The sequence below is a fragment of the Poecilia mexicana genome, unplaced genomic scaffold (genome assembly GCF_051168715.1).
Source record: "Poecilia mexicana isolate PSO_F unplaced genomic scaffold, ASM5116871v1 scaffold_15, whole genome shotgun sequence".
In the NCBI taxonomy this organism is placed as follows: Eukaryota; Metazoa; Chordata; class Actinopteri; order Cyprinodontiformes; family Poeciliidae; genus Poecilia; species Poecilia mexicana.
In genome coordinates, this window is record NW_028263384.1 from 23,306,090 (window position 1) to 24,424,129 (window position 1,118,040).

The 1,118,040-nt window shown below is 38.8% G+C and overlaps 31 protein-coding genes and 1 non-coding gene across 40 annotated transcripts; 12 read left to right on the forward strand and 20 right to left on the reverse strand.

The window, feature by feature from the left end:
* Positions 1-2,491: 2,491 nt before the first annotated feature.
* On the reverse strand, positions 2,492-63,565 carry tacc2 (transforming, acidic coiled-coil containing protein 2). Its single transcript, XM_088012922.1, has 22 exons — positions 63,102-63,565; positions 52,489-52,706; positions 51,340-51,447; positions 43,598-48,982; positions 41,741-42,331; positions 34,360-34,635; positions 20,176-20,282; positions 17,603-19,022; positions 16,282-16,339; positions 15,983-16,190; positions 15,499-15,548; positions 14,442-14,551; positions 13,528-13,681; positions 12,377-12,526; positions 11,961-12,053; positions 9,598-9,744; positions 9,426-9,502; positions 7,741-7,784; positions 6,155-6,315; positions 4,559-4,665; positions 4,198-4,318; positions 2,492-3,399 (listed from the first exon to the last, which is right to left on the reverse strand). Exons 1-22 carry the CDS (start codon positions 63,210-63,212, stop codon positions 3,334-3,336), a joined length of 9,762 nt encoding a protein of 3,253 aa, XP_087869048.1. The 5' UTR covers positions 63,213-63,565; the 3' UTR covers positions 2,492-3,333.
* Positions 63,566-63,703: 138 nt separating this feature from the next.
* On the reverse strand, positions 63,704-72,373 carry nsmce4a (NSE4A component of SMC5/6 complex). The gene is made up of 11 exons (XM_015006361.2): positions 72,063-72,373; positions 71,641-71,869; positions 71,483-71,563; positions 70,454-70,584; positions 69,576-69,727; positions 68,169-68,268; positions 67,733-67,823; positions 66,732-66,823; positions 66,592-66,640; positions 66,397-66,482; positions 63,704-64,364 (listed from the first exon to the last, which is right to left on the reverse strand). The coding sequence occupies exons 2-11, from the start codon at positions 71,843-71,845 to the stop codon at positions 64,299-64,301; spliced, it is 1,053 nt and encodes a 350-aa protein (XP_014861847.1). The 5' UTR covers positions 71,846-71,869; positions 72,063-72,373; the 3' UTR covers positions 63,704-64,298.
* Positions 72,374-72,637: 264 nt separating this feature from the next.
* Positions 72,638-75,846, forward strand: LOC106929415 (uncharacterized). Its single transcript, XM_088012921.1, has one exon. The coding sequence runs from the start codon at positions 73,725-73,727 to the stop codon at positions 75,408-75,410; it is 1,686 nt and encodes a 561-aa protein (XP_087869047.1). The 5' UTR covers positions 72,638-73,724; the 3' UTR covers positions 75,411-75,846.
* Positions 75,847-78,885: 3,039 nt separating this feature from the next.
* Positions 78,886-83,264, reverse strand: unm_sa35587 (un-named sa35587). The gene is made up of 7 exons (XM_015006369.2): positions 82,836-83,264; positions 82,032-82,137; positions 81,638-81,799; positions 81,480-81,548; positions 80,577-80,662; positions 80,332-80,466; positions 78,886-80,223 (listed from the first exon to the last, which is right to left on the reverse strand). Exons 1-7 carry the CDS (start codon positions 82,929-82,931, stop codon positions 79,963-79,965), a joined length of 915 nt encoding a protein of 304 aa, XP_014861855.1. The 5' UTR covers positions 82,932-83,264; the 3' UTR covers positions 78,886-79,962.
* A 1,085-nt stretch (positions 83,265-84,349) lies between these two features.
* On the reverse strand, positions 84,350-108,484 carry LOC106929417 (mechanosensitive cation channel TMEM63B-like). 2 transcript variants are annotated; one of them, XM_015006363.2, is made up of 24 exons: positions 108,226-108,484; positions 102,877-103,080; positions 102,557-102,636; positions 99,547-99,594; positions 97,858-97,945; positions 97,022-97,059; positions 96,760-96,902; positions 96,152-96,203; positions 95,932-96,040; positions 95,773-95,843; positions 95,064-95,144; positions 94,807-94,930; positions 92,373-92,506; positions 92,070-92,207; positions 91,685-91,838; positions 90,602-90,708; positions 90,411-90,497; positions 90,224-90,289; positions 89,225-89,387; positions 88,964-89,069; positions 88,605-88,772; positions 88,359-88,474; positions 88,207-88,278; positions 84,350-87,825 (listed from the first exon to the last, which is right to left on the reverse strand). In XM_015006363.2, the coding sequence occupies exons 2-24, from the start codon at positions 103,042-103,044 to the stop codon at positions 87,646-87,648; spliced, it is 2,493 nt and encodes an 830-aa protein (XP_014861849.2). In that variant the 5' UTR covers positions 103,045-103,080; positions 108,226-108,484; the 3' UTR covers positions 84,350-87,645. The 2 variants fall into 2 exon arrangements, with proteins under 2 accessions (XP_014861849.2, XP_014861850.2); XM_015006364.2 differs by lacking the exon at positions 99,547-99,594.
* A 75-nt stretch (positions 108,485-108,559) lies between these two features.
* Positions 108,560-110,629, forward strand: mrpl14 (mitochondrial ribosomal protein L14). The gene is made up of 3 exons (XM_015006371.2): positions 108,560-108,759; positions 109,066-109,168; positions 110,197-110,629. The coding sequence occupies exons 2-3, from the start codon at positions 109,089-109,091 to the stop codon at positions 110,561-110,563; spliced, it is 447 nt and encodes a 148-aa protein (XP_014861857.1). The 5' UTR covers positions 108,560-108,759; positions 109,066-109,088; the 3' UTR covers positions 110,564-110,629.
* Positions 110,630-110,803: 174 nt separating this feature from the next.
* LOC106929419 (calpain-1 catalytic subunit-like) lies at positions 110,804-122,456 on the reverse strand. Its single transcript, XM_088012924.1, has 23 exons — positions 122,310-122,456; positions 120,808-120,835; positions 119,079-119,325; positions 117,623-117,692; positions 117,423-117,541; positions 117,177-117,310; positions 116,907-117,075; positions 116,744-116,827; positions 116,578-116,663; positions 115,946-116,020; positions 115,019-115,179; positions 113,751-113,920; positions 113,627-113,638; positions 113,144-113,355; positions 113,001-113,040; positions 112,836-112,901; positions 112,619-112,676; positions 112,405-112,469; positions 112,196-112,264; positions 112,042-112,120; positions 111,838-111,951; positions 111,658-111,716; positions 110,804-111,582 (listed from the first exon to the last, which is right to left on the reverse strand). Exons 3-23 carry the CDS (start codon positions 119,322-119,324, stop codon positions 111,556-111,558), a joined length of 2,115 nt encoding a protein of 704 aa, XP_087869050.1. The 5' UTR covers position 119,325; positions 120,808-120,835; positions 122,310-122,456; the 3' UTR covers positions 110,804-111,555.
* A 12,189-nt stretch (positions 122,457-134,645) lies between these two features.
* Positions 134,646-143,188, forward strand: LOC106929429 (calpain-2 catalytic subunit-like). The gene is made up of 21 exons (XM_015006384.2): positions 134,646-135,045; positions 135,123-135,192; positions 136,964-137,082; positions 137,396-137,529; positions 137,619-137,787; positions 137,907-137,990; positions 138,057-138,142; positions 138,698-138,772; positions 139,263-139,423; positions 139,520-139,689; positions 139,778-139,789; positions 139,891-140,102; positions 140,182-140,218; positions 140,310-140,375; positions 140,470-140,527; positions 141,101-141,165; positions 141,270-141,338; positions 142,018-142,096; positions 142,641-142,757; positions 142,875-142,933; positions 143,025-143,188. The coding sequence occupies exons 1-21, from the start codon at positions 134,809-134,811 to the stop codon at positions 143,046-143,048; spliced, it is 2,103 nt and encodes a 700-aa protein (XP_014861870.2). The 5' UTR covers positions 134,646-134,808; the 3' UTR covers positions 143,049-143,188.
* A 163-nt stretch (positions 143,189-143,351) lies between these two features.
* On the forward strand, positions 143,352-151,684 carry LOC106929428 (calpain-2 catalytic subunit-like). The gene is made up of 21 exons (XM_015006383.2): positions 143,352-143,671; positions 144,843-144,912; positions 145,757-145,875; positions 145,966-146,099; positions 146,176-146,344; positions 146,428-146,511; positions 146,591-146,676; positions 147,650-147,724; positions 147,837-147,997; positions 148,582-148,754; positions 148,846-148,857; positions 149,364-149,575; positions 149,663-149,699; positions 149,781-149,846; positions 149,936-149,993; positions 150,087-150,151; positions 150,408-150,476; positions 150,565-150,643; positions 150,731-150,847; positions 150,941-150,999; positions 151,090-151,684. The coding sequence occupies exons 1-21, from the start codon at positions 143,435-143,437 to the stop codon at positions 151,111-151,113; spliced, it is 2,106 nt and encodes a 701-aa protein (XP_014861869.2). The 5' UTR covers positions 143,352-143,434; the 3' UTR covers positions 151,114-151,684.
* Positions 151,685-153,182: 1,498 nt separating this feature from the next.
* On the reverse strand, positions 153,183-153,255 carry trnav-uac (transfer RNA valine (anticodon UAC)). Its single transcript has one exon. It is a non-coding gene; the product is annotated as a tRNA-Val (tRNA).
* Positions 153,256-160,448: 7,193 nt separating this feature from the next.
* On the forward strand, positions 160,449-162,526 carry cfl1l (cofilin 1 (non-muscle), like). Its single transcript, XM_015006378.2, has 4 exons — positions 160,449-160,606; positions 161,413-161,702; positions 161,825-161,901; positions 162,033-162,526. The coding sequence occupies exons 1-4, from the start codon at positions 160,604-160,606 to the stop codon at positions 162,140-162,142; spliced, it is 480 nt and encodes a 159-aa protein (XP_014861864.2). The 5' UTR covers positions 160,449-160,603; the 3' UTR covers positions 162,143-162,526.
* Positions 162,527-163,895: 1,369 nt separating this feature from the next.
* Positions 163,896-179,419, reverse strand: rrbp1a (ribosome binding protein 1a). Of its 6 annotated transcripts, none has more exons than XM_015006375.2 (27): positions 179,165-179,419; positions 176,148-177,171; positions 174,760-174,926; positions 174,530-174,652; positions 173,174-173,326; positions 172,926-173,044; positions 172,624-172,777; positions 170,590-170,728; positions 170,327-170,508; positions 170,210-170,244; positions 170,032-170,107; positions 169,905-169,942; positions 169,753-169,834; positions 169,630-169,667; positions 168,856-168,928; positions 168,680-168,769; positions 168,495-168,581; positions 168,301-168,390; positions 168,125-168,217; positions 167,995-168,045; positions 167,831-167,911; positions 167,100-167,183; positions 166,796-166,873; positions 166,191-166,274; positions 166,012-166,110; positions 164,499-164,642; positions 163,896-164,402 (listed from the first exon to the last, which is right to left on the reverse strand). In XM_015006375.2, exons 2-27 carry the CDS (start codon positions 177,151-177,153, stop codon positions 164,364-164,366), a joined length of 3,405 nt encoding a protein of 1,134 aa, XP_014861861.2. In that variant the 5' UTR covers positions 177,154-177,171; positions 179,165-179,419; the 3' UTR covers positions 163,896-164,363. The 6 variants fall into 6 exon arrangements, with proteins under 6 accessions (XP_014861861.2, XP_087869051.1, XP_014861860.2 ...); XM_088012925.1 differs by having other exon boundaries at positions 170,210-170,247; positions 179,161-179,419; XM_015006374.2 differs by having other exon boundaries at positions 170,210-170,247; positions 174,760-174,923; positions 179,165-179,418.
* A 4,183-nt stretch (positions 179,420-183,602) lies between these two features.
* Positions 183,603-190,535, reverse strand: snx5 (sorting nexin 5). The gene is made up of 13 exons (XM_015006382.2): positions 190,375-190,535; positions 188,148-188,252; positions 187,926-188,036; positions 187,629-187,750; positions 187,404-187,527; positions 186,972-187,067; positions 186,766-186,871; positions 186,597-186,672; positions 186,459-186,498; positions 186,279-186,365; positions 185,670-185,829; positions 185,085-185,170; positions 183,603-184,840 (listed from the first exon to the last, which is right to left on the reverse strand). The coding sequence occupies exons 1-13, from the start codon at positions 190,405-190,407 to the stop codon at positions 184,790-184,792; spliced, it is 1,197 nt and encodes a 398-aa protein (XP_014861868.1). The 5' UTR covers positions 190,408-190,535; the 3' UTR covers positions 183,603-184,789.
* Positions 190,536-191,458: 923 nt separating this feature from the next.
* On the forward strand, positions 191,459-195,930 carry mgme1 (mitochondrial genome maintenance exonuclease 1). The gene is made up of 5 exons (XM_015006379.2): positions 191,459-192,350; positions 192,616-192,853; positions 192,923-193,055; positions 193,185-193,315; positions 193,851-195,930. The coding sequence occupies exons 1-5, from the start codon at positions 191,837-191,839 to the stop codon at positions 193,885-193,887; spliced, it is 1,053 nt and encodes a 350-aa protein (XP_014861865.1). The 5' UTR covers positions 191,459-191,836; the 3' UTR covers positions 193,888-195,930.
* On the reverse strand, positions 193,762-196,696 carry LOC106929426 (glycine N-acyltransferase). The gene is made up of 5 exons (XM_015006381.2): positions 196,441-196,696; positions 196,180-196,290; positions 195,990-196,098; positions 194,654-194,780; positions 193,762-194,477 (listed from the first exon to the last, which is right to left on the reverse strand). The coding sequence occupies exons 1-5, from the start codon at positions 196,510-196,512 to the stop codon at positions 194,078-194,080; spliced, it is 819 nt and encodes a 272-aa protein (XP_014861867.2). The 5' UTR covers positions 196,513-196,696; the 3' UTR covers positions 193,762-194,077.
* Positions 196,697-197,081: 385 nt separating this feature from the next.
* Positions 197,082-200,077, reverse strand: LOC106929425 (glycine N-acyltransferase-like protein 3). The gene is made up of 5 exons (XM_015006380.2): positions 198,856-200,077; positions 198,678-198,785; positions 198,157-198,271; positions 197,794-197,926; positions 197,082-197,579 (listed from the first exon to the last, which is right to left on the reverse strand). Exons 1-5 carry the CDS (start codon positions 198,928-198,930, stop codon positions 197,180-197,182), a joined length of 831 nt encoding a protein of 276 aa, XP_014861866.2. The 5' UTR covers positions 198,931-200,077; the 3' UTR covers positions 197,082-197,179.
* A 150-nt stretch (positions 200,078-200,227) lies between these two features.
* LOC106930050 (cystatin-like) lies at positions 200,228-201,266 on the reverse strand. The gene is made up of 3 exons (XM_015007365.2): positions 201,005-201,266; positions 200,683-200,793; positions 200,228-200,548 (listed from the first exon to the last, which is right to left on the reverse strand). The coding sequence occupies exons 1-3, from the start codon at positions 201,197-201,199 to the stop codon at positions 200,474-200,476; spliced, it is 381 nt and encodes a 126-aa protein (XP_014862851.1). The 5' UTR covers positions 201,200-201,266; the 3' UTR covers positions 200,228-200,473.
* An 8,332-nt stretch (positions 201,267-209,598) lies between these two features.
* LOC106930048 (cystatin-like) lies at positions 209,599-210,601 on the forward strand. Its single transcript, XM_015007362.2, has 3 exons — positions 209,599-209,862; positions 210,024-210,134; positions 210,332-210,601. The coding sequence occupies exons 1-3, from the start codon at positions 209,662-209,664 to the stop codon at positions 210,428-210,430; spliced, it is 411 nt and encodes a 136-aa protein (XP_014862848.2). The 5' UTR covers positions 209,599-209,661; the 3' UTR covers positions 210,431-210,601.
* A 1,513-nt stretch (positions 210,602-212,114) lies between these two features.
* Positions 212,115-213,147, reverse strand: LOC106930047 (cystatin-like). Its single transcript, XM_015007361.2, has 3 exons — positions 212,897-213,147; positions 212,619-212,729; positions 212,115-212,432 (listed from the first exon to the last, which is right to left on the reverse strand). The coding sequence occupies exons 1-3, from the start codon at positions 213,101-213,103 to the stop codon at positions 212,334-212,336; spliced, it is 417 nt and encodes a 138-aa protein (XP_014862847.1). The 5' UTR covers positions 213,104-213,147; the 3' UTR covers positions 212,115-212,333.
* Positions 213,148-215,129: 1,982 nt separating this feature from the next.
* LOC106930046 (cystatin-like) lies at positions 215,130-216,386 on the reverse strand. Its single transcript, XM_015007360.2, has 3 exons — positions 216,111-216,386; positions 215,474-215,584; positions 215,130-215,332 (listed from the first exon to the last, which is right to left on the reverse strand). Exons 1-3 carry the CDS (start codon positions 216,315-216,317, stop codon positions 215,234-215,236), a joined length of 417 nt encoding a protein of 138 aa, XP_014862846.1. The 5' UTR covers positions 216,318-216,386; the 3' UTR covers positions 215,130-215,233.
* Positions 216,387-217,512: 1,126 nt separating this feature from the next.
* Positions 217,513-218,973, reverse strand: LOC106930049 (cystatin-like). The gene is made up of 3 exons (XM_015007364.2): positions 218,677-218,973; positions 218,034-218,144; positions 217,513-217,782 (listed from the first exon to the last, which is right to left on the reverse strand). Exons 1-3 carry the CDS (start codon positions 218,875-218,877, stop codon positions 217,699-217,701), a joined length of 396 nt encoding a protein of 131 aa, XP_014862850.1. The 5' UTR covers positions 218,878-218,973; the 3' UTR covers positions 217,513-217,698.
* A 17-nt stretch (positions 218,974-218,990) lies between these two features.
* ephx5 (epoxide hydrolase 5) lies at positions 218,991-224,491 on the forward strand. The gene is made up of 10 exons (XM_015007355.2): positions 218,991-219,120; positions 219,272-219,336; positions 219,424-219,646; positions 219,840-220,020; positions 220,104-220,313; positions 222,004-222,133; positions 222,667-222,878; positions 223,002-223,110; positions 223,836-223,961; positions 224,057-224,491. Exons 2-10 carry the CDS (start codon positions 219,314-219,316, stop codon positions 224,256-224,258), a joined length of 1,416 nt encoding a protein of 471 aa, XP_014862841.2. The 5' UTR covers positions 218,991-219,120; positions 219,272-219,313; the 3' UTR covers positions 224,259-224,491.
* Positions 224,264-226,618, reverse strand: mad2l1bp (MAD2L1 binding protein). The gene is made up of 3 exons (XM_015007359.2): positions 226,231-226,618; positions 225,304-225,560; positions 224,264-225,216 (listed from the first exon to the last, which is right to left on the reverse strand). Exons 1-3 carry the CDS (start codon positions 226,556-226,558, stop codon positions 224,704-224,706), a joined length of 1,098 nt encoding a protein of 365 aa, XP_014862845.2. The 5' UTR covers positions 226,559-226,618; the 3' UTR covers positions 224,264-224,703.
* A 798-nt stretch (positions 226,619-227,416) lies between these two features.
* Positions 227,417-256,458, forward strand: kif16bb (kinesin family member 16Bb). Its single transcript, XM_015007367.2, has 19 exons — positions 227,417-227,556; positions 227,639-227,702; positions 227,788-227,898; positions 227,987-228,103; positions 229,961-230,058; positions 233,807-233,922; positions 234,011-234,153; positions 234,351-234,519; positions 235,196-235,321; positions 235,461-235,636; positions 235,720-235,785; positions 235,861-235,920; positions 243,452-243,571; positions 243,989-244,037; positions 244,120-244,257; positions 245,583-245,665; positions 247,085-247,173; positions 252,346-252,430; positions 253,934-256,458. The coding sequence occupies exons 1-19, from the start codon at positions 227,510-227,512 to the stop codon at positions 256,079-256,081; spliced, it is 4,005 nt and encodes a 1,334-aa protein (XP_014862853.2). The 5' UTR covers positions 227,417-227,509; the 3' UTR covers positions 256,082-256,458.
* Positions 256,459-287,615: 31,157 nt separating this feature from the next.
* macrod2 (mono-ADP ribosylhydrolase 2) lies at positions 287,616-754,120 on the reverse strand. The gene is made up of 18 exons (XM_088012960.1): positions 753,871-754,120; positions 747,893-747,991; positions 746,569-746,685; positions 622,329-622,358; positions 572,345-572,461; positions 449,010-449,131; positions 409,492-409,522; positions 396,137-396,210; positions 331,565-331,643; positions 322,555-322,593; positions 319,476-319,535; positions 312,324-312,362; positions 311,862-311,897; positions 310,474-310,638; positions 310,274-310,336; positions 292,201-292,236; positions 290,799-290,867; positions 287,616-288,764 (listed from the first exon to the last, which is right to left on the reverse strand). The coding sequence occupies exons 1-18, from the start codon at positions 753,905-753,907 to the stop codon at positions 288,742-288,744; spliced, it is 1,236 nt and encodes a 411-aa protein (XP_087869086.1). The 5' UTR covers positions 753,908-754,120; the 3' UTR covers positions 287,616-288,741.
* Positions 671,799-675,863, forward strand: flrt3 (fibronectin leucine rich transmembrane 3). Its single transcript, XM_088012959.1, has 2 exons — positions 671,799-672,039; positions 672,711-675,863. The coding sequence occupies exon 2, from the start codon at positions 672,753-672,755 to the stop codon at positions 674,703-674,705; it is 1,953 nt and encodes a 650-aa protein (XP_087869085.1). The 5' UTR covers positions 671,799-672,039; positions 672,711-672,752; the 3' UTR covers positions 674,706-675,863.
* Positions 754,121-767,304: 13,184 nt separating the features above from the next.
* Positions 767,305-791,485, forward strand: tasp1 (taspase, threonine aspartase, 1). 2 transcript variants are annotated; one of them, XM_088012962.1, is made up of 14 exons: positions 767,305-767,736; positions 768,248-768,449; positions 769,108-769,175; positions 770,026-770,094; positions 770,452-770,572; positions 771,469-771,553; positions 771,629-771,708; positions 771,860-771,966; positions 774,005-774,124; positions 775,812-775,890; positions 780,658-780,768; positions 783,514-783,621; positions 784,410-784,483; positions 785,604-786,990. In XM_088012962.1, the coding sequence occupies exons 2-14, from the start codon at positions 768,320-768,322 to the stop codon at positions 785,799-785,801; spliced, it is 1,350 nt and encodes a 449-aa protein (XP_087869088.1). In that variant the 5' UTR covers positions 767,305-767,736; positions 768,248-768,319; the 3' UTR covers positions 785,802-786,990. The 2 variants fall into 2 exon arrangements, with proteins under 2 accessions (XP_087869088.1, XP_014839530.1); XM_014984044.2 differs by lacking the exon at positions 785,604-786,990 and adding an exon at positions 790,214-791,485 and having other exon boundaries at positions 767,316-767,736.
* A 6,102-nt stretch (positions 791,486-797,587) lies between these two features.
* ism1 (isthmin 1) lies at positions 797,588-814,242 on the reverse strand. The gene is made up of 7 exons (XM_014984045.2): positions 813,833-814,242; positions 813,293-813,564; positions 805,178-805,396; positions 801,292-801,532; positions 799,067-799,210; positions 798,898-798,987; positions 797,588-798,612 (listed from the first exon to the last, which is right to left on the reverse strand). Exons 1-7 carry the CDS (start codon positions 813,864-813,866, stop codon positions 798,095-798,097), a joined length of 1,518 nt encoding a protein of 505 aa, XP_014839531.2. The 5' UTR covers positions 813,867-814,242; the 3' UTR covers positions 797,588-798,094.
* Positions 814,243-819,284: 5,042 nt separating this feature from the next.
* Positions 819,285-850,120, reverse strand: sptlc3 (serine palmitoyltransferase, long chain base subunit 3). Its single transcript, XM_088012963.1, has 12 exons — positions 849,957-850,120; positions 845,396-845,587; positions 844,579-844,733; positions 842,784-842,932; positions 835,782-835,906; positions 834,324-834,417; positions 831,078-831,183; positions 827,973-828,192; positions 824,763-824,889; positions 820,478-820,613; positions 820,005-820,134; positions 819,285-819,920 (listed from the first exon to the last, which is right to left on the reverse strand). The coding sequence occupies exons 1-12, from the start codon at positions 850,053-850,055 to the stop codon at positions 819,807-819,809; spliced, it is 1,647 nt and encodes a 548-aa protein (XP_087869089.1). The 5' UTR covers positions 850,056-850,120; the 3' UTR covers positions 819,285-819,806.
* A 70,336-nt stretch (positions 850,121-920,456) lies between these two features.
* On the reverse strand, positions 920,457-929,641 carry btbd3b (BTB domain containing 3b). The gene is made up of 4 exons (XM_014982090.2): positions 928,665-929,641; positions 927,255-927,345; positions 923,883-924,001; positions 920,457-922,523 (listed from the first exon to the last, which is right to left on the reverse strand). Exons 1-4 carry the CDS (start codon positions 929,003-929,005, stop codon positions 921,491-921,493), a joined length of 1,584 nt encoding a protein of 527 aa, XP_014837576.2. The 5' UTR covers positions 929,006-929,641; the 3' UTR covers positions 920,457-921,490.
* Positions 929,642-964,409: 34,768 nt separating this feature from the next.
* On the reverse strand, positions 964,410-984,892 carry LOC106914902 (uncharacterized). 2 transcript variants are annotated; one of them, XM_088013212.1, is made up of 17 exons: positions 984,067-984,892; positions 982,266-982,316; positions 979,415-979,515; positions 979,092-979,218; positions 978,930-978,979; positions 976,718-976,850; positions 976,335-976,493; positions 975,371-975,488; positions 975,298-975,300; positions 974,960-975,021; positions 973,795-973,920; positions 973,600-973,694; positions 973,366-973,521; positions 973,091-973,287; positions 970,331-970,460; positions 966,106-966,299; positions 964,410-965,529 (listed from the first exon to the last, which is right to left on the reverse strand). In XM_088013212.1, exons 1-17 carry the CDS (start codon positions 984,890-984,892, stop codon positions 965,295-965,297), a joined length of 2,763 nt encoding a protein of 920 aa, XP_087869338.1. In that variant the 3' UTR covers positions 964,410-965,294. The 2 variants fall into 2 exon arrangements, with proteins under 2 accessions (XP_087869338.1, XP_087869339.1); XM_088013213.1 differs by lacking the exons at positions 975,298-975,300; positions 982,266-982,316; positions 984,067-984,892 and having other exon boundaries at positions 975,371-975,468; positions 976,312-976,493; positions 979,415-979,480.
* Positions 984,893-1,079,807: 94,915 nt separating this feature from the next.
* jag1b (jagged canonical Notch ligand 1b) lies at positions 1,079,808-1,116,458 on the forward strand. Its single transcript, XM_014982088.2, has 25 exons — positions 1,079,808-1,080,345; positions 1,080,504-1,080,809; positions 1,089,594-1,089,645; positions 1,093,939-1,094,196; positions 1,094,651-1,094,711; positions 1,098,124-1,098,254; positions 1,099,211-1,099,330; positions 1,100,860-1,100,973; positions 1,101,062-1,101,289; positions 1,101,755-1,101,801; positions 1,103,034-1,103,207; positions 1,103,896-1,104,046; positions 1,105,095-1,105,259; positions 1,105,350-1,105,463; positions 1,105,592-1,105,705; positions 1,105,859-1,105,972; positions 1,107,635-1,107,751; positions 1,108,426-1,108,453; positions 1,108,793-1,108,878; positions 1,109,945-1,110,058; positions 1,110,162-1,110,271; positions 1,112,080-1,112,319; positions 1,113,467-1,113,598; positions 1,113,806-1,113,947; positions 1,114,601-1,116,458. Exons 1-25 carry the CDS (start codon positions 1,080,286-1,080,288, stop codon positions 1,115,074-1,115,076), a joined length of 3,654 nt encoding a protein of 1,217 aa, XP_014837574.1. The 5' UTR covers positions 1,079,808-1,080,285; the 3' UTR covers positions 1,115,077-1,116,458.
* The last annotated feature ends 1,582 nt before the right edge of the window (positions 1,116,459-1,118,040 follow it).

Here is a 1,118,040-nt window from a genome sequence, read left to right on the forward strand (position 1 = left end):
CATTACAGATCAGAGAAAACTAAAGAGAAATCACCGTTGTGTTAATCCATTTGAGGAGCCAGCAGTTTATCTTGAGGAAATAAATGACGACGCAGAAGTTAATTAGACTGTAACATGCGCAGTCCGCTGCTCAACCACTGCGGACGAGGCTCCGCCGCTGCGAAGAATTAGAAACCGCTGGAAGTAACTCATCCAGCGGATTTAACAAATGGAGCTTTCTGGGTTCACGTTACCCAGGAGAGCGGCGTTCTGGAGGAGCTGCAGACGTAACATCTGTCCGTTTCGGAGAAGCGAAACCACGCCAAATAAATAAATAAATAATCCGGACCGCACAGGGTAAAACACTCACAGACAGAGTTCAGTTGATTTGTTTGGATCAGACAGATCCAACTGACTAATGAATTAGCGCAGATTTTTCTGCAGATGGGAACCAGGAGGAAGTGCGTTCAGACCCCAGCAGGTGAAGTGATGCTAATTTAAGTGAAGTCGCTTAATTTATTATAAGTTATTGGGGCCAGTCAGTGGTTTTTGTCACTACGGAGAAAAATTTAGATACATTTATCTGCTTAATCTTTGATGGGATCTGGATTCACGGTGAATATTAACTAAACCGCATAAAATGCGACTAAATAGCCGATGTTAATATTATGTAATTTCACAGATAAAAATAGTACAGGACCAGTTTTTGTTTGTTTGTTTTTTATGTTGTCGGTCAAGATAACGGATAACAAAAAAAGTCTAGCGCGACCTGCCGATGTCTCAGTCAATAAGCAGCTTGAGGTGACTCTGCTGCTCTCTAGTGGCGAGAACCCGTGATATTGGCTGGTAACAATCGGAATGCATTGTGGGAGATGTAGTTTGTAGTCAATTCGTGCTCAAAACCTATTTTAAGTCAATCATCAGCCTATAAAATGCTGGGCATAAAATGACATGACATGGCGGGCCACAAGTGGCCCGCGGGCCTTGAGTTTGACACATGTGCTCTAACCGGACCACTTTTTCGGTAACGAATAATCTAACGAGTTCGTATTTCAAATCCAGTAATCAGATTAAAGTTATTTATCACTGTGCATTTTTATTCCTTCTGTGCGTCTTTGGGAGAGACTCTGTGACGGTTAGCAGCGACAGAAACATGAACAGTGCATGGAGATGCGCATTTTGTTGCTGGAAAAACAGAAATGTCGTCAAGCCCAACTGTTATTTGTGGCTTTTGTCTTGTTTTTTCTAAACTCATAAAAAATAATGATTCAGCGGTCGCGTTTTTTGGGGGACTTGTGTTTGAACGTGAAGTTGCTCATTTGAGCTTGGAAATGAGAAGAGATACATAATCAGCCCCAGAATATTTAAAATACTATTCTAAACAACGTTGTTGGAAGCTGTCCTTTATTTTCCATTAATACAGAAAATGAACCTCTAAACGTTACATCACTGACAGGCGGCGGTGTATGTATGTTTCCTAACTGTGGCTAAAGCTGCTGCTAGCTGGTTTACTCATGATCGGAGGCTGGTTCCTTTGCATACAGTTGGAGAATGGTAAATTGACAATGACTAATAACGGTTATCTGACACGTAAACACTGTTTTATAAAATACAGAAAGTGAACCTCTAAACGTTACAGCACTGACAGAGAGTATATTTTTTCCTAAATGTGGCTAAAGCTGCTGCTAGGTGGTTTACTCTCCGATCGGAGGCTGTTTATTTTATACACAGTTAGAGAATGGTGAATTTACAATAATTAATAACAGCTATCTTACACTTAAATGCTGTTATTATTAAACTTACCTTTTATTATATCCTTAAGATTATGAGAATGCGGGAATTTTTCAGCTTGGTTCCCAAGGCAAAATCACACCGGAAGTAAAGATACCCAGTTTTGAGTTATGGCGGCCATCGTCTGACGTCACTGTGAAAAGTGTCTATTAAAAACATCTAGATTATATTTTGTAAATGTCATGAAACTGTGGAATTTTTTTCTCACAATTATCATACTGTGAGCATTTCTACTGGTCCATGCCTATTAAAACTGTAAGTCCACAGACAGATTCATTGTGAATGTTTTTTTCTGTTACTATCACAGGTCATAATTCTCACTATTGATACCATTTGTAGTTCACAATTAGCCCTGTGCATCCCAATGCTGTAATCTCCAGTGGCTATTCCAGATCAAATTTACCAGGGTGTGCTTTTTATGTGCATTTTTTCCGTATTTGTTTCCACCACAGAATATATGTCCTCAAACTAAAGGATGAATTTTTGTTACATTTTTAATGTCTGCTGCTCAAAAGAGAAGATTATTTTTATTTAATTATTTTTATTCATATTAACCAGAGGCCCAAACCATTGATCCATGAGTCCATTGATGTATCAATGTGTGTCTGTGTTCCTCAAGAACACAGGGTGAAAGTCAAATAAAATCTTATACATTTTTGTAAAATCCCAGAGCAGTAAAGTGATGAGCTAAAGATGAAGAAGACCAGAGTGAACCTTCAGCTGTATTGCCATCTTTTATTGCACTTTGTAAGCTGATGCTGTACAGTAGCTGTGAAGAGGAATTATTCCTCAGTGGAAAATTATGAATGTCGTCCTCCAAAAATTAAATCACTCCTGCTCACAACTGAATACAGTGATGATTAGTTTTGCTTTATATCAAAATAAATTCCCAAATAAAATAACAAAGTCCCACAATTTCATCAAAAAAAGCTATGACAAGTATAACAAATATTTAAATGTTTACATGAGGGCAGCAGGGTGAGGCTTATATAGTAACTACATTAAAATGCAGACAAGTCTTTTGTTTTATACTTGGATTTTCCACAATACAGTATATACAAACAATAACATTACAAGGTTTTCTTTCTCTCTTACATGCAACACTATCATGACGGTTGGTGTCTAAGTGTTTCAAGACTGTACAAATAAATCTAAACATCTGCGGCTAAATTTTTTCAAAATCTACCTTAACCTTGCATCAAGAGGAGAAACTAACAGGAGCGGGTAAACAGTCTTCTCCCTCAGTGGCTGTCATGGCAACATCATAAACACAAAACTCAACCCACGAGTAATCCTTGCAGTTTTTCGTCACCGTACACACACAGTCACACACGCAACACTCGTCACTGATATGATAGATTTTCTAAAACTTTAAACCAGACCCCTGATACAGTACAGTACACTGACACATCAAAAAATGTACAGAGTAATAAGAGGAGGTCATTTTGGTGGAGACTCAGTAGGAAGCAAAACCCCAAGACCTCTTTGGCCTTAAAACGTCCATCGTTTCTTGCAACAGTGATACACTTTGTGTTCATAAAGTATTAGCTTGTGGCGTGGCTGCTAACTCTTCCCCATTTTGGCGATCAGCTCGTCACAGATCTTTGTCAGCTCCTCAATCTCCTTGTTCTGTAAAAAAAAATGTAAAAGCATTAAGTTACCTGGACTGTGTATACACAGAGTCTTTGTCTTCATGTGGGTTCAACTTTTCTGAGAAATTGGAACTGTAGACCTATTATGATACGGCTGTTAACCTAAACTGCATAGAGAGCAATTATCTGACAAGCAGCTGAGGTAAAATGGTAAATCTGGGTCAGGTGCAGGGAGGGGAGAAATACCAAACACGTGGAAGAAGATCCTCCGGTCATTCAAAATGCCAATGAAAGGTGCAACACTGTCAAGACGCTTCACCCTGAACACAGCATCCTCACTATGAAACATTTTTTTCATCAGGAACGGGAAAGCTTTTGAGAGTAAAACTGCTAACAATCTACGAAAGACATCAGACTGAGGTAGAGATTCACCTGCCAACAGGAAAATAACCCTAACCATGGAGCCATAATGTAATGATTTGGATATATTGATGTGCTATAATGGCCTAGTTAAAGTTTAAACCCTAAATCCAATTGAGAAACTAATATCCAAAGATGCGCTCCACCACTGTGACCGAGTCTGAAAATGGCCAAAAGCTTCTGTAATCTGTAAATGCAGCAAAAAGATGTTCTTCAAAGTACTGAGCAGCAACTGTGCATCAGACATTTAGGATGGTATTATTTATGCAAAATGCTCAAATCATGTCTTTATTTAATCCACAATATAAACATAAACTGGTCATAAAGTACATTGAGGAGGTTGTAAAAAGTTCAGGGGATATGAATACTCTTGGTACAGTATTTCTTTAATGTTAGTGTGTTTCTCATCGCTGACCTTTTGCTCCAAAGTGCGCTCCAGAGAGTCCACCTTCATCTGCTCTTTCCTCAGACTGGCTTGGTGGGCAGCCTGCTCTTGCTTGGCCCTGGATCGGACCTGTGCGATCTCTGCGTTGGCTCTGGAGATGAACAGCGAAAATAAAACAATACAATTACCCTTCAGTACTTGTAAAGGGATAAATACCACTCCGAAGAAGTCAGGAAAGATTGTAATGCATCTCAAAAACAGAAGAAATGGAACTAACCTATTATAAAAAGCACATTTGGGAGCTTGTATTGGTTGGACGCCTAGAGCTTTTTGTGGTTTAGTCTTTTGTGAGGTGAGAAACTCATTATAATTTGAATTTGTTTATACTCACTTGTCTAGTTTCTCCTCAGCGTGGATCTTCAGAGCTTGATACCGCTGCTCCTCCTTGCGGACTCTGGACAGATACTCCTGGGCGCATTTCTTCAGCACTTCTTCATTCTAAAGTGAGAGAAATTTATTTAAATGTCTTGCCCTTAAACTACACTACCCTTCACACTTACCTCTCCATGTCTAAAAAGCCTTAAAACGAAATAATCTTTCATTGTAGCGGGATAACTTTACCCTGAAATTGCTTTCTAAATTCAATATTTAATTTAGGCACATTAACTGTGAGGAAAAAGTGGAGGAAGAATTTTTTCACATCATCACTCACACAAATCTGCTTAAATAAATGCAACTGAGGCATACTTTTTGTGTCTAGTAATGGAAGAAAGATCTCGCAGTGACATCTTGGGGTCAGCAAGTCTCTGTAACAAACAAGGAGTTTGCCAAAATACTTCTCAGAATTTGATCGAAACCAACTGCTTTGGTCAGATCAGCCGTCTTAAATGCATGTCATAAAATACGCCCCTATTATTACCTATCAAACAGCCCACAAAGGCTCTCGTCTTCTAGGCACGGCAATCCTTTTTAAATGTGCTTTCTTCAGAGGTGCTGATGCTTCTAATAAAACTGTCCAAGGATGGAGTCCAATAATCTGTTCTGTCTCAGTGCACCTCAACATCGCATGCATGATTTGACAAGGCGACCCGAGGCGCTGCCGATGTGTGTCCTCCACACACACCCCCAGGTGGGTTTTGTGTAAAAACACTGTTTGGATGTGCACAAAGTGAACTTGTGCCTCCTCTCAAGCAAAGTTGGAGGATTTGTGATGCGGCAGGTCTGCTTCTCTTTGGGAGTTCGGGGAAACTTTTAGTGTACGGCCGCATGAACACATTTTCAATTTATTTCAGGACATTTTCAATAAAAATCTGGTGACCTCAAACAGGGAATGGGTCAACACTGTGTCTCTCGGTGAGATATTGTTCCAAAACAGGTGACTGAAACATCACAGAAGTGGTTCACTAGAAAGAAAACTCATCCTTCTTCATCTTTAGACCTAATTCATACGGAAAACCTCTGAATGGAGCAGAAGAGAAGATAGGAAACCTCACACTATGTGAGCTACAACTATGGGACATATTTTAGGAGGTTCTAACGTCAATCTGTCCCTCCAGAATGTTGTGATGTTGCGATCGCAACTGTTAATGCAAATTTACTCCATTTTCACAAATTTTGTACGGACTTGTGATTTTCACTTCTTTTCTGACCAATCACTGCAACTCGGCTCAATTTTGACCAATCCCTCAGCCTCCTTCTAATGTAACTTCCTGTTTCATGACGTCTCATGAAAGCTGAACCTACAAGATGAGATTATCTGTGACGCTACATGGTAACATTTGCCATTTTGAGATGTTCTGTTGGATTTGATTATAAAGTTCATGTTAACTTAAATGACCAACGGCTGGATTTTTGTCAAATTTTCAGCCTGAGATTATCCTACCAATATAGGAATTTTTATCAGGGGTGCTAATAACTGTGAAGGGTGATGTTTAAAGTGGCTTAAAGGGCATTTTGACTTAGAAGTTTTGAGTAATTAGTGTGGCACCTTGCGGAAGCCCTCCAGCACATCTTTCATCTTCTCATAACGACGGAAGAGGTCAGCCAGGGACTTCTCCACAGAGTTGAGGTCAGCCAAGGCCTGATCCTTCTCTATGATCAGCTGCTGGATGGTGTGGTGGGACAGAGACTTCTCCTTTTGATCATCCTCTAATGAACACACACACACACACAGATTTCCTAAATCATCAGTCTATCCACTAGAGATGCTGACGTGGAAGGTACAAACATCTTCCCACAACATACATAAAAGTATACACCATTTTTACAATGCAACAAAGTGGAATTGAGGGTTAGAGTGATTTTTCTACTTCAGAAAATCATTATTTTTATTGCATGCAAACAAAATGTCACAATGAGGAAATCAAAAAGGAGAGCTATGTTTTATAAAGCTTGGTAGCTTGGTTTGTTTAGAGCGACACTCGCTTGTCTTTTAAGTAACTTACAGTAGATGATCTACTTGTGCAAATAAGTAAAGCTGCTTGAGTGGCTTTAGCACACACCTTCAGTCAAGCGTCGAGGCATCTTTAAGATCTTTTCATTGTTTGTGTGTCACTCAGATTGATATAGTATTATTTTCAAAACAAACAACTTGACAGATTCTTTCCTTTATATCTATAAAAAAGTCAAGTCTTAGCCTTTATGTGAAATGCAACAGAATGGACAAACAAAAGCCACTAGATGAGATGAAGAAAAGGAGCACACCTGCTCCCCTCTCTGACGGACGGATGGAGAGACGCGAGCTGACACAAACAAGCAAAGTACGGCTCTGTGTTACTCACCTGGCATGCCTGTCAGGGTTATCAAATAGTAAGGGGCAATGATGGGAGCAGAACAGAAAAGAAGGGAGTGTGTTAAGTCAAACCGGGAGGGTCAAGACATGTGAGAGAGCCGAGCGTTAGACTTGAACAGAAACAGATTATGGCCTTTTAGTGGGCGTGTTCTGAGAAGAGCAAGACATTAACTTAAGACTGCAGCACAAGCCAAATATTCAAGAACGTCTGAAGTTGGCAAAAAAGGATGTAGGTGAGAGCAGGGAAAATGTAAAGTGAGCAAAGTGGTGACAAGGGTGCCGTCAATGGATAATTGTGATGGTTCCCACCATCACCGGTGTCAGAATCTCTGCCGCAGCACAAGATTAACAAAGCTAAACTAGAGATGAACCAATAAGTCAGATTATGACTGACTGATAGGAAGTTAAATAAATCAAGGAGAAACACCTGGGTGTGGAAGTTGCTGCTCAGGAAAGAAGGCTGCTACTATGAACAAATTATGGTCTTCTAGAGCGTACTTTGAATGTTTTCTTTTCTAAAATAGTTCTTAAAGAGAGATTGCAAATTATTAAAACTGGTATTAGCAGGTGAACTTTTTCTAAAAACTTGAAAACTCTGACTGTTGCATTTCTGAAGTAAACCATTTGAAATCAGAGGCGGCGGGGTAAAAACTATAAACTTCAATAAGACACCAGAGAGCAAATTAAAGCACCAGAGTTTGATGAAAAAGATTTTCTGATGCATGTTAAATTGTGCACTTGGAGTCAATGATTACATTAAGTGAGGAAGTGGAAAAACTCACCTATCATCTGCGCAATAGTCTTCTCATACTCTGCAACAATCCTCCTACAGATAAAAAAATGATTGCAAATTTACTGTCAACACAATATCAGTGTGTGCAATATTAGTAACGTAAAGAAAGGCTCGGATTGCAATAAAATTGAGAAAATTATATAAATGCCATTTCATTCACTATTTAGGTCTGTGAGTGCAGTTGCACACTTAATGTTGGTCGAAATGTCTTTTTAACTTTTTGTTTATTGAATTAAAAGTAAATAATAATTTGATTTATTTATTTCAAACAGGTTTAAAAAAAAAGCAATCAGTAGGACAGAGAAAATGTGCAAACATAACCGGTAAAAATGTTTACCACTACTTTTCTGTTTGCAAAGGAGTAGGAAGAAATTAACACTTATTTAATCCAACCCCTTATCTCAATTTAATGAAATACATTACTCACTTATTCAATAACTATCAAAAAATTTAAACCATGTAATAAAGCAAAACATAACACAGCAATTTGCAGAAACTACAGAGATGTTTAAATGTCCAAAATGACATCAACATGAAGCTGGAGCATCCTGAATCGAACAAATTGGAGTACAATGTTAGAAAGCCTTGGTCCAGTCCAATCAAAGCATTTTAAAATGATAATCCCTGCAGTCCCAATAAAACTAGTTCCTGACTGTCACTCAAAGCTATCCAGCAAGCCATGCAACCACATTTTCAGTTGTCAATTTAAAAGGACATAACAGACAATTTTCATGTGTACAAATGTACAGTAGCCCCAAAAATCTGAAAATAACTTCTAAGAAAATAAAAATCTACCCAATGTATCCATTTTAATTTGTTTTCTTTTCTTTCACACTCTTTCTTATTCTTGTTCTCTTTCTTATTGTGGTCATTTGTTATTTTTGCTTATTTAATCGCTTATTTCGTAGATCAATACTTCTGTTTGCTAGTCTGTAATGTTTGTTTCGTATGAGCTAATTTGTGAATAAAAACTGAAACAAAAAACTTTATAGTAGGCCATGAACATCATAGACTTCTCTGTCTGTTGTAGATCTGTGCCTGTTCTAAAAAAAAACAAGCATCTAAATTCTTACTAAAAGTAAAATAAGTAGGTTAACCTGTGATGTATGATAGATTTCTTCATGCTTGCATTGTTTCTTTAGAAATAACTGGACCATTTTTGACTGTTCCAGTAAAACAGGTTGTACGGGGTAAGAGGATTGATTAGCCTTGCCTCCCTCTTAGTCTCTTAGCTCCTCCTTATCCAGAGCACAATCAGTTAAAGGAGGTAAGCTCTGTCTTATCCAGGCTAAATGACCCAGCTGCACTCACACTCACCACCTGCTAACCGACAAGAAGCTTCAATGCTGCTTATATCCAGTTTCCTGTCTGAACCTAAAGCTGTTTGCTGACTGTTGTTTATGGGTGAGTTTAGAGCTGCTGTTAGCAGGTTTGGTGTAACAATATCTACAGTAATTAATTATTTAGTCATCTTCTCTATCTAAAACATCTTAAAGCACATCAGTCTGATGTGCGCTCAGCGCAGACTGGCGTACTCTTTAATTGGTTTTCCATTCTGGACCCAAAGGTGTCTTTGTTTCAAATAAACCAAGTAAGAAGTTCAAAAGAAGACAAAGACATTTGCTAGATATCTATAAGTGATAGACTTGACAACAACTCAATGTTTCTTTTTACCTCATCTCCACCACTTCCTGTCGACTGTCCTCGTACTTCCTCTGCCACTCCAGAACCTCTTTCTCTTTTGACACAATCTATGAAATAGGGGCAAACACTTTTAAGTAAAGCTCTAGACGTTGAAATGAAATGACTTTTACCACTCAATGAATAAAAAGAAATAGAAGGGAACCTCCTCTCGTGCGATGTCCAACGACTGGTCGAGATCTCTTGGCAGATGCGGACTCTCGCCTTCGATGTAGCTGCTGCTGCTGGTGGTCTTGGCGTAGAGCGAGCTCTTGGGAATGGAGCTCTCCACAGAAGACAGCATGTCCCGGTGCTGCTTCCAGGAAGCAAAGGAGAGCAGGGAAAGGAACGGAAACATGGCAAGTTACAAACTAGACACCAGACCAGATGCAGGGGCTCGCACACGGGCCCAACAGGTTTCCTGAACCACGACCTCAATGCAGCATGGAACCACAGAAATCTGTTCCACGCAGCAAAACTCTGCTGGCGAATGCTGCAAAGCTGGTGATGTTTCTGAGGACTCGGTCGGCCACTACATGATTGGATGAAACAGCCTTCATCGCTACAGTAATTACTGCGTAATTGGCTGATGCTGGCCCCGGCTGAGCGATCATGAGCGCCTGCTGCTTGCAGAAGCTTGAATGTGAGTTGGACTGAGCAAGACAAGAAGGAAGGAGCACAGCAGCAGATAGTAAAATAGAGATGGACGATAAGGGAGCGGGACTGGGCAGCAGGGGCATTCCCGTTAGTGTTTGGTTGTAAAAGATTAACTGGTCTGACTTCACAGTTTTCACTAAAAACTTGAAAAGTTTCCAAGATGTGCATGGGTCTGTAAAGCTAAGACAACATATATACTATTTCACCTCTAAAATTTGGCCTGGAATAAAAGGATTTAGTCGTCATCGGAAGAGCTGGATTAAAGGAGGATTTAATAAAACGGTGGGGGCTCAAAGAGAACAGCAAGAAGGAATGGAGCTAAGTGTTGTGTCTGGCTCGTGAAGTAATGGGATTACTCTCATATAAAACGAACGACTAATTAAATTAAGGTAAATAGTAGAAACTCTGATCAGTGCATCTCCATATAAAATGCTGTCTAGATGAAGCACATCTATGATCTACTGAGGCTCAAGTCTGCAGTGCAGTCTGGATGTATTTGGACTAGATTGTAGCAGCTCTGTAGTTCAGAACCAGAAGGGGCAAAGTGCTCATTTTGAACTTTAGAGAAAGGCAAACAGCTTAAATCTACTGTGCTCATTTATTTTCTAAATATTCAAATCAAGAGAAATATGTTTTAAGAAGATAATTTAACTAAAAAGATATAACAATGGTCATATCATTGAATCCAGTGTGCTGTTGTATAACTGGATCAGTGAAACAATGAAAAATATGTTCTTGCCCAAATACTTGGACTGCACTCTAGTTGGGTAAGAACAGATCACAGGGTGTCTTGTTACTCTTACTTTGAGTAAGGGTGAACCGTTGATATTCCACCGCCGTGTGCTGGGTTTCTTGAGTCGAGACTGAAACGTGTGGAGCAACAACATGAGACTTGGAGGGACAAGATTGGGAACCAATCCTACTCTGACTCTTTCAAGGATTTTTCCCCTTCCAGATATCCTAACTCAGCTGCATCTTCAGTTCCAACAAAATATATCCCTTTGGATCCCTTTGCTTCATTGTTGATGTTGAGGCTTAAGCAGTGGTTAACAAATCTGCAGAATGTGCCAATTCCTTTTATCCCATTAACTGATTCGTCAACAAAATAATCGATACAATAATTGATTACTAATCGCTGCTTACAGCTTTAATTTCAATTAGCAAAAACTTTGAAAACCATAAAGAATTTTTTTAATCCACTTCATAGTTACCCTCTTGTGTTGGCCACATAAAATCCCAAAAAGGATAAATTAAGCTTTGCAGTTGTAAAACAACAAAATCTGATAAATTTCAAAGGTTTTGAAGATTTTTGCCCTGCACTGTAATATTCTGTGTTGCGTTTGTGTTGTTAGTTTGGGGGAAAATAAAAAAAAAAAAACAAACGTAAATGTGACTGGAGATTTGAAACAGAGGATGATCAAATACACCAGGGAGAGTTGCAGCCATGTAACTGTGCAGCTGCGGTTTTTAGGTTATCGTGTTACATCCCCAGTCACATTCATGCTGATGTAAGCCTCTCATGAACAGGCAACAGGCAGAAAACAACGCAGGGGGGCAAGGAAGGCACTGGACTGAGTATTAACCTGGAGGAGCTCGTTGCCAGTCTGAATGGGAGCCGGACACGTTAAGCATCGTTAGCGGTATCATGTGGAGGGGGGCGCCGGGATTGTGGATGCTGCAGCACAGCCGCCATGCCGAAGGGGCCGATCGGCAAGCCGAGACACACCCATGCAAACACCGCAGTCTACAATGACCCACTTCAGCTACACCTGCTTTTCCCTAATCACTCATTCAAGATGCCTATTTTCTGCAGCAAACACGCTCACCCACACACACTGAATACAGCAGGTGCAGGCTGACTCAGCGCAGTACCTGGGGGGTTACAGTGGAGAGGGAGGGGCACTGAGAGATGCTTTGGGCTACTTGCAGAGCCTCTAGCCTCAGGGCAGCAAGCACCAGCTCCTCCTTGGCCGCACACAGGGGGGGCCAAATATCAGAGGGGGAGAGGAGGCGGCGGGGTAAGGGAGGAGGGTTGAAGAGAGCAAAGGGAAACATACAAAGACTTGAATTGAGAGCACACATTTGCTGCCGTCTGCATTTTACCAATCATTAATCTACTTCACGCAGCAAGCCAAAAACTGCAAGTACGGGGAGGAGGAAACATAAAAAGATGAAAGGGATGAAGTACGCTGACACAATGGGAACGATGTGGAAACAAAAAACACACACAGTCACATTTCCTCCCCAGAGCCAGGACCTTCGAGGTTCGTCGAGGTGGGGCAACACACCTGTAGTTTTTGGGCGAATGCGGTTGGGTTGGTCTCAGCCAGGTCAGGCTCCAGGTACTGCAGGGGGTCCTCACACTCTGACAGCCTGTCTAACAACAGGGGCATGGCCTGGGCTGGAGCAGGGGCCACCACGGGGCCCTGGCCAGAGGGCTACAGGGGCACCAGGAGGAGTGGGCAGAGGGGTGGGGTGGAGGAGGGGGACGGGACAGCACAGCAAAGCAAGCGCTGAGTGTTTGAGTGGCAGCTTATTTCCTGAACCAAAGCTGGGAGAAAGTGTGTGATGGGGCTGATTTTTGGAGAATCACTGTGATTCGAGTCTTGGGATAAAGTCTCTGGATAAAGGTGCTCATTTCTGATTAAACAACAACGTGGAGTAAGATGCAACTAAATAAAAACATGACATACAGGTGCATCTCAATAAAATGGAATTTAAATTAGAAGATTCTTTTTTTACGATTGCAGCTTACACCTAATAAAAAAACCTACAATTCAGGTTACTGTTTTTTTAAATATTACAAAATAAAAATATTAAAGTTAGCAACAAAAGCAAATTCCTAAAGAACCAGGCTGTCAATGGAGTGTTGTATCTAAGTATTTTAATAGAAAATTTAGTGGAAGGGTAAAATGACAGAAGCAGGTGCACTAGACACAAGGATAACCATTAGCCCTGTGAGATCCAATCAAAACAAAAATATTAGTCTAATAAAAAGTATGCCCATGTTCATACAGTACATACTCAATACTCAAATGAATCCAATACAGATTATACAAAATCTACTTTAATCTGAACAGAGGAGAATTGAGCAGAAGCAGCCCAAGTAAGTCACATATGGACAAATTTGTTTCAGAAGTACAGTTGTAGTCTACATCCAGGACTTTTTCCTTCCACTCCAATGAAAATATTTGACAGCACTCTGAACATCAAGCTTTAAAAAAAACAAAAGTTTGTGGTTTACTCTCTTTGTGGAGGGTTTCAAAGTTCACTTTTCCATGTAAGTTACTAAAATAAATTCCACTTTTATTACAGAATCTACTGAGATGCATCTGTAATTCCCATACATGATGATGAGTACACAGATAAATGAAACCTAGTTTATTCTTTATAACAAATGTGATCAGTGCTAGCTGTTTACCAAGAGCCCCGGTCTCACCTGCTCGTCCCTCTCTATGCTCTGTGTCCGGCTGAGGACATCGCTCTCTCTCTTCCTGCCCTTATCTCCAGCAGAACCTTCGGGTCCGGGCCGCGGGCTCAACACCGGTGTCTTCATGCCTGCAGATATCTGGGCTTCCATTTCCTCAAAACTCCTGTGCAGAAGGACAACAATCTGAGGTCTGAGTAAAAGTGTCAGGGAGCGTGTGAGATGTCTATATACAATAGACAGAAGTGATAATTAATACTTTATTTTACCAAATAAAATGTATTAGGTATTCGACCCAGACTGTTGATCCATACACTAAAAATATTAATGAAATTCACACTATTATGACGTTACTGATTTAAAGTTGGTTGGTTGAACTTTTTTTTTCCATAAATGTAGAGGTAGTAAAAATTATTTAAATCCAGTCTACTAAAGTACAAATATTCAGTGAAACAAAATTGAATATTGCCATAAAAATTAATCAAAATAAATTATTGTTAATTAAGTAGAGTACATGATGACTGATTTTGGTATTTCCTGGTAAAGGCATAAAAAAAAATAAAAACTTATAGCGCAGAATTAAACCATGATGAGTTATACTTTACTTTTCTAAAGAGAGTCGAGGAAATGTTTTTCCCACTGAAATAACTTAAATTTACAGTGTGTGTTTTTGTGTGACATGCTACATTTATTTCAATGCTTTTTTTTAAACATATTTTCACCAGCTGAGCCAATAAGTGGTGAGGACACTCAATAATCCACCAATAAATATATTGGTATATACCGTTTTCAAATGCATACAAAGATCATGACAGTATGAAAATTTAAATCTCAGACATCGACATGAAATATATTATGCAAAGCTGTAAAGTAACATATCTAGCAATGCTGCAATGTGTGGATAAGTAATGTAAGGCATATTTTACCCGGTGCAGGGGGAGCTTGGCACAGATCCATGTCCACAAGCAGCTTTGGTTAAGTTGTCAGACACTGAGTCCAAGTTCAAGTACAGAGATGGCTTTTTGATAGACAGTGGCTGCAAAAGACAAAATTAATAAAGAATGCTGAAAACTGAAATAATTCATCATCATTAGAGATGCTCAGAGACATTAGCTGGTGAGTGGAATCTAACAGTTTTCAGCTGGATCAGCCCGGACCGGTCTATCAAATTAATAAAAAAAATAAATAAAAATAAAATTCTAATGAACATATCAGACCTAAGAGTTACCACAGGAAAATATGTAACTGCAAAAATGTGGTGACACTACTGATTATGATTAATGCACATTTCTACTTTCTATTCCTACAACATTTTCCTGACTCATAGGAAGAGTGTGAATGCATCACACTTAAAATTTAGCAAGTTGCTAAATATAGTGTCCAAGCAGTCCATTATCACTGGGATATTGCACACACTGACAATGCGTTGACAAATGTGAGTCTTTATATAGTGCAGCTCTTTTTGGAATGGAAGAGAGGTTTAGAAATGTTGGGAACCCCAGAAGAGGCAAGGACTCGAGGCCTGCTGGGAATACGCATGAAGCTGCTGTTTGTGTTATACTAATTATGATAATCTCTACTACGAGACGTTAAAGACCAATAAGAAAAACTTGGTAATCAAATCTTGGCAGGGAGAATTCAGAAGAATATGCTTAATACAGTTGTTATATCTTATATGTGCAGTCTTTAAAATGAAATTTAAATAAATTAGAAAATTATTTAAATAAATTACATTTTATAGGTTAATTACACACAGGCTGGATGTTTTCCAGGTTTTATATCTGGTAAATACGATGATTTTCTGAAAAAATGGTACCTTTTCCAAACGCATATTCCAATTTATTGAATTGCAATGTGTTCGCTACAATCTGTATCAAAACAATTTGATTGGTGCATCTCCAATCAACATACACAAAAACATCAACATGCATAAAAACTGAAAAGAAATCACATCTGTCATCAATATGCCAAACAAATACTTACTGGGGAGGAAGAGCCAATCTTCTCCATGTACTCAATTTCATAGTCCTGGACTGAAACAGACCAAGAAACAAAACCAAGAGTTAGAACCAGAATACGAGGTGGACAACCACAGTGATCAGTGTTTAGGGCTGTCTGATGGTGATCAGAGGCTGAACCAGCCCTTTCTGCTCCCTGTTTCATCTACGACCCAGATGGGTTGAGCCAGACAGCAATTGGGAGGAGGTGGGTCTTTTGGTGGTCAGAGGGCAGTGGAGAACTGGGCCAGCCCTTTTATTTATTTATTTATTTTTACTACTAGAAGAAAAGTCAATACCCTACTGCTCTATGAATGGATAACAAAGTAACTGGTTGCTTTACATGAGCATCTATCCAAACAAAGCTTTGAGCTTCACTGAATAGCTGTTCGAGTGTGGTACGCTTTGATGTTGCATGAACACAGGTGCCTGGAGGGGACAAAAAAAAAAATCAGACAGTAACGTCAAACCTGGATTCTCCTGAGGGAGACTGTTCTCATTTACGAAAGACGTAACGTCGCAGGGCTGCGGGAAGTCTTGGTGGTCAGTGTTTAAATCTTGGTCCACCTCGTGGCGGACCGCCCACTTATGACCGGTGGAGGAGGCCAGCTTCTCCTCGTCTGTGGCGTGATCATCCTGCTGATGAAGGGACGAAGATTCATCTGCAGATGTGGGATCCTGCAAGAGAACGGCAAAGAGGGAAACTCTAAAAATCAGCTGGAACTTTAAAAGTGAGAAAGAACCCCAAAAGAGAGCGAATTAAACACACCTGGGATGTGTCGGACATTGGGGATTTCTTTGGCGACCTCTTCACTCTGAAAGTATTACTGAGGGAAAAGAAACAACAAAACATAAATTATTAAAATCCAGGGTAATCCAGAGACTTTGGAAAACAACACAATGTTAGATCCGGCATCTATGGTCTTAAACTTAATATTGCTCACTGGTGAAATTCCAAGTACTCTGGATGGAAACGTCTTTCTTCACATGAAAGGATGACATTACTTCATGAGAAACAACTGAATCACTGTGTCAGAATTACAGCTCAGACAAGATGAATAATTAATATCAATTCTAATTTAAAATATTAGAAAAACCTCTGCAAAGAAACAAAACATTTTATATGCCCTAGTAGATGGTGACAAAAAAGTTAATGTGTATTAGCTGTTAAAGGCATGTCTATATATATATATATATATATATATATATATATATATATATATATATATATTTTTTTTTTTTTTTTTTTTTTGTATATATTTTCAGATTTTTTTTATTTTTGATTAGATAAAGCTAGTGTCATAATTAATTGAATCATTAGTTTGTCAACTCACCTTTGTATTTTTATCAATACATGTTCACATTCTATATTATTGTGTATGTTATTCTACCGTCTGTGTGTCATTTACTTGCACTTTTTGTACACTGCTTTGACAAGTGAATTTCCCTATTATGAGATAAATTAAGTCTCATATAGCAATAGCTGAAAATGAACACAAGGGGGAGCTCAAGCACTGTTTTCTGTTAAGCATTTCCCAATGTGAATATAAGCTTGTTGTTACCTTTTAGAATGAAACATTAGATTTTTTTTTTTTTTTACATTTTTCAGAGTGAGATTATTCTACCAGACTAAATTATTAAAGTATTATAATTTTTTTTTTTCACATATCTTCACCAGGAGTGCTAAAAGAAAATCTGTTCATGTCTTTATAAATAAAGCTTATTTCTGACACAGAGCTATAAAGAGGATTTAAAAGATAACTAAAAACATGTGTCCTCATATTTGACTTTAAATTTCAAATTCATTGGTTAGATAGTAGGGCCAAAGGATGATGATGTCTCTGTTAATAGGACGGGGGACAACATGCTGCTTTTTAAGATGGAGTTTAGGGTCGGAAAGGGAGGATGGCTGTATTGTCCCTCTACTTACAACAAACAACAAAGAGAGGACACACCCCTGGACTTCCTGTGATACATGAGAATACACAAACACAGGTGACAGAGAGACAGACAGAGGACACTGGCATAACAGACACAAACTAGGAGTGTGGACTCATCCATCAGCCTTTTGGAGGACCATGTGAACTTACGATTTTAAGGGAGTTTTCTTCTTCTTAGCCGGTTTGTTTTGGTTCTGGTCCCCCAGTTCCCCAATATTGTCATTGTCGTTTTCGTTATCATAGTCATTGGACGATGTTTCGAAAGAGGCAGGCACCCTGGGAGGCGAGGCGGCCATTTTGTTGGAGGATTTAAAAGGGTTTGTAGACTCTTCAATGTTGTTTGGGTCAAAGCTGTATGATGGCCTGGATAAGGTGGGGGAATTGGACATACTTTTCTTTGAAGAAAATGGATTGAAGTTTGGGTCATCCCACTTGTCGGGTTCAATGTTGTACGACACTTTGGGAATGGGGATTTCATCCGATCCGTTGTAGGCTGCAGGGGGGGTGTTGTCCAGCTGCTCCACCTGTTGTGGAGCCGCTTTTTTCAGCCCCAGCTTTGGTTTTCTGGACAGCATCTTGCCAGGAGGCTTCTTGCCCAATTTCTTAGGTGGAGGAGAGGCCTGCTGTGGCACCTCGCAGCTTTCCTCAGAGTAGTCGAACTCCAGCCTTACTGGCTGACGCTTGGGTAGAATGGGTTGCTCCTCGAGACTGGTGGAAAGCTCTTCCAGAGGGGCGATGGCAGTATGGTGATGTGGTTCTGCAGCAGGGACAGGGGGGCTCAGAGGAGGAATAGATGCAGGGCCATACACAGGACCCTTACGACCCAAAACAGGAGAATTTGCGATTTTGCTACCTCCAGTGCTGAAGGGGTTGATGTTCTCAAAGTTTTCTGGATCCCATTTGTATGAGCCACTGGGTGGGATTGGAGAGGCTTCTTTCTCTGCTACACTCTCTGCAAGAGGGGCTTCCTCCTGGCACAAGGGTAAGGCAGGGACCCCTTTGCTCTCCTCTTGGCAGGTTTGATTGGTTTCCTCTAGGAGAGGAGGCGGAGTTTCAACACAGCTCTTCCTGGTTTTTCTGAGAGTGCCTCCGGGACTAGGAGTTGCAGAGCCAACCTCCGAATCCTCCTGAGTCAGGAGAGGGCTAGCTGTCCGAGGCTTCGCCCGCTTTGTGATTTCAGGGGTGCTGCTAGAGGAGGCTGGCTTTGAACTATCAGGGTTGGAGTTTTGTCTGAGGAAGGGCTTCTTCTTCACCGATCCCGGGCTGACTTTCTTAGGTCTCCGGAGTTTCCCCGGGTTGTTCTCGGTGCCAACGCTGAAGGACTCGGAGTGCTGACGGAAAGCTCCAGAGGCTGATCCTTCCAGCAGACTGGAGCTATCAAGCTCCCCCCCCTGGAGGCTGAGAGAGCGAGTCAGAGTGTGACTCGTTGGCTCTCCAGCGACAAAGTCGAAGTTGTACGTCCCGCTTGCAGCAATGGGTTTGTTCTCATCAAAAGCAATGGATGGGGACCGACAAGGTGCATCGGTTGCAGTGATGTCCAAACTAAGATCGCCTTCAGAGCCGTTAACACCTGCAAAACATTGAAATAAGATTAATCTGCATCAGAAATATCACCCTGCTATAAAGGAAAATGACTTCAAGTAACATCCACACAGAGAAACGGGGATCATTTTATTAAATCTTCTTGGTTATGTGGAAAAGATGGTTGTACGAGTAAGAAAGCATGGTTGGTCAACCTATATTAAAAAAGTATTTACATTTTGCCACATTTCAACTACAGACTTCAGACTAATTATTAAATAGTGTTCACTTCAGTTTAACATCAGTATAAATGCAGCTGTTATGAATGTCTCAGAAGTTTGTTAGAGAACTAACAGCATCGTGAAGACAAAGGAACACATCAAACAGGTCAGGGATGATGTTGTGCAGCTGTTTTCAGCAGAATTAGGTTTTATCCCAAAGTTTGAGCATGTCACAGTGCTCTCTGTTCAATTAATCTAATATATTTAAAAAAATGGAAATAGTGTGGCTCAACTGTAAACCTACAAAGACATGTCAGTCCAACTAAACCAACAGGCTAGAAGGGACAGCATTGATCAGTGAAACGGCCATAGCACACTTATGAGATTTTTTTTTTTTTTAAGAAATGTGTAAGTCATTTAAAATTGATTTTCACAATCAATTTTGTGATTGAAATTGAAGTTACATAAACTTCATACCTTGAAGTTTATGTAACGACACAAAATGTGTCAAGGACCATGAAGGCATTATACACATTTTCACTATTTATAGGAACCGTGCCACCTACAGGCTACTAAAAAGCATTTTTTATTTGTTATTATTATTGGTGATCATCTAAAGGTTTATATAAGGCTTATATTTTATATTCTGTTTTGGGAACCACTGTACAATCTAAGAATCTGATCCAAGGAATAACATGTAAAAAGATCAATAAAAATATTGTAGATTAAGAGGGAAAGCACAAACAAAACATTAACAAAATCCTGTCATCTTTAAAAAAAAACTTATTTTTTCTTCAGTTATCTTTATTAAAAAAATGAATTTTCTAGTTTAATTGTAAAGAATCCAGAAGATTTCAAGGGATTTTTAACCCATGCTGTTCGGAAGTGCAGTTCAGTTTCCCACCACTAGAGGATGCAACAATCTTTTCAATGACAACAATTGAAGCAGTCGAGCTTCTATCTCAGCATCTCCTACTGTACCTTTGTCATCAGATTCCAGCAGCTCTCTTTGGGGTTCAGCAGGAGAAATAGCTTTCACTGGAGTTGTAGATTCGGGAGTTTCAAAAGCACCATCAGAGTCTGAGCTCCTAAAGCAAAATATAAGTTACACCTGATGTTAATAAGGCTGCAAAATATTCAGACACCATATCAGAAAGATTAAGTAAGAGTTTCACAAAAGGCCCATTTATTTAACCATCGATGCAAATGAATGAATTAATAAATTATTTAAAAACAAAACAGAGAGAACTTAATTGTTACTCAAAAGATTGAGGAGATGTTCTGGCATCAGGTCATTCGCTGCCTTTATGTGAGCACTAATATTTTAAAATAGATTCTGAACTGCACGAGAACACAGTGTACAAGTGTATCCTAATAAATGATCATATCAATGAAAATAAATTTATTTCAGTAATGCAATTATAAAAACAGAAACTTAAGTAAAGGCCCGCAGTGATTGTAAATCTGTGGATTATGGCTTATAGCTAATTAAAAACTAGAATGTAGTTTTTCAACACAAAATATTACATAGAGCAAATAAAAAATTATTCTTACAAAGAAATTTTATGCTACTGAGATGACTGCTGGAAATTAAACAAAGGTTAATATCAACCAGTCAGTCATTAGAATGGTGGACATTGTAATGAACTGGTATGACTTAAAAGATTTGGACAATTGAATATTGTCAGCATGTCAGATGTCATGCAAAGACTGAATGATAACCACTGAGTAAATAAAGTGAACATAAAAATGGACAAAGTATTGGAGCTCATGGGACTCCTCAGTGTAAAAAGCTTTAATAAAATACAACTTTTATGTAAAAACTGTCCTTCAATTAAAAGGAAAACACCAGACACCAGCCAGATGTTCAAGTTAATTGGGTAAAATTAACTTGAACTTGAGCAAATGCTGCACCGAGGCCATGAAGACAAGCATAGATCAATGTCCAATGCTGGAAAACAAAAAGGTTGTCATAACTTTAATCAGTCTAATGCACATGTGTCAAACTCAAGGCCCGCGGGCCACATGTGGCCCACCATGTCATTTTATGTGGTCCGCCCAGCATTTTATAGGCTGATGATTGACTTAAAATAGGTTTTGAGCACGAATTGACTACAAACTACATCTCCCACAATGCATTCCGATTGTTACCAGCCAATATTACGGCTTCTTGCCACTAGAGAGCAGCAGATTCACCTCAAGCTGCTTATTGACTGAGACATCGGCAGGTCGCGCTAGACTTTTTTTATCCGTTATCTTGACCGACAACATAAAAAACAAACAAACAAAAACTGGTCCTGTACTATTTTTATCCGTGAAATTACATAATATTAACATCGGCTATTTAGTCGCATTTTATGCGGTTTAGTTAATATTCACCGTGAATCCAGATCCCATCATAGATTAAGCAGATAAATGTATCTAATTTTTTCTCCGTAGTGACAAAAACCACTGACTGGCCCCAATAACTTATAATAAATTAAGCGACTTCACTTAAATTAGCATCACTTCACCTGCTGGGGTCTGAACGCACTTCCTCCTGGTTCCCATCTGCAGAAAAATCTGCGCTAATTCATTAGTCAGTTGGATCTGTCTGATCCAAACAAATCAACTGAACTCTGTCTGTGAGTGTTTTACCCTGTGCGGTCCGGATTATTTATTTATTTATTTATTTGGCGTGGTTTCGCTTCTCCGAAACGGACAGATGTTATGTCTGCAGCTCCTCCAGAACGCCGCTCTCCTGGGTAACGTGAACCCAGAAAGCTCCATTTGTTAAATCCGCTGGATGAGTTACTTCCAGCGGTTTCTAATTCTTCGCAGCGGAGGAGCCTCGTCCGCAGTGGTTGAGCAGCGGACTGCGCATGTTACAGTGTAATTAACTTCTGCGTCGTCATTTATTTCCTCAAGATAAACTGAGGTTTATCAGTTTATCTTGAGGAATAAAATAATCCTCAAATGGATTAGCACAACGTTGATTTCTCTTTAGTTTTCTCTGATCTGTAATGGAGACTTGAATTCAACCAAAGGTTTGAATTGTGCTTCCTAACCATTTTTTATTTGTAAGTATTGATTTTAATTTTTTGCCAAATGTATTGAAGATGTCTGCTAATGACATCTTCAATAAATTTTTTGATCCCAGGCTTACTTTATGGACTGAACAGACCCCATTATACAGTTTGAACTGTAAATTTTAGGAACCATTTTTATTTGTAAATATTGATTTTATTTTTGAACCATTTTTATGTGTTGATTTTATTTAGAAGTGTGGATTTTATTTTTGAACCCTTATTTATTTTTGAAGTGTTGATTTTATTTTGAAGTGTTGATTGTCTGAAAGACCTTACACATGAATTGCCCCATATGGGGTTTGAACTGATGACCTCAGGATTACCAGCACTGTGCTCTAACCTGCTGAGCTAACTCACCTACCTTACAAACTGTTGGGTTTCCATGGAATTAAGAACTTACATGATCTTACCACAATGAAGATTTGATAAAAGTGCTTATATTCTAATGTTTTTCAAAACAACATACATAATATTTTATTTTCCAGAGATTTTGTATTTTGAAGTGTTGATATTATTTTTGAACCATTTTTAATTTTCAAGTGTTGATTGTATTTCAGAGATATTTTTTTATTTTAATGTGTTAATTTTATTTTTGAACCATCTTTTATTTGTAAGTATTGATTTTATTTTTTAGCCATTTAGCCAAGACTCTGTAGAACCATTTGTCTCTGCTAATGACATCTTCAATACAATTTTTTGATCCCAGGCTTAGTTTATGGACTGTAATGTGAAATTAGGCACAATTATAAGTCTGACAGTTTGTTCACCAAGTTACTGTGCTCTCTGAGAGGATCTGTGGTAGAAGTATTTGACATTGTTCCATGCCCATCGTTGACATTAGTCTCTAACAAAATTTGGCTCATCTACCAGGACCACTGCAAAGAGCATAAGTTTCTGTAGTGTAGTGGTTATCACGTTGGCTTTACATGCAAAAGGTTTCTGGTTCGAAACCAGACAGAAACAGATTTAATATGTTTTATTCATCACAGGCGTTTATTAAAGGTCAACAAGGGTTCTGTGGTGTCATGGTCTGTACTCTGAATCCAGGCATCTGAGTGCAAGCCTCAGTTGAAATTTTCATGCGTTGCATCTCACATCATCAACTTTGGAACCTCAAAATGAAACAAAACAGAGAAGTTCAGTTCCTGTAGTGTAGTGGTTATGGCGTTTGTATCACACGCAAAAGGTCTCTGGTTCAAAACCAGACAGAAACGGTTTTTGTCGGTTATGCACCTCTTGTGGTGCAGTGAGACAACAAGAGCCTTCCTCTTTTGTGATGGTTCATTTGCCAATCGACTTCAATGTAGGCTTCTTTAAAATCGAAGCTACTTTACTTCAATTACCAATTGGCAGTTCTATGGCGTAATGCACATGTCAAACTCAAGGCCCGCGGGCCACATGTGGCCCCCCAGCATTTTATAGGCTGAGATGATATTCAGAAAGGGATTTTTAATTAATTTCAGTTGCCTCTGAGACTAAATCTTTGCGTAAAGTCTATAATGTCTGCCCATGTGACTTGTTTTTATCATTTGTTTGCTTACCTTTAAACACTGATTTAAATATTGTCATTTTTAAACTGAGCAGTAATTTTACATCCATGGAAACTCAAATGTAATATTTAAAACTTCAATACATAAAATCAATTATTTAACATTATGAAGTGTTGTTTAATGTATTTTTAGCATTGTATTTTTATACATTTATGCAAGGGGTGCCCAAGTCTAGTTTTCCAGAGCTACCATCTGCAGCTTTAGATGCATTCCTTCTCTAACACACCTGGACCATTGACTCATTATAAGCCTCTGAATGAGGGAAGTCAACCTTTTGTCTGGGGTGTGTTTTAGCAGGGATGCACTCCTGATTTGTACCGTCAATGTGGCCCGTTGAGGGTGGCCAATATGCTGAAGTGGCCCTCGGTGAAATTGAGTTTGACACCCCTGGAATAAATGAAAAAAAAGCTAAATCTGCAGAAGGGTATGAAATAACAACACACCAGAGACACATTTCCCTACACAAACACATACACCTCCATCCATCTCAGGGTACAAAGACTTTGTGTTAGAGAGGATATAGCGAGAAACACTGAAAATCAATGGAAGTGGAGCTCACAGATTAACAACACCACTACGCATCAGTTCAAGCATCATTTCGTGGCATGCAGCCCGAGCCCGTCTCACCTCTGTCTGGCTGCCTCTCCGGCAGCCTTTAATAAATTATCGTGACGAGAACCCCACGAGAGACGCTGCAGGAGCCCCAGAGTCGGATCAGAACCCGGGCTGTTCCCGTCTCCTGCCCCTCCCAGAAGCGTATCCCAGCCCCATCGGGCCCACTGCAGAGGAGACAGAGCCTGCCACGTACTCACTGCCATGGCTACCAGCAGTCTGCACTGCGATGCTACCGGCAGCCAGGTGCAGCGACACTTCTTCCTCCAAATACGATGCTCCAAGATCTTCGTTCCCGCTTTGCTGCCTGATGTTCAGATTTACCTGCTTTAGGTCAGCTTACTCTGCTTCTCTCTTTGTCATCAGCCACCATCAGTCTGTCCCCTCACCACACAAGTAATGGATGCAGAATGAAAAAGATCTCCTCTCTCTCTTTGGCTCTCTCTCTCCCTCACTCTCTCTCTCTTTGTCTCTCTCTCTTATTGATCAATGAAAAACATACAGTCTAGTGTTTGTAAAATTTCCATTCAGATATTTAAGTATTAGACACCAAGAATCATGGGTTAAATTCTGAAACTGTTCCTACATATGATGATGATGTCATCAAATGTGTGACAGTTCAAGAGAACAAAAGAGCCAATAAAGACGACAAGACAACATCAAGACAACAACAAGAAGCACCATAACAAGGTGCTTCTCTGACACCTTGTCATGGCATTATAGAAGCATGAAATCGTTTCAGAGCAGGGAGGAGGACAAAGATGTCAAAGAACAGCAGAGCATTAATCAGAAGTTAGCTTTTGTTTCAGACGCAGCTGAGCAGTACATGAAGGATGAAGAGTAGGACAATACATCAAAAACTAATTAAGGGAATGTAAGCCAGCTCACTCTGTGAATGCCAGAACGTCTTTCAGCATTTTGGACTGTTTTCCCAGTTATGATAAGCATCAGACACATGTCAAAAAACTGCAACAGGAAGAAATAATCATTCATGTCCAATTGCCAAAAACAATATGTTCTTGATATAGTCTGCTCCTTTTTAGTACCTTTTCACAGCTAGCTAATAAATTACATAAATTACTTATAGTATTGATATAATCACCATTATTATAACAATGAATTTGTTCCCCCTTATTACTATTATTTTATTTTATTTTTTGCATAATTTAACTTAGCAGTTACTAAATATTGTAGCTAAATATGTGAAGGTATGCATAAGCTTTTTGTCACTGCTTGCATTGTAGTTTTATCTATAAATGGTTCAAAGGTTCAAATTAAGGTCATGGTGAGTTCCTAGTGAAGAAATCAGAGCTAAGTTTAGCAGATAACACTAATCTGACTGCAAACAGTGTGTTTCTATGGTAACCAGAGAAATGGATGCTATTCACTACATATTATTCAAGAAGGAAAAGAAACATTGAATGCACACAATTCCACGCTGTAAAGTCAGGTAAATTTTAGGGAAGGTAATTAAATTGGCAAACATAAATTTCTGCCTTCTGTGCAAACAGATTTTACACAGGAGCCATATGGTTGAATAGTCTGGGTGAGGGGGTGAATATAAACAAAGAGAGCAGCGTTTCACAACCCTCTCTGATAGGCTGAGGAGGCTGCCTGGAGACAGGATGCTTTGCGGAGCCAGGCAGAAACACACAGGCTGTCAGACAGCCAGACATGTCTGCTGCCGTCAACACCGTCTGATGCCATCTGCCTAAACAGCTTCTAGTGCCTGAGGAAAGCCAGTGGGTAAAACAGGTACCCATAAAACCAAATAAAACACTGAATTAGTATTTAAATGTGATTAAAAGATAAAAGAAGATTGAAGCTGACTGACTGATGAACAGGGAGGAAGGGGGGCAGACTATGGGATATATAAGGGACAATACTAATACGGGAGCACAGCAGGAGAGGGAGGTAAAATATGGTAGTTTCCTGGGGAAAAAATGGGAGACTTGACAGGTATGAGGTTCCCTTCATCTTCATCTTTTACTTTTTAGTTCAATATTTCTGTATTAGCTTGCTAATTCAGTACTGGAGTTTTCAAAGGTTGGGATTTATTGTTAGAACTTTATTAAAAACAGAAGTGTGAAGAAAGAACAGAGACAAAATTGTATAGTTGACATGCTGAAAACAAACCAGCAGAGGGAACCCCTGTGCTTCTCTGTCAAGATGAATGAATATTCATAAACTGTACAGTGTCTGAACAGTGTCTCTATGTAGGTTTTAGAATATGCTTCGCTATAACCACAAATGTTCATGTTTTTTAAAGTGGTGTATGTTATCAGCTGGCACAAAACAGTGCAAAGCTGAATAAAGGTTTAATAAAAGACCTTTAAGAATTTTTAAATAAAAGTCTGAAATATGTGGCTTGCAATTGTATTCGTCCCCTCTGAGTCTACCTTGCTTGTACTGTACTGCAGCTCCAAGTGCTTTGGGGTTTGCAGCTACCAGTCTGCAGACTATTTCATGTCTGCAGACTGAAATAGTTGAAATGAAAATGCAAAATACCTTGAGCTCAGTGAGGATGTCTGGGTTGTTCTAAAACACAGATGTGCTTTAATTGTAACAATTTTATTGTAGCTCTAAGTTTATAGCCAAATCACATCTGGAGTCTCACGTATTTTTCAGCCTCTGACTGTTTTTTTTTTTTCAGGCTGAATTTAGTACCACCTATCTTCCTATGAACTGTTTTTTCCTAAACACTTGGATATGCGCTGTTTTTGTAGCGAACTGGACATCTTATGACTCCCCTCTACCCCATCAACTGCTTTCTCAATACAAGAGTAGATTATTTTAGGGGTATCAGAGTCAGGAGGGGGGAGTATGAATGCATGCCATTGTTTTTAACAATGTAACTTTGTGTTGATCTCATAAAATCCAACTCAGCCGACATACATTCGATCACAAAGAACTGAAGGTAGTTGAGTGTGCTTTAATTCAGATTCCAACCAAAGTTTGTGTCCAATATTGATATTTGATTAAAAATATGATCAACAAATATCATTTAATTCCAAAGCATCCCCCCACTAATTTTAAATAATTATGGTCTTAAAGATTAAATCCAAATTTGCATAAATTGGTATCTGCAGGAAGAAGCCTTACAGAAACTGCAAGACCATCAAATGTCTTTTTTTTTTCTTCTTTCTAATGGAGAATGAAAAGGATTCATCTTCCTGTTCTCCTCAGTTCATATCGCCATTGAGCACCAGAGTGTCTGAGATGTGGAGCACTGATCCACTCCTGAATTATCCTCCAACCCCCCACACAGCGTGTTCTATTTCAACACCGTCACCGACGTCAGCTCCCAGCGCGGCAGTAGCGTCCTCCTACTTCCAGAACAAAAACATCACCCCACCAGTCTCCCTGTGCCACCTGACTCACTGTATTCTGCTTCCCAGGGACTCCTCTGTAAGCACTGTTATGGTTTTTCTGTAGCTACTATACAGTACTGGCAGCTAAAGAACGTGTGTGTGCGTCCACACGAGTTTAGATGATCTTATTTACATCGCAAAATCAAACCAGACTAGCATTTCAATGCTTGTTTTTTAATAGCTATTACTGTTTATTATTAGAGAAAACGGGATGAAAAAAAAACAAAAGCAATTAGTGTTTTTCCAATCTAGAAAATGGCATCACCTGGCAGCAATAGTGAACATCTATGTAGCATAAAAAACCCACTGTAAACTCATGAATAAATAAAAAACATCAAGTGACACAATTTTGTGTTTTTTTTCCCCTTCCAATCAGAACAATAAACACAAAAGTCAATAATTCCAAACTTACATGTGCTCTTGAGATGGACAGCGCATCTGTCCTTGCTCCATGGACTCGTTGGCTCCCATCCTTGACTATCTCTGCCCACCCTGCCCCCCACCCCTGCCTGCTCCTGCTGCCCAGCCACCGACCACATCCACCTGCTACCTCCAAAGCTCCCTCTCCTTGTAGGCTTGCAGAGCGGGCAGCCTGTGTCAGAGGAGGTGAGTGCACCGTGCTGCAGTGCAGAGGATGAGAGCGGGGTCCTTGCATTAGGGAGCGAAACGGTGGCGGACGATTTAAGAGGCTCTTCGCTTCATGTACAGCATCCTCGGTCCTCTGCTCCTCAACTTACGGGGAGCATTCCTCCCTCTCATCTGGTGCAAATTCAAACAAAATGATGCAGCACCCAGCGGTGGTGGGGGGGAAATCTCAATCAAGCTTAAAAATAAAAAAGCATAAAAAATATTCCAGCTTTCTTGTCGTTATGGATGTGACTGAAGAGCGTCTTCTCTGCTCAGCTCCAGAAATCGCTGAGCTGTGTTGCTGCTCTCACAGCCTCCTCCCCCTTTTTTCCTTCATTCCCCCTAAACACCAGACTCCTGCGCCTTTAAAAAGACAAGCAGCTCTTGACACCCCCCCCTCATCTGCTAATGCGACTATGCGGGGGAGCCAAACAATGGATGGATCCTGAAACTGCCGTGATAAAGTGTCTCTTTCTCCTTCGCTCTCACTTTCTCTTTTCCACCATCCCAGACGTCCGAGTTAACAGACCTCACTAAATGGCTGTCATGGTGCCAGATATTCACTCTATCAGCCTACGACCTGTGTAGAAAAAAATATATACTTGTCGTTCCCTCTTTTCCACACAATGGAAGGATCCAACACAGTCTAGCCAACCAGGGAGATGCCTGAGGTAAACAATAGAGTGCATGAAACCAGAGTCTCAGAGTCTTTTCTTTCTATATGTCTATAAAGTTAGCAGCAGTTCTTTCCAAGAAAAAAACTTTACAATACAACTGCATTTGTTTCCAACTACAGAATGCAATAACATGTGGGGAGAGGCGGACACCATAAAATCTGAAGTTACAGATGTGAGTTTCCTACTTTTAGTCTGACGCACCTCTTATTAAAAAATTAGAGACCTGGTAAAAATGTGCAAAAAGCCTTATAATAAATTAACCTTTTATTGTGGAAGGCTGATGTCACTTTTAAAAATTAAGAAAAATCCTACTTTCCGTTTGAATCCATTTATACAGTGAGTAATTTGAATCTACAATAGTAAGATATTGTCAATAAAATAACTAGTTAAATCTGTTGTACCTCATTCTGCCAATAGTTTTCTCCTATTTTTACAAAATACAGTCATGGATATAGAAAGAAGTTTTGTGTGCAATTCCTCTTTACACAACACACCAATTTGTTTCGGATCATTATGCTGTTGAAAGACCCAATCCAGCAGATTTTACTTAAAATCTGTTGGATTTTGGTATTTAAAAAGGTTCATGATGCTGTGCACTTGACCACGTTTCCCAGACAAAAAAAACAAACAAAAAACGGTCCCATAGCATCACAGATTCTCAACCGTACTTTAAATGCTGTGATTCTTTTTCCAGATATCAATCTTTTGTTTCAACTCCAACTCAACTGCAGTGTTTTTTTAAATAAAGGATCAAATTTAGTCACATCTGAAAAGGCACCAGTTTACCTTTTTTTTTTTCCTTTTTGGATAAAACTGGATCTTCATTCAGCTTTGTGGCTATTGGCTAAAATAAACTTTAGTTGTTTCCCTCCCTGAAGGGACTTTCAAAGATTGTTTTTTTTTTGTTTGTTTTTTTCCCCATCAATGAGTAAAAAAATAAAAATCAAGTTATGGGTTGGATTTTTTCCATTTTTTAGAGTGAGATAATGCTGCTACAAATAAAGTTAATTCAAATGCATTTTACACATCATAATCGTGAATGTTAATAAATATTCTCATATCTGATTTCGTCTGTCTCTTTCTTGAAGCCCTGGTTTTCTCTCAAGGAGTGGCTTCTTAAGTCATCTCTGTGACAGATGCAAAGAATGTGTCCTGTGGGCTTTGGATAGGGGGGCAGGATCAGTTTCGTCAAATTCCCAACTGATTTCAGCTACAATGAGGAAAATGAGGTTAAGCAACTTGAGAAGAGTAAATCTATTGTGCTTCCCTGGGAAGGTGCGGGAATACTATAACTTCAGCTGGCAGACGCTCCAACTTTCTGTACTGAGCTTTCAGGTGTAATACCTGTGTCTGCCGGGGCAAAAATAATTGTTCAGTTTGCTCAGCACAACCTGGAACACAAACCCAGGTGTGAACTTCAAGTTCATTTATTATTTGATGAATGAACTTGGAAAACATACTGAGAAGGTTTCATTCTTAAACTGGCTTGATGGTTGATGATTTACAATTCAAAGAAACCCATGCAATTGTAGCCGAGTTTGAAAGTCAAAGCACAGACCCAGCTAAAAGAAAAATCATTGATTATCATTTCCCTATAGACCGCCCACCCCCACAGAAGCTCAAAGATGTATTTAGGACACAGACGTCTGTCCAATATCTGTTCCAGTAGGTTCATTGAATGAAAAGCCTGTTCTTTTACAGTCGAGCTTTGCCCCTCAGTTTCAGCTGCAGAGCAGAAAGAAATAAAGAATTCAGCCTACTCATGTACAGGAAAAAAATGGCTGTGACAGGGTTTCCTGAAAGATTTATAACTGGGCTATGAAAGATTCAACTCAATATCCATTTTTGTATCCCGTTTCAGACTCCAGAGCAACACATAAAACTCCACAAAGAACATTTTGTCCTTTAGGGCAAAATGGACATAAATGGTTAGTTACCGTGGTAACCTTTATTCTCCACTTATGGGATGTTCCTTCTGCCATGACTAGTCGCACCAGCTAAACAACCAAAGTTGTCAGCATCGACCTCACATTCCTTACAATGTTTTCAAAGAAACGGGTGAATTCTTGTTTATGTTTTTTTTTTTTTTTGTTTTTTTTTTTACATAATTTTCATTTCAGAATTCTAAATAAATTTCAAGCTTAGTTTCAAAATCAATTTGCAAGACACATTAGGCTGCCAACAAACCACTTCAGTACGAGCACTGCACCCTACCTCTCTGGCAGCTTTTGGCTTGATGAACCAAGCAGACTTTATGCAACACTGTTCTGATGTTGTCATCTTAACAGAGAAATTTCTCTCCACCTGACACTGTGTAAACATTCTGGTCTCGGGCCTTTTTGAAATGTCTTGACCACCAAAGTTCTTGGGGGAAATTTTAGCCAGTTCATATTAATCTGCAGATGTTCTGATGGGGTGACGACGACTCAGGAGGTAGAAGTTCGTCTTGTTACCCATAGTTTGCCGGTTCAAAGCCCCACTCTGTCCCTCTACGTATTTGTGGCGATTGTACGACAGCCTTGCTTCTGTCAGCCTGCTCTCCATCAGCATGTGAATAACTGAACATAGTGTGAAGTGCTTCAGAGTTCTCTGACTTGATAAAGCAGTATGCAAATACACTGCGTTTACCATGTAATGCCCAACAAAACTGGCAAAACTGGTCAATTGTTAAAGCTGAACTTAAGTGACGTCACTTAAGATATAAAGCAACTGATCAGACTATGTTTACTGTGTGTACCAATAAGAAATATAAAAGTGGCTTGTGAAGAGGACCAGGGCAGAACTGAGTGAAACGTGAATGAATGTCAGTTAACAGTCTAGGTGAAAAGCCGTTAAAAATCTTGCATCCCGCATATTGTTTACCAATGCCAGGTGTTTAGATCGATTCTTGTGCCTTGTGTGATGTCATTGACAGCTTTTTCTTAAATGGTTTACAGCTAAAAACTTTTCAATTTGGTGAAATGCTGCAGTGGAAATCCATACTTTAGTACTCTGCTTTTTTTATTTTCAGTATTATTTTAAAAAACACACCACTAAATAGTTTCTTTAAATATTAGCCATAGGAAAGAAACATGCCGCTGTTTTGCTGTAGCAGAAGATTACGATGAAAAATAACAGTCACAAGCAAAATAAGTAGAAGGTTTTCTGTGTCAAGTATGGCAATTTTAAAAACACATCTTAAATGACCTTCAGTTTGACCTTTCTCCTCAAAATTTAGAAGGCACTAAATATGTAATGGTCACAGTTGCTGAAAATTAAGGGGTGAGAATAGTTTGAGAAGAAGCTAAAGTTTCACTGCATAAATTAACTATAAGCCACTAAGGACAGAGAAAAACCAACATATTTACTGCTGCAAAATAAAAGTCACAGAAAGATGTGATAATTTATTATCAATTCAGAAGATTAAAATAAAGAAATAATTTTTCAACCTAAAAGAAAAACTTCAGGCTCAGATTCAGCAGCTACCATCCTATTAGCTCAGAGTAAACAAATCAATGAACAAAATTACCTGAAACTGAAGTGGTAGGTCTACACATGCTCTGCCATAATCGTACATATCTTTGATCAAAAATAAAAATCTGTGGAGTCAAATGTTACGTTTTTACAAAGCTCTGGATTCCTCTGCAGTGTACTCGAACAGGTCACTCAGAGACTATAAATAATATCACATTATATCTCACTGTTTTTTTTCATCCTTCTGCTTCTCACTAAATATGGCTTGTTTTCATAAAGCAACTAAATATTCACAGCTGCTTCAAATAAATATGTACCTGGTTAGGACTCCCTTGAGAAAGAGAGTCCTCTCTTTTTGTAAAATCAAGGTCAAATATACTTCTGCATATTAGAAACTTCTTGTCTAAATCATATAGATGTGTGTATCGTGAACTGCATCAGCACTGATTTGCCCCCCTGTGTTCAGTCATGCATACATGTGAGCACACTTCAGCGTTCCTCTGAACAGTTTGCAGAAAACACCCTCTGGTGGTTGCAAAAATCATTACACCACAGAAGTGGCTGAGTCATTCCTTCCAAATAAACTTTATGCAATAAAATGCAAAGCCAAGAGGGGCTGCAGAAGAAGGGTGTGGGTTAAACAATGAGAACTATTCACACTTTATATATTGTGGCTATAATTTAGCAATAGTTTCATAAGAAATGCATGACTATGTTCCAGAAAAAAAACAAAAACGCAAAGGAGCATTATCGACCTATGATTGCACATATAAAAACACAGTAGTTATAAAGTAAGTAAGTATCGGTTTATATGTTCAATTTTAAAAATCCAGTTTGATTTCACTTTGTGGTCAGCATACATAGCAGTGTCATGCTGTCATTTTATAAGTGGGATAACAAGCCCAGTTGCTGACAGGGCATATAGGTTTATATGAAAACCTGATGCTGCTTTATGACAGAAAAATGCTTGAACAGAACAAAACCATTGCCTTACAAAATTATGAGTACACCTTGCCCTTTTTGTCATTTTGTCACATAACAACCACAACAATTAGATTAGTTCTATTGGCATGTTATGAGACAGACCAACATAATGTAGTGCATAGATTTAAAGTAGGAGGATAATTATATAGGAACAAAGTCTTATTAAAAAAACCCTAAAAATTGTAGTGTGCATTTGCAATCAGTACACCAGATAAAATACACTTAAGATTGTGGTTGCAAATGAATAAAAATATTTGAAATATAGGAATAATTTCACAAAGAATTATAACTTTTGTACTAAAATAAACTCAGACATTTAAAAATAGAGGTGATTTTCAACAGGACAAAGCTAAATTTTGAAATATCTACTGTGAAATATATGCTTACTTTGTAAGCTACTGGATAGATATGTTTATATTTCTTCCTCCTCCTATTTTAAGAGCTTATTCTAAGATAAAATACCAGTTCAGCTGCATACTTATGTGAACATACACATAAAATGAGCTTCACCTCTAAAATGTGCTTTATTTCTTTGAGTTATGCAAAGAAGCCTTGGTGGATGAGTATTTCAAAAAGCTCTCTGTTAAAGAATTGCAAGATCAGGATCTACAAGTTGAGTAAGTGTGCCAGATGTCAATTTAATGGTATCATTTGACCAGAGCTTTGATGCTGAAATTTAAGGGGTTTTGGCTTCGGTGTCGACACAGGACAAATTCCAAGGTCCAAATTAAGTCGCATTGCATTTGCCAACGCTGAATTTTAAAGCTAAATGATAAAATGGCTTAAACATGGAGATGTTTAGAGGTAATGGTGTGTACTGTACCTTAACAAAACCCGACAGGGTGCAGACACAGGGAAAAGGTCCTCACAGGGTTCAGCAGGAAGAGTACAGGGGTCTACAGGGGCAGCAGGAGGAAGGCAGGGGGATACAGGTGGGGTTGGTGGAAGTGTCTCCAAAGATGTGAGGGGGGCGAACGCTGAGGTTTTGTGGGGGTGAGGAGGGACAGCAGGCAGGTGAGTAGTGCTGTGATCGTTGGGGGCAGGAGTGGGAGAAGTGGGGACGGGGTGGCCGCTCTCTGCCTGCTCAGCGAGGGAGAGCCTGCAGAGGGAAGGAAGGCACAACATCAACAGGCAGATCAAAAAAACAAACTACATTCTTTGTCGTGTCCCTGTTCAAATGACGTATGAAGCAGACTTGACTAAAAACAGAAGTGACAGTATATATTCCTATTTGAAACTCAATATTTAGCTTGTCTCATTATTGCCCAGACATGACAGTCTGCTGTTTCAGAGACTTAGCCTGTTTAGCCTGATGGTCCAGGCTCTGTCATCAATGGCCACCTGGTGGAGTGGATTTAGACCCTGATCTGTTTTGGCCTTATCACAAGTGGTAGGCTCTCTAATCTGACAGGCAATGCCTTGGACACCCATGCAGCTGCTCTGCACTTGGGGAATGCCTCCTGTTTGGATTCAGAAATAGCCCAGCAGCCTCTTCTGACAACTAGGACCGCAAAATACCTTATCAAAAGCACAAATTCAGCCAAATGTAAGCAGACATGTTCCTTTTAGATGTTCCTATGAAGACATGTTATACTTTCAATAGGAAATCTTCCTTTATTTTCAAGTTTGACAAATTAAAACACATTTAAAATGCAATAAATAAAAATGTAGACATACGACCTACAATGGGAAGCTAACAAAAAAAGCCTCAATTCTCCTCTCAGTCTCATCTACGTGGAGGTTTGTGGGTGTTTGCTTATGCACAGAAGGGAAGGACTTTGACTAGATTATATTAATTCGAGTCATTTTTTTCTGTTACAATATGCAAACTTCCTCATCAGACAGGTTCATTATGGACTTGCCTGAATGTCTAAGCATTGTTTGTCATTAATTCTTAAGTGCTTTATTTGTCTTTCTATGGAAAGGAATCCTGACTCAATACTTCTGTGATCAGTTTCGCTGTCGCTTTTCTGAAAGGAGCTATTGATACAGCAGTTGGGTTGAATAACTTTGACTCCTCTTATTGTTTTTCTTTGCCATAGAAAATACTCCTGATCTTATTTTTTTTCCTGCACACAAAACTTTCTTTGCACTATCACCACATACTTGCTCGGGATGAGAAACCGCTGGAAATTCAATCACCTGAAGTCATCAACTGGGCTCCCTTACATAAACTCCCTTTGACCACCTGGCATTTTATGATCAGCAGAATTAGTTTTTATGCAATTAAATTTGAATCTAACTATAGGACTGGATTGTGACTGGAAGAACTGGTTCCTCTAAATCTGGAACTTAATTGAATCCTCTGAATGAACTGAATTAGTACTTGTGAATTCACAAGTGTGACGCTGAAAAGTTGTGGAATAAACTCTGATTAGGTTTCATTTTATGTAAGTTCAGTATCAGCTGACCCACTCAATGTAACAGCTGATGATTTCTAATTTAGCAGTGCCCACAGACATGATGAGCACAAAGTAGCAGCAGGATAAATATAACAAATAAGAGCATATGAGCCATTTCAAGTGGGACAAATTCAATCTCTTGGCATTATCCCTGCAAGCTGCCCGATGCGTTCTTACTGCCATCAATTTATCTGGGAGCCGGGCAACACACTCTTAAACTTAAAGTTAAATTTAAAAAAAAATGTTTTAAGAGCCTTTTTAATGAATAATTGTACAATCTTATAATTCATTAATGAATGTTAATAAGCACATTTGAATGTGCTTTGAAAGGATTTCTGGCCTTTTTGGTTGCTATTACTAAAGTAATCTACTGGAAGCATCTGGGTTTGAGCGTCCAGGTGTTTTATGCCAGACTTTTAAATAAAACCAGCTGCAGTTTACCAGAGAGAAAAAAAAAGTTTTAAAATTGCTGTAAAGATTGGACCATATCACTCTTTCTGCAGCCAACAGCCAGCTCATAATGTTTACATAGAAACGCCTAAAGAAAACATCTATTGTTTGGCAAATTTGTACTTTACCCTACTTTCTCCTGCCATTATATTTTAAATGTCAGAATAAGATGCAGACAATAATGTATCCAGTCATGCAAAGCAAATAAATCTACAATCACCAGGGCAACCAGTCTATTTACATTCAAGAGTAGGTTTCAACACATCCAACTTCTCTTGGATGGATTCAACACTTTCCTGATTCTGTTCAAAACCTCCAGAAAACCAAAGTATTCAGTCATTCTGCCCTCCAAAGAGTTGTGCTCCTGTTTTACATTTGATGTATCAGATAAAAAAATACTAATTTCTATTTCTTCTCTTGGGTCTTCAGTAGTAACAGACCTAGAGTCATGTAATTAACTGCTCAGTTAAAGAGGGGCAATTTCTAACTTCCTAGAAAACTCCAGTTATTACTCCCAGTTTCTAAATCTGTTGAAGGCACTTAGTGATTTTAAACCCATCAAAATTCTTCCAGCAGAATCCAAATTTGGTTAAAAAAAATAAATAAATACATTTTCTAGAAAATATGAAAGCAAACAGTGGTGGTGTAGTCACCATTTCTCTTTCACACAGATTAAAAATTATCTGAGAGGGTGGATATTAATGCTGGTGTACCTCAAAGCTCTGCAATGGATCCTCTGATTTTTACTCTGTACATTAATGTAAAGTTTTTACCTAATGCTCAGATGTTTGCAGATGAAACTTTTGTTTATTTACAAGCAAAACCGAAAACCAGTCAGCAGAAAAGTGATCTGCTCTGATGGTTAAGATCTCTAACTGGTTATGCAACTCATGCCTGCTTTTTGATGTTGATAAATCCTTTTTGAAGTTTGCAAAGATCCAGACTCAGATGTTACAGGGCTAGGAAAACATTTCAATACTAAAGGTAAACAGTTTTGCATCTCACTTTAAAGGACATGTTTAAAAGTTAGCAGCAAATTTTAATTTAGTTTGGTGAATTTCAGAAATACAAAAGAAGTAATTTAACTACTCAGGCTTCAGAGAATTACGCAAATACCATGAATTGGTCACATATGAATAACTAATACTGAATAAAAAGTCTTCAACTAAATAGGGCTTCAACTAAATATAATTATATATTTTGGGAAAAGAAGATAAAATACCTGGATATTTTAGTAGTGTGTAAAATATGACATGATTACATAAATAGACTAAACACTCAGAAACCCTTTTAGATATAACAGTGGATTTGATATACAGTTCTTTGCAAAAGTATATATATATCCCTTGAATGTTTTTAAATGTTTTATCATGTTACAACCACAAACTTCAACATATTTTACTGGCAGTTTATGTGGCAGAACAGCACAACAAAAAAAGCAGAGCCCAATTTTGAAGTGGAAGGTAAAGAAAACGTGTTTTAAAAGTGTTTTACAAATAAAAGCAACACATGTATTTGTATCCAGGCGCTTTTACTCTGATATCGCTAGTTAAAATCCAGAGCAACAAAGCGGAGGGACAGATTAGAAATCAATATCACCGGCTTTGAGGATCAATCAGAGATGCAGCCAAAAGGGTCCATTGTAACTTTGCAGGAGTTGCAGATTCACAAGACATCTGTCAATTGTGAACGCCATAAATCTGATCTTTACAAAATAAGTCATGATCCATTGTCGTTTGTTTATGCAGGATCGACTCTCAGAGGTGAAAGGTCCAGGAGGGCCAAGAAACAACAAGCACTGTGTGGAGAAAAACAAAACCCGCAAACCACCATAAGCACACTATCCACTAGGAGTGGGAACCTTTCACTATCTCACAATTTGACTCAAAATCAATGTTTGATTCAAAATGATTATTCGTAATGAATTCTGATTAATCTATAGGTTTGCAAAGCATTCTCATGATCTACTCCATTCTGGTTTGCAAGGCAGAATGACTAAGGCAGACATTAAAGTGTCTTTTTCACATTTATTAAATTTTAAATATTAATGCATGCATGGATGTAATAACTCCCTTCCTCCAATCCTCTGTTTTGCCTTTAATAAATTGGTCAAGGAGCAAGCACCACACCATTCTGCAGACAGCCTCCCCCAAAGAGGAGTTGCAATTTCAGAAGTTTTTAGCCATTTGACAGCGTTTGTGGCCATTTAGTCAACAACTGTAAAAAAAAAAAAATTACATATTTCCTCACCACGTCGGACATTTTAATTTGATTCTGAATAGTAGTAAATGAGGATCATAATTCTTATGTGAATCAAATTTTTAGCACACTCCTACTATCTCTGCTGTTAAATACGGTGGTGGCAACATCATGCTGTGGGGAGGCTTTTTTTTTTTCAGCAGAGACAAGAAAACATATTAGAGGCTGGAATAGACTTGAATGGGGTCAGCATCAACTTGCACCAGGACAATGATGCTAAACATCTGTTAGACTGGCCCAGTCAAAGTCTAGACCTAAATCCAGTTGAAACGCTGTGCCAACTCCTCTACATCAAATCTGACGGTGAAGAAGAGGAATAAACTTCAGTACTTTGATGTGTAAAGCTGGAAAAGACCAATCCCAAAGGCCTGCGGCTGTAATCGCAATGAATGGTGAAGCCCACCACACTTTTCAGATTTTTGTTCGCACAAAATTTGTGATTGTAATGCGATGAAATATTCAACGGGTGTAATTCTAAACCTGAAGAGCTGCAGCTAGTTTTAGAAGTAGAACTCCAGTCAACTGTTTTATGTGGTAATGCAACTTTTCATAAATAACAATTTTCAAAAGTACTTTGGGTTCAAACTGAAAGCAGCTCTTTAAATTTCCATAGTAACCTCCGAAAATACACTATAAATACAGCAGTTGATCACTCCAGAAATATTTCTGGAGAAAACATTCAGGATCAAGTTAAACAGCTTTCCAGTTTCTGTAAATTACAGGTAAACTCTCATCCAGTCGTCAGAGGCGGAAGTTTAAACATGCTGATACTTGTCAACTATTTTAAATGGGAGGCAGCAAACTCTATGCTCAACTTCACACCACAAAATCCTTCCATACTGTCATTTCTCTCTGTCCCGCCCCTCTGCCCATCTGCTGGGGTCAACAGTGGCACAAAGTAATTAGCACAAGTTACCTCCAGACCATCTGCTGCGTCCACCTGGAAGGATTTAAGCACCAACACACTTGTTCTACAAAAAAAAAAAAACAACCAAAAACAAAACAGCAGCAGCTCTCTGTCAAACTCACCTAGAAATCCCAGATTTCAACTGTGGAAAGGATCCGTCACAGAAAATGTAACTTTAAGATTAAACTTTTACTCAGTTTCTTCTTTACTCCACAAACAGGGGAACCTGCGACTACACCTCCTCCTCCTTCTCCTCCTCTCTGTCTGTCCGTGACGCTGTCGCTCACTCTCACACACGCTCAAGTGTTTCTCTGAAGCCTGGCTTTTGTTCCTGCCTGTGCGCTCTGTGAAAATGACTTCAGTGGGACTGTGTCCTGCCCAAATTCCTCCCACTGCAGGCTTCAGCTCACAAAGCCGCACAGACTGAGCAGGACTGACAGCAACGTTAGCCTTCGGGGGCGGAGGGAAATACAACATATGCCCAACCTCACACACACATCATTGGCCAGGCAGTCATATTTTTGTCAGCCGCATGTTTGCATCTGTAACCTTATCTATCGCTGACATATGGGAGTGTATATCACCGTTATTCTTTCTCTGAGAGAAGTTGTGGGTTCTATGATGGGACAAATGCCGAGACTGACAGGCAGCAAGTGCTGCTCCGGCATGTAATCGCCTCTTCGGCATGCAACAGGCGGCGCATAGGAAGCATGAATGAGAAGGTAGTTGGTAGAAAAAAAGAGTGAATAACACAAAATTAACAGAAAGATCCCTACATGTTTACACTGATTTGTTTTACTTTTATTCACACCCTATTAAGTCTCTAGTATTTGTTCTAATAACATTTTTAAAGTATTTTTTAATGTGAAAGACCAACTAAAAGTAGTGCATAGCTGTGAAGTGGAAGAAAAATGATATATACACTTTAAAAATCTGAAAAGTGTGGCATACATTTGTATTTAGTAGCCTCTCTCAACCAGAATCAGATATATTCAATGAAATGGGTCAATGAGTGTTAATTTTTGAGTCTTCCCACAAATTCTTCATTTGGATTTAGGTCCAGAGTTTGACTGAGTAATATGAACACATGACTGTTTTAATCTAACCCCATTTTATTGTAGCCCTAGCTTTTTATCTAAATGTGCTGTCCAGCTGGACAATGAATTTTTCGCACCAGTCTCAATCTTTTCTCAATCTCAAACAGGTTTTTTTCCAGTATTGGCCTGTTTGTAGCTCCACCCATCTTCCTAATAACTCTGACCAGCTTCTCTTTATGAATTCCTGGCTTGTCTTGCGCCAATGTGAACTTCATTTGCTAATAAGTTGACTTCTAATGTAACTGAATGTGCTGGGTTTTATTTATGGATGTCAGGGTAAAGGGATTGGGCATTTTGCACTAAAATGTATTTATAAAAACCGGCCCAATACAAATGGGCCAATACTTCTACATCACTGTTCTGCACTATAATCCTAATAAAATATTTTGACGTCTGTGGATGAAACATTGACAAAGTGCTGAATCTTTTCAACAGAAAAGCAGCAAACAATTAAATTAGTGAACTAAGAGCTGATAAAATGATTTAAAAAGTGAAACCAGATGAGTCACATAGAAGCTGAACTAAAACCAACAATGGTCTCAGAGGCAGGAGAGACTGGCAAGGCTCCTGCTAATTGGTTTGATCAGACACGGTGAAACCGCTGCAGACAGAAGAACCCGACCAGACACCCTCCGAGGCTCTGAGAGCCAAACAAATTCATTTTAAGCACATAAAAGGCAGGTAAGAAAAGGAAAGGAAAGGAAAGGAAAGGAAAGGAAAGGAAAGGAAAGGAAAGGAAAGGAAAGGAAAGGAAAGGAAAGGAAAGGAAAGGAAAGGAAAGGAAAAGGGCTGAAATTGATAAAAGATTGTAAAGGAATACAATGTTATTCATTCTGAAAAAAATAGATAGATCAAATTCATGAAGGTTTATTGACCTAAATATATTAAAAGGTATGTTTCTATGCTCCAGATCCTGACTAAGTCCTAGAGGAGCAGTCTGTTGGTTGGTGCCTATAGGAAAATATTATGGACCAGGTTACTGGACTACAAATCACATCTTCTTTAGTTGATGAATTATATTTTTAAATGTTAGACTTACAAAATCAATTAAGCTCCTGACTAATAGCTTAATTTTTAATATCAGCTTACCCGCTGTCCTGTAGCTCTGTGGAGGGATGTTCGACTGTTTCTGGCACCTCAGTTTTCTCAGCAGGGACTCTGAATGGCTCCACAGGTGGGACCTCGATGGGTTTTTCTTCTGGTTCTTCTAAAAGCTGCTGCTGCTGTTGTACGGTCTCTGCTCTTGGCTCGTTTGGTTGTAAATCTTCTAGATTTGATGTTTCTCTGATTTCTACCTCATTTCTGGCTGGCACTAGAATCTCTTCTGTCTCTTGAGCAGGTTGTAGGAGTTCAGTGTGCTCTGTTGCAACAGATTTCCTGTCGAACAACTTTTGAGATGACTCTTGCTCCAAAGGTTTTGTTGTTTTGGATGATTCTCGTGGGAGCTCAGCCTTCGAAGTCAGATCTGTCGAATATTTTATTGGTTCAGGAAGATCCACCTTCTCTAAAGGTTTAGGAAGATCATTTGGCCTCTTCACAGCACTTTGACATGAGCTTTGAGCTGTGTTTTCCTCTGCTTCCTCTTGTGGTAGAATCACCTCGTCTGATATCAGTGCAGAAGGAATCTCCTCAGTGGGAGTTACAAACTCAACCTGAGGAGACTCCAGAGATGGGAGTGGTCTGGGAAAAGAAGAATAGAAGAAGAAAAGGGTTAACGGAGCTGTTGCTTGACAGCAAAAGTCCAAACAAATGACACGTTTGCGTGGGTTTGTGAAGGTTGTGTATGCAGAAATGTTGACGAATGTGTTTTGTGTGAGAAGAGGATCGTTGTCTCCCTGGAGATCAGGGAAGATGTCACAGCTGATGTCATCCTTTTGAACATAATGGGCTGCTTTACTTGCATTAGAGTTCAACCAGCAGTCATATGACTCAATTCAAACAAAGTGCAGCTCTGTGTTTACATCCTCATTCATATTCATTGTCACGATGCTCTCCTCAATAGCGTTCCGGACAAGGCCTGGACAGGGTGTTACTGTGATGTAGATTAAAAAAAAACAGAAATTATCAAAAAAAAAAAAAAAAGTCTGCCTGAATTCAAAGACATAAAAGGGATACTTCAGATTTCTTTTGTTGTGATGCTCTGTGATGATATCAGTAATAGTTCCCTGGGGTTGAGGTTTTAAACAACTTTGGACACAAAATGAATTAAATAAAAATAACATAATTAATAAAAAAAAAATGCTAATACGTGGTTTTAATCAAAACAAAAATATATTAAGAATATAGTAAGGATTATTATCCACAACTACCAGATTCCCTAACTATCTGATTACCACTCTATCAGTGAATATTGGATTTAGGATGAATTTTTTAGAGTTTCTCTTTAGTTTAAAGTAATTCTGTCCACCATTTTACCCGTCTAGGTAAGTCATTTCCAAGCTGAGCTCCACGTAAGATTGTTGAAGAAGCCAAAAAAAGCCTTAAAATCCCATTTTTTGAGCCTGCACAAGTAGAATAAAGGTTTAATAAAACATATATAGGTTTAACAATTGTAAATATCTTTGACTTTGAATTTATTCAGATCAAAGGTAGAAAAAATTAGTTTGAGATTTTTGTGGGGGGTTTTGCAGAGAATGTGAATAAAATGCCAACAGCATGGTGTCGTCTTTTAGACCTGTTCTAAACAGATGAACTGAAGATCTACCCACAGCTGAAGTCCAGTATCCTAATCTGTCTAATGATGCCTCCCAGTGATCACAATGTGACTTTAGTCTCCCACATCTCTACATACTTACTAAGAAATACTATCTGTCAGGTACAGGTAGGGGAACCAAAATGAACACCTTTGACAGAATCTGACCACAATAAATACAAATCCAAACTAAAAACTAGTATGATCCCCTTAGAACAATTTTAAAAATTGTATGAACATGCTATTGTGTTTACCTCGAGCCATCTTGTGTTTTCATTTGTTCGCTCTGAGAGAGGTACGCAGCGTCTTTTAGGGCTTGAATCCAGTTTGTTTCTGGTTCCTGGGATCCTTGCTCTGGATAGGGCTTTACCTCAGCCCTATCCTGGGGCTCTGAAAACGCCACCTGATCATGGCGATTCTCTGACTCATTAGGAGACGGGATGGAGGTCGAAGTAACAACAGATGGGACGATGCTGGCATCAGTGTTTGTTTTATCTATCACACTACCATCTATTTCAGTTTCCTTAGCACAGCTAACGCCCCCTTCTGAGGGACAAGCAGGGGTTTCTGTGCTGCTCTGTGGCACGTCGTTGTTAAAGAGACTGGACTCTGATTCTGCTCCAGTTTCTTTATCATTTAAATTTGAAATCGCTTGCTTTCCTGCACTATCAGCTACTTCCACCCCCCTCTGTTCCCTCTCCTCTACCAAATCTGTCTCGTCTTCTTTTGGGATTTCCTCATCATTAGAGCTTTTTATGGCCGCTTGTACTACTTGGCTGCTGTCTGTGTCAGAGGTTTTATTGCAGCTTTGCAGCTCTGCACCCTTAATGTCACCCTGTTGGCTTTCTTTAGCTGAGGCAGCACTAAAGTCCTCTCCCCTAGGTTCTGCTCCCCCAACATTTTGCTGTGTGCTAAACCCCTTCAGATAAACTTCATCAGCTTGGTTTGTACTTGAAATATGAGCGTCTTGACTGTCTGTGCTGACTTTTGGTGAAACTGAGTGTTGGCTAGCTGAAGTCGAAGCAAACTCAACAGATGCAGCACTGTTTTTTAACATTTCACATGTTCTGTGCTGGTCCATGTTAGTTGTTTGTTCTGGCTTTGTGTTTCTGTTTGACTCATCCAGCTCTAAGCCAGGGTCTTTATTCACATCTAATCTCTGTCCAATCTCACCTACTTGAGAGCAAACAGTTACTAACCCTGTGTCAACTGATGCTTTTCCATCTGCACCATTTTCACTTCCATTTAAATCTACAGAAAAGCCAGATGGCACATCTTCTTTCACTGCAAATCTAAACAACTCATCCTTGTTTACTGATTCAAACAAACTCTGATCACAGCAGTCTCCCTCATCTGGACCTGAAGGTTGAGTCCAATTGCAAATCTTTTCTTTGCCGTCAGCGGTTCCACCTGACATCTCCTCTGTGGAATGTGTGGATCCCAAACTCTGCTCCCTTTGCTCTGGTTCTTGGGCAAAACTGTTTAGATCTTGCAAGTCCTGCGATTGGCCAAAAGCTGGGCTCAGATCTGGTGCAGCGTCAGTGTCAGTGCTACATTCCAGCTCTGCTGTCACAATTTGGCTCAAACTCTGGTCGTAAACAGTCTGAGTTTCAGTGTTGGACTCCAACTCAGGAGGTAAAAATCTTTCAGATGTTCTGCTGGAAGTTGAGGAAGTTTTACTTTCACATTTAGATGGAAAGCTCTTATTACTTTCTTCTCTGTTTGCTATTTCTGTTGGCGGTGATTCAGTCTCCATATTGTGTTTACGTTGTGGCTGCAAAACTGCTGCTGCCATAAAATCAGCCTCTTTATCTGGTCCATTATACTGCTGCTGCAATGTTGGGTCTGTCTTTCCTGTCTGCTGCATTTTGTTATCTGCTGCTTCCTCTTGATTATCCATGGTTATGTCTTCTTTTAGTTTCTTTGTTTCCCCCATACTAACATTTTCAGTGTCAACATATGTCTCACTAGTAGAGTAGTTGACACATGCTAGGTCATCTCTGTCAGATGTTTCAATAATAGTAGAGTCTGGCTTATCGAGACATGTTGGCATTATATTGCCAGATCTTTCCTTTAACAGTACATCATTTGCAGCTGAAGACTGGACTGCAACAGTCAAATTTTCCACTTGTGAACAAGGACTATTCAAATTCTTGGTGCAAGATATCAGGAGTTCATCAGCAGAGTGCTCAGCACAATCGCTATCCTTCAGCTCCTGACAGGTTTCATCTGTTCTAAAACTGGCACTACTGTGATTCAGATTCTCTATTAAAGGCATTTCACCATCCTGGTTGCTTGCCACCTCTCTGGAGATGCTGATGCAGTCCCCATCAGTACCTATGTTCTCTGGAAAAGAGACATCGCAGTCGGTAATAAACTCCAAGTGACTCATCATTGGTCCAGGAGGCTGCAATGCAATGGGTGGGTTGCTGACAGAGCCAGTCTCTTCTTTTGTCAAACCAGTAAGACCACCCATCAGTACCTCAGGCGATTCCATGACATCAGTGAAGACTGGTCCAGTTTGAGGGGCTTCATCTAAACAAGAAGGCTGAGAGGTGGGCTCCAGAGGTTTTGAACCAGAGCATGTAGAAGGGTCAGCTTCAGATGCATTATGCTGGTACACTTCTTTTTCTTCAAGGGTCACAGTAGCATCATGTTTTGAAGATAAATCTTCCTGCAGGCGTTTAGTCTCACTGTCAATGTCATGTACTTCCTTACCCATCTGCTTCTCCCCAGTGGGAGAAGAAAGTTGTTCTGAGCATCCCTCTTTTTCGGCTATTCCCTCTAAGTGTATAGCATTTCTTTCATTGTGATCATGATCTAAGGCCATTTTCTTAGCATCACCTTCACCCAAACTGGCTGTCCGTTGTTCTTGAATCTCATTTGAACCATGTATTTCTTCTCCATCCTTCATCAAACCTGTACTCGTGGAGCTTTCCGGCATATCAAAGCTGAGGTTATTGGGGAAGGTGTAGCTGGCCTCTGTCACAGGATGGTGCAACGTCTCATGAACAGTCAACGGAGGCAAAGAAGCACAGTCCAAACCTAGAACTGGCATGTTTGTAAGAGTCTCAGAGGAGCTGAGCTTAAAATTAACATCATCAGCAAAGTGAACTCTGTTACCTCCACTGCTGGTGCACAAAAGGACACCTCTTCCAGTCATGTTGGGACTGCCACTCTCACTCTGGGTATTGGCTGTACTTTCGGCTGTTTTCTCTTCAATGCTACGAGGTCCAACCTGTTGATCCGATCTTGCTTGTTGCTCACTTTGCTGTGATGTATTCAAAGGCTGAGGAGAGGTAAAAAGCTGGAAGACGTGGTTGCAGTTCCTTTCCGTGATGATTGATATCTGACAAGGTTGTTCCAAAGACAGTGCTTCCTCTGAAACCAGTTCTTGTATTGGTTCGGTCTTTATCTCAGCGTCTGTATGGCTGGAGCCCTGCTGCTGCTCAGAGTAAGAGGGAAGAGGTAAAACTGTCATGTCATGCTGCTTGTAATAGAAACGCTCCTCTTCAGAGCCCTCAGGAATGGTAGCGATCGGCTCACCCCAGCACGGTGACTTCAACTGTGACTCGGCAACATCACTGGGCGGACTCGCTCCCGTCTTGACTGATGACACCCCTCCAACAGAGCCTTTCGGCTGGCTCGGTAAATTGTGCTCTCCAGCAAGCCCTCCTTTTTCTCCTACCTCCCCTCCTCTTCCTTCCCCTCCCTCTTCCGATCTTTCTAAATGTGCACCACTCCTGCGATCCTGCAAATGAGGACCAAAGGTATTCGTACAGCCTTCGGAGAATAGTAGCTCCTTTTCAGCGTCCGTCTCCTCAGCTGGTGAGATCTCTGTGTCTGTGCTGTGAATGCACACTTCTCTCGGTCCCTTAATTTCAGCCTCAGCCAAGTTGTGTGGCATTTTGCTGCTGCAGCTTTCCTCACATTCAGTCTCCCCCTCTTTGGCCGAGAATGGAAGCGTGCAATTTCCTTGTGAGCAGTTTAATGAGACGAGGTGGGGGCTCTCCTGGAGTTTGTCTCTTTTTACATCAGCATAGGCAAGATAGTCTGCTCTTCCATCCAGTTTGCTTTCTCCTGCTCCTTCCTCACTCTCTGCAACTGCTACAGTAGCCACAGTCTCCTGTAGATCACGGCTCACACTTTCTCTCTCTCCCTCGCTTTCTATCACTTCTGACAGTGTGGGTGTTGTCAGTGGCAACGTATTAACCACTATTACAGCGTTTCCAAGGCCGCTCTCCACACAACCGTCTCCCACACAAGTTCTGCTGTTGGAGAGTACGTTCTGATCCTCTGCTATGGGTATTTTTGTTTCTGTAGTAACTATAGCCTCCTGTCTCTGTGCATTCAATCCCTTTTCACTACAATCACCTTGTCTGATAGCTGCAGTTTGGAGATTTGTTGCTGGTGTACAGTGGATGCCATTTTCTCCTTCAGTTACATGTTGCTCACAATCTGAGCTCTGATCATTAACACTCATATCCATATTGTTGTGGTTCTCTGACTGATGGGTCCCCTGTGAAAAGGACTGCATGGAGTCAGGTGAACAGGCTGAAGCAGTAAGATGATCCAGACTACTTTGAGGGAAAGACTTTTGCATTCCCACGGGACTCAGCTGTTGTTTGTAATCAGTCTCTTCCCCACAAGTCAGAAGCTCGAAGTCTAGCTCCAACACAGATGTAGCATTTTCTGCTAAATCTGTGTGAGTGCCAACATATGATAGTGACAGAGCCCGTTTTTCAGTTTCGGACTGCCAAACCTCTGTCTTTGCTTCCTGGTCACTTTCGGCACTCTTTTCTATCTTCTTCTTTTTCTTGTGTTTCTTTTTCTTTGCTTCTTTGTTCGGTCCAACTTGTTTGTCAGATTTTGATCTTGACTGACTATCCTCCCTTTGCTTGTCTGTTTCTTTTCTTGATCCTGATGCTGTTACGTCTAAACCATTTGACTCATCTGTATAAACATTGATATTAAACTCATCATTTGTATTTTCTTTCCATAAGGTTGCAGCCTCTACTATTCCTCCTGGGCTTTCTTCTTTAATCTCTGCATCAAAATCATTTGAGCTGTTCATCTCAGCAGTGACACTCAGACCAACATGTTCATTTAAGGTCTTTAAGTCTCTCTGTTCTTTTGGAGATTCCTTATTTGTATCTGATTTCTGCTCTTGTTCATCCATCTCCATTTTTGACTTAGGCTCTGAACATTTCTCCACACTCTGATTTGCTTCTACTTTATTTTCCATCTCTGTTTTCCTAGAGTTATTCTCCTTTCCTAGAATGTAATCCCTAAAACTAAACACAACTGTGTCCGTCTGACTGTGTGCTGCCTCACTATTTCCATGTGTACTCTCGTTTCCACGGCCACCGTTGCTATGTCCTGGCTGCACTGCAACTGGAAGTGGCGAGAGCGATTTGCTGGACTCATTAACCATCCCCTCATTGGTTGCCTTCCCTACTACATCCTGAGTCATTTCAGACTCCTTAGAAGAGAGCATGCCCAGCGACGCCATTTGTTCTTCGCATTCTTGGAAGGCCATTTGGAGTTCCTGGTCCAAGAAGTTGGTTGGGGAAGGTGTCAGGGGTCCCGGCTGAGGTGAAGAATGGACATCTGGGCTTACTGGCTGGGTGCCATCTGGCCTGAGATGAGGGCAGGGCGACACGATTAGGAGGAGACAGACAGACAGCTGCTCATTCCACGATGCCGTCGAGCATTGCTATTGGCAGAGCAGAAGCCCATGCTCAGCAAACACAACACCCAGTTGCACTTCAAGATGCTTGGGATGGCCCTTCCTGAGCAAGAACTGAATATCAGTTGTTTCTAAGATTATGGGAGTTAAAGAACATGCAGATCTTTTTACAAACAGACCAGAGCACAAACTACTTCTAATTAACTTCACTAAATCAGTTCTCAATGATCCATAGTGTCTCCCTATTTAAAGATGTGCAACGTTAATGGCTTCATCAAACTGTTAATTCAAACACATTCAGGAATTCACATTGAAACTGTGACATTTTTGTTTATGTTCAAAATGTCACGCATGTCTGCACGGATTCATGCAGACATGCTTGTTGCAGGAAGTCGCAGTGAAATTTAAATTGATGTTTCTTATTTTTGTCAAGACCTATATGGACTTGGCGGTCACTAACAAAAACAAAAAAAAAATCTAATCTTTTAAAGATCAGCGTATGCATCAGAACCATAACACTTTTCGGTGTGAACGCTATATTATGGGTGAGGTGTTAAACAGGAAGTTAGCGGAAGGAAAAAGATATAACAGGCTTGAAAGGAAATTGTATTTTTTTACAACATGTTAAAATGTGTCTTCACTTCATTATGCTGCTACTTAAAGACACTGTGACACATTAGGCAAAGCTACACCATGTGTGAGAGTAGTTGCTTTACATTAAAAACAAAATGTGGAAATGTGTATCAATACTTTAGAAAGAAGCTTATATTACTAGTTAAAATGGCTTTAAAGAAAATTACAAAAACACTTGAATGAGCAAGGGTGGGTGCATTCATATGAATGCATTATTTATTAGCCTTATTTCAAATTATTGTTGCATTATATGCTGTGTCCTGAGTATTGCTCATCTCACTTTTTAATAAGCCATCTAGAAAGGAAGAGCACAACTACATAGCTAACAAAGAAAATGACGGTACAACTAAACTGATGAGTCAGTCAGAGGAGCATTAAGCAGTAGCCAAGAGGCCCATGATATTCATAGTGGAGCGGCAGAGATCCACAGCTCAGGTGAGAAAGATCTTTATTAGTTGTGCACTCCACTAATGAGACTGTTATGAAAAAATTCCAGTTTAAAGTCTGCCACAAGCCAAGTAGGACAGCAGACGTGGGGGGGAAAAGGTGTCTTTGTCACCTTTTCTCAGATGAGAACAAAATTTAGATTTTTGGCCATGGTAACACAGGAAGGAAACCGTTTAAGACTTAAGAATTAATTCCAGGCTGCACTTTACATCAGAAGTAGTGTATTAAACTTGAAAGAAAGCTGCTAGAAAACTGTAAATAAGTGGCTTCTTGTCAAAACTCCCTATATGTTTCTCGTTTTAGGAGACTTTTCAGCCAGACAGATGAAATGCCTGAGTCCCTGCTTAGCTCTTAATTAGAAGTACAGGAAATACCAGGTTGTGTCATAGTTATATGCCCTCAGTCTTCTTGCTTATTCTGTTTGGGTTTCATCGTGTGTACCATTTCATTTTTTTCAACACTATACCAAAATCAACTGACAATAAAACAGCTTTAAAAACAAACTTCTCTCATGCCAATCCACAGAAACCAAACCAGTTGTTTGTGTTTAGTCTGCAGTAAAGTTTAGGTGGAGGAAAATCATTATTATTCCCTTCATCCGTCAGCTGTGATTGCACTCCTTGTATTCTTGTAAACACAAAGTCTCTTCCAGCATGCTGCTCACTAACCAACCTGCCATTCAAGGGTGTATCCAATTCTCTTGGCACTTTGCACTAAAGGGCAGAGCAGTAAATAAACTCTAGTGTTTCCAGCTGGCAGGCATCAAAATGATCCCTGCTGCTGCCTGAAAAATGGAACAAAGCAAATGTCTCAAACAGCAATGCGTCTTCAGACTAATAAGTCTGCAGTGAGTAGGCACAAAAAAAAAAAAAAAACTGTCTGCCATACTTCTCTTTTTGGAGTTTGAGCTGTTAAATTATCAAGTCAAACATTATCTATACTGCAGCAGGGTGTGAGATTTTCAGTAAACATTAAAGCCTTGACGCAGATCATGGAGGGGAAAAAAAAGGTGTCCACAGATAAGCCACTTGATCATGAGGAAATTAATCACCACAAATCAAAGTAAAACCTGCCTCAACCGGCAGCATCACAGCAGCGGCGTCGTCGCAATCAAGCATGAGTTAGAAACATTAGATTAAACCCAAGCGCCCTGATTTATAACGCTGTGATCTCGTTTACAGCTGACCACAGTCTCACGGCAGAGACGCATGCCGAATCATGTGCTACCTCCCGTCTAAAACCAGCAGTGGTCCACCGAGATCCATGTGATGCTGCAGGCCCACCAGCAGGGGGTTCACCTGCTCACATTTTCTCCCATCGGAGCAAGAACGAGCTCTGCTGACACAGGTCCATAAAGCAAGCATGGAGACACGCACAGGTCATTATCGAGTTAACTTTCACCGCTGGATAACTTGCACATATGGTATTGTTTGTAAACGGTGCATCATTAGACAAAGTTATTTTATTACTTTATCAGTGGTGTACATATTTTAATGAAATGTTTCTTTATGAACTGCACATATTTTATTAGATAAACTTTTCTGTAGTGATTAATATAATCACAGGGTTATTTGCAGAAGGGACGGGAGCCTCTTGTGAGGACTGGTTGAAACTTCACCTGGTTGTTAGAAATAATTTTCTCACAAACACAAAGAATAATTTGAATATTTTTAAGAAAAGTAAAATCCAGCCTCTGTTCCGTTTTCATAAATGGAGTAAATGTTTCCAGAAGCTCAAACTAAGACAATAAACCTTATTGTCGTTTGTATGTTTCTCACCTTATGGAGGTCTCAATACCAAAAAGAAATCCTTTATGTCACTTTTCTAGTGACATCAAGTGGCATCGTTTGAAACCCCAGCTTTCTCACTGTAAGGCTATTGCTGTATTCACACAGAAAGTTCTGGAGTGGCCTAGTCAAAGTCTGGACTTAGATCTGACTGAAATGCTGTGGCATGAACTTCTTGAGAACTTTCCAGTACGGTTAAATTAAGACATTTGTTCCTCCACAGTGACATAAAAGACTCACTGCTCTATGTTTAATTGTCAGTTCTACCCAGCAGCGGTATTACTACAAGTTATTGTGTTTTATCTAGGAACAGGGTGGCTTGAATATTTTTTTTCCTTAATAAATATAATATTCATTAAAAAGCTGCACACAATAACTTTCTTAGCTAGAAGCAAACCTACATGCTTCCCACAAGCAAAACCAATCAAAGGGAGCGAGGGTGTTTACTTTGTTTTTGAACATAAAGAAACTTTTTTATATGCAAGTTAAAGTTTTGTGTGATTTACTTATTAGCTTGAGAGCTAAAAACATCTGTAATTTCCTCTGAGGTGAAAAAAACAGCTGTGGGCAAGGACACGTTTCTACATACCCCAGTGAAGACTCCCAGATGTTCAACTCGCTGCTGAAATCCAAACTGGGCAGCAGATCATGAGGAAACTCAAGCTCCTCCTTGTCGTCCTGGTCTGCAGATCCTCTGTCCTCCTCCACTCCAGTGATGACTGGGACCTCTGGGAGCACTGGTTGGTAGGTGGAGGCTTCGGTCAGCAGTGCCTGGTTGTCCCGTCCACTCAGACTCTCTGCTTCAGTCTGCGAGACAGTGGAGACATCATGTTGGTGCGCTGCAACCTGCAGCACATGCGCCGCATGCTGCAGCATGTAGTTGAACAAGCATGAGCATGTTGGAAGCAAACGTAGGAAACACCCAGAGATTAATGCTCAGACACAACATGTGATCAAATAACTCCACCCATGTGTTAAACTATGAAGCAAACAGCTGGTACAGCAAAGTCACAGCAGATTACCTGGAGTCTATCCAATCACTAAACACATATTAGATTTGCTTTTCTTATGTTGATGCAGGTATATACCAGCCTAACATCAGTTATTAACCGATTCGTACCTTGTGTGCTGCTGTCAGCTTGTCTGACAACAAGCTAGCAGAACGTTAACTGATCTCGGTGTCTGATTCTTATCTGCTGTGCTCAGTATGGCTTTGTTATCAAACTGACTATACTTATTTGCATGAAATTTCAACTTTGCCTATGCACATAAAATCAACACAAATAAGATAGATAACAGATGGATATACAAACTGATGGATGGATGGACGGATGGATGTCGGACTGTAATGATTAATCAGATTAATCGTGATAAGTCAATTACTGAAATAAGTGTCACGTATTAGTATTCAATTAATCGGTAATTGGAGTACACGGACTCTGAAAGAGCAACAATTAAGGCAATAATTCATTGTATGAAAGGCAATAATTAAGCCAAAACAGTCAAAAACATGTACATATTTTGCATTTATGCTATAAAAAAAAACCTTCTTAGTCTGTAAATATTTTCTACCCAGAACTCCATAAATGCCATAGTTTTAGCTTCACCTGAGTCAAATTTTGTAAAAAAAAAAAAAACGTTCTATTAAGCTCTTCGGCAATCCAATTATTAATTGGTTAATTCAAAAATAATCAAAAGATCAGCCCTACACTGTGTTGATGTTAAGTCAAGAAGAAAGGCCTGAGCTTTTCACATGCTGATATTAGAAGTATTTTTTAATAAAGCTTATGCTAAAGGAATCTGATTGTAGCATATTAGGCAATAGAAATTTTCGTTTTGTTATTTAAAAGGGAATTGAACTGACCACGCTTATTCGTTTAAGCACTTTGCATTGCCTTGTTGCTGAAAATGTACTATATAAATAAAATTACCTTACCTTACCTTATTTGCATCCTTGTATAAAAATACTGAAGTGGTTGAATGAAAATTCTACACAATGTGCCCATTTTTTTTATCCAATTAATGTATTAATTGTCAGAATATTCAATTGAATAATTAATTATTAAAATAATCATTAGCTGCAGCCCAAGATGGTTATTCAGATTAGTTATGACTCCCAACACTATCTCCAGCTTCAAAGCCAAAACTCCAACCTCACTGTCTAGACTTTACATCTGCAGCTTCATTCATCCTTTGCTCCTCTGGGGCTTTGAAATTATAACCATTAAATGCATAAAATAAAGTAGGTGATTATTGCAGCCTGCAGCTGTCCATCTAAAACACACATCATAAGGAAATACATGTCTTTTGCAAGGCTTCAAAAATAATTTACCAGGCAGACAAGTCTGTTCACAGATGACAGAACCAGTCTTTTCAGATGGTATAAAGCACAACAGACACTGGCTATAACCATTACACAGAAAATAGTTTGCCCTTTTGTTTCAGGCATTTAAAACTCAACCAGTCAAATTTTGAAAAAATCGTGAATTTTGTCAGGATTTCTGTCAGTCTGTCTGGGAAACAGTCCAACCATAGACACACATAAACACACACACACACACACACACACACAACACTTGGCAGAGTCGTTGTGTTGCAGCAACGTCGCCCTCATAACATCCAAACACTCAACCGTCACAATTCAGTGGAATTTCTCCCTCATGGAGCTGCTCAGTTAATGGAGCCTGGAAAGTTTTCTTTCATTTTATGCATCTTGCTTTGTTTTTTTTTTGTTTTTTTAAGACCATGGCATGCAGGTGCAGGAGCATAATAAAGTGTGCTTGTGTAGGCACCTACAGAAATGTGCAGAACTGAAAGAACTTTATAACCGTGTTTTTACAACATCAGTGTATGACCCGTTTCTTAAGTTTTAGTGTTATCTCTTAAATCCATGCTGCCTGGCAAAAGCCTGGAACTTTTCCACATTTTGTGATGCTAAAACCTCAAACTTCAATGTGTTTTAGTGGAGTCTCATATAATTGACAAAACACAAAGTAGTGCATAACTGTGTAGTGGAAGGAAAAATGCAAATTTTTTATACTTCATACATGTTCACCTTCTCATGTTTGAAAAATATTTTTCATCTCAGCCAGGCTGGAAGGACAAACATTAACATTAGTGTCTTTGCACACAGATACTAAATAAGATTTATGTCTTGACTTTGACTAGGCCATACTAACATGCATGTACATTAATCTAACAATTCTGGTTATATGCATAGTCATCCAACTAGAAAATACAATACTTCTGTAGCCTTTAGCAAGTTTTATTTCCGGAATTAGCATGGATTTAGCTCTATCCATCCTCCATTCAACTTTGACCAGCTTCCCTGTCTCTACTAAAGAAACAAATCCCCACAGCATGATGCAACCTGTGCCAAGTTTCACCATATGAATTACATTACAAACATATGAACTCTGTTATCCTGTGATAAAGGTAACTGGTTGCACTGGATTTCATTTTGGGGTGTTTCTTTAAAAAAGGAAGTGAATATAAATTTAGATTGTAATCTATTTACCATTTCGCCTCCACTTCACAAGTATCCACCAGAAATATAAAGTAATGGGGGAAATGTCTGATTGAAATATGAGTTTGTGATCGTAATGAGAAAAAAAAATGTGAAAAGTTCAACTGGTGTGAACACGTTGGGTATAAACAGCTGTAGAAAGCATGCGTCCATGTGAAACATACAGAAAAGTTTGGCCGCATTACAAACGGCTGTCTGCACACTCGAGTGGTTTACTAACTGAACACACATGCTGAAATCAGATTAACACTTACAGTTGTGTGAGATTCAGAAGCCTCACCTTTGTCAATGTAACACAGATCTTGCTACGCTCAACACATTCATAACAAAAGCAAATATTCGAGATTTCTCATGCACACATGGAAATATTTGCAAAAAAAAAAAAAAAAGTCAAGAAAACTGACATACAAATCTGTGTTTACATGTTTTAGTTTAGCCGGTCTATGCAGTGATCCTTTACCAAAAGACAAAAACACAAAAGAGAATAAAAAGGGATTGAATGAAAAAGTGAACCGGCAGGAGTGTCACTTTGAATGCCTGTGATCTCACTGCTGCTTCTATTTTCTGTATTGTTGTTGCATAACCAGATTAATAAAAGACATTCTTCTGCACCTGCACGTAATGCGATGATAAGTCTGTATGAAAAGAAGGCCCCCCGCGCTTCAAAAAAGTTTACAGCCAACAATGATTCACCTGCTTACTGGTCCTTTAAAGGTCACCAGAGGGGTCAGTGAGGTGGAAAACCACAGTCCTTATTTCTGTGTGGTTTCAACACCACACACAGGGGGGTTGCTGATACTAAATAACCCACAAGAGCAAAACAGAAAGCAGGGCTGAAGTCGCCTGGAAATCTTCGCCATGCGGTACGTCACGTTAATCCAACATGTCATGTGCTTAAAAAACTTTAATGGCCCACACATGACTCCGGTTAAGAGGAGGGAAAAAAGGAGTTTGTTTCCTCCTGTTATGAAAGTGAGTGCCGCACTTACCCAGCAGTGCGCCTCGCTGTGCTGAAGGTGACTCCACAGTGCAGCTCCTCTGCTATCCCTGTGTCATGCTCACAGTGTGGGCAGCCTCTGCAGGACTGTGTGTTTTGATGGGAGGCAGAGAGCGGCACTGAAACATGCTGCAACACATGCTGCTGACGTCCCCTCTTCTCTCCCGCACTGACTCAGCTAAGTTCCTCCTCCTCCTCCGCCTGCTCAGCTGCTGCCGCTCCCCTGCTAAATTTCCATACGCCGCCTCTGTTTCTTGCAGAGCGTGTGTGAAGAGTGGAAACACTACACTAGCCCGCACTGACAAACACAGAGCTCCTCGCTGCTGAGACAGTAACTGGCTCGAGTGGGCTGGTCACAGGGAAGTGCTACATGTTCTCCTCCCCCCACCCCCCATCTACTGTAAACTCTTCCCCTCTGCTTACTCTCTTCTCTTTTTGTTCCCTCCTCCCAACTACAATCCTGCTCCCTTTCTCCCATCTTTCTATCACTAATCCTGCCCCAGGCTTCCTTCTTTCAATCTCATCATACCGTGTCTCCTGTGCCTTTGCAGGTGAATGCTAGGAATCAGGCCAAAGGTTGGGCATGCAGTGAAACCTATAAAGGGGACCAGAATGTACTCCGGAGTCAATCTGTGGTAGATGTAAACAACCAAAAAGACGAGTCATTCAAGCATGTTGATGTTTGGTTAGTAAGAAACTTCTCAAAAGTGAAACAGAGAAAAGATAATTGAGAGAATGAACCAGGAACAAATGGTGACGACTACTAGTGAGCTCAGCTTCTAGTTTCTAGTTTAGAAGCCAGTGGGATTTCTAATCGATATCCTCAGTAGCCAGGCTAGCTACTATTAGCAATTCAAGATAATGTCAGTTTTCACCATCAAGATATACCTAAATAATGACATTTAAACGGCTAAAATTAGAATAACATAATCCTGACCTCCAAACTTGTCATCTAGCTCAAAGACAGTCATTGAATGTTTTCTACACTTAAAGGAAATGCAAATTTAACTCTTTAAAAATATTTCTGGTCGTAAAGAAACAAGCAATAAAAGAAGTGCTACCTATAACATTTATCAAAGTAGCATCATATTAAAATGAGAGTCAACAAGATGGTTAGCTACATTTTTCCAGATTATAATGCAACTTTGACCTAAAAATGTGTTCTGGGTTCTACCAGAAAACTGTTATCTTGTATTAAAATTATCATACAGCGAGTATCTTAAGAAGCAGGAAGAAACAAAAGAACAAAAAAAGAAAGTAACAACTCTCAAAACTGTGGCACAAGTACCATTGGTGCTACTGGGTTGCTCTTAGTGGTATACAGAAAAGGTTTTGGCAATCATTTAAAGGGTAAATACGACAAAAACCTCCACTGTTAAAACTTTGAACATGAGAAAAAACATCCAGCCCAACTGGGCTGCTGTTAAAGTTTCAAGTTTTAAACTAATAGGACTTGGTATTTTATGACAGAAAGAGAAGGCAAACTTTAAATATTAAAGCTGCAGCATGTAATTTTTAGAATTGTTTTTATTTATTTTTTTACGTCTGTTAAAACTAATGACAGTATGGTGTGGGACAGACAATCTGAGGAGCTTCATTTTTTACAGACTATTTGTCTCGTATTGTATTGCTAGAACATAGAGAACAAATATGTTTAAAAAATTATTTTTTTTTATAAAAGTTACATACTGCAGTTTTAAGTGAACACAATGAAGTGTTTCAAGACTGGGGTAAGTGTCTTTTTTTTTTTTTTAGAAATAAAAATATAATCACCCCAATTTACACAAGCTGGGAAGTAAAATTCCTGCTGTACTAAACACTCACACACCAGTATGAAATGTATTACTTCAACTTGCATCTTTTTGTGAAACTGATAATCAGTATTATAGCCACAAATAGCTTTGCTGTGCACAGCTGAGTAAACTGAGAGCTTCCATGTACTCGTGTTGGTTTATTGACAATGTAGGGTTTGGAGGATTGCTATTTGTATTTCGTTCAGGTCACTACAGTAAGGGACATAATAAAATGTGACTATTTGAATTAGACATCATATACAATAATAATAATAATAATAATACATCTAAGTAATTAATAGCAGAACATCTGTTAAACCAAACCACCTGCTTCCAAGGATATCAAACAAATGCACACATTCGTAGCTTAAACAACACGGTCAGTTTTCTCTCTGTGGACCAAACCGGCAAAGCGCTGTAGCATAATTAGCGGAGTTCACAGCAACAAGCACTCTAAGCATCTTACCTCTATGAACTGACGCTAAATGCTTTCAAAATGACAAGCATTCAAAGATATTGTGTACCTGCAGGGTTTCAGTTTGGTTCTCTCTGGGTGGAAACAGAACCACGTTTTCTGGAGCGCCCTCTTCTGGCTGTAACGGGGAACAAGACGGTTCACCAAAAGGGGGAAAGCAGCTCAAATGTGTAACCAAGAGAAGCTGGAGTTATGAAGCTTCTTTAATAGTTTAACAATTGTTTTATGTCCATGTTTTATAAGCTGAGTCACGATTAGCACTGGTGTTGCCTGAGCCTCCCTTAGTGGTACACAAAAGCAATGAATTTCTGTATTTTGTGATTTTAGACATCAGCTAAATATTTAGTAAAGAATGTTTTATAGTACTATGTGTTCAATATTTACTACAAAACAGGATCGTTTTACAGCAGGTAACACAAGGTTTTATTCCCAAGGCAATTGGTTGTTGTTGTTAGAAAGTTGGAGAACTGCTGGTTTTACATTTTTTCAGGGTTTCTTCAAGTTTCGGTAAATTAAATTTCAGACTTTTTAAGACCCTTATTTAAGACAGACGAATTATGAAACAAATATTACTCAATAATCAGTTATCAACTTCACTTCATCAGGAAAACAGGAGTTTAAACCAAATCTTGTGTGGGTATTGGACCTTGATTATAAGCTGGTCATGAGACAAACGGTTATTTTAATCCTGTTACATTAATCTAAAACTCTCCACCTAAAGTCTTCCCGTCACGTGAAAATTACTGTTTTGCAATGGATCTTCTTTCTAAGTACAAAACTGTAGGCACATTTTAGTGGCGTAATTAATCAAACTTTAGGAAATCTTTTCAGCCTGTTCAGAAATAAAGCACGATTTTAATACTAATTTTTATTAGAAAAGCTTCTGTTACAGACATCCAAAAGTTAGAGATCACGGAAATTAAGTTAGCTTTGTTAGTCGTCTGTGCTCAGAAGATTTTGAGAAATGTAAAGCAGCACAGCGGGGGAGCAAGTAGCAGTCTTGCCCTTACCAATGTCTCAGTAGTGCTGCTCTCGTTCCCCATGGCTCAGCCAGGTGCAGGGCCACAACTGCCCAGACCAAAGGCCTCTCACATCAGCTGGCTGAAAGACACTATGAACAGAGAGACCATCAGCGTGCGACCGTTCTGGTGCTCAGTACAGAGACAGAATAAAACTGGGGATCTGTGGGCCACTCAACACTTAAGAGATTTATGTTCTTGCAGGATTAGGGACCCTTTGGTATGAGCTTGAACGGGAACAGGGTGAGAAGGAATGGAGAATTTGAGCGCAGACTGATGCCAAAACCTGGCTGCAGGGCCAAAGTGCAAGTGGTGGGATTTAAAAAAGTAGGATAATAGCATCATGATTGATAGAAATATTGGGAATGTTTCTGGTGCAGTAAAAAAAAAAAAAAAAAAAAAACATTCCTAAAATCAGAGCATCTGCAGCCACAATCAGAACTTAAATGTTTTAACAAAGTCCTGGCATAAATCTAGATAAATATACCGCAGCGAATCATAAACTGGAAGACGTTAGCTTACCAGATCTACTGTTCACAGTGAAGCCAGTTTCACATCACCATGGACTGAGAGACTACCAACGATGAAAGAATCACCTACTCTACAACCTTCAAACTTGACTGAAATGAGCAGTTTCCCTCACTGACCAACCAAATATCTTCTGGAGTTTTATAGTTTAAATAGGAAAAGATTTAACTATTTGACCACAATGACCAAAAAAAAAAAAAAAAAAAAAAACATTTTTGGAGGAGTCAAGGTTAGGACTTTAAAGCTTAAGAACTCTGTACCAACCTGTTGGCAGCATCATGCCAAGAGCCTGTTTTGCTAGCAGTGGTTATGAAGTGTTGTACAAAGTGGATGGGATAACCAGGAGGGAGGACCATCTCTAAGTTGAAATCAACAAAGTGGTTGAAACAGGATAAAGATCCCAGAAGCATCAAAACTGGTTTTGTACTAACGTTAAGCTTCTTAAGCGGCTCCCAGATCAACATTATTGAAAATTTGTGAACAACACCTAAGTGTACGCCAAAATATTTGGAAGTAATTTTACCATTTAGATAAAGTTAGATAAGTGTGTTCCAAAGATAGTTGATGTCAACAAAACATTTACGAAGCATGCGGGTTTTCTGTTGCTAAACTTTCAACCAAAACATATCCAGAGCACCATGCATATACTGTGCATGCCTGCAGCACATCTGACACAGTGACTGCTGGATAAGGTAATCCCTACAGGGTAAATAACAGATTGACTCTCAGCAGTGTTGTCTGGGCGGGGAGGCAACTCTAATCCGAGATGGGCAGTATAATGCACAATTTAGATCCTTGTAAGTCAGACTTTGTCACCAGACACCGACTGATATTACACAGCAGCATTTTTAGCTGCGGTAAATTTACGCTCTGACATTTCCTTTTTATTTGCATTTCTTCTATGACTGCAGGGACTGAATGCCAGCTCAGTGTTCAGTCAGAAAGCACTGACCTGAATGTGCAAGACTTTATAAATAGAGTTGTCTCATATTTACTGCTTTATTCCAGCCTAATGCACGGTTTGTCATGCGTGCTCCCCCCAGCTGGGCCCGTGACCTTTCTCCACAAATCGTTTTTCTCCAACAATTATTCGTTACGACAGTGATAACTCTGCGTCCTCACATCCTAATTCTCACCTGTTCAACGGTGTGGCAGCTCATCTGCTCTGCCTGCTATTTGTGTGAATGGGGTGTAATTTCAGCCCCCTCTCTTTACGCCAACGTGCGTGCACTTTAGCTGGCGGCGGCATTTCAAGGCGTTTTGGCAGCACACAGGGGAAATCATATGATTCAACCGCTGCCAGGTCACTTCTCACCTCATCACCGTCGTATAACATGAGTCCTGAAAGGTTTGGATGGAGGAGCATGCGTGTGAGTTTACCATTTTCTGCCCCGTTTCTGACCTCCTCTCGCAATAACAGAGTGAGATTTCTATTTATTTTTCTACAAATACATAATTTTATGCTGTACTATATTTCTAAAAGTAGATTTTAGTCAGTTGTGTAAATAAGTAGATGAAAATAATGCTCCGTTTTTTATAGATAGCTGTAGGAAAAGCAATAAAATCTATGCATATACCAAATGTACAAATAAAAGTGAAGTAGCAACAAAAGTTTGCACCGTTTATCACCTTTTTGTTCCATTTTCCTCTAAAAATGCTATAACAAAAATAAAAATTGCACAGATGAAGCTTACAAACTACTCACCATTGCAAACAACAGGACAGTTTCCAAACCTCAGGTTTGACCCTCCGGCGTGTGTTTACGGTCAAACTAATGTTTCTCTCCTGCCTCCTGAGGAACCCCGGTTTCTCTGCTGCTATTTTAGCCCTGGACGCAGGGCAGGAGCAGACGTGGGGACAAGCGTGTGGGGAGGGGAGGGAGCAGAGGGAGGGGACCAAACTGGAGCTGGAGTAGCCATGTCTGCTGAGGGAGGTGGTAGGTGGATGGATTGCAAACAAACAGGAACACCAACAGCAGGATGCAGGTGTAAGGCCTCTTTGCTCTCGTTCATACCCCTTTAACTTTTCAATAATACAACCACTGTTTTTTTTTTTGTTCAAGTGACTTGTTTTGCTTTCTTCCTCACTCCAAAAATATGCATGTCAGCTTAATTAGTCTCCCTGAGCCTCTTATAGTGCATAATTGTTTTCTCCTGTAATAAAATGCCAACCTGGTCAGGAAGTATCCTGCCTCTTGCCTAATGACAGCTGGAGACAAACGGTAAAGGTGGATTTTTTTATTTTACCTTTTATTTTGCAATTATCTGCAACTTTTTCTTTTGGCCTGCGACATAAAATCCCAAATAAAACACATTGATGTTCACGTAAGGATTCAAGAGTTGAGAACACAACATAAAAAGCTGCATGGGTTTCAGCGCTCATGCCACCTGTAGCCACGCTTCACATTTACACCGAGTTGTAAGGACACAAACCTGAGATAAACTCAGAGAAAAGCTCCATCAGACATCATCTCCACTCTGTGACAGCAGAGGGTTGGAAGCAGATCTGGTTCCTCTATTATCTGCCATCTTTAAAGGCCACTTTAAGCAGACAACACATCATCCCTATAAATAACATGAATCTGACCAGCTGTTTCCCATAAACAGCCTCCATACTCATCACTTGTCTTCTCATCACTTTTATTTGTACTTCTGCTACTGGAGGTTACTTGCTCAACTTGAGCTGACAAGTAGCGTCACACTCTGCCTCCAATTTTCCTCTGCAACTCACACCATCCTTTCACTTTTATCCACTGCAGCTCATTTTTCCTGCTGCTTTCATCCCTCAAGCTCAAGAACACACTTTGCCTCTCCCTGAATGAAACGCCTCCATTCAACACGGCGCCTCCTCCCCTCCGTTTTTACCTGCTTGTGTGAGATTCCAATGCAGCTCCCCATCCTGTATTCCATGTCCTCCTCCGGTGAAGTGACCCTGGCGCTACACGGCTGGCAGAGCACCTTCCTGCAGAACTGCATCGTTATCAGTCAGCCTCAGCATCACCAGAGCATCACTGCAGAAGCTTGCTCGTGCACGCCTCCATGTCGGTCCGTATGAGAGTGTGCATCACTGCCTGTGATGCCCGTGGTCTTCCCGTGGCATATATTCTCCAGTCACTGTTACATAACGCTCCCTCCAATCAAGTGAACGTGCCAGAAGCAGGGGTAAAAAAAGCAACAAAAAAAAACAAAACAAAACAGGAGACGCTCTCTGCAGCCTGAGATCCAGCTGAGCTTTAAATCACAGCAAGGGAGAGCGGACGGAGGCTCTGCTTCAGAGGGGGAAAAAAAAAATCTCAGCGAGGGGAGAGAGAGGAAGGCATGAGAGGGAGCGTGAAACGTGCCTGTCCCTTTAAAAGATCGAAGACAATGAAAGGATGCTTCTGGTGCTGCTGGAGTCAGGATGTCTCCGCTTCTTAAAACTGAATGCTATCCGTCGGCTCAAGACGAGGGCTTTGGCAAATAATGACTTTGTGTTTGACAAAAACAATTTTTAATCAACAAAAACAAGTAACAGGGACGCTGCTTACGCATTTTCTCAATGAAGCACAACAGTGTAAACAAAGTGCAAGGACTGCATAGAGGCATAAAGTGGTGTGGATAAGATGAAAATAAAAGATAAAAGCTTTTAAAAAATGGAACTAATCTGTCAGACGTATTCAAAACTAATGTTACACTGAATCTGTCATCAAATAACATTAAAGATTAAACTAATCTGTTACGTTTTTTTAATTAAATGGCTTAATAGTTGTAAGAAGGACTGATTCAGACTGTCTCATCATTATATTATCAAAGCTATAAAACACAATGCAAGTCATGTTTAATTTCTGACGTGGCACCAAAAAATTATCTGTGAAATCCTAAAGAGATTTATTTTTCTACATGAATAAAACAAAAACAAAAAAACAACGCATACACACACACACAAAAAAAAAAACCCTTACAGACCAAAAACAGTAAAAAGATGAGTTGGTCCCATGAAACCCAAAGAAAGGTGTTTGGGATCAAACGGGCGTAGAAAGAAGCTGCTATTTAAAACTAGTGAGACAGGACGAAGCGCCGCCGTCACTCGCTCTGCATCTCTGGAGGCTGAATTATTGTCTCTTTGATTTCAAAAACATCTATTAGCTCCTGAAACAAGAACATAAACAACAAAAGATACATTAGGAATAATTAAAACTACCGTACAAAAGTATCCACACCCATAAACTATTTCAACATTATATCACAGCACATAAAAAATAAAGTCCATGAGAGTGGCACGCATTAGTATTCAGTCACCCAGAGTTAAAACTTATACCAGTCAAAATTTGCAGCTATAATTTTTTGTGCGTCTAAAATGTCGCTGTGAGGATGGTGTGTTCAACGTGATATGTAGGCCTGTCACGATAACAAATTTTGCTGAGCAATTGTCTAAAAAATTATTGCGGTAAACGATAATATTGTTTCCATACCTTTTGACGCTTATTTAATGGAAATGACTAATAATGCATGCTATTTCCTGCCATAGGTAGATACACTTTATTTTCAAAAGAACACATAACACTGGAACTAATAAACTAAATAAACAAAAACAAAAATAAAATGGAATCTCAGTCTCCATTAACAAAAAACGTACTTGAATAAAATGTAAACAACATAAAGCCAAAGTGGAAATAAATACTGCATTCAACCAAAAGAGAGAAGATATGAAGTCTGTATACTATATTGGCCTTCAGTAATCACTAGATTTAAATGGAGAAGATGGGCACATCCGACTACCTAATGCAGTAGATCACACTACACGATTTTTTTGCCCTCATTTCCCCCTTAAGATAATCTTAGATCGTTGGCCAATCTAAGATTTGTCGCTGGTGATTTCGTAACCGATCATCCTGCAGTGTGATTTAGATTGTCGTGGCCACTCAGATCTAAATCAGGGGTTTTCCCCGACTGGGAGCGTTAATGCTGAATGTGACAGGTAGCCAATCAGAAAGCGCGGATTCTCCTTCGTGCAAAGAATATAGGAATGACAAGGGGAGGAGTTGGAGTCAAATTGCTACCGCAGTTGATAAACCCGGTAACTTTTCAGTTGCTCTTCGTTAACGTGACATAAATAGGTTATAATGATTTTCATTCAGCCAGGACTTTACGCTGACTCTAGCCACATGCATCACAGGTAGATTCTAATAGAGCATTGCTTAATGCCTGATATTAAAATTAGTTAACTGGACTTGCAGCCATTATTTTGGGCTACAAGTCCAAAATAATGGCTGTGTGACTGGACACCACACAGCACGATCGAACCGTTATACCTAGGATTTCTGTCGGCTAATCTGTGGTCTCTCAGGTTTTGAAAATGGGCCGACCACTCGTGTCGTGTGCGCTGGATATTACACTAAGGAAATAGGAAGGGAGGGTCAGTGAAGAGCACTGGAGTTGAGCCTTTTGTCATTCAGTGTCATCAAGAGAAAGAAAAAAAAGGAAGGAAGAAACCATAAAGCCGATAATTAAAATGAGGTCGATTAATTGATTTATCGTTTATCGGGACAGGCCTAGTGATATGTAGTGTTAAGTTTTGTGAAGGCTACCAAATGTTATTTTCTCCTCATCTTACCAAAGCGTCTTCTTCCACATGTTTGCCATTTCCCCTACAAGCATCATCACAGACTGACATCAGGACTTTTTAACAGCTTCTTATCAATAACGGCTTTGCTATCCCTTCCAAAAATGGCAGATTTATTGGGGTGAACGACTGATGGATTCTTCCACCTGAGCTGTGGATATTGGCAGCTCCTCCAGAGTAAGAGCTGGCGTTTTGGCTGCCATCCTGCTTAATATTCTCTTGCTTGGCCACATCTAGGTAGATCTGCAGTTGCAACTTTCTTCCTGATCTGTCAGGTGTGTTTCTTGGTCTTCATGATGCTGTTTGATCATCTACCTTCATATTCACAGAACAGCTGGATTCAAACTGAACTTCTGAAGGCAATTGGTGGCACTGGAATTTATTGTTTTGGGTCTGAAAGTAAATGGGACTTAATATTTGTGAAAAAAGTTAAAACGATTCTTTCCCTTTCATAACTATTAGTACTTGGTGTTGATCTGTCACAACGTAATAAAATACATTACATCTCGTGGCTATGACGAAACAAAATTTGTTTTTCCAGAAACTGTAGCTGCTCACCCTCCATATTTTTGGGCTGATAGAAACAATACACTGTTTGCGGCTGAATGAACCTGCAGCCTCCACCTCTCCCTCTTCTACTGGTTCTGAAAGAATAAAAACATAAAAGGGGAAAAAAATTATTTAATACCATGAGATTTTCCTTGTTATTCGACAACCAAACTGTTAAACAAAAAACATCCTTCAGGCACTCACCTATACAAGGCAACTTGTCACTATCCAACTTAAGCCGTGCCAAACCATCCTGAAAAAAAAAAGAAAACAACAATGTTATACCTACTCAGTATCACTAGAGGGCGACAAAGCTCAGTTAGAAGAAACGGTACATTTCTCACCCTGATGAGAAAAGACGTGTGGAAAATGTTCTCCACTGTCCGTGAAAACGAGTTGGGGTCGATGACAAATTCGTAGTATGATATTGGTGATGCTGTATTGAAGCAGACACACAGTAATTATGAGCATAATTCAAGACACTGAGGTGTTCCAGACAGAGTACAAACATGAGGTGTTAAATTACAGAACAGCTCTGAATACAAGCATGAACAGACACGGGCTGAATGGAAATCTGACTGATCAGACCACAGTCGGAGGTGATCCGATACCCAGAGATCCAACACCGAGACGTCACAGAGATTGATGAAAAGATGTCACAACCTGTCACACCCTGGAGGTGTTACTGCTGGGTGTTTTTAATTCTTCACTGACTGGGTCAAACATAATCCAGTGATCATAAAAGTGGCAGCTGGAAACAATCATTATTTACATCCCAATCTCTTATTTATTAGAAGTTATTTTTTTATTACTTTCTATGTTTGCTATAACGAAAAAAAAAACATAGAAAGTTACAGCAGAGGTTGACGACACATTTAAAGACCTGAAATTTGTCATGTAAATAAAGTTGGTAAATGTTATTGTAATATTTGAATAGAAAGCCTCAGATGTCAAGATGATATCACTACTTTAAGTTTGTACAACAGATCTGGTCTCCATGGCAGAACTATCTACTCTTCACGCAGCTGCTCAATTGTAACTCATGTTTGAACACAACGGCCACAATTTACTAAAGGTCAGGAAATCCCCTGCTCAATACTTTGCTCCTTAAATTTGGTTTTAAATTGTGTCCAAAAAAAAAAAAAAAAAAAAAAAATGCTTTGGAAGATATTAGGTTGACAACTTATCACTTCTCTCCCCCAAAAAATATGTTTCTTCATAGAAAAAAATTAAATAAAACTTGGAGCTGGGAATTAGCGATGCGGCTGCAGAGGGTCTCTACCTCTCTGTGTCCTAACATCTGTACATCCTCAGCAAATATCAGTAAAGATGATTTCCAACTCACGGTCATCTTGATAATAACTCTTCAGATATCCCAGGATTCTTTCAACCTCTTTCTCTGTAGCTTCTTGATGAGATTCTTCCATTTTCTTTAGCTAAAATGCAACATGATTTTGTTAGTAGCCGAGACTCGACGTCAGTCATTTTGTAATTTGCGAGTAAGCTCTAAATTATAAAATAAAAGTAAATATTTGAAGAAAATCTGACACTTTGAAAATTCAGCTACGTTAGGTGGGTTTAAATTTGTAAAAGATGCAAGAAAAAAGTAGCCAGAGTAAAACATAAGATATTCTGAAATAGAAAAATCTGATTAAATGACTTTTAAAGCTCATTAGGAGACTGCTAAATGCACATACGAAAGGAAATTTAATTGCGGAGAAACGATCCTCATAATTCAAACTGCCGAGATCCGCAGCCATGATGGTGCAGCCTGGAGCTACCTGAGTGGGCATTATCCTCTTGGCTTCTTTGCTTGGTGCTTTCCTTTGTCGCTCTATTCTCTGCTTCGGAGGCGGTGGCTCCGTGTAGAAGGATCCCATCCTGTTGAGAAAATTCAGATAAAGTCAGTGTTTTGAGATTCTAAGTAATAACGTTTACAAATTAAAGAGAAAAATTACAAATATAAAAACTATTCAGATCAGATATTTCAAGAACTCAAGTGTTTGATCCCTTTTTAAACCGCTAACTCACTCTCATGTTAATAGATGAGACTGAAAACAATCATGAAATATTTTTCCTAAAAAAAAGATTTTTCTATTTTAATAAATTCATGCAGAAACGTCTGAATGTATTTAACCCAGGTTTGTGGCACCTTTGGTCAGAAATGTAGCTTTTTAACAAAGTTGGAAATTGGAAATCATTAATGAGAATTAACTAAATATTGAATTTTCTGGCTCCATTTTGTGGAAGAGATCACTTGAAGCTGAGTTTTTTTGCCAGCCATTTGCTTTGTAATTTTAAAAATCATTTGCCCATTCTGGGACTCAAACCATCTGACATGTGAAGCTGAAATCACTTCACATGTGAAGCTGAAATCACTTCACATGTGAAGCTGAAATCACTTCACATGTGAAGCTGAAATCACTTCACATGTGAAGCTGAAATCACTTCACATGTGAAGCTGAAATCACTTCACATGTGAAGCTGAAATCACTTCACATGTGAAGCTGAAATCACTTCACATGTGAAGCTGAAATCACTTCACATGTGAAGCTGAAATCACTTCACATGTGAAGCTGAAATCACTTCACATGTGAGCAATTCCTGCAGTTCGTTCAGATCTATTTCGTATGATCACTGAGAATCACTTACAGCTAAACTTTGTTGCCTTGCAGAAGATTCACACATGCATTGTAAAATAGACTTCTGATACAATCTGATAGAAAACTTAAGTTTACAAATTACCTGAATGCAAAATTAATTCACGACATTTTTATTGTCATCCTTTAAGACAAAGAAAACAGGGAATGAACTATTGCAAAACATACTAATGTTCTTCCAAACTTGATGTTCTGCTCTTCTAACTTATCCAGAAAAAGGAAAAAATTAGGAGTACTATTACTGCTTCAAGTATTACCTTCAGGAAATCGCTCCTGTCCAACTGAATCATCCCACATGCCAGATGTGGAAATTAATAAATTTCAGTGGAAGCTCTGATCTACAGCGACTAATATGAGCATTATTAAAATCAGAGGTAAATTCAGGAGTTTGGTGACTTACTTCATGTTCACAGATTTTATGGAGTTTTTGTTTTCTCTCCTGATTTCTTAATGTGAGAACCATAAGCCAAACCCGAGGGTTTTTGTTTTCTAAATCTGTGCGGGTGCGTTACGCTCTCTGAGACTCACATGTAGTGGAAAGAAGGCGCCGTCCTGAAACAGCACTCGGCTCTCCTGGCCAGCCGGTGCCAGGCGTCTTTGGGGAGGTAGCCATCGCCGGCACAGCCGTTCGGCGGCTCATCGTCCTCGTCCTCCAGACGGTTAAGACCCATGAAGGACAACTGTTGGGAGAAGAAGAGATGTTTTCCTGCGACATCAGTTCAATTCAATGAACAATAAAAGAAAATGTACTCCAAAGAAAAGGGCAGCGTATTAGAGAACAATGCAAATATGATATTATTGTTAAACACTGAGATGTTTTCAGAAACTTTTAACTCGTATGTTCCTCACTCTTATTTCATTTGTCTTCCGCGGTTACGTTGTGATCGTTAGCATCTTGGTCACCAAGGTTCTCAGTTTGTTTAGAAAGTGTGCAGCGCTTCAATTTTTCCACATTTTGCTTTATTACACACTTTTTCTACACTGTATTAAATTAACGTTTTTCCTCAGCTTTCTACAAACACATACCTTATAATGACAATGAGGAAAAAAGTTTTTGAAATTTCTGCAAATGTATTATGTAAGTATTCACATTCTTTGCCAAGAAGCTCAAAGTTAATCTGTTTCCATTTATCATCCTCGACACGTTTCTGTAGCTTAAATTTGACTTCTGGAGAAACACGTCAAGGATGATCAGTGGAAACAACTCGAGTTTGAGCTCCATGGCAAAAAAAGTTGTGAATACTTGAGTAAATGTGATTTAATGGCATCGGGGTAGTGAGAACTCTTATCAAATGGCAAAAAATAAATAAATAAAATAATGCATTCAAGCAGCCCTTTGCAATTGATACTGATAGCTATTCAGTTGATTCTGCAGCTCTCCCAGGTCCCAGTAGAAACACACTCACTAGATGTTCAGCGAAAGCAGTGGGATCAAAAGCGCTCCCCTCAGAAAACAGCTGGCTGGCTTTCTCTTTTCCCAAGTCTGTAGCCACAACGAGAAGCTGAGCATCGAGGGCCGCTTCTCTTGCCTGTCGAACTGACAGAGAGCAAAGTGACATCATACCAATTAATCCAAAAGGATAGATGTATGCTGGACAAAAAAAAAACATAAATCTAAATATAGAATATTAAAATCAAACTATCAAAGCATCTGTTAGGTATGGGGAACACACATAAATGTTTCATTTCTGATTCTGGTAATGTTAGTTTCCCAAACTGATTAGACAACTAACAAGGTTACATAACTATCAGCTGTACCAGGTTGTAGCTTGAAAACTTTCTAATAATGTTCAAAACGCCATTTGTTTTTGTTTGGGGAAACAAAGCCATGTTTATGTGAAGACGAGTGGACATTTTTAAATGAAATAAATAGTCTTTCATTTAACAATGTCAAACATCAAAATACCAAAAAATAAATAAATAAATACTTCTAATCCTCAAAATTTAACAATATTTTTAATCACAGCGTTTAGAGTAACATTTTAAAAAACAAAAAGTCGGAGAAGATATTTTATGCTAAGCCTCTATTGTGAAAATATAATTTTAGAGTAATGAAATTTACCTCTGTGATAAATACAAAATCACTGCAAGTCAATTATCTTATATTTACTAACCACAAGAGAAATGAGAACTTTAATGAGTGACCAGTTTCATGGTAATATATGAAAATATTGCAAAAAAAAATTATGTTTTTTGTCATTTTGAAGAGCCACTTTTTACAGGTTTAAATTTAAACTGATGTGCATAAATTACCCCAGAATTTCAGCATTTGAAAACATGACTACTGTCTTAATTTTCAATCTTCACATTATGCTGGTTTCATTAAAAATTCTTGAAGTTCTTTTGCCGTTTGACATTCAACTCTTTGGTGCAGAAATTACATTGCCACCAATTTGCAGATCCTAATCAGAAATACCTCGTTATTTCTCACATACCATCTTTGAAAAGTTTATTTGCCTCTTCTAAGACTTCTGTGAGCTTGTTGTTGGAGGGACTCAGCATGTCTTCTCTGTTTTCTGTAAGAGAAAGAAAAGTCTATGAGCGCATTAAAGCTTTGTTAAATAGTTATGGCTGCCTCTCAGTAACAACTCACGTTGCACTGAGTTGATGAGGTCCCTGTATTTGCTTCGGATTTCTCTCCTGAGGCCCAGATCGTTGTCATCATCATCGTCTTGCACACCACCGGAACTCGAGTCATGGTCCTCTCCGTCACCCGGGTGTTGATCGGTTCTCCTCCGGCTGGACGATCCGTTCTGCCGGACAGCTTCATCATCACCGCCCGCTCTGGCCTTTCTCATCTCTAGTCTGCTGCAGAACAGACTCTACGAAAGGGCAACCACATGAAGGCGAAAGCAAAACGAGGAGGTGTGGGAAAAGTTATCAAAAGTTACCTTCAGCAAGTTTGGAAACAGGCTATGATTATAGTAACGACAGGGTCGTAGATGTTCAGAGTTTAAATATAAACATAACATAGCATGCAATATTTAAGAAACAAGTTAACACAAAGTCATTTACCTTTGAGAATTGATAAACCCACAAGTTCAGCTGCGAATAAAGCGCTCTCGATTCGTGCTAAATGAAAGCTGACGCTAGCTACCGGCTAACTGCTGATGCTTTCGGCTAACGTTAGCCGTTAACCTGATTTTAGCGGTTTTGTTTAACTATGGTAATGCGAACAGAATAAAGTACGAAAAAACACAAACACGAACAAAAATTCTGAAAAATCTGTTAAAAGAATACCGTCAGAGCTATTTTAAAAACAGACAAAAACTATTCAAACTACAGAGTTCTGGCGTGCAAACACAGGAAGTTGACGTGATGCGTCATGCACAACTTTTCAGAATAAAAGCAAAAGGAAAACGCCAATTTTGTTGGACTAAATAAGATGCACTAGTGCAGTACAGGGGTACCCAAACTTTGTGAGACCAAGATCTACTTTTTCTTGGTCAGCTGGCTGAGATCTACCACATGTCACGAATATATAAAAATTGTAAATGAAACTCTATTGACTTATTTTATATGCGAACATCAATTAAAAAGGAGACATATTAGAAAACCTAGTGCAGTTTCTTCCACAGTGAGATTCTGACACTGGGAAGAGGTTGCTGGTTTCTCATAGTCTGGTTGCAAACTTTGGGCCAGCAGGTATCAATCAGTTATTTTTGGTGCCATAACTGATGGTAGATTATCATAACTAATTACCAACTGATAGGATTACCAGAATGTTTTTTTTAAATTTGCTGAATCACAAAATGATATTAGCATGCCTTTAGACAGTCTGGTTTGAATTAACTGGAGATGAACCTAGTATTTCAAGGCAATGTACTGCTTCCTTGTGATGCAATATGGAATAATTACAATAAATCAGCACAAATATCTGGAAGAGAACTCAAGACCGGGAAGTCAGCCAGTTTTCAGCACCATTGTAAAAGTTATGTACTGCAGGCAGCAGAAACATGTTATGTGGGAGTTTTGTTGCAGGAGGCACTGGTGCACTTAAAATGTCTCTAGGATTGCCATTTAAGTTTGAATGTTGTTCATCCTGGGCTACCTGTTTAAAGGCCACACTCAACTTTTCAAGCGGCTTCCATGTCCATTCGGCCACTCTAGGGCAAAAATCAGATTGTTTGCATTGTTTTCCTGTTTTGTTTTGTTTTGTTTTTATTTTATTGAAACCATTGTTGCCTATCCAGCTCAATTGCCGTGGTTACAGTCACTAGATGGTGCTAAAGGAGAATCTGTTGGGACAGATAGCTGGTGTTTATTTTTAATTTGCTGAACTGTTGTCATGGTAAACAAACATTTCCCTTGCCAGATTGCAATCAGTTTCTCTTCTGAGTTTTTTTTTTTTGTCAGATCATGGAGACTAAAGTAACAGGTAAAGTCTTTATATGCAGATTTGTCGAGTTACATCATTTAAAAACACATTTCCTGGGATATTGACTGAGATTAATTCCCACTTTGTTGTACCAAAAAGTTGATAACCTATGTTAGAACTAATTAAATGTCCTCGGCATTGTAGCTCCTCCTGGGTGTTATCAGAAGAATAAATCCATCCTACACAGCGAGAGATCAGGTGATCTGATAATCTCCTCCTGAGCTCCACATGCAGGGCAGACGCTCAGCTCAGCAGCCTTCCTGAGCAGAAGAGGCTTTCAACCAGGTTAAACTTTTACAATGGAGGAACTGAGGTCTAGTTCACCTGCTCTCTGTCTGGATCTGAACCACTCTGAACCGCCTGGAGCTGGTAAGAGCAGCTACGTCATAACAAGTCCCCACTCGCTGGAGTCCAGGACTCAGCCAGGTATTAAACCGGTTCAGCTGCTAATTAGGTCTCTGAACGAGCTGATTGCAGGGCAGCAGGCTGCGCCTTATGAGGCCATGAGGACTCTGCATGAATCCTATGAGAAGGAACGATCGAAGCTTTTCCCTATGCCTGTGTGGAGCAAGGAGCAGGGGAGAATTATTCAACCCGGAAGGAGCAGATGGCCGAGAAGTAATGCAGCCTCGAGCTATGAAGTTGTAAAGAAGGTGAAGAATCACTCAGCAGAGCCAGCTGTCTATGCAGACCTTTGCTTCAAAGCAAAATCCTGTTCCTCTGTTTCTCCAAAGAGAGACCCAGAGAGGAGCACAATCAGCAGCTTCAGTCTGGGAGATCTGAGATACTCTCCGTCTGCTGAGAGGAAACTGCAGAAGATCACCTCAGAAATCAAGAGGAAGACATGCATCACCGTGCCAGAGAGGGATCGCAAGATAGCAGCTCTGATGCTGGCCAAGCATCAGGAGGAGCAGGAGCGCCTGAAGCTCTGTCTGCAGGAGGAACAGGAACGGCAGGAGGCCCGCAGGAAGGAGGAGGCCAGGCAGGCCCAAGCAGAGAAAGAACGAAGGAGGAGGCTTAAGCAGAGGATGAAACACTGGCACAAGGAGCTGGAGGCCCGCAGGAGGCTGAGGCTGCGGCTGGAGCACGAGAAAGCAGCACAGCTCCAGCAGGAGATGCTGCTCCAGGAGAACCGATGGAGAAAGCTGAAGGAAGTGGTTGAGGTACAACGCAGAGAGAAGCTGGAGGCTGCTCTGAAACAGACAGAGGAACGTAAAAAATACCAGGAGAGACTGCTTAGGGAGAAGATGGAGCTGGAGAAAAGGGAGCTTGAGAAGGAGAAGCAGGCGGCAGAAGCGAAGGAGGAGAAGGCCTGGAGGACCAGAGAGCTGCAGGAGAAGAGGGAGCGGAAACGGCTGCAGGAGGAGAATCACAGAGAGATGCTGCGTCACATCCTGCTTAAGAGGCATGCGGAGCAGAAGATGGCGGAAGACGAAGCACAGAAGAGGAACTTGCTGGAGAAGAAGCTGCAGCGTTCCTCCGAGAAACGAGCCCGAGCTGCGGAGGCACAGCACAGGCGGCTGCGGGAGCGAGCTGCACGGCAGGATGTCCAGCTCCAAAGAGCACAGCTGAGGGCCAAGCTGCAGAGGGTCCAGGAGCTCAAGCACAAGCAGATCCTGGTCCAGCAGAGCCAGCGTCGCATGGAGAGAGCCGCCGAGAACGCCTCGGCGCTGCGCAGGAGCCGCTCTCAGCAGAGACGAGAACGAAGCAGACACAGACAGGTCTGCCACCAGCAGCTGAGTGAGAAGATCCAGAGAGAGGAGGAGGCCAGCAGGAGGCTCAGAGAGAACTACATCTGCGTGAAGGAGGGGAAGAGGGAGAGGCTGCAAAAAGTGAGGGAGCAGATTCAGGAGGAGGCGCGGAGGCTGGTGCAGGCCTCCTTTCACTTGAGGGACAGGGTCAGGCAGCAGACACACAGCCGGACCTTCCACCAGATGGCCCTGGAGGCTCAGCTGACTGCCTCCATGAGCAGAATTAAACTCTAAAACAACTCAGGTTTTTTTTTTTCTTAGATATTTAATTATTTCTTTACAGCACATTTAAGTTCTAAGTGCTGCATCATTGTAAAGTGAAAGGAATTGTTTCCAAAACAATTTTTGAAGAAAAACATCCAAATTGTGGGATGTACATGTTGCCAACCCCTTTACTCTGCTACACCTGAATAAAATCCACTCTTAAGTGCCTCAAAAAAAAACCAAAAAAAAAAACGCTTCATCTTTACTGAATTTATTCTCAGTATGGAACACTATGTTTGAACTGCAAACACGGCCGAACATCAAACCTGAGATCAGGCAACGAGGGCATTTCTTCAGGTTTTTATAAATCACAACTTTTTCCATGAAGGATTTTAAACTTTTATCACTAGTTAAGGTGAGATGGTTTCTGACAATTTAGTGACTTTTTACGGCAGTGAAAAAGCAAATATTTCAAATTTTTCTGGATTTAAAATCCTTCCTCCTGGGGATAAAACCAGGGTTGGGATAGACACAGGATGCTGTTAACAATGAACTTCTTTGGAAACTCTGCTGCCGCATCCCAGAAAATATCCTTTTGTATTAGACTAGAGGTCTGCAACCTTTACGATTCGAAGAGTCATTTCTACCCTTAGTGCAGATAAATAAAACTTGCCTCACTGCAGCCTTATCCTTCTGTAGAAATCAGATAAACTTCCTTTCTGTAACAACTAGTTAAGAGAAAGGATTTCTATGCAGTGTAGCCATTTGAGATGAATATTTTATAACTTGGGTTTCTACATGGAAAATGTTAAACACTTACTGAGTCATAGAAATACCAACATTTACTTTTTCAGTCTGCTTATAAAATGTAACAAAATATCCTTCAAGTTATATTTGATTAGTCCACATTGTGTCTCACTTTGTTTGACCTATTTATTCATTTACCTGCGACATTTATGCCTGTTAAAATCATAAATATTCAAAATGAGAGCCAGCATCTTCACTGTAGGTCAATCTCAAGGCTGCATTTAGATTTTGCAAAGAAAACTTGAAACTAGAGAGAAGGTTCGACTTCCAGCAGAACGACAGTAAACATAAAGTCGGAGCTGCACTGGAAAGGGTCAGATCAAAGTACTGAATATGTTACAATGGCCCTGTCAAAGTCCAGACCTAAACCCAACTTTAACGCTCAACTTACAGTCTGAATGAGCTCGAACTCTTTTCAACGAACATCTTTTTTTTTCTCTCTAGTTTTCAGATGTGCACAGGTGGTACAGACAGATATAAGAAACAGATGCTGCTTTTATTTGTAAAAAAGAAAAAAACTGAACTGTTTTTCACTTCACAAATGCTACTTTGTGCTAGTAAGTGGAATTAAAATACACTAAAGTTTGTGTTTGTAACTAGTGAGAACAGAAACAGGTCAAGTGACACGGTGAACTTTTTTTTTTTACAAGTCCCGCAAGTCCATAGTTTACCAGCTTGAGGGTATTTCTGCTAGTTTGGATCAAAACAGTGTAATTCAGGTCAGCTAGAGGGTAGAATACAGAGTTACAAAACCTTCAGAAAAGTGTGTTTTCTTTGTCAACACCATCTATGAACTCTATCTATGAACTCAATTTGGGCCGCAAAGATGCGCAGGATTCCAGGGATACTTTCTGAGGAATTACAGGAAATAACTCACATGGGGGAAATCTCTATTTATCATGTAATCACAGTAGAAGTTCCTGCTTGTTTTCATATTTACCTTCAGCAACTATGTGAAGGTTGTTTTTTTTTTACTCTGTTTTGAAAAGGTCAAGGCAAGCATGAGTCCAGTTTTACGCAAACCCTTTCCACTCACTCAGCCAACAGATGTGTCACAGTAGCTGTTAGTCAGCAGAGTTGAGTTCTTCCACCATTAGAGAATTAAAGAGTTTATTTTTTTTTCTTTTCTTTTATAGACACTGGGTGCATGAATGCTGACAGGAAGGCCATAAAACAACGCTCACAGTGCAAATATAAAGAAATAAAAGTTAATGTTTCACCAGCCATCGTAATGCACACTTTACTGAATAATCTGACGTCGTCTTGCTGTTGCAGTCTCTCACTGCAGGCTTTCGTTTGAGGTTAAAACAGGAGAAATCCAGCTAAGCTACATGATAATCATGTTCCTTCACGTAAATGGAAACTATTAGCCACATTGCTGTAAAGGTTTATAACAACGTTTTATTACTTTAGTGATAGTATATGGATATGTTCAATACATTTTAAAGAATAACAGAATGTGAGCAAATTTCATGCCTTAATATTTTTTTTATGTATTTTTATTTTAAACTTTGCTTAATGTATTTTAATCCTGATGCAGCCATATTTGTTAGCACCCCCAGTAAAAAGGCAGCATATCACACACACACACAAAAAAAACTTGAATCTCCAGTGGAGAAAAAAACTCAAGAGTTAATTATTGTTTTATAGGAAATTACAGGCAGGCAGTTGTTTGTAATCCTAACAACTGAAACTAATTTTTTTTTTTAATTTACAGTTTATTTTTATTTTAAATTGTTTGGATTACAGTTTCAAATGATGTGTCTCCAGCACACATTGTAAAAGCTTGCCATGTCCATATAAAAAGAATCAAAATGGCTTAAGTAAATTAGTAAAGCACTGCATCAAAATACATAAAAGCCTATCTAAAATTAACATTTTTATTACTTCATAATTAAAAACAATTTTTTTGTTCCATCTGTTGTTTTGATCAGTTATGATCAGTAGCCACAGAGCTGCTGTGGAGGGTTCAGGACCCACAGTGGGCTCCTGAGCTGCAGGTTCCAGATCCCTGCTCTATAACATCATCTCCTCTGGTCTACATGCCAGAAAAAAAACAACATATTTTCTATCCTACCATCACAATCATAAAGGAGTAGAGCCAGAGGCACTTGGACTTTAAATGGAAATCTGTGTTTTGGTCATATGACACTAAGGGCAAAGCTTTCAAGTAATAACCGCTACATAAAAATATGTAGAAAAGTATGAAAGTTCACAGTGGAGGATATGTGATGCTGTGAGCATTTTCTCTTCTAAAGACCCTGGGAACCTTCTGAAGAATGAATGTCAAATGAACTCATTTGAACATCTGAACATTTTAGATAAAATCAACCTGTCTTTACGTCCATCTTAGCTGAAGAGAAGAGAGCAGAATCCATGACTCCGAACTCTGGATGATCTAGATCAGGTCGGCAGCCTTTGCAACCTTAATAGACTTTTTTTTTTTCCTTTTCTTCAGCTAAACAAAGTTTGTTTAAAGTTACAAAAGAAACACAACTCTAAAACAAATAGCTTATTTTTTAAGACATCTATGACAGAGAAATTCAAATTAAGAGAAATTGTGCACAAAGGAAAAATCCTTCTCTGTAGGATCAGACCTTGTTATAGGAGACAAAGAACCGTCTTATGGGTGAAATGCGGTTGTACAATGGAGTAACAACAGAATTTTATCACCAAAGATTTTGCTGAACAGGTGTACTCCAATTCCAGATCAGATTTTAATAAACTTGTCAGTGTTAAATTAAAGGTGTTGCAGTTTATTTTAATGATTATTGCACATTTTAAATAGAGACAGCTTTATAGAGTCAAAACTTTAAAATACACTCTTAAAAATAAATCAGACATCCACTGTTGAAAACTATAAGTTATGAAATAATATGGCTCTAATGTAGTTCAGGCGTCACATTTGGCATTTCGGCTAAGAAAAGAAATAAAAGACAAGTTTGTTTCTGAGGAACCATGAGGAGGAATGTTTCTCTCCAATTCTCCAATTTGCCCCTTTTCCTGTCAAACTCTTAAAAATAAACACAAAACTAGTACAAACTGTGCAAACTAGATCGCATACTGTGCACATGACAGTATCAAATTATTATCTTGTTCTTCCTGTAAATCTACCCTCCTGATCACGGTTTCGTTTTTCAAGAAAATTATACATCTTTGTAACACATAACAAATGTCCCTCTTTTTGTTTACTTGTGCTGGAAACTCAGCTGAAGGATAGCGACGTATAAAATATCCAAGTCCTTTCAAAACCTGAAAAGCTTTGTTGATCCAAGAACAATGGCAGTGCTCAAGGGTTGGGCTAGTCTGAATCAGGAGCGCGCCCATGAGGAACAACCTACCGCTGAGATACGTGGGGACGGGTTTTCATTCACTCTGTCTTCACTGCAAAAATACTACATTTTACCAAGTATTTTTGGTCTAGTTTCTACTGGAAATAATATCTTAGTACATTTGAACTAACTAACTTACAAGTAACCTTTAAGCACAATAAACGAACTTATTTTCAGTCAATAACTCCATAATACCAGTGGAAAGTACTAGATATAACTAGACGTTTAAATGTTTTGTTCAACTGGCAGTACTTTTCCATCGATATTAAGAAATTACTGAATTAAAACCACCTCCCATACCTTGCTCTAAAGTCACCTGTACGTCAGTTTTGTCTTATTTCAAGTGTAAAATAAGATATTTGCACTAGAAACTAGACCAAAGAATACTTGGCAAGATTTTGTTTTGGAAGTGTTATTCTGCATCGTTCGCAGTAAACACTCCGTCAGTCATCGTGCAAGCTGAGGGCCAATATGACCGGGAGCCCCACGCCAAGGATGAGGGTGAGGCTCTCCAGGAGACCCAGATATCTCGCCTTGTGGGTTTCTGCTCCCGTTTCCTCCTGCAGGTTAGAGAAGGGTTCTGCTGCGCTGCTGCTGCTGATCTCAGGGAGAACGTGCACCGTGGCAACATAAAGGAAAGTCCCTGCCGAGAACAGCATTCCCACTCCGGTTGCACTCAGCTGGTTATGAGAGGAACTTCCAGTCTGTTGACAAACACACACACACACACACACACAGATGCACGTAACGGGTCAGAAGCAGACAGCAGAGACTGACAGGGTTATCAATGTGAAGGATGTGTGCTCTCCCACCGCCTGCAGTATGAAGTAAGTGCTGATAGCGACTATGGGCGCTGCTGCTGAGAAGGTCAGTAAATGTCCCTGAATGTCTTTCTTCTCAAGGCCTGCGTGCATCAGGAAGGAAACCAAACCAAAAGCAGCAGGAGCCTGTGAGTCAACAACCCCCCGCCAAAAAAAACAAAAACACAGATGCCATCAGTTCTGTCACATCTTGTTAAATATGTCTACATCTTCATCCAGCTGACAATTTCTCTCACCTTGTGTAGAATGACCGCAAAAAATACAATCACTTGCACGGTCGCTTGACCCGTGGCGACGGCAGCGCCCAGAGCAAATCCATCGGCTGGACGCAAGAAGAGTCATTATTGTTGTTATAAATCACAGCCAATATTTTAGAAAGTGGATAATGTGATTTTATAACGTGCACTAATGTGGGTTTAACTGATAGCTCAGCAAATGTTTGTTTAAGCAATTTGGAATCAAAGCCTCTGAGCCACGCTAAATAAGACTGAGATCTCACAGAGCGCAGGAATCCCATGATAAGTCACATGAAGGAATGAATAAGTGGGTTTGGTTGGACATTTTTCATGCTTTTGTCCCCAATTTCCTTTTGCAGCTTAAGCAAACACAAACCAGCAGATGAAGTGGTTTGCAACACATTTTTGTCAGAGTACAACCACAAACTGCAATTCGTTTTATTCAGATTTTAAGTGATGGTCCAATACAGAGCAGTGTGGATGATTTTCAGATGTGTCTTGATTGGCCCTAAAATTGTTTCATATTCTGTTTTCAAAGGACAGATTGAATTGTGCTCCATGTTATTGCTGTCGTGTATTTCTTGGCCTTCAATATGCTGCCGGTTTATTAATATTCTCTGAAAAATACGTTACACCTTCATATAGCAGCTGGATTTATACAGTGACAAAATTACAAACAAACAGACTGAATGCATTTGGTTACACTGAATTTTATTTAGGGGTGCAGATTTTTCTTTTTTTCATCCACCCCAGAAATATGCCCTACTTTGTTTTGCTCTGACTATCACATAACTTCCCAATAAAATACACTGAAGTTTTTATTTTGCAAAATAAAATAAAAAAACTTTAAGAAATATGAATACTTCTGAAAGTGAATGTCCAGAGGATATTTGATGGACATACCTGCAGCATGGATAACCAGCCCCAGAGTGGCTGTGATGTGTTTATTATTCAACAAATGTGCTGCTTGACCTGAAACCAAACGTGTTTAAATCATCAGCATACGAATGGTAAGCTTGATATAAAAAATGAAGCTTAAAGTGAAAGTTATTTAAACTCGCCGTGCGTGGAAATGTATCCTCCAATCTGATCAACAACAAACATGAAGGTAAACCCGAACGTCAAAGACACGCTGATATAAAAGCGAGGTGGGGCGCTTCCCTTTGTGGAAGGCGCAGTGTTTTCACTGGCATTCGGGCCGGATGGAGCATCAGAGGAGGACTCTGCAAAGAGAAGACGAAGTCGAGAGGAAGGGACAACAAAGCAGGCGAGGACACGTTCAGACAACTGAGCCTGCTTTCAGCTATGATTTCAATGGTTTACGATGAAACACTCATGCAAATTTGGTGGGAGCAGACGGACTGAATCACATCACATCTGTTGTCAAGACAACTAGGGACAGAGAAGGTGGAGTGGTGCAAGTCAGCTTCTTTAAATTTCAAACAGTGAGCTCACCTCTCCACGAATCCTCCAGTAAGCCCACACCCTCCGGGATGGTGATGGCCAGCGCTGTCCCGCACAGCAGACCCGCCCCCAAGATGGACACAAACTGCAGGCTTTTCTGTCAGGAGTAAAGGGCAAAATTCAAATACACTCAGTTGTTTTCCAATCAAAAATCTAATATAGTCTATTGAAACATCAGGTCAGGTTTAAGTTAGCTATAGCTAATATCCACAAATATCTGAGACCCATCTAAAACATTAGTAACAGCCCAATCTAATAGTTCAGAAGCTAATATCTACAGTTTTTTTTTTTATTTCAGCCTTAGGAGTGCAGCCAATCAGCACATTGGAAAATGAATGGCGCTGCTGGATTGGTTGCTTTGCATGCGTCAGCCAATAATGTGTCAAGTATTTTGCATCCCAAGCTGCATTTTCTTTTGAATATTTCAGACATGCTCTACTGAAAAATCTGAAAATAGGTGGGGTTTTCTGCAAATAATTTGGAGTCACATTCCGCAAAATATCTGCAAAATGGCGAATCTGCAAATACAAAGTAAATTTGGTTGCATGAAGCAGTAAACCCTCACCATCAGTGCAAGAACAAAATAGCCCTAAATACCCAACTTGGAAACAATTAAGCACTGTGTTGCCGTGGTGGCTGATGGCTTAGTCACTTCCTGATTAGGGCTCCACTTAATCTTTGACCGGCCCTGGAAGACCATCATCGCTATGAACTATATTAGAGGACTTATTTAAACCAACCGTGATAAATCTGCCTGATGACCTTGTTTAACGAGGAAGTTAAAGTCATACTTACCTCAGAGAGTCGGAACAACAGTGGGATGAATCCTAGTAGGAAGGTGCCCACAAACATCGCTACAGATATACAAGTAATAGTCAGTCCCTCGTCCATGGCGACGGAATTTTCCTACAAATTCTAACTCCGTTAGCCGAGTCTCATTTCATGTCATCAGATCAGGTTGTTCTGAAAACTGAAAGTCTGCTCTCATTGTTTCACCGTAACTTCATTTGTTTACTTCAGGAGATAGAAAGACGGCGCTGCGGGTTTCCACGTCGCACCTCCGTCTCCCTGTCCCTCCTCCAGGAGAACCTCCTTCACCGCCACAGCCAGCCTCCACAGACCATCTCATACAACCAAAGAGAAACAGCCCGTGGTTGCTCATCTCCCACCTCTAAACAAGGGCTGAGGTCTAACCGCACCTCACTCGGTTTCACTATGCGCGATGGTAAGCTGTATTACGGTATCCTCGCTTAGCCGCTTTCAAAATAAAAGCTTACTTCCGGTACATCTTTGTCACACTGAAATATTAATTTATCTTGACCCTGACAGATTAAGATAAAAAAAAATTAATAAAGTAATTAATTTCTGATAGGAAATAAAAAAGGAAACTCTTTAAAATATAATAAAATTATATGTGAGAACACCATCCCACCACATATACAAAAAGGGTATACATTTTTTTACATTCAATGTAATTCAAAAATACCTCATTAACTCCAGTGAAAAATTAAATGTGTTGTAATTCAGGCAAATTTCTTCAAAACTATTGTAGATGCCAATGGCTGAGAGCAGGTAGGGTCACAGCCAGGGACAAAGTGTCCTCACTTCAATAAAACCAGGATGACTAAAAGCTGACATCAGTAACCATTTAGGACAACAACATTGTTTTGTTCTTTTCTAAGCTATTTGTTCACTGATAACAGAAAGAGATACAGTAGCTTTAGCTGTTGGAAAACAAAAGTTCAGAGGAAAGTAACAGAAAAGTTTACTAAATTACAAAGTTAGAAAGCATTTTATAATTGACAAATTTTTTTAAAGTAATGCTGGGTCAGCATCTGATTTGTGCCAGCTTGGAGAGCCACACTGCTTTCAAAATTAAGCTTCATTCAGTTTGGTATGTATTTTCTCAGCTTTCAAAAACTGGGTGAAGGTTTCATGGCACATAAAATGTATCTTAAACATTTATTCAGCCTAGAAGAATCTGGTCCAGGTTTGCTGAATTGCGGGTTTTACGTATACCTGTCTAAAGTCCAGATATCAATCAGTGCTACTGAAATTTCTCTTTTTAAAAAAAACAACAACTTTTTTGGGGTTAAAAATAAGACTTGAAATGGCTTAATTACAGCCACAGCATGTTTTGCAAATGAATAGGAAATTAATTTGGAAGAAATGCATTAGAAGTGGCAGTATAGTAGTTCTCAAAGCCTGGAGTGCAAATTTAGTGAAATTCAGGCTTTATTCACCATAAACCTCCATTCTTATACATTACACACCAAGTGAGAGATGAACCGAGAGTCTAACAGTCAAAGTTGATTAGATGCAGATTTATTGATGAGACATCTCCAGGGCAGAACAGATGCATCCAACAAATATCTGCATGGGTCAATGGAGACAATGACAGAGTTAAAGGCTGAAATCTGCCGTTACTTTAACATGTAACATTAATCTACAAAACAGACATTTAAATATATTTAGTGCACACACATTTTAGCAGTTTTTCTAAATATATAGTGGAGACATTACTATGATGATCTGCTGGCTGTTGATGAAAACAAAACATTTCTTTCCAGTTATTCCAGTGATTTAAACAGAACTAAATGAGTACAAATGAAACAAACGATCGGCTTTAAGGATCCAATAAAAATGCGAAGACAAACAACTAGACATAGATGAGTAGCTACAGTATAAAATGTTCAATTCCTGATTAGCAGGGAAGCAGTTCTTTCAGAGATTCATTAGTAACGTTTTATTTATCGAACAAAGACTACATTCGGCGCTAAAAAAAGCACACACATCTCCCTCACAGTGTGACAGTGTTTGTTATCCTGACTGGACATATTCAGAGATTTGCAGTCATCTCACATGTATAAAAGAGGTATAAAGCAAGTCACCTTGTCATGACAAGAGAAGCAGCAGATGGATACAGTAGTGTCCTGTCAACAGTCTTACTCGAACCGTGATGCGTCAACGAATGGTGCCATCAAACCAAATGGAGGCCATTTTGGCCTGGTGCAGTTACCACGTGCTACTCTTTGTCAGTCATATCAGTGAGAAAAAGATTAGTGCATTATATCTTTTTGATTAGTGGTTGTTTTTTTTTGAGTGTGTGTGTGCATTATTTACCAATGGTTTCCTTGAAGGTTAATTGGGCAAGTCATGGTGTTGCGTTTAAAAAACAATAAATAAATAAAATAAGTAAAATTTCAAAAGATCCTGAGAAACTGCATGGGCACCAGATGTTTTAAACGATTTGTTATGACATGTTAGCATTTGGTTAGTCAGTGAGAAGATAGTTCAGAGAAGCAGATTATGAATATGTTAAATTAATATGGATGATAAGTACGAGACATCCTTCTTCTTTTATACTTACATTTTTTCTTTATGTAAAACCTCTATAATGTGAGCGCTCAACTATTGCAGCCAAGGCCTGACATGTTATTGGAAAAACTGCTGACCTCTGTACCTGCTGCTTTAGGTGCAGAGCAATGAGAACTTGTAACAGAACTCAAATACCACATTTCCAACATACAGTATGAGTCAGTTGTTCACAAACAATCATCATTGGCGTGAATGCTTTTAGGTTGAGTTTTTTTTTTTTTCTTTCATGCATGAGTCTATTTCATTCTAGAGGGAATTGATTAAATGACAAATAACTCCAAGGAAGTTTCAAAAATAAGAATTGGGAGAACAATTTTGAATTACCAACGATTTGTTTTTTTTTTTAATATTCATTAGAATTGAGGTCAGTACCATTCCAGAAGCTTAATGATTTTAGCTATATCCATTACAAGACCAGTTTTGATGAGTGTAAAGGATCATTGATGAAGCTGATGAAGTCCAAGTTTCAACCACCTGAACTTGTTAACGATGTTCAGGAACCAACAAGGCTCAGGAATATAAAACTGGAAGGTATCAAGATAACAAAGCTCCTGCTCCAAACTGAACTGAAATCTGATCACGATGACAATGTACCAACTGTCATCTGTCATGCTAAGAGACTGTTTCCCTGCCAATCTAAGAGGCTGATTGTGTGGAATATTAAGGAGGCTACCTCTAAACTCTTCAACTTCACCTCAAATTAAACAGCTTGACGCATATTCAGGAGTCTCGACAGGGCAAAGTTCCCAAACATTCATGGAATCGACGCAGCAGGAAATGAACCTTCTGTAACGGCCCAAAGACCTCATGAAAGAAAGCCAAGCCAGCTTATATGAACTCAACTGCTTCTGATATGAAGAGTGGGCAAATGCTGAGACAAAAAAAAATCCATCAGAAATTTGTTCATGACAACAAAAACTGAGGTTCCTCGACATCTTGCTTTAGGGACATGTTTTGAAATTTGTCTAAACCCACAAACTTGTGCACCCAGTTAGCTTTGTTAAAACACTTTTGCTGAATTTGCTTGTCGTATGACCACATCATCTGCTTCACTCTGATGACGTGTTGGATAAACGTCTGACTGCTACTGTACGTCACAAAGTGTGTAAATAAAAAGTTAGTAAAGAGGGATGGGGTGAGAAATTAATTTAACCAAATCATTAAACTTTAAGCAGCCGTCTAAATTTGATGCCTATCCTCTAACCTCTACATCAAGCTGTAAACATTAACGAGAAGATTTAAACAAAAAAACGATGCATAAAGAACTAGTCATAGTGTCGTCTGAAAAGGCCTCCTCTGAGCAACAGATTCTCAGCCTCCAGTTTCTGCTGCGGCAGCTGTGCAAGGAACCCCGCCCTATTCTGGCACAGGGAGGGCAACGTCAGGTGCAGCAGTCCCTACAAAGGCCCAGAGGCTGAGCATTGTGCCAGTATAGTGTGCTACGATGAATTAAATACCGTATTCCACAGTTTAAAGTAGCATCAGGCTGGACAGAATTAAAAAATATCATGCTTACAATAAATACCAGATCAAAAAAAGGCTACCTTACAAATCCAGAGTTATATAGATGTAGTGTCAAAGCCTCCAGGAGTGTTAGTAGCATTTTTTTTTATCTTTAAAGGCTCCCATGGAATAGGAAGAACTATTTTAAATCTGTCGCTAAAGCCGACATTAATAAGCTGCTAATTCAAGGGAAGCATTTGAAGCTGACAGTTAGACACACCGATGAAGCATTACGAGAAAAAAACAAAACAAACAAAAAAAAACAAAACAGTTGCTCCATCCTTTGAATTTACATGTGATAATGCAGTACCTCAGAGAAACCTGAGCTCCCCAGTTCTAACATTCAAGTACATTAAAGTTAAGGAAATACAGAGAACTTCTCTCCCTTCACAAAAAAAGGCAAAAACTCTTCATTTGTGCATCAGCATCTTCTTCCATTGGTCGATATGCAGTGTTTGGGTAGAGCCTCGACTTTTCCGCTCCTGCCTCGTCGAAGTAGATTCCCACTCAATATTTCTTTTACGAGACCTGATGATGAAGACGTCCTTGAGAAACAACCACTGAATCCTTAGTAGACGGTGTGCTTATATGTTAGTCAGAGGAAGGTCCCTTGATGGAGGCTGAGATGCTTTGGTGAACTGCTGGTTCACTTCCATGTTAACGTCACACATTTAGTGCACTCATCAAGTTTCGTTTGACGTTAGTCTTCGTGTCCCGGACTGCCTCACTGCCGCACCTCGTTCTCAATGAGACTGGCCTCCCCGGACTGGAAGTCGCCGGTCATGTTGTTTCCAGCCTGGATCATTTCCTCATCCTGCGAGGACCCCTGCCCGTCGTCCTCCCCATTGCCTGATCCGGCCTCCTCCGACGAGGGATCTTGAAGTACTTGACATATGTATGTTTGCTGTGGGAAAACACAACACAAAAGTGTTAATTACTTAATATTTAAAACACCTCTCAAAAGCAAACAAACAGAAGAACTGTGTGTTTCATTTGCCACTTTGAGACCAACTGCAAACTTGATCCCAGCATTCAACAGTCTATGAGAAAAGTTGCTACATAACCCATCAGAAAAGATAAATTTGATGTATTTCATTAATTACATCCGTTTCAATTTATGTAATTTCTTACTGTCTTCTTTATTTAACCTTCTTAGGTTTTATTGCCAAAGTGTAAGAATTGAAATAATTTACGTCAAAAGTTGTAGGCTGTAGTTTCAGCCTACAACTTTACCTTCTTAGGAAACCTATTTGTTTGAGATTAAGGAACAAGAATGAGTTTCTACCGTTGTCTTGGCGGCAGATGAAGGGCTTGCTGAACGTCCGCCCTCCATACCGTCCACTTCTTCCTGGTCAGTCTGAGGCAGAAAAAAAAAGACACTTACCAAAAGTAGTAGGTGCATAAATAATCATTAGAAGTATGAAAACATAAAATAACCTTGTAGTTGTGAGCACTTAAGTACTTAAAATGCCCAAAGCAGACGTGAGAAAGGCAAATGACGATTGTGATGATCAGAACCACAAAAGTAAACATGGATGTTGAGGCAGTAAACCCTGAATAGAAGAGAGACAACCTACATTTAATGGGTTCTCACTCATTTATAGGTTTGAAAAAGTGTGAGATAGGGCACCATAAAATATCTGCCCACAATTATGTGACCAGCAGAGGGAGCTGTCCTCTTACCGGAGCGAACCGTGGAAAAGAACAAAAGCCAAAAGAGGCAGAGGATAGGAGCCGCCACCACCTGGTTAACAGCTCCATAATGGATCTTCTTGTCCAGTTTTGTCGGCAGATAGGCATAGTACATGTTGTACCTATCTGCTAGGTGTTTCAGCAGCATGTACATCAGCCCTGCACAGAAAGAAAGACAAGGAAATCAGCAGGACTAATCCAATTAGTCCTGTAGATAAGCCTCTGGACACAGAACAGAACCCCTGCATGTGGCCTGGCCTCTGCATGCCTAACCTGCAGCCACTCGATCAGCGCGCTCTGTCGATGTGAAAACGAGACGGAGCGAGCAGAGTTTAAACAGTACGACTCACCAAACGGGACGATGATTGGGCAGGTGATGCTGTAGGTCATAACCACAGTGAAGACACACATCATCCAGGCGTAAGCTGCCCCAAACTGGAACTCATAAGCTTGGTGCTAAAAAAAAAAAAAAAAAAAAAAAAAAAAAAAAATGTTTTTTTATTTTTTATTTATTTATCATACATCTAACTTTTTGTAAAAAAACAAAAAACAGATCGTGTAAAAACTTATTTTCAGTGTGCCTTGTTTGGATTTGTACGCTGAAGACTGACCTTCTTGACGTTCCTCCTCTCGGCTGCGGAGCGGGCCAGGGACAGGCGGATCATGTACATCAGTAAGCCGGGGATCCTCAACAGGTCGTTAGCATTACCAATGAATGCAGACGCAATGACGTAGTTCACAAAGAAGGCTCCGTTGTCAGGGAGGAACACACACCTATAAAAATCCCAAGAGAAAAAGGACAAAACTTAGAAATATTGGTGAAGGATTATTGCAGTTCATGTCATCAAACGCTTTAATTAATAATGGCAGCTCCAGTTTCAAGTTAGAAATTAAACAAAAACAACTCCTGATGCTGGAAGTCTGACTTTAAAAGTCTCAGAGAAGTCAAAATTTCAACAACAAAAATAGATGATCGGCATTTAAACACAGGTGTGAGAACTTCAGGCAAAAACTCATCAATCAGCATCCTGACTGTGTCTCATTTGACCAGTGAAGCTCTTCATACTGTACAAGCTTTATTTGTCTTATTGTCTTGTATTTAGTCATTGAAGACATTAAAAGTGTCAACTTTGCTTAATTTTTCTTAAATAATGACACTTTTAAAGTAAAGTCGAACTTGTACTTGCATTAAAAGCCCATTAAAATGTTAAACTTTGCATTAAAAGTGCCATTATTTACTGAATGACACTTCTTGAACATCATGTCAGTCTAATGCACATCCCTTCAAATAGTCTCACCGTTTATGCCTTTAACTATGCAGAATTACAGTTATGTTTTCTCCAAATTTACTATTAATTACCTGAGAATATACACACGTTTTTTTCAGGAAATATGTGAGGTTAGAGCATTTTAGTTTTTTGGCAGAACTTTACTCCTTAGTGGTACCGTAATCCTCTGTTGTAAAGTTGGCATCACAACAATCCCACTGATTTTCCACATCACACTAAGCTTGGGTATGATGAAGTCTTGTATGCAAGTTTTTACTTCCAAAAAAAAAAATCAAAACCAGCATAAAAAAATAAAAACAAATCCAAGCCCACCATACTTACTCAAACCTCACTGTAGCTTCATCCAAGAAACTTTTGTCAAAAAGCCAGCGGAAGAAAACATCCAAACTGTGAAAAATGAATGAAAGTCATTAGCTCAAAAATATATATAAAAACAGGTTTACAAAATTATTTCCTTATTTTACATATTAATAATTTGCTACAAAGCAAAAAATAAAACATGTAACACCTGCTGAGTCCAAGGGAGGGCAGCAACAGGACCATAAAGATCAAGAAAGTGTAGCATTTGTGCATTGTGGTTCTGTTCTCTCCCGACCTGTACGACAACATAAAACATTCACACACATTAAAACATGATGCTCCTAAAATTCTAATACATAAGAAAACAGAAGAATTGAAAGTAGTGAATAATAAACATACCGGGTCCAGTGGGCTTCGAAGAAAGCGGAGTAGTAGACAATGGTGGGAAGCAAAGCAGAGAAAGACCACAGCAGGAGGGTGGGGAAGAACTGGGTTACGATGGGGTTCTGGGATCAGAAAGACATGAGTGAGGCGTTAGTATTTAAATCTATTTGACATTTACATGTTGGGTTTAAGCCAGACCAAATATAAAAACAAAACAAACAAAAAAAACATGGATCCGGTTTAAAACTCTAATCTAAGATAACCTGAAGGCCAAACGTCATGGCAAAAGGATATTTTTTTCTGTATTTGTGATAATATATGGTAAGTTACATATGAAAATAAACTAAGGTAAAAAAAAAAAAAAGAGTTCCCAACTGCTAAAAAATATACTTAATTTTTATTTTAGATTTTGGAAAAAGCAGTAAATCGTAGAAACTTGTTAAAAGTGACAACATTAAGGTCAAACATTGACATAGATATCCAATTGAAGCTATTCACCTTCTTTTTATAATTACTATTCATTAAAAAATATTATTCACATTCTTATGAGAGGGGTTGTGGAGTCTAATATAAAAATAATTACTATATTTGTCATTTTTTTGTATGCAAAATAAATCTTATCTGCCATGTTTTACAGCACAGTGGAAAACTTGCAAATGTCAGAGGTCACTACAATACCCTCAGTTAAATAGATACAAATCTGAGGCATGTGAGTAAACGTTTCAAAAATGTCTTGAGACACTCCCATGCCTGAAAGTGCTTGCAAATTATAAGTGTTTCTAGAATATTTCCATTTACAAATTGTGTACTTTTTTAGAACAAAAATGTTGGATGGTTGGATTTTCTTATTCTTTTTTTTCTTCTTTTTTTTATCTAAACTCCTGGAGCAAGGGAGAGCTGTGACAGGATTTGGATTCAGCATTTCACCATTTCCGCCATATTGACAAACTTAAATCAGCTACAGTGTATAATAATAAGATAACTGTCTGATGAAAAGATAATATATCAAGATACAAAGCCTAGAGACTCTTTTTTTAATTTATTTTTCCAGACTTGGGGAAGGAAGAAATCAAATTAAATTACTCTTTGGATACTTACATTTAAGTACTCCACTGGTTTGGTGACGTTAAACTTGTCCATGGTGGTGATGATGATGGCTGGAGTGGTCAGAAAGAACAAGAGAAGGAAGAGGACGCAGTTGATGATGAAGCAGCGGGCCCACCATTTGATCCCTCCCACTGACAGATGCTCCCTGTGGGAAAAGGGGTCACACAGCGGTGAGACCGACACGGTGTGATAACCTGCAGAGACGGACACAGCTGGCCAAAAAACTAATACACTAGTTTAAAAAAAGAAAACAAGACATTATCAACACATTTCCCCCCAAACAAGTTCTAATGTGGCATGTAGGTTAATGTGAACTAATCGCATCAGCCAAAACGCAGCTATTGTTTTCCGTCTGTGACGAAGTGTTTGTTCTCACCAGTAGACGTTTTGTGGATCGGGGGCGTAAGTGACGGTCCAGTTGGAGGTGTGCAGCCTGTTGCTGAACTGAGAGCTCTTGGGTTCACGATGGCAGGAGCAGCCTTTGCACTTGCAAGCATTAAAGTCCTTTAAAATTCTGACAGACAAAGATCCCACGATTGAAAACAAACCAAAGTAAAAAAAAAACAAAAAAAAACAACAAAACAACAAAAAAAACACATTGCAGCAAAATTAACTAACACATTTCAGCAGTACAGAAGTCAATTGACAAACATGTCTTCTCTTATCTAAATGAACTTACGTGGCAGTTGTGGCCTCATTTTGAAAAGTGATGAAGGCCATTCCTAAAGGCTTCTTGTTGATTTTCTCTCTCTCTTTCCTGTAATCATCCCTTAATTGCGCCTCCAGCTTGGTATAATAACTCACAGCTTCTTCCTATAGGAAGAAAACCCAAGTCCATCACAGTAAATTGAAATATCAAAAGTTATAGTAGTCATTCAATTCAGAAAATGAAATTTTATAATCAAAAGAATTTTTTGTACATCGAGAAATGCTTATATCTGTTCAATTTGATGGGAATGGATTACATATAATAACAATAAAAAAATAAAAAAATCAGTTCCTTTAAGCAAGTTAGAGAATTACATAAAACCTATACAAATAAGTTTTTTTCATACAGAAATAGTGATGTGACAGTCACAGTAATTACTAAACAGATTTTTACTCAAGTATTTGGTGGACATGGCCTAATTCCTCCACAGAACCTTCCTAAAAACATTAAATATGATCTGACTGGGTACTTTGCAAACCAGCACACGTGTTACTCCTTAGATCATAGAAAAAAGGCATTGGAGCCATGGTCCAAACGCCACAGGAAGTCGGCCATTTTGTTTGTTGTACTGAAGTGGCATGTGAGAGAACGACTCTGTCAGCTTTTAGTAACATCCTTCAAAATGACTCAGAACAAACACTCAGTATAGTCTGAAGACATTGTTACGCAGCTAACGAAGGGTTTTAGTGGATCAAAAGCACGTGGGCGTGGCCAAGTCTCAAAATCCGACTGTGCAACATAAAAAAACGAGTCAAATAACTTTCACATGTCATCGCAGACCAGCTCTCAATATGCTGACAGGAAGTGAGATGTTTTGTTGGTGGGTGTCCTTTCCTCAAATTCTGAGTCAGGTTTGGCAGTGTGTCTGATCACACAGAACAGATCCTGAATGCTACTGTGAAGTGTGACTGCTGGTTGGACCGCGTGGGCGTGAAGAGCAGTCAATTCCAATACCGTTTCCATACGGTTTGCTCTAAATCACACATGCATGATTAGATTTGCCCCAAACTGGATATGAATGATCTTTGTCAGCCAATTGGTTAGATTACATTCTCTGTTGCATTTTTGGTTAAAACATGTTTTGTTCTTCATTAAGCAAAGTTACTCACAGCCAGTATTCACAAATTTTGCTCAAATAAGAACAGCAGTACTTCACAATACTATTACTAAAGTAAAAATGAAAAGCACGTTGAAGTAAAACTAAAAGTAAACTTCTCCAAACGGGTTAATGAAGAAAATGTTACTGAGTAAATGTTACTAGTTACTACTACTTACCTCTGGATACAAGCAAGTTTAAATACCAGAGCTGCATACTGAACATCTAACTAAATTGTTAATGTCATCCCTTTGCACTCACCTTTGTCAAAAATGGCATCAAATGAAACTGAATGCAATTTTGTTTTCAACAGAGATCACTGCTAACTGGGTCAAACCTGCATCCTTCTGTACCAAGTCAGATGGTCAAGCAAGCATAGCTTTAAGCAAATTACAGATCTTGCCAATACATTTTTTTAAATAAGCATTTTTAAATAAATCACATGGGATTGATTGGCTGTTCCTACACTTCTGCCTAATTTCAGACCAACCTGCTCCTTTCCCTGTCTGTCCTGATTCTCTCTTCTTCCTCTCTTCCTTCTCTCCATCCTCACAGCTGAATGAAATGAACTTTGTGTTAAGTATGTTTCTTAAAAAAACAGAACGCATATAAAAACATTAAATTTTAATTTAAAATTATATAATTTGTGGCCCATCCAGGTGGATGCTGGATGCATCACAACAGCACTGCAGTGTTATATTGAGGGAAGACATTTAAACTCAAGTCTATCACTGCCACGTTCTACAATGTTTTATAATTCACCATCTAGTTATGATTACTGTCTTTACAACAAAATAATATTTTTCCTACTGTAATTTCTTACATTATAAATTCAGCACACAGTTGCAGTACAACCGTGTCATTTTACCAGTAACTCAAACCAACCTGAACATTGATAAGCCTCGACTTGATAGATTCACATGACTTGCCTACTGTTTATTAACCACTTTGAAAAGCTTTTTTCATCCCTAAAACGTCCTTATCCTTCGCCCTATTCCCTACTATATCAATCATATCATTTACACATGCATAAAGCTGTTAAATACAGAAAATCCCGACTAGAAATAATTCTTACACCATTGTTTTGGGCGCCCTTTGTAGCGCAGCACACCTATGAATTGCATACGATGCATACCCACTTTTTTTGCTTAAAGCCAATACTTAGAGTAGGTAAAATATAAATGTCGTAACAGTGCAAAGGCACTTCCAATGACTCTGTTTACTGTATATATAACTGACTTCTTTGTGTACGTAGGAGAAGTCTCACTGGAACAAACCAGTGTATCATAAAAAATGCAAGTTTCTCACCTGTTCGCAGCCTTTAATGATGCAACAGCAAAGGTGTCCACAAGGCTTGGGGTTAATCATGGTTTTCTCATGCTCCTTATCTTGCAGGTCAAGAAAGAATTTCTTGTTACGCTCTGCCTTCTTCCTGAATACATAAATAGAAAAACTAGCCATGTCAGACGGACGAAGATCTATTTCTGTCAGGGAATGAATGAGACAATTCTCAAATACAATTAAAAAACAGTTGAGGGGAAACAGACACATCCTTCATCCAGTACCTTTCAGAGCTGAGATACATCAGCTTCGATACATCGTAACAGATACGAGCGTCCAGGACGATGCAGTTTTCGTATGCAAGCCTAACAGAACAGGCAACGGGGGAGAAATAAAAAAAAACAAAACAAATCTGTTAATACATTTACCAGCATATTTTTATTCGTCTAAAGGCATTTAAATTTACAGGATCAGTTTTGTAGGACAGGAACAACAACCTCCTCACAGAAACATGACACATGACTTGCCTAATTCTACTCATCTGATTTCGATTAGGGACAATTACACATATAGGCCTGGCATTGTCCGCTCCCAGACATAGGGACGAGGACAACGCAGCTCTTTTAACAGGGGGACGGCATGGCTGTCACACATCTTAACCCGACAACCGCCGTGTTGCTTCCACATCGACACAGTAGCTTTGCTTGAACACGAGCAGGGCTTGATATGAATTAAGTCATAAGTCATCCAAAAAATGTTTTTTTTTTTTTTTCCATGTTGCAACCACCGACCTCAATGTATTAACTGGGATATGATGCGAGGGATACGCAAAAGAACTCCCCCAAAATCTTCAAAGAACAAAAATTGATAAAAATTGATTGACACATAAAGTCCCAACAAAATACAGTAAAGTTTAAACTTCTGGTGAGACAAAATGAGAAAGCATACATACATTTGCAAGTGAAAAACACACACAAAAAAATCCCAGCTTACTCAAAGTGTTGCTTTATCTCTCTCTCTTCTGCATATTGCGAGATGCCATTAACAAATAAAGTGCGTTTCACCTTCATGGAAGAGGAAAAAAACAGAAGCAATTATAAACAACATGCGCTTGATGTCATGTAATGACGCACCAAAATTAAGAATCCATACCAAATCGTCCTCTTTGTAGCGCATCTTTGACGTGTGCCGCCTCATGCTGTACACCGTTAGCAGCAGGTAGAGAAATGCAAAGCTAGTGTGTAGCCATAGTAGTTTGTTCCTGTAGAAACAAAGAGCAAAACAAATCAAACATTAGCAAAATAAAGACTTAAAATAAATCCACAACATACAGTTTATATCTATACAAAGGGACAGTTTATGCAAGACTCACTCTGTATCTAGATTTCCTATAGTGGTTCGTGGAAAACTATAGGCAGTGTCGTCTGTTGGAGGAAAGAAAGAAAGAAGTTCAAGTGCAAGTTAAACCTCATTTATTCCTCCTTACACTTTCAACATTTACTATTTCTATTTCCTCACGGTCACAGGTGTGGCTCACCAGCAGCTTAAACAGGAATAAAAGCCGATTTGTCGTCTGTTAAGTCGTTTTATGCCCTTTTAAATTAACGAATGACAGCAGAAATTTATAATTGATGGCAATGTGGAACTAAAAACATGAAGTAGGAGGAAAAGCAGCGGCACATAATTGCTGTCACAAGAAAAATCACAAGAGCAAAATAGAATGTGGAATACTTACACTCTTAAAGTTAATAGCTGCAAAATGTCATCCTGGTGTCACAGATTTAATTATGTACAGAGTGCATTTACACAAAATGTGGGAAATACATGTAGCCTCTTATACAAAAATAACAAAATGCTAAAAATGAAATGAAAACAAAAAACGTGAAGTGACAGGGCTCCGTCATACTGAGAAAATAAAATATGCAAGACAAAAAATATATATGTTTGAGTTTTTGTATGAGTAGACTTCAATTAGCTCACCTAAAAGGTTCCCCGAGAAGTTGACAGGCAAGATTATGCCCACAGAGAGCACACCCACGACTACAAGCAGGCCAATGATGTGCCGCTGAAAAGACAAGTAGTGAACTGCATCTTCACCACACTTGTCCCTTATTTCCTCTTCCCTTCAGAGAGAAAAGAGAAAAAGCAGCAGCTACATAAAAGCCATTCAGATCAGAAGGAAATGTTCTTTGCCAGAGGTACAGCGGCTTTACTGCGACAAGCAGCGAGGAGGCAGACTCACTTGATGCGGAAGACGGCTGTTAGCCAGGAGCAAAAGCCCTAAAACAGGAGAGATGAACCAGTGTTTACAGGAAAAGACATTATGTTTTGCTTGAAAGAACAGTTGAGGTGCAGCTCAATAAAATAGAATATTACTGAAAATTACTGAAAATTAATTTAATGTAAAAAAAAATATATATATATATACTAATAAATTCATGACTCACAGAGGGATTAATGTTAAGCATTTATTTATAACTTTGGTGATTACAGCTTGCAACTTTTTGAAAACTCAAAAAAATTATTTCTCTGAAAATTAAAATACCATAAAAGACCAATTAAAATGATTTTTTTTAGCTCAGAAATGCTGGCCCATGCTCTACACAGTGGATGAACACAGAACTTGGTCAGGCCTCTTTTGAATGAATATCTGCATCAATGCAGCATGGCAAGGAACTGATCAGACTGATTCTGCTGAGCTGTTAAGGAAGCCCAAGTCATTTCAATAGCAGCCTTAGGCTTGTTTGCATGGCTGGTTTTGAAACCTCTTACCTTGACAATACTTAATAGATTCATTGTGGGGTTTAGGCACAACACAATCATATCGTGATCTTTAAAGGTATTGGTACTTTTATTAATGTTTGCACCGGATCAGGTGGGAAATTAATTCACTGACTGTGGAAACGTCTTAATGCTGCTGTTCTCACTGTTGACTCAGCAAAAAAAGAACCAGAAATGACGATTTGAAACATAACCATTCTGTGTAATAAACTGGCATGAGTTTTATTTTATGGAAATATTCTATCTTCCATTAAGATGCACCCATATTTCATCCTGCAATAACTACAGGTTTCTTACTGTATCTCTCGGGTCCATGTCCATTGAGCTTGATACGGACGTGAGGCGTGCATAGCGTTCATTTGGTTCTGGCAGTGGGGAACTCACGCTGCAAGCAGAAACACACAAGATTTGCATGCTGCAGCATAAAAACGAACAAAGCTGACATTTGTGACACCAGCTGTGTTTTCAGTGCTTGGTGTCACAGAAAGTAAAGTATAGTAAAGTACAGCATTGAAAAGATGGTAAAACTGCTCAGAAACACTTGCCCTGAAACCAAGAGAGGAAATTTTAACAGATGCAGCCATGAGAGAAATCTCTGTAGTCACATTTCATGCTGACATGCTTTGTTATCGTTGTTAATAATAAGGACTTACAAGCACTGAAGGTTCAATGATAATAGTCGCAGAAGGACATAACGAGAGATAAACTTTAGTGATGCACCAGGAAATGAGGCATAACTGGAATTAGGTCAATTAAAAAAATTCTATTGTTTCTAAACAGCAAATCCACTTTATTGCCAACCTGGCAACACTCTTCAGTGTCAATGATTTAACAGAGTTAAGAAGACTCAAAGTAAGCCATTTACAGTGTAGTTAAAATACCTACATGTGAATATACTTATTTTGTGTTTGAACACAGAGAAACTATGTTGTTTTCAACTTGCAACTGCTAATGGTGGTTGTCTTCCAACCAAATAGCAAACCTCATTTGTTCCAAGCTTGCAGGGTCAGTGTGATGTCATTTCCTTAACGCATTGTAACTCATCGTAAATGAACAAATAGTGAATGGAGACACTGGTCTCTCACACCTGTGCTATGACAACACATCTACTTCTCATATAACTTCTTATAGCAGTAAGGTCAGGAAAAAATTACAGCCTCCTCTTTTATAGTTTTATAATACATTTATAGAGTGCAGAATTGAATCAAATTGGTATACAAACCTATTAGAAGCTTCTCTAATAGGGTTGTTGAGTTTTTCCTTCAGAGCCACCAGCACCCTTTAATATAAATCAATATGATCTTATTTAATAAGCATAAATTTGATAGCACGCCCTCTGGGAGGTAAAAAAAAAAAAAACAGTACAATATAAATCCAGATGGAAAGGTTGAAGAGCACCATGACTCTGTTGGAAGTAGATCAATCCTACGTTCAGGTATGAGATCACTGAAGGCTCTAACAATTCTAAGGAAAAGGAATAAGGAGAGAGCCCGAGGCCTCCTCTCCCACATTCCTGTGTGGAGAAATAAGTCATCTAAGTTCTGCTAGCCTAGACACTGAACAACCACCACATACAGGGCCGGGCCCGTCTATGTACAGCTGCACATCAGGGAAGCATTACCTCTCCCCGTCAGTGTCCAGTCTGTGTGGCTCATGCTGCACGCTCACACAGAAGAACTTCAAGCTTCATAAAAGGAGGTCAAGACACAGATTAGCACACACAGATCTGATTAGGACAGTGACAGAACAGGGACACCCGACACCAGTAGCACAAGAATGACATGGAGAAAGAGCTGCCAGCAGATTGGTACTGAGAAATGGATCAGAGAGGAAGAAAAACAATGAAATCATCAGGACAAAAAAAAAAGACCCACTGCAGCCTGAGCAGAAGGTACACGAGCGGCGAGTTAGGTCAGAAAAAGAGACGAAAACAACAGAGAGGAAAAGAGCAGTAAGGAGCTCCGCGATACGGCGAGATGAACATACTATTCCCGATCATCCAGACGACTATACCGTTGATCCCTCTCTCTTTTTCTGATAAAAAAAAAACATACAAAACAAAGCAAGAAGCATTAAGCTTACTTAAAACCACAGGGAACAGAAAAGAAGAAGATCAATTAAGAGAAAAATCCAGTAGCCATGTTGCACCAGAGGTATACCAGTGAAGGCTCTGTTCAACATGGTACAAATTATTTTATCTTACAAAATTAACCATGTTCTGTGATAATGCAAATGTCTACCACAGTTTTGCTTGTTTACGTTACAAAGTTCCACCACGTATTTGGAGGCTGTGTGAATCTACAACATCATATCCTATCTATCTGTTATAAAAGCTTCCCGTGCTGCCGCCTCCTCCCATCCTCCCTTCATGCTACAGGCCCATTCCCTGCTCATACGCAGCTGGAAAAACAGTGTGGCTGTGATGCAACACAATCACAGCTGGGGAATGTGGGTAATGGAGCACTGTGTCAAGGACTCTGTCCGAGGTCCGCCTGACTCTGTCTTTTTCCCCCCATTGTGAGGTAGTGGAACACCTCGGAGCTTTGGGCGACTCATAACCTGGAAGTTACCCAACTATTTTCATTTCTTAGTCTCAAATAAAACATGGGTTAAGTTCCTAAATGTTAATAATAAAAAAAAGTGCTTTGCATTTAAACCTGTATTAATGAGCTTTGAAGATCTAAAAATGTGTGGCAGAGCTCACTTGTTGCCACTAAAACACAAACTGCTGACACTCTTTTCTGACTTCACTTTATTATGCCTGTTTCTGTTGGGAAAAACAGAAGGGCGGCCAAAACGAGCCAAGTGCAGGTTCAGCTTGTTGTTGAAGAATACCTTCACATAAAAAAAAATAAAATACTGACCCCCCCATATAAATTTATGCTACTTTGAAACATGCAAGAGGGACAAAAATTCTAATTAAACAAAATTAAATATCAAAGATAACTTGAGTAAATGCAAAAAGTAATTTTTAAATAATGATTTAATTTTTTAAAGGAAGAAGAGCTAACAAAAAAAAAATCAACCTTTCCCTGTGAAAAAAGGTTCAGTTAAATCTTTTATTAACTTATTCACATCAGCCACACCTTTGCTTTTTTTCAGCTCACATTTACTCATAAGCATTTGATTTGATACCTATTGCATCAGCCACAGCCACCATAATTATTGCTTGACATGTAGAATCAAGAAATCACTTAAATTCTCAATCCTATCTGGCCACATGAAATTGAGCAAAAGACCTAAAAAAAACAACAAATTATTGCCAAATCTAAAGAAATACATGCAAAGACTAATAATCAAAGTCGCCTCTGACATCTATCAGCTTAATTTCTAAGGGGATTTTTACAGCTATAGTTTGTTTACTTTGATACAAATCAGTTGAGTGGCTAGGTTACCAAATATTTAAAGCACTGCAGGAGTCACAGGCTTCATGAAGGACCAGCGATCATGATTCAGCAATGAGAAAGACAGAGGGGGCAGAGGGAATTGCTGCCGTGGGGAAGATCCAAAGAGGAAAACCATTGTGCCGTCTTCAGTTTGTTGGGCAATAAACAACACTGCAAACGGTGCTGAAACTCATAGAAATTCCAACAATTATGTAGATTTAATGTAGAAAAATCCCTTCTTTAGATATTTAAATAAGAGGTCTCAAATGGGAGAACTATTGGTACATTCAATAAATGTTTTTCAAACGTTTAAAGTGATTAACTTAAAAGAAACACTTTTAAGTTGATCACTTTTCAGAAACTTTTTAGTATTTTGGGGTTTTCTGCAAAGCAACCCCTGTTTCTATGGTACGTAGTTGTTTGAGAGTGACAACAAAAAACCTTTTATATCATACCATCACAAATGTAAATATGCAGCGTTTACTGAACTCTTCGGAGTCTTTAACTGGAACCATGCACTTTGGTCTGACATGACTAAAGTTGAGGTTTTCAGCAACAGATGCTGAATGTCTGTCAGATGTTAAATAAAACACAAATATCAGCAAAATCACTACCATCTTAAGCACAGTGGAGGATATGTGTGTTACTTATGTAAAAAGCCCAAAAAACCTGGTTAAAGTTCACATTATCTTGCACTTTTGGAAACATTGGGACATAAAGTAAAAAATTAAACAACAATAACAACAAAAAAACTTGCCGCCTTACTCCGTAAAACTGAAAACAAGTGTGTTTTTCTAAAATTCCCAGTGTGAGATTGCTTTAACTTCAGGGCTTCCAACAAATCTTTACCAGGGGTGCCAAGGAATGTGGCTGTGACTTACAATGAGTGTCAAATCCATAACTGATAAGTAAAGGCTAGCTAATGCACAGCCCCATGACTGAAGCATAATGGTCCTTTTCTTTGTTATTGCAAAAGTCATTTAAATATTTGTGAGCACAACACCTGGGAAATGAACTCAATAAAAGTCCCTTCAGGTGTGTTTCCAAATGAATTTTATGTTTATATCTGCCAAGTGGTTTATTACAGTTCAGTTCAAGCAACAAAATGTAATGTTGCGTTCATTTCTGTATGCAACACAATCATGGTAGGATCCACAGGATAAATTCTATTCAAAACATTAAATGTTCAGGAAGTGTTAAAGAAGTTGGTATTCTGTATGTGATATAATCCAGGTTTCTTTAACAAACCTCTGTTGAGGTAAAATGCTTATGTTATCATTACAGTAAAATGCAGCAGGAGTAAAATTTTTGCATGGATTAGATCAACAAAACAAACTATCCATGGATGTCACAACAGCTTCAAACAAAAGGAACTACAATGCAGATATATTAATAAAAATTAAAAGAAAAAAAAAACAATTGAATTTCCTTTTAAAAAGCCTGAACACCCCCCTGGAAAATGCATCTGGTTTTTATACATTGATAATTAGTTATGTAATTGTGTTCCCAAAACATGCACTATGAATACTCCAACGGGTAGTGACCATAATTCTACATTTCCCATTGTTTGGAACAAGTTATTCCAGGAGCCTTGGCACGCGTTTCATTACCTGTCAGCGTCAGCCACCAGGGCGAGGCGCCCATAGTCCCACGCTCGCTTCCTCAACACAGAAAACAAGAACAGCAGCAGCTACGGGGACACAACAAACAGCGCTTGTTAGCACCTTCACTGCCTTCATTTACACTACAGAGACCAACAACATGAAAATTACACAACAGCTTCACAAAGCTCATCATTTCAAAACACTTTCCTGGAAGTATCTCGTTTGAATAAGGAAAGGTTCAAGTAGCTTTAAGTCATCGCGAGGGCAAGTTTCTGAACGCTGCACAAATGTTTTGGGCTCCTCAAATGAATGACTTAAATACTCACCAAAAAGCACATAAAGTCAAGGGCAAGGACAGTAGGGACACCACCAAACGGTAATCCTTGGAGTACGGTGCTGCGAATTCGGCCCGAGTAGCAGAATTCTTTGGAGCTGTTGGTCGAGCAGCTCCCATTGTTACACTGAGGCCCCAACGAGGAGCCCATAGTGATCATCGATCTGTAATTCAATTACTGCAGCATGCTGACACCCTGCGAAGGAGAAACGCATTTTCACAACTTCACATACTGACTTAATGTTGCAATAAAGATATGTTCTTCCCATTTTTGCATCAAGACTAGTTAGAAATGGAAAAGGCAAATCAGAATATATTAGATCATACATGAGAAACGGTTTCCTACTCAGATCTTTATGTCATCAGTATCAAGGTGCATTAATTTAAAAAGTTAAGAAATTTTAACAACAACACTGCTTCGGTTTGAAGTGCTTTTAATGAGATCCGAGAGAAAGAACAGAGGTGACCACATTTTTCTCCAGCTGGATGCCGGTTTTTAGCCGACACTGTAATACTGTGACCATCGCATGCGAATCCATGCTTAGCTGTCATCAGTCACATGTTTAGCTGTTGCTACGCTCGTTGTTTGACCACAAGCATAACATAAGCAAAACTTAGAAAATTATTTTAGAGAAATATATTTTTTATTCCTGAATTGTGCCTGACATACAACAATGTACATTTGGGAAGAAACACAAAAGATTATATTCACAGCTTAGTTCTTAAATTACTAAAGAGATGTGGGTTCTCCCCATAAAAATTAAACAGTATCTTTCCAGCCCCTGTAATTTGTTCTGATTTGTAAGCAGGGAAGTTGACAAGTGAGCCTGAGCAGATGAAGCCTGTTGGAACAAGCCTGCTATGGGTTGGCCATTTCTTCCAGGTTCTTTCCTTTTGCTGACACATCCCTTGTCAATAAAGGACTAGTTTCAGCAGAGTATTTGGACACAAACACAGTCCAAGTTGTTTTTTTTAAATTGGACAAAACATTTTTAAAGAACATTAACATGTAAATAAAAGAGACCATAACTAGGTGACTAATTTCTAGCACTAGGCTTATAGGTAGACAGACTTGTGTCAAATATAAAATAACAAAAAAAAAAACCCTAATAGAATATATTTTTTAAAATTTATTAAAATGCAAATAGCTTCATAATGACATCCTGAATAGATAGCGAGAGTATAAGAGGATTATGTCTGAAACGCACCAGACAACATAGCTAGAGTCTAAATGATTTGCATTTTTGTTTTAGAAATCCTCAGTTTCAGTCTAGCAGTAAAACAGAAGTAGGTAACATGTCCCCTGAGTAGGCACACAGCATAAATAATGCACAATGCACTTCAAAACACTGTAATGGATCAGACTTTCTGACACTAACCTCCATGTTCAGGAAATCAACACAATTGGCGATTTTGAGTTAAGAGCAAATTTTCCCTTTAGCTACTAAAAAAGGTGTATTTCCATTTTAGAACCTTATGGAAAATATACTTAACTGATTTAATGGTTTAAAGTGAAAGGCTTTGAACTGGAAAAACGTTCAAACATATTGTCCGAAGGCTTCAGGAAGTAATGGCTTTCTACCCGTTTCGCAGTTGCACAGCTCGACTTGTGCCTTTCTGCCCACTACTATCAGCCGAATCCACAATGCTACTCATCTGCCCTAACACTAACTCATTTATCTTCTCCCTGGAATGCTGTGATATCACTGGAGAGCCACAGCCAGAGTCGAACAATAAACTGATAGAGACTACTGGGTTCAAATGGACCGGTTTCAATCCAAGCAGCACACAGCATGCCCCCGCTGTGTCTTCACCCACACTGATGCCCGTCATGGGCGCTTTGCAGATTAAAGACCTGCAACATGGTGAAGCACCTGAAAAAGTGTTTTTTTTATTTTTTTTATTATAATATATCTTTTCAAAACCAAATGAATCAGTTTGTAATGTATATCTCCAAAGATTTAATTTTGCTTCAGTGTAAAAATAAAAAGCCATTGCAAGCGCACAAGCAAGTTTATTTCAGAGAAATGGTTCAATGAAGTTAATACGTACAAATTACACATCAATTCAGCAGTTTTATGTCCTAGGTAAACATCTCTGTTCAGATAGAGATCTGACACAGATGTTTAATGTTAAGTACAGCAGAAACAGGGATTGGAGTTAAAAAGGCATGCTGAGTAGCGCATGATGGGTCACGGCCTGAGCTCAGGGTTATGTCCTGTCATAGAAGCTGGACTTGCAGTTTCATTTCCTTCAAGTACTTCTTTACATTTGCGACTTTAGGTTACTAATGTGTACCAAGCTCCTCTTGCCCAAAACCACAAAAGCAGAACATTTGAAAGAAATGCTTAACATTATTGTGTGATTAAAGGGCCAAACATAAATATCATCTGTCTACGTGAGTTTATCTGAACCAACATTAATTTCTGGTGTTTTTCTGATGGTTCTAGGAAAGTCACCAAGAGATTTTTATCTATAGTGTTTTCCATTACTGAGTGAGTCTCTGTTTGATAAAGTCATAAGGAAACTATTTGACCAAGCCTTGTTTCACGCTTTGAAACCGCCAACAATCCAAGCACCTTCACACTAACTTTCTAGTGCAAACTTATTTATAGGATTATAAACCAAGAGGAATGAGGATAAATACCCGAAAAAACACTTGGGAGAGAAATTTAAACAACTAGCTATTCAACTGTTTTCTTCAACCATTTTTTTCCAGCATGTCAACTTGCATTTTAGCACATAAAATACCAATTAAAATATCCTTCCTGAGGTAAAATATGTGTAATTTCTTGAAAACTACACATCTTTGCATCCCTGAAGGGAAATTAATGCTTTGACATTGCAGATACTTATGAACAAGGAAGATAACATGTGGTCCAACAAATGTTTGGCCATTTTTTTTACCTATTTTTTTTAGCTTTCTTCATCTGCTTTGGTACTAAACTTTAGGATGTGAAATCATGAATAAAATAAATGCACACCCTATTAGAAAGTCATCTGGCTTGTGTAAACCAAACATGTTCACCATAAAAGTATCGTATTCTGTGTAATTGACATGGTTTAGTCATAATTGCAAACATTACTAGATAGAATGATAAATTTTAATTAAAATCTCCAAGACTATATGCTAATATTACCCTGGTTGGTAAATCACTGTCAGCTCCCTGAGATTCAATCAACAAACCTTCTGTATACATTAGACGTTACATAACAATGTCAAAGTGTTATGCAAGATCATACCCAAGAGAGATTAACTGCAAACATGGAAAAAGTTGAATAAAGTTAAGGGAAACTTTAAACATTAGTGATAGATTTAATTAACACTTATTACAGTAGGTATTAATGAAATAATACTTATTAACATTATTGGTAGATTTAACTACAGAGTGAACACACTAATAAGTTTCATGTCATGTTGCCAGCGAATTAAAGCTGAAGAAAAGTGACAAACCAATTAAATTAGCCAGTAGGTTTCACAGATTTTCAATGATTTAACCTAACGCAGGTGAAACAGAAAGAAAATGCTCAGTCCCCTTTAGTAATTGCTTGTGTTCATTGATTCGCTTTGTTTTGAGTTTAGCAAAAATAACAAAAAAATGTATCAATACATGACATACCATAATGAATAATGTACAAAAATCTTCTAATGCTTTCATTTTATATTCACTACAAAAATATCTCCATCAAATAACCGCTGAAAGCTTGTCATTTTTTTTTTTTTTTTTTTTACAGTTGGTGTATCTTATGTTCAACAAAATATAGAGGCTAAGAAATGATCATAAATGAGCCAAATCAGAAACAGCTGCTCAAACGTTAAAGAACAAGCACGTGCTCAATCAACGGCTAACATTGTGACTAAAACTTCATGATCTGGGAGGGGGTGGGGGAATTTAGCTGCTATAAGCAAATTTTGAAACTGGTGCTTCTTGAACAAAAAAAATTAATAATTAACAATTAATATATCAAAAATATAGCTGCTATAAGCAAATTTTGAAACTGATGCTTCTTGAACAAAAAATTTAATAATTAACAATTAATTAAATGACTATTCCAAATGATTTTGCTTAGAACTAAAAACACAATTATGTACCCTAATCACCAACAGAGCTAAAAAAAAAAAAGCAAAATACTACACACAAGTTCATAACAATAGTTGTAACAATGTAAAAATTTTCCAGAATGAATGTTCACTACCCATTTCAGATAAAAATAAAATACAATTTTATCACTTCTTGTGTAAATTCTCATTTTCTGAGAAACTCAATTGTGGGTTTTCATGAGCTTACATGCTCAAAGTACAGAGAAAAAAAAACACTTGAAATATATCACTCTGTAAGCAGTGAATCAACAAATTTCAATTGGCAGTCTTCTGCATTTTAATGCACAACTGGTTTTTAAAAAAAGATCGTCAAAAGAGAATTTACTTGTAAAATTTAGGATATATTTTTTCCCTTATAAATTCTATTTATTTAATATTATCTTTGGTGCTTTCGCCACTGGGGGACAAATGTACGATTCAATCCAGTTCTTCAGGTAATCCATTATGAAAGACTGATGCTTCTGGAAAGTTTTAAACAAATACCGATACTGTTTATATGTATACATGCACCATGTGTCATGTATTCAAACAGCTCATATGTATCTCTTACAGGCTCTCAATATGTAGGGGATAACTCGGAGATTAATTATCTCAGTCAAGCTCCAACTAGTCATCCGTCCATGATGAAACCCAGGTCAGTAAATCCATCAGAGGCTAACAGACCACTTGCAAGATAGCTGAAAAACGACAATAGTATACGAAGACGGTGTCTAAATGTCGCCCTTTTTTCCTACTGCTGTTGAGATGGACCACAATTCTAGCTTAGGTTGTTGCGTTCACGCATGACGATCTCTGAACTCTTCTAAACTTTCTAAAAATCATTTAATCGTTACAGCGAGTTAGCCTTTATATCGCTGTTAAAATTTAATTAGCAACAAATATCCGATTGCGTTAGGCAGGCGAATCCATTGGTCATACAATCCGGCGGTATTAATGAAGTATCCTTAATACTAACACAAGTATTTAATTTGTAGTCATATTACATCTATTTATATAGATAGGGTGTGTGTATTTATACTTTAAAACACAATCTGAGCAGAAAGAAAGGATAAATTTGTTCAGATATGATAGCCTAACGCTAATGGTAAAGAGATTGCTTTACGCCGATATTGGTCTGACAGCACCGAAAAAGTTATTTAACAGACAGAGCTGAAAAAAAATCGTCTCTACCAGAGAACACATCCTAAAAATTAAAGTGGTCACCGATATATATATACATATATAATAAAAACAACTTACTTTCTAATAATGCGCAGCAGTGAGAAAAACTGCCCACTGTTTCCAAGTAGAAGCTAGCGACTTAGCTCTTCGAGAACAGGTTGAGACTATCAGGCAACTCTTGGATAAAGTCCAACGAGTGTCGGCGACAAAAACTAAAGCAAACTAAACAAAATCAGAAAGTGAAACTATATTTCTAGCTGTTAGTACACATAAACATTGCTCCGCCACCGCGGCTGAGTCAGTCTGTGTGCCGGTGGGACAACAGTCGCTAACTAAACCAGTCTAACACCAAGTTTAGAGATAGCCCCAGACATGTGAGATGTAGATTGCGCATGCGTCTTAGTCTTAAACCCATAGACCTCTGTAGTCCTCCTTGGGGCTGGATGAGTAACATCTAGTTTATTGTATTTCTTTACACACTGTTGCGCATGTCTGTGACATAGCAACAGCAACAGACGCTTGTGGCTATTTTTCCCCATTTTCTTCTGGCCTTTTTCCGCGCACAATCTGGCAACATTTATGATTAGGATACTACTACAAGTTCATATTAAGGTGAGTAATATTTGTTTGTACTTTGTAGCATTTTGTTAACGCGCTAGCTACATTTATTAGTCGCTTCCAGATGACGTACCAATGTCAAATTGGTATGGAGCAGAAAACAAGGGTTACCTTATTTGTTAAATGTACGCTCTTACACTCAATCTGATGAATGTGACAATTTAATTATATTCTTTTTGTCCCAAATATGATCAAACTGAGAAGTATTTAGCATATTTAAATCTTATTACCTTCCCACGTAAAGTTTGACACCGCTAGCATTAGCGTATTAGCTGCTAACCGTTCGCATGTTTTCCACAGGCCGCAGAAGATTAGTTGTAATCATGACTTTCCTCCGGCTTTTACAACAACTTCCTGTGGTGCTCGTTCAGACGTCGTCAACAATCCTTCAAAGAAATTTTAGGTAAGAATATCTTTTTTGGGGAAAAAATGTTTTATGTACGTCGTTTTTGAAAGGTGCAGTAAGCATATTGTAAGCACATTTTAGGGTCTTTGGTTTTGGTATTCTTTTTCGTAAAAATACACTTTAGGTGAAATTTACAGAGCCTTGCAATGCTAATGCAACTTCTTGAACGTTTTTTTTTTACATGTTACAACTAAATAGTTAGCTGCATTTCTGGCATCCCTTCAGCATTATGCAGCTACCCCCTTGCTGCAAGGCATTGATTGATGTCCTTCTTGATTTGTTTTGGTGACGGACACATTTTCAGGCTTTCTTACAGCAACTTCTTTTTATCTGACACTTTCATAAGAGAACGTTTGTGAAGTGCAAGCTCCTAGTTCGTGTGGCCTTGGTGGCTACTACTCTCATTAAAAAGCTTTTAGTTACTCTTTCCATTTTCAGATAATGTACTCAACAGTGTTCACAGAGATTTTCAAAGCTTGGTAAATGTTATAGAACATAATTCTGCTTTAATCTTCTCCTCACTCTATAAAAGCTTTGTGTTTTGATCTTTATGATGCTATTTGTTCTCTAAAATAACTGCAAGGCCTTCACAGAACAAATGTATTTATACTGAGATTTAATGACACAGAGGTGGAGTCTGATTTCTTTTAATGAGGTGACCTCTAGATGCACTGGATGTTCTTTGTGGAAATCAGAGTAAAGAGGTTGAATTTATACCCATGCCAATCTTTTCAGATGAATTTAATTTGTAAATAATTTTGGAGAAGATGTATTTTGTTCAGGTTCATCATTATGCACTGCTTGGTGTTAGTCTATTACTTAAAATCCCAATTATGTTGTAGTTTTAGCTTGCAAAGGTTTAAGCTGCATAAGGAATACTGTACAGCAATAATTTTTGCTGCTTGCTTTTTTTCCATTTTCAAATCAAAACCGAAAATGAGTGGGACCCATTATAATAATTAGTATGAAGTACTTTCAAAAGGTTGCTTAGTTTAGAATTACTGACTTAATTTTTATCTTTCCAGTGTCTCAGTTGCTACGCCTGCAATTCAGAAAATGACGAGAGTGCGCGTGGTAGACAACAGCTCTCTCGGAAATACGCCATATCACCGCCCACCGAGAGTGATCCATGTCTACACTAAGAATGGCATTGGGAAAGTCGGCGACAAAGTGCTGCTGGCCATTAAAGGGCAGAAGAAGAAAGCGCTCATCGTTGGACACAAAATGCCTGGGGACCGCATGACTCCACGCTTTGATTCAAACAATGTTGTTCTGATTGAGGACAATGGCAACCCTACTGGAACAAGGATTAAGGTCCCTATACCAACAAGCCTACGTCAAATGGAAGGCGATTACTCTAAAGTTCTGGCAATTGCAAACACGTTTGTCTAATTTCATCATGTCGGATATATATGAACATTTAGCTCTTGAGTTTTCAATAAAATGAAAAATGGTCAATTTGCAGTTTTCTGCATAGTATTTTGTTGCCACCCATCAAATGCCAAAGTGTTATTTTACATATTTGACATTTTACTGAGGCCTCATGTTTACAGCAAATATGACCTTTACTTATATCATAGGATCATCTGCTGCTCTGCAGTTTAGTGGGTCAGAGCACAGATTATAATACCATTTTGGGGTAAATATTTATTGAAGGCACAACATACATTCACAAAACATGACATAAAATGGCACATAAAATTGCTGTTAACAAGGCAACCCTTGCATAAAAATTATGTTAGTTTAATGTCACATACAGTAAATATGATTTAGTGTGAGACGACATCACTGGTGGCTTCCTTCAGCAGGAATTTCAGTGCAAAACAAGTTTCTTCAACTTAAATACTGAACTATCTTAACATAAAAGTGAAAAGTTGGCACTAACTAGGACTCTACTGCCACCTGGAGGTGAGAGTTAGGAGCTACAGATGGAATTCTGAGGTAATTATTTTTGATTTAAAAAAAAATAAAAATGATTATATTGACAGGAAAAATATGGTGGGGCAGCTTTTAGTAAGCAATAAATGACATAAAATTAGGACATAACTTGACAGTAATAATATTAAAATAAACTTAGTAAATAAAAATATCAAATTATGGTGCAGATTCCAGCTGGTGCATCATGCAAAGGCACATGCTGCTATTTTCTAGGACTGGAGATGACTGATTTACATGACTTTTTTTTTTCTTTTTTTTTTTGCTGCGGTATTGCATATCTTCAAACATATGCCTAGGACACATGTGGCTTTAGTGCACCTGCACCTTCCTATAAAGCTTCTATGTTAGGTTGTGTTTGCACTGAGGTGGGGTGTTTCACAGCCTGAGGGGTCCTCAGAACAGCAGGCACTATATTTTTGCAGCTTCTCTTGAAACTATAGGGCTTCTCATCCACACATGGTCAGATAAAGCCACTGAAAAAAGAATCAGAAACAAAAGTTAGATGCAACTAAAGTTTTAAATTTTTTTTTTTTTTTTACATCACTCACCTCTGTGAGATTTATCTCAGCAACTCCTGATCCCTCCTTGTCCAGCTGCTGGAAAGATCCTGTTAAATTGGAAGTTTTTAGTAGGTTAAGTTGTGCCACAGTCCTGATATTGAGATGAATCAATTGAGCAAAACTCTGAGGTATTTCAAGTTTGGATATATTTAGTGCAGAATTACTCACTGAACATGGCTTCAAGTTTGACCAAGCAGCAGATGAAGTTATCAAAGTCAATCAGTTCATTCTCTGCATACCGCGCCACCAGAATCTGGTGCAACCGATTATTCAGTTTAAAGCCTGCGCAGAGAAAGGGTACAGGTTTAAAATATGAAATCATTATGTTTCTTGATAGTATTAATGTCAACAAGAAAGCTGTGGACATTAGACCTGCTGCTTCCACAGCGAGTCGCATCTCATATGAGCTCATGGCTCCTGACTTGTCAAGATCAAACTCTCTGAAAGTGACCTGGGAAATAAAGAGGCAAAAATGTGAATAAAAACACAGGGATTAAGAGTACACCCCCATTTCTCTCATTCTCACCAGCCACTTTCGGATTTTGTTCCACAGGATCTGAAATTCTACCAGTCCCAGGCGAGCGCTGCCATCTTTCTGGCAAAGTATGTGTTAAGGCAGCAAATGATACACCGAGGCAATTTATCATGCTGGCAAATGCACGCATTTTCCAAAAATATAACCAGCAGAACTGGAGTTAACTAGTTTATTTTTGTGCAATAGGGTCATAAGGATACATCCATCAGGTTGACCATGGTTCTGCATGACTCTATGCTGAAGCCGTCAGTCTTTAGATCTTTGTCTGAAACAGCAAAATTGTGATTTTTATTGATAAACCATAGGCACACTGCAGTTTGTAAGTAGTCTGGAAAATGGTGCACAAGCTATACACAAACTGATAAGGGTCCACAGGAACATTAAAATTACTCTGAGGTTAAACAGAAAACTCACGTCGGGTGACCACTCTGTTGAGAATTGTCCTGAGCTCACGAATAGAGATTTCCATGTCCTGTATAACCACAAAGAAAGAAAAAAAAATAGCAGTACCAGAGCCATGTTCTTTTTTCAACTGCATTAAAATCCTGCTTTTTGTTTAATAAGGTTCTACACCTGAGATTAATGAAAAACAAGACAATTATCAACACCATTCCGTTAAATTTCAGGTTACCTCTCCCGCTAGTTGGGCAAACATGGACTTAAACGAATCATCAATATCATCTTCTGTTATTTCCTCCTGCAAGACGAAAGGTAAACATAAAAGTCAGAGATCTATATACTTCAAACAATTAGTTCCAAAGAGAAAATGTTTGAGCTATTCATCCTTGATGCACACCTCATCTCCAAAATCAGCAGATATTTCATCATCCAATTCCCTGCAACAAAAAATAAATATGAGATTTCCCTTCCCACTTTCTGCTAATGATGAAAATGTAAAAAAAAACCAACAAAAAAAATAGATAAAAAAAAAAGACACACTCTGTCTCTGATTGCTTTTCGGTGAAAACCCTGAGAACGAAGTCGGCCTCTTTGCCAGGCTCGAAGGTGGAGGGCACGATGAGGTACTCCCCGGGCGGCAGCCGCAGCCGAGTGCTCACCTCACGGAGGTTGATGAAGGTCTCAGATCGAGCGCACGAAGAATTACTCAAGAAGAAATTTTTCTTCAAGTGCACATTCTGGCAGCCTCTGTGCTGAGGACAGCAGGAGACAAATGACTTTACATGGATTTTCATATTCCCATGTCAATTAATTTAAAACAATGCACCGATTACAGCCAGGTGTGTTTAAAAGATTTGAGTTGCTTTAGTGAGTAGTTTGGTTGTTGTTGTGGTGTTTCATGTACGTCATCCCAGCACAGACCTTTCAAAGAAACTCTTCATCTTGCATATGTGAAGATATATTTTGAAAATCGCTAAATGAGTACCAAGTAAGAAGGTTCTCAATAAGGGATCCTGCACCTACCTCCTCTGGAATCTGCAAAAGGAACAGAAGGGAAGATTGTTAATGGGTGGCATGAGGCAGCAGGCATTTTTAATAAACTACAGGAGAACAGAGGGGGATCCATGCACTCCATCATGGCTCTCACCTCATAGACAGCAAAGCCGATGGTGTGCATGTCCTGACCATGGCGTCGGTATCTGCGCCGGTCCTTCTGCATGAGGGCTACAAGGAAACTGCACGCCACTTCATCATCCTCTGGGTCATCATCCTCCTCCAGCAATGTGATCTTATACTGAGGATTTATCCAAAATGTGTCTACAGACATGGAGCATTTATGTCAAGCCAGTTTTGTTAAAAATTACACATATTGTAGAGTTTCTACACATAGTCACTTTTACATATTTATAAAAAAAAAATTCTTATGGAAATCTGGAGTTTGAACAGTGAGCATCTCTTATTATTATTAGTTTTCAGTGTTACTGAAACAACACAATGCTGACACTGGCCTGTGGTTTTCAGAGTGTGGTATACAGCAACTACTTTTATTCCATCTGGAACTACTTACATTGGCCCTATTTTAAACTCTATAACTCTTGGACTAAGCAGACTCTTTAAAGAAAAGGTTTGTTAATTTTGTGTCTTTGTTAGTACAAATTTCCCTCCAGAATTCCAAGCTGTTTTTAATAATAAAATTTTTTTTTGTTATTAATTTATTAGGACTTTTAGACACAGTCTAAGAACTACAGGTTCTGTTCAACCTCATTAATCGCCCGTCTTCACTGATTGGGCAAGCAGTTCATTATTGGGACTTTTTGATTAAAAGCTTCAGTAAACTAAATGTTTTTATTGGTCCTGATGTAAAAGAACCAACAGTTTCTCTGGATATGCCAGGTTTTCAGGGAGTTTGTTCCAGAGTTTAGGAGCAAAACTAAATGCTGCCACATCTTGCTTGATTCCAGTTCTGGGAAAGCAGTGTGTGAAGACTTTAAAGGCTCATCCTGGGTTATACATGACAAGAATTTTGGCTCATGCCCATTCAGTGATTTATAAACCTATATCAACACATTTTTAAAGTTGTTCAGAGACTACAAAGGTAGTAAAATGGCATTTTTTTGATTGTGATTTGTACACATTTAGTCAATAAATGAAAAGTCAGAAAGTGATGGGGCAAATCAAAGATAAGAAATGTACATTTCAAAGATATTAATGTGAAATCATTGCATTTATTAAGCACCAGTAGACATTTGTCCCTCAGAAAAATTGAAGACTGAAGGAAAAGTCTGGGAAAATTTGGTCATACTAAATTTTCTTTTTTCCTTCAGGATCAGGAAAATGACACCAGATACCAGCCTCTTCATGACTGTGAAGGAACCCATTCTGCTACATGTTTTTGGATTTTTGCTGCCGACTCACTGGGATGGTTCCTGCAGCCCCCGGCGGTGCTGCCTCTCCTCCATGTGCCGTAGAACTTCATGGTGTTCCAGTGACTGAGGCTGTCCTCACTCAGGACGTCCGGAGTCAAGTTGCAGATTTCCAGCCGGGAAAACTGTCTCAAAAAATCACTGAAGGACATCCTGAATGAAAAAAACAACAACAGAAACATTGTTGCACTGTGCAAATAATTTCAATAAAAGTTAGATTAGTTTATTTTGAATCACATTAAGAAATAATCATATATAAAAAAAAAATAATAATAAGTTAATCACCAGTGACACACTTCTTTGACTTGTCCTGTTACAACTATGCAAACCTATATTTTGACAATAGAGAAGCAAAATCTTTTCACAAGTTTTCATCATACAGAAAGAGGAATGTTTGGCTACTGGAGTGTGTTGGAGCAGGGATGCACCTAAAAATTGCAGAGCAGTGGGTTTCCAGCACTGGATTTAATGTACTCTGGAGCTAAGCCATTATTCAATTTGAAGTCCTAGAGATTTTACTCAAATGCCCTGATATTTTAAAGAGTTCTTGATAACATGCAGCCCAGCAAGGTTATCCAGGGCCCACAGCATCATAGGTTCTCCATTGTACTTAACTAGTGAGCATGAAATCCTTCAGCAAACTAAGAGAAAACCAGAGCAGGACAGGAAAAACTGTCTTCCCTCACTGTGTCTGCCACATTTCTCCTCTCAATATATGTACAAAATTAATAGGATTTTATTTTTCTGACTTTTGCAGTGCCAGAAAAAGTATTGCAACATGAAATAACTTTTAAGGCTTTTTATAAACCTTTATGAGAGGAGACACTGGAGGGAGTTGTATGAAACCAAGCAGTTTGCCAAACAGAAACGTATATTAATCCTTTTAACTTCTTGTTGTATGTGAAGATGCAAATCTTACCAAAACTCTCCATCTTCCATGCTAACTTGCAGGTCTTCCCTTTCAGATGGGTCGATTTCATCCCATTCACTGGAACTATGAATGGCAGACATGACATAAGAAACAACCCTCCAAAGCTAAATGTTCACAAAATTTAAAGGTACATCTCAATAAATCTGAACATCACTGATGTAACTGGTTCAATTCTAAATGTGAAACTCATAATTAGATTTACTGCAAAGAGTGGCATATTTCAACTTTTACAACTGTTAAACTTAGATGATTATGACTTACTGCTCATGAAAACCTGAAATTCAGTTTCTCAGAAAATTATAATATTGCATTACAACTAAGAAAAATCTGTAGAAGAGTGTGATTTTATGGCCTATTATGCTATAATAACAGATGTCCACCAGACAATCAGCGATATCCTCTACAAGGACGATAAGTGACGATAATCAAGATAGATGGGTATTCACAGGGTGCAGTCTCCAAATATGTGAATAGAAAGTTCAGCAGAAGGAAAACACACATCTCGAAATACGCCCTGTGTGCTTAATGAATCTACATGATATACAGCTTTCACTTTTTGAATTCAAGTACAGAAATAAATTCCCATCTTGATATGCACCTGTAAGTTTGACCACACTCACTTGTCACTCCAGGCTCCAGTCCACTCCACCTGGCCCCAGGGGTTACGTATTCGGATAAGGCGCACCGCGTTGCCAGCGTAATCGACCTGTCGCACAGCAAAGAGGTGAGGAAATGTCAAACCACAACTTTAATGCTTTGTGCTGACCGAGTTGCAGAGAGACAGACCTCCTTCAATGCGGTGACGGAGTAGGCGTGGCCCTTCACAAGCTTCTTGAAGGTCACAGCCTCCATGTCGAAGGCACTGGTTATCTGTTTCAACATGTGAGCAGAAATTTATAATGCAGAATTAAATTGCCGTTCCAGATGAATAGGCACAAACGACACTTACGTCAATAGAGCAGCCCAGCAGGGAACCCCTTTCCAAGGCTTTACTGATTATCCTGTAGAGATCTTTGGGAGCCTTACGCAGCTCGTACATCTCAGACACCCCCCCTGTGAAATCCTCAAAGCCCTCGGTGGTGCTTCCTCCAGAGAGAGCCTCATAAGAGCCATTTAGCCTGATGGTAAATAGAAAAACCCTTCAGACTAATTGCTTTTAGCAGCAACACTTCAGAATATCCCTCTGAACAAACTAATGCAAGCAATTTTTAAAACCTACTTGGCATAAGCTTTCTCTAGGAGTGCACTCCAAAATTCATTGCCCTCAGCTGAATGGACAAACATGAGCTCTCCGTCTTTGACAGGCAATCGATCGTCAATCACAACGTCTACCCACTCGCCGAACTGCCAGAACTGCAATGCAAAGCAGTGCAGTAAAAAAAAAGAGATCCATCTGTCGAGTCGGCGTGAATAGGAATAAAGAAAAGAAAAAAAAAGGAAGGGTGGAAAATTGTAAGTAAAGAACCTGAAAGTGGAAGATTCCAGCGTAGTCGTCTTGGAAGGACTGGCCGTGTGGAACAACCCGATGAAGGAGCCTCTCATTCAGGGTCAGAGAGGCAATGGCCGCCAAGAGCCAGCAGTCGCCTGGAAGGGAAAATCAGAGGCCAGAACCTCACATCAGAATCTGTTCTTTGAACTTATTTTCACAACAAATTCATAACTCACCAAGAGCACCCTGACAGATGTCCGTTCTGGTGGCTCCGCCCACAATAAACTGGGGGTCCCCTGTCAGTTCCTACAAAGACAACAGAAATGAGTCAGGACAATCAAACTCTTTCAAAGAAATCACCTCTTTTCCTGGCTGCCACCCTCCCATGAGGTTTAACTCTGTAAATATCGAGGAGCTGTAAACAAATGTCAGAGAGGGGAGAGGTCCGAGATGCCGACAGCTGCAGAGGTCGGCAAAGCGCCTGTCCCTACAAGTCTGATTCTGTCCAGGTTTGCAACATGTAAAGTGAGACATGATATGCCTGCTTACATGCAACAGTCAAAATCAAATTCCTGTCCATGAATTATTACATGACAAGCATTCAAAACAAGAATCAATCTGATCTAACTCTGGTCTGGAATGAGGAAAATTAGAAATTATTACCCAGGCTGCACTGTTTACCAGTAACAAGAAGACATTAAAAAGTTATTATTTTATTTTAAATTATTATGTTACTTTGTTTTTTAAGATATACTTTTTCAATTAATGTAGCTTCTTCCTACTAACTTAATTAGTTATTTTTATAATTATTTTAAAATTCCTCTGGCTTAACAGAGTGATTATTAACACTCTGTAAGTGTTGCGGCACACTCCCATTCCCCTGGCTGAAAGAAGACTACAAAACTTCCTTTCTTCACTTACCAGAAAAATAAATTTGGCAATTTTCTAATTACAAAAAAAAGCAGTGATAGACATGGTGTGTAAACTATAATGGACCCATTCATCACTGTTTTAAAACCACAATTTTCAACTTAAGCAGCCTCTTAAGCAGTGGAGTGCAGGCTGGCAGCCAGAGTAGATAGTCTGACGTATTCACCAGCCTGTTAAGACTTTTTTCATTATTAAAAGAAGCAGTAAATAAGCAGTAAACGTAATGAACAAAAAGATGTTTAGAACTGCAAACTCATTTTAGAATGGATTTATATAATAGATTATGTCTCATGTGTCAAATACACGGACCGCGGGCCTGATCCAGCCCGTCATAGCTATTTATGTGGCCCTCAAGACACAGAGCCTCATGAATAGAACCTCGAGATAATAGTGGTGTGCTTAAATATTATTTTATCAGTCAAATCAAATCGTTTTTTATTTGTACAGTGTCAAATTGATGTTCAATGTTATTTAATTTTAAGAGGTACTCATTGAATACAGAGAAAGCTATAATATTTTAACAGTTTAATATATAGTTTTATTAATGCATTCAGCCACAAATGGCCCTTAGTTAAACATTTATGATCTTCATATGGCCCAAAATGAAAAGGATTTTGACACCCCTGGATTATATTATAGATAAAATTATTGGCTAATTTTCTGTTTGACAGTTGTAGATACTGTGATATCAGTTTATTTTCCACTCACTGTCATCATACCAACTAGCAGGAAAGCATAGATTTTCCCTTGATATTTTCTTACCGTGGGTCTCATCCACTCCACATCTCTGGTTTTAGATGAATAGGGTGCAAGCTCTTTGAAGCCCAGAGATGGGGGCTCAGCGGGGAAGCAGGGGTCCTCAAACAGGCAGCCCGCCTCCACACACTCCTGCTTCAGAGCCTCGTAGTCCTGGCTGGCAAAGTGCACGGCCTGCTCATTGGAACCCATGCCCTCTGACCGGAGCCTGTTGGCGTATATGCTTGCAGATATCCCACCAACCGAATACATACTGGGTGCAGGACAGAAATATGGAGCGCGTAGGCGGGTGCAATTTATAAATAGAAGCAAGTTTAACAGTCTTGTCTTGTCTGAATGTTACAACACTTCATCCAGTGGCATAAGTCTGGTTAGAAAAAGAAAATACAAAAATCTGCTTATAGCAAAAGCATCTGAAAGAAGCTGTAGCACTTAGATTTTTTTTTCTTCTCCACATTTACTTATTAATGATTAAAGCGTGGGTTTGCAACTCCAGTCTACGAGTGTCACTGTCCCGCAGCTTTTGGATGCATCCCTGCTCCAACACTCATGAATCAAAAGGCTGAAATACATCTTTGGCATATCAGGAAGTTTTGCAAATGCCTGATCATTAACCATTTGTTTGAGTCACTGTCCTGCAACTTTTGCATCCAAAGGACAATCAAGGACTGAAGTTGCAAAACCCCTGGACTGTAGCTTTGAGTTGCGCGCACACACACACACACACACACACACACACACACACACACACAAAAAAAAAAACTTCCAAAGCTGGAGATTTCACAATAGTAATCCTGCACAAATTTATGCACCTACTCTTTTTTCCTGTCAAATTTGAAAGTGAGAAAAGCTGAAAAAAAATTTTTTTTAAGTGTTTTGTGAGTGTATTCAGCCCCATTTTGCTCTGATACCCGTGAATAAAATCCAGTGGAACTAAGCCTTCTGAAGTCACAAAACCAGTACAGTTTCACATGAGTGTAATTTAGTCACAGTAAACATACTGGAAAGGAACCTCTTTAAGCAAAAAAATGATAAACCTACAGCCAGAACTACAGAGGCGGTTTAGATCAAAGCATACCTGCGTGTTTGAATGGTTCGGTCAAAGTCCGGACCGTTAAATCAAAATCCAATTAAGAATTCATGGTTAAAAATTGACATTCACAGATGCCATAAGTCGAATTTGGCTGAGCTTGAACAACTTGGCAAAGATGAACAGGGAAGCATTTCCATCTCTAGAAGTGCAAAGCCGCCAGAAGCTGAACCTAAAAGACTTGCAGCTGTCATTGCAACAAAAGGTGGGTCTACAGAGTACCAATTCAGAAGGCTCAATATAAACACACACTGCACTTTTGTAAGTGGAAATTACTGAAAGCTGTTCACTTTGTGAATGTGTACTACTTTGTGTTATTCTATCACAAAAAGTTGCAAGTAAAGCGCAAATGTTCGTAGCTGTGAGCATTTAGCTTTCAGAAAAACCTAATGATTCCAGTAATTAGACTCAGACCTTTTTGTAACAGTACCTTTCATTTTAAGTTGAAACGTGGCTAAGATATAGCCATAGCCATATATCAAGAGAAAGAAAACTGACATGGAAGCATTAGTTAGAAATCAATAAAAAGTAGAAGCCAGCAGAGGATAATTAGCAAGCAAAAAGCATGCACTTATTAAATACAATTTAATCACACCAAAGCCCAAAGTAAAAATAAAAATACTAAAAGACGTGTATATATGATACCTTTTCTTTATGGACAGGCTGAAAGGGACTGTGGAGAGGAAGGGAACAGAGAGAAATGGTTATGCATTGATTTAGAGCTGGAAATTAATCAAATGACCAAAAATATTTTAACTTTAAAGATCTTCTTTCACATTAAAGTTTCCCCACAAGCTACAAAAGCCTAACATAATCAATACAACGATTCGGCTGTGCTGCTTTCTGGGAAAACTTGAACTATAGTGTATCTCTGCTCTACCTGACATGAATCCTAATGAGCAGAGTCTGTGCAAAACATACCTGTTGGGAGGTTCTTTACGCAAGTATTCACAGCAAATCACTGACAAAAGGTGAATTTTATTGAGATTTTAAGTGATAAACCAACCAAAAAAATAATATATAATGTTTAAATGAAAGTGTTCAGACAAGACAAAAACTAGACTTTTTGGCTCTTTGGCAGTAAGCTAATAATACTGCACATCAGCCTGAAAACAACATCCCTGTCATAAAACATGGTGGTGGCAGCACCACGCTGTGGGGATGGTTTCTTTCAGAGTTGACTGGGAAAAGGAGCTAAACACAGAAAACAAGTAGAGGCTCCAAAACATTTGAGATTGCATTAAAATACATGTAACACTTTTGGACGCCGTGCTTTATTTTACTTCCACCCCATAATGATTCACTCCTACATAAAATCTAAGTACAGTACATTAAGTTTTATGACTGTGCCAAATGTGAAAATGTTCAGGTGTTATGAATAGTTCAGCAAGGCCCAGGAAGAAGAAAAAAAAATGATTGAAGTGAAGGATGTGTTAGGAGCCAAAAGAAGCCATGCTTGTGATAAAATAAAAAAATAAAAAAGCAGGGGAGAGGGGGGCATTGTTAAAAGAGGCCAGTCCCCAAACGGAGGCCCCTCACGTCTGTGGAGACTCTGCAGGAATGCCCCTCTGTTAAAATCACACCAGAGCTCTGAATGGGTCTGGTTTTTCTTCAATAATGGGGGAAGGACAAAAAAAAAACTGATCCCTGCAGTAACAATCCTGATGGTATCATCCACAGGACTTTAACCCTAAACAACATTCTAAAAACAACAAACCACCTCCCTGTCAGGTGACTGATAATGCTGCCCATATAATATGTTAAACACTTTATGAAATCCTCAGTGGATTCTTTCTTTCAGCTGCTGTAAAAAGTCACGTTAAGTGAGGCCTGCAGCTTGAACCAGAACTGTTCTACAGCACCTGTTCAGCAGGAACATACAGGCCTGTCTGTAAGCGGCCTGCATGTTACACAAAAGATTCTCACAATTATAGATGAAAGCTGCTTTGATCTTACAGCTAAAATCGTCAGCTGAACTGATTCTTTCCACCTCATTGCGCAGCTGTCACTTCCGTGTCTATTCTTACCGGAGCGACAAGGTGCAGCAGATTAAACCCAGCTCTCCGCACCATAAGAAACCCATCGGGCACCGTTAATCACCCACTGTGTAAATAAAGTGGTTCACTAAAGCGACGCGATCAACTCACCACCGGTTAAGTAGACGGCTTCAGGGACCCAGAATATGAAACAGAAAGCGGTTATTGTGCTTATCTGTGAATCAGTGACAGGGGGACAGTCTGAGTGGTCCACCCTCCTCTCAGTCTGCGCTCACTGCAGATCAGACCAGCCCACCTCCAAAGGAGGGTACACTGCACGCCGCCAGTACCGCACAGTGGCCGCTAGGGGGCGCCAAAGACAAAACCCATGCCCTCTGACTAGAACGAAATTATGAACCAGGAGAATTTTGAAAAGATATGAGACGCTGTTGAAAATAAACTACGTATGATGTAATTCTATGAGCATGTAGATATTTTAAACTACTAACAAAGCTAATGCGTGGTGGCAAAATTATTTTCTCATTCACCATCTGCTGGAAAACTATAAATGCACCAGGTTTTGATAGTCATTTGATAGTACTGGAGATCAGAGAGTGGGGTTGGGTGTCACACTTTTTGCTTAATCAGTCCTATTTCTCTGTGGCCTACATAAGAGTGCCTGGTCAGAATAACCTGTCCTTCTTAAGAGAAATTCTTTCAACAGGTATGCACCGCCAAATACAACTTAGATTGATTATCTCAACTATACATCAATTAGAAAACCATTTTGAAAGGAACTTTTCTGAAAAATGTTATTTTAAAATTCAGTCTTAATTTTATATCTTAACAACATCTCATAGAAGCACCTCTATAATGTTATGAACTGACAAAATATATATTCTAGAGTTAAAAAGAACAGAATCAAGGAATCCTTACTAAGGTTGAACTATTTCTAATGGATACAGATAGAAAATCATTTTTATTGCTGCACATTTTGTTAGGGCCACAAACTTCATTTTATTTCAGTGGTATAAATCACAAAATAGCACATAGTTGTGAGGTAGAAAGAAGGTGATATTGGTTTAGGATTATGTGGGTTTAAAAATATTGCAAATGAAATCTGACGTTAACTCTTTCTCTTTTCCAAAATTACACAGGTTCAGTCAAAGTTTTACAGGGAATGTATGTGGGAATTAATTTTCAGAGCCTCGATCACCTCAATGTCAGGTACTAAACTGCTGAATGACAATACCTTGTCATTCTGTGGCATCTGTTTGGAAATGTACTGTACGCGCCAACATTTTGTAACAGCGCCTCTAGGGGGAGAGTTTTACTGTGTGTACAGCCCCGTCCTGCCCTACATATGCAGTGCCTTGCAAAAATAATCTCACTCTTTGAAATTTTCCATATTTTCACACATTACAACTACAAATTTCAGTGATGTTGAGATTTTATGTAGCAGCTCATCAAATTTGTAACATTAAATGAAAGTGATACATGGTTTTCTAAATGTTCAACAAATACAATCTGACAGGTGTGACATTGATTTGTATTGAGCCCCGCTAAACATTTTGCAGATGCAAGTTTTTAGATGGCTTTGGCTACTAGCTTTAGTATAGCAGATACATTTTCTGCAGTTGAATACAAACTTTTTTCAATTCAGAAAACGGTTCAGCTCACTACTGCAGACCGAATCAGGTTTTTATCAACTGAGATATAAAGTGTGATAAACAGCAGCAAAGGTTAAAAATCATCAACTTCATCAGGCTGTCTTGTCATGAGATAAATAAAATCTTTACATCTGATGTTTATTTAAACTGCTGAGACTTGTCGTGAGAGTAGACAGGAAGCATGCCTCCAAGAATAGCAGCCATTTATTTTATGAATCTGCTATTTGTAAAATAACCAAGCCTACCTTTTTTAAGGTTTGGTATTTTTGCAATTTTTCTGTCCTTTTTTTTATAGGTGATTGGTTTATTTAGGCCCGAGCAGCTAAGCGCTGCGAGAGCCTATTGTTCCTGTACTGTTTCTTATTAGGCCCGAGCAGCTAAGCGCTGCGAGAGCCTATTGAAACCTTGCTGTTTCTTATTATTATTATTATTATTATTATAGTTCTTCCGCCAAATGAATTGGCTTTTTGGGGGCTTTATCATATTCAAAAACTCACCAAACGTGGCGGGGGCATAGAGCCCGTGTAAAATTTACGTATTTTAAGGTCCCCAGAAAAATCGCACAAGAAACGGCTCAAGGGCGCCACCTGGCAAATTTCAAAGGACCCTTTCCTATTCACTTACTTTATCGTAGAGACTTGAAATTTGGTACACTTGTAGAGCTCCCCAAAACACTCAGAATTTACAATTAATGTCATAGTGCAAGTATCACAGATTGTCGGCCATTTTGGATTGAAGCTCCGATTTTGACCCGATTTTGGGCGTTTGCAGGGTTCGCATTTGATCGAACTTGTCCTAGGGATTTCGATCGATCGGCTTGAAACTCGGTCAGATCGTTCAAAAGGCATGGCCGATCCAAAGTTATCGTAGGTTTGCGTTTTCGGGCTTGCTGAAGGGGTCTTTCCGGGGGTCAAAGGTCACCGATTCGCCATGAAACATCAAACTGTTATAACTTTTTGAAAAAAACTCATAGAAGCACCAAACTTTCAGTGATTGATCATCATGGGATGCTCTACAATACCCAACGGTCAAATGATGACGTCACTTAGGCCACGCCCCCTGAGAACAGGAAGTGTCATTTTTTACGCTGAACGGTCGCTATCTGACCCCTTTGACCTAATCGAGGTGAAACTGTGTCCACAGACAGAAAACATGTTGGTGTGTTGAGGATTCCAAGCCAAGCTCATTTGAATCCAGCAGGTGGGCGTGGCGGCGTGGCGAAGTGACCCTAAACGCCGTGTCCTTACGTTTGGCTGTGGATTCCACAATTTTGAGGCCAGCTGCACCAAACTTGACATGAGTGATCCTGGTAGGGTCCCCTACGATCCTATGTTGTCATAGTCTGACGTAATCTAAGCCCCGCCCCCTCAGAACAGGAAGTACCTTTTTTTGACTTGTAAAGCTCCATCTTTGGCTCTCTTAACCTAATCAAGATGATTATGTGTTGGATGACAGATAACATGTTGCTCTCACTTGCTTTAAAGCGCCAAGAGTTTTCAGTAGAGGGCGTGGCCGTGGCAGCGCGGCGAAGCAGAGGGAACGCCGCCGCCATACGTTTGGCTCTAGATTCCACATTGTTCAGCCCAGCTGCACCAAACTCACTAGGATGCATCCTTATCCATCCCCGAACAGGAATCCATAACAGTCGTTGATGGGCGTGGCCTAATTTCTCTACAGCGCCCCCTAGAATTTTTTAAATAAGCTGCCCCAAGCCATGCTTTAACCTAGAATTATGAAACTTGGTACACATGTGTATAATGACAGGACCTACAAAAAAGTCTCTTGGAGCCATGGTGCAAACCCAACAGGAAGTCGGCCATTTTGGATCAAAATCCGCCATTTCCTCTTTTTCATAGACATCGCATCTGATCTATCTCCTCCTGCAGCTTTTGAGATAGAGACTTCAAACTCAGTCAGCAGAGACTTGAGACATTAAAGATGAAAAGTTATCGTAGGAATTTTTCTATGTCAAAGCATGTGGGCGTGGCTAAGTCCCAAACTTTGACTATTCGCCATGAAACATCAAGATGCAATAACTTCCACATAGAAGGTCACAGCTGCATCAGACTTCCTATATCTGACTACAGACCACCCCTCATCACATTGAGATGGTCAGTTGATGACATCACCTTAACCCCGCCCACTTCCGACAGGAAGTCACCTGTTTTTTCTATTGTATGTCTTACTTTTACTCTCTAAGTCATATGGGTTTCATCCGGTGTAGGCTGACATGACATGATATGATGATGAACTCTCCCATGATGAACTCGACTGACCCGTGGGGGCGTGGCTAAGTCCCAAACTTTGACTATACAGCATGAAACATGAATGTGAAATAACTTCCAAATGCCAGGTCACAGCTGCATCAGACTTTCTATGTCTCATTATAGACCAGCCTTCATCATAGTTAGGTGGTCGATTGATGACATCACCTTAGCCCCGCCCACTTCCGACAGGAAGTCACCTGTTTTTTATACTGTATGTCTTACTTTTACTCTCTAATTCTTATGGGTTTCATCCTGTCCTGACTGACATAAAATGAAATGATGATGAACTTATTGATGATGAACTCATTGATGATGTACTCTACTGACCCGTGGGGGCGTGGCAAAATGGCTGTCCCTCGCCATATGCATACAATCGTCTCTTATTCACAAACGCATCATCCTATTTGCACCAGACTTTTTATGAGTGAAACTTGTGAACCTCTGAGGAGCCCAATACAGTTTAATTGCAATTTGACTCCACTGCGCCCCCTAGGTTAATCAAAAAGCTATATCTCCTTGCCACATGGCCCAATCTGCTCCAGATTTTGGGTGCATGGCCAGTGAACGCTGCCGAAGACATCGAAGCGGATCGCGTGGAGGACGGCGCGCGAGCGTCGGCGGTGGCCGGCGGGAGGCGGTGCTGGAACATCCGCGGTGGCTATAGGCTCGAGCGGCGCTTGGCTGCGAGGGCCGCTTGAGGCTCCGCGGAGCTTTAATTAGGCCCGAGCAGCTAAGCGCTGCGAAGGCCTATTGTAATCGCGCTGTTTATTATTCTTATTATTATTATTATTATTATGCTTCCGCCAAATAAATTGGCTTTTAGGGGGCTTTATCATATTCAAAAACTCACCAAACTTGGCGGACGCGTCAGGTCTGTGTGAAAATTACGTATTTTAAGGTCCTCAGAAAAATCGCACAAGAAACGGCTCAAGGGCGCCACCTAGCAACTTTCAAAAGACCCTTTCCTATTCACTTACTTTATCGTAGAGACTTGAAATTTGGTACACTTGTAGAGCTCCCCAAAACACTCTGAATTTACAATTAATGTCATAGTGCAAGTATCACAGATTGTCGGCCATTTTGGATTAAAGTTCCGATTTTGAACCGATTTTGGGCGTTTGCAGGGTTCGCATTTGATCGAACTTGTCCTAGGGATTTCGATCGATCGGCTTCAAACTCGGTCAGATCGTTCAAAAGGCATGGCCGATCCAAAGTTATCGTACGTTTGTGTTTTCGGGCTTGCTGAAGGGGTCTTTCCGGGGGTCAAAGGTCACCAATTCGCCATGAAACATCAAACTGTTATAACTCTTTGAAAAAAACTCATAGAAGCACCAAACTTTCAGTGATTGATCATCATGGGATGCTCTACAATACCCAACGGTCAAATGATGACGTCACTTAGGCCACGCCCCCTGAGAACAGGAAGTGTCATTTTTTACGCTGAACGGTCGCTATCTGACCCCTTTGACCTAATCGAGGTGAAACTGTGTCCACAGACAGAAAACATGTTGGTGTGTTGAGGATTCCAAGCCAAGCTCATTTGAATCCAGCAGGTGGGCGTGGCGGCGTGGCGAAGTGACCCTAAACGCCGTGTCCTTACGTTTGGCTGTGGATTCCACAATTTTGAGGCCAGCTGCACCAAACTTGACATGAGTGATCCTGGTAGGGTCCCCTACGAACCTATGTTGTCATAGTCTGACGTCATCTAAGCCCCGCCCCTCAGAACAGGAAGTGCTTTTTTTTCCATGGAAAGCTGCCTTTCTGGCTCACTGCACCTAATCAACATGATTCTGTGTTGGATGACAGATAACATGTTAGTGTCACTTGCTTTAAAGCGCCAAGAGTCTTCTGTAGAGGGCGTGGCCGTGGGACCGCGGCGAAGCAGAGGTAACGCCGCCGCCATACGTTTGGCTCTAGATTCCACATCGTTCAGCCCAGCTGCACCAAACTCACTAGGATGCATCCTTATCCATCCCCGAACAGGAATCCATAACAGTCGTTGATGGGCGTGGCCTAATTTCTCTACAGCGCCCCCTAGAATTTTTTAAATGATCAGCCCCAAGCCATTCTTTAACCTAGAATTATGAAACTTGGTACACATGTGTATCATGTCAGGACCTACAAAAAAGTCTCTTGGAGCCATGGTGCAAACCCAACAGGAAGTCGGCCATTTTGGATCAAAATCAGCCATTTCCTCTTTTTCATAGACATCGCATCTGATCTATCTCCTCCTGCAGCTTTTGAGATAGAGACTTCAAACTCAGTCAGCAGAGACTTGAGACATTAAAGATGAAAAGTTATCGTAGGAATTTTTCTATGTCAAAGCATGTGGGCGTGGCTAAGTCCCAAACTTTGACTATTCGCCATGAAACATCAAGATACAATAACTTCCACATAGAAGGTCACAGCTGCATCAGACTTCCTATATCTGACTACAGACCACCCCTCATCACATTGAGATGGTCAGTTGATGACATCACCTTAACCCCGCCCACTTCCGACAGGAAATCACCTGTTTTTTCTATTGTATGTCTTACTTTTACTCTCTAAATCATATGGGATTCATCCTGTGCAGGCTGACATGAAATTACATGATGATGAACTCTCCCATGATGAACTCGACTGACCCGTGGGGGCGTGGCTAAGTCCCAAACTTTGACTATACAGCATGAAACATGAATGTGAAATAACTTCCAAATGCCAGGTCACAGCTGCATCAGACTTTCTATGTCTCATTATAGACCAGCCTTCATCATAGTTAGGTGGTCGATTGATGACATCACCCTAGCCCCGCCCACTTCCGACAGGAAGTAACCTCTTTCTTCAATTGTATGTCTTACTTTTACTCTCTAATTCTTATGGGTTTCATCCTGTGCAGGCTGACATGAAATGACATGATGATGAACTCTCCCATGATGAACTCTACTGACCCGTGGGGGCGTGGCTAAGTCCCAAACTTTGACTATACACCATGAAACATGAATGTGAAATAACTTCCAAATGCCAGGTCAGAGCTGCATCAGACTTTCTATGTCTCATTATAGATAAGCCCTCATCACAGTTATGTGGTCGATTGATGACATCACCCTTGCCCCGCCCACTTCCGACAGGAAGTGACCTGTTTTTTCTACTGTATGTCTTACTTTTTCTCTCTAATTCTTATGGGTTTCATCCTGTGCAGACTGACATGAAATGAAATGATGATGAACTCTGCCGTGATGAACTCTACTGACCCGTGGGGGCGTGGCTAAGTCCCAAACTTTGATTATACATCATGAAACATGAATGTGAAATTACTTCCTAATGCCAGGTCACAGATGCATCAGACTTTCTATGTGTCATTATAGACCAGCCATCATGACAGTTAGGTGGTCGATTGATGACATAACATTAGCCCCGCCCACTTCCGACAGGAAGTCACCTGTTTTTTCTACTGTATGTCTTACTTTTTCTCTCTAATTCTTATGGGTTTCATCCTGTGCAGACTGACATAAAATGAAATGATGATGAACTTATTGATGATGAACTCATTGATGATGAACTCTACTGACCCGTGGGGGCGTGGCAAAATGGCTGTCCCTCGTAATATGCATACGTTCGTCTCGTATTCACAAACGCATCATCCGATTTGCACCAGACATTGTATGAGTGACACTTGTGAACCTCTAAGGAGCCCAATAGAGTTTAATTGTGATTTGACTCCACTGCGCCCCCTAGGTTAATCAAACAGCTGTATCTCCTCTCTACATGGCCCGATGTGCTCCAGATTTTTGGTTCATCGCCAGGGAGCTCTGCCGAAGCCGTAAAAGCGGATAGCGTGGATGAGGGCGCGCGAGCGTCGGCGGTGGCGGGCGGGGGGCGGTGCTGGTACCCCCGCGGTGGCTATAGGCCGGAGCAGCGCTAGCTGCGAGGGCCGCTTGAGGCTCCGCGGAGCTTTAATTATTATTACGATTCTGCCACCCTTTTTAGGGGGCTTTTTGGGGGCTTTATCATATTCAAAAACTCACCAAACGTGGCGGGGGCATAGAGCCCGGTGAAAAATTTCGTATTTTATGGTCGTTGAAAAAATCGCAAAAGAAACGGCTCAAGGGCGCCACCTAGCAACTTTCAAAAGACCCTTTCCTATTCACTTACTTTATCGTAGAGACTTGAAACTTGGTACACTTGTACAGCTCCCCAAAACACTCTGAATTTACAATTAATGTCATAGTGCAAGTATCACAGATTGTCGGCCATTTTGGATTAAAGTTCCGATTTTGACCCGATTTTGGGCGTTTACAGGGTTCGCATTTGATCGAACTTGACCTAGGGATTTCGATCGATCGGCTTGAAACTCGGTCAGATCGTTCAAAAGGCATGGCCGATCCAAAGTTATCGTAGGTTTGCGTTTTCGGGCTTGCTGAAGGGGTCTTTCCGGGGGTCAAAGGTCACAGATTCGCCATGAAACATCAAACTGTTATAACTCTTTGAAAAAAACTCATAGAAGCACCAAACTTTCAGTGATTGATCATCATGGGATGCTCTACAATACCCAACGGTCAAATGATGACGTCACTTAGGCCACGCCCCCTGAGAACAGGAAGTGTCATTTTTTACGCTGAACGGTCGCTATCTGACCCCTTTGACCTAATCGAGGTGAAACTGTGTCCACAGACAGAAAACATGTTGGTGTGTTGAGGATTCCAAGCCAAGCTCATTTGAATCCAGCAGGTGGGCGTGGCGGCGTGGCGAAGTGACCCTAAACGCCGTGTCCTTACGTTTGGCTGTGGATTCCACAATTTTGAGGCCAGCTGCACCAAACTTGACATGAGTGATCCTGGTAGGGTCCCCTACGATCCTATGTTGTCATAGTCTGACGTCATCTAAGCCCCGCCCCCTCAGAACAGGAAGTGCTTTTTTTTCCATGGAAAGCTGCCTTTCTGGCTCACTGCACCTAATCAACATGATTCTGTGTTGGATGACAGATAACATGTTAGTCTCACTTGCTTTAAAGCGCCAAGAGTCTTCTGTAGAGGGCGTGGCCGTGGGACCGCGGCGAAGCAGAGGTAACGCCGCCGCCATACGTTTGGCTCTAGATTCCACATCGTTCAGCCCAGCTGCACCAAACTCACTAGGATGCATCCTTATCCATCCCCGAACAGGAATCCATAACAGTCGTTGATGGGCGTGGCCTAATTTCTCTACAGCGCCCCCTAGAAATTTTTAAATGATCAGCCCCAAGCCATGCTTTAACCTAGAATTATGAAACTTGGTACACATGTGTATCATATCAGGACCTACAAAAAAGTCTCTTGGAGCCATGGTGCAAACCCAACAGGAAGTCGGCCATTTTGGATCAAAATCAGCCATTTCCTCTTTTTCATAGACATCGCATCTGATCTATCTCCTCCTGCAGCTTTTGAGATAGAGACTTCAAACTCAGTCAGCAGAGACTTGAGACATTAAAGATGAAAAGTTATCGTAGGAATTTTTCTATGTCAAAGCATGTGGGCGTGGCTAAGTCCCAAACTTTGACTATTCGCCATGAAACATCAAGATGCAATAACTTCCACATAGAAGGTCACAGCTGCATCAGACTTCCTATGTCTCATTATAGACCAGCCTTCATCATAGTTAGGTGGTCGATTGATGACATCACCCTAGCCCCGCCCACTTCCGACAGGAACTAACCTCTTTCTTCAATTGTATGTCTTACTTTTACTCTCTAATTCTTATGGGTTTCATCCTGTGCAGGCTGACATGAAATGAAATGATGATGAACTCTGCCGTGATGAACTCTACTGACCCGTGGGGGCGTGGCTAAGTCCCAAACTTTGAATATACATCATGAAACATGAATGTGAAATTACTTCCTAATGCCAGGTCACAGCTGCATCAGACTTTCTATGTGTCATTATAGACCAGCCATCATGACAGTTAGGTGGTCGATTGATGACATAACATTAGCCCCGCCCACTTCCGACAGGAAGTCACCTGTTTTTTCTACTGTATGTCTTACTTTTTCTCTCTAATTCTTATGGGTTTCATCCTGTCCTGACTGACATAAAATGAAATGATGATGAACTTATTGATGATGAACTCATTGATGATGTACTCTACTGACCCGTGGGGGCGTGGCAAAATGGCTGTCCCTCGTAATATGCATACGTTCGTCTCGTATTCACAAACGCATCATCCGATTTGCACCAGACATTGTATGAGTGACACTTGTGAACCTCTAAGGAGCCCAATAGAGTTTAATTGCGATTTGACTCCACTGCGCACCAAGGTTAATCAAACACCTGTGTCTCCTTGCGATATTAGCTGATCTACACCAGATTTTTGTGCATTGTCTGGGAGCAATGTCGAACATGACAGGGTGACTATCTTCAGGGCGGGTTTGGCAGCTCCGTGAGAGCAAGGAAGTGGCTGGGGGTAGGCGGTGGCTGGGGTGACATGGTGCTGAGGGGAGGCAGTGGCTGGGGGGAGGTGGTGCTGAGGGGAGGCGGTGGCTGGGGGGAGGCGGTGCTGGAACATCCGCGGTGGCTAGGCTTGAGCGGCGCTTGGCTGCGAGGGCCGCTTGAGGCTCCGCGGAGCTTTAATTTATTTTTCTGTTTGCTTTAGACAGGCAGCTAACCCGCCCTCAGATCGGGCCTGCTGTTCATCTTTATTTCTGTTGCTTCAACAGGTTCTCTGTCAGGTTGCTTTGCTCATTTATTGTATCTTTGCTTCAGCTTCTGTATTGTTTCTTTTTAGTTTGATCATCTTTGTTTTGATTCATAAAGCCACCTTTTGTTTTGAATTTGTGCACAGCTGAAACAAGTTTTTCATTTAGGTTCCCCCCTTTCAGTTCCTCTTGTGGTTCCAGCTCACCCAAACCTCTTTCATGGCTTCAAAGACTGAATACATCTCCCCAGACTTATTTGCTCTAAGCAAAACAGGTCACACAGAGGCTAAATGATGCCTTTGAGTTTTATACCTATAGAAGGATTTTGAAGGGAGACCAAAGATTAACTTTGATCTACGTGGAATGTGATTAGTTTCATCAGGTGAATCCATTTTGAGATTTCTCCTTCCACAAAGAATTGTTTTCCTATTAACTGTCTTTGTGAACTATTATTTGCTTGATATTGATACCAGACAGATTGCCCTCTTTTCGACCTTATCTGTCTGGAATCACGGTGGGTTTGGCAGCTGTCCCAACAGAGAGCAGGGAGGGAGTGGTGTACACCCCCAGACAGGGTGCCAGCTCTTTTCAAAACACTGATAAATAATTTATATCTAAAACTGTTATCATCAGGGTAGCAGTCATTCCTAACCAAGATACCCTCTGGTTAATTTGGATCCCGAGGTTCTCCCAGGCCATAAGGGACATTTATTTCCCCCAGTGAGTCCATAGGTGAGGCTCAGAGTGTATACAGAGACGGATAAGTCGAAAACTTTCTGTCTGGATCATCTCTTTCTTCACTGTGACAGACCAGAGAAGCACCTGCTTTGTCAAGTGACAATGCTTTAATCATTGCTTTTTCAGATTTCAGAGTGAAATTTCAGAGTGAAATCTGAAATATATTCCACTCTGTCCTCTTCCAGTTTCACATTTGTTTCTAAAACTGAGATACTGAAATTCAGACTTCATAAATAAGAGTTTGCACACAATATATACTCCTTTTCTTTTATGAAGGTTTCCAGTCAGCCATTTTTAGAGTGAATTGAGAAGCAGCTGCTTGTTCTGTCTCTGAGGAATGAGCAAATGATTTTGCAAAAAATCATTTGCATAGATTTTATGCAAATGTGATGGAAACAAATAAAGGCAGATAAAACATGAACTCACAAACTGTGTTTTGAACATTTTACTCAGTAATCAAACATTTTTCTAGGATATATGGTCATCTTTGTTGATGTCTATGGACATTTGTGAATAATTAAGAATTTTTAATCATAATACCATATATGCACTACTTTACAAAATAATTTCCATATTTTGTCATCTGAAGGCCACAAACTTTATTGTATTTTATTGAACAGAACACAAATCTGACATTGTACAAAAGGATCAGTTTAATTCCTGATTAAACTGAGTTACAATAACATTTGTTTAGAGCTTTGGTGCCCTATATTTTGGTTGGAGGATGTAAGCACAAAATGAGGATGTAACACTACAACTCCTGACTGGGTGTGTCGGTGAGTGCCTCAGGTTATGAAACACAATATCTTAGATTTGACCTATTTAAGCTGTTGCTTCAGTATGTTGAGGGATCTCTTCCTCAACTCCCACCCGTATTTACAGCACGCAATCTGTTTCTACCACCAACTAGTCTCGGTAAATGTACTTTTATATATGATTCATATTAATTGTTAAAGTGTACTAAAATTTTCAAAGCAGAGAGATGTTTTGACAAACATTTCCAGCGTCTAATATATACATTTAGTCCTGAAAATGAAATGACAAGAGGTGGTAGTGGTGTTGTTACTTTAAGGTGTGTCCTTGTTTTGTTTCGGTTGTGGTCACAGTGAGCTCACTGTGGATTTGCTTACGCCTGCTGCTGTCTGCACCACCTATCTCACCTGTCCACAAGCGGCTCCTCCCTGTTTGTTATCGGACTCCATCTTTCCATCCCTATAGGTCGCTATAAAGGAGTCCCGGAGAAAAGCACTTCTGGGAAGCGTTCCTTCATAGAAGAGCATCTCATAAGGCAAACAAGCCCTGTTGTTAAATAAGGAAATCCTGCAAGTGAACGCTCAGAAAGGGTGAAGATGACCTCCACTGCAGATCGACTGGCCCGCCAGCAGCAGAGGGCGGAGGGCATCGGCACCAACCAGAACCCAGTGAAGTTTTGCGGTCAGGACTATGAGGCCCTGCGGCAGCAGTGTCTGAGCAGGGGACGCCTGTTTGAGGATGACAGCTTTGGTGCCGAGAGCAAGTCACTCGGCTACAATGAGCTGGGGCCATACTCATCCAAGACAAGGGGCATTGTTTGGAAGAGGCCAATGGTAAGAAGCAACTTAAAATAATAAGTCTATTACACTTTTTATATTCATTTTTTCAAAATGTTCCATCTGTCCTGTAGGAGCTATGTTCAAACCCAAAGTTCATTGACGATGGAGCCACAAGGACGGATATTTGTCAGGGAGCATTAGGTGAGTTTTATGCTTCCATTTTTAATGCGTAATAATCCCTCCCCCAACTGCTGCCATTAAATTTGCATTTGACAAACCAGTGCTGATCCTTTTACAGTGTGTGGTAACACACAATGACTTTTCTTTTCCCTTTAACCCTTTAACCCTGAAGGCTGCAGAAACCTTTATGTTATACACTAAAAGGTCAGACCTACCTGTGACATTTCAGCACTTCTGATAATTGTACATTTAGTCTCATATCCTAAAGCTCAGTGCTGTAAATTTTATTTACGGTCATGTGAAGTTAGATGTGCTTTCATAATTTGATAACAAATAAATGTCAAAATGTGTCTCCTATGTGCACACATCCTATACTGATGTACTTGCTAAGACTGATTCTAAGTTTTTATTTGGTGAAGATCGGGTCAGTCTAAAAATGGTCATTTTTACCTGATTGTACATTTTTCATTTCTCTCAGCACAGATTTAAGCTTATATATAGAAATATAGATATTTTCTACAGTTTTATATCTGTTCATATATGAATTGCTTAAACACTTCTTCTTTCTTTCATCCCCCCATCAAGGGATTTTGGGAATACTCTTTTTGCAGATTTTTTTTTTTGTTAAAAAAAAAGGCAACATATTTAAATTTTTCATCATTTCTTAACTCTGAAAACACCCTGACAGATCCAAACAGATCTTTATCAATGAATGAAAAATTTAGTTGGGTTTTACTTTTTATAATTAGTTCTGGGTTACATTAATATCAGAAATGAACAAGTTTAGCTTAATTAGTAGAGGTGATGATAGTAAAGCTGATCCTACTAAATCAACCATACACACTCTAAAAAGAAAATAGTTGAACCAACTTAATTGAATTGCTTGTATAGGTAACAATCAATTCAATTAAGTTTATCCATCTGAATTTATTAAGTTTAACCAATTCAATATATTATAATCATCCAACTCAATTTGTTAATTTTTTTAAACAAATTTATTAAGTATGTTTAAGATAACATATTTAAGTCAGTCTTACTCAAATCATTTAGTTTACTTCAAAAATGGTAAATAAACTTATATAGCACTTTTCCAGTCATTTTGACCACTAGAGTCACCTTCACACATTTATTTAATGCACAGATCAGTAGGCAACTTGGGATTAAGTGCCTTGCCCAGGGGTACATTGACATGTGGCAGGAGGAAGCTGGAATCAAACCTACAGCCTTCTGATCACAAGACGACTACCCACAGAGCCACGGTCGCTTACCAGGGAATCTGTCCCTGGTAAGCTTGAGTCGATTCAGCCAGATGTTCACAAAGCTGCTGCAGTTTTGTCATTTTTGAGGGTTAAGGTTTATTAAAAGTATCATTTAAAGTCATATAGAATTTTTTTCATTATAACTTTTACCCTTTTTTTTAGCTGAATGTTGCTCATGATGCATCACTAAACTCAATTTTTGGTGCATATTTCATTTTTCATCCAAGATAAAATTAGCATTGGCAAAGTCATGACTCAAATTTTAGTTCATCTGTATGTATATTAGTGTATATTAGTTTTACAGCAGTTGCATATTTACTTTAATCTGAAAACAATGTTATAGTTTGAAACAAAAGTAGTGGCCCCTGAATGAAAGGAGTGTGTGTTGAAGGAAATAACACAAAACACACAAGATTGAAATATTATCATTTTTCGTGTTTTCAAAATGTAAATAAAATGCAAAGCAGATCACTAGTGTCTATTTCAATCTCTCTGTGTATTTTAATTCACAATTATTTGCCGTTATGTTTCAGGGGATTGCTGGCTTCTGGCTGCCATTGCTTCTCTAACTCTGGACCAGCGGATCCTTGGACGGGTGGTTCCCACTGGTCAGAGCTTCACTGAGGATTACGCTGGGATATTTCACTTTCAGGTCAGGAAACTTAATATTAACATTTACCCAACAGGCTTCTTTCTTTGGGTATTTTTGATACGTAATTTAAAATAATAATAATAATAATAATAATAATAATAATAATAATAATAATAATAATAATAATTCAGAAAATTCTGAATTTTCTGAACAGACAGTTGAGAGTCTGTTCCGCCCCCCTTATAAAAAAGGTTGATATTGGAATATTTGAAGGATTCCAGGATTTTTTATTTTTTATTTTTTATTTATTTTTTTGTAATGACACCAGATTTATATTTTTGTGTGTGTTTTTAACACTTATCGTTTCTTTCAGTTTTGGCAGTATGGAGAGTGGGTGGATGTCGTGATAGATGATCGTTTACCCACCAGAGACGGGAAGCTTCTCTTTGTTCACTCAGCAGAGGGCTCAGAGTTCTGGAGCGCTCTCCTGGAGAAAGCTTATGCCAAGTACAAATCACTCCGCCTTGTACGTTTGTTTATTTTAGTGGAGTGTAAACTGAGGAGCTAAATTCGTTCCTCCCCCTTGTGTCTGGCAGGGTGAACGGTTGCTACGAAGCTCTGTCTGGAGGAAACACCATCGAGGGCTTTGAGGATTTCACAGGAGGGATTGCTGAGATTTACACCTTAAGCAAAGCTCCACCGGAGCTCTTCCAAATCATTCGGAAAGCCCTGAGTCTGGGTTCACTGCTGGGCTGCTCGATTGATGCAAGTCTCATTTTCATATTTAACTGCACTGCAGTTTGAACAGAGACAAAACACACAGTCATGAAAGCACCTGATTAAAGTGTTTATCTCTGATGCTTTTTTTTTTTTTTTTTTTTTAGATTACCAGTGCCTATGAGACAGAGGCAGTAACCACTCTGAAGCTTGTCAAAGGACATGCATACTCTGTTACTGGTGCAGAAGAGGTAATTATTTTAGCTTCTTGTTTTGTGTAATGCCCAGTTATACTCTGCACACTCCTGTTCTTCCAGGTCAGCTACCAAGGCAGGGATGTTCAACTGGTCCGCGTCAGAAACCCATGGGGAGAAGTGGAATGGACAGGCCCTTGGAGTGACGGGTAAATTCTGACAGTTCAGCAAATTGATAACCAGCAGTGTGTTTTTCTTTAATGTGGACACATATACAGGAAGAAGGAATACAGAGAACTGGTTCTTTTTTCATGTTAGTCTGGTATGAAAAAGTGTGTGCCCACTTTCTGATTTCCTATATTTTTTTTGTATGTTTATCACACTTCAGGGTTTCAGAACATCAAACCAATTGAAGTTTTAGTTAAAGGCAGCACAAGCTAAGATAAAATGCAGGTTTAAAATTACGTTTTTATTATTAAGGGAGAAAAAAAAGCCAGTCAACACTTCTTTCGCACCGGACCATTTTGTCTGCATTAATAATAAAATCGTTATTTTGAAAACTGTGTTTTGTGTTTATTTGTGTTGCCTTTGACTAATACTTAAATCGGATGTTCTGAAACACTTAAGTGTGGTAAACATGCAAAACATAAAATAAGGAAGGGGGGGGCAAACCCTTTTTCACGCCATTTTGCTTTTAAACTTTTCTTTAAATAAAATAAGCAAAACATTCACTGCTTGTTAATGGTGTTATTTTTGTAAAATAGATCCAATGAGTGGAAGTACATCAGTGAGGCTGACAAATCAAAGTTGAACCACGTGGCGGAAGATGGAGAGTTCTGGTATGTAGGGATTTAAGTCAACATTTTGTATGTTTATGAACTGCATTTTCATGGGATGCCATGTGGTAGATGATACCGCACATATGTTTCTATATGGGCTTCTAGACTCTGCAAATGAAACCTTCAAGATAACAGTTTTGTGCTTAAATAGTTTATCAGTTAAGTCACAGGAGTTTTGTCTGCATTCTGCCAAATTTCATTAAAGCGAAACAATGCTTAATATTTAATTTTCTGAGTTTCTCATCGAATGCAGATACAGCTGTTTATTGATAGTGTAATAGTGTGTTAATGGGTAGTTTTATCAATACTTTCTGCCACATCTGGCCCTTTAGAAACATTATTGATCTTGATGTGGCCCAAAAAGAAAATAAGTTTGACGATAAAATACATTAAGTATTTGATCTTTTTTTTTTTTTTGATAAAATGTCAGGCTTATGGGGAGTGAATATCTTTGCAACACGCTGTAGAACAACGTTGCTCTTGATTTCAGGATGTCCTACTCGGACTTCATCAAGCACTTCTCCAAGCTGGAGATCTGCAACTTGACCCCGGATACGCTGGAAAGCGATGAGGTTGGCCACTGGAACAACTACCAGTTCGAAGGGATGTGGAGGGTGGGATCCACCGCTGGCGGCTGCAGAAACCATGCAGGTTGGACAGAAACCTGGAAAGATTCCTGCTTTTCAGAGCTCAAAGCTCTGTGTCGCTTCCCTCTGTAAGACATTTCTCCTCCTCGGTCTGTTCCAGCCACGTTCCCCTCCAACCCTCAGTTCGTCGTGCGTCTGGAGGATGTGGATGACGACCCCCTGGATGGGGAGGACAGATGCACCTTCCTGGTGGGGTTGATGCAAAAGGACGGACGGCAGAAGAGGAGGCTTAATGGCGAACTGGAGTCCATCGGCTTCGCCATTTATAAGGTCTCACGAAGTCATTTGACACCCAGTTTAAAGATATTAAACTTTATCAAAGTAATTTTCCTAAAACATTTGTCATTTTGTTTTGCAGGTTCCAGATCAGGTTTGTGTTCACTTAGTCTTTCAACTCTCTATCTCCTTCATTTCAGTCTCAATCTTGTATATAAGAAAGTACTAAAGAAAAACAAAACCTTCCCTTCTAAGTACAAGGGCTGCAGCAACGTTCGCCTCGGCCCAGACGTGTTGCTGCGTCAGAGAGCCGTGGCGATGAGCAGCACCTTCATCAACACCCGCGAAGTGTGCGACCGCTTCAGACTTCCCCCTGGAGAATACGCCATCATTCCCTCGACCTTTCAACCTCATAAGAACGGCAAATTTGTTCTCAGGGTCTTCTCAGAGAAAGAGGCCAATACCAGGTATCTGTGATACTTTTGTCTGTGTTGCTGTTTTTCCCAGTTCATCAATAACAGAAATAATTCCAGTTTTATATTTCAGTCGACTGGAGGAGAAGATTGATGCTAAAATCAAAGAGGTAAACTTGTAGATTCTTTTATCTTCAACAGATCATTTGCTGAGCCTTCAAAATGCTGGTGTTTTCATTTGTTTTCATTGCTCTTTTATAGGAGGAGGTGTCTGAAAGTGACATTGATCCTCACTTCAAGAAAATCTTTAAGGAAGTTGCTGGCAGTGTAGGTCCAGAAGCACACATGTTCCCTTTAAATTAGGGTTTCAATCTTTCTGGAAAACTAAAAGGTCATAATTTGCCTTTTTGTTGTTGAACAGGACATGGAGGTATCTGCCTTTGAGTTAGTTGGGATTCTGAACAACATTGTCTCTCACCGTAAGTATGCCGAGAAGTTAAATATAAAGTGTCTCGCACGTGTTACAGAATTCCTGCTAAGAATGTGTAAAAACCTTAAAGTGAATCATTTTGTCATTGCAGTGGAATAACTGCACACTGTTGTTGCTCGAAGAGTTTGTTGCGGAAAATCTTGTAACAAACTCTGTCTCATCTGAACAAACATCGTTGTCTGAGATAAAGTCCTTTCGAGCTGCACGTTTATGTTTCTGCTAGGCCACAAACAATGCCACAGAGAAAGCATCTAATGGTTGGCATGAAAACTTTACAACCACAAGGTCCCACTCTTTGTTGCGCTTCTCTGAAAGTGATCTTTGGAGATGTTTCCTGGAAATATAAATATTTGTTTTTATGCAGCTTTGTGCCAGAGGCTAGAAATAGAACTGATTAAGATTTGGTTTTTCAACATTTGTCAACGTGTGGTAATGCAGCTGTGATAAAAGATTAATTCATTTTAAAGTTTGATACACATCTGTAACAGCGGTGACAATAAATTGCTTCTTTTGGGGATTTGGGAACTGTAATGAGCAACTCATTGGTGTCTTTCTTTTCCAGGCTCTGACATCAAGACAGACGGATTCAGCCTCGAGACGGCGCGTCTCGTAGTCAGTCTGCTGGATGTATCCTCAATTAGAGATGGCACTCAAAGCAGTAATTCTGTAACAGTGTAAAACTCCTGATGTTAACATGAATTGAAAGACCTTTAAAGTCTTAACATTGTCAGAAAGATGAAAGTGCCAAGTTGGGGCTGAAGGAATTCCATGTTCTCTGGAACAAACTTCAGAAGTACCTGGTATGGCGTGTTCTTCTCCTCTCATAAGGCATTTATATTGATTTTTTACAGCTTTACCCAGCGTTCAAGCTTGCTGCTCAAAACACTGACATCAATTTATATCTTTGGAACTGAGAAATATGTAATATTGTGTAAGAAGAAGGGTGAGTATGAAGATATCAGAACATTGCCAAAAGTTGATAAAATTGTGTTTGAATTGCTGAACATGGGGATCAGTGCACAACACAACCATCAGTGGCAGTAATGGCAAAGTTTCCACTTGAGTTAATGAAGTGAAAACGTATATAGAGATTTATCCAGCACGAAAAATGGAGTCCTAACAGACAGGCACGCTACGCAAGCATTTAAAAGCTCACTGTTGTGAGCTAAGTCTGTTAGCCACCACTGTGAAAAGAAATGCTTGTGAATAGCTATAATCTACACTCTTACCTGTTTATGTATGGCATATTTCTTCAAGGTGGTGCCATTACATACACAACATCATCATCCATATGGTAGTTAAACATAAATGACATAAATGAAGATATTTAAATAAATAAATAAATAAATAAATAAATAAATAAATAAATACATTTTGCATTTCTTGACTTTCCAACGTGTTTTTAAATGCCCTACAAATAAATGTCAGCCATGCTGTAAAACCTGGCCATGTGATCAAGCCGTTAATGTGTCGATGTAGGAGATCTTCAAGAGCCACGACACAGACTACTCGGGTACAATGAGTTCCCTGGAAATGAGAGCCGCCGCTGCTAAAGCAGGTAACAGACATGTTAACAAATGTTCACCGCAAAAGCTTGAGATGAAAAAATAAAAAAAAAACAGCTGAAATAAACTGCTGAATGATTATTTTCATTTTCATGGTTTTGTCTTCTCACTAAATTGCTTGCAAGCCTGCTTCTCTAGCACAGCTTTCCAAACGCATGGCGGCGCTTCTTTTTCTGAGTATTTGTTCTGTCTGACGAAGCACTGCAGGAACAAATAGCAAACTACTGACTCAGATTTTTGTGTGTGTGTTTGTGTGTGTGCGTGTGTTTGCAAGAGACATGCGAGAGCGGTTACAGAAGAACTGGAAAAGCCAGTTAGGCAGCTCCCGCCCAGCACTCAAGTTTTGTTTCATGCATGCAAGCTTTGGCACAACAATAAAAGGTGCACGTTTAAAACGGCACAGCATAAAACTGTGCTGGAGCCTGATACCTTTCAATAACAACACCTGACCAGCAGGCTGAGGACTAACACCCTTTATCTTTAAGCGTGACACATATCAGCTACACAATAACACACAGCTCATCTTTCTTTTTGCAGGTTTCAATGTGAACAGCGCTGTGCTGCAGGCCATCGTCAATCGCTATGCGGATGCTCAGTTTGCCATCGATTTTGACAGCTTTGTGAGCTGCCTCATTAAGCTGGAAATGCTCTTCAGTGAGTGACACCAGAGCAAATAGAGAAATTTCACAGCAATGTTTTTGCAATTGAGCCGACGGAGAGCATAGTGGTGTTTGCATTAGTAATACATCTGTTTGTCCGCCTCTCCCACAGAAATGTTTAAGGCCCTGGAGAAAGGAGACTCAGGGAAGATTGAGCTGAACATACAACAGGTGGGGGACATAATAAAATATCTTTACATGATTGCTATTTAAGAGATTTTTGAGCTTTGTTTTTTTTTTATATATATATTTCCTTTTGTAGTGGATGTGCCTGGCGATCAATTAGCTCTAAGGATAAGCACAAGACATATTCAAGAACAAGGAAGAGAATAAAGAGAAGAATTTGAAAAGAAAGTGAATTTAACTAATACATTTTTTTTGCGCTATAGATTCCACTAAATAAAGAAAAATAAAAATACTAAGAAATGTGTCTCTTTATGTCTGATTTTGAACACTATTACCTGTTTTCTATCTCTACTCGTGAGAATTATGGTGACTGAACTGACAACAAACATGCAAACCAGAAAGGGCTGTCTGGCATGAACAATAAGGGGTGTGGAAACATTTGATCTGCACAAATCACAAGGAGCTTGTTTAACCGAACACACAGTCACATAAGAGGGAGAGGCAGCCAGCCACAGGTAGACGGAAACTGTTCAAAACCCCTTCAAGATGTCAGGCATCGCAGCCAAACTTCAGCATTTCAGAGAGAAATCCAAGGGGATTGGAACCAACTCTCACGCACTGAAATACCAGAACCAAGACTTTGAGGAGCTGAGGAGGAGCTGTCTGGAGAGAGGACAGCTGTTTGAGGATGACTGCTTCGAAGCTCTGCCTTCATCCTTAGGCTTCAATGAGCTCGGACCAAACTCCTACAAAGTGCGGGGAGTCACCTGGACGAGACCCACTGTGAGTGTTGTTAAATGGAGATTTATGGGAAGCTACTGTAGTCAGAGATTGTTCGAGCATAAATCGAGGATGAAAGAAGGCTTTCATGCTTTTAATAGGGATTTTTGCAGGTAGGGAATGATTATTCTCTATAATCTTGTTTTATAATATTTTAAATTCTGTCATACGTATGTGCATCACTATCACAACACTTAAAGGGTTTACAGTTCCAAATAGTTCTGCATTTCTTCAGGGAGGTTCTGTTAAAGCTGCAGTATGTAACTTTTATTAAAAAAATATATGTTTTTTGTTTAAATTATCATTAAAAAAAAATCAAGCTCTTCTGCCTTCTGCCGGCAGAAATACACCACTCAGTAGGAAACAACCAATCAGAGCCAGGAGGAGGGTCTTAGTGCTGTCAGTCACTCTTGCACTCACACCGTTCCCCTTGCTCTCTGCTAAGCTACACTGATTCACAACAACATAGCCTGCCACAAATGCTAAGGCTAGTTAGCACGGACACTGATGACAGTGGATAAATGGTTTTCTTTGAACACTAAGTTGTTTCTCTACCATTAGCACGATTGGCAGCACATGGTTTCTCTCCTCCTGACTCTAATTGGTTCTTTTTGACTGGTAGCGGCAATAGTAGTTCAGGAAGGAGGTGGGGGAGCTCAATCTTTTCACAGATTACCTGTCTTATATTATATTGTCATGATGTGGTTACAGATGTAACAAACATGAAAAAAAATATTTTTTTTTTTTTGCAAAAGTTTCATACTGCAGCTAAGGGTTTATTAGCTGCTAATTTAGTAACTACACTAGCTAACTCTCTTGGTATCTTATCTTATTATAAATCCTGTTTTGAAGCCAAGCTATGGCTAGCATAAGAAATTGTGTGGCACACTAGCTCCAACATGTAAATAACAAGGTTTCATAAAACATTGTTTGCATAAGCAATTTGATCTGTTTGGAGACAGTGGAAAATGGCTTTGGTCCCTGTTGGAGTAGTAGTCACCTGAAGACCTCAGGGACAAACTTATCTGGATTTACCTTAACTTAACTAAGTTAACTAAGGCCCACTTCAAACATAATGAAGTGTCACTTTAAAAACATCTTAACAGGGTTGGATAAGAAGGTTAAACAAGGATGTACCACAGTTTGACTTGTCTTATTGATCCTTTTTTTGCAGGAGTTGTGCCAAAACCCAAAATTCATCTCTGAAGATGCTACAAGGACTGATATTTGTCAGGGAGCACTTGGTGAGAAGCACAAACACACACCAATTTGTTTTTTTAAAATAACTTGACCTACACATGTCAATTCTCTTTTGAAATTAATCACATTCATAAGTTATTCACCAGAAAATTAGACTATCAAAATTTTACATGCAAGATCTTTCTATCTTGAGCTCTTAAGATGTGTATGCATGCTTATCTAGCTTTTCAACAGAAACACATTCACCCTGACACAGACTCTGTGAATACTGATACTGTTAAAGCCGGCATCATGGCTCGATAGCTTCCTGCTTCTTTTCTGTGTGCAGGAAAAACACCTGAAGCAAAAACTCTTTTAAATATTTGTGTGCTGACATCAGCTGTCACTGATCACAGCATCTCCATCTTGTTTCTGTGCCTTCGCCCAGTCTACCAGAAATCTTCCACAAGCTGTGTTACTGAGTTACACTGAAAGATGAGGCTGAGATTTTTTTTTTTTGTGGAACCAATCACCACAGAAACCATCTGAAAATATGTGGATGGTAGATTAGCTTTTAACAGTGCAGTTTTTCTTCTTAATTTAATTTGATTGACTTATGTTATAATTTGTGTATTTGTCTTGTGTCCTATTAGTAATTTGAGCAAATTAAGTGCGCACCTCCACACTACTGTCTGTCTTCACTTCATCCTGTAATATGTTTTCTACCTGTATTTTCTGTTCCGTCTATTTTGCGTACGAGTCATCTCTAAATTATAAGAACATTAGGCCTAGCAGCACAGATCTGTTTGATGGAAATGACCAACATGATCTCTACGTTTTTTGGAAATATGTTGCAGTGAATTATTCCATGTGCTGCATTAGGCCTTCACTGGTGATTTTCTTTCCCAGGTGACTGCTGGCTCCTGGCGGCTATTGCCTCCCTAACTCTCAACAAGCAGGTTTTGTCCCGCGTTGTGCCCCATGACCAAAGCTTTACTGAAAACTATGCTGGAATTTTCCACTTCCAGGTACAACACTGCCTCAGTTAGAGTCTTGATTGGGTTTAAGAGACAAAAAAGTTAGATTTGACTGGTAGGATCATCTTTTCTTGCTCTCAGTTCTGGCAGTTTGGAGACTGGATAGATGTGGTTGTTGATGATCGCCTGCCCACCAGAGACGGGGAACTCCTGTTTGTTCACTCAGCGGAGGGCTCTGAGTTTTGGAGCGCCTTGCTGGAGAAAGCCTACGCTAAGTATGGATGACTATGAATATTTGACTGTTGGAGCTTTTTATAGGTGTGGTCCTTACCTAAGCTATTTTGCTTTTAGAATAAATGGATGCTACGAGGCTCTCTCTGGAGGCAGCACCATTGAGGGCTTTGAAGACTTCACTGGGGGCATCGCAGAGCGACATGAACTGGCGAGACCAGATCCACATCTCTTCAAAATAATCCAAAAGGCCTTGAAAAGAGGCTCTCTTTTGGGATGCTCCATTGATGTTCGTCTGAGTTCTTCTATGACTACTGTGGTTGCTCTGTTTGAGGTATTTGTTTCACATTATCTCTTTTTTTTTTGTTGCAGATCACCAGTGCAGCTGATTCTGAGGCGATCACACATAGCAAGCTGGTGAAGGGGCATGCTTACTCTGTCACAGGAGCCGACCAGGTGAGACTCCAGGAGTTATTTGGTCAAAACGTGTCCTCCTACTGGAAGCAGAGTTGTTTGATTTTCTGATCTGCATTAGGTTGAGTATCAAGGAGACATGGTGCAGCTGATCAGGATCAGAAACCCGTGGGGTCAAGTGGAGTGGACGGGTGCATGGAGTGACAAGTAAGAGCCAGCATGTTCTCTGAGAAGTTTGCTAATCGGAGTATTCTGGTCCGCACAAACATCCGAGGTGCAAGGATGATGTAGCTTCACAACTTTACTGATCCTCTGAATCTTGCATGAGGAGAATAAATGTTTACATTTGATTTTCTCTCCTCACTCCGTAGAATAGCACAAAAAACTTTTATCAAAGAATGTAACTTTTAAAAAAATTGGAATGTTTGTTTAAAGCAAATTTATTTACATAATTCCAATTTGCACAATTTTATGGCCAATAGAAATGCAGCTAATAATATTGTTTCCCATCTGTAGTTGAGCCTACTTCGTGTTGTCAGACAGGTTCCATTAAAGCAATGTCTCTATTCTACATATTGAGGAGTTGTCAGGCCTGGATGTGGCTAGTGAAATGGAACCAAAGAAATCAAATTAATCACCGCTGAATCACATTTTAACAAAAGAACACATCTAGTGCTTTCCACTTCAGGTTTTCCCTATCTAACATTAGAAAGAGGACTGTACACTAACTTTGCCGCTTTTGAAGGATAACTAGAGCAGTAGACAAGCATGCAGCAAATTTAGAATTGACTACAACCTTAATACACATAGTATTCTCCAAGATGATGCCACAATCCAATGGAAGAACATATAGGGTGAAGACGAATAATGTCTATGTGATGCCTCTATGTACAACAACCCCAACTCCAAATCCAGTTCGAAACATATTTGTCAAATTTTTTTGTTAAATTTCTTAAACTGCTTCTTCTAAATCACTTCCTTTCTCCTTCTACTCCCAAACTGCCCAAATATGACCCATGCTTGTGTCATGGTTATAACACACATAGATAAACACACCCTTTGGAAAGGGTGGAAAATCTTGAACAACAACCGTGTCAATGTGTTTTGTGGTTGCTATGTAGGTGTGGAGCCATCCCCACCACTTAGCACAAGTCTCACTCTTTATGTTTCTTTGTTCCAGCTCTTATGAATGGAGATCTGTGAGCAGTGAGGATCGGGAGCGACTGACCAACCGATCTGAGGATGGAGAATTCTGGTAACTCTAAAAAAATGTGATTTTTTTTTTTCTTTTCATGGAGGAAACCAATTTCACTTTTTTTTTTTTTTTTTTTTTTTTTTTTGCATTTTTTCCACCTTCGCTTCCACAGGATGTCCTTTTCCGACTTCCTCCGTGAGTATTCCCAGCTTGAGATCTGCAACCTTACCCCTGACTCTCTGACAGATGATGAATACCAGAAATGGGCGGAGACAGAGTTTGAGGAGACCTGGAGGAGTGGTGTGTCAGCTGGCGGCTGCAGGAACTATCCAGGTAGGCCCAGTTTGACAGTGGCACATTTACTGATACTGCTTGTAACAGTGTGTGCGCTAATTACGCCGACTGCTGCAGTCTTGACCTCAGTTGATGAATGTAGAGATGAGAGGCTTACAATGACAAAATACAGTAAAAAACTGGATTTTCAGCAACATAAAAAAGTTTTGGAATTGATAAAATTATGGCAGCAGCAGCAGCAGCAGCAGCTTGTTTCTGCTGCTTTGTCCAGTCACCATAATTTTAGTGGAACTTTTAGGGCTGCAAACAGCTGTGGTATAAGTTATTTTATTAAAATAAATGTATCTTGGTATGCTTTTTAACCACTGATTACATTTAATTAAATATGTAATTAAATTAAATGTTGGATTATTTTAGAGCAATGTTATACTACTACAATATATTTTTTTCTTTAAGTACAAGTAAAGAATAAAATATACATGTATTCTGAGATTATTTTGCTCATCTTTCCCAATAGAACAAATCAATATGGAAATGCTGTGTTTGTTTTATATCACAACACAGGGTTGGCCACGTCAAACCTCCCCTTCAGTTGTTCCACTAACACTTGCTCCCCTTTTTAGACACCTTCTGGACAAATCCTCAGTTTGTGATAAAGCTGGACGAGGTGGACGACGACCCCAATGATGGTGAGGAGGACGGATGCACAGTCATTGTGGGCCTGATGCAGAAAAACAAGCGCCATCGGAGGAAAATGGGAGAAGACATGGAGACTATTGGATTTGCAATTTATGACGTGAGGGGATAAAATAAAAATGAAATCAGTATTTGAGAATGTGTAGCATTTTATAAGAGTCTAACCTTGGATTTCCTTTCCTTTTTTATAGCTTCCCGAGGAGGTACATCACCCAGAGAGTCTACTGGCTGCACTGGGATATTTCAAATTCTAAAATACTTTTATTTCTTAAAGGATGTAAATTATCATTTTCAAAATGAAAGTGTGTTCAGGGATGTTTTTTTCTTTTAGATATCTTAATTGAAGGACCAAATCAGACAAATTTGTGAAAAAAGTAAAACAGCACAAAGCTGTCAAAAACACTCCATATGATGATTAGAAATACAAGAAAAATGTTGTGTAACAGTAAGATTTCTGGAGACCTAACAAGCCAGGACACATGTACAAATGACCTGTTGTGACAAAAACATTAGTTTGAAAGACGAAAATTCATAGCATTCACATAGACATAAATTCTGGTCCACTTCAAACCAGCGTTGTTACTCTAATAGGTACAGGAGTGTGTCAACATGTTCCTCCCAGTAAAATGTGTCACCAGAAAATGCTGCTTTATATCAGCGGATCATGTGGGCTTTCTTACAAAAGTACACTATCTGGTTCTTTTTGCAGTACTCTGGCAAGACACAGGTGCACCTGAAGAAAGATTTCTTCCTGTACAACCGTGCAGCAGCACGCTCCGAGACCTTCATCAACCTGAGGGAGCTGTGCAACCGCTTCCGTCTCCCCCCTGGAGAGTATCTCATTGTTCCCTCCACCTTTGAGCCCAACAAAAACGGGGACTTCTACGTTCGGGTGTTCTCTGAGAAACAAGCAGATTGCCAGTATGCTACCAGTGCCACCAAAATATATAGTCATACATAAAATAATTTAGTTTCTGCAATATTGATCTAATGCTTTGCTTCTTTCAGGGTGATTGATGATCCAGTAGAAAGTCATGTAGAGAAGGTATTGTTTTCAATATGCATTTGCGGTGTGATGTTCATTTTATTTTGACACCAAATGAAAGCTTGCCTTTATTATATTTAGATTGATATCGATGAAGATGAAATCAGTGACAGATTCAAGACTCTTTTTGGACAGCTTGCAGGAGAGGTCAGCATGCTAAACAGTTTTTTTACAGTCTCATACTCCCAAATATCTGCTTTCAAAATTAAAATAATAGTGTTTGTCTCATCGCTCAGGATGTGGAAATTTCTACATATGAGCTGCAAAGAATCCTCAACAGAGTGGTGATGAGGAGTAAGACATTCTTGCTTCCTTAATCACCCAGATGTAACATTAACGATCTTTAGATTCAGGCACAATTCACATTTTCTTTATGCATTTTTTCAGGAGAAGACATCAAATCCAGTGGGTTTAGTCTTGCAACTTGCCGCAATATGATTAACCTGCTGGATGTATCCTTTCTAAACAAAATCTCTGAAATTATCATTTTTCACAAATCACAGTTTATCAGAGGACGCTTGAGAAAAATGTGAATTCATCTTTAAAATAATGAAAGCATAAGCAGAACTGGTCTCTATAACAAGAAAATGACCTCCCCAAAAAATACCAGTAAATCCACAAAATACTGAGAATTGAGGAGCGGGAGATCATTGAGAAGTTTTTAATCTTGTGATCTTGGTCTAATATTCCTTAACAATTATGTAAAAGAAAGATGGAACTGGTAAGCTGGGCCTGGTAGAGTTTAAGATCCTGTGGACAAAGATTGAGAAATTTCTGGTTTGTTATTTATTTTTACCTCTATAACATATCTGCAATAGTAGTTAGCTGCTGATAGCAGACGGTAATTTCTTGTTTTTCCACTCAGGATCTGTTCAAATCAAGAGATGTAGATCAGAGTGGGTGCATGAGCTCCTCCGAGATGCGGGTGGCCGTCGAAGAGGCGGGTGAGAAACCTGTTTATTAAGTTATGTTTCCACTTGTGAGATTCAAGTAAGAGGATAAACAGTTGTGTGATTGGTCTGTTTCTACAGGTTTCTCTCTGAACAACTCTCTCCATCAGATCATTGTGGCTCGCTACAGTGAAACGAACCTCACCATTGACTTTGACAACTTTGTGGGCTGCCTGATTCGCTTGGAGACACTTTTCAGTGAGTTTTGTTCCGTTTATGGAGATTTTGTTTCACTTGGTGCCTGGAAGCTAACATAGAAGTTATAATCTTTGTTACTTCACATCTCTACAGACACTTTTGAGGTGCTGGACAAAGATGGTTCTGGTACCATTGAGCTGAACTTCATGGAGGTTAGAGCCAGGATGTGTGTTCAATAAAAAGAAAATGGCTGGTTGGAAGGAAAAGCTGAAAAACTAACCTGCTGATGCTTTTATCCACAGTGGCTGAATGTGACGATGTTGTAACAGAGCTGCAAGCAAACGGAAGAATCAAGATGTTTTGTAGGACCTTATTTGGATTAAATAACTGCATAAACAAAATTGCTTAGAGTCATCAACTCTGAACCTTTGTTTGTTCTTCACTAACTGCAGAAAGAGGTTTCCTTATAAGTTAATCACTATAGGGATTCGTTTTGAGGGAACAATTATTGCTAATGCTTGCCAACACATTACAAAAGGGGAATCTGCAAACATCATGTATTTCTTTGGAAGACGGGGGATCTGCCTGGGCTGAAAAATATGGCACCTTTCATTTTTTTGTCTTTTTCTCTGAGCTTTCATGCAATAACATAAATGTGGTTTAACATGTCATAAAACATAATGTAGTTACTGGCTTTCATGTAAAGAGTTGGATGAGAAAAATCTATATTTTCCTCTGGTGAGTGTGGTAAATATGAAGACCATGTCTGTAGTGCATTAGCTCAGCTCCCTTAGAGACTAAGGTTTGCTTTTTTTAGATTATTCAAACTCTGAACTTTGATTGGCTGGTGTTTTTCTGTGTAATACAATATAAATAAAATAATTTGTCAGCTTTTAACTTTGTGTTTGTAGTTAAGAAACTATTATCATGGGTTTAGTGTGTACTAAAACACACAAAACGAATTTTGTGTGGTTTTGTGTGAACCCCTGATAACAGAATACGGGAATGGTCCAGACAAAGAACCGGCTCTTCCTCAGTCCCATTGAGATCCAAAACATCCAGATTCACACACTGAGCCCCCTGATCTACACCTCCTCTTCTGTTACCGCCGCCAGAACCCACGCAGATTGATCCAGCTTGTCTCACACCCGAGGAGGGGCAACGTAGAAGACACACCGGATGGTGCCTTTATTGCGGGTCTCCCAATCACTTTACTGTAAATTGCCCAGTTCGTCCAAAAGCTGAGGCCCGTCAGTGAATATGGGGATGCTGGCGGGCATGTTCACCACTAAGCATAACCTTACTGTCCCTTCTTTGCTTAGTATCCAACAAGAGACTCACCCCTTCTCTCCGATTGCAACTGTTGAACCAGAATCTCCAGATCTGTCATCTATTCCTACAAAATATCATGATCTAACCCAGGGGTGTCAAACTAAATTTCACCGAGGGCCACTTCAGCATATTGGCCACCCTCAACGGGCCACATTGACGGTACAAATCAGGAGTGCGTCCCTGCTAAAACACCCCAGACAAAAGGTTGACTTCCCTCATTCAGAGGCTTATAATGCGTCAATGGTCCAGGTGTGTTAGAGAAGGAATGCATCTAAAGCTGCAGATGGTAGCTCTGGAAAACTAGACTTGGGCACCCCTAGCATAAATGTATAAAAATACAATGCTAAAAATACATTAAACAACACTTCATAATGTTAAATAATTGATTTTATGTATTGAAGTTTTAAATATTACATTTGAGTTTCCATGGATGTAAAATTACTGCTCAGTTTAAAAATGACAATATTTAAATCAGTGTTTAAAGGTAAGCAAACAAATGATAAAAGCAAGTCACATGGGCAGGCATTATAGACTTTACGCAAAGATTTAGTCTCAGAGGCAACTGAAATTAATTAATTAAAAAAAAACCTTTCTGAATATCATCTCATCAGCCTATAAAATGCTGGGGGGCCACATGTGGCCCGCGGGCCTTGAGTTTGACATGTGCATTACGCCATAGAACTGCCAATTGGTAATTGAAGTAAAGTAGCTTCGATTTCAAAGAATCCTACATTGAAGTTGATTGGCAAATGAACCATCACAAAAGAGGAAGGCTCTTATTGTCTCACTGCACCACAAGAGGTGCATAACCGACAAAAACTGTTTCTGTCTGGTTTTGAACCAGAGTCCTTTTGCGTGTGATGCAAACGTGATAACCACTACACTACAGGAACTGAACTTCTCTGTTTTGTTTCAGTTTGAGGTTCCAAAATTGATGATGTGAGATGCAACGCATGAAAATTTCAACTGAGGCTTGCACTCAGATGTCTGGATTCAGAGTACAGACCACAGAACCCTTGTTGACCTTTAGTAAACACCTGTGATGAATAGAACCTACAAAATCTGTTTCTGTCTGGTTTCGAACCAGAAACCTTTTGCATGTAAAGCAAACGTGATAACCACTACACTACAGAAACTCATGCTCTTTGCGGTGGTCCTGGTAGATGAGCCAAATTTTGTTAGAGACTAATGTCAACGATGGGCATGGAACAATGTCAAATACTTATACCACAGATCCTCTCAGAGAGCACAGTAACTTGGTGATCAAAAAATTGTATTGAAGATGTCATTAGCAGAGACAAATGGTTCTACAGAGTCTTGGCTAAATGGCTATAAAGTAAAATCAATACTTGCAAATAAAAGATGGTTCAAAAATAAAATTAACACATTAAAATAAAAAATATCTCTGAAATACAATCAACACTTAAAAATTAAAAATGGTTCAAAAATAATATCAACACTTCAAAATATAAAATCTTTGGACAATAAAATATTATGTATGTTTTGAAAAACATTAGAATATAAGCACTTTTATCAAATCTTCATTGTGGTAAGCTCATGTAAGTTCTTCTTAAATCCATGGAAACCCAACAGTTTGTAAGGTAGGTGAGTTAGCTCAGTAGGTTAGAGCACCGTGCTGGTAATCCTGAGGTCATCGGTTCAAACCCCGCATGGGGCAATTCATGTGTAAGGTCTTTCAGACAATCAATACCTCAAAATAAACAAGGGTTCAAAAATAATATCAATACTTCAAAAATAAATAAGGGTTCAAAAATAAAATCAACACTTCAAAATAAAATCAATACTTCAAAATAAATAAGGGTTCAAAAATAAAATCAACACTTCAAAATACATAAGGGTTCAAGAATAAAATCAACACTTCATAATAAATAAGGTTTCAAAAATAAAATCAATACTTACAAAGAAAAATGGTTCATACAATAAAATTTACAGTTCAAACTGTATAATGGGGTCTGTTCAGTCCATAAAATAAGCCTGAGATCAAAAATTTATTGAAGATGTCTTTAGCGGACATGTCATTAGCAGACAAAAATAAAAAATAAAATCAAGGAAGCGCAATTCAAACCTTTGGTTGAATTCAAGTCTCCATTACAGATCAGAGAAAACTAAAGAGAAATCAACGTTGTGTTAATCCATTTGAGGAGCCGGCAGTTTATCTTGAGGAAATAAATGACGACGCAGAAGTTAATTAGACTGTAACATGCGCAGTCCGCTGCTCAACCACTGCGGACGAGGCTCCGCCGCTGCGAAGAATTAGAAACCGCTGGAAGTAACTCATCCAGCGGATTTAACAAATGGAGCATTCTTGGTTCACGTTACCCAGGAGAGCGGCGTTCTGGAGGAGCTGCAGACATAACATCTGTCCGTTTCGGAGAAGCGAAACCACGCTAAATAAATAAATAAATAAATAAATAAATAAATAAATAAATAAATAATCCGGACCGCACAGGGTAAAACACTCACAGAGTTCAGTTGATTTGTTTGGATCAGACAGATCCAACTGACTAATGAATTAGCGCAGATTTTTTCTGCAGATGGGAACCAGGAGGAAGTGCGTTCAGACCCCAGCAGGTGAAGTGATGCTAATTTAAGTGAAGTCGCTTAATTTATTATAAGTTATTGAGGCCAGTCAGTGGTTTTTGTCACTACGGAGAAAAATTTAGATACATTTATCTGCTTAATCTGTGATGGGATCTGGATTCACGGTGAATATTAACTAAACCGCATAAAATGCGACTAAATAGCCGATGCTAATATTATTGTAATTTCACGGATAAAAATAGTACAGGACCATTTTATTTTTATTTATTTTTTTATGTTGTCGGTCAAGATAACGGATAACAAAAAAGTCTAGCGCGACCTGCCGATGTCTCAGTCAATAAGCAGCTTGAGGTGAATCTGCTGCTCTCTAGTGGCGAGAAGCCGTAATATTGGCTGGTAACAATCGGAATGCATTGTGGGAGATGTAGTTTGTAGTCAATTCGTGCTCAAAACCTATTTTAAGTCAATCATCAGCCTATAAAATGCTGGGCGGGCCACATAAAATGACATGGCCTTGAGTTTGACACATGTGATCTAACCTGAGAAACAGAAACCCATTCACCCTGACACAGACGAACTGTGAATACTGCAACAGATACTGTTTTACCTGACATCATAATAGCCTCCTACTTCTTTACTGTGTGCAGGAAAAACACCTAAGGCAAAATCTCTTTTAAATATTTGTGTGCTGACATCAGCTGTCACTGAACACAGCATCTCCATCTTGTTTCTGTGCCCACGCCCAGTCTACCTGAAATCTACCACAAGCTAGTGACAGTGAGTTCCACTGAAAGATGAGGCTGAAATCTTTTTTTTTTTTTTTTTTTACCCAACCAATCACCACAGAAACCATCTGTTTTGTCGCGCGTTGTGCAGCAAGTTCAAAGCTTTACTGAATGAAACCTATGCTGGAATCTTCCACTGCCTCAGTTAGGAGTCAACACACATTTTGCATTAACTTTGACAACTTTGTGGGCTGCCTGATTTGCTTGGAGACACTTTTCAGTAAGTTTTGTTCCGCTTTTGTGGATTTTTTTTTTCACTTGCTGCCTGGAAGCTAACATAAAAGTTATGATCCCTACAGACACTTTTGAGGGGCTGGACAAAGATGGAGGATGAACTTTATGGAGGTCAGAGCCATAAAAAGGCTCCTGGAAGGAAAAGCTGAAAGACTAACTTGCTAATGCTTTTACCTACAGTGGCTGAATGTGACAATGTTACAACAGAGCTGCAAGCAAACAGAAGAATCAAGATGTTTTGTAGATCTGCATTAACAAAATTGCTTAGAGTCATCAACTCTGAACCTTTGTTTGTTTTTTGCTATCTGCAGACAGAGGTTTGCTTATAAGTTAATCACTAGGGATTAGTTTTGAGGGAACAATTATTGCTAATGCTTGCCAACACATTAAAAAAGGACAATCAGCAAACATCAGGTAATTCTTTGGAAGAAGAGGGATCTGCTTGGGATGAAAAATACAGCACCTTTCATTTTGTTCTCATTTAGATTGGAAAACCTCCACAAAAGAGCATTAAATTGGGTAAAACTACTTTCTCCAATATCTCTGAAAGAATGGAAGTTTTGAGATCGGTACATAATGTGAAAAAAACTGATTTTTTTTTTTTTTTATCAAACAGTTCACAGTTGCATGTACCATTGGGGACCACACAGGAAGTAATGCATGCTTTTAATAACAACAGGGACAAACGCTCAAATAGCAGGAAAATCTTCTTTGAAGAGCCAGGCAGGTTTGATATATCAGCAGGGTTTCATTTAACCATTTAACCATGCCTTTAAGAATTGTAAATACAACAGGCTGAAACTGATTTAAAACAGCTGAGCAGGGGGGAAAAAATCACTAATAAACAGCAATCAATATTTCAACTGTCACCTGTCTTAAGATTTATTAAAATAGCTGTTGAATCAAAATGGTAGTTTTTGTATTTTGAATTATTTTCCCATGTATTGAGGTAGGATTATCTGAGTCAGTGAGCTGACCAAAAAGGAGCTGCCATAACTGATTTGCAGAGTACACCTCATAAAATAATGGAGTTAACGGAAACCCCAAAGCCTCCTCTGCTAATGAAGCAGCAGAATGACTGGAGTCAGATGATTCCTCAGAACCGTTTCATCACAGACTGCTACAGGAGATCCCTCATACTCACAGCATTAACCACATTTAAATTACTCATTGAAGAAACTTATGTAATGAGAACTAAGGTAACAGCTTATTTCTCCACTAGGATAAAGAAGGTGTCATTGAATTGAACTGAATTGAGTTAAATGTACGTTTCATTACAGCAGCTTCGCCAAGTCTTAAATGTGTGGTAGTCCTGTTTTATTTTGAGGTTTGGAATGGGTGAGAAACATCCTTGCACCAGTGAATAAGACTCTTTTCTTCAAGAATAAAACACAAAAAATGGATGAGTTGAATTTCTCTTGCACGTAAGTTTTACAACACCAGTGCTAGTCATTCACATTGCAATGGTATTTAGAAAATTGTCTACCAAAAACAAAACAGATTTTAGAACCATCTCTCTTAAATCGCTACAAGTTTGTGAGATTTGAACTAGGTTGTTCCTCTTTAACCAAACAAAATTAGAATTTACAGATTCAAACTCTAGAGTTTATATTTGAATCAATTTTTTCTTTTGTATTTATTGGCCCTTACTTATTAAGGCGCCCGGCTTAATTCTCACAGATATCAACCAAAAACAGAGTTCAGTACTGCGATACGCCAGCAGATGTCCCAGTTCTCACAGATTTGTGTAGCCGTTGCTCTTATGTCACTGCCTGTGCTGGGGCCAAGCTCCCAGAGTGCTTGCAGCAGCATGTAGGCTTCAGCCCACAGAGAGCTATGCAGCAGTCATTTCCTGCTACGCAGTCATTTCCTGCGTAGAAGCACCAAAAGAAGCACCCTTTTGGTGCTTCTAATGTTGCGGCCGTCTGCAATTTAAGTCCAGACTGACCACATTTACACAAAATCTTTTCTGTTATCATTCCATTCCTAAACAAATGATCCACTGGTCGACATATATAAATTGTGTTTTGCTACTTTCATACTTTAATGATGACATTGTTGGCAGGTAAGCTCGGACCTAGTGCTTGCAGTAGAACCATTGCTTTTTGTCTGGATGTGGGGCGGGACTGCAACTCTGAAAACCATAAATCCACCCTTAGGGGAAGTAACGCCGCTGTGATGATGAGGCAGAGGATCTGTATTTAGTTTCTGCTCAGAAAGAGGCGGGAGCTCCACCAAAGCTGTTGGTCTGAATAAAAAGAAATGAGCTCTGTATACCCTGCAAAGATAAGGAGCATTTTTCTTCCAGCGCTCCTTCTAATTAAGGCTGTTGCTGGTCAAGGAAATTACAACTGAAGCATGCTAGTTATAACTTGCACCTCTTTTTTATAGTCTTTTTCAGAAAGACCTTGGAATAAAACAAAGAAGTGTAAAAACAAAACTGATTTTCATTGTGCACTAATGACGATGTTGCTCCATTAGTAGATTGCTAAGACTGCTTACATTTTTCCCCTCTTCTCAAATTCGTCCGTGGTGGAAATCATTTCAGTTGCTGCTGGTCGACAACCAGTCCTCTCCTGTCTAGAGGGTGTAATTCAGGGGGATGAATTAATTTTGATTCATTAGGACATTTTTAATGTTATGATGTTTAGTCATCTCCCATCTGAATCACCTCCTAATGCATCCAAGTCCTCCAGAGTCCAACTCATGACCTGATTTTATGATTCAGGCGTGTTGACAGAGACAAATCTAAAAGTTGCAGGGCAATATTTTGTGTTATTATTGTGAAAACAATAAAAGTAACGATAAGGTAACTCTATAGCCATGATTTTATGGTACAGAAATCATTGTGTCACAAAGAACTTATTTGTTTGTTTTTTTTTACAAATGGGAAAAAATATTCCCATTTATAATATGTTTCTTTAAAACACCGGTCACATAAAGAAGTGTAATTTGTATCACTAAACTACACATGATAACTCCATTTCATCACATATCAAAAAGTATTGATGCTCTCATTAAACATGCAGTGGAAAAAATTGTAAAACTAAAATTCCTGACAATACGGATAGTTTTGGAGGATTTTAAACATTATTAATTAAAACTTATTGCGACAACAATAAATTAAAATTCTTATCATGATAAGAAATTCATCATGATAAATGAAAACACAACAAATGCCCAACTCTAGTCCCAAGGTTCCATACATGACCAAATGCATGTTTGAAATTGTTATTTGGAAACTGATTATTGTATTTTTACCCAGGCTAACCTTAGCCAATGACAATATTATTGAAATTTTCACCTATTTCAGTAAATCATTTTCCAGAGTGAAACACGTCACAGATTAACTACAAACAGTTTGATTTTTTTCAAGTTTTTATTTCTGTTAATTATAATAACTTTCTGTTTACAGCTGATAAAAAAGACAAATTACGTCAGATAAATTTAAATAGTACAGAAATGTGAATGTATGTCTAATAAAAAAGTATATTTAACACCTGTTTAAAGGTTGTCATTCTCATAAGTTATTTTTAATCTGATAAACAAGCCTCGTCAGAACTCATATTCTACGTTATTGAATATGATGGTATTTTATGAGAAAAATAAATACATGTTTGAGGTGAGATATTTCATGGAACCTTATAGTAGCATTCATAAGCTAGAGCTGCAGAAACTGATGGTAAAACCTACATGATATCAGAATGGGACTCCATATCAGTAAGCGCCTCATTGCAGGTCACTCATATTGGCACCACTTTGTATCCCTGTGTTGTAAAAGTTTATAAAATGACCTTATTTGGATTAGATAGCTGTACTGCATAACATCAGCTACTTTCAGTAGGACAACGGTTCCATAATTTAACCACATCCTACAGCTAGGATGTGGTGGAAGAGGAGATTGCATCACATTCTTTAGGTACAAAACTCCTAAAGGTGTGATGTAAAACACCACACCTTTAGGATGCGTTGAAAAGGGAGAATCACGTCACAGATATGCAGCATCTGTGCGATGCGATCAGGTAAATATGCACCAAAATATCTGAGGAATGTTTCCGACACTGGGACACAGACGCAGAAGACAGCTCTGAAGGCAAAATGAGTACCTAATAAAGTGGCCTGTAAGTGAAAATTGCTATCAATGAAAGCTGTCAGGTCCTGAAACTGAAACTACATCCAGAAACTGTGTAAATCTACGGTGATTGGCCAAATGTTCTTTAAATTGGGATGGAGTCCAAGATTCCCTTTCTGTCACAAAAAAGCAAATGTATATGGAGATTTTTTTTTTTTTAGCTGCAACAGTGGAAGGGATCTCTGTTAATTGCAGACATTTATGGTCTGTTGGAACTGAACCATTCATGTTCTTGTTTATCCCACTTATCACCGGCATGTGCTGTCCCAGTTTCAACAGGTAACTTAAATTCCCTAATCGTCTTGTCTCCACTTGTCCTACCTTTTACCTTAAAAGGAGGCCTGGCTGCGTCTCAGCAGCAGCAGATGGGTTAAAGCGTGGACAGGTTTGCTTTCCATATAAGGCTATGAGTTGCTAACCTTCAACACCTGGAGTTTCACTTGGAAAACCTAAGTCAGTTTATGGATTTGCACGACTGAATCAAATTGTAACGGGGTACTTAAACGTTTGGGACTTTGTAATGCAATCCGAGCAATGGCAAAAACTGTGATTCGGGCTTTGCATGAGATATAATTAAAAGCCGAAGTTGCAGCTGGTAACTGTATCACACCTGCGCCGAAGTGGGTGGGTCTGTTGGAGGTGTGCTCACTTAGTGCAGCTCCTCCTCTATGAGTCAACCTGCTGCTCTTCCTTCTTATAACCCGCTCAGCAGTCTGACTGCAGCTGCCATTTTTTCTCTGCTGCCTCTTTCCTTCACACATCACAAGCACAATGGTGAGTGAGTGAGCGAGCACACTTCCTGTGAGATTGTGGTGGATTTTAGATGAAATGTGATCTTGAATAAGAGTTCAGTTTTATTTGTTTGGCTCATAGGAAATGCAATCATTATGTCTTATTTTTTGTTGTTTTAGTCACTTCCTTATTTTAGAATATGTGGAAGATGTGAGTTTGTATATATGTAGTTTTTAAGTGATTTTAAAATTTAAGGGGGTTTATAGTCTGGAGCTTATTGGGCGTGAACTATTTAAGGGGGTGAAAATGAACCAGGTGGCGAAAAGGGTTTGTACAAGGTGTGGTTTGCCTCCAAAATGGAGGGAGCTCTGTACGTGTTTGAAACTTGTTGAGGGTCGCTGAGGGCAGGGTTTCTTGTGCTAACTTGTTCCAGAATGACTGGAATGCAGTTGAACCAAGGCCTAAGACTGGCTGGGAAGCAACACTTTAATTCAAAGAAGACAGAAGTTTATAAAGCTTTTGTGAACTTCATTGCCTCAACTGGACTGACATTTTTGCACTCAGTTTTGAAGTTGTGAAGAGCTTCCTGTTTCTTGGTCTCTCTGTTCTGCTTTTCTTCTCAGAACCAGAGTACAAGTAAAGAGGAGCTGCTGAAGCTCCAATCCAGGCCCAAATTTGACAAAAGGGTCTGGATTGTGGCAGTTTCTAATGTATTAGTAAATTTTCAGAGCACAAAACTGATCATTAATCTTGGCACACTCCTTTAGAAAAGCATTTTTTTCCCTTTTTTTTTTTTTTTTTTTGAAATACTTGCTTCAACCCTAAAATGTGAATTTCTGTTTTCTCAGGCATCTGGAGTGCAAGTCGACGACCAAGTCAAGGACATCATCAGTGACATGAAAGTGGTGAAGAGCGACGCGGATGCAAACGAGCGCATCAGAATTGTGGTCTTGGAAATCAAAGAGGGTTTTATCAAAGTGGAAAATGTCTTCAGAGAAAAGGATTTGAGCGGGGAGAACGACATCTTCAAGTTCTTCTTGAATCAGCTGGACAAGGACAAGTGTCGCTACCTGCTGTACGACTGCCACTTTGAGACCAAGGAGTCGAGCAGGAAAGAGGAGCTGGTCTTTGTGATGTGGTACTTGCAGATATTTCTTTCAGGCAAAATTTGTCATTTTTAAGTAGTCGGAAATGTGGGGCTACTGTGTTTGTGAGAACTGAACAGGATTGGCAAGCTGGCTGACCATTTCTTTGTTCCAGGGCTCCTGAAACTGCACCCATCAAGTCCAAAATGCAGTACGCTAGCTCAAAAGACTCTCTTAAGAAGGTTTTGACAGGTAGGTTTTTGCGTTCTTAATTTAAGCGGTGTTGTAAAAATCCCATGTTTCAACTCTTGAGTGACTTAATGCTTCACATTCATTTGAGGAAATTTATTAAATTTAATTTGTGTGTATGTATATCTTCTCAGGCATCAAACACGAGCTGCAAATGAACGACCTCTCAGATTACGGCACCAGGGACCAATTTGCAGCAAAGATCAGCAAAAACGTTATCAAAGTTGAAGGCCATGATGTCTAATGAATAAAATCAAATCCTGTTTTTGAAAAGCCAACTCTGATCACAGCTTCTAATCTTCTGATTCAGTTTGTTTAATCTGGTCTCTTAAAAAAATAAAATAAAATGGGGGCGGGAGGAAATTGTCAGATCCCGTCTGTTCCTCTAAAGCTCTGTACATATGGTTAGATTCTTGCATGTTCATGTACAATTGATCTGGGTACATAAGCTGTAAAATACTTTCAGTTTTACAAACTCTGTATGACCGGGCTTATAGTTTGACCCACAACTGCATTTCTTAGACTATTGCACAGTGGCCACATGGAAATACTGTACATCTTTGTATCTAAAAGAACTGAAAATTACAAGAGTCAGTCAATGCATTGTCAAATAAAGTAAGTGCAACAATTTTTGTATCTAAGTTATTTGAAGTCATTTGTCTAGTAGGTAAATTTGCACATTAATTGAGGCTCAGGATCTTGTATTTTGTACCTCCAGAAAGCTGGCTGTCCTGCAGATGCATTAGAAAAAGTAAAGTGCATTAATTGACTTTAGCATACTAACCCAAAAACAAGTAATTCTGAGATTTGACCTAATTTAATGACATTTTAATGCAATTTAGCAGGAGAATAACTGCAGTGTTCTGTCTTAAGCATAAATAACTGAGTATAAATGTGACTGCCTTATCTGACAAACTTAAGTTTTCTATTATGGCAACTAAAACCTTTGTGCTCAACAGCTAACTTAACTTCCCAAAAGTCATTGCATCTTTAAGGAAATGAGATTTCCTGCTTCAAAGCATGAAGGGCTGAGCAAACTAAAAATGCAACTGATGTGTGGCAGTGTCTCAGTGATGTCACTTCTACTTCTCAGATTCAAACCATATAAGGAATAGTTTGGCAGGAACTTGTCTTCTATTCAAAATGGACCTATTTGCTTTTAACTCTGCATCTGTGTGAAACTGTGCACCACAACGGCTTTCTGTTGCAAGTTGGCGAAGTTTAAACAATGCTGGGTTTTAGTTTCACTTCTACAAAGAGTCTTTTAAAAGCAGATATGGATCAAGCCTGAAACCAAAGCACACAACGTTCATTGTGCAAAACGTTTCCTGGTGTAACTCAAGAGCAAAAAGGGGCTGAAACCATTTTAACGTACTAAATTTATGACCAAATTTGACATGTAGCAAGAGCGTTGAAGTGTTGTAATACTTCCTGACAGACCTGTGACAGTTTTTTTGTTTTTTTTTTAACCCAGGCAGGATGTGCGACTGTTGATGGGGGTGTTTGTTGCATGAATGCCATACAGGGCAAATTCTTCTAGGCCCCATCCAAAACCACACACAGGCCCAGTAAAGCTCTTTAAGCATTAAAGCAATTTTTTTTTTTTTTTTTTACATCTATATATTTTAAAATTTCACATTTATACAAACATAGCACAAAAATTAAGGACTTGTATTTAGTCGATTTATAATGGTTATAGAATAGCATGAAAACCAAGTTCTGATTACATATATTCTGTATATAAAAATACTTTTTAATATATATTTTTTATATTAAAAATGCTTAGTTGTAAAATGGAATATCTGGATTATCAGAGAAAAATTTATGTTTTCATTGTCTGTAATGTGTTTTTATTTATTTATATTCAAAAAACATTGGTTTCAAAGTTTGAACTTAATTACTGAGATTTTGTCTTCTGATTTGTCCACATGCATAACTTTGAATCAGGAAAGGAAATATAAAATCTCTCTCTCACTCACACACACAACAGCAGCAGGTAGTGCTCAACTGTAGTTTATTCATTCATACAAATCTGATGTGTTTGTCAGCCAGCTGCAGAGGAAAAGCAGGCTCTACAATGAACCATAAAGTGTTCCCATCATTCAACCACATAGAAAAGACATACAAAGTAATTGCACAGATTGAAGCACGTCTGACGTGCATTCACGTTCCCTTTTTAACACTGAACTATGGGGGGAAATGTTTGGACTATAAGGCAAAGGGATAAATAACTTCTGACATAGTCAGAATCGTAGATGGAATGTGGGCTTCAGTAAAGACTGCAGCAGGATACTCTCCTCTAATCTTGCTTTGAAATATTCATTACACAAAAATATTTGATCCCTAAAAGTTGCAACGAAATGCAAACAACTACAGTACAAGAAAGAATAAATTTGGAATGCATAACTAGGTAATTATAAGGCATATTTGGCGGTTTTATTGTAGCGTTCCTGGTGAGCTTCAACTCAGACGGATGTTCCTTCCTTCAGTTCCACAAATTCCCCCTGAAAAAAAAAAAAAAAAAAAAAGAAATATGAAAAAGTGACAAAATATGGAAAGATTTAAAGCCAATCTGTGCGTTATAGCAGTAGGAGACGCACCTTGACCTCCAGGTGTTCCTGTAATGTTCTCACAGTCTCTCTCTCTTTGGTCAGCTGCTCCTGAGTGGCTTTAAGAAGCTGCTGGAGCTTAGTGGCTGCTTGGCCAAGGTCTTTGGACAGCTTCTTCTCCTTCTCAAGACGCTCCTGTTCAAATTATAACATAACTGAATGGTGTAAAATCTGTAGAATGTTTCAAAGATTTGAGGAAAACAAACTGAATGGCTCAAGCTTTGACAGATAAGGTTGTCAAATGTAATCAAGATTATTAACCATGTTAAATTGTCACCAACTGTAGAGAGGGTCTTGTTTCACACGATGTTTAGATGTTGGCGTTTAACTCTGATAACCACATAATTGTGCTGGTCTCACAGTCAAGTATATAAACATTTTTTTATACCAGTTAAAAGTGTTCCCCTGTTTTATCACAACAAGATAAAATGAACTTCATAGGAAACAACATAAACTGGTTGTTTTTGAACACCTATAATCTGAAAAATGTGGGGTAGATTTGCACTTAGATTTCTACCTAACCTGACAGGACAGGTCATTGATCTGTAAAGCAGCCAAGAGGAAGCTGCAGAGGTCCGCAGCTCAAGTGGAAGAAGATTGCACTGACAAAACGACTTAGTCTTACGCAGCGCTACACAAATCTGGTCTGTACTAAAGAGCAGAAAGAAGATGGCCGCTGTTCAAAGTGCCACAAAAAGTCCTGTCTGCAGTTTCTCAAGTCAAATATGGAGAACAGCAAACATGTAAAAAAATGATCGACAAATATGTCGAGAGGAGATCAAATTTGACTTTTAGGAATATGAGCAAAGCTCTGTGGATAATCCATACTTCTAGGTGAGACCTAGTATGGGCAGGATCATGCAGGTTATGACAGTCCTGTGCGCTTCAAAAGAAGTGGTCTCGCAGAACTTTTGAGAATTTTCCAGAGGAAAAACCAACTTGCACCCAACAGGATGACAGAGAGGGACTTGTTACAATATGGTAACCATGGTGACGGTTTTTTTTTTTTGTCTCTTTAACTTGTCTTTTTCTTTAAAAACAAGTTAAAGTTTTCTTTTGACCTGCTGTGTGTTTGCCAATTCTGTTGAAATTGTTCACGTTATGAGAGGGGGAAACGTTGTATGCTGTGACTGACAAATGTGTACAGTATGTATACCGTACGATATGTATTGTTCTCGATAAACATATCTTTAAAAAAACAAAACAGAAAAAAAGAACTTTTCATCTTGTGAATCGTCTTTGAGAAATAGAAGAAATCCAGTTACCGTCTATTTAAACACTCAAGATTTACTTTAACAGGGACAACGAAGCTGGTCAGAGTTAATGGAAATGTTGACTGAGATCGTACAGCACAGCTTTAGATCAATATACTCTCATATTTACATTTGGGGCCGGCTGATTTTTGTGGCTTCTTTTGAATAATAAATAAAGGAAAGTGTTTATCGCAGCAGAATGAAAAGCTGCTGCACTGAGCTAAACGTTACATCCGGGTATCTTAACACACCTTGAGCTGAGCTACGTCTTCTGTGTCAGATTGCGGCGCGTCTGTAGAAACTTTTAAAAGATCCAGCTGGGCCTGGAGTTCCCCCACCGTCTTCTGGGCCTGGAAGTCAAAGAGGCGTGTCAGTATGACTCACTGCAGCATCACACGACCAGCGAGCGCACAGGTGACGTCTCGGCTACCTGCTCGAATTCCTCCAGGAGCTGCTGCCTCTGAGTCTCCTCTCCGCGCAGCTTCTCCGTCGTCTGGTTCAACTCGTTCTGAACCTGGCAGCACACACACCATCACAACGCTGTAAATACACACTTTTCCAGATACGCATGTGTCAAATCAGCACACTGGAGCTGGTCCAAGTTAGTTTCTTGTCGATATGTTTTAGCTGAAATGTTCAAGTAGAGAACTTGTGTTCTACTCTGTTAATGGAGGAGAAAATTTGTTAAAACAGGATGGAGGGGAGCATGCTAACAAGGAGGAAGAGCAGCGGTGAGGGTTAAGTGTACTTAGCTGACGCAAACAGTGGTTAGCATACAGAGCTGCCGTCAGAGGAGTACTGGACAGACTGGAAATGAAGCAAGTCCTGAATCTAAACTCATCTGTTCGTGTTTACACACGCTGACTTTTGGCTTTATTGTTTAGCACGTCAGCTAAACCTGATGGCAAATAAAAAAGTCCTTTATTTCAGATTAGACCCAGCTCCTATGGGACGAGTTCTGGGCTGCTGTTCCAGTCGCTGTCTGGTACTTTCTGACAGGAAGCGGAGGGTGCCCTGTGATCCTCGCACCCTGACCTGACTGGGTTCGGCCTCAGCCGGGCCGTTCTGCTCTCCCTGAGTCCGCTTCGTGATCTCGCCCAGCTGTGCTCTGACCTGAAACAGGAAGCCGTCGCCAGTCACTCGTTATGCAATCGCCGTGGGTGAATCCCGTGACGTTACTGACACCTGACAGAGCAGGTTGTGAGCATAAAGGAGGGATTTCCACTAACTCCTCACACCTCCCCTCTCAACGCAGTCGCTCAGGTATTTGGATTTGTACATGTTTGTCTTTGAAGGCCAAAAAGAAAAAAAAGAAAGGAGCATTGAAATAAAAATTCACCTGTTGGAGCTCCTCCTTGTGTGCCCGGACATCCTTCTGGGCCAAGTCCAACTGGTTCTGATAATCTGACAGCTGCAGCTTCAGCTGAGCACAGAGGGGACAAATAAAAGATATGAAACAGATGGAATTCATTTGGGTTCAGCTTCTTCACTCATATTCCTAAAAAAAAAAATCCAGGGCAACACATTGCCTTGAACATTAGTGAACAACCAGCATCAGGGTATAAAACAATATTGTAAGTTTTGAACCTCTGATAGAGGTCTGCTCACTTCATCTAAAATAATAATAATAATAATAATAAAAAAATGAAAGAGTATGGCAGAGGTAAGGAGCTCTGGTCACATGAGGAAAAAAAACTGAACCTTCCAATCAAAAAAGATATTTTAAAACTTCCAGAGTTTGAAAGTGGAAAAATAAATTGAGTACAAAACATTTAAGATTCAAATGTGAGTTTGGCTTCTTTCACAACTTTTTAAGACTAGATCTCATTTAGAGTCAACATATCTGGAATGGTTCATCTTACACTGAGATTCTTTTAAAAAGGTCAGTTTATGACAACTTTATGTAGGTTGAAAAAACGGAAAAAGGGAAATCCAAAGATTTATAATCACAAATTCAACCCTGATGAAAAGGGGTTCAAAGTTGTACGAGTAACACATGGAGATTCAATAGAAAGAGACAGCTTGTATTTATTGTGTATTTATATAAGAGACTGGTTCCTGCTTGCGTACCTGCGCCACTTCCTCTGAGGTCATTAGGTTGTCTGATTGCTTTTCAAGCTGAGCTTCCAGAAGCATCACTTGTTCCTTCAACTGAACAAACACACAAAACAGAACATTTAATATTTTTACTCAAAAACTCCCTGAAAATGGGAATTACAGTAAGAAAAACCAACCTGTTCTACACTTTGGTTTTCTGCTTCCAGCTTGCTGACTTTCTGCAAAGCCTGCCAGAGTCACAGAGGGAAGAGCGACGTCTCAGACGGAATCAGACTGATCATGACCAAAGGTCAGGCTTCCACATACCTCCTTCAGCTGTTCTTCTGAGTTTGCCATCTTTGACTTCCAAACCAGCTCCTCCTCTTCCACGCTTTTCTGCAGATGTTTCAGCATTCCTTCCTGCATCATAATTACACAAGTAGTATCTACTGAACACAGAAAGCTCATGACTGTTCCATGTTGTGCCGATTTCATCCACTTACAGTTTCAGCCAGGACCGTCCTGTACTGGTCACATTCAGCCTGAAGGGAACTGTGGTTCTCCTCCGATTCCTTCAGTTTCTCCAGCAACTCCTGTAACAACAACAACAACAAACGTCCAAAGCTTCTTCTGGAAACATTTTCATCAACTTTATATTCATTTGTGAAAAAAATAAAGAAATAAAGGAAATGCTTACTGGCGATGCTGTGCTTGAATGAGACTCCTTACTCTGCTGGCTAAGGGCCTCCTGAGCTTTCTGTGTAAATGCTTTTAACCAGTTGGGCTAAATAAAAAATAAAAATAAAAAAAAGGAAAACAGAAAGATCATCACTGTAAATTGGATCGCTGTCACAGTATCGGTTAGTGATCTCTGTTACTTACCTGCTCTGTCTCCACTGGAATCTGTGGGAAGAGCGACTGAAGAGCTTCTTTGGCTTCGTTCTGAAGAGCTGCCAGTTGAGCCACACCATTCTGCAGCAGAGGACGGTCTAATCAGTTGGCTCATAAACACCAAGCCATAAAGTCATTCATGTAAAACAAACAAAATGAAAGCTTACAGCATCTGTGGCAGCTTTTGCTTCCCTCAACTCCTCTTGCAGTGATGCAACAAGGGAATCCTTCTCAGACAGACTGACAAAAAACAAAAGCACAGTTCCTCAGTTCTCGGTTCTGTTGAACCCAAAGTAAAGCACAGATACGACAGTTCTCTATGGATTTATTTATGGCAGATGTTCCTACAGTGGCCAGGCAATAAATAACAGCAATAAATACACCAACAAAAGCAACTTTTGACCATTACATAAAAGGAACAAACTCTGGAGATGGATATATAGATATAGACATCCCTGCATCATATTTCAATTATACATAGTATAATATTTTCCCACAGCACAAAATCAGAGACCAAATGGAAGTCATGAGTCTCTCTCTAAGAAAAAAAAAGTAACAGCAACAATAAAAGCTTTAACCAAAAATATTTAAGACTTGACTAGTACGGAATATATTTAATATATTGAGACTGGATAAATTTAAATAACTTGCAGAACCTCTCAAGCCCTGATCTATGAAGGTCTACAGGACAATAAAAAAAAAAAAAGTAGTAAATTGTCAGGTTTTGCTTTTTAAACTTTTTTCTGTGGATGTTTCATCTAGTCGGAGGCTAAATGAGTTTTTCCTCACACCAGCTTATTTCCATGTTTCAACACATCCAGACTTTGAGCAGAGTGAAGGAGCCCTTGGACCCTTCATATAATCTTCACACATATTACCAAATCACCTTTTAACACTTTGAACAAAAAGGAATGAAGTAAAATCCAGGTGCAGTGTGTTACCTGTTCTGCAGTTGTGTGACCTTTGCTGAAGTGTCCGACTAGAAAAAACACAAAAACACAATATTTGTTCAGTAACACCCCGTCGGCCATAGAATAATTCACATTTAACACGAGGAAACTTACTTTTGCGTTTTCAACTTGCACCATCTCTTCTTTGAGGTTTTTGAGTTCTTCCTGAAGTGAGCTGACAAGGCTGGCATCCTCACTAAACAGATTAGCATCAGTTAATTTGTGCCTAGCCAGCAGGATCTCAGGGACAAAGGAAAACGCCTTACCTCTTATTTTTTTGCTCAAGTTCAGTAATGGCGTTCTCCTAGTGGATCAGATTCTCATTGTTAGCATCAAGAATAACAGTGGCTCCACTGGACAGTGGATTTAGTACTAATTGATTGTAACACTCACTGCAGCTTCCTGCTTAATCTGCAGCTGCTTCAGTTCTTCATGAAGTGAACTCAGCTGGCTGTCCTTTTCTTGAAGGCTGTAAAAAAAACAACAAACAAACAAAAAAAAACTAATCAGTAAGAAAAAATCTTTCCTTTCACATGTCATGCCTGCAAAACACAAAAGACGACCCACTTACCTGAGCTTTAGATGTTCCAGTTCTGCTGGCTTGACCTGCTGATATGGTGATAAAAATCACTGAGCGTTTTGTCCAAGCAAAAGTCAAACTGAAAGATCAAAAACAAAAATGTCCTACCTGCTTGCCATCCTCATCCTGTCTGCTCTGACTAGCCTCCAGCAGGGAGTTGATGGAGGCCAGCTGCTGTGTGAGCTGGCTCTTCTCCGCCTGCGTCTCCCCGAGCTGGGCAGTGAGGGTCTCCACCTGACCAGAACGCTCCTTGACCTCTGCCTCCAACCTCTCTATGCGCACTTGGTACTCTGCACGGGCAAAACGCGACTTACTCTACACCGTAGCATGAAAAAGGTCACGAACACGACCCTGCCACGCCTTTCTCTGACCTGACACCGCGCTGCTGTCCTGCTGGCTCTGCTCCAGAGTGGCCTGCAGGCTGCTGTTTCTGCTCTGCGTCGTCCTGAGCTCCTCGCTCACCTCCTCCAGCCGCTTCTGCAACGCCTGCTCACTTTCTGCACGGCTCGCCTGGGGGATTTTGGTTAAAACGGGTCAGACAGCAGGAGGCAGCAGAGGCTTACTGAATCATTGATTAAGATATGAACTTAGAAAAAAGTGAATTAAATAATCTAAAAGAAAATAAACATAAAAAGCTATACCCTGAGTGTTAGAATCAGTTTGGCAGGGAGGAGTTAACATTTTAACACTTTTTCACAGAGAGCGCACTGAACATTAAGGAATTTAGAGATGATTCAGACAGACGGCTGCCGCGCTTTTAGAGCGCCTGGTTGCAACACAGCAAGATGCTCGCAAACATGAAACAGCTGCGATGGAGAGTAGGTTAATGATTAAACAACAGGGCATGTCAGCCGTGCTGACTAAGTCGCTACAAATAACCAGTAATAGAGGAAGAGCCGCAGCATGTGAGCCACCGGCGGTACAGACAAGTTGCAAATGAACTGAGACGTACTTCCTTTCAGTAAGCCATGGGGTTCGACTTGAAACCAGGAAGTGAACAAATATTAAACCAGGCAATTTATTTATTTACAGATACATTTTTAAATACGTTTAAGTGTAATTAAAAGAAAAAAAAAAAAGAAACAGTCAAAATAGACGCTTAACATAAAAATGTTGGGCACAATGCAAAATTTGTTTGTCTTACTTTTGCTTTTAAGAGTAAGTAGGATCTCAAACTTGACACACCCAATTATTAAAGCTGGCTTAAAACAGCAAGCGGTTTCGTTGTGACTCATATCCTGTTCTTCCTGCTGAGAATAACTTAAGATTTCTAGAACAAGAAAACAATGTGTGCAAAATATTCAGGACATCAAGGGCCTTTCTCTGATATGATACTTTGCTTTATTAAGCTTATACTGTTGTTATTCATTTATTGTTGAGCAGGTGAAAATGTTTAATTGTGCATGGAAACCACAAAGAGCCTAGTCATGTTTTCTGTCAGGCTTAAAGAGCTAAGCTCTTTTTAAACACCTACAAATCCCTTTATCACCTGTCACATTTATTTGAGATGTTTTTAATCGCAAGAGTCCTCCAGAATCCTCAAGTATGAGGATGGGTTTAAAAATAAAAACGTTAGAACAAACATACAGGAGGCTTTCGCAGTTCTTTCCTAGAAGGACAGCTGACAGTGTTGGTGTTAAATTTAGTATTTTTTCCTTATGTTTTCATTGCATGTCATTTTCTTTGTTTACTTTTAAATAAGCTTTTATTTTGATCTCAATTTTAATTGTGCAACTTCATCTTTGATGAACTATTTCAGCTTTTTGTATCCCATTTCCATTCAAACTATAAAGCGTTGAAATTTTATTTATATACCGATTTGTATTTTATCTTACTTTGTTTCTTACTGCCATCATATCTTAAATTACTTCCATCCATTTCTTAGTACCATCAGGGGTTTTGTTGTTTGCTTGTATTTATGCCCAATTTAAAAAATATTGAATTTGATTGGTAAAAATCATTTTAATATTTGGTCAAACAAACATACATTGGGCCATTTAAGCCTAGTTTTTAAACGGTTTTCTGTGTTTTGGTTTTGACTTGGTAGGGCACAACTCGTTTCTTGTGAAGCATAAAGTCGTCTGGAGGATCCTTACAGAAATATTTAATCAAGTTTACCAGATTTAGAAACTTTACAGTATTTTTCTTGAAGGTGAGTTATTACACATCTACACCGATTCCAAATCCCTGCAGTAATCCATTCCCTGAACACGAGAAGGTCAGTGAATAGGTGGGAAAAGGCTTACTTTTTTTTTTCTCTCCACTTCATAACCAAGTGGCTACTGAAACACGACACTGGGTTTAATAGAAAACAACAAGAATAAATCTGCTTCCACATGGAAACCCGAGCAGCTCTCCTGTATATGATAATAAAAAAAAGTGCCGTTCCCACAGGCCGGGCCAACCTGCAGCAGTGAGAGCTGCTTCTCTGCGGCAGAGAGCTTGGACTCCAGCCCTTTCCTGACGTGCTCATCAGCAAGGAGACTTTCCGTCTTCTCTCCGAGCTCTTTGGTTAGCTTTGCACATTCCTGACGCAGCTTGGCCAGCTCTGCATTTTGTCTGATCGGAGAGCGACGGGAAAAAAAAAAGAAGAAAAAAAAAGGGAGCGAGATTAAGTGAAGAAAAGTTTAGAAACCAAGTAATTCAAAGACAAAACACCAGGTGTACTACATATAAGGTCTATAATTAAATGTAGTTAGAAACTCACTTGCTCTCAGCTTGACTAGTTGCCTGGTTTAGAGCATCGCGGAGGATTGAATTTTCCTGCTGCAGACGAGCAAGTTGGGCGTTAGGACCTTTTTCCAGCTGGTCCTGCAGGCTCAGGATCTGCAGTTTAAAGTTGTTTTTTTTATCAGTAACACTGCAGAAATAAAAGCATCTATACAATATATTTCAGCAGATAAGGATCCAAGATCAAGTTCTTACCAAATGAACAGTGATATTAAATGAACTAACCTTTGCATTGAGCCTCTGGGTCTGGGCTACATGGTCCTGGTAACTGGCCTGCATGCGCGCTTGCAGAGCGATCATCTCTTGCTCCCTCTTGCTCAGCTGAGAGCTGAGCCGCGTCTCCACGCTGGCCACCTTGGATTTCTCCGCCGACAACTCCTGGTGAATGCAAACTACAGTCAGACCCGTTCACTTCACGTTTCTGAGGCTGCAGAGTCACTTCAGGTGAAGAAATTGTGAAAATAGCCATCACTAATTTCACTTTTTAATCTTTAAGTGAGACTTTGGTCTGGTAATGTTATTAAACACATAGTTTTTACAAAACAAATGTGATTCAGTGTGAAACAGTGAGGCAACATTTAGATTTTCAATTCAAACTATGGTAAACATTAAAGGCGAGTACTAGCAAACCCCGCCTCCCTCTGGATGGATTCTGACTTTAATACAGGAGCTTTATAAAGATTTGTTCCAGTAAGAAATCTGGTTTTGATCAGCAAGTTATTTTGTGTACTTTATTCTAGCGCCACCTTCAGGACAAAAAAAAAAAAAAAAAAAAAAAAATCAACAACCTAAATTTAGAGTCGGTATGAGATTCTCTGATAACCTTCAGTAAAAACATCACTGCAACAGCACGTTAAAGCAGAAATGTTTACCACCAACCAGTTGCTTTTATTTAACTCTTTTGGCTTCCTTGATGTTTTTGTGTCATCTTTACACAATACTGTGTTGATTCAACTAAAACGTGGTCAGATTGTGTGTTTCAGGGTAGTTTTAAATTTTCATTATTTTCCTGTTTCCTTTCAGCATGTTTGAGCCACTGACTCATTCAAAATCCTCTTTCTGGATACAGAAAAATTGCAATCCGACTTGTTTTCCATATTTCCGAGTGGAAAAACCCTCCAGCATGTCATGCTTCATAGTTATCTAAGAAGGTAAAGATAGCTTTTTTTCATGTATTGTAATTCTGCAATTTTGACTTCAAAGACTAAAAACAATTATCAAAATCTGATCAATCAACCTTGGACATACTCAGGCTCAGGTATGATTAGACTTATTTTTTAAGATGGGATTGTTTATTATTTATTTTCCTAGATTAGAAAGGAAAAGTGAAGCGTCTTAATCTTTGCCAGCAGGAAGGGGAGGGACAACACCGCATGGCGAAATCTCTGATTTCCTAAAACTTTCTCTAGTATCTCAGGACTTTTAAATCACAGCAGTGACTGACATACATTTTTTAAGTTTGGCTTGGTTTGTACATTGGTTCACCTCGACACTAGCCTACAAGCAAATCTGAACAGCAAAACCTGATTTGAAGGATCCCAGCACAGAAAATGTGTCGTGATGAGCATTTCAGTTTTGAACCTTGGTCATTTCTCGAAGACGATTCTTAGCTGCAGAAGCATCTTCCTGCTCTGCTGCCAGCTGCTTCTCTCTCTCCTCCAGCTGCTTCTTCAGCATCGTGACCGGATCTCCCTTCTGAGTGGCCTAAAAAAATCAGAATACACAGGAAAAAAAAAAGTACATACCTCTCTTTATGTTGTGGTTCTTTTTTGTTTTTTCCATCCCCAATCACCAACTGCTGAGTTTCATACCGTGTGCCAGGTATCCTGGATGATGCCGACTTTCTCAGAGAGGATCTCGATGAGCCTGTGCGCCTCCCCCTCACTGAACACCATGCTGCTGATGGTGGAAACCAGAGATTTATAGGGCAGGTAGAGCGGAGCATCAGCAGAGTCGACCACCGCCGCCGCTACAGCTGCTGGAGAGAAATAAACATGATGGCAGCAAATTGAGAGACAAGAACAAACGGATTTATTATTTTTGGAAAGCTTCGGGCTTTCCTGAAGATGACTGCATATGAGGAAAAAGGACAAGGTTGAGACTTGTCCTTTGAATATGTGGCACTGAGCAGTTTCAGATGGTAAAATGCTGGGCCGCTGTGGCACCAGGCGGAGACGAGCCGCAGGGACAGGAGAAGGTCAGCCCCTCCTCTCTGCTCATTGTCAGAGGCACTGAAAAGCTTTGTAAGCTAACCAAACAGGGCCAACAGTGTTTGGACAAGCTGCTGTGCTCTACGCCCCTCAGAGCGGCGTGCCAGACGTTACCCACCGCTGCCCCTTGGTACTGTGGGTACACAGCTGGAAGCTCATCACTACTGACAGGTTGTTTCTGCCTTGCACTAGACTGCACAATTATGTAACCCAACTATGCAGGCATGCCTTCCCTCTTGATTCAGCGGCACAAAACGCATAATCACCAGTGTTGTGGCTAATGTAGTTCCTGGCTCCACGACCACTTCCTGCACTTCAGAGGAGAAAACTAATTTCTGCAATGGAAGCTCTAAAAATCAACAGCAGCTCTGAGCTTTTGGTAAAGGATCAGTGACCAGTTTCCTTTTAGTTATTCATATATGTTACCAAACTAAGTAAAAATATATAGTGATGCATTTAAAAATGGAAATGCAGCCATACTGACGCCACTAAATCAGGCTTCCTACATGTTTTTCTATTTCCGATTCCAAGCTTTTCCAGACTCAAAATTCCAGACTTCCCGATCCTTCCAGCAAATAAAAAAAAGAATGCAAAAGGTTTCTGTGATTTTATGGCAGATAATTATTTGAATGTAGAAACTGTGACTGCTTAAAGTAGTAAGGTGGATAAACTAACAAATAAAAGACATAGATGGGTAGAAGAATTAGACAGATGAATGCGATGGACAAAAGGACAAATGGACTGACAAAACAGAAAGAACGGATGGCATGATGGATAGATTTCTTTAGACAATGTGAAAAGAAATAAACATTTCCATAATTTCTTTTCTCTTTCCGTGATTATCCAGATTTGGAGAAATCTTTAATCAAATGGAACATTTTTCAGACTGTGTAGGAACTCTAAAATGTTTAAAATATGACCAAACCTGAATATACAACATGGCTTCGAAAGCAGAATGAAGTAAATTTGTCCTGATCATATTTGCTTACCGGGCTCAGACTTCTTCTTGGAAGCCTTCTTTTTGGGTTCTTGTGCTTTGGCTGGAGCAGGAGCCTGCTGAGACCCCACTGGAGGCACGGCCATTACTGGGACATCTTTAGTGACCACCTCCAGCACTGGGGCGACCTTGGATGGAGCTGCTGCCGACTTGGCTGGGGCTGTAGAGGACTTGCTTGGTGCCGGGGCAGATTTGTTCGGTGTTGGGGTCGAAGATTTAGCCTGGACATTGGTGGATTTAGGTTGGACATTGGTGGATTTAGGTTGGACATTGGTGGATTTAGCTGACGCAGGGGCAGGAGCAGAGACAGAGGCAGGTTTGGTTGACGGAGGAGCCAAAGCGGATGCAGGAGTGGATTTCGAAGATCCAGAAGCAGACTTGGTTGAAGGGGGTGCAGAGGACGAGGCGGCTGCTTTGCTCTGCACAGCCGGGGTAGGCTGGGTTGCAGGAGAGGCTGCTGAGGACTTTACTGGCACTGCAGCAGACACCACTGGGGCTTGCTGAGTTGAGGCTGGCTCAACCTTCGCCACCTTCTTCTTCTTTTTGTCCTTAGGCGAGGGCACAGGCGATGGCTCAGCAGCAGTTTGGGGTTGTGTCTCCGCAGCCACTGGGGCTGCAGACGGTTTAACTTCGAGGACTGGAGCAGGCTCAGGGGCAGGAACAGCAGATACAGCTGGAGCAGCAGCAGCAGGCTCAATGGCTGCTTCAGCTTCAGAGTCAGCAGCTTCTTCAGCCTTCTCCTGTTCCGGGATTTTTCCATTTGGCTTTTCCTCCTTTTTCTTCCCACGGCTCTTCTTCTCGGCTACTTTGTCCTTTTTCTTTTTCTCAGAGCGAACTGACTGTATTTTACCCAACTCTTTGCGTTGTTTAGCGAGGGCCTCCTCATAAGAGGTTTCCTTCATGGAGAAGGTGGAAACAAGGGCGATCCCTACGGCAGAGATCACCATGAAACCACCAAATACCATAATCCCAAGAGTCTGGGGGTCGTAGATGTCCATCTTTTGATTTCAGTAAACCTAAAAGGAGGAATAGGAACCTATGAACATAAGCAATAATCAAACATACTGTTTACAGCAATAACATAAGCCAGTAATTAGGGTAGTATGGTATTGCATGTCAGGCTAAAAAGAAAAAAGAAAACAGCAGTAAACGTAAAAAGAAATGCTCTAACAAGGTCTTTACTTATAACAACCTCAAGGTGTCGCTAATATCCCTAATACGTTTGAGTGAAGGCTGCAGTGACCAGACTGTGCAGCTCAGATCTTACCTAAAAAAAAATACACACTTCTACTGGGGTAAAGCGTCTACTTAAATAACTGAAAGATCCTCTGTGCACTCTTAATGCTGTTTAACAAAAAGAACAGCATCGATAAGCATTGCAAGAAGAAAAAAAACAACAACAGAAAAACAAACTAAGCAGGAGTCTGTATTGCTCAACAGCTACTTAGCCAATAAAAACTTTTTCTTGGGTGGTGGTGGAGAGATATACTTTCTTTTGCTGTTTATTTGTAATTTTAAAAAAAAATATATTATTTATACTTCTTATATACATGTGCATGCATGTTTATAATGTTTACACTTCTTCTAAAAATATATAAAAATAAAATATTTTCCTCCACCCCCAAAATATATAGCAAAGATTCATTAAAAGTGCACTTTTTGTTGGCATGAATGTAAATGTTATCACACTTAGTTTTTATAATAATGTCAAAAATGTAAACCGTTTTATGAAATTTTGTTGAATGTTTAATAAAACCAACAAAAAATTCTGATAAGATAGAGCATGATCTGTTCTATCTTTAATTTCAAATGCAATAATTAAAGTAATGTAATAAGTATTTTTAGCAGCAAACACTCTATAATTTGATGTATTAATAATTACTAATTAGTAGCCACACAAAGCAAGATGTTTTCCTCAAAAGTTGGCTGGTGGTTCGCATTTATTTTCTCTCCTGTTAACTAAAAAAGGCCTGGAAGGCTTTCAGCCTACAACTCCAGTCACAAAACCAGAATGCTGAGCCTGCAGGGCATTAAAACCTGCCTGAGATACACTAAAGCGCCTTCTTTACTTTATCCCAGCGCCAGTCTTGGCTTTATTTGTGTCTATCTGTATACTGAAATCCAGGAAATAAAAAAAAAAATGCATTCCACAAAAAGAAAAAAAAAACATAAAAACCGTTTTCTGCAAAAACAAATGTATATCCACCTTTTAAAAAGGTAACCGTTTAGCAATTTGAGTGCAATCAGAGTCCAGAGTCCCTGTTCATTACAGGGAAGGAGAAGGCTGAAAGGAGAATGGGCTGCTTCCTGATCTGCGGTGTCACACGTCAGTGCATCTCCACTCAGACTGAGCAGAAGAGGAGGACTTCAAGAAAACCCAACCAAGGATGATTTCAGCCTCAACAGGAGACTCAACCTACTGATGTGTTACATGCTACGTGTACTTTCCAACTCCAAACTCCCTGCCTTGTATCCCCTCTGTGGGAATTAAAATAAGTCTTTGTCCGCTATTTATTTCTCTCTCAGGAGTACTGTTAGCAATATCTGAGCATAACTCGTCAGTTTTTATTACACAACAAAAGCTGTGCTTCCACGAAGTTTTTGACTAGTTCATTTAACACATTTAAAGGGATCTGAGGAAAGGGGGGTAGAGGGATTTCAGAAATATTACAAGCACATAATCCAATATAACAATGACATGGTGCAAATTATCACAAGACATAAAGCTTTAAAACGTTCCTTAACAGCTAGCTGTAGTGCTATCAGTATTAATCAATGGATTTCGCTAATGTCCAGCATACCAACTGTTGGTCTACACAAGAAAACGCTACAAAGCCCGCAATAAAACCTGAAAATAAATCAAGAACCAAAAGTCTAAATAATCCCTCTCAAGTTTTACCCGCAGTCTTTCAGTCCAAGTAGTTATTTAACGGTTCAGCTCGAAAGTAGCTGTCCAAGCTAGCTAAGCCTGACTCAATGAATAAAATTTTCCAAGAATCCCATACTTACTGCGCTGCTGCTCCTGGTAAAGATACAGCTGCTTGCTTCAAAAAGGTACTGGTTGAGGGCAAAAAACAGGCTCTGGGTTGGAGATGATGTGACTTCTGTGGAAAGCTATCTCTATAATCCAGCTAACTTGAATCTTATTCTTTTTTTTCCTCTAACGGCGCTCTCCCCCCCTCACTCCGCTGGATCCGTGGTCTGCTGTGAAGTCGTGGCACTTCGAGCTGGCTAGACGCGCTGGCCCCGTGCCCCTTACAGCTACCATAAATCTAGAAGGGCTCTGATTGGCTGAGAAGGAGCTCAGACTGGAAGAGGTTCCTGCTGGGAGTTGTAGTCCTTCACTGTCAAGTCAAACAAAAGCGGTTTGTTTTTTGAATGGAGACCCTCCACCATCACATCAACACAGCGATTAATAGTGTTAGACTTTTCAAATACTTTAAGTTACGTGTAGCAGTCTTTTTGGAAACAGAAATATAACTCTTTACAAAGGAGAGGGTTTTGCAGACTGCAAAACGGGTTCTTCCTTCTGTAGTCTTATGGACATCAACATGACAAACCTAAAGATTTTTAGTTGCAATCTGACAAATTAAGTTTTCAAAGTATCAAAGAGTTATAAGTTAAAATGCATATTTTAGAATAAACAATAGGATGGGATAAAAATAATTGTATAACACATCTTAGAAGAAAGAATAAATTATATTTTTCCCTGAAGTCCATTAATCTGTCTGACTATCTGTTTGTCAGTCCGTCCATCTATTATACAAAACATGGCAAAATTACTCATAAAACTCTGTATATGATTAATCCATCCATTTTCTAACACCCTTGTCCTTAGTGGGGTCAGGAGGGGTGCTGGTGCCTATCTCCACCGAGCATTTCAGGCAAGAGGCAGGGTATACCCTGGACAGGTTGCTTGTCTGTGGGAGGGCAACAGAGAGACAAACAGGACAAACAACCATGCACACACACCTAAGGAGAATTTAGAGGGATCATTTAACCTGACAATCATGTTTTTGGACTGTGGGAGGAAGCCAGAGAACCCACACATGCACAGAGAGAACAAGCAAACTCCATGCTGAAAGGCCCTGGGCCAGGAATTGAACCCAGGACCTTCTTGCTGCAAGGCAACAGTGCTACCTACTGCACCACTGTGCAGCCCAGGTATTTTGAATATTTTAGTTCATATTGATTTTTTCAGACACATACACAGCTATCTCTAGATTCAGTGAAAGCATGATTTATAATCAATCCTTTCATTAGGGGATTTAAAGTTTGAGTTGAGCGTACCACTACATCATACTCTGTTACGCTGTCTACATATAAAAAGGCCTCTACATCCAGTGCTAAAGTTTTAAGATGGAAAAGGTAAGTTTCTGTGCGGAATGAGAAGTGGTCCTTTGATTTAAGGAATTACACATTTAAAAGTCAATGTAGAAATGATTCCAAATTGAAGAGAAATAGTAAACAATTTGTTTAAGCCAATAAATGAAAGGCATCTGAAGATGCAGCCTTCAGAGAGAGATTTGCTGCAGATAGAGCCTTGTTCAGCAAAATCCTTGGCTATGTTGGAGAGAAAATGCCAAATCACATTCTGCACGTTCCATAACAGCGAGGCTCTGCTGTAATAGAGTCTGCATACTGAACATACCTGTCGGTACAATTTACAATACTGTGGAAAACAGATTTCTTGTCTTTCTTTTTTTGTCACAACTACATATTTCATCTCAGTAAAACACAATGTTAATATCAGACAAATATACCCAGAATAAACTCTTTTTACTTACATAAACCTCAATAAAGTTCTGTGATCAGGTCACTTGAGGCCATAACAAAGCTTCTTTTGGTCATATAAAATGCTATTTGTGGCATCAAACATCACCACTGTAAAATGCAGTTGTGGCAACATTATGCTTAGAGGAGGTTTTCTTTTAATGGGGACAAATAAGATTTTCTAAGTTGATGGGTGAAATCAAACCTTACAAAACTCAGTCAGACATTCACTTTCCAACAGGACAACACAAACCATATCCATGTGTTAGGGTGGTATAGTCAAAGTAGACCAAAAACTTGTCGAGAATTAGTGGCAGGGCTTATTAATTTTTGTTTACCAATGCTTTCAACCTAATGTAACTGAGTTAGAGGTGATTTGCAATAAGGAAGCTGTAATTGCAACAAAATTGTCTCTGCAAAATATTGACTCAGGTAGCCTTAATTCTTGTATACTCCACACTTTTCCGAATTTCCATTTATGACAACGTGTGAAAACCATGTTTTTTACCCTACCACTTCACAATTATAGATTCATGTGCTCAATAAAATATATTAAAGTTTGGGTTTGTAATCTAAGAAAAAGACAAATTCAATGGTGATGAACATTGTCATGGAGAAAGGCATATCTTTTACTCTGACTTGACAGAAACGAGAAACTAAAGAGTCAGTAAATCTGTATCTGGATGAAACATCTGGTTCTGTTTCAGTAAGGAAGCACAGAAGAATCAGTTATATCAGCAAGCCCTGCAGGTGCGCCATGTCTTTAATAAAGGCCCTTCAGGGGACAGTTTCTATTTGAGGAGGCTTTTATGCATAGTTTCGGCAAGTCCTGCTTCAGTACTTCAGCCTGTGCCTCATGTAGAACAGTGGGGCTTCAGGAGAGCACTTTACTCCCCCTATCAGAGTATGATGATGGTAGAGGTCACTTAACCACGAAGCAGACCAGAGTAGTACAAGCTTGGGCTGCTTTTCATTCAACAACATGAAATAACAGACTGAGACTGAGACAGTCTTTGTCTTTTTAGGTTTCACTGCCTTTGTCATAATTCATCACAACAAAGCAGCAACAAAAAATGAACATGAAAAGACCAAATTTAGAAACATCCATCCAGGACTGAAGCTGCAGTGATGTGAAGCAATAGCTAAAAATAAAGGCCTTTGTTTCATGGCGTGAAAACAGGCTGCTCATTTAATGTCTGTTCCTCATTAATCCTGATGTTACAAAAGCAGGCCTTGCTCTTTGGATCCGGCGTGGTAATATCTCTTTAATGTTGCACTTTTAAATACTGTTTGCTCTGAGCACAGCTGGCAAACTAATCTGTTTGCACAGATAATTTGTCATCAGCTCATTGGCTAGAGTCTCTGGTGTTATCCAATCAAACCAAACCTTGGAGGTCATTGTGACTGCAGGACTTGGGTCATCACTATTGACAAATCCATCAGGGACATATATTCTGCTTGTGTGGGAGTCACAACTTTGAAAGTCTCACACATAACCTTTTGCCTCCTGGAATGTAAATGTCAGCCATGATTAGATAAGTCAGTATAACCTAAAACATTGTTTCAATTATGGTAAAAACAATAAAATATTACTATATGCTGCTATCATTTAAATTAGACTAGTTAATAATGTTTCATACAGTAGACAAAAAAGTTTTAGCCTATCCTGGGTAGCAGTTGTTCATGAATAAGGATATGCAGTGTGTGCAGTTTGCACATCATTCCCATGAGATCCTTGGCATTTCCTTAAAGTTTACCTAACACACCACAGTGTCCCATTCTGAGATTCACAGTGGTCAATGGATTTAACACAAGCATGCACACAGCTGTGTTAAAAGACCCATATGGTTAAACTTAGTGGGAGCAGGATACACTGCAGGATAAATAGATACTGCCCCCTGGTGGAGTATGTAACCACATTTTGTGTAGTGTAAATTAGAACGTCACCAAAACGTTCAATCATATTATTTCCAAAATGTTATAGCTTCACATAAAAATACATTTTAATCCCATAAAGCTAATGAAAAATATGTTTAATAGAGGAATGTTATGCAATTGTCATGTTATCTTCCACACATGATAGGGCAGACTGTTGACCTGACGCCAAAACCACCCACATAGAGGGTAAGCCACAAAAGGTCGTTGCTAAGGAAGCTGGCTGTTAACCAACCACACTAATGTAAAGTTAAGTGAAAGTAAAAAAGTGCAGTAGACAAAACTGTTCTCAAACTGTACTGCACAGGATGTTTCAGGGGTATTAGGCACCAGACCTATAACTATTGAACAACTTGGGCATCTATTACAGCTCAGCAGTCACAGGCTGTACCATGCCATGCTGCACTGATGCAGTAATTAATGCAAAGCAGACAACCAAGTATTCAGTGAATATACTGTACAGCACATTGATATACTTTTTAGTAAGTCAGCATTTCCATGTTAGAAATCCGGTAATGATCTTACGCAACATTTTTCAGAAAACTGAATTTTAGGTTTCATAATGCAAGTCATAATCACCAAAGACAAGAAAAAAAAAAAGGAGAAATATATCACTGAATGTAGCGCATCTTTGAGCTTCACTTTTAAAATTATTTACTGAAAAATCTATGTTTTATTTAGATGAACCTGTGCAGTCCACATGGGGACACGCAGAAAAATTGACTCAACTTCAAAAAGATTAGATTTCTGATAAATTTATTCAATGCCTTTACAAATCCATAAAATGCTTTTTTTTTGTAAGAAAATGTGTTATGAAAAAGAATGTGAACAGTTGTAATCTTTTAGAAATACATTCCATTTCTTTAAAAAACTATAATGCATTGTAACACTCCAATGCATAGGACGCGATTGTAGAGGGCCCATTTCCATCATAAGTGCATTTTCTTCAATTCACAATAAACAAACTGTTTACAGGATGTTCTACAGATATCTGGTTCATTTTGGAAGACTAATAATAATAATCAAATGAAAGAGGGGAAAGTAAAGACAGACAAGTTACATTGTCAAAACTAAAGAAGTAACTTGCAAAAAAATGGTTGGGTGAATAATATTTGGCAGTGAGGGTGAAGTGAATGTCCTCAGACATATTACAAACTGGTTATTGTTGATTTTTCTTCCGGTTTGTTTTATGCTGCTTTTCAAAATTTTGCGTAAACATCCTTTATAAATGTAGAACATGAGGCGACTTCCGTAAGAAACAAGGACCACTGTGAATCTAGTTTTGAGCATTGAAAGATTAACATTTTTATTCACTTTTTTCCAAATTCAGTCATGATTTTCTTGGCTGTAAATTAGTGTACGATTTTGAATACAACCATTTTCTAGGCACTCTTTTCACTTATGTAAGAGTTCCATTGGAAAACAAAACAAAAATCCTCATAAAGCACACAAACAATGAAAAACAAGACTTGTGTAAGTTTGTTTTTAAAGTAATCTAGAAGCAAAAATGAAGGAGAAAGTTAGATGGTAAACAGAGTTCAAGGAGAGAAAAAAAAGGGCAAAAAAATCCCAAAAACAGTATGTGGATAAAACTCAAGAAAAAGAAAGATTTCACATCCATTAAGTGTGCATATTTATGGAAGGCCTTTGTGATGGCAATCTAATTCTCAGGAGACATTCACATTGAGTTACAGCTCCACATTAAATAAGACAGATGGACCAAAGGGCAGAAGACAGGGACTCTGTAAACATGAGGACATTGTGCTTAGAGGATACAGGCGTATCTTGCGGGGCTTTAAAGTCGCATCAGATCCAGGTTGGAGCAGACATGGAGGCATGTCGATGCAACATCCCTGGGATGCCGGGGGTTCCATTTGTAAAGATTGGTCACTTAGTGATGCTGAAACATTAATGCTTGAAGACATGTCAGTTGTTCTTGAGGAGATCAACGCATCCTTGCAAAAGAGCCACATTGTTCTGTGGAAATAGAAGAAATTGCATACATAAGTGATATTGTTGATCTGAAATAAATGTTTTTGTTTTTTTTACTTTCCAATCATGAATATTTTTAATGTTCAATCTCTATATGGTGTTTATAAATAGGACACAAATAATTATATGAGAACAGTGACTATTCAATGACTATTCATGGTCCAAGCAAGAGGTTTAACTACAGACAACTAGAGAAACGCAGAGGGGAAAAAAAAAGGACACTGCTTACCTTGGCGTGTTTTATCTCAAGCTCAGCCATTTCTATGAGGTTTTTCCTGAAGGCCACGACTCGTCTGCCCTTGAAGCTCGTGAGTTCTGAAATAGATTGTTGTAGAAAAACCGTTTGCTCAGTGTCAAATATTTTACAGTTAAAGAAACAACCACAGAACAAGTCTGTGTACTTGATTAGAGTTGCATCTAATCAAGGATGCAGACTTGAAAATGTTGCAGGGACAAAGGGAACAGGCTGGTTAAATCTTATTTGTCCAACTGATTCCAGTTTGCTGATGTACATGATAAATCTTCTTCAGTTACTTGTGGAGTACCACAGGGTACAGTGCTTGGGCCACCAATTGCTTTAACATTTCCGCTGCTATGCTAATGACTTCTTACTCTTCAGACAGACTTTTGTTCTGTTAAGCTGCGACACCTGCTTAATGTTTTCCTCTAAATGATGCGATTGGCTTTATCTTTCTAACTAACTTTCTCAACTCTGACCAACTGTGTGTACTCTCTTTCATCCTATTGCCTTTAAAACTGGGACTATATAAATAAAATGAACTGAATTGCCTCTGAAACACATTAATACACAAACCTTTCTTGGCAGATTCTGACAGCTTGTCAAATTTCTGCAGGCACTGTCGCTGGTGTTCCTCTGCCTGGGGAATGTCCTTGCTCTTCAGTCTGGCTTTATCCAGGGCCTTGTTCGAGTTCTCGTAGTCAACCAACGCTCGAGCTCGCCGGTACAGAAGGTCCTTAGAAATTTTAAACAATTTCACAGGATGAAAAAGGAAATACAAAGAGCATTTAATAAAACAATTCCAATTAATCTAATTTTAGCGTTTCAGTGTAAAACAGCACTGTGTCCAGTGTTTTCAGCTTGAATTATTTTCTTATGACCTAACCCTATTTTAAACTTCTACACATCTTTATTCCTGACTCGTGTGGTTGCACTTAATTCAATTTAGGGGAATCAGAATGAAGGCAGGCTGAATATATACCATATTGTTCAGATTTTTATTTGAGAAGATAAATGAATACCTGCACCTTTTTCCTTCTAAACAATTATAAACTACTTTTGTCTGCTTCTATAAACTACTAGTCTGCCACATACAATGCATTGAACTATATGGATAAAAGCTAAGTAAATGTGTAATGGAGTAAAATGAAATGAAGGATTTTCATTGAGGATGGAACAACTTACCTTGGCCGCCTGGATGTCCCTCATGTAGTATCTCAGCAGCTCTGTGAGTTTCAGCTCTTGGTCTGATGCTACTCTTCCCTCCACTTTCTGCAGACGCATAAAAAAGGCAAAGTTCAGCTTCCATAAATTTGTAGGCAAATTATAGGCATTCAGATTGTTGTGTGACACAGTTATACTTACTCTGAGTCTCTCAAACAGGTCTGACAGCTTCTCCAGGTTTCTGAAGCGAACATAGAAAAAAGTCTGAGCAGTAGCACTAAAAACTTATTATGTGCAAAATAAGCCTATGCACAGCAGTCACATATGTATTAACCTCACTTCTTATTTGGTGTACTGTCTTCAGCACAGAGGCTGTTCAAAGTGGCAGAAATGTGAATGTAATCATCTGCAATATCTACAAAAGACGAAATCAAGATTAGAATCATGCAAACGTAACATCTCAAAGCAGATTTTTTTTTTCTTTGCAGATGTTAAAATGATCAAATACTTTTGTGTGAACGTGTCATTTTCTCCGCTTTGGCAGTGGAATCCTTTATTTTGCTGAAGTAGTCAAGCAAAAATGTTTTCTCCTGCTCAAAAAAGTCATCTACTTCCTGTTCAGGAAACAGAAACATAAAATGTTATATGAGGAAGTCACTATAAAACAGCAACTGCCATATAAAAACTAGGCAGTCAATCATCCATGAACTCCACCTTTATTCCTGAGATGAGGACCTCATCTGCAGACTTCACCATGTTTTTGAAGAACCCTCCAAACATCTCCTTGGCATTCTTTCTCCTCACACTGAGCTAAAATAAGGAAATTCAGAAAGGGTTAGAAACGAGTGCGTATTTGACAAACTTATGTGTATGATAAAGTCTTCAGAAAATTAAATTAGATAAGGTTTTGGTATCCAGAACTTAGTTATCTTGGCATAGTTATATTTAACAGTAGCCAATATTTTATTATCTCGCTGCACTCTTCATTACACCGCATAAAGTGTCCGAGTTTGGCCAGCAAACACAGATAAGTCTAACTGCTGATCGCAGCAGGATGCACGGCATGTGTCACATGTTTCTGGTAAACTCTTCCTTTCTTTCCAACTGACGGCTCGGAAAAGGAAGTCAGCAGTATGAGAAACTCACATCCTGGTCATACTCTAAGAAAATCTGGAAGTTTCTGTCCTTGCTTAAAACAGGGTGAGAAGACAATCTCTGCAGGAAGACTTCGTGAACTTGAACTGTTTTCTTGAAGACAGCCAGGTATTCACTGGAAAGTGACAAGAAATGATAGAATTTATATATATATATATATATATATATATTTGTGTGTTTTAACAATATTTTGTAAAATAATAATGTTAAACTCACGCCTCCAACTCCTGCTTCATTTTGGTATATTCCTCTTTAGTCATAGTGGATTCACCTTCCCCCAGTTTGTGCATCTTATCTCTTGGACTTTCAAAATCCGGCTTGGGGGGAGCTGGAGGGATCTAGAAATGTTTGAGTAAGGCATAAGATCGCTCAAGGATTCTAACCAAATCAAAAGCACAATAATAACATGAATGCTTTATAATTTACATGCAAAATATGTGCTTCTTTTGTGGTACATGCAGCCACCAAAGATACTATTATGCAGGAACTTCAGTCCCTAAAAGTCCAACTTACGATCAGACCAGCATAGTCCTCGGTTTCAACCAGAGCATCATGCAGCCAGATGAAATCTTCATGCTGCCTAGGAACAGAGAAGTCTGGCTTCTGGAAGGAGGTCAGTGTAGTCTGAGAAAAGGGATAATGTTCTTTGTTAAAAATATTCTTGATAAATTCATTTAATAGAATCAGATTAGGAAAAAAAAAGTGCAGCATTTTCATGTGGGGATTTTTTTTTACCTTCGTATGGACTGTGAACTTGACTTTATCCCTTTCACACAGAGCATCAGGAATGTCAATGAGAAGTGCTGTGTCATTGTTCAAGTCTACTGACACAGAGCGCAGCTAAGGAAAAAAAATTAAGTAATCTTTTAATAGAGATATCATTCATGTTTGCTACACACAGTGATATTTTCCATGTGTCTATTTCTGTTAATCTTGATGATCATGGATTACAATTAAAGGCAAAATAACATGAACTTAAGATTTAGTTGGGACTCCTTTTTTGCAAATCTGGCCTAAAAATCAAATTAGCATTTTAGTTCTCTCCCTGGTTTAGCGCACCTGGATCAAATGATGGCTCATTAGAAGGCCTAAGAAGAACACTGACATGCTGAAAAGGTTGTTACTACCACCAGGGAGAGATCTAAAACATGCAGGACGCCGGCCCTCAAGGACCGACTTCGGGGACCACTGGTCTACGTCAGGGGTGTCCAAAGTCGGTCCTCGAGGGCCGACATCCTGCATGTTTTAGTTCTGTCCCTAGTGGTAGCAACAACCTCCTGAGCAAGTCAATGTTCTCTTTAGGCCATCAAACGAGCCATCATTTGATGCAGGTGCACTAAACCAGGGAGAGAACTAAAACATGCAGGATGCAGGCCCTCAAGGACTGACTTTGGGGACCACTGGTCTAGGTTATCTCCATTGTGTTCTACCTCACTTTTTCCTCCCATCCAACTTTCTATAAAGCCAGCTACTTCAGCAATCATCTTTTGTGGCTTACCATCGTTGTGGAAAATGTCGATGACTGACAGCTGTATAAGTGTCAAGTTTTCCAAATGGTTATGGAGATCACAACAAAACACTTCAAAGTCATCTTTTTTTTTTTTTTTTTTATTGGCCATGTTCTACTTTTCTAAGTGAACATTTCCAAGAGTTTGTTAGTTGTGAGCCATAATTAGTAAAATTAGGAGTAATACAAACTTCACCTACATTTCATTCCATATCATGGACTTTCACTTTCAGTAACCAATTGTAATTCTAATTTATTATGATGCATCTGTAAATGTGTCAGCAAAATCTTTGTAAAGCATCTCTTCAAATTGCCTCAGCCTGCTGATTTTTGTAGCCCAACAATGCACAAGCTGTTCACAGAAATGCTCTGTTTGCAGACACTAGTTTCACACGCCAAAAGCTATTTCCCACCATCACCAAAACAAATACAAAAACACACTGCAAAGTGAAATACAAACTAACCTACTGGCTCCAAAAATGAAAAACAGTGCAAGAGACTTGTGACCCCTATCCACGGCGTATATCAGAATGTGCTAAGAAAAATAAACATGGTTGCAAATGGGCAAAAAAAACCCAACATGATTAGCAAATATACTATAGCAAATATCTACATCTATTTCAGAGTGCTGCTATAATTTATACATAGGTATGCTGCATCACTGTTATCTAGTTTATTTTCTGAAGTTGATATCTAGACCCCACACTTGTTGATTCACTACCTCAACTCTGAGAAACCACTGGTTAGCCAACCACCACCACCACAGGAGGTGCATAAAACTTTAACACTTGCAAGTACTTCATCCCTAAAGTAAGCAGCAAGCATGGAGTAACTTGCTTGAGCTTAGAAGCAAGGCCCACACCCTTTTTGTGCAAATCCAGCTGAATTAAGCGAGCACTTTTATAAATGGGAAAACATGCTACTTATCATCAACTTTCATTATTTGACAAAAATGTTTCAGTTGGATACAAAGTATAACTTCTGCTGCAGCTCGCCATCATTCTTTGATTCTTGAAGAGGAAAGTGTAAAACCCTCAAACAATCTTAGACTTCACTGATAACACAAGTTAAATAGGCGACAATTTAAGAATTATACTCAGTATTAAATATTTAATCATAAAAAGAATAAATTCTTTGAGTTGGGCGTTTAAAAGGTAGCCTGGTAGTTTTGCTACTTAACCGCTAATCGGTGTTCACAGCAGGAAAAAACAATGAAAACATGGGATAAAGTTTTCAGCACTGACATTTTCATTCAGTGGGGAATCAAAAGCAATCAACTATTGTAACTTACAGACATCCTAATGACATTTCACTCATTGATTAGGCTATCAATATACCGTTGGCGACTTTTAGCCAGAGGCTAACACCACCAGTCAATAACTTTGCTACAAAAAGAAGCAACTGTTAACATCAGCTAACCGTCTCAAAATACAAATCACTAAGCAGTTGCCGTACCTTTTCTTTGTCACTTTCATCTATGGATGTCATGATAGTGCTCAAATTGACGAAAAAGAGAGAGATAAAAAGAAGGTCAAACTAAATCAAACTCGATGCAGGAAGCCGTTTTCTAGGTGGCCGCGTTAGCTTCCTAACAAACTGTCAAACAATTTTTCCGCCCCCTTCCTGGTGACGAAAGCTCAAAAATCCCGCCTTGGTTCAACCTGATTGGTTAGAAATCTGAAACGCTAACGCTGCTATTGGATGAATACTTAATCAATCACGTCACATGCTCGCTTCACGAAAACTTTTTTTAAAATTCTAGATAATGTTTCAACATTTGAAAATAATAAAAATGAAAAGCAGTGATATTTGAAAAATATAAGTAACGAAAACTCAAGGAGATAATGTAATAGTGCTACATAAATACACCACCATAGTGTGAGTGGCCTTTTTACACTTGCAACAGTTCAGAGGCGGGGGGTTGAAGTTTAAAGCTTTGTAACTCACTAATGTAAGGCATTAGTAGCATACTTCTATTTCACATGAAATTATAAATAAATAAATATTTATAATATTTACCTATTAATATTATAAATAATCTGTTCCTTTAATAATAATAATAAAATAAATTTTTAAATCATGTAAAAAGCAAAAAAAGGCCCAAACATGTCTAAAGTTACACTGTACAGCCCACTTCAATCGTGTTATATATTTAATTTCTGAAATCATAAATAAAACACTGAGAGTTATTAATTATGTTAGTCCTTAATTGTAGGAAGCTCCTACACAGAATTTTAATTTCGTTAAGTCAACGACAACTCTTTGAAGAAAATGAGTTGCAACAACATATAATTTCTCTTTGGGACCAGTAAAGTATTTTTAATGTAATTTAATTTCTGCTCAAATGAGTGGTTTGGTGGATTTTCAGAAGTTAGACAAAATGCTCATTTTAACGTAATCGTTCTGTCAGGCTTATATTTGCAATTTTTTATTTTCCAGTGATCAAAATTATTAATTTATAACCAAAATTAATTAACCATAAACGTCAGTGTTTATTCTTTCGGGAAACATAGTTTCCGAGCATTTGTTTTCAAAATAAATTGACACTCACAAAATAGCGCTTTACGTATTGTTTCGATGAGGCGATTGGCGCCCACTCTTTTAATCGTCTTCAGGGATGCATTTCAATGTTACACCCACCCACATAGCTAATGTAGTTTTTACTGTATAAAACTACAACCAGAGAACAGCATTATGAACTTCACTTCCCATCTACAAGTTGTTGTGCCACCATAAAGGCGCGCCGGCTAGAAACACAATTATTTACTTAGCCGAGTTTTAGCTGGAACATGTTGGGGCAAGAACCCAAGTTGTATAAGTGCTAAATTTTGATTTAAAACGCGAAACTACCCGAGACTCATACTGTTTTGCTGCGAATAGCACCGTTGTCTGAGTGTTTTGTGTTGAAGTCGCAAGAATGTTCGTTTTGAACCGTGTTTTGTTTGCTGGGAGCATCATCGTCCCTGAAAGCACCTCCCTCACAGCGTGCCACTTCTCCGCTGTCCACCGCCTGACATGCCCCAGGAGGAACAGTCCCTACAGTTCTGTGGACAGTGAGCGCTATTCTTCTCTGGTGAAATCCGTCATGTCCTCCAGGGTCAGCTCTCAGACCCCAGAGACCCTCCAAGCGGAAGATGACCACGTTTATGGACCAGTTGTCAAAGCTCAGATGCCTTCACGGACCGAGCAAAGGCTCCCCAAAACTCTTCATCCTTTCATAAATTCTGAAAGGACTGTAGAAACGGAGGAGCCAGAGGCGGGACCCCCAGCCCGGATTTTGTTAAATCGGGGTAAGAGTAGGCCGTTTATCCCGAGTGTGACTCGCATTCTTCAGCAGACACTTTCTCCAGAGCAGATCTTCTACCTGGAGAGATGGAAGAGGAGGATGATCGCTGAGCTGGGAGAGGAGGGCTTCAAGGAATACAGTCAAAGTAAGATTTTTAAAGATACTATAAAGCGTTTTTCCCATACCCAAATATACAAATATACTCTTAAAAACATCTCCACAGCATGATGCAGCCACTACCATGTCTCACCTGTCTCAGTCAGGAGATGTGTTCAGGATGATGTAAAATCATTGACAGAGTATAAATGCAAAGCAGTCGAATGCACCCTGGCTACTCAAGCAGATAAATACTGTGAAATCGTTATACATTATACCTTGCAATCAAAGCTGATATGTTTTTTTTTGCCCAGATATATTTAAACAAGGGAAGCTTTTCCATTCTGCTCTGGAGGACATTCTGACCTCTGCTGACACATGGAGGAACAAGAATCTCTCAGAGACACCACAGTGTCCTCCTGAAGCGCAAGGATACATCCAGAGCATCTCTCACGTACTGGAGGACGTCAGTGCAGTGAGGGCCATTGAAAGCTCTGTGCAGCACGGTTCCCTGAATTACCTGGGAATTGTGGACTGCGTCGCGCGCTACAGGTAAAACTCATCTGGACTTCAGTTTTTCTTACCACCTTCATGTCTCTCACAGTCCATTTCTCTCCACAGGGGTGTGCTGTGTGTCATAGACTGGAAAACCTCAGAAAAACCCAAACCATTCTTGAGCAACACATATGATAACCCTGTTCAAGTTGCAGCATATGCCGGGGCTCTGAACAATGATGGCAACTACAAATACCAGGTGATGTACCTTGGTAAATGACACATCTTATATTTACTTGTGTTGTAGTAACAGGGTGTAGTTAAATTCCTTTTATCTTCTCTGAATTTCTTGTGCTTACAACACTTGTCTCATGTCTTCTCACTGCAGGTTGAAAATGGCCTCATAGTCGTTGCCTACAAAGATGGCTCCCCTGCTCACGCTCACCAGATAAACTCGGAGCTGATGTCAGAGTACTGGAAAACTTGGTTGATACGCCTAGAGGACTACAGAGAGCAGAAGTAAAGAAAAAACATAATGAGTTTATTTATTTATTTTGTGTTTAAGCCTCTTAATGCTTTCTTTACACACCCAGGGTGGCAATAAGTGTAGCACTTTACTTCCTAATGATTTTTTTTTTAAATGTAAATACCACTTTGTGGCATAACTGTTGTTAGCAGACTAGTACATAATTGATATAAAGCTAACCAAACAGCTTCAAGCATCACTAGTCGTTATACTAATCCTTTAAAACAGAGGGATGAAAAACATTGCTTAGAGATTTTAGCTCTTATGGTGTTTTGGTTTGAATCTAGAGTATTGTTAAAGAAGCATGACTTTCTTGTTCTTATTTATAGTTTACTTCTTAGCAATTATCTGGGTGTAACCAGGAAGATGGTTGTTTTTTAAATGGCACCACATCCAAACACAACCCCCCCCCACCCCGCCCCCAACAAAAAAAACCACATTTTTTGTCTCTTCTCAAACAGCTGTTTATTTGTCAATAATCAAGCGATGTTTCCCATAATCTCACATTTTCTAATGTTTAATTTTCAGGTCAAGTGCTTCATCAAGTATGTCTCCTGAAAAGTGATAGATCTGCACTGAAAAGCTCCAGCTTAACAACTGAAGCCTGAATTAGAAATGCCAAATAACAAGTTAGGAATGATTTTTATATTTATGACTAATTCTCCTGTTATTTTGTCAAACAATTTTCAAACACCTTGTAATTATACATTTATGAAATGTATTATTTATAAGGTTAGCTTTTCTCATTTGGGCATTTAAAAATCATTGAATCCGTACCATGTTTCTCTGTATGAGGGATCCTCAGAGAATCCCATGCCTTTAAAGAGCTGGTAAGAGGTTCGGTTCTCCTCCTCTATGAAACAGAACACGGGGTAGCCCTGACCACTGAAGTTTTTAGCCATGCTGCTAATCAGGACTTTAGCGTAGCCTTTCCCTCTGTGTTCTGGCAAAGTATATAACATTCCTACGGCGCAGTACACGTAGGTCAAAATCCAGGAAACAGGCTTCCCTTCGGAATCCAGAACGCAGCAGGATGGGAAGTTTGTAACCATATTGCGGATCATCCTGGCAGCGCCTTCGTTACTTCCAAACTTCCACGTCTGATTCACCAAGTCAAGATGGGATTCATCCAGGGAGCTGAGGCAGATCCCAGAGCTGATGCACAGAAGAACAAACTGACATGTCAGAGCAGATTTCTGTTCTTGTAATGAGATGCTATTTTATTAATAATTTGCTAGAAACTTTGATTTTTTTAATTGATACTGTGAATCGTTGTTTTTTTTTTTTGTTTTTTTGTTTTTTAAATAAGCATAGTGTATAGTTGGTCATACCAGTCTATAGCAGGAAGCTTGGATACATCTTCCAATATCATCATGTGACAAAGTGACAGTTTGTTGTTGGGAACATTCCTTTCTGCTGCAACTGCTTTGACTATCTCCATGTGGGGAAGAGTGATTCCTTTAACACAAGCAATCATAGCTCACATGAGTAAAACTTAGTTTGCATTTTTATTTCTTTGCTTCACTGATACAATTCACATAAAATCGTATTCTGACTGCAGTGCATTGTAAAGGTTTTTTTTCAGTTTGTCACCTTACAGACACAAATTGCAACGTGTTTTACTGGGATTTGTCTGTGATGGACCTAAACAAAGTAATGGATAATTGTGAAGTGGAAAGAAAATTATGCAAAGTTCTCAACCATTTTACAAACAGAAATCTGAAAATGTATGCATTTGTCTTCAGTCCATTTTAGTCTGATACTCCTAAATAAAATTATCTTCAGAAGTCACGTGATTAGTAAACAGAACCCTCGTGTGTCTAATTTCATCTCAGTATAAACACAACTTTTCTGTGAAGGTCTTAGAGGTTTATTAGAGACATAATTAGGATCATACAGATCCTAATTATCCTAAACATCACACAATTTCTATGGGTAGATAGTTCAGTCTCTAGATGTGCAAAGCTGACAGAAGCAAACCTAAAGCATATCTTAAAAAAAAAAAACTTGCAGCTGTATTTAGTGCACATATATATCTCCACTCCACAATTATGAACCTCTTTCTGGTGGTTTTTCATATAAAATCCCAATAAAGCAACATTTAAGTTTCTGGTTATGTTACGGGAGGTATGAATACATTTGCAAAACGCTATGCATGTATGTATGTGTGTGTGTGGGGGTGTGTGTGTGTGAGTGTGAGTACAGGAGCAATCTTCCTACATGATGGTGGAAAGAAAGTGCATAAAGAGTGTGGAAAAACAACAAATTTCATGCAGTGAACGTATAAAGAAGAACTGGTTCTGTTTCACAAAGGAAGTACTGCTGTGTTAGTTCCACCAGCAAAACCTTTCTGTAATAAAGGCTTTTGAGTACAAGTGGAGCATGCCAGCATAAATATGAAAAGGCTTATTGAAATCTGACAGATAAGAAAACAATATGCTCTTATATATTGTAATCTTTCTAGTAGTTATACAATACAGGTTGAGTTTATAACAGATATATTTTCCTATCTGTGAATTATCTACAGGGAACTTTGAACACAATGACAATTCAAACCAAACTAACATTTTAACTTGAACTCTGGGGTAATAAAAACAAATTCAGTCTATCATAAGTGTGTTGATTCAGTTTAATTTAATAGAAAGAACAAAAGAAACATGTTATTACCGAGACAAAGGTACCTGCTCCAGTCAATCACAGAAGAGTTCCTTAGTGTTTCGGTGAGAATAGCTTCATCATTTGCAAAAACCATTGTGTCTTTGAACAGATCCGTTTTCTAGAAAGACAACAGGTATGCATAATTTTAAAAACTGACATACACAAAGTCTGCATGTATTTCTTCCAAAAGAGTAATTACCTGTTTATACTTGGGTTTGCAGATAATTACGCTGAACTGTGGCCATCTGTCCACTAAAACGATGTAAGGATCCGATTTCACTCTGTTTCTGAGCACCAAGAAACCATAAATCTGTAAAATAAAACAGTTTTAATCCAAAGTCTAGTGAAGTTAGTCTGCCGCTCAAACTTAACTGTTTTAGCGGCAGACAAACAGTTAAGTTGTGAAATGCGGTCGCTAGATGAATCCACGTGCAGATCATAAGTCATGCAGCAAACATACCTTTAGTGACTGAGGAAGCTGCCTTTGCAGTTCAATCTCTGCAACTTTCAGCTGGTCTTCAGTCAGCTCCATGATGTTAAGACAGGAGTAATTGAAGCGAAAACGTAACGTCAGTTTCTCAAGGTCCAGTGGCGAGGGGCGGGGCTATGGAACTTCTTTCTCCTTTCGCACTTTCGAGAAAAATGACTTCTTGACCAAATAAACGCACCAGCTATGCGACCGTTTCCGAAAGCATAGTAATTATTATTATTCATTATTATTATTAATAACTGCATTATCTTTTATTTTTTAGTATATGCTATGTTTTAACAGTATCCCAATCTAAAACAGTTGATCATAGAATGCTCTGACAGACAGGACACTGAAGACATTTTTAAATCATGTAAAATCTTTATTTTTGAAAATTAGTAAAAAAAAAAAAATAAAAAAAAATCCTGGGGTAGAATCAAGTTCTTGTTGGCTTACTGAAGATTGCACAGGAATAAACAATATGCCTGATTGGAGACTATTGAAAAGCATGTCAGTTTCCAGTCATACATGTGGTGCTTTTAGAATAAAAATGCACTATAGTTACATTGAAAGTGCCAATGACAGCTATGAATCATGTCTGAATCTAAAATATTATTTAATTTGACGCAAAGGCAAATCCATCTTTTAATGCATAATTGAAAAATACACTTTAGATTTAATCACATTTTGACAAAAATTAAAAGCTGCTGCTTCATAGTCATTTCCAAGGTTAGAAGTTAAACTCAAACCATGCTGCTCTGTAGGAAGTATCCTCAACGAAGCCCATATTTTGGAAGAGTTTATAGGACACCATGTTGTCTTCCTCTATGAAACAATAAACCGGGTAGCCATCTGCATGGAGCTTTTTGGCCATGGTGCTGATCAAAACTTTGGCATAACCTTTTCCTCTGTGCTCGGGAAGGGTGTACAACATTCCCAAAGCGCAGTATTCATACACCAGGATCCAGGCCACAGGTACACCATAAGTGTCCAATATGCAGCAAGTTGGAAAGTTGCTAATTATGTTTTTAAAGTGCCTGTAACCCTTCTCATCCCCACCAAACTTCCAGGTTTTATTCACCATGTCAATGTGGGAGAGGCTGAGAGATGAAATCCTTGATTCAAGTTGACTGTTTGGGAAAAAAGAGAAAACAAAGTTAAAGTTTTCTTATTTTATTATATTGAGCTGTGATGAACTGGCGACCTGTCCAGGGTGCACCCTTCCTCTCGCCTGAAACGTTCACTAATGATAGCCACCAGCACCCCTCCTGACCCCACTATGGATGAAGGTGTAAGAAAATGCATGGATGGATAATATTGAGTTAATTGTATTTTGAAGCATACCTGTCAACATCTGGTGCACATAGATGGCTGATGTCTGGAAGATACATAAGATGCACCAATGTGAAGCTCCTGTTGTTCACTCTTTTTTCTGAAGAAACTTCTTTGAGTGTGGGCATATGGGAAATATCAAATCCTAAGGGGAAAAAAATCTTTAAATATTCTCTTCTTATCTTGCTGCTTCAGTTCAAAATAGCAAAAAAGCACAGGGAAAATGAATAAGAGTGGTTTGATAAGTTCCTTCTTTAGCTAGTAGAATTATGCTACTGAAGTTATGTATAGTATACTGAAAGCTAATCAATACTGCACCCTGCAGGATTTTATCTGAAATAATGACAACAGCTGTTGATTTTCAGCATAACTGACCTCCAATTAGGAAATAAGTGCTCCAGTCAACTTCTTCGCTCAACAGTTTCCTTAAAACTTCCTCATCTGTGCTAAAGAACGACACCCTCTTCATGAAGTCCTCGGATCGCTTGTTCTATATTAACAACCAAAAGTGCAACATTCCATTAATAATAAATCATTTAAAAGTATTTAGAAATATGTGATAAATATAATAAAGTAAGACATGTACATTGAATGAATAAACAAATGTATCTATGATTATATGATATTTAGTGTTTTAATAAATTATACTTAAATAATAAAATGCAGAAATTAACATTTTAGCTTTAAATATTCATGTTGTAATAATAATAATAATAATAATAATAATAACAAATAATTTCAGATTATTATGATTTTATTTACATTATTACATATATCAATATTTCTTTGTGGCTCTTTTGATCCACGATAATAATGTTAATGTAAAATTATGCAAATCAGTGATAGCACTTTTTTTTTTTACAGCGTTTCCACATTCACGCTGGCCGTGAACTCACCTTAGGATCCGGGCGCAAAAGGATCACTTTAAACTCTGGCCACGAATCAACAACAACTTCCGCAGTGCTCGTTTTGTTCCTATTACAAGTGTAGAGGGAACCGTAAACCTGAAAACAATCAAAACAGCAGTGATGTTTTAGTTTTTTTCAGCAGAAAAGTGCCACTAATAAAGGGTACCTTATAACTCCTCGGGAAATGTTTAAGCAAAACTCCCTCAGCGATCTGAAGCTCGTCTTTATTTAGCACCTTCATGTCTGGTTTACATGTAGCTTGTTTTTCAATTTCTATGGCGAGTCTCAGGTTGAAAACCCTTTATGAACTCGATGCTTCAGCTTTTTATATGCCTATATAAACAAATGATTAACAACCGGTTCATGGTTTTTTCAAGTTGTGGAGTTTAAACAACTTCCTGTTTTAAGTTTTGTAAAATAAAAGCCTTGAATTTTTGTTTGTTTGTTTAGCGTGAGTCTGGCAAAAAACGCCTTCCTTCTTGCCACTTGCTCATAAATGTAGCATGCATGACTCATTTGTAGAGTGAATAAGTCATGCTACATTTGATCTGTTTTGAAGCCGGATTGTTGTCAAACGAGTTTAGTACTTTCTACCAGCAGAAAATAATGAGATTAACTGTTTGCCATGAACAATACAAGCCCAATCACAATGTATTACTCTCTGTTAGAAGTTTTCAAACACAAAAAGAAAATGTTCACGAATAGAGATTTAACAGTATGTGTGCGATTGGGTTAATAAGATGCAAACTGTCAGAAGTAAAGGCTTATAACATTGTATTATGAGTCAGCCATATTGGGTATAAAACTCGTGACTGCTGGCAAACTCTAGTTTTACCAAACAGAATTCCAACTTCAAGGAAATTGTTATGGTTTTTCCATCTGGTAACACTGAAAATGCACCATAAAAAGTGTCAGCAGGGCAGATTTTTGAGTTGTGGATTTGTCCATATCTTTAATTTTTCCACAACTTTATCTCTGACCTACCTATAGCGTTTCTTGGTCTTCATGATACTGTTTGTTCAATCTCTTTCCTTCCACTTATCACACTGTCCAATTTGCTGGTCTATCACACGAAATCCAAATAAACACATTGGAGTTTATGGTTGTAATGTTACCAAATGTGAAAAGAAGTCTGATGAATACTTTCGTAAGACTGCGTAATGAATTGTTTACTCCCCAGGCAGTTTCACAATCATTTACACCACAAAAAACACCTCATGGATTTGTTTGTTAAGAATAACTGCACAGCAACCCAAATGACTCACAGAATGAACAGCTGGGTCAGAGGATCATGCGACCTTAATCATGCTATTAGTGAGATTGTTCTAAGCAAATAACTCCCAGTGCATGATGAGAACTGAAGAAACATTTTGGATAAGAGGTCGAATGTCCTAAAAAAAAAAAAAAAAAAAAACAAGAGTTCCAGGTGTCTTTATACTTTCAAAATAATTTGATGATGTTTTCCATGCCGCATTACTGTGCAATGTAATGTGTACAGTGCAAACAAAGAATATATTTATAATAATTACATTTAGACATTTATAAAAGTTCCAAAGCAACTTTATTTTATAACTGTGTGGGGTTTACAAGTTAATCAAACAATTTAATGCTTTATTTAATTCTTCATGTTGATTCTATAGTAAATTTTTTAAAAACAGAAATTCAATGAGATGAGAAACAGAAAGTAATATAGGAAAGATTTCCTGCGATGGGTATGTTAATTAATCTAAAAGAAATGTGTTAGATGAAGTTTGCTCAACAAACAGTGCTGAGAAGTTTCCTTTCTAGCATTTCTCTTCCACCATCTCGATGTCATTGAGCCATGGGCGGCTCCACACGGTGAATATGCACTGGTAAGGCTGAAAAAAAAAATAACAAAAAAACAAAGCCCAGAATGAGAATGAGTAATACAATCATTTTAGCTTAGTGACATTTGTACACTTCCCAATGCAGACAAAGGGAGTGGCCTTACAGGCTCGTCAGCAAGATTTACCGGAGCATTAGCTGGAGGGCTTTTGACGTCGCACACTTGATTAAAAGTGTTCTTTCTGCAGGAGGTCTTTACCATCTTCACAGTTAGGATGTACTTCAAGCCTGCGACCACCTTAAAATAGAAGTAAAAATAAAGTGGGCAGACAAAAAAACAAAGCTATATATCTCAGACGCTTTACTACTGTTTTAGAGACTCAATTTTCAAGCAGTTAAAAGGCATTGTTTACGGGTGCTATGTTAGTGGTATCCTGTAATAATCTTCTTATCGGACTTGAATAAAATAAATAAATACAAACATTTCAAAGTATTAAAGGATAACATACCTGAACCTGAGCCTTGACCACTTCAGCTGCTTGACGGAGGAACATGTCGTTGTTTCTTCTGTTGTGTTGGACAACAGCGAAGTTCAGCGCATTTTGGACACCGTCATTGTGGATGTCTATATCTGTCGCGCCACCAACCAAAGACCCCTCCACAGCTGCAAGAGCTGAAAGTAAAACAAAAGCAATCTTCCACATCGTTGTTATGCGTGCCGTGCGGTAGAAGGGAAATAGGAAAGCACTGGCGGAAAGTCTTTACTGTTATGTAAACAAGACCCGCCCTGAACATGAATTATAGGCAGAGGACGCAGCCAATCAACAGTCTCTCTGCGACACAAATCCCGCCTCCCTATCACATCCTGGTTATTACATTGTTTTGATTTTGCATTTTCCGCTTCCGCAGCGCTAAAGTGTATTAAACCATGATAAAAAATAAAAAAAACCCGACCAGAGTCGACTGAATCTGTATTACAAATAATAATAATAATAATAATAATAATAATAATAATAATAATAATAATAATAATAATAATAATAATAATAATGATAATAATAATTAAAATGCATACAATTATTATCAATATAATATAATAAACATATACAATATGATTTTTAATATTGTATGGTTCGTTCTTTGTTTTGTTTTGTTTTTTTCATTTCAAAATAAAATTGCAAAAACAAAACAAGCATGTGTTTTTTTTTTTGTTTTTAAAACGAAATTAGAAAAACGGCAATTGCAAAAATAATAAAGAAAACAAGCTGTTAATTTCGATTTTCATTATTTCATTATTGACGAGCGGTCTGACCCGGAAGTTCTCTCTGTCCGGCTTACACAGGGGCCGTATCATCGCGTATCATAACGAAGCTGAAGTTGGTTTCCAATTCTAGCTTCCGATCGTTAAAGGGCGATTTCACCTAATTTGTCACTACCTTCCACATCTTTAATCGACTCTAGTTTAAAAACTACTGCACCGAGACACTTGAAACTTGGACTGGATTATTCTCCTCTTCAAGCTGAATATTTAAAACCTTGTTTGGGATTTGTGAAACATTTTTCTGATTTGTGAAAACTTAATAAAGTTCGATTTTCACCATATTTTTGTATCTCTTTCATACCAGAACTGCTCTCATTAAAAAAATTACTACACACAGGCACTTCAAATCTGGACTAGATTATTCTCCTCTTCAAGAAGAATCTTTATAACCATGTTTGGGATTTGTGAAACCTTTTCCTGATTTGTGGAAACTTGATAAAGTTTGATTTTCACCATTTTTGTGCACCTGGATCACCATAGACCTGCTCCAATTAAAAAACTACAACTCCTAGACACTTCAAACCTGGACTAGATAATTCTCCTCTTCAAGAAATTCTGTGGTTTAACGCCTCACAATATCTTTTCACATTTTTATAAGTGACGCATGGCTGTCCAATTAGAAATGAAAATCTTTGTCCCCTTAATGAGACTATTTATCCATCCATCCATTTTCTTCCGCTTATCCGGGGTCGGGTAGCGTAGACAGCAGCTTCTGAAGGGAGGCCCAGACTTCCCTCTCCCCAGCCACTTGTTCCAGCTCCTCTGGGGGAAACCCAAGGCGTTCCCAGGCCAGCCGAGAAACATAGTCCCTCCAGCGTGTCCTATTTATTATAACTTATTAGAGTCAACTCATCAATAATGAAATAATGAAATGTTTAAAGTAATTTTGATCAATTTGATCAACATGTTTTTTGAATGGTAAGTAATTGAGAAGCGGAGATAATAATAATAACATTAAATCCATAAGTTGTTTAGATGTAATGTTTTACTGCAATCATGTGTAGTATTGTAAATTATATATTAAAACTGTTACAGTGAAGAAAACTCAAACAAATGTATCATGGACCCCTGATGTAAATCATTTTGAGTTTGAATTTTCACAGTGAAAACTCGGCCACAAGAGGTCACAAAATGATCATGATAGTCGCGAAATTAACTAGATGTACTAAAGAAAGTTGTAAGCCCCTCTAACATATTCTAATGTCTGTGGTGAAACCTTTAAGCTTTTCCAACCTATGAAAAACAAAAACTGTTGTTCAGTTGTGGTTGAATATTTCACAGCTCTCTCTAATTGCCTGTTTAAAATTGCTAACTTTTAAGCTTATTCCACAAATTTAGAATAGTTGAGCTTTATCTTTGTCCATCTACTTTGTCTTAGATCACTTTCTGTTGAAACACCCAGCTGTGTCAAAACTTCAACTGTCGAGCTGTTTTATCCATAGTGCACTGTGCAAGTTTGAACATAAAACCAGTTTTAGGAGAAAATTTCAAGCAAGCTTGAATATGTTCTTTTTGGTGGGTTTGCATAGTCCATAGAAATGTAAAACTGGCTTACTGTGGAAAGCAGGATTCAAGGATTCCTTAAAAGTGTCTGTTTTTGTTACACTTTCCAGTTCATGGCTACAGAGTAAGATTACAGGACACTAAATAACAAAAAAACTAGAAAATTCCTTGAGAAATTTAACCGGGGCATGCCAAAGTGTGCCCGTCGGCTTGGACCCAGCGTTCTGATGCTAAAAATTAGCATTGATGCTAAAGAAAGCTGCAATGTAGTCAATAACCTGTGGAGAGGCAGAAGCATGTTGACAAAGCTGTACTTGTACCATTCATTATGTTAAAATGAATACATAATCTAAAATTAGCCAAAGTGCTAATATTAGCATGAAGGCTATCAGTATCATGTGGAGCATCACTAGCATGTTGTCTGTTATTGACTTACTTCATTCAGTATACTAAACTAATATGCTAATATGCTAATATGTTACTTTAGGTAAAAGGCTTTATATTTTAGGTAAAAGGATAATGCTAATGCCCTTGCATTAGTTAAGGGCAGTGAAATGCTAACGTTTGTGCTAATGTTAATGAACTGCCTTGCTGTTCACTATCCTGAGACAAAAAAACGTAAAAAAAGCCTAATATTTTTGCACCACCTATGGCGGTGCACTGATGTGAGAGGGATGTGCAGGTTTTTTTTTTTTTTTTTTCACTTTCAGTAAGATTCATTTTAATAACCACACTAATTCAATGTGTAACAGTGGTTTGTTTAAACCAGTCACATAGAGACCAAAGGAGCAATTACCTGATGTAAAAATTGTCAGGGCTTTTATTTTGAAATTTCAGTAAACTTCATTTTAAATGGCCACACTAATCCAATGTGTAACAGTTGTTTGGTTAATCCAGCTATATAATGCTCAAAACAGCAAGTAGTTCTAAATCCCAGCTCAGCCCTCCTCTGTAATAATTGAGTGTTCCACCATGTTGTAGTTCTGACCTTCTGCTCTGCCCTCTGTATTAAAGTGTTCCGCCATGTTTAGAACTACAGAGTCTTTGTAGTCCAAACCAGCCGTTCTGCCTTTCTCTGTATTCTGTTGCTATAGTGATTAAGCCTCTGCTAACTGTCGTGTGTGTGAGACAGAAAGGTGGAGAAGGATTTCTATCTTTATGAGACACCCAGTCAGTTTTGATGAAAAAAGCAGTCCGAACAACTGCTTCCCCTTCAGGATCCGTAAGGCCGATCCAAAAACAGTTTGAAGCATATGAGAGGGCTATTTGTTGTCTCCAATAGTCCCGCGATTCATATCTATGTGTCACTCACAGAAATAGCAGCAATGAGAGAAAAATGGTGTGCGCTGAGCTCAGAAATTTTTCAGAAAAGTCTGAAAATTAATGGCTGAGTGCCTGAGGTTACCCTGTCACATGATTTCACTCTGAAGCACCTTGACAGAAAACCGTCAGTCCTAGAGAAATTTTGAAAACATTTTACGGGAGCAGGCATGCATATCAATGTCATGACCGACTTTCATACCAATAGAGCATTTTTTGTAGGCATGAGCGCGATTTCAAAATTGTTTTGGGGTCAAAAATCCACTAATTTTCTCACTCTAAAAAAGCGGCAGTTGGTGTCAGTTACAGTCTGCGTTTCGGCAGTTGGAAATTTAGCTCGTTTTTCGCTTTTTACGTCGCCATCGTAACTCCGATCCCCAATAAAAATAAAAGCCCGGATGCCGAGATTGAGGCGCACGTTTTGATACCTTTTTTTGTGGGTGGGCACGCAGCGGTACGAGGCGCATTAAAGGTGACGGAAGAATAATAAATAAAGAGACATTCTATTGGGCGTAGAACAATAGGTGCCTGCTATGCATTACATGGAAGGCAGTGACTGCCTTCAACTAACAGTGACTGCCTTCGCAAGGCCTTCGCAAGGCAGTCACTGCTCTTCCCTATGTAATGCTAATGGTATGCCCCAATGAGACTTTTCACCCCTCATTCTGATTTCTTATTTTATTGCAGGTTTAATCATTTCAAATGTGTCAGTGTTAAATTGCACATTTAATAACAGGAGCATTTCACAGCCAAACTGTGCCCTTTAGAGGCTGAAAAGCATTTTATGCTCTGGCCTCACTGCTAACATTCTGGAACGTCCATTTATGAAAAGACTGACAGGTGACTTGGAATTTTCTGTGAGTGAATACTCTTTCTTACAACAGCAAAATAAGTGTGGACAGAGAAATGTGTCTTAAAACACTGCATCTATGAGGTGGAAAAGAGCTGTTAAAGACACAGTAAACAGTAATGTCTCCATCCTTTGCAGTGGACTAACATAGTTAGTTGTCCACATGGAGTTGTTTACTTTTGAGGTGAGCACATGGTCAGGTAATCACATGCATTATGGTTGTACGATTCCTGCACACTTTGTTATGCATTATGTAACTGTGATTATTTACCAAACTGTTTCCCGTAAGAATTTTATCAAGTTCAAACAATGAACTGAGTTACACAAATAGCACAAAAGGGAAAACGTTAAATATTCGTTTAATTTGTGCAACCTCAAAGTAAACAGTGAAACATCAAAGGTTTCTAAAAAAAGTTGGTGAAATAGCAAAATTTGAAGTTTGAAGTTGTTCAGATATTCATCACTGTTGAGTGAGAGACATAACTACAAACTGAATTAAACATTTTAGGAGTAAGATGCCATCCTATGTCTCTATATATGCTGGATTACAGAAAAATGATTGATGAATAATCCCACATGCTTCTGGAATAAATTCACGGTGACTGCTTTCATTTGAAGTTCTCTCTTGCGAAAAAAAAAAACGAAAACCAAACAAAACGTTTCAAAAGGTGTACATCTCAGGACGTGCTTCATTATTATATGCAACCTGGATCAGAAAGCTTTTCCTGCCTTGTCTCATTAGTTGTAAAATATTTTTTGACTTAGAGCTGCTCAATGGAATTATGTTTGAGGTCTCTACTTCAACAGTTCTTTCACTTAAAACTGCTGTTGAAGTAGAGATATTCAACTCAGAATTTGATATTCTGAGAATTTAATATTCTCAGAATATCAAATCAGAAACCGATAACACACATATAGCTATGACCAAATTTGTTTTACTTTGGCTGGTGGAGACATGTAAAATACTGGTCAGCAGTTATTAAATACTGTAATGCCAATAGAGATGTTTCATGTGCAAATAATTGCTGATATGTCCTCATTTAAAATAAAATGTATTTACAGTGTTTCTACAATCTATTGACTTAAAAATGCACAGCACACTTTCCAGATTTTCATTTCTGAAGAATCAGAAAATTATTTATTTTCTTTCCACTTCTGCACTATTTTGTCGATTGACCCAGACGGACTTGGCTGACGGACTTGGCCGAACTAGAGAGCTCTCAGACTGTTGGTGTGGACAGAGAAATGTATCTTAAAGCACTGCATCTATGAGGTGGAAAAGAGCTGTTAAAGACACAGTAAACAGTAATGTCTTCATCCTTTGCAGTGGACTAACACACAGTAAGTTGTCCACATGGATGGAGTTGTTTACTTTTGAGGTGATCACATGGTCAGGTAATCACATGCACCTTACACTCTCTTTCCTTGGCTGCACGATTCCTGCACACTTTTTTTAATGCAATATTTATGTAACTGTGATTATTTACCAGCCTTTTTCCCGTAAGAGGTTTATCAAGTTTAAACACTGAGCTGGGTCACACAAATAGCACATTTTTTTGGGAAAAGGGAAAACTTTAGGTATATCAAAGGTTTTCAAGCAAGTTTTCAGCAAATTTTTGAAGTTTGAGGTCGTTCAGCTATTCAGCACTGTTGAGTGAGAGACATAATTACAATCTGAATAAAACCTTTTAGGAGGTAGAGTCCATCCTACATCTCTATGTATGGATTACAGAAAAATAATTCCACATGCTTCTGGAATAAATTCATGGTGACTGCTTTCATTTGAAGTTTTCTCTTGCAAAAAAAAACAAACAAAACATTTCTAAAGGTGTACGTCTCAGGATGTGCTTCATTATTATGCAACCTGGATCAGAAAGATTTTCCTGCCTTGTCTTATTAGTTGTAAAATATTTTTTGACTTAGAGCTGCTCAATGGAATTATGTTTGAGGTCTCTACTTCAACAGTTCTTTCATTTAAAACTGCTGTTGCTCTCAGAGTATCAAATCAGAAACCGATATCACATGGTCAGGTAATCACATGAACCTTACATTCTCTTTCCTTGGCTGCACGATTCCTGCACACTTTTTTATGCATTATTTATGTAATTGTGATTATTTACCAGCATGCAGGCAGGTAGTCCTAAAACAATAACTCATACTGAAAAAAGTTTGGCTGTCATTTCCTATTAATCAGGAAGTGCCCAACTTTGTAATTTTAACCTGAAATACTCATTCTCTTAAAGACTGCCATGGAATTTATTAAATTAAATTGTCTTTTTAATACAAAGAAAGTCATTTCATTTTATCTTGCTGTTTATTTTCCTAGTGTACATTGGAAAGATCTATGTTGTTCAGTGGAGGAAGTGGAAAAATCTAGTATATTGAAGAAGTCAGGGAAATCTTTATGATCACCTCTAGTTGGTGTGTGCAAAATAAAGTACAACCACAGCCTAACACTATTCTAAATAATTTTGTATTTATTGTTTTTTTTTTGTTGTTGTTAGTATTTTACAAGAGAGTAGGATGAAATGAAAGAAAATATTGCTTATTAACTGTGTACAATTGTTGTGATTCACGCTATCTCATAATCAGCCATTCCTCATAGGAATTGGTTGAAAAGCTGCTGCAGGTCTTTAACAGGAACACATTATCCCTGTCCTGGATTTCCTCCACTAGCTGCTTGGGTATTTAATGTTCCCTTTAAAGTTCTTTTGTTTATTTTTGCAATTCTAAACAGCCTCATCACACTTGTTTTCCATCAGAGCTTCTTCTCTATTACGCTCTCACTTCATTACTCTGGCCTGTCCAGTTTGTCCCAGTCCTAACCAGTCCTAAGCAGAAACGTAGGACACAAGGAGTCAATGTCCTTCAGCTTTACTTTGTTCAGCTGTTGGTTCTGATTTTATATGTGTGGTCCTTTACTAGGATTAGTATGAAATGATGATAATGAAGTTTTGAATATTTGTTTTATTCCTAAAGTGAAATGAATTAGAATCCACTACAGTACCTTCTCAGGAGCCTTATTGGATATACAATTATAATTCTTCCTCAAAAGTGTTAAATAACCAAAGGACCTCTCACTCCAAACATTGCTGTGTCATCGATTTGCTGGTGACCTCCCGAGGGGTCTGTGCTGATTTTTGGTTTGTGCAAATGAAACAAAGGTCTACAGTGTTTCATTATCCTCAAATATTTGTGTAATCCAATCCCTATCAGAACTTGGTGACACACTTACAGGAAAATGAGCCAATGAATAATCAGAAATATATGAACAGTGAATTAAAAAAGTACACAGGAGTGGATTTGATTACCTGATTATGCAAGCACAATAACAGTAACATGGTCTATATATGTGGTGTGTTAATGAAATGCCGTGTACTGAGACATTAACTTGGAGAAATGGCTTTTATTCAATCTGTTCCTATCTTACCCTACAGCGCTCTTTAACCTTTCCTTCCCTCTCTTGTTCTACATCTATTTACTTTTCATTGTTTTTTTTATTGCCATGTTTTATCCAAATCTGTGTCTCTTTCCAGGATGCCATTTTATTTATTTTCTTCTGTTAATGTTTGTGGTTTCTGTGTTTTGAGGATTTCATTAATTCATGATTTTAGAACGTGGGATAATTTATTTGCAAAAATCCCAATTTGTTCAAAGCTAGTGTGTGATATTTATTTTTATGAGGTCATATTAACCCCTAAAACTTAAATTGCACAGAAACATAGGAACTAAACAAACTGGTTACATCCATTGGTTGGATGAGCTACTTCAAAAACCCTCGTGCTTTTGGAGGTTCTCTCTGGGCACTCAAACTTTATAGAAACATGTACTTTTGTATTATCTTCACTGGTCACTCCAGATTGCCTCTGGATTTGTGTCTCTCTGTGTGTGGATGACTCTGAATACATAGTTGTGTGTGCGTGTTTGTGCTTCTCTGTGATGGACTGTTGACCTCTCCAAGGTGGATTTCCACTCTCGCTTGTTGACCGTTGGAGATAAGTACAAGCCCACTAGTTTGAGAGCTATTTGATTGTTGATTGGATGTCTGACAGGCGTGTCATACCTGTTAATCACTAAACAATAACACCATTTATGACCTAAAAGAGAACGCAGAGGGATTCAGAGGTTCATTCCTACTTCAACACTTTTGTAGTTTCACTTCTGAAGCAAAGATGTGGAAGGCAATTTTTCCTTTCCTGGCCGCTCTTTTTGTCGGGTTCTTTTGTGTTCCTGGGGGCATAAATAAGATAGAAGATGCAGAAAACGATGCGATGTTTCAGACAGCGTTGAAGTTTGCTGTCGTCCAACACAACAACGGCACCAATGACACTGTCCTCTACCAGGTTGTCAAGGTGGTTTCGGCTGAGGTTCAGGTCAGTATGCTGCAGATATTTCTTTGTTCAGTGTTGAATCAAGACCTACTATTAGAAATAAATGTAAACATTTGACACATTTGGCCAGACGTCACATATTAAAAGATTTCATTCGAACCCAAGTCTTTGTGAATAACTATCTCGTCTGTCTCTCCTGAAAGGTGGTAGAGGGGCTCAAACACATCATGACTGTGATTTTGGGAAGAACCAACTGTGAGAAGGAGGCACCAGCAGACAACTGTGGCATCCACAAAGAGCCAGGACTCGCTCGGGTAATTAGACCAGATCATGAAAACCTGATATTAAACTATGAGATTTAAAGATAGAAATCTCAAACATCAATTATAAGTTAACATTGTAAAATATGTCATCGTAGGCACTCCTTAAGAGCAGTAACAATTAACATTTGTCTGGATGAATGTACATGTTTTCTCTGTTTTATTTAAATTTTGCACGCTTTCTTTTTCAGCATCACCGGTGCAAATTTGAAGTGTGGAGTCGCCCATGGCTTAATGATACCCAGCTAATAACAAATGAATGTGACAGTGTTGAACGTACTACAGAGTGAAAATCCCTTTCCTCTGGAATATTTGCAAATGGTTACTACCTTTACACCCTCTCAAGGTCACTTCTGTCAATGCTGCCAAACAACTGTCAAACATTTGAACCTCAACAAAGTTCTGTATTGTGCAATGCAAAATCTAAATTGTTTTCAATAAAGTAACATTTGAACTTTGAATGGTTTTTTGTGGTATATATATATATATATATATATATATATATATATATATATATATATATATATATATATATATATATATATGTGTGTGTGTGTGTGTGTGTGTGTGCGTGTGTGTGCGTGTGTGTGTGTGTGTGTATATATATGATTTTGAATAAAGTTTCATTTGTGTAACTTCTTTTATTCTTTCAATGTTGTCAGTTCAGAAATTTTATGTTGTGAGATACAGATTTGCGTGTTTTTGATTTGACAACCCATGCTCGTTTTTAAGGTGGCACTCTGCTCAAACATAGCCAAAGTCGGGGTACGATACTGGTGGGCCAAATGGAGTCAGACTAGTCTGAGCAAACCCAAGTGCAAATAGGCCCTAAAAGGAGGCAAAACGGGGAGGAGGATGTGCAGGATTCATTTTACTTCACAAATTATGTTTTGACATTTTGGAAATAGAATTTTATTTAGGCAAATCAGAGTAAAGAGAGGAGAATTATCAGTTTTGTTCTACAACATAAAATACTGATGATCAATTAAAGTTAGCCACAAAATGTAAAACTGGCCAGCAATATGAAAACTATTGCAAGGCACTGCAACCAATTAGAGATTTCACATTCTTTCATGAACAAAACTTGTTCAGTGCTGCATTGGTAACTCTTTCATTATCCAGTTAAAGAGCATTCAGATAAGACTCCACAACCTAGCTGCAGCAGCTAAATAGACTTCATACAAACCACAAAAACACATTCTGGGAAGTTTAAAAGTTACTTTATTTGAAACAGTGTAGGTCTTTTGTTTCTTTCTTTCTTGAATACTTTCATGGTGATATTTTGGTTTTGAATTGCAGGATACAAATAGTTGTAGATGTTCTTGAAAATTTCAGTACAGCTAGAAAGTTGTGAAGTAGCTTTTACTGAAGTGACCTGAAGGTAGTGACACTGCAGACCTTCCAGGGGAAACCGTTTTTCACTCTGAAATACGTTCAATACTGCTGCTCTCCTCTTAGGTCAGCTGGTTGCCATTGGGCCACACTTCCAATTTGCACCATTTATCCAAACATGTTGTTTGGATAAATGAGTGTAAGCACACTCAGTCATTAGAGTGCTTACAATAACAAGTAGGCACTCCTTGCTATTGTATGCACTCAATAACAATGAAAAGCTAACTTTGTTGCTGTGAAAAGCTACATTGTTGGCTACAATGCTAGCTGTGGTTTGATGTAGTTGTGATTTCTCTTTAAATTACAAAGCTTTAATGTTTTCATGATTTTGCGAATTGACCTGAGCAAATCATTGCGCTTTGCAGACAGCATCATTATAGTCTAGAGCTGAATAGCTAATTTCCCTTTTATGTGAATAAGGGACAGATATGTTTATACTTCCTTCTGCTCGTTTTTGTTCATGATTTCCTTTAGTTGTTTCATGAACTATTCATGTTTGAGTAAATGAAATAAAACTAAAACTAAATGTAAAAAAAAAAATAATGAAAGCTTAAAACATTGTATATAATATAGACAAAACACTTTCAGAGAAGTTAGAAAGTTCCTTTATTTAAAAGTTGTGCTTTTTTTGTTTGTTAATGAATCCATTCATAGTGAAACTTTGATTTTGCATTGCAGAATACAGATCTTTATTGAGGTTAATGACAAATTCAGTAAAGTTTGAAATTCGCATTTACTGACATGACATTGATGGGGTGTAAAGGCATTAACCTTTGCAAATCTTCAAGAGGAAAAAGTTTTTTACTCTGAAGTACGCTCAACACTGTCACACTCTTCTTTGGTCAGCTGGGTATCATTGAGCCATGGGCGACTCCACACCTCAAATATGCACCGGCGAGGCTGAAAAAGAAAGCCCATAAAATATTTCAATATTTGGACAATCATTTAGACAAACATTAATTACTGGTGGTTCTAATTCAACATTACTCAATGTTAGCTTATGATAGTTGCAGTTTAAAGTGTTTGAGTTTTCTTGCTGTAAAGCCCAAAGTTTAATGTCGGGTTTTCATTATCTACTCTAATTACCCGAGCAAATCCTGGCAATTTTTGGACAGCACAGCCATCTGCTGGTGCCTCCTTCTCACAGTTGGTTCTTCGCAAAATCACAGTCATGGTGTATAAGGAGCCCTCTACCACCTTCAAGGAAAAGCAGTCATGACAAAGAAAATCCAGATTATTGTAACATAATAAAGATCTCTTTTCAGTAGTGAACAATCAAAAACTGATATACAGCAGTTCAACAAAGTTCTCAAACTAGGTCTTGATGTAACAGTGAAAACATAAATATTTACAATATTACCAACCTGATGCTCAGCCGAGTCCACCTTAAGGACCTGGTAGAGGACCGTGTCATTGGTCCTGTTGTTGTGTTGGACAACAGCAAACTGCAAAGCTCTCTGGAAGCCCTCATCGTTATCTGCATCCTCTATCTTCTTTTTGCCTCCGACTATCACCTGACACAACCCAAAGGCTAAAAGAGCGGCAACAAATGGAAAGATAACCTTCCACATATTTGTTCTGCAGGTGAAACTGCCTAAAACCTCAGAAGAAGAATTAAACCTTGGATGCTTGCTGCCTGCTCTTTTAAAGAAGTTGTCCGACCATTTACACATTAACAGAGGAATCATCCAATCAAAAATCAATTAGCTGTCTAGCTGGGCGGGTGGAGTTTATCTCCAGCAGTCAATGGTCCATCTCTGAGATAAGTAAACATACACACACACTCACAGGACTATCAGGCAGTCTGGACTTTGCAGTCGATTAACATACATGTTCGTATAACATAACTTAATGTCTCTGTTTTTGTTGCCTTTATGAATGTTCACCTCTCTCACCTTTCTAGTTGAGGATTGCAGAAAACACAGAAACATTGTTCTAGGACTACTTTCATTGTAAAGCTAAAAGTAAATAGGTACTACCTTCTTTTGTGGAGCCAGTTGTAAAATTTGTAGGATGAAAATAAATAAACCGAATTTGAAACACCAAGCCAGAGAGAAAAAAAAAAAAGGGGAACACAAAGTTAATGACAGTAATAATGGGAGCTGGTTCCACAAGAGAGGAGCCTGATAACTAAACGATTTGCCTCCCATTCTACTTTTAGTAACTCTAAGAAGTGAACTACTCATAACCCTGCACTGTGAGAGCAAAATGTCCTGTTAGGAACAGCTGTAACAATTAGATTTCTGATGTATGATGAAGCTTGATTGTGCAGGGTTTCATGAGAATGAGAATTTCAATTCTAAATATTTCTCCTTTTAAATCAGTTGGAAAAAGCTGAGTTTTGGAAGAAACAATATATTTTAACTGCATTTTTAGACATCCTGTCAACAAAGAAATGGAATTATCTAGTTATGAAGCAACAAATGCGTGAAATGTTTTTCTGGATCTGCAACAAGATATTTCTAAATTAGGCATTACTGCAGATTTGAAAGGAGGAATTCTAATTGAGGGAATTAAAGGATATTTCCAACAATTTTTACTTTATTAGTCAATCAGGATTTACTCTCCCAATGATTGACTGAGAAGCCTCTTTTTTAATGCTCTGTTGTTTTAATGATAAAACAACAGATAATGCCACTTTTTAAAACATGTAGCATTAATGAATTAGCCTTAATCTGAGTGTCTGTGAGGTTTTTGGGGTTTGTTTTTGTATCTTTTGGTTCATGAACTCATCTGTCTTCTCTCAATTTTGTATACAGAAAATTAGATATCACTCTGGCTTTTATTTCTTTTAGACATGCCTGTGATCTACATAATGTATTTGATTAATTGGAATTGATAAATGTAGCTAACCTGTTGCACGTTTTGCAAAATTTGACACCCGGGTACAAGTTCAACTTAAAAGACAAAGACCCTGAGCAACCAATAGATGCTACAGTGGAATGATTTAAGTCACACATATTCATTTGGCAGAGCAACCTAAATATAAGGAGGATAAATCAATAGATGACTACCGGTAAATATAGATGCATGCCCACTGTAGCTGCAGTGACTTAGAGCAGCTGAATCCATATGCATGCCACAATTAGCTGCTTTTTTGTGAAACCATTTGAGCAATGTGTGTTTTTACTTCAACTTTGCATTGTTGCAACAGTTCCCTTTGGTCTGTCACATAAAACACTGCTTTATATATGCTCACATGATCAGGTAAACAAATGATCGCTTGGATACTTTTTTATGCACTCTGTATGTAATTCTGATTGTTTATCAACCCCTTTCCTGTAACTGTTTTATCAAATTCTTAGGAGCTGGTGTACACAAATATCCAAATATCTGTGGAGAATGCAACACTTTAGACTTTTGTTTCATTTGCATGGATCTAAAGTCAACAGTGAACCCTCAAGAGGTCACCATAAATCAAATGAATCAGTGAATTTTGATGTTGCCTTTCATACTACAAAGTACTGACCAAAGAATTCAAAAATTTTTCTAAGGCGATCACACAAAATCCTATACTATAAGGCATGTTTCGGGACACAGAATACACAGAGCACATCTGCAGCAAAGTTTAAAATAAATATCAGACACACAAACATATTCAGGGGAGTTTAAACGTTGTTTTATTTAAAGCTTTAGTGAAGTGATTTTGAGAGGGTGTCAAGATAGTATCACTTTGTAGAGCTTCAAAAGAAAAATGTTTTTCATTGTGACTCAGGTTCAATATTGCCACATTCCTCTTTGGTCAGCCGGGTATCATTGAGCCATGGGCGACTCCACACATTGAATTTGCACTGGTAAGGCTGAAAGAGAAAACCCACAAAATATGTCAATAAAACTGAGAATACATGTTCATTTATTCAAACATTACTTATTAGTAGTTTATGTGTGAGATTCTTTTTCTTAAATACTAAAGTCAGCTTTGTATTATCTAGTGAATTTACCCGAGCGAATCCTGGCTGCTTGTGGATAGCACAGCCATCTACTGGTGCCTCCTTCTCACAGTTGGTTCTTCCCAAAATCACAGTGATTACATAATTGGTCCCAGCTACCACCTTTAAAAGAGGCAGCCACGACAAAGAAAATCCAGATTATTGTGACACAGTGAAAAAACTCTTATCAGAAGTGAAGCATCAAAGACAGACAAAAAAAACAGTGTTAACATATCTTTTTTTTTATATTTGTTATTCACAAAAACTTTATGTAGTTAATGAGTTCAAATTAAATTAAATCTTTTAATATGTGACATCTGGCCCCCTAACTGTGTCAAGTATCTACGTTTGATGCTAACAGTAGGTCTTGTACCGTGGCCGACAGGTGCAAATGCGCAGCAACAGAGAAAACATGCAAACAAAAAAAGAGACGCAAACAAAAAAGAGATGCAAACAAAAAGCAAATAAAATTCAGCAAACATGCATTTTATTTGCTTTTTGTTTGCATCATCTCTGCTTGTTTGTTGCATTTAATTTGTTTGCGTCTTTTTTTGTTTGCATGTTTTCTCTGTTGCTGCGCATTTGCACCTGTCGGCCACCGTAGTCTTGAGTGAATAGTGAACATTTAAATCTGTATAACATTACCGACCTGACGCTCAGCCGAGACCACCTTGAGGACCTGGTAGAGGACCGTGTCATTGGTCCCGTTGTTGTGTTGGACAACAGCAAACTGCAGAGCTCTCTGGAAGCCCTCATCGTTATCTGCATCTTCTATCTTGTGTAAGCCTCCAGCCATCATCTGACAAAAGCCAAAGGCTAAAAGAGCAGCAAAAAAAGGAACAATAACCTTCCACATCGTTGTTTCGTAGGTCAAACTGCCAAAAGGCTCAGAACAAGAAGCTTTGATGCTTTCTGCCTGCTCTCTGAAAGCAGAAGAGATGGAACTATTTATATTTTACCAGAGGACTCATCCGATCGATAATCAATCAGCTGTCGAGCACTGAGGCCAGAGCTTATCTCCAGAGGTCAAAAGTCTCTAAGGACTAACAGACAGTCTGGACTTTGTAATCAGCTAACATGTTTTTGAGATTTGAAAGTACGCAGAGAGAAGCCTCTGTCCTGCGTGTACCTGCTAACATTGTTGCTATTATATTTATATTGTCTCCATTTTAGTTCCCTTTATTCAAGTTACATTGGGCCTGGCAAAACTGTTACGGTTTCTTACCTTCCTGGAGGTGACCACAAATGGGAATGAATTCATTTTCTTCATGGAACGTTTAACTTTACTTTATTAGTCACTTACTCTGTTACGACTGGTTCACTGAGCATCTTGTCTTTTTTTTCTTAATGCTCTGGTCCAAAAATGACCACTTCACTCTTTTCTGAATGTAAAAACAGAAAATTAAATTTTATCCAGGGTTTTATTTCTTCAAGGCATGCCTGTAGGCTTGAATACAGTATTCATCAGAACTAAAGGGTTTCACAAGACTTGCGACCGGGTCCAGGTTTAAACTTATAGCAGGACAAATACCCTGATTTGATCAGGCAACCGTAGCTACATGGACTCACTTAAATCAAAGCATTTTCATTGATAGAGAGCCCCAAACACAAGGACATGAATTAATAGGAAATTTAGTAGAAGCACGCCACCTACTGACTTAGAGATGTAATTGCAGTCAAAGGTCGTTCTACAAAGAATGACTATGGGGCCTGAAATCATGCCACAATTATTATCATTAACATATTGAGCACCATGCAGTTTTACTTCAAATTATGATTAAATCAGTGTTGCCCAAGAGACATCTGTTCACTCAGAAAGTGCAAACTCTGTGCGGAAAGATCGCAGACCAGGATTTGAATGCAGAACCTTCTTGCTGCAAGGCAACAGTGCTCCAACAAGCATCCACACTTCAAAAAATTAAATAGGACACCTAGCTGGACCAATTACCACAACTTGCTTCATGCTGATGAATAATCAGCCAAAAATATGTTCTATATCTTGCTCACCTCACATAGGGAGACAAAAAAAGATTATTAATCACAAGGACAGATTCTGATAAGTCAAATTTACTTTATTGTTTTTTTTAATTTGTAGGTTTTACCAAGTAATTAAACAATTGATCAACTTTATTTTGCATTACAGCATTCGTAGTTGTGAAAACAGTGGACTTCATCACACAGAGGATGGTAAGATGTTTACACTGTTAAAAGTAGCGTATATTTCAAGGTGAGTTGAGTTAAGGGTTCAAGCACTGCTTTTCCGTGACCTGAATGTCATTGAGCCACGGGCAGCTCCACACTATGAATGTGCACTGGTAAATCTGAAAAAGAAAGACCAGAAAACAATTACAATAGCATACCATTATATAATAATTTATGCAGACAAACCTGAGATGCTTTTGGTTCCAAAGAACCAAGCTGTGTTATTTTTTTTAACACAATCAAATGATAATCATGTCACAGTTTTACAGTACTTCATTGTATTTGTTATGTCTGAGAGGAAAATGGGAATATAATTAACATTTTCATCCCTAAAGTTTACAACATCTTTTTAATAATGTAATATAATTACCTGAGCCTTAGCTGGGTCCACGTAGACAGTACATTCTGTGTTTGCTTCGCCTTTCTTGCAGTTGGTCCGTCCCAGTTTCACAGTAATCTTGTAGTTAGCTCCTGCGACCACCTATTATGGAGAAGAGGAACCATAGTGATCCAGTTTATTAAAAACATATATATGGTTGCAGTCATACAGTACACATACATAATGTACTTGAAAAGCTAAATACTAAAGTTAGCAAGAAATTTCCATTTCTTAAATCCTATTTCCATTTAATTCTAGCATAAAGTTAACCATTGTGCACTTTTTATTGTCAGAAAATTATTTACATGGAGTGTGAATACAGGAGGTCACCAAAATGCTTAAACCTAAAGTTACATTTATTTATTATACATAAAATATTCAATAAGTTAAAATACGCTCTTTAGTCAGATTAGAACTAAACCGTGCACGCACACCTAGGGAGAATTTAGAGAGGCCAATTTCATGTTTTTGGTTTCCCGGTGAGGGCCTACGAATGCAGGGTCAATGCAGGGGGACCCCGGGCTGGGGGTTGAACCCAGGACCTTCTTGCTCCAGGGTAACTGCTACCACCTGCGTCGCTGTGCAGCCCCACAAGTAACCATGTCAACAGAATGTTACAGTTTACGGCACTCACCTGAAACTGTGCGGAGACGATTTCAACCACCTTGTGGAGGAACATATCTGCTTCGTTGCCTCTGTTGTGTTGGGCGACGGCGTAATTCAGCGCATTTTGGAAATCCTCACCCTGGATGTCGGCGTTTTGCCATCCCCCTGGTATGCCACACTGCCCAACGGCGAAAATAGTCGCAAAAATTGGAACAACAATCTTCCACATCTTCCTTCTGTAAGTTTAAACTGCTTACTCGGAGGGAGAAAAGTCCAACTTGGACGCTGTTTGATTGTGTATAGCGGTCTGCTCTTTATAAAGCAAAAGTGACACTACCGCTCACAGATTAGTAGAGGAGTGACGCACCACGCTGTCAATAAACAATCTCCGTAGGACCAACCCGCCTTGTGTTTTCTTCTTTCCTGCCAGGAGAAGTCTAACCGCATTTGGATAAACGGATAATCTCCCAAGGTTTGTTTTGGCTTTTTCTGACGTTAGAAGCGTGAACCCCATCTTCATCAGGAGGTGGAAAAACGCAATAAACAAGGTTTTTCAAAGCAAGGTCTAAACTTTTAAAGCTGTTGCACTGGAAATCAAACTTTCTCGACCTTTATCCCATTAGCATAAAGCAGCCTGTGCGAGTGCTCACGTTTTGAGCTACACAATGCAGAGACTGCAACTTTTGAAGTAAGCGCTCTAAGATCACAAATTGACAAAGTGTAAGTGTGCTTACTTTTACCTGCATTTCAACCATTTTTCTCTCAAACTTTGCAGGGACACGTTTTTTGGGCTGGATGTTGCACAACAGCAGCTTCTTATTGGGTGTGCTGTGGCAGCAGCTGCGGCAGGTGGAATCCTGACCTATGCAATGCAGAGAAGAAGCAAAGTGAGAACTATCCCTGTTGGTGAGGGATGGTGGGGAGCAGGAGAAAAACCACTCTTAGAGGATCAAAAAATATACCCCTTTACAGTGGAAACGTCAGATGAAGAGATTGAGGTAGTTTGACTCACACCAACTTTTAGAAAACGTGTAATACTTTCCTTCCTCACAATTTTACACTACTATCCATCACAAAATCCTAATAAAATGTGGCGATAAAATGAGAGGATGGGAGAAAGTTCATGGGGTGAGAACACTTTTGCAAGGCATTGTTTTGTGTAAAGGGCTTGGTTATGATTTTGTTTACCAGGATCTCCATGAACGCATTGACAAAACCCGGTTCACTGACCCTTTGGAGGACAGTGGCTTCCAGTATGGCTTCAATTCCACTTATCTTAAGAAGGTGGTTTCTTATTGGAGGAATACGTTTGACTGGAAAAAGCAAGTGGCCATGCTGAACAAGTATCCACACTTCAAAACCAAAATAGAAGGTACACACCGCTACATAATGAACAGCAGCTGGCTTAACTTTTTATTTGGTAAAATCTGTTTTATGTCTTTTGCTGCGGTGCAGGACTGGACGTGCACTTCATCCATGTGCGCCCACTACAGAATGGGGACCAGAGGGCTCTGCCGCTCATGCTTGTTCACGGCTGGCCTGGCTCCTTCTATGAGTTCTACAAGATTCTTCCACTTCTCACGCAGAACCAAAACGGAATTGCGTTTGAGGTTGTGATCCCCTCCATACCTGGCTACGGCTTCTCAGAAGCCCCTCATAAGAAAGGTAGATCATTTTAGGAAAAGCGCGTTTATTTGTGTTCCATCAGTCATGCACAGGCCAATTCACTTACTTTAGAAAAAGCAAAAAGAAAGCTACCACAAATACAATCTATACAAATGAACTGCGAATTGCAATTTGGAATAAATAAATAGTGATAACATGCTATAGGGGAACTGCTTTAATATTACCAGTAGTTTTTGCACATTTCAGATTTTAAGGGCGTTTGTTCTGGTGCGGAGGAGCATAGAAACTAAATTTAGGATCTCTTTAACTCTGGTCCCTTGAGTTTGCTGGTTTCTGGTGAGATGAGGGCTTTCGGCATTCCTGACAAGCAACTCTGAGACTAATTCAGGATTTTATACCCATATCAGGAGTAAGGAGATGTATTGTACTGGTGTTTGTCTGGTATCTGGTACCAGCGTTTTTCGACGAGCTGCAAAGCCAATTAGAATAATCTAGTCTAATAAAAATAAAGCATGCCCCAGTTTTTCGGTGCCCTATTTTATCCAGACTCCCAAACTACATTTGGCTAGTAGTGCCAATAGGGTGAGGATCTCCATCATCCAGGGGGAGCTGACAGTAGAGTCATTGTTCCTTCTAATCAAAATGAGTCAGTTTAGTTGGCTTAGTTGGAAGTATTTACTGTCTGCAATATGTTAGGTGTAACAACTAAACTAAACTAAAATCCTTTATAAAAACCTGTGGGCCAACATTAAAGTTGTGGGTTTCAGGTTATGAGTAGTTTCTGTCAGCTATATAATTCATGCTGTCTCGGCCTTCCCAAGTTTCAATTAATTGTAGAAAATGAAGATTGCGCTTAAGAGTAAAATTACTGGGTAAGAAGTATTTTTTCTTTCCTTTATTTACTGGGTTGACTTTGTCTTTTTACATGAAATGGCACTGAAGTGTAACATTAAATTGTGTTTATGTAATCTAGATATTCTTTCTCTTCTGGTAGTCATGACCTGAATCGAAGGGCATTCCTGTAAACTGGGCCTCAGCCGTTTCTCAGGTCAGATAAAACTGACATCCTGGACTCAGAACACACCAGTTGAAGATATGAATGATTGACGTATCCGAGTCCCTCTCTGAGAGCACAGGATGAGGACAGCTGTAAGGCCTTAGTGGATGTTTGTATGTCATATGTAGTGGTGGAAACTGAGGTGCTGGGGTTTTCGGTTTAGTTGTTGGATTTCTGGGTATTCGAGAGGGTGGGAATGGTGGATACTTGCAGGTAGTCAGTGATGTTTGGGGAAGCTAACCTCTTTGTCTCTTTGTGTTGGTGTTGTACTCAACTTTATCTTTAGTATGACTTTGTTTCCTGTTTTTGGATTCTGCCTTTGTTTTGGAGTTGTAGCTAACCTTATCTTCCTTTATATGGTTTATTTCCTGTCTTTGGATTCTTCTTATGTACTTGACAGGAGTTTTTCTCTTTAGTTTTTAATAAATTAAAGAAGGAAACTTGTTTGAGCAACTGTTGCAGGTTTTGTTCCAGTATTGCCTTATATTTAGTTCCATCCATCTGCCCTTTAACTTCAATAAGCTTGCCTGTTTTCTCTCCTCACAGCATAATGGTTTTCTTCTCACAGCGTTTTGAAACAAACAAACAAAAAACAAACAGTTTTTAGGTCTGACATGACAAAATGTGACGAACCTTAAAAGGTTGAATAATTTTGTGTTGTACTTGTTAAAGGTTTTAACAGTTTGGCTGCTGCTCGGATTTTCCTCACACTCATGGAGCGCCTGGGCTTCTCCCAGTTCTACCTACAAGGAGGAGACTGGGGCTCGCTCATCACCACCAACATGGCTCAGATGAGGCCTGAGTAAGTGTGTGGTGGAAAATTACTACAAGTTAACATCTGCTGATCATGTTATAGGAAATGCTTGTGAACTCTCACCAGAAGAACTATTTGGGTTACATGTACAAGGTTGGAAGTTGTTTTCTACAGCTGCACCAGAACCAGACTGTCTCGCCCCTTGTTTTGACTTCCTTAACCTTGTCATAAAACTCATGTGTTGTCTCTGCCTGGCAGAGCTTTTCACCCAGACCTGCTTCATTATTGATTGTCCTACAAGCTCTCTGTGTTGTGCACAATATATGAATAAACCCGATTGAGTGATTTCACCTGACGGTGCTTCGTAAAATAGTTTTTTTTTTTTCCGCAACAAAGTGAAAAACAGTTTATCGGAAAAAGCACATCATCATTTTAGTGGAATTTCCAAAGCAGACATTGTATCATTATTAGGCTGTGAAATGAAGCTTGTCCTCTACACACAGATTTTTCCCAGGACGTTGGGGACAATAGGCATGATTGTTTTGAGGTGAACTAACTTGTATTTCTTTTTTCTGTTCCAGCTGTGTCAAAGGGCTCCACCTAAACATGTGCATGTCAAATAGGGGTTTCAAAGTGTTACTCTCCATAATCATCGGGCCTTACCTTCCCTTTCTGGTCGGCTTGAGCCAGGAAGACGTTCGCAGGTTGTTCCCTTTCTTTCAGAAGAATGTGTGGGAGATGCTGCAGGAATCTGGCTACCTTCACATTCAGGCAACTAAACCTGACACAGCCGGTGAGAACGTGCAAAAAAAAAAAATCTAGCTTAATACTGTAAAGACAGGTTAAAGCTACTGGAGAGTGCAGCCTGCTGTAGTTTTTCCCCATTACTTCTTATTACAATCGTATGCTTGTGCAGGACGTGGACTGAATGACTCGCCTGTGGCCTTGGCGGCCTACATTCTGGAAAAGTTCTCCACCTGGACTCACATGAAGAACAGAGATCTGGAGGACGGTGGGCTGGAGAGGTAAAACAGCGAAATGTGTTTTATTTTGAATGCCACTCATTCCTTGACTCCATTTTCCTTCGAGTTTCCTAAAAAAAGTTACTGACGTTCCCAACCACTTCAATAAAATTATGGACCTCTGATAACTAAACGTGTAATGAGCTGGGTTTTTACTAAAGCTAATTTTTCCACAAATTAGCTTTTATTGACAGTGTGGCAAAGGGTAATTGGTTCTATTTTGGCATTTAAACCGACTTCAATAAGAACAGTTTCAAAATCGAATACAGTCATATGTATTATTTGCTGATTTTATTAAAATTTCTGTGCATTGCAATGTCTGGCAACAATATTCATACCCCATAAACGTTTGCCATGTTAGAACCATAAATTATAATAAAAATCTATTATAATAGTTTTTATAATAGACCAACACAAATCTATAATAAGCATTATCAAGCAGGCTGATTATACATGTTTTCTTAAACCATTTAAAAATGGCTAGTCAAAACCCAGAGCTAAAGGCATCTGAGAATCTGTGGTAAACTTTCTGTGCAGATGCTTTCAATCCAATCTGCCTGAACTTGAGTCATTTTCAAACAAAATGTGACAAAAGTGTCATTATAGAAGTGGTTTTACAGCATATTTAATAGGATGGAACTGATTGCAAGTGTATTCCACACTTCAGATTTTTAATCCCCTGCATCATCTCAGTGTCTAGCTAATCAGAGTTTGTGGCTTTTGAACAGAAAATTCAGCCTGGATGATCTTTTGACGAACGTCATGATCTACTGGACCACAGGTTCAATCATCTCCTCCATGCGGTTCTACAAAGAGAACTTTAGCAGCAACCCCAATAACAGGATTGACGCTAGGTAGGAGTGTAAGATGATTTTTTTTTTTTTTTTTGCCATTATCCAAATGTCACCAGAATTATCTCTAATAAGTGTGTAATAATCACATGTTTTAGGACGGGGATATTTGTGCCCACTGGACTGGCTGCTTTCCCCCAGGAGCTCATGCATTGCCCCAAATCCTGGGCACAGATCCGGTACCAGAACATCGTCTCCTACACCTTCATGCCCCGAGGCGGACACTTCCCCGCCTTGGAGGAGCCCCGGCTGCTGGCCAACGACGTCATCCAGTTTGCCAAAACAGTAGAAAATCTCTGAAAGTCTTCTGACTAAAACAGTTGTATGGATTTTATTACAATCAACATATTAAGTTCCACAAATACAGAAAACTGATTTTTTTTTTCTTCTTCCATGCAACATTTTGTTTTTTGTTATAAGTAAAATTAATGGTCCAGTACATGTAAACATGCTTGCACATTCATATTTCCCTCAGAATGTAAAGAAAGCAATAAACCTTTCAAGTTATGTTCAGTAAAAGTATATTGCACTAATGAGTCGAGTGTGTGCTTTATAAATATAGACAATAATTCAGGTGCTCTCAAAACTGCAATAATGTCTCTTGATGAAATATTAACTAAATTAAAGACTTTACTTTAAAAAGATCCCTTTACACTTTTGAGCAAGTCAAAATATTTAAATTCACATGTTTTAAAACAGAAAACTTTAAAATATGTAAAATTCTAAATTTGGCGAATGACCTGGGTCAGTTGGTGAAGCCCTTAATGGCCGTGGGTGCCTGAAACCACACATAATCCTGCCAGTCTTCCCCCTCTGCTCCATGCCCCTCCGTAGACAGAGTAATGATTTTATTTTTCACTCGAGTCGGGACTTTAAACTGTAGTTTAGGTCGGAACCAACCGACGCCACATTCCCTGTGAGCCAGCGCCAGGACCGTGGTGGGCATCAGGCGAACAGGATTGTTGTCGGACAACAGGTCGGCAACGAAGAGAGTGCGGAAGATCTGCCTCAAGCAGGAGGAGGCTCTGAGAGACTGATCCCCGGCAGCCAGGGCCAGGGCCTCCATGTTGACCTCATACATTTCTTTAGGTAGAATGAGTGAGCCGCCCATCAACAGTAAAACTCTGGGTACTCTGCTCAAAGAAAACAGCATCTCCAGCTGCTGCAGAAGCTCCTCCAGCTCCTGAAGAGTCTGGTGACATTTGCGCAGATCCAGATCCGCAGAATGCAATGGCCTTCGAGTCACTGCGCCTCTTTCCTGAAAAGCAAAATGTTTCCAAGCAGTGAGTTACTTTAAAATCAACACTTTGAAAGGAAAATGGCTCCAAGACGGCTTCCTTCAAACCTGCTTTGAAGTTTGCAGTTTTTTCTGGGAGTAAACCAGCTGGTCGTACGTCATGGGCAGCTGCTGTCTCTGATAGAGGATGCACTTGAGGATCTCGCTGACGAAACGGTAGCAGCCGTCGTGGGTCACGGCGCCGGGGAAGACCACGTCCACGCAGCCTTCTTCCTGAGCTTTTCTCACCACCTCAGCGTCTTGTTCCTCAGTGTTGGTGTCCTTTCTGTCATCTGGACCAGAAGTCTCTTCTGTTTCTGTTTGGTCTGAACAGAACCACAATCAGCATTTTTTGCAACTTCCCATTTTAAGTGTCTCTGCCTCGAAATATTAATGAGTTTCTGTCAGTTCTTGTTAGCCTATATCACAACACAAAGGTCCCTTAGTGGTCACCACTCCTCAAAATGGGAAAGACAATGGAGAATGACATTCCAATAGTCCTACTGTATGTGTTGATCACTTAAGCTCATAAAATGGCTCCAGAGAAACCTCAACCTGCCCATAATATCTTCAGCCTTAAATATACCAGTAAGGTTGGGTATCTAGGACAATAAAGGGAATTTAACAGGCTATTTATATAACTGGCCTGAAGAATTTGCAAGTGAATTAAATATCAAAATGCCAGCCTGTGATATTGCAAAGAAATTATACTGCAATTCAACATATTGCGCAGCTTCACCATAAAAATACTGTATAATAAGCAGTGTAGAAACCAGAGAAGTAGGGGATGTTTAAGAAAACATAGTTTAGAATTGTTTGATCAACAAATTGATATAAATTAATTTCTGTTTCCTTACAGAAACAAATAGGCCTGCAGTGCTTAGCAGTGTTTAGTTATTTACTTTTCTAAATACTGAATTACCCTGTATTTAGCTGGCAACTGAAGAAAATTCTAAAATTAACAGAATGCAGGATAGACAGAGTTTAAAGGCATACCTTGAATAATATCTGAAGGCTCAGAAGAGTTTTCCTTTTCTTCTGTATTAGGCACACCTTTAACATCAGTGCCATTATTTGATTCTAAATTTATTTTGATCGAGTCTGTTCGGCGTTCTTCGTCTATTTCCGAATTTGAATCGTCGGACACACTCTGTAAGCTAAGTAGTGTACATGTCATACTGGGCTCCTCGGCGGTCTTGCTGTTCCTCTCTGAGGAAAAGGAGAGTCTCCGCTTTATTCTGCCGTCTCCGCTGTGGACAGTGGACGAACCTTCTGTCTCATCTGAGTTCGTTATTGGTTGTAAAGTGTCACACTGGTCTGCCATTATTTTTGAACGTCCGCGCCTGGTTTGTTCTTGCCGCTGGGAATCATGGGAAATCCACCGAATGTTGCGTTCACGTTAAGCGGAAACATTGGGAAAATAGCATTCCTCGCAATAATGCAATTTTTGAGATATTTAAAAAGAAATTCACATATTTTGTGGAATTGACAGTCTTAGGTATGCTAATAGTGTTCAATAAATCTACCTCATGTTTTTATTAATTTAATTTACTCATTAATTTAATTTAACTGAATAATTAATCTAATATATTCTGAAACATTTTGAAATTAGGTAATTTTACAGAAAAAAAAAATACAGATGTTCAAATTCTAGTGTTTTATAGACTAAAATAAAAATGTTCTGAAAAAGAAAATAGTACCAAAATAAATTCAGGCAGGAGAAACCCTTTTCTAAGTCTAACGTCAAACGTTTGAACATAAAACTTGCTAATAGTGGGCTACCTTTTTTAGAACAGTACAAAGTACTTCCGAGTGAAAATATATTTTTTACTGTACATCCACTTGACCTCGAAATGGCACAAGAACCTCAGCAGGTTAAAATAACGTTAAAACAACAAAGCTTGTGTAAAAGCAGGAAGTCTCACTTCAACATAAACTTTCGGCGCGTCTCTGGTGCATTTTTGGGTAAACGCCTGTTTTTTTCAATCAGTAAAGTTACTGACTTTGTCGGACAACATGTCGGCAAGTACCGAAGTAAGCGTTGCGATACTTCATAAAAGTAAGGTGTAGTAAAACTCCTAAAAATGTGTATACTTTTTCTCTAGGAAAGGAAATTATGCCGTGGACATAAAAAATAGGACGTGCTTTGCCGCCCCCTCTAGTGGCTAATTTCTAGATCACATGGGGGAATAAAGAAAGCCCAGGTGTGAATAATTAGGAAAGACAAACGTTTTACCAAAGAAGAAAGGAAGACGAGGGATTTGTTTGGTTGATAATGTCTTCGGTGAGAGTAGCGGTCCGAGTCCGTCCTTTGAATAAAAGGTGGGTCCAATGGAATTTCTTCTTTTATTTTTATCTTAACTTTTTAAAATTGAACGACACATGACTCATTTATTTTCGACAGAGAAAAGCGGTTATCTTCGAAGGTGATAATTCACATGAGGGGGAACACAACATCTATTCATAAGGTACGTTATTAAAAAAAATGAGCGAGGCTTAGAATGGGTTTAATTAAGTTATTACCTAAAGTGGACTATTCACTTTACATTCCAGCCTTCAGCTGTTCGAGGGGAGAAACTGAAGGACAGAGGGAAAATGTTTTCATACGACTACTGCTTTGACTCAGTCGATGCAGACAGTCCCACATTTTCATCGCAGGAGAAGGTGAATTTTATTATTAAAGTTATTATTTTGCGTTGTACAGAAGTGAAATAACTTTTTTTTTTTTAAATAAACTTTTCATCTCTCTCAGATTTTCAAGGACTTGGGCTCAGACGTTTTGAAAGCAGCATTTGACGGTTACAATTATTGTGTGTTTGCATATGGCCAAACGGGCTCAGGGAAATCTTACACCATGATGGGAAATAAAGTAAGAATAATTTCTAAAAATATTTAGATCCTTTTTTAACTCTCATATTCTGTCACATTAAAACCTTAAATTTATATTTTTTATTATTTTTTTGTAGATTGGAAGTTTGTATTGGGTCGACACCAGACAGCGCATTAATGTGAACTGGAAGGAAACAAATGCATAGTTTTAGTCTCAATTCTTTAAATATGTGTTTTTTTTACTCTTATTTATATTGAGAGTAAAAACAAAGAGTTGACCACTTTTCATTGCAATTACTGTTGCAAATTTATCACCATCTGTCTGCCATCTTTGCACATCTAGTGTTATTTTTGTAAGTTTTTCATAAATTGGCTTTAGCTTTGTCAGAAAAAACAGCCTCAAACTTGTTTTCTTGCAGGATCTCTCCTTATTTGAATGCATTCATCTCCTTATTTGAATGCATTCATCTGTCCATCTACTCCAGCCAGCTTCCTTTTCCCTACAGCATGATGTTGCCACCACCATGTTTCACAATGAGATAGTGTTGGAACTTTTTTTTTAAACAGAAAATGGCTTCTGTCCATAAAGATTATTTAGCTGGTGACTGTTAGTTGTCATGAGTTTTCACCATAACTGTGAAACGCTGCAGCTCATTCAGAGTTGCTAATAAAAGCTTTGCTCCTTAATTCTCTTTGTTCAGCTTTTCAGTTTTGGTAAGTGGCCATCTCTTGATAGATTTATAGTTGTACCATTTTTTTATTTTTCTTTTCTGTGACAGTTTTAGTGTTTTACAATGATGCGTTTCAGCTGGAGTTATTGTTTTGTAGCCTATCCCTAATTTGTCCACAATGTTATCCTTGAGCCGTCAGTCGTTCCATGATGCGGTTTGTTCACTAAAGTGGTCTAACCAACGTCTGAAGGGTTCACAGAACAGTGGTTCTTATACCAAGATCACATTAAACACAAGTAACATTTATTACGTTTTGAATGCAATGCATTGCCCTGGATTTTATTTGGAGAATTTGCAATAAAGAAGCTTAAATGCTAGTGCATTATGAACGTTTCAAACTTTTACTGGTAAAAAAAAAAAGAGAAAATACTGTGTAAAAGTCTCCCAGAGCTATGCACTACTTTGTTGCTCTATCACATAAAGTCCCTCATTTGATTTCAGTCCAATTTATTGGGCCAATTCACAACATGTTCAAGGCACTTCACAAAAAAAGTACTCTGAAGAGTTAAAAGCACTGCTTGCTGAAAGATAATTGTCATCTGTTCATTCAGATATCACAGCTGGTTGTGTTGGCACCAACTTCCAATAAAAGTGAATTGATTTAGCACTAGTTTATACCTACAATTCTTAGTCACACAGGAGGCCAGGAAAATGCATCCTTAAATACAGCAGCTTAACGCAGCTGGGTTTGCATGCATTGACCTCTTGCCTGCCAAACTGACAGTTTGCAGCCTCATTATACTGACTTCTCACTTTGCACTAATCAGAAAATGTGATGAGTGTAGTAAAACCTCCATTCCTTTTACCACAATGAGATTCTTGCATTATGATGGAGGATTCGACTCGCCTGCTGAAGGGACTCGTGCAAGGTCATCAGCAGAGTTGCTGTCAACGTCAGATAATTATATATGGCTCTTAATGCCTACTGTCTGTTACTTTGTAATTAAAAACAAGAGGGCAAGCAGCTCAGACTGAAATTGCTTTTATGCATCAATGACTCCATATCAGATGCGGTGATTGTGTTGTTCAGCAGTCTTTGCATGTGCTGAGTTGTGGTTGCAGCAAAGTGTAAACATTTGGATTATGTCATAGGATCAAGATGTAGCTAATTTTAATGTGAGATTAAAATTGGTGTTTTGATTCTGTCAACATTTCCTCAATTAAAGGTGGATAAAGGTTTAATCCCACGGATCTGCGAGGGATTGTTCCTGGAGATATCCAACAGAAGCGGGAGCGATAGCATGTCATTTCATATGGAGGTCAGGTAAGCAATATACAGTTGAACTTCTTGTTAAATGCAACAAGTCTTCGTGGTCACTGCTGCTTACAGTTCCAGGCAGATGTCAACATACGAGTTATGAACATCATTAATTTTGTCTTTAATTTATTTAAAGTTTTTCCCTGGATAAAATAATCATGCAACATGCTACTTCAGTCTTTGAGTGCCACTGTCCTTCAATTTTTGGATGCATCACTCTTTCAACACACCTGAATTAAATGAATTTGCAATGACCAGGGCTTTGAAAAATTTGCCAACATGCCGATGAGTTATTAATACATAAAGTAGAAACTGTCTTGGCACTACCACAAAAGCTAATATCCACAGTCTCATCTCTGCTGTCGGGGGTACAGCCAATCAGCAGCAAGGAAAATGAGTGGAGCTCCTGGATTGGCTTCTCTGCAAACACAGGCTAACGGTAACATAGAAAGCTAAAATACCTTTAGCTTTATGAAATATTTTTTAAAACACTTTAAAAAATATATTTCATTGAAGAAATCTGAATGGTGAACAATTTGGAGTAATGTTCCATTAAACGTCATGTTTTGTGGAATGTTACCCAATTGGTAAATCCTCAGAGTGATTTGCAGGGAAGGGCTCATTGTAGTCAGATTTGCAGGTAAATAGTGATTTATTTTGACTGAAATTTGCAATACAATTTTTTTTAGCACTTCTGTCGGTCTGCCACCAAAGGGCAGTTTGTTCTGTAAAGGTCAAATCAGTTATTTGACTTCAACCAAATTAAAAACTATCTAGTTCACCTAAAAGTAAGTTCTGTGGCAGAAAACAAATTAAATGAGCTTCTGGCAATGAAAGCAGTCAAATATCTAACTAGAATTATCCCATAAGTCGTATGATGGTTACGAAAGAGCTGTAGGTGACTAACCTTTAACCAAATATTGATGTCTATGCATGTTGACCTTGTATGTAATGGAGAAAAAGCCTGGATTCTTACTTAAAAATAAATAAAGTTGTATAACTTCACTGCAAAAATAAAAAAACAAAAATGAACCTGACCTTTAAACTTCTTACCACAACAGTTTACAAACTTAAATTGATTTGCAACCTGATCTTGGAACAAAATTTATTTAAAATCCTTAAATATTTTGCGTGTAGGGAAGAGACTCCCCACTTGTTTCTCATCTTGAAGGAAGCAGAAAATCGATAACTAGGCATTTTTACTGAGCAATGACAGAACTTAAGAGCCCAGAAAATATTAAATGATCACGGTTTATTGGATAAGGCTTATTATATGAATGAACTGATTAAAACTGGATGTAAAGGGGGGAAATGAATAACAGCTTCTTAGCAATTAACATGCCAAGAATGTTTGGAACAAGGACTCTCCAGGGGTCTGCATGTTGAGAATCCATTTAGACTGAAATGATTGCAGTGGACTCAAATACAAACGGTCTAATTTTATAATGTTTAATTCATCCTGTGCTGCATTGGATGGTGGTTAAATATTTAGCCTGTGAAAAGATGTAAAATCAGCAAAGAGGGTGATAATTTTACACTTTTTAATAGAGATGTGCCGATCAGGTTTTTTCCTCCCGATACCGATTACCCATGAGGGCCGATCACCGATACCGATCACATAATTATTTTATTTTTTTTATCATAAACACTACTGGTTACATTATGTGGAAAAAGGAACCATGAATTCACCTTAATTTATACAAAAACTTGCTTTTAATAACTTTTTTCAAGAACTAAACAAAAAAGGCATAGTGCGAATTGTTGCTGTCAATAATACTATCTTTAACAGACTGATAACATATGAAGGCTCTGAAGAGGCTAAATAACGCAAAGAGCCAAAATAAAACCTCTCAACATTGCCAAAAAAAATTCAAGTATCAAACTTAACATTCAAAGGCAAAAACAGGTTCCATTACAATAAACAATCCAGAGTTACTGAATGAAAACTTCCTGATAGCATGGCGGCTAGCTGATTACTGCTAGCTCTGATTGGCTATTTCTGACTGAGCGGAGTAATTATGCAAAACAGGGAGGAGATCGATTATTTTTTTAGAGATTATCTGTCTCATGTTAGGACAGCGAAAGTTTTAATACGTATGTAAAATGTATTTTTTTTTTAGGTTAGATGCTGCAGCTTTAAGCAGGTTCGGTGTGAGAGTCACTACCAGGTGGAGCAGAAGCGAAGCTCCGTCTGGAAATATTACTACCTGTAGCGTAGCAGCGGTTCAACAGCGAGAGCAGAACCAGCGTCTTACATCGCAGCTCGAAGACTTAAATAATTTTGCGGGTTATTTGTTTAGCTTTCTGACCGTCATGGTAATCCTGGTGAGTGTTTGTAGCTGTGCGCTGCTTTACCTGCTATCTGATCCTCCGTATGTCTTTTACTGCAGTGAGCCTCGATGTAGCCAAACTCCGTCAAGTATGGCATTGTTTTTATGTCGTATTAGCTTCGTTGTGTTGATGCATTTTGACCTGCTTCACCCCATGTGCTTCAATTTTCCGCCGCAACACGCAAACTTCCCCATTCACTCAGTGCGTTATAGTTACACATCGCTTAGGATTTGTTGCTGCGCGTTTGCGCAGTGTGAAGGAAAGAGGAGACCAGCTGCACAGGCAGGCTGCGAAATGAGATGATCGGTATCGGCAACAAGAGCCAATGATCGCCGATCACCGATCATGCACTTTTTCACGAAAATCGGCCCGATTATGATCGGTGACCGATCGATCTGCACACCTCTACTTTTTAACTTGAGTGTAGCTTGAGCTAATTTCTTTTCCTGGTTTGTAAAAATATGTAAACTCATCTGGTGGGAGATTTTCATGCTGATCATTGCTTCATTCTGTTGTACACAAAGAATCGCCATTTCCTTTGTCTTGTAAATGTAATTTTATTTATATAGCACATTTTCAGCAGCAAGGCATTACAAAGTGCTTTACAGGAATTAAAGGGAAATGCAAACAAAATAACAAACCAAAGGAAAGACCAAAAGAAGAAAAAGCTAATGTTGATCCAAAGTAAATAAACTAGATACTCATATTTGGGGTTGGTAGATGAGTTTAAGTAAGTATCCTCTGGTCTAATTCATTTTCTGGTTTGGAAGAATAGGAGTTTAAGAAGTAGTTTTTCTGGGTTCCAAATTCTAATCCCTGTTCTGGGTTGCTAAATAAGTGTGGACCTCTGGGATACTAGATAAGTATAAGCATCCTCTGGACTTTCTAAGTGTGCTCTAAATTTGTAAAAGTAATGAGTACTCCACAGTTTCTAAGTAATAAACAAATAAATGTTCCTGTTTTTCTGGATTCTATGTTTGTTTTAATTCTTTTTCTGGGTTGCAATAATAGGAGTCTCTCTGCATCTAAATAGTGAGTACTCTACAGTTTCTAAAATATAAGCTAAAGAGTGACTAAACTAGCTAGAGTCTCTGGATTCCAAGTTTGTTCTAATTCCTTTTCTGGGGTAAAAGTGAGTACTCCGCAGTTTCTAACAAAATAAAATAAAGAGGAAAGGACACATTAGGGCAAATGGCAACATTCAGACAAAACAAAGACATGAGTGAAGGCAGGGCCTTCACTCATGTCTTTGTGAGTGACATCACAGGGCCATGAAACCATGTTGCTCAGCCTTCCCTGAGAAGTCTGATAAAGGTGTTATCGAGGAATGTCCTTGGGAATGCTCAGCTCCACAGCTGCATGGATAACAGAAAAGGGTAAGGTGGGAGGAGTGTTATGTTTTTTTCTTTTTTTCCCTCACCAGTTATCTTGAGATTTACAATGAGCGTGTACAGGACCTCCTAAAGAAGAGGCTGCCATACTCAGAAGGTGGGGCCTTGAAAGTGAGAGAACACCCTACGGATGGACCTTATGTTGAGAGTAATGCACAATTTTATTGTTATTCTGAGTCTTATTGATGGTGTCTCAAATGTCATTCAGAATTTCCATCTCTCTAATACCTGTGTAGATCTATCAAAGCATGTGGTGCTCAGTCAGAGTAACGTGGAGAGCCTCATCACGCTTGGGAATGCCACCCGCACCATCGCCAGCACAGGCATGAATGACTTCAGCAGCCGTTCACACACAATCTTCACCATCATCTTTACCCAGGTGTGACATGTGAGCAAGGTCCATGATTTCTAGAAACATTTATTTGAAAACTGTTTAAAGTCATACTTCAACCCATATCACTGCTTATTAAACACCTATTACATCCTTTTTTTCCCTAAAATTCTAAAGCAATATTTTTGTTCAGTTTAAAGTGTATGCATAGCTGTATGAAATGCTCTTTGATCCTCATTTTTCAGGGATGGTTTGATGGCGAGTTGCCCCATGAGAGGTACAGTAAGATCCAACTGGTGGACCTGGCTGGCAGTGAGAGAGCTGATGGCACGCAGGCTGTGGGCACCAGGTTGAAGGAAAGTGCAAACATCAACAAATCCCTGATCACCTTGAACAGTGTGATCTCAGCTCTCGGTAAATTCAGCTTGACTAATAAATTAGCTTTATCTTGTGCTGGTTAGCAATACATTATTATTGGTTCATTTTGAACAAAGTTAAGTATTTTAGCACTTATTACAACTACAAAGCATGCAATTCTTTGCTGTTCTTTTGTTTTATAATATAAGGTAATTGTATTTATATAGCACATTTTCAGCAACAAGACAATTCAAAGTGCTTTGCATGAGTTAATGTAACCCTCTAAACATCTCCACAACTTTCTCTTGTCTGGCCTTCAGAGAACTGAATTTTTACTGACAAGATTATTTACAGATGATTTGATGATGACTGTGCAATTGAGTTTAGGGGTGTAGGAATGAAGAAGGGTGAATAAAAATGCCAGACTTATTTTATTTATGTGCTACATGGTGGTTGTCACACAATCTTCTGTGAAAAACATTGAAGTTTGTGGTTGTAGCATGACAAACTGTAGATGGTTTTAAGGTTATGGATACTATTGAAAAGCAGTGATGGTATTTTATTTTTATTGTAAATGACCAAAAGCAGAACAAAACTTTGACCAGACTGGTCAATAGAAAAATTAATTGCTAACGATCTTTTGGTTCCTAAAATTGATTTCTAGAGCTAAAAGATGAAACTTTTCTTGCCTTTGGGTCTTTGTATAATTTTTTTCCTCCAATTTGACCTGTAGCTGACCTTGCAGTGAGTGGACAGTCAGCAAAAAAGAAGCAGATCTTCATTCCTTACAGAAACTCTGTGCTGACATGGCTACTGAAAGACAGTCTTGGTGGAAACACCAGAACTACAATTATAGCAAGTATGTGTTATGAAGACATTTCCACTGTATTTATTTTTATCCTTTTTAAAAAAAAAATCTTATTGGAAATGCAGTAATCTTTATTTACCACCTTTAATCTGACTAATCGGCATTCTTACATGGTGACCTCTCTTGGCAGCCATTTCTCCTGCTGATGTAAACTACGAGGAGACCTTAACTACTCTGCGCTTCGCCAGGCGGGCTAAAAACATAATTAACACCCCAACAGTGAATGAAGACGGCAGCACTAAGGTGGTCAGAGAGCTGAAGGCAGAGGTCACCAGGCTTCGATCACTTCTAGCTGAAGCCGCTCAGGTTCTGCAATCTGTCAGGAATACAAAACGCCATCCAAAATGCCAAAAGTGTGCTGATTCTTTTGATTTCCTCCAACTTTGCAGGTTTTTGATGTGCACTGGGCTACTTCTGTGAAGCAAAAGGAGAAGTTGCAATACAATCAAGAGAAGGTGAGTCAAATATTAGAGATGCACTCAAGATTTCTTTTTAGATATCATACAGGATATTTTTGCTTTTTCCATCAGGTCAAAACACTTGCCAAACAGTGGATCACTAAGTGGAGGGGTGCTCAGAGCATTCTGGAGGTACAAAGATTACTTGATTCTTGTTTTAAATTTGTCCATTTGGTTGCAATATTTATAAGGTGCAATTTTGACCTTGCCTTGATTAAATTTGGATGGAATTTAACAGAGAAGAGGGTCTCTTTAAGTCAAATGTTACAAAAGATGTCAAAGAACAGGCATTCAAATGTAAGACCAGGATGAAATGCTCCAAAATAAAGAACAGAAGAAAAATTGCATTACTTTTTAAAAAAAAAAATTGAAACAAAACGTACACAAAATATTGTGTAAGCGTCTCTGTATGTTTTGTATGAATGTTCTTAGACTTTTGCATTCTTGAGCCATCCTCAGACCTACAGGGGACTGCTGATACAACGGTGCAGCTCATTTTAATAGCAGAAAAAAATAACATCCATAAAAATAAAGCATAGAATCATATCTTTCTTGTATCCAAACTAACTAGATTAATAAAATGACTAATTAGAAATTAAAAAGAAAGTTAAAACATTTTGAAAACAAGGATACATATAAAATGGGTGAAATATTTTGAATTTTGTCATGCCAAGTTAAAGATTTGTATTTTGGTTCTGGAAACGGCTCTACTCTGCTTCCCTCAGCTGTTCGGGAAGAATCTGAAATACATAAATGATGCCTCAGATCCCCTTTCTGCTTTAATATTGATGCTTGTAGTAACCAGCTCCTGCCAGCTGGTGTCACTGTGAGCCTTGTGAATATCTTCCTTTATAGAGGGGTCAGCTGAGCATCCAGCCTGATTTTCTAACGATCTGGATTTAAACGGCATCCAAAAGCAAACTTTTTGAGTCAGTTGTTGGAGATGGTGTGTTTGGGAAGCTTGTATGAAGATTTTTAAGCAAACTGCATGTCTTTTCTTGAGGCAGGGACAGAATGGTATCATCCTCAAAACAGCACAAGGTTTCAACTGAGCCACTGCTGCCAGCCCTGAGTTTACACTGAACTTCCCCTTTCTTCAGCTAAATTTGTGCCCAACTCTTGAACTAACACCAAATGTCACTTTTTGGAACTTGCTGTATTCAGCCGTGTTGCCTCTTGAATTATTTATCGAATGAAGTGTGCCAGTAACTCTGTGAAAAATGTAGAGGGATTTTCCATCATACATGCTTCACTGTAAATTCTTTATCAGATTTCAAACTATTGTGAAAGTCCTGTAGCTAAAGTTGAAATTGTCTTTGAAAAGTGTTCAGCAACAGATTTTAGAGCCCTGCTACTTTTTAGGATCACATTTGGGGGAGAGGGGGAATATTTTGTGTGCCAAGGTCTGCACGTGGATGTTGGGTAATTAGCAGGTGACTTTTAGTAGCTTGACAGGCCTGGACTCATTAGCTGCTGTCACTGCACCTAATTAAGAGATCTCGAATATTGACACATGGCACTTTGGTCGCTGAATGTCTTGCATATAAATTAAAGCTCTGTAAATGTCTTTGCGTGATCTTGCAGTTTCTTTTTGCTCAGAGGGAAGGCTGGTCCATTTCGACTCAGAGCTTGACAGATGTGTTGTATTTGAATCTATCCATTCATGTATCTGCATCTTTTATTATACATGATTCAATTTAACATCCAGGCGAAAATGCCACTGTGCTGATGACTGGTGAGCCCACTGATGTTGCAGGATCTCTAAGTGTTTAATGAATGACTTTATGGATTTGACATTTGTCTTCAGGTGGATTTGCATTCTGCCAAGGAGGAAATGAATAAATGGCATTGCTGACGTAGAATCCTTCTACAGAGATGCATACAAGCTTAAAACGTGCTATTAAAATGACTACTTTTAAGTGTTATGTGGACATTGGCTGATATTTTTTTACTCTACGTTAGCCATGAGTAAAAGTACCACTGTTTTATGGCATTCCTTGGGAAGAAAGCAGGTCTGGAGTAGGTGTCTTAATAGACGTGGTGTTTGTCAAACTTTACTGGGACTTTTATTTGAATTGTTTTGGTCTGAGAATTGGATCAAGTTTTTTAGTAAAAAGATCTCCAGATGTGTTTGGTGTGAGAAACGTAAATGTATGGAAAAGCATTTTGTTTCCAATCTTAATTTTGGATATGAGATGTTGGTGGATCTGTGATGCTCTGTGCCCCTTTCTTCCAAATGTCCAGGGGTCTTTAGAGTGCATGGCATTTTAGGTCACAACCTGTGACTTGTGTTTTGCAGCATTGGATCCAAAGCTTAAGCCCAGGGCAACACAAACTTTTAGCCACTAAAAGAATCCTCTTGCTTCCACAGAGCAGCATGCGTCGGTTCAGTTTTCTATTTTTGTGATCTGATGTATTTAGAGTTTTTCCACTGCCAATTGGTCTCTCTGGGCAGACGGGGTTCCCAAATGTTACTTCATAATAGTGTGACAAACTTGATTCACTAGCAAGTCACTTGTTGTTTCCCCCGAACTGGTTGGTGCCAGTAGCTCAACTCTTCTCGTACCATTGTCCTGTGGACGTATAACTGAAGGGGATCCAGGTATGGTGCAGTAGAGGTTGGTTGTATGGTCCGATTTTACAGTGTAAACACAAAATGACTTACCTAAACGTTGCAACCCATACCACACCGCTCAGTGGAAACGAGGTTCAAATCCTGCTAAAAATTTACAGGAGGTGCTGAAGAGAAGAGCATAAATGAGGACCAGGACTCTGGACAATCTAGAGGGATTGTGTTAAAAAAAAGTATAAAAAAAGCCAAAGTTCTCTTGGTTTTCAGCAACATTTTACAAGGTTAGAACTCAAAGTAGCATCCTCTTAGCTAAAATGGACTGTACTGTGATTAAAAAAAATTTTTTTTGAGGCTTTTTATATACCTTTACCTGGAGCTCTTGTCTAAACTCAGATGGCCTTTGATATGTTTTAAAATATTCTAGTCCAGCCTGCATGTTTGTCTTATGCAAAGTATGTTCTCCATATGACATGTACATCCTAGTTTCTAGCTATTTCGTGTTTAATTCAGGTGATACTCTTGGCAAAAGCAAAATGAAAATTTCTGAGCACTTGCACAAGAAAAGTTGACCGAGAGCGTTGTAAACTGGGTTTTGGATTCTATATTCAAAGCAGATTTAGAATGCAAAGTTATGCAGTGCTAGCTTCCAAAGATTGGTTACAGGGCATGTGGCAAAGAGAAAGTAATTAATATGAGAGATTTCAGAGCAGCCTCTTACAAGTCAGAGGCAGTAACAGATTGGGAGAATAAAAAAGGAACAGGATAAAGTGAAATCATGTTCTACTGCAGGCTTATATATTTGTAATATAGAGATACACATTCCTACACTGAGGCAGTTTTATGTTGAGTGGAGTTGCATCCAGTTCTCCAAGCGATACTTTCAGGTCCCCTTGCGACGCAGTGTGGGAGGATTCTCCATTTCTGTGAGATAAATGAACCAAAACCTTTCTTTGATCCTGATGTTCGTTGCATTTTCAAAACATGCTATAATCAGCACAACTTAAACTGTGCATGCTCTGAGCCTTGCTCTGGTTTGTCAGTTTGAACCACATAGTCAGCAAATTTACGTCATGGTCTTTATAGCATTTTATAATCTTTGCATATTCTCACATTTTATAAAGACTAGTGTTTCCTCTTTATGGGAGGTTAGTCTAGCCAAAAATTGAATCAGCTCTTTTAATTAGATCAAAGAGAATTGGTTACCTATAAAACATATGAAGCACTGCAAGCACTTGCAATATAATTTTGCTGGACCTCAAAGTTCAACAAAACTTTGCATTTCAGTCATTCTTTAAATTATTGAACAGTTTTATTATTGAAACTGTTAGAATTTCATTTGATACTATCCATGTATACTGACGACTATAACATTATACACGAAACTGCAATATTGAGGAAATGAAGGATTTGAAAAATGATCAGATGGGAAATCTACATGTTGAACTCTTCTGCCCATCTTCCCATTAATTGGGAGATACAAAAATGTTTAACTTGCTTAAAATGAATCTTTTGATTATGCAGTTTGGAGTTTTACAGGCTGTCAAAATTCCCACTTGTAATTCAAAAGGTACATGTAAAGGTTAGCTTTATATCTTAATTTTTGTTTTATCTGATCAGCTTGCAGATTGTGTAATCCATTCTCCAGCTGCTAAAATCTCAGTGCTTTGTAAAAGGTAGTTTGCTAAACTGAATTTACAAGTACAAAATGATTTGTGCCAATAATGTTGGCCGTGCAGCAGAAAGATTTGGGCCAACCAAAATAATCCCAGAAATGTGCTCCTAGATTTTGTCCAAGTTTAATTGCATTCTGGTGGCTGGAATGAATTTTCAGGCTAATTTGACGACAGTTTATTTTACTATCAAATGGGTTTCTGGTTAAAATTCTGCTCTTGCATGTAACAAACTAATGAAAAGAAGCATGAAAAAGGAATGGCTGTTAACAAGGTGACAGTTCTTTAACAGAAGTATATAATCAATCACTCCAAGCAAAAGGCCGAGTCACTTTGAAAGCTGGTCACGTAATTGCTCTCCCCTTTATGTAGAAGCTGTTTTAACTTCTTTAAAGACAAGCAATCTGGGATATTAATGCAATTCGTTTAGGGAAATTTACCATTTAATGTGACACAGCAATTTAAGCATGAAGGTGTTTCCATTGTTCTGAATTCTGTATTATTCTGTTCTCTTGGCAGATTGTTCTACTTGACAAAGTTGATAGTCAGGAGATTTAGCCAGCTTAGTGCAGTGCCGTTTTGAAATGCATGCTGCAGCTCCAAAAGGTTAAAAAAGAAATTAATTAAAATTCTAGCCAACTACAAAATGATGGCTTTTAATGGAAGCCTAAGCACTTCCTGAGCTTGGCTGCTGGTCTAGGCCACGTTTAATTACAGTATGCTCACCAGCTGCTTCAGTCTGAAAGCAAACATTTTTTTTCCCCTGTTTTTGATAATACTACGTTTGCTATATTGGGTAAACTTTTATAGCATTTGGGAATGAATATAAGTAGATCTCATCTGTTGCTAGGGTCTAAAGGAAAGTGACATACTGCATTAAACTGCCTGGCTGCTCCTCACCTCTAATGAAGTCGGTGAAAAATCCCTTTTAATTAAGTACAGGGGGCTCTGGTCGATGCCTTTCCCTCTTCATTAGAAAAAAGGATTTCTCCCATCTTGCAACTGCCAATGAATGAGGTGCTAGTGGTGGACACGTCTCTCTCTTTACAGTCCAATCTATATAACAGAGCTGGTGGAAGGGTTAAAAGCAGGGGCGATCAGTTTATGCAAAGCATATTTTCTGTATTCACCATGAGATTTTTCTGCTGTTGAAGTGCCTCTTTAAAATCCATATTGATGCGAGGCATTACTCCATCAGCTTAACGGAGGGATACGTCTGGTAGCAGCACATTGCAAGACTTTCGATTATTGAACAGCAGCAGCACATACTTTGTGTAAAGGTTATCAGTGCCTAAACACTTGCTTGGAGACTTCTCATGGTTTATATTTGAACCTGCAGGTCACCTCTGGGTTATGTATTTTTGTCTTAATTCCAAATTAGCAATCAAAAATGTTTCAGTGTGGAGCCCATTTGGTCTTTTGATTATTACAAATGTATTTAAACATGATTTGAAAATTAATACCGTCTTTTCTCAACCACATGCTTTGTGACTCATGCCATCAGATTTCCACAGCAACCATTGCTAGAGGGAGTGAAATGGTCTAAGAAGCAGATCAGTCGTTTTAAATATGGCTTTCCAGTTCTTTACAAAAGACTTTCAGGGATTAAATCAGTCTATGCCATCACTTCTGTTTGGTGTGGGTATGTAACACCATCAAATACAAGTTTAGAAGGGATTTCAAGCAAATATGGGTCTATTAAGTAATTTTCAAGTTGCTTTGCTACAAAATTGATCAGAATTTTTAAATATTTCAATGCTTCCCCCAGAAAACTTGCTGAGCCCGGTGGTTGCCCACCATGTTTTTGAGTTAAATGTTTAAAGTTGACAGGAAATTTTAAAATATCACTTGATGATTATGTGTTATTGGGAGATTATCTGAACACCAACTATAAAGTCTTAAAAAATGCAAACATAAAAAAAAAAACTTAAATCTTAAGCAATGTTAAGCCTCGCGGCCTGTCAGGCTTATAATGCACTGTATTTGTACCCTGTATAATGTTACAAATACTCTGTATTTGTAACATTTTGAATGTCTAATGTTCAATTTACAGGCTTTAGAATACATTTCTGCCATGAAGGTACAAATAAAAGCCCAACAATAAGACTGAATTTTGCATAAAATTTGTTCAATGATGTCTACTCTCTTTTAAATCCATGTCAAGTCTCAAATTTTGTTTAAACTAATGTACTCTTGTACCAAATCAGATTCCAGAATGCACAGTAGGCTCAAATGACAGTGGATTTATCTGGAAAAAGCTAATATGACTAGTGGTTGTACTTGTAACTTTCTGCTTGGCTTTTTATTCCTTTCTTCTTTTTTTTTTTTTTTTTTTTTTTTTACAGCAATGGGAGTTTGTAAACAAAAAATGATCCATTCCCTTATTTATTTTTGATTTACACTTGTAAATGATTTTAAGTCTCCCATTTTGTATATTTTTGTACAATTACAAATGTAGTTGAACTAACATTACATGTCCCTCAAGGCTCTATTCTTGGCATACTTTAAATTCTGCCTTCCCTCCATCTTTGATTCTAGTATTGCAGCATCTCACCAATTAAGCTATGATGGCAATCCAGTAATCAAACTTTTCCTATAATTATACTTGTTTTGCATGTTTCCATTGGTAGTTTGATCTTTAGTGAAGAGCCCAAAGTCTTTGGAATTGGAAGGGCTCTTTGCCATCTCTCTAATCTTTGCCTCCTTGTATGGATTTTTCTATCAAATGTAAGTCAGGATTCTGGCTGGACCACTCCAAAACACCGTTTGTTGAAATTGAAAGACAAAATCTGCCTGAGGGAGTTGAATACTTTCAGGCTGAATTGTAAATTTATTTTTTTATACCAGTACAACCATTTGAAATACTTTGGGTGATGGATGCTGCACAGGTAAACATGCCTCATTTGGCATTGAAATTGAAAGTGGGATCATTTAAAATATATTTGGCTTTCCGTCTCACTTACTAGAACATAAATTCTATTCACTTTGACCTTCAATATGACGCTCTTCACTGCATAACTAATGAATCTAAAGTTTGCTGTAGTTTGCATGTTATTAAAATACCATGGTTTTAAAAGTAAGTCAACTTCAATATACCAATAAAGGCAATGGTGCATGGTGTGTGAGAACAGTCGGTGGAAATGCATTGGTCTCACTCACTGAACACAAAATACAGTTTGACTTTCGCCACCATAATCTGAATGATTTATGTTGTCTCTTTTGCCGTTGGCCTCTCTGCTGTTTCATGGTGACACATGGCTGGAACCATGATATTCTTTGTGGCCTTCAGGCATCCAAGAGCTGTCATAAAGAATTCTGTTTTCTGCTAGCTGCCTTTAAATGTCTGTCAGGATTTTTATTGTGCATCATTCAGCTAAAGGCTCCTAAATGAATTTGTTTTTCTTTGGGTGTGTTCCCACAGGAAGAAAGTGTTGCTCTGAGAAAGGAGGGGAGTAGGGTCATCTTGGATTGCCGGTTACCTCATCTGATAGGCCTCAGTGAAGACTGCCTCACAACAGGAATCCTCCTGTATTATTTGAAAGTACATGGATTAATTTATGTTCTCAAATTGTTACATGATTTTTCTTTTATATAAACTGAGTTCAGGCTTGTAGCTTATGATGGTCATATTTTTTGTGTTGGAGTGGATAAATATGTAAACCATAAATTGGATAGACAAGCAAGAAGTCAAAACTTCCTGTTAAGTGACTTTATGCACAACATAACACATTGGTCACCTAGAGGGGAAAAAAGCAGCAACGGCATCTTTCTGTTTGAGGCATGACGCCATAGGCTTTTGTTTGAAAAGTTTCAGAATTGCTGTATTTGAAAGAGCCAAATTGGATTTGTTCTACTTTTTAAGGATATTAGGTTTTATGGCACTAAAAACAATATGCACCCTTTCTTCTATGTGCTTTTGGAAACATAGGCTTTAATTTTTTTTCCCCCTACACCATAGGAGGGCAAAACCTGGATTCAAAATGAAGCCTCATGTTGTCAGGAAACTGGTGAGGAAAAGTCACTACACTTAAATCTTCATGTCACATCTTCTGCTGCTGGGGTATCAAAGCTTTCTAAACTGTCTTCTAGTGCTTTCTGGACCTGAACTCCCCCGTGAACATTGTCTGCTTGAGAACTGTGCGGGGATCGTTACTCTCTTCCCTCAGGATGGTGCACTGTGTTCAGTTAACGGCTCTGCGGTTACACATCCCTGCCAGCTGACTCAGGGTAAGCATTTCAGCTAAATCTAATTTTCCTCCTGATATTCTTGCATAAATATGGGGAAAGGATGGTGCAAGACATGACTATAATAATGATTTCTCTCCTAGATTCACAATTATTTGGCTTGTTGAAGTCAATAACCCTTTTATCCATTTTGAGTGAGGTGAAATGACATCACTGGATCTCATCTGCAAATGAAATCCACTTTTGTTGCTGGCTTCCCCATGGAAACGCACTTAAGGCATGAGTGGATTGTGAACGCTGCTCTTCACAGGGCAGATGCCATTTCTCTTACTAAACATTTTTAAGGGCGAGGGGCCCTGGACAAAGCTCTAGACAAAGCTTGAAGCCCTCAGTTTAATTGGCAGATGGAGTTGATAGGGGCAACAGGTTTTGAAGTGGGCCAGAGCATTAACCTTTCAAAGGATAGAAGAGAGTCTAGTTGAAACTCTGTCCTCCTGAGCGGCCCCTGTTTGTTGAGCCTGGGAGCTTGAAGTACTTTCTGACTCCTCATCCATATTGCTTTGGTTTTCAAGAGATAAAAGCTGCACACAGAACCAGCCAGAGTGCAGCCTGTCTATAGTAGTCGTTATTTTTGTAAGGTTTTCAATTTATCCAGTATTCCTGTCAAACGGCTGCATCTGAAGCTTTATTCTTTTTTTGCACAAATGATAGTAATTTTCAGTCCAACAGCAAGTAGAATCTATCACAGGTTGTTCTCTGGTGCTTTGTCACTCGTCAGAAGTCATTAGTAGTTGCAGGATGAGTATTTGCTGTGGAGGAGGAAGAGAAAAGGCTAGAGAAAATCTGTGGATACGGTTGTATGAATCCAGGTCTGATATATAAACCCCTATATCACCGAAATTCTTCAGCTTTACAAGACTTAGAAGCTTCCTTGGACCATTTCCTCTGACAACTGATCCTCCTGGTCAAGGCCACTGTCAATCACATTGGAGGGATTATGTTCCTCATGACAACTGATTCATTTTCTTCAGCAGTGAATTCACTCAAGGAAAAACTCAACAAATGTCAAGCAAGTTCTCAAAGTTTGGTGTGTAGATGATAAGTTACTGTATCAGTCATGGAAAGCTTTCCATGCTTCCCCTGGGCCACATCCCTGCTGTTTCTATGCATTATAGATACTAGAGATGGAACTCCTTTTCTCCAATTTAGGAAAATCATATTAGCGATGCTTATTTCAGCATTTAGAGCTGCATTTATAATGAATTACAAGCTTTAAGATTGTAAGTCTGTGCTGTGAGGGATTCCTGCTGCTTTTCGACTATCATTCGTTCTGACTTTTCACGCTTTACTTATTTGGTTCCCTTCAGGTGCAATTATACAGCTAGGAGGAGGACCCATACTGCGGTTTAACCACCCAGCTAAAGCTTCACAACTGAAAGAGAAACAGCAGGTACAGTCAGTACCCAAAACGTCCAGAGACATTGCTGCATTGTCTAATAATTTCTACAAAGCAAGTCAGTATCCTGTGCTCTATTGCCATGACTAAAAGCTGGAAGCCTGCAACCTGCAGTGAATATTGTTGACACTGTAAACTCTGTGATGAGCTACAGTGTCATCAGTATAGCTTTGTCATCTTATTTCCTTGTAGTGATTTGTTTTAATCATCGCTGTTTAACATCGCAATTGCAAAATCATACTATTGTGGAACAGATTTTGCATGTTATAAAAAAACACAGATGTTTTCTATAAAGACCCAGGTGCAGAAGACTCAAAAGCTGTTTTCGCTCCTCCTTGTTGTATCTGGTTTTCAGTTGTTTATATAGAGGTGTTGTAGGATTGAATTGGTGCAGCAGAATTAAACGGTTTAATATAGTTTCCTCACCTCCAGCTTTTTATCTAACACAGTACATTTTTAAGAAACCTTGAAAGTATTTATTTCTCAGCGTTCATTTCCACAAAACAGAGGAGTTTGACTTTGTAAGAAAGGAAAAAGAAATTGCTTGAAATGAATCGCTACAAAGCGTGGGTCGATATGAGGTTTGCAGAGTATAATGGCTTAGAGTAAAAAGGCAACAGTTTCACTGTATTGATGCAATGATTTAAAAGCAAAGGCATATAGCATAATATAACTGCTTTCATACAAAACGGTAATTATATTCCTATTGCTCCTAAAATGATTGACACAAAATATTGAATTTATGCATTTTTTTATACATATACCTTGTACATTGCAGTAGTTTTCAAGTGCTGAAAGCTATAGTATATTAAAAAAAAAAACATTAAAACTTCCTGTCATGATGGTATGAAACGGATGATTTGAAGAAAAAAAATTTACCCCTTTGCCTCCACTACCCTACCAGCTGTAGCAGAGCGAGGGGAAGGGTATGAGCAGTGAATACACAGGCATGATTGTGCTAGTAGGATCTTTATTTTGCTTTTCGTGGTTCCAGTTGTTGGTATTTAACATTTGCTCTAAATAGGATATCTGCAAGAGTTCTATAATTACTCTTTAAGATTATCTTAAACACCCAAGCTGTCATATTTCAGTAATGTTTTTCATAACCAAAGGTTTTTCTGTATTTTGGCCAACTCTAAACTTGTTACTGTCTAAATATGGGAGAAGCACAAGACCAAAAAAGATTTTATATTAACACGTGTAGAGGGGCTTAAACTACATTTTTTGACATTTTTCTAAATGTTCGTTATTTCAGTTACATTCTTCTGTGAAACTGTCAGGAATACTGATGATATACAGTATATACCAAAAGCAAGGCATTGTATAATTTAAATCCACCATAGACAGTTGTCAGTCATTTCAAACTCTGAGACAGGTTTTTATTCTAGTTGTTTCTCCCTCTTTTATCTGCAGAGCGGGCTGCTGTCTTCCTCTTCCCAGGCTTTGACTGACTTGTCCAAATCTGCAGAGAATCTATCCGAAGTGAAGCTGCAAAACTCTGGGTAAGACATGAAGTATTCTAGCATCTTGTAAAACTCTCCTCACTCTTTCCTCCTCAGTCTGCATAATACCTACTCACAGAGCACTATTCATCAGGTATGTGGATCAAATCAAAGCCATAAATCAAGGCATTATTATTGTAAGAGGGAGCATGCAAAAAGTATTTGTTCAGCGCTTCATGCTGAGTGGGAATCAACCAAGTTCCAATCTTTCTTCTGTTCTGTTTTTTTTTTTTTTTGTAAGTGAACAGCCAAATGTGACCTTTCCAGAATCACCTCTTCATTCAAATCTCTGAGAAGGTCCCAAGATACAGTATTTATACTTTTGACTATTATAAAATCTCGCTAGTAGTTGGCAGGACCTTCAGTAAAATAGTTAACCAACAACTGACCTACCAAAATGCCTTTGAGATATTCCTTTCTTCACCATTAATAAAGTATTTAACAATTTTACTCTGAACTTTGTGTAGAACAGATTTATGGGTTGCTGCTGGTGAGGCTCACCATGTAAACTGTTCTGTAAAGGAGCAGTACTTAAAAAAAAAAAAAAAAAAAAAAAAAAAAACTACTTGGCAAGAGCTGAAACAAATCCTCTGTCTGGAGAGGACTTTGGATGGTCGGAACAGTCTGATCTGAGCCAGTTTTTTTTAACATAAGCTGCTAACTCTCTAGGATTGCTCGGTAAGGTTGGGATTGATTGATTCATTGGCAGAAACCCAAAATCGGATCATAAATTAGCATGGTTTTCATTGGTGGGCATGCTAACTAGCCTTTGCGTTCGTAGCAGGCTCCATTGCAGAGAGCAAGGAGAAGGGTAGATAAGTTGAATAAAAACGTTTATAAACGTTTTGTACTGCAGCTTTGAAGGTGAAATTACTTCTGTCAAGTCATCGTTTATAGCAGAGACCACAAGTTTTAAGACATTTTGTTCTTCAACTTGAGCTTTAATTTAATTTGCATAGTAAATTAAAGTGAAATATCAAATTGTTTGTATAACCAGAAGTGCCTGAAGTTTAGATCTTAATATTTCAAGACTAATGCAAATCATCCTGGATGCTGGATATTGGTTCATCCCGTCTTCTCCAGGTGTCTGAAATGGTCGAGTGGGGACCGTTTGGGACCCCACTTGACCCCACTCATTTTTTCTGAGTGGTGTCTTGAGAAAAAATCTCAGGCCTCTGTTGTCCAATTCTTGTACTTTGTGCAGAAAGTAATTTAGTTTTTTATGCTTTTCTAGGACAGACGTGGTTTTCTGTCCTCCTTTACACCAGACATGCATTCTAAGACCTCTGTCCTACAATGACTTAAGAAATCTCTTGTAAACCTTAAACCATCTTCAAGCAAGCTCTGCAGTGGTGGCAACCCATTTGTTCATTTCCTTTAGAATTATTGAAGTTGTAGATGTGAAATTGTTTTTGGATATGCTTTGAAAGAAGTGGTCTTCCTTGGATTTACTTTGTGGTAACAATAGTTGACGGAGGAAAGCTTTCAAGGACTTGTTCCTTTAAAAGCAGTCATTCTGTTTGCAGATTTTCATGAATTTTTATTGTCATTACATTAAGTGTGTTAACTTCGCATTTTGTCTGACTCTTAATGGCATCTTAGACCCAGAACAAATTGACAAACTTCACTGCTCTAGTTTTATGGTGGCAACAATGACATTCAACACTTTAAATCTTTTGATCACCTTGGATTGTAGTTGATGATTAAAGGTTTGTTTGTTCTTGCATCTCCCGTTTATATGCTTGATGATAAAATAATAAATCAAAAATAAAATGACTGAGACAGATAAAAGCGCTGTAAAAATGTGACCCAAACCTTTTTAATGTGTGATTAATTTGTCACACCATGGCAGTTGTGAAATGGCGTGTCAAAGTTCAAATACCTGGAGATGCGAATTTGGTGTGTGTGTGTGTATATATATATATATTTATTTTTTTTTGCTGTAAAAGGTCATCTTTGTACATAATTAGTTCTTAGTTCAAAAAATATCAGAATTGAGCTTCCAGACTGATAAAATGTGTTTTTGACAGTTTTTACAAAAGCTCAAGGGACAGCGTTTTAGTTGACTGTTATTTCTACACACTATACCAGACACAAGTCTGAGGCATTCTGACATCTTTATGCCCTGCCACGGCCTTGGCATTGTGTGACAGTTCATTGATCTGTCACTGTCTCAGTGTTCGCTGAATTAGTGTCCACAATCCAATTCTCCCGTCAGTGATTCACCACTGCCTGAGGTAGTGAGCAATTTGAGACGCCTCCCCTTGTCTCTCTTGATCTGCTAGCCCTGATGTTTTACAGCATGTGGGGAAGTTTGATGTGTAATTTTCTTCACACTGCAGCAACCCTCCAAAAAAGTTAACCTCTGCTGGTGTGATTAATATAGCTTTCACTTTGACACCTGCAGCTCTGAGATCTACTGCTCTTTGATTTAGATGTGAAATGGTTAATTTGCACATGGTTACTTCAAGGCTGTTGCAGTGCCATCCAAATGTATTCGTACCTCTTGAACTGCTTTTATTATGGCATTTTATTTGGATTTTATACATTGGACCAGCACAAAGTGCTGCATGATATTGAAGTGAGGTGGGAAGGAGAAATCTCGATACATTTCTGTTCATACCGAAGAGTCATTACTTTATAGAACCACCTTTCCGTGCTGTTACAGCTGCAAGAATCTACTGGCATTGCAATTCTAGTGATTGAAAGCCCCTCATTTTATTTCAGGGCGTTGGAGGAAAGGTAGCTGAAAACAAATAATTTTTTTTTATATTAAATTGTAATGTGTTGAACCTGTTCCTCCAGTTTCACAATTAGGCTGTACTTTGTGTTAGTCTTGTTTCAAATCCCAATGTGTTGGTGGTAATGTCTGGGGAAAAATTTCAATGAGTGTGAAAACTATTTATATTGATGAAGGAAGTCAACCCATTTGGAGCAGATTGAGGATGTTTAACAGCTCAGCATTGGCACTTTTAGCTCAGCTTTTCCGTTTGAAAAATATGATATAATCTTAAAGACAGGAGTTTTCCAGTGGTGGTGTCAGTTTGTACTGAGGATGCAACATTCAATTTTAAACTATTGCACTTATTTACTTTTCCTTCTCTAGCCTCCAACATCTACTTAGGCTCTCAAGATGAGCCGGGAGCTCAGATATATATTCTATTCTTGTTCCACTTCTTGCCTCACTTGGCATAAACTCCCTTGCAGCAAGGGCAGAATTGATCTCAATAATCTTGGAAATGACCCTCAGCAGTAAGAGCAAATTTGAATTCAAACGCTGGCTGTGGATGTGTTGCACTCTGGGAGCGACACGAGATATCAATGAACTGACCCGCAGATGCTCAAGGAAAGTGCTCCTTTGCAACAAAAGCAGCCTGACGAGTATTGACCACATCACTTGAATTGCTGATATCCCTGAGTTGAAAGTTAAGATTAAGAAGGTAACTCTGTTAAAGTCCAGCCTGCTGTGAACCAATAGTGATGTTTCACTTTAAGTGAATATCCAGATGTGGTCTACTTTGGTAAGCAGAAATTCAGCACAGACTTACACGCCTTAAGCTTTTAGGGGTGCCGGACGTAATCAAAACCTCAGGTATTTGGTCAAAAATCTCAAACACCTTAAGCAGCTTTACAAAAAAAAAATCATTTTTAATTCATATAATTTAATTTTTTTGTCATTTTATAGCAAAATTCTGTTTAGTAAAGTAATGGTTTTGCTTTTGTAATGAATTGGTAAAATTGCCAGACAAGCATTGACATCATGTTAGCGAATACCCAATATTGGACCAAATGTTGCAAATGACCCAAATTTAAATTGTCTACATACTTGGGAGAAGTTACATTTATCACAAAAAAAATTATTTAAATCGACTAGTTATACCGGTGGATTGCTTGGTAGGAGGAGGGAAAAAACTTTTGTCCAATTTAAAGTGTTTCAACAGATTAGTTTTTAGACTAGAAGAAACGGCTTACTTGCCAGATTTATGGAGAAATCTTCCAGTTTAATAGTAGACTCTTGGAGATTTCACAATATGTTCAGGAATCTTTACAATAGGAGTTTTAAACTCTAGGGTTTGTGATTTTTTTTTTTTTTTTTTTTTTTTTTTTTTAAATCTGTCCCATGGACAAACCTGAATCAAAAGACAGATTGTGTGTGAAGAGCTCATTCAGAGTCCTGCTAATGATGTGATTCAGGTTTGACTTGTACTGTTGACATTAAAGCTTTACATTCACCTTCACCTTTTTTCGGTTGGCTATAAGCTCATCTTCCTGAATCAGCTATTATGGAAATGTATTAAATGAGACAGAGAGGCATTCACTATAGATACATTAACATTTTCAACCCCACTGAATTTTGAAAGGGAGCTTCTGATAAAGTTGAGAGGAGTATCTGCTTAACCAGATGCAACTGTAGCATCCAGATAAGTGAAGCCAGCTGGGAAAAAATGTTCTGTGATGCTGTCCGGGAATGAGTAGTTGTTGCACTGTTGGACCTGAAGGACAACACTGCAAACCTTTGCATCCAAGCCTCATAATTTGGACATTTAAACAAAAAACAAATCACCACTTCCTTTTTCTGTGAGATGACAAGCATCGATGCGTACAGGACATCCTCCGAGCTGATCCTTAGGATTTGCAAAAATCCTTTAATCGTTACTAGAACGTGAACTGTGTCCCTCTTGTTGATGCTGCCAATGCTTTACTTCTGCTGCTTTCACACTTTGGCAATCTGCTGATGCACGCACAAAGCCCTGCTAAAGCTGTGGTTTACTGTCAAAAATCATTCTGGGCTATATACTTGGTTCCTCCCCCCTCCCTCTGGAGTTCTGCACATTGTATGTAAATCCTCAAATCATCATGCACAGATTCTATTTAATTTCATAGCTAGTAGAGTGTCTCTAATCTCATCCAGTCATTTGGGGTGTTTGCTTTTCAAATCTAATATTTTTTGTGTGTGTGGTGTTGATGAGGGTTATTGGTGCTTTCTTTTGCCAACTGTTCTGGGTCTCTGGTGTCAACACTACATCAAATAATTAAATTTGCTTAAACAAAGACTGTAGCAACATAATAATGGGACTTCAGAAGTATAATGCTCTCATCTCATCAGAATACAGTTTTTAGTACTATGAAAGGATGTAAAATGTGTTCCTCTCATTTGTATCTTGACTGCAGTCAGATGGATGTGCTGGGTCTCGAAAGCAAGTCCAAAGACCTGAGAATTTGTCTTGGATCTACGCCGACAGACATCCAAATTACAGTATGTATTTTTTTTTTCTTGCGCATTAAACTTTACTCTAGGTAAAGTTAATGTAAGGAATGGACTTATCAAAGTATAGCAAAGTTTTAAATGGTTTTCAAAACTAGTACATTTTAAATTGACCTGAAAATCCACTCTTTTATTTATTTTTATTTTTAAGTGAAGACGTTTGTTTAGAGACTTGTCATGAAATAAGTAATGACTAGTTGTGGGCTGGTTACCGGTTTCAGGTTATAGCGAGGTATGAAAAAGTCACCGTTTAAAACCGCAAAAATTTGCAGAGATTCATAATTATTAGTTCTGCAAGTTCAGGCAAGTGCATTTTCTATACACTTGTTCATATTTGATTGAGTGAGCTGTTTGTGTGCAATTTTATCTTTCGTAATAAAAACCCCATGATAAATTATATTAGACATTCATGCAGTATAACCTAATTTGTGTTGTGTCCCCTTATGCTTAATGGGGTGAATATCAGACCTTTTTTGACATTTTTAAAATACAGCTGTTAATTTCTTTTTAATGTTGAACTGAATTTTTTTAGAAAGCTAATTTGGCCCAACAGTAATGACTTGAATTCACAACCTTCAGCAATGGTCCTTAGAGTAGACTACTGATGAATTAATTTCAGTTACTAGATATTTAGATGGTTAAATCAGCCTAGCCAGCCTAATATAAGTTTTGTCTACTTGTGTTGGCCTATATAAATTGCCTACCGATCTGTGTGTAAATGCGTGCGCGTTTGTGTGCAAATGGGTGAATATGACACTAGTGTAAAGCACTTTGAGTGGTTAAAATGACTGGAAAAGCGCTATACACGTTCAGTCCATTTATAAAGGGCAGACTAGCAAAATTGTACTGATCAACTGAGACCGTAGAAACCACAACAAAACTTTAATTATAATGGCTATAGAAAATAACCAGAAAATTTGATTTCAGTCAAATGAGTAAAAGTAAATGGTTTACTCATTCATTGTACATTAAAGATCTTGTACTGCCAATGCCTAGTTATTAAAAGTATAAGAATTGGCTCTAAAAGTGATTCTCCATTACTGGTGTTTTAGTTTCATTTGTCTTGGCAGAACTGAGTTTCAAAGGCTTGCCCATCTCCACCGAGGCCCAATACAGATTTATGAGCCATGAAGCACTTTCTCCCTTTGCTTGTTATGCACATATTCAGACCCTTCTACATGTTCCTGTAGGGCTTTAAAGGAAATTATGCCTTGTGAAGGCACAGTGCAGTGAGTGCACACAAGTGTTTCTGTTTTTATAAATGTACCGTGTAATTCCTCACTTCATTTCCCCTCATTTTGTCTTTGTGCATCCAAATGTAATTGAATGCATAAATAAAAGTTAGCTTCCAAAGTGAACTGAATTAAATTGGTTCCTTCTCAGCAGGGCCAGAAATTTGTAATCATTTACATAAATCAGGGTTTTTGTTTTTGGTATCTTTGAGAGTTTAATTTCCTTTTAATTTCTCTTCTCTACCCTCACTACATAAACTAGGCCAGTCCTGAAAGAGACCCTGTCCCTCGAACAGTTTTCCAGTCGGGCAGAGATGCACTTCAGGGTCAAGGAAGCATCTGGGATGTCCAGGAGCAGGAGAGGGACTCGTGTCATAAATCAGGGCCAGGGCTCGTGTCTGGGAGCCCGCAGAGGACGTCTCGGAGTGGAGCCGGTGTTGCAAGTTGTGAGACAGAGAGAGTTTCATCAGGGGATGGCAGCCTCCAACAGACATGTGTCCTGGGCCCTGGTGATGGATGTGGCATGACGCCAGAAGGGAATGCTAATGAGATCCAAGGTGTCGACGCAGACTGCTATAAGGGGAGACCCAGCTCTGGTGGGAACTCATTAGGCAGCATGTCCCACCTGCAGAGTAGTGGAGGAAGTGGCTCCTTTTCGGTCCTCCCACAGACCAGCACTTATTCTCAGTTCAACAGAAAACCATTTAGCAAGCAGGTGGCCTGCTGTCCACTCAAAGATGCTGCTTTCCAGGACCAGCACAGTTGTGGTGAGATGGAGGAAACAGGAATTTTGGAGGAGATCAAACGAGTTGCAGAAAACCCAGTTAGAAAATTAGGGCTGGGCTCTTTGTTTAGCAAAGTATCCTGTATTGTCCGCAATGCACACAGTCTACTTTGGAGGTCTCCTGCACTTCTGCACCAGCTGACAACTGCAAAATTACAACCTGTTGGCCCCTGCTTGTCTAGCCATGTTCTGTCTATAGTGAAGGACAGCCATATCTTCATTGCTTTTTCGCTTATCAGTAAGAGTCCCATTTTCTCTGTTGTGAAAACTCTGCCCCTCATACGGCACATCCAGATGAATACATCTCATCCCCTTCAGCCCAAAGAGACGGCTCTTATGATTCAGGACTTCAATAATTCCAACACACAACTCTCAACCTTGACACCAAGACAAAGCGTGACGGAGCAATTGGTAGGTGATGTGCTGGAAGTGTCTAGGGATTTCTGCAAGAGAGATTTGCAGTCACCAGAAAAGCAAGATGGGAATAATTTTCAAATAAAACGAGATGAAGTCATTTCAGAGCCTTTGATCCCAAAACAAAGAAGCCCTCTGTCTTACAGCAATGGTTGCAAGATGGATGTTATCCAAGCAACTGAAGATGTAGATCAGGCAGAAACTGTTCATGTTTGCATTCAGACATTGATAAAATTTCCTAATCCACTTCTGAAGCTACAGACTCTGCCATTGAGAGATCTGATGGGTGTTGTACAGTCGGTCTCTTCTTCAGTGCCTTCCTCCCAGAGGATCGTAGCACTTCACTGGTTGAACATAGCCAAATGTAGCCAACCTGATCCCCAGCCTGGCCTCTTGATTGTGACAAAAACAGATCTCTACACACTGACTGCCAACTCTGGGGCCCTGGTCTTGTTCCATCATCTCCCTTTGTTGCAGTTGAGGGATGTACTGATAGGCTTTGCTGGCCAAAGTTTACGTTTAATAGGCACTACAGAGGAAAGACTCCTGGGTGTTTATACCCACAACCAGAAGCAAACCAAAGAGCTGTGCTGGGCCATACTAAATGCTGTCTGTTCTGGGGACAGCAGGCTTCATCAGTGCCAATTGCTGCATGACAACTTGATGGAGTTGTCTCTAGACTGTAAGGTCTATGTACCTGACGTGCAGCTGGACTCTGGCTTAAGGCTTTACTGTCAATTTCAGAACAGTCTCATTGATCTGCTTTATCTTATTCATTGTAATATCGATCAAGCGACAGTCTCTCTTGGAGAGTTGCAGCTATTGATGTACACCAGTGTGGCCGTGCAACTGAGTTGCCACATTCATAGTGAACAAATGGCCCAGTTCTTTCTCACAGATAACCATTTTGGTCTGGCAAGGGAGGATGTTGTGTTTCCAAAAGCAATATTTTCTGAGTTTGATGTCTTGGCTCTTTGTCGTTGCTCAGATGTGCGCTGTGTACTGATGCATGATGAAGACAGCAGCGGATCTGTCATGGTGGATGTAATCATTGCAAAAGCAAGGGCTAAAGGCCATCCTGAAAGCATGACGAAGCCAGATACCCCGTCTGAACATCCTTTCAATTCATCTCCGCACACAGAAGTGTGGAAATTAACTTTCAGTTGCTCCACAGAGGCCACCTGCCTGATTAATCACTTGTCAAATGTCTGATCAAGGACCAAAGAGTCGGTAATAAACAGCCTAGCTTAAAAACTCTCACTGGGAACAGTGGCAAAAAATGCACTTTAACCAGACACTGTGAAGGGTGACTTCTCTATTAAATGAGTGCTTTATTTTTTGTCATATTGTCACATGCCTTTTCCTCTCTGAATTTTGTCTTTAAAACACCCAAATTTCTTTGTTATAATCTTCACTGCTCTATTTGGTTTAGTTATGCTTTAGATAATTAATGTTTCATATTTTGGTATTGAGAATTAAGTCTAACAGGTTTTGTAATTTATATATATTTTACTAAAATGGAAATTGATGTTCTGCTACTACATTGTCTAAATTAAAGTTTTGAATATTTGAAATAAAGGTTAAACCCATTTCTGCTCTATTTTGTCTACTTTTGTATCAGAAATAAGCTCTTCAAGTTTTAACTTGGAAAAAGAAAATTGAGTCAGTTTTCTCAGATGTCTGTCAGACTTTGCCTCTACATCTGGCACATTATCAGAAGCAGGTAGTCGAAGCTTTTTAATTAAAGCTTCCTCTTTAGTCTCTTATCATAAATCTGTTATCTACTCCTGATACAGAACCCATCTCTGTTGGTACAGTAGACGGTCTTTGCATTTTGGCTGACTATACAGTTATGTCAGATGTGCACAAACGCCCATTTAATATTTGGTTAACTTTATTTTGGCAAGTTATTTTTGTAGTATTCAAGCTACAAAATGACTGAACTTTAATCAGAAATTAATTTCTGTTCCGACATGTGCCTAATTGAGTTAATTTGCAGTGGAAGTTCTATCTTGGCATCAGCAAAAAGGGCATCAATCTGAATTTTTTACTGAATGTCTACTTGTCAATGACAACACCCAGGTGCTTGTAACATGCAGTAGACCCAGTTTATTCTGCTCATTTCCTTGACTTGCTGACCCCCTTAAACGTTGTAAATTGCAGGAGCAATGCAGTGCAATCAGCCCTCTTTGCTGCTCAAGCATGAAGGATGCAGATCTGGCCTTGAATCAGAAAAATATCTCGCATTGCTGCAGTACAATCTGAGAAGGGATGGAAAAAAAAGATGTGGAATCATTTCCCAATTTCCCTTGGATATTATGTAAGCATTCTTGCCATCTGTGTGTAAAATGTGTGAACACCAAGAAGATAAGCAACTTTTATAAATTGTACGATTAGGAGGAAAAAATTAGTTTATGGATAACATTTGGAGTAGCATGATTGTCTGATGTGCCTGCATGGCGTCAGCTCAGTTCTGCTTGGTTCACATCAGTTAGAGATTTTAATGATTCATTTTTTTGTATAACAGAAGTGCTTATACAACCGCTTGTAGTAATGGATGTAAAAGCAGGTATTAATTATATTTAATGTTTTTGCTGTTCAACAATGTTAAGTTTTTTTTTGTTTTGTTTTTTTAGATGGTTGAATTCAGAAACTTGATTTGTGTGTTACTAAAATGGAAAGAAACTTTTGTTGGACACAGTTTTGTTAAAGTTCTTGCTCCAGATAATGAAGCATCACCACTGTCCGGTCTTCAATCTTTAAATCACTATTGTGTGACCTCCCACTGAGTTTCCAGCTCTAATGCACTTCGTCATTGACGGCACATAACGGGATAATTTGTTTACCTCCTGCTTCAGAAGCATCTGAACGTGAGCTGGTCACATGCGTCGTTGCTTAACTGCTGATGGGGTAAATCTTTAAACTGACTGGGATCATTCTGCCGCTTTGTGGTACAGCTTCAGTTAATTGTTCACTTATGTTTTCTCGATGTTCTGAAATTAGGCTTGGAGCTTACTTTGGTGGATAAATTGGTCCAGAGCTTGGTTGTAATCCATTTGAAAATTGGTTTCTTATTGATAAACGAAACCCTACCATGTTTTCTTTGGTTTCATTTGCTTGAAGAACCATCTGAGTGGTTTCAAATCAAACGGTGAAAATTTACAAATCTTTCAGAAATGCTGGAATACTATGAAAAAAAGTAAGCACATTGCATTCAGATGCAATAAATATAGTATGAACATTTTCTTGTAAAACGGCACATTTCGTTGCTACTCTGAAAGATTGTTTCTGGAGTTTCGTGTTTAACGATCGCATCAGTCATGTTAAACTAGACATAGTTGGAAGGTAATTGCTGTCTGCGTTTATGGCTTTGGGTGCGTTGCGGTGGTTTAGATTGGCGATGCACGAAAACATACAAGCAGTTGAAATGAGAACTAAAAGGATCATACATAATATCACGGCAAAAATTTGAAGCACACTGGATAAATCAAAGATCAACTGCAATGTAAAATGCCATTTAGTGTTACATTTTTTTAAGTTCTACAAATTGTTTTACAGTGTGCTTGTTATAAATGCATATAAATATATTTCTAATATAGCAAAAATCATCATAAACCTTTGTTTAAAAGCATGGTTTTTGAGTTGTTTTGTTTCCTTTCTCTGAACATTGAACGGCCCGACACTGGAGAAGCCTATTTGGACGTCTCCTGCTTGGAAGATGGGGGACTCTTTCCTTTTATCCATCCTTTGGGCTCTTTGGGGAAATCTAATGACTGATGGGAATTTGGAGCACAATTTTGAGGAGCATCAGGCTGCATTCACGCAGCAGGTCTTGATGCTCAATCCAATATTTTTATTTATTTTTTGTCTTGGCATGGTCACTCACTAATGCAACCTCAATCTGACTTCGGTGTGAGTGGTTTACGACAGAAACTCAATGGCTCCATTTAAAGTTCATGGTACACACTGAATCACTGATGTGCTGATTAACTATTTGTATCTTGGAGGAAATGGATGATTATATTTTTCCACTCAATGCAAAAAAAACAAAGTTTTAATCGTTTGAATATGACCTTATAACACATCTCAGATTGATTATACACAATCAAAAGCTCTTCAAAGTTATTGCTGATGTCTTCCCACCCCAACATTGATTGTGTTGACACACATGCTTCTTCAGACCTGAAGATCAGAGGCAATCATCACCCAGCTATTTGCTGCTTCGCATCAAGTGTGTGGTTTTCCCTTCATCTCTGTATAAAAGATGATGGATGTGTATCTATTGTTCATGTTACATTTGAGGTTTGTTTTCAATCATTTTAAAACTTCATAAATACATCTTTATGTCCTGAAATCTCAGAATGTGCTTGAATGTGAAAGCACATTCCGTATTCCTAGGACTGCATACATTTTTAGATGTTCTTTTATCTTGCAGGATGAACTCATAGCATTTAGATGAGTCGAGCATCAAAGACAGTCTTGCAAGGTCTAGGGTTAAGTGAACCTTTTAGCTCCTACATTTCAAATAAAATGTCTGTAAATATATAGCTTTATAGTTGTGGGTTTGCTCTGCTTTACATTTTTACTAAAGTTGTTTCAATTCCAGCTTAGTAAATCTCTTTATTGCATCTACTTCTATTATTCCTGACATTGTCACTTTATCAGCTCATTTTACCTTTAAAGAAGCTACTAGCAGGATTTTTTATTTTCTTTTTGTTTTTCAACATGTTGCTTATGTGTTTTCTGTGCAATTTTAACAGGTTTTTGTTTGTTTGGCTTTTTTGCATAACTTCTGTAGTGTTGCTTCAATTATCTGCATAACGCTAGAAGCCAGCAGTGCCATGTATTAATAATTGTTTATTATGCCACGTAACTTTTCATAGAGATTATCTGCTCAAAACCATTAGTTGGTAACTAACAGGCATGAATAAACATATGAAGCACCTGTGGACGTACTTTGCATATGAAGTGCTTCATCTTGAATTGGATGGACCTATGCAATCGGATAAACTCATTTTATTTTCTTTTATTATTTTGCTTTCAAAATGGCAAAATAGTAGATTAAAAGTTGAGGATTGAGGCAGGTTTTATCATAAGTTGAAAATGCAAGCTTAAGCAAGTTTATTTGCACCCTGGCATAGATGTATAAAAAACACAAATGTCTGTCGGAGCAAAATTTTGCACTAACAATTAAACCCAACCTTTAATTTGAGAACCTTTTATTTCGTAGGGCACAATTGGCACAATTTCCTGTGTAAAAAAAAAAAGTGTCAGAAGAGAGCATAGAAAACTCAGGAATTTGCATCAACTATGTGCAACTTAATACATTTTTATTTTTTCTGTTTCTCAGTGTGAGATTATTGTACTGCAATTAAAATAAAAAATATAAAAATGTGTTTTTCAACACATCTTTATCAGGGGTGCCCAGTCCGACCTTTTGGTGATAATGTAGAAAGTTTGTTGGATTGTTTTTTTTTCATCCACAAAGGTCATAACCCCTTGATTAGTAGGACAATCCCCAGGACTTGCCAGCTTGCTAAATCTTTCTGAAAATCTTTCTCAGTCAGCTGCTACTTTAATTAGTTTTTCCAGCAATTCTACAGGCAATTCTATCCAAAACTACTTCTTGGTGTTCTAAAGCTGAGCTTCCAATGGTATTATTAGCTGGTGTTTCTTAATCAGCCTGAATTGCAAACCGAGGAAACGGATACCTAAAAACCCTATCTTCTTTTAGCCTCATCCTTCTTTGAGGACATCAGTAATTTTAGTTTCAGCCGGCACCGATGGGCTTTAGGAGGAGCCTGTTGCCGCTGATTGTTTGAAGAGTCTGAGCATTATAGACTTGAAGCACCTTGCCTTCCCTAATGAAGTCTGTGAACAGGCCAAAGCTCTGTAAGCTAATTAAGGAGGAAGACCTTGCTTAAAAGTTGCTTCTGAGCTTCTCAAGTTTTTTGGTTCTGTTAATTAAATGCATTCTTTTAAAGAGCCACGGAAATGTTTGATTTTCATACTCTACTTTTTCACTGAAACTAACATTGACCAGATTGTGTACGGGAAAATGGTGCATTATATAGAACGTTATGTGACGGACCAACAACACACCATTGGTTATTGTAAAGTTGAAAGAGGATTATGGTTTGAATTTCTTTATTATATTAAAATAGAAACAACACAAACCCTGAGTGCAACTTCCTTTCCAAGGAATTTAAACAAAAATTACGCAGTATGTGATTTTTTACAATTATACGCCAAACCCTTATTTTTGGCAAAAGACTACGAGCCATTTCTCTCTCCTCCGTTTTGGTTGTGTTTACCAAGAATGCCTTGTGCTGGAGTCCACTTCCTGCTTTTGGAGCAGTCGCCGGTCCTCTTGGCATTCAAGTCTGCATTCAAACTGCACCAGAGTTCACTTAAACTGAACCGAGACCGAGGTTTTTAGGTGGACCAAAGTTCGCTTTTCTGGTCCGCAGTACAGCTTGATTGGGCTGTCACACCTCCCCAAACTCCCCAGTTTTATTAAAGTGGACTAAGCTGGGCTGGTGTGAACGCACGCTCCAAAGATGTGGTTTATTCACCAGTGTTCTCTGACAAACCTCTGAGGCCTTCAAAAAAACAGCAGTGAATAATCTCCTGCAAGGCTGTAGTGTCAGCATCTGTCAGTACATTCAGGTCTTTTTTTTCTTTTTTACTTGTTAAATAAAAATAAAGCCTCATCATTACTCCCCTCTTAATGCTTTCAAAGCCACTTTTGAAGTTCAATTCCGACTGAGTGGAGGTCATTAAGTTGTTCAATATGAGCACCCCTACGTGTTTAAATTCATTTTGCTCAATAGCAGGACAACATAATTAACATCATCCACATACTCTGGTCTAATGAGAGCCAACGTTTGCCAGCAATGGCAGGTGTTATCCAGGCCTGTGATGGAATGTGTTTTTTTTTTTTTTTTTTGGGGGGGGGGGGCGACTCTCAGAGGGGACAGACACAATGGCAGTCTGAATGTCACTGGTTTCTTCTTTACTCGTGTGTGAGATTTTGTCTGCAGGCCAGGGGGAAAAAAAAAAAAAAGAGATCTCTTTGCCCCCCACAGGAGGAAGAGATTGTCAGTGTCAGTTTTAAATTGGACTCCATTGTCGCCCTGCTCAATTCTGGACCTCACATGAGCTCCATTAGCATTTGCAGGAACTGCGAGACATTTACCACCATGGATTGTGACAGATTTCACAAGCTCAGTTTTAGTGTTGCCTTGGGGGGCGGTAGGGTGGGCAGTACTCGCCATCTGTTGATTGTGACTGTACCCAACACTTTCATAAGTAGCTGGCTTTCTGCAGTAACCGATAGTCCATTATTAGAGCTGGTGTATGCAAAAGTTTAATTTGCAAGTTAAATACACTGGTCATTGAGAAACGGAGATGTCTGGGGGAGGAGGGGTTGGCAATGTTGTCAGTTTTCTTCATGAAGTTAAGTTTTAAGCTTTTATTGGCAGAGTAATTAGTTTTAATTTTGGGAAATGTATTAAGTTTTTACTCATTGTATAGTTCTGATTGGAATTTTGTGTCCACTAATGGTTACTGAACTAATGGCACTTTTTTTTTTGTGATGATGCTTTTAGCCTACTTTCAAATGAATAGGTACTTTCAACATGTAGCTTTTCGTAGCTGGATGCAAAAGTTTTGCATTTTGACTTTTCTCTAATCAACACAGGATATAAATTACATATTGACCTAAATATATGCATAGTCTTAATACTTAGATAAATGTCTCTTAACCAGTTTCAGTTTCACCACACTTTTTTTTTTATTTTTTAAGAGACATCAACAAGCTTCTTATATATTTTCTCAAGTAGTTCATTTTAAAAGGCTGAACTGTTGTCACAGATCTGACATTTTGGCTTAGTCCATACAATTATTGCAATCATTTTTCCATTTTATCAATCTAGGCTTTAATTTGAGGTAAAATTGAAGAACTTGTAGATGTTGATCTGTCGTTGTTGCTCTGCACACGAACCCTCAGCATTAATCCATCATTGCACTTAAGCATTGGTATAATGTTCTGATAGTTAAGCCTGTCGCAATAAGCAATAAATCAATTAATTGCATGATAAATTAAAATGAGCTCCATAATTTCCATTTGCATGCTTGCTTGTTTTCCTCCTGTCTCTTGTTTTATCACACTGGATGACAAAAGGCTTCACGTTTTGTATCACTCTTGTCGGACCCCTCCCCTTCTCGTTTTCTTAGCTGAAGGAGGAGTGAACTCTGCCGTCAAGTACTTGAACTCTGATGTCAGGTACTTGGCAGGCACAAAACTTTCTCCTACAGTGTTAGCAGGAGAGTCCTGCTAGAAGTAGAAATCACATACCAAGTGTGTCTCTGGCATTAGCATTGCATGTTTTTATGTTCATTTGCACTTTTTGTTTATAAAGTCCAAAATGAGTTTTGCCTTTTGTTTAAGACACTTCATATTCAATTTTATTAATTGTTTTGGTTGTGCATAGCTTTTATATTAATTTAATTAGTTGTTCTTTGGTTGTTTTGTTGAATTCATTTTGGATATTTAAAGTCTTCCAGTTTCAGTGTCGAGTATTCATTAGAAATCAGTTTTATTGGTCTTTGAGAGGATGTACTTACATTATTATGCCATAATCATTATGTTAGCTGAAAATGGTCTCAAAATGACTATCACAATTGTTTCTGAAACAATTTATCATCAAGCATAAATTAATATGACAGGCTAGCTTATGGTCTTCATTGTTTCTTCTGAACATCCTCGCTTCAGAGCAGAGGCTTGGGTCCTAATTGGTGCACTCCGTCCATGTTGAACTAGCTTCACTGTGGACAAAGCACATTTCTGAAGGGCCAAGAAACCAACAGAAACATCTTAGCTAAAAAATTAAACATAATTTCTCTGCAACTTGCTAAGAGACCAAATAATCTTTGATAATAAGATGAATTCTTGATTTGTGCACATTACGCTGTCATATTTTTTAATCACAATTTCATATATTAGACATTTTTGTGTGTAATTATTGTGTTTTCAATTTTAGTGTTTTGATTGATGTATGTGAGCAGGTTCTGTATCATTTCGATCCTGTGGATTGGATAAAATCCACAATGACTTAAAATGAGCAATTCACAAATCCCTGAAGTTGTATGTTGCACAGTCATTCCACACTAGGTGAAAAACACAAGTATTAATAAAACCACAATGTAACAAAACTATTATTTTAAGATAATTTAAATACACATAAAGATGACAACTAAGGATTAGAATAAAAGACACAAAACAGATTATTTAACACATGAATTTTGACTTGGTGAATATTAAATTCTCTATTGCTCAAGACTTCTAGTTTGTTGCTATAAAAACTAACAGCAACAGATTGTTTTGGTGACACTCTGCTAATTATGTTTCAGCTTAATTTCCCTTCATGGCTTGTTTTTATGTAGCTCCTTTAATCACAAAATTAAATTAGAAATGTGGCAACTACCACCTTGACAAAGCAGGACTTTTTATACAAGCTAGTGTCGTTGAAGTCTGAGAGTTAAAATATTTCTGATTATGCTTGGATACAAAGGGGGAAGTACTGTGGAGCCCGTCACACATGAGAGTGATCATGATCGGTTAAATTTAATAAATAAAAGTGCAGGAATTTTTAAGATTTTTCATTAGGGCTAGACAGAAAAGCTTTTCTCTTATTCCACCAAAGCATGTAATGGAGTCGAGACTTCTTTTTCTGCGAGAAACATGCTTTGATTCAGTTATCTAAATGAACATGTCCTTGGCAGCTCCACATAAACCAACTGAGAGATTAGTGAGTGATAAGAATGCTTGACGGTCCGAAAGCATTGCTGTTTTCATATGCGCCCCATGTTGATATCTTCCATTTAGGAAGATTGCACATGACTCTTTGAGCAGCAGCTGGGTTTCAGCGTCTCGCTTCATTATGAATCAAATGATCACGCCGTTGCCGTGTTAATGCTGATTCAGTTGGGACTGAAGTCACTGTAGCGCTGTTGAGTTAGATCAGTAAATTGTCCAGAAGAATACTCCGAATTATCCCTTCTTTTCACTTTCATCTGAAGCCTCATTTTTTCCAGTTCACATCTAATGGCATCAAATGTGAAGACACGACCGCACTGTGTGTGCAGTCAGGTGAACATGCAGCAGATGGACAGACTTTAATGGCTTCTAATCGTTTATCACTTAGAGGATGGGTTATTTGAGCCCCATATCGGTTTTATAGTTTCCAAATAATCGCTGATGAATATGATGGCATCTAAAAACAAGCTAAGATGCAGCTATACAGAACATGGCATGAGTGAACAATCACAACAGTGTTGGATATCATCAAAGGAGAAGCATGCCATCTCACATTAGCTGGATTGCTGGTTTAAATTTCGGTTAGTGTTTTTGGTTTGCTCTTTTTCTGTGTCGGACCAAAATTTGATTCAGAATCTTTGGAAAGAATTTAAAAAATAGCTGTATGCTCTTCATGCAGCCTGAATGGGCACAACAAATCAATTGTATAAAGGGCTAGATACAAATACATGCCACACTTTTTCAAAACACTTTATAGGTTTTGTTTTCATCCATCACATAAAATCCTAATGAAATGCAGTGAAGTTTGTTGTTGTGATCTCACAAAACACGAATAAGTCCAAGAGATATGAAGGTTACACTATAAATTAGAAGCTTATGTATTTGTTTTGATGATAGTTTAGAAATGAGGCAATGTGTATTAATGAACCATATTAATTACCATGTAAACGCATGAGATTGTAGCCAAGTGGCTAATTTTCTGTCTGGTCCCTCATGATTAGTTAATAATTGTACGATTATTAACTAAAGACTTACAAATGGCTTGAATGCACTGTGCCTCAGCTTCCTGTTTTGGTGGGATAAAAACAAAGCATTACTGATCTGTGGGGAAGAAAAGAGGGTCATCAAATAATCAGTCAGCGAATGGCAACAGCATTGATAAATCACTGCTCATAAAGGCCTGTAATTGAAACAAATGATAACGGCACATGTTAACAATGGAGATGAGTAAGCTACTTACAGTGCCAAGAGAAATGGGTTGGGGATGAGGGAGGGGTACCGAATCACAAAAGCTGATCCTCTGCTTTTCATGCAGCACCTTCCCTCCAGGTGAATTATTAGAAATTGTGTACCCAAACAATCTCCAGTTATAATTGACGGTAATGGTATTGATCATTCACCCTATCAGAACCGTGCTGGTTTGATTCAGCGTTGTCATTCATTGAAGCTTCAGACCATCACCTTGCACTGCAACGAATTATCGCTATCTGAAACAATCATTTGCACTCGGTGTAGCTGGCACCGGCAGATGAGGTGCTATGGCGATGATGAGTGCTATCACCACAGCTTTCTCCTCTGGGGCTCGACGAACACGATATTTACGACAAGTCCCACTCCCTGACAAACCGGACAAGGCTGTTTTCCAAACCTGCCGCATTTTAGTTTTATGGGGAGTGGGGAGAGCGGGTGACAGAAGGAGTCGATCCAGAGTGCTGATGCTGGCAATGTGAGTCTCCTTCCCCACACCTACTATTTCTGGGCTCCCAGCTTCCAGCACGGTGCCATTAATCAAGCTCCAGAAGTTAAGTGTTACTGGAGGCATTGCTGTGTTATAAATTGCATGGGAAATGCATAATTAGTTAGCAACAAATCTATTTTACAGTCATGCAGTAGTCAGTTGGGGATGCATTTCGTTCCAAATGTTTTTCTGCAGGGATAATGATCACTCCTTTGGATCAGAAGTATTGTTGGCTCACCTGATGCAATTCAAATTTAAGGATCCTTGGGAGAACAACAATGGTTTTCCACCCAGGCAGACATCCTTTGCAGATCTATATTTTGTGTAAAACAGGAGGCATGTTTGCACCCAGCAACTCCCTCTTGGCAGGACGCAGTAGAGATGCATTTTCCTTTCTCTCTGCAGTGTCACAATGCCAGATTTAACTGACATGCAGTTGGGGAAATTGCTTTTTGTTGCCTAAGATACACAGGCAATTTTTTCCCAATAAGTTCCTGATTTCTTTGACAACTTGACAAGGTATGTCCACTTCTGCAAAGTTTTCATATTTCACAGGATCATTAAGATCCGTGTTCCACTTTTCATATGTGCTCTGAGAAGTCTGTTTGGCTTAAACTGAAAAGAAGAAAACGGAAAAGCATTCGCTCATTATTTCCTGCCGTCTCGAGCCCCTCACTGGAACCTTAACCCAGCCGCTGACGGTTTTCATGTAATTGGCGCGGGTGTTGCTCCTGCTGCCATTTTTGTGTTTTTGATACAGCACGGCCATCTGAACAGAAGGAATAGGGTGCAAAGTGTCCCGCACTGCAGGCGGCAAATTACTTCTTAGAACTCCACTAACACCCCAGCGCAGCGCGGAGCTGCCGTAAAGGCAAAACAATTTGTCCAACATGAATAGGTTCCCTGGAGACTGTCTTAAGTGTTAAATGACCTGAGTGAACTCGATACTAATCCACGGCTGGGAAGATATTCAGGCACAGACGGCTAACACTTACACCCTCTGTGCAGCCGTTTGAAGACTGTTTATGCAAATTCAAGGTGATCTGATTTTTCTCGTGGTTTAGTTTACTGTCTCTTTCAGCCCCCCTGGAGACTCCCTGCAGTCACTTCTATTCTTCTTCCTCCTCTCCTAACCAAACATGTCAGTGGGAGTGGGCATGAATATAATATGATAAAGCTGCTTCATACTTAATTAAGCAGCTTGAGTCATAGTTTGGAAATTTCGGAAGATTTATTTGACAGCATAAGTATATGGAAACCCATTTTTGCCACTCTGATGGCAATAAAAGAATGAGTAACACCAAGATAACTAAATCAACATTTTGAGAAATATCTTCTACCTATGACTTGGGTATCTTATAATTTTGAGATAAATATAGCTATAAGGTAAAAATCTCTATTCTTTAAAGAATAGTAAATATATCTGAGTCAATTGAGATGACTTTATACAAACCAGTATTGTTTTTTTTTTCATATTTCATAACCTGGGAAGCTTCTCCTATTATGCCCTCCAACCACCACTACCTCATCCCTGCAATATTGTTGCAAATAAACCACCTTTGGCATGGAATTAATTTAATTATAACTTTTCATGTATCAATTAAGAACTAAGAAAAGATTGATCTCCTTAATTTACTGTTTAATAGGAATATTTTTGATGGTGTAAGCTAATTTAAAGTACATAATTAGGTTGACAATTCATATTTCACATCAAGACAAGAATGCCTCATTCAGTTTTTTTTTCAGTTTTTAGATGCATAGCACAGCTTGAATGTGAATAAACCAGAGGAATGCGTAGTAGATTGAATCAATGAAATTGAAAGATTTGCATTATTAAAAGGCCGCAGACTACAATACATTCTGTTCTCTGTGATAAAATATTTTTGGCAATTTTATACACAAAGAAAGCAAACCTGAAGTCTTAACCTCTCTAAAAAGTATTTAAATGGTTGTGTTTTTTGTCAGTCTTTCAGCTTCTTGGATTTCTATAGGCTTTGTTGTTACAGTAGGGGGCAGCAGTGAGCTGTACTGTAGATTAGGTTTGACTTGCTTCCTTTCCTATTCTTTTGCCTCTCCTCTTGTAAACAGGATTGTGCTCTGCCCTCCAGACATCTGGTAGGTTGTAAAGGGAACAAATAAATAAAAATAAAGGGTTATGAATGACGCTCCGAGAATTTATGTTTGCCGCAATTGCATAAATGTATTATGTTTCAATAATATAATCCTTATTGGTACATGGCCTGTTTGTGTCAGCGCTTATGTTTAAGTGTGCATCCTGTTTTTGTGGTTATGTCTTTGTAAAATGAACACAGGGATGCGAGTAGAGATGGAGTGAAGTTTGACAGGAACCATAGCTTGACAAGCAGTCGCTTTACAATACAGAGAACAGATCATTAATTAATGTTGCCGACGGTGTGAAGTGAATCGATTCACCCCCTGAGCACGACATGCACTAGCACCCCCGAATAACAGGGGTGCAGGGGTAGAGGAGTGGTATGGGTAGAGTGGGGGTAGCTTGGGGAATCCACACTCCCCTTGTCAGCTCACCTTCGTTTTAATCACTTCTGATTGTTTCCAATGGCATGCAGTAAATATTCAGCGGGAGCACTGCAGCTCATTCAACCCCCTCAGTTCTCCTAGTCAAGCCCCCTTTCTGTCTTTCATGTTCTGGCCCAATCATTCACTCCCTTACTGAGTGCTTTGATTAAAGCAGTTGTTTCCCAAGTGTTTTGTCATGCTTCTGTTTTGTGTTCTCGCTGAGCCCGAGTTATCAGTGCACACGGTGGACTGCCTTTGCTGCTGTCAAGGGGTGACAGCTGGCTCCCCCGCCCCAGACACAAAGAGGCTGCGACGACTGGTGTGTGACCAGAATCTCGCCCGCCTACCTAACCTCCCATCCCCGCAGCCCGGCCTGCCCTGATACTTTGCTTGTGACCCTCTCTCTCTCTTTAGAAGCCGCATCGCATATGGGTCTGGCCAGCCATGGAAACCTGCTCAGGCCAATTAGAGGCAGCCGCCAGCTGGGCTTCTCCTCCGCACTGCCACCCCTCTACTATGGCCCTGCCTCGTCCCCTCTCTGGTCCTCTCCAGTGGCTTCGTGCTCAGGCTTCCCAAAATCAGAGCTTCTGTCATGCTCTTAATCACTCTAAGCTGATGGGCATCTTGTCCTCGGCGCGTGGGTGGAAGCAACGATTTGTGACACATCTCTTCTCTGTGGACCCCAAAACCACGCACTTCCACGCCGTTCCATAGACACAAAGTAAGTCGGGCAGATGCACGCAGCAGCAAGAGGTCTGCAGTCTCCCCTGCCAGATGCTGTGTTTTTGTCTCTAGCCACACCAGCTGCTTTGAATCAAAGGGTTGGAGAAAATAAAGCAGTGTGCCGTTTAGTTTGTAACTCAGTGGCTGGACTCTTGTGAGGACAACCTCTGCTGGACTCTGACACAAGCTTCCTGTCACTTATATATAGTAAATAATTACTCTGTAAAATCACTACAAAATATGCAGATTTACTCTGTAAATCAAGATTTTTTTATTTTTTTTGTTTGCATTTATAATCACTTGCTTGAAATTACGTCTCATGGGATTATCTTTTTGGGAGAAAAACAATTTTAATACATGGTGACAGCCTAAAGTCATTTTGAGTCTTCCAGCAGAACATAATTAGTGATTTCAAGTTATTTTCTCATACTAATAGCTTTCAGTTAACTCCTGTTGCCTCACCTGCAGCTCAGAGAGAGACAAGACAGGTTTCATATTGCGTAAAACAAAAAAAGAAGTTGCTTTCTGACAAATAAAATGACAGACCCTGCTAACATGTTTGACAATATGTGTCATTATCACTCGCACAAGAAACAATTGTCACAAAAACAAAATCTGTTCTGGGTTCGGAATGAAAATAGATGGATTGTAGCAATGTTCTCATCAAACATCTCTCGTAGAATAATAGCAACATTGTTGGTGGATGGAAATAGATTTTTGTTTATTTTTTTACAAATATGCATTCAGCCCATCTGCTTTAATATTGTAATGTGTACTGCAGCTGGAGCTCCAAGAATTGTGGGGTATGTCTCTATCAGCTTTGCACATCTCAAGACTGAAAGTTCCCCTTTTTTTCCTTTTTTTTTTTTTTTTTTTTTTTTTTTTGCAAAAATAGCTTTAGCCCAGTAAAGTCAGAGGAGAGTATCTATGAGCATCAATGTTTACATTTTGCCACAGGTTTTCTTTTTGATTAATTTTTTTCTTCCTCTAGTATAAATATTTTCTAAACTATACCGATGCATTTTAGGTCTGGCTGTATGCTCAGTGTTGATGTCCTGCTGGAATGTGAACTACTGCCCCATTCTCAAGTTTTCCAAGATTGCTCTGTATTTCTCCCTCTGTCCTGCAGCTTAGGTGAACAGCCTGGTGAATGTGGTTGCCTTGAAGTGTCAGAGGTGGATTTGATAAGCCAGACACTCAGAGTTACAAGGAAAGAACACAAGGAGTTGGGGTGGGGGGGGGGAAGGAAATAACAACCATGACAAAACAAAAATAAAATGGGATTACCTCATAATGCAAGTAATAGTGATGGTAGAAAAAATAAATACTAAAATGGTAGCAGGCAGATTAACAAAATCTAATTTCTTCCCCAAAATCCTTACAAGTTGGAAATATTGAAGATTTCTGCTTTATGCTTCTTGTGTGTGCACTTAACTTGCTGTTGGTATCTGCCTTTGTGCATTTGTGGTGTTTCCCTGTTTGCAAGTGTACACAGAAGCAGGAGATGTGTGGAGAGGCTGGATGTACCACCATACCACTTTTCCATGATGTCTAAAACTTGTCCCTGCTTAAGCTGCTGCCATCACCAAGCTATTCTAGGGATGATATGTTGGAAGCAATGTAGATTGTTGGTTTTCCACCACACTATGTTGTTTATGTTAGCCAAAAAGTTAACTTCTTTTTTTCTTTTCTGACCAGAAAGCCTTCTTTCACATGCTGGTCCTCTACACGGCTGGTGGCAAATTGCAAACGGAGCATTTTCTCTGCCGTCACTGTTTTTTTAAGGCTGGATTTGTTAATTCCAGACAAATTGTTGTCCTGTGGACAGATTCTCCCACCTGAGTTGCGGATCTGTGTAGCTCCTAATTGGTTTTCATGGGTCTCTTGGTTGGTTTTCTAATGATATCCTAGACTGGGCTGTCGGTTAGATGGATTGCCATGACTTGGTAGGATTGAGCTCGTGGGATATCTCATTGTCAGATAATACATTCGTGTGAGTTGTTCAAATCTTGGAATGTAATTTTATAACTTAACTCTGATGTTTGATCAATTAAGTTTAACTTTTACTCTGAGATGTTTACAGAACAGCTGTATTTACACTAAGATTAAATTGCAAACACATGATCTCTATAGGTAACTTCTTAAAGAAAGTAGTTATAGTTGACTTCATTTAGGGGCATCCGAGTAATGGCACTGGATTTAAAGGCAAACTACATTGTATTTTTATTATTTGTAAAGTATATAACCCTAACCCTTTCTGGATTTATTATTTATTCTCTTTGTTTTGTTCTCTCACTTAAAAACCCAAGAAAATATGTTGAACTTTAAGGATGTTGTGTCAAAATCTAAAACTTGTTCTATATACTATATAAGTTTTTATTTAGCTTCTTGCTGTAAAATTCTGTTGTATTTGTTAACTCTGGCTGGTTTCACCAAACTGTCTCTGCTGTTTCTCTGCTGTCTTGCCTCATGTTTCACTTTTGGTCATCAATCACAGATCTTGGTCTGATTGCTCATGAAGTGGCCCATTCTGAGGTGTGACAGGAGCCTATTTTGCACTGCAGGCATTGATGGCTATGTGTCAGAGCTTGTGACAGGATGCTCTCTGCCCTGTCTCTTGAGGGTTTTGGTTTGAGGGGCCACCAGCCCCCTTTTTGTCCTCCTTTTTGTAGATGCTCCTCGACACGGCTTGTTTTAGGCAGAGGCGAAGGCGGTAATTGATTTCTCTCTCATCTCTGATGCTGCCCCGGGCTCTCGGGCGCCGGCTGCATCTCTCCTCCAAGAAACAGATGAATAAAAAGACGGAGCGTGAAGTTTATAGCCAGCAGCCTCGGCGCTGACAGATGGTCAAACCTCACGTTATCAGGGCCTGATAGAAGTCCGGAATGTGGTGGTTAGCTTTTGAATTGGCTTCTGAAAGGATCGGTCATATATATTAGAGCGGGGTGTATTGAGCCGTGAAGAGCTGGGGAGATGGGAGATATAGAGGAGCGCAGATGCTGAAAGTTTGAGGGACCTGAGCTTATATTTGACAGGCTGCATTAATAGATTGGTGAGCTGCTAGATGCACAATGGAGTTAACGACTTCTACCCCGGAATCAGGTTCATCTCAGTAAATTAGAAAAGTGTCAAAAAAGTGAAATTCAGATTTATTAGAGTGCCACATAAAAGTGTTTTCTTTTTGTTAACTTTAATTCTTTACTTGAGTACATAACCTAGGATTTAAACATGAACGTACATGGAAGAAATGAAACAAATCCATGAAGCCGGACGTGCTCTAAAATTTCCTGGTATGCAGGTGCACTGACTTTGAACTTGATTAAACACAGTAGATTACCAGAATACATTTTCATTTTCTGTGGAAATTTCACAACTGATCTTCACCAGGTTGGATTCTGTGCCTCTGAAATCTTGGACCCTGATTCATAACTGAAAAGTAAAGTTTACTTTTATCTGTAAAGATGATATTGGTCCACTTTTTCCTTCCAACCAACTTTCCATTTCTGTGCTTGGAGACAGCGGTCTGTGAGCAACCAGTTTCTTTAGCCAAATGATCTTTTTTTTCCCACTTGCCCTCCATGTGAAGGTTGTCAGTGACTGTCTGCATGTCTTTTTTTGGTCTTATGTTCCAGGTAGCTGCAAGTAAGTCATCAAAAATAATGTGTGAAGTAACTAATCCACGCAGTTTGAAATGCAGCAGTGTATTCTTTTGGAGGAGTCAAGCAGGAAAAATTTGTCAGCATGTTTGGAATTCATCAAAGCAAATCTTCTAAAAGATTGATTTCTCCCAATATGTATGTGAATATGCTACATTAATGCATGTTGACTGCCATTTAATAAGAGGACGTTCAAGAAACGCTCTCCAGAGTCTCTATTATCAAAGGAATCAGTGGAGCATTCATCATAATTGTGACCTTGTGTCTTCTTGTCAGCTAGACTGACTTAATCAATCGCAAAAGTTGTCAGCAGTGACAAGAGGTGTTTAGCTCCGTGACAAGAGAGACGGGTGGCGTGGACTGTCTGCAGACACTCCGGCTTCCCTCCATTAATGTCAACGCCTGATTCATTCCAGGCAGCTCCTTCTTGCGGACGTGCTCCACAACTTTGTTGCCCAAGTTTGTTTAATCCACTGCTTTTTTCTTTCTTTTTATTTTTTTTTAATTTCTCTCCACGCACAAGAATAAATCAGCCAATTAACAGTGAATGAGAAAATCTCCCCTCATGCTGCAGCGCGAGGTGTTTGTGGGTCGGATCTTGCAGAGAAACCGTGGCTTTGTGTGACAAGAAAAGCCTAAAAAGTGACTTTGTTTGTCACGTTAATCAGCTTGTTTGAACCGTTAGCACCTTTGCAGCAGGCTGGGCAATTTGACAAGGATGCTAAATGAATCATATTTATTAATGAAGTTCATAGCTCTGGATTGGGAGAATAAATCAACACCACAGTTTAGCACTCTGGATTGTTTTCCCCTACTGACAAAGAGAATAAGTAGTTTTTCAGCGCAAGAGGAATATAAGGTGCTAAAAGGGACAACACATAGGAGTGATGTGAGCTAAAAAGCAAGCCGATGCAAACAAATCCCCTCACTTTGTTTTCCTTACCCACCACCTACCCTGCAGCACCTTTGAGAGATGACGAGAATGCCTGTCTGCAACCATCCGCACTTCAGTGCTGAATGATTGGTGGCAAAATGGCACATTTAAATTGCATGCTGTGCTCAAGTGATTTTTCTGCCTACCTTGATGCCTATTTTGTTATGGAAATTCAGGATACATTAACATAACCAGCAGGAGTTCGGAACAGAAAATAATGAATCCTGGTGGGAAGGAACAGTGGTATCCACCCTTAGCTGTGAATCAATAAATACACATACAGTGCGCGCTAGAGCATGGGTCACACTATCTATGCATATTGCAGTTTCTTATTGTTACTTTTCTTGAGGAATGAATGCGAAGTCAATAGTATAATACAGAGGAGGAAAAAGGGAGGCTTAACAGCTCAAGACCGAATATTTTTTTCTGTCACGAACAAGTTGTGAAATAATTCTCTTCAATAGAAACGTTTACTGATAAAAACCCCTTAATTCACATTTCTTAATTGAGTTGGACATATTACAAAGGATGGTTGTATTCAATAGGTCTTATGGTTGGGCTAAAACCAATCTTACAGGGACAAGAAATGAAAATTAATCCCATTTGTGTAACAGAAACTCTTCCAAATGTGTGGAGAAAAAAAAGTACACCCTGCAATTTATAAGGTTATAAAACAATTTTTATTTGACAAATTTAGTTAATTCATAAAGCAATTTGCAACAAATAGCACTGTTACTGTACAAGTTGAAAAGGACAAATGAATTACTTTAGACACAAGTTTTGGCAATCACATTGGGATTTAATTTTTTTAACTTGAAAATGGTTGAAATTTTGTCCCATACCAAAAGTATATTTTTCAATGTATTTTTTTCTTGATATTTACTGTGAAAACTTGACACTATCCAGTTATATAGTAACAAGTTCAGTCCAGAATAATTAAATTCACTCCAAATAACACAGTAAACATAGTTGATCTGATAATGCCATGTGATAAAAAGGTTTTTATGTAAGATGTCCCAACTGATTGCATGCAGTCATGAATTACAATCCATCATCCTGGCCAAGCATATGGCAACAGTGGAAAAGAATGACTAACTTTTAACTGGAGAACCCTTTGTCGCAACCAGGCTCAGAATGAGCGGCCATTTGCCACGGCCAGAGAAAAACACATCAGCTCTGGGCCATTAGTACTTTCAATGGGAACGAATGTCAAAGCGTACACAGCATCACAAACAGCTCTGCTGAAACACAGCTAAACACTAATGCAGTGGTACAGGCATAGTTTCTATGGTACCAAAATATCTGAGCGTACACAGAGGGAACAGCAACACGGCTGAATGGAGACACTGGGTGCAGCTACATTTTTACATTAGTGCTTAAGTGATTTCTAATCTAAATGTAAGCGGTGTGAATACTGCACACCCACATCTTGACCTTTTTGAGAAGTTTGTTCAGAAATGGAGATAAGCTAGATCCAAGTGCTTTTTATTGTTGTTTGGCTAAACTCCATTCACCTGTCTTTGAGTACGCACTGGACTGGCTTGCTTTCTACAACCTGTTGCTACAGCAACAATTCTCTGAAGCACTGAAGAACCCTAAAGACTCAGACAGGGCTGACAGGCAAGATACTGAAATGCAAAAGCAATCAAGCTCATCAGTTCTCTGTAAGTTACAAGAGAATAAACAGGTAAATAATTCATGACAGCATTGCCAGCTATCAACACCAGCTCAGTGATCCAACAGATTTTATATGATATGAAAGAATCTGTGTTGAATTTTTAAAAACTCATAGCAGGTTTGTTTTTTGTGTGTGTTGGTTTCTCTTTTTTTTTTTTTTTTTTTTTTTTGGACATAGTGACTTGCACCAGAAGCCAAGGAGTTGCTTAAAGTGGTTGGGGTAATCACACAAGCAGAAGCTACTGCCAGGATTCATTTGAATGGCTTTCAAGACAGTGACTCATTTTAGCTAATTAGTGTTGTAAGTTGGCCTCTCCGCAGCAAAGAAATCTTCTGTTGCACACAATTACTGAATGGCAATGCTAATTTCTGTCTTTTAGGCAAACAGTTCCAGCCACACTGATGAAAACTGTGCATGACAAATTATGCAGCGAATGCATTCGGCAAAATCCAGACTGATGATTAACTTTAAATGACACGGTCAATAAAGAACGTGACCATAACAAAGCAAGTAAACTGCCATGTAAAACACCTTAACAATAGATATAAGGTGTGTTCTTGGATAGCTTACAGAAAATTGTTTATCCATTTTTTTTGTTGTTTTGATGTCTGAGTAGAAACCAGAACAAGAAAGTAGAAATGTGTGCTTTTCACACATCAGGATGTGACTGCATAAAGACGGTAATCAGGCTCTTTTATGGCATGTTCAGTTACTTGTGTTCACTGAAAAACACTAAAGAGGGAGAGGTGTTAAATATTAAATAAAATTATATATTCACTGTCTGTGTGTGATCACAAGTAAAGCACTTATTTAATGTTCTGGTGGATGTCGATTGATTGGTGCTGCTGTGGTAGATGCAGCGTGTTGTTGAAATATTAATAGCGCCTCAACTCTCTTTAACATTTTCTCCTGTTACAACCACATACTCATTTGGGAGTTTTATGGCTAAAAACAAAGTACAGCACAATTATGAATTAGAAAATGAGACGTGGCTTTCAACATGTTTTCCAAGATAAAACGTGTTAAACGAATTCAGATGCAGCTTTCTTTCTTGCAGTACAAGTACTTGTCTTTCACAGGGCATCAACTTATTAAATTGAATCAACCTGTTTATTTTAACCTCTGAATAAAAACAGCACTTCGGTGCAGGTGGAAGAGGCTTATGGTAACTCTGGAGGAGTATGTAATATACTACATAAAAGCATATCCGTGTGTTGGTATGGCCTAATCAAAGTCCCCATAATAAATTCATTTGTATGTCTGTGACGAGGCTTTAAGTTTGAGTTTTCAGCAAAAAGGAATTGTCAAACATTTCAGTCTTGAAATGTGCAAAGCGGGGAGAGAATTATTGGCCCAAAATACTTGCAGCTGTAATTGCAGCAAAATGGACTGAATATAAATGCATGCCACATTTTACAAGTCTTCATTTAAAAAAAAAAAAATCTAATTATTGAACCCTTTTAGCTATGTGCTTTTTTGTGCTGATTTAATTCCAATAATAGAAAAATCCCCACAAAACTTTGTGGTTATGAAGTGTCAAAATGTGGAAAATTTCAAAAGGTAAAAATACTTTTACAAGGCACTGTGCAGAGATGCATATATTACAGTGTGAAGATCACAGATTAATAGTCTGGAGTTCTCTGTATGGGATATGAAGGTTTGTTTAAATGTCGTGTATAGCAAGCAAATATCCTGCCATGTTCCAACACAGGCACTCCGAAATTAAACACATTTTCAGCATGTACAGAAGAGACATGCAAAGGGAGACATTAAAGATGCTTTTCTTCTTTTAATAATTAATGAACTTTTCTCAAGTAACAGCGTACGTAAATTGCTGGCATCTCCTTCAGCATTATATAAACGCTTTGAGAGAAGGAGCCAGAAATAACCACAGCAAATGGCAATGGGAAGATGTGCTTTCCAATGTTTGAGATGCAACACACAATCAAGCCTCATTCAGCAGATGATAGAGATTCGGTTAAAGCCACAAACGGCACAAAACGAATGAAAAGATTCAGAGCTTGCACATTAAGTAAAGAGAGATGCTAAATACAACCAGGTGGAAACAAGTTAGTTGGCATGCAAATCACTGTTTTAAGTTGGATCATTTTTGTGAATTCACTATTGGAACATCGTGTTCTGCTGCCCCAATTATTTTGTGCTAACTCAAATAAAAACCCATCAGTTTAGAGATTCTTCATGGTCCCTGAACTTCAAAAGACATTTTTTTAATGCCCCTTAATGGAACAGCTAAAGTACCGTAGTTTCTATTTGAGAATAATTTTGCAACTGAATTCTCCAATTTTAAGTTAGTAATTATTAGAAATAAAACTTAAGTTCATTTTAAAAACAAGAGATTTGAATGCACAAGTTGAAACGGACTGATTTCATTTTAATCCGCAAAGGGTTAGAATTATATGAATGGGCTGATAATGTTCATTCAAACTGATTGGTTTCGGGGGTGTTGTGGTGGTGCAGGGGCAAAGCACAAACCATGTATTGAGGCCTTAGCTCTCATGCCGGTGATTCGATTCCTGGCCTGGTGACATTTGCTGCATGTCTCCCGCCTCTCTCATAACCCTCTTTCCTGTCAAACTACTTTCAAGTAAAGGCCACTAGAGCCAACAAAACCTTAAAAAAAACCTGATTGGTTTTACAGTCTCAGCTCTGCTTTTAGGTAAAATTAGATTGTTTCCACAGGGTTAAGTTTGGCTGCAGAAGCATAACATTAACCAACTTTATCCATTCAAAAACACAGCTTAGGCATGTGTTTGCTGACATTCTCTAATTGAAACAACTACTTATCTTGAGTTTTCCAAATTAACAGATGAAGGGAAATTGGTTGGGATTTTCAACAGCAATGGAGACACCAACTCTCGAGTTTATCATAAACTGCCAGATTACCGGTTGCTACTTTCCACATAGAAACTAGAAACATGCTGTGGGTCTGTTTTGCTGCTACTGGGGCTTTGCACAATAGTTTGTTGGAGTTCCGGTCCATTCCTCCTGACAGGATTGGCGTAACTCAGTCGGGTTTGTAGGCTGCCTCACTCACACACACATTTTCACATCTACTCACAACGTCTTCATTGGACTGAAATCAGGGCTCTGTGATGGCCACACCAAAATATAAATTTTGTTGTATTTAAGCCACTTTGGTAATCACTTTGGTTGTATCTTTAGGGTTTTTGGAAGATCAATCTGTGCCTAAGCTTTAATGTCTTAGCTGATGTCTTTAGATGCTGCTTCAGTATTTCCACATAATGTTCTTTCTTCATGATGCCATCTATTTTATGAAGTGGACCAGTTCCCCCTGCAGCAAAACAGCCCCACAATGAGATGCTGCCACCCAGACATGATGGGTGCAATGATTTTTCCTGGTCTTTTACTTGGAGTGTGTGATCTTGGTTTTGGTCTCAGAAGGACAGGCCTCGACACCATGACAAATCCTTATTACTCTTTTACTATTTTCTTCTATTTTAATATATCTCTTAATTATTGAATTCAGTTTAGAGATTATGTGTCAATGTGTGGTTGCATTTTATAACTGAAATATTTATAATTACTAGTAGAAGCAGTTTTGGTCGAGTAATTACCTGTCTTTCCATTAATTTTTGTATTTGTGGTGTACAAGTAAAAACAATGTCCTGAAATAGTCAAAATCTAAACATTTGGTCTTGGTCTTGGCCTTTGAGGGTGCGTGCTTGGTTTTGGAAGAACAGGGCCTGACTCCATGTCTGGTTCCACTTCCATACTTATGAGTCGGGATGGTGATCTTTGGCTTTCGATCTTTGATCATTATGATCAGTTTCATCAGACCTCAAGAGATGTCTGCAGAAATGAAGGTCTTTGTTGCTGTGTGCATTTGAAAATAGACAGGACAGTTTCACTGTGGATAAAGACTCTGTCTTACCAGCTTCAGCAGCATCTTTACAAGGTCTCTGTCTTTTGTTTTGGAGTTTGCCTCCACATTTTGGACCAAAATACGTTCATCTCTGGGACACAGAGCCTGCATCCTTCCTGGACAGTAAAGAGCTGGACATTCCCATCATGTCTATACTTGCATATAATTGTTTGATGAATGCGACACCTTCAAGCATTGGTAAATTGTTCCCAAGAATGAACCAGACTTGTGCAGCTCCACAGTTCTCTTCCGTATAACTTGGATGGTTTCTTTTGACTTTCCCATCGTGTCAAACATCCATCCATAATTGACTGTAATCTATTAGAGGATTCCAACACCATGGCATCTTCTGGGTTTCCCCTCGTTATTTAGAGATGGTAATCACTCTGCATGGAAACAGCTGGTTTTGAAGATACTGATAAATACATCTCAGATAAAATACGTATTTTGCAAATCATTGTGATGTCCAGTCATGCTGCCCCAGCTTTTAGAGCCTGGAAATCCACTCTTCAAATCTACAAATTATTCCCCACTAATTTTCCAAGCTTATCTCTGCTCAGTTTTTGCAGTTAAATGCTTTCCTATTACATGGCTGGAGTGGAAGCAGCAGGGCCCCACCAGACACCCTGCTCCTCTCTGTGTGCAAGTCGTTCATCTTTAAATGCATTGCTGACTCATTTCCTGAATCCCAGGAAGCCCAAGATCCAGGTGACATTTAGCTTTAATGAGAAAGAACATTGGCATTACCAAACTACTCACAAAGTTACAGCTAAATAAGTCTAATGCATTTATTAATGTCCAAATTAATTACAGAGCGTTTTAGAGCCGTTGCTTTTCATTTTCTTTCATTAGGCTTCCTGGGTGTTTTTCTCCTGTTGAAAGCGACAGGCACAGAAACATTTTAATGACTTCTGAAGTAAATTTGTTAACAAGGGCAGAAGCATTCTTCATGCCTCCCCCAATTGCACTCTGTCAGAGCTCCAAAAAGAAATGTTATCACTTAAATCTTGTTTCGATTTACCTCTTCCTGAAAGGACATTTTGCACACACAGAAATTGCATGCATTTGTTGTCTAAATAGAAGGTTCTTTCCCTGCATAAGAGCTTTAACCTATTGGATAATGAGAACAGTCTGAAACTAATGGTGCCAAATTAACGAAAGTTTATCACCAGATGGCATTAAATGCAAGACTTTATACGGCTCCGGGTAGCTTTTTAGCAGCAGTAAAGCAGCTAAAAAATGTTTGTTGCTGCATTTCTGTAGCACACAAATTAGTTTCATAACTTAGTGAAACTTAATATTTTACCCCGAAGCAAGCAATGTTTTGTTTTGAAAAGAGAAGCCAAATGAATTCAGGTGTGAATAGCACTCTAGCGAATTATCACCATGTCATTACACTGAGAGAGAAATTTTCATTTTCATCTGAATCTGATGCCTGTTGCGAAGCAAAAAATGGTGCTTAGCAAAACTATTCACACCCTCTTGAACTTTCTCACATTACAACGAATTTCTATGTATGTTGTTGCGGTTTTATGTTGTGTTTAAACAAAGCAGGGCATAACTGTAAAATGGGAGTATTTTGTATTCACTGTAAAATACATTATGCTCAGTTAGACTGAATGGAGTGGTTCTGAGATCTAGTAAAGATACATTTTCATCACAGATTAGATTTAGGTCTGAGTCAATCTAAACATGAATATGCTTTGAGCCTCTGTACTATGAGTCTCAATCACATAGGCTCACAAACAGACACGATGACACCTGGCAGGGTAGGAAACGGGAATCAAACCCACAACTTTGAGACTACAAGACCACTTTGAGCCACAGCTTCCCCAGTAGTGGTGTTGTTCTGTTGGCCCTTCTGCAAATTGAGCTGTGGCTCTTTGTAGCTCCTAAAGAGTAACCATGAGGATCTGTTTCTGATTATTATTAGCTGGTGGTAGGTTTTCAGATGACTTTTTCATTTTTGAATCGTGGATTAGCAGTGTTGCACCAGATATCCCCAGCTTCTGTTTTATAAGGCAATCTTATTTACATGTCACCAAAACTGTATTGCTGGCCCGCTTGGTGTTTGCTTACTTATTTTCAACAATAAATCTGATAGATCTTTAAAGAAAAGCTGTCAATATACTGAGATGAAATTGGTCTCTATTCCCTAATTATGTGACTCTTTAGGGTAGCTATTGCTCCCCTAGATTTTAAAAGTGCATTTTATTAAATGGTCTAAAAATATCTAGAAACAAATGTATTTTTAAAAATATAATTTTCCTCCACTCCATGATTATATTCTACTTTTCAATTGTAACATCACAAAACGTGAAAGAATATGAATACGTTTGCAATGGACTCAGGAATAGATATTTAAACTGTTGCTTTTTACACTCAGCTTCGACTGTAACTACAGTAAGAGATAATGTTTCCTTCTCACTTGACTCAACTTAATTGGAGCAAAAACAGAGAACACCACTTATAATTAGTCAATTAGTTTTTTTGTATGGTCATGAGACAAACATTTTTTTTCAGCCAGATTGTGAACATCATTCCCATATACGTCTGGCGCTGGCAAAGTTTTATCGACACATTCTTAGTTGTTCAAAGCGAACCCGAAAAGCTGCAAGTCAATTTCCTTTCAACATTTCAGTGGCCCTAGTCGGCTTTGAAGAAAAAAAAAAAAAAAAAAAAACAGGCATCCATAATGAATGCCGTCAATTTTCATCCCAATTAGAGTGTTTATCTCGACTTAGTGCACCTATACTGATGCCTTCTCTTGAGGGGGCGATGAATTTTCATGAAGGACAAACACCGTACTTCAAAAAAAAAAAAGGCTTTTCTGGGGTTGGGATTTAAAGCTTTAGCTGGAATTACTTTTCTCCAATTTGTTCTTGCTGTGTTAACAGCCAGAGCAGCACGGGGTTGCTGTACTGAGGTGGGAGACAGTGGGTGGGGTTAGCAGTGAATAAGTAGAGGAAAAAGTTAAATGATGGGAAGAGAACAAGGTAATGTGTGTTTATGTAAGAAGAGCCGTCACTAAGCTTTCATTTGGAAGAAGGAAATAAATAGAGCACATCACATCAACCCGCTGCTGCTTGACAAGCCTTGTCAGAGACTGACAAAAACATATCTCACATGTCAATCACCGCTTCTTGCCACGTATAAATACCCTAACACGTATTTATGGTTCACTTTAATGTGAGGACAGACACAACGCCTGTGATGTGCTGCTTTTAAGGATGTGAGTCAACAATTTGAGCCTCGCAACTCCGATATAAACCAGAAAATCCAACAGCATCAGATATAAACTGGGACATGGGACTGTTTTTGTGTAGAAGAATAGGTTTGTTATTTTAGCATTGAAATCCTTTGCATGCCAAGGAGTTGGTTTCTTAAAACCAAGCTTGTTTCCCCCTGACACCACCTACTGCTCAGGTTAAGGGAAATTACTGCGCTGACATGCAACATTTAAATGAACTCATTAAAATTTAAACAGTCACCAGTCCAGGGACAATCACTGCAGACCTCTGCTTGTCAGGCGACAAGATAATGCAATGCAAACAGCTGGTACGGTGGAGTAAAACTTGTTTTTCTTTGACTTTTCACATCGACAAAAACCCCTGTTGCTGATGCTTGTTTTTCCAGCTGTAGCACAAAAGGAATGAAACAAAGGAAGGTTTTCAGCAAGACAAAATGAGTTTGATTTAAATTCTGCATCCGGCTTCGGTGTCGGACAGTGGTGAGTAGTTAGAGTACCGCTGCTCAGAGCAGTGAAAATTGTGTTTAAAAAAGTGAGAAAAAGCTTAAAATTCCTTTAAAACGTTTATTGACACATGGCGCAGCATTGATAGAACTGCAAATTCAAGGTCAAAATACGAAGATGTACAAAATTTAAGTCTCTTTAGAAAGTGATGATTTTTCCCCTGTAAAAACTCATGTACTGTGTAAAATGAAATATGCTTGAAGATTTATCTTCCCTGTGAATTACTGTGACATGTCATTGCACATCTTTGTAGCATGGAGTCGTCCAAATCTGGCGTCTGCTAACAGGTATTCGCACCTAGTTTGATTGGAACATACTTAATTCCCCTCCGTTTTTTAAAGAAAAAGACAGTTTCTCATCCTGCAGGTTTTCTCTTATATTACAGTCTGGGCATTGGGCCAGCAACTCCAGAACCAAGATGCTGCTGCCTTTCTGGCGTGTTTGGCATTTTGTCTTGTTCAAATGCCTTTTTAAAGAACAATTCATTTTTGGCACAAGGGAGTATGACCTTTTCATGCATTATGATGTATTCAAACGGAGCCATGACACCTGCTATGCGATAATTAGTCCCAACACTGTAGCAAGATAAGCATCCTCATCCACCATGCTTCAGTGTGCTGTGGGTTGGAGTCGGTGCTTGGGGGTCATCTCCAGTTTCTTGATCCCTCCTCCAAAAAAATCCTCTACTTTCATCCATAAAATATTGCTTCATTTTCCTTCAGGTTAGTCGATATGTCCTTTGGCAAATTGCAACCTGGGAATTTGCTGGGCTTCACAGAGGCATTATCTTTCTGTTACAGTACTAAGAGGAAACAGTAGACCTTTTTAGTTTCCATTTAAAAACCATTTGAGATCAATTCAGCTGAGCAGCCTGTCATTTTTCTGCACTTCTTTATACAGTTGAAACCAGATATGTACACACTATAAGAAAGACACCTTCTTTCAATTTCATTTTCTCACATTAAATTACATTAAACCTTTTTCAGTTCGGTCGGCTAGAATTACCAATAATGTTTCCATTACAAATGCCAGAGTGATTTCTTTTTTAATACTTTCTTCAAAATTGAGAAGCGTATGTATGCCGAGACTGCTATATCTGTACACAATTTGGTAAAGCCCAGATGATGATGATTGCTTTGAAATCTGAAAGATATCTCATCATGTGAGTTATTTAGAGGCACACATATGGATGTATTTTAAAACATCTTGCAGTGTGGTGATTGCGAAGGGGTAAAGCACGTGATCCGTATCAAAAGTTTGAGTTTCGGCCTGTTGACCTTTGCCACATCTCTTCCCTCAATCTGCTTTCCTGTCAGACCACTCTCGAATAAATGCCACTAGAACCAATTAAGAAAAATATTCTAATAATATTTTTACATGTTACATCATGGAAAAATCAAAAAACATCCAAGATAGATGACGTGATCGACGGTGTGTAAATAAAAGGGACACGGGTGGAACGGGAATGTATATATGTTATATGTGTAGAAGGATGCTGAGGTTGGAACCACTGGGCAGAAAGCAAGACCAAAAAGGAGATTTATGGTTGTGGTGAAAGAGGACATGATAGTTGGAGTGAGATAATTACCTCCCTGGGAGGGAAAAGCAGACAAACATGGACTTCCGTATTTATGATTAAGCCGTGGGTAAAATTTCCAGATGCCTGAAGGTGCTACACATTTATCTGTTCAAAAAAGGGGAAAGACTCTATATCCCACAGATGGATTAGTTTTGGTGCAAACTGTACCCATCAACTCCAGAATAAAAGCTAAAAAATCTTGTAAATATGCTCAGTAAAGCTGGGAAGAGTATTATCTACATTGAAATGTGTCCTGTACCAATACAAGTTCAATGAGGAGGAATAAAGTATTAGTCCAAAGGCTACATAGAAAGCCAGATTAGATTTTTCCAAACCACTCAAGGGCAAAAAACTTATTTTTTTTGGAGAGCTGTTCTGTGGTCAAACTTAAACCAAAATTTAAGTGTGCCATTAGAACTATTGCTGCTTTTAAAGGAAAGATAGAGAAGCTCATAAGCCTGCTAACAGAGTTGGCAGCATCATTTAGTGGGGGAGATTTGCTGCAGGGCAAACTGGCAGCAAATCTACAAAATAGATGGTGTGATGAGGAAAGAACATTAGGTAATACTGAAGCAACATCTGAAGACGTCAGCCAGGAAGTTAACGCTTGGTCACAAATGGATCTTCTAAATGGGAAATGACCTTAAGCATGCAGCCAAATTAGTTACAGAGTGGCCCAAGAATAAAACAGTCAGTGTCTTGGAGTGGCCGCCACAACGTAAGAATTTCTAGCTAGAAATAAAAAGGTCTCTGTAAGCAACCTGACCCAGTTCCACCTGTTCTGAGAGGGAGGAATGGACCATGATTAGAGAAAACTGTTGTGAGAATCTTGAAGGAAATCCAGATGCAAATGGGTAGACTTAATGTGAGGGAAATAAGATTGCCATTTTATACACTGTATCTAAATGCCTGGAGGACAGATGTCGGCTATGACTTTCCGTCTCTAACTGAGCTTGAACAGCCTTTACTTCTGTATTTTGTTTTGTATTAGATGTACATGTAGCAGTCTCATTTGTTTTACCCAGTCTATTACCCTTCAAAGCAATTTTTGTAGCTTACAGACTAAACTTGGTTGATATGCTCCAAATATCAGACTTTATAACTGATTAAAAATTATGGAGCTAAACCACATCACGAGTCTGTGGCTTACTGCCACTTACTGTAGAGTGTCCTGCATAAAGCATTTAGCAGCTTTCTGTTGTTTTGGTTGTCATCTTGGGCTGAACTTGATCTCATCATGTACTTGTTGGTGTAAACCTGTGAGAAAGTTGGTTAGTGCAATAAAGGACCCTTCCTCTTGAGTACCGACACCTAAAACAGCAGGAGTTCTGCATGTTGTAGCGAACAAATGTTAAAGGGAAAAGTGCATGGGTATAAAGATTTTTTAGAAATAATGAACCCAACTAGTTGAAAACTTTATGCTAATAGCTGACAAAGGGATGTGTTTTTTTTTTTTTTTAAAGAGAAGCTTTCATGCCGAAACAGAGCGTCAGTCGTCGCCTTGCTTCACTTTGAAGTTTTCAGCCTTCTGGCTGTCAGTCTGTTGCCTTTGGCGCTCAAACCACCATCTCATCCGCATCTTGTATCCGGGATCGTTTTTATTAATTAACTTTCAAACATATTAACAAAGTAAATACCTCTACCAGGAACATGCACTTCAACTCTGGTTGTCCCCATTTATGAATGCAAAGAGAAAAACAAAATAGGATTTTTGAAAACTTTTGTCTTTTATCGATCAATAAGACACTGCAGGAAGCCATTTTTTCCCCCATGAATTACTCTAACCCAGTGGTTCCCAAACTTTTTCTGGTTAGTTGCGAAAAACTGTGAAAAGTTCTTTGCGTTTTGCTGCCATGATTCTAACACAAACCTGTGCAGCTCTGCACAGCAGCAGCAGGTCTCCTTCACTGCCGCACAGGTGTAAACCCAGCACGTTAAAAACGGATTAAACAGTTTTAACTGCTGATAAAATTGACATAGGAATAACAGAGTTGACCATTCTAAGGTAAAAACCCAACGCATACAGTGTTAATGTTTTTTTTTTTTATCCAGACGGCGCCCTAGGGGGCGTGCCCCACAGTTTGGGAACCTCTGCTCTAACCGGTGATCGACAGATCAAAACTAAATAAAACCCAAAGTTTCAGGAGATTCTCATCTGGTAATGCATTCTAACAAAGAACAAAAAGTGTTTTTAATAAGATTCAATTGAGCAAATAATTTTTCTGCTAGTGAACACTCGTGGAGAGATTAGTCATTAGGAAACGCTAAAATTAATGCCTGGATATTGATTTCCTGCTGATTAACTTCTGGTTGCATTTTTCAAAATACTTCCATTCTTACTAAGAATTTCCTGGTCTAAAACACACAGCAGGTCATGACGAAACCAAAATGACACAATGAGCATTATAAGCTGACACAGGGCTTTGAATTTAAACTTTATTAGTTGTTTCTGTTATAGTTTAGCAAAGCAAACATCAAAGTATGAAGGCATCATCATTTCATTTCATAGAACTGTAATTCATCTGTTCTTTAGCATGGCACCACCCAAAATAATTAGCTAACGATTAAAAGAAAGTAAAACCATTTTAATTTCAACCCAATAAAACAAGAAATGTTTAACAACAGGCAATAGCCATTGTGATGTAATTAAAAATACAAATCATCTGCAAGCAAAACACAAGCATAAAATCATACTTGGCCCTCCTCCTAAAGTCTGATACCATTATTTTTTGTCTGATATGAAATAAGGCAGATTCCTTCCCGTACAATTATAAACAATCTGGAAAGAAGACAAGCAAAAGTGAAGAGGGCTAGTTCTTTTTTTTTTATGACAGTGAAATTCAAAGCAATTTTCTGGCATGCACTGGAAAAGGCGAAGAAAACAGGGGGAGGAAAAAAAAAGGGCTAATCAATTTGTCAAGAGACGGCCGCATCCTGGTTTGTGTGATCTGGGATGTTAACACATGAGTTGCCAGGGAATGGCACGTTGCCTTGCAGTTATTGGCTGATTTGACTTGGCGCTGCACCAACGGTGCAATCTAAAAGCCCCATAAATGCAGAACATGAACCTGTATATTGCCAAGTTGGAATTGTAGGAACAAAAAGGTTGATGTTAAGCCTCATCCAGTCAGGAGTGTCAACATGTAGGAGCTGCGGCTGCTGCCCTCTGACAGCTTGACCGAGCTCTCACAGTGGCTTTTAGCAAATAAACACTTGAACCTGGTTCGTCTCTTTGCACCCTGCTGGCAAAATGATGGATGACTAACACACAGTGAGGTATGGCTCTTCTTTTCTGGTTGATATGTTCAAGTCCTATAGCAAGGTTTTGTACATACATACATTTACATACAGTACATACATACTTCAGGGAAGAATTAAAAGGTGGAGAGCTAATTAAAGTTGGGGTTGTGAGCATCATGTGAAGTTTCTGGTTGTCCTGGGCCAGTGTCAGAGCCCATTCTGACATGGACCCGTCTGACACCAGTGGGGTTGGCCTTTGCACAGTTTACTGGCTGTCAGATGAGGTTGATTGTTCTCCTCTCAGTAGGTCATTCTTTGTTCTCAGCAGATTCTGGACAGAAAATTAAAATGGGACGTGAAAATACTGTCAAATACCGTGCTTAAGTTTTAATTTCCATTCTTAAAAAATTAACATTTTAAAAATATATACTTTAAAAAAAATTGTAACTGATTACATTTATTTTGTGAATTAGGCCTTACATTTCATATTACCAATGTGCCAAAAATATGTTTATTTGTTGTTTACTTTTTCCTTAGGTCATGACTCTATTTGCCAGTGTCATTACGTTTTTGTTGCTATACAAACTTATTGGCAATTTCATCTTTATTGTGTGCTTGATATAAAAACTCTCATCACACTATTTCAGATACCCGAAAACAGTTATTTCAAAATGAGTCTCCTCGACACACGTCATAGTCTTGCCCCCTTTTTGCTGCCACTCAGAATTTTATACTGCAAGGCCACTAAAATGTATACAAAATGAGTATAAATATCAAACTTCTTACTGTTTGATATTTAACATCCTAACCTGTTATGATGCTGAAATAAACAGGGGAAAAAGGTCAGTCATGCTTTCATACATTTACTCAGTTTTAAGTCATACTGCTCAGCTTTCTCAAGTTTGCAATATGTTTTTTTTTATTTAAAATGATCAAATACCAGAATAGGAAAAGATCAGAGTGGCTGCAAAAATGAGGCAAAACTGGCCTTTGTGTCGAGGGCTAACCCTAATCTTTTTTTTTTTTTTATAATAACTGATGTCATGTTTATAGTTTTATATTGACTTCTGCAGTAATTCATAGACAGTTCCACTATGCTAAATGATGAATTTTAGGATATATTTGGTGTCCTAAATATATCCTAAGTTATTTGTTAGGAATAGATAAACGATAGTCAAACATATATAGAGATATCCCCCCCATCCTCTCCCACTGTGGGCCTTAGTTTTGGGCTGCATTGGAGTGCCGAATTAAAACATACTTATCAAATTACAGGTATAGCCGAGTCAACGTGGTTCAGATCAAAATATTCTGCATCAAAACCCAAAATTTAGGCAAAATTCAATCTGAAATTGAGAGGCCGTTCCATTTCTCTATCTTAACCTTTAGTGAAGCTGAAATAATCCATTACCTGGACTCAGAAAAGAGGACAGCCTGTTGTGATTCTCCTAAGTTGTACTCTAGCTGATTAAAAAGAACAGTCTATGCTGACCAGATTCATAATAAAGCATCCCACCGTGATCTTTACGCTTGTTAGACAACAACCTTTTTCTTCCCTGACGCTTTGTCTGGCATTGTTAAAGCTTTCCCTTTCTACACCGCCACGTGTGTCTCTGCCAACTTATTTCATATGCTGCTACTCTGTCCTATTTATTCAAACCCAACAATCTGTTCATAGCAGATACTTGTGTTTCTTTTTTTTCCCCTCTACCTGGAAACTCCTCTTTGCAATACCCAAGTCCCTATTTCTGGCTTAACAATTCTCCTGAATGGAAAAGAAAAAAACAAAAAAAAAACAAAATACATTTCCAGTGATAGAAATGTAAATGTGTCAATATACAAATGCTATGCAATTGGACCAAAACTTTGATAGAAATCTGAGAATAACAGTGGCACAGTACCCTTATCAAACATGATTTATTGGCATGATTACTACCACTGCGGTCACTGCATGTTAAAATAATATACATTTTGCAGTTGATTTATTAAACGTCCGATGGTCGGGTTTTCAGGTAATTTATCACACTCAATCTCCAAAGACGTGCCGACACTTGTGTGTCGAGATATCAGGGTTAACACCGCAGACCTGAAATGGGTTGAGTGGAGTTACAAATGCATTTGGCCCTGGAGGAGCACGTACAAATGGCCTGCACTCCCCTACAGAGACGGGAAGATGGAGACAGACGGGGAGGAAAACTGATGCAGGGGGGATGAACCCAGGCAACAATTTCCTGCACATAGCTCAGGATTCTCTGAATAAACTGAATTTTAATTCAGTGGCTGTGGCCACTAATAGGAACCCTCTTAAAAATAGAGATGTGCATGAGCCCGCGAGAGGTTGTTAATGTTTCCTCCGTGCCCTTACCTTTGGGCTTTGGGTCTTCAGGTTTTGTCGAAGAAGATTCTTCTGGATTCTCAACAGGTTTTATATCCTCTAAGAGAACAGAAAATGGGGGGGAAAGGGTTGTAAGCAAAGAAAACCTGCAACATACCTCAAGAGCATATGCTCACCAAAGCTTCAGAATCAGCCTGAGCAAATTTATAGTTCATGCATCTGTCTAAGGCTAAAGATTAAAGGTAGTGTTCCTCCTTCACAAAACTACATTCTTTATCATAAAAACAGTTTCAGCAGCTTCCACATATACTGAATGCTAATATGTACCGTCATGTGGTGTGAATTAGTAAGTAGAAAGGGAAGTTGCAAGAAGAAACCGAGTGGCTGTCGGTAGTAGACGATCCCTCTTAGCTTCTTCACTTTTACCAAAACATTAAATGTATTTTATCTGGATTTTATGCTACAGACCAACAGAAAGTAAGATGCAGTCATGGAAGGGAAGAAAATGATACATAGTTATACATATTATTACAAATAAAACCTGGAAAATATGGCATCCGTTTTAATTGAACCTCTTTACTCTGATGCTGGTAAATGAAATCAGGTGCAACCAAGTTTAGAAGTCACCTCATTATATGCCAAGTCTGTCATTTTCCTAGAGATAGCTACTGAGCTTTTCTAAAGAAACCCTAAAGAAAATGAGTTCCTAGTTCATCTGCTTAGCTGCATTTCTCTTCTAGATGAAGCCACTGTAGGAGTCACTATTCTGCCTTTAAATGTCCACTTTTCTTTAACATAGAAAGTACACTTTGATCCTTTCTTCTGTTTGTTTCTGTGTATTTGCTCTGTCTAAAGGTCGCTGCAGACGGTCGCTAGAGGGAGTTTTTCCTTTTCTGCTGCCGCCACAGACCTGTTCAGGGGGAATGAATGCTTCAAGTCAATGACTCTATGCAATCTGCATGGTTTCCTTCAACAGAAAACTAACAAAATTAAATTGAGTTTGAATTAGTTTATATGATTGGACTGAAATTTATGTCCACTCTTCTTTGCAAAATAGTTCAGGATCGAAGGAAAGTGTGTGAGTAATACCTTTCAAGGCTTGCCTCAGACTTTATTGGTGTTATACTAGGGCTTTGATATGAACCTTTTTTGCATACTTGGGCTGTTTAATGTTACTGTCATACTGGAAGGTGAACCTCAATCCCTTTCTCTTAAAAAAAGCACCTCACAGCAAATTTAAAGTTATAAGGGATAGTGTATTCAGGATGATGAGTTGAACATGCTATTTACGGTAGCGTAAATTGAACTAAATACAGGCCAAACTTTTCAGATTTGAACTTGTGAATGATTTTTGAACACTGCGTATTCTTTTTCTACCTCCTCTCCTTTTGTGTTGGGCTGATTACACAAAGTGTTTAGCATCACTACTCACCGCCGTTGCTGGTGCCAGCGTTGGGTTCAGAGGAATCTGTAATGCAGAGCAGATATTGATGTAGACATTGCCTTTACTCAGGTATTAACGTTAATCATTGTCTGAAATCATTCTGCTTGCAAGCTGCTGTTCCAATTTATTTTTAGTCCAAGGACTTTATGGCAGCTTCACACTTCTGACCCAATGCTTTCTCTCATCCCTGAAAACTCACTGCCTTCCTAAAGAGTTATACTTCACAAAAAAAGAACAAAACAAACACACAATGGGAGAAAGACTCATGCAAAATTAATTACAGGCTGCCATCCCTGTAAGGCAGCTAGAGACCCTCCTCCCCTTCCCCTACAAACATCCTTTCCCCCTCTTCTCTATCCTACTTGTTACCTTTGTAGTCACAAAACTCCTTTATCGTCGCTCCCTGAGCAAACCTCCGCATTTCCTTCTTTGGAACAACAATCATCCCAACAAAGCACGCCACAAAAATAACCCGCTCTCCCCAGGCAGGCTTGTGATAATGTAAACAAATACAACTGCTTAAACATAATAGAAGAATGTGCAGGATCCAAAACAAGTCATCATTCTGTATGTCTGCAGTCAAGGTCATTTACGAAGTTGGTAAAAAAAAAGGAGGTTCCTGGTGATCCTTACAGCTTTGGATTTAAATACCATGCCACCTTTAAAAAAAGCACATGTAGGCAACATTAGTCTTTGTTTCCGTGGCTGTTCTGAAGACGTCCATAAAAAGAAGAAAACACACTCTTTTTTTGTATTTAATCTGTTGCAATATTTCAGCATAAACTTTTCCTTTTGTAGACACCAGAGGGACAGAAGTACTGCTGAGAAGCAGGAAGGATGAAGCAACAACAGTCTGAGCCTTTGTATAGCTTTATGCCTTTTAATCTGAGACATTGAACTGCCCACGAGGCAAAATATCATCCTTAAACAGAGAGTAAAAAGGAATATTTTCGATGTTTACATGTTTGTTCTTGTAGTTTAGACTATGCATACTTGTTTGTGCTTAGTTTTCTTTTTCACTGAGCCCCTTTTCCTCCAAAAATTCTTCTTGGTCTTTGGTTTTGACTTTTAATGACTAATTCATACTCTGAATATCAGACATAACCAGGCATCCCTAAATAAAACCCTGGGTAACCAATTTATAAGGCACCTAATTTGTAAATAGCCTTCAGAGATGCAGAACCTTTGCATAAGTCATCAACATGAAAATCAAGGAAGAAGTTATTAAACCTGCAACCATGAAACCCATGGTCTCTCTGGAGAAGCTTCAGAGACGGAGCCCAGGAGGGAGAATCTGTTGACGGGACTGAATTTACTTATGCAAGGCACAAATCTGTCCATTATGGGGAGGAAGAAAACCTCTGACATAAAAACTCAACATATGGATGAAGGCACTTTAAACTTTTGGCTCAATTTGTAAAACATAATATTTGACCAACTTATTTATGCCAGCTTTTAGACAAAAGGTACACAAACACAAAGGACAGAATACATTTTCGACTATTAAATTGTAAATCTTTTTTGAAAACCATGGATATCATTTTGTACTTCACAATTATGATTTACAAATAATTAAAACTCAACATGTGGTGTCAGAAATTTTGAAAATTGCAAAACGGTTACAAGTAACCGTAATCATAATGTGACTTATGATGTCACATTAATCGACAGTGATTAACTCAATACACTGAGTTTACTCAGCCTCTAATTAGTCTCTTGGTCTGGGTCAGTCGGACACAATCATCCGGCCAACTGTTGATTGGACAGATGTCCAGAAGACAGTCATTGACACGCTTTATAAAAAAGGTAAGACAAGGAGATTGCTAAAGAAGCTGGTTGCTTTCCTACACATGGGCTACAGGTGTCTTACCTGGGCTGAGGAGAAAAAGAACCGGGCTGTTGCTCAATGGTCTAATTCTCTCTTTTCACATGAAAGTAAAGTTTACGTCTCATTTGGAAATCAAAGTCTAAGACTCTAGAGGACCAGTATTATGTGCATAGAAATGAACAAAATTTTTATTTACCTTATGTAATACTCTAATTCTCTAACTCACCAAATGGGTTGGGTTTACATCATCTTTAAACCATAATCATCAAAATTAAAGTAAGGAGGTTTGAAATAATTCACTCTGTGTAACAGATTTACTTGGGTTCCACAAAATATCTCCTTTTTTATTATATTCAGGTAAATAGCTTCATCTTTAAAGAAAACTGGAAGTGGGACGTGTGAAGTTGCTTGATGTAAGAACAAAGCCTGCAACACAAAAGCAGGGAGCTCAAGGAAGGAGCTCACTAAAGCACTCGCTTCATTCCACACACTTCTAACATCTTCCCTCCAAGGTAATAACAGTACAGTCTTGGTGCTAAGGTAGCATCCTGCTCCTCTAATATCCGACAGTAATCAAAACAAAACAAAAAAAAAGCTCCACAGTTTCAGCTGATTGTGGCCCCAGCCTCCCACTGCCTGCCTGAAGCTTGGAACGTAGTTCTGTCTCACTCTCTAATTTGGCTCCTGTGAGCTGAGAGTGGAGAGGCTATCATTTAGAAAAAGATCTGGGAGTTTGCTGTGGCAAACACATAAACAAGATGGGGGGAGAAAGAAAAAACTGGCCTCCGTCAAGATTATGGTGAAGGAGAGGCACAGTGTTGAGAGGGCAAGGGAAGATGAGAAAAACAGCACGCTGAAGTAAGTTCGTCTGTAGGAGGCCGAGGAGACATTACATCACTGTTTCTGAAAACTCACACATCCTGTTTCTGCTTCATAGCTGCTGAAACAAAAATGTTTACAAGATTATTTGATCTGATTCCATATATCTGACAGTGCCACTGTGATACGGAGTTCAAAACCTAGACCGAATAAACATTCTTACCTCTGGTAATGTTAACATTTGGTCAATCACACTGATTCTGATTCCCTTAAATAAAGATCAGACCAACCAGTTAAGCATACGCGTAGCTATGAGGACTCGCATAAATAGTAATAAATTCACAAAACCTAACCCAGGATTTACACGCATGCATCTTTTCTGCACACATTAAAGCCTTTAGCATTAAAGCCACATTTTGTGTGCATGCATCGCCATAAATGATACATGCCAACAGCATATCTGTATAAATATACCCATATGTTCATTACTATAGCTAGTATTTCAAGTAAATGTAGTTTGTCTTAGTGAATTATTTTGAAAATACAGCTGCTGTGCTGATAGACTTTCCTGTTGGAATGGTATGATCTTTGTAGACGGACTCCATATGTGCTCCAGCATCCTGCAAAAAATAGGACTTCTAGGTTATAATTTTGATGGATGACAATGCAGAGGTGCTGTGCACGGCGCCACCATGCACAGCCTTGCAGAGGCAATGTAAGCTCTTTGACCATAATGGGTGTGCATTTTGCTAGAGTTACAATGACATGTATTTGATCCAAACTTATCCATGTGACAAGATGGAGCATACTTGATAATCTGACACTTCAAGGCTGTTGGGGACATTCAAAAACACTTGGGAAGCAAATGGTGGTTTATTCACCCAGGGGGGCTGAATAAAACGGCATGCCACGCTTTTCAAATTTCTACTTCAAAAAATATTAAAAACAATGTATCCTATTCCTTCCACTTCACAATCATGCACTACTTTCTGTTGGTTTAACACTTAAGTGTCAAACTGCAGTCCATGAAGTCTAGTGTCCTGCAATGTCTGGATGCATCACTGCAGTAAGAGACCTGACTCAACTAAGTGGGTCATTAGCAGGACTTCATGCTGAAGAGGTAATTCAGCCATTTGATTAAGGTATGTTGGACATATTGACTCTTGAGGATGGGAGGCGGACACACCTGGTCTAACACATAAAATCCCAATAGAACACATTGGAGTTTCTACCAGCAAAACAAAGATTCAGAGATATAAGGGGTATTAAGATTTATTAAATCCACTGTAGGTCACAGAGTTGAAAACAAAAACTCTAGAATGATTAGGAAACCTTTACTATCTTTAGCACTTCATATCAGTTCCAGCCTTCAGGAGGAGAGGAAATGTGCATGTGCTCACATTTCCACACAGAAGAGGAGGACAGGAAGGAAGAGAGTTGGGCATAAGTCACCCTCATCTGCAGACAAGCAGAAAATTACATCCCCTTACCCTCCATTCATTTATTAGACAAGGGGTAGTTAGCGTTTTGTTGGTCAGCGTTAGTGTTCTGCACAACAACAATGTGTTACAGTAGAAAATCTCTTTAGATCTAAAATAAATAGACAGAAGCAAGTAAAAGTTTTGTATGAAAAACAGATATTTGAATAGTGGCCGCCTTTGTTTGGCAAAATCCCCGTTTATTTCTCATCATAATCAAATCTCATCTGTCACACCACCGTTAACAAACTGGAAGCCGACTTTGCTTAATGTTCCAGATGGGACCCTTTGGGTAGAAGAGGATGTTCTCTTTGTCCTACAGCCACATGACACCTCAGTGACATTTATTCAACTATCCTTCTTTAACAGTAAAAGAATAGGGTTGGAAAAAATAATCAATGGAGGTGTGGAGACATCTGTACCTTGCAGAGTCAGTTCCCCAGGATAATTTTTTTTCCCCTTCATTTGATCCCAGAGCCATGGTTTTGACATGCCGTGCGAACCGGTCTGGAAGATTTGATCTCCAGAAGATCACACAGGTGTCCAGCCGTTCGCAGTCAAACAATGAACATGACCTATCACAGTCTCAGCTCAGGAAGAAGCTAAAAACCATTCACTGCTTACTTCTTACACTGAGCAATGGATATCATCTGATAGGTCCATTTACAGATTAAATCTCCTTCAGTGAATACAAAGTATTTCTATCTCACCAGAGTAAGCTCTGTTTTGTGGGTTTTATTAGGCACCTGGAGGGCGTTCTGAGAAATAAAGAAAGAAACTATCAAGGCCGGCAGCACTACCTGTCGAAGCTTTATTTCCACAAAATGAAGATAACTTTTTCAGAAGAAAGGATTGCTACAAATTCAGTTGTCTGAGCTTCCATAGACTGAATAATGTTTTACCAACTGACAGTAAATGTTAAATAAAATTTCACTGCTTCATATTGTAATTTGGATTGGACTGAGTTAGAATATACTTTATTATGGAATGAATGAATATACTTTGTTGCTATGGACTGGCGACCTGGAGATAGGAACCGGCATCCCTCGCAACCTCTGTGAGATAAGCATGTATCATAATGGATGGATGGATGAATATACTTTAATAACCTCCACAGGGAAAATTCAGAGTACAGTGAAGAACAAAAAACAATCTGAATTTTACTTCGTTGCATTCCCAGTGCATAGGATTAAATTTGTACTAAATTATTGTACCAGACTATTCAATTTGATAAACCAGTTTTTCATTATGCTAAATACTGAACTCCTTCATGTTTTCATAACAGTTTTTATAGTTTTAAAACTGCTATTAAAGTACAGATGCAAAAGTTCACTTGTGGTTTTTGCAGACTCTGCTCAAATGTTGAATATAGAACCAGCAAACACCATTGACTATAAATAAGATGGAGGATTGACAGATGTGTGATACGTTTTTTTATAATTACTTCACACATATTCTGACCTGGTGAATACTAAAATTCAATCCCACAGTTTTGCTAATTTTTTTTAAGACTGTACAAACCTAGTAAACAGACTGAATTAAATGAGAGCAAGACTAATTTCAGCACGTAAACCGGGTGGTCTTTAGAGCCTCTGGTCTGCTCCGTATTAAACCATGTGTATTAAAGAAGTATCAAAGCATCTCTCATTGAACTTTACATGGACTAACAGCTTTGGGCCTGGCAAGCCTACTACAAAAATAATCAAAGACATCCCTACTGAAGCAAAACAGCAGACCTCAATTGCCCAACCAAAAGAACTAATGAGCTGGTAAATGTGGAAAGCAGCCTATGTTCATATGTTAATGTTAAATTTGTAGTGCAGGCTTGTGGAAAGAGCTTAACTGCATGAGCTGATTCTCCCAAAACAGGATGGGAGGGGGAGGAAAAATAGGATATTTGTGAGAAAGGGAGGTGTGTCAGTATTGGATAGCTGGAGTTTTCTCTTCTTTGAGGTAGAACACTGTCTGACAATCTAAGCCAATTAAAGAGCACTGAGCTGTGACCTGCGGGCCGTGGAGATGAAAACAAGTCTGTTCAGTAAACACTGTGACTGCCCCCTCTCCACTGTTATCCTCCTGAAAAAGCCAAGAGTCTTCATTAATATTCCGGCTTTCTTCTCCTTAAGAAAAGGCCAAGGGGTTGTAGACACTAAGTAGCATTGTGCACCCCTGTGGGTTTGGGTAACCTTGCAGTGGTGGTGGTTGTGGTGGGGTGGCTCCAAGTTGGGTCAGGGTCCTCTAAACACGCTGAAAAGACCCAAGCTTATTACACAACCCTGAGCCATGCTTGACAAGATGAGAAAACAAAAAGCACTTTGAATAAGGAGAAAAAGAGAACAGGACACCATCTGCTTTGGGGTTAAGCTCCCACTCAGAGGAAAGCAAAGATGATTAGAGGGCAGCAAGCGGTGGAAGGAAGGAAAATATGCTGCAGCTAACAATAAAAGAAAATTAGAAGAAAATGACCAATGGCATGACTTTAATAACACACCAACTGCCCTGCGTAAAAAAACAAAACAAAAAAAAAAGCTGGAAAAATGCTCTAGTTGGCAGTGTCTGTCAATTCCTTTTTTAATTTTTAAAAAAATCTTTATTATTCCCCACTTCATCCAAAGTAGCGTGAGACAGCCACCACGGTGTGTAAGGAGACAACTGAAGAGATTAAAACAGGAGTCGGAGCACCGAGATACCAGGAGATGAAAGGAATAAGTGAGGAGCTGATTAAGTGAAGGAGTGAACGGAGAAAACACAAAAATAGACATGGAAGGGAATAATGCAAAAGAGGCCTCCCTGTGTGTGACCTACATACCTGCTAAACCTGCTGTCAGTGGTGGCCTGCTCTGCTCTCATCACTCACTGAAATACTTTACATAATCTTTAGACTCCCCCCGCGCTGCCAGAGGGTCCGCTGCAAGGCAGCTGCCCGCTGCTGTTTTCAATACCTTTTGTGGTTTCTTACATGAAGGCAGAGACCGTCTTGCTGGGGAACAGTGAATCTGGCACTGCACGACGTGGCGAACCACGGTGATAGATTAAAATGGGACGCACCACTGCTGGGGGACCATGACGAGCAAGCATGTTTGCCGGTTTTAGGTGTTGTGTCTATTTTTTTTTATTTTTGTAAAGACACCTCAAGGTGTCTAAATTAGATCATAGATTGGACTGGTCAATATAATCAAAACACAAGTCTACACTGTAGAGAAAACAAAAACCCAGGAAAAGCATCTGTCTGTCAGTGAAAGGTCAGCGAGAAAACGGGCTGACGGATCGACCCGACAAAAGCACTGAGTGAATATGTCTCTAGTGGAGTTTGAAACGGAGACAGGCAGCTTTCTTTGGATAATTAAGACATCTCATGGAAATTATCTTAAAGCAGTATCTGTTTTTAACAATATGAATTTGATGACCAACCATAACTTTCCAATATACCACACAGAACTTAACACCATATCCTCTTGACATGATGGGGATTGGGTTTTTTGCAGGCTAGTTTTTATGTAAGAACAAACTACTTCTCTCCTTTTACATTTTCACAATTTACCTGAAACTACAAAACAGTGGAAAATATATAAAAAAACTGGCAAAAACCAGGCTTCATGAACTAATACAGTTCAATCTAAATCTAACGTTTGCAGAGAGGTTACAAAGGATCTTTTTCTTTTTTTTGTTTACAGAATATCGTTGAACACAAGGATAAAAAAATAAATCAACATATGGCATAATGAACATAATGAACTGGAGAAAAAAAATATTTATATTTCTGAAAGAAACTGTAGTTCATTACCAGCAATGAAACTAAACTAATTAGTTTCATTGCTAAAAGAGCTGCTGTTGCCAGATGCAACTTTTCTCAGTGAAATGTCAATGCTGTTGAGATGGATATTATAAATTTCTCACTATAGGTAGAAAGACATCATCACTGGTTGACTATTGCATATTACATGTTTTACTCATATTATGCAACTCCAATATTAACGCCTTGAGGTGGCATTTATTATAAAGTGGGTGTACAGTATACAAATAACTAGAATTAAAATCAGTAATTGTTAGAAAGATGAAGACTGATTTCATTTTTTGCATCTCAATGAATCCAAGCAAATACATAAATCACCAAGTGAATTTCTCCACTGTAGGAAAATAAACATTTTTTGATTTCCTGACCTAGAATTCAGAGCTAATACAATAGACATAAAATGTAAATTATTTCTTTTCTCACTAACTGACTGATTGAAACTTTTGGAACACAGCGTTCACATGTTACCAGGTCAAGATTTGTAGTAAAACACTAAAATAATCAAAAGATGTTTCAGGAAAATGCTCCTTTTAGAGTGTGAGGACTTAAGAAACAAGGTGCAAGTATGCATGGGATGTACAGAACGTTCAAGTGGTTTATATGACCAAATCATAGACCTGAGCATGAGATCTAACACACCAGGTAAGATCCCAGAGGCTGTGGAAAAAGGCTTCAGAAACAATCCAGCATCTCACAGCAGGTTAACATAGAACACTGTAACGTTATGACAGTGACGCTTAAGAGCCACTTAAGGCTCCTTTATCTGCCACAGTGAAGCAGTAAACCCTCCAGTCGACATAAGCTAACAATATCTGTTTAAATATTAGCTTCACAGCAATAGCCTGCCCAATGATGGTGATGAGACAACCCTAGTTTACACACTAACTTACCACACTACACATTTAGAGGAAACTGGGGAAATACAATAAATTGTTGTGTATCTGAAGTATGGTAATTCAAGAGGATAAGGATTAAAAAAATCCAGCCTCCCATGTCTGGGTCTCATAGAAGTGTTGTATCTCAACTTTAGCTCTAGTGGCTCAGGCATTAAATTGTCCTCAGGCTAGCCAAACAGAGATCACGCATCACTCAAATAAATGTTTTATTCATTTGGGTTTGGTTTGTTAGGAAGTCCGTGTACCTTGTTAAAATCTATCCTGGTGTAGTAACTTCTCTGGTCTGAAATTTAAATCCTTTTTTGGGGGATATTTCTGGTACCAAGGTAAAGTTTAGGCCTAAAGTTTATATTAGGCTCCATAAAATAACCAAAAATAAATGGACCGCTCTAATAAGGATATCTGTGCAGGCGTGTGTCTGTGTAAGATATTCCAGACCTTTCAGAAGCCCATTTGTTACTAGCTGGCAAATTCTGCCTGTGCATAGAATTGATTCATTTGTAAATCAAACAGTGGGTAGAGACAGTGGAAGAGAGCTGATCAAAAGAGGAGCTTCAAAGCAGAACAGAAAACTGTGTCCCTTGCAGCCTGTTAGATGCAGCCCCGTCTCTTTGAAGCCAGATTCTGGGCCAGAGGTGACCGGCGTAATGGATGGCAAATGCATTGTTGGTCTAGTCTTAGCAGTAAAGAGAACCAGAGTCCAGTGTTTCTCATCAAAAGAGCCACATTACAAGATGGGGATGGAGAGTGCCGTCTGTAATAATACATGAATTGCATAGCAAACAAACAAATTAAGTAACAAACAAAACAGCCTAAATTTTAGCCTAACATCACTGTCAGTCACTGCTGCCAGTTACTGAATAGTCACCATAGCAACAAAAAGCCTGCCGCATGCATATTTATGACCAGTTTTCCGAAATAAGTGGCTGTGCTCCTTGGAGTTTCCCTTTGCAATTTGTACTATAGTAAGCTGAATTGTCATTAATTCAGTACAAGAGCCTTGTCCTCATCCAATGCAGATATATCATAGCAATGTATCTGTGCAGTTCTACAGCTGTAGTTGCAGATGATACAATTTGAAATACGCAATTTTTCATTGAAAATAGATTTTTAAAAATTATTAATTAACATTTGCATCAGTGATTACATCATACATGCATGTGGATTTATTACACATTATACATATATTTTAAGCGTTTCTTCTTGCTGATGTTGTTGTTTCCCCAAACAGAATCTGTGGTATTTAGACCAGGTGTGTCTGCTCCTGCTGCCATAGTCTTTAAACCAGGTATTGGTGCTTTTAGCAATGTGGACAAGTTCCCAGTACTGCTAAAAAATCCAATCAGCATCCCCATAAAACCTGTCAGCAGAGGGAAGCATGAATTGCTGTAAAATTTCCTGATAAATGGCTGTGCTGACTTTAGACTTGATAAAACACTGGGCTGACAGTAGAAATGACGTCTCTCCTGATCATCGCCGACTGTGGAAACTTCACCTTGAAAAACTTGGTTTTTGTGTCTCTAAAGAGGACTTTAGACCACTGAGCAACAGTCAAGTTCTTTTCATATCTTTAGCCAAGGTAAGGCAGTGGCAGTTGTAGCCTGTAACACCCTGAATATGTCCGACTGTGGTGATTCTTGAAGATCTGACTCTAGCTGCAGTCCACACTGCAGCTTAATCTTCAAAAAACTCTTGAATGGGTCTTGCTTTACAATCGCATCAAGGATGCAGTTATATTTTTTCTATGTGCTACTTTCCGTATCTCACTTTTTCCATGACAAAAATCCTGTCTATAAAATTGATATGTAAAAAAAAAAAACAACAAACATCCTCGGGTTTTGAACAATAAACATCAAATTAATAAACTCTCTCTTGTAATATTTCGCTCTGTTTATGAATTTGTTTCAGCTTTTCCACTGAATCCCAGTAAAAAACCAAATGCATTTTTATAATCAATCTAAATCAAGATTTTATCACAAAAAATGTGTTTCTTTTCCTGACACTACCCCAGAATAATTGCGCCACGATCCATTATTTCAGTTTTCGAGTTTTCAAAAGCCAAAATGAAATGTTCATTTTATGCATTATTTATGACTACAGAATTTTAAATTTATAAAACTCTCTTGGATGAAGAAGCACCATCTACTATTATGTACCTCCACAGAATCAACTGTGAAAAATGTCCATCATTTTATTCATCACAGAACCAAGAGGAGACAGGATCAGTTTGGTTCGCCTTGATCTGAAATTACCAACATAGCTTAAAAGAAGTCACTAAATGGAGTTTAAGACAGAGGGGAAAGGCCAAATGCAATTCAGCGATAAAAGCTGCTTAATAGGGATAATGATAAGACTGTGGGTATCCACTCATGGCACTCAGGCACAGAGCTTCAGCTAAGCTGTGACTGCTACAGCTACCATTACTTAACTCTCAGTGCCTGTTTAAAAAGCAAAGGCCAACGTCCTTTTAGCCAGTGGCAGACGGCTCCCTCAAGAGTCACATAGTGTTACAGTATGAAGTTTTATGCCAAAAGTTAATTGTGTGCTGACAAGTCACTACAGGAAAGTGTTAATTTCCCCTCAGAATCAGATTTACATCTCCAACACCCTGTCGTTCACAAAGTGCTCAGACAAAAGGCCACAAAACAACCAATTAAGTAAATGCTGAAATCCTTTTTGCTTCTGCAGATGAGGAAACATAAATGTTTAGTGCATTTCAGCATCAAATTCTGGGCCAACCATACCAACGGGTTCTGAAGGAATAATTATTCATGCTGGTAAAAGAAAAAAAGGAGGAGGAAAGAAACTTCAACTGGATATACAATGGATTTCTTAGAAATTTCACTTTGTTCCTGGTGCTTTAGCAGCAAAGAGGAAACACAAAGTGTCATTATGTCATCATAGTTTGTTCAAACTGCCTGTGGCAATCCAGGCTGAGGAAGAGCTCACTGTGCTCTCACTCTTAAACTGGTCCTCTGGGGATGTCGAATACCTAAAATCAATAATACAATACAAGTAAAAAAGAATGGAACCAATTCCCAGGAACGTTATTAAAAGGAAATTCTCGCACCTCCACTAAAACGTACTTCTGTTTGTGGATCTTAGAGGGTAAAGAGATTTGTGTGCCCATGGGAGTGCCCCCTGTAGCACTAGTGGAGGCAGTTGGACTTTCTGCTTGAATCTTCTCTTACACTGCAAAAACAGATGGTAGGGACCAGCTCAGAGCATTTCCAAATGTTTGGTACTGGATTCCCTGACTAAACTCAGTTCCCAACCAGTTGGGCATCTAGAGATTATGAAGAAGACTTGCTAAAGAGATAGGATTTAACGGAGTTGGACGGGTGTTGGTGCCAGAAGGGTTGGTCTGAGTATTTCAGCACCTGACACAACCATCGGGTATGCAGAGAATGTTTCAAAAAATGAGAAAATTCCAGTTGGTAGCAACTGTATGAACAAGAAAGGTGTTGTTGATGCAGGACTGCTTGGCAAAAGTAGCTCAAATATCCACTTGTTACAACCAAGGCATGCAGAATGTCATCTTTAAGCACACATCAGCCTTGAAGAAGACGGGCAACAGCAGTAGCATGTCAAACAGGGTGACAATCTCATCAGCTAAGAACTGAAAACTGGGGCTAAGTTTCACACAGCCTCAGCCAATCTGGACAAAAACGGTTTGGAAAAAGACATTGACTCGTCTGATGAGTCTTGATTTCAGTTGCAAGATTCAGATCGAGTTAAGAATTCAGTCTAAACGTGAAAACGTGGGAGATGAATGTTTATACTGTAGATTTTAGAGAATGAGTTAAATGGTAATGTATACTGTGTAGAGAGACGAAAAACTTATAGGACATTAATGTGCAACATTGATTACCAGAATAAGGGCAAAGTGTATTTAATGTACAGCTCTGGAACAAATGAAGAGCCCACTGCACTGAACCCCTTTGAAAACCTCATGGTTATCCCACCAAATATTAATTTCTGAACTCTTCCTGAATTAAAACATTAATATTGTTGTTTCGAAATGAATACAAACTTGTTTTCTTTGCATTATTTGTGGTCTGAAAGTGCTGCATCTTATTTGTTATTTTGACACATGTTGTCAGTAGTTAATAGAATAAAAGAACAAAGTTCATTTTACTGAAACATAGATCTATAAAAAGTAAAATCAGAGATACTGATCATTTCAAGAGGTCTCTTAATTTTTCCCAGAGCTAGTATATGTGTGTAGTTCAACGTGAAGATGACAAGAATAAATAAATAAGAACTCTAAACACAGTGATAATAAAGTTACTCTTTTAAAAAATCTTGTTATGTTTGTCCAATGTCTGGTATTCCAGAAATTTTGATGTTTTGATGCCAGTGACAAGGACAGAAAAAAAATCTATATTGTTCACAAGGTGACTTTGGATTGTTTGTTATGATGGTGGATATTGAAAATCTGACAGCAATTCTGTCACTTAATAAATATAGCGGCTTTTGTATAGTGTGGTTTTTGTCTTTATGTGCTGTTCTAATGATTATGAGCCTGGCTTGCACCTGACCACCATTCTACAACAAATGTTCTCTCGGCAGCATTAAAGGATCTGCTTTTATCTCGCAGAGAACCTGCTCCGGGGAGCAGCTTGATCAAAGGTAGGAGGAACAGGGAGTGCTCAGATCTCCAAGATAAGAGGACAAATTTTGAAAAAAATAAAAAATAAATTCTCTGCAACATCCCTGCTGTTCTTGTCAGCTTTACTCTAGGTTGTCTAGCTACATAATAAATGACCAGCAGTCTGCTATACTATCGGCAAGCAATCATGCAGATGTAAATGCTTTGCATTTGAAACCTCCACCAAAGGTTTTTTTTTTTTTATGGGAAAAGACCATGAAATATACAGATATGATTATACAGAATCAAATTTGTGTGCAGCCATTGAGTCTTACCGTTGAAACCAAGACAAATGCTATTGATTCTCCCAAGAGAATCTCACTGCATGAAGGAAAAAAACAATATCTGCTCACTACTCAGATTTATTTATTCCTAGCTTTAGGCGGTCTCATTTTAATTTATGGGTGTTGCACTGAGCTCAGTGAAGCGGCTGCCCACTCTTGCAAACCGCCAGAATGAGGCAAACACAATAACAGTGTAGCTCCCATTTTCATTTTAAAGTATGCCATGAATATTCATACATATAGGCTGTCTGGATTCTGATTCAATTTAGGGAGCCTTTTATAATATCCCAACTATCAAGCATAGAATCTCACAGCATTTGCAGAGTGATATTTTATTCACATGGTGCAAATAGTTGAGAACGCAGCATGGCTCAAAATATCAAAAGTCCCCTACTCCTCCTCTTCACATATCTTTATTTTTCAATCATTCTAGTAAAAAAAAACTGGAATTTATTTAATACAAATAATTTGCAATCTTGTTTTTGCCAAATGCAGAATTAAAACACTGGGTTGAGTAAATGCTTGGAATTAACTGCATATTTATTTGATGAAAAACCTGCTAAGTAAACAACAGATGGCATTGGTTTGGTAATAAGATCTGATGAAACATCAGCAAATGACCTAAACACAATCCTACACGTTTCTTTTTTTTTTTTTAATATGAGGGAGTGTGTGCAGAATGAGCAGATTATTACATTAACACATTATACTGATAATAGCAGTGAAAATGAATAAAACATAGATGTGTCTTATTTAGCGTGACTGAGTTGGGGCCGAGATATTTAGCTGTGATACACACTGAGCTGCGTGAAAAAAAGCAAGAGTGTCAGCAGACAATGCTGACGACGGTGGACAGAAATGTGCAAAATCAAAAAGTGAGGAAGGTACTTTAGAAGCCATATATATATATATATATATATATATATATATATATATATATATATATATATATATATATATATATACACATACAGAGAGAGAGAGAGAGAGAGAGAGAGATCATAAAGAATGTAATGATCTCTGGGTGTATTTTTGGCAAAAGAAATCTGATCTATCAGCATGTTAATCTGAAGATGAAAAGAAAGTACATGTGCTTGTCAACTAGGCCATAAACATGATCTAATAATCAGTAGGTTTTAAATCTAGGGATACAAAAGTTTAATTGACTGATAAAAAACAATCTCTCAAAAAAAAACAACAACAACTTCTGAAACAATTTCACTGGTTTCACAGGAATTAAGTTTGAAATTAGCTCCAAGAAGCTGCTAATCAAAGAACTTAATTAAACGGATGATGAGCAAGAGTGCAGACCTTGTTAAAAGGTTCATGTCTGGGCGGCTGGCTGCTCCACCGCATCCAGGTTTGTTTCAGCACACAGCCAGAAAAGGTTGATAATAATGAGTTCAGAGAAACGTGTTGCTCTCTATCAGTCTAAGAAAGATTATTTTACAGAGAAGAAATCTGTTTGTCCCCCCCCCAACATCTGCTGAATTTCCCCAAACTGAAGGTTTCTGAAGGTTTAACTTGAGGTCAAGCTGAGCAATCCTCCAGAAAAATTACAAAACAACCCTTACATCCACATGTAACTCTACAGGGCTCTATTCCCAAGTTATGTTTTAAAGGTTCATGACTACGATTATGAGAAGGCTTGAATAGCTTGTTTGGAAAGACTGCCTGGAGGAGGCATCTTGCCTCTACTTACTTTTAAGCATCAAATGTACAGGACAAAGACACGGGAAACTCAGTTTTCAAGATGAAGTAATAATGAAGTCTATAAAATGCCACAATGTGCCCACACAGCCTGTCAAGTGTAACAAAAAGACATTTAAGAAATGTAATCGCCTCATAGCTCCATGTGACATGACTCAGATTTTCACGCACCAGTGATTACATACCCCTTCTTCATGCTTTGTCAAACCACAACTTTATACATTTTTGAGTTGGCTGAATGTAAATGAATCCTCAATACAAGGCTCAAGATCTGCTGTTGAACTGCATATTTTCTTATCGGATCTGTCGTGTTTTCAACCAACTCTTCCTCTAAATTCAATTTGGTCTTGGTCCTGCACCTCAGGGCTTGAGTTTTTGCTACCAACTAATCTGGACTTATGCTACCTGTACACATTCAAGAGAATTATCTAAAGCAGGTAGGATGTTAACTGCTTACACCTTTTTAACAGAACTTGACATAAAAAAAATCTTGAACTGCCCCTTTTATTTTAAGGAAATTGTTTAGGATGGAGGGGGAAAGTTGTGAGGGTTTTCTGAACATCTACGCCCAGTACTTCAATCTCCACGGCCCGGGGCAAATTTATCCTTCATCCAGAATCATTTTGTTGGCACAAAAGTATAACTAATTAATATTAAGTCCTTAATAATTATCATTCATAACGTGAACGATCTCAGTAATGTCACAATCTGTTTGATTTACTATTAATCCCTCCCGTCACTGTGAGGCATTTTATTACTGCTTTCAATAAGGCAGATTTAACTTCCACCGTCATGTGTAGGCAGCCTGATTACAGCTATTATTTTTAATAAAAGGTATTGGCTCTGGGATCAGTTGGTCTTGTCTTGTGAATAGCTGGTTGCGCACGGCTAAGCTGTTCTCCACCGGCCTGCAAGAGATTTAATATCTGGAACAGTTTAGGCAGAAGTCTGGCCGAGGCCCCTACTTTTCTATACAAAATGCAATCTGCCTCCAATCAGAACTGACACTACTGTTTACTGCCTGACAGTCCTGCCAAACAGTACACAGCCCATGGTACGCAAGACAGTGACAGATAGTGGCAGGCTTAGCCGAGACAGTCAACAGGCTGGAGTGAAGCTTTTCAGGGAAGGAAAGTCTGTAGTGTGGGTAGGATATATTCTGCTGGCTTTTCACAGAGGATGGAGAAGGCTATCTCATCTCCATCAGGAGCACTCACTCTCTCTCCACAAATTAATTGAATGTCAGTCAAAGGGAAAGTGAAACAGAGGTGAGAAAGTGACTCAAACCTTTGTGTTCGAGCAAAAATGGAAGACGGGCAGCCGGGGTTTAAAATTCAAACCTTTAATGCTCAGGAGAATGCGCTCAAGGAGTGAGGGGCCACCAAAAATTGGAGGCAAATAAAGACGGATGTGTGGTCAGAAACGTAAACGTCCACTAAAAAGAGATGCTCATATACCAAAAGCAGACTTTCAAGAGTCCGGATAAATAAACACCAGCTGCAAAGAAACCTTGAGAGATTCATTAAAAGCCCCTTTCTGATCCAAATTACATGCTGTTTTTTAAAATCTTTCTCAATAATTTCACCTTTCTACTTTGTTGGATCCAGTCCTGAATAAAATCATTGGTAATATTCCACAGTAATGGCATAAAATTGCTACCTGAAACAACTTTAATGCTCACCGTTTGAGTTTGTGGCAAAGACAAGTAACCTCTATCAAATGTGGCTACACCCACAATACTTTTCAGGGGTCTCGTTGTCAGAACACATTAAATATGATTCAGCCTTTTTTTTATATATAAAAAATATATATATATATATATATTAGCCCAGGTTACACTTCATGCTGCTGTGCTGCATTAATATTGTGCATGCAAAATCAATAATATCCATGGACTTAATATGCTAAATCAAGTAGGCAGAGTTTCCCCCATATAAGTAACATCATCAATTCAAATATTCTTTCTTTAATAGCGGCAAAAAAATAAAAAGGAAAATCCCACTTTGACAGAGTGAAAAAATATTTGCCACCTTTTATTTATTTTTTTTGTGTTTTATATTTTCTTACATTCATGATTTTCAATGACATTTCATAACCTGCCTGACTAAATGTAAAGCAGTCTTCCAATGATCATCTCACTTATTATGGAAGAAAAGTTATCCAAACAACCTGACCCTAAGTGCCACATAGAAAAAAAAATTATATGTGAAATTATTCTACTTAACTAAAAGATGAACTTATTTGAAGTTCTTTTACACATCTTTAGAGATCGCTGTGAAATGCACTGTTTAATAGTTTAGATTATTAGTGCAGCTTGTTGATTTGCTGCTTCCAGCATCTCCACCAAGGCTGTTTCTTGAAATGTGTTTTGCCACCTCAGGCTCCTGTTTTGGGTTGGTGAAATAGATCCAGACTGATTTCAAAGGAAAAAGAGTGCAACTTACAATCTTAAAACAAATCCACCAACCGTTGTTATATGATACTCTAGAGATCAAATAGATCAGCTTAGAAAAGAAAAATCACCAAAATAAAGACTCATTTAAACTATCAATTAGTTTATATAAGATCAGATCAACTGAAAAAAAAAAAAACTGGATCTTACCTTCCACCTCCATGCTGGGATCTGGTGGGTCGTTATCTTTCCCTGGGACAAGTTGTTCTTGATCTGATGGAAACAAAGGAAATATGTTGTTTAATTTGACACAAGCCTTCACAGGACAGTTTAACCATCTGTTTGAGTCAGTAGAGAAAATAAATTAAAGGAAATGGTCAGCTGTACCAAAGCTTCTGTTAGAAATATACCTTTGTTATCCTCCTTTTCTTTGCTGGTGTCCTGTTTATTGTCATCTTCCTCGATGTTAGTGACCATCTTGCTCTCCTCCTCCTCTTCTTTTTCTTCACACTTTTCATGTTCATCGTCATTCTGCTGCTGTTCCGACTCCATTTTGTTTGAATTTTCATCCTCATCTTTAAATAGTTAGAAAACAAATAATAGGAAGAGAGTGTTGAATGATTAACTGGGGCATTTGAGTGTCACATGACAGTTTTTAATATGTGGCAGAAACATAACCTCATACTCCATTACTGCTGACAGAAATCTCTGAAACATTTATACAGTAACACTTTGGTCTCTCTTTTTGCTGAAATGGAGTTTGACAGATGACAGGAAAAGACATTCAGACTAAAAGAAAGACAAAATCTGGGGAAATATTGGCTGCTGAATAAGATATTTCAAAAGTTAACATTTGTACATTTATTCTTGTAATATAGGTGACAGTGTAAAAATTAAGCTCAAAGTATTATAGCAAAAGCTAATTATGTCTATACACACAATACACGCACACATCAAACTTTTCCGATTTGTATTAGTTCGCAATAAAATAACACTTACTTTTGATCTATCCCATAAAATGAAAAAAAAAAAAAAAAAACTGGGTGGCAATGAGACAAAAAAGTTGAACAAGTTCAAGGGGTGCCATTACCTTTGTAAAGCACTGTACTGTGTGGAGCAATTTCTGTTAAATTATCCTGCTGGTCTCTTTTGCTCTTAACTCCCTGTTTGTGTCTCATGAGAAGGTAATTACACATCCAAGATATTGGATAGCATCCCAGGGCAGCATTTGCTAGAACTTGCTCACAGAATGCCTCCAAAATTCATGCAGAGAGAGGCTCTATCTGTCAAATCACTGTCAATGGCATGGGATTTGAATAAAACAAAAACAGAAGAGAGATGAGGCGCCGCTCGCTGCCAGTATGCAAATGCCGAATCTTAATTATATACCAGCAGCACAGAGGAAATTCGAAAAAGAGAAACGGTTCTGGCTCAAAGTTAATGGCTGCCAATGTGCCAAAAGAAAATGCACAGATACACGTATATACCCTCTACCCGCACAGCTCAAGAAATAACATCTGAGCTTTGGGATGCTCCACGCTGATGTACTCGGAGATTTGCACTAGAATCGCTCTGCTATAGCTCTACTTTAAACAAAATGTCCATGCAGTACCTTTACACTTTAAGCTTAGAAAGAAAAGCCAAAGCTGAATTTCAGTTTCCGAGAGAGACGGGAAGCAGTTCAACATGCTACTTTAGGATGTGGTGGCTAGTGAGGTGGAATTCTACACTTAAGATGATCACATCTAATCAAAGCCAGTGTTTGTCCTGGAAGATTGGACTCCAAACTAAACCATACCTTGGGGTTGACTCGGCATGTCTTCGTCTTCCGGTTCTGAAAAACAGAGAAGGAATTCAAATAAGGGGAAAAACATTCAGGTTCAGCACTGAAGCAGAGAGTCGAAATGATTCGACTTTCCATATCACCTCAAAAAGCCTTTTTTTTTATTCCAACTCTTTGTACAGCCTTGTCTTTGTACTGCAGTATGAGAGCAATGGAACCACAAAGACATGCATAAATTAAGAGACAAAAAAAAAAAGAAAAGAGAAAGAATGTCACTTCTAAAGCCATACATAATTGAGGGATTTCTTTGTTCCAAGCAAGTGATAAGAGAAGTTTTTTCTTGTATGTCGAAAAGGAAGGAAAGGCTGAGCAGAGATGAATAAAAAATTCAATTTTTTGATGACAAATGGCATCAAGAAGCATTGGTGAAGCAGAGAGACTGAGAACATGTTTTAATGGTGCGTGGAGCTGCTTTACCATCGTTCTTCTCCTCTTCGTCATGAGCTTCCTCTTTACCTAGAAAAGAAGGGGAAGGAGCTGTCATACAAGTACAAGCATGAATGTGAAAAATGCCAGCTATTCATATCAGGAAAACAAAGCAACGAGTCACACTAATCATCAGTGTTCATCTTCTCTCTGCAAAGGACTCATTTCAGTAGAGCTGACATCACGTTTTGCAAAGTGCTTCACAAAGAAAGTTTGTTTTATCAGTCCAGGGCACTTTATCTACGCTTTAGGGTGAACTACACCTGCAGGGCAGGGTAATAAAAATTATGGAAATTGTTCAATCTGGAAGCTTTTTATGGGAATTTATGGTACTAAGTCAGAATTTAAAGCATTGAGGGTTGGCGCTTACCAGGGATTTTAAATGAAGTTTGGGATATATTTTAGCAAAGCCTTGATTAGAACGAGCAGATTTCAAGTGGTGTCAAGTGCAAAGAGGTTGCTTAACCAGAAGCTCCAAGAGGCCAATGACATGTTCAGAGGAGCTCAGGTGAGAAAATCTTTTGACAAGATAACTTGGCTTTTACATCTAGAAATCTGGTCTTGGTGGGAAATGGGCAGCAGAAAAATCATTTTCAGGGGACAAATTAAATTTGTGGAAAAAAGTTGGTCTGGTTAGATGACACTAAAACACACCATGTCTGCTGTGACATTTGATGATGGCAGCATCATGCTGTGGGGATGCTCTTGTTCGGTATAAACAGTAACAAGAATTTGGCTTGTGTTACACAAAGAGTCATTTTGAAAGAAAACCTGTCAGAGGCAGCAAGATTTAAATTTTGGGGCGGAAGTTCATTTTCAAGCAGACCAACAACTCTAAACCCACAACCAGGGCGTAGTTAAAGTCCAGTCAGATATGCTCTCTATCCAATTTGACTGAGCTTGAGATATTTAGTAAAAACAACAACAAAAAAAGAGAAAAACCTTCACTATCTAGATGTAGATAGAAACATAAACCAAGACTAAAAACTTGAAATTACCCCAAATGTTGGTTTCTATAAAGTATTGACTCAGAAGAGCTGAATAAATATACACAACACACTTATTTTCTTATTTTTGAGAGTAAAACAGTTGAACTCATCCACCATGTCCTGCCCATTTCCCAATCATGCATTTTTGTGTTGATCATATATAGTTTAAATAAAATGCATTGAAGTCTTTGGATGTAATGTGACAAAATATGAAAAAGTTGAAGGGATATGAATACTTTGGCATGGCACTGCATGCTGTCAGTGTAGAGCAGTTATAGTAACGATGATGATGATGATGATGATGGGTCTCCACTCTTGGAAAAATAAAATAAAGCTGTATATTTAATGGATCATGTTACAAGTTTTATGGCTCACCATATACCACTTGATTTAGATTTAGTTGCGTAGTTTACATGCATATCATCACCACTCTTAAAGTCAGCAGACACGTCGCCATCTCCCTATGTTAAACAGCTTCTAATAATATGCCAGCATAAAAGGCAAAATATGCGTATATATTTTTATAAGACATTAATCTGCCATCATATATGTCGCTCTCATCCTCCGTGTCCCTCTTTGCTTCCTCCCGCACTTTCCCATTTATGCACACACATAAACCAATGACATTTTGGACAAATTGAGTAAATGAAAGCCATGACACCAATAAGAGAACATGCTTCACAATGGCTATTGTGCAGCTTCTATAATTGCTTTTTTAACAAGCTGCAGCAAGAGGCCATTTTTTCATATCTATGCAATTTTGTGATGCACTCAGAACAATAAAACTGCCAACCTCTATTAAATGGGGGAAAAGGCCAGTCCTACCACTGCCACATGTTTGTCCCAAGTACCTCTGTCCATCACGCAGAATGCCAGTGACACACAGATGGCAGCGCTTTGTATTAATCATGACTGGCATTTTGAGAAGAAACCACAGACAGGGGGGCTGAAAAGAGTACTTCACCAGGAAGAACTGTGTCAGAATAATACTTCCCAAGCCTCGAAAACATCCTAAACCTGTTCTCTGTGAAAAAAAAAAAAAGGTATTCATGGCTTTTTAAAGTGATCTTTATTAACCATATATCAGATACGACAAAGTACCAAAAGTAATTTCCTCCATGTTATTTGATCATTTGTGTTTGGCTTATTGAATGGAACAGTATTCTATTTGGGATAGAGGATGTAAAGGGACAGATTGTGGATACACACACACACACACACGCACACTCACTCGCATACAACTCCTAACAGAGTAGATTCTGGGTTGATGTGATTTATAATGGCTCCAAGTTGGGATCAATTAGACTGCCGTCTCTCCTCACAAAATGAAACCCCAGACCCGAACGCCCCGAACAGCAGGTGGCAGCATTGTCACAGCTTTCTTTACCAGAGCGCACCATATGATACTGTCACAGCTGCGAATCAGTTTCTGACATACTTCACAGAGGAGGCTTCAGCAAACACCACAACATTTCCAGTGTCAATACGTCCATGAAACCTGCTTTGAGAAATGTAGGAACAAAAAAGCAATTTCAGCCACTCTGCTGCACTTTTGTACACAAAACAAGAAGGCTGGAGTGTATTTCTGAAAAAAAGAAGAAAAAAAAAAAAGACAAATCTTACTCACTCTGAATGATTTATTTATGTTAACATAAAAGCCAGCAGGATTACAAGGACGTTAATAATTTAGGTCTTAACATGCAGCATACCTCGTGTGTCCTACTTGCATGACCACTGAGTAAACCGAAAGTGATGATGATACTGTCAAGGAAGTTGAAGTGGTGTTTACATTCAGCAAATAACAGTAAATATTAAATCCCCATAAACACCTACAGTGCTGTAAAAAAGTATTTCCCCTTACAGACTTCTCCTGATTGCTTATCTATCTCATGTTTCGGAGGAAAAGAACCAAGTAGCAAATGGAAACAAATCAAATGATAATTTCATTTATAAGGGTTAAAAAAAAGGAATTGCCTCATAACCTGGTAATTTGTTGCGGCAATGTTACTAGCAAGAAAAGTTTGCAATAATCAGCAATGAACCTTTTACATCGCTGTGAAGGAATTAGTTCCCATTTCTCTTTGAAGAATTGCTTTGTTTCAGTCAAACTGGACTGGTTTGGTGTGTGGTCGCTGATTTTCTAAAGCCCTCCAGCCCTCTGGAGGTGGAGTTGCTGGCGGGGCTTTGGATAATTGCTCTGCTGCATAACAAAAGTGTGCTTCAGTTTAAGGTGAAGAGCTGGTGGGTTTCTCAGTCCAAAGCATATTTTCCTAAAGTCTTGCTGATCATCAACATGTTTTGTGTTGTTTTTGGTGAGCAGTGGTTTTTGCCTAAGAACTCTCCATGTTCTTTTACTTTTTCCAAAATAGTGACTGAGGCAGTTGGCTCTGCAATGCCAATGCAGATGCTGTTCTACATTCTTTCATTACCTCCTGGATGATTTGTTAATGTGCTTTTGATCTAAATATGGTAGCCTGCCAAAGGTTCACCGCTGTTCCATGTTTTCTCTACTGGCAGATAATGGCCTTCACTGTGGCTCAACAAAAGCCTTAGAAATTACTTTTGAATCCGGGCCATGAAATCTGATGAACACAGAGTAACGCATTATATTTTTTCAATCTTTTAACCCACTTCAGGCTGACAAAGAAGTTTCATTGAAGCGACTTTTAATTTTCGGTGGGTTTGCAGAGCTTTTTATTTATTTCAAATTACATTTTGTATTTACTCAGGGACAAAACATCTTTTGGAAATCTTTTATCCTACTTCACGTTGTTAAAACAGATACTTTTTTTAGATTATTTTTTTAAAATCATAGGTGCAATTGCATTGCCTTTTCTAGCCTTGATAAATGCAATCATTTAAAAACTGACTTTTTTTCAATGTTTTTTTTTTTTATTGTAATTTATTTATTATTTTTTGCATTTACTGTGGACCAAAATATCTTTCGGCAATGAGACCTGTCTATCAACATGAAGCAGATCAAAAGATCTTTTGGAAATCTTTCAGCCTGCTTCATGTAAGGTAGACAGGTACTATATTTGTTTTTTTATTTGTTTTTAATAGTTTTTTTTTTTACTTAATAAAATTAATTATTAGAAAAATGCATTTATTTATCCTTGTACAATATAAAAATATATTTTATAAACTGACAGAATAATAAAAAACTGTAAGTAGGCTAATACTTTCTCACAGCACTTTGCACATACTCATCAGATAGGCTCAGATAGGCCCACAGCCTTGTCTGTTGTTTCTTTGATTAAATCCACTGAAGCAAAAGACAAAAAGAAGAGAGACCTTAAAAAATTCATGAGACATGTAAAGTGGGGAAAAAAAAGCTCTGGGATGACCCAAAGCGATCATTCTGAGACCTTCAGCATGTGAAATCTGTGTGTGCAAGCAAAGTGCAAGTTCGTTTGTGAGCCACGTTTGACAGGCAGCCACAGCGTAAAAGATGGCATCCCATGGAGAGGCTGGCTGTCAGTCCACACAGTGTTATTAATCTACATATCTGTCCACACCCGCGCAGAGATGCGCCATCTTTCACCATCATCCCCCTCGCTCCCCCTCAGGTTATTCTCAGTATGTATCCAATGCCAGGCATTGATTTCTGGCTCAGTTTTCACATTTTACTGTGGCTTGCCCTGTGACATCAACTAATCTCACTAATTCCAACCTGATATCAGATAATAGACACTGTGAGGTGTTCTCAAAGAGCTTATATTTCACCTTAGACCTCTGTGCCAGCACTTGGATCAGCGGGTGGCCCACCCTTTCCTTCCCCCCACTTTTATTTATGTAACTTGCAGCGTGTGCATGCTGTGCTTCTGTTTCATGTGGATTATCACAGCACAGCTCGTCCCCACACACACTGTTGATCCGCGACACTATTTCTCAAATTCCTCTGATTGCTTGAGGTTTCATTTATTAGCTACTTCCACTCATCAGCCACTCATTAACATAAACCTCATGATTTATGCCCTTAAAATGAATTAAACCGTTTCCTTAATATGTTGACATGATCGCGACCCGACCCCAGATCATCAGAAGATAATGGAAAGAAGGATAATATAATATAATATAATATAATATAATATAATATAATATAATATAACTCAGATTTAGATTTACATAGATTGTCGCCAAAAATTTTTAGAAATATGAATCTGACATGTGGCTTGATTATCTATTACATTTATTTAATTCGATATCTCTAAATAAAATCCAATACAAATCCAGTAAAATCCTGGTTCAAAAAGTGGCAACAGAGTCTGTGTGGAATTAACACACAGTATAAAGTCAAAGTCCAAATTAATCCCACAGCAGATTTATATCTAAAGTCTTTTTTCCCGTTGAGTCACAGTTTTGCTTTCTGAAAGGAAATGAAGAATCTCTCAAAACAGTCTAAAATTTTGAAATTAGCATACCTTTTGAAAAAAAAAAAAAGATTATGCTTCATAAAAAAATATGTCATGTTAAATTGTTTTTATGCTCTTCTCAATAATAAATAGAAAAATATTTTTTGGAGTTACAACAAATCAAACCATTCTTCAAATTGCTTTCCAGCTTTCTGCATGCGTCCGCTTGTAATTTGGTGATTTATCTTTTGTGATGACCTCCAAGTCTTTTAGGTTGGAAGGCCTCATTGCCATCACCCTAATCTTCATCTCCCTCCACAGATGTTCTATCAGATTCAAGGGACTTTGACTGGACAGCTTTAGTTGAATTTCAGAATATGCTGGGTTTTCATTATTACCATTTTCTTCCTTTAGCCCATAGGGGCCCAGAGGGCTTTTGCTTGTAAGGTGAAAAAGTAATTACTTATATGTGTTGTGTATGAAACAGAGGGAGAAGGGAAGCCCTACAATAACCTGCAGTCCTCCAACAGTGAATTATTCTTAGAGGAGCAGTGAAGAACGCCTCTGTACCTTAATGGGGGACCCAGTAAAACGTATGCATTTACCCCCTGAGGAGCATAATGGATATGATGGATCCACTAACATCTACTGACAGGTACCAGTTTCGGTAAAATAAAAAAATAATAATAAAAACCCAAAATAAAATCCCCCCCAGATCGATGACACCTCATCAGAACCCCAGTACAGACAGGATACAGTAAAATACAGCTGTGTGTTTTCAAAGGAGGAAGCTCCTTCTCTGTTGTTCTAAAGCATCTTAGGGTGCCCGTCTCACACAGCTGACAGTGTGCTTTTCCAGCTCACCGTTCCTCTGCTCTGTGGTATCTTGACATCTGAGCGTTTGCTATGATTAATCCCTCCTATGTGCTACATTGAACCACACCTAACCTTTACAGTGCAGGCAGAACAAAATCATTTCATTCCCTTCCTCTGAAAGAGGTTGTCTCAAGGACTGACTGTTCCCAAGCCGGGAAGCTGCGTCAAGGCCTTTTGTGAATGGATTAGTTACTATTAAGCTGCGGGGCCTGATAAATTAGGATTTCTAAAGATTATTACAAAATACTTATGCCCTTCTAATGCTGGTGATTGAATTTTTAGAATCATCCTGAATTACGGTTGTGGATTAGAGAGGAGGTAACTTGCAGAGGAAGATGACTTGTTATGCTTTGTTTTACAGCGTAAATTGTATTGTCGCCCTTCAAGTGACTGCGATGTCCAGAGGATCGCGAGGAGCAGATTCTCCAAAGAAAACAAGCATGACTGTTATCTTCAAAAACTTCCTACAATCTTAAGGCTTCAAGACAAATGGATGGTGTACAATTTTAATTGCCTACCAACGCCCTCCAGTGTAAGAATCTCATTATCTTTGGTCCATCGTATTGGAGAAGCCTATAATTGTTTCAACATTACACATCCAAAGGGGCTGAAGCTGCAGAATAGCCAGATAATGGCTTCCTAAACAGGTTTGCCCGAAAGAAAACATTCTTTTAAAAAAGGACCAAGCTTCATCCTCTATTCATTTCCCCAAAGAGGAGAGCGAGGCATCAGAGAGCAAGAGATTACCCAGCAAAAACACATTCCATTAGTTTAGACATGCTGGAAAATTTTTCTGTAAACACATATCAGTGTAAGAGGCTCCCACTACCAGTAACACTGCCTGGCATGCTCAACATTAAAAAGAATTGGAGTAGAAGACAAACAGACAACAGGCAGACGTATAGATTTAGTAACACGCTCACCCTTTTCGCCATCCTCTGCCTCTTCCTTTGTTGTAGATTTTGTTGATGGAGGTGTGCTGTCTGTAAATAAACAATGAGAGTTGGTGCTTCACTGATGCGGTACTGATGCGTCTCTATCCACAAAAAGCAACAAGATGCAACTCTTTTGTCAGGTCTTGTCGATATAAATTGTCAAGTGGGTTGGCATGAGTAAATAAAACTTATCCTACAACCCCTATGTCTGAAATGCTAAAATAAACACGTTTCTTAGCTCAACCCAAAGCATTTTACCATTTTGTTTTGTGTTCTCCGTAGACGCCGATATTCAAAATGTTATCTCCATAAGGTGTTTAAGATGTATCTGCAAAGCTGGATAAAAGTATCAAAGGTAAAACTCGTCTTTGTTGTCGAGCTGGAAAAGTTGAGTATGGAAATCCTTAGAAGGTCGTCCAAAATCGATCCCGTTTTAATTTCTATGGGAATGTCAGAATAAATACACTGCAAAGGCAGTTTTGTTTGTAAGAAAACAAGCAAGTGCCTAGTTTTTAGTTTCAAGCTGGCAGAATGATGTAAAATAGACTTTTTTGAGTGTTATGTCATGTTACAATGTTATTCTCTCATCAAAAACATACCAGGAGTGTTGCTCTGATTTATTCATGATTTGGGGAAAATCCTTGAATCTCCAATATACTCAGAGCTCCTCCTAGGAAATGGCTCCCCAGCCAAGACCGCACCCAACAGAGCAACACAACCCAGCACTCTGCCCCACTCAGCTCCTCCAGACTAGCAGCAGCAATTAGCAAACACCTGGTGGAACGGCGCATCTGTGGAGTTTATCATGCAAGCCAATTCTCAGTGCAATGCTCCTAAGAATGATTGTTAACACCATAGTGATGGCAAGCATTATTGAGATGACATGCTAAAGGAGTGTCAGAAATAGCAGGAGCTTCTTAAAGAGACAGCGGCCCAATTTAAAAGTCACATTCTATTAAAATCTGTTTGATATATCGAGTGTTTTCATAACAAGCGAAGGTAACATAGTTACTTGATTGGGCTATAAATCAAGTATTTTTATTAGAAAATACATAATATCGTCCTTTTAACAAGTGAGACGACTATTTGAAGAATGGTTGTACATTTACTCAACCAGGTTATGAAATGTGAATAAAGTAAATATAAAACATAAAAAAGCTGCAACGTGGCAAATACTTCTTCACTGTATGTTAAAGGGGTTATTTTATTACAACTGAAGGTAACATAGTTACTTGATTGTGCTATAAAATGGCACTAGGGGCCTGGCAAACACATAATACTGCCTATTTAATGACATGCAGTCTAATCAAAGTCCAAATGTAATATAATGCAATCTAATTCATCCTGTAATGCCAACTGACCAAGTTATATGCATAAGGAAGTGCAACCAACTTCACAATTGATTTTGGAGTAATCTCTCATAATGTGCAAGCATGTGAGGGTTTAATGCAAAGCCATTAATTTAATACATTACAGTTAAATGCATCAATCATTTACTATTTTGAATAATTTGTAAATCAATGCATGAGGGCTCAATTTAGATTTAGAAAATAAAAAAACAAAAAAAACTTGACATCCTAAAACAACACTCAGTCTTGGCTGCCTAAGTTCGGCGTGCCTCGGAGGAGACCGTACAACTCTCTTCTGTGGCTTTGTTACCTGCCTGAAATAAAACCAACAACATAAAAAGGAAATCTCCAGAGGGAGAGGAGGGAAGAATGTGAGGCTTTGAGACCATCTCCAGACCACTGTGTGAGCCAAAAGCACCATTCCACGTTAGCATAAAAATCATTTGACGCTTTGAGTTGGTTCCAAAGCTGACTGATTCAAACTCTGGCTGATGGAGTGGAATAAAAGGCCAGTTCTTGGCACCCACAAAGAGGGAAATCAAACAAGGCCAAACTGGACGAGGACAGGAATGGTATGATAAAACAAGAGAGCTAGGAATTATCAGGAATTGTTTCAGCTGGCGTTTTATGGTCTGATGGTATGTTATTATAGAGTCTGTAATGTAAAACAGCTAGTGAGAAGCTCTATAGAAATAGTGTAGGCTGTCTGGGCTAAAAATGCATTTGGTCTGAGCCAAATCTTTATGATGCAGCCATTACGTCCACACAGTTTCACTTTGAAATATCACATTTTACAGTGCACGTATAAAATAGCTCTTTTATGTTTGCCCCAAAATGGACTCCCTTTGAAAACACAGATGCGTGTAATTGGCAAATCATGGGAGTGACTTTGGGAGGAAAAACATTTTGATAGCACCCAGAGCTCTACATTTACTCTAATGTGGCCACTTTCTCCAACAGACAGTAAAACTAATGGTGTTCTCTGCTTAGTTGGGTTCACGTGTGCTATGAGATTTTTTTTTTTTTTTTAAAGCATCAGCAGCAGAAAAATTTGGATCTTCTCTTTTATAAGGGAAAACGTCATCAGGTGCAACGTTCCCTAGAGAGCAAACTGCTGCAGGCAGGAAAATGCTTTTCACAGAAATAAATCTCTTCAGCAGCGACAACAAAGCTAAACTATGCTGCATCTATTGTTTAACAACACACACAATCACAATTCCATGAGGTACTTTGTTTATGCCGCTGCTTATTCAGGACATCAGTGCATGGATGAATGTCAATAGTTTATCCCGATAAGCAACATCTGGGAGTTTTGGGCTGCGTGCCACATGATGTGGTGGAGATAAAAGCATCATGCGCCGACAGTCATGTTTGTGCTATCATCTGGCTTATGTTGTGGAGGAATGCCAATCTGTAGTCTCTTTGTCACCGCTCTAGGTGGTCTAAAGGCATTGTGGCCATAAGCCGGATGAACGGAATGTTGTCGGGGGAATTAGCTCTTGTAGTGTAACGCACCTGACATGAAGTATTTTTATACTAAGATGAGTTAGGCCAGGGATTCGGCTTGTCAGCAGATGCATAAACATTCAATTTCGTCTGCCGCATAAAACCCAGCAAATCACTGTCACAAGCCAGCGCTACGGCGCTCACTCACCCTCTGTCTGCTTTAATGGAGGTGTTAAGGTGAAAAGGCAACCATGAAATATTCTGTCACTCACCTCCCTTCAGCTGCTCCTCCGTAACCTCGATGTCATTGTCTGGAAGAGGAGGGAAATGAGTGTGTTAAAGCAGGCAGCTTTATAAAGTACAATACAACCTGCCATCATAAACTGATTACACTTTTAGAACACAGTATTTCAACACTGTGTGTCTACTTCACGTCTTCCAAACAACAAGCCTACAACGCACTCCTTCAGTTGATTGTTGCAAATATTAGTTGACATACAGTGCTGTGGAAAAATATCGAACTTTCTTCAATATTTTTGATTCAAATGCAAACTAAACATTAGTTTTAGCCCCACTTGATTTTAAGTCATGTAAAAGCTTAAGTGTCATCCATCCATCCATTTTCATCCTACCTCCAGCGGCAAACAAGCGGGAGACGGGAGACACCCTGAAGAGGTTACCAGTCCATCACAGGGCAACACAGAGACAGAGAGGACAAAGAACCATGCACACACATCTAAGGAGAATTTTGGAGAACCCAATTAACCTGACAGTCATGTTTTCGGACTGTGGGAGGAAGCCGGAGTACCCGGAGAGTACTCCGGTTCTCCCCGGGCTTGGAGAGAATATGCAAACTCCTGTCTTGGAAAATAAAACTTTCGCTTATTTACTGGGAAGAATGAACTGATAATGAAGGTTTCTGAGCAGATGTTATACTTATGGAACTGATAACGGAGGTTTCAGTGAAGATGTTTTTCTTCTCTTTCCAACCAAAACTCCTTTGAACCAGATTTGATTTCGGGACAGAGGTACCAATTAACCAGAGATGGGAGAAACTGAGAGAAACGCCCTACAGGAGAGACAGGTGGAAGGCACCGTGATATAAAACTGCTGATATAAAAGGAGAATTGTATGTGTTAAGTTTCACTTCTTGATTTTCTTTTCTCAGACGCTGATATTTACTCTGATTTTCTAAATAAAATATCTAAAGACAAATGCGCATTTCTCTGATTGATTCAGTGTTTCTCTCTCTCCCAAAACGAAAAAGATTTTTCCTAAACACTCCATGCAGAAGGACCCAGATCCGGGAATCGAACCCAGAACCTTCCTGCTTAAAGGCAACAGTGCTACCAACTCTGGCACTGTGCAGCCTTAAGTTTAAGTTCAAGTTTACTTTTCAAAACTGAACAGTTAGTATTAATGAATATTTAAATGTAGCATATGAGACTATAGCCAGGTGGTTAATTTCCATAACTAGTCCAATTTGTGTGTTGATATTAAAGCACAATAATAAATGCATAAAACCACCTGAAAATCTATATTTTTTTTGATAACACTCAATGTAGACATTGCTGGCTTTTGAAGAACCAGTCTTTAAGATGTTTTTTTTAAATTAGACCCAGTAATAACCCATCTCCATTTCACATCAGTCTCTTATTATTATGACAAAGCTCTGAGTATGTGAGTATGCTGTTTAAGAATGTCATATTCTTCAGAGATTTGTTTTCAATTAATTAAGTTCATTCTGCAAGACTTGGCATGAGTGACATAAAACCTTATATATCCTGAAATTACAAGAACTGCAGACTGGTCTTGACAATTGTACCTTTTCCCTTTGAGTCCCTCTATCCCTGCTGTGAGAGAGACTTTAAGGTGAGTTACAGGTGCCTCTGGATGGATAAGTTGACTTGCACTGCATGAGATGAGAAACAGGCTTTGGGATCTGCTTCTGGAGGAACTGTTCAGTGAGAGTTGGAGCTCCTGGTTCTTTTCTCAAATGCATTCCTACACTCAGATCTTATGCAGCACAGCATGCTCAGGGTGTGTTGTGTCATGCCACAACAGTTGGCATGCTTGTTTTTTTTTTTGCTTTTTTTCCCGAAGTACAGTTCATATGAGTGAAGTATGCACATTTTGTGATTATATATGTATATACGGCTTGGTTTGACTCGGGGAAAATGATTGCATTGCGGTTTAACAAGCAAAAGAGTGTGTTCGCTTTGATGAAAGGCTGTTGTCATCTGTTCTGTAGAAGTGCAACCATCAGAGCTCCCTGCGGATTCTGCGACAGGCTTTTCTTTTGTATAACACTGAATAAAAGGGTACAGTGCATTAATCTAACCCTGCTCGGGGAAACAAAGAAAGGCCCACTGATACAGTAACAACAGTGCAAGAATGGAAACAGAAGCTGCTTCAACTACTGCCAAATATTATAGCGCGGTTTCACCAGCCAAGCACTCGTCCAGGCAGGAAATGTGCGCGCCGTGGTCATGAATAACTGTATGTGACGCATTTGCTTTTGTCCCCGTTTTCTTCCTGTTTCTCCATCAATCATTCCAGCAAAGTTACTTTTAGAGCCATGCACAAAAATGTCGAGACTGACAGGAACAAAACTGTTAGAATGTTTCAATCTGCAAGTGGGTGAATTTTATCTCCAGCAGAGCCTCAAGAGAAGAAAAATTACCCTACACAGTGCTTGAAACCGTCCACAAATTTTGTTTAAACGTTTAGCTTAAATATTCTTTTGGTATCTAATCATAAAATACACACGAGGAAGTGACTGGGATTTGTATGCATGTTTAATTATTTGTCTTTTCTATTTTTGTTCTGGTTTTATTTGTCAAGGGTGCTTGTGATGTAATACTTTTCCACTAGTGGTGTCTTTACAGTCAACAACATTTTGCACAGATATGTGCCCATTTGCAGTGGGAGGTTTGGTAGCCCACTTTGACAAGAGATGGTTTAAAATATTTTTCTATGTTCTACTGATAGGTACTTCTTTTATACAGCACCCAACAGCAGGAGGTCACCCAGAGTGATTATGCTTTGATTCAAGTGTCACAATATGTCAAGGTTTATCAGAAGCGTACTCAACAGGAATAGTGTGGCATAAAGCTGTGAAATTTTTATCTTAAAAAAAAAACCTCTCATGACATGTATACAAGATGGATTTTTAAAAGTGAAATGGAAGTAGGCCAGACAAAATGGCAATGTCTAGATAGAAAGTGTGGGCATGAACTGATGGAAAGAACTGGCCAGTCTTTTATTGGTCAATGTTGTAGTTTCCCTGCATAATGCTGCCATTATGATTGCAGGGTTTGTACATTTTTATCTTTCATTGAGATGCTTTATAATGCCATTAAGTCAATAAAGTCAACTTAGCAGCAGAAGTAAATATAAAAGAAATCTGATCTCACACCAGAACTGCCAAATGTTTGCCAAAGCTGACTTGACAGGACACAAAACCAAGAAAATTGTTGGTATAATGTGACCGAAAGTTGAAAAGTCAAAGGTTGTGAATGCTTTCGGAGGAGACTTAAATTGTTGTGATTGTAAAATTTTTTGAAGGCAAAATTTAGCACAATTGCCGGCAAAGTTCATATCCGTCTATTTTAAGAGTTCCCCTTAAAATTTTCCATTTGAAAGGCTCTCCTCATTCACCCTTCCACAGAAAGAAAAAAAAAATACAAACACAGATTTAAAGCTTATTCTAAGATACTAGAAAGGCTTAATATTCTATCAGGATTTAAAACTTTAATGACATGGCAAAAATATATCATAGACTTACAAAGATTATTATATTATATACACACTTTTATATTAAACATCAAATAAATCTTGCCTAAAAAAGAATTCACTATAAAAGAAGATTTTCTTTGGTGATGTTTCAACTCAGATTGAACAGCCTTAAAAGCAGCAGTTCAAACTGTTTAATGTTAAAACTGGAACTGTACTAAAGCCAGGCCTATTCAGTAAGTAACCATGTCAACACAACAGTGAAATGTTGATAAGCAAATATGCAGGGCTTGCTCACTACATGTCTGATTTATGCACAAACATGACCATTTTTCACTGATAGCGAGCTGAAGCTGAATCCTCGTGCTGCCAAAGCTGAGCCTGTGCTTTCTCACAATCACATCACTAATACACCATGGTTTCCTCATTTCCCAAACCTGAGGAACAGCTTTGTGGAACCGACACAGACTTCATTTTCACCCCTCACAGGGTTCCCTTAGCCTTTCATACCCTCCCTCAACAAATTACATGTGCGCGATAAAAGCGCGCGCATGCCACAGCGCTACTTCTTCCGAAGGAGTAGGAGAGCCATGGTATTTATTTGTTTTTGGTGAGTGTGTGTGTGTAGAAATGCTAAGGATATAGAGTGTATTAAGAACCATGTAAATAAATGTCAATTGGGAAGTCGGTGAAACAGTTGGAGAGAATGCAGCAGTTTCTGCAGATCTGTGGGCTGTGTTAATATTGTCAGCACCGTGGCTGATTGAGGAGAAGAGGAGATGGAACCCAGCTTGTGGGCAGCCACCCGGATCATATTAGGAGAGGAGTGTACCCAGAATCAATTTCTACATGCTTTTTACTCTCTACAACCACAGCTGCCTGGCTGCTTCCATTCTCGCAAATAACACGAGCCGAGACAAGCATGTGGTCAGACACGACAATCAGAATCAGAGTATAATCACATGATTAAATAAATTAACTGAAGTGTGTGTGTGTGTGTGTGTGTGTGTGTATGCGTATGCATATACGTATGCGTGTGTGTGTGTACAGCAAAGTCCAAGTGTCCACACACCTCTCAGGCTTTTTTTTTTTTTTTGGTTTGCATTTTGTGAAATCACAACCAAAAACAAAAACAGTGATTTTATGTGACAGCAAAAGAAAAACAAAGTAGTAAATATTACTGAAGTGTAATACAAACTGTATGCAGTGGATACAGTGGCAAACATGGAAGCTGAAATACCTTCTCAGTGCAGTCTGACTGAGCATTTTCCATTTTGTGTCGATGAACAAGCCGAGTTTTAACATGAAAGATTGTGGAGACATATCTTAAAAGACAGTGGAAATTGCAGAGATGGATGGTTCTGCATGAGCAAGGAATTCAAGTCTACGTCACACTTTTCAAAGGTTTATTTGCCAAAAAAAAAAAAAAAAGTTAAAAACTTTTAGAAGCATATCTCATTTTCCTTTGATGTCACAATGTTGCCGTTTTTATGTTCGCCAAATAAAATGCCAAGAAATTACAGTCAGGTACGATGACAAACTGGAGGATAATTTTCAAGACACAGTAAATCCCGTCAAGGTATTATTTTCTTTGTTTAAAAAACACAACCGCAGCAACTGTTGTGGTTCTGATTACATTTCTTCAAGCAGGACAAACACTGGTGGTTCTTTTAACAAGGCAAGAATAGGTGGCGTAATTATCAGATCCTTATATCAATGCGTACAAACCCTGATACTGAGCTATGTAATGGATAATGATTGGTCCAATGCAGGTAAAAGATAGCGGTGGTGTGCACAAGCCTTTTTGTCTATTTGCATACATCAGTCTTTGTGTGCTTCAGAGGTTCCACGACTCTGAATGCATGAAGTGCTCCTTGAGCTGGTGATACATAAAAGACCTTTGTCTGCTTGTATCAGTACTCATTAAATGAGCCTGCTTGAACACAAATAACATACCAGTGCAAAGCAGAATGTGCAGTCATTCGTAAGCATGTCAAAAGTGGGAAATTCAATACTCTACATGGTTTAACTACCTGTTTCCAGTGTGCGCCATGGCTGGTATGCACGATTATTATTGTCAGCAGAGGCTATTTTTCAGTTTCCTCCTTCTGCAGACAAGTAACCATATTTTGGCTCCCTCTCACTGACAGCTTGTGCAGATTCACATTGTAATAAAGCAATTTCCTGTATGCAAATGTCCTGTTTACACATTCTTGCTCCAGTCATTGTCACTTGACAGATTGCTTGAATACGAGGAGAGTGGCTATACAATGAAAAACGGGAGCAGCGAGACTTCAAAATAAAAATCTATTCTGTCTGCTCTTAGCTCAAGCATTCCTGAAACCGATGAGACGGGGGAAGATCTGGACTTCTAACATGACCCCCCACCCTCCCTTACACACACATACAAATACTAAAAAGAGCACAAAGCAGTACCAATCACCGCAGCTCTGCAGCAGCTTGCTGATAGAAGAGGCAATGGAGAAGCCCCTCCTTGATGCAATAGGAAGGAATGATAGAAAGTAGGAGAATAAGGTAATGGGCAAGTGAACGAGGAGAGGCGTAAGTGAGAGCAAGTAAGGAGAGGAAGAGGAAAAAAAAACGGCTGGTCGATATAACGGAGAGTTATTGAAAGCGAGCGTGCTGCAGGAGACAGAATGATCTTAAGCCTCAGTGTGTGGCATCGGTGTGGATCCACACCACTGTCTTCCCCTGGCAGTGAGGATGATGAGATGTTCTGAAAGTGTTCGAGCACACCTGCAGAGCTAATTCGCAGCGTCTGATTCACTACTACCATTCTGCACAGGCTAAATGCAAGTCTTTTCACACTACGGGGTTATGCATTAGTGACATGTCGCAATCATACCAATCAGCATTTCTTTCTTTACAGCAAACCTTTCCACGACCTCCGAAATACATTTTGCTGGATCAGCCATATGAATCCACTCCCCCTTCCATCAGGATGTAGTCGACATTCACGGGATTCTTAATTTCACGTCTCTGTTCTTCCTGACTGAATGTGTTGAAAGAGCTTCGGTTTTCACTGAGGATGTGGTAAATGCTTTGATCTTTGATCATGAGCTGAAAGATTAGAACAGGTGTAGGTGAGAGTGGAGTAAAAATGTCTGGCTCACCGCTGACATTGATCCAGAGTGGAAAAGTCACACTCACTTATTCTCTCCTGCCCACACATGTTAGCAGAGCAGACATGAGCGCGGCCCTGAACCTCAGGGGTCAAAGAGCAGATGACGGGTGAGGAATGTCATGGTATCTGCTGCAGATATTAATTAAATCTCTGACTCCTGCTTTCAAAATTTACAAGCTATCCAAAAGTTTTCATAGTTTTTAAACCTTTTCACATTTTGCCATACTAAAGCCTCAGTCTTCATTGTTTTCCTGTAATCTGACACCCCAAAATAAAACCCAGTGCAACCAATTCCCCTCAGCAGTCAATTCTACTTACAAATTACATATCGTCTGAAAGCACTTGATTGTAATTGACTGTACCACTGACAGTCTAGTACGGCTCCACTGGAAACCCAAATTGAAACATTTGTTACCTCTTCAGCTGGTGCGGTTCGCTTTTACACAACAAATAAAAGCCTTTCAAAACCTGCTCCCCCCACCTCGCCTGCGGTGGCACTGCACCAAGAACCACTGAATGAAGTTACACAAAAACCTCTGAAGAAGGTTCTTCACGAGTTGTATACAAAATGGAACGGCAAAATTTTTTTAGAAATGATAACATTTCTTTTTGGACTTAGCTAAAAGACCACAATCCATTTCTTCACGCTAGCCTAGACTCTCACATTTGCATTGGATATATTTTCCCAGAATGCCCTATGATACCGTTCGCTTATTGCTTTCGGGGCAGTTTTTGGCCCTCTTTGCAACCACGTATGCATTCAAACAGCACCGGAGTTCACTTCAAACAAACCCAAATTACGCATTAGCACCTCCCCAAACAAATCTGACTTTCTAGAAAATTAACTAGAGTTTGATTTAGGGGGACTAAACAGGGCTGGTGTGAATGCAGCCTGAAAGTCCAGATCTAATTCTAGTCAAGAATCAGCGGAAAAACTCGATCCATTCTGACTGACCTTAAGCTATTTTGCAAAGAACAAGTAAAAATTGTATATTCTAGAAAGAGCTTGCACTGAAAGCTGGCCTCGCAAAGTTGTGGCACAGGGGGCTAAACAGAAAATCATCCCAATTATTCTTTACTCAAGAAAGAAAAAAAAAGTTTGAAAACCATCTAGGTCTTTACTTTGCCTTCATAGTTATGCACTGGACCCCAAAATACAATGACGTTTTAGGTTGTAAGGTGACAAAGTGCCAGAAAGTTTCAGCAGCATGAATACTTTCCACAAGGCATGGTAATTGCTCGCTTCGATGGCTTTACCAGACTATAAGTAAATATCTTTGGATTGCTCTTTGTGCCACACACACTTGGCGCCTGTCATTTTATTTTAGCCCTGCGCCCCGTTTCAGAGAGATGTGGAGCATTTATCCCCTGACTACACTTTTAAATGGCGAGAGAGATAACTGGAGAACAACAGCTCCAGATTCTCATCTCAAAACACTAATATGATGAGACGGGTGCTGGGTGCAGGAGGGCAGGCAGGCATAATTAAGGTCTCTCCTCAGAATGTAATCTTTCAGGCAAGAGCCTGGGCGGAGGGGCGGGGGAGATGACGGGAGAGCAGGGAGAACAAAACACTCTCCATCTGGGAACAGCCAGATGAAGGCCTGAGAGCTGGTATTCCGCTGGGGAGGTGAAGAGGGAAAAGTGAGGTAAATGGGAGGTAATGCTAGGCTGGTGAAGCCAGCCAGCCTCTTTCAGCTCCCCGGCTATTCAGCTCAGTCCTCTGTGGAGCCCCCATCAGAGCTGGTGACTGCTCCCTGTCCCCGTAAAAAGATGATGGCATGAAAAGGGGCGAGTGAATCGAGAGAGGGGCAGAAAAGAGAGTGGGAGTAGGAGATAATGGATGTTTGTTTATTCCACACGTAGAGCTGTGGAGCAGTAACCAGGGATGATATGTTGCTATGCATACGCACCCCTGAATGTTTTCAGCTCTTGCTGGAGAAATCCAAGTCATTATTACACTGAAATGAATCTGCCATTTACATCCCACTAAGATATTTAAAACTGTAGAACAGATCAGTCTGCAGATAAACTGAAAAAGACGTCAACTATTCTAATCGCATTAAAGCAACGCGTGGCGAACTTGGCATTTGATTTGACAACTTTCCGCACAGATTTTCTCGGCATTTCATGCTTTCACGTTTAAAGATGTCACTCAAGTCTGACAGGTCTTTAAACCATTTTCTCCAGGGAATAAACAACATAGATCGCAAATTCTCTTTATCGCTATAGTGACTAATAGCGAGAGATATCCCATACTTTCTAAATAGTATGCTGCCATGGTAACAAGTAATCATTTCCTTAATTTGTTTTGCTCAAAGACAAACCCCCCACACCCCAAAAAACAGGTAAAATTAGCAAAACAATGCAAAATGCTGTCCTTGGGAAGTAAACACCCTTACCTTGAAAGATGATGGCCATTTTCTTCTTGTAAATGGCAAAATCAGTCTCGAGGAAGACACAAAAAATGACTCGTGTGATCTGCAAAGAATAAGAACAGGAAGACGAATGTGTGATTACTGAAAACAGACTAAAACATCTTTTTCTTGATAATTATACAGCAGAAGACTGTATAAACCCAGACAAGATAAAAACATGTAGTCTTTAAGAGCATAATAAAAACATCTCTCATAAGACACCAAAACAGTTCACTAACATGTAATGAATCTGAATTGGAGTCTTAAATTAATAACGATTATAAAGCCATAATTTAAATGTTGAAAATTAAATTAGATTTAACAGACTATTTTTCATCATTCTAATTTTTTTTTCTTTTATTAAAAGTGGCTTAGGAAAGCTGTGTAAATTGAAGACTGAAATTTATCAAAGCAGTAGGGACTTTGAACAAATAGGTCAAGCTAAATAACAATACTGCAACTTTTATAAAATGACCAGGCTTTCAAGTATAGTCTGCAAATTTCTTATCTGGGTCTGGGTTTTTAGAAGGTACTGTAAGAAGCTTCAAGTTACAGTTTTATCCATTTCCAAGCCAGTTTTGAAGTGCTTTTGGGATCAAAACACTTAAATGCCTCTGAGCTTTAGCTATTTAGATGTTGACTTAAATACAATGTTGAGGCCTCCTTTTTTATTTCTTCACTTTGTGCAGTGCACCAGAAAAACTAACCGTCCCAGTATGATGACACCACCACCATGCTTGAAACTTAGTACGGCATTCTTACCTTACCTACAAACACTTGTCTCCTCACTGTATTCAAATGGCTCAATCTTTATCTCTTTTTCTCCACAATAGATTTTGCCCATTCATAAGAGCAGCTTAAATTGAAAGTGGGTTTTCACAATTCACCTGTAGCAACTAGAAGCCTAAGAAATGATCTTAAATGTTTCTTTAAATATAGATAATTTCCATACCATGTTACTGAAGACACAAATCACATAAACCTGGCCTCATCACACACCAGTACCGTGGGGGCATTAAGAAAAAAGGGCTTTGTTTGCTCACTAAATAGATAGAACAACAGTCCAGCACCTCTAAACTGCTTACTGAAGACATCTTATAGGTAGATTTGATATTAGGCAAAGACTTTATAATTACAAATTAAAATATAATAACATCGAGCAATTGTACTTGTTTAATGATTTTAAATTTGGTTACCGTTTCCTTTTCTACCCCTTGGGAAATAAAAACTCCTAAGCTAAATTGAAAAAGTTGAATTGTTTTAATCAGAGGCCTCATCTACATGGGCATACGGAAGAAAATCAAACACGTAAATCAAGTTTAAAAAAGTAACAAATTCAGCAAAAAAAAAAAAAAAAAAGCTAATTTGCAGTTTGTAAAAATGAATTAATAAAATGCTACTACAGTACAAAGATTTTGAGGAGCCAGGTACACAGTACCTGGCTCCTCACACACGCACACAGTGACAATGGGGCTAAAAGCAGACACACAGGCAGCTCTTTAGATTGCAGAGAAAGAGGTCACCTCTTTCACTTTCACCCGTCTCCGCTGCATGTGCAGGCATCAGTCAGACAGAAGCATTAAACACCAGGCATCTCATCATTGCTTTCCTGAATAATGGTGATTTTACACAACAGCCACAGTATCTGCACGCCATCGTCCTCCACACAGCGCAATGATATGTCGAGGAAAAAAAAACGGAACTAAAAGCCTCATTCCCAACGCTGCTTGACACTTGGGGCAACATCAAAGAGGCCCCCGACTGGTGCTTATACACATATACAGTACACCCATTAATACTTTACGATGGGGATTTTGAGTAAATGTTAGAAATTGTATTCAGGACATTTTTATTTTTGCTGGTTGTCTTGATGGGGGTTTGCTTGCAGTCTGTAGACTTACTCTCCCCATCTTTCAACCTTAATAGGTTGAAATGAAAGAAAGCGTCAAGCCTTCTTTTAAAGGAATGGACTCGCTGACGAAAAGAAAAAAAAACAAAAAAAAAACTATAATGCGCCGAGACAGGGCACACCACTGGGTGCTAGGATGCCAAACAACAGCAGCTCCCTGGGAATTTCTATCATAGTTATATGGCACTCTGTTCGAAAAGCGGCCACCAGCTGTGATACGGGATGAAGCATGGCTTGATGTTTTGCATCAGACAGAAAGATCAGTGTGTGGGGATATGCGTACACACAGGCTGATGTCAGTTATCTTTACGCTACGGTGTTTTTAATGCTGTTAATACACCGAGCTGAGTGAGATCTTACTCATCCATGTCATGTATATTTTCCCAGGTTCCTGTATTCCCCATGTCCCTGAAGCAGCATGTGAAATTGCATTGTATTCTGCACAAGACTCAGGCAAGTTCTTTTATTGCACCGATCAGGAACACATTGAATGGACTTTGACATACATCAACCAGACCAAAACAGACACAAGAAAAGAGAGCAGAAATGTGGGCGTAGAACACTGACATTCTGTTTGTATCCAAATAAATATTGTTGGCTGAGAATTCGTAAAAGTCCAAAATGAATCAGGCAGAACAGAGAGGCGATTCTCTCTCTTTTTTCTTCAAAGTATACACTGTGCCAGCATGAACTTACCTTTTCCCCTGGAGTGCAAAAAAGTGTTGTGTAGTCAAATAAAAAAAAGTCTAAAAGACATATAAGGGACATTTTTGATCTTACACACTTAGAAATGCTCAGTTCACATTGTATCGATTCACAGTTCCTCGATTCATCTTGTATTCCTGAGGTGTTTTAATAATGGTTTGCAAAAGTAAAAGAAAAAAATAAAATAGTGGAGAAATATAACACACTTTTAACTTAGTCTGTTATCATATAATTGCAGACCTAGATGCATTTTACATGGACTTTAAGTGTAAAATGGACAAACATGAAGCAGCATGTAGCTGTCAAGTCAAGTGAAGTTGATGAAGAAAGTTTTCAAAAGTGTAAGAAATCACTATTGCAGCCTGCCAAAAGATGTGTAACATGAAGCAGCATGTAGCATGTAGCAGCAAGTTAATGGAATCAGCAAACATAAAGAAAAACTGCTTTGTTCAGCGAAGATAAAAATTGAACTTTTTGGTCGACATGAAAAACATGATTAATCCCACCGGTTTCACAGCGTCTCCCTGTCCGGACACGCAAGCTGGTCAAAGTTGATGGAGGTACTGTAAATCCAGCACAATCCCAGGAGCTCCAAAAGAATTGAGATTGAGAGAGAAGTTTGTCTTCCAGGAGGAACATTTAGGACTCACAGCGTACATTCAGAGCTACGACGGATTGATTTGAATAAAAACGTATTCCTGTGTTAGAGTAGCCCAGTCAAATGATGTATATAGAGTAGAAAGTGCACGCAACAACCTTTATCTCAGGTCTTTGACTTTACAGTAGAGGTCTGATATTTGGTCTGGAGCTGCAAAGTGTGTGCATGTTGACTGCGCACCCTGCAGTTTCCAAGGTTGAACAAGTTAATTGAAGACTAATTAGAAAGCTGGGATCACTGCATGCCAACCTATCCAGTCATTAGTCATTCCTGATTGGAAGGGTTTTGTCAAAGGGGAAGCACAAATGATTGGATCCTTTGGTGTCACCAAAGGAGAGACGGTTGAATTGACAAAAAACGGGCTCTGTACTATTCTCAGTGTGAAAATAGTTCTGACCAGTCATTTTATGAGAAAGTACTGAAAATTCAGCCAAATCAGAAAAAATAAAGCAAGTAATAGATATTCCATGTTCTCCGTTTTGCGGAAGGTTGTGTTTTTATTTTTAAAAAAAAAGTTTAATTTCCTTGTCATTGTGGACAAGGTTATGGTAATAAGATACCATTATTTTGCATACCAACAAAATAAAACAAAAAAATGACAAAACATTTAAACTATTAATTTCCCACTAATGTGTGGGAACATGAGACAAATTCCTGTTATTAAATATTTTACTTGCACATTTTACCTTTAGGTATGCTAATTTGTTGTGCAGACATTAGTGTTGCTGCTCTGTTGAAAGATGTTTAATAACGGGGAGTTAACGATCTGATCTGAATTGTTTCATCTACTATAATTAATTTAAAGCATACGGCTCATGCTTGAGCTGCAAATATATGACAAGATGAGGCTAATTAAGATGATAACAACATTGGTTCAACCTGTGCATCTCAGCTAATTTGCAAGTAAATGACATAAAATAAGTGATAACTCTCAGTTTGTGTTAATAATCAGCAAACAACTACACGCATGTGCCAAAACTCCTTTTTCTTGTTTCATTTAAAAATATGCATATATTTAGGAATTTGTGTGTTTGTGGCTCATCATTCTTGCGCGTGGCTCACCAGGTGCTGTACGCTCCTGCTGGCTGGCTAACAGATGAGCTGTCATTGCTGGCCACCCATGCCCATAATTACAATGGGGACACTCAAAGAAGAACCCAAAGCACAAGCTTAGCACATGCATTTGCTTCCTTTTTTTCTTCTACTTTCATGTCCTTCTTGACTCTGTCACAAACAATAATAGGAACATGTTGGACTAGCAGGGCTGTTCCAGCTGGAGCCTAAACCCACGGGAGATCCCTATCTGTGCTGCACCGCCTTGTTACTGAGGCGCAGCTGATGCAGGGACCTACACAGCATGGCTGCATCCAGATGGACAGCAGCATCAGGATACTAATATAAAATAGCAGGCTGTCACTGGCTGAAAGCATTTCTGCTTTTGTTTCATTCACTTGCATTCTCTACTCTGGGGAGTGAACGCCAACAGACACTATATGGCGACCTAGTACACTGAATCTATCTTAGTGGCTCAGAAAATATAAAATGATGTAAAAATATATTTTTTTTCTAACTAGTTATGTATCTATAACATATGCGATTGCTGTGTCAGACATTACGCACTGAAGAGCAAATTCCATCTTATATGCATGTACTGAGTGTGAACCTAAGGTGGAGCAACCTCACTGCCTTGGAAGTGAACGCAAAGTCAGGTCAGTAAAATAAATTGGCTTCATGGAGGAAATCTTTCTTCACTGAGACACTTTAATAAGGAAAGTGCAAACATTGTACTGTTTATTGTTAAAAAGGAAGAATTAAATCAATAACTTTTGTGATAAGAAATAATAAACAAGCCCCAAAGTCTTACATTGTGATTGTCACCGTTTGCACTACTTGTTATCCCATTATCATCGGTGAACATCAATATATTTTAAATAAAAATAATGATGGACTGGTGACCGTTCCAGGTTATACCTCTCTCCCATTCATTGCTGGAGATAGGCACCAGGCCCCTGCAAGAACAAACATGTTAGATAATGGATGGATTTATATTTTAAAATATAATCACACGCAAATATTATGGGCTGCTTAAAAGTACAATGGAAGTTCTCATGGTATCTAGTAGTGGTATAACGGGACATCAAAAATCATGGTTCGGTTCACATATTGGTTATAAAGTTTTGGGTTAGTATGTTTTTTATGTGCCTTATTAAAAAAAAAGAAACACTTTTTTTTTTTTACCTGTGTCAGCAGTAAAAAAAACAAAAAAACAAAGATCTTTTTCTATTTCTGAAACTAATTTGATGATATTACATTTTAAAACTTAAAAAAGTGGATGGTATAAAAGTGACTGAAGACTTTTTTCGATGAATAAGGCAGTACACTAACAGTTGAAAATGATCAATGTCAATATTTAAAAGTAAATGAGGTTATGTCCATGTCGGGCTCCTATTTAGAAAATCCCCTGTCATCAACAAAGACTGATGAGAACCTGCATCTTAAACAACTTAGCAGTTTAGACTTACTGGATGCTGCAAGCAGCCATTTGTTTGTGTCCATGTTTTTAGTGCATACTAAACTGGAAATTCAGTGCAGCAATAAAGCAAATAGTAGAGGTAAAACAGCTGCAAAAAAAACTATTTATAGCTCTGCTTTGTGAATATGATATATTTCATTACTTAAGATGGATTAGACGATTCTGGGAAATTTGTCTTGAGCTGGGGTTATTTTCTCATAAAGCGCAGCCTCCTAGCTTCATCGTCAAGGCTATTACCAGTGAGGACTCATCATCTTTGTTGTCAGAAGCACTAGATTGGATAGAGGGTTCATTGTGTGGCAGGTGGACCGAATCCAGGCTTTATTACTGATGTAATTACACACAGCTGCGCCCCTTTAACCGGTCTACAGGCACAGAACTTGTAGCTTGGAAAAGAAAAAAAACTCAGCTTGGGTCTGGTATACAAAGTCAAAGCTGTGAAAACACTCCAGCACACTGATATCCTCAGATCATTTATGACCATAAGAGCACAGCTTCTTGGTTTGCGATCTGCTGCTTCAAATATACTTGTCACAGTGACATCCCCCGTGTCCTCTCCTTTTACCAAAAGTAGAGATTAGGCCAGCAGCAGAGCTGACAGCAGCAGCAGCCAGGAACTGGCACCCAGTACTGAGGTGAACCTGTGAGCAGCCGCTTCATTTGACTTTGATTGACCTCTCTGCTGAGAGAGCTGCAGTTCCACCTGCAGCAAGCTGGAGAATTATCATTTCAAAGAAGTGCCCAGAAAAGGTTATCCCTTTGAACAAAACGCCTCCATACATACATCAAAGGACAAGCTTGACACTGCTCTTTGCGAAGGCTTGGTTACGACCAAAAGCCCGAGGGAAAGAGCTGAGCTAAAGTTCTTACCTCTCAGAGCCAAAAACCGGTCAGCTTTAGAGGCACTCCCTTTTATGGTAGGAGCAAGAGTATAATCAATGGATGCAGTTTAATTTTGCAAAACAAATTATGGTAAATGCTTATGAGCACAATCCTGCATGAGTGCTTGGCATTTTGTGACAAAATAAAAGTGATAAAACTCTGGCGAGCCGCCTGGTTATTTCATCATAGTGTGAAAAAAATAAGACGTTTCGTCAGGAAAATGCTGTATTGCTCGATATGGAAAAGTCCATAAGATAATGTATGAGCAATTTGTATGTTAATTCAACAGATCCCGCACGAGCTTCAAATATACTACACATTAGAGCTGAACAAATAGATCCAACTGTATTATTCGGGTTTTGCTGCTGCATGGGACTGGAAAATTGGAGTGCAGCATGCTTGAGGCATCTAGTGTTTTAGCTCACATTTTCAAAAATTGTTCTCTCAAACTGAAAGAGACAGCATTTGACTTTTACAGGCTTTGAGCCATTCCTGCCAACTCCCTCTGCAAGCAACAGAAGTGCTTTGTTATTGGCTATAAAAAGAAAAAGAGGTTTTCAGAGGAACAATCTCACAAATTCTACCATGCATTTATTCTTATGTATAATGACCTTCATTTATTGTTTTTCATAAAAAGGAGGTCAGTTTTGACATTTTGAATTGAGGTTTTTCAGAATTAAAAAAAGTACATAAGACATTTTCTTAGACAAATTAGTCGATGAAAACTACAGTTACATTTATTTTTATTTTTTTTAACAATATATCCCTCCAAAAACATGTTCAATAAATACTAGAGATAGTCAGAGAAATTGCTGGCAATTAACCTAGCCAATTTTACACTCATCTGAGTGATTTCTCAGCTGGAAACTAAAAGTCCAATCTTTTTCCAACCAGTGAATGCACCACACACACAAGTACTACTAGGCATTGTGAATAACGACATATTCTCTGCAGCAAGTTATTTTAGTTGTGTCTTCTTATACACATATCTGTGCCATAAACTGAAAGGTGTTACTTTTCTGGTACATTTTCAGTGATACTGGTTGAATCATTACAGTGACAGAATTGCTGCATACTGCCCAAAGCAAACAGTCCAAATGAAAGAAAGAGAGCGTGGTGGTTGTTTTCTATTCATAAAGGTGGAACGACTGCAGAGAAGTTCAGAGGTGACACTGACAGAAACTCCTGTACATGTAATGATCTATAATGATCTCACTTCTGGACAGCCACCGATTGAAAAGATATTCTATGGTTGAAGTGTTGGGTTAAACTGTTCATATGTAAATACAATTAAAGGGGTATACCTTAACGTTTGGCTTAAAAACAGAAATACTAAGCCCTTATTTTGCATTCCATCAGAGAAATGTACCAGATCTTTTCTGTGAGAGATGAGGAGGCAGAAACTCAACAACTCCTCCTTAAATAATTTAGTTATTGGATACCTGCGGAGCAGCAACAACAAAAAAATCTGTTTTCAAAAACAGAGAGAAATCAACTTTCTTTTCAGAGAAAAGCAAAGCTTTGTTTACAGAAATTTATCTTATTTTGTTTGCATGATCAGAAATGAGTTTTACATAGAATAAACATGTTGAAGATAGTAGTCCATTTGATCCAGAAATCTGAATTTAAATATCTGCAGATATGGATAGTCTACAACGCGACAAGTCTTCCCTTTCACTCTCTGCCCTTCTTCCTGTCCATTTACTGCTGAATAAAGGCCATTAGTGTCACAGAGACCTCAATCCAACAATTTCCAATCATAAGGCAGAATGCACTGCCAGATCTTATGTATATCCCCTTCACAACATGTTTTGCTTGCTATTCTTTCCATCATTTTTCTCATAAATTTCCGGCACCTAAAAAGTTACTTCAAGGGAGTAGCTGGCCTTTGACATATATACCTCACTCCAAGTTCCCATGATGACCACAAAACAGTCGGTGTTGCATGACAAGGTGAAGGGCTGGCACTTCATATTGATGTGTCTGACTTTGTGTCAACTCATCTGCTAGGAAGGTTATTTTCGTCAGCTGTCAAGTCCATAAAGTCTTCCTTTTTTCCCCAGTTTCCATGAATGTTCAGTCCCCAGGAGCTGGTCAGTAGGAGTCAACCTTGACCTGCCTGTTGGAGTCTTTGCTTCTTCAGACTTCCTGAAGACTGCCTGGCACATATTGATGAGGTCATAATACAAACCATGTTTCTTATAAGATGTGGTTTTCCCATGTAAGGCTACCGATGGTCAGGAGGTCAATAAAGCACACATGTGACCTGATTTCTTCTTTTACCATACATTACTATCTGTGTTTTTTTTTTCTGCTCAACATCCACTGAACAACATCAAGGTCATAGCCAATCTAATGATGAAAAGAGCATATTGTCACCTAGAGTTGGCTCTGACCCTCTGGACAGACACAATTTTAAATTGATTAAACCAGTGAAAGAAGCAAAAACCACGCTAGAACCCTCAGCAATATAAAACAAAAGAATTTGCACAAAAAGTTGCAAAAAAGCAGGTTTGCCACAAATAATTTGGAGTTTCATTCCACGTGGAGACCACCCCCTCCTATTAACAAGAGGAGATCCACTGTAACATGATCAAAAGTCTTAACATTTCTTGTCACTGTCATATTTCCACAATATTCCTTCACCATGGATGAATAAAATATCAATAAAGTGAGAACCCTAGGGGTGACTACTGCAAAAACTAGTGTTTCGACAATTATTAAAATGACTCTAGTCATTTTAAAAAATGTTTCTTAACACTGCTAAACTATATTACTGCCATGACTGTTATGGATAAAGCTTTTAGACTATTATGACATCCTGTAAATATCACTAAATTCACATTTACCCCATTTACCCCAAGTGTATGTTTAATATATTGTATATTGAATTGTGTGGCTGTGCACTTTATTGTAGTTGCTAAGTGCACCGGTACAAAAAAGGTCAGTTTGGAGCCCTGATGGTCCAGCAACACCAGGAGAAACATAATTAACAAAGCATTAAATACACAATTTTTAAAAAAAAATAGGGAAATAAACATCTTTTGGTTTGCAGATCAATCATTTTAGCACATGTCTCAGAGTAGCTCTTTGGCATGGTCAGATTCTCCTTTTTAGCAGCATGTTTGCTCATTGGCTGGTCCCGAGGCAGTGTCCTTGGAGAAAATATGTACAGTGGTCCAGCCAGGTTCTCTCCACTTTGTGTATTATACAAAAGCTGGCAGATGAATGGAAATTCAATCACATCTCCTGGTGGGAAAAAATTCCCGGAGCTGCATCTGAGCTCTGTTGTGGCTGCCATGAACAGCACAAAGACTACACTGACCAGGGAGAAACACAAAGGAGGCACTGCTGATCTTCAGTTTGTCTAACAAACATATCCATCATTTCTACAGGAGTGTAGATGGGCTACTCCAGCTCACATTCTGTCTTGCTGCTGCATTCTTATTAACAGTTCTTTCAGGCTTTATAACCCAGTCGGATGCTAATGTAGATGGGTGAGACGGTGTGTGGGCTGCATTCTCCCATGCTGCAAAGAAATGCTAATAATTTTGCCTCTCTGTGGCTTTTTCCACATGTGGTGTTTCTTCACCCCCTAATGTGGATTTTAATGTCACAAGGTCAGGAAGAACACTCATTTGAAAGTACTTTACTTCCCATGCACTTTCTTCTAGCCAAAGCTATTGCTTGGGTTATAACTTTCATAACAAGGCGTATTTATGATGCCAACACAACGTTCAGTAGAGTCTGATTTTCAGTGAGAAGTATTTGCTGCAGAGATAAAACATAAAACATCTCAATGTATTGCCAAACCCCTGTATGTATGTCAGAAGGACCTTCGTTACATTTTAGCAACTTAAAGGGTAACACATAAACGGAAACCGTGATAAAACTTCATCAAACCGAAAAATGCATATGAACATTTGTTACTGTGAAAAGGTTATTCTTTTACTTTAAAATGCCAGGACAGCCATCGAGAGGCTCTGGCAGATTTACACAGTGCCGAGTGGAACATGGGATGAATGTAACTGATCCTGAAAGCAATACCATATGGTGGTGTGGGCGACATCAAAAAGAAAAGCAGGTCTGATGGCCGAGGTGCCGTCTGATACAACTTACAAAGTGGAATTAAGCTCCAATCTGGGTTTCGTCAAATGAAAGAGGAAAATTTACAATCTCTGCTTCAGTAGGAGTTTGGAGGCAGTGGACACATTAATAAAGACTGCCTGGAAGAAAATAACTTTCATACGAGGAGGAATCAAATTAAGATCCCCAAACGTTTTATAAGAAACAAATGATCAGATCATGTAAAACACAGGAGAATATTAACATCTGTTAAAATCCAGTAATCACCACTGTCTTGAAAAGCAAGAAGCAGCAACATATATTGAAAAACAACTTGTACAATTTTATACTCACGCACTTAACCATCACAGATCTTTTTTTTTTTTATTAGGTGCCTTAAAAATGATGGTGTACGTAATTAAGGATGCACCACTTAGAAATTTGTGGCTCTATTAGCTGTACAATTATGACCTGTGGATTTTACCAAAATTTTGACAATGTTGATATTTTAAACTGTTTTTAGAATCTCCCATTAAGTATTAGAGTGATTAGTGCAGCTTGCCTTGCATTTTTGCAATGCAAGTTAGTAAACAGAAAAAGTTGACACCACTCCATTGCTATTGTGAATCTCAACCAAGACATTGTTTTATTCAAAACATCCACATTAAATATTGCCGTACTTCCTTCAGAGTGGCCTTTGTTTGGTCATGTTTTCTCAGAATTCAAGAAGTGAGGTTGCAAGGAATTGTAGAACGGTACAGGAAAAGAAGAAGCTCTTTGCTGTGTTTTTCTCCCAGACTTTGGTAAATGGAGCTGAAGCACTCTTCCTCATTTACTGTAAGTGCTCTCACTGTGTGTCTAGTACCAAGGAGGAGGACAGAGTGCACTGATTATGACAAAGGACTGAATCTAATCAATAAAATGCTAGTTGCAGGGGACCAAAGTGCCACACTTGAAGTGACTTTATTTGCTTTATCTATGCTTTACCTTTGATCTTATTGGGAATGCAGGAGTTCCCACTCACACTTGTTTCCCACTCATGAAAAAAAACTAACAAAAAAAAAAAAAACATGAAAATGTATGGTTTTGGTGATTCAGGTCAAAATCCTGACTTATCGTAATTGATAATTTTGTTGATATCCATTAAATGGTTCCAAACAAGGCTAAGTCACCAAAATTCAATGAAGGACCAAAATGTATTTAAACACAAAGTAGGGGCTATTTTTTTGTCAGCAATGTTTCTGGTAACTGATGTTGTCATATAAATTAAATATTTGCTGCTCTTTTATCAGAGCTGGGAAGCAATTTAACTTGCTATGATTGTCCAGAGAGGGTCAGTAATTTTGCATTTGAATTACTGGAAATAAATGAAAATTTAAAAGCTTTGTCAAATTCTAAACACAATAAAACACATTACTTAATATACCATTTTTAATTTTAAAAGCAATGCTTGACGGTGAGTACAACAAGCATTATACTCACAAAAGGCACATTTTGTTGCGTCCTAGCTAGCGTGTAGCCACATTAGGCACAAACATCGAGCAATTATTTTTGACAGTTAACATTTCACATGAGCGGTGCACCCAAGCTCCACTTGCAAAACAGCATCATAGATATTCACTGTGATTCATTGCTCAGCTCATTCGTGCTAATTCTGATCGCTTTTCATGTTATTAGCTCAGTGTAGCTTCTACTTTCATGATTTCCTGGAGTAACCCACCAATTCAGAAGTTCAACTAAACCTAAAGGGCACAGAAGGCAGGAACGCTGGCCCTTTGAAGAATTTAAAACATAGCCTCACTGTTCATGATTAGCTTTGATTGGTCAAGGCCATCACTGAACATTGGATAAGTAGTGCTTTTAATCTGATGAGATTTGCAGCTTCTGCTCTGTCCAGTGATATTTTGGTTAATTTCTTTGGTGCTGATATTATGTGCCCCAAAGAATAGGACATTTTACTGTTGAAAGAGCTTCCACATTAAAATCTGAGAGCAAAATTTATAAATTGGATGTAATATTTTAGTTTTGTCCAAATTAGCAACACCTTAAAATGTGAACTTTTTACTAAATACGACTACTTGTTTTGCAACAGTAAAGCCAAAGCTACTTCTGCCGCTCAATAGTTAAAATCAAATTTTAATTTTGATCAATGTTTTTTTTTCTGATTGGAGGAAACCAATCAGAAAAAAATTGATTGGTTTCCTCCAATCAAAGTGGCCTGCCATAATACCAACTTGAATTATAGAATCTATGGATGAAGCTAATAATTAGTAATAAAGTATTTTTTTTTTTCCAACAATAATAATTCTCTTATATTGTTTTATTTCATTTTAAGAAATGTCTGTCTTATTTTCTATGAGGAAAAAGACTTGTTGGTTGAATACAAACAATTTTAAATGCAAATCTGCCAGTAGTGTAAGATCCAAGCATGCTTTTGATGACTACAGTGCATGACAAAAATGTATAATTGTGTTTGCTTTGAACAAAATCCAGAACTACGAAAGCCTCCCAAAACTAATCTCTGAATGAATATCGAAAGATTGCAGTCATAGCACTGCAGTGGGAAAAGAGTAGATTCCGGGTTTTCTCTGGTCGGCTCGATCTGCATGGTTTCTCTCAGAGTAATACATCTGCATTAGTGTCAGTTTCTTTATGCACGTTTGCATGTTGAGCTGCACCTCAGGGCAGAGCGACAGATTGCTTATCCACACGTTGGTATAAGTATTTGGTCCCAGTGAAAAAACTCAGTTCACATAGTAATTTACATTTATTTATGCGTTTTTCTTGTTTGTGCAGAAAATATAATTAACAGTATGCAAAGAGAATACAAACACATAAAACAAGAAATATAGTAAGATACATAACATGTTACAATTTTGCCTCATTAAATGTATTTATAATTGGAAAAATGGAAAAATTCACCCGAGATGACAGTAACAACTCAAGTAATCTGCATATGGAAAGAAATGACTAAATTAATTAGTACAAAATTAAGTGAAAATTAAATATAGAGGAATGGCAGTCTTCATTAATTCTTTCTATAGATTTCCAATTGGAATCCAATTTTTTTTTCTTTTCTGAATAACCAATTGAGAGTTTTCTCAGCTGCGTTTTGGGATCATTTCACTGCAAAACCCATCATGTTTCCTTCTGGATTTTGAGATGACATGCAGTGTCATTTCTGTTCTAAATGTGGTTTGTTCAATGGCATCCTACAGCTAAATTTTGGTCTTAAATATCTAAACTATTGCCTCCCATTGACTTGAGCAGCGAGCACGTATATAGGCCACTGTGAGTGAGTAAATTATTTTTTACTAACATCCGATTTTAATTCCACATCTTTTGTCCCTTTAGAAACATTATTTGTTAAGAAACATGTTGACGTGATTGATGTTTATTTCCTGCTGCATGTAGATTAATTATCCATGATTCCAAGATATGAATTTATGACACAGTTCCTTCTGTTTGATCAGAGAGTTTGTTAAAGTCAGGGGCTATGGAAATAGGTAAGCTCCACTTTTTGAAACATCAATCCAAAGCAAAAACAGCTTTCAGGAGACTCTTGGGCAATACAGAAACTGCTACAGTGGGCCTAATTAGTGTAGTTAGAAAAAGAACGACAAAGCTTTGAATTTGAATAAATCTGTTGCAGTTGGTGGCTGATGAAAAAAAAAAAACATCACAACTTAAATCCAGCTAATTGCAGGACGATGTGGGAGGGATATATTTTTTTATAAACAATAAGACATTACCTATTATGTATAGATTAAAAATGATTTTTGTTGCATTGGAAATTTTGCAGCATTACGGCCTTCAAACATCATTTTCAACATAAAAAAAAGTGTCCTATTGGATAGCGGGATTAAAGATGATACTGATAAGCAGCCATATTATCTAAAAAGAGCTCAAGGACAGCAATCTCTGTCACTGGTGATGAAAGATCATACAGAACCACTAAACAGATGAGTGATTTCCAGCTTCCCGGCTCGCCCCCGGCTTATAAAAAGTATCCTGAGGAAGTCCACAATCAATGAAATGTCTGTTTTGGTCTAGTTGTCATTTGGAAAATCAATGACCTCCCCAATTCCAGCTAACTGTTTTCCAATCTGTCTCTTCTAATCATCCTTGAATGGGAGCAAAGAAAAATCTCGTTCCCTCTTAGCCCAACTCTGCTGTGGCTACCCAAACAAGAAAGTTGATGTTTGTTTTGTACAGTAATTGAGCAACGGTGGGCTGTTATTAATTATGCTAATCACTTTCCATATGCACTTAGGAATAAACAAACAAGGATAAGCAGGAGAAGAAAGGCTATAATCTATGAGCAAACTTACCAAGTGACTAATACAGGGGATAATCAAGAGCATTTCCTCCAACTGTTAATACTTTAATAAACCAGGACATTTAGAGCTTTCAAAGTAATCCGCAGTCTAGGCCCTAATTAATGTTCCTGATAAATACAGTCCGCTACAGAAGTGTCAAGGGACTAATTAGATCACTGAAAGAAGAGTCACTAAACATGCAATGATATCACATGGGACCATGAAGCTAAAAGAAGGGGCACCCACTCTCTCATGTGGCAGAGACCAAACTGGTTCAGCACTGAGGAAATCTCTTCATCAAGAGGAATCCACGGGGTGATGTAATTACTCAAGACCCAGAGAAATGAAGGCAAACAGCAACAAGGGTTTTGAGGGTGTGAAAAAGTCAATGCAGTGTGTTTACACAGCTCTCAGTCAAATTTTTTTCCAAGCCTTCCCTTTGAATTTATATGACTGATGTACAAACAGATGCATGGCTGGATGTGTGGATGGAGATATTGAAGAACTGGTAGATGGATATATGTCTGGAAGTTAGGAAAAAAAAAATCATACTTCTCCAGATCTGGAAAACACTCCAATTCCAGGTTTTACAAAGAATCGCATTGCATTTCTCACCAGGTCCATGAATCGCATGGCTCACATCAGCACCAGGGAAGGACAAAAAATCTTGAGATACAGAATTTTAATGGAATTGCCATTGATGTTATGATGAAAAGTGTTTGCAACCACTGCAAAAAGGAAAAAATAATAATCCTTTAAGGCCTTTACATATACCCTACAGCAATCTCTTGGAGAGCAACATGAAGGAATAAAGCCCGTATTGACCCTGCGACATCTGGAAGTGCACTCTATATTACCATTCTGCATGCCTGTGCTTTGACCTTTTCAAATCCCTCTTTAAAGGTTGCGTGTTCCTGTGTCTGTGGGCTGCGCAAGCTCTGTAGGGGGAAGCTGACTGAGCGAGTGCTCCTCGCCCCTCCAGAGACTGACCTACAAAGCCATTGTATTAAAAGAGTCGTATTTATCACTGCTCTCCACACCACAACTGTTCTACCTGCAGCATGACGAGCAAAAAAACCTTCCCTAAACTCAAGAGCCCCTCTGCTCAGCGCCCTGAAAAGAACGTTAGGCATGACTGGTTTAAAGGATCTGAGAAGGAGGCCTATCGCTTGGCTGCACTGAAAAGTGAAAATGGTATTTAGAGGCTTCTGAAAGTTTAATCAGGCTGCGTTAGATCTGTGCTTCAATGGATAAAATACATATGTGCTAATGTACTGTAGCACGCAAAAGCATACAGAGTCCTTACACTTTGTCCCATTTTATGATGTCAAAGCCACAAAATTAAATGAATTTAACCGAGGTTATTTTTGGCAAACTGACACATAACTATAAAAGTAGAGGGAAATTGATACATGATGTTATAAACACAAATCTAAATGGGATGATTTTCTATACATATTCAGTTCCCTTTATTCTGATGCCTTTAAATAAAATACATTGCAACTAACAGTTTGCAGAAGTCAAACAGAGCTAATAGTTCACTTGTAAACTAAACAGAGCTGTACTGTGAAAGCCTCAGAGACTTCGAAGAGAACATCAAAATAGCAATCGGTATCATGAAAAGCAAGGAATGCAGCAGACAGATCAGGGATGGAGTTGTGGAGAAGTTTAAAGCAGGGTGGAGTTATAAAACAATATCACAAGAATAAATGTCTCACAGAGCTCTATTCAATCCAGCATCTGAAAACAGAAAAAGTATTGCACAACTGCATACCAAGACCTGCCCTAAGCTAACAATAACTAACATTGGTAAACAGAGATGTAACCATACAGGCCCAGGGCCACTGTTGAGATCAGACATGATTCAGCAGAAGCAAGCCTGTTAGAGGCTGCAGAAGACTTTGCACAGGACAACAAAAATTTATTTCTCAATAACTATGAGCAGCTCTCCCAGTCAAAACATTCTCGAAAATACACTCATGTTTGTGATTTTTGTAAAAATTTAAAAGTGTGAGGTGTAGAAATGCTTTCACAGTGCTCTGTAATGCCCTGTCAATTTTTACAATAAAAGCTTCTTCACTTTCTTTTCTTTGCTCCACGAATTGCACAACATGGGGTGTTGGATTTTTAACCAAGATTCTTTTCTTGGTTAAGGACTCTTCAGATTCTTTAACCAGGAAGAAATCAAAGATTCTTCAGCCACGAATCTCAAGAACTAAAACATGGCTTACTCCAACTCTTTAATCAGGATCCAAAGTCAAAAACTGAATATTGTACAACTGTCTTAAAACAACAACAAAAAAAAACAGCCAAAAGTACTAAAAGCAAAGTTTTCCAGCTGCAGATAAGAACTGTTAAAACTACACCAGGACGCTGACCTTTCAGGTTCCGGATTTCATCTTGCGAGTCACTTAAAGCTGAGAAGAAGACGGATGATGAGGGACTTTGGGGAAAGAATGAAAAACCAGTTGCATCTCTGCCATCATTCCCCATTAACCCCCATGCTACTATCCTCCTGTGGCTCAGTGTGCGTCGTCTATATTCCTCCATCAGTTCCCCCAAAATAGAAATTGCCTCATTCATATGAGCGCATCAAACAAAAAAGAAAATTATCCTCTTTTTCAAGTGACCACAGAGGAGGCCATATCATAGTAGGCAGCCGCTCTGATTTAGCAACCAAACAAAACAATTAGCAGGGAACAGTCTGTAATCAAAAGTCAAGAGGCACAAGGCAAACAGAGCCACCGGTTCCCTGTACGTCCCCCAATAATCTAATTAAGATACTTACTGGAACTGTGGCAAGCTAATGAGAGGGCTATGACTCATTTGCAGTATGAGCACTCCCTCGCTTTATCTTTGTGTGCTGAGACAATAGAATTATTTCCACAAATGTATGTTTAGTCTCAAATCCCCTTTTTTTGTTGCTCCTGAAATCATTTTGTCTTGCATACTAAATCTCCTGGGCTTATCTCTCTGTTGATCTGAATGCTAATTCCTGCAACACAGAGACACAACCTGAAAACATTTTGATCATTAAAAACCAAGGTTTACTGAAACGTAAACTAAACAGAGCATCATCATGATAATGGCATTTATTCTATTCTGTACAATCAAACTGAAAACTTCTAGGTGACGTGCAGAGGGGAATTATAAAGGTGCGTGAACCTGGTTTCACAAGCTCTCAAAGTAATAATTTGGTGATGTGTCTTCTGATTCATTTTCAGTATTTATTATGAACACCTCCCAGCAATTGAATATTGAATATGGCAAACATGAAATGAGTTTCAGTTGTCCTACTTTGATTCACTTTCCCACATTTACATCATTTTGAGAGGTTAAAAGGGATTTAAAAGGGATTTAAAAGAGGCAGAGGAGCTTGGTATTTTTCACAGATTATTATGTTATATTATCAATGCATAATATTAGTTTTGATACTTAAAAAAATATATATTTTTGAAAAAGTTACATATTAGCATATTAACTGTAATTAAAATGAACAAATACATAAAAAAAACAAATACATTTTTCAATCCTCAAAAGTTTTAGGTGTACACATTGCTTAAATGTGTCAATCTGAATGGTAATTTTAAAGACCAAAACAACATGATGAAATTGAATTTAAAAAAAAAAAGTTTTCTTGTAAAGCAAACTACACAAAAGGCATCAAATGGACTTTAGTTCGGGCCATTCTTATTTCTAATCCTCAGATTTATAAATAACCGAGTAACACTGGTGAGCTGTGATATTTCTCTCTCCACAGGGTTGTGTAACTGTTCCTCTGTTCTGACAAGCAGCATATCAGTGACCTACGCTCTTTGGTACCTAAACATTCAGGGACTCATGCTGACAATAGCGCAGTCACTGCTGTGTCCCGTGTGCATCCTGTCTGCGCATGAATAAAATCTTTTATTCATGCATTGTATGCTCAGTTTGTCTTGGCCAATGTCCAAAGGTGTAATGTGGGTAGAAAGGTTTGTGTTTGTTGGACGAGGCACAGTTTTAAAAAAAATTGAGGCAGACAGGAGGTTGTAAGGGGTTCTAATACGTCATGCTTTGTGGTGCCTGTAGGTCGCCAGGGTCAACAGACAGCTTTGCTGTTGTAGTCTGCGCTGTGCGAACATAAAGAGAGCAGGTTGCTCTTATCATCCAGACATTGAAAAAGTAGTTGAGAAAAGATCAGAGCAGCATGAGGGGAGCGCAGACCCAAGAGAAATACCTCTCCGGCTTTCACTTTTCCAGATAAGACACAGAACCTGACAGGCCTTTCATTCCTGACACTTGCTTGTTTAATCTGACACAACTTTGATGTGTTTTTGCATTGTTAATGTCACAGTATTTTTATTTTTTTTCCTGTTTTTCTAATTACGGTTTTGAAGACTTGCTGTTTTGTGCGGCAAGTCACCGAAATCTAAAATGTAAAGATGCTGAAATGAGATTTGAGAGGCAAATTTGTTTCATAACAGATGTATGAAATTACATTCATACATATAACTTCATACATTCATTTATTCTTTCTGCTCCTCGGTAGGCTCAGAAGTAGTGATGCTTGAAGACCGAAGCCTTTTCTTTAAGCAGGTAATGTTGAAAAGTAAAGAAGCAGTAAAGTCAGTGGTTTCAGAAGTTCTTGGCTGCAAAAAATGAGGATAGGCAAGGGGTGGCACAAGAAAAGCAAGCCAGTTAGACATTTTTATACAGAGCAATGATTTCTCCCTTGCTATGCAGACTTATCCTTGTGCACTTCTTGCAGTGTCCCCTCTCCTGACATCAAATGATGTGGGATACAAAAGGTCGGCTTCCAGTTGAGAGCAGAGACAGCACCACTTACAGCGGACCATTAGGCGTTTTTGCTGTGTCTGAGCTGCACACACATCCGTTTGTTGTGAATAGCAAGCTGAAATTTTAAAAACCAGAGAAGAAATTATAGTGACCTCCATTAAATTGCAAATAACATATTCTAGCGGCAGAAAACCTATAAATCTTGAAAGCATGAAAGTATTTTAAAGCATACAAGGCAACGATAAAATACACTTTCCTGACACAAAGAGAGACTTTCAAGTCACTTTGTTAAAACTGAAATGCATTACTTTATATAGATGATGTGTCATCTGGAACTAAAAGAGAACACCTGTAAACAGAAAAAAAATGGATTGTCGTCTTGATAGAAAAGATCCTCCTACCAGGAAATGTCAAATGCATGAATGATGCAGACAAAGGATTTGCTACAGAGAAATGATGAATTGAGCACTCTAACTTTCCTTAAAAGACCAAATGGGATACATTTATGAAAGTAAAGATGGTGGACCTCTTTTCATCCACCAAAAACACAGTGTCCATCCAAATCCTTGGACATGGTGCCAGTTTATTGAGTCTCCATGTTACTACTGACAAACAATATTTTTTCCGACTTATTCTTGGCATATAATTTTTTTTTCTTTGTTAATAATATTACTGATGTCTACACAGTGGCCATTGGGTTCTGCTTGGTGTTCTGCTCTTAATATCGTCACTCTTCTATAACGTTCATCTTTCCTCTTGCGCTTGTTTTTTTCAAATTTTTTAAGCATATGTTTGGATTTTAGAGATGAAAATTAATGAAGCCACACAAACCCAAATAGCTTAAAAATAACTGCATATGCAGTTTATGATATATGCCACAAAGGTACTACTGAGGCTGCATTTATTCTCAACACTGAGGCTCAATAACAATATTAGACCTTGAGGCCTTGGACATTCATTACTATTACATAAAATTTTGCCTGCTATCCTTAAGAAAAACATTTATACAAAAGAAACTGTGACAAACGCCAGAATCCCTCTGGACAAAACTTTAAATCAGTAGGAAAACCTCTCTGTCAGCAGACTCCAATTAATTCTGACATTCTGTATAAAGCAGCTTGAAGCAGTCGATGAATGTGTGTGTTTATGAATATGTATTATTTTATGGTGCCAATTATGCACTGGATAAACATCCATGATATGCTCTTCACAAGCTTAAGTGTAGTCACGCTATTACTAATTAGCTGGTTTATACGAGAGACTCAGATTAGGAGCAAAAAGCTGTGGACGTCCCATTGGTCCAAGGCTAAGGCCCATATGTGAGACTGAATGTGTAGTAGGAATAATAAATCTTCTCGCATGTTTTACACTTCAGAGTCGTTCAGGTTTACCGTTTAGTGGATTGGGCTGTTGAGAATCCCGGGAGTGGGGAGGGAGGAGAGAGAGGAGAAAAAAAAAAAAAAGCAAACATCTGTTACACATTTGGTGAGTCGATGGTTGATGTGCTTTAGACAGTATCATTAAAACGCTGAAGGTTATGGCTTGTTATAGGAAGGTCCAGCTATCCAGGTGTCAGGAAACATTTACTGAATTTCTGCAAGCTTTGTGAGGGGAAAGATTTTGAAGTTTCACTGAGAAGGAAAAAAAAAGAAAAAAAAAGCAAGACAGGCATGAAAACCCTCACTACCTAAAACTACAGGAACGCTTCCAGGATGAGGATTAAGGTTCAACTTCCATCTGTGTGACTGACAGATGATTACTTAGCACACAATTATAATCCGTTAAAAGCTAATAAAAGCGCCATCGTGCTGTTTCAGCATAAGGCGAACCAGGCTGTGGCGGATGGTGGTTAGTTTCCACTGATTGGCTGTTTTGGCTGATGAGAGACAGACATCATATCTACAGCGCACGTTCCCCCAAAAGTGTCTCAAGCTTAAAGGGCCACGGGTCAGAGCCAGGATCACATCAATCACACGTCCACTGCGAAGCCTTCGTTAGCTAATCTGGTAACTAATTGGGTGGTGTGGAATGTGCTGCAGTCTTAAATCAGTTTATAAGCCTCATAGACGTTACATTGGTTTTAACTGCTCTGTTGAGGCGAGAGCAAGTCCCATATGTCTGCTTCAATGATTTACTGCATTAAGGAATGAGATCAAGAGGGTACTTCCGTTTGAAGTTTCTCAACAATCTGAGAAAGAAAAAAAAAAAATTACTAACAGTATAAAATTCCAACCACATCCACACAGTTGCTGCTAAAACTGTCAGTGGCAATGTGGATTTGGACATGTGCTACTTCAGGACAAGGTAACGTCGCTTTCATCTGCTTGGACACCAGCGCATCGGGGATCTCATTAGGAAGCCTGCCTCGCAAACTAAAAATTCAGCAACTTCCCAAAACCAGGAAAGGCAGTATTGGAAAGGTTGTTTCACCTCTCTGCCAATTTGCGCGTTCATATCACACCAGCATGTTGCCAATTCAAACATTTCGTACAGGACAGGAAAAGGATTTTGCACCTGTGTATGTAACGGCACAGGTTAATTTCTCTTGAAAGCAGTTTGATGAATTATAAACATCAATAATGTCATTAAATTGTCATTTTATGAAGATTTTCTATTTAACCAGAATGTCATTAATTTGAGGTCTGATTTTCGTTTGGGCCAACTGACTCCCCTGATCAATCCAAAATAACTAAATAACACTATGTTGGTAGACTACAAATATTTCACAGGTGAAAGCAGGTATGAAACATCAACAAGATGGGTGCACACTTACCCATGGACTTGTAGCAAACACCTAATTTTCCCATATACTTAATGTTTTAGCATCTAATTTAAAACACAAACTTTTGACTTATGAATAATTTGGAAAATGCGTGAAGCTTCATATTTGCCATATTAAAATCTGTCAGCACCCAGATTACAATTCTAGGTCAAGTTGTTATGTTTCATACAAGTAAAATCTGAAGTTTTGCTTTTAGAACTTAGATGCAACTCAGGCCTGAATCTGAAAGTCAAGTCATCTTTAAAGTAACATCATCAAATGTATGAGACTTGAACCTAAATTAGCATCCATACCCAACAAATGTGAGTTTACTGCTATCCGTGATACTCCACCTTATATTTTATTCAGAAAGAATACCTAATTTACAATGTCTTTTTTTTTTTCTGACTAAGACGTGTGAATCTAAATCCTTTAGCATACAAATATGGAGGCTGCATTAGGAACAAAACCACGTAACACCTCCACAACCATGAATAATGCTGAAAAGTAAACGGAAATGAGACATCTTATCACTATTCTCCAGTGAGAGAGGAATGGAGAAAGAGCTACAAAGAGCTAGAGGTTCAAGATGCATTAGGAATGTGCCAAATACAAATTTGTTTTATTATCAGTTAGTTGTTTTTTTTTGTCTGAAGCTATATAAATCTATCACAAATGTTGTGCTGTTATCTTTACTTTTTGGATGTACATGCGAGCCTCGGGGGAGAAAATATTTATTCACTTTCTAGCAGTGGATAATGGGCTGTTTGCTCGAACCAATGAGCGTTCAGGAAGAGTACAAAAGCTCACACTGGAGATGAATCAGTGCTGATGATAACATGACCTGGATCCTGTGAATCAACTTCAGTCTCTGCTTTGCGGCCTGTCACTTTTCAACATAAACCAGTAACTCTGAAGATTAAGGGGAATATTCTGAATCTGCTCTGGGTCTGCAGCAGAAAGGTTGTCCTTCAGATCACTCCTGTATGACACAAATCACAAACCAGTTCTATGAGAGTTGGCCGCAAGCGCCGTCTTTAGAAGTGGATTGTAGGGAAACCTGATGTAAATGTGTGCAGCTGGAAGCTCATGTGGTTTTGTTCATTCGGTCTAACTCACAAAACCTGTGCTAGGAGGTAATGTATGGATTTCTTTCAAAATGCTTCGTCTTATATTCTCTTAAAACTCAACCCATGCACTAAATATTCAAGCAAGCGCTCTTTAAATGGATTCTCAAAAACTAAAGAGGCTGAGAATGTGCAAAAAATGATTTCTGGCAGTTCCAGCAAAAAGTCCGTACTCTCCCATGGAGCAAGATATTAATATGCAATTAATATCTTGCTTTGAATGATTTATTTGAACCATTCTCTTTAGTAGAATGGCTGCACAACATAAATGATAGATGGATTGAACTTATATAGTGCTTTTCCAGTCACACTGACGGCTCAAATACGTTCCACTAGAGTCACATTCATCCATTCAGATTCACAAACACGTTCACATTTATATACCAATACGCAGATTGGTGGGCAACTTGAGGGTTAAGTGCCTTTTTTGACATCCATGCATGAATATTTATTGTACAATCAAAATTTTAGAAAAGACCAAACATTTATTTTCCATTTGGTAACTAAAATCTTAAAAATAATTAATCTTAAACAACTATGATATTTATTTATCTTTTTTTAAATTATACATTCTCTTGAGATGCAGAAATTTTGTTGTAAACTGTAAATGAAATGGCAGGGACGTCCTTTCCTAATCGTCTTATACACTCACACAAGATGATTTTGTTTTGTGCCTAAATGCATTACTTTATAAATTCTCTTGTCTTTTTGTTACATGGCTGCAGTGCAACTATAAAAGACTCAATCAAAATGGGAAGGTGTCAGGCCACTGATTAGCTCAAACAGTTAGATACAATCCACAGGTTAAATCTATAATTTTTAAATGCTCAAATCAATGTGTGTCTGCACATTAATTATGCATGGGGCAGCCGTGAACTCTTCTACAGTAGTTTAACTCTTCAAAATGCCCAATTTCCATCAGATCCTAGTCTGGGATAGCGTTTATGGAGAAGCACTCTAATGAGTGAGACATACTTACGACCAGACTATTCCTTCCACTTTATGCTTTTGAAATTACATTAACCTTTTTAGACACAATTTTCAGAGGATTCTGAAGGCGGCTAAGTATTGCATCACTAATTGACTGCTTAGTGGAGGAAATGTGGTGGAAAATGACAAGATTATTAGATACAGAGCGAGAATGTAATGGAGTGCCAACGTAAGGGTTCACAGATAACACCTTCAAAAATGCCAACAAAAAGCAGTAAAGCTGCAGTGAAAAGCCAGCTGCACGGTGGAAGGAAATAAACTTTGCCAGCATATGTTCACAGCCACTCAGACAAGGGCAAACTCACACCCACACACAAGAAATCCACGTTTTGCAAGAAAATGTGAACAAAGATGATTATCTTTGTTCACAAAGATAATCAAGACTGAGCGCAAGCGGTCTTCATTGCTTCTACCTTAAACATGTTTAATTCAATAAAAGCGTGATGTTATTTTAGCAAGAGAAAAAGCGGTCAGCTTATAAACAGTATAGTTTTTCTTCCATCTCCCCTCCCCCATCATGTTTTTCTGTTTAAACCCCCCTCCTGAACCCTTACAGCAACACATGCATGTTTCATTCAGTGTTCAGTAGGCGGCTTGGGTTCACCCTCCTAACTCTTACCACATGTAAACTCACTGGATCCATCCAGAACACCAGATAAAGCCTCTGGAAACGCTCTGCCAGTCCTCATCTCCCTTGTTAAATTTCTCAAATTAATATTAAATAGAGGACCAATCCACAAAGAATTACTGACATGCCATATGACAGACTTGACACACCACACGCTTATGACTTTAAAGCAAAATCTAAATCAATTTAGATTGGGTATTGATAAAGATTGAGCTTGCGGTGGGGAGGGTGGGGGCTGGGGTGCCTTATATTCAGAGGGCATATTAAAGCAACGCAGAAGATAATTTTCATCTTCTAACACAAAGGAGGCCATCAAAGTCTAAAGCTCCATGCGGCTCTCTTCAGAAAGAGGAGATTAAAACGCTGAATGTGAATTGTTTATCACTAATTTAATTGTTTGTGCTCTGGGGTCTGCTTGGAGCATATCGCCACACATTCATGTATACATTTTGAACTGAACGTGTATTATACATGCCATCCTTTAGCTAGCTGGATATGTCCAATAATGTTCCTCTTCATTAGGCAAGCCATCAGTTCCTTCTCAGCTTGTTACCAATCTCCGAAGGTTTCTCTTTCTTTTCAAAACTGACTGGTGTTTGAAGTTCAAACCCTGTCAAAAAATAGTTTCAAAAGGAAAAAGAGAGACTCCATTGCATGGTGCTGCCACTATCATGGCTCAGGGTGGGGATTTTTTTTTCTATGCATTGTGTTGTTTTCTGCACCAAATATTCAAGTTGCCCAGGCCACAACAAAAATGGTTTGACTGGTCTAAACCAGTCAGACCATGATTAGTTGGCAATTCTTACAGCACTTTCCATGTTGTTGCTCATCATTTTGATCTATTTTATCTCTCTTTTGAAACTCTGGCTTTAAGATAAGCAATGCAAATTTCAGAAAATTTCAACTTGATCAGGTTCTCTGTCATTAGTATAATTGTGTGGAACAAAGACGCTGGAACGCTGGTTATGAAGTTTTCTATTTTTAAGATCCCCTCTAACCGATTTGTTTGTTTATGAATTAGACATGATATATTGTCTATTAAAGCTGGAAACAATTTTAAATTACTTGGCACATCCCCTTCTGTACAGCACAGCGCCCCAAATAGGACTTAACTGGTGTACGCACACGTTCGACATTCACTGTACTTTGGCAATCAAATTGAAAATATGCACTAAATTCAGCCACATTTTAGCTCAAACAAAAGCGGTGCAGTCATCCCAATTTGTATCCAATAAGGCAGCCATGAATGACTGCAATTACAACTGTTTACATCTCTGGCCTTATTGCCTTACTTGGCACTTTGCAGAAAAAAAAAACAGGGAACAGCCATTGCTGAATAGTACGATCCCTGCTGCAAGCGAAGATTGCTTTGAGCATAGAAAGACGAGCTAATTCTGAAATGGGCCATGAAATACTGTAGATTATCGCTGGTCACAGAGAGGAGTTAATCAGCTCGCCAAATGAATGATGAGGGGAGGTGAGGAGAGGACTCCCCCTCGCTTTCCCCATTATCTGATGACGTGCAGAGAGGCTACCTAGTGTGAGCACACAGACTTCAAGCCTGGGCAGTGGGCTGCGGCTCGTGCTGGGCGCCCCGTGCGTATCAGATAATTGGTAGAGCACCCCCACATGACGCTCTGTGCCAAGGGGACGACATGCAGAGAAAAACACACAACTTCAGCAGATGGTTTGCCTGATGAACAAACAGCATGGGAATAGAGACTGAGCAGCAGAAAGGATTGAGAGCTTACCCACAATATAGAAAAAGCAGTAGTCGGGGAGGAAATGTGTTTGAGTGTGTCTGTAAACATCCTGAGTGGCATACAATACAAGAAAAGTGGAAAGATCTAAGTCTGACTGACAGCTGATCCGTTCATTATCACACGACATTGGTTTCTATCAGTCTTTCCTAACAATCCCAGGTGTCAGGAAATCAAACGGCAGTTGAGCAGCCACGCGGAGAAAAGAAAAAACAAATGTCGCAGTAATGACAAGACGCCATATATCGGGCTTTTGATGACACAATAAACAAGCAAACTGAGCAAAAGAATCTGTTGTGATGGCAACAATGGCAAAAAAAAAAAAAAAAGATATCATTACAGCCCCTCAGTTGCTTTATTTCACAGTACGGGTCAGGAAAAACAAAGTAACAGAGCTGAATCAATGTGACAGGGTTAATGACCGTTTCTCTCTTCTAAACTCTGGCTGTGGAGCAGCTGGGCCTCGGGGAGCTCAGGTGACAGTTACACTTTCTGTCATACCCAGCCAGTCACACACCATTTCTTCACCTCACTTCAGCACTGTAACGCCACAACGCCTCCTCCCCTGATACCAGCACTCAGCTGCTGCAGCTCGACTCCCCACCTGAAGACCTCACAGGAACTCGGGATGCTTAATTTAAAATAGGTGACTGTTATCAACGCTTGTTACTTCGTTTACGGAGAAATAATCAGGCCAAGGTAAGCTAGCACTCTGTTTTGGGTTTGGTTTTTATTAATTACATGTGAGATGAGTAAGCCCAGATGCCCAGTAGGATCCCTCACAAACACAGCAGCAATTATAACTTTTAATTCTTTTGTGTGTTGTTGAAATGAGTTTCTGCAGTTCTTCCTTGTTCAAAAACTCGATACAAATGTAACAACAAAGATCTGAGTGCTTCTGAAGCACAGTGGTTATTTCTTCAGGTTAAACGTTAGCCACAATCGATGCTAAAATAAGGATTGCTTAAGCCCCTTACAAGACTATTTTGCACTCTCTTAACAAGTGACTAATGTTATCAAAAGCAAAATCTAAAATCTTTAAACAACTCAAAGTTTAATGGGATTATTCTGCACTGACCAGATATTCTATCAAGCAGAGGTTGAGATTCCTGAAATCTCTGAATTATTTGTGGGAAATTCTGGCAAAAAAGCATTTCTAAAAATACTATAAAGAAAACGACGCTTGGAGAGCTGATATACTTAGGCATAATGTTGCTCGACACACTATTAACATGCATTTTCCCTTTTTTAATGGCTTGAAATAAATACACTAATCTATCAATACCGCTAATGAGACAGTATCACAAAATGTTTAAATACCAAGTCAAATTTCATTATTTTCCAGTATGAGGGAAATGCTAATGCATTTCCCACTCACGCTTCAAATGGCTAATTCAAAGAGAGTCAGTTCTAACAAAAAATAAATTATATTTCCCCCATTATTCTCTGTGCATTAATAAAGTTTGTAAGTTTGCTTCTGGCCCATGTTTACCTGTTTTTATTCAATATTCACATAGTACACTATTTTCTAATGCTTGCCCAAAGGTTTAATAGGGACATGTCAAAAATAAAACAAGACTGCCTCTTCATCAATCAGTTATTCATTTGTGTGTAATTACAGAAAATAAATTAGAATGGCCTCTGAATAAAATTTAAGCTACAAAGATTACACACAATTTAATGTCTATATTAGTCAATTTTGCCTCTAGTTTGACATTATGGCATACCAAAATACAATTATTAAGCTCTAAATGAGATGTCCTTTGCATTAAAATTACATGGGATTTGCTGATCTCCTTCTGAGTGTTAGTGTTTTGTAGATGCATAACTGCAAACACTAGAGATTAAAGTGTGCAGTAAGTGGGTTAATGTGTGAGTAAACCCCACGAGTGAGTGTTTGACCACACTTTGGAAAAGTTGCTGATTTACTGCAAAAGGCCATCTGTGCCATTTTTTTCTGACCTTCATGGGGATGTGACTGTGACAGCGAGAAATTCCCTCTGGCTAAACTGTCTTACACATCTGTTTGTGCTTCTCTGTTCTGTATTATGCTCATGTCTTTTTCCATATTTGAGACACACAAAGGTTTGCGATATTGTGAACCAAACAAAAAAAAAAAAACACATTTCAAATGTTATTTATTTTCTTTAGCTCCATGTTGGTTACTGTGAAACTGTAACAGTTGGGCACACAGACACATCCTCCATCCAGCCTCGGTCCTCCCAGCTCAGGGGCCGGTACCTGATAATGTGGCCCAACATCCACTGCTGTCAGGATTAATTCAGGTCACTCCTCTTTCATTAATGTATATATCAGACTTGCAGGGCAGTTTCACACACAGTCATTTCAGTTAGCGACCTGGCAATTTACAATATTGATGACAAGGAGTCGATTTCTAATGTTAAATGAAACCATTTCATTCTTCTTCTTTTACTATCTAGGAATATTCAGCTTAACCTTCTCTGAAGCATATTGCGGCCCTTTTTCCACCAGCACCTAGTCAGGGCACCTCGACTCGACTCTACTAGGTTTTAAAGATTTTCCACCTATAACATTTGCGCAGTACCTTGTCCTTCTTCAGCATCGACTTTGATGTGGTTCAAATTATGTTGGGCTTTTAAAATACAACGTCATAAGTGTGTCAGTCACTTATTAGATGGGAATGGAGTCACTGGTTGTGTCACAAGAGCAAATCCCTTACAAGAACCACACCGGGAATTTGTGCAAACTCACAACAGTGACTGAACTTTAAGGAAAATGACAACACTGAAAATAATACTGTGGTCAAAGGATGAGGTCCAGGCATTGTGGTGGCTCTTGCATTGTGTTGTGTTTGTGTTGCATATACTCGTTGCAATACTTTTCAGACTCTGGGGCTGCTCTGGTATGATGATCTCACCCACATAAAATCAAGGTGAAGGTATTGGTGTAAAAGGGCCAGTGGTACTAACTGGTTCATTCAGAGCCAGATCAGGCATCTCACATCCAAGGCCCGCTTCTTAAAATTTCTGGAGTCATTATTTTAACCTACAGCCAACAAAACATTGAAAGGATTTCCTCAGTGGTCGTATGATGCCTTTGAGGTTGCTGGAAAACATGCAGAACACCCCATGAATATATCCTGTCTTTGAATATGGCAAACAATTCTGCATTTGTTCATTTTGCATGTTTGTTTTGCTTTTAACTAAATGTTCCTTTCCTTTTTTACAACAGGGGAACAACAACTACCACCACAGACTGACTGACCTAAAAATGCAACTGAATGGAACACGTTTCTTTCTTTCTCTTTGGCAACTCTCTGATGCCTCTCCACAGTGAGAGTGACCTCCTGATTTACTCCTCTGTGCCCTGGTTGGAGCACTTTGTCAATACGGCCTCCACCACTCAGGAATAGATCGACAACCCAGGACTGTCCACAGGCCAGGCTGGTCACCCTGAACGATATCCAAACAAATAACCTTTCCTGCTGCCACCAATTTACAACTGTCTGACGAGACTTCCTGCCAGAGGATGACAACAACAGAGCGCAACGGGAAAAATAACCCCTATTCTGTCCCCTCTTACATTTCAGTTCTGTGACTGTTTTCCTTGATCGAGAAGAAGTCATCTGGGTTTCTTTTTAAAACTATATATTTTTTAATGTGATATGTAATACTTCTGTTATTGCAGGGGATTTAAAGATAAGACACTCTTGCAGATGTGTCCATGTTGACCCATTTTCTACCACATGCTCCACAGATTTTGTTCTGCCGGAGGAGCCCGTTTCTCCTCTCTCATTCCCTGCAGAAGGTGAGGGCAGGACCCAGCTACTAGAATGAGTCGTCCAGGAGTGGCTTCCAGCTGGGCTGCTGCTGCTGAAGAGGTAGTCATCATCACCGTGTTGCTGTGGGCACAGCAGCAGCACCGGTTCTCTTTCTTGACCGCTGTAGTGAAAACCTTGTCTGTACTTGTTCAAAGGCTAGAAATGCTATAAATGGCTAATTGCAATCATGGAAACAAGCCAATGTGGGATTGGTTTATTTCTGAATTTTGCCAGCATAAAGACAATATTGAAACCTTAGAGGCTTAGACCCTAAAGTATTTAGTTACTTTATATAATGACCTGCTGCGTACATTTACTAGTACAGAGTGTTGCATTCAGCAAACTAGTTAAAGCTATTTTCTGCACTATTTAAACAACCCTGAAAAATTGATCTTGGTCAAGTACTTTAATAGCATAAAACCACTAAACATCAAGAGCAACTGAGTGCAAACTGAGAGCTTGATAGATTACCTATTAAAGTTTCACAGCTAAGGAGGGTCAAAGGATTACAGGAGCAAGAAAGTGACAATGTTAATATTTTCAACTACAATTACATCTTTCAGTTTCATTTTAAGCTGTTATTTAAGCCCCATACATTAGTCTATTTCTTTGAGAACAACTGACAAAAAAGGATAAACTTCTCCGTTTCAGTACCATGTATAATTGGTAACACTGTTTTCCCCACATTGCTGTTTTTATTCCTCCAGAAACTGAGGTTTCCTGTTCATCTAGGTGGAAAGGTAGAAAACAAGTGTATCCTGCCAGTAACGGCATGATTCATGTCTTTTTTAAATCAGAATGTTGTTGGGGGCAGTGAACGTAGTCTGTCACTTGTCATTCTGCTGCACTGTATTGCTGTGATTAAGAAGTTCATGTGGCTCAGATACGGTTTTCAGGCTCACTGAACAGACTCTCCAGCTCGCAGAGCAATGTACCGGCTGACGGAGCGGTCCAGCTCCCCAGGTACTAGAGCGGACGTTTCATTAACACCCTCCTCCAGAGCGCACAGAGTGGTAAACAGGAAAACAACAGTAGTGCAGAATTAAACACTTTGGTCAAGTAACGCTAAGCAGAAGGCAAATCCTGGGAATATAATGCCATCCACAGTAAAACGTATTTGCTATGACCAAGGCAGGAGACTATATTTCAAATCACATTTGTCACTCTTGACATTCAACTTCGTCACTGACTTCTATATGCATACAGCTTTTTGCTGTATTTTCTGTTTTCCATGATTTGTTCTTTGAAGTTCGGGGGGAAATGGCTGCAGTGTGGAAGAAAATCATTTGCAACATGTCTGCAGGCATGCCGTGTGCACATTTTAAAGAGAACTCAGTTAAACGGCTGCATAATTTGACAAAATTGTGCACAAGAAATGTTGCATGATGCATGCTCCATTTTAAGCTGTGTTGCACACTTTATGTAAACATGGTTTAGAATACAGTTCACTGTAAGGTATTTTTCATTCCTCTGGGGCAGCAGATGCTGTTTCCATGAAAATTTGAAGAAGAAAAAAATAATTTTTGTGCACCGCTGCACACAGGCTAGTCTGTTTTACAGCCACTTTCTACACACATACAACATTACAGGTTCAAATATACACAAATTAAATATACAAATTAAAATCCGTCTGGCAGTTCCTTAGCAGGTTTCAGATAAACCACACATCTCACTTCTGAACTCTGGCAAGATTTGACCACTCTTCTTATCAGAAATAGCAGAGCTCATTTAATTTCCTGGCACAGAGCAACCTTTAGCTACTAAATTATCATAAGGGTTGAGGTCGGAGAGATCCCAAATACCAGTGTTGTCCATTCCAAAACCACTTTTAGCATATGTTTGGGATAAATGGCCTGCTGAGATGCCAAATTGTTTCCAAGTTTCATCTACTTGACTCAAGTGATTACTCACAAATAAAAGGAAGAGGTTTAGGACATTCAAGACAACCTGGCAACTGCTGATAAACATAATGCTAATGCAACGCCACAGACACCTTCAAGTACAAACAACATTTGCAGCTTACTCATATCAATCAATCAAATTCTATTTGTAAAGCACATTTCAGCAGCAAGGCATTTCAAGGTGCTTTACATAATTAAAGAAAAAATAAAAACAGTATGTGACATTAATAAATAGATAAAAACTAAAGATAAAAACAATAAAAACATCGAAGACATCAAAACCCACTCTAATCCTAATTTAGCCATAAGCAACTCTAAAGAGGTGGGTTTTAAGTTGAGATTTAAAGGCACCCAGTGTTTCAACTGTTTTACAGTTTTCTGGAAGTTTGTTCCAGATTTGTGGTGCATAGAAGCTGAATGCTGCTTCTCCTCGTTTGGTTCTGGTTCTGGGGATGCAGAGCAGACCAGAACCAGAAGATCTGAGGGGTCTAAACTGTTGGTACAGCAATCACAGATCTTTAAGGTATTGTGGTGCTAAACCGTTCAGTGATTTATAAACTAACAACAGTATTTTAAAGTCTATTCTTTGAGCTACAGGGAACCAGTGTAGGGACTTTAAAACTGGTGTTATGTGCTCTATCTTCCTGGTTTTAGTGAGAACGCGAGCAGCAGCGTTCTGGATCAGCTGCAACTGTTTGATTTGTTAGTCAGACCTGTGAAGACGCTGTTGCAGTAATCAATGCGGCTAAAGATAAACGCATGGATGAATTTCTCTAGATCTCGCTGAGACATAAGTCCTCTAATCCTGGAGATGTTCTTCAGGTGATAGAAGGTCGACTTTGTGACTGTCTTAATGTGGCTCTGAAGGTTCAGGTCAGAGTCCATCACTACTCCTAGGTTTCGGGCCTGATCACTGGTTTTCAGTTGTAATAACTGAAGCTGTGCATTGATTCTAGTTCGCTCCTCTTTAGGTCCAAAGATGATGACTTCAGTTTTATTTCGGTTCAGCATATGAATAAGTGAGATGCCATGGAAAGAAAAAAAAAATGGTTAACCAAGAAATACTAAGCGGTTTAGATCACAATGACAAGAATAATTCTTCGGAAGAGTGAAGTTGAGACTTTTAAGCATAAAAACAGGATAACAACTAGGATAACAACTGCTAGGCATGGCGCCTCAAATGATCAGATGGGAAATTGAATCCTGGGCACAACAGGGAGTTCAGGAAAATTATCCCAAACACACATGGAAACAGGTTTCGGAACAGATAAAACCAGCTGAAATTAAGCTTCTTGGTAAGATTTTACCTTCCTCAACCTTACAAAAATTGTATGAGCTGAGATTAGGATGGTTTGTGACATGAAAGCCACCACAATTAAGGCTACAATCTTATATCTGACCACTGTTCAAAAATCTATGCCGGAATTTTGTTTAAAGCTTTTTGATGGACGCATTAGTGGGTAACTTGTAATTTAGAATCAGTGTCAATTATTAAAAAAATAAATAAATTAAAAAAATGAAGTTGTATAAAGGAATGACTCAAATTAATAACTAATAAGCCCAAAATATGATGCCAATTAGGCATATAATGAGTATGTGTACCTGTGACCTTAGTTGCATTTTAAGCAATTAAAAATGTCTCCTTTTTTGTCCTATTTAACTTCTAATACTGTTACTAAAAGATTGATTTCTTACTGCATTTTGACCATCTGTGCAACCATTCCAAACACTGAGTGGTTAGTGTGTTGCACCGAAGATTTTATTGTTCTTGGCTTATGCAGTCTCATTTTACTTGCAGTGAGGGCATAGAAAGCCTGTACGTTTCTCCTCTTAAGTCAATAACAGTTCAGATGTAAGGCTGGTTTGAAAGAAGCACAGAGGTTAGCGGAGGTGAGAAGGTTCTGCACCGATGAGAGTAATAAGACATTTCTGCCAAGTGGTTTGACTGGTGAGAAAACTGAGCAGTCTTTATAGCTCCAGGTTGATTTCTAAAGGTGTATTCACACTAATAAAATATCTTCCTGGTGGATTTTTCCCTCTTACTAATGCTTTTACTGTTAGCAAGAAGTAACAGTAAAGGAAAAGACAAGAGCAGGTCTGTAGGCTTCGCTGTTAGGTTAGCCATCCTCTCTTCATCTTGGTCTCACCTGTGCCTTGGACAGTTCAATCCACCCAGCTGCTCCTGGCTTTCCACACTGACATTCGATTAGTGGCCCAATTACAAAAGGCATTGCTTTAAGGCCACTTTTCTTTCTAACTGTGTCAGGGGGAGAGACTGAGACATGCAGCACGGAAATTCAAGACCAGCAAGGAGGCAGTAAATAAAGACGCCAGTTCAAGGTTGATAAAGTATTCGTCACACAGTAGATTTATAGAGATACACCTAGATAGATGTTCAGATTGAAAAGAAATTTCAGGATTTTGAAAATGTTTCTTCCATCTTCTAATTTCATCATGCAATAAAAATTGTTCTACAGTCAGGCACACATTCAAATGGTTATAAGCAAAGAACAGTTGGGATAACATGTTTAACCAAAATGTAAAATCTCATATCCTTTTCAGAGCAATGTGCTTTCATATTTATCTTAATTTAACACAAATGAAGTTCCAACAACATCTAACAAATGTAACCTAACAAGCTCAAAAATGGCATCATACAAGTCACTAAAACATGACACAAATCTGAACTGATGGACTCTTTCATAATGGGACCATTAGTAGCTGTGGGTTAGTTTAGCTAATGTTGAGAATAAGTCATTCTATGTTTTCCGCTATTTCTTTTAGCTACTTGCATGCTTGTTTAAACATTGCATATTATTTATCTGTTATTAAATGCAATTTTTAACTATATCACAGCTGTTCTCATCCAACAGAAGAACTGTGTCTTAGTCATCTCATTTCTGCTACAGTTACTATGGGAATGACTTAATGTCAAATGAAAGAAGTTTATTTTTTGCAAAGTCTTAGAGATTTTTACCTTCACAATCTACAATTACAGAGTAAATTATGCTGTGCATAATGACTTCATAGATGCCTCAAAATGACAAAAAAAATTTAATTAAAAAGAAGAAACCCATTTAACTATAATGGTTTTTGTCATTGTGTTTGTTCAGTTTTGATATCTAATATGCTTGGTAGCGTTATTGCTGCTTTCCTCTACAATTTTCATGCCCTCAGGTGGATGAAGGTGTTTCTATAACAGTGTTATGTCCTCCCAATACTGTAGAGGGAGCTCAAAAACAAAATAATGTTATAATTTGAGAACTGGTACAGCAAAATACTTTTGGTAATGCAGCAGGGAGGTGTTTTGGGAATTTGAATGTAGCTGGGGAAGGTGTCAAATGGGAATAAATGATTGATAATTAGTCTACATTAGTCCATGTTTCATTTGCAGTGTTATATAAATGTTTTTTCATCTGTGCAGTGCCTCCGACTTTGAGGTAAACAACCTTATAAGTCAAAGGTATGGTGTCGTCTCTGTACCAATTTAGTGGAGTGTTGGTGACAAGTTATTGGGTCTGAGATAACAGCTGCATGTACTACTGTCAAGAGGAACAGTTCTGAAAATACTCTAATGCTTCACTTTATTTTCTAAATAAGGCCGTGGCTACAATGTAACGCATCTGATGTTGAGTCTTGTTTCTTTTAAGCACGCAGCACTGGCAGCAGCTCAAGCTCAAATGGTGACAAATAAAACAAACACTTGTCATTTGTGTTTCTCCAACCAGAGAGTGTTTGGTCTTTGCTTGGCTTGCTTACATTTAGAAATGTAATAATGAAATTATATGCATAATTCATCTGCAATAATTTTTAAGTTGCAGAATTGTATTTGTTAAAAAAAAAAAAAGGCGGAAATAAAACAAGATGTATAGCAAGTCAAAAATATTTTTAAGAAATTAAAATGTACAAAGGAAGTTCTAAAAAAAAAGTGTTTTAAAGAATCTTCGTTTAATGTACAACTAAGTCCTGAAAACATTAGGACAGCCATTTAATTTACATTTTAATGAAAATCTGCAACCCTAATTTGTCAGCTGAAATGGGCAGCCCATATTCTTGGAGGGCTCATGCCACCCCATGATGGGCGGACACCATGGGCAGGTGGTCATATCGTCCTGATCAAAAATCAACACTTGTGAAGCTATAACGAAGGGATAGGAAGCATCTAAAAAAATGTCAAAAATGTACATTTTCATAAGCTACTTGATTTCTTTTTAATAGGACGAAAACTGTATTTACTGAAGTGTAGGCTTGGAGGAGAAACAACATAACAGATGTTGATACCACATCTTTTAAGACAATATAGATACTGCCACCTAAACAAAATGAGAGCATCTTCAGAGGACATTTCCATTCGAGTAAACATATTTTGTCTGATAGCTGTTGGTTTTTGTAAAGTGGGCTTAATGTTTAAGTTGGCTTAATTTTTGTGTTTTAACAGTTCAGTTTAGTGAGGGCACAGTGGCAATAAACAACTCTTAAAGGCACTAATTGGTTTCCGGTTGTAATTATGACTATCAATTGTGAGGCACTTTGGCTCTGGTTTTAATTTAGCCATGCTGAGTGGGAACGCACCATGGCAGAAAAAGGAGGAATGAAAGATCACTCTTACATGTTTGCACAGATTACCCACACACTTCAGCTTCTCAACAAATTTGCAGGGATGTAATTTGGCATATGCTCCTGCTATGACCAGGCATGTGAACAGGTGGAGAAGAAGATGGTGTGAATGGCTCAACATGAAGCATGGAAGCGGGAGCACCTTCTGTCACAGTCTTGGGAGTAACTTGAGTCTGATCATCCTCGTGGCCACTGCTGATTTCAAGGGCCATGCTAATAGCTAGCTGGGATTGGTTAATCACACAGCTTTCACTAACAGATTGAGCTCCATCACTGCTTTGTCCTTGAGCACTGCTGAGCCCTGAGAGCTGGTAATGTCACACTAATGGAGTAATTTAAGGAGAAAAGAATGATCCATTTTCTCTTAAGTTTCATTTTTCTTCCCTTTTATGAAAATAATTGTAAAGTTCATTTAAACTATTCACTGCAATTAGCGAACATTTTCAAGCTGTGACCTTCACTATATTCTGAAGCCAGAATGTGAGTCAGCTCCTCTTAGTCTGAGGCAATGTTCTCAACCAATAAGAGGTGGCCTGCTCCTCCAGGTCAGGGGTCAGTCTTTGCCACAAGAGAAATTTGACTATCTTGTTCACGGTTGATGATAGGACAGGGCAAGTAATGGGTATAAAAACTGCCTTAGTTTTTTCATGGTGTAAAAAAAAAAACAGAGTTGAAACACAAAGAAAAACTTACTATTTTCAAGATTAATGATCCCATAGAGACAAGAGATATGGATCATGACTGAATAATTAGACCCTGCATATAAGTTGTTGAAATCAGCTTATTATTTAGGTGGGTTAAAATGAGGAAATGGAGATCAGACTATCATAAACGCCACAATCATTGAAAACAAGTACCCAAGTGCGATCAGGTCATGCTGACAATGATACTATGGAGTGGACTGAGTAAATATGACTCATTGTTAGCTATTTTTAATATCTGCAGTCCATCCAGCAGGCTAGAGAGAGATAAATATTTATCTAATAAGAGCATTTCTGAAAGAGTACAGGAAAGATGATATGTTTTGTTCTTTTAAAATGTATCCCTCAGTCAGGGGACATGCTGAATCTCTGAGTTAAGGTACATTGTCTTATGAAGACAAGCCGCTATATGTGTAGCAAGCATTGCTAACCATGCTAACCACTGATGCAGAATGCTGAAGACGGTTTCAAATGTGTATTCCTAATTACTTTGTTGTAGTTTCAAAAATGGTAATAGCATGTTTTACAAATACTGCCCTCTTATGCACCAATTACGAATAATTAAGCTTCATTGGGACAAATGGTTGAAATATCCATTGCTGCTCATATCTTGCTTAAAACTCAAGTCCTTAAAAATAAATTGCAATCTGCTAAAACTGGCAACTCAAAACTTTAAAGATGCATGGAGATCAGAAATCACACACAAAACTCTATTCAGTAAATAGGTGGGTGAGATCATAAGATGATTAAATCAAGTGGCTGAAGCCCGGGTTAACCCATGAACACTCTTCAGTGACACAACGAAGCCCTTACACGAAGCAGGGGAACTGATCTTTGTCAGCAGCAGACTCTTCTAATTGTCTACCAGCGCAAATTAAGCCTTTCTGGAGGATCTACCGGGGGAGCTCCTTGTGCCTTCTGGGATAGCATGGTGGGTTCTTATGGAGGGACAAGAGCTAACACACAGTTTTGCATCATGCTCTGAATAATGCAAATTGTGTCACCCCTCGCACGGCTCCACATAACAAGACTCAGGTGGCTTCATATAGCATCATCTGTAACAGTGGCAAATCCCAGTGTGATGCACATTAAAACAGTATATGAGATTATTTTCACTATAGGGTACCACCTCCACTGAATTATGCATCAATAGATTAAAATGAATAGAAATAGCTCCAAGCTACTTAATAAAAGGCTCCTACAAATTTTCCATGTGAAAATGACATTTTCAGACTATCAAACTTTTGGGGTGATCAGTCCTTTTAGTTCATCTTTAAAGAACTAAAATTCCTATGGATTTATAGCAAGTATTACATATTCGGTTTAATTCTGATGGAAGATACTGTTGCTGTGTGATAGTTTCATGACTGTGATTTATGACTGTCTTGACCTACTAATAGGGTAATATCCAGTATACAGAGGAGCAATATTCCAGTAGTACGTACTGGCTGAATACATTTAAAGGTGGCGGATGCACCTTTCAGATGATGGGACAAGTTTTTCTCTCCAAATCTTTTTCACCGACCTGCAAAGTAGCTAAATTCCATAATTGCCCAGACCGTGTAGAAATATTCTGAGTAGGAAACCATAAAACACACACCTGACTGTAGAACCCAGTTTAAAAAACAACAACACACACTTATTAATTTTATGCTTATCCCAGAATCCCAGCCATAGAACCAGCACAATTTTTCTGGTCTTGGTCACTTGTGAGGTCCAACCCCTCAGGCCTCATTCATCACAGCTGCTTCTGTCCGGAGAGACGTCTTTTTTTTTATTTTTCTTGCAGACTCTGCGTACTAAGCTGCCCCTGGGAAGCTGAGGCATAGACGGACCCACCAGTCAGGGCACCGGTGGCAAACAGACGGCAAGCGATCCAGTGACTCTTCTTGACAGCACAACTCTGCCGACCACATACTGCACATGTGGCTGCAGTCAGAGGAAGAAAGAGCTGCGCCGGCGGGGTCAGTCAAACACTATAACCACATAACACCAATGTTATCCCCACTGGAGACAAATATTGGCTCAGGTGCAGTAAATATTAAACATAATTCCACATAGATACCTTTAAAACAACAGCTTGCTATAACTTTTTGTGCACTGTCAGATGTGTTCAGAAATATAAAATTTTATTGCGTGTGAGCCCTGCTAGTTCCCAGCCCCATACAGATCAGCTCTGGGCGATGGGTAAACATAACAAGATGATGTATTGTGTTGGACAGCATTTATAGCTTCTCTCCATCTTCCTTTGGGACAAATGCGGAGCCTCAGTCTCACCGCTGTGACTCACCCAAGGCCATTTTTACACTTCGACACCTTGGCCTGATGAGACAAACCGTGCATGATAATTACATGTGACTCAACAAGCTTCGGGCGCGCCGCTAAGTAAGCGTGGTCCTTCCGCTTGAATGTTGGTGCATCAATGTTAATGTGTCTGTCATTACTCAATTCCCATTTAGCGGGTCACTCAGATCTTTGACCCCAGAAATAGGCATAGCAATGACAAACTGGGCGACTGTGGTATTAACAAAGTATGAAAATAGGCAGTGTTTGAATGTAATTATTAGTCTAATGCATTAGATGTGATCACACTGGCTCCTCGGTGATGAGGAAATCATCTCCCGTAAGACTCCGCGCTGATAATTACAATGACATTAACCTCTCCCTTTTTAATTCAAGCCCTCATAACAATTCATCTCAGGTCATAGACCTCTTGAAACATTTCTTCACCCCGGGATTCTACGGTCGTGAACGCATGGACAGGAATCAACTTGCAGCAGACTTTATAATCCAGAAATGAAGCATGCTGTTTTTGTTGCCTGCACGAAGACGATTTTCTTGTTACGCCGTCAACTGCGGATGAATGCTTATGATTGTGCACAAGAAAAGATTTTAGAGTGAGAGCAGGTTTCAAACCGGCACAGTAATTAGTCTACCTCAACGGCAGGGAAAATAATTAAGCCATTCAAGTCTCACATTTAATGACCGTCTTTTCGGCGCTCATGTTGTGTTATTTAGATGCTTCTAATGATGTGTGTATCGAAGTTTGCGACGTGCATAACACAGTCGTGCACATACACAAACACACTCGAACACACCGCCTCCCGCACCTTCCTTCTTCTTCTTGTCGCACAATCTGAAATGAGCTGCAATAACAGCTACCAAAAATGAAGATGGGTACGGCAGACAGCGAACACGTGATAAGGCAGACCGACGAGTAAAGCAAACAAACAAGCACACATACCAGGAGGCTGATCGGGATCATGCAGGGGACGCCATGTGTACCGGGAAGGTTAAAAAGACTTAACATTATAAAGCTGAAATCTTTTCTTGTAATAATTCAAAATACAAGACTTTTCTTTTAAAAAGTCGGTTTAATTTAAAAGTCTAAAGTAAGAAATGTATTTCTTCTTTGCTCGTTAGAAATTCAGAATTTCTTTCAAATCCTGTTAAGCAATGCCTGAAAGGTCTCTATCAGTAGCATTGCTGCACTCTATCATCAGCGTGTTCGAAGGCATACACAGAATTTGGCACATGGGGGCTGAAAATGAGGCTGTCGCTTCAAATGGTGTCAATGACTGCAACTGAAAAGACTTATGATTTCATATGAGAAAATACACTGTAATGAGCTGCCATTTGAAAGCTGAAAGATACCTTGTAAAAGGTTGTTATATTCTGGTGTAACAGAAGAATATTTGCTGGAAAGATGTGAATCCTGGAATTTATGTCATTTTGCAATTTATCAGTAAGCCAAGAGCTGAGGAATGATCTCCAATGAAAAGCAATCTAAGGTTTTTATCAGACTTTCACATTGTGAAGATATACATGTAAAGAACTCCATCTGCATACGAGTCTCCAACCACCTTACACTCTCTATTGGTTATATGCTTTTGCAGATGGAGCATGAAAGAGATATGCAGAAGCACACGGAGGATTTTCCATGTTCCGAGGGCATAAGGTTATTTAACATGGTTGTTGTTGAAAATTATAACTACTTACAGAAGATTTTCTGAATATGGTCTCTTTTCTGAACTATATGCAGGGAAATTTCCATTTTATACCTTTCATGGACGATACGTTATGTGGGTTCAGGTAGATAGGCAGTCTTACTTTCCTGCCTCACATCTGAAGTATTGGCAGATTCCAGCTGTTAGCAAGTGATCCTGGTACTTAAAACCTGAAAATACCAAGGCTTAACTGGAATAATTTAAGCCTTTTTTTTTTTTTTTTAAAGTAACATTTTTTCACAAATTGTAATTTATAACCATTTTGAAATTAAATACAACAGTGGTGATGCTTTTTTTCACAGCTATACTTCATTGACTCAGTTTTATGTCTGGTCAGTAATATTTATATTGTGGAACAATACTTAGCATAACAAACTAGATATACACTAGCAGATATCTGCTAGTTTCCTAAATTTGAGGGAAACTAGCAGATATATGACAAAGCAATATGGAGGAGATTGGGAAACAGAATTGTTTTGCATGTGAAGTAATTAGTTGTCAACCATACTTGTCTACTAAGATAGTTTTGTTCCCTCATAAGTGCATTATTACACTTCCAGATCATTTACTTGAGCTCTGCTGACAGCAAAAACACCTTATTTTCTTACGCTGATATGATTATAAAAACCTTTATAATCACCCACGTATTGGTACACAATTAAATTTAGCTGTTTAAGTTAGTGCTTGTTTTTTGACCAAAAAAAAAAAACCTAAACAAATAATTTTCTTTCAGATTATCCGTACTGAAGTTGGACAGGGTTCTATTTATTTTCACTGCCACGCCAGCTAAAGACTGATAAACATGAAATCCCCTAAACACCCACAAATTCAAAATCAAACATCCAAGCAAATTTGTGCCAGTATAAAAACTGGCAGAAAAACATGACATTAACCACTGTTATTTAAATTAAGTCTCAGTCAGACATAATTGCTTTATCTCTAGACAATAGGTTTAATAGGTATTCAGCGTGTGCATGTGTATATTTTTTTATTTTTGAGGTAAAAATAAAGACGCCTCCTTCAATAGAGATACTTAACATGACTATAACCAAATATGCCCTTTGACTCTCTCTGATTTGCATCTAGATAGCTTTAATTATGAATAAAAGTCAAGTTTCTCGATTGGATGGGATGGTGGAGAATCGATTGGGAAGCATGAATAATGACTAAGGGCATAGCACCACTTTCCATCAGCTTGAAAACCATATCAGGGGCACATCAAATAACCATTAGACTGCCCTACAGGTCATACACACAACAGTTTTTAATAATTTCATTCTGCATTCTTTTTTCAAGTATGCAGCTAAGATCTCTCAAAATCCAACTTCATCGTATTTGTTTTTTTTTTGCCATTCTCCTGATAAAAGATCTGAGATGTACATCTCTTTCTCTACGTATCTGTATCCTCCTTCCCCATTTAAGAACTTCTTAGAAATGCAAAAAAACCAAAAACAACACAAAAAAAACAACAACTTGGAAATATATGATTCTACAAAACTCTCAAAATGCAGACAGCGTGTTGTGATATCAGCGAGAGCATACTCTACGTTGGGACAAAATGACAGATGAAAGAAAACTCGCTGAATGTACCTGTAGATAAAACAGCTTGCTGATAAAACCTGAGTTTCTTACTGATCCTGAACCTCAAATGGAGTTATCAAAACATAAAAAAAGAGTAGCGATCAAAGTCCATATTTTAGCAATGTCTCTTTTTCTAAATATTTAATGGTTACTTATATAGAACTATAATTAATTAATAGTCCCTGTACTGCCAGTGAATCTTATTAAAAACTTGAGAGCAACATTATCTGCTGAAAAACTGACTTCTATATAGGCTACCTATTGTGCATACAGGTATGCAAGCATCCAATTATTAAAATAGCTTCTGAGGGTTCACGGGGTGAGAACAGTTGCTTTGAGTCGCCACCTGGACTCTCTTATTTTTCCCTGCCTGACCTGAATAAACCAGACATTATTTCTGAATATTGCCTCTTTAATTACTGACCTTAAAGCAGAAGTTAGAAGCCGTGAGTCCTTGCCTTTTGCTGGCAAAAATCGTGTGCTTCCAGCTAAACCTTTTGATGTTAATAATAATCAAAGCACAGCGTAAATTGTGCTGAATACCCGTAAAAAGCATAACGTACAACAAAGAACGTTTCCCACGCCGGCCATCTGCTGGGCTTAATGAATGAAACAAAGGCTTTACTCGACGTCGCGCACGCAGCAGGCTGTGATGTGCAGGTATGCAAAGTGGCACATGGCCTAAATGTACAGATACAACCACAAACTTCAGTGGCTTTCATTGTCATCTCATGTGTTACACCAACACAAAGTGGCACATAAGTGCAAAGTGGAAAATATATTTAAAAAAAAAACATTACATGGTTTTCATTTTTAACAAATAAAACTCTAAAATGTGTGGCAAACATTTTCATTTCAGCTTTCTTGAGTCAACATGTAGAACCAATATTTCACCCCAGATATGCCTGGAAGTTCTTTAAGGGGATTTAACTTCATAGCATCTCGTAAGTAAATTATTTTCCGGAACAGCTCAAATGCAGTCAGATGGAGAACACCTCCATTGTATATGCAATTTTTGTGCCACAGATTCTTGTCAGAATTTAGGTCTGAACCATCCTACACCATTCTAACACACAAATAAGATTTGATAATAACTAATGCGCAGTAGGTCTTGGCAGTGTGTCATCGCTGTGCTGACAGGTATCTCCACCACTGGGTCTTAAATCTTTTGTAGCCACTAATGGCTGCATGTTTTTAGTTCCTGCATCCTCGTATAATGTGAACACCACTTAAATTATAGTGGGGGTATTATATATAAAGCTATGCATTCATGTACAGTTTAATTTTGGACTCATGTCACCAGAGCACCAGAGAATCCTTTTTGTGTCAAATAATAATTGAAAAAAAACAAAAAAAAAACATTAAAGCTTGCAGCTACAAAATAAAAGCAATTCAAGTGGTATCGATAGTTTTATAATGGACTATGTTTTCAATTAAAGTGATAAAAACCTGCCAGATTTTGTGTTTCATCTGATGTTTTAGCACCATCATTGGCAAATCCTGCATCCTTTTTTTTCCACACACAAAAAAACTGACATCCCCAGGAAACACACCAACTACACAAGCATCTTGACACTGACAAAGTCTCTGAGGCCATTTTTCTTACAGACAGAGAATGCATAGTTTCCAGAGCACAGTATATATTTTTCTGTCAGGGCTGCAGACTTTTTGACCTCCCAAAAGCAACACCAGGTCTTACAATATTTTTCAGCCTCGAACTGGGGCTGCAGGCTCTGTAGAGCGGCTTGATTGTGGTTAGATTGTTTCCAGCCCACTTCAGGAGCGTATGGTGTGCCTGCCATTCCTGATGGAGTGAATCAGGACGTAGTGGTTTATTAAAAATCGCCAAGACTGCCGGCACTGGGAGGAATGATTAGCGAGATAAGCGGGGGATATGAGCTTAATGGAACAAGAGGTGTCTCACCAAGATTAAAAGCCTTTTTCCACATCACTGGCGTTTTTCCCTCCAATTCACAAAATCACTTAATTGAAACTCTTTTAATTTTCTTTTTAATTTTCTCCACAAAACCCCGCCTGGAATTGCAACCCTAGATGAATAATAGACTGAGGTATGGCTCAGAGATGGAATTTATTACTCCTTAAGTCAGTCAATGTGTCATCCTGGAGTTCTTATGTGAAATGATTATGAGTGGATTAAGAAACTGTTTTTACTTTGTGTAAAATATTAAACTTTAATATAGATTCCACTCAATACTTAGTGCTTTTATGACACTAATCATTCATTGTGTTAAAAGACTGGTAAACACAGAGATAAATCATTAATTATCAAAACTTGTAGGCATTTTTTTCACTAACAGATAAAAAAAAAACAGATGAGCAGCAAAAAATAGATTTTCACTGTCGGTATTTTTCGCAAATTAAAGATTTCAGAAAAAAAGCACAGAACAAAAACAGATACTTCTGCTTTGTTTTCCCCCCCCCCCCCCGAGTTACTGAAATCACAAAAAGGACAAGAATCAGCCGACTTTAGTAAATACTATAACAGAAAAAACATTTTTTGACAGCTTGATACATTTTCTGAAGAGTTAGAATTGCATTCAATTTGCAGGAAGTTCAACCTTACAGAGAGTTTGACTTCAGCCTTCAGGGTATGACTGATATTGTTGAAGTTTCCAAAGCTGAAGCGCACAATGACTATCTTTATAATTTTAAGAAGAATTTTTTTTTTTTTTAATTTTCCCATCCAATTTGTTTCCATATTCTGGTAAAATGAGCAAAAGCTGTAGTCCGCTACAATGTGTGAAATTATCCAAGGCCTAATTTCCAATCCAGCATAAAATCATCCATGATTTGGTCTTTGCAGTACGCTTAATTCTTTTCAGAAGCTGGCGTTTTTTAGTTGTTGTTTTTAACTGTATCACATCATGGGGTAAGTGTTAGGTTAAAGGAACTAACTACTGAGCATTTAGTTACATTTGCTTTGATTATTCATCTGTAGGTTTCAGATAAAAACGGAACTACTGACAACTAGGAAAATCCCATTTCTCCTTTGATGGATGTAACACAGAAAGTTGTTGACACCGCAAGTTAAGATTAATAAGAATATTTACTTGCAAGGAAACACTCTGGAACGTGTTAAGTTGTACTTGCTATTTAACACGTAGTGTGGCTGGAAAAATCACAGCAGACGCCCAATTACAAAAACATAAAACAAAACACTTCAGCTAAGATGCAAGCTAGTTAATTAAAAACAAAGCATATCTTTTATACTTAATGGTGCCATTTCAGTCACTGGATCTTCATAACCTGCTTCTGTTTTTTACTGTTGACATATTGTACTGTTTGTCTGCAACTTTAAAAAAAGCCAGTTTATACTTTTGAGGATGCAGTGTGAACAAAAACATGTGGTTAAGGTGGAAAAACAATGTGCATCATATGCCAAAATACTTTATGGGATGTCAACAGATGCATTTGCACACACAATCTTACTCTTGGTAGAGTACAGTTTTATCTACATTAGATGATGATTCAAAAGGAAAAAAAGAAAACTACCCACAGACTCTTGCACAGGTGAAAAACTGAAGTAAATTGATTTTATATAAAACTTTGGCTAACAGCTTTAAGTCTGACTGCAAAAGAGAACGACGAGTTCACAGAGCAAAACATTACTTCAGAGAAGTTACAAATTCATAATACAAGCAAAAATCCCAACATGAAAACTGTCAATAATGTGCAAAGAGACAAGTTTCATAGCAATAGAGGCAGGGAAATGAGAGGCAGGCTGCTGCCATTCAAAACTGTGTATAGGGGCCTTGCAGTGTGATACCCTGTCAAAAGCTGTGCAGTCTCTGTGGTTTGTAGCCCGGGCCTTCAGAGAGGCTGCACAGAGGATGAGAGGCATAAATAAGTCTCTTCTGTCAGTGGAAACCACAAAGCTGTCAACTGAAGCAAGCTCAGACCTACAATACAGTGCTCAGCATGCAAAAACAGTACAAAAAAAAGTGTTTGGACCGATTTAGAGTTGCCTGCTCCTGCAAGAACAAATCAATAAAGGCTATGTAAAGTAATACAGCAATATCCTGCTGAAATGCGTTTAAATAGGATCTTGTGCACAAACACATTGATGCGACATGAACAAAGATGATGAGTAAATCAGGTACAGGTACAGATACATTTACTCATTTACAGATTTTGTTTGGTTTTGTACACAACAAAATTTAAATGAATGAGATAAGAGGCAGGCTAAATAGGTTGAATATAATCAGCAGGTTGGATAAAAATATATTTTAAAAAAATAATAAGAACTACAGTTTTTTCCTCTGTATGTCAAGAGATGAAATGTAAGTAAAAAAAAGTAAAAGTGAGTTTAAAAAGGAATAAAAAAAGTAGATGTGAGTTTTTATTCTACAAAAACTATTTGGTATATTTACCACCATCAATTATCTCTGGGGGACAAAAATGAGTACCAGACGATGGAGAATAACTAAACTTTTGTCAATAGCTGATGTCCTTATAAACATATTGATGCATCTTGTATTCCAAGGTGAGTGCAGGACATGCTGTCTGCTATGTAGAGGTGCAACATTTATGCTAAAGTGCAATGGCACAGAACGGACTACTGGACTTCAGCTGTGGATGGTTTTATCAAAAGTATTGACACTCCTCAACCAAATAGGTCTATAAAGGATTGATGCAGCCATTGGCCCTTACCCAGATGCCTCCGGTGTGTTTTTTTAATTAAATAGAAAACAGTGGGGGTGCATTTTTTGGAGCGGGTGGGATGGACATCCTCCAATCATACTTTACTGTTGTCCTCTGTGTTCATCCATTTCTTTATCTGTAGCTGTCTTTATCAGTGCACTGTTTTACTACTCAATATGTGTCAAACTGTATACTGTATTTTCCTGTCCCCATGTTGTCGCTTTAAAGCAAACTCTTCCAAATGTAACATCCCACGTGGGATCAGATTTTTTATGTCAGCAATTGAAATGGAAAAGATCAGGTTAAGTTCTATAAATGTCCGTGAACTAAATGTCCTTTTCCAATTATTTTTTGTGCCCTTTAAAAATGAGCTGGTACATTTAAAAAAAGTTCTAATCCCTAAACGCTCCTTTCATTTTAAATAGGGATAAATATACACCTAATTTACATATTTATGATTAGGCAAACGTGTACAAGTAATATCTTCTTTGTGCCCAAGAATATATGAAACTAGCAATCCAAACATATTTCTCTGCGTCTTCTGTCCACCAAACACACTCGCCCTTTGCAGCATTTTCCGACAAGGGCACATCTGAAACCTTGGTGATGATGATGTGACAGAATGAATGTGGTTATGGTCCAACCCCTGGCTGCATGATGAAGAGCGAGGAGATGAATGGGGTCCCATCAGGTCATGTTGACAGAACTCATGGCAAAAGAAAAAAAAAAAAGAGCTCAAAGCCTTCCACAGTTCTCTCTCAGTCAGTATTTCAGATGGGAATGGAAGGTGCTCACACTGAATATACCCCATGTTTTGACTGCAATGTCATTCACATTGACCAGACATCAACAGAGATAATGTAGGCAATTATAATTATTATTATTTTTTTCAGTTTGTGTGAATTGTTTGGAGCCAGCGCTACATGAACTGAGCACTGTGAAAAGCTCTGAGAGCATTAGATGCAAAGAGGACGTGTCAGAGTCGGAGCAAGGAGTTCCTCTAAACACGGTGTTTGGAGAGTAAAGCAAGTTCAAGTACTTTGTTTGTTCTGAAGGTCACGGCACGGTCTGTCTGTCTTCATTACATTCAGTCCTGTTTTATGATAAACAGAACAGTATCTTAGACTAGGATGGTGCGACTGTGAATGTCAGAGCCTCGCTGACGGCGTATTTAATATGTTTTGCTTTGAACTGCAGCAAGGAGCGTATTCAGAAGGACTGCCTGGAGCAAAACCAAGCCAAGCCTCATAAGTGATTTCATCAGTTTACATCAAGGTGCCATTATAGTAGGATGCAAATAAACAGCAGCAGGTATCGACAGGAATCCACTGACACTAATAGAGACATTCAAATAGCAGCTTTTGCAAGCGTGAGTTGTCTGGAATTAACAGGATTTTCCAGTTAAGTGCTATTGGCTTCAGCTTAGGTAAATAGTATAAGGAAACAGCTAATCTGAATCAGTCAATTTGTACATTTCCCTGTAACATTTGGCCACATCAGAGAAATGTGTCTGAAATGAAAGAATTCCCACATTCTGTTTGTCTCCCTTTTCATATACACTACCACCACAGACACATTTTTGAAATTCAGGGCCGACTTATTTTATACTACAAAATACCTATTATGAGGAATGTGGCATATTGGATTCTGGAGCATGAAAAATATTTACGAGCATCATTAAAACTTTCCTCCTTTGTGGTTTTACCTATAATAATTTCTGTAGTCAGTGGAAAGTTTGTTTTTTACTGTGTACCCAGAAAAAAAGGAAAAAAAACAACAACACAGAACCATTATCTTCTTTAGGATGTTTTTGAATAAACAGATTATCTTTAAATTGATGTTTTCAGCCTATTTGATGTGTTAAAACTAAAGTTTTGTAGTAGTGAAGGTTAAGAGAAAGAACAGAGACCTGATTGTTTGTTGTATCCGACAGCATAAAGCCACAAAAACTTAATGCGACATTTCAAAACATAAAAGCAGTTTGGGCTTTTGAAACAGGAAAGGTGACTGCAAGAAAAAGTACTGGTAAAAATTGTATCAATGAAGAATGAAGATGTGAGACACAACACTGGGAAAAAGGGATGAACACTAATGAAGAGAACAGATATACCTGCATTTTGTCTTTAGTAGTTTAGTTTTTATTTTTTTATTTACACCTTGGACATTGCTGCACATGCAAAACATACACAGGATTGAAACCATTTCCTCCCATATATGCATTGCATATAGTGTGAAGTATAAAGATAGGTCTAATAGGGATAGTCATTATTAGCAGATTTTTATTTTAATATAGTGTTATATGTTTGCACCTGAATTCACATATTAACCTACTCTAGAAAATATGAGGCATTTTTCAGTTATGCTAACCAAAATTATTTCTATTTGATGAATTTCAGAACAATGAGAAATTTATTTTTTAGTTTCTTTAAATTTAGAAATGTAATAAGTCCTACTGTAACTTATTGCACGCCTCCATAAAATACATTCACTATTTTGGCATTAAGTAAATATGAGAAGTACTGGCAATTGTTATCCTCTGACTGGAGGCTCAGTTTTTAAAGTTTAAGAATCACGGATGTAAAGCTTGTTGTTTTGTGGGGGAATTTGCAAAATAAAAAAAACAAAAACAAACAAAAAAAAAACCCACTAATATTTCAGTCTGTTGTGAATTTTTTTAAATAATTACTACTTAGTGATAACTAAGAATCAGATAACAGCAAAATCCTATTTAGATTAAATAATATAAACTATGCCTCTAGACTGCCAGGTGAAAGACTACAGATGATACTATGCAAATAAATGTTTTACTAGGGTTGCAGTTTCCTGTATGAACTTAAAGTCACTTTGATGCAGTTCAAGAAGAAATGTAGATGTTAGGTAAAAGCAGTCAAGACTCAAAATAAAAATTCTGGGTTTTGTGCTTGAAGTAATATATCTCCTGCCTCAAAGTGCTAAAAACTCTCAGACAGGTGATAACATCATCAGGCTCCCATTGGAGGATGGTTATCTGCAGCATAACTTCATTCTTGAGAAAGTCATGTCTACCAAGTTTGACGTTTGCCCTCTTCAGATGAAAAAGCAGAATTACTCCACATCAAAGGCAGTAAATCTAGCCGGATTTGCCAGAATACTTTGGTTTCGTATTCTTCAGATTAGATTTGATATCCATCAAAGCTTTTATGAAAAACTGTATCTGTAGTCTTCACATTACAGAGGGAGAAGCTTTTTATCCCCTAACTGTGAGCAAATCTAATTCAATGGCTTGATAAAAGGGTACATTTTCATTTTGGAAGTCAGGAGAGACTATTAGACGTGATAAAAATAGGTGCAAATTCAACCGATTTTAGAGTTTAAATATATACAGATATTAGGCAAAAGATTGAAATGCTTTCTAAAATAAAGTAAGATGGAAAAAAAATGAGGCCACATTGAAAACATGCAAATTTCTTACTTGAATGGGCATCATATGAAAGCCAAAGACTTTCCCAAGCAGCCCAAATTCATGTTTTAATGCACTGGACCGTACTGGAGCACAAACCGTCTCCTGCTCAGTCAAAAGAAAGTCATAAAACCAGAAGACAAGTATAAACTCATAGCAGTATTGCTGTAGCTGGCTGAGCAGGGACAGACTCTGGTGTACTGTCGGCATTCAGCACATAAATAGTAATTCTGTGCTTCAGGCAAGGAGAACACAGGAATGTACAGGGGACCACTCTGGTCTGCGACAGCTTCTTAACGGCCTCAGCTGAATGAAAAACAGCAAAAACAGAGAATAAGGAGTGAAAGGAAATCCATGGGAACACTGGCTACTTGTCTTGGTAAGTCAGGGATAAGCTGGGAAAGCGCTGCTGCCAAATATCAAATGAGAAAGAATAAAACCTAAAATTTTAGTCAAGTATTAATGAGACAAGTAAGATGAACAAGGACAGGTGTTTAAACCAGGCTTAAAGGAGAAATTACTTAGTGGCTGACATTCAGTATGATTTGAAAAATTTAATCAATCTTTATGGTAATTTTGGACAGGATTTATATTAATTATTATTTAATATCTGATGTGATACAAAGGAGCCATATGCTGCTAATGGTTGAAAGTTTGATCTTAAACTTTTAGAGCAGAGCTGTTTTGCACTTTTTTTTTAAGCTAGCGGTTCAGAACAATAATTACACTCACTATATGTCAGCGACAACCTGGACATGTCATGTCAGAAAATAAACCAATCTGAATGTTTTACCCAGATCATGATCTATATTTGATCTGCATTTTTACATTTAGGTCAAACCCAGCACTACAGATCCGAGCAGCTAAGCTAAGCAATATTACATAGGAGAATGGAGGCAATATCAAAGATTGCCCTAAGAGAGTGTAATAGAAAAAGACTGGTTCCGTCACACCCTCTCATGGTGATAGAATGCCACATGCTCCTTTCTGACAGTGTGATATTGGCTTGGCACAAGCTTGATGAATGTATCAGCCATAAGTCAGACAAACCACTCTGTTTCCTGGAGCAGAACCTTCTCCGGTGTTTATGCCAGGGCAGAGACAGGTGCTGTGCAACGGCAGTGGGACCACTGCCTGAAACAGGTCTGTGAAAAGCCGGGATGTCCAATTCCAATTTTGACCATTACTTCAAATGAAATGTTATTACTCTTTCAGGTAAGACTGAAGGCTGTTTGGAAAATAGCATTTTGCAGCAGCTCTTCAAGGTATTTACCAAGACTTTTTAGTGCAGGCTTAACCTAGATAAGAAAGGGGAGAGGTCCAGAGGGGCGACGAAAGATGCTTGGGCAACTGGTATGCCTACAGGTGATGAGTGAACGGGGACCACCTGGCTCCCTGCCAAGGTCAAGCAATTAATGCAGCCGTCCTTTGATAATTTCAGACAGTCTCAGGAATACAGCAGATAGGGTCCAGTTCAGGAATGCAGCACATGGCAAAGATGAGACAGCTCCGATGAAGGTTCACAGTCGGGTCACATTGTTAACACGCACAGCTGTTTAGACATCAGAAGAAAATAAACTGCTTTTCTTAATTATTTCTACATTTGCATACTAATGTGGCATAAACACAATAGGTTGTCTTTAGGCCTCGTCACCCCTGCCCAAGGGTTCACATAGTTCACCTCCTCTTCATAACAAATTTGAAGATGCTTTCAAAACTTTTGTATATAATGCATCAACATGAATCGGATTGTGAGAATTGGGTTTGTATTGGTTTCGCTGTCTTAATGTGATGTAAAAATGCAAAGACAATCAAAGGAAGTTTACATGTCATTACTTTTTCAAAACAAATTAGTAGAGTTGTCAAGCCATGTTAGACTCTTACACTACTGGTGATTTAATAAGGGCAGTACGGTATTAGAAAAATGTATCAGTATCACATCAGTGTTGATATATTGATTGATGGACAAATAGATGGACAGACAGGTGGGTGGAGAGACAAGTGGATAAATGGGTTTATGGGTGCTAGGATGAATGGACTAATGGATGGACAATTAAATGAATGAATTAACAGACTAACGATAGACAAATAGACAGATAGGATAAATGGACGTATGAACAAATAGATAAAAAGCGATAGATGGACAGATAAACAGATGGATGGATGAAATAATGGATAGCCAGGAAGTACAAACATTTTCCCATACTTATCAAAACCTAGTAAAAACTTCAACATTCTGTAGTTTCTTTGACTTTTCCAAACAGCGTAGGAACCCTGAAATGCCAACTCTGCTTCCGGCTTTTGAACTGCTAACACCTCCTCCTCAATCGCCCTCCTCCCTCAGTCTCTACCCAGCAGCTGAGCTCAGTGACCAGATTCATCTGTGCATCCCCGCTGAGTTACAGCATGCATCGTTCCACTGTCCAAGCTGGCCGAGTCCCACAGAGACAGGTGCTCTTGTCAATCACAGCTGTGAATACCAGAGAAGTAAAAAAAATAAAAAATAAAAATGTTGAAAATCCTTTCAATAATGTAATGAGGAATGCTCAAGGAGGCTTGAACATTTTGGCACAGCATAAACAAACCCGATAAGGGTGCACCTGGATTCCATTTTCAGCAAATCTCACTCCTGTATAGAATATTAAAGCAACACCTGCAGGACTAGCATGTAAATAGTCTTTATAGGATTACCCCCTAAATGTATTTAAATGTTTTTTCCAGATTTAAACAAATTTAGTGGACTTGAAGGAGACTTTTGTAGCATGACATATTATGCAAACATTACGCCCTCTTTTATACCTCTTAATTGAAAGAACCCTCACTTTCAAATACAACCTTGGGGCAAAAAAGTGCTGTGATCAAGTAATTTATGCTAGAAATAAAACATTGACTTTCAAATGCACCACCGCCTGAAGCCAGGCTTTGAGCCTGATTTGATCTCCCTTTGAGATTGTGAGAGATATGGCCCATTCCCCCTAATCACATGCCAGAGAACATGCAATCATACAGCAACAGCTAAAGTAATCACAGTGGTGGTCTCCACCCTCTTCCCGGTATTGAGCAACAGTCCTACAAAATCAGTAGTGCTGGTAAGACATGGATATGTGCTCCTCATACAAAATCAGCAGCTCACTATGTACACGGAGAATATGTTTGTTTATGCTGTAGTGAGTAATAATCAACATTCATCGGTCAAAGAATGGAGACCACATGCTGCTATGGATATTTTAACAAGAAATCTGAAGACATTTGCAACTCATTCTTTACCGAGCAAACACACACCTGCTTGTTGGAATAAGACTTCAACCAGATTGTTGGAAAACTTAACTTACAAAACTAATCATCATCCAGTAAAAAAAGTGAAGAAACATGTTACTTTTCTCAATATTCTATGCAGTGGGGTAAAGGTTGTTCATCATCCTTAAAGATTTCCACATTTTGTCATGTTACAACAAATTTCTACTTATTTTAGGTCTTACAACATTAGAAAGTAAAGTGATACATAAATTTTAATTGTTTCATAAATGTCTTGACACATTGGGGTTTAACCCATATTTTTACCCTTCTTGGTCAAGTATCTTTGACCATCAATTTTAAAGTCCTACCACAAATTATATCTTATCCAAACTAGTTGTAAATTGTCTTTCAAGGTATTTGATTGTTATGCTTTAGAAAAAATAGTACAGTATAAAGAATGGAAACTATTCCAGATCTTGAAAAGACTAAAAATACATTGCTTACTTTAACAGTGTAAGAACCCTGAAGAAAAAGCCTTTTAAAAAAAGTTAGTATTTTTTAAAATACTAACTTTAGATGTAACATTTCAGTTTTAAATGTAAAAAACAACAACAAAAAACAAGGCCATTCAAAGTAAATTTTAGACAGTTTTACAATTGACAAGTTCATTGCGCATTATCCCCAGTATTGTCAATAAAAAGGTAATTACAGAAGCAATGCTAAGCACGGTTACTTCTGCACGACGGAGTTTATGATTTAATATCAGGGAAGGTGAGAGATGATAAAACTGACATGAGCTGTGATAAAACACCAGTCGCTCTTTTTGTTTATCCCACCTGAACTCTAGACATATATAACACTTACAACCACTTACGCTAAATTTTTTTTTTTACCACAAACACCCAGTGAAGGTCTCCATGGTTCAATGTGGAGCACAGTAGTGTAAAATTGTGTTCAAATGGAGTGAATGAGCTCGCTGGAGTTTGATGAGTCTCCTGTCCTCTTCTGAACCAATAGCTCAGCCCACTCCTGCTTTATCACGGTGTGCCAGCTTACCGCTATCTGTGCCACACTAAATCAATTAGCATGTCATTAAGATAGCTTGTTCCAGCACAATAAGCATGGAGGGGGACTGTGGTATCTGCAGGAACAGAGTGAGCTGAACTCTGAGAATATCTCGGCTTCCGTGTGTCAGTGTGCGGTGGGCTTTGTTTGTTTTTGAGCAAAGTGGACGTGTACACAAGCACCTGGATATCAGGGAAACAATTCAAACAACTAATAACGGGTCTTTGTTACAAACATTTCAGCCAACTGTGTGTTATTTCATGAGGCGTTTGGCACCCGATTAAAGTTAACATGTCTTATCAGAGCAGATTTCCAATTACCTTTAGAATGATGGAATCAATTCTGAAATTTAAGTTTCATTTATCCTTTTTTTTCTCTTCTGGCTGATGATAAAACTAACATTCAATATTAATCTCCCTGCAAAAGGAACCCTCAAAGTCACCTTACATGAGAGAAACAGGTGATTATTCAGCAATTACCAGGAGTAAAGCAACACTTTGCTCTTTGGGTATAGATTGAGGAGATAGGCTTAATCCCCACTGGTGCGGAGAGGATTTCTCTCTGAAGGCGAGAGCTCAATCAGACCAGTCAGATAAACACCAAATATACTGAAGCGTTTGCTGCTCATGATAAACTTTTCATTATCTTTGACAGCAAGAGCGCTTAATCAAAGCTGCGTCTCCCTCCACCGATAAACTGCAGAGTGAAAAGTTACACACTTAAGACCAACTTTCTCCTGTGTCAGTTAAGAAATGTGATATGTGATCTTAAATCTGAGCACTCCAGCTGGCAATATTTAAATAAACTAACCTGAGGTCAGGGAAATCAAAGAACACATCATAATATCCAGACGGAGCCCGATAAAACCCTCAGATCATAAAAGGCCCATTCCACTGCTTCTGGCTGAATGGCTACCACTAATGTATTAGAGTGCAGGTTACACATTAGCACTGATGCCAGAGCAGTAATTCTCTGAGAGGAGAAAAAAAAAACTAATCAGGTATTCATATTTTCCCTTTAAGGCATTTTAACACCCACAAGAGGATGCAGGTCCTCTAAGGCCAAACTCTTCATGCACACAAGCCAATAGAGTTTGTGGGTGAGGACTACAGCGTTGAGTCATGCTCCTGGATCTTGAACTGGTCACATTTCCCTGATTCCTTCAATCAAAGAAATCAATTCAAAGGGACTTCAAAAGACTAATGCTAGCTTTTAACACAGGGCAGATCAACATTAGTCCCCCTCTTGACTAGAGATCAAACACTCATTCACACTCTCACCCCTCACTTCATTTGTCTCTTGTGCTGTCTTTGAGGATATGAAGAGAACTGTATTGCAGTTTTCCAGCCAAACAAATAACTAAAAATGACCATGCCAAACATCTATGTAGCACAATTTTGATAAATTGTAAACTTATGAAATAAGTGGAATATGTCTTAGAGTTGGAAACTAGGGCTGGGTAATTGTAGAAAAGCATTACATTGCAATATTACAACAATTGATAACATATCGAGAAGAATATGATGAAAATGAAAAACAAAAACATTCAACTTCAGAAGAGTAATCCACTGGTGACTCAAGACAAAAAGCCTGTAGAATAGTGAATCTAATGACAAATCCAAATGACAATATAGATATTAGCTTAAAAACATCATTTGTACTTTATATCATAGTGAAAAACAAATATGGTGGCTTAGATGTAAATAAATTCAACAGCACTGATTTATTAGAAATCTGATGAACAAAATGATTGAGTTTGTTTGGATTTTCTGTTTGTGAACTGAATTCATCACAATGCAAACTACAATAGAAACAAAAACACAACATTGTTTACTCAGCCTGCTATACCTGCAAGATGATGTTTAATTTACATATTCTGAAGGTAAACTGGTGTATACAGCACCTGTAGCAAAACACACGCATCTTCTTCTGATGAATGACAACACTGTCATGTTATACAGCCATCTGTTAAACTGATATACATCCACATACATCTATGCAAACCATTATATAACACCAACAACTGTGTTCATTCCTAATAGCCACTTGACATTTGTCACAGAGTCTGCAGACTGGGTTTGTGAGTGAATTTATTATTAGATTTCTTAAGTGACAGATGCTGCTAAGGTAAACAGATTATTGACAGAACAGAAATTGGGACGTAAACAACTGTTTTGGGAGCATCACTGGCAAAGGAGCGTGCTTAATAATAAAGTCCAAGCCAGTGCCATGTTGAAAGGTGAAATCTCTACACATCAATTCTGTCCCGAGAAGCTCAGCGCAGCAGAGCTTATTACAGACTCTCAATCTGTCTCAAGTGCTCAGACTGTCTCAGTAATACGGGCCTGCCGGCTCCTTGAGATGGTTCATTAAAAAGCTTGGCTGTCCAGAGCACATCCATGGCAGCCAAATAAAGTGTCAGACCACATTTTTCATCTGTAGATTAAACCTATGTAAGCCCAAATTAAACCAAATTAGATCTGAAAATGAGAAATAAGCCAAAGCCAAATGACTGGAGAGGCATGCAGGCTGTGAGCAGGAGGAACCACTTGTATGCCATCTGCAGAGCTGGTTGTGCTGGTTTGAGGTTTCCTCACTTTTTTCTTGCCCAGGAGTCTTATACAATGTCTCATGCTCAAACCTTCCTAGATAAATATGCAGTTTGTAGACAATTTTTGTTCCATTTCTAAGTATTAATTCAACAATTCATAATAGATTTATGGTAAATGTTTCGATTTCAGTGACAAGCTACGATGGCTGGACGGATGGATGAATTTGATGGGCTACTTAGACAATTAAAAAGTAAATACAATTATGACTTAAAAATATTTTTTCCATGCCGTATTTTCTTTTTCAACAAAATAATAGGTCCTGGATCACGTGGATTTCACAGTTTTCCACAACTTCCAAGACTGAGGGGAAACCCCTCTGGGGCTTACGTCTTGTATATGGCAAAAATAATTTTCCTTTTTTTCTTGGGAACATTACACAGAAGCTGAGGTCAACCTTCCTCAATCGGTCATCTTTTCTGAAGTCTCTCTGGACCAAAGGATATGATATTCCTGACCGTGATGAGGACGCTTGTTCTATTACTGTGAAAGTTTTTGTCAAGCTAACAGTGAATTTCAAATTATCAGTGTGGTCCATTGTGTGCTGGTGAACGCATCATGGCTGCAAAACGCTGACCTGGAAGATAAACTTTGCGACTCAATCACACCCCACCGCTCCCTCCCATCCCATCGTTCCGTCTGGTCTCACACATAATATATTCCTGAACCGCAGACCACTTTTGTGGACATTTCAATTACATGCCGGTTGCATGACTACAGCATGCCAAAATCAAATGTATCAATTCTGGATAACACAGCTGCAGACGCTGACATACACAAGCCAGTCCATAATGTTGGAAAGAATGAGTCTGTGGAGAGGTTTGCAGAGGGAGCCTGTGGTCAGTGCTCTGTTACCCCCGGCATGTTAGATCCTCAGCCAGCCCATTGTGCTGAAATTCAGTCACAATAGCACAGTATCTTCCCAGAGCAGGCTCCTTATCATGGCGCTGAAATGACTCGTCTCTCTGGACGCCCACATCACAGACGCTTTGGGTCTGAGCGCACAAAGCTCGAGGTGAGCGAGCGCAGCAATCTATTGCTTTTGTTCAGTGCACGACAAAGACGCTCACAAACTTTTCTTTTTGACACAATCTTAAAAAAAAAAAAAAACGGCATGCAATTTATTCCCCGAGGCACTGTAACAATGCTTACCATTAAAAGAAAAAACATCTCACTGCCTGGTGATTGACTCTGAAGAAAGAAAAGTAACTGAGAATGAATAAAATAGCAAAATGACTTTAACGGAACAATATATTCAAGGGTTTTATTCTGAATGCTGGTATTGATTGATTGCTCTATGCAGTAAACAGATGTCATCTCATAATTTTTCATGACATGCTGCCTGAAATAGGATTGTGTCAGTTATCAATCACACTGACTCTAGTTGTGTCAATCGACCAAATGCTGCTGTGATAAATTGTATTTCTAAACATATCTGTGGTTGTCATCTTGATATTGCGGGTGCAGCTCAAAGCTCGCACAACTACCGATGACGGCACTTTGCAATTTGATTGTGTATCAATCTGAATTCAGCTTTAATTCAGCCTTTTCCTTCCAAGGGAAAAGAAATGTAACTACTGCAAATACTTAAAACACCAAACTGTGTTTTCTCCAGATCACTTCTAAATCCAATCCAAGCATCCGAAAGTCATAAGAACGTGAGGGAGATGTGACCTTGATACTTACGCTAAAAAAAAAGTTATCTGAAAGCTTGTCAAATTATGAGAGTTCTTCTTTCAAGCTGCAAATTGAAAATATAAATAACTTCTGAATTAATTAATGACTATATACATTTAATTGACAATGATTGTGTTGAACCTTGATTTTCAGTGAATGTGAATTTTTATTCTTAAAATAGGAAATTATCAAGACAACCACTGATTTATTTACTGCCTCAAGCCTGTATCTAGTTAGTCCTTCGCTGTCACGTAACTTACCCCCCAAAAAGAAAGAATTAATTGCAGTCCACCATTTACTGATCGGGCCAGTCAGAAAAAATAAAATAAAATAAATACTTACCCTGACTAATAACTGTGTTGTCCTAGCTTCAGCCAAAGTTAGACTTTTTTGTAAAATTTCTGTGTCAACACCATGCCTTCATCTATTTTTGAGTGAAGGTCCTGAAAGGCTTTGTTCATTTTTCCTGTTTCCACTGTGAAGACTCTTTCAACTATGCCGAGCCAGTTTTTTTATGTGCACTATTTGATCTAAGTGGGGATCCAAAAATCCAACATGCACCTGTGCCAGACAGACCACCATGGCTGGGTCCCACCATTCCAAGAGTTACACTTTAACTGTCCCAAACAGATTCCCAATCAGCCAAATAAAGAGACTGAGTGAGCTCTGCCTATCTGCCAAGATACTTATTGATCCGGATCAAGTAAGGTGATTCATTCTGCCTAATATTGCTGTTGTCCGGTGCAATAAAAGATGATTGATCACATATACACTAAATTGTTTTTCCTAAGATATCCTTTTACTTAAAAGTTTTAAAACTGGAATTCAAACATTTACACAACTGTAACTCAAAAATCACAACAATGTTTCAACATTAAACTGTACTTTATGTAATATAGCTTTTAATTTGCACCAATGAAGATCAAATCACATCAGAAGGCCTGAAACTAAAAGTGAACTGATGACCTGAAATAATTCGGGTAATATTTCTCTGACCGCTTTGGGGCACTCATGGAGCATTAATGCATTTCCAGGTAAACAGTTGATCCTTAAAAACAGAAGAAACATACTCAGAGGTAACATACTCAGCCCTGAGGGGCAGAACACTGAACTTCACACCCCAGAGCTCAACATGCACTATTTAAACTAGAAGAACATCAAAAGTGGCACACATTTTCCAAAAACATAAAATACTGTATGTTCCAACCTCACACTCAGTCATTGCAGGTTTTTAAAATGCCAATTTACACAGCAAGATAAGAAACAGTTTGACAGCAGCTTTGACTTTTACTCAGACAAAAGTATTTTGAGCAATCAAAACACTATTATTTAATTAGCTGAATAATATTTGATGATCATAAACTTGATTATTAATTTCCTTTTGTCCATATTTTCATTTTATTAGAATAAAGTGTTGATTATATTTGCTTGAACTCTATGCAAATTCTAGATTCTAAGATGCTTCCTTTAATTTGAAATAAGTCTTCCTCAATGAAAAGGCATGTCATTTATTCTTCAGACAAATTTTTACACATTATGGGGCTGATTTTATTTTATGAAGACTAATATAAATACATTTAGTTCAAATTTACTACAAGGAATACTTTTTTTTAATATTGCTTAAGGGAAAAAAGGCCTGGGATGCACCAGGAATTGTAAAGCATTGTGCAATAATGCATGAAGGGGAAATGGGAGCAATGACTCCTGATGTAACTCATGTTGCTCTGTGATTTGATCCAGTGTAGGAAAAATATTGCTGCACTTCTGGGTAAAGTACATCACTTTATTCTCTCTGATCTTGTTAAAAGCTTACTTACTTGGTCTACTTAGAGTTAAGTATTCACCATGTGTAACCAGACAGTTTTAACAAACCGTGTTTGGGCAGGCCTCTGCAGACCCCGCTCACCACTTGAATTGTAAAATGTTTTGCTTGGCTCGCCCAAAGCAGAGATACACATAAGTCAAAGCAATACAATATTGTGTCCTTTGATCAAGTGGCAATCTTAGATGTGGAACAACACAGCCACAAACGTCAGCTTCCCACATTACCCTTTTATTTACAGCCAGCAATAAGCCGTATGAAACACACTTGATGCCAGAGAGCTGATGGATTCCACAACTGCATGTTACAGGAATCATCTGGCAGAGAACAAGTGCGGCAAACAGCTCATCAACTGCAAAGTAATCTACCAACTCTGTATCATTTGGCTGCCTGTCCACAGCATTCATAACCCCAGCTGAGGGATGCTGCAGCACATCAAATTGTAAGCTTTATAAAACACCTCAATCCGCCGTGACAGATAGATATAAACAGTTCTTCGGTAAATAGAGATGACCCCCGAAGGTTACCATCACTCACTCACAGAGACTGATAAATGCTCCATAAAGACTCAAAGTGCCTCATGACAACTCGACAAAGCTCTGGCGTCATAAAACAAAAAAACGTATGATTGCTGTTCAACCTGTTAAACTCCATTTGAAAGCCGCAATACATACTGATGAAATAGTCTCAAACTCCTAGCAGTTTGTATAGCATTTATTCCCAGCTTTAGATTGGTTTCTCTTGAAGTGTAACCCTGCAAATTAGTGCTAAACATGTTGCAAGATAATATAATATAAAAGTGTTGGCACAGTGGTAAATGCAATGTTAACAGCACGGCATTTTCACTTGATAATCAGATCTAATCTGACATCAAGGCCAAGACGCTATGATAACGGCACAATTTATTTTCTGGCAAACACAACTATACTACAGCTGAACTGTTTAAGAAGCAAGGCTTTAAATTCATAGATAGAGATAATGCCACACACTGTATTCACAGCTGTTAAGTCACAACCACAAACTTCAATGTATTCAATTGGAATCCTGCTTAGAACATAAGTAGGAAATGAAAGAAAATTATACATGATTTTTTTTTTGGCAATAAAAATCTTACAACTGAAGCACGCACATTTGTATTCAGTACTTGCTAAAAAAATCTTTGCTAAATAAAAGTTTCTTTAGCTGCTTTTTCAAAGAATGGAGCAAATCAATGCAGCGAAAAGAAGGTGGCAACGTGTTCCCCAACTTGGGAGCCACAGCTTTTAAAAAAAAACCTGTCACCCGTGACTAGCAGATCTAAGGTTTCAGGATGTGTTATGGAGTACTTATAAGGTCAGAAATGTAAGCTGGGGCTACACTGTGCAAGTCTCTTTCTTGTTTTGGTTAAAAGCCTTGGAGCAGAGTTCTGTGCTCACTATTCACTGTTCACTACTTTTTTTTTTATTTAAGCAGGTAAAAAGACTGTTATGGTGCTTCACTTGAGAAGAGATAAATGCATGAATAATCACCTCCATCTCAGTTTTTGACATGATGTATCATGGTTTGGAGATGTTCCTTAACTGAAAGTAGCTGTTTTTGATATTTAAAAGAAAAAAAAAGAATCTCTGAGTTAGAGTTGAAAATCACACCAAGGTTTCCGAGGCTTGGCAAGAAAGTCAAAGCCCACATACACTCAGGTGCTGCTTGATATCAGGACTGTGACTGTCAGGAGCAATGATCATAGTTTCTGTTTTATCCCAGTTTAATCTCAGGAACATGCCAGATATGTCAGAGATAAAGTTATAAAAAAAAGTTTAAAGAAGAGTAAGGGAATAAAACCATATCCCAACATTTCACAGAGAACCGTTTAATCTGTGATTTGAAAATGTTCCATTAGCCCAGTAATTTACAAATTTGGCTTTATTGTGTCCAACAGATAAAACTTCAATAAAATACATTGGAGATCATGGTTTTGCTGTGACAACATGTGAAAACGTACATGGAGTTTAAATCCTGTTGCAAAGCCCTGTAAATACGGTTATTGCTGCTGATGAGTTATGTAATTCTGAGTTTAATAGCAATCCCCAGCAAAGACCAATTCAACCGTCAACAGACCATTTAAGCCTGATTAGTCTCAGACTGGCTTTTAATTTGATGTGCATGCAGACCTCAAATTGCCAGGTGGGTAAGACGTCCGTCATATACACAGATGCATAGCAAATGAGGTTGTGCGATTCAGCTGTGGACCAATCATTTATATTCAAAAGTTAAGGAAAGTGAAATAGGAAAAGGGCAATGGCTTCTTCGAAGCTGGAATTTACTTTTCACCCTGCAATGTGTCGTACCTTATCAGAGTTTTCTTCGATCCACTTCTTTACTGTGCCCAGAGCGATGTCGGCTGCAGGCTCGTTGGGATAGCCTGAGGAGACAAAAACAGTGTAAACAGCGGTTGTATTCAGCATGCAGATGTCAAATGGGAGACAAAAAAAGTCAGTCAGGCAAGCAAACACAGAAAACTGATATCTCCACAGGTAGCAGCAGAATTCCTCCTGAATCAATGAAAAGCAACCTGCTCGTATCAGCGAGATGAGACCAACTGTCTGATCAACTGCTGTTGACGAATGCTGCCAGATGCAGGGTGATGTGGAAACACAGACAGACAATATTACAGGGTCTTCAAAGTGTGGATACAAGCTACACACACACGCACAATCACACCCTCACTCATTACCACCTCAAGCAGAACTGATTAATGTTTTATCTTTATGGGGAAATTACACTTTGATGTGTGATCATGCACACCATTCCTTTGTTTTATCAGCTTGCCAACATGAACCTGGAGTCTAGGCACAATGCAGCAAACCATCATATTAACAGTTGTGTCAGCAGAGGAACCGTAACAGTTTGTTAACACTCTGAAGAAAAACTGTTCCTTGATTATTTTCTAATTAGACCAGGAAAATGAAGACTGCTGGATACTAATCTGTAGATCACTTGCTGCCAGTGTAGATAACTTCACAGGACCCAACTCCAACAGCGAGATATTGACTTAAAAATCCTCTGGGGCTGCTTTACTACCATGGTAGAGTAAATATGCCAGAACCAAAAGAGCTGACAAATTACTACCGAGAAGTTCCTCAGCTGTCCTGATTTTAAAGTAACTACACACTACCTGGCTGAATAAAATATATATCACCTTTATGAAAAACCTTCTAAGGTTTGGAAAATTACTACAGAGAATATTAACTTTCTAATTACTATTCTTCTCCTGTCTGTGGAAGGTTTTTTCTGGTTATATATGCTAAGCTGTCTCTCTTTCATGGAATGAGCCGTCCAGCTTTTGTGCTCTTAATTTTTTCCATAGAAAGTTCTGCTGGTCTAGTGATTCTGTGTATAACTGTGTGTTTCCTGGACACAGCCATTGGGCCACTAATCTGTTTTTCTTTTCATAGTAGGTACTCCTAGTGGAAAGCTTTTGCTACCAATAAATATGTGTACCATGTTTGTTTTACTTTCCATTCTCCCAGTGGATTTTGCATTTAGGTGGGTGTCTTACAGAAGTAGCCATTGACATTGGTGCAATGAACAATGAGTACTCATTTTTACTTCCTTAGAAAGTGACAGATCTGTTGGTGCCAATAGATAAGTGCTCTTTTTACGGGAAAGAGTAAAAAGAGCACTAAATAAATGAGCATACTCATTTATTTAGAGTATGCTTCCTTTTCTGTTAGCTCCAAGTCATTAATGACAGCTGGCCACTCTGGAGGTTTCTCACAGTCAAAGGATAATATTTCCTCCCCACTGTCACCCCATGTTTGCGCAGGATAAGAAATTCCTGTTGAATTTTCCTATTTGGGATTCAATAACATAATTGTTATTAAATGCTCTGTTTAATGCATGATCTGAAGAAAATTGCTTGACATCAAGCCTATAGTCAAAAAGTAAAATTTAAGTTTTCCACAAAGGATAATAACTGAACTCCTAAATGATGGAACAAGGTATTACATTTGGATGACTTCACATTAACCCTGATCCAGCAGCATTGGGTGCATTGGGGTAAGAACCTAGGTGGAGGAAGTGATGCATGATGTCTTAAGCTCATCGTTCAAGCTTGTGGGGGCAGTTTTATAATTTAAGGTTGCTTCAGTTGGTCAGGTCATGATCAACACTGTTAGAAGTCCAAAAAAATTAGGTCAGCTGTCTACACAAAAATACAGTATTTCATTTCCAGGCATATTATGAGATGACAATGCCAGAAATCATCAAGTTCAAAGTAGAAAAAAGTGGATCTCAAGGAGCTGAAAACATTTCTACATAAGTCCAGACCTTAACCCCATTAGGAATCATTAAGACGACAATATAGAAAGTTCTGACTCTTGTCATCAATACAGGATTGCAAATTCATGACGTAATGTTGCTGCTTGTGTTTTTGAATACATATTTTAAGTTTTGAATGTACTCCATAAGGTAGTTAGCTGCTGGCTGTTCTGGAAGTATCCTGTTAGCAACGTGTGTCCAGTGCAAAATGCGATGCCAACAAACAAGCATGGCATGTTTCTTCAGCCACTGTGACCCAGTACAGGATTTAAGACTCTGTTTAAAACCCCCGACCTCGTAAAGAACTACAGGTTGCAGCAGACAGTCTAACAACAAAGGTTAACACCTCAATTTCAACCAGCATCAACTGATCCAATGGCCAGGTCACACTGTACCTTGTTAGTTAGCACATGGGTCATATTTTCAAATGTAGACTTTTTTTTATTTTGTTCAATCATTGACATCAGTGTGTGACCCATGAAACAGCTTTACAAGAACAGCATCAACCTGTCCTTTCATACAGATGTAAAGGAAACTGAAAGGACGTAAAGACTTAACCTGAGCATTTATTGATTTTTTTTCCCTTATCTGTGACTCCTCCCGTCAAAGCCGCTCAGTAGCTCCTACCAAAATTCTCATAATCACCTGCTGAAATAGTCAATAAACAACATATGCAGATTCATGCTCTGGATCTTCACCTATGTGACTGCTGCTGATGCCTCTCCCCTTTTCTCTGTTTTTCTCCTCCTCTTTCTCAGTTTGACAGGAGTGGCCGAGTTACACTGATGAGAGAAGAGGGGGCTGAGACACTGCCAAGCCCTTGCCAAGTTCCCATTCAAGCTCAGGGTGAGGCAAGATGTGAGCTGCATACCAGCCAGCAGTGACTGCCAGCCTGCTCCTACAGCTCTGTTCTGCAGCATCTGCAGACAGTGCAAAGTCTGTTCACGGCTCCTGTCCTTTAACAGGAGCCCCCAAGAGCCATGCGCTCAGGAGCTAATCCAGAATGCCAAAATCTTCTAGTCACCTGACTTCTCCTACATCTCAAGCACACTTAACGTTTTCAGATGCATTTTTTTGTTCCTGCTGATGCTTCCTTTTAAGAACCTGTTCCCACACCTGTGCAGGTGTACCGACACCCAACTTGCACATCAAGTAACATAGGCAAACAGATGTGCGGCAGACAGGAAAGCTGAGGAAAGTAGTTTCGGGGAGATGGGACCAGCTGTTCAGTTAGCACAGACACAAGAAGTGTCAGAAGCGCATAAACAAATGAACAAAAAAATGTAAATAAAGAATTAAGTATCTACCTCTGTCCCCACGAGTCTGAACACAGGCTGGTAAACTTCTTCCAAAACGGAGACTAAAACATAATAGTTCCTCCATGTCACCATAAATGAGCTAAAGGTACAGAGAGCATTCAATCCATTCAGAACAGTTTCTATAAATTCTCTATTGATTTGACAACTACAGCTATTAATCATAGCAGAGCTGGACAGAACACGGGTTGAAAGAAGTGAACCAGAGGCCTAATTTAAAAAAAAAAAGAAAACTATCAAATCAATACATTCACACCACCTAAGATCAGAAAAGACACGATAAAATGAGATCTGGCAGAAAAAGAAGTATCAGTTGAGCTGCAGGTGGCCTGGCAGAGGAACTCAAAGTTACAAAGTTATGACAGCACCAATTTGAGTGGATCAGCAGCTTTCTCTCATCATGCTACTTTAAACTTTCCTCTCCTCTCCTCTCTCTTTGCCTCTCTGTCTCTTTCAGCTTGGCCAAGTATATTTAAACTGAGAGGAATGGATACAATAAAGTACTTTAAAACTCAACCTCTAGCACCACTCCTGGGCTTCCGAGTCCAGGCACCACCGGCAGCACTGCTGACACAATCCACTTTCTGAAAGATGTGCAGCACAGGATTGAGCCGAGTCCTTTATATGCTGAAGTGCACACAAAATGCACAAATTCTGTGCTGCTCTTACATCTCTTCCCCTCAACCGCCTCCTTTCTAGGGTTTCCTGTGTGCAGCGTTTAGGAGAAGCCAATCTGTCAGGTGGTGAGGCGCTAGCATTAGCCACAGTGATGGTGGGCCCTCCAGGGTCTCTGCTCGATTTGGCTCGCCTCTCTACTATGCTGGGAATATGGCTGGCTCAGAGAGATTTGTCTTAGTGAGGTGCACTGATGGGAAATGCGCGGTGCAGCGCCCCTGATGAGGGCTCAGGTGGTGCAGTGTTATTTCAGCTGAAGGCTTCTCTACTTTATCACCCAGCAGAGAGCAGCATCCGGAGAAAAAGGATCCAATGGCACGTGCCATGTTTTACGAAGGCACTTTGTGAGAATGTTTGCATAAGAGACTGAAAAAAAGCTAAAACAGTTGTAAATGTCAAATTCAGTTCATGGTATTTGATATCATACAGGTCAAAGGCAGCCTCTCCCAGTGCGCCATTAGTTCCTTTTAGCTAGTTCTGGGATATATTTAAATGCTAATTAAATATATTTAAAATAGTGTGGTTCAATGTTGTTTTATAAGGCAGATAATCTTGTCTTACGCCTGTTAGAGACATAAAGTTTTTTATTTAAAACAAGTTTTTTTAAAAAGAAAAAAGAAACATTTCTGTCCAATTAAAATCTTCCTTCCTGCTATTAGTGACTCAGAAAATATAGTCTTAAATTATACAAATATAAAACAAGAAACAATGTTTAAAAAGCTAAAAGTTTTTGTCTTCAGACTGAGTGAATCGATGGCGTCACAACACAAAAAAGCAACCACACCCATCACGTAAATATCTGTTACTTTTCATAAATTATTTTACATGTTGGTGAATATATCTTCAGTAAGATGCATAATACGAGTCTCTCTTTTGAAAATCCAGGTCCTGACAGAAAGGCAGAACGGACCATTTGTGATACAATATAACGCAGATTAGCTGATGGTAGTTTGAATGAGAGGAAGAAATCAGTAATGAAGGCAGCATTTTGCGGGCTGCTCTAGTTGAGGGAAGCAGAGCTGCGTGTTCATGTGGAAAGCACGCTGGGAAGTAGGGTGGTCACCCCATCAGGGCCCAGAGGAGAGGTGAGGTGACCCGGGGTGGAGGACGGAGTAGCGCCCCAGGACTCCGTACGCCGAAGCGTGGGTGTCAAACTGCCCGGAGCAGCTCTTACACCAGCAGTGCAACACGACAGTGGGGCCGTGACCGACTTTGAAGCCCACAGAAGGTTACAGAGACAAAGAGAGATGGGAGGCTGCTGAATGAGGAAGAGAGGCAGAAAAAGAGGCGGAAAGATGGAAATGTAGCCTCCGTGGCAAAACAGTTTATGACCTTCCTTGGAAACATTCCATAAAGGCGAAGGCTGGAATGTCCTAAATGCTAAAACTGAACCTCCCTAATTTACTAGTTTGGTTTTTTTTAAACATTCTCAACTCTGTATGATCTGCAGGAGTTAAGCACAAACCACTCTTTGCAGAAGCCTGCACTTATTGACCTGAGATTACTCAGTGCTTTTACATTTGGCTTATCATCCATGACAATGTTGGAGCAAAGAAAGTGTTTAGCGCAATTCAAGCTGTGTGACTCTATTAAATGGGCTACAAAGTTTCTGTTGCCACTCTGCTGCCCACAGATACCACATATTGCTCTGACGCACCTTGAAATTCCCAAACCCAGCCGGACTAAGCCCCGTGTAGTAAATCCTAGCCTTTAAGAGAGGGGGTACATTTTCCCAAGCCATCTCTGGCTAGCAAGCAGAAAGCCATCAACGTTAAGAGATAAGGTGCCATGAATATCTGCCACCCTCCTAATCCTAGACAAGGATGAAGAAAACCAGAGCATGATGCTGGCGAAAGGAAAAAAAAAATCTTTGCTGTGAAACACCTTTGATCTGTACACAGGAGCACTGTGGACATACCAGTAGAGCTTGGCTGGATTACAACCACATATCTCCCACAGGCACCAGCCAGTGCTGAAACTCCTTTGTCAACAATCTTCAGATCCGTCACGGAGACAGATGCACCAAAGGTGGAAGGTTAGACATAAACAGGGAAATATTTGTCCAAAGTAGAGTGGCAGCTCTGCTGCGCTGAGCACCTCTGATTATTTTGATAGGGTTATAAATGCATGCTTGAGAGGGTATCTGTCAGGCAAACAGTACACGTAATCTTCATGTCCTTGCGTTCACATCCTACCCGTCAATCCTCAGCTCCATGCAAACATTAATCTGAACAGACGTTTCCTGGAGTGTACGAGTCATCACAAGGCTGCTGGAAAATGCTCTTTCAGTGTCCGATGTGATCCTTGCAAGGCTAAGGTTTCTGCAGTAGGCTTGCCTAACTTTCTGAAATAAGCACAACCTCAGAAAATATACTGACACAAATTAAAGCAGTAATAGACCTGTTAGTTTTTGTTAGCTTTGTTCAGATTTTTCTTTAAAAGACATAAAGGAAGAGAAAATACTTCTATAGATTGGCCCTGAATGTTTAACTGAAAGATATGCTTTGATTTCCAATGCCTTGTTCTAAAATGTCAGTTTCAAGTGGAAACATCAGAGGTTTCTCATCTGTCTCAACCTCAAAATCCAACATGGTTGCTATGCTTACGAACATAAGTCATAATAAACCATTCATTAGCACTTCTCACTGCTTTTACTTTATGAAAACAGGTACAAGTTAAACTGTGCAAACTTTGCACGCAAACGTCTTGCTTTATATTTTCAAAATCAAAGAAAATGCAAGGGAAAAAAAATTTCTCAATTAGTTTTATAGCAACTTAAATTTGAAATAAAGCTTTTTTATATATATATTTATTAGGACAGCCAAATGTATATGGTTAAGTGTAGTTAATTAGCTTTGGATTCACCTTGCAAGTAATAGTTCTCCAAGTTTCTACTGAGCATTAATAAAGGTAATCCAAATAGCAAAAGAACTTGGAAAAACGTTTTTTTATGCCAGTGATTCCTTTCAATGCTTAGTGTGGAGAGCACTGAACCAACAAACCATGATATAGCCACATGAGCATGAAAATTGTACCAAAAATTAATTTAATTTTAACCGGAGCGACACTGAACTTTTAAAGTGCAGTTGAAATGTGCTCCCATGTTCTCAATATAATTGCAAAGTGCAGAATTGGACAATTTGTTGTATCTATTATGGAGCAATTAACTTTATTTCTATTGTCTGAGGGGATTGCTGTTATGACTTGAGTGGTTTTTAAAAACAAAAGAAAATAGTTCATGTTGTTTTGTTCTTTTTACTTTTTTGACAAAACAAAAATTGTTGTAAAAGGAAATGAAATCAACATAAATTGTTAACTAAAAATGATCTTGGCGATTTTTTTTCCAGTCTTGCTGAGGTCATGGTGATGGCGTCAAGATTTTATTTTTTATTTTTCCTCTAACGTTTTGGGAACCACTGGTCTATGCTGGATCCTAAAATAGAACTTTATACAAGTGGATTTGACTGTGCTTCTAGTTTATGTGAAAAAAACAGTCAGAAGAATGTGTTAGAGGAAGGACAGAAAAGAACGAGACACTAAAAGAGAAAGTGACCTCTCTAAGTCGAGGTAGTTGGACCCTTGGCTCTTTTGCAGGGAGACATTGAGAGGTGTCTTCTCCTTGGAAGGAATAATCCATTTAAACCCGACTTGCACACCTGTGATTGATGTCCAAACAGAAGCAGCACTTAATAACCTCTATCATGCTGGGTGACCTCGTGGCCCACGGTGGGCACCAGTTTGTTTATGGGTGGTACCTCCGACACACTATCTGTGCAGAAATTCTGTTGTGGCTAATGGGCCGGACTGAGGGATTGGACTGTCAGCGCAGTGTGAGCCCTCATTTTTCTTTCCGAGCGTCTAAGGTACAACCCGCGCTCCCTTACTACAACCCAACCTCCCTGTACTGCCGTCATCTGTCAGTGGAGATGGAGTCCTTTGGAAGACGGAGGCGTGTTGGAGAGTGTCAATTAGCATTAGCTTTCCTGACAAATCTGTTTTTCCTCATCACACAAAGGCCTTGGATAACTTGTTCCTAATTTCTCTCTGTCACAACAAGGGTGGAGATGAATTTGCCTTCCAGCTGCAATTCAAGTCTAGAACTAGGACAGCAGGGTTGCTAACTCTGGAAGTTGAACTAAAGGAATGAAGAAACATCCTATCCATAATGTTTAATAATTACAACAACTAAGCAGTGACTTTAACAATGTTTATGAAGCAAGCCATTATTAAAGCAGGCAGACTTAAAGTGAACAGATGTGAATTAGTTGGACTGTGTTTGTAAAAATGAGACAAATTTGTGGGTATCAGATTTTGATTACTGTCATTTTAAGGGGATTAATACTGTATTTAAAAATTTTAATTTAGAAAACTTATACAAGTTTTCTTGGTCTGTGGCTCAACAATAAGAATCCTCCTCTTGCAACTGGATGGCTGTGGGTTTGATTTCATCTCTATCCAGCTACGTCTCAATGTGTCCCCAGGGTAAGACAATTAAACCCAAATTACCTACTGATCTACATATTAGTGTATGAATGTGTGCACATTTATGAGTGCAATTGGGTCAATGTGACTCTATTGTAAATATGGTGAATATAACCACAAATGTGTATGTAAATAACTTGCGTCAAATTACCATGTACATTTTTTTCTCTCAAATCCTAGTAATAGACAATAAGCTAAAATATATTGCAATGTGGGAAATATTATACCAGTGTCTTGGATATGATGCTGAATGTAAGTTTTTTTTTTTTTTTTTTTTTTTTTTTTTTACCCTGCTGCCCCCTTTCTTCATCAGGAGCGATTTTGACATTTGACGGCATTAATTCCTCCAATAATGAATAAAACTTCAAGTGTTGGACTTTCCATGGGAGTTGTTTGACATTACCTTCACATGTTACAACAATCTCTCAGACATCATCTCCTGTGTTTTTTTTCTGTCTTCAATGTTTTCCGCTAACGGTGCTCATAATCTAACATAACTTTCAGACTATAAGCCACAACTTTTTTTTTCTTTTTTTTTTCTTTTACACACTTTGAATACTGCGGCTTAAATGACAATATGGCTAATAAACAGATTTTTACCAATAGGTTTTCAAAGGCTGGACTGCTGTGTGTTGAAGAGGACAGCACAACCTTAAGGGTGAATTTGCCTCGAGACAAAAGTGACATTGAGAGCAACAGTGAAAGAGAAACTGAGAAAGTGTGCAGCGAATTCTGAGAGTGTTCAATTCCAACAAGGAAGAAGACGACGTTAGTAGTTTTAGGGCCCAAGAGGAGGATGAACATAGCGATCAATTGCTTTTCCTGGTAGCAGGGCTCACGTTCACAGAATATTTTACATCTATGACTGTTTTTGTAAACAAGCTTGCAGTTCTTCACCTCCATCTCTCTCAGCTTAAGAAATGGTCAGGTTTCTGGGCAGTTGTTTGGTCTGCCAAAGGATATTGTGCCAGACAACCAAATCTGGAAAGAGTAGTATTGAATCAGGTAGGTTTTGATCATCACTGATCCTACGGTTCAGTTTGTGTTTCTCCTCAGAAAAATGGTCTTCCAAGAAAGAAGACTTTAAAAGATACTGATCTAATAATCAGAAGTGAGGTCGTAATATGTATTTTTTTTTAAACAGACCTATTTTCAGTTCCAAAAAGGTCATCAATCTATTCCACTGAAAAGTATGTTGACATTGAAATTGTGACACATTGTCAATTAATATTGAACTTTACAGTTTACATGTACTGTTGTAGATCTCCATTATCCTTAAAGTCTTTAATATGTCTCTTCTTATAAGACTCCCATATAATAATATCATGATGGTAAATTAATGTGATCTGGCAAAAAAAAAAAAAACGTTGTAAGTGAAAGGTCCAATCAGATGAGAGCATTTCCAGATACTGGCTGCTGGTGACAACATGTAACTTACGATTACAGGCAGTCAGCCATTTTGGATAAGCTATTTTTCTTCAAACAGCTTTGAACTTACTCTTAAAAACACAACACAAAGCCTCATCAATTTAATATAGTTTCTTCTAAGTTTCAAACAACGGATGACTGCAGATTTCAATGGATTGTTGCCAAACCTAATCAGTTGTCACTCGATTTACAGCCAAAGACGTGCATACCACAGAGGCAGATAAAAAAAAAAAGAACACAGGAGGAAAGACATGAGGAAGATGTGACTCACACTCCAAAAGGCTTTTGTTTATGTTGCTGAAATGTTAGCTGACCTTAAAGGTTATCTAAAATGTACAGAAAATGCCAAACCTCCTGACAAGAGAGCAAGGCCTCTCTCAGAGCACAGCAGCACTCTGGGGGCACAGCGAGGAGTCAGAGAACAACATCACAGAGGCTGCAAAGCCGTATGCTCAAGTTACTTTCAAAGTCCCTCCTCTATTTGCCCTCTGCTGTGTGAGGATCTTTAGTCTTAATCAGCTGTATTGTTCTGTGAAGATGCAGTTATGGGAAGCGCTAAGCTGTTTATTTATTGAACAGGCTGTTTAATTCCTCCCCACTACTGCATGCTTGGCTCTGCAGACACTATTCTTTGATGTTAGGGCGCTCCTGGTGGAGTGCTACGACAGGCTCCCACTGGTGAAGCAGCACACAGTACAACAATAAACAGCAATAAGTTGTGGCCTAGTCAGCAGCAGCAGAATACACAGCAAACTACAGCTCTCTTTGTCGCGCGCTCTAGGACAGCCTTTGTGTTCCCACCGCAGAATGTGTGTAAGCAACTCTTTGGTATTTCATAACATCCATCATAGGATAAAATTAATGAGGATCTGTTGTACAATGTATGGAATCTGTCACTAACACCAAAGTTGTATAACAAAAACAGAACAAAAAAAAAAAAGAGAAGCAGCTAGAAAGATAAAATGATTATATCCTTAGGTGTTCAGTAATAACATTTTCAGATGTGCTCATAAATAAAAAAAAAAAAAAAAAGGTATGTTGTGCAGTGCGACAAAAATAAATTACACACACAAAAAAGCAAACACAGAAGAAGGTATTAACTCTGAAGATAATAATATAGGTATAAACATCTGGTAATTCATAAGCATGTTTTACAACACACACTGCTCTATACTAATAAGAAAATTTAGCACAGCATGAGGATGCATGAACATTTTGTAGCCATTAACATTCAGGGAAGTTTCAGCCGGTTTAATGAGCACTGCCAAAGCCTGTCAGGCTGTGCAATCAGTGCTCCTCTGTGTTTAGTAATTCAGTGTCCCTCAGTGACAGCTGCTGGTTAGTTATAGTGCCAATTTAATAAAGGAGGAAAGGTGATGGCTTTGGTTGGAAATTGCATCTTTTTTTAATGACTATTAGGAGAAAACAAACAGATGTAGACTGTCTGTGGACCCAGGCCCCTTTACTGGACCTTTGTGAGTGATTCCAGTTTTGGACAAATAGCTGCATTATAATGCATGTGTCTATCTGTATATGTAAGCATTGCTTTTTTATTTTGCAACATAGATAATTCCATGATTAGATGTTCCTGTTTATTAATTGATATTATTAATTAGAATTTGTCCTTCAAATTGAAGGGAGTGCATTGTTTGGAAGTACAAATAGCGCCAGTCACATTTATTGCAACCCCACTCCCTGTAAAGACATTTAAAATACCATTATCTCGCACAACAATTACAGGAAAAATATGCTCTAAATTAATATTTCATGAGCTTACAGAGAGGGGGGGATCTATGACCATTGCTGTTTGCAGAGTCTTTCTTCTGGCTATATAATTTGGATCACCATTTTGTTAAATGACCCAGAGATGACCCACTTCTTGCTTTGGCTCAACAGTCATCCTTTCTTCAGTGTTTATTTAAAATCTCCTAATATTTCAACATTAATGAAACCTCACACTTTACTATGGTTCCCCTTGGTTTTTAAAAAAGAAAAAGGCCCACAGCATCATAAATCCATCACCATGTAGAGTAAGTTATTTGTTTTCCACATGTTTATTATTTTCTTCACTCCTCACACACATGAAGTGTTTGTGGCTAAAAAGGTCAATTTACGTTTTGTTTAGCCACACAGTTTCAACTGAATATCTGCCTAGGTTTGAGTAAAATCAGCATGCTTATTTTTTTTATTATTATGGTAGGCCAGGAAAAAAAAAAAAAAAAAAAAAAACATCATGGCATGCTTCCCAAACAACCAACTGACAAGTAAATATTATACAATAACTGACACGGAGACTTGCATGAATTCTAAAAGTGAGTTTGGTAGTTCTTTTTTTTTTACCCTTCTTGCTATTTTCCTCACTCTGAGTGGGGGGAAGACAAACTTGTGTTAATGTTCAGCCTTGTTGCCAGTGGCTTGAAGAAATTGGACTGTGTCACGTCCCTTTTATACCCCAGAGAAACGCAGAGAAATTAATTAATTGCTAATTGTAAATTCTAACAAACTCTGATCAGCTTAATAAATAAAGTATGAGGAATGTTTCAGTAGCATCTATTTTAAAAAGATAGAGGAATCAATAATTGTGCCAACTGTGATTTCAATAATTATTTCTATTTTAATGTCACATTATGCGACAGTAGTAAAAGATGCCGCTTGCTAAATTGAATCAAGCTTTAGTGAAATATGTGCATATTCCAACTGTAAGAAAATTAATGTATTGTTAGCACTGCAGTGTTTTTAACACAGAGTTCATATATTTTTTAAAATAATTGGACTGATTAGATTCAGATCAGATTCTTTAATCTTTCAGTTGTTTTTTTTACTCATTGTTGTGCTCAGAAATGTTGTTTTGGCCTGACTCTTTTCTTTTTTTTTCAAAAATTGTGCTCAATTTTACAGAAGTTGTCACTGTCTACTTGAACTACAATAGAGCTGACTTATTGTCAGTTACAGACAAGGAAGATTAGCATGTTAATTAATCCATAAACATTTGGCTCCTGCTGATATTATTGAAGCTGTATGCTAATTCAATGCAAATAATAAACTGCATGATGACAAGAAAAAAAGAAATCCTCTCCACAGGGGAAATTAAAATTTCACTAAACAGCAACAACTAATTTTCTTGTATCCAACTTTGTTAAGACAAAGAACTCCTAAATCAGTTTATCCCAACAGCTGTAAAGTTTTCTTCTGTGACTTTTTGCAAGTGACTTTGTTTAAGTGCAATGAGCATGCCTCCTCCTTTCCAGGGATGCCTTCCAGCACATTCGCTTTAGCCACATGAGAGGACAAAAGCCATGTGTCTTTATTTTGTTAACCTTCTTCTACACTGTGTTTCCTTGTATATGATAAAAAAAAGTTTTTAGTTGAAAATGATAGCTATAATTCATACTGAAACAAGAGTGTTTGCAAAGTTATGTGAGAAAAATATATGTAGAACATGCAAAGGGAATAAATCATTTTGAGGAACATTTAAAGCTTACCATAGATGCCTGTGGAAATGCATGGGAAGGCCTGTGCAAAAAAAAAGAAAAAAGAACAAAGTAGTAATTAATATGCAACCAAAAAATAATGACATTTCAGTGTATAACAAGATTGTGAAGAAGATGCAGATGCCATGACTATGTTTATCTTTAATTGCAAACACAACGATGTGATTTTCTGTTTGAAATCCACAGCAGAGGAATTTAGCCATAATGAACTATGTACCTGTCCATTATACGTGTGCATTAAACTGCAGGCATTGTGGGACACACAACGTTTACCTTTGGATGGAGGCTGTTTACCTCTGTTTGCCTTCACCTGTTTGTTCCCAGGAGAAGCAATTTACAGAACTCATTGCATAAATCCCTGCAATGCTAATGTACAACTATAATGTGAAAACTGATGCAGCTCCCATTTACAATGCACACACAGTTATACAAGTTAAAGTTGCTGTTTTTAAACAGCAGGCTTCTAAAGTCTATAATATACACAGTTCAAACATATATTTGAAGAAAAGTCAGGATCACAGCATGTTGAAGATGATGTCTGGTAAAATTTCATTTGGGACAGAGGCTATTAATAGTCGGTGTCCATAACAGCAGTTAGTTTATTTTGCCAAAGGGGAACAGTGAAACCCGCTCATGTAAATTCATAGGTACATGTACAGTAGAGCGTGTTACCTAATAACACATGAATATCTAACTAAGGCCTGATTCTGTCTGTTGCCTACAGCTTAAACTTATAAATACATTTATGACATTTCTTTATTTAGACCGAGTAGACAAGATAGCAAACCTGCGAGTTTGAGCTGCCAACTGTGATCCAAGTAGGTTTTTCAGTGCCTAACATAAACCGCAGTTACATCTGGATCAACAACAGAACATTCAACTACTCGACAGCAGAAACACATATCCACATAAATGGATGGAACAGTCTGATACTTGGGTCCCAATAACAATGTCTTAAAGTCATCTCTAACAGAGTCTGATTAAATTTAACTCCCGTTTCCTGTTAATGATGTACTGTCTGTGATTTTATGCCAGCAAGACCCACAATGTTACCCAGCAAGCTATGCAGCTGTGCTTTGAAAAAAAAATAATATGTTTTTAAAAATGGCCTATTTGTGAGCTTGGCTTGGATATCTGTATTATAGGTCATGCATATTAATATAAGCAGTTCTTCCAAATAAGCTAAGTGTTTTTACCCATTAAAATGACAATCACAGGGCATCGGGTGCTTCGGTTAGTAAAGTCTGCAGAGGCTACAGTCCTCGAAGCGGTTGTCCTGGGTTCGATTCTCTGTCTCAGGCCATTTACAACATGTCCTCCCCTTTTCTCTCAACCCTATTTACTGTCAATGTACTGTTCAATAAAGACCAGCAAAGAATAAGAATCTCAAAACATTTAAATAAATAAAAACAATGTTCACTGCAAAGAAAGAAAGTTGGCTGCTTCTTTCTCTGGTCTCACTGCGTCATGTATTCAATAATCTTTCTTATTGGAGACATCTGGAAAGTGACTTGAATAAATGAATTGTTCTCTCACTTCTCAACAAGTAGGAGATGCTATGGCGAGCCACTAAGTTGTCCAAAAGCATGCTGCTTTGTTCTCCTTTTCCAGCTACAGTTAACATCTCTCTGCCTAAGCTGCAAATGATTGTCACTGACTAATCCTCATTCAGACTCACGTATTTATGCATACAAAGAGAGTTAAATGAGGAGGGGTTGCAATGTACAGCAGTAGAGCAGATGCTCCATTTACGAAAACCACAAAGACTCCCACATTCTCACGTCCTCAAGTGGTTGTCTACATGAAGAAAGGTTTTTACGATGGATACTCAGTAAGCTGTTCACAGTTCACTGTTGACTAGTGTCGGACTATCCTTCAGAGACACAAAATAGTACAAACAAAAAAATAGATTTGACATGGCTATAAATAATCAAGTGTTGGTTTTACTCTGACATGTGAGCTCCTACTTGGATCACAAGGTTTAACACCAGTCCAGAATATTGCTTTGTTAATAGCAGATTTACACAGAAAGCAGAGGAAACACGAGACATTACATTTTGAGGAAGTCGACCACACTTATAAGTTTTGTCAGCACAGAGTTAGATAGAACTGCTTTTGACATCAAAACATAAAATACATGTGCTAGTTTTGGCTTTCTGCTGGAAATATAAACCATTGCCAGTAGGGGCAAGGCATTAAGTCAGACATACAAACATACATGTTAAAAGCAATTAAATCTCACATATTAGGTGACTTTTTATCAGAACTTCGCAGTAGCTTTCTTAACCTAGTTAAACCCATGTGGATCAGCATATTTTTGTCAGATAAAAGCCACAGTTGGAAAAAGAAAACCCAAGAGTTTCAAGAAAAGCAGATAATGTGGCTTCTGCAACATCACTGGTGAGTGAATTAAGTGGGACACAATCATAATAATAATGTAGAATATTTAATATTAATGAAATCCAGTGTTATTTTACTGCCCTTTATAGCTAATGAGTTTCCAAGCTCATATATATAGCCTTGATATTTTTCTCTTACTAGACTGGGACTCAGATTTAGCAAATGCCTGATCTTAAGTGATTATTTACAAAATAAAAGAGACATCCACACAAAAACAGGAAAAAATGCTAAACTATGACTATTTTTATAAACTAAAGAGCAAAAACCCAACAAATATTTATGGATGTCTTTTCCAAAAACATTATAAAAAGTAACCACCTAGTAATAGTTCATGCTTTGTCGCATTTTGCAGCAAACATATTATTCAAGCATGGCTTTATAGCTTAAAATAGTTTCATTATTCTTTACTTCTGTGAGCTAATATATTATGATGCATAGGCCTTGCTGTGTGCGTTTCTTTTTCACATTCATCTTTTTAAGTACATTAACACTAAAGAGGATTTTTTTTTCAAAGATCCTATTTTGTCCTCAAAACAAGCTGAATACATGCTTCACTTCTTGCATTCATCAGAAGGTGTGGCAAGAGCATTAATATAATAAGAAGACAAATACAAAAAAAAAAAGGTAAACGGTCCACTAGAAGCTAAAGCAACTGAATGAATACAAAACAGCTCAGAGCTGTATCAAAGAACAACCTCATATGTCAATTTCTTCCACTGCCAAAAGTGAGCCAGCAGTTTATTTTTCCACACTCACCCTGTCAGGTTTTATTTAGAAATATGTTGCTGCTGGCAGCTATGTCAAGATCACCTCATTTCAGAGAGAAAAACACAATTAATAGATCTGAAGAGAGGGAGAAAAGGAACAGGGTTCCTTGTGTGCTTTCTGAAATAATCATACAATCATATTAAGACGGCACACACAGCCCGCACTTTGAAATACAATACCCTGTTTGTCCTTGATTTAAGTGATGAGGAATGAGTCTCTGCTTGCTTTCTTATTTACCAGTTTTCAGCCTCAGTCTGTCAGGGTAATGTTTTCTTCTTTGGGCTGATTTAAATCTTTTACCAAAGCTTTGACCTTTCCTGATGACTGTCTGGGTCTGACACAAACCACAGATGATGAAGCATGGAAGACCGAGACTGTTTCTACTCCGGTGCTAAATTCTGCCTGTGGCAAAGAGGGAGGCAGGATAAAAGAGCAAAAAGGAAAAATAAGCAAAAAAAATAAACAATGTAATTGAAAAATATTTGCTTTTAAGTTGCTGATAAGTTGAACAAAGCAAATAATGCTTGATCATGATTTCTGTTCACCTGGAATAATCAAATTAAAACAAGTGGGATGATAAATACTTCAATCAGTTAAAATGAGCAACACTTTCTAATTCCTTCAGTAAGCCTTTGCTGCCAAAACTGTCACCCTATTTCAGTTGAAAAGCCACAATGTCAGTCACTTTAACTTGAATGTCTGCTCTGACATCAGCTACTTTCTGGCATACCAAAGACTGAGGCAATGACAAACCACCAGCATAATCAATTAAAATTTATTTTATTACTCTGCTGGCTAATCCATTAAAAACTACTGACTTTACTGGCGTGAAGAAGCATCAGGTAATCACTTAATGGGATGCTGTCAAGATCTGATACATGTACTTGTTTTGTTTAAGGCCTGGTTTTTGATAGAAGTGAAGCGAACTAGAGAAATGTACAAAAAGATTTGAGGACCAAAGATTTTCATATATATACATATGCAGTATAAATTCCCTTCTCACCCTCCGTGGGTGGTCTCTTTCATCCTCTGAGCTCGGGTCCTCTACCAGAGGCCTGGGAGCTTGAGGGTTCTCCTCCAGTATCTTGGTTGTGCCTAGAACTGCACATTTCTGGACTGAGATGTCTGATGTTGTTCCTGGGATCTTTTTCAGCCACTGCTCCAGTTTGGGGGTGACTGCCCCGAGGGCCCCGATGACCACAGGCACCACTGTGGTCTTCACCTTCCAGGTCTTTTCCAGTTCCTCTCTGAGGCCCTGGTATTTCTCCAGTTTCTCGTGCTCCTTTTTCCTGATGTTGTGGTCACTTGGTATTGCTACATCCACCACAACGGCTTTCCTCTGTTCTTTATCCACCACCACAATGTCCGGTTGGTTCGCCATTACCATCTTGTCTGTCTGGATCTGGAAGTCCCACAGGATCTTAGCTCGGTCATTCTCCACCACCTTTGGGGGTGTTCCCCACTTTGACCTCGGGGCTTCCAGTCCATATTCTGCACAGATGTTCCTGTACACTATGCCCGCCACTTGGTTATGTCGTTCCATGTACGCTTTCCCTGCCAGCATCTTGCACCCTGCTATTATGTGCTGGACTGTCTCAGAGGCACAACCTACACCTTGGGTCTTGTCTGGTGTGGTAGATCTGAGCCTCTATTGCTCTGGTGTTTAGGGCATGTTCCTGTGCAGCCAGGATGAGGGCCTCTGTGCTGTCCTTGAGTCCAGCTTTTTCCAGCCATTGGTAGGATTTCCTGATATCAGCCACTTCAGTTATTTGTCAGTGGTACATCCCATGTAGGGGCTTGTCTTCCCATGATGGTTCCTCCAGCACCTCGTCCTCTGTTCCCCATTGTCTGAGACATTCGCTGAGCACATCGTCCGTTGAGGCTTTGTCCTTGATGTATTTGTCTGGTGTTCATTCGGGCCATGATTCTCTCTCTCAGGTCAGGTCAGATACTTTATATATATATATAAAGTATCTTCAGCTTGAAATTACTTTGAAACATGCAGTAGGAGTCAAAGGTATTTGAGAAAGCAAATATTCCTCATTCCCATAAACCCAGCCTATGTACCACAACCTTAAAAAATAAAATATCCATCTCTGTGAAATCAAACCACTTCACATTTTGCAGCCAGAGTCCAGAGAAATGTTTAACAATCTACAAATATTATGTATAATAAAAACTGTTGGATGTTTTAGGCCCCTTACATAAAGAACCATGTACTACTCTGCACCCAGAGGAATAAGACTGTGAAATGTAGAGAAGCACACATCTCCAAATTGCACATAGACTGGATGTTGTTGACAAGCTGTCAAAGATAAACTGAGGTAGATACTCAATAAGGGGCATGTAATTCAACCTTGCAGTAGCCACAGTGGGTCTCGTAAAAAGAACTTCAGGCTTCATTTCCTAATCATGATCAAAAACACTTTTGGATTTAGTGTCCATGCTGTCTTCTGTGTTTGCTACAATTGAGCATACTGATTAAAACTACTATTACAGATTGCACGCTCACCAGCATGCATCATTTTCTAAAAGGTATCTCTTTCACCTGCATCTTCTCATGCAAATAGTGAACTGATTAAACTTATGCTGTTTATTCTTCAGCCAAACGACTGGGACAGAAAGTTTATGTGAAGCAAACTGCTATTTAGATAGGGCAAATCCAGACACTGACATAACATTGTTTACAGAGGAATAGGATGACTGACACAGTACTGTGGCAATAACAAAAACCTATGTACCAATTACTAAGAACAGAAGAGATAAGACTGCCTTTACAACAGGAATGGAGTTGTGCAGATTTGCTGCAAAGCAGTTTGAACAATCTTGAAGGCTCTGTAAGCAATATGGTGTGAAGGGGAACAACTCAATGATGTCAACTGCTAAATGTTAACAATATTTAAAACTTTCACTAACTTTTACCAAATTTGGCCAAAAGGTGAATAGACACCTTTACTGCTAGGGTACCTGCTTCAATTCTGTATACATGAACAAGTATTTAAAATTTAAAATTAAGCTTAAACAATTGTGATGATGGGAAATGTCCGAAAAGAGATGGATTTTCTGCTACTAGAGACAAATAAATAAGTCATATCATTTTCTATGAAAGAACCAAAGTCAGAAGCTGCATTCAACAGAAAAATCTATATTGAAACTCATAAAACTAAACTTATTTTTTGTTTTGCATCAATCCTGTACAGCCACTTTATGCAACTTTGCATTCACGCTTTGCTTATACTGTATGAGGTCTAGAGTTAATTAGGACAGTCAGTGGCATATATGGAATCATGACCTACGATTCCTGGTTTAAATTATTATTTCTGTCTCTGGCTGCTCATTAGAAGTGACTCAGCATGTCCTCCTGCACTCGTTCCATAAGGCTTTGCCTGACACATCGGCTTGTTGCTGATTTTCTTTGCTTACAGTGTATCCGGAAATTGGTCACCAGGGAAATTATTTCGCTGCCGAGACTCCTCCCTAATCTATCACGTCACTTTTAAGTGGAGCATCTTTCCTCTAAGCATCTCAACACAATGTCAGAATGCATCACAACACAAGATAGTTTCTGTATATCATTAGGGAAGCCACAGAGTGCTGCGAAAAAGTATTTGCCTCCTTTGAAATATTTTGTTTGTCACACTTAAATGTTTCAGATCATAAAACAAATGTTCATATCAGGCAAAGATACAATAGTAAAATTATGAACACCACATCATGCACTGATCTAAAGAAATTCATGGGCTCTATCTGCTGGGAAGTGTCTGAAAGTCATTTCTAAGACTCAGAGACCACTGAGCTACAGCAGGAGGCATGTTCTACAAATGGAGAAAACTTTGCAAACAAAAGTACTTTGGAAGCACATAAATCACTCATCTAAGATATTACAAATGGTCAAGGTTATAAGATTAAGATCAATATTCATGATTCAAAACACAGTCCAAAAACCTACTGCTTACCAAAAAAAAGGACCATCTCATATTGGCCACAAAATACATGAATAACCCACTTTTGGGAATGCATATTTGGTGGACTGACAAGACAGATTATTATTTTAAAAAGTGTACCTGCCAGGTACATCTGTCAAAATTAACAGCACTTCAGAAAAGGATCAGAAAATGTTACGGTGCTGGACGTGTGATGGTCTGTTGGCTGCTTCGTTCCGTCAGGACCTGGACAACTTTACGTGATTTAAAAGCCTAACAGACGATCTGAAATATTTAACAGTGACAAAAAAAAGCAAAAACAGAACCAACTGGCGAATGTATGATGTGTTTTTATTCATTTCTATCGTTTAAAAATTTGAAGAAAGCACCCTTTTTAAGTCGTGATTTATTAATTGGTGTGACTAACTCACTGAAGACAGTGCTCAATAAAGTCACCATTATTTCACTGCGAGATCTGATTCCCTGCAGTTTCCAGTCATTTGTTAAGCAGCAGGAAGTGACACAGTAAGGCTCAACCTGCAGTAAAATGCAGAAGAGTTCCACTGTAGGTTCTTCACTTCCCAATGCTGCTTGCACAGAAGAGTAGCCGTAAGCACATAGGTTAAAAGGGAGAGAAAGACACGCCGAGTGACTACAGGATTCTGCCAGGGGAGCGCTCGGTCTCGGCTGGCTGAGTAAATAGCACTGGACCCGGGGTACTGCCCCTGTAGGCTGAGGCCTTGTAGCCTGTTTGCAGATGGAATCTATGCTTATAAATCACAGCAGCATGGGGAGACCCAGCGCAAATGTGACCACAAGGCTGTTATTATTCACAAGTGTTACCACAGCGTGGAATTACATCGGGGTAGAAAATGAATCCAAGACAATCTTCTTTGTTGACTGCTGTAAGTCTTAAACCTGCTTCCTCTGCTGTAATCAGATACACGCTGCTGCTGCAAAATGCACATCGCAGTTACAGATCAGGGTGTTTAAGTAGCACACATTAACACTCTTTTATTCAGCATAATACCTCGGCCTATATTCCAACACGAACGCTGATTGTTTGAGTGTCATTATGCTAAATGGAGGATGGAGAAACGCAGGGGATAGGAAACCTGGCGCCTAATGGCCCGAGACCCACCAACCGTTTTTATACCTGCTTTGATTAAATGAAACTATTATCCCAATGATATCTGTCCATACGGACTCAGCACAGTTGGCTGTGCAGAAAGCAACACGCAGTCCATGATACTCGGCTTACAACAGTTTATTCAATTTAAGCTGTAAGTAGTATAATCCTTGCTGTTTTGAGCCACAACTGGTTTTCCCCTTCTTCTTAGCAATTACAGGTGGAAAAAAAAAGCACCAACAATAGGTGTTTTCAATGTCATCTAATGAAAATGTAACATGAAAACGTAACATGAAAAAAATCCAGCTAGAAAGAAACTGCTACCAGAGCTGGTCCCAGTGTTTTTGTTGACATAGGCCTGCATCTGATTTCACCACATTTGTGTGAATTTGTATCAGCACAGAAAAAAAAAACAAAAAACTGTGAAACTGTGAAATCAGTTTGGTCCGTAAGTGCAGTGTTGACTTGCCTGATTTATTTCAACTAAATATGGACTATGGTCTTAACTGTACAAAAATGTAAAAAAAAAAAAAAAAAAAAAAGTATTAGACCCTTCCAGATTTATACTGTTTTTTTTTTCTTTTTGCCCTATCCATTAAAGCATGAATTGAATTAAATTTTTAACAACAGTTTTTTGTTCAGTTTCAGAAGAAAGATGCTGTCTGACAACATAAAGTAGGCTAAAGGAGTCATCATGAGGAATTCAGGAACATATAAGAAAAAAGTTATGATACCCATCTGTCTGGACAAGGTTACTCTAGTGAACCCTAGTAAGCGCCATTATCCACTCCTTCCAAAGGGTGGGCCGCTCAGAAAAATTACAAGAAAATTGTATCAACAAATTGAATTAGCATCTACACTTCAGATCACACCGCCTTTGCCATTAGCAACTGTTTTTAGGAGTGTTGAATTCAGAAGTAGTTCTTATGCTCAGCAGACCTGCAGTTCCACCAGGTATTTGCTAATTGCTACTGCCGCTAGTCTGGAGAATCTGTGTGGGAGGGTGCTCTGTGGGGCAATGGCTCGGCTGAAGACTGTGGAAACACGAAGGAGCTTTGGGTAAATATGCAGATAGCAAGCGTTTAGGTACCCCTGAGTGACTGCCATGGAGATTCAATCATTTCTTCAAAATGCATGAAAGAATCAAAGCAACATGAGCAATAATTTAAGTGCAACATAAAAGCAGATGGGTGCAAATACTTCTTTGTAGCAATGTATAAATTGTCTGTACAATCAGCAATGGCTGACAGAGAAGTAGACTGCACAAATCATTTTTCATTCCCACCTTTTATGGTGCTGTAAAATGTAAAAAGCTGAAAGTTGTTGAGAAAAGCTTGATGCGCTCCAACGAAAAGGAGGTCAGGCGTACGAGGATCAGAAAGCTAACAAGCAGCTTTAGTGAAAACACATAACAATATGAACACACACAATCCTTCAGGTTATTGTAAGAACTCAGATTGTGCTAAATACAAAAAACTCTAAACATGTCCATTTGAATCCAGTGGATACAAGCAGTTTGCCCCTATTTTTGCATCAGGACGTTATAAAAGTGATCCAAGAAGTAAAGAATATTCCTCAATATATTTCTGCAAGGAAACACACAGAATGGTTTTAAGAAATGTGGACAAATAAGAGAATCATTAATTCAGGTTAAACATATAGTATATTATAAAGTTAATATATGTGGTGTGCAAAAATATAAACCATACTAACTTCTGACCTAGTTAGTAGGATGGAAACATGTGAGTACATCCTGTTATTTTCACTTAATAAAAAAAATGCTCTAAGGTCTAATGGTTTTTCATTATTATTTAACACACCATCTGTTTGACAGCTCCACAAGCCCTATGTTTGATTAATACATTTTAAACATTAGTAAAACAAGAAAAACAAAAGGATTATAAACACAGTTTAGAAAATGTATTTAATTGGCGAAGTGATTCAGAACAGCTCAAGATTGGATTGATAGCTTCTAAGGAATAACTTTTTTGGTAAACACTCTTCCCTTTTCTTCGACATGCAAAATAACAGCAGATTCCACTAGTCTGCATTTTTTTCCCCATTCTATCTGCAACACACAAACAGCTCTAGTCTTTGAGAATGCCACAATATTCAATCTGGCTGTGATTTATATATATATGTATATATATGTGTGTGTGTGTGGATGTGTGTGTGTGTGTGTGTATAAAGGCAATGATGTTTGCTCAGTAGAGCTATTTCAGAAGCAGACCTTCCTGTGGGTGTAATCTGAGAATTGGAAAGACTCACAAACTCTGGTTTTGAGATATTAAGGGCCCACAAATAGCTTAATCACTGGGAGTCTAAAAACAACTAGGTAATAGCTGGACAGAATTACTCTCTTTGGTGATAATGAAAATCAGGGTTTTCCATGATTGCTGTCATCACACTCAGTTCCACAGCACTGAGCCCATCTGCACATGCAATAGATGCTGTGTTGCAGGGGAAGAAAGACGGGTCACTACATGTTGGTGAGCCAAACGGTGACAGCAGTGAGATGAATGGGCTGAAAGAAGGTGTAAAGGCTGCAAGTCTGCGGATGGTGCAGGGCAGTGGAGCCGATACAAGCAGATAGCAAAGTGATGGCTGCTGGAGTCGCTGGTCCATGACCACCTATATGCTTGATCAACCACAGTTCACCCGGAAGGCCAAGGATGTAGAGAGAAGCCAGAAGACTTTTTTTAAAATACGATTTGTTTAAGCTTTGACAACAAAAGAAAACAGTTTAGAAATTTAACACGGCTAATATTAGCATAGAAACTAGGACAGGGCGTGTGTATTCACTGTCTTGTCTCTTTAAAGTAATTAAACATATTTTTTTTCATTGTTAGAAATCTATGTTATTTCTAAGTTCACCTGATGACACTAACATTGTCATCTTAAAGTCATAAAATCATAGGAAACAAAACATAGCTCAGCTCTGTGTGTGAGGCCTAGTGTTTAGGTCAAATTAATGTTTTACAACTGACCACCAGGCAAAAACCAAACAAGACTGACAAAATGCTGAAGAGCATGCCAGCTTAGCTCCACTCTACACCTAATCAATACACCTGGAGTCAAACAAGCTAAAAAAAAAAAAAAAAAAGCAACACTCCATTCATCAAATGTCTTTCAGTTATTTCAATGCACCAAATAGATGCATTCGGATGGCTGTGCCTGCTGATCTAAAATACTGGCTGGTGTAACTTCAGATTGACAGAGAGGCTCACAGACTGGTGGCTTGTTTTTTTTTGTCTCATCAAACGTCACTGTTATGAAATACCCTGAATTCAAAAATAGAGACTGAAACCTTTATTCGCTGAAGGGAACCCAACACAGAGACTTTTGTTCGAGACAAAGAAGAGCTCACCTGATTTACCCTCAGTGCTCCAGTCAAAAGCTTTCCTTTGGTGCATCAGTTTTATATAAGTTGTAGCATTTAATCCTAAACAGGATTTTATATAGACACTAAAAAAATATATCAAAATACCCACATAATTATAACAAGATGATTTTTTTTTATGATAAAATTGATATAAACAGGAGGGAACACAGCATTGTAATCAACCAGTCTGATCAGTGAACACACCACTTAAGATCTATTGGGAACCTTTTGAAAATCTTATTTTATATGGAACACATAGCTAGATTAACTGACCAAATCAATCTAAAAATACTGATAAAAATGACCAAGACTGTCTATTTTAATGTCAGCTTTGAAAATCATTTTGTATTTTTAATAAAGTAGAATAAGCATGGCAGTGTAACACTGACGAAGTGAATAAGATGGTGTAATCGTATTTAGATGGGATTTAAATGTACACACATATTTGCTACATTTCCTTAGCAATTTTATTTTATTAGCAGATTTCTGGCGATGCAGAAAAAAACTGTACCCACATCATTACAACTATATTTGTTGGTCCTTGTAGCTCTTACTTGGAAATTATTGATAAATTCCACTATAGCAATTATTATTGCAAGTAGTTTAGAGAGTTCAGAGCTTGGAAACTGACCTATGATTGGTGCATCTTTATTATAATACACCCTTACCTTCAATTTTATCTTTTTACCTTTTACTTGAACACATGGGATTGTCATGTCCTGGATGAATGACAATCAACACGAGCATATTTGATATATTACATTATGTTATATTATATTGTATTATATTATATTATCAATATGGTACAATAGGTCACAAAACCTATAATCATTTTTAATGCTGACTTTTGACATCCTTTTCATCTCTCCGGCTTTGAAATGTGGTGCTTGATTAAAATCCTTAACCTCAACATTGTGATGATCCTATAAAGTCCTTACCATTGTATTCATCACAAGAGCTGTGACATTATAAACTGTATTCTTATTGGAGCATAAGAATGAAGCAAAGAGTACATGCAGGAGAACGTAATAGGGGTAATCCTGAGGATAATGTTTGATTTGAATATCTGAACATTAACATAAAGCAGCAGACGACATCATTCAATACGCCTCGGGGCCTGTAAGCCTGTGATTATTCCAGCAAGTGCTTCAAAAGTGTAGCAGCATGTCTGCATGTTGTGTTGCAGAAGAAATTATATGCATGTTAGAAGCCTAAATTACAGGTGGTCATAAAGGATACAAAGAAGAAAATTGGCAGATTCTGTCATAATCCAACAAGATATATGTTTATGTGTCCGAGAACGAACAGGCACTTGAAAGGCTGGAGGTAAAGACACCAACTATGCTGCATGCATCTGTTTTGAAGGCTAGACATGAACACATGTGAATTTTAAAATACCTATATTCCATTTCTTCAATGGAGAATGGAGAAAACATACATCTGGAGAGTTAAAACGAGCAATAGCTCCGTAATTCAGTCCCTGATGTTCCCAAATAAAATAAGATTATTCCCAAGTGGTTGATCCAAAGTGAAGTAAAGCAACCATTAAGGAGCAATTTTCAAGAGACATTAATTTCCATTTATAAATCAACTTCAATAGCACATTTAATCAGAGAACCAAAAAAAAAACATTTCTGGTCTTCAATGTGAAAGCTATCCTATGGTACCCTTCCAACATAAGGCCACTAATTAAACTTTTCTTTTCCTTTTCAAAGCGTCCTTCAACATTTCAAAAGCACCATATCAAAGGGGCTTCAAAGTCAAAACCCCACTGAATTTTGAGTTGACAGAGCAGCATACATATGAAGACAAGTGACTTGCTACATGCCCCCCCCTCGTCTTTGAGCAGAACCAGTGTAAGACTAAAATCCTCACTGCTGCATTATGCATACTAATGTCTGAAGGAGAAAAACAACTTGGCTTTTCTGTGGTTGTCTCAGTAAAAAGTCCTACCAACATTTCCAACTGCCAAAAAGAGATTTAAACTCGGTAACTGTCATTGTCTTCAACTGAAAACATTATGAACTTCTCATTTTCTGTTTGCACGTATTTATTTGACTGAAAGTTTATGAATAATCTAAATTGTGGTGTATTTTGGGCTTAGCATTTTTTTTTTTTTTTTTTTTTATTGTACAAAGTCAGTTTGGGACGTTGAAGGGCTAAAAAGCATCTGTTCATTACAGATAATTATGTGAAGGCTCACAAAAAGCCTCACTGTAGTATTCCATCGCCTGTAACAGGTAAGTGTGTCAGGGGCACAGTTCATCTGACGTTTAACATGCTTTTTGGCCTTATTTTGAAGCTGAGTGCAATAAAAGGGTGCAAAAGAAACACATTGTTAAAATTGTCTAGAAATTGTCTGCAAAGCTGCTACATCCTACATTTTTTTATTTCAAACTGTTTTTTTTAAACAAAAACAACAAAATAGTAGGATAAGATAAGATGTGCATTCACAGCCCAGATCAAAACAAGTTTACCTCTACTTTTCTATTTGAAAAAGAGTATGAAGAACTAGTGAACACCTATTTAATCCTACCCTTTATGTCGATGTTATTAAATATATCAGTTTCCGACTCAGTCATTATCAGAAATTTGTAATTAAAAACATGTTGTGGTTTTCATATCCCTGTTCAATTCATTATGCTGAAGTACCAACAAATAAATCATGTTACATAAAAACAAAATGATTACAAAATATCTCTCCTGACAGAAAAATGCTACAATATTAGCAATAATCTTCAGCTACTGAGGAATTTGACAAGTAACATTGTGAAAAAGTTTCAGAATGGGCTTAATTAGAGAAATGTTGGTTGTGGAGTGGGAGATAAGGTGAGAAGGTGATGCAGGAGCCACTGTTCAGGTAAGAACTGCCACTGTGAAGACATAACGGACAACGGCTTCTGGATTCATCTATTAATAAAGGGTCTGCCACATCAAACAGATTAGATTGGTTCTATCTGTACAGTTAAATTAAATAAGTCCTGTAAGCATCAACAACTTATACAATGATGCTCCCTTAATACAGCAGTAAACAATGATTAATTCTGTTTTGTTCAGCAGAAAATGTTGCTATGTCTAGAGGATTGATCCTCTTTTTCTGCAGCTAATAAAACAAGTTTATACTAAAAACATCTTTGGGAATTTTATCTGGTTATAAAGTAAAAATTACAACTGATTTTCACATTGAACAAAAGGCAGGTAAATGACCTGCTGAGAACCATAACAAATGTTTTAGAAAAGACACAAATTAACTCTTCAAAGCACAAATACAGCATAAAAAACTCAATATTCATTTTGGAATTTGGCTCTCTGTGGTGAACCATTAAAAGCAGACTAAATACAAAATGATCCGTAAATCATGGGGGCATGATTTCCAATTTAGAAGAGTAAAAGCCTATTTCTTTAATGGCATAAGAAAAGAAATATAGCATACCACTGGGTGAGTCTGTTTCTTCTGATATCTTTATTGGCCTTGTGCTTCAGGAATAATTACTCCAAGACTTGAAGGTAGGGATGTTGTTGTCAACAGGGAATTTAATGGACTTAATGAACTCTTTTTGTTAACAGAAGCTCAGGATGCTCAATGATTGCCTTCATCGTCCTCTGTAGTTTACCCTGTTCGCACAATTCCACTGCTGCAAAGCTGTTTTTTGTTTTTTTTATGTGATGCAATGTTTTTAGAAGGAGTAAAAGAGAGGAAGCAGAATGTTTACGAGGCACGGTAGACTGGAGTGAGACAAATAAGCAGGGAAGGGGAGAAATGCAGCAAGGCGGACTGATAACTAGAACCCTGGATACCTGAAAGGGCTGTTTTTTAACTTCTGTTCGGAGGGTAGCGATTTCCCTCTGCTGCCATGGTTTATGCTTGGCTAAGCTAAACACGTGACTGATCTATCTCTGTGCTGAATGTGCAGAGATGAAATTGATATTGATCCCCCTATGCAGTGCTCAATAAATCAACAACTAACCCGGAAAGAAATTCAAAGTTTCCTTTAAAACATAGACACACACATAATCACAAATCTCAGAAATACACAGAGCTTTGATTTAAAATCTTTATTAATAGTATTCAGTAGGATTCTTCTCAATTGTCAGTGAAATGTTTATTTTTGTGCATTTACACCATCTGCTGGTTTGTAGCAAATACATTTCAGGTCCGCATGAGCAGTCATAGAAACCACGATATGAGTGTTGTAAAAACCTATTTGTGTAGTCTGTGAGCTTGAGCAGTCCACCTTAAATCTCCCCACAACATAAACCCATAAATCTAAGTGTGCCCTGAGGTAAGAGCAACCTTCGCTAATTAACAGTAGCAGGATGAGAGGTTAAGGCCTGTGCCGTATTAGCGTGAGAAAACACTATTTTTCAATTTACGGTCCGTACTCTTAAGTAATGAAGTTTGCTGCGCTGTGTACAAATACAAAAGCAGTCAGTCCATTGAGCATTAAAAAAATATATATAAGATTCCAGAAACGGTTTACCTCGGCAGTGGGACCATAACAGCGTTCAAAACGCGATGAGTGAACAGCCTGTACAGAACTGACACTGGAGATATGATGTCTGCCTCGGGGAATGTCTATAAAACAAGATCACGGATCCAAACCAAAGCTCATTTCTAGCACACGGCACAGAATTGGTTTTCGTTGAATATCTTTCAGTCCTTAAAAGGACTTTTGACGAAGGACACAGTAAGCTCTGAGGAGGTCAGCCTTCCCTCTGTGCAGACCTATGAGCCATTTCTCCCTTACTTTGAACTGAGCTCTGAAGATGGTGCAGAAGGGAAAGACTCGGAAGTGGACGGATTAGGGACAGGAGGGACCAGGAGAGAGGCGGCTCGGCTTGTATTCATTTTATCTTCATTTTGGCCAGGAAGGCAAACGGCATTCAAACCACTGACCTTTCTGAGGTGTTGAGTTTTTTTTAAAATTATTATTATTTAAGCTAAGAAATCCTACAAAGCAGAGCTTTAGCTTCATTAAAAGTTCTTCATGAGGGGAAAAAATAAAGTACGATCTGTTTAATCCTATAAAATGTGAATATTTACACTTCAAGTTGTTTTCAAAATTTTTAATAGCTGTTAGCCTTCCACTGCTCTGAGGATTTAGTTACTTTCTCACAAAATCTCTGTGATAGGACATCTTTTCAGCAGGAGACATTATGTAAAATTGACTTTCTTTGAGCTTGAATCGTGTTATAATGTTATTCACTAAAGGACATACATGGAATGTTGCGTTCACTCGTTCATGCGTGTTTGAAAAAAAAATCCTTGAATGTCCCATGGCAGCCATTCGGGAGTGCTTTAACACCTGCTCTTTCAATGCTCTGCTTATTTACTCAAAGATCCGCCTTAGAGCTTCAGTTCCCAGCCCTGCTCACCCCACATACGTAATGCCATCTCGTTGACTACAGATATGAGAACAATGCTGTCAAGCTGTTCATCTTGCCATAAATTGTTGGCATATTTCACAAAAACACATTTTCCATGTGTCTAAAAATGAACAAGCAAACAATTACCAGGGTGAGGACTCCAGCAACATGTGTAGAACTAAGAAACAAAACAATGTGTTTCAGCTTGTGGCACAACTATATCAAACCTTAAATTGGTCATTGAATGACCAGTTGAATGAGGCATGTGATCATGTAGATTTTAATGTTTGTTTGACACTGCTTTGGGGAAATACAAAGTGTTAAACATTTTATGATGGCGCTGATTAAGCCTACAACTATATTTGTTGGTCCCTGAAATATAACAATGTAAGATTGTGTATTAGTTTAATCGTGTCATAAGCAGTAGTTACTAGTTCACTCACACTTGGTGCACTAACTGGAGCTCTAATGATATTCATACCTGCAGTAAAAATAAAGGTGGTCTTGTGTTTAAGTTTCCATTTGACAAGGTTTGTGAAAGGTGACAAGAGAGCATCTTTGTTTCATGTTTTTCTTCTAATGAGCCTTCAGCACCCTGCTTTGCTCAAGACGTGTGAAGCAAGACACAGATTCAGACCCGTCTGCTGAAGGGAATATTATTTTTCTCCTTACAAATTGAAAATAAGACTTCAAATCAGTTTTAGGATCTTAGGAGAATCACACAACACATTATGGCACTTCTAAAATAACTATTAAAAAAAACACCTTTTGGAATATCCAATGAATAATTAAGTGTTTTGACAGAAGGTCAGCAAAGTATCAGGATTCGGAAAAAGCCTCCTGGAGGCTGCTTCTATGAGAATCAAGCAAATTAGAGTTGAGGTAAAACTGAAGAATAATTTAAGAATTGTACAATTTTTTTATTGAAAGCCACTCTTAAAGACTTCTTTTAAGCAATTTTGTAACAGCCATCAGTACCGAGTGGTGTTGTGTGAATGGGTCGGTGCTGCCATTAGGACCTCCTTCCTAAATTAAAAGGCTTGTCATTTGATCAGTAAAACCCCAAATCACAATTTACAAAAGTACTACTACAAATTAAACAGACTTTTACTTTTAAGGACATATTAAAATAACTTAAAGGAGGAATATTTTCATTGTTAATATAATAAAGCCACCATTTTGGGGACTACAGGGCCATAGCAGTTGGGGCTCTTCCAGTTCTCAAAACCTCTTTGGGTGATCCACTGATGGTAAACTGAGGAGGCCTTTAAGATAACTTATCATCTTTTGTGTCCACATTTTCATTCATCTGTAAGGGTACATGCAGCAAATCCTTCCACAGTCATCTAAGCATTGTTGAGCCTTCCTTATAGCCTGAAGGCATCCCATAATAAATGCGCAGTGTCACAAGGAGAGCTACTTTTATTTATGGCAGGTATTCGGATAATAGAGATAAGCAGATGGGAGACTCCTGGAGGCTTGCTGTCATGAAGTAGCAGACTCACCTATAAACTAGTAAAGATTTACCACCAAAGCAGTTCTAGTGTTTAACCAGAGCATGTGACAGGCCAGTTCTTTGTCATTTTTAACGGGTTTGTTTCTCATCAGCCAGACAAGGCGGAGTCACTTTCTTACATCATTAAGAAACTCTTTCCCAATAAACATTTGACCTTTCCGCAATGGTATTCTGTTTTTGTTGTCAAATTGGATCAATACAAACAGCTCTGGAAATGGGCTTTTATTCAGCCATGTTAAAAAGGACTAACATTATATCATGAATTCAAAAAAAGATTTTGAAAAGTTGATTTTGCATAATAACACTGAGAACAGTTCATAGTTGTGGACTACAAGTAAAATATCTTAGTAATTATTTTGGGTGCTCATTAGGATGTCTAGAGCATGTGTACATATGTCCTTTTTGTGCAACACTTGTATAAATGCAAAATAATGTTATATTATATTTAATATTACACTTTGAGGAAACCTTACAAAATCCTTTGTCTATGTTTTCACCGCTCCTTTAAGAGAGCAGTCCATAGTTGTGGACTAAAAGTAAAATATCTTAGTAATTATTTTGGGTGCTCATCTTCCTAATTAAATACTTTTAAATCCCCAAATAACTTTTATTTCATTCAGTACAAGCAATTATGCTTATGTTTTATTTACTTGAGTGTCAGCTGTGTGTCACCAAGGTAGAGTCCGATACCAGGGTGTTTATGTGAATTACATTGGCACTGTTACATCCTGGGTAACAGAAAAAGCCCCGAAATCTTCCCTGGACTCTCAAGGGTTAAATGCAGAGGAAATGTTAGATTACTTCATTAATTAATGGTGAACCAGAGAAAATGTACAAACATGCACAAATATTTAACTTGGTGAGGATCTGTTATGTTGATGCATTTGACAGTGGTCATCATTAAAGTGCCTAATAGACCATGTAGGACGTGACAGACAGGCTGGGCAGAGGGGAGGATCCTGGGAGAGCGTGACCTTCATGTGGAGACAGCTCTGTCACACCAGGTTCAGGAAGGTAGCCAGCATAACCTGAGCCAGACAATGCACTGCTACAGCCAACCAAGCAGAACAACAAACCCCCAACTAAAAAAAAAAAAAAAAAAAAAATTTATATATATATATATATATATATATATATATATATTTTTTTTTTTTTTTAACATAGGCTCCTGCATGAGATAAAATGTGCAGATTTTTGACCATATTATCTTAATTTATCTGGGTGGTTACCAGAGATTACTTCCAAACAAATATCAAGAATCACACAGATTTCTATTTTACACAGTCACCATGGTAAATAATATAAAACAAATTGAATAATTAAATAATAATAATCAAATTTATTGAATAATAATCAGCAGAAAGATACAGGGGCAGCCATCTATTCAGTGAGTTTATATTTGTTAAATGTCACAAAATATAAGAGCAATTTAAAAAAAAAGGGTACAAACTCAGAAAGGCCACAGGTGCATTTTGAAATGAGAAAGAATGAGGGTGAACTAAAACTCCACGAGGAAAGAGAAGGGAGCTGCCACTCAAGGTCGTGGTGAATTGCTGTGCTGCTCTGCAGATTGATTGGAATTATGGGGAGCAGCTGGCTGAAAGGAAACCGGAAGGTGACTGAAGAAAATCACCAGGTGGCTCCCATGAATTTATGACACCATCCACCCGGCCTCTATTTCCAGTGGTCCATACAAACCAAAAGCAGTTTTTGAAGTGGTTGCTGACACATCTGGACTGATTCCCATGTCAGGTAATGTACAACTGTGTACAATGTGGTCAGTGAACAGATTAATGGCGCTGGTTTGAAAGAACTTTCTGGATAACTTTTCACAAATGGCCAGAGGATAATGCAGCTAATTACAGTTTTCTAAATGTGGAGTTCGTCATGAATATTGATAAAGAATTAATTAGTTGCTAAAACTGGAAAACCATTTTCTCTGCACCAAATACATCACATGTTTTCATAGCAAAATTGCTCCGTACAACTACACGAGAAAATGTAGGAAATAGGAAATGTGTAGATTAATATACAACCTCCCATTCCCCTCCTTCATAGTTAACAATTCTTGATTTTGGGCCAGGGAACTGGCAAGCTAGATCCACAAAACAACAAATTTTGGGATTCTGTGTAGTTACACTGACACCACATGGGGCAAGAGTCAAGTAATCCGAGTACTTATTCCAAGGCATGCATCTGGTTTTAGTATCAAGGTACACCAACATTTTAAAAAGTAAGGATTTTAAAACTGACATTTTTCATCATATTGCTACGTTGGCCTTCAAATGATTCATCATCAGGCGACTCTTCAAGGCGATAGGACAAGCTCAATGTGGCGTTTGGGAGTGCCACATGAAATTAAGTGGAAAGCTTCAAGTGGTAATATAGATGGATTTATACAAGTTTGTGTTCTGAAGCCTAACGTGTGCCTCCAGCCGCAACATCCAAAATGGTTTTGGGATCTTAAAAATCAAAATCTGACCCAAGCAAGCTCAACACCCCAATGCATTTCTCTTTATCTGATTTCTATTCTTTAGGGGGGAAAAAAGCTGACAGACTACATAGTAAAAACTCTGCATCTGATCAAATTAAAACTGGTCTTGGAACACATTATGGTAGTTATTGTCCTCTGTGGTGTTTTTTTTTTCTTCTTCTTTTTCAGTATGTTTCATTTATCTTTGAGTATTTCAGTGGCATGTCATACTTTAGCTGTTTTTTTATTATTATTATAAATTCTTATATCTGGCTTGTAGCTTTAAATGTCAGAGAGAAAACACAGGAACCAGAGTATTGAACCTTTAGAAGTTCTGCTGCTCAATAATTTAAGCAACAAACATCTATACACCACCTAAATGGTATTTAGAGTGGATCACAATATTGCTTAGGTAAGAGGGCATGATCCAAGCTATCATTCATTATGCTTGGCAAGGCTCTAAGTCGAACTTAAACGCTTCCTTATCAGTCAGGACGCACTGTGACTCTTGCAGCACTGTGCTCAGGTGGGAAAGCCAATAATTTGTCATGGTGCAATTCTGAAGTCATGGTAGTTTTGATTAAGCCAAGTCACTTGCTCTGTACATGTTTTCCTCAGAGTAATGTCTTTACATTGACTTACTGAGAGGAGGAGGAGGGACACAGATGTAGTGGACTCATTCTTCTGATTTCTTAATGACTTTGCTTTGCTGAGTCCAGATAAAAGCAGAGCTTCCTGTCAGGGATATTATCAGTAGAATTGCTTTCTCAATATCTCGGTTGATTGCTGTGCTCTGCATTCGATGCTATCCATATTTTAAAAAAAGCGAACCCTTTTGCTAAAATTGTGCTGCAAACATACAGCATACTTTCAGTACAAAAAGTCATTCAAAAGCAGAATAAAGTTTTTATGAGCCCAATTTCTAAAACAGACCAACTTGGTGAATCAATCCTTTTAACTTATTCTGGAATAGCTAAATCATTTTATTTTTTCTTCTCCACATTCACCAGATCAGGTTTCTTTACCCTCCTAAAAGCAGGGCGCATGCCCAATGACAGAGAGCTTAAAATCTTATTCCATGCATTTTGTCATGCAGGGGTTTACGGATGTGACATTAGATATAAAGATGAGTGAGATTTGGAGGTTATCTGGAATTACAAGCTGCACACAAGAAGTCAAAGCATGAAACAGGATTCACTGCTCTGTGTTCTCTCCGGCAGGCATCTCATTCAGGATACAGCGTGACGACTAAACCTCCAAGCTCTCCAGATGAATCTATACGTGAAATGAAAAAGATTAATACTGGTACACGAACTGTACATTTGCATTAAAATCTTTTTTTTTTTTTTTTCTGGTTCTGACAGTTGCAGTATCATAAATTAAAAGGCGAGTCTAACATTTATGGTATTAAGGTTACTAGCAGACAATGAAAGAAATGCTTAATCTTCCAAATTACCCTATGGGAATGATTGCTTCATTCGGCCTACTTCATAATGATTTAGTGCTAACATGTCGTATAATTTTTAATTAACTTGGAGGGGTATGAATGCAGAACGTGGGGGTGTTACTTAGGGACTGGCTGCAATTTTAAAATCATGAGTCTCACACAGAGTTGTTGCACGCTTTATCTACAAGAAATTAAATCAAAAGTAAATGAATATCAAGTACTGAGGTGAATCATCTGGTTCATGAGAATTGTAGCACTGAAGCAAATCATAAATCCTGAACCAAACAAAAGGCCATGTCTCTTCTTTTCCACCCCAATGCAGCTCAAAGCTGAAGTAATCTTAAAAAGTTTATCTATAGGGTATATTTAAGGATTTTTACCACCTTTCCTTGCAGCTCTCATCAGCCTTGAAGCTCAAATTCTATTTATTTCTGTGACCAAACTGAGAAATTATTTAAAGGAGCATAAGGACAAAAAAAAAAAAAGCACAAGGCAGCTATGAATATTATGTTCTGAACGCCAAAGTATTAATTAATGACCAGCTATGTCCTTACAGGATCAAACTGAATGCGACATGGTTTTTACTTGGTTAAAAATATTTAAAAATGTTTAAAATAAATACAATCATTTTAAATCTTGCTATAATAAACATGCAACAGACTCCTTCACACCTGATGTCATTATGATGGGGTTAGTTCTGTGTGCAGGTTAACGCATTGTCAAAGGTCAACAAGACGCAGAGAAAATGATATACAAACTTAGAGAAGCTATTAAGAGTCAGCCAAATCAAATTATTGAACTCTGGCTTTGCTTCAGTGTGCCTTTGTCGTTACACAAGCTTATTCAGAAGGAGAATTACTTTCCTCTCCAAATTGGTCTCAATTTGGTTCTTAAACCCAAACAGAGGAAACTTTTTGTCAATAATTGGCCACACATCCATAAAGCATATTCTTTTTACAAAGAAGATTTTTGTCAACAGGTAAAGGGTGTAACTAGGTAAAAGGTGCTGCAACAGAAGAAAGCCATTGTCCACAGTAAAGCCTTCCTTCAGAAAATTGTGTTTTGAAATTCTCTGTCTACTCTGAAAACCAACAGAAAGGCTGAATATGGTCTATTTATGGATAACACTTTCAATATTTGGAGGGGTTTTGCCTCTGAAATATGATAATGTATGCCCTTCAAGCTGTCCGTCCACACAAACACAAGCAAAACAAACAAAATAAATATCTGCTAACATCTCTTTGGCAATCGCCAGCATCGTTTGAATGCAACGCAGCAGTAGCACAACCCAACATCTCTCTCTTATAATCCTGCGCAAGGTGCTGCTTTGCCTCTTGAATTGCTGAGTAGGGTGAAACTGAGCCAGTTTAACATCGCAAGTCAATCAGCCCAGGCCAGACACAGTGCATCAGCCCTTGTTAGCGGTGACCTTGGAAGATAATAATGGCACTAAAGCAGATATATGTGCTGGGTAATGACACAGTGATTAGCAAAATATGCAGAAGATCATAAACACTGACATGTCTGTCTGCAGTATCTGTACAATCCTTCATTTCTGCTTCTAAGAAACCCCGCTCTGTTTTTTGATAACGAAATGAGAAAATGGGCAAGAAAGTAATGAGAGGTTTGTTCTTGGTCGGCATGAGATTTTCACTGTATGATAACTTTGAGAGGAAATAGAATGGTTTCACATTCCCTAAGTATTTACAGCAAGATTTAAAACAAAAATCCCCATTTCTGCTATATGCATTACAAAACAACACAGTGGTATTGTTGGCAAACAAGTTTAGACAACATGAAATCATGCTAACACAGCACTTTCTGTTGGGAGATGTTAGATTTGCAGAAAAAACAGCGCTGCATTTTTCTGAGCAAGTGTAGGATTTCATGATCTCTCTGTGGGCTTTTCTTTAAAGTTAAAGGTTCAAAATCCTCTGTGACAACAAGGTAATTTAGTTACACCCTTTATAAAAAATAAATACAGGCAAATGGTCTCACATGACAACCAAAGAGCGGCAATAATTCTGGAGACAGACATCAGATGAATGGGCTAGTGGCCATTTCTAGTGGACATCTCTCACTTTTATATGGATTGGTCTGGAAAACAATTTCTGTTGCTGCACGGTGCTGCTCTATGCTGTCTGAGGCATATGAGAGAGTAAATACGTCCCTTATACAGGACATTTATCATTATTGACTTTGTTTTTGATTCACATTCCTTAAGAGGAAGGAAGTGAAAACTTGTAAATCACTCGAGTCACTCAAAATGCATTTTACATATTTAAAAGCATTTGAACATTTTCTCCCACTGCAGTCATGGCAGTAAAGTGAACTTCCAGGTTTTCCCCCTTGTGTGTTTCAGAGTCCCTCAGAAAGATCGATTCTAAACTTAACTCCCAAATTACTCTATTATAAGTGGCTTTGAGCCAAATTCTGCTAAAATGATTGCAAGGGAAAACCTAATGTAGTTCCAATTACACCGGTTCTCTCTTGAATCAGTACATTTTATCTCACCGTATTGTGTTTATATATTAAGTCTAATTCTGTGATGTAAAAGCTTCAAATGACCATCTGGAGTTCCATCTTGATTTGTGATGTTATCTTATTTTCTTCCCTTGAAACCATCTCATGTTTAGTGAGAAAAGATACCCCCCATTGTGGCAAACCTCAATAGGTAGGCCTTGTACTCAAACCAATCCCATCTGTAAGGCCTTGGACGATTATTGAAGGATAATTGGGTGCAAGCTTGTTGAAATGGAACCCTGTGATAGAGCAGGAAATTCCAGTTTCATGGACATAAGCCTGGCACACATCCATGAAAGGTTCAACACCTGGTTTCATAAAAGCCACAAAGGAAAAAAAAATTAGCACATGAGAGAGCTTTGAGGCTAATAAAAACATGAGGTGACCCTGGGTTTCATATGTCTACAAGATTCTGCCAGTAAACTTCACACATAAAGACATTTCTCAACATGTTTCTTAGAATTTATTCTCAGTGTTTCAAGTAAAATGAGGACTAAATATTTTCTGATGCAATCACATGGTTTTATGTAGCGTCTGCTATGGGTGCCTATGCAAAATAAGTATTAAATAACAATAGGCCTTCGCAGCGCTTAGCTGCTCGGGCCTAAAAAGACGAGTGATACTAGTAGAATATGTTAGCGCAATAATATAGCTTGCACAGCGTGGGAAAGACTGCTGACCTCATGAAGGTAAATCCACAGACAGATGCTGCTAAGGAAGGTGGCTTTTCATAGGGAGATACCATACCATACCAACTTTATTTATAAAGCACTTTAAAACAACCACAGCTGATACAAAGTGCTGTACATTAAAACACAACATAACAATAAAAAAAATTAAAAAATTAAAAATAAAAACTCTTACAGTTTAAAAACAAGCATACAATTTAAAACTATATCCTGCTGGAGTTGAAAGCCAAGTAAAATAGATGGGTTTTAAGACAAGCTTTAAAAGTGGTCAAAAGATACAGCCAAACATATGACACAAAACTTTGAATAAAAAAAAAAAAATAGTATGGCCAAAATCTTAAAAGATTTTTGCAGCACAGGCAATTTAAAAAGTTTAGGAGAGATGCAAAAGTCATTAACTCTGACTGGGATGAGCAGTTTAGGAGAAGCCACACTTTGTTAAGGATCCTGTTTTATTCAAATACAAGTTTTGAACGTGTTTGCACATCCACAATAACTTTTCAGAACAATGTATGACAATGAAATGAGTAGAGTCGTTGAAGGGTATTTATTTTTGTTTTCCGTATTGATCATCAATGGTTAATACTCGGTGTGGCCATGAAAATGACAAGGTAATCTGAAGCAACATGGGCGTTACCATAGGGATACAGCTACATCCCTAATGAGGCGACCAAGAGTGAGATGACTGTCTAGCTGACACAACTACACACATGTTCACACAAACGAACAGCACTGTCGCTGCCGGCTGGACAGATCATGTATGGTAATTAACTGTAATGATGTAAACAAGTATACATTCCACTACCGATGAACAGCTATCTGGTATGTTAGCAGTAGGACAGCAGAGATTTGCAGATTTAAAGTACCAGAGGAAAGAGCACCTGTCGGGTAATGAGAGCTGCATCATTTGCATATACAAGGATGTATTTTCTATCCTCCTGCTACACTCAGTTTCTTTGATCAAAGCAGAAGCATTTATCAGGTGGGGGAGGAAATATCAGAAGACACTGAGTGTTTCCGACTCAGGGACAACTCTTAATAGATGGAGCCATGCCAGAGAAAAAGAAGCAGGCTTTCTGACAAGATTGCATCATTTAATGTATTAGTTTAACTTCTGAGACTTCAAAGCTAACCAGAAAACACCATCTACACATAGTTTTCTCTTTAGTTTCTCCTCTGTCAGACACAATAAGAATCATCCGCAACTTGTTAAGGTCACAACCAGATAACTTGGGACTCCACTTTGAAAATTTCCACTAGGTTATTTTCTGCCAAACGATTCTAAGGTCTAATCAAAGGGTTTAATGGAGCAGTTAAGCATACTACGGTTGTTCCTTTTGCTTTTCTTGGCCACGTCAAAGGCTGTGGTTCTCCACATGTTTTTTTTTTTTTTAAATAAAAGCCACTCCAAACTCCTCAATCTGTTTTGCAACTCAATACTAGTTGTTCTTTCTAATTTGTTCTTTTCAGTATCTACATTGTTCCAAAATCCAGAGATTAAATTAATCCTTAACACTGGATCAACCACATCTCCTAATGCAAAAGCGACAAAAACTTATGAGTTCTGTACCATTTAAGAGCAGTTATAGGAACTGTGCACAGCCAAACTTTTTGCAATCCAAAAACACAAACGGAATTGGACACAAATGCCACAGGAAGAGTGAAAATGGTTTCTGTGGTCTGCAAAAATCTATTGTTTCAGCATCAACTGTCACCAACTATTATCCCTGTGCTTCCTGTTTCTTTGAGCATATCTATAAGTGGAACCAGAGGTGAAAATGTGACACCTTTACATTCCTGCTGTGGAGAAACAGTAAAAATAGACAGAACTGCCTTTTGTTTTCCTACATCTCCTACGTTCTTCAGGTTGGTTCAATTAATGTATGCTTGCTCTGATGTTTCTTTGTCTCATGGCGCCTGGCAGGAACAACATCTGTTTAATCAACAACTTCCTATGACAGTCCCTCAGTTGGGTGCAAGCTGTCGTATCTATTCTCAGATGGTACTGCAGAGGGATACGAGCCTCATAGATATGCAAAAGAATCTTCACAGCCAGGTAGAGCAGCTGAGAAAAAAGATGATGTGAAACTACCCTGAGAGCTGAGGGACTTTTCTACTGCTTGACTGTGTTTTAGTACTTAACTTATTTGAAGAGCATATTATCGTCAGTAAATTTTAACATAAAATGGAAGTGCTGCTATTCTTCATGTAGAATAACTGGAAGGCCTTTCAGATGATTGTGATGGGCTTGCTCTGCTTATAATCAAGACAGTAGCATGTTCACATCAACCCACATCGGAGATAATTTCTCTCAGGTCCCCATCAACATTGATTACCCCTCTCAAGTTGTACGAAAATGTCATATTTTACATATCCTACAATTTCATCTCACATAATGTTCTGCATCTCTCCTGGAATTAAGACAATGTCGAGGGAAGCTGATGTGGGAGGGATGTTACCTTTACCCACACCTGAAGCGTCTTATCCTGCTGTGGCTGCTTCTTTCTGAATTAGGTCACTGAGGTAATTGGAGTTCCTCTGGTCATTAATTCAAAGCTAGATGGCAGACCACCACTACCACTACGAGTATAATTGGGTCTAATTTGCCCAGTGTTGCCAATGATTTGGATCAGACAAACATAAATGACTAATTTAAATGGCTGTGTGACCTTTTCAAAAGCTTCAGTCTAATTAACCTTTGTCGATGCATGCAGGAATGTTAAAGTAGGCTACAAAACAAATGACAACTCACTGAAAAGGGTCTGTATAAACTTATTTATAGTGCACAATGGCCTACATGTTTTCCTTTCACTCTGTTTGACTTATGTCATGTTTAATTATATGATTGACTAATATTTTCCTAACAGCAAAATTTGCATTAATAATGAAACAAAGGCTTGAAAATCTATCTAAATCAAAATCTTCACCAATAAACATTTATACCTGAAAATTTGGCTTTGGGAAAATATGACTGTTTGACATGTCTGGTGTCTACAAAATAAGTCCAAATAATTATGCTCCAGACCAACAAACTACCAAAAACTAACTTGTTTTCATGGAGGTGGTCACACCAATCCTCGTGATGAATTTCTTTAGTTAAAGATAAACTTTAATATGAAGCATCTGGATGCATTTTTATATTAAGTTAAAAGAAAGACTTTCCCCTAAAGGCTCCAATTTGTATTCATTTTTGATAAATAACAGAGAATCTCCTGTTTTTTTACATACTACTTTATTTTGATTCAATATTCATAGAAATCAGTTAAAGGTATGAAAAATTAAATCAAAGACAATCTGATGCTAATGCACAGCAGTAAGCAGTTGCACATGATGTGAAAAAATAGAGCTTAAGCTGCATTCAGTGCAGTGAATCAGGACTCAGTCTGGTCTGAGTGGCTTAAACAGAAAGACACAAGACAATCTTATGTACATAGAGAGTAGTGCAGGATTTTCGACTGTTGGAGCCTGATTCTGTACACTCAGCAGTAGGCATGGACCTGGCTTAGGCCACTTTACAACCAAGGGCCTTTAATGCAAAAATGTTCTTAAGGGCACCACATATTAATTTGATGCCTCTTACCAACCACTCTTATCAGTTATAAACCCATTAAAGCAAATTAAGAGTTTTGAACTGAAGGCAAATAACTTCCTAATAACTTGATGATCGTAAGTCACTAAAAATACAATTGGGGGCATTATTGTTATTTAACTGTGTAGTCAGTCAATCTTTTCCAAAAGGGTCAAATTCACTCTTCAGTTTATTTTTGAAAGATTTAGCCAATCTAAGTTTTTAATAAAATACAAAATAGTCTTGTAATACAAGCATCTTCGCAGTTTTACAGCACTAACAAACTTCACCAGGTTTGTCATTAGTGTACTCGCAACAGCCTTTCTTAACTTAATTTTTAATTTTTAAACTGATTGGTTGAGATTTATTTCAAAAAAGTTCCATCTGTTTTAAACTCAAACCCTTAGTGTTGCTTTCATACTTGGCAGAAAATCTAAGATATCTGAAGGGTTAATAAAACATATTTACAAATTAGAAGTACTGCATTAAAACTTGTAATATTTACTGTGGACAGAGTGAAGATGGATGCATTTCAGCTCTAAGCCGTCAGCAGTATGCAAAGGTTGGAAGCACATCCATCTTCTTCTTGTCCATAATAAATCAGACCAATGCTGACACACTAAGTACTGGTTCTTATTATTTTTCATCCCCATCCAATATTTCACTTAATATTCTAAAATATTTACAAAACTTTTCATATCTTTTCAACTTTTTACTTTTTGGACATTGAAAGAGCAAATTTCGATGTGTTTTACTGAGACTTTATGTGACAGCCTAATGCATAGTAAAAGTCTGACCAATGGGACCAATCAGTCCCATTTACTCTGAATACAATCTAATGCAACCAAAAGTCACCCAATTAATAAACTGTCCAACTAAATTATTATTTCATAACCCAGATGTCAAATATATCTGCAAGTTGACAATGGAAAGACACAGATGGGAAACTGTGGTCAAATATTGTAAGCAGATGAAAATAATGCTGGACAGAAATAAGAAAACCCCAAAAATAAACGAAACTAAACACAAAACTAAGCTGTATAGGGATGTAAAAAGTGGCTACATTGTGCAAGCAGATCAGCAGTAATCCTCTCATTATCCTATCCCAGTTAATGGCATGGTTTACTTTGCAATGACAACAACCCAAGTTTGTGCATCATCAAATTTCCTTTCTGCCAGTCATTACAAAATAGGACCAGAAGCTGCTTGCATTCTCAAATAATAATGTGCCACAAAACAGGGAGAAAAGCAGGTAGAGGAGAGATGTGTGCATGATCTGTTCAGAGGATACATAAGTGATGACTAATTAATCATCTGGGGAGCTTGCAAGCCGAAGGGAAACGGAAGAGGGACTAAATCACTGGAGTTTGATATGACAGTATTTGGAAACATAATAAAATGAAAGAGTCTCCAATGGACCCACTGTACAACAGTAAAAAAAAAAAAAAAAAGATTTTCTTAGCAATAATCGATCCACCTAAATAAGAAGGAAACAGGAAAACTCAGGACACAGAGTTCCTACAAAAAAGGGTAAATGACAAGGTTATATCCAATAACACCTTGGAATCACCTTGCTTCACTCCTTTCATACTGCATTTTTTTTTTTTTTTTTGCTTCCTTTCAAGTCAAACATGATTCAGTCTGGGTTATCAGCTATCATCTTCAAGCAGAATGTGCATCCTGATTTGTGTCACTGAGCGATATTGTTTTTTGGGGAATGCATTCTGGGAACACCGTTGAGCAGGATGAATGAAAGCTAATGCTTCTAGCAGCCTTGGAATGAGCCCACAGAGAAGGGTGGTTAATCCTATCATTCTACACCATTCGTGTGCAATCCACTTGGCTTTCAGCTTTTTTTTTTCCCTCAACAGGCAATTTGTGGCTTCCCTGCTGGATCGCTCCAAAGCCACTGTGTTATGACTACAAAACACTTCCAAGGCCGCCTGGGAGTCAGACAGGAGGCCACTAAATACAGTCTGCGACCCTGTCACGGCCCGTGCTGGCAGCTGCCAACCCCGCTGCCCGCTGCCAAGAAGAGCTTAATGACAAATACTTTCAGAAGACATCCCATTGTCAAAGTCATGATTGGATTAAGTTAAATGCTTGTGTCTTATTTTCACAATCTCAGTAAAGCTGGAATTATAATCAAACATGATGATTTGGAGAAACTTTGGGAATACTGGTTTTCTTAGCAGCAATGCAAAAGGAACATTTGATGCGATCTGTAAAGTAAAACATCCAACAGTCCAACGCTGAATAACTTCCAGATGGTGGCATCCCTCTTTTCATAGCTTGTCTTTTTTTCTGTGACAGATGCCATAGTTGCTTCCCAGGAAGAATCTGCGCAGCCTTCCATAGCTAACCAAGGCAGAAGACCCATGTTTACGGCTCCATCTGTCTTGGTATTACTGGATCTCGGTGTAGCGTTAGGCACAGCTGATCACAACATACTGACTGGTAGACTGGATAAGTGGGTGGGATCATCTGGTACTGTGCTAATTTGGTTTAGATTTTACTTGGCAGATCAGAACTGCGTCGTGTCAGTTGCCAAGCATAAACCTAAGGGATCAAAGGTGGGGTTCCACAAGGCTGTGTTCTCAGGCCACTTTTATTGAAGACTAAAGCACTCCACAAACATAAGGCTCTGACATACTTCATCCAAAGCTGAACAGTCAGTGCACAGTGACATGGTTGAGGACTGTTTGTTTCAGTTGCATACGGTCTTAGATCATTTTCCTTTTACTTAAAGCTTACATTTAGCTTATTTAAAAATACATTTCTTGTTTTTGACATTTCTTTAGCCATTTTCCTTTATTTTCCCGGTAAGCACTTCTAGCTACACATCAATAATGCTTTACAAATAACCTTCCTTGCTTTCACCTATTTCAAGTTTGCATCACTTCTAGGCTATTTGGAGGAGGAAGACATTCCCACAGGTAAAGATTTGTTACTCACAGGATCAGTTCAGTTTTTACAAGGTGAATGCAGGTCTGTGCAGAGCTGAACAGTAAGCATATCCAAGAGGTTGGATTGTACCATTACACCCAAAGCAAATACAGAAAATCATTGTTTTCTGCTTCCTGTCATGTATAAATTCATACATGATTTTCCTATTACGAAGAACTCTTAGCAAACAGACCATAATATCCAGTACGCTGTATCCATCTCAGCAATCATTATTTGCCTTGTTAAATATGTCTGGGCTCAAGCAAATATTGACAACCTGCTACAGCCTCTTCATGCTTATTGACTGCCAAAGTAGCATGATTATCTCCATTCGCACATTCATATCTGCTACAAAAAATAATCCATATTTCTCACTAGATGTTGTATTTGGATCTGTTGAGGAGACCAAAAATAAAGTGTAGCATGATATGCACTGAGCAGTGGAGGAGGCTGTTTAACAATGTGCTGCTCACAATCCCAGAGCTGCAACTGTACTCCCAACGCTGCACGGCTCCATGAGTCCTCTCTTATGATGCTGCAGAACCCACCCTGCAAATATGACTGTGGAGGCTGTGGTCAGTCCAGAGCTCAGGGAGTGGTACCGTCCTGCTGCGCTTTCAACCACAAACAAAAACACTAAAGCATAAAAGTGTTCCAGGGAAAAAGGAAATGAGTAAAGAACACTGAAATTACACAAGCTACAATAATACTTATCCCTGTGAGACACACAGAGAAGACATGAACGCACACTAATGCATGGTCACAGGTCAAAAAATAAGCATTAGCCAAATGATCTGGAAAACCAACCGCTATAGACCACAGACCTTTACATGCAAAGTACTTTTGGACTGTTTTTCTTTTTATATGACATCTCAAAAATGAAGTTATGCACGTAAAGAAAACACAGGGTAAATTCAAAAGTGAAATCAGATGCAGCCTCACACAGAAATGTCGAGGTAGATGATAGATTAAATTTTACATGTAAAAAATATGAGATGCGCAAAGACTCTGACAATTAGTAGATGTATTCAAGGAGCTCAGTTGTCCCATTTTATACGTAGATAGCAATACTAGAACTGACCATTAAAAAAGAGAACCATACCACAATCCTGCTGACACCAATTAGTGACTTGCATTGTGTCATGAAAAAGAATGTGCTGCTTCTCAAATTAAAAAATAACCTGACTTGATTCAAAAAGCAGTTTGCAAATTATATCATTTATAAGGAAGAAAACAACTATCCAAACCAAACTGGCTCCATAGAGAAATTTTGGAGGACCTCATCTTATCTTTGATGTTTTATAATCTGAAACATTCCAGCATCAGAAAAGAAGCAAAAACAAAATATATCAATAAGAAGGAAAGCACTTTTTCAAATCTCTGTAGATATTCTGATTGTAATCTTTTCTTACTTAGAAAATTACTGATACAGAAGACGCTGAATGGCAGAAATGATAATCGTTTTGAAATCAAACAAACACGGTTTAAGTGTAAAAATGGTAAGACAGAGCAAATTTACAGTCTGAATCATCTCATGAAGCACACAGCATCGCTGCCAGCAGGCATCTTGGCTCAGCCTCATTGTAATTTTTCACATGGAGGCAATCCCCAGGAAGTCCTAGACCCACATAGCATGAACTTGCCTTGGAGCCAAGGAACTGAGAGTCTAAATAAAATCTTTATATCTTTCTTTACATTCTAGAAAAATGTGGCATGGTGTAAAATTTGAATAAAAAACCTGCACTTGTTTAAGATATTGGACATATACTTAAATAATTTAAGACTATCAAAGCCTCACCAAGTGACTTAAACTGGAGGAGTCTAGAGCAGAAAAAAAATAAATAAATTCAAGAGCTACATTGGAATGAGATCACGAATCTCCTCAAATGTGTGATGCAGTCACATGCTGCTTTTCTCACAGCTTTATATTACTTTGCAACAAAAACAAGGAAACAAGTGACAGAATTTTTAGTAGCCGTTCAAATTGTAAGAAAATAGTAAAAGCTCCAAACTCTCACACTGCATCTTCAATCTTGTCAAATAAACATCTTTCACAGCAGATTCAACACAGTTCTTGGCAAAAAATATTTTTACATTTAGTCAAACTAGAAACACAAACATGTGATAGACACATAAAATCTCTTAACTTCTCTTAGACAGAATGCATGATGTCTGTCAACACCCTTTTTTAAGTCTTACTACACATTTTCAATTGTACTTTGTATATAATTCTATCCATTCTAAAGTGATTTAGACCACTGTATCTGTGGCTGGAGGTTTAGGATTGTTATCCAGCTAGAAGGTGGACCTCCGACCCGGTCTCAAGTGTTTTTCAGTCTCTAACAAGCTTCCTTCCAGGATTTCCCTGTATTTATCTCTTAGTGATCCCATCAACCCTGACTAGATTCCCTGCCATGCTGAAGAAAATAATCTTTACAAAATCATAATGCCACCACCATACTTTCACAACCAAATATATTGTTTTACAAATAGGCCAAAAAGTTCCCTTTTGGTGTCATCAGATTGATTCCCTGGTTAATGCTCTTCCTGTCAGTTTGCCCCATGTGCACAACACTCCCTAAAGCTAAACTAAAAGGCTACAGCAGTTTATAAATTTCAAGGAGCATTAATATTACAACCTTAGTGAAGACTAATACAGGTTTGCAGGTTTGTCGTTCTTTTCTATTCTAGGATAATGGATTGAACAGCGGATGGTGAGATGGTTAAATCTTGGTATATTTCTTTATAAACTAAGTGTGCTTTAAACTTCACCACAATCGTATCCCTGATGAGCTGTGATTGTCTTTTTGATGCTAATAAAACAAGACTCTATCAATCTTAAATGCCTTCACAGAACATCTGCATTTACAGTGAGATAAAATTACACTTAGCTCAATTTCTACTTTGGAAAACATGACAAGAGTAGACAGCTAGCAAATGTATCTTATTTTCAGCACAAGTTTGCCTTTTTCATCCACATGTGTTTGTCTGTCATAACAAATGTTAAAGTACATTGAAGTTTGTGGTTGTAACCTGGAAGAATTCAAGAAAGTTTAAGCAATGTTGAACACTCTTCCAATGTGTTAAAAAGTGCATTCAGCATCTGAACCTGTGCATTCTGCCTGTGTGCACAAGAACAAAAGTGAAAGTTGCTGCCCTTGTTAATTCAAGCTCATTTGTCCCATTTCATGCCAAAACGTCTGCTTTACTGGGAGTCTTTGATCCCACTGTGACTAACGCAGCACGACATAAAAGGGTAGAAATTATCTTCTTTTTTTTTCTTTCTAAGCTAATTTATTAATTCAAAGAATGATGTTAAAAGTTCATTCAAACACTTAAGTTCTTTAAGGTAAAGAAGAAAACATTTTTAGTCAAGAAATTTTGTGTAATTCTTTTTAACAAGATCTTCACACATCTGACAACAATAAAGTTTTGCTACCTGAAGTGAAACTGAACTCTAACAGGTTAACTAGCAATCACTGCTTTCTCTAAATCTTAATGCTTAAATTTATTTGTGATAAGGTTTGTCTCGACTCCTATTACCATTTAAAGCCCTGAAATCCTCATTAAGAAGCCAGACATTTAAGATTTTCAATTGAACCCTCTCTCGCTATTTTATTCTCCCCATAGTCCTACTTAGTATGGTGCCCATCTTGCAGACTGCAGCTTATTTCTATCAAACTGAGACACTTTTGGATTAGTCTATAGGAGCTTAGGGCTGATCAACTAACAGAATATTGACCATAGTGTGCTTCGCAACAGGAAGCTGCACGATTGTTAGCTAAGAATGAGTAGAAGGCTTTAGGATGCCTACCCAACGGAGATCACGGATACTAAAGTAGAAGCTAAATGTAGGCCACACAATCATTTGAAGTAAGAACCAACTACTTTTTTTCTTTCCTGACCAAGAGTCTCCACCGTTGTTGAAGAATAACACAGTAGCATAAGTCAGTATACCAAAATGGACAGTGCCCCAGATAATGTAAGGATCTGTCAATCCTTACAAGGACAGTCGATCACAGAACATCACTGTTTTCACTGAAGCCCAGTTCAGTAGATTTCAACTTTATAAATACAAGACAGAACCCCAGCTGCTCCCAGTGAAACAGGATCACTGTTCCTTGTATATGGATTATTGTATGAATAAATCAAGAGATGGGCCCACAGTAACTAATGCTTTGGAATGTGCAAGAAACAAGAGCAGCACTGGGTCGATTATGGGTTGAAGCACACAAGTTGTTATGATATTGTTGTGAGGAAGCATGGTGGACTGGACCCATTGCTTCACAGTAGGAGCTCTCGTTTGCTTTTGAATCTCAGAACGTATCAAAATAAAATAACATTTTATTAGTTTTTACCTGGTGTTTGTTGTGGCTCTTGCCCAGATATACTTTTTTCAAAATCAAAAACTTTTTAAGGATATTAAAAACTAGAAACTCTGATGCTGCATCTTCAATCTTCTCAAATATGCCTGTTGTACAATGACTTGCAAGCACATTTTTACATGTCGCAGACACGAACTTCAACAAATTTTGTTGAGATTCAGAATGACTGATCAGTATAAAACGGTGCATAGCTGTGAAGTGAAAGGATGTGTTTGAAATCTTTTAATATAGAAATCTGACTAGTGGGGCTTGCAATTATTTATCTCTCTTTAATCTGATTATTTGCAGTCAATTGCCTTCAGAACCTAACTACAGAGTAAACAGAGTCCACCTGTGTGTAAATTAATCTTAGGATAAATGCCAGGGTCCTGTGAAGGCCTCGGAGGTTCCTTAGAGAACAGCACTGAACAAAAAGACCAAGAGACAAGGTTTGAAAATGTCATTGGATACTCTTCAATCAAATGGGAGGAGTACAGAACATAACATAACAGAACATATTTAAAACAGAACATATTTTAAAGGGTGGAAAATGTGCAACTTCTTTCAGCTTTATATCCTGTTATAATGTTATTCCCTCAGCAAAAAACATACAAGGGGTGTTAATTTGATTCATTCATGCATTTCAATAAAAATATCCTGGAATTTCCCATGGTAGCCATTTGAGGGTGGCTAAGCGCTTGCTCATTCAATGCGCCGCCTGTTTAGCCAAATCACCGCATTAGCGCTTCAGTCTCCAACCGAGCTCTTGACCCACAGATCACCCCTCGCCGCACCTTCCCCACACAGCTCTACCAGACTAGAGGCAGCAACAATTATCAAACAGCTGGTAGGACGGCACATTTGCTGAGCTCTTCACACAAAAAACAATGTTCCTAAGAACAACTGTAAATGGCATCATAGAGTGTTGCGATGATGTGCTGAAGGGGAAGTGTCAGAAACTGCACTGACTTCTTAAAGACACAGAGGCCAATTTCAAGGCATCAGATACAGCTAAATGCAAATTCAAATTTCTTTTATTTTTGATATATAAAGCATTTTCATAACAACTGATCATAGAATAGTTTCTTGATTGTACAATAGAATGGCACGATGTGTCTAGAAAATGCCACCCCATGACCTCCATTTCCTCTTTTAGTCACAGTTGTCCATCTAAAACCAATATGCCAGGCAAGGAGAGCATTGATCAGAGAAGCGTGTAAGAGCCCCATGGTAACTCTGGATGTCCTGCAGAGATCTATAATTCAGGTGGGAGACTACACTGGGCAGTGTCAACAGCACAAATGCTGTTGAAAGAAAGTCTGATGAATACCTCTTTGGTACAAAACATGTAGGGGACAGACAAATTGTGGGAAAAGCTGTCCTGGTCAGATGAGACCAAAAAGTAACTAATTAACTAAAAATTCCCTACATGCAAATGTTATGTGTAGCGAAGGAAAATTGGACAGCCTGGCTAGTCCAGTGAGACTAGCTTATGCATGGAATGTCATAAGCTTTGAAATGGAGGCTGGGCAGCGGCACTGTTAGCAGGACAAGGTTTACAGCTCAGCTGACCATCAGAATCCAGCTGAAGGTACTAGAGAGCTTACAGCTATGCACTGCCCAAACAACAAAGCCGGGGATCTGTTGTGACATACCTTGATACTGTGATGAATTTCTAATTGATGTAATACACTAACAGGCATTATCACCAACCATAAGCAAGTACCACAGTTTGTTATATTGTCCTATTGTAAATGGCTACTTGTATAGCACTCTGTCAAATTCAAAATCATTCATGTACCATTAATACACACAATCACAAGCCAATCGTGATAAGCTAATGGATTATAGCCACAGGACATTGAACCAACATTGCAGATTCAACGCAGAATGATGGACTGACATTACTGTTAACCAACGAATCACCAATGACATCTTCGGGATGTGGAGTGCATATTTTATAAAAATGACAATTCTTATTATTACTTCAAAATCAGAAGACAAACTCGCTTCTAAACAGCACCTACAGTATGTCAGACATTTGGTTTCACAGCCCGTTTAATTGCCACCAAGAGGAGTTTGTAAAGGATTCAGTGTCACTAACAATAAGTCATCAGCTGAGCAGGGGTTTGTCACAATCATTTTTAATGAGACTGGCAGTCATCTATGTCTCTCTGTAGGTGAGTGCCTCCACTGATTGGCCTCTGATGAGGCAGCAGGGCAGTAGGTTGGCACCGAAAATGTGATTTCTGGCTCTTTGCTGTGATACTTATTGGTCTAATGTCTAAAAACACTGCATCGCCAAGTTCAGATTGAAACAGAGTTTAAGGCTTAAGGAGGTATAGAAGGAATATTAACAATAAGATGAAATAAGAACTTTTTTGTGCATAATCTGTCAGATGCCTCCCATAAAAAAAACACATAAACATGTTAGGTGGTCTGTGCCAATGTTGTCTTCATTTCCCCATAATTTTCTATAATTCAATGCTGATTTTAAGTGTGCGTGTTTAAAAGAAAAGGAAAGAAAAGAAGTTTGAAGGGTTGAAAGATAGAAAGAATTATGCCCTCTTAATCACCTTATTTTTGTTGCACATTATTAACTACTTAAAAAAAAAAATAATCTAACACCGTTTGAAAATGTGACAAGCGGTAAAGTTTTAAAAGTCGCTTCTCAAACAAAGAGAAAAACAAACAGCTATTTACAGTTGAAAGACAGATAGGCTTAAACAAAAGCTTATGATTTATTTGAACATCTTCCAAATGCCATGCCAAAGTTTTCTACATGAAAAGCTTTCATTTGACAACACATTACCATTCTGCTTTGTTTTCTGTTCCTTTTGTTTAAGCAAAGAAGATTAAGCCAATTTTCAGAACTGTATCTAAAATGAAAAGTGCTAAATCCTTCCGCTGCTGTACAAATTTAAATGCTACCGTTTTGTGCTTTTTAAACTCTGAAGAATTTAAACATGTTGTTTCTCTTACTAGGGTGAAAATCAAAAAAATACTGTACTCACCACAGTCCTCAAGTCATACTCCTTCACCAAATCCAGGGAGTTTTTATAGCAGGAGGTAAGATCTTGTATCTCTTTATCGCCAACATGACCTCTAGCCACTGGACCTACAGTGTGGATCACATCTGTTGGAGGAAGAGCAAATATTTTCTGTAACAATAGCCAACACCAATCATAAAAGAAAAGTTGGGAGTTTTTTGTGTGACAGCAGAATTTACAACTGAAGCCGTTCTTTCAACAAACCACAGCTCGTACCGGATGTGAATTGAGTTTGAGACATTTTGGGAAGAAGAATTGGCAGAAGATTTCATCCTTTAAATGTGCAAATTAGTAGAGACATCCCCAACAGACTTGCGGTTGTAATCAACTTTGTGTTGTCTGTTATTTAAAATTCCAATAAAATCCACTGCGATTTGTGGCTATAACAATGGGTATTAAGTGCTTTTGCAAACCCCTACATAGCAGCTGAACAGCTGAGCTTGAGGTTTAAGAATCTATAAGACCATCAAAATAAATGATAAGATAATAAAGTTTGTCCTCGCAATGAGACAATCACTCATGTAGACAATTTAAGCAACTCTGCCTCAAAAGACTGCATTAATTCAGATGCTTTGATAGGAAATCAATTACAGATTCTTTCATGCCATCTTCTCAATTATTGATGTCTCCACGTACTCTTTTCCCCTCACAAAGTAATATCTTCACCTGTCAGTCACTGGCTGCATTACTGGCTTGGCCGGTTTGAGGAATGCAGCTGCTTAATTGAATCACAGGCGTGATGATAGGAAAATAAGACAGTCGAAACGGTGACTTGACAGAAGTGTAATCTTCTGCATTCTGCCTTGCAACGTTGGCATTGTCAGTGTCGGACAGGTCGGGTCAATGTCAATTAAAAAAAAATGTATTCTGCAACAAGCGTAAATCACAGCAGAACGTTCCCCCATCAAAATTACAACACAACTCGTACTCCCATTTGGTACCCATATGTGGCAGTATTCATCCAAACCCACTTTTCTGTTAACAAACCTACACATCTACTCAACCACTTACCATTTTCTTTATGTAGTTTCTCTAAGTGTATTGATGATTTGAGGACATAAAAAAAGGATAATTTTATATCTAAAGCATGACTTGTCTTGTTGTACATTAGTTTCTGCCTCTTTCCCAGTGAACGATGGGCACTAGGCTCTGTAAGGTTAAGCAGGTACAGACAACAGACTTATGGATGGATATTTGTTTATAAAGACTTTTTAATCAGTAGAGATCCACAAATTATTCTTCTGATCTCATTTTGGATGCACTGAATCCTCATATATGATGCTTATTAAACTTAATCAAAATTACTCTGAGTGACTCCTACTATTAGATATGATTTATTGTAGTCAAATAAGTACATTTCCTACCCACAGACAGTCAGTAGATTACAGTAAATTATATAGGACAGGTACAAATTGACACATGGTCTCAACAAACTGTTCAGTGGCGATAGCTGTTTCTCATGCCCAACGTTTTTTTGGGTCTGAAAAGACGAAACCTGCAAAAGGCACTCAAACTCAACCGTTTGTAGTCAGTATTTGATTGTGAACCATAATTCATGTGTCTGTATTTTTGTGGGTATTATCCATCTTAGTCAAAAGGGGATTTCGTTTCCAAATGTAAAACAGCATCTAACTTAACCTGGTAAATCTCACCACATGTTGAATTAAATGTAGATCAACTCTCGCCCATACTTTTGCATTTTAATGCATCGACCTGTGCTGTTTTTGCTACTGCGATATTGAATGCAACAGAATTTAGATCTGGTTCAGGTGAGGTTATTCATGGCAAGCCCTGCAGTCATCTTATGTGTGCTTGTACATTAATTTACCCATTTATATTTTATATGAAACACAAACTGTTTTCACTGCCAATGTAAGCAACTGTAAAGCGGCTCTCACCATTTCGAATAACACCAAAGGCTACACATTATATTCAACTCTTTTTTTTTTGTTTTCTAGGGGCCATGAGGACAAAATGCAGTGACTGTCGTGTTGCTTTCAGGGTAAGATTTTGTTTCGGCGAGAGGTAAAACAACAGGAAGGGCTTGAGGCATTCCAATATGAGTCATTACAAGAAGGGAGCCGTCTGTTTCATTTTCTTTCTTTTTTTTTTCCACAATAGCAGGTGGAAAACTGGCACAAGATTGTTATAATGGGACAAGTGGTAAGTTGTTTTTCCTGCATATTTCATGTACTTCTACACTACAAAAAAGGCAATATGCCAATTAGAGAGTGGACAAGTGCCAAAAACCAGAGTACTAGTGAATTCATGAAAATTTAAACACCTCACCAGGTTGGAAAACTCCTCTTGGTTGTTTGTTTTTTTAAGCAATTTTACGTTAAATAAATATTTATACAGCCTTGTATCAAGGGAGGGCTTCCAAAGAAGGGACAGTCAGTCTACTAGTCTGACTGTCCCTTGACAGTCAGACTAGTGGGGTTGCACATGGGGTTAATGTTTTTATTTTAAACTGGCTGCAGGAGTGAGTGTGTGACTGCATCTCTTTTGTGTGTCCATGTTATAAACCGGTGGTCTGTTCAGGGCGTACCCCCGCCTTCAGCTCAGGGACAGCTGGGATAGGCTCCAACCTCCCTCATGTCCCTGAACATCCAGCTTACCTGGAAAATAAATGAATATAATTACCCAACTTCCTCACATTTATTCCCACCGGGGATCCCCTCACAGCATTTAAAAACGAAAATTTCAGCTTTATTATGTTTTTTAATCTTGCTTTGCTATAGTGAGCTACAGACTGGATTACTGTAACTCACTATATCTGGGAGTCGGTCAGTCGCTGCTCTCACATCTGCAGCTGGTTCAGAATGCTGCTGCACGACTTTTGACAGGAACTCGAAAGAGAGAGCATGTGACCCCTGTCCTGGCCTCACTTCACTGGCTGCCTGTATAATTTAGGATTCATTTTAAAATTCTTATGTTTGTTTTTAAGTCACTGCATAATCTTGCCCCGGCTTACCTCTGAGCTTCTTCACCACTATATACCCTATCGGTCTCTCAGGTCCGCAGATCAGCTGAGATCAAGAAGAGGAAGCTCAGAGGGGACAGAGCTTTCTCTGTCATGGGTCCTAAGTTGTGGAATGACTTGCCTTTGCACGTCCAAAGTTTACTGTACTGCAAGCCTGGACAACCATTCCTGAGGAGACTTCATCATACAAGAACAAAGTATGTATTTATGTAGTTTTATTACATCATGCCTTTCACGTTTCATTAAAAGCTAAAAAGTTCTCATGTATTGTCAATTATGTTGGTTTATTGACATGTTTGTTATCCTGGTGTGAACAGTAGTATCTTTGGAGTGTGTGTGTGGCTTTGATGCACTTCAATACTGAAAGTTAGGAATTAAAAAGGTAAAGATCTGTAACATTTGAGTTTTACCAGCTAATTTGTTCAGTTTGCTTATGTAGTACACCTGTAAACTTATACATTTTCTTCATGATGATGAAAAAAAACAGAATCCCAAGAGCTCCTCAGGCAAATTCTAGCATGACAAAATATGACATAAGGTTAAACTATTTCAGCATCCAGCTTTAAAATGTCAAATGCTCCAGTTCATGTTAAGTGTTTGCTGGCATTTAGCAGCTGAACTGTAAAGGGGATTGTGAATATCAAATGTGGAATACTAGTACATTCTTAACCGTAAAAGGCTAGGACAAGAAGGGGGATTTTTTATTTTTTCTTTCAAAATGATAGAGACATCCCCAGTGGAAAGTGATTTTCTACTTGGACAGGACAGACTGGACACTGAATGACCCCTTAATATACCAGCTGCAGAGCATGTGTGAGAACATCTTAGACAAGCCTACTAAAATATTCCTCCGCTCCTCCCAGAGCTGAGGAATAACTACCAAGGGGACATGCTCACTTCAAAGACGCCACTTTCTTCGCAGCTAAAAAATCTTTTGAAATATCTAGACTTCATTTAGAAGTGAAGCACTGTGCTATTTCAGGGACGGGATGAACACTTCAGAGTCTAATCAATCTTTCATTTTTACTTGCCGTTTCTGACTTTGAGGCTGTGTTACCATTTCTCATCATGACAATCCTAAAGAGCTCCAAAAGCTTGCACTTTTCTCCCACCACCAAAATTATCCTACAATGCTATTTTTGACACAACTGGTTGCATACTGGACATTGTTATTTTATATTTGCAAGTCTTAAAAAGATTTGCAAAGAACATACTTTAACTACCTCTGAACACCTAAGTCTAAATGAATTGTGAACTAAATTAGCATTTTGTTTATTTCTTAGAATCTTGTAAGGCAAAAGGAATTTCTAGTTCATAATATGTTGTTTTTGATCAAACTGAGTAAAACATCCATGACAAAGTGATATTGAAAAACAATGGGAATGTTTCAAGAAAGATGAACATGCAGAAAACAAAACACTGGGACTTTTTTTTTTTTCTCTAAAAGATACTTCATGTCCCTCAGCAACTGTTTGTCTTCTTTATGACTGAAAGAAATTACAATAGTGCAATGCTTCAGAGCAAATTGGACCAAAAAAAAAAAAATCAATAAATAGGGCAACACACGCTGCAGTTTGCCATTCATATTGATGTTTTTTTAAGTTCCTTCCTCTAAAAACATCAAACCAAAACAAACGACTGGAGAGGAAACATCATTTAGAGAGAAGTTTAAAAATGAGGTATACAAGAGCAGAAATGTGTTTCCACTCCCTGCAGTTTAACGTCTGAACAATACTACCCTAATCTGTCAAATCATGTACTTTTACTTCACTGAGTTAGATGATAACTGTCTCATTCACTTAAAATAAAGACAATCTAGGTATTCTGAAAATAATAACTGCTATGTAGGCTGCATTTATTACAAGTCATCAAAACATAAAACTCACTGAGGCAAGCGTATTCCTATAAGAAGTAGTATAAGATGATACTCCTCTCTCCATTTCTCTCTCTCCTACTTCCTGTCAAGCTACTATTGAATAATGGCAACAACAAAAAAAAAGCTTAAAAACTGAAAAATAAAGAAAACAAATGCATGTCTCCATAGACATAAGACTCTGTGGTAAGGACAAGATTTCAGAGCTATGTTATGAGCTTAGGGACCTCATCATGGAGATCAATGTTTCAGTGAAATTTCTAAGAGTTTGGATGTTACATCTGAACAGCGCTGCATAGTGTGAATGGAGCACCATGATTCTAAACAACTGTCAACTATTGCAAATCCTTCACAGTAAAAGTGAACTTTCTGGAAACAAAAAGTACAATACCTAGTAAGGGTAACCACATTTGAAAAAAACAAAAAACAACAACATGTATTTTCATATGATTGCTTATCGAGACCCTCTCAGCATGAGCACAGCTGTCCCCCGTGTCGGTCGCAGAGGATTACCAAATCAAGTGTGTACACCCACTCGGACATGGACCCAGTGTTGTCATGGTGACGGGAGTGCAAAGTGATTCCCCTGATGGCCACTGAAGCACCCGTATGAAACAAGGCTTTTTTTTTTCTTTTTCTTTTTTTTAGAGATCTGGAATTATCTGCGCCATACTGAGCAGGTACAGTTGTTAGTGCATTAATATTCCCTTTTTAAAAATGGATTAAGGGTTTCTTAGTGATTATTCATACTCTTTGCTTTCAAAGTGCTTTTCCGTGGCGAGTGTCACTGATGTGCTTTCACACTAAAATGGGCTGAAGTGTAAAGAGCAAAAGGGGGGGGGGGCAGGTACAAAAGGATGATGACAGACCATCACACTCTCATGCAATATGACAGGAACGCTTTTTCCTCAGTGACCAATGATTACTTTATGTACTGAGAAAGAACAAAAATTGTTTCCATTGACCTGTTTCAGATCTTGCTGTTTGTTGCATAACTATTATTTTAACATGAAAGATTACACTGACAATATAAAGGTGCCATTCTTTCTGCTATGGGAGTGGATGACCGTTCTCCACGATAGAAACGTAAAAAATGATGTTTCTATCGATTGTTAGACATGGCAATTAAATGAAATAAAATGAAATTTTCCAATCATAGAGAATTAAAACTAGACAGGATTATATATATATATATATATATATATATATATATATATATATATATATATATATATATATATACTGTGTGAACACATTCAAAGGGAAGTGAGGTAGAGTACAAACACAGACTGCACAGCATTCAAATGTCAAGAAGCTCTTTGAGCGAAAGAAAATACCACTTAATGTGAAAGCCATCTCTCAGCCTGCAGGTTTTTATTTTTACAGCTTTTACTAAACTGAAAAAAAGTGAGAAGTGTAAGTGTGCGTGTGTATGAAATCTGGACGCAAGTCGAGTATGCGTGTGTGTGTGTGTGTGCGTGTACATGTTGACCACATGCTGAAGGACACCGGGGTTGCACTGATTGTTTTGCTGTACACATGCTGTAAGAACGGCCTGGGTAGGGTCTGCAGGGACGATGGGGAGAAAAGCAGAGCGAAGACAAAGGCAGAAAGTCACCAAGCAGCACTGCCGGCTGTTTCCACTGCTCTGGGCTTACCGTAACATTTCCCAGAGCATGAATGAGCTGCCAGGTGACACGCTCCTAACAGCTTGCTGCGTGATCGTTTTTCACCCTTTCAAAGCATTTACTAAATGTTTGCAATGACACAAAATTTTAGTTTTGTTTTTTTATTTGTTTTTTTTTTGGGAAAAAAGCAACAAAACAAAAAAAAGAAGTAATTGAATGAGACATTTTTGAGAATGTCTGAATTCTCATCTACTTGAAAAAAATTTCTTGAATAGTATCAATATTTTTACCAGTTTTTTCTTTTACTTAGAAATTTGTGCTAATCATGTCAGGACAGGATGTTCACCATCCTGACCGTGTTTTGAACAACTCAGTTGCATTGATTTATAGGGGATTGATTAGTCTGCGATTGGATAAAAATCTAAGCCAGTCAGAGCTAGAGGAGGACAAATATGTTACAGGAGTGTTTGTAACAAACAGGCTCATACCCAATATACACTGAAAAGTAAGCAGTTATAGAAGACAGAGGATAGTGGCAGGATTCACCATCAGTGGCTACAAAGTGTCAGAGGCGAAAAGTTAAAAATTGACAGCAATGTATGCTGGCTGATGTTCTCTGTGATGCACCGTGGGTTGAGAGATGTGAAGCACTTTCCTATTTATCAGTTGGAATACCTTTTTTTTTTTTTTTGCCTTACTTCTAAAATGAAGATGATACTGGAAAGATTATTGAAGTTTTAGGGCATGTTGACATGACATTGTCATGTAGTACCTGCAGATTTGTCCACTTGACATCCGTGATATAAACCTCCCATTCCAACATGTCTCAAAGGTGCTCTGTGGAACAAATATCTGGTGACTCAGCAGTCATTTGATTACATTACACTGGTCATGTTTAAGGAACCAGTTGACAGTTTCTTAATGACATGGTGCATTGTCCTGCTGGGAGTTACAGAAGATGAATAAAGGGACAAATATGGTCAGCAAAAATATTCGGGCAATGTGTGGCATCTAAATAGTGGTATTAGCGGCCTTGCATTTGGTCGAGAAAATATCCCCCAGATCATATCCCATCATCACTAACTTGACACTTCGATTCAGGGTAAGACAGAGCCATGCTATAATACTGTTTACACACCAATTTCTGACACTATACAAATTTCACAGCCCCTTTTTCTGATTGTTTCTTAGAGCAAAATAATGCAATCATGAAGCTCAAAATCACCTGAAACTGATTTCTTGAACATGACAGTAGTGTGGAGAGTCACCAGACTTCAATCCAACAGAGTAGTTTTATGATGGGGAGGAAGAGACGATTCACATTGCGGATGTGCAGCTGACGAATGTGCAGGAACTGAGATGCGTTTATGTAAATATAGAGCAAAATCTCCAAGGAGTGGTTTTTGAAGGTTTCTTGGCACTAGTGACCTTTATATGCAGTATATTGGACAGGAAATGGATTGAGAGACAAGAAGAGAAGATCTGTAGCGAAGGCAGTCGTCTGAACCACAGATAACTGCGTTGCTGACTAATAGCATCCGTGTATTGAGCGGCCGCTCCACCTCTAAATCACATACTGCCCCAGTCTTTGAGGAAAGTTTGACCCCTTGTTGAATTAATGCTACAAATAATTACTGCAATTCCAAATTCAAAAGTTCAATCTGATACGTGTATTATGTATCTACTAAAATATGCCTGTGAGTGTATATCAAAAATAATCCTTTACAAACTTTTTTCAAACCACAATTTGAGCTGTGATTTTCTACCACTGGTGCACTCAGAAAGTGGTGGTTGTGACCCTACGGGGTCTCAAAGAAATGTTGTGGCAGGCGTCTTATTTTTCAGCAGGGAAACTGCAGCAATGGAGGTCAAAGACCACAATAGCTTTGCCATTAAATCAGAAAAAGGAAATCTCTGAAATTGTTTGTAGTGCATCTGCTGGAATTACATGGCTACCCACAGTATGAAGTCAAAGCTCAGAACTGAGACGCAGTGTGCTACTGTTTTGTAAAAATGTCCATCCACATTCATGTTGTAGGCAAAATACAAATAAAGACTATACCATCTACAAAAGATGGCAATCAATTGGTAAAGTATAGGTAGGCTTACTAGATTTGCATTCAACAGAAGGAAAACAAGACAATAGGAAAGTGAAGTATAGTAATCTTTGTGTCCTTGTAGCAGAATGCCTTTGCTTTTAAATCTCCATTCCTATGATGTAAAATCAGAGCAGCCTTTCATCTTTGCTAGTGAAACATTAGACTGTGGTGTTACTACCTGACTTCAGCTGCATCAAACATTTTTGTCAGATTAAGGGGCTAAACAGCCGCGGCCATACATCACAATTGTACGAGGTTATGTGCAAGCTCCTTGAGCTGGTGTGCTGGGCTTCATGAATCTTTAAATGCCAGAAAGATTTACAAGTACGCAAAAATATATACACAGTTGTGGCGGCGCAGCTGCAAGGAAGACCAAAAGTGATGTGGCCTTCACAGATGTTATAGCCCATCATTTCAATTAGGACATGTGTGCCCAATATGGATCTGATGAAGAGAAAGACACAGCATGGAAACACATTAAGCATGCTTTCATTGCAGCAACATGTGCCACGCACTCTCCAAATTACCCTAATGATAGTAATTACAAAGGCACATTCAAGTCTGTGTTTGGTTAAGTAAGGGTTACGGAATGTGTACAAATATTCCTCTGTGGAACTGCATCTTTTTATAATCACCAGTTGGTAATTTTCCATTACAAGACCGAAGAGTTTGGTTAACTTAGTAATCTAAATACTTCCCCACATATCTTGAAAAATAATCAGTATTTGTTATCTGCATGAAACTAAACCACCATAAATTAGTATGATGTACAATTATGGATACATCTCAATGAATTAAAATGTCAATAAAAGGGTCATTACTTTCTGTAATTCCATTTTAAAAGCTAATGTCACTATATACATTCATTATACACAAAAAGATATTTCTATTTCATTTCAGGACAATTTTGGACTTAAAGCTTTTTTGATAATTACAATAACACCTATGACAGGTTAAATTAAAATATTTTTTAAAATATAAAAATGACTTAGGCAAGCATGGAGAAGACTGCTAACTTGATAGTTGACCATCAGTCTGTCAGTGCACAGCAGGAACAATGACAGGAATAGCAGGAACAAAATGTCACTGCTACCGACGGTTATATATACGCTCACTGAAAGTTGAGTGGAAGAATAAAGAATGGAGGTAAAAGATGCACAAGCAACAGGCATAGTCTCAGCCTAGAGAGGATTGTGAAACAAAGCATACCTGTTTAGGGGGAATTGACATGGAATGGATTTGATCTGAGTTGATGTTTGACACCCAATATTTGTTAGATGTAAGCCTTGATTATGAAAATTCACAGTTTTAAAGGATGAATAATACTCTGTAAAAATGTAAATTGAATTACTGAAGTTAACTTTCTGATATTTTGTTAAGATGTAACTGAAGTATTATTTTATTAGTCATTACAAAGTATTCTGACATTGTGCTGTTGATCTTTGTAATAATCACTATGACAAATAATTTTAAACAGTAAAACTATATATTTACAAAAAAGTGAAACAAGAAAATGGAGAACAGATGTGAAAATAATTAAAAGTTGGAAACATGTGCCATGAAATGGGATTCGATTTTGTTTTTACAGCAGTTTTACAGCAGTTTAACGCATTGACAGGTTTACTCCAGCAGTAAACATAATATTCAAATAGGCTGAAAGTTATAAAAACACTCAATCAATTTTCATTATCCAATATTTATGCTCCTTTCAACTTTTGCAGGATTCCAGCTTTAGTTTGCAGTTTTTAAAACATGGGAAATTTTTATAAACAGCCTGAAGCGAATAACTGTTTTTGTTAATCAGAGCTTCTGACCTAAAGCTTTTTTTCAAATGGATGACGAACTCGACAATCTTGGGAAATGTAGACCCAAAATATGGCCCTAAAGCACTGAGGAGGACTTTCTCTTTCTTTAGTTCACTCTTATTTTTGAAGTTCAAAGTGGTATGATGCCACAAGGCCTTTGAAAATCCTGTTACCACATATTAAAAAAAAGGCAAGTGGTTACTAACGTCCTGACATTCACAAGGCTTCAATAAGAAAAACTGCAGGGGGCTGCAACTGCTCATGCTTAAAGAGCTCTGCTCTCCCTGGGGCTGGACGGAGGCTTGTCGCTACGAGAATGGGACACAGTTATTTAAATGAAAAAGGTTCTGAAAGGTTCTTGTGCTTTATTAGTGTGAAGAAAAATACATTTCATATGAATCCACACAGAAAAGGGAAGAGGAAGACAAATAGCATTTGCTACTATCATAAATAACATTTTGCCCACTGGCTTCCAGTGTTCAAAAAAGAAACAAAGAATTAGACAGCAAGGTTAGGGAAGAGATGCTCGGTCATGCAAGACAACTTTTTTTTTTTTTTCCTGTTCTCGGTTTCAAATAAATGAAAGCTTCGTCAAACCGACAACTTGTTTATAAACTATTTTCACATCCAGGATGTAACTCATTTCTCACGTATTCGTAGTGTCTCCAGTTTACGTACAAGACTAATCTCAACAAACTATCTCCCTCAACACCAAACCAGTTGGCTGAATAATGTGGACTAAGTTTTTCTTCCACATCACAAGAGAACACCATTTGTTGTGCTTTTGACCACACACACACACACACACACAAACACACACAGAAAGAAGCTACTGTTAGCTTACTTTTTTAACAGCATGCAGTCTGCTGTTTTACAGGAAACGTCATAAGCTTTTGAATCGATAAAACTCTAAAGTTCAAACTGCAGTCCTAAATGAATGGAGTCCTGCAACTTTTAGATGTATCCCTTGTCCTATATACTTGAATTAAATGATGAAACTGCCTCACTAGCATGCAGTCAAGTTTTACAGAGCTTTGCTGATGAGCTAATATTGGAGCCATGTTTCCTCATGGGCATGGCATGTGTTCGCTGACATGTTTTTTGCATGTGGACCAAAATATGAATATACACCGATATTAAATTACGCACCTAATTAGGCTCATTCTAAAGGCTCAATCGGTTGCATTGGTATATATTTAGGAGTATCTGAGTAAAGAGGGCCCAATATGCATCCATGCCACATTTTTTTAGGGTTTAGTTGGTCAAAGCAATTTAAGACCATCCGTTATTTTCCTTCCACTTTAAAATTATTAGCTACCTTCGGTTTGTCTGCAACACAAATGCCCCAGAATATATGTTGAGATTCACAGATGAAATGTGACAACATGCAAAAATAAAAAGTTAGAGACATGAATCTGTTTGGTAGGCACTGTGTCAAAACAATTTCTGCCGTAGCTCCATCTGAAGAAACAGTGGCAATTTTCAAGCTCCTCCTCTCTCTCAACCCTCCTTATCCTCCTGCCTTCCTCACACCCACAGAGACAGTTTCAGGGCCCCATGTGGAAGACGCAGAACCGAGACCAAACTCCTCTGGGGAGTAGCTACCTAGCAGTGGTACACCTGCCACATAATATTTCAAAGGGTGCAGAACACATACACACTGTACTGAATGTTTTCTAGTGCAACACCACTGAAACCTACAAGAAACATGATCTTATGGGAATACATTACTCATATAAAACATGGCCATATGGTACGGTACAGATCAAACATGGTGGAAGACTTTTGAGGTTACCACACAGTAAGTAAGCACACATGCACTGTGAGGTTGAAAAGATTGTGTGGCAGAATTTTATCAGAGACTGAATGTCTTGCAATAATATAGAAGAAAAACAAACATCTTAAACCAGCCGAAAGTACTAACTCCAAATTCTTTATATTAGGTGTTTAATATAATAAATGGCTCACTTCACTGTATATTTTAAGTTGTTGGATGCATGCTGAGATAAGGAACTTCCTCTTCAAAACTTAGAGAATGAGGCAAAATATCTCATACTGACTTCAGAGTAAAATATTTTAATAAAAAAACACAACATTCTTTTTCACACTGAAAAGAATCTCGACATCTTTCAGCAAAGTTTCATTTTCTGTGTCACAACAGCGATGCTGCTCTCAAAAGATGTTATATTAGATGTTGCATTGGTATTGGCGTTATTGAGTCTAATTACAGTGTTATTAAATAACAGGGTATTTGTTTTTTGGGCGGAATTAGGAGGTTGGTGACTTTTATTTTGGCCAGGCAGTGTGATAAATACTGTACCCGGCTCACCTTTTTGAGAACTTTGAACTGAGCGATGCTGTTTTATGATTGGCTACAATTCTTCCATGATTTAAGCGCAGCAAGTTAAACTAAAATATCATGTCCTAAATATCTAAATAGATTAAACCGTTTTATTTTTGCATTCCAATATTTTTGCCACTTAGCATGAATCTCCATGTTAGTTTGCGGCTAACGGGAGGAGCACACAGGCTGATTGCTACAACTTAATGCACTATTCCACTTCTAACTTTTCTTTCAGGTCAATTTACAAGTACAAGTAAGTAGCTGAACAGGTCAGCAGCTAAAATAACAGCATGTTATCAGCTTATATGCTTAAACATTATCAACATTTTATTAAAGAGAAGCACCGACTTTGTAATGTTTTTAAAATTACCATAATTATATATTCTTAATAGTCTGCTTTCAAGCCAAAAGTCTTAGATTTGCCTTGCTTTTTTTTTTCCACTTATTTTGGGATTTTTGAGTATAAAAAGATACAGTTTAAGAAAATCAAAAGGACAGGTTACAAGCAGCACAAAATAACATAAACAAAATACATGTAAATAATCTCACACCATTATATATTTTTCAATCCTTTTGCAAACAAAATATGATAAATGAAGAAGAAAATAACTGTGAAGTAATTTCAGAATGTTTAGACAGTGGACTATAAACAACAGATTTTAACATGGGTGCACCGAACTAGCTTGTCAACAGGTACAACACTGATAAAAAAAAAAAAGGAAACAGTCAGTGCTTACCTTGCTTTTTAATTTGAAAAAGAACAAAAGTTATTTTAAAACACTAATTATGTTTAGAGGATTTAAACTTTGTGAGAAAGCAGCTTTGCTTACTCATCTTTATATTGTAATATGTGAATATTGGAGATGATTAGTGATGGCCTTCCCAGTAAAACCACAAGGTATTCATAAAATATTTAAAATACATTTAAAACAAAACATAACCCCCCCACCCCCTCTTCTACTGGCTTCTTATTAAGGGCCAATTAATCCTAAATCAAGGTCTACTCATAATTAAAGTCTTTCATGTCTTTTCGATGTTAGGAGTCTGAATTTGGGGTTTATTTAATTCATGCCTGAGTCCAAGTGACTTTTAATCATTATACTGTTCTCTAGGTCATTTCATCTGAAGCCATGTTTAATAAACTTCATCACTGAAGAACTGTTTCTCCCATATTTTTTATTATTTTTACTGAATGAACTGTGTAATTTAGTTTTCTTACTTCATTAATTGTCATTTTTATGTCTTGTTTCAGGAAAAACCAGTTCAACCCTTTTACTATTGATATTTATATGTCTCCACAGGCTTGGCGTGAAGCACTTTAAATTACCTTTGCATGTAAATAACCCACCTTTAGAACCCGGCCAATTGCCGTTTGCTTTTCAAAATCTTTTTCCTTTATTGTTTTATATCTCCGTCTTTTGTTCACATTTTCCTGCATCACTCTTTTGGTCTGGTCATAAAATGAAATGCACTCAGATGCCGAATTTAGCGAAGGTTTATGTCTTGAGAATGCAAGGTCATGCATAGCATCGGTTGACTTCCCACCTGCTTTATTGCAGCCTGGTTGCCGTGTGTATTTATCAAAGATGCAGTCATTTCTGCACCGAAGGCTGGGCCATGCTGTGCATATGCTCACTTTGTTACCCCCTGACATAAATGCCTCACCAGGGAGAAGCTTTTATTAAAGCACATACTGTATAAACTCTTTCCTTTTAGTAGCAGGGGAAAAAGCTGAAATGCATCTATTTATGGAGTCTTTCTAAGCATTAGACTAAACTTAGAGTTTGACCTTGCAACTGCATGAAACGTGCATTAACAATAATTATAAGACGACTTGTAAAAAGAGTATTTAATTCCCATTTGTATAATTGTATGCAGGACAAAATGTAAAATCAATAACTCATATCACGAAAAATAAAAATGACTGAGTGGGAAGCTTTGATGCAAAAGAGGAAGCAAGTAGTTGGGTTATTTTTTTTAATTTTTTTTTCAGCTTTTTCACAGACACACCGAGTCCCTGAACTTTTCAAGACATTCTCTGGAGGATAAAGAAAGCAAACAGAAGATAACAAACTGGGGCTCCAACTACTAACATGTCTGGATTAATGCTCCTAATGCAGGGTGCACTTTAGGGTGAGCTTTGATGGCACAGGCAGTCCAGTGATGTTTCCATGTGATTAACAAACACAGGGGGGCCTAGTAGCGCACACACATACACTGCAAGGACTGTGAGATTAAGGTTAGGACAATGATGGACCTGAGTCTGTTGCTCTTCCCAGCCTCAGCTCGAATAATTTATAACAGCCCTGTCTTCTGCACAACAGCCTCTTGTTCTTTGGAGCATTTTGGCAATGAGAGACACATGGTGCACGAACATTTGTCTTACTTTGAAACGACACCTGGGATTAATGAGATAATTTGGACTACTATACAAGATTGGCACGGGCAGTTTCTGTATGTGTGGTCTTTGCAGAGCTGCAGGCCCAGTTATTACAGGGTATTAACAAAACTAAATAGTACCTATTCAATGGGAGGAATACCTTCAGTGGAAATTACTGAATGTTAACATTATTATACTTTGAAATGTTTGAAAAATATATTATTACAAGCTGAATGTATTAAATTAAAAGTGGAACCAGCAGAATATTTCAGTTTTCCAGCAACAAAAAGTTGTTAAAGACATTATCGTTATTAATTTTATAGTGATATTTTCCCTACTCTCAGTCACATTGCAACTCTCTTACCAACACAGACAGGTTGTCTTTTAAAATACTTGAGACAATTTGTCAAAATACTTTTCTTGACAACAAAAAAAAACACCTGAGTTTTGTTCCTGATTTTTTTGTCTTACAAATTTCTAGCTTTACAATGTCAGAGCATATCATACATTAAGCATTTAATCATAGATTGTTTTAATTCTTCTTTTGACATAATACTTTTCTCATAATTATGCAACATTGATCTAGAAATGTCTAAGTCTATTAGTAATTAAAATTTACTCCTCTGTGGTCATATTATTGTGTTGCTTTTTTTTTGTTTGTTTGTTTGTTTTTTCCTACAATGTTCCTAATACTTTGTAGTTGCCTTCTGAATATATTGGGGGATTTTTTTTTAATATATTTTTTTTTTTTTTTTTTATCTGAACATGTTGTAGTTTTTAAAATTGCTAATCTTTTCATGCTTACTTAATATACACTGGCTCCTAAATTACACATGTACATTAGACCTGGATGGTAGACAGAAGATGGAGAGTGATTTTATTTATCTTTTTGCTTCCAAGTTTCACAAGGTGAGCTGAGTAATCAGTCATCAGTTTGACTCTGCTATAAAATAATTTAGCCTAAAGCCTCGGAGCAAAAAAGGAGATCTCATTCTGCCAGATCTAGCAGATGCCTATACTAAAGTAGTGACCTTTAAAATATGCCTTCCCATCTGATTTCCATTTTAAATAAACACATTAAGAAATAGGAAAAAAAACAGTAGATACACATAAAATCACTAATTACTTAGGGGTAATATGCTTGTCTTAGCATAAGAGGATTTATTTTGATTTATGTCCCCCATAACCTTTCCTTCCAACAAGTAATTAATAGTGCTCAAAAAGGACACAGCTTAGATATTTTATCTTTTAAGACTAGACTATTTTCTATCAAGGTAAGATTTGGCTGTCAGACCATGCTTTGGGGGGGGAAAAAAATCTCTTTAATCCAGGCTGAAGCACCCAAATACGGAGACAGATCGGCCAGATACTGCATTTTCAAAGCAAATCAGTTCTGGATATAAAATGAAACGCTGAGGAGCAAGTTAAAACCATTTTATATAGCAGTGCGGCTGCTCAGGCAGAACCGAAAATGGTTCTTCACAGCTGACTGAAGAGAAAGGGAATCTAACGACGGACAGAAACTCAAGGTTGCTGTCAGTGTGCCTCTACACTTCAGGATAAATGATAGAAATAGATGAGTTTACACTCCGCAGCCCCTCGGCTGACAAATATATAACTCAGTGAGGTTAGGTAAAGAAGATGCAAAACGTGAGATGTGAGATTACATTTATAACTTCACTCTATACTAAAGCAGACAGTTAAAATTGTTTTGGGGATTTCAGATGCATGTCCCAGAGTACTTTGTTACTGAAATATGTGCCTGTCTTTGACGCACACTTACGTCTTTCAAGGCCAGCTGCATTTTTCACCCACTGTTTTCACAACAGTGTCACCTTTCTCTTTGCAAGCAGAAAAGATGCATTCTTTATGTCATCAGTGTTAAAAATTCACTCTCAGTGCCACTGAGATTGGCTCATTTTAAAAAGGTATCTAGAATACTGTAAAGTTTGCCCTGAAGCACTTCCACTTGTTTTGCAATGTGATGGTCTAAGTTCTCTGATAACATTGAGTAAAAATGCCATAGTTATAAAATTAAAAGAAAAAAAATCATCATGAACTAATTATTTTTACTTAAACAAGAAAATAATTATTCTTAGCCTATTAAATTTTAAATCTAACTTTTTTTATATATATATTTAGATTAATGTCTAAAGCAGTCTTTGCCCCTGCCACATTTTGCTAAATTTGCCTTAGCAGATCATTTCCATCTACGGTCCCCAGCAGACTAATGGCAGGGGTGGTAGAGTATTACAAACATTGTAGTCAAGTAAAAATAAGACTACTTCAACAAATGTAACATGGCAGAAAACAGCATTCCAACAACAAGGTTTGCTTACAAATCAGAAGTCTCACTTCAACATAAGTTGTAGGTGTGGCTACTCGTTACTCGTGAGTGGTAGATTATCCAGAAAACTTACTCGAGAGTAGCAATATTTAATAATACTACTCAAGTAAAACTAAAAAGGGATGATGCAGTAAAACTACTCCTACAAGTATGTATACCCAAAATGTTACTGAAGTAAATGTAGCTTGTTACTACCCACTTCTCTGACAAAAGGCAGGGAACAAGCAAACTGGTACTACACAAAGCAGCTGTGGCAGAAGCATTTATTATACATTTTATTGCCAATGCTTATTTGCGCAACATCACTGTTAATATAGAATTAGAGAAAACTTACAATTGTGTATAGATTACAACTATAGGGTTAAAATTATGCCACTACAAGTGTTGTCAAATGAATAGCAGCTAAGTAAATCATAATCTAGACACACAATGTTGAATTAGATTCATATTTAAAGTAGATTTATAACCAACACTTGACAATCATTAATTCAGAGCTGTATATTGCTCCATTAGTGTGCATGCATATTCATGCACACTGTATACTTGTCTAAGCATAATTTGCATTTTTGTACATCATCCGATAAAATGCAGGAATGAGGAGCTACGCCTCGATGAGGGCCTAATCTCACAGCCTGTTGACACAAAAACTGTTCCTTTGAGAAATCTGATCAAAGATTCCTCTTTACTGCCTGTGACATAATGTATAATCAGCGAGCTCTGCGGAGGGTGTCTGTGGGAGTTGGTGTTTGTGCATCTTTTAAAAGGCAAGACTGGAGGCAGGGGCCTTCTCCCATGTTGAGACTTGGATGAAAATTTTTGTGTTAATACAGCAAAAAGCCAGTGACAGCATGCTTAATTATTTTTGGCTGCACCAGGTCCTTCCAAAGCGTAGCGATGCACAGCGGTGTCTGCCTCGCAGGGGGCAGACGCCTGCCGCCATCTGGGGGTGTCTTTACCTTGGTCTTGTTAGCATAAACTTAACTACAGATTTGCAAAATTACCTCGGAGACATCTTTAAAATAAACACTGATCTCAAGTTCTGTCGAATTCACTCCTCTAATTACAAATCTCACAAATAAACAGGTTGCATACAATTTTCACCTTGCAGCGAAGAAGAAAATGGAAAAAGGAACCTCAGTGGACATGAAAATGAAATATGAGAGTGTGAAATGGGGGTAAAAGCAACTGCTGTTTTTTTTTTTTTCTTTAAGCAACTTCTCAGGTTGGGTGTGACATTGCTGAGCAAGACTACAGGAAGGGCACAATGTCTCCCTGATGACTTGCTCTCTACACAACAGGAAAACAAAAAAATATACCTCCCAACACTTCTAACTCTAAAAATATTTTTATGAAAACTGGTTTCCTACAAAGCCCTCCAAAAGTATTTTATCACACTACAAACACCAACCTTCATGTATTTAACTGAGAAGTGGAAGAAAAGTGATGCAAGTCTTTCAAATGTTTTAAACATAAAAATCTTAAGTGTGGTGTCCCTGTTTTGCAAGACTTTTGGGGAATATCTCTACCAGCTTTGTGCATCAGGAAACTGAAATTTCTGCCAGCCCTTCTTTCCAAAATATTTCAAATTCAGTAATCTATGGATATATATGTTCAAGTTTTGCCAACGTTGATTCAGAGCCCGACGACTCTGAATCAGTTGGGTTAAGGTCTGAACTTTAACTAGACCATTGTAATACATCAATATCCTTAGATCTTGGTCATCGCATTGTTACTGTGGCTCATTTGTTAGGGGCATGTCGTACTGGACAGATGTTTCAGGTTTGCATCATATTTTGCTCATCCCAAACCTTCCACTTATGATCAGCATTTTTTTCTGTCTGTTGCTGGACTCCTTCATCTACGTGATACTGTTTGTTCACTAAGGTTTTCTAAAAAGAAGGAACAAACCTCAGAGGCCTTCAAAAAACAGATTGATTCATACCGAGACTGCATTGTACACAAATGGACTCTATCTACTAATAATTTGAGGGCAAGTGGTTGAATTGGATTTAACTTAATTATTTATTTTTTTTATATTTTGTAAAACTACAAAAAAAAGTTCCAGAACAAAACTGTTTGCAGGATACCATAAATCTAATCTTGCTAGCAGTTGTGATCCCAGAAGAAAATAAGGGGAAATGGAAGGTTGCTTCAAGTTTCTTCTCCATATAGAAAGTAACCTCTTTCCTCTTCTGCTACCCTCCCACTGAGCTAAAAGGAGAAGCAGGTTGTCAGGCACCCACCACTGACCTGGGAAATAAATCCTTTAACAGGTGGCCAGCATAGAGGGGAAGGGCTAAATCAGCAGCACACCTTCCTGCTGCTGCTGGCGAGGCTGGCTGCTTTATGTGCTTTAATTACGCAGCCCTCCAAAACCATCACCCTATCCTCTCCTTCCACGCTACCACCCCTGCCCTTCATTCACCCTCCATTTTGGCGAAGCAAACGTAAACAAGCACGATGAAGTGCAAGCGGTGTGCTAGACTTACACACTCCAACTCAGGGATGTTTTAGTCAAATAAACTAAACGTGGGGCCTGTAAGGCTCTCACTTAAGTTGTACAAGCAGGAGAATGTTGCTCTGACATACATTCCTGTACGCCACCATTCATTGATCCATTTCATGTGATGTTAGTGAATTTTGGCCCTTGACTCCATTAGTCTCTGTAGCTAAGCAACTGAGTGTTACAGTGAAAAAGCAGCGCTTCCGGCGGTTGCTAGGGAACTGCTGGCGAGTGTTACCACTTGTTAACCGCACTTCGATAGATCAGCCTCTAATGGTTCAGGTCTGATGGAGCTTTGCCTAAAAGGAGATGAGAGATCGGCGAGTAGGCAGCATCCTCCGTCTAACCGGCTGCAGCATATGTCACACCTGACATGTCCCCAGAGTGCCTCACATCAGCACGCATAACAACCAGTTGAAAATAATGTCAGGGTTTTTCCCTCAATAGAAAACCTTTTGCATAAAAGTGGAGACTGAATAATTGAGAGGTGTAAGGGGGGTGCAGGGTGCCTCGGTTGGGGAGGAGGGAAGTATGCCTGCCAGCCAAATCCATTAGCCAGGCCCTGCTTGGCCGAGGCAGGCGGCTGATGGGAAGGCTCTGTTATCGGACACTAAAGGACACTAGGGCTGGCCATCACCACGCCTGCCCTCTCTACTCTTTGCCGCAGGGAGAGGGAGACAGAGAAGGGAGAGGAAATGAGGGAAAATGACAGAGACAAAAAGAGAAACTGAGAGAGACCAGTGAGGTTCAATAACAGAAAGAATGAGGAGGTGTTGCCCTACTACAGCTTTATAATTGGCCTGCAAGGACGGTCAAATGAGAGGCTACTTATCGCACATAGCAGTTGTACAGAAATACCAACCCATCTCTATAGCCAGAACTCATTTAAAAGCGTATTAGGACAAATGCACGGAAAAAAGCAGACACCCCCTCTATTTAAGCTGTGATTGAAAGAAAGTATTAGGGGGTTTATTGCCATTAAAAAAAACCCGATGCCTTAGGTTCTTTTGGGAGCAAAATTGGCACTCAGAATATCTCCAGTGGATCCTCAACCCACAGTAGGTTCCACAAAGAACTTTTTAAGATAGTAGAATCTCTAGTAATACAAAGGGTTCAGGCTCATTGTTTTACAATGTGCGTAAATTGTTCTAAAAAGCAGTTCAAAAATGATTAAATGCCATGTGTGGTGTGCTGACAAAAAAAGGATGGGAAGCACAGCGGGGTTTTTGTTTTAATCTGCTAATGCTACGGGTATCCTGTATTCTTCAAGTTGTGGGAAAGGCTTTTGCTTTAATTATAAACAAATTTTATAATGTACGGAAGCAAAACTGCGAGCAGCAAAAACAATATGGAGTAGATATTATTTGGTTTATGTCATACTATACTGTGGTTTTGGCTTCAAAACTGCTAAGATTTTCCACCAAACTGATTAAAGCTTGTTTAATAAGACTCCAGGAAACAGTTCTAGAGGAACCCAATATTTTTTTATGGTTGCTGTGATGGCCAAATCCATGGCCACACTCTGAAGGCAGAAGTCGGTAACTCTTATGCACAATTTAGTTTTCATAATTTATTTTTTTCATTCAAATACAACACTTTAGTTTCAGTAAAACATTTATTAGTTGATTTGGATACATTTAGTTAACGTGTATTTATATCAACTTTAAAGTTTAATTTGTTTGCAACCAACTTTGTTTGTTTTTGCCGGTACTTACCTGCCTTGGAGTGGCCAGACAAAAGATAGATGCCAGGGCTCAGCAGGCTTAAATGCTGATTGGACTGCACCACTAGTTCCTGCTGGCAGGGGAAACTTGTAGTTTCTTTATTTAGATAAGTTTTGTATTTAAGTAAATAGTAGTATTTAAACTTTAATATTTTTGATTTTCATTTTTTGGGTTTTAGTTTAGCCAAACTTAGCTGTACTGTTAGTTGTTTGTGTTATTTGTAATTGTATTCTGTTTAGTTATCCCTAGTGTGTCTTAATTGGTCTGATCAGCCAGTATATAAACCCCTGTGTGTCATTTCTTTGTTAGGTCAGTTATGTTTGTTTGTTTGTGCAGCCAGTTTGTTTACATTTTTTGCCTGAGTTCAGTTTTGTTTCTTTTACCTCTTTTATGAGCTCAGTTTATCCTTTGTCATTTATAATCTTTGGGTTAAAATAAAAAAACCCTATTTTTCTAATTAATATCCTGTGACTCCTCCTGTTTTAACTCGGTCCATCACAGTTGCATGCATCAAAGACTATTCTCTATCCCCCAGTTGTGGCTCTAAAATGTGAATAAGGTAGTAGAAATAAAGCAACACTTTCCACTCAACCTACAAAACAAGAGAAGTTTCACTTTTTGGAAATCTTATTCAATTTGAAAATTATATATATGCTGCTTTAAGCTACAAATTCCATGCTCAACTAATTAATCAGATAATAAACCAAACTTTACTTGTAGAGCACTTTTTATGCAGAAAAATGCAACAGAAAGTGCCTTACTGAACAACATGACTCATTTTATTACGTCTATTTTCCAACCCTCACCTATTGTCATGAGACACGGATGACTGAACGAATGATATCACAAATACAAGAGCCTGAAATGAGCTTCCTCCAGAGAAAGACCACAGATTGGTGATGTGCTGAACAGTATGGACATGAAATGCTGCTCAGTGAGGAGGGGAAAACTATTGTCGTTCTTTTGGTTTCCAGTGTGATGGAGGCGTGTGGGTAGTGAAGATACACGACAAAAAAGAAAGGTCTCTTGCATAAACTTTACTTCTTCCAGCAACAATGAGTTACAATGGCAACTGAGCTGTTTCAACGCAAGAACTGTGTGGTTTCCTGCCTCTAGCTCTGGCACAGACAGCACTTAGCAATGTCTGGACAGTGAGCAGTGAGAGCCATGACCAACAACAACATGAACAACCAATCTCGCGATACTAGCCTTGCCGCCAGAGCTGTGTTGCATTCGCTGATCTAACATAGGCTCGGAGAACTAAAATACAAAACCAAGCTTAAAGTCTAATAAAGTTTAACCTTCCTTACACTATTAAATTCTATTAAGAATTGTGAATAAAATACAGTACATTTTTCTGGTAATGTTTTGGACTTTTTTTTGGAGAATCCTGGAAATCCTTCCCACCGGATGGGAAGGGAGCTGGACAACTAACGTAAGAGCGGGAGTAACGGAGGGCTACCATAAGAGTGGGTAAATAAATACTACCGTAAGACACTAATGTGAGAGCGAGGTGGGGAGATGGGGAGATTGGGGGTTTAGGGGGGGACACAATGCGAGATATTTACGGGAAAATAATAATACGGTAGCATGGTGGGAAAGAGGGGATAAAACGACGGTAGTTTCCCGGGCAAAACGGGAGACTTGACAGATATGAAATGTTTTTTGAAGCAAGCGTCTGCCCGTGTGCCTTCAAATGCTACATCTCTATCCAATTTTTCCAGCACATCCAGCATTTAAATGTGTGTAGTTTACACTTATTGTCTTTGTATGAATATTCGACGGAGGGACCGTCACAAGTTGGGATGTAGTCGTACAGTATAGTCCGTGCCGACATGCAAGCAAGCACGCACGCACGCACGCACGCATATGCACATCGGACAAAACTTACTTTTTGGTTGCAGCACAAACTCACACGGTTTGTCGTGGGTGCACACGCGGTGTTCCTGCCTCAGTTATCATAACCATCCCAGCTGGCAATTTCTAGTATCAAACATTTTCCCGGTTCAGATATTCAAACAAAGCTATTTCCGGATTAAAGCGCACCGGGACGGAGTCACGTGATGACATAATGACATCATCAAAACGCATTAATTGAGTATTTTCTATTAAATTGAATATTGTATATTTGGTCACGTTTCTTTTTTATGGTTGTTTTATTTAATTTATTTACTTAGATATGGGTTTACTCGAGTTAAAAGTAAAAAGTTCAAAGTAACTTTTTATTGGATTTTTTTTGTTTGTTTCGTTTGTCTTCTTGTGGGCGCAGCTTGTGACTATAAAAGAGGGTTTTGCATTGCAGGGAGTAAAGTTTAGACGCCCAATAGGTCTCACTGATGGACCTATTGGACCGTTTTTTTTTTAATCTGTTTTTTTTTTTTGACTTATTTTTTTAACCTGCCTGGATGTTTATTGTAAATATGCTGCACAGCTTTTTCAAAAAAAAAAATTTCACTTGAAGACGAGCACAATAAACACTATCTGAAGTGAACTATGGCATTGGCCTATCTTGTTATTTTTTTTTTTTTTTTTATCCAAGTCATAAAAAAAATAAACCACAGAACAAAACACACCGAGTTGTAATGATCACATCACATTTATGCTTCGCAGTCTGCTGAATTGTGGAGAAGGAAACATCCAAACAAAGAGCGGGAGACAGAAAACGGTTCTACCCTGAGATGAGAACCACATCCAGTTCGACAGCATGGCCAAAAAGTCAGCCTTAAGACAACGTTTTGTCTTTCTGACCTTCTTAATACTATGAATTTGCTTAGATATCTGTGCTGCTGTTTCATGTTACAACAGAAAATATTTTAGGAAAGTCCAAAGAAAGAAAGAACAGAAGCTAGTCGTATAGTGATCATAGCATTGGAATACAGGTGGTGAATCGTCTGGCCGAAGGACACCAAGGAGAGACAAAAAATGAAAGATGGGGAAAAACAAAACCATAAAACATAAGTAAGGACTTGAGTTTAGCTTCCCTACCCTCCAAGGGCAGCTGACATGCCAAGGCATCAAAATCAATATTTCCCAACATTTCTATTAATTTCTCCAAGATAACAGAACACAGAAGGGGACTGTAAACACTGTCTGAAACCCTAAAGTTTCAGCTTTTCAACACATTTGTTCTACGATTGCACATCATTTGGGGCCAGTGAAGACTGCCTGAAATCACCAGGCTCTGTGTCCAAATACCAGACCTATCTGTTAGGCATATGCAAGATGTCGAGATGCCATTTTCATCAGTGCAATAAGGTGGTTTATAATGCAGCAATTGCTGACCATCATATTTCAAAAGTCATAATATACACATTTATGATAAGATATTCAGTCTGTTGGATGGAGTCTCACTGAAGTAGAAATCCATACTTGACAGTTGTTGCATTTGTGGGTGTACGAAGAAAGAACACTTTATGAAAATATTGACCAACTACCCAAGTTATCAGTCAGACCTTGTTACACCACCTCTGCCAGGAGGAATGGGGTAAAATGCCTGCCAACCACTGTGTGACGCTTGTAGAGGGATATCAAAATATTTGACCTGGTTCACACAATTTAAAAGCCAATAATACCTAACACTAATACTAATATTGAATTTAAAGAAAAGCACCAACCAAAAATATGATATGTACTGATTTAATATGAAAAAAAAATAAAGGAAGAGTTACAACAGTAGATGAATTAAATATATTTTATTCTGAAACTTTCCACTCCTTGTAAGGTCTCTTAATACAACAACAGGTTAAATGATATTCTACACCTAATGTTCAAAAATAGTGTTTAAGTGTTAATAGATGTTATTCAGTGGCGGCAAATTGCTAACTGTGGGTACTCCCATAGTCTTATAATGCCCTGTGTGATTCAATAACAAGAGAACATTTAGCTGCCCAGCATGAGTATATCCAACAGAAAACACAAGACATATTATTAATGCTGTTTTACCAATTACTATATTGTACATAAGACCGCATGCTGAAACTCTAAACACACTAAAATTGCCATTAAAATGCCCCTGAGTCAACAAACCGACCATAATTCCCCTATGATTGCAACATTTTAAACCTTTTCACGATTTATCATCATTCCGTAGTGCCAGAATATTGTCTAGAAAATCTCAGTCCATATTAAAACAGACATTCTGCAAGAACAAATAGCAGCTATCACACACTAGTGACACTGCATCACAATGAGCTTGTTATAGTGCTACAGGAAGTGCATCCCTCGCAGGCTCTGAGCCTCATTTGCATGTTTTCATATTTAATTCTGGACAGCAGAGACAGGTTTTGATGTGCCCTAATGTGGCGCCTGACATTCTCCGAGACCTGTAATTATTTCCCTGACCTGCCCAACAATCATCTTTCCTCTCCTTAATTGGTAACATAAACAAATCCTGAAGTAGTCCCAGATCTCTGGGAGTATTTTTCATGCATAACTGCAACGGCAAAGACTAGAGAACTGTTAAATTCCCCCGTGACTTATCACAACTCGTTCCAGTGCTGCTTCATGATGTGCTAAATTACAGTTCCTCTCAAACAGCATGTTTGAAAAACTGACTGATAATTGTTGCACAATGGGAAGCTTTTTTCCAGAGAGAAGCCTAAAGTTTTTAGCAAAAAAAAAAAAAAAAAAAAAACTGTTGAGCCTATTCAGCTATGGCAGTCATTGATGCTGACTGCATGTTCAATATTTTAAAAGGCTTGTGGATGAGGTGAATGTCCTATTCCCTGGATATAGCAGCATGCTCCATTCAGATATCTGCACTGTGTCACTTTTATTGCAGCTTTCTTCTTGGTGTGTGCTTCATGTTTGGTGTGTTGTCACTGCGACTGAATATTTAATGAAGCAATGGCAAGCTCTCCACTGCTGTTCATCCGGGCACGGAGTCAGCGGAAAAGCTTTCCCTCTCTGGTTTGGCCATCTGTTGGAATCAATAAGGGGGCTAGAAACCCCCAGCCACCATTCAGGGCTCAGGCAAGCCGATGATTAAAGGTAACCCCTTCTATGTTCCTGCAAGTCCTGCTCACCACCAAGCAAGGTTAAATGGCAGGTGTTGAAAGAAGAATATTATACCCTGCACAGTAATGCTAATCCCTCAATTAAATTACAGCTCCCGAGCAGACAGGCTGTTCTTCATGCTGCAACTCCAAAAGTAAAGCTCTGCGACATGTTTGAGCACTACAGTCCGCAATTCATGCTGAGGCTTTGGATGGATTTATGGAGGGAATGATACTGTGCAGAAAGACAACAGTACACAATCTGTCTGTGCAGTGTAACTAGACATTAAAAGCTTTGTGATGTGTTTGTTTAGGATGGCAGACGCATTATGAAGCTCTCAAACAACTGGAAGGCACAAAAATCCTCTTTGTCCTGTTTGCCTTCCTCTGATGTTTACAGTACGTGGCTGACATGAGTGCACAGTAATGTCTGACTGAGGCAGATGGAGAAACGAGCGGATCGGTGTCTTTCTTCTCCGAGCCGGAGGGGTGCTCGTCTAATGGGGAAAAATAGTGTTGTTTAATTGTAGTTTATTTCAGACCCTGATTGCTTTTATTGAGTTCCATTATTCTTGTTAATGAGCCCGTAATGTGAACGCTGATGATTTGGAGGCAAGCCTCTCCCCTCACAATGTGAGATCTGAGCATTTTCTTTGGCCACTAAATCCTTGGCTGCATTTTGTTCCAGCGCAAACATCTGTTTGCTGCTCTCTGCATCTCTCTCATTGACCCAGCAATCAGTCAGGAGTGAAACTTTATCTCCAGTGGCTAACGTTTCTTACCTGCAAACAGCTCCAGATGTGCAGTGCCTTCCTTGCAGAGTATTTTACCCCTCAAACTTTTTTTCACATTTTTCAGTGTTATAGCCATAAGCATGGATGCAATTTGTTGGGATTTTACTTATAGAATGAATACAAAATAGGGAATAATAGTTAAGTGGAAGGAGAATTATACATGGAACCACCTTGCTGGAAGTGCAGATATTGTGGGTTTTGTCTCTGTAAGCCTAAAACATCTAAAAACAGATTTGGTTTTTCATCTGTCTTTGCAAAACAGCTCTAGCTCTATGTCCAAAAATGTCAATTTTCCAGTCTTATCACTGATTCATAACTGGTTTATGTTATGAATCAGTAGGCCATTCTAAAACAGTGGTATGTTTTGGTCCTTGTCATTCAATTGTAGTTCAGGTTGCATGTTTAGGATTGTTCCTGAGAGGAAAAGTGAAACTCTGCAAAGTTTTTGCAGCCAGCATTTTTCCTTTGGTATTATCCTGTGTTTAGTTCTATCTGTCTTCCAGATCAGTTCCTAGCAACAGCCATGTGTTGGTAGGTCTGCAGTCATGCCAGAGCCTTTCCATCTTTAGCAGACAGCCCGACCAGAGTTCTGTGTGATGTTTAAAGCTTAGAATATTGTTTCATAACCTTCTCTACAATGTTAATCCAGAGCTTTTCTAATAAACTCTGAGATCTGGATTAAATTGCACACAGGTGAACTCCATTTCCTAATTAGACAACCGCTGAAGATGTTTTGTTGCCCTATATCATGTTTAAGCGAATCAGAGGCAGTTCTCAGATTTGTATTTGTAAAATATTTTGAAAGCTATCCATCATTGTCCTCCCACTCTCCATTTATTTGCTACTTTGTGCCGGTGTATCAAATAAAATCCCAATAAAATACATGGAAGTACGTGGCTGTAAAGCAATAAAATGTGGAAAATATTTTGCAAGGCACCGTTATAGAAACAAAGTAGTAAAAAATCTGCCTCCAACCAAGGTAAGCCAAAAACAATGATGGCCAAAAACCCATCTGGAAACTGAAAAAGAATAAAATAAAAAATCTATTTCGTGAGAGAAGAACATTTTGTCTGCCAATGTGATATTGGCCCAGCAGAATGGCATTAAATAGGGTTATAAAGTGACAAGTGTGCTAAAATGCCATTGGCATTTGGAACAGGGAAAAAGCATTAGCATTGCACAAAGAGTGCATTATGAGTGAATAATGCACTGTGCTACCAGTTTGGACATGCAGCAAAGTGAATGTCAAAACTCATTCAAACACACATTCTTCAGGACATAGTGCTGCATATCATGCTTAAACAAGGATACAAGGAATCCTATCTCCTGCTCCTTCCTTCATTATGAGAAGCACAGCAACAGCACCGGAGGAGGGAATCGCAGATATAGATGACAGCAGACAGTCAACATGACGACGGGCCGCTCATCATTGGTCAAAGCAGCTTTAGAGCTTAGAACACAGTCCATCATGTGATGAGATGTTCACAATCATGGAGCAACAATGGAGGACGACATACTTTATAGCTGCAAATAAAATTAGCAACACATTGCGCTACGATGATGTAACTCCAAGTATTCCCGAGGCGTTTGCTCGTCTGATTAATGCAAAGAGAATAACAAAAGAGGATAACAACTGTCATCAAGTCTTTGAAAGGATAACAACTCCTCACATTATTTCTCCCCATGTATGTAGCTCTGCTCTGATAAGAGTGACACTTTCTGTTCTGGGAGAATGATCTATTGTTTTCTTGCTCTGTATTACTCCAAGCCCAGCATGGCGTCTGATTAAACAGAGCAACGCAGGGGATCATATGATTTGGGAGATATTAGAAAAATTGGAAACTGATAACGACTCCCAAATGTAATGACAGCCTTTTTGAGGAAGTCATTTCATACTTATGAGAGCGCCGTTTGCTCCACAAGATCCAGTCCTATTCTCCGAATAAGCCATTCAACAATCTCCAGGCTGTCAGAACTATCAAGCATAAATCTCTAAAATTATTATGATTAACTTGTCCTACAAAAATTCAGAGAGTCCATGTTTTCCAGCTGAAGGAGGAAAAACTTGAAGACAGAAATCAACTGCTAACCAACTAAAAAGAACTGCTAAATTATTTTAGATTCTGTCACTTTTGCACAAAGCAAATCTTTTTCCAGCTTTTCCATCAGCTATAACTCCTGTCATGACTGAACAATAACACCCCAACACATGCACACAGCCTGCAAAAAAAAGGAGGCCTCTCTCTTTGTTGCTGAGTGCTCTGCAACTTCTGAGAAAACGTAATAGCTGATATAATCTCACACCGCCTCAGTCACAAGAAATAATAGGGTCCTCTCCATTAAAGTCCACATGCACAGTATTTCTTGTTAATGCGTGTTTAAGAAACGCATTAGGTAATGCACAAAATCTTCCGGCTCTGAATTTGCTGCCACATAATATCCGCTTTTTTTTGCATTTTTTTTCCCCCTGTGAACTAGACTCTGTTCTCTTTTGCACAGGGTTTATCAGTGATGACATGCTGTGTTCTTGTGTTGACAGAACAGGAGGTTGCTGCACTCCATGAGGCCAACAGAGTACGACCATGCCCCGGCTGTTTCTAAGCCCAGAGGTGGAAAAAAACTTTCCTTTCTTCCCTCTTTGCTGCTTTCTTGCCTCTGTCTCTCAACAGTACATCTTTAATGAGTTGGCATCTTTGCTTTGAGTTTTATAGCAACCCCTCTGCACTCATCACCTATTGTGCCATACCCTCACACTCACTATTTCTTTTTAATCTTTTTCTTCTCCATCCAATGCTCTTCCTGCTGGCATTCACAAACCTCCAGAAGGGATAGAGGAACAGCTCCTTCATTTCCTACCATGAAACATTTTCTGCACATTTTTTGAGCTGACATTCACTGTGCCTTATTCAAACTCAACATTTGGAGTATGGAAGCAGAAAAAAAAAAATCACATCCTTTCAGGGGAGGATATAATGAAGGGAATAAAAGCTCAAGAAATCTGTCAATTAGAAAAAAAGTGCTATATCTTGCAATTCCGTTTATGTACAATAGTTTTACAATAGTTATAATCAGGACCAACATCATTTTTGGCACCGTAAAAAAAATTTAATTATTTTTTGTCCGTTAGAACTGCAAAGCAGATGGAGAGAAAGGCGCGATTAAAAAGCCCATCTTTCCTGGACGATTGAGTTTTTCCATTCGGCTCCTTTCTGTCAAAGGCAGTACTCCATAAAACGGGACAAATGAGATTTCATGAATAGATGAATGGCTTCTTCACGCATGTTCAATATAAATCTATTATTAATGAGTTAATTTATCAGCAGGATGGGATAAAGCCTCATAACACAGATCACAATGATTCAATTATTTATTTATTTATTTTTTTGACATGGAGAGACTTCAGGGACGGCTGGCTAACTGCCGCCTCCCAAGTGTTAGAGTGTTCAGCAACTTCCGCGTCAGAAAAAGAAAAAAAAAATGCAAGCGAAGCAATTTAGGAGACATGCTGACATGTTGGCTGTGAACCTCGTGCTGTAATTAGCAACCTCCTGCTTCTCTCCCCCCCCCCCCCCCCCAATGAAGCAGAGACACCCAAAACCTGCTGCATTTCTGCCCAACCTCTGTCAGCCGAGGGACGCAGTGTCACTTCCGTCATATCAGGGCTACAGGGCACCAAAAAATACAAGTGCATCTTAATGACTTAGAATATCATTTCAATAATTACATTTAAAATAAATTTTATTGTATACTTTAAATGTTTATGTTCATTAATACAGAAATGCTATTTTATATCAGACATGACAGTTGTGCAGCAGTAATTCACTGAAAACTTCCACAACTAAGGTAAGGCACAAAATGTCAATATTATCGGACATTATAATATTTGACAATATAATATGTGTGGCTACATAGACACATACTATTATATTAAGGGAAGGTTAAGTGGAAGGCAAAGACCCCCAGGTTATTTTTACTGGTCTTACGCAATATTCAAATTTCCTGCGAAAATGCATTTTTCATTTTGGTTATCTTTAAGCTGTAATAATAAAAATTAAAATAAAAAAATATATATATAATTTTCCTACTCTGCTGTGATGACTAGCTGAAATAAATTAACTTTCCAATGATCTAATTTTTCTTAAGCTGTACTTGTATGTCTGGGGCCAAGAGAAACGTCCAGCTATGTGTCATATCAGAGCTAAAGGTAGCCAAGTCTATTTCAAACATGGGTCATGAATTATCCAAGACTGAGCATCTGACCAAGAGCATTGTAAAGGACACACTTCCTCAGTAGCCTTGAGAACTTACTTTCATTGTTTATTTCACAAGATATTCAATTTTTTCTCTTATTTACCCAGCAAAACTGAGCGAAATATATTACATTTGCAAAATTTGTAAACTGAAGTATTTGCCAGGGGCTAATAAAGACCTGTCAGCTGAGATGAGGAGAGGAGATGAACAGCCAGGATGGTGGAAGGATGAATTGTGGTGAGATTTATCTGCAGCTGTTCATATGCGAATGGTGCAGCAGGCCAGAGCGCTCCAACATGCTGCGGCTGTCTGAGACACCTTGGACAGTGATTTATGGGTTGGTGGTCAATGTGTTAATGGACTGGGCCTATGGAACATATCCATCCCAGCTATGGAGCCCCTTACATGGGGTGGAAAGGCTCTTTGGGAGCTGTATAGTACTGCATAACACAGCAGTGCTTTGGATGTGTACAGTATAAACACATGGCCTAATGTCAAGCCTCTGGTAATGAATTAATTGATGGGGATCGGGATGTAATTCACAAGCACCGTGATGAATCACATCTGTACACTAAGAGCTGGTTTATCTCTATTGTTTATCAGCAAAAACCAGCAGCACACATAGTAGAAAAAGTTCAGAGAATAAACAAAGAGTATGTATAGACAGTATAGGTAAATATCTAGAAAAATATAACAATAGAACAACGATGCAACACTTAAGAGTGGGTAAGTGTTATTAATACACTACAAAATAAATTTAATGAAAGAGGAAAAGACGTTAAAAAAAAATCACATTCTTTAAATTTAATTTAAAGAGCTAGATGGAAAGCCAGGGTTGAAAATTGACACTTCATATCCTGTCTGCCCAACAAATATTTTTGCAAAAATAATTTAAAATTTGTTGCAAAAAAGAGCAGTATGCATAATAACCATGTGGTATGATACACTGGACAGGGTATGATCTGTGGTTAATAAAACACCTGCCTGTGGATGTGCATAAGGGGACAAAAAGGTCTATCAGGTCTTCTTGTGGACAAGTAAAAATATGTTGCCATATTAATGTTAATTCTGGTATTTGATCTGCAGAGAGTTCAACTTCCCTTCAACTCCCTTGTCTCAAATTTGTTATTATAAATGCACATTATATATCACCAACAAGGTGAAAAATTTGCATAATTCAAACACAAATGCAGTTTATGAAAGTCACTGATTATAATTTCGAATGTCATAGCAATCACCACCTTTGCTTTAATCAACAATTTTGTCTATTCTCACACAGCATATAACAAAGTTAAAATTAGTTTTTAATGTCAACTCAAAAAGGAGCGCCTTAGAGTAAATAGGAACACAAGCAAAGGAGAACTTAATTGCTGATAATTTCTCCCTAATAAGTACAACACAATGCGTTACTCCAAGGGGAGACTAAAACCTTTATGCCGTCAGCTGAACAAGCAAATATCACATTACTCTGGAAAATAAACAAGAAAAGATTTTCGAATGCATTAAATTCCCCTGAGTAGTTTACTTGCAGCCTTCTTGATTCAGCTGCCAGCCTCCCTCAAATATGAATAATTATTATGTTTTATTAAGGCATAAAGCAGGTATGAGCCAGACTGAAAAAATGTTACAGCATCAGTAGAAGCCTCATATCTGTGACAGAATATTTGTCTTAATTAAACACAAATAAAACATCAGCCTAATAAATCATTTTTTACAAAGTTAGAAGTTAGTTGTATTATTTGTGGTGCTGTGGTTTTTGAACTTTCTGCTTTGCATCAGTTGCCAGACTAGTAACGACTAGTGGGAAAGAAGCGGGGAAGAGCAATCAGTCACTGAATGGCAGACTAAAGTAGAAGTCGGTAAATATGGGAAAATGCTGAGAAAAACAAACCAAAGCATCTTCACACTAAGTCAGGAGAGGAATGCATTCTGATGCCTTTAAGTCAGAGCTGCCACTATAGTGTCTGTATAGGTTTTTTTTTGTGTGTGTGTGTGTGTGTGTGTGTAAAATAAAACTAGAGGAGTGTGGTAGGTGATGAAGAGGGTCACAGTTTACACTTTGAAGGTGTTTTTAGAGGCACTCTCATAGACCAACATTCATTTCAAATCCATTTGGCAATTTGATGAGTGTCCTTCACGGCAGCTTTTTACCACCTTCTTTCACAAACACTGGCGTTTTGATCAGACTGGCCAAAAAAAAGAAGAAAAAAAAAAAAAAAAAAAAAAGAAAATGGCCCCAATTTCATGAAATATATAAATAAATAAAGAGAAGAAAATCACTTGTACTATATTTTGGAGCCAGCATTCATCACTGTCAGCAGGTATACACAGCTTATATGCCCCTAACACGTCCCATTTCCTCACCAGCAGCCATCTCGCCTATTGATAGGACAGCATATCTGGTAATTTATAGAAGAGCCTGACAGTTTTTCCTTTTCTTCTTTGGCTATTTACTAATGTAAATGGCCTAAGGATGAACTCAGACTGACTGTGACATATATTCTGTCCATACCTCGTAGACTTATATGTCCGCTGAGATAATTAGTTGAAGGTTGCATTGATCTTGAGGCAGTACACAGTGAATTGGTTTAATTTTACAGTGCTTTGTAAAAGCATTTATATCAAATAAGCTTTTGCAAAATTTTGTCTTGTTAAAACCCCATATTTAGATGTCACCTATTGAGTTTTACCAGGACAAAGTCGGGCATGAAAGTGAAGTGAACGGAAAACCTAAATGATTTTTAAGCAGTTTTTGAACTGTGCCGCTCATGGTGGCAGCATGTTGGAGTAGCTCTGCTATGTTCGATCTGATTTTTTCTTATTGTAGATTTTTGTTCATACTTTTGAGGACTTGCAGGTTTGAAGCAATGTTCCCTTTGGTTTTAGATGTTGGCACCCGGAAGGATTTTGAACAGTTGTTATGATATGTAATTGTGACAACGAGGTATTGTTTTTAGAACGGAAAGCAGATGATTAGCATCTCAAAAGCTAATAAAAATACCTCAGCTATGGTCGAAATACCATGGATACACATGAAACCTCTATTTGATCTTCCATCGATCATAAAAGGTAAGGTTCGTGTTCCCAACTACAACTTTCCATCTGGTTTTCTATGTGTAGGTCAGACATAAATTTAAAGAGGAGCAGCAAAAGCAAAGGAGGGAGATTAGCAGTGATCTCTAGTTATACAAAGCTGGTTGAGACAGAACCCTTATGATCTGCAGGTATAACTACAACATAGGGCGCTGAATATAATGTAATATTGTGGATGTAATGTGAATGTAATGCAAATGTGGAAATATACTGTATATATGGGGCAAATACTTCAACTACCACCTGAGAAGATTAATTCATCAAGAAACACCAAGGCAAAAGAAAACAAAGTCATCCCATCAGCCCTGGTTATGCCAGAAACCCTCACAGGCAGAGGTCTTTTAATTTGTTTACAGTACAGTTCCCTGAAAGCTATCATATCTGCTGTTCTCCTGCCGAGCTACAATACAAATGAATTACTTAGTATTAAGTGTAGCAAACAGCGGTGCCTCTTTGGCCTGAATTGGAAAGAAATGCCACTGCTGAGATCCATTTTCAGCTACATAGGAGGGGAACTAAAGAGTCCCGCTCCTTCTTTAATACTCTCTCAATTTATTCCCCGACTGTTCACTGTGGCCTGCCCACTTGTTTCTGAAGCTGATAATCAGCTCAGGCAAATTAGCTTATCTACATTTAGCATTCAAGAAAATGGAGGAGTCAAGTAAACAAAATTCTTCCCTGTAATCCTTTATTTGTTTGTGTTTATGTGACAAAGAAGGAAAGATATTACTCGTCTGTGCTTGTAATGCAGCAAACAGGCAGAGGGCTCCACAGGCATTTTTATAACACTGGGGATTTTTAAATTGCATGACTGACATTCGTTCATCTGTATGTGGAAGGAGCCGTGTCCTCGGGGCAGGAAAGCCCTGTATGGTTTCAAGTGATCAGTGAGCGCTGCCTGTTTATTCTGGCTGTACTTCCACATCAGTACATCTCCACGTCAGTCAAAGGTCTGAAGCAATAAGGGGGAAAACTCAGCTCTCTACTGGGCCTCTGCAGGCAAATTACATGGCAGATACCTGGCCGCACCTCAGCCAGTAAAAACCCTTTTTTATTGACCCGTACAGTTGGAGCACCAACCACTATTTAAATTTCCTTCAGTTTAACTGGCATGCTGTGAATAGATGCCACAGGCACATACACTATAATGAATCATTGAAACCTTCAGCATCTGCTTTCTTCCCGAGACAGAAAACAGTTTGAGCCACCAGCTTGATGATGTGCGAGAGGCAAACGTCATGCTGTATTTGGATTTTTAAAGATCATCCGTTATTTTTTGTCATCCTTCCCACAGGGAGTTATACGCCTTCGGACAAAGCTTTCTTACAAGAAACACTAAATGTGTCACATCGGATTCAAGATGAACAAACGTACAACAAAGAATCCAGCAGTGCTGGGTAGTCGGCAGACAATGATGCCGCCTCCGCAGGGCAAATAACAATCCTACACTAAAATGGACAAAAGCTGTCACAACTCATAGAATGCTTTCATGACAACTAACAGCAGCAGCCTGACCCGGTCTGTAAAAAAAAAAAAAACTTAAAAAATGCCAACAGATGTAGAAGAAGGGAATGTAAGTTTTGACCATTCCTCTCACTTAGTCTTTGTGCTACAGTTTGGAAAAGTCAAAATTAAATGCCTCACATATCTGCCACATTAACCTGTTGTCTTACCAAATCCATTTATGTGAGTTTTAAACCAAGTTGATGAATACCATTCATATAATTTGACCAATAACAGGCAACCAACTCAAATGGCAGTTTTGAAATGGCTAATTCAAAGTGTATCATTATTCATTTAACCTTTAATGACAAACTACAAAATATAAGTATAAATATTAGCAATATACGTATGTTTTATATATACAGAGTTTTACCACAACTGAAGGTAACAGTTACTTGATTATCCTATAAAACTGCACTACGTGCTTGGAAAATACAAACTATTGACACTTTATGCTTAGTTTGCAAACATAAGATAAATGCATAAATACAATGGAGTACATGAATGTTTTATTATTTATGTACTAATTATTAAACCCCCACACCCCTCAATTTTAATCTATTTTATACATTTTATAAGGCAAGGTTAAAATCTGCCTTTACCTCTAGTGCTAGTAAGGATAGTTTGACGGATAATTGCAGTAAAATGTGCAGCTGTATTAACATTATATGGTTAAGCTACTAGAAACATACTCATCTTGTTATGAAGTTTAAGAACAAAGCCTTAACAGGCTTTTAGCTGTGATAAATTGATCAAGCAATTCCTCCACCAGTAGAAAAGGTTACATCAGTGTTTTGACCTATACACTGAGTCAGAATGGATTAAGACCTGTGCAGTAAATCAAAAACATTATTCTGGATAATAGTTTGCCCAAAAGTGGATCAAGGAAAGGTCACATTTTTACAAATACCCATGATATTTCTTTCATAAAAAAACAACAACAATCTGATCATATCCAAGTGTGGACAGAATTACTGCTTTCGCAATGGCTATAAAGGAGTACTGCAAAGGAATTCAGAAAAATATGACCAAAAATGTGTTGTATAACATTTCAAACATTACAGACAGATTTTAATCAAAGCTGAAGCCGTCTCAACTGTCTGCTTTTTGCTATGTCTGAAAGGAAAATAGATTTTAAGCCACTGTGCATCATTTTGCCATGATTTTAATGAGATTAGGTGACATGAATCAATCTGCAAAACAAGACTTCCTTTCACATATTCAAAGCAACTTGGATTCTGAATGTCAAACATCTTTTAGAGGCCATGTTTTTCAGCATCAAAAAGGAAGGCAACTACCTCTCGGTCAGGGGTTATGCTGCGTTCCAGCATAATCTGCTGGGAAATTCTGACTTCCCAGCAGGAAAAAAAATAGACTGGAAGACCCTCCAGTTGAACAACACCAACTGCTCCCAGTTACGATTTAAAAGGCAGGCTTTGCATAACAATATGGCTGCTGCTCACGTCAACAGTAGTAAGATGCAACACTAAGCTGAAAAGTATTGTTTGCTTATGGAAAGTTATATATATATATATATATATATATACATATATATATATATATATTTCAAAGTGGAAGTAACTGTTTATTGTCTAATCAAAAGGTGAGGATATTACACTTTTCCATGCATTTTAAAGCGACTGCATTAAGGGAAGGACGAGTTTCCATTAATGCTAATATTAAAAATATGAGGTTCATCTTCCTCGTACCAGTGCACAAGATCAAACATTCTTAGTTGAAAAACAGCAAGACACACTGAAACAGTCCAGACATGAGCAGAAAGCTCCTCACTTGACAGCCTTCACCTTATCCATCACCTTAGACAGATTTGGACTAAAGTGAAGATAAACTGCAACTCTGGTCAATATTTCAATTATTACCTTTTTTTTTTTTAAGTACCCCGGTCTGCCTGGAAACCGCAAACAGGCGTTCGAATGTGGTTTAAGAGGACATGAGAGAAGAATGATGAAGATAATTATGACACTAACCGCACTTTTCACAAAAGTCAGACTGATTTATTTTTACCGTCTTATTAAAACCTCTTCACATACGGAATCTCAAAATTAGTGTCATCAGTAAGAGGTGGGTAACTTGATACAGGTATTGTGTAACATATGCAGCCATCTGGTCACATCTGGTTTACATTTTGGTCACTAAAACATATAGTTTCCAAAACAAGGTGTGGGTGCTGGGAGACAGCGTTACCACTGGACATTAAACATTAAGCTGATCTCAATTAAGTCAGAATAATGCACCCAGAGAGCAGCTAAGACGTAAAAGTATTTGATTATTTTGCGATCAAAATTCAGCACAAAATAAAAATCAAAACAGAAATGTTGCATTTTTATTTGATCTAGTTAATGTTTTTGCCTCTGATGGTATGTAGCTGGTTTAATTTTTGAATGAAGGTTTATTCAACCAGTCTCGTCCACAAAAGAACGCGGTAAATTTAAAGACGCTAGATTCCAAAGATATTTGCAGGATAACTGAGAATACAGCATCTTAAAACACATTTTAAGATGCTGTCAGATTGGATGTCATTAATGCCTTTTACTTCTTTCACTTTCACTTTTCTTCCATCCGCAGCCAGTTGTCACAAAGCACAACCAAACCCCATAAGGCCCCCAGTGCAGTCAGATGAAGTACAAAGCAATCACATCTGCTGATTAAAGCTCTAATGCATTCTGCTGCATGGGGCTCAGGCCTACATCATTAATGAAGAGTAGATATTATATCCTGTTTACAGAAAGAGAGGCAGCTCATATTAAGCATTTGTGGCCCTCTTGCACTTCTCCGCCCACACACTGATAGGGCAGTGTGTCCCTTGCTCAGCACTGACCTGCAGACTTTAGCTAACAGCAGGCTGTGGAAGGGGGACTGAAAGCAAGTGAAAGAACTAAGGTTGTATCCCAGAGGCTAAAACATGACATTTGTAGTTGAATATTTAAAAATATACATTACATATATGTGCATAGCTCTATACAGTGCCTTGCATATGTACTCATACTTGTCCTTTTTGTTTTGTTTTACAATTTTAATGTTACTACCATGTATATATATATATATATTTTTTTTTTTTTTTTTTTTTTCTCCATGAGCTCATGGTAACTTGGAGGAAATGCAGAAATCCACAGCTTGGGTGGAAAATATTAGCCGAGCACTCCACAAATCTGATCTTCATGGAAGGGTGGCAAAAGGAAAGTAGTTTTTAAAAAGTTTGAGGTTTCTCATGAACAAAAGTCCCCAACCACTGGGCCCTGAAGTGATACTACAGAGTCGATCTATTAGAATCAAGCCAGAAAGCAAATAATGAATCCAGCTACACAATAACATCCGGGAGAGCAGGAGTGGTCCATGGGGAGCAAAAGGTCGAGAACCTTTGACGTAGGAAACACAGTAAACATGTGGAAGATGGAAACCAAGTAACATTTTGGTGAAGACTGCGGATCTTTCAGAGCAAAACATCCCCATAGTGACAGGGTGGTGGCAGTATCATTCCATGGGTGTACTTGTTTTCAACAAGAGCTCAGAAGCTGGTCAGAGTTAAAAGAAACATGAATGGAGTTTAATACAAAGCAATTTAGGAAGCTTTAGACTGAGGTAGCAACATGACAAAACGAGGTGAAGTTTAAGGGGTATGCTTGCTTTTCAATGAGTATTGTGTACTATGATCCATCTGTGTTGAGTTCAATCTTTTGGCAGTTGATCCTCGGAGAAGATGAGGGAGAAGTAGTACCTAATCAGTTAATTAAAAAAATGTTGTAGTTTTTTCCTCTTGGGCATCTGGTACCCATTTTAAGATTATATTGTGGTTGGAATGTGAAGCATCATTCAGTGAACTTATCTGGCCAGACATACACTTAAAATCACCTCTGCAATAAATACTGAAATGTTTCAATCATCAGTTTCCCTCTTTAATACATTACTTCTGGTGCCTCCTTGTGGCTTTTTTTAATCATGAAAAATGTCTGCATGATTCTGTGCTCTGCTGTTAAGGATTACCTGTACAGACAAATTAAAGGCAATGCATTTTAAAGTAATGCAGCTGCAGAAAAAAATGCTGTGCAGATTTTTTTATTTTTTTTCCCCCCGCTCTCTTTCTCTCCCCTTTGTGCTCCAGTGACGTTTTATAATTAAATTGTCATAGCATAGGCTGCTCTTGGGCTCGCTGCTGTTTTATATGCAGATGACTCAAATGATTTGTCAGTGTTTACTTGACTTTGTGTAGATGTGACAGTGTTGTGGCTCAGGAGCTAAGAGAGGCTTAGGGGAAGTGCAAATCTGAGAAAAATAAACAGCGTTTGCTTGAGAGCGCTCCTGATGAATAATTAGTCTTTCTGTGTTCTTGGAGGATAATCCAATTAGAGTCTTCAATAATGATTAACTCGCTGTATATTAATTAGTTACCAAGACAATGGCGCTCAGTTGGTAAAACTTCACCAGTGGGACTAACGGCATCTTTCTATAAACAGAAAGTCTTGAAGAAGCTCTGTCAGTTTATCAATCAACTTTTTCTTCTTTTATCTACATTCACCAACTTTCCTTCCCAAATTTGGTCCTGTTCATGGTCACAGGTGGGTGCCAACTCCATTAGACACAAGGGAAAGGAGACTACACCCTGGGATGGCTCCATCAAAGGGCATTGATGGGATTAGGCATCCGTGCACACAACTTAAAATCACCAGTTACCCTAAAATTACTCTAAAGTGAATGTTTTTGGTCTCATGAAAATAGCGGGAGGGCCCGCATGCATGTGGTGAACATTAAAAGGCCTGCATGGCTCAGATCCCACTGTGCAGTTCTCTTTATTTACTGTAAATTCTAAATAAATATCCTCCACATCGCTCTCCATATTTCCAGTCATGTCGATGGAGAAATATTTTGTTTCCCCGGGGAAATATCAAAGATGTAAATACTGTGGGAAAGACCTCTCCTCTGCGCTTTGGCATCTCCCTCTCCAAAGCCCTGAATTCGGTTTCCATTCCCACATTTAACTGCGGCTGATCGTACTCACTGTAAAAGTCCTGTAAAGTGGTCTGGCTGTCGTACAAACATTTTTTGCTAAAGCCCGGCCAGATTTGTTTTGTGGCTCCGTCGAGTGGGCCAAAACCAACAGATGGGTAGAGCAGAGGAAACGTTACTGCAGTGTTTGTCCCAAACACCACACTGAGCGGGTGCCCCTCCTCAGAGACTCAACACTTGGCCCCACAGCCACTGGGCTGATGCCAGGAGAGACCGGGGTCGTACAACAGTGAGGGACTAAAGAACAAACAGTTGGGGAAGATAGATGAAAGCATGCCTTTGCTACACTAGAAGTCCTGCTTTGTAATTCCTCTAACTACAACGCATTGTAAAAGTATGTATATGCCATCAATTACTCCACTTTTTCTCACCATAGAACCACAAACTTCATGATCTTTTATTGGAATTTTAGGTAATAGACACAAAATAGTGTCTTTTTCGAAGTATGATGTGTATATATATATATATATATATATATATATATATATATATATATATATATATATATATATATATATATATATATATATATATATATATAATTAGCTGGCCAATGGAAGAGATGAAGGCCACGGATGTTAAGACTCGGAAGCTACTAACCATGCATGGAGGGTTCCACCCCAAATCCAGCACCCTGAGACTGTACACGAGCCGTAAGGAAGGAGGCAGAGGACTAGTGAGTGTGAGAGCCACTGTCCAGGATGAAACATCTAAGATCCATAAATACATCAAGGACAAAGCCTCAACGGACGATGTGCTCAGCGAATGTCTCAGGCAATGGGGAACAGAGGACGAGGTGCTGGAGGAACCATCATGGGAAGACAAGCCCCTACATGGGATGTACCACCGACAAATAACTGAAGTGGCTGATATCAGGAAATCCTACCAATGGCTGGAGAAAGCTGGACTCAAGGACAGCACGGAGGCCCTCATCCTGGCCGCCCAGGAACAGGCCCTAAACACCAGAGCAATAGAAGCTCAGATCTACCACACCAGACAAGACCCAAGGTGTAGGTTGTGCAAGGAGGCCTCTGAGACAGTCCAGCACATAACAGCAGGGTGCAAGATGCTGGCAGGGAAAGCGTACATGGAACGACATAACCAAGTGGCGGGCATAGTGTACAGGAACATCTGTGCAGAATATGGACTGGAAGCCCCGAGGTCAAAATGGGGGACACCCCCAAAGGTGGTGGAGAATGACCGAGCTAAGATCCTGTGGGACTTCCAGATCCAGACAGACAAGATGGTAATGGCGAACCAACCGGACATTGTGGTGGTGGATAAAGAACAGAGGAAAGCAGTTGTGGTGGATGTAGCAATACCAAGTGACCACAACATCAGGAAAAAGGAGCATGAGAAACTGGAGAAATACCAGGGCCTCAGAGAGGAACTGGAGAAGGCCTGGAAGGTGAAGACCACAGTGGTGCCTGTGGTCATCGGGGCCCTCGGGGCAGTCACCCCCAAACTGGAGCAGTGGCTCAAACAGATCCCAGGAACAACATCAGACATCTCAGTCCAGAAATGTGCAGTTCTAGGCACAGCCAAGATACTGCGCAGAACCCTCAAGCTCCCAGGCCTCTGGTAGAGGACCCGAGCTCAGAGGATGAAAGAGACCACCCACGGAGGGTGAGAGGGGAATTTAATTATATATATATATATATATATATATATATATATATATATATATATATATATATATATATATATATATATTTTTTTTTTTTTTTTTTTTTTTTTTTACCTACAAATAAAACTCTGAAAAGTGTGGCGTGCATTTGTATCCAGTCAATATTTTTGAAAAACCACCTGTCACTACAATATTACAGCTGCAATATTTTTTTTCCCCAATTCTTCTTTGTAAAATAGCTAAGATACATGCAAAGGAGGTAATTCAGATATGCAAATAAGTTGTGTTAAAGCAGGGACATCTAAAAAATGTAAGACTTTGAAGGCTAGACCTGGACACCCTGGATGTTGACCATTCCTTTGCAACTTAACTTTTCCCAGTGGAAAGTTCATCTCTTCGCCACTTACAATTTTAGTTTATTTCCAACAGGTTTTCTTCCTTCTCCTCATTAACACTGACTAGCATCTGCTTCACTGTTTACAGCAACCCCACAGCATGATGCTGCCACCACCATGTGTTCAAAAATGTTCTCATCTTAAATGAGCTCCTTTTTCTTCAACCACACCATCAGATATGAAATTCATTTTACTGTAATCAAGAGTTAATTTAAAACTGCGTGTTAGTTTGCTGTTGTTTATTTCTATATTGAATTCTGCAAAAATGTTGTGATCCCGCATTTTATACCTATTCTGTTTTTGGCTCACAGCAACAAACCAGTCCAGAGCGATGGATCCCTTTAAGCTCTGGCCAAGGGCAGGTTTCATTTCCCCTGGATGTTGTTGCTACTCTTTGAAATGAATTAGCACAACATGATCAGAGTCCACAGTGGACCACTGAGGCATCTTTTCTCCAGAGTGTGGTCCTACAGCCAGAGGAAAGGTAAATACTGTGGCCGGTGATAAAATACGCTCGGTGCACACATTGTAAATGGATTTAGCCCCTTATGCTACAAACTATTCTCCCGGGTCAGCATGGAGAAAATTCATCCCTGCAGACAAACGAGTCAAAGCTGAAACACATCCGTGGAGCTGAGAATGTTTCACACTTTCAAAGAACACTATGTTTAAAAGTCCTGCAATAATTATTTTAAAATATATACTCCTGTTATTTGCACAACAGATGAGGGTGAGGAAACAGATGCCAATGTCTTTACCACCAATTAACACAGACTTCTTTTTTTAGGGTCTTTGTCAAGCAATATGGTAGCTATTAACAGCTACTGGTGGTGTATATCAAACTGAAAAAAAAAAAACATCCAAACTTCTTATATATCAGTTAATATGACAAAATAGTGCTTTTCTGTTCTTATCCATGGTAATCACTGCATTCGTGTTTGATATCAATAGTGTTGTTTTTCCCTGAAAGCATCAGATTTTTACTCAATACTTTTGATTTCTGGGAAACATGTGGCCCACTTTTTCTTTCAAACAGTCTCTACAAATGTGTAAAATAGAAGTGTGTTAGCTACATAAATTGGAAGGACAATGCAGTACTATCAAATTTGGGCTTTTGTGTTTTTGGAATTAATGTGTGATGATGACCGATACAGGGTCATCCTCCAAAAAAAACACCAATGAAACTTTAAAAGGTGAGTTACAGAGTTTTGCTACAAGGCAGAGCATGTGCCATTGGAACCTTGCTGCTGACCAAATGCAGTGGCATGAACAAGATCATCAGCTAGACTTATATAAATTACAGCTGTGAGGTTTTGCTGAGCTCCACTGGGCTGTCACATTGAAGAGTCAATAGTGAAGCTTTAATGTTCAGTGGTGAACATTAAACACTGAAGGCTGGGAGCTAAGGCCAGACGAGGTCTTTGGCTGCTGCAGCCCACTCACCCAAACTGTTGATGTGTAGAGATTTAAGAGTTGCCTTTTCTTTGTTGAGAATATTGTACACGATGGTTGTTTGAGGCCTTGTATTTTTTCTCTCTATCTCTCTCTCTCCATCTCCTTTGGCTTTTTCATTCATCTATAAATCATTTTTACCACCAAAACTTCTCACTGAATGTTTTTGTTGTTGTTTTTTGCCACAGTTTGAGAGTAAAACACTGGAAATATTGTACATGAAATGTTTTCTAAAGGTCAGCTGTTTCAGATGTGCTTATTGCAAGTATTGCCATCATTCTACAATTCATGAGAGATGGGCATGTAACCTCTTTATAGGTATGGATGCATTATCAATTTCAGTCTTTGATTGAAATGGCTCCATTCTAAGTTAAAGGATTAGTATACATAAAAGTTCAGTTTTGGGGTAAAAGATGAGGATCACAAATAATTACATATTTAAAATTTTCACTCATCCACAGTGCGTTATAATTAAACATACAGGCTCAAATACATACATACTAGTAATTCACTAGATGCTCCCAAGAAAGTCACATCTCAACCTCATGCCATCAAGGAGCTTCTAGAATAATTCTGTTTCAAGTTGCTAAAGATGTATGCGACAACCAGAATCAAAATATGTTTTTAATATTGGTCTTCTTTTAGTTACTAGCAAAAAGAAATTTGAAGTCAAATGCAACAGTACTGAGAAGCAAACCAGACTGAAATGAGGAACTGTATTACAGGTTTAGCACAACTCTGAGCACTGCAGCTTTTTGTTGTGGATATTATGAACTCTGCAGTAACTATTGTGTAAGAAAGTGCTTGTGCTAGTCAGAAAAAAAAAAGTCTCAATTTTAGGAAAGGAATTTAAGTATGCAGCCTTTCTCTGGCCTCACAAGCAGCTTAGGAGCCTTCAAATATATGCAAGAACCATGACCCTTCACTCCCTGAATGGTTAAATTATTGAGAGCTACTTGCCACAGAAAAACTTCTTTCTTTCCTCACCTCCTGACTCAAATGTGTGCATCCACCCAGCTGAATATAAACCAATATTGCATGTACTAGTATGTTATGAGGAAAGCTACATTCAACTAGGTGCAATTCTATCAGGTACCAAATTCAAAAATCAAAGCACAAAGTAAAGCCTGACAAAAACCCTATTTTTTCTTCTCCACGGGCAGATGAGAGGCTTTGTGATGAAAAGTGAATTTGCGCCAAACATAACGAGAGTGGATTTGCACTCGCTCGACAAAGATAATGGATGGTTAAAAAAAAAAAGAAGAAAAAAACAGGGGAAATCACTCCCTTATCTTTTCCCAACCTTTGTTTTTATGCTTTGAGTCTGACTTCAAAGCGGCGTAGAGCTGAAAGTCACCCTGTTGTGTGGGTGGGAAGCTTTTACCTTCTTTGTTGGTAAGTCTGCAGTACACCGAGCACCTGTTAGAACAGGACAGAAATACAAATCTGTGGCAGCAGTTTGGGTTGCAGCATGTAATTTAACAAACTGACAGCTGCACAGATTACTGTAAGTATGAATGCACACTGCAGCGTCACATGGCTGACTTGAGATGATATGGACAGAGGCATGCATGACAAGTATAATGTTCTGTATATGTCAGAATATGACTGTTACTGTCACAGATCTTGTTTTTTGCTTCAGCCAGACATGCACTGGTTTCCATAAAACCGAAGTTAGCAAGAGGACAAAAGTGCTTTACAAAGCAATCTACAATTGAAGAAATCTGACTTGATAGTCTCTGACATATAAGCATTGTTTATTTAAACAGGGGGGAAATTTGAGCTACGTGCTATCAGTAGGAGAGCTTGGGTTTTAAATCCGCTTTGGAGACCGTCTGCAGAGAATATTTCCTTATCTTGTGTGCATTGTTTTTTCTTGCTTGTTGAGTGTCAAAAAGAGTGTTGACAACTCTCACGGAACAACTATTCATAATAAATGCCTGCATCCTTTTCACATGGAGTGCAGTTTCTTTCATCCATCAACATTCAATGCTGAATTTGTATTCACCTCAAACAGGGCATTCATGTGGGCAGAGAAATTTGACTTAAGGGACTTTGTTCTTATGGTAATGCTCACTTGGTGCACTGCCAGTGAGATAATGGTATTGACTGCTACGTTTTACTTTTGCGTCACTGTAGAAATCTTGACTGACTTTGTGCTTAGTTAGCAAAATTTAAGCTGTACTATCAGCCTAACAACCAGTTTATGGTACATTTTATTTGATTCAGGGACTTACTTAACCAATTTTAGAGGGTTTTTTCTGACCGTTTTGAAAGCTATAGTAAAGTGGCTTTAGTGTTGAGTAAAACAAAAAAAAAGAACCTTTCTGTTTCTATTACTCTGTTTCTATTAATATGTTTTAATTTCAAAATAGCAAACATTCTGCACACTGTAATGTAAAATACCCATCATGACTGACCAACCTACTGACTAACCTTATCTGAAAGCTCAACAAGTCACCAAACACAAGTATGTACAGGAAGTATTTAATGAATTCATGAAAAAGGGCGGCTAACTTCTCTGCAGACCCCACACATCCTGGACACAAACTGTTTAGAATTTTACCTTTACGTTGATGCCACAGAGTGTTCACAATGATATCATGCATATTGCTCTTTTGCAACAACACAACATATTTACATATATACAAGAAAGAAAAAAATCCTTTCTATTTTACCTGTTTTTTTTATACATTTACATTTAAAAGTCTTAATAGTGAGCATAGCAGAACCCAACTCAAACTACTTGTTTGTGTGTACTTGGAGAATAAAGCAGATTCTGATGACCAACATAAAAATACTATCTATAATTTTACATGAACGTCATTGACGACATGTGACTGTTCAACAAAGTCCAACTAATCAAATATGCCTCATTTGCCATCTTTCTTCTGAAATCAAGCCCATTTATAGACAAGAGTGGCTGTTTTACATCACTGTCAAACCGCAGTTCTCTGCTTATTGATTCTCCTGTCTAATTTCATCACAGACAAATGGAAAAGAAAACCGGGGGAACCCACAAAAAGAAAACATCACCAAAAGTAATGTAATATTAGCTTATCCAAAGCAATTCTAGTGTGTAGCAAAGGGTGACTGCTTTATCTGTATCGAGTCTGTCAGTATGTTAATGAAAGTTGTGGGGTAGACAGGGAGACTGTTGGCTGACACCTGGCAGGAGAGCAGAATCCCTTGGGGTCTCTCATATCTCCACCAGGACATGTGGTGGTGGTGGACATGTGGTGGCAGACTCAGAGGAGGCGGTGGGGAGGGTTGTTTGGGCTCCAGCGGATGCCAAAAAGATCACAGCCACCTGCTCCAGGAGTGAGTATCCTACTGACAGAACTCCTGCAGCCAAAATAGACTCTTAAGTCGGCATCTGAAGCAAACTGTGGGCGATGTCATCACCATCAGCCGTCTTATATTTTTTCTTAAAAGAAAAAAAAACAAAAAACACACACATCAAAAGTGCATCTTGTATGTGCCTGGCAGGGAGCACAGAGCCCTTTGATGAAGCACACCTCCATTAGGCAGACTCTAACTGGAGACTAGCACTGAAACTGACCTTTGGAAAACAGTCTACACGGTTCCTCATGATTAAAGAAACAGAAAGGGAGATGCAAAACAAAGCCATCTGTAGAGCTGGAATGAGCGACTTAGTGAGCAAGATGGAAATGCACGTTTATACTCAAACAGTGAATGCCTTCTTTAACTAGATTTCATTACTTTTTCTGCATGCTAATAAGAGTAAATATATAAGCACACAACTTTGCAGCAGTATAAATGCAAACTGTTTCCAGGGAAACGTATTCTTGGAGTGGTATGGGTCAATTCATTTTTTTTTTTTTTTAACTTTGAAGGAGTAATTCATTTCTTTTCTCAAACTTTCTTCAAAGTGCATCTCTAACATTGAACCGACAATATAGAAAGCCTCAGGGCCGTTCAGTAATATGAAGACAAAACTGCAAGTTTACACTGCAAGAGCTCAATTAGTTCACAGAGGTTTTGCAGAGCACTTACACTAAATGAAAGCTTTTGATCTTTCAGTATAAACTCAAAACTATAGAGCGGCACCATGTCTCCACTGCTTTGAGCAACATTTGTATTTACATCATGCTAAATAAAGTGGTGCAGCATAGAAAGAAAAAAAATAGAGTAATATTTCTCACCTATGCCATGTCATATATCAAGTTCATGTCCTTAAAGAACTTGGGAATTATGAAGAATGATTTTATTTTAGTAACTTATTGCCCGACATGTCATCAGCAGTTACTATCACAAGACGGTCTCATACAAATGCAATAATTGATCTGTGGTTAGCAGTGGTTTTAAAAAATTCAAGCATTAAATAAATAAAAAAAATACTAATCCCCTTTGCAAATGTGGGCACACTCGTACGATGTGAGAGCAGCCATGATTTGATGCAGTTTCTGGGGGTGAAGTCTAGAAGCATCCATTTTTAAATCTGATCCAACAATAAAGGATTTAGTTGTGCTCTTTTGCAGCCTTTTCTAATATGGAGCTGTATTATTCTTCTGACTGCTTTCTTGGAAGAGTTGGAGCCAACCTTCGGCAACATTTCTTTAATCATGCCTGTTCCTTGCGTATATCACCATAAGTGAAGCTGCAGTTACATATGTATACTAAGATTAATACAAAAACTATTTTTGCTCCATTGTTTCACAGCTTCTTTAAATAGGAGCAAAGATTTAAATCACTTAATTTAAATACCGTTTCTTCCAGACAAACTGTGCGAGAGCTCTTAAGGAAGGCAGAATAAAAGCATAAACTGTCTGATTAGACAATTTAGTGGTTATATCTCTGTATTTTGTAAGGCAACTATACTTCAGAGTCACATTACTAATAGAGACATCTAGGATCCTTAATCATTAATTACTCCTTCAGTAATTAATGGGTATTTCTACTTTCTTTACAAGAATGTTTTCCTCCTCTTTGCTGTCAAGCCTATATATATATATATATATATATATATATATATATATATATATATTTTTTTTTTTTGGTTTTGTTTTAATGTTGCTCATCAACTAGAGCATAAATCGTAAGTCCTGTCAGATAATGTACTCTGTTTACAGGTGTTACTACTGTATAATCAGACGTCTTGACAAGCAGCTCATTTCTCCACATCTCATTACCAGCAGGTGATTTGCCTCACAGTGGTCTGAGATTGACAGCTTGGCAGCGATGGGAGCAGTGACACACTTCAGAGTGAGTCAGACATCGTTGAAATGTCTTCAGTGACAATCAAACGGAGTTAGCTCCCTCAGAATCTGTTTTCTTGTGTTTCTCAATCAATAAAGCAGAAAAACTGAAAATTACAACACAATTTTAGGTACAACATTATATAAGGATGTGTGTGTGTGTGTGACACTGACTTAAACTGGACAATATCCGTTTGTAATAGGTGGGAATAGTGAGAATAGTTAAAACTGTTCACCTCCAAATCAAAAGGGACATTTTGTGCTTTTCTTAGGACCCAATAAAGCTCTGGTCCCCTGAAATAAAGAGCAACCCTCTGGTCATACATGATCTAGTAAACACAGACAGCTTACTTTCCTACAAATGTGAATCTGTAACAACAATCTTCTTTTTTAAAGACAGATACAAATCTAATACATAATCTCGGCTATCCCTGCGGCAGCTCCCGGTGCCTGAGGCTGTTTAAAGAACGCTCTGGGTTAAGAGAACGCAAACAACACAAACACACACGTAGTCTTTCAGCACTTGTCAACATAAAAAGGAATTTATGCATAGTTGGCAGAAAGAATTTGCCTTGGTTTAGGCATGTTGAGCTAACACACAGTGTGCTCATAAACATTCATTCGTTAGGCTTGCTCTAAATAGGGGCCATGTGTTCGCTTCTGCGACTTGTCAAACTACCTTTTAAACAGAACAGGAACTTCAATTAAGTGTCCAATGCCACTTAATGAAGTGCTGATTGTGAAAAGAGAACAGTGTCCAGAAACATAATGAAGTCATTAATGCTAATTTATACGAAGTCTAACATTTGAGCCCTTTGTTTATTTGTGAGAAGCCAGAAAACATCCTATGGGTTCATTATGATCCGCAGCTCTTCCGCTGGCTGTGTGTTGGACATGGGGGGGGTCAAGACAGGCATGCAATCAGCCAAGTGCCTCATCTAGCGTATGCTGAGCCCTTCCTGTTTTATGCTAATGTCATCTCGGCAGGCAGAAATGAGAAAGTAGTGATGCAGGATAATTACCAGGGCACACCAGAGACAGGTGGTGGCCTAACTGTGGTGATTTAGCATTTTGAATTTCTCTTTCTCATTAAACCTGTTCTTCTCTCTACTCTGAAAGCAAACTTTGTGGAGTGAGGCACTCAATGTCTGGAGAGGACTTGCAAAAGTACCTAAGTCTGGTTAATGCAAATACATACAATTCAGTTGTGCTGCGCTTTAACCAGAATCATAAGAAAGCAGGACATTACTTGTGCTTGTCAGATTAAAATAAATTTAGCACCACTGAAATTGTTACACTTCATCAATACACTATATAAAGAAAATTAACCATTGTTATGATGTTTAGTAAGAATAGGACCTTCAAAATTGTCTTAAGCAATTCTACTACTACTACTGAGATGCCTAGAATGCAGGGTATTATATATATATATATATATATATATATATATATATATATATATATAGGCAGTCATATAGTTTCCAAGTGAGTCATTTAAACATTTTTCTACAATTTTTACTCTTGAGAGAAAATATTCTTGTAAAGAAAACTATCTGAAGACATTTTAATTCAGGATAAACACATTAATTTATTGAATTAAAAAGCCACACATCTATGCCCACTTTTTCCTTGACACGGTAACAGAGGGGCTGGTGGAGGTAAACAGTTTTTCAAAGCAGTTACTGTGTTTTTTTTTGTGCTTTTTCTTTTAGTCAGAGCTGTCCTTGTGCAGGGCATTAAAATTTCTCACAACAGTTCTTACATGTTTTTCACTTTACCGTTCATTCAAGACCTATTTGGGAAAGTACTACTCTTAAAGTGCTCTCCTAAGAGGTTAATTTTGCACAGCTCAAGTTGCAGCAGGTTGATGTTACACGACTTCATGATTCATGACCTCTTCTGTGGCTTAGTCGAACTGCTACTAATTGTCTGCTTATCACTGGAACAACAAGGGAACAATGAAAGACCATCGCAGCAAAGCAGAACCTCTCCAAGTGGATTGAAGCTAAAGGTTCACTAATGATTCACTATTATCTTCTTGACATACACCATTGAGTTATACCTGTTCAGTTCAATAGGAAGTGTTTGGAGTGGGTCATAATGGGCTGTCACGGGTAGAGTCCGCTTTGGTTCCTGCCTTGAAACAAATGGATTTCACACTGCACACCTGCAGGGAGTTGGTAAAAGGTGTGAATGGGCTCTGAGTAACAGCCACAGGACACGACTCAACATACTACACAGCAAGCCAATTAGACGTGAAGCTGCAGGTGAGCTCACGCTCTCTCCCTTGCACCAAAAAAAGCAGATATGACACCACGAGGCAGACCAGTTTTTAGGCCATATTCAAAATAGGATCCCCGTACCATCGTTAATTGGATGAATACCCCAGGAAAGAAAGCATGGCATTCAGGTTCTAATGACTGACAGAAAAGTGCGAGTGGACGAACTGAGCCGAAGTGAAAAGTGGCACTGGAGGATTATTTTCCCGCCGACTACTAGCAGTGTCCATTTGTTTCTGCTGTCAAACAACTTGTTTTGTGTGAACATAGTCCCCAGAGAAAAAGAAAAGCTTTCAAAGAGAGTTTCTAATGCTTCTATGTCTGTCATTGTCCAAATCTCGCCTGTGACTAAGTGACAAGATAGTGCTCCGGATAGTTTGGAAAGTTAATCAAAGTGACTAACACTTTATTGATAATAAAATAATAATAAAAAAAAAATCATCCAAACATCAAATGCAATTCAAGGTAGATGTTTGTCTAATATGAGACGATAAGGATTAAGAACAGAAAAGAAAGTAGAAAATATCAGCATCAACACAACATAGATGAATTTAAGCTTTCAAAAAAATTGAGATACTGCTTAGATTCTGTCAAGTAGTCTGTCTGTATCTAAGGCTTGATGACACAAAAGTTAAATTTGCATTGTTTCAATGGTATGAAAGCAGAACATAATAGTAAAGGAAACATATTTCTTAAAAAAAAAAGACATGGTAAAACACTGAACATCCAAGGAAGATGTAGAATGCAGCTAATAATCTAGCATGTACTGGGACTCCAAAGGGAAACCAAAATAATTTATGAAACTGATCTTCACTGCATGAAAACTCTTTTATTGAAGTTCTTGATGTACAGAGACGTAGCAGAGATGTTCCAAGCCCTTCCTTAGGTTTAATACAAGCCTCTAGCTTCATGGAAAAAAAACACATTAAAACCACATCCACACGCTGCCTAAGAGTCAGAAATGCTGCAGCTTGTGAATTCAAATTGTACTCTTAATACAAATGTAAAATATTACAAATCAATATCTATTGTCTATCTCTATTTTCTAGAGCATTTAATTCAACATGTAAAATTTGTCTAGTTCAAAATATTAATAATATATAATACTGACACTATTAAAACAATAATGTCTAAAAGAATACTTCTAGAAAAAGGCCAAAACTAGGTAATGTCAAATTTGTCTCTCACTCAGCTCCTTCGGACAGGCGGCAGCAGCAATTAGCAAACAGCTGGTGGAACTGTGGATCTGCTGAGGTCATCATATGAGCTACTTATCAGTGAAACGCTGGTAAAAACATTGTCAAAAAGCTTGATAGAGTAATGTTATGATGACATACTGAAGGCAGAATCAGAAAGAGCAGGAGCTTCTTAAAGATATGGAGGTCCAATTTCAAGGCATTCAGTTTCAAAGTTATGTTTGATTTACAGAGCATTTTTAAAACAACTGAAGGTAAAAGAGTTACTTGATTGTGCTTTAGCATGGCACCATGTGCTTGTAATATACATGACACTGGTCCTTAGGCAACATTTCTTCTACCCTACCTTTTTTCTCCTTAGTTTGACTATTTAAATGACTTGTGTCAAAGTGTTGCTCAAAAGAACATGTAAAAATCAAAAATTATCACTCTGAAAAAACCCCCCCAGAATATCGATTTTGTTGCTGAACGTAAAAGGAAGTGCTTTTATTTTGAAGAGTAAAATGGAATCGCCTTTGTTGAAACCAATGAAAGAACAAGATGTTGGAGGTAAGTTAAACTTCAGTCTGAGAGACAATTTTGTCATTAAAATGATTCAAAAACACATCAACAGGTTGTGAGCAACTAACAGCTCATGGTCTACAGACTGTGGATAATGTTACCATAACAACCAGTTATTTCTATACATTTCAGTAGTTCAGATGATATCAATCATTTACCCAATAACCTACACTTACCGGCTTAATTTCACCCTTGATTATGTGAAGATCAAGATAGCTTACCATACCCAAATTCCAGAGCTCAAGTTGAGGCCAAGTATTCTGAGTAAAAGTCTGTTGGCTGCAAGTTTAAGCCTAAAGCCTATGGATTTGTGATGAAAAAGTAAGACTTCAGTCCCCAACTCTGGTTTCTACTGTAGCAATTTACAAAAGCACTGGTTAAAAACCTTTACATCTGATAAAAGCTCATCTGGCAGACAAGGCTTTACTTTTTCATAAAGAAAAAGAGCCTTTCCTTTTCCATAGGAAATCAGTGTCCTCAAATTTCCCAGACGTAAAGTGTTTAACATTGATAGAATATGTCCATGTAGAGTGTACATACCCAACTCAGTGTTATACTTTAGTTATATTTGTTTAGTATTCAGTTGGCTGTCTGCATTAACTCCAATATAAATCATTTTTAAAAAGTAAACATTTGACATGCCGCAGCCAATTTACACAATTTACGGAGAAATAGTTAATTAGGAGATTTATCGCAGCAAGTCGTATTAAATGGAAATTTGGCCCATCTAAATATGGTTTGCAGTCTATCCTTAAAATTGGAGAAAGCTAAACATGAGAGTGCCAGACGATGTGGCAAGTTAACAGGTTAAAATAGCCAGAAAAGACCTCAGATAAGGTCTGATTTATGAGGATATTTATAAGTTCAGCTGCTCTGTGCGATGCTACAAGTTTGTTCTTCTGAAACCGTTTCATCCTGAACATTTTTTATGTAGAACCAAAAGAAATAAGGGAAAAAGAAGTATTTCAGTGACAATCTCCAGACAAAGAACCTATAGAATAAGAGACAACACAAATGGTTCCTATGTAAACTCTCTTGTTGACATAACACTGATTCATCTATTGAGCTTCTTGTATATTTGAGGGATTTGTGGGTCGCTGTATCCTGGCTTAACAATAGAATCTTATTTATTAGGATCAGACTGCCAGAAAAAAAAAAAAAAGGTCTGGCGTACTAAAGACAGACCTTCCAAGCTTAGTATTGAACTATACTTTAATTTGTTATGCTTCAAAAATGAGAAAATAATGTAGCTTCAATTGAGATAATAATTAAGGCTGTGGGTTTAGCTCCTAAATAGTGTAATCACCATTCTCTACTCTAATTTGTGAAAGAGAATGTGTCATTAGTGAGACTATGGTCGCCATGTTGACCTGCATACTTTTCCTGAGGCTCCGTGGACAGACTTCAGAGACAACTGGGTTGACACTCGAGGGCCTTTCCACTGTCACTGTGCAGCAATTGGTACATAGCAATCTGTATGAGTGTCTAAAAAGTAACGCTGGTATCTATAGGCCTCGCTGCCTGTTTCCCCCTTTGGGCCGCAGGTTCCTGACTGGACTGCTTTGTGGCAAACTCAAATCCGAGGGACAGCTTGGGTTTCGCCTCAGGAAACAGAAAACAGGTCAGAGTAAGATAAAAAACACAGTTTTATACCTGAGCCAGGGCTGAAGAGTCACAGCACTGCAAACTTTCAAACAGACCCAAGAATGAAGCTCTACTCAGTCACCCTGCTGCATACAACACATGCGGGAGTGGAAGCAGAACAGAATAACAAGCACGTAAAGCAGGGATAGTGGCAGCATTTGAGTCTTATTGTGGAGTATGTGCCTGACAAAAACATTCACACTAGTTTAACCTTTCAAAACACAAAATTGAAAATGTTTACGATAACCTAACACAAAGCAGCACATAGATATAAAGGGGGGAGGGGGATTAAAAACCTCAGTTTGATTAAGTCTTTGGCTCAGAAGACTCTAAAGTATATTTACCTTCAATCATGCCTACATCTATGTAACACCCTGATGTGAACTTCATTATTAAAAAAAAAAAACATCAAGGAAGGTGTTTCAGCAGCACTGATATCTACTCTTCAAAAACAACAGTTACTGTAATCTCCTTTCGCCAGCTAATAACTACTTATGGTCCATTTCCTTACAATATCCCTACAAAAGATAACAGAGAAAATGAAGCGCATCTCAATTGTACTCAATTTCCTCATAATTGCCATTTAAGCTCACTGACTTAAACATAAAATAAAGGAGTAGGGGATTCAAGTTTCAGCAGGACATTCAGTCGCAGCAAAATGGTTACAGAAGAGCAGGAATCAAAGAAAAAAACCCCACAGGGGGGACATATTCAGATTATTCTTGTGAAAACTAACTTTCTACAGACGGCAGATGACATTGCGCTTGATTTGATTTAACTCAGCCACGTCCAAATCTGTGGTGTTGAGTTTAGAAGGACCTCTGGCAATATACTCAAGGTCTGCTGTGCTCTCATTAACATGTGACTGAGGCTTCAGAATGTGATTTTCCTTATGGAATCCAATGGTCAATAAAACAAAATGAATGACTTCAGGTCAGCATCCCAATACTCATTACAGAGGCCACAGAGATGGATTTGACATTTTCAATACGCTGAGTGATTCCAAAAAAAGACCTCATTGGCTGAAGTCGGGACACTTCGCTGAAACAAAATATTAATTTTTCTAATAGCAAAGTGTTTATATGTGAGCAAATGCAGGGGGGAACACACACGCTCACACTTGGTCAGGCTGAGTTTGGCAGACAGTCTAATTAAAAAAAGTGTAATTCAAATCGAAAAGTGAAACTAATTAATTACAGAGTAATATTGTAACCTTCATCACTGATTTTGATGAAGAACAGTGATTTCTATCATTTATTCAAACCCTTGCATTTTTGATAGAAACTACAATATTAGCAAAGAATGGAAAATATGTATTTTACACAGAAATGTTATGGCCTTACACAAAGATGGTGAAGATCAATGGCTCTGTTGTAGTCCACACAACAGAGCCAATGGTAAATTGGCTCTGTTGTATGGATGATAAAATTATAAATAATAATAATAATAATAAAGCCTTTATTAAAACATCTGGATGTTCACAGAATGCTATCGTCAAGCTTATTAAAAGAAAGTTGAGTGGAAGAAAAAAGTGTGGTAGAAGAAAGCATGAGCAATAGGGATAAGGAAAGTGGTACTATTGAGAAAAGCACACTTAAGAGTTTTCTTTGAGAATCACAAGATGTTCACTGTGACTGGAATCACTGTTGAACAATGTCAACAGTTTTTCTCCTGAGCAGAGGCCAAAAAGTCATAGGCTGTTGCTTACATTTTTTAGATTGGATTAACTTTAGCAATTTTTCTGGAAACTAGGGTCCTAAACTACCAAGGATGAGTGGAAAACCATGGCAGCCACTGGTGTTGATTTGCCTCATGTTTTATCAAGTCCAAACTCAGCAAAGCTGCCTACCTGGAAATTTTAGAGGCCTTCTCGACTACCTCTGCTGACAAGCTTCGTGGACATATTGATTTTACTTCTCAGCAGGACTTGGCATCTACTCCCTCTAGCAAAAGTACCAACATCTGGTTTATTGACTATGGCATCACTGAGTATGCACTGTCCTGACCTAAACACCATAGAGAATTAAAAGGTATCACCAAGAGGGATGTAAAAAAACACTACTGTTATTTATTGTTATTATGAAATTAAATTTCCATAAATGGAACAGTATCTCAGGCTCCCATTGCTGTGAGCCATAATTAACAGAAAAAAACATTTGAATTACATCCCTCTCTACGAGCCAATATCAAGTCAAGAAGATCAGAAGAAATGTTTCCTTCAAATTAAATATGTGTATATTTAAAAGGTAGAAACAAAATGTGACAATTTTCAAAAGCAGAGATCTTATGGCTATTCTCTGTATGAATAAATATCAAACTTTTCCATTAACCTAGATCCATAAACTAACAGAGCATTGAATTACACTATCAGTGGACCCTCCTTTGTTTGACAATACTCAATCAGCCCTTCCCCATCCCTTCCTTTCACTTAAGAGCATTTTCAGCTCGTCTCGAAGGACCTCTGCAACTGTTACACGACTTTAGTTGTGGTTCAAAGATGCTCTTTGTTGTCCATAATGATGTTTCTTTGATGCACAGGGAGTTGGTCTCCATCAGTCACACATATGCTGTTTGTAATGACGTCTTTGCAATGCTTGGTTGGTGCTGAGTGCTGTGGTCAGCAGGATCCCACAGGGTTAGCAACAGGAGGTCGATCACTTCCTGTTCCTGCTGAACTGAACCAGAGGTAAGTGGGATGTACAAATTAGCGACTGAATAGGAAGCAAGACTAAAGAAGAGCAAAGCAGACAAAAGGTTATTCTTCATCTCTATTGTTTGACAGGATACAGGAAAAAGACTGAAACCAGCGTTAACTGTGAATATTTAACTTCCAAATCTATTTTTCTTTTTCACTCTCCGTCTTGCCGTTCTGACATATGTTCTATTCAGCGTGAAACCTGAATGGGGCTTTGATAAAAAAGCTACCATGTGGAGGAGGAACATATGTGGACCAAAAGCAGAGGAGAGAGGTATGGCAGAGACTGTGTGTGACCAAATGAAGTGACTCACAGGTGATTGATACAAGGAAGAAGAGAATGATAAACTCAGGAGGAACTGCTGGGAAAGACTCCCTCTGTCATCAGTTACACTAGATCAGTTTGGTCCATGCCAATGCAGCAACAAAGAGCAATCTGTGGAACTGTATCACCATCGGTCCACTACATTGTACTGAAGCGCTATCTGTTCCAGCAGGTTCGATAGTGCCATACATCACCACTTTCCAGGCCCATCACAAACTGGGATCTGCACCAGGGTTAAATGGGGAGCAAGGAAAGATTGCCTCTGGCAAACACAACAAAATGAAATGAAATTCAGTTGCATTCACTAGAGCATTTCTGCAGTGAATTTGTGATACAAAAAGGACACATCTGCATAAAATCTTTCTTCTTTTTTTTCAAACAGTTGTATTGTTGCGACAATTATTTATTTATTATAAAGAATTATCGTAGCAACAGTCTGACTTTTAACCAATTTGAGTAAACTGGACTTTACTTTGTGGGGTAAACTACTCTATGCTAAAAACAATAACTGATTTTAGCTAAATAAGTTTAACAGAAATCATTTTTATTTATACTTTGCTCTTCTAACTGATTTTTCTAGTTTCTAGGATGTAATAACCCACAGGCGGTTGCACGACATATAAACACCGGGTTAACCAAAAGTGGCGGAATAATGATGTTGTCACATATGATTTTGTTCCCTTCGAATAAAAATACAAATTAAAGGTTGGATTTTTCTACTTGTTAGTGCAAAGCCGTATTACTTTTGCTTTTAAGACTCTTTACACACTTTCACCAGGGATGCCCCTTTGACCCCGGACTACATTTTCTGTAAAGCAAAAAATGAAATAATTGATCTACGTATATAAATGAGAAAAACATGTGGAAGAAAAAAAGACATTTCCCATAGGATCTATATTTCATTTTTTAACAGTTTTGTCACAACTTCCACATTCACAGAGTCAAAGTAGCACAACACTGCCTCGAGCACAAGTCAGAAGCAAATCCTTGGAGGAGCTGAGGCGGTTAATATTCATTACACTTTAGATTATTTTTACATCATTATGCCTTGGTGAGCTGACAACACAAGAAACTGTACATTTGGAGAAAAAAAAACAAAGGAGGAGCACATTTGCTCTCGGTTCATGGCCCGGTTTGAACTCTTCACCTCATGTTTACATGGTACGCATCTCAAACTGTACATTCCAGGTCCATAATATTTGACAGATGGAATTAATCATCATCTCTAAAAACAAACATATTGCAGCCAAGCCCCACAGAGAAAATGCAACCAAACTGCGTGCAAACTACTGCCAAGTGTGAAATCATATCAGCTGTCAACATAGGGAAATACAGAGCCCTACTGAAGAACTCAGATTCCTGGAACTTTTGCATTTTTGTCCGTTGTAATATATTATCATTTTATGATGCGATACATTAACAAAAACTTGCTCATAATTTTTTTTCAAATAAAATACTAAATGTGTTCCATGAATTCATATCATTCCCTCACCCCTTCATCTTTCTTCCCCTAAAATGAAATCTAGTCCAATAATTTTCTTTCATAAGTTCCCCAACCAGTAAGTGCAGTCCACCTTTGTGTCATATACAGTAAGTGCAGCAAATGCTAAGTCTACTAGGAACATGAATTAACTATACAGATCATAAATGTAATAGCTGCTTATGTGGTTATGTGAATAGTATATTATATATACAGGTGCTGGTCATAAAATTAGAATATTGTGATAAAGTTCATTATTTTCCATAATGTCATGATAAAAATTAAATTGTCATATATTTTAGATTCATTGCACACCAACTGAAATATTTCAGGTCTTTTATTGTTTTAATTTTGATGATTTTGGGAAACAGCTCATGAAAACCCAAAATCCCTGTCTCAAAAAATTAGAATATTATGAAAAGGTTCTCTGAACGAGCAATAAAAATAATCATCTGAATCAACAAAGTAACTCTAAACACCTGAAAAAGATTCCTGAGGCCTTTAAAAACTCCCAGCCTGGTTCATTACTCAAAACCGCAATCATGGGTCAGATTGCTGACCTGACTGCTGTCCAGAAGGCCATCACTGACATCCTCAAGCAAGAGGGTGAGAAACAGAAAGAAATTTCTGAACGAATCGGCTGTTTGCAGAGTGTTATATCAAGGCACCTCAGTGGGAAGTCAGTAGGAAGGAAAAAGTGTGGCAGAAAACGCTGCACAACGAGAAGAGGTGACTGGACCCTGAGGAAGATTGTGGAGAAGGGCCGATTCCAGACCTTGGGGGAAGCAGTGGACTGAGTCTGGAGTAGAAACATCCAGAGCCACTGTGCACAGGCGTGTGCAGGAAATGGGCTACAGGTGCCGCATTCCCCAGGTCAAAGGTCAAGCCACTTTTGAACCAGAAACAGCGGCAGAAGCGCCTGACCTGGGCTACAGAGAAGCAGCACTTTGGACCACTGTTGTTCAGTGGTCCAAAGTACTTTTTTCGGATGAAAGCAAACTTTGCATGTCATTCGGAAATCAAAGTGCCAGACTCTGGAGGAAGACTGGGGAGAAGGAAATGCCAAAATGCCAGAAGTCCAGAGTCCAGTACCCACAGTCAGTGATGGTCTGGGTGCCATGTCAGCTGCTGGTGTTGGTCCACTGGGTTTTATCAAGGGCAGGATCAATGCAGCAGCTATCAGAAGATTTTGGAGCACTTCATGCTTCCATCTGCTGAAAAGTTTTATGGAGGTGAAAATTTAATTTGGTCTGGAATCGGCCCTTCTCCACAATCTTCCTCAGGGTCCGGTCACCTCTTCTCGTTGTGCAGCGTTTTCTGCCACACTTTTTCCTTCCTACTGACTTCCCACTGAGGTGCCTTGATATAACACTCTGCAAACAGCCGATTCGTTCAGAAATTTCTTTCTGTTTCTCACCCTCTTGCTTGAGGATGTCAGTGATGGCCTTCTGGACAGCAGTCAGGTCAGCAGTCTGACCCATGATTGCGGTTTTGAGTAACGAACCAGGCTGGGAGTTTTTAAAGGCCTCAGGAATCTTTTTCAGGTGTTTAGAGTTACTTTGTTGATTCAGATGATTATTTTTATTGCTCGTTCAGAGAACCTTTTCATAATATTCTAATTTTTTGAGACAGGGATTTTGGGTTTTCATGAGCTGTTTGCCAAAATCATCAAAATTAAAACAATAAAAGACCTGAAATATTTCAGTTGGTGTGCAATGAATCTAAAATATATGACAATTTAATTTTTATCATGACATTATGGAAAATAATGAACTTTATCACAATATTCTAATTTTATGACCAGCACCTGTATATATATATATATATATATATATATATATATATATATATATATATATATATATATATATATATATATATATATATATATATATATATATATATATATAATGTACGGATAGCCTTTGATTCAGTACATCTCTGCTCCTCCTCAATTAAATTCTCAGCTAAAAGCCTGAAAGGTATAAAGGAAAGATTCCCTATACCTTAAATGTAACTGATTCATACAGCAAATTTTCAAGTGTTGCAGCTATATTGAAACATGTGTTTACTTTAGAAAAAAATGGCACCAGCTCACAGGAAGCTCCCTCTAACAGCTGGACACAGAAATAAAAGAGCATTTTCTTTCCCTCTGCCTTTATAGTTTTTGTTTGCAGGGATAAACAAACCTGACTGGAGGTTAAAATAAGTGCATCGTTCAGCTGATGCAACAGAGATGTAAGTATGTTTGCTTTGATGACCAAGCAAAATTCATACTAAAAAGGCGTTCATTTAATTTGTGAGTGAACAGAATGTACAAAAGGCAATGTTTCTTTAGCTGATGAAAGAAAAGCACACATTTAGTCACTTTTGGATTCTCTGGATAAATGTTTCAACCAACACAGTAAAACTTACTTTTATAGATAGGGTTTGCACAGCATCGGTTGCTTCACCAAGGGCATGTGTCTTTAAAAAAATGGGAGATGTGTATATCCATGTTTCAAAGCTCCATGGGCCTGTGTTGGGTGTTATCTCATGAGGCAGACGAATGCCGTTAGCCCTGCCAAGCCTATATGAATTAACTGTCCACTATATTTCTCTTTAGACGTTTAATAGCAGCAATAACACAGTATTATTTCAAAGTTTAAAGCACATCAGTAAGACAAAAAAAAAAAAGGCTTCTGGCATTGAAAGCATGGGACTACACATTCAATCAAGTAAAAGTGTTGAAATTAATTTTTTGCGCGACTGCATTTTGAGAGCCGTTTTTGTCTTTTATTTCATGTTCAAAGACAGAGTCCTTCATATTACCTTCTGACACGTCAATCTTACGAGGACAGCTCAGATGAATGAATCACATGATTTGCTATTGATCCATGCCTCTCACTGGAAAACAACTTAATGAACATTCATCAAGGAGTCACACTATCCATCAGCGTGATGCAGCAAGATAAGTGTCCTCTTGGATTGACGAGAGGCAAAATAGAAGACTGGTGGACATCTGAGTTTAGTCGGGGAAGGATCCATGGATTTATTGATCCCACCGCCTGATAAGGAATGCGGGAATAATGAAGCTGTTAAGGCTTGAGCTGAGACAGCCTGGATCTCAGCAGACAGGCAGAGTAAAAGAAGAGTGCGAGTTCAGGGCTGGGCAAGAAAAAGACAATTCATGGCCCTTTTTTTATTTTATTTATTTATTAGGCAGTCATTAGATGTTTGGAGAGTCATTTCCATGCAGGAGTGCCCGACTGAGCCTTCTTCAATTAAATTAGAGCTAAAATTGAACCCGAATCAATGCAAATTATGTCAGACAGGAAGAAAATAGAAAGCATAATGGATGTAAGAGTTTCCTTTCTTTTATTGTCGTTCACAATTAAACGTCCTGTAAATACAATCCTAATTTTTGGAGCACTAACAATGACAAAGTGGTATCGTAGGGGATACATGATATGGGTTTCAGTTATGTACAGTACGTGGATTCAACGTTTTACCTACACAAAAACTAAGACTGATGCAAAAGTCATCAACCTTTTTACTCCTAAAATTAATTTGACTGTTCAAAGTGTGGTAACCATCCTGTGATATATCAATGTATATAAGGTAATATCGAGTTAATTACTCAGGGTTCCTGCTCTTCTAGTTAACATACATTCAGACATGCCACTCTCAACTTGTCAAGTGTAATTTCAAACCAGCATTTAGTCTCCACCCCATACATGTCCTTTTTTCCCGTAACCATAAATTTTTCCAAACAACCACAGATAAAAAATGTTGTAAAAGTCCACAGAACAAGTGGGGGAGGGGCAGCGAAGGCACTTTGGCCCTTTCTCTGGGTAACCAATAGTTCATCTTTGCATGTAAAACTTTTAAGCTTATCTGCTTCGAACCTCATCAGCCAGGACATATTTTAATACCTAGTTTGAACAAGACCAATAAGAAAACCCCCCAGATGCATTCACTGAAATGCCAAAAATCTGTTAAATTGCTTTTATTCATAGATTTGACCACAAAAGATTCTCTGTTTTGAATAACTACTAAGTTAATTCAGTTTACTAAGCTTTGAACACACATACAATCATAATCCTTTCTTGAACAGTATGTAGAACTAAATGAAGCTTTTAGAATTAATTTAAAAAAAATCAAGGATAACCTAAACTGATAGACAACCTTTGAAACCACACAAATGCAATTTTCCTAAGAAAAATAGAAAAATAAGGAATTAAGGAAGAAGCATCTTTAACTCACTATTTCAGAGTATTTGGCTCTGCTGAGCTCCAACCCCTAAAGGCCAGGAGAGTTATCCTCTGTTCCCTCTAAAGCACACTTTGTCCCAGTTTCCCCACCAGATGGGCACACTTCTTAACTACTGAACCGTCTTTGCTATGATTACCATGGGTGGAGCAATAGCGAGCACAAAAGAAGGCTTGCTGCATCTTTTATTTATTTTTTGTAACAAAAAAAAAAAAAAAAAAAAAAAGCTGAAAAATATATTTTTAAGGATGAAATAAATTTGCATACTAATATCAGAGCTGCAACTTTTAAAAAATATATATATATTTACTGGAACACACTGAGATAATCCTAATAGATCTCCTACAAAGAGAATGTGCAGTGGACTTGATCTGCTCATTCTGGGATGCTTCTGAAGGTTTAATTCAGCTTTATCCAGTGACTGTCAAATGAAAATAGACATAAAACTTTGCCGACATTATCAGTGTGTGCCTCTCTATGCTATGCCAGGCACATTTCCAGAGAATCTATATCTCATCTGCTGTGATCTGCCCTTTGTACAGCTGCGCTCGAGTTTGCTCAAAGGTCATGCTGGAAAGCAGAGGCTACATGAGGAAATCATCAATGGGGATCAATACAGTGCGACGCTCCTGGGTGAAATGGTTGTCATATTCAAAAAGCACTTGACAGCAATCAGTTCAGACATAAATATGCTACAAAAACTCCACAATAGATAGAAAAGCTCCTTTTGTTCTTTTAATTGTGTTTGTCTGTGCCTGCTAAAATGGAATCTTCTTGCAAACAGAATTACTTTCACTCAACAAAGCAGAAATATTTAAAATGACTTGGAAATTGCATTTAATCCAGAATGAAGACAAACATTATTTTATTTACCTATATATCCAAAAGAAGGATCTAACACATTTTAATTAATATTTTTATGAAACTAAGACTTCAAGACGACATTCATTGTTACAGAGCCAACATGAAAGTTCTCAGCACTTCTCAATTATCAAGGGATTTTACTTTACACCGAATCCTTTCTGGTTTTTTTTATTTTTCTTCTCACTTCCTTAAAGTGAACAAGCTAACCGACAAAATTGTTAGAAACACTTGAAAGGAGGAAACCACAGTAAAGCTGCACACACAGCAACTCCGTGCGGAGTGAACGCAGGGGGGCCCAGATATCTAAGCTCACCAGTAAACACCGGCATCTACGCGCTAAACCGTCAACATCTACTCTGGTATAGCAGATCAAAGACGCGTGCACTCACAAATTCTTATCAACACACAAAAGCACTGCGCTGTGAAGAACTAGGCTGTAAAGGGGATTGCTGCTTTTCAGAAGCAAGTGTTTTTTTTGGAGTGAGTAGGGGGAGGAAAAAAAAAAATCCGAATAATTTTCAGTACAAACATGTGGCTGTTTGAGATATCTGGACTTGGCTTTATATGCTTCCCCCCCTCTCCTCACAATGGTGAAAGGATACCGTCCTTCTTTCTCCAAATGGCAACTCTGAGCACTTTCAACAAATGACTGTAAATACCCTGTTTTACATTTTAAATAACTTCCCAGTGGTTCCCAAACTTCTTCTCCTGGGCCCTCCCAGTGGTTTCCAAACTATTTCTGACCCCCCCCCCCTTCCCCCAATGGCTTACAAATAGCTGTCTGGTTGAACGATGTGTGTGAGCGAAGGGGGTAGGGGATGGATTCTTAGAGACTCCCTGTTATACTCTGCCCTGACTCAAGATGAACAGGGGGGGGATCAACTTTTTGGGGGGCAAAATGAATCGTAGCTGAACATAGACAACAACACCAGTAGCCTAAGCTACTTGTTAACAAGCTTAAGGTGCTGTATTGATATTAGCTAGCTAGTCATCTTTTAGTTAACTTTACCTGCATCCAACAGCATGACTCAACAGTCTGTTAGTTTGGGGGAAAAACTGTGAATAGTTCTTTACGTTTTGCTGGTTTACTGCCATGATTCTAACACACTCCTGCGTTGCTCTGCACAGCAGCAGCAGGTCTCCTTCACTGCTGCACAGGTGTAAACCCAGCGCGAGCGTCGTAGCGCTCATGTTGCGTTTAAAGGCGGCTCGGAAAAACAGGTTACGACATGTTAACAACGGATTAAACAGTTTTAACTGCTGATAAAAGTGACAGAGGACACAGATATGGGAAGTGCGGAAGCCCCTATTGTATCAAATTGACAGAGGAATAACAGAGAGTTGGCCATTCTAAGGTAAAAACCCAGCGCATACAGCGTTCATGGTTTTTTTTTGTTTTTTCTTCTTCCAGACGGCTTCCATCGCCCCCCCCTGCAATGGCACGGCGCCCCCCCTAGGGGGCGCGCCCCACAGTTTGGGAACCTCTGCCATAAACCAACACACATCCTCTTAACTAAAGTAATTAATGCATAAACAACAATGTGTCAATAATAATCACAACACTAAAACATGCATGGAAACTTTTTCCACATTCTTAAAGTGAATAAGAATGTGGAAATGTGTTTTTCCACATTGTGTTAAATCACAAACTTATTCTAAAATAGATTGATTTTTTTCCCTCAAAACTCTAAACTCAAAGTACATCAAGATTACATGGGAAAAATAACTTTTTCAAAATATTGTCAGTATTTTAAATGGTTAAATGCTGTAAATAAAATGTTATATGAAGCATGTTTTCATATTTTGAACCAACGCCGTTTCGGCACAAATCTCAGCCTGAAGGCTTCTTGGGTACGTTACCCAATCTTTGAAAGATGAAAGTCCTGCCATTACTGTATTGTCCTGCTTAAACTGTAAATGTTTAAACACGAACACAATTAAAACCATTGATAGCTGGCAGAGATTTCAACTGATACCGTACACTAACCTGCTTATCTGCTCAGACTCTTACAGCTAAAGTTCATGTACCAAAGAGAATGAGAAACATTGTTCAGAAGAGTGTGCAGACGATCTTAATTGACAATATAAAGTATCTATATAGAACGGGAACCAGTTATGCAATTTTATAGACTAACCAACGTTTGTGACGTTGCAAACACGTCACAAAGACCATTCCTAACACCTTTTATCTGCTAAACTGAGCCCTTGTGCAACCATGATCCCAATGGAAAGTCACCTGGCTCACATCTCTCTTACACACAAATAATTTTTAGAACTTTAAAACATCAATTTAATGTTTTATTTTTTTAGACAACAAATTCATTTTATGTTGCCACCTCCACCTTATATATCTGCAAACAACCAGCATACAGTCACACTGACAAACGTCAACAAAGAGTCACTGACTGAATGTGTTGTGTTACAATCTGTCACCCATAATATGATTAGCAAAAAACATCTGAATGATCAAGTAATTTCCTTGAGGCTTTTTTTCTGCTAAGGGGAGACTACTACTACTGTTAACTACGCCTGTTTCCTCCCTGTGAAAAGCTGCTGTGTGGAAAACAGTCACAGCACAAGGAACATGTCCACAGGCACCCTATGTCAGCCGGCTGACCTACTTTATTCTCTGTAAGGTCCCGCAGCTCCCTCCAGAACCCCTTTACAACAAAGACACCATTTTGTCTTCATTAGAAGCTTAAAATGTCACTGCAATCAGCTAGCTTACAAACGACACTAGCTTTGTTTGCAACGCGTTTACTGCCTTAATTCCAGATCAGTTAAAGAAATAAACAAATGAGGAGTGATAGAGCCAGGTTCGTTTAATTGGGACCGCCGCCGCTGAAACGGAGACGCCACAGCGAGCGGAGCCACCTCCAGCTGCAGCGGAATAGCCGCAGACACAGAGAGTAAGCCCAGTGAGAAGTCCCCACTGGCACTCTGTGGCCCTCAGTTGGTCGACATCCCTATTAACATTCACACCATGCAGCTGCAGTTTTAAATCATTAATACGGCTCAAATTAAATACAGTTACAAACCATGATCAATGATGTTTAATTAGTGCTAATAACTGACCATCTGTCTGGTAGCGAAATGCAAGAAGCCAGCAGCAAGACGTCCCCGAGAAGAACTTGAAGTTCTAAACGGTGACATAAATCGTTTGCTTTATTCAAAAGTCACAACAGCCAGCCATAGTTTTACCTCAGGAGTTTTGGGACAATAAGTGCAATAAATACACATAGCAGTCTTTTGAGTAAACCTCTTGGTGGAGAGCTTAGGAAAATTATTTATATCTCTAGAGCTTCTGCACATTTGATCACATTTTAACCATGAGCCTGAGTGGATTTTAACAGAGTTATATGTGATGGACAAACACAAAGTGGCACACAATTGTGAATGTTCAGAAATAAAAATCTGAAAAGCACGGAAAGCATTTTGTATCCATATCCCTACAGTCTAGACATCAACAATTATTTTGGCACATGTCTCCTCCAAAATTGCATATGCAGAGACAGGAAGTCGCTTGTGCAAAACTACCTCAAGACTTGGCACAGATTCACAAATGGATTTATCATTTTCCACTCAGGAAGCTGGCTTGATCTGAACCACCACCATATTTTAAGGCGAGGATGGGATGTTTTGGCTGCTTGTCTGATTAATGCTGTCCTCATCTACTCTGTCAGAGTAGATGGATAACTATACTTGGGAGGATTTGTAGTGCCATTCTACCTAAATTTTCAGGTAATGGAATGATTGGAAGCTTCATTTCCGAACCGTACTTAATGTCTGATCGATCAGCTGCTTTTCTTGGTCTTTATGATGCTGTTTGGTCTCTACCCTCTGAGGCCCTCACAGAAAAACTGCATTCATGTTGACATGAAATGATCAACAGGTGAACTCGTGCTTAGGTAAGCTCTAGTAACAATCAGAATAAAGAGGGCTGAACACATCATGAGCTACTTTGTGTTGATTTACAAAAAAATGAACTAAGATTTATGGTGATGATATATAAATGTAGAAAGATTTAGAGGAATGGATATTAGCCAGAGACATTGACTGTTCTCACTGCATCCTGTTAAAAGGAGAAAGGCCCTTCTCTTGCTGGTGGCATTCATCTGAACTCTGGCTTCTTACAGGGCAGTTGTCATCTTATGTCATCCCTTTCTGCTTTTGCACTTTTGTCAAAGTGCTAATTGTGTTTAAATTATTAATAAACTTCACTTAGCTACTTGTTTGCAGACATAATTTGCACTGCCTGCATAATTGTTGGTACTGATTAGAGTAATACAGTTTTAATATAAGCAGACAAACTGTTTGGGTTTGAAATGGCTATGACAAAAACCAACTCGGTTCAATATTTTAATTAACTTTCAAGCAACTTTCAAGAGTATTAAAATTTACCTTTGTAATTGAACCAGTTCTTGCTCCGAGGGAATCCAACTCTGCATTTTTTTTTTTATCTAAGCCAGTACGGTTTCAGACAAACACATACAAGATGTTCTTTTAAGGAACTGGCAGCAACTACATTTGAGACCAAGAGCTTTAAAACCCTCTTCAGGAGGTAGAAAAGGGGGCCATGGAAATGCAGGTTCAACTCTTATGGGAGATTTATTTTATCACTTCTTTCCATCTAACTAACCCCAGTTCAAGTCTCTCATGAGCCCGCTGTAAGACCAATGCATCTGTGAGGATGTTTTCCTCCCTGTTTTACATTCACTTGCTGTTTGGCTGCAGTCAGTCAATAAAATATTCTTAAAAATACTAGTTCTTTAAAAAAAAAAAAAAAAAGTAATTCACCCAATCATTTTCACCTCAACATGCTCCAACACCAGATTACAGAAAGTATGCTGAGTGGTACCCACTGTAATATCCCTGCTGGTAAATCTTCATTCATTATGAAACAATGACATGCAGACATGCTGCCTGCCTCATGCATCCAAGATAACTTGCTCCACCTATTCAGTTGCTTCTTATACCATTCAGCATGATAGCTTCTGATTAATACAATCTAAACATATTAATTTGCACTCTATGGATAGAAACAAGATTATAAACCAGACTGTAAATGAACACCAACATCTCTTTCAGCTTCTGCCTTCATCAAGGCTGCGCACCAGGTGGCAGACTGCTCAGCTAAGTTTGCCGCTCTGTGCTGTAATTACCTTGTCTAAACAGTACAGCGACAACCATAACACCCTCCTGCACAAAACGCTTTGGACCAGTTCACGAGGCCAGAATTTGCGGGAGCCATTATGATGTTGTTTACTTCCAACTTTTGTCTCGGAGTGGCTCACAGTCATTCTCTTTACATTTTCTGCTTTCATTTCTGAAACATTCAAGTGGAAGACAGCGGCTCTGGCAGCGCAGCAACAGCAGGAGGTTGAAGCAGCAGGGGACATGCCAGAGGGTACATTGCTGAGACACGTCTTAACGACTAAGGCCAGATTGGGCTCGGTGGGGAGAAAGGAGATGGCTGCTCTTTGAAAGCCTGCACAGTGTCTGGAGATGTGGTCCTCACGGCCGTGGAGCTTGTTATCCTCAGAAAATACACAGCTCTGATGGGGCTCTGTGTCTTTTTCTAAACCCATGCACACTTCTGCCTGAATGGGCTCCCTACCCCTCCCTCCGAGTTCATTTAATCTAGGAAGTATGCATTAATCAATTCTACATTTCCAGCTCATTCACAATTTAACAGCCTTTTATCATGTTGTTCTTTTAGAGACACTATATTCGTTTTCCACAAAAGTTTAATTGATAAAAGCTTTAATTCAGAAGAAATAGTGTATTTCAAAAGGCTTTTAGCTTTTCCACCTTTTGTTACGTTAAAACCAAATTAATAACTTTCATTTTATGTGATGGACCAACACAAAGTTTTGCGCAAGCATGCTGGCAGTGCTATAATGGAATGAGTTACATCATCGCATATTCAATTGTTGGAGGAGTCTGGTGAAAGTCCAGAACTAAACTCCGAATATGTGACAAGAATTGCTGTTCGCATTAACTATTCATCCCATCTGACCAAGCTTAAGACATTCTGCAAAGAAGAGCAGGCAATGATTGCAAAATGTGAATGTACAGAGCTGGCAGACACGTTTCCCCGAAGACTGAAGTCTTCGGGGGAAGACTGGAGCGGGGTTGACAAAAAAAAAAAAAAAAAAAATGGAACAAACACTTTCTAGATTTTTATTTGCAATATTGGTAACAATCACCGTGTTTTTCTTTCATTCCACTTCACAATTATGCATTATTTTCTGTTGGTCCGTCACATAAAATCCCAATGAAATCCACTGAAGGCATAATGTGAAGCAGGGTATGAATACTTTATGGGGTCCTGTATGTACCAGCAACTCTTAGTACAGAGTCATTTCTTTTAACTTCAAAATGAATATTACTTATAAATAAAGCCAACCAATGTTTCACTAAAAAGCTACTGTTCATTTAACTTTTGAAGTTTAAGCTTCTTTCTGGAGAGATTTGGGAAAAAAACAACAACAAAAAAAAAAACAATTCAATTTTAATGAATCACAGATGACATTTGTAGAAACTGTGAATTCAAAGTCACTTATTTTGCTGAAGTATTCATGCTTGAAACACGAGTGCATTCAAATAAGCCAGGAAAATGGTTTTCTGATGATGATGATGCTGATGAGGATAATAAATTCTCAAATGAATATGCAGACCCTGACATTTAGCAGCAGTGCACACTTTTCCAAAATTATCTTGTGCTTACATATTGAGGACACAGTTTTTTTGTGTGTGCGTTTCATTCTTCTTATACAAAAGCTTGATAATGAGTGATAGCGACGGTCATATGATAATTCTGACCCGCCACAAGCGATTGTGTCCATCAGCGTCAGCAATTTTGACAATTCTTCCATAGACAATTGTCTTCCTGTCCATCAAACAAATGACTGCAGTAAAAGTGGGGAATCTAGGACACCTCGAGGAAGCCCGCAGCACAAATCATCTCATGCCTTTGCCACGTTCGTGTTGAAATATAGCTTAAGAGACAAATGTACATACCTGGAGGTCCCATTGATATGACAAAGAAAATCACACATCACTGAGGTGATATTTTTAGACCCCTGCTCCTCTGCTGGGCCAAACACAGAGGGAATTCTGAGTGATTGCCCCTCTAAATAATGCAAAGTGTGTTTCTCTCTGCACCCGAGAGGCCCGCGATACGAAATGACTTTGATGACAGGGAAGAACTGATGTGATGCTTTGCCACAAAAGTATTTCCATGTTTCTGTTGCCACCATGCAAGTTAGTGGTCTCTGAGTGCATGAGGCCTGTACTTTACATCTAGCTGGAACAGATAAAAGCAACATATTAAATATACAACTGGAAGTCAAAGTAACTAATAGTGAGCTCTTCTGCATTGTGCTACACTCTTTATAATGAAAAAACACTACAAGAAACCAGAACACAAACACCTGGAAATAATGTGGAATAGAAGGGATCTGATCACGGCTACCTATATGGAGATTTGTTTTTTAAAATAGGTTAAAATATGTGTTGTTAATATAACCACAGAGGTTTTGTGAAATCAGAAGCTGCACTCAGACGAAAGTGCAGCTTCTGAGTAGCAGACCATATTCAGCAGCAATAAGAAGAACCTTAATTTGCTTTTGGAGGATGTGAGTCATGGCAGCAGATTTGAAGGATGAAGAGAAGATACCTGAGATAAATGGTTAAGAATCGGAACAAATGTAGGCATGCTTCCAAAGACGTAGGCAGGAGACCACTTATCTTATTCAATAATGTAATTAGATTAAATATGATTTTATCTACTTTTTTTTATTTTTATTTTATTTTTTTTTAGCTTTTTTGGTTCTTGCATGTGAATCCTTACACTGAATGTTAGTTAACTTGAAAGCTCTCTGCACTACACAGGCACTAAAAAATGATTTGCCTTTCGTTGTAATTCCAAACTTAGAATTACATCTGGTGCCTCACCAGATGTACAGTTTTTTTGTAGTATTTAAAAAAACTGGAAAAATGAACTTAAGACTTTTAAATATTCTCCATAAATCCAGGTTTATGGAGAATAAACCTGGATTTATGGTTTAACAGCAAAAAAAAAAAAAGTTCGGAGGACAATTTAAAACATCATTATCATTATTCTTGGTATTAAAGTGAAGGCCAAATGCATTAATGAGGCCACGTTAAGGCACTGAAAAAGCAGATGAAGCTTTGCACATTACTATTAGAAGACTGTATCAGAATTTGCAACATTACTGGAAAAAAAAGAAAGCAAAACAAAACATCTGTTTACTATGGATGGTTCTAATTTTTAAATGCTTCCTGAAGGACTCACGATTTAAGGGATGTGGCAAAACGTGTTGGGCGGAGGGGCTTACACACAGTCTTATTAAAAAAAAAAAAAAACATCTGCCTGCATCTACCTCATGCATTTTTTAGTCATCATTAGAAAATTGAATAGCTTTCATTATGTACATGAGATTTTAATTTAAAATCTTACATACAGGTAGAGGCATTATAATTGAAATGTATTATTTTTATTACATACATCTTCCATTGGACACCATGCAGTTTTAAACACCTTGCAGATGGACCAGAAGACCACACAGTATTTTGCTGATTGGTGTTTTATCGTGCTGCAGAGTGGAGTTGAAGTGCTATGAGTTTATATTTCAGTCAATGATACTAACATAAAAAGGAGAATTTGTTACAAGGTAAGGCTGTTTTGAGAGATTACTGTAATTCTGAAATACGCAGCAGCTTCATGCCACTTTATGGATCTGAAAGCCAAATAAACTGCTTCTGCATAAGCTTTCTATACTGTCCTCATTGTTGAACACAGTTACCAGGACAAAACTGCTTCAATGCTTGAAGACTTTGCACACAGTTAGAGTACCTCCTGGCTAAACTGTCTTCAAGCATTGATTTGAACAAATAATCTACAAAAGAATTAAATATGATCACTGCACAAACTCTTTTAGCATTTACATAATCTCAGAGGTCACATCCAAAACAAACAAGAGATAGTAGTCAGAACTGCAACCCAATCTGCTGTACAGATTGACAGCTGTCAACAAAAACAAAGCTCACAGGACAAGCGAGACATTCTTCCCATATTTTTCCCCAAAGGAGGCTGTCAAAGTTTGCAGGAGGAACATTTCACAGTGGACTGATGCAGGGATCAAGTTCGGTCAAGAGGAGGAGTGGAGAGAGGCTATCCCTGAGGTGTCACAAACAATGTTGTCTGACATGACCTGATGCTGGGCACGCCTAACCTGAGCGCCAATCATGTTCAGACATGGGGGACACGGAGAAACTTGGTCTGTAAAAACAAACCATGCCATTATGAGTGGCAGGCTGGCAACTCGTATTTCTGAACTGCACATTTAATTTAACCATGCTTAAATCTCATACTTACATAAAATATAGTGTCATCAATAGTGCTGTTCCTCTTCCCTAGATGAAAGACTCGTTGAAATATAAGTGATGGATGCTGCTTGTACTTTCCAAGCAATTACTCAATAGCTACTCTTTAAATACAAAGAACCTTTGGAATGTTTCAGTTAGAGGAAACAAACATAACAAAAAACAACCAACATAGTTTTCAAATTGTGCTTTGGAGAAATTAGCACAATTGTTTTAATTCAGCCCATCTAAAGGACCGGGAGCATCAGCAGCCTGTTTAGAGATTATGCCACAGCATCTCAATTGTATTTATGTCTGGATTTTCACTATGCCACTCCAAATACTTGTTTTATGCATCTTGATGTGGACTTGTTGGTGTGCTTCAGACTTCGTCCTGCTGGACAACCTCAGAATGCTTGAAGTTGACGTCATCAACCGATATAACCTGAGATTCTCCTTCAGTAACTTCTAGTCCACAGCTGATTTATGGTTCCATCAATATGTTTTCAGAGGCACTGTACAAATTTTCTCCTTCAACAAAACCAAAAAAAACCAAAAAAAAAACTTAATTATTTTACAAATTTAAATTACCTGACACTAAAGTATATATTCTTTGAAATGAGTAGTATTCAGAGAACAGTATTCTGCAAAATTATTAGACTATGCTCTCACATGCCAAGTAGATTGTGGAAAATATATATTTGGGTAACGAATAATAGCTAAACGCAAGGTTTGTGGATTGTTTGTCTGCACTATAACTTACATAAACCTGTTAGGTGAAAGCAACATGCTATTTGTGAAGGGATAACAGAAAGGGGCAATGTGCTGCAGAAAGAAAAAAAAAAGAAATTCAATATCCGAGAGCCACATTGTAAAGGCAACAAAACTGCACGTGGTTATGAGCAAGCCAACAATAGGGCGACATGAAGGATGAAGCACAGAGTAATTAAAATTCAGCGGAAATATAAATATCAAAAGCAGAGCTGTCAGAACAGACTCTGGCTGCCTACTGAGGAAAAAAAAAAAAAAAGGTGAGGCCATGCTGGCAAGAGTTGACAACCCTTGTAAAGCTTCACATTTGGACGTGTGGAAAAGGAGGCGGTGTGTATGTGTAAATGTTTTTTGTGTGGACTTGGAGAGCTTTGTGCTGTCAAAGCCGTAGAAGCCCGGGATGAGAAAAGGAGAAAAAAAAAAAAAAGAAGCATAAAACCACTGCCAGCAGATAATGTCACTCAGTCTTTGTGTTTAGGAGCGAGTTTTTCAGAGCTGGCTAATATATGAATTTTATGCATAAAAGCTCTGGGGAGTAGAGTGAAGGAATACTGGCCAGGACTGTTCATTATGTGTCATTCCCATCAGAGGCACTGGAAGTAAAACAAGTCATTGTTGTGGCCATTGATGCACTGTCCATTAGATTCACAAAGGCTTGCATGGCTAAAATATTCACTTGTAAGAACATGCAGTAGCTTTTATCCTTTAAATTTAAATATGTTACAGGCTTATTATATACAGGGATCAACAATAATGTTTTTTTTTTTTTTTTGCTACTCAAATACTGCTAAGCATAATTATGGGTTGAGATAATTAGGATTCAACGGAAGAATCAATCTTAGCTCCTTGGTGATATACGAGATATTTTTTTGTACATAAGAGATCTGTGTAAATGAAACCAAATGATTATCTGAGAAAATGTTAGTCGCTCAGATTAGCTCATTCTATAAATAATACCGTTCTGGTATCTTTGTATAGATTCCTATTTAGTGAATTGCAAAACAATTAAAACCTCTTGAATTTCTCACATTGTGTGATATTACAGCCACAAACATCAATGTATTTTAAATAAAAAATGATGGTAGCGCATAATTGTCAAGTCAAATAGTAACTGTACATGACTTTAATTTTGCTTTTAATTTAAATTATGCATTTATTTCACCCAAGTATATATTTTGCATTATGAAAAATATATAATCCGCATTCTACTTGGCATGTGAGAATGTACTCTAATAGTTTCACAGAATACTATCCTCAAAGAATATTAGTCAGGTAATTAAATTTGGGTGTTTTAGTTTTCAAAGAGCTTTCTTGAAGAAGAAAATGTAAAAGACTAAGAAAATACATTGTCCATTTTAATTCAGACCTTCTAAATCATTATTTTGTAGAACCACCTTTATTTTGCAGCTACAGCTAAAATCTGTTGTGCCGGTGCTGCCACAAATGCCCCTTTCCACATATTTAACCCAGAGGGTTGGTGAAAGGATTCCCATCACCCAAATAAAATAGAAAATGAGTGCTGAGAATGTAATTGAGCTGCCATATTTGCTTACCATCACTGTCAAAGCACAACCAGGTGCCCAAAGCGCCCAAGAGATGGCTATTTCTTCCCTTCTTTATTATAATTAATCGTTTTGCAGTAGATGACATGCCACATTTGTTTATGAGCTCCGAGTGATTTGATAGAGAAGAAAACAGGAAAGGGGAGGAAGGAGTGAAGATACTGACCCCTACAAGTTAAACGATGCATTTACATTCATTAGCTGGATCAGGCAGCCTTCCTCATTCTCTCCATCATAAATGATGAATGAGTGAGGTGGCTGAATAGCCACTGAGATCACCAAGAGCCACAGGATAGATATATTTTACTGATATAAATTATTCATGTAAGCTTTATGCTGCAAAACAACGTCTGATTGGTTCTTGGAGAGTAGCTGGGACAAAGATTATGCAAATGCCGATCCTCTATAATTGAGCATAATTGCATTGCATATGTTTGTGAAGCTCTTAACAGTCATTGCTTCCCCTTCGCAATCTTATCAAGAACACAAGAGAAGTGAGTCACCACCTGTACAAGGGGTCGGACATGTTAGGCTCCGAGATGTAATGAATAGGATCTATGTCCAGGTTTGTCCAGGAGGCAACAAATGTGCCGAAAGACATAAAAAAATGAAAGGTGGAGAGAAAACAATAGGGTTCATAAATGTTTCAGAAGAAGGTATTTGGTGCTCTGTCATGTGCTTGCTCTGGTTATTCTGTCCTTTCTGTCAACTGTCAACCCCTTGCCCACGGCTGTGTCAGAAGCAGGCTGTCAAGTTCAAAACAGGCCCAAGAGTGTGACAGCAACGCAATTACTAAAATACCAACTATAATCAACAGAGCAACAGGGAAAATCAGCATCTGTTCAGCACAGGCAAACAAGGCAGGCCTGTCATTCCAGAATATCCCGGCAGTTACACCAAATGTTTGAGGCTTTCGGCTCATTAAGGCAGCAGCTTATGAGGAAAAGACCTGTGGAGAGAACCGGTTGACTTTATTCGGTACAGATGTACAATAGCAGCTCACAAATGTCCCTCTTGTTAGCAGGAAAGGTTATTACCAGCTAATAACTACTAGACAAGGAGGCCAAAAATAAGCAAAACAATAACCCTATCCTGCTTTTTACTTTATTCAACCTAATCTCTTCAGTTACAGTCCAATCAATAGCCTCATTTTAAAAAGTAAACAGTGACATCAAGGTTTAAAATAGACCCAAACATCGACACAAAGCCCAGGCTGTTCATTCCCAGAGCAGAAAAAAGAGAGACATGGCCCGAGGTGCCAAAACAGTGGATACACACACAGCTCCAATCAATTGCTATGGATCCGATTCAGACACACTCACGATCCCTCCCTACTTTCATGCCTGGACGTAAACTAAAGAGGGAGATAAGCACCTACAAGGTCATACATTTAGCATTTAGGAAAGTCACATAAACATGCAAGTCAAATGAAAACGCAAGGCTAATTGTAACAAACAAAATGAACAAAAAGATTGCTCATTCATTACAGTTTTTCCACATATTAAAACATTTCTCGCATTGAGAATGCAAATGAGGCTGTTCTTTGAAGTGCCTTATTTGCATTACAAACAGTGCACCCAAACTTTGAGAAACAACAGAGGAAGACGGTCACAATTTCCATCTCCATTTTTCTAAAACGTTCAGCAGACTCCATGCCCAAACTGCACTGCAAGCCACCCGCACCGAAAACACTCCATCTATTTTTTAGTGTGTTTCGGATTCATGTGCTTATTCAAAAGATGAAATGGCCTGTACCCTGAAGAATAGAAGTTTGTGGTTTATAAAAAGGTGAGAGCAATCCAAAGAGAACAACTGTACATTCAAAACATCCGTGTTTACTTGTCTTTGTTTTGTTGAGCTGAATTACGGGTTTCATAACCCGATGGTTGTGAAAACAATCAGCGTCTTGAAAGACATTTAACTCACTGTGAATAAGAATGTTTTCGCTATCATAAAGACAAGGTAACAGTGTTGAAAGGGGATGTGTCCCAAGACAAAATGAATTCAAACTGCTGCTTTTCTAGGCTATCTCCAACCCCGGGGAGATTTATGATTTTATCATTAGGGTATGCTGAATACATTTGATATACAAAGTCTGCCTGCTGTGATGCAGCAGAGCTTTTGCAGTGAAAAATGTGCAAGATAAAACAAAAATATGCAGGTTTTATGCCACTGTGGATCTTTGATGAAAGGCTCTTTAAACCCAAATACATTTTTATTCTTACTTTCCCCCTTCAGGTGGACGAGATACCTGATAATCAAAGGAAGTAGAACACCAATAGAACTGACAACACTTGCAGATGCGCGATTGCTTTGCTTGTTTTTGATCAAAAGACACAGGAACACGGGCACATAACTCAACAAACTCATATGCTTTCGAATAAAAAAATAAAAAATAGGACAGAGCTTCATGTCATTTTCAGCCCACTGGTTGCAAAAAGTCAGGCATAGCAGGAATTTATTTGGGAAGGACTTTTGTTTGGCTACAAGGAAGTTCTGGGAAACAATTTGACAATTCAGAAAGAGAAAACCAAGACCATCCAAAGTGTACGGAGAGAAATGCTGAGTGGGAGAGAGGATATTGTAGAGTTGTAGTGGTGCGCAACATGGTACCACTACCTTGGTATCCTGATGGTCCATGATGACCAACATGGAGCACCTCCTCAGGCAGAATTGGAGAACAATAGGGGGGAACAGAATCTATCACAACGGCATAGGTGGTTGGTGTAAGTAAAAAAAACTTATTGGATGGAAAAGTCCCAGGAGTGGACAAGATTCACCCCAATTTGCTAACAGTCCAGACTTGGTTGAGATGTGGTGACTGACATGTCTTCAGTATCAAAGGATAACACTTTTAAGTCTGCTGAGTAGAGCTACTCTAGGGTACTGGAAATCAGATTTTTGTCTCTGATTTAGGAGGAAAAGCTTAGATTCTGTCCTGGCCATTGATCAATGGCCTGATGCTTAACCTTGCAGTTGGAGAGGACTGGTGGGAGTTTGGTTATCTAGGGAACAATTATTTGTAGATCCATAGACTGGTTAACAATGTGGAATCTTTAAGTATATTCTGGAGGATGTTACATGAGCCACACCTTCAAAGTATGAGAGTGATTTTTGTCCTAAGTTATTCTTTTAGATTCAATATCTGAATGCAAGGATGCATCTAATTATTTAATTTCCCCCCCTCAAAAAACTATTATCTTGTATTAGGCAAACATTACATCAACATATCTACTTTTGTTGAGCGAAAAACCCCCCTACAAAAAACACTTATGCTCTTTTAAAAGATTCAATTCCTTTCTAGAATGTCAAGTCAAAAAGCTGAAAAACAATCTATCTGCAGAGACTCACTTTCAGAGATGAAGACATAACATTTCTGTGCAGTACAGCGAGGTCAACTCAGACCACCTGTCATAGCCAAGCAAGCAACTAATGAATGTTCAATGCAGCCCATCTCATCTTTCTGCAAAACTATTTCAAACACAAGCAAAGCCAAAAGGTATTCAAAGCCAATAAGGTATTCAAAAACAATAAGGATTTACTTGCATGTATGCAGTAGTTAAATAAGAGAGCTGTGAAGTGTGCGGCAGACTTCTTACTGACAGGAGCTGTCACTATCACTGTGGCAAAGTTCCTCAACTCTCATATTCACTGGAGTCATTTGGATATTGAATGGCTTTCTTTTAAAGGCTTTCTCTAAAATGCTGCTGCTGAGGACTTTCTCATGCATTGATAATCTAGTGGCCCTTCAATGATTCAAAAAGCACCGAGGGGCGAGGCAGCCAAGAGCTCAAGTTCTTTGGAGCTTTTAAAAATTTCAGTAAACTAAAGCCAGATTTAGAGTAGCACACAACTCACTATCTTCACCTCCTTTGCCTGATCTTTAGAAAGTTGCACAAAAAGTCAGTACAGTTCCTAATAGGCGGGCAAATCACACACATCCTAGAGAACTGATAACACTGCAACATATTTTATTTAGCTGAAAACCTATGTGTGAGGCAGGTAAGCAGTATGTAAGCAATGACAAATATGGCTTTGGGAATGTAATCATTACATATAGCTTGACAACACCCTACCTCTTCCCCAATAACCCCGAGAGACAGGTATTAGTAAAGAGAAACATATTGATCAACCTAAAAAAAATACTTTAAACCCTTATCTGCTATGTGTATGAATAAATTTGGGACTTTAATATTGTTTAAAAAGTGATAAGCAAGCTACAAAACCCACAATGTCAAACCTTGCATGGTTATTTACTGCTATGCACAACAGAAAATAATGAATGTGTCTACATTACCAGGAAAATAAAGTAGAAAGAGTGACAACTGGTCAGAAATGTTCCATTATAGGGCATTTTGTATTCCTCTGCTAAAATAATGGAAGCAGAGGACCAATTAATCAGGCACTTGTTTAGCAATCTTCAAGCTTTTTGTGTTCATTAGTCTGTCGAAGCGTCACTCTACGGCGCTGGGGACATGCACAGGAGAGGAGATCTATCTACACGCCGTGGGTGACATCCAGAGATTTACAAGCCAGAGCGTGCTATGCTCCACATTTCCCTGCTCCCATAAGACAATAAATGACTCATTATGAATTCAAATCGCTCTCCTGTTTCTTGTAGGCAACAACAACAGCAGTAATACTCAAAACTAAACTGTGGTTCCAAAACAGCCCAAGAACTGGATCGATCATAAAGGAGGAGAAGAGCTTAGGGTGAATTCAGTTATGCCAAAGAATGCAAAAGAATATACGCATTTATGTGTTCAAATAACATATTACGTAGACTTTTATGACACTATTGCTGCTTTGTACACGTCTTTGAATAAGACATGACAATGGCAATTTAAACATGAACAGAAACTAAAAAGAGATAGACGCAAGAGCTTGTGAAGTATAAAAAAAACTGCACAAAAAGGCACGCGATGGATATAATGCAGTGAACACGGCATAACTTGATGTTCCTTTTCTTTACAGAATAAGCGAGAATGCTGTTCTTTTGTCAGGAGGCCAGCTGCATTGATGATCATTCTCCACAGTCCATTACCCCGCTAAGTCATTTGAAGAACACAAAAGAGCAGCAGAAGGTGTGAATTACCAAAGAGAAGTAATATGTAGAAGCGTGCGACAGAAACTTGGACACTTGGAAAAAAGAAAAACCTGAAACATCACATTTAAGTAAGCCTTCCTGTTTGCCTTGCAGAGCAAGACATTATTCCTCGACTGGATGGAGTTCAGTGTGGGCTAAATGCTGTGTGTGTGAATGATGAATAATTCAGACCGGGGGTGAGTGGGATCAGTTCCTTGTATGCACGGGGCAGATTAGCCACTGGTGGCCCCTGACAGATGGAGGCCTCACAGCCCACTGCAATGGAGACCCAAGAGAATATCAGGTGTCACCTCATTACACACTTCATAGACCTCAACTTCCAATGTTACCTCGTCTGATTGGGAAAACTATACCCAAATTTGTTTAAAGCATTTATATGGAAGCTTATGAATTCAATCAATTTCTATATGGAGGTGTGGAAATGCTGGAACAAGGATTTTTTTGACAGTTAATTTTATTTATTAATTTTTTTCTGTAATCCTGACTAATGCTCAAAAAAACAAAAGACAAAAAACAAAAAAAACTTGCAAAACATTCACATTTCACACAGTAGGTATGGATAACAAATCGGTTTCAAGAAGTTTCCATTGTATCTGTTAGTAACTGGGTGGTATGTTCCTTCAGTAATAGATAGTGGCTTTGTCTGGTCTGTTTTTTTAACGTAGTGGAAGTAAATGTATGAGATTACATTATGAAGGATTTTTTTTTTTCAATTCTAACACATTTTTAATCAGACGTGTAAATTTCCAAATTTACATTTCAACTGTTCTTATATTGTATAGACCAATTACAATGTATTTTCTTTAGGATTTCAAGTCTATTAATATACCCTAAGCTTCTTAATATTATCAAAATTGGTATTCAATATCCATATGTCCAAACATTTTAGGACATAAAACACAGGGTGTTTGTTTATTTGACAACGGATTGGTTAAACACAACTCTTTACATCTTTTAATTACCTGATAATAGCAAACTGTGATAAATTGCTTAACCACCAAGTTTAATTTTGAAGTCCCATTTTTTTTGTTTTTTTTTTTGCGTTTTTGTAGGAAAATAAAATGCTGATTACTTAGCAGCAAATGAGTCAGCTTAGATGTAATTAATCAATAGACTGGATGTGAATTACCTCACGATGCGACAACCTGGGGCTCTGGACAAACTAAAAAAAAAGGCCATCATGGTTTTTTTTATTGCTCCCTCATGCGTGGAAGCAGGACAAATCTCAAGTGCATCCAAGATTCATTACAAAACAAAAAATTGCACCCAGCCTATCTTCAAGCGGTAAAAGAGGCTCATAATTCACTTTAATGCGATAATTACGCTTTGGTTTTGCAAATCTTAATAATCAACATAAGACAAGAAAGCAAACATTCATTTTCAATGTCAAACAGATGCAGAATCAAGTACAAAGTATTGTTTATACGTAGAAACGGATAACTCCATACAAAGAACTATTTAAATCACGCAATGCTATAAAGTTTCTTCCCACAGATGAAACTCAAAAAAAATCAAAGATGCAATGTCTACAGAATAATTTCAGATTTGAACATTAGGTTTCATCAAACGCTGGCAGAATGGCAGCTTGCTGCAAAGACAGAATGATTGGAAACCATATTCCGACACATTTGGAGAAGACTGAAAATGTGATTATAAACGTGTTTTATACCTGCAAAACTGCATCTCCGCTTTTTTCATAATCACATTGAGAAAGAAAAGATATTGAGCTTGACAAAAGCCGGCAGAACACCAAGCGTATGATTAATCACAGGTTCTCTCCAGGAGAACAATGAACAATGCTTCTATTTTATGAATATTAATCAGACTTCCAGTGATAGAAAAACTAATACACTACTTATTGCATGAAAATGCATTTTAACAACACAAGAGGAAATAGCAGTCATGCTAATCAAAAGCGCCCCCATTGTTGTATCTGCCACTTGAAACAGCATGTTTTAAGTTATCTGACTTTCATTAGTAGTCACATATTTTAGGAATGGAAAACGATTTGGGTAAAAAAGCTAAATTATTTTGTTGCTAATTAGCTTAATGCTCAAGGATGAACAAAAACAAAAAACACGAAGAAAACGGATCAAATTCAATACAAAAAGAAATCATCACAAGAACGCGGCTAAAAGATGGGATTAAAGAAAAGACGGATAAAGTGCATCTGTCACCAGTTTTCTGCTCCAGTCTTATGCCTGCTGCTGAACTGTAAACGACCTCGAAGCGATGACAGCGGGTGGCTGCAAAACAATATGGCTGCAGTGTTTACCTGCTTGTCTTTTTTCTGCTGCGTCAGATCGCAGGCTGCCACCAGAGGCCTGACTGACAAAGGCCCCGCGGGGTGGAAGGGAGAAGCAGGCTCGACGGAAGGATGGATGCCCTATCCATCAAGGCAGCCTTTTCTGGTGGGCTAAGGAGCCGACATGTAGTGGTGAGGGAAGGATGGTCAGTAAGGAGTCAGCACTCTTTGACTCCAGCAGATCCATCATCTAGACAAGAGCAGCCTAGAATCTGTCTGTGCGGTGACAGCAGGCAGAATGGCTTCTTCCACTCAGGGCAAAGAGAAATGTGCTGACAGGGGGAAAATGATTGTAAAGAGGCCTGGTCAAGATGCTCACATTTAGAGGATGAAACAAAAGACTTAGGAAAGTGTTGAACAGAGAGCCTAATCAACCAAATATATTTTGATGTTTTCTATCAAAATACATTTGTAAAGTTGAAATAGTCAACCTTGGCTTGATAACCCGCCGTCTATTGTGTATTTGACACTAGTTATAACAGAAAAACAATTAATCACACATTATGTTGATTACATTTTCCCTGCTTTATGAGTGTAAAGAACTGCTTCCGTTTTCCTGGGTGAATCTACAGTAATCTTCAGGTGTTTTTCATCCTCAATAAACCTACAAATCTGCAAATTTTGAAGCCAACCAAACACAAAATAACACAAAATTTGAAGCGTTTTTTAAAAAAGACATTGGCCTTGACATTTAAGATGAAAGTCAAAGACTTGTAAAGTATCTGCAGAAAATGAAGACTAATCCAAAAGGCCAAACTTTTGTAGAGAAACTGAAAATTAAGCACTTCTTTTAACACTTACCCGTTGACATTAAGATTCCTACAGCCTTATTTCTCTGAAGAAGCGACTCTCTGTTGGCTAATAACCTGCAAATCTTTTGCAGTCACTGACCCTAAAGCACTTCAAAGACAAGAGTTCTTTTAAGTGCCTTTTTGGCTGTGAATGCAGATGTGCTTCCTAACATGCGGGTATTGCTAAAAACATGGAGGCTGAAAGGTCATGTTGCGGAGAAGATCTGCTACGACATGAGCTAGTTAAACTCACACTCTCAAGTCCTGACCTCCTCTGGAAGGATGCTCCTCAGAAGACGCAGTCTGGCAGTTTACAGCGTTAGAAACAAAGAACGGAAGAGTAGAAAAGGCTATGCGTCTTGGGTTTTATTAATAAGCAATACTAAATTATTTCTTCTAATACACTTTATGGGAATGTTTTGCATAAAGAAATAATGGTTGCTCTGCCCAAGTGTAACTTATTGTAAATTAAAATGTAAGAAAAAATATTACATTTCTAGTTGAAAATATTCAGAAAAAACATAAACCACAGAGATTAAAAACCTTATTGCATCACGTGAACATTACAAGAGTCCAAAGGGGAAGCCTGGAGTCATAAAACTCATTAAACAAGAAGCAGAGAGGAACAACCAAAGAACAAAGTCATCTTAAGGGCTATGATGCAAGGGGATCAAGCATTTTCAACAAGGATTACCTTATGCTCTGTCACTGTGGAGTGATACCAGGAAGAAAGGTGCTTTTATTTTCTCACTGCAGGCATGGAAGAGTAGGACACACAGTGTGAAGCTGCTTTTGTTGTGCAGACACAGATACAGGTCGTACACTCTGACAATAAAAAAAAAAAAGAATCACCAAAGCCTCCACCAAATATGCCTTTATTTCTGTATACAGAAAAACATGGCTGGATGCCAGGTTCTCAAATTCAGTGTAAATAATGCATCCTGTTTTTCTCCCTCTCTTACACACACCACCTGAGAAGTGCCCTGAGCACAAGAGCGGGAGGGGAAAAAAGCCACAGAGAAGAGGAAGCCTCTGGAAAAGATTCTTGATGAAAGTGGGTAGAGAAGGCTGAGGGAATATGGAGATGAAAATGTCAGTCACATTTTCTGTTCAATTTTCACATGAATCACACCAGAATACAGAGTGTGGAGTTGGTCCACATCCTCCAATGTGTTTCCAAGAAAGCGTGCGCAATCTGAATCACGGCATTAGCAATTATACAAAGGCAGATGAGGCAGATCATTATGCAAGCATCATTTAGCACCAAGAAGTTTCCTTCTTTCTAATGTTCAATAATCGGAGCATTAGAAAATGATAAAATGCTAGAGCATTGTTTTTGTGTTACTTCTGAATGTGAATTTTATTGATTCGTTTCTCTTGACAGAAACATGAGCTGATGTACATGCATTTACACATAACAGTGTAATGCAAACTGAAGTATTTGCATCCTGGTTTCATTTACTGCAGTCATTTTATTTCTGTTGTGTGATGAACTTTAAAGAGACAGTAATATGTGTTTTCCAGGCATATAGCGTCATTTTATAGCATAATCAAGTAACTACCTTAAGTTAAGCTATTATAAAAATGCTGTATATATTTCAAATATGACAATATACATTTTAATTTGTAATTTAACACCTTGAAATTGTGCCTATATCTCTTCAAAAACAGAGAAGTAGCTTATGTAATGTCCTTAGTTGACAGGATGTTCAACCAGGTGTTTGCCAATTGCTGCTGGCTAGTCTGAAGGAGCTGATTGGGGAAATTGTGAGGGAGGGCTGCTCTGTGAGGTGGAAGGTGAGGCTGTAGGTTGAAGCTGGTATTGTCTCAACCTACAATACCAGCATGATACTCATGTCCTATTTTTATATGTAAGGCTAGAAAATGCGTGTGACTAAAAAATAGTGGGTTTCTAATGATAAAAGACTGTATTGGCTGCTGCAGATCTCTGTCCAGCTCATGTGTGCTGCTCCGTTCTGAGCTCAGACAGCGTTTTGAGAACTAAACAGAAGGTAGTTGAGGCAACTGTCATTCAATTAGATGATGTTTAATGCAAAGTCATACATTTATAAAATGTGCAAGGGTCTGTATTTTCCCCATCTTTCTTTTTCCAGGATGCTCCTTAAAAGACAGAGGTGGAAAGTTGAAATAATGAAATGACCAACTTTGTCATAGTATGTTCGATGTTTCTTATCTTTACTGGGTCCATCTGTCCCTTCATCAATTTGCTCAAACATCTCTAGAGTGGGTACAAATTGATCAGCCTGAAAATCATTAGATTCTTATTACAAACCAATATTTCATTGCATTTCTAGACATATAATGAGTTGCTGTACAGAAAGGTACATAAGGTAAGGTAAGGTAATTTTATTTATATAGCACATTTTCAGCAAAAAGGCAATTCAAAGTGCTTTACATGAGTTAAAAAGAAATACAAATAAAATAACAAACTAAAAGGAAAAAAGAGGAAAGAAAACTAATCTAGTGTTGTTCTAAACACAGATGCATGTTCTTCAAAAATGGATTCACTTTGGTGACAACTTCTGATCAGGAGATTCTTTTTTTATTTTTAATAAAATGAACTTGACATGTTTATTATCTTCTAATGTTTAAATTGAAACATTAGAAGATGTTTTTTGTTCACTTTTCCTAAGAAATAACGTGCATAAGATGAAGAACCCCCGGGGTGAACCTGAAAATAAATGAGTTGGCTCCGACTAATTGAGCAGTAATCATGATGTGCCGTTTGTTTCTGTTGAGGAAACATCATTTGCTGATAAACATTTTTCTAATCACAGCTGCTGCAGGCACTGCTTCCCTGTTTAGTGCCAAGGTGACCCGAACAAAACAAGAAATAATGCGACATGAAATAGGGACACTGCCAGGAGCAAAACAGCCTGTCACGCTTCCTCGGTATGAGGAAATGATGAGTGCTACTTTGCAAATAAATCTGGCACCGCAACTAATAAAAAGGTGGAAAAACAAATCAATAGCTTTCCTATGTTGAATTTGTCCCACTGCTAACGAGAAACTGGTCTGAGAATAGATGAGTGAGGAGATGCAAACCGCTGCCTGTTGTGGTGATTATGAGGCAAGCACATCTCATAAAACTTGTCGTGACAAAGTAAGTGATCACAGCAGGAAGTGTAATAAATACTCTACACAAACTGAAGAAGTTTATCGAGGGACCTTTGCAGAGTGGCTAAATTGAATTACAACACAAGCAATCTAAATTAGAGCTGAAAACAGAGCCTTTCCCAATAAAAGCACAATTGGAAGCTTTTGAAATTACATTCAACTTATCGTTGATGAGCGAAACTAAACCTGATTCTTCAAATGATTAATTAAGTTCTTAACGAGCTGCCAACAGGGCAAAGTTAGCGAGAGCTGCTATTTTATGTTACCCCTCATCCAATGTCCTAAAGGCTCCTGACGCTTCATTCATATAAACGTTCCAGTCCTTTATGGTCCACTTAAAATACTAAGAGGAAGGAGAGAACAGACAACACAAGAAAGAGTGAGAAAGAAAGAAGGAAAAAACAAAAAGAGCAAAAGAAGGAAAGAAAGAGAGAAATGAGTACAACATGTAGATACTGGGATAAAGTATAAAGTGTGATCATAAATAATTTTCTTCTTCCTTTACATACCTGGTAATGAATGACCAATTTCCAGACTGCAAGTGCTGCAAATGTTACTCATGTCTGCAACAGATCTAGCGCAGTAATAATGGATCATTTGCTTTCACGAATAGCATTTCATTTAGCATAACTAAATGGAATATTATTGGTCCGATGTCGCTGAGCAAGAACGACAGACAATCAGAAGTCGAGTCAACAGCTTGCTCTTTTTTCAGCAATCTGGCCTTTCATTCCCAACTCACAGCAGTCATGGTTGGGGTAAATCCAAAATGAGAATTGTTATTAAACCGGTCTCATCATTAACTGCCGCCAATCTCTCCTTTACACACACCCAACGTTTGCGCACAAGCAGGCATAGACTTTACTACTATCAGGATTCACTTCAACAATCAGTAATGAAAGTGTCTCATTCGCAATTCCAATCAAAATCTCATCAATCACACCTTGCATCTAAAAGGAACTCACACACTCACTGGTTCCTGGTTAGAAAGGTGGACGGCGAGAGCAAATCGGAGCTAAATTTAATCAAGGGCTCCAGGAATACAGACAGAACTGAGCACAGTTTACTAAACTTCATCACTGGAAGGAAACTGCTGATGTGATAACAGATCAAGCAGACTAGTAACTGCAGACAACATGCAGGAAATGAGAGTATGAATCACATTTCCACTTTCATAACGAGCTCACTGTTCTAGTTCAATTTAAAAGAGGAATGCCTGCCGAAAGATGATAAAAGGCATCCACACTGATGATGTGCATGCTCTAAGAAAATATTGTAAAAGATGAAAAAAAAAAAAAACTCCTGCAAACTGCTAAAAAGTTCACGCCATAATAAATAACTGAAAATAGAAGTTTAATCAATGACAGGAGACATATCTATAATGGAAAATCATAAGCGTTGAGTTTACAAGTTTGGTGAACTTGCTTTATAGTGCATTGCGATGAATGAAGTATTAAAAACAACAAAGAGCTCATAAGTTTTCATCCACTGGCACAATTTTTCAGGGAATATGAAAAATATTGAAAAAAAAAAACTTTTATGTTGATTAGAGTTTATGTAAAACCAGTTATAATCATGCAACGGTTTGCTCTTTTTTTTTAATTCATATACCTGTAACAAAAACTAAGCAAATAACCATGATCACAAGTTTATGTAACATGTTTCTCTTATAACATGCACATGAGTTAAAATGTATCTGAAGAGCATCTGCACAGGGAGACCAGTCAAAGCAAAAGGTCTGGGAGATCAGCTTCAACATGGAAGGACACCACACTTCTAAGCCTATCATCCTTATTTTTTTAACGTTGAAGAATGTACTCGTAATTTTATCTCTGTGTTGATCCATATTTATCCTTTTACTGCTAGGCAAATAAGTAAGCCAACAGCAGTATGAGAAACAAAAAGTCCTCTCACCCTGTCAGACTGGGTGAAACTCTGAGCATAACCAACAAAGCTTTGAAAACTTGGAAACCAAAACAACAACCTATCTTTTTTTTTTCTTCTCAGAACTAGGCCAACTTTTACCGCAGCTTAAAAGAATAAAGAAGAACTGTGATGGTGAAGGATCATGCAATCCGCAAACCTCCAACATCTTACCTTGGTTTTAGGGGCCTATTTAAACTGAAAAGCTGAAGTCATTAAAGTTTTACCATCAAACCTTCAACCTTTCTTTTCCCCACTGCAGAGGGACTACAATACGCACATGCAACCAACAGAGGGAAGTGGGAGGAGGGAGCAGCAGCTGGTGTTACCCCCGGTGAGGGATAAGGTCAGTGGCAGAAATACCAACACTGAGTCTCCAGGGACGACCAGGGAAACATTCAAATCCTTAAATCTCAAATAAACACGTCTCTAGTGGAAGTTGGTTATTTTTTTCCTCTGCTTCACATCTCATTGCATTCAGTGGGCCTCCACCCGTGGTTATTATTCACTGCTCATTATCACTGCTCTGATTAATAAGAGCAATTTAGGGTCCCCTGGCATTAGATAGGAAGAAAGGAGAAGTGTGTTTCTCTCATAAACACACGCTTAGTGTACTACTTAGAATAAAAAAATAGGAGAAAAAGCAGCAGGTGCCTGAGCTCTTTATGCAAGTCTCTGCAGCTTTAAGGGGCTAGGATTTTATTCTTTTTTTTCCTGCTGCTGATAAATTCACCATAATAAAAAATATATATATCTCAGCTGCCACCTTCAAAGCTATCCTGTGCAAATATATCATATAATTTGTAATTTACTTTGCATGATCTTCCATTTGGGGCTTCACTGTAAAGCGAACCATTCCTTAAAATGACTCCTCAGAATAACCAGTAATATTTTTTTTTGAGAATGCTGTTGAATAAAGCGTATTCTCAATTACGTATGCCGCCCCTCTCTTATACGATATGAATCGATTTGCATTAATTTCATTTGTTTGTTCACTTTTTTTCCTCCTCGAACAATTCTCTCTCAGGGATTCAAAGTAACTGGTATAATATAGAGATAAAATACAGAGGGACTCTACTTACAAAACAGGTTGCTTTTAAAGGGAATTGATGGAACTACATGCATTTATTTAAGGACATCAGACTAAAAAGAGGCATTTTTTGAAGATTTTTTTTGGCACTAGTGCCCTTTATGGACAGCTATCAGACAGAGATGGCTATGTTGAAGACTATAGCCTCTATATATGGGGCGTCAGATCTATCAGTACAGTGATGTTTCTTTAACAGCATAGATTAAAGGCATTGACAGACAGGTTTCTGAGACAAAGATCAAGTGTGATCACGGGAAACATCCTAGTCAAGAAGAACACCACCACATGCCCCCAGCAGACCTTCCTGTCTCGAAGGTATCGAAGCAATTTGGCTCCTCAACATCCTCGTTATCGTACCTTGATGTAGCGACAAAGCTGCAATCTTCACGCTGCCCTTTGTTTAAGGGAGCATTTGATTTCTCTTATACGTGTTTGTGAGGTGCAAAAAGAAAACTTGCTGTGAAGTCACCTTCAAAGAAACGCCCCCCGTGCCAAGGAATTACAAAGCTAAAATAGTTTCTCAGGGAGGAGGCAGCAATTCTATTATTCTTTAAAACGCAGCGCAATGGCTTTTATGAGAGTGTGGAAAAGCCATTTGAGAAGCGGGTCAGGAGAGTGAGCAGCTTGGCCCTGAGCACATTGTGTCTTATCCCTCTCCATTTCCACCACCTTGTCCCTGAATAATGGGCAGACCTCGTCACTGCCCCCAGAGGCTAATGGCTTCTCATGGAGGAGAAATCAACACAGAAATACCTCCGTGGGTAATCCGCCTCTTTAACCAGCAACACGCCACGCATCCAGGCCTACTGTGCACAAAATAGGATCGGAGAAAGAAGCGATTCCACCCCTGTGGGATAGAGCCTTAATATCCACTATAAAGGCTGTGGAGAAAAATATATAATCTGGATGGAAATCTGACAGAAATAATGGTGGCTGAATGCATCCTCTTGAGGTGAAAACGTTGATTGACAGCAGACTGGAAAGTGAAGTGACAGCTGCAGAGTTTGTCTAGCAAAATAGTTTTCAGCTAATGAAAAACAGACAGAAATTCAATGGGCGTCATAAAGATCCTTATTATCACACTTTAAAAACCTGAGAAACCCAGAAGCACATTTTAAGCATAAAATAACTTAATCCTCAAGGAAATCCAGTTAAACCTGTAATGCCATGCGCGCATTAATACCGCTTACAAATATGGAAGAAATCACAAAAGTAGCTATAAATTACTGAGCTTCAAGCAGAATCTAGAATACATTTGAAAAAAAAATAAAAAATCCAAAATCTGGTTCTGGTATGACAATATAAAAGAACATGTTTCATGTCCTTATCAAACTGCATAACCTTTTTCAACTTACCTCTGTAAATGTCAATATATTTCATTGGGATTTTATGTGACGGAGCAACAGAAAGTAGTGCATAAATCTGAAAAGGAAGGTTTCAAATAAAAAGTGTATATTCAACACCTGTATGCAACACTTCTTCTAATCATTTTTTTATAATTGGAACTGCCAGTTTTTTATGGTATGTCTTAGTTTTGCTCATCAGGTTTTTGCTCAGAGAAGACGGAGAGAATCAGTGAACCGCAGTGTTCAACACTTGATTTAGATTTTAAACTGCCTGAGGGTCTGGACTTTGACTTGGCCATTCATACAGATGATGATGATGATGATCCGAGTCCTCATTATTCATATTTTAAATATGTCCCAGCTCCCACACAACTAGTCTGATGTCTGAATTACCTCCTCACTACATCATGCGGAGCAGAGGTTTGGCAATGAACTTTTCACTTAAAGTGCTGTTGAGCAACGACAGATAAAACATGCAGAAGCTTCACTCTTAAGGGCTTGATCTGGACACCACTGATGCAAACCAAAGTCACTGCAGCTCTGTCTGTACCCTTAGGAACACTGTGTTCCAGTGAGATGACATGTCACAGACGTTACAGTCTTTTATGTTTTCTCTTTCTCCATCATGGCTTTAGAAATGGATCTCCTTTTTAACCTTACCTTTTTTGTTTGCAACTCTTCTATAAAACATGGATCTGTGAATGTAGGATACTAGGATTAATCCTCTCCTTGAACGACAGTTTAGGGGATGGAAAAGTCTTAATAGGTTTGCATTTTTAGAAAGACTGAAGAGCGATCCTTTTGAAGATTTCTGAAGTCAAATGATTGCATTGGATTTTACTGCAGGGTGTCAGAATAAAGGGGCCTAACTTAATATGCATACTACACTTCAAGCTCCTTTCTTTATTCTTTTTATTTAACACTTGTGCACTATTATGTGGTTGGTCTGCCACATAAAATTCCCCTAAAAGTAAATGGAAATTGTTGACTTAAATGAGAGAAAATGCGTAAAGGTGCTGTAAATACTTCTGCAAGGCACCGTATAACGAGACAGCATATAAAGACTAACTGAAACGTCACTTCAGGTTTTTAAATTAGCATTTAAACTCAAATAATTTAGTCATAGCAAGCCCAACCACCAGAGGTAACATGTTTAATTTCAGGGATTAATGAAAGGTCGAGACCACCTCATTAAGCGTTGATAAATATCAAATGCAATCAATGAGGGAGAAAAACACAAACCTCAAGTGTTCTCTGACTAAACACACTGTCTCTGCTGCAAAACTTCCACATTAATCCACTCAAGCTAACAAAGCTTTCACAGACAGGCAGTCTTTTTTCCATCTAGCAAACCGCTGGGATCCCCTAAAAGAAAGAGTGCATGCACAACACCAATACAAATCAACATTATTAACTAATAAAAACAGAAACAAGTGACTGCAGGATAGCGATCACCTAACTGCAGGGAGAGAAGAAGTCTTAGTTTTGTGCAAAGTGAAATACAAAAACACTTAAAGTGAATCAATCTATTAATCCTTACTAAAGCAGTCTGCTACTAAATAATAAAAAAAAAAATCTGATATCACTTTGACACAGAAAAAGTAGCATTATCCATAGCTGTTGGCATAAATTGTAAGAAAATAATAATAATAATAAAAAAAATGAAAGGTCAGTAGAAATCTCTCTCTCATGTCAAGTAAAATATGAGCAAGTACTTCATGCAAGGATATTTTTTTCTGTACAGAGCTAGATTTTCTACGTGTGTTTGTGTCTGCTTTAATGAATAAACCTTCAAAGACTGGGCAAAATAGTTTTTTCAAATAGTTTTTTTCTTTTAATTTGTGCTTTAATCTGTTTTTCTGCCCTTTCTGATGCATTTTCTTTTGAACTTCTAATTTCTTGCCTGCAGGAGGTAATTCTATAACAATACACAGAAAGCTTTTACAAAGACAAACACACAACAGAGTCCAAGCAAATACCTGCAGTAATCAGTGTAAGTTTTACTGTGAAAAACTAAAGGTAAAGTTAAGCTATAAAGTGGCTCTGCACAGTTAATTTTGTCATCAGCTAACACATATGCTGATGTGTGGGTGGCCATCTCTCTGGGGGAAAATAATCTTGTGGCTAAGGTCAATTTCACACTCATGCCTGCCCTAATGTCTGCTAACACATAGGAACATATACACAGGCCTGTGTGTGCACAGGAGAGAGAAAAAGCTCACACGCCCCCACTGAACACCCTGACTTGAGACGAAACAGGTGGGTTTAATGCCAGAATCTCATCTTTCACAAAGACCGCACAAGAAGTCAGGCAGGGATATTGGTTTTATATCATTCTATCGATAACACACTAAAACTGAAGGCAAATTAAATGCAGCTTCCAGAGAAGTGCTTTGACCAGCAGTAACGGGTATTTCTATCAGTGGGCGAGCTAAGTGGGGTAATGTCACAGCCGAATATGTTTTAAATAGAGGGCCACCAGGGTTATTCCACCTTGGAAAGATTGCTCTGATTTAGCTTCTGGGCAAGTCAATCAAATAGTTGGATGATGTTTCAAATTAAATCTATTGAAAGACCTGTAATGAAAATAAAATCTGAATTTTTCCTATAACCTTTTCACTATTTATTCCATACCAAATTCACCTGAAGTATTTGTTGTCAAAAAGATCACTTTGAGTCTCATCTGACTGTAGAAATGCCATCAGAATTTAGCAAAAACCACATGTTTTTAGGGGGTTAGAATGAAGATAGTGCCTTTTGGTTGTTTTTTGGAGACGCGGTGACTGCGAGAGGCGTCACACTGCTGCAGTTGTCGAACAGTGAGGTACAGTGGCTAAGAAAGGTTAGCCTCTGCGTCACATCATATTTGTACCCTATGGAAACAGGAAGCTAATGGGTACGAATGCAATTTTCGTTAAAGTTTTTATTAAATTCAAAAAAGCAGAAGTATTTTTTTTTAATTCCTTCTGCTTCATTTACACTATTAAAAAATGATACCAATCACCATGCCACTACCGATGTTAAAATATACATCTTATTCTTGCTCATTAAAAAAAGAAGCAAAATTAAAACTTGGCTTTTTGCAGAAAAAAATGTAAATAAAAATAATAATTTGCATGAATTTATGCAACCAAAATAAAGTGAAATTTTGCCTTTTGTTTTTATGACAACAAATTGACCAGCAATGAAACTATCATCTCACTCATGCTAGAGACACATTTTAGTTTCTAAGTCTGAAAACCTCGTAGTTTCAGCAAATAGCGTCCAGTCCATCTATCCATTCTACAAATTACATTACATTCTGTTGTTACTCATACTATCAATCCAAAACAAGGAAAAATGATGCACTTTTGAAGACGCTCAAGGACTCTGGGGTTTGTTTTTTACATCAGTTGATTAACTGCAGTGGCATTGCCAGTCAGACACCAGACACCATCTAACATCAAAGTGTCTAGTTGCTGAGAGACCATATGTTTCATAATGAATCCAACCGAACTGAAATTCTGCTACATATGAAATGGAACAGAACTATAAAGGTGCCTGATGTTCCGCTTCATTTTTTTCTCCAGGAGCTGATGGTGCAGACGGATAAGTTTATAGTGAGAAGCTATGGGGTTACACCCATAAAAAATATTTTTTGTTTGGTATTTATTTTATTTTCCTGTATGCACTCAGTTCATTAATACTTAAAGTTAGAATTGTTTTTGTCTTATTTGTTAATTAGGGTTTAATTATGAATGATGAGTGTCTTATTTGTTTGAGTCTATGCTTGCAGAATGAGAGAGGAAAGTCTTGTTAAGTGAAGCAAACAGCAGATAACATAACGCTAAATGCTATGCAATATAACATTAGATTTTCAGAAGAGTATAGACAAAGCTGCAATTTTTCTTTTTTTTTCTTTTACAGTGTAGCCGTGGTGTGGTAGATCTTCGTTTGCTACGTTTTCTCAATGGGACACTGGCTGTATTCCTCGTGTGCACAGAGTAACTCTGACTATCAATCCTGACGTTTAGTCATGATTCATTATGCTGGTGATCTTCCAAAACAGCAACAATAACAGACGCTGCAATGAGTGATAAAGAAAATGAATAGTTTAACCATGTGAGCAGTGATAGACAGCAACACAGACACTGTTTGAATGAGAAAATCATTACAAAGTAAACAATTGTCTCATGAAAAAATGATGAAGCACTGTGTGGATTGTCCTCCAGTTTCAGTCAGATTAGATGGAGAAAATTTGCTGTTCTATATGTATGGCTCTTAGTAGACATTAGCTTGAGAACTCTATGGTAGCAAAAGGGGAAAAAAAAAATTGGCTTAAAATATTAAATGATTTGATCTACACCAGATTTCACAATTACTTAAATCTGTAGCATGTTGCACGTGGGACAAAAACATTTTGAATTTAGGAAAGAAAACTTTTTTTGTTGTTTCATCTGACCAGTGCACCTCTATCCATATTAGTAAAAGTAGATCAGATTTTTACGTGCAAAAAAAAAAAAAAAAGCAAGACAAAAACATTCATTATTTTCCTTCCACTTCACATTTATTCACTACTTTGGCTTGCATGAGATCCCAATAAAATACAGCAAAGTTTGCAATTTTAACATAAAAAAATAGTTTGAGAGGTGTTTCTTACCGAATATGTAAACCCTAGAAATTACTTTTTACTGTGATTTTATAAAAATTCATACTACTAATAAAACACATGTATTCCTTTAATATTAATCATCACATTCCAGCTGTATGTACATATTAAAGAGGTTCCATAAAAGAAGAAAAAAAAAAGTCTTCTAATTTCCATAAGAATTGTGTACAGAACAAACGATTCATGATCAAATATGCACAGAGCTCCTTTGTATTTAGGTTTTCCTTTAAATAAGGAATTGCACAAACAGAAACAATTACTCTGAATCCAAGCATCCACACATAATTTGAGCGCTGTTTATTCTTAAAGTAATCAATATAAATACCTCCAGGAAGTTCTTCAAGCGTACATGTCTGACAAAACCCTCAGATCTCCTCATTTGATCTCCTCCTCATCCCACACACTACAGTCACAACCGCAGGCACTCCTCTCACCAGCTGCTGTTTCGGTCTCCACTGTGCATTAAGTGATTTAGCCGTAGCTGTTGCAGACCTTTCTTATTTAAGAGTATTGACATGCCCTGACTGTATCCTTTGTTCTATTTCCTTCCATGATTAAGCGCATTCAGGTTTCCTGTGATGGGCATCTGGAGGTGATACAAATACAATCCGGGTCATTTTATGTAAAAGTGACACAGAGCTATAATGGTTGGTAACAGCGAAGCACTGCTGGTTGTGAATTCTCTCTGCAACCTAAGCAGCAGACTACATTTTGTAGTCCTACTGGCTTTTTGAGTATTCTAGCTTTGCAATGCAACCGTTTCTGGCTTATTTTTATTGATTTGTTTGTGCTAAACATGCTAACTGAGTCATTGGCAGCAGTAGGACACAAGCAATATTTAGTCTCGATGATAAATTAAACAATGTTCTTTGTCCTCTGTCTGTCAGTGTACTTCATACGACCTCTCAAAGCACAGAAACAAAGAAAGCGGTCAAATGTTCATTTAAGTCCAAATTTATCATTTCAATTCTCAGAGGTGACAGAAGCAAAAAGTCAGATTAAGTTGGTAAAGTTTGTTGTAGTGGGTTTGAGTCTGGTTCAGAAATCTGAAAGCTGTGTTTTAAAGGTGCATGTTGAGTTTTTGTGCTGTTTTCCATTTAGCTTTTAAGTACAACTGATCTTATAAATACATATATCTTTTCATTGCATTTAAAAATTCTAAATCTATCTAATATTGCATGCAACTTACACATAAGTAGGTTTAACTTATATCTATTTATGACATGTTATTTTAAAAAGCATGTTATGGTAAATAACTTATCACAATTTAGAATAAGGGAATCTCACTTTATCAAAAGGGACAAAATACTGAGTAAGACATGTTTATTTTATTATTAAGATTTAATTTACATTAATGTCTGTTTTTCATTATGTTATAAACTTATGTTATCCTATTTGCTCTTTTTTAGGATTCTGAAATACACAGATATCTCCAGGACAGGAATAAATATACGAAGGATAAAAAAGGCACTGCAGCTATCAAGAAAAACTCTTTGAAGAATTTGAATTAATATGAGTTGCAACAACATTTAATATCCCTGTGGGACCAATAAAGTATTTTTAAATTTGAATTTGAATGTGAACCCTCCAGATTATGATCTGTGCATTATTAGCCTGGATTTCATTTTAAAACAGCAAACATGTATAAGTTAAACCCATACGAATTAAAATGCTGTTCCATTTAACACAAAAAGGTCTTATTCTGTACATTAGCCATCAAGATATTTAGTTTTGTAGACGTTCGCTGTAGTAGTGTCCTAGAACAAATCAGAACATTTCCAACAATCTCTCAGTAGTTGGATTACATGGATATCACTTTCACCATCAGTTTCAACCTTAATGTGTAGGAGGAAATACCATCAGTATTCTGATCATTCCTAGAACATAAGAACTGCAAATTAGTTTCCTTTCTGTACAGAATGCCGTTCAACATGGAGGATTGGCTTTTACACAAAATCTTGCTACAGTGATCTAAACACATTTCTAGAAAAGTGTATTTAGAAATAGTCCTGCCCAGAAAATCCATAAGTGTTCTTACCAGTCAGATGCAATCAACAAGATTTTTTTTTCTTTTTACCCCTCCTTCATGACTTAATATGATTTCTGGGCTGACATTCTGATGAAGCCACTTTTAAATTTAAACTGCTGCTTGAAGAACTCATAATCCGTCTGTCTTCCAATTGCATTTGGGAGGTGTAGACACCAACCTGAACAGGCAAGAGGGTCTGGAAATGCCACATTTTTGCATTTAAGGGTGGGTGGGTTGGGTCTTTGATTGCTTTTTTATTGTAAAAGATTATTTTGCTGTGACCATAGCAGTATTAGGACAGATGTACATAAGAGTGATGCCAAAAGCTGAGACAATACATTAGGCTACTTTGAGAACTGCCAAACTGCTGTTGGCAAAAAGAGCTGTTGGTTTGGTATGAGGCCAGCATGGCCTTTTTTTCCCCCATCTAACTCGCTGATAACCTAACCACAAAGTGCTGCGGACCAAGAGGCCAAAAAAGGTCCCCACGACTGCAACCAAGAGCCAACAATCAACCACCATGATCATACATAGCCTGGTTTATTCATAATGTCATGGTACAGCTTAGAATATTGTGAAAGTAGCCATGGAGAGATTTAGATTATTTGCAGAGCTACAGTGTTTATTGTTTTTACATTTCTTTTAAGGACAATAACTTTGAGCAGCGTTTTTAGTTTTGCTCCCATTTGCATTTTCTATATGCTAATCAAAAATAACCAGCGAAATAAATGTTACGCTTTAGGTCTTACATAGAAACCCCATTAACTCTTCCATTTCCATTTCTGTCACCTTGGTTGGCTGACCAGCCCAACCAAGGTGACAGAACCAGGCGGAAATGAGAAAAATAATTGGAAGGTCACATATGATAACGGCCGCTCCAGTGAAAAACAAGAACTTAATTGGTGTAAGAGCCATTTGGTAAGTATTCAAGCTAAAATGTAAAAGCATTCATTATCTTTACTCGCAGAAGCAGTTGCACAACAGGGCACAGCTGGGATGGGCTACACCTTTTACAGCGATCAGCCAAGATACAAGCATTTGCTGCTTTCAGTTGGGCCAGGGTTCAATATAATGAGGCACTGAAAATATCATTAGCCAGAATATAAGAGAATTTGTGTTTAATAATGTAGAAAACTACTTATCTGTCTTTTTTTTTTTCCATTTTCAAACAAATAGTTAAAACACCAAAATCTTTGCTTGACTTTATTTATACGGCCTCCTCCAGAACTCGGGCTGCAGGGAGAGTACGCCGCTTTTTAAGTGGGATTGGAAACATGAAGCTACTTTCACCCTGACTTTGAATCTCACTGAAGCCCTTGAAACCCCCAGTGAGATCTGGGAACTTTGAGAATCAGAGTGAATGTTGTGCAGCAGAATAAGTGTCACCCTGCAGGATGAGTCCTTTCATCAAGCTTGCCTCTTACCCTGACCCTTCCATCTGGGGAAACAGATGATACTAATGAGGGAAGGCTTCTTGTCTCCTGGCACCAATCACACACACTGCTTCCATTGTGCTACACTGTCTCCGTTCCCCCACCCCTCACACCCACCCCTTAAATCACAGACACAGCTCATTATATAAACAAAGATTGGACCGATTTTGGTGGCGGATTTCTGATCTCAAGTTTATGTAAAACTTTGACTTGTCGATACCGATTTAAACTAATTGCAATTTCCCTTTACGAACTGTAAGTCAAACAGTCATGAACACAGCGCTGAAACAATTTTTTATTTAATTTCTGTCATGAGCAGTTATTAATTACGTAAATTAGCAGGGATAATTAAAGCTACAATAAATAAGTAAAGATCTGAATCTCTTATTAGCATTTTAATAATACTTACTGTACTTATTAAAATAGTGATTAGTACTGTTGGCATTACTACAACAACAATATTTTTGAGTAAATAGTAAAGAATGTAAAACAATTCTGAGATTTTAAAGAGGCTGCCAACATTTCCAAATCCAGTACGTTCCACCAATACTTTCTGAAAGTCTTGCTCTCACTTACATATTCACAGCCTGAATGAATCACAGAAAAGTTGTATAAAGAATGTTTCCTTTTAAATATGACTAAAAATGGGATTTCTCGAGCTAATTAAGCTTTGAGTCAGTGTGCATATTCAAGAGTGTCGTCGTTGTTGTGGAAATTTCGCAGCCAGTCCTGAACATTTAGTGTGACCTGTGGTGGTCATAGCAAATTTTAAATTAAGGAAGTGCAACGTGCTAGTTGTGAACTAGCATATTATGATGTTCCAATTTAGAAAAAAAAAAAAAAAAAGATTTTATTTTGAAGGAGATTGTTGTTTTTCTTTGTCTGAATAAGGACATTAGCACACTCATGTGTGCACCAATGCCAGCGAGATTTGATGGCGGTAATAATGGTCCAAATGCCTGGACTGTCTACCAGGTCAACGTATAGACCAGGTTCTTTGCCAACCGCAAAGACCAAAAATAAGCGGCTAAAAAATTAGACAATCTAGCCATTAAATTTATTCCTGCCCTTATCTTGGCATATATCATGTCACTTAGCAACCACAGAGGTGCTAAACACAAGCTGGTAAAAATGAAGCTCAAATTTCGCTGATTTTATTAATTATTTGATCATTTTTAAATAATTAAATTAATTTATTTTATTTTATGAAATTATATTGAAAAACATATCCATGCAAATAAACACCTAAGAAAACAACCACTTTCAGCTTTTAATTTTAGTAATGCCAAATTTTAATAGATTTAAAACTGTACTCCTCTTCCGCTCCATCTCTCATTTCATGAACTATTGTTAAAAGAACAAAACATCTCTTGTTCACCCTGCAATAAATCTTAAGATAGGGTGGGCGGTAAACTGTTATTTATAGCAACACAGTTTCAGTTGTCAGTATGTCACGACCCATTTTATTGCTCAGTTCCTATGACAGCTAACAAACATTATAAAATATATTTTCCCAATAATTGAGTTTCACCAACGTTCCGGCCCCCAACACAGATCATGTGTTACTCATGTGGCCCTTCGGAAAAAATCAATTGCTTACTCCTGCAGGAGAGCTTTGATATAGTGCATTTAATAAATTGGATCGTTAATATACATACAGCAAAGGACAGAGACGGGTTTCCTTTTGGCGTAGAATTGAACCTTAAGACAGTATTATCGATCGCTCTTCAGGAAAAGTGGGATCAAAAACTTAACTTTCAACTTTACGGGGACACCTTTTCTGCTTCACCACTCATCGATACTGATGCTGATTTTGTGTTAGGCAGCCAGTGGGGGGTGACATGGCTTTGGATTACTTCTGCAGGAACTAAAAAGGAGCAGCCTCTCTGAGATGCAAGGGGTCAGACAAGGCTAATTAGTCTGCAGCGGCCCCTCAAATTTCTGCTCTAGGATATTAATGAAGTGATCCATAGGAAAGCAGCTGCTCGCCACACAACCCTGCACCTCACTCCACTTCCCCACTTTAACAACTCACTGCAACCTCCATTCGTCTAGCCCCCCTGCTGCTTTCAGAATCTACCTAGGAAGGGCAGTGCTGTGCTGGGGGAAGAAGCCCAAGCTACTCCCCCTGAGATCTTGACAGGTCCCGATCGATGGCCTCGGAGCAGGAGGTGGATGAGCTGAGGGGTTGGGGTGCACAGCTGTGTGTGTGTCACTATGCCAGGAGAGGGTGACAACAGCCTGGCTTTGTGTCCTACATCAATAGAAAAATGATGTTTCCACTAGGGTGAGTACAATAGTTTGAGGAATGGTTTGTTGTGTCTCCATATTTATCCATTTCTGCCTTCCTGTGGTGCGTCTGAGCCTTGCTGTCATGAGCAATGAGCACGGTAAAGCTTATTTAACCCTTTACTGATAGATCAATGGAAAAGCTTCGGTCGCAGGCACCATGTTTTCTTGTCGTCTGTCATTTATGCCAAGATCAAGAAGTGCAGGAGGCTTTCCAGGAGAAACCTGGCTGGAGACCAAATATTACAGATAAATTAAAACTATGTGCCACTGGCTACAGTCTCCAACAACACACACTGCTTCAACTCATTACAAACCTTTTGAGACAGAGTATCAGCAGAATGACAGTGAGCTTGATCACACCTATCAGTTCTTCCTCGAGTGAAAGCCGCCATATATCAGTAAGTACAAACTCAAGGGCAATGCTTTGATCAAAACACCTCCAGAGTGCTGGAAAAAAAGAGAAATTACTCTTCTCTTACTCTTTTTTTTTTGAATATGTGAAAGTAGAGTCACAGATTCATTTAGAATATTTTTTCAGTGAATGTTATCACTTTTTGCATCTTAAAAATACAGCCTGAAAATTTTGGCAACTATTTTGTTTTTCCAGCAATCAATCTATGCCCAATTTGGAGGTGTGTGCATATCCAAGTTGGGAAATGTACTGCACAGGACATACTAATCTTGAAGTGGGGCTAAGCACTTCACTTTTTTATTAGAGGTCTTGAATTGTTTAGCTGCTTGGTGAGGTCATTGTGAAGACTCCTCTCACTTAGTAGCCATAGTGCTGAAAGCATAATTATAACTTAGGATTCTGCTAGAGTGGTTGCAGAAATTAATATATTCTGACTTTGCTGTGAGACTAGTGATGTTGATACAGCGATGCTCAGGCTAAATAATTACCCATCTTTCTTGCTATGGTTTAAGCAACATATTGCCTTAAATCAAGATAAACCTCATGAAGCAGAGTAAAACCAAATGCCAGCTAGTAAAACAACAAAAAAAAAACTTCTTCCATCCACATAAAGACAGTTACAAAGTCAGCCTTCTATCACCTGCAGAACATTTGACACAGTCATTGCGTTGTGTTTATCAATTTCCAGGACTAATGGACTAATGTCTCAGTAAGATCTGGAGAAACCCATCCATGCATTTATTTTTAAAATATAGAACTGACTATTTTAATTGGCCAAACACCAAATATACTTTATAATGCTTTATTACAGACAGTGAATTTGCGGGGTACAGCCAATCAGCATCAAGGGAAATGCTGCTCCAGGATTGGCTGTTTTGCAAATGCCAACCAGATGCATTTTAAGTAGGATTGTGCCAGGGCTTTTCAGCTTTCCAAACTGCATTTTATTTTGAATAGTTAAAATAGGCTCTACAAAAAAAAAAATATTTGGTGATCTACTCCACAGATAACAAAAGGCCCGGCTTGCTTTCGAGGGGGGTTTCCTAAGGTAAATTTCTGCTCAGGAAGTCAGGAAATCTTTTTAATACTGGTAGGTGCAGCAGTTAGAAGGGGGAGGGTAAACATTGCTCCAGAAAGCTACACTGGTTCATAGAAAAGATTCCTGCAGTGTAAATACACCTGTACTTGTTATGTAGCACTCAAAGTCTACACCACACCAGGCCTAATTTGGTTTAACAACGCCAGCTTAATTTATCTTAAAGCAGAAAAAGCAACTGAACAATTGAGAAATTTACACAAAAGCAAAAAAGTAAACATGCAGGTAGAATGTCACAAAAGGGGTCCAATATTTAAACACAGCAGCCATATAAGCGCAAAACCGATTAAATAAAACTACCACATTTACTATTCTATATTAAAACAGTCATCAATCCCTTCACAACAACACTGTCAGGTAACAGCACCATATAAAAACTGCCTGTTTTTTTGTTTTTTTAAGATTTACAACTAATGTTGGATATTTCAAAACACCAGCTGCCATATAAACCTATAATATAGGGAAAGAAGTGTTAATTTGTCACCTGATTTTTAGCAGCACACATGCTGATGTCAGCACACATGAAAATTTAATTCCTTGCATAAATAAACATAGTTGAGTAGGTGTGTGAAGAAAGTGGAAGGGGATGTAATATTTCCAGAGCGGATTGTTCCCTACAGACAGTGGCGTCATTTAGGTATGACAGGCTGAGATTTCAGAGATAAATTTTCCGAGTGAAATCTCTGTCTTGTTACGGTTCTGACAGCTCATTCTGGGCACATCCAGCGTGAACTCAAGGGGAGCGGAAACAGAGCTGAAGGCCATTAGGCCAATGTGCAAGAGAACACCTCTGCAATTGAAGGTGAGGTGCTGTGAGAGGTCACTGTATGAATACCGAATGTGCCACGCAGGTCCACAAGTACGGAATCAATGAGACTTTCATGAGCATAATGATGGAAAATGAAAAATTGATATGCAAAAAGACCCTGCGATTCAGCTGGGGAAAAAACAGCATCCTTCAAAAGTCCAAGCCGCTAAATAATGTTTTAAAAGCAGCACAGATGGCGACGGCACTCCTGAGCAGTCGCTCCGGCTGCATAAATATACATTTTCCCGGCATCGCGCGTCTCGACAACGTGTCTCGTCAAAAGGCAGCGGTGGACGCGCCTGCCACCGCGAACAATGCAAGAGCTTTCTGATCGTCTGCTGAGCTTCAATCTGTTGTTAAGCAATTGCCGCAGCCGTCTAGCAACGACACATTTTACAGATGTCGCGCACCGCCCTCCCAGTGGCACCTCCATTACAGCAAGGTGCCAAAAAATATGACCCTTTCTCTTTGTCATCTTCACACCTCTTAATGAACAGTGGCACTCCCTGAACCTTTTTCCTCTTGATTAACTTTTAGCCTCTCCCTGCCTCCGTGTTAAAAGCCCTGATGAGAGAGTTAACCCTTGGCTGCCTCTGATTTCCTCGTAAACAATGCTGCGCCACTGGTTCATGAGTAATTGAACACTATTGATTGTAAGGTCTGGGGGTGACAATAATTAGGCCACATATTAGGTGACAGCAAACAGAGGCTGCGGAGACAGCTTACTTCACAACACACACGCACACACACAGACATCTTGTCACCTACATGCTCCATGATAGCATCACTATCCACTGTCTTTGCCAGCACTTGGTTTTGCTCTCCTTATCTGGCCTGCTGTCAATACAGACAACTCTTTGCTCCGCTGGGGGCATGAAGGCAGTATTGACATTCAGCTCAAACCCACAGCTCTGAGTGGAGTCCAGGGTGTTGCACATGAATTATGCATGCCTTGACGCCAGGGTGCTGAGCAACACCAGTGCCATCATAATTGAAACAATTGAAAAGACAATACCAGATGGGTCAATAATTAGACAGCAGGAGGGGGAAACTTGATCCGGACGCTCCCCTGCTTGCCCTGCCAAACTAAACACCACGCACATAGAGGGGACCTTTACCAACATGTCCCGGCTCCCTTTGGTGCACGGTCACATGATTTGTTACATGCTGGATGGTGTGTGTCTGTGTGTACGGCTCTGTTCATGATTATCAGGAACGGATAAAGTCAGCCTTCCGCAGGGAGACTGCCTCTCACCCAAGGCTGCAGTGGCAGCAGCTTGCCTCTAATTAAAAATTCAACATGTTCAGACCGGGAGCTTTCTTAATTTCTTGAATAAGTAAACTTTGCGAATCAGCAGCAAAATACCAGACACAGTTGTTGTGTTGTGTTTATCAAATCCTGTCACCTTGAGGCAAACAGTTCTCTAAGGTTATTCATTTGTGTCTCTTCGTTTGTGGAAAACAGAGGTAGGTGACTGATCTTTTCCTCCAGCCCTGCACTTTCATAAATCCATACTGAGGGCTCCCAGCAGATCCATTACACTCACTGGTCTCCTGGCCAGAGCAACGACTCAAGGTGATCACCATAAAACTACACGCCACAAAGTCATTTGTCACCTTGCCGTGCCTTTAAAACAACATGGGAAACGGGAGCAGAAACACAAAACAGAAACACTACACATGCTTCGTAAGCACGCCTGTAATCAGGTTTAGGCATGGGCCGTGATTATCATGCCATGATAACCTTGAGCTAAGATAACACAAGTTTTCCTGCAGCATGGTATTTAAAAATAATAAAGATGCACCAATCGACCAGACAGAGACTGGACCCGTTCAATTTCCCCTTGATGAGTGAAAAAAGTTGTTTTTCCTTGTTTGAAAATAAGAAAGAAAACTTTAATAACTTCATGTTTATAAGCTCATCAGCCAACTTAATTTTATTTTTGCACCGTTTTTCCAAATTAAAAACAAATCAGGAAAATGTTACAGTCATCTCTTAAAATTCCTTCAGCTTCTGTGATTGAAAATTGCTCTCAAAGAACTTGCAACAGATCTCTCTCTTCTCTGTGTTAAAGAGCATGAAGGAAAAAAAATGTGCAAAGGTGCTTCAGCTGTGCAATAAAAAAACTTTGTAACAGGAAATACTTATTTTTGAAGCTGAAAAGCAGCAGGACAGCAAGATTAATAAAATGCTTCTTTTAATATTCATACTTTATGAACAGCATTTAATCATTTAAAAGGTATTCTAATACAAAACAAGTAACAACAGAGCAGATATTTTCAATTTCCAATTTTTGTCTGGTAACCTGATATTTTTATGTTATGGATTTCAACATTATTTAACCAGAAAACATTTAGAGAATAAAAACCTCTTTTTTTATTAAAAATATCAATTTTCCCAGTGGGTCTTAGTGAAGATGGCAGCACAGTCTAAAATTGTGTTTTAGACTCAATTTTAAACGTTCAAGATTTGAAAAATATTTCCAACTAGATGTACTTGTTTTCAAGGTCTTTAACACCCCCCCCTTCACTCCCTTGAAAAATAAATAAATAAATTGTAAAAAAAAAAAAAAAAAAAAAAAAAACAACCCCTGGAGTCCTGAAACATCCTGCAAATGATTTCAGGCAGAAAAGACCTTCCTCCCAGTCCAAACTTACCATCTAAAATGTGAGAAGTGAAGAAAGTAGTACCTCACACCACATATGTAGGTAAAATTCTCATGCATACTTTATAAATTTGAATGTACCAGTGGTTCAGCGGACAAGAGAGACCAACCTTAGAGAAATGTACACGAGCTAGTTAACTATTTAGGCTGTTCTGCTCAGATAGTTTATTGATTTCATCTTTACATCATCATATAAAGATGAAATCTCGAATACCTCCTGTAATTTTCAACAATTATTTTAAAATGAACAAGGAGTGTCATTTTTTTTTTAGTGACCGTGCTATGACAAGCCATGTCTTTTACACCTTTGAATCTTCAAAAACTGTCGGATTTATGTTTTTCAGGCAGCTGACTAGCAGTGTTCAGCAATTAATTGGGATTCTTCTATGGTTCATAGAGTTAGAGAGAACTCTGGTCATTGCTGTACTTTTTAACTTTTCGATAAAGAGATGTTTTTGTGGCAAGAATGATAAGATGGAAAATTTGACGAGGTATTTAGAGGTTTTCTTTTTTTTTTTTTTTTAAATATAACCATGTACTGGTAACATGCTCATGCCTAAAAGTGTTTTTTCCAAGTGTTAAATCACATTTTGAGCTGTAGTTAAAAGAAAATATATTTTCCTATTTTTAATCTATATTACTTTTAGTAAGGGTTTATCGTCAGTCATACTATTTTGCTCGATTTAGTCATACTTTGCCTCCATCGGAAGAGAGCACACTTTAAATGCCGCTTTGTTGCTGAGGTTTACAGAGCTGAATTCCCATATTGCACGTAATATCCACACACAGTTATCCAATTGCCTGGGAACATATTGATTGAGACAGCACTTAAACCACAATAGACACAGGAGCAGACCCCACCAGTACCACAAAGTTAAAATGAAAAAAAAAAAAAAAAAGTTTTATTTTCCATTTTATGGAGTCTCATTTCCGTATTTCTCAAAAGTGGTGCTCCTGAAGGAACGCGCCGCCTCCACCGTATCGGTTCTGCTCCCCGTTAGGGTTTACAGAGAGCCATATATGTACTGTTACGGGAAGGTTAATGGCTTTTAAGGACCGCAGCACAGCTTTAAATCCACAGCATTTAAATCAATGAATGGCAACTCCACCGAGTGTATACGCAACACACACAAAGCGTGGAGCTCGTGGCAAAATCTCCAACCCCCATATGCTTAAAGAGGGACGACAAAACCTGTCAACGTTTACAATCTTAAAAGCCTAATGAGCGGAAGTAACCATAGCAATTTAGTGAAAAGAACATCAAAGACTAGGGAGCAACTATTTAGGCAGCCTGTATTCATGCATAATTAGCTTTGAAAATGCCACTACAGGAGCCTGCTACTCCCTGTTCTTAATTAGTTTTTATCCTTAGTCTGAAATGAGCGGTAAACAAAGCCATCAGATTAAAAATATGCCTTTCTTCCCGAGACAACGACATTGTCACTAGTTGAGACAGGCATTTCCTGTGCACAACTGTCCCTAGAGGAATGAGTGGCAGTGCCCCTGTTTTTAACAAAGCCTAAACCTGTGGTTGTGTCAAGACAATCATCCTTCATAAAAAAAAAAAATTAAAAAAAAACATATTGGAAGAAGTAAACAAAAGTACGTTAAAGATCTACGCAAGGAAATAGTTTGCGAAATGAGGAGAAACATTATTTGGTGCCCAAATATTCTAAATACATTTATCTATTTTGATACCTGTCAGCTTCTGATGAATCACCACAACGGTCTTCTTTTTTGGGGGGTGGGGGTGAGGGTGGGCAGGGTGATTGATTTAGGGTCATTTCTTCAACTGCTGCGAGCAGAAAAAATGGGAGCATCAGGTGAGACATTTTTTTGCATCTCTACAGGCAAATTTTATTGTATTTTTGTTTGTTTGAAATGTTTTGATTGTAGCACGAATTGCTCGTGGCCTGATTCTGATAAGCCAAGTTAGAGTAACAGTCTTTATTTCCATCTGGCATGTGGTATTGATTGCAACAGCGAGAAGGAAGGACCCGTCTCATCATTCTCCAACAAAAACGTACAATTTCAGGCTTTTGAAAAAAAAAAAAATGTTGTCGTCTTTTTCTTCTCCACATATTAAATTGCTTAGACTTGGTTTCAAGCAAAAAAAAAAAAAAAGCTTATGCGTGTTCACAGCTGCCGCTCTTGCTCCAGGAAGAGTGAGCTAATTTTTTTGGCTCTGTCAGGGTTTTCTTTTTTTAGTTTTTGATGGAGAAAATGGTGGACTTCAATAATGTAAAGCCTGTTATGGACAAGAAACTGTGTGACCAAGAGCTGAGGAAGGAGGCAGCTGACCAAGTGAGGATGCATGGAATGATGCATGATGGGAGATGGAGCCCAGTGGTTGAGGACAGGAGATGGACACCTTTGCTCTATATGGTTCCAACAGCTGCAGTGAGTTTTTTTAGCCTCAGTGAGAATAAAGATTACTAATCAGCTTTATGACATGATTCAGAAAGACATATTCTGACTGGCAAATTCCCAGATTAGTATTTTGATGTAGACCGCCAATCATCAGCTAGCAGCCAGTTGGTTACCAAGGAAACAGAACAAAGTTCTGGTGGACAGGCATTGCTGACCAAGGAGTCACACCAATTTCTGCACTACTTCCACGTATACAGGTAATTTGTCTATAGGGAGCTACCTTGCAGGCACAAAAAAAAAAAAAAAAAAAAAGAATAAAATGTTGCCTCAATATATATTTCTGATGTCCATGAAATGACATAACCTACCTGAGAGGAATAGGATTTCGATGAGTCCAAAACACACCATTATTTAACGTACCCAGAGGCATATCTATTTTTTATTAAAATCTGCAGTCTAAGTGGGCGTAGTGCTGGTTTTTTATTTTCAAAAGTATATTCAGCACTGGACTGAAATTAAAAAGACATACTTTGGCAGGCGCAGCACTTCAGTAGTGAGGATTCTCTCTGTGTGTTAATGTGCCACCACTGGGTGATGAGCCCTTTATAACGACAGCTTTCATTAAGCCAGGCTTATTCGTGGACAGATGGGAGCTGTGTGTGATGGGATGCAAGGACTGCATTAGAGCTGCTGCCACATTCTACTTCAAACCTGACCTTCCAGTGGACCCACTTCACAAGCCCCCCCTTCCCGATGCATCACTGTCAATTCTGCAGCTCAGGCACGCCTTGATGCCTCTCTATCTCGATGAAATGACCGGCCTACCACACAGGCCGTAAATACTCCTGCACCCCATTACTCCAAAGGCCTCTCACCTCCTATTTTCAGCCGTTTTTTGGGGAGAGACCACCACGCTTTCTTTCTGCAAGTGTTTACCCCATCAGTCGGGAAACTCGCTTCCCCCCTCTAGTTTCCTGGTGATGAATGACCATTGGCCGTCTCACTGACAGCTAGGCAGCTGATGCCACATAATTACAGTATCACCATTTAGGCAAAATTACCAAATTACTGCAGTCCTCAAGAGGCCTGGAAGACTGACAGGCCGGCCAACAAAGGAAGCACAAATATCTGAGAAGGACTGAAGGATATTTGGGCGTTTAGAGATGAGCAGTTAAAATTAGGTTTGTTCTGTTTCTTGTTACTGCAGCCAAGGGAAACGCAGAGCAAAATGATCAATGTGGAGAGAAATGGAGACAGGTTTTCTCTGATAAACAATGCTAAGAAGCAGATGAGTTCCCCATTGATGTCCGACAGTGATTTCATGTTAAAAGAGCTAAAATAATTCTGTAAAAAGCTTGAGCTCCTCTTTAAAACATTTGTGCTTTCATCAGTTTAATTTATTTAGTTTTAACTCAAAAAAGCAAGCCTTTCAGTCTCACAAGCCATGACTACATGGGAAACATTCTTAGCAAATATAAAGTTCAGTCAAAATTACGATAAACAAAATATTTTATAACCAGGTATTTAAAACATTAAAAAAATGTTTATTTTGCATTGAAGTTATGGACTTTCCTGAATTATGGATAAGGGCACACATAAAAAAATGTTAAAATATCACATATTCTAATTTGATTATCTATCATTTCTTGAAAATATTCCTCTACCTTCCTCTACTTTTTTAAAAATTTGGTCTGGATGCTTTAATTGTCCAGCTGACTCTCTTGAAATATTAATATCAGGATACCTTATTAAAACCAAAACAATTGGTTTCCATAAGTTACATTCAAGACATTTTAAAAACTTCTTTAATTACTGCAATTTAAAGATTACATTTTCAGTAAAATTAAGTCACTTTAATAGCTTAAGCGGACTTTGTTCAACTTTTACTCCTTGATTTCAGGCCTCCTACTCCTTGGTAACCCAATTTTAACATTTTCTTGCGCCAGGTTTCTAAGTGATCCTAAATGAAATATGATTTTTCTCAAGTAAGAAAACCCTTCCTCTCCAGCAATCCTCTTCTGTAGGTACTTTAACAGTAGAGATTATGCGTCACTTTAGCCAAACTTGCATAAAAACAGATCTCTAGAAATGAAGGCTTCAAACAACTTCACACCACAATAAATGACAGAGTGGGTGAAGAAAGCACAGAATCCAGACAGAGTCTAAGAAAGTCTGCAGTGGCTCCTGTCTGGCGAATGGAGTGGGCATGAAGAGACGTGGTGACATTTATGATGTGGGTGCTAACGGTGAGCAGTGGCGAACATGTTGACGTTGTACAACGTATGTGGTTGTAACTGCAGTAGCAGCCCAGGCTCATTTATTTTAACTACAATAAGGGGTTTATTTCACTTAGGCAATGAATTCAAAATGAGAGGAAAAACACATCTAGTAACAGCAGCACAGTGTCTAGATATGATCCCAAGGTTTTAAATCTATGGTAGTTTTAGTCTTTTCTTTTGTAATACAATAAGGCTAAAAACAATGACTTTATGTGAATCTCAAATCGTAAATCGGGTAAGTGAAACATATAGATTCACAAAAAGTTCTCTAAATATTAACCAAGATCAATAGCAAAATGATTAAAAAAAAAAAACACTCTACTGAGAACTATGTCCATAATCACATATAAACGTTCTGATTGGTACCGTTTGGATGAATAATTACATCAATCTGGTGTGACATGGGAGCGGCCAGCCTGCAGGTCTGCTGATGTGTTAAGGAAACCCAGGTTGCTTTAACAGCAGCTTTTAACTCCAGCTGCACCCCCCCCCACAAATACCCAAACCTCAATGACCTTTGCTTCAAACCCCCCTGATTAGCCTCATTTCACAACTTAAGAGGGCCCAGAGATGTTGTGGTGCAGGTCAGTTATATGAGCAGATTTTACAACGGAAAAGGACAAAATAGTGCACCAAACCGCACCAACCCATGAAGTACAAAGCAAATGTTGCCAAAACCACTGTTGCTATGGATCCATACAATATATGTGCTAAGGTTTTGCACTGAATTACTATAGCAAACTTTTCTAATTTACTTGGGTCCACCTGCAGGTACTGATGTTGAACAACTTTTTTTTTTTTAAATCTTTTTTATGGTTATTTGGTTAGATGAGAAAAGATTTCTTAAGACGTTCAAATGACCTTATGAAACTGAGATGAAATGTCAGCAACTTTGCTGCTGAACAAAACTAAATTTTTTTTTTCCTAGTAAAATTCAACCCAAATAAACAAATTACGAGCTCTTTGATAGACCTATAAAAACGTCAGCCATGCTGTGTTTAAAGGGTGGAGGGCACCTTAAACAAGCGTAACAGACTGATATTGTGTGCAATTTAATCAGAATGTGCTGCATGTCACCTTCTAATAGTGGGTACTTTGCTGTGATTTATCTGCGTTTGCTGAGTTGAGAGAGAACAGACGGCCTGGTCTCTTAGATTAACTAGGGCATGGGAAAGATTCCTCACGCACTATCAGGGAGGAAAATTTATCACGGGCAGATGATTAGTATTATTAGCACAGGTGCAGTTACAGTAAACACCAGAGATTCCCATTTCGTCCTGAATGCGAGCAGCTGATAAAGAAGCATGTGAACTGAATTGGGGAGTGAGTCCCAAAGGTGTTTTATCTAACTATGACCCTATAAATTCTACTTGCAACAACATCACCTTTTTGTGAGAAAAAATATAAGTGAACTACAAGGTTCTTGCCTATTTAGTTCAAGAATTAAATGGAGTGTTACACAGTCCCCCTGCTCCAAAAAATTACTTAAGCCAGGAATATCTGATGAAATAAAGCATGATTACAAATCATGGTCTCCACATACTTGATTTGCATATGCACACCAGCCATAATCTCTCTATTTTTGGGCCAACCATAAAGAACATGTACCCCTAGAGCCTCATTGATGCAATTTAAAGCCAGCCACAGGGGTTCAGTAAGTGTCTGAATTAAATTTTAGACTTTAAAACCTTGTGAGGCTTATAATTTTAATTTAAGGTGTGAGTCATGAAACACATACTTATATGTAACTTACAAAGAAACTTAAACTCCACTTCGGTTGGTATTTTCAGCTGTTAGCATTTACATTCATCCTTGCATCTGTAGGTTAAAGTTGGTTTACCTTCAAACACAATTTACAATAAGAGTCAAAGCAGTTCATTCGGTTTCAGCTCGCTGAGGAAAGCTCAGATTATTAACTCTACCATTAAAATAAATAGTTATTCATAACTAAGAATTTGATAGTTCAGATTTAACACATTTTAAGTCCCCAGTTTTAAAAGGAGAAAACTTTCAGTTGTATTGCATAAAAGTTTGGATAAAGGTTTGGCTTTAAATTTGCTTCCACAGTCTCTGTGTGCTGCTTTGCATCATGTAATTTTGTAAATGTACATCATCACCCAAGTTCTTCACGCTTGACTACACCAAACTCCACAAATAAAGGCTGCAAGAGCATTTCTGAAAAGGTCAATGGAAGATTCAATAGATAATTTAATATGGTTGTGAGACAGGATAATTTCTAAAACTTTTAAATCTGTATGGCCTAAAATTTATGTTTTAAATATTAAGACTTGTCAACACTTTGTAGAAACATCGTCAAACAGGAGAAGGCTATTTGTGCAGATTTTGTGTCCTTGTGCATGCAAGATAAAGTATTCATGAGAGGAACCAGCAAATCTTCCAAGATTTCTTAAAAATAAGGATTGTTTTTCCTCTGCTTGTCTTTTTCCATGACTACTTTGTTTTTGACACCATGCTTTAACTGGGTGTTTATTGTGGCTCCTGGCCAAGCTGTTTCGGCTATTCATGCACACCCGATTGGGCAGGTCCAGATTTTTAAAAATCTGGACCTGCCTTTTACTACCTCCAGTTTGGACTCCAAAAAAAAAAAAACAAGCCAACCAGTTTGTAGCTGTGCCATTGCATGCCAGTTGATTTTCCTTTTTTAATAGAGTATTTTACAGAATTATAACCAGTAATATCATTAGTGCTATGAAATCTCACATATCTAATTTAGTTCTGTTTTCACAATGTTTATAATTTCACCCCTTTACCATTTATTTTGGTATTGATCTCTATTTGAGCCAACTGACAGTATTATAAATAATACAGTGACCTACTCCTAGTAGATTACATTTTTTGAGTCAAATACATACGTTTAAAATGATTCAGTGGAACACAAGTAGTTATTTTAAATTACGGGAAAAGGGTGTTGGATTGATCATTTTGTTGTTGTTTTTTCCTCTAAACATTTATTCATGCAAATAATTTCATCGATTTTTATAAACCTAAAAATCGATATTATTATGGTGCATCTTTACTAGAAATAATAAAAAATATAATATTTACTCAAAACTACTTCAGTATTATAACTCAAATACTTTATTATACCACATTATTCTATTTATTTTGATTTTAATTGACTAGTACAGTTGACTATTCTTTGCAGGTAGATGGTAATTGGAGTCTCAAAGCACCATGTTCTTACAGCAGACTATAAGCAGATTACGGCGATTTTCCTCAAGCTGTTGGTTGTTAAAGGCGTAAACAAGGTTCTCAAGGTGTAAATGAATGATGATCCATCTTCCATTTACCTGGACGTGGTTTACCCATTACCTTTAGTTTGTAGGCGTCTTAAAAACACAGACCATACGAACTGCCCTGCTGCGAATTACCACAGGAAACATAACATTTATCGTGCAACGACTTCCCAAGAACACAAGGCTTCTACTTGAGTAGCAAGAAAAAAAAATGGAGGAGCTGTGTATTGTTCTAGCAAGCTTGAGTACAAAGAAGAGAAAAGAAGTTATTGTAGAGACAAAGTGCCAGCTGAGTGTGCTAAAAACAGTTAGCATTTGTTTTAGATAAGGCAATCAAACATCTCCCAGCTTTTCAATGCTGCAAGGATAAGATTTTGTCTTCAAAGTATCAGAAAGGGAGAGTGGGGGTGGAGGATGGGGGGTACAATACACCAACGGCTTAAATCTAAAACCTTACAGCTTGCACAAGTCAGAGAGAAGAATAGCTCCACATGAATCCCAATGAACTTCTTTTCCCAGAAGAGTTTAAAGGAAACTAGAATAAAACACTAGATCCATTATTGTTTCATCCACAAACCTATTATTAGTTTAATGTTCACAAATAATTAACAAAGACTGAAATGGAAAGAGGCCAATGTTAATCACAGCAACTTGATAAAACAAAATCCTGGCCTCTCTGTTTCATATAAAAATATGATTCATTATTTAAAGCATATACTTTGAGCTCAGAGAATAATGAGTTGTGGGTGATGGTGGGTGTGTGTGGGGGGGGGGAGGGAGGAGGCGAAACAATAAACACCACAAACGTTTTGAACTGCCAATCTCAAGTTGCCCAAGGGAGGAAAACAAAACTGGGTGAAATACTTTGGATCAAATATGGGGAGTTAAACGGCCCAGATCCAACTTGGAGCATTAAGTTTCTCACGCAGGCCTTTATCTTGAACCCTAAATACACCATAGGTCTACTGTGACAGCTTGGGCTTAAATGTGAGGGTGCAGATTAACCCACAAGGTCTTTGCTAAATGCCGTTAGTGTGGACCTGTGGACCGGCATATTAATGATATAATTCAGGCTTTTTCTAAATGGAGTTTAGTCCCCACATCTCCTGCTCAGATGTGTCACACATTTAAACAATAAAAACTGAAAAAAAAAAAAAAACTCCAGAAATGCTGACGTTTCCTTTGTAGAGTTTTATTGAATTTTCATTAAAAAATGGGAGATGGAGTCAGTATTTAACCTTTTGTTTCATTTCCCTTCATATCACACAATATTATGAGTAATTTCAAGGAGTCAGTAAAATGGTCATTAGAGCTGCATTCAGAAGTTTGCATAAAAGGCTTGTAGTCATTAGTTTAATTAATTTAGAGCTTTTGGTAATTTATACGTTGAAATGATTAGGCATCATAAAACGTTAATTTACTCTTAAGAGGAACTGATACCACAAGTTTGAAACAATTGTAGACTTTCTTTAAGCCGTAAGGGTTCAAAATTAAACTTATAAGCTCAAATCACTGCTGATAGTTAGTAAAAGTTTCCTTTGCAATACGCACCAATATAAGACAGACCCTTCTTCAGCCAATTTCGAACTTTTGGAAAGGATATTTATATCATCTTCTTGACAGAATTGGAAGAGGAACATTCACTTAACAATATCAAGAAATGTGCAAGTACATGCAATAGAGCCTGTGCATATAGTTTTGACACTGAATGAAAGATAAAACACTTTTTGTCCTTAAAGATAATTGAATACATTTAGATAATTATCTGTTACTTTTCAGAGAACATTTCAGTGTCTCTTATTTAGACATAGTTGGAAGTTAATATACATCCATGTTCCAGTAAACCTATCTGCACCCAGTTCAGTCAGAGAATGAGTTTTCTTTCCTCTGAGTCACAGCTGAGTCATACCAAGTTCAAGATCCAGCAGCATTTATCAAGTTCAACCAAATATTCACCACTCAGTGGTGCATACTGTCAAGTACCATTCAGGAGGAAATGGTACCACTACTCAACAGGAACACAATTTTCCATCTCCACTAGATGGGTACACTTTATTAACCCAAAACACATTCACACATACATGTTATATTTTATTTTATTAATCCAAAGGTGAAGGAAATGTAAAAAACAAGAAAATCATGTCAAACTTGTGGTTGGAATCAAAGAAAGTGATAATTCCCTAAAGGTATGTTTTTATTTAGCTAATTGCAGAAGGTATAAAAGTGAAAAAATACTGATATGAGGCTTTTGCAGTTTTCTGGGACGGATGAAGACATTACGATCAGGCTTTGGTCAAAAGACTCCATTAGATTTGGGATCAGAGGGGCCCTGTGGGACTGAATGCAAATTTAGCAGGATTAGAGCGGCTTCATCTTACCAATAGCCAGAAAGAGAGCAGACGAAAATTTGAAAAGAATCTGCCTGACGAGCCGACACCCATTCAGACACAGACATTGCCGATTTTAAGATCCATTAACCTTGAAAGTGCAAAAAGAACATAAGTTTAAGGTTTTCCAAAATGTTGGTTTAGATTTTGAAGATTCACTCAAAATGGGTGACAATATTGGTTAAAAAATGGGGGGGAAAAAACATGGGAAAATTAAAAGATAAAGTTATAGGAATTTTTTATCCCCCAAAAATAGTTTCTCTTCCAAGTTGCCTTCCACAGACGCATCAATGCATCAGGATGATCCCATTCGATTGGTTATATATCCAACCAACGTAAATAAATGCAAAATACATAATGCTACACATAAAATGCAGAATAAATCACTTCTTACCAAAAACATCACATACATATTCCAGTGATGTCAATGTATAATTAGGAGTCAGCCTCACAGTTTTCAAAGTGTATCAATGAAAACAGCGTTGAAGACATAAGCCATATAAATATTTCATTTAGTGATTTTTTTAGAAGCAAACCACAGCGTCAATAATGAAGGAATAATGAAGCAATAATGTGCACATCCACATAAGTGACTCCAATTGCTACACTTGACCACTAACAGATGACTAACCATCTAACAACAGGACAAATAGTCAAACTCTTTTCCAGATTGATATAGCAGACATTGTTTTTTGAAGTCTTTTTGCTATGGTAGGAGAGTAATTACCGTCATTGATTAATAGTCCAGGGCCGGCTCTAAAATAATAAGCTGCACATGTGTGTAAGGCCGCTTAAAGGAAAGGCTCGTTTTGTTGCTGGGATTTCACAGCCTAAACTGCTTTAGTGAGATGTAATGGAGAGTAATTTTCTTGTCTTTAGAGGCGGGGTGGGTGGGGTGGAGGCAGAAAAGATGGGCTGGGTCACCAGGTCATTTTCCACTGTCTCAGCATGTCAAACCTCAACACAAGGACAAGTCTGATTTGAGATCAGCGACTACGCTCGGTGTGAACAGAAACTTGCTTTTGAGGATGCAGGAAAACAGGTTTTTCGTTTATCGGTCGTTTAATCTGCAGGAGCGAAATTGGAATTTCTAATTTTTAATAAAAGTAAACTGGACCGGCACAACCATCGTTCAATTAAATACAAGTGACGTTTTCAAATTACAGCACAGAAAAAGGCTACAAGAAGATGGAGAATTTCAATATTCACGGCAAAAATGCATTTTGTAACCTCCCAAAGGAGGCTTTGGTGCACATTTAGAGTTATTTTGGAGGGTCGGCTATCTCTGAAAAGATTCACCCCTGTTGAATGAGCTCCTGTTTGTGGATAATGGTTCTCACTTTCAGTTTAAGCCATTTCCTTTTCCATACTAACAAGTTTTTTGTTTGTTTGTTTGTTTTAGTTTAGTTTCTGCAAGCTTTTAGTCTGCTTCATGTTGTCAAACATGTTCCATTTAAGGGACTTCTTGACTCCGCAGGCATTGGTTCAAGTAGTGAAATTCAAATCTGCCTTTCTAAAAAAAAATTTCAATGACATAATTCCTGATTAAACAGAGACGTCGGTTTTTCACATGGGGTCATGTTGGTTTGGAGAGTTTTCTTCATTAAATTAAATCTTCATTCTTTGTATTTTCTCAAGCTAGCTTTCCTCAAAAAAATTGTTTGATGATCTGAAACAGTTAAAAGTGAGAAAAAGGAAAAGCAGAAAAAATCTGTAAGTGGCCAAATACTTTTTCACAGCACTGTAATTGCTCACTTTCATTTGAAGATAAAAACAGAACTTTGCTCATTCAACTCTCTTCTGATTTTTTTTTTTTTTTTACAATGCAAACTAAAAGGATGTCCTTTGTATAAAATACCTCAAAGGCATTAAAAGGTACAGTATGACATCAGCTCTTTTCTCATTTGCTGGATTGTTGGAATCCATTTTCTTAAAAAGCTTGTTTTATAATGATCTTTATTTCACAACAGTTAGCAAATAATATACTATTATTAAAGTGCAAAGGTTCAGTGGATTTTTTTCTATTCTTATTAAGCCTGAAAGTGACTTCCGATAATCTAAGCAGGTTTAGAAATTTGGTAAGCGTTTTCTTGTTTATTTACTCATTCCAGTGGTGAGGGGGTGGACAGTCTATTATTTCAGCTTTCATGCACTCAACAGATAGTTGTTTCCAGTCAAGACAATTTTACATTGTGCACGTAGGTGGAACAAAAATGTCAAAAAGAGAATTTAATTATTCGGGGAAAAAAAAAAAAAAGAAATCAGTGGGTAGATCATAAGAACTGGAGTGTTTACAAAGCAAAGCGAAGTGTTTGACAGTTTCCAAGAACAGAAGAGTGACAACGCTGCTGATGCTGGCGGTGATCTGAGATGGAAGACGATCTCTCCGTCAGAGTAAAGACACTAAATAAGATCACTTTAAATACAACTTCCAACAAGGTAACCTGGATAGAGGAGCTGTTCTGTTTGGAGATAATTACAACAACAACAGCCAGTGATTGCTACCATGTGACACAGGAGGTTATTAAATTGTCACGGTGCAAGCAGCTTCAGAGCTGAACACACTTGAACTGGCTGCCCATATAGCACCCTCTCACAGTTTATCTGCTCCATTTGTTTGACATCTTTACGACATAGCATATTAACACAACCTAATTTCATCTGAGCCTCAATATCTTCTCTTGGCTGTCTCTCAGAAATCCTTCAGGGTTAGGTTAGGACTGCTGGGACGTTTGTCTCGACCGAATTACACCCAGTGACACTTCTCGTAAAAGAAATAAGCCTATGACAAAGTTTAAAATGTGACATAATGAAGGACAGTTGCCAAGAGAAAAGGCAAAATCTGTTTAATTCTAGGATGACACGAGAAACAAACGAGTTCGAGAGAAAAATTAACAAAAATACAGCTGAATTTCTGTTGTGGTATTTTTTATCTGTTTACAGACTAAATCAGGTATGAAAAATCAATCAAATTAAGTAGCTAACAGGGCATGCCTCATCTTTGTAAATTAACAAAACTTCAGTCTACCATAACAAGCACCAATTACATTAATTATCCTCAAATTACCAACTTAATTTGGATTAAATTAGTTATTGCAAATAATGAAATCTATATATTTTTTTTTATTCACATGCATTAAAACTGCCCCCCCCCCCCTGAACTTGACAAAAATAGCTTCAAACTTCACAGAAGCAATAAAAACAGTTAGCAATGCCAGTATATTTCCAAAATTTCTTCGGAAATCCAGATACGTTTGTGCTCAGGAATTAACACAAACATAATATTTATGAATGGCTGGGGTCAACTTAATCTGAAAGTGGTATTAAGCATCACACAGCTGAAGTGCCTACCGTGGGCAGAGGGTTTAGCATTCAAGACCTTTTTAAAGATTGAGTTTTTGTGTTTCACAAGAAAGACAACAAAGTTCCCAAGTCAGGCTCCAGGATAGTATGATTTCAATAAGTAGAACTTAAAAAAAAAATTAATAAAAATAAAGGTTATGTGTCAAATTTTAGGATCAGATAACTGAAAAATCTTTACAAATCAAAATCAGCCTTTTTGTTGCTTATTCAAAGCAGATTAATAGCTTTCAAACAGAATCTTATGACATAAAAAGCCTCACTGAAACGGAAATGCTCTGCCATTTACGCCATTTGGAACAGCACAGAATGACTCCCAGGTGTAAACAGAAAACTGATTTCCTGACAAAGAAAGACTTTTCTACCGAGAATTGGTTAAATCGATGTGTGGGCACTCATTGGCAACATAGAAAAACACTGTGCTGAGTACACAATGATCCTGCTATGAAGGAAAGTAAACAATATGAAACAACTGCAATTTTGCCTTCCTAAAAAAAGGAACAACTAAAAGCTAAGGAGACAGGGTAAGGAAACAAAAGCAATTCAACCACCAGAGCTGAGACCATCACAGCTATTGGGCGTCCACTGAAGAGGCCGCATGTTTGAGATCAGAAGGTAAGAAAATACGATTCCAACACTTTTTTGCACCCACTAATAGTAAAAAGCATCTCATGGTATCAGCTACACTGAATCATTATAACACTCTTCAAAATATTTAGCTAAGGGGAGTCAGTTTTTTCTTAGTGTCTGAGCCAAAGGAATGAAAACTTAAATTATTTAAAATCCCCTTTCATGGAGAACTGAGTGGCATCCGTTAGAAGACATTTACTAGTCTCAAACATCATGCTATGAGTCGGGATGCAAGACATATCAACATTAATATTAATATTCATATGGGCATGCGCCAGTGATAGTCACGCAGTGCAGGATTGTGGCTGTGTAAAGCATAGAGGACATGTCAGTGATGTCTCGAAAGAATAGGGAAAAATATACTACATGCATTTTCATAGATGCTCTCCTCACTCTGTCTTCAACTTCACTCAGCTGTAAGCTGTCTGAAATGACTACTTTCTAGCTGTGTGTTCAATGGGTTGCATATCCATGCCTGAGTTTAGTTCTGCAAATAACTTTCTGGCATTTTCTGGTTGTGCTCAGTTGCCTCTATTGTCTTTCTTTACCATTATTGTGAGCAATGAACCTGAACATGAAAGTTAGCAGGCTTGAACTTCATTTTATTGAAAAGATAAAAAGGTGTAAAAATGATCACATAAGCAATTAAAAAGCAGGTTCTTCACTTCAAACATTTTCATATTAAGGCTTTTAGGCGAGCCGTGCTGAACAGTCTAATATTCCACTGTTTACCAATAAAAGCTATTGTTCTCCCATCGTTAGGTGATGAAGCCCCCAGAGGTAGAAGATTTGATTAGAGAACATTTCCGCAAGGCACCAACCACACACATTACAGAGCAATCACAAAAAAAAAGAGGGAAATAATTACTGATACTCACATCTTGCAGGGAGATCATAACCGCAGGTGATCTTGGCTTTGCCGGTTTCACAGCCGTTTAGTGAGTGACACTCATCATACAGACAGCACCCTGCCGCTTTGTGTATGCAGCCGTCAACTGAAACACACACACAAAAAAATAAGGTAAGGCCTACCTGAGGAGAAAAATGCAAGAGCATGCAGATCCACATATCTCAGACACGCTGGGATAAATAGTTTTGAGTGCATTATCATTTGAAAACAAAAATCTAACTGCGTGCTGAACATTTCAAGGCCGAGTCTAGTAACTGTATCTGTATATGTTAAAATGATCTCAGGCTTTCTTTCCTGTAGGGATTCTAGCTCTGCTGTGGTGAGCTGTGCCTATTGCTGGTAAATATTGACAACCTTCGAAATGAAATTAGATGGGCCAAGATCTAATAACCCCCTAGCGCAGGGTGAAAATGAGACCGTTCTTCCTGTAATCTCTCTCCTCTGTCAACAGCAATATAGAATCGGATCATTAATTTTATTTTCTCCCTTGATCCTTGCTGTGAGCCTTGCATGATTTGGATCTATGTTGTGGATCTGTCATGCTCTGTGTTGATGTGTGCCCTAGTTCTTTGGAGACCCCAGGCCTCACACCCCCCTTAAAGGTTTTAATTTTATCAGGTTAAGGACACGATACACTTGATTGATGGCACATCTTACGCAAGAAGGCAGAGAGATAGAAATCCACATTATCTGTCTCTGAAAGCCTGACATCCCTCCAACACCATGTTATCAATCACACTGAAATATCATAAAATCCTCCTCAAGTTGTCCTGTAGAAATCCTCAAGAGCTATTAGAAGATAACAGAGGGAGGAAGGAAGAGGAAGAAGAAAACATGGACAGATTTTTTATTTTTATTTTTTGCCTGGTTTTTATTTGAATTTGACCGCAGGTGGAATCACATATCCCTGATTTCCTCCAACCAATACTAGTAAGGGTCTGAGAATGTCTGCAGCATTGCTCAGGGAAAAAAAAAACAAAACAAAAAGAAACATTTGACTCTAATCAGTATCTTCATCTGTAACACAATAATCCTTCATGGTATTACCCGGAAAAGAAAACTGAAAAATTCCCCAGACATGTATTTTGCTTCACATTATGAACACAGACAAAGGCCCTTTTTGATGAGGGATGGTCCACTTTAGAGTTCCTTTCAACTTCCTTGGGATGAGTCAACGACAACAGCTGGGCGGAACATTTTCTCCTTCTATCAATCAACTTTAATGGACTGAGGGACAGGCAGCTGACAAAGACAAATCCTGATGGCTTTCAAAGAAGTAACATGACTCTGACAGCGATGTGGATACGCGGCGAGATCGCTGCGGTGACAATAAGCGCTGCTTAACACAACACAGAGACGGATGCGGAGAGCGCTTACGGACTGGCATTTTTATGAAGCATGCAACATTGTCCATGATCGTCAGGCACTCGATTGCATCACAATTGGTGCCCAACGTCTCAAAAAAAGGAAATGCTAAAGGCAAAAAGAGAAAGCTGGACTGAAAACTCTAAAGGCTTTTGAATGTAAGTGTTTATGGTTCGAGATAAATCATGTAAAATGCAGTTTCAATTGGAACCAAACAAAACACCAACAGGAAGTTATTGTAAAACCTACTTTTAACATATACTCTCTGCTATGGCATAGCATAACACTTATGTTCTATGTGAAATTACACTGGTTTGGAAATGCTAAAACTAATCCAAACTATGGTCTTATTATGGCTTATTACTATAAATAGTTTTGCACACACAGAGACTAATCCAATAAGTTGTATATAAATATATAAAGGTGCTTCTCTGCATTTCAGAATATAATTAAAATTCTTTGATCATAATCCAATTTAAAACAAGGAAACTCATCTGGATTCAAGGTTCTTGGACATCATCCAACAATCCAAAAACATGATTGTTAATTAGTGTCTCCAAATTATCCTTATTCAATAGTGTCTGTTTGTGTGTGTGTGCATGTTTGTCCTGTGTGTCACCTTATTGCCCTGTGATGGACGGGTGACATGTTCTCCCTCCACTCAGCTTTCCATCAATGTCTGGATACAGCACTCTGAAGAGCCAGTTTCTGTAGCAATGACCTTTTCCAGCCTATCCTCCTTATGCAAGGTGCCGATGACTGGTTGTCTGCTGGACAACTGTCAAGTCAGCAGTCTTTCCCATAGCTATCATGGAGAAACAATTCTTTGTTTGATTTATTTTTATCTGGTTTAAGTGAGGAGTTTTTGAAGACAAATGTTTAAAATGTATTATATCACTCTTTATAACATGTACATATTACAAAAAGTCATGAGTTCACACTGTGTGGGTCTGTTTGATGGAGAAAGATGACAGAGCCTGAAATGCTGAAGGTCACGAATAGCGGTGAAAGCACACCAACAGAAAATACTGAAAACAAGTTGAATTTCTAATAATCAACAAAGAGTTTAACACATTTTTACTCTTTTTTTTTCCTTCACTATTTTTGACAACCCTCTACATACTTCATTATTCATTCATTATTTGCAAGCATGGTTGAAATTAAACCAACAACTACCTCAGACACCTTGCCAAAAAATAAATAAAAGAACTATGTAGGGTTCAGTGTTTCATCTCTGTTCCTGAAGAAAGAGATTGCAGATAATAGGGGGAGCTTTCATTTCACTGCTCCTCCTGTCCACCATGGTTGCATAAGCTACTCTCTCTGATGCCACTGCGTGTGTCACTGCTGTCTAGTCACAGCGAGCCCCTAAAAGCCTGCAAATTTGTTCACAGTGCCTGGAAACAGAGAAAGATGCTGAACTGATCTGGCTGCTGGCCAGAATCTCAAAAGGTAGAGCTACAGATTTAATTTACCTGCTTTACTGGTGGAATAAAACAGATGCATTGTGGGTAATAGGTGTGTTTATCATCTTTGTGTCTGAGGAAGACAAAGCGAGGAGCAAGGAAACAGAGGCAGAGATAGGTTTCAAAATGCACTTTGTAATTTTGAATTAAATTTCTAGAGAACACTCTGCATGAAGCAATCCAAACTTGATTGTGAATGCATTTTTTGTGTGTGTCCATTACGTAGGCAACTAAAAGCAGATCTGAGTTCCCATAAGTGGAGATATGACCCACATGCAATTTGACCATCAATTTATTTTCTCATTTAAGTCGGATCTCAGAGATATTCCCTGCAGATTTCTACATTAGATGCCTGCAACATTACAAAGGCAGCCTCAGATTCTCATTAGGTAAAGATTACATTTACATCTGCTGCAGAAAGAGGGACGGGTCCTTCACTTTCTGTTTAGTGGTAAACACTGTCGTTCTGAAAAACATAGGACTGGCTAATCATATTCAAAAATGTGGAAATGCACTTTTATGTGACAGATGTATGAGCATATTGGAATAGCAAAATAATAAAAGATATTGCTATACTAAAATGCCAGAATATATTTCAAAGTGAAATCTGTCTTATGATGCTCTCTCAAGTCTCTGTCAGAATTTGTGTCCAAGTTGGTCTAAGCTATTGTTATGATCCTTTATAAGAAGGCAAGTGCATTAACCTTGACACCCTGATGACACTCTTCTTTAGATTTATTTTTTATTATTCGGAAGGGAAGCAGTTCTGGAGTTGCTCTTTTGTGTTGATGGCTAATAAATACAAATAGAGCTTTCACTACTTTATCTTCTTTTGCAAGGAAACATTAAAGGTACTCAGAATGCAAAAATGTATGTATCCACTGTGGGAATATCACGACTGGATAACTTAAAGATTTTAGTGAAGTTAAAGATGGGACCTGTTAGATTAAAGGGCTATTTAATGGATCATTCAAGACTGATTACAAATTTTACAAGACAAAGTTTATGAATTGTGCAACCTTTGCTTTACTTGTTAAAGCATTTAAGAGTAGCAGGGTGGCTTTTATCTTGGCCATAAAATGTTGGATCAGATTTTTACGCTTGCAGAGTTGTGGAGGAGGGTGTGTGAGTTTGGTTGTTCAGTCCACATGCGCTTTGTGGTTCTAAAAAGACCACGGGTGTATTCAGAGCGGTGTTGCAGGAGCACGGTGTGCTGGACATGATTTTAAGGGCTACCCAGTCCTTGTATAGCCCCATTAGTGGCAAAGAAAACCCTGCTGATCCTGGGGGAAAGATAGGATCTTAAGGCATAGTGTCAGAGCGTTGGGATGGATTGAGTTTGAAGACCTCTGAGTCTAAACATTACTTTTAGAACCAGCGGTGCTGCCGTTGTTCTTGGCGTGTGAAGAGCCGAATGTGAAGCAGTTAGGGATAGAGCGTAGACTCCTCCCAGTCTGAGGCCATGATTGTCAACCAGAAAAAGGTGAATGCCACCTTCCAAATTGGGGACAGTCTGTCTCAAGCACAGGAGCTCAAATATCTTGTTCACAAAAATCAACAGACAGATCGGGGTTTGTCCGCGATATTGTGGGCAGTGCACTGGTCTGTCAAAGTAAAAAAAGACCTGGGCTAAAAGAGATAATTATTTTCAAATAAATAGTGCTTAAACCTCGTCTTGTTGCCGTTAACCCAGAATCATTTATCATCTCCAGAGTCAGATGCAGTACACCCCTCCTCCATACAAGTTTGCATTATGTTTAATGAAGTTCGACTCATTAGTAGCCCCGTGTGTTTGAGCAGTTTCAAAAGGACTCCTTAAAGCAATTACGCCTGTGTCCTTACCTCATTGTATTTTGAAACCAAAATCGCATTCAAATACTAAATCACCATCCCACAGATGCACTTGGATCACAGCCCTGAAAGACTATCAAAGCTGCTTCCTTCTCTCTTATCCCTGCTTTCAGACTGATACACATGTCAAGTCCCAAGATGAACATGTGCTCATCTCTGTAATGCACAAACACAGGTGAAAGGTGCCATATTTCAACTTCCATTAAGGCTTTCTTCACAGAGGACATTTCATTTAACAGGCTTAATATTCAGGCGGCAGCATCTGCCTCTGCCGAGCCCACTGCTGGGCCTTTTCGGGCCCCGCTGAAAAATATCACAGATAATACCTCATCTATCTCTGCTTGCAGCCTGCCTCTGCTTTAGGCTGGGCCTATATGGGACAAAACATTTATTCATCTTCTCTGAGTGCCTTGCTCACAGAAACTTCCCAGAGCAGCCACTCCAGCAAGTCCACGCGGCTAATGAAGATAACTCTGAGCAGAGGCCGGACAGCATCCCTCTGAACACATAATGGGAACAAGGAGAGAGCAAGAGACAGAGGGGGAGACATATTGAGCAAGACAAAGGAGATGAGTGTGTGTGTATGAGCGTGTGCATCAGTCTAAAGCAGTCTGAATTAGTTACTCAGCTGTAACCTTGGCTCCCGCCATTGTTGAAGACACCTCTGCCTTGTCCTCTCAGGGCTCAGTTCCCACATGCATTGAGGGACTCAGCAAAAGCTCTGCTTACTCTCCCCGGGCTTCTCTGAGGCAGCCCGAAAAAACCAAAAGCTTTCTATCACTCCCTCAGACACAATGAATACCTGCTCTGCTCTCATTACAATACCCTGCTTTTCAGAAATAGTGTCAGCAGCAATTTTCTCTCCTAATTATTTTTCCTCTCCTCTGAGGGTTGGGTTCAGGACTGGAGCCAGAAGAGGCGGCACGGTGCGGGCAAAAACAGAAGGGGGAGAGTGAGCTGGATTTATACCCAACAGAGATACGAGGGAGTCAGAAAAGCAGTCGCTAATCCAACAGAAGGGAATAACAAGGTATATCTAAACTTTAACCTGCAAGACTCGGTGCGTGGGGAAGGTCAACTCATCGTACAGAGGTTCAGCAATATACTGAAACTTTTATCAATACTTTTCCTCGCAAAGTTGTTTTTACACAAAGGAAACACAATCCTGAAACTATCGAGCCTATTTTATTGCCTCGTACCTATTTCTCTGTAGTATCCATGGCAACAACATATTCCCCTCTTCCTTCGCAGCACTTTCAGAGCTGAACGCAGATGAAAGCCTCGCCCCTAAATTCCAACCTCTGTGATTTACAACACTATTTTCTGTTCAACTAATTTCACTCAAGGAGATGACGACATGGATTAGCGGCTAATCAAGTGCCAATCAGAGATCCGGTTGAGCTAAATGTCATTCGGAGTATGCTCGAGCCTTTGTGGTTATTCCCATGTGGTGCTGGATTATGTGTCCTAATCACAGGAATTTTGGATGCAACAGAACCCCAAGCTCTCTCTCCACTGTAACCAAGTTCCCAAGAAAGGAATATTAATCTCAATTTTACCTGTAATGCACAGGTAAACAAGAGATGTGAGCTAATGGTGTGCCAGCGGGATAGTCATAGATGTTAGTCACCAAAGCGATATAAAAAAACCACCGGCTTACTTGGCTCGAAATTCTCCTGTCACTGTAATGTAAGAAGGAGCCAGAGTGAATGACACTACAATAACAGGTTCCCAGAGGAAACTTTTCTGTTAGTGTTGTCGCCGTTCAGCCCACGCTGAGGGACATTTCAGAAAAGATTGGGAGAGTTTTCAGAGTAACAATAAAAATAGCACTATTGCAAGTCCATGGTTGATGTTGCAAGTCTAACCCAAGTAAACACAGCATATGCTTGGATATGCAGGCATGGAATGTGAGCAGCCTTGCAATGCAGATGCTTTAATGATCTTACTACGAAGAAGTGTGGAACAAATATCTGAAAGAAGTTTAATATTGAAATTTTGAACAAGCAAATCAGCATATTTGAACATGAGAGAGATATGTGGACAGAAATAGGAGAAACAAGCACTCAAGCAGGAAATTGTTTATTTTTGTAAGAGTGCAGCAATTTTAAAATGGCACACTATTTCCTGTCAAAGTGATGTTTGTCTCATGATCTTTGAACTCATCACGATTTCATCTGGTTATGTTTGTTTTACAGATGTCTTAATTATTCCTCAGAGATTTGTCTAAATATTGAAACTAAGCTTTGATATGTGTGACATGTTCCATTACCCTTCTGGAAGAAGCCATCAAAAGATGGGCACACTTTGGTTATTATGGGATAGACATTGTCAGCAACAATACTTATAATCTGTGGCAGTGTAGCAGAAGTTGTAAAGAAAAGAAAAGTTTTCATTCCAATCTGTGAACGTGAACAAACTTTGCTACTTAAAGAATGAGTGTTGATGAGTTTGGCTGGCTAATATCCAGAAGAAACACGAGTTCATCTAATGCGGAACTGATTTACTATGATCGCTTTATTAGCGGTAAGAATATTTTCAGATATTTCAAGCAGTAACCAAACTGTGATGCTATGTATTACAATGTGCACAAAAGAAAGCTTTCTGGGACATGGATCAACATTATGCATTTGAAATGGAACTACACAAATTGACAATTTTCATCATCACAGATGATCACATCCTCATGCTCCTCTTTGTATGGCTGTCGGCAAACACAAATGACTTGTTGACTATTTTCATCAGATGTGCTATTGCATGATGCTGAACCAGTCCTCCCAAAGAGCAGAAAAAGCTTTTTAAAAAAATGTATGTAAGCTTCAGTAACGCTGCTCTTTTGCAACGGTGTTTACTGAGAGGTTGCCTATCAAGGTGGACCATTTCTGGATTAACTTGCTTCTGGTTCAGTCTTCTTGTGGGAATTATCAATACGCAATATGGAACCGAACTGGATTAATACAAGAATAAAAAGTAAAATATGTATGCTAGTCAAACCAAGATTCTAATATTCCACATTGATTATAGATTCTTTCACTTGTAAAAACTCTCTGCCAAGATTAAAAAGCTGATACCCAAACAAAATAAAACAGTTAAGATGTACTTAGTTCTCACCTCATTTCCATCCATCTTCTCTTATTCAGTGTTTAAGTATACATTACAGCACCATATAGGAGCGACAGAACAGGGTACAGTGTAACTCGGCTCACTTTAATAAACTGCTGACCTGAACAGTGTGTTCCCCCTCTCTCAGTCAGTACAGCGAGGTTGGAGTCCAGACCACTGAGACCCCAAACAGAATGAAGTAACAATGGAAAAGGACTGAGTGAATGTACTTAGTTAAAAAAAAAAAAAAAAGAAAAACTACAGAAAAAAATTCAGTGATGAGATAAAAAAGTAACTGTAGAAAACACTTTGACAATAGAATGTTGCTTGTAAGATTTTCCAGCAGTTGTGTAATACTATTTGATAGTGGGTTGTGTACTCATAAACAATGACTTGACTTCCACTTATTTGCTTGAGAGTAGTCATCCATGCATTCATAAAACTGAAAGATATATAAAAAAACAAAACAAAAGACACATTGCTCAAAAATCTGAGGTCTGATTTATTAGCGCAACACATTTTCCATGCTGCTGTTCCAGAGCCATAAAGAAATCCCAGGTTAGGTTACCACCGCTCATCTGCAGGCTGACAGCTGTGGACGACTCGGTGCCAAACCCCAGCCGTGTTGGACACCCAGGGACAACAGTTACGGCTGTGGTCTTTATTTAAGGCTGTTGTCTTTATTTAAGGCTGTTGTTTTTGTCTGGGTTAACAGAGTCACTCTGTCCAAATATAAGACACAGCTATTTGTATTTTGTTACATGGTGAGGGTGTGGTCGCTTTGCAAACCTAGAAAGGCTGGCAACGATTTATTTCGGCAGATCAAGCCCGGTATTACAAAGTTATCAAACTGATTTTTTTTTTCTCACTAATTTAGCCACTTGAGTCAAAGACTCAACTCTGGAAAACATGCTCCAAATGGCCTTCGAGACAGCTTGCATTCCTCACTCATAAAGATCTGTAATATCTCATAGCAAAGACATACTATCCATAGCAAATATTCTACAGTAAGTGCACCTGCCCTCTGCCTTCAACTGGGCTTTTATAATAAAATGACTGGCATGATGTCTGCGGATAGAAAATGTGACCAGTAAAAGCACACCAAAATGTATTCAGAGAGAAATCCAAGACTCCATTTGTGTCATTTGAAGTCACTGTCAGAGTCCTGTTTCATAAAATGTGAACAAAGCTTACAGAGTGCCTCTCTTGCTGATAGAAATCCACCATTTGTGTCCTCTGCTGCTCTGCTTGGGTCTCGGTGCTTTTCATTTCTGAGTGTGAGGTTCACTAATAATCAGAGATCAACACAAACCTTCTTTTACAGCTTCCTCTCGCTCCTTCAATATCACACTCATTTTTCACCTTTGACTCCTCATCCACTTCCTTATTACAAACAAGGGCTCCGCCACTGAGGCTATTATCGCCTCGTCTCCCAGGTTGGATTACCTTTGGCACTATGCTTTACTCGCACTGTTATGGCAGAGGATGGGAGAGTGGGGTTGAGGACAGTATAGACTGAATGGTGTGGCTGCGATGTTGGCTTTGAAGACTCCAAAAATGCAGCATCCTACCACTACTCACCCTGTCTGGATAATGCAAACAAAATAAATATCCATGAGTCATAAACAAAATAATTATGCAAGCAACAAAGAGTTACCTTTGAACATTGTTGCCATGTTGCAACCACAGACTGGAATGTAATTCATTGGAGTTTTATGTTATGAGCAAACACAAGGAATTGTGATGATCATATAAGCGAAGAAAGTAACACACAGTTTTTTTATTTTACATATATAAACCTGAAAGGTTTTGTGCTTATCTGTATTCAACCCCAGTTAGTTCTTTGAAGAACCATCTTTATCTCCAGGTAGCCTAGCAAGTTGTTTTTTTTTTTGTTGTTGTTGTTGTTTTTTTTGTGATCTCTAGCAGCTTTACAGATGTAGAGAATTAAATTTTAGCCAAATCATTTATGCAAAATTGCTCAGGATGATTCAGACGGGATGAAGAAGTATTTGTTAAGACCTATTTTCAAAACAGAAAGTTGGTCTCATGTGACCAGAGCACCTTGTTGCATATGGTTGCTGTGTCTTCTACATGCCCGCCGCAAACATCAAACAGATCTTATGGCTTCATATTCTTCCATGAAGGCCAGATTGTTAGACTGCAGGACTAATAGCTGTCCTGTTGACAGATTCTCTCAGTTGAGCTGCGAACCTCTACAGCTCTCCCAGCGTTACCGTGGGCCTCTTGGCTGCTTCTCTGATTTATGCTCTGCTTGCGGTTGTGCCCTACTCTTTCCATGTTGAGATGAAGGGTTGGACAGTGCTCTGTTAGATGCTGAAAGCTTGGGACACTGTTTCATACCCAACCCTGCATTATTCTTTTCCACATTTTTATCCCTGAGATGTCTGTTGGGTTTTGGCTCGTAATGATGCCAATTGTTCACTAACCTTTAGAAATGTCACAAAACATCTGGATTTATACTGAAATTAAATTTCACATTAGGTGACGTCTGAAGGGAACTGGTCGCGCTGAATTTTAATTAGGTGTTTCAGTTTTATGATGGTCAAATACAAATGTGTGCAACATTTTCAGATTTTTACTAAAAAAAAAAAAAAATAGATATTGTTTTCCATCCACTTCAGTTGTGCACTACATTCTGCTGATTTGTCGCATGAAATATCAGCAAAAGTACATTGAAATCTGTGACTGCAACATAAAAAAAGAGAGGCATAAGGAGTAGAAATATTTTGTAATGCGCTGTTTTAGAACTTCAATCTACAAAAGCAAACATTTTCAGGATCAATGCTATTTTTTCCCCACAATGGCTGAGCAAGAGTGTGATCTACAGTGATAAAGGTCCAATAAGATGTACACAATTTCAGGCGGTTTCAATCAAACCAAAAGGTGTAACATACCCCTAAGAAGGCTGCAGAGCTCTTGAAACACCAAAGTTGCTAAGGTGTGATCCATGAGAAATCAAAGTTATAGTTGAAAATCCTGTTTGAGATTGTAAAAAAAAAAATTAAAGCTGCAGAAACTATTATCTACATGAAGTATCTAAAGATATTTAGGGCCCAGTGTTGTTCAGACAAGAGTACAAGACAATTAAATATCAAAATTCAAAATAACTACAGACAGATATTTCAAAGGGGTTATGCACTGATGAAATAAGATCAAGTCTCAACCAGACTAAATTAATTAACCAGATGACAAGCTGAAAAAAAGCACAACCTGGTGTCAGCAAAGTGAAGGAGCTGTTCTGTGTCTGGGCAACCATCGTTCATGAAGAGGAGCTAGTTGGAACGTTTCGGGTTCAAGATGGATTTTTAAAAAAATTCAAACCTTCTGCCAATTTCAGGATTCCGCCTTCATGTAGTAGATACAGAAGAAAGTAAATGACATTAAAATAACAATAAAACAACGACACAGTCTTAATACAGGAGTATTCATTAATGGTAGAGTAATGCTAAAATTGTGGGCCCTTCTGAAGAATAGGACTAACGACAGAGGAAGTCAGTTTGCTTCTTTGAGACTGCTGTATTTGTTCCCACGATTAAATTAATCCTCTCAGACACAACTTGTCCGTTCACTGAGCACACAGTGTTGACCGGCAGTCTTTATTTGCTCTAACACATTTCACGTCCTCCTTGGATTCCTGTGAGGAATCACAGCAGTTTTGAACAAATTGAAATATGATTAACACAAACAATGTGACATGACAACTAATCCCCTATTGCATAGGATGCTGAAACCATAAAGTGCTCTCATACAGGAAGAAGTGTTTCATACTACGGAGATATTAAACATGTGACCTATCAATAAAAATGCTTCTCATCTCAGAGGGTCGGTCTGAATTTCAAATTAAATCCCACCGTAAATGTGGTCAACACTATGTGTGATTTACTTCCATGGAGATTAAACCTTTAGACTGTTTACTCTTAAAATTGCTGCAGAAACTATAATAGTACCTTAGCAAGCAAAAAGGCATTCCTAAGAGAAAGGCCTATCTGGAATCAATAATACAAATGTGCATTTTCCTGCAGACATAATTAAATGTCGCCTCCTGAAGAAATTGCCCTCTTTTAGATGTTAGGCTAATAAGGGACACATTAATGTTGAGAAAACATGGCTAGAAAACACAGCCCCCGAGCAGATCCTGGCCAATTTCATCATAAATTACTTCCCTGCACAAAGTTCATCTTTTGAGATACCCAAGAGAGCCAGCTGCTTGATGGTAAAGGATGGTTTTTCTAAGAACAACCTGGCTAGAGGTGAGAGTTGGAACAGAAGCACTTTGTTGAAAGGAGGCAGTGCTCTGAGAAGCACAACGGCAGACAGGACTAGACAAATGCATGTAATTACAGAGCAATCTGAATGGCCAGCTTTAAGGCTGTTGAGGAGAGAAAACAAGCGTGGTGCTGCTTTGGCCCCTTGGATCTCCAAGCCAAACTCTCTGGCACGTTTGTAATTGAGGAAATGAAGAAAGATGGAGATTTTCAATAAAAGGCCACTGCTTTGAATCAGAATGCATAAACAGCTGTTGCCATTATGCATGGCTTTTTGGGTTTGCTGGTGCAAGGCACTTCTTTAGAAAAGCCTACAGCCATGTACAATACATTAACATTTGTAAAGTGGCAGAAGATGCATGCCAAATTCATAGAGAGCAGTGGAATAAAAAGGTCATCATAGTTTTGTTTCCCTTGATCGTTAATCTTGATGTACTTTACATGTGAAAGTACGGGATGTGGATTTTTGAATTCCTGTTCAGTTTTCCCTACTGGAAGACTTGCAAACGGCTGCAAAAATAGCTCAACGTATACAACTGAACTTACCTCATAAAAAGGCAGCCTTTCGAAATTTTCGACAAAAGATTTATAATCCCAAGCACAAATGCTGTCTGTACAGGAATTGGAAGTCCAAAGTTCACTTCCACTTTAAATGTGCTGTTCTGAAGTGATATTGGGCCACTTAATGCCTGCTGGCTGTAATATTCTTAACACCTCTGTAATTCAAAGAAAGCAAACAAAAAGGAAAGGGTTCTCTGGGGCTAGAGTTTGCGGTAGCCTGTGTGGATCTTTCCTCAGTAAATTACCTAATGGGCTTGGACAACTTTCCTACAGAATACTGCTGTGTGCCATCTATTAATTGAGTCTGTGTCAGCGCTGGGGAGATTAAGCTTCTGCAGCTGCCCACTGAAACATCAAGCCCCGATCCAGCTGTGAGACGCAAATCAAACGTTTCCCACACAAAGGCAAAACCAGCAAAACATACAGCACTCAACTTTAAAGAAACACCGAGCTCAGTATGAAATACCCTGCTGCGATCAATATGTTGGTAAATATCGAGTACAACAGCTGACAACGGTAGTTAAATGAAATAAGATTTGACTTATTTTTCTGATCATACCTGCAGAGCTTCACGTGGCAGATGAAAATGCTACAGATGCTTTTCAGTGGTGGGTTTTTTTCACTGACAAATGTACAGAGAGAGACAAAAAAATCTCTGTATATCTCATCTCTGAATAATGAGAATAAAACCCAACAGTGTCACAAAAATCTAGAAAAAAACACAAGACTAAATACCAAAAATCAACAAAAACATTAAAGGAATATACGATAAAAGTCTCTCATCTCTTGCCTTATTCCTTATATGATATCAACCAGGCAGACACACATGGAAGCTTGCATTTGTAAGGGTCGATTTGATCCAAATGTAAATCCATTTTTATAGTGAAGTACATTTAAAAATTTTACATTTTAAAAATGTGTGTCAGCAACGTGCTGTGTAGTATTAAAATAGATCAAACCAAGACATAAATAACAACAAAATAGACAAAATGAAGAAAAAGAAAGAAGTTATAAAACATTACACAAAGACTGAAATGACAACACAAACAGAATCAAAACTAACATACTATTTTCAAAGCCACTGATAAGTGTATTTTTCAAGAGAACCAAAGGAAGAAGCCCGTCTAATATTTAATGGCAAGTTGCTCTATAAATTTGGATCCATGACTGAAAAGATGCGATTCCTGCTGAGCTTCCTCCTAGTTTTTGGTACAACCAACAAAAGCTGGTCTTGCTGATCTAGGGGCCTGTGGCGAGAGGTACGGAGGAGCACAACCATTAGCCTATTTCAGAGTCAAGAGAAGGATTTCAATTATTTAACACGCAGGCAGGAGAAGACAACTCCGGTGAGATGGGTTTGCGTTCAGGTGTACTGATTAACTAGACGACAGTATTCCGAACAAGACTAAGTTGTGAAAGGCATGAAATTAAAATTTTATGGAAGAAAAAGACATGCAGAGAAAATCTAAATCTACTGTGAGTTTTACTGATTTTACAAAAACTTCTAACTGGCAGCTTTAACTTCAAATTGAAGAGCTAAAAAAAAAAACAGCTTTTCTATGAATGCATCAGAAATCGGGTTGATCTTTTTGTGGCTAAAATATCATCCATCTCTCAACTCCCCGTTATTCATGAAGTGTCTAGCTGTGCCTCTCAATGCAGTAAGAAAGCCCTGAGCAGACCTCTAGGCTTCCCCTCAGCTCTCCAGATCATCAGTTAAAGCTCATCACCGCCTCCACTCGTAAAGGCTCTGTGTGGTCACAGCTTAACCGGTGGCCCCATCCCGGCTTCCCGATGCGAGACTCCTCGCTACAGAGCCAAGGATTAACAGAAATGGGGCTTTTATAATTATACCGTCATGATTCCAGGCCATTTCCTGCTGGTCCTTTTAATTAAGTAGATAATTTTTCTCTAGGGAAGATCAGCTTTGAAATACTTACCGGCTATTTGAATAGTGGCCTTTTCTCCTCAAGAAAAAAGGGGAAAAAAAAACAACAAAAAAAAAACCTCATGAATCATCACTATCATTTTGCTCTGAGTAGACAAATAAAATCATAATTTTTGGGGCGCCGCAGAAAGCAATGAGATGGAAACAAATGGCTATCAATGATGTTATGTTAATGAGACTGTAGAAGCATTTTCTTTGCTTCCTCCCCCTCAGTCACACCGATGATGACTGTAAAAGCAGCCCTATCTGTGAAGGGTGGAGATGAATCTTTGAGGGTAATAGGGTCTTCTGTCACTCATGCCTTTGTGAGTGACACTGACAAGTCTAATAATGAGGGAGACGGCTGGTCGCCCCTCCATTCAAGCGTTTCACTGAGGAGACCTATCCCTGCTGTCCAGCGGGCAGCAGTCATGCGCCCATGCAGCACCCACCTTGCTTTAAAGTGGTTTTATCATTCAAATGGAACACTATAATGGCCTCCTCAGTGACAGCATGCGGAGAGCTGCTTGTTCACAGCTTGGCTGGTCGCCCATTAATTTTAAACCCCAAACGACTTTGATGATGTACTCCAGCAGGAAGAGAATCTGCTTCGAATATGGTAGCAATATATATATATATATATATATATATATATATATATATATATATATATATATATATATATATATATATATATATATATATATTTTTTTTTTTTTTTTTTTTTTTTTCCCCACGCAAAAACATTTTGTAAACACATAAAAGTGATGAGTCAACACCATCCCCCCCCCCCACTCAGCCTGGGCACAAATATCAAATTATATATGCGGAGAAAAGCTATAAAAATCATAAAACACAACCATCAGTGCCAAGATTTTACAGTTACGGTATAACTGAGCACTTATTGTTGTGATTGAATTACATTTTCCTCTGTTAAGAGAAATAATGATACAACAGTTTCCACATAACAAAGCAGCAGAAAGTATTAGAATGTAATGGAGGCTGTTGACCTTCCAGAAATGATGTGTGGGCCTACAACGCAGTGCGCCCCGTCACCTCTGAGAATATTTGTTATCAATTCTGACTTTAAATCTCTCCGGTCAGCATCTGTGTCACTGAAGCAGTGAAGCGGCAATGATGGAGAAGACAGAATAAGAGGCTACATCCTTTGTTTTGCAGCTAATCCCATGATTTCCTTACAGCCCTTAAGCAGGTTAGGATCCATTTTCATTTCTCATATTAAGACGGGGTATAGCAAATCCAGTTATGGTGTAATTGCTGATGCTATTAAAAGAGGGAGATTAGGATATTAATAAAATCTGATTATTTTTCATATAAAAAGCTGTCTGTACCAGAGAAAAGGGCATACACAGAGAGAGGAACAAAAGAGAAACAGAGGGCACAGATGAGCAGCATTCCCTAACCGTGGCTTTTATTTATATGTTGTGCAGTTCTGTATCTAGTGCTATATAGGCCAGAGTGAGGAGTTCTTCTGTTTCTACAATATCTGAACAAGTAAAAGTGACAGATTAGATTTAGTTATAAGAAGCGTTCAATTGAGCATTTGAGCAATGTATTCTGCATTCAATGTTTGTAAAACAGCTTAAAAGATTATAGACACTGTGGTTAGCTGTGGTGCCTTGGCAGCTGGTAAAATACAGTTTCAATATCTCAGTCTAAAATGTAAAAACCACACTGTGTGGACAGCTTCCAAAGTTTAAGGAGATAGGTTTTGAAGTGAGATTCTGTGAAGTTATTATTGGTTGTGACAGAAATAATTACTCCCCATCCCACTTGGGAGAATTCTGCTGAAAAAAAAAAAACTTTTACTAACAAATCAAGATTTTAAAAAAGCCAGTTTTTGATTATGTAGTATTTTCCTTTGTTACAATAAAATACAGTAAATGTTTGTCTATAGGGCTGGCGACCTGTCCAGGGTGTGTCCATTTCTCGCTCGATGGCTGACGTAAGATATCAGGAGGCAAACAATCAGCTCTCTCCTATGAAGCTGCAGCATAGCTGAGGGTCACACCTACTAGCTCTGGTATCCAATACCATAATAGTGAGTATTAAACATCTAGAACTTTACAAGGAGCCATTGTAACTGGATGTTTTATTATTTTAGCTAATCAGTCAATATTATAAGGTGAAATCACATTCATGGAGGGCAGTACTGATCCACCTAATTAGATCAAACTGAACAGTCCACGCCAGCAGCATTGCATTTGCCAGCATGCCGTAATTCATTCAAAGGCACATTTAGGATGGTATGTTCCAAGAAATCATTAAGTGAAACACCTTAACCTGAACTAAACAAAAACAAGATATATTGATTTTCTTTTTTTTTTTTTTTTTTTTTTTTAAGTGGATGCAGCCTCTATCCATCATCTGTATTTGTCTATCCTTGCAGGGATGCAGGGAAGGAAGGTGCCAATCTCCAGCGTTCATTGAGGAAGAGGGGGGGTATGCCCTGGACAGGTCGAACGTCCTTCATGGGGCAACATATAGAGACTCGGGGTAAACAGCAATGCACACACACATTCACGCCTAAGAGAAATTAGCAGTTAAGTTAACATTTACGTTTTTGCACTGGGAGAACATGCAAAGTCCTTTCAGAAAGACGCCTGACCAGTATGAGAGTTTCAAAACCGCTTTAGAGTCAGGAAATGTCACCTGTATGAACTATAATAAAAATGAGAGTTTTCCATAGGATAATCTTTGTAAATCAGTTGGAGGAAATTACCTACAGTTGTGTGAATGTATTGCCACAGGTTACTGCGACGGTAGCAGTCGCTGCAGATTTTGGAAGATGTTGATTTGGTTTTATCAATGGTTAAAATGCATAAATGCAGGTAGAATTGTTCCAGTGAGGATTAAAGATTAAACACAGAAGAACAAATCTCCCTTAGTGGTTAGCAGGCGGCTTACCAAAGAGATGGCATGACTGATGTTCCTCATTTAAAGCCCACCTGAAATGCTTGCCTGGTGGCCAGGTGCACAGGTTCTCCCAAATTGATGAAAGGTTGGAAAGCACACTGGGCCTGTAGCCAGGGATTATGCCGGGTTTAAGACAGCGACAGCCTGGAAAGCTCGCCAGGTTCCGTCCGAGTCTGTGCAATCTGCAATTCAAATCAATCAGCCGTGTGTGGCCAGAGTGACAGTACTGCAGAGCATCTTGACTTTTAGTCGGTGTTAAAATCATCTCTCTTTTTTTTTCGTTCCTCAGCGGCGATCCATCTCCATCAGGTGCCACAGCCGTTTCACTGCTGCTACTCTAATTAGATGAGCGTCCAGTGAGCAGGAAGGGAACTGGACAAACACTAACACTTTAACAAAGTATGTCCTGCACACAGAAAGCAGGACATCAGCAAGGCAGACCCACAGAAAACTGAACCATCAGTGATCTGCACTCAATCAGGAAAAGTTGCTTTTCATTAAAAAGAGAAAACAAACAGCAGAGGAAAATCATCATTACCAAGATGATTTCACTGTTCATTTTTGTATCAGCCAGAAGACATTTTCACACACCTTTCCAGCATTTTATTTCAACTTCGACTTATTTCTAGTGCATATTCAGGGGGTGATCTCAAGGTAGTACTTCACAGTTGCTTCTTAGGAGTCCATAATTTATAAAACTCCAATCTAGTTGTTTTTAGTTTCAGAATTCACTTTTATTAATTGATTTATATTTATTCCTTAAACTTCATATTTAAAAAAATATATATACATTTCCAGCCTCAGCCTTGATGTTTGAATATTTTAGGTAGATTTGTGGCATTACCTTTCAAAATATATATATATTTATTTATCATTTTCTGTTGTTTTTTTATGTATTGTCACTTTTTGAGGTTTTGTATCAGTTTGTTATGAAGCACTTTGGGATTTTTATACCTTGAAATAAAGCTTTAAATACTGACTCACTTCACGACATTTGTCTTCCAATGGAAAGACGCCTGAGAGACTGGAATCACTGTGTTACTGTAGCCATGCAGGTATAATTAAACTTGAGAGCAGGAATGTTATCTCAACATTAAATATGGGCTGGTTGCCAGTGTCCAGGTAGGCCCCACGTTTTCAGTAGTTATGATCTTATAACAGCTAAAATCTATCATGTGAAGAGGTGATTGTAGTTTTGTTCAGCTGCATGGAGCACAGAAGAATGGAGCTCCCCACCCCTATTATTCTCCTTTTGCCCTCACTTCCACGAAAGACAAATGTAGCTATTCGGAAATATTTAACTAAAACATTTATAGACTCCCAAAGTCAGTCTATAAAAAGCAGAGTGGGAAACCAGGAGCTTTTTATTTCTTTTTACTTTGTAATGTGAGGGGTAATCAAAATAGAAAATGCCATAAAAATACTTTTGCAACTGTAATAGTCATTGCTTTTGATTATCTTTGCAGCAGTTTTATTAAGTTTTACCTGCAGGCATACATGAAGACAAAGTCTAAAGTGAGGTAAATTTCTTACACCTCTCCACTTTCGGCTGGAAAATCGTAGACAGTTGAGTTGTATTTGAAACGTAATCAATTGTGAATTTAATGATGGCATTTGACTTAATGTAATGTTTTGAATGTCGCTTCTATGTTGCATGACTTTGTGTTTTTGTGTTTGTTATGATGTAAAGCAGTTTGAAATGCCTTGCTGTTGAAATGTGCTACACAAATAAAATTTGATTGATTGATTGATTGACATATTAATGCTTTATCATATAGAGTACTCCATAGCCGACAGAAATACTGAACTTCAGCTTTTTTGACTCGATCCGGAAAGAGCAACAGCAAACTTAGCCAAATGTTCAACCCTGAGCTTATCATCTTATTTAGACCATTGTTGCATTATGTATATCATGCAAATATACAAAGTATTTCAATAAAATTTGAACCCCACAGTGGTATTTTCAGCCTGAGAAATTGTGTGTATATCCTTCCCAAACTCAGCACAGCAAAAGATGAGCCACACATCCAAATGGTAATCATCCCCATTTCCACTCGCCTTGCATTTACTCAAGCCAGGTATGAGGAAAGGGATTCATTTCTCCCCGATCATCTGTACTGAAGATTGGCAGAGGGGAAATTGGGGAATGGAGCAAAGCAGATGATCAAATCTAGGGGTGATTTCTTGTGTCATTTCACTAAACACTAGATTTATCCAGGTCTTGTTGCTATGGCGGCAGTGCATTCAGGAAGATATGGGGACTCAAAGTGTAAACCCACTCATAGATCACTTGGTTATACTTTCATTATATTAGTTGGTTGAGGTGAAATGTGACATCGAACTGGCAGCTTGACAACAAGCTAGAATCAAAGGTTTAATAAAACCAGTAGCATCCAACGAAAATCGACTTGTCACAATTGCTTTTAACGTCTAAATTATCTCGTTCACGGCCGGAAAAGGCACGCACACGAGAGACAACAAGTATGAGAGGAAAAACATTTAGTAACCTATTTATCAAAAAAAAAAAAAAAAATCTAATATCGGAGTATTTTTGTGACAGTACTGGAGGGCAGGCATAATGAATGGGCCCTCTGAAGTCATTTAGAACAGATAAAAACTAGTTTTGTTTAATTAGATTTTCAAAAGGGTGGGAGAGTTGGCCCAGTTCTGAGGCAGAACTGCCTCTGAAGATGCACTCAAAAGCTTTAATGCACAAGGCTACTCTAAAATTGATGATAACTGTGCGTTTTCATAAACTTGACAAGCATGTAAAGGCTGAACCTTTTTTACATGGATATTAAATACACAGTGGGTAAAACTCATTCTATTCCACTGCAATAAATGTTAATTTAAGCTAGGAATTAATATCATTATTGTACAATAGAATAGTTTATTTTTTTTGTGGAAAAACAGAACAATTTCTCAATTTATATATATTTTATTTTATATCATTGATTGGTAAAATCTGGACTCCTATACCGAAGGGAAAGTTAACTCACACCTTTTCACTTTAGGGCATGGTCAGATATTGCTCTACATGAACGCTAGTTGCTATAATGCTAATCAATATTAGCAATAAAATGCACAGTAAAATAGGTTGTGAACCAGGAAAACAAGTGTTTTCTGTAAATACCTAATTGTGACTGGAAGGGAAACATGTTAGGAGATCAATCATCAACATGTCAAACATCAAACAGAGAGGAAGCAGGCTATGACTAGTTATGACAACAAGCATCTCTTGGAAAGTGAAGAGTGAAACTTAGGTTTATGGAGGACTTTTGTTGCCAATAAATAAGAAAACCATTTTTTTAGGAGAAGTGATGTTAGAAGATTATAGTAGTTTTGTAAAAATCCAGTTAACCCTGTGCTAGAGCTCTGACGGCTGTCCAGGAACTCCAGTGGAACAAATAATTAAAAGTTCCCTGAATATGTGTGGTGGTGAGTTGGTAAAACCCAATCATAATGCCATCGTCATTGCAGACTATGTAATACTGATAAACATGTCTGCTCCAAAATATATCTAGCCAAAAGAAATGGCTCAAACTAAAAGATTACGTATCATCTAAATCAGCCAGGGCTCTGGATAAGTTTGGGCAAAGCCACATATAGAAATGGGGGACAATATAAGTCACAGGAGACTCTCCAGCATAAATAACAGCAGCAGCCCTTTTTCTCTTTTATAGTGATTACTTGTTTGAAATCATTCAACAATAATACCCTTCGAAACCTAAGGAACGATAAGGAGACTCAAACAAGACTATGGGATATAAAAGTCAACCTGAAACAATCAAAAGGACTGAGTACATCCTTGTGTTTGTTTTGATGTCCAACTGCATCATCAAAGCAGACCTCTTCTTTCAAGTTGCTGTGTTACAAGTCTTTAGATGTGTACTTACAACAGAGAGTGACTGTTGGTTGAGACGGAAAGAATACAACCACATTATTGTGTTGGAGCTAAAGAGGACTGCACGCCAATCAACGTCCGCAATTTATGTTCCAGTGAACATCAGGCACTGATTCAGGTTCTGATGCTTTAATTGGATAAAACTAAAGACGGAGGAAGGATGACCCTTTCGATGACCCTTATCAATAGAGCTGTGCCTGGAGCACAACCTTATGAATGACCCTGGTGTCAGAGGTTGATGAGGAGAACCCGGCTTAACCCCTTGGACACATCAGCCCGTGAGGCCATTTAGCATCATTTGAAATCATGTGTCAAAAGATGCTGCAAGCATCTGGGAGGCATTTTTTTCCCCCCTGATACAACCATGATTGGGAGGAACATGAACCATGACAAGTGAATAGGTGGATCTCTTACACAAAAGGAGATACTGATTAAATTAAATCTCATTAGCCGAAGAGGAAAACAGCTTGGTTCAGGCACAAAGAGTAGTTTAAAATTGCTTGTAGGCAAGAGAAGAAGGAACAAAAAGAAGATACACACATTGCAATAAAAATGTTGAAGTAGAAGTAATCTTGCAATATTTTAATGTGGCAAATGTTGAGCATTGCAAAAACGCATGTTACATCACTTTGAAGAGTCATAGGAAACATTTATCTAAGCTTAACTATATATTGTAAAATAAAGTCACAAAATTAAAGTTTTGACGGGACTAAGGTATAATTTAACAAAAAAAATAAAAATAGAGGTTTCAGGGATGCAACAAATTTGATATTTCAAAATTCCCACATTTTTCCAGAATGTTTCCTGGATTCATTTTTCTTCCATTGAAAACAAAATGGTAGAACTGTATTTTTTATTTGGTAGTATGTTAAATTACTTTGTCAGTGTATTCTTTGCACCTGAACAAATTTAGATAATCAAAAATCCTTTTATAACTCTCAATTCAGCGTATTTACCAAGCACCATTTTACATCACGTCATCTCAAGACTCTTTACAAAAAAAGACAATTTGAATTCAGTCAAACTTATACATTCCATTCCAATCTTACTTGTCAAACTGTGCATATTGCAATATTTTAAAATTCTGCACAGGTAATTTGAGACTTTGTTGATGAGGAACTTTAATGCTTCACTACTTCATTACAGATGTTTCTGTAATGATTGGGTTTATGGGACCTCCAAATACCACACATTATAAAGACGGAAGGCCAACAACATAACAATGGATAGTGTTGGATCAGTACAACTTTTAAGGAATAAGATAAGATAATAAAAGGCCAGAAATTCAGTTTATTGTGTATACTTAGAGACTCCTTGCCAATGAAATGGCCGTCTCAGTGATATTGTACTTTATATTTCAGAGACACTTACTGATTCAGGGTTTCAGCAGTAAAAGACAAAGAGGGGACCTTCAGAAAGGAAAATGGATCTCAAAATGTTTTAGAATGACTTAGCAGCTGCTAAAAGGTCCTTGACAGCTTAGGCCTTGTAGGGCAGAAGCAGCCATCAGAGACAGAGAGCTGAATGGAGCATGAAAAGACACCCAACATCCCACTGATGCAGCCAGTGACACAACCTGACATTGAACAACTGGCTTACACTTTAATTCCCTGAACAAAACAGAAAACACCGGACTGGCCAAAGGGACAGCAAAATGCAAGAAAATTACAACATGTCTTTAGATTTTCACTTACTTCCGACAATGGCACCAAAGAGCTGACTTTCTTTTGTGCCAGTTATATTTTCAGAGTTGTTAATTATTATCTCAAGAACTGAAATCGATCCTGACACTCTGTTACCATCTACAGTCTCACAATATCTCAGTGTGACACCAACTTTCAGACAGATTCGCTTTGCAGTTTTGACAGAATAAGATGAAAATATGCATGATAGATGACAATGTGGACTCCACACAGAGACAGAAAATATGAATCGTTTTTGACAAGAAGACCTTTTTGAAGCGTGAATGTTTGATTTGTGCAGATACGGCCATATTTGTAGTGTTGTGATTATCCAACAAACCATGACTGACTCTTTACGTCTCGTCGAGTATTTTTTCTCCGACTTTGGTTATTCCAAATCAACACATCTGAGGGAGTCCACATAGAGCAAAACCGTTATTTCAAGGCAGCAGAATAATGAGGGCTACAATGTATGCTTGTCATATGGCATTTGCAAGTGTATAAGCAAAAAGAAAAAAAGTGATTCAGTGACTACCCTAAAAAGCTTTTGCTGTGCCTATTATGCAGAGAGTTTGCCATGTGTTCCTCCAAAAAAATAAACCTGAGTGCTCAGACGAGGGAACAAATTGCCTGGATCAACATACGTCGAGTACAGAGACAGGAAGAATGGCTGTGTTAATTATTTAGTGAGGAAAAAAATTGCTCTGTTGTTTTCACTAACAGGTCAGACTTGAAATGCTGACACACTTAACATATGCTGCTGGAGGAAAAAAAAAAACAAAAAAAAAACATTTCGCCTCATTTGTGTTCCTGAATTAAAAACTCCTGCAACAGAAAACAACAAATCCTACTTATGGACGAGACATTTCAGAGTCGTTTTTGTTTTAATGAAGTCTACTAAGCTAAAAATGGCTTTTAAGAAGAATTTGGAAACTGCGACAATTAGGTGCTCAGGATTTATAGCGGCTATAAAAAGCAAACCATATGAAGTTGGAGAAAAAGCACCGGAAAAGAACATCATACAGTTATTCTAAAATGAGTTCCGAGGTGTTCCAAATTACAAGTGCTATAGCTTTCTCCCTTACTCCCATCAAATGATTATGCATCCACCTTTGGTTTCGATTCTGTATAAAGACAATCTCAAAGGAAAATGCTTTTTCATATGCTTGACTCTATTATAAACAACTGGTCTTGGTCAACCAGTTTACCGCAGTGAATTCATGCCACAACTCATATGCTACATATACCCCACATGTGGACTATTTTTATATAATTAATGCAACTGTGGGACAATTATTGTAGCAATAACCCAGCATTGCTTATTTTTCTGCAATGATGAAGAGTCGCTGTCCTCAGCATTGTGGATGCTTGATACAGAAAGTGAAACTGACAGCATGACCTATTTTTTGAGTAATTGTGCAAATTCCTCACCTCTGATCCCGATACACAAGCCCTGTACATAACAGGAGTGAATCAAAAATAACTGTCCAAGACGTGAGGGAACATATCTCACAATAATATATTTATATATAAATTAGTTTCCTCATATTTAAATCTGTCTAACATGCCATCATACAAACTGTGTAAAAGCAGCTTTATTTCTGTTTATTATAGCACTTGGATGTTAGCTGGTGTAAGATTCTAACTCTACAAAAATAAAAATAACTCCTTAGAAATGTTTAACATGATTCAAATGTTTGCAGATCATGACTGTGTGATTTGGCAACCAGAGACACTTTCAAACATCCAAATCTGTCTTCAGTGTAAGCAAGGAAAAGGTTTATTTGACCTGTTTCAGCCAGCTGACTGGCATTGTGCAGCTAAGAAAAAGGTAGATAGAAAAGAACACAACGCTATACTAGTCTTTCTACAGTCACAGCAAGTACCAGTCGCTCCGACTTTTAAATTGTAGGAACACTCTGGAGGCCCATTTTAGATTTCAAAGCTTGTTTTACCATTTATCAGCCAACGCACAATGAATGGCAATGTAGATAAAGAGTTTTGGGTGGTGAAAATAAGCAGTTTGATGGAGAGAAAACATTTCCTAAATTATATGGAGGTTTCCTTAAAACTAGCATGAAAGGCTTTTAAAGTATTTTAAATACTTGCTTAAATTACATTCTGTTATTTAAACAAGAATATTGTTTGCTGACATGGCTCAAAAACAGAGTGACAACTAAGCCACAGCTCCCTGAAGTGAGAAGTGACAGAAGGATTATTTTGAATATCCGTTGGCTCGTTCAATTCACTGTTTGTTTTCATTTGCTGTGCTAACACGATGGCACGAAAGAAAGATGGTACATTGTTATCGCAGCAGCCCTTAACCGTCAATATGCCACAAGAAGACTCCAGAGCTGCTCTTCCTTAAATTGCTTTAAGTGATTATTGGACTGGCAGTGGGATCACTTTAGACTTCTGTCACGACAGGTTCAGAGTTTTGTAAAGAGAAAAGCATCACTTAGCTGGAAGAAAGGGTTACTCAGGTCATATCTTGCACCCTTTGTTAGACCTTTTCTGTTTTGCCACTGAGTATTGATACATGCAAGAACTCAATAATTCAGATTTGATGTTTTTTTTTTTTTTCAAATATTTGTGAAGCACTTACTGCAACTGAGCTCTTAGTGCTTTCAAAAAAGTATCTTATAACCTGATTTAATTGCACACATTCAAAGCCGTAGTTAACAAGGGATATTATATTCAGTGTTGATGTTGAGTTAGAGTTAAACATTCTGTGAGATGCTCTATTGAAGGTGCTGTTAAACTCGGGGCAATTTGCAAGCAACTTCACATTGCATAATCATCATTCCGAGATGTGCAACGCTGTTTGCAGACTATTGTGGTGATAAACACACTGAACCGTCTCCCGTTGTTCTTTATACATCGCTGAACATTTTTTTTTTTTGCATCGATTCAGCTTTATATGAACATCTTTTGACAAAAGTAAACTGCAGTATGCTTTTTAACTTTTGACGTGCAATAAGAATATTTGAGTCTAATCACATTAGTTTTGACATTTCATGTGCTTAAAATGCTTCAAATAGAATTGATACAATTTTTGGTTTGAGTTGAAAAGAAATCTTTTATTTTATAGATTTCCCACTTGATTATTAAGGATTACCCTTTTAACTTTAACCTCATGCTTTCTTGTTGGCTATTGACTGTCCTTCTATCTTCCTTTTAGCCTTCAAGGACACCCACAACTAAAAACTCCATAAAATGTCACATACTGTATATTAGATAACAAAATCCCTGTCCGTGTTCAGTATTTCAAAAGATTTAAGAAAAAAATAAAATAAAAAATAGGAAATGAGCATAATTATCAAGGAACAGCAGCAAGATTTATCACATAACTATTTTCAAAACAAAATTTAAAATAAGCTTTTTATTTTGTACATTTAAACAGCCAATTTTATAGCAAAACAACTGCAGGCTGCAGAGCTGGTAAAAATGTTATTTTTGTCTGTCTTGCTCTCTTTGCCTCCAAGAGGGTCACACTGACGAGTGTCATGAAGAGGGAACATCTGTCTCTAAAGTGTCGCCTATTATCCGCCCATTGTGGAGGATCGGCACCTGAGCAAACAAAGAGCCTCCATTATTCCATATTCACCAGAATCTCAACAGCACCTTTCCAAGCTGAGAGTAATCGACTGAGCAAAGGAGGAGAGTGGAAGAAGAAAGGGGAATATTGTATGGAAGCTCTAGATGTCTCAGTCTAGTGCGTTTTTTTTTTTTTAAACAAAAGTAACAATGACCATAGGGGACAAGAAACCTGTGCTTGCTATCATTCAAGCTAAAATGTCTACTTACTAAAATGGCTCTTAAAGTTGAGAATAATGAAGGAATGGCTGTTTGGGTTATTATTTTTTTATTTTTTCTTACAACTCCACAGATAACCTCTTTTAGAAAATGAGCACTTGACCTGCCTCCACACACTGGAGTGTCCTTTTCTGCAGAATGGCATTTTGCATAATGCCATCGATTGAAAGCATGACATCCTTCTGCCTTAGTCCAGTCTCAACCAAAAAGAGTCTATTTATGTGAGCATGGGAGTATGAACGCAAGGAGGGATGGGTGCAGGGTGGGAAAGTAATTAAGTCTAATAAAAACATTCTCCAATTACATGTCCTCTAAATTTAAAGCTTAAGAGAAGAGGATGGTCACTGTGTTGAAGTGTAAGGACTTTGCAGCACCAAATGTGTTCCAATGTAGTTTTGGATTGCAAAGCAGGTGTGATCCAATCCGAGTATCTTAAACGTTTTAATTTATAGTCTCTTGCAAAAGAAATTACATGCCCCTTGAACTTTTCCCACATAACATTGCAACCACCCACTGCAACTTATTTTATTGGGATTCTATCTAACAGACCAAGAGAAAGTAGCGCAGAATTGAGAGAGAAAATGAAAATTATACATTTTGTAATATTTTTCACAAATTAAAATTAAAAAAAAAAGTGTAGTATGCATTCATATTTAGTCTCTTCCATCCAACAACGTGTAGAACAGCTTTTTGCAGCGGTTGATGCGTATTAGTGTGTTTAGCACATTTAAATGTTTGCCGATTTTTCTTTGTGAAATGGAACAATCAGTTTTCAAATCTTATGTTTCTGAATTGGATTTAGGTCTGAGATTTGAGAGGACCAATCCAGCATGAATAGGTTTTGATCTAGACCATTCCATAATAACTCTGGTTGTATGTTTACACTTGTTTGCCTGCAAGATTGTGAATCCCCGAGACTTTTGCCACTTCTAACAACTTTCTTCCAGCGTTGCCCTTTATAATGCACCATCCATCTTCACATCAATCAACCAGCTTCCCTCTACCTCCGCTGAATTAAAAAAGAAAACGTCCTCATCTGTTCCCGCTACCAGATTCTTCCACCTGAGATTGGGATTTTTGCAGCTCCTGCAGAGTTACAGAGTGTCTCTTGGTTTCTTCCTTGATTGGTACCCTCCTTGTCCAGCCTTTTAATCTAGGAGCAGGAGCAAGGCCATGGTTTGATAGGTTTGGACTAGCTTTAAAACAACTCTGTTTTTTAAAACTATTCACAGAACAGCTGCATTTATAATGAAATTAAACTATACATATATGCATTATATTTAGTAATAAGCTAAGAGCCATTAGCTTCATTTAGGAGTATAACTACATATTTATCCACTATTAGATAGAGGTGTATCCCATAAAATTTCAAAATTGAAATGTGTGGTTTTACCTTTATGGAGCCTGAATGGGCTCAAGGGGTATAAAATACTTTTGAAAAGCAATGTACTTGCTTTTTTGAATGTCAGAAATGTGTTTATTACCCCCATGGAAAAAGACCAAAGTCCAGCTGGAGGAGAAAAGTTATTCCAGGGTGTCCTATCTTACCCTAAACACACGACAGGGAGCCACGGAGAAAACCCTGACCTCATCCACCTCAAGTCCCCTGTGGGGTCTGTCAGACCAGCTGCAACATTGATCTCCCAGGCTAAAATTTCAAGGGCTGAAAAACAATATCCCTGTTGGCAAATGGATGGCATAGCATCCCGGCGCTGGGGTCGACAGTTCAGCAGAAAGCCCACAGGATGTGTCGGTGGGTGTTGAAGGGCGGGAATGCTGGGACAAGCAAAGGAGATGGAGATGTGTCTAGCAGGCCTTTCCGTGAAGAGGTCTGATGACCGTGTCGCTGACCAGGTGAGGAGGTCGTCGTTACTCTCATGCCCCCAAACACTCCATCACACGCTGTACGCTATTTATAGGAGCTTAGGACAAGCGGGGTTGAACATTTGACAGCAACAGCCCAGCATAGCAAACATGTTCTGACAAATATATTACTTTAAAGCTGGATAACCTTTCTCCTGGAGTTTTGCAGTTGCATTATAAGATAACTGCTGTCAAAGAGCTGAAGGATTGGGGAGAAAATTGGAAATAAAGGATAAGACATCACATCCTATCAGAAGTTGTATCAGTCTCTGCAGTGGAAATAACTATTAAGTTTCAGATTGCATCCCAACAAAGATTAAGTGGTAGCTATTTTTTAAAGAAGGCTTAATAAATTCACCAAGATAAAAATGTAAATTGCATCTTTGTAAACATGCAGTCTTCTTTTTGCCAATTATCTCTTAGATTTTGCTTCGCCTCTCTCTTTCTCTTGTTCTGGTTAAAAAGCCCTGTCAAAATGATTTCTTTGTCATCTATAAAGCAGCTGATTATATAACATCCCAGCAGCGCCAGTTGGCAACTTTTATTTTAAGACATCACAAACCTGATTTCCTATTCTTGGCTAGTTTTTGTTGTTTGAATTGGATTCACCTGAAAAATATTTGTTAACATTAAATGATTTAACCATCATCAAAGTGCGATGCTGATTTATTGAATATTGCCCATTTCAAATGTCGTGTTGCATATAAACATTGAACCATGTTGACTCTGGAGAATACTGAGTTGTAGATTCTATAAAGTTCATTTATCGTTTGTTTGCAATAAATTCCCACCGAGTTTCACTAAGGCTTGTAAAGGAGAGGACTGCACCCGGTGCTAATAAAATGGTATGCTCAAAATGATTAGCTCTGTTTAAGCAGCTTTCAGCTTAATGTCTACAGCTAGAGATGCAGTGGTCTGTACATTCTGCACCAGCGGATAACATCAGGGACTGCAGAACATCATTTAAATCAACGGAGAAACTAAAGATAGACGGAAACTCGTGCTGCACCATTTATTGAAAATATATGCTCATGGCAACATCTGTTTGTGCAGTATTAATCAAAAGTTTGGAATTAGAGAAAGAAATCACATCCAATGTCTGTCCTTTGAATCACAATCCATGCTTCTGTGTCCACTGATTTGACTGTTGAGGTTTAAGTTAGCAGCCAACAAGTTAACAAAACAGAGATAATAAATTGTCACTACATATTTTTATCCCTTGGAGGAGACAGTTTAGGGATAACATATTCATAGGAATCTCATTTTGTGTAAACAGTTTAAGTGGGTAATGTTGTGTCACATTGTTAGAGTGCAAAACATTGAGGAGAACAAACTAGTCTGCAGAGGAGCAATGGGGACCTTCAGCAAAGAGGAACGCAAACGGAGTTACAGAAAACTGCTTCATTTTCTCCCGTTGAGCTTCCAACATCCTACTGCCAGGAATTGCATAGAATTCGGAAACACTGGAATACTATTAAAAACGGTTAACATCTAGAAAACACACACGTCTGTTGTCTGGTAAAGATGGTAATTGTGTAATAAAAGCTAATAAAACAGGAAACTTTACCATCAAATTTCTCTTCTGGTTCCAGCGACATTGTGAACAGTACTTTTTTTTTTTATTGAGCTGTTTTACTTTACTTTCGGTTTCCCATGTACATGTCACCACTATTAATAAATAATTAATGACCATTCACAGGAGAAAACCTGGTTGAATTACATTGTTACCAAATATTCTTGTGGTCAGAAGTAGACAGTTTTCAGACCATTCTAGTAATGCCTTTGTGTACAAAAAGGCAAAGAATTAACAACAGCTTATTTGAATTTAATTTTCTTAACACTGCCGCTGCCAATATAGCTTCCTAGCCCCCTTCCAATATCTCATGAAAAACTTGATATAATTTAAGATCTGTTTCTGATCCACAAATGAGTCTCTGATTAAAGTTGTTTCTGCGTTAGGGTGACGTGAGTCATAAACAATCCACCATGGACACTGACCACCGACAAGCCCAGAACACAAGTAATGCATCAGGTCAAGGTGTTTCACTCACTATGTGGAGTAAACAATGTAGAAAATAAGGCAAAGAGATTGGATATTTTTGGGCTGCTGAGAGTGTTTGAAGAGTCCCTTTTCATTTCTTTTTACATTTCCCACAGCTAACCTTTTCTCAGTCCTCCCTCCTCTCTCTCTAATACCACTGCTTTTCTGTCTATTTCTCTTTCGCTTCCTGAAAGACAGATCTGCAGAGCGGGAAAGTTCTTGTCTGAAGCTTATCGCCTGTCTCAACCCAGCAGAGAGAAATTTCTTGCCATTTGTTGCATACAAGTGTGATGGGTGTGCGTTCGGGGCTCATATGTGGCTGCACTACCTCACCTGGCACTCATGTGATTAGATTTCATATCCCAGCCTGCAGCAGATAAACTATCTCCATCAGCCAGGCCCCTCAACATCAATCTGCCTCGCTGATGGCCTGTGTTGTGGCGGCGGTCTCATGACACTTTCCCGCCGCCGTCTTTATGCATAATATTAAAAACAGCGATGTCCCACGAAGCCTTCCATTTAGATTAAAAGAAATAACAGGCTATTGTGAAATGATGTGTGGCTGTTGGGCTGTGGAATTGATAAAACCCTCTTAAAGGGAGAGTGCCCCATCGGGCTATCAGAGTACCCTAGCTCAGAGTTTCAGTGCTTGCCTTTCGCTGTAAGCCAATCATGTCAAGATGCACAAATCTCTGCATGAGGTGCATCCACCATATGGTGGGACGAAGGCGTTGAAGAAAAAGAACTGGGGGTTTTCGGGGAGGTGGTGAAGAGGAAAGGGCGGCTCCGTTTATTTATTGTTCTCCTCTGGTTAACGGTTCATGAGCGCCTAGCTTTATTAAACTGGGCTTTGAACGCACACATAGCAGCACTAAAACTTCCTGATGGCCAAGCGGGGAATCAATTCAAGCTGCTGCCTTCAGGAATTACTGCAAAATAATGGTACTATCACACAGGTTGGTCTCGCCAGTGTTAGGGGTTAAATGGACCATTTAAATTCTTTAATCAACTCTAGTATTAACTGCAGAAGAGGAGTGCTGCTCCTAACAGACATATGCAGGGGCAGGTATTTTAATGAATATCAAATGAGATGTCAGCGCAGAGGCACCGCCAAAACGGATACAAAGGGAGAGACTGGTAGTCAATATTAAAATAATGATAGGGAGATAAATATTTACTTTCTCTACAATAGATACTACCCGGAGTTGCATAAAATATATAATGAACTAATATTTTATTCTGCTAACTGAAAATAGTAGGATAGGAGTGGGAAATAATTACACTTGCAAACTAATCAATTTTCTTGGATTTTATACCGTTTCTTTTACTCTGGATAGCTTTTCAGCCAAAACTATTTATACCCTTAGCAAATAAGAATTGAAAATATTTTTTCTTTCACCCAATAAACCTGTTTTAGCTAATGAAACAAGCTACAAAATGAATGTTTTAGCCTGTTTAAGATCAAATGTATGCTAAAACAAGCTAGTTTTAGGTTAAACAAGAAAAAAAAACAAGCTTATCCTTGTTTGTTTTAGCCAGTTTTGTTTTAGTGTTTAGCACACTGTCCACTCCTTTGATGGCTGTTTTAGATGTGCCTTTCGTCACGTTTTGTAGAGGCCCGATAATGAACCATTCATCTGATTCAGGTGTGTTGAACCAGGGAAACATCGAAAACATGCAGGACACCAGCACTTAAGAACTGATATTGAACATCAAAACTTTAAAGTTAGACAAGCTAAGTTATGCATCCACTTTGCAATATTGTATGTTTGCTAGGCAAATGCTATCTGCCTAGGATTTCAGTGATGGAGGAAGATGTGCTTTATTAATTAAAAATCCCTCAAGCACCTGCTCCAGATATACAAACGACCATTTAGCTTGGGAAAGATATTAAAAAAGGTGATGACATAATAGCAACAGAAATATGACTCTAAATTAATGTACATGTAATATTTTTCATATTTGCAGTCTGTTTACTGTCAGCAGTCAATTACGTATGCATGTCTAGTGTTTCAAAGTATGTCTATACGTAATTGCATAGATGGATTACAATTAGAAATACCAATACAATACCCATGAAGCCCAAACAAGCTTCAGTTATTCAATTCAATAGAATATCCAGAGACTTTTTTACTTTTGTCATATACAGCTGGAAAAACTAAACTAAATGAGTTTATTACTCCGTTTTACAACAGCTACATTAAAAAAACAAACTAGTAGCAAATAGATAAGATGTTTCACTTTACCAATGAAAAGAAAGAATTAACAGTTTACTACATTGTGTACAATGTTGCAGCCACTCTCCCATTGGCTTGTTAACATCACGGTCCCTTGACCCCCTACCGCTGCTGTGAATTGCATTTCACGGTTTGAAGGTTAGAGAGAAAGGCCCATGTTTGCTGAGAAGGCCAGATTAGTGCTCATCAGTCGGGGACGTTTGAGATCCCTGAACTGACCTTTGGGGCAAAAAGCCAAGCTGCTTTCACACTGCGCTACACAGGCACCTGATTGAGCATACAGTGGCCTATTGTCACCACTCACCCAAAAGAAAAGACAGCGAATTGTCATGTCAGGAACTTTGGCCCCCATGACAATATAATGCACAGTCTTTGTTTCTCATAGTGCCTGTTAAGGTGAAAGGCTTCACAAAGGGTAAATAGTGCCATTAAACTTTTATTTAAAATAAAAAAAGAATCCATTTCATCTAGGGTCTAAAAAAGATAATCTATATTGCTATTTTCACCCTGTGGTTTGTACTACAAAGTTTTTATTTTTCATTGAGCTTAACCAATTTTGATCATTTTTTTTCTTCAAAATTGCTGAATTTTTTGCAATTTCCCATTCAAATGCTCAGAAGCGCAGCCGGTGAGGCAGCAGCGAGCCGAGTCTCACCTTGGATTGTGCAACCTCTCGCTAACTGCATTGAGTGTCATTTGATGGGAGCATGTTCCTCCTGTCTGTACATCGCCAATGAAATAAAATAAAAGCATTTAATATATGAACTGATTTTCCATAATTTAGCTCATGCATATAACCTACAGTGTTTTTTGTCACCAGCTGTGTGTGTATAACTTGTTTTGTGTACTAAGGAGCGATCATGAACAGCAGAGAACAGATTCAAGGTGAGGCAGGCAGCTTTCTTGCCTCATGGCAGGGGGCGCTCATGATCCCATGTTGGTCTTGTGACTCCATAACTACAGAGTAAGAGACAGAAAGCTGGCCATACAGTAAATAAGTAAAGTACAGGAGGCTCAGCTTGAGTGTTACCTATGTAAAAATTACAGAGAATAAACATGTATCCATAGTCATGTGTCCTCAAGGATTCCAATATTCATTATGTAGGCTGTTGTGTTATATCGCAAAAGTTTTTTCAAATTGAGGTTTTATGTATCCAACTGTAAAACATCAAAAAGACAAGATGACAAATATTTATCAACATTAAACTTCAATTTTGAAAGAAACCATTTTTCTTTCAAGGACTCAGAGAAAAAAAAAAACGTTCACACAGTGGAATATTCTGTTTACTAAGCAACAGTATCCTTTACAACCCATGTTATTTACTAGATGAAGTAGAATGCTGTGCAACTTTTAAATAGTTAATTAGACAGCTGACAGTAATAGTTTTATAACTGTCATACTCGGATGCAGTTCACTGCTTTGTGCACATAAGAAAACAACAAAGGTTGAAAAGATTAGATCACCAGTTTATAGCTTGCTCGCTGTTTGAGGTCATCCATTTAAGGGCTTTCAAGAAGTCATGCATCATTAAGGTGGATTTCCAATTGTGCTCAGCAGCTAATCATGCAAAGATAATGTGGCATTGTTATCTGAATGACACCGGTGACACAAAGATTAACCAGGTTTTCATGCACTGGCAAGTTAGAGAAAGGCTGCTCATTTCGTCAGAATGGACCAGTTTTTGAAGAGACATTAAAACCGCTTCATTATTTCTGAATACAAATTTAAGAATTAGCTGATTTTTTTTAATTAAAGCATGTGAACCAACAAAATTTTACAAGCAGTATGCTTAGCACCTTAAGCGCTGTGATTAAATTTCTGTCCGTATGCATATTTTGCTCCCTATTAGTTCTATTGGCAATTCACAGAGATACTCTGGTTGTTTCTCATCAGCATGGCAGCCATCTTCAATGGCAGCAATAAAAACCACAGAGATCTTGCAGGAATGTAAAAGGCTCCAGTAAAATAAAATGCATGATTTAATGACCATCTGTTGGGTGCCAGTGCAGACCTTGATGCAACATGCTTTGTGAATGATCAAAGGCAGCATCCGCACCAAGAGCGCTTCACCTCAGGAAGCGCACCAGGAAATTAACAAGCTGCCCAGTACAGATCCATTTTCTTTGTAGCTGGCCTCTTATTATTCCTTAACTCGTCTCCTCAATATGGCATGCTCCATAGGAAGATTAGGAGTGAAAAATGTAAAAAGAAACAACCCTCCACCCCTAAAAGATAAGAGGCTCCAACTTCACTAAATGAAGTTCTATTAAATCTATTACATAGAACATAAAATAATTTTTAAAAGCTGTGTACAATAGATTTTTTTTTAATAATAGCTCTGTCATTGGATACATATGTTTATAGCTTTCTTGAATTGCTCTAAGAGTCCACTTTGGTGTAGAGAGATGGATGCCAAATGACCAATCAGCGCTAAAAGGAAGCATGCACAATGAAAGGCATGCTGACGTCCTCAGACAGACATCCTGAAACACTTGGCTCTTATCTCTTCAAGGCTCAGTAAATGAAACATTTAACAGCTGAGTCACACTCAGGTTTGTAGAGAAACCATAGGTTTCTTGCCTGAGCCATGAATAACACAGAATACATAGAAACAGTCACACACGCAGGCAAGTCGGGCACAAACTTATTTTAGTTCTCATGAGTTGCTGTTTAGTCTCAAGGGGATGCAAAAACAACTACTCCACTGGTTTATAGCGCATGCTCTGGAAATTTACCATGAGGCATGACAAATGTCAGGTGGGCTCTAAAGAAATCGCTACGCAACACACTCAAACACTGCAGTGCTATGAATATAAATACTTATTTTTTGCTATGTTGTTTGGTTTCTGCTACTCTTCATCTCTGTCGTCTCTTTTACTGTTTGCTAATTATTCTGCCTGTCTGTCGGTCTCCAAGACTGTGCGGTGTTTAACATGCTGTGGAGACACATGTCCACACAACAAATTCGCTATTTTGTTAGCAGTCACAGCTCATTTGGCCCATTCCATGTTTTGGCATTCTGTTATTGTCACGCTCGGTGAAGTTTTCTCGGCTGCCCACCAAGGGGGAGAAACGCGTTCCGTAGGCTGTCAGCTGAGGCTCGTATTCACACCCTGTCCTGCCGTTTTTCCTCCAGGCTTACCGTTTCAATCCTACGTGGAATAAAATGTCTGAAAACAGCCTCTCTGTTATTCACATCCAATATCTGCTGGCTTGCTAAAGTGAAAAAATTTAGGGAGGACAAGGCAAAGCAGCCGGAGAGATGATATTAATGTCAACGGTTTCTCGTTTACCTGCATCCCACCCACATCTTTACTCGTCACTGGGGTCAAATAACCCACTTTAGACACAATCAGCCCTACAGCTGTGTGTGCTTTGTTGTGCTTCCATTTCAAATACAACACCTAAGACACTGCATGCAAGCTCTGCAGCCACAACACCTCACCCTAAAATAGTACGGTGATTGAAGACCCTTGAGAAAGTGTCAGTGTGGTGTCGATCTCTTGCGTGGCCAGGGAGACTGAAGGAAGGGGGACGAGGGCTCGTTTGCAGCTTCGCAGGTGGAGCTGGCTGCTGGTGGGAATGTCCCAGCTGGCCTCAAACGTCTAACATTCCCAGGCAAGCAGCATCCTTCCACCCACCGACTGCACACACACAGTGGCTCCCTATGGTACAGAGCTGATTGCTGTTCCATCAGAGGCAGGGCAAGAGTCACTGGAGATAAGCTCTGCCTCTTACTGTTTGATGAACTATTTATGTTTGCTCTGCATGGGAAGCCCTGAACAAACAAACAGGCGTGTGGTGTATTTATCAGAGAATTAGAAAGCGTTTCTTATGAACCTGGACACTTGGTGCTGCACTAGCGTCACAGGAAAAAGCTTAATTAGAGCTTTCTGAAAACAATGCCTTGATACCCCCCACTCTCCCTTGTATTGCCCATGCCCATTATTACCACTAAGTAGGCTCCTCCATCAATTATGGCATGTGCTAATGTGAGTCTCACAGCAGAGAACCGACATGTTTCAGTGGGCTTAGAATGACTTTGGAGCACTCCCCCACTTAGAAATTTGTCTTTTTCCGAGCAGACATCTCTGCATAAGCCGGAAAGTGTGAGAAAGAGATTCGATAATATAATAACAGTTTTGTGTGTACTAGAAAGCTTGACAACTTGATTATTAAAGATCATCTTAAACCCAAGATTTCCAGGTACAAAATTGTATTTCTTGTACACTCACCTGCAACCTTATTATTATAGTATTATAGTATTAGATATAAATTAGTAGTAGTGGGTTGGGCTGTCTTCTGCCTTTAGCATTATCCCAATTCTTCATGCCATAGATTTAACACGGGGTCAAACATTTATCTTAGATTTCGGTTCATGTTGACATGAAGGCAGCAGATCTCGTAGCTGCCCATCCATGACTTTTGAAGTTTAAACTAGAAAACTTTGTGTGTCTGCTCCATCTTCTCAACCCTTCAGTCAGTTGTGGAAGATGGCTGCTCGTGCTGAGCCAGGTTACTGCTGCAGTTTTCTTCCTGTTTGTCTTTCTACCGTCACCATGTACATGCTCAGTTTGAAGGCTTTCTGTAAAGTCAACGACACAAAGCTAGTGATTTTCTGCTGTCACTATGTGGTCGTCCAGAAGGAGTGAATGCTGCAAGTCAATGACTCGATGCAGTCCGCTGGGTTTCTTTCAAAACTTTTTGAACTACTACGAATAACTAAGCTTATTCTGTTTAATCACTTGAAATTCAGCATTTGTGGTTAATTGCTGCCATTGTTGTGAATAGAATCATTAATAGTTAGTGGTTAAATTGCATGACTTTCAGTTTTTAGCAGATTACAGTTCAGTTATGGGTTGCTGTGCCAAGTCATTGTGTGCCTCTTTGTTTATAACAGTTATGACATACACATCTTTCTTATTGCCATCATACCAGTGCACATCTGGTTTCCTTTACAATAATGTCCGTGATCCATGTTATTGGTGTGAAACATTAAAGGATGACAGGCTTCGCATAACATTCCACAAAGTTTCTCTTCTTCCTGTGTGTAGAGATGGTTTTTGCTCACAGTGAGGAAATTCACAAATGCAACAATTTCTATCATCTATTTGCATATTTCAAAGGAGGTGAGTACAGGGAGGGTTCTGATATTCCCTCACATGTGGTTAAATGTACCACGATTGGGATGTAAAAATAAATTGTCCACACTGTGTTGTGCTTCTCGATTTGTATGTGCACAGGCCTTTTACTAGGTTTATTAGTACACCATGTTTCAGCCGGAAAACCCAACTGAACTTTGAACACGAGGCTCCTGTTCTTTGCCAGAACCACAGCTTTACTCTGTGCACGCTACATTATCCTTTCTCATTGATCTTCGCTGTCCTTTCTCACTTTCAACAGTCATTCTTCACTTTCCACCTTTACAAGCGATCCTGTAGTTCTCCTCTGAGATATGTCAGCACACACAAAACTGCAACCGCAGCGTGTGGGTGATAATGAAGTGTCTAGGAAAAGAGGATTAGGTGGAGCAGTGGGCATCATCCCTGTGGTATAAATGCTCATCTCTCCCTCAGGAAGGACACATGGAGCGTCTTTCACCTCAGTCCAACTGCTCGTCTCAGTGTTACTCTCAGCTAGCATACTTGGATTGCTGCTGTGGTCCTCAGGAGGCCACAGTGGGAAAGTTAACACAGCGACAGGCTCTGCTCCTTGGGGAAACTTGGCGTTTCATCCTCTGACACCCATCTGTTTATTCTGCACTCTGGCTGAGAGTGGCATAACAGGCACTGGGAAAGTGAAGATCTTCACCAAGGGAACAGGTTGATAGTGAAGGAAATGTAGAGGTTTGAGACAAAGAAAGACGGAGGAAGATAATATCTTCTTCCTGCCTATGGTCTGAAAAGAAAGGGAAAAAAAGAAGCAAAGTAGAAAAAGACAACAGCTTTCCACAGACGTTCCCTCTGCCGTCCCTGGGCTCAAATGTTCCATGTCTGCGTGTGGCCTGTCAGACGCTGCTAACTAGGCTGGCCCAGGAGAGATGCAGATAGGTTGACAGTTTGTTACTAGTTGGCAAAAGCCCACAGTAGCAGGTCAGTCACAGCACAGGAAGTGTCAAAAAAGTCTTACTAATCAGCCAACCAGCAGGTACTTTCCAAGTGCTCAAACGTTACTTCCCTTTCTCTCACAGCAACTTAAAAGGCCCATTCCCACCGTAACATCACAAGAGTTTAAGAGCCAATTACCACAACAAGCACGAGCTACTGCAAATTCAAATGTTCATCAGCAGCAAAGACGCAGAGAAGTTATTATCTTGTGAATAATGTCCATTATAATATGGAAAAGTGCAAAGGGTAAAAATGTAGATCTGGCCAGGGTTGTGCACTGCCTTTAGCCCAATGACCGCTGGAGATGGGCACCAACCCCCCCAGCTGCGCTGCAAGAATAAGTGGGTATAAACAATGGAGGGAAGGATTTTTCTGATATTTTCAGTGAGAAATTATGATACTTCAGCAACAAAATCAACTCATTGTGTAGCTTTTTACACATCTTTAACTGGGGTGTCAACAAATTTGTCAGCGTCCACGTGTGCAAACAAATCCACTGTAAATTAGGCCATAACAGTGGAGGTTAACAAGTAAAGAAACGCTCTGATCCTATCCTGTACTCTTTGCATGGTGATTATTATGCACAGAAGTTAAATACATGTTTTCAAATAACAAACCTTCCTATAATTGACATACTGTCAAGTTCTGACTCATTTGTGAGCAAGACGCTAAAAACTCTTCAAACGTCATCTGATGCTTTTGCCATGATAGTTGAGATTACAGTATGGAATGAGGCAGTGGCCTGCAAAGAACTGTCCCCATTTGTCAGATCTCATCACTCTGTCACGCATCGCTAGGGGCAGCAGGACCAAAACTGACCACTGAGTCAGTCGACAGGACAGCTCAGCAGTCAGTTATGTCTGAATGAGATACACACACAAATTCAGACAGACACAGGCATGTCATATGTGGAAATATGGGCATAATCATGCCTGCACTCACGCACGCTGCCATGAAAACCCACAGTAATGGGGACCTACATACAGAGGATAACACACACACAAACAAAAGCATGAAAAAGACGAACAGTGTAGTGAAGTGATGTGCGAGCAGGACCAACCCCCAAAAGCAGGCATGATAAAGACCAAACGGGATACAAATGCGCTCTGACACCAGGGTTGGTAATGCACTGAATTGTCTAAACTCCTTAACAACTGACCCAGAAATACTGGTGCACAAGAAAAGATTTGGGAGGAGGTCATATGAGAGGCAAGTGAAAACAAATACACAAAAATGGAATTAAATTGATAGATTCTTTCATATTTTTCAAGCTAATTGGTTTTTGTAATTACAGTCGATAGGAAGGAGGAGTATACCTTAAGGAAAAAAAAAAAAAGAAAAGAAAAACAGTATCTTTTGGTAAACAAAAGCAAAAAAAAAAGTTAATCGTTGGAGAATATTTGTTGCAAGGTTTCAGAACATGACTCTCCCCTTTTAGAGATGGCAGAACAGAGACACTGTAAAATAGAGAAAGAGGGGTTGCACTGGGTCAAACACAAAGTAAAACAAGCAGCTGCAATATGTTTACAGAAGGAACCCTGAGGGAAGTGGAGGACTTGACTGCACCATCAGATTTATTTTCAGCTAAATTATTCGGAGAATTTATGATGGTTCACTGAATGTTTGTGCTCCCTTCTAGGCACAAAATAAGTTCTAATGTAAAAATAGGCCAGATTCCTAACCCTATGGTAATTGCTCAGGTTGGTTTCACGATCATCCTTGAACTATTCCTCTAAACCTGTAGCTAATCTAACTAATGAGGTATGATGCACTGTGTAATGGACATATTTGAGAGAATAAGAAACCTTAACTCAAGTGGAATTTGCCATTTTGTTAAAAATGTAAAGATATTTCTGGAATAGAGAGCAGTTTCATAACTGTACATAATAGGGATATGATATTCTGTACTTTGTCAAGTCATAACAACAAACTTCAATGTATTTTATTGGATTGCTATGTAACAGACCATTTTTTCTGGAACATGGCTTTTAAAATATTTCAAAAACAAAACAATGTACAATATATCCATCCAATCCATGTGAGATTGAATTTTTAGCAAATAAAAAAACTAAACAACAGCAAAAAAAGTGATGGGCAAAGCAGGTAGAGACGTACCACAAAAACCCTGTTTGTATTTAAAGGGGACACACAGTACTGACTCAGGGGGGCTGATTATAAATGCATGGCACACTTTAGCTTTTGATTTGTAAAACCGTGTTTAAATCTCATAATAAATTTCCTTCCACTTTGCAATAATCTTCTACTTTGTGTTGTGCCAACACATGAAATCCCTACAAAATACAACAACCATTGTGGATATAAAATGGGGAAAAAAACTTACAATCTTAAGAAGTGTGAATGCTTTTAATTTAGCTTTCAGTTGGGGCATACCGAAACTCACCAGAAACAAAGATCTGCTAATCCTCTTTGTAGTCGCCAATTAAGATGCCTCAACGTTCTTCCAAAACAGTTTTATTGTTCTTGGAGAAACATGCCTTTGTATAATTGTGCCTCTTTTAGCTTTAAAACTTTGCTACTAGGAAAGCAAAACCTTCATATGGTTTGATATTCAGATGTGTACACTGTTAAAATGTAGACCCTTTAACACACTTGACTGTTGGTGCCAAAGATCAAGCGATGCCATCAACTAGCTAATGACACGACAGCCGCAGGCAAAGACCGGCAGCTTGATTTATACATGGGGACAGATATGAATGATTCATGGGCAAAGAGAAGGATAGCAAGAAGCATACAAGGCATATGCATCTTTCACTCACATTTATTCATAGACACGCACCTCTCCATAACATTACTTAGGCCCTCCCTTATGTCTCATAAGCTAAACACGACCACAGTGACCAGTCTTGTTGCTCCAGATAGCTTCATGGCCCTTTTTACCTTCTCTGCTCTCTCAAACTGTTCCTCTTTGTCACTAGCATCCTTAGACTTCTGGCCACTTTTCACTTCCATCCCTTTATACTCCTAACACTAGTACTAAATATGGAACCAACTGCTGTAGAATAAAATAAATGGCCCAATCATTCTGCATCAATTAGTCCATCTATCACTGCTGGATGAAGAGCTAGATTAAAACGTTTCACATAATACCCAGTCACAAAATTCAGTCCAGCAGATGACCTTGTTCTGCTAATTTCCGTGGAATGGTCTCTTGGGTAATTGGATCAGGAAACACTGTAATGCCTCAAAGTTCTTCTTTTTTTTATATAAGAATTAGATGTGCAACAAAGCATGAGATCTTGAAATGTCAAGTCTGTTTCGCAAAGAGCAATCGTGTTGCTGTGTGTATGTAACTTGTCTCAACTACTCTTAACTCTTGTTTATAAAACCGAGTGATTTAGGTAAGAGTATATTTTAGACTCTTATTTTCTACTTTGGTTTGTGCCAACACATGAAATCCCTACAAAATACAACAACCATTGTGGATATAAAATGGGAAAAAAAAACGTACAAGCTTAAGAAGTGTGAATGCTTTTAATTTAGCTTTCAGTCGGGGCATACTGAAACTCACCAGAAACAAAGTTCAGCTTTGTTTCTGTAATTTTGAACTAATTATTGGACTGACTGAGAACACTTGGGTTACCTAAGCACTGAAGAAGCTCCCGCCACTATACATCATTTGTGGGAGCATTTTGGATACTCACTTGAAATAATGTAATTGTGAGTGTAAGAGACAAGATTTGAATAGATTATAAGCACTTTAGGAATGCTGCTAGCACCTGTTAGTGACTTGTCACTGTACGATCTGCTCTGAAAGCTTGATCTGAACCATCAATTGAATTATTATAGTTGTCAATTATTCATTATGAGAATTATATTATTGTCTAGGAGAACATATAAATAAATATGTTACCCCTTCATAGAGCTACATTTTAATAATGGACATGATCTAATATCCAGTTAAGAAGCTGCTTTAAAGCTTAAGAAATTGACTGCATTTGGCTATCTCTAGTTCAAATATTAAATAAAAAGATCAACTAAATCATTTTGAACTAAAACAATTCCCTAAAACATTATTTGATATTTAGGGAACTTTTTATTTATTTATGAAAATACAAAAAGGTGAATAAAGAACACTATTTGCTGTTCTAACCTGGAATGGGTTAGTGTACACTTGATTTCTTTTTTTTTAAACACTAAACCGTTATTTCAGTTGTTGAAACATATCAGCAAAATCTCATTTGTCTCGGTCTTGCAAGCTCGAAATCATGTGTCGTCTTGTGATCTGAAAATTTGTCTACACTCTCCAAAAAGCTTAACTTTGCAATTTTTTGGGGAGCCTAGAGGTCACTAAAAACTGTGGATATAAACACAGTTTTCAGAATATGCTTTAAAGAAATGAATAAACCTTTGATTCAAAGACTGAGAAATCTACCCCAGTGAGGCAAGAGGAGCTGTGGATTTCTTTTGTGTTATCTTATCAGCACATCCATTTTTCAAAAAGGAAGGGAACCACGGCTTCGACAGTGCAATGGTTCTTTTATTATTTAATAAGTTAGTTTATTTTGCATTTGTACCACTTACAAAATAATGCAAAAAAACAAAAAAAAAACATGTCCATATTTATATAGCACCATAGCAAAAGAATACCTCCATAGGGAGTAAGGACACATTCACTTTCCCTGAACCAAACAACCTAAAAAGAATAAATATGTTTATGTTGTCAGTTTACCTCACAAACAGCTTTTTATCTGCAGAGCTAATCCCAGAGAGAAGGACTGACACATATTTAAATTGGTCCTGCCTCAAACACACTTTAAAGAAAATGTGGAACAATACAGCCTAAATAAAAGCTGGGTAAAGAGCGGAGTGTAACTAACTCCACACTAAATGCGAGGAAATAAGTAAATCCCAAGGGTGTCCCGCTGACTGAGGAATCTTTGCATTCAATTTATCATTTTACATTATTTAGGCTACTCTGTGGGGAAATACGCTCTCACTGTCATAAGTTATGCTAATGACTGTTACTACCATCTGTGAACTGAGGACTATCAGTCTAGCGTAGTGTGCAATCTATAACTTATGAGAATAAAATGTCCTTTCTGAATGATTAGTGTGGGGGCATCCTGGGAGCTGTGTAAAGGGCCGTGAGTTCATCTAACTCAAATTGTCACCCAACACCCATTGCCGTATCTGAACCCACAGCCCTCCCCTGTGCAAAACCCCATGCCCCGGTCCCCTCCAATCTACTCAATAAACAAGCCTCAGGCAGGACCCAGACAGAGGATAATGGTTCACCTGGAGGTGACAGGAAAAGAAAACAGATCTCTTTGCATAACGAATGGAGATAGAGATAAGCACTGTGAAGCACTTAGGAATCTTGATAAAGGATTATCCAAACATGTCTGAAACTGAAACATTCCTTTTAGGCACACTGGAGCACAGTGTTTTACCGAGAGTCAGTCCTACAACAGATCTGCTGAACATGCATTGCTGATGTTTTTTTTTTCTTCTGTTTAGATAAATATACTAGGTTCTCACTTTGTACTGAAAAGTCTGATCTAGGACTCTACAACTAAAATGTAGGATGCATTCCTTCTCCAGAATATTAAGCAGTTTTCTAAGAAACGCCATCAACTATGATTTTGTCAATGAGTGTCTACAGCACATGAAATCTTTAACTACTAAAGAAGAAGGTAAAGCACAGAAGGACCCATGAGAATCATCATAACCACATGAAATGGTATGAAGCATAGTTAACCTCAAATGTTGCAAATATTATTTTGACTCAAGCAACTGATGTGGAAAACGTAAAGCAGTTTTCTATTCACTACTCTCCAGACTGTTACACAAGTAACAAACGCTGGTGAATTCATGGACAGAGAAAACAACCCCATATTGAGCCCAGACATGCTCAACTGGAGAAGAAAAAGGAGGCCCGACCTTAGAAGAACGATTTGTTTGGGTGGTCTAGTTAAAGCCTAGTGCTAAATGGCCAATGGTTCTGGTTAGAATGGTAATGAGGCAATTCCCCTTCAAGATAGACACATCAAAGGCAAGGGGAGCTCCCCCTCTTCACACAGCCTTCACAGGGCTTCATGGTATCATTACATGGTTCAATATGAGCTTGAATCCTTGATTTTGTGTGTTAGAAAGGCACAAATGGAAAGAAAAGGGAAGGCCAGACAACATAATGTTTACATTAGCTCTTTCCTTTTGGGACTGCGCCAGTGCCCAGCCATGCTGTGACACACATCACACAGACAACGTGGTACTATTCATAATTACCCTCTATTCACAGAGGCCTCATTTAGTGTGCTATTACCAGAGATCATTGTTATTTCCCTCAATGTATGCTCGGAATCCCAGTGAGACCAACACATCTAACGCAGATAACAGTACTATTTCGGGTGACCCCATTGCGTGCACAATACTAAGAGTGAACAGCTGAAAGAGAATTCCCATCAGTGATTTCTAAGGATGCAATCGAGCCTTGGGGTGTATGAATCCAATATTTTTTTTTCGTCTCAACAACAAACACCAGGAATATAAAAAAAGTAATTAAAACTAAATAATCCCAAGGCTTTATTATCACTGACCCTCATTATTTTTTATAGTGCTCTAGTAGATGACAAGCAAAATCATACATTGTTCTCTGTTTTTTACTGGAATATATTATGATGTGATTGAAAAAAGTATGACTGCTGTCACACTGTTTCCTACCTTGCAAGGTATCCTAATGTGCTAAAAAAAACATATCAGGTAGATTTAAATGCGAATAAAATTAAGCCCATTTAAAATAAAATCAACTCCTATCATGTCTCCATTACCAGTCAGGCCATTACCAGGCCCAGTTTGATAATGGAGGTAACGGAGAACTGACTCCACTTTTCAGGCAGTCAGTTTCAATAACACGTGTATTGGGGTCATGGGTGTGAAATTCAATGTTCTACTGTATCATGAAGAGGTATTTTATTTTCGCTGCAGCTTTAGTTTAATATTTATGAGGTGAGTAAATCTTCGTCAGTGCAGACAGAGCATCTGCACATCGTAGCATGAGATCAGGTAATATTATTGAATCGTTGCTGCTAAATTTGAGTTGGATTTGCATAAATTCTGTCACACAAATATCTGATATACATTGCATCTGTGAGCTGCAAAACTCATCCAGCGTAACATTTTTCTGAGCGAGATACAGAGTGAGTTTTACTCAAAAAAAAAAAAAAACATCCTTCTGGTTGGATCCGTACATATTGCGAAACTGATAATTTTGGTGTTATATTTGTGCCACTAATCTAAGCACAATGCGGAACAAGTGTCAGATTATATGTTCAGATGTGTTTAAATCCCGCACACGCTTGCTCAAAACTTGTTCTGGCTCATGTCCCACTCTGAATCTGTTCCTTCTTGTGACCGCTTGGCCCAGCGTCTGCTTTCGCAATTTCAAGTGTATGTAAATGAACCCCTCATAACTCTCCACTATAAAGACAGTAGAATCTAGATGGTGAAGCCGATAATATAGTGCACTGCATTTACTGTGAAGAGAGAGGGAAGCCCATGGTACCGGCAATAGTGCACTTGTGACAGGCTCTAACACATTTTAAATTGAAATTCTGAAAAAGCCCAATGCATCTATAAAACACATTACATAGTGCGATAAATGATCTGCCTGGGTGTCACCTTTCTGGCTACCTTTTAACGGCAGGCAGCAGCAGACAAATCATCAAACGAGGTCGAGGTAATGATCAAGTTTAATGTTGCCTACAATATTCCAAAAGAATAACTTCCCATTCTCCAAGTTCATGTCTGAAATAATTCTTCATAAGAAAAATGGCTTGAATGTAGTAAAATGTTCCATTTAAGATGTTTGATCCTTAAAATAATTCCACTTACAATTTAGATTGTCATTTATGGAATCAAGTAAGTTGAAAAATCATGCCCAAACCAACATGTCTATATTTAAAAAGTATGGAAGAAAAGGGGTCTAGGCACAAAGGTAACCAGAGTAAAAGCTTTGTCCAGTTTTCACTTCCTGGCAGGAGGCCCACCTCCATAGCTATGAGAAAACAAGCACAGCTCAGGTGTGTGAGGCCAGCATGATGGATCATCCTGCTGTGAAACTGGCCCTCTTTAGAACCCAGAGAAGACAGCTGGGAGATAAGGAGGACCCTATATGAGAGCACATCTCCTCTTCCCATCGATCCTCTCTGCCACCAAGGCAGGAGGTCTTCACATGCCAAGCCACAGATAGAGGTAGAGGGGCTGGGCAGGGCAACAGAGACAACAATTTTCTCTAGTTTGTAGGCACCTTTAAGTGGAAAAGACACTGAAAATAACTAAACCTCTTTGGGCCTTGTGCTGATACAATCAAGGTGGTACAGGTTCTTTCTAAAGAAACATAACATTTTAACTCTCAATATAACAATCAGATGACTGTTTCTTTTTCTAATGAGCATAATTTGACATTACTACAAATAATTTTAGAAAGCAGTAAAAAAAACGTAATTCTGCAACCTGTTTTGCTGATTATTATTGAAAGAAGTACGAGCGTCAGCATTTATGAGTTAACAGACCTTGTGTTTTGTGCTAGTTATGTAGCAGGAAAGGCATTACCTGAAGTCAGTTAAAACTGAAAAGACGCTTGGTCTGGAGGAAAAAAAAAAGGTCTGCAGCTACAATTAGAATTCCTCAGGCGTTAATAAGCACAGCTGCAGGTCTCAATCAGGTGAAAATGTTTCCTTGCAAAGTATGACATTAATTGAAACAAAGGATCTCACGTTCCAGTGTTGACAACTATAAATTCAGCTTGATATTTGCCGATACTGTTTTGAAACAGAGCAATCAGGAAAACCCCAACACCTATTATTAGTTGAAGAAGAAACTGGATCAATCGACAACACGGATTTGAGAAACTGTAAAAAGGTGATATTCCACAATGCGACGGTAATGAGAACCTAATAGAAAAGAAAATTGCCTTGTTTTGTTTCTCTGTACATGGCAAATCAATACTGAGATCTGACCGCAGCAGAGACAGACACCAATCAGGAAAACAGTGTACCCTGTTTTGGAGGGCCTAGCTTGGTAATGGAGATGTATGTTTGTGACCTTCGCTCTCAATCACAGAAATTCTTAAAGTAGTCGTATGCTGAGGGTCTCTTCTTGTGAGTGACAGATTTTGAAGCCGCACTGCAAGCAAGCACCCTTAACCATCTATCAAACAAGATAAGGCCCACTCCAAGGAGCATGATGAGAAGCGAGAAGCTACATGTCTCTGACAGCATGTGCACTGAGCATTAAACTATGCTGAGGCTTTGAAGTTCTTCTCTGCTCAGCCTTTGTCTGTAATAATTCATATTTGCCAGGTGGTAGGTCTTAATAAACACAAACAAATAAATTATTAACTGCCATGAAAGTAACAGTATTTATTTTCAGCTTATTTTCTGTTGTATTGAACATGTTTCTTAAAGTTTTTTTTTTTTTTTTTTTTTTTTCATAAAGCCTGTCAAATGTGGAAAGAGATGGGATGTGGTCGTGGCTTAGGAGTAAAGCACAACCCATGTATGGAGGCCTTAATCCTTGATGCGGCTGTCACTGGTTCGAATTCCGGTCCGATGACCTTTGCCACATGTCTTCCTGTTCTCACAACCCACTTTCCTATCTGACAACTGTCAAATAAAGGAGTCAACAAAACCTTAAAAAAAGCAAGCCAAAGCACAAGCAAGATAGCTAAAGCAGTGAACAATGGTACTAGATCATAAGCTAAATAGCAAGCAAGACAACAGCTTGATGGCAAAAGCAGCAACAGTAAACATGATTGCAACAAGCTAAATAGCTACATGGCTATGCAGCCAGTTAGGCATAAAGATAGACTACGAGTTAGCTAGCTGAATGCCTGGACAACATTCTAGAGAGCAAGATAATTAAAAGCTAGGTAGGCAAGCAGGAAACCTAGCTAGATACTTAAACTGTCTATGCCTACTCACCAAGAAAATAGGTAGACAGCCAGCGAGACTGAGAGGTAGTGCGTAAGAAAATAAGCTTTACAGCAAAAATAGTCACATAGCGATTGAGATAACTAAATAGCAACCTACACTGCAAGCGAGATAACCAGTTTGCTACCACAGTAAATGACATAGTTAAGTACATAGCTAACATAGCTATATAACCTACACAGCTAAATAGTTACATAGCATTGAAGAAGAAAGCTCTAAAATTTAGCTATTAGCAGTCAAATCCTAACTAGATACTCTGCTGATGTTTAACAAAGAAAATGGCTGATTAACTCTGGTGCTCTGCACTGTCGATAGGATACACAAGACTGAAGCAGATCACATTATTTCCACATATGATAAAAAATCCCCTGTGGGGATAAAAATTATCATTCCATTTTTAACCTAGAGCATTTTATCCAGATCTGTTGTCAAAGTGGGGAAGAATTATTATCTCAATCATGTCACGAAAAATGTCTAACGTCATAGAAAGAAGAAGAAAAGAAGATAGAAGAAAGAAGAGTGGGCAGGAACCCCCTTCTTGCCTCCCCATTATTCTCACACCACAGTTGGCTGCCTTGGGTTTGCTTCCTTGCTTTGATGATAATGCTCTTTGGCAGGCTGCTAAAGTAATGACCACCTCTCAGTGGCACAGAGCAAGGTTACTCTGCAAAGCGCTGTAATATTTTGATCTAACAGAACATTTAGTTAGATTTACAATAGGCAAAAAAAATAAATTAATTAAAAATTTGTGAAGTTCTCTAAATGAGCAATACAACATTTTAGGCTGGTCTATTCATATACAGAAGGAACTATGTACAAACATTAAATATATTTAAATGTTAATATTACTCACCTCCGCCTCCTCCCAGAAGACTGGTGTTTGCTGAAATGAGAGGAGAAAAGAGAAAGTCAATACGCATATGAACAAGTGCCCAAATATCAATAAGACTTTTTCAGTATCATTTCAATAACATCAGAGCAATGTTTCAAATCCATAAACTGTCCATTTACATTTTTTTCCACTGTATAATTTATTTAACCTAATAGAAAAGATTGTCAGATTATACTTTACCAACTGTAAAAGGAAAACAAAAAAACAAACAACAACAAAAAATCAACAAATACTCTGAGATGGAAAGGGTGAAAATCATTTAAAAACAGGCAAAAACAGTTTGTTTTTCAATTGAATGTACAATCAATCAAACATTTCATGAGCTGCGCCAAACAAAACAAGTGTTTGTATTTTGATGCTTCCTACCTTCCAACAATTGTTACATGAATATGAGCCAATAGTTTGTCAAATCTCAAATGTAGAAAATGCTTTATTGTGTGTGAAAGTGGTTTAGTTGAACAACTACTTAAGCCATTTGGCAGCTAATGTGTCATTCTTTGACAGTGAATTATGAGTGAGGCTTTTCTTTTCCTACCACATTAGTTGTGCTCAGCACAAAAATGTCTATATTACTTAAAATAGCAGTTGCATGTATTTTGCTGAAAGGTAATATGAACCTTATGTATAAGGAGCATAAAACATGCTTCAGTGAAAAGGCATCCATTACTAAAATGATTGTGGCATTTATTAATAAGGCTCAGTTCTTTGATCTGATACATCTGCAAAGCAAAGCAAATACAAGAAAGTTCAGCTCACAGACACTTATCATCCCTTGGCAGACATTAATGAATGACACATAACATACCATTTCTGCAAGAGGAAACCCAAGTAGAGCATCATTAAAAATTAACCCATATTTTTTTTTTCTTTTGGCTTGAGTAATCCGTTTTCACATACGGCAAGAAAGATTAAAAGACTTTTAAGGTACATCTGTTATTTTATGAAATTCAAAGTAGGTAGCAGTAACGCTTGAAGTGTAGTTCATACATCAGAGATTAAAAGAATGGTTTTTCACAACATCCGATTAATTATCTTCAGATAGAGCTGCAGCATCAGCCCTGTTCAAAAGCTTATTTAGTCAAAAATGCTTGTCTTTTTTGCCCCAGCAACACATAATAACCATGAGCCATTACCAAAGAAGTCCTTATTTATTAGTGTTTTTAGAGCCTAATTTACATAAAGGAAGTGACATCTGGAGTTCAAATCTGCTTCTGTTGGATTCTGTGGAAGCATTATTCTCATTTCAGACCCACAAATATGAGTGGGCCTGACAAAGAAAACCTTCCTACAGCAGGTTTTTTTATTCATCAAAGGGCTTTTGTTGCGCATCTGTGTGGTCTTTGTGCGCACATACAGTATGACAACTCACACACACACATAAAGCAACAACTCAAACAGGGATGTACTGACAATCCACTGTCATGTTTACAATAGCACCTCTCCAGGTTTTTCTGTGATAAAAAAGACACTCATGCTCTCGCAGCCTTTGTTTAGCTCTGGAATCTGTCAGCCATCAACAAAGAGCACGTAGCTCAAATGTGCATGCGTTCCTGAACAACTCTGCGTAAATGAGAGTGGTAAATTTCCTGGAAAAATCTGACTTTTTTCTTTTTATTCGAGAGACATGTCAAGAATTATTAAGAAAAAAAAAATTTTTTTTCTTTTAATATTAATATAATTTTTTGTTATAGCAAGATAGCATGATGACCTGATAATTGCCACCTCCTTTTTCGAGGAGAGAGGGGGAAAAAAAACACTCTAGCTGTAAAAAGGTGGAGGAGGATACCACATCATCTCTATTGCAAATTGTTTGTTGTACAATAACAGAACAAAAAATTGAATTCTTCGTGTTAAACGGTTCTGCACTGATACAAAACTGAAATATATTGAATTTCTGCTTAGGCGTTGTCCTAAACATCAAACTTTATGGCACATTTGTATTTTCAGTAAAATCCAACATTTTCAAAGTCAGCTCAAACCCAAGCCAGCGGCATACTGTTTTTCAACATCATCTATCATCATTGTCTGGTCTCATGGGGAGCCTTCCTTATTCCTGAGCTATTAAAACACTGGGGTTTAATTACCTGACATTATGGAAATGCATGCCAGAGGGGGGCACTTCATTTACTCCACACCTAATCAGAGATCTGAGATGTGGTTGCTAATCAGACACAACTCTTCTGCATGTATATGTATGCAAGGCAGCATGGTGATAGCAGGGTAAAGGGTGAGCTTGGTGTCAAGATATAAGAGGATTTCTATCTGCTTATGATTGGGTATGTTTTTTTTGTCAGTAGGAGAGACATGCTTTCTTCATTGTTGCGGCTTTTTAATAGGAATGAAAACAGAAAAAAAAAAATAACCTAAAAATGTACACTTCTTGCTGTTACCTCACCTTTAATGATCAAAACAAAACAAGCAGTGGTGGCTAGTCTTATAGAACAAAACGATGCTAAGCAGAGAGTGTTTATCCAACCCACAGAATCTGTGCACTCAACCCACCTACAGTGGAAATGTCTGTTTTCTCCTATTAAGACACCAAGTTTGTGTAGCACATAAAAATAACACATTTTTAGAACTTTATTTGGCCTATAACCTGTACAACTCGATAATAAAATAAATAGAACTTTTAAGGAACACGTCTCAAGCTAAAACTTTGCTGAAGCATTTCTTTAATGGAATGGGAATTATAGTCCAAAAATGCTATAAAGAAATTTCAAAAAGTCTTTAAGACACATTATCTTGGCATATTATCTTCTAGCCAATATAAATGAATGGATGGGAGATAGCTGTATCTGCCTTCATAACTCTTTTCTTAGAGATTTTTCATCGATTTTGGATCAAAGTCCAGTTTGTGGTCATGTCGGTGTCATACCACATTTACTCGACTGGATAGCGTCTTTCTGCACTGTGTTCTATGGTGTATCTCATTCGTTCACCCCTTCTCCTGACTTACATCTTTCAACAGTGAGATCCCTTTTATGCTTTGAAAGTTTTATGCAGACCATAGCTTCTGTAATGAGATGCAACTGAGAAAATACCAGGTCCAACAAACTACACCAGTGACCATAATTAATCAGTATATACTGACTCCTATTTAATGTTCTTTCGAATGTGGTGGTTAGTTCTGAAAGCAAAGTCTCTAGTAATTAGTACACATTTATACAACCATATCATTGTGACAAATAGTATTTATCTTCTTTTAAAAGATTTGCTGTTTTCTTTTTAATTGAGGTTTAGATCACATTAAAGAGCGATGTGTTGACTTTTTACTTCCTCAACAGACAGACAGACCATCAGAGAAGACATAAAAATCTGAAATCGAATGCAGATTTGCTTCTCCTCAAGAACGAAACAATACCTGGTTATTATCCTTGGTGCAAATCCAAACAAAAAAAGAATCCATATTTGGCCACATCCTTCTCACAATCAATATTTTATACTGTGTGTATTAATTATAAAGCAGCTTTCCGTGCCGTTTTGCTCGCCTTGGGCTCAGACTGAGCATCTTGTGTGGGATCAACACATTTATGCCTTTAGGAAAGCAATGGGAGAGTGAACAATTAGTAGCAGAAGACCATTATCTATTTCTTCTAGTGGCTGAGTGTCCACATGTGGAGCTGTCTCTTGGAATAAATGGTTAACGGACTTTTGAGTTTACCACGCTCTTTTAGGGTCTGCCCCCAAGATGGATTTAAACTTCTTCTTTTTTTTTAAACACAGGCCAAACCACATCTTCTCCTCAACAAAAACTAAATACAGCCCATTGCATTAAACAAAATAAAGCAGTATACGAGAGTTCTGAACTTAAATATTTCTTTAGCAACAAAGCTAAGCCTTGAAGCGTTGCAATGACCCAGTTAATGAGAGGAAAGTGGGAAGCCGGCAGAGTAGGCTTTAACTTGTAACTGTGTGTTGTGGCATCATCCCTGTGGTAACCACAGCACGGGTCATAAATCTCAGTGGAAATGCTCCCCAGATTGCCTGGGGACAGTAAGGACTTGTTGGTCCATCAAACTCATGCCAGCACAGTCACTGTGAGGAGAACAAGTTCCTGTCTCCCCTTTAAACACTGAATGCTAGGGAGAGAAACTATATACCACTGTTGTAACTCTTCAAATCAAGCAAAATAGCAGAATGTTAATCCATGACTGTGACAGGGGCGTTTCTTTTTATTGTGGCCATATGGAGAATATGCTGTAGCCTGACTTAAATCTCCAAATCATCTTACTGTGCCACGATATCTTCAAATCATTCAAACAAAGGGCTTACATGCCTCAATTGTGTTAGCACAGAGAGCACTTAGGATTCGATCACTGCTGCGTGTTTGGCGTTGTCAGCTCATCCTTAGATCATGCTTGTTAACTGGAAAGCTCTAGTGCATAACCACAAAACCTCAAGGCAGTAAACAGATCTGCTGTCTACCTTCTGGTCTGTGCCACTTAACTGAACCTTTTCCTTCGTCAGATGCACATGCCTCATCCACAGCGTGCTTCTCAGTCAGCTCAGAGTACACTCTGCTGTGACTCTGGGATAAAAAGGAAAGGAAGAGAAACTAATACAAAATTCTGGTGCAGATTTCCTGCTCTGCTTCTAAACTATAAAAAATCTTGGTGCAATATTTTTTTCTTTTCTTAAAAGGTACCAGAAGTGCCACTATGGTGTGATGCTAGCAGCCTTCCTACATCTGACCAAATTTAATGCATTTCATCTGAACTAACATTTCATTTAAAAAAAAATAAATTAACAAGCCTAAACCAATCTGATCTGCATCAACAGACAAAGACCAGAATTAGGAAGTTTCTCAATCACTATCAAGTTGAGCTGACACCCTCTGTAGTGTAGTAGAGACTGAAGGAAGAACACGGTGTTAGCCATGCTGAGCTTCAGTAAAATGTCAAAGCAAGTCTGGGGAAGCATAAAGATGGCAATGGCTTCAGCAGATAATGGGGACTCCACAAATTTTAGGCTAAAAGGTGTTTTATCATGCGATTATTTTTGCTGCTTAATTTACAGTTCAGAAACAAAATTCAGCAGGCTAAGGATTTACAAAAAACAGCCAGAAATCTATGATCCCTGAATGGTTATTTTGTATATTGCATAATTTCAGTTACTGCCAGTATGAAATTTCGTAGTCGTAAACTGACTAAACTTGCAGGCTTTACAGCAATTGTATTGGCAGGAAGTAAAATAAACATAACATGCATATCAATGAAACTTTACAACAATAAAGAAATGGTTCTGAAAACTAACAGATAATTTAAAGACTGGACTGGCAAAGGTTGTTCGATATTTTTTTTCTTTTTTTTTTGTCTAACAGGTAAGGTCAGTATGTTGAAGTTCAGCCAGTCAGTTGATGAAAGCTTTGTTCTTTTTGGGGGCTTTTGTTTCCAGGGGAACATTGTCCTGTGCTTCCAGCTCTTTTCTTTCCTTCAAACCAAAAAAAACAGACACACACGTTTTTCCACTCCAACGGTTGTCTTAACAAGCCCTGAGATTGTGTGACTTTTCACCAGACATACAAATGTACACACAACATCCTGCACACATTGCACCTAACACACCAAATGGAGCGATTGGAGCTAGAATTTGATACCTGGAGTGAGACATCTAATGTTTTAGGAGCTCGGCTTTTTATTGAAGTAATTCTAGCCTCTAATGACGAGGGACCGCTTCGCCATTTGTCTCGGCTGAAATTCCAACAAATAGAAATAAAACTTAAATGAGCCATCAGCTGAGAAACGAGAGAGGAGCAGCATCAATAGCATTTCTTATTTGTTGCCCATTAAAAATGCATGTCACACCACACATGCAGCCCTGCCTGATAATACTCGTTGGCATTTTTTTTTGTTCTTTATTGCTTTTAGCGGCCCCCGAGGAGACCGACTGAGCCAGACAAACTAGTGGGAGAGCTGGCATCATCACAGAAGCAGATTTACTCACAGTGATGCAACTGTGACTCAAACAAACGAGGAAAATATCACACTCAAATATAGCGGGTGGATAAGCTAACATCTCAATAACAAATATATTCATAATCACCTGAGCATCATCTTGATCCAAGCAGTCAAAATAAAAGATTTACTACTGATAAAATATTTAATGTGTGCTCCTTTTTTTAAGGCTTTCGTGACAAGTGACACTAATATCGAGTGTGAATCTTGTGCAAAAATTAAGTAATATTGCAAGAGCATAAATCTGAAAATGTGTGCATGGTTAAGCACTGTAGTGATAAAACCTCACCAGTGGACTAGAAGGAGTTTATCCCAGTACTATAATTCCTATTACATCACACTGAGACAAAAACAAGATCTCTTACCGCCATTACATCAACATTTCCAATAAATTTAATCAGCCTGGGAAACATTTTTCACAAGTTGATTTTGGAAGGAAAATCAATAAAAAAATAAATAAATAAAATAAAAACTGAAAAAGACTAATATGCATATAAAAAATATGCTTTCAACTGGACAACGTTTACTGCTTGTGGTTGGAAATAAATAGTTTTCACACCTTTCTTCAAGAACCCCAGCGCTTTATGTTATGATCTCAGAATGTATCGAAGTGACAACAAGGTGGTGTCACCGTGATTAATCCCTCTCCTCCGCACGCTTGTCACCGCCATAACAAAGCAACAAAACCAGATGCCAAAGCCGGCCCACACATCTATTGTTATAATTACCTGACCTTCAAATCCACATTAATGAGCCCAGGATGATCCCCCTCTCTTTCATCATTTGGCTTTCGAGCCCTCCTTTTATCTAACAAGGTCACCTTTCACAACGCGCTGCTTCGCCCTGAAATACACATCCCCCTCATAAATATACATCCACCTGCATCTGCTCAACTTCTCCCCCCCCCCAACCAGTCCTGCAATGGGAGCCAGCAGAAATTACAAGAAAATAAGGTGGGGTAAAGTAAAGCAGAATTTTATACTTCTTCTGAAGTTGTGCATCAAGGCGAAATGAACGCCACCACAGTAAGGACACAACAATGACTTCTACATCTGCAATGTTATTTAGCAATTGCCTTAATGCAAGAGTTGGAGTGCGAATGAGGAAGACTTCCTGCATCGTCTCCTGAGACATGCTGCAGAGGGGAGAGGGAGAGCAGAGTTCATATGATAATCTGGTTCTACTTTCCTAATCACAAACCCACTGTGGTTGACACAACAGCTAAATGAATGTGGTTTGTGTGAAAACCACAAACACTTTGTTTGAAAATAACATTATTCTGATTTTCTTTCTTTTTTTTTTTGCACGTCTCCCTTTATATTTCGTTTTTTAACACTGCCTTGAAAGTTTTATTCAATAGAACAAAACAGTAATGCATAATTGAGAAGAGGAGAAAAAAGGATACATATTTTTAAAAATTCTCTGTTTATAAATGGAAACTAAAAGGGGTCTTGCGTTTGGGTTCAGCTCCCCTGAATTGATGTGCAGAATATGAAGGACCACAATTTCTGCAAGTCTTTATGACTGTCTGTGTCTCTGCATACTTTGCATGTCTAGAAACTAAACTTTTTATCTGTGGTTCTTTATAAGCTCATTTGGACTGGAATAAAATTGGGAACTGTTAAACGTGATTACAATTCGCCAACTTTGGCTTCTCTTCAGCGCCTTCGTTGTTTGCAAATCCAGTTTGAAAACTCTTACTTGTCTTTTCTCTTTCTGCTTTTTATCTGTATGAACATTCCCTCAGATCGTTGGAGCAGTACCTTTTAGTGGCATTAGGGACATGATATAAACTGAAGAGTCTATGGAATTGGAATTAATCACGTATCTGTGCCTATGGTGTTAGTCATTTTTGTTGCACAGCTTTCATTTGTTTTATATAAATTAATCCTCTAGCACCACAAAGCAATCTGATTAGCTTCATAGTTATGCTTCATTCTTGTTAAAACAAACTCTGAAAAGTTTATAGCATATAAATGCCTTTTCCAGGCTCTTTTATACAAGTAAGACTGCAAAAACACATTTCAAAACATTTATATGAAAGTACAATAAATAGATCACTAACTAGCATGTTAAAATTCTTGTACACTTTTTTTCTGGTGAGTGATGAAAACTGAAAGTGGACAGTCAAAACAAGGATCAAAACTGCAACGCATACCGAGATAATTTAGCTAATGAGTACACGCATGCCAAGTTTGAGGAATTTGGTTAAGATTATATTGGTTTTTATTAACCTCGACAAGAACTAGTGTCAGCACAAAGATCCAGCAGGATTTGGCCCCAGCAGCTGCACAATCATTGTGGTAAATTTCCGGATTAGTCTCCAGTCGACCAATCTTCCCTCCTGGTGATCAGCTTTGCTGATATAGAAAAGACTTCCAGGCACCTTGAGGGTTCTCTAATATCGTTAAGCCCAGCCAGGTACCGCCCTAGCAGCCAGGCAGTTTTCTTTACTACATTAAACACAACATGGCTGGACAGTTTTAAATTGGAAATACTCTACAATTTAAGTACATCTTAAAAGTAGACTTTTTCTTTGACATACCACTACGTTCTTTTTGTGGAAAAAAAAAAAGAAAATCTGGAAATGACGCCCCCCCCCTTGTAGGCTGGACCAACGTATATATGCTCACACTTAAAAGTCCATATAGCCTGAGTGCAGACCATTGCATTAAGGAAGAGTGCATTGTCTTTTTTAACACTAACTGTATTTTAACTTCTGTTACTTCCTTAGCAAAATGCACTTAACAGGTACTTAAGAGAATCCATTCCCACCAGCGTCTATTTGATCATAGCGCCCTAAGTGTTGAGGTCATGTGTGAAGAGCACCCTGGAGGTAGAGGTTTAAGTCACAGGAACTCGTCTCTCTGTAGTGCCAGGAACACTCCAGAATGATCTTGTTTTCTCCTTATTGAGTGCAGAGTATTAGACAGATTAATTAAAGGCAGTTTATCAAAAAAAAAAAAAAAAAAAGTGTCCATCTTTTAGCTTCACATTTGAATCTGGACGGAGACATCAGTAGGAGAAAGCTGTGAAGGATTTAGTAATGTACAACAAACTGTTTAAAATAACAATCTATAGTATTTAATAAGAGAATGAATATTTTGTTAAAACTCAATTCTTAGCTGCTTTGGTAATATTTTGGCTTAGTATGTTTCATATACTTTTCTTCCAGAATATTGAAATAATTGGTGAGCTCTAGATCAAAACCAATGTACTTTTTAGTTTATCAATATAAATAGTAATGTCAGTGCTGAAGTCTAATTTTCTGAAAACCTCGTATTATTCCACATTTTCTTTTTATTAGGGATGTACCGATGCCAGTACAAGCATCGGGTAGCAATCCAATATCATGTGCATGTACTCAAACGAGTAGCTTAGTGAGCTCTAGATCACTGTACACAAGTGTACAGGATCCAATACCAGTGTGGTGGAAGCTTCATTCCCTCTAACAGACATCAGTTCTAAAAAGACTATGCCAAGTTTATGACCAAACATCAATCCAAAACTTACTACCTTGGCAGATTTAAACAAAAAATAAAAAAGACAACCAGTCAACCATTTCACTACAGGTAGCATATAGAAAATCACTTCCATTGAATTTTAAAGAAGCTGCTACTCTGTTGGATATGAATCAAAATTCTGTGCAGAATGCCCTCAGCAAATGGCTCTGCAAAAATAAGAAAACTGGGTAATGACCAAAACTACACCAGTATGAAATGATAAAGGGGTGTCTGGTATTCAGCTGAGAATATTGTCTGTGTTTGCAGTGGGTTTTGTGTTTCCAAGACTGATAACTGTATTAAAAGCATCAGAATGATCTTTAAATCAAATTCTTGTCAGCTGTTCCAAACGTAAACCGTGTGTCTGCAATGTAGATGAATCAATTAAATCAGAAAAAGTAAAGAACAGACTGTGACATGCATGCATTTTAACTTTTAGTAGGAGTTCACACTGCTAGCTAAGTTATCACAGCTAAATGCAACAGCAATGGGATTTCCCCCCCCCCTAGATTCTTAACATTACCAATCTGTGTCCAAGTGTTCCTATGGCTGCTGAAATAACCAGGAGGCAGACTGGAAACTGAAGTGAAAAGAGAACTCGAATGACTGCAGTTAGACCTCCTGCTGCTGCTGGAGCTCCTCAAGGCACCAAGACGTATGTCATATTTACTGAAACAATATCTCTTTTAAATGTTTTCCACAAACACAAACTGATGCATTTCTGATGCATTTCACTAAAGCATTTCTGAAAGGGGCCATACTGAGCAGATTGTAACGAGCTCCACTTTTCCATTTAATCCTTAAGCAATCATAAAAATTCACATATTGCTATACACTAATAGCATTATGACTACTTAGTCCAATCCAATATTACAATCTTATGATTCACCCATCCTAAGCTGTATATTTTTCAGTGATGCATCCTAGTGAGGATGGAAGGTGGGTGGGCAGCGAGTGTCAATGGAGCATCCTAGTAAATGCTAAGATGTGGGTTTTCTATGCAAACCTTTCCATGGTAATGAAATGAGCAATATTACAGTAATCAACTTGTCATTCAGTGTTCTTAATGTTCTGGCTGATCAGTGTTTATAAAACACTGATTCAGTGAAGGGAAGCTCTCAAAAAGACAGGCCACCTTATAAATAATCAGTACTAATAATTAACATTACCGCCGGAGGTTTGGCCAGTTTAATAATAAGCAAAGGTTTTTCCGAATTATGATTTAATGACGTCCTCATACGAGAAACAAATAACATTTTCATCTACAGCAACTACATCAACTCACTTCTGAGTTTTGCGTTGATTTCGTCAGCTACAGAGCAAGAAACAGTAGCAGTGAACATAAAGTCCATGAAAACAAAATGAAAACTGTCAATCACCTCCATGTTTCACACAAACTGAAATGCATGTGTTGTCTGTTGGTCAGGAAGTCAAGATGTAGACCGGTAGAGCTTTTGAAAGATAGTTTTGATAAATATCATAATACAGTTGAACGTTCCTAAGACCACTTCTGTTTTAATTCAGACATGACAAACATATTAAATGAATTACAAAACATTATTAACAGATTTAATTAGAAATATTGTGAAACAGACAATGAATTCCTATACAAATTCCAAGATGTTATGAATGACACTTTAAAAGTGAAAACATGTTTGAAAACCAGGAAAAAAAATGCTAATCACACTTTAATTAGCATTTTGTAAAAATGTTTAAATACTGATATACTGCCTGTAAGGAAAACATGCACTGTCTGTCTCTAGCCTGCCTTTAACGCTGCTGCTGACCTTTTTCTGTTGCTCAATAAATGTTTGAAATTTTGCCCAGCACTACATGCAGGTATACATATAGATTTGGTGATATAATGCTTCCTTTTAGACCACAAAAAGACGCTGAGGCAATTTAACTTGGCAGTCGCCTCCATAAATAAATAAATATCAGGTAAAACCAGCTGTGTAAGACATGACAGAACTGTGGAAGACTGAATAAAGAGTTAAAAGGAGTAGCAGTGGGGGTTCAACTGCCCTCCTTGTATATTTTTCCAGGTTTTCAAACAGAATAACCCAATCTTTATCCACTCTCAAAGTAAGTCTACTCTGGCTTCATAAGGAGGCTTTTCTGTTGCTCTCTTTGCTAAATGGATGTGAGCCGTTTCATTGAGGTACTAGACTGTAAAGAGGTGCTACACTTCACATAAAGAGAATAAAGGCTTGATTAAATGGATTTAATGTTCTGATTTAACAAGAGTGAAATGATTAATGTCACCGACTTAAAAAAGCAAGGAATTTGTGTCATTAATACATTTTAAGTGGCGCTTTCAAAAATTACAAGTGTCTTAGCCTTGAAAGGAAGACACAAAGCAAAGCAACGGCTGTTAGGTGGTACAACCAGTTAAGATGAAGTAAGCTCTCAGGTTCACTCGAATGGGATTTCAATCCTTTTTTTTTTTTTATTCTTTCTTAACCAAGAATCTCTTCTGCTTGTGGAGAGAATGTTTCACTCCTGTCAAATTTAGGAGTAAAGAGAAAATAGATCTGGAGAGGAGAGTTAAACTGGGGTTACTAAGACAAAATTCATGGAATATTGAACCAGTCAGAAATGTTTAGCACTCCTCCATCACCCCCACCTGCAGTTCAGGCTACCCCACCTGCAGTTCAGGCTACCCACCCAAAGTAACCACCCACTGTTTTCTGTGGTAGATTTCTACCCAGTATTACAGATTTGCCCCAATCTCCTGTAGAGAAGACAAGGGGAGCAGAAAAAAAACACTGTGATTCCTGCCAAAGAAACTAACATTTTGCCACTGCTGCTACTTGTGAAATGACAACGTATTTTCAGAACTCATTTATCATGCATCTTGATTGACTGACAGGTTCTGACATGGAATGGGGGGCTGGGGGGGTTGAAGGAATCACACCGGCAGAACAGACATGATGCACAACAAAGCAGTAGCAGCGGATGAGATTGCAAGTGCTCACTAGACTGCTGGGATCTGTTCTGGAATCGCGCCGCTCATGGTGGCAGCATATTGCAGTAGCTGTTGCCTTCGTTCTACTGTTTGTTTGTTTGTTTTTCTTTTTTGTTTGCTTTCGAGGTATCACTTAATTTCTTGTGCTTTTGAATGCTGTGCAGCTGTACGGGTTTTTAGTTTTACGTTTTTACTTCTGGACAGTTATGTGTATTGTTCTTACAATACACATAAACTGTGTTACGTGTATTGGGAGAATACACGTAACACAGGGAGCAGCTAATTAGCATCACAAACCTGAACTGTGATGTCAAATCCCAGAGGAGTTGAAAAGGACTTTTCATGAATGCAGAGCAAAGCGGAAAGGAGGAAGCTCAAACCGTCTCTTCCATTAATCATAACAATCCAGGATCATGTCCCCGACTTCAATGTCTCTCTGTCCAGCATTCTTACCAAGCGGCCAGACAAACATTTATAAAAGAGTAGCAAAAGCAAATGAGGTTGATTAACAGTGATTGTGTCGTCCAGAACACGTTACTGTGGAGTATTCCTGCCCACAGCATCATCAACCATGATTAGACATATCAAAACTACAATACCTGCTTCATTATTCAAAGCATCAAATAATCTTTCTCAGCCTGAATAAAATACAGCCGTGTCAATAATGCAGAAACTGAATGCTTCCTATAAACGCCAATCCAAAAGGCTGTGCTCCCTAGTGCTGTTGTTCGATTAAATTCATTTGCTTTGGTAAAGTGACTCTGTATTCTCCATCGGCGAGCTCAAATCAGACTCACAGTGCCTCTCACAGCAACCTGCCAGGCCTGAAGCTCCTCCTGTATTACAACCTCTTTGCTTCATTATGCATTCTGTCGTTATCCCTCGAAAACCTAATGCTAATATTTAAACAGAGGGTCCACTCTGACTAAACAGGATCCCTCAAACTCATAAGGGCATAATATCCACAGTAACACGACCTGTCCTCTTGCCTGCATTTGCCTCCAAGCAGCTAGCCTCTTGAATCGCAAGAGAAAGTGCAGAATTACATAGAGAATCACCAGCATTTCTGACAGAACTACTCATAAAATGTAATACGAACATCATCTGAGTCGCATTACAGGCACACACAATACGGTTAAATTAATAAAACACATGCAGTTATACCTCTCATGCTGTTAGACTCTAGCAAGGCTGACATCAAACAATCTTAGGAAGAGCTACAATCAAAACATCCCCCCACTTACCCACTCAGAAGAGAATGAAACAACAGTCATCTACATTACACTAAATAATTGACAGACACGCTGCAGGCTGAGGAGTTCTAATAGCTATCTTGGGGATACCAACAAGAAGGATAGATTGACAATGATTATATCTCCCTAAATGATATCCCTGTTTTCCTGCTGAACTTTGCAGAACTGCTTTAATTGGAGCAGTTAAAGGACTTCCTTCAAAGCTCTTTGCTTCCTGGCTGAACATGGACATTATTCCACTACAGCTGTCATGTTGTATGTCAAAGCAAAGATTTAAATGAGATGCCCACTATCTATTGGAAAATACCCAAGAGTCTTCAGTCAAAGAGCACAAAACGAATAGTTCATATCCCATATCAGAAGTGCAACAATGTGCCTCCTCTGGTAGTTTATCCAAGCTGTGACAGTTTTACACCAGACTGCCAGGTTTAGTGTTCCTGTGTGAGGAGCCTTATAAAAAAAAAAAAAAAGGAGGTGGGGCAGTCCACAAAGAGTTTCTGCAGTTTGGTACACTCAACACTAAATCACATTTGAGAGCAAGTTACATTGTTGGAGGGCTGTCACTTCTAGAGAGCCAATTTATGTTTCTTTTAGACATGCCAACGAAAATTAAGGCTTTCTGTAGCTCACATACTGAGAGTAACTGTGAGGCTGATTATAGAACTGAATCTTAAAGGCGAAGACGACACAGCTGGAAGAACCCCTCGAAGATTTATTCTCTTTCCTTATAATTTCTTTCCCTTGCACTCGACTGGGCACAGAAGACACAGAGACACAGATCCCAGAGTAAAACTATTTAAATCCCTATCTCATCCTCACCAGTGAGCTACCTCTCTGCTAGGTGGGATCCCATAGTTGGAGAAAAAGAAAAATAGTTTTGAAAAAAAATCCCAACAGAGAACAATCTGAAAGAGAGATAAAGTGAAAGCAAACACCCTGAAAGATAATTCTGCAACTAGGAAGAAAGAAAAGTGACTTTCATACACACAAATAAGAGTGGGGGAAAAAGCGTATAGGATTTTCTCGTAATTAAGACTGTGAAGCCAAAAACTGAAGAAGACAGACCGAGAGAGGCAGACAACTTATCCTCCTCTTTTGATGAAAAGAAGTCATTAGAATAAAATCGTCAGTGCCAAGTCCTTTTTCTCCTCCCCCTTCTGGCTTGCAAGGTCAAAGAAAATTTGTAATGCATAATTTTGATGTCCATTGTAACACTTCATACTCATTTTAATACTGTAGAATAAAAAGGGTGTGTAGAGTAGCACTAATAGATCCATAAGGAAACAAAGAAAAGGAAATAGTCCCTCCAAATGATTATGATAAAGCAGAAGAAGATTAGAGAGTAAATTTCAGCCTGTAAAACACATGCTAGTTTTATACATGCAAAAAAAAACAAAAAAAAAACAAAACAGAGCTTTAGATAAGCTCTGTTTGCACCAAACTTAGACTGCAGCACAAAATTAAAAACAATCAAAAATTAGTAGGCTGTCTCTGCAGAGAGCTGGAGAGGCTTCCCCAGGTGCTCTGCACTCCTCATTATACATGAGTAGGAGATTTCTCTACTGACCGGAATGTCTGTGATTAGATCGTAGTGGAAGCGCATCAGAGTTCTGGTTTGCTGCATGGAAGGTTCACAGAGTACCCGTGATTACTTATCACAACATATTACTGAAGTTCAGTCATAGACAGTTTTAGAAGAGGCACTGATGCTTCTGAAAGGAAAGAGTTTTAAAAATACTCGCTGGGTGTTGTGCCTTTAATCGTCAACCACCATCCAGATGTGGTGGGTGTGTGTTGTTTGGCTGCAACCAACTGAAACTAACCGTGCTTCAGCTCCACAGCTATTAATATAATGCTCAGTGCACATGGAGATTAGCGTGCTCCGCGCCCAGAAGAACAAGGATCCCAACTGTGGAGAAGCGCACACCTCCAAACTGCACATATGGTGCTAGCTGTTCAGAAACTGAAAGACGTGGGACTTTTGCAGGTTTGATTTTGAGTGCATCTTGCCTTCTCACCCAACATATATGGAAGGAGAGCTATACCATCTAATTTAATTGTACCAGATGGTGCATCCTGCATTAGAGCAGCATTTTGTACAGAAAACTTGTTCACTTGGATCCCATGTATGAACCACAGAGAAACAAACGCAAAAGTAGATGAAAATTGTGGTTGAGTGGCTGGGAAAGCAGCACTGAAACTCCAATTTGGCAAATGTTATACAGCATAGTAATGGCAAGACTGTCCTCACTTTGAAATAGTGTTTGCAAGATTCATCGTAACACAGATATTTTCAAATCATCTTGCATTTCTGTTGATGCAAAATGGGGCCTCGTGCAACAATCCTCTAGCCAACATTATAGAAGTCGTAGAATACCATTAACTAGCTAAGCAAAAGACCAACATTTTTACAAGCTGTACTGCAGTCCCATTTAATTTAATCATTTTACAAAAATAGACGTGCCTTCTGTGTAACTGCATGCAAGGCAAAGTCAACAGGACCTTTTCATTTTAAGGTCCATTCACTAAAACCTATAGTTTACTCAGCCTGTTTCTGGTGGGAGGACTCAGCAGTAACCTTGCATCCCAAGGACACACAATTTGAAATGCATTGGGTGCCACATCACTTGATATATCCTTTTTTTCCCCAAATTACCCTTACCTAGTCTTTTCTGTCACCAACCATTCCCAGAGTATGAGGGGGGCAGGTCCTGAGACGCAAATAGAAAGCAGCCCTCACACTGCCTTTTGTATAGTTGCCGAACCCCTGGGCAAGAGGTAAATATGACAAATTGCTTGAAAGGTCAGTCAGTTGTAAGTTTGACAAATAGAATCTGATTTTAAAGCATTTGTAAGAACAAAAAAAAAAAAACATCTGTTAACATGAAGGATAGAAATGTCGTTGTGACCTCTATTAGAGGCAGAGATCAATCTGTATTCCAGCGTTACCCCAATCACGAGGCAGTCCAGAATGGTAGCAAAAGGGCTGTTGTCTGTCTCCAAATAGATAATGTGAATGCACTAAAGGAAAGGGGGGAAAACTGGAGCCACAAAATGGTTTCAAGCATGCATGATTAAAATGCAATTCAGTTTGCAACGTTAGATGGATGAATGACCTAAAAAGAAATGGCAGGTGCAGAGGTAGACAAACTGAGAAAACCTGCTTAGATCAGTGGATTTTAATTTGGCTCACGTTTCCGCCAGTTAAATGTGAGCTGAAAATACGATAGGAGGGTCAAATGTTGGATTATACACAGAGAAATTCAGTTGAAAGATGAAAATAGCAAAATTACTGACAATGTCAGATTTACTGAAAGCAATTTTAAAAAACAATTGAGACATCAGCACCTGTATGATGACAAAAGGTGCATAAGAACTTTCCAAATTTTTTATTTATTTATTTTATTTTTTGTTTGTTTTACAGAGGAACTAATATAATCATGTTGCAACCAGGACTTTTTTTAATGCAGTCAACTGATCTGTGTTTCTATGGCGACATGACGAGGCACGACAAAGCAACAGCACCTGGCTGCAGACGCTGTAGCAGGCGGAGCTCCGCTGGTAGTCAGAAATCTTTCAGAAGTAGAAGAGGCATCTGGCGGAGTTCTGCTGGTGCGAGCAGGCTCTACCTAAATCCGTTCAGCCACCGCCAAACCATGGAGCAGCGTGGGAGAAGGAGAAGTTTTGTGGTGAAAAAGTGCTTCCTCGTGAAAACAAAAGTAGAGACATGATGGTCCTGCCTCTCTGTTGTAGTGGCCCAGTTAACTTTAATTTAAATTTCATCAGCTTTTAACAAAAGTTTTTCTCCACTTTCTTTTTGTTTGTTTTTTTTCCTTGAGTTTAAATTTTTCCAACAAAACGTAATTTCACTAGAGCCTTATTTTCCAGACAGCCTTGTTTTAGAATACATTCTAAGTGTGTTGATGATAATAAATGGAAAATTAAATGAAAAGAAACATGTCTTCAAATATATTAGCAATAATATCAATACCAATTTCTTGAAAACTGTATTACAAGACATCAATCCAAAATGTTTTTTTTTTTTTTTTGGTTTGCAAAAATCAGCTAGACAAATGTTCTATTGAAATTTTTCTTTAGAAGTAATGGCCAAATGGGCGATTCATTTATGTTTTGTTTTATGAAAGCAGAGCTGCTAATAAGCTGCTCCTATATAATGGAAAGACGAAATCAGAAGATCAAAATGATGAAAAGTAGCTCACTTATTTCTTGACTTAAGAGAAGATCAAAGAACTAGAGGAAATTCAGTTGAAAATCATATGCATCAATATGAATATTTTCCTCACTTTTTCTTTAACTACAATTAAACACTTTATTTTGTCTTGAGGAGGTCGGATGGAAAGTTTTGTTCATATAAAAAGAGCGGCGGACACGTGGGAGTTTGTATAACAGCACAATAAGAACCACACTGAACTCAGATTTGGCATCAGATGAGCATCTTTGAGCTTTCCCCCTCACTGCACTGAAAGAATGTGACAATGTCTGGATTAAGGAAGTACTTCAAAGACGAGGTAATTTGGGATCATTAATGGAGCTTCTAATTACTGAGGAGCCAGCAGTAAAGAGCCATGGCTAGCACTCGCTGCGTTCATCATTTATGAAGCTGGGATGCAGTTTCAAACCTTAAAAGGATTTAATTGGCTTAACTCTTGTTCTGCAGCACAAAAGTACAAAAGGAAACGTAGCTTCAGCCTCATTCTGAAAAACAGCTTCCGACAGCTGCACATAAGTCAGTTTCACACAGCCAATTCACACACTTTAATCAACAACACCACACAGTTCATACATGTCTCCAAAAAAAAAAAGAAAAAAAGCCTAATGCGAGACACATACCATTCCTAAAAGACTTTACTTCTTTGTGCACTTCCCAACTCTATTATCTTTAAATGATACATCTTTTCTTCTGCAAAATCTCCAATTCTGCATTTATTACAGCACTGAAGTATTTTTCATCTTCCCTGAAGAAAAACCCCTCCGCTGGTGTACCAAACAAGCCTCATTTTTGCCGCTGCAGGAACTGCCTGTTCAATCTTATTCATAAGTAATAGAAGGGAAGTGGATGTCTCCTGCCCAGTGCCACAGTGTGCTAAAGAGGATGTGGTTTAATCTTCACTTCCATCTTTAATGAGATCTGATGCAGGATGAAGCAGGATCCTGTGATAGCTGCTAAAACACAAAGCAGGCCAAGCGGAGCTGTACATGGTAGAGCAATAGATGCTGTGTGATAAAGTGATACACAGAGAAGATTAATGGTTTATCTTTTTTTCTTCTTTTTTTTTCAGTTAGCCATGTCAGAGCTCAAACAAAGCCCTTTAAGCTAGCTGGGAAAAAGGTAACTAGGCACAGTGCAAATGAGATTCTTACATAGGAGTTTTAGCACACAAATTCAAAACAAAAATGTGTAAACAGATTAAACTGATTTTATTAAACAGAGGAAAGCAACAGCTATTCTAACTGCTCAAAAGTAATAGAACGCTGTTATTGATAAAGCTACACTAATGTTTACAGACGTGCCAATCTACGACAGATTTTAGCTGTGTGTGTTTTGTTTTTTTTCCAGGCTTTGTACTGAAGAGTTAGACTGGAAGGGGAGGCGATGTCACACTGTGTGAGGGAGACATCGATATAATACATGGCATCACCAATTTTAAGCAAAGACAAATAACTGCAGAGCTAAAGTTTTAAATGGTGTTTACCTCCTTATATCAGCAATCAGTGCTACTAGCCGCAATAAAACACACTGATGGGCTGTTGTTCTACAAGATATTTTAATAAGGCCCAAAGTTAAGGCTCTTAAACTCCATTCCTTGAGGGCCAGTGTCCTCAAACGTTTACCTGTGGACCCTCCAGCACATCTAAATCAAATGGCTGAATTGCCTTCTCAGCATGCAGTCAAGTCAGAGTCCTGCTGATGACCTGATTATTTGATTTAAGCAGAGGCATCTAAAATGTGCAGGCATTGGCTCTCAAGTACATAAATAAATGATGTTCAGGCACACTGAAACATCATCAGGGGGAATAACAGCATTGTTGTAGATTCTTATTTTTGCCCCCCCACCCCTTTTTTTTTAATCAGACAACTGTACCATGATCAAGATGTCATGTTAAAACGGTTTGCACAGTACATTGAGCTCTTTCAGTCATGGACCTGTTAGCCGTTTTCAGGCAAGCCAACAGAAAGGATTTCGAAACGCTTTCAAACACAACAAGCTCAGCTGAATGCTGAGTAGGATTAAACAAAGTAATGTTGCTGTACAATGTTTAACCTTCCTGTTATTTGTTTTAAGTCTCTCTCTGCTGCACCTGAACGACGTGTCATAAAAAAGCAGTACTCACCATTACCGAAGGACAACCACCTCTAAAGAAATTGTTTGAATAAAATTGATCCGCTTAAAGTCGTTGCCCTCTGGTGAGCATATCCTTGTTGTATTAGAATGTTTGTTAAGTGGCAAATATATACACAGCTCTCTCTAGAGACAAATATCCAAAGAGATAAATTGTACCTGAAACACTCTTTCTACATCTAACATGTAATGTAAACATTCACTTTGGCGCTCCCCTGGATACACTTTATATTCTAGTTACAAAGCCTGACCCCTTTCACTGAATCCTTTGAGGTATGAAAACATACTCTTAAAGGTCTGTGGCCTGCTCCGGGGGCACCAATAGCCTGTCAATAACCCTCTCAGGCTGTCCTCCCCCATCTTGCTCAAAGAGAGGCAGCATTCATTCTCCAATTAGACTTAATCAAGTTTGAATTGAGTTAACAGTCCTATGTCAATCTCTCCTAGCACTCCGGTTGCAGATATGTAATCTCCACTGTTGTCTCCTGGGCATTTTTAACTCATATATAAATACAGTGATTGTCTCCTGCAAATATATAATATGTCGCTGCTGGTCAGACAGCAGGTATTGGTTACAGCCACCCAGTCTAGACTGGCGGCATACAGGCTTTGAGGAAAACGATATTTATTTGTGTAATTTCTCCTTAAGGATGCCATTTCTCTGCAAAAATAAGGAAAAAGGTCATTTAGTTCAAGAAGTTTAAAAACAAATCCCTGATAAAAACATAAAGTCAAAAAGTTTGCTATTGCATTAAAAGTCCCAAATGATAGTTGTATGCAGAACCATCTTCTGAACAATGAAGGTTTGCCAGAAAGGACTAATGATCCGTATGGGAGGCTGATTAAGTATACGGTGACACCGGAGCTAACAACCCAAAGGATATAAAAACGAAGGGGTCCCACTGTGGAAACCCATCGGCCTTCAGAGTCTCCTCTCCGACTAATGTAATCTATGATCTCTCCCGTCCCAATTAAAAGACGAAATGGCCTCAGAACAGCTGTAAAGGGAGGCCTCGCAGGAGCGCAGTAACCGCTGTTAATGTCAGAAGTTTCATTTAAAGAGCAGCAGCTGTTTGGGCTCCATGCAGGCCTCATGCCTCGGAGCCCGCTAACAGCACATACAACCCTGCCCATCTGGTGTGTCGAAGCAACACACCCGTCCCGGCTCACACAACCAACTATCATTCCCATTCTTCTGGTCAGGACCTCATATATGGATTACTCGATGCTTATTACAAAGGTCACAAGAGCTATTGAACAGGCAATATTGATTGATTTCAATGTTTAAAGCAGGAGTCTTAAACCCAGGCCCACTGGGGGTGATAGGTGGTGCTTCTCCACTTTCCACAGAGCTAATAACTTTGGAGAAAATAAATACTTCTCAACTTTTAAATCATTCCTGTAAGCAGCTTTCGCCTCCTGACCTGGCAGGGGCCACACTCCATTACTCAACACACCTTGTACAACTTTATATCTGCTTCTTTCACACATTAAATCAAACCTGGCTGGAAGCATTTCATTGGCCAAGTAAGAGTGAAAATTGACTGAATTAGAAATATTTTAGACGTATAAAAAAATTATTTCCACATACAAATAGTGATAGGGTTGTAAAAGTGCACACTTTAATGCAAATGGATGATAAGTACGAGTGACCAAAAACTGAAAGCCCCACACTAATTGTGTTTCGACGCGCGCGTGCGTGCGTGTGTGTGTGTGTGTGTGTGTGTGTGGTCTCCAGAGCTGTAAAAATGCACTCAGCTGTGATTTGATTTTTACTTGTTAAAAATTCTCAGATCATTCTGCAGTCTGTCCAACAAAAACACTCCCCGCAGTTTGTTCTGACTCAAGGAGCAGGAAACAGAAACGCATACAGCCAGGAAATGGGCTGCCAAGTGAGAGAACAGGAGGTCCAGTAAAAGATGAAATGACAGTTATTTGTTTAGGGAGACGGCAGAAGGATGTTCACTTCAGCAAATGTGATCATATAATTCCATAGTTCAGCATCTTTCGACAGGAAGTAAGTTCATGCATGTCTATCACTGCTGTCCAAACGAGCAGGAATCTTGTCGTGTCTCGATAATGTCATTTCCTAACCAAGTAACTAACAAAGTTGCCTCAGATGTTATCGGACACATTCCATTTCAGACAGAGCTGGGCCAGTAAGGCATAAAACAAAGTCCTGTGAGCATCCCATGTGTGTTTTGATCAAACTTCAGTATCTATTCTCAGGATTTTATGTGACGTACCACCGCAGAGTAATAAAAAATTCTCAGGTGGAAGGAAACAAGTTTTTGAAAAAAACAAACAAAAACAAAAAAACTGCAACATATATGTATTTGCTGTACACAAATTAGGAGTGGCTTCATAAATACAAGATTCAGCTGGCAGACTCCCCAAATCTGGCCAGAAGATAGAGAATACAACCAGAAGACTTACATGCAAACTCAACGAAGAAGTTGGTCTGATCATGTGAATCTAAAATCTTTCAAGCCCACGAGCAAAACAGTTTGTCCTCAAAGTTAAGTTCAAATCATAAAGCCCATTTAAAATAAGGTTAATCCCAATCCTGTACAAAACATTTAACAAAATGAAAACAAATCCGAAAGGCAAAATGGGTTACTGATGCACAAATCTAAAATAATGGTGAAGTTACACTCAAAATTAAATAAAGCAAAGTGAAACAAAAGTAGGTGAGAAAAACAAGCCCGGTGCATAACCCTAGATGTATCACCTCCCCATCAAAATACAGTGATGGCAGCATCGTGCAGCAGAGATGCTTTTCGTCAGCAAAGACATTGATGGAGTTGATAAAAAGAAAATATGTGTAGCTGTAGTGCAATCCTGAAAGAAAAGCTGAGGCAGGGGTGGAAGATCCCCTCACAGCAGGGTAACAACTCCACACAACCAAAACAAAACCTTCATGTAAAGAGGAGAATAAAGAGACTGTGCCTCTTCAGTGTATCATTTTGAGTTTTGTGGAAAAAGAAAAAGGGTCTCTAGTTGAATCTCCAACAGCATATGCATATAGCCGTGTGTGTGGGTGTTTTTATGTGCGTCAGAGAATGCAAAAAGGGTGACTGTGCATAGCTTGTAGGGTTAGGTCAAGTTTTGATAAAAGGGTTCTGAAAACAAATTCCTTCTTAAACTTGAAGTTTCACTAACATTTTTTAATTAAAATCTAGGATATAATAAACTGAGTGGGTTGGGGTTTTCTGCTGCTGAACAAAATGCTTTGAATCACAGGAAATAGCAGGAAGCATCGGAGTCAGTGTCGTCACTTCTAGCAGCTTTCCCTCGGCTCTTTGAATTTGTTTTCTTGGCCTAGATATGAAGTGTAACCTGCATGAAAACATGAGAGCTACCATGGCTGTGGTATGTAAAACGTTCAACATTGCAGGGAATGCATTTAGCTTATAAACACCATCACAAAAAAGGAAAATACAATAATTAGACGACTCAAACATTTCCGGCTCTCTCTTCTGTATATGGACAAGAAACGTTGTTTAGAAACTACAATTTAATCATCGAATGAAGGAATAAAGGTTTCCTTACCCTCTAATTCTAGATTCCTTTTAATTTGTACGAAGAAACATTAATTTTTTTTGGTTAAGAACTACGGGCTAAGATCCAAGCACGTGCCACAGTGTACAATCACATCTCAGCAGAGCGTTTCTACAACTCCCAACAACCTCCTTCTCGCCCTCAGCAGGGCACAGATTAATAGTATGCATTAGTTTTCCAAACGCTGAATGGGAAACAGCCCTGAACCAACCATGTAATACCGTAGTATTACATTAATGCAAGAAATGTTTTCATTGATGTCGCAAATAACCGTCTATGTGTATCTCCTGCAACAAGCAGTCCACACAAGAAGGTTATAGGTGTACACCCCCATATGTATGAGAGAAATCAAAATGGAAATAACTTTGATATCTTTATTTATTTAACCAGACATTTGTGTAAAATGGATCCAACTCGTTTTGAATAGTTTGTTATCTGTAAAGCAGCAGGTCAGGGTCTGTTTGTCCATTTGCTTTTGCCGTTTTATTGTATTTAGGAAGCACATGCTTCTGGTGGCATCACATAAGGCAACTGTTCATTTGAGTGCACCCATTTAAAAGTCCTCTAGTCTTTTTATCTGCATTTCTTAGGAAGTTCTTCTTTCAAAGTTGTTTACTTGCATAATGTGTTATATATATATATATAATAGATCCAGAGGCAAACTTGAAGAGTGTTGACTTGCGTTCTCTCTCCTCCACTTCCGTCTCCTTTCCTTCTAAACCTTTTCCTCACCTTTCTCCCTATTTCTGCCACCTTGTACATTACATTTGAAATAAATTCAAATCAATTTCTACTAAAGTCTCATGAATACACACATACATATCAAGTGGAGGATGATGTCCGCTTGTGAAAGTCGGGAATTACCTGGAGCCTTGAACAATTCTGAGTGCATCACTGACAGACGGGATATGCCAAAAAAAAAAAAAAAGAGAAAGAAAGAAAGAAACTAATGCTAGAATGCTTCAACTTGTCTCCAGAATTGCTTGTCTGCAACATTTGTTAATTAGCTTCTTTTTTCCACCTCTTGTATTGTTATCGAGTCAAATACTCACAAAACAAATATCTTTTTTTTCTTCAAACTTTTTTTTTTTTTTTTTAATGAAATCCTGCAGTGGAAATCAACAGCTCATTACCATACAGGCTTTTTATTGACATTGTAGCAACAAATTTCAGAACTGGGTAGTTTTTTTAAACTTATCAAAGAGTTGCCCTGTACTGAAAAGTAGCAACGTCCTGCATAATTAATGACTCTACAAGCAAGAAGCCCCAATGTTTACCCTACTCTGTCATTTTGCAGCTTGTACTTGGGTATTTTTGTCAGGACAAGTGTAATTATCTCCTCAGCGATTAATTGCTTTCTAATCCAATGACAGATTTTTTTGTTTCTTTTTTTTTTTTTTTTAACAAAGTGGGGCATCATCAGAGGTATTTTCACTCTTCTCCTTGTTCCCCTTGAAACCAGCCTAGTGTTGAATTTGGGTTTTAAAAACTTACAAAAACAAACTCGTCTGGAACTGGACCAAAGTTTGTGCTTAAGAATCCAGACAAGCACAGCATCCATGGTTAACAGAGATACTCTGCAAATGAACAGCTTCTTTTATTGTTATTGGCCTTTTTTTGTTTTTCTATAGAAGCAATTCACTTAAGATAAATTGGACTTGTGAATCCAAGCATCCTTGGATTGCTTTCAAACCAAACAGCCAACAGGGTAGCTGTCTTGGAACAATAATTGCAGAATAATATTCTATTCCCTCCAAGATCGTATGTACATTATTCAGAGGTTTGCCTTACCTGGACCTTGAAACAAAGCATGAAAAGAATTAGGGTCACATGTGGTTGTTTATGTTTTGAAAGGGAAAAATAAATGAAATATGATTTTTCTATGCACAAGCAAGTATGCATTATCTCCACAGCAAGTGCTCGTGAAATGAAATCTGTCCTTTTTATTACAACACCAACAGCCTTGGTTGTTAGCAGTAATTCTGTATGGACGACTATTTTAAAATGGAATTGAAATTATAGGGACAACATTTGTCTACAGTTGATTGCATACAGGCATCTTTTTCCTCCGGATGAAAGGAGTTTTTTGTTTGTTTTTTTATGTGATGAGACTACATATAATACGGCAATTCTAGCAAACATTGCAATCTCATAAAAACGCAATGCAGTATAGCCTGCAGAGCCGACGTAGAAACATAAATGGTTTAATGTGTAAAGATTATCTCTGGTAATAAACTAAGAATTTTACTTATTTACAAAGAAGTTTGAGTCTTGCTTAGAGTAATTCTTTTGTAAAATCTCAAATTTTAATTATGTTAATCATTTTGTCAAAACAACAAACATTGAATACATTTATTCTACATTGTTTTTAAAATTATTTGCATGGTTAGTAATGGCGCATTCTCCTACATGAATACTCCATGTCCTCCGTTTGCAAACGATTACATTACATAAATGATGCTTTAGGCTGGAAGCTGAATTAGTACAACAGAACATTTGTTCAGCCTCCAATGTGCGATTGCCATTTCCAGCTCAGTTCACTGTAAATCCGTCACGTTTAGACTGTAAACAGGAAGTCTTTCACCTGAACTTTTGAAATGATCACTTTCTATTCTCCCAAGGGTAAGGAGAAAGTAATTTCAAGAACCGATCAGTATAGAAAGGGAACGTGAATGTGTCGGTTCCAAGTGGCTTAATCCAACGCTTAACAGGCAGGAGCATAAGGACGCCATGCTTGGCTGCAGCTCTAATCGTCCTGAAAGAACATCTATGTGTTAAATCCAATTTCTATTTAGCATTAATGCCCTCTGAGGAAACTCTGCCTTTTTGTTGTGCAGAACATCGGGTTGAAAAGTACAGAAAAGAACAGCACCGAGATATTGGCTATCCCCCAAAAAGATTTCAGGTTCTTCATTGAAAGTGAAAGGTGATCGTTAATATCAACCAATCTGTTACTCCATGAAGATTTGTGATTAAGTTTTCTTTAACTAAGACTTCAAACAAATCAACTCTAATTAACTAGTGTGACAATAGTCAGGTTTCCTACAATTTTTTACCTAAAAAATCCACACTTTTTCAGACTCACAATTCCAGTGTACTCATTCCTTTGTTAGATAATATTAAAGTATTACTGCAAACTTAGAAAGGTCATCAGCAGGTGGGTGAATGGCTGGTTGAATGAACGAATAAAAGGATGGATGGAAAATGAGCAGATGTTTCATGAATGGATTAATAATGGACAGAAAATGAATGATAGATGGATAAAGGTGGATAAATGGAGGGCAGATGGATGGAGGACACACAAACAGCTAAGTGAACGGAAGAACACGTGGACAACAGAAAGGTGGATGGATAAGAACAGACCAGAGCATGATGGATGGCAGAAAGATGGACAAAAGGAAGACAGCAAGGATGCACAATAGAACAACAGCTGGATGAATAGACAAGCTGATGTTCTGGTGTAAAGATGAATGGATGAGTGGATGATTGGCCAAATATGAATGTTGGACATAACTTTTAGGTGGCGGGAAAGTGAAGAAAGTCTGAAAAGACGAATCTTTTTTTAAACCTGTCTGGATTTTGTCAAAGGTAAAGATGATTGATTCATTCATTTAATACATTTGATTTTTGTGTGTTGACCAGTCAAGCGCCACACTTTAAAAGTCATGTTCACTCCAAATGTTTAATCTACCACCATATACAGGGACTGAGCCATGCTAATCTCCTCCATGACAAAATTAAATCTCTATCTGACAATGATTACAGTACCAGATCATTTAGAGATGCTGAATACAGCGGAAAAACAAGTTGGTCAGAAGAGAGGAAGTTTTCTTTTTTTTTGAGTAAGGCACTTGAATAAGGTGCTGTTTCTACAGCAGATGTAGGCAGCGGTGTAGAAACATGTGCCCATGTTCCATGGTTCTTTGGTCAAGAGGATTATAAACTGCTGGTATTAAAGTGTTGCAGGCCAACAGCAGAAGAGTTAAAGCTTTGGGAAATAGCAACTATTGTTAAAAAAGAGCAACTGGGAATCCAAAGGGGACTAAAGAGGGAGCAGGACTGACCCCCCGGCTAATGATGCTATGCAAACACAAGAGAAAACCTTGGTGGCTGAGTGACCAACAGTCAGACTGGGAGAAGGAGGATTAGACCTTTGTACCAGGGAAACTGCAGCTTTGTATGCTGATGCAAAAAGCGTTAGAATAGCTACCCATGCCTTCTCTAAGCCTGCTTTGTCCTTTGAGACAAAAGGGGGGTAGCTACTCTGATTTAAATCCTCTCTGGTTATGATCACAGCCCCTTGCAATTGCACAACTCGTGTTCTTAAGACAGCAATTTACTGATTGCCAGGAACTTCAGATGTTGAGGCAGTGCCTTGAGTCATCCATTTTAAAAGAAATTTGTTATGATGGGATTTATGTGGGGGTCTCAGGTGGAGAAGCACAGTCTGCCCCTGATCCACGCGGATGAAAAATGCATACAGCAGGATGAAGTGAAGAGGAAAATAAATGAAGGTGGCTGAGGCCGCTTTGTGTGAGTAATGAAGAGAAATTGCGTGGGATTCCAACTGATCCGGCTGCTGCTTTAAATAAAGAGCTCGTTTAAACGCTTTTTTCTTTTCTTTTTGTCACAAAACGTCATGCAAATCTCTGAGCTACCTTCTGACCTATACACAACAGTGGGACAGTACTTAGAGACAGCTCCAAGGTAATCTCCCACACTTGAATGAGGGAGACTTCACATTACCATGCATCGTAGGTTACTAAAGTTTTCAAATCATTTCAACTATTTCACATTTTGAAAAATCATAACTACAAACTCCAACGCTTCAGGGGAAGAAAAAAAAATTACGAATTTACAGTAAAAAAACATCTAGGAAGTTAGCGATGTTTGTTTTTGGCTTCCCTCAGGTAAATACTTTGTAAACTCGTCTTTCACTGCGGTTACAGCTGCCAGTCTCTATCAGCTTTGCACATCTAAAGACCAAAATCACCTCACACTTTCTTCAAGCATCATATAATACATAATAGACTTAATAGTGGATTAGACAGTAGTGAGCTGGTCAGGTCCTACTGCAACACAGAATCCCAACATCATGACTCTGTGTTTAAAACTGTTCGAATTTAGAGTAATCCACTGCAGACCTTCTGTCTGAAGTGGGTTACTTTAAATGCTGAGCACAATCTAATCACCCTCTGATCCCATGTACATCATATGATATACCTGTGTGTAAATTAAGCCATTTAAAGTGGGAGCAAATGTGGGTGTATTGCCAAATGATTTACTACTAAAAAAGTGCAGTTTTTAAATTAAATTTTACAGAAAAACATCCTTTCTTCAGTTTTAGTTGCTTAATTAAATCACTGAAAAAAAATGTGTTTTTAAATTTATATTAAAACTCAATATGTCAAAAAAATGTTAGAAAAACACACCGACTTTCTGCTCAAATTAAAGAAAAAGTACCCAATTTTGCTTTCTTTCTAGTGGTAAATATAATCCATTTTTGTTCTATCAAAGTATATTGTTTGTGAGGATTACTGTGATATACTTGGGGATTACATCTAAACAGTGAGCTTTCTGATTTTTAAAGTATTACATGTCCATGAACAAGGTAGATAACTCTACCCTTTGGCACCAACTTAACTTTTGATCTGAGTGCAATTTCCTCTCATTTCATCAAACAACAAGAGCACCTATCAAGCTTTGTGACTCAACTAAGTACAAATTAAGATCTACTCCAATCGGAAATTACCATAAGAGGCTAGAAGGGTCAAAAATAATGAAGTACCAAAAGTTGATATTTTGTAGATTTTTGCTGCACCTTGTTAAGTAGACAGGTTAAAACGCTTCATCTGAAAGGTCAAAGATTTTTTTTTTTTTTTTTATCAGTGAGAAAGGGCAGCCAATTCTGGAGCTAAGAAAGACTGGAAACATTGCAAACGAGAGAAACCGAATGAGGGATGGGCTCTGACAGCAACGCTACATACAGCGAGACATGCATAAAGATTTCACTTACAGCTTGCCAGAGCACTTATCACCTGTCACTTTGGCCGAGCATCTGTTTGCCAATCCATTTGAGGGGAGGCTTGTTTTTTTGGCCCCCATCTCATCAGAGATTCATTGAAATTCAATCGCTCACATGGACTCAGTGGGTTTGAGGAGAATTACCTGAGTAGATTAGGCAGCTGGAAAGAGATGTAGTCTGGTCATTTCAGCTTCTTCCTTCTGTTTGCTTTTCTCCACACTTTAGCTAAATTAGCAATTACATCTACTCTCACCATGGCCACCATCAAGCAGAAGAGGCACCTTTAGAAGCCACAGAAATGCTGACAAACTAATGAGAAAAACTGTTTGTTTCTGCAATCACTTTGTGGAACAAAGTGGAATTAAAGTGGGGGGACCAACACAATCAGAAGTTTAAAATTTGAGCACTTGGCCAATAAGTATAGGCAGACTGTTTACCTCAGAGATCAATATGAATTTTCTGAAGGGAAACTGTCAAGTGAATCAAGAGCATTTAAAGAGTTATGCAGCTCTGAATCTGTTATAAATAAAAGTTTTTCTTATCTTTAACCTGAACTGGCCGAACACCTCTCCTGCAATGGCCAGCACTTAAGGGGAAAAAAACTTTCAAATTGGGATTTATTTGCTCAGGTAGCAATGATCAATGTGAACATTTTCTAACATGCCTAAGTGCAAATTAATCAGATTATTTTGACTAAAAAAAATTACATACTGAAATAAGTGTACAAGAGTTGGAATCGGTTGCAAACTTAGCTTTTTCTGCAGTTTAATCATAAAGTTATTGCAGTAACTTCTTAATTGAATCTTCATTAACCTACAATAACTACATTTAGTATTACATTTGATCTATTTACTACAGTTGTTTAAAACAAGTCTGCTTTCTCTCATCAGGTCACATGTATAAAAATTTGAAATACTAACTCAACAAGTAGCTAAAGTACTAGATTTGCAATTTTAGAGCAGTGACAGTAATTTTACTGCAAAACATAATGTCAAGAGATATTTTGTGTAATTCTCCAGGAAAAAACCTGGCATTTTAACAGAAGAAGTACAGACTTTTTTATAGCCACTGTCCAGTTCCCAAGTAAGAACTAAAGATGACCAAAGAAATCCTGAACCAGAAACATCAACCACATTCCTAACCAAACAGTTCACCGGCGGCTTCCTGGATCACCTATAAGCAAAACTCCACTTTTCTCAGCCTATCCAAAGAGGTGACAAGATTACTGATCTCCAGACAGCAATCAAAAACCTAAGATAAATCTGGAAGTGTTGCAAGAGTTTGATGTGTTTTATCCTCACATTAATATTAACACCTCCCCGGGGTCTTGTGCAGGTATGTGTGTTTGCAAGGCCTCAGAGACTGGTGGTCCACGATGATTGAGGCAATTCAGCCGGGTCGCCAGAGAAAAATCAGTCAGAAAGGTAATGCAAGAAACCCCGAGAGATTTCAGAGGTGAAGGAACAAACTTTGTTAAAACTAACAAAAAACAGAAACTGGCTGGGACTTTGTCAATTGCATCTCCGCAAGAGTTTCTCAGACAGCGGCTCACGTATTCTGACAGCTAGACAAGTGCAAAGTCTCTTCTAACCATCAGACTATAAGAGAAATCAAACACAGTCTCTAAAGAGAATTCCAAGTGAGCGCATTCAAAGGAACAGAGGCCTGAGTCCCAATTACAACCCAGCAGATGACTGCACATCAAACATATTGCAGCTCCTCTACATGCTCACACTTCTGACACATTAAGCCTCAGATCTGATGAGTTATATGACTGATCCCCGCCAACCCACTGCAAGATCTGGTGACAGAGAGGGACTCTGTTGCTCCCCACTGCACCACTATGAGAATCTGCTGGCACAGCAAAGAATTAAGAAAATAGAAAGTTTGCAACTGGGGCTTACTTATTGCTGAAAAAAGTGCTTATGTAGGTTACTTAGTGGGAAATAAAACTGAAGGTGTGAAGTGAGACTCAGTGACTGTCCAGTAGATCAGAATGGGTTCGCTGAGCTTCTCCACAGTATTTTGATAAACAGAGAGGAAGAAAAGAGGCGTTCTCCAGGGACCGCTAGATAATTCCCAATTGAGCCTATTGGCTCCCACACACACAAGCACAAATACAGAGGAGACAAGAATGAGGATATTCATTAGGAGGATGCTGAACTCTAATTAAGCAAGGTGGACGGGACACACGCAGGTGTGGGCTGCACCTGTTTTCTAAAACTCTCTCTTCCATACATCGCAGCTGAGTTGAGACGGTAAGCACTCCTTCTTTTCGGTGGCTGTGATTTCGCCAGACAACGCGTCTCATCTGTTCCTCCACTAGAGTGGCCACCACTGCAAGCGTGAAATCTGGAGTCCTGGGAAGCCTTCCAGACGCCGATCCACACCAGTAGACGACACTCGTCCCGCTTGACTGGCTGAAAAATGCCTGCTGGCTGCCTCCTTTGCTGACTGAACAATGCATACCAGCTACAGTAGAAAATGCAAAACCAGCGCATCCATTTGTTGTTCTGTGCTAGTCCAAGGTTGGGTTGCGACTCCTGGTCCAGAAGGAAAGTCCAGCCCTCCTTCTTGCTTGCAGCACCATGCAGCTCATTCTAGGAGATACCAAGGCCCAGTTCTCAGTACTCAAGGGATATATATATAGTCCCTCCAGTAGGTTCTGAGTTTTTAATTTTACTTTTGATAAAGTCGACAAGAAACAACAACTCCTTAAATGTTTTTTTATTAGGAAGAAATTAGTAGTGGCTGCCAAGACCAGCACATTGTGTTAGATCAAACTGTTTCTCTACTGGCATATTCTCCTTGGCAAAAAAGAATGTGTATTTTTAAAAAATAAACAATAAAAAATTACTTTTTCTGGTTTTATATGCAGAATTATAAAAAAAAAGTAGATGCATTAATCTTATTATTGCATATATTCATAATTCTCTAATTAAAGTAGGTTCAGAATGTGGCCGATTTAGAATCAGTCCCATTCTCCGGATCATTCTGGAAGATCCCAAGGATTTGGGATCTCATTCGTTAAGACAAGATCCATATCTTATAAATGACAGGATTAGGCCAAAACATGGACAGACCTGTAAATCAAGTGCTTTAATTTGTGGTTCAGGTCAGTTATCCATCTTCTTCATACATTGTGAGGAAGGCACCAATATACTTTAGCTGCTCTGCTTAAGGAGGGAGGAAACAGTCCAGCTTTTTTCTACTGAGAACTACAGCGCCAGACTTGGTGGGAAAGAAACAGAAACTGTAGTGAGATGTAAACCTGCTACTTTTTATTTCTATTAGAGAATGAAATGGAGGCTTTTACTCCCCCACAATCTACTAATCAGCCATATCCTGACAGCAGGACATACTCATTTCATATCTTTAACAGTCGTTATTTCTCCAAGAACTCCACTGGAGACCCACAACACAGCTGCTATGGCATTGACTCTGATCTAGGTCATCACCTGTTGCTATGAAGTCCAATCAAAGTCTGTCACATGCATGTGTGTGTGTGTGTGTGTGCATGCGTGTGCGCACACGTGCGTCTTCCTGTGAGTTAGCGAGAAAATGTCTTTCCAGTGGCTGCCGTTTGTTTGAACAGAGCTGTGATGAAAGCCTAGACAAACACAAGGGAATGTCAGCGAGGGCTAAAGTCAATAGACTGAGCCTTGACAGAGCCGGGGACCCCAGTGAGAGATGCCACGCCCTCTGACACCGCACCGGACTCTCTCTACATCATTGCTTTCCACTCAGAACACTGCTGACAAATACCTTCTCTGATACAGTATAAACAGAGTAAGAGTAATAATTAAAGGACATGGGAAGAATTTTTTTTTAGGCATACAAGACGAAAGAACGAGAATCTGCCGTCTGAAAACAACACAGCGAAAGCTGAAATAAACCCAATTTTAATACTAGCAGGGTATGCAAATGGTAAAATCTCCCCATTTCTAGCAACCTTCCTTCAACTCTAAGTGGACTAACTGATGCAGATAAAATATTCAAGGCAAAGCTCTACACACCAGCTTGGAATATATTATTGAGATTACTGCCTCGTATTTTTGGTCCAGTAATGTACTGTGAAGGCTGCGGAAGGGCAAACGGTAAAGCAAATATCCAACTCTATTCAAGTCAGAGCCGAATCTTCCCTCTCGTTTTCTTTTCTTTTTTTTTTTTTTTTTTTATTGTCCATTTTAGTGTGGGAAGCAAGCAGAGCAAGCCTGAGTCCCTGTTGACTCGATGTGCTGAGACGTTTTCCCTTTTACTGGTGCTAAAGTAGGCATGAGCACTAATCCTAAAGGGTTAAATGGAGCCTCCTCTGGGGTTTCCCAATCCTGAGAGAGCTGGGGGCGGCTGCTGCAAGAGTTGAACGCTGCGCTTCAATGGATTTGGGAGAATTTGGGGTTCACTTTTCAAACCATGAAATAAAAACAAAAAAATGCTCTTCAAAAATAATTTTCCATAGCATTAAAACCATGCTTAAAATGACTAATTCTACACTGTAAAGCATTCACGCTGCACCTCTTGAACTTCTTCACTTTTAGTCATCTTACAAGTACATTAAAAACAATGTACTTCATAAGTAGAACAATGCAATATTTATCCCAAAATAAAACTTAGTGCCAGGAATATCATTCAGAAGTCAACTAGGTAAGAAATAAATAAATAATAAACATGAACAATTTAATTAAAGTCTCCTTGTAAAATGTTCATGTTATGTATTTCACAATAAATGGCACTTGTAATAATACGCTTTTTAGCTATCTCAGTGGGAAAAATGAGTTAATATAAGACTACAACAAAGACAAAAAATAAAAAAGTACTTTTTTTGTAGTTGGAGCAGTGCAGTTTTGTAACTCTGACATCTCTTCTTCACATTGTTTCAAACAGGAAATGAGCAGAGAAAGAAAGGGAACACACACACAGCCATGTTCCTGAGGTTGGGAATTGAACCCTGGATGGATTAATACTGTAGCCTCCACATCTGGGCCACCCACTGCACCGCTACGCCAACTCCGAATGCAGGCATCTTAAATATAGAAGGTAGTGCCTGGCAAAGCATTACGCACTGCTAAAAATGGACCACAGACACAAACAATAAAATCAAAGTGATGAATGTTTCTAAGCCAGAAATGCTGGTCAGTCTCCTCATTAACGATGGCCTTTATTTATATAAAAATGCTTATTGGTTAGCCAATTAAAGCAGCTTTACATGTTCACCAAAACATCTGAAGAGAGAACCCCTTGCCCTTTCAAATCCAGTTTCACACAGACAGCAGAATAGGCTAGCAAGATCTCGCAGCTCGGCTCTTCCCACCTGTGCTTCATGCAAAATGTATACATTTTGCATCCTGATGTAGCCCAAGTGACAAATGGCGGCTATAAGGGAAGAACTTCTGTTTACGCAACACACCACCTCCTCAATCCACGTCTTGCTTCTAAATTTCCTGAAACACCCTGGATGTCTTTGAAGTGTCGGTTTAAAAGCAGGAAGAAGAAAAACATGTTCCTGCTATTCTCTTTCTCTCCTTTAAGTCACACATTGCAGTTCAGCCTTTGCCTCGTCTCACCCAACTATTGCATCATTTTAGGGCCAGAAAAAAAGTGTAAAAACGGTGTCTAGAAGCTGTGGATATTCTCCTTCAGAAGTTCACATCAACCTAACAAAAAGCTCAGTGCAGCAGCAGCAGAATAAGCTAAATAAAAAAATAAAAAAAAAAACACACAAGTGACAGGTTTGAGATTCTTTTCCTGCAATGATGAATTTGGTTTACACCAAGTTTGTCCTTTGTTGTTGATGTATTTCTGAGACCACAGAGGTTTCCTCCTTGCACGCCTGCTTTGAATGTTAAACTTGTGCAATCTTTTTTCTGATTATCATATATTTTTATATACCAATGGTAGCAAAACCTTTAAAGGCTTTGGAGACTTTTAACATCTTGCATTCTGCACTGAGGGTGAACTTGCTTGGATGACAAGACCTGGGCATATTGACAGTTGTCTTGAATGTCTCTTTTTGGTAAAGAACCATACAGAATTATGGTTCAAATTCTGTCGAGACCATTTAAATACCCGACTCAGAAGTTATGACAATCTTCATTCTTAGGGACTCAGACAGCTCTTTGGATATCACCATGGTGCTTACCCTCACTTCAGTACTGAGTAGCACAGTAAATTCAATGTTTGAGGTTTAAACAAGGAAAACTTCCCACAAAAATGACGTGCAATTATTTTCTAATAATTTGTGCCTGATTTATGTCGAAAGGTTCAAATGTATTTTCAGTCGATATTTTCTGGCCATTTACCAAAATTAGAAAAACACACTTTCACAGGTCTTCACTAAAGCTTACAAAACCACCAACAACCTGAAGATGCATCAAAACTAGAAGCCAGCTACAAAGGTTTGCTATGCTTAAAGATGGGAACTTTGTGCTATATTTAACCTCCTTCATTTTGGTGTGGGAAAATAAAAGCCTGAGCTAGTATTCTAATTTATTATGTCTTCCTCCTGCTGGTGCCTGTTTTAATGGTGAAAGATGCACTGCAAACGCATGATAACACACTCCACAAAGCTGCATTCACAATCTCTGTCTTTTCATTTAATTTATGCATGTGGTTCGCAACTTCATCTATAAACACGTTGGAAATACCAGCTGCGGTATTGTACAGAGAGTCCACAGGCTGACGGTTGTTTAAAACAGAGTAATGACATCAGGACACCTGTTTGCACAGATAAAAAGACAAACATCTTGATCTGGAAAGATAAACTCTCTCCCTGCACTGCAATCTGCTGTTGTAAGCCAGTGAAGGTAAGATGAAACCCATCAGTGGAGATGCTTTAGGTCACAGGTGCCCAAGTCCAGTCCACCCCTGCTTTAGTTGATCAAATTATGTTACCCCATGGTGGCTGTTTAGCTGAACCGAATCAATTCTTGAGAGTTTGTATTGGATATACTATTGCTTTAGTAGTAGATATTTTTGTATTTCTATGTATTTTAATAAACTATAAGCAGAAAACAAACATGTCTATAAAATGTTCTATCAACATTAAAGGAGTTGTTACTAGTCAACCTTGAGAAAAGATCTAAATGAGATCATGAGACCATTGGTTCATAACTGTAATACTGTAAATTATTCATGTTGTTGTTTTTAGATTACAATTGGGAAGGTCTCATGCTTTAGAAGAGACAGAGGGGAAAAAAAGTAAAAAAAATAAATAAAACCTCAGAGGATTAACTCATTTTATGTATATGCAGATTAAACCGGAACTCTCTGCAATCTGATGCGCCAACAGTGTAATGCACACCTAAGACACTCTAGGTCTCGTTGAATGTTAACCTAAAATCACCCCGGCAACAGCGGGATAAAAAGGCTCTACTCCAGTTACTTCAGTTATGCTCAAAATGTGTCATTCACAACTCCAGCACAGACACCTTGCGCGCTGCTGTTAATTGGTGGGTGGGTGCTTTACAAATATTTCTTTCAAGTGAGTCATAGATGTCTCCTCACTTCAACCGGTCTTTTTTATTTCCCAATCGCCTCTTTCTGTAGGGGCTCCTTTGAACGTGGCTCCTGGCTGCAGACTAGACATCTGATATCCGAGTCACTTGGGATGTACGAAGGAGCACTGCTGTCAGACAGTGAGGCATGAATGCCAACATTTTTGTAGGGGCAGCTGAAAGTGTCGCCTGAAAATATCCTTAGGCGAAATTAAAAGCTCCGGATTCCCAGTTTTTAAGACGGATTCACAAAAAGGCCCCACAAACGTCGACATAGCAACTCTGTTGCTTCGTTAATTTGTGCTGAGATGTTAGGCTAATGCTACATGCTTCTGGACTGTTTTAAATGATTTATTCGTAATTTGGTCAATCACATATTTTAATGCTGTTCCTGTGAATCATGTAAAGAGAAAACTCACCAGTGGTGTTATTCTCCAGCTTATTTTTAAGGCTATAAAATTTAATAAGTAATGTTTCAGCTGCTCTTCAGGAACTTTTCCCCTCCACCAAAGGCTCTGTCAGCTCAGCTCAGAACGGCATTAAAAACGCCTTGAAAAGGACCCCAAACAGCGGTGAGCTTTCCTGGAAAGGTTCACCACAGCTCCAATTAAGATCTAATTCATGTTATCAGACAAGTTGCATTTCAGAGTTTTCTTAATACTCTGACCTTAACCCAGTGAAATATAACTCTAACCAAGATATTTTCTAGTCCAAGGGGTGTCATTAGTTAATTTGTGTGATTCATATTAAAGCAAATCTTAAAACTGACAAGCTGCAGTGAAAAGAACTCAACAGAACGCTTTTGATCTTTAATTTCTGGTTGCAACTTCTTGTCCGATCAACCATGCGTAACAATCACTGTGTCACATTTGCATCTTTAAGAGCAACAATTGCCTAAAAACGTTTTGAAAAGTCTCTTGTTCAAAATTCTAAACATCGACCGGTGCAAGCCTCGTGTCTGTCAAAGATAAGTGAGGACTTTGATATATGTGATGTCAGTTGTGCCTGTTGGGGCAATACGTTTGCCTAAGACTCACACTTCCTGTAGTGAGCTAGCAAACAAGACACTGCAATCCATGAGGTACTGTATAATCTATTTAATCTTATCAAGAGGGCCTTTGTTCCCCTCGATAACATTAGCACCAACTTCCTCTCCTTACAACTCTAAACTTCAATTGACCTTTTTAGTAGATACACATACATGTGTTCTCCGTGGACTAAGGCACCATACTGAAGGAATACTGCATGTTGTCTTAAAGTGTGTGTCAGCATTTACGCAGACATGTTCAGTCCAGTGAAAAGATAAATGCGAGAGTTTAACTACAGCTGGTAAAAGATGCTAAGTTGGCCAAACACATTTTAGTGCAGAAGTAGTAAACCAGTTACAAAGCAGGACAAAGGCGGGCTTCAATTAGCTATATTGGCGATGTACGCTCAACTGAGAAAACATTATATGGTAATTCTAGCTTTTATCTCCTTTATTGTGCTGATTAGTGTCGTGGGGGAAGCGTGCTCTATCTAATCTGATCAGAGAGCATTGTGTTTTGGGTCATTAACCGACAGGAGGTCCCGGAGGTTGACAAGTCCAATAGCCACCACCCCCTTTCTGAGCTAGTCTGATGCTCTCTCAGCCTCATGTTTCCCCATCTAAGCAGACGACACACCAGCCACCACAAAAGCAGCCGACAAAAGACAAGAAGAGAAACAGCTGATTTAAGGTTTTTTGCTTGTCTACGAACCCACGTCCCGAATGAGTGCTGACTAAGGCCTCTAAGCAGCAGGATGCCCCATGTAGTCTCTGTTTTTGTTGGTTCTTTAAAAATGAAGAAGGGTCATCCTATCCTTCACATCTGGGATTTCCATTAGAAAAGACTAGAGCCTTAACCCAGCCAACACTGCATTTATATGCATGAAGACTCAAATTCCATCAGTCAAAGCTCACTTTACCAACTATTTTGGCATCAAAAATTACATTTGAAACAGGCTCACATCCATAAAATCCGACATCCGTGGTCTTTTTGCACTTTCACCGACTTGTGCTTTTGCTCTCTCCATTCATGTCACATTGATTACATCCTTTCCAAATCAAAAATGTGAATGTGGCAACAAAACTAACAGCACAAATCAAAGTTAAACCATTTTGATTCTGACAAGCTGCCTTTCTGGATGGAAAAAAAAAAAAAATCAGAAATGAAAGGCCCAAAGCAAAGATCACCGACGACCGCCTGCTGAGGGTGAATATGCAAATAGAGCAGAAGGTAAATGAAACACAAAGCGGGGGTTTTGGCAGCTAGCTTTAACATGTTCCTGTTAATTTGGCATTGGTTAAGAACATGTTAATGTCAATAATGAATTTGAGCCAGAGGATTGCCGCACAGGAGGCGCAATCGGTCCATTTTCCCTCATGAGCCTCAAAGTGGTTTTGGGATTTATTGTCTTTTTATAACAGGAACAGCCATAACACCGAGCTTACATAGGACAAATCCAACTGTGTCCATGTGTCCCGCAGAAAGGTCCAGGAAAGTAGGACACAGCCAGTCAACTGTAAACCCCCACGTATCGACTGTAGCACATGCAAAAACAAAGTTAATCAATTATCTGTTTTGATGCATTTGATGACGCAAAACAAATAGGTTCAGAGTATTATAATAAAGACAAAGCAGAAACTAGACTATAAAAGGTAGAAAAATCAAGCTTCACAGCAAAGTAGGAAGCAATCTTAATGTTGTCTAAACACTAAAAGTAGCCAGACAGACTGGAGCATGTCCTTGGGAAAGGAGAGCACCTTTCCCCCTTCAACAAAAGACCAACAGGGGCAACAGATTTCCCCCAGTCTTGAGATAACAGAAACCCAACACCTTCGTCCTCCAGTGGGGCTCTTTGTACGTCTAAGAGGGGGGTCAATCACCAGTCGCTGACAGATGTGTCTGCAGTCGATTTAGGAGAGGAAGACATGTTGAGGTCAGACACAGATTTCTCTACTCCGTCCCCATGGAAGGAGGACACGGATCAGGCCAGGATGTCCGAGGTTGACCTTTTATCGCCCTCAAGTCTCTGACAGACAACACCTGGGTTATTATAGATAGGTTAAGAAATTGCTTCTCCTCTTTTTTTTTTTAAACATGTGCTTTAGTTAACAAATTAATAGCATGCAGCCAGGAAGGAATCTGGAATCCCATTGTGTCGCAAACAAAAGTGAGAGTCACTCCAGCTGGAAAGCAAACAAATCAGAGAACCTCCAGTGGAGGTCTAAGTAGTTTCGGCAGATGCTCCGGGCTTAAGTGTCTGTTCAATTAGGTACTCCAGTTAAGACGGCAATCATGGTCTAAACCCAGTGCTGCTGAGGCTGAAGTTGGATCACATTCTGTCCCTGGCAAAATGCGAACACGGGATGATGAAGACAGCCATTGAGCTTTTCTCTTGTTTGTTTAACACCCCATGAACATAGCTCAGCATATATTATCGCCAAGATACCCTGCGAGCAGGTCTTCATTTTCAAAACGCCAGCTTTTTCCTTTCATTACTGAGCCTCCAATTTAGCTTCAGAAAGAGATTTTTCTTTGTGATTTTTTTTTTCTCCCGTTTTAAAGATGTCATTAATTATTACAGAGCAGCATCCCTGTCGTGACAAACAGAAAGATATTTCTGCATCCCCACAGCAAGAGAATACAAAAGCTCTCTAATAAATCTGAGCGTTCACTGAAAATTAATGCAGACCCTCGAAGCACTTAAAGCCGGATTGTAAAGGTTTGAGATAATTATCGAAGGCAACGGTGGATGACAAACAAGGAAGGAGTCTAAAATTTCTCACTTGAAATTTTACAGCTCTCAGAGAGCTGATCTCTACAGGCATCAACAAAATGATGCCATTCAACAAGAAATAAACACATGGCATGGCAACGCAATGTGTGGGACTGTGGGGTCCAACTTGTCATGCAGCCAGATGGGTGAAAACCCAGGAGATGACGCAGGCTAAGAGGGTGTTGGCCAGGTCAGACACTCTTCTGTAAAACCCCTGACCGCCTCATCTCTGCCTTGGACCCAAAGGGAAGCAGAACCTGTTGTTTGGCTTCATCTAAATAGAAAAAGAAAAAAAAAATCAAATAAAGGTGAAGAGGCACTTCAGGTATGTTAAAGCAGCTTACGCCCATGCTGTATTAATGCACTTATTCGTAATTATCTAAATGCAGGCTCATAAATAGAGGCCTGCATAAGCAGCTGTACAAACCAACTTTCAACATTTTGTCACGTTACAATTTAAACTTTAATGCGCTTCTTGGGGACTTTTGTTAAACTCAACAAAATAATTGTAGCAAAGAGAGGGAACAATGTGTTCAAACATGTTTTACAAATCAAAATCTGAAAAGTGTGGTGTGCTTTTGTGTCCAGGCCCTCTAAGTCAAGTCTTTGTTCAACCACCGTTCTCTAAACTTACAGCTGCAAGCATCTCTGCTATTCTTGTGTTGACATTTTTTTCAAGTATGGCTCAAACTCAAGGAGATTAGATGTACAACATCAACTGGATTTAGGTCTCGCCTTTGACTAGGTCATATTAACACACAAGATGTAATATAAGCCATTGCATTATAGTTCTTACTATGCGTTTATGATTGTTGTCCTGCTGACACATCTATCCCAGTCTCAAAACTTCTGCACCCCGACGGGGTTTCTCTGGGATTGTATTTATCTCCATCCATCTTCCTGTCAACTTTCACCTGTCCTTAATTAAAACAAGCAGTCCCACAGCATGATGTAGCCACTCACATGTTTCACTGTGGGATGAGGCGCCTGAGAGTGTTATTTTTTTTTACAGTGTTCTGAATCTAGGTGAAAAGTTCACCTAGATTCAGGTGAACTTGAATCTAGGTGAGTACTTGAGTTAGATAAGACTCAAATACTTGAGTCTTATCTAACTCAAGTACTTTCTTTAACCTATTTTCTATTCTCCCTATGAGACGACCCTTACGACTGTTTTCTGGTCACCGTTTGGATGGGTGAATGGATAAAGGTTTGTTATAATTTGACAGAATGTGCACATAATTTCTTACAAACTATTCTGGTCCAACATCAGACAATAGCTTTTTGCTGTCAATGTACAAAAAAAAATCAGATTTTATTTAGCCCTTCGGGTATTTTCATTTTTAAAACACTAACTCATTTAATTGTCTATTGTACAAAGACTGAAAAAAGCACATCTGAGATAAAACACCCTTTGCAGAGTTTCTGACAACTGATGACATCCTTTATGGAAACCTGAAATTGATTTTGTTCTCTAGATCAAGTGACACAGGTAATAATAGCTTTTCGTATTTTTGGGGTCCTCTTCTGACTTTTGTGGCACATGGTGAGTGAATCTCTGCTTTTTCCTCTTTCCTCCACTCCCCCTAGTGCGCCTAATCGGAACTGCATCTTCAAGCACCAAAACAGAGACCATGACGGAGAGAGAGACAGAGAGAGAGGAAGAGAGAGAGAGACAGAGAGAGAGAGAGAGAGAGACAGAGAGAGAGAGAGAGAGAGAGAGAGAGAGACCAAAAGAAGGAAGGACCTCCCCCAGATGACATCAGAGCTCTATTGAAGCAGAGCTAGAGGCGCACACAACTCCACATTTGTACTGAGGTCCACACTTGCGCCCATGTCCTCTCACAGCCAGTTGATTGTGTATTTGTGTGAGGGGGGCTGCCACTGAAAACAGAGCAGTGCTACTACAGATAAACTCCAACTAGCTCTTAATCTGTGTGAGTTAGGAGGGTTTATTCTTCGTTTTCGTCACTTGGATCTGCATTTCAATTTTCATTAACCTGGATTGGATTATTTTTTTTTCCTATTTATTTTTATTGTCCCTCTTCTGAGCCACATTTAAAGAGGATACCTGTTACTTTTCATTTTGCTGGTTGTTTTGAGAGGTAAGTAATCTTTCTGCTGGTACAGCAGTCCTGTTGGAAGTGTTTCCCTTTTCTCTCTTTTTGCCTTTTGGATTTTCCCTTCGACTAACTGAAAGTAATGCGGAATCCTCAGGAGTTGCGTGAATCTGAACTGCTCCCATTTTCCAGGCGAATAATACCGGGTCCTGTCTATACTGACAGGCGCGAATCTTTTTATATCCATAATAATAAAAAAAAATGTGAGCGAACCTTTCTCCAAACACAAAAAGCGTTTCTTCAACTGCACAGATTTTGCAGCACAGAGAATATGTTTTTATGTCACCAATTCAAGCCTTTTCCCCCGGTGCCTGCCACTTGCTGCTGCGATCTCTACAAAATCCCTTTAATTTTGTATTTCTAACAAAGACAAAAAAAAAAAACAAAAAAAAAAAGACACCAACTCAGTATTGTTTTCCCCTCAATCACATTTTAGTCTCGGCACCACTAGTGCACAACGCAAATCTTTGCGCTCCTTGCAAATACTCCAGATTTTACGCACTGCACAGAGAGGCGCGTGTATGCATGGGAATGGTCTGGGATGAATATGCAAACTTGGAGGGGACTAGCGGGGTTGACTGTCTGGAGCCCCTCGGTGTCGCAGCCTGAGAAGACACCCCGGTGCGCTCCTGAAATTGCAGCGCAGATCCCGCGGAGTTGGACATGAAGGGGCAGCTGGGGAGACTGTATGCCGCCTAAACGCTCGTTCTCCGTCGCTGTCTGGAGTATGTCCATCGATTGTTAGCCCAGATCCAACGGAAAACCCCCCAAAAAATAACAAAAAACTGTCATCATAACCTAGTTATATGCTTTAGAAAGGCGTGCAATGCAACGCGCAAATTTATGCAAGTTTTACGCGCATCAGGACGCATATAGGTAAGCACAATCATTCGCAAAATTGCACGCTTCCAATACAACAACCTCGTTAGCACAGGAACATATCCCTAAAACTAAAACCAACTCGGCGCTATTCTCCCTTCATCCAAACTGATATTCATCCTATTAGTCCAATACAATATAGCGGCATGCCTATTGGCAACACCGAGGCAGGGACAGTTGTTAATCCAATTTAACAGAGCCTTTTATCTTCATGAGACGATAAGGTCATCCAGGCTCTAAATAATGGCCCCAAGGCTGTGCACAAGCTGTGCACCATTTCTGCACACAGCAAACTTCTTGCTTGTCCTCTCATGGAAAGCAACTGTGGTTTTCCTTGTTTTCATTATGGAAAAAGATAGCTGGTTAAACATGGCAGTCATGAGGACAGGCCCAGTTCCTCTCTGATAGCTTGCCTGAGGCTAAAGTCCCCAGTCAGTTGTTTTTCAGAGGGAACTCATATGGAAGATTAACAGCTAACCAGGTCACAAAGGATGGAATAATCTAGTTGAAGAAAAAAAAAAAACGCATAAAATATACATTTATGTCCAGTTTCATGTGGAGAAATGTGTATTTTGGTTACAGAACTGCAGGCCCCAATCTAAAATAACCTAATGCAGTTCTTTCATATTTTACAGAGCCACTAAGGTGCATCTTTAACCAGGTTTTCCAAGATTTAAGAAACAAATTTCACACATTTTGTCAAGAAGAAATCCAAAGTTGGGAGAAAACCATAAATACTGTGAGAGTGCCTCGGATAGAACAGCGGGGAGGTTAACAAATCCCTTTATTTTGGGAAAGGTGTCCGGCCTGAGCCGAGATAGGTTTGTGCAGCTTAGCAGAAAAGCATTCATGTCTTGGGTTTTGCTGTCAAAGACACACACACACACACACACATACATACATTTCATCTCGCAGTGCCTACCACCCCCATGTGGGGAAAAACAATTGCAGCTGCTGCAGATCTCTCCTTTCAGCCAGCTACAAAAGAGAGACCCCCGTCTGTCTCGGGCCTATATGTTATTAATGGGCTAGCAAAAGTATCATCTGTTCAGCCTATTTAGAGATAACACCAGGAGGCCACATACCAAATCTGTGAAACATTCAGAGATTTTTCTTTTCACCCAGTTTTTGCTTTTTTTATTGTTGTTGTTGTATAATTTGCGTCATTTAGATTTCGAATAGGATCATGAACGTTTCATTGTGATTTGGCAGCACAGTAGACCCCTGCCAGGTACCCTGATGTCTTCATCCAAGAAATAAGAAATACTCTGCCTATAAAACACATAAACAAGTTTCAAATAATAACTGACAAACTGACTTTCAAGACTTTTACTTGTCCATTACTAGAAGATGTGCCTATAATTTAATGATATAATACTCATAAATCAATCATGTTGTCCACTTCCATTGAAAAAAATCCTACATTAAAATAGCTTATTGCGCTATTTTGCACATGCACACGTTTCTGAACCAATCACAGATGCAACAAAAACTCATACCTGTGCAATCAGTCATAATTCGAAATAGTATTGTGAATTAGAGTGAATATCAGAACAACATAACAGAATTGATTTCCCAATGGAGAGCTCTACTGTGGTTCAAAATTAATTTCAGAGTTCATGAATAATTTAACAGCCAGCCATTACAATTTCTATGCAGCTCTTTCCTCTATAAATGCAAGCCTACAAAACTTTCAGTATTTTGCTAAAGTAAAAGTCATCATGTTCTGCAATAATTACACAGGCATGAAATTGTTTGTGCTTGAGGTATTTTGTAGCATTTCTTGTGGAGTACATGACTCCAGGGCATTGAGCCCTTGTCTCTGTTATTTCAGACTAATGTATATGGTATTCTGCTCACAATGGCTATCAGTGTCCAGCTTTATGTCTCTCCTGCTCTTCTTCCCTGTAAACACACTTGTGCCCATTTTTTTTCCCCCCACAATGGTCAATTTAACTTTGCCAGTTCAGATTAAACGAAGCAGACTCCACTCTATAAGAGCTAGTGAAATCCCACTCTCCTGTTGGCGGAGCTTATCAAAACGATGGAGAAAAGCATCCATCACAAAGGAATAAAGAAAAAATAAATAAATAAAAATTCGGCACAACTTCAGTTGCTCCAAAAAAAAAAAAAAAAACGTTCAAATGTAAATAAATGTGCAAAATAAAGGGCCATTTATGACAGGTTAATGCAATAACAATGCTTGATTGATTCACTGCTTAAATGAGATGAGTTTTAATAAAAAGTTTACATTTTTATAACCCCACCCCACCAGCCCCGATCCTCTCTGTGAGGCTACAAGGTCTACATGCTTGCCTTGGAGCAAACAATGACGAGGGGCCACTCTCTCCTGAAATCCGATGAGTGGAGGAAAAAGAAAAAAAAAAGTAGGGGAGAAAAGTATCCAGGCCCGAACACGCTCTGTTAAATTAAGCAAAAACTTACCCAACATACCAATAATCACCATCTGATTAAATAACTGCCCCCTTTTTGTTTTACACCTTGACCCTAAGCTAGACTGTTACCCTAAGGTTCCAACAATTCTGATGGCAAAAAATAAGCAAAAAACAGAGGTCGGCATGGGTAGCACAAAATTATTATGGCAGGATAAAAACAAAATAACAGCAACAATCCTTCCTGCTGTTCAAACATAAGATATAATACCACTATAAACTGTAAGGGTTATTTTGAAACAAAGGCAGACACCTGAAAAATGTTGTAACTCTCCAGATAGTTTTAGTAAGAATGCTGTTTCTTTGGTTTACACAATTCATTTTCACAGCAAGCTGACTTATTTCCAAATAGGCTAAATTGATTTTTTTTTTTTCTGCAACTAAGAGAAAATTGTAAGAGCATTCTTTCTGTTAGCTCTTCGACAGGGTGCAGCAACAAGTGGAGGAAAGGGAGCCGAAAATTTAGCAGCTTTGACACAGAAACTTTTTTAAAATCTTGGCATAAGTTCTTGACGTTGTCCCGTTCATGTCTAAACTCTATGGTGTACCATAAATGATGAATGAATCCATGGCACAACCTTAGAAGTCAAAATTTGCTTGATGGAACAAAAAAAAAAAGAACACATTTCTTTGTAAAATGCTAAATTTCCAAGCAATTAAAATGAAACTACATATTTAACAATATTCATCAAATGGAGAACTTCTTAGAAAAATAATCTTTTTCTATTGAAATAGCTCAACAAAGTGCCGCATTAAGAGTTCATTCCAAGAGACCGATATGTCACATCCCTCTACCATCCTGCCATTTTGTAAAACTCCATTACTGTATTTAATCTTTTTTTCCTCTCATCAGACTCCCTTTATTCCACAAGTTACTGGAGGTCGCATCTGGTGCTTTTTTTCCCCTAGACTCTAATCTACTACTAATGTAATACTGGACAGAGAGAGCCCATGTTTAGATGGAACAGAAGGAAGGGGGTGGGGGGGGGGCTGTTATTATGAGACAGCATCTCAGGAGTTGTAATCGAGTTACAAGCCTCTCAATTCCCTAATCTTCTCCTTGTCAGGGGTTACAACTGTTAAACGGCTGGGCTTCTTGTTTCTAATTTACCTTTGAATGTTTTACAGCACACGGTAGCAGGCATAAGGGCACGCGGATAGTTACGGAGCTATTGTGTTCTGAGAGGAAACGTAACATTTTCTTTGGTGAAGGAAATCTATTTTCGTGAGCAGAAAACGGCAGTCGGTGTGTGTACGCAGAGGATGAGGTGGGCGTGAAGGGTCACACGAAGTAGCTGGGAGCAGCCTGGTGGAATGCAACACCCATCCTCTGCTTAACATGAAATTCAAATGGACTTCATATGTCACTGGTGCCTTTCACAGCGCGAGTAATTACACTAAGCTCTGACTGGATCCGTTTTTGTTTCACGCAGAAGAATTTGGACAGTCTTCTTTATTTTTAATCACAGGACCGGTTCTCTTGTAAAATACTTAGAGCTCAGCTATGCATTGAAGCGGAGAGAGAAGGGCACATGAGCTCCACCCTCCCCTATTGTTGAGTTTGGGGTCTAGATCACAGATGTGTTTTGCATGCACAAGCATTCTTTCCTCCATCTCCATAGAAAAGATTTGGTTATTTAGAGTAGCTGGGAGTAAAAGGTCAATGGACTAAAAGGCAGGAAAAGAGGGGTTTTTTGAATGTGACATTGTAAAGTGGTTTTAAGACTGGAATGTACCTATAAATCAAATTTGGTAAGGTACCCCAAAAATATTTGGTTTTTCTATCCAATAAATATGTTTAAACTGCAAAGTCCAACATTTTTTATTCCTCAGCTTTTATTAACAAAAAGGAAATAATTCTATTTATTTATTTTTTTTTGGTTGATCTAAAGCTAAACTTGGAAGGTCAGACATAAAATAACAACTGAAATCAGTATCAACTAGGAAACAAGCTGATCAGTCAATTTCAGTAAAACATTTATCAAAATTAAACTTAATTGGCTTGAGTGTTATAATAATACTATTATTCAATTAATTACTAAGTTTTTGTACAAATGGTATTACCAACGACATTTGTAAAAGAGAAATTTGTGACAAATGTGTCTACCACCCATAAGACTGTATATCGTATATAAATATTTACTGCCTGATTTCATACATTTGTGCTGAACTGAACAGGAATTTGGATTCTACCGCTGCAATTAAAAAGCAAGACTTGTATGAAAAATATTGACATGCTAGCATTAGCATGTTGCTATCAATTGCCATATTATTATGATCGAATTGGCTAGTAGGTGAGGAGCTGCAAATAGCATGTTGTTTATTATCATATTTTATTAGCTGATAAATGATATTCCAATATTAGCTAAAATAGTAACAGCAGCTATAATTATAAAAGATTACTATTTCAGGTATAAATATTGAACACTTCGGAACATACTAAAGTTAGATAGCAATTATTTGCTAATGTTCATATACTAGCTAGAAAGCTACTATAAATCCCAATATTTTGTTATTTGAGCTTTTCTCCACTAAGTGTTATCTTTGTGATTTTTTTCAGAGCACTGTCCCAGGTTCCAGGAGGCCATGATGACTCGAGGTGCAGATGCATGAGGGAGATTGGGCCTTTCAGGAACAGCAACTCATCCCGTATTGCTCTCTAGAGAAGAAGGGGACACTGGTTATCTGCTTCAGGAAAAAGATCTTGAGCCCTGGATTAATGTGTGTACTGGCTCAACAAGGAAGCAGAGGATTCTGGGTTACCTGAAAGCACGGTCGGCACAAGCAAACAGGCCAGGATTGAGCCTGTGGCCAAGGGGATTGGCATGGCTCAGACCGGCTTTGTGTCAACCCATCATGTCTGACGAGCCTGATGGCAGGAAGGATTCTTTGCCATCCGACTCACGGATCTCTATAAAAACACAAGAAAAACCTTAGGGGCTGTTATGGCTGTTGAACCTGACTACAGCAACAGCCGCTGGGATTTTTAATATCAGCTAAGGGTGCATGTTCTTTTTTTTTTTTTTTTTTTTTTTTTTTTTAGCAACAAGGGATGCTTTTTCTGCAAGCTTATCTGCCATGGCAAAGGCATTGAAAGAATGAGCCTTTGACAACACAGAAGAGGTCATCATCCAAACAAGGATCAGCTTGGCAAATACTGACCAGGTCAGGATATCACCAGAACCCATCCTCCCTCCCTTTGGACAAACGTTTTCTTTCAGTGAGGATAAGAACAAATTTAAGAAGAAATCTTGATTGGATTTTTCTTTTGCTGGAAAGGATTTACAGCCTCGTCTAAATCAGGTATTGTAAATAAAACTTGCTTAGAGTCTTTTTGATTTATTCACAAAATCCCTATTTTAAAAAGATAAAGAAATGTGGGTGTGAATGTACAGTTAAACCCCAATGTATTCTCAGGCTGATTAAAATGGGAATACTACTTTATTTTCATAGTCTTAATCGACTGTCCCAACGTTACCAACATTGAGGGGAATAAAAACTTAAAAAACTCAATTTGCAAAGGTTTTACAACCCAGAGTTATAAGAAACTTGTAATAGCCAAGACATCAAATTGCAAAAAAATAAAAATTAAATAAAAGCAAACGACTGCATCAAAATTCAATGCATTATGAAAGATCTAAAACTTAGTAAGTTGTGATTAAAAACTTAAGACATTCTTTCAATCACAGAGCTTTAAAATTCAATTTACCCTGAAAACTTGCATGACAAAACAAATTCCAGTGAGCGCTAAAGAAGCAAAAAGTAAAACCTTAAGATAGGCCTTACGACCCTAACCCTCATAATCAGTTCATATCAGTCAAACGGAAAAATGCAAAATGATTCTTTCAGCAGTTACTTAATCAAGAAAGTGCTGTAGGCAGCTTTTCAAACCTGCAGCAATTACAAAAACTGGAATTTGGCTCCCTCTCTCAGGGCCTTGTCCATTAATCTGCTTTTTCTGCTCTTTTCCCCAGGGCCCTTTGAGTGATTAGACTGCCAGGATACACACCTTCAAGATGCTACGTCACTGCAAGTCCTTTGTCCTTTTCCTAATAAGGATTGGGCTGCTGCTGGGTCTAGCAAACCCCTTGGTCACCTCTGCCTCGTGTCCCTCAGCTTGTCGTTGTGATGGGACCTTCATATACTGTAATGACCGAGGCTTGACATCAATACCTACAGGGATGCCTCTGGATGCTACAGTGCTCTTTCTGCAAAACAACCGCATCAAGAGTTCAGGCATCCCCACAGAGCTACGCGGACTGGTAAATGTGGAGAAGATCTATCTTTACTGCAACAATCTGGATGAATTCCCAACTAATCTTCCACGTGGACTAAAAGAGCTCCACCTGCAGGAGAATAACGTCCGGATGATAACCCATGCCTCATTAGCTCAGATTCCTTACATTGAGGAACTTCACCTGGATGACAACTCTGTGTCAGCAGTCAGCATAGAAGAGGGGGCTTTCAGGGACAGTAATTACTTGAGACTGCTTTTTCTCTCCAGAAACCACCTGAGTACCATCCCAATAGGCCTACCAATGAGCATTGAGGAGCTGCGCTTTGACGACAACCGCATCTCGTCCATCTCAGAGCAATCGTTACAAGATCTCATCAATCTGAAGCGACTAATCTTAGATGGCAACCTGCTGAACAACCGTGGTATTGGAGAAATGGCTTTCATCAACTTAATCAACTTGACTGAGCTGTCACTGGTGAGGAACTCCCTGACTTCACCGCCGGCAAACCTCCCAGGGACCAGTTTGGAAAAACTGCACCTACAAGATAATCACATAAACCGGGTGCCATCTGGGGCTTTTGCCTACCTGAGGCAGCTGTATCGTCTGGACCTATCTGGCAACAACCTCAGTAGCCTCCCACAGGGTGTATTTGAAGATTTGGACAATCTTACACACCTTCTGCTGAGAAACAACCCGTGGCAGTGCACTTGCAGGATGAAATGGGTGCGGGACTGGTTGCGGTCGCTGCCAACAAAAGTGAATGTACGTGGTTTCATGTGCCAGGGTCCAGATAAGGTCAAAGGCATGGCTATTAAAGATCTGACCACAGATATGTTTGACTGTGCTGATTCAGAACTGTTCTCCACATACGAGACCAGCACAGTCTCCAACAATTTACACCCGTCACAGCCCCAGTGGCCATCGTTTGTCACCAGAAGGCCTGTGGTGAAAGGGCCTGACATCAGTAAGAATTACCACAGTACTACCAGCACTTCAGGCAGAAAGATCATCACCATCAGTGTGAAATCAAGTAGTGCAGATGCAATTCATATATCATGGAGAGTGTCACAACCCATGACTGCCCTGCGGCTCAGCTGGCTAAAGCTGGGACACAGCCCTGCCTTTGGCTCCATAACTGAAACCATTGTGCAGGGAGAGAGGACAGAGTATCTGCTCACTGCATTGGAGCCAGACTCCGCCTATAGGATATGCATGGTTCCCATGGAGACCAGCAATATTTACCTGTCAGATGAGACCCCCGTTTGCATCGAGACAGAGACCGGGCCTCACAAATCCTACCAACCGACTACAACTTTAAATAGAGAGCAGGAAAAAGAGCCTTATAAAAATTCCAGTCTGCCTTTGGCTGCCATTATCGGAGGGGCTGTGGCTCTTTTGGCAATAATCATGCTGGCACTGGTGTGCTGGTATGTGCACAGGAATGGGTCGCTTTTTTCCAGGAACTGCACCTACAACAAAGGTCGACGGAGAAAGGACGACTACGCTGAGGCTGGCACCAAGAAGGACAACTCCATTCTGGAGATAAGAGAAACTTCTTTTCAAATGATACCTATAAATCATCTGCCCGTGTCCAAGGAGGAGTTTGTGATACACACAATTTTCCCACCAAATGGCTTAAGTTTATATAAAACTCCACACAATGAGAACAGCATTAACAACAGGAGCTACAGAGACAGTGGAATACCAGATTCAGATCATTCCCATTCATGATGATGCACACAGACATCCAAGAGCAGTGTGTGACTAAAACAGAGCGGCAAGACTTTTACAAAACACTGGATATATGAGACTAAGGGAGCAATGTTCTGTACATTTGCCATATAATTTATATTTAAGGACATTTTATGAAGACTGAGAAGATTCCAATTGCAGGCTGTCACTGAACTATCAAATGCAATTCTATATTTTAGGGATTTGTAGTAATTTGTACTGTATTTCCTTTGCTTAAGGTTACCAACCGACTAAAGAAACTCTGTGTTCTATTAAGATATGATGACTTGTCAACTGTGAAAGTGGGTTTTCATTGCTGTGTTGAACAATCAGACTTTAGGAAACCTTGTAGTATAAGCACAGGTCATTATTTTAAACTTTGTGGCTGTTAGAAAAACAAAAAGGCAAAAAAAAAAGACAAGGCAAGTAATGTAAGGCACAGATGATCGACCAATTCACCAAGCAGGCACGTGAAAGCATCTTAAAGAATGAGCAGAGACGAGCCGTCTCCACTTACTATGGACCAAGAATTTTACTCAAGTATTCACCTAATGTGTGGTTATGAATAACTAAAAATGAGGTGCCATGATGTTATTATTTCCGCTTTGCTGGGTGTGTTATTTTGCTCTGTTTTACAGGTAGACAAAACACAGCAAAGCAGGGTTCCAATGTATCTGATAGGATTGTAGGCCACAGCACAGGGCATAAAGCACATCAACCTTAACTAAGTAGACATGTCTGGCTGACACATAAGATCCCCCACTACCACCTACTCTATTTGTAGAATGGCCAAATGACAATGGCGGCATTCTTTAGTACTATGTACCATACGTCATGCTAGTCTACAGGCCAAAAAAAGCCCCATCTTGTTGGCTTTCATACAAATTACCACCGTGTCAGTGACTCCTTAATACCCCATGAGTATTATTTTGTATTATTTTCCAAATGGACACTTTTTTTTGTTGCCACAATTTGAAGTTAACGGTTCTTTACAATTGAAAAACCAAAGTGCATTTTATGCCCTTTGGCCAGTCTTGTATGTGCCTTGATCTAATGCTTATTGTATTTAGCTTTTTAAGAAACCAGTGACTTTTTTTCATACACACTTGAATATGAGAAATATTGGTCATATTAAAGAATAAAAGTGGACAAAAACAACTTTTCCCTGTCTTACATTGAATACAACAAAACTACACTCGGAATAAATTATAATGTTTTTATTCAAGTACAATATGTCACTATGGATATGATTTCTGAGTTTATTATGATTATATTAATTTTTCAAATTCTATCTAAGCACCATAGAGCCTGAGAGGCTCCAGGGGTCCAATTTAATTCATTGATAGCTCAAATTACCCACTAAACACATCATTTGAAAATGATAGGGAATTAAAAACATCCTCTTTTTATCCTTTATGCACATTTCCCCTTCTACAATATGGGATGGGATGTAAAATTAACTCATATTGGTACCACACCACAGGCAGAGCAACATCTGCTTGAGGCTGCTGCTGTTCTATCCTGCTGGTAAGTCATGTGTAACCTAACGATGGGTCAGGAAGAAAAATGCCACAATGGAGCAGAAATTGAGACACTGGACTCTCGGGTTTGATAAACCTCCCAGGCACCAGGCACACAACAGACCACCATATGGAAGGGTGGTACAGGCAGACCCTGCAGGGGATGTCCCTCTCTGCAGTGCAGAGTCTACACTGCTTCAGGCAGCATGATTGCTGTTCACACTGGCAGAGGCCCAATTAAGGTGCACATGAAATCGCTGAAGACAATTGTCTTTTTTTTTTTTTTTTTTTTTTTTTTTGCATATTCAAATCCATAAGGACATTATATTAAATGATTTTCTTTTTAAGTTTGTGAATTATATAAGTAAAAGCATATTTCCATTAAGCTATTATGTTCACACATCCTCAGGCTTATGCTACCATATAAAGGCTTCAGAAAGCTGCAGAAAACAGCAAAGTCCTGACCTCAGCGACGTCATAACCCTGACCCACGCAGGCATACGATGCTTTATTATTCATCTCCTTTTTTTTTTTACATTGCAAAACCTTACAACCTCAAACTTCAGTGTTTTCCATTTTAAAGTTATATGACAGACCAAGACAAAGTTATTCATAACTGTAGCAAGATGACACATGGTTTTCAAAGCATTTTGTATATGCATTTCTTTTAGTCATACTGAGTCAATTCAATTACACTTTACTATACAATAGCCAGGCTTTTTTTTCCTCCGACAAACTGATAACTCTGAATGGCAAGTGAATGCACTGAATTTTTATTTATTTATTCAATCCACAAGTCTACTGTTTTAGCTATTTAACTTACAAATAGTTGGATGGTTTTCTCTAAGTAGGTGATTTGCTTAAGGCCATCGGAGTAAAGGAGGCTGAATACAGAAGTACCTTCTCTTTTAACATATTTATTTGCAAGATAACTTACAAATAGTTATATTGCATTCAATGCATTGAAGATTGTGGTCGTAGTTTGAGAAAATGTAAAAATGTTCAGGAAGAATAAATACTGCATAACACATTAACTGAGAATCAAAATTAGTTGTTTTACCAAACAAGCTTTATCTCATTACCAATAGTAATTATTTGACTGTGAATGATGTCAGCAATTAGATTTTTTTGTAAGCCTCTGTTTTCCTTTTCTAAATTAAATATTTAGACAAAGTCACAAAAAGCCTAACCCTGTACAACATATAATTTCACAGGTTTCATACACTCAGTGTCACTAATGAATAAGGGACCCAATAGACACCATGAATTGGAAATTATTGGAGTGATCCAATATTCAGATATTATGAGAAACTCTTGAAATGTTTGTTGAATTATTATTGAGCCAGAAACACGATTCAAAGTTGAAAAAAACGTAGTTCCTTTAGTCAGAAACTTTTTGTGTTTTCTTTTGTGTGTTTGTAATGACTCAACCTGGTTGAACAAAAAATAATACATTGTGAAAAGAGCATTTTGTTGTTCAGATTTTAACTAAGTAAATAACACAAAACAAAATAAGTTTGGGCATTTTGAGTGAACCATGTAGGAGACAAAATTAATGAACCAGACTCCTTACAACCCTCTGTGCAGACTTATCACCCACGACCCCTGACCCGTGTGTCCCTTTAAACTATTCTTTAATCACTGTCAAGTTCTCACTAAGGTCAAACAATCCTCTAAACAACAGAAGCTGCCTGAAGCATTTGTCTCTTGCTTGACACATGCAGCTTGATGATGTTTTTCCTTTTATGTAACCCAGCGATTAAAGCTAATGGGGGCAGCTGCACTGTCTGCCCCAAGCTCCTGTTATTCCCATTGTACCGCTGTGGTCAGTCAGTCGGTCACATTTGCATACCTATAGATGCCTGCGTTTATGCTCCCCCGGATGACCTCATGGTTTCTGGTAGCTGTGCATGGTTTCTCTCCATCAGCACCATTAGTTGGATCAAAAAGTACAATCCCTGTGACCCTTTGACTGATTAGAGGTCGTGGAGGTCAGGTCAGCCTTGGTTCAGAGATCTCAAGAGATGAAAAATTGATGTACATCAGAAACCATGATGAGCAACAAGCCCATCATTAGAATGCTTTGCTCAAGAAAAGGTCTTCTGCCTTTTATTATCCAGAGTAATGCCTGAAAATATGGAGACTGGCATTTTAAAGAAAAGTCTAATATTCTGTAATTTTTTCAGAGCTCTTAGGACCCAACAAAGAGACAATAACAGGGAGAGACTATAGCTCAATGCTAAGACTTGTTTGAGTTTTCCCATAACGGTTAAGAGGTCTTTGCAAAACAAAATGCCAAAATGCCTGGAGTTTTAAAAATAAATATGCCTCATCTAAGAGACATGGATGAGGGAAAAAAACAAACAAGCAAGGTTTTGTTTAATTCTTCCTTGTCACATTACAGCTGCACATGATAAAGAATTGCAATTGTAATGAAAATATCAATATTAGCAAAATCACAATCAAAAATGTCTGCTTGAATGCAGTATCGCATGTTATGTTTGAGGCGCCATCCATTCATGCTCAGGTAATATGTTTGGCCGGCTGGATGGAGTTTTCCTGTGACACACCAAGCTGCTACTGAGCAGTGCGAACATCGCGATAATGAGGGTTAATCACAGCAATATCATCTTCACAGTGTTCGACAATGATAGGCCTACATCATATTTAAGAAAGAATTCATACTGATCAGACCATTTTAGGGCTTGAATTGCCATCGTCAACAGCCTAACACCCTAAGACCTCCTCTAATTCTGTTCTTGTTCCACTGAGTAATTTTGCATACAATGCATGTTTATTTAGAGAGTATAAAACAAGGGACATGATGTAAAAGCTTTGATGTGATTTATTTCTGATCTACCCTCACCGTGTCTTTATCAGACTGTTTTTCTTTTTTGTTCAAAGCTGTTTTCATTTTTTCTTACCAAAACACTGAAGAAGAAAAAAAACAACAACAAAAAAACCGCAGTGCTACTCCTATGTAGAAGTGATTTAACAAACAACTATATAGCTGAGCTTTGCATAGGAAAAAAATGATGCCATTTGTACATTTTTTGGCAACTAGGTTTACTTTATTATAGCAATAAGGTGGTTTAGATATGGGAGTGGGGGGTTGATATATGCCACATTACAAAAAAGTCCTAAATTGAATAAAACTTTTCAGCAAAATTAAAATCAGTCGGTCTCACTGGCAAACGAAATTATGTTCTGTAATTGTATTGACATTTGCAATAATTTTGAAGCTCAGCATGGCATAATTTTGAATCAGCTTACATCTACTACACAGAGAAAATTATGTTAAAATAAAATTTTTCACGCTATCATTTGGCATGTATTGATGCAATGATAAAAGTGTCAGCAAAAAAATAAATAAAACCACAGAATTCAGACGTTTTGCAGCAGGTATTTTGATGTAAACAGCCAGAGCTTTCTGGGTACTTTCTGTACACAATAATTGTGCTCAATCAGTTTTTTGCAGAACAAACGAAGCTTTGCATTAAGGTCTAATTGAACCAATTGTTTAAAAAATTTATACAGACACCACAAATAATCTGAATCAAGCAGCTAGGAAGAGTTTACCGTTATTCTTGCAGGATGTCTTTTTTTCAACTGGTATATGGTAAAAAGATTATGGTTGCTTGAATTTATCAGTGGGCACAGAATTAAATCCAACTTTTAAAGCTTGTTTATAAACATCCAACGTATTTGTTAAGTTGTACAAAAACCAAATGATCAACTTTAATCTTTAAAAGATCTTTAAAATTGACATTTCACCAAATATACTGTAAAGCATTTCAAAGATTACAATTTCAATTTCGTGCATAAAAGTCACAAAATGTTAGCAGATAGGTTATTATATTTAAATTAACAACAAGTCTAATAAAGTAAGAACAAATGTTTTTGAGGTAATATGCAAAAGATAAACTTAAATAGCTTCTGATTTTATTGCAAATAAAGTGGCATCTGTATGTAGGGTCAATAATTTTTAGAAAATTATTATTATAATTTAGAATATATTTTAAAATAAATCTATAGAAACAAAAATCAAAACAATGTCACAGAAAGCCTTGTAACTGTATTTTTCTAAACACTTTGATACCACGAAGCAGTGATATTTTTACTTCCTGCTATAATGCGAGGATTTCATGCCAGCCCATGCCTAATTGCATCCGACACTGAAGGACTAACTCATGTGAATGTCTCCATCTGCCAGTGTTTTCTGTTTGTTTGTAATAATTAATGCTGGTTATGATTACTTGTGCTTTCATGTGAACCAGTGCACATTGTCCCTACATGGAATTAGCATAAACCATCATACATGCATATTAATACAGAGCAGAAAACAAAGCTCAAGTCATCAAGTCTTTTCTACCCAGTTGTCCTTTGACTGTCATGTGGCTCCCGGTCACTGGTGCAATGTGTTCCGGCAGCAAAAGAGCAGAGGAGAGACAACACTGTATGGTGAGAGACATGTCATTGTGAGTGATGTCGCCCAATGTGGGGGTGTTGTCCTTCGTCCTCCATCTCTGACTGGCTCCCCCCAACCTCCAGGCCAGGACCCTCTCCATCTCTTCACATTACTCAGTGACCTGAAACCACAAGGCCAAAAAACTTAACCAGCTCCTCCGTCTTCTTAATGAATCCAATTTTTTGCCTGAAAGCACAAGGCATGCACATATATCCATCGCAACTCGGAATTGGCTGACATTAATATAAATTAACAAGAGGCTTTGCCATCAAGACCGCGCCAGTCGACAACACCAGACAATGACGACACTTCTATTTCACAACTTATTGTGCACCCTAGAATGCAGAGTCGATAGTCTCATTTAAAACAGGCAATAACCAAAACAAAAGCAGAGGAGCTGATTAGTGCTGATGGCATTACACTATGAATTATACACAATATGTTATGAAAATATCCATATAATTGACTCTTCTCTGTGGCAGCCATTAATTTCTGTCTTACTTTAAGTGGTTTAAATGATCTTGTAAGAGGCCATACATCTCCCGATGCCCTTTATGAGATCAACACCACATCCCCCCATAGAACTTAATCGACCCTCACTTTCATTTGTCTACAAAGTCTGATGCAGAAGAGAAATCATTTCATTTCTGAAGGTTCTGATAGGACCCAACTTGTGTCTAACCCCCAGCAGGTTTGAAGCTCAGCAGTGAGGCAAGAGCTTCACTTCGATCCATTTTCTTCCCTCATTTATGTTAAGCCAGCTTTGAATGTCAGTACAGTATTTGCATGCCAATGTGGCTCTGTCTGCAGCTCATTATTTTCAGACGCTGACAGTCTAATCGCATGCAAGTTTAGCCCACTTTGTGAACCTAATGCCTGCTACAGCCAAGTAATGCTGAAAGCAAGCCAAGGTTTATAACTGCAGTGTTCTGCTGCACGCGTCCTTCTCACTTTGGCTTTCAGGTGTGAAACACAGAAAAAGCTGCAGCTTTTCACATGAAGAATTATTCCAGGCTGACCATACGACAGCACGCTCTTTAAGCAGAGGCGCACAAATGTGAGGTTTTCTGGCCAATTTCTGGTCAGAAATTTTGGAAAACTTCAAGCGGCCAATAAAGATTTATGTTTAAAAGTTACAACTAAATAAAACAAGATAGGCTTCTCTACTTTCAGCATAATTTGACCAAATGTTCGCAGTGAAACAACAATTTCATCTAAAACAACGAAAAGATGTTTTAGATGAAAAGATACTGCAAATCTACAAGGTTATGGAGCTGAGATGTCAGCACAATTAAACCAAATACACAAAATCACTGCTTAACTCAGTTCAAACTGTTTTTTATCTATGTAAACTGAATTAGATTTTACCTCCTTGTTTGCCAAATCTTTAGGACCACACACTGTGTAAACGAAAGCAGATACACAGCTCTCACGCTAAACAGGATTTAACATATTTCAAAGCAAAAATAATTACAAAGTTAACACTACATAACTGCTTAACCATATTTGTTTATTTTGTGTTTAAAATTATTACACGTACATTGTATCACTGGTTTAGTAGTGCGAGTAGGATCATTTTATTCCTTTTATTTGAAATTGCCTTATTTAATTCTTTGATTTAAATATTATTTCTTATTTTGTTTGCTGCTGCAACAGCTGCAGAAACTTTAGAGGCAATTATCTTAAGCCGTTTTTACCTATTTGCATCAGAATTTGACATGACTGGCAGATTAGCACGATTAGCATTACTACAGATTCAGAAAGCTGAAAAATTTCAAACCTCTTGTTGATTTGGTTTATTTCCTCCCACCATTTTCGAAACAGACCAATCTACCAAGACATTCTTTGCTGGTCATGTGGGGCATCATCACTTGAATCTGGCCAGTATGAGTAGCAGGCGAAGCTACGGGGTACCAATCATATTGCTCTGGATAAATGAGGCAAATGCATCAGTACAGAAGAGAACTGCAGAGAGAGACTCTAGAGTTATGATGCGTCTACAGAAAGGAAGATGTAGACAACATATGGGTCTGTTAGTCATATGCCAATTTCCTTTCAACTCTGTATGGTCTGTTTGCTTTTCCAACAGCAAGTGAAAGGTTCATTTTGCAAGTAAACCATGACCCCCGTTTTCAGTCTCTCTTCAATAAATTCATTCAAACTCTAGTTTGAGTACATTTTTCCAACATATCCTGCAGATAGTTTGAAAAAAAAAAATGAAAAAAAAAAACAAAACAAAAAAAAAAACAACCTTGACTACCTTAAGTGACCCACACAGTTTTGGTGCTAAATGTAAACTTCAGTCAAGAAAGTTGTATTTAATGAAAAAGATTAGATTTTTAGTTTCCAACTAGTAGATCAGAAACCAGAGCTGGTAGAGAATTCAAGTGTGTCAATTTAACTCAGTAGGTAATTTCTCTCAGAGTATTTATTTTTACTGATATTAATGTAATGAGAAAACCATTCTAAACTACCAACGTATACGATCAACTGTCTTACAAAAATTTTCTAAAGTCATAATGCTGATTTGGTCCTGTGATGCTGCGGTTGTACAGGAACCAGTCTCTCCAGATCTGATAATACCCAACTGACAGTCTGACCTTCAGGCGCGAGCTCAGTTTATCTCTCCTGTGAAGTCTATCTAGCCTTCCCTTCACTAAGACAACAGATTTTAGCTGAAGCGTCACATTTGGTCAAGGATCGCAATATTTTCCTATGTTTTAAAGGGCCGAGAGAATTTCAGCAGATTCAGCGCCTTTTCAAATTGTAAATATTCGGTGTTGTAGTTAATCAGTTGCTTGAAAGTGTCATAATGTAAATGTCTTATCGAGCCAATGTGATGCTACTAGTAGGATACATTACTCAGTGACTATATTTCACAAACACCGAGTCTGGTTTGGAGGAGCAAATAAAAACCAGTGTGAATAAGTCAACAGCAGAGGCATCCTGTAACTTAGAAAGTTTTGCACACAACACTGCAGTGGGTTGGGAGACTGCAGAGAAAAGCCCCCCCCCCGACTGCTGCAACCAAACAAAAGTTCAGAGGAAAAAGTTTAGGGGAGAAACCACCAATGGGCAAGACGGGGTGGTGGGATGTGGGATTAATTAAAGGCTGCTGTCACTGCGGTGTGCGGGTGACACACAGCTACGCGATTACTGAGATCTCTGTGTGAGAGGAATCTGCTCCCACAACTCATTTCCTCCCCATTGAGGAGCTGGGGGCAAAGAGCCGTCTGTTGTACAAAATACCAAGGAATCATTTTTCATTTGGTGGAATTTAAAAATCTAAACAGAAGAAAAGAGGCAAGAAGAATGAAACTGACAGATGATGGGAAATTCTTTGGTTTTCGAATAAGTCGGTGGAATCCATTTCAATCAAGTGACACACTGGGCTTGTGGGAGGGGTAGGGTCAAAGGATGTAAGCCACTGTAATCCTCCGATCACCACTGCTTAAAACCTGCTTAAGTTAGTAGTGTAATGTGTGCTGACATCCACACAGACATTCACGCAGCTTAAAACAACATCTGTCAATGGTACCATATGTGCTGGTTTCTTGGTTTGCTTTGTTATCCACATCTTGCAATCAATATGGAAATACACACTTAAATGATTACATAAAATAAAAGGTCCATACCAGATAGTCTCTATTGCTGAGTTAAAAAAAAAAATCTGATTTTTATATTAATTATGCTCTATATCATAATGTTGCCTGATGTTGAACGATCTCATCTAATATCATGTATATAATTTATTATCTTTAAATTAAGAGAAAGTAGCTCAAATAAGTCATGACCAACCAGCAAAACACTAGAACATAACTGATCAAAATCAAATTTGGCTCATTTACATCAACAATTTTAATATTTTTTAAGAAATTAAAGGTTATCTATATCTATTCCAGGAATGGAGATCTATTAGTGGGAAATAAACTCAATAAGCCTAGATAACAAATTAACTTTCAGCATAAACGTTTTATTAGATTCTCATTGACAAACTTTTTCTGATGAAGAGTTCCTGTTGTTCTGTTTAATTTGGCTCTGCAGCACACATACAGCAAAAATAACTCGGGAGGCCTTGATGTAGATATAATCAGCGAGTTGGGCTTCCAGAAAAGGTTCAGTGGAGAAACGATGTGGAAACTGATGCCTGATGTTGTTGGCTTCGTGTTAGGATTTGCAACTACCAGGCTGCTACAGTACAATAAACACAATTTTCAGCTACCTGGAAGGAAGCCGATTTCTCACTAAAAGCTGGTTCTTTAAGAGCATGTAAGCAAATCTCCTTTCCCAGCAGCTGCTGTTCGCTGTCATAAATGGATCTTTGAGTGTGGCAATACAAGAGAAACTACTGCTCGGTGTGTGCGCAGTATTTATGGGGAAATCGGTTTTGCTCAGAAAGGCTAGCTGCTTAAAAAACAGTTTACATTGACACAGAAACAATAGGCTTGCCATTTGTTTTCATCATATCCCAACAACTGTCTGTATGGTTTGAATTCATTTATAGTGAGGTTTAAAAGTAAAAATAAAAATATCTCGGGACATTTTGAAGACATGCCACTTGTTGTTAAAGCTGCGAGAACGACACGTATCACAATGGTGTCGAAGCGCTAAAGGTTACACCAAAGCTACAAATGTCTTTAACAAAAACTCTTATTAAAGGTGATAGCTGTGGTGAAAGCAGGATCCTGTAGACAAGGAAGAGTGCACCAGGGCTTATTAATTCACACCTCAATGTTCCTGTAGAATAAAAATAGATTTCAACACAGAAAGGAAGTTTTCACATGTGATCTCAGTTTGGCAGTTATTCAGCAGTGCCTTGCGAAATTATTCCCACCCCTTTCTTGATGGTACAAGCTCAGTCGGATTTGACAGAATGTGTCTAAACATGAAATTGGATTAAAACAAATTTATTCCATGAGATTCTTAAATTAATTTAGGCCTGGGCTTTGACTGGGCCATCTAAGTACATAAATATGCTGTGATTTGGATACTTTTGTCGGACATGTAAAAGGCAAAATTCACTTGAGACACATTTCAAAAATCAGATGAAGTTTTTATCAATCAGTGAGCTTTTTGGGAGCAACAATGATTCAACTCATTTTTGCAAAAATATAATCAGTTTAGAAGATAAAAGTTTTTTCTTTTTTTTTTTACAGAAAAAGAAAAGGACTCTGGCAGGGCCATTCCTCATTTTAAAATTATGCTGGTTTATTGTTAGCTGAAGACACAACTAATACAGAAGACTAACTGATGAAAACTGTGCACTAATGAAATCAGAGAACGGCAGGAAATGTGCGCTGCATAATGAAGCAACGGGCAAACAGAAGCTTAGGATTTCAGAGAAAATGAGAGAAAGTTCAAGAAATTTCTTATTTATTTTGAGGCAGAAAGTCTTTGTATCATGAATCGGTGTAAAACAACTTGTCTGTATTGCAAGCCAGCAGCATGAGGCTAAATGTTCCCAGACTGGTGCTAATGTGACAAGGGTGGTGGCTTTTGTGAGGAGTCACCACAACTTCTCAATGGCACCACGAGCTTGGTCATTAATCACCCGTTCATACAGTTTTGTGCATACATGACATGAGGGCAGCGCTGCTTTGGGAAGGGGCCGGGCCCTTTACCATAGACTTTGGCCCCAGGAGCCCCAGAGGACTTGAACAAAAAGGACCTATACATCTATAATTACCAGGTCACTAATCAAATTATTGTGATAGGTAGCAAAAGCACACAGCACAACAGAATTCATTTAGTATCCCAAGTCCTTTGTCTCTATGCCGTGGCATCACTGGGCTCTGGGATAAATAAGTAACCTCCTTTTGTACTCAATTTACTTGAATCCCTTCAAATGAATTGTGCGCCTTGTGAGAGCCATGAATTAAACAATAATGACAAAAGGTAATTTTGAACCTTTTGACAACATAGTTGTCACAGCAAGAAAAACTATGCAAATGCAAATCATCAGCAGGAGCCAGATGGCTATAGTTTGGGGCAAGTTCAGCCAGACACATGGGCATAAGTAATGTGTTGCAATATAAATTATATTCAATAAGGGGAAACGCATCTATGAATGGAAGCCGGGGCGACATCTGTCCATCAGATACAAAAGGTGACCATTTTGTTACAAGTCCCCCAAGGTCATTTAATCTGAAAACATGTCCCTGTGTCACACAGGACACAGTCTGAGTGGGAGCACACATGTGCATGTCATTCATGCATACGCCGCGGCCCAAAAGGGATCTGGGTCCTTTGCTGTGTGGCATTTTAATTAATGCCGCGATGACAGAGTGGATCTGGCAAGTTCTGCATCTCACACGGGGCTGGGCTGAACGGGTGGAGAGGAAAGGGAACGTCACACAGTGAGGTTAATACCAAACCGTCCCAAAAGACATTCCACAGATAGCAGCAGGTCCACTATGAGACAGGTGCCATCTTCCCTGTCCACACATTACAACTGTGCGTAAATGCAGACTTACGCCTTGTAGCTTGTGAACATGTTAGTTATTTTTATTGAGTATTAATATTTATCAATTGCATTTTTTTTAAACAGATGGTTAAAATGTAGCATGTGGTTTATTGCTTAAATTTCCTCCTCATTTTACCTCAGTCAAGGTTTTATTTAGAGCTGTGATTTTTTTTTTTTTTTTTTTTTTGAGCAGTTTTAATGTGAGCTTGACAGAGCGTAGAAGATGTATTATCACCGCTGGTACCTTTGCTTTGTGAAATTTGTCTTTGCAATGACCATTAGACCTTATATTTCACACTAAATGTGAGCTGAATATAAAGATGTTCCTACTTTATGCCATCCAGAGCGATTGCTGAGAAAAACAAACCTTTACAGAGGATGATTAATTGGAACTTTGAATTTAGTGGCCACTGTTTTCATACCTTGCGAGGGGAACAAACCGGCTCAATGCACATGTTGGTGGTAAATGTCAATCTAGGTCAAGTCTTCCATGCTTAATTTTGCCAGCTAGAATAATAAACATTAATACTAAACACTAGACGACAGGATTATGACTAATGATAACGTTGTAATGTAAATTAACATTGCAGTGCAAAGGCACATGTATCATCCACTGCACAGATGGGGACGAGTAGCCTTTGATTCATGTAAAACCTGGAGTGCTTGTTGCTGACAAATTACAATCTGGTCCCATAAACACACAGCACATAGATCCAGTTAGACTTAGGAGAGTTTTGAAATATCTACATGTCTACTTTTCTACAAAAAAAAAAAAAAAATTAAATTAAAAAGAAAGCTTCCTTTTGACAGAAAACGCATAGAGGTGGCATTAAGTTTTTGTGTGAAGAGCTGTTTACCCCAAGACACCATTCTTGAGCACAAAAAAAAAGAAACAAGGCAGGAATTCTCCATAGGTCACTTTGTCCTTTCATATGCCACACGTTGATCTGTTGAGATAAAGAGCGTGTTGTGTGACTTCAACCCATCATTTTGTGTTGACACATTTCAGTCAATTGTGAGGTGTAAAGAGTGTATATGTTATGGCATGAAGGATGATTTGAAAAAAGGGACTGGATTGGAGTTTCCCCAACAGAAAACTAAGGATTTTTCGACCTCAGTATGCATGATGGTGAGAATAGTTCTCCACTCTGTCAAGTAATGTTATACCTTGTGGAAACAGAAAGCCATTAATTACTTCAATGTTTTTAATTCTTTATTTGAAAAGATTTGGTGTCAACGTTAGAGTCATTTTAAATAATTGTTAGGGGCACCAATAACTGTGCGCTGTTGATTTTCTTAAAACAATTATTCAACATAATTTTCCCCACTGAGTAAGCTTGATTAAATTAAATGTTGGACTGTTGTTCAGAACTGCAAATTGAGCCTGAATTTCTTAGAATAAGATTATGCTGTTGCAATAAAAAGATATTTTGAGCCATCTTACATTTGCATTTGCAAATAAATGTGGCTAGCACTACACAAACACATAAAGAAGAAGAAAGAATCCCATATATGTGTGCAGTTTACACTTGTATTTATTGCCTGTTTACCTAGTCAGGAGCAGTAGATTGAAAGTTATGTAAATTCTCACAAAAAAAAAAAAAAAAAAAGTACACACTCTTGATATTAAATACGGAGATACAATGGTGGCAGTTTAGCTTTAAAATGAAAAAAAGGCATTAGGGGCTGGTGGTGTTATCAGGCTTTATAACTAAAAGAATCCATAATAATGAGTGTCTTTTGGCAACACAACAGGAGAGTACCAATCAGTAAAATATTGATGTGATACTTGACAAAGACAATGGTCCTTATTGGTTGACTGTCACTTTAATTAGAGCAATTAGGTTTTACTGCAGATCACAGAAGCTGCTGGAAAACGAGAAGAATTGTGTAGCAGTTGCAAAATGAGACGGACACAGAGGAATGTCTGGTGTGAACACATCCATTGTGAAGAAGCTTCAGTGCTTGAGTGTACAGTACAATCAAAATACTTCACTGACATCATCATGCTGTTATTAGAAATGATTTACAAGAAGCAAAAACAAAGAAAAGGAAAATGAGCATCAGATGGACAGGAAATAATTATGAGGGAGAAAAATCAACAGTCACGAAGGCAAATCATCATCTGGTTCAATCTGTAAAAGTCTTCTTGACGTGAGACGGACTCTGCACAATAAAGGGGAATGTTGGTGAGGAAGTGAGAACATTTCCAGTTAAGGGAGACGGCCAAAGATCAGAAAGTGACATTGCTGTCTTCGCCCAGATTTTGAAAACATACCTTATGAAGAGTAGAGCATCAATAGGAGTGAATTACTATACTGATAACAATGGTGTCTGTCTATCCTTTAAAATATAAAATTTACCTTAATTTTAAGCAGTACAACAAAAGCTTAAATTATGTTCTTTGTACATGAGTTTTTTCTATACTCTCTGTTTCAAGTACGTACCATTTGTTTTTTCCTCCACTGTGAGAACAAATCCAATATGGTGGATGTGGTAAATTATTATTGTTGGTGAACTGGATTGGGTTAATTCACAGTCAAGATCTTCTTGGTCCTTCTGAGGCCCTGCAAACACTTTGAATTGCCTTGTGCATAAACGGTGCAATATGAACAAACTTGCTTTGCCTTTGTGATTGTGACATTGGTGTGACAATTGTTTGATATTTCACAAAGCTTTTACTGGACAGAAAAAATAACTGTCATCAGGCTGTATGATGGAGCCCTTTTTAGTATTGTTGCTTCACAGACAGAATGCAGACTTTCAAGTTCAAGTTTCAAGTTTATTTGTGTAGCACATTTCGGCAACAAGGCAGTTCATCGTAAAAACACAAACATACCAAGTCATAGAACGCACAGTCAGCAGTTAAAGTATTACATTTTGTCAAGTGCCATGGTTACACATCGGATTGCTGATTAATGTTTCATTGATTATGCTTCAAAAGCAAAGTGTATTTATCTTATTTCTTATTTTTAAAACAGACCCTTTTAATCATTGGTTAACACATTGCAGTTAGGCCATTTGACACAAAACTGTGACAAGCAGCAATATAAACCACCCCTGCTTTTATCTTAACAGTTTACATAGGTCCCAATCAATAATTACTTGTATTGTAATCATAAATCGTCTGTCCTGTAATTCTAACGTGTGAGTTTTTTTATTGTAATGAAAGAAAGACTGTGACCAAATTACAGTGCTAATGCCCTCCTTGTATTAAAATGATGTGCCTGATGAAGCCATTTTACGGACTGGCTTCATTTAAGCCGATGGGCTTCGTTAGGCTCAGCCTCCAAACCGGCACTTAAACTTCATGGTCAAACAGTTATCAAGTGCTAGGAGCCAAACTGAGGCCTGCACCACACACAATAAACCCTTGATATTAATTAAAGTTGATTGTTCACAGGTTTTACTGGGTGATGCCTTTTTAATTGACACTTGCTACGAACGGCGCATTCAAGAGGTACACTATCCGTTGGAGGACACAAAAGACAAATTAAAGTCAATTAATTTGAAGCAGTCTGAAAGAGGAGATGGCTGTGCAGATGAAGGAAAACAATCAGCCCTCTAGGTGCTCAGGCTCAGACAGAAGTCCAGACTATGGGGAGACCCAATGTCTGCCAATGTGAGATAAGGGCAGCAAAGAGACTATGGCGCGCTGCCTTGTAACCGCTGCTTTAGAAAGTGGAGCAAAGAGAAAAGGCCAGGGTCAGGCCTGCAGCAGGATCAGTTTTAAGGGAGTTCCACTGCTGAAGAGGCCCTCTGATATGTGGAGAACAAGCTACTTTTGTTCTTTATTTACGTTTTTGTTGGCTAGCCTGGGATGAATTATGGAGCCAGTTTTGGTTTGCAAACGGGTTGACGTGAAGGTGGGCCAAGATGTAAGTGAAACCCCAGAAGCCGTGTACCCCATACACCATACAGTATTCTGTCAAAGTGGTCTTGTGCATGAGGCATAAACCCTGCCTTCTTAAAAAAAAAATAAAAAAAGAGGTCATGTCCTGAATAGGAGCCAGGTGGAGAAAGAAGAGAGCAAGACTTCAGCAACAGAAAAAAAACAGCCCTAACAGTTACACTGAAATATTCAGCCTTGCAAGTGCACAGTAAATAAAGTAAATATTTCTCAGTATGTGCAGCCTGGTCAAGTCATTTTCATTGCCTTGTGGTATCTCATCTTGTTATGTGTAAAAGTGAAAAAAAATATGTAGAAAAATGCCAGATGAAAATTTCCTTATACTTGTAGCATATGTCCTCAATCAGTTACCACTTTCAATAAACTCACAACACTGTGGGTCTCTATTGTTTGAAAAGTAGGATGAAAATCGAATACTAGGGTTCCGTTCAGGGTCCCTTCCAAGTCAAAGACTATTTAAATCACTTGGCTTTACTTAAAAACGTGAAACAGTTGTGTTTTTATGAAAGGTTTTTGAAAGTGAGAACTCAAAAAGAAAAGCCAGTCCAACTACTTTGGAGCAAATATACAACTTTTAAATATAAAGGTAAGGTTGATGTACCATCATAACACTTTTACATCTACAGCATAAAAAGAATAATTACATGTACAATTCACTATATGTTTCCAAGTTCATCTTTCTCTATTCTAATCAAGATCAGAAAAAAAACAATTTCATTATCTTTCAGACTGTAGGATTCTGCATGAAATTATAAAAGTATCTTTAAAAAATCTCTTCTGACAGCACATCTAACATTGTGGTTTTCCTAGTTGTTTAATTACTACTGCAAACCAAAAAGTTTCTTTATTTACCAAGCTTTTGTGGTAATAATTTATGTTGGCATACTGCCTGTCCAAACATTAAAAGTCACACACTAATATTTTGTTGGACCATCTTTAGCTTTGATTGCAGTCTGCATTATTGCAGCAACATCTTCAACCTTTTGCAGTGTCTAAATGTTTATTCCATCCAGAGGTTCATTTGTTTTTCCACAGGAATCTTCCAGAAATTATGCAAGAGTCGGTCCAGCAGATCTTAAATATTATCTCTGTGGTGGGAAATGATGGGTGCATCACTTCATCCCACACCCATCCCTCTGGAAGAGGGTAAATCTGGACTCGAACCACATGACTTTCGTTCATTGCTCCAACGTCCGATCTTTGTGTTCTCTTGCAAATTAAAGCCTTTTTGTCCCTGATTAGTAGTTTTCTTATGGCTCCACAGCTGTTCAGTCCTAATCCCTCAAGTTCCGTTTGAATTGTGCATGTGGGAAAACATGGATGAAAGGTCTGCGATTTGTTTTTGTTGCTTATTAAATAAGCTACTCACTGCATCAGTTGGGGTTGAGTAGCTTGTTGCCAGCTGAAACAATCATCCATGTAGTAATTACGCAATAGGAGGCTTATACATATTTGCTTTGTTAAATCCAGGTGGCAGCATTTTCTTTGGACAGGCAGTATGCAAAGCTTTTTTTTATTGTAGCTGTTCACATTTATAACAGACTGTTGTTTCATTCTCAGCACATTTCCTAGTAAAACCCGAGGTAAAGTAACTCAGTCATACTATGAGGTGAATATTTTCATTTTAGGCAAGACTGATGAAGTCTGGAGTACAGATGCATGTCAAAAGCAGACTGCAGTAAAACAAATCCCCTGCTTCTAAACGTACATTTGTTCTAACATATAGCTCTACGGCAGTGGGTGGAGATGCATTAATGTCAGCAAAACCTGGTTGCAAAAGTGCTTACTTTCACAACTTTATACAGCTTTAATAAATCCAAGGAAGCTCTGACATTTTTATTTAAATTACAAATACAAGAAAGGCACAGAAGACCTCAAATGTTCGAATTAGTCAAACTTTACAACTTGCAGACTTGACCTGTACAGCCCCCAACAAAAACATGCAGCTAGAGCCGATTAAGTGTCCTGTCCAAAGCAAAAAAGCATTACAGTGTCCTACAACTAAATGCATCGAGCAGATAAATGTCTGGATGTGCCAAAATTTCCTCCAATTAAATATAAACAAAACTGAAGTGCTAGTGTTTGGACCAAAAGAGCATAGATTACAAATGATCACCCACCTTCAATCGATTGGCTTAAAATGTTCTGATAAAGCCAAAAATTTGGGAGTGATGATGGATCCAGATTTAAACTTTGACAGCCACATCAAATCTATCATAAAAACTGCATATTATCATTTAAAAAATATTTCCAAAATTAGACGACTGATGTCCCTACAAGATTCTGAAAAACTAATTCATGCCTTTGTCTTTAGCAGGCTCGATTACTGTAATGCCATTTTTACTGGATTATCAAAAAAAGCAATAAAACAGCTGCAGCTTCTTCAGAATGCAGCTGCAAGAGTCCTGACTAAAACAAAAAGAGATCAACATATCAGTCCAGTTCTGAGATCGTTACACTGGCTCCCAGTTGCTAAAAGAATAGAATTTAAAATCTCTTTATTGGTGTATAAAACTCTACACAACAAAACCCCAGATTATATTACGGATCTTCTTCAGCCCTACATACCTCCCAGACCTTTAAGATCAACTGAGTCAAACCTATTAGTCATTCCGAGAGTCAGAACAAAATACGGGGAAGCAGCTTTTAGTTTTTATGCTCCAGCCCTCTGGAATAAGCTTCCGGCTCACTGCAAGTCTGCCCCAACTTTGAGTTTATTTAAAACAAGGTTAAAAACATTTCTATTTGAAGTTGCCTATTCTTGATTTTTTTTTTTTTTGTTACTTGTCTGATTGGTATTGTTTCTCTGTAAAAGCACTTTGAATTGTCTTTGACTGAAAGGTGCTATATAAATAAAATTGCCTTGCCTTGCCTTGCCTTACAGCAGCCCTGATGTCAAGAGTAACTTCACAACATTTGCAACTGACAATTACGGCCTGCATAAGTTTTCGATGCAGCAACTTCCCCTTTACTGACCTAGAAACCAGCATCTGTAAATGTTGTGAATATTTTCAGGAGTTAAAGTAGTGTTTACTTTCTCCTCCTGGAGTAATTTAGATATGGAGGCAGCTGCATCCGTTTACCGAAGCTAATTTTATGTCTGCAATAAACCTGAAAATCCACACAAGTGAAAGCAGAGACAACTACACAGCATGCCCAGAACCAGATGTTGCCTTTTGTTTATAGGGCAGCACTTTCAATATACCTGGTTGCTTCACACCATCCACATTTACAAGCTAATCAGCGTTCAAGGATGTCCCTAACTATAATGTTTTAGGACATCTGCAACTGAAATGTGAAATAAAACCCAGACACACTCCCTGGACAGTTAGAAAGGAAAGCCTGTCTTCTATTCTGAGGACCAACAAAAAGCAAAGCCCTGAGGATCAGGACCAACAGCAAAGCAGGAGGAAGACACTTCTGGTCAGTCCTACACACTCATTAACCTTTTTCTATCAAGGAAGGCCAAGTGCTTTCTTCTTCCACTCCATTCGCTCACTTCATTTCAGAGCTCCCTTTCAGAGACTAATTCCCATTTCAAATTCGCTTTTTGTTAATTAGCAGCAGGTTTAACCTCACAAAGAGCCTCTATTGTGTTTACTTTTCAATATTGCGCCGTATAAATGAATTAGCAGAAAAACACACTGTCCGGCGTAGGCACTTCAAAAACGCAATGCCAAGTAACTGAGGACAGTTGCAAATATATTTGAGCATTCAGCCACAAACCATGCGTCTTGTTTTGGACTTTGCCTCAGCTAAATTAACTGATGTGTTCAGAGGGACTGAAAATGCCCAAATGAAGAGACTTGCTCAGGGCGAGTTGCAATAGTCTTCTCATCCAGTAAATTAACATCGGATAGCTTTAGTATATAAAATGCAACAGATTTACAAGTTATGTAGCTATTCAAAGCAGTTGTTTTAGAAGCAAGGGGGAATAAATGAGAAACAAGAAAGATGTTGCTGACCTATTCTATCCAAAACCTTTTAGGATGTTAACTGTCTTTACTTATCTGACATTGTGGAAACCAAAATAGGTGTTTCAAATATTTGTAATTATGTAGCCTGGCTGGGATTTTAGATGCCAGTATCATAGAGATATAGGTAATCTTAGCTTGGTCTTGAAACAGTAGCTACCTTGGAACCAGTAAAAGGTCCGTAGTTAATTATCAATCTAGAAAATAGATTATTACACTTAGTAATGCTTATCCTGCCATTGATGGTCACTTAAAGGCATTAGAAAAGGTTTTAAAAAATGTCACCATCTTATGTACTTGATGGTTGCTTTAGTGAAATGGTAAACCATCTTGCTGAGCCATTTGATTAACTTTTATGCAATCTGTCATAAATGTAGCATCACCTCAACTCATGAGTATTAAATTAACATACTGGCAGTAAAGCCAATTAAGGCCTCGCTCACATGGGAAAGTTTATATCTATAACGGATTGTCGGTTTCAGAAACACCCACGTCCACACGGGACCAGATCCAGAAATGTTTTCATCCACATGGTGAGACTGAGGACAGCCCAAAGTATCACTTTTACTCCCCCAGAACTGTAAGTTGTCCAATACTTCACATGGACTATTGGACATGCGCATGAAGCCTCCACACAAGGTTAGAGGTTGGACTAATAAGCCACCATTTTCATAAAAAAGCCCTTTTTGCTGTCACTGAATATTCAAGGGCCAAATGTTCACTTTGGAACCCATTAAAAAAACGACAACAACAACAAAACCATTTAAAGTCCCTTATGATGCCATTTCCATGTGTTCGTGGAGCACAAAATGTTAAAATAACGTGCCAAATTTTAGAAAACTCGATCCCCTGTGGATGTGGACCGGGACTAAACTACATTGTGGATTTTTGTAGCTTGCAATAGTTTAACTTTCTTCTCTAGATCATTTAGTCTATTTTTTTTTTCTCATAAAAAGCAGCAGCTTTTTACAGCCACTTTTTAAAAATGACTGTTATGCTCTGGAGCCGTTTGTGCGCTCCCACCTCTCACTCTGCATTCAAATGTAGTAGCAAAAATAAAACTGAAGAGCGGTACTCCTGAAAGTGGGTATTTTTTTATCACAACAAGAGGAGAAACAAAACATAAATGGGATCAGAAAATAAGGGTATAAGCAAATATCTAAATTTGTTGCTTTGGCAGAATGTAAACAGTGAAATCTGGGACTCAACTACTCACATTTGTATACTCTGCAGAGCTATTGACTCCAGCTGCACACGTAAAAAGTGCAGACTTGGGAGGATCATTTCACTGAAAATGTACCCTTGACTTTGGTTGCATAGACTGTTCCACATCAAGGATTTCACATCCTCCCACCTCTATTCACCAGAGTGTAATTAAACAAGGCAATTAATGTTCAGTGTCATTATTCTTTAAAGTTTTGGCATAAATCACAGAAATGAAATACAGTTGATTAATTTAATTTCTAATTTGAAGGTGAGAGCTTATACCTGCCTCCCTCACAGACAACTGTGACTTGATGACACCAAAATCTACTACTCACTGACATCTCATCTTACTCTAGGGATATATACATTACCCTATCAAACACTGTGGCAGACATGTCCATATTAAACACTGTCATTTGATTTAAAAGCCGAAATGAGCCTGCGTCATTTTGATGAGGGATAGGGGATTGGACTATGAGCTTTCTGCTAATCGGCACTGACAGAACCTTGGAAGAGTCGGTGCTGCAACACATGGACAGGACTACTAAGGAGGTAGTACAGAAAAAAAAATACAGAGATGCAAAGTATTTACTGTTGCATTTGCTTTCTTTATGCAAGATAATGCGATTAGAGGAAACGAGGATGAATTTGTTTACACGTGTGTGCTTTCAAGCAAGTGAGATAGATTTAAAGACTGCATGAAGTAAGCTGAGAACTATGTGCAGTCAGACAAACATTTCCCCAATTACGTCCAATTCAGGGTTTTCATTAAGTACTTCCACATAAGAGTCTGACTGGCTGCTCTTTGTCTCCGCAGCCGTCTAGAGCTAATCAAATTCACAAGCCGTCTCACAAGCCATCTCAGCCTCCCATTATCATTAATCTGGATGGCCATCTCATCGGCACCGTGGTTAACGAACAATGTTAGGGCTAGAAATTCAATTTTCTTCAGTTAGCAACTGAATTGGTGATCAATTGTAGCCTTTCACAGATGAAGGATTGTCAAAGCGAGCTTCTCCAGTGTTCCATTATGGAAACGCTCAGATGAGCTCCTGAATCCCATTAATAAAGCTTCAGCTGTGCGTCTCATACTGGGTACCACTGAATCTGGCTGCTTCCTGGGATATTTTTTATTTTATTTTATTTATTTTTTGGTGTGAAACAAGGGATGGAATTGCAAACCAAACCTACTTTAATATACTATAATAAGATGAAATGTAGCTTTTATACTGCCTACAAAGACCAGTCACCACAAAACAGCAATCTACATCACAAACATTAAACAGGAACATTATATAGGGAATAAGAGATACAAGAAAATTAAATCTCAAGCTAAGGGACTGAAAGGGGAATAAGGTTTCTGTTTGCTGTGATGAAAGGTTTTTTTTTTTAGAGTGTGCACGTGTGTGTGTGTTGGTGGGGTGAGGGTGGATAGGCACAAAGAAAAACATGTCTACATTCAACTTAAAATCCAACTGAGAAAGTCAAATTAGCCAACATAAGTTAAAAGATTTGAACCTTTCATGAATTTTATTATGCCTTGTAGCAATAAAAAATATGGGTTTATTTCTTCTTGTTTTCATTTATACATGAAAAAAATTGAGATAGAGTCAAGGTTTCACACAAGACAGGAGATGCAAAGATGATTAAATAAGCATAACAAAAAAGAAAAAAAAAATCTGAAATGAACTGGTACAAAGATTATGCACTTATCTCAAAGTGCCTTTTAAAATATTCAAAAGCATTCAACTTTTTCATATGTTGTCAAGTTAAAGCCACAAACCATCTTATTTTACAACATAAGCAAACACAAAGCAGTGCTCAACTTTGTAGTGAAGTGTAGTGATGGTCCTTGGGGTCCACTGTCCCACATGTTTTAGACATTTCCTGCTCCACTCCTGACTTAAAAATAAATGGGTGATTAACAAGATTCTGCTGCTCTTTATGGGAGGTAATGCAAGGTTGGGGACCACTGTGTAGTGGAAGGAACATGGCTTTCAACATTTCCACACAAAGATGTTAACATTGAGGAGGACTGCCATGTGTTCACCTCCTTTAGTCTGATACCCATAAAAAAACAGGTGCAATCAATTACCATCAAAAGTCAAATAATTCTGGGTGTTTCACAGGTGGAGGTAGGGCTGGAGCCCCATCTACAGAAGCAGTAGTCCTCAACATGGCCATCCTTGGTTTGATTTCAGACTTAAAACCTTTGCTGCACGTCTTCCCCCCTGCTCTCTCTCTGCCCATGTCAAACAACAAACTGTCAAAAAAAGCTACTGGTGCAAAAAATGTTCTGCAGGAGCTGTAGACATTCACAGGACAGCTATTAGTTATGCCTGCCACATGCCTGTTAATGTATCCAAATTTGTCAATTACTGGCAAAGCAAAATCCATGACATGTACTTTACCTTTTTTTGAATTAAATATGTTGCAAGTTGTAAAAAGCACAGCAGCTAAAGATTTTTTTTTGTTTGTTTTCCAAGTGTAAGAAAGGAACCTGTGTCCAAGAAAAGGAAGTGAAACACTGAGCATATGGAAGAATAGCTTTGTGTTACAAGAGTCCCATTATTTTCCTAACCACTGAAAAAGCATAGCCTAGGGGACAAGTGAGAAAGATTACCTACCAGAAAGATATGAGACTAATATCATTCTGCCACTTTGTAAGTGTGTGCAATTGTGAGATGCACTTTTACTTCAGTTTTATGTCATTTACAGCTTGTTTCTGACAAGTGCCCCTAACACCTACCAAAAAAAAACACAATAAGAGTAACTTTGAACCCAGACAAGGTCAAACTAAAGAGCACTAGGCTTTCTGAATGAGGCATTGATCAAAGTATTTGAAGTTGCTCTGTGGGTAGTTAAAAGACCCAGCAAAAACACATCTTTGCCAAAAGTCTGAGCAGTGTTCGCAGACAGAGTTAAATGAAGAACTCTTTAAAATATCGGCTACTAGCTATAAATGCTAAAAATATTTAAAGAAATAAGATTTCACCACAACATTTTTTTTTTTTAATATATGTAAATGACTTTTCAGAGAAGGCAAAACCCTGAAATTCCCAAAGTCCCAAAGACTGGTGTCCCTGTAGTGGCCTGTGACCACCACCCCGATGCCCCTTAGCCCTTCCTTCCATACAACCCTTCATCTGTCCAAAAGAGAAGGGGAATATGAAAGCCTCTGTTTGTTGGCCTTTGAGCTGCTCCATCTGTATGTGTGCTAAAGTTGTCCGTCATTCCCCAGCATACTCAAGACTGTTAGTGCTCGTATCTTGGTAACAGTGCAAGGCAAGTAAGGTTTGTGGAAGTCTTCACTGTAGATATGATTGTGAAGAGCAGAGTTCAAGAAGCAAGGCCTGCGACCAGAGTCAGAAAAAGTGAAGTAACAAAAAATGAAAAAAAAAAAAAAACAGGATGTTTACATGACAAGGTTTCCATTTATTTTTGTTCAGGACAAAATAAAAGACAATGGCTGCAATGACTTTGCAACATAAGAATGCTCCATTTGAGTCAATGTACATCATTGTACAAGTGGGCGGGTGACCATCTTTTTTAGTTCCACCCATTTCCCAAGCTTTTGTTTCAGTCAAATTGTTCACAACTATCAAAGGTATGGCAGAAATATGAAAAACAGATGTGCCTGCATACAACATGGCAGCCGATGCCTCATTTTTTTTCTGTTTTCCCAAAGGTCAGGGCACCTTTTTAGAAAACAAAGAACAACCACATGTGGATAAACAATCAGAAACGAGGACCGAATGTCCAATTCCTACACACAAAAACTAAATTTTGTTATGTGATCATTTTATTAACAAAAAGAAAAAATAACTGTCGAAGCACTTAATTTATATGTAAAATCGGGGTCTTTGTGAGTGATTACACAATCACATTTTCATCCATTACCAATGCTTGAGAAAATTTGCACATGAAATATGAATGTGTTTGAGAGCCATAAGGAAGGACAAATGAACCTTGATAAACTTTACAAAACATGCAGTGAATTCAGAGTAAATGCATTTCACTTAAATTGTGTAAACTGTCCTTCAGTTCTTATAATTTGAGGCTGACATAGTATAATTTACCTGTTATGAGTCTTTAAGAACTTGGCTTACAAAGCATTTCAACATTTATATGAATATATATATAAATAGTGCGTAACTTAAATATAAGTTACGCACTATGTAAGTCTATTGATATGAAACAAACTCTTCAACTTGCTCTTCTAACATTGTTTTCATTAGTTAATTGAAACCTTTTCTACAACAAAATGCCCGTCAGTACAAAGACTGACTGTTTCTAAACTTATCATCATTATGACAAAAAGAATAATGTTATAGCCCCAGCACTAAACTTTGGGTCTTTCTAAGTAAAATCCTCAAAAATACATGAGTTTCACATTTGCATTGTTTATTTTAACATTTTGATTTATTTTAACTAACTTTTTCACCAAGACAGTGCTTGCCATCTCCTGCCACTCTGCTCAGTAACAGGTTTATGGCAAACAATATCGAATGTGTCTAGTCCAAGAATACGCCTACAGCTATTTATAGCTATTCTCCCTGTTCTAAATCAGTACAATTGGTTACGAAGTATGTTTTATGTAATGCAATTTAGCCTTACACATTTTTTCAGAGATTTTACAAAACTGTACAGATAGAAATTTTAAATGCCTCAAACTGTCTCTTGCTTTACATGTTGGGATGACTTTAGCCGTTTAAATTTTATCAAGGAATATACCAGTTTGAAGAGGGATAACACATGCAAATGTAAGATGCATATCTTCACATGATCCCTTTGTTTTGCAATAAATGAATGAACATTCAAGATTTCTTTTTAATGCTTCTTCTGCATTTAGGTATTTTTTTATAACTTATTGTATAAATTCTACCCGTTCCTTAAAGCATCACAATTAAATTATCTATTAAGCCTAACTTGATATGACCAAATGCAAAACCTCCATAGGAGTCAGAGGTGAGAATTTAGACAGTGAAGCGGAGAAGAGGGAAGCTAATGGCATCAGGGTGAAAGGGGGATGCAAGGAGAACCAGCAACTACACAGGACAGTGGCGTCCTCTCCTACTCTGATGGACATAAACCGAGACCCCCTTCGAGGACACTGAACTGATCCTGATTATCCCAGTGGGTTTAATCCTTGGAGACCAACGCTGCCTGGTCGTTTCCCCCCAAAAAGACTCACTTCAGTGGGCAGAGAATCCCAGACACTGTGCCCCTAAACTGTGAAAACTCTCTTCACAATGGGGACTGAGTAGAAAAAAAGACCCCAAATCCACCCTCTTTCCTCATACCCCCTCCCCACACGCCCCATCGTCACACTTGGGAAAGCAAAGGAGCAAAGCCTCATCCTAGGAATCCTGCTCAATATCCTGGGATTAGCTGCAGACCCTCTCAGTGCCCCTTCTCTCCCTCCTGCTATGGCTAATTCAGGCTGTACTCATCTAACCAGAGCTGAAGTAAAAGTCCCACCATGGAGGGAAACAAACACACATATACAAACTTTAATCTCTTTTGAACTTGTATATCAGTGTTCCCCAACTATGATCAAATCCCATTAAGGAACAGACCTTGGGAATCTGGTAAATGCAAAATGCCTCCCCTACCTAAACATGCACACATTTGAAAACACACAACCTTACTTGTGTTATCAGCTTGAATTATTAGTCAATCTTTTCACAATTCATCTCCCATTAAGGCTCACACATTCTAAACAGATGAGATATAAAATAAGATCTTGTTTCTTCAGGATTTCTAGTCAGCCCGAACCAGTGAAAATAACGCAGGTGCAGTTTGTAGGGTGGTTTAAGCTTAAAGGAATTCCTTGAGGGAAAACATGCAATTGGGAGATCAACAGAGGCTTTGAGGAGTTCTCTAAAGCATCTGTGGAAGCCATGGGATGTCGGTCCAGCTGTAAATATACCAGTGCGCCTGGAAACTGCCACCCATGCAGCAGACAATTGTGTGTTTGTGGTCTGTGAGACTCCTGTTGCTACCATTTTTATATCCTGTCTCTTCCCCCTTTTTTCACCCCTGCATACAAAGATACATTCATGCTGTGAGGTCTCACTTTAAAGACTGCTGTCATCATTCAAGCTCATCTAAAAAGTTTGTTTTAAACGCTGGAATTCAGAAGTAGGTAACAGATTATGGTTGCTACTAAATGCACTTTTGCAACTTCTGTGAGCATGCTGGTCATGGTTGGGTTATTCAATGTGTAGTTTTAAGATTTTAGATTCAACATTTTGGCTTGGTAAAGTAGAGTATTTCAAATCACTCACATTTAAAACCTGCTCAACATCCTTAATATTGCCAAGTTTTATAAATAAACATTAGTGAAGCCAGAGCTGCATTAACTTACATCTGCTTTTCAGATATGTTACATACGCCGTAAACAGGTCAGCAATAGTGGGATATGTAATAATGACAAAATCTCAGCAGTTCACCATTTCAAGCATTTGTTTAAAGTGTTCCTATTAAGTGTGTCTTTAAGAGTGAGCTCTCAAATTTAACATGCATGAGAGCCTGTGTTAAAAAGAAACATAACAATGAACTCGTTTTAAAAGACCAGACCTTTATAATCATATAATATTGATACTTCAATTAAGAGGTTTGTCTGTGCAGAAGAGCAGTAGTTTTCCAAGACTCAACCCTAATAACAACTGTGAATCACATTGGAGATGCCTCAGGAACATTGTTTGGGCCATCAATCAAACTGAATTCTCCACAACATAAAAAGTCATTTTTTTAGTAATCTGAATCCATGTATTTAGTAGTTTAAGATATGACAACATTAAACTTTAAAAATAAAAGTCCACTGAGACAAAATGCAATCCATCCCGTTTACTTCTAATTTAACGTCTCCATAAGCTACAAAAATCAAGACATTTAACACCCAAAACATCTGAACTTTAAAGTAAAAAGAAAAAAGGTTCCATTAAGGAATAAGTCAGATCCTTTACCATTTTTGGTGTTATTAAATGGGGCTATATAAGTATGATGGTTGCATCACACATTGCAAAATTCACGATTTTCTTTTCCAACCACACTTACTTTTGCACATGACTGCACCAACAGATCAGAGATCAGCACAGCGAGTTCTGGCTGTGACGGCTACTTTGAGGTCAGTGCATCAGAGAGCCCAAGTGGAACCAAACTGACAGCTGGAAGCATTTGTGTTAGTGTTAATATAGGAAGTTTCAAACTGTAGCGTATGCACACATAATATTATGCTTCAATGCAGCTACTGCTCCAATACAAATGTCAGAGCAAACACAGTGAATCCAATAGCTTATGAGAGATGTAGAAAGTTAGGAATAAAATCAGCGAACATTCGGACATACTTTTCCCTCTTTAACGTGCAAAAAGAAGTTATGTCTTCACCAAAAAGTGTCTTCTTTAGAAATCAACATTCAATCGTGTATCTGGAGACAGCTTATGATGGAATGAAAGCTCGTTAGCTTATAATTGGGTCATTTCTTCACAAATGCAGTTGTTACTCTTGGCCATATATTCTCATTTAACTTAGAAATGACAATGACAAATCCCTCATATTACACTGGAATTTCCAGGCTGCAAATATGCACTGAAAAGCTATGCATCAGAATGCACATTAATCACCTTGAGTAAAGTACAGAAACTGCTATTCAGACTAAGCTCTTTAAATCTTGTTCCTGTTTGAGGACACTGAATTAGTGTGTCATCTACAAGACGATACAAGCAGCCATGTGCATCTGGTTAGCCAATATATATCCAAGTGATGATGTACTGATGGAGACAACAAAAGTTCAAATCCAAATCTAATTTATTTATAAAGCACATTTAAAAACAGCAAGTTTGCCAATGTGCTGTACATTCTAATAAATAAATAAAAATAGAAGTAAAGCAAAAACAAAAAAACAACCAACCCAACAGGCTTTTAAAAAGACTCAAAAACTAGAGCAGACACAAGATAAATGGCATATTAGCTCACAACTGATTAAAAGCAACTGAAAAAGGAAAATGGAGACTTGTTGAACATTTAAAGGCTGTTCATTCCAAAGTTCTGCGATCTGACTTATTCCTTTTCCAACCAGGTTCGATCTCCTTTAAACTTCAATCTAGTTTTTGGGGACAACTAAAAGCAGCTGGTTGACTGATCAAAGGGTCCAGAAAGGAAGCTAAACCTGGAGAAGATCCAAAAGGAATAAAGGAGAAAGACCATTCTTACTTATATAAGCCATAAATAAAATTTTAAATAAATTCTATACAGTACAGAGAATCAATGAAGAGAAGCCAGGACAGGTGAGATGTGTTCATGTCTTTGTATGCCAGTAGGAAGACAGGCTGCAGCATTTCGAACAAGCTGAAGACGAGATAGGGATGCATGACTGACACCAGCATGAAGTGCACTGCAGTAGTCGAGACAAGTTGAGATGAGGGCATGTCCAAGCCATGCCTCGATAAAACTGGCTTAAGTTTTGCTACTAGCCTTAACTGGGAGAAACTTTTTCCCCCCCTAATAGATTTAATTTGTTTATCAAATTTAAAATAAGTCTATAATTATTGCCAAATTGGTTATGTTTTGTTGGATGTATGAACCAAGAAAACAAAATTATATAGGCAGGTTGTGTGAGTTTTAGGCCTGAATAGGATAACTTCTCTTTTACTTTGATTAAAAATTTTAAAGTTCAGCACCACCCACGCTTTGACATCTTCGAGGCAATCTAAAAGGGGTTGGACGGAGTGTGGATTTTCAGGTACCAGAGGTAGGTAGATCAGACAGTTATCTGCATAGCAATGAAAGAGAAGCCTTTGTTTCCTAAACATGGATCCCAAGGGGAGAAGATAAAAAGGAAAATAGAAGAGGACCCAGAACTGAGCCCTGAATGGAGTAACGAATCCTGCAGTAAAATCCAAAAGCACAAGAATCACAGAGTCTCCAAAGTGGTTTGCTAACAGGATATTACTAAAACCCTTACCAGTCCCGTGTCCTTTTAACGTAAACGTTTAAACCTAGTTTGCAATAACATTCGTGCACATAAACTCATTGAATTGGGAAACAACTATTTTAATATTTTTGGAATAAAAGGGACTTTTGAGTTTGCTCAAAATTTGGGCAAACTGAAAGGTCCAGACAAGGTTTATTTTTATTAATTGCAACCATTTAGGAAAACAGTTGAAGTAACGCTGCTATTTATAATAGCAAGAACAAATTAATATTGTAGCTGTAATTAAAATGAGCTCACCACTTTTACACCAAATTAAATTATTGTAATATCCACATGGACATTTTTTTTTTAGATTAAATGTGAGAGAAACAAGCAATGATTCCAGTTTTGATGAACGATTCGGGTCCAAAGTTTATGCATAGACATATAAGGCGTAAATGTCACCAACGCGGGGCTTTTAATGATATAATTTAACAGTTATTTTCCAGGGTAATAATTATGCAACATTCAACTGTAATGACTTTGGAGAGCAGGAGTTGGGGATGATTCAGGATGTTTTCTAATCCACACTGGATCAAATCTACATGTAAAGACCCAAATATAAACATGCAACCCGACTGAGACAAATTCCTCTTGCAAAGTTTTGCTTAAGCAAAATTCTTTTTGTATCCTTTAACAAGTTTCTATCACACCTTTAACTAGATATTTGACCACTCTGCTTTCCACCGTTTATAATGGTAAACTAGATTTTTTTTCTCTCCTTGCACAGACTTTACTTTTAAACACTGTCCACAAACTTTCAATACAGTTAGGGGACCCTGCAAAGCCTTAATGTTGGCCAGCTTTACTTATTCATAAATTATTTTCAATTGTATTTGGGCTCATAGTCCTGTTGAGACAGGTGGGTAAAATCATATTGAAATATGACAAGCATTACCTCAAAATGATATTACTCAAATAGAAATAATATTTTTTTAAAAAGTTCAATGAGCTGTGCCTCTTTTGAAAACAAGAGTTTGTGAAAAATCCATCTAAAAATATGGTTCAAGTGTCTTGATAATTTTTCTGCAACAAAAACAGTAGTCTATAAAAAATAATAAAAGTCAATAATCAACGATTAATGTCAATTGTATATTTTTCCCTATCTGTAAAGAATCTTGAGTGTTACAACATAGGTCAAATGCATATTTAAAAAATAAAATTGTGCCAGTATCTTTTCTCCAACCAAATGCATCTTCACCTCTCATCTCTAGCACAAGTTTTGGAATGTTAACCATCAATAGGTGTGGGAAATCTAATGAATCCTGAGCTGTGTCATGACACTCGGGTTCACCCATCAAAAGGGTGAAACCAGGAACCCAAAGAGATGTACAAACCTGATGGCTTCCCATCAGAAAACAACATTACTGTTTATTTTCTATCAACTCTTATTTTGCCTCTAAGGAAGCCAAATTGCCTCTTCAGAAAAGTATCTTTTAAAATTATACCACACACATAAACGAGAGGGGAGAGCAAATGATCATCAGTCCGGTGCAGACGTCTCTGCAAAACATTGCAGAGAACAAAAAAAAACTGGAAAAATAGGATAGCTGGGAAGTTATCTGTTGCCTGCTGAAGTCTTGGATAAGCAACCTTATTAATGTGTGCATTAAATTGAGTTGCTTTGGTTTAACTGCCATGAATACTAGGTTGACTTTGCTTTTTAATTAAAGTAATAATTAGTAAGGTGAACGTCTTTAAGGTTTTTTATGTTGCTTATCTGGCAACCTTGTATTTTGTCGACTCCAGGCACGTTGAAGGATAAAAACATGGGAGTTAACAGGGGATTTTCCCAGGAAAGTGGCCAAAAGGCAATCTCAGTCTCCTGCAGCACCTGCAAAAAAATACCTACACATATTGGCTTACATCCTGTTTTGCCGTTTGCGTGCCAACCTCCTTCCTGTTACAATGGGGATATGAATGCAATGTAGTCACAGATTGTCCTCAGATACAAACACCTAGAAATTTAACACAAAATCTAAATGTCAAATAATAAAAACTGCAGACATTGAAGGCAAAGGAGGAAAGGAAAAAAAGTAAGTTACAAATGAAAGAAGTAGAAGTTCAGTGCTATGAAATGACTATCACAGAGTGGATTTTTGTATAGTGACCGTGTATGCAAATCCAGCCACTGGGAATGGTCTCTGGCTCTACCGCGCCCTATTCTGATGATGCAGGCCGAGGCAGTGAAGGAAGAAATTAAGTTTAGCCAGATAGAGAGGCTGAGTTAACATGGGGCCTAGAGGAAAAGCAGGAGTCACCTTGGTCCCATATGTGTGTGTGGAGAGGGAAGACCTCAAGAACCACTCTCAGGAAACAAGGATGTGGAGCTCAGTGGATTGCATGTTAATGACATTTAAATCTATATTCCACATGCGGGTGGAGATGATACGGGGAAATATGGGATCTAAAGCCGGAAAACTGAAACTCAGGGGTGTGGAGGCTTTTAAACTCAATTCTATTTTAAGGGATGGTCACCTTTCTGATGAGAGCCTAAAACACACTCTTACTTTTACCATCCCTGATGGATGGCTATCCTTAGAGGCCTTTTTCTGCTGAACCTTACTTTAATAGCCACCAAAGGCCGACCGTCAGCCGCATTTGACCTGAATCTGAGGACTTTGCTAGAGCATGCAACAAAAGCAGTGCAAAGGTGAAGTAGATGAAAAACACAGAGGAAAGAGGACCAAGTTGATTTGAGGATCTGACATCTTTACTTCACTGCGAGTGCCTAAAACCTTCCCCAGGGCCTGGAGTTTTAACAGACTTGGTACGCAACGTGCAGCTTTAATCCGTCCCTTTCCTTGATTCATTACCGCCTCACCTTGACATTCAGAGTCAGTAAAAACCTCTCCGCTACTGAAACAGCACCAATCTGAAAGATTTGACAGTTTTATAGAAAAGGTGCATAAAAAAAATCCTCAGTCCGTCCTCTGAACAAGTTAATACAGACAGTAACTGACAGCAAACTCTTCAGCATGATTACTTCCCTCACTTCATTAACTTTCTATCAGGTATTTCAACCAGAATCATATTAAGCCTTGTTTGAATATCAGCTCTTAGCAAGGAATATTTTTCGAACACGTCGGGTCTGTTAAGAGAAAATGAACACCGACTAAACCATCTGGCCTTGACATGAACATCATGCTTCCAAAAACTTCATGGAGATGGCAGCCAATTGGAGCAAAGGTCAGTCAATCCGAGCCGGGATTGTCCTGCCTTGTCTGTTAATGTTCTTTCTTTGTTGTTATTTTGCTTCTGCTAAATAAGTGGATACCAACTGTAACTGGATGAATTTATATTAATTGTTTTAAAGAATTGCACTAGATAAAATCTTTATTTTCCATTGTTGTCTTCAAAAATATGCATGGATTCTTTTGAAATTGAAACATTTAATCATGAGTTGAGTATATCTATAATTTTGAGTAAATATAAAAAATAGACTTCTTTTTGTTATGAAATGTAAGTTGCGTCAACAAAAGAGCTTTTGTGGCACTTTGGAGAAATACCAGACACATAAAAATCAGTATTTTCTCTTTGTTTTTCTAATTTCTGAAAACAGTTTCACATCAGGCATTTTTTCCTGCTTCAGACGAAGGACTACACATCCAAAAGGTTCAAAGAATTGATATTAGCCTTTAGCGAATGGTAAAACAGCCCAAATGTGTTTAATACATGCATCAATGTGATGTTGCCTCCATTTCTTATGATTAACTGATGACTCTTTGGTCAGTAAAAAACTTTAAAAAAAAATGAAAAAATAAATAAATAAAAATTGAGGTTGAATAATCGGCCAGAACATTCTGATTAGAGTAACTTTTAAAATTGATGTAGACCTCACCATATCTACTGTAATTACACTCCAAACAAGAAATAAGTGACCTACAACACAAAACAATGCAATATCTAAGCAATGGTTTAATATTGTGGAGAGATTAAGTCTAAAAAGTTTTTAAAATAAAGCCTTGCTTGTCATAATTAATGATATACCAATGTATTTTCAGAAATCAGTTCTAAAACTAATCCTTAAAATAAATGGCTATTACTTAGTGAGCTCTAGTAGGGAAGCGTGTCTAGAAGTCTATAGGTAGAAGCGTGAAATCGGTTAACAGCATGCGCTAAAAATATCGTACTGCACACACTAGATTCTTCTGCGCCCTTCATTTTGAGAGACAAAATGAAAGTCGGAAAGGCCCAGACAAAACTGGACCTTGTGAATGAAAAAAATAAATAAAAATAATCAAAACAAAAATTATACATTCTTCTCTGCCCGTCAGATCGCGCCATATCATATGGTGTTTGAGGTCTTCCCAAAGCACAGCCGCAGCTGCCACAAAGATTAAGAGATGATCTGCTAGTCTTTTGTGTCATGTTACTAAAAGACTACACTGCTGTTGGCTGCATGCCTAAGATCAACTTAGACACTCTTCAGACAGATAGAGTAAAGCTGTGGTTCCACTTTAAGGGTTTTGCAACAGTAAAGGATTAAAGGGGGGGAAAAATCTTCCAGATGAAAACCTACCATTAAGTGTGAAAAGCAAATACTTTTCTTAGAAAGCCTGTGGTTTATGTATAGTTGGACCATTTAAAAGCGTCGACATTATTTGTACAGGTACATTTACGGGTCAAAATACTCGATCACAGTCAGTTTGAACGAAAAGGCTTCAACCACGTGTTCTCCAAATCTCCACTTCCCTACACTCATGTTCATTCTATGTGTGAAGAGCTTTTGATAATTAAACATAGTAAGTTGCCTTACAAGCACCAAAATAGATTAAGTGGAAACACAGTGGCAACTAAATAAAATATGATTAGCACAAGGGGGAAAAGAATGAATGTTTTAGTGCCCAGTCTGGCCTGAATTCCTCAAGTACTTCAATTTGAAGCTTCTCCCCACTTTTCCAAATCTCTCACTGCATGGATAAGCTGATATTTTGAGCTTGTATGAGGTCCATTTATGCATGTTTACGTATGAGGAACACTGGGGAGTAGGTGTTTTTGTGAGCAAAGTGTGGGTGGGGAAGCATCAAAAAGGCCAAATGAAGCACTTCCAGTACCACTGAGAGATTAGATGGCAGACTCTAGCTTCGAGATATCACTATTGATTTCCCTCTCTTTCTCCCATTTCTCACTCTGAGGAAAAATAACTTCATTACTGTTCTAACTGACTCATCGCCGCACGGAGAGAAAGAGGCCATATATTTTCAAGACAACCCATCTGAGAAATGCATTTTCTCATGACATGCAGCACACTGTCTGGCTAATAACCTTAAAGAAGCCATTTGTTTGTTTTTTTTTTAGTTTTTTTTTTTTTAGGCTGACAAGCCCTATTCATGTGTACACATGGTCAACAAAAAGTTGTTTGAATTTAATGAGTTATTTCCAATATATTATTATTTACAAAATTGATATTAATAATGAAGAAATTCATTCAAATAATTCATTCATATTCCATTCAAATATATCCACGATGAAAGGAAACTATGTGTCCAGAACACATGGATTTTACATTTTCATTAAACAAAGAAAACATAATACAAAAGTCATATTTGAGATGTTATTAGCACAACCTTGACTTTAAAAAACCTTCAACAGCCCTAATTGGAAAAGGAAAATAAGGACTTTGATTTGACAATTGATTACCTCAATTCTTTTATTTTCTGTTCCAGAATAATTGTATAGCTTAAGATGAGACCTTGCAAACCCCAGCTTGTGTTGCCGTTATAGTTAAAAAGTTTACAGCCTTCAATTACTCCTACCAAGGCCCGCAGATTCAGGTAGCAGGAAAAACCAGGTAGAATGTCACCTCCGTTAAAGATGGAAAATATCTTACATCTGTGAATATTTTTTTCTCCAAACAATAAACTTCAAATTTTTGGAAATTACCTTAGGACTCGTTGCTTTATGTAAAACAATATGTCCTTACTGAGGTCAATGTCAAAATCTCCCAAACTTAGAATTATGTTACCTCAAACCTTATCCTTGAGAATCAGAAAGTGATAAAAAAAAAAACTCCTGCTTGTAAAGAGACAGATGATCTTGCTGATCAATAATGAATGAAGGGTTGCCACTTTTCCGCTTAAGTACCCTGCAAGCAGCAAGGGTGTATTTAGTTTTTGACACATAGCTTTTCCATTTGGGAAATTTATTTTTACTCATTACTAATGCAAACTTGAAACTCAAAAATCTTATAAAAGCTAAGTCAGATTTAATTAAGTTCACCCTTTCAAACATAAAATCCATAGCTGATTACTTTGCATCCTCCTCACTCCATTATTATGTGACCCGCTTGCATGTCTCAAATACTACATTCACATTTAATTTTTAATAGAACAAAGTTCATGATTAATGGAAGAATTTGGAGCAGCCATAAAAAGGGAAAATTAAATTGTATCCCACAGTGATGTCTCCCTCTCGGACAAGCTTTTTCTATTCCTCCATTATTTAAGCTTTACATAACATTTGCTCGAAGTCCTGTAATGGCACAGACTTTCTTTCCCAAGGAATATATATATATATATATATATATATATATATATATATATATATATATATATATATATATATATATATATATCAGAAAATCTTTATAGATGTAATTTCACAAACACTTTCATTATAAACCCATGATATTTTTGTATAAATAACTGAAATCTAGAATGTGTGAAATCTAAAACTGTCAATCACATCACTTTGGAGAAGCGCCAATGAATCGGCAGGTGACTGGACTTGTCCAAAACGGCCCATTTGGCAAATGTTCCAAGAGTCACAAGGACACACTTTGGACGACAATCAACAAATCAACTTGTTGATTTGAGCATGAGTGCAGCATATGTTCACAACTGACGCACATTACAGTGGCCAAAATGTTAAATGACAAAGAGACTATTGGAAGCAAAGACGTGAAGCAGGAATCTGCAACTCCAGTCCTAAAAGACCAATGTCCTGCAACATTTACATCCATCTCTGCTTCAACACACCTGAGTCAAATAATCAGGTCCTTGAAGGACTCTCGAGAAATTTGCTGCATGCTGAAGAGATAATTCACCCCTTTGATTCAGGTGTGCTGGACCGGGCACAGATCTAAAACCTGAAGGACACATTTGGACCAGTTGAATGGACTCACTGACCTTGATGTCCACAGTCGATCTGGATGAAAGCAGTCGAGATGCTCAGTTGTGAGGAAGTGCTGGGGATGTTACAGAAACAGGAACCAATCCAGAAACTGTGTGCTTTTTGGCAACTATAGTCACTGCAGTATTAAACACTGCCTGCTTTTTCAATGTAATGCTGCCCCTGTTTACTTTGATGGTTTCTGATGTCAAACAATATTTAACATCAGAAATCAGAGGTTATCTCAACTTAATATGATCTTATTTTGTTGTTCAAGTATAAGCAGATTTTATTAAAAAAAAGTTTGCAAATGAACTAAACTATGACTGCAATACATGTGCAACTGAAATGGTATTGAATTCCTCAGAGTAGGATAAACAAACCCCCAATAATGCAACAAGAAGACAAATTACACCTCTTTATATGCAATCAATTTTCCCCTTTTGCCCTGAGCTCTTTGCAAATGTTCTACTCCAAGATTTGGTCCATTTTCTATTCCTTTCCACACTTATTTGGTCTGAGACCTAATCACAAAAAAGCCAAATAAATACTTAGCATGTCGCATCTAGTTACTGTTGCGCATCAACATATATCAATTTTGAACGGCACCACAAGACTGCGGTACCATTTGCATGAGGAAGTAGCTTGTGATTTTACTTTTATGAGCAGTTTTCACACCCCAAAGGCCAGAGTTGACAGGAACACGTGTGCTCTTACACTTTACTGTCCCCTCTTCCCCCACAAACTCTTCTGAAGAGGTATTTTTGTCTGAGGAGTAAGGCTTCCGTTTCATCGAAGAGAAAACCGCTCTAGCTCCAGGCCTATGACTGCATACAGAACATTGCTGTTGGCAGGCAGACATAACATACAAAGAGGAGCTGGGTTCAAAACATACATATTACTTTTTTTGTACCCATAATTATTGTGTGGGGATATCAATGTTCAATAACTTTAAGCGCAGTTCATGCTCTTGGAATATGAATGCTTTAAAGGAAAATTTCACACACTGCTGTCAGTTTCAGTGTGATGCTCGGATGATAAAAGTGGAGATAAAAACAGTGTAATCACATTACTGGAAGCATCAGAGCAGATGTTACTGAAGAGTGCAATTAGCCGAGTTCACTTTTCAGTCACTTTTGTATTTGCTAGTCTTTTTTTTCTTTCACTCTCCCTCACATATGTGCTTGCATTCGATACAGCTTCCACTAATACCCACTCAACGTTTTTACACAAAAACCCCAGACGTTGTTTCTAATTTCACTTTCATCTCTTGCTTGTCTTTCAAATCAAGAAACTCAGTCTAATGTAGCAATATACATGTTTTATATTAAATCAACAGTGATGGCATACACACTTTGGCTTCTGTAAAAACATTAAAAATAGAGAAAAGTCTTAATTTAAATAGACTACTTGCCACAAAAACTTTTGAAATGCAGTAATCTTGAGCTTGACTGCGGAGGTTATATTATGTAAAACAGGTCTAATTTGTTGTCTCTTTCAGTCTTCCTAGTTGTCATTTTAGCTGCTCTCTCTCATTTGTCTACCTGTATCTCTTCTACTTAATAACAGAGGGCTTAAAAGAAAAACAGATTTCCAAGCATGGGCATTTATTTGGGAAGACAAGGTACTACTTATGAGATTAACTATAGATCTTGTCCCATTCTTACTTTAGCTGAAGACATTAATTACTGTTCTTTTAAATCTCCTTCCCATTTATCATCACAGCTGCATCTGTGGTACTCCTTTGATTCCATGATCTACTCTTTTTCTGATCTCATCCTTCTCAGCTGCATCTCTCTCCACAGTAACAATCTTGTTGGAAAAAAAAAATCTCAAATGGTTAAATTCCTCTCATGGCCACTGTGCTCTGCTGATATGGCATCAAAGATAATATAAACTGCTATCATTTCTTGCCTCTTTCCCCAACTCTTTGGGTTGCATCTTTAATCCTGCTGGTGTCTCCCTTCTCTGTCGCCTCCATCTTTTCTTTCTCCCTCCTCTGCCTCATCTCTTTCCAAAACAATTGTTTCTGCAATAAATTTGGCAATTTTTAGAGGGTCCTTTGGTGCTGTGGAGGACTTATCCTGTAGAAACTTACAATAAAAATTAAAAATAAACAGCTTGATAAAGGAATTAATGTGGCAAACATTGCATTAAAATAAATAAGAAGTAACACCTTTCCTAATTTAGAGCTTGGATCTTGATGTTGACAGATAGGAGATAAGCTGCCTCTGAATGTCCGCCTACAAGACTCCCTTGTCCTACCAGTTACCTTTAGTCACTTTATCTCCTTCAAAGAGTAAGAACGAAAAAAAAAAAATATGAGGAAAAGAAAAAAAAAAGAAAAATTTGTAAATAAATAGACAAGGGAGAAAACAGGAGGGGATAAAATGCAAAGAGGCAATAGAAGAGAAATCATTCGTCCACCGGCCTGCCGTGTTTTTGAGTTAAAAAATGCTTAAAGTTGACAGGAAATTTGAAAATAATTGGAAGATTAATACCTGAACACCAACTATGAAGTCTTAAAAATGCAAACATTAAAAAAAATAATAATAATAATAATAATAAATAAGCAATGCTAAGCCTGGTGGGGGGACAAGTAAAGCTTGGTGGCCTTCCAGGCTTATAATACACTGGGAGAAACCATGTATTTATGTGTGTATTTCTCTTTTTTAATCAAAGACCATGAATGTAAAGAAATTATTTTTTTATATATATTAAAAGAAACTGTGTGCCTCCAGAAACCACATGAAAGACGCCTCATTATAAATGTTTAAAAGCAGGATGACTTGTCCTACTTTACATCAAACATGTCAAAATTTCTCAAAATGCCTGTGAACCTTCTTAACTGAGTCTAAGTGCTCTATGGCATAACAAGGGAAGTTTGATTGTGCATAGATTGGACAAAGGAAGCAAAGTCTGCCAAAAAGGAGAAAACAATTACAGTAACTACTGAGTAACTGTTTTAGGAACACAAACATAAACACAGCTGTCTCATTTCCCCATCCCAAATCCAGTATTTCCTGCATTGTTTGCGTCTTATACATTTGCTACCCCCCCCCCCCCGAATTTCACAAAATAAACCAATTTGCATCTATTTATATTGAAGACCTTAAAAATATCGTTTCTGGGTAAATTCCCAGCAGCAAACAGAAAAACTAATTTCCTATTAAGAAATTAGCAGTCTCAATTTCTATTACAAAGAAGGCAAATGTTAAGCTTGGAATACAAAACGATATGCTGCACAATTCAAGAAAAAAAAAATAGATATTTCGCTTGTACATTAGGTAATACTTTAAACTAAATTCAGTACAAATGCTAAAATTCTTCATTTAACAGTTAAAAGGGAGTAGCTAGTGACATGCATTGAAAAGACGCTGAGAAAGCAGGAAGGAGAAGGCTGGAAATGTGAACTCAAAGCTTAAAGTTCATTAGTTTCTATTTCTAATTATATTTGTCAGCGTGACTAAGTATAGGACCCACTAAAACTCATCTTTGACTCTAAAGTCAAACATGTTAAAGATGAAATAAAATAAGTATTTCTGATTAAATAAACCAGTATTCTTCATTCAGCTGAATTCGATGGTAAAAGTCCACAAAACTGAAGAAATTATCAAACCTGATGAAAATCGCATTACTGAGCTGTAGTTGTACACACCTAAGAAATGTCCCGGTTAAAGAAGGAAAAAAACAAAAAAAACATCTAAAGCAGTCAGATTAAATAGTAAAAAAAACATCCAAACTAAGCACATAAAAGGATCCAAGACAATGTGACAAAGGACAATTTTGTTCCAAAATAAAATCAGCATAAAAAGGGGAATGCAAGACAGACGCTGTAAATGCAGCTCTGGGAGAAGCAGGCAAATTAACATGAAGGAAAATGAATGCAAATGTATGCAGATTCCTTCCATCAGCCTTTACTGTTATTTTTTTTCTTAAACCTTTGGTCTTTTAAAACTGCTGGCAGACAAACAGCAAGCTGTTTAAAATTCATGAAACATTTTTTTTCTTTAATTTATCAGGAAGAAAAGTCTTCAGACAACCTTTTGCGTCTCCCACTCAAACTCAGTCAATCCGACAGTCAGGACAGTGTTGGCCCATGATGCACGGTACTTTCCATGACGGATTGGTCCCTCACTGTATCCACATCAGTCTCTTAACGTCTGCTTTGATCATGGGATAAGCATTACCTGACTAGCATGACACACTTCCTATCAAGTAATACACAAATGCTAGACACATTGCAACATGACAGGAGCAGGGAGAGAAAAGAAGAGAAAAGCAAACATACACTTACAGATATAGCTTAAAAGCTTTGCGGCGCAAAGCAGATTTGAACTTTCACACAAGAAACCCTTTCCTCCCAGTTCCTTAAAAATATGCTTGCTGTACTGTGAGATTTAACCTCACTAACCCTTTGTGTCACAAAATGTCATTACACTGTTATATTGAATATGAATCCAATGAATCTTATTTTGTCAATCTAGAAATTCAGAGAGCCATAAAATAATCAAACTATAATGCATTCATGACACATTCTGTAATTCAGGGCAACTTCACAATCCATAAATCATAATTCCTCTGGCTTTTTATTAAATTGAATGTTACATGTTTGAATCTTTGAATGTAAAAAAAAAAAAAAAAAAAACTCTTCATCTAATTTTTCTAAGTTGCTTCAAATTTGTTAACAGTTTGATCTCCCTTTAAAGTTTTTCAAAGCCTGATTCACTGATCAGCACCGTCTGATGTCTCCTACCCTGGAAACTCCAGCTGCCAATAAGCTGCAGAGTTTTTGTGCTCAACATCACACCTTCTTAAGTTTTAAAACCGTTTTTCCTTTGCATGCAACTTGGAGTCAAATCCAAAACAGTGAACCACGAACAAGCTGAAGCAGGCCAGTCAATTGCCAAACAAAACCACAGTGGGAAGAAAAAAGCTGATTATCCATCCAGTCAAACAACTGAAATCAAGGAAACCTCTGAGCAGCAATGAAAGTGGTTCCTGGAACAGCTGCATCTGACCCAAACTAAGCTACTCTTCACAGCTATATCCTGGGTGATTATGGAGTTGGGAGCCAATGGATCAAAGCTCATTCAGAACCGCTGCTTCATTCTGCTTCACTTTTCCCCCAAACCTTCCCCTCTCAGATGGCCGTAGGGCATTAAAAACCAGAATTAGTCTACAGTCAGTGCCCCTTCTCCCTAGCTTCTGAGAAAACAATAAAATTTCATGAAAACTAGATTTTTAACTAGTTGACATTCTTTATTTTATCACTATAAAATGTCCCTAATAGTTCATAACAAGTAGTTCGTGTAACAAGCCTATTGTTACACAATATTGTTGAATACTTTAGTGATTAAATTTGTTGTTAATCATTTCCGTCATGCTTCATTTTTTGTAATTTCAAAGTCCCGAATTTGATTAGATATTGTAATATAGTTAGTATCTCTGTTTTTAGCTCAATTAAATTAGGAAGTGAACCTTATGTAATTAATACTATAAATAACTCTTGGTTATGTTTCAGGAGGTTTTCCCCAAATAATTTGTTGATTATTTGTCCAAATATAACTTTGTTTGGAGAAGTGTACAAAAGTATTCTTGCTCGAATTAGATGTTCATATGTAATTTTGAGATGTTAAGGTACATTAACACATTTTAACACAGTTATCAATCCTGTTTTTATTATTGGTCTTTCTCTAATGTGTCAATGTTCTACCAGAAATTGGCTCGCAAAAATTACATAGTGAGGAGGTAATAACACGCGGTGGCTTGTTACAGAATTGTTTTAAACGCACTTCATTGTCAAACTGCAGATATCCGTGTAAACTGGAGGAAAAATTGAGCTTGATGATTGTAAAACTAATCTCCCCATTCCCCCTCTGCAGCAGAATGACTCAGCCCGTCTCATTCTCAGTGACTGGCCGAGCCAAAGCCCAGCTGTCCACTGGCTTTTTTCTGCTTTGTGAATGACAATGATTTGCAATGAAGGGGTACTGAACCACAGAATGTGGAGGAGTTTCTTCAAAATCCTCCAGGTTCTTTTCTTCAAGGCTGCTCTGTGTTAAGTCCATCCACGCCCTCCATGACTTCCCCCCCTCCCCTGTGCATTAACCCCCTTAACTAACTCCCCATTCTTGCTCGCTGAGGTGTTCACTCTTCCATGGTCCCCTGTTCTGTAAAGAGGAGATGCCTACTCACAATTCTCCATGCTTGGTGCTTTTAAATTCCACAACAGGTGGTATTTGATGAGAGAACAAGGCTTTCTCTTGCATTTTTTTTCCTTCTGGATTTTGTTCAAATGCAGCTTTATAGCCATATGGCTCCAGAAATACTAGGAACATGGTGGTAAATGCCAGGATAAACTTGGAGCAGAAAGGTATTTATAAACGCTCAACTTGTCAACTGTTTGACCTCAATCTTACTAGTTTTCAGGGAAGCACAAACACCACACAAGTTACCTGCAGAAATAAAACGAGGAATGTAACTTAGAGTTGAGCAGATATTGGCCATCTGGTTTGAAGAGCTTAACCTCAGACAGTTGTGCACAAAGAGAACGTGTTTGGTGACATGGGGAAAACCAAAGGAGAGCACTCATGCGTGGAACAATGACGCATGTCCAGTGCTTGCTCCACTCTCCGTTTTGTGCTTTCACAACAGATGAGCCATATGTCTTAGAATTCCTGTTTGGTCTTCTACTGATCGGGGCTGGACTGACCATCTGGGTAGTGGGAGTTTCAAGGGTGAGCTAATCAACCAGTATGACCAGCAGAGACAAACAAAGACAGTCAGCAGTACTTTTCAACTTTTGAAAAGGATTTTTGAACTCCCTTTTATCACCACAAAGGTCTCGGTAAATAGGAGTGTGTATTGGGAAATTAACTCTTGCATCCTACAGGAGCCTCTTGTTGAATTACAACATCGCTGAAAAAATCGTTTCAGTAAAAGACTGAAAATCTAAAATATTAGAGGTCTGTTCCAGTGTTGCAGACTCTGTCTTTTTTACTTTTATCTTCAACTCAAGTTTTCAAGAATATGCTTGAAAAGCCAGCTTCTTCAGCAATAATTTTTCATGACTTACTGTCTATGAGAGTGAGTCAATGGCTGTCTGCTGGACAAGTGTAGGGTGAGCAGTCTTTCCCATGAAGGTGTAAGTTACATTCTGTGTTACTCATTTGGTTCAAATTTACTGAGAGGGCATGTTTTGTTTTTTTTTTACTTTATGTCTGCATGCTGCATTGATAAGATAAAACATACACCTTAATTTCATAACCCATTAAATCAGCTGTTAAAATTATTGTATTTATTTCTGCTGTTTGTGTCATCTTAGATTAAGATCAACGTGATTAAAAATCTACATCCATCTTGAGTTGTGTACAATGCTCCAATGTTTTGGAGACAGTTGACAGGTGTCAGAGAGATTGTGAGCCAAGAATGGCAAATGTCAGGGTGAAAGCGAGGGATTACACTGTATTGCTTTCTGAATACTACTTCTTTCTAGTAGAGGAGTGGTAATCTCTTGTAAACATACCCCATCTGGACTGAAAGTGGTTTAGTTTTATAGAGATCAAACCTTCTGCTGCCCAGCACTAAAACTTGGCCAGCCAGGTCACATGAAAATGTTGTTATTCGCCTGTGCTGACGCAATCTCAGCCATATCACTTGACTTGGAGCGAAAAAATGCAGCCCCAATCCTGCTAAAATAAGGTGCTTTCTAGAACACGATACAAGCCGTTAAAAACTTACTTGTAATCACAAAAGACTGTTTGGCTACAATTTTTGATGAGCAATAATATTTCAGATGTCATACAGTGAAACTGTGCATTCTCACAGTATTTTTAGCCAATTTGATGGGCTTCCAATGTTGTTTATACCCAGAACTGATATAGTTATTTATACTGAACACCAAAAAGCTTATCGCGATCTGCCCCTCTGTAGTTCATCAAAAGTTGTCACAATGCCATGCCACTTGGCCTACATACTTCCACCCTTCTTCCCAATACAGATATAATATGTGGTAAAGGGTGTATAATGTACTTGATTAACTGGAGGTTATGTTTCTTCATGTTTGGATACATAAAATCTGTTTTTAAATAAAACAGTGGTAAAATAAACTGGAAAAACAGCTACACAGTGTGATTTTATCTGCTCATATATGTTTATTTAAAACCTAAATAAAAAGACGAAATGAAAGACAATGAAAGGAGATATCCATGATGGGTTTTTTGTCAAATTACTTTTTATTTCTTTTTTTTTTTTCTCAGTTTTAGAACGGTCTAAATCTTCAGGGACACAGTAATAGTAATTATCTCTCTCAGAACACTCAACATTAGACAAAAATTATAATTTTCACTGAGCCTTTCTAAATCATCAATAGTTTCATATCATGCATTTGTTGGATCAATTTGCAGGCTGTGACTTTAACAAATCTGTTTTTGATGCAGTGTCCATAATGCTGGCAAATAAAACATTTCAGCTTAGTTGTCTTCTCGTTTTACACAGTATCCAGTTTCTAAACCCTCCTAGCATAAGAAAAGAAATGGTGTCATAATGACAATTTTCCACTTAGCAGACATAGATACGCCGAGTCTGAAATGATTATGTAATTAGGCTGAAGAGCACGAAAGGTTTGTTGGCCAAAGAGCCATATTAGACTGACAAACAGAAGCTTAAATAAATACGGACTCCTGTCAAATGGATAATTGATTATTTGATTATAACTCTATTATATTTATCTCAGCTTAGCTAATCAACTGGAAGAAGGTGGGTTCATATGCTTAGGTTGGTGGTTGCAAACAGGAATAAAAATAAAACACATTTTAACTCCAGGGTAAACCACAAGTTGGCAGTCTTGGGATTTATCATCAAATCATATGAACATTTTGAGTAGTACATAATTTAGTCTGAAACAGCATAAAAGGATGACTACATTAAAAGCTATATATTTCGAAAGCAGTTGTGTAACAAGGTCTGGGTCTTGGACATCTCTGCCCACGCTTTCAATGCATGTTGACAACAACAATACAAGTTGTAATAGCTGAGCATTCAGGGATCAAATTAATTCACCCCTCATAAAAACTTTATGAATACACTCCGAAGTACCGAATATAAATGGGCAAAGCAGAAGCCGCACAGAATAAGCAGTCAGAGTCATCACCTTTAAATATTAATATGATCTGGGTCACGCAGTAAATTCGGACCAAAAGAATATGAGAAGAAACAGGACAATAAAATGTTTATCTTTTGGAAACTTTGTGTACAAAATTTTGCTCCCTAAAATTCTGCACACAAAGTTTTTTTTAGGGAGCAAAATGCTCTTGTTGCACAGAAGCTTTGAAATAACTCAGCCTCTGTACAACATGACAGAACAAGTGCTTTCTGTCAGTCTTCAAATATATTCACAAACTCCACCTAATCTTGAGCAATAATCAAATGAAAGTAATCTTGTGTAACAGGCACCACAAGGGAAACATTTAAGTAAATATGAAATGTAATTGAAGCTTTGATGGATGCAATACTATTCAAGGCAAATTTTGCTAAATATTCAGGATGCTCAAGTATTCCAACCATCATGTCGTGTGTGTAGTAATCCAGTTAGGGTGATATACCAGTTTTTGCTCTAAAAGCTAAGAGTTTATTTATTATTTGATATACTGAGGCATTTAAACACTTCTGTCCAAGTACAGCCATGTTTCATGATCAGCACAGTAACGTGACCATGTCAGTATTGTGGAAACTTTGTTGACTCATGAATATGTAATATACTGCATGCTGCAAAGTGAGCCGTCTGCTGCTCAGCATGGGCTGCTTTGGCAATATTTTACTGACATTATAAAGAAAACACAAAAGATTCATTTGTTCTGTATTGTGCAAACATTTAGATCAGTCAAAGTTGTGTTGGATTGCTATCGTAATAGGGAAGAAATCTCCATACTGCAATGTTGAGTTCTATAGAAGACTATGACGTTGATTTAATTGATTATTTGGTGCTGGAGACCACCGCTTTCATGATTAGGCTAAATTTGATTCGTTAATTAATTTTGTACATATTCCACCTATATTCCGCCAACTGTGGTGCGACCAGCTGTCAGGGAGAGGAAGGTTATGACATGTTTTCCCACCCTATTAAAATGCTATCTTTATGATACAAAACAAAGTGTGGCAAAAGAAAATAAATAAAAAATAAATTAAAAATTGTAAGATAAATATTCTTTGATATGGGCTAAAAAACAAATCCTATATATTCATTAAAAAATTCCAAGTTAAACTGATTTGTATTGCAATATATCATTACTATTAGATATTCAAATTCAAACATTGGATTGGTTTGTTTTGTTTTAAGATAATTCTTATTTGGTATTGGAAAAATATTAGGCATAAAAATATTAAATATACTTTGATAAATGTGCAGAACTCTAAAGGATCTAAATAAAGAGTACATACAAATTATATATAATTTTTTTGTTTAGGATAAGTACTAAAAATGACAGTAGATGCAAAATGGCTTCAAGGACGAAAGCAATGGATTAGCCAAGAGAGCAGCTTCCAATTTCCCTCAACTACTTAATTCATGGGTGGAGAAAAGAGGAAAATGGTTTATGGAGCATTAACCTCTGCATCCACAGTTGTCCCCACACCTCTTCCTCTCTCTGGTTTTCTGTTAGTCTCTCTGTCTTGTATTACACACCACTTAATGGCACCAAACTAACCGACAATCCCTGGAGGAGTCCTCTGTCAGCCAAGTGCCTGATGGTATTTTTTCACAACACTCCGCTGAATCCTAAGAGAGGGGCAAAGAAGCACCTTGATGATATCACTGATATTAAGTTTCAGAGAAGTCATCGCTCACCGTGTGGAGGGCAGTGGATGGGGGTGAGTGAGGAGAGGCTGGCTCGGCTGATAAAAATCTCTTTGTCTCAAAGAGATGACCTGCACTGCTGGGTCAACATCCTCAGGAGCTAACTGGTCTGGGAGATATTTTTCAACCCAGGAAAGGTGTTAAGACGTTGAAGGGTGTTGTGGACAGAGCTATTGAGTTACTCTGATAGGAAGGGCTGAGGTCCATGTTTACCCAGGTCCCTAAGGCATTTATAAAGGCAATAATCTGGCCAGCAGCTCTCGTCTTTCTCCCAGCGGAGCCTGTTCTGAATCACCAGCGTGTGACACCTGCCCTCTCACACCTGACTGTAGAACAACAGTTAAGGACTTGATGCTGTTGCAACCATCAGTCTTCACATGATCCATTGCCACTCACTAAAAAATGGTCCGGGCTTAACTATGAGGTTGCAAAGTGTTAAATCCCAACAATAATGTGCAAAAACAGAAGGAGTAGATTGATGTGTTTAACTCATTACTGATCGTACTTTTATTGCACCAAAAAACCCAATACTATAATAAAGATATTACTATCATTTCCATTTAAAGCAATAAAATAATCATTGCCGGAGTCTTGTTGGCGTGTCATCTTCAAGTGGCAACTTGTTCAAAAAACTGATGAGCTCCAACTTCCAAGTGAGCTTTTTTTGTACTGCCTGATTGGCAATTCCTTGCAAGTCTCCATTTATGTCCACTAAAAGTTATTTCAGAAGTTGTCAAGCATACAAAGTGCTGATGATGATCTCCAAGAGTAAAGAAATTCCTACATTTTGCTCTTGTGATGCCAGAAAAAAACTTGCATCATGTATTGTCACAGAGAACATGACACATGAGTCCTCAGTAAGGCTTAGCAAGTGAAAATTAATTATACTTTAGATCCATTTCAATAAAGAAGGAAAAGCTTACATCGTCCACAACAAAAAAAAATGGTAGATCCAAATTTGCATTGTTACTGCATGAACCGTCGCCCAAAAAATTCCACTTCAAGTCATTTTTAAAATTCACTGTTAAATGATAATAAAGAGGTATTCAAGGTGACTTTCAAACTGGTTTAAAGACGTAAGAGCAGTCAAACATGTACATGAACTGAGAACAGAAAGTGCAGAGATCCTGGTTGACTAATCACAAATATCGGCAGATTACCCGGCTTTACAAAATAGTGATTTCATGCAGTCTTGCCCTTCTTGACTTTGATTGACAGGTGTATTATATAATTTATATGCCAGGTGAGAAAAAATAGCATACAAAATTAGCATTGCAAACAAGAAAACATAACATTAAAAGGATTTGAAACAACAGGTCTAATTTGGGGCCACATTAGGTTCAATAAAACTACATAAAGAGAAATGCTTAAAAACCAATATTATTGCTTCTCACTGTTGGATGCAAATACAAGCTGCGATCTGAGAGAGTTGATAAACAGTTTTAGAAAAAGGGCATCGAGGCTCACCATCAAACACATGTAAACAACACATAAGACAAGCGTAACATTCAAATGCTGCAGTTAAAATGATATTAGTTATTTCCTTGATCTTTTTTTTTTACCCCTTCTTCCTTAAAAGAAGTGCTTTCACTTTAATTGCTGGCTGAATCAAAGCAATGACACATTTCTCGTCTTCTCTGATCAATTTGACTAATGAAATAAAAGCTTCAACATTCTCGCAGGCTTTGCCGCCTTCTCCCCCCTGGCCTGTAAAAATAAAAGTTGGTGAAATGTGCAATGCTAAACATTCGTTATGATGCGTCTCATTTTACTGAGAGGCTATTACAGTAACATCCTCAGAGCTGCTTTCATTCCCTGACAGTTATTGAGATTCTTGTCATCTATAAAACATGCAGGTTACTTTGAGATGTATCTGTAAAGTGCCAGTTTGCTCATTTAGTGATGTTTGGGGTGTCTCTATCTAATACGCACCTCCCGCCTGCCGGCCTCTTGCTGTGAACTTGACAGAGAGAATGCTGTCTTACTGTCATAAATGTACCAATAAAAGATGGAAATCCTGTCGTCAACTAATGGTGTTTCCAGCTTTGCACACTGCCTTATACAGATAGGAGAATATCAAACATCTCACTGATTCCTTCCCACTGAAAGATTATATAACAGAAAACTGACAGATCTGCCATAAAATGTTCATGCCAGATGGAGAGCACTTGTGTAAATTTAATTTTCTTTTTTTAGGAAATCAGTGATAACCTTCAAAAACGATATCCCTAATAACACAATACTGAGTTCATGAGACTGACGTAACAAGGGATTTTAGTAATGTTTAGGGAACAAATTAAAAATTAAGCATTTTTCTCTTTTTGTCCCCCTCCTATTAACATGAGTAAATGTGTTTTAAAGAATCACATTTGACTCGTTTACAAGGCATGGGAACTACCACAAGAAGATGCCCACTATGTATGCAGTTTTGTTGACTAGTAAATACTCTGATGTTGTTTTTATGCACACATACAAATGAAATTCGAACTTTTAAGTTATCTTAGTTGTGCATTTCTTTGAACTGGAGTATTGGAGTACCTTTCATATCTTTAATAACTTAATATTTTTGTATGCAATACATTTCCCCCTTGCTGTACAGTTTATTCTCTGCAGAGTTTATTTTTGTGTAAAAGGACATGCTTCAACTTGCCTGCTATCATTTTGCTACTAGTACACCTGAATTTCCCCACTTAAGGACAATAAAACTTTTTTTTTTTCTGTTCCATTGTATTCACATCTTAACGGTAACCAAATACTGCTTAACAGAAGTCAGTAAAAGTTCACTAAATTTAGTAGAACTCTTTAGAAAACAGGCTTATTGGATGGACTATTGTACCTTTTGGCCCTCATGCCTTTTAGAGAAATAATGGGAGTCGGACATGCTGATTTTTGCTGGTTAATTGGTCAGACTCAGAGAGAGCAAGCAGTTTCACTGAAGTGCAACTCTTGACTTGCGAACTGCAATTATAAAGCTTAGCATCATTAATAGAAGGAGTGATGGTGTTGCTTCTGAAGTCTCCATGTCATTGCTTTGTCAAAAACCCAGCTTTGTTCCTCTTACAAGCAGAAAAAATAAATATGAGTAATCCATAGTGCTAAAAAAAAAAAAAAAAGCAGAGAAACTGACTGAAAGAGGTCTCTTGCTTGTATAAGCTTGAAAGGTGGATTTTTAATGTGTAGCTGCTAAAACTGTCGGTCAGTGATGGTGGTATTATGATGATGGAAACCAAAGCAAAGAGAATGTGGGTTGAATGAAATTAATAGACTTGCAGTATTTCTGATGTTTTGGGAAACTTTCTGTTTAAGCTTTCTTGTTAAAGAACTGCTACTTCAACTTTTATGGGAAAGTTTAACCGTTTTTAATGTGTGTGTCTAACACTTTGATTTACCTTCATCCTGGAAACTGTGTCATGTGTAACAGAATGCCACAAAAATGGTCATTTTTATTATATGGGAGGTTTTCATTTGGGTTAACTCATACTGTGCTGCAACATTTGTTTTTTGAAGTCGCCTGGTTTTAGGCATCTGTGCACATGATAAAATTTAAATCATGTTAAACATGCTACTTTGTTGCCAGCCTTTCAACAATAGGTGCCTAATTAAACACTAAGAGGTCACAGGAACATTCAATGTGCAAAAACTGTCTACATAATGTTGTTCTATTTCTCTGCTAATGAATATATTGCAGTAGAATATTGGCTTGATGTTAAACCCAAAAAAGCTGCCTCAAATGTTTTACTAAGAAAGGGGAATGACATGAATGAAACACGCAGTCAACAAATTTACGCAGGAACTGTGGGCTCTCTCATGCACCATTTGGCAGCATAAAGCACAGCCCCATTTTCTTTTATGAAGATTAATCTGCACAATTTTAAGACTTTTCCATCAACTCTGTGGGTACAAAAACACAAGAACAAGGCCAAAAAGCAGTCTGTGAACATGTATCCTCCTAATTCTCAACACAATAACATGAAAGAACATGTTTCTCTAGGGAGAAGCTTTTAAGAGCACACTTTGGAGCAGCGAGATGGAAAAAAAAGCCTACCTACGCAGCCCGTATATGAAAACCTTTTAGGCAGGTAAAGTCAGCACAAGATATGCAAGTCAATAGCTTAGATGAAAAATAAGATCTGTTCTTAATAATTGTGATTATCAATAAGAATAGAAATCAATTCTATAGTATTTCTACATACAAATAACATGAACATTTAAAGGAAAAAGCTGGGTCATATAATAATGTGGAATTTCAAGTCTAATGAAAGCTGAACCACCAATAACAAATTACTTCTTTCTCATCTCATGGTGATCACTTGAATAGCTTAAATGAAGAGTCCAGACTTGTTGTTGCACGTAGGAATACATTTTGATTATACTGCAGTTTTTGTTGTTGTTGTTGTTGCTGTTTGTGTGTAAAAAGTAGTAGGGGAATGATTAATCAGATCAGGGTGTGTAAAACATTGGTGATACTGTAAATGGGGAAGAGATACACTAATTAACTGATGAGATTTGAATAGACCAGTTCAGTGCTAGGATCAAAAACAGTCAATGTCTCTGTAGACTCCACACATCCTGTTCTCGAGCTGTTGAAACTTTTACCTTGGGGTTGGTGATACACAGTGACATTGGCAAAAACCAGGCACCACAGAAACACTTTGTTCCCCAGGCTTTTTCTCTCATGAACAGAAGGAAAAGCTAGAGTAGTCAGCAACTTTGTGAAAAAGAATTAGGAAATTTGCACAGTCACCAACCTTTTATCCTCTTTACAAAAAATGCCTGCAAATACATATAGTTATTTTATCCTCACTTTAATCAATCTAAAGTTCATATTTGTTCTATTATATATATATATATATATATATATATATATATATATATATATATATATATATATATATATATATATATATATATATATACACACACACACACATTTTTTTTTGTGTGAATATAATCTTGGCCAATAAAACTAATTCTGATTCTCCTTGATCAGAGGTGACTGGTGATCAGTAGATTAAGTAAGGAAAAAACTTTTTCAATAATTTAAAACTGAAATGTATGCATTTCATAAATGCATCACTCAACGACACGTACTTTGCTGCACTTTGAGTTCAACAAAAATCTTAGAAGTGCTTGATGCATAAGTTGTGATAATCTTCAGATTTCTTTAGTTTCATTTGAATTCAAAGCTACGACGTCTGAGTTGCATTATGTTCCTTACTACTAGGTCAGTCCTTAAACCCCCCCCAGCTATCTAGAAGAAAAAAAAATCTCCTCAGTGAATATCGAGTAAATAGAAAAACTCCAACAATCAGAGAAAACATTTCTTCTTCACTAACAATCACCTGCAATATCCTGCTAGGGAAAAAAAAGAATGTTGTGCAACAAGACGACAATACGAATCCAAAATAATTGCAACCTTGTCTGAATTTAATTTCCCACAGAGGCATTTATTTTATATATTTTATCCACATACCAGGCAAAGAACTGCCATAAAAACCCCCAAAGTGTTAGCATCTACATATGTTGACACAACACAACAGACGGTTGTGATTGAAGCACCAGCTGGTGTTTGGAGTGAAAGCCTAAACCTAGTTTACCATAATGAAATTCACAGAGGGAGGCACTCCTCAAGGCATGTTGCCTTACTTGGCTTCTTAACACATCCAAACCTGAAACACACATTAATTTTTGGGACAAATATAACATCTCCCAAGTTGCTTCACCAAAGTAGCACTCTGTGTGTTTGCACAGCTTGCAGGAGGCTCTGCTGAACAAACTAAAAATCTGAAGCCAACCTGGACGTGTAAAGCTAAATCAATAACTTTTATCTTAAAAGCCAAATTATGCTAGGTTTGGTAAACATTTTTTTCACCATCTCTGTGTTACACATTGTCTTTTATGTGCTTTACCAGGATGATGAGCAGGGTAGAATAAAACCACCTGAACTAAATATTTTTTGTAGCCATCATAGAGTGCTACATTTGCTCCAGACTCGAAAGATTTATTGAGGTATGTGCCATCAACCAAATTCCCGATTCTGACACAAATTTTAAATCTAGGTCATACTGACCTAAAACAGCAGCAATAGACTTAACATATTGTTATCTGTCACATCAGTCATCCAGCTAACACTTAACTGTCTTCAGCAAAAGGACTACAGATTTTTTTAGCTCAACATCATATGGTAGACAGATTTTGGGATACCGTAGGTACAAATTCAAATAAATTTTCTGTAAACTGGCAACACTGCATACCTTGTTGTTTCCCAAAATATAATCTTTTTCTCTTATGCATCTGGTTGTTACACCTTTCAACAGTAATCCATAGGAGAGAGAAAAATTAAATACCAAATATACCTTAAAATGTGCCAATAAACCATAGAAAACATCTTAGAAATACTGAAGAAGCTAACATCCATCCTCTTCCTTCTCTCTCTTTGAGTTACAGCCAATCAGTGGCAAAAGAAAGAAATGGTGCTCCTGAACTGGGTGCCTACCAAAGCCAGCCACTAGCCTGTCAAGAATCATTGTGCCTAGATATTGCAGCTTCCCAGCTGCATTTCCTTTTGAATATTCTGGAAGTGCTCTTTGAAAAAAAGTGAGTAGATTGGCAAATTTCTGCAAATAATTTGGAGTTACATTCCACAGAAACATTTGTGAATACTGAGCCTGAATAGGCAGGGGTCCACTGTATACGAAATGCTTTCTTACAACGTTAATATTTACCAGTCTATCAATTTGCACTTTTCAAAAGCTTTGCACATTACGGTTTGCATTTTATTGCATGCATGTCTTTTTGAATAAAACATGTCTGAGCAGAGCTATTGTGTGCTGGTAATACTCTATATGGGGTTAAGATTATTCATCATTATATTTTTCAGTTTATTTCTGAGATACATCAGTTGAATGGCGTCCAAATAACACCTAAACGTTTGCCTCTTTGCCCATCCTGACCTGCACCAACATGCCTCCTCATTAATAATGTGTGCTAGTAAGTGTTAATTGACCAATATTTAATTAAGTTGTCTTTTAAAAATAAATACTTGCTGCCCTTATGTTTTCCTTACAAGAGAAAGTTGATGCAAACTGAATGCCATTGTACAAGAAAAGCCAAATTATTCTAATTTTATACAGGGCCGAACAATAAACCTTAAAAGTGAACCATCAAACAAGAGTGTGAATGTGGGAAAAGGCCAACAATAAGAACAATGAAAGAGTTAATGTTTTTGTACTGCATTGTTTGATTTTGAACCATCTGTACACTTTGTTTCAGAAGATGTAGAAAATTATTTTTCAAAACGTGAAAAGATAGAATGTTTCACCCTTCCTGAATATCATTTAACCATAATACATTAATTTGCAATTCATGAATTATTCAACAAGGACTGCATGATGACAATTAGTCAGATTAACCGAGACAACACAAGAATATTCAAATGCAAGGTGAAGGAATATAATTTTGATCTTATCACACAGTATTGTTTTCAAAGGATTATGATGTACTTTCATAGTCAGAACTGTAAAGATGGCTTATTTATTAGGTTATCAGAGGATTACATGTTGGGGTAGAACAGACTGTGACTGTAGTAATGTTTATTGGTCTAATTATGCACACATTCCATCTGTTTTTGCAAAAAAAAAAAAAAAAGGAAAATTAAGTAGCAGCATTTCTTTATATTGCTGAATTGTTCCTATGCACTCAGACTCAATTCAAGTATTTAATTTTCTAGAAATTAAAAATGCTGAAGCAACCTTTTTAAAATAATTTTAATTACTCAGCAAAGGTTTAATAGCAAAGTTTAAAGGAGAATTTGAAATAAAAATAAACTATATAGTTATAACATTGCTTTGTCTTGTCTTTGTTATTGCATTTGACATATTTTCTAGCCATATTCATTTTTTTAATATTGGTTTTCATGTGTCATTTTTTCCACTTTACCATAGTAGGAAAGATGAAGATTTAAACTATGAACTTTGCAAGTTGTGTTATGTTTCATACTGAAGTGCAAGTCTAGAAATACTTGAACCTTTTTCAAATATTATTAACTCCTTTCACCAAAATTGCATCTCTGTATGTGTACAGGATGTTACCCAGCATCTGCAAAGCCCAGATTAATTTTTTTCCTGTAAATTCCAAAATAAACAGCTTTATTGTATGTGTCTGCATATCACATAGCCCATTGCATTGTCTAAACCCAAACATCTGTGTGGTTGAATAAAGAAACTGCTCTATATTCAGCGTCTGTTGTCAAAACATCTTCTAAAACATAATAAAATTACCGTTATCTGCTGCAATGTAATGCATTTCATTAACAATATGGCAAAGCCCCCTGAGAGACTATTGCCTGGAAGATGGCCATGTGGTGCGTGATTATCTGGGGAACATGAAAAATTAAATCTGTTTCGAGTACACGGCATCCCTCCTGTGAGTCTCCCGTCTTCCCCAACATCCTTCTAATTCCTGTTTACCATTTTATTCCCACACCTGACAGCCTTAAGTGCTTCTGACATACAGGATGCACACTGCATTGCTAGATAACTAGAGATTCATCTTCATCTCCATCCACACATTTATCGCTACACATCTGCCGGAATTACCCGAATTCCTGCCCCGAGGGACAATAAATGATATTTCTATTCTATTCTGTTTATCTCTACACAACTATCACTACTGGACAGGGCTGCTCTGAAGCATTAATATGACTTCCAAGGAGACGAAACATGCTAGTAAAATTAAAAGATTCTTTTCGATCTAAAAAAAACCTGAGATATGAATACGTTTTGTTTTAATCATATGTTCAGGTTTGCCATCACCCTGAACAAGTCATGCTGTGGGAATGCATTCCTTCACCAGCAGTCGGTACACCTATATGAAATAGTCAATATTAAAGGGCCGGTATGATGCACTTTCCAGGCACATAACACCACTTTGTAGCACAATCAAGTAACTAGGTTTCCTTCAGTTATTATAAAAATGCTGCATGTATCAAAGATGACTTTAAAGAAACTTTGTAAATTATCAGCTTGAAATTTCTCAAACATGCATTAAGTAATCAAAAAAATACTCAAGGTATGTCTTTGATGATGAAATAACATAACATGCTATAAGAATCAAAAAAATCTATTATACAAAATGTCACCTAGTTAGTGTCAATGTTATGGCTCATGACCAATATAAGTTCCCCACCCTTATACCATATTAATAAGTCTGTTACTACGTTACTATTGAAACTGTCTTGAATATTTCCGTATATAAACTGGATCAGTTTGTAAAGTGCCTTGAACTGACAACTGGTATGAAATGTTCCAATATAACTTTATTTAGGCATCTGCCAGAAATGTATAAGTACCATAAACATCTATCTTACGTTCTCAAAACTAAACTCTTTTATAATTACGTGCACATAGAATTACTCAAGATTTCCACTCTTAAACATATCATTTTTCCATTTGTCCAACACTTTTATCTCCCTGGTCAGATGTAGAATAACAAAACTAATCTTGGTATCCAATTCTGCTTAACTAAATAACATGTACAGCAAAAAAAGAACTGAAATATCAGTATTTTATTCAGAGAAGTCTTTTAGAGTGGTTATCCACAGTAGCTAAAAACAACACAATCCCACCCACAGAACTGGGAGGTCAGCTGCATCAACAGTGTCTCTTGGAAGCTCTAATCTGCTTTGTTTGTGCATGGAACAGGGACTGAGATTCTATTAAAGAGATAAAATAGTTGCCATAGCCAAATGATACATCAAGGGCCAGTGAAATTACAACCCTTACTTGAGTGGGTTTCACTAAAGTCACTTATTTGTCCATTTCATCATGCTAATGGCAGAAGCCATCATCCCATTATAGCTCCACAGCTGAGCGAGGTTAAACAAATGCAGTTTGTTTGAGGTTGCCTTGCTTCCAAGTCAGGTTTCACTGTTCTCTCTCCAGTACATCACAACAAATCATCACCTTGTCTATAACTACTCTATATATGCATCCCCTTTGAACCCTGCTGCATTAACCACCTCTGCACTGTAAGACTACTTAAGGCACAAGGAGGCTTTTAACAGAGATCACTGCTTTTAACAGAGATTCTTTGGCATGCAGCTCTATTGTGAAAGTGAAATCCAACCTCATCTTCTATCAAAATTAAAATGTCTGCTCTTTTAGAGTTGGCATGACAATTCAAGCATATGACTAAAAAGTATGTATGCATAGGAAGTTATCGACATAACAACCCTCTTAAATGAACAGCAGAACATAAAAAAAATATCCTTCAAGAAGCTGTGAAATCTTATGTTGTGCAATAAATAACATTTTGGCACGTCTGGGCCAAATGGGTCCCAGTTTTAGAAAACAAATGGAGTTCATTACTTCGGCTTGTTTCCAGAGTTGTTACATTAAACACCAACTTGCGTTGTAAGCCCTTTAAACGATTAACTCAATAATACCAAATGAAAATCATGTCACTCGGACATTTTATACATGGCTCATCATTTATTATGCGTCAACAGAACCTAGGCTGGTTTTTCTATTGCCGTTTCACTAAACAAAGGTCTTTGTATATAATGAGTCCACATTCTCTAAGCCCCGCAGTAACCACACAATCACTTATGTCAACACAAGGGAAATCCATTTCATCAGGACGTCCAGTCAGTGTTTCATTACCATACACAGGGGCAACAACTGTGCAGCCATGTGGTCCCTGAGAGCAGCTGCTGATCACTAGAGTGAAGAGTATTAGCAGAATTTCACTGTAAGCTACAGTTGATAGACATATTCAGTTTAAAAGAAAATGCTCATGAGTGAAAGAAAAGCAAAACTTCTTTTTCTAACATTGCATTCCCGATATTTTACAAAATGGAAAACATCAAGAAAAGGTACTGTTTATTTGTAATGCTCATCATGACATTGTTAAAAATGATAAGAGTTTTCTATCTGCCCTCATGATTTAGGAAAGGCTGTTTTGTTCTTATAAGTGGAAAAATTAGCACTTATCTATAAAAAGATTGTGGCTTCGGTTTAGAAACTTTCGAAAGGTGAAGTAGTGTTTTAATCTAAAGAATTGGAGAAACAAAACAGTTTAGCAATATATAGAAGATCCAGAAATTATTCTTTAAAATAGTGTCATGTCTGCAATTTCTGTACTTTACAGGTGCAGCCAACAAAATTAACTGCAGCTCATTTGTTGTATTTGAATCCTTCCTGCTGATGATCAGCAGACCGATGTCACAAAAAAAGGAAATGAAAGTTTCAGTTCAAATAAAAGCAATAAGGAACTTTAAAATCTAGCAGGAAGGAAAAAATATTACCAAATATTTCAAAATATAAATATGACAATGCTAAAATTTCTATACAATCAACAGTAAGAAAATAAATAATTACAGATTATGAAGAATGCAGAAACTGATACATTTTTTGGCTCAATTTTTTGGTTTATGCTATATTTGGCAGAGATTATAATTATGGGCCACTACTTGACTTGTGATATACGCATTGTGTTGAAAATTTTTTAATATGTCATATAGAGAAAACTTTTTAATTAGTAGTATTATGTTGTTGGGCTCTGGCAGCAGTTTTGATTGTTTTGTGCATTTTGTTTTCCCTTTCCAGTCTACAAATAAAATAATCTAAGGTTTTTAAAGCTGCAACGCTCGTATAAGAATGCAGCACTGCCCTTTGACCACCTACTGCTGCACACCGACTGTCAGCTGCTGGCTCAAAAAATATCACCGCCTTGCTGAAAACGGATAAATTTGAACAAAAAAGCAGAAATAGTCATGGCATGGGAACTGCATGCTTCCTCATCCCTCTTATCACCTCCGCTTGTAAATTACAGTGAGGAAAGTATTAGCAGCATGTCCGTTGACTGCAGCTGATCGCAGGCAGGCTACAAAGCAGATGGCTATACTCATAACCAGCTAATGTCGGCTTCTCGTACCAGTGTTGCTATATCAGAACATCAAAAGGTTGCATTAATCTGTGCAATTAGCATAAGCTACTGCAAAATTTACTTATATATTTTATTGTTGAATTGCAATAACACATGTGGGAGTGATTGTTGAGTACTTGGATTATGTTACACATTTTGTTTCAATCTGTAACAATGTAAAAACATTTTACATATTTGTATAGATAACCGTTTACCTAAACAAAACTGACATTAGAATTTCTCCCTGTACTGCCAAAAATAAAACTGTTTCTTAAATACTTTAGCTGAACATGTTAAATGATGCACTGCTTGGTACTTCAGTTCTGTTGTTAAAAAAAATTGGCATGAAGAAAAAAAAAAGGACTTTGAAATGCAAATTCAACATCAACTTATATTTCTTATTTTTACATTTATAGCCACGTAGAAGTGAAATATTTGCAGAATGTGATATAGGGTTACTTTTTATTTTGAAAAAAAAAAAATTTAGTTTGGCCTACATATCTTATAAGAATTAGCCGCTGGAAATCTAACAGCCACATCCTTCAGAGATTTAGTGGTAACTGTGATTCTTAAAAGCATTAAAATGGCCATCTGAGAGCTCCCTTTATGAACATGGCCCCTGGTTTCCTTAGAGAAACTTGTGCAATACTGAACGAACTGCCCAGGGTTATAGGAATTGCATTCTCATTTAAAGCTACTGACAAAAAACATCACAGTCCTTCATTCCAGTTGCTCAGAGGCTCTTTTGTAAAGAGCCATTTTTCTGTATAGCAAAGAGAAAGGAGGGGGGAAAAAGCGAAGAGGACATTTTGTATCTCTGTAAGAAAGCTAATGTTCTCTGCTGAATTTTGACAGAGACTTAGTCACAGTAACGATGCACCGTATTATTATATTCATGCAACAATAGAGCCATATTTTCTATGCTTAAAAGCGTTTATAAAAACAGTAATGCGACACTAAAGCAAGAAATGATCAGATAGAGTCTCTGGAGAAAGAAAAGAACATTCCTTGCCAAAAATTATATTTCTCCACTAGTAATGTTATGTTGCTCATTAACTGGACCATTACCATTACCTTTCCATTATAGAAAACCTTGCCACTGCAAGCACGTAACCAAGGAGCTCATTAATATTTCTGCTAAGGTGCACACTTTTAGAGGATGGCTATGTTCAGAGTTTACAACATTTCTCGGAACCGAGACGGACTAAAGCTCAAATTAGAGGAACTGAGTAAAACCAGAACAGAAAGTTGGAAAGATGACCTGAAAGTCAAAAGGTTGCTGTGCAACGACCAGTGAATCGCTGACTCACAACAATTCAGAGCAGACTGCCTGAGGATAGTGTGGAAACAGTCAGAGATTCAGAGTTGATTTCAATCCAAACAGAACCAGAAAAAAAGTCTCCCTCTTTTAGAACCGGAGCAATCACTTCCTTTCATGCACAAAACTATTCACCTGACACATCCTAACCGCCACCACTACACTGCACACCAGAAGACCACCAGAAGAGGTGTGCAGGTGTAGCTATTCTCCAAGTTTTTCAGTTATGTGGTTTAAAAGCTGAAATCTTGCTCTGAATTTGGTGCTAAAATAGTTTACCAAGAAAAAGCACTTTAAAAAAAAAAAAAAAGTATTGGCCCCAGAAAAAGAATGTGTTTGAAAAAAAGTGTTTGAAAATCTAGAGGAAGCTTTGGAATTTCCACTTGTCACCAATAAGTTTTGTAAAGGAACATCTGTGAAGAAAAAGCCATAAAAAAGGGTATTTATCCATTTGAAAAGCTGCACCAGCAGAAGCTTCCCACCTCTGCCACTTAGCAAACAAATCATTGATACTTAGCTGGAGTCACATTGCCCCCTACAGGTCAATGAGTAAATTTCTTCATAGACATGCATTTATTGTTAAATGAACTGATTTAACTAGAGATGCATCTACTTTCCACTACTTGTATCACTGCATCCTTCTGTGTGAATTCAAATCTAACAGAAACTATGAGGAATATGAAGAAGAGCAGGTAAAGTGGTATGTATTTTCAGAAATATTTTTAATAAACTGCTACAAGTGACATATTTAAAATGACTAAAATTGTATATTTTGCTCCATATACTATAGAAATAATGTCTGTAGATAATAGTTTAAACAACACCGGATGGGACAAAAATGACAGCTGCATGTAAATAGGATAGATCCCCATTTACCTGCCAGACAACCGTTCCATTTATTTTTATAGTCGGTTCACAATGAATTTTACAGAAATGTACTTCATAAAGACTAACAGGAGTAATTATCTTCCGTCAGTACAGATGGACAAAATAGATCATTCATACACCAGGACAATAAAATCATACAGACCTACAAAACGTTATCTTTATAAGAATCCTTTGTAACGAGCAAGAATGTGGCGACAGTGGAAATGAAAAACTCTGTTGTGAGCAGACATTGGTCGAGTTAAGGAGCAGAAGGCAAATCAAACACTGGTCTATTCACCCTCCATGGAAATAAAGGCAGCATAAAGTTGGATATTAACATAAATATGGTCATTTCAGACTCTAATCCAGTTTACCATTGATACCCACTTTTTTTTTGTAACCTGGAATTGTAACAAGCGACCAAATGGACTGGGTTTGCACATAACCCACAAGATTTAAAAAACTTCTATCCTGATTTTTGCATATTAATTACATCTTCTGCAATTAAAAATAGAAACAGAAAAAAAAATTTGAAAAATATTTTTTTTTTTTATTATTAAATGTATCATCATGATTTGGAGAATGTTTTGGCTTTTGCTACTGTTGCAATACAGCAATCCAAACCACCAGTATATACACAAACTCAGTTTGCACTGTGTGCATTTAGGTGCAGAGGTTAGGCTGGTACTCAAAGATGAATAGATGAATACCATCCTTGAGATTCAGGCTAGCATTTTCTCAATCGCAGAAAAAGTTCAACTAAAAAAAAAAGATTTTAAAAAATCTAGAGAAGAAACCTAGATGAAATCAGAGGAGAGGATAACTCATCAATCGGTTTAGCACCTGAGTTCAGATTTCCAAAGAGATTGCAGGGAAGAACCCTGTCCTCATTCTGAACCTCTCTCAAATGTGATCCGATTAACGGGAGCACTAAGTGCAGGACCCAACGTAACCCACTAACCGGAGTCATTTCACTGTTCATCAGAGCAGCAAGTTCTCTCAGGTACAGGCATTGATTGTCCTCCTCAGTATGATAGCGTAACAATCACAAGTTTGTTGAAGAAGTTGCCAGGCCCTTGTTATGGCTTCTGTGGTTCCATCAGTGGAGCCTTCCTCTGACAGAGACATGGGAACGTTGCAACCAAAATGAAGAAACAGCTTCAGGAAACTCAGTGTAAAGATCTATGACAGTATTTCACTGAAGTTGGCTTATTTTAGTCCAGAATCACATATAACACAATAGATAAAATGAAAAGAAATGTTAGTTTTCTATTACATCTTCCATGGCCATAAGTAGTTAATCTAAGAAAACATGACCAAACATAATGGTAAAACATGGCAGAAATAAATAGCAGGAAAAAAAATAAAATACCAAGATCAAATTACAATGTTATCCCTCTAATTTATTTGCATTCATATGTACAGTGAACCCCTGCCTATTTGCAGTTTTTTCTGTCAAATGTAGTTCCAAAAGATTTGTGGAAAATCCACCTATTCTCAGACTTCTTATAGAGCATACCCAACATATTGTTTTTTTTTTTTTTTAAATTCAGCTCTAGCTGAAATACCAAATGCAGTGCTACTCAACATGCTGATGTTTGATATTTGCAAAACTGCCAAACATTTTCCTTGGCGCCGACTGGTTGAGCCCACAAGAGACTGCCGATGAGAAAGACAGAAGTCATCAGCTTCTGCAGTTTCTTCTGTGAGTATTAATGCAATTAAAATAAACATTAATAAGCAAGTTTAGAGGGGATCTCAAGTATTCAAGAAATTTAGCCATCTGCAGGTGGTCATGGTTTTTATCCTCCATGAATATTGGAGGTCTGCTGTAATCTTTATGCAATCCTGGCCTGAATAACCAACCAGGATTATCACTGGCTACACCACACACCCAAAGCAAAACACAGGCCCCATCCCACCTGAGGAAAACTAATCCAAAGATGGGTTCCAAGTAAGGTTAGGGTAGGGTTAGTGGTGATTGTGGTTAGAGTAAAAGGTCTGTTCTCAGAAAATGAATTTAAGTCTCCCAAAGTGATGAAAAGACAGCCGTGTGTGTTCCTGTGTGCACAACAGTAATTCCATCTTTACACCACTAGCCGACAGAATGAAAGAAATAAAGAGAAGAGGGAGAGAGTAAATTGCACATAGCTGGGAGCAAGGAGGTTATGGCACAAGGTGTGAATCTCCAGAAAGAATGATGGGCACATTGAGCCAGACTCCCCAGGGGCTGAGCATGTGGAGCAGCATGTTCATGGCTGGACAGAAAACCTAAAGTAGAGTCTGTGGTGACACGATCCTTTCAGAGAAGCTTTCAAAGTGGTGTTTTATCAACAAAATAAATGGAGAACTGAAGTTTTTTTTGTTTTTTTTTTTGTTTTATTGAAAATGTGATGGCAGTTTTAATGTGCGAGTCTGTTTGGTTTTAGTGCTGCGTCTTCTCCTCCTTCACGTATGGAGGAAAGAAGATATTCCCCAATAAATAATGCAGCACTTATTATTCAGCATACACTCATGTTGCATTTACAAAACTAGAGTATAACAAAAACATACAAGTAGGACTGAGACAGGCGAACAATTTACCCACCATTTAAAGAATAAAAAAAATCTGTTCTCACAGAAAACTGAAGTTAGATACAAACAAATGCATCCAATATTGGCTTATTAGCTTTTAGACACAAACTGGTGAACTCTGCATAGACTTTATTATTACATTGGCCAATCTTTACAGCTATAGCAGCTTCATTTCCTCTGGGATGAAACGTTTTACGACTGTTTATGGGAACATTTGACAAGTCTTCCAGGAGAGCATGTGTGAGGTCAGGTATTAATGTTTGACAAGGAGGCCTAATAATTTTCTCTTTAGATCCTCTAAAGGGCTCATGTGGACACTCTGATTGTCACATTGGTACAAGAAGGGGCCATTCCCCAGAAGAATAACAATTTCCCAGATGTCTTCATATGCTACAACATTAAGACTTGAACTTGTGCCAAGCCTCAACCCCCACTAAACCACTATTCCAATACATTGAGGCTTGATCCTTCACTTCAGAAAACATCTCCATTTTTTAGAGTACTTTGCCTGTATGCATTAAATCACTGCATCTTACGCTTTGCATTGCATTTAGAGACTTAAAGTTTGGCTGCAGCTGCTAGGCAACAGAAACCGTCAGCACACAAACCAAGAGCTTAACTGAAGTCCACACAAAGTTTAGAGGTCTGTAGCCATTTACTGTGCAAACAGTTGCCGACTTCTGGGCTCTGTGTGCATTAGCTTGTGCAGTTCCTGAGAGACTCTTTTTTTCATGGCCTTGGAGTTGCTTTTAATCCCAACTGCCTCCACTTTGTTATGATACCAAATAGTTGCCGAGTAAATTTCACAAATGGACTTAGTGAACAGGTGGCATCTCAGCACCATGATTAAATTCCCTGAGCTCCTGAGACCAACCCAGTCTTTTATGAATTCTTATAAAAGCAATCTGCACGCATAGGTGCTTTATTTTAAACACATGTGGCCACTTAAAGTGATTGGAACACCTGGACTCGGTGATTTGGAGAGTTTCTCGGTATAATGTATTTTTCCGCAAACCATTTGTGATTCACATGCAAGAGAAAATAGTAGATATTTGGGTGTCAGACAAATGCGATGAAATTTCCATCAAATGGTGGAAAACGCCACAACAGTTCTGTTGAGATTTCCCCAGAAAATGCATGAAAATGACTACCAATATGATGACACTGTAATAAAATGTCTTGCATTATTAATCGATGGTCAATTCACCACTCTCTAGTAACATTTCCAAATCTGGGGCAATGTGGGGTTGAGAGGCAGAATTAGGGGAGTTAACTTCAGACGCAAGACCTTCCTAGACTTGGCTAAGCAGCTTTTTGTTTTTACAGGGGGTAGTCTTTCTGTTAGTTTTAAAATTTCTCTGTTTCTATGCAGCAATATTTTCCTGTTTTATAGGTTACATTACTAAAAAAAAGAAAAAAAAAAACATGGAACATGCATTCATTAAAGCAAAATTACTATCCCAGACAAAAGGGCTTATTGTTGTATTTATAATCCATAGCAGCATTAATACTGTCTGAGGGTCAATAATCACCACAACAGAAGGGGCTCTACTCAACTCAGAACCAATTGAATTTCTTGTACTTATCTCTAACCCTAAAGGTTCTTTATAGCACTCATAGCCACTTCTGTGCAATTAAAATTGGTTCCTGAATAAATGATCTAATAAAGAAAGATAGGAAGGGTTTACAGTAGATAAAAGGTTAGGATTCAAACCCTGCATAATTATCACAGTCATAATAATAGCACATCTTCTCCACCTCCCTTCCAAATGAGAATGCCGAGTCAAATTCTAAGCACTACATTTTAAAGAACTGGGTTAAAGACATGTAGGATAACTAAAATTAAATACAATGCACACCATCTGACAGCAAAACCTACTTTAGTAGGAGTTATTCTAGTATAAATTAGTTGGTTTTTTTTCACACTCAATTAACTTTGATCTCCTCCTTCTAGTCATCACTAATCAAAAATGTACACAGAGGAGCATTTTTTTACTCAAAAGGAAAATAGTTGCTCTAACTATGCACACCGTACATACATACTATATTTTTAACAAAAAGTTTCATCTAATATTTGACAGCTGCAGAAACAATGATTTAATCTGTAAACTCACGATGATCAAGCTGCTTTTTAATTCCTTTAGCTCATTCTTCCCACTTCTTGCAAAACTGATCAATTTCAGCCAAAAAGAAAACGGGACTTTTTTTTTCTTTTTATTTCCCTCTAAATATTCTATAAATCCATGGTTGGCTTCAACATAATGCAGGACAATATCATAATCTGTATTTTGCATATATATGGCAGACTTATGCTCAGATATCATTCTTTAATCCATCAATGTTCTTTATCCTTGTGAAAGTCGCAAAAAAAATTCACATTAAAGGCTTTTTTTTTTTTTAAATAAAAAAATCTGCATCCCATTGAAATGTTTAGTGTCACTGACTCACACAATATGCTTAATCTCACAACATGATTTGCATTTTTATTTTTCCTCCACATTTCCTGGTGGTAAAATCCATTCAGCATGTGATTTTTCTGGTTCTTCAGTCCACTCTACTTATTTACATATATGAATAAAAACAAATAATATAAAAAAAATTATTTTGACAACTTCATGATTCAATATGCCTGTGAAGTACTGAAATTATGACATCCATTTATATAGAAAAGGAGGATATAGAACACATTTATTGCAATCTTTAAAAGAGCCTTTTGTGGTCAAAGGAGTAGGTACAGAGCCTAAAATTAAGGGACACTCAATGATTAAAGCGCTTTGTTTACCACACATAAAATAATCTATGAGGAAATTGTAAGAAATCTGCTGAAGTATAGGATTTAATGACATACATTCTACGTGTAGATGTCTCAGAGCCACAGCTAGAGAACTCAGACAGCAAAGCAAAACATTATCTTATTGATTAATTAGAAAGGGAGTGACTGCAAGTTTAATTTTGTTTTGTCTGTAGAGTTGTGCGCATTTTCTTTTTACAAAACTGGAAAAGTGAGTATTTTGTCAACGAAAGTTTCAGTTCTGTTTGACTGCTTTGTTGAATGTCACACATGGTGCAGAGGATTTCACAACACAAACTTTGTAAGCAGTAATTAAATTATTTTGAACACATGGGCAAATATTGCATTGGATTCTTTTTTTTTTTTGGTTTACTAAAAAAAAATCTGCTAAATCAAAACTCAAACTAAAAGGTTTGTTAAACATTTTTTTAGAAATGAGAAATATTGACGCTGATTATTTTCTTTTAGAAAGACACGCACGCACACGCACGCACACGCACACACACAAAAACAAGTTAGTCATTGTTGGAGCCTTGCTGTATACACGCTGAAAAAGGACAGTACAGGCACAGTAAGCGTACTGCCCTGCAGTTTATCAGCTGTTCTGCTTTCTTCATGCTCTCACACAGGTGACAGTGCGAGCTCCTCTTGTGTCACTGCCAGCTAAACAAAATTAAGGAAGAGTTAAAAACTCAATGAGCCTGGTAATTAAATTTTAATGGTGGACATAAAGCAGCCTGACAACCACTTACAGCTATAGGCAGAAGCCATATCTGCAACACAATCAGGGAGGAAACTCCTTTCCTCCTTAGCAACCCACGCATTCATTGTGTCATCGTGGGAAAATTTATCAAGAGAAAAATCCAAAATCCTTCACATCGCATAAATGTTATAACTTCCTTTCTGTGTGCTTTTGAATATGCTGCTTCTACAACCCTACACTACATCAGCAATGCTTTCAGAAATGTGTCTATATTAGGGCCACATTTATAAAACATATAGAAGTGTTAAAAGCCCTAGTCTTTTATTGCAGTGGCAAAATGTTATACTCAAATATACATGAAGAAAATCATATTTCATTTCCATTATGCAGTAGCAAAAAAAAAAAAAAACAGAAGTCAAGAATTTTTTTTTTAAAGTAACAAGTGGCAAAATCATTATTTCCACCAACAAACCCAATAAAAAAAAAAAAAAAACATAACCATTTTTATATTCTTAGTTTACAAGTTAAATATGATGGCTTTTTTTTTTTTTTTTGCCGCCGATCCCTGGGCTGGTTCAGGACTCCCACAACCGAAAGCTCTCTGTTCAATAACTACAGCAAACGAGTGGCCTCTTGGGGTCACCAGGTGTCCACAACAACAGCTGGATTGTTGTGGACAACATCTACATGCTGGCATGACATCTACTCTCTTGTCTCTTGTCCTCTTGATTCAAGGACAAAAGAAGAGATTTTCTGTCCAGACAAACATTTAGAATTTGCTAGATACTCTAGGTACTACTAGGACTGTGTACTTCTGTCAAATTAGACTAAGGTACTTTTTTTATTTTTATTTATTTTATTTTTTTTTAGAAAGAAATACCAAAAGTGAGTTTGCCATGAAACAATGGAAAGCATTTAATTCCCACTTTCCAGTACAGTCCAGGATCTGTACTGCAATATTGCAGGGCTTTTATTTCAGAAAGCCCTGCAATATGTGTTAAACCACAAAGCCATCATGAACTTTTGGAAAAACCTGAATATTTTAAACTTTAAAAATAAAACTGTGGGTTTTGCGAGAAAACTGTAAATTGTGGATCTTTCAACAGACACATTGGTCAAATTTAACACTCAACACTTCAAAAAACAATTTCAACTGTAATTCATGCTGACAATATGTTAGGCGTTTAACTGATGTGAAGTCTAAATAAAAAACAGCAATTCAAAATGAAAATACAGCAGGCAAAATAACAGATGGAAGTAAAAAAGTCAGGCAAGTTGTCCAATGTTTTTTTTTCCCCCCACAAATCTATTCCTAAATATTTGAAAAAGGGCTACAACAATATGTCAGTATGTGCATCATTTATATAACTCAGTGACTTTAGTTAGAATAAATAACTTTTGTCAACGAAAAAAAAAAATTGCACAGAACATTGCATTCACATGCAAATTATATTTCAACCAACACTGCAGTGCAAGGCTCACAGAGACGGCAAGTAACTCTGGACAGCAAAGTTTAGCACTTTATATTCCTATCAGTCCTGCCACCTGTGCAAAAAGCAACCAGACCACCAGAGAGAATAGAGAATCAGGGAGACAAATTCTCAAAAATCATAAAAGCCCACAGAAAGCCCTTTGAACCTTTCAGACCTCGTGATGGTCCGCTAAACAGAACGGATTGCCTCTAGGCCACAATGGAGCTTAATCACAGCCTGAATGTTTGGCAGCATTAACTGATGAGCTAACCTGCCTGCACAGAATGAAAAATTCAACTGTTGCAGAAAAAAAAACCCTGATATTTACTCTGAGACTGTAACCCTGACATTACAGGCCATAGTAATGCTCTTTACCTCCCAATTACCAAATGCAACATGTATTTCATAACAAAGACAGGGAGAAATAGGAACTTATTCTAAAGTTTTACTACATCTCTATTTAAAACAACCAAATAACAAAATTTAAGGTTTATAAATGACCTAATATGGCATTTTCTACATTTACTGGAGCCCACAGTACATATCCATAAAGTTGCTTTAAAAAAATCTATTTTATTGAACTAGAACTGTCTAACACTGGCTTTTAAAAAAAAAAAATCCACTCTCAATTCTTTAAAAGATTTTACCCAAAGTTAATCAGATCATCTTTAAGATTTCCATATTAGTAATCCTGTTTCTATATCATTTCTTTTAGCAACATGCTATTCAACTCGGCCAAATGTGTGTTTATCATATTGAGTCATGAGGAGTTTATAGATGAATAGCTGTTTTTCTTGTTGCCACTTCCTGTCTACAATTAGAGACAGGATAAAAAGTTTACCACAACTACAATTAGGATGAATAAGATTCAGTGAGAAATCTCGTCTGTCTTGTCATCATGCACGGCAAGGAGGATTTAGAGAGGTTTAAAAATCATAAAAGTTCACTCGTCAAAGAAAAGAGTAGGATCATGGAACCACCAAGTATCTACGACATAGTAACATCAAGTAGAATCAAGAGACAAATGGTTCACCAAGGTGAATATTTTAGGCTTGTTATCCATATTTACAGTAATTATACAGCAGACATTTGGTTTTCATGTTATTACAATACTCAAACAAAACACCACGCTCGTTGAGCTCTTCAACGCGTTGTGTTAAAAGGTCAAAATGCCGATCATACAAAACAACTTCCATGACATTTAAATGTCTCCGGTATTTTTAAATGTTCCAAGTTTGTCTGTAATACTATGTTGATGTATGAGCAGTGTTCTTCAGTCCTTATTAAATGTAATCCAAAAGATTTGATTAACCTCATCAAATTCAATGTTTTTTTTTGTTTTTTTTTAAGTTTAAGTGGCTTTTATTTGCATTGCACGGGAAAGGGGGAGAAAAAGGAATAGGGAGAGCGGGGAGGGGAATATCTGTAGCAAAGATCGGGTTCGAACAACAGGTGGAGGAGGCAGAGGACTAAAGCATTACAGAAAGCTGTACCAGAAAAATCTTTCAGAATCAAACAGAAATTACGTGTGACCTAACAGAAGACAAGAAAAGAAGGAAACCGCCATACAATTTCAATTATGGCAAGCAAGACCAAGCATACTTACTTAACTTGCCTTAACAGTTATTCTTTATGTTCACCAGCAGAGGGCAGCAAAACACAACTTAAAGCTGAACTCCAGACAAAAAACCAGCAGCTTAAAAAGGATAGAGAGCAGAGCTCCTACCAGCATTGACTATGGCATCCACCTCCAGGACAGTAATATCACCCTTGTAGAGAGATACTTTATCACCGAGGCCTCCTCCACCTGGGAGCTCCTTCTCATCATCTTCTTTGTTCCTGGCTGAAGTAACAAAAAGAAACATGCCACCAAGCATGTAATGGAGTTAGATATCAGCTGGATATCTGAAAAGAGCTTGCAGATGTGCTCAAAAAGGCATTAAAGTACACTTTAGTGTGTAGATCATAAACAATTGGTTTCATATCAAACAGCAACATTTCCTAGAGTAGCAAAACTCCAAAACAAATGTAAAGCTCAGAAATGTTTAATCATGAAATAAGCTGACAGGACAGAAAAAGAAATTTCAAAGAATTAATAACTTTACCTCCATTCACAAATAAGATATAAAGCATGTTGATGAGCTTTAGTAAAATAATTTTTGTTTCCTTCCAACACTGAATGCAATCTTAAAAACTTGATGTGACATAAGCACTTACTCTTTTTGGATAATGCAGAAAAAGGTGTTGGTAAAGACATGTAAAAAGTCTTAAATAAATTAATCTTTTATAGCACTAGCGTAAGCCACACAGTAAAAACCAAACCTTTAAATTAAGGAAGGTTAAGTTGGCAAAATAAAATTCTATTTGAAGACAGAATTATTTGTAACTAAAATCACTGGTTGCACAATTACTGGCTGTCAATATTTTTCTACCAAGCCCTTTTGCCAAAAGGACAGCATGAAAGCCTGATGACATTCATCGAGGTTGGAGCATTCAGGAAGAGGGATTTTTGGCTTTTCCTTTCTAAATCATCCTTGGCTCTCTCTCTTGCCTTCATGTCTTCTTTCCCACTCAGCTCCCACAGGTTTTCCACCTGACGAACCAATTCAGAGTAAATTTGCCCATGCATTTTGGATCGATATCATGTTAAAATCACCCAGTGACCCATTTCTAATTTTCCTGTCGACCACCAGATTCTTATTGAAGTTGTCCTGTTATTTGAAGAGCTCAAGGTGGCATGAACTCTCACAAGTAGCTGTATGCAGTATTTCAAACTGCAATCATTTCAGTATCAGTGTTTTTAAAATCGCAGTTACAAAAATCTGCTTTGATGCAATACATGATGGGTTGCTACCTTTAAAGGAATATTCATTAAACTGCATGCAAATATATTTAGAGTTTTACTACTCTTGATGCACAAATCCTAAGCTTACAAAAAATGTGGTGGGAAAGTTTTGATGATGCAAAATGAGAAGTAAAAAAAAAAAAAAAACTACCACTTTCCACCAACTTGGCATTCAGCACTTTAAATAATGAATAAAAAGTCTCACATCTGTTTTCCTCTCTCCAAGTTGGAATGTCGTCCAGTTGTGTAAAACCTTTACGATACTCCTTGCGCCTGTCCTCTCGATCTAGTTGAAGGAGTCGTTCTGTGAACAAAAAACAAACAAAAAGTTCTGTGACAAACTCCTCTTCTTCCAAAAATATGATTTGGTATTCCACCTCTACCATAGACCAATCCACTCCCAATTTTTTTTCTACATAATCTTTTAGATTTGAAAATAACCTCGATTATAAATAACTGACATTACAAAACTTTTGATTGCCCCGTTTATACGCCCTTTTTCCATCCTGATGAGATAATCCTCTTGTTCACCTCTATTCTTGAATACTTTGCCACTTTACAATCACAAACTGTGATACATTTTGTTAGGGGGAAGAAAAAAAATAGCGAGTCATTTTGAGATATGCCTCTTAAACTTTGTGAGATTAGACTGAAAGTCTTAACTGGATTTACGTCTGACGTTAACTGGGCTATAACTAACATTAATATTCTTGGATCTGCACCAGCAATTCTCAAGTGGCGAGTCCTGACCCAAAGATGGGTCATAAATCCATTTCCAATTAGTTGTGAGCAATTGCATGGACAGAAAATGATGAGGAAATAAACAATAGTGGATTGTTGATAAATTCTACAGAAGGTGGTCATGATTCCTTGTAATGAGAGTTGGCATTTATTTGTTTCACACCACAGAAGAAGACGTAAATGTATTAATCTATGCTAATCAATCACAGCGAAAGGTTCCAACTTTGTAAGACTAGTTTCCTGAGAAACAAAGGAGTGATTATATGTGCAACACCTGTGAAATAAGCATGGAAATCATAACTAAAAGTCAGTCGGGCAGGCCATCATGTAATTGCAATACAAAATTTGCTAGGGTAAGCTTTCCTCAGTTCTGCTGCTGTACTGTAATACAGCAGCAACCTTCCCTTGCCACTCGAGCTCCAGCCGTTCAGCACCTGTCTCTATGAGAGTGACTTTTCAGCTCTGGTTCAGCTGAAGAAAAACAACAGAAACAGACTGGATATTGAGTTTAACCTCATAGTTGGATTGTGTGCTATATCTCCAGACTCCGAGGCTCTCATCAGGAGCAAAAAATGTGTGCAATAAAAACAGTAACTGAAGAAAGTGACTTTTTTTTTTTTTTACCTTTAGTCTATTGCTGATTATAGTTTAAGTGAAAATACTTCTAAGGGTTGGGAGATGTTTATTTTATGAAATATGCAAGTAAAGCCTGTTAAGATGACTGTTGGTGATTGCTCCAATTATCATTTTAGTCTTATGAATAATGCATGAATAACTGACTAAGATTTAAAAAACTGACAGAAATGTTTCCTTTACTTTGGTCAGTGGTTCACCGGTTGAGAACCACTGATCTAAGCTATTCACTCAAGCCTCTATTTGTATATTTAAGGCTATAGTTTAGCTGAAAAATGGCTAAAGTGCTTTGAAACCTTTAACAAGATGTTTTTTAAGATTGCCCTGTGTTTAGGTCCATCCATCTTCCTAGGAACTCTGACTACTTTCCTTGCCCCTTTTGAAGAAAAGCATCCCCATCACATGATTCTGTCACTACCGTGTTTTATCATAGCGAAGTATCCGTGCGATGTGTAATGTTTCTTCGTCTATTGTAGAAAAAATCAAAATGTTGGTCTCATCTAACCAAAGCATCTTTTGCCCCACCTCTGCTATATCTCCTGTGCCAGACAGTAAGCAGGACTTCTTCTGGCTTTCTTAATCTCAGTCTTCCATAAGACACTAGATTTATGGAGCAGACAACTTATAGATGTCCTGTCAAGACATTCTACCATCTGTAACTTCTGAAGAGTTTACCATAAGCCTCTCTCCTGTTCGGTTGCTGATTAATGCCCTGTTTGCCGAGCCTTTCAGTTTAGGTGGGCGGCTTTGTCTTTGTAGGTTTGCAGTTGTGCCATGGCTTTTTTGTTTTCTAAATGATGAACTGAACGGTGCTCTGTGAAGTTTGTAGAGCTCTGATGTTGCAACCCAGCTTTAAATCTCTCCACAACTTCCTCATATGCACTGGTTTACATGTTTGTTCACCTGAGTTCTCTAACAAACACCCCTATGTCACACAGGTGAACTCCAGTTAATAATCAGGTAAAGACAATTTGTAACTTTTTTGTTTCTTTGTTTTTGGTTGTTAGAAAGGCAGCTGAAAATAAATTCCTGCCACAATTCCAAATTTTTAATTTGTATAAAGAAATCCTTACAATTTAGGCACAAATTTGAATTACACTATCATATAAAATTCTAGTAGGGTCATTTGAAAGAGTACAAGAGGTTGTAAATACATTAGCAAAGCACTGTAAAAGAGCTGAGGATGGTTAATATCAACAATTTACATCTACTCATTGGTCATAGTAATAAGTAGAGATGTGCCGATCGATCGGTCACCGATCACAATCGTGCAGATTTCCGTGAAAAAGTGCATGATCGGTGATAGGCGATCATTGGCTCTTGTTGCCGATACCGATCACCTGCTTCTCATTTCGCAGCCTGCCTGTGCAGCTGGTCTCCTTTTTCCTTCACACTGCGCAAACGCGCAGCAACAAATCCTAAGCGTTGCGGAACTATATCGCACTGAGTGAATGGGGAAGTTTGCGTGTTGCGGCGGAAAATTAAAGCACATGGGGTGAAGCAGGTCAAAATGCATCAACACAACGAATCTAATACGACATAAAAACAATGCCATACTTGACGGAGTTTGGCTACATCGAGGCTCACTGCAGTAAAAAAGACATACGGAGGATCAGATAGCAGGTAAAGCAGCGCACAGCTACAAACACTCACCCGGATTAGCATGATGGTCAGAAAGCTAAACAAATAACCTGGAAAATTATTTAAGTCTTCGAGCTGCGATGTAAGACGCTGGTTCTGCTCTCGCTGTTGAACCGCTGCTACGCTACAGGTAGTAATATTTCACAGACGGAGCTTCGCTTCTGCTCCACCTGGTAGTGACTCTCACACCGAACCTCTGCTTAAAGCTGCAGCATCTAACCTAAAAAAAAAAATACATTTTACATACGTATTAAAACTTTCGCTGTCCTAACATGAGACAGATAATCTCTGAAAAAATAATCGATCTCCTCCCTGTTCTGTATAATTACTCCGCTCAGTCAGAAACAGCCAATCAGAGCTAGCAGTAATCAGCTAGCCGCCATGCTATCAGGAAGTTTTCATTCAGTAACTCTGGATTGTTTATTGTAATGGAACCTGTTTTTGCCTTTGAATGTTTTATACTTGAACTTCTTGGCAATGTTGAGAGGTTTTATTTTGGCTCTTTGTATTATTTAGCCTCTTCAGAGCCTTCATATGTTATCAGTCTGTTAAAGATAGTATTATCAATAGCCGTACAATTTGCACAATGCCTGTTTTGTTTAGTTTTCTTCTTGGAAAAAGTTATTGAAAACAAGTTTTTGTCTAAATTAAGGTGAATTCATGGTTCCTTTTTCCACATAATGTAACTGGTAGGGTTTATGATAAAAAATAAATAAATAATAATTATGTGATCGGTATCGGTGATCGGCCCTCATGGGTGATCGGTATCGGTATTGACAGGAAAAAACTTGATCGGCACATCTCTAGTAATAAGGGAATAATGTCACTGTGAAATGGAACCTTTTATTGGAAGAAATACTGAGGAAGACCCTAAATATGGAGAAAAATAACCTTTTTCAGTATATCCCTTTGGCGAGACCTCACAGTCAGCCAGTCATACATTTAAAGTATTACTGCAGTGCAGGGAATCTGTTTTAATCCTAATGTACCATCTTTCCCCATCGCCTACTTTTCTTATTTCCACAGCTGCTTTTATTCTACATGGATGAATAAAAAGGCAGCTGAACACAGCAAAGCTTTTTGGACTATAATAAAACACTCAGTCACAAGGTTGAACAATTCAACACTGACAAATTCCAAAGCTTAGCTACCCTGACAGGTAACTGTCTCTAAATCTATTTTATACAGCATATAGACCTGCTAAGATTTGCTGTGCCATAGTTGTGAATGCAGGAGTCGGCCCCCATCATTTCCCAGACATCTCTGAACAACACAGTATGGTGAAATATGATAATGGAACTGAGACTGACGGTGGCATTAGATCTGATTTACCATATTTCTTGGAGTCCAAAAGATGTTCTGGTCCCAAGTCAGAAAACCAGTGGTCACAGGGTTTTGTGACCTGTGACCTGGTTGTTTACCATTAACAACAAAAGCATGAATAAAGTTTCTCTATTCCATGCCTTAAAACCCAAAAGAAACATGCAAGCAAACAGCAATGGTAAAGTTCTATGTGTGACAGAAGAGCAACTAAATTATTTATTCCCACAACTTTCACAAGTTTTATAAATGCACAGCAGCCATATTGAATAGGAGTCAGGAATCACATCAGTGAGACTCAAGTTTGTGGGCATTCTGTCTTAGAGTACAAACAGAATGCACAACAAGATAATTCATTTAAAGTTTAACATTCAGTTAACCCAACATTTTGGTACGAATTAATGCACTTACGAAATAGATGTTTCTTTTCCTCCACTTAAATTTAGCAGGCTGTTGATCATTCTTCAGATTATACAATCAACTGATTTGGATGTAAGCACTTGCATTTCTGTCCCAAACATGGCATCCATAAAATTATTTAAATCAATAAAATATTTACTTAGCAGCATTTTTAGTTCAAATGTGAAAATAATTATTCTTAGGCAAAAACATGACGTTATTCCATCTGAAAATGTTTAATATTTTAAATACTGAAAAGTTTCATGGTAATATTTACAAAAATGTATTAGTTCAGTGACGTAAATAAATATTGCAATAAATATTCTGTTGTAGGTTGTGTGGAAAAGCTTAAAGCAAGGTTGTTGGTTTTTTTGTCCAAGTTTTGGACCTCTCACAGAGCTCTGCTCAATCTGTCATTTGGAAATATAAAGGATGACATAAACCCAAACTTACAAAGACATGATGGTGAACCACTTAAACGTGCATTCATATGTTACACCTGCCCGGTATTTTTCCAGGTAAGACTTGAAAAATACTAAATATGACTGGACTTAGGCCGTTTCCAAAGAAAAATGGTAAAAGTCTCTACATGTGCAAAGGTGGTAGGCACATACCAAAAAACACTTGCAGCTTTAATAGCAGCAAGAGGTGAAAAACGGAGATCATCATGAAGTTTTCTTCTTACTTTAGTTATGGATGCATTCTATAATGTGTTTAATAATTCCAAAGCAATGCTCACATGGTGACAAGGACAGAAGTGGCATAATGCAAACTAGTGAACTGCAGCTATGTTGGACCTCAGGAAGAGATATGCAATAAAAAAGCTCCAATGTGAATAGGTTAATAAGTAAATATCGACCAGGTTTGATTTTCTTTTTGATACTCAACAGGTCCAAGAGTTTTTGCACTCAAACAAGCACTCCATAAAACACTTTTCGTTGCATTTAAATACAGGAAATATTGTTTTTTTTTTCTATTGCTACTGCAGATTAAAGCAACTGAAGTGTTTCATTGCAACACTAGTGTTGTTTGTAATTGAGAGGTGGAAAGCCGTTTGTGGTTACAAGGGCATTTATACACCCAGAATTGGCTGCTTGCACCTCACTGAGCTAATGCTGGAGCACGACACAGGTGGAAAACAGGAAATACTAGTTAGTGGCTTTCATTAAAGTCCAGAAACGTGTCGAAAATATATCTGAGCGCCCATAATGCAAGCTAATAAAGAGATCAGAAGCAGTGAATGGTGCTGCTGCGAATGTCAAGCATGCATTATAAAGCAGACAAGCAGAGGCGCAACAGTAACATCTGTGCAGCCTCCGTCTGGCGTTGACAGAATAGTCTAGAAAATAAGTTATTAAAGGCAGAGGATCTGTCAGTGTCCCGGTTATAATTCATGCAGTCTGCCGCTGAAATGATAGCCACATTACCCACCTCCAAAACAACCCTTACCTTTTTCAGTCTTCCAGTCCTTTTTCTTTTTGCTCATGCTGCCGGAGTGATAAGACTTCGAAAGGCTGCTTTTTGATTGTGACAACCCCAGGCTCACAGTGAGTGGAGTTCCGGGGGGTAAAAGAAAATAGAAACGTAAAGTGAAACAGCCTCTGGACGGTTGTCTCACCTGTGAAGCTGTCAAATTTCTATGGACCCCTTAGTAACGTCAACCTATCGTGATGGCTCCGTAAATTATGTGTGGGAATTCTGGCCACACGATTGGCTCAGAGGAATAAGAAAGTCGGCCTGTGATTGGTCTGTTGGAGCAGTCCATCACGGTGTGCCAACGTTCGGAGTGGAGTGAGGGTAGGTTGTTTCCGGTGGTTCGTCCCTCCAGCGTGTGAGCTGGTTGGAGACTTGCGCCGGTGTTCTGCTGAAAAATGTACCCAGGTAGTTTAGCTCGCTTTGAAAAGAACCCAGCTTACATAGGCAACATAAATTAACGAAATTATCAAGTCAATTGTGGCTCTTATGAATTAATTTATAGCTTGCTAATGTACCCAATTCATTAAGTGCTTTCAGATTTTCTTCCTGAAACGAAGGGTTCTTTTTATGGAAGGGTGGGTTTTTTTCGGCACAACACTGACCACAGCGTGTAAAAGTGCAATATACGTTAAATTATTCCAAATAACGATTACTGTCACGCTAACTCTGAGATTATTAATTGATAGTCGAAATTTGAGAACTTGTTTTCACTTTACTGTGCTATTGGCTTCCGCTTTCAATGTTATCTTTAAAATTGAACATTTAAAATACATAAAAGTTGCTATCAACCTTCAGGGAGCTTGGAGAGAACAGCTTCTACATTGCATTTTCTCATAAAATTGCTTTTAACATAGACAACACAATTTATGTGAACTATGAGAGATATATATACCTAAAGGTTCTCTTAAACCTATTAAAGTAGTAGTTATTTAGGGACCTTTTAGAAAATGTTTTCTGAACATGCTCTAATATAGTCCTGTGAAAGTTGAGGGTAGCGTTTAGGCATCCTCCAAAGATGACATTGTAAAGGTTATAGATAACCTTTAGGGATCCCTGGACATTTCAAAGGCTTACATATAAAAGCATAACAGGCAACCCTGAGTATCATTTTCATCAGATTGTTATATAATAATAGCACAATGTACAACTACTCTTTGAAGAAAATTGAAAATATGACTTGTAACATGATTTAATTTCCATTTGGGATTAATGAAGTATGTTTTAATTGGACTGAATTTGAATTGAATCCGAAGTGAATTTAGTTTCAATTCCATGTGACTATGGACTCCAAATTTTACAGCATTTCGATTTGAACAATCCAAGCAAAGCTCACGCAATACAGTTTTACTTGAGAACATTTATGTCATTCATTGTGATCATTGTTTATGTTTATTATTTAAATTAATGTGTTGATGGCATTTCTGTCTTTCCTGTAAAGCACAGGGCTGTTTCTCACAGGAGAGATCAGATTAGACCAGTAAGTTGGACTGTTACATGTGAGAGGCTGGTTCCAGAGACCACCGTCTGTCATCTGTTGTGCTAGCACTGCTCTGGTCCAGACCCATCTGCTCCCGAAACCACTGACACTATATCTGAGGATGGAAAATTTCTGTCATCTAGATTGTAGCTGGTCTGAATTCTGTCCAGATCTCACACTGAAATGTATTCAGGTTTTAAGCAGGCCATTGAAGGACAGAACAGTAGCCGTACATAAAAACAGACTTTACAGATGGAACAAAAGCTCTTGACTTGTTGGGAATCATTGTATCTTAAATTTGCGTGACCTAATCTTCCTCAGCAACCACCCAGTTTATGCAAATTAAAAGTATCTGTCACACTGAGCAGTTATAAACAGAAAGTAACTAATTCGCATTTCCAGGAACAGAAATTTCCTCTACTTCTCATCTCATTTGTTCCCACTTCGACTAATACAGAAGTATAAAATTACGTAACGCTGTATTAATTCCTTTTTGTCAGCTTCTCTGAATAGAACCCATTATCAAATAATCAATTTAACATAAAAACAAAGTCAGAATTGCATGTGAAATGTTCTGCAGTTGTGTGCTTTTTACTTCAAACCACTAGATGTCAATCTTGCATCAGCTTAAACTGAGAGAAAGGGCATGAATGATCTTTCTCACAATGGTCAGAGAGTCTGCTGCTGTTATTCAAAACACCCCAATCCTTAGAGTGTAATACTGCTTTTAACCTCAAGATGTTGGAACTTTATTGAAAATTGCTCATTTCAGTAATTTGGTTCAAAATATTTATGGATTTAATTGTGATGATTAAATGTTTGATAAAATTATATTACATAAGACCAATAGAAAAATCATTTTTGCAAAGTATATATGTGATTATTTTAATAGTGAATAGTATTTTGAGGTGTATTGTGCATTTTTCTAGTGTTAACCAATGTAATTTATTGAAATAAGAGTTAAAGTATGTATGTTTTATGTAATTTGAGCATTACACCAATTAATTCTTTAGACCTGTCTGTAATTTATTTTTTTCAAACGTGAAAAGTCTGTATACCAAGAAATGACAGCACAGTGACTCTTCACCAGCGTTCCAGCCTGAATACGGTGTCGATTCTCAGCTGGGAAAGCTTCTTTCCTAGCTGGAAATTTAGTTCTTTGATTTATTTTTTTGCACATTAAGAGCCATCTTTTTATGAATCAGGCATTGGTGTCCTATGATGAGATTTTGTGGTAGGGCCGACATGCAGACTGGGTTGTGAGTGAATAACACCGGAGTTATGGGTTAATATGATGAAAGTTTAATTCAAACAAAAGAGCAGACTTACAAAACAGGAGCAGCAAGGCGTTGCAAGGAACAACAGAGGGCCAAGGAGATGACAGGAACGGAAGAAACTAGTGGAGAACAAAAGCAAACAGAGCAAATATAAACAGAGGGAAGAGTGGAAACGACCAGGAGAACTAATTACAGGTAACCAGATGCAGGTGGGAAGAATAGTGGAGAAGAATAAGGCAGTGATTAGTAGCTGGGCTCTGGTGAAGAATGGAGGAGTGAGGGGAGAAAATAAACCAGTCCAGGAAAATGTGAGAGGAAAAGAACTCTGAAAGCAATGAAACTGTAATAGAAAGAAACATAAATCTAAATGAGCAAAATCAAAACACAAATTAAACTGAACTGAAACAATCAATCAATCAATCAATCAAATTTTATTTGTATAGCACATTTCAGCATCAAGGCATTTCAAAGTGCTTTACATAATTAAAATAAAAACAGCATGTGACGCAAACAGTGAGAAAGAGAAATAAAAAGAAAGTAATAAAAAGATAAAAAGAAAAGATAAAAACATAAAAAAAAAACATCAAATACATTGAAGACATCAAAACCCACACTCTAATCCTAATTTAACCATAAGCAACTCTAAACAGGTGGGTTTTAAGTTGAGATTTAAAGGCACCCAGTGTTTCAGCTGTTTTACAGTTTTCTGGAAGTTTGTTCCAAATACGTGGTGCATAGAAACTGAATGCTGCTTCTCCTCGTTTGGTTCTGGTTCTGGGTAGATAAACTAAACTGAGAGATAAACTAAACTGACAAACAAGGCAAGAGAAAAATACAATAAAGAAATGATCAAAAATAGCTTAAACCTGAAAGGGATCATGATTTTCTTTTCCAAAATGGGTGTCATGGTGGCAGGCTGGGGTCACAGCATGCGACCCATGTATGGAGGACTCAGTCATCGATGTTGACCTTTCCCACATGTCTTCTCTCCTCTCTTACAGCCCATCTTCATGTTAACCTACTATAAAATAAATGCTATAAGTTTGTTCAAAACGTTTGACTGGTGACTAACTGTGAAATCTGATGATTTAGCTAAGCTAATTTTGCTACCAAAGCTGAAGGCTTTTGTCTTACCGCATGACGAAAACATCTTTTTACAACCAACCAATCATTTGCTTCCTATAATTCAATGCCAAACATGTCCTCCACAAATTACTCAACTTTTTTCTAACAGAGCTTTTTCTGCCACTCAAGATTTCAACATAATTCTCATATACAGCACTCTGTAAAAAGACAGGGTTTTTTTTTTTTAGAAATTATACTTTCACACTTACCCTGTGGAAGGTGTCAGTGATGGTCAGGAGTCTTTCCTGTGTACTATGTACAACATAACATAACATTTCTGGGGTTTTTCTTTTTCTTTTTTTTTTAGTTTTAGTGGTCTTATGATTTTTGTGTGTGTGTGTAAAACTGTGAAACTAGCTGTATGGCCTTTCAATCAAAATTAACTCATCTTGATGCTTGTCTATGTATTGATGAAAGCTTAATGTCAACTGAAGTACTTTCAGATTCATGAGATGAAATTATTTCAGAGTAAAGCCTCTTAAGTTTAACCAAAAGAACAAACAATTAAAGGCTGAAACTTAGCCGCTTCCCTCCAGTCAGCGCTTCTGTCTGAAGGGCAGTTTGCATACTCCTAACAGAGGAGGATCTATTTGTGTAAGTTTGTGTAGGCTGTTGTTATTGTCATGGATACAAGAGGATTAAAGGCACTGACTGCACCTACAAGTCACTTGGAAGAACATTGCCTCCTTGTGAGCTGTTGTTGTTTTGATATGCATGTCTGTCATTTCTCCACTTTGGGAAATTGCAACATAAAGCAATTATCTCAAGGAAAATACTCACAATTATCGCCCACCTAAATGGTGCCCTGAGGCTACAGGAATGGTAGGTATGAAACTGAGCAAATCTCTGTGTCCTTATGTCAATAATCACAGGGCAATTTAGGTCTTTTTGTACAGTTTGGCTTGTTTTCTGCAAAGGGATTACATCATAATCATGTCTCTTACAAAGTCAAGGCTTTAACGCAAAACTATTTTCAACAGCAATTTCTGCTTTCCTTGACGTAGCTCACCCTGCCAGTGCCAACAGTGGGCTTCAGTGGGTTTCGAAGGTTTTAATGCAGCGGCCTTCATTTGTATCATGTTTACATAATCTCGCTAAGGACAAATAAATGGAGACAGGAAATCTTTCTCCCTCTAGACTTGATGAGGTTTAACAATAGGTTTTATGTACTGAGGTTTTCATTGTCTAACGCTCAGTACCGTGAAAGTGTACAGATGTGAAAGATTTGCTTTTTTTCCACAGTTGCATGTTTCACAATAAACAAATTTTAACATCAGACCAAGACAATCTGGCTAAATAAAAAAAAAAGACTGTTTTCAAATTATTTGAATTATGAAATGTAAGAAGCTATCCAAATTAACCTCTTCGTTTGTGTAAAAGTGAGCCACCAAAACAAATGGCTGTGTCCCCCCTTGCAGGAAACTACTGAAATCTAAATTTTGTAATGTCTTGATTTATATTATTGAGGAAAATGTTTGGCCTACTTTCCAAAACATCCATTTGATCTTTTTAGCCAGTTAAAGGTGGATAAAAGATTGTTTTCCTTTGCTTTTGCAGCTCAAGTTGAGGCAAGTATCACAAATAGTACATTCGATGTTGCTTTGGGTCCTTTTGTGACCTCCTGGTTGAGTCATTGGCGTGCTCTCGGTGTTAGTTTTTGTAGGCTGACCACCGTTGGGATGGTTCACCACATTTTCTCCATATGTGGAAATTTGCTCTGACTGTGGTTCACTGGTTCATGCCATTTCTGGCGTTTCTCATCCATTGTAGATCAGATCGAGGCATGATGTTGTTCGTTTTGAGCTCTTAAAACTTGCTTCATGTAGTCATGTCTTTAAGAAATCACCTTATTCTACCGGCCTGAAAGTGTGGCTAGTGAAACAGAACAGGGTTTCACTTTCACTAATGTGGTGGTATTATTAGGAAAAAAAAAACATAAAATCTTCACAGTCTAATACTTTTTCACAAAACTTAGATTTTAAAATGCAAAAAGTTGTATTTCTTAGTAGCAAACCCTTTGAGCATTTACTGTTTTAATTTTATTTGTCACAAAGCACTTCTTACAGTATAAGTATTTATTTGCTTCCTATATGGTAACAGTAAGTTTAGAGGAAATATTCACAATCATCTACAGGTTTTTTTTTTTCTGTGAATCTTCAGATTCCTATTCCACATAATCACATTTAAAATTAAAAATACTTCCCACAAAATGTGTGTGGAAAACATCGTTTCATTACCAAGTGCAATGGTGCATTCAATTTCTATTTCTACTTCATCTGTTTTTTTTTTCTTTCGGTTCAATTTCCTTTTATATTTCAGGTTATCTTTCTTATTCCCTCTTTTCTCTCTAGCTTTAAAATCTAATGGGAACACACTGCACTGCTCACTTCAGTAGAAGCAAGAGACATTATGCATGATCTGGGGAACTCTGGGTACCTGGAGTTTCAAAAGACCACAGACTCTAAGATTACAACAGGCAGTGCTTCCAAGTCCCTTGCTCTACAGTTAGAAGAGTTTTGTGATAGCGCCACTCTGTCCAACCATGAAAGCTCAACATAGAGTGCTGATTTTTTGTTTTTCTCCATCCCTCTAAATCAAACATTTCACTGTGCATCACTCTTCAGTGAGACATGCCATGCATTACGCTCATCTGTCTCACAGATGTGAACAGCAACTCGAACAGAAATAGTCTGAATTGGTCATGAACTAGTCATTTTTCTGTGTGCGTGTCATATTGTGTATGCGAAGACTTAATCTGACACACATCTGCAATCAGTATGCTTGTTTAAGTGTTCACACTCTCCTTTACTAAACCTCTTGAGAGCGTTTGATCTCGGAAGACGTTTTATTTCCCACTTTTACAGCTGTTTTGACTGAACTTTCTTCATCGTTCACGTCAGCGTTTCTTGTTGGGGCGCTTTTATTTTTAATTCACTTATGCAGTTGTAGGATGAATTTGTCATGAGGCTGCATACATGCGAGTACGTTGGGTTACTGAGTGGTACTTTGTTTAGTCTATGTGCTCAGAATGGGTTTGAGGTCGGATTAAAAAAGCACCATGCTGTGAGGATTCTTTTCCTTTAAAATTCTTGTGGGTTCCAGCTTTGGCAAAAATATGTAGCAACTACTCCCTCTGTTTATTTTACTTCATTTAATAAAACCCCCATCCAGCATGTCTCCTCACAGCAGAGCGTGCCTGCTCTCTGCCGGCTAAGAGCAGCGGGAATTTTCTTCTTGATCGCAGGGTGAACTCGAGTTGAATGGACTGAGTGCGGATTGATTGTTCAAAGCATGCACGCTGTGAAATGGGTCCCGACTGTTTAAGGTTTTATGTTTGTGCGAAGTTGGCCTGCAGTTTTACATTACCTTTCCTCCCGAAGCAACAGCACTTTTGCCCTGCTGTGTTTTGAACTTTGAAATTTATGTGTCTTCATTTATTTATGTCATAAAAGAAATGAAGACATTTTAGAAATGAAACTGGAAGTCTCCCCATGCTGTACATTTTAAGTGCATTACTGCTTTAGTAGCTGGCTCTCATTTGCAGCAGAGACAGCATGTTTTGGGCTTTATCCCGCAAGGTAATTGATTTATTTTCATGGTCCGTTGAAAATTGACTTCTATAATTTACGCTTCTAGTTTTGAGTTTTGTATTCCAGTGATTTGTTTTGATGTGCATTCCTGCTTTACATGCATTCTCTTGTGTGATCATTTTATTCATATGTGTGCTTCCCTGTAGTATTTTCCCCTCAGTGTCCTGGCTCATGTCCTCTCCAAGCTTCCATGCAGCAGTTAATCAGACTCACCAGAAAAGTCTCCCAGTAATGATCCTGTATTTACACTCCTTTATTCAGTACTTCTCTTTCAGGCTGTCCTGACTCTTTGTGCAGGTCATGTTGTTCTTGTTTTATTCCGGTTCCTTTGCCTGTCCCCGTGCATTTTTGAAAATTTGCTTTTGACATTAACTCATTTCCAGAACGATTCTGCCTAATTTCTGTCTGCTTTTATACTCACAAAAAAAAACAAACACACATGCTTTTATTTGGTTTGATTCTAATACTTCATTTTATTGCTTATATATTCATTCATCTTTTAGCCTCAAACTCACTGTGTCATGGTGACTCCAGGTCAGCTTGTCCCTTGGATAGTTTAAGTTGTATTCCCATTTCTGGTTCATATATTCCATCTTCCTCCCAATATTACAGCCCTAAACAAATTGTTTTCTACCTCTTTACCTAAACGACTCAAATTAGGTTTATATTTTGTTGTAGTTGAGCAAATTAATACATGGAGATAAACATTTTAATAATTCAACTGTATTCCTTTTTTATATTATTGAACTGTGCATTTTCTCTAAAGTCTATCACACCCTGTTTTAAACTTATGTGTGTTTAGACCAGTTGATTCCTACAAAGTACGACCTGCAACCAAGTGAATTTCTGTTACTAGACATTATTTGCTGAATGAGGAAATAAACTGTCAGCATAAGGCAATTGTGAAACTTCTCCCTGGGAAATGAGCTCATGCATAGTCATATGAAATCTGGTGCAAAGTTTCCAAAACCACATAGGTGAAATGACATGGGATAAATGATCAGTTATTGTGGCCAGTGATTGTTTTTTTCCCCCCTCCACTCCCATGAGTAGTTACTGGTCTCAATGAAGGCTGCCAACTTATTTCAGTCACCTCTTCCACCTTTTTGTTTGAAAGAAACAGCAGGATGCTCATTCAGCACCTGATTGTCCATAGAATTGCTCATAGGTAATCCAGCTCTCACTTTGTGACACTTTCTTTGCACCTCCTCAAACCATACGTCTCTTTATGGACATGAACTACTTTCCTGAGGAACTCCTCAATACTCCTTCGAAGATGTTCCTAAATTCCTCAAACTACCACACCAGAAGAAAAACTATCTACAATGCTTTATGTAAACATAAATATCCCTCACCCTTTTTCACATTGTCAATTTACAAACAAAAAAATCGCAATGTATTTTGTCAGAACAAAAGTTTTTGACCTACATGCAAAACTCTTTGTAGATGAAAAGCAACACTCCATTTCAGTCTAAACACACATAACTAACCCCCTTCAACAGCAACAAGTGAGTCAATAGGAAAATGAATGGAGTTACATACTGTCACAAAAGAGGAGTCAGACACAAGCAAAAGAGAGGCAGAGATGGAACAAAAAAAAAAAAAAATAGTGATGCAAAAGGTAATTTATAAAAAAAATTGACCAAGATCCCAAAACCTCAAAACTTAAACTGAAAGTAGTGAAACTAAACTAAATAAGTGTAAAAAAAAAAACCTCAAGAACACAGGGATGATTGAAGGCACAAGTTACAGGACAAACAAAGCAGGGTTGAACAGATGAATCAGCAAAGAACAATGAAAACAAAAATCAAAAACCAGTGATCTTATATACTGTGTGGAAAGCGACACTGAATGCAGGTGAGGTAATCATGGGATCAGCAACAGCTGTGGAGCAGAACAAACCGGCAGGCTGAGTGAAGACGAATAACAGCACAGAAAAAGCTTAGCGAAACACAAAGAAAAGACAAACCATGTGGAAAAGACTAGCAAAGATCTAAGAGAAATAAATCCATATACACAAAAAGACACAAGAATAAAATAAGAAACTATACAAAGAATTAACTAATATGGCTACAACTTACTAACCAGCAATGTTGAACATAGGTACATTAATTGAATACGGAAAGACCTTTGAGCAATAATAAAGATCTCATAGTGATCAAAACACATGTGTTTATGAAAACCAAAACTGAAACATCCAAGAATCACAACAAACGCAGGGCAGCAAAACGGTTGAGAGAGGGGCGAAGGTTCACTTCCCAGCAGGAAAACTTTAAATCAAGCGTTACCTCATTCTACCCTTTTGTGCCCTTTACCAACCACTCAGGACCTCCAGCTTCTTGCCCCATCACTGGTAACTTTCACTAAATAAATAAAGGCTCAACATTTCCAGTCTATCGTCTCACATTGGAAATCATTGAACCTGCTCTTCTTCTCTTCAGATTAATTCCTACGCTCTTGCTTTGTCCCTTGGCATCTACAGGACTACTGAAGATTATTCTTTATACAATAAATATCTTTAATCTTACATGTAGTTTTTCGGTCCAACTAAGCTTACAGACCTGGAAACCTTGGTCATGTATTATGTTTCTGATTACGCTACAGAGGCAAAAATACAAAGAACTCTCGCTATTTGAGTCACTGCCAGAGTCACTGAGCCAAGCTAGAATTTTCATATGTCAGATGTCAGCTAAATATTACAGATGAGGGTAAATTACAAGATATCCCCATCACCAGATTTATCATCCAAACATTTATTTCAGAATTCAAATTGCTGTCAGAGAGGTATTACAGTATTTATAAGTCGTATGGTCTCACTGTAATCATACTTGTTTTTATAACAAAGTAGAAACTCCTCTTTAAAAATTTCTCCAGTAAATATGGAGTTTTAATCTTTGTTGTTGTTTTTCTTACATTTAAAGCATCCTTCGCTGATATGTGTCTGCAGCTTGTGAGGTCGTGACAGAGATCACATCAAATAAAACTGGATAGTGATCCTCTGCACACCATTAACAACAGCTTGAAGAAGTTTCCACAGAGACATTGTGGTATGCAATGTTGACGCTGTCCCCTGAAGGCTCATTGGCCCTCCTCAGCGCACTGCACCCTCAGCCTCAGCCCTCTTTGCGTTAACTGGTGAACATTGCCCTTTCATCGCTGTTGACTTGATCCAAAGCAAACACTACACATTATGACAGAAGCAATAGATTTCTAATGTTGTCTAGCCTTTCCCTCCTGAGGCTTAACATGTCTCTCAGAAAGAACATGGAGCACAAGGCCCCTTTTGGGGCAAGATTATGCCCCATCTGAAATTGGTTTATTTAAACATGTTTTCCACAAATCTCAGCATGGAAGAAGAAAGTAAATCCATCATCATAACTTTTTGCAAAAATGTTCTTTTCTTTTCTTTGTTGCAAATCCTACAAATAGAAATAAAATAGAGATTATTTAAAAATGACAAGTTCCAATAATAGACATTTATAAAGAATGTAAACCAATCTTTTTAAAGGTCATATAATGTTTGTGACTCTAAATGAGTTTTATGTAGTTGAACTGAGAGCATAAAGTGACCCACTGGGTTGTGAATGTTGCATACGCAATTGCAGAGTGAGCCCATAAGTAATATGATATAAAGGGAGAACATAAAAAAGAAGAAAATATGTCATCTACCAGATATAAACAAGGTTAACCCAAGTTTAGGAGATGGTGTACATATAGAAAAGTGACAAATAAAAGCCTGCATTTACCAAGAAAATGTCCTTGTATAAGAGAAGCAGAAGCAATGACAAAACCTGAATCTCTTTATCTTTGTAGCAAAATAAATTATTGACAGCAATGACATTCTTGGTCGATTTAGGAAGCGTACCTTAGGATTATCACAACTACTTGCTCCGTCGTTTATGAAATATACAAATATAGAGCTCCAATATGTGCAGAAAAATTGTTGCAATTAAACATATCTACAATAAATATACATTTTTCTGTGAAGCTGTGAAATTTTATATGGAAAATATGGAAAATATTTGACTTTGTTGCAAAAAAAAAAAAAAAAACCTCCAAAACATATCAAACATTTCAGAAAAAAAGCTACCAATTTTAGCATTCTGATTTAGGAGAAAAATCCAGTGACTTGAAAAGTATTTGTCCCTGTTGAGCTTTTTCATTTTTTTCATGTTGTCTTCAAGGGTCATGAATGGTTTTATAGGTCACTGACTCTTGAAAACGTTTTTATTTGGTTTTGAAAGACCAGCTTGGCATGATGGACCCGTGTCATTTTCCTTTTTTTTTCATTTCAAGGCAAAATGTTAAATTGTATTGAGATCCGAGATGTTTGTCATTAAGTTGGCTTTTGTTTCCTGATGAAACATATCAGCACTCATGCTACAAAGCAAGTGCTGTGAAGCACTTCTGATTTGTAGCATAAGTGCTGCAAAACCCTGAGAGAAGGCTCTTACATCATTTCATCTACTTGACCAATGTACTTGATCCAATGTACTTGTACTTGATTGTACTTGGAGATCCATAATTCATCGCTGAATGCCATTTTCATTCAATCATCCACCGTCAATCTTTGTTTCTTTCAATGTTACCATCTTTTCTTCTATTTTAATTGTTCAAAATTGTTTATGCTTGCTTTATCTGTCCCTCAGCTGAGTTCTTATAGACTGCTGCTTCTGTACATTTGTCTTTCATTTCTGTTATTGTGCATATTGCTTGAGTTTTTCAGTCGTAGCGCTTTGAAGTCTTCCTCGGTCTTAGTGTGTTTCCCTTCTCAGATTTTTTTTTCTTTCTTTTTCTGAACTCCAGACACAGCTGATTGGGTGCAGACAGAATCATTTTGGAACATTCAGTGTTGATTTACTTCTTAGAGGGAACTTTAAAGTTATTTCCACAGCTTCAGTTGACAACTCTATTGTCAAAGCCAGTTGGCCAGATGAAACAACTCCTTAAAGATCTTTCTTTCAACTGGAGATTCAGTTAGAGTTTCATGAATAAAATCCAGGCACAAAATCTGGAAGTTCAACTGTTAAATATAACATTTCTGTTTCTGTGACTTATGTTTTTTTCACGAGGTGTGGGTGTCTGATTGCAAGGACCTTTTATATGAAGGGAAAAAAAAACCTAACTCACCATCATTCGATAGGAGTGTTTTTATCTTTTTATTTTATTTTTACCAAAAGTAGTACAACAATTAGTACATTAATGCCACGTTTTGACAGTGAATATTTTTGCTATGTTATGTTCTCTTTGAAAAACAGTAAACATAAAAGAAGCCAACTATTTATTATTTTTAAATATTAACTGACATACAATGTTCTTCAGGGTCAGAAATAGCAGCAGGAATTTAAATTTGGTTAGATCTTTTTCATATTTAAAATAACAATCATAAAATCAGAAGAATTTCCTATGCTCCTCAACTTATGCTTGCAAATTATGTGCTTCCCAGCCCAAACCCACAAGCGACATAACTGCTTCATGCTGATCCATTCTTGACTGGAAAAAACACATATTGTATTATGAAGTATATTTTGCAGTGCAAAATTGTGAGTAGGTGACAATTTTCTATACTATAAGGCAAGACAATTTTACCTGTCTAGCACATTTTTAGTAAGATGGCAGTTCAAAGTGATTTACATGATTAAAAGAAAAATTAAACAACAAACAAATGAAGACACTTAAATCCATTAACTCTCAAAAAATGAGGTATATTAAACGACAGTAGGTATTTGTTGTTCATGAATGTTCTAACACAGTTTAATCTACTAACATCCAATATTTCAGTGTTTCAGTATTCATGCAAACTATGAATATGGCTTCTTTTTTAATGTCATGATGCTTAATATATCAAACTTCTACCAACATTGGAAATATTGTGTTTTATGATAGTTTTGAAGATTGATGTATGCTTGCCAGTGTGTTTTTTTTTTTTTTTTATAAATAGATTGATTTTGTTTGAAACAAGCGTGAATATTTATGTTTCATTATGTTGATATCGCTTTGTAATATACCGAATGTGTGATTTATTTTATTTTTTTTATTTTTTTTTTGTATCGCGTACAGTGTCGCACGTACATGTCTAAGGTCTAACGTTCATCCGTCTCCATGAATTCTGGGTGTTTTGCGCCCTTTCGTCCACGTGAGCCAATATTTGGAGACCGCACTTCCTTAGCAACGAGAGTCTGAACCCGGAAGTGCTTCCGTGTGCTTCAGCTAACTAGCCATGGGCTGTTCTGGGGCACGAAAGAGTAAAAACAAAGTTTATTATGATTAAAAGTATGAGGACAGTTACTGTTCAGATGTTTTATACCCTTGTCTGCTAATTTGAAGGTTAAGAGCCAGTTCTGTCGCTGATATGAGAGGAGGGAGAACTGTAAGTCGGAACAATTTCTTGTGTTAGCAAGCTTTTGGTTAACACGCTAAAGAAAACAACTTGTTAAAGTTTTAATAACTTATTTGTTCATTGTGTATTTTTATCCGTATAACAGACACATAACACACAAAAACGAATGGCAGTATGATAAGGCAAATTGTGTATGTCTGGAAAATATTGTTCGTTGCTCAAAAACTTACGAATAATGTACATTTATACGTAAAAAAATAATGTTTTTCAGATATTATCCATACAAATCATGACAATAAATTGCACGCGACTCATCAAATGCAGATTTAAAACTGCTTTTGGTTGTTAAAAGACCACTGATTGTTTATTACAATGATTTATTCTAAGTAGAATTATAAATACCTGCCTGTTGCTTTGTGGCTTCACTGATACAGTGCTGTATACATTGCTTTGCAAGAAGTTCTTACTGTTTATTTAACCAGTCAAATAATTCCACTTTTAAATTTCGATGTTAATGTGTACATTTCTGGTCCTCTCGCAGGTACGCTATGAAAATGATTTTGTTAAGGCTGCGTGACAGGCAACGATAAGCTTGTGAAGTTATGCTGAGGGTATGGAAAGTTTAATTAATTGTACTGAAGAACAGCAGCCTTCTTCTGTGATGACCAACTCCTGGTACAATCAGGAAGCATGCAGGAGTCAAAAGGCAAAATGTGCTGGTGGATTTGTCCTTGTGCATGCAGGTTAGTCTGGAAAACACTAAAATATGTGTTTTTAAACCACACCTCCACTTTACTTAATTAAGTTCCCATAAGGCATTTCATTTGCAACAAGTAGTTTCAGCCATCACACATTCACACAACCAATTAGACGACGGGAAAGAAAACGTAAAGCTAAAATGAGACAAGGGGGGGGGGGGGGAGACTATTTAGAGATTATAGAATATCTACTGGTTTAGACTACTACAGTTAGTTAAACCTTCTTGTAATCCTATACTTATAAAACCTCTTGCTTAATGAATTATGTCACAGAAATCCTTTCCTTGTGAAGCCTTTATTTACCAGGCAATCACCCTCCAAATAAACATAAAATTCTGCAAGTATCCTGACACACCATTCATTTCTTCATATGTTTTCTCATATTTTAAAGTTGTTAGGAGTTGGCCACATATGTATGATACACTTCACAATGTTTCTAATCTAGCTATTTTCTCTCCTGTTAGATGAATTCAATTTAAATATGCAAAGAAATACAACCAAAAAATAGTTGTTTTTTTTATCAACAAATAGCATTGGGTTTAGGATATTTGCAAATTGATAAATTTAGATTTTTCTTTTATGCAACACAACATCTCAAGTATATCACAGGTAGTTGTGTAATTTTTTAATCACTTGCTTTCAGGAGCAGGTTACCACTCTGAATCTAAGGCAAAGGAATATAAGCATGTGTGTAAAAGAGCCTGCCAGCGGGTAAGTTTACTTTGTAAGTCTTATGTTCCTACACTGGATAAAGACTCACTTGGAACAAAAAGAATCTGTCAGGAGATTGGTGAAATGGCAGAGAATATAGTAGAATTCTTATTGAAAGGCAACGTTAACAAATACAATGTGTAGAATACTATATCTGTTGCATATCGCAGACTTATTCAGTTGATATTAAAACTGTAGCAGCACAGTTATTATTTTCAAACAGAAGAATGTTTTTCCAAATTTGCAATTATCAAGCTACGTTCCAGGTTGCAAAGAGCTTTACAAGTCTAAAGGCAGCCTTTGTGAATGAAGAAATCAGTTGTCAGTGATTCCGAAGTAATAAATCCTTCTTTATTTGTTTGATGGTACTAAATATATTTCTTCAAACTCAACCACAAATGCAACATATTTTCAGCACAATTCCAACATTTGTGTTGGCTGTTCTGTTGAGACGGTTGTGGTGTTCTCACAAGAGTTGTTATTCTCTGTCATTTCAAGATAGTTTTCAAGAATCCACTTCTGTTTAGACTGATTTACATACCATCTATTCACAATACAGACAAGGAGCCAAGTTTCACAGTTTTATTTTGTGACGTAGACGATGTATTTTCGCAACTGTAAATAAGTAGTTTATAGTATTCCTAAAAAGCTTTCTTTGTGGATCATTTTCTTTAGCACTGTTTAACATTTGTGTGCTGCTTCAGAATGGGGTGCTTTAGACACAGGGTACGTTTATGTTTCTCTGAATTCGATGCATTGTGTTTAACCTACATTTATAGAATAATAGAATGCATTGCACCCATTCACCATGATTTGTTCATTGTTTTAATTCAGTCATTATTTTTTCCAGGCTGTAGACCAATTGAGAGCAGGTGCACTTGCAGTGGAAGCTGTGACTGCTGCCCTGGTTGAACTAGAGGTTGGTTGAATAAAAATCATTTCATAATATAAACGAGCTGGTTTGTATGACTTTGACATGCAGTAAGTGACATATAGTTATTTAAAACGACTGCAAGGATATTGTAGATACTTTTTTTTCTTAATCATTGCTTTTATCAAAATAAACACTAGAAAATACCTTAACAAAAGATATTATCTTGCATGCTAGCTGACAAAAAGGATATTTTGACAATTTCATTTTTAGAAGCAGATTATAAATGAGCAAACTCTGTTGGGGTATTATCTTAAATAGTTAGTGACATTCCTTTCTTTAAATGATTTTTCTGCTCTAGATATTGTTTTTTGTTTACTTTCCCCTCGGTTTAATTGCTGTCAGGACTCTCCTTTTACAAATGCTGGCATGGGCTCCAACCTTAATCTGTCTGGGGAAATTGAATGTGATGCAAGCATCATGGACGGGAAGTCGCTTCATTTTGGCGCAGTCGGAGCCATCAGTGGTTAGTTTCTACGCTTAACATATCTATATGTGTTTTGATATCCTCTCCAGTCTCTCACAACAACTGCAGCCGTTCATGCAACAGCATTTATACAGTAATTTTTGCATCTTGAAAACAACTAGTACATTATTTTGCAGTTCATAAATCTGTATTTCCACATCTTGATTTCCCTTAGATTTAAACTCACTTGTACACTTGCAGCATCTTTACTGCATCGTTTTTATGCATGTTCTCTTACTGACTTTTACTTCCTTACATGACTATTCACATCTCTAGACATCTTCCCTTTTTTATTATTTTCCATGCACAAACTTTATTGCATTTTTACAATGATTTTATGGTCAAGTTTCAATTCTTCCGAAAATAGTTTAATCTGAATGGGTGAAGAGAATCTGAAAGATATTCTCTATTGAATTTACCTTTAGATTTTGACTAGGTCATTCAAAAACATGCATATATTCTGTTCTGAACTATTCAATTGTAGCCTCGGCTGCATATTTAGGGTTGTTGTCCTTGTGGAAAAAGAGTTTTCACCTGGGTCTGAAGTAACAGGGTTTCTGTAGGTCTGCTCTTGTATTTAGCTCCATCCATCTTCCCATCAACTCTGACTAGATCTACTCTCTAATTTCTGTTCAACAAAAACATCTCCACAACATGACGCTGCCATCGTCACCATGTATCACTGAGGGGTTTGTTCAGGGAGATGTGCGACCATCATCGTCCGTCACTGTTTTGTTAGTTTGTCATAAAAAGTACTTTAAAGTTTATGCTTGTATTGCAACAAACTCTGGTAAAGGGGGTTTAAATGTTTTGTAAGGCATGTATCTCAATGGATTCATTACACTGTAATGCTCTGCTTAAATGAATGACTTCATTTGTTTTTTTCTTCTCCTCAGGTATAAAAAACCCTGTCTTAGTTGCAAGCTGCCTCTTGACTGAAGCACAGAAAGGGAAGCTCTCAGCAGGCAGAATACCACCCTGGTGACTATCAAGCCTCATGATCAAAGATCGGAACGTTAGCGTTTCCCTCTTGTTAATTCTGCTGTCTTTCTGTAGCTTTTTGGTGGGGCGAGGAGCACATGACTGGGCAGTGGGACATGGAATACCTCCTTGCCCTTCGGAGAAAATGGCAACAAGTGAGTATTGTTGAATTATTTATAAACATTTTTAAAAAATGTGAGAATTTGTATTCGACAGTGAATAAACCAACACACCTTAAACGAAATTAGAAGACTTGCTCTACTTTATACGGATGCAATTGGGGCCACATTATTTTGTCACATCCAGAGTTCAGTTTATCTGCATACAAGAGGAACAAGCGAAAGATGGAGCTAGCAGAGAAAATGGACACAGGACAAAACCAGGCAAAGAAAAGACGACAATCAAGTGAAAACGTGAGTTTTTTTTCTTATCAAAGACAAAAGGGAACATTTGACTAGAAGTGAGTGTCCACACAACTCAACCATTTATCCAGTCATCAAAAAACTCAAGGAGAAATGTTTATTTGCGGTGAAGAAGCTTGAGGATGTCTATGAAAGTCTAGCAAGTTCTAAAACTGTCTCCTAAAGTCTCATTTCCACTCCAGAAATGAACTTATTTGTTGAGTGAAAATAATTTAAATCCCAATCTGCCAGGAGTATGACTACATTTGACTTTAAGCTGCATTTAGCATCACAACTGTAAGATGTGTAAATCTAGCAATTTACTTGTATGTTGCCAGGTCTTTCAGGAAGGAGTACAGAAAGAAACAACTTTCATGTTAAAAGCCCATAGATTTCAAATGGCTGCACTAAAAAGAATCAAATGTGTATAATTTGACTTTAGTGACTGGTAATTTGAAGGGAAATTAGGAAAAAACGGAGCAAGAGATCAATGGGTAGAGTGGTGAGTGATGTGAGCGCTGCTCTGGTCTGTTGTAGTGAAGACACAGCTGAGCAGAAAGGCAACACTGTACCCTGATGTTCTCTTTATTGAACAGTTTAACAATTGTAAAGTAAAATGGTTCATTTCAATAAATTCTCGCACACCGCACATTTTACTGTTGTGGAATTAACAGGATTTAAACGACAGAAAATAATATCTGCCTCTATTCTTTCATTTTATTCCAGTTCTTGTTGTTTTGTTTTATGTTACTTAGTTCTGTTTTATGGATGTTACACTACCTGGTGTAAAGTTTGGTAGCCTGTCAGTATTTACTGAATCATTTAAAACGTTCATTCTCATATGAACTCCCTGCCACTAGAAGCGGCGATAGAAAAGGGTGGGAACGTTTATCTTGGTTCACATGTGAATCTTGTGCAACGTAAATAAACATGTAGCATGCAAACTTCATCGGAATTACTTTTTAATCGTATTTTGGTTTAGTAAACCCACATCATAGTTCACTCACAAAATGTTCAATGCAAAAGAAAACAAATAGCTTTTATGGGCTGCTTGTTTGTTCAAGTGACCAATGATTCAATGATGAATCTTTCTGTCAGATGGCTGTTATTCCAAAGGAAGTGTTTGTTTTTCTTTTCCAAACGCGTGACCTATTGGAAGATTAATATGTGACTATTTGATGCAGTGAAGAAATTATTCTTGGTTTTAAATTTGCAGTTGACATTTAAAAGGAAATTACCAGGTTTAATGTAACAACTTATTAGAAACATGGCCTGGGCTGCCTGTTTTTAATTTTGTGCACAATGTTCTTTTTATGCCTTCCTGACTCGTTGCCAAGCAATAAAATCTTTCCTCTTTTCCTCATTTTAATTCATGGCACAAGAAACACCTGTGTACTGATGGTGTATAGTTAAAAATGTCCAAGGAGTCTAAAACATATTGACATAATTTTTATTTCCCCATGTTTTGGAGCCATCATTTACAGCCATCCGTGAAAGGCATGGATGCTGTATTGCACAATGGTTTTTAATTTTGAAACTGCTGGCTCTGGCCTCGTTTTGGTCTTACAACCCCAGAGAGATGACTGATTCAAGAGAGCAGATGATGGAAGAGAAAAAGCCTCGCACTGTTTTCTTTTCTTGTTTCTTTCCTTTTTATTCCAAGGTTTAGTCAGGGTATTTAGGTTCTGGTGAACGTGAAATTGTGATCACGTGTTAGGATGCCGATTTGCACGTTTCACATCCAGAATTTAATTCATCATCCACTATGGACTGATCGCAAACAAATCACTTCCGACACAAACCGTAATCAGGGAAAGAAAGAGCCAATTTAAATTAGAGCATAACATTTTTATTAAAGACAAAAGGGGAGGAAGAGGATTCAGGAATGCATGCTGTCCTTGCCTATTTTGTAAATATTCAAAGTTTTGTCTTTTGTGGGCTCTGAATGATTCGTTATTTATTTTTTGTTGCCCAAATTTTTAAGGAATTGTCATTTGTGTTCATGTTATTCCATCCACCCGAATAGTTTTTCTTTCCTGGTGTGATGTAGGAAAACGGCTCAGGGTGCCTCGACACAGTCGGAGCTGTTGTGGTGGACTCGGAGGGGAACGTGGCTGCAGCTGTGTCCAGTGGAGGCCTAGCTATGAAACATCCTGGAAGGGTTGGCCAGGTAGGATCACCCTCTTCTATCGTGATGATACATTTATTCTCATAGTGGCTTGTTTTTTAATATATACACTTGTTTCTGTTATCAAAAGTAAGCACACAAAATTGAAATCCAAAACCCTTAATTCGACTTTATTTTTTCTTTATATAAGTAAAATCCACTTGTCCATTTCAAAATATATGTAAGTAAACAGATATAATATATTTTTCCCTAGTTTGATGTTGGCTTTTCTTACAGATCTAGACTTTCATGACTCTCCGTACCTAAGTTTTTGTAATCTTTTGGTGATGATCATAACCAGTATCTTCTGCTTCAACTGAAACATTTGGATTCATTGCTGCTTTTGGTATAATGGACAATTCATAGTTGAATATGACATCCATGGCCTCTGGGGCAGCAAAGCAGAACATTTCCTCCAGTATGACCATTTAACTCGATATGATGGCCTTCTCTATTGTTTTTTTTTTTTTTTTTGGCTAGCAGAGATGCAACGATCAGACCTTTGTGACCCATTTTCTTTCTCCAATTTCATAAAACTCTGATCTCCCAATATATATTTTAACCTATTCTCATTTTCTTTCAAGATCTATGGGTAACAGCAATCAATCTAGATTTCTATAACCTCATAAAAGATTATGTTTAGCTTCTGACTGTGAGGTCACAGCATAAAAGAATGCAAGGATACACTAATTGCTTGTTGCTGTATCTCTAATTCTCAAACAAGATTTCCTCCTGGCAGACATCTAGTATATTTTTTATGTTCCACAGTTACCAAAATTTTACTGATCAATGCGCCTTTGGAAAGCTGAAACACAGCAGCTTGGATATTTCAGCAGACAGCTGTTACCTGTTGTGATCTGTGTTTTTCTGTGTAGTTATTTTGAGATTTTCTGTGTTAGTCCTGTTTCCCTGTGAGTCTCTGTCCTGTCCTCCCTGTTGATTGATCCCAGCTGTGTCAAGTTTCCTGATTACCCTCGTGTATTTAAGTCCACCTGTTGTCTTTGTCCCTTGTCGGTCCTCGTCTATTGTCCTTCCGTCTGTTTCCAGTGCTACCTGTATTTATGAGTTTGCTCCCGATTCTTTATTAAAATGATCATTTTTATCATGACTACCTGGGCTCACCGGCGTCTTTCTCACCTCCAACCACCGCACATCATGACATTACCGCTGAAGTCTTACAGCTTTCTGTTCACCTTTTTTTCTCCCTTTGCTATGTTAGTCTGGCGCTGCCTCAGCCTGATGTAATAACCCAAATAAACTTCTGGTTCCTAATGGATATTGCCTAAATTAATGAGAGTTCCTACTACAAATTAACTTACCAGCACACTAAATGTCTTTGTTTAACATGATTGCAAACGTGTGTACAGTAAATGTTTTACTTTGAGCCAGTTGAAAGTAGTCCTGGCTTTTGCTTTTCTTAATGTAGGACAACTGAAAAATGGCTACAACATGAAACTTGAATGGATAAAGTTAGTAGAGTTGTTTGCCTCAAACTAATTAGCAAACTTTACGCTCATATTCAGCCCTGAGTCTTGGGTCCGCTAATTAGGTTGAAATAATTACTGCAGCTTTCCTTTCTTGTTTTAATGCCAGAGGTAGCATTTAAGAGTTTGTAATAGTTTTCCATTAAAGCTAATTCAGCAAACCCTTTCTTAATTTTCAGTCTCATTTCTCCCTGTTTTTATTCTAGGCTGCTCATTATGGATGTGGCTGCTGGGCTGAAAACGCCTGTAACATGAACTCTTACTCTACAGCAGTGAGTACCTCAGGTATAACCTCTTGTTCCACACAACTTTGCATTTCCTTAGGCGTTTGTGCTAAAACATGCAACAGTGCAGTGGCTCTGTTGTTTACCACTGGCCCGTCTTTTTTGTTTTGGCCAGGATGTGAATGAATAGACAGTGCTTTCCGATGACCTCTAAATTTTCCTGTTGAGAGATTCACATCAGTCACTTCCTGAGCTGATTGAGTCAACATACTCCACCCATAGTTAGCCAGCTGCATGCCAGGTGCATTGCATAGCTGTGTGGATTTTTAGTGACATTTGACATGGGACACCTGCTGTAGATATACTAGGAGAACTGGTGCGAATCAAATACAATAATGGGAAACTCGCTAAGAATAGTTGTCTACATTTAAATGATCATATTTGACTTAACCTTCATGTGGGATATTTTTATTGGGGCTTAAATTTCTGTTTATGTGAAAAATCATGTCATTTTATTTTAATATGACCCACATATAGGTCTTTATCTATTAAAGTGGCTATTTACCACATATGGCTATTTGCATATGTCTGCAAAATATATTAAGTAGGTATCATTAATGGTCCTAATCTGAAACTTGTACTCAGCATGGTGAAGGCATAGCCCTTTCTCCCCTTGGAGCGGTTGATTTGTGCAGATGTAAACACAGCAGACCAGCTATGCATTGCATTGTTGGATACAGTAGAGTAAACAAACTAATAAACAAAGCTGTGTGTCTTTTTCGCAAAACATGAAACCAAATACAGCCTTCAAGAGATCCAATCAAAACCATTCAGTATGCTACTCAGTCTTTCAACGGGACAGTGACTCTAGCTTGAGGTACAATGAAACGGGCAGATGTGTTTGAAAGACTTAGTTAATTTCCAGACATAAATCTTGTTAATCATTGATGGAAAAACCTAAAATCTGATGTTCACAGCCACTCTCTCTGGTCTGATTACGCTTGAACTATTTCGTGATATTGAACAACTCTGTCCTTAGATGTGCAAAGCCGGTAGAGAGAGACCCTGCTAAGTTTTAGGGAATTGCAGAGAAAAGTGGTTTTACAAGGTGTTGACTCAAGGGGACTGTAACTTACACATAATTTACCTTCCACTTCAGAAATATGTGCTATTTTGTTTCGTTTATCAGACGGAATTTAAATAAAATGCAGGTTTTATTTGTGGTGATAAAATGACAAAATGGGGCAAACGTTGCATTGAATCTCTGTAAACTAAGCCCTGCCTCTCTTTGGCTTAAGGTAACAGCTTTTTATCTAAATAGGTCCTCTCCAGTCAAGAAAAATCCACCATCCAGAGAACAATCTTCCTTCTTTTGAGTAGATTATTGCATTTTGAGCAGCTGAAAGTCTGCTTTCCTTTTAGTCTTAGAAACCAAGTCAATGCAATCTGGTTTTAAATTAAGGCTGTATTCTTTTAAGATGTGTAGATGTCTCCAGCATAGCTTCTGGGGAACATTAGAAGCCTTTTGATGTGGATCTGTAGCCTAATGCGTCTCAGTGCAGATGAGCTGAGTTGATCAGACAGGCTTCAGCTTGAGCTCTGTGTACTTGAACCTCTAATACGTCCTGAATTATGCACAGAGCTGACTTGATGGTGTGATCCACTGCAATTATTTGGTTGTTTTAAAGTAATAAACAAGAATCTCTCCAAACTTGCTGGCAGATCATGGTCATTTTCTTAAATATGGTTGGTATATTACTCTCGAAGTGATCAAACAGGATGACAGATGCTCTCTACCTGCAGGTTAGAGGTGGTAGTTTTCTATGCATTTCAGCTGATTGCCGTGTACCTGTTGCATCTGAGCAGGCTGTTAGTAAAGGTTGGTCTGTTATCTCAGCAGATCAAGTGCGTATGCCTCCTCCCTGTGTGTATTTTCGCTTCACCCTGTCTTACTATATTGTGGCTTCTTTGCTTTGATGTAACCAACACAAAGCCAGTCTTACGGGTTTGAAAAGCACAATGTGGGTTCCAGCTCAACACCTGTTTTTCATTTCCTAACTTGAAAGCCGTTTCCATCAAAAGAAACAGAAAAACAATATTTTTTAATTTGACACAAGGAGCGTGAACCTTACCCTTCATGTCACCCCTTTTTTTCACTTCACAAAGAGCCACACGCAATTCTCCCTCCACCACCACCTCTTCCTACTCCCCCTCTTCCCTTTTTCCGATTTAGTCAGATTTGTAATATGTGGCTCATCTGGGTCATAGTTTTATTACTTCATCTGGTCTTGGCTTTGCTGTGGTCACTGAGGCATCAGCTTAGAAACAGATTTCATCTGCAATTACTAGCTCATTCATTTATTTATTTATTTATTTTTGTGTTGCAAGTCTCAATTTTATATCCAGCTCTTCGTGCCACATTGATAATCTCTGGTTCCTTTCCTCTGCGAGGCTCTTTGGTAAGCTGCAGAGTCGATGGCGAGAGAAGCCCTCTCCCTTGCTTTAGCAAGAGCTGGAAATCCCTCCAGGCACTTGGCCTGCATAGTTACTAACCTGCATTTTGTTCTGTTGTAGTTACCTGGAGGTTTATGGGAGCTTTAATTCGTATTTACAGAAACAATGAGGCTGTATTATTCCTCAGCCTTTATATGAGTTTTCACAAGCGCTCTGTCGTCAAATGGGTTTTATTTTAACTTTCAGATTCCTGTTCATTTTTCTGTTGTAATCATATGCTTTACTTTTCACAGATTTTCAGTGATGGAGTCAAAAATGTCTTAATTTTCCCTTAACACATCACTTGTTGTTGGTTAATAACATTAAATTGAAAAAAAAAAAAAGATTTAGTAGTAGTGATTGTGCAGCTCACTACATGCTTTATATATTTCCTGCTTAGCCCTACAACGGTTCTTTCATCTTAAGTCTTTAATTAAAATTATTTCCAGCTAGATATTAAAGTAAGTGCGAGAGTGACCGGATTTTTTTTTCTGGTTCTATGGTAGAAAGTTATGCCCATTCCTCACATATTGGTTCAAACAGCAAACCAGCTGGCTGAATGAAAAAACATTTTTTGCATACGAGAAAAGCAAAAATATTACTTCTTCAACAATATATATTAAGAAATATTTAAAAGTTTCAGTAATACATTAGCTTGCGGTCTGCTTGGTCCGTTTTGTTTTTCGGTTACTCAAGTGATGTACCATTGTAAAAATGAAGTAAATAGTTCACTCATCATGTCTACTTTGGAAAGCTTTGGGGGACAATAGAATAATCTGGGATGACTATGGTAGAAAATATTTGTATTCAACAACTTTATGTGTCTTAAAACTTTTGTTGAGTTGACTGCCAGGATCTGTTGAATAGCCTGTTTCTTTCATCAGTGTGATGATGGCAGAGACATATTCCAGGATGACGATGCCAAGATTCGTTTTGCTTTTCTGTCTTTTTTTTTTAAGTGGTTAAGGGAAGACGAGACAGTATTTAAGTGCATGACTAGTGTACCACAGACTCCAGACAATGATCCCATTGAAAAATCTTTTGGATGCTCTGGAGATTGACTTTAGGTTGCAATCCGACTCTCCCATCCCTAATTAGACCAACTGGAAAACAAATAGAAAAATGCTGTGACTTTGCATAATGCTCAGATTTTTAACCAGGGATGATTTTAATGGCTAGATAATGTACAGACACCACATGACAATTTATCACAATAGGTCTTCAACTTGAAAATGTCAAAAAAGTGTTTTTTTTGTTTGTTTGTTTGATTTTTAGAATTTTTTTGTTGTGCCAACCTTTTGGCGTAATTTTGACTGGACTGCTCCTTTTGGCAAAATTAGAGTTAGGTTAGCTGACTTTATGGTAAACTACTCTCAATCCTAAAAGAGCCCATTCGCTATCTGTTTGGTCACTGGACAACATTGAATTCTAGTTGAACTGAACTTAACCTTCAATTGGAATGAAAATGATAAACCAAGCACCAAGACTGCAGCTTTCTGGATTAAAATAAAAAAATCTAAACAATGGTGCCAATGTTCAGAAACATTTTAAGGTACCCCAATGCAGCTTTGGATACTTTTTCACAGCTAAAAGAGTTATTGTGTTTAATTATTTGTGAAAGATTTCAAATTTAAGAACCAGTTGCCATTCTAGAGATTTCGAGGTTCATATTTCGAATTATGAAAACTACAAGAGAGCACGCCTGCGGTTCAGGTGAAGACCGCACAACCCATATCTTCCCCGCCTCTCACGACCTGCTTTCCTGTAGCTTCATGATCAAATAAAAAAGCCACTAGAGCCAAATAAATCCTTTATGCACATAAAAAAATACAAGAAATTAGAAGTCTGAAAAAGGCTACAATATTGAGATAAAGAATGTGGAGAATTGTGTTTGATTTCTAATTGCTGCACTTGGAAATTCAAACCTAACCTTAAAGCCTCAGAGTTAATTTGACTTAAAAGCCATATACCTATTCCATATGTTAGAATTTTGTTGAAATACTTTAGTAACTCCATCACCAAGTATAACTCATTATATGGAGTAATTAGACAAAGACTGATGTTTTAGCACCCTTATTTCTCTTCATTGTGATGATTTTTTGCTAACCGCTAATAAGATTAGACCAGCATAAAAACTGTTTTTAAAAACGGAAATGTGGACTTAATGAAAAGTATGCTTAACACTTGCTTAATTTCAAAAGCTATTTTTAATCTGACAAACGAGACTCATCAGTATATATATATTCAAAAAATTTTTTAAAGAAGACTGTAGTCTAAATCTGTGACAACTCAAAGTGTTAACCACGTTTGGTTTTCGCTGTGTGTGTTTTGTCAGGGTGTGGCGAGCATCTGATTCGCACCATGCTGGCTCGGGAATGCTCCGCTGCCATGCAATCTGAAGATGCCCACCAAGCGCTGCTGGAGGCTATGCAAAACAAGTTCATCAGTGAGTCACCCGCTTGTGCCTTGATGACCACTATTTTCCAAACACACACATACACACGCACACACACACATTTTCTGCAAGACAATGCTGCGTTTTTGACAAACGCATTGAGGGAATTAAACAAGCAGATGTTCCTCCCCGTGAAGAATGAGTGAACCACCAGAAACGTTTAAAAAAAGAATCAAAAGAGACAACTTTTAACGTTTTATTGTTAAATAGTAAACTGATGTCCCACACATCACAGACGACGGCCGCAGAAGATTTAAGAAGACATGCACGTTTTGTTGCGTGCTTATTTGAAGGTGTAATTTTGCTGAGTTCCCTGAGGTGGCCAGTTTTAGAGATCCTCGTTAAGTGTGTTTGCTGTGCAGTGAATGACCAGTCTGTGCTAGAACAGAGGAAACAAAGAAAACACAAGTGGATACATGTGGTGGTTTCAGCCTTGTTCTGGCCTCTGAAAGTCCATCTATGTCTGGCTCTGTGATGTATTTGTTTTCCAACACTGAGGTCAGTTTGAAGTTATTTCATGTTTCTGTCTCAATTCACATCAGGTTTAAACACAGCTCCATAAATCTTTATGGCAGTGCGACTTAATCAAAGCTACGTGATGGGCTAAAATCGACTAAACGTCTTTGAAGCCATATACATCAGATTTTATATGTTAAGACAGTAAAAATGTCAAACTTGTTTCACTAATTATTAGGGCCATAATTAGCCTTTTTTCTCTCTCTCTACAGTTTGGAAAGTTTGGAAGGTAGGGAGGAATTCAGTCCGGAAAGACGGTTCACCCTGGCTCTGCCTCTATCAACTTTTCACTTTTCACTAACATGGAAAGTACATCAGTTCTTCTGTTTATTCTTTGTGACTGTCAAAGAACCATACAGACAGGTCCCACAATAATTGCATTCATTCCAATTGATACTAGTTATCAAACAGAAGCCCTGACCCATGAGTACTTTCTATTTCAGAGAAAAGTAAGGACTTAATGGCACCAGGAGCTCCTTTTAGGAGAGAATCACATCTAATGCGATTTGATAGATCTTAGCATGAACAAAAGCACATGTAGTTGGTCACAGTCAATAGCTTTGTCTAGGAGAAAAAGGTTAAACACTAAAAGGCAAGAGTATCACCTGTAGAAGGAGAATGTGAAGTTGTCTCCAGATCTTGGATCAAATCAGAGTCGGCAGTTCTCCCAGTGCATTTATATGTTAAAATAACCCTTTTTGAGCTTTGCTCATTTTTTTTTAAACACACTGCTGTTACTTTGAAGACAACTCTTACAAGGTAAATTCTGGGTGTTTGTGTGCCCTGCGACCAAAACCGAAAATTACTGAGCCATTGTTTAGCAAGTAGAAGTGACAAACACATACCAGCATTCTGTTTCCCAGCCCAAACTGAGACTTTAGAGCCAAGGGAACATCATAAGAAGGAGACAAACGTTTTTGAAAGACACAAAAAGAGCACTGAAGAGCAGACAAAATATTTTCATCAAATAAAACATTTGGCCCTGTTTTTTTTTTTTTTTTTTTCTTTTTTCTTTTTTTTACTTTTCTTGCTCCTGTTTTAAGACATGTCAAGTTATGCAGCAGTTGTTTGTAGTCTGTTCCTTTTACACACCAGGCTTTTTTGAATTTATTTGCACCACACCAAGATCAGCACAACTCATTCAGATTTGCAGTTTCATCATGCAACAAATTAGGTGCTTCTTTTTTCCTATTTGTTTTTTAATGTGAGGTGGGATAACTATTTTCCCTGTTAATTTTGTTGTTATTATCGCGCATATTACCTGTCATTATCCCTTTCATTTTGGCCACATGAAGGCAGTGAAATATTTTTATTTAGCAGACTGCTAAAGAGGATAATTGCATCAGAAGAGAATAATCATTTCCAGTTGTTTAACTTGGCTAAAAAAAAAAAAAAAAACAGCAAATAACTCAACGGGGAAGAAAGGTTTTCAATAAATCCCTTTCATTTGATTAAAGGGACTGGGGTATGTGTAGTCCACACCAAGCTTTCAATAATTGTTTCAAAAAGTCAGGCAGAAAAAATATGCCTCTGAAGTTCAATACTCCTGGATTTAACCCAATGCTAGGGGCACATTTAGGACTGATGGTTCAAGGAAATCTTTTCAAGTTTAAAGCTTATTTACATTTTGTGGTAGTTATGATTTAATAAAAGCGAGTCCTTTCTGAACACGAGAGCCGCTTAACGTATCAATGTCAGCCTATGATTTGTCTGGTTAATAGCTTTTTTACTACGTTTACTACTAGCAGCCACATAAAGTCGTTTATGCACTGAAACTTACTGATATCTTCAAACCGTTCCAGAATAAAGGGTTTTCTGTGAAAATAGAACACAATAAAACTGGTAAGTCTCTTTACTTTCAGTTGATTAGATCACTGATACCCAACGTTGCAGTCAGGACCCTACTTCTGGTCAACAAGTATAGGGTCTTGAAATCCTCTACAGAAATTAAACTAAGCAACAAAAAGTGGTGACGCATATTTACGTTTTAATATTTGAGGAAATCAAACTGGCTGCTGGCCATCGAGACTGTTTGTGTTATTATACATCAATTATATACCCACTGCACAGTTTAGGCATTAGATCAATCTGCTATTGTCTTGTATCCTTTTTTTTTTTTGTTTGTTTGTTTCTTTGTTTGTGTATGTCTTTCTAAATTATTTTGATTGAAAGAGATGCCCTGTGGTCACAGATAAATGTTCTGGCCCTTTACGTTTTTAGGCTCACCGTTTCTGGCCAGTGAAGATCGTGTTCTGGGTGGAGTTATTGTCTTGAGATGCTGCAGATGTGTGGAAGCACAGCCATCTCCAAATATTCAAGCCGCAATGGGTAAAGCATTAATATTTGCATCTCTGTGCACAGATCCGTTCCTCTAACACCAGTTCTGACTGTATATATATATATATATATATATATAAATTAACGATTGGTTGAATGAGTAAAAGTGGGAGGAGATGCCGCGGCTTTCCTCGCTGGTGGTCTGGGGTTTAACTTGTGCAGTCAGGCTCTGGTTTCACCCCCTTCATCTCAGATTCAAACTCAGACCTCCCACTTTGGAATCAACTGCTAATCTTTGCACAAGTGGCTCCTTCTGAGAACTGCTCAGTTTGACTGTTTGTGTTCGTGGATCCGGTTTCTCTACCTGCAGCTTTGAGACAGAATCGTCTCTTTCTGCTGGGCTGAGATTGTAAGATCAAAATCAGGCTGAAATGTTTCCAAAGTTGTGACCATTTCTCACTACTTTGGCACTTGGCAAAATGTAATGTTTACTGGTTTTCTCCATTGTTGACTGCGTGGTGTCTTTTATGGCTGTTTATTTTTGTGTTTTTATTATATAACGCACTTTGAACTGCCTTGTTGCTGAAATGTGCTCTATAAATAAACTTGATTGGTTGACTTCATAACTGTTGACGTAGGAATTAACAGCATGTCACGTTCTTCACATTAGAACGGTAAAATGGTCCATTATCACAGATTTGCTTCTAAACTTCTGTGTCTTTGTGTGACATGTTGTAGGGCTTTTAGATTACGTACATTTTGTATGCTAAAAGATGCCTTATGTTATTTATTCTGGATAAACTTAGCCCTGTTTTATGTTTTTATTGTTCACTCCACAGTGGAGTTCCTGTGGAGTCACACCACAGAGAGCATGTGTGTTGGCTACATGTCTGCCCAGGACAGCAAAGCAAAGGTGAGCTTTTGAATTGCCTGATAATGTAAAATATATTAATATTAGTATATAGAGTAATATATTTAACAACACTTGTCCTACATCAGAATTTTACAGATTAGAAAAAAAATATTTAAAAAAATAGCTTTATGTCAGTAATATTACATTATAAAAGCCAAATAACTCCTGTGTTACAATTTGTTAATGTAAAAGAAAAAACAGACAAACTCCTCAATTATTCTGTAGTGCAAGCTGTGTTTGTTAATATTCCTGACATGCTCTTATTCTTTCCTTCATTATATGTGAACTTTATGCTGCAACTTAGTAATATCTTCGGAAAACCTTCATCCTCACCCAAGTGTTTTGTTACTAGTAGGGATGCACCAATTAAAGTTTTGTGGCAGATTTCTGATACTGATTTTAATTTATTCAGATTTTGCTTTAAAAACTACAGCCACCATGCTTGTCTCTTTAGCCTGCTTTCAGTGAAGGGTGGTCAGTTATTTATAGTAGGAGGTAACGTCACTCTCAGTATGTGATAGTGGAGTCATAGCTCCACAATCTGCTTAACAGAAAACAGTACCTTAAAACTGATACATGCATTCACTGAATAGTACCATTAAACTTAAAGTTTTATTGCTTATAGACATTTTAGCAAAATTTTATGGCTTCTAAGAGCATTAGGGCTTTCTGATACAGTCTTCTGCATGATCTCTGTATCACAGTCTGGATCATATTTCTAAGTGTTTGCTTTCTGTGTGCTGTCCCGCCTTCCTCAGCTGTACCTTTCTCTTCCTCGTGGTTTGACTTTCTCTGATCACAGCCTTTAGGGTTTGAACGTATCCTAAAGGTTACTGAAACTCATCCATCAGTGTAATTTCCTGCAAATCTCTATAAATGTGCATGATGCCTAATATATTTGTCTGAGTGAACAAGCAGGCTTCTTCAGAATCACAATACATCAAACAAGGTACTTTAAAAAAAATAAAGCACGCTTATTTCATTATAAATTCATGATTTGCATTTGAGTAGCCTCCAAACTATTCACATTCAGCAGTAAAAAGTTACTTGCGTAAAGTGCAGCTTTAGGAGTCAGCCATCTCTGAATCTCCTGGGGCCCGGGTGTCCACTTCCTCTTCAGGGACCAGTGGTGATTTTGATATTGGAGAGCGCAGCCAGGATCACAGCTGCTCCACCAAACCTCACACTGCCTCTGCTGGAGGGCGACTGTGGGATTCGAGCTGTGCCTCTTGTGTTATGCCATCTGCACACCAGAGCAGCTGGCTTTTCTGTCCGTCATGCTCCTTCATCGGGTGCAAAACAAGATTTCCCTCGCTGAACCCCAGCTGGGACCAGAGATGTTTTCTGCTCAGTGCCTACATACGTTCATTAAAGGGGTACCATGGTGAACAGCATCTGTTTTCTCTCTCCCGTCAGATGAAGTTCAAATAGCAAGAGATAGGAACTTTAAAGCGTTCAGACTGCAGTCCCAGCTGCTGTGGTCTGCTATAGAGGCCCACGAAGTGCCACCTGCATGGCCATGACCTTGATGGTAAATCTGTGGGAATCTTCAAACTTGGAGAAGAGGAGAAGCAGAAGTAGTTTGGAACAAAGGGTGCCAGTGTTGTGCTAAGTCCTTGTTTAAAACAAAATGAAGTTTAAAATAACAAAACTCTTGCAAAACATGTATTTCTCACACCATGTTTTCATGCACAGTTTTCTGAGCTCAGATATTCACTGCCTTGGCTGTGAATCTTCAAACATTCCTTCCATTCCTATTAGCTGACCATTTCTGCCCAGCCAGAGTTCATCTTTCTCTGATTAAATGTGATAAAACATGAAAGGTGCTTTTACACAGCAGCGTGAGTATTTGGTAAAGAGGTCACTGGGTTTCTGGTGTCTTTTGAATTGTTTTTCTTCAGATAGCTTAGTGTTTGTAGAAAACCAGACAAAACAACACTGTATATAGGGGGCATTTCTGACCTGAAAAATACCACTAGCCAGTTGTGATTGAACAGATATTTTACCATGACTAACAAAATAAAAAAAAAGGCTAAATTTGACTCTTCTTTTAGTAACAGACTTCACACTAAAGAGTGTTTTCAATGTAGTCTTTAAACACTTAATATGGTGGGTTTACTGGTAGGACAAAAGAGTGAACGTTTTGGTTTCTGACCAAACATTTTCTGGTCAAGGCCAATCTGGTGCATATTTTCTCAACATCTCTGCTAAGAATGTTGATTTAGCATGGATTGTCAGACACTTGTACGGTCGTGTTATATTTTTCCCATTTATATCAGATATCTGTTAAACATTTAGTCGTTCTCTTGTCTCTCCACTTTTCACTGTGGAATAACGAGTGTTTTCATGAGGAAGAGCATCTGGTTTTATTCAAATATTCACCTGAATTTACCCTGAATTCAATCAAATGATGTTTTGCAAATCTACAAACCATTGGTTTAGACTGAATTTTGTTTTCTGATCACCTCGGTTGAATAAAGACAAAGAATGACAACAGTAAAACCTCACACAGAGCTTTGTTTTCTCCTCTTTTACATCTTAACCACTATAAAGATTTTCTTCTTCAATTGTGTAAAGCCAGAGAAAATCAAAAAAGCATGCACGCTTTTCTGGATATTATTTATTTTATATCTTTAAAAAAAAAAAACAAAAAAAAAACTTTTTTTTTTTATTATTCATCTTTCAATGAGTTAAAAGTTAAAATAGCATATGATTGTCTTTGTAGTTATTCTAAGAGGGAAAAAATCTGAAAACCACAACAAAAAAACAAGAGCTTGGTCATAGAGCTACATTTATCCTTTCGTGTACACTGTGGTGTTAATGTGTGGCTTCTGTAACTCTTAAACACATTTATGTCAACAAAGAATGTTGTTTTTCTTAAACATTTGAACAATGAGCTGTCCTGTTCATGCTATATTTTGACACAGCTGCTGCCCTGTCATGTGGTTACTTTGGTCACCGAGTAACAAGTTGTAAACAGGTTTGCATGCCTTCTTTCTTTCCTACTTCATTTTGCTTCTTTTTTGAAGCTATTTTTTTTTTTTTATACAGAAGTTTTGCATGTTTCTTAAACAGAAATTCTCTGTTGGTCAATAGCAGTGGTGGCTCGTGAAGGAAATGTTAACATTGGCACCACTGACAATCCTAAAAACCATATTCTAGCATATTTACACTTTCTCCTTTTTAAATGGGGCTTGAGCGTGTTGTTTATGACAGATATGATACAACAGCCTCAAGTATGCTACACAGACTTTTTAAGTTTGTCGACAGTTATTTTCCAGACATGTCATTTGGCCCTAAAGTCATTTTGGGCTTTTGATTCCCATGAAATCAACATTTCATGCACATCCATTTGTTGTATTCCCAATTTCTTTGCACTCTGCGGTACCAGGTGACCCCTCATTTTATATACGGTGGTGCCATTTTCAAGGCTGGCTTCCAAAGGCTAGCAGTGTATCAGACAGAGCTTTTTAAAGCAGGTTTTGTGATATTAATATGTGTTGAAATGCCCTCCTTAATGCAAGTAAAAGCAAGAGAGTTGGTCTGTTTAGGCATTTTTGTGCTCGAAGCTGTTTTCAGAGCTTAAATGAAAATCAGACTTGTCCCAGACATGTTGCAGCGGTGCTGCCTGTATAAATGCATAATGTGCAACATTTACTCAACATTTCCTGCATTTTTTTTCCCCAGCTAAGAACAAAGCCCTAAAAATCAGTATTTTGGGTATTACTAGCCAAAACAAGCCATTAGAGAAGCATTTTATATTTGCTTGACATACATGTTAATCTCCTTTTATGAAGTGTAAAGCCTCCCCTTTATCCTCATTGGATGTTTGTATAAAACAGTTTTCCTCACTTGTTTGGCTATAAACTCCAGATTGTTGCTGCTCAGTAATGCTGCCCTTTCTATCTTATAAAATTAACATCCCCCTTCTTTTCTTGTATTTTCAGATTCTGTATCTTGAGGTGTTTACGTCAGACTAGCGTCATTATTTGACCCTGTTGCTTTTAACAGGACACAAGCCTCACATGTATTGGTGTAAATATATTATAGGTTTAAACTGTCTTTGTCAGCCTTATGAATTCAAGCAGCCAGTTAACTGTGCCCTGTGGGGATTTTCAGTGGAGTATTTGGTGTGAAAACTGTTTTGCACTGGTCACAAACATCAAAAGGAAAACATTTAGTTTAAGTTGATCATGACTCATTCGAGGACCCCCCACCCCCCATCGAACAGTTCAAATGAGACCTTCCTTTAACCTCATTTTCACAAGATGAAGGGAAGAAGATGAACTCAGAGGCGCGTACGAGGCATAATGGCCCCCTGAGAGTATTGCCATGTGTGGTTGACCTTGTCTGGCTGCTGTCCCATTGTAGTGACAGTTGCCCTCGGGCTGCTCAGGGGAATAGTCTGAGCCGACACCAAACAGCACCAGTCGATTCTTGCATCTGGATGAGTTATGTGGGACCAGCTCAGTGGCCTGACTCATCAGTTGGATTTTCTCCTCCCCCAAGAGGAAAGGAGTCAGCGTTAGCCTTTCTGCCAAGAGAAAGGAAGGAGGATGACAGCCATTAATGGCACATGGGGGGGGGGGGGGGTCGATGACCTGTGATCCCCAGATGGAAGTATCACTCATGCCTTCACAGCTGTGTTTGCGACTTTCTTACAACTTTTCGGTCAGTTCAAATTGAAAAAATACAAACATGATGATGCTGACTGAATATCTTCAGGGGATCTAATCACACATGGCAAGTTACTGAAACGCTTCCAACAAATAAAATAAATGCAAATTTGTATTCTCTGGACATTAATAAACAGTCCAAAATTCTTTAAATTAACCAGTTAAATGAAGTAGTTATAGCTTTTTAAATCTACCGGTGTGTCTCTGTAATGTGCACATTTTGAGGTGATTATCTTTCTCTTTCCTGTGTGATTTTTTTTTTTAATTTCAAGTACTATCCAAATGAGATGATTATTTGCTATAATTGTCTTTGTTAGTAATATATTTTCTCAGTTTCTTTCTGGCCCAGCTTGGTAAAATAAGGTTGCTAAGTACAACTCTTCACTGTTGGGAAAATTAACATGTAATTTTTATTTTATTTTTTAATTTTTACAACTGACAATGACCTGCTAAATTACTCATAACACTGCTAAAGACAGCCACATAGTTTGATTTGGACACACACTGCCTACTTGAAGCTCATGGATTTACATGGTTGGAGCAAACTGGTAACATACTTCTCTGTGGCAAACAGTGACAAGCAGAACCAGTGGACTAGATGTTTATATCTCCCAGTGTTTGAGTTGAAGTTTCCATGTTTGAGCCTCATTGCTTTTTGTGTGTTGTGATTTACTGATTGTTCACCCATTTGAAGAGTTTCCAGAGAAAGTTGGCTCAAAAACAATCACTGGAATAGGTTTTACCAGTGGTGTGTTTTAGAGGCTTCACCCTTCCACCTCACCTGAACCAAATGACTGAATTCCCTCATCAGCAGGTCATTCAGCTCTGCAGAGGGCTGCTAATGAGCCATTCATTTGGTTCAGGTGTGTTGGAGAAAGGAGGCATCTAAAGTCACTCGCGTGGGCTGGAGTTTGGCACCTTTACGTTCAACCAAATTAGAAATGAAGCCTGGTGTGAGTCACTCTGTTTTTTAATGTTTTTTTTTTTTTTTTTACTTGTGCTTAAAATATACTGGGGCTTTTAAAAGTGTTTTTTTATTTGTTGTTGCCTGCAGACTCACATATCCAGATTGCCTCCTGGAACGGTTCCTGGCCAGTCTTTGGCCATCGAGGGAGGGGTGTGTCGGCTGATGGGCATGGTGGATTGAACCGCTTTCCCTCCTCTCTCTCTCTTCTTCGGGGCTTCCTTAGCAATACTCCTATACGAACTCAGACAATGCACATACAGGCACTCACACATACCCCCCAACTTCCCACAACCTTTGCGATGCCAGAGATAATAAGCTTTCATTGTTTGAACAGGTGTTCAGGAAGAAGTGATGAGCGATAGCTACTACTTAGTGCACTTATAGGACTTCCCTTTGCCGTTGCCGGCCTCCAGTATGCATTCTATGCCAGTTTACCCTCCAAGCTCTCCAGTGTCACCTGGAATAAACTTGATGCATCATTACATTGATGTACCATTACTTTTCTTTGATACTTCTTGTTTCCCCCCAGCTAATTAATACCTCCCTGCATTTTGTACAAAAGCTATAATCTAGGGAAACAGGGTGGATGCTATATTGTGTTGCAGAAGAGATGTGACTATTTTCACATTTTTTATGAATTTCAAATCTGTGATATTTTTTGCTTGTTTTCAAACAACAATGTATGGAATATGTAAAAGTGCACCTTTTGAACTGTCTGCTACTCAAGATTTTTGCTTGCAATAATTTAGAGCCTTGGATTTTTAACAATAGTAAAAAAAAATGCATTAGTTTGTTATGTAACCACCTGTACTGTTAAGACTCCAGCATTATTTAAAATGTAGCATAACGCTTATTTTCTATCATTTCAGGCATTGAATGTTTTGCTTCCTTTATAAAATGTGCATACATAAATACTGCATGTCTAGAATGAGAGCTACTTTCTCTTACCCTGTAGTTACAGAGTCGATCTATAAGGAGGAAGCCGAGCACTTCCAGAGTGACGACTGTTACTTATCATTTATAAATCACATTTTATTTTTCCGCAGTCCCACTGGCAAAGAGGCTGTATTTTCCTGCTGGAAGAATCCAGCTAAAACAAATGTCTATGTCAGGCCCATGAAATGGGGCTGTTGAATTGTACTTGAAAAGGGTGACTGTCTGAACAGTCACCCTTTTCCCCAACTACATTGGGGACAATGGGGTTAGCTGATGTGCTTATTTTACTTTATTACTTAGTAACATGAAAAAACTCCTGTTGATTTCTATATAGAAATTATATTGAATTGTATAAGCTTTGCAAACCATATATGTGCAAAAATCTGCAGTGCTGAGAAACTGAATAAAATCTACCTTGCTACACTTTTGTCTGTGTTTTAACACCCCAATATGAAATGAGTTTTTCCAACTGTGTCCATCAAACAATCAATCATTTCCCGCTTAATCCAGGGCCGGGTCATAGGGGCAAAAGGCTGTTTTTTTCTGTACGTAAAGTGTGTTTTAAAGTTACTTGCTTGATTTAAAACCCAATAGAAATATTTAGTGGGATTTATTTATGTTTTCATTCAAGATTTTTGGGCTTTCTGGCTTTAAAACATGATGAAATATGGCGTTTTAAAGAAAAAAGGAGTTTGAGTAGCTGCTATGTGATGTAATAACCCTACATAATTAGCTGCTTTAAATATTGATAAGTCCTGCAGATCAGTTCAGAACTGATGCAACTAAATTGTTTACTTTTTGGACAGCAGTCAGTGTGGAGCTCACCACAATGAAAAAACATGATCTGACAATTGGCCTACAATGTAACTGGAAAACAAATCAGTAAAAAGGATTGTAAATAAAAAAAAGTGCAATAACCTGGCATGAATAAATGCGCACCTACTAGCTGGATGAACAGTTTTTGATGTAATTTCTACATTTTATTTTCTTCACTATTAGTTTTGGTGAATCTGATTAATCTGGAACAAAGATCTGCTGTACTTGAAGAAGACAGTATTTATACATTTTAATAAAAACATGCTTCAACAAAGTATTACCGTAGTTTCATTCAAAAGTTTTGGGCTCTATGCCTTTAAAACATTAAGCCAGAAAGCCCCAAAATTTTCAGATCTGATTTTTTTCTCCAATCTGAATCGTTCAGGTTAAATGACACTTTATTTGGGGAAAACAAATCTAGCATTTAACATATAACAGGGCTCTTTACTTCTGAGAGCCAAAGAGTATGCCAGAAAAGAGCCGAACATCAAAGTAGCTGAGGTGTTTGTGATGTAATAACAGTAAGGAAGCAGCTCGCTTTCTTTTTAAAATCAATGTAATATTCCAGTGCTTTTTCCTTTCCTCTTTTCTTCTTGTCGTTCTGAACCTTTTTGCAGGCTGGGAAGTCTTTCTAGCAACACTTTGTCCAGCTGCTGCTGACTCTGGATTGTGGCCATTGTGGTGTCTGAGAGGTATTTGCAGCAGAACTGTGAAAAGATTCATAATTCACCGTTTGAAAGTAGAAATGCGTCAGTGTCGGTGCCTTATGCCAGATTGTGAGATCAGCCCACATAGTGATGATATGCAGTCAGTCTGCCCCTAAGGTGTAACATGTCACAGTTGTTTGGTGTCACTAAGGCGCAAAGTGAATTTGGGAGGTCATAAGTGTTGCATGTTAGCGAAAAGTACGCTGTGTGTGTTGTTCCGCAGCCACCTGTCCTCAGTTTGATGTTAAAGGTCCATCTAAAGGGAGACTGACGTAACCGCTGACAGTAACCCTCCCATACCCTCACAACTTTCCACCGACATGATTAGCCGCGTGTTATGAGAGAGCGAGCGATTTTCATCAGGGCTAATCCGTGCCACTGGGGAACCTTCCTCTCTACTCACCGTGGAGTTTTCGTCTTCGCTCTGGATCCCGTCAGCTTTGAAAAAAGACCCCGGCTCTTTAAAACGCGGACCGGTCCTGAGCCATTTTCCGTGTGTCCAATGCCATGCGTTCAGCAAAGCTCTATAAATGCAAAACAGACATGAAGCAAATAAAGATCAAAGGCAAGCAGCCTTGCCTGTCTGCCCTGCTGTCCTCAACATGCCAAGCGGTGCTGTCACCGCGGAGTCACGGCCGCGCAGCTTTTTGTTCCTCATGTTCGCTGCCCCTTCACCACCTCCAAGACACCATTCCGCCTCGGCATTGTCATACCAGCCGCCCTTTGTGATAGCCTGGTTAGTCAGTCAAAATCAAGATTTAAAATCAAACCATGTTTTATGTTTTTCCAGATGTCTGCAGCCGACGTTGCACAGTGTAGAAGACATATGGGTTATTACAAACAAAAAAAGGTCTGGAATCGATGCCTTTTCCTTTGAGCCCGAAAAAGTTAATCTATACCCTGAAACATTGTATACATTTTCTTGCAAAAGTATTCCTGTGCCTAGTTTTTTTTTTTTTTTTAAGTATTTGTCATATTACAATCATAAACTTTTCTTTTTGATTTTTTATGCGATAGACCAAAAACGGGCCTGTAGATTTTCCACATACAGACGTGCAAAGCAGAAAAGTGTGTTTTGTACCTGTATTTACCTCATATTTTCTCTGAAACCACTAAACAAAATGCAACCATTTGCCTTCAGAAGCCGCTTAGCATATTTAAGTGTCGTCCTGTGTGTATAAATGCAGCATTTCTGAGAAAGATAGTTGAACATTTGCATCAAAAAGGTGGTGCAAAATATTCAGCGCCAGGGGGGATGCACATAACAATTCTCAGATTTGTCTGTTAGTAAAGTCTCCTCCCCACTTCACAATTAGGAACTACTTTGGTATACGAGATGAAAATCTTTGGTTGAGAGAGTATTTCCGCAAGGAGCTGTAAGTGAAAGCAGGTGCTTGCTTTTATACGGGACCTGCCAGCAGCAGGTGCCTGTAAAACCAACCCAAACATCTAACAAGTCAAAGAAATTTGATTTGCCATTTTCTACGTTTCATTGTGTGGCAGCAGAGCTCTGTTTCGCTTTCCGTGCCCTCTCAGGTCCTACACTTGTACTTGTCCCGTTTGCTCAGCTGTATGCCCATATTTGCTCCCCCCCCCTCCCCCGACCCCCACAGCTTACTCCTCCCCTGTGTTGCCGTGCTAAAGATGTGAGCCGATGGCTTTTTTTTTTTTTTTTTTTTGTCAGTAAAGTGCCGGGGGTGACGACTGGGGGTGGGCGGATGAAAGATAAGCAAGGTCCGGGTCCAGGACAGCCCTTTCAGATTAGAAGCCGAAAGAAAAACCTTTTAATTAGGTTTGCCATGAAGTTAGGGCCCTGCGGTATTGCGGCCCAGACACTTCCTGCATTGTGCCACACCACCCATAAAGCGGCAGTGTAAGGGAGCGAGTGAAAGAAAGTGAGGGAAGTGAGACTAAAAATGGCTCGGCCACATCTGCAGCACACCCAAAACAAAGAGATGTCCCTGCCCCTTTACCTACAGGAGCCTTCAGACTGAGATCCTAAAACAAACATTTGCTTTTCTGCTTGTAAGATGATGAGGCAGAGCTTTAAGAATACTCCAAATTAGACTTATGCATGAGTTTGACAAGAATCTAAGTTGAAGAGTATTAAATCTACAGGGGCATTTTAAACACATGGATCTTAACTAATCCAGTGATCCTCTGGCTGTACCTCCACCCCAGTCTCAAGTCTTTTGCAGCATATAACTTTCGGACAGTTTTGTTTTGGATTCAGCTTCCCCCACCAAAACGTTTTTTGGGGTGTATGAAGAAAAGCACCCCAGAACGTGTGATGCTGCCACTTCCATGTTGAGGATGAGGATGGTGTGTTCTGTCACGCAGTGTTTTGCATGTAGGTCCAAAAAGTTCAGCTTTGGCCTCATCTGACCAGAGCCAGATGATCTTCCGCATGTCTGAGCTGTGAATTTCTGCAGCTCCTCCAGAGGAATAGCTTTCTAACTTTACTCTGCTTTACACTTCTCCACAACCGATTCCAGACCTGTCTGCTGCGTTCCTTGATCTTCATGATCCATGAACGCTTTTGAGACGACCGAGACAAAATTACGCACAAATTACTCGACGCTGGATTTTATTTAATTATTTCAAAGTAAAGGGATTCCAGTACAAATCCAAGGCACCCTTTACATTTTTGTGTAAGCAAGTCAAAGTCCATGGAATTATTTAGTTGACTGCCGCACTGTGGCTCTGGTGTGTAGATCTGGTGAGAAAACCCAGGGGAAGCTCTGACGAGCTCAATCTGAAGCCGTGTCAGCGGCACATTGGACATAATTCCTTTCTCATAACAAAAATAGAGGCAAAATACCAAAACCCATATCGTAGTGATGCTTAATGAGCCCTTTCGGGTCCTTGACAATACACCACTAATGTGCAGCCTTTGAATCATAACCAGAACGCCGTGCTGGAAATAGCAGCACAGCAGCGAGGCCTCACAAACAGTCCAAGCAGCGAGGTTTCTTTCCTCTGGCGGGCGTAGACTTTCCCTGCCCTCCTCTGCAATTTCACACCAGCCGCCCTCTCCAGCCTTCTATCTGTGTTCCTATCGGTACCTTTGCGCAATAATAACAGCAGCGGCGTGCGGCGTGCATGCGAGTAACCGCCTGCTCAAGGAGGGAGCCTGCCTGGAGGGGAGAGTCTGGGTGGGGGCGGGAGAGACGTGGCGGAGTGGAAGGTATGCCGTCAATTTGAACTTGGCGCTAATGTTACAAAATAAAAGGTGAACACCTCGCTTTGATCTCTAAACCTGCTCAGCAGACGCCGCGCCAAGACAACGATCCACGCTGCTCTCTTTAATCTCGGCAATAAACCACGCTTTAACTCGGGGGGAGGGACTGACAGCGGATTAAGCAAACTTCTTGTTCAATTTTTCAGTGGACACGTTGAGAAAAAGCAGAGTCGCGGATAAATGGGTCGGACGATGCCCGTGGAGTTTTCCACGAACACAGAAACAACTAGGCGGTTGCACAGAGAGCGCCTCGGGGGTGTGAAACGTGCTGGGGCCTGCTGCTTTATAAAGACAAGCCCCTGCACCCGGCCAGCTGTGCAGCACACGAGACTGCAGGAATGAGGGCACCATGAATGGCTTTCTCTGTGTGACAATGACTGCAGCACTCAGCGGAGAGGGAACGGTCAGAGGTCCACCCCTAAACCCCCACCCCACATACACACACACACACGCACGCACACTCTCTGCTACGGACAAGCAGCAGTGAATGTGTGTGTGGGAGTGTGTGTACACTGAGAAATTACTCAGGAATGTGAGGACACATGCCAAAGAAAGAATCTGAGTCGCATTCAAAGGAACCTTACTCTCCTCGCCCTCTGAAGAAATATCACAGCCCCATCAAAAGGCCTGTCCTGACAGCCACTCTGGATGGAACTAATGGAAGTCTTGTGCACTGGCTTAACTCTGTGGAGGAGTGTAATTGATTAGATGAGATGTTTTTTTTTTTTTTTCCTGTTCCTGGAGATGATTTTTTTTTTTGTTTGACAGCAGGAGAAAAATCTAGGAGCAGCTGATGAACCTTGAAGATGTGGGAAAATGACAATACACCTTCGCATATTTGTTGGCTTTTTTTTTTTTTTAGACATTTCATATTCAATCGTTTCTCTGCATGTTTATTTCTCGCGTTCTTCGCACTCCGTTAGTTATATCCTATGCTTTGAGCGATGGTGAGGTACGAATTAGAGACGAAGCTCTGGTTTAGTCTTTGTCTGTGTCTCAATGTATTCAAACCACTGGAACTTTTTCACATTTTGTCACATTGGAACCACAAACCTCAGCGTGTTTTATTGGGATTTTATGTGGCAGAACAACACAAATTAGTGAATAATTAGGGGGAAATGTCAGGAAAAGGATCCACAGTTTCTTTTTTTTGTTTTTTTTAAACACATAAACACCTAGAAAGTGTCCACATTTAGGCCCTTCTATTCTAATACAGCTTAATAAAATCCCCTGGGGCTCCACATGTCTCAGCGGTAGAGCCGGCACACGACTCCGGTTCGATTCAGTCGATACATTTACGTCATGTCTTCCCCCTCTCAGACTCCCTTTCTTCCTGGTCAGCTACTAATGAATAAAGACAACTAGTTGCATTCAGAAGTCACTTAACAGAGTCTACTTGTGTGTAATTAAACACTGCACAAAATCATGTTGCGGACCCTTTTTCTCCAGCAGGATAAACATGCAGGATACTGGCCCTTGAGGACTGACTTTGTTCACTGTTGGGTTGGAGCAACGCATATTCGTTTGTTGGAATGTACTAGTCAAAGTCCAGTCTGTGATTGCAGACAATCTATATTTAATCTGCACTGAAGCCGTTTTTTTGCCCTTAATATTACATCCCAATAAAATAGTTTGAAGTTTGGGCTTGTAAGAGTAGAAGTGTAAAAAAATGCTCACAGAGCGTGAATGCTTTAGCAAGAGAGGAAAAAGAAGAAAAAAAAAAACCTTTATGTGAAAGAGAATCTAAAATCAGACACCCACCACAATCACAGCTACACTTTAATAAATACTTTACAAAACTAATGCAGGCTTTTTACAATGAACTGCCTCACAGACAGAATATTACAGAGGTACATGAACGAAACAGAAATGTGCATGCTAAATATTCATACCCACAAGCTTACATGGATAAAACCTGCACAGAAAATTATTAAAACTGAGCCGCTCTGTCCTTTGGCACCCTTCTGACCAACGCATTCCTGGGAGAGGGCGTCTCATTACTCTATCACTGCAACATCTACAGAGACAAACTTGGACACAGTCTAAACTGACGTTTCTATAATAGTAACTTTCCCTTTAAAAAAAAAAAATGAAGAAATTTCTCCCTTTTTGTGACCAACTGAGTAACATTTTGCAGCAACATTATAGAGGAGTACCTTTTAAAAACGGAACTTGTCACCAAAGCAGAAAAAACGGACAGGTTTATGACAAGTGTGCTTCTTGTGAGGATGCATGAGTCTCTGAGTCTAGTTTGAGCTGCACAGTGGGCTAGAACTCCCTCGCTTCTTCAAACTGTTTGTAATAATCCTCATCCTGAGGATTTTCTGGACACTTCTGGCCATTGTTTGGCGGCCTGGCCTGGTTGTAGCGGCTCCAGTCTCCTTTGCAGATGATCCAGGGCAGGATGTCCACCTTGTAGTGCAGGTCTGCGGAAAACTCCGTGCTGATGAGGTTGGGCGTGCCGGCCCCTTTGCCACGGGTGATGAGCTTCATGCCGTCGTCGTAGCAACAGTGCTGCGCGGCCAGCGTGGTCGACTCCAGGGTCAGCATGGAGCGGATGCAGTAACGGGCCGTGGGCTTGTAGATCTCCAGCTTCTCTTTTGGCCCGCTGGCGTCTTTCCAGCGGAAATCGCGCCGTGTGAGGGGGTCGTGCACGTCCGCCGTGCTGTACGCCACCTCGGTCGGGTAAGAGCAGGGACAGCTGGGAAGGTCGTTGGCCACTTTCGTCATGTACTTCTTCAAGAACTCACTCTTGCAGTTCATCCATCGCTCACAGCTGTCTGTGTCTGGAAGAGATAATGTTTGGTGGCCAGCATTAAAGTTTAAATTCAGAAGTGTGAGCAGGAGTAGCATTTTCCACAAGTGTGTGGTTTTACTGAAGACTTTAGGAACATTGGGATAAAAGGTGGGTAGAGATGAAAGCTGTGACCTTCATGCCCTGCAGCACTTTCACAGTAATGGCGCTAAATGGAAGCATACCAGCTGTGCAGAGGAACATTCTCTGCGATAAAGCAGTCGCATCTATAAGAAGGATGGGGTGGAGGAAAAAAAGTAAACGGACAAAATCTTACCAACACCAAAGAGCTCTGTGGCGTTGAACTCATTTTTCCCAGCCAGCAGGCTCACTTCAGTAGCTGCCGTCTTGAAGGCGTCTTCAAAACCTTAAGGGACAAGGATGGAATGAAGAATGAGTGGGTTTTGTTTTGCTCCTGATAAGGATAAAAACAAACAGGAGATTACCTGGACAGTTGGGCATGTCGCAAGTCCGGGACTCTGTGGCCGTACAGGCATACCCACAGGACCTGGTTCTCTTCTGGTTGCCGTTTCCACAGGTGACACTGCATGCTGACCAGCTGCTCCAGTCTCCTTCACCATCCATGTAGTCTTGGATCAGAGAAAGGAAAGACAGTACGGTTTTTTAGCACAAATACAGACAAAATCCTAGAGTTACAGTGCAGTTCAAAAATGTTCATGCATGTATTTTTCACAATTTGTAATGTTATAAAAGCAAACTTCAATGTATTTTACATAAAGTAGCAGAAGGACAGTACTACATATGGCATGTATTTTTCTGCTTCCTTCTTAACCTCAATATTCTTTAATAAAATCTAGAGTAAAACCTTCCTTCATCACTACATTGCTAAAGAGACAGCATCGTGAAGACCAAGGAGCATAGGACATAGGTCAGAGATAAGGTGGAGAAACCTAAAGCTGGGTTAGGTCATAAAAACAATATTCCAAACTTTGGACATCTCAAAAAGCTCTTGTCAATTGAAAAAATGCAAATATATCAAGACATGGCTGCATGAACTTAGGCTGGTGTAGGTAGAAGCAGGAGGTCAATGGTAGCTTGTACAAAGGAAATCAGACCACTAGCCATGTACTCCACAAAACTGACCCTTATATAAGAGTAGCGAGTACAAATCATTGTTGAAGGAATGTGAGAAGTATTATCATTTACAGTTTGCCACGTGACAAACTCAGCAAATGCGTAGAAGAAGGTTCTCTTGGCAAATGAGACCAAACAAAACTTTTTTAATCTTCATGCCAAATGGTATGTGCGGTGGAAAACCAACACTAGACACCATCCCCGTGATAAAACTTGGGAATGCATTTTCTCACCACGGGCAGTTAAATTGGTCAGAGTTCATGGGAAGATAAATGGCGATAAAAATCAGAGCAGTCCTCAAAGAAAACCTGCTAGGAGCTTTAGAAACACAGGGAAGTTTTACTGTTTCTGTAGGCAAAGGATAGTAACGATACAGCCAGCTAAATATGTTTAAATCAGATCCTGTTCAATGATTCAAATAGCCAGTTAAATTTTTGATCATTTCCATCCAAACATATGCAAAACCTTTTAGATTTTCTGAATGTTTTTCATATAAAATCCCAATAAAATATATTTCTATGTGTGGGTGTAGTATGAGAAAATGCACAAAAGCCTTCTAACAAAGGTTCAATGACAAATTTTAGTGCACATTGAACACCTCATAGCTGCTGTATGCTTAACTCATTAATTTGAAAATTCAAATTGAAATGACAGCAAATGCAAACAGAGAAGCAGTTACATAAGGGTCACCTTGTCCCGCCACCACCGCCGTGACTCTGCCACACACATTGATCCACGTTTGAAAAGCCATATTTAATAAGAGAGAAACATTAATGTGGCCATTTTGGGATGCAAGCATTTCTGGCTGGCGTTCAAACCACCCTATATATCCTCCATTTGCCCTTCAGCATACGCATTTTTTCAGTAATATAAACCACATTAGCCATATTCAGTCAAGACAAAAATCTGAATTCAGGAAGAAAAAGAAAATTCTCAGGCCACACGTCAGATGAATGATTGTCCCATCGGTGCATCATTAACTTTAAGACTATGACAGTAATGCAGATAAAATATTTCATGTCCATTACTGTGGTGTGAAATACAGGAAGAATGATGGAGATGACCGCAGCGATAAGCCAGAGGCATTTAACAGGGGTTATGGTTTACTAAATATCAAACATCTTTCCTCCAAACACCCCAGTGCAAGTGAATAAAACGACAGAAATTCCTGTTTGACTGCGATGGTTTGGGCATGCTTCAACATGGGCCGCACTGTATGACAGTGAGCATAAATTCTTTCATGGCAGATTTATCTGTGGGGTTTGCTTTAGGAGAGCGTGGTTCGAGTCCCTCAGAGGCCCTAATGGTGCTTCCGGCTCCTTGACTGTGACTTAACTTTGATGCAACGACGCAGCTAGCTTTGCGCCACAGCGAAATCTGTCCCATAAAAACGCGCAAGGGCTTCAATCGGGGCTTGCCTAGGATGACTGCCCTTATTATTCTGACAGCTTAAATCAGTAAATCTGCAAATTACAGATTCCGCATCAGACCGTGGCCATCTGGGAAGCAGTGCTCAAATAAGAGCCCCATATCACGCAAACACAAACAAATACCCACACCCTGCTGTCAGTCTCACCGTATTCGGTTTGAGCTTTGCTTCCTCTCCTGTCCCAGTCTGACGGCGGCCTGAGAAAGTTGCTGTCCTCCGTTTTTCTCCCATAGGAGCGATCGTGCTCCTCCGTTTGATGAGAGGACGAAGAGGAGGTGTGAGGCCACCAGTTTCTCCAGTTGGGGGAGGCCCAGTTGGGCTTGCTCTCCTTGCGTAGTCCTCTCTCAGGTTCATGGCCCTCTAGTCCATCCACCACTTCAATGGTCACCTGTAGAGATAAATGATAGCTCATGACAGTTATATTCATTGCCATGCCATGAACTTGGAAGATTAGATTAAAAACAAGTTACCACAGGGAAGCCAAAAGTTAAGTGATGATGATGTCAAAGCCGTCAAAACATTTCCAAGGACACCATTTGTCACACAACCTACTCTTGATTTTCTTAAAACAAGTTGTTTGTCCCTAAAAAGTCAATTGAAGTTAATGCAACACCTGCAGTGGTTGCAAGCAAAGTCAAAACGGTGAGAGAGCATCTGCTGCCGAATGTTCTTTCATTCATTTGGCTCAGCCACTGAGAAAGAAAACAAGCACAAGTCCCAATTATCTTCCTGGAGGAATATTGTGCCCCCAACTACCATTTGAGCTGTTTCATACCCATAAGGCAAAAAGGGTTTCCAGCAGACATTTATACGTTTTCCTTCCGTGTGTTTACTTCTAGAGATTCAGCCACTTTTTCTTTCACTGGTGATTTTGGCTAAAGCATTTGTCATGTCCTTTTACTGTCACCAATAACCATCCATCTTACATATTTCAGTCAAAGTTGTTCTGATCATGCAAACAATTTGTTTCATGTCTCCAGCCATACAGTGACATACTTCAAGAAGGTGCTATTATTCTCACATACTGGGGTGTTTTCTTGTTTTAGTGGCCGTGAATTAAATGGTTCTTTCCGTTTCAGTAAAGGGAGTTTCAGAATGATGCTTAAAAACTACCAGAAAGGCCAACTAATTTATGCTTAATGTTTAAGATTTTTATGGAGGGGTTGTCTAAAATTGATATATATTCATCTTAAAGATACGAATGATAACATCGGATGCAATAAGGAGGCCCTTTCTGTTGCCCCAGCACACAGCATCGCTCCCTCCCCCTTTCTGTCCTGACACATGTGCCTCCCATATGAAGGGGGGGGGACACCACCCCTGCCCTCCCACCTCTCCGGCTCTCTCCACCTAAACACAGAGTTCAAAGGGCTACTCGGCCTCCTCCAGACCATGAAAGCCAGATGAATCCCAGGATCAAAGACACCCCCTCCTCCTCCTGCCTTGCTCCCACAGCCTCACGCCCTTGCTCAATTGGTTGCTTTCTCTCTTCCCACATCTTGAGATGTTAATACACTTTGTTCATGCTCATATTTAGCAATGATGCCCTCAGAAATGCAAAGAGCCCCCTTTGGTGGATTAGACAGGAGAATGATTTAAACATGGCAGCCGTTATTCAACCATCTGCTTCACGGAGGGATTTATGACCAAGGGCCTGCCACACATTTACATAAGGCTACCGTCCATCTTCCTGCACGTGGGTTAGTGCAGCAGTGACGCTCTGTTGGTTAGTCTCTGCCTTTCAGCTGTCAGCATGATTGACGTGGAGTCTCTCCTACGCTTTACTGGGATCCAGGAAGTGTGAAAAGGGGCAAGGGTAGAGAAGAAGGATGGAGAAAGAGGAAGAAAGAGGGTGCAACGATGTGCACCAGACTGTTCTCCTTCCTGTTACCTCTTTTCCTTCATTGTTGCGTCGCCATAGCTTAAAGGGGTAATTTTAAATTCAAAGGTTATAAAGAGTTAACATCTTACGTGCAGTAGATAATCTTCTTGTTACCCTAATTCATATCATAAATCCAAATTAGCTGGACTTGGTGGCTAAAGCTAATATGTAATCCAAGAGGGCTCAAGACTAAAAAGGACTAATGCCGTCTTAGAGCACCACCTGCAACACAGAGCTCATGAGATGATCTGATACATAATGCGGCGTATCAGGTGTATCGCCTATATTTGCAGTTCAGCATTTACAGCTTTCTTTCCGGTGGAACGCAGCTTCAATTTTTTTTTTATGGAAAATCGACATATGCATCAATTCTTTTCACAGAGCAAATAAAAAAATATTTAAGAGCTCAGATGCTTACGTTACTTTACATGCTGGACTGGCTGCCATTTGCAAAGCAGCTAACCCATGGGATTAATTTCCCCTGGTACTGATTGGCTGCACCCCCCAGGTGTCTACTGTACAACACCAACGTGGTCTGTGGGCTGTTTTATTGTTTGCATTAATCCAGTGATTATTTACACAGGAAATGTACACCACCAGTGGTGATAGACTGCTGCAATATTTTTTGTTTTACTTTTGTTTAGATAGTTTCTCTGATCTGAAGTTCTGTACATGATTGTGAGTGTTTTTTTTTTCACACAGGAAGATCATTAGTGGGGCACAACATCCTAGCTCACTTCCCTGTGTAAACAATCGATCCTCTGTGTAAATACCTGCCCAATGCAAACATGATGACAGTTTAGAAGGCTTCACCAGGATAAAGTAAATTCTAAAAATATAAAAGTGGTTTGAGTAAATACTGTTATATTGACCTTTACACAACCTCACTTTAAATTGGAATTGTCATTGGTGGTCTACCACCTCTACCACAGAGTAAATTATTTACAGATTACGTGTTAATAACAAACGTAGCGATGGTTTTAAGGTTCCTAAAACAGGATTCCCAAGTTTTTAAGCATTTTAGAGATGAAGAAAATCTGCTTTGGTTTCGCAACAGCCTGGACAATCTGTTAGCTTTGGCCTCTGGGAACAAAGTGAATTGGTCTGTTTGTAGCAGTTAAAGTGAACTTTATTGATTTTTACCCTTCTTTAATTTTTTACGAGGTAGATACTTTGACTGGAATACCGGTCGTGTTCCGTGCTTAGAATGCATTTCACGCTTTGGTGATGCTTTGTCTCCTTCTTAAGAGTTCCCTGTAATCATCAGCTTTAGTGTAAAAACCCCTCCAATACAATCAATGATGGCTGAAAGGGTTAAAAAAAATTGCACCCCCACGCATCACCATAAGGTTTTTGACTGTAATGGTTTTAATGTCTCTGAAGTCCATTTTGATTTCAGACCATATAAGCGGGACGTAAGCCTCTAGGACAACCTCACAAAAATATTAGTGGTTAGTGAAAACTTTTGTCTCATTGACCCACAATGCTTTATATGCTACATCCACAGTACATGTTTCAAACAGGATGATGATCATTGTGGGGGACAACCTCCTACCATTGTAAATATAAATTGTAGTAAAGTGTTAACTTTAGTCACCTAACGCCAATATGTGAAAACACCTTAAAGTTGCATAAACTGCTATTAAGGTATTTTGGTCTAGCCATTAGCTTTAGTTTTCCACAAAAAAAATCTGAGCAGTCTTGGTATAAAAAGACACAAATATAAAGTAAAATCTGATTGAGGGATGTTCTACTCTCGTTATGTTTGACTTGGGAAGATTGTTGGTGTTGCACCAACTCCTCTCACAATTTCCTGTGTACGTAGTGAACAGTTTCTATGTAAATAAGCAGTAGATGCAAATTGTTTTAAAAATGTATTTTGTTTTATGACATTTTTTTTAGATTAGAGTTGTAGTAGTCCAGTTTTTTCTTGGTCCCTCTTGAACTAGCTGCTGATTTAAGACTCTGGGACCAACTCCTCTGCGTTTATTGCTAAACGAAGACGCCAAGAGAGTTATCTACTGCAGGCAGGACATTAACTGCTTATCACCATTTCACAGAGCCTCACTTCAAAAATCCTAGAGTGTCCCTTGAAGTAAAGAAAAGCATCAAAGTGCATCAAACAGCAGGTGCACAGGCACACATGTTCACCTGGATGTTGGGGTTCTGTCCATTGATATCGGCTTTGGAGAGGTCCGGAAAGTTATGCAGATCCAGGAGGAAAGCCCCAGGACCATCCTTGTGTACGTTGCTGCCCTGCACCCAGGGGAGCGTTGCAGGCTGATGGGCTGGCCTGTGCTCTGCACCAGACCTCCGGTCTTCAGGAGCCAGCTGGACGAATGACCTACTTCTTGCATTTAAGGTATTTTGCTAAAGAAGAGAAAGAAACAAACATATGTATACAATTGAAATGTATTTGGAGTAAATATAGAATACATTTAATTCCTGTTGATCATTTTAGAACAAAGATCGCCACATTTTTCTTTTACACAGCAACACTGGTTGAATTTCTGAGTTCATGCGAGTTCAACTCTGAACCCAGACAGAAGAACTGTCTGCTTCAATCAAAATAAAATCTATTCTGAGCCTGCTTTTAGGTACTATGTACGTCCTGACTATATATTTTTCCTTTTTTTTATCCTGACTAAATATGCTGCAACTTTACCATAGTAATATGTTGTGTACATAGCATGTTCTGCTGTCTTGCTGCCTAAAAAAAGAGCTATGTAAGAGTGATGGTTTTCCTGCTCTGCTATACGGAAAAACCTAAGCAAACATTGCAAAAATAATTACATCTGCCTTCTTGAAGACAGAAAAACATTTGGTCTTCTGACAGGGTGTTGTAAATCCATCCCATAATGACAGCTGAGGCATATGTCCTCGATCAGGTATGCACAGAAGGAACAATTATTCCTAAATTGGACAGACAGCCATAAGTAGTCTGCAATCATCCATTCTGGGATGGCAGAAAATAAGATCAAAGCAAGGCATCAATCATGTTTCTTGTTTTTCTTTTTTTCCTTTTCTTCCCTTCCCAGTGTTTTTGTGGCCAGACCGAGGCCTGAGAATATGGAAGCGGTGCTGCACGGTTGTGGTGGCCTGTCACAGACAAAGTGTCAGCCCAGCCACATTGTGGCGGGCATAAAAGCCCCCACTGGAGCTGTTTGTGTGGAGCCAAGGTGCACTCTGGAGCAAAACGGATGCTGTAAATGGAGCTGCACAGCAAGGGAGCCGGGATTATAAATGTACATTTAACTTCTGTTGAGGAGAAAGCAGCTGCATTGCTTTTTTAAGATTAACTTAAACGTGACAAAACGTTAAAGAATTCCTGCTGCTGAATGATTCATTTAGAGAAAGAAGCATGGATTTTTCTGCGACCTCTTGGTAAAGAATTTAGCTTTTTTTTTTTTCTGGATAATGGAATGATTTGCGTATGAGGATTCATGTAGAAAATTATAATATTTGTGGGAAAAGAAATCATAAAACTGAATCCGGTTTAAAACCCTAGCAGTGTTGTTTCCAAAACCAGACACTTATGGCTATGAGCTCTGTGAAGGAGAATTTAAAAAAAAATAATAATAAAACGATTTCAGGAGCCCAATTTATGGTTCAGCAATCTGCTCTTTGCGTGAACATTACAGAGCTCTCGCTACTTCAAACAAAAGTACTTGGACTTTGATTTGCCCATGTGATAACCCTGCCTTTCATGTTCCCAGTCTTCAGATTTCACTCGTTGGCTGTAACTGAGCTCCGCCGAGGGAGCAACCGAGACGAAGCATTCGCAGGTTTAATCACAACGTAAACGCAAACATACAGCGGCGTAATACAAAAGCAGGCGTCTCATCTGTGTAGTTTGTCTCAGCAGGGGCCACTATCAATATTTAACAGCAGAAAGAATGGATATTTATTTTAACACAGCATATTATTAACATCTGGCGCTATGACAAATATCAGGGCTGTTTTAGCAAACATAAGTTTTAAGAAATTACAGTTTTCTTTTTAGCAGATTATTCACCCATCCTCCTATATTGTTTTCAGAGGAATATGACACACGTGTTAATGAAAAAAAAACAAGTCCTTTCATCATTTTGCTCTCAAACACAACCTTATAGGTAAAGAAGCACAGAATGAACCCATTTAAATGTGCAGCCAGCTTTGACAGCCGGCTGCGTTATAGTTCTCATCGCTCATATGTCGAGGAGCATCCTTTCATTTGGAGATCAAAAGTGACACACCAGTCGTCCGCTCATCTGGGGCCTCCCAGGATGTCTCACTGCTCCCAAACCCTGACTCCCAAAATGCATGAATGAACACTTGTACACAAGCCACCTCCTTTCTTCCCTCACAGTATCTCTTCTTCTTCATCGCCTTCTTTTCCCGCTTCCTCCCTTTTTTTTTTTTGGCTTTACATTGTGAGGAGCTCCTTAAAGGGCCATGACTATTTTCAATTGGGAGCCACTCAGTTCTCTCCCCCTGCCCCCCAGGGAACTGGCAGGAAATTAAGGCAGACTACACGGTACCACATGGTTTTCAGCAGTGGTGGAGAAAAAACAAACAAAAAAAAAGAAATCATCCTTCCCGTCTCACACATCTAAAAGGTGGATGCAAATGAAACTGAAAAGGTACATAGTTTAAAGTAACCTTTGACAAGAGAGGACATAAATAAGCTAAAGTAAATTCTTTTTTACTGCACTTTTGTTAATTTGACACCTTGTTTGGATGACAATGCATGGCCTGAGCCGTGACAAGCATGGCTGCAGAATGACATCACTTCTTTTCATTAGAAGTCAGTGAAGCTTATCTATACTTTATGTGCAAAAAAACCCCAAAAAAAACATTCAAGGTTTGTTTCATTTTTCATTGCTAAAGGAATTTCTAGGATAATTGAAATGTGGGGTGATGAACTTGGGATGAAGAGTTCAGAATCCCTCCTTTGATTTCTCAGAATAAACTCCCCGTTGCTCCTCTTCCTGCTCATCCAATTCAGCATTTGGCTGGACGACAAATATTCAATAAATTCCTGGAATACCTCCTCAGCTTTGTATGGCCTAACATCCAGGAAAACACAGACTTGAAAATGTGCACCTCAGTTATTAGCTGTAAAAAAAAACAAAAAAAACATACCTGACATGTTTTTATTTTACTTGAACAGAAATTTTTCCAAGGAAGATACATATTTATCTGCTACATGGGATGAGCATTTTAAATACTCTGGAAATTGAAGGATGTTTAAGACTTACACACGCTATTGTTTGTAAGTTTTAAAGCTTTGGTCAAAATCCAAAGCTTTAATAAGAGGCAAGGGGAAGACATGCAAACCAACAACTGAACCCACTGAGGACTCAGTGTCTGCACATGGGGGCCATGCAGCGCCTTGAGCGCTGTGACTGTACGTCTGCATGACGCTCATGTTAAAATGGGCAGTTATGCCATTAGACATGTCTCAAGTGGTGTCATGCTGACAAGTGTTTTCCCGTTGAGGCACGGCCTCACCTGAATCATAGAGGAACCACTGAAAACAGCAGTTTGAACAGATCAGTTTACCGTGACCCACAGCGGATGTTCTCGCACTGAAAACACACGTCACATGGTACAGAAAGTGTAAACGTTTAAATTAAGTGAACATTTTAAAATGCATAACGTCTAGGGTACAAAAACGATCTTGTTTTTTCTGGATTGTAGTTGTGCGTTTGACCCAGTCGATCATATAATAATATTTAATGGATGGGAAAAGCTGGTGAGATAGTAAAATTGACTTAATCAACGATCTGCAACTTTTACAACCCAATGAGTCATTTTTGCCCAATGTCCTGCTAAATAAAACTCATTTAGAGCCAAAAATGTTACATGATTTTTTTTTTTAAATCAGTGAAAATAAAACACATATGCCCTTTGAAAAGAGGATGATTCATTTTCTTTTTAAAAAGCACAAGAAAAATATACTATTGTACTTTAGGAATTACTTTATTACTGTAATTGCATGCATGAAAAACTAAGAAAGCTGCCAAAACCTGCATCTGTGCATTAAAACAAACTGCTTGGTTCTTTAAATGTTTATATCCAAAGCTATAAAGAGCGACTGTGGAAAGTCCAAAGAGCCACTTGTGGCTCCGGAGCCACAGATCAATAAGATCTTAATACCTGGTCAAGAACTTACTTGACTGCCCATGACGATGCTGCGGATTGATCATGGACATGGAAAAAAATCTAAGAAATCAATTAGATTTCTTTATTCGCTTACGCGAACAAAGGTCATGCACGAGGTTCTCCTGGGCTATTTTGTGGGACATTTTTATGCCGAACCAGAACTCACCTCTGCTGTCTTAAAAATATTCCAAACTCAAGAGTATCACAGTGGTTTTAAAGCAATGCCATTTATAGCTCTTGTCACATTTGCATTGGATTTTATGATTATATGGGAATTGCAGTTAGGAGATGGGGTGCCACCAAAAATCATCCTGTGTGAAACATGCATGAAGAACAGAACATGTAAAGCATTTCAGATCAAGGTAACCAGTGGCACGTCTAGGGAGTGGTCAGGAGGGGGCATGGCTTCCCGATGGAAAATTTCTGGCCACCCCATTTGACTCCAGAGAAAATACTGATATTTTGATTTTAGCTACTCTTTACTTTTCTAACACTGAATATAACTGGAAATACTTTACAATTTTATCTTCTTGCTACAGAATATAGGAAGATTATTGATGGGGCACAACAATGATCATATAGATTTTTACTAAATGAAACAGAGAGCATTATCTGTTACAAGTAAAGTGGGAGCGGCCTGTGAGCTTTTAACACACCCTCACTTTAAAATTCCTGAACTATACCTTTGACACTTTCTAAAGAAGCCCGTTGATCCCAAACCCCTCATAAGTCTTTGGTGTGGATTTATGGCTTTGTTGAAGTATGTCTGCTTGATGTCGCTGTTAAATGGGCTGCTAAGCCATTAAACATGTTTCAAGTGGTGTCATGCTGACAAATGTCTCCCTTCTGAATTGTGTTATGGCACGTTTTGACCTGGATCACAAAGGAGTCAAAAACATCAGTTTGATCAGATGTGTGATAACAACTGATGTCATCACACCAAGGAAAAATGAACCTGATTGATTTATTGTGCAAACGTTTGTGTTGAACTTCTGATTCAGTAATCCTGGATTTCAGTACTGATTTCATTATTGTCTACTTGGCACACCAGGGAAGACCAGGCTTGTTTTGTTTCATTTGACAATAATGAACCCGAGTTAACAAAGATCACAGGTGGGGTTCCTCAGGGTTCTACTCTCAGGCCACTTTCATTTAATATCTAGGCTCCTACTTGCTCAGAATATATAGTACTGCAACACCTCCTAATATCGGTAATATGTGGCATAACCCAAGTGAGTGAATGTTTCAGAAGTTCCTCCAGCTCAGGGGCATCCAAAGTGTACCTAGAGGGCATTTGTGGCCCTTGAAATGATTTTTGTTCAGCCTCTGCACCACAATTCGAGAATGGCACAGTATTGGTTGAACACCCCAAGTTGTTGACACACAGACACTTAAAAAGAAGGTGATATTTCACATTTTAAAAAGGATGTAAAATACAGTATTCCTAAAAAAAAGCTGCTCCTCATTTCTTACCACATTTTGTGCTTTTATTGCGTCTTTATAGTAAATGGAGCCACAAATATCCAGTGGTTTTCGCCCAAAAGCACTGGCTCCTGTAGCAGAAGGTTGGGACACTTCTGCTGTAGTTTAATACAGAAAAGTTAGAGACTGTTGTTTTGGTCCCAAAAATGCTAGAGATCAGCCCTCAGAATCAGTGAGGCAAAAAAACCCAAAAATAAACACAACACCTCTCGCTAGTAACTTAGCTGTTTGACTCAAATGGAAATTTTAACATCCACATAAAAACCATGACTAAATGATCCCACTACCATCTCATAAACATTGCCATAACAGGGGGTTTCCTGTCAAAACAGGACACAGAAAATCTTTGGCATGCTTTTATATCCAGGTTAGAGTGTTGTAATGTTGTTTTTAGGTTTTAACATTATTTTCCTGCAACACTCAATGATCTTATGTTCAAAATATATTCCAGGGTTACATAACATACATTTCTATTTCTTTTAATTTTAATAAATTCATCTCATTAAATGTTCTTGTCAGTAATTCAACCGTTCCGGCTTGTAATGACGTTTCCTTTACCTCTGTTCCTATGTTTTCCAGCATGGCACCTTAATTGGTTTTTGTATAAATAGCAAACACAACAACAAACACAATTTTCTTTGCCTGAAATCCAAACAAGGTGGAGGTTTGTTTTATGACCAAGTGCTCTCCAAACACACATCAGGGAATCTTAACAGGAAATGGGGCACCATGAGGGGCTCAGGCCTGATCCTCTGCCTTATCAAGTAAGGGTTTGGATGACACTGATGAGCCCTTGATGACAGAAGTGCCTGCAGCTAGCATTTAACTCCCTGACAATAGGAGGTGTGTCTGCTGTGGGGCAAGGGTGCTGATCTCTGACCCCGGATCATTTTCTACCCCTCTCCTGGCACACCATCATTCCTGGGGGTTCCCTTTTGGGAGAATGTGCCAATCCCCAGAGACTCCCAAGAGGCTTCCTCAGTAAGTGAAGGCTTTAATTAACCTAACAGAGCCAGCCAGAAGCATAAGCAAACTATGCGGCTGGTCAAAGTCACCAGGTCCGGACTCTCTTGTTTGGCAAGGATTCTCTTGAAACAAAGGAGTTTGATCTCAATGGGATTTTCCTGGTGGAACTGAGGTTAATAAATGAAAAATAATAATAAAAGCCACCAGGGGGCTCCAACGAGCACTTAGATTCTGACTCAAAGGAGAACTCAAAACTTCTGACGTCTTTAGAAATAACAACTATTATTAAATTGCCTCTGATAGTTTTGGAGTGGTGAATAACAGTTTTACTTGTTTATTGAAACTATCTGACAAATGTATCAGTTGTAAACATTAAGCAAAGTCTTTGAAGTTTAATAAGTCATAAACAATGACTTGTTGTTTATAAGTCGTATCATAAACACTTTGTCACATAATTTATCATATACTCTGATTATCTTTGATATTCGTTTTCTGAATTACATCTTTAGATATTAGTTCTTTTTTTAATCACAGAAATGTTTCCAGAGTTAAAGATGTAGTTTTTTAAGTAATTATTTAAGTTAAGGGAAAAAGCTATGCAAACTAACTTGGCCCTAAAATGTAGCAATCAAATAATACAATCATTATTTCACAATTAATTCATTGTGACTAACTATATTTTTTGGAACACAGACTTTAATTTTATTAGCAGTTTTACTACCAGACCTGTACAATCAAGAAATCACCTAAATAGAACCTGTTCAACAACAGGAAGTAGAGTAGCAGATCTAAGAAAAAACAAACAAACAAAAAACAAAACAACCCTGATCATGTACATGTAAGAATGAAAAGTATTGATTTCCATCAGTCTGGAAAAACTTACAAAGCCATTCTGAAGGATTTGGAATTCCATTGAACACCAGAAGGGCGTCAATATCCTCCAATTGAGAAATCGTGGAAGTGTGGTGAACCTTCCCTGAAGTAATGGCACAAAACCAAAATCCATCCAGAAATAGGTTAAGAACCGAGAACAACATAAAAAAAAAACATCACGCTGACAGCAAAACAGTAGTGGAAGTGTGATGGTGTGGGGCTACTTCACAGCTGTCAGGATCTGGGTGACTTTTTTTTAAACTACTACTGCTGCTTGCAATGAATCCCAAGGGACAATATCTGATCACCTGTTTGTGACCTGAAAACTCCAGCAAAAGTGATTTATGCAGCTGGACAATTGTCCAAACCACACCAGCAAATCCAAGAAAAACAAACAAACAAACAAACAAAAAAAAAAAACAAATAGAAGAAACAGTCTTTGGAGTTTAATTAAAGTCAGTTAATTAAGAGGTTGTATGGCACTGAAACCATCCAAACTGGCTGAATCAGATCTGTTCCTCCAGTGATGTCAAAGACTCACTGCCAGGTGTGACAAAGGCTACTGATAACTACTGATTACATTATTTGAAAACTGAACCAGTGTCTGATACCAGCGGCTGATAATCTAAAACTTTTATGACCAGAATGCAGAAACGCAAAAAAAAAAAAAAAAACTTTTCATGGTCCTGCATTTAGAGGATGTGCTCCACTGAAAACTTGGTTCGGCTCTGTTACCTGGACAACACCTACATTATTACATTAAGTTTCTCCTTCGTGGCAGCAGATTTCCTTACTCACCTCTTTAAGTGTTGTATCCTGATCCAGGCTCACAGTAGCATTTCCTTGAGGCAGCGGGTTGCTCCGCAGCACCGTGATGTGTAAGGTAAGGAGGAGAAGTCCCAGCAGCAGCAGGAGCTCTGCCGCCAGCCGCACCATCCTCTTGACGCGGCCGCTCTTTGGAGCCCGCGGTGTGGCCGGAGCTCCAGCTCCGCCTCCGACTCCCACCGGTGCAGAGACTCCAATCTCCGGATCCGCCGGGGACGAGGAGCCGCAACACCACTTCGGAGCCACTTCGGGAATCAGAGGTGCAAAAGAAAAAAAAAAAAGAAAAAAAAAGAAAAGGAAATAAAAAATTAAAATAAAATAAAAACCGGGGAGGAAACCGATCGACAAGGTGGACAAGCAGTCAGAGAATGCGAGGAACTGGAGATGAAATTGGATCCAGTTTTTTTCTTTTTTTTTTCTAAACCAATTCTCCTTGGCTTTCTAATCAAATAATCTTATTTAGGCTGAATGAGTAAACACTTGATTGAGTTCAGAGACTACTCCAGCCTGTACCGAGTAGTTGTGGTGCTGATCCAGCGTGGAGCATTGGTACTTTCCGCTCTTGTCAGATCTCCAAACTCAGAAAACTCGCAGCTGCGTTTCCTCGCCGCATTTTCAACCTCATGCCACAGGTTTTCCCTCACTTCTCCACTTCATCCGCTTTGCGCAACTTTCTGCACAGTTCGCATTCTGCGCGGCATAGTCCAGCGAGAAGACCTTTGGACTAACGGCACAGGTAGAACCGAGGAAAAACGAGAGATCTTCCAAGTCAGGGTCAGCATTAAACTCACAGAGTTGAAGAAACCTGCGGGAGGAAATAGGGCAGACGCACGCTGGTGTTGTTGTGCGATCTGGAGCTGGTTTTATACCAAGGCACCCCCCACCACCACCACACACACACACACCTTCCTCCATGTGCCCGCGCCCTCCCCTCTGATTAACTCTTTCATCCCTTTGAACCCTCCTCATCAAACTGAGGTGCAGCTGGCTTTAATTTCCACTTAATCTGGTGAAAGATCAAGAGGAGTGCTCGCCCACTCCGATTTGCTTTTCAGTCCTCGAATTGAAATGACCAAAATGCGCTTTTAAACGCCACTTTCTGTAGATTTGCACGGTGAAATATTATTCCCCCATACAGCTTAGCTGAAATTTATTGGGCCAAATCAAAGGACCCCGTAGGCGCATCTAAGATCGCACCAGGAGGTCCACACCTCAACTTAACGCGTGCGCAGCTGCGGCGGAAGACAGTGGTGACACTTCGCTTAAGCAAGACAAATGGTGCGTAATGTGACTTTAGCCAGTGCGAGAGCGCTTTTGTCCCCTTCAATAGCATCCCTGCTAGGTGTTAAAGCATGCACCTAGCAGGGATGCTGCTGCCTCAATTCACTGATCCCGCGCGGAGAGGAAGACGCACTTTAAACCGTTTCCCTGAACTTATTCACCATGAGATGCGAGCGGTGGAACAAAACTCCTGGTGCAGGGGCGGTCCTACACAAAAACTGCCCCGGATGGATGGATGGATGGATGGATGGATGGATGGATGGATGGATGGATGGATGGATGGACAAGTACGTATATCGATGAATGAATGGATGGATGAAATATCAGATGCAGTGAGGATGATTGAATGGATGTGCTGATGCAATTGTCATGCAGTGGGATAGGTTATGAAGTACAGAAATATAATTATTTTTCCATTCTCCATTTTCTTTTTCCATATTTATTTGAAACACTTTTCCAGAATGGATGGGGCCCCTGTAAACATATTAATGTGTGAATAAACACACATACATTTTCAAGATTAAAATAACTTACTCTTTATTATCTGTCAGGTTTTGAACTATTAAATAGAGAACAAGAACAACAAACCATGATAATACTCAGAAATATCTCCTTATTTTGAAAACAACAATAAAATAAAATAAAAGCACAAATCTTTTATCGCGTCACTTTATTGTGTTTGATCATGCCATCTATTCAATCCATATCATAGTTTAGAGCTTCCAGATTTAGATCTTTGAATACAAGCTTCGGCCTTTCTTCCTCGAGGCAGAGAACAGATGTCCAAAACATGCAAATGTGTCCTTCTGTCTGCTCCACTTCAAAACTCCTCTCCCCAAAGTAGAAAAATATTAGACTAAATGGAAAACAGAGAGCAGGTTCGCCTGCCTTGGACACACTGGTGGACATCAAAGGCGTAGCAGAGGATCTCCCTTCAGAACAGCAGCTACATGCCATTGCAATAAGTGCAGTGAATTTGGATGTGAAGTTCAAAAGAGGCTGGTGCAGGCAGGCCCTGACGCCCGTAGTGTGGCTTCGCTGATGTTTTAATGTCAGGACACACCATGTGCCACTCTTCTGCTGATGCTGAAACTTGTTGCCTTGGCATCACCTGCCACTTTGGTTGAGTACCAACTTGGAGCTCATTCCTCAGAGGTAAAAAGTCAATCTAATTGTAACAAATTTAAATCTTGATGAACATATGTTTAAAAGACAAGGCAAAACCAGCGATGTAATGTAAAATAGCGTTTTAGGTAGCTGTATTATGACATAAAAAATCAGAATTTTCTTCTAATGATAAATAGTTTGAGCTGAGAGTCTCCAATAGTTACAGCTTCTACTTTCGCAAAACTTTAAAGTGGCATTCCTTGAACTTGGAGATTACTTTTTTTTTTTTTTTTTTAACTTTTAGTGTCTTGGAGATTTTATTAGACTTTACTGGATTAATTCCGGGGGCTGCACAGTGGCGCAGTTGGTAGAGCTGTTGCCTTGCAGCAAGAAGGCTCTGGGCTCAATTCCCTGCCCCGGTCTCTCTGCATGGAGTTTGCATGTTCTCCCTGTGCATGCGTGGGTTCTCTCCAGGTACTCCGGTTTCCTCCCACAGTCCAAAAACATGACTATCAGGTTAATTGGCCTCTCCAAAATTGTCCCTAGGTGTGAGTGTGTGTATGCATGGTTGTTTGTCTCTGTGTTGCCCTGTGACAGACTGGCGACCTGTCCAGGGTGTACCCCGCCTCTTGCCCGGAACGATAGCTGGAGATGGGCACCAGCAACCCTCCTGACCCCACCAAGGGACAAGGGTGCAAAGAAAATGGATGGATTTATTCCTGGAATTTACAAGGTACTTTCCAAAAACTTAAAGGTTCTTTTTTTTTTTTTTTACTTGAAAATAACCACTAAGTTACGTTCCTGTAACTTAGTGGTTATTTTCCCAGAACTTAGATGTTTCTTTCAGGGGCTCATCAATACTTTCATGGATGTTACTGATTACTTTCACAGAGCCAACCAGACGCTTTTCTAAAACTTACAATGTATTTTAAAAATGAATTTCCTGGAACCCATTGATTACTAAAGTTCTGGGAAGTACTCTATACAGTCCAAGAAAATACCTGGTCATTTCTGGTAAAGTAATCAGTCAACTGAATAACCGTACGTGACAAATAACCTCTAAGTTTGAGAAAAGTATCTGGTAGGTTCCAGGACAGTAATAAGTCTTCTGAAAGTTTCAAGTTCTGAAAGTAAGTTTTGAAATGTATCAAGTGTGTTCCCTAAACATTTTCTGTAAGTTCTGGAATGGAAACCTCCAAGTTCAGGGAAAGTACGGGACGCATTATGTAATGCTACCCTTTTTTATTTTCAAGTTCAAGGTTATATGTGCAACGTGCAAACATTTTTGAGCTGTCTGAAAAGAGCCTGAAACAAAAATCCACAAATATAATATTCCCTTTGAGCTTAAATTCTTACATTTCCTCTTCGAATGCAAAACTTTGAGAAACTTAATGGCACCCATCCGGAAGACATTAGTGCATCCTAATGCTTCGTATCAGGCCACCTTTCAGCTTCTCCCCCCAGATCTCGACGGAACGGTGCATTACCCTGGCGTCACAGATTTGATGATTAAAGAAGCTGTTCCTTATTGTTTCTGGCTGCAGGAGCCAGATGTGAAGTATTGACTTACGGAACAAAGTGATCGAGCAAAAGAGCAGAGTTTCTTTCCTCCCTGTTTGCCTTTTTTTTTTTTTTTAATTCCTTTCATGTTTATAGTAGTTCTATAATGCTATCCTGAGAGCTCCGCATCGCATCTTTATGCGAAATTGTAAAACATTTTAATGCTGTTTATGGAGATAAGAGCACAGTGTCTCGTTCTGGAGAAAAACAAGCGCAAACTCGACCCAGCCTGACACATTGTGAAAACACACATATATCATCCATTTATAATCCTTCCTGTCTTAATCAAATGATTACCCCATGCCACGAGAATTCAGGGTTCAGCACTAATTGGTAGGTTAGGTTTCTGTTGGCCCAGGTGCCGCATACCCTGCATGCTTACCTTCGCAACTGTTGAGCGGCCTTGCGTGTGCATGAGCGCAGTGGTCTTTAAAACACCGACAATTAAACTGTTTGGATTCGGCGAATATATGCAGTCTCACCACAAAACATGCCGCAACACCTTTTTTATTCGCTGGGATTCGACTGTATGTCAAAGAGGTAATTGCAACCTGATATATTATTTGCAGCAGGACTATCATTTGGAGTGGAGATGAAAGTTGTGTCATGCTGAGACTTTTTAGGACAACATTTCAGTACTGAAAATAATCATGGATTAGGATGTTTTAAAAGCTACTGGATGGAGGCTCGGGGCTTCAACACACACATGTCAGGTGGATAATTAATCAACTTTATGATTCACCAAGCTTTCAACGGCCACTTTTTCTTTTCAAAAATAAAGAAATCGGCAGGGAAAATAACTTAGCGGCCAAACGGTAACAATATATGGCCAGAGAACCTTCAAACTCTGGAAGTAAATTGCAATTAACACCTGGTTCCGACATAAACAGAGCATTTGAAGCAGTGGCGCAACTACATATTATTCAGGTGGATGCAAAAACAGAAATCGGCGCCCCCCCCCCCCCCCCCCCAAAGGAAGGTACGTAAGGGTGAATAAAAAACATACAGTAGCTCTACGCAACCCCCCACCCCCCGAAACGAAGAAACGTGAAAGGTAAAACTCGCTACATTTACATTTACATGTGCGCGAGGTGATGGAACGTAAGGGCGCGGTGAAGTGTATGCGAAGGCATCATCGGGGCGCCGCCCCCTCCACACGGGGTTTTGACGCCCCCTCTGGTGCAGCGCCCCTATGCATTGCATGCGCTGCATACCCACTTTTTACGCCACTGATTTGAAGTTATGCCCATCTAAATCAGAAATACACTTTGGAAAATGGCATGTTGTCTGAAACTGCAATATTAATGTCAGTTAATAAACATTCTCTTCAAATGTTCTTTTTTTCATGTGTACCAGTGAAAATGAACAGCAGCAGCAACATGTTTTATCTTAGTTTCTAAAGGGAAGTGAGCCAGAAGGAATGAGGGGGGCATTTGACTGCAGCTGCTGAAGTTTCTTAACTTCCCTGAATCCACTACATGTGTAGCCCTGAAGTTACTTTTTACAGCCAGAAGACGTACTGTTGTGAGAAAACTAACCGTAGACAAACTTTAAATGATGAGACGTGTCCAAAAATAATGTTTTTACAGCTTCAAACCTGCCGTGAAGCAAAAGCTCATGAATAAAAACATGGACAGCTCTGTGGAAAGCAGACTTTCAGCTGCTTCCATCCACTACTATTATGTTATTCAGTCGTTGCAGTTTGCTTATGCAAAGTGTTCTGGTGTTAGAAGGGAGTGCTCAAAACAAACAGGTACGTCAGAGAAATAATACTGGTCAGAACTGGTGCAGAAACTGCAACACCTGTTAAGATTTTAAAATTACAATTTTGTCACAAAAAGTGACAAAAATGCCACAAAGTACTTTTAGGGATAAGGTAAGCTTACTTGCTTTTTTTCTTTTATTCATGCTTTTTGGATATCTCACTGTTGAAGACATGGATAATAATGAATATACTAGCATCAGCTATGATCCCTTTTAAAAAAGTGTTGTGTTGCTTAAAATAATACAAAATAAATACTAAGTAAAAGAGTTTATTCTTGAATAATTATCAGTGACAGCATTTTTAAAATTGACAATAATTTATAAGGAACAAAATACATTTAATAAAAATACATTAAGAGAAAAAGTTAATTTAAAGATAAATTGACACAGTTGTGTAAATATGTCTTAAAACTTTCCTAATTCTTTAAATAAACTGATCTGAGAGGTTTTTATGTGGACAAATGCTGGCACAGAATATTTTCCACATTCCTTTAAGATAAACTGCTGCTGTGCTTCTGCAGTGATTTTCTGCAAGTGCTAAAAAAAATAAAAAAATAGACATGTTAACAAATACATTTAAATTCAAAGGAGCAAAAACAGCTCTTCTGTTGAATCAGCAGCTTGCAACAACATCTAAAACAAGGCAGCTGCCAAACATTTGTCCCCTCTTCTGTGCATAGATTATGGGTGCAGCCCTAAAATACGTGTTAAAGAGTCTTGCAGCGGGAGAGACACTTAGTTTCGACGCTGTGAAGTCAAGGTGCGATGCGTCACATCAGCTGTCCGCCTCGGTGTTTTCCCCTTTGCAGGCGTCAGGAAAAGCGGAGCGTTTCCTCCGTGAAAACTTCAGACACAGAAGGTCTCCTACTTCGTTCATCTGTTGCAGCACCTGAAGAAAACAAGGTTTCAGAACATTTACTGAACCTTTATTCACAGTTTGAGGCACTGTCGGCGGATTTCTCTGTGTGTTTACCTCGTCCAGCATCTCTCTGGTGTGCGAAGCGGACAAACAGAAACGAGCTCGGGCCTCTGTGATCGGGGTAGCGGGAAAGCCAACCACTACAACTCCTATTTTCCTCTTCAGCATTTCACGAGCAAAGGCCCTAGGTAGCAATAAAAATAAGTGGTAACCGTTTAGGTATTAATATCAATAATACCAGTTTCATGATATACTGGTATGTAGAGATGCATCACATAGAAGAAATGCATGTGCAAAGAGCAGTTTCACATTCACGACACGCTAGAGCTGCACAATGAATCACAAGTCGTTGCTGAAATGTACTTACTATGAAGATCACAAAGAACTGTCTGCACATCAAAAGGTGTTAAGTAATTATTGAAGCAGCAGACAGTTTTCACGTTTAATCTTTGCTTTAGATTAAATGTTGAACTCTGTGAATAACCAAATTATGTTAGGTGTGTAGGTGAGAGTTTAGGCGTACTTACACCACTTTGCCTGGCATGTAGAGCAGCACTGGAACCACAGGAGAGTCATCACCGCCATAGATGATGAAGCCCATATCCTTCAGCTTGGCCCTGAAGTATCTGGTGTTTTCTGCCAACTGGCGGATCCGTCTGATGCCTCCAATTAAAACAAGGACATCACCAGATGTACATGAGTAATGCAACAACTCACTGATTTTTATTTTTTTTTCCCTGAATACTTCCAATTTCCCGAGTGGGAAAGAGCGTTAAGTGTGTCTTCCTTGCAGTGGCATCTGCCCCAAAGTTCTGCAGCTCCAAGGAAAAACACAAGGAAGGAAGAAACAAACAGACACGAAAATCAGATTGGACACAAAGAAGAAACAAACACGGAGGGAGTGGGACACGAGGACAGAAGGAAACAAGAGACAAATGAAGGAAGCTTGCAACAAAGGACAGTAAGGAAGGATAGGACTGAGGACTGATGGTAAAAATGATATAAATGAAGTACATAAAAATGAAATGAAAGAAAGGAATGACCCAAGTAAGAAAAAAGAAAGTGGCACAAGGAATAAGACAAGGAAGAGGGAGGAACTTGAGGGCTGGAGGGGGTGACGACACGATGAAGTATCAGAGAAAAGGAAGAGAAAGGTGTAAGGAACGATACAATTAGATGGTAGAATTGGGAAGAAAGTCTGAAAATATGAATATTTTTTCAGCACTTATTATTATTTTTATTATTTTTTCCACATTTATCCAGACATGGAAAACACTGAAATTGAGTTCCACACTGTTTTAGACTGTTTGTGAACCCTCTACCCTTCCCCTTAAATTTGTCCATGATCACAACTGGGCTGCAGCAGCAGCAGCAGCAGCAGATGGTTCAGTTTTGTCTGCCTGACAGCAGGGTTTACACACACGCTTGTTGCCAGAATGAGGGCTCACAAATTAGTTATGATGGATTTCGCACAAAATTATTGACTGCCAGTGGAGCTTAGCCATGACTGAGACTGAATCTAAACAATGCGTAAGTATCACATGCACAGGATTTCAAGATGACTATATTAGAAATCACATCAAAGGAAGCAGAGGCGGTCTGCTCTGCTGACCCCCTCCCTGTGTTCCTGAACAATGTGAATCGCTGGGGAGCCTGCTGCTCCGTGGCTGCAGCGGGGCTTGGCATGAGCCGGCCTTGGATCCCAGCTCTGTTTCCCTCAGATTACCTGGGAACAGATTGGCAGTTCTTTCAAAGAGATGTAAGAGAGCACTTTAAATCCCCTTATCTCAGCAAAACAAGAGAGAAAGAGAGAGGGGTGGAGAGGAGAGAGAGAGAGAAAACATAGCGTTCGGACATCTGCCAAAAAGCACGGGCCCCATTTTGTAAATTGCTCCTCTCTGGTAAGATAGAGGCCGGGGAGGTCAAAAGCCTGCTGCAAGACACAGAAATCATATAAGAACATATGACTGAAGCGAAACCTAACAGGAAAAGGAAAGATGAAGAAGAAGGAGTAGGAACTACTGGAGGTGTTTCATTGTATGTTGGACCAGGCCCGGCGGCACGGGTGGGCATTTCCCACCCACAGAGTCACATATGCCCCCCCGGACTGGAAGTTGTTTTTTATCTTTACCTCGAAGTGGCCAACTTTCTGTTACTCTCAAGTCGATTTGATACAGTCGGGGCTTCTGCACTTCCATGTGCTCTCTGTCAGTTTTTTCAGCCGTTATCCATTGTTAACAAGTCGTGACGTGTTTTTCCAACGCCGCCTTTAAACACAACATGAGAGATGCTCGCGCTGGGTTTACCCCTGTGCGGCAGTGATGGAAACATGCTGTGCAGAGCTTCGCAGGTTTGTGTTACAATCATGGAAGCAAACCAGCAAAACACAAAGAACTTTGCACAGTTACCCCCCCCCCCCCCCCTCCAAAAAAACTAACCAACTGAGTTGAATAATGGTGTTGGATGCAGGTAATGTTAGCTAAAAGATGACTAGCTAATACCAATACAGCATGTTAAGCTGGTTAACAAGTATCCTGATGTTATCTATGTTCAAAAGTGTGTAGTACTGGTTACTGCACTGTACCTTTTTCTTTTACTTGAGTAATATTATTATTGATACGTAGATTCATTTTGCCTTCACCCCCCCCCCCCAAATAAGCCAATGTCCCCCTGCTAAACTGGTCTGGATTCGGGGCTGTGTTGGACGCTGGAGCTGCAGCGCTGCGCTCCCTCCCCTCAATAAGACAGGTCAAGACTGATTTCTCCACAACAGCTACGTCAGAGGCAAGGCATGTCTGATTCAGAGCCAGATAAAAGTTGCTCATCTTTGTATGAACCCACAGTATACCTCAACCACAGCTTACTCGGCTGTTGTTGCTAAAGCGATTAGCCCATTACAGCACTCTGTCTTCTTTGTTTTGATGTCCCACACAGTTTACGTCACGACTACCTATTTCCCCTACAAGGCACATGTTTAAGGCCCTTTAAATGTCACTCATTTACCATTACTGTCAGTGTTTCTTCCTTTTAATGCCTCTTCAGGAGAACATCTACACAGAAGGTACTTACTTTAACTAGTCTCTTCCCTGTTCTTGTGTCTATTTCAATTGAGGCAGCAACGTTTCAGAATTCATCACAACACTTAAATGAAAATGCTCATAGACTGCATGATCCCTCATTCCCTGCCACGGCAGACCCGTGTAATTGCTTCCACATTTTCTGACAAAGCAGCTGTTAGTGTTTTCCTGCAGGTCCAACTCCTAATGCTAACGCTGATAGTGACCTCCAGATCTGGCTTGCTGTTTTTCTGCACAGAAAAACGCATAATTGCAAATGAGAAAAAGGAGAAGTGAGATCCATGTGGACAGCTGCGAGGGCCCCCAAAAAGCTAAACTTTTACTAATATACTTTTCTTTCGGTAATATGCAAATTCACAACTAAATTACACAATCGTATGTATCTAGACTCTTCTTTCCCTCTAAGATTTGCTGAATAAATATCAACCAATATTGATGAAAGGTTTGCATTTACAGTTCCTTACAAAAAAAAAAAAAAAAAAAAAAAAACATGACTCATTCTCCACGTTACAGCCAAAAAACTTCAATGTTTTTTATTAGGATTGTCAACCACAGACCGACTCAAAAATAACGTAAAATTGACAAATGGAAGGAAAAGTATGGCTTTAAAATGTTTTTAGACGAAAACCTATAAAGTTTGTCATGCATGTGTGGTCACTATTCTTAAATCCAGCTGCTCTGTGAAGGTCTTAGAGGTTTGTTTGAGAACATTAGATAATAAACAGCTTCATTAAGAACAGGGAACACAGCAGACAGAAAGCTGAGGAGATATTTAAAACATGGCTAGATTACAAAACAATATCCCCGAGCTTTGAGCACCTCATGGAGCATGGTTTAAAGCCATTTGAAAAAGAAACAGCAAAGCACAACCGAAAACTTGTTCAAGTGTGATAACCTGCTGACAGGGCAACTATTAGTTGTGCATACTATATGTTTTGTCCTCATGGCAATGTGACAATAACAAAGTTACATTTGAAGGGAAGCCAAACAAGTATTGTAGTTTTCATATGAAAGAGAAAGAGCTAGGATGTAGAAGTCTGACACCACAGAACCCTAAGCACACCTAATTCTCGTGGTAAAGCACGGTGATGGCAGCAGCACCTGTGCTGTTTGTCAGAAGAGACAGGAAGGCTGACCAGAGATAAAGGGAATGTGGAGGGAGCTAAACCCAGAGTGATCCCGGAAGAAAACCTGCTAGAGGCTGTAAAACAGTTGAGACTGGGTGTAGATTCACCTCCAAGCAGGACAATATCCCCAAATGTACAGCCAGATGTACAACAGAATGGTTTAGAGTGACATATTTTAACATGTTAGAAAGGCCTATAAGCCTAAAATCCTATTTCTTATAGTCAAAGTCCGAACCTAAATCCTATTGCAAATCTTTATGTAGACCTGACAACTGATGTTCGGAGATGTTCTCCATCCAATCTGTCTGAGCTTGAGCTGTTTTCAAAGAAGAATGACGTAAAAAAAAATAAAAAATAAAAATAAAAATAAAAAATCATACTTTAAAACCATTTCCTTCCAATTTAGTATGTGCTACTCTGTGTTGATCTTGGACACAAAGCCTCAGCGAAAAACATTAAAGTTTATAGTCTCAACATAAATGTGAAAAATTCCAAGAAATGTGAATGCTTTTTTTTTTTTTTTTTTTGTAAGGAACTGATTCTTTCTTCTGGGGGTCTGTGGATATGATTCACTGGTAAAGAAAGCGCTAATACTCTTATATGCTTACCTTCTGTGGTTCCGTCTTTTCCCATGATGCACTTCATGGCACGCATGACCTGCTCTGTTATTGCAGGGGACATGGCTGAGGCGTATACTGCACTGTGAGAATGGCTGCGCAGGTACTCCACCAGCTCCTGCAATGGCACACAAGCAATCACATTTTAGCACTAGGAAAAGTGTGTATTTCAGTCCCAAATACACACATAAACTTTCAATTTTGGAGTCAGATTGCTTGTAGTTCTACCTTTTAGCCACCAGAGAGCGCTCAAATCTACTCAACATCTGAAAAGTGATTAAAATACCTCAGATCCTTCCTTTGTCACTAGGAGGAACTTGGCACCTACTCTAACACGGCTCTGGAGCCTTTCCCCCTCGCCAGCTCCTAAACTGAGAAGGAACCGATGACAAAATGAGCCTGAATGAGGATTGTCAGGCTCATTATTCTGAAATGTCAGCAGGAGATTAATTCTGCCAGTGGCTGACAGGGGAAGAAGCAGAATTTCAGGGAACTGATTCGGTTGAGGCTCCTGGAGCGAGGAGAGGTTGGGTGCGGGCCTGCAGCCGTGACGGGCCCCTGCTCGGCGGCTGCGAGGTGATGACACACAGCCGGAGATGATGTCTGGCCACCATTTCCACTCACCACCATCTGTCCCCACTGGGCGGCAGCGGCGGTGGCGGCTGAGGTTTCCTCACACACACATGGAGGGACGGGGGATTTCAGTGGAACTGTTCAAACGAAGGATAGGAGCTCTGGAACAACCTGACATCTGTTTTTGTTTAAGGGAGGAGATTTTCACAGCTTTGTGGTCCCACAGGATTTCAGCGCAACCAAGATAAGCCAGTTAGGAGAACATGTCTGAAATCCATCTCATGCCTGGGGGCACGCAGTGACAACTCGGGGTGTTTCCGAAGCCACACGGCGGTCACAGTAATGGTGTGGCATACTTATTCATAAAACCACAGAGTGGGAACATTGCCAGAGCTCCTTGTGCACGTGCAGCGACTTTTCAGCCACTTTAAACCGCTTCAATGTCCATAACTGAGCCAGTCGTCACAGTCATGCTAAATCTATCACTTATTAATAAAATAAATGTAATTCCTATTATCCTTTAAACTCCACCTTAATAAAAAAAAAATATATATTTTAATATTCGTGGTTAATATTTATAGGAAATATAATATTTCTGTATTTACCAGCTCAGTTTACTAAAAGTTATGGAAGAAAATCGCGTGTAAGAGGAGTCTATGCTTGCTCAGTATTAATATTAGTTATTATAGACCCTCATGAATTACATCCATTCATTTTCTATACTTGCTTGTCCTTGCAGGGTCACGGGTGCCTATTTGTTTGTTTTTAATTTATTAGTGTCCTCATTAGTTTTTACCAAAGTGGTTACTAACCTTTCTGGGGTCCAAGTGATAAAATACAAAAACATACATATGATATGCACAAGGTTAGTCACACATCACATTTTACAAATTACATACAGGAACCTGGTTTAAATAAATACGAGTCTGGTGTGCTTTTAAAAGAATGTGCGCTTTTTAAATCTGATGTTTCTAGGAAATTTATTCATTTCTGAATTGCTCTGTAGATAACATATTTTTCTAAACACGTTTTTCTCAGCACACTTTACAATTAATTTAGGCTCACAAGAGCATCTGGTAAAAATGATTCTGTATCTGATCTGGATAAATACACAAAACGATTCATCTCTAGCAGTGATTGAATGAGGGTCGGGGTAAACCCTGGAATGGTCGCCAGTTTATCACGGGGCGACATGGAGATAAAAAGGACAAATATGCACACACTCACTCCCACCTAAGAACAATTTAGAGAATCAATTGCTCTCACATTTATTTATTTTTTGGACTGTAGGAGGACGTACAAGGAGAACGTGGGATACAAACCCAACTGCATCACAGTGCAGCCCTCCATAAACGACTCTCACCCCTGCAGTATTTACTAAATGAGGATTTGAATGGAAAGGGAGTTCTTTTCTAAAACAACTGAGTTGCAGGGTTGGTTTTGATGGCTTTTCTCATGAAAACTACATGCAGTGCTATATTTGTCTGATATTAAAATTAATTTCATGTTCTAAACCATTTCAGTGTGACAAAAAAAGCCCTGCGTATTTAGCGACTTCTCCTTTTTGAGTACGGATCAGGTTTTGCCTAAAGGGTAATTGAACAATGCTTTGTGAACACACTGTTGAAGTGAATTATAAGGAGCTTGGGGAGTATTTATTTTTGGTTCTCTCATAAAACAGCTAAAAGATGACTGTTTTCCAGAACACATGTGCAGAGCCTTTTCTTGGTCAACCCGTATCCACTTAACACAGGATTTGGGGCACTTCACCACAACAACAAATATGCTTTCTCTCTCTTTTCCTGCCTTTTTCCCTTTCAAGAGTTTACAACAGCCAGCTGTCAAACCAGGCAGCACGTTCATACTTCAAACATCATCATGCTTGTTAAAAATCATCCTGTTAAATCTGGAGCACAGTTCCGATGCGTGCCACAAGAAGGGGCTGGCCCTCTGCCAGCTTTACCTTCTTATTAAGGCAGAGCAGGACTGAGCTAACATAAGGCAGGGAAAGGAAGTGTCCACTTTTAAGAGCTTAATTCCAACAACAAGCCTGTTTCCTTGCTTTCTAATCAACAGCCTCGAAACCACTGTGGTTATGTACTAAAGTGTACTTTTTAATAGAGTAAAAGCAGATTAAAAAGGCCCTGAGCTGGAGCTTATTGAACATTTGTTGAACACATGAGGCCCACAAAAAAAAGTCGTCGTTATGGAGTTTGTATTATTCACTCCCATCTGTTTTGAATACCTGCTGCAGATAATTCTTAAAAATTCTATATAACTTACACGACTTGCTTCATCACTTCGTCAGGCTTTGTTTGAAGCCAGATTAGTGGTGTTAAATAAATTCAAGAAAGTGTCGGCTAAGCTATCTGATTCCCCGTAATGAGAACCAATGGCTATTGGAATTGTTTCAGTGTGATTAATCTCATCTACATCGTAAAATCTATCCTGACCCTATTTGCGTCCAAATGGATTAGCAACCAGGCTAATTTCTGCTTGAGTGAATAATAGCATGTTTACTGCACCGTTTCCAAGCTCTCTCGTTTTCATAGGTGGGCCATAAACAGCTGAAGCGGTGAGGACGGGATGAAACGAGCAGAGGAAGGAGGAACAGAGCTCAACAGTAACCTTTCTTCCTGCGATGTAGCCTCCAGCTGCCCCGAAGCTCTTCGTGAACGTCCCCATCATCACGTCCACATCAGCCGGGTTCACATTAAACAGCTCGGTGACTCCCCTCCCCGAAGGCCCCACCGCGCCAATGCTGTGGGCTTCATCCAGGTACAAATAGGCTTTATACTTCTTCTTCAGGGCGATGATTTCAGGCAGCCGCACAACTGAGCCCTCCATGCTGATAGGAGAGATTCACAGAAAGAGGAAACAAAAATTCAAGCAGATGTAAGCTTTAGAAACCAAATAATTAGTTCTGGGGGCGGGGGGGATAAAACCCAACTGGACTCTGAAGTCTTATATTAGAGTTCAGTTGAAATGTTTGCATACACTCAAGTATGTAATATTAACTGGTGGTATGTAAGGATGCATTCAGACCATTTATTATTCCGTGTGAAGTTTTAAATTACTCTTTAAATATATATATATATATATATATTATTATTTTTTTTTTATACCTATATTCTTTTAAATATGAACCCCAGGGGCAATTCATGTTTTGCAACTGTACCCCAATATATGAGCATGAAAAGAATATGAAAATAACAGCAAAACAGACATAACATACATTATAATAATATACATAAGTCAACATTGTAATTCACATAGTTTAATTATGCAGAGATTATTTAATCTCAGAGATTATTTAAAAACACATGCAAGCCAATTTGCACAGATTCCCCATAGAGAGGAGCTGTAGAGTCCTCCGTACCACCGGTAGGAATGACTTCCTGTGGCGCTCTGTAGCAAATTTTGGTGGAATCAGTCTTCCACTAAATGTGCTCCTGTGTTTCGCCAGTGTGTCGTGGAGTGGGTGCAAGGCGTTGTCCAAAATGGCACGCAGCTTCGACAGCATCCTCCTCTGTGTCACTGCCATCAGAGAGTCCAACTCCACTCCCACCACATCACTGGCCTTACGGACCAGTGAGTTGAGCCTGTTGGCATCTGCTGCCCTCAGCCTGTTGCCCCAGCAGGCCACAGCAAAAAGGCCACAACAGTCTCATAAAAAAAAAAAAACTGAGCCTCAGAAAACAGAGATATTTCACACATAAACCCTCAAAAGTATTTGGTGAAATCTCCCATCATCAAGGTTCTGCTGATGTTTTTGGATGATTATTTGGCTACTCTTTTTGTCAGAAGTGGTAAAATTGTTGGTATCCATGGCCCCAGCTCTGATTTTTGATGCCAGTCTATGAATTTCCAACAGGTTTGAGGCTGGCTTTTTAGAAATGCCATATGGTTAGTTCAAACCTAGTACGGATGTGTGTTAGGGATCTTCATCTTGGTGGAGCATCTATGTGTCTCTGAGTATCAGTCTGACCCAAAATGTCATCCTCAGACGACAGGAAAACGTTTCAGATGTTCAAGAACAACCCAGAAATGACCAGAACTCAAGCAGATATAACTTGGAAGCAACTGGAACACCAGTGTCACTATCCATAGTAAAACCAGTTTTGTGATTTATCAGCTCATCACCGTCCACTGAGAAGGAAAAGTCTCCTGCTCCAAAACGGATAAATACTTTAATTACTGTTATCTCAATAAATTCCACCAAATATGGGATTGGCCATCCTCTACTTGGACAAAAGTCGGCCTTTCAAGAGGTCAATGATCTCCAACAGCCATCATAACTGGTTTTGTCCTGGAAGTTCCTGGAATAGCCTCAATTTCAAGCAAACCGACAGTTTATGGTGGACTATGCTTAAATTCCAGGTTCTAACCACCAAACCAAACAATTTAACTGAACTACACCATTTATAAAGAGAAGAATCGTAAAATATTCAGCCAGAACTAAACCAGAAGCTTATTGTTGGCAGCTGTCATTTCTTTCTAAGCTAACTTTATTTAAGTATTTGAAGGGAGGCGGGGGATTGTATATATAATTAAGAATGTTAGTAAAATCTGACCAGTTGGGGATTAGAATAAATGTTTTGAATTGTATGATCAAGCCATCTGGGAAAAAGAACGGCTCTAATAAGTCCTTAAAACATCCAGATTAATAAGATGCTCATGCCCATGATGAGTGGATGGAAACATTTGAGGAGACGTGTATGCAGCTTGACTTTCTACGGTTTCTCAAGAATCTTTCTCCTGGCATTTTTACTCTTTCCTATCATCTTTTTCCCCACTTCTTCCTCCCCTCTGATGGAAACCTTTTAAAGCTACAAATAGACAGAATAAGTAATTATGTAGCTGGGGAATTGTAAAAATCCTTGACCTGCCATACTTTCTTTGGCTGAGCCTGCAGCCCAAATGATAGAAGACAGAGCTGAACCAGGAGCGTTGTGGACATCAAAGGCGAGACAGGGATAGAGCTAAAGTCTCCTTATCCAGGCCTTTTGATGTTCCAGGGAGGTGAAAGATGGAGCTCTAGTTCCTTCAGAGCCGTACGAAGGACAGCGTTTTGCTCTCGTGTAACTCACACTGTACACATTGATCGAGGCGGCGTAATAAAGTGAACATAAATTGAGTCTTTTGGGGGGATGGACTGCTTCCTTATTTTAGGTTTTTCACTTTGTTTGCAAAAAAAAAAAAAAGAATGCGAAGGATGCTGACAGATAAGGGCAACATGAGGCAAAAATGAGAAAATACTGTCAGTAATAAACAGCTGGAGCTGGGGGCTCAGCCAAGTCAATCTCAGTGGCTCCATTTGGCCTTGAATTGGAGGTAATGAGCAGATGGAGAGGGTCACTAAGACTTGGGATAGCTCACCGCCAGGAGAGACACACAATACCTTTTCCCCTTTTTCCCGGTAATCACACCCTACCCAGCCGCACACACACACTCCCATCCACCTGCCAGCACACATTCAATCAATTATTCAAACAGCAGGAAGGGAGGCAACAGAGAAAGAGAGCATTCAGGGGCATCTTAGCACAGGCTCACCTCAGGTTACAAATAAAGATTTTTTTTACCAAAACCTGGGAGAGCAAAACTCTCGCCTGCAAAAAATGTAAATTAGAAACCATCGGACTCAAGAAATGTCTTTTAGTCATAATATATTGAAATAATACAGCACAACAATATCCTATGTAAGAACCTGAAGGCGGTTTAGTCGGAGCTGACCTGTAGATGCCCTCCACCATAATGAGGATCTTCTTCCAGGGTCTGTGGGTCCGAGGCTGCCCTGAGCAAACAGCCTCTCTTAGAAGCTTCTCCAGACTGTGCATGTCTAAAAGCACAAGCGCACACACACACACACACACACACACACACACACACCCCCACACACACACACACACGCAGGCAAAGAACAATTAAGACAAGGTAAATATAGAGAAAAAAAAAATTAGAATTACAAAATCTGCCCAATAAAGTATACAGTATCAGGACGGTTCATACAGTGCATAGCAAACGTATTCACACCCTTCTGGAGGCGGTGTGACTATCAGATGAGATTAAAACTGAACTTTTTACTCTGAAACTCTTCAAAACACACATTGTGACAGAACACTGCACATCCTGTGCTCACCACTCCCACTGTTAAACCTGTTAAAAAAACAACAACTCATGGCTGTAATTATGGTTAAAGGTTGTTTTGTCGAAGCTTCTACGTATTCCGTCCACGTAGAAGCCATTTAAAACCCATGCGTGATTCCTTCTAGTGCAACATGATGTGCCGCTTTATGTTTTTCTGTCACATAAAATCTTTATAAATTTACATTCAGGTTTGTGGTTGTAAGCTGTAGATTAGTTGTGGGGTGATGCTCTCGCGAGGCATACACCAGTAGATTCAAATAAAGCAATAATATGATTGTACGTTGCTGTATAGACCACTTCTAAAGTAGATTTATGAATACAAAGAGCATGGCTGTATGACAGAAACAAATTCAACAAACCATCCATCTGTTATCCAGGTCACAGTGGGGCTGGTGTATATTTCCATGGAGCAAGACTCGGGGTACACACCGAAACATTCCTATCAACTAATAGGATACCTCCAGATGTGAGGTATCTGTCATAATTACACACATATAAAAGCATGCTAGGAAAAACGTTTCTATGAGTTAATATAAATCGTGACAGAAATTTTTGCTCATCATGGGAGTGATTTCTCAAAACGTCCTTTTTCCATATGGGGGTGATGTCACAATCTCCTGTGACTGTCCAGCAGATGGCAGTATCGACCAGGTGTGATTCTCCTGAATTTTTGTATTTAAAATCTAACTTCAGCCCAGCCATGAGCTGCAGAAAAAAGCCCCTGCCACAGCCAACAGTCTGTCCAGATGATCGATATTACTCCCTCCACGCAGACAGGTTCATTTAGGAGACAGCAGATGCTCTGCTGCTGCTGCTAATATCCCCTCCTGAAGCTCAACAGGACAGAATCCATCCGGCGCAACTCAAAAGGAGACCAGATTAGAGATTATTTTACGGTATCACTCTGATTCAGGATAAGCTCTGACCTGACATACGACATTGTGTGACTAGATGCTTATCTTCTTCTTTACAGAACATGCACACAAACAAGTAAACATCTGTACGTTGCTACAATAATACTTTACAGTAATCACTTTTGGTTTAAGCTACATTAAGCCAAACGGATCTAAAGCTTGCTTTTAATAAGCAAAGATCCACACGTGCAGCAAATCGCTAAGAAAAATAACAAAAAAATAAAACAGAGAAATGTCATCATGCTTTCCGATGCACAAACATGGACTGTACAAACCAGTTTCCCTCTATTGTTGGAGATCCGGTTCTGCCAAGATACAAATCATAAACATTTCAGCTGCTGTGAACATGCGATTGCACATTGCCAGGACTTGCACCAGCAACTAACACTGTAAAACCCATGGCTATATTTTTGTGACTTTCTAGCCATTTCAGAAGTAACTCAGCTAAATGAGGGCTTGAGCGTCCGCTGCTGAAGGTTTTTTGGGAAGAAGCGGTATACAGTTCAGGTGCCTGAGGCTTCTTTGCCTTTAGACAGGCCTCGGGGGGTCTGATTGGTGGAACTATAACTGGCTGAGCTTGCACCTGTCAGGATGCATTTGCTGCTAAAGGACTAGCCCATTTGAGGTGTTCTGCTGGTGGTGTTCCTGAGATAGATGGGATTCCAGTACACGGTTTTACGTAAAGTTTTTTTTTTCCAAAGAAAACAAACTTTACGTAAAACAACACAACTAAACAGATACAATGTCTTGCCAAATATTCAAACCCCAAAAATATTCAATGTGTTTCATATGTCAGACAAACACAAAGTAGCAGCTCAGCACAAAGTGGAAGAAAAATGATGCACGGCGAAAACATCAAAAGTGTGTGGTTTATTTTGTATTCAGCTCGTTTTACTCCTAACGAGCTTGCCCTCAGAGGTCACCTCATTAGTAATTAAGAGTCCACCTGTGTGCACGTTAATCTCGGCATAAATGCAGCTGGTCTGTGAAAGCCTCAGAGGTTCGTTAGACAACACAAGTGAACAAACAACATCATGAAGACAACGGAACACAGCTGACAGGTCAGGGGGGAAGCTGGGCAGAACTTTAAAGCAGAATGTCCAAAGCGTTGGACATCTAATAAAGCATTGTTGAATCTATAATGTGAAAATGGAAAAAAAGCATAGAACGGCTGGAACCCGACCAAGATATCGCCATGCACGCACAGTAACAGGCGGTCAGTTAGATCCAGGTTTGATCTTAGAAAGAGGGAAAGCGGGATGGCTACGGAGATTGTTAGGGAAGTTGAGACATGCAGAGACGAGGCTGATGATGGACAGAACGCTTCCAGGTGCTACATGCAATGTAAGGGAAACAGCAAACGTCTGGAAGAAGGTTCCCTGGTTGAGACCAAAACATTAAAATTTCATCTGCATCCAGCATGGGCATGTTTTTCTTCAGCAGGTACAGAGATGCTGCTCAAACTTAATAGGAGGAAGGATGGAGCTCAATACAGGGTAAAAAAACAAAACAAAACAAAGTATATTCATGTATTAGAATGACCTAGAGACTGAAAGGGCAAAACTTTGAGTATCTACTCGGGGGTCTGCAGAGTATTGACTCAGTTGGGGGTAAATATAAATGTGAATCACACTCTTTAGACTTTAATTTGCTAGAAAGTTTGAAAACCATGCATAATCCTGTGAAAACAATTTAGGGAACAGCAGAAAATAACCAAGAAGATGCAGTTTGCAGCGCTGCGAGGAGAAGCTCAAGCTTTTTTTTTTTTCTGTCGTAAAAATGGTTCAAGTCAAAGTAAGTTTGCTCTCTGTGATAAACACACACAAGGACTCACGAAGGACTAAGTCTTGAATTGCAATTTGGATCTCACCTCCTATGAATTGTGCAATAAATAAAAAGAGACAGCCGATGAACTTACTGTTGTGTTTGAACACCCGGATTGTAGCTCCTGACAGTCTGGCTCCCAAGATTAGAGACGTGTGGTTGAGCTCATCGCTTACTATCAAACATCCCTGGAAAACAGAAAAAAAAAAAGCTGCAACTTAAACACACAAAAAAAAAGACTTTTCAGGTCCAGTTTAATTCTCACAATATGAAGCCTGGAATAAAATATTTTATCAAATTTCATTGTAAACCTGATTTTAATGACTGATTATTGATAAGAGCAGGATGAGTCTTTCATGCAGTTGCATAAAACAAACAACAGTTAACCGGCAACTATTTATCGGGTGAAAACTGCAACCATGTGAACGACGTAATGCATCTGTTCCTTAAGAGATTTCTTGGTTTTTATGTGCTTTAGCATAAAAAAAGCAATCCTGTTATGCAAATGTGCTTTTCCGAATAAAAAGGATTCACATGGCCAATTACCCGTCAGCTCATTCCTCTTCTTCTCCTTCCCCCATTTATGTCTTAATCACAATCTTTTTATGTCCTGACACAGAAGGGATAGAAATCGTCTGCAAATGTCCCCTCCTTTTGATGTCTGATAAAATTTTTACCAGCTCATCTGTTATAATTTTTACTTGGACAGTGTGATGCTTCATATGCTATAAAAATCTGCATGCAAATGAATTCAGTTGTCCCATGAAATTCTCTCCGGAGCATTAGCATATATAACACTGAGGCTCTGAGCAATTGACTGCATTAATCGGAATAATCTTGTAAGGAGGGGGGTGGGCGGGTTGGGGGGTTTGTGTTGACACCAGCACGGTGACAGATACGCTCAGCATGGCCCGGGGTCAAGCTGGTCCACCAACAGCTGTCACTCTAATGTGGCTCCGCCTGCACGGAGAGGCCTGTCCGAGCTCACCCTGTCCCTGTAGGACGGAGCTGGCAGCGAGGGCTGACCCCCAGACGTCACCGGGCTGGCGTCAGCGCTGCAGCCCAAAGGGGCTGCTGCACCTCTTCAGCTGCATAAAACGAGCCTGCTCTCATCACTTACAACCGTCAGCCCTCCTTTCCTTCCTGTCCGGCTGAATCGCAGCTACTCCTGCTTCATGTTGCCGCTGGTTTCTGTCAGCTCCACTTGAAGCAGGCGGGTGTGCCAAGAGGCCAGATTATGGGTAGTCAGACCCTTAAGTAGTGCTCATAAAAACTGCCCTTGCTTGTCTGCCTGCCTGGAAGCAGTCATGTATGCCCAGAACCTTCTCATTCTGGCTACTACAAGGTTTAATTAAAACTTTAATTAAGTGAGGTGGTCAGGAATATTTAACGGTTGATGTAGGTTTTCTTTTAAGAATTTGGAGCATATGCAAGAAGGAAACAAAAGCTCAACTAATTATATTAATATCTACCATGCTTTGCAAATTGCACCTTTATTGCTATCTGGTTTCCTTCATTCAGCGAGTGGGGAAAAGTGTGGGGAATCGCGTACCTTCCCCACGAGAGCTGGGATGTTCATTGAGTTTGTTGCAAAGCCCATCCCGAAAATCATGGAGGACTCCACCCCAATGAAATCGGCCACGAGTTGCTCCAGCTCCTCATGAATCTTCAGGTTACCTGCGAGATGGAAATCACACACACAAAAAAAACAAGACAGTCTTTCACCTTGGATGAGGTCTGCATCTCAGGAAATTATGCAATGTTGATATCATCACTAAATATTGCAACTGCGGTCTCGGTTTACCACATTTTTCTGTCATCTGTTTCTACATTCGTGATTGAAAGGCAGATTGGCGTAGTGACAATTAACTACGGTCACGACCTCTGGGTAGTGACCAAAAGGAAAAGATCATGGCTACAAGAAGCCCTGTTTGTGCATGTTGCTATCGTCAGAGAGTGATTTATTCCTTTAGGTTCTTGTTGATCTTTTTCTAGTCATCCAATCTAACATTCTGACAGACAGCAATAATCTCCTCATAAAAAGCAGAAGACACAAACCTCTGGATCAGCACTCACACTCTGGAGATTAAATTCAATTCTTATAGATCTATGATGTGACAAACTTGGAGTTTAGTTCCCCTGATCTTTTTTTTTTTTTTTTTTCATCCAAGGTAATATCAGAGCAGGTCCCGCAAGGTCTAAAATGATTCTGTTGGACAATATGAGGCTGAAACAGTTGGTGATAAACCAATATGGCAGGTGGGGACCAGAATTCATTTTTGTGCTAATGTGCCATCTGACATTGTGTTTCTTTCATTTTGTGAACAAAATAAGATTTTTTTTTTTGTCTTGGTATCTGCCTTTGTAGCCATCTGTGAAATAGAACAATTAAAGTTTCAGTGTCAAGATGCAGCGCTTTCTATAAACTGGACTTTAATTGTGTTACAGTGCCTAGAACAAGTATTCATACCCCTTGAACTTTTTCTTATGTTGCCACATTACAACCACAAACCTCAATGGATTTTAATCAGATTTTATGTGACAGATCAACACAAAGTAGTGAATAATTAAGCAGTTGAAGGAAAATTAAAACTCTAAAAATTGCGGCGTGCTTATGGAGTCAGGCCTCTTTACTGATAACCACAAATAAAACCCAACGCCACTGCCTGCAGATGTTACTTGAATAAAAATTACATAAATAAAAATGTGTATTATTTCCTCTCCGTATAAACCCAGCTGGTATGTGAAGTCCATATTGGTTTGTTAGACAACACCAGACAAGAAACGGCATCACGAAGACCAAGGAAGACAGCAACTGCTTATAAAACAAACTGCAAAGCTACCATGACATGGTCATTCACCAAAACCAGGGGTCTGCAGCTCCAGGCCTCGAGAACTACTATCCTGCAACTATTTCTCTTCTCCACTCCTGAATCAAATGAGTGAAATCCCTCGTCAGCACGTCCTTCAGCTCTGCAGAGAGCTGATAACGAGCCATTTATTTCATTCAGGTGTGTTGGAGCAGAGATGCTCTCAAAAGTTGCAGAATAGTAGCTCTCGAGGACTTGAGTTGGAGACGGATGACCTGATAGAGAAGCAGTCAAGTAGCCTAAGGTAACAATGGAGGAGCTGCAGGGGTTTAGAGATCAGGTGGGAGAATCTGCTGACAAGACCAATTTTAGTTGCGGACTCCACAAACCTGGCCTTTATGAGAGAGAGGAGAGAAGAAGAAAGTCAGACGCATCTGCAGTTTGCCCCCTAGCCATGTACATATAACAGCAGGCATGTGAAAGTGTAATCTCTGGCCAGGTGAGACCAGAATATAACCTTTCGGAAGATGGATGGTGCTAAATACAGGCCCTAACAGGAGAAAAACCTGCTAGAGGCTGCAGGCGACCCAAAACTGTGTTGGAGGTTTGAGTTCCAGCAGAACAACAAGCATAAAAATCTAAATCTACTTCCTTTTCTTTCCACTCCAAAAGTAGGAACCCCTTCGTATTGGTCTGCATGGGAACTCCAATAAAATACATTCAAGCTTGCACTAGTAATGTGCTAAAACATGAATAAATCTAAGGAATGTAAATGCCTTCCGCAGAGCACCGCATATTCTGCATGCATGATATAAATCTCCAAAGCATGGAATCCATTCTAATACACTCGGCACGCGTTGTTACATTTGCATTGACAAGTAATAACACAGCCGACTTTCTGCAGAGGGAATATAAAATGTGATGAATAGTAATAACACAAAATTTCCCGACGTGACCTTTCATATGAAAACGGGGCCTTCATTGCATATACATTGCATACTAATCATTACAGTCAAAGTCAATATGGGTCATTACGACAGAGGGCGGGCATTAAATACTTACGCAGACAGATGTTTTTAGGCAGGCCGGGAAAATGGAAATCCGAGTGATGGGCATAAAACTGTAATGAAGTGAAGCAGCTCTGTCTTTATAGTGACTCCCGTTCAGTGCTTTCAGGACGATGAGCTAGCTAGATCGATTCTTACATTTCCTCGACCGCATGAGCACACAGGCCCTGCTGGCACGTGTAGCGTTTTTAATCAGACTGCACTGGCATTTGAGCTCTTTAAGGAACATTTCCCCTGGCAGTGTCTGCATAGGTGCGCCCAGCCTTCTTATTGATATTTTAACCTTCAGAAGCTGCCTTTAGATCTAGATACTATTCGGGTGAAAGAGAGTGATTAGATGTAGCTCATCCTGCTTTGGTTAGATGGAATGAGATGATGCCTACATCTTTTTTTTTTTAAGTCTTCCTTTGCCTGTGTTAGCAAGATCATCATCATGTTTAGTGAGAACACTAAATATTGGAACTGTAGATATAAATCCTTCCTGTCTGTTTTCGTCACTACTTACATAGGACCCAAGCTTTCTCTACAGCATTTATAAGCATAAAAATAATTAATTATTTAAATATTAATTATTTCGATAGTGTATTCAACGATACGCTATTATTTCACAAATACAGTGCTTGCCACATCTATTGGCATATCTATTAAGAGTAAAAAAAAGTATAAACATCTAAACATTATCTTTAACTGAAAGAGGAGAAAACTTTTTTTTTTAATTTAACTAAAATTACTTAGTGGGGGTTAAAAATCACATGTTAAGAAATAATATCTTTACAAAATCCCAGATGGCTCAAACGTTGATAAAATAAATTACTCAAGTGCCAATAAGAGAGCACTTAGTCTTCTCCTATAATCTTTCAGATGGTGTAGCAGTATAAGCTTCTTTTTCTAATATGCCTAATTTGTTTTAGAAATTGACACACTTTCTACACTGAACAAATGTACTTTGGGTTACACATTGATATTGCAACTGTATTTAATTGTGAAGCTATAAATGTGCGATAATTTATTTATTTTTTCTGTGTGAGATTATACCACTGCACTAAAAGATTAATTCATTTCAATTGTTTTTTTTGCACCACTTGTGCTGAAATATCTGTGTCTGAAACCCAATAATTCCCTTATTAGTAATAAGTGATTAATTACAATGCTTGCTATGTGAGAATATTTGACAAACAGTAAGTTAATGATTGCAGGAAAAAGAGGACCAACCTAGTAATATCAGTCTTTGAATGTTTGTCTTTAGAGACACTCCCCTCGAGCACACATTAAAATGTTCTGTTATTTGATTAAAATTTACTTGAGTGAATACCACATTTTGTTCCAATAATTACAGGTTGACTAAGACTTCAAGTTAAACTGCAATTAATCTCAAGACAGGAGATCATTTAAAAAAAACCAAAAAAACATGTTGAATCTGAATGTTAAATGGATATTAGATCATCAGAGTGAATGGTGCTTATTTTAAAATATATATCCTGTTAAGTTGTTGTTTATTTTGAACTGCATACTACCAGCCTCTAAAAGATCTAGGTTTTTCAGTCTGCTACAAATTGCTATGGCTGTGATGGCATGATGACAGCTCTTAAAGAGACACCAGGGTGTTTAAATATTTACTTCATATATGGTCTCATGAGACAAATGCTTGTTTTTGCATAACCCGCTCACTCAAGACAGCTGAAGTGCCCATTAGAAACCCAGACTAAAACAGTCCAATTTGGAAAGAGAAATAAACATATAAATAAATCAAGGAAATGAATAATGGATTGTTTTGGGGGCCGGGGGTGGCAAGGGAGTGGTGAACTGACAAACACTGCTTGTTGTTTTTCACTGTCAAACTGCTGACATCACGAAACACACTCCCACATACACAGACTCTTGCGTGCCCGCCCCACTTTGTAAGCCCGCTCTCAGCAGACGCACGACTACCTGGCAGCAGAGGTTTAATACTCTAAAAACATCAATAACGAGAGAGGAAAAAGGTGCTTTTTCTGAAGAAAACTTCACCAATGAGATCCATGATGTTCACTCATCGAATGTTTTGACAGAAACACACAGCTGATTGCTAGTCATTAGAGTTCCGAGCTCCAAGATAGACATGCCTGAAATGAGCTTCATGCTGCCACTTGCATCTGATCAGAAGAGGGGCTCAAGATCAAAAGATAAGACACCATTTAAAATTCATTAGATCCCACTTTCCGATCCTTGTTATTATAACATGTCCGTGTATGTATATCGCATTTGCATCCTGTTTAAAGTCCTGGGGGTTTTTAGTTATGACAGCTCATCCACAATAACATGTCTTCCATGGCTCCTCTGTGGACCAAAATGTATCTCTGCTGATTATCACTGCACATAATTGAACAAAAGCTGAATAATTCATACAACAATACAGTTGCTGACAGATAATTAAACATAGTGGCAGTATCACTCAGGGGAAATATACAGGTCTTTCTAAATAAATTAAAATATCAACAAAAAGGTCATTTTATTATCCCATTTTAAAAAGTGAAACTCATATATCGATGGCACACAGCGTGATACAGTCAAGCATTTATTTCTGTTCATTTCGACTATTTCAACATAGAAACATCAGCCCACCGAAAAGTATCTGTGTGTACTGTAAAGTATATCCATACTTGGTCGGCCCTCCTTTTGCAGGAATTACTGCATCAATGCAGTGTAGCATGGAGCTTGTGCCTCTGATGAGGAATTAAAGAGACTCAGGTGGCTTTGATAGCGGCCTTGTCATCTGAATAGTTGAGTCTGGTGTCTCTGAAGATCATCTTGGCTTAGATTAAGATTAAGTAGGTTTATAGGCTAATTGAGGATGTGGGATGTTAAGCTCAGCATTGTGACAGTTCCTCCTTTTCTTACTTAGGTGTCTAGCTGTTCATAGTGGTCTCTGATAGATCATCTGTAAATCAAGCTCATTAAGCACACGGGATGAGAACAAATGCTGACTCTGTCAGCGCTGATTGGCAATTCTGCTCCCCTCTTGCATCACTTTTATGCTGGGCTTCCCTTTTTTCAAAGATACAATCCCCCATGTCTCTACTGGGACAGAGTTAACACAAGCCCAGCATGCTCCACAGAACAAACAATAACTTCCTTTAGTATTCCTTGGAAATGTCATTACACACCTTCAGCCAAACCTGACGGACCCGTCAAGTACGGCCGCTGCCCTTCCTAGGACACCTTATGGACTTCTGCTCAGACCATTACTTTATGCTGTAAAATAAACTTTTATGACTCGAACTTCTAAGAGCAATTTCTGCTATTGGGTCTAAACAACACAGACACCGACAGGTGTTTGGATTCAGGTGTTTACAGATACGCTTCATGTTGGGCTTCGGTTACAGCTAAATACATATTGTATTAATTAGTACAGCATACTTTTCAGTGACGTATGTTTGTCGTTGTTGTATCCTTCATTGTTTCTTTTTTTTTTAATAAACCAAAAGCAATGTCTAATTTAGGTATTTTATATAAATATAACTAGTGACGCATCATAGTGAAAACTATAATGCTCCACTTGTGAAAGTAAATCTTGTACTTCTGTGGGTACGATTCTGAATAATACACGGCCAGATGGGACACATGGAAACTGACTAAGCTAAAACAGGAAGTGGCACATCAAATGTGGGAAAGTGTCGGGTCGTTGCTGGAAAATGAAATAAACATCTTCACTCAGCTGGTCACCAGAAGGAAGCAGGAAGTGCTCTAATATATCCTGGCTCTACTGGCTTCCGAGCTGATAAACACAGTCAGCATTGTCAGGAAAACATTGCGACATAATTGCTGAAGTTAGAAATTATAATATTGATGATTAACCCACATTTTCCTGACACTTTTCTTTCTTTTCCTTCATCACAATATCCCCACCACTCTTCATGAGCTTTAGTATCTCAGCCAATGAAAATCTATCTACGAGGCCAGATATGCTATTAGCATGTAGGGTTTGCATGCATGACACATGAAATTTATTGATCTATCAATGCAAATAAGCAGTCCCTTTGTGATTGAAGTGTTGCATGCATAGATGTTGCAATAACTGTGATTTGATATGTTGTGCATCAAGTAACTCAAGCAACTTGAATTTTTTTTTTTTTTTGAACCTCTCTACTCTTCCTCAATACTCGGGGGGGTCTTGATTCCCAAATGAATGGTAAAATTTACTTTCATCTGAAAAGGGGACAGAGCAGCAGCAGAAAACGCTCTAGAAATTTCCTGGCAGACTGCTGTGCTGACTTGAGAGTTAATGAAAGTCCCCTAAGCAACAGCCATGTCATTTTTCACCTTAGTCCAAGTGAAACGACTCTGACATTGTCTCTGGTCCAGGAGTGCACATTCTAGCACATTTCCGTTTTACTAGTAATTTTATGCCACATCCCAACTTTCAGAAAAAAAATTGGGTCGTCAATAGCTGTAAGCCATAATCATCAAAGATATTAGAAAACAACACATGAAGTATATCACTGTGCATTATGACAGGCAGTTTCACCAGAAAATGCACAAAAGTCAATTCCCCCATCACATAAAAACAAACACCGTTCCTCCTATGATTTATACAGTGGACATTACTTCAAATCGAATGAAAAGCTTTGTGAAACTGAGCTCAAGGCGACAAGTGGGAAACAATCTCTTTTATCTGTTAAACATTGACCGCAAACTGACCAATTTCCTGTCTTGTGCTGCAGACGCCAGCCCCGTACTGCCGCACCTTCTCTGCCACAGTTTTCAGGAAATCTTCGTTGTTTTCTGCGAAGCCGAGGTAGTTGTATGAGCCCATGTTGATGACGTTGTGTATTGTCCTCCCAGTAAACCTGTGAAGATTTATGTTTGTCTCAGTTAGTGTGTCATTGTTCTTCTGGTATGCACACACACACGCACGCACACACACATGCAAACATAAATAACCTCCCAATAAACTGCACAATAGCTAAATATGTGCTATTCAGTAGCAAGAAATGGAATCCAAACAACTATACTTTAAACTAAAAGGCAGTGAATTTATATATTTTTGGAGAACGAATATGCAGATAACACTGGATCTCTTACGCGTGTGAATACAATGAGGAAGTTGGAGGAAACATAGCCCAATTTCACCTGTCCAGTTTTAAAATAGTTAAAGTTCTTCTTTCAAAGAACAGAAGGAGTTTATCAGCCGACCTACTTTTTCCACTCTGCTTCATACCATTTTGCCAATTCACCACACTTCTGCACAAAAGTCGAGGAGGCTTCCCCATATCTTCTTCTTACAGTCACATTAAACCTCTTTAAACATGTAATCCACGCTTACCTCTTCACAGATTCATAATATCACTTTCCTTCCCTGTGGCTCTGCTCATTTTCTTTTTCATAACACATTCCCTGACCCTGCTGCGCAGCACCAAGGAATATCAATTGTGGTCCAGAAACTCAAAACCATATCTGCATATGGTATATTTGCTGATATTCTTGGTGTGACATATTTGGAGGAAAAAAATCTACATGTAAGTTAATTTAGGAGAACTTTCTATATAATAAAGACATGGATGCACACTTAACTTAAAGGCTATATACACTGACAAGCAAAGAGAGAAAACCTGACATAATGGTGGTTATATCTAGTAAAAAAAAAAATCAAATACATGTGCAAGTGTCCTAAAAGTACTTTGTGGCAGCTGGTTTCAGAAAACAATATATCCTTTAGATTAGGGAAATGATCTTTGGATTGTCCTCGCAAGTCTTATTGGTTTTGAGATGCTCCCACGCTCTCAAGTCATCTGGGTATGAATCACAATGTTTCTATGCACAACATAATCCCGCACACAGAGTGTTGTATGCAGGAACATATTGTTCACCTACTGCCAAAGTCATTCAGTGTTGATGTGTGCATCTGTTTAGAGATTGCCTCATATTTAATAAGTTATCCTTTCATCACACCAGATAAAGTCTCCAGGATATTTAAGAATTTTGTAACTTCACTGGATTTTGGCATAATTTATAGAGCAGTTCAAATAGTTCAATATACATCCTACTGATGTTTTGTTCACCTGCTGCTTGCATGACCATAATATCGCAGTGACTCCAGGAAAGGTGTTACATTTGTCTCATTATGTTTCCTCACACGATGCAGGCTTTCCCTATAAATGTGAGAGATTTTTGCACCATCAGCTTCAGCGGGATCCATGTTTTTACCAGCAGTAAGACAAGGTTCCTTGTGGGGGATTTCTGTACAGATGCAGTGCACTGCAAAGCATTCATTTTACTGCAGCACTTTAAAAATTATATACAAAACTTATATTACAAGCTTTGACAGTATGATGAATACATTTCAAAGCCTGAAGAACCCAACTTTCCTCAGTCTCCTCGAAACCTCCGTATGTGCATTTTAGAGTCGTGTGCTCCTTTCTGCAGCTGTCCTACTCCACACGCAACACAGCTGAGGTGCTAAAAGTTACAATTAGAAATGGTTGGGCTGCAATACCTGAATGTCCAGTTGTAGTCATCAGACACCCTTTCCATCAAGTCGAAGATAGGGCCTGGGAGACTGCATATGGGACGGTTCCAGTTGTCCCTTACTCGCATGTATAGGTTTCGAGTGTAAAAATTTTCAAAGTCCTGGTAAAGGGGAGTGAAATCCTGGCAATAAAAACAAATTAGTTAACTTCACAATGAATCAGAACCAGGTTAATATTATTTTTTTTCTTTTGTCAAGGCTAATTGCAAATTTAACAATTTGCTTTTTACAAGTTCTTGTACTTGTACGATAATCAGAGCCTTTATAATGTAATGTTATTAAATTTGAATAATTACTCACCTTAATCCAATGACAAAGCTAAGCTTTTTCATCAAGATTATTCGAGAATATCCTCAACATCCTTAATAAAGTAAAATCATGACTTTTTTGGCTGATTACACTGTCAAGATAATACTATATTGTGCCTGCCAACCCATAAAGCACAAAACATGTTGAAGACAAAGTATTTTCTAATTTAACCTTCACTGAAGAGACATAATATGAAATCTGAAACAAAGTAACAGAGAGCTTGAATCCTCTGAGATTTAATTAGATCTTCAACACATATTCTCTTTGGTGTTCCGTTTCACCCATGGCAACGTTATACAGAAGTGCGGAGAAACACAAGGGAAGAAAGAAGAGGCACTGCTTAAGGAAAAATTGAAATAATTGGGGAAAACAAAACGTACTGATGGTGTCTGCAAGCTTGGGTGTGTGGTATGAGTCTAATCATACAAAATGCCTGGGAGTGTGCCGACTGCATGTTTTTTTATGTTGCACCTACCTTCTGTTCCTCTCTTTCCTGGGCAACATGGCACTTCTCCAGGCCCACAGCTCGGAGGACGTCTCTGAGGTAACCAAACAGGGTGACAATCCCATAACCCAGGTACGTCATCACCGCCACATACATGGGTGGCTGTTCAAACGTGTCATGGCTGAGCTGCCTGGAGCCGACGCCAGTCTGTGGGCCATTTTTCTATTTAACGAGAGAGCAATGATGAGCGCTTTCGCATTCCGGACGGGAGCAAAACAAAACGTAGTAGCATTTGTAGTAACAAATGTGGTTCAGCTTAATATAAAAAATGAATTGTGGTTAGCATTTCAATTAACCTGGATGAAACAGACACTGAAACCTGTAATTATGAGACTCATTTTGAAAGACCCAGCATTGGGGATCTCTGTGTGCCAACAGTTAGAAATGTATTGTAATATTTCATGTGAAAGAGAACCAAGATGATTTAATTCAACATGAGTAGTTTTAGAAAACTCTCCCCTATGAGTGACTTTTCAGGAAAAACCTGAAACTATTGACCCGTCTCATACTGTAAGCAACTATTCACGTGACTTTATTATCTACGCATCGACATACAATCAGATTATTTGTGCAGCAAAGGGAGCCACGCCCTTTGTCCATTTGAAGGAATGCAAATACAGTACAGAATGGCAATGAAAGCCGGATAATTTATACAGCCTCGGGTTGCTGTTGTGCTCGTCTCATCAGGCCACTTTGCAATTTCTTGACTTTCATGCCCTACATGCTTTTTACAAGCTCTTAAAATGCACAAAGCAAAAAATAATCATGGCTAAGGCGAAGTTTCTACAAACAGAACTACACTGCAGGGACATTTTTCTATTGGTCACACTTCAAAATGGGAAAGAGGCCCCAAGATGACCTTGGTATCATGCGTGGGATTTAAAAGAGGTAAAAAAAAAACAAAAGAAGAAAAAACATACACACAAACAAACATACATTTTTTTTAAAGGGAGTCAACTTAGAACCACGACTTTACAGCATTAAGTGCATCTCTGTCAGTAAATATATGCTTTCATCGCCATTGTATTACGAGTATACGTAAAGAATCACAGAGCAGGGACAGTTTAACGACATCAATTGCAATGTTTTCCCAGTATCCTTGCAAGCTGATATCTTTATAACACCAGCTAATGTCTGCTCAGCATCCACAGGCAGTCCTGTAACGACAGATCTAAGTTTTTATTTATTTTTTTTAAGTGGTATTTATTAATGTCGCATGGTGGAATAAGACCTGCAGTGATTCAGAACTGAATTAGATTCAGTGGAAAACAATGACTCTGAAGGGCAGTTCTATATGTTGCTATAACCTACTTCAAGTGCCAGACAGGTGATCTCAAACTAAGCAATAAAAAGATAAGTGATAGCCAGCTAATACTAACCTCAACCCTTATTCATGCTGACATTTGTATTTCATTCCGTTCAACTTTTCTCTGGGAAGGCTAAATGCAGAAATAACTCAAGAACATTAGAATAAAATAAAATGTAGCCACATCTTATTTGAATCCCCGATGAGGGCAGTTCTTTGCCCTGGCCTAGCTAACAGTAGGTCCTGAGAAGTACCATTGCTCCGCCCACATGCATGACGCATTGTGCGTGGCCAGGAGGGCACCCAAAAAAATCAGACTCGGTTTTTATAATTTATTGTGACATATTTAACTAGACATGTGTGAATAAATACAGAAGAAACAAAATTGTTCTAGAAAAAGATTCATTTCCTAAAGTCTCCCCCTTGATGCCCCATTCCTTCCCGTCGTCCCAGTGGTTCGCTCTACTGCGCTTCAATCTCAAATTTTGCAGACACCTGTGTTTCAAGAGTCAGGCTGGGAAAAAGAAAAATAATATAAGAAAGAAAAAAGAAGTCGAAAAACTGACCTGATGGCATGCCAGCACTGGCATTGGTTTACGACTGAAACAGGTTTGGTGGAAAAACTCCCCTGAGGAGCTCCATCTTAGAGATAATGAGTTATGAAAAGTCTCCATAACAGCACGTTTATTCAAGCTGTTGCATAAATCTATGTTAGAGGTGCTATGAAGAGTATTTCTTCTCCCTGGAGATAAGCTGCTAGTTATGCGTTTCTGAAATACTCTCTGGTTTTGTTGTAACTGATCTCTAACATACCAAACGAATGACATTCCAAAGTCCAGGGTCCCTAATGACATGCACCTATGGTAGGACATGCACAGCTCCTCTTTGTCACATCCACTTGATCAAATCTTAAAAAATATTGCCCTGACTTCATGGATGGCAAAGTTTGGTTGTAGCTATAACCATTTGCTGACTTACAAAAATGAACACGCATCTCCTTTAACTTTGAGGCAGTGCCACGGGGTCTATGTGTCACATTATGTTGATTATCGAAGCTATTTTATTTCTAGGGGTATCTGTTTCCAACTACAATACCACCTGGGACTTTGTTAAAAACAGTTATGTCTCAATGTGTTTGTTTTCCCCCACTTTGGAAGGTGCTGTTTATAGTCACAAAATAAGTGCCGTTCCAAAACCACTAATAGTTGCTGTAAATGTCTGTCAAAATGTTACAAAGCAGCGTGAAATAACAATAACAGCAAAGAATACTGTGATTAAGAGCGTTAAAAGGTGTATCATCAAGTCTGTGAGCCAATCCCTTGATTGGTTGTTGTGAAACTAGTTCTCTCAAATGCAGCTTTTTGTCTGCTTTTGTGGGCCGTATTAACAAGAATATATAATGCTAACTTTACAATAAACAACCCCAAGATGTAGTTTGATGTATTTTTTCTTTCATTCTTTTTAACAAGATAAATGGGCTGGTTTTTCAACCAAAGACTCAGTGCTTCATTTGCTCAAACAATTATCGTTTTTATTTTTCCATATCATAACTAGCTTGACTTTGCAGGGGTTGTTTATACTCATGTATATCTTTGAATTGTTGCAAAACTTATTCTATGCTTCTATTAAAAAAAGAGGGACTAGTCTGCTAAGTAATGTTGAGCTGCTGTTTTGAACCAAGTTGTAAACTTATTTGTTTTGACAATTTGTCTTGACAATGACATCATTGCATAGCTAGAGCACTGCGAAGTTATGCACTCACTTACTATGAAAATAAATTAGTCACACATCAACTGTTGTAGTCTAACGTCTCTCTTGAGTCTCAATTCAAGCACTGAAAACTTTTCATATTTAGAGGAAGATACAAATGGATAGTACAGAAAGTAAAGAGGACCTTTCGAGGAAGTATAAGAACTGTACCCTCTGTAAAAATACAACGTATGTAAGGGAAAAGAGGAATCATTTCAGGGTGGAGTCTTTTGTTTTTACTGGTTTTTTTGTACATTAAAAAAAACAAAAAAAAAACATAGGTTTCAGCAGACTGTGCTATATCCAAAATATATAGCTATAGAAATGTGGATCAGATAAGAAAATCTAGCTATATGATGAATTACAAGGGAAAACAAGGTTGGTTGTCATACTTTGTTTTTACTGCAAACAAAAAATGCTATGAATAGTCAGCCCCTTCTCAGTGTGTGGAGGAAGCCTAAAGTGTGAGATGTTTCTGAAAAGTATATTTTTAATACCGTGTTTCAGTTTACAAGGCTTAGTTTCAATTCTTAATTAAAACAACATCTTATAGAGACAATATCAACTTTAATGCCATGTTTGCTACTTTGTTAAACCAACAGAATAGAGCAACCATCTGATTTTTCTGCTCATTACTAAAAACTAAACTATTTCTAAAATATCCTACAAATAACAGTGGTTGAAACATCTGATGGACTCATTTAATAGCAATATTTGCCAGTGAAAACATTGATCATAATGTGCAAAGATCATATCTTGGACTACAATGTCTCTCTGTCTGGCTTTCTAACCACATGGACAGACAGAAATTTAAAGAGGACGGGCAAAAACAAATGAGGTGGATTAGCAGTGCCATCCGGGACGTGGAACATGGCTTCTGTTGCCTCTATCTTGGTCTGTTAGCATGTCATACAGCAACAGTCAGATGCTTCGTCAGATTTGTTGCAAGACTGACTGCTGCTGGAGACCCTTCAGGCCCACTGCATCTTCGTTCAATATGATTCAAAAAGTATTTTATTTCTTTTAAACAGTGTATGTAAATATCTTGATAATAAACAAAAGTGATACGGAAATAAAATCTTGAAAAATCCCATATCAAATTCATAATTGTTTCCCAAGACAGAGACCTAGCAGCGTAGTTAATACAGTTAATATGTAGCTTATTTATAAATAGTTATGTTGAACAGATATAACGACACAAATTACGAATTAATTATACGTTTTATTCATGTATAGTTAAATTGTTGCGTACTTAAAAAAATAAAAAATGTAGAATTGACATAAAGTACGGCACTGTGACTTACGTCACAAAGTTTATCTCAGGTAAGAAGCCCAACGATAACCGCCGGTAGATAACCTGCATACGATCAGGTGCAGAACACCGTGCCGCACCTAAGCAGGCGGACCGGCAAGGTAAGGGAAAAAAAGTTACCCCATAATAAGCAACTGTCATCAGTGAAGCATAAACAGACAAACCTCTGTCTTGCTGTGACAGCTGTTTTTCCTCAGATCGTCACATTTCAGTCCGTTCTGGCTCGAAGGAGGCTTTAGGTCTGCGTCAGAAGTTCTTGCCATGTTTAGCAGAGGAATGGGTCTGTTCCGTTGAATGACAAACCAACGTGCTGGTTACTAAACTGCCAAAGGTGACTTCCTCCTTCAGCTGTTTCGGTTCAGCCTCTTTTTTTTTTTTTGTTGCTGTTGTGTGGAAGCTTCAGCAGAAAATGTCACCCTTGGTTTACCTCAATGTTTTCTCTTTCGATACAGCGTAAAAGGGAACTTCTGGTTATTAAAATCTAACAGAGCGGCACTTATATCACCCTCATTTATTTTTAAATTATGGAATATAGTTTTTTTTTTTTTTTTTTTTTTTTTTTTTTTTTTATGTATTTCACTCAATAATAAAACGTTGACAAAATGTAAATAAAATGTTTTTTACTATAATTAGACCTACCGTTTTGGGTATCATGAAACTTTATAAGAAAAACTCATCTATGTTATAGTATTTTTTTATTATGTGTACTAATAAACATAATTCTGTACATGCATTCCGTTGCAAAAGTATTCATGCCCTTTGCACTTGTTTTGCATTTTATCGGGTGATGCAAGTGATATATAATTAAAAACTGAAGAAAAAAGAAGGAAAGAAAGAGAGGAAAAAAATGCAAGGAGAATCTCAGAAGCTCCTCCAGAGTTACCATGGCTGCTTCTCTGATTAAGTCTCGTAGCATTGATCCTATTTTCATTTCCAAATGATGAATTGAATAGAGCTCTGTGAGATGATCAAAGCTTGTTTTAACCTAATCCTGCTTTAAGCTTCTTCACAACGTCATCCTTGACCTGTCTGTTGTGCTACTTGATCCTCATGATTATTCATTAATGTCCACTTAACAAACCTCCGAGGCTTTCACAGAACGGATAAATTAAACACAGTCGGACTCTGTTTACTAATTAGGTGACTTTTAAAGGCATCTGCTTGCACTGAATTTTAGATAGGGATAAGTGCCCTGAATGTCACTCATTTAAAAATTTATATAAAGGAAAAAAAAAAGCTATGCTTCCTTTTTCTTCCTCTTCACAATTATGTATTAGTTTGCGTTTATCTATTCCATAAGGTTGAGGTTTGTTGTTGTAGTGTGACAAAATGTGAAGTATGAATACTTTTGCTTTTAATGTACCTACAATAAAAAATTGTTTCAAAGGAAACAGATCTCTAACTTGTAAAATGCATCCCAATCCTTTTCTGAATGAATCTATATCGGTACAGGAATGTGAGATAGTAAGATTCTTTCAGACTCGATTCATGAGTGTAACTGACTTTGGTGCTAAATATTTTCACTTTTTATGGTTTCACTTCAGGCGTTCAAAGTAGGCTTGCTTGTGAAATTGTACTCTGCACGTGAAATGCTCCTGTTGCTGTAGTAAAAGACAACTAAATGATATGAAGTTGGTGGTAAAAGAAACGTGACGGACACTGTCAGAGCAGGCCCAAGGCACAACCAAAATAAGCTGTTTCCCAAGACCACTGAATTATCAGTGGCCTCCCATAAATGCTTGAATTTTAACACCAACAATAGATCTAAAAATAAAAGTGGTTATTGAAAATGAGAACGCTGTTCAGTTTGATTTAAGATTTTAGATAAATTAAAACATGTAAAGTTGTTAAAATTCTAATTTTAAGGAGCAAATTAGCGATTTTACTTTGTAAAAGTGCAAAGACATGATTATTGTGTTTACATACATACAGGTGCTGGTCATAAAATTAGAATATTGTGATAAAGTTCATTATTTTCCATAATGTCATGATAAAAATTAAATTGTCATATATTTTAGACTCATTGCACACCAACTGAAATATTTCAGGTCTTTTATTGTTTTAATTTTGATGATTTTGGCAAACAGCTCATGAAAACCCAAAATCCCTGTCTCAAAAAATTAGAATATTATGAAAAGGTTCTCTGAACGAGCAATAAAAATAATCATCTGAATCAACAAAGTAACTCTAAACACCTGAAAAAGATTCCTGAGGCCTTTAAAAACTCCCAGCCTGGTTCATTACTCAAAACCGCAGTCATGGGTCAGACTGCTGACCTGACTGCTGTCCAGAAGGCCATCACTGACATCCTCAAGCAAGAGGGTGAGAAACGGAAAGAAATTTCTGAACGAATCGGCTGTTTGCAGAGTGTTATATCAAGGCACCTCAGTGGGGAGTCAGTAGGAAGGAAAAAGTGTGGCAGAAAACGCTACACAACGAGAAGAGGTGACCGGACCCTGAGGAAGATTGTGGAGAAGGGCCGATTCCAGACCTTGGGGGAAGCAGTGGACTGAGTCTCGAGTAGAAACATCCAGAGCCACTGTGCACAGGCGTGTGCAGGAAATGGGCTACAGGTGCCGCATTCCCCAGGTCAAAGGTCAAGCCACTTTTGAACCAGAAACAGCGGCAGAAGCGCCTGACCTGGGCTACAGAGAAGCAGCACTTTGGACCACTGTTGTTCAGTGGTCCAAAGTACTTTTTTCGGATGAAAGCAAACTTTGCATGTCATTCGGAAATCAAAGTGCCAGACTCTGGAGGAAGACTGGGGAGAAGGAAATGCCAAAATGCCAGAAGTCCAGTGTCAAGTACCCACAGTCAGTGATGGTCTGGGTGCCATGTCAGCTGCTGGTGTTGGTCCACTGGGTTTTATCAAGGGCAGGATCAATGCAGCAGCTATCAGAAGATTTTGGAGCACTTCATGCTTCCATCTGCTGAAAAGTTTTATGGAGATGAAAATTTAATTTGGTCTGGAATCGGCCCTTCTCCACAATCTTCCTCAGGGTCCGGTCACCTCTTCTCATTGTGCAGCGTTTTCTGCCACACGTTTTCCTTCCTACTGACTTCCCACTGAGGTGCCTTGATATAACACTCTGCAAACAGCCGATTCGTTCAGAAATTTCTTTCCGTTTCTCACCCTCTTGCTTGAGGATGTCAGTGATGGCCTTCTGGACAGCAGTCAGGTCAGCAGTCTGACCCATGATTGCGGTTTTGAGTAATGAACCAGGCTGGGAGTTTTTAAAGGCCTCAGGAATCTTTTTCAGGTGTTTAGAGTTACTTTGTTGATTCAGATGATTATTTTTATTGCTCGTTCAGAGAACCTTTTCATAATATTCTAATTTTTTGAGACAGGGATTTTGGGTTTTCATGAGCTGTTTGCCAAAATCATCAAAATTAAAACAATAAAAGACCTGAAATATTTCAGTTGGTGTGCAATGAATCTAAAATATATGACAATTTAATTTTTATCATGACATTATGGAAAATAATGAACTTTATCACAATATTCTAATTTTATGACCAGCACCTGTATAATGTTATGCTTCAAACTTAATCTTTTTTTTGTTGTTGTTTTTAAGTTAGGTTTGTTTGTAAATTAATTTCAGCAAACAATTACAAACTATATAATATACAAGATTCTCTTTTAAGCCCAGCTGGTTAAATGTTGCCCCCTCTCCACCAAAAGCTGTTGTTGTTGATGATGTTCGACAGGAAGAGCCGCCACAAACCAGGTTCTGTTTGCGGCATTTGTAAGACCTTGTATGTGTTGTTTCCTGTTTCATGCTTGGGTTTGGTCATTGAGTGTAACAACCTCATTACCGTGTACTTTGCTTACTTATAACAAAGCAGTGACTGATGTCGACACTTTGGACAAAAAAAAAAAAAGAGAAAGAAATCAGACTGTTCACATTTGATCTGATATAAAGCCGCACAATGATGTTATCTGGATATAATGGGAAGTTTAGAGGTTAGAGGGGTAGATGCTCTGCTATAGTGCTGGTCATGTTTACTGTGCCGAACACCAACTGTTTCTGTGTCAAAGTCCAGCTCAGCCTAATGGCAACACTTTTGCACCCTTAAAGTGGCTGTTAATGTTTTTGCTGAGCAAAACGTTCTAGTTTTACTGCTGTAACAAGTGTTGCTATTGGTTTCCATGACAGGAAGGCTTTGTGGTGAATCATATACTTCTGTGTCATAAATCAAACCTACTGTTTACTCTTATAAAGCACATAAAAAATGGCCTTCCAAAGTCTTATCTGTTTGCTTGGTGATAGTCCATCCGCACTTTGACTATTTTTCCTTTAGGATAAAGAGAGCAATGCTCATTAGTAAAATGGTGCTAACCGCTCCTGTGGTGTACGTTGTGGCTTTCCAAAGTAAACTGAAACATGTGGATGACTAAACAGGCTGGTGTGACAAAAAAATATGCTGGTGCATTTTGTTCCAAGCTTTTCAGCTGACTTATTGCTTCTGAAGAGCAAGTCAGATTCCCAGAAGCGGACAGACGTGAAGATAGCGCTCAGAGGAACTTCTTTGGAATGCAGCTGCATGTCTGAACTTCATGCTGCATGAATAGGAATGTTCTGATGGCAGTATCTGCCACACAGGCTCTGCTAACCTTCCTTTGGGCCGCTCTGTTTGGGTCTAATATCTCCCATCTCAATGTAATTTCAACATAAATTGTTTATCACTGTTATGTTGGTAAAAAGCTCATTTATTAATATTATTTGATAAACGTAACTTCCTTCTTTATCCCACCTCTGCTGTCCCTAACCATCTCAACTCTAAATTCCAAAGCTAATAGAATCAGAATATCATTTAAAGTATTATGTTCTGACTGAAAATATTACTGCTCTGGGACTGTATGCATTGCTTTGGAAAAGTATGTTTGCACATTTTGTTATGTTACAAATCATTAAAGAAAAATGATTAATTCATGAAAGAAAATCTTACTTGTTTGGCATACATTTGAATTTGACTCCTGTTACTCCTACATGCCCCTAAATAAAATAAAGTGCACTTTAGAAGTCCAATAATAATGCAAACAACATGCCTGTCCACCAGAGGACTACATGTTTGCTGAGTCTCCTACCCCTGTCCACCTGAACTGATAAGGACAGTATCAATCAGAGAAGCAGCCAAGAGGCCCATGGTTGCTTTAGAGGTGGGAGACACTGTTGATATATAACTAATAGTTTGCATTTTAGAAACCTGGTCTTTATAAAACAATGGGAAGAATAATGTCATTGTTCACAGAAAGCCTTAAGAAATTACAGTAAAAGTTTGGTGTAAGTTCTTCAGGAGACACTGACATGTGGAAGAAGCTGCTGTGGTCATTTAAGACTCATGTCTAATTTAGCAAAAACTAGTAAAGCTAACAGACATGTCAGGTAGTGAAACTTTACTGAGGCAGCTCATTCATATCAGTAGATCAGTTGGTCTGGATTAAGTGTTGCAAACCATCTCAATGAGATATTAGTCATATCTGCAGCTTTTAGCCGTTGTTAGCTTAGTTTGGAGTCTTGAGCAGACCCCACAGCAGCAGCAGGAGCAGCTGGTTCTTGCTTTCCTTCGTTACACAATTGCTTCCCCCTCATGGGACCAGATGTAGCCTACATCTGTCGGCCTTCATTAACTGCAACAATCTGGACAGCACTCTTCATTATGGATGTTTTCTTTAATCCTAAGGTTCATTTAAAGCAACAGAAGTAACTTTAACTTACGATTTCAATGTTGCATGACTGAAACATAAGTTTAAGTATTTTGTCGGACAGCTACATGTGCTCTCATTTTCAGTTGATTGATCTTGGCAGGGAAAATGCTTATTAAACAGACTAAATCAGTTTGCTCTTGCTTTTTATGTTCTCTATTTTTAAGATTATTATGTGATTTATAGTGTGATAATCCATCTTGAAAGCTCAGTAATAGAGTTGGTGAAGTACAACAGGTACAGATTATTCCAGTGTGGAGTTTCCATTTCTCAGAGTATCATGTAAAACAATTAACATTCCATATTTGATGGCTTTAAATGTTTTAATATGCCCAAACTCCCTGTGCTGCAGCCTTTGCATATTATTTATGAAGAAAATCTATCTGGAGGTCGTATAGAAAAAGTAAACATGCTTTGCCAACGACAGAATGCCTCACCCATTTGATAAGTAGCTTTTGACAGACAGGAGGTTGTCCTGCCATCTTGTGGCAGCCCAGAGGACATCAAAGTCAGACACACACAATCCACTTAACTCTTCTCTCACACACGTAAGCTCTACTGCCCATTGAAAAAAAATAATAATAAAAGAGCAAATATTGCATATTTATATTATGTGAATGACCATTTTTTACAGCATCTAAGTTGCTGGTTCATCAGAGATGTGGGCAGTTGTGCATGAATGAACTCTTGCCATGCCATGAAAGCAAGTTGTGCTGCTGAGCTATATTTAAACTTCCCCTGGGGTGCCATTAAATCATGTAATTTCTTCGTCAGGCCCAAATGACCTCATTTTAATATCCTGGTTGCTAGTGTTCTATATAGGATTTAAGGAATACTTCTTATATGTGACTTTAGAATGGAACAACCTTAAATATGCAGATGGATCTTAGTAAAAACCGACAAAGAAAACAAGTCTAGTTTGGTGGAATTTTGACAGATTCCTTTTTGACAGAACTACTGTAACTGAGTGAAGTTTGTAGGCCATCTATAGATGGCTGAATTTGCCACAGAGATCACCACTTTGTGATGGCCACAAGGTCAAATCATTAGCTTTGTTATTTGTAAGCCACTTTGTAACAAATTTGATGATATGCTTTGGGTCTTGTCTCTGTTGTGTCCAAACTTTAACTTGTCTGGTGACTCCTCTGGTCTTAAGAATTTGCTTCAACATTTTCACACAATCTTTTTTGTAAATTGCACCAGTCCCTCCTGCAGTAAAACACTTTCCCAATATAATTCGGCCACCACCATACATTAGAATTAATATTAGATTCTAAGAATTATAAGTGTCCCCGTCTTTGCTCCAAATAAGACCAAACATTTCCACTTTAGTTTCACCATTTTCTGTTCTAAAGTCAGAAGATTTAAAATAATTCTTAGAGAAATATTTGGATTATTTTGGCATGCCTTTTGAAGTCACCAGCCATGGTGCAAAGACAAGTGGATATAGATGGGATTGATCACATAGAAATATTTTGGTAATGGACTGACCTAAAACAGAAAAGTTTGGTTGTATTTATTGCCAGACAGAAAAAAAGAGGTTTTGATTTTTTTTTATGGAAGTATTTTGATTAAAAAAAAAGTGACATAAAAATGAAGTCTTGAGGAACCTCAGCTTGTCATGTTTTCTGATAATTTCCTTACCCACATACACAGTCAGATCCTGGACGCAGAATGAAAAAAGGTAATGAAGTTTATTTACAATGACTGAAATGAAAGAACACAGCGGGAGGTTTGGTTGTCAGGTTGAGAGACAAGCAGTAGATAAATGGAGATGAATTTCACTAAAGCAGATCAGAGTCTCAAGCTTGCGGTTCTGAGATGGACAGCTGATGTTGAGGAAGAGCGATCCTGGTGACAAAAGGGTTTTGGTAAAAATTCCAGGGAGCTTCTCTGTGAGTAACGGACGGCCTGAGAGATTCAGATGGTTACTTGAACAGAGTGTGTAGGAGAGCAGGAGGGCAGATGAAAGCTGAGGCTTACAGAGCTGTAGTGGGCAAGCGTCGAAAGAATTGAAATCCGAAGATAAACGTGGTGAAGGACCGGTTTGTTGGTTTGATCGGGGATGATGTGGAAGCTAACTGCTTGTTTAACCTGGGAAGCACAGAGAGCACAAGGAGCAAGATAAACATAATCACAAATTCAATAAACTGAGATAAAGTATCTCAAAGAGATACATTTGGCTTGACTGCCAGTAAAGGCTGATCACTTGCAGGCAGGTGTGGGATCTGCAGCAGGTCTGCCACACCTTTCAGCTGAGATCCTTTGTTCAGGGAACCTCCTTACATGCACATCAAAACACAGCCATACACCAAGATCCCAACACAGATGTAATCTTTGTTTACTAAAGTTTCTAAGTGTCTAATACAATGTTCTGTTCCGGTAAATAAGATCTGAAACAATCTAGCTGAATGCTAGACAGTTCCACCCACTATTACATTCTTGTACACATTGGAACGTTTCACAATGTTCTTTTCTTGTAAGCTTTTTTTTTTTTTTTTTTTTTACCCAGTTAGTAGTGTAGACTGTAAACAAAACTGAAAAATGTGTTTTGTATAACAATAAAAATGCTATTTTGGTCCGTCACCTCCAGCGCTCAGCCTTTGGAATATGTTCAGATGCATTGGGGAATTGAGGATCGAAACAGTCTTGGGCAAAGATATTTATACTGAGTGCAAGAGAGAGGTGATAGTGGTGGTGTTGCAGACATGACTGGAGGCTATATGGACTAAGCTGTAATTTTCTGTGTTTTTGTCGGTCAACTTAGCACTTTTATGTCTGCTGATCCCAATTTATCCAGCAGGCATTGTGACTCACTAAACGGCTGGAAGAAGTTTTCTTTCAGGATGTGTTAAATGCATCTTGAAAAATTGCTCTTTATCTTCCTTATACAGTCATCATCGTATAAACATTATTTTACTGTAAATAACCCAACCTCAGATTATAAAAAAAAACATTGCAAATTTTTAAATATTTATGTACGTCATTAATCATCTGATTCTCATGGTCAGATGAAATGAAGTGGGATTTCATCTTGAATAACTCATTACGTATTTATAAAGGTCAGGATGTGAAGTTTAGTCTTAAGAGATATGTCACCAAACAGACAATTGAACTAATAAATTGCCTCCTCTAAGTCAAATCTGCCCAGTTCTGTTGCATTTTTCTGCTCTGACAAGTGAGGCAACTATTTGTTACAGGCACCCAGGAATCTATTGGCCTTATGACACTGAATCTCTGCAAGGCTCCAGACTCCCTGGGAGCCTCCCCCCTCAGCAGTAATTACTGTTTCCCATCTACCGAGAATGTGCCAACCCGCCCCACAGACACTGCACTAAATCCCCTTGATGTTGTCAGTTATTCTGGTAGCTGGACAGGCAAAAAGAATAATAATAAGAAAAAAAAACGGAGGGCCTCCCGGAAGTGAGCGAGCTTCCCTCCTGGGTAATTGATGTGTGGATGATCGGTGGATTTTGAAGGATGGCTTCTCTTCCCACACTGGGCCACTCTGAAATCATTGTCAGACTGAGCAAATGTGTCTAGGAGGATAGATGAGAGCTTGCCATGTTCAGGATAGACTGGAAATAATGTTGTCCTCTCAGATCAGACACACAGTGGTGCACAGCAGATAGACATTGTCATGCGGTGAAAGGCTTATAAGAGCGCGGCTGTCTGGAAGATGACAGATCTAACAATACGTAAAGTCCTGCGTATAGTTTTCAGGTTAGTGATTGTACTTTTGGTTTGTTTTTTTAGGAAGGAGAGGACTGTTAGATGTTATTGAGAAGCAGACACCCATTTGATAAATTTTTGCATGTCGCACCACAGGAAATGAGGTGTAGAAATGCAACACTGTTTTTTTTTTTTTATTATTACTTTTCTAGAAAAAAAAGCTACACTTTTAAAGTTTGGGCACAACTTTTGACAATACATAGGTATGAATTTTCTGTGGAGAATATTTTAAGGCACCGGGGTCTTTGTTCAGTAAGGCTCAGTTAGATCAAATAAGCTCTAGTTAAGGGCACAACACAAGTGTGATGCGGTGCAAACCAAGCAGTAATGCAGCATGGGACAATGGCAAAGTATAAATAGTTGAATTCATTACATGAATTCAAAACAGGACAAAAAACTTAGTTGGAAGATAATGATAAAGTAAGAACCTTTGAGTTCATTATGCAGAGTTACTCACCAGTGTGTATATCACTATCAGACTGCAAGATAAGCAGGATCAGTTGTGCTTGGAGCTGGTCTGCTGTGCAATCAAAGCAAGAGAGGAATAAAATGAGCACAAGAGACAGATAGCTGAAGGGGTTGTTTTAAAGCCTGCTTAGTCGAGAACAGTCATTATGAGAGTATCAATCTACATTACGACACAGTGCTTTTCCACTCATTTACAACAATTTTCCTGTCCTCAATGTGAATATTACAGTTCCTGTATTTTACAGTCACAATCAGTATTCATTACTCCTCCAGCTCCAGCTCCAGATGAATGTTAGGCAATGCTAAGCTTTGACTTCATTTCTCTGCACTGCAGGGTTTTTTTTTTTTTTGTTAGCTTATCTGAAACAATCCTAGTGGCAGCCTGTGACTGTCGTTTCTTATTTTTCTAAATCTGCATGCAAATGCCACAACTTATGCATTGGACAGACAAACGTGCAACAAGGTTCTGCTTTGCTGTGTTTGTCGTTTCCGTAGACAGAAGGAACCGACCATTCAATCAGACAAAATCTTTGGCCAAATCCATTTTGATATTGGCGGATGTTGCTACTAGTCCAGGGACTCTCCACACAGACGTAGGTACATTTGTGTGAAGTAAAACAAAATGTAACCAGGTACTTCAAAGAGGTTTTGCCGCTGGTAAATGGTGTAATGAATTGTGTGGGTTAAAATCCCCAAACAACCAAACATGATGACTTATCCACTTGTGACTTCATTATCCTTGAACTTCGACTACAAAATTGTTGGAAGAAATAAAAATTACAAAACTGGTTAGCTGGAACCCGAGCCTGTTTGTACAAGAAGTTTAAAAGTCTGCCTTTCTCCTCTTCAAACACATGCTTTATGAGAAGGATGATTATCAAATTCACAAAATATAATTTTGTGAATTTGCAATATATGACCAAATTAGTGTAACTATTCTGTCTTATAATTTGGAATAAAATGGCTTATATCCAATTGGATGGGATTTTGATTATGTAATTGGATTTTATTGGGTTGAATTTGATAAAAATTGAAGTAAATCTGGATGAAATTGGATTCCATGTACTAATTGGAAATAAATTGGGCCTGTGGCAGTAGTTAGAAAGTGGCACTATGAAAGTAAATAAAGTTCAAATGAATTCATTGCATGCAGGAACTGCTAAATGTTGGCGAATGTCCAGTTCCCACTGAGCGGTCTCATTTTAGACCGAACAGATCAACGCAGGAAGCAGAAAGCAGAAAGAAAGAAGTTAATGGTTCACTTTTAGCCAGTGAAAAGGAGATCAATGAAACAAATGGACACACTTAACAGATTTTCAGGAACTGGCTTTTCATTTAAGTAAACACAGCAGGACCAACACAGACAGTATCTCAACCAGTCTCAGTAGTTACAAATAGCTCCTGAACATCTTTGTTGCACCCGTCACTTGCTGTTTTCTACTACGAAAGTTATTCTCTGCCTCAGTTTGGTGCTAAAAGCTGAAGTGTTGAAATTTCACAGTTTTATTGAGTCATTTTTTCACACATGAGCTTAATGGTGAGAAATCGTTACATTAAGGAAGGGTCTATATATAAATAAATAAATATATATATATATATATTTGTGTGTACGTATGTGTGATTGTCCTTCAGTTTGAAAATAGTGAAGAAAGTGAAGTTAGCTGGCAGTGACAATGTGGCGACGGACCTTGAAGTACGAAAACAAGACAGGCCAGTTGTGTGCAGAATTAAACAGGGTAAAAGGAGAGGTGACTGTCTGACAGGCATGTGTCAGCTCTGCTTCCATGATAAATGCTGGTGGGGACAAGGGTGGCTTGTTAATTGGGACAGAATGTAAAAGTTCCTGTCACTCATCATCATCTTTGCTAATTTGTTTGGAGGCAAAAGTCAGCTGAACCGTAGACGTGGGAGATTAGTCATGAAAGTTTGGGGAATCTGGGTGGATTTTTATCTCAGTTCATAACACATTAGATTATATTGGCATATAATCCAATCTCGCTTGGGCTTGCTTGCATATTTTTGCTCGGGCAACATATGCATTTAAAAAGCACATCAGTATTATTTTTGATTTTCTTTTTATTACTTCTCAAAGATGCATTTGACTGTGAATCACTTGCTCAAAAGTAACATTGCATGTTCATGGAGTGCAGGTCTTGGCCTTCCAGTACGTGTAATTTATTTTTTTCTGACCTTCATTTGTTCCCATCTTTCAGAGCCCCTCATGCAGAGCCCTCGGGGGAAATAATAGCAGTGAGAAGGCGAGTAGAGTGCAGCCTCTGGAATTGACTGTAAAATTAACAGGGGACATGTTGCTTAACCAGTGTGAAAAACAGATAGTGACAGCGATAACAAAGCTGGTGATGGCACGATAAGTCCTCCTGCTACTGTGGTGCATCCCACATTATTTATCCTCTAGAACAGCCAATTATTAAAAAAAAAAAAAACATGTTTAAATATTCATTAGAAAAATAAGATCTGATTTAAATTGACACACATTTTCTAAATCTCTCATATAATTGTATTAGAAATGCACAAAAAACATTTTTTTAAATTATTATTATTATTTTTATTATCAGTGTTTCCACCAGCTGGCAAACCTCTCAAGTCAATATTCCGCTGCAGGACATTAGAGTCCAGATAAAATGTTATTTTACCCTGCAGTAGAAAAGTTTTCACCCCACTTGAACCTTTTACTTTTTCTCACATTACAACAAGCAATGTATAGGATCAAAAATTTAAATGGGCTCAAAAATTTCCATTTTGATGATTAGGATTTGTTTGAAGGTCAGTTTTGTTTACTGTGACATCACAGTCCATTTAATTTATGGTTCCAGTTATATGTCATTTTTTATTTCTGTTTGGTTGTCGTGATTTATTTAGGATATTTAAAACACCTTCTAGTTCCAGTGCTAAGTGTTCTTTACAACATAAAAGTTTATTGGTCGTTGAGGGGGGTGAACTTGCATATTACTTGAAATGGTGTGAGTACAACACATCGCAATAATTGCTGGCACAATTTATTCTCCAGCAAAATTTTTTAATACTACAGGCCTAATCACACGTATGGAGAGTTTTATTTACTAAACAGTTGAACTCTGAAGGTAATTATTTGCAGTGGATTTTATTTTGTGGCGTTAGAGCAAAGAAGGGAGGAATACAAATGCTCAACAAAGTCTAAATCCAAGTATAACTTTTTGATTCCTTTGCAATTTTGCACTTTTTTTAACGTTGGTTCATCACATAATCCTAATAAAATGCATTGAAGTTTGTGGAAGTAAGTACATTTGGAAAGTTTAGGGGGTACAAATAATTTTGCAAGACAATGTAGATTGCTAATTTGAGTAGTTTTAAGATGCCATGTCTTAAACCCGCTAACTGGGAAAACAAAAGCAATTATGGGGCTGGTTTAAGCATGGAATGACATCCCTGAACCGCAGCAGTCATGCAGCAGGTGGGTAATTGGCCTGAGCGGTACAGCGGTCACTGTCCTTGTCTCTTGATGGGGGCAGCGACTGCTTCACAGGGCAGTCTTATCAGCTAGCCGCCCTCTGAGGCAGATGCACCATTTTATAATTAACCAAATGAGACCGGCAAGGGTTAGAGAGAGAGATACCATACTTCTATAATGCAACACGCTCTGCTGAGTCTGCAATTAGGCATTTAGAGTAAATGTGTCGGTTTTCTCCTGCATTCATTTCAGTATATGTACAGTATGTATACTGTTAGCACGCATAAGGTCTGTTGGTGAGAGTTTTGTTGTTGAGAATGGCAGTAGATCACTGTGTGGCATTAATTGGACTGTGGTGTGGCTTTTTTTTTCCGTCTTCCCAGACCATCAGATCCAATTTACTGGAATGACTTCAGCATCGTCCTTGAGCTTTAACAACTAAAAACCACTAAAGATAAAAGATTGGTGTTAATGTGTAACTTTTTAGAGAATCTCTTAACAGCACATTAACATTTTTATATGTGCACTTTTAACCTGAAGACAACTGGAAACATAAAGAGACACAGAGATGCAAAAGGATTATTTTAATAGAGAGAATATTGTTTGTGCAGGTTACAGTCTTTTGTTCTTTTCCTTACATTCAATTCAACTTGACATGCATTGTTGAGCATGAGAACCCTAGCTGTGTGATTTAGAAGAGACTATTCAGATTCTTCTTTTTCTTCTGGAAATATTTTTATTTAATTTTTAAGGTTAAATAATACTCTTCACAAAGCAGATTTAATCTTCTTCTTTTAAATCTGTGGCTTCGACAAATCCCTAACACTACCTATATGAATGCATTTCCTTTTATTTTCTGTTGTGTGAACTTTGACTCTAATTGTATAATGACTATCTTGATCCGAGATGTTTGTGTTGGTTCTGTGTGAGAAGGGATTTCTCTTCCCGCTATGAAAGGATCAGAGCCACCGGATCTTTGGGGAGCATTTTATTTTATGGCCACGCACATATATATATTTTTGCTCAGAGCTTTAGCCAGTCAAACCGATCATTGTTGAGTGACCTTTCTGCATTGGTGCCACTGCAATGCAGTTCATGAATGTTTAATAGAAAGCCTGGCTGTGTTGGGCCTGCCAACCAGGGTTTACTGCTTGACAGAAACATATTAACTGGAAGGCAGAGCGGAGGTTAACAGCAGCGGCAGCTCCAGACATGGGAAGCCAGGCATGACGCCTGACAGGCAAACACCCATTAAAACCATAGAAACCAGTTTAGCGTCATGTGAAAAGCAAACACACAAAACACAACGAAAAACTCTTTGTTATTTCGTCATTTTATTCCATAACTTTATTTCAACTTTCAGTTCAAGATGATGAACTGCTGCTTGAGTAAACTACTCATACCTCTTGGAACTTTTTCATATGTTGTCATGTTATAACCATAAACTAAGTATCTTTAAGTGATAGATCAACATACCAGTGTTCAATTGTGAACTCGAAGGAAAATTTTCAACATTTTAAAAAAAAATTTAAATCAGAGTGTGATACCACTTTATTATTCAGTCCCTTTGTTAATGTGGATGTGTCTCTATCAGCTGATCCCGACTCAATTAAACTGGATGGAGTCTCTATGAACATCAGCTTTCAAGTCTTGACACAGATTCACTGTTTTACTTTGGTCTCTCAACTCGGACTTTATCCAAACACCTCTAATCTAAACCATTCTGTTCAACCTCTTAGTCAATCAGTCAATCAAATTTTATTTGTATAGCACATTTCAGCAGCAAGGCATTTCAAAGTGCTTTACATAATTAAAATAAAAACAGCATGTGACATTGATTAAACAGTGAGAAAGAGTAAGACATTTTGAAAAAGATTAAAAAAGATAAAAACATTAGACAGTGTGACAGAGAAATAAAAAGAAGTTAATAACTAGATGAAAAGTAAAGATAAAAACATTAAAAACATCAAAGACATCAAAACCTGCAATTTAGCCATAAGCAACACTAAACTCTAAACTCAGTGTATGTTTAACCCCATTGTCCTGCGGGAATCTCTGCAAAGACTTAAATCTTCTGCAGCCTCTGACAGGTTCCCCTCACGGATTGCTCCAGATTTTTATAAATGCCTAGCCTATAGCTTCACGTGAACGTCCATGTCTTAGTAACCAATTAGCATGCACCAAACAGTTCTTGACCTCTGAAGGATTCATTTAGCTGTATCAGAGTGCATGAGTCTAAATATACATGCATCACAATTATGAACTGCTTTGAGTTGGTGCATCACTTGAAATTCCACTAAAATATGTCAATGTGGTTTCTAAGCTGAGGTTGTAATGTGACAAAATGTGGAAAAGTTCAAGGTTTTTGCAAGCCACAGCGCACAGTGTCTACATCCACTGTTTCCACCTCAAAGCATTTCACACAAATAACCACTTATTCTCAGAAAAAAAAAAAAATCTCTAAAGTCTGTGCCAACAAAGGAGAACACAGAGAAGCAGGACAAACAGCTTCTGGTAAATGCCAAAACGAAAGAAGAAGTTTGAAACTTAATTGGATTTTAGAGCAAAACTGTGGTGGAAAAGCAATGTTTGTCAGGGACAATGTCACACATACAGCAACTACAGAATATATTGGTAAAAATATTCCTAAGACAAAACCTTCTTTCCTTTTCATGCTACGCCTGAGAGCTGCACAACAAACAACATCAAATCAAAGTTCTTCACTTTCTTTGTTTACAAGATAAAAAGATGGAGTTCTTGTTTCTGACAGCACCCGATACTTTTTTTTTTTTTTAGAGGAGATTACAAGGAAAGGAAGAGCAGGTGTTTTTACAAAGACAATGCCAGAAACTAAGAAAGAAACATCCTCCAAGTGAAAAAAAAAAAAAAAAAGTTTCACATTTTATCAGTTGGGTGGCATGAGAGAATCAACAAGAGTTGAATTCATAAACTACAAATTGCCAAGTCATTGGGGGGATTATCACAGAACCATCAAACATTTTGTTTCAAATAGTCAATGAGGCCCAAATGACAAAGATTTGAGAAGAACCAGATGTGAGGCTACAAGGAACCCAGTCTCTTCCCAAGCTGTTAACTTTCAGAAATGCAACCTTTCCATAAGTTTCCAGAAATACAAGATGTTCACGCTCAGAGACACCATCAGGGTAAGGAGGGACTGTACTCAACCACCGCTGAACTAGACACATGAGCTGAAATTTCAAGACTGGGCCAAAAATAGGGGAAGATAGATTCTAATGGGTTGATGAGGGCGATTCTTGTCAGAATTTTGTATCAATGTATAGTTTTTGGGAATTGTTTAGTTTTTCACCAACTTTTAAAAAAAATCTATTTTAACTTAGATGAATCTTTGAACACCCCAATGTACACCCCAGTATTATTGACAATCAGCATGACTGTCAATAATAATCACAGAAAATAAAAACACAGCTTAATAGTACGATAGATCAGGAGATCATATCCTCATCACCCTGGTGAAATTTAAAGAAACATTTACTTACCCAACAGAGTGTTTTATCTATTTTTCCTTTTCCTTATAGAAGTATTTTTTAACATGTATTTTTTTTATTTATTCTATTTTTTATGAAACGGAAAAACTAATCCTAGATTAAACAAACTGAAGTTGGGGTATTTTACCTTTAAATTGATCTGGGGTCAAGGTAAGCAACTCCTGATGAACTCTGCTCGACATCGGCAAACCAGGACTCAGTAAGAAAAGAAACAGCAAGAGAGTTAGAAAAGCTTTTTTTTTGATTCAGAGAGATTAAATATTATGAGAACTTTACTTTTTTTTTTCCTTCCTTTTTTTCCTGCCCTGTGAAGGTATGGGTTGAGGTGATGGATGCTGATGATCCACTGACCTCTAAAGGGTGCAGTTGATAGAAAAAGCACACAACATACGTTTTGTTTCAGACTTCAGCATGTTCTTTAAAACATATCAGTGACTCCCTGTTTAAAGATTAAAGTGTCTTTAATTTTTCTATTGGTTAGAAAAGCATTGACTAGGTAGAGGAGAGAAAGAAATGTTAAATTCTTTCTATCAAGGCTAGATTTTAATGCAGGGAGCAGTCCTCATAGATAATGCATCAGAAGAGGAAATCCATCAGGAGCGCAGCCATTTAAAGCGCGATGGAGATATTCATGCATGAATGTGGGCACGGCCTCCCTCTTCCTGAACCTGCAGCCAGGTTGATGTTATACTGTTCTACTTGGCAGCTCTGGTTCCCATGGACACTTTTTCTCTGCATCATTGCTACAGAGTTAAAAAAAAAAAAAAAAAAAGTTATTAAGCATTCATAAGCTTTCTTTTTAATAATATTACATTTAACATGCTTGGTTCTGGTCATCTTCGCTTGTCCTTGTTATGCATACATTATGATTCAGCTGATTCAAGGTAAAAACCAAAACCAAAAACAAAACAAAACCCACTGTGGATACATGACCAAATGTGCTTCTCCTGCAAAAGAAAAAAAAAAGGCATTTATCTCTCTTTGTTGTGCTTCTGACCTTTGAGAATATCACATATTAAATCTTTAATTATTTACGAAAGCGAGTAGCAGTGATGAGAGATGGGAGGAGGATCCTGCCACGTGTGATGGGGCATTCTGACTTTAAGAGAACAACACATTCTGCCTGTAGCAATGAAATCAAACGAGGATCTCCGTTTGGTGCCAAAAGAGCCTCCTTCAGATCTTTGTAGCTTTTTACTTCTCCTGCAGTAAGCAATTCTGACACATTCATTTTAACATAATCAACCCATCATTACCCAGAAGTACAATAAACAACAGAGAAAACATCCATGGAGAGACAAAAAAAAAAAAAAAAGATTTTCTCTGGAGAACTGTTTAACTCGTGTTTGATATGCAAATTTTCTTTTTCATCCTCGCGCCAGTAAATGTCAGGAAGGGACACGAGGGAAGAGCTGGACATCTCAATTAAAGAGTGCTAACATGCAGCATTGCAAACAACCATGGAAATGAAAGCATTTAGATTAATCTACAGCATCTGGGAGAATAAATGAGAGTCGCAACCTGATGCTGCTGTACTCCCGAGAGTGCCTGAAAATTGCAGAACAGGAACTAAAAGTCATATCTGCTTATTGAAATTTCAACGCATGAAGGTGAGTTTTAGTATTTGGAAACTGGTCGAAGTCTGTAGTGATTCTGATGCAAAGATTTTTCTACAAAACAGTAATGAATGTGCAGTTTTACCCCTTAAAGTTTTGTTTGAAAGCAGTTAAATAATTTGTCTGCAATTTTATTGAAACATCTTCAACGGTATTTAATGCATTCTTTGGCAAAGATTGTCTGAATTCTGCAGATGCACTTAATGTTGGCTCATATTTGCTCCTTGTATTCTGTTTTCCAAACATTTAGAGCAGCTTTTTATTGATATATAGACTCATAATATCCAGATCTAATTTCCTAATGGCTTTCAGTGTCTGATCTTTTAACAAAGGCCTTTTATTCATCACTGTGCTGACAAAGTAGAGATCTGACAGCTTTCATATTCAGCAGATTTTTTTTACTTAAGGCTTGCTCAGGAGATAAGATAAAAATTCCTTTATATAATGTGTCCCGCAAAAAACACATAAAAGCAACACATATATAAAAAGGCAATCATTCATCATAACACTTTAAAAAGAAAACTGGCATCGTGCTAGATCGCTTTCATCCAAACTTAACATATTCTTATATAAGACTGGGCTTTATTTTTATTTCTTTTTTTCAGAGGCTTCTGCCATCTCTCAAATCCATTTCTTTATTTAGACAAATAGAGAATAACATGGAAGACTGTAGCCATACGCGGAACACAACTTACCAAAGGTCATCCTACAGTTCATTCAGTCTCAGTCTCTTTGCAGTTCCTGAGACCAGCTTCTGCCTTGTCTTTTTATCTGTAACGTCACGTTTTGCCATATTCTATTTACTGACGGCTGTCTTTTCTGTGCCACATTATCATGTATAAAATGTTGATTTTTTTTGGTCCATTGTAATCTCCCTGTAAACTCTGGCTTTAATTTAAGGATGCAAATTAGCAGTTAATAAGAAAATCATGTAAGTAGAGCTAAACCTACAGCTGAACACATTCCCTAATTTTGATGGCAGGTGTGTGCTAAAAAGAAAAAAAAATGCTGGAATTGAATCTAAAGACTAATTTAAGGGTGAGCAGTGCAGACATATGGAACCAGGTTATTGCTGCTTTTTCTGTTTTTTTACATATTTCCCATACCGATTTTGTTTGTTTTTCAAATAACTGCATTTAATTTGCTGTTAAAGTAAAAATAAGACGCCCCCTAGGCAGTTGCTAATGGATTCGGGGTTGGAATGCAGAGTCTCATGGTAGGCAGGTCCTTTTATTTTCAAAATAAGTTAGAAAAACAAAACAAAAAACTAGAAGCACAAAATGATGAACAGGCCGAATGTCCTGCAGCTGCTTACAATAGATGGTATCCATAAAGAAAAAAAAAAAAAAAGAATCAAACAGAATTCCAAAAGATATAGACACCAACTTTAAGACAGATCTGCCAAATAACACAGCTCATGGTTTTTGTTTTATCAAGGAACCCACAGACAGGAAAAGAAGGAACAAGATCAGAAAAGGTAAAACCTCAAAAAATTTAAACAGCAGAGAATAAATCAAGAAAGTAAATGTGAACCAAGAACTTGATCAAAATAGACTGGAACAGAAACCAAAGCCACAATGTAGTTCACGGTACTACATATGTGTTTCTGATTTATCTTTTCATTCAGCACTTTCTATCATATAGCAGCACTTCAGACCTTTTCACAGCTGCTGTAACAACTTTATTTCTCCATTTCGTATTAGAATTTTAACAAATACTTTTTAAAATTACATTTTTAATACATAAATATCATGTCATGGTCCTGTCATATGACTCGACACCTGACAAAACTGTCAAAAGTAGAAATACATGGTTTAATGGCTAAGGTGTTAAAATACTTGACAAACTTGTTTTAGCTAAACTCCAGTATAGAAGCTAAGGATTATTGTCAAGTTACTTGTGTTTTAAGGTTGATCACAGACCTCACAAAGAAGAATAACCGTCTCTGAGAGTTCTGGGGGCTACATGAACAGCCCCGCTGAGGATGACCTAATTAACTGACATGGGAGGGGGGTAAAATGTTTGGGGTATGCACCACAACATGAGAGATCACAGCACTGCTGTCATCTCAAGTTTACCTTTCTTGATGAGACAGTCCACATGTCGACAAAACTGTTGGAGGTCTACTAAAAAACATTAGCAAAGATTTTTAAAATGCTTTTGGATATTTGATGATCACTACAGAACGGTAATACACCTACGATGAATATATATTAAATATTAATTCATCAAGCTGCTCTGTATACTGTGAAAAAACACCAAACTGGTGAAGTTTACCACACTTTTGTATGTCATGGCCACCATATCTGTTCAGACAGTACTCAAGTGAGGGCTTATTATAATCCTCAGCATATTCTTTGGTGTCACATTCAAATGCAAGATGTAGAAGATTAAAAGAATTACTCTGAATTAAAAAAAAAGAAGAAGACTGCATTTAAGGCTTTGGTTGACCCAGTTTCCAGGCGTGCATCCTGCAGCTTAGACACTCTGGAGGCTTCTAAATGTAGAATTGTTGATTCACCAACCAGAATGTGCCTTTGTGAGTAACTGTGTTTATTGTGTGCATAGTGTATGTGCACGCAAATTCTACCTTTGTGTAGAATCTTTTTCACACGAACTTTTACACGACGCTCTTTTCACTTGTATTTGTGTTTTATTCAGCATCAGATCTCATAGAAACATTGACCTAGATATAATCAACGCCATTAAATCTGTAGAAAAATAAAACATGTATTTAACGGAACCTGGCACTCATCAATCGGCCCTGCGTGTCATCGCACAGCTGCTTCTCACGTTAAATTTAGGCTCCTAATAGAGGCGAATGTCATTGCCCCTGCATGACAGTATAAACTGCAAGAATGCAGAGACATGTAGAACACAGGTGATGGAATAAAAAGACTTGTGTAACGCCGTTCTTTTGGGTGACAGGCTTCTCACATGAAGCACACAAGTTCCAAAGAAACAAGGTTTCTGTTAAAGCAAAGATGAGCGTTTCATTTTGAAAAGCAGCAATACAAAAAGAAAATACCCTGAACTTCATTTCATGACAGAAAGACATGAAAAATGTTTGTAACTTTTAAAATTCTTCCCTACCTTGCAAGATCATGATAGTCTGTGTATTTGCATCATGGGGAAACTGAATATGTTTTTTTCCCCTTCAGAATACAAGTTAGTTTCTCTTTAATGTTGATTTAAAATGCCTTTAAGCCACATTAATTTTCAGCTTTCAGTTTCTTATCAGATCTCAAAATCATTTTGGTTTTCAGAGTCTTCCTATCAATAAAATTGAGAAATTAACTCTAAGGCACAGGTGTCAAACTCCAGTCCTCAAGGGCCACTGGCCTGCAACTTTTTGATGGGCCTCTGCTGCACCACACCTGAATAAAATAATTAGACGCTCAGCAAGGCTCTGGAGAACTTATCTACACAAGGAGGAGGTAATTAAGCCATTTCATTCCAGTGTTTTGTACCTGTGGCCCTTGAGTACTGGAGTTTGACACCCTGCTCTAAGGTACGGTAAAGGACAAATAGAGGAGGCGGAGGCCTTATATTTTGTGGAGAAGGAAATCACTCAGTTCTAACAACTAGTTAAACTTACTCTACACCACACTGTTGCCTAATTTCTTGCACTTCAAGTGACGTTCCAGCATTCCCATTCATTACGGGAACTTAACATCAGTTAAACCAGACTGTAACAGTTTTTGGACTTGTCAAAAAAAAAATCTATTCGATTACTTTAGATAATTAGTAAAACAGTGGATCTAACATTATTTAATTTCAAGCAGTGTCAAGCTGAAGCTTTGTCAGCACTGATGAAGCTGTTAGCATCAAAATAGTTGGAGTGATGTTGATGTCAAGGGACCTGTTCTTGTTTTCCTATTAACTCAGCTATTAATTTCTTCATGACTCATAGTCACGAATGCACTGTTTGCTGAACATTAAACATAACATCATCACTGTGGTGTCTAGTCTCGTCTTTCTTATGCTAAGGATGCCAAATACATGATCACTAAATTTAAAAAATACATATTTAGCAATCATTAGAGGTGGCTCTGGTTGATTAAGCTCAGCTACAGGCCTATAGCTTTAAGCAGCATAAATAAAGGCTGAAGACGCCAGGAAGCTAGGGGGTGCCATAAAAATGGTAAGAGAAAAAAACAATTTCTTTTAAAACTAATAGGTTATTTTTAAATTTCCTAATACAAAAAACCTCGTCTCTAATTTAACTGCGAAAGGAAAAACTGTTAAATACTACATCTAAAAATAATAATATTTTTGGTTAGCCCCTCCACCCCTATTCTCTTCTAGTTGGTTTGTTCCTGCACCATTCGCGCACTTTCTCTGCTCGGTTACTGCTTGCTACTCACTGATAATCGCGCTTTGGGGGCAGGTAACAGGGTTAAGTGGGGTGAGTTTCGTAAAGCATGTAACTTCAGAAACACCATGTCAAAGAAGACGAGGGGAAAACATGAAAGAAATAGAGGTAAAGGAAATCTAATGGGATTAAATTACCTGTTGCTTTAGCAGAGTGTAGTGTAGCAGCTAGGCTAGCTAGCCAAACACGGAGCTAATCGGCAGCATAGCCAATGTTGCTTGTTCGCGTTCATTCAGCTGTCAACTCAAACTGCACATTTTCAATACAGTCACAGGCACTCATGGTCAAACTAACACATTTTGTTTGCATTAGGCTGCAGCTGTGCCAAAACATTTAAAATATGAAACAAAAGCAAATATTCAAACAATACAATTTGCAACTAAGGGACAACTTGTCCCTTAATTGTACCATTGCTTGTTACTGAAGCCTATTGCATCACTTTCATGACAGTGGCATTCATTTTTCTAGGCTGTGTCAAAATATTCCTTATCACTAAAAGTTTGTTCCAGCATCAAAAATGGTTTGATGCAAATTTTTTTTGATTGCATGACATTTCTATTGAACTGTGACTGAAAACCTACATACTGTATATATTACCAAAAAAAAATAAATACTGTAAATGTGAGCTAAAACTGTCAGAGAATAAGAAATTAAGTAAATAAAAATAAAATGATGGTTAAAACAATGACTTTTGGTCTGCTTGAGTGACATCTGTGTTAACTGTTGTAAAAAGTTGAGTAAGATGTGTCAAACCAATAAGAAATGGGTGATACAGTTGCAAGAAATGTCTTCTGCTCTACTGAGATAGTGATGACAAGTGAGTGGATCCCAGTTTCTTTAAGTAGGTCAAAACAATCAAGAAAAACTGTAAACTAGCAAAAACAAATCAACGATGCGAGGTCATTACATAACGGTACACATTATTGTCAAATTAGCATCATCATTGCATTTCCATATACTGTTGAAGTTTATTGCTTCATTGAATCTTGGATTTAAATTAGATCATTTCCATTTGATTTCAGTTGCATCTCAGAAAATTCATTGTGTATTTTACATGTAGAGGATGTTTTTACTTTTACTTCTGGAATCATACTCTTCTTTCTTTTCAGATACATTGCTGAGATAATTAAGTGCTACCTCTGGGCCTTCTGCATCACCACAAAGCACTATTCCTGTTGCTGCCACGTCGCAGGAGCTTGTCCATGCGTCAGAATTAAAGGGTGCACTAACACACGTCGCTGACTGGCTGTGTCGACTAAGTGATTAGGTCAGAATATTTTGAATATTTTTGGATTACAGTTGATTTGTGTTTTGATGAACGGGGAACTGCACAAAATCTAGGTCCGGCCCTTGGCTGCTTTAAATGTCTCTTATCGAAAAGGAATATTTAAACAGATCTCACAGTTTTTAATGCTTTTTACAGAAAGTAAAAAAAAAATCTCATATTTTATGCATCATCACAGCCTTTCTCTACAAGTTTGTATTATGTTTGTTTTATTATATCACCAGCCAATATTGCATCTAGTTTTCAAGTTCTAGTTTTTGTTTTGTACTTGATTAAGGTCATTTTTAAGTGCTCTAAATAGTTGTAAGCCAAAATCTCTTCTGCTTCAGACTGAAATGTGTTGCATTTAATTGATTACTGTTTTTTTTTTTTTCAAATATGTTTAGATCTTTTTATCTCACTCACTGCAACACCAACCCAGAGTAAAACATCTCCATGGTTATGCTGGACACATGCCGAGGCATGGTTCCATCAAACGTAATTCCTTCTTTGTTTCCAACAGCAAGATTGAGATTTACATTGAAGCCAAAGTAGTTCAATTTGAAGTTCATCCTCGTTGCTGGTTCCTGTAACGTTGAGCAATGAATTGCTCAACGTTACAGTTTTTCTTTCAGATCTTTCAGTAGTACGGTTTGTACTGTCATAAGGTTTGAGTAGTCCTACATGGTGCAACGATGTGATTCAATTTGTTAAGATGTGTTCTCTGAGCAGGTGGTAGGTTAATAAGCAGTAGGCCACACACCCTGAAGGCTTGGGGAAGATACAGGGAGAGAATTTCAGAAACTATGTTCTGAGACTGTCGGGCTCTGAAATCATCCAATCCTGTCAGGCTTGTGCTTTTCATCGCTTTGATTGTGTGGTTCTGTTTTTCTGTTACTTTAACTTTCAGCTCTTCTTTCTTACTCTGCAACCAATTTGTCAGAGATCTGCCTCCATGCTGTTTGTCCTATACAGTACATATAGGCTGTTTCAGTTATTCTCTGTCAGATCCTCATTGCATTTGTTATCTTTCTGTACTGCCTGCCTGTTAGCCCAGTTTTGTGCCTGGTTCTTGTTGAGAGTTCAGTTGTCACCTTCCTATTTTTGCTGCCCCTTTGACTTTGTCTGTTGTTAAAAGAAACATGATTGGGCTATTGGAGTCAGCTTTTTGTTTCCAAGTCATCCTCTTCAGTTTTATTCATGACAGAGAGATTTAAGTTTTGGTAAAGTCTCAAATAGTGACACTTTAACCATTTTAAATTACTGGAATTTTTTTCCTTTGGCAGTTTTATTTCTCAAGCACTCTTAGGACTAGTTTAACCGAAAAAACAGTGTGAGGACAGCTATTACTACATAAAAAAAAAAAAAAAAAAAAAAAGTTGTCCATAGTACAATCAAATTTAAAAACATGGAAACTTGACACAGAATCTTGCTCTCATATTTATAACCACAACCTTCACCGTGTTTAGGTGAGAAAATTTGGGAGCTGGACAAGTGTTAAGGCTCTCCGATGCTTCATCCGGAGCGTCAAAATCGTTTCCGATTCACATAGTTGCGTGACAAAAATTGGGTCATCTTGTTCGCAGGGAGGTGTCTAATCCCCTTCTCAACACCAGGCCTGGGTCAAACTGTTTCCCATGGAGTTCTGTGCAAAGTATGGTGTGACTGACTTCAACTACAACTATTGTGCATATACTATCCAGTTTTGTTTCTGGAGGGGAACATGAATACTTTCAAGAAGTGTTTATCAATCATAGTGAGAACTTACTTACTTTTCTATTTTTTTTTTTTTACAATGATTGTCAAATGGCTAAAAACTTAGGGCCATAACTTATACTGCAACAAATACAAATGCTTGTAAACATTAGAAACATTTTTGTTTCCTTTCACAATTATATGGTATTCTGTGTTGGTCTCGGGTAAAATCGTACAAATCCTGATGAAAAATGTAAATACCCATGTATCATAAAATAATGCAAATAATTTTCAGAACAAAATCAATGTGACTTACAGACTTGGTGCAACAATTTTATTTGTGGAGAGTATTTTATTTCACATGGGACACTTAAGGTGTTTATGGCACAAAAAGCCGAAGAAAGGTCAAAAGAAGAATAATTTTCATCATTGCAGTAAAGAATGAGGGAAGCAAAAAATTTAAACATTACTAATCCATTTTTGCTGTTCAAAAGACTACCTCATAAATGTATATTACAGGGTGCAATAGTAAATATCTTTTGTTGCTTTATTTATCTTCAGACATTCTGATGGTCAGCTCTCTGGAGTTAATGGGTTAGGAATATTCAAATAAGCATTTGCTCCTGCCTGAGGCTCTACAGTCATGGCAAGATGCATAAACTAATTATGAATGCATGATAATCATGTTGATTATCTACGTTTATTGTTAAATGCGTCAATAAAAACTATTTAGTAAAATCCCCAAAAGATTAAAGTTGGGTGACTGTTGTGTGGCTAAATAGTGAAAGATATGATGGTGTAAAAGGATAAGAAATCATAATGATTCAACAGAAATTTAGTATTTTGATACTGATCCTACCATAATGAATTAACAGAAAATTCTTGCTCAAAATTTGACTCTTTCACAGTGCTTCTTACAAAACAGAATGCTGCAGTGCTGATGTATTGTTCCTTCACCCTCCCTCTGGGACTGTGGTTTCCAGGGGAAGAGACGAGTAAAGATGAGAGAAGAGGAAGCGGGGAACACAGAGGAGTAAACTTTAATATGCACAATTCTAGTGTCGTCTTGTTTCCAGGGTTTTATATAGGAAATTCACTACACCCCAGTTCCCAGAACTGTATATCTAAGAAGATATTTTGATGTCAGGTTTATTATGCAGAACTGCGCTCTCATCTTATAGCAAGGTCTCCACACATGCTCATTAAACCTGCTGATTTAGCTTGACTAATCAAAGCCCAAGCACTCAGGTTTGAGATGTAAGCAGATATAGTGCGCCTCCGGGGTCATTACAACTTGTTGATAAATCATAAACATGAGAGTGTGGTCTGCTGGAGAAAATCACTGGATGTTGTATTTCGAGAAAGAACCTTATGCACTTATATGCGTATTGCAATGACAGGATATCTTCTTTCAGTTTAGAAATGATGGGAATCCTATCGGCACTCAGTCGGGCCCTTGGGCTTGGGTATTACATGAACTATGTACTTGTTAAACCCTCCAAACCCTTGCCTCTGCAAAGTTCCCCTGAATGCACAATCATTGCCCTCTCTCTGAGCTTCAACGCCGACCATGAGTCCTCGATTCTCCCAGGACGCCGAGTACTTACTTCCATTTCAACAGGACTCTGCAACGACCGCAAAGGTCGAGCCGAGAGTAAATTTGTAAGCCTGCCTCTGTGTAAACCAGATCACCAGGGAGCTGACACTGCAGCTCAGTTCATGGAGTCCTACTATTTTTATGTATACATTTTATTTTTGGACAAAATAAGTCTAAAAAAATCAAAATAGTTATTGTTTCTCTTCATTGCTTTTGAACTCTGTAAACAAAGAGGCATCTGCACCAAAACCTGCAAACCTCTACTTTGACACCCATGCCAAATCCTGTATATACAAACATGCCACGTATCTGTCAATTTCAAGCAGGATATTCGGAGACCTAGAGCCATGGCCTACCATGCAGGAAAGAGCATATTCATTTAGCCCCTGGCAGTTCTTCACCTCTACCTATCATCGTTGCATCACATTTCAATGTTTCACAGAGGTGTGCCGCCAACGCTCTGCTGACACATCAAAGGACTGCAGCAAATCCACTCTCCCCTTCGGTATCTCACAGTTCTGGAGTTGGCCAGAGAGGTGCCACAGCCAGGCAGGCCATGACTAAAGACCTTAGCAGACAAATTAAAAAACGGACTCTCTATTTCCCACTTGGATGACTTAAAGTTATCAGGGCAGCCTGTGGGTAGAACTTTCCAAGTCTAGTGCAGCATGGTTAACTCTGGGGGTTAGGTGAAAAGCAGATTTCAGTTGCAAGACGTGCACAACAAGCTGGATTTTTTTCACCCCGTTTGTTAAGTTGAAGGTATTTTCCTGGAAAAACGATGTTTTCTATGGTGCCATGCAAAAATATCTTTACCCTTATTATTTGTGATACAATCACAAACTTCGTTGTATTTTGAAGGTTTGATGAGATTTAGCAATGGAATGTAGTGCATCATTGTGAAGGGGAAGGAAATGATAAACGATTTTAACTGGGATTTGGTCGTAATAAAAAAATCAGACAAAAAAAAAACTGTGGAAGACTTTTTTTTTTCTTCTACATATTGGTGGCAGCAACATGTTACTGGATCTTTTTCTTTAGCAGAAGCAGGGAAGTTATTCTGAGATCATCAATCAACCCATCCCTACTCAAGAAGTGCGACTTGTCATGCTCTACATAAATATTAACATTATTCAGTTCGTCCTGTGTTTGTCCATTAATGTGTGGTTTGACTCGTCCACAAAACAGGACAGGTCCAAATGCCAACAAACAATGAGATTTGCTGAGAAAATCAATGTGGATGAACCTTCCCTTCATCCATGACTCGTACAGGTCAAAGGTCAGAAAAAGAGCAGTTAACATGTCTACAAACCCCACACATTCTGGACACAAATGTCTACCTTCAGGTTTAGCACCAATTGCAAAGGAGATGTCTGGTAAATGAAAGATTGCACCGCCACAGAGACAGTTTTCCTCCCATATAGTCTCTGATGAACACAACAAATACTTTATAGCCAGAGCGATACTCGATGGAACAAAATAAACATATTTACACTATCACAACCTGCGTTTTTTTTTCCTGTTCTTTATGGAAAAATTGCTGTATGTCTAAATGCATGTAAATTCTGTTTTATGTATTTTGTTTCTTCTAAAATGTGTATACTTGTGTCTAGTATCTGTACACTACGAGTACAGATCAAATTGTAAGGTCAAATTCCTTGTTTGTGCACGCAATCCTGTCAAATAAAGTGATTTCTGATTCAAACAGAACAATCCTGGAGAAGAACCTGTTTCATGATGATAAATGATTTTAGAATATGATGGACGTTCAACTTTCAGGTGGACAGTGGTTCTAAAAATACAGTTAAAGCTACAATGTGGTCATGGTGAACATTAAAAATGGGTAAAAGTCATTGGTAGGTGATTTGGGGAGTGGGCAAGTCGATTGCTGGGATCCAAATCACAACCTTTCATTTACCAAATGACACGTTTTCCCGCTGGGTCACCTTGAAAACCACATTTCCTTGTAGTTCACAATTATGTACAATATTTTCTATCACATGAAACAACCAAATTGAAGTTGAGTGGTTATAAATACTTTTGCTTGGCCCTATATATTTACTTTGCTATGAGCTTTTGTATCAAAATACTCGAGGACAGGCTGGTCTAAATAAATCCCTTCTCTAATCTTAAAAGTAATTTTGAAAATGAGAAATTTCTATCTCTAAAAATAAATGGCTATAGTGAAAGAAAAGCCATCAGAAATTAATTTAAGGTTTTTCATTTCTCCTCCCTCCACAACTGATGGCGTTTTACCGATAACTGTATGGATGCAGCAGATGCCTCTATTTCTGTTCCTTGAAAAAAGTAGCATCTGCAATAAATTTGCTCATTTATTGCTCCTGGCTTTGCCTCCATACATTTAAACTCCACCACCCCCACATCCTCCTCTCTTTCACTATTGGCCAAATGCGTTGGGGAGTTAAATTGAATTCCTTCTTGATGTATTTCCTTCCACGGGGCTCGCTAATTAAGAATTTAATTATGGCTGAGAAAAAAGAGAAAGCCAACAAACCGCCTCATGTTTTAAACATCTTTTGACTCGCCTTCTTCCTTGTAATCTGTCTCTGACTTTTTATTTTTCTGTCCTTCCCTTCCTAAGTGTGTTTTTTAAACTTTTGACATCGACTGAAGGTAAGACGTATGCTAAAATGCCAGAGAAGGACTATATAAAACGTTCTCGAGAGGCAAAATGCAGCGCATGCATAATCAATTAGATTCAGAAGACTGGAAGCTTGTTGATGTTATTCAAATTCTAAGCCTGCTTGCTAAGAATAGAACATTTCATTGCCTAAATCCTTAAAACACAATTAATAATTTATGCTTTTAGCAACTGATGAAAAGCACAACAGTTTGAGCATGCAGTGTTTTACAGTAAAAATCAAGAGAAGCACTTTTCAGTGTGTTATTCTATGTTTTTCTTTAGTCTTTTTCTTCATTTTGCTCTTGGGCTGCCTGAAAAAATCTTGTCGTGTCTATTTTTTCTCTTTGTTCTGATTCAGCCTGATGGCATAGCCTTTTCTTTTTCATGCATATCCTGTCAACCTGTTTTCAGTGTTTCAAGCTTTCATCAGTTGTTGATGTTCCAACAAGCTCTGACCCTAAAGCATAGTTGTGGGGTGGTGAGGACTGGGTGCCAGGGAGGGCACAATCAAGGTGAATATTACCTGCCCCTGCATGGTCCAGAGGTCAGTCACTCTCCTGCGGCAATCAGGAAAGCAATAAAAAGGGGGACAAGTCTTTGCTTATGGCTGTGTCAGCCCAGGTATTCTGAAGTAGTGATGGAACCACAATAAAACTGGCTTTCAGAAATTCCTGCTTTAGATCCACAATATTGCATCATATGTAGCCCCCAATACCTGTGTCACACTGTTGCGTATCTCTCTTTCATCTCAAAGCTGTAGCAAGACACGATGCCATCTGAAAACAACACTCTCGCATTGCCTTACTATGCATTTGACAAAATGACTTGCATAACTTACCAAATTAGTTGAGTATACTTTTGGTAATGCAAAGTGCACTTTTAATATTTCAAATATCGTCATGTGTGGCTGTGCCACACATGACGATATTAGAATGCCACACATTCAAAGGAACAGTGACTAAAATATCACAGCAGTGATCAATAATGGTATTACTTATTCTACTCCTACGCTATGTGTCTGCACTGATGAGGATTCTCTAAAACTGATAGCCCTACTTCCTGAATACTTCTGCTAATTGTTTGACCATTTGAGTCATTCCCAGATCAATCAATCAATCAATCAAATTTTATTTGTATAGCACATTTCAGCAGCAAGGCATTTCAAGGTGCTTTACATAATTAAAGAAGAAATAAAAACAATATGTGACATTAATAAATAGATGAAAAGTAAAGATAAAAACAATAAAAACATCGAAGACATCAAAACCCACTCTAATCCTAATTTAGCCATAAGCAACTCTAAACAGGTGGGTTTTAAGTTGAGATTTAAAGGCACCCAGTGTTTCAACTGTTACAGTTTTCTGGAAGTTTGTTCCAGATTTGTGGTGCATAGAAGCTGAATGCTGCTTCTCCTCGTTTGGTTCTGGTTTTGGGGATGCAGAGCAGAACCAGAACCAGAAGATCTGACGGTTGGTACAGCAATAACAGATCTTTAAGGTATTGTGGTGCTAAACCGTTCAGTGATTTATAAACTAACAACAGTATTTTAAAGTCTATTCTTTGAGCTACAGGGAACCAGTGTAGGGACTTTAAAACTGGTGTTATGTGCTCTATCTTCCTGGTTTTAGTGAGAACGCGAGCAGCAGCGTTCTGGATCAGCTGCAACTGTTTGATTGATTTGTTAGTCAGACCTGTGAAGACGCTGTTGCAGTAATCAATACGGCTAAAGATAAACGCATGGATGAGTTTCTCTAGATCTCGCTGAGACATAAGTCCTCTAATCCTGGAGATGTTCTTCAGGTGATAGAAGGTCGATTTTGTGACTGTCTTAATGTGGCTCTGAAGGTTCAGGTAAGAGTCCATCACTACTCCCAGGCCTGATTGCTGGTTTTCAGTTGTAATAACTGAAGCTGTGCATTGATTCTAGTTCACTCCTCTTTTGGTCCAAAGATAATAACTTCAGTTTTGTTTCTGTTCAGCTGGAGAAAGTTTTGGCACATCCACACATTTATCTGTTCTAAGCATCTATTCAGTGATTGGATGGGCTCAGAGTCACCTGGTGACATCGTGATGTAGAGCTGTGTATCATCCGCGAAGTTATGGTAGCTAATCTTATTCCCTGTTATAACCTGAGCCAGTGGGAGCATATAAATATTGAAAAGAAGTGGTCCTAGGATTGAACCCTGGGGTACCCCACATGTGACCTTTGACCTCTCTGATGAGAAGTTTCCGATTGAAACAAAGAAATTCCTGTTCTTTATGTAAGATTCAAACCAGTTGAGCACTGGACCGGAGAGTCCGACCCAACTCTCCAGTCGATTCAGTAAAATGTCGTGGTCAACAGTGTCGAAAGCTGCACTGTGGTCCAACAGAACCAGCACTGTGGTTCTCCCACAGTCTGTATTTATATGGATATCATTGAACACTTTGACTAGGCCAGTCTCCGTGCTGTGGTTAGCACGAAAACCAGACTGGAAGGAGTCAAAGCAATTCATTATTGTTAGGAAGTTATTTAATTGTTTAAAAACTGCTTTTTCAATCATTTTGCTGGTGAATGGGAGGCTGGAGATCGGCATGTAATTCTGCAGTAGTCATTTGTCTAGATTGTTCTTTTTTATCAGTGGACATTTGATCCTTATCAGATGGACATTTGATCTTTATATGTGAGCAAGACAACATAATTAGTGTACCCTGTCCTCACACAATAGAACAATTCCACTTTATTGTTCCCAAAATATCTGCAGATTTAAGAACGACAGTGTCCTCATATCATTTTACAATGTTTGGATCTAGTTATGGTATAGTTTTATATAATATTTATGAAGTTCTTTGGTCTTGTTAGTCTATTGTACATTTTCCCAAAAGTCTTGGGAATTATCAAGATGTTTTCCGGTTTTCTGACAAATTGAAGTCAGACCTTTTATGGTTTTTTTTAGATTAGCACTCGATTTTGCCTTGGTAGGATTATTGAATGATTTTTACATCTGATTCACTTGATAAAAAAATGTCTTTCTAGACTCTTCCAAAACGTTGGATATGTAAATATCTGCATATATACCTAGATATGTATTTTGCATGTTTTTCTTTGTGGAAACTATATATATATATATATATATATATATATATATATATATATATATATATATATATTTTTTTTTTTTTTTTTTGTTTTGTTTTGTTTTTTGTTTTTTTGTTTTTTTTTAAATTGGTGATTAATTGAATTAATTTACCTGTAGCTAATATCTTTTATCAATGAGGACTGCCCTACTGCCCCACCACAACAAAATAGGTTATGTTGCTTTTTGGTTTGTCTAAATGTTAGATAAATACATAGATGGCATGAACATGGGAGGACAAAGGGGCAAATTATGCAAATGGCCTCTGCTGATTTCACTCTGGATAAAACTCCAGTGTTCGTTGGGTAATTTATCCTTTCTATTCGTGGATAGGGTCCCATTTTTAGTGAAAAACGATATGAAGAAAACCACCTGGGGGTAAGATGTACGCAGATGGGAAGTTTTGGATTTTACCAGGAACATTATGTAAGAGTTTTAGCTGCAGGACTTAGCTAACTTTGGTTGTGTTGAAATATCTTTCGCTGAACATTCTCCATTTTCTCGCTGTGACATTAGGAAATAAAGAGCAACATTTTTAAGATGCTTGATTAAATTATCATTTGGGACTTTAATTCATTACACAAATGTTATCTTATTTCTCCTAATTAATTATCCATAATTCACCTCTTTTCTTAGAAACAGGAACAGCCTAAATCTGAGCCATAAATGTCTTATAAAAAGGTTATAAAGCTGATAATACATGTTGCAGAGCTTTGCCAAAATTACTACATTTAAGCTTACTAACATTTTGTCATAACTACAAACATCAGATGAACCTCTGCTCCACTCTAAAGTTCCTTGCATCTTGGAGGTTTCCCTTGTGTTTATCTCAAACAATTTTGACATCAACTCTGTCTAGCTTGTCCACCTTTGCTGAGTAAGAGCATCCCCACAGCATGGTGACACACCACCAAGTTTCACAGTGTGGATTCTGTATTCCAGGCTGGGTGCAATGTTGGTCTCACTCCTCACAAAGTTTTGAATTTAAGTCTGTCAGTGAATCCTACCAACAGAGCAAAGGATCTCTGCAGCTCCTACAGAGTTACCATGGACTTCTTGTTTCTTTTCTTCTTGAGTAATTCTTTCTTTGCCTGGCCTCTCAGTTAATCCGGACAGTTATATTTTGGAAGGTTGGCAATAGTGCCATACTCTGTACTGAGATTAAGCTACTTGGAGAAGTGTGAAGGAAATTGGTTACACAGAATTTTATTTAAGGATATTTGAGTAAAGGGGGGTGCATAGAAAGGCACTCTACATTTGACAAAACAAAGCTTGGGGTAAAAAACCCCCATTTTCTTTCACTCCATAGTTATTCACTCCTTTCTGTTGGCAATTGATCGTTATGCATTAAACGCATTGAAGCAGTTGTTTGTAACATCAAGGACAAAACATTTTTGTAAGACACAGTAACTGCTACAGTAAAAGATATAAACATTTCATCCACCAAAGATGTAATCAATAATTGAATTGAAAAAAGTCTAGGTGTAGTTCTCATCACATTTTGTCTAATTAACCAATCCTGGTTGATCACTAATCCATGTTCAGACAACCTTACAAACTGAAAAATGAAACAATGTGTGCTTCAGTACAGTGTGCCTGATGGTACAGTAAATCAGAGGTTGTTTGTGGTGTGTGTGCATCTCCTGGCAGATGCGCTGGCCTCTTCACGTGTATGTGCTTAGCAGGAATCGTCATCCAGGCAGGTAATTGGATGCTGTTTACATTGCCCTTGGCATCCTCCTCCCCTCCATCCTGACACATCTGTGCTGCTCAGTAGAGCTGAGCAACTCTGCGCTGCATCGTCTTTGCAAATTTAGCCTTGCAGGCGGTTCACTTTCTGCAAAGTCAATCCAATGCTCAGTTCTCAGTTTCCTACATTTTTATTCAAACTGTGCAGTGCTGTATTATGATGTATGATTTATTGATCAATTTCAGAAGTAGGAATTGATGGCTATTAGATGGCTTGTGTGTGTGTGTGTGTGTAGGGGTGTGTGTGTGTGTGTGTGTATGTGTTTGTGGAAAGCTGTGCAAGAATGGAGGACATAAGTTTGGAAAGGCTGACTGCAGACACTCCTATGCCAGATGGAAAAGAAAGTAAAAAAAAATCATCTTTCCAGTCGATTTTCATTAAAAGGTTTGGGAAAAAAAAACAACAAAAAAAAAACATTAAAATTCACAGTGGTTTCAAGGTGGTGTACCTAATAAAAATCCAAGACATAATAATAGATTAAATCGCAGAACTATGTGCATGGCAACCTTCCTATTAATTACCCTATTCAGAACTTATTAATTATGCAATCAAAGTCCTGACACAGACATGGTCTTTGAAGAAGAGTAGATTTAGTGTCTTCATCATTTTCATTGCAAGAATTATATTTGAAATCCATCCTTTAAAAAAAACAACAAAATCCTTTACCAAATTAGGCACAGTTAAAACAGCATGTCTGACTGGTAGTTGTTGTCTTGAGCCTGTAAATGTAGCAGAATTTTACTTGTAAAAGGATAAAAATATGCATTTAAGTTCTTTTCTAATCATGGACTATGAAAAATTAATTACTGAGATTCATATATATACTGATAGTACAATGTCTTGCTAACCCTAAGCCCTTGCAGGGTATTAAAATTTGAGCTTTTTCAAATTTTCTGATGTCACAGCTTTCCAGACAAAAATGATGTTCGTCCAGCTTTCTTTCAACTCCTATCAGCTTTCCTGTCCCTAAGGGATTACTGACACCACGATGCACTCACCACCATGTTTCATAATGTGGTCGCTGCCATGTATAGCATTAGGTTTTCATCACACATAGGCTACGTTCATACAACAGGTCTTGATGCTCAATTCCGATTTTTTTTTTCTCTCCCCTTTTTGCTGAAAAATTATATTTTTGCATAGTCATTCACTCTACTCATTCAATGTGACTGCAGTCACACTTCTGCATGAACAGTTTAGACCACATACCGCATGTGCAAAATAATAACATAGATGTTTCACAGCAGTGTGCTGAAGTAATAATGGATGCCGTCATCTATGGATTAATTTTATAGTTGTTGAGCGATGGGAGCTGACACTTAATCTTAATTTCCTTCTTCTGTTTTACAAACATTACCCACTTTGTATTATCGACTCAATTACAATTCACTTGTAATTAACAATACTATGCACTGCATCTGGAAATGTTTATTAGACAATGTGCTGTGTTTTTTTTTTGCTTTCTTTCAAATTAAACTCGAACCATAGCAGGCTGGCAGTTAGCTCAAGAAGTGCCAAATCATAAAAACAATGGTACCACTAAATTTTAAAAGATGAACCAATTTGAAGCTTTGGTGGTTGATTTTGGGCTTGGTGTTACCTGACAGGCAATTAGAGTGACCTTGAGGGAGAAGAAAGGAGGACAGCCCAGTAATGATGAAGCTTGGAGGTGAGTCGGATGAGAAGCAGGTGTGCTATAAAGCCTGCCAGGGGTCTAGATGCCAAGTCTGTAGCAACACAGAAGGAGAAGAGGAGAAAGGCAGACACTTACATAAACACACACGCACACACACAGGCGAAAGCTAATCTCATTGCCAGTAGGAACTATGACACCTGTTTTAATTAATTTTTAAGGTTTTATTGGCACTGATCAAATGTTATGCATTTACAAAAGTAATCATCATAATTTTTAACAGCGTGCCATATTTTTGTTATGACTACAAATTTGCTTGCCAGTTGCAAAATAGATAGCAACGTAACAACTTCTTTTGCTGCTGGCAGTGATTGAGGACCCGACAGGACGATGAATGTACCTGACTATAAAGAAAACAATGATTACCTGGTCCACTCCTTCCTGTCACTTTGTAATATTATGTAAGATTTTATACAACAGGTGCTTGGAAATGTTTTCACTTTTTTGTTGGTTTTTCTTTAAGGTTTCAAAAGAAATAGCTACATATTTCATAAAGGCATGTATATCAACTAGCGATGTCCTTTTTTGCTCTTTACACCATTCCTAGTCTGATACATTCTCCCTTTAACTGATATTAGTTAAACAATTAATCCAGCCGCAGCCCTCCACTTGTACATTTCCCCTTAACTGTTTAATTTATTTGACTTCATAATCCTCCTAAAGCTGCAGTTATCCCTGTTATCCCTTTTCCTTTCTTTCATAGTCAAATGTGGCGATTCTGATATGTCTATTTTGTGCTTTTTGGCAGTACATGGTCACCACTGTCTCAAGGGTTTCTCTAGGCAGTCAAATTTTATGCGCAGAAAGCCTAAATCTCATTATCCTTAAGTGCTTTACAGCAGACATAAACTGACTGTGTGTGAAGTCTCTTGGAAGAACGACAGCGCCCATCCAAGCTGCCCACGGGTTCAAATTAGCTGTCCCCCGATCTCTCTGCGGCCTCTGAAGCCCTTTCAGCTCCACCATGTTAGGGTTACACTGCGTCTCTAGTGGCCGGGCTTACTTAAGGCCCAACCCACAAACTCTAACAAGACATGAACCATCTTTGAAAATAACCTTGAGAAAGTAGGCCTGAAAGGGAGGGTTTTTGCTACACTTGATGTGTTTCTGCTATAAAAAGACTGCATGATTTGGCATCTCTAGAGAGACCATCAGAGCACAGCAGTCAAAGCTCAGCAGTCCCCCCCCCAAAACTATTTGAAGACCAACAATGCATTTAAATGCTTGGCCTAATGCCAGACAATTATGTAAGTAAATGACAGTGCGTGGTTGAGAAAGAAATTGTACATAACCAAGCATCTTATTACCAGATAAATATGTCTAGTTTTATGTAACATTCGGTTTAAGCAGTATGCTTTATGGTTTCAAGAAAAGCTCTGTAAAAGAAGATAATTCCTCAAACAGCTGCATTATATGTAGAGGTATAAAATAAACTCCTGAAAGGTGAAATATTCATCAGTGCTTTTTTTTTTGTACATTTATGTTTTTGTATGACTCATAATAATTCAGTCTGTAAAATATAGTGTGTTGCAAAATCTTAATTTGGATACTTTTGGTGGAGAATCATGAAGTAGCATTAAATTAATGCACGATTTTTAAAGGCTTTGGGCAAATTAAAACCTGAAAGTGTGGTATTCATTTCTTTAATCTGATCCAATTCAGCCAGTTGACTTCAAAAGTCATCTTATTAGGGAACAGAGTGAACCTCTGTCTAATGTAATATTTAGCTGTTCTGTGAAGGCCTTAGAAGTTTGTTAGAGAACATTAGTTAACAACCAGCATCATGAAGTCCAAGAAACGTTACAAACCAGATCAGAGATAAAGACATGGAGAAGTTTAAATCACAGTTGGGATATAACACAATATCTTATGCTTTGGCTAACCAGTCATTTGAAATTGGATAGAATGTTCTGCAAATTTACTGATACATGGCTGGCCACCGAAAGTGACAACTGACAAGAGCATCAACACAAACCAAGACAAGGTGAGAGGAGTTGCCAAGATCCACAGACCAGGTGGGATTACCGATTATTGAGGAATTGTGAATTAATCCAGAAGAGCAGCAAGAACAAAGCCATTGTAGAATTAAAATAAGAATTCTTGGATAAAGTTTGTCACACACTATAGCTTAATACAGAATCAATGGAAAGTCCTGAAAATTGCCATTCACAAATGTTGAGTTACATGGAACCCTCCCACTGTCACAGGGATTAGAGACCACAGCTGCCTACGAATAGCTACAATCTGCAAATATCTGAGACCCCTTCTAAGAAAGCTTATAGCTGCCTATCTTAGTAGTTCAAACACTAAATATGATAATTTATATATTAATAAATAATTTAATATGTATTATTTTGCACAGTGTAAGATAACATCTACAGTCTTCATTATTTCCACTCTTGGGGATACAATTAATGCCAAGGAAAATAAGCGCAAATTACAAAAACAATCCAATGGTGTCAAGTAGCATCGTCCCTAGATATTTCAGCTTTCTAAGCTGGATTTTCTTTTGAATGTTTTACATGCGCTATAGACGAAAATCAGAATTTTCTGGGACTAATTTGGTGTCCACAGAAAAACCTGTGACTAGGTGAATCAGGTAATAGGAGAGGTTTCACTATATACTTTAAATAATAAGCAAAAATTTGAGTCTCTACATGTCCAAAGCTGGTGTTTAGATGGTAATTATATTTAAATTGAATGTAAAAAAAAAAAAAAAAAAGTGCAACATTATCTACTATTATGTATGTATTGTTCTATCACTTAAAATCCCAATAAAATGCTTGAGGCTGGTGATGGTAATGTACCAAAATGAAACAGCAGAAGGGATATTAGTGCTTTTAGAAGCCACTGTGCAGGCTCTCTAGACATCTGCTAGAGCTGTACTGTGGTCAACACTGCTGTCAGCTCTGTGACACTTGGCATGAAATATTCACTACACCAGGAGACATGTTTGGAGTTCAGGGAACTATGACTGAATTTACCCGTATCGAACCGTTTACTTAAAAACATTTATTCTTACTGTGAAACCTCCCTGGACTCATCTGCCCTAATGCAGGACTGTACTTATATGTTGCATAGATTTTAGATATTTTATTTAGATGGAGAGAGGCAAAACACAGCTTAAAACCTTTACTGTCATGAATAACATAGTGTAGTCTAATGTTGCTGTACTGTTTGTTTTTTACCTGAGCTGCTCAAGATAGGTGATAAGTGGATAAAGACTGCAAAGAGCATGTTAGACTCAAATATGTAGGTTCAGAGTTTTTGTTATAAACAGGCCATAAATTAGCAGAAACAAAGATTGTCATCGCACACGACTCGCACGCGACAGCAGTGATTAATCTCACTTTAGGCTTTTATCTCACAAGCTGGGTCAGGCCATGTTTTTAAGTCAGATGATGTTTCCTTGGTCATTTATTCATTAGAGAGAACCTGAGAACATCCACAGACACCTGAGTTAGAACTGAAAATTGTTCTGGTGTTTTCCTACAAGGGTGGGATGGTGATGAGCTGGTTGGCACTTTCAGCTCACAAGATTAACTTTTCTGGTGTGCATTTTTCAGCTGTGAAAATCTTTTTTTTTTATTTATATTTTACATAATTCTACAAATTTATCCTTTAGGCTTAAAAACAACCTGCATCTTGAGTTGATTGATGATAGAGGGTTGTTTAGAGTCTGTTAGAGATATAGTTTGCAGAGAGCAAACCTATGTTATGTCCTCTACAATTTTCAAAGATACAACCCTTCCAAAAAACCCCTTATATGTTAACTCTGTTTCTGTCTTCGCTTGACCTGTAAAATTTAAAATGCTGAGATCTGTTGATTCTGAGGTGGTGCTGTTTTGTTCTTGAAGGGAATTTGATGGAAAGTGCTCTCCTGCTAAGACTGGCAGCTGTCTTAGACATTTTCCACTTGCAACTTTTCTCACTGCAGAATGATGGATGTCAAATTGAGTGGAAATGGTCTTGCCAACCCTCTCAGATTGATGGGTAGCTACAGTTGCTTCTCCAAGGTCATCAATGATCTCCTTCTACATTAGCAAAGTGCTAAACATACCTGAAAACCTGCAATTTCCCTAATTCTTGCTTTTGCAGAGGTGACGACATCTGCCAAGTAGGGCCCTATGACTTCTGTGATGTGGAAAGCGTGGGGGGGGATCATGAAATTTAAGACACAAAATGGAGTCTACAATAATTTCTCAGAATTTGTCCATCACCCAGAAGAGAAAGACCAGCCATGGTGAAAAAACTCAACAAAACACCTATATTCTCTAAAAAGTACTAAAAACTCAAAGCTTAGCAAAAGGCTCAGGGCTATCAAGTTTTATGGGGGAAAACTTTTAGGCACTGGAGGTGCAAGGATGCCACTTATAGTAAAGATTCACATCAGAAACGTGTATAAGAAGAACACTAAAAGGAGAAAAAAAACATACAGTAGCCCATTTTTAGGTAAAGCAATGTAAGTGCAGGGCTGCAGAAACATGAGAGCTAAACATGAGAGCTTCATTTGAGATGACAAGGGAACAAAGGACCTTATTGTGGAAGTGTGAACAAAGGTTTACTGTTTGCATGTGTATAGTTCAGCTCTAGAACATTTGTAAAAATATATTGTGATATTACTATCATTAACCGAGATGTTTATTTTTGTAAAATGTGAAAAATATGAGTTCTTAGTTTTCTTTTCAAAAAATATAAGGGGAGTCCTGTTTTAAACCTGGTAAAATCATTCAGTGTTCTGTTTAACCACAGCACTGTTATATTTATAAAAATCTGAATAACAATAAATGTGGACCTCTGGCTATTGGTTAATGTTTCCTATTCACTCCACAATTACACTCCTATTGGGTTAATAAATATGGTTTTAACTGAAAATGTGGGGGGGAAAAAGAAAAAGATGGGGAAAAAAAACAAAACAGAATTTGGAAAATGATTTAATGGATTTTAAATCCTTAGAGATAAGAATCAGCAGCAGCACCTCTCTGCTAGTTTAACTTTTAAATCCTTTAGGAAGCAAGGTGTACTCTTTTATTTTTGATTTGCCTTCATTTAAAATGATGAGTGGGCAGAATCCGTTGTTTACTTGAGGTAAGCTTTAAATAATTTTGGAATTTGGCAAAGATGAAATATTTTTATTATGTTTACAGATCGCTTTCTACTCCTGAATATTTATTACATTTGTGCCAACAGGCAACTCTCTCCACCTACAGGAAAAATAAACAGTTTTCCTGTCAGTGCAGCTGCATTTGTATGGCAGATAAGTCTGCTTGTAAATTATCATTCTGCACCTGTGTGACCTGCAACAACTGGAGAGATTTAATATTAGACTATCTTGGCTTTTAAGCTTATGTGGTTTATCTTAGGTTTTTAGTCCCTTAAAATTATCTCTACGTATTTGTTGGACTCGGGTTGCATTGATGATGTGGGCAGCTGGCTTTTTTGGTCAGGACACTTTCATGAAATAACTTTTAAATCTGAAGTCTCAAATGTTTTCCTATTACTGCTCAGTAAATACATGAAATGATCTGAATACATTAACCTTCTACCGATCAGCAGTAGAAGGATACAATCAATATTTTTAATCAATTAATTGATTGTCTTTTTAAGATGTACAATTTAATTTTTTTTTTTTTTTTTAACTGAACATTCCTAACTGCTTTAACAAATCCCATCCAGTGATGGATTAAAGTATGACCTGCATTTTGTCTTCAGGCTGCTGGAGAAATAGAAAATAGTTGCGGGATGAATGGTTGAGAGTTCCATCATTAGAGATTACATCCTAAACCTGACAAAATCCACAGTACTGTTGCCAGTGATCCAGCAAGCATGTTGTGATATTCCTTATCTAATCTGGTATAGAGTTCAAGATGCATGTCCAGTTCCATGAAAGAGATAAAGTCAAGACCACATTTACTGACTTCCCTGTCTAAAGTGTGTAGCGCACCATCATATAGTTTCAAAAATCCAACCATTAAATGAGGAAATGTATCCAACCACACGCTGTCTGTACTTGCTTGTTCTAATAGGGTCACAGGGTAGAGAGGGTTTAACGCCCATGCAATGTTCATCAGATAAGGGGGGGCAGCCTGACACCCTGGACAGGTTTCCAGTCCATTAGAAGACACAACTATTCACACTTGCACCAAAAATAAATATAGAAAAAACATTTAAACCAACAGTCATGATTTTGGAATCATAAGCTTGGAGAGAACCCAGGCATACAGGAGAACATGCAACTCCATCTAAGACCCCTGGGTGGGATTCAAACTCAAAACCTTCTTGCTAAAAAGCAACAGTTTTACTTATTATTATTGTACAGCAAACGTTTCCAGTGGAGAAAAGATATGTTTATAAATGATTGGTTTTAACTATGCTTTACTTTAAGTTTGTAGAAACTTCTAATTAGTAAGCTAAGAGGCAAATTTCTGTTAGCTGTTGGTCCCTAGAATGGACTTGCCAGAAAGGAACAGGAAGAAAAGTAAAAGAAATCTCTAAAGCTTATCATAACAATCATTTGCCAACAATTTATTAGCAAATGAAGCCATAAAAGCCCCCTTTTCTCTTTTTCCTTCAAAAAAACACCCTCTGTGGGTTTAGTGTAAAATGAAAGATGAATATAGAAAAGCACCTAACGCCCACTGTTAAGTATGGGGGAGTGTGTGGGATACTGTGGGCCTGAATGCCCAGGGAGCCTTGTTGAAGTCAATAGAATAATCAACTGTTTAAAATACCAAGACATTTTCATTTTGAATAAAACCTGGTTGCTTTTGCCAGAAAACTGAAAATAGGTCATCAATGGGCTTCTCAGTAGGATCACCAAGCATACAGTCAGATCAACACAGAAATGGTCCAGAAGGCACAAAATCAGCCTTGCATGACGACAATGAACCAAACCTTGACCCCATAGAAAACCTGGTTACGTCAAAAGGCGAGAGGAGGATCTGAAGAGGATTTAGGAACCATCAAGAAAGAGCAACCCTTTGTCGATAGCCACAACCTTGTCAAATGTGATAGAAGATATAATTTTCTCTTTTCTAACAATGGTTGTACCTTTTTATAACCATATGAATAGATGAGGTGTCAGTAATTATAATTAGTTTTTCCTTAACATGGGGTTTTTCTCGTTCAAATTAAAGTTTAGGTTTTTCTAAATTTTCTATGCTAGACTGTGTTACTCCAGATACGAATTTCATAATCCGTATGAAGGAGAAAAGCTTTTAAGAATAACAACTGCCTTTGCTTTCATTGTCCGCAAAAATGTTCTCTACTTGTTAGTGGATGAACAGCGGCCTTATATTGATGTTGGGAGTAAGATGTCAATAGAAACTAAAAGACAAGGCTGTGTATGGTTTAGACAAGGAAGAAGACACTGGCTGTGAAAAGAGATGGAGGCTATTGAGCATGTCGCTTGCCTCACCAGTAAATCAAGATGTTAAGGCAAGCTCCGAGCAGAGCGTCTAATCAATGATGGAAAGACACGGGGAGTTCTTAGTAGAAACTTAACTCTGCTTTATAAAAAATGCTTAAAATGCCAAAGAACTCCTTTGACATCCAAGAGAAAGGACAAAGGCTCAGCGTGAAGGTAATGGTGCTAGCTTGCTGTGGCAGTAAGTTTGCGCTTGTTTTTAACCCGTCTCAAAGTTTTTTTTTGGTCTTAAATGGGATATAATTGAGTTAGACTTCTTCAATCGAACTGCCTTAATGAATGTAATTTTAAGTGGCCTCCAGTTGTTCTTTCAGCAACTGATGACTGAAAGAAACGGGACACCTTTTAGGAAAACAAAAAGAACAAATTATAAGTAGTCTGACAATTTCTGACTAAATACTGAACACCAATGAAAAATAAACTAAATTGCAAAGACGACTAATCAAAGAAAAAAGCAATCAGTAATTCCAAGGGCATTCAACTTTCCTTTTTATAAAAAATTATGTCTCTGTTGAGGGACATGCTGCACCATAACACGTTCATCCATAGATGGTCATGTTACGAGTTTTTTGAGAAGCACTATGATTAATTTGACAAGAAGTATTTTACTTTATCCTACCAAAGTATGCTGTTGTATATGTGAAAATGCACTTCCCCCTTACAGATTTCTTCAGTATTTTATTTTAAATTCTGACCATATAAAAATATTGCATAACATCAAATTCATGTTAATATTAGACAAAGACACCTAAAATAAAGTTAACAGTTTTCAAATTTGCTGAGGAAAAACAGCTATTTAAACTAAACTTGAAGTAATTGCTTTTTTTGGCTAAACGGGTTTGCCACCCTTTCTCAGATTTTTAGGTTTCAGGACGTGTTCACTTACAAATAGAGGGCCATTTGAAGGCAGCAAAAGTTGTATTTATTTCAAGTTTTGCCTGGATAACTTCAAAGTTCCCCAAAATACTTACCGTGGCTCATAAAAATGTGCTCATGTCAATATTTAATCCCTCTGAGTATCAATGAATTCTATTAGCAATATACATGGGTTTATAACAAAGAAATAGCTGAATATATTTAACATGGTAATGATGGGAGATGTCATTGAATTGATCCTTAAAGAGGTGTAAGGGAAGTAAATAAAGTGCAAAAAATAAATAGAAACAACAGCGCCCCCTGTGACTCCATGCAAGAGTAACCAAAAAGAATTTGAAATTTGAGCTGGCAGTATCAGTGCCTAATAATTGATAAGAAAACTAGTTCAAATGCTTTCCAGGTGTAACCGCTCTACATTTAAGAACATGGGGAAAATATGCAACATCTTAATGATCCATTGTGTCTCATAACAAGTTCTAATTTACCATTTAATGTAACCTGGAAATTGCATCAATCATTTATTGCTTCAAACGATTGATGCAATGAGTTTGACGGAGACATACAAGAAAATTTTTGCATTAAATCCTCTGAATGGACTGAGGACAAATATATATTTAGATAATGTCAAAGTGATTTTTACTCATTTTAAGTTGAGGCGTAACTAAAGGAAAAGCAAATCCGAGCTGATTTAGGAATAAAGATGCGTCCTTTACGTTTAAAGAAGCGCATACTTGCTGCATTTGCAGTGTGCTATTGTTTTGACTAGCAAGCATTCTCCCAGCCACCGCAGCTGCTGCGATCAAGGTCAGCTCTCATCCTGCAGTCCTTATTTTCCTTGTCGGTATTCCAAGCATCTCAGTAAATGCTGGCAACAGTTTTCACTTGGTAGATACCGCTTCCCTCCCACCAGGGCAGAGAGAAGAGACGCACTGTGAATAGTCGATTCTTCCAACCTGTGGTCAGCATTCCACGTGCATCTCTCGAAGCTAAATGCTCTTCCTCTGCTCTCCCTTTTTAAGCTCCCTGACAGGAAGGATGCGATATTGCACCTGGCCCCTTTCATGCCTCCTTCCCCCTCCGCCTCTGTCTTGTCATGGAGCCGTTCCACCACTCTGCACTAATTGTTCATTCTCTCCCTGCTCTTATTCCGCTCTGACACCTCCTCCCCGTACAGCTCCAGTGAACATGCTTTGAGAAAAGAGGACAACTCGTTATTCAAACTGTTAAATGAATGAGTTCACCAGCACGATCGGCTCCACACCCCAGGATACAGAAAATTAAATATGCTATAAATCTATTCTGATGTGACTGGAGTTTTGGGTTATCAGAGGTTTCTGATATCAAACTAGAGAACGCGGCCTCTTTTTGCTCAGCCTCAATATGTCTGGGTTATTTTAATGAAGACCATTCAGCTGAAACAACCTGGCAAAATACCTCAATAAACTTTATCTCCATATTTAATGACTCCCAAAGGGACTTCCAGGTTCTGGCGGCTCCGTCTGTCGGTCCACTTCTAAGTCCAGCTATTCTAATAAGCATGCAGAAACCAAATGTTAATGGGCAGCATACAAAGTTATTAATTAAACAGGACAAGATCAGATGAAAACTCACATTAACTTGCACAAAATAAAGTACTTTGGGTTTTATGATCAACACTTAAGATTATTATGTTTAAGTGATGTGAAATGTACATTGGAAATACAAATTGTTGTAACGACAACTGATCGTCTTTCAAATTTGACTAGTTTTTATTAGAAAATGCAGGTGTTTTAATAGTTTGTTTACCGTTTTGACTCATTGCAAGTCTGGCCAATAAAATCTAACCTAGATCAGTTATGTGGTGTCCAGATTCAGGGGATTACAAAAGTATTCATGATCTTTTTTTGTGTGTGTGTGTGTGTGGTAAACCGTTGGTAAGGAGCACATAAGGTGAAGTGGAACACAAAATTATAAGATGGCTTTCAATATGTTTTGCAAATAAAAATCTGATAACTGTGGCAGGCAACTTTATTTAGCTGCATATATTTAAACAGCTTTAACAGACATCATCAGGAAGACTAAAGAACACAGCAGACGGGTCAAGGGTAAAGTTCTGCAGAACTTTAAAATAGAACTAGGTTGGAAAACGATATCCGAAGCTTTGAGTATCTTCTAGGACATTGGTCTGCAACTTTTACAATCTAAAGAGCCATTTTCCATCTAAGTTCAGCTAAATTAAACCTGCTGAGAGCCGCAAATATTACATTTAAAAAAAAAAGACAAATATAATTATTTTAAAGAAACGTCTTATTTTTATGTTTTAAAATAAAAGCAATTCATAAAGCTTTTGCAAAAAGGGGATGCATGAATTCTCTTTGATTGGATGCTGGTGATTGTGGAAAATGTAAAAGGGCACAGAGAAATAGGGTTTGGTTTGATGACTGTGAAATGAGCGCCGCCAAAAGTTGAATGTGATGATGTCAGCAGGAACTGGTTTGGCTTCTATAACTCTGCAAGGTTTGTTCTTGTTGCCCAAGACCTCTGTGGATTCTATTACAGAGAGAAAAAAGGCTTAAATATTTAAGCACTACATGCCACTGATTTTCATTTGTAAAGAATTTTTAAAAATCATACATGATTCTTTTGCAATTTACAACTAGGCAGAAATTTCTAGTGGTAATTTTTGGAAAATGTGAAAATGTTTAAGTACTTTTGCAAGGCACTGCTATTTTTCATATTAGAAATGTAGTCTATGGGCAGAGTTTTTTTTGTTTGTTTTATTTTGGTATCGTATATCCGGCTTGAATATATATGACCATTATGTACTTATTATATTACACATAAATCTGCAAAGAAGACAGTTAAAATCTCATTATTTATTTGTTAAAAATAGTCTATTGCTGCTGATGCATAATAATTTTATGTAATCTTTTTTGGAGTAAGACATTTTACTGGAAGATTTTTCAAAAGAATATAAGATAATTTGATTATTTAATCAAAAGTACTGTTACAGGTTTAATGAGTGCTGTGTCAAAGCCCAGAGCGGATCCTAACAGAACACACCACGGGAGGTTGTTTAATAAATCATACGCATCAAGGAATTTTTGGCCTTCTGATGGTGAGATGAAGAGGGCTGAACAGTTTGGGGGTCTGTGAAGATGAGCAAGACAGGAACAGAGAGAAAAGATGAGTTAGGCAAAAAAATGTAAGGAGACATTAATTTTGTAGAAATGGAATGACCTGGTACTCAACATGTCAAGCGAGAGGCTGGAAACATAGAAAACGTTAGTGTTACGCATTCTGATCCACAGGAAACATTCAGGAAAAAAATGCCCCACTGTCTGGGTATTTGATATTAATATTGCTGTTACGGATTAACCCCCAAATTCATAAAATGAAAACTCTGTTTAAATCATTTGCCCTCTCAGTTTAAATGCAGATAAGGAACTATTTGTGTATGTGTTAATGCTATCTGACAAATCTGGGACTGTGCTGGTTGCTGCAGCCTTCTGCCTGTCCATGTCATGCGACTTGGTCAGCTGAAACTCTTGGAGAGCACATCTGAACCGTAGTCCTTCACAGCTTAGACATTTTATGCAAATTGCTTCACTTGCAGAGTTTTCATTTTGTAAGTTTCGTTGGCATTTTGTCTTAAGAACATGCAGGAAAAAAAGGTCACTAACAGAATTATCAAAGAGTCATATCAAAAGAGAGAGGAAGTAAGTTAACCAGAAACTACAACAAACTTTTTTTTTATGCACAGATCTTTAGCATAAGTCACATTCAAGACTGCAGAAGGGTTTGTTGTAATATAACATAACACAGCTGCCAGTGTTTTAAGTGAATACTTTCTAACTATTACAGGAGCTTTATGAAACCCTGATAACTAAGTATTACAGGGCAAAATCCCAGTCATTGTCACAACAGACAGGCAGGAGAGAATGTCTGAGCTGCATTCGAACATCATTGTTAGTATAGAATAAAATTACACTAATGTAGACATAGTACTGATAAATATTGCAAATTCATTTTCATATCTTCATTGGCTTTATTTTTTTTAAATGACTGATTTTTTTTTTTTATTTAGCTTCACAAACACTAAATATCCCTTTGTATTGCAACACATTTCACAGTTATTTTAATTGAAATTTGTTATTTCTTGTATGTAAATGGCAGCCAAAATGATGACCATGTGATTATTTTTAAGTCTTGGCGTTTAATGTCTGTGATCCTCCTGTTTCACACGAGAGTGATTAAGGATTCATTATAATGCTCCCCGTCAGTGCTCGGTCTGTGCACATACGTGCAGTGGATCAGCGGTGATCCTCCAGCAGGAAGCCTGGCCTTGTCGTGTGGCGAGGGGCGGTGCAGGAAAGGAGCGGGCAGATTAAAGCAGCTTTGTCCGTGCATAAGTGGATTATCAGCAGGTAGAGTGCTCCCTGTGTTTTTGCAGCAATTGTATTAGTGTGCTTCCTGCCTGGCCACAGAGAGGACCATCTGCCATTTAGCTCTGATGGATGATCCCAAGCAAACGTCAGCCCTCTCTACACAGAGCACCTGCTGAATCCTGATCAGACAGTTGGCTCATATTAGCACAGCCCATCACGTTTTCATGATACCGTTCCTGTCTTACAGCAGGGGTTCAAAAATACGCAGGGTTGTCGAACAAAGTAACATCTTTGGTTGCTTCAAACAGCACGATGAAGACTTTAAGCTCTTCTAAGATCATTTTATGACAAGCCATCTTGTTTTATTTTGCTTTGAATGCCAAATTTGACCCTTAATTTCTCTGACATCAACAACCTTGATGTTCCCTGTTTAACGTTTTAAAAACTGTATTTTGTGAAATTCTGCAACAATAGATGTTCATTTTATCCTGTTGTTTTCATTATTAGTCCAGTTTAAAACCAACTATTGGGTATTCATTTTAATAAATCAAAATTATTAATAAAAAAAGTAATACTGCAAATAAAATGACAGTAAAATTACCTTTTAACATTGTTCGGTTTGTCTCTTTCTCCTTTTTCTAAATGAGCAGCCAAGAAACGGTAATTTTTTTATAAAATAAAATGTGAAATAAAATAACAGTGTTTTTACTGCTGTCAGTTGTATGTAGCTGTGGGGATTGTGTATTTTGAAGCATAAGAAGCTCACCCACTGATGGGGTAGACTTTGTCTTCTTAAAATGGAAACGCTAAAAAAAGGAAAAGCATAGAGAGGAGTAGGCAAATTAATATGCTGCCTTGTATGGAGAGACACAACCCTGTAAAGCTGAAATGTTGAATTGTACAAAGGATTTCAAAGACGTACCGTTATCCCTCAGATCAGACCAGGGGATCATTCAGACAGCAGAAAACTGTGTTTAATGTGACAATCAGGGAGGGTTAAATCAGCAGGGAAAGACATATATGTGTATAAGAGGCAAGAAAGCATACAGATCTGAGGATCAAAAACAAACCTTTGGCTGTCAAATGACCAACAGTTGTAAAGCGTGCATGACAGGATCTGAACAATTTGCATATAAATATAAATTTCATCAGCAGCAAAGCAGACTTTTTCTATGCGTGAAAGCTGGGCAGCTATCTCTGTATCCGTCATGTTATTCCGCTTTGTTTATTTATAAACACAACACTTTCAAAATGAAAAATACCTTATCCTTTATTTCATCCTGACATGTATACACTTGACAGAAGCTGTATGCTGAGCGGGTGTCAGTCACAGAACAAAGACAGTTTTGTAGCAGCGTGAGGGTTATTGACCCTCTGAGCAGCAGGCACGCTTTCAGCCAGATCTCAGGCCCTGATAGCCATCAAAAGGCAGCAAGAAGAAAGACCCTGTCTTCTCCTGACAACCATCTCTTGGCATTCGTCACTTTATCTCATCAAGCCTGACAAGAAATAAATTAGAAACACAGCCAACTCAGAGGGGGAAAAGCTGAAGATGCGTGCGTCCTTAGCGGGACACATGACATTAGGCTGACAGTCTCGTTTACCACAAATAAGCCTGTAATTTTATTCACATGCATTTTAAGATAAATTACAATTTGATGCACATCTTGGGTTTAATAATAAAATGCTGGAGGCTTCAAACTTGTCATAAATAAAATTTAGTCATGTTGACGTGACGCACATATGTAATTCCCAATGAAAGTTTAAAGTGGCAAGACTACTTGTTTTAATTAAAAATTGATTTTGTAAGACATCTTTTCACTTTTAATGATGCATAACTAAAATAATCACCTAGATTTATCAGTTTCTAGGTATCCCTCTTACACTTGACAATATCGTGAATAAACTAAGAGGGTGAACGGCAGATTTTGACTGTTTTTCTAAACCTTTGCTATGGAGGAGCACTGGAGTGTAAACCTGGTCTAGTGGATGAAATGCCTGATCCCCCTGGACAACCTGCCAGTTCATGGCAAGGCACCTTAGGTCTAAAGTGAAAGCCATTCAGAACCCACTGGCTACATCACAACTTTTAAAGAGGTGAGGGGCAACTATGTAAAATCAACGTTTTTGAGCTTTGTATCACGTTATGTCATTCCCTAATCAAAAACATACCTGGACTGTTGCTTTGATTCTTTGATGCATGTTTGAAGAGTTCTCCCATGGCAGCCATTTGGGGGTGCCTAAATGCTTGCTCTAATATGTGCCTATTTACACAAAGTTACTCATTGCAGCTGCAGTCTCCAGCTGACCTTCCACCCCACAGATCACCTCTAACCCCACACAGCTCATACAGAATAGTGGCAGCAGCAATTAGCAAAAGTCTGGTGGAATTACAAGTCTCATCATAGAAGTACCTCTCTGGCCAAAGCTCCTAAGAACGATGCTAAATGGTGTAATGGTGGAGTAGTGTTGTGATAACAAAGTCAAGAAGGGTAGGAGCTTCTTAAAGAGACAGAAGCCAAATTCAAGGTGTCAAATTTCAAAGTCAAATTTAAGTCATATATATATATATATATATATATATATATATATATATATATATATATATATATATATATATATATATATATATATATATATAATAAAACTACTGAATAACATGGTTATCTGTCTGTGCTATAGAATGGAAAATACTTTTCCTTTAAATAATCAATGATACGATACAAAAATACGGTGAAACAGCAAACTGTTTTCTGTCCTGCTGTCAACTCTCTCTCTGCTGCTTTTTAGGGTCACAAGTCTCTGCTCACACTGATGTTTCTCTCTTTGGTTTTTGCTACGTCTGAATGCCTCAATCTACTTTACTGAGTTGGTGTGTGTGAAAAATTTTAACAAGGAAAAACAACCCTTTAACGATAAGGATAGAAGCATCCAGTTATTGATTTCCGTAGTTGTTTTCTTAGCAGCTTATTTTGTGCATATAAAAGAAACAAAACTGCTCCCAATGGATCGGTTCCTACGTCACAACTATGTGTTGGTTCACCAAATTAAATACCAATAACTACATTACATTTGGTATCTTGGATGTGAGAAAGTTGATCAGTTAGGAATACCTTTGCAAGAAACTCTATATCTCCAGGCAGCTGAAGTGTATCCCAATGCCCGCTTTTCAATAACAACCTTAAGTCTCCACAATAACACCACATTCAATGCTTGCTGCCTCAGGCACCTTATGTTCTCTAACACAACACAGAAGAATCAGAGTGCCTGTATCCATCTTAACCCACCTGCAGTGGCTTTTAATGCCCTTTCCCTGAGCTCTAGTGTGCTGATGTAGCTCAAATACACACCCACTCATTTAATTCTTGATAAATTTCCCCCTTCAGCAACATTTAACTTTGGTCTCCCAAAATCTTGATGGCAAGTTGCGTTGTTAGCCTCCAGAGCTGGGTTGTAGCCGTCATCCATTTCAGTCATGTGGAGTGTACAGCAGTCTGCCAGTCAAATAAACCCCACCCCTTCCTCATCTTTCCATCCCTGTTTGACCCAGAGCTGCTTTTATCTCCTCCTGCTGGGACCCAGCTAGCAGAGGAAGGCGTCTAGCACTCAGGCATCGACTTTGAGCCTTTCTCCTTTAGTTTCTGTCTCTCCCTGCGTCCCCAAACTCGTTAATGCCCAGGCTTCAGTTTTATAGAAAATACATTTTTGCTGTTACTGCTGTGCTGTTCATTTTCTGGGATGTGGGATTACAGGTTATCCCGGCCTTCAGATATACACTAACAGACCAGCATCCCACTGACCCTCCAAAGCCTTCAATTTAGCACAGTTATTTATGGAGCGACAAGAACATATTCTCCCCTCCTGCTTTTCTCTGCTCATGGTGCTGGCCAGGCTCTTCAGATTTTTTTTTCTTCTTTTTTTTGCCTGAGCTCTTCCCTGCTTGGCGAGCATGGCACTTTCTCTGTGATGCACAATCCTATTACCCCTCCATGGCCCTATAGTTTGGTGATAAGAGTGGTCTGGTAGAATATATGCAATAGCTGTAGTCCTGAGCCTCCTTTAGCTGCGGTAGGTAGCTTAACCATGGGAGGAAGTCTCTGCAGAGCTTTCACTGGCATCACTTTAGTGGGTCTTAATCTTTCTAAAAATGTTTGATCAGGATGTTTGTTGAAGATGAAATTGCACAGACAAAAAACAAACCTTAATATGCGTGTCAAACATACCGAGCTTTATTGAAATCAATCAAATAAACATTAAGGTTCACCTTTTATGGTGCAAAATTACATCAGTACATTCGGTTTGTGGAAAATGTGAGCTTATTTTGAAATGCAATGCTTCTGGAGCTCAGAAAGTGTATTTAAACCCTTTTCCTCTTGCTGATGCTGGAATGCTTTGCTTTTCTGAAAATGTATTGCAGGGAGATTGAGTCTGATGCAGAGGAGTTCGGGACAGTCTGTACTTTGTCCTTTATGATCATCACAAGGTTCTTGCAGAACTTTAAGAAACATGTTACTTATGCTTAGTATACTTTTACCACTTGTTGAAGTGGGTGTTTGTGTATTCATTTTCCTGCCTTACTTTACATACTGTCCACCGTGTCTTTAAAATTAACAAATGTTTGGCCGTTTTTTAAAAATCATGGTCTCTTTTTCCGTGCTCTCCTTGCAAAATTTTTCAAGAAGATGATGTAGATGCTGAGGCCAACCATTAAATATGTATTTGTTGGAAAGCCCAGATCAAAAGCCAAATACTTTGTGAAGATGCTGGCTGAAGCTTAACTGAGTGTCAATATTTGTGGTGAACCTATTCCTGTGACAACAGGGACTGAGAAGCTGCTCAGTAAGAAAACATTTGTTTTTCCAAAATGACAACAAAAAAATCAAGGTGACAGGTTGCTTGATTTTTTTGTACTTAAGGAAAAAATACTTTACTTTTTAGAGACATATGCTGTATTCTGATGAAACTAGGATTATTTGACCTTAATGGACATTTTCACATTTGGAGAAACAAGGGGAAAGCGTCCAAGCTTGATAACACGATCACATTATTCTGAACTAGTGAACTTGACAAAATGTACGACATCATAGAACTTTATGTGTAAATATCGAAGAAATATCTAAAGCAGGGGTCACCAACTCCAGTCCTCCAGGGCTACCATCCTGCAACTTTTAGATGCACCTCTGCTCCAAAATGTCTGAATTCCCTCACCAGCATTCATTCCTCTCTGCAATAGGCTGGAAACGAGCAGTTTATTTGATCCAGGTGTGTTTGAGCAGAGACACATCTAAAAGTTACAGGATGGTAGCCGTCGAGGACTGGAGTTGGTGACCCCTGATCTAAAGAAACCAGCCAGTGGGTTAAAGCTTGGTACTAACTGGCCTTCAAATAGGAAATAATCCTAAATTTACCACCCAATTAGCTAAAAAGTGACCCAAGAACCACATTGTCAAATAAAAAATGATGGTCAATGCCGAAAAAGTGTGTGTTAGCAGGGTAGTTAACAAAGCTTACTGTCAGGAGATTAATTAAAGCAAACTATGGTGAAAAAGCTTGGTGAGGAAAATCCCAAAGTCAGTTCCTACCACCAAATAGTAAAGAAATGCATGCAAAACTGTCAATTTGAAGCAAGATCCTGAAATGTTTTTTCCCCAACATAAAAAAATAAAATAAAATAAAAATGTTAACCTTAACTGACCTAAAACAATACAATGTAATGTTATGCAGCCAGAGGTGAGATTATGTGTCTTTTACTGTGATGTATGTAGATATCTCGATTCAGCTGTAAATAAAACATGTATTCAACGCTTCAGAGTATATTAAATTTGTGGATGCACGTTCACATGTGACAGCTTTACCTTTGACCTTGCATCCAAGATTCTTGTAAGACAGCTTGGGTGTCAGCTGACAGGGTGATTCTCTGTGAGAGTGCTGACGGTGCTCTTAACCCTCTCATCAAAGCTCCAGCTTTCCTCTGAACCCCCTCCACTGAGACCCTAGCGTGAGATTCAGTCCCTCTTCAACCATGTACATGGTGCCTAATTATGCTCTGGCCAGCATGAGCAGTAGAAAGAGCCCCCCGCTGTATGACTGCAGCTCGAACAAAGCTTGAGAGAAGGGAATGGGAGAAATGGATAATTAGGAATATGGTCCGATTTTCTTTTCACTTTCACTCCTCTCTTTCTCACACTGCTTCATCTGCATGTTTTAGAAGGTCTGTCCAATTACCGAGCCAGTATCCGCATTCACTTCTCCATCCACCACCGGGGGGTAAAGTGTTACGGTGTGTGAGGAGAGGAGTAAATGAAGGGGATTCTCAGAACAGTGTGAGTTTAAATTAATTGCTTAAATTAACAGTTCCACAGGATGGAGTGAAATTGAAGAAGTATCCTTTATTTTAATTTTTTTTTAATTTGCTTTGTTCTTACTGCCAGCCTTGTGCACGTAAACATGCAATATTGCTCGCAAAAGTGCATCTGATGTGGAACTATGTTAAAAGCAGGATGTAGTTTGAATCCAGCCTCCTTTGGGATGTGTCCAGCTGTTTTCTATCAGCGCTTTGTGTCCAACTCCGTCTATCTCTGGATGACTCAGGGACTACCGCAGAGATTTAGTTATCACAACTGCAGCAATAATTGGATGGTAAAGCAGAAGTTTAGTGAGTTTGGAGTGTATTCTCTGTGAAAATATCTGAGTCTTGTTATATCTGCTGAAATATTCATATTTTACATGACTGCCTCAAACACACACATAATTATCCTGAGACCATTTTTATTTCTTCATGTCGCATAAGAAAATATATTGGTGGGGGGGCGAACTAAAGAGACTACTGTTGTTCTAAGGTATGTGCCATGGTACCTTTTTAAGGTTTGTTCTTCACATCACAGTTTCTCTATTTTACAAGAGCTGTTTTAGCTGTTAAAATACATGTTATATAGACTGTGTATTTCTAATACTTTTCAAGGCAGCATATAAATATGAGCCCAGCCTCTAGGAATGATTGAGTCTTTCATTATTTTCATGCTGCTGTATTGGTGCAGGAAATACTTTGGATGAAGTTACAAATTTTGACCATTAATCATTCTAATATGACAGAATATACATTGTAATTTTCTAAATTATTTTATTAAGAAATCGTTTATAGAGCTGACCAATATATTGAATTCTCAAAAATATAAGTGTGAACTATTTTGTCCAGTTGTATGGACTCTAATACCTGATGTATGTTTAATAGCCAAGATGCTAAAGCTAACAGAGAGTGATGGAGACATTGTATAATCTTAAAGAAAGGAAAAGAATCAGGAAAATGTAGTTTGACTGTTTCCATATTTTATTAATAAAGCACATTTAAAGTATTCAAAAGAAGTATAGCTTGAGAAGCTGAAATACCGAGGTGCTACTTTACATTTCATTCATTTTCCTTGGCGCCGAGTGGTCAAGAGCTGAGATAAGGAAAACTGTAGATGTTAGGTTCTGTGGTGATACTGAGACTGCTTCCATTGTGTGCATTAATCCATATTAAGATACATTTGGAGTTTTAACCATTGAATTGGGTAGTTATGAGCACTTTTAAAGGGACCAGAGGGCCCCGCTAAAAGTGGAGGGATGTAGTCCCTAACCTCACAAATACCAGGGGTCCTCTGTAGTTGTTGTCATTGTTCTTTTCAAAGTATTTCAATTGCAGATTTTTTTAAAAATACAATATATTATTATATTTCAGTAAATCTGTTTCAGATTTGCTAACTATTTAAATTGCGCATGTATGGTTGGCATACTTATACACTTTTTGTAAGCATTCTGTCAGTGGACAAAGTCTACTGCTCAGCATAGTCTATAATGCTTCTTGACATGAGCCATAGGGACAGTTTCCCAGGGTGTGAGATTCACCTTAACCTAACGTTCTTCTGCTTTCACAATTTGCAGTCGATGGGTAGTTGGTTGCCCCTTGTGTTGTGTAGGGACTGCTTGCTTGCTGCTGAGATTAGGGAGATCCAATGCTTTGTGCAAGAGTGCACTACATTTTATCCCATCCCTGAATCTCCAATGATTTCCTGCACTTTGATTGGTTGGACTTGGCAGAAAAAGGGGCTTGCCCAGGGCACTTCTCATGGAAGAACCATCATTGATACAGAGAAAGAAAAAAAAATGCAATAAAGCTCATAGGCTTTGCTCCTTATTTAAATATTTACAGTGGTCAGATTGTTGCAGTAGTAATAGAATAGAAGAACAACAAAGACCTTCCATAGGAAGGATAATGGGTGTGCAATAAGTTAAATTTCAGCTTTTAGTTCTTTCTGCCCCAAAATATGCAATATTAGTAAATGTTGGGAAGAGTCTGACACATCATTTAGATATTGCACTAAAAGGTGCAATATCTCATACCCATACTGACACCATACCCATGGTGGTAACTGCTAATGAAAAAAAGTTTACCAATATCATATTTTCTTGACTTTGTTTTACTATTATTGTAAACTCTTTTTTTTCCCCTTGAGTTATTTAATGTACAAAAAGTGATCATCCCTGCAAAATATTACAATTTGACCTAATGGTAATGACTGTATGTGTCTGCTGATTTGACTGTAGATTCTAGTACTACATTAGTGACTGTATTGTATGCCCTTACATTTTTGCCTTTAGTTTACATCAGTCTCTACATCAGGAATTTCTTCCTATTTAAAACCAGTTACTCTTACTTTGGGCCTAAAGTTGCAAACAGCAGCAAAAGCCCCTGTAGCTAATCTCCCCCCACCCCCTTGCTGGCCAGTATCACCCCCCACCCACTCCGCCTTGCTCTGCTGCTTACTTTCACTGAGGATTTGGACGTATGAATTCATTCTATAGCTGCAGTAGTTTGAAATCGGATGCGTTGGAGCCCTGTGTCAAGCTGTGTTTGCTATACCTCAGCAGACGCACTATCACTTTATTTTTCTGTTGACCACAGAATTCTTGCTTGTCCATCATTTATCACTGAAAATTGCTTTCAAATCCCCAAAACCCACCGGGTATCCATGCACAGAAACCACTGAGACTCATATCATTGGCTTTTATAAATAAGAATTGATAACATTATGACGGTTTCATTTCAAGCACGTGGTGCTGCTGTCTTTTCTATGTCTCCAGCCTCGATGCACATACACTGCAGACAAATCTCTTTAATCCCATGTGAGAAATTTCATTCTCACCAGCCATAAGTCATGAGACGTCTTCAGAATATAAAATCAGCCAGTGGATATGGAAACAAAATTGCCTATATGTGAGTATACAAGGCCATTAAAAGCATATTGTGGTCATGGGAGGAGTTAGTGGTTACAGGGTCATGGTAGGGGCCAAACTAATTCACTCTGGCTTGAACGTGGCATTGAAATCATCTACACTGTTAGAATAATAATACATGCCTAAAGGAGCAGTAGTTTGGGGGAAATGACACTCTCCAATGTATTTAATAACATTGCATTAATTACAAATATTTGTTAACAGAGTGGATGTCTGAGTTTAGTGCCTTTAATCCAAACATACCTGAAGAGAAAGTTATTATTAGAGCAAGTGAGCAGATTAACGAAGCACCATATTAACCTTCAGGTTCATCTAATTGTTGAGAAATTTAATGCAGCTCTCAGTGAGGAGAGATCAATATATTGAGCTGGCCTGGCTTACAACGTCTAATCCTGCAAATCTGCTTGAGAACCTGTGCTGCTGCATTGAATGTCTGAGCAACCAAATGACTTACAAAGTGTTGCTTAGGCATAATTCATGTAATGCATCTTCCCATGTCCACACTCATTTCCACTCCTGCCTTTTTAATTTTTCAGGATCAATCAAACTTTTCTCAGTCTGGGTTGCCAGGGTGTGGTGCATGAATGTAGAGTTTATATGCTGACTGGGTGTCTTATCCTGCTACTTTTTGATGCATAGAGGCTTTTCTAATGATTATCTGCATGTGAACATTAATTACACACAGCTATAGATCAACTTCTAAAGATATTGATAACAGCTGAATCAGCCACAGTAAAATCCAATACGACCCACAGAAGGTGAACTTGCCGTGCAGAGGTGCTCACAACCATTTTCAAATTTTGTAAACCTGACAGCCACAAACTGCTTTTTGTTTTATTGGAGATGTCATTGAACAACACAAAGGAGTGCCAAGTTATCAAGTGGGAGGGAAACGATGTTTGGTTTTAGACCTTTTATACTAATTAAAACCTGGGAAGTGGGGCATACATTTGCTTTTGAGCCTCCATAAATCAATACTGCAGTTCTTTTGAGGTAAGTTCAGCGTTTCTCTTATCTGGCCAGAGTTCAGTTTTCCAAAAGTTGTATCCTTAAGCAGCTTGTGGCAACTTAAAATTCAACTTATGTCTTAAACGTATATTCTTCTTTGCACTTTTCATTAAGACATGATCGTTGGTTTTGATACTGTCAGATTCTCCCACCCGAGCTGTGAACCTCTGCAGCTCCCCTGCAGTTACCATGGACCACTTGGCTGCTTCTCTGACATTCTCTGACTTTCCTGTCAGTAAAGCAGTTTTATTCTGTTTGTTCACGAATGTTCCCTAACTGAGGGTAGAAGCTTTTTACTTACTAGGAGACTTCTGTTAGTTTGGATTTTCAAAAATTGTAAAGCATGCATCATTTCCCCTCCCTGTTCATATGTGTTACTTTATATCCCAAAAATCTTGAGAAAATAAAACTGAGGTTTGTGACTGTATGAGGAAATATGGATAAGTTTTACGGACACATTTTATTATGTAAGGCACAGTATCCACTTCAAAACAAAACAAAACAAAACAAAAACAAAACCTTAGTTAAGCCTTTACATACACTCTCCATTTCATGTTACTGACTTTTTATCTCAAAACAAAGAAACTGTTTCTTTTCTTTTTCTCTCCTGTAACGTGCCAGTTTAGTAAAAATCTTTAAATCCATTTCTCTAAATTACATCATTTTCTCTCTGCGCATCCACTTATCCCTTCAAAAACACCATTTGAATCTGTGAGCTTCTAACTTCACTCATTATTAGTAGACAGTGAAGCTGCCCTGAAGCCTCCTGTCTGTCCTTTCAATCACAGGCTACTATGCCACTTGTCATCCGCAGTCAGGCCTGTTATTGAAAGCCATCCCTCGGGCCAACTCTTTGTCTTTAGTGGCTCCATTAAATTAGAGTGACACCTGGCATGGACTCTCAACTGTAATGGGCCTTCTTCTTTTTTATCCAATCCCTTTTATCAGCCTAATAGAGCACTGATGAAATATTACTAAACCAAAGCTCTTTCTCTGTGCACCGGTGAACTGCATGTAGCGCTGATAGTAACAAGTCATCGGTGCGTGAGACTTTACTGATATAGCAAATTAAAAGGATGTATTCATGCAGTAATGAATAACATCAGGAAGAAGACCGAAGTCCTCACATATTGCAGTGACTGGATAAATTACATAAGCTCTTTAATGACATTTAATGTGGCTAGTGACTCGAACACGCAGCAGCATGATAAGTGGTGATATTTCTAACCTTTATAACGCAAAATGCCTAATATTTGCTTCTAGACTAATCTTTTGTTAGGGTCTTTATAGTTAAACTTTGACTTGCATAATACATTTTGTGCGGCTTTGTTATTCAAAAGATGCATGATGAAAAGTGTTTCTTCTCTGAGTAATGGGATTCCAGCTGCTCCCCTTCCTGTTTGTTGCTCGAGGTGAAGATCAGCACACTGTAGGAAAATCCCCTCCTCTCCGACCTCTTGAGCTCCGACATATTTTGCTTTGTGATATTCTGTGTCTATGAAAGTGAGGCGGAAGCAAAAGTGTTGGGAGCAGAGGGCTTAAAGCAGTTAGGTTTATGTGAAAATTGATATAGAAACTACAAAATGTCCTCGTCAATTAAATGCATTGTTAAATATGCAACAATCTATTAGTTGTTCATATACTCTACTTTCCTGAACCTGCACTTTTCCCTCGCATTAAACTTCTCCATTGTTCCGTCTTTATTCACAAATGCTAATTCTGCAAAATTGCAAGCCACTCTTTTTGAGCAGAAGAAGCCTGAAAAATGCTGTGTTCTTGCTCTGCTTGCTTTAGTACTGCCTTAGGTGACAACATAATAATTGATAGTCCAAGATGTTATGTTAGAATGAGATGCATTACTCATTGTGTTAAAATGATGTCTCTCTTGTGACTTTTTGTTGCCTCAAGGGAGGATGAGATCTTCTGTTACATAAAAGAGAATATCCACATCATTCACCGTCTTTTGCTGCTCTCAAGTAAACTTATTATAACTAACTTACCAAAAATAAATTAACTTATTACATAAAATGGGCAAACAGTAAATGTGAAAATACTGGCTTAAGAATTGGAACAAAAACTTTACTTTTCACTAATATGGGGTTATGTCGATGCAGAAAAAAATTGATGGCATTTGGCTGTAGATGTATTTAGTTACATTTATTCAGTGAAGATGAAATATCAGATAAGAAATAGTTAATTTTCACAAAATCAGTAGAGTTATGAATACCCTTAAAAATCTGGTTTTGAAATAAATCTAGCTAAAGCTACTTATACTGTTTTTTCTTTTTGGAAACTTACAGCTTCTAATCTGATTAAATAAATATAGCATTATTAATACAGTGGACCCCACCCAGTCTGAGTTCAGCACGTGGATTAACTGATTTTTAGATTTTTCTATGAAACAAAACCCCAAATTATTTGCATAAAATTGACCAATCCATGGACCTTTTTTTATCTTAGAGCACATTTGAAATACTCTAAGGAAAATGCAGCTTGCGAAGTAAGTATTTGCAGCTTTCAGCTGTTCGCGGGCAGCTGTGGTCCTTATCCCTGGTGAATACTGGGGTCCACTCTAATACATAAGCTCTAGAAAAAAGGATAAGTTGAAGGACCTGGGACTCTATAATTTAGACCTTTCCAATTTTTGTGCATGGACAGTACAAAGAGCTGTTCTGTTAGCAAAAGACAGTTGCATGAAATACTGACTGCCATCAGAGATTTTGTGGATTTTTACAGTCAATTAATAAATTGACTTGCACTGAAGTTTTGATTTTTCTTAATGTTTTAGCATGAGATTTTGCTGCAAGGTTTGTTCCACATCTTAACTAAATTTCTATTCATCTTAAATGTCTACTTAGTGGAGTGACCCTTTCTTCCCCAAGATAAATTTGACACCATCAAACATACAGATACATTTTCCTGACTTATATCAGTACAGACTGGCAAGTTTACAAAGAATATTCTCTCTTTTATAAAGCTTGGTATAAACACATAAACCATATGCTCCACTTTCCTTGATTAAATACATAAAGCCAGTCCCACACCTGTGCAGTACCGTTACTGCCTGCCAGAATAAACACATAAACTCAGATATGGACAATGGATCTGTTTGGACTGACTGCTTTATGTGAAAGTCTGATGCTCTCTTTATCTCCCTTTGAACCATAGTTACACATTTTATAGGTCTGACATTGTTAGGGGTTGCATTTGTCAAAGCTGTCTAGTCGCTCTCTCCTGCTCTGCTACATACTGTGTACTCTGTGCTGAAGAATAAAAACACTCATAATCAACAGGGAAACTTTTCCAAACAAGACTCATTTATTCATCTCATGTCCTGGGATTATTTCCAGCAGCTCAGAATGAAGAAAAAAGATTTGGTATCTCAAAGGCAAGAGAAAATAAGGAGAAGGTAATGCATGGCAACGCTTAAATTGAGGCCATTATTGAGGGCAGGCAGGGAATAGTTTGGGGATTGACTAAAGAAAGCATAAGGAGAGAAGATTTTTGGTTGGGTCAGATGAGCACCGTTGGCAACTTAAATTATGCAAGGGTGTTGAATCATCTGATCTTTCTGGTAAAAATATAAAACAATACTTTATCAATGGGATTTCATCATTTTATTTTTATTTTTTGCCTTAGATTTTATGATTCATTATTTAAGAATTTAGTATTCTCAAGCATAAATTAAAATACATTTCTACTTTAAGCACTTCATAAGATGAAGAAGTCCTGTTCATTTTTAGTCAAACAGAATCCATCTTGTATTTATGTCCATCCAGATAAAATCCATTCTTTCTAGTACCGCTTGGAGTCGAGAGGAAAAGACGAAGAAGCAGAAAACCGAGCAACCGCACCTTCTATAGATAGGAAAAGAAAATACAATGGTACATGCACCTGTAGATGACAACGAACATCAACACCACACAACCAGGTGTACCATATATGAAAGAGAGTCAAAGAATGTATACATAGTTAATAGCAGCAGTAGTTCTTTCAGTAACTTTGTCCAGAAACATAAAACACAAAGATACAGGCTATGGGCCAGCAATACCTTTAGCGAGAAAGAGAAAAACAAAAGGAGTATATAAAGTTAATGGCATCATAAATTCTGTCAGTAGTCTTTTCCAATATAGAGTCATAGCTCTAAATAGACCCATTGGGTCAGTAAAACTTTATATGAAAATTGAATGGGTAATTGACATCATTAGCTCTGTCAATACCTGGTTTCATCTAAACATAAAGAGTACTTTCAATGTGACATAGAAGCACTGAGCCAGCAGTGCTTTCTTCTCACTGACTAATAAAACAAGCCAAGAAAACAAATGTTACACAAAGTTCATGGTAGCAATATCTCTATTATTTGCTCTGTCCAGAAAAGAGATGAACATAAAAACAGAGGTGCTGAGTAAGGAGTAGTGATATAGTCCCTGTAATGGTACCAATTAGCTCTGACATTGGCTTTATGCGCCAAAGAGGCAGATGTCAACACAGGTGCACTAAACCAGGTGTACCTTCTGTGGGAAAGAAAAAGAAAGATTGAACAAAGTTGATAGCAACAATAGCTCTGTTAGTAGTTTGTTCAGGAAGGAGATACAGCTATTCACACACATTGGGTGTCATTTTCTGGGAGAGATAAAAAAAAAACAACAACAACAAATAGACACATAATCAATGGCAGCAATTGTTCTGACAATGCAGGAAAGATACAGAGCCAAATACAAGAGCACTGAGCCAGTAGTACCTTCCATTGAAGGGTAATGGGGAAGAAAATAGAGTCCACAAGTTGATGACAGCAGTACCTCATCAGCTCTGAAAGTTTTTTCTTCACAGTTGAGGCATCTGCAACTAGCTATTTGACTTAAATAGTAACAAAAAAAAAAAAGTCTTTGCTGACATCAGAGGTATTAGTACGCTGACAATTAAACTTGCAATTAACTGCCGAGGCTGTTTATATGGGCCAATTGCATGAATGTGGTGATGGTTTAAATGGAGGTACTTTACACCCAGACCCTCTTTGTTTGAGAGCTGAAATTTTTGCTTCAAAGTCGCAATGAATTGCATGGCAGTCGCTCCAGTGGTTAGCTTTAGGCCACAGTTGCCTAGGTAATGCTGTTTTGAACAGTGTTAATTGCACAGAGAGACACAGAAAGTGGTTTTTCCCTGTGGTAAGCAGGACATTAAAAAGGGCAGAAGAACAGGAGATAACACTCCACTTCTTAAATTGGGCCACAAAAGCAGGCTGTTTGAGCTTAGCCGCATTTTAAAGAACTCCGGGTATTATCATTTAACTACATCTGTTTTTGTTCTCCCTGCTATAATTTATACAGAAATTGGCAGCGTTGGAAAGTGTTAAGTCACATGAAGGTTAAACTGAGGGAAAATGGGGGTGGAAAAAAAAAATCTCTATTACTTGTGTATTTATGAGGAGGAAATGCTGTGTTGGCTCCCAGAGAAGCTGCTAAATTTTTATTTGGTTGACAAAAGAAATACCTTTTTGGCAGAATAAAGCATCTATTGATTACCAGCCTCACAGCTGCAAAGTGATAAGATTTGGCAGATAATGACCAAATTTGAAACCTATTATTTTTCACAATAACTACTCAACACATTTGTATTCATATGTATACAAATGCAAACTGAATCTAATCATTAAAAATCTGTCAATCTGCATTTTCTTTGTGCCAGCAGGAAATAATTAAACCGAAACGGCAGATATTCTGAATAGATGCACATAAAGTGGGAATCCTGAGGGTTTGTGGCTTCTCCATCCCCATACTACACCCTACTGCATGTTAAAACACATTACCCCCCCTTCCCCCACCCACCTACCCCAAAGCTGCACACAGAGAGATGGAGTGAGAGCATGTGTACAAATGAATCAGTGCTGTTTGTTGTAGTGTTTCAGTCTCGAGCCGTTTCAAGCAGCTTATTTGAGAGAGCCGTGGATCATGTTTAGAAAGCTTGCTCTCATTATATCAGACCCTGGGGAAAGAAGGGCCCCTCTTTCTCCATACTATCAAAGCCACAGAGCAGCTTTAGAGGACATGCTTCAGTCTGAATGGAGGCTCTGGAGTACATAGAAAAAGTAGCATGCTCAGCCCTCATCAGCCCATGCTGTGGGAAGCTGCCAGTGTTCAAGGTTTTGTTCAGGCCTTACAGTAATGGCTGTGGGTGACAGGTATACCATTCTATAGTTGTGGGACTAAATAGCCTGATTAGCATAATGCTTCGGCAACATATTTAGCTTCCACTGCTTATGAAACTACTATTTTTTTTTTCACTTTTCTGCCTGGCTGCAGCAGTTTGGATCCTGTTTGATTTGACAAAACCATGATTATGTAAACAGGGTTTTTATGGCGGCACAACTGGGATGTAATATGGTTTACCTCCGCTGTGTGTGTCATGCACATTTCCCCCTGGTTTAAATAATTTACAGCTCTTTTTATTAACCAAACATATTGTTGTTTTCTTTTAAGTAATTAAAATATACCTGGTGTGCAAAACACTTGTTTCCCACAAATCTAAACTAAGCGGATTCACAAGAAGGACAGCAACTTTTATCTTTTTGCTTTTTGAAATGATTTTCTCATAAACAGCTGCAAACACACATTTACATAATCTATTTAGCAATCTACTTTTATTTGCTAAATGCCAAACTTAAGAGATAAAGTAAGTTTATTTACTGTGGTAGAATGCCATTTGAAACTGTCTGATTTAAGTCCAGGGTTTTGGGTTTGCTGAAGTTCTAGCTAATTAGCCTTGACACAAAACTTGTCACCTTTCTGAATGGTACGATGAAGATTGTCATACTGTTTATACTTGTTCATCACTATTTGCGCAGATGAATTTGACGCTTTTCCTATCATGTGTAAATTATACCTAAAGATGAACAATACTTCTGGAGGTCCACAATTCACATCTTGCTTTTGATTTTTCCCATTAAGTCACCATTAAGAAAGCCAGGTGTTTGAGGGGCTGTCTTAAGATTAGTCAAATTTATGCTTTCTAAAAACGCCAGAGTTTTCGGCAGTCAAGTCGGTTATGCTGACAGATTACCAGAGAATTACTTCAAAAATCTTGAAACACCCCTTTAAATGTTCTGCATTCATCATGACATTCCAGCAAACCTTCTGGACTTTCATAACACTTGCTAAGCATATTTTTACACTAAAGCAGATTCTGTACTTTGAATATTATCTCATAGATACAAGCTGTACGTTTGGCCTAAAGCGAGACTGAAAAATTTCCTTGAGGTGGGAACGAGGTTCAATTAAAAATCCTATACAGAAATAATTTTCTTTGATGAATTCCTTACACCCACAGCTGGGTTTTCCTTCCCTCTCTAGCTATTATTAATTCATTTACATTTTGCTGCAAAGGAAATTATTAGAATGTTGCGCAGTGAATTGCCTGCAGCAAACAAGACGAAGAGTGGAGCCCTTGCAGAATAAAATCTGGCGACTTTTATGTTCTTCTTTCTTTATGTGCAGCCTTTTAATGTCACCATTGTACTGAGCCTTGATTCAGTTCTTGTTGATCATCACTAGCTGAGTTCCTTCTGCCACACCTCCTCCAGCCACCCTGTCTACTGAACTGACTGTGACAAATACCAAAGAATTATGAAATTATAGTGTTGAATGAAAAAAGTGTTCAGTGTGAACAAAAGGAGGAAATCTCTCACCAGAGCCCGGAGTGCTTTGTTTATGCATCAAAAGTGACACAAAGGTTTGGTCTCTGCATGGGGTTGTTCTTCTCAGCATTAAAACAAAACATAAACTTTACTTGGATTGGGACATGTATATATAGATTTTTTTTCCTGCTGAACAATGAAAATTTGCTTGTGTATTTAGATAGACTGATCTACTTTACGGGGTACTGTTGTTAATTCCAGATTAGATCTTCTTTTCTTTCAGAAGCGCCTAAGGTCTTTGTGGCAAAGACCTAGTATGGGTGTCGGGAACATTCCTCTTATTTAAATTCACATCGAGATAAAAGCCTCACGCATTTCCTGTGGCCCTGCGGATCCATAATGCACATCTCTCACACCACCACCTGCAACCTGAACCGTTGATGCAAGACGGCAAAGATCCAAGTTTTCATGTTGTTTAAATCTAATTCTGACCTGACCGTCTGAATGATAGAACAGGAGATGTGTATTATGGATCAAGAGTCATTAAACCATGTAGCATTTTTTCATGTTACTGGCCAGTTCTGGAAAGGTTGTGCAAATTCTGGCTTCTGGTTTTGTATTAATATGAAAGTTTTCAAGAGTTGATGTGATTGGCGAACTTGCACACATCAAAGAGAAACATTGGTCTCAAGAGTGAGAGATGCATTACTACATATTTATAACTTGATACACAATCTAATTAATTCCCAAAGCGTATTTTTGATTCATTGTTTTTAGAAAAAATTATCTCTCCTTTGCAATTAGAAACTCTCTTACGATAGTTGTGCCTTTAAATATTCTTTTTAAATCAGTCGGCCTAGATATAATATGAGATGAAAAATTTCAGTTCAGTTCAGAAACACTTTATTTTTCCCGAAGAAAATAAAATCTCATTGTAACTCGTATCATCTAAGCATTCTCAAACGGTCGTCATCAGTATTACTGGAAGTTAAACACGGACCTCTTAGATTAGAAATTCAGCAATCAGAATTTTTCTGATCAACTTTCGATGGCATTTCTACACACACACACACACCTTAATAAAGAGAAAATGTGCTGCAGGTTCTTTGTTAGGTAGCAGTTTTTAAACATATTTATCCCAATTTGTGAATCCCTAATCTTTCATCTGATTTTTATTAAACACAAACTTCCTGTTTGTAGATATTTTTATTCTCCAAAAATAGTTGTGGTTCCTAATTATGATGCGTTTGTTTAGTGAATTGGAAATCCTTTTTTTTCCAGTGCTACTGATTGTCGATTAAGGTTAACATTGACCACCTCTAATCTGTGGTTAATTTTGTAATATCGGTTTTTACTTTGATCTGTTCTAACTTTGAAACATAAGCCCTTCCTCTGGATTGAGGTTTAAAAAAAATCCTCACTCACCTTTACAGAACTGCATTTTTTTTTTTTTTTTTTAGAATAATTTCAATGTACAAAGAGGTTTAAGAAAGATGGAGAACACAATTTGCATTTGACAGAAAACGGTGGGGTGTCAGAGTGACACAGAGACAATCAACTGACTGCTCAACCTGACATTCAAAATCCCTGCAGCACTGAACAGAGATGTCACCCCGTGTCCTAATTTTTGAACATGCAGCCACATACAACCTTCAGGAGACAAAATACACAATGTGTATGTACAACTTTTGTTTATTTGCATCATACACAACCATACACATTCGCTGGTCTTGCAGTACAGTAGCACATACAACACAGGACATGTACACCAGTTTACCCATCCATTACCACCAGCACACAAGCCTGAAGACTTTTATCCCTCATCAGAAAGAATATTCAGTAGCATAGTAAATCCCCCCGAAATTACCTGCATTAAAAATGAGCAAAAAAAGCAAAACAAACTTATTCACAAGCCAGCATCAGTGCAGCTGTGCAGTAATATGCTCCATGAATACTGAAACTGTTTGTTCACATTAGGAGGGAGTGCTCCATCATTTCCAGTGCACTTAATTTTTTAACACAGTTCAGCAGATAAACAGCAGTTCAACTGGTTATTTTACCGTAAACAAAAACAAGGTGCCACAGTAATTAGTAGTACATACATATAAGATGGCAACAGATCCAGTCTGTCCACGTTGTGAGTGCTGCAGTGGGGATCACTATGGATAAATGACTGGACAAAATTTCAACAGGAAGTGGTGAATGGTGAGGATTTAAGTTCTACATTTGCCTCTAGACATATCCACATTAGTCAACTTTCTATTTTACAAGCAAAACTAATATCAAGCAAAAAATAAATAAAACATATTCAGACACCTTGCTTTCCTGGATTAAGGCGAATACATGAGGCTACATGGTGACAATGAGGGATGACAACATAAGTTATACCATTCAAAGATTTTCTAAAGAAGAAAAATAAACTTTAAAAAGATGTTTTTAACCAGGCATGTTGTTGCATCGCCTCTTATAGCAAATCTTGATGAAAATCACTTGAATGAGGTCTGTAACCTTGCTCATGCATTAATAGGAGGTTAGTTGGGATTTTATCATTTTCATTCCCCTTTCCTGTTCATATTCTGTAAACGTGAGGCAAAGCAGCATTGGAAATGAGGGTATTGTTTTGGATAGGGCTGCACAATATATTGCAAATTTATCGCAACACCACTCTACGCAATATCGCAAAGAACCGCCAGAACTGCAATAAGTGTTGGCTACTTTTTCAAGTAGCATGCACTCAAGCTCTTTATGCTTGTAATACTTAGATACTCTTGTTTAATGCAGCACAAAAATTAAGATGATGGCATTATGGTCAAATCATTAAGCAATTATAACTTAGCTGTTTCAGTTCCAAGGTAAAAGAAACTACATTTGAGCTGAATATCAACATTCGCCAGCATTATCGTATGTTTTTTCTTTTGTTTTTTTCTAATATTGTGCAGCCCTAGTTTTGCAAGAGGCCCTTCTAAGATGGTTTGCGGAGGGTGTGAATGCAGATAAATGTTATTCAAAGGTGTTATTTAATGCTTCCGGAACAATATTGAAAAGGCAGCGGTCCATTTTAAACAACCTAAAAGCAAATAACTAATACTCATTACTCATATTCATTAGACAAACCATGTTTTTGATCTTAAACATGGGTTGGTTTTGAAAGCTGTACAGTATTTTTCATCTCCATGATAATGGTCCAGAGACTCCTGGAATAAAATGATCACCATGGAATCAAGTATTGCTCATATATATGTGCACTCTGTGCAAATATAGAAATAATAAACGTACTGTAACATTTTTTTTTATTATATAAGATATCTATACAGCCAACAAAGGCCACAACTGTGGCATCGTATACATTTTTCAAAATTTACATATGTTCATCTGTACATGCACCTGTAGTGCAAGGAATTTTTTTGTTTATTCTAGAGCGAGATAAGGGCAGTTTATTTATTTGGACAACTCAGCAACTTATTTTAAATGGTCCAGTTTAGGTTATTTTGCTCCTTCACCTTTTCGTACGTAACTTTTTTCTCGTATGAAATAGAAACATCCACTGCAGGCTTCATTCATACTACCTGTGCATCAATTTCTACCCACCAAGGGAATATTTTAAACCAGCTTTGGCAACCAAGGATTTAAAGTAATTCTTTAAAGCAAAAATTTACACTACATAAACAACACAACTGTTTTTGTTTCTGGTTTTACTGTGGCTAATAACAGCCAACATCTTCACAATGTCTTTTGCTTTAAATCTGAGGTCAATTATTTTGCACCAAAGCACATTCATCTCTGGTACACAGACCCATGTCTCCTTCCTTTCTGGATCTTACCACGATGTCACAAAAGGAAGCTGTGTGTTTGGGATGTTCCCTGAAAACACATCAACTTTCACCTCCAATTAAGTCAAATCTTGTGAATTGTATCAGAAGTGTACAAAGCAATGACCTCATCATTTGGGTTTTCACAAATTGCTTAAAGTTTCTTTGTGACTTAACTAAAAATAACTTTGTTCCACTTGACTGACTTAAAAAAGAGGTTCAGTGTAATTCAGTGTTGGTAAGTAAAAAAAAATACTTAGTGTATTTAAATAGCTTTTTTATCTGTAGAATATAAAATAAATACTTTAAAAATTGGTTGTCAAGGAGCAAAATATACTCTCCCAATATTTCAGAAAATATTTTTCAAAATGTTATAAATTTATCTTTGGAATTTATGAAAGTACTGCAAAAATAGTAATTAAAGAAAAAACCTCACTGATGTAATTCAGCCAATAAAATGCAAGTATAGTTAGGTAGGAAATTACACCGGTTAAGAAATGGTGACGGGGCAAATTGACCAGGAGCTGGACCATTTGCTCATGTCAAAATAAGTAAAGAAAACATATCAAGGGTCTAACATCAAGCTGCAACAAAATAACACCTTCCGTTATGCACAAAGTGATACATTTCTGCTTCAGTAAGTGCACTAAAAATGAGAGAAATAGTTAGACGTGTTGTCAAGCATAGAAGATAAGTTCAGGAATCTGCCCTCCCTGCACCCCGGTGCCGTTGGTGCTGTCTGAGGAGCACTGGAACTGGAATGTCACTTTACCACACTGTACCTCTGTCATCCCTTCCTGTCCGAAGTAGCTCAACTCATTTCCGTCCAGAACAACACTGGCAGTGTAGAAAGTATCTGGCTCAATTTGGACCGGATACTCGAACCATACTGGAAAGGTGTTGCTGGACCCGTCAGAGAAGTATTTATTGAGGTTTTGCCCCAGCAGCACACCTTGACGCTTCAGCTCTATCTTGGCGCTGTACTCTGCTGAGCCACAGCTAGATCCGTACAAGCCAAACCCGGCGATAAAAACTCTTTTATCCACAGCGAACTGTATGCTGTCACAGCGGCCGCGGTAGCGCCACTGATTGCTTCGATAGGCACAGGACTGAAATCTGTGGCAGCGCTGCGGTGTCAGGCCCTTCCTCTGTTGACTTGCAAACTTAAGCTCGGGCTTCTTGGCTGCCGTGTACCACAAGAAGATGTCGTTGGTCTCATTAAGCGTCAACACACCAGACTGGGCCGCTCCATTGGCAAAGTCATCCAGAGCCATTGTAGGGATACGTATGAGGTACATGGCCTTTCCCAGGACCTTACGCTTGTTGTCAGTAGAAGATGTGAGCTCCTGTCTCTGACACTCGGCCTCAGCCCAGCTAAGTGCAGCCTCGAAGACCACTATCTCTTTAGCATTGAGCGTCTCTCGCTGTAGGATGCTCTCCAGGGTCTGGGAGTCAATGTCACAGAAACCCTCTGAACGTAAAGCCAGCTCAGCCTGGGCATCAATCACCTCCCAGCAGCGCTGTGTCAACTCCGGCTCCTCGAACAGGCAGCTCTGGGAGAGCAGCACGCAGGCGTTCTTGGCGCTCAGACTCGTCTCTAGGAAGTTGACGCAGGCGCGTGCCAGGTGAGGGACAATGTACTTTTTGGCAGCATAGAGAGTGGCCAGCACGGTGTCGGCAGTCAAGTCAATTTCATCACAGTATATATACCTGTTGGAGTAGAAATTGGACGTTAGACACATCAACAAACTATGATGTTTAGCATGTTGTAAAATCAGGCGAGGTAGAATAGAAACATTATTGAAATTAGGAAATTTAGTGAAAGGAAATTGAGAGTTTACCTCGTTGTAAAGTCATTTATTTAGTCAATATCTAGTTCAAATTGGATCAATACTAAAGAATAATAAAAAATGATAAATGTTGAAGAATAGGCTTTTGTGGAAATTTTATTTAAAATTTGATCAAAATGCAGTTTCTGTTGAGGAATAAACCAGAAAATCCTCAGATTTTCTGAATCTTTTGGGCAGATTGAGTCCCATTTAAATGGGCTAAAACTGCACATCAAGTGCCCAACATGACAACATCATGACTCAGCATTTTGACTCAGGTTTATCTTGTTGACACCTCAGACATTTAGCTTTTTATGTTCCTGTCGAGTAAAGTGAGAGTGAACCCATTGGTGATAATGGAGCTGAATGAGACTTTCAGAAAGAAGATTGCAGCAGCTTTTTGCTCTAGTAAGGAGTTTAAAAAGGTCTCTAAATAATCTGAAATCAGCCAATACACTGTACAGAACATAGTCTCCTAATGGAGAACACTAACAAACTACAAGCCAAGCCTGTCCATCCAGGCAAGGTCAACCTGAGAGCAGACTGCAAAATGTTAAAAATATTTTCCAAAAATCTTTTTTGTGCTGTTGATGTGAAAGTGCATCCCTGCATAGCCAGAAATAAACTGCACAAGTTTAACTTTCATGAGAGATGTGATGAGGGAACCATTTCTCTCCAAGACTAACATGAAAGTCATACTGAGCAAAAACATAGACATAGACCAAGACTTATGGAATAGCGTTTCTTTGGGAGATGAGTTTAAAACTAGATAATTGAGACACCAGAACAGAGGACATGTTTGGTATTTTTAGGGGAAAAAAATCCTGATACCAACTATAAAGCATATAGGTGGATGTGTCATGGTTTGGGGAAGCTTGTGCTGCAGCAGGACCTGAACAGCTCATCACAGAATCCACTATTAGTTCTACCGTGCATCAGAGTGTACTTTATTTATTTATTTATTTATCACTTAATGAGCAAAAAATGTAATTTTGGGTGTTTAACTGTAATTAAATCAGCGTTCTTTCCTCTTTTTGGCATAAATGAGTCAAAGATTGTACTTATGTACTCTCACTACAGATAATACACTTGACTATTGCATGGACGGGTGTAATAAGTCATATGAGTTTTGAGCGGTTTCATCCAAAACATAACAGAAAAGCGTTGATCTAGACAAAGAGCATCAATAAAATATCAGTGATGTGAGGGAAAAATAGACAAACAGTCTGAACCTCCTTACTTTAGCATGGCCAGAAATGCTGCTGGTTCCACATCCGGTATGTGAATTTCATCTTTGTTCTCTGCAAGTTCACCATAAAACATGGCGTGAAACACTGAACTGCCCACAGCCAGTACGTACTGTGGAAAGAAGAAGAGAAAACACTGTGACAATGGAGGATATACATCTTACTAGCACATCTCTGTATCTTTGTATGTACAGTTATGGAGGTTTGAGATTTCGAAAATGATTCATGCCCCAGACTTTTTGCCCATGGCACTACTTCTTGTTAGTCATCTAGTTAGTATCTGACCACAATATCAAAAAAAAAAGAAAAACATTAAGTGAAATCTTAATAATATAGGGTCAAAGTCTGCATACCATCAGGATGATAGATAGATAGATAGATAGATAGATAGATAGATAGATAGATAGATAGATAGATAGATAGATAGATAGATAGATAGATAGATAGATATATTTAATCAGAGGAATTGCCTAAAATCAGGCGCTTAGAGCTTGTTTGCAATTAGAACCGCCTGATGCCTGTGATGGCAGATAAAAGCTTCCGCAGTAATTACTGAGGTCGGGTTGTAATTATTTTGCTCAGGTCATTTTGTAAAACCACTAAAAAAAAGCAAATGTTTCATTTCTGTGAGAACTCTGACCAACAATGACTTGACAATAGATTATGCCTGGAAAACCTAGCCTTTTGTTTAAAGTAAACACATTTGTTATCCGACTATGCAAAGTTTGGCATAGTCAGATGGATATACGAAAGACGAGGTCCAATATATCCTTTTTTTTGTTTGGATAAAAATGCAAGTATCTGAGAAAAGCTTAAGTCATGAAAATATTCAATCCTTTGATTTTTCTCTGCAGTTCTTAGCCAGCTTTCCTTTTCCCTGCGGACAGGAAGGGTAGATTTCTAGATACTTAACAGAGTGCACTAAAGGTTCAGTTTGCTGGAATTAATGAATTATCTGAATCATGATGAAATTAGATGCAACACAATCACCGTTTTCATTAATAGGCACGCTTCGATTAGACACTGCAGGGCCTCAAGTTCTGTTTATAAACTCAGGTTTCAGATCTTTGTGTGGAAGTGTTTGTGCGAGCATGTGTAGGTGAAGATGTGGGTGGCATAAATTTCCTGAAATAAATTTCTCTAAATTGCAGCCAGTCAGGGGGAAATGCTCGAAAAGATGTCACTATTGTTGTAGATGCTGGTACATGCTGTAATACAATTTTCTAAAACATATATTGTTTCCTTCATTATGGGAGACACACATGCTCTTGTATGTGGATTAAGGAACAATATAGTAGAAATGAATTAAATTAGCCTCAGGTCATGCTCTAATGTACTTCATAGATATAAACAAATTTAATGCTTTTAGCTATTTTCTTGGCTTGCTAAGGAACTAACTGCAAAGCTAATGGTTGTGTAATTTCCTGCCAACTGGACACAATAAAGATTGCTGAGCTGAATATCTTTAAATCCTATTGGTATAATGCCTCAGCATAAAGGGCCATCAAATCATTCTTCCATAACTGTTCTCTCTAAATGCACCAAGAGCACTGCAGCTCCAAATCATATATAATTCATTTGGTCCCATATAATGGACCAAAAGAGAGAAAATAGAGCTATTGAAAGCTAATGTGGTTGGACGGGTGAATTTAAGATATTAAAGGGACTTACCGTATTAATCTTGTGTAATTGTGTTTAAAGTAAGTAAATGTGAGAGTGCATTCATAGAGGGCATACGGTCTAAGAAAAAGTTGATCTTAATTATTTATCTGAACATCTTGAAAGAGCAGACACTTCAGTGGGCAGAGGAAACAAAGACGTTGGGCTAAGTAACATTATGGTACAAGTTAGATATAATACTAACTATCTGAGCATCTAATGATAACTAATCTAGAAAAAAATAATTTTCTTAAATAAAGCAGACTTATTTACAGGTTTTAAATTGTTGAAATTGGCACCTAAACAGCTGAAATTTAATTGAAACCGACTGAAGTAGTTCTGATCTTTGCATTTATGGTCTATTGAGAGCTGAGTGGGATTTTCCTGCTTGAAATTCCGCTCTTATTTACGAATTAATAAGCGATAGCATATTTTTTCCTAGTTTTTCATCAGTAAATTGCTTATTAGTAAAAGTTTGGTATCATGTTTGCAGAAGACATTTAAAAATGCCTTGTGACCTGGTTAAACTTCAGTTATTTTTCTCTAACTGAAAGTCAGGGACAGTAGTTAGCGTAGTTACGCATCGATTCGAAAGCTTGCTCCCTTTACTTATTTGTGAGAAAAATTCTGATTTTTAAAAAAAACAAAAAAGTCAAACATGTTTAAATGTATGAAGTCATAGCAGATATCTGCAGAGTAATCTATAAAGGTTCAGTGACTGAAGTAGTTTAAGGAATGCTTAAACGAGTTAGTTGTGAATTATAACATTACAGTATACGAAATCTTTTCTAAAATCTTTCCTAAGAGCATTTTCACACCTATAGTTCGTTTACTTTTATCCAAATCAGTTTTTGAGTTTAATTTCTAACTTTTCCTGGTGGTTTGGTGTCTGAAAGCATGTGAAAAGAATTTAATCAAATTGTTAGTTTTTCTGGTTACTATTTCAGACAAAACAATTGAATAAGTGTAATGATTTTGAGAGCCTGGCTTGAAGCTTACATGTCAGTTTATGCTTAGCAAAAAAAGAAATGCATTGTCATTTATTCTACAGCATCCCACAATGCAACACATATCTGAATATGGGAAGTCATTTGGCTGAAGTTTGCAGCCACCGACTGGTTGAGGTGTAGGATTGAGGTGGGATCACATTCAGACCATAAACACATCACTCTAGAGTTTGTTTGAAACTGAGGTGGTCTTCGTACCTGGTGTGCGGTTTAGTCTGCACACTAATGCGAGTCCTTGGGTTTTCATCTGCCTAAATAAATCGCACTAATGGAACAACCAAACCAGGGATCACTTTAAATGGACCCCAATATTTGTAAATTCCCATTCTTTTCTCATCTTCCTTTGTTGGATTTAAAGTCAGTTACCCCCAAAGCAGTTCTGAAAAGCATAGTTTGGGCTGAGACAAGGGCGAATCTGTTTTGTGTGAGATGACTGCTGAGGAGGAGACGACCCCTTCCTCTTGCTCGCTCTCTTTCAGCCTCATTTATATAAATAATTGAAGACTGTCTTGGAAAAGACACATGGTGCGGAAGTGAGAACAGAGCACAAAAGATTTCACTTCCACAAAAGCACAGGATGGAAGATTATTATTTTCATGCTTCTATGAAATGACCTTCTATGAAACTCAGCCTGCCTGATCCCTTGTTTGTTGATTTCCCTTTCTTGTTGCTGTTATTTTTACTGATATAGATTCTTACTCTGTGGCCCGGCAGCCGCTGGGTCCTTCCAGGCTGACCCACGACGAAATGAACATCTGCCATCAGCTCATTGTTGAACATCACTGAATTTCTGAAGGGAAAGAAAAGCAGAAGAACAAAATCAGTACGTCTGTATAGTATTTCAGCTGTTTGGTAACATTACTGCTCGGTAGCATCCTTCATCCTGCTTTATTTAAACTAAAGCAGTCTCATCCGTATGAGTTCTCCTCATACCATTTCGTTTTATGTCTTCTCTCTTCACAAAGACAGACGAACAAGACTGCAAACTTAATGGAAAGTCCCCGCTGTGAAAGAACGGGACCAACAATAAAGCTGTGCTCATATATTATTGAGTACATGTCACTGGGGTGGGTAAACAGCCCCGCGACGTTCTGGAGAGACAACAAAAGCCAGGTCAGAAAAAAAAGAAAAGCCCACGTTTTGCTCCGAACAGCTGGGGCCTTTTACAGATAGGCCAAAGTAAATATTTAGCTTTTAGCACAGATCAGCCTCTGCATGTTGTGCATATCAAACACACTTGCTGCCTGTCTGTTCTCCACTGCATCAGAGCAGTGAAGGCTGGAGGAGTGGGAGAGGCTGTAAACAGAGGTCTCCCCAACAGAATGAGGACAGTGCTGACAGAACACCGGCACAACGGCAGGGGCCGGTTGCAGCTGTCGAGGTACACCAAGGTTTTAAACGCATACGGTTAACGTGTGCAGTTTAAAGATGTTTCAATAAGATTCCAGTGGATTGGCTGGAATGATTGCTGAGCACTGCTTGTCCAGATGGCTGAGAAAAAGGCTCCTTCCTACACTTTTCTCTTGCTCACAAAAATGATACATTTTGCCTTTTGGAAACATTTTGATTTGTGAAACACATGAACAATATGTAATCTAAAAGACTGCAACCCATTGCTCTTATTAAGGTGATATTGTTTTAAATTTGATAAGCTGCAGAATGTCAGATAGCTACCTAAGCAGATAGCCAGACCACCTAACCTGTTAATACCAGATTGTTACACTACTATGAAGATTATGAATATTTGAAGTTCAATTTCCCAACTGCAAAAAGCAAGAATTTTAACACCATAACAAATTATTTATGGTCTACTTTAATAAAAACAACAAAATTGTTATATTTTTTGTTTTAATTTTCATTCAATGATCCTTATACTGTTTTTTTTTCTTTTTTACTTAAGACAATCATACCATGACACTCTCACATTCCCTATAGCTAACCACAAATATGAAGCTCACTAGCTTGCATTAGTTCTGTCTGAGATACTGATAAATGAGAATCTTTCTACAAGTTTCTCATTCATCAGTACGCATGTAAGTCTCCAAATAGTTGCAGTCATGAGAATCGTTTGTGTTGCAGTGTGCAGCTTCCCTGTTTGGCGTACTGTACCTTTCTCTTATAGTTGAGTAGAGTCCCTGCCAGTTGCAGTTCTGTATCGTGTTGTTGTTGTTGAGGTTCTGCTGCTGGTACTCCTGCACCGTGGTGCTGCTGCTGGTGGTGGTGGTGGTGGTGGTGGTGGATGCCGGCTTCTTGGTGGGAAAAATTTCCGCAGACATCTTCTTCTTCTTCTTGCTCCTCAGGGTGATTATCTCATAACAGACTGGGGGCAGCTTGGAGCTGCCACTGGCATTCCCTTTTTTGGAGCTTTTGCTTGACTTGCTTTTCACCGAGTCAGGAAGCATTAAGAAGAAAGTCAGACATTTCATGTTCCTTCCCTTGGCATCGACCATGAGTGTGTTCAACTGCTGAGCAGTGGGAGAGCATGCAGAGAAGACATCCGGCAGGAGTAGCCAGGTGTGATGGAGGGCTGAGGGGGATGAGGACAGGAGAGATTTGAGCCGCTCTGAGCAGTTCGGCAGCAAGAGTCCTGCGTGAGGTCTGCTCCACCAGCTTTTGGAACTACTAGGATATGTCTCTTCTCTGTTTTGTCACTTCCCTGAAGAAGAAGCTTCAAACCGGCAATCTGAAGGCTTTTCTCTGATGTGAAGTTTGATCTGGTGATGGAGAGCCTTTCAGGGTTCCCATCTTTGCTTGTCCAGAGTGATAAGATCAGCTCTTCAAATCCACTTCTTCTCTCCTCCTCTCCTTGCCGTTCTCACTCGCTGGCTCACTGAGGGTTGTCCTGACAGCTCCAGATTTAGTATCGCTGCAGTTGTCCTCAGGCAGCACCTTTTACTCAGGTCCTGTCATTTTGCCCTCTTTCTCCCTCTGTGCTTTTCATCCCCTCTCTGCCTCTCTTCATCTGTGACTCTTTTTCTCTGTGTGGCAGGATCGTTTTTTCCCCCCTCTCTTGCTCGGAGCAGACTCATCTGCAGGATGCAAGAGCTGTGAATGCTGCGCTGCTCCGCTCAGCCTCTCGTTCTGCTGACTACAGGGGTTGAATGGGAAAGCGCAGAAGAGATCGAGAGCCCCCGCATGCCCGCCCCCCTCTCAACACAGTTTAGAGCTCTCTCAGGAGCTCAGCCAATGGCAGCAGACAGCATTTATGATTGGCTAATTCAGCCTATAGGGCTGCACATGCTTGAATATGTAATTGGGTACGTCTCAATTAAAGTGGCAGTCATGTCTCATAAGAAAGACAGATTAATCCACAGCTTTTCCTCCATGTGTTTCATTTACTTGAAGCCAAAGGGTTCGATTTTAACTCCAATAAATAAACTTAATAATTGTTTAGGTAGAATTTGATTAGTCATCATATGACATTTGTATTGAATGCAGTTGAAAGTATCAAATCCCCACCTATAGTGGGATTACACTGCTTCACCATAGATTTCTACCTCCGAGATGTTTCAAACAACTTTTCTTTGAAAGAACAAGAAATGCCTTCAAAGATGTCTTTGTAAATTTTTTATCATCCCATCCGGAGAGTACATGGAGCTAAGAATACAATGTACTCTCAGCACAATGTTCTCTAAATGCATATGGATTATTTGTCCTTCTTGTTTAACTTACACAGTAGCTTTACTTTTTTCCTTTGAGGCTTTAATTGTTTATTTACACCCTTGCCACGCTATTGAGTATCTGTCCTGCATTTCAGCTGCACAAAGATACAATACTTTTACGTAAATAACACTCCTTCACTGAACACTAGAGGCAGCTTTTTTTCTAATGTATCAATTCCAATTTGGCCTGTAATTGTTTCCTTTCTTACTAAATATGTGGGGACATATTTAATAATCAATTTATTCAAAGTTTCGATTGAGTTAATTATGATCTGTAAGTAATTATTTGCAATTAATCGCATTTTAATTGAAAACAAAATAAGCAACATTTTCAATTCAAAAACTAAATTGTTGAATAAATGGACATGTGAGCCCACAAAGATTTTTATTGTTTTTAATCTGTTGTTTTGGTTATTCAACCTTCAGATTGGTACAAAGGCTATTATACCCATTCAACTCTCCAGTTTTTCAGTCACAACTGATCATTCATTTAACTTATATAAATTACTTCTTCAGAAATGTGGAAAGTGGACTGAGACATTAGGCGCGCCTGTGCTGCTGCAGCATGTTTTGAATCTTGCTGCCCAGATTAAGTCTAATCTAGGATGTTGAAACTCAGGCGTGTTAGCCTGCTTGGTCAAATTCTTAATTATTTTCAGCTTTATGTTCAGCAATGATGTTTTTTCTTAGTCTTCTTACCAAAACATTGTGTAAGTGTGCAGGCTCACTTTTCTTCACATTTGATTTGATACTGTCACATATGCAGTTTGTCTTCATCTAAGTCAAGCTGTGATTTTTCTATCAAAACATTTTGTGCCATCAGCATCAGAGTTGTTACCAGATATTTGCATACAACGTATAAAAACAGAACTATTTTGTCTGCCATTAAATCAGCCTACTCTTTGAATGTGGAGTCAGTTAGCATTACATATATAGTCTTTTCTTTAAGTGCCAGAATAATAAAAACATTCTTTAAAATAATTTTAAGCTTAAATTACTCTGTTTCATAGGTGGATGAAGCTTCTTTTGAATGACTTCCCACTTGATATTTTTTAACATACATAGTCCATTTTAAGATCGGTATTTTTAATTGTATATTATCACGATGGGTCTTCAACCCATTTTCTATGGGTTGTGTGTATACAATTTTGACCAAAGAATTTGATTTTGACAGACATTTCTGCTGTATTTGGCTATTATTTAAGTTGGGATAATAATTTTGTAGATGCTTTGCAGAATAATTCACTTTCTGGGGTGTCATTTTGTTTAGAGAGTTCATTATTTAACCGTCTATATTTGTTTGGTGGTGAAAGCATAGCTGGGAAAAGACCTTTAAAGTACTTTGCAGCTGATCTACTGTCATCCTTAGGGTAATTTAGAAGAAACATTTGTTCTTAAGGTTTAACTTAGCTGTTGCTTCAACTCTTTCTGATCCTATTGTTTCATAAAATCACTAAATAATAAATTGACCTCCACTAGGTGGCCAGAGACTTAATGAAGTTCACTAAACAGTCAGATGACCAGGTTGTCGATACAAAATGGAAAACAAAGATTCAAGACTGTGTTGTGATGGCAAAAACGTAACACACATTGTTAAACACTCTTCACATTGTATAACAGCACAAACCTTTTCAAAAGAGGACTTGATATTTTATAAAATGCTTAAATCCACGTCTCCCAAGTATCATTTTAGATAACCGGCATGAAGAAAAAAAAAAGTATTTGGTTAGTTTGCTATTTTATTTTCATAGTGTTGTGTTAGTGTTATTTCTATTAAAATGTGTGTTCATATTGCATTGCACATTCATAACAGTGAAAATAAAACTCACAAACAGAGTGGGATAAGTTAAATGAATTTACCGGTGAGACTCTTCCTTGAACCAGTCTCAATATTGATTTTTCCATAAAACCTAATTAACTGTCTTAGTGTTTTGCTGCACCGAGGAGCATTAGCCCGCTAAGCCCCCTGATACAGTGTACACTGTCGAACAGAGAAATTTGCTATGGCAACATGGAACCAACATTACGGGGCACCATACTCTGAAATTGCAGGCCACTAGAGATGTTACCCTGGTAACCAAATCCACAAGTAACACCAGAAAGAAAAAAAAAACAAAAAAAAAACATATTATGCAGACAAAAACAATGATGATGGGAAAAGGTTTTCTTGTGCTGTGTTTTTATTATTCCAGATGGATCCATTGTCATAAATGTCTATTATCTGCAGAAGTTAAAATGATGGTTCCTTATCTGAAACTGCTAATATGCGTAATAAATCTGACAGTTTTACAATTTATCTAACCGTACAGCCCAGGAGCTGCCTACAGTATTTGATTAATGCCACCAAAAATCAGTTTTAAATGGTTTAATTGCATTTTCCCTCCATTCATCAGCAGAAAATGAAATCCTGTTGTTCACACATCCAGACTCGGGAGTGAAGGGAGGAAGTAATGATGGTGTTGTTACAACGTCAACAATGATTTGATCTCGCATGTTGTCATCGCCTCGGCGCACATTTTCACAGAGAAGTGAAAAATTAGCATAACTGTAGTAACACTGCAATTAACACCGAGTTTAACAAAGACCAACAGCTGCTATAATCATCACATTTAACACAATTTTGCACATGCACACACATGCATGTGTGTGCATATGTAAATATACCATGAACACTGCTGGTTCAAGGTTTAGTCATCTCAGAATTAAAGCTAGAAAATATTAAATGATTTTATATATTGATGGAACTACAGGTCTCTTAAATTCCTTTCCTCTGTACAGTTTTCTTCCTGCTGTGGGGTAGAAACATCAAAAGACGAAGTTAAAAAGCAGCAGAAGTCCAGCTGTGCCTTTGTTGATTGCTTCTTGAGGATAGCGCTCAATGAAACACCTTTATCTTCAAAGTTGTTTTACCAGGACACCTCCGTCCTATAAGAACTAACTACAGATGGTGTGCTGTACAAACAAACCAGAAAAGCAGACTGCTGAAATATGCTCAGTGTAAAAAAAAAAAAAAAATCTGTATTGGTGTGAATTATTTTGGGTTCAGTGGAATTTGAATAGAATTTCTGCAAAACTCTGAATGCTAAGTCATTAGTTATGTTGTGGAGGTGGCTGCTTGCCACTTTGGGTTTGAGCACAGAGATGCCACCCTGTGTGGCGACAGAACTCTTCTGCAGAGGGAAACCTGCTGAGAGGCTTGGCTGAGCGCAGCGGAGGAGAGGGGAGGCTGCGAAATGAACTGTGATGTAGGGTTGGCACACGAAGGCAGGGATGGGATCCAGCAGCTCGCCGTCCACTGTTGGCTCTCCGTACCCCTCCTTTCTGCCTCCACCCCTCACTCTGCTGCCACCATTAAAGCAGGCAAGGGCACCTGACAGGTGGAAGGGGCGGAAGTGATGGCGTCCACCCAGATATGGGGCTTAGAAGTCCTGAAAGAGCTGGGGGGGGGTTTCAGTGGGGTCTTGGAGAGAGCTGGCAGTCGGGTGCAAGAACAGTGTGAGGGTTTGTGTGCACGTGCACTGCCCCAGCTAAAGTGTGTTTGTGAGGCTAAAATTTGTAGTTCATCCATCACTTTCCTTGATTTTTTTGTTACCATTTGCTGTCATTGGGGTTCAGTTATCAACATAATATGTTGGGGGGCTGGGAGGAGGACCAATTTTTATCTAATTTCAGGATGTGTCAATTCATATGTGAGCATATATCACTTCATGTTTATTTATTGTTCACTACCAAAACAATCTCAGTTGAGTCAACAATCCAAGCTCCTGCAAAGCACCATCAGAAAACTATCATGCTATGTCATGTTTAGAAGGCCTTTAAAGTTTTCAGTTTTTGTCTTTTGTTCGTTGCCAATTAGCATTCAAAGTCACCAGTGACAGCTGTGCACATTTCAGCTTTGTCATGTGAAAAACAGCTTTAAGTTGCAAGTACTTCAGAAATTTAACTGCTCTTGAATGCGTTCATGTACAACACTGCCAGTGAGTATTAAGTTTATTAATTCTTCCCACGCATGTCATTATGAAGTTATTCCCAAACCCATAATTGGATTTAAAAGAGGGATACCTAACACTCCTAAGCTAATGCAGTCTATGCTGGGGGCTTTTGGATGAAACTTCTCAAAATGAGATTGAAAACGCTTTCATTCAGTCAAATTTTACTGTGGGCAGTTTCTTTAGGGGTACTGCAGAGGGTGTGGGCTTGCCTCTGGGGAGAATCTGCTGTAAAAGCCTGAGAAAGTTTATGAAGGCCATCATTTTAGCATGTGCATTTTTGCAGAACAGTGTGGTGTGTGAAGAACTAATTTGGGTTTGGTTGCTGCCAGACTGAGGCAGGACCTTATCTAGCACTTCTAATGTGCGACTGCTCAACACTTGTTGAGGCAAATCTACTTTGAAAATAACAAGATGTGACACAATATTTGGACACTTTCTTTGTGTTGGAGACTATGATTCATCTTTTCTGTCTGCCTTGCATTTTCTCTTCTGTCGCCCGTTTCTCCATTTATTATAGAAATTTTAACAGTGGGGTGGGCAAAACTATGAATAGATAGAAGTGTCAAAATAGCGATTGCTTTAAGCCAACAGATTTATGAGATGGGGGACTAATGTTTTTTTTTTTTTTTTTCCCCAAATCTATGTAGGTTTTTGACAAATCAGACCCACTGGCCTTCGCAGCACTCATGCTAGATTTAGCCTCTGTATTGCATAACTGCATTGTTAGTTGCAAATGGCAGTTATAGCAAATGGCAGGATAAACATTTAATTACAAAAATGCAGTGATCCTCTATTAGCAACTTGAACCCTTAACAACGTCATGTCCAACAAATATCCCAACACACTTTAACTGGCCAGAAAGGCAGCTACACAGCAGATGAGATGATAGCCTCCCCTTTGGCTAACAATCAATATGTCACACTCGGAAGATCTATGGGGGTAATTTTACTTGCTGGGAACGCAAAGAAATACCAAAGATTGTAGGAGGTTTGCAAGAGCCAGAAGCTCCTCTGAATCACATGCAGAGCCACCATATAAAATAGGTACGTTGTTTTGGCCTGTGCAGGTCAATTTATATGCACCTATCCTGTGGCTGTGCTTGTGTTTCCCGGCATGTGTGTGTGTGTGTGTGTGTGTGTGTGTGTGTGTGTGTGTGTGTGTGTGCGTGTGTGTGTGTGTGTGTGTGTGTGTGTGTGTTGCAGCTAAATGTGTGGATACAGTAATGACAGTGTAGAGACGACCCTTTAACCCCGGCCCACAAAACGCTCACATGCTGACTCCCACACATCCTATTCCATTGCTCACTCTTCATCTTCTCTGTGCTGTCGTATAAAACTGATTTGGCATAGTTTTCTGCATGTCTGCCCATTAATTGAATGTTTTCTACACACATATCCATTTAAGGTTTTTCAGATTGACCCTGCAAGACCCTGCATGTATGTTTGCATACATAAAAATAATAACCAAAAAAAAAAAAATGGCTGTATTGTGTACGCATGATATGTCCAAATGTCAGTGTTTAATACTTTCAAATTCAATTCTTTACTTGTGTAATAATTAACTAATTTCCTATGCTTTTTTTTTAAACCACAGCTTTGTAAATAAAATGTGGCAAAGTTGTTTCTGGGTTAAGCAGTGTGATTTTTGCTCTAAAATGAGTTCCCAGTGTGTAATTAAAGGAGAAGTATTGCGCCTTTTTTACAAGTCATGCCAATGCCCTTAGGTTTTAATTAAATATACATGCTTTGGTTAAAGTAACAACAGAATGCAGTATAACAGATCCCCTCTCACTCCTTTCTTTGCATACATTACCAAAGCTACATTATTATTAAATAACACTCAAAACACAAAACCAACTGCGTCTTTTGAGTTAGGTTGCGCTTTGTCGTCTTGTACTTTTTTTCGGGGGGGAGGGGGGAGGCTATCTCTGTTAGAACATGATTATATTGAGAGCAAGAGAGCAAAAAGTGTGAAATATAGATCATTCTCAATCAACTTTTCTTTTGTTTTTCAAACAATACATATGCATATATTTAATTCAGACTTCATATAGTTAGATAAAGTTTAAAGATTTTCTAAATCAGAATATAAAAATGAAACAAGGGTGTGTTTTTCAGCAAAACATTTACAGTCAAGAAAATGTTGCCGGTTAAGAAAAACAAAATAAACCTGCCAAGATGACCCTGTCAGTTACAGAACTTGAATATAATGAAAAGTAGCTAGACAGGACGGGGTTCATCATGATGAACAGAAAATTCAAGATTTGAAAATGAATCACAGCAGACGAATGACTGAGCTTAGTTCTCCTGAGTTTTTTGGTGACCCTCATGTTATGCATTGATGCCTATGTGTCCTGCAAGCCTAAACACAAAGAGAACTTGTAAAAAAAATTATATTGAATTTCCTTTAAAGATCATAGAGTTAATTTACTTTATTTTGTTAATGTATCTCATCACATGGATTTAATGATGTCTTATAGCACTTATACTCCTGGGTTGACTTGTTTTTTTCTGATCTTCATCAGACCACTCTTTTAACTTTCCTAGCTTGTCACATTGTTTCAGCTTTTGTTTTTTTGTTCCTATCTAGTTCCTTGCTTTGCAACCCCTTGTGTTCTCCTTTGAAAAACTAATTTGTGTCATCCATCTCCCTGTCTGCCACCTGCTCTTTGCATTTGCATTCTCACCTTTTACAACTCCTGACACTAATATCCCAGAAGTGACAGCTCCCGTGAAATGGTTTAAAAACGAGGTTTAGTTTTCAGGACCCTAGTGACCTTCTGCTGAATCTTTGATGGATGAATTTAAGTCAGTGGGAATTAATAAATCCTCAAAGTTTTCCGAGTTTTAAAAGAAGAATTTGCACTTTGAAGAAATTCTGCTTCAGTCATCCAGCTACATGAGGAAACTCTTCTTGGGCTTCCACAAGTAATGATCAAAATATTTCGATATATGAACAATAAGTACAGTTAGGTTTTTTGCTTATGGGAAACATTGTAATCAATATCGATTGGCTTGCACACTAATCCAGTCTGGAAACAGCTTGCATATTCAGTGTCGAGGCTATTCTGAAAATGCGTAGGGGCAATACATCACTTCTGTTGACACAAGAGAGAGAGAGAGAGGATGCTGAGGAAGCAACTCTACAGTGAGCACAGTCTCCCTGTAAACCCAAGGTTAAGACTTTTATTAAGATATCCACCTTGCCACAGAACCAGTTGCAGGCTGTTGTTTCAAATTCAGACTAGTAATTTATTTTGGAGGCTGAAATCAAGGTCCTACCAAGGTTGGAAGAAGAGTCCATTTCAGGATAATTTTAATACAACTACAAGAATATCAAGGCGAGTCCTGGCCCTCATGCTGAGGATTTCAAGTATTCTCATGTCTTACAAACTCACTCTTGTCCTAGTCACTTGAAAAACACCTCAGCAACACTGAAAAACAATGTTTAGTAATCTAATAACACAATGGGATGAATGAGTATTAAACAGATTTCTTATTTTGTTAATGTATCTCCATCTCATGTATTTAATCAAGTCATCAATATAGATAAAGGCTGTAAGATTTCTCATAGTGGAGTCAAAAAGCATTATCTGAAGATCAATCCGAGATCCAGTTACCACTTGCAGAAAGCTTCGGGAAGATCTGGTGTGAGTATGTACAGTTTTACCAGGAAAGCAATAAGTAGTTAACTCAACTGCAACGATCTCTGTGAGTGGTAACTCAATAAAACGTCTCTGCTAAAGGAAAAAAAAAAAACTTGTCGAGAGTTGCTTTAAAGCTTGCTGAAAAGCATTTGGAGAAGCCAGTGAAATTGCAGGGAAAAATGACTCAGTAAAACCAAACTGAGCTCTGTGAGTTCCTGAGGTGAGAATATCATGCAGTGGGGACGCTCGATTGATTATTATAATCCTTTGTTTTCTGGTGGTTCTCTCAATCATCTTGACTGAGAGAACTTTGGGGCAGCTAGCGTTCTCACAATAGCCCATAAACATCAGCACATTGCATCGACTCCCTGTGGTTTTTAGAATTGACTTGAAAATTTTATTGTTTGTTTTTTTTTAATCCCTGAATGGTTTTGCGCCATCATATCTATCTGAGCTTCTTACCTTTTATATCCCTTCTCGCAATCTCGGATCCTTAAATCAGCTGCTACTTTCCACTCCCAGAGCTCAGCTGGTGACAGGAGGAGGAAGAGCTTTTCTGGTCCTCCTAGTCTTTTCCACAGACTAGGAGGACTAGATCAGGCCTCCTAGTCTGTGGAATATTCTCTCTCTAAATATTAGACAGGACTCTTCATTGTCTTCCTTTAAAAAATTAGTTAAAACTTACTTGTATCATGGGGGCTTTTTATATTTTTATTTCTTTTGCGTTTTTGTAATTTCATTTTGTCCTACATAATTATGTGGTTTACCCTTTGTGTTTCTTGTCATTTATGATGTTTTAATTGATTATCTTTACTGTGAAGTACTCTGTAGCATTTGTTTAAAAAGTGCTATAAATGAATAAAATATTATTATTGATGCTTATTGTTTATCTCCATTCTGTTACCAACAGAATGAAGAAAGTTGGAGTTATTCGAGATTAGAATCTCAAAATGAAACACAGCCAAGGGAACACTACTAATTAAGGAAAGTATAATAAATCTGTCGAGATGGCCCTGTCAATCACCAGACATGAATATGATTAGAAATCGATGGACAGAATTCCTGATTAGACTGCAATGCGATGATTAGAAGAGCCCAGAGCATTTAAGATTTAAAGAGATGGTTAGAAGAATGAATCCAAATCACATCTCCTCTAGTCTAGTTTAGTTTCTCCATTAACATTTAAACTTAACATTCCTACGTTTTCATTACCAAATAAGGCTTTTCTGGTATAGCAAATAACACATTTCAGTAAGTGAGGCTTAAACTTAATACTTTGGTCATTCTGTTTTATTACACATATTTTATGGAGTCATCTGTTTTGATTCCTTTGTCACCTTGTCAAAGACCTCATTAGAAATAGATTTATTCAGAAAAATAAGATGTGCAGTATTTATTCTCCCCATTGCAGGTAAAACTTTGAAGCATTTTATATTAATCTAGTTTATATTCATGACTAAATACATCCCCTTTTTGAGCAAAGAGCGGTATAATTGTCAAGATTTGGTCTTTGTTGCTCACATGTGTCATTGAAACATGTAAGACTCCTAGTTTCAGCTCCGAGTTTGGAAGACATCTTGTTCCCAATGTCATTTTCATAAATTCACCCACACCAACACTTAGATGTTAAATTCAGAGTACTTGAATCAGTAACGGTTTGAATCATGCTGGCTTCTGTTCCAACCAACGTCGCATCAGCAGATGATTTCACTGATTTGCATAATGGCAGTCAGGCAGGAGGTGCTTGTCATGTAAAATCAGCTATTTAGAGATCAGGTGCTGAAACCTGCATGTTTTGTCAGACTTATGGGGGGATGCACAGATGCTTATGTCTGCAATAGCACAGCAGATCCTGCTATGTCTGAAATATGGAACACTGGGTGTTGACAAAGTGTCGGTGGGAGTCCCGCTGGTGCTGAAAAGGCTGACCATATGGTTCATCCTGTGATGTGATTTGACGCGTCTGCAATCCATGCAGATGCAGAAATTGATTTATTTACACGAGACAAGCAGCAATCGTAATGCACGTCTTAGTGCGAGTGCTAATGCATATGTGAACAACATAATTCCATGAGACTTGTGCCGTGGATTGTGATAAATATGTAGATAAATATCTAAACAGACTCCATATGCGTTCAAGCTGCACCCGAGGAGCCCCAGAGGAGCAGAGTGCTGAGCAGGCACATGCAGGCGTGGAGAAAAGAAAGAGACAGATGGAATAAGGAGCATGGGAGATAGTTTGTAATAACGTCCCTATTGTTTAGAAAAGAGGGAACGTCTTCCTACTGTCTTAATAAACCAGGCAGTGAGACAGCACTTGTCATATGCTCAGTACAACAACGCATAACCTTCCCATTTCCCATGGATATATAGTTGAAACAAAATATTTGCAAACAGTGTAAAGAGACACTTTTTTGTCAATGTCTGACATTAAATAAAATGTAACTTTTCTGATTTACATTAGTTATAATTACTGCATACATTTATATTTGCTAAATGTCAAAGCATTGAGAAGATATTTTTAAGGCTCTCTTCAAATTTAAAAGTTTATAATTTTTTTTTTGTATCTGGAAGAACGTTTGGTGTTAAATATTTTGACTTTAATTAAAAACATACTTTTAGTGCATGTAAACTTCTGACCCTGAAGAGAACGGCTTTCTCCCTCATTATTCTGGCGTTCAGAGAATATACAGTTTTGGTAAGCAATACGTTACATTGTATTCAAATAAATTATAACTTGCTGCTAATAGCATATTGTAACTATGTGTGTATATGATCCAAATCTCTGGATGGACTATGAAATTGTGACTTTGGGTGCACGCTTCAGTGCGCGTTAATAGGCAGAAACCGCCAAGCAGCAGAAGGTCAGAGAGGAGATTGGGGTCTCAGAACGGAGAGAGAGCAGCCCCTGTAGAAACCTGTGAAATAGCAAAAAAAAAAAAAAGATATGCTTCTGCACAGCACATGGGAAAAGCCCCTCAAAGCTGATTCTTAATCCTTTTTTTTGCCCCTGCCTGCTTCCATCCTCCTTCTCTCAGTTTAATCTCCAACTCTGCACCAACATTAACGTTTTTCATGGCAGTTTAAGTCTGGTGAGCACTGTGACCACCTATATTTGTTCATTCAGACTAATTAGCAACCCCCTGAGAGGGAAGTTTAACCTTCACAGAGCTAATTTCTCATCACTTATCTGCAGCTTCAACATGGCTGATGCAAGAATTAAATATATGACCTTTTCTAGCTTTATCACCAACAGCCATCCATCCATCTATCTGTCCATAACGGGTTCCACAGGGAAACCCAGACTTCTCTCTCCCCAGCAACATTCTCCTTCTTGTTATTGGAGTTCCCTGCCCAAAAGGGATATCCACCTCATCTTGTTAGCGGTTCTGTAGAATTGATTGTTGATGCAACTTTAAGTAAGACAGAGGTGATGCATAAACGCACTTTGTTTAGATGACATTTAGTGAAGTATGTTTGAAGTAGCTGTTTTGTTGTTTAGCTAATTTATTTATTTCTGTCTGTTTCAAAGACTACACACAGATTTATATGGACAAAGTTTCACTTCTGCTTTCAGTAAGTTTTTGTGAAGTGAAACAGGATTTTTAATGTCAGTAGCAGTTCAGTTTCCATCTGTTACCAACGCATGATGTATCAAGGTGCAGTATGGCTTCAGCATCTGCTCCAAACCAATAGATGGAAACACGCCTACCGTATTTTTCGGACTATATGTTACTCCAGAATATAACCCCTAATTTACACTGCTTCCGGCTCCACACCACCATGGTGTGGCCTTCGCAGTAAATGTTCACCCATTATAGTAAATGAGAACATTTGCACGTTCGAAAGGCAGCATGGCGCACCACACTTCCGCCGAGGATGTCGCTAAAAGTAGAACCGGTCTTATTTTTGCCAGATGCCAGCACAAGTACGGAGTCAATCTTCAAAGATCACACCACCCAAACAAGAAAATGCATAAGCACAGGGTATGTATTTTTTAAAATAACTCACCTAGGCTGACCGTATTTGCTCATAATATTAGCTGTATATTTATGCGTATATAAGCTGTCGGCATGAATCAGTTACATAAATACATATATCAGTATTCGCTCATGTCACTACACAAGTCAAAGCAGACAAAGTGGGAGAACAGAGGGAAAGATATTAAATTTGGAAGTTGAGAACTGCAGTATTTTGTCATAATACTACGCATCCTTTTTATCACCGGCTTTATCATCTGATTTTTTTTTATTCCTGCACATTCGTCTTGTAGCGCCTCTGTGGTTCTCAGTGAAGTGAACAAGGGAAGCAAACAGTGGTCAAATGGGGAGCTCCAGAACAGCAGCGATACGCCTGTGAAGTGCGCAGCGGAACCACATGCAGTGTAAATTAGGGGTTAGTCACATCAGGCAAAAAATGCTTCGTGAAGAGGAAAGAAACATATTTAAGTCACTCTGGAATATAAGTTGCATTTATATAGAAATGATCAAACGATAAGGGGAACTCGTCCATGTTGTTGAAAGTTTCCAGTGACACCTTATGTTCAGTTGTATGCTTTTTAACAAACGTAGAATTTGGCTTGGAAGTTTGCTAAACAAAGATGTCTGTACATTTATTCTTTCTTTGCCAAGATTGCTAAATGGGTTCAATCTAGTTTACTAAATTAAAAACCATAAGGAGGGAAGGAAGATGTTAAACTAGATTCAGTTTAACATTCACAGAATGTGACTCCAAATTATTTGTGTAAAATTCACAGATTTTTTTGAGGATATCTAAAATATTTAAAATAAAATGTAGCTTAGGAAGTTAAAATACCCAGGTTAAGTTCTATTTAACGCATTATTAGATGATATTAGCAACACATGCAGCCAATTCAACAGTGTCTTTTATTTCGAATGGCGTTGACTGGGTTAACTAGCTACACAAAGGCACACAGTCCTCCTCTCCGACGAGGCTTCTGCAGTAGTAACAAGACAGTTTCCATTGTACATATTTATTGCATATTAACGTATCTTTGGTGTTGGAACGTTTAAAGTTGGCACATATAGGCGTTCTTAGAGGAAATTGTGGATTTCAGCTTTTCGCATCTGGCTGTGGTCCCTAACCTCCTGAAGAATGATATCAACTCCCTTAGCTATTTGTTTGAGAGTCTCGGTTTTATTTATTAACTTAAATGTTGAAAACGTTGTCATGCAAGCAGATTCTCATTTCTTGTTTAAGTTAGATAAAACCTAACACCCACTGGAGGGAAATAAAATACCATGATTCAAAATCATTTCCACAGGTAGGGGGACAAAAAGTCCAGCACAACAGATGACGCATTTCTGGATGCTCAGGAGCTGTTCCTATTTGGGAAAAATAAATCTGTGTTGGGCTTTGCAGATAATAAAGATGCAGCTCTTAGAAATCACAGCAGATAAGGGAAAACCCATAGAGCATAATATGCATTTGTCAGACACTATTTATTTCTTTAAACTATGTAATGAATAGCTGCAAACAGCAGAGATCTGCTGGAACAGAAGGCCTGCGAATAAAAGAAAGAGTCTTTTTTTATATAAGAACTGAGATTCTGCTTCCTCATTGATGAAACACAGTTTTAAAAGAATTACTTCTCTTTTTGTGTCGCAAAGTTCATTGATCTTTAAGTGTAATGGTAACACTAGCAAGAATATAAACCACAAAAGTTCAGGCAGAGGCTGAAAAACACACTGATTTGTTCAAGTGTCTAAGAAAGACATGGATGAGTGAAGACAGGGAGATGGTCACGGTGTGGCTGCTGTCAACCCTCCTAACAAAGACAACCATAGTTTTCCTCTTGACTGCCATAGAAAGTAATATCATGATGGCTTGGCTTGAATAAAGTCTTCAAAGGAGATTCGTTTGTTGGTTTCTTCTGAGCTAATGGAGAAATCGTTTGAGAAGAAATCTCTAAAAGCGTGCAAATCTGATTGTTGAACGGTCAGTGGAACTATAATTTTCTTTTTTCTGTATGTGTTTACCCTGAGGGTAGCTTGTAATTCCTTATTACAATTAACTTCACAATTTCACTAAAACTTTATGAAAAGGTCAGGAGGGAATGACGGATTATAGCTTTTTAATTAAAACGATTTTTCTGTGACACGGTTAAGAATTAGATTATGTGTGAAAATGAATGTAATGCTTTGTTTTTGTATTTTTAACAGTCGATTTTCCTGGCAGAAAATGTTAAACACTTAGTCCTTTTACTCACTCTGCATGCATTGTGTCACCAGAGTTTAACTCTGAATCTTTTTACTCCTTGAAATAGCAATTTAGTCACAGTTAACAATCCATGCTGTGCAAAGGTGCTCTGATTTTCAGCTTCACATTAACTGGTTGCTGGTTATAAGATTTTGATTATTTGTCCAGTGACTAGGAAGACATGGGCCGACCTGCTACCTATAACCAGTAGCTCAAAGACTTGACAAACTGGCAACCTATCCAACGATTTAAAAGCTCTTTATGGTGAGTGAGGTCAATCTGTTAATCACAGTAGTGTCTTTGGCCAAATCACAGAATCACAGAATAATCTAAAAGTCTGGCAGTACTCAGATAGAGATTGTAAACTCTGCTGTAGTTCTGATCAGGATTATTACTTGAAAGCCCTCAGACATCACCTCTCTGATTTCTCCCAAAATGGGTGAGCAGTAATTTGGCAAGTCTAGTTGTTATGCACTATATCAGTTTATGAACGCAGGTAAAAGTATATAACAGTTTCTCATCTGTTAAAATTCTGATATTCAATCAGATAGCAGTGAAAACAAGTCACCGCTGAAGCAAGTCATTGAGGGTAATACAAGTCATTAATTCATTAGCAAGGACTCGAGCTTTAACTAGTAGCCATAAAATATATTGAACTGAAGTGTTTGGCTATGTTAAGACTCAGACATTGTTTAGACATATTTTTAAGCACAACAAAAACACTGTTAATCATGAGGAAAAATGCTGTCAAGAGCAGATTGCAGTTGATTGTTGCTGATAGGCTAAAAGTCATGCATGGCTACAAGCTCTGCTTTCACCAAGCACACCATGTTCTGTGCATCCTCACTCAGTCAGCTGTGCTGGACAGTCAGCAATTGGCAATGCAGCTTTTTTTCCATAACAAGCCATCTCCACTGAAAAAGAACCCCTCCATAGTATGAATTAATACATAAAAAATTAATTATTGGTGCAAGAGAGGCTACTCTGGATACAGCCAGACATGTTTCTTTTTTTATCTTTGCTTGTCGGACTTTCTATAAAGTTGACTGACGATTCCCAGTTAAGCTGATGATCTACCCACTTTATTCTCCTCCCCTAACTCAGCTATGAAAACGAATGAATGAAATGTAAAAGCTGAATTCAATTTAGTGTTTTTTTTTTTTTTTTACTCTGAGATTATAACACCAACAGAACTTCCATCTGTCTGCCAGGAAGGCAACACAGCCTTTTGAAATTGCTGCTTACTGCAGGGTTTCCAACGTGGCACAGCAGGTATGGCTCTGCTTGCCGCTGCTGTAATCCATCCCTGAGTGCTGAGAAGCTGATTTATAAGTGGGAGGGGCCCATGAGCTGCGATCAGCCCATTCTCATCAAAGCGATGGCTGGCTGACAACATCCAGCTGTCCCTGATGTGCCACAGAGGGCCGATGTGGCTTGTGTCAACGCTGCTGGTTTACTGCAGTGTTCACTGAGATGTAAACATATAAACACACACACACACATAGATGTCTCTCCAAGACGGTCACTCATAGTGGCATTTTTTTCAGAAGCATATTACTACTAACTTTCGACGAGAAAACACTTTTCTGCTATTTTTCTATAAGTAGGATTTTTTTTATGATATCTGACAACAATTTGTGCTAAACTGGCTTAAATAAGTTTATTTTCACAGTAAGAAGCTATGATAAAGTAGATGTACAACAACATTTCAAAGCAATAAACTAAGTGTTTAACTTTATGTCAGAAACCATTGCCTACTGTTTTTCTTAAGCCTCGACTCCAGCTTCTCCTTCTGCCTTATGATAAAATGAGGTTATGTTTTAAGCTGATAAACTGTCACTATGGGATCCCGAAATTAAGTTTCAGCTGCGACGATATTCGCAGCTCGTATAAACGAGAAAAATCAGCCTAATAAAACGTGTTTAGGTTAGAAAAAAGTGAAGGTACGGAAATAAAAGTCACCTTTTTTATATTTCAAAAGGGTTTTTTATAAAAAAAAAAAGGAAAGTAGTTTTAGCTAGGTAGATTTTCTGAAACAACTTGAGATGTATTTTTGTTTACATACAATTAATCATGTATGCATTTGTGGAAACAGCTACAGCGATACAAGAAAATAATTATTGTATTGCTGAAAAAAAGTATTTTTTCATCTGTATCAGAGGTCAGTGCTTTGTTTGCATGCACACCCTATCCAGAGGCCGCAGTCTTCTAAGCAGGTTTTGATTCCTGACCCCAAATTATTTGTTGCATGTCTTCCCCTTCTCTCTTTGCCCTTCTGCCTATCCAGCTACTGTTGAATGAAAGCCATCATTGCCATAAAAGCCTTTTAAAAACCGTATGGAGCAGTAAATCTAGTAATTATTTTTCAAAAGGTTACTAAAATTGATATTCATGAGTAAATATAACTACCAACCTCTGTCTAGGAATATATTTATGACCCAGCACTGCAGGATGCACTTCCCTCAGTTCAGGTCAGCGTTCATGGTTCCACAATGAGAATAACACTGGCAAAAATGGCATCCAAAGGAGAGCGCCAAGCCAAAAGCACTTTTGACCAGACTGTGGCGGCTGGAGCTGCTTTGCTACAATAGCACATCAACGAGTTACAGGAGTTGATAAATTCATAAACTGTGCCCTTTAAAATCCTGAGAGACATTGTTCAGCCAGCAGTTTGTGACCTTAAGTTTGAGTGAATACTTGGGTTACGCAGCAGGACAATGACTGAAATAAACTCAGAATGAAGATTATGGAGTGGCATAATCAATGTCTCAACTTCAGTGTGAATGAATTAAATTAAATATGAAAACAAGAGAAGGCCGGTGTTAATCCACAGTGATGTAAAAGCCTCCTTGTGAGGTACCATAAACATGAGGGAAAAGGCCATGGCAGTTGTTGCTGCCAAATATGGCAAAACCAATTTTTGGGTTTATAGGGTGATCACTTTTTCAATTAAGACCAGATTGGTTTAAAAGGCCCTTTTTTTCTTCACTTCCTAAACAAATAAATTGCCATTTGGAAAGAGCTTTTCTCTTTTTTTGTCTCTGTTTATGTCTTTATCACTTCACTTTGCAGCTCCTCACTTTAGTTAACATGAGAAGCTTGCCGTCAGTGTTAGACAAACAGATAACAGCAGTAAATTAAGCTTCATCTTTGCAGCATGAAAAAAAAAAAAAAAGCAGAAAATTAATTAGAGTTTTGCAATCTGACTTACAGGTAAGAGATTGTGAGAAAACTAAGCCGCACAAAGAAAGCGAGCATTTCTAACGTCAAGCATATGCATGGTTATATTCTGGTGCCTGCAATTTCATTCTTAGACAGAGCGTGAAATAAAAGTGGTTTTCTGCTCTGCCAGACCGACAGGGCAGACGTTTATTGATTTTTTTACCCATTTAATGCATTCGATATATAATATTTCTACCCCACTCAGCTGAGCAACCTGTCTGTCTAACATAAGCTCCTGTTTCACTTGTAATGTAGATGCCACACTTTGGCGTTAGTTGCCTGCGCTTCCATTGAACGAGAGCGTCAGGCAGCCTTTTCAAATTGCTTCTCCGTGGCGCCACTGTTACATGCATGTTTCAGACTGTAAAGGCTGCATGTGCTGATGCTTTGACACCCCCGTTTGCAGCAGGAGAATATCGGCTCTCTGAAATAAACAAGTGTAAATAGATGTGGCGTCAATAAAATCAAAAGCTGGTTGGTGCAATCCGAGAGGTGCTGAAAGCAATCAGGCTGCAGCCACGGTGGGGGAATGGATGTAATAGAAATACGCTTTCATTCGGAAACGACTAATGTGAGACAAGTAATAAGCAAAGAGCAGCTCTTAAACATCTCTATCATTTATCTGCTGTTATCATCAAGAGACGGTTAATGTTTTGTTATCGCCTCAGAAGAATTCTTGTATCAAAGCAATCACTGCGTTGCCTTCTTTTCAAACAGAGGTGTCACATTTCGCATATCAGATTTTAATGTGCATAAAGAGAATAAATGAGACCTCAACATGAATCTGGCTCTAAGTGCTTCTCTCATAATCCTGCTAGGATGCTAATAAAACATCCAAACCCATTACAGAGATTATGAGCAAAATAATTGCAGCTGGTAAGTCATTTTTAATTTAAAATTTTGAAAATTGCTTGCTCTTTATGGTGCCTTGGACTTTTAGGAGGGGGTGAGGGGAGAGTTGTCAGATTCCTAATTCTTTTACGGGAGCGCATACATGTTTGACTTGCTTAACCACAGCGGTGATGATTCGCACTAAAGATCTACAGAGAGCGCCTTTTTTCATTTCTGTTTGGTAAGAGAGGAGTAAAAATATTGTGGGAGGGAAAAGGCCATTTATTGCCTCTGGGCTCCTTTGTGATTCCTAGAAATGGAGCTAGACGGATCTACACAAACACAGATAAGAGTCTGCTGTCTTCTATATATAACATTCTCATCAGTTGGCTTATCCTTTTGCTGAAGTAATCATATAAAGTGCCTTGCACAAGGATTCAAATCCCTTGACCCTTTACACATTTTGTCCAATTGTAACCTCAAATTCTAAGGTATTTTGAGATGTATCCCATGATTCATGGTTTACAAATGTTCTTTTGAAAGTGATATTTGAAAAACGTCGAATGCATGTGTATTCATCCCCTATTGATAGCCGAAAATAAAATCCAGTGCACATTTGTCTTCTGAAGTCACCTAATTAGTTAAGAGCCCTCCCGTGTCTTGGCATTGTCACAGAAACAAACATCCACAGGTTTTTTTTATTTGTTGTTGTTGTTTCCACTATACAACTGCATGGATTTATTCGTATCTGGAGTAATACTACTTAAAGAGAGAACTTTCTGGCCTACATACAAAACTCTGCATATTCTGGTTACTGACAATCCATATCCATAATGCCTACTCCATGATAAACCAGGGTAGTGACAGCATCATCAAGAAAAACTATAGGCTGTAAAATACTTAAGATTGTGCTAGAGGAGCACTTTCCCAGGAAACGACAACTCTAAACCACAAGTAGCTCATATGACGTAACCACAAAGCGTATTCATCAGTTAGGAAGTCCAGGATTACATCTAGATAAGTTTCTGTGATAATACATTAAAATCTATGCTCAGGTATTTAGCCAAAGTTTTAAGCTTTGTATTATTATTTTTTTTTACCCTTTGAGCATCACAGCACACACACACTCTGAAGATATACAAAACCTTTTCATCACACAGCGGCTGCATTAGCATTAGCGTTGGCATTAACGACACCCTGCACCGCTCCGCACCGGGCGCGCCGTTTCTGCTCCATTCAGACCCCGAGTCGGCGGCAGGGTGGCTCACAGGGGCTCTTTGCAGACGTTTGAGCTAAAGCTGCGATTCTATTAAAAATGTATGGTCTGTATGAATGCATGACCTATATTTTGCATGCAAATAAATAAATAAACAGGGGTTTAAAGGAGATGATGCAAATCTTCAGAGGAGGGCCAAAGGATGAGCTAATGACATTATAACAACAAAGAGTTTGGGCTTCACACTGAGCACAATGGGGAGATCAATCCCGTCTTGCTCATTCTCTAACCTCCTCTCATCTGCTTCCCTCATAATAAGCCTACCCCACAATGCTGCCTCCAGCACAAGCTGCTTGTCAATTGGCCTCTCCCAGTTCAAGTGTGTGCTGTGACTCACCTTTTTCTTTGCACTTCAGGGCAGCACAGAGCATACCCTAACCTTCACATTGAGAGGGTTGCAGCCTTCCTCCTTTCAATCTTTCCTCACAGCAAATATCCGTCTATCTTTCTTTTCTGCCTCTCATCTTTTGCTCCTCAACCCCATCTCGTCTGCCTCTGCCCTGTTGCATCAGTAGTTTTTCTTTCTCGGTCCTGCCACTCACACGGTGTCAGGGACCGTGGCAGTGAGAATAAAGACCATTGGTTTCTCCGGCTCGGTGATGAACTGTTGCTGTCTGACTGACGCAGGGTCCAAAAAAATAAAAAAAAAAAGAAATCACTGCAAGAGAAAAATGGAGGAACCCTTCAGCTATCAGCTGCATCTGATTTGTGTGAGTGTGTGAGACTTTTTTTTTTCTTTTCTTGCTGAGCTGCAGTAGTCTGACAAGAAGAAACCCACGAAGCAGAAGACTAAAGAGGTTTCGAGCCGATGCATTAACATCAATTTGTCATTTAGATCCTGTACATGAAAAGGTCACCTTGTTATCTCTCAAATGGACTGCGGGTGACATTAGTTTTCAGCCTAAAATCTGTCCACACGCCACTGACCTAAACTCTGTGACAACAGAATAACCTTTTACCTCGTGCTCTCTGCAAAGGCCGTCTCAGAAATAACTCATAGCACGCAGGATTTCTTAACCTCACTGTGTTTTTGCTTATGAGTGTGTGTGGCTTGATGTTCAGGCAAGGCTGTTGGCTGTTTATGTGAAGCAGAAGAGTGTATCCATGCTGAAATGACTAATTGGGAAATACAGTGTACAACCTGATTTGATGCACCAAGCAGCTTATTCTCTTCACATGAATAACTGCAGGTTTCTGCCCTAAAAACAGTGCTTGCATCTAGCTATGCTGAATTCAAAGATGATTTCTAATTATGAGAATCTCTACACTGTTTATATTTCTTTCCTTCTTGGTTGCACACCGACCATCGCCCCCTCCCCCCCCACCGACACACACATCCCTGCAACTCTTCTGTGGCCACAGCCACACTATTGGCATCAAAAGGCCATTAAGAAGATTTCGTCTAAATGAACTTGACAGCAAAGCCAAGGCGTGGTTATATGGGTGGACATGCAAATCAATATTTCAAATCGTCAGACTCTGGTTGGTGGAGCATGGGGACAGGGTGAAGAGACGCAGCCAATACTGTGCATGAATTAGACCAAAAGTGAAGGCAGAGATGTCCTGTTGGTGGCTGCAGCTTCATTACATTTACTGTGCTCTGCAAAAGTTTGAATGCCCTTGAATTGTTGCACTTTATTAAGTTACAGCCACAAACTTTAAAATGTTATTGTGATGAACGTGTGGTGTGTATTTGTATTCATCTTGAATTAGAACCTTTTGCCAAAACAAACGGCTTCAAGTCTTTTAGGCTTTTAGGCTCCACTGGCTTTGGCCCTCTAGAGACTTGGGGTTTTGATCAAACGCAGTCAAATTGGATAGAAAACATCTGTGGTATTTATTTATTTATTATTTTTTTAGTTTAGTCATAGATTCTCTATTGGAATTTAGGTCTGGACTTTGACTGGGCCATTCTAACAAAAAAAAACAAACAAAACACTTTTCTCTAAACCCTGCCATTGTAGCTGTTCACCTGTTGGAAGTCTTTAGTCTTTTTTTTTGTCTCTTATAGGTTTTCCTTCAGGTTGGATCTCTGTTCAGCTTTGTCCTTATCTCTTCTAAAGGAAAAGCTCACTACAGCATGATTCCACACCTTGTGGTGTCTCTCTTTGTTTTTTTTAATGCCAAAAAGTGTTCCCTAAATGGCTTGGCTTGTGAAAGACGTTGGAATTCTTTATTACTTTCTATTTGCCAAGGTGCTATTAAAGTCAGACCTGGGGAAACCACAATTGCAACAACACTATGTCCCTGATTCTCCCACCTGAGCTGTGGATATCTGCAGGTCTGATGCTGTTTGTTCCTTCAAGTTCTGAAACGACCTCTGAGGCCTTCACAGAATATCTGTATTTATGCAGAAATTAATTTTTACAGAGCTTGGAGAGTGATTTCTGCAGGCAATTGGTTGCACATGGTATTTAGGGGCGTCAGGTATTTATTTATAAAATACCTTTGAATATATTCCCTTCCATTTTACAGTTCTGCATCACTTTGTGTGATGCAGAACTGTAAAGGAGAATAAAGATGCTGTAAAGTTGTAGTGAAACTACGCATCACAAAGCAGCTCATCTTTGATTCTCAACACAAAATCCAAGTTAAATGTCCACGTTTTGCTCCAGTCAGGATTAAATTTTACTCGCAGATATGTTTGACGTGGTTAAAATCACTGAAATGTCATCTGTTGTGCTCTCATGTTCCTATACATGCCGTAACTGTGACCAGTGTCGACCAGCCATCAGTGCAAACAAGCAGACAGAAGGCACAAAGACGCACATTAGCAATCCCTGAATCGTAGGGTTCAGTTTTACAGGAGCGGCTGAGCAATGTCTCACAGGACTCACGGTGTTGATGCAGGCTGGCATACGTTTGAACGGCAAACATGTCACTCAGCGGCAAATTATGTTCCACGCAAGGTCACCTTGTGTAAAGGTTGGGAAGGAAGAGGAAATGAGCTGAGGGTGTAATTCATCTCTTCATGTCAGAGATATACATCATGCTGAGGATATTGAAACACTCGCAGTTTAGGAAGGGAATAACGGAGGCAGACTTAACCCAGATGTCTATATTTATCACTCTGTTAAACTATACATCTAAAAGGTGTCGATCGTGGGTTCATAGCCATAAATTGCTGCTTTAAACTTTTTTACTGCATTGCAGCGGGTAGTTTTCACTACCTTGTGCAGAGATCTTACCAGGGGTATAAGCCAGTGTAAATATTTCTTTTTAAACCAATTTATGCAGACGCAGTGCTGTATGTCATCCAGGGCGTGGAGCTGGTATCCTCTCATTGGCACTGCTAATTCTCTGTCCTTGTGTGACTTTCAATTTCAATCCATGCTCCCTCAAGGATACATGTCTTAGCATAATATAGTCGGCTTAGAAGTCATTGAGATGTGGTCCCTCTGCTCAAACAGACACACTCTGCCAGGCAAGGAATCCCCCGCCTCCCTAAGTTCAGCTTGTTGCCAGCTTAGTGCCAACTCCATGTGTCTCCAGCTTTGGCACCCGTGACCGCTCATCCTTTGATTTTCATCTCCCATGCCCTTTAAATGTGCAGGATACACTTATATAGCAAACACTGAGACCACCCTGTTTGATATAAATGTTATTTTCTCACTATATGTTTTTTTTTTTCTTTTTTTTTATCTGTTGTGCCAAATTTGGGGAGGAAAACAAGGTCAAAATCCCCCCTTCCTCTGTCCAGTCCCATCTGGCTCCAACTCCAGTGACAAAAGTCGCTAGGAGAGCGGGAGGGTTTCATGCTTGATGCACAATTTGTCCTGTTTACTCTTCAGTCCTTTTGCATCACAGTACATCTGAGTGATACCACCGCTGAACCACGGTCAGTCACATTATGTTACGGTTTTGTTTTTCCTACAGCTCAGAGATTATCTCCCAAGTCCTGAAGTCCTGAAAATCATGCACTAATGATCACAGGAAACATGGGCACTGTAACCATGTCAGCTAGTGCATATGTTATTTAGGTAACGCGAGAGGGCCTTTCACAGATGATATTTGCTTTTCCGACTTCAGTCCTCCTGATTCCAGAGTGTTGGAACTGATGTAAAATAGCATCCCACTGCTGTTTTTACCTACAAAGACATCCAGTCTTTATTTTGAGTGCATTTATTCAGTGTCTGAAAACATTAAGAAAAATCAGTTTTAGACTAAACCACAGATGGGACAATTATTGGCACTCTTGCTATCAATGACATGTAAAATCGTCTTCTTTCTAGTATTCAGCATTTAGTCTTTTTCTTATAACATTTCTCAAGGTTAAAGCACTCAGAAAGAGGGATTTCTGACTTTTCCTCTTTGCATCTGCCTCTAGATCACACAGAGTCCAGAGTTTTCTCATATGCTCTTTACTCTCTGGTCTCCTCACAAGTATTGAAACTGACTTTGAAGAAGAAGAAGGCTTTGTGTCTGACCACTTCCACATATCTTGAGCCATTTTGCTTCTGAAAGATCCAGTGACAACAAAATAATTTATTATGCCAATAAACCTAAAGAGACTCCCAGCGCTGTAGAAGGAGAAATAAACGGGACCTAAACATCACAGATCCTCCACCATTTGTAACAGCTGCTTTTCCAGATATTTGTCATTCAGTCTACGTCAAAGCGATCTGCAGGGTTTACCAAGTACAGTAAACCTTCACCTCTTTGTGGTTCAGCATTTAGCAACTCAACTATTACAAGTTTTTTCTTAGAACTTAACTCCAAATTTTTGGCAGAAAATTAACCTATTGATTTCTTCATGGAGCATACTTGAAATAATTGAATCCAGGAGGGTCAGTGATTGGCTGTATACCCAAGAGCAGACATGAGTAAGATTGTGGATGTTTTGTACGCTTGTGCATTTTAGCAAAATGGGAAGGTCGTGGTCTCTGTCATTTAAAAAAAACAAAAACAAAAGTAGCTTCTTCCTCCTGAACCAACTAACTTGGATTTATACTAAATAAAGAAAAAGATAAGATATTGCCGACAAAGCTTTAACTAAGCTTCCCTTTAGAAATGCTATCTCTTTAAGTAAATGTAAGCAAAGCTTCAACCAAAAAACGGGGGCATTTGAGGCAACTGAAGCTCAGTATGTGCTGCAAGAAACCAGCATAACAACAATATAACCTCCTTATTGCTGGAGAGAGAGAACGGCACCATGTTTTAGTGAGGCGTCTTCAGTAAGCCTGGAATAAACATGCTCATGTCCGTGAAATTTTTTAAGACGTGCTGCATATTTTATCTGTCTGAGCAGATTATTAAGATACAACTCTGTGAAATTACTTCATGTTCAAGAAAATCTACTGATCTCAGCCTGGCTGAGCTCAGATGACCTGGTAGCTTTGTGCTTTTAGTTGAGTATATGTACAGATATAATATATGGTTGTGTGTGTTTTTTTTTTATAGTGTTACATAAGCACAACATGGATCCGCAACCCTGCAAGCAAGTATCTAGTCACACCTGATGAATAACAGAATGACCTGATTTCTTGTATCTCTGGAGACATCTGTGCAGATGAAGGAGCACGGTGCATCGGGCCCCAACTTCCCTTCTCCAGCCTGTCATAGCATCAATCCCGCCTTCAGAAGTGCTCTCCGCAGGGAGCGAATCAGAAAAGGAACTGCGGTTTAACCTTCTCCGTCGTTCTATTTCTGTGCTATCTGTGAACATATCTATCCATCCGCCCGGATATTTTGTAGTCTTTTCTCTCCTTCCTCCTTGAAGACAAACCCCTTCTCCTTTTCTTCCTGTCAAGCCTCCTCTTCTCTTTTTATCCGTCCCTGCTCCCTGCCTTGTTTCAGCAGCAGCAGCCGCTCTCGGAGCTCTGGGACTGTGATTAGGACTGAGGAGAACTGGCTGTAAGACAGAGACAAACTCAGAACTGGGTCATCATTGTTTCTATGTGTGAGGACCTGCTCTGCAGATAAAAAGCTTGACGACAAGAGAAGAAAATGATGCTCGGTACAAAACTGGGAGACGTTTCTGGGCTGCAGAAGGAAAAAAAAAAAAAGAAAGAATTGGAAATGCAACACAGAGTTTATGTAATAGGAGTTGAATAAAACATGCTGCTGGCCTGCTTCTCCAACTAACCCTTCAGCTTAATAATCACCCTTTAGTTGGCTTTAGCTGTGGGGTAAAGATGATTATGCTATGGTCAAGAAGTGCAGGGTGGTAAAAAAAAAAAAAAAAAAAAAAACTTTGTCACTGAGTGATACGCTGCTCTCTCAGACTCTGTCTCTCCTTCTTCTTCTCTCTGCAGTTGTCTCAATGTGTCTCCCAGCCCTTTAGCAGACAGTCTGACAAGGTCTGTCCCACTGGCCAACCATTCAGCACTCATCATGCGCATCATTTCCTCTCATCATTCCCCCTGGTGTGCTTCTTCCATCTCCTCTGGCCCACTCACTCACCATCAAACACTCTAGATATATACGCTTTTATTTGTGCGGAAAGTGTGTGTGTGTGTGTGTGTGTGTGTGTGTGTGTGTGTGTGTGTGTGTGTGTGTGTGTGTGCGTGTGTGTTTGTGCCTCGGCGGTGATGTAGCGAGAAGGAACAATATTGTTCTGAGTGTGGGTTTTTGTTTGATGGATTGTGGTGTCAATTTGAAGCAAGAAATCTACAGTGTCATCTTTTTATATCACAAGTGTTTTTCTTTGTTCTCGCACAAATCATATCGAAAGCAACAAGTACAGCGGGGGAAACGGGTATTGAACAAGTATTGACATTGTCAGCGTTTTCCTGAGGAAATACACCCTAAATGGACACTTTATTAGGTACACAGTTGCTCGCTAGACATGAAGACGACAAAATAAGGATTTGCGTGGCCTTGAACATGAAATTGTTGGTGTCATCAAGGCATCAGCAAACAGCTTTTGGTGCGAAAAAGAGAAAATATTCAGTGAGCTGTTGTGTAAATGGAGTTGGAGGATAATGGTAAATCCCCTGCTCCATTTTCCCCTCGTTCTTGAACAAACCAACAGATGCTTAACATCTTCCACTTGGAGCAGGACCTTGTTACTGACATGGAAAACGCTCTCTACTCATTTCTGGCTCAAGATCGCCGGGGTGTCTGTAGTGATGTGAACGCTGCACTAGTCTGTCGCGGTGAGAAGAGAGCTGAGTTGAAAGGTGAATCTCTCAACTTGGTAGTCAGTCTATGTCCCCTATCTGCACCTATGGTCATAAATTCTGGGTAGGGTCTGAAAAAGCGAGATCACGGATTGCAGAGGAAAAATTTAATTTCCTTCACAAAGTGTCTGGACTCAACATGAGAGATGAGGAGAATAGTTCGATCATGTGGGAGGGCCTCAGATGACCCCAGTTTTCATGGTCTTTCCCATGAAAACCAAGGTTTTATTAATCCCCAAAACTCACCTGGATAGATAAAAATGAAATACAGATACCTCCAAACAACCACGTCTCTGTGCCATCAGCATGTATTATGTTTTTGCTTATTTCTGCTGTGTACTTATTTACTTTATTCCACTTTATGTTCTGGCTAATTTGTTTTGGTTAATTTATGTACGCAGAATTTTTGGTTTGTTAAAAATATCTGCTCACATCAATAGTCTGAGTATTCACTGGGAAAACCATCAATTCATTCAGTGCCTGTTTTCTCTTTTTTTTTCTCATCATTGAGGTGTTCTTTATCATCTGCTGTCAAACAATGTCAAAGTGAGAGCATCGGGCAAACATGATTTAGTGCCGTCTCAGCTGCTCAGTTGAGTGCCGTTATTTGTTAGTCCAGTTTCTTTGGGTAAAGGTGGATAACTTTCATCATGCCCTTAAGACTTCCACTCAGTTTCTTAGATGGTATCGAATGGAAGATTCTGCATCCATATATTATTCTCGTATTTTACAAAAAATGTATCTTTTTTTTTTTTCTGTTGCTTTCGTCAAACATTTATTGCAAATGAGATTCAGCAGTGCCTTGGCCTACTTTCCAAAACCATCAAGGAGCAAATAATCAGCCCTGGCTAAGGATTTGCTTGGCAGTCTTTCAAACATGGATTCTTGTGAAGCATCTTTCTGTGCAAGTAATGGGTTTCACTGAGAGACTTTCTGAGAGAGTGTCTGCTGGGTTTTTTTGTTCAGCTAACAGGGCAAATTTTGAGCCCTCTACTGCCATCTAGAGCACAAAAGCTGCTGTTCATCAGGGATCAGGCTGCCTTTGAGCAAACCTGCTATTACTTTGTTTTTGTGGGAAAATTGTCATAATTCAAATCTTAATGGTTTGGCTATTTATTACATATTTGTTACACCTCAAGAGATCATTTCTGTAGTGTTTTGTGCTTTCTTTCCTTTTTTGATAATAATCTCCCCCATACAATGCCGAGGAAGTGCCAGAAATTGCCTGTTTGTTGTTCAGCGAGTAGGAGGATATTTCTTATTATTGTACAAGTAACCTCAACTGCACCCACGCCTGGCCTTTTGTCGAGGCCATACCTCATTAGAGAATTAAAACATTTTTGTTGTTGCTTTTTAATCCAACATTAGTGGTTCCAAAATCTTCTTTATGGGAATAACCTCCTCAGTGAATACCAGGTATTTTAAAAACCGGTGCAAAAGGGCTTTTTTCAGTTTGCTGTGTTATGCTATAAAAGCAGCAGCAACACAAACATTCATATTCATCGGCACCACATGATTGGCTGAAGGAGGGCTGGATTTAGGAGGAAGTTGGTTTCTGGTCAAGAGCCAATTTTAGTGCCTCCTACACAAGTTTCTTTCTGTGCATGCCAACTGTAGATTGATAGTTAGATATATGTTACCTTCAAGATTTTTAGGTCTCACCCCTGAAAAACGAGGTTTGATTAATCAATATTTGCTATGTTTTTTTTAAATAGTTCCTTATAAACATAACTATATGTCCAATGAATGTTTTTATCCATATGTAAAACTCTCCATTAACTGAAAAACTAAGCCAGCTGAAGCTCTTGCTAAAGTCATACTCACATTTGAATGCTATGGATGCCCTTATATATTTAATTTTTACACAGAAGCTACATTGTCCAAGTCTGAAATCAGAAAATAAGACTAAAACTACAGCCTGCTTTCACACCAGCTCTGACCTCAAAATCTAATATGGCTGCCTTTCGTCTCAAACTTTGTTAAAAATGCAGACAATGTTGGTAGCTTGTTCCCTGAATACAACAGTTAAGTTTTCTGGCTTGGCTCCCTTCCCAAATAGATTCTTAGGCTAGAATACCCCTTCAATAGCCCAGTAGCTGGACATGCAAATGAACAACTGAAAACTCATGGATTGGTTAAGACGCTTCCTTGGTTCCTAAACCGACCTTGTTCCCACATCCCAGACATTTTCATCTCAGAGGTAAATGAAACACAACTGTTCCTGGACACTGAAGTGTCCTCTAAATTTTCTTACCAACACTTCTGAAAAGTACAAAAATCACTGTTCTTGAACTTTTTTTTTTTTTTTTTTTTGCTTTTGGTGCTCAGTAGGTCTACAACAAAATCAACTTGTTAGTATTTACCTTTGAAATAATAATACCAGTAAAGTTACACCAAGCTCCACCAGCAGTATTTAACAGTTTGAATCTGCTTCTTTCTCTTCTTTTGATTTCTTCCCTTTTTTGCTATAAATCTTCCTTCCTTTGTAGTCTGCACTACACTTCTGCGACTTGATTCAAGATTTCCCAGCCACTCATTGCTGATTATGTGCCCTGATGATTTTTTCCCAAAGCCATTTTCATCTAGTGTTAATTAAACCTTTCATCGGACAAAGACACGAGCCATTATGGTCTCTGTATTTCAGAGAATAGATTGAAAAATGACGAATACCTTATGCTGACCTTTCCCCGGTCTCTGCCTGCTGGCAAGGCAATGGAAAGCATATTTAGCAGCATATTTGTCTCATCCAAAGCACACCTCAGACTTAATCCTAATGGCCTTTTCATTATCCCTCTAATTAAACGGTGCAATGAGAGTTAAACTGTCTCTCAGCTGCCTTTGAAGAGTGGCCCTAATGTCAAACCCTGTCCATACATGTTAATCTGGGATAGTTAAACTCACATTAAAACACAAAGTGTGGTCATCAATCATTTGTGTTTCTCCTGAGTGTACGCTTATGTAACTGTCTTAAAAAGTAAATAACAGTAAAAGGAGCATGGCTCATATTTATCGCTCTGTCACGTTTGGGTCATTAGTAAAGACAGAAGTTCCCAGCAGTCACTAAATAAATACAGTGTTGTTTGATGCATGTGGAACTCGGTGTGTAATGCAGCATTGTGTAGTTCTACTTTAAAACGTGACACCAAGACAAAAGAGAAAGCTTTCACTAAACTCTGCTGCTTGGGAACATTAAACTTTCTCATACAGTTGCAGCGGAGAATAAAAGGTGAAACGAACCAAAACTTTGTCAGAGTACACATTTTTCAACAGCAATAAGGTGTAGCTCTCTCTGCAATTAACTGAATTACTCACCTGAAATGTTGTGAAGCTGAATGTAAACACCACTGGTACTGGAGAAAAATCAGCCGGCGTCCAAATAATTACTTATTCCATCCAGTCTGACCAAAGCCGTACATGGTCAAAGGGCGATGGAGAATCTGAAGAGTTTCCATTGATAAAAGGTTACTTTCCAAACAGCTTGCATTCAGGTACAGCTGGGACACAAGGTTGCCTAAATTTTTAAATAACTCCAAAGTCATTTAAGGATATTTTATTCTCAGATATGGGGACAGTATTATTTATAAAATTCTAAACGACATTTAATGTTTTCAAGTTATTATGTTGTTGTTTGTAATCTATCTAACCATTTGCTTTACTTTTTATTGTAGCTTATAAATTGACAAAAATCAGATCCTGTGCAAAGAAAAAAGGCCAAAAAAACCTTGTCTGAATGCTGCAACCATGTGAAATGGTACCAATATTTTTGTAACTATTGGTTGTATAAATAATTTATCAGCATGTGTCCTTTCTACCCTGCTGCTTAAATGTTTTCAAATGAAAGGTTACCTCAGTTCAAAGAGTCGAACGAGAGATGCCAATAGTTGCAGAAGCTGCTGTATTTGTCAACAAAGTGAAATAGATTTCGCATTAAAATATACCTTGGTTTGAGCTGTTAACATGCTTAATATGACTCCAAAATGACCACTTAACAGCGTTGAGTGTTGAGGCAGCCTCCTTAATATGTTTTTTACAAACCATCTAGGAAGCAAAGATGTGCAGACTTTTCCACATTAATTAGATACATCTACACATTTGTCACTTCAATCAAACTTCTTGGGTGTTCATTCAGCCATGAAACATAATCACTGTAAATTATTTGCATTTCATGAATAATGGGAAGTAATCAAAATCACTTCATAATCAACCCCAAGAGAAATGATTTTCTTTGCTGCCACTCAAGTAATTTGTGGGGATGCAAAACAGGAGTTTGTGAGATGGCCAGTAGATGGCAGTCTCTGCTCATGCTGCCGTGTCTCAGTGGTAGCCGCAGCCTCACTATGCCTGGTGATAATAGGATAATAGGCCCTCACTAGCCTGGAGACGTTTAGCTGATAAATATCTTTGGGGAGTCTCTGAAGTGCTCGGTGCAGCTAGATTAGCCACAGGAAAAAGGCTGAAGTTCCATTTCCACCCGAGTAAAATGAAATGAAAAGCCTCGGGGATTTGACTGTGACCCTCTCAGCCCTCACTCCCACTGAGTGATTACTGAAATGTAAGGGGCTAGAGGGCATAGACCGCTATTAACAATATTAGGCTGTGCAGCACTGCAGAAATGAAAATCTGATGAGAAAATGTGAATTATTTTCTAATTAACATACAAGCAAATTCTTAATTACCTTCAAATAAATTGCATGTGTTCTTGCAAGAGAGAGTGAGAAACACAATCCACCTTTGTTTTGTACAGTATCATAAAAGGCTAAATGCCAGTGTTGTTGTTTTTAGCATTTAGTGAACAGGAATTCCTTTGGTTCACTTTAGACCTGTATGCATTTTATTGGCTTGTGTGGGATTTGGGCAGGAAACCAGAGCTAATGCCCCCTCTCCCACTTCAAACGGATGCCAGGCACCCTTAAATGTCATGGGGTGGTTAGAGAGTTGAAGAAGGTGGGAGGGTAAGGGGGTGGAGGAGTAGGGGGCTGAAGAGTGAGAAGCTGTGGCTCACAGGACAAAAGGGAGAAATCCAGCCACACCGGACTCCGTTTTGAGCTTATCAGTGTGCACTGGATGTAACTTTACTGAACCCACTAAGCCAAACCAGATGCAGGTTGCTTCGTGCCACTGTGTGTCAGGTACAGAGCTATAGGTCAACCTGAGGCGCTTTGCTGGTATGGGAAGATGCCGCTGCATGCCGCTCAAACCTACTGCAGATGTTCCTGATGAGCAAACAGAAGAGTACTGGTGCTCTGCGGTTCATCCTCTGTCACTTAAAGTAGTGGCTCCCAAATCTTTCAGCTTCTGACCCACAAAATAACTGTGGAAGAGATTCATGACGCTGACTGTCTGTTGAGGATATAAGTATTTATACTAGACAAGGGTGCAGTAACAAAAACACAAGCCAATGTAGGCTGTGTGCAAGTTGTTACTCTTCCAGTAAAAATAAATAATTGCCATTATTCCATGAATCTTTTTTTTTTTCATGTAGTTCGATTTATGTAGCGGATGTTAAGACCTCACACATGGTTGTTTTCAACTCTGGCTAAAATACTGAAATTAGTTCTGGGAATTATTAACTTACTGATGGTTTTCTGAGGTGACTTTCTGTTTAAATGTTAAGAGTTTACCTTCAATACAGTTGGTGCATCTTCTCTCCATATAAATTCAAATTAGTAGCAGACTAGCCAGCAGCTCTATAGGTAGGGCCTCTATAAAATCTGTTGTATTATTTTCCATCAGTTTTCTCCCCAAATTACTCTTTTTCTGTTTTTTTGTTTTGTTTTTGTTGCTGTTCTGAGTTCCACGTTTTCCCAGCCCGTTAAAAACCAGCTTCCTGTTCTACGCTTTGCGTCGTACAGGGGATCTGGTCCCACAGCTATAAAGAAATGATTACCTGCTTGAGGCACGGACTCTGAAGTTTTAAGCAATTGGATTTGATTTTATCCCCTTGCTAATGTTCGGCCATGATGTCTGTAATGCACCAACTCAATCGTAGAGGAAGCCTTGTTATAAAGCTTACAGCGTGTGCTGTAGACAATCATCACCTACACTGCAATAGAAAAGCATTTAAAGGTCTTCAACTTTTCTCTTGCTCCGACTTTAATTGCTCAATATTTGGAAGCATGCCCAACATGGACTCAATGACTTTGTTCACTTGTCATTGCCAAACTACAATCTTAGGTAAATTGCACTTCTACAACAGCGCAGAAATCAACGTGATTGTTTACAATTCCTCCTTGATATGCATCTGTAGCATCTTTTCATTTTCTGAAGGACGTTGGTGTTCCAGTGACTTCCTTTCATCATGGCGGATCGTTTTTTCTGTGTGGAGAGGTGAGCTGAGCTCCACCTTACCAGGTAACAATGGGTACTCCGTGTTTTCGTCCTTATGGTTTTACCAAGGCCCACTGGTGACTCAGATGGCGAGATCAGTGTCAGTAATATATTGCTTAATGTAGACTTGGTTTTATTACGTATGAAACCATTTTATATGATACTCTTGACATGTTCCGTTTTCAGTACGACTTTTAATCAGGACGATTATTGGTGGCGTACCGCCTCCAACTTTCATTTCTCCTGTAAATAATCAACAGCTAGCTGCTAGCTCAAGTACTCAGAGATACAATAAATGAAGATCCCAGGAGACCCATCTACTAAGGGTCAGATATTAACTGGTTTTAACATTTTAACAGAACCTCATTTCAAAAATCGTAAACTAACCTTTAATGTCTTGAATGAGATGTTTGGGTTTCAACGTGTCCAGTTAAATCCTCACCAGATGGATTTCTTGTGCTTATTAGATTGACAACATGCAATAGTTTTATAGCAGGAATATCAAAGTCTGCGAGTATGTGTTCAGAGGGTTGTGTCGGTCACTGGGAGTCCCTCCGTCTCTTTCTAGTCTTGCCAGAATGAGTGTTTATAGGATTTTAGTCTCATTTTCTCCAGCGTTAATTTGTTTCCATGAAGGTAGCCATGACACATTCTTTCCTTCTCCTCAGCCTTTGTGTGGCTTTATTTTATAGAGTTGGGAATTTCTCTCCATGTCTCTTTGCGCTGAATAGAAGACCAGACTACCTCAGCTGCTTTCACACTGCTATTTTGACTCTGAGCATGATCATCAATAATTTCTTCCCCTTCTCTTCCTTCCCACAGCGTCTCACGTCCAAGCCCTGGCATTGAACTGTTGCCGTTTTTAAGTACACTTTTCATTGTATTGTTAAACATCCTGAGGTTTGTTATTATGGTTCGTCTGTGTGAGTGGATAGACAAACATGTTGCAACGTGGAGGAATTCAATTTCCCATGCCTGTAAAGAAGTCTCACATTTCCAGTTTTGCCAGCATGGTACTCCTCCCTCCCTGTGGCTCAGTTTGGCAAGCAGCAAATGCCACCTCTGTCATCATCGGGATTATACGGAGCTCATTTGGCTTTGATTAGAAAACCATTAAAACACAAACGTGTTGGTGACTGACCTGTGACCTTTCTCATCATGGGACAAGCAAAACCAGTTCCTCACTTTTCCTCTCAGGCTCTCTGGACCCCTCGGGGTCTGGGTCAGGGTTTGGTAGTGTTTGTGCTGTCTTTCTGTCAGACATGCATGATCCACTGCCACTTAGTAAGAGCAGGAAGAAAGGGGGCTGATAAATGGGCTACTTCCGGGCCCAAGGGTTTGTTCATGCAATGCAGTGGATTACGTTACGGCTTGCCAACAAAGACCCAACCTCCTTTCATTTAAGAAACACTGCTGTGAACAGTATTCGGGAGGATCTAAAGAGTCAAGTTGGCAAGGTGAAAGCTTGCAGAAAGCCTAAGTGTGCTAATCAAGTCGGACCCTTCTTGCAGTCTGTTTGGAAATCGTTGTCCAGAATGCAAGACAGTTTTGTGTCAATATTTACTTTTTTTATTTCCAGCCATTAGTGATGATTCAATCAAAGACAAAGATTTCTGTCCATTCTTCTTTGGAAAATAGTACAACCTCAACCAGACTGGATGAAAACATCTATTTGCAATTCTAGTCACAGATTCTCAGTTGGATTTAAATCTTGGCTTTGACTAGGCCATTCTAACTCACAAATATACTTTGGCCAATTCATTCAGAACTGGTCAAAGGCAAATGCGAATAATGCAGCTCCTTAGGGCCCCAACACCATTAGGCCCCCAAGCACATCATTTGATTTTGTTTTGTAGTGACAGATTGCACGTTTGGCTCATTTTAGACACCAATTTTAAAATCAAAAGATATTAAACTTGCTAATTTGTTTACTGTAAATTTGGTGTTTGTCTGCAGATGTTACTTTCTAGTAGTTAAATCAATATGCCACGCTTGCGTACCTCTCTGCATTTCAATTAGAGCAGCTTTGCTTGTTTGCTACTCTTGAAAAGTTAGAATCAAAACACTGGTATGATGTAAGCTATTTACAAATGACACTGATAGTAATAAGTATGTTACACAAATAGTGTAGCCTAGGTATGATAAAGTATCTGATTTTGACATTTTATGTGGGCCCCAAAAAGGCTTCGGCCGTCCCAATAACCATGCTTAGAGTCTTGTAAAAGAGGGGAGAACAAAAATACCGGCCACCCTAAGCAGATTTTTGCTTGTGAAATATTTTGGAAATCCTTCATCATTTTTCTTCTACTTCATAATATACACCTGTTTGGCCAATCATATAAAATCCCAATAAAATACATCAAGGATTTGTAGGTCTAGCATGACAAGATGTGGAAATGTTCAAGTGGTATGACTATTTTTCCGATGCTCTGTAAGCCCACTGTTAGATGGCCACAATCTTTCTCTGTGGTGCGGTTTCTGTAGTTACTTCATCCCTTTGAGGCCAGAGTGTTTGGACGTGATCTGGACTTATGTCCGGTTGCTTGAGACAAGTAGAGACCAGAGTAGGTGGAGGCTGGCGAAGAACAACAATCTGGACACACGGTCCGAGACGCAGCAGATCGTTCAGCTCTTCCAGGGTGGCGCTGACCACCGGCACCCCATTCACTTCCACGAGTCTGTGAGGACAAAGTGGTAGGTAATAAATGATTAACAAATATTGAAGAATATATATTTTACAGTAAGCTTGGTAATAATTTCTTGCATTCATAAACAAACAGGATTTACATTAGGATAGATGGCCTGCAGGTTTTTATTCGCTTGTAAAAAAAATACAACAAAAGACTGTTTTCGACTCCATTGGTTCTTTATTTGCTCTGTAGTCTAGGATCTTTCCATGGCCAAACTGTTTCTACGAGCAAAAACAACACCACTGAGAGTATGTGAAATTGTGTCTCTAACAGCTTTGTTTCTCTAACAATATACTGACTATAATTCCTTAATTGCTTAAATGCATGACATATTTGTATCTGCTCATTTTCTCTCTCTTCTGCATCCAAGTATTACATGACTCTGTTGCTTGTTTTGGGGCTATTATTTAATGAGTCTCCATAGCTACTGAGCATAAAAAAATGCACCAATGAAAGAAATGAGTAAGATCTGCTTTCACTTGCTAGGGGGGATCAGTGAACACACTTTAGTCAACAATCCTAAATGATCTGCCCAGGGTAGTTTTGTTAGTGCACCTTTCTTACCTGTCCCCCACACACAGGTGGGAGTTGTCCACCTTCACCACCACCAGTCCTCTGTCATCTCTGTGGCAGCATGTGAAGCCATAATGCCCATCAGAAAGCTGCTTCTCTTGCACGACCATCAGCATGGCTGGAGACTGAGGCGTCACAAGCTGGCTCAAGCTGCCTAAAGCTGAAGTCTGTTTTTGAGCTTTCTCCTGTAATAACATGAAACAAAAACTCAAACAATGCAGTATTTTTACTTTTTTTTTTTAAAGAAAATAAAAGTCTGACTAGTGTAGCATTTAGATTTGTCCCACTTGATTCAATGCTTTGTAGGGTCACCTAGCTGTTAGTCTGTATCCATGAAGACTACACAGTGAACCCTCGGTATTCATGGGAATTAGGGACCACAAAGCTGAAATCTGTTAATATTTGAGAAACTCATAATAGGTTATAGCTGCCTGTATTTGCTGTTGAAAAACCAAATATACCTTAAAACACAGTGGAAACAGTCTTTTAAGCTAATTTCCACAGTCTTTCTTATCGCCCCTCTTGGGGTTACAACCAATAATCGTCAAGGAAAATGACAGTTCTAGATTAGCTGCTTTGCAAACACCAGCCAGTAGCATTTCAAGTAGTGTCACACCCAGGTTTCAGTTTTCTAAGCTGGCTTTTCTTTCAAATATTTTAGATAAGCTCTACAAAACATCCATTAACAGACTTTCTGCGAATAGCTTAGCATTATACTCCACAGAAAATTTTGCGATTTCTGAACTGGGAATAGTCAACTGTATTTTCTAGCATGAGTTTTGGTCGCTCCTAGGTGTGGTGCATTTACTATTTGGAAAATGTGTGGATTCTATACTTTCTGACTGGCTGGTCATTGGTCAGCGATGATCATGCTAAATATTTCCAATTCTCCCCACAAGCAGATTTCTTGATGCATTCAATGGCTGCAAAAGTGCAGCATGATTTATCATTATGCTTTTTTGTATGTTTTTAAGTTCCCACAGGAAACCTTTGCACACATTCAAAACAAACATTTCCATCGAGCTTAGTTAATGCAGTTGCATAACTAATTAATTTTTAATGTCACGTTAGGTCTCAATTCAAAGCATAATTCACCATTGGTGATTGATGAACTATGACTTCTTTTGTTCTCTAAACTGCCTGTCAAACTTGTTATGTGCCACTGAGTTATAAAAATAACCCGGATATCGCCTCCTTTAAAGTTACACACACCACTACAGTACAAGAAAGTTCCCAAGAGATAAATACTGAGTCTGCGTCAAAGTCAGTCGACCACCAAGATATAATGATTAGCTCTAAAAGAGATCACGCCGCAAGAAGCTTGCAGGAATCAGAAATAACTTGTGAGTCTGACCACTGAATTCCAACGGGCCCTTTATCCAGCCTCTTGGCATACTTCTCTCTCCCCCCACACGGCGTGTGAATGCCTTGCAGCAATAGCTGCCGCCTCGCAAGGGTCAGGGGTCAAAGCTAAAGCTTCTCTCTCTCTAGACAAGTGGGCCAGACAGGATATATCAACGGAAACGCAGGCAAAGCCCCTCGACGAAACTCTAATATGTATTTTTTCCCTTCCAGTTTGTTCAGTTCTGGTCATATTTTAAGAACCTGAGGACTTTTCGTTTCATATTCTTCTTGTTTATCCGGAACTTTGAATGAAATCCCCGCCTGCCTGAGGCAGACATGCGGTACTATTCCACAAAACTAATGCGGAGTAAGTGAGAACATCAGGAATTATTCAGTGAAGATAATGAAACGGTGAGAAATAATCTAACAGGAGTGCAGTGAGATTAAAATTGAAGATGCTCTTTCTGTTGGTTTTTTTGGGGGGAATTTCCTTTTTGCACGTAGAGGACTTAGGTGCTAGGGAGGGATGAACCAATAATTTTCCAGCTTTCTTCTCTCCCACTGTCCATCTGAAGTTTTAAAACCATTAAAGCTAAACGGATTATTTAAAGTCACTTCCCTCATTTGATGTTCTCACCCTTCACCCCTCGATCTGTGTCTCTGTTTTCCTCTGCTTCCCCCTTTTCCTCCTTCCCTCTCAGCTGCTTTATTGATACTCTCCAGTCACAGGCGATCCTGGTGATTAGACGGCCGATGATGAAATATTTCCTTATTGTTTGAAATTTGGGGCAGCCTACGAGGAGCAAACACTGGGCGGTCTGTTCCTTATTTGAACAGCAGCTCTATCAGTTCCCAGACTGCTCCTTGGCTCTGACCTGTGTGTTAACTCTGATTAGGTCATATGATAAACATTAGTGCTGCTGCTTTTCCCACAAACTCAGCACCTAAAAAAGTGTGGCCTGGGGGCGGCAATGTGACACGGGGCATCTTTCAAAGCTGAAACCGCGTGTGTCCTTTCATGGCATCTCGTTAGGGCTTCACCGACGAGATAAAAGAGCCACGTTAAAAAAGAAGGGGAGCTCCACTGGGGGATAGATGCAGATAGTTTTACACATACTGGCCCATTTCTCCATTTCACTCTCCCAGTAGCTTTTGTCACATGCATTCCTTTGTTGGTATGGTAACAGGCTCTCGAATGTCAGCGCTAAACATCCTTTTCTCAGTAAACACTGCCAGTTTGTCTAAGTGACTTGCTCTGTCCGCTTGTTCATCCTCTTTTAAGCAACTCTTCCTTTTTAAAGGGCATTCATTTTTGTTGCTCACAATAGCCGAATTCATTTCCGTGACCAAAAGCTTAGACTTCAAGCAAAAGTTGCTATTCAATAATAATGCATACAGAACACACCAAACGTGAACATCAGTGCATAACGCAAAAAAGTGATAGAAAAGTGTCTAGGAGGAGAGATACTGTCTGCCTGTCACTCACCGTGGTGACGAGTGACGGGCATCACCATGATGATGAGTGACCGCTTGGACAATTTTTTTTTAATTCAAAACATTAAATTCCTTGAAACATTATGGGTCAGTGCTGTAGTTTCTGCAGTGATTGTGAAAGACCAATTTTTATTATCATAGTCCTAATTTTACTTATGATGATTTTTTTTAAACTCTTTCTCACATGCTGTTTTTATTTTAATTATGTAAAGCACTTTGAAATGCCTTGCTGCTGAAATGTGCTATACAAATAAAATTTGATTGACTGATTTGATGGTTGCACTACAATGATGTGCTCACAAACAACACCTTTGATTAACTCAACTGTCTGGCTGTCAACTTCCTGGTTTTAGCCATCTCCTGTAGCTGCTCTTGTCTCCTTAAATCCAAAATAAATGTTTAACAATCCAGTTCAGAATGTACTTTCAGTAGAGACACTGTTTTGTTAGGTGAGAAGAAAGCGTTCTTTTTCTTTTTTTTTTACTTCTCAAGAGATTATTCAAGTTTCCTGTATCATTGCACTCACCGTATTCTGCCTCTCTCAGTCTAATAAGCTTCCATTTAACATATTCTCATTATAAAGGTAATTTGTATTAATACTTCTCTGTAGCCATATAAGGTAAAAGCCATTACAGATGTCATCTATGGCAGAGCCTTTTGCATTCAGTGGGCATGACTCAAAAGGCTCATTTGGTTTCAGAAATGTGAATTTTAAAATTATCCACTTTGCAAACAAAAGGTTGCTTGTGATTTATTAATGTTACATATTCTGGGGATTTTCAAGTTCTGTGACACTGAAACACAATGTTTTATGCTCGTTAATGCACCATTGTGTTATGTCAAATCAGCAATAGTTTTGATTGGAGGAGTATCTTCTCAAATAGCTGTGACCACCTTGTCTTACTGGGTTAATCTATTTAAGAGTTAAATATCTTTGTATACAAATAAATCTTAACATGTCGCTGCAAACCGATTTATGCATCAGAACTGGAATGTCTGAAAGAAAAAAAGGCCAGTCACACAAGTTTCTTTGAAATGGTTAAGAATAGCTCAAAAAGCACCATATTCTGCAAAAAAACACCAAATTTGACTCTGCTATTTCTGTGCTGAAATCATTTTATTATTCCATACCAAACATGCCTCTCCCAGTATCTGCAGTTGTTTTGGTGCACATATCAGTTTCTCAGTGTTTATTTTTGGAAATGAAAACATTCTCCGTCTCAGACGGTACAGCTTTCCCACATATTGGTGCAACTGTCATTCACATGCTGTTGATTAAACTCAACTGACTCAACTCCAGCGCTCTTTAAATCTGCAAATTAAACTCTGCAATGATGCAAGCATTCAATAAAAGAACACCAATTTTTTTCTGCTGTACCTTCATGGCGCTTCCTTGCCAGGCATTTAGGAGATGAGTAGCTTGTCGATTGAGATGTACAATGGTAATTTCTTCCTTAAACACTTGGCAGTTCAGCTTAATCTTTTCCAGCAGATGAACCTCCAGCTGTCTAAATGAAAAGAGACCACATTTCAGAGACTGTGACAGACATACAGGTGCTGGTCATAAAATTAGAATATTGTGATAAAGTTCATTATTTTCCATAATGTCATGATAAAAATTAAATTGTCATATATTTTAGATTCATTGCACACCAACTGAAATATTTCAGGTCTTTTATTGTTTTAATTTTGATGATTTTGGCAAACAGCTCATGAAAACCCAAAATCCCTGTCTCAAAAAATTAGAATATTATGAAAAGGTTCTCTGAACGAGCAATAAAAATAATCATCTGAATCAACAAAGTAACTCTAAACACCTGAAAAAGATTCCTGAGGCCTTTAAAAACTCCCAGCCTGGTTCATTACTCAAAACCGCAATCATGGGTCAGACTGCTGACCTGACTGCTGTCCAGAAGGCCATCACTGACATCCTCAAGCAAGAGGGTGAGAAACGGAAAGAAATTTCTGAACGAATCGGCTGTTTGCAGAGTGTTATATCAAGGCACCTCAGTGGGAAGTCAGTAGGAAGGAAAACGTGTGGCAGAAAACGCTGCACAATGAGAAGAGGTGACCGGACCCTGAGGAAGATTGTGGAGAAGGGCCGATTCCAGACCAAATTAAATTTTCATCTCCATAAAACTTTTCAGCAGATGGAAGCATGAAGTGCTCCAAAATCTTCTGATAGCTGCTGCATTGATCCTGCCCTTGATAAAACCCAGTGGACCAACACCAGCAGCTGACATGGCACCCAGACCATCACTGACTGTGGGTACTTGACACTGGACTTCTGGCATTTTGGCATTTCCTTCTCCCCAGTCTTCCTCCAGAGTCTGGCACTTTGATTTCCGAATGACATGCAAAGTTTGCTTTCATCCGAAAAAAGTACTTTGGACCACTGAACAACAGTGGTCCAAAGTGCTGCTTCTCTGTAGCCCAGGTCAGGCGCTTCTGCCGCTGTTTCTGGTTCAAAAGTGGCTTGACCTTTGACCTGGGGAATGCGGCACCTGTAGCCCATTTCCTGCACACGCCTGTGCACAGTGGCTCTGGATGTTTCTACTCGAGACTCAGTCCACTGCTTCCCCCAAGGTCTGGAATCGGCCCTTCTCCACAATCTTCCTCAGGGTCCGGTCACCTCTTCTCGTTGTGTAGCGTTTTCTGCCACACTTTTTCCTTCCTACTGACTCCCCACTGAGGTGCCTTGATATAACACTCTGCAAACAGCCGATTCGTTCAGAAATTTCTTTCCGTTTCTCACCCTCTTGCTTGAGGATGTCAGTGATGGCCTTCTGGACAGCAGTCAGGTCAGCAGTCTGACCCATGACTGCGGTTTTGAGTAATGAACCAGGCTGGGAGTTTTTAAAGGCCTCAGGAATCTTTTTCAGGTGTTTAGAGTTACTTTGTTGATTCAGATGATTATTTTTATTGCTCGTTCAGAGAACCTTTTCATAATATTCTAATTTTTTGAGACAGGGATTTTGGGTTTTCATGAGCTGTTTGCCAAAATCATCAAAATTAAAACAATAAAAGACCTGAAATATTTCAGTTGGTGTGCAATGAGTCTAAAATATATGACAATTTAATTTTTATCATGACATTATGGAAAATAATGAACTTTATCACAATATTCTAATTTTATGACCAGCACCTGTATATACATCTAGTCACATGCAATTAGCAAAATTAGTAGTTACAAGTAACATTTTATACTATCATTAGAGTTTTATGGGATTTTTTTTTTTTTTTGCCAGAGTTGAAGAAGTATAGTAGACAGTTCAGTCTCCATGAAAAATAAGTGAATCTCTGGGCCCAGTGTTTCTCAAAATATAACAACAATGCAGTAACTTTGAGGTCTCTTATAGCAAGGACTCTGCAACACCAGTCCTCCAGTGCCCCTGTTTTGCAACTTTTTAATGTACTGTTACTCCAACACACCAGAATTATCTCCTTGGCATGTCGGCAAGTTTTGCAAAAACCTGGTCATTAGCCATTCATTTTATTCTTAGTCTGTTGGAACAGGGATGCATTCAAAGGTTGCAGAGCAGTGGCACTCGAGGACTGTAGTAACAGACCCCTGCTTTAGAGCACAGGTGTTCTGCTCTAGTCCTTAAGAGCTGGTTTCCTCCCAGCTTTAGATAAGTTTCTGCTTGCAGCACTGGTTTTAACAGTGCTGGTTTTAACAGTGCTGGTTTTAACAGTGCTGGTTTTAACAGTGCTGGTTTTAAAGCTCCAACTATTTCCTCAGCATGTCATAAAGTTCTGCAGCGACCTCCTAATGAATCATTATTTGATAAGTGTGTTGGACCATGGGAAAAAGAACTACTCACCCTTGAGCACTGATTTTGGACACCGCTATAGAAGAATGATGATATGACGCAATTCCTCTCTGGTACTCTCTCAACCATCGTAAGAAGAAAAATCCTCACTAACTCTTTTATTTTTTTAATGACATGACTGTCTCTTGTGATGTAAGTAAACAAAAGGTGAAGAGTGTTAATGTTCCGCCTCGTTCGTTAAAATTAAAGGTGTTATTCCCTGACTGTAACATTTTAAAGTGCAAAGTGTCATCACTTGAAGAGGGAAGAGTCCAGTCTCTCTCCATTGCGAGGCTAGACCACCTCCACAAAGACACTTCACCTACTTGTTTTTATGAGCAGCTGAGTTGTTAATGTTGTCTCTGAGGATCTGCAGCCTCTGCCTCTTCTCCAGCAGTTGGCTGTTTACCATCTCCAGCCTCTGTTTCAGCTCAGCAGAACCCAACCTGCCCATATTCGCATCTGGGTCCATATTCTTTATCTCTGAGCAAAACGCTACCAGGCCGTGGTGAAGCTCCTGGACCTTTGGGAGTCAAAGGGATAAAATTGATTATAATTCTTACTATGAATTGAAAAGGGCTGTTTGATTTTTACAACAGACCTGAAGGATGACATTCTGCAGCGAGTCCACCTGCCGGTTTAGCTCCCGGATCCTCTCCTCTTTACCTGGCTGGTTCACCTGGGCATTTTTGTTGACGTCGCCTTTTTCACCGTTCATATCCGGACTAGGTTCCGATGCAGAATTCGTTTGTTTGTCCTATTACGTAAAATCAAACAGAACGTTTGTTAGCGTGCACACTGTAAAATCTGTAACTACTGTGTCAAAGTTCATTACCGCTTTACACAGATGCAGCTCCAGCTGCTCGTTCTCTAATGGTGTCTTCAATAAAGCTCCTATGTGCTGATCCAGGGACAACTCCTCTAGGGAATCTGAGGAAATAAAACACAAAATCATATTAATACCCTCTTCATATAAAACCTCTGTATGCTATCGCAAACTATATGGGGATATTGCTGATTATCTGAGCACCTTGCTTCTCTTTTAGTGTGAATAGAGTCTTATTGTCCATCAGTCCCAGCATTTTCATGCACGAATCCATGACTTTTCCCACTGTTGTTTCCTTTGGGGTCCTCAGATGAACTATCCGTTCTGATGCTGCAACGTTTGCATCAAAATTAAGTCATTTAAAACACATTAAAAATCATTTTAAAAATCTACCTAAGAAGCTCAAATCTACACTGCAGACATTAACATACAGAGTCTTGCAAAAGTATTCACACCCCTATAACTTTTTTATATTTGGTGACATTACAAACAAACTGTGATTATGTGCAATTTTATTAACTATATCAGCACAAATTAGTGTGAGTAATTATGACGTAAAAGAAATCCAACAATCAAATTGAACACATGGTTTACTATATTTATCTCAGTCAGATATCTGAAAAGTGTGGTGCTCATCTTTTTCCAGTTTCTCAGGGACGTCTTGTGTGTAGATTTGCACGTAAAGAGACCTCTTTACAAAATAGCTCAAGTTTAGTCAGATTATGTGGCACTTGTCTTCCTACATATTCTCATTAGGCTTTGAACCTGGACTTTGACTGGTCCATTCTATTGCAACTCTGACTGCATGTTTAGGTTTATTGTTTTGCTAAAAGATGAACTTCCACCACAGCCCAGAAAAGAAGGGTTTTTTTGGGGGGAGGGTTTTTTTTGTCCTTCATTTCTATTCACCTTCCCATCAAACTCAACCAGTTACCTTTCTTTGTTGTAGAAAACTCATCCCCATATTATTTTTGCCATTATTCCGGTGTTCTGTGAGATGTGCTGGGTATTTAAGGTTATCCACAACTTTATCTCTGATCTTTCTGGTGTCACTTGGTTTTCATGATACTTTGTTCTTTAATGTTCATTAATACTGAAGATTTAATTAATTTCAAGTGGAGTAGCAATGCAGTAATTAGATGATGACTGATGGAAGTTGGCTGCATCATATTATTTAAAAATAATGCATTTCTTAAATCAAAAATAAATCAATTAAAAAGTGAATGAAATACTTTGAAGATTGTCATTTGTCAAGATGGGGGGGGGGAAAGGCACGGGGTAATGACACTTTGCAAGCCTTTTTATTGTCTCTGCTTCAGGGAATAAGTGATAATTTACTATTTAAGTTTGTGTGACTGTGTTGACTCACCGTTAATTGCGATCTCTATCATCTGAGAACCCCTTGGTGCCATGAGGTTTTGGCTCCTGTTCCTATTGTCAAGCAAGATCATGAGAGTAAAAACAACACTTGCTTTTTCCTTTAGTCGTATTTTGTTTTCACTGCGGTGCGTGTTTTTGGCAGTACTTCAGGGAACAGCACCAGCAGAAACTAATTAAAATATCTGCAGCATGTCCCTAATAGGGTTCTCTCTTTTGTACTCTGTAGCTTGTAGCGATAGAATGCAGCAGAGGTATCGGCCTGAAGGCCTCTGATACCGATGTTATTACACGTAATGTTTTCCCTCTAATAACCCAGTAGCTACAGACCTGCTGCAAGTTTTTTTTTTTTGTTTGTTTGTTTTTTTTTATGTGCAAGGTTTAAAGAGTATATGACCTTTACCTGAACTTAAAAGAACGCCGATTCATACTCAGGCAGCTTACATGGGGAGAGGATGTGGACCTGCTCATGGATGCCGAATCTGTAGTGGACGTTTCCGTCTTACTTGGCTCTAAAGTCTCTGGGTAAAAAGGAAACATCAAGCAAACATGTATTTATTTTATTTTGTCAAGTTTAAAACCTTCTTTATAACTTTAAAGCCCGGATGTCCCAGTCGAGGCATTTTTTTAATGATTAGGATCGTACATCCTTACTAAACTCAACTCCCGGTTGTTGGAGTAATGCCTGTAATTTTATGTCAGCCAACCATAGTGTTAGCCAAGGAATTGTAACGACTGTGTTTTGCACAACCAAATTACATGGATTGCAAAACAGACTGGATTGCAAAAACTTATTATTAGAGAAAACACAGGTTTTCTCTAATAATTTTAAATGGTGTTCACCGTGATGGACTGTATTGGACGCTGTGCCCTGTGACCTGCTATTTTGAGTACGCAAAACAGTTGAACCATCTGCCATTAATTAGCTCAACAACAATTAAGATGTTCAAACAAAAGCTTTTTAAAGAGGGCGTATTAAGTAAAATCAACTTTTGAGTTTGATTGTGTTGTACAATGGTACTATGTGCCTAGAAAATACATCATGCCACAGCTAAGAAAAGGAAAACACCTTTTTTTCTAAGTTTGTTCAGAATTGACTGGAAACGGCATTTTAACATGTTTCATAGTGGATCGTCAACAAGTCATATCAAAGCAGAGAGTAAAGCAGGGAGGCTTTCCACTTAGTAAATTACTCCATATGAAAACTGTCAGAAGGAACAAAATGTTTTAGGGTAATCATGTGTTACTTCAAGCAAATGTATGGCACTGACTGTAATAGATTTAAGGTGGTATCCATAAACAGCTAATCTGATTGATATATAGAAACAACTGCTTGACTGGGACATTCCTATTGAGGTGAAAAATACCAAGCAAAGAGTCAAGAGTCTGAGTGATGGTGCTGGGAGGGTGGAGCGCATTATAGATAGCTGACAGTAATCGCTCCCTGTCCTCAAGTGAGCTGATGTGGAGGATGTCCAGTGTGTTGGCATCTACTGAGGCTATGTCTGATCCACACAGTTTAGCTTCTAAGAGAGAAGAGAGAAGACGTCATAAACAAACATGCATGCAGAAGTCTTATTTTTAAAAGACGAAAAACAAAAGACAGATTTCTCTAAAAGGCATTTATGCATCTCTGCATCTCTTAACACTACGGAAAGATCAAGTTCTAACTAAAATTTTAATGATTCTGAATATATTTTGCTGCATGCCGAAGAAAAGCTAGGTGATGAGTCAAAATATGATGTTTTACCTCTGATTAAAGGGAGACATTTTTGCAGTCCAATACTGGTAAACCACTGGCAGACTTCTTCTATGCTCAGGTCACTGAGGGATTTGGCCTCTTGCTTGTGTAAATCCTGAGAGGGAGACGATGTACATACATTCTGCAGCACATAGCAACCGTGTCATGCAATGGAAACCCTGTTTTATAAACACGATGTTGCAAAACACTGAGCATTTATATCGTCATTTCTTTCTTTTGTGAAGCCGAGTCATTTCTAAGGCAAACATTCATACTGTATGAAGATGAAAGTTTTCTAAAACATCATGTTTGCTTCAAGTTAATTTTGTTGTTTTTAACCAGAGATTGGTTAATTAGCTGTTTTTTTGTTTTCTTTTTTACAAAGCAGGAGATGACGCTGACTTTCACTGGTGCTATTTAAATTCTGGCAACACTTCAAAACAAAATTCCACAATTGTCAATGTTTGCATCACCGTCTTATTGGAAATCAGTGTGACTGAGTTGGATATGCCCGTTAAGACATGTTGCTGCTCGTTAACATATTTGAGTCATTGTGAAGAGCTTAAACAGCCTGAAGAACTAAAACAACATTTTTTTTGTTTTGTCTTTTTTGGTTGCGCAGATTGGCTTAAATAAAGCCCTGCTGTTACCTGGAAATGTTTTCAACTATGATGGTGGCTGAAATTAAATAAACTGATGGTTTGTTCTAGTGATGTTTTCATGAATCATGGTAAATAATATTATATCCACATCTTAGCCAACATTTGTCATGTAGCAAAAGAATTGTGGTAGTATAGTTACAGTTCTTGCCAGACCTTAATTTACATTATGTGGGGTTTTTAATCATTTATTTGAGCTGTGCATTTTGCAGGGTGGAAAGATAGATTTTTAAACACAAGACAGAAATGCACAAATGTGAATTTCCGGAGATTTTTCTCCCAATACACACTGGGTCAAATTATATATCCTGGCTGAAATTTATTCCATACACTTCCACTAATATTTGGATAAATATCCTTTGGTAAGTTACATAAAACCACAAACTGTTTGTAGTCATCAACAGCATATTGGGATAAATCTGGCTGGATGTTTGACCACTCTTCCTAAATGTGTTGGTGTTTTTGGCTTTCAACCCCCTTTTAAGCATATCCCATCAATTCTCCATTGGATTGAGGTTGGAGACATTCCAGAAGCTCAGTGTTAGCTTGCTTTATTTATCCCAACACTGGTTTTGATGTATTTGGTGTGTTGGAGCTTCCAGTTCTGTCAAAGCTTCAGCAGCCTGACACAAACTATCAACCTCATGAGAAAGGAAATTGGTTAAGCTTTTCAAGAACAACACAAGAGCCACCCTGTCTCACCCAGCCGATTCTGTACTGGGAAGTACAGAAACACCAGCATTACAAGAGAACATTCTGACCCTAACCCTGCAGTGCGACACTTTGAAGCTTGCCTGAAATGTTCAGTTTTCAACATCAACAAAAGCGCATCTCCCCCATAGAGGTTTTATTGACACAATATGGCTTAAGATTGAACTATCAACTTACTTCCTGTAAATCCACAGAAAATACAGTGGACAACAATAATACCCGACTAATGTCATAATTGGTTTTTAAATTGATGAACTAATCTTAACCAACTTCCTCTTGATTGGATTGGGTATAAAGGTTGGATCCATGCTGACTAACATGGATCCAATTTGAAAACCTTTTACCAAATCTGATAAGAAAGGTGGCCAAATACCGGGTGATTCTTCTGTCAAAAACTTGTTGAGAACCAGAAGAAATATGTTTTTTCTGGTGAACCCAGTTCTAGTTTTCAAAACCTATGGAAAATGTGTCTCGCACCCAAAATTATTATGATGGTAATGTTGATAATGATTGGTTTAAAATGTGTGTTTGTGTAAATAACTCACACAAAACCGGTGTTGTAACCACATGAAACTTAGCCTTGATGACAACAATTTCGCTGGATGTGAGTTTCTCTTTTGAACTAACAGTTTCAGTTTAAGCATACACCGAAATTGTAAAAGACACAAGGATCCTTGTTTGGAAAATTTAAATACCAAGAGTAAATTCCGGAGACTTTTTGCACACCCATTGTTTTACCATAAGGCCAGGAGAGATAGGGAAATCTAAACAGAGACTATTCAGCAAGCAACATCAGTAAACTGTGTGATGATGCTATGCTATTTAGGCCCCACTTTGCTTCTTTAGATTACCTTGTCAGTGAAGTTTCCATTCTGATCCGCTGAATGAGGCTCACATGAAGCTGGACAGACACACAACAAAAGTAATGCCAGAAGGACAGCATCTAAATCACCCATTAGCTGGAGAAACGGCATTATGCACAATATCTATCCATAAGGTGCAGACAAACTCACCGGTGGTTATGCGCCGTTGCTGAAGCGATCCTTTTCTTTCCTTGCACAGATCTGTGATATGTGTTGATGTGTGGAAAGCAGAAGTCTGAACTGTTTCTCCAAAACTGCAGGAACGTGTTAATGGTCGCTGTAATATAGGTTCCTGATTAGACAACAGTCCTATCTAATTAACTCAAAGTCATCAAATATAAGTTATTTCAACACATTGTCATATGCCAGTAATAATTATTTAGCAGATTTTCACTGTACTACAAGTCAGCTGCAGATACAGTTTCTAAAATGCAATATACACACGTGAGGAGAGGAGCTAGGAGTAGTCATACCCTGTGGAAGGTAAAGGCCTCCATCCGGGCTGTGTGAGGAAGCTTGTCAAGTTCTTTTTTCAGCATGTCAGGACGGATAAGATCTCTATTGCTCAAGTCATCTTAATAGAAGAAAACAATTAAAATTGTTAAAGAAAGAGAGAAAGCTTTAGATTTAGTCCTTATAAGCTTTTGTAGATTATAATGCTGAACAGTGCCTTGCAAAAGGATTAATATCTTTTGAAATTTTTCACATTTCATCATGTCGAAACCACAAACTTGAATGGATGTTATTGAGATTTTTTTCATAGACATGGAAAAAGTGGTGAATTATTATGAAGCGGGAGGGATAGAAAACAATTTTCATAAAAAAATAATAATAATTTGGAAAGCAGTTATCTAATACACTGGTTAGATCAGTCCTTTTTTTAAACTTAACACCCCAAAAGCTAAATATATTATATCCCTGCCTGCAATAAATGGTGCCGTTTTTGAGGGTTGTTTTTGTTGGTGAAATAACTAAAATTGGTCGCATTATTTAATAGTAGGGGTCAAATTGGAGTGTATGTAATATTTCTTTGAAAAAAACGCATGTGGTCTGAAACCTACATAGAAAGAAATATTTTAACAAAAATTATTCTTTGCACTATTGGTGAAAATTACCAGAAACAAACAACTTTTTCTCAGATAATCATTTTCAAACATTGCTCAGTTCTTTAGCATTTTTGGCCGAAACCCACAGGGGAGAGTCTAAAAAGTCATTTGTGGCTGTCACTCAAAAACTGCTGTTCACTTCCAGTCTGAAAGAGTCTGAGCTAATCTGCAAAGAAGACCAGGCAAATAAAATATTCAAAATTGGTAGGGGAAACCAAACACGCAAAAGCTGCAATTCATGAAAACCCCATGAATCACAGTGCTTTGAGTTCATGACTACGTGGGACTTTGGGCTGATATAAAATCTCAGTAAAATAACTTGAAGTTTGTGGTGATAGCACAATAAAATGTGAATAAGTTCAAGGGGTGTGAATACTTTTCCAATGTGCTGTAGATTGAGTTACTGAGCAACCAGCCAAACACAAGCCTGTCTGTCTGGTGGATGACATGCTTCTCTGACAGCCCAAATTCTTTCCCACAGGCAGCTCTTTTTCTTACATTTCCCAAATATCACTTGGTCATTTATTTTGTCCAATCATAACAAGCAAGACGAATGAGGCTGGAAACATGACATCAAGCTAAGCCCTGACTTTTTCATGCCACACATGGCAAAAACATAGTGATGTGACTGTGACAGCCTAAACTTCAATAAATTTCAAGGTTAAAGGATTAGGATGAAAAAGCAGTTGTCTTTTTGAATAAGCTAGCCAAGAAAAACATGAGCATCATCATATGAGTACTTTTTTTTTTGTTTCCACATTTCAGCTTGCCGTTTCTGAAAAGCTGGTTTGACATGGATAGGGGTTGAAACGAAGGCAGAGGCAGATAAGACAGTGTAATTGGTTTATGTGTGTCAGCACTGGAATCTTGTCTGGGTCCTGGAGGAGCAGAAGAGCACAAAAAGGAGGGGCGTTGAGCTAGCAGTCTCTTCATCACCTGGCTCTAAGAGTATATGACCTGCAGCTAAGCAGAGGCAGAAAATTCTGTGTGCCAAGCCCCTGTCTTATCGAGGCTGGGCTGAAAGAACTGATGAGTGTTGGCTACATCGGAAGACACATGGGAGTACCTTCATATAGCTGATGACTGTGTGCCTTTGATATTCTGAGAAAATCACTTTGTCTCACTCAGTGACTTTTGTTATCTTCCTACAGTCCTTAAAATTACTCTACTCTCTCAAAGTGGAAGAATAGCATCCATATATTTCCATTTGCCCCTCTTGGACCAGCTTCTTAATTGATCTGGACTTTGACTAGGCCATGAGAATATCAACACCTCCTTTAGAATTGCCACCTCTAGATTGCTTCTCTGATACATGACTTTTGATGTCTTTTACTGTCTTAATACAAGACCTCTTGTCTCCCTATCAGCTACGACCAGCTTCCCTGGTGAAGTAAAGCAGCACCACAGAATGATGCTCCCACCACCTTGTTTTGCTGTGGGCGGTAGTGTTTTCATGGTCCAACATCAGTTTTCCAAAATAGTGCTGTGGATGTCAGCCAGTAGTTTATGACAAAACGTGGAAAAATTATGGAAATGAATACTTTTCTGTGCCATTGTATTACGTTCTTCAAAGAAACGAAGGACAGGAATATTCAGGCATGTTAAAATTCAGCCTAGACATAATCCATCAGTCTGAGATGCATGACTATCAGGGACAGCAAAACCATGAGTAAGCCTGCCTGCTAAGACAGGTTAGCATAGGCAGATCCTACATTTTGCCTGTGACACATTGTGACACACAGACAGACACAAGATCAACAACAAAGCGAAGCTTTAGAGTCATGACATTTCAGCACATTTGTGTAATGGATAGGGAAAAGTGATGCTTATCATTTGTACCATTGGTTTGAAAGGAAAGTCTGCTTTTTGAGAGAAGACGGAGGGAGGAGCGCATGCTGAGTCACAGCAACCCAAAACCTGGGAACAGGCTGAACAACCACACTTGGGGAATACGTGCACAATGGCTAAAAAGAGACTCCAACAAAAGGGAACTTCTGCAACTCCCATGTGAGGCGTTCTAGGTACTGTAGCCATGTCACATAATGAGAGCAATTTCAGCTGAATGGGGAACCAAGATCAAAACGGAAAGGTAGCACTTGAGTCTGAACAGCTGGAAGAAGAAACACTTGGTCCGGATCTGGATGACATTTACCTCTCACCTCGACTATTCCTTAATGGAAACAAAAAGACAGAATACAAGAACCAGGGAAAGACTTACCCAAGTTATTTTCAGTAAATGATAGAAAATGTATTCCTGCGTTGCTTCCCCCTGTGACAAAAAGAGAAGAAAACAGAAAACAGTGTTTTTGCTGTGAAGTATGTCATAGCTTTTCAAATAGACGCAAAATTAAACAGGCATGAAAAAGAATTTGGTTGATAAGGTACTAAGCAGTTGGAGGAAATTTTAGGGCATTTTTTATATATTTTTTTTGTTTGTTTCATATATTTTAAAGAAAACCAGCACCAGTATTTGTCCAAGCTCATATTTGCATGCTTATTTTGACCCGGTCATTTTGTAAACTCTATACAGAAAGACACGCCAGTCGACCCCTGATATTTGCAGAAACTTTGACTATGAGGGACATCAAGTGCTTCAAGAACAAAGAAAATGAACATAATGAGTGTCTGAAAATATAATTATTTATAAATGTATCTCTAAACACACTGGCAGAACCAATTTCCAAAAATGATCAACCCTTTGTCATTGTCACCTATTGTCTGAATTGGTATCAGTAGGCATTTCTTTAACAGAAGTTCAGTGTCTCAGAGTTTCTGCATGTAGGCTGAACTGCTACAGGAACTCATTTGTTTCACTTTCTATCAAAGCCATTAACAGAAACAAAGCATAAACTGTGACTGTACGTAATATTGTCTAAGATTTTAAATGTACTGCTTTGTTTCTCTGGTGTATCATTATTTATTTCTCTTATAAGGAATTAGTCATAGAAGTGGTTTTAAGTGAGAAGATAAAATGACAGTTATGGTTTTTCAATCGTGTAGCAGCCAGTGTTTGTATCCATGACAAATTTCTTCAGGATAGTAAAGTTTCTTATCTTATCTTATGTTTTTTAGAGAGCAGCTGGACTTCATCTTCTGTTTCATGAAGACATTTTACCTCTCATTTATAGTTACCCGTTTGTATTGCCTTGCACTTTTAATCCTACAAGAACCGTAGAGAGGCTATAGATTAAAGATTAAGAATAAACCATATCTGTTTCACCTTCTGATGAAGATAACAGAACACAGAGAATAGCACATCAGGTTAAGACACTGCAGTTTATTTACAGCTCAAGGACAAAGGAGACTCCTTTGAGGACAGGGATGTGCACATTTCTTTGTCTCCGGAAGAGGAGACAAAGAGTTTCTATGTGAAACACAAAAACATAGCATAATCTACTCAGCTCATTAAAAAACAAACAAACAAAAAAACAACTTTAGCTCTGCTCCCAGTCTGTTTCACAGCCATTCGTGCATCCTAAACACCCCTCATAGTGGAGTTCCAAGAAGGCATTCTTCAAATGATAACATTGCAAACAACAAGGATTGTCGGGTCAGTGACTCATATGTGTCTTCATCTGCTCATAGCTGTGGAGTACCTCAGGGCTCTATTTTAGGCCCTATCCTGTTTTCATTGTGTTTGCTACCACTATAATCCACTATGAGAAAACACAGTCCCACTTCACTGCTGCTGATAATTTACAGGTTTGTTTGTCCACTCAAGTATATAAAAAAGACTGAAATTTTTGCAAGAAAAATATTCAGGAATCCAGTATTGTTCTCATTTTCTTTATAATTTGCCCATAGACTTTCATGCAACTGAGTTTGGTTTATAACTGAATGAATGAATACCAGGGTGTCGTATCCTGGTAGAGAATCTACAGTAGAATGTTTAAACAGTGGTTATATTTCCTTTCTTTTACTTCAACATAAAAGAAAGGTAATCAGTTAAGTAATCAGTCACCTAATTAAAACCTAGTTGCTCCAGAGTTTCACCTTTACATGAAAACCGATAGACTCACGTTTATTTGAGAGGTCAGGTGTAGCAGCCCCCTTAAAGGCACTTGATAGGAATGCGGCTCTTAATTTCTTTTCATCCAGCTTTTTATGAGGTACAGGTTCTTCTTGGTCTCCAGATTTATCACTTAGACCACCACCACTGTTGGATTTGCTTTCAGCAATTTCATTACTTCCTTTAGCCAGTGTGAATCCTTTTTTTGATTCCTCCGTTTGCACACTACAGTTCTTGTCCAGGTCAGCGGCAGCAGATCCTCTATCGCTCTCAGATGAGCAAGCCTCACATTCAACTAAATCGCCGTCAAAGAATCGATCATCATCAACAACATTAGAGGGAGTGGGTGGGATCAGGTTGATTACGGGTGCTGTCAGGAGGCCTCCAGCACCAGATGTGCCATCAGCGCCATTTTCAAACACCAGCTGGAATTCCTCCTCTTCTTCATCAGCCTGCTTGTAGCTAATGGAGGCTGTTGGTTGAACCTGGCACGGTATAACAAGTGAAGACGGAGCATTGAGTCTTTTCTTTTTCAGAGCCCTTGAGCAGGATGACGCAGAGCTGAACGAGGGGTCCGTGCTTTTCCTTGGGGTCAGGAGGCCCTCGTCCCCCAGGCTAAAGCCTGTGTTATCGATCCCCAGATCCTCCACTGTAATATGGACCACATTCTTCTCACCTGATCCCCGTTGTGAGGGGTGTGAATGCAGACGACCCTCATTAATCTTCATTTGCTGCTTCCTCCTGACACACAGACATGAGCAGAAGAACAGTCCGCATGAAAAACGTTCACTTTTTCCCCAGGTTCTCCGTTGCTTCTCAGCTTTTCCGCTCGCCATCGAGATGACTCTGAATATTTTTCAAAATCCGCTTCTTCTCAGCAAAATGAAATGGATTTCTCCATATCGAAAGGAGGACAAAACCTTCGTCCACTCCTCTGTGATACTAAATCTGGACCAAACAGACAGTCGGCTGCATCATGCGTTGCTTAGGAAAACCATGGAGGAGAAAAAAGCTCCCAATTCATACTCTTGAGGTCAGGTGGACACTTGAAATGAATGCAAGCCTCACCGAGTATCCTTTGATATGATAAACACCATCATTGCAGCCACATTGGTTTAAAACGACTGATATGGCAGCTGAACCGTGGTAGACGTATGGATTGTAAAGTTAAAACAGCCATGCATGTGCCTGCAGTGGTACTTATATGAATTTGAGAAATCCATATTAAATTTTGTGAGGGTGGTTTTCACGGGGCCTTGTGTGAATAGGGGCAGCGGATGTGTGGCTCAAACAACCCGCATGGCATCAGATGACATTTCCCTCATTCCACAGGAGCCGTCCTGTTCTCTGATACTTGATGAATCATCCAGCATCAGCTTAAAACTGGCTTACTGCACCACCCACACCGAAGGCTTTTCATGAAAAGATAATATCCCTGTTTTTTTTTGTTTTGTTTTGTTTTTTTTTTTTTTTTTGCTTCTCACGCCCGTAACGTGACAGCAGAGTGATAGGAATGGGTACTCCTCCACCAGTAGGCATGTCTTGCCCTGGAGACTTTCTTTTGCATTTCTTCCCTCAGTTTCTCAATTTCTATGCATAGAACAATGAAATTACAAAGCAAACACCATGTCAAGGGTAAAGATGTTTATCTGCCTACCAGGGTTAAAAAATTATGCTCAGCAAATTTAGCCTGCCACAGATAAAGCCATAGTTAAAGTACAGTTAAAACCACCGTTTGCTGCAAGTCTTATGGGTCTATCTCAGATTTGCACATCAAATTCTGTCTCACTCTTTACAAATAAGAATGGGGGCGAAAAAAGCAAAGAATAGAAGAAAGCATCGATATTAAAGCCTTGGCATGACTTGACAATTGGATTTAGACCTGTACTTTGACTGGTCCTTCCTAACAGAGGAATATGCTTTGATCTAAAGTCCAGGTTTTCAAAGTGTGGGGAGCTAGCCCCTTCTCAGAGAGTAAATAGACAACTGCACCCACCCCAACTACATCTTTATTATTTCTATCATCAATTTGCTGATGTTATATTTGATGTTTCATTCATACATGTTTCACTAACGCAATAAAGTTTACCTGCTTTAGTTATGCATATCACATTATGATATGATGCTTCAGTTGCAGTGTCATTTACAGTTTGAGTGAAAGATGGTGTGTGCAATCCGCGCTGACTTACAAAAATTCAGAAGTGCCGGCCCAGGGGCCACGACAGTGCATGAGGCCAATGTACAGGAGCACAGAGGGTGGACAATGTGTTTCTTGGGACAGTGTTAGTTTTTTGTGACATGCAGCATTTAGCATGCAACAAAAAAGTTGCATTTCGGTCTCATCTTAGCAGAGCACCTTCCACCACATGTTTGGTATATATTTTTCCAACAACAGCTGTCTTCTTTTTGCCAGGGTTAGGGTTCAGGATATGAGTTCAAAGGAAACATTTTGTATTTACAGTAATGTGCATAGAGAATGAGAAATGTTATGATGAGGATCTGTTTCTTCTCAGGAGCTAGGAATTATCTTGTCTAAAGAAGGAGAGGTACATTATTCAGTGATCAGGAAAGTTGATTGAATTAAATATCAAAAGGGAGTGGTTTCCTGTAACTTGAGGCTGAGAAGTGCGTGGGAGGAGTGAATCAGGCTCTGGTGTGGAGGAAAGGTGGCTCGTTTGGAGTCCAGAGGTGAGAATGGAGTTTAATGGTGGAGATCTAGAGACATAACCTGAACCTGAACTTGGAGCACAGAAGGCTTTAGGCAACTTGACCACAAGAAGAAAAAACAAATTTCAACTAGAGAAACTCGAAAAGCAACAAGAAACGCAGAGCTGGTTAGAGATTACCAGCCAGGTTAATCATCCGGCAGAAAGGGAGTGTGGTGGCCATTTATGTAATGTTTGCAACTTGCAATTTCTACTAATTTAGTTTTCTATTTTGGGAAGTTTAGAATTTATTTAAGTTAAGTTTGGATCCAAAATCTGTAGTTAATTTGTATATTTGAATTGATTAGATTATGTTGGTAATTGGTTAGACCCTCCCATTAATTTGAGTAATTAAAACACACCGGGTGCTGAGTGGAGCGATTGTTTGGCAAATGTTTGGTGTGTGGATGGAAGGTTTTTCGTAAATGATTTTTTGACCACTTTCACTTTTCATTTTTTTGTACTTGAAACGTCATATTAAGTTTACTTTCATTTTGACTAAGTTGTAGGACATTTTTGGTAATTATTTTGTAGCTATTTTTTTTACAAGAAATAAAGAATATATTTTTTCAAACAAATTAAGTCAGAAGTGCGTTCAAATCAAAAACCACCTGTTAACACCCACGACCTTTGTTGGAATATTGTTTTTTGGAGCCCAGTCCTCAAGCTGTAACTCTTCAACTTTTAGATGCTTCTCTGCTTCTGCACACCTGAATCAAACAACTGACCATCATCAGGCCTAAAAGAGCTAAAAGATTAAAATGAGCCATTTGTTTCACTTGTCTTGGTTAAGACAGGCGTCTAAAGTTGAAGGATAGTAGTTCTTGATGACTGTACTTCAACAGCCCTTGTTTAGGTTGATGACTAAATGTTGGTAGTTTGCAGTTCCCCAGTTAAATTACACATAGTTGGACTTTATTTGCTTGTTAAGTGAAATTTGAATGCAATTGGTTGCACTGGATTTCATTTAGGGGGATAAGAATAAAGCAGGCAATTCACTTTTTTTTAAGTTTTATTATTAAAAAATAAAAGCATGTTATTTTTCTTCCACTTCACAATCATGAACTACTTTGTGTTGTTTTTTCCCTTCAGTTCAAGCAAAATACGATGACGTTTGTGGTCGTTGCACGGCAAAATGTGGAAGTTCTAGTGTGTGAATGCTTTTACAAGGAACTGTATTCCTCAATAATAGATTAAAACAGCGCTTTGGTATGTTTTGGCTGCAGACATAAGGAAAAAAAAAACATCATCCTAACACACAAATCATTTTGTTTAGGAAGTCCCAGAGTCTTTGTTGCTAGGCATAAGTTACAGCACCTTGTGGTGATTTCAGTTGGCAGCCAGGCAACTGTTGACAGACTGAGCGAAAGACTAGAAAGACTCCTAAAGTCAGGTGAAAAGAGCTTTTATACCCGTGTTATGCAGACCCACATGGTGGTATCCACTTCTACTGCTAATCTCAGGAGAACATCCTGACCACAGGTTTAATAGGAGGGGCCATCGTGCTCAGATTTGAGCACGATGGCAAAGTTAGAAAGCATTTATGCAGGTATGAAAATGGAGTCAATAAAAGAAAGGCAAACAGCACCACTTTCAAATCAAATTTCTGGGTGTGTATGGAATAAATATGCACAATGGGGGTCTATGACTTGATCCAAATCAATGTTGCCTGGCCGACAAAGGGAGGCAGCAGAGAGCAGATACTCCCAAACTGTCGGGACATAAAACAGACCCCACCACTTCTTAGAGGGACCTCCACTGGTATTTGCACGTCTGGATAAAGTTAAACCACACAAGAGCTTTTTATTTGTAGCCTGCAGGAACCTGGCTTTCATGATATCTTGATCTGGTGTTTGCAAGCATATCAGTTTCTGTCATAATCTTCCGTACATGTTGTTTGAATATACATAAGCAGTAGGGGAATAAAAACTCGTGTGCAGGAATAACGTTCCATCTTCTTTAGTGAGGTTGTATTTAAAACGAGAAAGCCTCCGACCTTCCAGGCGGAGATGTGAAAAATCTGTTCCTTATGATGCATGTTCAGAGACACTGTAAGTGACAAAACAGACAGAGATGAATGCTTCACAGCTGCTTTAGCCTGAGGCAGGATAAGTTGGCTGAGGTCAACATGGAAACCTCACCATTCTTCACTCCAACAGTCCTTCATCTCATGATGTACATGTGAAACTATTCAAGTTATTTCTCTTCAGCATACGGTGGCTTGCGAAAGTATTCACCCCCTCTTTTATCGACACTTAATATGATTAATTCACGTAAAGAGACACAGTGGTGAAGTAAGAAAACGTGATTTATGGTTTTCTAAAGTTTTTGCAGAGAAAAATCAGAAGTTTGGCACACATTTTTTTTTTCCATACCCCCTCATTTTGGTTCCTGTAAACAAAAACCTAATGATGTGTTAAAATGGCCTAGACAAAGTTCAGACCTTACTCCAAATACGAATCTGTGGCAAGATTTAAAAAGTTGGTTTTTGTCTCTAAATGTGCAAAGCGGGTTGATGCATACCCCCCAAAAACTGCTGCTGTAATTACATAACACAGTGATTCTGCAAAGTGTTGACTAAGTGAGGGATGAAAAATGCTTTTCAGATTGTTTAAAAAAGACCAATAAAACCATGTATAATTTTCTTCCATGTTTGCACTAAATTGTATGCAGTCATATATAATATGAAGTTCCAATAAAATGCTTTATTTTTGTAGTTGTAAGTTTGTGAAAGATCAAATGGTATGAAAAGTTTTGGAATGTGCTGTGGTCCTTTGGGTTTAGTTTTTTTTTTGTTTTTTCATCTTGCTCAGTTGTACTCCAGGAGTTACATCACCAGATCTCTCTGCGCTCCGTGAGTTAGCCTTCATGTCCAGACATAGGTCTGCGAGTATCTGAGCATGCTCCAGTTGTGCTTATAACGGTCTCACACGGAGAGCGCAGTAAACTCCGGACAGCCCAGAGACGGTGGAACGGCCAACATCAACAATAAGCCTCTCTGCTCTGGGAGGGCTCGATTTTTGCAACACCCTCACCTCCTTCTCTCTCTATCTCTCTCTCTCTCTCTCTCTCTCTCTCCCCACTTCTCTCTCTCTCTCTTGTTCTGTCTCTCAGCTGCAGAACAGCGAAGCATGTTGAACATTTCCTGACAGTCATGTTTCCACAGGCATCAAGACTTTACGTCCGTACTCAGCAGCAGCGCGGGTTCTGTGGTGAACATGACCCTGTTTGGTCATACAGAGAACTCACACAGGCAAACACACACCCCGTCAGACTGAAAAGACAGGTTTTTTTGTTTTTTTTCTTCTGAATTCATAGAGGAGGAGAATGTTTTAACCAGCCTATAATTGCATTTACTAAACAAGACAGGAGTATGAGTCACTTTCCAGGGGAAAGGAATGTCACCTCTTCCTGTGAAATTAGAGGGAGGGGGTGGGAAGGAGTGACTGTTTGAGAAAAACACTTACCGAATGCTTTATATCGTCAAGGATGTTGAGCACTCACTAGGGATCAAACAACATGGTGGCACTCCACCAGCGAGGGTGGGGGGACAACAAAAATAAGCATCTTTAACCAACTCTGTTGACTTCTTAAATCAACACATCATGAATCAAACCTCTTTACCTTCATTTCTATCCTTTCCCTCAAGTAGATGCATCCATCCAAAATAGTTTAACACAATTCAAAAGAAAGTACAAAGAGGTAATTTTCAATAGATACACATATGGGTGACAGAAAGCAATAAGGTGTGTATTGCAGATAACTTGGTGTAAGGGTTTAGAAAGACAAACCAGCATAAAATGGGAAAATGTATAGGTAAATATTAGTAACTGTTACTTCTGACTGCCACTTTGATTGTGATTTTTTTAATGACAGTAGGACTCTAAAGTTTCAAGTGTTTAGGGGGTAGGAGTTTATAAGTTCTCACTTCTTCCTACCCCATTTTGAGCATGATATGTTAACTGAAACAAAAAAATCTGTATTTTCTCTTCTTTCTTATGCACTTCTTGTTACTGTGCACTATTTTATTTTTATATTTGTATCATGTTCGAATAAAATTTCATTTCATTTCATTTCATTTCATTTCATTTTTCTGCTTACAGGGACCTTCCTGTTTGTGTTCGCCACTGCCAAAAGCCTTAGAAAGTGTGCCAAATACTTGTCTGATACCTAATAGCCTGAGAAAAGGAGTTCAGAGGGGAGAAGAAAAGGCCAGTGACCTCTAGAACTTCTGGGCTGAACTTTCCCCTCCATACCTTCCCTCCACCCCCTCAACAGCTAGTCCCCCCCCCCAACCCCCTAGCCTTTCTCTCTAATCAATTACTGTTGGCAGTCAGGAGACCACCAATGATTAGCAGCAGCAAGGCAGTCGTGGTTAGGGTGGGGGATAAAGTAGGCTGGGAGGATGGCATGGGTGGAGGCGGGGGGGACAGAGGAAAGGAAATAGGCTTTGATCAAAATGCTGCCTCAAAAAAAGCGTAATACATACCCCCCCCCCCCCCAGTTTAAATGACCCTTGAAGAGGTTTATTTATCTGTGAGAATGAAAGATGGCATCCTTTTGTGTTCCTCCTCTCTGGCCAGACAGCAGTTTCTGCCAAATATTGTTTACACATACACAAGCTCAGTAGAAACCATTTGAGACCTAAAGGGCTCAAAGACAATAACGAACATAAACACAAACTTTTTTTCTTCTTCTTCTTCTTGTTCAAGTCTTTGAAGCAGGAGGGAAATCATTTACTGGCTCTCCGTTTTTTTTGTTTTTTTTACTTCTCTTTTCTTTTTTATGAGAATCTGTGCCGTTCCCACGCCCAGTGTGGCAGGAAAGCGCAACAGAATCATTTGTCTTAGATTGGCTGATTGGCTTGCTGGAATCTGAGTGTGTCTCTGATAGAGATGGAAGTTTAATATGATGGAAGGAAATTTCCCACTATGCCCACCAGCAGCTGCCCTGGATAAACTTTGTTTTATTTGTGTCTCCCTGTTGTGCTTTAATTAGCAACAATATTTCTCGAAGTTTCAATGTTGTCTGTTGAGACAGAATAACGTATCGAATGGCGTTATTCTGGTACCTCCTTTTCTTTTTTGCATCTCTCTTGGGGAAATCGTGTGAAATAAATGTTAAATTCATCTCTTTGTACAAGTATTCATACACCTCGAAAATTGTTTGGCGATGCGGTCAGATGAGACCATCATTGAACTTTTTGGCCTAAATCCAAAATGGGTTGAAAATTAACACTTCACAGCAGCATTCATGCTTAAACGTGGTGGTGGCCGCGCCGTGCTATTGGGACGCTTTTCTTCGACAGGCACTGGGTATTGAGGCATAGTTGAAGAGAAGATGAAGGGAGATGATTGCAGGTTGATGCGAAAGACTTATTTTCAACAAGCCCAAAAAAACAGCCAGAGCTAAAGTAGTGGGATGGTTTAAAGTGTATTCTAGTGTTTGAACTGCCCACAATATATAACATAAAGGTTTATGAATACTTTTGCAAGTAATGTAAAATCCTGCAGTTTTAGGCGCAGCAGATCTATGCAAGCTCCTACAAATCTTCCTTACCAACTGTGGTTTCAGAGCACTCTGTGGCTAGTGCTCTTCACACAATTAATGGCATTATGAGCACCACGTGAGAGCTCAACAAAAACTGTTGTGTCTGTGATTTTCCCATGGGAACACCATGTTGTGCAGATGCCAAACTCTCTGAAGTGATACAGTTATCGCTTCTCACTCATGTTCTCCTTGAAACTGCAGTGTCGAGACAGCGGAGCTAAATCAAGTTAAGATTTATCTGTAATTTTAGAGCCATCAAGGATAACCACAATGTGTCACTGAGGGAAAAGGGCTATGCTCTATGAAACTGTTGCACACTCTCATCTCTAGTATTGTTTAATGTGCTGATATTGCCCTCGTGATTAGATGTTTTTCACATTCTCAGGCCTAAAAGTGGAGTCACTGCGACATGTAAAGCCAGGGCATCTGAGCCTCATCAGACAGGCATTTCAAATCTGCTGTCATGGCCGTTTAAAAAGAGGCAGACAGAGGACAAAAGCAGCTTGTCCAGTTGTAGCCCCATCGAGGTTCCCTAACGATGCCTGGGCCCTCTTAGACATCACTGCAAATTAAAGCTAACACTCAGTGAAAGGACAGATTAGTGCCGAGAGGATGGCACAAAGGGTGTTAAATATGGCGAGAAGCATGCTGGACCACAGGCCGGGCCTGGGACACATTACCTACAGCTGTCCACTCTGACCTATTTCCACTAAACTAACTTAAAGATTTTAGCGACCTCCATTGTGCAAAGAGCTTTTGAAGGGGCCCTGCTGAAGTCTGATCTGCGTGGCCCACTTTGGGCATGCTGTCCTTTGATGCCTCTGATAAAAACGATGATGAGGGGTTTAATTAAGTGTGGCAGGTGATTATATGGTCTATATTTATCTGAAGGGTCGTGGCAAATGTGGCAAGAGACGATCACAGGGGAAACGGGTTTGTAAAGAATGCAAAAGGCATTATGATTGTGGTACATGCAATAAAAAGCCAAGTGGAGACCTTAGTGACTGATATAATTCTCACTCTTTCATAAAGAAATAAAAGTGACTTATTCAAATATCTTCCTTAAGGAAAATATTGAGCAAATGTGAAAGCCATCTCAATGAACGTCTTTTCTATGAGGATAATTTCCTGTGGACTCGTAAGGTTTGTGTTTTATTTTACCGGATGTTGAACATGTACGGAGGGTCATAAGGACCACAATTCAAAAGATGGATGAACTTAAAAAAAACAGATCATTTAATGAATATACAACTAATGAATGGTGTCATTAATTGGAATATTTATATTATGTGCATAACACTCACATTTATGTACGAATGCATTTAAGTTTTTCAATGGTTCTTGTTGTAGGCTAAATATTTTCAACGTTACCTATCAAAGTCAGTGGGCGGGGCTAATACTGCTTAAGTTAATATTGCTGGTCCAGTCAGGTTGCAAAGTACATATTGGGGTTTGCGTCATGATGCACTGAGTCAGGAATCATTAAGTAATCATGATGATAAAAAACACTAAATTAAATGCATATAATTTTGAAATATATTCACTCTTCACATTTATGTAAATTGGATACAGATTTGAATATTTAGTTTTCTATATGAAATTTTATTTTAATTTTGGCTTTAAATAAAACTTGACCAATTTCTACATGACATTACAGACATCATGAACAGCTGAATTCCTTATATAACGTAACTCCTTCTTGATACAATATCATTTCCAATTGCTTGATTTTTTTTTTCAAGCTGATCTTTTGTGGACAAAGTGGTTTAGTGTAGGAAATGTGGTTAACATACTTGAGGTTACTGTACTGAGTAATTTGGAATGGGTCAGCATGTAAATACAGTCAAAGAAAAAGTATTTGATACACTGCCAATTTTTCAGTTTTCCCTCTTACAAAGAATGGAGAGGTCTCTAATTTCCAACCAGTCTCCAGACCTGAACCCAGAAGAAAATGATTGAAGGGAGCTGAATATTGTTGCCCAGCAACAGCCCAGAAGCCTGAAAGACAGAGTAGATCTGTATGGAGGAGAGGGCCAAAATCCCTGGTGCAATATGTGCAAAGCTGAGATACAGCTGACTTGTGGAACGCTAAAACAAAGGTCCCAAAAGTACTAATCATTTCTAATCATATTTTTCATGATATATAATGCTAATTCATTATTTCAAAGCTATACAATGTGATCTTTTGAATGTGTATAGACTGTTTCTCACAGTTGACTGCACCTAAGATGAAAAGACTTCTGCATTCTTTGTAAAAGGGGAAACTTGAAAAGACAGTGGTGTATCTTATGCTTAATTCCCCTTTCGTAGGGAAAATATTTGTCACTATAAAAAAGTATGTTTCGTTTCACAAGGAGTGTGATGTGATTCATATATTTGCATGATCAACACACGTAGGTTGTTCTTCTATGAACTCTGGGACTTCTGGCAAAAAGTGCTAATGACCGACAACAACCGACATTTGCTAATGATCGAGCTTTTTCTGTTGCTGCTCCGGTTTTATGGAATAACTTTCCAGATTAGATCTGCCCACAGCCTGGATCATTTTAAATCACTTCTTAAAACTAATTTTTCCTCTTTGGCATTTAATTGATGTATTGTTTTGTGTTCTGTTTTGTCATTTGTGTTGTCGTTCTTGTACAGCACTTTGGTGCAGTTTTATACCTGTTTTAAACAGCTATATAAATAAATTTGACATTGACATAAACACTTTGAGAGCAGATGTAAATTATCCTTGGGTTTAAACGTTGTATGTGTAGACTGATATGGAGAGCAGAATATGAAGCATTTTATCTGTTAAATAAGAAAGAAGACGCCACAAAAGCTCCTCATTTTCTGCTTTTAACAACTGCTTTAATAAGACCCCAAACTCGTGTACCCAACTGCCACGGCCTGAGTTTATGTTACACAACATGTTGTCCCTGTTAGGAATTTGGTCTGTCCTATTTGTAGAAATGTCATTGTGTCATGTTGCTTTGGAAATCACATACTCGGACAGATTTTATGGGATGGTTGATTTAGTCAGAAACAATCTTGGCACATCTGGGTCCCTCTTGTAATTCAGATACCCTGTTCTTCAGTTATTGTCTAGAGAATTTGTTAAAGATGCACATTGTGTGTTAAAATCCGAACAATGAATTGACTGTGGACCTTAAATCTTGGTGTAATCCCTAAAGCACATGCTTGTGTTTTGCTCCCACTAATCTCTCCCTACTACCACCCCCAGCCCCCACACTCCTTTTCATGCTGCTGGATTGTTAGAGGTTGAGTATTTGCATTTCTTTCCTCCTGTGCCATCGGTCCTTTCAGGAGGCCATTAATGCAGAATGTCTAGTCACGCTAGACGGCAGCAGGCTGCTTTAATACTCCGGTTGCTCAGGGTCACTCTCTAACTTTGACCTTAGTGAAACAGGAGAACCTCTGGTCCTCCCCCCACTTCTTCAGATAGCTGCATCAGTGTTGCAAAATCTATGCAAATGTGATGCTCTTCCTCTTATATGTTTGTTTTTCATTCATTGTCCCAATTTTTGGGAGATATCATGAACAGAAATCTACCAGTGGTAGTTTTTTTATGTAGGCAATGTGGCTCACCATGCAGGCCACTTAGCCTTGTGAAGTGACAGAAACACTAAAAAAGAACCTTATTGTTAGCTTCAACCAAAATTAAGTTTAATTTTGTTCATTTGCAAGTCAAGTCAATGAGAGGGGATTTTCACACTTGATAGGTGGATAGACTTTGTTTGATTGGGGACCTAAATTGAAACATTTGTACCATTTTCAGCTGGTGTGGTTCACATTCACACTGCACTGTTAAATGAACCAAACCCTTTTAAAATCCCTGTTCCCCCCTCACCTGTGGGGCGCTACACCAAGAACCCCTGAAGGAAATGATGAAAATCTCTGAAGAAGACGTACGCAAGTTCGTGCTTCACAGAGTTTAAACAAAAATAGGATAGTGCCACAGTTTAGTGGTTGTAGGATTTCATGTTTGTTCTTGGTAAAAGACCACAAGTCTTTTCTCCCACTAGAGCTTGATTGTTTTGGTTGTATTTACCCAGAATGCCCTACGTATAGTCTGCTTCTTGCTTTTGGTGGGATCTCCGATCCACTTGATATTCACGAGTGCATTCCAATGCACCGGAGTTCATTTCAACTATGCCAAACAGACACCTAGGTTTTTAGGTAAACCAGAATTCGCCTATTTGTCCACAACAGAGTTTGATTGCACATTCATGCTTCCCCAAACTTTCAAGACAAACAAACTAGAATTCAATTAAAGCTGACCAAGCAGCTTTGGTTAAACGCTTTTAGTCTTCACCTCAAATTTAAGTTTATAAAATGAAGGTCCATATGGTGAATCATCCAGTTAGGATCAGAACATCAGGAGAACTTCCAGACATTAGATTGACAAGCCAACACAGGAGTGAATTGAAAGTGCTCTGCTGTGTCCGCAGTGTCTACAGTGAACTGTAGACACTGTGGAGTGAAAAATGGCCACTCGTGGCAAAAAGCGTAATCTAAAAGAATCCAATTAAGACTGAGTTTAGATGTTATAATTGTTGTTCTGGTACTCACCAGCATTTTTACTCTGATTTGCTTATGCAATATTCAGCTGATTCCTCCCAACAACTATGCAACCGGAATAGTCTTCTTTACCCTGGAGTAGCTACAGTATGCACGTCTGATTGTTCAATATAATTCAGTCCATATTTTACTAGTGAGGTACTAGCTATGAGTTTATCTACCGTTTTTACCATAGCAACATGTTGTTTGGCCCCGAAATGCCACTTCATGCACGCAGAAGGATTGTTTGCATGAGTTGGTTATGGATTAAACATAATCTGCAGAAATCAACAGACATTTTGTACCTCCAGAGGAAACAAAATAAAACAATGCTCTAAAGGGAAGTAATTTCTTAACTAATGAATATTTTGCTCACAACAAGAGCTTTTGTTGCCTTAGTACTGTTTACTCTTTGTTTGGGCTATAAGCAGGGGAGGAGTAAGCAGGGGTTAACGGGGGACACACTTCCATGAAACACACCCATTTTTCCAGCATTGGTTATCTTTGGCTAAAAGCTGCTTTCACCACCCTTTTTCTTTTATATCGCCAATGAGGGTCGCATATCCATCCACCATGTTCACATTAAACATTTCATCAAATGTTCTATGGAAAAAAATAATCTATTGGACGTTGTAAATCTATTATCAATATGAATTTATTGTCAGTATAAATACTTGCTGTTTTTAAATCCAGGGTAACTACAAAAGCCTTCTTTTAATCTAAAAAGGACTTTGAAAATTACTTGTTTGATTTGAAAAACAATGGAAAGGCAGTAATCACCCTTTCCATGTGTTAGTAATGTGTTTCGTATTTTCTAGATTTCTAAGTTTTATTTGTATATGCCAACCATATACAAATAGAGCTGTGTTTTTTGTGCAGTATTTGCTTTACAAGACAAAAGTGTGTTTAATTTGTTTGATGTGGGGTGGCAAGAAAATGTAGGGATTGAAGTTGTGCAGACAGAGGCTCTCGCCCAGATCTGTATTTAGGTGAGAGATGCCTCGGACTCCTACAAAGCTTTTTAGGAGACTTTTATTAACAAAAAAAAAAAAGCCGCTTCGCTTAAAAAACAAGAGACTAGAGACTTGCAGAAATGCAACATCAGCGTTTTAACAATTAGGCTCGTTAAGCCTGTGGAAGGAACAGGAAGGTAGCCTGTATGCAATTATAGCAGACATAAGATCAGACAGAGTGTGAGCTTGGAGGTCAAAGGAAAGGGATCGCGTCGACGTTATCAGTCTGTTTAGGACTCGCAGTCTCCCAGTAAACCATGTCCCCACCAGCCCCCTCGCCTTATCCGAGGCAGGGGTGGAAAGCTGCAAATTCTGACGGCAGACAGGAAGCTCTTATTGTACTGGGGCAGAGATCCCAGAGCCAGACAGCATACAGAAGCGATGTCATCCCTGGCAGGGCCAGGCATATCTTTGTGCTTGCTCACCATGTAACAAAGACGTAAATAAACACTGTTACCCCCGCTGGTCTTCAACTGTCATTTCAATTAGGAAGAGTAGTGATTGAAAGCCATGGTCCGTGTTTTTCCCAGCCATGCTGTTACCTCTGACCCCCACGGCTCGTGCCTGAGGTGATTTTCTTTATTGGTCCATAGGGTCAGTGTTTGGCCCCATAGCCATCAGTAGCAGGCTTAAATCTGCAGAGTCAACATTCTGCTTTCCTGGCTGTTAGCTGCATTAGCACACTGAAGTTGCACAGCCCTTCCACTCCCACTCCGTAAACATCCTCCCTCAGGCCAGATAACATCTCTGTCCCGTCCATTCATTAGCCGGCCGATAGCTCATGTGCCTCTGGCTTGAACCCGGAGTGATGCTCATAGAGATACGAAGTATTTAAAAAACACTTTCCTTTCCAAAAATAAAACTAGTCAAACATTACACTACAAAGAAAAATTAGCAGTCCTAATGAGAAAATCTGTGTGTGTGTTGTGGTATTGCAGGTTCTTGCAAATGAAATACTTTTTTGTATTTTGTCAAATAATAATCACAAACTTTATCACATCTCGGTGGTATGTGACAGATCAACACAGTCATTTATAATTATGAAGTGCAGGCAAAATTACACTAAGAAAAGGTTTTTACCAAAAAACATGGAAAAATCAATCTGACATGCATTTGTATTTAACCCCCTTTGTTTAAGTACTTTGTAGAACCAGAAAATATACGTCCTTTGTGGCACATTTCTACCACTCCTAACATCCACAGGCGGAAAGTTTTGCTGATTCTTCCTTACAAAACAACTCGAGCTTAGTTAAATTCGATGGGAAGAGTGTTAACATGTGTTTTTTTTCTTCTCACAGCTTCTAGATTGGATTTAGGGTTGGGATTTATTATTTTAGTCTATGAATATTGTTTGTTCTGAGCCAATGAAAGGTGGCTCTGGCTGCTCTATGGTGATCTTCCTGCTGGGAAGGTGACTGTCTGCCCCAGTCTCCAGTCTTCCAGTACTACAATGTGTTTGGTTTCATTCAAACTCCCATCAACTTGTTTACTGACGTTCGCTGACAATCCTCTGAGGTCTCCACAGAAGAGTAGCCCTCTGAGACTAATTGCCACACCAGCATTTACTTAGGGGCATCAAATTTAAGAGGGCGAGTAAAAATTTCTCAGGCACTTTCAGATGTCTAATTTCTTTGCTTAAAACAGAAAAACATGCTTTTCCTTTGAACTGGTCAATCACATAATCTCCCAATAAAGCTGCATAATACAGAAATTACTACAGCGACACAGTGTTGCAGCTTTTTACTACTTTGCAAAGTCTCTGTATGAAGCTGAGACCAAATGCAACATGTTCCAGGAAGCAGAGCATTTGGGAAAATGACAGTAAATGTTTTGTTACTGACAGTAAATCATCACATTGTTTCATTAGCATCCTCCAAATTTTCATTCATTGTGGTGTCCCTCTGAGATGTTTCTCCCTTTGGCTTTCATTCGCATACCTCTCGAGAAATCACACCCTTTATTTTGCCCTGAGTGTGCAAGACAGACAAACGTCAGTTCTGCAGGAGAATTTTCTTGTGAGAAACAGGCCACTGCGATAATCCCCCTCAAGGGATTTACAATCATCACCAGACAAAGAAATGCGTGCTTATCTATCTTAATTTTTTCTTTTCAGATTTCTTTTTATCGTCTTAACCGTGCTTACTTCTCCTAATGTGGATAATTACAACTTCCAACGAAGATAAAGCCTGGTATTTATCATTTAAACAAGTACATTCTTATCTAAGTGTTCCCTGTTCTCACAGAAACAGCCCAAAACAATGGTGAGATTCCTGATCCTCCCACCCGCTTTTAACCCTGGGTTTCACCTGAACCTAATCTTTTGAGGCATCTTAGTCATACAAAACCCTGCAAACCTGAGTATGTTGATGCCATGTTGGTGGTGGTCTCCAAAGACCAACGGGGACAATGGATCAAATGCGACCTAAAATACAAAGAGGCTTTGAACTATTGTTATTGGTCTCATGCCCACCACATCCCCCTCAGGTCCTCCTCAGCTCCTCGTATCTCGCTTGTTATCTGACCCAGTGAAAGTGCCACATTTTAGAGGAGATGGAGGAAGCGTCTGATTTACCTATCTCCTTCACATTTGACCTCGATTTCTTGTACAGTAGATTCATCCACACTCCCACTAGTTGTTTCCAAAACTTTCATCACTGTCTGCTCAGAATTCCCCCTCATCCATTTGACTGTGGAGTCTTAAAGTAAATGTGGTTTGGAAGCCATGGGTGCCTTGGTAAATGACTGTGATCTTGGAAGTGGAAGGATTTGAGAATCAAATAGTACATATATCCGGATTACATGCTTCTCAAACGACCTGCCAATTGCCAATTTTTTAAGCTGATTAAATTATCCAGCTGCATTAGCCACTATAGCACTCTTTTATTGGGGCCTGCAGCCACCACTTTGGACACCCATCAGTTAAAACCTCAAAAATAAAACATGGACTGAAAATGTTCAGAAAAGTTGAACCGTAAAGTCACACAGTTGTTGGAAGAAATGGGAGTGGTGATGCAGCCTGGTGTGCTTAAAAGTAACGATTTTGGACAGAACCGGAGCAGAATTATAACTTCTACCTGAATGATCTCATTAAATAAAAAAAAAAGTTTAGTCAGAGATGATTGCAGGTTAAAACTAAAAAGGAAAGGTTGTAAAAAATTACGATATATCAAACATGAATTATAAAGCGGACCCACAAATAGTTCTTTTTCAAGGAACAGCTAATGCACAGATGATGATTTGTGTTTGTAAGCTGTAGATTGTTGCCAGTTTTCCTAACTAAAACAGAAACAGTCATACTGTACGATCGAACCTCAAAAGTTTTTTTTTTTTGCTTTTTAAATATGGGACTTTCTTTTGCAATATAAATCCTAAGGAATTTTATCCTTCAACATCAATCTCTGTCTGGATGATAAAGAAACTGGTGACAGATGAGTTGATCGCCGTCCTAGGGTGGGGTCCTTGCATATTTGTCTGCAGTTCTACTGTAAATGCAAACGTCTCCACCCAAATTCAAACCACTCCACAGACTTGTCTCCCTTCCCGAGCTGTCTGTAGACATCAAGTCAAACATATTATACGCACACTGTTTACCTTCATTCCAACACACATTTCCACAAGACGGGACCATGAGGAGTCTTGCCTAATGAGAAAACAGCATGTATCTAATCAGCTTGAGAGATTAGGGAGAAACTGTGCAAACCACAGTAAAGCTATCGTTGGCAGAGGCTGCTTATGATACAGGCTTGTCAGTTTCTGCCAGCTGGCACACACGGCCAGGGGTAAACCGCGCCTGCCAGTTAATGGATCATAAAGGTTTGCTTGTAGCCCATTCACAACTCCACATTATTTACCAATGTAACACAAATCCATTAGTTTTCTGTGTAAAGCAAGCATGATATTTAGACTCCACGCACCGTGCAGGCTCCATGCAGCAAAACAAAGACGTAAGGCACTCATAAATCATCATGGCTGGGCAACTCTCACTGTAAGACAGTTATACTTTTCTTCAAAAGCTTATCACATAATCACAGCAAAAAAAAAGTTTGGCGAGTTCAAAGCAATTATTCTCAACTGCATCGCGTTATTGCACCAGCATTTTCCTAACCATTCTGCCCACAAAAAACAATCCATTCAAGTCAAAATTATACCAGCGTTTGTAACCCATCATAAGATGTGAACTGCACCCACTCCATTTAGAAAAGTGGCTGCCTTGTTTCTGCCTCTTGTTTTTATGACACTTATATGTCCTCTGGTTACAAATCTGTGGATGCCAAAATAAAGCAGTTGATGTCTATTTTCCACTGATGTGCAAGACGATGAATTTTTCTTTTACCACACACTGTGTTTTACTGAGAGAGGGTTGATCAAATGAATTTAATTAGTAAAAAAGACCTTAAAGTTTGCAAGAAAACTTACTTTGATGGTACAGTTTGAACCTTTATGCCCTTTTAAGACTTAAAAAGGGGATAATAAAGTTGGAAAATGTGAGAAGACAATTTTTAATTCCAACCACCAGAGAATCCTTCCATAACAAGAACGAAAGTGACTTTTTGGGCCTGACACGTATGCTGTTGATTTTACTGCCTGTGGAACTGACTGGATCTCCACAGTGTCTCTACAGTCACTCTCTATAACTCAGAGACATCTCGGGATGCAGAGCAAAGCGCTGATTCTGTCTGCAAGGTTAGATTTCAGAAATCACATATAGATTTCAGAATCGGGTCTTTTAATGCAAAGAAGCACTCCTTCCACTGCTTCTCCCCAACAGCAGAGCCTGCCGAGATATCGATAAATTGTCCTGTCAAACTACAAATGTGGGAAAAAAAATGCATTTTTTATTTTGCACCAGTTGGAAGATTGGTGATATGTCATCACAAAGGACTGGTGAGCCAATCAGAAATGAATTTTGGTGTCACTATGGCAACAGGTTGCCAGAGGCGAAGCAATAGGTTATAAAATGTGGAGTTATTTTATAGCATGGAAGAGAGCTAGAACAGAGTATCAACAATGACCATGTTGTAAGAAAGCAAATCATAAAAAAAATGCTTAGGAGATATAAAATGTACATTATTATACTATTTTGTGGAAAAAAATCATTTGTTTTGGCTGAATTGGTGGTTCTTATTAAATGAATAATAACATCCATCTGGTAAAGTGAAGTGGAAAGGAGTGTAATAAATATCTGGAAGCTAAAACTTAAAAAGACTTGTTCATTATCTCCCAGTGATGGCAATCATTTGCAAAATTTGTGCGATCTCCATGACCAGTGATACAAATACATTTAATTTCTAACTTGTAGAGTTGTGTTTAAAAAGAAAGACAGTGGTCTTTATTACTTATAATCATATGATTTAAACACATCTTTCACAGTTTATTCAGTTTTTATAAATGTAAAAACCAAAATAAATGATTAGTGCCTCATTTATGCTTCTGCGTTGTTCCAGTAGCACAACAGAAAAACTCAGATTTGCACATATTTAGCAACTCCAAATACCGTCCTGAATTTTCCCATAAATGACACAATAAAAAGCAGGGGGGAAAAAAGAATTCATAGTTTTGTTCTTACCTTAGTGAAACAAGGCCATTCTTCAATGAGTGGAGGAAGTAAACTTTAAAAATATAAGAAGGACTTTGTCAGATGCTCACATTCTGTTTGAACACAAGCAAACACGGCTGATAGTGGTGGCATGGCAAGCTCTGCAGGCTAACAGAAAGGGATTAAAAAGCATTAGGAGTGTCCAGATGCAGAGCCACACACACATTCATTCAAATTAATACTCTGACACACTGCACCTCAGAATAAAAAACACGTTATTGTGTCATTACTCAGAATTAATGGCAACGCAGAACAGAGCATCCTATAAACATTAATATTTACAGAGTAGTTTGGCCCCAGGTTATAGCCTAATATGTGATGTTAAATGGTGTAGTCAACAGCTGAACCTCTGTTTATACACATACTGCTGTATCTTCATCTGTGTAGATCTGTTGTTAAAGCTGATTATTGTAGACCAGATGGGCCCCACAGGCCACGCCCTGTCTGTCTGTCCCTCCAGTTATCATCCAATGAATGACACACATCTGTATGAGTAGATGACCAATACAAGCAAACTGGGTCACGGTTTTATTTGAAGATAATACACTTTGAGCGCAGAATTGTGTTTTTTCCAAGATATTTTCCGCCTTGAAAGTGTAAATACAGTAAAACAGAACATCCCACCAAAGACGCCCACAGCATTATATGATTTTCCCATATGAACAATTTAGGGATAATTTATCTATAAAATACAGATATCCTTTGGGGTTATTGCAGGAACACAGGGAGTTTGTGTGCCAGCAGCGTGCTTCCAAAGGCCAGAAATTCCCCAGCTGCAGCTCTGAGGCTAGCCTTGCTCCCTGGACAGCCTCCTCTGAAAATCTCCTGTGACCCTTCTGACTTTCCATAAATCTGCTGAGTGATTGCGGTGCTCAATTAACACTCCACGAATTGCTCCCAGCGGAGAGAATGGTCACATCCGAAACAGCAAGAAACCGAAGCCGCAGGTTCACTCTGAGTTCTGCTGTAATAACACAGTGGACCCGGTACAATGAAAGAGGGCTTGAAGGTCCAAAGCTATAATAGCAGCCATTGTGCTGGTGGTCACACAGTCACTCAAGTGCAATATTCAGGAAAGCCATTTCATTACATCCAATAGAGCCTCAATCATGTGTAAAATTTGCAGTTTGAATAGGCTTGCTATCATATCAATCATCAGTCACTGTACTGAACGCTAATGGAGGCCCTTTCTTCCTGCTTATGCTTTGTGTGTTTTGTTTCCAGAGGCAGTATCAGAGCAACGTTCATTTTAGACTTTTTTTAATCTTGACAGGACTTTCAGTCACTATTGTGTAACCGATTTAGGTTGCTCACACTAATATGTTTCCTCCAGATTAGGACAAAATAGAACATAGGAAAGACATCAGTCAAAGCCCATCACACATTCGATGTTAAATACAGCACAGTAGATGACCTGTAAAACAATTTAACACAAAGTTCTTCAATTGGCTTTACATTCAAAATTTTAACAAGGCATAGCATAGTGCCGTTAAAGTATTTATATCCCTTGAACTTCTTCATGTCACGTTACAATCACAAACTTTCTGTTTTATTGGGATTGTAATAAAGTAGCACATAATTTTGCAAGGTAAATAAAACGATTCATGTCAAAATGTTTAACAAATAAAAGATCAAAAAAGCGCAGTGTGCTTTTTACTGTGATAACTAAAACATGCGTAGCACCCAGTTGCCTTAAGAGTTTGCCTAATCACTTTCAACCTGTGTGGACATACAGTAAACAGTCCAGTAATAAAGTGTTGGAAAAATTAAAGGAAGTCTATGTTTTAAAGCAATATCTCATGCTCTGAGCATAGCATAGAGCACTGCTCAGTATACCACTTGAAAATGGAAAGTCAACAGCACATCTGCAAAGCTACTAAGACCAGAAAACAAGAGTATTAATCAGCAAAACATCCAATGCACCCACGGAACCTCTGGAAGAAATCCAGAATTCAGGTGAGTAAATGCATAAAAGCATGGCAGTAGCAGCATCATGCTGAGGGAATGCTTTTCTATAGATGGAACAATGGAGCTGGTCAGAGTTGATCAACAAAACTAAGCGGAGAGAAATCCTGAAAACAAATCTCTTAGAGACTGGAAACTGTTGTGATCTGTGTTTTCTGTGTATTTATTTTGAGGTTTTTCTGTGTTTATTAGCCTGTTGCCCTGTGAGTCTCTGTCCTCCCTGTTGATTGTTCCCAGCTGTGTCTCGTTTCTTTGATTACACTCCCAGTGTATTTAGTCCCACCTGTTGTCTTTGTCTCTTGTCGGATCCTCGTCGTGTGTACTAGCCAGTTTCCCTGTGCCATCGTGTGTTCGTTGTGCTCCCCCATTAAATCATCATCATCATCTTCATCACAACCTGGGTCTCTGCACCTCTCCTCGCCACCTCATCCACACATCATGACAGAAGCACAAAGAATCGCCCCAAAAAAGGATTATTTAATTATCATAATAGTTATATCTATCAATATCATTAAAAGTATGCATAGTTTTTCAATTGACTTTGAGCAGCAGTTTAATCCTGTTAAGAATCACAGCAGGGTGCAGACATTACCTAATGTTTGGATTTCAGATTACATTTAACAGAGTTACATTTACAGTTAATACTTCACAATTGCACAATAGAAATTCTCATAAATGATTGAATTATACTGTGATTCAATAAAGCTAAAAAGAAAAACTGTCATTAATTGAGCAACTTTAGGAATGTAAACACAAGAAATTGCAGAGTCGAAGTTACCAACATTAGAAAAAGAAATCATAGATGAAACTGAAGAGCCAGCAAAAAGAAGTGATTCACAGCAAAGTGATGATTCACCAGAGTGTTAAAAAAATCCTCATGATTGACTGTAAATCTGGATGGTGTTACTGAAAAGTGATGGGAAGAAACATGGCAAGCATGACACACAACATCTTGTAACTTAACATGTAATCAAATTTGGTCTTAAAGAATAACTGGCAGTTTCATTGCTGATCCCACCATGTTTTCATCATTGCGCCAGAAATGCATTTTGGAGAAATAAAACTTTTAATAGAAAGCAATTATAAGCAACCCCAATTTTAATTGAATGAAGTGAGTGATTCTCAGCCTTAAATGTTCATTACCGTGCACTGACATCATTTGTGGTCGAAACTTTTGGGCGTGTAGATGGTAGAATACAGTGACTTTGTTTACAGATGTTGTGACTTAGAGTGTGGAAAATAGGTGGTCAGCACCCCCACAAACCCTGTAATTTGCACTTTGTTGGTCTTGTTTTTTTATTATGCTGCAAACAGTTATGTATACAAGGAACATCTCATAAAAGATGCTAATATAAACGCTTTATGACTGCAGACAATCTTTTCCCCAGTGAAAAAAAAAACATCACGGGAAGTAAACACATGACTTCATCCGCTATATTTTATCTCTGAAGCTCAGATCAACACCCTGCAAGGTGCTTGGCAGAAAATCAACCCCAAACACTTGCTTGGACCCGACGTGTCATTCAGGGTTTTCTGGAAGGTCCACGTCTGGTCCGTCTTTAGAGAACTGAGCTGCGGCTTTGGTTTGTAGTAAAATGTTTTTATGTCTAGACATTTCACCAAAATAGAATCACTGAATGGAATTAGCTGAGTGTTAACCAGCATGATGGGAGCACTTTCTCATCAGTGAAAAAAAAACTGCCTAAGCAAAGCTCACCAGACTTGTCAGCTGGAATAGAAATGCTTAAAACAATATCTAAATATTTTTTTTATCAGCAAAAATTAGTACCAGTGATGGAGAACCCTGTTCTGGATGTTAGTATGATGCCACCTTTCCAGATCTGCACTGCTGCACATTTGCTTCCTCGCCATCTGTGAAAAAATGTATCCAAATCTGAGAGACCAAGAGTTGCTCAAGGAGTTTGCTTTATGAAGGATATTTTCTCAGGATCCTGTTGGCCAGACAGCTTTGGGTGTCACAAGTGAAAGACAAGAGACCCAATAGGTACCCACAAATAGAAAAAAAAATCAACCCTGACAGATTGCAAACACATGTATTAAATGTCAAAGGAAAAGCTTAATGCTATGAATTTTCTGGTGGTAAGGAATACTTGAGAATTATCGATATCTTACCTGCAGTCGAAGCAATCCCAGTTTGCAGAATCACAGATGAACCATTATTGGTGTTGAACTAAAGTCAAATGCAAACTGGGCCCATTTGTTTGTCTGTCTGTTGGTCAAGTTTTGGAAGTACCAGGGCAAGAAGGGGACTGTAATTATCTCTCTCCTCAGCAGCCAACCAGTAAGGAATGCAGTAACTCTGTCTTGATTCCACTAGATAGTGGCCAAAGAAATACCAGTTCGTAGGAGAAACAATTCTCAATGTACAGCAACTCATCCATCCATCCATCCATCCATCCATCCATCCATCCATCCATCCATCCATCCATCCATCCATCCATCCATCAACCAATCATATGTACTTGTTGCATAACTGTTATTTAGATCTATTCAGCTAACCTCTACGTTACTGATAAACTATGACAAAACACAGTCAGTCAGACCTCATCAGCTTTGTATTGGACAAAGCTGATTGCGATTATTTTCTCAAACAAAGGTCTGTGGGCACAGCTGAGCCGGTACTTAATCAGTGAAATATTAGAAAATATGTTTTGTGTGACTATTTCTGACAGTGAGCAGGTACAGTTAAGTCCAAAATTGTTCATATCCCTGACAGATTTAGGTTTAAAGCTGTCTGTTGATGGTAATTATATCATCTTGTTGCTTCTGACTGGAAGTGTGAAGTGTGAACATCTTCACACTTCCAGTCCGGACTCAAGTCAGGACTTGACCCTGATAGTGAAACGAGTGAATTAGGGTGACGGAAGGAACATCTTTCAGTCTAGTAGACTTCATCAGAGTTCATCGTTAAAGATAGTCATTGTACTACAGGAAACATGCAATTATAATTGACTGATGTACTGGCAGTAATAATCTTTCCATTGGTTTCTAAGAAGTGTATAAATCAATTTTGATATGCTGTACTTTCAAACAACAGAAAAATGATTTAAAATGAGCAATGCATTCTGGGTTTACGAAAAGATGTAGAAACTAGATCTTCATTACTTTGTTTATGAATTTTTATCATTTTTTTAAAAATATGTTTTGAGTATTCATGTAATCAAAAGCTATTTTGCCGTCTTGTGGAATGAAATATAATTGGGACGGAGAAGTGGGTTAACAAATCTTCTTTTGTTTCTCTGTGATAAAAACCAGAAAGTACACTCATTTGATAAATTACCAAAAAGTGTTGGTCCTCCAACAGTTTATTACTTTTAACCGCTGACACATTGTTAACCCAAAATTGCCTCTGGGTATTTTTTTTTTATTATTATTTTTTGTTTTTTGTTTTTTTTTAACGTCGGAGAGAATATTAAATCCTCTAAATAGGCTCGCAATTTACATCTCCAGTTTCTTGTTCAGTTTTATTTGAAAAACTTGCCAGAACAGCATGGGAGTCAGGATTCAGGAATGTCTTTGTCACTGCTAATGCACAGTGACACACAGCTAGGGTGGATCAGGATTTCCAAACATTCTCTTCAAGTTTTGTTGAACAGTCCCTTTATTAGGCCATCTGGGCCTGAGACAAGAGTGCCAAGGCTTTTAAGCGCAGCGCAAGTCACTGTCAGAATGTGCAGCTCACTGTGGGAGTGGACGAGGATTGATGGGCTGATGATGCTGTATTATAACTAACCCCCCTCAGCGGTTTTAAAGCGATGCCGCCAGGCTGCTTACAGCTTCTAAGGCGGTGCTGGCCGAGCAGCGTGGCACCGCCGTTAAGAAAGACAGGGATGACTTGAGAGAGGCAAACTTACATTCTGAGGATGCTTTGGGGAGGCAGAACGCTCTGATGTGCGTTTTGTCCATCTGCAGGCAACAGACGGTGGTGGGACTCTGGCAGCAATTCACTTTAACAAGTACCATCTTTAACTACGGAGAGTCTTATTCTGACTAATGTCTGCCCCTCATTCATTGGGGCACGACATGAAAAGTGTTCAGACACTGGGACGTTGCCAGAAGTGACATCACACCATATTTTCTCCTCCGAGGAGGCAGACTGTAACGGAATGTTAAAAGGATTGACATAACACAACCACCTCTGCTTACAAATGCACTGGTGCCGACGCCCAGTTTACATGTGAGACAGTGTAGACATGTTCTTGCTTGTGTCAGATTGTTCATGCTTATGATCATGTGTGCTCTGTTGATGGCACCTATGAACATAGTCAGATTGCCCTGTAGCAAAATGAAATGAGTAAGTAGCTCTTTATCAAGCTAAAAAAACAGGATTTATACTGGGTCATAATTCTGTTACAGAACTATAATCCTACAATTCTAACATCCATGTCTAAAGAAAGTAAATTATGTATACATTTACAGACTAGAACTGGAGCAAGAGCTAGAGCAACAAGATCTCACCTAAATATCACTCTCAACTTCAGTTCTGGCTGCCAATGTATCATTTTGCCTGACAGCAATTAGAATAAGAATCTGTGGAGTATATCTCCACAGGGCGGGAGCGATTGCGTGTATCGTCAGGTAGAACTAATTAACTGAATGTGGAGCAACTGATCAGGGTTATTGACTGAGGTACTGGGAGAGAATGACGAAAAATGGAAAACTAAGCACAAGGGATTAGGAAAAAGGTTTAATACAAAGTTCAAATGTATTAACTTGGTGTAAAGCTAAAACAAATTAAACCAAAAACAAGAGAACGCCTTATTTACATAAAATGTATCCAAATGCAACTTATAAAAACGCACTGGACGCAAGAGGGCGATAGAATTGCGGAATAAAGAAAAACAAGAATCGACAAAACTAAGCACCCTGTAGTGTTGACAATGTGGGTTAGCAAGCCCCACATACCTTGGTTTTTTCATATTAACCCAATTGTATTGTCTTGTAATGTGTATGTTTGACCCGTTAAACGTTGTGTTGCTTTGTAAGTTATTCTCTTGGCCTGTGCAGGCTGGTTCCTGTCTCCAGTGGTTAATTGGCGAGAGGTAAAACGACACACTAGACAGATCACTAGCCCATCACAGAGAAACACGCAAACACATTTATGCACACGCACTCATGTCAAAGTGGAGTTTAGGGCAGTAGCCACTAACCTCAGGAGTGAGGTAAACAGAGTACTGAGAGAGAATCCAGACATGCACAGGGAGAACTTGCCAATTTCACACAGAAACAAGGATCCAACCATATTTTCTCCAGGGTTAGGAGCCCAAGGCCTCCTTGTTGTGAGGTAACAGAGATAACAACTGTGCCATATTGTCTGAATTAAGTGTTTAAAAGGAGCACCAAAGCACATATTGTCCCCTTCTGTTAAAACCCTCCTTTTAAGGATTGCGTCATTTTGTTCTGATAAGTCAGCTGCTTGGTCATAAATAACTGATGGCGAGGCAAGTGCTCTTTCTTTGTTTGAAACATGCAAAACTTTTTTCTGGATTTGAAGAAAACATGCATACCAGCGAACACAAGCAAAACTTCTGGTTTCAAAACAGTTGTGTTTAACCTATGGTTTCTAAGTTTGTTTTTGTTGGGTTTGTCTCAGTTTTTGTGTATTTGTTCTATTTTCAGTCTGGCCTGATTTCAGTTTTTTTGTTTTTTTTTTTGTTTTTTGTTTTTGTGAGATTATTCCTGTTCTTCATTTCGATACTTGTTCTGACTGTTTGCATACACAAGGCCTTGTTTTGTATTCTCTTACAACTGCATCCATTTAACCATTATCTCCCTCTGTACTTCTGTTTCCTTTTTTCTTTTGTAAGACCCTTTATGTCATCTTGCTGGTCCTGTTTGTTTGCATGTTTTACAAACAAAACATGCAAAGTTAAAGTGTAGCTGCCTCATGAGTGGTCCTGTATTTGAGTTCACAAACCAATAACTCAGGATAAGAAAGTACCACACAAGTTGTTGGGACTCTACAGAACATGCAGAGGAAAGGAAGTCGGGTTTTGAGGGGATATAGCTGCTCAGTCTGTTGCTTCCTGTTGCTTCTTAATCAACTAATCTCCCTTGATCCCTGTTTTTTTATTTACCTTTTTTCCTGTTTGGTTAAGGTTGTTAAGGAGATTTCCTTAAAGGAGTGGCAATGTTTTAATCTTCACTTTGGAGTCTTGTTGCATTAGTTTGTCTTGCCTTGTTCTTATGGACCTGTTTTTATGTGGATCATCTCATTGAAATCTTTCACTCATCCCTTGGTTTCCGTTTGTTCTTTAGCAGCTTCCACTTCTGCTTTTGGACACATGTTGTCCTGTTTTTTTTTTTTTTTCCATTGCCACATGCATAGCCACTTAGTCATTATGGCCATTTTTAGCTCCTATATTTCCTTTGTTTAATTTTATATCTTTTTCAACTTTTGGTAGATTTTTTTAATATCTTGATTTTCACTTAGGTTCCACTTGAGTTCCCAGTCATCTGCCTGAATTGAGCAGGCATTTAGGTCTTCTCATCATTTATGACAAGTTCTGTGGTACTTTTGACCAATTTGTTATCTTATACTCACTTATGTATAGAGAACAGTCTAAATTATTGCTGTGATATTCACTAAGCTTGGATTTTGTGTAGCTTGACCTCCACTCGTTTTGAAACAAATAGCAGTCGTCACACCTGCAACAAGGCAATGAAAACTTGTTTCTGTCCTTTGCACAGTGGCAGAATTCAAAATCTTTTGTGCATGTCACCCCCTCTTACTTTAAACCACTCAAGTATTTCCACTCTGTTTAGCATCTCTTTATTGCCCCTCTGCTGCATTCCCTTGTCTTCACTCTGCAATCTCTAACAGAAGAGGGCTTCAAGATGAGGCGAGACAAAATCAGACAGGGATGGGCCTGAAAGAAGCATATTGTGAGGTCACATTCTTCCCAAATGTAGACAGGAGCCAAGTCAGTAGCTGTCGGAATTACCCCCATGAATCATGCCCATTGTGATGCCTACCCTGGATGAGAACATGGAAAGAAATTAGGTATGGCAGAACCTTATCAGCTCCTCGTTTGGAGCTGGTCAGCGACTTGGTAGAAGCAAACTTTTCCCAGTCCTCGCTCATCTAGAGCATTCATGGATGTTGAATTCCTCCACTACCATGTGTTGTTACTTAAGTGTGTGCAGCGGCCAAGTTACTGCGCACTTTTCCATCCACGCCCGTCCTCCTGTCTGTGCACTTCCTTCCCTCCCATTTACCCAGAGATCTTTGTGGTAGGTCCTGGAGTTCAGGCAATATTAGGTTGCACCTCTTAAAACATGTCAGGCTTTGTGGTGAAAATTAAAGAATGGAAAAATTGTGAAATGCAACATTTTCTTTGAGGGGTTTTTCACATTCAAGCTGCAAGAGCGGAGAGAAAACGCATGATCAAAAATAAACAGGATTTCTGGTACACTGTTTAGGGATTTCTAGTAATATTATTTTACAACTTTCAATTTGGAGTCTGTCACAAGATATTTTTCCAAAGAACCCCCGTCTGCTTTCTTTTTTTCTCTTTTTATGTTGAGCTAAGAATATTTCACGATATGACAAATGAAGTGAGTTTTTTTTTATGGCAAACAAAGAATGTTTGTCTGGACAGATGAAAGAGACAGCGAGAGTGAAACACTGTAATAGAAAACACCCGACACCGGAGGAGGACATAAAAAATAAACCCCTCTGGTAAATTGAATGAAAGGAGCCAGCACAGGATGAATGCGTCTGCTACATGATAAACTATTCTATACTGCTATCGAGCGTCACATGCCTTTAGCTAAAGATTTCAGGCGTCTGAGGTTTGTGATAGATGGTAAACAGTCCTAAACTCTCTGCTGCTCCTGCGAATGAGGTAATAGCAGGGATACGGAAAATAGTCTTACTCAGGAAGTCTCTTCTCAGCTTTTTAACAGCACAAAAATGCATGAATCCTGTCAGGTAAAAGTTTTATGTAATATGCCTTATTCTAGAACCTAAAAAGATTGCAAATAAATAAATTCATAACAGTTAGTTCTTTCCTTTATGTCACTATGGCCGTAGGCAACATTGTTTTCTGGATGTTTTCATGGGAATATGTTAATTGGGTGAGTGACTGCTTGTTGGTGACACACACACACACACACACACACACACAAAACGGTGTAGGGAACCCTTTCCTAATTCATCTAAATAGAAAAGGTGGGCGAGTTCTCCTCAATCACCAACTAAAAACACTTTTCACCCCAAGACATGAAATAATCAAAACCTTAGATTAAAAGGAGGCAGCAACCTAAAATGAGAGATGAGGACACAACATAAGAACTAGACAATGTGGGTCTACATGTGGTGAAATGTCTTTTTTTTTTTTTAATGGTGCATGTTTCAAGATCAGTTGTGTGGTTTTCAGTGTTTCACTTTATCATAGATTTCATACTAAAATATCAACCACATGTACCCCCAAATGGCCAGATAATTATTAGTCATATCAATTAGACATAGAGTGATGCTGTCAGTTTGACTTTTAGTTTGAACATTTCAAAAATGTTGAGGGGAATGAAACTTCTTCATAGTGTAATTATGTTATTATTACTGAGGCATACATGCAGTGTGACAACTGCATGTTGTCCTTGGCAACCTGACAGCAATAAATGTGTTGAAAAGCTATACAGGCAGGCAAGGGCGTAGGTTCGGTCTAAGTTTTGGTGGGGACCTTGACACCCCCCCCGCCCCCCCGCAGGACAGTGAAATGCCCAAGAGCACCGAACATTTTTGAGAAGGGGGGGGGGAAACCACATTGGCTTAATAACCCCCTCCCCCCAACCATAACCATATCATACATCTTGTGTATACAACCAGATACAGTCATACTCAGCAGATCAGTTCAAGAACACTTTACTTTTTCCTTTACAAAATTCAGCAAACGTTACAAGTAAGATCAAAAGAAATATCCTCTGGATACAGCAAACACAATTGCAGATAAGAAGAAATCAATAATAAAAGAAAAAAGAAAAAATATTACATAATTAACAGACCTATTCTACCTCACATTCAGTGCTGACCTTACTAAACACCGGACTTTACAACAAATGCGTTGCGTGATAGATATCTAACTTATGGGTCCACTCACTGTACTTACAGCCGACGTAGCGAAATAACTTCTAATGTCTGTCCTTTTCTTTTTTGGTGGCGACATGGTCTCGGAGACTCAGAAGGAGACGCGTGTGCCCAGCTAGCCGCCGCCTTTTGCAGCTAATCAAAGAACGTCCGACGATTCAACTGACTCCCCCTCCCCCCACCCCGACAGCACCGTTCCGACACGGTCTCGGAGGCTCATAATAAATGTCAAACTAAGAAGCTTCCGTTCCGCGCACCGCCTGTTGCTGCTAATCAAAGATCGTAGATCCACGTTCTTTGAGCCAATATGGCAAAAATTGGTCGGGACTTTTTCATATCCCGTGAATATTGGTCGGGACATGTCCCTACCGTCCCTACCCAAACCTACGCCCATGCAGGCAGGGTTATTTCCTTTATCATGGTGTCGTATTGTGGTATTGAAGTGAATGACAGATATTATGCTGAAGCGCCTTTTATTTTTTTATGTGCCCTCTGCCATTACAAAATGTTTGCGAATGCCCACTGATCGTGATAAAACAAAAACTATATATATATTTAGCTATAGCAAAATCATTTTTGTTGTTTGTGTCTGAGGCAATTGAATGAGAAAAACTTCATAGCACTAGAATTAAATGGTTTTGTTCTCAAAATAATGTCTTGACAGGTTAGTGCAACATGTCAGTAATGTAAAAGAAAATCAGCTGATCCAGTTGGAGAAATGAGAGTGCTGGTGTGTGTGTGTGTGTGTGTGTGTGGGGGGGGGGTATCAGATTAAGATTAAGCAAAACTAGTCACTTCTTTCTATGCGTTATTCATAAGAGTTTGGTGTTCCAAACATAACATTATCACTGTTTGGTAACTTTTGGCCATATTCTTGGCTACCTTGTGCTCAATTTCTTCACTCTTGCTTTTGTACCTATTTCTCAATTTCTGACTTGAGAAGAAGTGAGTAATGAGTGAGCTACAAGCTAAAACACAGCTGACAAGGGAATGTTGTAAAAATTACGATATATGACGTTTAGATTTGCATCAACACAAGGCTGGATAAGAGAAGCAGAAGCAGGAGTCGCCTCCTTTTTTCTTTTTTTTTTTTTTAACAGGCTCTCCCAACCCCTCCTCCAAAGCTTGGGAAGAGCATTCCGGGTGGGGCTGGCAGAGCCCTCATACCTCATAAGGGCATGACACAAGCTCTGACTGCACGCATCCGGGGAGTGAAGGCTTTGTCATAACACAGCTCTCTGCAAAATAAAATAAACACACAAGGAAAAGGTGGGGAGAGATAAGGACGGGAAGGGAGGAAAGCCAGGTAGGAGGGTGTAAAAAAAAAAAAAAAAGTTAAGTTTTGCAAGACAAAGAAAGGAAGTTTTGGAAAATGGTTCTACAGGAATCCAAGCGACAAGCCCTCCCCTGAGTTGATTACTATTGAGTGAGGCTCAACTCCATTAGCCCAAATAACATCCAGGTGCTGCTGTAGCTATGGTGGCTTTTTTTTTTTTTTCCCCTCCTCCTCCTCCTTTTTTAAGCGGGGTGTAAACGACCTGCTCCTTTTCATGCTCCGACACGGGAGGCCGGGAAACAGGCCAGACGAGCGTCATGTCTCCTTGGGCTATTCCACTCTTTCTCTCACCTGAGTCCCATCAGGACTCCCGCTGCTCCTCGAGACATGTTCTGTTTATCTGCCACCCCGAACATCACCTAAAAACACTGCTGCTCTCTGATCTATGTGTGTGTTGAGTGTGGGTGTCTTCTCTCCCCGTGTGAGACCTCCCTCAATTAACCAGTACAGCTCCCTTCCCACAACTGAGTCAGTGGATAGGGGGGTCTTCAGCTCATACTAAACATGTTTTTCTTTTCCATGAGGTTAATGAGAAATAGCAGAGAGCGAGAGGAAGGGAGAGGGGGGAGCAGAGGGATTCCAAACCAGCCGAGCAGGATTTATTTTCTGGAAGTGGAGACAGATATACATGCGTGGAACCGCATTACAGCCATGTTACCTCTCATTACCTCCAGATAAACAGCAGCACGCCACAGCTGGCTGCTGTGTCTCAGTAATGACCACTCTCATACAAATTAGTGTCTTTGGCCAAGCCTATTCTCTATGGCCTTTAGGTTTGGACTCTGCATTTTGGGGTCGATTTAACAATTAGGAGCCAAGTTTGAGCACTAGTCATTACTTTACATCTGACTTCATTCAGGCGGTGGCGTCTACTTTATTATTTGTTTACTCATCTGTGAAGTGGTGAAGCTCTAAACTGTAAACATAGTGAGATAATCAGAAATGTGATCAGGTTTGTGTCTCTTTAAAGAACTATTTTCATATGTGGTGTATGGTTTTTAATTATTTCGTATTTTACACTGTTTTTCATTGTTCTTTGCTGCTGTGATGGGATTGGCAGGATTGATAAAGTCTAGAAGAAGAGGAACCTCTTCCCCCGTTTTAAGTCTTCTGCAGCCTTTGACTGATTTTCTTCTTGGATTGTCCTTTATTTAGCATCTCCGCCCATCTCCCCATGAATTCTTCCCTGCTTCCCTTTTCCTGCTGGAGAGACGTATCCCTATGGTATGATTAAGGTGATTTCATCTGATCAACGGCTCTTCTTCGATATGATTTCTCATTATTTTTTTCTCCATTTGCTTTCTTTGTGCCTTTATTCTAGGAGAAAATCACCTTGGCAGCATGATGGGGGCAACACCATGTTGTCCTCAGGGAGATGAGCAGTGTTAGTTTTTCTTACCACTCAGAATCTGCAGATAATAGAAAACGTTTTGTTCTAATTTCACCAGAAAAACTTCCTCCATGATTCTTGTCTCCCCTTACATGGCTTGTAACAAACTGCTTATGGGATTTATGACTATCATAAAGGCAAGTTTTATGCAGTGTGCAATAGGTTCTTACACCTGATATCTGCAGCTTCTCTAGAGTTACCATAGGCTTCTTTGCTGTGTCTTTGATTAATACTGTTCCTCACCAGCCTTATGTCTTTGTAGGTTTCACTTGTGCCATACTCTTCTATTTCAGATGATGGATAGAAAAGTGCTCTGTGAGGAGTTGATAGTTTGAGATCTTGCTTTAAATTTCTTCAGTTTTCTCCCTTTATCCGCCGTGTTCTTTGGTCTTCTACACATAGTATTTTTTATTACATTTTCTTATATTTTTATTTGTAAAGAAGTAAAACAAACCGTTCATCATTTTCCTTCCACTTCACAGTTATGCACTACTGCCTCGTCATGTAAAGTTCCAGTAAATGACACAATGATTGATGCTCTGACTTTTCAAAATTTAAAAGAGTTAATGGTGCATGAGTACTTTTGCAAGGTACTGCAGGACGCTAAGATTTCTGTCCACTACGGACTTTACACACATTCAAGATGCATCTGGCTGCAGTCTGATGCTAAAAATTTGCCTCCATAAGTCTGACCTGTGACGTTTTCTAGTACAAAATGAAATGACTTTAGTCAACACATGACCTCGCTTCCAGAGGCACCAATAGCCCAAACCCACTGGAAATACCAGTGTGGCTGCTACATATTTTCTGCCTCCCTCATCGCCGACCACACTCACCACTCCAACTCACCATCAAATAGTAAGCTCAGAACCATGCCTGTATGCTTCACTGAGTTAAATGCTATGTTGTTTTTATTTATTTTTGCGTATGATTTTTAGCAGCTCTAATGGCGCTCTTTGTGACCTTATAAATCGCCGTGTGATTTTTGGAAAAAGTGCTGCTTTTTGAATGAAGTCTGCTTTAGCCATCAAGACTTCAAGTTGGTGAAACTGAGTTTGTTTGACTGTCAGTGGGAACTGTTAATATAATATAGCAATAGATGAACAGCTGCATGATTCACCTCATAATTATCAGCTTTCACAGTGTTTCTAAATACTCCACCAACCACTAATACTTAGTGTAGGTAGTAACTGCATACTCTTCAAAGAGCATTGCGTGTGTAATTTATGCACAGGCTGAGGGAGGTAAATCACTTTTTTCCATCAGGGTAAGCCTCATATTTCCATTATTTACATCTATGCAAGTTAACACAGGCAGGTTAATCCTTACATGTAGTATTTACTCTGCTGCCTGACGCTTCGTGTCCTTTTGCACAGCTATCACTCTCGACTGTACTTCACCTCTGCTTAGCCTGTTATCTAAAGTACTTTGTGTTGTGGTAGGAGCTCTATTTCTTCTTCTGTCAGCTCCCTCTGATGATATCTGTGAAACATTCACTCAGCGCGGATCCAGCGGTTACATTGATGGCAAACCATGCAGAAAATCCACTCGTCTCCGGGGTGACCATTAGAGTTGGTACGCTGACAAGATATATGATTCGATGCTGTCGGAGATGAGGAGTCCCTGTCAAAAGATACTGAGGATTTCAACCTTTGCTTGTCACGACAAGCAAGTGAAGCCATTGTTCTGATTCCTGATCTTTGTGATGATTCAGTTCATGTCATCCATATAACAGATGTCCTCACTGAGGTGTATGATTCTTGTGATCTTGACTGCGTTGGATGTTAAATGAGTGTAATCTTGAATATTTCATCATTTTTTATATTTCCATTAGCTTGTGATCATTATATTTATATCCAAAGTCAATAAAATAATAATAAATTATAAAAATATTTTTCTTAAAAAGCATGAAAAAGAAACCAAGCGTAAGGCGTCACGCACAGTCTCCTTATAATTTGCTTAAAAAATAAAGACCGAAGAAAAACATAGCAGAAGTGAATGGGAGTACCTAAAAGTCTCACTTGATTGTGTTCAGACAGATTAGTCTGTGCAAACTAAACTAATAACAAACACGTTGTGCATACACATTCATTTAGCTCAAACACTGAGAAAAAAAAGTTGCAGAAAACAATGAGGAGCAGTGCTTAGAGAGAGCTGTTAGAAATTAATTAAATTACACAATTCATGAAAGTCAGTAGACATGTTATACTGGCACAAAGGAATAAAAAGGCAGTACATTTTCTTACAAGTGTTGTTACCTATCTATTGATTATAGCTTTGTGTTGACCCTTCAGTTGAAGCCAGTCTTCTGTTCAAGACTCATGTCTCCCACAGAAACAATTGTATCATAACTCTATAGCTGAAATACTGCAAGAGGAGAAAAGGTTTGTGGGGGCTTGTTGTGGGGGTGATGAAAAATCCATCTTCTTCAACTGTTTACGTTAAATAATCTTCTCTTTTTTATCAACAAAACAATCTGATTTACAACAACCTGTCATCATGCTCTGGTGTTTTTGATCCGACATTTGCAGATTCTTTTTGACAAAGGCCTGCTTCCACTGGGTCAGAAAAGTGCGATTTAAAAATCACTTCCATGTTTTGAAACTTTTTTAAAAAGGTCAGTTAAGAATTATATATGTTCATTCTTAACAGATTTCTATGTTTCTTTAAAAAATCCTTTTAGATTTGTTGAAGAAGAATTTGAAGTTGGACAACTTTGTTAGCACTGCTGGAAAAAGAGTCCATTTAGATTAGTCAGCAAAATGTGCCTGAACACTGCAGGGTGTGTGCAAGTGCGTGCATACCATGTGTGTTTGTTAATAGTTTTGTTTGTACATGTACTGACTTAAAAGGTCCAAGTTTGTGTAAGGCTTTAATCTTCTCATGAATGCCTAAAGGAAAAAGAAGCTTCAGCTCTAAATATAATTAATTTATAACTGCCTTGACAGATCCTCATTCAAAAATCCTGCTTATAGAGGCCAAATCGAATTAGTCGGAAAAAAGCACAGACCAAGCAGATAAATACTCACTTGAAAAGCCAGATAGGATCCACTTTGAATAAGGAAAAATAAAACATGACACAATAAAGATGGTATGAAACTTAAAAAGCAGAGGAATGTTGACAGTCATGAGCATCCATGGGTTGAAAGGTTATGTAGAGTTGCCCTATGCTGCACAGTGCATATACTAACCAAGTGTTTAAATCTGTGTATTCTAAAAGTATTGTTTCATTAATATCTCAGTTTAGACTTCTCCTTGATGCAGACGAAAACATCAAAATGCATTGAAAGGTCAAAGAAATAATACTTCATTTTAGCTTTTTCCAAAATCAAAGGTCAAAGTTGACAAAGGCGAAAGATGACGAGCAAACGTCATTTTTTTCCCCTGTGAAATTTCTTGTGCAACAGCAGCCGGAAGCCATAAAGATGCACTTTCATAGCACATTGACTCAGCAGCCCTGAGAATGCCGAATGTACGTAACGTTTGTGCAACTTTTTGTGAACAACCATGTGAATTGATGAGGGTATGTATTGTGCATAAATTTTCTCACGCATCAGCTGTAATTATGTTGATTTAAATAATTCTCAATGGCAGCATAGTTTGCTCCATTCTGCCTTCGACACACAAATCATTGACCCATTCTCAGGCCTGTTCATGTCTGCGCCGTAGCGGTAAACTTGTCTTCTCTGTTAACCCCACTATTAAGTTGTATTATGTTTGTTTCGCTCAGTGAAACACGCAGTTGCCTGGGTGATGGATAGCCTCTACTGTTAAAGTCGAATGTGATTGCTCAATGGTTTCTTCACCCTCATTGGGTCAGTGCATTGAGTTGGATTCAAATGTTTTTGTGGGTTTCATGAGCAAGCAGCAAATATTCGCTGTGTATTGAAAATGGTCATTTTCTGGCCCAGTTGTAGAGACTGCAACGTGAGCAGAATGGTAATGTTAAAACAACTGTCACATGTGAAGTTTAGTTGTTGGAACCACTTAAAAAAAAACACTAGTCCATTTTTTTTTTTATCTCCACAGTTTAATTATTTAAAATGATGTTTAAAAAAAAGGGTTTTAATTCATTCCAAGCAAAGACAAAAGATTTAATGTGGATATTTTGAACTGTTTGTAGCATCTGATGTTAGCGATTAACACAGGTTAGCATATTAACAGCAAACAACAGTTTCTTTGTGGGTTTCCAAGGAATGCAATACTTTAACTTAATTTTGAGTTGTCCAAATATAATACCAATATTTCCAAATTCAGCAGGCTCCCTAACAGAGATTTGGAGACCAAAATAATTAAAATAGAGCAACGTTGCTACAGTACATTCAGCCTTCCTTCTGCCTGCTGAACTTGTCTTTGTGTCAGGATGATCCATCAGTAAAAGGACAAAATGTGCCAGTGGTGGTGAATTGACTTCCTGTGGCAGGTTGGTTTATTTATTAACTCAACATTTTTAAGACAAAATGACCGAAACTGCAAAAATACGAAATAATAAAGGGTCCCATAATAAATGACCAGGATCCCCTGAGATCAGGTTGTCTGTTGTAACAGCCTAAATAATGTGGCAGTGTGCCTCTGTGGTTTTCTTTTTAAAAACATCTTACGTGTTTTGTGTTTCCTTTAACATCAGTTTTAAACACCTCACTCCAGCTGAATATAGATTACTTTGAGTGTTCTTCCTGCAGTAATTATTTCACAGAACAGCACAGCCTGGTAGTTCACATGTTTGGCAGCCTGAGATGCACATAAAAAAAATAAATCCATTCCTCTTGTTTTCCCAATTCAATAACACTTTTCAAAACAGTTCTATTCAGCTCGAGACTCAACATCAAGACTCTTGATAAGACATCCATAGCTGAAGTTCAGGAATTTGCTCAGTCACAGCACAAGATGTGTTCACTGTGTGTTAAGGTTGCCACTCGATAGGCAGAATTTAAAGCACATTTGATGTCATTGCTGCTTAGTGTGTGTTCACTGATTGAAAGAAAATTGCATTTTCGAGTTTCCAGCAGAGCCGGAAACTCATTTAAGAAAGTTCAAGCTGAAACTCATTTGATTCAGATAGTACTGACAACTTAGCCATTTTTTCTTTTTTCTTTTTCTTTTTTTTTGCTGTATTTTATGAGTGTGGTGACCCCTATAGTGACTGCTTTTCCAAAATGCAACAAATCCAACAACTTATTTAGTACTTCTGGAGACTTTTCAAGACTTGATTTAAGCACATATCGTTCTTTCATTTCTCAGTTCTGCCATGAGCTCTTCACCAATCCTAAAGCACTCACAGGCAGCCCAGTCCTCATGGAGCATGATCAGCTACACTGAAGAATTACATATACTTTTCACAAGAAAGTACATAAAATCTACATTTACATATATATGGTGACAGCTTAACAAAACTAAAACTTAGTGTTTCTGTCAGCTCTATTTTAGACTGAAAAAGCTCAATTTTTGTTAGTCTAAAATAGAGCTGACAAAACTGAGAAAAAGCTAATATTGATATCAGAAATCTTCATATTTGTTCTAAATGTATTTTAGGGTCTTTTGTATTTACTTTTCTGTTTACTTTCAAACATTATTCCTATCTCATAAGCATCTATTCCAACTACATGCAAATGATGAATTTCGCAGTAGATTGCCATTTAATGAGTTCCAGTGACTTCCAGACCAGCCAATAGCTTTATGTTCTTACAGAAGAGTTGGCTTCTCTAGATTCCAACAAGTTTTTAGTGCATCTCTTGAACTTTCCTACTGTACTTTGTTGGTACCATGTTAATTGGGAGCATATGTACCGTAATACTTTATATTTTTGGCTGCTATCTACTCTTTCACAATAGAAACAGGATATCATAGAGGACACAAAAAATACCACATGTATTTTGCCATTACATTGAAAGAACACATTACTCTGGCTTCTGGGAGAGAATACATCATTAGCTGCACGCTGTCCAGGAACCAACAGGACATCCTTACCGTGGGATGACTAAATAAATCAGCTCTCTTGGAGTTCCTCAACTAAGTAGGTTTTACTTGTCCGCTTTGATCTCTGCAGTACACCTGCATTCGATGGCTCAGGGAAAATCCCTTAAAAGTCCAGGGCATGTTTATGTGGCTGCCACACAGGCCAGCTTTCTCATCACTTTATTATCAAGTCTTTTAACTTTGTCTGTAAAAGCCAAGATTGACTTTCCCAAGCAGTACCAAAGCATGAGCATAAGGAAATACCTAAAGACATAATAATCATTAAACGATTAAAGCAGGAAAGCAGGCATTGAGTCATCTCATGTGTATTCAACAACTCTCCGGAGGCACCTGTGTTCCATCAGGGTGCCATTAGTGTCTAAAAAGATTTGGGGAGCCTGGAAGCATCCTGTTTTTTCCTGGCTGTGTGTGTGCTGTGTAACTGTGCTGGAGGTAGAGGGTGAAGGTTGCTGTCCGTTTGCACTGTATATGCATGAAAGATGAGGAAGATTAGGCTGCACAGCTAAGTTGTTTTGTTTTAATCAGTTTCGCCTATAATCACACAAGTCAGAGTTGGCAGGCGACACAATTGGAGATGGGCCTGATGCGGGTAAATTGACTTCCTGTTTTTTTTTTTTTTTTTTTGCTCTCGCTCTTGAGCTGACTCATAGCCGGGGAGCGGCCGTGCATGTGAGTGTGAAGACGGAGGGGAAGTGAGCTCACTGGTGGGCCGAACTTGTCCACTTGGTGCCAAATCACTGCCCGCTAATTAACCGCAGAGTCGCCCCTTCCCAACAGCACCCACCAGGGAGTTTGCTCTCTTCAAACCACCGAGCTAACGGACTCACTCAGCATGGCTGCACGTTTTTTTTTGCATCCACTGGGAAAACGTGCACAAGATCCCCACTAGCACTTTGACAATACTTATTTTCTTTGAGCATCAACATCAATCAGGGCTTCAGAGGTCCAGGGACGCTTGTTGCCGGCGTTGCTATGACGACGCATACATTGTGTTGTGTAATGTGTTCCAGATGGATAGGTAAAGCCAAACATACTACATTTCACCAGCATCTGGGGGAATAATCTTCTACCACCTCCAAAATGCTTTCCTTGGATGCAGCAAGAAAGTGATGATCACAATTTACAACAAGCCGCTTTGATTTCTGGAAATCTAGACCACCACCTTGCCTTGGCTGGCTGTGACTTCTACACTGGCGAGAATGCAGCATGTGGCTTGAAGCAAATGCGAATAAACTGAGAATAAGCCAAGCCCACCCACACCTGACAATCCAGGGTAATATCCAGTTTGAAAAAAAAAAAAAAAAAAAAAAGCATGTTGCAGACAAATGGGGATTTCTGCACTATTCAGATCAAATTTTTAGAAATATTTGTATCCCAAAACTAGTAAACACTATATGGTGGTCTGGCTGAAGAGGGAAAGCAAAAACACTGCTGCACACACAGTTTCCATAAGAAAAGATCCAATAAAGTCCCAGGAATGATTTATGTGGTCAAGTAAATAGAATAATTTCCTTTTTGCATGGTTCTGTTTGGGTGGGACAAAGCTTGAATAAACTCTTCCAGACAGGTTCTGTTTACCAGCTTCTAAACAGCGTGGATCGGTTGAGAAATAAAAATGAAGCAAAGATATTTTTCAGATGCACTTTTGTGATTTAAAATTGTTGCGTGGACGTTCAGAAGTTGTATGTTTACAAACACCAGTGCTTTTGGCTTCTACATAAAGTATTCCTTTCAAATTTTAGCAAAAAGCTTCATTAAATTACAGGGATTATATGGGTTAGACAAAGTGGCACATCAGTGGAAGTGGAAGGAAAAGGATATGAATCTTGAAAAAATGCAGTATGCATGTGCCCGCCTTACTTTGACCCCCGAAGCAAAGTTCAGTGCAATTAAATACTTTCAGAGGTTAGTAAAGAAAGTGTACTTCTAAGAGGTTTCTTAGAGAATATTAGTGAACAAGCAGCTTCATGATGACTAGAGAATAGAGCAGACAGGTCAGGGAGGACTTCAGACATCTGACAAAACACTGTTCAATTCATTATCCGAAAATGGAAAGAGTACAACTGCTAATCTGGCCACGTACCTAAAAAGACAGGCTGAATAACGAGTGCATTAAGAGGGCAAATGGTACTCAACAGGAGCTGCACAGATCCAGAACTCTGATAGGACAATTGGTTGACAGGAATTCTCCTTAAATATATCTCCTTATATATAAAGGTTGGTGTATACTCCACAAATCTTGTACAGACAGATGTCTGGGGATGCTTTTATTTAGCATCCACAGGAAAAGTAATCGAAATTCATGGGAAAGTGGATGAAGTTAAACATGAAACAGTCTTGCAAGAGGCTCCAAAAGATTGGGGCGGAAGACATAACAATCGGTTTAGATGAATACAATAGAAATTGTGGTCCAGTCAAAGTCCAGACCCATAGCCAGCGGACGGTTTTTAAAAAGTAACGTTTAGGCTGAACCATTTTGCAAAGAATACATGCACACAGACTTTTACGAGTAAGAAAATGAAGATTTTTTCCTCCACTTCACATTTATGCACTAGCCGGTGTCAGTCTATCACATAAAATCCCATTACATTAAGGTTTGTGGTTTTAACATGACAAAATGTAAAAGAGTTCATTGGGTTTGGATTATTTTGCAAGGCACTGCAATGAAATGAAACTCTTGCAGCCATTTAAATAGGGATTGTGTCACTCTTGTAGTACTAATGGTCTCTTTATTATTTAGGACCACACACTAAGCCACTGAAGTCACAAATTTATAAAACGCACATATTCGTTGAAATATATATTTTTAGTGAAGGCAAATTATATAGCTCTGAAGCATATATGAATATCTCTGATCCCTTCTGAGATCCCGCAGCACACTTTAAAATGGAATTACTTTGTAATTTTCTGACGCAACAACCGCTGGAGAAAGAACTAGCATCTAGAGCCGTATGACAACTCCTGATGGCGAGTGCATTTTAGCTTTGCATCATGGGATGTGTCATCAGTTGAGCAGTTGGCATAGTACAATGTTGATGTAATGTGGCAGCCATTATCTTCCGCACTCCCTGCCAGAGGAGGGATACCCTCTCACACATGCTGTCAGATCATCGCTGCGGAAGACTGCACCAATTTGTCACTATAAGCAGCCTGTCACCATATCAGCCTTCAAGCCAACTGATACACTGCAGGGCTTTAGCAAACAGAAGTTGGTTGGTCTGTTGCATAAAAACATTAAAGTTTATGATTGTAACCAACTGTGTAAAAGATCAAGGGGTATAAACAAGACACTGGAAATTCCTCTAGTTAAACCATTGCTACTGCTTTTTTTGTTTTAAAGGTTTTGTCCGTTGTTTATTGATTTTATATTGCAGCATGTCATGCGTGGGTGCAAAGCGATTCTGTTTACAGTGAATGAGGATCTGATCACACAGAGAAGCATCCGGAAGACACCTTAAGGTTGGGTTTGGACTCGGGTTACACTGCTGAGGCTACACACAAGCGTCAGCCTCTTTATAGATGAATGCAAACTATTACCACATGAAGCTGAAGGCAGGGGGGAAAAAAAGGAAAGGAAGTGAAAATAGACAGTGACTTCAAGGTCTATTGTAATCATAAGCAGTGGGTTTGGGGGGAAATACCCCATAGAAGTGATGAGATTGATTTTGTCTCTGTCTGCAAACACACACACTCGCACGCACGCACACACTCGCACGCACGCACCTATACGTGCATTCTTGTACATGAGCAGCCCTCATGTACAGGCTTGTAAGTGCACACACAGAGCTCCGGAGGATTTACTTTTCCTGGCATGACTGCCATACTAATACTTTTATAAATTGAGGAGGGGAAAAAAGAGCTTGCAGCCTGTTGCCAGTAGCTGTTGCAATGCTTCTCTCATGCAGAGTGAAAATTTAAGTTTGGGAATATGAATCCGCAGAGTGTCCACCACAGAGACGAACCAGAGGGTTTTCTGCAGAATGAAAGTGTGTCAGAGTGCAAATACAGCACAAAAGAAGCTGGGACATTTGCAAATGAGCTGGTTGTTGAAAACTGCAAAAGTATTCACACCCTCTGAATTTTTCCCCCCTTTTCAAGCTACAGCAGCAGAACTGAATAGTGAAGTGGAGGGAAAATAATGCATTTGTTTTTGCATAAACAAATGCATAATTTGTTTATGCAAACCAAATACAATCAGTTGGCTGCTGAATTCACTTAATAAGGTAACAAATAATTAAAAAAGAGAGAAGTTTGAAAAGTATTGCACTTGTATTAAGCCACTGCAATTTCATAAATAAAATTCCAATGTGACCAGTTTTCTTCTAATGTCACCTAATGAGTAAATTAAGCCATTCTGTTTTTAATTTAAGTATCAATATATGTTCTGTGCAGGCCTCAGAGGTTTCTTAGACAACATCAGTGAACAAACAACAACATGAATAACAAGGAAGACAACAAACAGGTCAGGGGGAAAGCTATCAGGATGTGGTCATCCACCTACACTGACTAAAAATTATCTTTTTTTTTCCTATGTGTAAAAGGTTAAAAGTGGTGGAAAACTAACACTATGCATCTGTTTGAACACAGCATCATCACTGTGAAACGTAGTGGAGGGAGCATCATGCTGTGTGGATGCTCTTCTTCATTAGGCTTCTTCTTCTTGGATGAAAATCTGTTAGAGAGCCTGCAAAACTCCAGAAGCGAAGTCAAGGGTTATCTTTCCAACAAGATATATATATTATACATATAACCAGAATTACAATTTGTTAGTTCAGATTAAAGCAATTTATGTATTAAAAAGGTCTAGTCAAAGTTCAGTCCTAAATGGAATCAAGAAGTTGAAGTGAAATTTGAAAATAGGAATAGAATAGAATAGTCCTCTATCAACCCCACAGAGAGGAAATATGTTACTGCCTCACAGTAACACAATATACCACAGTGAATTTAAAAATATCTAAAAATTACATTAACAACTGTATATTAAGAAAGTACCTACATATAAAAGACAAATCAAAATCTTAAAATATGGTAGATTTTTAAATACACAATATGTTATTTTGTACAATATTAATTGAAGTTTTTATTTTCAAATAATAATTAAGAAAAATTTTCAACCTCTAAATTAAAATGCATAGAAACCCATGGATCATTTTCCTTTTACTTGACGACAAAAAAATCTCAGCAAAATCCATTGAAGTGTGTGATTACGGTAAAAGTTTTTGCAAGGCACAGTAAATACTTTTCTTAGACATAATACCAGCATTCTCTGGTGAATACTCGGAGCAATTACTCTAGAAGAAACACATATAGGCTTTACATTGATTAGAAAAGGCTGTATAGAAAGGGAAGCATCCTGCTGAGGATACAACTCTGTTTTCAGAAAATAACAAACCAAGTTATTTTTATAAAGGACCCACTCTTTTTACTTAAGGCTTGTATACACAATGAAGCTTCCACTCTGCTTTCAATATTGTTCCAGAGCAGCTGGCAGGCTACAACACACACCTGGGTAAACATACTATGCTCTAGCTCTTGTAGAGTTTGCTCTCTGTCTCTGTGTGCAACAAATGAAGATCGCCGACTGTTGCAAGGGGGCCTTCGTTTTCCATTTCTCATCCTGCTCATTGTCAGGCGCGCAAGGCTTGGCCTCAGCCGCAAATCGATCTAACTTCAGCGAGCACTGTCCGCCTAAGCATGAGAGGGACGCGACGACAAAAAAAAAAAAAAAAAAAAAAGAAAAAGGGCCCACCCAAAATCCCCCAAAATCCCTCAAAATCCTCCCTGTGCAGAGCAAGCAGGACTCACAGCAGCATGAATTACCTCAGGAGGCTGATATGGCCCACCAGCCCCGCCGCTCCAGACTAGGGGACGCATTTACAACTAGTGCTTTGATTGTATCGGATACGGTGATGTCAGCCCGCGCTGCTGCTAACAGCTTTATGCCACTCTCTCCCTACTGCCCTTTCACTCTTTTGTCACTACTTTGAATAGATTAATCCATGCTTCTCCACTCCATACTGCTCAATTTTTTATTAACATGCAAAACCTTAGACCAGGATATAACTTAATAATGTAACACCTGACACAAATTCCCACTGTGTGAGGTGCTGTGGTGGCGCAGGGGCTTGGCACAACCCATGTATTGAGGCCTTAGTCCTCATGCCGGTGGCCACAGGTTCAGTTCCCAGCCTGGTGACATTTGCCGCATGTCTACCCTTCTCTCATAACCCTCCTGCCTGTCAAACTACTTTCAAATAAAGGCCACTAGAGCCAACAAAACCTTTAAATAAAATGTCCTCTGTGTTAGCTATTGGCACTGCTTTACAAAAGACAGTATATTCCTTGAACCTTTTCACATTTTGTCAAATTCCACGCACAGAAATCAATGTATTTTAATGAGATTTTTAATGACAGAGCCACACAAAGTGGTTTTCATATTTTGTTGCTGCATCTGACAGGCTGTGTCTCAGTATCTATCATAATTATCTCCATCTACTTTTCCTTATCGCTTGCGCATAATTACACATTATTGTCTTAAAACACTTGAAACTGGGTCAGAGATTCACTTTCCAGCCCTAAGCATTTGTACACAGCTCCAATAGAAGTGATTGAACCAAAGCATAGCTTTGTGTTAGAATGGTCCAGGCAGATACGGGATGTAACAAGTACTCAAAACTTGCCACCTTCAGTTTTTAAACATCATTTTCTGTCCCTTCACAATTATGTACTATTCCATTTGCTCTCTAGGATTGCACTATTCATGGTGACAGCATTTTGGAGTAAGTTCTGCTGCGTTAGTTCTGATTCATTGTTTTTGCAGACGGTTGTTTATCAAAGAGCAGATCATCATAAGGTTCAGGAATCACATAGTTGATTCTAGCGTCTCTCTGCCCGGCTTGCTAATCATACAACCAGACGTAGATTTGAAGAGGAGCAGCAAAAGCAAAGGAGGTGGATTACAAGTGTTCAGTGTCATCAAAGACATGCTACAGCAGGATGTGTTATTGCCTGGAAATTGAGCTGTTACCATGTCATGACAGTCATGAGACGGTCTTTAGTCACAGAGATCTTTAGGTTCATAGCAAGACTTACTGTTACCGGAGATCCTTCCCCCAGACATCACCATCCACAACAACTCTTTACAGACCCTTGGATGATATGAGTTACAGCAACTAGCTTCCCTTTGGAATAAATACAGTATCTTTAATTTAAGTAAAAAAACTGACTTGAGTTAAACGTTAGTAATTGTAACGTGGCATAATGTGAAGAACTTGAAGGGGTATTAATACTTTTGGAACACATTGTACTTTTTCTGTTTTGTCTAATAATCAATTTAATTGCTCAGAAAAAGGCTGTGTCTGCATTAACCTCCTCTCAGTAGGGCTTCCAGATGCTGATGACTTAACCCTTCGCCTGTAAAATAATAAAGAAAAAAACACTAAAGAATATACCGCTGCGACAAAAACTGTACTGGTGTCCTTGTTCCTCTTGGGAATGAGAGCCTGGCTGGGTTTCTGTCACCGGGCTTTAGTGGTTGCAATAAAGTTTTTTTGGGTGTAATTTAATTTTGCATCCAATCAGGATGTCTCCGCTGACCCTTCTCCGTCTGTCGATCCCCTTGGCGTCCCCCTCAGAGCGGGGAACTCCATGTTAGGGGTTTGTGGAACTCGCCATTATTTATTTATGAGTGTTTAAATGCCACAGCACCCTGGCAAGAACTTTAATGGAGGTGAGACACTCCCATGTCGCTCTACTCCCCTCAGTAAAGTTTTATAGCGTCCAACCACACTCTCCTTAGAGGCTAGGGGAAAGTGACGCTATGGTTGAAGAATATGCAGCCCAGACTGACATTTCAGTGCAACTGACTTGGGAGGTTTTCGAAGGATCTTAAAACCGTGAAAAGTGTGATTTTTAATTTAGCTTTTCTGTTAAACTACTTCCACTATCACTGTGGTCAGATGTCACACCTTCAAGGCAAACGTAAGGAAGCTGAGATGCGGTCAAAAGAGAAAGGTTGCGCCACATGTAATGTCGCCCTGTCTGCTTGTGCCAGTCAGCCCACAAGGCACTTGTATCTGTCAGGCTTCACCACCACTGCGACTAATGGATTTGGTACTTTTTTTTTTTTTTTCCACGTTGATTCCTCCCTGTAAAGCAAGCCCCCTCTGTCAACCCACCCTCCTTCGCCTCATCTGGCCTTGATGAGATCCAGACCCTGTGTGGAAGCATATTAAAGTGGCTCAACAGTGTCAGCAGGAGAGCTAAATGGAAGGTAGTGAAATCTTTTGAACCTCTGTTACATTATAACAGTTCTAAACACATCCAGCTGGGTCCAAAGTTCAGGGAAGACATAAAAGCACTGCTTCATGTTAGCTTGGAGGATGATAATAACTGAGCACCACTAAAACTACTAAGACAGTCCACAATCAAAGGGCCCAGAGGAACGGCTCCCCGCTCTTCTTACTGGCTGCTAATGGCCTGTGTGCTTCAGACACAACCTGTCTGAGAGTTGTTATATCTCCTATAAGACTCGCTCCATGCACCGTAAAGAGAAGGAGCCTTTTCTCTCTTGGTGATTAAACTCCATTAACTCTGGCTCAATTAAAATACAAAAGACTTAGAGGAGTAGTAATTAGGACATGCAAGCCTGGTGGGTCACCCTTAAAACAAGCTGGAATCGGTTGATCTTGACGGGAGGCTGCTCATGTCGTGACTCCGCAGCTGCCAGATGTCTTTGTGAACCTGTTTTACAGGAGCCGAAACGCTGACGCAGACAATATCGCCAATACAGGAGAGAGGCTTGACAGACATGGCAGAGAGTGGTGTGTGCGTGTGTGTGTGTGTTCCTTTAACTCTGTGATTGCTGTGGGTTCCTCAGTGGCGATCGAACCACACAGGATAAATATGAGCTTGTGGCGAGGCTGCGGCGCCCCAGGATTGCTTACATGTGGTGGAGCTGCTCTCACCACCATTGACAAGAGAGTTAGGTGGCTTTTGGCCATTCAGATTCCTGACTGGGAGAGCTAGGAGGCTATTTGACTTAAAGACTCAGTTGGCAGATGCCAGTTTTTTTTTTTGTTTTTGTATTGTTTTTTTCTGGCTCAAGTCTCCCACTGGAGCGTGTTATTTGTTTATTCCGTTCACAGCCGTTGTTTGCTGGTCTGACGGATCCCAATCTGGTCCAAAAATGCACTTAATCACCAGTTAGCAGCATCTGAAACAAACATGAAATGACACGGCCAACAGCAACATTTTCCAGATCAAATGGAATTCTATGGATGTCTTTCCCTATTTATTTATACAACTGAGAAATGCTCTTACAACCTCAACGAGCTTTTCTGTCTCGGCCTGGATCGCTGTTGGAGGTGGCCAAAGAACACAGTTCTTTCAGGAATCGCTGGCAGAAGCCAACTTAAATAGTATAAATGATCAAAATCCTTCTTAGCTGTGAGAGCAATCATTAATAAGGCAGTCAAACCTGGCGAGACTTATCGCGTATTAACCAACATTTTCCATGTACTCCTGCATAGTTTTCTGCTAATTTACATTTTGAAAACAGTTCTCTAGACAGAAGTAGTTTTCTCTGTCATAATAATGCAAATCCACCCTCTCTATTGATATAAGAAAGGTAAACTCGTGCACTCTGCCTGAGCGGTTTAGGTTTGGGACACTTGGGGGGGTTCCTCTACCTCAGTGCTGGGTGGTTATGCTGCTTGGGGCTTGTGCTGACTTGGCTGTCCGGGTGTACTGCTCTGGGGGACATGATAGGGACGGGGTGTTCACTACTCTGCGTCTCTCCTCGTCTGGCTTCTTGTTCCTATGCTTCAGTGCCAATCTGCCTCTGTTATCAGGCATAAGACTGTTCTGTGAGAGTGCAATAAATCCTGCCCTTTGGGCTGTTGGGTGTTGAGGTAAGGTTTCTTTTCTTCCTACCATTGTAATAACTTTGCAACTTCAGGTGACAACATACAAGAAACACCTGCTCTACGTCCACACGTGTAGCCATGCAAACAATCCAGCAAATAATCTTTTTATGCTGGGTAGACCTGTCAAAATGTTGATGTAAAACATGACGGCCTCCTGATGGCATCTATTTTGTAAAGTTCACCAGGTCCTCCTGCAGAAAAAACACCCTCACCCAGAGAGATAAGGAAAGAGGAAAAGATCTAGATAGGCAGACATTTAAAGAGTGTTAGTAATTTTGTGGTCTTTTAAGTATATTTGACCTTATAGTGGTCATAGGGAGTAAATGCAAATCAGAAGACTATAAACTGTTGTCTCCCTCCCTGCATCCATCATTGGAGGCCAGTGTGTTGTCATCCATAACTTCATGGTTGAAAAGGGTCATTCGCCTGAGGCTCTGTTGGAGATGATATCCCTCCTCTGGACAGATGCAATGGCATAAGGGGGCCCCGGATGCCCCCCTCTCCTCCCTGACCTCTCTCGCCATTCCAGTGTCTGAGAAAGGGTCCTGGGGTTGAGAAGGTCCTGGGGACTGGACACATTGCAGCATTAATTACACACTCGTTTACCATTGAGCCTAATGTTTGGCCTCCCCCTCTGTGGGGTTAACTCCTTCCTGACAAGCAGGGAAAGTAATGGGGCCTCTGTGGCTCGTTTGCCAACGCAACTCCTCAGTTGTCTTCCTTAGACCCGCTTCTCACTGACTGATAGCAGCTAAATGCTTCAGCCCTGCATGACGATCACATGTGGAGGAATAGATGGGCATAATGGGAGGTGCGAGGTGGTGTATGACAGGCGGGAAGTTTCATCTCATCAGAGGCTTTTTACTAGTTGTCCTGTGCAAACAAAGAAGCTTTTCGGGGGCGTTCCGAGATGTTTCCCCTGCTGACATCCTTACTACAGCTGAGAGTGTGACTGACTGAGGAGACGGAGAGAAGAAAGAGAGTGTGCACTGACAGGATATCCCCCCAGTTAACAGCAAAGTCAACAGAGTAGAAAGGAAGAGAGAGGAAGTTTAGTTCTGTCACACAGACTTGAGGTGAGATGCTTACAGATGTCAGAGTTGTTGCTGAACTCTGGCAGAACTGGGGTAACTCTGTAAAGTGCTGCTGGCTACATCTATAATCACAAGTGTCTCTAGCTATCGCCTAAGTAATCCGATTTCTGGTGACAGTCGGTAATCTGATAGGAGACTACTTCCAATATCAAGGCTTGTGTTTCGTTTGATTAATTCATAGCCTACAGGGCCTGTGAGATAGAGAGAGAGAGCTCAGCGTGAGATCATGACCCTGGAATTCTAAACAATAACCATCTGTGGTGAACCACATTGAGCTTGATCCAAATCTTGCTTTTCTTCTCACTTCCTCTCTCTCTCTCTCTTTCTCCCTCTCTTCTCCTCCCAAACACGTTAAACAAACCCACACACGGAGCAGCTATACACACACCTGCAACAGGCAATATGTTTGTGCCCTCAATGATGCAACTACAGCAAACAAACAGCTGAAAAGGCGGCTTGCCTCTAAAAGAGCCCTACCAGTGTTTCAAGAAATAAAATCAGTCTGACAGACAGAAGATAACTCGTGTTCGAAACTTTACAGCAGTCTTTATGAAGTATTCACACCCTTTGAAGTTTTTCATTGGTTACGACCACACATTTCTACTTTTTTATGACATCCCTCCCCCCCCTTTTTTTTTTTTTAGCTCCATCCATCTTCCATTCAACTCTAACCAACTTCCCTCTCTCTGGTGAAACATTAGCCAGTAGCACGATGCTGGCACTATTTCACTGGTGTTTTCTATATTGGCCAAAACGTTTAAATCTTACCCAAGCAACTTCTTTTGACTTTAAATGGAACTTTCTTTCATTTTTATTCAGTGTTGTCAACAGATTTTCTCACCTGCAATCATAGTTTCCACAGAAGTCACTGTGGAAACTATGGGTGCATCTCAAATTAATGCTAGGTCCTAGGTCAGTTTAGGTGGACAACTGTATCACAGTAAGTTTGGGTTTGTGCCATACTCTTTCCTTTTCTGAGCAATGGATTGAAGAGAGCTCAATGGGATCTTCAAAGCTAAGGATATTCTTTTATGCAACCGTCACCACCACTTTATCTCTGCGCTATCTGCAGTTTATTGGTCTCGATCATTTTCCCTAGCAAACCTTTGAAGCCTTCACAACACAGTTATATTTATAATGAGGTTAATACATGCACATGTGGAGTTTTACTATTGAGGTATCTTCTGCACTTTTCCGATTTTTATTTGTAATAAAATTTTGTTAACCATGTAGCCTTTCCATTCTACTCCACAATTATCCTCTAATTTGTTTGTCTATGACAAAATTTCCAGTAACGTTCATTGAAGTTTGCCGTAGTAACTTCACAAAATGTGGAAAAGGTCAACGGGCTTAATTAATTTTGCAAGTCACTGTGTCTGTTGGAGTAGATGTATCTTTGTGTCTGACGTTTTAAAAGGATGGTCCAAGTAAATTGCTTTGTGGAGTTTCCTCGCCTTCCTCCACAAAATAGAAAAACATCTCTGTAAATGTCAGAGCTCTTCCAGCATCTCCTCAGTGTTGAGAAAAAGTGACGCGGTGTGTTCTCTCTTAACCGTGTACCACAGGGTGGCGAATGATAGATGAAGTGTTACTTTGCGGACTATTTTTACCATTTCTAAACCACAGTTCAGACATCCCATCTGGACCGGGTTAGGGGCAAGGCAGTATTGAGTTCTTCCCCATTAGTTACTGTATCCCCACATTGCAGAATCAGAAAGCAAATGTTATGCCTATTTATATGCTGTGGCACAGTGAGTAATGAATGCCTAATGGTTTTCAAGAGGTGATATGTGACTGTTTAATAAGCTAAGACAAAGCTGTTTAAACAAAAGCGATAGTTAAAAGGTTCTTCTTAGCTCATTAAGAGGTTTCGAAAGGCTGGAATGTTGCAGCAGTGGGTTCGCCTCAGAAGTTGAAACTTGTACCTGTGAATGACGTCTTGCTCAAGTTCAGCCTGTCATTTGTCACGGGAGGCTGAGAAACAGGGAGCATCAATCACCTCCTGTAAAAGTTTCATTTGCATGTCACATACATTGTACCTTTCCTTCTTATTTGCAGTTCAGTAGTTGTGGATTTTTCTGTGGAGCGTCACCCCAAATTGTTCATGGAAAACCTGCCTATTGATGGATTTTTTTTTTTTTTTTTCATGGAGCACATCTAAAATTTATGAGAGAAAATGCAATGTGGGACGCTGAATTACGTAGGTGCAATGCTACTTTACACATTGGCAAAGCAGCCAACCCCAGCATACCATTCTTTTGTCTTCATGTTGATTGGCTGTACCCCCAAGAGCACAGATAAAGAAAACTGTGTCCTCAGGACTTTTGCACTCCAAGTAAAAGTGGAAAGTACCACTATTTCCAAGTCCGAAAACAATGTGATTTATTCATTTTTGCTGTGCTCACTAATAACTGTCCGAATCCAAACATTACAGAAACATGTTCTATGTGTGTTGCTGGTTTATTGAGAGACAAACAATTAGAAGCGGAAATAGCCGACTTATTTACTGTTGCAGAATATAGAACGTTTCATAGGAATGATAAACTCTGGATAGATCTGACTTTCCAAGTCAGATTTCTGACTTTAGAAAGTGTTGTAGGTCATTTTCAGACTCTGAAACTCTGAGATGATGACCTCCAAGTTCAAATAGAAGCACTACTAGTTGCTATTCAAAATAAATAATATTTTTAAACAGTTACTATTATATTATCGATTAGTGACACGTTCTGCCCTGATTTCAAGCCAGCAACCATTTCTACACATCTCAGGTTTTCAGGGGGGGCGTATCTGCAGATCTGATGGGCATTGAAACTAAACGCTGCCTCACTTTACTCAGTTAGCTTGCATGGTCTACTGTAACACAACCAAAGGCAGTACTCATGATTGAAGTGACTGAAGCAAAAAAATCAGAAGTGCAAAGAATCTGCTTCGTCATCCAGCTTATATGTCTGTCTTATATGCGTGGCATTCAGGGGATGTAACAACTGAAAATCTGATGCAAATTGAAAGCACCATATATTTTACGCTGAGCAGTATAATATAATAAACACATAGCAGAAAATAGAAATCTGAACCATTTAGGCCAGGCTTTCACCAGGAAGACTGTGTAAGTTAACATTTTTACATACCCAATATATGTACATTTTAATAAATTATATGTGTATATAATATCAGAACAAAGCCATTCAAGGATATCTTTATACTGACTAGAATATTAGTAAAATATATCAAGAAAGATTATGACTGAATGCACAACACGTTCAGGTTTTGTTTTATTGTCTTATACATTTATTTTAATCTATTTTTTGTTGGTATTTATTTATCAGTGATACAATGAAAATACAGCAAAAATAAAATACTGAGAACAATGAATAAAAAAAAAAAAAAACACGTTCCTTTCTTTGTTTTCCTCTGGCACTTTATGTGCAGATTTGTCAGTTTCCGTGACCCATAAGTGGCCTCCAAAGCCTTTGCTCTGATCTTTGACTGAAGGGGATGAATGAGTGTCTAACTATCAGCCGGAGATCTACTGATGTTTATGTTTAACGGGTGTGTCAGGATGAGAGTGTCAACTGAGATTCCTTGAAAGAAAGGGAGGTGCACCCTGCATTCACACAGGCAGAGTTGAATGTCAAGTGGAGATATGGTGCAGAACAATGAAGAAACAACAGTTTCCAATGAAAAATGTCATCCTGCCCTCCGCTGCTGCTGCTGCTGCTGCTGGACGAATTAGCCCTACAAAGCACCACTAATACGCAAGATTTCCATTATTTTATTTTGTTCCGGACTTACCATATGGTTCATGAATAACTGCATTTTTATCAGCGGAGCACTTTCATTTAATGCCACTATTTTTGACTTTATGAGACGAAAGGGTGTTCCCTTAATTATGGTTACACAGTTAACAATATCTGGAGTTTCCCTTTGTGCTCAGTGCGTCTCAGATAGCATGAGAGGGACTCTTAGGTTTCCAGTTACACTATCAAAGTAATCCGCGATTGCTCCCACTGCTCAGGTGGTGGGAGAGCCTGGCAAACCTTTTGAGAAACGAAGAAGAAAAACTGTCATTTCTGGATGGTTTATGGACATAAGAGCTACTCTGAACAAGTAATGGCTCTTATTCTTCAACTATTGCAGCCAAATTCCAGTTGTAGGTCAGATAAATCACCCTCTGACAAAACCAAAGAGAACAAATACTTTATAGGCTTTACAAAAGTGTGTCAGTGTGAGCCTTAATGCAGTGCTTTGAAAAAGTATTATTTTCCCTTGAACTCTTCCACATTTTGTCACATTGGGACCACAAACATCAATATATTTTATTGGGATTGTTTTTTTTATTTGTTTTTTTTATGTGATAGGCCAAAAACAAAGTAGTGCATAATTTAAAAATAACCCCCTTTACTCTGATATTCCTAATTAAAATCTAGCCCAACTAATTCCCTTTAGATATCACCTGGTTTTGCAAAAGTGTCCAGTTAATTAAAGGACACAGATTTAATTAACCGGACAAGGAGAACATTAATCAGAGTAAAACTTGTACGCCACATTTGATAACTCTGAAGGAGCTGCAGAGGATCCCACCTTGGGTGGGAGAATCTGTTGAACGACAAATATTAGTCGGACTCTTAAGAAACCCTTGAAAAGTCCCAGGAAGGCGTTGGTTTAGGTTTTATGAATTTTATTACCCTGCTAATTCATGACTGTGCCTGACTTTGTATTGGTCTATCCGATAAAATTTCAATAAACCACATAGAAGGTTAAGTTTTTGCAAAGCAGCAGGACCCACCTTTCTCTTTATTCGCACTCATCTGTAATCCACGTGTTCTTTCAGGGTGGGAGGTGGGCCACAAGCCACCGGTGCAGAACACACGTTTCCCCGTCGAGGAGCTTTGTTCTGGAGAATGAGAGCCAGACACTTGATGAGACAGCGCTGCGTCTGTTCTGCTGATGCAGAGGACTCTGAAGGGGAAGCCCACACAGCAGGAACAACAATACAGTATCGTGTGATGGGAAAACATCTTTCATTTCATTTTCATCAGTGCTAACAGAAACACAGGGAGAAAAAAAGAAAGCCATTTCTCTGGCTTTTCTTTAGGATTTATTTCATGTAAACCTACAGCTGTCTGCGTGGTTGTCAGCCAGTGTGTCTGGGGACCCCCAGTCCCTCACCAGGGCCAAACGTTAAGGTTTACCTTGAACATCAAAGGTCAACAGATGAGTATAAATCGCCCCTCTGGCTGAGATTTAGTTTCCACTGCACAACTCATAGCCTTGATCTACTTTTAGTCGTCTGAGGAAATGAATGAAGACTCAGGGAAGTGACATGAAAGATTTGTGTGTTCTGCAACAGTGCATGAACGTGAGGCAGAGGTCTATTTTTAACATCAAATTAAATAGCGACAGCGCAAATAGGACATAAAAGTATCTAAAAAGAATACATGCATTTCAAATAAGTAAACCCAGACTTAGAGAATCATACAGAGAACTTAATTATTAAAATGCCAGTTTTTAGAAGGATCAGAGAGTCTGTGTTGTGGCATGAAGTCGGGGAGAGATCCAGAGCTGATGGGTGGAGACGTCTGCTGAAGGTAGCTTGATTGCTCTCTTTAAGAGATTGCATCCCTTTGTCCACACTTGCACATGCGTTTCTGCTGCTTTTCACTTTTTTGTTCATATTTAAACTGGGCTTTTGGGAACAAAAAGTTCAAAGCTTGATAGAAATGAAGATGTAAAGCCCCACTATGCACATACTTTCTTTTGCTTTTTTTCCTGCTGGAAGCTGCAACAGCATTCAAACCGTTTTTGCGTTTGTGTGTTTCCATCTGGATGTATATTTTTCACAAAAAGAGGAGAGATTGCCAGAACCTTAGGCAACAAAACTGATTGCATGGTTTGCTGAAAATTAAGCCTGAACACAAAACTATTTGGTTTTAAATTTAATGACTATTTTCTGTGACAAAAAGTCAATCAAACATTTGTGCAAATGAGCAACAGGATGACTGGAATCAGAGAAAAAGGGCCCTTGAAGTCCTTCAGAATGCAGACGTGACCTCTGACCCCTTTCATCTCTTCTTAGAAGACGCACACAGAAACCCCACACAACCTTAACTTCATTAGCAATTAGGATGCACGAGAAATTGGAAATGTAAGGCTGGTTTCAATTCGTCAGTGGGTAGCATTTCCTCAGTCTCGAGGCAAACCCCACAGGCAGCGTGCTCTCCAACGCCTGCTGGTGAAAAAAGAACGGATAGTTTGAAATGGAAATGCTGTTGTGGTTGGCCTCCACACCCCACTATCATTTGTCTCAACCAAATCCACCCAGAAAAAAAAAAAAGAAAGATCACTTAAATCCAGGGGTATTTTCAATAACTCCCCCCTCCCCCCGCCTCCACCACCTTCCTCGTTCACTTTCACGCTCCTTTTTTTATTTTTTTTTTTGCGAGTGGAAAAGCAGCACGCTCTGTGGAATTTTAGTCGCCCACGCACTGGGTCAGGACACTTGATTCCAATTAGATATTTTTCTTTGCTTTCTTGTTCTAGCCTGTCTGGGCCTCCTGCTTTCATCCCTCCCTCCTTCTGCCCGTCCCTCGCTGCTGAACTCTCCCCTCCTCTCTCCCCCACTTCCTCGCTCGTGTCCTCATTCTCTCAATCTCTATCACAATGTGCAGTTTTGTGAACCACAGTGCCCTTCTTTTGCTTTTATGTATTCTCTCATAGGCAGATTTCTCACAGCTCCACATCCTGTGTCCGTTTTTAAACTTTGACACTGTCACAAACTACCCATGAGGGCCGTAAAACACTCCGGCGAGGCGATTATAGCAGACGCAGCCGAGCAGTTTTCATAATGACAGAGCCCGGATTTAGAGCGGCTTTAGAAGTTTACAAATGGCCTTTGTTTCCCTGCCTGGCAGAGGATATTTATTAACCTATGGATCCATTTGATTACAGTGTGAGGTCAGTTTCATGCTGTGAACCTCCTCCTTCACATTTACTAATGATAGCTTTACCATGGAGAGCACACAATATGTTTTACCCGAGCGCAAGAGCCACATACAATACAACATCCAGATTATTATAATTAAAACATTCCACTATCCTTTGTGTTCTATTTATTCATTCATTTGCTGTTGCTTTTCTGAGACCAACAAAATTAATACATTCCCACAGAAATAGAGGTTTATTTTTCTGCCTTTGTCGCGTTTCTGAATATTTTAGAGTTTTCTAAAAGTATTTGTTCTCGCAAACCTTAGTGTATTTTGTCAGGATGTTGTGAATAAGACCACCACACAGTAGGATAGTATTTGTGAATTGGACTAGGCCATTCTTACACATGAAAATGCTTTGATCTACACCATTGCATTGTAGTTATGGCTGTGTGTTTACGGTTGTTAAACTGCTGGAAGGTGACCCTAACCTCTCCATCTCCATTCATCGCTCCTTAAAGTCTGGCCTGCTGAACAATATCCTCCCCTCCCCTCAGCATGATGCTGCCATTATCGATTTACTGTGGGGATGGTGAGTTGAATGTGATGGGGGTTATGTAAGAGCGCCTTCTTCCAAATATTTGCTGTTTCCTAGATGGTTTGAGGCAAACCACAAAATCAGACTTTTTCCTTGCATCTCTTCTAAAAATACCAGATTTATGGATTGCAATTTTCGGATCATGGGTTTAATGCTGTTTTGTGGGACGTTCAAATGCTGCAATTTTGTTTTAATACCTAAATCTGATTTAAACTTCTCTCCAGCTTTATCTCTCACCTGCCGGTTGTTTTCCCAGGTCCACTTTATGTGGTTTTTCGATAAAGTTCTGCAGCAAAACCTCTGAGGACATCACAGAATTGCTATATTATTATTCTCTGTGAACAAATTTGATGATTTCTAAAGGCAATTGGTTGCACTGCATTTTAGTTAATGTGTCACAGCCAATAGGGTGAAACGCATAGCCAAGTTGGCTATAGCAAATCTCAATAAAATACATTTAGATTTGTGGTTGTACCATAAAAAAAAAAAACCTTGAAAAGTTCAAGGGGTAAAGATATTTTTGCAAAGCACCATTTGTGACAGATTAATCATCAATTTAAGGGGCACATATTTTTGGGGGCACACAATAGGACGGTTAGTGAACTGGAAGTCAAACACTTTTACAGCCTAAAGTGCTTTTAAGTGTGGGGGTTGGTGTGGCATCGAGTTCAACTCTTCATGGCTGAGGCCTCAAGACTTTCTCCATGTTGCAACGATGTTTCTAAAAGCCAAACCAATATACTATATATGTGTCAGCTGCATTTGTCATGTTGCTGTACCAGACTGGGGAAATTCTCTTTTGTAGTTTGCCATTTTTGTGGCTGACCACAACAATAGAGCATTAAGAATATCCCATAGTTTCATAGTTGGTTCATTGGGTTTTGCAGAAGGAAAGTTTGCAATTGAATTTGTTGTTGAGCTGGAAAGGTTGAGTTTCTTGTTATGCAATTGCTAGATGGAAAGGTAAATTGATTTTCACTGGAAAAAGCTGAGCTTCGCAGGAATCGCCTCTGATCATCCACCTTTGATTAGTCTTAATACAGAACAGGATTAAGTTACTGCTGAGGCAGAGAACTAATTCAGACGGAAACTCAAGGGGGAAGCTGGCGTTGAAGAAGCATGAATTTGAAGTAAATGGATGATTATTTGTATTGCACTCACTAAACATGCAAATTAAAGTACCAAATCTCTTAAGTCACAATGCTCATTCAGGTTGTTCAGTAGGGATGTCATGATCACGACGTCTCTTTTTCACAATTCCAGTCCAACCCATTTAAGATTAAAGCTGGTGTCACTGTTTCATGTCATGCCATGTACGACACCGCAGCGAGGAACAGAATTTGTGTGGGTTTAAAAATGAGGAAATTAAGTCAACTTTCAAGTACTTGTGTCATTTTGGATGTTCCTGGTTTCAATAGTGCATGTGTTTTGGAAGCAATGTGTGGATTTCACTGGGTGTAATTATCAGGAAGGCTATCTTACGTTTGCAGTGACATCACCTTCTTGTTGTGTGACGTTAGCACTATTAGTTTTCTTCCAATAAAAAATGTTTGTAATAAATTGCACCACAAAAGACCCTTTTTAAATGTTGCCATAGAAATATTCTCCATTTTCCTGTTTTTAAAGGAATACCATTACTACCTTTGGCCTAAGTAACATCATCTGAAATTTTGCCACGATTCCATAATTTTAATGTAGAAACAAAAATCACAGTTGTTGTGTATTTGTAAAATATATTTTTGAGTGAGAGTTAATGGCACAAAGACTGATCTGTTCAGAAATACAGATGACTTGAATAAAAAAAAAATACAATCTGGATAAAATCTTTTCCACTTGGATTGACACAGCCAAAGAAATGCAAAAAAAAAAGGAAACCAAAAACCATCAAGAAAATGTGTAGGGTTAATCAAATGAAAAGTGGAACCCTCTTATGCTTTGCTGTCAAAAAATTAGAGCAACTTAGGATAAAAACAAACAGCAAAAATACCCCTTACTTGTGATGCCAAATTTAACAATTGTTCATAGGGCAGAACAGAGATCAGAACATTACTGTTAGTAAGTACTGTGCATCACCTTCAGAAATGAAGATTTGCCAGTACTCACTTGGAACTGAATTATTCGTTGTACGGGAAAGACGGAAGCTCAGTCCTTAGTCAAGGATAGCATCCATTCGGTAAGTCAAAATCTCATCAGATTGCCTCAGAAGGAATAAACACATCCAACTCATCCGGAAGATAATGTCTAAAGTCATGCCTGGGCTTGATGTTGAAAGCAGATGGAGCTCTATTATGCATTTTCCAGATGACAATATTTACACACAAATCCAAAATAGTAACTTCCACTGTAAAACAGCCCGTCTTAGATGAAATTATCTTTGGAGGATAACTGTTGACATTGTTTTCAACCAGTCTGTGTATTTCTTTTTTTTTTTTTTTGTAGACATTTTTCATGTTAAAAAAAAACTTGACCAAGTTTAGAGTATGATCAAAATGAAAAGAAGGAATTTCTTTAATGTCTTTCAGGACTTCACAGACAGGCAGGATTTTGTTTATCAGTGTCATCTAATCTAAATGGAAAACACATGGCTTTCGTCAACTTCTAGTTCAAATTTGTTAAAAAATTTGCCTGCAAAAATCTTGTTTCAGTGCACTTAAATTAATTTAGAGGAAATGTTGCACCAACAGCTGTGTCATCCCAGAGAACCAGGACCACACAGAATTATCCTTCATGGATCCTCAAGGCCAGAACCATGCAGGCATGAAAGATCTACAGCTGGAGGAGAAGCCCAGCCTTGCTCTCTGCTTTTTTAAAAAGTACTCACTCTCCTTGAGCGTCTCCAGAGCGGGACAAACGCAACAAGGCAAGGCGACCCCCGAAGGGTCAAGGAGAAACACAGGGACGTTTGGGGTGGGGGGTGGGTGTTGACTTCACAGGAGTTATCTGTCATTCACTGAAGATGTTGGCACCTTTAGCAGACACGCACATGTACGCCACAACACGCAGGAAGGAGAAACCTCTCGGCACACATTAGCGGAAAGGAAGCAAGGCCCTCGCTCCTGACACGAACTCTGCATGCCACAGAGGACCTCTCACATGTCTGCGTTTCTCAAGATAACCAGATTGAAAAGCTGCCCCCAGACAAGTGCGCTCTGTCAAGGGCTCAGGGTCGTTTTTATGTCTCCCTTTTGCCGTCTGATGGAGACCCAGAAGGTCAAATCTGGAGGAGAGCTTGTTCACGGCTGTTACAGTCACTCGTGCAGCTACCAATTGGTGTGACAATGGCCGCATTATCAGTCTGCCTGTGTTTGGCTCTACAGATGTGCAAACGGCGATCTGTCTTAATATCCAATGCACACTGTCAGTATGTTGTGACCCCTCTGCAATGACGGGGTAAATTGAAATTATTAAAGCATAGCTCTGGTCTGTCTGGTAATCAGATACACTTATGCTGTTTTCCAAAGTAGGCAGCCAAGCCCTCATTGGACTCTTTCAAACAGATCAACACACAATGTGTCAATACAAAGAGGAGGCATTTTTGTTGAATTTGACAGTTTTCTGTGCTAATAATGCAATGTAGTTGTTGTGTCAAATAATTTTAACACATCAGTTTTGTTAAATTATCAGCACAGTAACCCCGGACAGGTTGCAGAGCAACAGTGAAACAGACAAACACATTTTCACACGTTAGGATTACTTTAAAGAAAGACATTAAATTAACCATTTTAGTTAACAAATTAACAATTTAAGATCACAAATTAAGTTTAACAATTGGTTAACAAACTTAACAATTTGGACTGCGGGAAGAAGCCGGAGTACCCAAAGAGAACCTTTGCATGAACATGCAACAGGGCTACCAGCTGCACCACTGTGCGGTCGCTTCAGTTGACTGTTTTTTTTTTCTGTAGAAAGTTCCAGAGCTGCAGACGTCCAAGAAGGGATGTGATTGAGCAATGGTTTAACACTTTTTTTGCGTCCAGTTGTTGAAATAAAATGCATAAAGTGTAGACAACAACGCAAGATTTGTGCTCTTGATCGTAACACAGAAAACGTGTTGGAAAACAATACATTTGTTTTAACAGTGCAGTCTGTTCCTGCTCTAATCTTATTCTCTGACAGTGTTAACTTGGTTATTATGTCTCACGGGGAACATAACCCTATAAAATCTTGTGCGTTTTTCTGACAGGTTCAGACACTGCATGGACAGCATAAATTTGACTGATACTGAGAAATTAAGTTTATGTACTTGGAAAAGCAATAATATTTCTATAAAACATAAATAATATTTATTCCTAAATTCTAAAATGTGCTAAAATGAAGCACAGAGGTATAACCTCAGGTACATTACTCAGTGTTTTGAAAAAGGTTTGTCCTCTTTACACCTCATGCTTTTAGTTTAGTATGCTCTTGCAGCCTGTGAGTCAGCTAAATGGTTTCAACCCATCTCAAAATAATTTGAAATCAGTAATTTCACTGCAGAAAGAGTAGCCTAAAAGTAGAAAACAGCTGCAAGCATCCCCTACTATGTCTGTCCAAGCAAATTCACCATGAAGCAGAATACAAAATGCCAGAAGATCTGCCAATCTACAAAGAAGTAGGTGAGAATTAAGAAATGGAAAGTCCTGGGGCATTTTGTCTGGATCTTATTGCCCCAGGACAATTTGAAGCCACAGGATGTTTGACATAGGTAGATAGCTTCAAAAACTATTTCACAGAAGTTGTCTTGGCCTAAGGAGGTAAAGTTGGAGTTTTTAGGGGGTGAAATTTATGTTTTTCCTCACTTTGAAAATACATTTTTGTTTGTTTTCCCTATTATGAGTAAAACCAAGTTAATTTTTTTTATGTTAAAGCGCAATTAAATAGGTTTTTCTGGAATAAAAATAATGAGATTAGGCTTCGATATGTGAATACTTTTTTTGAAAGGAATACATATTTATTAGGGTGCCTGAATTTTTTTCACACGACTGTATATCAGATTTATGTGACTGTGTTTTTTAGTCCAAAGGAGATAAAGCTGTCATATAAAATTTGTGTTGCAAAAGTTATTTCATACTTTCTTATTCAACACAGCTACAATTTGGGAAAAACTCGACAGACACTCATCTTGGACATGTGTGTCCTATTAAATTAGAGCTTTAAAAAACAATTATTTCACAAAGTCCAACCGATTTTAGAAACATTCATCAGAAACTAGAACTGTGTACACAAGTTTAAATTTATTTTCCTTTTTCTGTTGTCCACACTGGGTTGCAATTATTCATACAGATTCAACTAATTACATGTATCCTCGGTACTATCTGATCAAATCAATCCTCACCAAACTGCATCCCAAATATTTGCGTTTTCTATCCATCGGCCAGCTTCTGGTACAAAGCTGGATGTCTGACCACCGTTCTTGGTATAACGAGCAGCCACAATTTAAAGTGGTTGGTTTCTTGGCATAGACCATGCTTCTAAGCACAGCCCAAATAAGGTTGATAGGTTTATGAGTAAATAAACACATTATGTCCGAGTTCAGTCTGACCCTACTAATTAACACTAATTAGAGGCCCGAGCCCGAAGTAAACCTGACTTCTTTTTTTTTAAACTATTATCAGTTTAAAATGCTTCCAGACCCCATTTTTTGCTTTTGCTTAACATTTTCCAGCTACATTTTGTTGATTATTCTGACCGCAGGGTGAGTCAAGTCCAAATCTTCTGGGATGTGTGATTGATAGGAGCAGAGCAGCATGAAACTTCTGCAATTTTCTTTAATCAGCAGGGTAAACTAACTGATCCTCTATTTAGACTAGAATAAATAGATTAACACATCTTCATATTGTATGTTCTTGTTTAGTTTCTAGTCTCTAGGAAAAATTTTTAAATTTATAACTCCACCTCATGACTGAAACTTGCAAACCCCTGGGTGTTCTAACAGGACTACGCTCCCATACACTGTTCATATGATTCATAAAAGCCCCAGTCAATGTGACATTCATGCCTATAATGAGTGTACATAAACCTCTGACTAGAACTGTAAATTTCTTAAAAGGTAAAACCTCCTCCTTGACTTGCTGGCTACAGAACACCATCTGGGGAGTCGAATGCACAGACTAGCCGTTGCAAAGCCATGGTGGAAATATCTTCAAAAGCCAAGCGGGTATTCTGAGACATGCTGCAGGTTAGTCTCTGGGTGTGTGGAAGATACATGTTTATTTTGGACCTGAGTGACAAGTGAGCCCAGCGAAAAGTTCAGACTTCAGAGAGAGGCGACATCACGTCAGAGCTCGCTCAACCGCAGCGCGAGCCGCTAACGAAGGCTTACTGCCACTAACGTGCCTAAAGTGTGCGCGAGCTCCGACACCATCATCTTCAGAGGGGACCCACCACCCTGCAGTGGAGCTTGGCATCTCACCAGCAGAGAGGGAAGAGAGGGGTTTAAGTGTGGAGCCTGAGTGTACCTCATTCCAGTCCCAGAGACCACTTAAAAGACATTCCTCCGTTAACACAGCAGTTCAACAGCTGAGGTCTTACAAGTGAGGAGAGCAGTTGAACTAGTCGGGGTGGGTGCACAAGGCTGATATTTCTAGCCCTAAGTTTATTACAGTATTAGTCATTACTTGCCTCTTATAATAAAGGAGCCACATGTGGAAAAGTTGGCAGAGCACAGTGCAGCTAAAGGTGATATATAGACTGCAGAGCGTGATCACAAACTAATCACTTGTCCCTCTGACACAAGATATCGTCATTGTTGAAACTGTGGATGCAAAATGAAAATTACAGTGCATTGCTGATTTTTTATTTTGTTTTTTTTACATTTTCACCTCAAATGGCCTCAGTGATGTTTCAGACACTCACCAGCCACTTTATTTAGATACTTCTGTTTAATTGTTCACCACTCAATGCACTTACTCATCTAGACTTGGTAAAAAAAATAACTTGTTGAGCATCAACATGTGGCAGATTGGGGATTTTACTTTGAACAGGGCAGGATATTTGGTTCTAGACTTGCTGCTATGAGTATCTTAGGAACCGCTGATCTTCTCAGACTTTAGCACATAAACAAATCTCTCTTTTACAGAGAATAGTTAAAATAACATGGTAGGCTGTAATTGGTGTAAACAGCATGAAAACATGGATCCTGCTTTGTTACAGTATAGTAATGGTGGTTTTATGGTTTGGAGGGATATTTTCTTCCTGTAAAGTTGAATTTTCAAATTTGTAAGTAGCTAGTTTCCAGTATATATTAATACTGTCTACCAATCTGCTTAACAGGATCTGAAGTCATATTTTGGTGTTTCCATCAAGGACATGATCCTTGCATCTTTTTTTTTTTTTTTTTTTTTTGAGCGACTCCATATTGAAAGTCTGCAGTAAATTTATATAGATTTTTTTTTATTCATAGTTGAAACATTTGGCAAAAAGTTGTTGAAAGGTTTCAGAAATTTGGTCCTGGATATTTGTAGTAGACATAGAGAATTTTGCTGTGATTACATTAAACAATTGTCTACCAAAGGCCTTTTTAGTATGATCATCTGCATAAATGCTTTCCTTGCAGAAAAAAGGTTAACATTTGATTTTCATCCAGAAAAATGTCACATACCAAATGCTTCATTTATCACGGAGATGCTTCCAAGTAGGATTTTTGTTTTCTTCACTCTTCAGATATACACTTCAGAGTACTCCAACATTCACAAAGTTACAGAAAGCTCAGACGGCAGATGACTGTGATGGTAGATGACAGAACCACATACAATGTTTTGCACTCCTCCAAAGGCCTCCAAACTCTCCAGTGAAACATCTCTATTGGCACTCTTACATACGTGTCTATAAAACATGTGGTTTTACTTTGCAGCTGATGATAGAGAGTTCCTCAGAGTGTTATGTCTAACAATTATACCACAGGGACACATTCTGAGGACGGTGCATAATGTCCATCTTGTCTGTAATGTAATTTAAAGATCTTAGGTGACCACTACGTCTATAAATAGGCCTTCCCATTTCTCACACGCACTCGGAGTACCTAGAATGTGTAAATGCACGCCTTGGAGAAAACTCATAATAAACAGTAGACCTTGATGTGAGAAAAAAAAAATGAGTAGCTGAGGTCACTATCTGGAAGAAAGTCCCTCTGGTTAATCTGACAGAGATGGTAGTTATTATGAGGACAGATAACACATGGAAGCATGTGGAAAGAATCACAATCACAGAGTCAAATGCACGCAAGCATAGGAACGCGACTTCCACCCTTCCACACATGAATTGTGAGGCATCACCGCCTACAAACATAGCTGCTTACAACAACAATGTAGTTTCAACTTGCATATCTGCATGATGACTCTTAAAATGCAATTTCCACACACATGCATGCACATACGTATATGTGCATATATGCATTGAGCAGTATTTCCCTACCACAGTGAAGCAAGGACAGGCCAAAGCTCACTTTTCAGTCGGCGATGCTTTGAGTTCCAGAGGGGCGCACATGAAAGAGCTGCAGAATATAAAGGAGTGCCCAAGGATACACTGCGGCGCTCAATGTGAGGACAATTTAGCCCTGATGGAAAACCTGGATCAAAGGCCTGGCCTCCATAATTGCACATTCCCCAACAAACACAGTGGCATTTGAAGAGCGGGCCAGACCTCCGGACTCCTGAGACCCGGGTCGCAGACACAGGCAGCACCATTCCTTTCACCTTGCTATGTTCTCTGTCTCAATGTCTTGCTAAAAGATTAGAGAAATGCTTTTGTTCCAGGGCTGCTCACAATTTCTCTTCAAATGTCACGATACAGACAGATAGCAGCAGCCTCTCGGGTTTTCTTCTATCTTTTGTTACAGTTGTTGGCCAAGTTATGGCCACTGCTGCAAAATAAAAGGACTGAATGCATGAACTCAGCACATACATATAACCAGTTAAAAACATTTTAACACTAAAATTTTGGGTTTTGTGAGTCTCTCGTCTGCTCTTTAGCTGTACCCCAAATAGAATCTATTAGGTTTGCTGGCCTGTCAAGCATATGCCCTGGTCATTCAGCCAGCTTTTGACACTGATGTTATGTACTTCTAAAAAATAAAATCAACATCTTTATAAAAAAAAAAATAAAAAATGTCAACACAAAATCTAGCTCCAGTCTACCAAATCTCCTCCAAACTATTTGCTTCACAAGTCATCATTTTCAACCACATTTTTTTCTTCCACTAAGCTTTTCTTTAATATGCTTGGATGTGATTTTTTTATGATTAGGTCTTTGGTGAGTGTCTGCTGGTTAATTGCAAACTTAAAATGGCTTTTTTAAAACATCTCTATATTATATACAAGTTGAATTGACCTTTTTATATATATATATTTTAATTATCTAGAAGCAGAATTTGATGCTTTCATTTGCTGTAAGACACAATAATCAAAATGAACTAAACTAAGCACTTGAAATCTGTCACATCCTGGTTTAACCCCAAGATAGAAAAGCTATGTGTTTGTGCCTTTTGCCTGCAAGAAGACGCTGGAACAGGAAATTGTTTTAAAACCCAAAGTTTCTTACTCCCTTGAGCTCTGCCTGTAGGTTTTCTTCCTGTTGAATGCAGGTCGAACCACCAAAATGCAGCTTAAGAGACTGTAAATCTTGCTTGAACATCTTCACTCTGCTGCAGGTGGGAGACCTCAGGATATAGTGGAATGTCTTGGCTCCCCTGCAATAAAAACCTTAAACTTGCAGGAATAAAATAGAGTTTGACATCAACCAGATAAACATTGGGTATCTTAGCTTGATGTACAGCTTTGCACCATGCCAGAAGTTAGTTTGCAATGTTTAAAAAGGAATTCTGTCTGTTAACATTGGTTGTTGTCTTAGAATATTGACTGTCGTTCTTTTGCTCCGTCACCGCTCTGATGTTTGCATGAAATCTCTTCCAACACTTCAGACACCGAGGCAAAACCAACACTCTGACAGCTCGATCCACATGAGCCTGTGAGTGCTTACTTCAGTACTTTGGATGGTTTTATGTTGCGTCTAGACTTTAATAAGTGGTTGTGTTTTCCTGAACACACACCCCAAATCTACCCTGAAAGTCCTATGGCGATGCTTTAATAATAAAATATCGTCTGCATGTGTTGTGGGGTTCTCTTCATATAAACATGTTTCTAAGAAGCCTGAATGTGGTAAACCTACAAAGACTGCCCTGTCATCAGAAATATTCCTCAGTTTATGTGCTTTTCTTTACGGTGCTACATCCCTTAAGGTTGAGGTTTTTGTGAGCTATGTATGTAGATGCTGTAACTCAGACAACATAAGCAGAATGGTCAAAGTTCTGCTTTTTGGAAGCAGAGTTGGAGCGCTGTGCAGAATCTGCACCGCCGCTCTTCAGACTGCTGGGTGGACTAACGCCTGACAGCTCATTCAACTCCCTCCACACTTGTTAGAGAATCGAGGAAGAGACGCATAAAAAGACTTCGAAGCTTCGAAAAAATTCTTGGCTAAAGGAAAACAAAAGCAGTTTTTGATATAGCCATGAGAAAGCCACTTTAATAACATGGCAGAATCAAGAATTATACCAAGACTTGAGGTTTAGTTTGTCAAAAGAGGCCAATTCACCAAGATAATGCTTGATTTCAGTCATCTGAGTCTCTGTGGCAATAGAGACTCAATTAGGGATTCAGTTTCATCAGATTTCATCTTCAAGTGCCACTAAAGCATTTGATCAAGGGGGGACATCAGCATGAAATGAAAAGACATTAAAACCTGCCTGATTATTTGACCTAGAGCGAAACTGTACGAAAAAAAAAATGTTCTGTGGCTCTATGGTACCCCACATGCCAGGTTTTTCAGAGTCTGACATTATCTAGTAGCCAAAACACTACATGTTCTTCCCAAAAAATGGAAGTTAAACCACTTTAGACCCACACGTAATAGACTGACTACATTTTGCATGTTAAGCAAAAGAAGAGTGTTAATCAGAGAAGCAGCTACTCTGGGAACCGCAGAGATCCACAGCTTAAGTGGGAGAACCTGCCAACGACAAACTGATCAGAGCTGATGAGAAAAAAACCTGTTAGAGCCTGCAAGATAATTGAGACTGGGGTAGATGTTCACCTTTCAGCAGGACAGCGACCCTGAACATACAGCTGGAACTACAGAGGAATGGTTGTCAGGATGGCACAGTCAAAGGTCAGATTCCCACAGATTGGGAATCTTTGGGAAGATTTGTCACTCCCTATAACTTCTACTTCACAATTATACAATGCTTTTTGTTGGTCTTTCTCAGAGAATCTCAATAAAATACTGTTTGAGGCTTTTATGTCACAAAATGTAAAAAGGTTTAAGTGGTTTGATTTGTTTTGCAAGGCATATCTGGGACAAATGGTGGAAAGTAGCAGAGTAACTCATTTTCACTTATTGTACTGTTATAGTGTAGCTCTTAACACAGGGGTGGGCAACTCCAGGCCTCGAGGGTCTCCTGCAACTTTTAGATGCATCTCTACTTCAACACACCTGAGTCAAATAATGAGGTCGTTAGCAGGACTCTGGAGAACTTGACTGCACTTAGGAGGTGATTCAGCTGTTGGATTCAAGTGTGTTGGACCAGGGAGACATCTAAGAGTTGTAGGACACCGGCCCTCGAGGACCAGGATTGCCCACCCCTGTCTTAACATATCTGAATTGTCACCATAAGTCATTGGTGGCAGCTTAGATCCATCACAGAGCTCCCTTATGGAAATGTTATTAATCAATGACCTGTCACAGCCATCAAAGCCAGCATCCATCATTGTATATATAAGTTGCCCATACACACCCTAGTTGATTTCCTACTGATTCTTAAAAAAAAAAATGGTTCCGTAGTTTCCAAAAAAATGACCAAATTCCAACTTGAAACCAAATTTTAAAGGCTTGAATTATGTGGGATCCAGAGGGAGCTGAACTGAGTTCCCATGAAGAGGGTCCCACGAAGGCAGTAAAGTTATTCAACAGCGAAGGCCAAGACTCATGTGAATCAAACCACAACAAACAGCAACACTTAAATTTTACATTTTTCTCACTATATCTGCAAACAGAGTTATTTCTTTGGATCTACACGGAGGCCTGTCTGTCATGTAAAAAACAGTTTTTCTGCGTTATCTGAAGTCTATTATTTAAAAAATATTTAAAATGTCATATGGAAACTTGGAATTATAACAAAAAGCAAATAATGGTATCCACCTAGTGTGAACAGCTCATGACTTTGGTCATAGATTGATAGATTGATGCACATCCATCAGCCATCTGTGTCCCAGGACCTCCACTAACCAGATAAACCATTAAATATCTGCTCCTCTGGGAACTTTGGAGTGTATTTTCCAATCCGAGTTCCTCTTACAGCACTGACCCGTCATTAACCTGCAAGGATTTTCTCTGGTTGCTGGTGAAAAGTGGGACATATTGAATTTCCCCATTTCTGACATTCAAGTTCTGAGCAGTAATAGTGAGTTGGTAGAGAGGTCCAAGAAAATAACCCAATTTAAGGGAGGCCAAGGTTTGGATATGTTTCATTTCTCTTTGAGCAGAAAATGAAAGGAAAAACATAACAATCTTTGTTTAAATATTGGTCCATTTTGGCTTTGTTAAAATAAAAAAGGAAAGGTGAAAATTACAAGACGCAGACCGTCTACAGTTTTGACAAGTCCATAGTCTCCAACTTGCTCCAACTGCTGATCACTGCTGAGATGGAAATCACAGATAGAAAACAGGAGGACGTTTGGTGCTAATCAAGTGCTGACTGGAAGTTCATGTGTATCAAGCTTCATCCCTTAATGCATATAGTGCTTTGCTATGATACCCTTAAACTCTTGCACATTTTGTCACATTGAAACCACAAACTTCAGTGTAAACCTCAGATCAACTTGAAAGAAGACTGGGTTGCAAATATTCACATCTCGCATTACTTGGTAATAAGCAGTAATATTACTAAGTAATATTAAACAAACAGAAAACTCACAACAGCAACTGAAAGCCGTTTCTTTTTTTCTATCAGTTTGAATGTATAAAATCCCAAGATGTATGTGCAGAATTGGACTTTTTAGGTGTCTTAATCAGATGAAAAAAGAGCCTACCTGGATTTTTAATGGAATTATTTTGTCCTGAAATGTGCATTTCTCCTCAGTTTTAATAGTTTGTAATGTATTTGTGTTGGTGACAGAGCACCACAAAGCATCACCTTCACTATGAAGTGAAAGAAACAAAATTAAATCTTTTACCCCGACACCTAAAAATAAAATCCACCCCAGCCTTTTCGGATGCCACTTCATCTGCCATTTTTCTTCTTGAAAGCAAGAAATAAGATGGCAGCAAATGTAATTTAATTTCTAAATTAAAATATTTAGTTTATGATGCTCTTTCAACATATTTAGAAAAAAAAATAGTTCTGTGTCGTCTCAAAACGGCTGTAAATGTTTAGCTTTAAACTGGTGGCTCCGTTGGGCTTGTGGGATATTTGTTTACCCAACTCACGGATAAGAGTAATATTTGCAATATTTTGAGGTACAAACAACGTCCTGTGGGTGTGTTTCCTGTAGGAGTGGTGACCGGCAGTCAGCTGGGCTGTGGTTACGCAAGTCAGTGGCCACAGCGTTGGGAAACCGTAGCACAATAGTAAATGCGTAAGTCGTGAATAAACTGTGGGATGCTGGGGGAGAGGGTGAGGAATTACACATAGTGATGATGATGATCCTGTGGACTCAAAAGGTTACGGTCTAATTTGCAGCCCTTTCTTTTTGTTGCTGTGTTAAAACCATTCTAGTCAGCAGCAACATAAAACACTACAAAGCAAACATGCCTTTAGTGTGGCTGAGGAAAACATACTTGTGGACGGACTTTTTGGACAGAATGTGCCCGCGCGCCTTGCCATATCAAATCTAATATAGCCCAGCTAATTTGGCTTCAAATAAATCGAGCCGCTTTATTTTGCTAAAGGCGTGAGAATGCACCAGTGGCAGAAAAACAACTAACTGTGTAATATGTCCAGCAGTAAATCATCAGACAGATGTTGAGTGAGGCAGTTTAAAGTCACATTAAAAAAATGATTAATGCTGGGACATGACAGAGGGAGAATTAATGAACGATCCAATCATATAAGTGGTTAAACAAACCGCCGAAGACAGAGAACACCCTTCATTCAGCCGCTGAAAGACAGCAGCAAATATGCGACAGCGCCCTCCCTGCATAGCAATCATTGCTATCGTGCAACATCTCCACGGAAAACTAATCAAACTGTAAATTACAGATGTTCGGTTGTGTACACAAAGGACTGAGTTTGTCTAATTAAAAAAGAAACAATGATTAGTCTGTGGGACATCGCAGTGGAGAGTGAAGGTCCACGCTGAGCATCTTGATGAAAAGCTTCATTATTCGTCTGTTTATACTGCAACACTGGGACTCTGGGTCCCCCGTCCGAAAAGGCCCGGACTGCACCGCTGACTCTGCAGCAATCAGCTGTACGCTGCAGTGTGGAAATTGGCTGTATATTATGAAAAGATTACAATCTAAGCAGTGTGGTGCGTGCCCGTAATTCATGCCATATCCTGTGAGGCTTGGGGTTAAACAGGCAGGACTTAGCGACATGAACAAGACTTCAATCACGGGGAGGCCCGCGAGGATAAGGAGGGGGGAATTCACCGCTGGCGCTGCTATGCGAGGCATATTAGTTGGTACAGAAATGGAACCATTATTTTAAAGAAAATGTGTTGCTTCAAGACTGTAATTTTACATGTGAGGTGTGTTTTATGTTAGAAATTACGCTTTTATTGAATGTTTTAGTGCAGAAGCAGAATGATGACTTCAGCAGGCATCAGAGGGAGTTGGAAGTGCACAGAGCTCAGAGTATGGGGTGATTGGGTGTGTGTTTCTTTTAGGGCAGCAGTGGCAGTCCCCCTTGGGGTTGTTACATTTATGGGCCAGGGAGAGGTTCAAATGGACCGGCATTCAGATCCAGCTTTGGATTCCTCTATGCAGCACCGGAGAGTTACAGACTGAAACACTAGTCCAGCTCGTTCCCATTGTTCTTTACGGCCTCATCCACTCTGCTGTCTTCAGTTGCTGTTGTTGTGAGTTTACTGAATGCAACAGAGAATAATTATGCTATGAAGCCATGTCTCATCTATCTGTGGTCCCTGCATCACAGTGAAGCGACGCAAACAGACTGACTTTTTCCCACCTGCAAAACTCGTCACACTACTTAAACTATTTCACGTTTTGTACTTTGGGGCAGATTTTACATGATAGATCAATACAAAGTAGGCATAATTGTAAGGAGCAAAGAGCTTTTATAAATAAAAACCTGGAAAGTGAGGCATACATTTGTATTCAACCCCTCAACTCAATACTTTTTATACCACTTTTGCTGCAGTGTTGTGCTGCCTGTTCTTCTTTGCATAAATGCTGTGAGCATCAGTTTTCAAGTCCAGCCACAGTTTATCAATTGGTCACTGATGGGAAGATGGCAGTGAAAGCCTTCCTTTCACTTCACACACCATGAAGTGAAGCATCCACACACCATGATGCTGCCACTATCATGTTTCACAGTGGGAATGGTGACTTCAGCGGGACCCCTATATGTTTTAGCATGTAGGCCACAAATCAAACATGAGGTAGACTATGCTCTTCATTTTTGGCCTGCCTGGACTCTGACACTCCACATGCTAAAACACGGTGGTGGTGGTAGCATCATGCTGCAGGGATGCTTTTGTTCAACAAAGTCATTCAGCCTTGAGGATAAATACTGGGCAATCTGGGACAAAAACATATGAGAGTCTTCAGAAGATTTGAGACAGGAATGCTGGTTTGGTTCTGACAGGAAACAAGCTCAAGCTTACAGCCAGAGCTACAAATGGATTGGTTTAGATCAAAGCATTTTTGAACAGCCTAGTCAAAGTCCTCACCTAAATTCTACTGAGAAACTGTGACAAGACTTAGAAATTGATGTTTGCAGATGCTCTCCATTCAGTCAAGCTGAACTTGAGCTACTTTCCAAAGAAGAATGAGCAAAAGATGTGCAAAGCTGGTAGAAACTTGCAGCTGCATTTCCAGCAGAACACATAAAAGTTCGTTCTGTGAGGCACTGTAAAAGACTTTTATGGGCTTTGTGATTTATGTTTCCTGATTACAACTAAAAATAATCATCGGATGGTAAGCTTTGGCAGGGCCTGATTGTCTGTGATAGTCTTGCTGAAAGAAAAACCTGCGGCGTCCAGCTTTAAGACAAGTGGAATATCTTGTACGAGGATGGAGGGATGCGGGCCAGCTGTCGTTCCGATCCAACCATTCACATGTGTGGGTCCAGACAGATCAGGAGTGAGGGAGGGTTTGCTGCTGTGAGGCTGCTCCACCTAATCCCATGCTGCATTACTCACCCAGTCCAGTCAAACGGCCCACAGACGCGGGGACTTCCCCTTCCCTCCGAAGACAGAGAGGAATACTGTATTGCTTCATGCGGCGCTGAGGTAATATCATTACTTCAACCAAATGCTGCAAAGTCTAACCTGTATATTGTCTCAAGTGTCTAAACTGCATGGTGGGAGAGTAGATAATAAACTGTGACAGAGTAACGCTAATATGTCACAAGGAATATTGCAGATATAGCATTACAATAATTTTAGGATTACGGTTGCACGTAAATACTTTCCAGTCTGTGCAGCTATGGTTGCTTTTACTGGATCATTTTAGGAAAGTTCATGTCTTGTCTGCAGCGGAGAATATAAAGCGAGACATTTAGTTCCTGATAGATATCAATCCAATCTTCTTTGGGGGAACTCCATGACGTGGGTGTGCAACAGCTCCACAAAGTATTGTCTCTTGCACGCAACTCTGAAATAACTGCTGTCTTGCTGCCGCCGCCACTCCTTTAACACCTTCGGGGTTTTCAAAGGTGTCATTTCAAAAACGCAGACTGAAAAACAAACCCCAACCCGATAGGCGAGCCGTGTTCATAAAAGTGCTCATATTTGTCGGGACACGGCCCATAAAGTCGGCCGCCTCTCATCGTATGCGTTTCACACAGCTATAATTGTGCGTAATTGCTGTGCTACCTTTAAGTTAAACATTGGGGAAGGATCCTCTTCAGCAGCTTAACAGTGAGATGTGATGGCGTAATGAGTCCAAACTGGTTCTGCTCTGACATATTTCCCATGATAGGTAAATATGAACTTGAAGCAAAGCAATGGGGCTATCTGTGAAAACAAGCAAAGCCATATATTTTACTTGGAAAAACAGCCATCAGCTGTATCAACACTGGTCCTCCTACTGCAGCCAGCCACATCAAGTGAGAAACTGTAGAGTCTGGAGGCATCCTCTGAGCACAAGCACAGACCCGAGGAAAACATCGTCCGTCAGATCAGGGGCTTTCTGGACATATCAGGGTTTAATGACTAATCCCTACTGACTTTAACTGTTTACTCCTGATAAATGTTCAGACATAATAAGATTTTAACAAAGAGAAACAGCTATGGGAGCTGTTAACCGTTGCTGTGTGTTCAATGGCGGTATTATGATAGTGAGGCCGGCCCAACTTTTCCTCTTGCAAATAATCTGTGTGCTGTTTGCACTGGCACAGCTGTTTGCTTCTCCTTTTTTCAGCTGTCTGTGCTCTCCCTCCTTTCTCCCGGTTTGATAACATAATACTCCAAGCATGTTTCCAAAGGGTCATAAAATGAGAGGGAGCCGCTATCTGCTCTTTGATTGTGCAATGAGCAGATTTAAACACATCCTATAAACCTGGAACCTTCTGCCATCCCATGTTTAATTTTTGTGAGGGGTTTTTTCCACAGTGCTTACTGGTTTCTTCCATTTCTGCTTTTTTGTTCAATTAAAATGCTTAAATTCAAACAAATTGTAATATCTGGGGAACATAACCCAAGGAAACATAAAATGCAGGTTTCAAGCTAACCTGCCCCTGCATGAACAAGTAATTAGAAGAAAAACAAGTCTTTTAGTATTTGCAAAATTATTTTTACTGCGACACACTGAGGGGTTTGCAAGTGTGATCAACCACGTCGCAGCATGTCCAGACTTTAACTAGGCCTAGTTCAGAGTAAGACAGTGTGTTTTACTTCTTCTGTTGGTCAAGTAACCACGCAAGCATATCAGGTAAATCTATAAAATACACTTGCACTAAAACCCATGTTGTCTACAGCCAAACTATTCCGGTTAAGCCTGTTTTCATCTGATCACAGAAGCTAAACAGAGTCAGGCCTGGTCAGTACTTAAATGGGAGACCACCTCCAAATGGCTCAAATCCAGGTGCTGTAGGCATTTTTTCTTTACCACAAAAGGGTGTAAAATGCCGGTCAAGGCAATTTTATTGCCTAAACCAGCAATAAAATGCCGGTTAAGTTTCTTTCAAAACCTTTGTGATTTTGAAAGAATCTTGTAGCGTTCTATATTACAGCAGATCTGAAGAAGCCTCTGACTGTAGAGCAGTCTCATGAAGAGGAATCCTTTTTGCACCAGCATCTGCAGAGGTTCCACAGCAGAACCTCAGAACAGAACCAGCCTTCTGCAGCAGGTCACTGAGTCTTTTTAAGTCCCTGGTTATAAGGATATTTTCATATAGGTCATGGTTGGTTTGAGTTTTTTCCCCCTTAGGTAATGAAAATATGATTTTTAAATATATATTTTTAAACCCAAGTCATCTTTGTTTGATAATTACAATCACTTTGATTAACTAAATCATTAAATACAACAGAAAAATAACAGAAACAGAACATATTCACAGTGCTGTTTGCGTGCAACTGGTTTAATGTCACACAAACTGTTCGAAGCACAAGTAGACAGTTAATGGCTACAAGTTTCATAATGTTTCATGTGTGCAGCAGCCATGTTGGATTGTGAACTCGCGGTGGCTTAGGGGCTCGTATAGAAATCTGTCTTCTTTGTATGTTCCGTTTTAGTTTTTACTTGGAATGTTCTTACTTTACTTTATGTAACTGAACTTGAGTGGCTATGTTTGACCTGACTGATTATATGTTTCTGGACAGAAATTGGATCTGCTTTTTAAAGGGCTCTTTGTCATGTGGTGGTGAGTTTGTAATGGTGAGAACGAACGCTGAGACCCAGATGATGATGATGATTTAATAAAGAGAGTGCTCAAAACAGTCCGGTTCAGGCAGCACAGCAGAACACTTAGCAACAGCTAAATACCGGTAGCAACTGAAAATACAAGACTGGAAATGAGAGCAGAGTCGACACAGGACTTAACAGTTCTACTGTGAGCGACACGCAACACACAAACACACAAGGATCTGACAAAGAACAGAGACAACAGGTGGGCTTAAACACACAGGGAGTAATCAGGGGGACTAGACACACCTGGGAAACAATTAGGGAGCAGATAGGACAACACAGAGACTCATAGGATCACAATAAACACAGAAAAAAAACAAAACTAAACACAGAAATTTGTTTGGCACTTGCAGCTTCCTAAATAAATACATATTCTATTACTTTTTCCCAAGCAGATGATGTCTGTCGGATATTCTGTGAGATTGACTGAACTGTGTGGATTACAAAACCTCTTGGGACATGCAGCTCTGCTTATCAAACATCTGATGTTGTGGTTGGATATTTCTTCTTGGTGTAAATCCTTTTTAATGATCTCATTGTGATTTTGAAAGAAACTTGCATGAGTCAGTGACATGCCCACACATGGCTCCCCACAGGGATCTTATTAATGAAACCATTTGCTGCATTGCGTTTTTAAATCAGAAAGAATCTGAATACTTCAAAAGCCAAAACCAAGGACATTTTGTCATACTAAAAAACCTTGGGAACATCTTCTTGAGATCCTCTTTTTAAATGCTCCTCCCCATTCCCAGGCCAATATACCGCTTTTTTTGACAACTTGACAACTATCTGTCACCCTGCATGGGAATGAGGTAAAAACATGCGTTTTATTCTCTTACTATCATTTAAAAAAATTTAAAAAAACGTTGTTTTTTTTTGTGTTATTTTCCAACATTGCGGATACTTGATAGCCACAACCAGCTAAATGCTGTTCACCACACCTTATGGAAACACACCCACAGGACATGGTTTATACCTCAAAGTATTGAAAACATCATCCACATCCATGTGCTGGGTAAACAAATATGTCACTGGCCAAAAACCTTTGAAAAAGCAACAGCTATACTGCTGAAAAACAGCAGACTTTTTCTGTTTCTTCTCAATTATTGATTTATACTCGTTAGAGTTAACTCACAAGCACCTTTTGTGTGATCGTTGCTGCCCCTAAAGAAGATGCCTTTTAGTATAATCTATCAATGAAATGTTCAGGAAAAAAAAGGTCCTGGATTTAATTTCCATAAATTTAGGCATTGGGGGAGGAGAAAAATCCATGTTAATGATAAATTCACTGCTTACTCAAATCTTTATCTATACATGTATGTGAAGATTTTTTGTTTATTTAGGTTTAATTTTAGAAATTTTCTTCTACAAAGGCCCTTGAAAATCTTTTTAAAGTGTGCCATCATGAACTGTCTGAAATGCCAGACGGTCTTAAATAAAAATCTCAGTCCCCAGAACTAAATGCTTAAAAAAAAACAAAACGGTGTGAGCTGACTAGAGGAGAGAAAAACAGAGGACCCATGACAATCTGGAAAATCTCTCCAAATTATTTATGGAGATTGTGCAAAACGACCATAGGCAATGAATGAATAAAATGTGCTCACAATAAAGGCTGAATTTTTCTCTTTTAGATTTATATTAAGACTTTTTAACACTTCTTTACCAGGGGTGCCAATAAATGTAACTATATAAACTTGCCTGGCCCTTTAAATGATGTAATGGGATTCCAAATCCAATAAAGAGACACATTTTTACTGACTTTGTTCCACCTCCCTGTAGGACCCACTGCACCGCAATGAATAGGATAAATTAAAACTTTGTTAGACTGTAAAGCTGTTCTGTTGCCTCCACAATGTAAGTGTCTGTTGCGTTAGAAGTGTAGTGATGCATTTGGAGGATCAGAGATGACTCCCAACCAATTCATGAAAAGAAGGTTTTATTTTGTGTAAGTTCTAAGAGGTGGGACCCGACAGCCCCACCTTTGACCTCCAAAAATGATGGTCATTTCTGGTTGTGTGCTCATCTTCCTCATCAGCAAAGCAGCTTCTACGAGTGTCGGCATTTTTGAGCGAGTTCCTGATCAACACCCACTGAAGTGAACACTGGGGTGTTCACTGAAGCAATAAAAAAAAAACAAAAAAAACAGCAAATGCGTTCAGATTTTGAGTGATGCCACCGGCAAATAGGCATGACAGCACATTCGGTCCCACGTCTGCGGGCGGTGGTCTGCGGGGGCTCCGTGTTTTGTTTCAATCATCAAAGCTATTGGGTTGGGGATCTTTTCTCTCTGCCTATCTCTCAGCAACACTCATGGCCACTCGGACCTTGAAATCTTACTCCGGGCTGCTGAGAGGAGTGGGCGGCTGGGCCAAAGAAACGTCTCCCTGGCCTTGGTCGGCGCTGCCGGGGGTCACGCTGGCATTCTTCTGTTACACAAAAGACTTCTTCAAGTGGCCGTGTGACAATGGGCTTTAGATCAGTGGAGCGTTATGATTACTGGGCAACTTGAATGCATTCTGTCTTAAGTGAGCCAAAATTAATTTGAACTTTTTGATGTGTTTCTAAAGCAAACCTGCCTGTAGCATCCAGTAACTTTCAACAGACACGCATTCTGTATCAACAAGACAAACTGGGGTTCGTTATGAGCCTGTTAATAAGCACAGCCCCTCGCTTTCAACCTTAAGTGCTAACATTATGTCACTCTCAAGCTCCTCATAATGAATGTGCACAAACCACGTCTCCACAACGGCATTGAAGCATGATTTCACAAGACAAGCCTTTAACGGCGCACAAAGGAATGTCAGATGTGCTGACACAAAAGATCTCCTCTTTCTCTCCCTGATTTACAAAACGTATAACGCACCGAGGGGAGTTGAGACTCTCATGCATTAGCACACCACATTAAAATGTGTTCAGCGACTCTGATTGGGGCCGAATGAAAAACATTATCAAATAAAATTAATTAAAACAAGGCGGTGAGTCTATAGCTTCCAGACTGCTTTTGTTTAGCTGTCGTAAACAGAGTTAGCGGCGTCTGTCAGTGAATTAAGAAAACGCTGGGCCCCTTCTACTGCGGCGGCCTTGATTCGTGGATCCTGTGAGGCGTGCCAGCGCTTTGCTCTCACTCAGCGCGAACCGACTTGGCCGGTGACAGACAGGCAGCCTCGTGTCAAAACACCGTCTGCTTCTGCCAGCCTGCAGGACGCATGCAGAAAGGCACAATAACGTCACCATTTGTATATTTCTGTGCATCACAAATTTATTCTTAGAATTTAAAGCTTCAACATTTTTTTATCAGGATCTCATGTGTTAGACTAATGATGAGCGTGCGATTCTGAAGCGGAAAGAAATATGTTTACTTAAAATATTTAAGCTTGTCATACCTTTATGTTTAGCCCCTTTTACTTTGATACTGCAAAATAAAATGTACTTACCTCTGATGTCACAATAGTGTAAGTGTTGAATGACCTTGGCACATCTGCACACCTAAAATAACATTTATTGAAAAAACAAACAAAAACCCGAAAAGCTCATGGTAACTCTGGAGGTGATGCAGCAGTCCACCGCTCAGGTGGGGCAATATGTTGACAAGGAAATTATTAAATGTTAACTCAACAAATCTGTCAAGGAGAAAGCCGGTGCTGGCAGAAAGCAAACGGAAGTCCCATTTGAATTCTGGCATAAGCCCTACGTTAAAACACAGTGGTGGCAGCATCATACTGTGGGATGCTTTACTTCAGTATTGGGTGGCGCTACACACAAGAAGAAAATCTGTTAGAGGGTGCAAAAGACTTGAAGGGCGAATGTTCACACCCCAGCTGCCAGAGCTACAGTGGAACGACTTAAATCAAAACATGTTCGTGTGTTAGGATAGTCTAGTCAAAGTACAGAACCAAATCCAATTGAGAATCTCTTGCATTGATGTGAAACTTGATGTCTACAAATGCTCTCTTTGCACTATTTTTGAACTATTTTTCAAACAAGATTGGACAAAAATGTTTTGTCCAAGAAAAAGAGTCACAAAGTGGTTCTTAGTTATTGCATTTTGAAAACCTTTGGGCCTTTTTTTCCCTTTCATGTATTATGTGCTGCTTTGTGTTGGACTGCAACATAAAATTGAGGCACAAAACACTGAGATTTGTGGTGGTGACGTGACAAAATCTTGAAAAGTTCAAGAGTTATAAATACCTTTCCAAGCCGATGTTTGACAGCATGTGCAATATATCAACAGAGCAACCCTGCCTCTCTGCTGTTCCATAAAAAACAGCCATGTCCAGGCAAGCATTGTTATTTTGCCATCAAACATAAAATCTGCTTCAGGTAAAAGCATAAATTCTGCATTTTAGCTTTGTAATCACTATTTATTGAGTTCTGTTTAATTTGTTAGCCATGAAGCCATTTCATTTTAAAGTTGGAGCCCATTTTCGATGGGTTGACCACAAAACCAGGCTACAGAGCCAGTGTCTAGTAAATAGAAAACCTCTTTAAAAAGCAATGTGTTCTGTTATCTGAAAGCTTATGAAACTTCACACTGACATTTCTTATTGGAATATTTGAGGTAACTCTTTATTTTATTTATTTATACTGAATGGTGAATGATTCACTGAGTTGGAGACTTGATTTATAGTCATCTAAGCAAAAACTGCTGAAATTAGCAGATCAAGACAAAGAAAAAACAATCAGGCATGTATACTTGTAACTTTATTAAAACAAAATAGATAGTATTCTGAGAACAAGCCAATAATCCAGACTATCAATAAGGAACAACAGCGTAATCACAATGTGCTGTCTCTATGGCACCCACGCTTGTATTGCCTCTGTGCTGGTTGTTATCATGGTGTGTGGAAACATTCCCCCCCACTGACAGTTTTATGACTGCTTCACAGCATTTTGAGAGTCAAAGCCAAGACAAAATAAAAGACAAGATAATAAAGCCTCCTATTTCCTCTAAAAGGTTAAAAATTTAACTTTACTCTGGATTATGTTTCCTACGATACACGAGTGTTGCAGTTTCACAGTCTTGACCAGCTTTGCACACATAAGAGACTAAACTTTACCCCCATGAATGTTGTTCACTTAACTTAATGGAGAGCATCTAGGGGAAAGAAATTCCAATCGTGACTTTGACTGGGCCATTCCAAGACACGGAAATGCAATGCTCAAGTATTTCTGAAGACGACTGGGTACTCTGGATTTTATTTAAGGACATCAGAGCAAAGGGGAAGAAATAGAAGTGCATGCCTTGTTTTTCCAGGATTTTATTTGTAAATAAAAAATAAAACCATTCATCATGTTTCCTCTACAATTAATGGCCACGTGGTTTTAATCTAGACTGCTGAATCCCAATAAAATATACTAAAGCTTGCAATGAAACAAAATGGGAAAATGTTGAAATTCACTTTAAATTCTCTTCTCTGTTTTTTTTCTGTTTATGACACTTAGTGCAAAGTATTGTTGCACAGTTCTAAAGAGCCTTGAAAAACTTCATCTCTGCAGTGTAGCTCTGACTACTTCTAGTTATACAGTAGATTGTTGTTGCACATTGGAGTATGGATAGTTCAGTACACTATGCTTACTTTCAACATATCACCTGTTTACTTTTTATCATGCAGGATAAAAAACATTACTCTCTTCCAACTTCCTTCTTATCTCCACTGTTTTCCCCTCCCTGCTTGTTTTTTTCTCTGTTCATTTCCTCTTCCCACCAGGTGAGATCCACACTATATGTTCACACAATTGTTTGTCATTACTGATTTTCTGCTGAAATAAATTCAGTTTATTTTATTTTATTTTATTTTTGCTTTAATTTAATGAAATAAAATAAAATGTATTTATTTAATTAATTAATTAATTATTGGGTAGCCGTTCAAGCTACTAATTTACAACGGCATATTAGGGACATAGATGTGCTCCAGTGAAGCAGATCCTTCATAGAAAAAAATATTTAAAAAATAAAATTATAAAATTATGAGGATAAAGTTATATTAAAAAAATAATAGACATAGTGAAAAGATCAAAATCGGGTTCAAACCCTAACCCAAATATATAAGTTGCATAAGGGCAAAACAGTGGAGTTAGCTGGTATTTACCTGCAGTGTGAATAGCCTTTAGTCTAATTCGCCAGCGCTCATGAGAGCAATTTCCTCCTTACTGCTGCTCTGCACACCTGCAGCCGATTCTCCCCTGACCAGGTAATCAGCCAGGCTCAAACCTGCATTCACTGCCAGCCTGTTGACCTAGCATGGTGATGCTTAGCTCCTGTTTTCCTGTTGAAAAGGAAAAATAAAAAAATCTTAAGTCAATTTTCTTTATTTTAATGTTCATAAATTCATCATAAACTTAAGCTAATAAAATCAATGCATTAATTAAGAAATATTAGATTTTATTAATCGTAGTTACAGTGGACCCCGATCTAGTCATGGTTCAGTATTCAGTATTTTTTTTTTCCTTTCACCACACAAATAATTATTCTCAATTAAACAGATACTAACTTTTAGAAATGACATCAAATGAGTGTTAAAGTATCTAAAAATATTGTTGCTGTGGCCTATTCTGTGCCACCAAGCACATTTACGCCTTTTTGTATTGTGATTTACCAAGTGTGTTTACAAAAGCTTTAAAGTGACAACCCTAGAGAACAGCTCATTAGTTTAACATTAACAGGTGGTTGATATGCTCCAGTGAAGCAGCATATTCAGCTGTACCCATTAACGGAGCAGTCCCCACATATTTCCACGTTATGCTCTGGAAGGTGGCCGCTCGCCTGCCTCCGACCCGACTAAGGCCTGTAGACAAACTCGACACTGTCCATAATGTGTTGGGCAACAGTCATTACATTGACACACCTCATGTTGGCACTGGGCCTAAGCCAGGGATTAAATATAATTAGAGAAGGGTTTATTGTTATATGAAGTTACCTGATCTCCTTTTGAAGTATTTTATTGTATCTAATTGTATTTGAGGAAACATGATGACTTTTCCCCCTTTTTGTAGTGAAGTATATAGCCTGTTAGTATTTAAGTATCACTATGCAGTGGAACCTGCTATTAAAAATGTAAAATTAAACAATTTCTCTATTTTTTTTTTAGAATTACCTTAAAGTATATAGGAACATATAAAATATGTGGACATCCATGTGATAAAATAAAACTACAATAAAACACTTTTACTCTGGCCTACATCCTACAACTCAAAACCAATCCAAACCATTCAAGGAAAGGATATAAACATGGTTGCATAAGTGCGCAGACCTTTAAATACTTTGTTGAAGAAACTTTTAATTCAGTTGTACCATTCAGTCTTTTTCTGAAATTTGTTCCTCTCCAACCTTGCATTTGAGCCCCGGTTACAAACGATCAAAACGATTTCAGTCTTCAAAGGTAACAGTCAGGAGGTGGGGACCAAATATCCATAATATATCAATCAGATTTCAGGTTCCTCCAATTTAAAATAATTTATAGCAGGTGTGAAATCATGAAGCCTGGATGTTGAAATGGAAACCAAAGTGCACTTATGCAATCAAATTATGTCACCTTTATTACATGTTTCCCAATGAGATTTGTTTGTTTTCCAACTGAATTGTAAAGGATATCCATGTTCAAAGTTGAAAAGACCCTTTGAAGTTAGTGTCTCACACTAATAGGAGCATATCCCCAGTAGGACATTTTTATAATTGTTTTGTAGAAATATTTAACAGTTTAGTAACACAGTAAAAATGTGGCCACTTGGGTTGAGTTAAGTTACATCTGTCGGTTCTTTGTTACCAAGTTAATAAAAACTGTCCCACCTGGATCAGATCTTCCTGTAGTTGATATTGGTTTGTGTCTTCTGGATCTCTTCAGACATTGTACGGATTTAACGTTTGCTTTTCGGTTATACTTAATGTATATTTTCCTTCCTATTGCTTACTAACCTGTGTTATTCTGTTCAACTTGTTTTTAAATAGCTTGTTAGTTTATTACTTTTTGCTTCCTTCAGTCGCTCCATACGTTTCCCCCCAGTTTGTGCTCAAGTTTCCTGTGTTGAGTTTGCTTTGTTGACCTCCTTTTATGAGCTCAAATTTATTGCATTCCCTTGATATTTCTTTATGTTTTGTGTAAATAAACTGAGCAACATTTTTGCAGATCCCCTGCGTCTCTGTGGTTGGTCCGTGTGCTCCCTGACACGCCACATGCTGGTGTGTAATGCCATTTCATGAATTTACATCCAGTTTCCTGGAAATAACATTGCGGCCGGCTTTCCATCTACAGGCTTACGAAAGCAGCCTTGGTCTCTTTCAGTCAGGAATGAGAAGACCGAATATCAAAACTGATATCAGCTTGTCACTGCCTGTTCTTCTTCAAGACTTATTCCTGGAGTGTGCCTGCTAATATGTATGAGCCTGAGGATTTAGTTTGCTCTAGAAGAAAGTGAAGCGGAGGGGTCATCTATATTGAAACTGACAGGCCCATTTGGAAACAATCATCAAATGTGTCATGGAAAAACCGCTACGTCATGGTGCAAAGGACGTCAAGAGGCTGCCAGCATCAATATTTTCCCCTCAAGGCTGGCAACGGATGTCGTTCTGATGGAGCTTATATTCCTCTTGGCAGGCCTGTAGGCCATTTTTCTTTCCTTTTTCTTTTTAGTAAAAGTTCCTGGTTTCAGAATCCCGGGGATTTCTCACCCTCATCATCCAAAGTGCAACATGACTGACAACAACCAGGACAACAGAGAGGAAGAGTTTTATCTGTGTCACCTCCTCCAGATAGGAAGTTCAGGTAATTAGGTGCACTCACCTCAAGCGAGGCCCAATATCCTGTTTGAAGAGAGCACTGTTCTGACTCACTGATCCTGAGGACACGCAGGCCCTTCTAACTTGAGGAGACCACCTCGGTTAGTGTGATGCACAGTGGATCTAATCTTCTTGCCTCAGTAGTTTCCCTCCTCCCATTTGAGGAACTGCCACTGTGATCAATAATGAAGCTGCAAACATTCCCCTGAATTCTGGCTTCTTCTTGATCTAATCACAAACAAAGTGCCTTGGAAAAATATTTGCAGCACTCAAAGTTTTTCACATTTTTCACATCACAACCACAAGTTTTAATGCATTTCCTTGGGATTTGATGTACGGAAAGTAAAAGGGGTTGCACATTATGATGTGGAAGCAAAATAAACCATTTTTACCAAAAATCTGAATTACATGCATTTGAAAACTCATGCTCTTACTCTCGCCATCATTGAACCTAAAGATTTGTGCAAAAAAGAACAGACAACAATGTTTCTCTAGAAACGTACAAGTTCTACAAAGTACTGATTCGGGATGGCTGAATCCAAATTAGTTATTTTTTTCCTTCTTTGGACCCACTTTACAATTAGGCACCACTTTGGTATATCACATAAATTCCCACTAAAAAGCAATAGAAGATTTTGGCTCTGACGCAGGCTCTGGATATGAATCCCCGGTGAAAGGAGCCTTCCTGCACACACATTTGGCCTAATCACAAGGGTCAGCTCAGCTGTATGAGACTTGATACTGTAGACCAGGTGGAAATGCAGCTATAGCCTAAGACAGGATAATCTATCTTCCCTCCCCTCAGAGGATCAAACACCCCTGGCCATTAAGGATGTGAGGGGACAGCACACAACACACTGATGATCCATTCACAGGGTCTTAACCTAACACGTGTGCCTGTGCAGAGAGCTGATCCTGTAGCCTTGTTATGACGCTGTTGATGTGCACGCTTGCAGGTAACCATCTAAATCCTTCTGCAGTTATTGCTCCCCGCTCCACTCCCCTTCCCACTGACATATGTTGCACCACTTTAGCATGGGGGAAAAGACTAAAGACACTTCGAATAAACATGACATAAATGAGTCGCCCACAGAATCACCACAGCAATTAGGCACAGTTTGAACCAATGAAAATCAAAACCAAACCCCTCAACATGTAATCCCTCTTTTTTTACTCAACCTCCACATGGCAGCTGGGCTCCCACCACACCGAGGTGCTCACCGCATATTCACTCAGACATCCAAATACCATCACCTCACAGAAGAGGCTTTTGAACTGCATGCAGCCCTGCTTTGAGAGAGGGGGGGGGGACATTTATCTGAGTGCAGAAAGCTGATACCATCTGTAACACATTTTGTAAGAGCAGCTCCCATAAACACACCATGTAAACAGTGGTGTATATTTAAAAGGAAAAACACCCCAAATGACAAAAGGGAACCTCTCTGAGCTCTAATCGCCCACTCAGATGTGCTTCATCACCTCACACATTTACTCTTGCCCGGTATGTGTCGTAATCTCCTTAAAACTCTTAATGCATTAATGCCTACGCTCCATCTTATTTTTACTGTAAGAGAGGTGGGAACCCTGTAAATTTAGGCAGAAGCCGAGTTTCTTAAACTAAGAGAGAGCCAAATGGATATCTGCTACACCCATTTCATGAAATGAGGGCCGGGCTTTATAGAACAGAATAGAAGAAATACCCTATTACTGTCCACAGTGGAGAAATTCAGGTGTAACAGAATCAAATCAAAAGTAAGTGGGAGCATGCAGGTTTACACAAAAGTAAGAAATATATAAAGATAATAATAAGAGGCTGTTCTGTAACTTTACAACATAAGATAAATAATACTGTTTAGCGACTTAAAGCTATAGATGAACAGAAATGATTCAACTGAACCCACTCATCTGAATTAAAACGTAAAAGAGGTGCAAATATGTGTGCATAAAAAAACAGAGTCTAAAAGCTGCGGGGAAGAAGGATCTGTGATGAAGCTCCTTTGTCCACTTAGGATGCAGCAGTCTGTCACTGAAGGTGCTCTCCAGTTCAGCAGCAGCTTCATGCATTGGTTGGAAGACTTTGTCCAACAGGGATGTTGTAAACAGGTCAACCTAGGACATAGTTGGCCTTCCTGAGAAACATATATGTTAAAGTATTTTGTGTCTTGAATGCCTGGAAGTTAGATTAAACAAATTTTGTTTCTCAAAATAAACTCTGATGTACAGATCTGGTCGGACGTTTATATTATTCCCATACTAATTTTGGACTTTACGCAATGTTTTTTCAGGGTCAGATGATTATGCAGCAAACAACTTCAAGTATTTTTTATTTTTAGAATTGAGTGTTCAACTTTCTCATGGATGTCTCTAATCTTTCTCATGGATGTACAAGTCTGTACCTCCACTAATGTTTGGGTAAATGTCTGTTAACATATTGCAGAGACACTGCGTTATATTTGTGACCATCAACAGGCTTCTGTTATAGCTCTGGGTGGATGTTTGACTGCTCATCTTGGTGGAGTTTATTTAAATTGGTTGGGTTTCCCTGCATGGACTCAGTTTTTAGACATAGTCTATAAATTCTCAACAGGGTTGAGGTGGGGGTCATTCCAGATTTATGAAAGCCTGCTTAATTCATCCCCAAACCAGTTTTGATGTGTTTTTTGGATCCTTGTCCTACTGAAAGAACCATTAGTGTCCATGTTTGCATCAGCTAACCCAAACTGCTCCCCTGAGAGGGAAAGGTAATCGGTTAAGATGTTCAAGAACAACCCAGGAACCTCCCAAATGTAAACTACTTGAAGAGCAGTGCCACTGCCCACTGTATATAACCATGGACTGAGAGGCTGCCAGCACTTTCAAACATGACTGAAATCTGCAGCTGCCCACCCAAAGAAACTGAACCCCTTGTGAGAAAATGTTTTATGGCCAGATAAGGCAAAGAATGAGCTGTTTTGCCACAATGATGAAAGGATGTTTGGAGGAGTTGAGGTGAGACTTTCAGATCTAAGAACACTGTTCCGGTTATCAAGCATAGTAGTGGAAGTATCATGCTGATGGTGTATTTAACTGCTTGTTGTACCAGTGAATTGCACAAGATGGAATAATGAAATTCTTCAGCTTTACATCAGCTCAGCTCTGCCAATAATGGTGGCCAAACCTCCAGCCTTATGTTCCAGCTACTCTGCAACTTGCTTACAGGGTTGCATGCATATATTTGATTCTATATGTATATACCATACCGTATATTTTCTCTTTATTCTCGTAGTTCTGAAAGCTGACAGCTATGTATAGCAGTAGCAAAATATCAGCAAAAGAACAAAACGAAACATTGTTTTAATTTCTACAGTCATCAGCCTCTGCTTGAAGAAAGGGAAGAGCCTGCAGAGGTGTTTCACGTGACTGACTGTGGTCGAGTAGGCTTCATGGCTCCAAAACGTGTCGGCATGTTCTGAAGAGTACCTCATGTACATGTCACTTCCTCCTTAATGTAATGCTGAAGGGTAAATCCACAGTCACGTTGCTTTCTAGTATTTCTCTATTGACTATTGAAACAACAGGATCCTTTTGTTTGCTATGGATGAAAGAGGAAATTAACCTCTTCCTTGACTTCGGTGACTGGATGTTAAATGTTAAACAGATAGTAGTTGTTATAAATCATTTCATGGGAGCAGTGTGTCATGGGTTTTAATAAAAAGTAGGGGGAAGGGAGCACACTAAGCACCTAATCCACCACATTCTTGTTGAAGTCTGAACTCCAGCAGGCTTCAATGCCATGCTCTGCAACAGAAGGGGTTGCAAAAGACTGAGGTAATTGGATTGGAATACGGCATTGATTGTCAGACAACAAAAGATATCCATCTCTTTCTCCCTCTCATGGCCTTTCAGGTTTTGTGTCCCTGGTCTGGAATGTATTTGGTCATTCACTCATCTCATCCAAGCAGAGAGAGGACACAGGAACAGGAGAGAGGGGCCACCAGGACCGGCTCAGTCTGCTGTTCTCATCTGGAAGTCACAGCAGACCCATGTGTGAGGATGTATGAGCCATGGATCGCCCCCCGAAAGCCCAAGGGTCATTTCTGTGATCATTACCATAATCACATTAAGGCTGCAGGAGATTAGCACCATGGCCTCGGAGGAGAAACCAGGTCTGTGCTCCATGAGGACAACACACCGTGCTCATAGGGAGCAGCAGACATGCTGCATGATAAATGGGAGTAGTTATGATTAAACAGAAGAGATCCAGTTTTTTCTGTTCTTTTTACAGTTGTGTAACACTAGTTTGGATTTGTCATTGTAAAAGGAAAGAACAAATTTATGAAGTGTTGCCAAAAGTGTACCTACCCTCTAAATGTTTTATTTGATAAACCAAGCCAAAATTGTGCATAGTTCTGGAGATGAAGAATCAAAATCACATCTTGTTTCTCCCTCATTTTCTTCCCCCCTTATCCCCCCCCCCAAAAAAATATATATATATATCTAAAAAGTGTCCCATCTTTAGATCTCTTTCCACGTCTCTCCTCTGTTCTAGTTTGCCATAGCTTTAAACCTCCCAAGACACGGCCTTCCATCTAAACTGACAGCATTAATCAGATAAGAAACCAAGAAACCCGCAGTACCCCTGAAGGAGCTGCAGAGATCCTTTTAGAGACTTAATGTGCCAAACAAGGCAAAAATGTGCAAATATCATTTCTAAGGTTGGTTTGAAGGACTGATGATAATGAGGAGATGCTGGAGGTATAAAAGGAATTCCAAGAAGCTAAGTTTTTAAAATGCTTACATAACAATATTGCAGATAATCAAATATCAAACACAAAGTACATAATTGGTCAAAGGGCAAGAAGTAAAGTAAACCCTGGATATGTCACTAAACCATTACAAAGCAATTTACGGAGACTAATGATCAAACAGAAGTGTTTTTGGATTGTAGGAGGAAACTGGAGTACCCAGAGACAACCCACCATGCATGCAGGAAATATGGTAACTCAAAGAAAAAAAAGCCCATCCTGGACTTGGAACCTAGGACCTCCTTGCTGCAATGGGGCTACAAATTGCACCACTAGAAATTGCAGATGTTAATAGGTATAATTCAAACAACTGGTATAAGTGTGTGTTTCTACAGTAGGGAAGCTGGTCAGAGTTGATAGGTAGGCAGATGGAGATTAATAGAGGAAAATGCTGGGAGGAATCCTGTTAAAAGATGTCAAAGAGTTGACACCTACCAGCAGAAGAACAACCATTTGGAAGACCCGCAGACATTTGGTCTTCCAAATAAAAGGCCATTAAAATACATCAAAGTTTAGAGTTGCATAATGTGACAAAAGGAGAAAAAGTCTTGCTAAGCACTGTATAGTCTGTATACATTTCCCCCCTCCTCTCACCGCAGTTCTCCCCCTCCCCCATCATCCTCCATAGCAGCATCACCTCTGGGCAGGTCGTGGGGGCAATGAAGGCCGATTTCTGACACAACCCCCTCCCCAAACTGTCCATAGCGTCTAGACTCAATTTCAGCTTTTCCCATCAAGGGGAATGAGTGAAAGAGAGAGGAAAAAGAAACTTACCCAAGGGTTAAAAACTTTTCCAATTAACCCTAATTACCCAAAGAGAGCATTTCAATGAGCCCTGTAACCTGAGATGTCTATCAGCTCAGTGGCTGAGGCAAGGAAGTGGTATCTTTCATCTTGAAGTTCAACCACAGGAAACGCGACATTTGAATATTGACAGCAGTGATTTAAGAGCGTGGAAGTAACACCTAGATACTCTCCCTCCTTGTGACAGAATACATGTTGTATCACGGCTTGTGCATAAGATGAAAACCCAACCCCTGGCTTCCGGGTGAGCATCCCTAAGTCGCTGATGCTTCTGCAGATAAGATAAACCCTGCTGCTTTACTGTTAGGGTGAAAACACGGAGAGGTCGTACAGTCTTATAGAAAAACTACAAAACAAATAATACCTTTCAGCTCATCTAGTGCAAGCACATACATCTACACAGCACAACACCCTCATAAACAGCTATAAAGTGGGATGGTGAAGCATTACATAGTTACTGATTGATTCGCTCCTCACTATGTAATACCACGGTTTCCAACGGTGCTTCTTTGATTGTGACCCTTTGAGTGACCTGTGTAATTGGTTCGCACAAATCACTAACGACAGGGGCAGAGGGGGTTTCCCACCCCTCATATAAATGTGTGTGTGGGTGGGTGAGTGCACAGTGCTGGCCACTGATCTAGTTCACAGATTACTTTCTAGAAGAGAGACACCTGGTCACAGTTACCCTTTGACACCAACAGGAATATTTCTGTGATCACATGGAAATAAAACGAATGTTAAATCTGTTAATCTGGTCAGCAGGAGTTTCATTTAGACGGACATCCATCCTGCGGATGTTGGGCCTTACCATGACTCGTCGATATATTCACAAGATCATGCTGTGAAAAGGAAGGAAAATGAAGCATGTTTTGTACATTTTACACGTAAAATATTTAAAAGACTTATTTTTGGATTCAGTTGCCACATGTTCTAAAACGGATTAAGCTCTGAACTTACTAGGCCATTCTAACACATTAACATGCCTTGATCTAAATCAGGTTTTCTTCCAGTATTGTTGTGCATGTAGCTCCATCCATATTCACTTCAACTCTAACCACCTTCCCTGGCTCTGCTGAAACAATGCAACTCCACAGCATGATGCTGCCACCACCATTTTCCACAGTGGATGCGGTGTGTTTAGGGTGTCAGGTTTTAGCCACATTTAGATCAAATATATTTTTAGTTTCAGCTCACCAAACCAACATTTTCTGTATACTTGCAGTGTGACTTATCATTTTTTATTTTTAAGAATCTCTTTCCTCTTGCTGCTCTTCCATCAAATTTGTAAAGCGTAATGCTTTTATTGTATTTACCTGTTGGTCTTTGCAGCTCCTCCAGAGTTATCACAGCCATCTTGGCTGCTTTTATGCTCTCTTTGGTCAGCTTAGGTGAACATTCATGCTTTAGTAGGCTGTTGTGCTCTATATTGTCAGATGATTCATTGAACAGAGCTCTGTGAGATGCTAGGAGCTTGGCATGTTGTTTTATGGCTTCTAACTAATTTAAATTGGTCTTCATGATGCTGTTTGTCGACTCTTACAGACCTCTGAAGCCCTCACGGAACAGTTGGATTTATTCTGAGGTTAAATTACACACAGATTGAATCTGTTTACTATTTAGAGAATTTCTGAAGCTATCAAAATAAAGGCATCTGTGTACAATATTTTCAGATTTTTATTTGTAGAGAAATGTTTAAGACCATGTATTATTTTTCTTTTTACTTCACGACGATGCTCGGCTGTTTGGTTTCATAGAATAAACCCCAATAACTGCATTCGGAGTTGCCTTTGTAACGTAAAAAAATATGAAAAAGTTCAAGTACAAATACTTTTCCAAGGCACTGTATATTCTGATTAGCAACTGATTTACAATGTGTGCTCTTGACATTGTTGACATTCCAAGAATCAAAGCATTTTTAGCAGGAAGAATATGCTTAAAATTTGCAGATGTTTAAGATGTTTCAACAGTAGAATTTCGCAATCTTCTTCCAAGGCTTGCCTAAAAATACCATGCTTTCAGTATTTGTCCTTGGCTCACTGCTGGCCTTGATGCAAGCTTTCCTTTCACTCCACATGATTTAGCAAGCTGCCTTTACTAATCAGAGTGTGAAAGCTAACATCGGATTTGTCCACCTTTCAGGCGGACATAAATCTTTCCGAAGTAAAAATTACTGGAAAAGCTGTGGTTAAGTCCAATAGAATAAGAGGTAGATGCAGTAAGAACTGAGGCATGCTTGAAAAATACATTTCATTTTTGTTTAGACTTGTGGCTGTGGAGATTTATGCACGTCAATATGACTTCGGGTCATATGAGTCTTCACATTTTATTGTGCCAGCACCGTGATGCTAGAAACTCTTACAGCTACCATGCAGGTGTGTATTTTTTATCATTCGTGGAAACACAAACACAGTTTGTTAATTAAATATGGATTTCCACTGCAAGATTTCACAAAAAAAAAAAAAAAAAAAAAAAAAAGTAGACTGTGGCAAAAAGAAAAAAGTCATTCAGTTCTGATTTTTATTTTTGGTTTGATATCACAAAAGACACAAGGATCGAGCTGATTATCTGATATTTGTAAAAGCTACATTGTAAAGTGAGTTGGGAAAAGTTTAAATAGAGAAGTGTTTTTCTGACTTACGACTATGGCCCAGTCTTTTGGGACCGTCGTTATTCCAAGATTCAATTTTTGAGACAATTCTAATGCTTCATGATGGCCCTTTTCCAAAAGTTCTAGATGATTTATAAGGGTTTTCCACTAGTATTGTGGAAAGCCACAATACTAGTGGTTTTCTAAAAAGAGTAAAAAGCACCCTTTTTAGAGTGCTTTTTAGAGTAGCACTCTAAAAAGAGAGTGCTAGTCTCTCTTTTTAGATTTGTTTATTTTTTTTTCTGGGGTTCTAAGTGTGCAAAGTGGAGCTTAAAATGTGACATCAGAAGAGTGTCGGTCACTGCTTGGCTAGGGTGTTGCGTCACAAAAGTGACTCTCACTCTACTTTACTTCCCTTCCCACAGACTTCTCTGGTTCTTTTCTTTTTTGAGTCAAACAAAAAGCCCCAGACTGAGCAGGCTGCTCAACATATCCTCCATATCCTCCACTGTTGCGTTTGTGCAACATACACATCTCGCTGCTCTACGTTTTGGACTCTGAGGTCGACCAATAAGTCGACCACACTCACTAGACTTGTAATGGAAAACCACCAGAACTGTGTAAATGAGCCGAGTCGAGCCACGCTTTAGAGGTGCTAGTGGAAAAGGGCCATAAGTCTCTTTATGTTAGTGGCGGATTTAATAGCGGCAATATGGTTTACTACCCAGCGAGGCATGACTTAGGGAACACCTGGAATAAAGTCGTCAGTCTGATACAACCCAACAATTTTTTGTTGCTTCGTTTACATGTCAGTTCCACAGTGAGTAGAATGTTAGCAACGTAAAAATAATGCTTTACAATGCAATTGGGTATTAAAGCTGAAATTTTATTTCGCATAGATGTAATAGTTCTTTACATGTTTCTTATAATGTGGAACTAAACCCGATGTAAAAGCATAAGCCCCGGACATATTTCGGGAAATTCCACCAAAGTGGGCAGTGCTAAGAGACACCGAGGGGCGTGGCCAAGTGTGGGGAGGAGGAGCAGAGGGAGTTAAACAGGGGTGTGGTCAAGGAGAGGGAAAGTGACAGCTAGCTTGAAACATGAAGAGTGACCAGCGCAACGCTGGTAGTTTCGCCACAGATGGGTCTTTTAAGGTAAAGAATTTCTATCCGTCATCACCAGAGGTGAAGGAAGGCTTTGTGGAGTCCAGCAGGTTTAAACCTAATCAGCTCAAGCTCAAGGCGCTGACTCAGCGAGTCCTGTAGCTAGCACAATGCTAATTAAATTAAAAGACTATTCTAACTAATAGGTAATAAAATGCTAACCTGAAAATGTTATCAATTAATGCCTACAATTCCAACTCCTGACTTGCTATGTCTGTGTGAGACGGTTTTATACCTGATGCAGGGTTGTGACGAAGACATCGACCAAGTTGTACCGTTTGTTACCAACAGGAAGATTCAACTTCTAACCCAAAAACATCAAAAACGAAATTATATGAAAACGTCACTATTTGCACAGCACCTTTAAAGTGCAGTTAATCTGCAAATGAAATGTTGATTTTGGGTTTAGCTAATCTTTAAAAAACTTCATTGATTGTTATTGAAAATACAATGTCAATCCAATTTATTGAGGTAATAGCTTACAAAGTTAAGTTAAATACTAGAAAATATAATTTTTTTAAGAATAGACTTTGACTGGTTTGCTTAACATCTACTAAAATCACTGTTCAAATCACATTTTCAGTTGTTCTCTACACAAAATAATTTGGTGAAAGCATATTTTTTTCTCTTTAAAAAAAAAAAAGTATAAACATCAGTTTTTATACATATATAATTGCCTCCCAGTCAAGCACCACCACCGCCACCTGCACCCTGATCGTGCTTCAAGCCCCAATCAAAAGTTTGCAGCCCTGCTCAGCCCCATGTGATGTCACCACCAGAGGCACGTACCTGTGGAAGCTCGGGGAGGCTGGGTTTTATCTCGATTAAAACCGTTTACAGCGAATTTGCTAAACAGCGAGGTTGTATATTGTTCTGTAGGCGGTAACTGCATCTAAAGTGATTGTGCTGTTTTTTTACAGAAAAGTGTGAGAAGCAGCTTTAAGGTTGAGGGGCGGTGCTGTGTGCTAGCTTGCCTCATTATTATGGAGGCAACTCCCCTTCGCTGAACTTGTGTAGCTAGGGCTCAGACTCGGACCAGCAGTCAGTGAGTCAGTCTGCAGTGGGATCGGCCGCCGCATGGCTTCTGCGTAAACTTTCCTCAGCAACAAGTGGAGACGAAGAGCAGACGCTCCGGAGTGTTTGACGGACCTACCAGGAAAGAAACCACAGCTCTTCTATGAATCTGGAACCTGTGCTCCGCTAAGCAAACTGCTGTTTCCCCCCCATTCGTGCATGTTCAAACCAGAGGAGAGCTCTGGTGCCGTGGGTCGGCCGGACGACTAGTACAAACGAGTGGCAAACAGCAGGCATGATTTTGAGACGCAGCTCCGCGGTTGCTGCCTTCTTCCTGCTCTGCTTTCTTGTGGAGGTATGTGGATCTGTTGGTCGGGGAGCAGCGGGAAAGGTCACTCGGTTCGGCTGAGTGGATGCACCGCTGTGTTCTGTGTGCTAGCTCGACATGCAGCCGTGCTTCCAGGAGAGGTTCGGGTCTGCACGCTGAATAACCACTCTTCTGTCTCCCAACAGGTGTCGCAGGGATCCGGACAATTCGAGCTGCAGATCTTGTCGATGCACAACGCGAACGGAGAGTTGCCCAACGGCATGTGTTGCGATGGCGCACGGAGCGCGGCGGATCGAAAGTGCGCACGGAGCGAGTGCGACACGTTTTTCAAAGTTTGTCTGAAGGAATACCAGTCCAGGGTTTCCGCTGCGGGGCCCTGCAGCTTCGGAATGGGATCTACGCCTGTCCTCGGAGGGAATACGTTTTCTTTCAGGAGTCCTGTCAGGAATGACAAATCCAGGATAGTTTTGCCCTTCAGCTTTGCCTGGCCGGTGAGTGGAGGCTTAAATAATCATAAAAAAAAAAAAAAAAAACATTTCCTGATTTCCATCCCCAAATAAAACGTATAGAGAAGTGAAAATAGGTGTTCGGAAGGCAGATGTATGTCCTTACATCACCTTCACTGGGGCCGGGACGAAACATATGAAAACTTTGTGACTTTTTATGTGTCTCCTTCTTTCCTGGGAAGCCCAGGAAAGTTTGAATTTACAGACGACAAGTTTGAAAACCTACCAGAAGTAAACACATTTTATGTATGAAAGACAAAATTCTAATAAAAACACCAAAACATTATACTCGTTGGAAAAAAAAAAAAACTTTAATGCAGACTTAAACTACTTGTAAATACATCCATGGTTAGTCTTTTTTTCCTCATTGTTGCTTGGTAATGCAAAATCAAATAAGACATATAAAATGCAAAAACAAGATAAAAAAAGATGTTAGAAAAATTAAGCATGGACAATATAAACAGAAAGTCTGTGCTGCTGTGGTGACTTGTGGGGTCCCAAATTAAATTTGCTCCGGGCCTCATTCAGACGTGGATCGACTCTGACTTTAACGTCCCCCTCCCCCTTTAAAAAGTGGATAGAAAAGGCAACAAACAAAGGAAAAGTTTCCTTTTGGAATCCTTCTTTTTTTTGACACCCCCTGACCCTGGTCCCCAGATTGTGTGCACTAATTTACAATGTGCAGGTATTTTAGTCCACCAGGCCTAGACCTGTCCATCATAATTGGGTTAGGGTGTTAAAGTACTTTGCATATTGTTAAACTTGGAATTTGACTTGGGGTGAAACTTGGTTGCTAATTCGAAATTATGATTTGGAGTTAATTATAGCCATCTGGCACCTATCAGTTTGAGTAAAGATGAAAGTGTCTCCAGTTATTTCATTCCTGTGTCTTGCTTTGTGTGTGACAGTGTTAAAAGCAGTCGTTGAAATAGAGATGCACAAAAGTCGTACAATATTTCTGCAATCAGCTTTGATCTGGTGTCGGATAGTGTAAACGTGAGCATTTTTTTTATTCATTAGATTTATTGAAACCATGCTTTACACATTGACTGATGGCATGTACTGTTCAGATACATGTCAGAAAAAAATCTCGAAATCCCTTCAGTTTATGTTGGATGCAAAACTACCTCTATCAGAAAACCTGCAACACTTTTTTTTTCTCCACTACACATCATACTCCTTAGATTACAAAAAAAAAACAATTATCTGTTAGGGAACCCCTATTGGTGCAATCTTTACTTTATTTGATCCTGTTTGCATAATCTTAACAGATAACAGTTGACATGAAACGGTTTAAATCACAGATTTCCTCTCCTCTGCCTCCTCTGGTTGCTTCTCAAGTTGCAGCAACTCCAGAGTAGAAAGAAAAGAGAAAACTTTCTGGTTTCTTTGGGTCACACATCTCGTCTTCTTTTGGTAAATAAACGACCCTGACAAGCGGGAGTGCTGGAGCTTTGTGAGAGAGATGATTTGCCATGCTGGAACACATTTCCATGAAGTGAAAAAAAAAAAAAAGGGACCGTGCACAGACTGACTGGCCCCAGAGCTTGGCCCACAAACTCCTCCACTGTGCCCGATAGCTGAAAGGCACAGTCTGCTGGTATGTGTGTGTGTCCAATTACATCAAGGCTATTTTTACCTCAATCGTGATGGAAGTTCTTCTTGTAATATCTTGCATTATTCACGCTGATTTGTTGTTTCCATCAATCATGACCGGTTTTTGTCTCTGATATATGAGGCAGATCCTATCAGTTCATGTCAAAAAAAAAGAAAAGGACGTTTGTGTTGGCTTGTGGGAATTTGATGCTTTGTGCTTTTTATTTGTGCTCTACTTGGAGCCTGGCGTCTTGCATATTTTTTTTAAACAACAAAGGTTTCTGTTTACGTTCCCATTCTGGCAGCATTAAGTCTGCGTGAACCCTTGCAACAGCACTAGAGCAGAGATGGACAACAAACTTGGTGCCTTGTAAAGTTTGAGGGCTCTTGGTTGTACTCTTTCAGTTTCATGCATACTAAAAAAAAACAAACAAAAAAAACATTTTCTTGCCATACAATGAAATAAGAACATCTGGATTGTTTGGGGCACTGTTCCAATGCAAAGGGCTTTGGCGCAGACAGCCCTTGAATTAGTAAAGACCAGATTCTCTCATCCTTCACTTCAAGAGCTTTACTCCAGTGCACACTAACAATTGTCAGGTTAGGTATGATATCACTCTTTGTCCTTTTCATCAGTTGATTGGCTGTTGTGGACAGATGGCAGTGTGGTGCAATTGGGCTTGTTGGGTCCTGAGAGTTCATGAAGCCCTCTCCCCCACCCCTCTTCGTCCCTTCATCCTCTCTTGTGAGCTGCATGAAGTTGGCCTCTTGTCCAGACCGAGGGCTTTGTTTAAATCACGCTCGGTTGGACCGCAGGCATTTCATCGCTTTAACCTTGCCACCCACGGTAACTGCTGCACTTAATGAGGCTGCACACATGTCCTCAGATCAGGTAGGGCAAGAACCAGGCGTCCAGTTGAACTGGACGATGTTGGCTGGACCTCTTTAACACAAACGAACCGCTGTTTCGGAGACTTGTGTTGGGTTCAGGGTGTCTGCTTGGGGCTTTTATTCCACAAGAGAAGTGAGGTCCCAGCTCCACTGGCCCTCACGGTGTATCAAGTAGAGACAATAGGGTGCCCTCTGTGACTACAGTGAGGATTACAGAACATAATGGAGGTAGCGCAGCTGTAAAGCCAGTGCAGGGCAAGCAACAGGAAACAGTTGTCGTAGACTCAGCAATGATGGAAGACCACATCTCTCTGGCTTCATCAGCATATTTGATCACCTAGGAAAAAGTGAGAAGAATTTTTACATTTATCTTTTGTTTGAAAGTCAGTAATTCAGTAAAGACATCACAGGTTGGATTTTGATTTGTCTTCATGTTGGGCCAGAACTCGTATCGAGAAGTAGCAAAGTTGGAAAAAATGTGTGGTTTCACATTGCTTAAGACTTTCTGTTAAATCTTTTCTATACCTTGAAGTCATTTCTTTAAGGAAAAATTAGAGCAATTTCATGAGTGACCCACCTTTTCTGCACTAGTTGCTGTGCACTGGTGGTCAGCTGATTGAAAGAAGGCTCCTAGACTTACAAGAAAGACAAATATGGCTGCTTGAAAATATTGCAGTTGCAAAAACACAGAAAATCATGGTGTAGAAACAAAAGATTTATCATTCCTATTCAGGTGTAGTTTTAAGCTACAGCTGGCAAACCCCAAACTGCATTTTCCTCAACTAGAATCGGTAGCTTAATTAGGTAACTAGTCAGTACCAGCTTGTTATACTTGGGCTAAGGTCCTAAAGACAAAAAGCTGCCCTACTACATAAATTAATTGGCCAAAGATCAGAATCATATGTTTAGGAAGATATGCATTGAAGCTTAAATTGAGATTCTTTTAGGATTCTGGTGTAAAAATAACATAAAATACTATATATATATATATATAAAACTTTGCAAGTCGCTATTTACCCTGATTGATGCATCTCTAAAATCTATTGTAGAATTTTGCATCATATTCAAAACAAAAAATGTTGTGCTGTGCACTGCTGGTCAGCTGATTGAAAGAAGGCTCCTGTATTATTATTTAAGTAGTGGCACAAATAACATTTTTGTTTTAGATCTTCTGTAAATACCATCGCCTTATTTTTAGTTCTGCTACCGTGAGAACTCCATACTGTTTTTTTTTTTTTTTTGTTTTTTTTTGTTTTTTTTTGGTACTTTAACTACCTAATCCATTTAAATCAGATGACATAATTCAATTTTTCTCCCATCTTCCCCTTCATGCACAGTGTTGTAGTGTTACTCTGAGCTGGGACATGTTAATATCCCTGTGATTGATTTTTGTTGACGAGCCAAAGCGGTCTGAAAACACGAAGGTGTGTCGAAGAACAATAGGCGGCTCAGCCTGAAGGATAATTGCTGTTGGCTGCTGTGGGAATAATGACATGTTTGTTTTATGTACTCTTCTCTGATGTGGCAGTTAAATGCAGATTAGTCGAGTGAAAGAGGGAAAAGAATGTCTCTCTTGTACCTCACCCTGTTCTGCTTTCTTTTTTTTCCACCTTTTTAAAATTTGTACTTGCAGTGCTTTTCGCTGTGACATTGCATAATGGCTTCTGACGCTTCACTGCTTATCAGACTTGTTTTGAAGTTACACAGAAGCATGGCATCACATGCTTTCTGAGGCACATTTAATCGAGATAACCTGCGCTTTGTTTGCATTTCCGTTAATGGAGGCTGACCCGTGCCAAAAAGCGATCCCTCGCTCTCCCTAAGCTTGTTTAGTTAAATGCACAACATGGCTTTCATCTCTTGTCTGGGGGTTCGTGTTTTGATCTTGTTTGCCTTGTGAAAAAAGGTCTGTTTGTGGTGTCTTTGTTTATGTTGGCAAAAGGTGAGATTCCTTGCAGTTGAGATTCCGATGTATCTCAACTGCATGGAATATTTATTGAGCTGTTATTTAGATGGTGCATTTTCTCAGGGACATGTTGGGACGGGGATATTTACATTGTTTGCCTTCATTTTGACTACATTAGAGTTGTCATTTTATATCTCGGACTGTCACATAGGTGTTATATCGACCATCTTGCCATTCTTTGGCTAGAGCTGCTGAAGAAATCTGATACAAAGGGTCAAGATCTCTTTGACTTGTTCTGTTTGCATTTCCTTTATTCTGATTGTGGATCCTTGTTTATCTTCAACCTTTTTCAACCAAGACTAAGCTCTTCTTTTATATCTTACGCTTGAAGTTAGGCTTGTGCTGAATACTTTTTTGACAGGGTGTATTAGAATTTAAAAAAAATAAAATTCAATTAAACTTTTCCTTCCATCCTTTGTTTTATGGTTGAAGTCCTCTCAGAGAGATGTCGGAGTGAGTGAAGTTTTCTCCTGCTGTTGCTGGGCACTGCTGACCATGTCGTTTAAAAAAAAATACACACTTACAAAGACAAATTTGGCAGTTTAGGAAAAGATGTGGTAATAAAACAGGCAGCCATGTCGTATAAACTTAACAAATTTTCATTTCCTTTGTTTTAATTGAAGACAGAGATGTTGTCTCGGATCTAACATTTCTGTTTTTCTTTTATGAGCAGTTGCCTTCATATAAAGTCGAGCTAAATCTCAATACCAGTATTGAGATTCAGAAAGTTTCAGAATGGTAACATTTCCACTACGCATTACCAAAATAAGATTACTAGGATGACTTAAGCTTTCTCTGCCTGTTGCCTGTGCACTGCCAGTGAGCTGGCTTAAAGAAGGGCACACTTACAAAAAAAAACTCCTCCTTTGGAAATATTTCTAGTCACAAAAAACAGTCATCATGTGCAAACTAAAGGAGTTTGCATTTCCGTCCTGCAGATTGATGACCTTAGTTTATTTTCAACCTTTAGCTTTTGCCTGTTTTTCCAAGACACATGCGTCTCCTTACTTTGTTATATTTCTTAGTAATAGCACATCAGATGGGTTCATTTTTTACAGTGGAGGACAGGGGGAGTGTGTTAGAAAATTCCCCTACTGAGAGGATTTAGTTGTGTTCTTTGGCAAGTGAGTGTGGTTTGAACTGGAAGGATCTTTATCGCCTGTGTTGGTTGTCTGTAGGACAGTGCCTGCTCGGCCAGGAAAGATAAGAAGACGTATGGCCACACTTGCTGCACTTGGGTGTGTGTGTTTATATGTGTGTGTTGGAGAGAGGGAGTGTGTTCTCTGTAGTTCAAAGAAAAGCGGTGAGTCAGCTGGAAGCCTGGGAAAAGTGAACCTGGCAGTGGCAAGACGGTTTCAAGCTGATAAGAGCGGAGGAGTTATGGAGTGTTAGTGAATGAGGAGTGGGGCTGTGTTTTACTCTCTGCAAGTTTTGTCTGTCTGAAATGGTGACCTGTTAGGCTTATTCAAAGTAACATCAAAGACTGTTTTAATCATTTTTAGGGCTAAGACTAATGTATAATCAGCCTTGTTGGGATTAAAGTGCTTCAGTGGCCTCCATGTCAAGGCAAGCCCAAGTCGTGTAAGATCTGGGTGTGTTTTTGTCTTTTGTGAAGGTGCCTTAAAGGTATTAAGATCTGAGGCGCCCTGTGAATTTAATGTGCCAGTTTTTTGTGTATTTCAGCTTATAGTAGAGAGTAGGGTTTCCATCCTGCCAGTCATTGACGCAGTATGACGTTTCATTGTTTGTTGATGTTTTCTCTTGGCAGAGATCCAGTGCTGTTCGTAGCACAACAGTTAGGGAAATGCTTCTGCAATGTAAAAAACAGAATGTACAGATCGCTAAAGGATTATTCAACTGAGATAGGCGTTGGTATCATAGTGTAACTCTCCAAGGTTTAAAACTGTGCTCTGATTTTTGTTTTTTACCTTTTTATTTTTTATTTTTGGTTTAAATTTCTTCTTAATAAAATGCCTGTGAAAATACAGAAGCATCTACAACATAAATAGCCTTTTAACGTATCTACAAAAGTATAGAATTTAAAGTTCACAAATGTTTAGTCCATATAATATTTTATGGTTATCTAATTTTAATCCTTTTTTGATGCCAAAAAAGTATTGAAAATTTCCCTTTTATTGTTTTTTTCTGTAAATTCAGCTTTGGTTTAGCACCAATAGAATGTATTGGCTGCTAACTGTTAACATTTAGCATTGTTTGAGCTAGCTAGTTGCGGTGTTAGTCGGTTGCATTAGCATTGAGGAAGCTGGAAGCATCAGAGACAGTTGTAGGTTTTGTGTTGTAGTATTTCTGGCACCCAGTAAAAATAGAAACTGTGATAAATGATTTGCACGCACTGCAAGAAGATCAAGACTAGCTAACTGTTAGCTGCTAGCAATACTAAAGTTAGCATCTGTTTCACGAAAGTTATGTCATAAATCAAATGAACATCTGCAGTATGAACTGCAGATGTTTTCTTGTAGTTAAAAATGAAACATTATGGCCCTCTAACCTGAAGTGGAAAACATTATTCTCAACAACGATACTTTTAAAATGATCTAAGATTTGCTAAAAACAAACAAAAAGACTGTTTACCATGCCTTTGTTTATTTATGTCTTAAATTTGAGTGCAAATATTGTGAAATTGTGGTATTTTAACTTAAGGCTGTCACACTGTCAGAATGCCATAGCGACCCACACCTAAACTGGGGTGGAAATCAGTTTTCCCAAATGCTAAATTACAAAAAAGTACACTTGAATTCCTAATGAATAAATGCCTTGTGTGGTTGGTGAAATTGCATTAGAGTTCCCATTTTTAGGATGAGATCACCGCTTGTATTGAGCGGCTGTCACATGCGTGAGAGTTATTTCTGTTAGTCATTCCTAGCCCAAAGAGGTTTCAAAATGTCATGCAGTAAAATAGCTTGTAATGATGTTTTTGAGTGCTCTTGTTTAAGCTTGAAATTTAATCTGCCAGCAACTAGCACGCTAAAAAGCTAAAGTTCCTGTGCTGGGTTTTTAGGTGTTGGACACTGTGGAGGGAGGTGGGGAACACCAAAGCTTTAACTTGATACTTGCCAGAACACTCTTGTTCTGCTAGAATAACTAGCTGCAGGTTTCAACAATGTAGAGGATGATTAGGGATCACGTTACCACTGACTCGGTGCAGTGTTAAGCAACTGCAAGCAGTTATGAATCAGGACTTACTGTAAAGTTTTGATGAGTGTTGCATTTCAAATAATGGTTGCCCTGATTGCAGGGAAATGCTGGCAAGGGATCAAACAAATGTCTCCTGGTAAAATGGAAAGTTGAATGCCTGAGAACAAGGTGAAGGCAAAGCGAGAAAAAAAAAATCCACTGGAGTGACTCATGCTCCTTGCTTTCTTTGTGTGGAAAGTGAGCAGGGGTTTTCCTTTGGAGCAGGTTTGTTTACCATGAAGTCATCACAGCGAAGACGGACTCACTGGCACTTCAGAATTTTTCAAATGCCTCCATGCGGCGCTGCAAGGAGCTGTGCAAGTACAACAAGTGATACTTATGTCTAGTAGTGGATGCTCGAGCACCACAAGTGGATTTCATTTTCTCTCACTTTGCCGATGCTTTCGTTCTCTCACTGTTGTGCATGCTAGGGTGAATGTGTAAACCGATATCGGTGTGAGCTTGATCCACCCTGGACTGGACAAAACGTGTTTCTGGGAAAATTGAAATGTAGACGGGCCTTTCAGACTTGGACTTTTTTGTGCCTTGTGCTGGGTACTTGAAAAGCTTCAGATCTCTGTCATAAGTTACTTAAATTAGTATAAAATTGAAACGTTTCCTTAGAATGAGGATGTGCATGTTTTTCTATGAACTTCTAGATGATCTCTGGTGTTTTTCTGCTGTTTTGTGAGCACTCAGCTTGCCCATTGGCCCATACGTCTGTCTTTCTAATCATAGGGAGACCTCTGCACCACCTCAGGCTTATCTGTTAATCAGATCAGCAGTCGTGAGTTGACAGAATTTTCTGGTGGAGGCTTTATTAGCCATTCTAGAGAAAAGAGGGGGATGAAATGTCACTGGGAGGACGGGTAAGACTTTGGGAAACGGGGAAAGTTCTCCAAACGTTGGCAGTATTGCCACATCCAAGACTCACTTTTGTGATTATTCAGGTCCAGCAGTGAATGAAAAGACTTGGATAGCATAGGGTTGGGGCCAGCAAATTGAAACTTGCAAATAAATATGCATGTCCTAATTATTACCAATGATTATTTTTATTTAATTTTTTTGTTGTGTTGATTTTCACTGACACTTCTTATCTCTCTGTCTCCCTTCTTCCTCAGAGGTCCTATACTTTGATAGTGGAGGCCTGGGACTTTAACAATGAAACTGGTGGTGAGTATTTCTTTCCATCTGACATCTACGTCCTGCCCTATTTTCTCTTTACTGTCTTTTGGCCGTCCTTGTGGCAGCACCTGGGAGACATTATGTTGAAGGTCAGGGAAGGAAGTTTATCCTTCCCAAACCCCACTGCCCTTTTCCTCAAGATCCACAGGCTGTTTTTTTTTCTTTTTAAGTGTGCTGACAGGTGCTTGTGAGGGCAGGAAGAAGAGATGGTGAGGCAGAGGAGGGGAGCCTCATTGCCCACACCGGCCTATAAAAATGTTTTTATATGGCCGATGACTGATGGCAGGTGCTGCCAGCTGAGGTCAGGGTCACGCTGTCTCGCTATCACTGAGGCATAAAACACAAGAGTTCATCCAGAACGTGCAGCCCGGCCTGCAGTCTCCACACAGGGGTCCGTGGCCTCTGAATCGTGCCTTCTCGCAGATTAAAGTTCCTGCTGGTGCAGGTGAGCTGGTAGCGCGCTCACTGGGAAGGACTCTGTGCGCCATTCAAAGACTCTGCACGTTTTTCTCACGAGTGTGGGAATAACATGGTGGTAACACAAGGCAGAAATCTAAATACTGGCTGCTGTTGGGACTCCTGCTGGCTGGTGGTCAGGTTGGACATGGTGTGGTGACCTGCATTGAGGGCAGGGCCTCAGCTGGAGTGTGTTGTCTGAACTCGACGAGGTTTCGGTCTTTTCTGCTGCATTTGCCGCTCCCCGGAGAACCATTAGGACACTAGTGTGAAAAGCCCCCTGAATGCGCTCTCACTGTTGGTTTAACTTTTTTATGGTTGGCAGGGCAGCTCACAACTCTGCTACATTCATGTGTCTGGCTGAGTTTGATAGTTTTCTTAATTTAAATGACGACTTTTAAGGAATCCCAATAGTCAGAGTTACTAGAAATGCATCTTATGAAGACTCAAATCTAGCCATTTTCAGGGTTTGTGATGCGTTTAAAAGTAAATTCAGAGAAAGGGCATGAAAGTTTATGAAAATAACAGACTGAATTTATTACAATAGTGTTGCTCTGTTTTTTTCTTTTGAGCTAAGCTTAGTGTTTGTCAGTTGTGGCACATACCCAATCTGTGAATACTGACATCCTTTTTTAAATCTGAGTAACTTTAAACATCTCGGTTTTCTGACGAATAGGCTCAGAGATTTCTAATTTAGTAATACCAGCCATGCTAAATGTGGCATTTACTAATTTAAGATGCTAAAATTAATCTGATTGGTGCATCGCAATTCAAATGTGACATTAAAAATTGGCCATAATTCTTTCTTAATTGTTTTTTTTGTAATTGGGGAAAAAACATTTAAATTAGGAAGTACTGGAAGTACTTCTCTATCTGGAGCACAGAGAAACAGGGCTTCTTTACCTGTTGATGCTCACTAAGTAAAAAGAAACAATTCGGAGAAACCTTCGTCAGTCATGGTGTAGAAACTAAAGGAGTGCCACCCATTGCTCTGGTGAAGCCTACAGTTGGCAGATATGCACAACAGGTGTTGGGGAGACTAGACATGCTACCTGGACAGAACGAATCACCAACTAATTAACTGGCTAACATCAGCAGGAAAAACATTCTGAACAATATGCACTTAAAAATTAATTCACCATCCAAGTTTCTCAAGATCAAAATGCCAATGAGGAAACATTAGATATGTTGCACCTGTAATAAGCATGTTTTAGTAGCCACAGACATAATAGCTTGTTTAAAATTTGATGTGAAGCTGGCATATCAAGGTTGTCAAACTGTCTCATGACAAACCGATGCCTAATCTACTGTGATTCTCATGTTTTCAATTCTTTCGTCACTCCAAAGTGTTAGAACAGGTGTTGCTTTTAGGTAACGTTGAAATCTTGAAAAAAGAATTCAGCGCCAGAATGATTTTTATGGAGCTGGCGTGATTTATGTCGGGCCCCGCGGCAGGCAGCAGGTAGCGCGGCTCTGCTACTCCTGACACCGCAGGCCAGCAGGCGGTAGAGAAATGCCACACAGCTCCGCTCTGGATCCCACGGTGCTGCGAAATGTTGCCGGGCACTGCGATTTCAGAATCCACCCGCCAACCGCCGCAGCGTGGTGAATAAATAACGGCGCGCACACACTCGACGTTGCATCACACTACAGAGGGAGCGAGTCACCTCGCGGTCACCCACCTCTGCTCTCGTGTGAGCCACAGTAAATAATGACTGACATCTTTTTCATTCTCTCCCAGGTGGAAGATTAGACATCAGGTAGTGAGTCGAGTGCTGCATGTGAGGCAGAACGAGTAGCATTTCATGTGTGGAGCTTGTAAGCAGACGGCGTCGCGTCTGGAGATTGGGCCCAGTATGTTTGCTCAGTTCGAGTGTGTTTGCTCTCTGTGTGAAGCTCATTACTCCTGGCACAGTCAACCCATAAAACGTTCTCTGTGTCTGAGAAGATTCTGAGTTCATCATGATCTTGAGTAAAATACTCACAGCATTCATGTACAGTTTTAAAACAAAAATATAAGCCATCTAATCACCTTGGACTTAAAAGAAAACGGCAAAAAAAAAAAAAAATCCCCACAGCTCCAGAAATGATTATAATATTGATTTAATACAGTTTTATTAATGTTTTATAACATAACTTATCATTTTAAGTGTGATTATATAGAATAAACAACCACTAGAACTGCCAATTGTTTCTAAATCAGAGTGATTGGTTGCACTTGTTTAGTTTTTTTTTTACACCTTTACTGTCCTGATGAACAAGTCTCCAAGTAGATACATTTGTTTTCATGCACAGAAAGAAGCATTTGTTTATCAGCCAGCTGAGTGGCGGTGCTCAGCAACTCGTGGAAGGGGCAGCGCAGCTTTACTTTATGCTTCATACAGCTGAAAAACACTTAAGTAGTGAATCGAGTTGCACAGAAAATGTGTCCAATTTGTAGAATGGTGAAATTCGGAGATGTAATGAGTTACTGGCTGTGGAGAGAGAAAAGGAGGATGTGCAGCAAATAACACAGGATTGGTAACTGAGCCAAGGACAAATGTGAATTTGATGTTTCAGTCTCTTTGTTATGGATCATCCAGGATTTAGAAAAGTTGGCACCCTTTTGGAAATCTGAAAGTTAAGCGTCTTTGTTCTGTAAGGAACACACGTAGACTTGGAGATGTGTATCATCGTTTTGTTTGCTATGAAATGGTGAATGCTGTTTTACATCAGGTCATAAGGTAGTGCTGGGTGATACGGGTTAAAAATCTCCAGGTTTCTCATACAATGTCTGATTTTAATTGATGTTCTTTCCCCTAAAAAATACACAGCATCATAAAAACTCAGTTAACCCGAGTTCAAAGTTGAAAAAAATCAAAGCTGTAAATATGCTATAGTTCTTAGTTGGCTGATATCACTCTAAAATAAGAAATATGGAAACCCCAAGAATGCATTGGTTAAAAAAAAATCTAGATTTTCCCAGAATTAAATCTTCAATAACAGAAATGTTATTAAATTGACCTATTGCCCAGCTCTTTAATGCTTATTCTGACAGTTGAAATTTTCTCATAAGTAAAATCAAAGTGTGGCTGTGTTTGAGGGAGCTGAACAGCAGTGTACAGCAACACGTGGGGAAGGGGCAACACTGTTAGTCTGTGCTCCCCTCACCTGGAGCTCTCATTATAGGAATTTAACTGTAGGAATGGTGTGACATAAAACTTTTAGTGGCCTGTGTTAACTAGCAACATTGGAGAGACAGAGTGTGTGGAAGTGTTGATTTTAATACTTTCTGTTAACAAAAAAAAATGCATCTGAAAGAGGCTGGGGAAAAAGTCCCAAAGGCATGCTGGCAGGCCTCCCAGCAGTGACTGAGGCATCAGTGTCCTCGCACTGTAATTTATGGCGGCTGTGGTTCTGTCCTCGCCTGAGCAGATGCAGAGAGCAGCATCAGAGACCAGTATTATCCCTGGGCTGTAAAGCTCCGGATCAGAAACCCAACCAGTGGGAGCTGGACAGGGAGCGTGAGAAAAAAAAGCAGTTAAAGCGCTCATTACAGGCATCCTTTTCCCTTTTTTTTCCTGCATTTCCTCCTTGTACTTTTCTTCCTTTCTAGCACACATAGTTGCCTTAATTACATATAATCTGCTATATCAGAGATCTTCTGCAATTTGTGTCAGAAATTTTTGAGGCAGTTTCGGGTTCCCAATTTATGGTCGAGAACTTAACAACTTAACAACACCCAATAGCACAATGTCGGACGTTGCACTCTGCACAGCTGTTCTCTCGAGCATCTGAACAACAGCGAAAAAGGGTTCTCATTGTGCCGATGTCGATGTGTTGTAGGTTCCGACGGGAAGCTGATAGAGAAAGCCTCTCACTCGGGCATGATCAACCCAAGCCCACAGTGGCAGAAACTGATTCACAACGGCCCGGTCGCTCAGTTCGAGTACGAAATCCGGGTCAGCTGCGACGAGCACTACTACGGCTTCGGCTGCAACAAGTTCTGCCGACCCAGAGACGAGTTCTTCGGACATTACACGTGCGACTACAATGGAAACAAGACCTGCCTGGAAGGCTGGTCTGGACCTGAGTGCAACACAGGTAAGCCCAGCGGAGGTGGCAGGCTTAAGCACGTCACTGCGGTGGAAAATGGTGACGTAGCTTCAGGCTTTTCTGCTGATGAACAAATCTTTAAAAACTTCATCACGCAGACTGTGTGATCTGTGATTCATGCTGATGCATTGTCTGTTTCATTCAACAATGCCTTTTTTCAGATCTCTCTCCGTCTGTAGACGTTTCAAGTTTATCTGTGTTTATCCGTCTGTGCAGAAAACGATGTTTCATAGTAAAAAAAAAACAAACAAAAAAAATCAGTCTGCACAGTAGTCAGCAAAATGATTAGACATTTTACTGTGCTATAATCCTGGGTGTTGGCAGCTGTGTTTATTCATACAGGCAGCATAGTAATTACATTTACTGCTATAATTACAATGCAACCAAATCAAGCTAAATTTAAATCTAGTTATGTTTTTAAATGATCGTCTTCTTCTTCTAGCTATTTGTCGACAAGGCTGCAGCACTGAACATGGATCGTGTAAGGAGCCAGGTGAATGCAAGTAAGTGTCTCGAGTTGCTATGTTCAGTTTATCCTCCTGAAATGAAAATGATCTCCTTTAATTTGGGATGTTCATAAAATTGCCCCTTTTTATACCATCTCGCTCATAAGTATTGAGGTTGTTGTAAGTTCTGCTTTTCAAGAGTTTAATACGTACAGGGCCATGAAAAAGTGTTCATCTTACTTGAATTTTTGCACATTCTGTCACTTTTCTCATGTTTTGCGTTGTATTTTATTGGGATTGCATGTTGTTTATCAGGCTGCACAGTGGCGCCGTTGGTAGAGCTGTTGCCTTGCAGCAAGAAGGTTCTGGGTTCAATTCCCAGCCCCGGTCTCTCTGCATGGAGCTTGCATGTTCTCCCTGTGTATGTGTGGGTTTCCTCCCACAGTCCAAAAACATGACTGTCAGGTTAATTGGCCTCTCCAAATTGCCCCTAGGTGTGAGTGTGACTGTGTTGCCCTGCGACAGACTGGCGACCTGTCCAGGGCGTACCCCACCTCCCACCCGGAACGATAGCTGGAGATAGGCACCAGCAACCCTCCTGACCCCACCAAGGGACAAGGGTGTAAAGAAAATGGATGGATGGATGTTGTTTATCAGCTCAAAGCAAAAAAATGCAATTTGGAAGTGGAACAATTAGGAGGCATGCATTACAAATAAAAATCTAGAAAGTGTTTGCATTCAGCTCCTTTTACTCTAAACCCGCTATCTAAAATCAAAGACAACCAACTGCAATCAGATCTTGGCACTGTGTATACATTTTTTTTTTTTTGGGGGGGCGGGGGGGATGTGAGGGGAGCTCCAGGACAGTTTCCAAGGCCTTAACTGAGTTTTGGATTGAAGCTGCTAGACTGGGCCAAGATAATGCTAAACAGCCACAATTCAGTGCTAAAAAGTGACATCGATCCGCTTACGTGGCAAAAGTTATCAGTCAAATCTGGTTCAGCATTTGGATGAGCCTTTTTTTTGTGTAGCTAATGGCTTCTAATGCTATTTATTCACACAGCCAGAGGAAAAGCTCCAGCACAGATGGGTATCAGAGGCGCAGTTATATCTCCTCGTCCCGGAGGAGGTCCTGGTGATCAGCTCATTGCACAGATCAGGATTTCACTGCTTGCTTTAGCTGTCTGATTTGGCCATAACTCGCTCACCAATGGATGATCGTGTTTGCTTTTTGCAGCTTTGTTGTGTTTCCCAAGCTTTTGACTGAATCAGATTTCTTGTAGGAGCCTGAAGTATTGGCAGAACAAGAGGTTGACTCGCTTTAGTCTTCTGACAGGTGTGGCTATATTTAAAGCTCAGGGTTTAAACTCTCGAAGCTAGGTCCTCTGTTATTGTAGTCAGTGAGCCGTTTCCCACCACTGGGGCGGTTGTGGTGTGTTTAATAACAGCGGTACATAGCAACACTGGTTTCAGGCAAGGGCAGCCTCCTTGTTCCTAGTTTAATGTCTGCAGTTCCTCAGCAGATGATATTCCTGAGGGTGTTTTTTTTTTTCTTCTTTTTTCTTTCATTTCAGTCCCAGTCCTCTTAGAAAACTATGAAGGAATTTGCTGATGCAGATTCAGTAGCAGGGTCCAACAAAATGTCCCATTTAGGCATGGACCAATATGACGAGATTCATAGTATTGTTGTATTTGGATAAAGAATAAGAACCGAAATGATTTCCATTGTTTAACTGATCTGATCTATGACACAGAATATTCAGAATTATGCAGACGTCATTGTAGGTATTCAATGTTAGAACATTTAAGTCGTTTCCGAAAAGATGTTAAACCACAGGAATGATGAGACTGAAAATGTCTTGCATGATGATGCATCAACATATCAGTTGTTAGCCGGAATTCAGCCTGATCGTCTCAGACCAGTCGGAAAACAAAAAACAATCCTCAACACTCCTCAGTGTGGATGCTGTTATAAAGAGTCAAAAATTTGATCAGTGAGGATTTAAAATGGTCATAAAATGCTTAGAAGGTCTTTTTCAAACATGTCCAGACATGTTTGTGATTTATTTGCGCTGCAAGAAGGCGAGGGAGAGCAAGACTTTCAGCGGAAAGCCGGAAGGCTAAACAGAGTTCGTTTTATTCTTCTTTGATCTTTAAGATGCTGGAATTGGGAATGGGATTGTGTCACAGGTACCCGCTATCAGGCTGTGCTAATACTTCAAAATTCCTTTTACTAAGTGAAGAAAACTGAAATTGCATTATGAGAGATCTGAAAAACTATTTGAAAGGAGTGCATTTTCTATGACGTGTTCAGGCATGTCTGTGGTTTATTTAAACTGAGAAAGAAAAATACTTTTAGCGGATAGTGGGAAAGCTGGACAGAATAGAGCGATATTTCGCCTTTATCCCTTTGAGCTTAAAACTTTTGTTATTGATTTGAAATGCTTAGAAATGTTGTTATCCTTTAAATCAAGGTCTGTTTTGTAGGGAATTGCACACAGAACCTACAGGGGGTTTTGTACTGCTAATAAAACATGCTACAGGCAGTCACATTCACTGTACTAAGTAACTTGAGCTTCTGCCTGAAACCTTCCGATAGAGGATTCGCCCATTTTCAAGAGCGCACAGTGGACTGGTGTTTACTTAAGCACCATGTTTATTTTTACTTTCCACCCGTTTATTTTTTTTTTTTTTAGGCTAATCAGTGCGCCGCTCCCCCAGGGGGACGCTGTTTCCTGTCACTATAGGCTCCACAGCAGCAACAGTATCGCAGCTCCGCCACCTCCAAAGCGCGGACAAATCAGTCACGCTGTTGCAATTATGGAGCCGAGAACAAAAAGGGCAACGTTATCGGTGTAATTATGGACTCTAACGTTTGAGTGGTCAGCAAAGAGTTTATCCTCCTCCTGCTCTCAGCCTCGAGGCGCAGGCCTGCTCACTGACTCATGGGAACCAAGACGGGCAGCAGTGAAACAGCTGAAAGGAGGGCCGAGCGCTCCTCTCTGTGTTAGTGACGCCAGTGCCAAGCCGCAGGCACAGCATCGTTAAAGGGAACGTCTGGTCGCATGCTAATGTTAGCCACCCCAAAGGTCCCATTGGAGCTGTAATTTAGTGTTTTTCTTTGTTTTCTGTTTGGTTAAAATGCTAAGGCACCCATGTCTCCTTGTGCCCAAGTATTGTAAAAATGCAGTTGCATAAACACTCGGCTGCTTAAAATTTATTTGTGGTGTTTATTCTTGTGTGAATACTGCCTCTTTGTTTAGTCCGTGCAGCTCCTGGGCAGCTAATGCTGCTGTGTACTTCATTAGGATCAGATTATTCGGAAGGAATCTGGAATAAGTGGAGGATTAGGATATTTACAGATGCCATGGGGATTTTCTGGCCTTGTTGTAAATAACATTCTGCATGTGCGGGAGATTTTTAATTTTTTTATTTTTGACCTCTCGTCTCGTTTCTGATTGTGTTGCAGGTGTCTGTACGGATGGCAGGGCCTGTACTGCGATAAATGCATCCCCCACCCGGGCTGTGTGCATGGCACCTGCGTTGAACCATGGCAATGCCTGTGCGACCTCAACTGGGGCGGCCACCTCTGTGATAAAGGTTATTTCTCACTCTCCTTAGTTTCGGCTGCATCGACAGTTGCAGTGGATCTCAAAAAGGAACACGTCCCGGTTTAAGGTGGCAGGTTTTTGAAATGTAAAAACAATGATAACCACCTTAAATGTAACCTATGTCATTAATAATGCAACAAAAAAGCAAAACGAATCTATTGGGATGAAAATTCTAAATATTAAGCTTCATCAACTTGATTGTCCAAGTTTGTGCACCTTTAAATATTTTACTAAAGCAAACGTTTTCGTGACGGTGTTCATTAAATCAGATGGTGAGGACATGTCTTGTTTTTAGCCCCTCTCAGAGACCATACAGATATTTGTAAGAAAATGACATTAAGCTGTCCTAAAGTTTTAATTTTCTGCTGATGAATCCATAATTATGTCAGTTACACCTCAGAGCATTATGCTGCCACCAGTGTGTTTTGGGGGGGGGTGTCTGGTTAACACACTGCTGTTTTTGTGCCTAAAATACACTTATGAATTGTTGTAAAGAAATGCTGTGTGTGACCCAGACACATACAGGTGCTTTCTGTTCATGTGGAAGATCACAAATATTTGACCCATATTTGGTCACTCCCCGTGCCAAAGTGTTGGTATATTTACCTAGAAGTGATGCAGAAATCCTTTGTATTCTTTTTCTGACTGATACATTTGTACAATAAGATTTTGTGTAATTTATCTGCCAACTATGGTTTTAAAAAATTGCAAAAATGCTGAACTTTATTCAAGGTTTCAGTCAGATGAAATCTAAATGTGTCTGAACATTTATTAGCTTAATCACTTTTGCATGTTTATTTTCAATTTTTTTCCCCCTCTTGAGTTTTTTTCAGTAGAAGTGTCACGTTAATGTTGCTCTCTGTTAAGGTCACATCACATCAATCTGGCTATTGATAGACTATAGAGCTGTGGCTGTTTTAAAACCTCATTTCTTCTCTCATCCAGATCTGAACTACTGCGGCACTCACCAGCCATGCTTGAATGGAGGAACGTGCATCAACACAGGACCTGATAAGTACCAGTGTACCTGCGCTGAGGGCTACTCCGGAGCAAACTGTGAGAGAGGTGAGGCTCTGGGGACGGATTTTCTCGAGGGGTTTCAGAGTCACGTTTGCAGCTGCAGAGAGCTAGAAGGTTTGGGCTCTGTGAGCCTGCAGACTAAAGGTCAGAGGTGCTCCGGGTTTGTAATCAGAGAAGGTGGTAACTTGCAATAATCTGTTTCCACTTGAGTGTAAGTGCCCTCCTCCTCCTCCAATTCAGGTAATCCACCGATGTTGATCTCCAGAGGCCGGTTGTCCTTTTAGCTTCTTCAGATGAATGCGGTGCTAAGGTTCAGCTGTTGTGAACACTTACCATGGAGATGGTTATTTTCCTCATTAAATCTGAGCCTCGTGAGGTGCTGACAGCTTAACTGCGGGGATGTCAGGAAACGATGCCCTTTGTAACGTGAGGTCTGCTGACCGGGGCTATGGTAGCCCCTCCCCCCTCCTCCTGGCATACCAAGAGATGGTCACCCCTCGCTGCTCTACTCGTTTCTGGAGTAAATCATTCATTTCTGATTCATTTGGGACGCGCTCATCCCTAAACCCGTCCGCGCCTCTCCGTTAGAATGGCGGGGAGTCTGAGGGAAGTCACGCTGCACTGGTCAGGTCAGCATAGCATGAAGTACGGTTTCCTGGCGGACGGCGCTGTTGAGGCGGGTAGTGAGAGGGAGATTGGGGCGGGTTTTTAACGGCAGGCTCTTGGAGCGGGGGAGGATGATCTATGGATGTGTTGTAGTGATAAAGGAAGGAATTTTGGCTGACTTAGTAAATTGGGATTTTATGTGATAAAAAACAAATATTACTGCACAATTGTGACGTGGAAGGATGAGAATTTTATTTTTTTGATGTTGTTGGTATGCATTCATTTTCACTCCCTTAACTTTGAGACCCGTAGTGCGATTCTCTGCGTCCATTTTCCACAATTCGAGAATAGTACAGATTTATTTCACTAGACTGACGGTGAAATGCTTAAAACTAAGTGAAGTGGAATTTACTTCACTTGGAAACAAATTAAAAGAGTAAAATTAATCACTTTAACACCAGCCCAAACTATTAAACTTTTAATAACCATGTTTTTTATGTTCATTTGACAGTAGGTAACACCACAAACATCCAATATCTTTTACTCTGAGGTAGAATTGAGCGCATTCATTTATTAAAAAAAGACTAAATAAGAGGGTTTAAAAAATAACATATTTATAACAATATATATATATATATATATATATATATATATATATATATATATATGGCTGGTGTATTTCATTAACACAGTTGTGTAGTTTATTTTCAATAAAACTGGAAGAAGGTTGTTTTTTTTTTTTTTTGCTCCAGTTGTGGCCCAGGTAGCAAAACATTTGCACTAAAGTACAACCCAGTTAAACCAGCAGGCTTCAGAATATACATTCCATCCATTCTTCACTACTTTATAGTGATCTAACATATAAAATCTACTTGTAACGTGACAAAATGAGAAAAATGTATTTCTATTGTATAAAACGATGCGTTTCTTATGTAACTTGTAAAAAATGTGCTTTTTTTTTTTTTTAGCTGAACACGCCTGCCTCTCCAATCCGTGCTCTAATGGAGGGAGCTGCTCAGAAACCGCTCAAGGCTACGAGTGTCAGTGCGCGCCGGGCTGGAGCGGCCCGTCCTGCACCACCAGTAAGACTGAATCTGCAACGTCTCAACAATTAACAGAATCAAAGAAAACGTAATTCCAGCTTAACCATTTCCACCTGCTGTTGAGCAGATGTGGACGACTGCTCCCCCAGCCCCTGTAACCACGGCGGGACGTGTCAGGACCTGGTGAACGGCTACAAGTGCCACTGTCCTCCGCAGTGGATGGGGAAGACGTGTCTGATAGACGCCAACGAGTGCGACAGCAAGCCCTGCGTCAACGCCAACTCCTGCCGCAACCTGATTGGCAGCTACTTCTGCGAGTGCCTGCCTGGTTGGACGGGGCAGAACTGTGACACCAGTGAGTTGAAAGCTGCAGCTGTTGAGCAGGACACAAGTCCAACTCCTGGCTGGTGTTTAGAAATAATTTCCATTCAGTCAGTCCGTGCTGAATTTACAGCTGCAACATGAAGGCATGAAGCAAAGCAGTGACGCTTGTGCAGTGTAAACTTGTCTGCAGTTCAATTATTAGACTTTTGTGTGTGCGTGTGTGTGTGTCTGTGGTGATTAGGACGGGCTCAAAACAATCTGAGCTTGAGTTTCACTTGGCAGCCGACTGGATTGCTCAATACTCTTGTTGTGCACTTTTGTTTTTCCTTTTTCCTTTTGCATTCCCATCATCCACGTCGTGCACTTTATTCTCACAACAATGTTTTTAAAGGCCCCGGGCGTGAGGAACATAAAGCAGAGACTTGTTTCCTAAGACTAACTATTTACCAGAGCTGTTTAGAATTAATCCTCTGATTTGTTTTTTTTTCCCATGCAGACATAAACGACTGCAAGGACCAGTGCCTGAATGGAGGAACCTGTAAGGTAGGTGACGGGTCAGAAACCATCCGGCTCGGTCGGGTTGTAGCTTCGACTTAATAACAGAGACGTTTACGTGGGCGGTTGTAAAGACAACGGATATAAAAAGTTTACACGCCTATTAAAACTTGATTGGGGTCTGCCTGGACCTTTCAAAAAATGTTTATTCTTCTTCTGGTGAAGACATGTTCTTTGGGGCGTTGTCTTCATCTTCAACCTTCTGAAGTTTGGTGGTTCAGTGCAAACATCGGGTTCTATTTGACTGCAGTTCCAGCTTAAGGAAGATCTATTGCATGGTTTGGTGCTGGCACCGCCATACATAATCTTTTTGAATGGTGGACTAAATTTCATCACAGTGTCATGTTTTTGCAGACTTCAAATAAGATTTTGTTTTTCCAACTGGTTTTCTTGCCACACCTGCCACTCAGTTTTTTATTTTGTGAAGAATAAGGGAGATAGTTGTTACTGGTTCTACACAACCAGCCTCTTTAATGTTGCTGTCGGTGTCTTGGCGACCTCTAGGATCCGTTGTTTCATAGACGATGTATCGACCTCCTTGGTATTGCCACAGACGTACCATGTTTTCACCCTTTAATGCTGGCTGTGTTCAGTGATTTATATCTAATGTTTTGAAAACAATGTTCTGCCTGTCTCCTGATTGACCTTTGACATAGCGATCCGCCTGGCGCTTTTAAGCTCTAAAGATTGACTGAGGAAATGTCAGAAAACATCTACTATAGTTTCTGTCAGGTCTGTCTTTGGGAATCTGTGCCTGCTGAGATTTGGTGTAAGGCCAAATGTTAACTTATGACTTTTTCCCCCAAGATTAATTAAGAATCTTCAGTTTGCTTTCTTACTAAAGCTTGAAACAGGATCTTGAAACCTGGCATTTTAACAGTGGTGTGTAGACTCTTACAATCCGCTGCAGCTGAATCAGATTTCCTCAAGCCAGAGGCTGAATTGTTTCTGTTAAAAATTATAATCAGGAAAGTGTCTTGAGAGGTTTTAAAAGGAGGAATACGCTTTTTCTCCGGCTCACCAGATTAAATTACAGTGAGCTCCACTCGGTTGAGCCCATACCAGGAAAATGTGTTGAAATAATCGTAACATCACCGCCCACCCCCGTCGTTCCCGCTTCAGCTTTGCTCCCTGGTTTCTCAGTTATTGTTTGGGCTCCACTCAGCTGGAGCCATTGGTCACATGCATCCGACGTTGATCTGAGTTTGTGCCTCTCTCAGGACCTGGTGAACGGGTACCGCTGCACGTGCGCCCCTGGCTTTGCTGGCGACCACTGCGAGAGGGACGTGGACGAATGCGCCAGCTCGCCGTGCCTGAACGGCGGCCGCTGTCAGGACGAGGTCAACGGCTTCCAGTGTCTGTGCCTGACCGGCTTCTCTGGGAACCTGTGCCAGGTGAGACGTCCGCACGAACGAAGCACAAGTCCTAAAGGCGTAGGTGGATATGCTAGAAGGAAGAGCATTGAAAAAAAAAAGTTTTTTAGTCTTTATGCAGTTGGGAAGAGGATAAATGTGATTTTAACAAATACTCTGCTCCAGCTAATCGAATCCTTCCATCTATCCTGTAGTTCCATCAATACCATTAGTTGTAACCTTCATCCATCCATGTATCCATCCTCCCTCGTTCCCTCAAACGTTCACTGACAGTTTTGTAACATCATCTTGAGGAACTGTGTAGGACTGGTTCTGTTAACCCGTTGTGGGTTGAGGCTGCTGCATCGTGGCGTTTGCAGCCACACCCTGCTCTCCAGTCCTCCCCTCTTAAAATGGATGGTTTTCTAGAAGCTGCTCCTGGCTGCAGCGCGATGCATTCCTCAGCACTGAAGCTTCGACTCAAGAGGACGGCTCCTGTGTCTCTGCCTCGTTGTTTTTTCTCTCCTCCTCTTTTCCTCCCTGCCTTGTGTGTGTGTGTGTGTGTGTGTGTGTGCGTGTGTGTGTGTGTGTGTGTGTGTGTCCGTGTGTTGTTTCCTGGCACGGCCCAAGTGAAGGATGCTCATGGGGATTTGCTTTGTTTTCTGTAGCAGAAACTATATCGGTTATCGAATTCTCTACTCACCATTCAATCCCTTTTTTCTCCCCTTAGCTGGATATAGATTACTGCTCACCCAACCCTTGCCAGAACGGAGCGCCCTGCTACAACCGGGCCACAGACTACTTCTGCGCGTGCCCAGAGGACTATGAGGGCAAGAACTGCTCCCACCTCAAAGACCACTGTCGCACCACCACGTGTAAAGGTATATCTCTCGCTTTCAGCGACCACAGGCTTTTTCCAGAAAGCTGCTGAAAGATGATCTGTGCGCCGTGCAGTAGTGAAACACTTCACCCACATTTTTCCCACGAGAGCAATACTTGCTTAGTTTTCATACAGTGAAGTTTCTTGGCGGAGTCGAGCAGATTTGATGCTCTCTCCTCTAAGCTAAGCCGTTCCCAATGAGCCCAAACGTGCAGAAATTTCCTGAAGATCTGGCAGAAGCCCGATAGCACCGTGTGTGTTCTCAGTAATGACTTGGTGGGCTACCTCTTCTTTTCCCCTTCAATGAGTGCGCACAGTCTTCAGTGCCTGCTCATGCAATTGAGTGAGTGGACCAACCACAGAGGCAGATACCAGACAGTGGGATTCTCTGCGCTCTTGGCACAAATTAAGCGATTTACAGGGAAGCAAATTCACCTCATGCGCCTAACCTGATCAGACAGGGGGAAAGGAGGGGATTTTAGCGTGGTGGGAAAAAAAAAATACAGTCACTCTAAATTGCTTATGAAAGCATGACCGCTTATCGCTGTTTGTCCCATCAACGCCCCACCGTGACCTTCTCCCCCACTGCTGCAGAGCCGAGCAGAGGCTTCCACTTTTTCACCTTTTGTCACATTACAAACAACTTAACTGAGTGCAGTTTACTCAGATTTCATGAAATAGAAATAAATAAATAAAAAAATGTTGGCGCTGATACAGATGGTTGCTTTTTGTTTTTGAAAATTAGATTTTTGTTGGCAGATTTATGGAACATTCTTGTTCCTGTGAACAGACTATAAAGATCTTCTATATCAAGAAAATTAAATAAAAATGAGGGAACTTCACACTTTTTCATTCTCTCTCAAATATGTTCTTTTCTACTTTTTCATTCAAATATTTCACGTTTATTGTATTGCTCTGCCTGTTTAAAAGAAAAGAATTCACAATTGAATTATTTGATATTTTAATTGGGGGACAAATCCACAAGTATTATCACCTTTTTATTTCTGGTCAGAACTTGTTCCATTAATGTCTGTGGCGTCTTTTTGCAGTGATTGACAGCTGTACCGTCGCCGTGGCATCTAACAGCACGCCAGGAGGAGAGCGCTACATTTCGTCAAATGTGTGTGGACCTCACGGTCGCTGCCGGAGCCAAGCGGGGGGTCAGTTCAGCTGCGAGTGCCAGGAGGGCTTCAGAGGGACCTACTGCCACGAGAGTACGGACGAATTTACCGTCGCCATGGCAGCGCGTCACGTTTGCTCCGCACTGTCGCTGCCGATCTCACCAAGTCTCTCTCGTACTCTAGACATAAACGACTGCGAGAGCAACCCGTGTCGCAACGGAGGCACGTGCATCGACAAAGTCAGCGTCTACCAGTGCATCTGCGCCGACGGCTGGGAGGGCGACCACTGCGAGATCAGTGAGTCACGCCGCCGCCTCATCCTTTCCTCATGTCGCTGCTCAAATCGTCTCAACAGAAAAATGTGTCTTCCATCGCCCGTTTGATATGCCGCCCTCAAATCACACACACCCATCTAATATTTCCAGACATAGATGACTGCAGCACCAACCCCTGTCATAATGGAGGGACATGTCGAGACCTGGTGTCTGATTTCTTCTGCGAGTGCAAAAATGGCTGGAAGGGGAAAACCTGCCACTCACGTAAGAGCCTCCCCCATTTTTTTTTGTTTTCTTTTTTTTTTTTTTTTCCACACCCGTGTTGTCTGTCCGTGCAGGCTCATGGTATGTGCTCATGGCTGTACTCGATTATCTATTACCTTACAAACCCTGAGATTTTTCACACGTACCTTGCAGGTGAAAGCCAGTGCGATGAAGCTACGTGCAACAATGGAGGCACCTGCCATGATGAGGGTGACACATTCCAGTGCAAGTGTTCCCCAGGCTGGGAGGGCACGACCTGCAACATAGGTGAGCAGCAGGCGCTGCAGCTCGGGGTTAATCCTCCACATTTAAGGGGAACTTCTCAGATTTTATCAGGATTTTTGATGCCGCCAATAAAATCCATTGTAATAAATTTCTATTACGATATTGTAGAGTCCAGATGTGTGCAATTTAATCTCAGTACAATTTAGGGCCAGGCGATATGGTTTAAAAATAAAAGCTCAGATGTTTTTTTCTTTTCTTTAGTTTTTTTATTAACCCTAAATTTGATTTCAGACTTTAATCAAATTTTTCCTCACTTTTTTTTTCTTTCTTCTATTTAAATTATTCCTTCTGTGAGTTGACCTCATTTCAAATTCGAAACAAATGGAAGCTGTAACACACGTTGTCAAAAACGGCTCTATTTCTTGGATGGGCTGACATCACTCTGACGTATGGAAACCCAAAAAGTGCAACGGTGGGGAAAAAAAAAAGAAGAGATTTTTCAAAAAAAAAAAAATGAATCCGATAAGTCAGTTAATCTCCCAGCCCTAGTATAAATGGAACCGATCTGTGACGTCCTGAGAGGTTTTGTTAGAGAACATTAATGAACAAATGAAGACCAAGGATCTCAGGGGGCAAGTTATGGAGAAGTTTAAAGCTGGGATAGGTTAAAAAAAAGATCCTAATAGTCAAATGTCTCTTTTCCAGTGGATTGGAAGACCTTCAATCCACTGGAAAATGGAAAGAGTGTGGCACAACTGTAAACCAGAGCTGCAAGATATCTGGAAAAACTTGTCCTGATATGAAACTATGACTGCATGTTGACCTTTGTGAGCTTCTGCATCTCAGCCACTAAAATACATTGTGTGTTTGCATCGACGGCAGGAAAATCTATCGAACCAGGTATTTTATTTGGGAGCAGAAATTGGCATTGCTCTTTAAGTGTTGCAATCCTTCCAAACTTGGCAACTTTGCGATGATTACTGCATAGTGTGCAGCTTTTCTGCAAGCCTTCAAAAACACAATAGTCACACGCAAGTTTGGTGGCTGGAGGAGCCGCAGAGACGCACACCTGAGGTGGGAGAACCTGCTGACAAGGCAACTATCAGTCATGCACTCTACAAATCTGGTCTTGTTATGAAACAGTGGGAAGAGAAAAGACAATCTTGAAAGGAACTTGTGGAAGAAGGGACTGTTCACATGACAAACCCTAACTTTTTGGATTGCATGCACAGAGCTATGTGTGGCTGCATTATGCTGTGGGGATGTTTTTTTTTTTTCCCTAATAAAAATGCATATAAAAAGCATTTTTATATGCAAAGACCTGGCCATAAACTGTTAATTCAATTTAGGTGTGTTGGACAGTGGAGTGCAACCAACCCACTGATTCGTCATATAAAATCTTATTAAAATAAATGATAGTTCAGCCCTGTCTTGTCTCAGATGCTCATCAGCTCTGTTGCGGTTATAGTGATGAATTTTATCCCTCCATTCTGTCAGCACTCCTCAGTTCTCCCATCTTCAGCCCCGCCCATTTCTCAGTGCCGACAGACATCGGCTTAAACTCCCTGATTACGCTGGTGGCACACATCACAGCTGAAGCCAGAGAAGCATCCCAGAATCAGTTTTAACCAACTCATCGAATGTTTAAGGTGTATCCCTGCAATGACCGTTGCATTTATCGCTTTCCTCGCCTCTCTTTCTCAGCCAAAAACTCAAGCTGCCTGCCCAACCCGTGTGAGAACGGAGGAACCTGCGTGGTGAAGGGGGATTCCTTCACCTGCGTCTGCAAGGAAGGCTGGGAGGGTCCCACATGCACTCAGAGTAAGTGGAAAGAACACAGATGGACATTTACTGCTGAATAAATGATCATAAACCTCATGCTGCTTAATGCAAAGGTGAAGTTCTGCGTCTCGTTAAAAGCAGCCGTCATTTTTCCCCCGCTTTTTAAATTTTCTTTATACATTTCTCCTTCTTCTCCATGGCTGATGCCGGCCATGAGAACAGGAGAGAGAGAGAAAGGGCAGAGGAAAGTGAAGACAGATGTTTCTTCCCCGGTCCCACACCCCAGCCCTCTCCCTCTTTCTGTCGTTGCATTCCTGTCCAAACAGTGACATGTCTGCTTGTTCTACAGCCTTCCTGTATTCCCCCAACTTTCCTGGGATCCCTGCCCTGTACGCCTGTAGTCCAGAACATAAATTCCTCTTGCGGCTATTCCTCGTTCAGAGGGGGGGGAGGAAGAAATGGGAAATTAGGGCGTGGAGGTGTACGGTCATTTTTTTTACTATTTTTTTTTTTGTTTTAGTGCTCTGGTAGTAATACAGAGTGATCAGGCAGTGTGGACACATTATGCCTCTGCGAACGCAAGCTCAGACGTGCTTTTCTGCTGCCAATGTGCGCTGAGCACCTCCACATGAGGGCGGAGAGAGAGAAAATAACACCGCACTCACAAGTTCTTCTTTCTTTTTTCCCTCCCTCCCTTTTTCTTTCTTGCACAGATACCAACGACTGCAGTCCCCACCCATGGTAAGTGGAAGCCAAACATTTCCTGTAGATTTCAACTGGTGTAAACAAGCTGCTCCTCCTGTGTGGCTCACCTCACCTGCATGCTTTCTTCCTGCTGAGAATCGGGACGAACACCTCCCTTCATTCCTGGGATGCAATCGCCTAACCCTGTTTTGCAAATTCTTTCACATGTGACTCTTGCTTAACAAAACGCTTTCAGATTTTTAAGCACACTTTTCCCATTATCTATATAGTTATAAAAAAACTGATTCATACATCTTGCATTATTGAGAATCTGATTTTGTTTGTTTAAAAAAAAAAAAAAAATCCAACCTGACATGGTTTGTTTTAAACCTTCAGTTACAACAGTGGGACCTGTGTGGACGGGGACAACTGGTACCGCTGTGAATGCGCCCCAGGTTTCGCCGGTCCAGACTGTCGGATCAGTGAGTATTAAACCTGCCTTCAGTTCATGCCTGTTTTTCAGTAGATGTCTGCAGCAGTAAGTCCGCTCGGGGCTGGAATTTGCATTCTTTCAGCCAGCTGACAGTCGGTGCACAGCAACATAGATAAACATGAAGGCATAATGGGGTAGAGCAAGGTTGCTCTGTTTTATCTTTTTAAGCTTTCAGCTTCTGTCATGTAAATTTAAGGTTCTACATTATCCTGGGAAACTTCGTCTTCTATTTTATGTCATGTTAGCTGTTAATGATTAAAGACTGCTTAAAATATCAGTGTGTAACCATTTTGTTGTTGAAATAAGATTTTAACGTACTGCTATATAAGTTGCAAGATGTTACCTCTGCTCCTAATTTAAAAATTAATGACCGTTTAGGGTAAGAAGGCTGGAATAATATTTACTGATATAATTCTCAAGGAGAACTCTGAATCCTCTAAAAACTCAGACATCTGCCACAAAACTCTGATCGGTGCATCTTTACTTTTGGGCCCGTCAGTCAGTCGGATCATGCCTTGCAGCCGGACAATCAGTCACTTGCAAACGGAAGGTCTAGTCGGCCAATTATCTGAACGCCGGGCTGCAGGCCAGCCTGAGCCATTTTGGTGTCACTCCACCGGGCCGTGTTGGTGTCCCCAGGGGTAAAGCAGCTTAGCGAGCCAGCAGCTAATCAGCCATGCTCTCTGACACTGATTACTCAGACTGTTTTCCCTCTTAAAGGCTTTCAGATGGTCACATTCTTTCCCATTGCAAACCCTTTGTTCTGCTTAGTCCAACCTTTAGCTCCTGCATACCTGCTAATGACGACTTTCTATAAAAGCTCCGGGGGGGGTGGCGGTCCAAGGCTCATTTTAGGCCTGTTTGCTTGTTTAGTTTTCTCTTTTTTTGTTGTTGTTAAATAAACGTGCATAAAGGAGTTTCGATGACGCATGATCCCAAAGAATTAGATTTGAGCACTGATTTAACTTAACTCGATATCTGAACTCTGCAGGTCTGATGCATTTTATTCCATAAGCAAACGATTTCCCCTCTCTCACCCTGCTTCGCCGTAACAGATATTAACGAGTGCCAGTCCTCTCCCTGCGCCTTGGGATCCACCTGCGTGGACGAGATCAACGGATATCGCTGCCTGTGCCCCCCAGACAGAACTGGACTCCACTGTCAAGACAGTACGTCCTCGCAGGATGGGGGACATTAAGCAGATTATTTTGCAAGCAAGTCTCTAACAATATGTTTTTTGTTTGTTTGTTGTTGTTTTTTTCTAAAACGTAGAAACAAGAAAGCATTGCTCTAGTAACGGGCATGTTGCCCCGGATGGAGCCAGCTGGGAAGAAGACTGCAACATTTGTCACTGCTCCAATGGAAAAGTGCTGTGCACAAAGGTATGTCAATGCACAGAGTGAAGTGGTGGACACATTAATCGGAAAATTTGCTAAAATTACTTGTTCCATATTTGTTGATACTAGTATTAATGTAGAGAGTTAAGATTAAGACAGAGTTTTGTTCTTTTTGGCAAAAATTGGCCAAATTGTAATTTAAAATGTCCTGCTATTTCTGCGAGCCCTCCGAGGCCAATCGAAGCTAGCCCACAGCATCACAGATAACCCACCGTACTTAACAGTGAGCATGAGGTTTTTTTTTTTTGACACATTCATCCATTGTTTTATCACAAACCCACCTGGAGAATTTCTTTGCTGAGTAGTTGTGCCTTTGTCTCATCTGAACAAGGTGCACTCACAGTCCCGGTAGACGGTAGCAGGACGGAAAAGGCTTTCTTTCTTCTGACATCACTGCAAACAACAACCTAGGATGTTGATAGCATCTAAAGTTGTTGCTTTGGTGACTGCAAGTTGTTTTTACATAGCTGTCTATCAGCGATTTGAGGGTTTTTTTTCTAGGGATGCTGCAAAATTATTGATTTCTGACTCATTTTTCTATTTTTCCTTCTAAAAAATACATTTTTGTTTATTTTATTATTGATTTATACGTTGAACTTTTGCACTTTCCTCCATTCTACAAAATAAGATTAACTAAGTTCAACACACCATTTTTGAGGAAAACTGTTCTCATTCGATTAAAATTTTAGGCAAAACATTGACGGCTTATGTCAGTTAGTTACAGAGACCTAATTTAATCCTCAGCCAATCTGGTTTGCTGCAGCTCCAGTTTTTTCTCGAAGGCATTTCTTGATTTTATGAAGATCGGCACACATTTGGCTCACTGAAATGCCAGGTTCTTTTGTCTTTATGATTTTGGGGCTTAGCTAAAACAAAGGGGTTATTTTTGCCTTATCGTTTTTTTTCTGGCCCTAAAATAAAATGCATTTATCTTTAAAGGTGGTGTTTGGAGCACCAACAATCAGGATTTGTACTCAAAGTAAAAGTACAAATCCTGATTGTACACTTCCTTGACGTTCAGTGAAAGTTTATACTGCAGCGTTTAGCTGTGAAGTCCACGATGTCTGTGTTTACTGATGACAAAAGCTCCCTGGGGAACCTCACACAAAGTGGTTGTTGACACAAAGGTTGTGTTTGTGGGTGTGTCCTGCTCTCGGCAGTAGGTAGGGCTCGCCACTCACCCACAACAACACGGTTTGTATCTGGGTGGAGCCGGTTTGGGAGCGTCAAATTCTATACTGGGACGATACAGTTTTTTTGTTTTGTAAAGAAACACAAAGGCCGTATTGATAATTGGTGTCGGATGAATTTTCGAGTGAAGTTCCCACACTGGGCCAAACGGAGCTCGGGGTTGTGTTATCATGCTTGGCTATCACTAGATGCACAATGGTTTTAGTAATGCAGCCGGAGGGGAGAAAACGATCGGGAAGTGTAAGATTTTACCATTGTTGCAACTTTTAATGTGTTCATTCCACATGATGCATGCTTTTTGGCACAAGCCGAACTCCCCCCCCCCCCCCCCCGCTTCCTTTTCCTAAATAACCCTGATATTGCGTGGAATTGCATGTGACCTCATCCCTCATGGCTGGTAGGGTTACACCCACAGAGTGGCAAAGAGACTCATTGACGAACTGCGTAATGGGCTAGGAAAAGGAGAAAATGTGAAATGATGTGGAGCTGCAAGACAGACTGAACAAGTGATCAAGGGTGACCCAACCCAAAACGGATCATGTTTTAGGATTGTGTAATTTATGTCACTTTTTTTTTTTTTGTTTCTTTCCCCCTCGCTGCAGATGTGGTGCGGCCCGAAGTCGTGCAAACTCGGCGCCAAAGGCCGAGGCGGATGCCCCCCGGATCAGAGCTGCATGCCCCTCAGAGAAGCCCACTGCTTTGTGAAACCCTGCCTGGAGCTGGGCGAGTGCTGGGGCTCCGGCCTCGCTCAGCCTCGAATCAAATGCCACCCCAGCTCCTCTTACCAGGACAACAGCTGCGCCAACATCACCTTCGTCCTAAAAAAGGAGATCATGCCCGCGGTAAGCTTCCTCGGCACTTAGAAACGAAGAGATTAAATTATCGTTTTGTTTTATTCCTCTCCTGTGGGAGGAGGTCGTAAATGAATTGGATCAGCTCTGTGAGAAGGATCAGGTTTAGAGAAAGCCATTCCACGGGATAACAAGCAACTTAAGAATTCATTCGTGCCATTTAAGTACGTTGAGTTCATAAGGCATGTGAATATTCCTGCTCTTTATAATTGAGTCGTCTTAATCTCCATTTTGTTATTGGAATAAAGATATATGAACACATTAGAAGATTAATTATAGGAGATGACTGCTGAAGAGATGGAAACTGGCAGATTTTCCCCTTGATCAATAGATTTATTAAATGGATCAAAGTGATATAAATGTACAAATAGACTGGCAGAGTTTACTAAAAATCAGCTAAAAGCATGTTTTTTTATTTTATCTGTTTTTTTTTTTTGGTGTGTGTCCTGTCCGGTGGTGTGGCATTCGGTCCTGTTTGAGAGTCGAGGTGAAGCCCAACAGATTTACCCTCATGAGTAGAGCATTACAGCTTTCTTGAGACGTAATAAACATTATTAGAAATTAGTTTGAATTTATTTAACGTGAAATGGGGAAAAGGTTTAAAGGAAAGAATGAGAGATGAGCATAAAGACAATCCAAGTCGATGTCCTGGCAGTCTGCCTCTACACCTGCAGAAAGAAAAAAACAAAAAACAAAAGCAAGAATCCACAGCAACAAACAATACAGATAATTATAACATCATCCAGTTTACACAGTACAAGTTAACACAAGATGCATTTAGTGGCAACCACACCCCAACGTAGAGCGCATCTGAAAAACACCTGAATATAAACAGCTGTGTGTGATTAGAAGTGTTTGCGTGTGAAGTTTCTCTATAAAAGCATCTTTCAATGCATAAATTAAAACAGTTTTTAAGACAGTTTTTTTTTCTTTTTTCTTGGAAAACCCTGGTTGGTTGGTTTCTAGTTATAGCGAGGGACAGACTCTCTACTTGCTGTGTAATTTAAATTAGATAAACTTGAACCACGTCAGATTTTTAACCTTTTTTTTTTTTTTTTTTTGCTGAAATGTCGTCAGCGCTCCAGTTTTAGTCCTAATTTCTTGCCGCATCATTAACTCATCTCTTCTCCGTGCGTAGGGCTTGACCGTGGAAGGAGTTTGTAAGCAGCTGAGGAACCTGAACATAGTGAGGAATTTTTCCTTGGAGCATTCTGTGACTATAACCTGTGACCCGTCGTTCTCGGCCAGCAACGAGATCCACGTCTGCCTGGTAAGTGCCTCCTCCCACTCAGTCTGCCATGTGTTTCTCAGGAAACTTTGCTTTGATTTATAGCCAGCAGTGTAAATTCCCAGCAGCACTTAAAGATGCTTTAATGGGACAGGGCTAGATGGAGTTATATTGGGTGATTGGAGGGGAACAAGGAAATATGTGATGTATAAAAAAAAAACTGATTTTGAAACCTTTCTCTGAATCTAGTCTACTGAAGACCACCGTTTGGACCGCAATCCCATCAAAGAGATCACAGACCGAATAATCGACCTGGTTAACAAGGCCAACGGGAACAACACAATCCTCTCTGCCATTGTCAAAGTTCAGGTGCCAAGACCCAGCAAAACTGGTATGAAACGAGTCTCTCTCTCCCAGACGTGCACACACTTGATCAGTTGATGATGCCACACCTTAAATATGACAGCAAACCGTAAAGAAAAATGTGTTTATTTGAAGAGCATTTCCTTCCCCTCCTACACATGAAACCTCCCAGGTCTGACGTGCAACGGCGGTTAGCAGAGTGTTAAAGTCTAGCCAGACGTTCAGGATTCAGAGCAGGGCTGCTTTGCTGCGTGGATTTCAATGGACTGGTTGGACTTCTGCATGTCCACTGTTTATCCACGCAGTACCAGTAGCCTGTTTGTTGACCAGATGGTGCCTTTCAAAGGCAAATCTTCAACTGTCAACTCATTGTACTTTACTGGATCTATAACAATGCATTACATTTGAATAGAAATCATGCCATCCATTTGAATTTAGGATGTCTCATTGCCATACCCTTCAATAAAACTTTCAACTAGTAAATTCAAAGACCCTGAAAGACCTGCAACAAAAGGGGTTTCTAGAAAACTTGGAATTTGGGGTTTAAACTACAAATTTTTATGTGTAAAGAAGTTTGTAAGCCATGCATTGACATTGTAATGCAAAAAAAAAGTGTTTTTTTTTTTTATTATGTAGAGTTCTTTGGGATCCGACTGACATGTTCTCATCTTCCTCCACCAGACTACCTTGTGCCCCTCCTCTCCTCCATTTTCATCGTCATCTGGTTCCTCCTGCTGGTCTCCGTCTTGCTGTGGTGCATGCGGCGGCGGCGGAAACAGAGCAACCACAACGGGACGCTGCCGAGCGGCTCCGAGGACAACACCACCAACAACGTGCGGGAGCACCTCAACCAGATCAAGAACCCTATAGAGAAGCACGTGGGCCTGACGGTGGCCATCAAAGACTACGAAAACAAGAACTCGATCATTGCCAAAATAAGGACAAATCATCCCGAAGGGGATGAGGACGACAAGGAGAGGCACTTACAGAAGGGCCGCTTCGCCAAACAGCCAGCATACACGCTGGTGGAGAGGGACGAGAAGGCGCCCATCTCCAATCCCAACCCAACATCCAAGCATCCTAACTGGACTAATAAACAAGACAACAGGGACTTGGAGACGGCAAACAGCATAAACAGGATGGACTACATCGTATAGCAGACAGCTGTGTTGCTGTGCAACCAAGCCTTATTCCTTCACACCCAGGTGGTGGGTGAAAACGGGGAGCCTCGGCATGTGTAGTTAATAAAACGGTCATGTCATTTGTTGACCCCGTCAGTATTTTCACATATTCCCCGTGTTAATTTAAGTTTTGACAAGCTGGCTTACACTGGCAGTGACGGTTGCTTTGGTTGGCTGGAAACACAAGGCACTGGTCTACATTTCACCGTAGAGCTACTTGCAAAAGTGTCCTCTTGTGCATTTCATTTCCACTCCCCCCCTCTAACCCCCGGTTTTTATTTAGCGGACAAATGGAAGGGGGCTTCTGGCGTAATTGTTGACTAAAACTACACGACGTGTTCGACACTAGAGCTAATTATTTTTTAGTACATGTTTGAATTCCTTCTAGTTTCATTTGGAGGAAGTGCCTTTTCAGCTTTTAGACTCGAGCAACTGTCAAGAGGAAAAAAAAAGAAAATCCACTTTATTATTTATTTTAATTTTCTGGGGGGAGCAAGAGAGAACAAATGGTTCAGTGTCAGCAGTTGCTGCCAATATGAAGAATTTATGTGACAATTTAGAACTTGTAGATATGTACATTTTTTATTAATCATTGTGTATATTTGATTTATTAACTTAATAATCAAGAGCCTTAAAGATATCATTCCTTTTTATTTATATGTTCTGTCTAGTTTGAAGGTTCTGATAGCTGCAGAAGCTTTCCATTTCTTTTAAAACAATTTTCAAAAAAAAAAAGGCAAATTTCAAATTTTAGAAGACAAGAGACGGGAACTTTACACGCCTGAAAACTCCACTCTTTTTTTTTTTTTATTTCAAATACATTTGACATTTCATTATTTGTTGCCAGGACCTTAATTGAAACCAAGTGAGGTTAGGACGACAAAAAGATCTCCTTCGGCTACGAGGGTTGGACATGGTGGCAGACATATTGCTTGCCACTAATGGATATAAATTCACTCGTAAGGGAACAAAAATTCTTCAGCAGTTTCAGTTTTTTCACCCACCCACGTATTTCAATGGCTGTCGAATTCCCATCTGCTTTAGTCAGCATAATACTTGAACAGCAGGGGGGCAATGGGAACACTGATGCAAACACTGCCTTCCTCTGCTAGAGTGCGCTTTGTTTCTCTGCACATTTCAAAAAACGAAAACAAACACAAAAAAAAAAAAGACGAGGCTCTTTAAAGATCTCATTTGTTAACCCTTTAAGATCTTGGCAACACTTTGTCCTTTCTGACTTGTTTTGTGTTATGAACTTGAGAGTTATGTGTTGATCTGGCAATATATTTTTTGAAAAGTCATATTTATTAAATATTTTGTATGAAAAGAGAATTAAAGTCGTCTTTGTTCTGGAGAAATCGAGTTCAGAGTCTGTGTGTGTGTGTGTGTGTGTGACGCATCTGGGGCCAGAACATGTCAGAGCGCATTATGAGCGTGTTCTCATGCAGCTGGCGTGGGAACCGGAGCTGGAGACACTTCATAGGCTCCCAACGAGGTTCCTGTCCTAATATGTTTACTGCTAATTGTGTTGCGGCCAGCCGGCCGTCCTCACATCGGGTCAAAAGTACCTTCACACCCCATGATCCGCTCACAAGGTTTCCCCTCGTCTGTCTGGGCTTTTCTTTACAAACCTTACAGAAAGGCAGGGATCAGAGTTTAAGGAGAATCTCTTGGGAATATGTTTGACAGGATTAAAACTGAGACCAGGGATTAGCAACACTTCCCGAGGATGACCCTAGAACATTAGGGGACTTGGGCCAAACTGATCTGGCTCCAGCGCACACAACGGCAACTCCGTAAAGCTGTCCCAATCAGTTCTGTGTGTGTGTGTGTGAAAGAAAATAGAAAATAATAAAAATCAAATCAGTTATTCACATGAATAACTGAAAATAAAAAAAAAGGTAAAATATAAAGACTGAATCACCACTTATACCCAAGTAGTCTTTCATATTTGGCTTGAATCCAGAATAAAAGCCACTCTGTATCCCTGAAATGCTTTTAAATTTACGTTATTGCAAATGTATTCCAACTTGTTGAACTTTTATACTTGTCACAGTGCTAAAGTTATAACGGTTACGTATGTCACAGGATAGATCAGGAATATGAAACCTGCAGCTCCAGAGTCACATGTGGCTCTTAACTTTAGTCAAAATTGCTGTTTTCATGCAGTACTGTAAGGATTTTTTTCATCTTTTAGTTCCAAAATGAGCTTTTTTGACAGTTTTCTATTTTTTACATTCCCTTGGAAAAACTGTTGTGTAAAAGTTTGATTTTCTTTATATATATTACAAAAGTTTTCTTTAATTAAAAAAGAAAAATCCCACGAAATAATTTGTTTAATGTTGAATCTTATGCGGCTTTAAGCAAATTTTGTTTAGCTGGATCTAAAACCAAAATGACTCAAGGTTGTAAACTTGCTGACCCCTGGGATGGACCAAGGCAAAGTGGAGCAATAATTATGGGCCAAAAAAAGGAATAGGATGATTCATTAATGTCTAGAAATCTGCAAGTTTGAAAGAGTTCCCCATGAACTAATACCCCTGAATTAAGTGGAGTGTAAGGCACCTAATTAAGTCCAGCTGTGTGTAACATAACTTCAATATAAATCCAGCTGTTCTGTGAAGGGCTCAGAAGTTTGTTAGAGAACAACCAGCATCATGGCAGCCAGGTCAGGGAGACGTTTACAGCAGGTTTTAGGTTATAAAATATCCTAAGTAAAGCGGCACCAATGATTACAGATCTTTAAAAAGCCTGACCTGCCAATTCTGATTTTGGCAAGTACCAATTTTGTCCACTAAATATAGCAGGAAAGTCTATCAGTCAAACCTCTCAAGATCGTCTTTAAATGCAAGTATTGGCCGATAACCGAAATCCCAAAATTAAGAAAATGTGTGCCGATAAATCAGCTGGCTGATTAATCAGTGCTTTGAAAATCTCGCA

Excerpts from the sequence above, each read along its gene's own strand:
- btbd3b (XM_014982090.2), bottom strand. The coding sequence starts at position 929,005 with ATGGTCGATGCCAAGGGAAGGAACATGAAATGTCTGACTTTCTTCTTA. Across the intron at positions 927,346-928,664 it reads TACTCAACTATAAGAGAAAG|AAATTCAGTGATGTTCAACA; the intron begins GTACAGTACGCC and ends CTTTCCCTTCAG. Across the intron at positions 922,524-923,882 it reads GCATTTCTGGCCATGCTAAA|GTATATATACTGTGATGAAA; the intron begins GTAAGGAGGTTC and ends CTACTCCAACAG.
- LOC106930048 (XM_015007362.2), top strand. The coding sequence starts at position 209,662 with ATGTGGAAGGCAATTTTTCCTTTCCTGGCCGCTCTTTTTGTCGGGTTC. Across the intron at positions 209,863-210,023 it reads TGGTTTCGGCTGAGGTTCAG|GTGGTAGAGGGGCTCAAACA; the intron begins GTCAGTATGCTG and ends CTCTCCTGAAAG. Across the intron at positions 210,135-210,331 it reads AAGAGCCAGGACTCGCTCGG|CATCACCGGTGCAAATTTGA; the intron begins GTAATTAGACCA and ends TTTCTTTTTCAG.
- LOC106929425 (XM_015006380.2), bottom strand. The coding sequence starts at position 198,930 with ATGAAGGTGCTAAATAAAGACGAGCTTCAGATCGCTGAGGGAGTTTTG. Across the intron at positions 197,927-198,156 it reads CACTTATTTCCTAATTGGAG|GATTTGATATTTCCCATATG; the intron begins GTCAGTTATGCT and ends TTTTCCCCTTAG. Across the intron at positions 197,580-197,793 it reads TGTGCACCAGATGTTGACAG|TCAACTTGAATCAAGGATTT; the intron begins GTATGCTTCAAA and ends TTTCCCAAACAG.
- mgme1 (XM_015006379.2), top strand. The coding sequence starts at position 191,837 with ATGTTCGTTTTGAACCGTGTTTTGTTTGCTGGGAGCATCATCGTCCCT. Across the intron at positions 192,854-192,922 it reads GACTGCGTCGCGCGCTACAG|GGGTGTGCTGTGTGTCATAG; the intron begins GTAAAACTCATC and ends TTCTCTCCACAG. Across the intron at positions 193,316-193,850 it reads GAGGACTACAGAGAGCAGAA|GTCAAGTGCTTCATCAAGTA; the intron begins GTAAAGAAAAAA and ends TTTAATTTTCAG.
- LOC106914902 (XM_088013212.1), bottom strand. The coding sequence starts at position 984,892 with ATGGCGAGCGGAAAAGCTGAGAAGCAACGGAGAACCTGGGGAAAAAGT. Across the intron at positions 973,522-973,599 it reads AGCTGCATCTGTGTAAAGCG|GACAAACAAACGAATTCTGC; the intron begins GTAATGAACTTT and ends TTTACGTAATAG. Across the intron at positions 970,461-973,090 it reads TCAGCTGCTCATAAAAACAA|ACAGCTGGAGGTTCATCTGC; the intron begins GTAGGTGAAGTG and ends CTTTTCATTTAG.
- flrt3 (XM_088012959.1), top strand. The coding sequence starts at position 672,753 with ATGCTACGTCACTGCAAGTCCTTTGTCCTTTTCCTAATAAGGATTGGG.
- tasp1 (XM_088012962.1), top strand. The coding sequence starts at position 768,320 with ATGGAAAGTTTAATTAATTGTACTGAAGAACAGCAGCCTTCTTCTGTG. Across the intron at positions 768,450-769,107 it reads ATTTGTCCTTGTGCATGCAG|GAGCAGGTTACCACTCTGAA; the intron begins GTTAGTCTGGAA and ends ACTTGCTTTCAG. Across the intron at positions 775,891-780,657 it reads TACAGCAGTGAGTACCTCAG|GGTGTGGCGAGCATCTGATT; the intron begins GTATAACCTCTT and ends GTGTTTTGTCAG.
- macrod2 (XM_088012960.1), bottom strand. The coding sequence starts at position 753,907 with ATGAGCAAAAAGAAAAAGGACTGGAAGACTGAAAAAG. Across the intron at positions 396,211-409,491 it reads CATTTCCACAGGCATCTATG|GCTATCCCAACGAGCCTGCA; the intron begins GTAAGCTTTAAA and ends TTGTCTCCTCAG. Across the intron at positions 290,868-292,200 it reads CGCTGGCACCAGCAACGGCG|AGGATATAAAACCTGTTGAG; the intron begins GTGAGTAGTGAT and ends CTGTTCTCTTAG.
- LOC106929426 (XM_015006381.2), bottom strand. The coding sequence starts at position 196,512 with ATGGAGCTGACTGAAGACCAGCTGAAAGTTGCAGAGATTGAACTGCAA. Across the intron at positions 196,291-196,440 it reads AGCTTCCTCAGTCACTAAAG|ATTTATGGTTTCTTGGTGCT; the intron begins GTATGTTTGCTG and ends TTTATTTTACAG. Across the intron at positions 194,478-194,653 it reads AAGCTTCCTGCTATAGACTG|CTCTGGGATCTGCCTCAGCT; the intron begins GTATGACCAACT and ends TCTGTGCATCAG.
- LOC106929419 (XM_088012924.1), bottom strand. The coding sequence starts at position 119,324 with ATGTATTCGGTTGGTGGGATATCTGCAAGCATATACGCCAACAGGCTC. Across the intron at positions 116,828-116,906 it reads TGCTGGGCTGCTCTATTGAC|ATAACCAGTGCCTTCGACAT; the intron begins GTAAGTGTCGTT and ends ATGTTGAAACAG. Across the intron at positions 116,021-116,577 it reads ACTGGAGCCTGGAGTGACAA|TTCCAGTGAATGGGATGAAA; the intron begins GTGAGTGTGGTC and ends TGCCATTCATAG.
- LOC106930046 (XM_015007360.2), bottom strand. The coding sequence starts at position 216,317 with ATGTGGAAGGTTATTGTTCCTTTTTTTGCTGCTCTTTTAGCCTTTGGC. Across the intron at positions 215,585-216,110 it reads TGGTCTCGGCTGAGCGTCAG|GTGGTAGCTGGGACCAATTA; the intron begins GTCGGTAATGTT and ends CCTCTTTTAAAG. Across the intron at positions 215,333-215,473 it reads AGCAGCCAGGATTCGCTCGG|CCTTACCAGTGCAAATTCAA; the intron begins GTAAATTCACTA and ends TTTCTCTTTCAG.
- ism1 (XM_014984045.2), bottom strand. The coding sequence starts at position 813,866 with ATGCTCCACGCTGGATCAGCACCACAACTACTCG. Across the intron at positions 805,397-813,292 it reads AGGATACAACACTTAAAGAG|CAAAATACCTTAAATGCAAG; the intron begins GTGAGTAAGGAA and ends TCTCTTCTTTAG. Across the intron at positions 798,988-799,066 it reads CGACATGCCCAACTGTCCAG|GTTTTGAAGACGCCTTCAAG; the intron begins GTAATCTCCTGT and ends TTGTCCCTTAAG.
- kif16bb (XM_015007367.2), top strand. The coding sequence starts at position 227,510 with ATGTCTTCGGTGAGAGTAGCGGTCCGAGTCCGTCCTTTGAATAAAAG. Across the intron at positions 227,899-227,986 it reads CATTTTCATCGCAGGAGAAG|ATTTTCAAGGACTTGGGCTC; the intron begins GTGAATTTTATT and ends CATCTCTCTCAG. Across the intron at positions 234,520-235,195 it reads CAGTGTGATCTCAGCTCTCG|CTGACCTTGCAGTGAGTGGA; the intron begins GTAAATTCAGCT and ends TTTGACCTGTAG.
- cfl1l (XM_015006378.2), top strand. Across the intron at positions 161,703-161,824 it reads GAGCTGGTCTTTGTGATGTG|GGCTCCTGAAACTGCACCCA; the intron begins GTACTTGCAGAT and ends TCTTTGTTCCAG. Across the intron at positions 161,902-162,032 it reads TCTTAAGAAGGTTTTGACAG|GCATCAAACACGAGCTGCAA; the intron begins GTAGGTTTTTGC and ends ATATCTTCTCAG.
- LOC106930047 (XM_015007361.2), bottom strand. The coding sequence starts at position 213,103 with ATGTGGAAGGTTATCTTTCCATTTGTTGCCGCTCTTTTAGCCTTTGGG. Across the intron at positions 212,730-212,896 it reads TGGACTCGGCTGAGCATCAG|GTGGTAGAGGGCTCCTTATA; the intron begins GTTGGTAATATT and ends TTTTCCTTGAAG. Across the intron at positions 212,433-212,618 it reads AATTGCCAGGATTTGCTCGG|CCTCGCCGGTGCATATTTGA; the intron begins GTAATTAGAGTA and ends TTTCTTTTTCAG.
- unm_sa35587 (XM_015006369.2), bottom strand. The coding sequence starts at position 82,931 with ATGGACGAGGGACTGACTATTACTTGTATATCTGTAGCGATGTTTGTG. Across the intron at positions 82,138-82,835 it reads TGTTGTTCCGACTCTCTGAG|AAAAGCCTGCAGTTTGTGTC; the intron begins GTAAGTATGACT and ends TACTCCTGACAG. Across the intron at positions 80,467-80,576 it reads TTGCGGTCATTCTACACAAG|GCTCCTGCTGCTTTTGGTTT; the intron begins GTGAGAGAAATT and ends GTTGACTCACAG.
- LOC106929417 (XM_015006363.2), bottom strand. The coding sequence starts at position 103,044 with ATGATCACTATGGGCTCCTCGTTGGGGCCTCAGTGTAACAATGGGAGC. Across the intron at positions 90,290-90,410 it reads CCCTCCCTTGGACTCAGCAG|TTTGGATGTTTTCTTCCGCT; the intron begins GTGTTACATGTT and ends CATTTTTCACAG. Across the intron at positions 88,773-88,963 it reads CCCAATCATCGTCCCGTTTG|GGCTGATGTACATGCTGCTG; the intron begins GTGAGTCGTACT and ends CTTTCTGTGCAG.
- sptlc3 (XM_088012963.1), bottom strand. The coding sequence starts at position 850,055 with ATGGCAAGAACTTCTGACGCAGACCTAAAGCCTCCTTCGAGCCAGAAC. Across the intron at positions 828,193-831,077 it reads ATGGTGGAGGGCATCTACAG|CATGGAGGGCTCAGTTGTGC; the intron begins GTCAGCTCCGAC and ends CTCTCCTATCAG. Across the intron at positions 824,890-827,972 it reads GCTACATCGCAGGAAGAAAG|GAGCTGGTGGAGTACCTGCG; the intron begins GTTACTGTTGAG and ends GTGCCATTGCAG.
- nsmce4a (XM_015006361.2), bottom strand. The coding sequence starts at position 71,845 with ATGAGAAAGGCCAGAGCGGGCGGTGATGATGAAGCTGTCCGGCAGAAC. Across the intron at positions 71,564-71,640 it reads CCTCATCAACTCAGTGCAAC|AAAACAGAGAAGACATGCTG; the intron begins GTGAGTTGTTAC and ends TTTCTCTTACAG. Across the intron at positions 68,269-69,575 it reads GCGCCTTCTTTCCACTACAT|GATGGGATCCTTCTACACGG; the intron begins GTGAGTCTCAGA and ends TTTTCTCAACAG.
- LOC106930049 (XM_015007364.2), bottom strand. The coding sequence starts at position 218,877 with ATGTGGAAGATTGTTGTTCCAATTTTTGCGACTATTTTCGCCGTTGGG. Across the intron at positions 218,145-218,676 it reads TCGTCTCCGCACAGTTTCAG|GTGGTCGCAGGAGCTAACTA; the intron begins GTGAGTGCCGTA and ends TCTCCATAATAG. Across the intron at positions 217,783-218,033 it reads TGGACCCAGCTAAGGCTCAG|ATTTACCAGTGCACATTCAT; the intron begins GTAATTATATTA and ends TTTCTTTTTCAG.
- LOC106929429 (XM_015006384.2), top strand. The coding sequence starts at position 134,809 with ATGACCTCCACTGCAGATCGACTGGCCCGCCAGCAGCAGAGGGCGGAG. Across the intron at positions 140,219-140,309 it reads TTGATGCTAAAATCAAAGAG|GAGGAGGTGTCTGAAAGTGA; the intron begins GTAAACTTGTAG and ends GCTCTTTTATAG. Across the intron at positions 142,758-142,874 it reads TAAGCTGGAAATGCTCTTCA|AAATGTTTAAGGCCCTGGAG; the intron begins GTGAGTGACACC and ends CCTCTCCCACAG.
- mrpl14 (XM_015006371.2), top strand. The coding sequence starts at position 109,089 with ATGACTTTCCTCCGGCTTTTACAACAACTTCCTGTGGTGCTCGTTCAG. Across the intron at positions 109,169-110,196 it reads ATCCTTCAAAGAAATTTTAG|TGTCTCAGTTGCTACGCCTG; the intron begins GTAAGAATATCT and ends TTATCTTTCCAG.
- ephx5 (XM_015007355.2), top strand. The coding sequence starts at position 219,314 with ATGCAGAGACTGCAACTTTTGAA. Across the intron at positions 220,314-222,003 it reads AGAAGCCCCTCATAAGAAAG|GTTTTAACAGTTTGGCTGCT; the intron begins GTAGATCATTTT and ends TACTTGTTAAAG. Across the intron at positions 223,111-223,835 it reads GAGGACGGTGGGCTGGAGAG|AAAATTCAGCCTGGATGATC; the intron begins GTAAAACAGCGA and ends GCTTTTGAACAG.
- LOC106929428 (XM_015006383.2), top strand. The coding sequence starts at position 143,435 with ATGTCAGGCATCGCAGCCAAACTTCAGCATTTCAGAGAGAAATCCAAG. Across the intron at positions 145,876-145,965 it reads CTGGAATTTTCCACTTCCAG|TTCTGGCAGTTTGGAGACTG; the intron begins GTACAACACTGC and ends TCTTGCTCTCAG. Across the intron at positions 146,512-146,590 it reads CTGTCACAGGAGCCGACCAG|GTTGAGTATCAAGGAGACAT; the intron begins GTGAGACTCCAG and ends GATCTGCATTAG.
- jag1b (XM_014982088.2), top strand. The coding sequence starts at position 1,080,286 with ATGATTTTGAGACGCAGCTCCGCGGTTGCTGCCTTCTTCCTGCTCTGC. Across the intron at positions 1,080,810-1,089,593 it reads CCTTCAGCTTTGCCTGGCCG|AGGTCCTATACTTTGATAGT; the intron begins GTGAGTGGAGGC and ends CTTCTTCCTCAG. Across the intron at positions 1,108,879-1,109,944 it reads CGGTCCAGACTGTCGGATCA|ATATTAACGAGTGCCAGTCC; the intron begins GTGAGTATTAAA and ends TCGCCGTAACAG.
- rrbp1a (XM_088012925.1), bottom strand. The coding sequence starts at position 177,153 with ATGGACATCTACGACCCCCAGACTCTTGGGATTATGGTATTTGGTGGT. Across the intron at positions 170,108-170,209 it reads CTGGAACATCTAAAGCTCAG|CCTTCAAGAAAAGGACAGCC; the intron begins GTAAGTGGGTCG and ends TTTTTTTTACAG. Across the intron at positions 167,184-167,830 it reads CCTCAGAGGAAGTGGCGCAG|CTGAAGCTGCAGCTGTCAGA; the intron begins GTACGCAAGCAG and ends CTCTGTGCTCAG.
- mad2l1bp (XM_015007359.2), bottom strand. The coding sequence starts at position 226,558 with ATGGCAGACCAGTGTGACACTTTACAACCAATAACGAACTCAGATGAG. Across the intron at positions 225,561-226,230 it reads GCCTTCAGATATTATTCAAG|ACCAAACAGAAACAGAAGAG; the intron begins GTATGCCTTTAA and ends GGTTCTGTTCAG. Across the intron at positions 225,217-225,303 it reads AACTGCAAACTTCAAAGCAG|GAAAGAGGCGCAGTGACTCG; the intron begins GTTTGAAGGAAG and ends TTTGCTTTTCAG.
- tacc2 (XM_088012922.1), bottom strand. The coding sequence starts at position 63,212 with ATGCAGTTCTGCAGGAAGGTGCTCTGCCAGCCGTGTAGCGCCAGGGTC. Across the intron at positions 15,549-15,982 it reads TCTCCCTCAGGAGAATCCAG|TCCAGGACTATGAAATTGAG; the intron begins GTTTGACGTTAC and ends GGTCTGTTTCAG. Across the intron at positions 14,552-15,498 it reads AGATTGGCTCTTCCTCCCCA|CCACTGTCTATCAAAAAGCC; the intron begins GTAAGTATTTGT and ends TGTCTTTTGCAG.
- snx5 (XM_015006382.2), bottom strand. The coding sequence starts at position 190,407 with ATGACATCCATAGATGAAAGTGACAAAGAAAAG. Across the intron at positions 188,037-188,147 it reads AGTTCACAGTCCATACGAAG|ACTACACTGACCTCCTTCCA; the intron begins GTAAAAAAAAAT and ends CCCTTTTCTCAG. Across the intron at positions 187,068-187,403 it reads TCTTAGAGTATGACCAGGAT|CTCAGTGTGAGGAGAAAGAA; the intron begins GTGAGTTTCTCA and ends TCCTTATTTTAG.
- LOC106929415 (XM_088012921.1), top strand. The coding sequence starts at position 73,725 with ATGGAGGAACTGAGGTCTAGTTCACCTGCTCTCTGTCTGGATCTGAAC.
- LOC106930050 (XM_015007365.2), bottom strand. The coding sequence starts at position 201,199 with ATGTGGAAGATTGCTTTTGTTTTACTTTCAGCTCTTGCAGCTGTGGAG. Across the intron at positions 200,794-201,004 it reads TGGTCAAGGCTCAGGTTCAG|GTGGTCGCAGGCTTGAAGTA; the intron begins GTATGTTATCCT and ends TTCTATTTTAAG. Across the intron at positions 200,549-200,682 it reads GCCCTCCAGCTAATGCTCCG|CCTTACCAGTGCATATTCAC; the intron begins GTAAATCTTGCT and ends TTTTTTTTTCAG.